This window comes from Mobula birostris, chromosome 1 (genome assembly GCF_030028105.1).
Source record: "Mobula birostris isolate sMobBir1 chromosome 1, sMobBir1.hap1, whole genome shotgun sequence".
NCBI lineage: Eukaryota > Metazoa > Chordata > Chondrichthyes > Myliobatiformes > Myliobatidae > Mobula > Mobula birostris.
Window position 1 is genome coordinate 215,595,144 of NC_092370.1, and position 1,044,421 is coordinate 216,639,564.

The 1,044,421-nt window shown below is 40.7% G+C and overlaps 10 protein-coding genes and 1 long non-coding RNA gene across 27 annotated transcripts; 6 read left to right on the forward strand and 5 right to left on the reverse strand.

Moving 5' to 3' along the window:
• Positions 1-7,375: 7,375 nt before the first annotated feature.
• LOC140193987 (potassium channel subfamily K member 10-like) lies at positions 7,376-48,060 on the reverse strand. Its single transcript, XM_072251271.1, has 6 exons — positions 47,770-48,060; positions 42,213-42,330; positions 34,815-34,975; positions 26,585-26,771; positions 16,011-16,153; positions 7,376-7,981 (listed from the first exon to the last, which is right to left on the reverse strand). Exons 1-6 carry the CDS (start codon positions 47,989-47,991, stop codon positions 7,376-7,378), a joined length of 1,437 nt encoding a protein of 478 aa, XP_072107372.1. The 5' UTR covers positions 47,992-48,060.
• An 8,237-nt stretch (positions 48,061-56,297) lies between these two features.
• Positions 56,298-151,891, forward strand: LOC140204441 (spermatogenesis-associated protein 7-like). Of its 6 annotated transcripts, none has more exons than XM_072271163.1 (11): positions 56,298-56,448; positions 64,690-64,782; positions 66,558-66,605; positions 95,905-96,029; positions 104,376-104,833; positions 106,179-106,239; positions 121,143-121,264; positions 135,569-135,622; positions 137,131-137,208; positions 138,414-138,471; positions 149,378-151,891. In XM_072271163.1, exons 1-11 carry the CDS (start codon positions 56,412-56,414, stop codon positions 149,942-149,944), a joined length of 1,701 nt encoding a protein of 566 aa, XP_072127264.1. In that variant the 5' UTR covers positions 56,298-56,411; the 3' UTR covers positions 149,945-151,891. The 6 variants fall into 6 exon arrangements, with proteins under 6 accessions (XP_072127264.1, XP_072127273.1, XP_072127279.1 ...); XM_072271172.1 differs by having other exon boundaries at positions 149,381-151,891; XM_072271178.1 differs by lacking the exon at positions 64,690-64,782.
• A 12,875-nt stretch (positions 151,892-164,766) lies between these two features.
• On the forward strand, positions 164,767-235,069 carry ptpn21 (protein tyrosine phosphatase non-receptor type 21). 4 transcript variants are annotated; one of them, XM_072271196.1, is made up of 20 exons: positions 164,767-164,899; positions 168,185-168,284; positions 182,509-182,821; positions 191,871-192,040; positions 192,724-192,821; positions 195,218-195,285; positions 195,706-195,776; positions 196,341-196,428; positions 197,706-197,794; positions 202,147-202,234; positions 202,728-202,810; positions 207,771-207,831; positions 212,675-212,756; positions 222,054-223,450; positions 225,117-225,260; positions 227,840-228,058; positions 228,237-228,365; positions 231,872-232,106; positions 232,213-232,373; positions 233,092-235,069. In XM_072271196.1, the coding sequence occupies exons 3-20, from the start codon at positions 182,642-182,644 to the stop codon at positions 233,218-233,220; spliced, it is 3,492 nt and encodes a 1,163-aa protein (XP_072127297.1). In that variant the 5' UTR covers positions 164,767-164,899; positions 168,185-168,284; positions 182,509-182,641; the 3' UTR covers positions 233,221-235,069. The 4 variants fall into 4 exon arrangements, with proteins under 4 accessions (XP_072127297.1, XP_072127293.1, XP_072127301.1 ...); XM_072271192.1 differs by lacking the exon at positions 168,185-168,284; XM_072271200.1 differs by lacking the exons at positions 164,767-164,899; positions 168,185-168,284 and adding an exon at positions 164,914-164,997.
• Positions 235,070-253,277: 18,208 nt separating this feature from the next.
• Positions 253,278-309,401, forward strand: zc3h14 (zinc finger CCCH-type containing 14). Of its 2 annotated transcripts, XM_072271212.1 has the most exons (16): positions 253,278-253,394; positions 271,471-271,513; positions 280,146-280,260; positions 281,548-281,588; positions 281,744-281,945; positions 284,507-284,972; positions 285,845-285,996; positions 288,399-288,499; positions 290,306-290,461; positions 294,910-295,060; positions 297,162-297,355; positions 302,161-302,284; positions 305,441-305,577; positions 307,297-307,379; positions 307,459-307,568; positions 307,725-309,401. In XM_072271212.1, the coding sequence occupies exons 1-16, from the start codon at positions 253,359-253,361 to the stop codon at positions 307,729-307,731; spliced, it is 2,118 nt and encodes a 705-aa protein (XP_072127313.1). In that variant the 5' UTR covers positions 253,278-253,358; the 3' UTR covers positions 307,732-309,401. The 2 variants fall into 2 exon arrangements, with proteins under 2 accessions (XP_072127313.1, XP_072127322.1); XM_072271221.1 differs by lacking the exon at positions 281,548-281,588 and having other exon boundaries at positions 253,349-253,394.
• Positions 309,402-309,649: 248 nt separating this feature from the next.
• Positions 309,650-494,328, reverse strand: LOC140212749 (echinoderm microtubule-associated protein-like 5). Of its 3 annotated transcripts, XM_072283948.1 has the most exons (42): positions 494,104-494,328; positions 469,718-469,877; positions 463,983-464,081; positions 452,489-452,557; positions 447,121-447,306; positions 445,348-445,483; positions 424,358-424,559; positions 419,411-419,548; positions 410,691-410,947; positions 405,648-405,860; positions 402,926-403,093; positions 398,105-398,211; positions 396,731-396,849; positions 396,291-396,477; positions 389,444-389,549; positions 387,303-387,396; positions 382,218-382,318; positions 380,060-380,262; positions 379,043-379,154; positions 374,160-374,287; positions 366,334-366,475; positions 364,787-364,939; positions 363,727-363,858; positions 354,381-354,469; positions 354,068-354,244; positions 351,491-351,692; positions 347,744-347,870; positions 337,604-337,682; positions 334,671-334,800; positions 331,972-332,070; positions 326,816-326,836; positions 324,131-324,304; positions 323,743-323,951; positions 321,869-322,026; positions 320,527-320,641; positions 319,198-319,386; positions 317,150-317,322; positions 316,440-316,602; positions 314,549-314,652; positions 313,699-313,852; positions 310,559-310,659; positions 309,650-310,389 (listed from the first exon to the last, which is right to left on the reverse strand). In XM_072283948.1, the coding sequence occupies exons 1-42, from the start codon at positions 494,298-494,300 to the stop codon at positions 310,365-310,367; spliced, it is 5,898 nt and encodes a 1,965-aa protein (XP_072140049.1). In that variant the 5' UTR covers positions 494,301-494,328; the 3' UTR covers positions 309,650-310,364. The 3 variants fall into 3 exon arrangements, 2 of the variants coding, with proteins under 2 accessions (XP_072140049.1, XP_072094245.1); XM_072238144.1 differs by lacking the exons at positions 309,650-310,389; positions 310,559-310,659; positions 313,699-313,852; ... (5 more) ...; positions 321,869-322,026; positions 323,743-323,951 and having other exon boundaries at positions 324,202-324,304; positions 331,976-332,070; XR_011882479.1 differs by lacking the exons at positions 309,650-310,389; positions 310,559-310,659; positions 313,699-313,852; ... (8 more) ...; positions 326,816-326,836; positions 337,604-337,682 and having other exon boundaries at positions 331,993-332,070.
• A 392-nt stretch (positions 494,329-494,720) lies between these two features.
• ttc8 (tetratricopeptide repeat domain 8) lies at positions 494,721-531,537 on the forward strand. 2 transcript variants are annotated; one of them, XM_072271232.1, is made up of 16 exons: positions 494,721-495,289; positions 495,617-495,711; positions 495,791-496,026; positions 515,472-515,592; positions 516,990-517,053; positions 517,820-517,979; positions 518,090-518,179; positions 519,328-519,372; positions 520,848-520,933; positions 522,592-522,679; positions 523,933-524,043; positions 524,166-524,305; positions 526,873-527,047; positions 528,803-528,925; positions 529,046-529,129; positions 530,407-531,537. In XM_072271232.1, exons 3-16 carry the CDS (start codon positions 495,913-495,915, stop codon positions 530,521-530,523), a joined length of 1,518 nt encoding a protein of 505 aa, XP_072127333.1. In that variant the 5' UTR covers positions 494,721-495,289; positions 495,617-495,711; positions 495,791-495,912; the 3' UTR covers positions 530,524-531,537. The 2 variants fall into 2 exon arrangements, with proteins under 2 accessions (XP_072127333.1, XP_072127339.1); XM_072271238.1 differs by lacking the exon at positions 519,328-519,372.
• Positions 531,538-552,669: 21,132 nt separating this feature from the next.
• rtn1a (reticulon 1a) lies at positions 552,670-769,766 on the reverse strand. 3 transcript variants are annotated; one of them, XM_072271274.1, is made up of 11 exons: positions 769,727-769,766; positions 768,544-768,934; positions 718,578-718,616; positions 691,405-692,082; positions 684,400-685,212; positions 566,979-567,186; positions 565,886-566,024; positions 562,270-562,339; positions 559,549-559,595; positions 559,378-559,436; positions 552,670-553,314 (listed from the first exon to the last, which is right to left on the reverse strand). In XM_072271274.1, the coding sequence occupies exons 2-11, from the start codon at positions 768,764-768,766 to the stop codon at positions 553,272-553,274; spliced, it is 2,319 nt and encodes a 772-aa protein (XP_072127375.1). In that variant the 5' UTR covers positions 768,767-768,934; positions 769,727-769,766; the 3' UTR covers positions 552,670-553,271. The 3 variants fall into 3 exon arrangements, with proteins under 3 accessions (XP_072127375.1, XP_072127382.1, XP_072127389.1); XM_072271281.1 differs by having other exon boundaries at positions 768,544-768,919; positions 769,727-769,742; XM_072271288.1 differs by lacking the exon at positions 718,578-718,616.
• Positions 769,767-791,129: 21,363 nt separating this feature from the next.
• Positions 791,130-804,270, reverse strand: LOC140185014 (uncharacterized). Its single transcript, XR_011882484.1, has 3 exons — positions 804,208-804,270; positions 802,918-803,123; positions 791,130-791,249 (listed from the first exon to the last, which is right to left on the reverse strand). It is a non-coding gene; the product is annotated as an uncharacterized lncRNA (long non-coding RNA).
• Positions 804,271-804,443: 173 nt separating this feature from the next.
• lrrc9 (leucine rich repeat containing 9) lies at positions 804,444-925,810 on the forward strand. The gene is made up of 34 exons (XM_072238349.1): positions 804,444-804,564; positions 806,095-806,194; positions 808,092-808,310; positions 809,758-809,898; positions 810,357-810,420; positions 819,858-819,928; positions 824,256-824,438; positions 825,217-825,372; positions 828,932-829,149; positions 831,392-831,523; positions 837,156-837,335; positions 838,205-838,322; positions 844,959-845,091; positions 850,717-850,857; positions 854,697-854,821; positions 862,963-863,178; positions 863,899-864,018; positions 868,258-868,449; positions 870,902-871,027; positions 871,717-871,857; positions 872,370-872,547; positions 875,803-876,023; positions 891,866-891,988; positions 895,733-895,863; positions 896,627-896,735; positions 897,445-897,584; positions 898,192-898,328; positions 909,385-909,602; positions 910,478-910,546; positions 918,176-918,301; positions 921,722-921,899; positions 923,441-923,615; positions 923,980-924,048; positions 925,073-925,810. The coding sequence occupies exons 2-33, from the start codon at positions 806,150-806,152 to the stop codon at positions 924,014-924,016; spliced, it is 4,563 nt and encodes a 1,520-aa protein (XP_072094450.1). The 5' UTR covers positions 804,444-804,564; positions 806,095-806,149; the 3' UTR covers positions 924,017-924,048; positions 925,073-925,810.
• A 48,129-nt stretch (positions 925,811-973,939) lies between these two features.
• pcnx4 (pecanex 4) lies at positions 973,940-1,002,914 on the forward strand. Of its 3 annotated transcripts, none has more exons than XM_072271247.1 (11): positions 973,940-974,044; positions 985,054-985,793; positions 986,524-986,700; positions 988,835-989,349; positions 993,796-993,896; positions 994,562-994,684; positions 995,108-995,471; positions 997,279-997,382; positions 998,368-999,434; positions 999,565-999,751; positions 1,000,276-1,002,914. In XM_072271247.1, the coding sequence occupies exons 2-11, from the start codon at positions 985,105-985,107 to the stop codon at positions 1,000,525-1,000,527; spliced, it is 3,579 nt and encodes a 1,192-aa protein (XP_072127348.1). In that variant the 5' UTR covers positions 973,940-974,044; positions 985,054-985,104; the 3' UTR covers positions 1,000,528-1,002,914. The 3 variants fall into 3 exon arrangements, with proteins under 3 accessions (XP_072127348.1, XP_072127365.1, XP_072127355.1); XM_072271254.1 differs by lacking the exon at positions 973,940-974,044 and adding an exon at positions 974,241-974,438; XM_072271264.1 differs by lacking the exon at positions 986,524-986,700.
• Positions 999,561-1,028,928, reverse strand: dhrs7 (dehydrogenase/reductase (SDR family) member 7). The gene is made up of 9 exons (XM_072271294.1): positions 1,028,861-1,028,928; positions 1,026,200-1,026,334; positions 1,016,476-1,016,628; positions 1,015,065-1,015,171; positions 1,012,470-1,012,709; positions 1,009,906-1,010,028; positions 1,009,270-1,009,485; positions 1,007,432-1,007,507; positions 999,561-999,935 (listed from the first exon to the last, which is right to left on the reverse strand). The coding sequence occupies exons 2-8, from the start codon at positions 1,026,321-1,026,323 to the stop codon at positions 1,007,460-1,007,462; spliced, it is 1,011 nt and encodes a 336-aa protein (XP_072127395.1). The 5' UTR covers positions 1,026,324-1,026,334; positions 1,028,861-1,028,928; the 3' UTR covers positions 999,561-999,935; positions 1,007,432-1,007,459.
• Between the last annotated feature and the right edge of the window lie 15,493 nt (positions 1,028,929-1,044,421).

Sequence of the window (1,044,421 nt, forward strand, 5' to 3'; positions counted from 1 at the left end):
CTCCTTAAAGGCAGAAGTGGGAATTGAACCCAGGTCGCTGGTAATGCAAAGCACTGTGCTAACCACTATGCTACCATACTGTCCCTTACCCACCTTAAACCTCTCCTCCACTCCATCCTTCCTCAAGGATCCCCAACTTAGTGCAGAATCAGAAAACTGATGAATCCACAGCACTGCATCGGTGATCTCAGCAGCCCTGGCAAACATGATTCTCCTTCTCTTTCGGAGGTGCAATCTGGCTACATGCAATGATAGCACATTTTAAATATTGGGCCCCGAATGTGAGAATGCAGCCAATGGGTAGAACGATTTGCACTGGCAGCATGTAACATTCATAATGAACATGATGCACGAGCACACAGGAACTGTGCATCAAGGTCCTTACAAATAACCTAGTATCCTACACCCACTTTCACATCCAGCACATATAGAAAGGCTTTCCTGATCTTCTGAAGAAACTACTTAACCTCTTGTGCGCTTTTACTACATCTCATTTGATATCATTTTGGGAGCTCTCACGAGAACACAAGAAAGCAGCCCACTTTTAGGTCCACGTCCACACCCCAGGGATAAACTATTGGTGGGGCAGATCTGTCACTGCATCGTACTGGGTACAATACTGGTGGGCACAGCTACCTTGCTGGGACTTACCTAGTATCAAATAGCACGATAAAGGAGCTAGTGCAGACGTGGACAGAGTTTTGTGTTAATATGCCTCTGGAAGTCTCCCTGCCTGATTTTATTCTACTTGGAGATGACCATGTGTAATTGAATTTGAGCTGTTCTCAGATAAGGCAGATGGCACTGAGAGTGGACAAGGAGAAACCGTGTGCACTTTCCTAACAGAAGACTGGGAAACATTAGGTCTCTGCGAAGAAGGATAACATTGTGAACAGGTTAAAGCAAACATTAGATTCTTTGCTCTTTTTTCAAACAGCCGACCGTATTGCCTTTAAAACAATGCAACAGCACACACGTTGAGGGCAGCACTACAGCTTGCAGGAACAGGTATGATGCAATCTTTTGTTTCCCCACTTCTCACCGTTTTGTAGCATTTGATTGTAATGCTGGCCCATGGATACAGCGAGGCTCCCAGCATCAGCTGCAGTGAAGAACACAAAAGCCTCGTCCTACAACCACCACCCAAACAAGCCCCCAATCACAAGAGAAAGTGTGAGCCTACAATTCCCTGTCTGATGCCTGTTTGACCTGAGAATGAATAAACCCTAACCACGCTGATATCTGCTGAATGATTTTGACCACAGGCTTGAACTTGTTTCCATTCCCGGTGCTGGTCTTCAGCACAGTCTCACCTCTAATTGCTCCACAGTGGCATCTCAATGTTTACTGCAGCACATCAGCACTGAAACAAACAGATGCCTCTGGGAAAAGATTCCTTATGAGTCAGAAGTTAATGGAAAATTATATGTTACAACAAAACATCATCGATGTCATTCTGCCTAGGAGGCCACAAATTCCGTGGAAATTGTCGTGAAGAAATGCTGTCATAGAGCCATATATGTCTGTCAAGTTCCCTCTGAGCTACCTTTGCTGCAGGGAAAATAAACACAGGCTTTCCAATCTTCCCTATATGTTCCCCAATCCAATCCAGCAACATCCTGGCAATGATATTGGAACTGGAATCAGTTTATTACTGTCACATGTTCCGAGAATGGCTGAAAAACCCTGTCCTTCATTCTGTTTGTACAGATCAAATCATTACACAGTGCTTTGAGGTAGGACAAAGTAACATAAAGCAGAATCAAGTGTAACAGGTACAGGTAAAGTACAGCACAGGTAAACAACAAGGACCAAGAATGCAATCTCATGCTTCCTGTAGAGTGGCAACCAGAACTGTACACAATACAGCAGGTGTACCGTAACCATTACTTTGTGAAGTTGCAACATAACATCCTAACTTTCATTTTCCATGTCCTGAACTATAATGTCAAGCATGCATATGCTATTGACCTGTTTTTTTTCACCCCATTGACCTCTGTTGCCATTTTCGGGGAATAATGAACTTGGAACCGTAGATCTCTTTATTCATTAACATTTCTTGTCATGCTACAGTTTTATGTCTCCCCATTTCAAAATTGTTGGTATTAGTTTCCCACCTGCCAATGCTCTGCCCTACTTCTTATCTGATCTGTACCCTGCAGTAGCTTTAAACAACATTCCTCACCATCAACAACACCACTAATCTTCGTGTTAAATAACTTAGAACATAGAACAGTACAGCACGATACAGGGCCTTCGGCCCATGATGTTGTTCGGACCTTTTAACCTAGTCTAAGAAAAATTTAACCCTTCCCTCCCACATAGCCCTCCATCAATCTGCCTATCCAAGAGTCTCTTAAATTTCCCTAATGTACCTCTACCGCCAGCCCTGCCAGTGCTTTCCATTCTCCCATCACTTTCTGTGTCAAAAACACTTATTTCTGACTCCCCACCCCCAACATACTTTCCCTGAATCACCTTAAAATGTTGACCCTCTTATCGATATTTCAGCCCTGGGAAAAAGTCTCTGGCTATCCACTTGATCTATGCCTCTTATCATCCTTTACACGTCTATCAAGTCACAGCTAATCATCCTAATCTGCAAGTTTACTTAACATGCCTCCAACATTCACATCCGAGTTGCTAATACTTATCACAAATAACAAAGATCCCAGTCCTGATTCTTGCAGTACACCACAGATTTCCAATCAGAAAAACATGTCCTTCCATCACTGACCTCTGCCTACTATCACTTTAGATCCATCTCACCCTGGATTCATGTGCTTCAACCTTCTGGGCCAGCTCACCCTGCTGGACTTTGTCAAATGCCTTAATAAAGTCCATACAGGCAGATTCTATTGCTCTGCCTTCAACAATTTCCTTTGTTACCACCACAAAAATCCCAATCAAGTTAGTGGAACAGGATTTCACACCCTGACTAATCAAGAACCTATCAACTGCAAACTTACATATACCCAATGACCTGGCCTCCACAACCCACCTGTGGCGATGAATTCCACAGATTCACAACCCTCTGGCGAAAGAAATTCCTCCTCATCTCCATTCTAAATAGACATCCCTCTATTCTGAAGCCGTGACTTCTGATCCGAGATTTCCCCCATTATAGGAAACATCCTCTCCACATCTACTCTATCTAGGCCTTTCAACACTTGATAGGTTTCAATGAGATCCCCCTTCATTCTTCCAAACTGTAGTGTGTACAGGGTCAGAGCCATCAGCTGTTCCTCATAAGATAGCCCCTTCATTCCCGGAATCATTCTCATGAACCTCCTTTGAACCTCACCAATGTCAACGCATCCTTTCTTAGATAAGGGGCCCAAAACTGCTCTAAATTCTCCTTGTGCGGTGTCACCAGTTCCTCGTAAAGCCTCAGCATTACATCTTTGCTTTTATATTCTAGTCCTCTTGAAATGAATGCTAACATTGCATTTGCATTCCTCACCACAGACTCAACTATACAGGTCATAGCTTCCCCAGAAGAAATCCCAATGATCAGAAATGTTTGCGAAGAAAAAGAATTTCAGCATGTATATTGTATACATTTCTCTGACATTAAATTGAACCTATTGAAATCTGGAACCCTGCCCCCTGCTCCAGTTCCTCAACCAGCCAGTCATCTGCCAAGTCATCCTATTCTAACCCTCACTGGTGAGTGACACGGGCAGCAGTCTGAAGATTACTACCCTGGAAATGCTACTTTTCAGCTTTCTGCCTTACTCCCTAAATTCTGTCTTCGGGGCCTTCTCCCTTTTCGTACCAATGTCATTGGCGCCAATATGTACCAAGACTTTTGGCTTCTCGCCCTCACTCTTTAGAAGGCCGTGAACCCGATCCAAGATGACCCTGACCCTGGCAGCTGGGAAGCAACTTACCATCATAGCATCTCTTCCACATCCACAGAATTTCCTGTAACTGTGGAATCCCCTATCATTACTGCAGTCCTGTTCTACCCTTCTCAGTGCCAGAGACCTGGTCACTGCAGCTCCCACCTGGCAGGTCGTCTCCATCAACAGTATCCAAAGCAGAATACTTATTATTGAGGGAAACAGTCACGGGGGTGCTCTGCACTGGCTGCCCGTTTCCTTTCCCTCTCCTGACAGTCACCCGGGTATCTGCCTCCAGCAAGTCAGGGGTGACTACCTCCCTGGAGCTCCTATACATCACCTCCTCGGTTTCCCTCAGTTCTGTAACATAAGGCTCACTAGCTTCAACCTTCCTGAAAAATCTTCCGAGCTATTCTTAATTATAGCTAGCCAGTGGCGTGGTGACATCAGCACCGGACTTTGATGCAAGTGGTCCCCAGTTCGAATCCAGCCGGCTCCTTGCACACTTTCCATCCGTGCTGGGTTGAGCATCGAGCTAGCAACTGGGCCTCGTTAAAAAAAAGACAGTCAAATGCTACGGAAATGGCAAAAATGCCACCCAATGCACCACAAGGCATGAAAAGGAACAAGAACCATTCCTAGTTATAGTTATTCAGGGTGTAGAATTAATCTAATGCCGAATGGGCATTGACCTTTAAACACAGAGAGTGGTAAGTACATAAAAGCAGAGCCGGAGAAGAAAGAACCACATTAGGGACATTTAAGAGACACTTAAATAGGCAAATAGATGGAAGAATATTGGAGGGCAATGTGAGAGGTTAGGGTTAGATGGATCTTAGAGCTGGTCAAGAGGTCAGCACCACAAAGTGACTAGAAGGGCGTGTACGACGCGGTACTGTTCACGTTTTGCGTGGCAATATTAAACGATTTTATCGAGGTATCTCAGGGAGTTATACTGTTGGACGAGATTTTGCAGTGAGTGAGCAGAGACCACAGGCTTAAGATTAGCTTGAAGTGTACATGAGGAAAGATCGAGGAATAATCAGAGAAAGATAAATATTTGATCATCTACATGTGCACGAAACTTGCAAATCAGCTGTCAGCTTCATGGGTAGCAAAGACTGATGGTCTGTCATCAATACTACTTTCATGCTTAATCACATAGATCAAAGTATCTTTATTTGCTTGCTTTGAGTGATCAGTCACCTACACCCTGCCAGAAATATACTGTATATCTACTGTACCAAACTCCTATTTTGTTAAAGAATTAAAAACATCGAATGTAATTGGACAAATTGCACTTGGAAATTCCTGTACTGAGGGGTTATTTCCCTGGTGTTTATTTTTAGCTTAGCAAAATCGCATTGCACTCCATAGCTGAAATAATGTCACATAATGGCACAACATTGACATAAATGTTACTCTCCTGAAGAGCTCATGATGTGAGTTATATGAAAATTCAAACTCAATGGGTTTCATAGAATATTACTTATCTTTAACTTCGAGATGAAATCTGATGGAACAGTCATTGATGCTGACAAACAATAATCACAGAAAGAAAACATTTGAAAATTATTCATTCTTTAGTTCAAAAATTTTACAACTTTACAGAAAGAAATAAATATGAAAAAATATGAAAATTGGATTTTCAATTAACCAGTTGGAAATAATCTTACATTAACCCAATACGGTCTTCACTCTGAAACAATAACTCTATTTCTCTTTCTTCAGATGCTGCCTGACCCCCAAGTATTTCCAGAATATTCTGGTTTTATTTCAGATTTCCGTATCTGCCCTTTAATTGATTTTTACTTGCATAATTCCACTGCTGTTTCAAAATATGCTGGGCATAGATTGTTCTATGCTTAAAAACATGGCCACAACCTACGATCCAAATTTTCACCAGAAACCTCATGTAGCTTTATCCGTGAGCCTGTTGGGACTGTCACGAAATCAGCCAGGATTTCTTTCTGAAGCCAGCTCCTGGTGAGGATTCATGATCAGTCAGCACAGAATCTCAAATACGTCTGCAACAACAGAAATGAAACACCACTGATGCAGGCTAGAAATGCTTTAACAGATTGCACATGGTTTTCTGGCAGTGAGGGGCATGGCAAGAGGGAATAAAAGAACATAGGCAGTGGCCCATTTTGGAACGTTCCCCGATTCTATTGCCAGAGCCTTAACAAATGCACAGCTAAGTCACTGAAGGCCTTATTACTAAGTCCCTTTCTCCAAGTCTGTGAAATTTAGTGTGATTGGGAATCTAAAGTGTACAAAGTGTTTAAGCCAGAATAGTCCTCAGAGCATGCATTTCCAAGCTCTTTGTCTTTTGTGACTTCAAAACCACTTGGTAACTACCCAAGGTTGCCAGTTCCAGTCTGGGTAATTTCTGACATAAATATATCAGGTATCCTGTGAATTTTGCCTGTCTGTCCCCAATTAGGCCTATAAATTAAGAATTCTGCAGAGGAGAAATGTTTGACCCTGGAAAAATATCATTTTGATCTTTTTGAACTGCAGCATCTGCACTTTGGGCAACTCCAGGATGTCTAACCTGTTTTACCAGCCTCTTCAACAGGAAGACGGAATCAAGGGTGTAGCCTTAATACCAAGGAAAAGAAAAAATTGGTGAAACATCGATTAAAAATACCTGCTTAACTTTGACAGGCTCTGTCTTCATTTTATTGATATTAATTTTCAAGAACCAATACTAATTAATTGTAGTAATTGCAGAAGAATCACAGACAACAAAGAGAATGATCATAGATCAGTATAACCAACATGCTTTCTTTGAATCATTACTTGTGTGTAATAGTATTCCCAACACCCTATAATGTTTAAAACCTAATATAGGAAACTTTGTAATAGCAGGACAAGAGAGCCCTGAGAAATCAACATTTATCAAGATTAGTCTTAGAAGTTGCATATTAAATTACAAAGATGTGAACATGCAGACTTTTGTTCAGTGCTTATGTTACTCTTTAGCAATTACACAAGGACATTGTAACAATGTAACTTCGCCGCATTGTTCTGCAGGCAGAAGTCTTATCGTTATCACAAATGTAACATCTTAAAAGGGTCATACAGAACACGCCAAGCAGATGCACAAGGTGTTCGCACAAATTGACGTTTAAAAATTGTATAACAGTTATAATAAATTAGAGGAAATAAATATTCCAAAGTTGAATCCTCTCAGTAGTAAACATACACAGAGATTAAGTGGGACATCTGATAACAATGTATCGAGCCATCCACTTCCTTCCTAAAATATACTGCATTGGTAATGAGCAATAGGTCGTCTTAACATTTTCCCCATGTTTGTATGGTCCTTCTGAAAGCACATGGTCAAGTTTCAAACAGCTGAAGTCTGATATTTGGTAGTGAAACCCTTATATCACAGTGGCAAATTAAAGGTTCCGTGGACCATGCACGTGTTTAAAATAACGTTCTCACATTTTGAAAATGATAAGGCACATGTCAAGAATTTTTAAAATCCTCAAAGTTGTTACATTGTTCACTGAATAATTTTATATCTTCTTTTCAAGTAAGTTCCTGTTCTCTGGATTTTTGGTTTCATTAGTTACCCCATCATGCTCTGCCTCTGGGTGCTGAACGTAACTCGTTATCGCTGGAACATCTGTGTTGCTTTCTTTCTCTTCTTCATGATCCTTTTTCTCTTGATCCACTGCACAATTCCCAAACGTTTCATATATTTTTCTAACATCCTCTGCTATTTCTCTTTTAAGTTCTTTATTTTTGTATCTCTTGACTCCTCTCGAAGAAGATCCGCATTTATTGATGATATTGTCTTCTGACGCTCCTTGCATGTGCTTGTCATATTGCCTTGTCTCCTTCTGCTGCAGACTGTTAGCATTGCCGTTTATACTTTCCTGAGATGATGCTTTGAACTGGCCTGTCTCCAGACCTGCAAATGCTAACCGTTTCTCAGGGGAGAGCATGTCCAGGGAATGAGCTCGCTGGTCCAAGCCAAGCCGCCTTCGCTCCATGTTCCGGATCGTTGCTGCCCTCTGAAGTTTGTCATGAATCTCCACACTTAACCGTCTCCGAGTTTCCCTGAATTCTGCTGTCACATTAGCTTTCCATTCAGCAGCATGGGCTTTAATCTCACCAACCTGCAGATACATGAATCATTATTTATTCTCGCACAGCATGAATTAATAGAACACAAAACAGTTCAGCACAGGAACAGGCTCTTCGGCCTGCAATATCTGCACCAAACATCATAACAAATCAAACAAAATCTCTTTTCCATATCCTTCCTTTCCTTGCATTTCCATGTGCCTATCTTAAAGCCTCTCAAAAGCCACCGTTGTATCAGTTTCCCTCACCCCTCATAGTGTGTTCCTGCATGTACAGCTGGCTGTGTAAAAAAAAAACTTAACCCACACATCTCCTTTCAACTTTCCTCCTCCCACCTTAAATTTATGTCCTCTAAATTTTGGCCTTTCTACCCTGGGACAAAGATTCTGATTATCCTACTTATGTCTCGCATAATTTAATAAACTTCTATCAGTCTCCAGAGCAAACAACTTAATAATCAAAGTAATATACGCAAGCTTAAAATTAGTGGCGAACAGAGGAATCTTTGTATAAATATTTTCCAAATTTCCAAATTCAAAAGTCTGTGTCTGTTTCAATGGTCCCCTCGGCCAGAATTTTAATTCCCCCAGTTCTTTTATTTAGGAAAGGCAGCAGACAGAAGCCGGGTAACCATAGGCTGGTGAGCATTATGTCAGTGGTAGAAACATTCCACGAGTAGGATTTATGTACATTCGGAAAGGGAGGAGCTGAACGGGAATAAATAATTTGGCTTTATTTGAAGGTTATCTTCTCTCACTAATCTGACTGAGTTTTCTTCAGGAGTTAACTAAGAAGATTGATGAAAACTGCATGGTAGGTAACATCTACATGGACTTTTATAAGGTATTGAAAAGGTTTTGCTCGATAGGTTGGTCCAGAAGGTTAGAGCAGATGGGATTCAAGTCAAACTGGCAATCTAGATCTAAAATTGGCTTGGTGATAGGAGGCAGTGGATAATGGATGAGAGATAGTTTTCTAATTGGAAGTCTGTGACGAGTCATGTGCCGTAGTGATTGGGACCTTTATTGTTTGTAGTATCTACTGCTGACACGGGTGCAAATGATGGAGAGGTGATTAGTAAGTTTGCAAATTGCATTGAAATTTAAATTATCATGAATAGCAAGGAAGGTTGTCTAAGGGTACAGCAGGATATGTTGTAATTCTAGGGGGATCATTGATAGATGAAATTCCATCTCGGGCAGATATCAGGATGGCACAGGAGGAGCTGAGCACTGTAATGAACAGTCATGAGACAGTGCACACTGATGGCTTCCAGATCATCACAGGGACTTCATCCAGGCTAGGTTGAAGAAGTCTCTGACCAACTACCACCAATAAGTCACCTGCAAAACCAGGGGAGCCAACCCACTTGATCACTGTTACTCCACGATCAGGAACTTGTCATCTCACACTCGCACTTTGGCAAGTCCGTTCACCGGGCTGTACTTCTACTCCCGGCATACAGGCAGAAGCTGAGGAGTGCAGCACCGGTGGTGAGGGCCATGAAGGTGTATGGTCAAGGGAGGTGGAGGATAGCTCACAGTTTGCTTTGAATCGGTGCACTACACCACATTCCGGGATTCATCCTCAGATCAGCAAGAAGCGCGTGGATAAATGTGTGCCTTCAAGAGTGTTCTGTGTCTTCCCAAACCAGGAGGTCTGAATGAACCAGGAGAATCGCAGGGATAGATCTGTGGCATTCAAGTCCAGTGATCCAGAATCCTACAAAATGTCCAGGTAGAACCCACGGAAGGCCTTTGTGAGAGAGAGAAGGTAATTCCACAGGAAGTTAGTGATGCAGTTGATGCACAGGGTCTGCCTATGAAGCAAAAGCCAGCAGCATAAATGTTAGAGATGCCTCACTCCCAGATGAGCACAAAGTCATTTATGCATGTTTTTATAGAGGGAGGGTAACATCACACCTGTGTGAATCCTCACGGGGAACCTGTGATCTCTGTCTTTCGAGGTCGACGTCAGAAAGTACCTCAAGAGGGTGCACCCTCACAAGGTGTCAGGTCCCAACAGTGTCCCTGGCAGGGACCCGAAAACCTGTACGAACCCACAGGCTGGAGTGTTCAAAAATGTCTTCAAGCTCTCACTGCTGCAGTCTGAGGTTCCCACCTGCTTCAAAAGGGCACCAGTCATACTGGTGTCCAAGAAGAGCCGGATGAGCTGCCTCAACAACTGTTGCTTGGTGGCACTCACATACATTGTGATGAAGTGCATTTAGAAGTTGGTCATAGCTAGAACAATTCTTGCCTCAGCAGGAATGTGGAGCTACTGCAATTCGCCAATCACACCAGCAAGTCTACAACAGAAGCAGTCTCACTGGTTCTCCACTCTGCTTTGGACCACGGTAAAATATACGTCAGACTGCTGTTAATGAATTACAACTCGGCATTCAACACCATCATCCCTTCAGTACTAATTGATAAGTTTTGAAACCTAGGCCTCTGTACCTCCCTCTGCAATTGGATCCTTGATTTGCACAGACAGTGTGAGCTGGTAATAACATCACCTTCTCACAGGTAATCAACACAGGCGCAACCAGACTCATGACTGTGTGTCTAGGCACAGCTCAAATGCCATCTATAAATTCACCAATTCCACCACTGTTGTTGGCAGAATCTCTGTAGGCAATAAAGAGGCATACAGGAGTGAGACAGATCAGCTGGCTGAGTGATGCCTAAACACTATCCTTGCACTCAACTTCAACACGACCAAGAAATTGATCGTGGAATTCAGGAAGGAGAAACCAGGAGAACAAACTCCAATCTTCATCGAGGAGTCAGCAGTGGAAAAGGTAAGCAGTTACAAGATCTTGGGGTCATTATCTCAAATGATCTAACCTGCGTCCAACATACTGATGCAATCATGAGGACAGCGCCTCAAAGGTTCTATTTTATCAGGCATTTGAAGAAATTTGGTCGTCACCAAAGAATCTTGCAAATTTCTCCAGATGTGGCAGAGAGCATTCTGACTGGTTGTATCACAGCCTGGTGTGGAGGCTTCACTGTACAGGATGGCAAGAGGCTGCAGAGAGTTGTAGACTCAGCGAGCTCCATCACTGATACAACCCTCCCCTCCAGCGAGGACATCTTCAAGGGGCAATACTTCAGGAAGGACCCTCACCATCCAGGTCATGCCCTCTTCTCATTACTACCATCAGGGAGGAGATGTAAGAGCCCGAAGACCCACACCCAATATTTTAGTCACAGATTTTTCCCTTCCACCAACAGATTTCTGAGCAGCCCCTGAACCCATAAACACTACCTCATTTTGCGTCATTTGCACTATTTGTTCATTCGTTTGTTTGTTTATTTTTGTGACTTTAAGTAATTTCTGTGTCTTGCACTGTACTGTTGTCACAAAACAACAAATATTACGACATTTTTCAGTGATAATATATCTGATTCTGATTCTCAACAAGGGCAAGGTGATGCAGTTTGGGAAGTCATATATTGGTGGGACAAATACAGTAAGTAGTCGTGTGCTGAGGAACGATGGTGAACAGAGACTCTGTGGGGTTCAAATCTACTGCTCCCAGAAACTGGCAATGCAGGCAGATACTCTGGCAAAGAAAGCATAAGGCATGCTTGCTTTCATACTATAGGTCAAGGCTAGAACATCAGTCTTGGCAAACTGCATCTGGTTAGACTGCGCTTGGAGTAGTGTGTGCAGTTCTGTTACCACAGAACGGGAAGGATTGATTGCAGGAGAGACTCACTAGGGTGTTGACTGGATCTTTAGTTATGGAGAGAGGTGAAATAGGCTGGGCTTGTCTTCCCTGAAGTGTAGGTGCGTGAAGGGTATTCTGATGGAGATATGTAAGATTATGACAGATGAGGGTAGGTCGATAATCAGAACTTTTTACCCCATAAGGGTTTCAAATGCAAGGGAGCACCGATTTAAGGTGAGGTAGAGGATTTCTAAAGGGGATTCGATTTTTTTTTACACAGAAGGAGGTTGATATCTAGAACCTACTGCCGGAGTAGGTGTTGGAATCAAACACAATCACTTTGTTTAGGTGCCACAGAAGGACAGGGACCTAATGTGGGCAAATTTGATTAGTGCAGATGGGGAGAATGGTGGATGGGGTAGGCTGAAGGCCCATTTCTGTGCTGTATGATTCCATAACTCAATGAAAACTAACAAAATCTGAATAGCGAATACCAGAGCAAAACTTTGTAAAGTTTTATGATTTCAGAAGGAAAGGCAGGCAGAAAGTGTGAAGGAAGCTTGACAGTTTAAGCCACCTCAACTATAGATGTTAATATGGAATGTTAACTATTAATGTACATGTCACCAAATCAGAATGAGTTCTGAAAGTAGGAAATATTACTAATGAGGAATAAAAAGATAAAAATAAAGATCTCCAGAATTCTTAAACTGCAATCCTTACAATAACACAGAGTTCAGGCATAAAGCCAGCCTTGGTTAAGATTAGCATGCTGCCTTACAGGCTGTCAATTCAAGTCCAATTTGAAAGGTCTGAGTGTTAATCTACTTGGATGCCCCAAATTCTTTCCACCATCTACAAGGAAAAACTCTGGAGCATGATGGGATACTTTCCACTTGCCTGGATGAGTGCAATGCCAACAGCACTCAAGAAGTTCGACACCATCCAGGGCAAATCAGCCTGCTTGATTGGCACCCTAAGCATTCATATCCTCCATCACCGGTGCATCAGGGTTGCAGTATATGCCATCTACAAATGAAGTGTAGTTACTTGCCCAAACTACTCCAATAGCACCTCCCACAACTCCACCACAGAGAGACACGGGCAGCAGGTGTATAGGAAGACCACCATGCTTCTTTCTTCACACCATGCTGACTTGAAAATTCCTTTATTGCTGCTGCCACTATATCCCTGAATTCCAAATCCAACATTTCCTGGGAATACCTTTACTAGAAGGACTGGAGTGGCTCACGAAGTTAGATTGGCATCACCTTTTCAGGAACAATTTGGAATGAACACTAAATATTTTCCTTGCCAGAAATGCCTGTATTCCATAAAGAGACTAAACTAAAAACTTCCTTACTGTACCAGGAGTGTGCTGCTTTGTGTGAAGTTCCAAAGTTTGATTGAGATGGTAAAACGATCATGCCAGTCCTCCCAGAAATGCAAAAGAGACTATTTTGATCATAATATTTGTGCCAGCTTCTTGGAAAAGCCCTCCACTTATCCCACTCCCCTACTCATTTCCAAAGCCTTTTCTTTTGTATTTCTTGCGTAAGCATCCCATAAAAATGGCATTTGAGGTCCTGTCTCTGTTCCATTCCTCCTTGCTCAGTGCTGGAATTGTCCAGGCCGGTGATATCTGTGTTTCAGACCTGGACCAGGTTAGCTTGGCTAATGGGAATAAGTACTGGTGTTGGGCACAATTTGCAAAATTCGGTCTGGATTTTCTTTTAATTGAAGAATTATCTTTGATTGTTCTGATACTGAGCCTCTAGATTTAAAAACAAAATTACCTCTTGAATCTATCTACAATAAACAACAGTGTGAGCTAATTAATGTTTTTAATGATCCCTAGGTACTAAATGGAGACATCCTAACTTCATTTCAGTCTGGTACACCCTTTAGAGTGAAGCCTTTAAATACACCCATCTCAGCAGGTCCCTCAAGTGTTCTGGATCCATGCAATGCTGGTGAATGTGTCATGGGTTGTTATGGAAACGGGCATTCATTAATGTTTGTGACATCTTTAGATTTAGTGTTTTCCACTAAGTTTGCAATTTAGTTTTAAAACCTTACAGTTAACCTTAGCTTTTGCAATGCTCGAGTAGAATTGTGAAGCCTTACTAGTGATGACTGTGTCAGACCCAGATGTTTCCTGAATTGAATTTTGTGATCAATAAAGGAAGCAAAGTCTATTTTTAATTCAATTCATGACTTTGGTGCGTCTATGTACAATGCACCTTGCCTGTACAAATGATCATTTAAATCTGAGTAAAAGTCATGACTGAGTTGAAAATGTACTCTCAATATATTATTCTTGGCATTTAGCACTTAACTTCCTGTGTCGCTGTTTTGCCTGTGTATTTCTGCCTTTTGGATGAAGCCTGCAGTGTCTTACAAACTATAGTTTCAATATATTTGATGGGGAGATCATTTTCCAAGGGTTCAGGTTCTTAGCAGTCTTTGGTTCATCCATCAATATCTAAGGGCCATGTTTAGAGACCACAACACACCCTCTCTAATTAAGGCCGATCATAATTAACTCTACCACTTCATTTAACTGCAGGGATATTGTGTTGCGGGTTGCCTAGTAAACGAATGTATTGAATTGGAACACGCTGCAGCTACTGTGAACTTGTCAGCAGCTCTGCAGTGGCGTATCACTTGGTAACTGTAATGGGGCAAAAACTGCATCAGCATATGCCAAAAGTGACTGATGATAGTTTATCAGAGATAACTATTGACCAGTTAACCGATGGAAACCAGAATGGGCAAAGAGCATTTTTGGCGGCAACATTCCTGAGTATCCAGGTTAGATAAATGGAATCAATATCCCACGTGGAACGCAATGCCGGTGGCAATGGTGGAAGCGGATACAATAGGTCTTTTAAGAGCCTTTTAGGTAGGTACAGGGAGCTATGGGGGGCTATGCGCTAGGGAAATTCTAGGCAGTTTCTAGAGTTGGTTACATGGTCGGCACAACATTGTGGGCCGAAGGGCCTGTAATGCGCTAAAAAAAAAGACAAAAACTCTAACACATGGCTGGAAAGGAGACCTGGATTTAAGTATTCAAATAACTTCAACAAGATTCTGTACTCCATAGTGTTGATATTAGGAGTAGAGCTCAAAGAATTGGTTGTTAAAGACTATGTCTAATGTTTGCACCTGCTTCATATTCCAAAATGTAAAGCCCACATAGTGACCTCTAATTGCACAGTCCAATATACCCCTGGATACTAAAAAATACCTATTTCATTGTTTGCACTATGTGACAGGGTGTCACTCTCTATTACACCTAAGGTGTCCAAAGTCTCTTTATTACTCCTACAGTGACCACTCAGTAAGAAATGAAATACATTTAAAGTTTTCAGCAGTAAAACTAAAAGACTAATGGCACACCGGTAAGTTTTTATGAATCACCCAGAACATTTTCCAGTTGAAGATTCATGTGGCATTGAACAATTTTGTTTTTGCTTTAAAAACCCGCACATTGTCCTGCCCCAGAACATACCGCACATTCCTTATCCCTTAGCTGAACTTCCAGTATTCAAATGAAGTTTTTTTTTAAAAGCAGATGCTCAAAACCTGATGCAAAAATAGGAAATGCTGGAGCTACTCAGCTTGTTCACTTAGTGGAAAGAGAAAAGTAGTTAAAATTTCAAGGACTAATGAGGACAGAGTGAATGTTTCAGTTTACACCTGGAACATCAACTTTGTTTCACTTTCCACATATTCTGCCTGATCTGCTGAATGATTCCAGAACTTCCTGTTTATGTGTTTGTTTTCAGACCTGTCTGATCTCCCTCTCAGTGTGAACAAACAAATGAAGTGATTTTCAGTACCTATATGCAGAGCAACATTGATCCCTGCACTCCTGTACACTCCTGAGGTCAGGAATGCCTACAGTGTCCACCTCAGGGCACCATAAAGCTAATCTGCAAAATCTCTCTAATTCTCTGAATGATAAGCAAACCAATATCAGCACCTTTTTCCAGGGCAACATCTCCATCTTCAAGAGCACAATTATAGTCGATCAGGTTCTATAATTCTCACACCCAACATCGGACAACCTGTCCCAATCATGGGAAGAGATGACAAGCCAGGCAGAGGAAAAGATTCAGCAACATGCACAAAGCTTCCTTGAAGAAAAGCAGCATCTCACTGACTCCTGGGAATCACTGGCCATGACCATGTAAGATAAAGTATATTTTCAGTCATGCTCTGTCTACTTTGGCATTGCTCCTGATAGAATTGAACCTGTTATAGATTTGTTGCCAGAGACAAATGGATCTGGGAAACAATCTTAATCTATTCCATGACAAAGCCCCACTCCTATAAATAGTTTAGTGATGTTTACAGGAGCAAATATAACATCTTACCTCCTCCTTTGTTTTCCTGGATATCACACGCAGCCAGTCTCCGATCATGCTGAGGACAGCTGCAAAGTAAGCCAGGCCAACCAAGATCCAGAACCAGACCAAAGGCTTATACCATTCTCGATAAAGGATAGTTATGTTTCCACCTGCACAAAATAGATGACATGAAGCTGAGTACATAGAATTCAACTTTTAGTTGCTTCTTTCTAAATTGAAAAATGATGATTTAATTTCTCTGTAATAGTTATCCTGAATTCCACCACCTGAGAAAATTATTCAGTAACAGTGGAAACACAGGGACCAGGCATCAGCATGGCCAGAAACATCAGTGATGTCCAATTCAAGTTCACCAAAGTTTTCATCAATACTAATAGAAACATTATCAGTTTTAAGAACATTGACCTTGAGTTGGATTATTAGTTTGAATGAAACTGTCCTACTGTACATCAAGATGGAATCAAAAAGCTAAATTTATATTTTTCAATGAGAAATCAACAATCTGTCTACAAATGTCTTTCTGTCAGTTTGTACTGGAATACAATACAGACTGTTGTTTGTCTAATTTCAACATTTGGTGTTACAGTACAAACAATTGGAGCAGATACAGACAATTCGGCCCATTGAGCCTGCTCTGGCATTCAACCTCAAACATTGTTTTCCTGGTTTATTCCCGAATCCAGTGAACCCTATACTTCCCAGATATCTACCAGACTCAGTTTTCATTGCAATCAGTTCCAGAGCTTCAAAGGCCATCCAGGGTAGGGAACTCCAAAGATCCGCCAGCCTTTCAGTAATGTAATTTCTCTTTATTTCAAATGCTTTACCCCTAGTCAGGTGAACGCGATCTCTGGATTGTAACTTCTTACCAGAAGAAGTATGCTCCCAATATCAACTCTTTTGAACCAATGAAGAATTTAGCACATTACCATGAGGTCGTGATTCACTCTTCTAAACTTCCCTATTCTCTCTCCTCTGTAGCAACAATCAGAATCAGAATCAAGTTTAATATCACCGGCATATGGTGTGAAATTTGTTAACTTTGCAGCAGCAATACAAGATAATAGTGTAATGCCCTGGTTTATTTACATTTTTACTCCTAATGTAGGGTATTTCATAGCTTTCTGTAAGGCAGTGTGTCCTACTGGTAGAATGTTTTGGTTTCAGCTAAAGATAAGGGGCTATGATGTTCAACTTAGGAATGTTGTGTCAGCCAATCAGGATGGTGGAATTGGGAGAAGGTTCTAGAGAGAGCTTGGCGGTGGAGAGAGATTTGTGACAGACACTGGTGGGGGGGGAGGCAGAGAAGATTGAGAAGGTAGCCCATAGGATTCGATCTGGTGGGAAGAGGCTTTGTGAGATGAAAGAGTCCAAGATGGGAAGTTCTGTTGGTGATTGGTGATGAGAATTCAGTGCTGTGAGTAATGGTCATACCCAGCTTTTGGACAACATGAGCTCCAATGCCTGTGCATATTTAGACTTGTTTAGTTGTAATGGGCTCTTTTATTAATTTTTTCTTTTTGTTCTATTAATAACTGTTTGATAAAGCTGAAATTAGTAAATACACTTTCTTTGTAATTGTATGCGGTGTACAATCTGTTATTTCTTGCCGACTGATAACTGTGTGGGGCAGTAATTACACAGTATTCACTCAAATCACCATTCCATTCATTGAAACATCCTAACTTTCCTGTTTGGTTGAACCTAAATCATACCGACCCTAGACTATATTGTTTATGAAACGTGACCTTCTCACCACTGAGCCAGGAGGCTATTAACAGCGTTAAATTAAAATAGTAGTGCAAAAATAGGAATTAAAACGTCATTAAGTAGTGTTCAGGGGTTCAATGTCCATTCAGAAATTGAAGGCAGAGGGGAAGAAACTATTCCTGAATCACTGAGCATGTGCCTTCAGGCTTCTGCCATTCCTTCCTGACAGTAACAGTGAGAAAAGGGCATGTCTGGGTGGTGGGGGTCCTTAACGATGGATGTTGCCTATTTGAGGGACTGCTCCTTGAAGATGTCCTGGATACTAAGGAGGATAGAGCCCATGATGGGCCTGACTAATTTTACAATACTCCTCAACTTACTTCGATCTTGTGCGGTAACCTTCCCCCGCCCCCACCCCACCAGACAGTGATGAAGCCAGGTAGGATGCTCTTTTTAATAGCTGCATCGAGATGTTGGGTCCAGGTTAGATCCTTAGAGATATTGACACCCAGGAACTTGAAATTGCTCACTCTCTCTACTTCTGATCCCTCTTTGATGACTGTTGTATGTTCTCTCATCTTACCGTTTCTGAAGTCCATAATCAGTTCTTTGGTCTTACTGACATTAAGTGCAGGGTTGTTGCTGTGAGACCACTCAATTAGCTGGTATATTGCGCTCCTGTACATGTTCTCATCACCATCTGAGATTCTGCCAAGAATGTTTGTATAGTCAGCAAATTTATAGATGGTATTTGAGCTGCGCCTAACCACACAGTCATGGGTTTAGAGACAGTAGAGTAGTGGGCTAAGCACACATCCCTGAGGTATGCCAGTGTTGATTGTCAGCGAGGTGGAGGTGTTAGTTCCAATCCGTACAGATTGTGGTCTTCTGATTAGGAAATCATAGATCCAGTTACAGAGGGAGGTACAGATGTCCAGGTTCTCGAGTTTTTCAATCAGAACTGTAGGAATGATGGTGTTAAATGCTGAGCTGTGGTCAATACACAGCATCCTGACATAGGTATTTGGCCACATGGAGAGCCAAAGAGATCGTATCCACTGTAGACCTATTGTGGCAATAAGCAAATTGCAGTGGGTCCAGGTCCTTGCTGAGACAAGAGTTGATTCTAGCCATAACCAACCACTCTGTAGATGTGAGTGCCACTAGACAATCATCGTTAAGGCAGCTAACCCTGCTCTTCTTGGGTACACGTGTAATTGTCGCCCTTTTGAAGCAGGTGGGAACTTCCAACTGTAGCAACGAGAGATTGAAAATGTCTTTGAACTCCCCTGCCAATTGGTTGGAACAGGTTTTCAGAGCCTTGCCTGGTATGTCATTGGTGTCTGTCGCCTTGCAAGGGTTCACCCTCTTGAAAGACAGCCTGACATCAGTCTCTGAGACAGAGATCACAGGGTCACTGGGTGCTGCAGGGATCCTCATAGCTGTAGTTTTATCCTCCCTTTCTTAGCAACATCAAATAGGTTGAGCTCATCTGGGAGTGATGCATCACTGCCACTTATGCAGTTGGGTTTCACTTTGTAGGAAGTAATGGCCCGCAGACCCCCTGCCAGAGTTGATGTGCATCCGATTTCACCTCCAACCTCATTCAGAATTATTCCTTTGCTTTTGAAATAGCTCTCAGCAAGTCATACCTGGTTTTCTTGTATAGGCTTGAATGCCACAACACTAGCCCTCAATAGACTACGAAGCTCCTGGTTTACCTGTGGCTTTTGGTTTGAGAATGTACAGTAAGTTTTCGTAGGCATACATTCACCCACGCAGGTTGTAATGAAATCGGTAACAACTGTGGCATACTCATTCAAATTCGAAGCTGAATCCCTAAATACAATCAGGTCTACCAATTCAAAGCAGTCCTGTAAGCACTCCTGCGTCTCCCTTGTCCATATCTTTTTGGTCGTCACTACTGGTGTTGCAGTCTTCAGTCTCTGCCGAAACTCAGGGAGTAGAAGTACAGCCAGGTGATCAGACTTTCCAAAGTGTGGGCGTGGGATAGCATCGTAAGCACTTTTAATGGTGGTGTAACAGTGGCCCAGTGTGATGGTTCCTCTGGTGCTACAAGTGGTATGTTTCAAGCTGTTCTGGTTAAGATCCCCCATAATGATGGGGAAGGCATCAGCATGTGCTGTTTCTTGCCTATTGATCACAACGCTCAATTCGTCCAGAGCTTGCTTGATGTTGCATTCAATACTCCAGGTATAACCTTACCAAGGCCCTATATAGCTGCAGTAAGGCAGCCTTACTCTTGCACTCAAATTCTCTCATTACGAAGGCAAAGGCACCACTTGCCTTCCTAATTGCCTGCAGCATATGCATCTGCCTGATTTATCCTGTTGCTATTGTTCTAATTCTCTGTAAAGTTTATTTACATTGATTTATGTTGTGCATCAACGCTCTTTCAATTATTTACATCTTCACTCAGCATAATGCATTATGCAATGATATTATCGTGACACACAACCCTGCAGTCAGAGAAGTATCAAAAAATACATGAAGCCAACCAATGGAAACCCAATAAACACAAGAGGTACTGTAGATGCTGGAAATCCAGAGCAATACACACAATGTGGTGGAGGAGCTCAGCAGGTCAGGCGGCATCTAAGGATGGATGGGAATACACAGTCAATGTTTTGGGCCGAGACCCTTCTTCAGGACAGGAGTGTCATCAGAAACCCCATAAAATTGGTCTACTTATCAAAGCATGCTCTCAAATGGCACTGCTTGGGCTTCTTCAGTGAAAACTAAAACTCGGCAATGTATTTTCCTGTCAAAGTGAAATCCCTGCTTCTTTTTTCAATTTATTTTGTTATTTGTTTTTGCCATTTTAGGTCCACAAGCTCCATAATTGTCCTACGTCACAGCACTGGGGAGTGATCTATCAGCACTTTTCCAAGGTTTATAATACGAAGGCAAAGAGTAAAGCACCAAGAGTTAAAACATTAGATGCATTAAATCAACACGTTTAAGCAAAAACTACCATTTCATTCATTCACTTGTTCCAATCATTTCTAAATTTTCTACAGTTATATCCACTGTATAGTTTCTCCACAGAGTATTAGCAACAATAGAATAGCTAGCTAATAATTTGATATTGAATCACAGATATTACTTTCCTGCAATTTACGGGGTATTTTCAAAGAAGATGTACTTGTTCCAAAAGTCACAACAAAAGCAGGATGAGGGAGCAGCGCAAGTCCAGTGGTAACAATTTATTACGATGGTAATATCTGCTTTCTGTTCTTATTTAATCCTTAAACAACATCTGACAGAACAAATTATCTGATCGATGTAAATAAAAGGAAAATCTGAGATGCTAGAAACACCCTGTAGGTCAAACAGCGTCTGTGGAAAAGATTCCTGTCTGCCACATGTGCTGCCTGACCTTCAACATTTTCCAGCACTTGTTTCAAATATCTGGCCACATATTCCATGGTTGTGGAAGCTGTTGAACTGAAAATGGCGGTTTCATTTACTGCACTACCACACTAAGTGCATGACAAAAAAAAAGAGACAATGCTGGAATATACATCCACACCTATTGATCATATATAATATTGTATCAGGTTTGGGAAGAGCTAAAGCTACTGAGGGTAGCACTGGTCTTCTCATTTTGTCTGCGTAACCATCTGCACCAATCCAGCAAAAATTGACAGATTTTAACTGTCATATTAATGTAGATTCACACAATAGTTTTTTCATTATAGCTTGAACTTCACTACAATACATTTGTATCTACCTTGGGTTTAATATATGTGTGCTTTTATTCTGTTTGAGGTGCTATAGTGATAAGAATATAATAAATTACTATGAGACATGGGGAGCTGCAAAACCACAAGTATCTTGTTAATTTCACACTTCATGCATGCACTGTGCAAGAATGCATACATCATACACATACACAAAACATCTTTTCCAATTCTGAACTAAAAGAATGATTCACATTTTGACGTGTTTTTTTTTTTTTTTTGCAGATTTAACCCGTTCCACAGATTTTCTTTCACCTTCTCAAAGAATTGAAATTGTGTCATACTCTTGACCTGTGGCAAGTATCACTGCCAGATTCAGTTTGGCTAAATTCTGCGTCATTTCGGTCCCAGCTTCCACAGGCTCTATTGGATCAATCTCTGGAATACAATCTTTGGGATATATATGTGCATCACTCTTTGATATTTTGTTGTGTATCTCTTGCAGAAATTAAATGAATTAAGTGCACACCCAGTTTCATCTCCTCTTTGTCTACATACTTCATAAGACCATAAGACATAGGAGCAGAATTAGGCCATCTGGCCCATCAATTCTGCTCCGCCATTCAATCATGGCTAATCCTTTTTATCTTCCTTCTCTTCAACCCCAGTTCCCGGCCTTCTCCCGGTAACCTTTGATGCCACATCCAGTCAAGAATCTATCAATCTCTGCCTTAAATAAACCCAATGACCTGACCTCCACAGCTGCATGTGGCAATAAATTCCACAAATTCATCACCCTTTGGCTAAAGAAATTTCTCCATATCTCTGTTTTGAAAGGGCGCCCCTCTATCCTGAGGCTGTGCCCTCTTGTCCTAGACTCTCCCACCATGGGAAACATCCTTACCATATCTACTCTCTCTAGGCCTTTTAACATTCGAAAGGTTTCAGTGAGAGCCCCCTCATCCTTCTGAATTCCAGCGATTGCAGACCCAGAGCCATCAAACATTCCTTGTATGATAACCCTTTCATTCCTGGAATCATCCTTGTGGACCTCCTCTGGATCCTCTCCAACGTCAGCACAGTCTATTACTGCAACATCCCATTTCCAAACATCTGATCTGCCTGGTGCTGTCAACACACAGATTATGTCACCTATGTCTGCCGCTATGGCTTGAGTCATGATTTTTTTTTGGTCCTTACTGCTTCTCTTCCACCCCTCAGTATTTGGCTGAGCTAAACTCAGTTGTACTCTGAGCCTTCACGTTAATTGGGCCATTGGTGAGTCGGGTCAACTGCCTACTAAGAACAACTCTTAAAGACCAAAAACTAATTGAGAAAAGAGCCAGGATTCACTTTGTTTATTTGGGACACGAAGCAGCTTAATTGGGACAGAGGACAGTTGCTTAACAGTTTTTAACCAGTGTCAGTCATGTGCACTTCTGTGGCCGTTAGACACTACACCCTGCTTAGAGCAAGCAGTTTGAAGTAGCGTTGGTTGCATTTGTTTGTGTTCAAAAAGCAGTAATTTTGGTGAGAGATAAGCAGCGAGACAATTTGGAACTGTTTTGCTCACTGTGGTTTGCAAGCCTTCAGGCTCAGAGATGCCAGAAACCTCTGGGAGTGGAAATGAAACAATTGCACTACTTCAACAAGTTAAGAAATTCAAAGAATTTGAAGGCATTGACAATCATCTTGAATGTTACAATAAAAGTGAAGATTTGGAGGATGTAATCATCAAAAACTTTGAATGAAGCCTGCCCATTATCTTCACTAGGTGTCTGCACGGATTTTGTTCAGTTACAGTCATTCAAAGGAACACAGTTGTGTACACTGGATTGTGTACACAGTTGTGTCCTCCATTGGTAAATATGAGGAACTAATACCATTTCATAGCACTGCTGTAGTATTGGTAGTGTTCTAATTTTTAATGTACTTCATTTAAATACATAATTTGTTACTTAGTTAAACAGATATTTGACTTTTTTATACTTTTTAAATTACTTCCATGAAATTTCGGGAATTGGGGCAGCCGCATAATTGGGCCAAAATATACCAGTGCCAATGTGTCCTAACTAACGGGAATCCACAGTAACTGTAATTCAGCAGGATTATAATTTGTTGAGCAACATGGCATTACCCAAGATTAACAAAATGTTACACAATCTATATCTGTTGTAATACTTGAACCCTCAGATTTATTCTTATCTATTCATTTGAAAACAGTTCCTTTTGACAGCTCATCTTCTGTAAATCATCTTTTACCATTTTCAATGTGATAGCCATACATACACAGTACCATTATGAAACTTCTACTTTCAATCATGTGATCACATTGAAAAAAAAGAATGCTCCATCTTTGCAGCCATTATCAAAACTGCTGACTTAGACCAGGATTTGTGGACAAAGCCAGGATTTACAGCTTGTGACTAAAGTAAAGGTCAAGCCTTTCGCAACTGATGAAACATTTTTCACTCCAGAAAAATTTCTGTTACCTTCTTCTCAGTCTGAGCCTGATTTTTCTCAATTTTTTTAAGCACAAACATTGTTGATTTTTTTGTTGTTGCCTCAAATTCATTTTTTGACCTTCTTCACGCATGCAATGTCATCAGAACTGACGGAAGTTGTTTTATTGCCTTATACTACAACAAGGAATGGCTTAAGTTCTGCAATGTTTTCAAGTTTCCTTGCCTTCACATTGTTCCCACTTTTTTCTTTGACTGGTTGCAATCTATTTGCATAACCTTTTCATCCAAGATAACTTTTTTTCTGTAAGAATGCATATTTAAATCTTTTGAGTTCATCAATGTGTTTATGTAGTTACATTCTAATGTTTTCATCATCGGTACTTGTGGTTATTAGTTCATCAACTTAATTCCATCGACAATAATTTATATTTTCTTATCCATGATAACGTGAATGGTGTTTTGAATTCACATCATAAGGTAAATGTATGTAAGATTCAGATTTTATGTATTTTATTTGTCAAATAATGCTCACACTCCTTATCCATAATCAACAGATAAATGAAACTACCTTGGTGAAAACTTTGCATATAGGTCCTGTGATGTATCTATACTTCTGAATTAAAAAAGAGCAAGTGTTGGAAACACTCGGCAGCTCAAGCAGTATCTGTAGAACCAGAAATAGTGTTCACATTTCAGGTCAAAGGCTTTTCATGAGGAATCTTTCCAGTTCTGACAAAGGGTCCTCAACCTGAAATGTTAACTCTTTGCCTCTTTTCACAGATACTGCCTGACCCTCTGTGCACTTCCTGTGTTTTCTGTTTATATTTGAGATTCACAGCATGTTCAAGGTTTTGTTTTTCAAATGACCATTTCAACCGTTCATCAGCAGCTGCCTGGTTCACTGTCACCTACAATCATTACATAACTGGACAACCTTGTCCACTTCAGATTCTTCTACAATTGCCATTGCCCAGCTGCCCTGGCAAATCCATATTAGAACTCAGTCCCACACCACCAGGTTCAAGAAAGCTACTTCCCTTCTGCCATTTACTTCTTGAACTAGCTGGCAAAACCTTAATCACTACAGCTTAACAACATTAGGACCATATTGCACTAAACTTGGACTTCACAAATTATGCAAAAAATGATGGTGTTGGTAATGGTGGTATCATGGATCAAGGGCTTATCAACATAATTGGTATAGTTAAGCACAAGATGGTTGGCATAGATTTCTCTGCTGTATGGCTCAATGAATCTATGATTCTAATCGAACATTCTCATCTGACCAGACTTAACTGAAGGCTGAGTAGGTCCATTTCTCCTGTTGACACTGCAATAAAGCCACATTAATCTAGATTCAGTTTACAGTAATGTAAACTCAATAATTTATTTGCCTTGAGGCCAGCTGTCAATGAAGCTGGGTTTTGTGTTCAGTGTTCAGTTTTGCTGTTGTAATCATGGATCAGAAGTGAATGTCTTACCGTGTGATCTTTATGCTCACAAAGAAATAATTTAGGCTCACCAAAGATCTCACAAAATCACGTTGACCTCAATGATCCTGCACATACTTAAATCAATTCCATTTGGATATACTGCCTGATTGCATTGCCTCATGAGAGATTTAATGTTCAGGGCAGGGCACGTCAACGAGTTGGTGCAAAAATTTTGATATTACTTTGGCAAATAGGAGCAGTGTCCTCCCTGCACAGGCCAACAGTTAATTCTAACCTTGGCAAATAATAAAATTTTTAAAACATTGGATGTAATAGAATAAATAGCTCTTTGACCCTTGAATCAGCTCTAGCAATAAAAGTGATCATGAACTCCATTCAAAGTTCTCAGCTGATCCCTATATTTCTTTATTCATCCATAGCATAAAGACTTTACTCAGCCTCGAATACAGTCAACAACAATAGTTAATTTTACCGTGAGATAGGAACAGAATCAGGCCATTCTGCCCACCAAGTCTGCTCTGCCATTCTATCATGGCTGATTTACTTTCTCTCTCAGTCCTATTTTCCTGACTTCTCCTCTCAACCTTTGCTGAAGAACCTGTCACCCTCCCCTTTAAATATACCAATGACGTGGCCTCCACAACCATCTGTAGCAATAAATTCCACAGATTTACCACACTCTAGCTAAAGAAATTACATTAAAACATAAATTGGATCATGCACCAGAGGTTGCCCAATTGTGCTTTAAGTGAATTCTGGGACATCTGGGATGCATTGGGTTTTTGTCTAACATTAAGGGGCATTTTCAATTAAAAGCATGAAATCATTATATTTATTTAGATATAAATTTTTTAAAAATTCTGAATTGAGGTTGAGCTGGAACAGAAATTCAGTTAAGATTTATGTTAGAGCTGTTTCCCTTGCCAGACCCAATTAAGCAGAGGTACCGCACTGCCCTTCCTGCCAAGGATCAGCTCAGAACATCATTATCTTTCAATCACTGGCTTGCCTGGTTTTGCACTGGAACAGCTTAGATCCTTGTCTCAAATGGACATTCATCCCTAGTTCAGCAGCTCATAGCACCATCAAACTGGAATTTGATCACCCGTTCTGGTCATACTCAGTAGTTTGGTCCCATCATAAATCTCTAAATGCGAAGTTAATCTCTAAACCGAACAACAATAGTGATACTTTGTTAAAACCACACGTTTGTATCTGTGATAGAGCAAATGCAGTAAACTGCTTACCTGCTACATAGTCACCAAATCCTACTGTCGTCAAGGTGATAACAACAAAATAGATGGAGTCCAGCGTTGTCCATCCTTCGATGTGTTTAAAAATAATTGCTGGGATAGTCACAAAAACAAGGCAACCCGCTAAAATGAAAAGGATTGTGGAGATGACTCGTATTTTAGTTTGACTCACTTGCTTTTTCTGAAAACAAAAGAAGTAATAATTAAGTTTTACTTTTAAAGCTGATGGCATAAATTGAATTAATGCAAACTGCTAGATACTGAAATAACATGGAAATAAATATAATGAATAGAAACATAGAAACATAGAAAATAGGTGCAGGAGTAGGCCATTTGGCCCTTCAAGCCTGCACTGCCATTCAGTATGATCATGGCTGATCATCCAACTCAGAACCCTGTACCTGCCTTCCCTCCATACCCCCTGATCCCTTTAGCCACAAGGGCCATATCTAACTCCCTCACTATTAGGGTCACAAAATACCTTGTGAAAAAATAGAACATTTCAAGAAATGTACAAATAGATTTTGGGCACAAGAAATTCTGCAGATGCTGGAAATCCAAAGCAACACACGCAAAATGCTGGAGGAACTCAGCAAGTGAGACAGCATCTATGGAAATGAATAAACAGTCGAAGATTCTTCTTCAGGATTGAAAAGGGAGAAGATGCTAGAATAAAAGATGCCAATAGAAAATAAAATAAACTTTATTTTGGCATCTTCCCCCTTCCTTTCCAGTCCTGAAGAAGGACCTTGGCCCAAAATGTTGACTGTTTTTTTCATTTCCATAGATGCTGCCTGACCAGCTGAGTTCCTCCAGCATTTTGTGTGTGTTGCAATAGATTGTAGCCATTATTTGAGCTCAGTTATCATTAAAAATAGATGGGATTAAATGAAATAGTGCTAAATATTGCAGAATTTTAGGTGTTAGACAAAAACTATCTGAATACTGGTTAGCTACAAGCTTTGAAATTGTTTCAGAAGTTAACTTGCCATTCTTTTCAACTAAAATATTGTCCCCAGTGGGGAATGACGTTCTTCGATTGAGTGTGCCCATTTGGAAGTACTCAAACATATTGTGCAATGATGCCCAAAGTGCAGTAGTACCCACTGTCATATTAATGAGATGAAATCAGATGAGATGAGGTGTATCCCAGTTGCCATGGAAAGCAAGGGAGGGGATTGCTAGGGGCCCTGATGGTGATTTTAATTATCTTCTGGCCAGAGGTGAGGCACTGGAAGACAACAAATGCAGTACCTTTACTCACGAAGGACAGCTGGGATAAACCAGGTAAATATAGGCAGCAAGTAGTACAAATCGAGAACAAATAAAGGACAAAAGGAGGAATATGCAATTCAGCTATGAGATTTCATTTTGGGAGGTAGTGTGGTTGGAGTTAAGTGTACCTAATGGGGTAGAGTGGGAGTCCTTTCTAGGAACTCCATTAAGCCATCAAAAGAAAATTGTAGAAATGAGGAAATCTGCAGATGATGGAAATTCAAACAGCACACACAAAAAATGCTGGTGAACGCAGCAGGCCAGGCAGCATCTGTAGGAAGAGGTACAGTCGATGTTTCGGGCCGGGACTCTTCGTCAGGACTAACTGAAAGAAGAGATAGTAAGAAATTTAAAAGTGGGAGGGGGAGAGAGAGATCTGAAATGCTAGGAGAAGACAGGAGGGGAAGGATGGAGCCAAGAGCTGGACAGTTGATTGGCAAAAGAGATACCAGGCTGGAGAAGGGAGAGGATCATGGGACAGGAAGCCTGGGGAGAAAGAGAAGTGGGGATGGGAGCCCAGAGGGTGGAGAGCAGGCAAGGAGTTATAGTGAGAGGGACAGAGGGAGAAAAAAAGGGGGAAAAAATAAAAAATATATATTAAAAATATATTAAATAAATAAATAAGGGATGGGGTGTGAAGGGGAGGAGGGGCATAACGGAAGTTAGAGAAGTCAATATTTATGCCATCAGGTTGGAGGCTACCCAGACGGAATATAAGGTGTTGTTCCTCCAACCTGAATGTGGCTTCATCTTGACAGTAGAGGAGGCCGTGGATAGACATGTCAGAATGGGAATGGGACGTGGAATTAAAATGTGTGGCCACTGGGAGATCTTGCTTTCTCTAGCGGACAGAGCGAAGGTGTTCAGCGAAACGATCTCCCAGTCTGCATCAGGTCTCGTCAATATATAGAAGGCCACATCGGGAGCACCGGATGCAGTATATCACCCCAGTCGACGCACAGGTGAAGTGTTGCCTCACCTGGAAGGACTGTCTGGGGCCCTGAATAATAGTGAGGGATGAAGTGTAAGGCATGTGTAGCACTTGTTCTGCTTACAAGGATAAGTGCCAGGAGGGAGATCAGTGGGGAGGGATGGGGGGGATGAATGGACAAGGGAGTCGCGTAGGGAGCGATCCCTGCGGAAAGCAGAGGGGGGGGAGGGAAAGATGTGCTTGGTGGTGGGATCCCATTGGAGGTGGCGGAAGTTACGGAGAATTATATGTTGGACCTGGAGGTTGGTGGAGTGGTAGGTAAGGACAAGGGGAACCCTTTCCCTAGTGGGGTGGCGGGAGGATGGGGTGAAAGTAGATGTGGATGAAATGGGAGAGATGCGTTTGAGAGCAGAGTTGATGGTGGAGGAAGGGAAGCCTCTTTCTTTAAAAAAGGAAGACATTGTCTTCGTCCTGGAATGAAAAGCCTCATCCTGAGAGCAGATGCGGCGGAGACGGAGGAATTGCGAGAAGGGGATGGCAATTTCGCAAGAGACAGGGTGGGAAGAGGAATAGTCCAGATATCTGTGAGAGTCTGTCGGCTTATAGTAGACATCAGTAGATAAGCTGTCTCCAGAGATAGAGACAGAAAGATCAAGAAAGGGGAGGGAGGTATCAGAAATGGACCAGGTAAACTTGAGGACAGGGTGAAAGTTGGAGGCAAAGTTAATGAAGTCAACGAGCTCAGCATGCGTGCAGGAAGCAGCGCCAATGCAGTTGTTGATGTAGTGAAGGAAAAGAGGGGGACAGATACCAGTACAGGCTTAGAACATGGATTGTTCCACAAAACCACGAAAAGGCAGGCATAGCTGGGACCCATATGGGTGCCCATGGCTGCACCTTTAGTTTGGAGGAAGTGGGAGGAGCCAAAGGAGAAATTGTTAAGAGTAAGGACTAATTCCGCTAGACTGAGGGGAATGGTGGTAGAGGGGAGCTGGTTGGGTCTGGAATCCAAAAAGAAGTGGAGAGCTTTGAGACCTCCCTGGTGGGGGATGGAGGTATATAGGGACTGAACATTCATGGTGAAAATAAAGTGGTGGGGGCCACAGAACTTAAAATCATTGAAAAGAAAATAGTCTTCTTTCCATTTAACTATAGGCCACCACTGCCAATAAAACAGAGTAGGTTGCTCTTGCATTAGTGAGGAGGGCTACAGACTTATTTTTGATGGGGCTCTATAGATACTATAATCCTTATGCCCTATAAATATCTGGTTGATTTTACACTAATCTGCAATGTATAAAGTATATATGACTTCAGTTCTATTGACAGCAATTTGGCAAAACGGAGATCACAAATGATTACTCTAGAAAATGGTGTTGTTGGACATGTTTCTTATGGCTGGTTGCCAGCACCATTATCCTTCATCTCATAAGTACAAAATTTAGCATTATTTTAAAAATAGTTTTTTGAGTATTATTTTCTGAACAATTCAGTCAGTACCTGCTAAATAACCAATAGATAGAAGTGCCCACTTTGAACAAAGGGAGTTTCCCCTAGATTTTCCTGATCTCCTGGCCAAGCTCTAACACAGATCAGCACGTTAACAACTTTTGTGAATTTTTTAATGCAATTCCACTGGGAATTGCACTTTTCTCCAAGAAGAAAATGTCTATGCAAATTGAAAGAACCTATCTGAGGTCCAGGCAGCAGTGTAATACACATTCAAAATTCAATTTTAGTCTGAGTTTTGGATTCATTTTGGGATGGGCCAGAACGCATTTTGGGTTTTAAAATACTATCAACACTTTTGATGTAGTTAAGTTACGATTTTATTGTGCTTAATACTAAATTTGGTAGAATTGGGTAGAAGAGTCATCTGATGTCCAAACTGATCTGATGTTTTTCCCTTAAGGATAGGATGGTAGTGTAGCATGTTGCACATTGACATATCAAAGCATTTGCCAAGGACTAATAGGGTCCATCCCTATCTTTAGCTCTACTATCAGTGTAAGGGGTGGGGAAAAAAAGCAAAATATTATCTTGCAGTCTCGAGGGAAAATTAAAAGGCAAAGCACCCCTTGTACTAAACTCAAGAGCAGTGCCAGTTAATAAATTGCATTTCAGTTGGATGTAGCATAAGGAAATGGTATGGTCTGAGGCCAGACATCCCCTAAATTCTCAGCATGTGGGCTTCAGTGGGTAAGGGCAGATCAGTGAGGTAGGTCAATGTTGGGTGGGGTGAATGGGAGCAACTGGCCTGAAATTGTGACATCACAGATTCAAGATTTTTAATTGGCATTCTTCAGTACGTGAGTGTAAAGGAGAACGAAATGATTGTCACCCTGAATCCAATGCAGCATAAAAACCACAACAGGCATAAAGAGCACAGTAAAAAAAACACACACACACACACAAACACACACACACACACACACACACACACACACACACACACACAGAGTAAATATAAATATAGAAGCAATAAATATAAATATGAAACCATGTGACGTCAGCTGAAGACAGGTGAATGATGCAAAATTGTTGAGTATTTTCTGATAAATTTCTACCGTATAAGGTTATTTCTGAAGAGAAATCACGTTTCATTGGCTTTGTATCTGTACTCAGCACAATGACAATAAAGTTGAATCTAATCTAATCTAATCTAAAATTGAGACAAACCACAAGTGTCATGTGGGCACTTCCTGCGCACTTGAGAACCTCATCTCCACCTGCAACAGCTTGAATTCTGGAATGGTGAAATTCCAGCCATCGGAGCTGGAATTGCGTCTAAAGTCGCTGTGGCATATCTGCAAGGTGGGGGATTTTGTAGTTAGTACAGTGGCACTGAAGTTGAAGACTACATGGACAGAAAATGGATGACCTCCAGGCAGACCAGGATGAGTAAGAAGATAGTCAGGGATTTTCCTGAGGCCATCACATTCACTGACCTATTTTCCATTTTAGGTACTGATGGTTCCTCGAGAGATTGCAACCAGGGCCATGAGAAGGAAGAAGAACAGGAGAGCAATGCTGATCAAAGATCCAATAGTTAGGAGGACAGACAGGTGAATCTGTAGTTGACAATGTGAACCCCACAATGGGATGTTGCCTTCATGGTGCCATAGGCAGGGATGTCACTAAGACAGATGCAAAGTCTCCTGAAAGGAGGAGGGTGAAGAGTCAGTTTTGGTCCACATTTGTATATTCCTGGAATGGATACAAATGGATTTCAAGATCATTATATAGATTGACTAGACATCAATCCATTTTAGCAGTGTGCCAGGTCTTGAATGGTGTGAGGGAAGAGAAGTGAGGGCAGTTACTGTTGCAAGGGAGAAGGTGCTCAAAAAGCTGATGAAACTCAGACCAGGTGAGCTGCACGCGAGTGTTCTGAAAGAGGTGGTGGTAAAGATTGTAGAGGCTTCTGTAATGATCTTTCAAGAATCATTGGACTCTGGCATGGTTCTGGAGCACTGGAAAATTGCAAATATCACTCCACTCTTTAAGAAAGGCGGGAGGCAGCAGAAAGAAAATTATAGAGCAGTTAGTCTGACATCAGTGGTTGGGAAGATGTTGGAGTCGAGAGTTAAGAATGAGGTTATGGAGTACTTGGTGACGCAGGTCAAGATAGGACAAAGTCAACATGGCCTCCTCAAGGAAAAATCTTGCCTGACAAGCCTGTTCAAATTCTTTGAGGATATTACAAGTAGGATAGATAAAGGGAGATGCAGTGAATGTTGTATATTTTGGATTTTCAGAAGGCCTTTGACAAGGTGCCACACATGAAGCTGCTTAACAAGTTAAGAGCCCATGGCATTACAGGAAAGTTACTAGCATGGTTGGAGCATTGGCTGATTGGTAGGAGGCAGCAAGTGGGAATAAAAGGATCCTTATCTAGTTGGCTACCAGTGACTAGTGGTGTTCTGCAGGGGTTGGTGTTGGGACCACTTCTTTTTATGCTATATATAAATGAGTTGGATGATGGAATAGGTGGCTTTGTTGCCAAGTTTGCAGATGATATGAAGATTGGTGGAGGGGCAGGTAGTGTTGACGAAACAGGGAAGCTGCAGAAGGACTTAAACAGATTAGGAGAATGGGCAAGAAAGTAGCAAATGAAATACAATGTTGGAGAAAGCATGGTTATGCACTTTGGTAGAAGAAATAAATGTGCAGACTATTTTCTAAATCTGGAGAAAATCCAAAAGTCTGAGATGCAAAGGGACTTGGGAGACCTTGTACAGAACACCCTGAAGGTTAACTTGCAGGTTGAGTCAGGGGTGAGGAAGGCAAATGCAATTTTGGCATATGTTTCAAGAGGTCCAGAATACAAGATCAGGGATGTGATGCTGAGGCTTTATAAGGCACTGGTGAGGCCTCACCTTGAGTATTGTAAACAGTTTTGGGCTCCTTATCGAAGAAAAGATGTGTTGGCATGGGAAGGAGTTCAGAGGAGGTTTGCAAAGGATGATTCCGCGAAGGAAAGGGTTATCATATGATGAATATTTGATGGCTCTGGGCCTGTACTCGCTGGAATTTAGAAGGATGAGGGGGGATCTCATTGAACCCTTACGAATGTTGAAAGGCCTAGACAGAGTAGGTGTGGAAAGGGTGTTTCCCATGGTGGGATGTCTAGGACAAGAGGGCACAACCTCAGGACTTAAAATAGAGATGCAGAGAAATTTCTTGAGCCAGAGGGTGGTGAATTTGTTCCACAGGCAGCTGTGGAGGCCAGGTCATTGGGAATATTTAAGGCAGAGGTTGATGGGCCCCTGATTAGCCACATCATCAAAGGATATGGGGAGAAGACAGGGGAGTGCAGTTGAGGAGGGGAAAAAAGGGATCAGCTGTGACTGAATAGCAGAGCAGACTCGACAGGCCATATGGCCTAATTCTGCTCCTATGTCTCATGGTCTTATGGTGCAGGAAAATAATATTTTGGTACAAGATGTGCCATAATTTTTGAATATTGTGGCAAGCCCAAGGGGCTGATTAGCCTAATTATCATGCTCTTAAATCCTTTTTGAATTAATGTATCATATAAGCATAAATCTGAATAAATTCACCTAACTCATTCTGCATGACTTGCTCAGAGTCTATGTGTAGTGTGAGGGTGGTGTCAACCTTTTGTTGGCCTCACTCCAATGACACGATGTTAAGGCCAGTCAGGTCTTCCCAAACATCACCTCTTGATATTTTTCTTTTTGTTATGGTGGAAGTTGGATTAATGTGGAAGGTTAAAAATACTCATCCTTCAGAAAACAATTGAACCGTTTTCCCAGACCCTGTTCGGACAGTTTGTCCTCAAAGCAACACACACACAATGCTGGAGGAACTCAGCTAGTCAGGCAGCATCTATAGAGGGGCTGAGAATCTTCATCAGACTGGAAAGGAAAGGGGAGGAAGCCGTGGAGAGGGGAAGGAATACAACCCTCTATACACCACAATTTGTCCCCAGAGCTGAATGACCACTAACTTTCCACTCTCTCTGAATTCTCTTCAGATGTGATGTATCCCACATAATTTCCCAAATATCCTTCACATATATTGTTCTATCAAAATCTATCTTCACATACAGTGTGTAAGAGTTAATTTTGCTCTGAGGTGCACTGGTGTCATGTTGTTCTGCATTCTATCTGTTAGTCAGGCCAGGAGAGGTCTTCACTGGGACAAAGTAATTTAATGCTCAATAAATATTGGATTGTGAGCTTAGAATTCTTTGGATGGCAATTGTTCCAAAATAATTGCTGAGGAACTGGTAACATATATTCATGAAATACAATACATAGGAAACCAGAATATCAAAGTGAAAATCCATTTTGCCTGTAAAAGCACACAAGGAACATTGAACAAGACTTTAACACATATTTTAAGCCCTTTTAGTTGACGGTCTTTGTACAGCAACAAATTTGTTATCGTTATCCATAAAATTGCATTAATATCAACATTAATAGGCAAACATTCATTTCAGTCATGGTGGATAATATAATACATTAAAATAATAAATATTTGTCAACTTACTCTGAATACTTTCTCCACTCTTGCAATACTTTTACCAAAGATTGTGCCTAATTGATCCCCAATCCCTGCTAATAGAAAGCCGAAAAGTGGAATGCCAAATAATGCATATAAAATGCAGAATATTTTCCCTCCATGAGTACTGGGTGCAATATTCCCATAGCCTATTGAAATAAATAAGAACATTTTTGGGGGTTGAATGACATAAACAGCTGCTGTTTAGTAAATTAGTTGTTAAGAAATAATCCATTAGATCATTAAACTGTTCTAAAGATATAGAAGTACAGCACAGAGATTCAAATCCAGCAACTATTAATGTGCATAATTAAACTGTTGCTTTCTTTAATGTCTAGATATCTTAACCTTTACATAAGGAAGCAAGAAAGTAATAGTAGAGGACGTTTTCAGCAGTTATACAGGTGTTCAATCCAAGATAGGCAGGTGCCCTTAACTTGCATAAGAAGAGTATGTCCCTGGGGGTTCGTCCAGTGAGGCTTTATGGTTGGAACTTAGAAAGAGGAAGGGAGTGATAACTTTGATGGGATTTTACTAAAGACCCTTCCACTCACTCCCAACTCCCCAATAAGGAATTAGAGGAGTAAATATACAGGGAGATTGCAGATGGCAGAGGAATTATAGGCTTGTAATTGTAGGTGGTTTTAGCCTTCCTAATATTTGCTAGGACTGACAGAGTGCTAAGGGATGGAATTTGTTAAGTCTGTGCAGGAGAGTTTTCTCATGCAATATGTAGATGCCCTGAGCAGAGAGGGAGCAACATTCAACCCTGTACTGGAAAATGAGACAGAGCAAGTCACTGAAGTGTCAGAAGTCCAGCACTATGGAGCACCATGACCACAATTCTGTTAGTTTTACAATAGTGACAGAAAAGGATAGAACTGGCCCACAGATTGAAGTCCTAAATTGGGCCAAGGCTAACTTTGATGGCATTAGACAGAAACTTGCAAAGGTTGATTTGAAAAGGCTGTTTGCAGGTAAAAGGATTTCTGGCAAGTGGGAACTTTTAAAAGTGGGGTAGGAGAATTCAAGGATGGCATATTTTTATTAGTGTGAAGGGTAAAACTGGCAGGATTTCATATTGATATAGAAGGTCTGGTCAGGAACAGGAAAGAGGTATACATCACGTATAAGCAGTTGGGAACAAGTGAACCCTCTTGAGGAGTTTAAGGGATGTAAAAGGACACTTAAAAAAGAACTCAGGGGGCAAAAAAAATGACATGAAATAAGTAGGTGAATCCTAAGAGATCCTATAAATATATTCGAGATTGAAGATCGTTTATTGTCACTTATCATCACACAAGTGTAAAGAAGAGCAGAATGATTGTTGCTCTGGAGCTAATGCAGCATTAAAAACACATAATCAGCACAAAGAATACAATAAAAGCACTATAGATATAAATACATAAGATTAGCTTAACTAGATAGACTGATTGAACGTACATGAAGTGACCCTACGTTCAGGAGTATCTGCACAGTACATAAGGTGACTCTGATAGGAAATGATAAAGTAGGGGTGGTGGGTGAGGGGATATGGTGGGTGGGGATGTGCTGGGGTGGTTTAATGGGTGGAGGTGTTGATCAGCCTGATGGCTTGGGGAAAGTAACTGTTTTAAGTCTGGTAGTCCTGGCATGAATGCAATGTAGCCTCTTCCCTGATGAGAGTGGGACAAAGTCCATGAGCAGGGTGGTTGGGATCCTTCATAATATTCCTAGCCTTTTTTCAGCACTTTTCTGTAAATATGTCTTTGATGGTAAGTAGGCGATGTGTTTGTGCAGTTTTAATTACCCATTGTGGAGCCAAAGGGTAACAAGGGAGAGAGTAGGTCCACTTAAGGATTAATGTGGTCAGCAATGAGTGGGGCTGCAGGAAACGAACAATGCCTTATCTGTACTTATCAAATCTCTTGTCTGTACTTATCATAGAAAAGGTCATGAAAGCTAGGGAATTCAGGGAGCAAAATAGTGAAGTCATAAATAGTGTCTGCATCGCAAAAGATGTGCGAGACTATTTTGCCTCCCAAAATTCCCTAGCTTCCATGGTCTTCTCTTAAAACACATAAAGGTGGATAAATCATGAGGCTCTGAGCAAACGTTTCCAAGGACATTGCGGGAAATCAGCAAAGGAATTGCTGGGGCTCTGCCAGAGATATCCGTATTATGGTTAGCCATGGGTAAGGGTGGTTAAAGTTGTGCCATTATTTAAGAAGGGCTGCAAGGACGAGCCATAGAACGATAGACAGTTGAGTCTCATGTTAGTGGTGGAGAGTTACTGGATGGAATTCTGAGAGATGGGGGCTACCAGCATTTGGAAAGATTGGAACAGAGTAGAGATTATCAACATGGTTTTGTGCATGAGAAACAGGGTCTAAAGAATTTGATTGTGTTTCTTGAAGAGGCAACCAATAGGATTGACAAGGACAGGGATATGGACACAGTCTACTTGGACTATAGCAAGGCTTTCATCTTACCTCAGAGCTGAGGGATGACCTTGTAGAGGTTTACAAAATCATGAAGGACATAAATATGTAAGGTGGGGAGTTATTGTCTCTTTCCCAGACTAGGCAGGTGAAAGCTAAAATATTTAAAGGGAATGTGACAGAAAAATTTTTCATAGTCAGGAGTGTGTGCACATGGAATAAGTTACCAGAGGAAGTGGTAGAGGCAGGTACAAATACAGCATTTAAAAGACATTGAGAGAGATTGTTTGATAGGAATGGTTTAAAGGGAAATGGACCAACACAGCCAAATGGCACTAGCTCAGGTAGGCATCTTGATTGGCATGGACAAATTGTGCTGAATGGCCTAAATTCTGTACTGTATAACTTTATGTTTATTGTTTTATCTGGAATGCTCAAATCAGCAATCTATTAGAGAACCATATCAATTGAAAAATAAGCACTCTTTTTCCAATAACATGTTGAAACCTGAATGACTCACATATCTGTCAAATATGTTCATCCAATTAATCGAGCAAAGTTCAAAAACAATTCAAAAGTAGTATTAAATGAAACATAGTATTTATAAATACAACTTCATTCTGCAAGTTTTACTTTACATAATAAGGGGGAAATAAGCACAAGATCTGAGTTGTTTCAACATTAATTTTTTTCATCTTGTTACAAAACATTTGGAAGGAGTACATACTATAGTTTCAGATCCAACCTACATGCCCAGGCTAGCTCTCTTTAGCTCATTAGCAAGACTAATTCTCAATAGCAAATTAGAAATTTGATATAATTGCAAATGATATTTTGTATAACTATAAAAGTTATAACCCTCTGGAGTTTAAAATGACTAAGGAATTTTTTAATGTTAGTATATACTGATAGAGCCAGCCCTTAGTTAACTTAATATATACAATAGATCTTCTCATAACAAGACTCTGACTAAGTAAAACAAGATTATGTATGAAGCTGTACAAATGGTTTAATTTTGATTTTATTTTATGGCTTTATTTTGTTTATTTCATGTAAAAATTAATTTACACATTAATAATGATATCACTATAATGTTCCATCAGAGTTCATGTAAATCTTTGATTATTTTGCTGAAATAATATCTTTGGTATTTCCGTATGAAATTGGAAAAGTTGCAATATGTTACTATTTCTCTTGCACATTATAACCATCTCATCTTTTAAGTAACAATATTAAAAATGGCTAGCACAAAAGATTCTGCAGATACATGAAATATTGAGCAACACACACACAAAATGAGCCAACTGGTGGCGTAGTGGCATCAGCGCCGGACTTTGGAGCAAAGGCTCCTGAGTTCGAATCCAGCTGGCTCCCTTGCACGCTTTCCATCTGTGCTGGGTTGAACATCAAGCTAGCAACTTGGCCTCGTAAAAATAAGAAAGCCTGCTAAAGAAACACCATCATGACAGCATCCGAATGACTCCACTTGGAGTTAAGGGCTTTCTTCTTCTTCTTCACACACACAAAATGTCAGAGGAACTCAGCAAGTCAGGCATTTGCTGACTTTGCTGAGTTCCTCTGACATTTTCTGTATGTTGCTTAAAATTAGTTTTGCCTTTCATAATAAAGCAGTCATGTGGATGCTGCTAAACTTTCATGCAAGGAAATATATCTGAACATTCAAAAGGATTAATAACTTAATTCACACTAACCAAGAGTGCTATTTCACTGACAACCTCTTTGAAAATGTTAGCCCCTTGTATTGGCAGAAGCAAGAACAAGATTTTCCTGTTTCTCTATTGATAAGATGTTACATTAAAATTTCAATTTGAATTCTATCCATCCCATTGTTTGAGACAAGCCATGGCTTAGATGTTTGCAAATGTGTTCACTACTGATTGAAAGAATTCTTCCAAAAAGAATGTTTAAACTCTGTTGTGTGGGCTTCCCTTTCTTTTGCATCATCTGCTGTCAGGCATCAGTTTGAGAGGATACCTAGCACGCAGCAACAATGTTGTCAACAAAAAACTAGCTAAGTACCCAAACAATTAGAAGACCTCTCACGAATAGTAAATCATAGGGCCAAAAGACCAACCTGAACAAGTATTTTAAGCACTTTACAAAGAGAAAAATAAAAACATTAACTTCCATGTGAAATCAAGGCAGAAACTGCTACCATACCTCAAAGCTTTTAAAAATGGGAAGCATAATTAATACTATTTTAAATTTCTTTACAGTTTGAGATTGTTATCTGAGGAAATTCCAATCCATGGATGTAAAATTAGTTATTTTAGAGCCAGAAAGGTAATTATTCCTTAGCACATTACTAACAACATTGGGAATCAACCCCCAGAGGAATTGATTGTGGACTTCAGGAAGGGGAAGTTGAGGAAACACACACCAGTCCTGACCAAGGGATCAGAAGTGGAAAGAGTGAGCAGTTTCAAGTTCCTGGGTGTCAATATCTCTGAGGATCTATCCTGAGCCCAACATATTGATGCAATTACAAAGAAGGCATAACAACAACTATATTTCATTTGGAGTTTGAGGAGATTTGGTATGTCACCAAAGACACTTCCAAATTTCTACAGATGTACTGTGGAGAGCATTCTAACTGGCTGCATCACCGCTTGGTATGGGAAGGCCACTGCACAGGGTCAAAATATGCCGCTGAAAGTTGTAAACTCAGCCACCCCAGCATCCAGAACACCTTCAAAAGGCGATGCATCAAAAAGGCAGCGTCCATCATTAGTAACTCCCATCGCCCAGGACATGCCCTCTTCTCATCTTACCATCAAGGAGGAGGTACAGGAGCCAGAAGACATACACTCAGGAACAGTTTCTTCCCCTCTGCCATGAGATTTCTGAATGGACAATGAACCCATGAACATTACCTCAGTATTTTTCCTCTCTTTTTAAAATTTAATTTGAATTAATTATTTAATTTAATTTTAATTTATATGTAAACTTCTTATTGTAATTTATAGTGTCTATTACCATGTATTGCAATGTACTGCTGCCATAAAACAACAAATTTCATGGTATAAATCAGTGATATCAAACCTGATTCTGATCATGATTTTGAGATCCTGTGTCAAGTGGAATATGATGCAATGATTTCAATTGAGATTGCCAGGTAAAATGTTTTATTCAACAAGTTCAACAATTCTGTTCCATGTTTCTAATTATTTAAAAGTTTTTAGGTGTTTTACGTAGCATAATTTTTACATCTTTAAGATTTATTTCACAATTTCATCAATTATTTTTAAACGTTTATTACTTTTAATAGTTCTCAGATGCTTCTGACATCTGGATACATTTAAAATAAGATACTAAATATTCATCAAATGCACAGGTCTCATTTAGCAAAGGGCTATATTTGTCTCCTATCAGGTTGTAAGTTGTATCAAACAAGCACGATGGGAAAGGCTACAAGGTGACTTGCTCAGCTAGTTGGGAATAGAGTAACAACTACCAAATAATTGTATAACCATTTTGCATGAAGAACAGGTAAAACAAATGCAGATGGTGCGATTCATTGGGGCTCATCAGCAACAAAGATAAGAAGGCCTACAGAGAGGAGGTGGAAGAGCTCTAGGCCTGGTGCCAGGCAAATAACCTCTTCCTTAATGTCAACAAGACAACAGAGATGGTTCTCGGCTTCAGGAGAACTCGCAACACTCACACATCCCTCTCTACATTGGTGGCACAGCAGTGGAAACTGCAAGCAATTTCATGCTCCTGTGAGTGCACATCACACACAGCCTCTCACAGTCCCAGAACACATCCTACACAGTCAAGAAAACTCAACAATGCCTCTACTTTCTGAGTAAGTTTAAGAGAGCTGGACTTTGCACATCACACTCTCATTGTTCCACATGTGTACAGTGGAGAGCATCCCAGCAAGCTGCATCCTGTTTGGTATGGAAAATGCAGTGTGGCAGACCGGAAGGCTCTACAACAGGTAGTCAATATTGCCCAACGCATCACCGGCACCAAGCCTACACACGATCAAGGACACATATACAGAAAGGTGTTGGGAAAGGGCCAGTAACATCATGAAGGATCTCACCCACCCTGCTCATGGACTTCTTGTCCTACTCCCATCAGGGAGGAGGCTACGTAGCATCCACACCAGGACCATCCAACACAAAACCAGTTACTTTTCCCATGCAGTAAGGTTGATCAACACCTCCACCTGCTAACTCCACCACTACTTTATTATTTCTTGTCAGTCACCTTATGTACAGCCCAACATCAATTTATAGACCTACAATTAACCTTTGTAATAAAGTTATCTTATGTCTTTATATTTATTGTGTTCTTTATCTTTTGTGGGGTTCTTGTGCTGCATCAGATCCAGAGTAATAATTATTTCATCCTCCTTTACACTTGCATTCAGAAAATGATATTAAACAATCTTGAATCTTAAATCTTGTAGGGCTGGTTATTCTAAATGTTTCCACACCCACATATCCCATCTGACTAAACAACACTAAATTCAAGGATGATAATTAGTTCGAGATGGATAAATGGGAAAGAAAAATTGGTAACAGGGAAAATCTGTTGATCTAATTGTGTATGGAAACATTTTACAGTGCAGCGATGTGGCCTTCAGCATAAATTGTGGCTCATAAAAAGCAACGATTTGGAATTGGAATCTTTACTCAAAACGTGAATTAGAAGATTACTTTTGATTAGTTTAAGTCACAATTATTCCAGATATGTATAGATTAGATACTATTCAAAATAGGAAACATAGTGAATATACTTCGTTATTGCTTAAACTCCATTAGTTGGAACAATTTTACTTTTAACACTTAACTGTGATATTGATAGAATTTGCGAGTAAGAAGATAATAGATAAAGGAGTAAGCTATTACGATGTATCTAAAGAGCTTTACATCCACAGAAAACGTTTGCGTGCATACAATTATATTGGTAACATTTTTTTAAAGAAAATTACCTATAGTAGTTATCACGGTCCCAGCAAAGAAAAATGCACTGCCAAGTTCCCAATGACTTGTATTGTCAGTTGAGTCACCTACAGGGTTTACTCCTGCACCAAGAGCTTCAATTGCATGCTGAAAAGAAACAAATGTATGTGCATTGTACTTCCAGAAAATAATCAACAGTGTAGCAATATAAATTTACACTCATGCCAGAAGAAATCTAAGAGTTGTCTAACATGTATTATTTAAGCTGAATGCACCTGTGAGTTCCAACTATGAAGTAGGACTTTGAGTTTCTCCTTTCTGGTCAGACTAAAAAAAGAATAGTACTTTCAAAGTGAAGCCTCTGTAATGTGACATGAAGGAAATTATTATAAACATTTTCAGCTCCTGATTTGGATTGTTATGAATAGTTTTGCTTCCATCCTTCTAAATTGGTATATTCGAATTGTGGTCACTCATACTTAAGACTATGATCTTTCATGATTTAAGAGGCCTATTCAAAATTAAGTTTGATTACAACTGGTTTACTGGTTTATCGAAACAGACTACGTGTGGGTTTACTGGTTTATCAAAACAGACTATGTGTGTGGGTGTATGTGTATATATATATATATATATATATATATATACTCTACACTACCAGTGGATTCCAGTTCATTGGGCAATCAGTTAATCGGGGCAGCTGCTTATTGGGGACAATCCTTAAAAAACAAAAACTAATTGTGAAAATTGTGGGGCTTTCCTTTGTTTATTTGGGAAAGTATGCTGCTTAATTGGGGCAGGAGACTATTGCTGAACAGCTTCTAACTAGCATCAGTTGTGAGCACTTGTTTGGCCATTAGATGCTGCACCGTGCTTCGAGCGGATAGTTTTTAAACAGCCTCAATTGCATTTGTTAGTGTTCAAATGGCAGTGATTTTTGTCTCTGATATTTGGTGAGAAATAAGCAGCAAAAACACTTTGGAACCGTTTTGCTCACTGCAGTTTCAAGCATTCAGGCTTGGAGATGCCAGAAGCAACCAGTGGTGAAAATGAAATGATTTTACTATTTCAACAAGTTAAAAACTACGAAGTATTTGGGGGTATCAACAATCATCTTGAATGTTACAATGAAAATGAAGATATGGTGGATGATATTGTTGATAGCATTTTATGAAGGCAGTCTATTATCTGCACTGTGTGTCTGCGCTGACTTTGTTCATTGCGTAATTGGATGAATTCCTCCGTTGATAACTATTAGAAACTAATGCACAATGTTATGGTACTGTAGTACTATTGGTAGTATTCTAATTTGTTCTGTGTTTCATTTAAATATATAATTTGTTACTCAGTTTGTCTTTTGTATGCCTTTTTAATTATTTCTGTGAAACTTTGGTTAACTGGGACAGCTGCTTAATTGGGCTAAAATGTACTGGACCCGACATGTCCCAATTAACCAGAATCCACTATAGCTATATATATATACACACGCACATACTGCATCTCTATCTCTTTCTCTATTATTTTTGAGGCTAAGATCATGCAGATGCATGGCCATCTCTCTGCTAATCCTGTAAAAATATTTAAGTTTATGGGTTGTCTATAGTACTTGTGTTTAATGTGCCTCACTAAACACAGTCAATTTCCTTAGTGTGTTCATGACTGCTAAATAAAAGGTAAAGCTTTTATATATTAAATATATCAAGATTATATTTTGGTATTTCTCCAATAGTGGATGTTAACTGGAACAAAGTTATAGAAAAAATCCCTCAAAAAAATCACAGATTTCTTTATTAATGATCAGTCACCAAAATTGTAATTTTGCTAAATATGTTTACTTGGTTACTAATTCATTAAGCATTACTATTTCTAAATTTGCATATATACCTACTTCATAACTTTAATCCACCACCATCAAGTTAGAGATTCTAAGGCACTACATAAGAACAAAAGGAACTTCTGCAATGCTTGTCCTCAGCAAACTTGTCTCTCAAAAAGTAGAATTAAGTAAAATGCTGGAATCTCGGATGTTTCAGTTTAGAAAGGTTGTTTGAGCCACCATGAAAAGTTATTTTCCTTTTAGTAAAGATGCTCTCACATTGTGTTGGGTCCAGAGTTCTGGGGTTTGGGCTGTGAAGGAACATTGATACATTTATAAGCAGGATGACATGTTTTTGATGGGAACCTGCTGTAGGTGGTATTCCCATGACCCTGAATTCTTTCTATGTACACCCTTTAGCAAACAATCCCCACTATCAATGCCACTCCCAGGTGATGGAATTTAGCACTAACCTCAATACACTTGCACAGACTTCTGCCACCTAAAGAAAAGGGTGTTCAAAGATCATGACTTCATATATGGAACATAATTTATAGTCTACCAGATGATAACAATCCCTGCCTTCTCATATACATTGGAGACTCAGAATAACCAACATGCAGTTTTTGAAAAATCCTTCAAATCCACTCCCAGGTTAACCAAACCAGCTTTCAGCATCCTCTCCCATGCTAATATCCCTTGCACTGAAGATCTAATTACATCCAGTGGAAACGCTGTTGGCCATGTGCTTGCAATTTGCATGTTCAGCAGCAGATTCCTTGAACAAATAATATTTCTGAGCTCTATCATGGGAAGAGATTATCATGCTGTCACAAGAATGATTCAAGGATGTTCTCAAAGACTGCTTAAAAGAAAATGAAGTATTCCTACCAACTCCTGGGATTCTTTGACCCATGGCCATTCAGGTTGAGTAGGGGCATTTGAGATGGCACTGATAACTCTGGGTCCAGTCATCAGGGGTATTCTGAAGTGGAAGGGAGACACCATCACCCAAACTACCCACCCAATAAAAAGCACATTCTGCCCCATTTGTGATAAAAGTCTACAGGCTGCATTGGCCTTGTTAACTATTTCAAAACACACAGAACAGGCATGAAAGCAAATCATCATAATCAGGGTTCACCTATTCAGTCATAATGTCATGGAGTTGTAGAGAGTGAAAACAGTTGCTTTGGTTTACCAGTCAATGCTGATTATCAAACAACCATCTGCACTATTGTTCACACATTCCCATCAAAATAAGACACCCTTTGTCCTTCTTACTGGTGGTGATTGTGTGTTTAAGAGATGGGGGGATTGGTAGATACAAGAATAATGTATCCCATATCTGCTATATCTAGATCCAGGAGGCCATGCCTCAAAACATCTCAGGAGTCAACATCAGCTCAGGCGGGGTTTGTAGGTTATTCAGTCCTACAAATTGAAACCTACCATCATGAATGGCTATGATGCTTCAGTCCCAGATGAGCTCAATGCCTTTTATGCATGCATTGAAAGGGAGAATAAAACTACATGGCAAACCCTTCCAGCATCTTGTGACCCTATGATTTCTGTCTTGGAGTTCGATATCAGAACATCTTTCAAGAGGGTGAACCCTTGAAAGGTGTCAAGTCCTGATGGTGTACCTGGTGGGGCATTGAAAACCTGTACTAACCAACTGGGGGAGTGTTGAAGGGAATCTCTAACCTCTCACTGCTGCAGCTGGAAGTTTCTACCTGCTTCAAAAGGGTGACAGTCATACCAATGCCCAAGAAGAGCAGGGTGAGCTGCCTCAATGTCTATTGCCTAGCTGCACTCGTATTTGTTGTGATGAAGTGCTTTGAGAGGTTAGTCATAGTCTAGGCAAGGACCTAGATCCACTGCAATTTACTTACCACCACAACAGGTCTGCAACAGATTCAATCTCACTTGGCTTCGGATCACCTGGTTAATAGTAATACCTACCTTCAGGCTGCAATTTATTGATTACAGCTCAGCATTCAACACAATTATACTCTCAGTACTAATCAACAAGCTCCAAAACCTGGGCCTCACTCTGCAAATGAATCCTTGACCTCTTCACTGGGAGATCACAATCAGTGCGGATCAGAACTAACACCTCCTCCTCAGTGACAATCAGAAGTCGCACACCCCAAGGATGTGTGCTTAGCCCACTGCTCTACTCTCCCTACACTCACCACTGTGTGGCTAGGCACAGCTCAAATGCCATCTATAAATTTGCTGAAGACACAACAATTTCAGATGGTGATGAGGAGGCGTACAGAAACGAGATAGATCAGCTGATTGAGCAGTGTGGTAACAACAACCTTGCATTCAACCTCAGTAAGACCAAGGAATTAATAGTGGACCTCAGAAAGTGGGGAAACACACACCAAACCTAATTCAGGGATCAGCGGTGGAAAGGGTGAGCAATTTCAAGTTCCTGGGTGCCAACATCTCTCAAGACCTATCCTGGGTCTAACATATTAATGCAATTACAAAGAAGGCACAGCGTCAGCAATATTTCATTAGGATTTACAGGATACTTAGGATATCACTAAGGCACTCACAAATTTTTACCGGTGTAGAGTGGAGAGCATTCTAACTAGTTGCATCACCATCTGGAATGGCGGGGGCACTGCACAGGATCAGAAAAGTTGCAGAAAGTTGTAAACTTAGTCATCTCCATCAAGGACACTAGCTCCCCCAGCATCCAGGACATCTTCTAAGGACAATACCTCAAAAAGGCGGCTTCCGTCATTAAGGACCCCCAGCATCCAGGACATGTCCTCTTCTCATTTCTAACATCAAGGAAGAGGCACTGGAGCCTGAAGACACACACTCAACATTTCAGGAACAACTTCACCGTCCACCGTCAGATTTCTGAATGGACAATGAACTCATAAACACTACCTCATTATTATTTTGTTCTCTTTGTAGCACTGCTTACAAAATTTAAATCTTTAATATAATTCCTATTGTAATTTATAGTTTCTTAAAAAATATAATGTACTGTAAAGTACCGCTGCCGCAAAAGGACATACGTCAGTAATATTAAACCTGATTCCGATTCTGAAACATGGATTCAACTATGCAATTCAAAAACTGAAAGGAGCCTCTTCACCCAGAGAATAATGATCTTTGTAATTCACTATCCAAGAGAGCAGTGGAGATCAGTGGCTGAATGTATTCTGGACAGAGTTTGACGATTGTTTCGATACTCGGGGAATCAATGAATTTGCGGGGTTAGGGCAGGAAAGTGGCGTTGCGATAACAGACCAGCCATGACGTTATTGATTGTAGGAGAAGGCGAGAGGGACCTAATGGCCTACTCCTGTTTCTGTTCATTTAACCCAAAGTCTAGATTCGTAAATCATCTGCGCGCGTTGTTTGGGAGTGCCCCGGAGACCACCAGTCCATAGAAAAGCAAGAGCAAGTTATTACTTGTTCTTATTTCTACACCTTTCTGCATTTGTGCATGAGCGCCATAAATACTTAAATAAAAGCCATTGTAACAGCATTTACATGACAAACCTTGGTGTTTGAACTTCTGTTAATGTTTATTTGGGAATCAAGGTGATTGATCGTGCAGGTAAAAAAAAGGCAACTCGAATTTATTTCTCAATGACTACCGGGATAAATCGCAATACTTCATCAAAACCCGCCGCGCGCTCTCCTGAATCGACATTCGTTTTGCTATGGAACGCTGAAGTGAGCAAACTCGTTCACGGGATACACGAAGTTGAACCTCAGCACACGGCTGTCCTTACCTCAATCAGCTCATCAACCTCCCCGGAGTTCACACATGGGTGATTTCGAAGAAATTTGGATTTCTCCTCCGCGATCTTATCCTTCTGCTTGCTTTCGAAAGGTTTTTCTAGAGCTCTAAAGATCGTGCCCCCGATCACCAGGTAAACCACAACCACCACGAAAATGGCCAGCACTGTCTTCCACTTCATGACTGTAGGCGATGTCTGGGGGCAACTGTCCATGCTAGCTATCACCGTAGTTCGGGAGGAGATCGACAACCTGGACACGGGGTAGTGCCCGTTGGTCTTTGAGTCACAGGCTTGCACAGTGGTTGGAACAGCCGCTGAAACAAAAATTGTGAAGCATAACTCCGACCCCAGGATAAACTGAAAACAATAACAAAAGTTATCTGCCGCTTTATCTAGCAATCTGATACCAAGTTAGGGTACATCATAAGCAGCAATCTGACACCAATTTAGGATACATACTAACTTCATATTTTCCTTCCGAGTCTGACCTTGTGACCAGGATGTTTTCTGGAGGGGTGCGGATTGGTGAAACGCCCACTGTTTCATTTGCAAGTAACTCGGCCTTTTAAAGTTTGTTCAGTGCAGTCGTGTCATGCATAAGCGTTCCCATTGTTGTAGTAGTATTTTTCTCAGTTTTAAACAGATCGCAAGCCAATGCCCCTTCCTGGCGATGGTGACATCATGGTGTTCCATTCCCATAATTGACCTCCTGTGGTTGTGTCAGGTTACATTTCTAGACCCCGGAGTGGGGCAATCTCCCTTAAGTTGTAAAGTAAATGGAACCGTCAAACTATATTAAAGGTGACAGTGCCGCCATGGTCCAGAATTCAAACGCTTAACTTCCTCCCCTCACCCCACACCAGCGTATCTGCTTAAGTTATAAAGTTAGTTAAAACAAGTCAATCACAACGAACTACATCAAATGTTTATTTACTGTTACTCTCTTATCAAGAGTTAACGCCTTGCTAATACACAGTGACAAATCATAACTTTAGTATTCATTCTGCTCACCATTGATACATTTTTATGAGAGTGACTGGAACCAGAAGCATTAACTGCATTAGCAGAAACCGAAAATGTGTAGGGTTACCGGAAACGATCGATTTCCCTGCAATTTATTTTGCATGTAACGAATTATAACGTGGTTGTTATTGTGGCAAAGTGATATACTCGGTGGCCAAGCATTATCTAAAAAAAAAGGATAACCAACTCATTAACAAGATTTTAATCCAAAAGTCGGTCGGGATATTTGCATTAAATTTCTAATGACGTCTGCAAATTTACAAAAATACTTTAAGGATTTGGTGTCTACGAGCTTTTGACAATTGGTTGGTATGACGGCAGTAACAGAGCAGTCTATAGGTTAATATTATCTGATTTGCATTCAGGCGGTATACAGCTCTTAGCGAGTATATTGTTGAACCAATGCTTTGAAAATGTTGTGAGTGTATATTCTGGATGCGGTAAGGAAGGAACAGTTTTCAAACTACGCGTCAATTGCTGTTCAACCAGACTGCAAGATGGGATAGCGAATGGGGAAATGTCTGAGAGAGGTTGAATAGAGATAAATATTTCAACGCTCCATTTTAATTCTCTAAGAATTATAGTCTTAGTAGCAATCTACATAGCAGTTTCTTTTTCTCAATGCTTTTTGATTCTTCTTTTCCGCACCACACTGCGGGTCTTTTCGCTGTGGCGACCCGATACATCCAACAAAAAAAACACCAGGTCGGAGCTACGCGAGAGAATCTAAAGAATTGATTGATTAAACAGAGAAAAAGTGCGAGTAAAATAATGTTCTCAAGTAAGCATTCCGGTATGATTAAAGATTTACATATTCAGAATTACACCTTCTATGGAGATTCGAGACGTACTGTTGGACGGCACGATATAACTGCTCAGTTAACAGTGCAGCATATCCCTCACAAAATAATTACTGCAAGGATCCAGATGTAGATCCTCATCTGGACGTGAATATCGATGAAATGAAGAAATCGCTTGGCTATTTGGGGACAATAATTTCATTTTCACGCAATTTCCCATCGATTTACTTACACATAAATACAGTTAATGATATAAGAACAAGATCAACTCTATGGACAAACATAACTGAATTCACGAAACTAAAATGCTGATGACACACACACCACATATATATATATTTATATTGCGTTACAGATACAAACCTGGTGGCTCACAATTAGTGTGCTTTCGTGACGGTTCTATTGGAAATTTCATCTTAGATCGCCAAAACCTTGCCTTTTCTTGCATCCGAAAATTGCTGCCAGTTATTCTGAATGCGCCTATTTAACAGGAAGGACCATCCTTTGGAGTCAACATTTTACGTATGCGTGCTTTATTCCAACCAAGCCGATAACATAAATAAAATGAATATAAAGCAAAACTCATAAACCACGTTCAGGCTGTGGCTCGTAACAGCAGGAACGGTTCCTGCGTGAAGGGTCTCACGCTGCAGAGAAAATTGAAAGCGTCTGCCTGTTACATGTATTTTTCTCTCTTTTTGAATAGAAGTATATTATCTTTGCAGAAAATAGCAGATCTTGTTTCCGGAGTGGCTGGGTTGCGGAACACACTCTTCATGGCTGGAGATGGAGGCTATGTGTGGTGGTGTCGTGTTGTTAGGTGGAGTTGTGAGTCGAAGTCGCGCTCGGTTTCTCGGCACATGGCAATGTCCTGCGGCAGGCAACAGCCACCTCGTCAAACGCTCTCTACACAAAGCGGGCAGGGGCGGCAGCAGGAGGCAGCTTAGGAAGGATTCTAAGGCGGCCACGATTGTTTACACCACGGCTTCTGTACCATGTAAACTGTGTATTCTACCATTCGTTCCTACGCGGAAAACGTATGCATAAGCATAATTTTGGAATCAGAGTCCATGCGTTTGTCCCACAAGAACCGGTTGTAACACTCCACCATCTGCCAAGTGCAGACGCCTACATTATGCAAACATACTCCTCACGATGTTACAGACTACGTGTAACAACATCTGTGTCGGTTCATTTATATATTTGAATAATTTCAACTTTAAAAGCCCGTATTCTTATCTGAACACAGCGCGACATAATGAATGTTTTAAAGCGCAGGTTATGCTCATAAACTATATTATCTCGGTTCGGGCGTGGCTCTCGTGAAAAAAAAAGTGTAAGGCAGACGAGTAGTATGAAATCATTGTTGATGTCATTTGTAGATTCAACTGGTGACTGCATTTTACATTACTTAATCGCACTGCGCCGCAATCGGTATTCCTGAGCTTTCAAACCTGCCCGGAATGTTAATAAGGTTATGCCAGGTGGCGGACTTATCCTGCAGCCACAGCTCACGCCGAGCGAGCCTTTAGCGTTACACTGAGAACAAAGGAGAGGGGACAGAAAACAGGGAATCAAATAAAAACTGGGAGGGGCTGAGGACTGGTTTGTTTATTTTCTACTGAAGATGTCTTCCAAAAGTTTACTAAATCGGCGTATCAAACGCAATGATACACCAACTGTTTACGCTGTGGAGTAAAGTAAAATCAGCCCCGACGTGAGGACAAAACGCAATGGTAGGATTTATACGGTTACGTGTAGATTTCTGCGTCGTTTTCCACAGGCTCGCTCATCCCTTATTTCTCATACCCTGCCACCGTTATTAGATCTGCTGCATTCCTATTCCAAACATTTATCGGTCTTCCATTCAGAATTAGTAAACCAATCATTGTTGTGCGCTAAATCTAAACATGATATCGTACAAGAGAATGCACAATTTTTCAAACTCTCTATAGTAGGCATTATTTTATGTTCAACTACTCATAGTATAACTTGAAAACCTATTTGTTTTTTCTGTTGTCGTTTGGATCTTCATCCTTGCAACACCTCCCACGCCTACATCTGCTCCATAATGACCAACGGGTAGCTTTCCGACATCACCATTTTCACAGAAACGGAGGAAATAACACTGCTTCGTGATGATATTCTTCAAATTGAGGACTGATAGATTTCTGGGTTTTAAAGAGATGTGCTGATGGGGCAAAAAAATGGTGCAAGGAAGACCATAAGGCAAAGGAGCAGAAGTCGGCCATTCGGCCCATCGAGTCTGCTCCGCCATTTTATCATGAGCTGATCCATTCTCCCATTTAGTCCCACTTCCCCGCCTTCTCACCATAACCTTTGATGCCCTAGAGAAGCAGACATGAACTTTCTGAAGGACAGTACAGACTCCAGAGGCTAAATTGTTCTCCCACTCCAAGTTCAGAAGTTCTTGTATTCTATCACCCTCCTCAGATAGATTGCTGCATATTTTAAGATGTTACCTTAGTGTGGACAGATTTGGGAGTGGGAGGTTGGAAATATTCCTGCTATGGTGGTCCATTTGGAAACCAATAATATAAGCAGGACAAAGAAGGAGATGCTGATGACACGCTCTCCTAACCCCTTGGCTCCTTTAAACTCCAGAAATCTAACAATTTCCACTTTGAATGAATGACAACAGAAAAAGTAGGAAATTCAGCCTTTCAAGACTGCTGCTTCATTCGTTATAACTGTTGTAGGCTATTGGCAATTGTTAATTGCCCCTTGTTGTGTAGATGAATGGTAGAATCTGAAAGACATTGGTGGGAATGTTAGAGGAATTAAAGTGGGATTAGTGCACAATTGATGTAGTTGGGTACTTGATAGTCAACCCAGATTTAATGGGCCCTTTTCTGCACTGTTTGACTATAAATCTCCGGCAATTTGACTGATCATTGATATCAATACCGTAATTCCTACCTCTTCAACATTGCACTCAGAAATCTATCTCTCTCCTTAAAATCATTCAGGTCTCTAGAGCCTCTTGTGGTAACAAATTCACAGGTTCACCACTGTCTAAGTGAAGAAATTTCCCAGTCTGGAATCTGGGAGTGTTCCAGGCATCCCTGTTGAGAGAAAATCCTTCCTCGGTCCAGACTGTCCAGCCCCACCAGAAAACTTGTAAATTTAATTTTGTTGGCCTCCCATTCTTCTGAACTCCTAAAGCAAAACATTTTGAAGGTGAACTGGATAAAAGGAAGTGACGAGCCTGTAATGGACCAGGCAGTATTTACTTCTTACTACTTGCTCCATCAGTGCAGAGCAGATGCCAGACCAGGCTGAGATGCAATCCATCAGAATATTTTCTACAGCACATCTGTAGTAGTTTGAGAGAAGCTTTGCAAACAAGCCAAATGACACCTAAGAGAGAACATATGCTAATGCTTTTTCTGGATTACCACATCAGTCCTAAGGGACCAGTTGATATTCCAATGATATGGATGCCTAAATTTAGAGACAGGGCAAATGTACTGTGTGATCAATTGTTTCTGATTTAGAGCAAGATATATTGTGGTGATCCCTAAGGATATCTAGTAGGGCCACTGGTTAACTCTACATTTATAAATGCCACGTACTGGGTGAACAGGGCACCATTTTAAGACTTACAAATGACACAAAACTTGTAAACATTGTAAACATGGAGGATAGTAAGAGATTGCAAAAGAACATAGACTGAGAAGCATATATTTTACTCAGAGGAATAATTTCATTTAAAGGATGGAATTCCAATGGAGGTGCATGAAGATAATTGCATTTACTGTAAAAACAGGTAGTTGAAAATGGAAGTATAGCTTAAGAAAACAATGTAAACAACATCAGGATCCTACCATATAAATAGAAGCATAAAGTACAAAAGAAAGAATATGTTGAACCTCTACAAAATATTAATTTGATAGTGAGTAACTTGTTAATCTGATTACCATCTGGCAAGGGATGTAAAAGTTTAAGAGAAGGTACAGGTATACAAAAGAACCAAAGGCAAATTCTATGAATCTTTGTAATTTCTAGCTCATTTCAATGTAGTTTGTTATAGCTCCTGTGTAAGTGTCAGCTGCAGACTTGAATATACAGCTTTCTTTCTTCTTCTAGGGCAGTACTGTATGTATAAGTGTGTCTGTGTGGATGTTTTTAGTTTAGCACTATTCTCTGTAAAGTCTAGAGACTGTTGTGCGTGAAAATCCCAGGAGATCAGGAGTTTCTGAGATACCCAAACCACCCCATCTGGCACCAACAATCATTCCACAGTCAAAATCACTTAGACCACATTTCTTCCCCATTTTGATATTTGGTCTGAGCTTCTTGAACCTCTTGATCACGTGTCCATGCTTTTATGCATTGAGTTCCTGCCACATTGGTTGATTAGATACTTGCATTAACGAGCAGGTGTGCAGGTGTACCTAACAGAGTGGCCACTGAATGTAAATGGCGGAACACTGAAGTTCCAGTACCAATTCATGAGGAATTCATTTTGCCTACTGTGCCCAGCAAATATCCAATCCCTCTAATTTCTGTACCAATTCATTGAACGTATATTGTATGAATACACTGATAGCTTACTTATAATTAACTTTTAACAAAAAGTAGAAAACACTCCTTTTAGTTTGACATGGTCACAATAACTATAAGAAGGGGACTATACATTATTATATAATTAAAATGGTGTAGTCTCTAGACACTGAAAGCATATCAGGGACAGCATAACAATGTAACAGTTTGTGACACTTTGAAAATAATTGGAGCTATGTAATGCAATGTGACAACAACCCTCAAGGGAAAAAATACAATAACATTCCTAGAAGCAAACAATTTTAAAAAGGACACATACAAGTCCTGGAGGAACTCAACTGGTCAGGCAGTATCCATAGAAAGCATTAAACAGTTGCTGTTTTGGGCCAAGACTTTTCATCAGGACTCAAAAGGAAGGGGAAAGAAGCCAGAATAAGTCGGTGGGGAAGTGGAAGGTGTACAAGTTGGCAGGTAATCATGGGGAGTAGTAGAAGATCTCACCGAACTCCCTTGGAGAGGAGATTTAAACTTCTTCAGAATAGATATACCTTGAAGAGATTTTGCAGTTCCTCCAGCACTTTATTCTGTGAGACCATCTTTCACTGCTTCCTCTCTGTAATCGTCTGCCAGCTTGTTCTCCTCCCCCCACCCCCAGCCCACACACATCATCTCATTTTGGCTCCTTCCTCCTTCCCCTCCAGTCCTGATGAAGGATCTCACCCAAAATAGTGACTGTTTGTTTCTCCCCATGGATGCTGCCTAACCTGCTGAATTCCAACAGAACTTTATGTGTGTTTCTGAAGACTTCTTACATCTTCAGAATCTCTTGTGTTGAAGTTAAAAAGAAATCCAAAAAGGTCATAGAATACATGATGCAGGCTTGAACTAGGAAGAATTAACTTCTTTTCTCCTTCACAATGGTCCATCCTTCTACTTACATCGCTTATCACATTTTTTAACATTCATTTAATTCTCAACTTTTCCTTTCCCCATCCATTTATTTATAATTCATTCTCAGCCACAATTTATTAACATATTTTGACATCTGCTTTACTTTTCTTCCCGTTTTATATCCTCTTCCTTGGATTGATCTTACCTCCAACCAACTTTCTCCCATCTCTTTCTTTCTTTCCATATCCCTCTCAATGTCCTTCCTTCAGACTGTTACGTCTGTTATCTCCATTCTCTCCCCTTCATTCATTTCCTTGCTGTTTTAGCATCACAAGTCTGTCTCTCTTTCCTTGCACTCATTTAATTTTTTTATCCTTTCTTTTACACCACAGGCGCCCACTGACCCTATTGATCCCCCCTCCAATTCCATCCGCCTTCACATCTCTCGCTTACTCCAAATATGTCACCCTCTTCCTCACTTCTCTTTCTTTCATTCACTCTTTGTCCCTCATTATTCTTCATTTACCCACTGTACATTCTCACCAGAGTCCTTTCTTACCCATTCTTTCCAAACAACCTTTCTCCCTTCATTTCTTCCACTCCTCCTGTCTTTTCCACTCCCTTGTTTCTTCTCTTCCTCATTCTCACCATTCCCAAACCACCTTCTCCTGGACCCTCTGCTTTCCGCACAACTACGCCCCTCTTCTCTCCACTCCACACTCCTACACCCTTTCCTCACCCACTCCTAAATCCTCTCCCCTTCTACACCCTCTCCTCACCCATTCCTCAACCCCTCCTCTCTCCAATTCCACACCTAATTTCCCCACTAATAAAATACCACCATTCTCCACTCCAACATACATTCCTCTTCCCCTTGCCCTTTCCCCCTCCCTCACCCCATTCACCCTCTTTCCTTCTCTTTACCTTGCATGCATCTTTCCCTCTCAGATTCTCCTTGCCCTCTTTTCTCCTTATCTCTTCACTTTCTCCTGCACCGCTCCTTTGCCCTCCTCCATCTTCTCTCCTTTCCCCTTCCTCCATCCCTCTCCTCTCTCTCTCTCTCTCTCAATCCTCTCCTTCGCTCTTCTTTCCACTTCTCCTATTTCGCCTCGCCTCTCTCCCTTTCTCTTCCTTTCCCTTCTCCATTCCTCCATTCCATTCCTTCTCCCACTCAACTCCCTCGCACTGTTCCAGAGACATCCGGATCCCGGAGCACCCTCTGTCACTAAGGCAACAGTGACGTAAACATGATGCGACCCGTGGTTGGCTGACCCAGCTCCGAGGATGCGGCGTAGCAACAGATATGGCGGCTGTGGTGTTCTTGTCTGATTCTGAGCCCAGATAACGGCGGCTTTGACTGCCGTAACTCGCGTCTTTGCGCCGTCCGAGAATATGGGAAGGCTCGGCATCAACATGGCAAACAAGAAAGGTACATTCTGTGGTCCGTTGCTGAGTCAGATGGTAACCGAAGCTGCGCGGGTGCTGATCGGGAGCGCGCGTGAACTGGTGGCACCAAAAGCGGCTTCACCTTAGCAGTGGGCAAGGGGAGCCATTGGGACAAAACAATGTTACAGCCCCAGTATCCATTTGTACGTTAAGTAGCTGTCGATAATACCCCTGACATCAAGGTTGAAGCTGAGGGGGCTGTAACAGCAGTGGATAGAATTTCAAAAGCAAAAAAAAAATGCTGATACTGCAACTGTGAGATTAACATTCCCTAATTCTGAGAATATCAGCAAACTAGAAATCACCTGTGGAGAGAGAGGAAAGAAAGCGGTAGTGTTTCAAGTAATGGCCTTTTATCAGAACTGGAAGAGTAAATTGAGGAAATTGTGACAGGTGACGATAAGGGAATGCAGGTAGAAAATTGGACACTAAGATTATACTTCTGACAAAATTACTTTACTGTATAAAAGGGGGGATTGAATGCCAGCTAACTGTAGCTCTTTCTGTTTATTTATATATTGAGATACAGCAGGAAATAGACCCTTCCTGCTCTCAGCAATTCCCTAATTTAATCCTAGTCTAATCAATAGGTTTCAATAGGTACATTTAATCTCAGAGAAACGTATGCAATATACATCCTGAAAATTCTTTTTCTTTACAAACATCCATGAAAACAGAGGACTGCCCCAAGCATGAATGAATGACAGTTAAATGTTAGAACCCCAAAGCCCCCCAACTCTCCCATCCCATGCATAAGCAGCAGCAAAGCAACGTCCCCACTCCCTCACCAGTGAAAAAAAGCATTGACACCCTCCACTGAGCACTCAAGCGTGCAGCAAAGCATCAATAAAGACACAGACTTACAGTACCCCAAAAACTACTCGCTCACCACAGGCATATCGACATTCCACAGGCTCTCTCTCTCTCTCCCTAATAGGGGAAAAAGAGGTGTCCCTGTTTCACAGTGAGAGGGGAGACATAACAAAGCAACTTGCTGATTTATTATGTTAAAAGTCTGTTGCGTTGCTTTTTCTGAGCTCGCTGCTTACGATCTTCCTTCTCCCATGACGCATGAGGCGGCGGCACTGGCCTTGAATCCCCATCCGCCTCGAGAGCCATGAAAATCTGGTACCCTGAAGGTGCATTAGTCTTCTAGGCCGCATCCTTGGCATATCAAAAAACAGCCGGTCGTGAGGCCCCAAGAGCGGGTCCCATTTCCGCAAAGAACAGAAGACTGCATGTAACTCCAGGTCAGGGTATTTAAAAGAACCTTGAAAGGGAAAGAAAGAGATATCAAAGATAGAAATAGAGTTGTTTCCAAAGATGCAAGCAGAGGAGTCGGCGTTAGGACTATTTACAAATGATCACCTAACCTACCAACTGATACATCTTTGGACCCATCTTAGGAAAAAATGGGTGCACCCAGAGGAAACCCACACAGTCACAGGGAAAACGTATAAACTTACAGACAGCAGCAGGAGTTGAACCTTTGTCATCTGTACTGTAAAGCATTGTGCTAACCACTAAGCTACCGTGTTTTTGGAGCCATATAAATAGAGGAAAATGAATAAAGGCATTTAGAACTAAAATGCAGGAACATTAAATGCCATACACAGCAGTTGTTGGAATTCTGAAATAAAGAAGACTTTTCAGATCATACAGCATCTATGGAGAGAGAAAAAACAGTTAACGTAACAGGTGGATGACCTTCTAATAGAGCTGCCAGTTCCAACACAGAAAAAAGCTAGTTGACTGATATTGTTGAATTCACTGTTGGGTCCAAAGAACTACATTATACCCAATGGGAAGATGAGGTGCTGTTGAGCTGACATTGGGTTTTGTTAGAATTGTGCAGGAGGTCAATTATATTTTTATATCACAATTTCTTATGATATTGAAGGGGAGGGAACATCGACTCAGACCATGAGAGGCCTACGTCAGGCATTTTCGTGCCTTCCAAGGCACAGATTGGAAGTCTGTGTAAGGCTCTACTCCTCGCACAGACACTAGAGCAGTTTGTGATTAAGTGCCTTGCTCAAGGACACAAACACACTGCCACAGCTGAGGCTCGAACTAGCGACCTTGAGATCACTAGACGAACGCCTTAACCACTTGGCTACGTGCCCACAATATTGAAGAAGGTCATTCATATCACTCCTATTTCCCCATAATTGATTGTTTCCCACATTCCCATTCTCCTACCCATCGACACAAGGTAATTTACAATCACGAACATTTCTTTAGAATGTGGGTGAGGAAACCACAGCACATGGAGGAAATCCCTGAGGTCACTGGAAAAATATGCAAAATCTGCAACAAAAGCATCAGGATCAATCATGGATTACTGAGCTGGACAATTAATAACAGCCAGTTTGAAGTTCATAAACACGAGGAATTCTGCAGATGCTGGAAATTCAAGCAACGCACATCAAAGTTGCTGGTGAACGCAGCAGGCCAGGCAGCATCTCTAGGAAGAGGTACACTCGATGTTTCGGGCCTGAAACGTCCACTGTACCTCTTCCTAGAGATGCTGCCTGGCCTGCTGCGTTCACCAGCAACTTTGATGTGTGTAGTTTGAAGTTCAAGGTCTTTTGAGTGGACTGAAAAGAAGTGTTCTTTGAAACCATCATCCAGTCCCATTTTGGTTTCATCAAATAGAAGAGACCACATCATGAGGTCCAAATGCAAACAAAACTTCGAAGTGCAAGTAAATTGCTGTTACCTGGAAGGAATATTTGAGTCCTTAGATGGTGAGAAGGGGCAAGGCAAAAGGGCAGGTGCTGCATCTTCTGCAATAGAACTGGGAAGTGCTGTGAGTTGGGGAGTGGTTGGTTCAAGTAGAATGGTGAGCCATCAGGAAAGAAACAGTTCAGAATCAATCAGATTTATTAACATCGGCACATGACATGAAATTTGTTAACTTAGCAGCAGCAGTTCAATGCAATACATAATCTAGCAGAGAGAGAGAAAAGATAAATTAATTAAGACGTAATAATAAATAAACAAGTAACTCAATTACATATATTGAATAGATTATTAAAAATGTGCAAAAACAGAAATAATGTATATTTAAAAAAAGTGAGGTAGTGTCCAAAGCTTCATTGTCCATTTAGGAATCAGATGGCAGAGGGGAAGAAGCTGTTCCTGAATTGCTGAATGTGTACCTTCAGGCTTCTGTATCTCCTACTTGATGTTAACAGTGAGAAAAGGGCACGCCCTGGGTGCGGGAGGTCTTTAATAATGGATGCTTTCTTTCTGAGACACCGCTCTCTAAAGATGTCCTGGGTACTTTGTAGGCTAGTGCCCAAGATGGAACTGACTAGATTTACAACCTTCTGCAGCTTCTTTTGGTCCTGTGCAGTAGCCCCTCCATACCAGACAGTGATGCAGCCTGTCAGAATGCTCTCCATGGTACAGCTATAGAAGTTTTTGAGTGTATTTGTTGACATGCCAAATCTCTTCAAACTCCTAATACTGTATAGCCGCTATCTTGCCTTCTTTATGACTATATCAATATGTTTGGACCAGGTTAGATCCTCAGAGATTTTGACACCCAGGAACTTGAAGCTGCTCACTCTCTCCACTTCTGATCCCTCTATGAGGATTGGTATATGTTCCTTCGTCTTACGCTTCCTGAAGTTCACAATCAGCTCTTTTGTCTTACTGACATTGAGTGCCTGGTTGTTGCTGCGGCACCATTCCACTAGCAGGCATACCTCACTCCTGGACGCCCTCTCATCACCACCTGAGATTCTACCAACAATGGTTGTATTGTCAGCAAATTTGTAGATGGTAATTGACCTATGCCGAGCCACACAGTCATGTGTATACAGACTGCTGAAGTGGATTGTGGAACATGTGCCTGGTGGTTTTTGAAGGCTGCAGAAGTTATGGAGGAAAATTCATTGAATGGAATGATGGTGGGGTTGAAGATGAGAACCAAGGATCCAATCTTTATTCTGGTTTGGCAAGTAACAGTAGACAAAGAACTGCAGTGAAAGTTTGCAGAGACATAGTGACTGAACTTTGATGAGAAAAATAATAGATTTCAAGGAAACATAGTTGAGCTGGTGGTAAGGGTGAATAACTAGTAGATAAAAATTAATACTGAGAAATGCACTGTTAACTTTTGATTGTGGAAATGAGAAGCAGTTTAAACTAGGTTGCACAATTCTAAAAGGTGTGTGAGTAAAATTGTTCAGGAGGTATGTTTGCAAAGCTCATTTGAAGATGGTTAAAAGAAAAAAGGAATCCTGAGCTTTATAAATAGAGGCATAGAATACAAGAGCTCGGTTGTCAAGGTGAATCCATCAGGATGATGGTGATATTTAAGATCAAAAAGAGTATTGATGGAAGAGATGGAACAAAAATGTACACATGGAGAGTCCAGAGGACTTGGAAAACTATCTTAGACAATCACTTAAGATTGAAGATGATTTTCTTCAACTTAGTGTGGAGGTGACTTACACGGCTAATGAAAGAACTACAGATTTTTCCACAGATAATTCAAGAGGTGCCTGTCAGAAGGGGGGTAGTCGGGTAGCTTGTTCACTGGGTCATTTATGCTGGACTGCTTTATTCAGGTTGTGAGTGCCATCCTGAGGGCCCCTTCTTCACTTTGAGCAGTCGTGGGCCAGGGAATCTTAGGAGTTAGTAAAGGTGTCGCACTCTAATGAGAAGGATTGAATAAAGAAATTGGGGCAATGACACAGGTTTGCTTGACAACAACAGATGCTGAGAGTAATTAGGATTATGATTTGCATGCTATTATAAACAAACTTGAGATGGAGGTGAATTTCTTGCACAACCAAACTGAAGCATATTCCACTGTTCACTACAGTTGACACAAATGAAGCTTTAACTGAGGCCAAAAAAATGCCATGTGTGGTATGTATAGTTTATGTAGATTTGTAAGCAGAACAAGTGCTACACATGCCCTTACGCTTCCTCTCTCACCACCATTCAGGGCCCCAGACAGTTCTTCCAGGTGAGGCAACACTTCACCTGTGAGTTGGCTGGTGTGATATACTGCATCTGGTGCTCCCGGTGCGGCCTTCTACATATTGGTGAGACCCGACGCAGACTGGGAGACTGTTTCGCTGAATACCTACGCTCTGTCCGCCAGAGAAAGCAGGATCTCCCAGTGGCCACACATTTTAATTCCACGTTCCATTCCCATTCTGATATGTCTATCCACGGCCTCCTCTACTGTCAAGATGAAGCCACACTCAGGTTGGAGGAACAACACCTTATATTCCACCTGGGTAGCCTCCAACTTGATGGCACGAACATTGACTTCTCTAACTTCCGTTAATGCCCCTCCTCCCGTTCTTACCCCATCCCTTATTTATTTATTATTGTTTCCTTTTCTTTCTCTCTGTCCCTCTCACAATAACTCCTTGCTTGCTGTCCATCTTCCTCTGGCGCTCCTTCCCCTTTCTTTCTCCCTAGGCCTCCCGTCCTATGATCCCCTCCCTTCTCCAGCTTTGTATCCTTTTTGCCAATCAATTTTCCAGCTCTTAGCTCTATCCCTCCTCCTCCTGTCTTCTCCTATCATTTCAGATCTCCCCCTCCCACTTTCAAATCTCTTACTATCTCTTCTTTCAGTTAGTCCTAATGAATGGTCTCGACCCGAAACGTCTACTGTGCTTCTTCCTATGGATACTGTCTGGCCTGCTGCATTCCACCAGCATTTTGTGTGTGTTGCTTGAATTTCCAGCATCTGCAGATTTCTTCGTATATGTAGATTGTGCCCAGATTACAGCAGGGATCTGTTTCTATGAACTGTTCGTAACCAAATAGTTTGCACATCAGGAATGCATCTGCAAACTGCATCCCCAGACAGAAGAAGATACCTGCATATGTACAGCAGTCAGTAGATCCATCCTGCTGGTTTCCCAAAAAGCTTGTTTATATGTATGGAGTGTACATAATTTGGGCATTCATATGATGGGAAGAACCTGCATGTATATGCTTTTCTCTGCTCTTGAAGATCATTTCCAACATTCATACTGCAATTTGGGTGTAGCTCTTTGGCCACTGAGAGGAGGAGGCTGAGGAAGACTGATTGTGGTGTTCCCTGTGTCAAACTGCAGGAAAGCAGTATAATCAGATCTGCCCATTTCTCGCAGTTGGTCACATTCTTATTATATCCTCTTCTTGCCAAATGTGGCAATGGGATTGTGATGGAAGCTCCTCATCTGCAAGTTTAAGGACTTCTACAGGGATACCATCTTCTGTTGAGGTCTTATTGTTTTGTTACCTCGGGCCTTTTAAACAACTTATTTGTCTAGAGGCAAGGTTGGATGGGTGGATCACTAGGATAATGTCATTGTACTCTGATCACATTTGAGAGGGTTTTCATTGTCTCTTCCATCAAATCAAATCAATCATATTTAATTACCATTCAAACCATGCATAGATACAGCTGAACGAGCATCACCTATTATAGAGTAATTTGTTTGTTTGTGATGTGCCGTGTTGTATGGCATAGGCGATCATGGTCTTTCTGTGACCGTGACTTGGAAAATTTTTGTACAGAAGTGGTTTGCCATTGCCTTCTTCTGGGCGGTGTCTTTACAAGACGGGTGATCCCAGCCATTATCAATACTCTTCAGAGATTGTCTGCCTGGCATCAGTGGTCACATAATCAAGACTTGTGATATGCACCAGCTGCTCGTACAATCATCCACTGCTTGCTCCCATGGCTTCACGTGACCCTGATCTGAAGGCTAAGCAGGTGCTACACCTTGCCCAAGGGCGACTTGCAGACTAGCAGAGGAAAGGAGCACTTTACACCTCCTTCGCTAGAGACGTATGTCCACCTCACCACTCATATAGAGTAACACAACATGGAAGCAATGAATGCCTACAATGTTGCTCACCAAGTGTCCTCATAAATCTTAACTGCATTCTTTCTAATTTAATGATGATTTTCCAATGACAGCGTGACTAAAACTGTACACAGTAGTTCAAATGCAATGTCACCTTGGTCTTGAATATCTCCAAAACAACATCCTGACTCCAGATGCGATGGAGATGGAGGGGCTGAGAAAAGAGAATAGTATTTTTAAACATGACAGGGTGGGAAGAGATATAGTCAAGGTAGCTATGAGAGTCAGTAGGTCTATGAAAGATATCAGTTGATAACCTGTCTCCAGAGATGAAGATAGCAAGATTGAGAAAAGGAGATCTTTGCAACATCTGTTCATAGGATGAGGTTTCCAGTTTAGGACATCTGAGATGTCCTCTTTCTTCAACCACCATTAAAGCTGCCCTCACTCGTATCTCCTCCATTTCTTGCACATCTGCCATCATCCCATCCTTCTACTTTCGTAACAGGTATCATGTTCCCCTTGTCCTTTCATACCTCCCTATGAGTCTCCATATCCAGCATATCATTCTCTGAGAGGAGACTTTATAGATTTCAATATGTGGTGATATAAGGCATAGGTAGAGTAGACAGCCAGTGCCTTTTCCGAGGGTGGAATGGCTAAAACGAAAGGACATATTTTTAAGGTGATTGGAGTATGGGGGATATCAAAGGTAGGTTTCTCACAGTGTTGTTAGTGCATGGAATGCACTGCCAGGGATGGTGGTAGAGAAATAAATTAGGGTCATTGGAAAGAAATTCTTAGATGGGTACATGGATAGATGAAAGAAAAACCAATGGATATGTGGGAGAGGAGGGATAGATCGTATCTGAAGTCGATGAAATGGTCGGCACAACATTGTGAGCCAAAGGGCCTGTGCTGTGCTGCACTGTTCTATCTTCTATGCAACTTTCAGCATCTATAATGGGATTCTACTGTTAGACACATCTTACCCTTTCTCCCCAACTCTCCACTTTCTATGGGGATCACTGTCCATTTGACTCTTGTCTACTTATCCCTTTCCACTGATCTCCCTCATGATATTTATCCCTGCAAGTGGGACAAGTGCTACACTTGTCCCTACACCTCCCAAACAGTCCTTCCAGGTGAGGCAGCACTTCACCTCCGAGTCTTATGGGGGTCATCTACTGCATCTGTGCTCTCCATGCGGCCTCCTTGACATTGGTGAGGCACTGATAAAGGTCTTGGTCTGAAAAGTCAACTGCTTATATACTTGCTGCCTTGCTGAATTCTTCCAGTACTTTGTGTGTGTTAAAATGCAATAATTTTTCTACTTGAAAAAGATTTTGGATTTATCTCAGTGTATCACACACATCACTTTCTCCTTACAGTTTACTATGTAAGTTCTTCCAGGAGAGTGGTTGACCAGCAGCTAACTCAAGCTCATATGGCTTCCCACTACAACAGAATTCTCTCCGCTAAAGGTAATCACAGAATGTTACTAATGAAAATCTAGTCAACAGAATATTCTTCACCAAGTTATACTCTATGTTTGAGCCAGGGTTTTGTGACATCCAAATTACTGGCTTTCAGTGTTGTTATTCAGTAGATGCTTATGCATAACTAATGCAGGAATTCCAGACACTGATAGTAACTGAGTGCCTGTGCAGGCTGTATTGATAATGTCCCTACATTTTAGTTAATAAGGACATCAGCAAGGCAGTCTGAAATTGAACTGAATGCATTCTACATATGAAGATAACATGCCCATATATTTTATACTCTGTTTGAAAAGGCTTGTTGGGTCTTCCTGGGGTTGCTGCAGATTTTAATGAAAGAGAACAGCTGCTAGAGATCAAAACAGTAGATCTAAAATATTTATCAACTTTTTCTAAATCTTTGCAATGGCTTGTTAATTGAAGAACGTATTTTAGCATCTTTCAAATAGCTTGTAAATTAAAAAATAATTTTTAAATCCGAATGTTAAAAACAGGCTCATTAATATTGGTCTTCTTCTAAAATTATTTTGTCATATTAGATATATTTTAAAAGTTAATCATTTTAAAGATTTAATATATCATCTTTAAACATTATAAAGTATTGAAGGATAGCTAAATACTGCAGACCTGTCTCAGTGGTTTGGGCTGAATCTAGGTCTTGTAATAACTTTCTACCAGGTTTTTCTGAATTTAATGGGTTGCTCCAAGTTTGATTGGCCCATGTGGTCATTTTTAACAGCCAGGTGAAGTAACATGAAAGACAAGAAGAGAAATACCTCCGAGCAATTTGTTTTAAGTCTGTCTCAAATGCTGTCAGCTCATCATTAAGTCAAAATTTGAGTCCATATGACAGCAGTCTTCAATTCCCTTTGAAGGCAGAAGTATTGAGTTATATAGCATCAGCAAAGTTGCATAATAACTTTGTTTCTTTTGCAGACAGATGTCGCCTCTACTATAAATCCAACATTTCTTTCAGTACCTTGGGATGCATTGCATCAGGACCAGGGTACTTGTTTACTTTTAGGCCCACTAGTTTGCTCAGCGCTCCTCCTATAGAGATTTCAATTTAATTACTTTGAATCTGGAACTGGAATAATTTGGAGGTAGATGATCTGAAATTGGTGATCTTGGTGTTGAATTCAGAATATATCGAAGTGCTTAATTGAAAGATGAAATATAATATATTCTTAGTGATCTGACGTCTATGGGGAGTTGGTGGGGAGGGGGAATGAGAAGTTGGGTAGTATGGTATTTTAAGCTTCTTAGAAATTTTTGCTGGTTGTATGAGAATTCCAGATGCATAAATACTGAATAAACAAAAACTTACTGTTCTACTTCTCAAGTTTTCCTTTGAGTGTCCAAGTCGTGGAGAGCCTATTTAAGTTATAATTATCCGGAAGAGAAGCAGCTGACATGTTGCTGATGCATGAAATGAGAACTAAAAAAAAAATGGTGGAAGCACTTGGTGCATCATGAGGTAGCTGTAGTCATAGGAGTGGGCTTTGTATAGTGATGTGGTGAAATTTATCTGCTTTTGGAAGGAGATTGCAGAAAAAGGTACAGAGGAATAAGTGCATGTACTGATAAGGTTAGTTAAAGAAGGGTGGAAGGAGGCATGTGTGAAGCATAAAGCACTGGCATAGATCACTTGAGCTGAATGGCCTAAAATTAATCTGCGTCAGTCTCCTTATTCTGCATTTTCTTCAAGGAAAACTTACAAAACCCTATCAAAAGTAATACTGATATTTTTGTTCTTTCAGCTTCTGTGGATTGTTCTGTTCCAAAAAGCATGCTATTAAGTGTAAAATGTAAGTAATTCATTTATTGCAGAATAAGTTTTAAATAAAAATAATGTGATATAGAATAAATTAATATTTATACCACAGACTGTTCAATTGTGGTTTTTACTGCCTGAGGCAAAAGGGCATTCGGCTCAAAAGTTCTCTGAAAGAGTAGTCATTCAATACTATATCCTCCACATTTTCTTTTCAATTTTTTTTCATTTGGGAATGTGATGGCATTAGTTATATTTCTGTCTTTGGTGATCCATTCCATTAATTAATGGTTGCACTTAAAAAAAAATGAATCCTAATCCTATTTTGGTGTTTATCTTGAATTTATACCTCTAATTACTGATCTGTTAATTGATAGTTATTTTTCTGCATTTGTATTATCATTTTAAACATTTCCTTCTCAACCTTCTCTGATGTAATAAACAGTCACAGTTTATCTGGTTTATCTTAATAGCCACATCATCTCATCCTTGCAATTCTAATAATTTTTATAGCACCCACTGCATTAATGCTGTCTTCACAAAACCCTATTTATTCACTGGCAGGATAAGCAAAACAATGTCATTGTGCTCCCCAAGGCCAACATCCCCATCATTGAGGGTGTGATTACGTTTGCCCAATTTGGGTGGATGGACCACACCATCCAGATGCTGGACACCAATCGACTACAATAAGCTTTTGGTGAAAGATTGCCATGAATATTCAGGAATGCCCTTAAAGCATTTGAAAAGTCATAATATCGTCACTATTTTGTGACTGATCAAAGTAATGGAGGAGGATCAAGGATGCCACCAACAGCTTGGGAAGCTTGAATCTCATTGACAGTGTCCAAGAAGAGAAGCAGCTGTGAATTAAACATTAATACATTTCCAAAACATTGCAGATGCTGGAAAATAGAAACAAAAATGATGGAGAAACAGAGCACATCATACAGCAGCTGTGGTAGTGTAAGTGGGCTTTGGGTGGTGGTAGTGGGGTTGGGTAGAGTTTATCTGTTTTATCTTACCTTCTATTGGAATATGTCAGAAAGCTATTTAAGGAATTAAGGTTATCCTTACTGATGAAGTTCGTCGAAGAAGAGCATAAGACATCGAAGCAGAATTAGGCCATTTGGCCTATTGAGTCTGCTCTGTCATTTCATCATGGGTGATCCAATTTTCCTCTCTGCCCCATTCTCCTGTACTCTCAATGTATCCCTTCATGCTCTGACCAATCAAGAATCTGTCAACCTCCGCCTTAAATATACATAGACACTAGGCCTGCACAGCTGCTTGTGGCAACAAATTTCACAGATCCACCACTCTCTGGTTAAAGAAATTCCTCCTGGTTTCCTTTCTAAAAGAACGCCCCTCTATTCTGAGGGTCTGCCCTCTGGTCATAGACTCTCCCACCATAGGAAACATCCTCCTAGAATCCAGCACCAACCTGACTTCCCCAAGCTACTTGAATATTGGGATCCCCTATGACTATTCTACAATTGCCCTTTTGGTATGCATTTTCTCTTTTTTTTTGTAATTTATTGTTTACTGAAGTTCATCATCAAGCAAACATTTCCATGAGATGTATTTCAGATATTGTACATATATATCATATAGTCATATATGCCACAAATCTCCACATAATATTTATCTGAGGTATACACTTATAGAAAAGAGAGGAAAGAAAACAAGCAAAAGGAGAAAACTATGTACAAGTAGGGAGTGATTTTTTTTAACAACATATTCATTGATTTGTGAGAATAAAACCAGGCCTATGAGGTGTTATGTAGTTAAACCATTTTTCCCAGTTTGAATCAAATTGTTCCAACTTATGATTAACAGATGCTGTTATCTTCTCCATTTTGTAAATGTCCATTGTAATTTCCATCCATGCACTTAAAATTGTGCTGTCCTGTGATAACCATTTCCTGGTAAGAGTCCTTTTACCAGCCACCAGCAGTATATTCATTAAATATTTATCTCTTTTCAACCATTCTTGAGGTATATACCCAAAATATATGGTCTTACTTTCTAAGGGTATTTTACGTTTAAAGATGTCTTGTAGGGCATTGTGTATCCCACTCCAGTAGCCTTTGATAACGGGGCATTCCCAGAAAATGTGCTAATGGTTTGCATTTTGATTTCCACAATTTCTCCAGCAAACAGGGAGGTTACTATCATAATGGGATTTCTGAGACGGTGCAATAAAATATCTTAGCAATTTTTTTCTACCTGAACTCCCTCCATTTCTGTGAACTGGTACACTTACATTGATACCTCCATATTATTGTCCATTCTTCCTCAGGTATAATTATCCCTCCTTCCTTCTCCCATTTTGTTTTAATATATGAAGTTGTATGTGTTTTAAGATTTGACAAATCCTTATACATGCTTGAAATGATTCTATTACCGTTACCTGAATTATATGCTTTTCTTAATAGCTCTATCAAACATGTACTTGCCTTGGTTACATTTTTAACCGTCCTATTAATGTACTGTCGCATCTGTAAATACCGATAAAAGTCTTGTTTTTCTAATAAGTGTTTCTTTTTGAGCATTTCAAAACTGAACAGTGTTCCTTCTTTCATTATATTGCAAAGAAATGTTATTCCTTTAGCTGTCCAGTCCTTAAATCTAGTATCCAGTTGATTTGGCGTAAAATCTAAGTCATATGCACACCATTTAAGAATTGCAATATCTTCCTCTAGTTTATATTCTTTTATAATATTTTTCCATATTTAAAGAGTCCATTTCACCCATGGGTTATCAATAGTATTTATGTACCTTTGTAGGTTGTTATCAGCCAAAATTGTCTGTAGGGGGATGGAAAGTATCCCCTCCTCAATGTTTTTCCATTGAGCGTCATATGATAGGTTGCACCAACATATCACAGCTCTCAACTGTGCTGCAAAATAATAATCCCTAAGAGAAGGTAGGCTCCAACCTCTCTTTTCCTTGGCTAATTGCAAAGTTTTGAGACAAACTCTAGGCCTTTTACCTTGCTATATATATCTTGATACCATTTTGTTCCAGTCATTGAATTGATTTTGATTAATCTCTATTGGTAGGGTCTGGAAAAAGATATAATAGTCTGGGCAGTATATTCATTTTAATAGATTCAGTCCTTAAATGAGACTGAAAAAAGGAACTAGCTTCCATCTTGTTATATCTTCCTTAATTTTTTTATATATAGGCTGGTAATTGCCTTCTGATAATTTTGCCAAACCTTTTGGCATAATGATGCCCAAATATTTGACAGACTCTGTTTGCCATGCCCAGGGATATCTACTTTCAATTTCTCTTGGTGGGGTATAGTTATATGAAAGTAATTGGGTTTTTATCTATGTTGACCTTGTATCCTGATAATCGACCATATTGTTCAAAGGATTGCATCAATTTAGGCAAAGACTATACACGAGGAAATCTGCAGATGCTGGAGGTTCAAGCAACACACATAAAAAATGCTGGTAAGGCCAGCTGGTGGCGCAACGACATCAGCACCGGACCCGAGAGCAGAGGTTCCCAGATTGGAAACTAGTCAGGTCCGCTCCCGAGTATGCTTTCCATCCGTGCCGGGTTGAGTGTTGAGATCGCAATCAACCTCGTAAAATAAAGGGAAAATACTGCGAAAATGTCTTTGTGAGGAGTGGCGCATCACACAGTCTCTCCCTCTTGCGCTCCGCGCCTTGTTAAAGCCATGAAAATGACATTGTCACGGACACACACATGGACAAGCAGACGCACACGCACAGATGCGCATGCACGTATCAATGAAATGGTTTTGTTTCAGATACTTTGTAAGTCTTTGCGCCAACATGCTGAAAAAGATCTTGCCTTCAATGTTCTGAAGGTTTATTTGGCGAAACTGTTTGATGGTGGACGAATTCTTTTCTTTTGGGATCAGAACTCCCCCCGCTCTTCCCCAGGCTTTGGGGATCACTTGCTTTTCCCACGCAACCCTCGTGTTCCTCCAGAGAAATTTCAGAACATCCAGGGCATTCTTGTAGACACAATACGGAACACCGTTAGGGCCTGGTGCTGATGCCGATCTTGCCTTCTTCATTGCCTCTTTCACCTCACTCAGCTTGCGAGGGCTGATGTTAAATTGATGTTGTGAGGGTGAGATTGGTGGAATGTCAGCTGGGACAAGTATCGGTTCATCTTTTAGATCATCAGTGTAGATGGTTCTGAGATGTCTTTCAACCTCCTCTTTTGATACTTTCAAGGATCCGCTTTTCTCTTTTGTGAAAATGCCTTTCATACATTTTGTAGAAGTCTGTTCTTGCTTTTTCCTTCTTTATGCGTGTTTCCTTAAATTCTCTGCTCTACGCAGCTTCGAGAGCCTCTGTTTTAGGTCCTCTTGAAGGAGGTTGATGCCCTCCCTTTATTCTGCTGGTGCTTTTTTCCACAGGCCTCTTCTTTCTTTAACAAGTTGTTGGATTTCCTGGAGATGACGGGATTTGAGGGGGAGGAGGCATATCTTTCCTGCTGACTTGTTCCTTCACTCCAAATTTCTTCTTTCTGTAGCTGTAAATCAGGTCGCCCATCTTCTCCAACTACTTTTCTGCTGATCCCTTGATGCTACTTAAGATCAGATTCACATCTGCATTGATGGTTTCCCACTCCTTGCTGTTAGACTTTGGCCATTTCACCAACGGCTATGTCCTTGCATGTTCTCCACTTTATGATGTGCCTGGCTGTGTCTTGGACTACTGCTTGTGCCTGAAACAACTTCCACATCTCGTAGGGTGCTGATACTCTGCGGACTGTGGGTTTCTTCCTGCCACTGAGTTTCATCCGACTGATTTGACCTTCTTCTTAACAGAATGTGGTCAATGCGGGGCCCTGGGTTGGAGATTTTCAAGCATTTCTTCCGTCCTTGATGAATTTTAAGACCACGAGTTGATGTTACTTTGGTCCAGCCACACCTATAGGTCTGAAGAACATGTCCAGCTGCTGGTTTCTCAAGAGTATTGCCACTTTCTTGATTCATTGTCCTGCCCATGCCAAGGTTTGTTACCGGGAGGTCAGTCAGTCTTCTTGCACCCCCGCTGTCACAGACTCTGGGGGTATACTTCTCTTTAAACTTTCCATAGCCAAGTGAGGGTGGCTCTTGTGCCCTGATAAGGTGATGGAGCCTGCTGTTATGGATAGCTAGCCATAACTGCCCCTTTGGGGGTCTATTTCCTCCTGTCAGCTGTCTCTCCAGCTGTCACACGGTCTTTTCCTTGTCATCAGCTGCACTTTCACAGCAATCACTGGTTTTCTCCCAGAAGATCAGTAGAGCTAATAGGACTTGATGTTTTAATCCCTGTGGTAAGTTGGCACTCTCGATGTTGGCAGTGGGCTTGGAGTGCTGACAAGAAGGGTAGGTATCTCATCGGGGTCATCAGGTGGGCACCCTCCTTCTTTGACGTTTGAATGATTGTTGGTGCCAGACATGGTGGTTTGAGTATTTCAGAAACTTCTGATTTTGCATAATCATCTGTAGAGTTTATGGAGAATGGTGCGAAAAATGAAAAACTCCAGTGAGTTTCAGTTCTGTGGGCAACAATGCCTTGTTAATGAGAGAGAATGGCCAGTTGGATTAAGTTGACAGGAGGGCGGTAGTAACTCAACTACCCAAATGCTACAATAGTGCTGTGCAAAAGACGATCTGTGAACATACAATGTGCAGAATCTTGAAGAAGTTGGGCTACAGTAGTGGAAGACCACACTGTGTTCTACTCCTCTACCTAATAAAGTGGCCACTGTGTGAATATGTTATCATATACTATTGTGAGATTCATTTATATGAGAAAAATGAATACAATAGGATTGTACACAATATAATCAGTACATGAAGACCAAGAAGGACACAAGTTCATCTGGGAAATTACAAAAATCTTGGCAGAAGCACGATACAAGAAATCAAGAGAATTCTTAGAAGCTTGGTTCTCAATTGAAGACAGTAAACAAGCATATTGAACTGGATGCAATTTACAGACCTATGTGTCTCCCGGATTGGGGCCAAGGTGTGAGCCGTGGACACAGGAGGAACCAATGCTCACAACAACCGATAACCAGAGACACAGGACAGCGGAGATCACTCAGCTATCCAGTTGTCTGGGACTCACGGCAGCCAACCAGTCAGAACAACGAGTCGGACCAATATAAATGCAAGCGCTTGGCAGAAAAGCACTCAATTGTGCATTGATGATGTCAATTCAACTGGTGACAAAGTGCTTGTAACCTAACCTTGAAGCTTGGCAAACAACCCTACAAACAAGCAGCCAAGCTGAGCTACCACTTTTCTCTTTCATTTCAAACAATAGAATTTATGTAAAACTTTACCAAAACATACAAAGACTGACAAACAACCACTGTGCAAAAGAAGACAAACTGTGCAAATAAAAAATAATACTGAGAGCCTAAATTGTAGAGTCCTTAAAAGTGAGTCTGTTGGTCATAGAATCAGTTCATTGTAGTGGTGATTGAAGTTTGCATGCTGGTTTAGGAACCTGATGGTTTTAGAGTAATAACTGTTCCTGAACCTGGTGGCGTGGGACTTAAGGCTTCTTTACCTCCTGCCGATAGTAGTGAGAAAGAGGCCATGGCCTGGATGATGGGTATCTTTGATATGGATGTTGCTTTCTTGTGGCAGCAGTTTATGTGAATGTATTCAGCAGTGGAATGGGCTTTGCCTATCATGGACTGGGCTTCGTCCATCACTTTGTTTAGTCTTTTCCATTTCTGGGCATTGGTGTTTCACTAGTTTCACCCATTTCCTTTCTCTGCATGATATTTGTCCAATTCTGTGTCAAAATGGAACCCACCTCCACCATATCTGTAAGATTGAATTCCAGATTGCCACTGTAGCAACTATGCCCCACTTGACTGTCATTCATTGAGGGTAAACTGGCGTTGACCCCTCCAACTCTGTAATCGCATTGGTGTGGATACTGTGTGATTGCACCCCGGTACAAGCCCACGACATAAAATATCAGACAGTACATAATAGGCCAGTAAATGATTACACTTTATAATTATTTCTCGGTGACGGGTTAGTAGAAACAAAACAAAATAAAGGCGCCAAATGAGTAAATTTATCAGTCCTGTGCACAAATAATTTGTTGGAGCTCACAAAATCCAGTATCCTTTCCTCCCATCGATCTCCTCCGAACTCTGTCGACCCTCGGCTGGGATCACTCCTGGTGATCTACCAGAACACTCGACTCACGTTCGACCTCTTCTCTTCTCCTCGACTGAAAGCCCACGCTTTTCCTCCGGTTCCCGCACATACAAATAGAATAACGTGACTTCCATTGGCTAGCAAACGAATTATAACCCAAACATACTGCTATAGAGAATCCCCTACTCAGCATTTAACATTACAGAGAAGCTATTTTGTCAGCCTTAACAATTAACATTACAATTAGTATTACTGAGAACCCTACATTCTCCCCCCACCAAATTTAGTCATGCCCTCATGACGTTCAAATAATTTGCCAACCCTTCCTGCAAAACTCAGAGCCCAATCCAAGTACAGAAAGCAGTGACATAGCTCCCCAAAACAGTGGAGACCACACCCTGTTCCCCAGGTGTTACGTAGGCCGACCTCTCGGGGTCGAGGGCGGTTTCTACTTCTCTGAGACCTGTGTACCCCCTCTTCTAACTCTTCCACCTCAGACACTACAGGGAAACCCTTTGAAGTGACGTGGTGAACCCTCTCGCGAGTGGTCACTCAAACCCCTCTGCACCCTGGATCTGTCTGTCTCTCGTTCGGGTCCCACATTTCCTCTCCTTCAGTGCCCTGCGGTACCACCGACTGCCCATCACTAGCCCCCCTTACCCCATCTAACCCAGTGGGGGAAGGGCCAGGAGTCTCTTCCTCCATTACGGGGGCACCAGCGAACGGCATCGGGTTCCAATCGTCCAAATCGTCATCCTTCGAATCAATATTCCCCACAGGGGCTGGGCCCAGGCCCGTCTCTTCCAGGGTGGGCTTTTCTGTCACCCCGCGGGTACGCAGAGTCCTTGTACTAGGTGCAGCCGCCGTGTCAGGCTCCCGCTCTACCTGTACATCTTGCCCCAGGGGCAACAGGTGATTCCGATGGAGAATCTGGACAGGCCCCTTTCCATTCTCGGGCCGCACCCGGAAAACTGGTAAATTTGGCATCTGACTCTCCACCACATCGGGTGTGGCCGCCCAGCGATCAGCCAACTTGTGCTTTCCAGGTAATCCCAAATTCCTCATGAGGACTCGGTCTCCCGGTAGGAGTTGAGAGAACTTTACTTTTTGGTCATACCTCCTCTTATTTCCTCAATTCTGCCAGGCAGCCGCCTCCCCAGTCAACTCATAAGCCCTTTTCAGCTCTTTCTGCATATCAGACACATACTTCAAGTAAGGCTTTGGCAATATCTCACCCACGTCAGTCCCGAAACAGAGGTCAATGGGCAACCTTGCTTCACGCCCAAACATCAGATAATAGGGCGAGTATCCAGTAGCTTCGTTGCGTGTACAGTTGTAACAATGAACTAGATGCCCAATATGTCAACTCCATCTGTTCTGTTTGCTGATCTCCAGAGTCCCGAGTATGTCTAGCAACATCCGATTAAACCTTTCCAGCTGGAGATCGCCCTGCGGATGATAGAGCGTGAACCTCAATTTCTCAACCCCCAGCATGCCCAGTAACTCATAGATGAGCTTACTCTCAAAGTCCCATCCCTGGTCACTATGTATCCGCCTTGGAAGGCCATAATGCACAAAATACTTCTCCCATAGCACTTTTGCCACCGTAATCACCCTCTGATCCTTGGTAGGGAAAGCTTGAGCATACCCGGTGTAGTGGTCAGTGATGACTAAGACATTCGCCTTGTTGCTGGCATCAGGTTCTATGGCCAGGAAATCCATACACACCAGGTCCAAAGGCCCCGCACTCTGCAAGTGTGACAGAGGAGCAGCTTGCCCAGGCAGCATCTTCCAGCGTATGCAATGAATGCAGGACTTGCAGTGCTCTTTGACCTCTGACCTCATTCGGGGCCAGTAAAACCAGTCCCTGAGCAATCCATAGGCCTTTTCCACCCCCAAATGTCCAGAGTCATCATGGAGTGACTTCAACACAACCTTCCGATACTTCTCAGGCAGGACCAGCTGCCAACACCGCGGTCGGTCCGGGGGTGATGTTACCCGGTATAAAATTTGGTTCTTCAACCTCAACTGAAACTGTTGTCTCAGTAACAGAGACACTGAAACATGTTTTGTCTTCTCCACCCATGTCACATCCCCCCTTCAATTGCGTGCCAGACAGGGCCAATGCCCGGGTCATCTCGCTGAGCGGCGGCCACTTCCCCAGAGCTTAACTCTGGCAGCTGCGTGGTCTTCACAGCAATCAGGTCGCAGTAAATTAGGGGTAGAGCGTCACTGGACGCCCCCAATGAGTCCACAACGCGATCTGGCCTCTCCTTTTTCTCGGCCTGCACGGTGATAGCAAACTGACACATGGCCTTCACCCTGGATACAGAGGAACACTCTCCCACTCCTCGTCCCTCTCCAGTTCCTCGTGCCTCTGTTGGGACAGAGCATCCACATCGACATTCCGTCTCCTTGGCCGGTACTTCAGGCTGAAATCATATATAGACAAGGCTGCCAGCCACCGATGGCCTGTGGCATCCAGTTTCACCGAGGTCAGGATGTAGGTGAGCGGGTTGTTGTCCGTCCTCACCTCAAACTTGGCCCCGTAGAGATAGTCACTCAGCTTATCCACCGCCGCCCATTTCAATGCCAGGAACTCCAACTTGTGGGTGGGATAGTTTCTCTCAGAGGGCGACAAACTCTGGCTGACAAATGCTGCATGCCTCAGCCCGGAGCCCTGATCCTGATCCAGGATGGCCCTTAATCCCTCACGGCTGGCATTGGTGTGTAGCACGTAGGGCAATCGGGGTCCGCAAAAGCCAGCACTGGAGCCTGAGTCAGCATCTTTTTCAACGGCTGAAAAGCCTCCTCACATTTGTCATCCCATCTCTGTCCGAAGAGCTCTGACGGGTTCAGATATTCTCCAACCTCCCATCCTCTCCTCCCTTTCCGTCCAGAGGAGGGTAGCCATGCAGAAGCTGGGTCAAGGAGAGACTCACCTTGGCGTAGCCCTTCACGAATCTCCGGTAGTATCCACAGAACCCCAAGAACAAGAGCAGAGCACTCACAGTCTGGGGCCTTGGCCAACTGGTCACCGCTTCGATCTTAGCCGGGTCAGTAGCTACTCCAATCCGAGAGATGACGTATCCAACAGAGCTAACAGACATCTGGCAGAACTGACATTTGTCCAAGGAAAGCTTTAATCCTTCATCCTTCAGTCGGTTCAGCACTTCCATTAGCCTCGCTTTGTGTTCTTCCAAGGTGGATCCAAATACTATCAGGTCATCCAAATATACCAGCACTTCAAGCAAGTTCATATCCCCCACCGCCTTCTCCATGACCCTCTGAAAGGTGGCAGGGGCTCCCGATATGGCCAGGGGCATCCTTTCGAACTGGAAAAATCCCAGAGGGCATATGAATAGTCTTCTCTTTATTGGCCTCACTCATGGGGATCTGGTAATATCCACTCCTCAAGGCCAGTACGCTGAACCACTTCGCCCCACTCAGACAGGCCAGCGCGTCTTCGACCCTTGGGACCGTATACTGGTCAGGGACGGTGCGCCCTTTCAGGGCCCTGTAATCCACACACATATGAATCTTCCCATTTTTCTTCCGGGCCACTACTATTGGGGACGCATAAGGTCTTCAGGACTCCACGAAGATCCCGGCTTCCTTCAACTTACACAAATGCTGCCGCACGTCTTCCACGTCGGCAGGGGCCAGTCTCCGCGACCTCTCTCGAAACAGGGTGTCCTCAATCACTGGGATGGTGTGGCGAGTGCTCCTGGAACAACCCACATCAAACTGGTCAAGGGAGAAAACATCTTTCAGCATCAACATCTTCTCCACCAGCCTCTGCTTCCAACGCTCCGGCACAGGTGAGGCCCCAGAGTTAAAAGCCTGTGTGGTCAACTTACCCCTGTTTTCCATAGCTCTCCCCCAGCGAGCTTCACGGGGGCACTATGCATCACTGTCTCCGGGAACAACTGCGCCAAGGGCATTCCTCGCTTAAAGGTGACCTCCCTTTTCATAGTGTTCCTGATGATCACCACCATCCTGCGTGCCACTGAGGGCTTCTGCAACTTGGGTCTCACCAGCACCCCAACTGGAAATCTCAATTCCCCCTCGAGATCTTCCTAAAGTCCACTAAAAGGGCTTCACCCTCAGGCTCCCCGGGAAATCTGGGGGTCCCCATCACTCTTGCTACTTCCCCGGGTCGTACCACCCTGGGCTTCGACTGGGCACACCACACAGTTCCTCTTTTAAATTCCGAGTCTAGCCCAGTGCGGCCACACACTTCCTTAAAAGCAGCTTGAAACACTGGGTGCACCAACAGGGTCTCCAAAAAGTCCTCACCTTCCTGCTCCTTGCAGGCCCCCAGGAGCCTCCGTACAATAGGGGTGTTGGTCCCTGCCAGAATGGACACACCCCCAGTCTCAACAGGGTCCGGGCAAACCAGCACCAGGGCCTCATGAGCTGCAGGCACTCCCATCTCAGCCTCCAAGAACTCCAGCTTCACTGACAGATAACCGTCGTACGGTAATCACCAGAGCTGAAACCCGAAATTTCCAGTGCACTGAAGGGTGTCAAGGGAAAATGCTGCAAATACTGATCGTAGAATGAACAGTACAGTAACATGACCTGCGACCCAGTGTCGAGAATGGCTTTTGCATCTATTTCCTCTATCCGAATCGACACACTGGATCGGGATCCCACCAATCCTTCTGGGATAGGGTCTTTTCCTCCCGGGGGTCCTGTGGCACATTGTTGGGAACGTGTTTTCCCAGCGACTCCAGGCCGTTACCTCACTGGGTCTCCTCTAAGTTTCCCGACCCCTCTCCCTGCTGGGACATCTGTGGACTCGCTCTCCGAGGGGCCCCCTGCTTTTCACATTCCCACCTGAAGTGCCCCTCTTCCCCACAGTTATAACACACGCCTCATCTCGTGGGACCCCGGCCTCTGCCTGGCCTCAGTGCCATCCGTCCCTTCAGGGAGGGACCCTCTCTGCTAGTCCCTTCACGCAGAGGAACCCCATCTGCCGCGACCCCCTTTACTATCTCCTGAGTGAAGCTGGCCCCGGTCACTCCACCATAAAGGGCTACTACTGAGGACTGCACCATACTCACGGAGCCCTCTTCTGACTCCAATGCGTCCTCCTCCTCCCTCACCTCTCTGAGCAACTGAACAAAGGATGGGGGAGGGGGGGACCATGTTCTACGGGACTGCCGGAGACCCATAGCAATCATGTCATTCCTCTGTGTGCCCCTGGCTACCTGGTCTATCCTTATCTGATCCACCTCAGTCCCCGAAATGACCCCCCCGGCACCTCAAACAATTTAGCTGTCGTTCTATCCAGAAAAGATACTCCGAAAGCTTTTCCCCTTTCTCCTGATGCAGGTTCCGAAGCCCCCCTAAAAGCTCCACCGTGCTCCCCGTCAGACCAAAAGCCTCCTCTAATGCTTTTAGATACTCAGTCAGAGAAGCATAAGGCTGATTAACTTTCATGCCTCTTAGTACATCAGCCGCCACCCCCCTCAAACATTCAACCAATCACTGTCTCTTTTCTTCCTCAGAACACTGCCACTCACCTAGCAGCTGAGACACGTGCTGTATCCATGACTCATAACCGTCTTCACCCTCAGGGGTGGGAGTCCTCCCTGAGAGAACTCTCAACTTCTGATGAAGACCCGCTGCCTTGTTCACCAGGGAGTTAATGGCTGAGGCCAACTCAGAGCCCTCACCCTTTCGTGGGAGATGGGGACTAATTATCTGTGGGGGATGGGGACTAATTAAATCTTCCAAATCTGACCACTCCCTTCCATCATCCCTCAGAAACAATAGGACCCAATCTCTAAAATTTCTGCCCCCAGCATCAGGCAACTCCTCTGGTGTCCCATCAGACCCTCCCTCCGTGACAATGTGCACGCCCCACTGCCGCACCTCACTGGGGTCACCGATAGATGCTGGCAGTCCTGCTGCTTGACATCAGCACTAGTCTGAGCTAACACAAAGCCTGAATCCGACATTTGACCAAACTTTCTGGCTACGATTTCAACCTTACCTACAGCTTTAACCGTACTCAACCATTGAATTAACACTTCCTCTGAGGTACGCATATCCACCCCACTTAATACGCAGGCATGATTAACCGGTACTACTTCGATCTCACACCAGCGTTCAATCTTATCGGCGTCCACCTCCACTAATTTAAACCAGGCAAATTACACAGTATCCATCACGATTCAAATCCTGAACGAGCCCCCACAATGTAGCGACTATGCCCCACTTGACTCCCGTTTGTCTAGGGTAAACTGGCATTGACCCCACCAACTCTGTAGTCGCATTGGTGTGGATACTGTGTGATTGCACCCCGGTACAAGCCCACAATATCAGACGGTACACAATAGGCCAGTAAATAATTACACATTATAATTATTTCTCGGTGATGGGTTAGTAGAAACAAATAAAATAAAGGCGCAAATCAGTAAATTTGTCAATTCTCTGCATAGATAATTCGTTGGAGCTCACAAAATCTGGTATCCTTTCCTCCCATCGATCTCCTCTGAACTCCGTCGACCCTCGGCTGGGATCATTCCCGGTGATCTACCAGAGCGCTTGACTCACGTCTGACCTCTTCTCTTCTCCTCAACCAAAAACCTGCGCTTCTCCGGCTCCCGCACATGCAGATGGAATAACGTGACTTCCATTGGCTAGCAAATGAATACAAGTCCTGTTATCACTAATTATAACACAAACATGCAGCTACAGAGAACCCCTTACTCAGCAGTTAACATTACAGAGAAACCATTTTGTCAGCCTTAACAATTAACATTACAATTAGTATTACTGAGAATCCTACACCACCACTAGATTTTTAAATTACTTCTCCTCATACAATACTTAACTCTCTCCTTCCCTTTTATTTTATATCCATCACATCTGGTCCTCAACCTTCTGCCATTATTGACACCTCATCGTTTTTTATGCCTGTGAAATCTACCCTCAATATTTTAAAAGAAAAAAAGTCCCAGCATCTCTGTTATTCTAACTGTGCTCCCTCATCTATAAACCATTCTCAATAATCCTTTCTGGACCCCTCTCATATCTTCATATCCTTCCTATGACGTGGCAACCAGAAATTAATGTAAAGCTTAAGTTACAGACCAACTCTTTAAAATGGTTCAGAGTAATTTCCCTGCTTTTATATTATTTTTCTATTGGTAAAGCCCAGAACTGTGATCCTTTGTTAACCATTTATTTAACCTGCTCTGTCATCTCAGTGATTGGTGTATAGATATCTCTGAATCCATTTGTTTCTCTGTTTTAAAATAATAACCTTTATTCTATAAACCTCTTTTCATTTTTCTACTAAAATGCACCACCTTAGATCTCTCAGTAAACTTCTTCTGCTAACCATCTATGCATTACACCTGACTGTTTAAAGTGTATCCTGCTGCCATTTTCGTCGCCTTCTTCATCAATTATAATTTCAAAACAAATGAACTGCAGAAGTGAATTATGATTTTTATGTTAGAATACTTATTGTTTTCTTTGCTTTTATTAGTTACTTGCCTTCACTGTTTGGATAAATCAGAATCCATGTGAACTGCAAACTGTCTCACCAACAGTTGCATATTTGCATAATAGGTGAAATTTGACTTGAAAATAATTGCAAGTATAGTTTACTTCGTATTAAGTCAGTATTCAGTTCCAGAGCAATGTCATGTGATCTACTTGAGAGATAAATATATTTTTTGTGATGTTGTAAGGTCTACAGGGTAAACACTGTGTTGCATGAATTATCGTGGGATCTGTGGGTCCACCTGAGCAACCACCTGGATCCTTCGGCTCTTGACATCTCATTCAAATAACTCTGCCTTCAATGATTCATTACTCCATAGGAGCTTTAGACTAGATTTCTGTGCACAAGTCTTTTGAAGTAGTTGTTCAACCAACAATCTTCTGTGATAAGAATGTTGAATTAAAATATCTGCATAATAAATAACTTGAGGAAACAGCTGTGAAGAAAGTCAGTCTAGGGCTTGTTATCTTTTTGAAAAATTGACCATGAAAATCCTTATTGAGGTCTTCAGAATTTGAATGGCTTTGGTGAGTGGGCTTGGAAAAACATTCCAATTATCGGTGAATCCTGAAAAAAGAAACATGAATATGAAATGACTATTAATAGACCAGGTGGAGAATCGAGGAGCGTTTATGTACATGGAAAATGGAAATCTGCTGCTTAGAGCTACTGATCAGAACATGCTGTTCTTCCAGACATCCCACCTCTCCCAGTAGTTCCGGGAGTCTCCCGCATATTAATAGTGGCTCCCTGATGCCCGCAAATTATATACAATATCACAGAAATCATTTTTTTTGCGAGCGAGCGAGAGAAAGCAAGAGAGAGAAAGCAAGTGAGAGCGCGAGAGAGCGCGCGAGCGAGAAAGAGAGAGCACAAGAGCGCGCCATGGCAGAGTGTTCCAAAAAAAGAAAATATAAAACGTACATCACCCCAGACTACACTAAAGTGTACCCCTGCCTAATAGGGGTCAAAAATAATGACAGTGTTGCTTGCTGGACTGTTTGCAACAGTGACTTTTCTGTTGCCCATGGTGGGTTAAAATGTAAAAGACATGTCGAGGTGAGTTTAACAAGTGTCATTCGTTCATTAGCATAGCTAACGTTATTTAAACTAGCTGGCTAGCTGCTAAGGAGCTACTGTATTGCAGACACTCACCTCTCCCGGAAGTAACGGGAGTTTCCCGCAAATTGATGGTGCTACCTCCCTGAAATGAGTTTTTGCAGGGTGGGATGTCTGTTCTTCAGTAGCTTTGTCATAGTGAACTGACTCACATGAAGCTGTTAAACATAATAAGAGCCTATGATATAGGAAATATACTATCATGGACAGAAGATTGTCTGATTGGCAGAAGGCAAAGAGTGGGGATAAAGGAGGCCTTTTCTGTTTGGCTGCAAGAGACTTGTGTTCCACAGGAGGTCAGTGTTGGGTCTGCTACTGTTCACATTGTGTATTAATAATCTGCATGATGGAGTTGATGTCCTAGTAACCAATTTTGTGGATGATTTAAAGATAGGTGGAGGAGCATGGAAGTATTGAGCAAGCAGCGAGTTTGCAGAGGGACTTGGACAGCTTAGGAGAAAGGTCAAGTAAGTGTCAAATGGAATATAGTCTATGGAAGTGTATGGTCATCACTTTTAGAAGGAATAAACAGAAGGAAAATAGAGTATTGTTTAAAATGGGGGTGAATTCAGAAATAAGAGGTGCACTGGAACTTGGGAGTCCTAGTGCAGGATTCCCTAAAGGCTAACTTGCAGGTTGAGTTGGTAAGCAAATGAAATCTTGGCATTCATTTCAAAATGACTAGAATGTAGAAGCAAGAGTGTAATGCTAAGGCTTTACAAGGCATTGGTCAGACCACATTTGAGGGATTGTGAGCAATTTGGGCCCTGCATCTGAGAAATAATATTCTGGCATTGGAGAGATCCAGAGGAGATGTACAAGAATAATCCCAGGAATGAAAGGTGTTTGATGGCTCTGGGCCTGTACTTGCTGAAGTTTAGAAGAATGAGGAGTTTGTCATTGAAACCTAAGGAATATTGAAAGCCCTTGATAGAGTAGATGTGGAGAGGATGTTTCCAGTAGTGGGAGAGTGTAGGACCAGAAGGCACAGCTTCAGAGCAGAAGGACATTGCTTTAGACCACCTGGACAACACAAACACCTACGCCAGGATGCTGTTCATCAACTGTAGCTCAACATTTAATACCATCATTCCCACAATCCTGATCGAGAAGTTGCAGAACCTGGACCTCTGCAATTGGATCCTCGACTTCCTAACCGGAAGACCACAATCTGTGCGATTGGTGATAACATCTCCTCCTCACTAACGATCAACACTGGTGTACCTCAGGGGTGTGTGCTTAGCCTACTGCTTTACTCTCTATATACCCATGACTGTGTGGCTAGGCTCAAATACCATCTATAAATTTGCTGATAATACAACCATTGTTGGTAGAATCTTAGATGTGACGCGAGGGCGTACAGGAGTGAGATATGCCTGTTAGTAGAGTGGTGTCGCAACAACAACCTAGTACTCAACGTCAGTAAGATGAAAGAGCTAACTGTGGACTTCAGGAAGGGTAAGACGAAGGAACACATACCAATCCTCATAGAAGGATCAGAAGTGGAGAGAGTGAGCAGTTTCAAGTTCCTGTGTGTCAAGATCTCTAAGAATCTAACCTGGTCCCAACATATCAATGCAGTTATAAAGAAGGCAAGACAGCGGCTACACTTCATTAGGAGTTTGAAGCGATTTGGCATGTCAACAAATACACTCAAGAATTTCTATAGTTGTACTGTGGAGAGCATTCTGATAGGCTGCTTCACTGTCTGGTATGGAGGGGCTGCTGCACAAGACCGAAAGAAGCTGCAGAGGGTTGTAAATTTAGTTGGCTCCATTTTGGGTACTAGCCTTCAAAGTACCCAGGACATCTTCAAGGAATGGTGCTCAGGAAGGCAGCATCCATTATTAAGGACTTCCAGCACCCAGGGCATGCCCTTTTCTCACTGTTACCATCAAGTAGGAAGTTCAGAAGCCTGAAGGCACACACTCAACAGTTCAGGAGCAGCTTTTTCCCCCTCTGCCATCCGATTCCTAAATGGACCTTGAACCTTTGGACACTACCTCACTTTTTTAATACTGTATAATTTCTATTTTTTGCATGATAGGGGAGAACTCTAGGACCAGGGGGAAGAACCTCAGAATAGAAGGATGTCCCCTTTAGTCAGAGCCAAGTCATTGAGTTAATTTACTGGCTGTCTTCCAGGGAAGGTGGGATCTGTACAGAAAGGACGGATTGCACCTGAAATGGAGGGGGACTAATCCTAGCAGGAAAAATTGTTAATGCAACATGGTGGGGTTAAACTGGAGTTGCAGGGGGATGGGAACCAGAGTGCCAAAACAGTTAGTGGAGAGGTTGAGGAGGCAGATATTGGTAAAACCTCAGACAGTTAGAAATCAAAAGGTTGAGCATGGTGCGAAAAGTGTCTTGAGCTGCATATATTTCAATGCAAAAACTATCGTAGGAAAGGCGGGTGATAGTGCTGAAGAGGGGTAGCTGGTTTATAAATAGAGCCAATGTGTAGTGAGAAGAGGCTGTTGATAGGGAAACATCGCAGTCAACAGGATGAGTTGCAATATAAAAAGTGGACAAAATCAAAAATGATGAATACAGGACTGAAGGTGTTATATTTGAATGTCCACAGTATACGAAATGAGGTAGATGAACTTGTAGCACAGTTGCAAATTGGCAGGTATGATGTTGCAGGCATCACTGAATCATGGCTGAAAGAAGATTATAGCTGGGAGCTTAATGTCCAAGGATACACATTGTATCAAAAGGACAGGCAAGAAGGCAGAGGGGGCAACATTACTCTTACTAAAAAAAGAATTCAAATCATTAGAAAGAGGTGACATAAGGTCAGAAGGTGGATAGAGCTAAGGAACTGCAAGGGTAAAAAGATCCTGATGGGAGTTGTATACAGACCCCCAAGCAGTAGTAAGGATGTGGTCTACAAATTACAGCTGGTGATAAAAAATGTATGCCCAAAGGGCAATATTACAGTCATCATGAGGGATTCCAATTTGCAGGTAGATTGGGAAAATCAGATTGGTGCTGGATTCCAGGAGGGGGAATTTCTAGAGTGATGACGAGTTGACTTTTTAGAGCAGCTTGTGGTTGAGCCCACTAGGGGATCAGCTATTCTGGGCTGGGTGTTGCTGCAATGAACCAGAATTGAATTGAGAGCTTAAGGTGAAAGAACCCTTACGGGCAGAGATCATAAAATGATTGAATTCACCCTGAATTTTGAGAAGGAGAAGCTAAAGTCAGATACAGGTTTCTCCCGCCATCCGAAAGTAGAGCGTTCCTATGAAACGGTTCGTAAGCTGAAATGTCGTAAAGCGAAAAAGCAATTACCATTTATTTATATGGGAAAATTTTGTGAGCATTCGCAGACCCAAAAATAATCTACCAAGTCATGCCAAACAACACATAACACCTAAAATAACAGTAACATATAGTAAAAGCAGGAATGATATAAATACACAGCCTATATAAAGTACAAATACTTTTCCACAATCATTACTGCGCTGCTCTCCGTAGCGAAAATCTCACGCAAGCGCTGTCAGCAGAAAATCTCACGCAAGCGCTCTCAGCAGAAACACGGCGCAAGCGCTCTCCAGTAACCTTTAAGCGATGAAGCTGCCAAATCATACCAAATAACACGTAAAAATACACCGCCGATATAAAGTAGTAATTATGTATGTACAGTTTAGTATCACTTACTGGAATTGGGAAGACAGCGCAGAGCACACATGATGGTGTGTTAGACTGAGTCGTCGCGGGTTGGCTGGTGCAGTGGCCCCCACCCTCTGGGCTGTGAACCGATACATTGCCGTGAAGAACGTAGGGGTCCAGCAGTAGCCGGGAGATACACAGCACACCTTTAAGAAAAAAGCCGAAACAAACATGCTAATTAATTAGGTGCCGTCCGTAATTGTTGACCCAGATCAGTGCCGATTTCCGATTACGTTGTCTCTGATCTGGGCCAATAATTATGTGTCGGTGACACCTAATTAATTAGCATGTTTATTTCAGCCTTTTTCTTAAAGATGTGCTGTGTGTCTCCTGGCTACCTTTGCATTCTTTGCGAATCGTTATCTGTCCGTGGCCTGGGGGTTGGGGTGGTGGGACACTGGCGTGTCATCTCGTCGCCTGTTTCCATTAGAGCAGGCAGCTCATCTTCTTCTATCTCTGCCCTCCTCGATGTCGAAGATCGAGGTTCGTCATCTGCTGTGGCTGATGTGGAAGGCTTGTTTGACTGCTGAGCCTCGCGCATTTTTCTATCACACAGTTCTTTAATAAGGACTCACACCATCCTGCAAATATCCCCTAAACCGACGTACCCTTTCAAAATTAAAGTCGTACTTTATCATTACTCATTCGGTTTCGATTGTTATCCTTTTTTCTTCCAATTGCATCAGCTCTTCATTTGTCAGTTCTTGGTGATGGGATGCCAAAACCTCGTCAACATCATGTTCGTCAGCTTCCACAAGCCAAACTCACGTTGTCCTTACTTTGTTCACCATGATCAAAACGATTAATTATGTCTAGTTTTACGCTAGGTGTAACACCCTTACGAGCTCTTTCAGGCTTTTCTGATACCATAGAACTCATCTTGCAAACGGCTGCTCACAGGCACGTGTTAAAGCAAAGCAGTTCCGAATCCGGGGGAGAGCGTCTGCTCGGGGCGCACTGCCTTTTATCGCATGCTGAATTTTTTTTTCGTAACAGTGAAAACACCTTCTGAAAGCGAAAACAGGGTACTAATGTAGGTCTTTCGTAACAGTGAGGTTTCATAAAGCGAACGTTCGAAAAGCGGGGGACACCTGTATAATCAGTATTTCAGTGGAGTAAAGGGAATTACAGAGGCATGAGAGAAGAGTTGGCCAGAAATGATTGGAAAGGAACACTGGCAAGGATGACAGCAGAGCAGCAATGGCTGGAATTTCAGGAAACAATTTGGAAGGCACAGGATATATACATTCCAAAAAGGAAGAAGTATTATAAAGGAAAGATGACACAACTGTGGCTAACGAGCAGTCAAAGACAACATAAAAGCCAATGAGAGAGCATATAATAGAGCAAAAATTAGTGGGAAGTTAGAACTGGGAAGTTTTTAAAAACCAACAAAAGGTCAATAAGAATGTAAAGATGGAACATGAAAGTAAGCTAGCCAATAATATTAAAGAGGATACCAAAAGTTTCTTCAGATAGATGAAGTGTAAAAGAGAGACAAGAGTGGATATTGGACCACTGGAAAACATTGCTAGAGAGGTAGTAATGGGAGACAATGAAATAGTGGATGAACTGAATAAATATTTTGTATCAGTCTTCACCGTGGAAGATACTAGAAGTATGGTGGAAGTTCCAGGTGTCAGGAGTCATGAAGTGTATTAAAAATCCATTACTAGAGAGAAGGTTGTTGGGAAGCAGAAAGGTTTGAAGTCACCTAGACCCGATGGTGTACACCCCAGGGTTCTGAAAGAGGTGGCTGAAGAGATTGTGCAGGCATTAGTAATGGTCTTTCAAGAATCACTAGATTCTGGAATGGTTCTAGATTACTGGAAAATTGCAAGTGTGACTCCACACTTCAAGAAGGGTCAGAGGCAGAAGAACAGAAATTATAGGTCAGTTAGTCGGACCTCAGTAATTGGGAATATGTTGGAGTCGATTATCGAGGATGAGGTCTTGGTACTTGGAGGCACATTATAAAATAGTCTGCATGGTTTCCTCAAGGGAAAATCTTGCTTGACAAATCTGTTGGAATTCTTTGAAGAAACACCAAGCAGGATAGACAAAGGAGAATTGGTTGATGTTGTGTATGTAAGGGGGGTTTCGACTTTTATGTTACTGCGGAGGCTAATTAAAATGGCCTCTTTGTTATGTTAATCTGGGGAATGCGGCTTTGTTGTGTTAAACGCTGAGAAAGTTTGCGCTAGCAGCTTGTTTTGGTTTAGAGTGTGATAAGAAATATGTTATTGACCAATTGGGATAGTTGTTATGGTTTTGGTGTATTTGAAGATACTGTATGCGCGGGGTTTGGAGGCAGAAGGCGGGAGAGCGAGACAGAGGATGGACGAGGTGCTGTGAGTCCGCTAATGGGGTCGGACCCCGAGGAGGGGGTTCAGCGCGGAGATGGACTCGTGTGGAGCGTCTGGTCGACAACCGTTGTTGGTCCCAGGCGGCCAGTCGAGGTGGTCCGAGGGGTCGCAGGGTGAAGAAGAAGGTCCTTGAGCTCCAACTGTTTTGTGCATGAAGAGATTGAACTTTGATAAGTGTGGCGCCTTTTATTTTCCTTCTATATTTTATTCTCTCTTAATTATATAGTTCCAGTAATATCTATAAACTATAAATCATTTAATTGCATCTGGTGTATTGTCTGTTATTTGGGCGGGGTGGGGTACATCACACAGCGTCCACACAAACGAATTATCCAGTTTGGCGGGGCCGAGGCTGTTTCCCTGGACGACAGTGAGCCGAGCGACCCTGAGGGCGGCCGGGGAGGCTACATGGTGTGGGCTTTGTCCGGGATTGAGTCTGCTGGTATGCTGTGTGGGTGCCCTGTTTAAATCTGTAATGTGTGTCTCTGTGGGTTACTTGCTGGTGATTGCTGTATGCGTGGTGGGTGAGGTCTTTGTTCGAGTTCAGACTAGCATTGATGAGTTGGAGGTGGCACTTGGGGCTGTCCATGCGGTTGGGAGAGAGAGGAAAGAGTGGTCTGATTTGGAGGTAGGGTCTGCGAATAAATGTTCTAGCTTTGGCAGGCTCTGCCTGGCGTTTGGGATTGTGTCCACCCCAAGAGGGGCGGAGGCGTGTGAGACGTGGGCGGAGCGGATCTCGCAGTTGTTAGATGAGTGGCAGAGCTCGGTTGAGGGAGAGCGACAGGGATTGGTTGAAAGTTTGAGTAGGCGGGCTGGTGACGGTGTTAAAGCTGTCAGGTTCACTTACACCGTAGTGACAGCTGTCAGTTATTTGAAGGAAGGGGGAAAGTTTTCAGTGTGTCTTCTCTGGCTAGGAGGGCCGCTAAATTGCTTGCAGTGCCAGGGGGATCATTTCAAGGGATCAGCCCCTCCTTCAGTTGTTCAGCTGATCAGAGAGGTGTCGGGAAACTTAGTAGAGGCCCAATGGGGGGAACGGCTTGTGTTCTCTGGGGAAGCACGTTCCCAGCAATGTACCACTGAACTTACGAAAGGAAAAGACCCTATTCCTGAAGGCTTAGAGGGGCCACGCCCCAGGGTGTCGCTATGGATAGAGGGAAGCGATGCTAAAGCTATCCTCGACCCCGGGGCACAGATCAAGTTGTACAGTTCGTTTTAAAACCGGTGTCTGAAGCATTTATCCTTGACAACCACAAGGGCACCGGAGACTTTGGGTACTAGTGGCAGTAGTTATCCAGAAGATGATGATTGGTTAATGACCCTGGAAGTCATGGAGGCATTTTCTGGACATCCAGTGTGTCGAGTTGCTTCCGAGGACGTGTGTAGCAGCCTTGAGCCAGTACCGAATTTAAACAAGACCCAGTAGTGGTACGGCTTGGGGAAAGTAGCTGAGGGTGAGACCCTCTTAGTAGGTGCTCCAAACTATCACGAGGGAGGGGAGTTGACCGCTGAAGACACCTCAGTGAGAGAGAGGTCGCGGCAACTGGACCCTAGCGGCGTGGAAAATGAAGACAGCGTGTGTGCGGATTATGCGACGTGGTTTAATGTGCTGCATCTGAGGAGTGGATGTTGCCAGATCCTGAGGAGTGCGGCTGTTGAGCCGAAGACGGCCGTTACTAATTTCCTAGAATTCTTCTGATCTGAAAAGATGCCCAAGGGCATATCCGGAGCCCCTGCATCCTTCTCGCGGGGCATGAGGAAGACCATTGGGGAAGTGAAGGTGTGTGGAGTTTTGGCGTATGTGGATGACCACCTAGAGCTTGGATTCGCCTGTGGGGACTATGAAGTGAGGCGAGTGGCTGAGCCCGGGCGACCGAAGCGAAGTGTCAAATGTGGAGGAGTTTTTGGCCGGAGGAGTTTGGTGCAATGTGAGAAAAATGACCCGACATACCAGTTGAACTTCCTGGTGTTGGAACAGACGGTGGTGGACCAGGGGATGGAAACCCAGGTCGTCAACCTGAATGAGACACAGGGAAGAGAGGGGATTTTCACCACACTGTGGTCATGTACTGATGAATTAATCCAGCGAGAAGAAACAATGACCCACCTTCAAAGGGATCAGCAGAAACTCAAGACGTCGATTCAAAACAGATTGGAAGACTTGCAAGTTGGGGAAGATCAAGAAAGTGTCCTGACTAAGGTCAACAGAAAACCGAGAGCCCAGGGAGGGGAGTTTGACTACACTCCCGAGGAGGTGAAGAAATGGAGGACAGATCTCGGAAAAGGGAGGCGGATGCTTGAAAGGAACCTGAAGATGACTATCGCGAGTTTAAATGAAGTGGAAAAACTGAAAGTTGACCTGGAAGACGTCCTCAGGAAGAAACAACCGGAGGCTGAACATCCTTTAACTGCTGCTTTTCAGGTCAGGGTGGAAGAAGCTGGTGGGGTAACTGCATCTCAGATTGAGATGGCCAGGAACCCTGAGTCAGAACTGCTGAGGCTGTGGCGAGAGTTGAAGGAGTCCTGGAAGAAGCTGACGTCTCAACTGCAGGAGGGTGAAGGGGTAGCCTCGGCTAAATGTTTCAGTTTGGAGAAACTTAAACAGCAGCTACCGATCGAGGGAATGAGGAAGGATACGGATTCGAAGGATGATGTGTTGCACATGTGGTACATGCTGCCTTTCGCTAACTTCCCCATGATTGAGGAAGTGACCTTTGGCCCTTCTCCCACTGAGTCAGGTGTAGTGGGGAGGGCTAGCTGTGGGCAGTCTGAGTTGCGGCAGGATCGGGAAGGAGGAGAGGCGGGGCCCGGGACACGGGACAAGGGGCTCCGAGCTGTAGTGGTGGCCTGAGTGAGAGAGGAGTTGGCAAACAGGCCCGAGGTATCCCTAGTAGTGTCTGAGCCTTTTGGGTTTAGGTGAGGGGGTACGGAGGTCTCGGAGGGTTAAGAAGCTCCCAGATAGGTTCGCCTATGTAACACCCGTGGGACGGGCGTAAGGTCCACTGTTTGGGGAGCACTGGCACTGTGTGTATCTGTGTATGTGTGTGTTGTGTGTCTGCAGGACTGGTTGGCGAGTTATTTAGAAGTCATGAGGACATGACTTTATTTGGTGGGGGGGGAGTGTAAGGGGGTTTCGACTTTTATGTTACTGCGGAGGCTAATTAAAATGGCCTCTTTGTTATGTTAATCTGGGGAATGTGGCTTTGTTGTGTTAAACGCTGAGAAAGTTTGCGCTAGCGGCTTGTTTTGGTTTAGAGTGTGATAAGAAATATGTTATTAACCAATTGGGATAGTTGTTATGGTTTTGGGGTATTTGAAGATACTGTATGCGTGCGGTTTTGGGGCAGAAGGCGGGAGAGCGAGACAGAGGATGGACGAGGTGCTGTGAGTCCGCTAACGGGGTCGGACCCCGAGGAGAGTGTTCGGCGAGGAGACGGAGACGGACTCGTGTGGAGTGTCTGGTCCACCACCGTTGTTGGTCCCAGGCGGCCGGTCGAGGTGGTCCGAGGGGTCGCAGGGTGAAGAAGAAGGTCCTTGAGCTCCAACTGTTTTGTGCATGAAGAGATTGAACTTTGATAAGTGTGGCGCCTTTTATTTTCCTTCTATATTTTATTCTCTCTTAATTATATAGTTCCAGTAATATCTATAAACTGTAAATCATTTAATTACATCTGGTGTATTGTCTGTTATTTGGGCGGGGTGGGGTACATCACACAGCATCCACACAAATGAATTACCCAGTTTGGCGGGACCGAGGCTGTTTCCCTAGACGACGGCGAGCCGAGTGATCCTGAGGGCGGCCCGGGGGGCTACATGTACTTGGATTTTCAGAAGGCCTTTAAAAAGTTGCCGCACAAGGTTGCTTAACAAGCTATGAGCCTATGGTTTTACAGGAAAGATTCTAGCATGGAGAAAGCAGTGGTCAATTGGCAGGAGGCAAGGAGTGAGAATAAAGGGAGCCTTTTCTGGTTGGCTGCTGGTAATGAGTGGTGTTCCACAGGGCTCTGTGTTGGGACCGATTTTTTACGTTATATATTAATGATTTGGATGACGGAATTGATAGCTTTTCTGCAGAGCTTGCAAATGATATAAAGGTAGGTGGAGGGGCAGGTTGTTTTGAGGAAGTAGGCTACGGAAGGTCTTAGATTAGGAGAATGGGCAAAGAAATCACAGATGAAATACGATACAGGTAGTGTATGGTCATGCACTTTGGTAGAAGAAATGAAAAGATTGACTATTTTCTAATTGGAGAGAAAATACAAAAAACTAAGGTGCAAAGGGGTTGTCCTTGTGCAGGATTCCCTAAAGGTTAATTTGCAGATTGAGTCTGAGGTAAGAAAGGCAAATGCAATGTTAGCATTGATTTCAAGAGGATTAGAATATAAAAGCAAGGATGTAATGTTGTGACTTTATAAAGCTCTGATGAAGCCTCACTTGGAGCATTGTGAGCAGTTTTGGGCCCTTTATCTTAGAAAGGATGAGGTGAAACTGGAGAGGGTTCAAAGGATCTTCACAAAAATGATTCCAGGATTGAATGGCTTGTCATATGAAGAGCATTTGATGGATCTGGGCCTGTAGTCACTAGAATTCAGAAGAATGAGGGGTGACTTCATTGAAACCTATCAAATGGTGAAAGGCCTTGATAGAGTGGAAGTGGAGAGGACGTTTCCTATGGTGGGAGAGTCTAAGACCAGAGGATACAGCCTCAGAATAGAGGGGTGTCCTTTTAGAATGGAGAGGAGGAAGAATTTCTTTAGCCAGAGAGTAGTGAATCCATGGAATTCTTTGCCACAAGCAGCAGTGGAGGCCAAGTGTGAATGTATATTTAAGGCAGAGGTTGAAAGATTCTTGATTGGTCAGGGCATGAAGGGATACGGGGAGAAGGCAAGAGACTGGGGCTGAGAGGAAGATTGGATCAGCTATGATGGAATGGTGGAGCAGACTTGATGGGCCAAGTAGCCTAATTCTGCTCCTATATCTTATGGTCTTAAAACAGAGATTGATAGGTCCTTGATTAGTAAAGGTCTCAGAGGTTATGGGGAGAAGGCAGGAGAATGGGGTTGAGAGGAAAAATAAAACAGCCATGATGGAATGGTGGAGCAGATTCGATGGGCCAAATAGCAAGAAGGGCTCTTTTGTTTTATGATCTTTTGGTCTAATCTCACCTACTAGATCAGCTTGTTGCTTTTTCTGTTAATTAAAAATCTTGTTAGATGTTGCAGGTTCACCAAGTTGGCATCTCATTTTCAGGTATGAGTGTTGCTGGTCTTGGCAAACTCTTCCACATTTATTGAAGAGTGTTGGTCTTGTGGCTTGCTGATAGTGCTAGTGTATGATATGCTGAAAAATAAGCCTGTAGATTGTGGAGCGGCTGCTATTGATTGCTCACAATGTTGTTTATACCCAGTACAGATACACCTGTGCTATTTTACCTTATTTTGCACTGTTGTTGTGCCAGATAAGTTGATGGAAAATAATTTATGTGGGCACTTGAGATTTTATCTCCAGTAGAATTTGTACTTGGCTTGTGCATAAGCATCTGCAACAGCAGGTTTTTTAAAAATCTTCAATTGTAGACTTGATACACCCTATCCTTGTTATATGCATCTTCAGACAATACAGATGCACAGTTGTGCGAGGAACCTATTTCTACCAACGCCTCATTATATGCGTCCAAAGCTCACAGTTATGCGAGGAGCACTGCTTTCCCGCCAATATAAGTCGCGTGCACACACCTCACAGTCTCACTGTTGGGATGAGAAGCACCGCTTTCCCGCCAATACAAGTCAGGTGCACGCGCCTCACAATCTCACTCCCGCCACTCTCGCATTGGTTTTGCCTACGGTGCAGTGATTTTGTGCTTGAAATATTTAGCTATGCCTCCTAAGCGTCCGATGTCATGTCCTGGGCCATCAGCCGAGTGGCAGAGAACGGCTTTAACACTTGAAAAAAAGTTGGAAATTATAAACAGCGCGGCATCAGCTGAAGGTGACACAGCTGTGGGATGCTACTACCAGGAACAGAATCTTGCCTTTAAAGTTCTTTTGTTGCTTGACTATGCGCCAGTCCATCCTAAACATTTAGACAGCATTCATCCTAACATAACAGTGCGTTTCCTGCCACCTAACACAACATCGCTGATTCAACCACTCGACCAAGGTGTGATCCACATTCAAGGTGTATGTTTTTTTTAACGGCGAACTATCTCTCAGATGCTGCAAGCAACAGAGGATTTTGAAAATCCCGGGAGTTTACCAACGGTGAGGGAATAGTGGAAGTTGGAACATTTGGCACAAATGGCTATGGACATGGACCCAAGTTTAGAACAGAGTCAGCATTTCGGTCGTTCCCTGCCGTCAACCCTTCTTCCCTACAAGCAAATTTATGCTGAAAAACAAAATGCTGCCAAGCAAACAACCCTCACCACTTTCTTCAAATCGGTGTCATCTCTTGCTGCCGGCAGTTCTAAGAGTTCTGTGAGTCTTCCTTCATCCCTTGCTGTGCTTGATATGGTCCTGACGACCACAACCATCCACCTTATCCATGTAAAGCTGCCCGACACCATAACAACCACTCACCTCCCAGAGGGAACACACCTGCCACTCTTGGTGAGTAGGATGTTAACTTTCTATGATTTATTACTTTGAATATTACCTTAAATAGTTGAAATATAATACAAATGTCTTGTGGTACTGCTTTTATGTCATATTGGTATGAAAATGTGAATAAATTACAAATAAAACATATTTAGGAAGCCCTCTGGAACGCATCCCTGTTTTCTCAATTTAAATAATTATTCATATTATGGGATTTCATATTATGGGATTTCACATTATGCGTCGACTGTGAGGAACATATCCCCCCCATATAACGAGGATAGGGTGTACATCAATTTTAATTTAAAAGGAGAGCTAGCTCTGATAAAGAAAAGCAATGGCATGTTTTTGAAAAGGTGGTAGTAACGTCACGTTAATGTGCTTTGTCACAAAGCAGAATGACAGGTTAGACAATACTATTCATCAGGAGCTGTTTGGTTGGTTTGTAACACTTAATACAAAATATTTCACTGTTTTGAGAAAGTTAGTGATGTTTGGTTTTAATGATTCATAATTTATGGCTGCAGACTTAGCACTACATTTGTGTTCTGGCAATTTCATCTAGTTAGCATATGAATTCAGAGGAAGTCAATGTTTAGGTATGTGAGGTCTATTTTCCTTGGTTGATGGATTCATTTCTGGTGTATACATTTACTGGCATTGTTACTGTGACCGCCAGTCCTGTGATAGTGCAAGCAGCAAAATCATATGGTGTCCTGGTTTCCTAGGAAAGAGAGAATCCCAACCAGGGAGTAATTTGGCCGAGTTATTCTTTCAAAATTTATGCTAAATTTAACATTTCTGTCAAACCTACTGTATTTAGAATGCAAGTGTAAATATTGCAAAACATCAGATTGATCCAATTTGTTCTCTTTGTTCTTAAGATCAAGACCAGCTACAGAGAAGAAATCGACAAACACCAAACCAAAAAGGACTCATTTGTGCTAGATCAGAATCTTGGTCCAGCTCGGGCAGCAGTGGAAGATTAACCGCTACTGAGCACATTAAGGTGTGTTTAATGGTAATGAATATGAATGAACACTTGAGAATAATTAAGTTTTTTTTAACAGGCTAATTGACATACTGGTTTTGCTTTATTTTTAACTCTTGGCTCCTTGACTTTGCCAAAATCTGTTGAGATAATAATTAATTGGCTAAAACTAAGAAGAAAACTATTTTTAAGATAGCAAATGTATACGAAAAAGGATTCTGAATAGTTTTGTACAACCAATAGCTTTGGTACAGTGCTATTGTACAACATTCGGCCTCTTTTGCCCAGTTCAGATTATGGGTTTTGGACCTGAAAAATGAAGTTTATTTCTCTTTCCACAGATGCTGCTGACCTTAATATTTCCACGATTTTTGTTTTATTTATTTTATTCTACCCCACCTTTTCAACCTTCTCCAGTTTTGTACTTGATTTGTCATTTTCATGATCTAAATTAGGCTTCATGTGCATTCCACACTTCTCTCCATCACTGGCGTCTACTCTTACTGAGCAGTTTTGGGCCCCTAATCTATGAAAAGATGTGCTGGCATTAGAGAGGGTGCAAAGGAGGTTGACGAGAATGATTCCAGGAATGAAAGGGTTAACATAGGAGTGTTTAAAGGCTCAGCATCTGTACTCAGTGGAGTTTAGAAGGATGAGATGGGATCTCATTGAAACCTATCGAATATAGAAAGGCCTAGATAGAGTGGATGCAGAGAGGATGTTTCCTTTGGTGGGGGAGTGTAGGACCACAGGACATAGTCTTAGAATAGAGGGTCGTGCATTTTGAACAGAGATGAGGAGGAATTTCTTCAGCCAGAGCGTAGTGAACCTGTGGAATCATTGCCACAGACAGGAGTGGAGGCCAAGTCATTGGCTATATTTAAAGCAGAGATTGGTAGGTTTTGATTAGTCAGAGGGTCAAAGGTTACAGGGAGAAAGCATGAGAATGGGGTTGAGAGGGATAATAAACTTGATGTTCCAAATGGTCTAACTATGCCCCTACATGTTATGGTCTAAGTGTTGAATTTCATGACATTGATGTTAACTACATCAGTGTTTTGTAATATTTTTTGCTGATAGATTGCCTGATTTATTCCCAAGAATACTTTTCAGCAATTAACCTCCTATTGACCTCTCTTTCTGTGAAATATTCTGTTTCCACCATGATTATTGATCAGTACATGGAAGTGATGAGTCGTTAAACAGAGTTCCTATCTTCTCATTTATGCACTTTATATACCCTCAGTGGCCACTCTATTACAGCGGTCTCCAACCACCAGGCCGCAAAGCATGTGCCACCGGGCCGCAAAGCATGTGCTACCAGGCCGCAAGGAAACCATATGAGTCAGCTGCACCTTTCCTCATTCCCTGTCACGCACTGTTGAACTTGAACATAGGGTTGCCAACTGTCCCGTATTTGCCGGGACAGCCCATAAATTGGGCTAATTTGGTTTGTCCCATATGGGACCACCCTTGTCCCGTATTTCCCCCGCTAATGTAGAGCGTTCCTATGAAACCTTTCGTGCCAAAGTGGTGTGAAACGAAGAAACAATTACCATTAATTTATATGGGAAAAATTTTTGAGCGTTCCCAGACCCAAAAAATAACCTAACAAATCATACCAAATAACACATAAAACTGAAAATAAGTAACACTAACATATAGTAAAAGCAGGAATGATATGATAAATACACAGCCTATATAAAGTAGAAATAATGTATGAACAGTATAGTTGGGAAGATGAAGGCAAAACCGGCTTGTGGGGGCAAATATCAGCACGTACGTGCATGCCCACATCACATGCGCAGTCACACATGCGCACACAGGTGCCTGCGCAAGGCTTCATGGTCATGCTTGTCTTTCCTGGGGTAAGGTGTCCCGGGATTTGACTGCTACTTTTGTCCCTTATTTGGGAGTGAGAAAGTTGGCAACCCTAACTGTAAAAGACATGTTGAGGTGAGTATAACCCTACTTGAACACCTCCCCCCCCCCCCCATCCCACTGGTTGGCCGGTCCACAAGAATATTGTCAATATTAAACCGGTCCGCAGTGCAAAAAAGGTTGGTACCCTGCTCTGTTAGGTACACCTGTATATCTGCTCATCAATGCAAATCAGCCAATCATGTGGCAGCAACTCAAAGCATGCATAAATGCAGATTTTATCAAAGGTTCAGTTGTTCAGACCAAACATTAGAATGGTGATGAAATGTGTCCTTGGTGACTTTGACAGTGGAGTGATTGTTGGTGCCAGACGTGGTGGTTTGAGTATCTCAGGCTATGTCCACACTAGACTGGATAAATCCGTAACCGAAGATTTTTCTCTTCGTTTTGACCCTCCGTCCACTCTGAAACGGCATTTTCTTCCCCCAAAAACAGAGATTTTCTAAAATGCCCTCCAGAGTGTGTAAATTTGAAAACGCCGATTGTGCAGAGCAGTGTGGACGGGGTAAACGGATATTTTTAAAAACGCTGTCATGACTTGCTAGTGGCGGCAATGCGGCATTTCATTGTTTTCTTGAACGCAACCCCCCCCATACAACTTAACAATTTCAGAACAGACGGCAACAAGACTGAAGCCAGAAGAGTTAGAAATGTACTCACCAAATACTTTGACCCATAGCTTACTGAATAAATAAGTATACTCACTTTGCCCTGTTTTCTGTCCTTGCTTGCATGAAGGTGGTTTACCTATTTATGCAAGTACTTCTCTGACAATAGATGTGTAACAGCCTAATGTAGCATTGTATGGAAATACAAGATAACACTGATGCAGACATGTTTTATACATTTAACAAGGTGCTTTATTAATGCAACAGAATTAATCAGTTTTTCAGTGTTCGTCATCAGCTGGGTCATACTGTCCGTGAACTCCCTGTCGGTTGCCTCCATACACTCCATACATTTGTTGTTTTTTAGTTTTAAGTCCTCCTGCGCGAGAGCCAACAGCAATCCCTTTTAAGTTTTTCTAGTCTGTAACTGGACAAACGCGCACCAGGTATACTGTTTCCTCTTTGCTTGTTTTCTGTGTGTCCTGCGCATGCCCAGTAGGAGGAGATTCGCCCAAATATCCGTTCTAATGTGGACGGAGTTATTTTGAAAAACGCCTGGTGTGGACACCTATTGTTTTTATGCGAAACCGGTGTTTTCAAAATTATCCGGTCTAGTGTGGACGTAGCCTCAGAAACTACTGATCTCCTGGGATTTTCATGCACAATAATCTCTAGAACAACAGAGAGTAGTGCAAAAAAAACAATGAACATCCAGTGAGTGGAACTTCTGTGGGGTAAAAGGCCTTGTTTATGAGACAGGTCAGAGGAGTGTGGCCAGACTGGTTCAAGCTCACAGGAGGGCAACAGTAACTCAAATAACCACGTGTTACATCAGTGGTGTGCAGAAGAATGTTTCTGAATGTACAACACATTGAACCTTGAACTGGATAACCTACAGCAGCAGAAGACTACAAGCATACACTCAGTTACCACTTTAGTGAGTACAAAAGGTACCAAATAAAGTGGCCACTGGGTGTATGATTTGGACTCCAAGTTTTCCACAACCAGTTTTATGGGTCAGCAAATATGGATCTGTTGATTTGCAGGTCAATTATAGTAGTGTTTAATTTAGTTTGCTTTACTGAAAAAAAACTAATGAACAACTATGTGTTGTAGGTTGATTCTTTTTAAATCTAAACTCCATTGCAAGCTATGGTGTTGCTTGCAAAGCCAGCATTTATCAAGAAGATGGTGGTGAGTTTCCATCTTGACAGTCCTTAAGATATTATATTTAAGTCAGGAGTTTCAGGACTTAGAACAAGAAACTATGAAGAAATTGTGATATACTTCCAATGTATGATGTGTGATTTTGAAAGAAACTTGTAATTGGTGCTGTGCCTTCAACTTCTGCTTTTCATGTTGTGAGTTTGGGAGTTTCTGTTGGATGGGTCTGGGTGAGTAGCTGTGCTTTCACAGGTAGAGGTGCAATGACTGACCTTAAGGGTGACACATAGCGTACTGAACAAGTGGCTGTTTTGGGTTGGCACAAGTTGAGTTTCTTAACTGTTGTTGGAACTCCAGTCATTCAAGCAAGCGGAGTAAATTTCATTACACTCTTGGCTAAGTGCTATCGATGGTGCAATATTTTTGTGGTGTCTAGACCTGATTAACTTGGTGTAGGATCCCCAGCCTATGACTTGCTTTTTGGCTGCATTATTTATTTGTTAGTCCAGATAGATTTCTAGTCAATAATTACCCCCATAGAATTTGAAGATGGATGACTTGGCAATGAAAATTTCATTGGGAAAGTAATCAGTTTGCCTTGTTACAGATGACTATTTACCGACACCTCATACCTAAAAAAGGTAGATATCTTATACATCCTGAAGACATTTGGAGTAGAGTAATCCTAGCAAAATCCAAACTAAGCACTGGTGAGAAAGTATAACTTAACACTGATGTCTCCAATACTTTTCTTTTTTGTAAATGTTAGTTTTGTGGCATATTTAATTCCCTCGTGTGGGCACGTTTCCAAGTGGTTAAGGCATTGGGCTAGCGACCTGAAGGTTGTAAGTTCAAGCCCTAGCCAAGGCAACATGTGTTGTGTCCTTGAGCAAGGCACTTAATCACACATTGCTCTGTGATGACACTGGTGCCAAGCTGTATGGGTCCTAATGCCCTTCCCTTGGACAACATTGGTGTCGTGGAGAGGGGAGACTTGCAGCATGGGCAACTGCTGGTCTTCCATACAACTTTGCCCAGGCCTGCACCTGGGAGAGTGAAGACTTTCCAGGCACAGATCCATGGTCTCGCAAGACGAACGGATGCCTTTACCTAATTCCCAACCTTGCTCACTTTTTAATCACATTTCTATGATGAGTATTAGATATATTTCTATTTGTGTCATTAATTCATCTCCCTTGCTGGATAAAGAGCCTTCAGTTTTCTTTTACCATTTTTCCAGAACCTGTTACCTCACATATTAGCTAACTGAAGGTATGGTGACACGAGACTACAGTTGCCATATTCTGGAGCAACTAAACAAAGTGCTGGAGGAATTCAGCAGATCAGGCAGCATCTGTGGAAGCAGAGGGATAGTCAATGTTCAAAATGTTACTTTCCAATAAACTCAGGTTATCATCACCCATTTTGCTAGTCTCCAATATGACTTTCTCATTTATCTTTAGTTTTCTAAATTTCTTCTCTTCAAAACCCTCTCCATGCAATATTAAGTTCCAAGCCTTTTCTACAGCCTTGTTTATTCAACTCACTATAAAGCATTGGTTGCAGCCTATATCCATACTTCCACAGTTCTTTCCAACTTAGATGGAGGCCACTTTGACTCATCTATACTGGCTCACAGAGCAATTCTGTTCTCTGCCATTTCTCCCCATTCTCCCCAATTTTCCATTAGCTTTCCCAAAACTCCACCACTCACCCACACAATCAGGACAACGTTTAGTGACCAGTGAACTTCCCCACCTGTATGTGTTCGTCCATCGTCAACATCGATGAGGACCTTGACACCATTATGATGTTGAGACTAGCGCATGATTTGGATTTAAGTGAGGGAGAGTTGCGTAGCGTCAGCCTCACTCTCTCTTCCCAATTCCCATCTGGATCCAGTGGCAAGACAGAGTCAAGACAGCTGGAGATGGGACTAGGCGCAGTGGATAACCAGGACGTCTTCTGTGTCTTGTCCTGCTCTACATGTTCCACGACGCTTGCAGAGACCGCCTTCTTGACCGTTGGACCTTCCGTTGGTCTCGTCCACTCAATCCGCTGGAGTCTGTCATATGCTGGGATAGACAACTCCCTATCTCACCGCGGGGTTGAGACCCATCGGTTACCCTCACCTGGTTTAGCCGGCTTGTCAAAGCTGTTGCCCGGGGTGTGGCCGCTGTTACATGCAAACAGCTACAGGGAGCCACAGTTGAGAGCTGAGTGCCAGGTGGGAACCAAAGGTGGACTAACTGCCTTGAAAAGGACGTGACATGTTCCCCCACCAGAGGTGCTACCCCTCCCTGATACCCCATACACCCCACTTGTATATCAATGAGATGTAAGAAGAAAATGGAGGTATTGGGAGAAGCATATGCAGTTCCTGAGAAAGCTCTAATAGCTGCACCCCTTTATCATTAGAAAGTGAAATGTGCCCCAATAGAACAAATTCAACTTCCCCTTTACCAATATTGCTACTATTGCTTCATAATTGAAATCTAGTTATTCAGCATCATCCTCTGAGCTACAAATGTGTTTCCTGATCTTCGTGACTGTATATCAATCTGCACATGGCTCTGAATGTAATCCAAATATTACAATAACTTTTTTAAAAATATGGGCCTTAAATTCTCATACTCCTCCAGTAGAATTTCTTTCTTTGTCCTTCATAAGTTATTGGTTCCCACATGGATTATAATAATTAGCTCTTTCCCCTCCCTCTCTTAAATTCCTCTCCAAATCCAAGAGGACATCTTTAACCTAGGTACAGGGCTTTTGGGACTCACACTAATGACTGCAAAGAATAGTTTTTATTCTCCTTAAAAGAACAGTCCCCTATTAGCACTGTATTCATTTTCACTCCTAATTAGAGGGAGCCCCTGTATTACACTGCTGTTGTTAGTTTGCTTATTCACCCTGCAACCTCTGTTCTCATCCAGAGAGGTTGCAAGAAAATCATTCCTGTTGGACAAGTGCAAGACCTGCAGCTCTCCATCAGTGCCTTCTGGATCCCCATACCTGCCTTACTTGTAATCAAACCCTCTTGACTCTCTTGACCAATTCTACAGTGCTTCATCCCCCTTGGAACCAAATGTTCAGGTAATTATCCCTTTCAAATGTATTGCAATGTCCAAATCTCAAAACTTTACCTCATCAGTGGAAGTTAGTGCAAAGGTGTAAAATGTTTTCTGATGTTGCCCATATTTCATATTGCATTTTAGATAGAATGTTCAGTTTGCAGAAGCAGCAATTTTTCTGAACCTGAAATTTACTATTTTTTAGCATGCCTCTGTCTGATGTGAAAAGTGGTTTAACATGAATCCACCCTCATACTCCTGCAAATGCACTGTGAGAATTTTTTGTGTGTCTTATGATTTTGCATAGAGCTTTGGGAACTTTTGTTTTCCAACCCTATTTCAGTTTAAAGTCCTTCCACCCTTAGTGATAATCATTTCTAGTCAAAGCACTAAAATTAAGAAGGATTACATTTTCTTCAGCTTTGACATTATAAATAGTTCTTATGCAAATACAAAATGTTATTTAATAAAAACAGGAACATGCCCTAAAACCCAATCCTATCTATGCTGAACATGCCCATAACTTGATGTTATGTATAGCCTTTTTTAAATAAATGGTTGTAGAATTGGGTGTCGGGGTGGAGATACCTCCATCAAAGGAAGGATAAGACGCTCCTTCCCTCCACTAGCCTGCAGGTCACTTTTGGGCAACGTGTAGCATTAGCAACTCTCTCCCCGCCCCCCCCTTCCCACTACTGATCAGAGTCATGTGAAGCCATAGGAGAAGTGGTGGATGGTCATATGAACAGTTGGTGCATTACAAGTCCTGGTGCCAGGCAAACAATCTCTGAAGAGTATGGATAATGGCTGTGATCATCTGTCTTCTAAAGACATTGACCAGAAGAAGAAACTGGCAAACCACTTTTGCAGCAAAATTTGCCGAGAACAGTCACGGTCATGGGAAGACCATGATTGCCCACGTCATACAACATGGTACATAACAAAGGAATGCTCATAGAACTTGCTTTGCATCATCCCCCCTTGTATATGTCCTCTCTAGTTAACCCTATAATGCAAGACTTTAATGAATAGACACAAGAGATGCTGCATTTGCCAGCTTGCGCTCCTTTCTCTCCATTAACCTTCTTATTCTGGATTCTGCCCCTTCCTTTCCAGTCTTGATGTAAAATTAACTGTTTATTCCCCTTCATAGATTCTGCCTGACTTGCTTACTTTCTCCAGCATTTTGTGTGTGTTGCTTCTTGATGAGTAGCATTGTTTACAGTGTCCATTGGCTAAGAATAGTAGCCTGGTTGACTTTCATAGCTCATATTGGAACCCCAATTCTCAATTAGTAGTTGAAATTCCTGTCGGTGAAGACATCTTCTAAATTTGCCCTACAATATTATTCCTTTAATGAATTTGTTGGCATTTGTGATGTTATATTGTTTAAAATATTTTAAAAGCTCCACTGCATGTAATACATTTTCCCCTTATTGTTTCCCTATTCGAGAGTGCATAAGGCAATTTCTGAGGAAGGGCCATGTAATAGAATGTTTGTTATACTTCTCTATTTGGTAAGTACTTTGTAAATAACATTTTCATATTCACATTATGTTTTCCATTTTTGTTCACAGAATCCATCCATGCATGATGTCACCAGATGCTTAACAAATGGTTGCATGACTCCGAACCGAACCATTGCCTCTGCTCAGGATTTTTCAACATTACCGTCCACTCCCAGAATTGATAAGGAAACTCAGAAAATATTTACAAAATGCTACTCAGACCTGAGCCCCAGGACCTCAGCATCTTCTCGGCTGCATTGTAAAACTTTCCGTAGCTCCTCAGCTAGCTTTGCAAACAGCCAGCTTTACTGTAGATCATTTCAGGATGCACGCCAAAAAACATACAGTGGTGATGTTTTGGAAAAACATGCTCACTGCTTTACAAATGGACAACAGTTCAGTCCACGCATTTTAAAGAAAGAAGCACAGTCTTTTCTGGCCCATTATAGATATTATACTCCTGTGAAAAAGAAAAATCTGTCCAAAAAGAATCTACTCACACAAGAAACACAGACTGATTTCAACAGGTACTGTGAACTCCTGCCAACAGACAATATTTATTTCAAGAATTTTTGTTGTACAGATAATTAGTGGTGTAAGTGGTATTGATTTTCCTCTGCATATTTTAGTATAGTTAATCCACAGAAACAAATATCTTTTCATTTGAGAATTACTTTCAAGCTAAGCTATTTTCAAGAAAAAATGTTCATCAGCAATCTTTCTTCTCTTTTCCTATAAAATATGAAGTTTCACTGTCACTAGTTGTATAAAGTTCTGAAATCCAGTGGCACCAATATTTTGTCTCATTTGATGGTCTGAACAAGATGGTATGTATGTAATCATATATGTAATCAATCTGGACATGAATGTCAGGAGCATGATTAGCAACTTTGCAGACAAAAAATGGTAGTGTTAATTATATGGACAGTATATTGATGAGTTAATAAAATAGGCAGAGAAATATGATCGAATTTAATCCCAAGAATTTCAAGTAATGCATTTTGGAAGGATGGTAAGGCTAGTATATACACAGTGAATATTAGGAAACAAGAAAATACTGAGGAGGAGAGGGACTTCAGTATACAATGTCTAAGATTCCCTGAAGGCAGCACCACAGATAGTGTGAAAAAGGTACACAGGTTACTTACATTCATTTAATATAATGCAAGTGCAAGGTTTTGCACTTTAGGAGGACCGACCAGTGTAGACTTGCACAATGAATGGTAGGGCACTGAGGTGTACAGTAAATAAAGGGATCTGGGAATACAGATTCTTAATTCCTTAAAAGTGACTCCACAGGTAGATAGGGTTCTAAAGAGATCTTTTAGCACATTGGCCTTCATAAATGAAGCATAGAGTACTGGAGTTGGAAAACTCCAGTAGGAAGAGTGGGAAAAGATGGATCTCTAATAAGGTAAGATTAGGGTGACCAGGGGTATAAGGTATAGGTAACAAGGTTCTTATCTACATATATTAGCATAGTTAGGAACTGACCTTGGGAGCAGTTAGAAAGTGAGAACATAAACAAAAAATTGGAGGAGTCGCCAAATGCAGAGCAGTTCAAACAAGCTGATCAATATCACAGATGGGTGACTGATACAAACAGAGAAATTAAGTTACTTGAAGTTTTAGAATTCAGCTTTAAGTCCAGAAGGCCCAGGCAAAGGATGAGGTTATGTTCTTCAAGCCTGTATTGCAGGAGGCTACAGACTGTTAGATCCAAGTGGGAGTCGGATGGAGAATTAAATTAGCAATGATGCCAATATCACAAAGTTAAAGATTTAAGATACATTTGTTCAGTTTTAGGTATGTTGTTTTGATTGTTAAATTGACATTAAAACTAGTTCATGAAGCTACTTTTGTAATTTATAGCGCTCAAGATTCATCATCACTGGAGAACAAGAAAGGTTGTTCGCATTTGACTTCATCACAGGTTAGACGATAAAAAGTTTACTATTCCAGGCAAATTTACTTGCTGTAGTGAGAGACAAAATTTCACAGAACTCAAGTGAAATGTAATATGACTAATTATTTCACACATTTGTATAAATAAATCATCAAGGTACTGATAAAAATTGCTTTTGATCTTTGTACTTTAAATGACATTGCATTTTTGGAAATGGAATTTTATGAATTAAATTTAATATTTATAAATTTTATAAGTTTTCATAAATATCTTTTTTAATAAATATCTGTTTCCATGAGTGTGAAAGACAATGTACTGATCACCACCTTCAGTAAAGTGTTAAGTGAATGATCTTTATCAGCCAACATCTGCATTTCGTCCATGACCTTGAGTGCCATTCCTCATCCTGTTTGAATCATCCCATTTGATGTCAAAAAATAATTATGTACAGCATATTGACACAGCAAATACTCTGTATTAAGTTAGTGTTCTAGTGCTGTGCTTCAGAACTGAACACTCCATTAATCAGGCTGTATTACCATATGATTATTGAAATTGCATGCATTTGTCCTATCCACAAAGACATTGCAAATGCTAATCAACAATTACCCTCTATGACTTAACTTCATGTCAGTTCTTTGGGCTTTGAGGTGAATAGTAAGTCGGATGAGGGATTTTGGAGTCAGATGCAAGTGACTGGATGTACATAATGGGGTATGTGAAATGTGCATTCTTTTTGCAGTTTATTGATGGCCTCTGCATGCCCTGTTGTAGAGATTCAAGATGCTCAGTGTCTTTTATGAAGTTCCTTTCCCATTTTGAACAGACACAGGTTAAGCATCTTCTGGATTTGGTGAGGGTATTCCACTTTATAAGGAGGCTTTGAGGAGTATCATTTAAGTATTTTCTGTGTCTTCTAGAAAGTCTCTTATTATAATGTAGAGGTCTTTTTTGGGATCAGATATTCTGATAGTGTAGCTTACTCACCAGAATTGATTGTGTATGATCAGAAGGTATTGATGGGGGATGTTGGCCTGGGAGAAAACTCTGACATTAGTTGACCAGTGTTGCCAATTACTTTGAAGGATTTTGCAGAGACAGCATTATAGTTCTTCAGTCTGTTGAGGAATCAACAGTAAGTTGTTCATCTGTCCAAAGCACAAAAGGGATGGACATCACTGCTTTGTTGTTTTGGTGTTCCACTGACTAAGGAACTAAATGAAGACTGTACTGGGGCACTGGAGACAGTGATGAATTTTACCATTGATGTTGGCCTTTGCTGAGAACTGGCTCTAAAGAAATGGAAAGTTTTTGAGGATCTCCGTCTGATCTTGATTATCAGGGGTGACCTTTGTTGATTCATACAGAAGGACACCAAAAAATAAAGGTTTATGGATCATGGTTTGAATTATTGTAAATTAGACATAGAATGATCATGCAGGTAGAATTCTCCAGATTATTGAAGGATTCAGCTTTCTGTAAAATCAATAAAAACCTTGTACACTACTTAGAGCTGCTCTCTACGTATCTGTTGCTGCATTGTAATAATCTGCATTCACCCCATCTTCCCATTGCCTTAAAAGTAAAAGAGTTCCTCTTGTCCTTACCCATGAGCCTTCGTATCCAATACATCATTCTCCTCAACTTCCGCCATCTCCAAAGGAATCCTATCAGCAAACCTTCCTCCTTCTCTCTGCTTTCCACAGGGATCGCTCCCTCCATGATTCCCTTGTTCGTTCATCCTGCTCCCTCCTGGCACTTTTCCCTGTAAGTAACCAAAGTGCTACACCTGCCTATTCACTTCCTCCCTCACCTCCCTTAAGGGCTCCAAACAGACATTCCAGGCGAGGCAACACATCACTTGCAAATCTGCTTGAATCTTTGTAATGTCTAGTGTTCCCGTTGCGGCTTTCTCTACATTGGTGAGACCCATCATAAATTGGGAGACCGCTTTGGAGAGCACGTCTGCTCTATCCCCCAAAAGTGGAACTTCCTAGTGGCCAAACATTTTAAAGCTGATTCCGATTCCCATTCCCATTCCACCTGTCAGTCCATGGCTGTTTAATGTGCCATGATGAGGCCACCCTCAGAGTGGAGAACCAACACCTTGTATTTCATCTGAGTAGCCTCCAACCTGATGGCATGAATATTGTTTTCTCCCTCCACTAAAAAAAAATTCCCTCCCTCTTCTTCTATTCTCCACTATGGCCTCTTACCTCTTCTCACCTGCCCCTGGGTCCCCTCCTCTTTCCCTTTCTCCTATAGTTCACTGTCCTCTCCTATCAGATTCATTCCTCTCAACCCTTTCCTACGAACCTGGCTTCAGCAGTCACTTTCTAGCTGTCCTCCTTCCCTATCGCCCCATCTTTCTATTCTGGCACCTTTCCCCTTCCTTTACATTCCTGAAGAACAGTTTCACCCCGAAATGTTGATTATTTATTCATTTCTGTTGATGTTGCCTGACCTGCAGAGTTCCTTCACATTTTGTGTGCAGTGCTTATGAAGATCATGTCTATTCTACCTCCAGAAGGATGAGCGTTTGACTTTGGAAAGGCTCTTCAGCCCCGGGAGGAGGCGGTTGAGGAGGTTCCTTATGGTCTTTCCTGTAGTACGTAGCTGGGAGACCCTGCACCAGTTAAAGTGATAAATTTTTCTCCTAATCTTGAAAATAATAATGATAGAGAGTCTCTGAGATCCTTTGGCTTTTTCTCCCATATGCAGATGAGAGAGATCCTGCATTTCATGAGTTTCCCAATTACTAAGATGAATGCTGTATTAAGGAGCATTATAATCAAAATGGAAAGTTGAGACAAAATCTTTTTATTATAAATCATAACTTACACAAAGGAAAATTAGTGTTGGAAGATGAGCATCTCAGTATGAGGTCTTAGGTCTTCCTCTCAGATCAATGAAGTTTACTTTTGATTCTTATTTCTTAAGATCAGAAATAAGGCTTTTTGCTAATACTTGCTCAAAGTTTATCTCCATTCACAATTTTTTTAAAAAGTTATCAAAATGTCATGCTGAGGCTTTATAAGGCATTGGTAAGACCATAATTGAAGCATTGTGAGCAGATTTGACCCCAATGTCTAAGGATGCGCTGGCATTGGAGAGGGTCTGGAGAAGGTTTGGCGGATGAAAACGTGGCTGAGGAACTGGTGTAGGGGGCAGGGTTTCAGATTTCAGGATCATTGGGACGACTTCTGGGGCAGGTGGGACCTGTACAAGAGAGATGGGTTACACCTGAACTACAAGAGGACCAATATCCTTGCAGGGAGGTTTGTTAGTGCTGTTGGGGAGGGTTTAAACTACAAACGTAGATTTGCAGGGGGATGGGAACCAGAGTGCCAGAGCAGATAGTGGAGCGGGGGTGAAAATAAATGATGTTAAAAGTTCATGCAAAGTCACAAATAGAAGGGTTGTGTGTGGTGGTAATAATCTTCTGAGGTGTGTCTATTTCAATGCAAGGAGTATTGTGAGGAAGCAGATGAGCTGAGGGCGTGGATTGACACATGGAATTACGGCATTATAGCCATTAGTGAAACTTGGCTACAGGAGGGGCAGGACTGGCAACTTAATGTTCCAGGGTTCCGATGTTTCAGATGTGATAGAGTCAGAGGAATGAAGGGTGGGGGAGGGGTGGCATTGCTAGTCAGGGAAAATGTTACAGCAGTGCTCATGCAGGACAGATTAGAGGGCTTGTCTACCGAGGCCATATGGGTGGAGCTGAGAAACAGGAAAGGTATGACCACGTTAATGGGGTTGTATTATAGACCACCCAATAGTCAGCGAGAATTGGAGGAGCAAATCTGCAGAGAGATAGCAGACAACTGCAGGAAAAATAAAGTTGTGATAGTAGGAGATTTTAATTTTCCACACATTGATTGGGACTCCCATACTGTTAAAGGTCTAGACAGGTTAGAGTTTGTAAAATGTGTTCAGGAAAGTTTTCTAAATCAATATATAGAGGTACCAACTAGAAAGGATGCAATATTAGATCTCCTATTAGGAAAAGAGTTAGGATAGGTGACGGAAATGTGTAGGGGAACACTCTGGTTCCAGTGATCATAACACCATTAGTTTCAACTTGATCATGGATAAAGCTAGATGTGGTCATCAGGTTGAGGTTCTAAACTGGAAAAAGACAAAATTTGAAGAAATGAGAAAGGATCCAAAAAGCATGGATTGGGACAGGTTGTTCTCTGGCAAGGATGTGATCGGTAAGTGGGAGGCCTTCAAAGGAAAAATTTTGAGAGTACAGAGTTTGTATGTTCCTGTCAGGATTAAAGGCAAAGTGAATAAGAATAAGGAATCTTGGTTCTCAAGGGGTATTGGAACTCTGATAAAGAAGAAGAGAGAGATGTGTGACATGTATAGGAAACAGGGAGCAAATAAGGTGCTTGAGGAGTATAAAAAGTGCAAAAAAAATACTTAAGAAAGAAATCAGGAGGGCTAAAAGAAGACATGAGGTTGCTTTGGCAGTCAAGGTGAAGGATAATCCACAGCGCTTCTACAGGTATATTAAGAGCAAAAGGATAGTAATGGATAACATTGGTCCTCTTGAAGATCAGAGTGGTCGGCTATGTATGGAACCAAAAGAAGTGGGAGAGATCTTAAATGGGTTTTTTGCGACTGTATTTACTAAGGAAACTGGCATGGAGTCTATGGAAGTAAGGCAAACAAGTAGTGAGGTCATGGAACCTATACAGATTGAAGAGGAGGAGGTGCTTGCTATCTTAAGGCAAATCAGAGTAGATAAAATCCCCAGGGCCTGACAGAGTATTTCCTCAGACCTTGAAGGAGACTAGTGTTGAAATTGCAGGGGCCCTGGCAGATATATTTAAAATATCGGTGAGGTGCCGGAGGATTGGAGGATAGCTCATGTTGTTCCATCATTTAAAAAAGGCTCTGAAAGTAATTGGGGAAATTATAGGCCAGTAAATTTGACATCAGTAGTAGGTAAATTTTTGGAAGGAGTACTAAGAGATAGGATCTACAAGTATTTGGATAGACAGGGACTTATTAGGGAAAGTCAATATGGCTTTGTGCGTGGTAGGTCATGTTTAACCGATCTATTAGAGTTTTTCAAGGAGGTTACCAGGAAAGTAGATGAAAGGAAGGCAGTGGATGTTGTCTACATGGACTTCAGTAAGGCCTTTGACAAGGTCCCACATGGGAGGTTAGTTAGGAAGATTGAGTCGCTAGGTATACATGGAGAGGTAGTAAATTGGATTAGACATTGGCTCAATGTAAGAAGCCAGAGAGTGGTAGTGGAGGATTGCTTCTCTGAGTGGAAGCCTGTGACTAGTGGTGTGCCACAGGGATCAGTGCTGGGTCCATTGTTATTTGTCATCTATATTAATAATCTGGATGATAATGTGGTAAATTGGATCAGCAAATTTGCTGATGATACAAAGATTGGAGGTGTAGTGGACAATGAGGAATGTTTTCAAAGCTTGCACAGGGATTTGGACCAGCTGAAAAAATGGGCTGAAAAATGGTAGATTAGATTAGATTAGGTTCAAATTTATTGTCATTGTGCCGAGTACAGATACAAAGCCGATGAAATGCATTTAGCATCTGACCAGAAATGCAAAGAATAGTGTTATTTACAAAATAACTGCGAATAAAAAAAAGTGCTACAGCACACAAATATAAAAGTACTGAGACAGTACAATACGGATGCAATACTGCTTAGTGCTGTGATGAGAGGTTCAGCAGTGTCACAGCCTCAGGGAAGAAGCTGTTCCTGTGCCTGCTGGTGCGGGAGCGGAGGCTCCTGTAGCGCCTACCAGATGGGAGGAGAGTAAAAAGTCCATGGTTAGGATGAGATGCATTCCTGATAATGCTTTTCGCCCTGCCCAGGCAGCGTTTATGGTAGATGTTCTCAATGGTGGACAATTGGGTGCCGGTAATCCACTGGGCAGTTTTCACCACACGCTGGAGTGCTTTGCAGTCCGATATGGGACAATTGCCATATCACACTGAAATGCAGTTGGTGAGTATGCTCTCAATGGTACAGTGGTAAAAGTCCGTCAGTATCCTGGGACAGAGATGAGCTTTCTTCATGCTCCGCAGGAAATAATGGTGCTGTTGTGCCTGTTTGATTAGGATGGAGGAGTTCAGGGACCAGGTGAGATCCTCAGAAATGCAGACACCAAGGAATTTGAAGCTTGATACACGCTCCACTACAGTTCCGTTGATGTAGATGGGGATGTAAGTGTGACTCCTGGCATGCCTGAAGTCCACAATGATCTCCTTGGTCTTCTGGGTGTTAAGGGCCAGATTGTTGTCGGCACACCACGCAGCCAGGTGCTGGACCTCATCCCTGTAGGCCGTCTCGTCTTCCCCTCTGATCAGACCAACCACCGTGGTGTCGTCTGCGAACTTGATTATGGAGTTAGAATCATGTACAGGAACGCAGTCATAGTTGAAAAGGGAGTACAGAAGAGGGCTCAGCACACAGCCTTGAGGCACGCCGGTGTTCAGGATGGAGTTTAATACAGACAGGTATAAGGTACTGAACTTTAGAAGTTCAAGCAGTACCCACAGCATAAAAGCCAGGACCAACAGGCTCCAGGACAGCTTCTTCCACCAGGCCATTAGACTGATGAACTCATGGTTATTTGAGTGTACTCTATTTTACATTGACTGTTCTATTTATTATAAATTACTATGACTGCACATGGCACTTTTAGATGGAGACGTATGTTTTACTCCTCATGTATGTGAAAGATGTAAGAAATAAAGTCAATCAATTCAATTCAATTCAATTTGTATCAAACAAACAACCATCTGTAAAGACAGAGCATTACCGATTTTCATGTCTGTAAGATTCATTACTGAATCTCTCATCAAATGTGCTGATCCTTTAACTAATGATCAATTAGAAAGATGATACTAATTAGAAATAACCTGTATAGCGTTGCCAAAGACAGATGTTGTTTGACCAATCTGAAGGAATTTTTCTTTTCAATATTTTTATTAGTTTCCACATAGAAGAAGACATAGAGTACAAGAAAGTGTATGTAAAAGGTCAAAAAAGATTTTAAAAACTACCAATAACATTATATCTATTCATAATAATAAGCTCATTACCCCATATTCATGTGTTCGTCAATAGTTATATTGAAATATACCAGTTTATTACAAAAAAAAGTCTAACCCTTACCAAGACCGAAGCTGTTTGTTAAGGAGAAAAAAGGTAAAATACCTTCTCGTAAAATTAATAATAGCCAGCATCTGAATTTAAACAATGAATTGAGGGTTTTGAAAATAATTCAGAAAGGGTCCCCACAATGTTTGAAATTCTTGATGAGATTCAGAAATTGAACAACAAATCTTCTCTAAATCTAAGCATGACATAATGTCACATAACCACTGAGCATGAGTTGGAGGAAGAACATCTTTCCATTTAAACAAAAGCACCCTCCTTGCTATAAGAGAGCTAAAGGCCAAAATATGTAAATCAGATGTCTTCTGCTTGATATCTTATCCTGCAACAATATCAAATAGGGCCGTCAGAGGATTAGGCTTAAAATTGACTTTGAAACGTAAAGAAAGAGTTTGAAAAACTTCCTTCCAATAGTTTTCAAGACACGGACAAGTCCAAAACATGAATTAATGAAGCTTCTCCATTATTACATCTGTCACAGTAGGGAGATATATCCGAATAAAAACGAGATAGCTTATCTTTAGTCATATGGACTCTATGTACCACCTTAAATTGTATGAGGGAATGGCAAGCACATAGCGATGAAGTATTAACCAGTTTAAAAATTTCATTCCAAGTTTCCTTAGATATTGATGCCTGTAAATCTTGTTTCCAGAGATTCTTAATTTTGTCTCAAGGAACATTCCTCGTCTCCAGTAACATACCATAACTATTAGATATTGCACCATTATGAAAAGGTGTCAAATTAAAAATTACGTCTAGTAAGTTCTTGTCTGAGCTTACAGGAAATGTGCAGAATTAAGATCTTTGGAAGTCTCTGATCTGTAGATACCTAAAAAAAGTGAGTTTTGGGTAAGCTATATTTAGTTGACAATTGCTCAGATGAGAAAAGAATCCCTCCAACAAACAGATCCCGAAAACATTTAATACCCAACCTGTCCCATTCTTTAAAAACTAAATCAATCATGGAACGTTTAAAAAAAATTAGAATAAATGGGACTAGAAAGGGAAAATCTCAATAAACCAAAATGTTTTCTAAATTGTATCCAGATCCTCAGAGTATGTTTAACTATTAAATTATCAGTTAATTTACTTACAAATAAAGGAAGTGAGGATCCAAGAAGAGAAATAATAGAAAATTTATTAACAGAGTTAGCTCCTAAAGAAACCCATACCAGGCAGTCTACATGATTAATATAATATAGCCAAAACCTAAGATATCGTATATTAACTGCCCAGTAATAAAACCTAAAATTAGGTAAGGCTAAACCTCCAGACTTTTTAGATTTTTGAAGAATTTTTAAAGAGGTAACAAAATGATGAGAGTTCAGTACTTAAATAAGGTCTCAGACAAGGTCGCATATGGAGGTTAGTCTAGAAGGTTAGGCACCATAGGATCCAGGTCAAGTTAGTAAATTCAATCCAAACTTGGATTAGCAATAGGAGGCAAAAAGTGTTGGTAGAGGGTTGATTTTGTGATGCCTGTGATGAGTGGTGCTCTGCAGGGATTTGGGCTGGAATTGAATGATTTGGATATGGATGTAGGAGGCATGATCAGTAAGCATGATAGGAGTAGTTGGCTGTATGTAGGGAGTCTTAGACTACAGGGTGATTAGTGAAGTGTTGGTGAAATGGGCTGAAAAATTGTAGATGGGTATGTAAGTGTAAGGTGTTGCATTTTGGGTGTAGTAATGGCACTAGGACATATACCTTGAATGGAGGTTGAACCGTTCATTTCTCTGTGTCAGCCGAGATCTCCTATCTCCCATCTAAGCCCTTCTCACTGCTACCATTACGCAGATAGAGCAGGAGCCAAGTTCAGAAGTAATTGTTGCTCTGCAGCCGTTGGGCTCCTGGGCCAGCTTCATTTGCCTCAGCGCTGAACAGACATCAGCTGTGGTCTGTAGCCCTTGGGCTTCTGGAAGATTTCCCTCACCTCAGTACTGAACTGGCTGTGCAGCTAGCAGCCATCGTGCTCCTGGACTGGCTGCACTCGCCTCAGCACTGAGCTGGTTCTGTTTCTAGACCTACTTTTGGGAACTCTGCAGTTCATGTTCTATGTATTATTTGTTTACTTTTTTATTGTTTGCACAACTTGTTCTTTTTTTTTGCACATTGGATGTTTGCCAGTCTTTTTTGTTTGGAGTTTTTGTATTTTTGTATTTCTTCGTTTTCTAGTTGCCTACAAGAAGATGAACCTCAAGATTGTATACGGCTTTGTCAAAGGCAGGTTGTGCCTTACGAGCCTGATTGAATTTTTTGAGGATGTGACTAAACACATTGATGTAGGTAGAGCAGTAGATGTAGTGTATATGGATTGCAGCAAGGCATTTGATAAGGTACCCCATGCAAGGATTATTGAGCAAGTAAAGAGGCATGGGATCCAAGGGGACATTACTTTGTGGATCCGGAACTGGCTTGCCAACAGGGGGCAAAGAGTGATTGTAGACAGGTCATATTCTGCATGGCGGTCGGTGACCAGTGGTGTGCCTCGGGGATCTGTTCTGGGACCCCTCCTCTTTGTGATTTTTATAAATGACCTGGATGAGAAAGTGGAGAGGTGGGTTAGTACATTTGCTGATGGCACAAAGGTTGGGGGTGATGTGGATAGTGTGGAGGGCTGTCAGAGGTTACAGTGGGACATTGATAAAGATGCAAAACTGGGCTGAGAAGTGGCAGATGGAGTTCAACCCAGATAAGACTGAGGTGGTGGTTCATTTTGGTAGGTCAAATATGATGGCAGAATATAGTATTAATGGTAAGACTCAAGACTCTTGGCAATGTGGAGAATCAGAGGGATCTTGGGGTCCGAGTCTATAGAACACTCAAAACTGATACGCAGGTTGACTCTGTGGTTAAGAAAGCATACGGTGCATTGGCCTTCATCAATTGTAGGATTGAGTTTAGGAGCTGAGAGGTAATGTTGCAGCTATATAGGGCCCTGGTCAGACCCCATTTGGAGTACTGTGCTCAGCACTGGTCGCTTTACTACAGGTAGGATGTGGAAAACGTAGAAAGGGTGCAGAGGAGATTTACTAGGATGTTGCCTGGATTGGGGAACATACCTTATGAGAACAGGTTGAGTGAACTTGGCCTTTTCTCCTTGGAGCGATGGAGGATGAGAGGTGACCTGATAGAGGTGTATAAGATGGTGAGAGGCATTGATCGTATGGATACTCAGAGGCTTTTTCTCAGGGCTGAAGTGGCTAGCACAAGAGGGCATGGTTTTAAGGTGCCTGGAAGTAGGTACAGAGGACATGTCAGGGGTAAGTTTTTTACGCAGAGAGTGGTGAGTGCATGGAATGGACTACCGGCGACGGTGGTGGAGGAGGACACGATAGGGTCTTTTAAGAGATTCCTGGATAGGTACATGGAGCTTAGAAAACTAGAGGGCTATGGGTAACCCTAGGTAATTCCTAAAGTAAGGACATGTTTGGCACAGCTTTGTGAGCCGAAGGGCCTGTATTGTGCTGTAGGTTTTCTGTGTTTCTCTGTTTCTATCTATGGTATATGTACATTGATAATAAATGTACTCTGAATTTTGGTAGGGTTCTAAGGATTTGAGGAATAGTGTTCAAGTTCAAAAATCCTTAAAAGTAGTGGTGCACATAGATAAACATGGTTGTGAAAACAAATGGGATACAGGCGTAAGAGCAGGGAGGTTACAGTCCAATTTTATAAAACATTGGAAAGAGCTCAGCTGGAGTATGCCATGTACATAGAACATAGAATAGTACAGCACAGTACAGGCCTGTTGGCCCACAATGTTGTGCCGACCCTCAAACTCTGCCTCCCATATAACTCCCCACCTTAAATTCCTCCATATACCTGTCTGGTAGTCTCTTAAACTTCACTAGTGTATCTGCCTCCACCACTGACTCAGGCAGTGCGTCCCATGCACCAACCACTCTCTGAGTAAATAAACCTTCCTCTAATATCCCCCTTGAACTTCCCACCCCTTACCTTAAAGCCATGTCCTTTTGTATTGAGCAGTGGTGCCCTGGGGAATTGGTGCTGGCTATCCACTCTATCTATTCCTCTTATTATCTTGTACTCCTCTATCATTTCTCCTCTCATCCTCCTCTTCAAAGAGTAAAGCCCCAGCTCCCTTAATCTCTGATCATAATGCATACTCTCTAAACCAGGCAGCATCCTGGTAAATCTCCGCTGTACCCTTTTCAATGCTTCCACATCCTTCCTATAGTGAGGTGACCAGAACTGGACACAGTACTCCAAGTGTGGCCTAACCAGAGTTTTATAGAGCTGCATCATTACATTGCGACTCTTAAACTCTATCCCTCGACTTATGAAAGCTAACACCCCATAAGCTTTCTTAACTACCCTATCCACCTGTGAGGCAACTCTCAGGGATCTGTGGACGTGTACCCCCAGATTCCTCTGCTCCTCCACACTACCAAGTATCCTACCATTTACTTGTACTCTGCCTTGGAGTTTGTCCTTCCAAAGTGTACCACCTCACACTTCTCCGGGTTGAACTTCATCTGCCACTTATCAGTCCACTTTTGCATCCTATCTGTCTGCAATCTTTGACAATCCTCTACACTATCTACAACACCACCAACCTTTGTGTCGTCTGCAAACTTGCCAACCCACCCTTCTACCTCCACATCCAGGTTGTTAATAAAAATCACGAAAGGTAGAGGTCTCAGAACAGATCCTTGTGGGACACCACTAGTCACAACCCTCCAATCTGAATGTACTCCCTCCACCACCACCCTCTGCCTTCTGCAGGTAAGCCAATTCTGAATCCACCTGGCCAAAATTCCCTGGATCCCATGCCTTCTGACTTTCTGAATAACCCTACCGTGTGGAACCTTGTCAAATGCCTTACTAAAATCCATATAGATCACATCCACTGCACTACCCTCATCTATATGCCTGGTCACCTCCTCAAAGAACTCTATCAGGCTTGTTAGACACAATCTGCCCTTCACAAAGCCATGCTGACTGTCTCTGATCAGGCCATGACTCTCTAAATGCCCAGAGATCCTATCTCTAAGAACCTTTTCCAACAGCTTTCCCACCACAGACGTAAGGCTCACTGGTCTATAATTACCCGCACTATCCCTACTACCTTTTTTGAACAAGGGGACAACATTCGCCTCCCTCCAATCCTCCGGTACCATTCCCGTGGACAACGAGGACATAAAGATCCTAGCCAGAGGCTCAGCAATCTCTTCCCTCGCCTCGTTGAGCAGCCTGGGGAATATTCCGTCAGGCCCCGGGGACTTATCCGTCCTAATGTATTTTAACAACTCCAACACCTCCTCTCCCTTAATATCAACATGCTCCAGATCATCAACCTCACTCATATTGTCCTCACCATCATCAAGTTCCCTCTCATTGGTAAATACTGAAGAGAAGTATTCATTGAGGACCTCACTCACTTCCACAGCCTCCAGGCACATCTTCCCACCTTTATCTCTAATTGGTCCTACCTTCACTCCTGTCATCCTTTTGTTCTTCACATAATTGAAGAATGCCTTGGGGTTTTCCTTTACCCTACTCACCAAGGCCTTCTCATGCCCCCTCTTGCTCTTCTCAGCCCCTTCTTAAGCTCCTTTCTTGCTTCCCTATATTCCTCAATAGACTCATCTGATCCTTGCTTCCTAAATCTCATGTATGCTGCCTTCTTCCACCTGACTAGATTTTCCACCTTACTTGTCACCCATGGTTCCTTCACCCTACCATTCTTTATCTTCCTCACCAGGACAAATTTATCCCTAACATCCTGCAAGAGATCTCTACATAACAACCACATGTCCATAGTACATTTCCCTGCAAAAACATCATCCCAATTCACACCCACAAGTTCTAGCCTTATAGCCTCATAATTTGCCCTTCTCCAATTAAAAATTTCCCTGTCCTCTCTGATTCTATCCTTTTCCATGATAATGCTAAAGGCCAGGGAGCAGTGGTCACTGTCCCCCAGATGCTCACCCACTGAGAGATCTGTGACCTGACCCGGTTCATTACCTAGTACTAGATCTAGTATGGCATTCCTCCTAGTCGGCCTGTCGATATACTGTGACAGGAATCTGTCCTGGACACACTTAACAAACTCTGCCCCATCTAAACCCTTGGAACTAATCAGGTGCCAATCAATATTAGGGAAGTTAAAGTCACGCATGATAACAACCCTCTTATTTTTGCACCTTTCCAAAATCTGCCTCCCAATCTGCTCCTCTGTATCTCTGCTGTTACCAGGGGGCCTATAGAATACCCCCTGTTCCTGACTTCCACCCATATTGACTCAAAAGAGGATCCTGCTACATTACCCACCCTTTCTGTAGCTGTAATAGTATCCCTGACCAGTAATGCCAGCCCTCCTCCCCTTTCTCCCTCCTCTCTATCCCTTTTAAAGCACTGAAATCCAGGAATATTGAGAATCCATTCCTGCCCTGGTGCCAGCCAAGTCTCTGTAATGGCCACTACATCATAATTCCATGTATGTATCCAAGCTCTCAGTTCATCACCTTTGTTTCTGATGCTTCTTGCATTGAGGTACACACACTTCAGCCCTTCTACCATACTGTCTTTACACCGTTTATTCTGCTTCTCTTTCCTCAAAGCCTCTCTATACGTTAGATCTGGCTTTACTCCGTGCACTTCTTTCACAGCTCTATTGCTCCGGGTCCCATCCCCCTTGCAAATTAGTTCTGGGATCCGGACTATAGGGAAGATGTGACACTGCTGGAAAGAACGTAAAAGAGGTTTACCAGGATTTTGCCTAGGATAGAGATTTCAATTATGAGGAGAGATTGGAAAGTCTTAATCTGTTATTCCTGAATTGGAAGAGGTGTAGGGGGCACATAGTTGAGATATTTAAAATTATGAGGACTATTGATAGGACAAGCTACAGGAAAATTTATTTTCTCTTATCAGTTGGATGTAAAACTAAATGATATAGATTACTGTAAGATATTTAGAAGGCATCTGAAGAGGGGCTTTTTCACCCAGAAGGTGGTGAGTACCTGGAATACACTGCTGGACAGAGTGGTTGTACCAGAGTCACTGATGGCATTTCAGAATTGGCTGCATGAGCACTTGAATTATCTAGGCTCACAAGCTATTAGCCAAGTGCTATTAGATAGATGAATAAGGATGGGTCAGTCCCATTGAATAGCGTAATAATTAGTGATTAAGTTCAAGAAAAAGTTATGTAGGTTTTTAGAGATTAAGGGAATTAATGGGAGTAGACTAAGTGCAGGACAGTGGTATGGTAGTAAAGTTCAGTCACTGTCTTATTGAAAGGCAGAGCCTACTTTTATTTGCATACACCTACTTTTATTTCCTATATTTTTAAATCTAAGCAATCTCCAGAAGCTGGGTAGGAGGCAGATGAAGCAGTCTCATTTGTCAATAACTAGACCACTATCTTAAAACACTTATTCTCTACACCACTGTCACACTGTGCTGCTAATCTGTTAATTCTACAGAATGCACTGTGAAAACAAATAGGTTTGAACAGCACTTCTAAAACTTGCAATTTGCAGCAAATATGAGATTATCTTCACAATGTAGGCTGCAAAGATCCACTACCACTTTTTCAAGATCAAACCATTATTGGTCACAAATTGTGGCCTTACTAACAATACCTCTATCTGCAGAATGAGGTTTAAAGTGTGATTTACATTGTCATGAATTAATTTTACAAGTATTGACTGATAAAATAGTATGATGATATTTTATAGTATCATGTAGAACTGTAAGATGTGTCAATTTGTTCTAATAGGCTGAATATAATAAGCAGATATGCTCTGAATATGAAGAGGACAGGGATGATCACCCTCATAATTTGGATTGTGAAAAGCTACAAGAATGTTTTGAATGTCCTTGTCACAACTGTGTTCCAAGGTAATTACAGTAATTATAATACATATAGATCTATCCATCATTGAAGTATTGGACCTCACAGCAATTTTCCCTTTTTCCCCCTTTCCTTTTCCCTATGGTTCAAATTATTTCTATGACCTCCAACCTCCATTATTTTTTACTGAGTAAATTGTGTGGAGGGATTGTTTACTGAGTCTCTGTGGGATGGAAGTTAGAAACAGGAAGGGGTCAATAATTCTTCTGGATGTTTTTTATAGACCACCCAATAGTAACAGGGACATGGAGGAGAAAATAGGGAGACAGGTTTTGGAAAGCTGTAGTAATAACAGGGTTGTCATGGTGGGAGATTGTAATTTCCCAAATATTGATTGGCATCTCGCTGGAGCAAAGGGTTTAGATAGGGTGGAGTAAGTTAGGTGTGTTCAGGAAGGTTTCCTGACACAATATATAGATAGGCCTGCAAGAGGAGAGGCTGTACTTGATCTGGTATTAGGAAATGAACCTGGTCAGGTATCGAGTCTGTCAGTGGGAGAGCATTTTGGAGAAAGTGATCACAATTCGTTGCCATAGCATTGGAGAGGGATAGGATCAGACAAGTTGGGGAAGTGTTTAATTGGAGTAAGGGGAAATATGAAGCAATCAGGCAGGAACTTGGAAGCATAAATTGGGAACAGATATTGTCAGGGAAATGTATGGCAGAAATGTGGCAAATGTTTAGGGGATATTTGCGAGACGTTCTGCATAGGTACGTTCCAATGAAACGGAAGGAATGGTAGGGGACAGGAACCATGATGTACAAAGGCTGTTGAAAATCTAGTCACGAGGAAAAGAAAAGCTTACGAAAGGTTCAAACAACTAGGTAATGATAGAGATCTAGAAGGTTATAAGGCTAGCAGGAAAGCGCTTAAGAATGAAATTAAGAGAGCTGGAAGGGGCCATGAGAAGACCTTGGCAAACAGGATTAAAGAAAACCCCAAAGCATTCTACAAATATGTGAAGAGCAAGAGGATAAGACATAAGGGAATAGGACCAATCAAGTGTGACAGTGGAAAAGTGTGTATGGAACTGGAGGAGATAGCAGAGATACTTAATGAATACTTTGCTTCAGTATTCACTACTGAAAAGGATCTTGGGGATTGTAGGGATGACTTACAGCGGACTGAAAGGCTTTAGCATATAGACATTAAGAAAGAGGATGTGCTGCAGCTTTTGGAAAGCCTCAAATTGGTTAAGTCTCCGGAACCAGATGAAATGTACCCCAGGCTACTGTGGGAAGCAAGGGAGGAGATTGCTGAACCTCTAGCAATGATCTTTGCATCATCAATGGGGATGGGAGAAGTTCTGGAGGATTGGAGGATTGCAGATGTTGTTCCCTTATTCAAGAAAGGGAGTAGAGATAGCCCAGGAAATTATAGACCAGTGAGTCTTACTTCAGTGGTTGATAAGTTGATGGAAAAGATCCTGAGAGGCAGGATTTATGAATATTTGGAGAGGCATAATATAATTAGGAATAGTCAGCATGGCTTTGTCAAAGGCAGGTCATGTCTTATGAGCCTGATTGAATTTTCTGAGGATGTGACTAAACACGTTGATGAAGGAAGAGCTGTAGATGTAGTGTATATGGATTTCAGCAAGGCATTTGATAAGGTACCCATGCAAGGCTTATTGAGAAAGTAAGGAAGCATGGGATCTATGGGGACCTTGCTTTGTGGATCCAGAATTGGCTTGCTCACAGAAGACAAAGAGTGGTTGTAGACGGGTCATATTCTGCATGGAGGTCGGTGACCAGTGATATGCCTCAGGGATCTGTTCTGGGACCCCTTCTCTCCATGATTTTTATAAATGACCTGGATGAGGAAGTGGAGGGATAGGTTAGTGAATTTGCTGATGACACAAAAGGTTGGGGGTGTTGTGGATAGTGTGGAGGGCTGTCAGAGATTATAGCGGGACTTCGATTGGATGGAAAACTGGGCTGACAAGTGGCAGATGGAGTTCAACCCAGATAAGTCTCAGGTGGTTCATTTTGGTAGGTCAAATATGATGGCAGAATATAGTATTAATGGTAAGGCACTGGCAGTGTGGATGATCAGAGGGATCTTGGGGTCTGAGTCCATAGGACATTCAAAGCTACCACACAGGTTGACTGTGTGGTTAAGAAGGCATATCGTGCATCGGCCTTTATCAACCATGGGATTGAGTTGATAAGAACCGAGAGGTAATGTTACAGCTATATAGGAGCCTGGTCAGACCCCACTTGGAGTACTGTGCCCAATTCTCGTCACCTCACTACAGGAAGGATGTGAAAAATATAGAAAGGGTGCAGAGAAGATTTACAAGGATGTTGCCTGGATTGGGGAGCATACCTTATGAGAATAGGTTGGGTGAACTCGGCCTTTACTCCTTGGAGCGGTGGAGGATGAGAGGTGACCTGATAGAGGTGTATAAGGTGGTGAGAGACATTGATTGTGTGGCTAGTCAGAGGCTTTTTCCCAGGGCTGAAAAGGCTAACAGGAGAGGGCACAGTTTTAAGATGCTTGGAAGTAAGTACAGAGGGGATGTCAGGGGCAAGTTTTTACGCAGAGAGTAATGGGCTGCTGGCAACGGTGGTGGAGGCAGGTACGATAGGATCTTTTAAGAGGCTCCTGGATAGGTACATGGAGCTTAGAAAAATAGAGAGCTATGGGTAACCTTAGGTAATTTCTAAAGTAAGTATGTGTTCGGCACAGCATTGTGGGCTGAAGAGCCAGTATTGTGCTGTAGGTTTTCTATGTTTCTATTATCTATTCAATTGTCTGAGGTTCAATTCACCTGAAGCTTTTTGAAATCCATTCAATACTTACAAAGGAGCATTTCGAATGCTGTTTTTATATAAAAAGGTGTAATTTATTTAATTTTGATAAATGTTGTTTTATTTCACTTTTCCCAAACTAAGTGATGCTGCTAGTAACTGGAATTGCAGCTGCCCCCTGTGGTCAGTTAAGTGAAGCTGCAGTTAACTGAGTGAATTCATATTATGATAAAATTGTACAATCACATTATTAAAGAATAAACAAACTTCAGCTATTTTTAACTGTACAAATTGAAACAGCAACTTATCCAAAACACAATTGTTTGAAGAACTGACAAAACAAAACTTAAAAAAGAATTTAGGCACATAAAAATAATAGAGAAGGATGCAATCATATTTCAGTAACATAATTGCACAACTTTCGGCATGGAAGGAGACACAATTATAGCAGATAAACATTTTGCACAAAACCAGAAATGTTGACACCTTTGTCTGATATCTTCAGAACGAATTACTCTGGTTAGATAGCTCTGCTGCCAAGAATCCTAATTCTAGTGGTATGCTGCATTCTGGTTGATGAACATAAGAAAATAATGCCCTTTGAAAGGGTAGGAAGGGTTTGTTGGAAAACAGCATTTTTAAATGGAATGCATCAATGAGCTTAATATAAACTGGGAAGAATTTGTGTTATTGCTGCATGCATTAAAGAAGCCATAAAATGTAAGAATTTTTTTTTAAAGTATGAGAAAAGTACATACCACAGCAAATGTAGAATCATTAGGAATGACAACACTAAAATAATAACATTTTCAGATGCATAAAAATATAAGGCAAATATAAGGTAAATAATTAAATTCAGTGAAAATTTGGAACCATCATCTTGCCAGCCCATTCTGAACATTAGGGGCTTCAGTTTTAAAAGGAAGTTTCTTATGCTTATATACAAGTAATCACATTTATGCTTATCTTTTGAAGATATCTTACCTCCGATAAGCTTTGACTGTAAAAAGAATTTCTAAAATTCTTGGATAAAGTGTAAAATGTAGACAAATATTAAGCAGATAGTTGATATTTTGTGTTATTTGAGACTAAAAAGGAATCTTAGAAGAGTTACAGTAAGAATTTCAGCATTCAATTCAATTCAAGTATATATGAATACTCTTGAATACAGCCAAATGAGACAACTTTTTTACTAGGTCAAGGTGCAAAGCACAGTACTAACAGTCACACACGTTAAGCACACATGATCACAATCAATGTCATGAAAAGTTTGTGGCTTGATGCATACAAATCAACAACACATGTAGAATATGAGTAAAAATAGAATGATGTTGATCCCATAGCCCACTATATTATCTGTCGACTGGTCCCCGATGCCCCCCAGGCGGTACCGTGGCTTTGAGGGCCAGTCATCGCTCCGACGCCTGACTCCCACTAGGTGAATCCGTGACTTTGAGGCCCAGTTCTCGTACATACAAGCGCATATAGAATGTTAGTAAAAACCCAACCAGACAAATATATATGTATATAGTCCAGACCCATCAGTCCATTTTAAATCTTCGGTCACTCCAACTGTGCTATGCCGCCCCTAATAGAGTACGATGGCTCCTACGCCTCTCCTCCTGCGGCTAAAAAGCAAGTGACCCTGCAGCTTGAAGCCCAAATCCATTGAGTACCGCTAAAAAATCTGCAGTCGGCCACGACAAAGCTTGTTTTTTGCCGAGCGAACCCCTGGGAGGGCAGGTCCGACTCTGTTCTGGAAACCGTGCCACACTGCCCCGGTGAAGCACAGTGGCTTCATCCTCTCACTCCAGGTGGCTGCAAACAGACGACACCATGGCCTCAGGCCTAGTCCATGCTACAACTGAGAGTTAGGCCACCTCAATCCACCTCTGCTTGCATCCATTAAATCAGTGAATTTAGCTTGCTGCATACCAAATTAACAATATCCAAAGGAGTTTTACGACCACAAGAAAAGAGACCATGACAGCCACTCACTATTTGACTGTGAGTCTCCAACGACTTGGGCAGCAGCACATTGCGCAGCTCCTTCATTATCTCCGTCAGCGAGCAGCTCGCTGTAATGGTGTAGACCTCCAGTCCTTTGAGTTCTTAACATATAGCAGAATCTTGTGATCATTAAACGTACATTTAAGTGGAACGGTAGCACCTTTTGTTGACTCCGTAGAAGTCGCTGTGACCAGTCGCAGCGCCATTTTGCTGAAATTTAAAAACTTTCAATGTCAACTGAACAGGATAGCTTGAAGCTATTATTGATAGGATCATATTTGAAATACTGTGTGTATTATTGGTATCGATGTCTTAATGTATGTAGAGCAGTTTAGAGAAGGTTTACCAGACTAATACTTGGAATGGCTGGGTTAACTAATGAGAGGTGATTGGACTGTCTAGGCTTTTACGTGCCAGATATTAGATAATGAGTGGGAATTTGATTGAAACAAATAAAATCCTTGAGTTTTTTTTTGTGAGAGAATCCAGAACTGGAGGATAACAGTTGGAATAAAAAGTGATCTGAGATGTAGTTTAAGCATATTTTTTGTTCTCTCAGAGGATTATGAGTCTTTGGAACTCTCTCCTTCAAAGGATAGTGAAAGAAGAATCTTTCATTATTTTTATGATAGAGACAGATAACATTCTTGATAGGTAAGGGTGAAAATTTCCTGGGAGTTAGACCATAAGGACATAAGAAATAAGTGCAGGAGTAGGCCATCTGGCCTGTCAGGCCTGCTCCATCATTCAATAAGATAATGGCTGACCTGGCCATGGACTCATCTCCACCTACCTGCCTTTTCCTCATAACCCTTAGTTGCGCTACTATGCAAAAATCTATCCAACCTTGTCTTAAATATATTTACTGAGGCAGTCTCCACTGCTTCATTGGGCAGAGAATCCCACAGATTCACCATTTTCTGGGAAAAGTAGTTCCTTCTCATCTCCATCCTAAATCTACTCCCTGAATCTTGAGGCTTAGTTCTAGTCTCACCTACTAGTGTAAACAACTTTCCTGCCTCTATCTCATCTATCCCCTTCACAATTTTATATCTTTCCATAAGATCTCCTTTCATTCTTCTGAATCCCGGCAAGTACAGTCCCAGGCAGCTCAATCGCTCCATATAGTCTAACCCCCTCATCTCTGGATTCAACCTGGTAAACCCCCTCTGCACTGCCTCCAAAGTCAGTATAACCTTCTTCAAGTAAGGACACCAGAACTGCACATAGTACTCCAGGTATGGCCTCACCAGTACCCTGTACAGTTGCAGTCTAACCTCTCTGCTCTTAAGTTCAATCCTTCTAGCAATGAAGGCCAATATTATATTTGCCTTCTTGATAGCCTGCTGTACCTGCAAACTAACCTTTTGTGATTCATGCACAAGCACTCCCAAGTCGCTCTGTACTGCAGCGTGCTGCAATTTTTTTGCCATTTAAATAATAATCTGCTCTTTCATTCTTCCTTCCAAAGTAGATGATCTCGCATTTACCAACATTGTACTCTGTCTGCCAGACCTTTTCATACTCGCTTAACCTATCTATATCTCTCTGCAGAATCTCCGTATAATTTGCATTTCCACTCAATTTAGTATCATCAGCAAGCTTAGATACACTACACTTGGCGCCCTCTTCCAGATCATTAATGTATATCGTGAACAGTTGCTGGCCCAGCACCGACCCCTGCGACACACCGCTCACCACTGATTGCCAACCAGAGTAACATCATGTATCCCAACTCTCTGCTTTCTATTAGTTAACCAATCCTCTATCCATGATAATATATTACCCTCAACTCTATGCATCCTTATCTTATGGATAAATCTTTTATGTGGCACCTTATCGAAAGCCTTCTGGAAATCCAAGTAAATAACATCCATCTATTCCCCTCTATCCACTGTGCTCATTATATACTCAAAGAACTTCAATAAGTTTGTCTAACAGGACCTGCCTTTACTGAATCCATGCTGTGACTGCCTGATGGATCCATTTCTTTCCAAATGCCTCGCTATTTCTTCTTTAATGATAGTTTCAAGCATTTTCCCAACTACAGATGTTAAACTATCCTGCCTTTTGCCTACATCTTTTTTTTGAACAGTGGTGTGATATTCACCATCTTCCAATCCACCGGGACCTGCCCAGAGTCCAGAGAATTTTGGTAAATCATCACCAAAGCCTCTACTATAACTTCTGCCATTTCTTTCAGTATCCTGGAATGCATTCCATCAGGACCAGGAGACTTATCTATCTTCAGACCCACAAGTTTGCTCAGCACTATCTCTTTAGTGATAGCTATTATATTAAGGTTCTCACCTCCCATCAAATCCATAACATCTCTCTTTGGTATGTTAGATGTGTCCTGCACCGTGAAGCCTGACACAAAATAGTCATTTAAAGCCTTGTCCATTTCCTTATTACCCAATATCAATTCCCCCTTCTCGTCCTCCAAGGGACACATATTCACTTTAGCTACCCTTTTTCACTTTATAGTTGGCAAGAATGCAGAATTGAGGTCTCAAGCAGATCACCCATGATCTGAGTAAACAGCAGAACAGCTCAAGGGATCAAGTAGCCTACTCCTGCATTTAATTCATAAATTTTTATGCAAGCGATCAATTTTATTTATAACAAAATGTATCAGTAGTAGCTTTTTTTGTATATTTTTATAATTTTTTAATTATTTATAATTGTTGCATGTTGCACCAGCACACAACAGCAAATTCCCATTACATGTATATGTATACAGTGAGTAAAGTTATTCCTTAAATCTTAACTACATCCAGATGTTTCTAGGAAACAATTAAAAATTGCCACCTATTCTTTCTGATCAAGGTCTCTTTTGCAATTAGTATATCAAGCAATCTAATGTGAATGTTTTTTGAAGCAGATAAGACTCCAGTTGGCTTCCCTATGTGATGACAGAAATTCTTAATGTGTCTCGATGGTTACATTTTCAAAAGTGGGGGAAATCTATTGTTAAACTTGTCTGAAGATTCCTTAGCCTGTTTAAATTTCACTTAAATTAACAAATTACACCTTAATTCTATTAATACTTTTGTGACACTTTTCACTGGTTAATATTCCATTCCTTCTACAAAAGAATCTGTAATGTAGAAATATGTCATTTGACTCTGGTCTTGCCAGTATTTTTATTCCACACAGGCTTCTTTCCACTTTAATCACCTGTTCCCACCCTGCCTGTATCACTTTCTTTTCCTTCCCTCTCGGGTACATCAAGCCAATTTTTAAATTTGTCAAGTCAATTTAACTTACACTTTATACAGCAGAGTCTTTCATGCACTTACCACTTTTTGAACTGAGAAGTGTCTCCTAAATTGTTAATTTATTCTGTTAGCATCAATCTTTAAGTGTTAGCATCAATCAATATTTGTGTTCACTTGTTCTGAACGCAGCCAAGTGTGGAATTTATTTTCTAAGCTATATTAAATTCTTTCATTGAAAACCCTTGTGTTCTCTCCTCTTAGTCATTTATTCAGAGAGAAGAGCACAAGCCTGTGCAGTCATTCCTGAACATAAAATTTAGAATAGTACAGCACTGAACTGATCCTGATGCCAATTTATACTAAATGACCTCCTCCTGAATATCTCCCATATCCCTCCATTCTCTTCGTGTGTTGAAATAAAAGCCTCTTAAATTCCATCAATTTACCTGTTTCCAGTACCACCCCGGTAACCCATTCCAGGGACCTAACACTCTTTGAGCAAAAGAGAACTTGCCCCTCTTGTATTTTTTAAAATTTCATCTCTTTAACCTTAAAAGCATATCCTCTTGTGTTTGACGTCTGGAAAATATTCTGACTACTTTATTTATGTCTCTCATAATTTAAAAATCTTTTATCAGTCTCCCCTCAGTTCGGTGAAAGGGGTGGGGGGAAGAGGGAAAGTTGTACTTAAGTGTTCTCAGGATGAGGCTTTCCATTTTAGAACATATGAGAAATCTTATTTCAAAGAGCAGGGTTTCCTTCCACCACCATTGATGCTGCTCTCATCCTCATCTCCTCCACTTCCAAATGATCTGCCCTCACCCCTACTCCCACCATCATAACAAGGATAACGTTCCCCCTGTCCTTAACTGCCACCCCACGAGCTTCTGTACACAGCACTTCATTCTCTGTAATTTCAGCCACCTCCAAAGGGATTCCTACCACTAGGCAATCTTTTCCTTCCCCCACTCTCCACCTTCCGTAGGGATTGCTGAGTTCATGACTCCCTTACTCACTCATCCCTCCCCACTGATCACTCTGGCACTTATCTCTACAAGTGTGTTAAGTGCTATACCTACCCCTACACCATTTAAAACCCCAAACAGTCCTTCCAGCTGAGGTGACACTTCACCTGCGAATTGTTCGGGGTCATGTATTGTATCTAGTGCTCCCAATGTGGCCTCCTGTACCTTAATGCGATCCAACACTGATTGCAAGATCGCTTTGCCAAGCACCTTCACTCCATCCGTTGCAAATGGCAGGATCTCCTAGTGGTTATGTATTCTAATTTGACTTCCCATTCCCATTCTGACAGATCTGTCTGTAACCCTCAGGTTCGGCTAGTGGATATGTCTAGGGGAAGACAGTCTCTGGCCCCGCCAAACTTGTGAAATCTTGTTTGTGTGGATGCTATGTGATGTTTTCCCCTGTTACAAATCAGTACCACGAAATAACTAACAGTACACCCCATATGCAAATAAATGATTGAGCTTTATAACTCTTAATTTGACTGTAGGGTTAGTAAAGAAAACAAAAAGTAAAAGGGCTCATTTTAATGAAACAGTCTAATGTGCAAGTTGAAGCTCACGATTTTCCTGTCCGTTCGTTCTCCTTCGATTTTCCCTGGACGTCGTCAACTCCCAACCCCATTCCAAGTCACTCCGTCCTGCAGTCTACGACCTCTCCGTTCTGGCATCAAGAAAGAAAACACTCCCCTCATGGGACACTGCACATTCCAAAGCCCCCGTTATCTCTATTCAAAACCCAAACGCTGCTGCTACAGAGAAACCATTACATTAACAGTGAAGCTTTTCCCAGGGTGTTATATGTCCATGGTCTCCTTTACTGCCACGATGAGGCCACAGTAAAGTTGGAGCAACACTACATATACCTGTGCAACCTCCAACCTGATGGCATGAACATTGATTTCTCTAACTTCCAATAATTTCTCTCCTCCTCTCTATTTCCATTCCCCATTCTGGTTACCCTCTCACCCCTTCTCCTAAATTGCCCATCATTTCCCTCTAGTTCACTGTCTCCTTACTGTTCTTTGTTGTCGGCTGGTGGCACAGTGAGATCAGCGCTGGGCTTGAGAACGGAGGTTCCTGAGTTCGATCCAGTGACAGACCGCTCCCGTGCGTACTCTGCATCTGCACCGGGTTGATGTCGAGCTCACAACTCGGCCTCGTAAAATAAAACTGTGAAATGTCTGTGCGAGGAGTGGCGCCCCACACAGCCTTTCGAACTGCGCCTTGTAAGACATGAAAGTGCCCGACGCTGGCCTCTCAGGTCTGAGTTGACCTCATCATCATCATCATCATTACTGTTCTTTCATGGTCCACTGTCCTCTCATGTTAGATTCCTCCTTCTTCAGCCCTTTACTTCTTCCATCTATCCTTTTTCAGCTTCTTACTTACTTCATCCATTAAAGTGCGCATGCACCGGTCGTGCATGCAGCCTGGTACAGCCGTTCCGATCTATCTTTCTTACTTTTTTCTTCTTACTTTTTAATTTACGTTATTTTTTGTTTTTTTTTTCACGGTAACACGTCGAAGCTGCACCCTCTCTAACATGCTGGTAGAGAGAGTTTTATTTGGGTTTTCGCTGGAAATGGTTACATCCTGACACGTGGGACAGAAGCAAGGTCGCATTGTGTATTTCACGGACCAGCAAAACCCGGCTGGCTTAGCGAACAGAGCGGTGGACACCCCTGCTGAAATCCAGAGGAAAACACACAGAGGGGGATCACAAAGTCGAGGAAAGAGGACCAGGTCAAGACAACAGAGGCTTTTGGAGAAGAGGAGTTCGGTGGGTAATACCATTCCGACTGACCGGAAGTGCACTAAGCGTAAAGGAGTTCGGTGCTTACTGTTCTGGCTAACAACGGATGGTGCAATCTGGGGTATATTACGATTGAGGAACGTGTTTGTAGACCAGATATTGAACTTTTTACTGTTGGACTTCGGCCACATTCCACCGTGATACAACACTTGGCGGCACAGGAGGTCGTTCCTGCCTGTGGCCATCGAACGTGCAGCTCCTCCCGTGGAGGGTCGGACACCCTGAGCCAATAGACTGGTCCTGGACTTATTTTCCATCTGGCATAGCTTGCATTTTGGTGTTTGATTGTTGGGGTTTTTTGTATTGCTATATTTACGCTCTATTCTTGGTTGGTGCGGCTGTAACGAAACCAAATTTCCCCCGGGATTAATAAGGTATATCTATCTATCTATGCACCCACCTACCTTCCACCCCCCAGCTCTTCTATCACCTGCTATCTTGTACTCCATTCCTTCCTCCTACATTCTTATTCTGGCTTCTATCCCTTCATTTCCAGTTCTGATGAAGTGTCTTAGTCCAAAATATTGACAGATTATTCCCCTCCATAGATTTTGCCCGATTTGCTAAGTCCCTCCAACAATTTGTGTGTTGCTCAGGACTCAGACCCTTTATTCCTCAGTGCTATTAGGGAGCCTATCATTTCTTTGTATTGTATTTTCTGATGTGACCAATGGTGACGTTCTGCAGGCAGCAGCAGCAGCTCCTCCTCCCACCACCACCACCACCACCACCTCCATCTGGTGCTTTGCTATCTCCTCAGTCACTTGGCGAGGTTGGGAGAAGAGTGTGCGGCCATTGTTTCTTAATGGTGGAACACAAACTCATCATCAGCTCCTGTGTTTGACCAGTGTCCCTCTCACTCCTGCTGAAGGAGGGTGCAGGTTCAAAAAGTTCAGGGGCGTGCCTCATGGCTGTGGGAGTCCTTTTCGGAGGACTTCGTGGTTTTATCTTTAATGTCCTCCGCGCTGAATGTGCTCCAACTTGTTTTGCACGACTCTGCAGTTTCTGTTCCATGTGATTCTGGTTACTCTTTTCGTACTTTCATGATTTGATGGCATCATTTCAATGTGTTACTGGCTCTGCCATTCAGGCCTGCAGTCATTGATAGTGCTAAACTGAACTGACTTGGTGGATTTTACTTATGGACCATTTCAGGGTCTCTGCAGTTTGATGTTTGATCTTCCTTGTGTTATTTGCCTGCTTTTTGGTGTTTGCGTGATTTGTTCTTTTTTTAGCGCGTTGAAGTTTAATGTTTTCTTTTACCTGGTTTCCATGGTATTTCCCTGTTTTGTGGCTGCCTGCAGGAGGACAAATCTCAGGATTGTATACTGTATATGTACTTTGGTAACACTGGAAGGCAAAGAATTTGCTTCTTGAATACTTTTGGGTGTATCTTATGGATTTTAGACTGCTGATCATGAAAATCACCATGAAATTTCCCTATCGCGTACCCTTTTTTAAAAAAATTGCCTATATTTGTTATTTCAATTCATAATTCAAGTCAATTGAAATGTTGCCCACAGTGTAAGTTGAAAAGTTTACTATCTTGTCCAAGCGTGCCTGGGCATGCTTCGGCAGGGCAGATGCTGCATGGCAGAACAGGTTTTAGAAAGGCTATAAAAGCATCATGCACACATTGTTCTATGCATTGCATTTACATGTGTATTGGTTTGCAATCACCAATATACATGTAAACGGTATGCATAGCATATTGTGTGCACTCATTAAAATAAGGTATTGTATTTTCAGTAGTAGCAGTGATAGCAAAGTGTCTCGTCAAATTTGCAACAGCCACGAGTGGCGAGTATATGCTTAAAATCTCATCTGTCTCATCTGACAACTCAGCCTGAGTTAAATAACCTGGTCAGAGAACTGGGTTTGTCAAAAGCAAAGGTAGAATTACTGGGGTCAGGACTATAAGGATGGATTCTGCTGTCATCAGGCACAAAAATTTCCATGAAGGATTTTGATATTTAAGACAGATGTTTCCCAGAATAATTGATGCCAGAATTAAGGAAGGCATTTTTGTTGGTCCTCAAATCAAACAGGTCCTCAATGGCAGGCAATTCAAAGAACTTCTAGTGGGATGGGAGAAAATCGCAGGGAAAGCGTTTGAGGATGTTGTTGAAAAATTTCTTGTCAACTACATAGCACCAAACTACATACAGCTGGTAGACAACATGCTTCAAGCATATGAAGTACACCATATCACTGAAGATTCATTTTCTGAATTCCCATTTAGACCTTTTCCCTGCAAATCTTGGTGCTGTCAAGGACAAGAATGGTGAAAGGTTTCACCAGGACATTGTGGTCATGGAGAACCGAATCAGGGCAGCTGGCATCAAGTCCTGACGAAGGGTCTCGGCCTGAAACATCGACTGCACCTCTTCCTAGAGATGCTGCCTGGCCTGCTGCGTTCACCAGCAACTTTGATGTGTGTTGCTGGCATCAATGTTGGCTGATTATTGTTGGATACTTAAGTGAGAAGCCTCAGACACTGAGTACAAATGAAAACCATTAACAAAATACTTTTAACTTAGTTGAACTATTGCAAAGCATCAGCACCATTATGCAATTAAACACATTATAGTCAATAAAAGTTAATTTCGTCTCTCCAAATTTCTACATGATACAAGTCTATCATAACCACAAAAACTTTTCTGAAGAAACTTTTGAAAAAAAATGCTGTCCAGTGTAAGAAATGTACTATTCTAGGTTTTTTAAAAAAAACTCAAAACAGTTCAGCGGGTTTTTCATAATCAGTGCATTTCCAAAGCTTTGTCTCACTGGGAATAAGGAAAAATCACTATTTGGATTTAGTACCCAAAGACTAAGATCTAAATTGATAAATCTAAATCTTAATTCCCAAACCAAACCAAGTTAAAATAAATGAGGCCTGCTCATTAACTACCAAGAAGCTTCTCCCAATGAATAACCCAATTTGCAAGATTTGTTCTTTTATTTTTGCACATTGGGTGTTTAACAGTCTTTTTTAATGGGTTCTATTGGATTTCTTTATTTTGTGGCTGCCTCTAAGAAGATATATCTCAAGGTTGTATAATAAAAGTTCTTTGATAATAAATGTACTTTGAACTTCAAAACATTTAAAATATTTTGAAACTTTACTTCAGTAAACAACTATGTTATTGACAAATGAGTCTTTAGTAAAAACTAATCTCCAATGGAATTTGAAATATTTCTATTTAATAGTTATTTTAATTCACATGCAGCCTACATATTTTATTTAAGTGTACATCAGTGCAAAAAGTGTTACTGGAATTTCAGTGAAATAAAATTGTAGAAATCAAGCTCTTGTTGTGTTGAGTACTTTAAACAATAGCAGTGAATTAAAAGAGTAGAAGCTGATGCAATAAAGAAATATTGCAGGTTACTATAGCTTAAACTATGTTAATTTTTCAAGTTACTTGCTTCATCTAATCACTTATTTTCTCTTTAATCCATTAGGTCATCATCAAACAATAGAATCAAGTCACCAATTATGAGAAAAGTTGAGGCTGAGTAAGTATTAAAACATTTGATTTAATTATGGTTGTAATTTCCAGCAAAACCTTTCAAAATATTAACACAGAATTCTTGAGGTGGTTTGATTTTCTGCTCTCCTTTGATGAGATTTATTTTTAATATGTTAATTGTTTTTTCTAATGCCAGCAATTTTGCAATGATGTCAGTATTTTCCTTGGGCATAATAATATTGTTAGCGTCTTGCAAAGACTTGAAGAAGCATAAATGTGCCATTTTCCAGCAAAGCTAAAATTTGTAATGTAATAGGAAATGTTTACTAAAACAGAATATATCAAACAAAAACAGAAATATTGGAAGAATTCAGAAAGTCAAGAAGCTTCTGAAGAAAAAGAAGTCAGTCAACATTTTTGATCGTATCAGGAGATAAAGAGCATGTGTATTGAGAATGAGTCTCAAACTTCATCCTTTGATCAGAAGAGACATAAGAGACTGCAGATGCCAGAATCTGGAGCAAAAAATAAACTGCTGGAGTAACACAGCATCTGTGGAGGCAAAGTGTTGGTCGACATTTTAGATCAAGAACTTGCATCAAAACTAATGTCTCGATTATTCCAGATGCAGGGCCTCGACCCAAAACATCAACTATCCCTTTGCCTCCACAGATTCTGGCTAACCCGGTGAGTTCCTCCAGCAGTTTACTTTTTTTTCCATCTGATAGGTCTTAACCCATCTGGCTTTTTGTCTTACACGTCTCTGCTCCCCCAACTCTACTTTGAAAACTGTAAATCCTCCACTATCCATCCTCTATTCACATCTCAAAGTTGCTGTGAACACTTTGCCTCCACATATGCTGTGTTACTCCAGCAGTTTATTTTTTGCTCCAGATTCTGGCATCTGCAGTCTCTTATATCTCTTCTGATCAAAGGATGAAGTTTGAGACTCATTTTCATCAGGTGATCAGCAGCATGGGTACTGAGACTCATTCTCGATACACATGCTCTTTATCTTCTGATAGGATCAAAAATGTTGACTGACTTCTTTTTCTTCAGATGCTTCTTGACTTTCTGAATTCTTCCAATATTTCTGTTTTTGTTTGATATATTCTGTTTTAGTAAACATTTCCTATTACATTACAAATTTTAGCTTTGCTGGAAAATGGCACATTCATGCTTCTTCAACTTTGATGTGTGTTGCTTGAATTTCCAGCATCTGCAGAATTCCTCGTGTTTACCCATTCACATCTCACCAGATCTGAGGAAGGAATTCTGATCAAAAGTGTTGGTTAGTTTCTCTTTCCACAAATGATGCTTGTCTGACTGAATTCTTCCAGTGTTTCTATCTTTGCTTCATATTTCAGTTTCTGCAGTTCTGATTATTTTAATTGTTTTAATAGTATATGTCACATTGTATGTTTCAAACTCATACACTTGAGACTCTGTAAATGGTTAATATGATTTAAATTGGCTGTTATTTTCTTCAGCTCTCAACTGCTACAAGCAAATGTATTTACAGATTATTCATTGCCGATGTTCATTTTTCTCCAGGGAAGAGGAATTAAAGTATCTGGAATTCATCTCTGATGTCACCAGCGAGATATTAACTCGAGGATTATTTTCAAACAGGTATTCATTTATTTTCCACATTGCACAGTAAGAGGTAGCTTTCTAATTTCACTCTATGCCTCTAAGTTAAATAGTTTAAGGTATAAATTAAGTTTGTTTTGTTGATGTCACCAGTTTGGAGGTTTCCTGCTTAAAAAAATGTATTTATGGAAGCAGTTAATTTAATCTTAGAAAAGCTAGAAAGCACTTCATATGTGATGAGTCGCTTAGAAGGGGGAGTTGGTATGGGAGTATATGACTTTTTTCTTAAAGCAGAAACAATATAGCATTTTCTATTTTTGCATTGCTTTTTCTGTTCTCTAATGTCCTTGTTTCATAGCTCTTGGTAGTAAAGGAACATATTCTCTTTCCTTAACTGCTCTGTTAACCCCCAGCTAGATGACCTCATTTACAGATTATGTCTGCGTCTTACCCTCTGAGAGATGTCCCCATTGTTCTATCCATCCTTCTATCATGCTTAATACTAACTTATTTTCTCTCCATCTTAGTTGTGAATTGAACCTGTAATGTTAATTCTGTTTCTCCACACATGCTAACTGAGCTGTTAGGTGTTCCCAGCATTTTCTGTTTTTATTTAAGTAATACATTAGGTTGATCGTGCATACTACATTGGTAAACAAGGATACCTAAGATACAGCCGGATAAATTTGTGACCTTAATTAACTATGTGTAGTTCTTTTCTCCAACATACATTGTAAGATATAAAGATATAAATGATGTTGGACTAGGGGAAATTTTGAGTATTTATGATGAGTGCGTCATTAATACAGTGTTTAAGCACACTACATTTGTGATTGAATGGATTGGTTGACCTCTATACGGATACATATACAGATGGTGTTCCTCCCCCTTCCTCAATTTCACTATCCCTTCTGATCTTCCCTTCTCTGAGGCAGAACGTTCTGTCCTCAGTAAGGGCTTTACCTTTGTCCTCCTCCTCCCACCTTTTTACTCTAACTTCTCATCCTTTTTCTCCAGTCCTAATGAGAGTGTCGGCCCGAAATGTCAACTGTTTACTCTTTTCAATAGATGCTGCCCGGCCTGCCGAGTTCCTCCAGCACTTTGTGTGTTTTGCTTGGATCTCCAGCATCTGCAGATTTTCTCTTGTCTGTGTTGTAAAGAATTATCACATTGACTTACCAAAGTGACTCTTTGTAATGATAACATATTACTAATGGGTTAAAAAAAACTTCATCTTTATTTAGGGTTTTAGAAAATATATTTGAACGTCGAATAGAAGAAAACAAGCATCGATTAGATGAAGTGAGTATAGAATTCTGTGTTCAGTATTTTCAAAATATTCAGTTATTTTATCCAATGTAAAAAGAATATGCAGCTTTAAAATTAGATTTACTCCTCCTGTTTTTATATACCCCTTAAAAATTAGTCCTTCCTAACATGTTGTTCTCTCTGCTATTGGTGACCCCTAGCATGTCAACGGAACAGTCAATTTACCACAAGTGAGCAATCAATTAACATTATAATCAGTGTTATTCTAAATTAATGAATTCCATAAATCTTCAGTGCTTTGTTAGAATTCAGACAGGTCCAAGAAATAGAACAGGAAAGTTCAGAACCTAAATCATTTTTGGAGGGAAGATGACAATAGGACTTCTTTCCAGGAAATGTAAGTCGCAAAGATAATTGGTGATTGTTAATGCAAATTGTAATGGTAACCCTCAAATAGAAATCGAGACAGTTATTTGCTTGGAACATTGAGTGTTTTATTTTTATATTGGAACTTTTACTTTTTTAAACATTTTCGGTAGCTGTCCTACTCCAATTACCCTGTATTTGTGCAAGATTTTTGTAAAACATGATACTTTTACCTGTGCCATTTATTAACAATGTTTGCTGAATGTCACAAGTGACCTATTCCTAAAAGTGTCTTTTGGACCATTCCTCTTGCTTTTGATTGTACAAGGTAACTTTTATTTTGAATTATTGCAATGTAGGTCTTTTTGCTTAATATTACATCCCAATTTATTTATCAGTCCTTCAAAGTTTGCCTTTCTTAAACTTTAAGCCCCACATTGTGATTCCCTTATATCCTAAAAGTTGATAGGAATTCTGAAGCCTATTGTCCCCTGGAGGCTCAATCATTGGATGTATTTAAAGAAAAGCTAGATATTCTTTAAAAAATAAAGAAATATATTAGATGTTGGAGTAAGTACAAGGGAGTGGGTGGTCAGCTCCTGTTCCTATTTTTTTTTCTATTATGGTACAATATAAGGATACATAATCAGGACCTTCACTTAGGTGACATGCAGAACCAGGTAAGACAGGGAAGTAAAGTTTGTGGGAGAAGAGGGTTAAGCAGAATGTAATGAAAAAGAAGGCGGTACTGTGCAAAAGTGTTAGACACAGATTTATACGTGTGTGTGTGTGTATATATATACACCCCCCCCCCAGAGATTTTCATGTGTTAGCGTTTTACAACATTGAATCACAATGGATTTAATTTGGCTTTTTTGACACTGATCAACAGAAAAGACTCTTTCGTGTCAAAGTGAAACCAAATTTCTACAAGTTGGTCTAAATATATTCCCATTATTAAATACAAAATAACTAATCACATATTTACCGTGTCAGTATTTAGTAGATACACTTTTGGCAGCAGTTACAGCCTTGAGTCTATGTGGATAGGTTTCTATCAACTTTGCACATCTGGACACTGAAATTTTCCCCCATTCTTCTTTAAAAAAACTGCTCAAGCTCTGTTAGATTGCATAGGAATCGTGAGTGAACAGCCCTTTTCTACTCCAGCTACAAATTCTCAATTGGATTGAGGTCTAGACTCTGACTTGGCCACTCCAAGATATTAACCTTGTTGGGTTTAAACCATTCCTGTGTAGCTTTTGCTTTACACTTGGGGTCATTGTCTTGCTGGAAAGCAAACCTCCCAAGTCGCCATTATCTTGCAGACTGCGTCAGGTTTTCTTTCAGGATTTCCCTGTATTTTGCTGCATTCATTTTACCCTCTGCTTTCACAAACCTTCCAGGGCCTGCTGCAATGAAGCATCCCCACACCATTGTGTAGCCACCACCATGCTTCATGGTAGGGATGGTGTGTTTGTAATAATGTGCAGTATTTGACTTACACCTAAGATAGTGTTGGGCACGTGGCCAAGTGGTTAAGGCATTCGTCTAGTTATCTCAAGGTTGCTAGTTTGAGCCTCAGCTGTGGCAGCGTGTTTGTGCCCTTGAGCAAGGCACTTAATCACACATTGCTTTAGTCTGTGCGAGGAGTGGCACCCCACATAGACTTCCAATCTGCGCCTTGTAAGGCATGAAAATGCCCGACGCAGGCCTCTCGTGGTCTGAGTCGACGTTCCCCTTCCCCTAAGATAGTGTTTAGTCTGATGGCCAAAAAGCTATATTTTGGTTTCATCAGAGCATAGAACCTTCTTCCAGCTGACTTCAGAGACTCCCACATGCCTTCTGGCAAACTCTAGCTGAGACTTCATGCGTGTTTTTTTCAACAGTGGTTTCCTCTTTGCCACTCTCCCATAAAGCTGAGACTGGTGAAGCAGCCGGGCAACAGTTGCTTTATGTGCAGCCTTTCCCATCTCAGCCACTGAGCTTGTAACTCCTCTGGAGTTGTCATAGGTCTCTTGGTGGCCTCCCTCACTAGTCCCCTTCTTACAGGTCACTCAGTTTTTGAAGATGGCCTGCTCTAAGCAGATTTACAGCTGTGCCATATTCTTTCCATTTCTCAATGATTGACTTAACTGTACTCCAAGGGATATTCAGTGACTTGGAAATTTTCTTGTATCGATTTCCTGACTTGTGCTTTTCAATAACCTTTTCACGAAGTTGATTGGAGTGTTCTTTTGTCTTCATGGTGTAGTTTTTGCCAGGACTCACTAGCAGTTGGACCTTTCAGATACAGGTGTATTTTAACAACAATCAATTGGCTGCACCCGTGATGACTTGATGTGTCATATTAAAGGGGGTGAATACTTATGCAATCAATTATTGTGTGTTTTATATTTTTAATTAATTGAGATCACTTTGTAGAGATCTGCTTTCACTTTGACATGGAAGCCTTTTTCTGTTGATCATTTTGACATTTAATTTGTCAAAAAAGGCAAATTAAATCCACTGGGATTGAAGGTAGTAAAATAATAAAACATGAAAACTTCCAAGGGACTGAATATTTTTATAGGCACTGTATAAATGTACTGCATCTCTGACAGTACTGCACTTTTTTTTCTCATCGTTCAATAATTGATTCTGTAACAGCTGTCGCCATAATTACCAGCACTCTCCTCTGCTGACAGCTTGTAGGCGTGACATGAGCTTCTCAAAACAGCTGCTGCAGTTGGCAGATGGAATATAGTAGTCTTTCCACTATTCTTGACCAGAGATGTGAGATGGTTAATTTTTTCCCCAACACTGAAACCAGTCTTTTGGTGAATCACTGTGAACATCAAATTGTTTGACCACTTTATAATAAAATGATTTTTTTTTTTTTTGTCCTTATTGGCCTGCTGACCACCCATGTGAGCAAGACCTCCTGTTCATTTCTTCCACTAGGATTTTGTGGTCAGTAATTTCAAAGCAATGTCTCTGTCTCTGTACTACCTCTGTTGATGTCAGTGCTCCCCAGGGTGCACAATAACTTCCAGATCAATCGTTACTTCTCTTTTAAGAGCTGAAGTGTCAGTAGGTGTAAGCTGGTTTGATTTGTTGTTCATATTTAAATTTTGCATCTGTGCTAATGAGTAAATCGATGTGTCTGAAGCATGAAAAATTGCACATGCTAATTGCAATAATGCATTTGAGGGATTGTTTTTCTCTTCCGTTGTTGAAATATCCCTAACTGGTACTTAACTGAGTACCTATATTGATGAATCTTAGCCATAGAAATAAAGCAAAAAAGAAAATTAATGAAGGCTATTGGAAACTTTATAGGATTTTCTTTGCTTGTAATTTCCTAAATATTTGCACCTGAAGAATAGCATTTGAGAAATTCATGCAAATTTTAGGCTTTACTTAAATAGCCTCAATGTTTCATGCTGATTCCATTAAATTTTTACAAAAAATGTAGCCTTACCGAAACACAAAATTGAAACCTATACAGGGTTTGTCAATTTATTGCGTAAGTTAAACTGGCATGGACCCATTGCCATCTGTAAGGAGGTATGTCCTCCTCATGGGATATGTGGGTTTTCCCCAGGTGCTCCGATTTCCTTCCACAGTCCAAAGACATACCGGGTAGTTTAACTGGTCTTTGTAAATTGTCCTGTGATTAAGTTAGTGTTAAATCAAGGTTGTTGGGGTGGCGCAGCTCAAAGGACTGGAAGGGCCAATTCCGTGCTATACATCTAAGTAAACAAATATTGTCCCTGATTCCTATACGCCCAAGTTTCCTGTCCTGGATATGGAGGGCCTCATTCACTATCCTCAGTAGTCCAGAATTCAGTGATGAGGCCTGGAGATAGCTGAGCTTCAGGTTGTTAAGCGTGCAGGCCCTGATCATGGAGTAGCTGAAATTCCCTGATTCAAGGCAAAGCTCAGACTGGAGCTTCCGTCTTCAAAACTGTCATTGGCCAACAATTTTAAAAATATTTATTTCATGCAGAATTTAAAAACTCAGTAAAGTGGGATATTCTATTACATTTGGGAAAATAAAGTGAATGACAAATAAAACAAAAACAACTTTAAAAACATTAAACGAAAGCAATATAATTTTGAGAAAGTAACTTACTTCCCCATTTCCACCACAAAAGGCAGAATTGCCCGATGGCGTCCATTCCCATTCCCATTCCCATTCCCATTCAACATTCCATTCACATTTCGACATGTTGGTCTGATGAGGAGGAGCAACACCTCATTTCTGTCTGGGTAACCTCCAGCCTGATGACATGAACATTGATATCTCTAACTTCTTGTAATTTCTCCCCCGCCTCTCTTTTGCCACTCCCCTTCCTTGTTTCCCTATCACCCTTCTCCTCACCTGCCCTCCTAGCAAATATTGTGTGCGACACTAGCAAAACATAAGTGGCAATATGTTCTACAGGAAGGAACCTGGAGAGAAAAGGAGGCAGAGTCAGAGGAAGAGATGCAGGAGAAAAAGCCTCAGATACCCTTTCACCCCTCCTCCCTCTCCTGCCGATCACCTCCCTCTGGTACCCCTCCTTCTACCCTTTTTTCCGTGGTCCACTATCCTCTCATATCATATAACTTCTTCAGCCCTTTACCTCTTCCACCTATCACTTCCCAGCTTCTTACTTCATCCCCTTCTCCTACCCACCAACCTTCCCCTGATCTCAACTATCACCTGCCAGCTTGTACTCCATCCTTCCCCACCTAACCCCTCCTGATGCTGGCTTCTGTTCTCTTCCTTTCCAGTCCTGATGAAAGGTCTTGGCCCAATATGTCAACTGTTTATACCTCTCCATAAAAACTGCCTGACTTGCTGAATTCCTGCAGCATTTTGTGGGTGTTGCTCGACATGTATAGTATCTGCTGATTCTCTTGTATTTAGTACTTCAAGATTCAAAATTGTTTATGCAACACACATCAATGTTGCTGGTGAACGCAGCAGGCCAAGCAGCATCTCTAGGAAGAGGTGCAGTCGACGTTTCAGGCCGAGACCCTTCGTCAGGACTAACTGAAGGAAGAGTTAGTAAGAGATTTGAAAGTGGGAGGGGGAGGGGGAGATCCAAAATGATAGGAGAAGACAGGAGGGGGAGGGATGGAGCCAAGAGCTGGACAGGTGATTGGCAAAGGGGATATGAGAGGATCATGGGACAGGAGGCCCAGGGAGAAAGACAAAGGGGGGGGGGACCCAGAGGATGGGCAAGGGGTATAGTCAGAGGGACAGAGGGAGAAAAAGGAGAGTGAGAGAAAGAATGTGTGTATAAAAATAAATAACAGATGGTGTACGAGGGGGAGGTGGGGCATTAGCGGAAGTTAGAGAAGTCGATGTTCATGCCCATCCTCTGGGTTCCCCCCCCCCCCCTTTGTCTTTCTCCCTGGGCCTCCTGTCCCATGAACCTCTCATATCCCCTTTGCCAATCACCTGTCCAGCTCTTGGCTCCATCCCTCCCCCTCCTGTCTTCTCCTATCATTTTGGATCTCCCCCTCCCCCTCCCACTTTCAAATCTCTTTTCTTTCTTTTTAAATCTTTTTATTAAATAAGTATACAAAAGGTAAACCATATAAGCACTAATACACTGTTAGAAATTACAGGAGATATTACTACAGAAAAAAATTGATACAAACAGTGCAGTTTAAACATAAAATAATAAGGTAAATTAATAGTATACTAATTTTATATATATATATCAATAGAGAAAAGGAAAAAAAAACCCACCGTGCAACTAAGCTAAAAGCAAAGCAAAGCAATGGGCTAACTTGGAAACAGGTAGAGTTAAAAAACTTAAAATCACGTCCTCAAACCCAACCTCCATTAAAAACAGTTAAAAAAAGCAAGAAGGGAATATAAATATGAAACAAAAGAGAAAAAAAAATTACATTAAATGAAAATATTGAACAAAAGATCTCCAGGTCTGTTCAAATTTAAATGAGGAATCATAAAGATTACTTCTAATTTTCTCCAAATTTAAGCATAATATCGTCTGGGAAAACCAAAAAAAGGTAGTTGGAACATTAGGCTCTTTCCAATGTTGTAAGATACATCTTTTCGCCATTAAAGTAAGAAATGCAATCATTCTACGGGCTGAAGGGGAAAGATTACTGGATATTTTAGGTAATCCAAAGATAGCAGTAATAGGATGAGGAGAGATATCTATATTCAATACCTTTGAGATAATATTAAAAATGTCTCTCCAAAAAGTTTCCAGACTAGGACAAGACCAAAGCATATGAGTTAAGGAAGCTATCTGCCCCGGACATCTATCACAAAAAGGATTAATATGAGAATAAAAACGAGCTAATTTATCTTTGGACATATGTGCTCTATGAACAACTTTAAATTGAATTAGGGAATGTTTAGCACAGATAGAGGAAGTATTGACTAATTGTAAAATCTGCCCCCAGTCATCCACGGAAATAATAGAACCCAATTCCTGTTCCCAATCTACCCTAATCTTATCAAATGGAGCTTTCCTAAGTTTCATAATAATATCATAGCCGAGACACCTTTCTGACATGGATTAAGGTTAATTATATTATCTAAAATATATGTAGGAGGAAGCATTGGAAAGGAAGTAAGTATAGTACTTAGGAAATTTCTAACTTGAAGATATCTAAAAAAATGTATTCTTGGTAAATTATATTTATTAGATAATTGTTCAAAAAACATAAGGGAACCATCTAAAAATAAATCCAAAAACCGTGAAATACCCTTAGTCTTCCAAATTTGAAATGCATGATCCGTGAAAAAGGGAGGAAAAGATATGTTACCTAAAATAGGGATCGCTAGCCCAAATTGGTTAAGATCGAAAAATTTTCTGAATTGAAACCAAATACGTAAGGTATATTTAACTATCGGGTTAGAAACCAGTTTGAGGCGTTTCAAATCAAAAGGAAGAGAGGAACCTAAAATAGAGCCAAGTGCATAGCCCTGAGCAGATTGTAATTCCAAAACTACCCATTTAAGGATGGATAGTGTATCTTGGTCAAGTAACCAAAATTTCATATGTCGAATATTAATTGCCCAGTAATAGAATCTAAAGTTGGGTTATCAAATTCTAAATTTGTGTATGTTTACAAAATACAATTAAGTTGGTCAGTAAAACTATTGAAAATCTTTTCTTTGTACTTTTGTCAGTTAAATAAAGGTTCACGTGAATTAACATATCACAGATTTTTGTTTTTATTGCATTTTGGAAAATATCCCAACTTTTCTGGAAATGGGGTTTGTAGTTTAGGCAGATTGTGTCTGTGACTTAGGTAAAGATTGGACCACATTTTATGAGTAATTAATGCAGAAAACCAGTTAATTGCAAAGGGTTCAGAAACTTTGTCTTGCAAGTATATTGCCTTGATACCAGATAGGGTGGTGCCAGTGAATGGTTGGGGAGTTTTGAGTATCCATTGATTTTGACTTCTGGTCAAGATAGCGCCTGTGTACTTCACTCCTTTAGTCGACCTCTTCTGGATAGACCATGAAACCATATATTTCACTTCTTTTATGCCTTTGACATTAGCTTTTGTTTTGAATGTGATTCTGGAACTGCTGGAGCATGTGATTCTCCAGTGCTCTGCGGCCTCTGAGAGGATTCCGGGAGACTGAGGCTGCGTGCGCGAACCTTGTAGTGAGAAAGCTGTGGGATGGGGCACGAACCAATGTTTGACTTCACTTGCCAATTAAAGCTTCCATTGAGCACTGATTAAAGCACGAGGGAGATTGGAACATCGAGGTGAATGCGGAAGGTGAGCCACAGCTGCCTACCTTTTGATCACTACCGGAAAGGGGAGATTGCCTTTTGATTGCTGGTGGGATCGCTCTGCTACCAGAGAGGGAAAGGCCTGCTGCTGTGCCCGGAGAATGTTACCCAGATTTTCTGGGTTTTGGATGTGGACATGGACTGTAGACTTTTTTTTCCCCAGTCTGATGGTTTTTTATGCACTGTTTTTCAAACGATCTTTCTTGTTTTTTTGTGTGTGAGGGTGGGGGATTTGGGGGTTGATGTGCCTGTTCCGTTTTTGTTCATTTTTTGTGTGGGGAGGAGGGATTTGGGGGTGGTTGATTGTGCTGTTGTTCATTTCTTTCTTGGTTATCTGGAGAAGAATTTCAGAGTTTGATAATAAATGAACCTATTGTGGAGCCTTCCTATCTGCCGCAGTGCAGTTTCCTTACTAAGCAGTGATGTAGATTGTCGAGATGCTCTCTACTACGCACCTACAAAATTATGTGATTATGAATGTGCAAAGTCGAGCTCCCTTCAGCTTCCTCAGAAAGCAGAGGTATTGGTGAGCTTTCTTGACTGCGTAGAATGTGTTTTGGGACCATGAGATGTTGTGTGTGACGTGCACTTCAAGGAGTTTGAAACTGCCTGCAGTTTCCACTGTTGTGCCGCCAATTAAAGATGGATTGTTCGTGGTATGTGTTCTCCTGAAATTGATAACCATCTCCTTTGTCTTGTTGACATTAAGGGCGAGGTTATTTGCCTGGCACCATGCATCGAGCCCTTCCCCCTCCTCTCTAACCCATCTCATCATTGTTGGTGACGAGTTCCACTACTGTTGTGTCATCGGCAAACGTGATGATGTGATTGTTGCCTGTTTAGACGTGCCATCATGTGCGAGCAGAGTGTTCAACAGTGGGCTCAACATACAGCCCGGGGGGATGGGGGTGGGAGCACACCTGTGTTGAGGATGATGGGGAAGGAGAAGTGGTAGTCCATCCTAGCTATCTGAGGTTGTTCGTTAGGATCTCCAATACCCAGTTGCACAGTGATGTATTTAGAACGAGGAGTAGGAATTTGTTCACCAAGGTTGTGTTGAATGCCGAACTGAAATCCAGAAATAGCCTTCTGACATAAGTGTCCAAGGTGTGTCAGGGTCAGGTGCATGACAGATGCTGTGGTATCTGTCGTAGAGTGGTTCTGTCGATAAGCATAGTGATGAGTCTCCAGTATGGCAGGAATGGACTATTTGATATGCGCCATTATCAGGCATTCAGAGCACTTAATGATGATTGGCATTAGTGCCTCTGGGCAGTAGTCATTTAGTTCTGGAGCTGTAGAGCTCTTTGGTACAGGAATGATGATAGTTGATTTGAAGCATGTGGGGACAGCAGCCTGAATGAGTGAAGTGTTGAAGATGTCCATGAAAATGTCAGTGAGCACTCCCTGAGTGTTGGGCCTGGGATGTTGTCTGGCCCGGCCACCTTATAGGGCTTGACTCTCTGCAGAGTTCTTTGCATATGTGCTGCTGAGAGTGGCTGCTCATTCATGACTGGCATGAAATTGCATGCTTCTAAACTTATATAAAAATTATTTAGAACATCAGTGAGGGAGAAGTCACCGGTACAGTCAATGCTGTTTTTTCTTGTTTAGTCAATAGTCCCCTTGATGCACAGTCACATACGCTGAGGATCTGGTGTTGCTGATTTTTTTGTGTGCAGGGAGACTTTGCCATCTTGATGCCTGAGATGACCTTTCTCCTGACTGCCCAGATGGCTATTCTGTCATCAGACTTGAAGGCAATATCCCGGTCTTTTAGTAGGGACTGCACCTCTACTAGAGGTTGTGCTGTGAGATGACCATTCTGGAGGTACCAACATCGTTTATACACTTACTGAGGTAGCCAATGTATGACGAGGCAAATTCCTCAAGATCTGTGTCTTCTCCGTTTGTGGTGGTTTCCTTGAACATCCAAATTGCCTTTCATATCTTTGTTCTTCAGGATTCATTGAAATCATTGGTTCCTCTGATTCTGTCCCTTGTCTGACGTGACATAGGATTTTGGAGATAAATATGCTGGGGAATTCCAACAAGATTGATCCCTACCTTTGGATTCCATGGGAATCAAACTAAAAGGTCTAAATCAGTCAGTAAGCCTAACACTTCCATGTATAGCATCATGTGCATTTAAGTTTGGGCGCCACTTCAATTGGAATAGCTGAATACTGCTGGTTTTGTCCAAAACTAAGTGGCTATAGCCAAGACCATTGAGTTTTAATGTGGAATAAATTATAAGTAACATGTAAGTGTTCCATTACAACAGGACTCAAAATTGATTTTCTGATGTTTTGTTGTGACCTTTATGCTTTAAATTCTCCACACTGATGCCTGCATTGTATTTTCTGTCTTGATGAACGAATCTTAATGGCATCAGAATGATTTGCATTTAAAATGAAATTTCCATGTATGGATTTCCTTAAAAGATGCAAGCAAAGTACTTATTTGAAGGATATTATATTGCCGTGTACAAATTAAATGTGAAAATTAAATGTAACATGGTATTACAATGTTATTTTGATCCAAAGCACTCATATCCTTCGATAGACAATAGACAATAGGTGCAGAAGTAGACCATTCAGCCCTTCGAGCCTGCACCGCAGTTGATCATGCTGTCATAACACAAAATGGACAATTACTGTTGTACATTTAAATGCCTAATATTTATTGACATTTCTTTATCTCATCTTAAAAAGTAGGCTTTACATTAGTTATTTAACATACCTGATACTTCTGCTAAAATAATGAAATCCAAACTGACGGTCTACTTCCTTGCTTTAATTTTATAGCAGAAATTACGCTTTATGCTGGATGAGCTAAAAGAAGATTTGGACTGTAAATCAGAGAAAATTCCAAGGACCAGCGGTTGTAAAACTCTGTTTGAAGAATCGAAATTTGCGAAGTTTAATAACTATAATTCTTTCGAAAATACAAAGATTGCTGCTAAGTGGAAAGAAGATACTGGCATAATTGCTGACATTTCATTTGGCAGGGAATCTGGTAAAACAATGGATCATAGATTCAATGGAATTTTAAGCACTGATGTTGGTTACAGTCAGAATACTACTGGGAACAAATGTTCTGACATTTGTGGAGAACACATTAAGCAAGTTCAAGACTCAGAGCAAGATCATTATCTGATTTCAAATTGTGTGGATCATTCAGGCCATTTCACAGACTGTGTTGCTGATTTAGACAATGTAGCAGATCTGACGGAGATTGATAATCTTGCAGTGTCTTTTCATTCTGTTAACGTTAAGGAACACTATGAATCTGAAGATGCTCAAGTTCAGTCTGGGTTAAGTAATGAGTCAGAAACTGCTTTTGATGATGGCATTAACTTGTTATGCTTGTAATTCATTATAATTCACACTTGATAGCCATGGATCATAACAAAATTCTATATCTTTCTGTGTTCATATTAACATATTTAACAAGTTGAGAGGGTATTTTTCTTGAACTCTGCAATATTTTCTGCAACATTTTCATGATCTAATATATTTTACAGTTACAAAGGCAGTATACATATTTTTTTGTCGTGAAAATAAGTGAACATCCAGGTTTTTTTTTTTGCTTTTGGTATTGTAGGCAACTGCTGCAGCACATAAACTACCTCCTGTATCATCTTGACTCTTCCACAGCTCTGTCACTGTGGGAGAAAGAAGGTGAATCTTTTTTTTAGGAAATTAGTACTATTTTATTACAATTAACTTCTAAGAGGAGTCATGAAATCATTCTGTATCTCCAATCTGCTTCCTACAGCCTCCCTAAAATGAAGTGCTTGCATTTAGAGTCTGGGTGCACTTTTGCCATGCCCTACTCTGTCATGCAGTACATTGGTATGCCAATTAAATTTAATTTCAAATACTTTATTGTCATGTAAGTTAAACAAGTACTTAGAGTAATGATACAGAATGCATTAATTCCTAAAAGATACAGTGACTATGTTCAACTGAAGTGTCTTATGATCCTGAATTCATAGAATATAGATATTCACACGATTAGCATCATTTAATCTTCCTTATGCTCTGTTTTTACTTCACAACTGCTGGTTTATGACAGCTTGAGAGTGATATAAGAGTCTTGATGAAAGGTCTTAGTCCGAAACGTTGACTATGTATTCCCCTCAGTGGATGCTCCCTGGCCTGCTGAGTTCCTCTAGCATTTTGTGTGTGTTGCTCAGGATTCCCAGCATCTATAGAATCACTTGTGTTTATGATTATGACTGAAAACTCCTTACACTTAATGTAACTTCTTGCTTGGCAACCAGAACACTTCAGGAAGCATGTGATGGTTGAAGCAGATATACAGAATAAATTTACTTCAATAGATCCAGAGGTGAGATGTCACAATTGAATGTAGAGATGGATTTATTCTCTGTGGAGAAGAGAAGATGGTTTTAAAAATGGGATTTAAAATAATGAAAGACTTGGAATTTTAAATAATTGAAGGGTAGTAACAAGGTGACACAGATTCCTGACTAGGGGATCATGAATCTTTTCTACATTACAAATCATTGAGATTTGAAATATCCCATGTTATGATGAGACAGATTTAAAGGTAGCCTTCGAAAAGGCTGGACAAATATATAAAGACTAAAATAATTGGACTCTATAGACCACACACCCCTCCCCTTGCATAACCTTGCCACTCTAGATTCTATAAGTGTCCTATGAAGTAATAAGACCCCTAGATTGAAACCTGTGTTCATGATGTCAGATATTAGAAGTTTGTGATAATTGTAGTCGAGAAATTTCTGCGGTGAGCATTTGCAGTGGGCTCAACTGCATTTGTGAATTAAAATATGAGACGTGTGATTAAAAGATGAAGATAAAATTTGTGGGTGTACCATGTTTTTGGGTTTATGTGGCAATTCAGTTGAATATACATAGTTCCCTTTCAATACAGTCTTGTTCTCCATGTAGATTATTCTAAATAGTGTACATATGATATATACATGAGTAAAAGTTATATTTTATATAGTATACTAAAACCTATTGGTTATTTATAAAGCTTTACCATTGTAACATGAACATATTGATGCAAGCTACGTTAAGCAAAAATGAAAAAAATCATGTAAAGTTATTGAAGAGATTTAATATAGTGCTGAAGAGATTTAATATTGTTCTAAAGTTGAATAGACTATTTATGAACTGTAACATAAAATAAAGTCTATAAAATAATTTTTGATATATAAATTCACTGGTTGAAAAATATACTCGAGCAGTCCACTCTCGTTCTTACAGAGGGATGAGCTCTGTGGAGGCAAGTGCTCCTTATTCCAAGTAAATTTATAATATCAATTGAGAACTGTTGCGAGAAATGGAAAGATGTTACACTGGTTTGCTACAAAAGACAGATCAGAGAGATTTTTACCCTACACCTAACTGCTATACTTGACTTGCTAATAGACAGGATCATGTGAATATACCTGCTTTCGATATGAAAGAATCCATCTTTCTGGGTCTATGAAACCTTGAGTCAATATGAGGTCTTTAGCAGTGAACTGCTCTAAGTTAACACAACCTTGACCTTGGAATGTCTGATGGCCTTTGATATAAGCTTTCAAAGACCAAACTACATGTAATTATTTGAAATATAAGACACTTGGAAATAATTAAGACATGAAACTAAAGTAAAATACTTCAAAAATATTTACACACCTTCCCTTGAGAATCACTGGGTTGTCCCACCATACACCTGGTCAGATGTGGGACTGCATTAGACTCATGGTTTACCCAGCCTTGTTTTAGGCAGAGCATGCAAGGAAGTTTCATTAACGTTCCAATGGCTGAAAGCCAGTGATATGGATTGGAAATGCCAATGTCTTTAATATCTGATTCCAGAACTGAGAATAAGGGCATATTTTTGGTTCCTATTTAATAACTGTTATCCTTGATTGGCACATTTAAGAATGAGACGTCTTAGTTATATTTAAATATTTATACCAAATTAGAATAATACATTGGTACCCTATTTAGTGCTAGTCCACAGAACTCTGGTTCATAAAAAAAAGTTACAATCTGAACACTCAACAGGAATGTACCCCTTTGTTCTTTAATAAAGTCATGTGCCGTAGTACTGGATATTTGGTAAATCCCTACTATCTTGCTTACACTGCTGCGTCAGGATTTCTATGAAACTACTGAAATCCCTGCTCACCACTCGTGCTCCCCCAGGAATGAAATGTCCCATGGCCCAGTGTAAAGAGAATGCCAATGAGGGCTGACATTTGGTGGGTTGGGCTGAGCATTGTGGCTACTCTGCAGGGGTATTACCTGGAAGGCATAATAAAAGCAGTCCATGGCTGGAGACTGGTGGCGCCTGCTCCATGTGTTGACAGCCTATCTAGATTCTATCGTCTTTCATCTCACTTACTGTTAAACTTAATGATAGCTGCTGCCTCTCCACTCCTTTTTTAGCTGCACAGTTCACCCAGGCCTGGAGATTATGGTAACAAGCTCAATGAATATCAACCAATGACAAGTTTGTTACCCAAAAGAAACATCCAGAATGGGAAGAACTGTGCTGCCAAACAAAGAGGAGGAGACAGCAACTTCCATCACATTTAATAAGGAGGTGATGAGGGAGACTAGAATCCCGGCAGTCTATCATCATGTGAGTCCAGCCCTGAGGCCCATTTGTCATACTGAATGATCCCACCACTACTCACTGCACAAGCAGCTTCTCCGCCCAAAATCGGAGGGTGGTTCATTGCTGGATTTGTGTCAGGTCCCAGCACAGCAGCAGACCAAAAACAAAAATGTCAAGAGTTTTCAGCATTCCTCCTACAGTGCAGCACAGTCAGCAACACATATAATGCTACAATGACCCTTTCTTGCCCCAATTCCATTAGCACTCTTATACCTGGGAACGCATCCTGCATAGTATTAATCTGATTTAAAGTGTTAGTTGAAGAGTATTGTTTCGGAATTTCTATAGTTATGATTTTTTTATTTCACTTATATAACTGAACTATTCCTATAATCCTATTTAAAATAATCTATTGCAAAAGAACCAGAGTAAGTAGAATCCAGTTAAAATAAATTCGATTCCCTGTCCTCAAGTTCTATGTGTTGAGTTATTATTTAAGTGTTACTTTATTGTTTAAAGCAACTTGTAGATGGAAAGTTGCAAATACGGTGGATTCTAGTTAATAGGGAAACATCGCGACCAGTACGTGTTAGCTCAATAAAGCGTTGTTAGCTGAAGTTTCATAGAAACAGTTAAAAAGGTATAAAAAAGGACAAACAGTAACAAATTATGTGTTTAAGTGAAATACAGAATAAATTAGAATCCTACCAATTCTACCACAGTACAAAAAACTTTGTATTAAAACTTGGTATAATTATCAATGGAGGAATTCACCATGTTGTGTTCTTTTGTCTGTAAATGAACAAAATCAGTGCAGGGACCTAATGGATTGCCTTCTTGCTATGCGTCAACGATTGCATCCTCCAAATCTTCATTTTTATTGTAACATTCAAGATGATTGTTGATAGCCTCAAATTCTACATAGTTCCTAACTTGTTGAAGTGGTAAAATCATTTCATTTTCACTCCCAGCCATATCTGGCATCTGCAAACCTGAGTGCTTGAAACCACAGTGAGTAAAACGGCTCTGAATTGTCTTCCTGCTTATTTCTTGCCAACTATTAGTGACAAAAATCATACAATGCTGAAAATCATCAAGAATTAAGGACAGAATGGCTGGACAACTTGAATGATTTCAGCTAATTAGAGAGGCTCACAGATTGGTAATAGGTAAATAGCAGCAGTACCACAGAATCAAAGAATTGACTTTTGTTAGGGTCAGTAGATCTTCAGATGACTGAAGAACATGATTCTAAATCCGCACATTATTTAGGGTAAGGAGGTTAATGCACAGGGCTGTGAGGCTTACAGGCCTAGGTTGATCTTCTTTTACGTCAGCATGAAGTTGTTTGGCCTTGAAATTGTTGTGACTTATAGACCAGGTGCTTTCTTAGACCGAGTCAGGCTAACTGTCTGACGGTGAAAGTTAGATCAATTTCCTGCCTTTTGCCTCCCTCCCTTCTTAAAGAGTGGACTTTCGTGATTTTTCAATCCCCTGGAACCATTTGAGAATCTAGTGATCCTTGAAAGATCACTACCAATGTCAGAGTCATTTCATCTACCTCTTTCAGAACACTGGGGTGGAGTCCATCTGGTCCAAGTGACTTATCCATCTTCAGACCTTTCAGCTTTCCAAGCATTTTCTCCATAGCAATAGTAATTACAGTCACTTCTGTCCTGACGGTAGAATTTTTGGCAGTTTGCTGGTGTCTTCGACAGTGAAGACTGATGCAAACTACCTTTGCAGTTCATCTGCCATTTCTTTGTTTCCCTTACTACCTCTCCAGTGTCGTTTTCCAGCGGTCCGATATCCATACTTCCCTCTCTTTTACTCTTTATTCTGAAAAAAATATCGTAATCACACAAGTTCTCATGACAATGCAATTACAGCAGGACTTGGACAAATTGGAAGAATGGGCAAAAAAGTGGCAGATGGAATACAGTGTTGGGAGATATATGATAATACATTTTGGTAAAAGGAACAATAGTGCAGACTATTATCTAAATGGGGAGAAAATACAAACATCAGAGGTGCAAAGGGACGTAGGAGTTCTTGTGCAAGACTCCCAGAAGATTAATTTACAGGTTGAGTCTGTGGTAAAGAAGGTGAATGCAATGTTGCCATTTATTTCAAGGGGAATAGAATATAAAAGCAAGGAGATAACGTTGAGGCTTTATAAGACACTGGTCAGGCCGTACTTGGCAACAGTTTTGGGCCCCATACCTCAGAAAGGACGTGTTGTTATTGAAGAGAGTCCAAAGGAGATTCATGACTATGATTCTAGGAATGAAGGGGTTAACAAATGAGGAGCGTTTGGCAGCTTTGGGCATTTACTCATTGGAAATTAGAAGAAAGCAGGGGGTGGGGGATCTCATTGAAACTTATCGAATGTTAAAAGGACTAGATATGGTGGATGTGGAGAGGATGTTTCCTATGGTGGGGGTATCCAGAACTAGAGGGTACATGCTCATAATTGAAGGGCAAGCTTTTATAACAGAGGAAGGCAAGATTTTTTTTTAGCCGGAGAGTAGTGAATCTGTGGAATGCTCTGCCACAAACTGCGGTGGAGGCCAAGTCCGTGGATATACTTAAAGCAGATAGTGAGTGACCCAACACGCAAGGCCCACCTGAAATCATGTCCTTACCAATTTAAATGGGTTTATTATTGTCACATGTAGGTACCAAGAAATATTGCATGCAATCTATTCAGATCATTTCATCATATCATTACATCAAGGTAGTAGAAGGGAAAAGCAAAAACAATGCAGGATATGGTGTTACAGAGAAAGTGCAGATGCATTTGTCAGTGTTGCTTATGAAGTGATCATGACACAGTCTATCTAGAACAACTTACATTGTATTGCCCGATGCCGGCCCCCTAGAGTCGACGTAGTAGTAGTAGTAGTAGTGGAACTACAGTTGTCCTAAATAGGGTGGACTCAAAACTGATGTGCCAACACAAAACTGGACATCCATGAGGTGAAACATTAAGAATGCTGAAAATGTATACCACCATAATCTGTATCCCTCACTCTGATATTACCATCAAGCCAGGTTATCATTATTGATTCATGGGGTTTTCAGAAGGACATGCAGCAGCAATATCATACACACCTAAAAATGGTAAGATGCCAGCTTGATGAACCTGTAATACAAGATGTGTGCTAAATAGCAAAAGCAGCATGCAATAGAGTGAAGCAAATTTACAACCAACAGATTAGATTAAATCTCTGATCCTACCACATCTATAATTGAGGAGGATGAAATCCTAAAAATCTTCAATGACAGATCTATCAGTGAATGCTACAGGTAGGGCTGAAGTCTGTGTAAATTTGGCTAGAAATATCAAATAGAAGGTCCATCTTGATTTTCTCCGAGATCTCCACCATCATTGAAGCCAGTCTCCAACCAGTTCCATACGTCAACTACATATGACATATAGAAACAGTTGAGAGCGCTGGATACAACAAGGACAATGGGTCAGACAATATCCTGGTTATAGTGCTGAAGGCTTGCACTCTAGACAAACTGACATCTACCTAAACACTTGGAAATTTGCCCGGATATGACATGCTCACTATAAAACAAGGGAATTTCATTCTGGCCAGTTACCATCCAAACAGTCAAACATCAACAAAGTGATGCAAGGTATCATGAAAAGAACCATCAAATGGTGCTTACCAATAACCTATTCATCAATGCCCATTTGATTTCACTATTACCATTCCGCTCCTGACCTCCTAATAGCCTTGGTCCAAAGAGCTGAATTATAGAAGTGAAGTGAATGCCCTGGAGATCAAAGTTCAAAGTAAATGTTATTATCAAAGTATATGTCACTAAATACAACCGTAAGATTCATTTTTCTGTGGGCACACTCAGCAAATCTAAAGAATAGTAACTATAAAAGGATCAATGAAAGGTCAACCAGAGTACAGAAGACAACAAACTCTGCAAGTGCAGATATAAGTAAATAGCAATAAATAATGAGAGCATGTGATAATGTGAGTCCCTAAAGTGAGATCATTGGTTATAGGAATATTTCAACGATGGGGCAAGTGAGTGTAGTTATCCCCTTCTATTCAAGAGTTTGATGGTTGAGGAGCAGTAACTGATCTTGAAACTTGTGGTGCCAGTCCCAAGGCTTTTGTACCTTCCTCCTGATGGCAACAGTGAGAAGAGAGCATGACATGGGTGGTAAGGATCTTCTATAATTTAGGGATCACACACATAATACTGGTTCCAAACATACATCATAGGATGCATAAAATTAAAACATTTACATCAAGTTACCCCTTAGTATTTTTGAGCAAAATAGAAAAGTATGCTTTTTGGTCTGAAGGCTTTAATTTGTACTGTGTTCATTTTCTGTTGTGCAAGTATATTTAACCTTACAGCCTAAGTGATGGAAATACTAGTACTGTAATCAGCATCATGGAAGACAAAATAAAATTGGTTACAACAACTTACCACATAGCATTTTCCTGTGGATGTACTGTAAGTGCAACTGGGCGGTGGTTATTGAGGCAGGTCACTCTGCTCTGCTTGGGCACTGGTGTAATTGAAGCCTGCTTGAAGCGGGTGGTGCTGATGCGAGAGGTTGAAGATCTCAGTGACCACACCAGGCAGTTAGTCAGCACAGGTCTTTAGTACATAGCCAGGTAACACGTCCGGTCCAGATGCTTTCCGTGGATTCACCCTCCTGAAGGCAGCCCGCATGCCAGCTTCAGAGAGTGAGGTCATGGGATCATTGGGGGATGTGGGGGTTCACGATGGTTTATCCATGTTCTGACAGTCAAAGTGAGCACAGAAGGCATTGAGATAATCTGGAAGCAAAGCCCAAGGCAGCATTTGACCAATTGGGTCATGAAAGAGCTCTGGTAAAACCAATGTCAATGGTCATCAAGGAGACAATACTCCAATGGTTCAAATCCTATCTTGCACATCATAAAATCATTATGATTTTTGGAGGTGTATTATCCTAGCTTCAGGACTTCACTGCCAGAGCATCCACTGTAAGGGCTGTGCCCAGCCCAGTTATCTTCAACAGTTTCATTAATGACCTTTCATCATTTGATCAAAAGTGAGGATGTTTATCGTTGATAAAACAACATTCAATTCCTTCACAATTTCTCACAAATAAAGCAGTTTATGTTTGCTCGCAACAAGGTGAGAGAACACTCAGTGATGAGCTGATAGATAATAGGTAGCATCCCCTCCAAAAAAGTACCAAGCAATGTCCATCTCCAACAACAGAGAATCTAATCACCTACCCTTAATAGGCAATGGCATTACCAGCACTGAATCCCACACCATCAACATCTGGGATCACCATTGCCAAGAATTGGTTCCACCACATAAGTATAGTGGCGACAAGACAAGGTTCAAGACAAAGTATCCTGCAGGCAGTGACTCAACTAAAAAAACAAAGCCTTTTCACCATTTACCCCTCCATATCCCTGTTGTGCAACTCTAATGGTCTGCTCAGCACCATCCAAGACAAAGTGAACCACATTAGTAATCCATATACCATTCTAAACCTGCATTCCATCAGTAATGACGTACAGTGGTTTTATAGTGCATATCAACACTTTTCTTCCATGTCTAATGCTATCCTGGTTTGGAAATCTATTACGTAAGTCTTTTAAAAATATTAACACTTCTTCTTTCCATAGATGTGCTTCAAGCATCTGTGGTTCTTTTTCAATTTTCAAGGAAATAGGCTGAATATTTCCAGACACCTCTGGCACAAAACATGGGCCAGAAGCTGTAATTTCTGGGAATAATTAATATACCAGAATGGCTGTGGTAATTTATGCACACATTAGTGAGAAAAATCATGCCAAATCTCATCTTGCAGAGGGGCTTACATTTAAACAATGAAAACACACCAGAAATTTGCAAAATGGGCAGATCATGCCAACAATTAGCCTGCAAGCTCAATATCAGCTGTGCAACTAAGATCCCCTTTTAACCTCAGCTGAACATGCATTCGGCAACGGAAATATTTTCCAATGATGCTGCTAAAAGGGTTATCCAGAGGCCTCTTGTTGATTAATTTCTTAAAATTCTTGTAATGACTGTAACAAGGTTTAATGCAGTTAAAAGTTTCTAATTTTTTAAAAACATTACAAGATTCTGGTCTTCCTAGAACTGATCAAAATTGCTAATTTTTTGAGCACATACCAGGAAAGGTTATATATGTATTTGATCTCAAGCACCTTCACCTCACCATCCTAGATACCAGAAAGTACGTTTGTGTGTATGTGCATACATTCATGTATTAAGATTTCTAATCAAATCAGCCCCCCCTCCCCCAGCAAGGGTAGATTAGTCGGCTTTCATCTTGGACTTCAGCATAGGAGAATTAACAGAGGTTTCACAGAGCAGGCCAGGCTTCTGGAAGTGGAGAGGACACTTACAGTTTCTACGTGCCCACGGTGTTTAGGCAGCGGTTCTTCATCTGAAATTGTCAAGGAATCTTCACTTCCCTGTGATGGTGCCACTGAAATACGTCAACTCTTGCAGCTACAACTGCAGTCTTTGATGGACCAATGACCTTGTGACAGTGGCTGACATGGAGACCTTGACAATGAGGTTATATGAGACAAGAGAGGTTTTTGTAACATCTCTCAACATACCGCATAACTTGAGGGAGGCACAGCAGCACAGCGGTTCGCATAATGCTTTACAGTGCCAGAGACCAGAAGAACAGGGTTCAATTCCTGTCGCTGTCCTGTAAGTGTGGGCATGTGGCCAAGTGGTTAAGGCATTGGACTAGCTACCTGAAGGTTGTGAGTTCGAGCCCCAGCCGAGGGAACGTGTTGTGTCCTTGAGCAAAGCACTTAATCACACATTGCTCTGTGACGACACTGGTGCCAAGCTGTATGGGTCCTAATGCCCTTCCCTTGGACAACATTGGTAATGTGGAGAGGGGAGACTTGCAGCAATGGCAACTGCTGGTCTTCCATACAACCTTGCCCAGGCCTGCGCCTTGGAGAGTGAAGACTTGCCAGGCGCAGATCCATGGTCTCGCAAGACTAACGGATGCCTGTAAAGAGTTTGCAAGTTCTCCCTGTGGCCACATGTGTTTCCTCTGGTGCTTCACTTTCCTTCCACATTCCAAAGACTTTCACATAAGGGTTAGTAAGTTTGGACATGCTATGCTGGCGTGGAAGCATCAGAACACTTGCTGGCTGCACCCAGCACATCCTTGGACTGTGTTGGTCATTGATGCAAACTATGCATGTTTTGATGTACAAATAAAGCTAAACTTTAAGATATTTAATCTTGGAACTTTGCTGAAGAAAGTCATGGAAGTTCCGTGTTTAAAAGGAATCATTCTCTTTTCCCGGGACTACCAGCAGTGGAACATGCAATCTTGTTGCGAATGCAGCTTTCTCCAGCGTGTGTTGCAAACGTTTGCATACATTTTTCAGCCACTGCATTACAACTGTCATAAACCACAGCCAGATGGGATTCTCCTTTCTCAAACCTTGCAGGTCTATAACCATGAGCACCGAAGCCTGCGGGTTAATTAGTTGGTGCATTACTAAAACTGTGGCTTGGGGGAGATTGTAAGTACTACTCTTTGATAACATGATTGATTACGCCAGACGAATCCCCTTCTAAATGTACACAGGATACAAATGTTGAAAACCACGCTGCAAACTAAAATAGAATGAATATTGGTATGCTGAAATAAAACTCCCATGCCCCAGAGAAATTCTCCAGCAGAATGATTGCTAAATTGAATCATGGTCTGTTCCATGCTGCATGATATTGCCAGAATCGGAAACAGCCTTTGCTAACAGCAAGGTGATGAGTAACTGAGGATTAGGAGGAAAATGACAAAGAAGAAGAGGAATTTGGATGTGCATTTTATGCCCAGCTAATTACCTGAGAAAATTTAAAAACTTCTTCCACGGTCTGACAAAACGAGAATTTAATGCCTATGCATTATTTACCTTTAGAAGGTGGTACCTTCTAAAATGGTACTGAAAGAATATTTTAATCTTGCTCTTAAGCAAAGAGCCCCATGTTTCTGATCAGTGATAAAGGACAAAAAATGTATGTCAATCTCCAGATGGGGAAGAGTTTTATGGTGGAGGAATTCCCATGCATTTGCTGCCTTTGTCCTTCTAATAGCAGAGGTCATTCACATCTTTTGAGAGACACCGTAGAAAAATGTTTGCTAAGTATTGAAGTATAGTTTGTAGATAGTACACACCATGTAACCATAATGCTCCAGTATCAATAGATTTGATTTATAATGGTGGTGAATGTGTTCCTGTCAAGCAGGTTGCAATGTCCTTCAGGGTGTCAAAGGTTGAGTGTTATTTGAGCTGCACACATACTGGAAAATTGAGAAGATTGAGAATAATACGTCATATCCCTTTTGTAACTTGTAGATGGTAAAAAAAAAATCAGAGACACAAGAGGTAGGATATTTTCCACTGAACATCTCACCTTTGATCTGCTCCTGTAGTCAAAGTATTCAGATATACTTTTTTCCATAGATGCTGCCTGGCCTGTGTCATAAGGCGGTGGCTGGGAACGTACCCAAGTGCAAGACACAGACACTGAAGTACTAGGGACAGGACTAGGATACAGGCTGAGGGCAAGGACATAGACACGAAAACCGGGAACCTGGAACAGGACTGGACAAGAGAGCTAGGAGCCCGGGCTTGGACTCTGAGCCAGAGACTGGACAAGGACCCAGTACCTGGGTCTTGCCTCTGGCTTGGACCCCTGAACTAGGCAAGGGCGAGGCTTGGCAGGCAGGCAGGACGGGGCTGGAGTCTTCAGGTTTGAGGCTAGAGGCGAGGCTTGGCAGGAGGCAGGAGGCTGGAGTCTTCAGGCTAGAGGCTTGAGGCAAGGCTTGGCAGGAGGCTGGAGTATTCAGGCTTGAGGCTTGGCAGGAGGCAGGAGGCTGGGGTCTTCAGGTTTGAGGCTAGAGGCTAGAGACTTGAGGCGAGGCTTGGTAGGAGGCAGGAGGCTAGGGTCTTCAGGCTTGAGGCTAGGCAGGAGGATGGAGTCTTCAGGCTTGAGGCTAGGCAGGGCGCGGATCACCACCTGACAGAGGCATGGGACAAGAAGGGACAGAACCAACCGCAGATAACGGCAAGACGACCTGGCTTACCCGACGGAGGCAAGGGACAGAACCAACCACAGGTAACGGCAAGACGGCCTGGTTTACCCGACGGAGGCAAGGGACAGGAAGGCACAGAACCAACCGCAGGTAACGGCAAGACGGCTTGGCTTACCCGACGGAAGCAAGGGACAGGAAGGGACAGAACCAACCACAGGTAACAGCAAGACGGCCTGGTTTACCCGACGGAGGCAAGGGACAGGAAGGGACAGAACCAACCGCAGGTAACGGCAAGACGGCCTGGCTTACCCGACGGAAGCAAGGGACAGGAAGGGACAGAACCAACCGCAGGTAACAGCAAGACGGCCTAGCTTACCTGGGCGGAGGCAAGGGACAGGAAGGAGCTAGGTACAGGGTGGCTCCAGGACAAGACTGCAGGCGAGACGAGGCGAGAGTTACCAACAAAACAAGGCGAGGCGAGACGAGAACTTCAGGTGAGGCAAGGGTTACCGGCAAGACAAGGCAGGGCTTCAGGTGAGGAAACAGAAGGCAGAGGAGGGGATACAAGGAGTAAGGTCAAGAACAATCCAGCAGCCACGACCTGGTCTCTGGAGGTATTTATCCAGCCAGCCCCAACGAGCATCAGCTGCCTCAATTAGAGCTCAACAAGAACAGAAACAGGGTAGACAGGAAAACCTGGAGCAAGGGTCGATGGACCGGACCGTGAATCGGAATACGGACTTCAGGGACTGGACCATGTCAGCCTGCTGAATTCCTCCAGCATTTTGTGTGTGTTGCTCGGATTTCCAGCATCTGCAGATTTTCTCTTGTTTGTGAAAGTATTCACATATTTGGTCCAATTTCAGGTTTTGTTCACTGAGGGACTCTCAGGATGTCAAAGGGTTTGGGAGTAAGGCGAGATAGCAATTCTATTAAATATCAAGGTTACCATCTCTTGTTGCAAGTGGCAATGAGTGTTGTCCAGGAATTGCTTCAAAAGAATGTGAATTGTTGATTATCTGAGGAGTTGCAAGCCAATTCTCCTCTCATATTTCTATCGTTCTTTTTGTTTAGATTGAATACTTTAGTTTACTTTGCATTGCATCTCTTTCAACACTGATTTAAAACTTTCCAACCCAAGATTATTGATCTGCCTTGTCTCATTACACCAAAGTAGATCAAAGCTGGACTTTCCCTTAGTTAGTTCCTCAACATTTTGATCTGGAAAAGTGTCTCAAATCGTCAAAGTTCAAGGTAAATTTATTATCAGAGGACATACGTGTCAACACATACAAACCTGGGATTCATTTTCTTGTGGGCATACCCACTAAATCTATAAAATAATAACCAGAACAGAATCAATGAACGATCACCCAGAATGGGAGTTCAACCGAAGTGCAGAAGAAAACAAACTGTGCAAATACAAAAAATATGAAACAGTAATGAAAAATTAATAAGCAAAAAATATTATTAATCAGACATCTGCTGCAATTAGTCAGAAGATGAATTCATTTGGTTTGTCCAGTCTGTATGTAAATTGAAGTTTTCTTGAATGATTGTATAACAACTACATTCTATTTCTCATGTTTGCTTATCCAGAATTATCTGATATTGGGAATGTACGTATACTGTTATTGCCATGAAACTGACTCAGCGCTGTAACAGTAAATCCCAAGATAAAATTTGCAAGATTGGACCGTAATACATCTGCGGGTTTCAAATCGAAAAGCAAAGATTCGGAATTTGATATAAACTTACAGCTCGGCATACTGGAACCTCCTTCCGTCACTGCACTAATCCCTCCATTCAATCAAATCCCTCCAATGCATTAATTACCTTATTAAATCTCTTTCCTACAATTTTATTAAAGCCTTGGAATATAAATTCTAACTTTCTTTTGTTTCATGCATTATTGGATGCTCTGTTTACACACAAACTGCTTTGCCACCGCATGCACTGGAGATATAAAGTACAAAGCAGTTGAAGAATGAATTCCGAAGTAATCTGCAGCGAAGAATCCCTTGGGGACAATGAACCGCTTACATCTTCCAACCTAAAGTTAAACTGCTATGCGCCGGCAATGAAGTAGGTGGAACGAGCAGAACAGCAATTAAATAAAACGAGCTAAATATGTTTGCGACAGCAGCTCGATTTCAAGCGCAGCGCCGCGGCCAGCTGTCCCATGCCATGCATTCTCTCTGTACATAACATTCCAGGTGCCTGATGTAATGGACCTTTCACATCACAGGCACCTCAGTATCACTTCACACCTAAGAAGGCTGGGATTAACACCGGTAGTTTTTTTATATTAAAGAAGTGAGAGAGATGCTTTATTTGTCATTTTATAATAAAGCAATACATTTTGAGGAGCGGCCCACTGACAGCCTGGTTCGCTTTCTCACTCCCTCGGGGTGACCAGCGCCAGCGGCCGCTAATAACACGGGGACTGAAAGTAGTGCGGCGGAAGGATCGCGGGCTCGGCGGGTGGGAGGCGGAAGGGCGCGCGCTGCACCGGTGCGGTCGGTGCGGAGGGACAATAAGCCCGCGACGGTGAGGAGCCCGGTTGCCGGGTGAGCGGGGCGAGGAGGACCCGGCCAGGACAGCGGTTCTTCGGCAACACGCGAGGAAGGTAAAGGGCCGCTGCTGCTGCTCTCGTCTTCGCCCCGGAGTTGTGCTGACAGTAGTCTCCGCCCGTGCACTCCCCGCTACTGTGGCCTTTTACCGTAGGTAGGGATTGCGTTCGGTCGGAGGTGACCCCAGGCCGAGGGCACGGAGCTTCGTTGTGTTGTAACAGTTGCCTTTTTGCTGTATTGTCCGGAGTCGGGTGTTTGGACTTCATATGACACTCGGAGTGAGTTGCCAGATATTGTGCACAACACTTCCTGACCGATATGAGCCCTGTTGTTTAGCCATCACATTGTTTGCGTGCTTGGCGATGTTACTTATGCACTCTCAGTAAACACTCTTTAAAGGTCGCACCTGTTACTGCATTCTCCTCGCCCGAATTTAACCCCTCTTCCCCCGCCCCACCCCCTTTCCAAGTTGTATAGAAACAAATAGTTTTGGATTGCGTTGCCGCTTTCCCCAGCAAAGTTAACTATATTCTGCTTTCGTTTAAACTGCTTTTTTAAATAGTTCGTCTCATTACTTTGTTAGAATCTGCACTGCTGTGTTGTTCAAAAATTGCCACCATGTGAAATTCATGTACGTCTTAGGTTTGTTTTTTTTCCCCAAGTTGAGGAAAAATTACATGAAATTATAGTTGTCCTGTTCATATGCACAGAAAGAGATTAAATATGTACTAAAACAAATCACCAGATTGTTGTGTTTTAACAAGAATCCATAATTATTCATGCCCATTTCACTAGTTAGTCCTGACGAAGGGTCTCGGCCTGAAACGTCGACTGCACCTCTTCCTACAGATGTGTGTTGCTTGAATTTCCAGCATCTGCAGAATTCCTGTTGTTTGCCCATTTCACTGGAACTTTTTGGACGTTTTATTTTTTTAAACAAATCGTTATTTTATAAATGTTCTGGCAAAAGTTGCACAAATATAGTTGAGCTGCAGTGCAAACAAATGTCTATGCCTGTGAGGTATTTTGAATTTCTTTCTTTTTCAATCTTATTAATTTCAAAATATAGAAACAAAACATAGCAATAATACAGATAATATGAGATGTATTGTTACATTTAAAAAAAGAGTAATTGCAAAACCAAATAGTGGAAATTACCAAAACTCCCATACATGTAGAACTGGTCACGGATAATATAAAGCAAAAAAAAAGGAAAAAGACAAAAAAAAGAAAAAAAAACCCATCCCAAAAGAAAAAAAAAACAACTAAACTAAACTAAAAGACTTGGGCAAAACTAACAACTTAAAAATGGAAAAGAAGAAAACCTCAGCGTCGACGCCTCCATTCCCCTCCGAATTTCAAATTGTTGAAATTACTTTTGATAGCTTAAAGTTTAATTGGAACACTGTACACATGTCAGAATTTCCAGCACACAAGTTTGCAGCTAGATCATAATCTGCTGTGATTAGTTTGATCCAGGTTAATCACAAATTTATGAAAGATTATACAACAAAATTTATTTTTTTAAAACAAGGAAATAACAAAAGAGGTTGAGAATAAAAGATTACATGGTTAATTTAGGTTAATTCATCCTGAAAGATCCTAAAACTCAATCCATTTTATTTTTCAAGATCCTTGTTTTTAAAAATATTTTGCCTCTATTACTTTCTGGGAAAGCCTTTTGCATATCTCTATCATATTTTGTTGGACACAAAAAAAAAGCTTAAAGTCCTACCTTCATCTTTTGCTAATTTGAAACAATATGAATGTTTAAGGTATATCTGAAATGTTACTTTTGGAAGAATGACCATTGTTTTCTCTGTTATTTGGGATGATTTAAAATACTTGCTGAAAGAATGAGGTTAGTTGAGGAGTTTGAGGAAACTCGTGCAACATATTATTTCAGGGGTTTTAACCTTTGGAAAGCACTATCTAGAAAGAAAATGAAAGGTAGACTCAATGATAATCAAAAAGATGTATTTGGAAACTATTTTCCAGAGTAATGGAGGTAAATGGAGGGTATATGACTGAATTATATAGCTCTTTCAAGATGGGAGGATGGATCAAATGACTTCTTGAAATCTTTGCCAAATAGATTCTTCGAATCCTTCGATAAGAAGGAATTTCTTCTGACTTGTTCTGCTTTAGTACATCTTTAACCTTTGATTTTGCTTTGCATTGGTTGGAACTGTTTCTTGCTCTGTCTTGTGAGACTCTTGGCTTCAAAATTTTCTGCAGTATCCATTTATCTAATTGGACAGTTTATAGTTATATGAATTTAAGGTTATTTATCATGCTTTGCATGCATTGCTGCTACTTTGCTTTCAATGTTTATATTTGAAAGCCGAAACTCTTGTCAAATCCTAAACTCAGGTTTTTGTTGTGGAGCATAGGGCTATGCTCCGTAGTGGAATTTGAGTGATCATTTTTGAAGATGTATTGAATATAATTTTTAGCACTTACCCAAAGTAAGTTTTCTTTATAATTCTGAAAAAGTACAAATTTGTGTGTTGACATTTAAGATGATATTTTTATGGATTAATTAATCTGTTCATATCAGACACAGTGACCTTGTTATGGTTCACTAATGTCCTATAAGTTTTGTAAACGATGTCAATTTGAAACTCTTAGGGGCTGCATTCATATTAATATTTAGTTATCAGAAATATCCTTGTTAAATATTGAAGTTAGACATGGAATCTCACCGTTTTGTTAATGATGGCAGAGATTCATTTTTAACTTCAATATCACGCAGGAGCTTACGGGCATGTTTCATATGGAGTATTTCTTCTGAGAAATACATGTTTGCTTTCTGAATCTCAATTGGTTTTTGATAGGTAAGGCTACATCTTCACACCAGAAGGTTCTAGTCGCTAAATCTCTGAAAGGATACAGTTTTTTAAAAAAAATCTGCAAAAACAAAGCAGGCAGGCTTTTTTTCATTCATTATTTATTTGTACAGATGTAATCTTGAACATAAACAATTTCTTTGAGAAAGGAATGATTGGAGTGTTGGTGTGTGTAATGGAAAACCATGTGTAATTGAAATCAAAATGCTGTAGTTGCCAGAAATGTTAAATAAAACTAAGTGCTGGAAATACCCAGTTGGTCAGGCACCTCCTAAGATTTTCTGTTGAATTTCATCCTTTATTTTCTGAGGTTTGCATTTCCTTACAACTTAAGTTACATATGCTATTGATTTCAATTTGATTTGAAAAGATACTCTTTCATGGAGACACAGTGCAGATATTTAAAGGAAACAGTCATCTTCCTATTTTAATTGATACTTGCATGCTTTAAGTATCAGGTTTTTATTTTCTTCAAATACTTGGTTTCAATAGGCATGTACTGATGATCCCTTCTGTGTGGACAGATACTGGCGTTCAGTTGATCTAATCTGGACTCTGCTTTCTCCTCCTGTTGCAACCAGTAATATCTATGGTTGGTGATGCTTTCATGACAACTTCTAAATGTGATTACTTTTTTTGTTGTGTTCCATGCTGTTGGGGAAAAGACAAGCAATTGCTGCTATAGAGAGTAATCCTGCAAATTCAGTTTTTGATTATTATTTGGAAATATTGCTCAGCTTGATCACTGCTAGTGAAAACTCTTAAAACATCTTGGTTATATTTTCTGATTGCTTTATTGGTCTAATTTAATTTGGCTCTGATTAAATTGTGCTTAATTGCATTGTTTTTACTGATGGCTGGTGCTGAACTGGTCCAAATTGTATAGCTTCATTTCATAAATACAGGTTCAATTGCCTGCTTCTAAATCTGATTAGCTATGCTTATTCAGTGCTGCAGATCTCATTTGTTATGGTCATCTTCGAAAGCTGAATGGCAAATGGCACATTGAAAAGAATGCATTTTACATGCAGCCAATGAATGAGATCTCGTAACATTGTTTCATGTACTTGGAGTTTTAATGTTGTGGTGAATGTGCACAATTTATGATATAATTTATGTCTTAGAGATCCAAGAACTTAATTTTTTTCCAAACCTTTTTTAGACACTTAGTAGAGATGGGAAAAATTATTGCTCAAAGCTTGCAGGTAGTTTTCAATGTGGTCTATCTAATACCTCTTGTTTTAAAAGCACCTCAAAGAAACATTGCAGTGATTCTGTGTTTTTTTTTCTGGATGTGGTAAAAAAGTTTGATTAAATTGGTTAGCAGTGTGTATGAGGTAAGGGATCATATCTATTGAAATTTGTACTTGCATGCAGCATAAAAACCTTTGTGTATTCTTTGAGCTGTTTCCTTCTAAGCAGCATTACATTTTCTGTGTGCCCAAACACCTTGATAAATGTCATCAACAAATTTAATAATCTTGAATGTTAGAGTTTGAGTTGGGGGCGGGGGGGAGAGGTATCTTCTGGATTTCTAAGTCTCTTAAATATCATGACACTTGAAACTGAATTAAAGTTTTATTTGAATTGTTTGGGTATTGAATATGTTGCTGTTTTTCAGGCAGTGGCAACAGTGCTACTTTCAGACTGTAACTTTTAGTTAAATATTTGAATTGCATTTGAGGCCACTCTATTACCTCTATACTTTTTTTGAGTATGGGAATTGCATGGCACCTAGTGTGAAGCCAGAATAGAAGCAAATTGTATTTATAATGTATCATTTAACACAAAAGCAGCTGACGCCTGATCTGTTTTACTATGATTATATTGTTCCTATAATCATAGTAATATAATCACCTATGATTATATAGGGAAATGGCTTTCCTGGTATGTGAAGTCATCTCTGGGAGACTGGGTGGATGAGATCCAATGGCTGGGAGGGCGATTCTGCAATGCTTAATGAAGAGCAAAGGACATGACAAGGCACAGAAGAAGTTGTGGCCATCTACTACAACCAAGAAAGACCCCAGTTTGTGACGACTGCTCATACCGCTGGACCTGGACCTCTGAGGTCAAGAGAATGGAAATTCCCCAGTGCAAATGCTTTTCTACTTTAAAGACCCTTCCTGCACAGGTCTCCTGTTATTGTTGGATACGATGAGCAATGAGCTTATTGTATACCTCAGTTAATCCAAAGATCTCATGGTTAGGTGAACATTTTTTTAGGTTCTCTACCATTTCCCTATATGTTTCTCTGGCTTTACTTTGTTCGTGCGATATTTCTCCTGATTCTGTGAGATTACGCAACTAAACTACTAATAACCCAGCTTCCCTTCGTGACTGATGGTGGTTCTTTCTGCTAAAATGCCACAGCCCCTTCTCTACCCCGTAAATTTCTTGTCATTGTTTTCTTCAGTTAAACTGCTTGCTGCCTCGATGCAAGCCACCATCTTCATCCTCCCTTTCATCTTAAGTACTTGACCTGTTCTCATCTCCTAAATATAGGTATGCATTTCTACCCTGCACGTCAATGATGGCAATCCCTCCCTGATGGGCACTCATCCTTTCATGCATGATTTGATGCAATGAATGATGTGACATTGAGGAACGCACCCTCTCCTCCCTGAGGAATAGGCACCCTCTCTGGCCACAGCCAATGTAAGGGTCCTAGCCAGGGTTAAACCCAGGCAAAGCTGTGGAGCCAGACAACATACCTGGTCAGGTGCTAAGGGATTTTGCTGCCCAGCTAACGGACATCTTTAATATCTCTTTGAAACGGTCACTGTCATTCTAGTGCCCACCCGAGTGATGGTAACTGGGCTAAAAAAATTACTGTCCAGTGGCACTGACTTCAACAATCATGAAGTGGTTTGAGCAGCTGGTAATGGGTCATATAAAATTGCACCTTCCTGTAACATTGGACCCCTTCCAGTTCGCCAGCCACTGAGACTGGTCCACTCATGATGCCATATCCTCGGCCCATCACTCTGTCCTGTCCCGCCTAGAAGACAATGCCTCGTACACCAGGATGTTGGTCATTGACTTCAGCTCAATATTTAACATGATTATCCCCCTGAGACTGGTGGATAAACTCTTCTTGTGGGGTCTCAACACCTCTCTGTAACTGGATCTTGGACTTCTTGCCGGAAAGACCCCACTCTGTCTGTGTCAGCAGCAACATCTCGAGCTTCATCATGCTGAGCACTGATGCCCTCCAGGCTGTGTGCTTAGCCCACTGCTGTTCTTGCTGTTGACTTGTGACTCCACTGTCAAATCCATCTCCAAATGCACCATCCAGTTCACTGATGATTACAACAGTAATTAGCCTCATCAGCAACAATGGCATATAGAGAGGAGGTAGAGGGGCTTGTCAAGTGGTGCGAGAACAACAAACTGAGTTTGACAGGGACTTGAGAAAGGCAGAGGTTGACTGCTCTCCTTTGCACATCAATGACTTTGACTTGGAGAATGTGAAGAGCATGAGGTTCCTTGGTGTGCACGTAATGGACAGTCTAAGCTGGACCCACAACACCACCTCATGAGTCAAGAAAGCACAGCAGTACGTACACCTTCTGAGGAGACTGAGGCATGCAAGGCTCCCTGTCTCTATTCTAACATCCTTTTACAGGAGTATCTTTGAGTGTCCTGTCTGGCTGCATCGTGGTGTGGTATGGAAGGTCCAAGGCATTGGACTGCATGGACTGCAAGGCCCTACAGAGGACAGTAAAATCTGCCGAGAGGATCATCAGGGTCTCCCTTCTTCTTGCTCTCTCTCTCCCCTCCCCCCCCCACCCCCCCCCAGTGTGCGACATTTACCAGGATCATTGCAGATGAAAGACCTGAAGCATTGTTGAGGATCACTGTCACCCATCTCACAATATCTTTGACCCACTACTATCAGAAGGGAGGATAGAAGCATCAGGACTAGGACTGCCAGACGGTTACAGATTCTTCCCTCGGGCTGTGAGACTAATGAAAATCCTGCCACCACTGAGGTCTTTGTCACTAAGACAGTGAGCTGTTTATTGTTTACCTGTGTTGTGCACTACACCCATATCTGAATTGTATTTTATCAACTTATGGTAATATTTTGTTTTGTGAGCTGTGTGATATATGTGGGTGCACTGTGGTCTGAAATAACATTATTTGTTTGGTTGTATACAGTTACAGTTAGATGGCAATGAACTTGAACTTGAACTGCTTGTTTAAAGCCCTACAGGAAGACTTCCACTCTTGCTATGATATTGAACTATCTGAATTATCTAGAGAATTGTTGCCGCTGGCTTCTATCTGTGGAATGTTCACCATTGACTTCATCCTGTTTCCAGGCAGGTGTCTGAAACTGAACCTCTTTGCAACCATGATGTAATTTGATCCTGGGATAAATTTCAAATCACATGAGCCATCACAAGACAGCCAATTTCTATCTCTGACTCCACACCTGTTTTAGCTCACCTGGTGCTGGAATACCTGCATCTTTGGTATCTATGGTAGGGGAGAGTATGAAGGGAATAAAGATTAGTTTTAAGGAAAAATATTGAAATAAAAAGTACTTGCTCTGATGTATAAAGCTTTGAAATAAGACAGGTGAATGAATGCAGCGTTAAATAGATTTGATTTAATAGCTGTTAGCTATTTGATTTAAGGGATTTGGTTGCTAACAACCAAGGTTCAAATTTAATTATTTCAGGGTATTTGACAATTAAAGCAATAATATGCATTTATAATCCCTAACTATGATGTGCAAAGGCATCACCAAAAAGTTGTATTAGCTAAGGAAAAGCAAGGTAGAATCTGTGGAAATCTGAGAATACGGAAAACAAGAACTGCAGGTAGATATGGTTAATAAGCACCCTATCATCAGCATCACTGTTGAGAAAGATGATTATAAAAGATAAAATTGTTGCAATGATAGTGCAATTAATGAGGGGGACTTAAGCCTTTTTGTTAGAGCTTGTACAAACTAAATTGGCAAAAGCAGTTAGTGTATGAGATAATACAGTGTGTCTAGTGCAGTACTTTTAAGGAGCCAACCGGTGGAACAGCTGATAATGCTGTTGCCACGCAACTTCAATAACCTGGATTCAATCCTGATCTTGGATGCTGTTGTGTGAGTGAGAGCATTCTGTCTCTCTGACTGCAAGTGTTTTCTTTCGGTGCTCCAATTTCCTACCACATCCCACAAATGTGTTGGTTGGTGGGTGAATTGCCTATCTTAAATTGTCTTGAGTGTACTGTGGCGAACAGGAGAATTGAAGAGAGTGGTGTTGACAAAAGTGAGAGAATTGATCACAGGAAAGTAAGTGGGAGAATGGAACCAATAGGAATGTTTTTTAAGTTCCAGCTTAAACATAAAACATGTATAATGCAGAACACATACAAAAATATATAGCATGCTTCGTATATGATTTAAGATGCAAGTTTAATGTTATACCAACGTGACAATTTTTGATTTTACAAGTATTCTGTATTTATTTCTCTCTCTCCCCCACCCGCCACATTTCAACTCAACCTCTATGGAGCCTTTCCCCATTGATCTTTGGTACAACTGAACCAAGTTTCTGGCATCTTTCAGTTTACCAGTTATTATTTAACTGAATGGCCGCTAGTCATTTCATGAAATAATTGGAAGTTGACCATACTGCTGTGGATGAGTGTCCTTGTAGGTTGGTATACTTCCTACATCAAAGGACACCAATAAATTAAATTGCATTTTGCTGGAATTTGGTGATATGACAAATTGTCTTTTTTAAAAGTTTATTAAAGTAAAGCTCTGGTATGCTTGGGATTTTGATGCTGAATTTTCAGAACTCCTTAACTCCCCAACACATTCCCTAATTCACTTTTTAAGATGTTTAACCAAGTGAGTTTAACAGAAGTATGGAAACTAGGACTCCTTTGATTTGAAAGAGACTGTGGCAGACTTTGCCTGGTGAGCCAGATCCCAGACCATCAGGTTATTGAAATTGTTAGTAATTGTAGCTTTACTGTGGAATATGAACTTCCTCTTAATTTTATGTCTAGACTGCTAGTCTGCTATTTTAGCATTGTACCACCCATTTCTGTATTTGAACTCTTTATTCTGTATCTGTTTGACAGAAAGTAAATACTGACAAACTGAGATTTGTACATTCCATTGAAACTTCTAAAATCTTGAAAAATATTCTATCTGTGACCAAGTGGAAGGGATAAGACTGATCTTACCAAGAAGAAGAGGCCTGTAAAATGAGAGATTTTAAAGAAGCATCCAGCAATTACTATAAATCAATGAATAATTTAGGTGTTGATATTAATCAAAGTAAACTTTTAATGAAATAAAAAGTTCTAAGATAACATAAGACAGAAATTGAACTACTTAAACTATGTAAGTAGGAGGAGAGCAGCAGAAATAAATGTTGGACACATAGTTGCAGCCGCAAAAAACAATCATGAGGAGTGTGGAAATGGCACTGTTAGCTATAACATTGAACAAATCCCCTGTACCTTGCAGAAAATGCTAATTGAGCCAGAAGTAGTGATAAGCCAAGAATATAACAAAAATGAGAAGCTTACAGCTTTGCTGTGACGCCTTGGAGATGAGGATTAGCTAAAGGAAAACTGAATGTACAGCTGCAAAAAAAGTTTGTGAACCCTTTGCAATTACCTGGTTTGTCTGCATTAATTGCTCATAAAATGTGGTCTGATATTCTTCATCTAAGTCGCAATAATAGACAAACATGATCTGCCTAAATTAAAAACACACAAACAATCGTACTACTTCTCATCAATACTGAGTACACTATTAAACAATCACAGTTTAGGTTCACAAAAGTATATGAACCTCTGGGTTAATACCTTCTGCAAAAGCTATTTAGAATCAGGTGTTCCAATCAATGAGATGGAGGTGTGGATTGTAGAGGTGCCATGCCCTATTTTTTAAAAAGAGACACACAAAGTCGAGTTACTGACAGAGCCTGCTCTTCTCAAGAAAGCTCTTTTAATGTGCGCCATGTCTCAATCAAAACACCTTTCAGAGGACCTTAGAGGAAGAATTGTAGAGATGCATGAAACTGGAAAAGGCTAGAAAAGCATTTCTAAAGACCCGAGTGTTTATCAGTCCACAGTAAGAGAAATTGTCCACAAATGGAAGAAATTCAGTAAACTGTTGCTCCTCTCCCTGGGTCACACCAAGAGCACAAGGTGCAGTGCTAAAGGAGGTGAAAAAGAACACAAGAGTAACAACAAAAGACCTGCAGAAGTCTCTAGAACTTGCTAAAGTCTCTGTTCATGTGTCCACTAAAAGAAAAACACTGAACAAGAATGGTGTTTATGGAAGGACACCACAGAGGAAACCACTGCTCTCCAAAAAAAACATTGCATGTCTCAAGTTCGCATATGTTCCATAATGTTTCTGGGACAATGTGAGGGACAGAAGAGACAAAAGTGGAACTTTTTGGCAGAGATGCATGCTGCTATGTTTGGAGGAAAAAGGGCACTACACACCAGCACCAAAACCTCATCCCAGCTGTGAAGCATGGTGGAAGGAGTATCAAGGTTTGGAGCTGCTTTGCCGCCTCAGAGTCTGGGCAGTTTGCAATTGTTGGGGGAACAATGAATTCAAAGTTGCATCAAGACATTTTACTGGAGAACATCAGGGGTAGCGGTCCATCACCTGAAGCTTAATAGAAGTTGGATGATGCAACAGGACAGTGATCTGAAACACAAGTAAGTCGAGGACAGAATGATTTGTTACGTACCCCATAACTGGGTTGTCAAACCAGCAGAAATGGATCACTCATTGGAGTCTGTGATTACTAGGAACTAATAAAGTTTTATTAAAGAAATAAGTAATACAGTACACTAACCACAAGGATATAAATGTAACAGGTTAGCAATGATAGTATACACGTATACACAGAAATAGGGTAATAGGAATCAACCAAGCTCTATTGTAGTCTAGGGGTAAAATGGTCAGTCTTAAGGTGAAGCAGAGTTCAGTTCAGTCTAGTGTAGTTTGAAGTAATCGCTGTTGTACTGTTGGGGGGGGAGAGAGTGAGAGATACGGTTGGTTTCAGGCAAACCTTTTGATGCCTTCTGATCCAGCTGTGGTCACCGACTGTGACCCCTCCGTTCCGGATGCGATCGTTCTTCCGTGGTGAACCCAGGCAGGGGCGAACACACACCAGGTTCCCACTGATTGTACCTTTACACCCTGTGAGTCTCTGACCGATTCCTGTGAATCGGTCCTTCAAACTCCCACCACCTTGTGGGGGCACAATGCTCTTTCCAGAGTCTCGTGGCGTGTGTCCCGTGCCTTAGTAAACCCGCTATTTTTATCCCCCTGACGGGGTATCACCTATCCATCAAACTTCACACTTCCTATTGTCTCAGTAGGACTCGTTAGTGAACAGTTCAGGTTCAAAGCAAACTGTCTGTGGCAGAGGCCACATACTGAATTATGTGTCTCTCTCTCTCCTTAATCTCTCTCTCTCATTAGCATTTTGAATGGTTCTCCGTTGTCTCTCATTATCTCTCTCATTAGCATCATCAGTTCTGCAGCTCTGCTTGGCTTCACACATGACACCCCCACCCTTAAAAGAATTTTTACCGGGGGTAAAAGTTACAGGCATGAATGCACATTATAAAATACACACCCAATATACAGGTAGCCATCAGCTATTTGGCTAATACAGAGAACTTAAAATTTTTAAGACCTGGACAATCAGCAATCACATTGTCGTTTCCTTTTACATGTTTTATCTTTATATCAAATTCCTGTAATACCAGGCTCCAACTTAACAAGCGTTTGTTTTTATCCTTCATTGTGGTCAAAAACACTAATGGATTGTGATCAGTGTAAATTATCAGTGGTTTCCGTGCTGGACAAATATAAACCTCAAAATGTTGTAATGCCAGAATGATTGCCAGTAATTCCTTTTCCACAGTGGAATAATTTCTCTGATGGACATTAAACTTCTTAGAAAAATAAGCCACTTGGTGTTCAATTCCCTCCTTGTCTGTCTGCAACAGCACCGCCCCTGCGGCTTTGTCGCTAGCGTCTGTTGCTAGGGAGAAGGGTCTTGAAAAGTCAGGCACATTCAATACAGGGTGGTGACACAGAATCGCCTTCAGACTCTCGAAGGCTTGTTGACAAAGGTTGTTCCACACAAACTTCTCATTCTTCGGCAAGAGCTTAGTAAGAGGGAGGGTAATATCCGCAAAGTTTTTGTAAAACTTCCGATAGTACCCCACCATCCCCAAAAACCTTCTCAGGGCCCTCTTGTCTGTCGGGATGGGAACTTCAGAGATGGCCTGCACCTTAGCCTGCATCAGTGTCAGCTGCCCCTGTCCTACCACATACCTCAGATATGTGACCTTAGCATGCCCGAACTCACTTTTCGCGAGGTTCACTGTCAAGTTGGCTTCAGACAGCCGTTTAAACAGTTCCTCTACTGCCACAATGTGCTCCTCCCACGTGTCACTCCAGACCACCAAATCGTCAATATGTGCTTCTGTGTTCTTTAACCCTTTTATCACTGAATTAATTATCCTTTGGAAGGTCCCTGGGGTGTTCTTCATGCCAAAAGGTAAAACATTATACTCGTTTAACCTGGATAGAGTGACAAATGCTGAGATTTCTCTAGCCCGGTCAGTTAAAGGAACGTACCAGTACCCTTTCAGCAAATCGATCTTTGTGATGTACTTAGCCCTCCCCACTTTATCGATGCAATTGTCTACTCTTAGGATGGGGTAAGCATCAGTTTTTGTGATGGCGTTCACCTTTCTGTAATCTATACAGAATCGTATGCTCCCATCAGGTTTCAGGACAACCACACAGGGAGAGGCCCATTCCAATTTGGATGGCCTAGTAATACCTGTGGCTAACATGTGTTCAATTTTTTTCTGCACTAGCTTGCCCTTCTCCAAGTTCATCCTATAGGGGTGTTGCTTAATAGACTGATCTGATGTAACAATAACGTCATGTACCATCCCCTTGCATCGCCTCGGGACATCCGGACATACATCTGCATGCCGGTTAATTAGCTTTATCAGCGGCTCGCTCTGTTCAGGGGTTAAGTGAGAGACCTTATCAGCAAAGTTGGCCAAAACAATATAGTTCTCCAATCTGGTCGGCACCATATTTATCTTTTCAAGATGGGTTTTCCCCTTATCATTTGGCACCCCAGCCTCATTTATTTTTGTGATAACACCGACTAGTTCTGCTTTCTCATCGTGGTAAGCTTTTAACATATTAATATGCACTAATTGTGTCGGCTTACATCTGTCCAGCATTTCAATAACATAATTCAAAGGGTCTATCTTTTTAATCACTTTGTACGGACCGTGGGATCTCGCCTGGAAGGGGTTGGTTACCACTGGAAACAGAACTAAGACCCTGTCGCCCACTTGAAACACTTGCTCTCGGGCTCACCTATCATACCACTGTTTCATTTTTGTTTGGGGAGTTTCGTAGATTTTCTTTGGCAAGGTCACAGATCCTTTTAAGCCTCTCACAAAATTTTAAAACATAATCAATCACATTGACTTGTACTGTCGGGCTGGACCATTGCTCTTTCAGTAAGGACAGAGGTCCTCTGGGCCTATGACCGAAGACCAGCTCGAATGGGCTGAACTCCAATGACTCTTGAACTGTGTCCCTTACAGCAAATAACAAGGGAGGCAAGGCATCATCCCAGTCTCTAGCGTTCTCTTGACAATAAGTTTTAATCATGGTCTTTAACGTTGCGTGGAACCTTTCCAACGCCCCTTGAGACTCCGGGTGGTACGCGGAGGCCAAAACATGCTTTGCTCCCATCTCATCCAACATCCATCGGAATGTGTGAGATGTGAAGACACTCCCCTGATCTGACTGAATTTCCCTTGGCAACCCCACCGTAGTGAAAAATTTCACAGGTGCCTTTACCACTGCGGGAGCCTTGACGCTTGCCAGGGGCACAGCCTCCAGAAACCTGGTGGCGGCACACATCATAGTCATCACATACTCTCGCCCACTCACAGTTCTGGGCAGGGACCGACAAAATCCACAATTATTCAGGAAAAGGGTTCCCCGAAAGCGGGTATCGGTCAAAGGGGCGCTTTAGGCAGGACCTGGTTCGGCTTACCTACCACCTGACAGATGTGACACCGTCTACAATACTCAATAATCTCCTTCCTCATGTTCAGCCAGTAAAACTCTTTCATAATTCTATCGACGGTTTTCCTCACCCCAAAATGTCCCCCGAGGGGTATCTTGTGGGCCAGGTTAAAAATCTCGTCCCTGTAAATTTTCAGCACTACCACCTGGTATACCACCCCCCACTCCTCATCTGCAGGCACGACACTTGGTCTCCACTTCCTCATCAGTACTCCCTCCTTCACATAATAGCTCACTGGTTCCCTTTTTATTTCTGCTTTGGAGGGAGCTGTCTCCGCCAAAACCATCAGCTCCTCGTCTCGTTCCTGTGCCTGTATAAATTCCTTTCTCGCTAATGATAAATCTACCTCACTTCCTTCCGCTCCACTATGCTCCTTCATCTCACTTTCTAACCCCTCCTTGTACAAGGCTGGTAAAAACGTCTCCGCTGAATCCACATTCGCTTCGGCAGCCTTTCTCGACATGCGTCGAGTTACTGCGCAAGCAGGATAAACCTGTGAATCCATGGGCGGGTCCTCAGTCCTGGCAGGCTTGCTCGTCAGCTTTACTGCTGGGTACACATCTCCACCTGCAAGGTCGTTACCGAGTAAGACCTCCACGTCTTCCATCGGTAATTCGGACCTCACCCCTATCGTGACTGGTCCTGAGACCAAGTCACTTTTCAGGTATATCTGGTGCAAAGGTACTGCTTCAGTCTCTTTCTCAATGTCTTTTATCACACTGACCTCCCCAGTCTCAGTCTCTGCACTAAATTCTAACACCCTCCTTAAGATCAATGATTGACAAGCCCCAGTGTCTCTCCAGATCCGTACTGGAACTGGGGTTGACCCCTCCTTCACCGACACCAATCTGGCCGAAGTAAACTTCTAGCGCCCTTCCTGAACTCTATCAGACCTCTTCTCCCCAGCAGTTTGTTTGCCGGCTCAATACAGCCAGTCGGAGTCGTCGTTTTTCCTTTCCCCATCTCCTTCTTTGGGGCAAAACACCTGGATGCAATGTGCCGGGTTTCCCACAATTATAGCATACAAAACCAGGAGACTTCCTACCAAACTGCTTCCCATCTTCCTTGTCCTTCTCACTAGTCCCCCGCTTACTTTCTGGCTTTTCCGGCGGACTTTCTCCGGCCTCTCGACTACCCTTCTGGTAGCTCTTCCTCGGGGTAAACTTTGCTTTGTGTGTTAATGCGTACTCATCCGCTAACTTAGCAGTTGCTGCTAAGGTTTCTGCCTCTTTCTCATCTAGATAGGGCCTCATACCTTTAGGGACACAGCCTTTATATTGCTCAATCAGTATTAGCTGTAGCAGTTTGTCATAATCCCCAGTGACCCCTTTTCGAGGCGCACCAACGCTCACAATACATCTGCATCTCACGGGCAAACTCTAAATACATGCTGCCCCACTGCTTCCTCACATTCTGGAACCTTTGCCGGTATGCCTCCGGGACCAACTCATAAATCCTGAGTCTAGCCTCTTTTACCACATCATACCTCTGGGCATCTTCTGCTGACAACGCTGAGTAAGCTCGCTGAGCCTTCCCCTTAAGCACGCTGTGGAGTAAAACAGCCCACTTATCCCTTGGCCAGTCCTGACTTGCAGCGACTTTTTCAAAATGTAGAAAGTGCCGATCAACATCGGTCTCCTCAAATGGAACCAACCTAACCTCCTGGGTGGCCCTGAACCCTCCATCTTGGTCCAGCATTTGGCCCCTCTCTAGCACTACCCTTAACTTCTCCAGTTCAAACTCCCTTTCCTTCTGCTTCTCTCTCTTCCCTTTCTAGCTGCCTTTCTCTCTCTTCCCTTTCTAGCTACCTTTCTCTCTCTTCCCTTTCTAGCTGCTTTACTCTGAACTCATGCTTGAGCCTTAATTTTTCCATCTGCAGCTGCACCGCCTCCCCACCAGGTTTACTCATAGACACCACCTCCAGTTCCCCGTGGGAAAACACATCTTTAGATACATAATGCTCAACGATGGCTCTGTGCATCTCCGCTCTCCTCATTGTCTGCTTCCCCCTAAAAAGACTCAACCGTTTTGCAACAGTTGCCAATTCTGATTTCTTGGCATCCTCTAATGCCTCCAAGGTTGGCGCCTTTAGAAATTCCTCAATCTCCATTTCAGCTGTTTGCCCTTTTTTTATTCGGGAATTTAACCCAATCAATTTAACCAGTCCCAATTTTGGCGTTCAGAATCCCAGATGAGATCCCCACTTATGTTACGTACCCCATAACTGGGTTGTCAAACCAGCAGAAATGGAACACTCGTTGGAGTCTGTGATTACTAAGAACTAATAAAGTTTTATTAAAGAAATAAGTAATACAGTACACTAACCACAAGGATATAAATGTAACAGGTTAGCAATGATAGTATACACGTATACACAGAAATAGGGTAATAGGAATCAACCAAGCTCTATTGTAGTCTAGGGGTAAAATGGTCAGTCTTAAGGTGAAGCAGAGTTCAGTTCAGTCTAGTGTAGTTTGAAGTAATCGCTGTTGTTGTACCATTGTGGGGGGAGAGAGAGAGAGAGTGTGAGAGATGCAGTTGGTTTCAGGCAAACCTTTCGATGCCTTCTGATCCCACTGTGGTCACCGACTGTGACCCCTCCGTTCCGGATTCGATCGTTCTTTCATGGTGAACCCGGCACCCAGGCAAGGGCGGACACACACCAGGTTCCCACCGATCGTACCTTTACACCCTGTGAATCTCTGACCGATTCCTGCGAATCGGTCCTCCAAACTCTCACCAACTTGTGGGGGCACAATGCTCTTTCCAGGGTCTCGTGGCGTGTGTCCTGTGCCTTAGCAAACCCGCTATTTTTATCCCCCTGATGGGGTATCACCTGTCCATCAAACTTCACACTTCCTGTTGTCTCAGCAGGATTTGTTAGTGTACAGTTCAGGTTCAAAGCAAACTGTCTGTGGCAGAGGCCACATACTGAATTATGTGTGTGTCTCTCTCGTTAATCTCTCTCTTCTCTCTTATTGGCATTTTGAGTGGTTCTCCGTTGTCTTTCGTTATTTCTCTCATTAGCATCATCCGTTCTGCAGCTCTGCTTGGCTTCACACATGACAGGTTTTAAAAAAATGTTTTGGAATGGCCAGGACAGAGTCCAGACCTTAACCCAATTGAAATGCTGTGGTATGACCTGAAGGAGGCTGTTCATGCAAGGTACTCCAGAAATACTGATGAACTGAAATAGTTCTGTATGGAGGAATGGCCGAAAATTCCTCTTACCATTGTGCAAGTCTGTTCAGCAGCTATAGGAAACATTTGATGGAGGTTATTTTGCTAAAGGAGGTTCTACCAGTTCTTAAATACAAAGATTCACATACTTTTTCAGCATGGACTATGATTAAATAATGTGCTCAATAAAAATATGAAAAGTACAATTGTGTGTTATTAGTTCAGGCAGATTATGTTTGTCTATTATTATGACTTATCTCAGACCACATTTTGAGTAATTAATGCAGAAAGCCAGGTAATTGCAAAGGGTTCTCAAACGTTTTCTTGCAACTATATATACCTCTGCCCCATAATATTTTTCTTGTCTTGTTTATTGTCAACAGATACAAATGCTGATAGTTAACTTTACTCCTATGACATTAGAGGTTTGGTTTATCATTTCCCTGAATGAATGGGAGATTGTACTTTTGTTCATGCACCCTTTTGCTTTTTGTTTTACAGAGCAATGCTTCCCAGAGACAAGTGGATAAAACTTTCTCTAATTGCTGCTGGATGACTTCTCTGTGAAGTAGAAATAAATTTAAAAGCCGAAAGTGGAAAAAGTACAAGAAGTTTGAAGTAACCTTACTTTGTCATGCCATTACCTTTTGGGATAAAATTAAAAAGGACGCGACGATATACCGTCTCCAGTAAGAGTTGTTTGGTTGTACGGATCCAGTTGTTGGATAATGGATTTTTGGAATTTACTCTTTCTGTTGAAAGTACAGGTCAAGAATGCTTGGAAGCTGTTGCACAGAGATTAGAGCTAAGGGAGGTAAGTTGCTTTGTTGTTGGCCTATGAATAATCAGGGCAGTATTTTAACTTAATTCGGTAATGCCAGAGTTCTTTTGAGTTTTTGGTAATATAGTAATGGCCACTAGGCAGCCAATGTTCAATCTTGTGAAGTATAACACATGAACATATGGGAAAGAACATGAGTGTTTTTGTGCAAATATTTTAGGAATGTACTGTTTAACATTTTTAGTTTCTTTGAATTAAGTCTCTGCTCAAAAATGCTTCAAGGGGCCTAATGCTTGGGTTCTATCAGGAAATTCCAATAATTTTCTTGGTTTTGTTCTTGCACTTCACAGCAAAAGGGTAAATTCCTAAATACTGATTCCTTCAGAATGATGATACACCGTTCAGGGAAACATGATGACTGGGCCTGTGAATTAAAACATACTGAAAATCAGGTACCAGGATTAAATTTAGTAGGGACACCTATACTATAGATTAATTAAACATTTTTCAGGGAATCTTCATTGATGCAGGAACAAAGGGGAAATGTTGAGTAATATTACATTAATTCCACATATTAGTTCCATCTTAGTGTTGTCAACAGACTGATGTTGGGATCTCTAGCTCATTCTTTCAGATCATTCACAAGCAACCTAAATCCAGTAAGGCCACCACAAATCCTTAGGGGATAGCGCTATTCGCATTACAGCAATATGCGTGAACCCTTTATACTTAGTTTCCTATCTCCTAACTAATTCCTTATTCAAGTCAATAAGTAGTTCAGCTCCACATGCTGTTTTGTCACATGGCGTGTGAAATCCTGTATACCTTTTGGAAATGCATACAGATGACATCTGCAGGTATTTCTCCTTTTAATGTTAGCTTCTTATCCATTTGACTCAGTAATGATTGGTCCATTGTAGTACACGCTGGATTTCTTTGAATTCATAGTCATCCTTAATTACTTTGTCTGAAAAAGATTGTTGTAGTTTTCCCTCAAAAGGTGTTGATCTGTTGGGCCTACACTTTCTCAATGGAGTGAATAGTGGATAGTCAGTGACCGTATTCTGATGTAAGGAGCAGTTTCTCTATCTTTGGAATCCTGTTGGATCCTGCCTAAGCAATCCTTAGGGTCTTGAAGATTTGCCATTAAGACTGGTTGTGGCATCACTTGGTTCACTGTTTTTGTTGGTAGCTTTTGCTATAGTAACATGGTGTCATGAGAATTAATGTCAGGAAAACAGAAGAGCTGGTTATTGACTTCAGGAAGGGAGTGATATTAATAGTAGCAAGAGGGTTGGGAATTAGAAGTTACTAGGAGTAAACATCAGCAATGGCCTGTCCTAGTCCAATCATATTGATGTATGAACCAAAAAAAAATCTAGCAGCACCTCTGCTTCCTCAGGAAGCTAAATAAATTTGGCATGCCAACTTTGCCTCACTAATTTTAATCTATGGAAGTCCCATCCAGATGCATCATGGCTTGGTATGGCAACTGCTCTGCCTGTGACTGCAAGAAACAGCAGAGAGTTGTGGGTACAGCTCAGCACATCGTGGAGACTAGCCTCCCTTCGATGGATTTTGTCCACATTTCTTTTTTCACTAAAGCAGCCAGCATAATTATAGACACACCCCCCACCTTAGATATTTTCTCCCCTTTCCATTGGGCAGTAGATACAAAGGGCTGAGAACACTAGGATCAAGGACAGCTATCCTACACTTATAAGCCTATTGAATAGTTCCACAGGACAGTAAGGTGGGCCCTTGACCTTGCCCTTTCTGTCTATCCGTGTACACTTCCTCTGTGCTGTAACACTTTATTCTGCACTGTTAAATTGTCTTGCCCACGTACTACCCCAATACACTGCTGTAATGAATTGATCTGTATGGATGGCATGAAAGACAAGTTTTTCACCTTACCTGGGTACATGTAACAATAATAGTAAATTAATAATAGACCAATTAATAGCACATAGTCCAATGAAGTAGATTTGTTGTATTGATATTTTTAAATCTTTTGAAAATTTCTAGTTCTAGTATCATTTGTACCTCTTATTAAGGGCTTCCATTGCTCTTAATGTGTTCATTTTCATCTTTATGTTTTTCTGTTAGTTATTTTCAGGAATTTAGAAGGTGCAAAGCTAACATTTATTTTTTGTATTCCCTGAACTGTACATTTGTTTTGGTTAATTTATTCCCACAGGGCTGTTGGATAGTGAGCTTCATTACTTGCATCCATTGGTCTTGAAGGGATGGCAATATATTTCCAACTGAAGATATTTTCTACTTGCCAGAAAAAAATACAGGTGGTGTTGTTTCTATGTGCCCGCTGTCCTATGGGTTTCTGGTGATGTATAGGCTTTAGTCCTGGATAGTGTTCGCCTCCATGTTATTTCAGCTTGATGATCACTCGTGTTTTGTTCCTGGAATTTTGCTCTTTGTTTCTGTGTTTTGAACAGCACAATAATGATCTTGGAGCCAACTAATGTTGGTAGTACTAAACTGATCATCAGTAAATGACTACACACAAAAAATACTGGAGGAACTCAGCAGGCCAGGCAGTACAGGTTTCCCCCGCCATCCAAAGGTAGAGCGTTCCTACGAAATGGTTCGTAAGCCGGAATGTCGTAAAGTGAAGAAGCAATTACCATTTATTTATATGGGAAAAATTTGTGAGCATTCGCAGACCCAAAAAAAACCTACCAAATCATGCCAAATAACACACAAAACCTAAAATAACAGTAACATATAGTAAAAGCAGGAATGATATGATAAATACACAGCCTATATAAAGTAGAAATACTTTTCTACAATCATTGCTGCACTGTTCTCCGTAGCGAAAATCTCACACAAGCGCTCTCGGCAGAAACACTCTCACCAGTAACCTTTAAGCTATGAAGCTGCCAAATAACACATAAAAATACACAGCCTATATAAAGTAGAAATAATGTATGTACAGTGTAGTATCACTTACTGGAATGGAGAAGACATTGCCGAGCACACTGATGATGGTGTCTTAGGCTGAGTTATCAGAGGTTGGGGTGGTGCAGTGGACCCCAACCTCCAGGCTGTCGACCGATACCGATCTGCGAAGCATGCAGCGGTAGCCGGGACACACCCAGCACATCTTTAAGAAAAAAACCGTAATAAGCAAGCTAATTAATTAGGTGCAGCCCGGCACGTAAATGTCGGCCCAGATCAGAGGTGACGCAATTGGCAATCCCGGCTACCACTGCATTCTCCGCGGCAATGTATCGGTCCACGGCCTGAGGGTTGGGGTGGTGGGACACTAGGGTGTCATCTCATCGTTGTCTGTTTCCATCAGGGCAGGCAGGTCATCTTCTGTGTCTACCTGCCTCGATGTCGAAGGTCGAGGTTCGTCGTCTGCTGTGGCTGATGTGGAAGGCTTGAAAAATTACAGTACGCTTGACTGCTGAGCCTCGCGTGTTTCTCTATCATACAGTTCTTTGTAAGCACTCAAACCATCCTGCAAATATTCCCTAAACCTACATACCCTTTCAAAAGTCGTACTTTTCTGCAATAATTGCAGCAAAAATCTCACACAGTTGCTTCACGTTCAGTTCCTGGACGACTTCACTTTTGGTCCGTTCGCTACTGCATTCGGTTTCGATTGTTATCCTTTCCTCTTCCAATTGCATCAACTCTTCATCTATCAGTTCTTGGCTATGGGATGCCAAAATCTCTTCAACATCATCTTCGTCAACTTCCGCAAGCCAAAATCACTTTGTCCTTACTTCATTCACCACAATCAAAACGCTTAAATAGTCTATTTTTACGCTAGGTGTAACATCCTTACGAGCTGTTTTAGGCTTTTCCGATACCTTAGAACTCATCTTGCTAACGGCTGCTCACAGGCACGTGTTTAAGCAATGCCGGCTAGAATGCAGTTCCGGGGGAGGAGCTTGGCTGCTTGGGGTGCGCGCTGCCTTTTTTCTCAACAGTGAAAACACCTGTTAGCGAAAACGGGTAACTAATGTAGGTCTTTCGAAAAGCAGGGGACACCTGTATCTATGGAAAAGAGTACAGTTGACATTTCGGGCAGAGTCCCTTCCTCAGGATTGGAGGAAAAAAAGATGAGGAGTCTGAGTTAGAAAGTTGGGGAGGGGAAGAAGAAACACAAGGTGGTAGGCGAATCTGGGAGGGGGGGAAGGCTGGAGTAAAGAGCTGGGAAGTTGGCGAAAAAGGTACAGGGCTGGAGAAGGGGGAATCTAATAGGAGGGGACATAAGACTGTGGAAGAAAGAAAAGGGGGGAGGAACACCAGGGAGTGCGGGCAAAGAAATAGGGAAATGCTTGGTGGGGGGGGGGGGGGATGGCCATTACTGGAAATTTGAGAAATTAATGTTCACGCCATTAGGTTGGAGGCTACCCAGACGGAATATAAGATGTTGCTTCTCCAACCTGAGTGTGGCCTCATCATGACAGTAGAGGAGGCCATGGATAGATATGGCAGAATGGGAATACTCATTTTGTGTGTGTGTTGCTTGGATTTCCAGCATCTGCAGATTTTCTCGTTTGTGATTGGTAAGTGGCTAATTGATGAGAAAATGCTGCTTGATTCTACTCTCATGGGCATATTCCACAAATGAGTTAGTGACAAAGGTAGATCAATGGGGTGGTGATTAGCTGGCTTCTATTCAGCCAGCTTTATATGGACTGACATATTTTCTGCATTGGTAAATTGGCTTATTATTGTCATGTACTGAGTTGTAATGAAAAACTGTATCCTGTCCTTACAGATCAATTCCTTACAACAATGCATTGAGGTAGTACAGGGTAAAACAATAAGCGTGCAGAATGAAGTGTTATTGTATGGAGAAAGTGCAGCTAGACAGTAAGCTGCAAGGTCATAATCACAGATTGAGAGGTCAAGAGTCTATTGTATTGTTCGAGGGAAACATTCAGTCGTCTCGTATGAGAGGGATAGAAGTTGTCCTTGAGCCTGGTGATATTACTTTCTGAGTTTTTTGTATCTTCTACCTGATGGGAGTAAGAGAAGAAAATGTCTGGGGTGGGTGAGGTCTTTGATTATGTTGTCTGCTTTACTGAGGCAGGGAGAGGTGTAGATAGAGTCCATGGAGGGATGAGTGGTTTTGGTGATATGGTGAGCTGTGTCTACACCATAGCAATTTCTTGCAGTCATGCCAAACCAAGCTGTGATGCATCGAGACAGGATGCTTTCTATGGTGCACCGATTAAAAATCGACAGCCAAAGTGGACGTGTCATTTTAATTTTTCTTTTTTAACCTCCTGAGGAAGTGGAGGCACTGGTGAGGTGTGTTGGAAGTGGTGTCCACATAGCTGGACAGGGCAGGCTATTGGTGATGTTCACTCCTAGGAACATGAAGCTGTCCACTCTCTTGACCTCAGCATCTCTACCAGTCCCTTCCTGAAGCCAATGACCAACTCTTCTATTTTGCTGATATCATGAGAAAGTTTGTTGTCATGACACCATGGCTCTCTTATTTCCTTCCTGTATTCCAACCCCTCATTATTAGAGAGATATCAGCTACAGTGGTGTCACCTGCAAAGTTGCAGAACAGAATCTGGCCATGAAATCATGACTGTACCGGGAATCGTGTAGGAGGTTGAGGATGTAGCCAGCCTTGTGGGTGCCAATGTTGAAAGTAATCATGATGAATGTGTTGCTATCTACCCTTTGTGTTTGTGGTCTGTTGGTCCGGAAGTCAAAGACTAATTTGCACTGGGGGGTGTTGATTCCCATTATCGGACTTTGTGACTGTTTGGGAATAGTTTGTCTAGGATCAGGACTAGTCTGGAGTTTGCCTCTTAAGCACTACATGATTCCAGATAATATCCGCTACCATAGCATTTTATGATAGCCAATGCTTTAAGCCATTTTTGATACGTTGAGTACAGTTAGCTGAAGATTGGCCATTATTTCTGAGCCATAGAACCAGACTCAGTGCCAGATACGTGACTGCTGTGGCTTTCCTCTGCTAGGTTGTCACCCCCAATATTTTGCAAAATAATATACTTAAGGGGAACGGTGACAGAGGTATCCTGCACTGTCTACCTGTGTTTCCTTCTCCTGATGGTCACCCAGTTATCTGTATCCTGCAACTTGGGAATAATTGCATTTACCGTATCCAGGAAATGTGGGGGCTTGTGAAGGTGTGTTTCTCAATGAAAATCTGCATAAAAGCTGCTGAAATCCAGGAGTGATGGGTTATTGCCACTTTCAGTACCTGGTCTCTCCTTGTAAGAAATAATATTGTGTGCCCTATAAAGCTACCAAGGCTCCATCCTTGATTCCAGATTAGTCCTTTTTGCACTCACAATGGACTGGAGGTCATTACTGGACTACTTGCATGACTGTGAGTTGCCAGCCCTAAATGCCACAAATCTAGCCCTCAGATTGTCACAAATTCCCTGGTTCATCCAGGTCTTGGTTTGGGGAGACGTGTTTATGGGTTGCATTTGTCTATGCATGTCCTTATGAAATTGATGTTTCTGGCATATTCATTTAGGTCCACTGATGAATCCGAGAATATTGTCCAGTCTACCTACTCCAAACAGTTCTGAATTTGTTCCTCTGCTTGTCCTTTCCAGTTGTTCTTAATCTTCACCAATACCACGGCCTTTGGTCTCTGTTCGCAAGGGGAAAAAAAAGCCAGGTCGTGGGATTTACCAAAGCGCAGTGAGGGATGGAGTAGTAGGCGTTCTTGATTGTAGTATGGCATTGGGTGAATATGTGTTCTCCAGTGTCACAGGTGATGTGTTGATATCAGAGACTTCTTCAAGCCAGCTGAATTGAAGTCTCCCACCTTGATGTGACAGGCATCCAGGTATGCCATTTTATTCTTGTTGATCATGGTGCTTAGTTTCTCAAGTTTGATAGCTAGTTTCATAGTTTGACATCTGCTTGAGATGAGATGTAGACTGCAGCCAGGAATACACTAGGAAAACTCTCCTGATAGGTAGAGCAGTCGTTCAGAACCAGATATTCCAGGTTGGGGGAGCCTAGGTTTGAATCAAGGTCTTCATATTTGTAAATAAAGGAGGTAAGTGGCCAAGGAATTGTTGATTGTAATGCAGTACCTGTATAACAGGTTTTTGACTGCCAAAACTTTTGAATCTATCCCACTTACCACAAGGGTAATGTCTCCAAGCAACATATTGAGCCCTAAGTTATAAAGATTGTCTTTATCTGTACCTAGACTTCATAATGGTCACTTTTGCTAATATTACTCTTGATGGTTATACATGGGCAACAAGTATATTGATAATATAAGTTTATTCTTTATGTCAGTTCACTCGCCATCTGTTGCAAACACAGTTCAATTGACTTAAAAATTGTTACCTAACAAATGGGTAGACTGGGAAAAATATTGTCATGTCCAAATCTGATTGAAGCTGTGGTCTATCCATTTTTCATCTTTTTCTTAAAAAAACTGCTGAAAGTACTAAGCAGGTCTGGCTACATCTCTTTGAGGAGGAGCAGATTTGATGTCTGAGGTCTGAAGACTCTTTGTTGGAACTGCGAAGGATGAGAGAAGCTTGTTAAATTGCAGGGTAGGTGGGGTGGCGGGGGCAGGAGTCTCAGATATGGTGAAAAAAAAACAAAGTGAACTAGGGGAAAAGCTGTAAGCAAGTTATCTGGTGTTTTGTACTGAATATACTTCTGGACCACAATCATTGCAATTCGCAGCCTGTAATCTCCCTTTGGGAAGTGTGTTTTTGAACTGTCTGAAAAATCTGGCATGCTTACAATCTCCTGAAGGATTTGGCGAACTGAACTCTTGAGAATTCAGATATGGCCATTGCTGGAATGTGGCGTCGGGGCCTAAGCCCGAGACTGAGAAACGAACCAATGATTAACTGGTTTAAGTGCTGAACCAAATTAAAGCGTCAAGGCGGCGGGGGGGTGGGGGTGGGGGGGGGGGCGAACTGGTGTTCAGCTCAATTTTCTGTGTCAGCCAAGTTCCCCAGCTGAACCCATTCTGTTCACCTGTGTTTGACCCGTCTCTCTCTATTCTCACTGCTACTATCAGGCAGATGGTTCGAGAGTTTTGGGTTGACGCCACCATGTTCGGGGGTAATAGTTGCCCTGCAACCGTAAGGTTCCTGGACCAGCTTCACTCGCCTTGGTGCTGAACTGACTCTGCAGTTGTGGCCTGCAGCCATTGGAGTCGTGAACCAGCATCATTCGCTTTGGTGCTGAACTGGCTTTATGGCTGTGGACTCACTTTCTGGGACTTTGTGGTTCATGTTATATGTATTTGTTTACTTTTTTTTATTGTGTGCACAATTTCTTCTTTGTTCACACATCGGATGTTTATCTTTGTGTGGAGCTTTTCATGGATTCGATTGTGTTTCTTTGTTTTGTGGCTGCCTGCAGAAGATGAATCTCAAAGTTGTATATGGTATACTTAGATAATAAATTTACTTTGTACTTTGGTCAGCATTCTTCTCTGTGCTTGCCCCATTGTTATCACTTCAGACATTCCCCCTTTCCCCACCAACCCTGTAGTTCATTAGCTTTTCACTTCTTCCCCATTCTGATAAAGGACCTTTGTTCTGAAACTTAAGAAAAACTTTCTCTTCCCACAAATAGGTCTTGACATGAGTATTTTCAACATTTTCTATATTTAAGATTTTCAGCATCTCCAAGTATTTTTTGGTTTTATTCTGATTCTTTAACAATTGAACAGAACATAATTTTAAAAAAATACTTCACGTTGGCTCACATCTTCTCAATTTCTCATATCTGAATGTTTCTGAGGCATTGAAAATATTATGATATTTTTGCTTTTTGTACTTTAATGCCTAAAATACTTTTAAATGTTAAAGAAAATCTGTTCGACAAGACAAATGGAGATTTCAGAACAAAATTAAACCAATTTAGGTTCTCTTTCAAAAATAAATAATCTCTTCCCGAGTCTTTTGCAGTGTTTTTTCTTAAAGTAATTCCACAAATACTTGCACTTCATACCTTGCAAGTTGATAATGTTTTCTATTTTATTACACTTCCTATACAGTAATATGAAATATTTACTTCTAGTCTGTGTTGTTGCTTGACTGTTAATATTTCTCTCCTGCAGATTAATTACTTCAGTCTTTGGTATTGCAATAAACAGAATCAATCCCGATGGGTGGATCTGGAAAAGCCTATCAAAAAGCAGCTAGATAAATATGCCATTGAACCTACAGTTTACTTTGGTGTGGTTTTCTATGTGCCAACTATTATTCAGCTCCAACAGGAGATTACAAGGTATGCAACCTTTAAGGCTTTGCTCCAAATGTTGCTTGAAGAAAGTGCCTCAATTTGACTTCATGTTAACATTTTAACAATTGATATTGACTCTTTCTTGACTATTGTTGGTTATTCAGTAGGAAAGTCATTGTGTTGTTTGCAATATTTGCAGATTCAAAATTCCAGATAGAATAATTTATAAGGATATAATTAAACATCAAGGTTGGTTTTTCTCTAGAGTGGTTGCATAAAAATTAAGATGGTTACAGGGTAGAGTGATTTCAGTGATATTGTGATACTGTAAAGGAAATTGTATGAGCAAATGAAAGAATAACTTGCAGAGTCATGTTTGTGGGTGAATTGGGCTGAGGAGCTGGCATAGACTGATGAACTATACTGTAATACTATTCAAAGAAAATTTAATTTTGAATGTCGTGTTAACATTACCTGTCCATGTTACCAATGCATTTGGAAGCAAATCTGCCATAATATCTTGAAATTAAGCTTTCATTTTGATGTTACTAAAATTACACAAGCACTAGGTTAACATTTCTTTTGGGTTGTATGATCTCAGCTGATGTTGTAGCCAGGATTATTGGCATTAATATTATTAGGGTAGGAAGAAGAAATGTTTTAACACTGGTTGTAAATGGGAAAGACATTTGTATGAGTATAATGTGAAAGCACAATTGTTTTTGCAGATACCAGTATTATCTTCAACTGAAGAAAGATATTTTAGAAGGTCGCATACCTTGCACATTAGAACAAGGAATTCAGCTTGCTGGTCTAGCTGTACAAGGTAAGAAAAAGTTTGATGTTTCATTGATTCAGAAATCATGGCAGACACTGCATTTTTGTGGATGAATGTACAAAGTTTCTAGTTTTCCTTTGTTTTGGCTAAGTAAATCAAAAGGTTCATGTACATGGACAAATAGTTATGTAGTTAAAGTCTTTGATGTTCTTCCTCATTGACTACATTGTAAGTAGGTACAGGTCTTTTCAAAATTTGTTCCTTCCAAACTGTTCATCTCTACCAGCCAAAACGAAACACTCTTGACTTCTCTTCTCTGGCAAACCACTGCCCATCTCCCAGCCCTTTTCTCTATATTTTTGAACATCTTGCTGTATTCCAAAAGCTGTTTCTATTTTTCCACCCGTACCATAGCACAAAAGTGACTCAAAAAACATAAGTAATCACCTGCATTTTATTTCCCGCCCTTCACTCTTTATAACCGTCTTTCCATGTTTAATCGTGCTACTCAGTTCCACCTCCATCTATTTATCATATCCCTGGCATCTCTTGATCCTTCATTACCTACACTTGACCCAAATTGCAGCTTGGTTCTCAAATTTTCACAACTGCATTTGGCAGTAGCACTTTGAGAAATGATGTTCACCTTCTACATTTCAAGTACAGCATAGAGTATCAATCTGGACACTAAATTCATATCTTGCAAAGTTGCTTCCAGGCCAATCTATTTCCGAGTTCTGCTCCTGAACATGACTTGTGTCTTAATTGAGAGAGATGTCCCTTAGAATTGTTAAGCAATAGCCTGGTGTAATTGTATTCACAGAATCATAGCTTAAATATAATGTACTAGACTCCTGCTCATAGTCCTGGATACAAACTGTCTCACTGGCAGGACAAGAAGAGGTTTCAGAGTGGTATTCGGGGAGAGAGGGTATTACCCTATTGGGTGTCAACATCAAGTCCAAGCCTTCGTAGACTTGTAGCTCAGCTCAAACAAGGACAAGGAAACCTTGTCATATACCACTTCACAGCTTGTGAATCAGTGTTCCTCCAAAATGAATTAAAAATAAATTTAAAAACTTGCGGATGCTGGAAATGCTCATTGGGTCACGTTGCACCTTAAGAAGAGAAACAGATCATGTTCCAGGTCAAAGAAAGCTTTCTAGTTCTGACTGAACTGGAATGTTAAATCTGTTTCTCTTCACAGATGCTGATTGACCTGCTTGAGGATACTCTATATTTTTCTGTTTTTATTTTGAATTTTGCAGCATCTTCAGTTGCTATTTTTTAAGTTTTGATGTTGTTTGGAATTTTGGGTATTAGACAACTATCAGGAAAACGTCTTTTCAGGATGAGCTTTTTTTTTGATTGTTACGTGACCAAATAGGGATAGTCTTGCAGTTTAAATATTCTGTGCTCCATTTTCTCAATCTTAGGTAGACTCTATGTTGTTATTGTTGTGCTGATCGCTGGTAAAGTTGTAATAAGGCCTCTTAAAGATTTTACAAACGAGCAAATGTGTTGTTCTGTAATTCATTTGAATCTAATTTATTTCAGTTTAATGAATTAATGTATTTATTTACATAAATTTGACATAGTACCATAAATATAGAAGTTTGAGTATTTTAGTAAATGGTAATCACTCTATTGCATCCTGGATGCAGTCACCTTATATTGACATTCATTTGTGCAGCTGACTTTATCAGAGAATTAAAATGTTACTTGAACTCATTAGAATTAAATATATCTAATCCATCTCATACACAATGAGTCAGTTTAAATATTTGCACAGAGACTAACTGGACTCTTACATTGAGCTCCAGGGTTTCAGTCAATAATTTGTGGTTTGCATAATAATTGTTTGTGCCTTCACTGGCTCAAGCATCTCATTCTCAGTTAAAATGGAACAGATCTCTATGAAGTCAGATGACTGTCATTCTTGAATTGATTTAAAATAAATACTCATGTTCTGGAAATTTCAAGTCCATTTGTACATGTGAAGCATTTCACTTGTGCAGAAGTGGTCCTGCAGATTTTTAGTTTCTTCAAATACCCCCCTTTAAAACACTGCTAAATACAAAAAGAAGCACTTAGTAGCTTGGCGCTTTTTTTTTTTGAAGGTTTGGCGCTATATTATGTATATTTACCTGTTTATGTAGTAATCTGAAGTATGTTTTCTGTTCTCTTGTTTTCAATTTTATAACTTTACTTTGAAACCACAGATTTACATTATTTCAAGTACAATCTTTTTATTTCTTGCATTAGTAAGTCTCTGGGCGAAGTGTAATTTCAGACACTTTACGGTTGTTCCAAGTCTTTGTTCTGATGTTCTCACTAATTTTTTTTAATGGATTTCATATGCTTGGCTAGGAATACACATTTGATAGTAACGGTTTTTGGTGTTTTTTTTTCCTGTGTAACTGATTTCATTTGATTTTCTTCAGCTGATTTTGGAGACTATGATCAGTATGAATCCCAAGATTTCCTGTACAAATGTGATCTTTTTCCAGTTGTAAGTTCATTTAATACATACTCAAGAACTTTTGAAATGAAAATTGTTGTTTATTCTAAAGAATAATTTAAGATGTCAGAATGGAAATACTTTCCCCATGGACTTTTGACTATCTTTAGATGTTTCTGTGTCAGAGGTTCATGAATATTTAAATTGAAAGGAAATTGAAGTTATTCAAGACAACTATGTTTAGTTTTATTGCTTAAAACAGTAAAGGGACTAAAAATAGTGTATGAACATGGTGATATTTGTCTGGCTCAGTAATTTTCGAAAAGTAGATTTTTATGCTTTTTATAATGAAATTAAACTAAATGAAGTGTTACATCAAAAAGAAAACAAGTAGCAATATAGTATCTTTTTCTTAAAAGCTTATTTTTTGTGTGTGTGTTTTTTTTTAAACCTTGACCCTGCTTCCGAAAGAATTGGATTCAAGATGAGCGAATGCTACAGGATGCAACACAGAAAGTTGCTTCACTATATCAGAAATTCAGGTTAGGCTTTTAAGAATTTTGTTTCTTTTCCACTCACATACTATTGAATTGTTTCGATAGAATGTTGTGGTTATGTATTCAGTCGCCTATACAGCAAGTGTAGTGAACTCTTACTGAAAATTAAGGAATGATTGGATCAAATTAAGGTCATTCAAGCTGTGTTTGTGCACATCAAACAAATGGATTTAGGGCAGCTTTGCTGATGTCTGAGATCAGATAATTATAATCAGCCACCTTAGTTATTGCCTTAATAAAATAAGTAAAATTAAATTAGTTGGCTTATTTTAGTAGCGTAATACTAAAGTGACATCAATTTATGCAAACTTAAAGATGTACTGTATAATAGATTTTGCAATATAAATTAAAATGGCAAGGAACAGTGAATGTAACGTTAGCAAAAGAAGGTAACATTGTAAAACAAGTTTTAAAAGAGTTTAGTGATGTGAACTTTGAATTGTTTCCATTATTAATCTGGATTTTACTTACGAAATTTCAGCGACTGGTGTAATGCACTGAACAGAACTTATTCTTGCTACATTTATTTCTATTCTGCTTTATTTTTAGGGGTCTTACTCCCTCTGACGCGGAATTACTTTATCTTCAGGAGGTAGTGAAAATGGAGGGCTATGGCCATGAAAGCTACACCGCCAAGGTATTAAATAGGAAAAATTGTATTTTAAATCAGGTGCAATGTTACAGTAACAACTTTGTAACTTTCTCAGAATATTGAGTAGTATTTTTGACAGATCCAGGATTGCACGCCCGGATAGCAGCACATAGACTTGAACACTTCAATATTAGCTTGTCAATGCCATTAGGGGTGGTAATAGTTTAGAGTTTCCAGCAAATTGTATCACATCTTTGAAAATATTTTCTAATAAACATCTGTCTTAATGAGGCAAATTAGCAATTCAATGTTTACCAGAGTGGTATAAATGGGTTGGCAATAGATTACTCCTAATATTGGTGGCGGCTAGAAGGAAGGATAATACTTTGCCTTCTCTCTGACAATTTTCTATTAGTTTGATCCACAGAATAAACTTGCAGTATATACTTGGGTTACTTTAAGTTTACATAAACTGGCAATTGCAGAACATCTCCACCTGCTAATTTACAATGTTTAGGACAAGTTGTTTGTAGTAAATTGCTTACTAGATGTGTGGACTAATCTGACTTTAACCATTCTGAGGAGGTAGAAAGATAAGTTGTAAAATTACCCTCTCAAAAAACTTGTCTAGATTTAATGAAATATGTACTAAAGCAGGACAGCTCTATTCTAAATGCTACAAATTCATAAGTTTTAAAATATTAAACAACCTTTTTAGTTAATATCTTAGTTAAAATATAGGGATTTGCATCAGCCATTGGTTTGAGGATTTCAATTTGTTTCATTTGTATTCATCAGGATTTTTAAGGTTACAAGAGAACCACAAGAATTTTTTTTAAATGTTCAATATTTTCCTTTGATCAAATTATAGCCAATAAGTCCAAACATCTGCTTTTGTCTCTTTTTTTTTTGTGAGACATTGAAAATAAAATTGTTTAAAACCAAAAATCCAGTTTATTTTAACAAATTTTAAATCAGAAATAGTTGTCAGCTCACAAAGACATCCTAATGTTATTTCTTTAACTGATAGCATGGTGACTAGCATTTCTGCACATGTCAGCATATAAATCATAATGACTTTGGAATAAGAAGAAAATGAATAAGCCGAAATGTTAAAACTAAGGAATGTGATTATAAAATGTAAAGGAAAATGAGAAAGCAATCTACTTCCAATCACAAAGTACCACAACAAGCTGGGAGAATGTCATATGTTTCTTTCCACTCATTGCTGATAGGGTTATGTTTTAATCATGTGAAATGTAAGTGGAATATCTCTCAGTAAGTATTTACTTCTGATTTCTCCCTTTTTTTTTTGTTTTTAGGACAGCCAAGGAAATGATCTATTAATAGGCACATGTTTGGAAGGCATCTTTATGAAGCACAAAAATGGCAGACTTCCCTCTGTTTTCAAGTAAGGCTTGTCATACCACAGATTTAATGACTAATTTAAAAAGTTATCAAATTACAAGAAAACCCAACACTGGGTTTGAGTGGCATTTCTTAATCGGATAAATGCTAAGTTATTGGCTGCAAATTTACCAATGAATCTACTAATTTGAAGTGCAGCCGTAATTGTTTTCAACAGAAGATTTGTATTACTGTCCAATCTACTATTTTAGCATGTGCTTTTCTTCAGTGTTCCAGAAGCTGTTAATTTGGCAATTTTGTACATAAGATAAAGTTTGCATTTACAACCAAGTTTCTAGTTACAAACTATGTGCACATTGTAACTAGGTGTTTCTGGAAAAGCCAGTTTGAGGGGCAACTCTCATACCTTGGAGAATAAAACATAGGCTATTTTAAATAAGAACTGTTAATGTGTTAATGCAACATGATTTCCACAAGTTAGTCTAAATCATGCAGATTTAGGCAGATGCAAAGTGTACTCAAGTTGAAGTAATTAATTGTACATTGGATAATTTAAAGGGATGTAGTGAGGGGAAAGAGTAGAAGGTTCTGATACCGTTTTCAGAAACAACTCCAGTGTTTTGTGTTTTCCCACAGACCAAGAGGCTGTTGCAGAAATGTAATATTAAAGGAACTTTTAGGTGCCCATGATGCTGTTGTGTAAATGTAGGACTTTCCCAGTAATATTTGGTGGAAGAAGGATTGCAAAAATTGGCAAGAAATGAATAGACAGATGTTAATGGGTATTAAATGGATTTCCAAACGGCATTTGTAAAGCTTTTCATTAGCTACTTGCTTAAGTTGACATATAAATTTGAGGGCAAGTTATGAAATGATTAAGGGGATTGAATAAGCAAAAGGTAACAAAGAATAGGTGTAACGGAATAGTAAATGACACAATGTGATTTGCAGCATTCCTTGCTCAGTATTTATTAATAATTAAATTACAGGATAGAATTTACTAAAGACACAATTGTAAAATTGAGAGAGAAAAGGTGAGGCAAATGAGGTTATCCACTTTGGACCTGAAAATGATAGATCAGAATACTTTTGAAAATCATGGGATTTAGGGGTTAGCCCATTTATAAGTGTAGTGGGTGGACACATGAAAATGAATATATCCAGAAATTTCAAAAACAAGGTTGTCCTAAGGTAAACATCACATATGAGAGTACATTTGTTTCTGAGCAAAATACTATAAGGAAGATATACCAATTGTAATGGTGACGCAGTGTAAATTGCATCATGGAGGGAGAAGATGGCGACACGACACAGCGCGCGCGGCCTCTGCGGTGAATGATATCGGTATTTGTAAGTAGGATGCTGTGCACAATTCGGATTTGACAGAGACAGACGTGAGAAGCATGGAGGAACATCTGGAGTAACCTCTGAAATGCCCGGTTCGCTGCCACTGCTACTGTGCGATAGAGAATCTCCGGAGGAGAAGGCCCCAAATCCTCGACTTTGCCTGTTGCTGGCGGCCAGGGCTGGGGTCGTAGTGCTCGGCCCCAATGATGCTTGGTGTCGGAGGGCTGGTCGGAGGCTCGAAGTTTTCGGACGGACTCAGAGTCGGACTGTGATTGGGTGCTTCCAGGATGCTGCGTCGGCAAGTTTGCAGCACTGAAAGCTCATGGCAGGGAGAATTTTCTTCCTTCTACCGTCTGCGTCAGATAATGGGACTTTCGAGAGATTTTGAGACTTTTTTTTTACCGTGCCCATGGTCTGTTCTCTATTAGATTAGATTAGATTACGGGGACACCCAGTGCTCTTTTATTGTCATTTAGTAAAGCATGCATTAAGAAATGATACAATATTCCTCCAGTGTGATATCACAGAAACAAAGGTCAGACCAAGACTGAAAAACTGACAAAAACCACATAATTATAACATATAGTTACAACAGTGCAAGCAACACCGTAATTTGTTAGAAGAACAGACCATGAGCACAGTAAAAAGTTCAAAGTCTTTCGAAAGTCCCACATCTCACGCAGATGGGAGAAGGAAGAAAACTCTCCTTGCCATACCCGACCACAGCCTGACTCTGAGCTGTCTGAAAACTTGGAGCTCCGACCAGCCCTCCGACACCGAGCACCATCTCTGCCGAACGCTTCGACCCCAGCCCCGGCTGCCAGCAGCAGGCAAAGCCGAGGATTTTGGGGCCTTCCCTCCGGAGATTCTGAATTGCACAGTAGCAGTGGCAGCGAACCAGGCATTTCAGAAGTTACTCCAGATGTTCGTCCGTGCTCTCACAGCTGTCTCCATCAAATCATAATTGTGCACGGCCCCTATTTAACAAATACGGTATCATTTCACTAGAGAGCTGTGCGCGCTGTGTTGCATCACCATCTTCTCCTCCCGCCAAATTACGGTATTGCTTGCACTATTGTAACTAAATGTTATAATTATGTGGTTTTTGTCAGTTTTTCAGTCTTGGTCTGTCTTGTGTTTCTGTGATATCACACTGGAGGAACGTTGTATCATTTCTTAATGCATGCATTAGTAAATGACAATAAAAGAGGACTGCGTGTCCTCACAATCTAATTACAAGGAGGATAATCTGGCTTCTAAGGGACTGGTGCACCTTTATGTGCTTTGTTAGAACACTGTGCTCTGAACATTCTGGCAAAATAGACTGACTTGGAATCGGAATATTGCAAGGTAGTCACAGAACACTTTCTCTGTCCTCCTTCAAAAACATCCTATTGGTAAACCCATTATTACTTAAAAAGAAACCAGGAGGTGAAAAAATAAATGAGTGTAATAATAGTACCTACAGAAACCAAGAACAATTGAAAGTCAGCAAAAGAATTAATTGCTTTATCATTTCATCACTTTTAATAAAATTGAATTCTTACCTACAATTTATATCCTACAGCCATCGGCATCTGAAAGCATGTGGTGCTATTCAGCCCATGTGCCATTTAATAGATATTGAGGTGATGGTATGGATTCAATGGGAACGTCATCCCCCCTTGCTTTACCCCTTCTGAGGTTCTATGGTGATTCAAAACTGCAGACTTTCCAGGGGTGATCCTTTCTTGACATTATTGATTGGTTGATTGAGGTACAGTGCAGAGTAGGCCCACCTCGCCCTTCAAGCTGCACTGCTCAGCAACCCCTTTTTTAACTCTAGCCTCATCACAGGACAATTTCCAATGACCAATTAACCTAACAACTGGTACATCTTTGGGCTGTGAGAGGAAACTGGAGCACCCAGAGAATATACACAAACTCCCTGCAGAAAGAGGCGGGAATTGAACCCAAGGTGCTGGTACTATAAAGTGTTGTGCTAACCACTACGCTACCGTGCCGCCCTTCTGAAGGCAACATTTAAGATGGTTTTTGTTTGATGTCTGCTGCACTATTCCGTTATTGCTGATTTATTATCCCTCTCAACCCTTTGATGCCCTTATTAATCAGGAATCTATCAACCTTTATGCTTTTTTGCTTTATATTCAAATTTGATAGTGATAAAACACTAATAGTTTGTCCTTTTATGTTCTTTGTCATGTATTAGCCAAGACCTTACTGATTTGTGTACATAGATGCAGACATCTAGATCTTTTTTGCATGTCAACATAGTAGCAAGTGATGATTTTGCTGAACTATTAATCTAGAGGCCTTGTCTAATCTGGAGGTGCATCTTGCATGACAGAGAGGTAACTTAAGTTAAATTCAGTTAATGGGAATAAAATGTATTGCCATTCCCATTATAGTACTAGGTTGTTTTGATGAAGAATATTTCACTTGAAATGTTAATATTGTTTGTCTTTCCTTAGATGCTGTCTGAGCTAAGTGTATCCTGCATTTTCTGTTTTTATTTCAGAAGATCTGCAAAAGTTGCCTTCTGGTCATTATCACTGCAGATAGGAAGGAGTAAAAAAAAACCTTTATTTTTTTTCATCAGCCTCATTACCTGTATGCATTTCTCTGTAATAGAGTGACCACTACATGGGCTTCGTAGAAATGGTGTGACGAGAGATTGAGAACATGTTTCTTTATGTTGTGTAGCAGTGCTATATGGGATTGATTTTGAGCATAGGAAAACTGGACATCTAAGCCACTGTTGGTCCACAAGCAACGTATTGCAGATGCTGGAAATATGAAATAAGAATTGAAGCTATCAGAAATGCTCAGGTTAGGAAGCTTCACAAATGCTGTCAATCTGCAATAGCAGGATTGTCAATGGGCTGCCCATTAACCACTGCTGAGCATTGACTTCATTTGTAGTCAGCATTCTCTGGCTGCGATGTGTATCATTTGTTAAAATGGTGTTTGCAAAAAAAAAAAAAAATCCATAACTTCATTATAATTCCTTCCTGGCTTGAAATTGTAATTTATCTTCCTTTTCTTTAGATGGAATGAAATATCCAATATGTCTCACAACAAGTCCTCCTTTGCATTAGAATTGGTAAACAAAGAAGAGACCATCCAGTTCCAAACTGTGAGTGTTCCGAAACTATTCAGTTGCTGTGAACGTGCTATTGCATAGCTGATAAAAATTGTGCCCAATCTTTTGTCTGAAAGTAGCTCATTCTAAGTTATGGTCCAGTGTTGGTATGTTTCATTTCTATAATCTGTTTTAAGAAGCAATCTTACTATTTTCAGATATACCTTTTTAATGTTATTCAAGGCTATCAGTTACTCTGTTACTATGATTCTTTTTATTCTCCGTTGCTTTTTATTGGCTCCTGCTGAGTGTTTAAAAGATCATGATGATTGCAGCCTGCCAAAAAAATTCCAAAAGGCCCTTAGGTCTTTTTAAACCTTGTGCTGCCTCACCACTAAAAGACCTCTCAGCCCACTGAAACTTTCGGAAATTTTTCCATGTATATCTAATCTTTTAATTAGTTATGTTTCCATTTCCTTTCTTAAATATGCTATTCTTTGTGAAAACTTAACACTTAGTGTTATTGTTTTAAATTTTATTCCTACAGGAAGATATAGAAACTTCTAAATATGTTTGGCGAATGTGTGCTGCACGACGCAAGTTTTACAGTATGAATAAAAACTCTAACTTGTGAGTATTGTATCTGTTGAATTGGGACTGCATTCTGTTTCGGCGTGTAATTTTTAACAAAACATATGAAAATTAAAGTAGTTCTAAGGAATTTAATTTGTATTTTTCCCTACTTTTAGAGACTTGCCCAAGTGAAATTTGAAGGAAGCTTTTACCTTTTTCTCCTCATTTCCATTTTGCTCTTTCCTCCTTGTTTGCCTTTTTGCCATTTCTTCTTGTGGCTTTTACCCTTTTCTTTCCAACGTAGTTTTGCCTGATCTACCTTTTTTAGCGTCAGTATTTGTTATGATTAACTTTGTTTCTCTATCGACAAATTCTCTGACCACTCTAATTTTATAATTTAAAATTCTGATTTGTTTAATTATAACTTTATAATTATTACACTGTTAAAATGGGAAGGGGTGTTGGAAGGCTGAATACTCCACTATCTGATCCAAAAGCACTGAATACTGGAAATACTCAGCTTACTTCAAGTTCTTATGAATGGTCCATGGTCCGCAATGGAGATGTGCAAAAGAATGCAGTTGCTGAAATCTTGAGCACTGTGCAAAATGCTGGATGAACTCTGGTTCTGGCAGTGACAATGGAGGGAAATGGACTGTCACTGTTTCAGGTCACGAAACGTTGGGACTGGAATGAAAGAAGAAAGATGGTCAATAGAAAAGGGAGGGGGTCTAGCAAGAGTTGGCAGCTGATAGTTGAATCAAGGTGAGTGGGGGATGGGGGAGAGTGGGAATAGTGCAAGAAGTTGGGTGAAATGACAAAGGTTTGAGGAGGATGGAATCAGATAGGAGAGGATGATGGAGCATGGAATAAATATGATGAGAGGAAATGAAGGGAGGAATATGTAGATGATGGGCACATCGAGATGGCTGCCTCTGCTGCCAAATTGAGACTAGGTGTAGATTATAGGAATAGTACCCTTTATTTTATCTTGGTAGTTTCTAAGCTGATGCATAAAGAACAATTTCTTTTACTTCCACTGACTATTCCCCTCTATCTCTCCCCTCCCACCACCCCAACCTGTTTTGTGTTCTCTTATCCTACTGGCCCCATCACTCACATACAGGTGTCCCCCCACTTTTTGAACGTTCACTTTACGACACCTCGCTGTTACGAAAGACCTACATTAGTTCCCTATTTTCGCTAACAGAAGGTGTTTTCACTGTTACGAAAAAAGCAGTGCGCGATAAAAATCAGCGCGAGAAAAAAAAAAGCACGCGCCCTGAGCAGCCGCTCTCCCTGGGAACTGCATTCTAGCCGGCATTGCTTAAACACGTGCCTGTGAGCACCCATTAGCAAGATGAGTTCTAAAGTATCAGAAAAGCGTAAAAGAGTTCGTAAGAGTGTTGCACTTAGCGTAAAACTAGACATAGCTAAGCATTTCGATGGTGGTGAACGAAGTAAGGACAAAGTGAATTTGGCTTGTGGAAGTTGATGAAGATGTTCAAGAGGTTTTGGCATCCCATGACCAAGAACTGATAGATGAAGAGCTGATGCAATTGGAAGAGGAAAGGATAACAATCAAAACCGAATGCAGTAGATTACGGACCGAAAGTGAAGTCGTCCAGGAACTGAACGTGAAGCAACTATGTGAGATTTTCGCTGCAATGATAAAGTACGACTTTAATTTTGAAAGGGTATGTCAGTTTAGGGCATATTTGCAAGTTGGTTAACAAAGAACTGTATGATAGAAAAATGCGCGAGGCTAAGCAGTCAAGCAAGCCTTCCACATCAGCCACAACTGACGACGAACTTCGACATTGAGGCAGGCAGACACAGAAGAAGATGACCTGCCTGCCCTGATGGAAACAGACAACGATGAGATGATACCCCTGTGTCCCACCACCTCAAACCTCCGGACCACGGACAGATACCGATTCGCGGAGAATGCAGCGGTAGCTGGGAGGCACCCAGCACGTCTTTAAGAAAAAAGCCGGAATAAACAAGCTAATTAATTACGTGCCGGGTGGCACCTAATTAATTAGCTTGTTTATTTTGGCTTTTTTCTTAAAAGATGTGCTGGGTGCATCCTGGCCACCGTTGGACTCCTGCATGCTTCGCGGATCGGTATCAGGTCGCTGCCCGGAGGGTGGGGGCCACGGCACCACCCCAATCTCCGACGACTCAGCCTAACACACCATCATCAGTGTGCTCGGCACTGTCTTCCCAATTCCAGTAAGTGATACTACACTGTACATACATTATTTCTACTTTATATCGGCTGTGTATTTTTAGGTGTTATTTGGTATGATTTGGCAGCTTCATAGCTTAAAGGTTACTGGAGAGCACTTGCGTGAGATTTACTGCGGACAGCGCTTGCGTGAGATTTTCGCTACGGAGAACAGTGCAGGCAATCGTTGTAGAGAAGTATTTCTAATTTATATAGGCTGTGTATTTATCATATTCTTGCTTTTACTATATGTTACTGTTATTTTAGGTTTAATGTGTTATTTGGCATGATTTGGTAGGTTATTTTTGGGTCTGCGAACGCTCACAAAGTTTTCCCATATAAATGGTAATTGCTTCTTCGCTTTACGACATTCCGGTTTCTGAACCGTTTCATAGGAACGCTGTACCTTCAGATGGCAGGGAAACCTGTATTTCTTCATCCAGTTTGTCTCTTCACCTCCTTCTTTATTCCATAGTCCACTGTCATTTTCCATCAGGTTCCATCTTCAATCCTCTGAAATGTCTGCCTATCATCTTCCAGCTTGTATTCCCCCCCCCCTCCCCATTTGTCTACTTCCCTTTCTTACCTGGATTCATCACTTACCAGCTCTTGCTCTACCCCTTGTCCCCACCCTTTTATACTGGCAATATCCCCTTTTCCTTTCCTTATGAAGAGTCTTGACCCAAAACATTGACTGCCACTTCCTTCCATAGATGCTGCTTGACCCACTGAGTCTATCCAGCAGTTGTGTGTTACTCTTTTACCTGAAATGTTCCTTGAGCTGCTGAGAATTTCTAGCATTTTCTGTTGTACTTTCAGATGTCCAACATTTATAATTGTTTTATTTTATGTTAGAAACATAGAAAATAGGTGCAGGAGTAGGCCATTCAGCCCTTCGAGCCTGTGCTGCCATTCAGTATGATCATGGCTGATCATCCAACTCAGAACCCTGTACCAGCCTTCCCTCCATACCCCCTGATCCCTTTAGCCACAAGGGCCCTATCTAACTCCCTCTTAAATGTAGCCAATGAACTGGCCTCAACTGCTTCCTGTGGCAGAGAATTCCACAGATTTACCACTCTCTGTGTGAAGAAGTTTTTCCTAATCTCGGTCCTAAAAGGCTTCCCCTTTATCCGCAAACTGTGACCCCTCATTCTGGACTTCCCCAACATCGGGAACAATCTTCCTGCATCTAGCCTGTCCAATCCCTTTAGGATTTTATACGTTTCAATAAGATCCCCCCTCAATCTTCTAAATTCCAATGAGTATAAGCCTAGTTGATCCAGTCTTTCATCATATGAAAGTCCTGCCATCCCAGGAATCAATCTGGTGAACCTTCTTTGTACTCCCCTTATGGCAAGGATGTCTTTCCTCAGATTAGGGGACCAAAACTGCACACAATACTCCAGGTGTGGTCTCACCAAGGCCTTGTACAACTGCAGTAGTACCTCCCTGCTTCTGTACTCGAATCCTCTTGCTATGAATGCCAGCATACCATTTGCCTTTTTCACCGCCTGCTGTACCTGCATGCCCACTTTCAATGACTGGTGTATAATGACACCCAGGTCTTGTTGCACCTCCCCTTTTCCTAATCGGCCACCATTCAGATAATAACCTGTTTTCCTGTTCTTGCCACCAAAGTGGATAACCTCACATTATCCACATTAAATTGCATCTGCCATGAATTTGCCCACTCACCTAATCTATCCAAGTCACCCTGCATCCTCTTAGCATCTTCCTCACAGCTAACACTGCCGCCCAGCTTCGTGTCATCTGCAAATTTGGAGATGCTGCATTTAATTCCCTCATCCAAGTCATTAATATATATTGTAAACAACTGGAGCCCCAGCACTGAGCCTTGTGGTACCCCACTAGTCACTGCCTGCCATTCTGAAACGGTCCCGTTTATTCCCACTCTTTGCTTCCTGTCTGCCAACCAATTCTCTATCCACATCAACACCTTACCCCCAATACCATGTGCTTTAAGTTTGCACGCTAATCTCCTGTGTGGGACCTTGTCAAAGCCTTTTGAAAACCCAAATATACCACATCCACTGGTTCTCCCCTATCCACTCTACTAGTTACATCCTCAAAAAATTCTATGAGGTTCATCAGACATGATTTTCTTTTCACAAATCCATGATGACTTTGTCCGATGATTTCACCACTTTCTAAATGTGCTGTTATCACATCTTTGATAACTGACGCTAGCATTTTCCCCACCACTGATGTTAGGCTAACCGGTCTATAATTCCCCGGTTTCTCTCTCCCTTTTTTAAAAAGTGGGGTTACATGAGCCACCCTCCAATAGCTTAGCTTTAAAGGAAAGTGTTTATAAATATTAATTTGATTCTGCACTTTTCCTCTCCTTCCCTGAAGATGCTATTTCTTTTACCTGTGAAGCTATTCAAGTTGAACAGACATTGATAAGATATAAAACAACAATATTGCATCTAATTTTGCTCCAGTGTACACCTTGTAACTGAATATTTAATGTTTGTACCGTTTTCTAAGATTAGTTAAAGGAAATAGTTTACTCTTTGAATGTTGATTATAATTAGCATATTCTAATAGGTAATTGAGTACATTGAAAGCTGTGAACTAAAACAAAGCTATTTAGTGCCATTGAAATGTGCATAGTTTCATGATCTTTATCCTTCAATTTTTTTTAACATGTTATCATTGTTTTTGCATTTAAAATCTATTTAATGTCATGAAAAGTACTAGTTTAAGATATTTAATTTTAGTGGGAAGAATTATATATCGTCATTTATTTTTCAATTTCAGACAAGGTCAGGCTGCTTCAGTGAGTCCAGTCCGAAGGAGCACATTGTCAAGAATGTCTTTGGTATGTGAGATGTTGATTTATAAATTGCATTCTCTCCTAACGTGATTCTTTTTTTAATCTATTAAAATACCACATATCGTATCACTATAAAATGACTGCACTAAAATTTTCATTTTAAAGGAAGATTCTTACTATTTTGTAACTTTATGTGCTACCACAACATGTGGATTTGCTTTAATTAAATCAGTAAAAGTTTATTAAGTTCAGGCAGTGCCTGTGAAAGAGAATGAAAAAGAGGTGACGTCTTGGGCCAGAGACTCAGAAGAGAAAACAAATGAGATTTCAGTTTTAAAGAAGGCGAGTAAGGCAATGGAAGGAAAAAGAGGAGTATTTCTGATGGGGAGAGACTAAGTGGATAATGTGGCAGTTAGGCCATATTGTGCTTGCTGCACTGTTGTTTTTCCTAATAGCAGGGTTGTGGAATAGCAGGCTTGCCAGATCATTTGACAGCATCAAAACTGGCCTTTCTCCAATTTAGAATCTCAACCCATGGACCAGACCTACCTTTTGCATATTTACTTTGAAACTAATGGCATTGTGGTCACTGGATGCAAAGTGTTCCCTTACACAAACTTCTGTTACCCGCCCTGTCTCATTCTCTAATAGCAGATCAAATATCGCACAATCTCTTGTTGGGACTTCTACGTACTGATTAAGGAAACTTTCTTGAACTCATTTGACAAACTGTATCCCATCTAATCTTTTTACAGTATGGGAGTCTGAATCAATATGTGGAAAATCAGAATCACCTACTATAACAACTTTGTATCTTGCACCAGTTTGCAAGCTTTTTACAAATTTGTTCCTCTAAATTCCATAGGCTGTTGGGTGGTCTGTAATATAGCCCCATTAACATTGTACCTTTCTTATTACCCAGTTCCACCCATAAGGCTTCATTAGACGAGGTCTGCAGTCTGTCCTGATGAGCACTGCTGTGTCATTTTCCCAGACTAGCCACTCCCGCTCTATTGCATCTAAAACAATAGAATCCTCAAATATTGAGCTACAGTCCTGCCCCTCCTGCAACCAAGTCTCACTATATCATAATTCCAGGTGTTAATCCATGCCCTGAACTCGTCTGCCTTTCCTACTACACTTGCATTGAAACATACACAGCTCAGGACATTATTTGCACCATGCTCAACCTTTTGTTTGAGGCTTTAACAACTATCTCCACAACCTCTCCACTATCTGTCCTGGCACTCTAGTTCCCATCCCCTTGCAACTCTAGACATGCATGAAATGGAAGAGATGGGGTAAGAGCAGAGTTTCACACACGTCTGCTCTTACCCCATCCTCCCGCCACCCTACCAGGGATAGGGTTCCTTTGTCCTCACCTACCACCCCACCAGCTTCTGCGTCCAGCACATAATTCTCTGAAACTTCTGCCATCTCCAATGGGATCCCACCACCAAGCACGTCTTCTCTCTCCCCCCCACCCCCCACCTCCCACCCCCCCCACACTTCCTGCTTTCCGCAGGGATCACTCCCTACATGACTCCCTTGTCCATTCGTCCCTCCTCACTGATCTCCCTCCTGGTAGTTATCCTTGCAAGCAGAACAAGTGCTGCACCTGACCCTTTACCTCCTCCCTCACTACCTTTCAGGGCCCCAAACAGTCCTTCCAGGTAAGGTGACACCTTACCTGTGGGTCTGTCCGGGGTCATGTACTGTGTTCAATGCTCCCGGTGTGACCTCCTGTATATTGGTGAGACTGGACCTAAATGGGGAGACCGCTTCACCAAGCACCTATGCTCCAACTGCCAGAAAAAGCGGGATCTCCCAGTGGCCACCCATTTTAGTTCCACTTCTCATTCCCATTCTGATATGTCCATCCGTGGCCGCCTCCATTGTCGTGATGAGATCACACTTAGGTTGGAGGAACAACACTTTGTGTTCCGTTTGGGTAGCCTCCAACCTGATGCCATGAACATCAATTTCTCAAACTTCCAGTAATGACCCCACCACCCCGCACTCCTTCACCATTTCCCATCCCTGTTTTCTCTCTCTCACTCACCCTATCTCCTTTCCAGCTCATCGCCTCCTATTGATGCTCCTCCGCCCTTTTCTTGCTTTCATGGCCTTCTGTCTCTTTCACCAATCAACTTCCCAGCTCTTTACTTCATCCTCCCCTCCAGGTTTCACCCATCACATTGCCTTTTTCTTTCTCCCCTCCCCCCATCTTTTAAATCTACTCAGTTTTTTTCTCCAGTCCTAGTGAAGATTTTCAGCCCGAAATGTCAACTGTACTCTTTTCCATTGATGTTGCCTGGCCTGCTGAGTTCCTCCAGCATTTTGTTTGTGTTGCTGTTCAGTTCAACCTCTGATGCCATTCACTGAGATAAGATCATAAGTTGTAGGATCTGAATAAGGCCACTTGGCCCATTTAGTGTACTTCACCATTGCATCATGGCTGATTTATTATCCCTCTCAACCTTATTCACCTGCCTACTTCCTGTAACCTTTGACACCCTAACTCACCAAGAAACTATCAACCTCCGCTTTAAATATTCTCAATGACTTGGCCTCCACAGCCAGCCGTGGCAATAAATTCCTTAGATTCACCACCCTCTGGCTAAATAAGTTCCTTTTTGTATCTGTTCTAAATGGACATACCTCTATTCTGAGGCTGTACCTGTGGTCTTGAACTCATCCACTATCGGAAACATCCGCTCCACATCCACTCTATCTAGACCTTTCAATATTCTATTAAGTTTCAATGAGATTCCACCCCCGCCCCTCTAAATTCCAGTGAGTATTTGTCAAGAGCCATCAAATGCTTCTTGGATGTTAGCAATTTTATTCCTAGAATCGTTCTTGTGGTTGATCCTTGATTCACAACCTGCCGTTCCCTTTATTATTTGAATAATTATTTCAAACATTATTTGAATATTTTTTGTATTGAATCATTTTAGAATATTTTCATAATATTTTAAGTCCCAATAAAATTGGATGCTGAAACAGGCCATTTAGCTCAACCTGTGGTGGTATTTGCCCTCAAATATATTACTATTTCTTTTTGTTGTGATCTAATCTTGAATATTGTCAAAACAAACCTAAAACTAGAGTTCCTTTTCCTCTCTGTTCAAATAGGTAACTCCTTGTTTGGATATATGATCACACCGCTGTTTGAACCATTTCATAGTAGAGTTGCCAAAAGCCATTTATCATGATGCAGCACCAACAATGGTTTCATAGCTGGGAATATTCCATCACTTACCATGCCCCAGTTTCCTTTGACTGGAGCTGGTACACTTCTATTTACACAGTGTGATTGCTTCATAATTTTAATGCATTTTGCCAAAACTATCACAATTAATAACCAAAGGCCCATAATTAAGCTATATGTATTTTTCAAACAGCATCCTAATGAACCTACTTCTATAACTTTTTTAAAGCCTGTAATTTTTTTTTTTGCGTATTGAGCCCAGTATTGCCGGTGAATCTGTAAATGAGATCTTAAGGTTTAAGATGCTCACCTTGGATTTATTAATCAAAAATGTTAAAATAAAGTTAATAACTGCATGTTTAAAAGAAATCATAAAAACTTGTTGCTGTTGATACATTTTTACAAATAAACTTTTCCACAACACTGAGACTATTTTTTAACTACTTGTGTACCAGAGTATATCACTCAAAGGCAATGTATTATATTTGGCACGTTTTAGCCCATTATCCAAATCAGTTAATTCTCTTTTTTGTTTTCTTCTGAATAACTAGTATATTTCATCTTTAATTTTATTCTTAATGAAAATATGACAGCTTTTCTCTTTAAAACTAAACATTGGCTGCCTGAATTCAACTGCTTAATTATTTTAATGATGTTATGAGCGCTGCCTGCTTTCAGTCTTTCCCCTAGGCTGTTTTTAACACTTAACTGCAAAGCAGAAACCGTGTATCTATATGTAACACTTGAAGGTCTTGTTCTGTCACCAGAATTTATTTTTGTTTATATAACTAATTACTAATCAAAGGCAGTTTTCTATTCTGTGCTTTTAATTTTGTATCTGATTAAAAGGTGATTCTTCATTTTAAACTTCAATGCAATAAAATGGACAATGGAAACTTTATTTGATACAGCATATTTTAAAGGTTTATTTGCGTTAATTTCAACAATCTGAATATAATCTTCAGAATTCCACCCATCAACACCTCTGCTATTCTAATGTCTATCTGTCTGTATGTATGATTCCAGTTAAAGTTTATCACTTAACCAACTGTTTTATGTTCCCTTATAATTGTCTTTGGATTAATATCAATTATTCTCATTACTTTTAATGTAGTACATTGAGATTTTTTTCTGGTACAAAATGAGCTACATGAATGGCAGTTGCTATTGGTTTTAAAATTGCTATAAAGTTTGGCTTCTGAATGTTTTCCCGTAAGGAGGACTAATCATATATACTGAGTCATATATTTTCTTTGCCACCTTTCCTGCTACAATTTTTTTAAGCACAATTAGTTTTGCATAGAGGCTGTTTATGCAAAACCACAGCTCAGTTCTTAACAAACGTTTACTTACACTTTTCATAGCCAATCAATTTATTTTCGAGTCTAAGTTTGTCATTCAACCGTATACATGTATACTGTGAAATGAAACAACATTCCTCAGGAATAAGATGCAAAACATAATACATATAACACAAAGTAATCTTGGACGGGAGAAAGGAAAACAAATTGATAAAAGGATTTTTCCTTTCTCTCAATATTGCAATAACTACTAGAACTATCAACCTTGGAAATTAATTTATAATTCTTAAAGACATTTCTGTTGCTATCTGTTCTGTATTGCTAAACACATGCTGTGGATTAAAATGTATTTATCATTTTTGTTTCCTTTTAGCCAAAACCTCATCAATTTATGATGCCCCTACCACAATTGCATTACAATGGACACTACACTGAGCCCTATAAATCTTCGCAAGGTAGAGTTTTTTAAAAAAAAGAACAAAATTTTAGATTGGAATGTTTAAAGTAAATGTTTACTGCTTTAAAAATGATCTTTGCTTTTCTATTATTTTGTGACTCAAACTTAAATGGTTAAAAGAATGGTAACAGAAATATAAATTTTGCATGGTATTTATTTAAAACTTTTCAAGTTGTAGAACTGATCCAAAATAAACAAAGATAATTCCAAGAGACAGTGTTCTGTTCTAGCATACCATATTGATTAGATTCAGTGTCTATAAAAAGTATTCATCCCCCCTTGGAAGTTTTCATGTTTCATTGTTTTACAACATTGAATCACAGATAGTCTGATTTGACATTTTTTGACACTGATCAACGAGGAAAAAACACTTTCATGTCAAAGTGAAAACAGATCACCGCAAGGTGATTTAAATAACAAATATAAAACAAAATAATTGTTAACATAATTACTGACCCTCTTTGAGTCAGTATTTAGTAGATGCACCTTTGGCAGCAAATACAGCTTTGAGTCTGGAAGGATTGGTCTCTATCAGCTTTGCACATCTGGATACTGTAATTTTTCCCCATTCTTCTTTACAAAACTGCTCAAGCTCTGTCAGATTGCATTGGGATCATGAGTGAACAGCCCTTTTCAAGTCCAACTACAAATTCTCAATTGAATTGAGGTCTGGACTCCTGACTTAGCCACTCCAGGACATTAACTTTGTTTTTTAAGCCATTCCTGTGTAGCTTTGGCTGCATGCTTGGGATCATTGTCTTGCTGGAAAACACATTCTCCCAAGTCACCGTTCTCTTGTGGACTGCATCAGGTTTTCCTCCAGGATTTCCCTGTATTTTGCTGCATTCATTTATCCTCTGTCTTCACAAACTTTCCAGGGCCTGCTGCAGTGAAGCATCTCCACAGCATGATGCAGCTACCACCATGCTTCATGGTCGGGATTGTGTGTTTTTGATGCACATTATTTGGCTTGCACCAAACAGCATTTAGTCAGATGGTCAAAAAGCTCAACTTTGGTTTCATTCAACCATAGAACCTTCTTCCAGCTGAATTCGGAGTCTCCCACATGCAAACTTTAGCTGAGATTTCATGTGAGTTTTGTCTTTCAACATTGGCTTAAAGCTGTGATGGGTGAAGCACCCAGGCAACAGTTGTATGCGCAGACTCTCCCATCTCAACCACAGAAACTTGTATCTCCTCCAGAGTTGACATAGGTTTCTTGGTGGCCTCTCTCACTAGTTCCTTTCTTGCATGGTTAATCAGTTTTTGAGGATGGCCTGCTCTAGGCAGATCTACAGCTGTGTCATATTCTTTCCGTAAGATATAGGAGCAGAAGTAAGCCATTTAGCCTATTGAGTCTGCTCTGCCATTCAATCATGGGCTGATCCAATTCTTCCAGTCATCCCCACCTCCCTGCTTTCTCCCCATACCCCTTGATGCCCTGGCTAATCAAGAAATTATCTATCTCTGCCTTAAATGCACCCAGTGACTTGGCCTCCACAGCCGCTATTGGCAACAAATTCCACAGATTACCACCGTCTGGCTAATGTAATTTCTCCGCATCTGTGTTCTGAATGTACGTCCTTCAATCCTGAAGTCGTGCCCTCTTGTCCTGGACTCCCCTACCATGGGAAATAACTTTGCCATATCTAATCTGTTCAGGTTTTTTAACACTCTGAATGTTTCAATGAGATCGCCCCTCATTCTCTTGAACTCCAGGGAATACAGCCCAGGAGCTGCCAGATGTCCCTCATACGGTAACCCTTTCATTCCTGGAATCATTCTCTTGAATCTTTCCTGAACCCTCTTCAATGTCGGTATATCATTTCTAAAATAAGGAGCCCAAAACTGTACACAATACCCCCAGGTGTGGTCTCACGAGTGCCTTATCAAGCCTCAACATCATATCCCTGTTCATATATTCTATACCTCTAGAAATGAATGCCAACTTTGCATTCACCTTCTACTCCACCGACTCAACCTGGAGGTTAACCTTTAAGGTATCCTGCACAAGGACTCCCAAATCCCTTTGCAACTGCATTTTGAATTCTCTGTCCACCTAAATAATAGTCTGCCTGTTTATTTCTTCCACCAAAGTAAATGGCCATACATCTTCCAACATTGTATTTCATTTGCCACTTTGCCCATTCCCCTAAACTATCTTGAATCTCTCTGCAGGTTCTCTGTTTCCTCAACACTACCCGCTCCTCCACCTATCTTTGTATCATCGGCAAATTTAGCCACAAATCTATTAATCCCATAGTCCAAATCATTGACATACGTCATAAAAAGCAGTGGTCCTATCAGCGACCCCTGTAAAACTCTACTGCTAACTGGCAGCCAGTCAGAATAGGATCTCTTTATTCCCACTCTGATTTCTGCCGATCAGCTAATGTTCCACCCATGCTAGTAACTTCCCTATAATTCCATGGGCTCTTCTCTTGCTAAGCAGCCTCATGTGCAGCACCTTTTCAAAGGCCTTCTGAAAATCCAAGTACGCCATATCTGCTGCATCTCCTTTATCTACCCTGCTTGTAATTTCCTCAAAAAATTGTTGTAAGTTAGTCAGGCAGGATTTTCCTTCCAGGGGCCCATGCTGGCTTTGGCCTATCTTGTCATGTGCCTCCAGGTACTCCGTAATCTCATCCCTAACAATCGATTCCAACAACTTCCGAAACACTGATGTCAGGCTAACAGGTCTATAGTTTCTTTTCTGCTGCCTCCCACCCTTAAATAGTGGAGTAACATCTGCAATTTTCTAGTCATCCGGTACAAGCCAGAATCTATCGATTCTTGAAAGATCATTGTTAATGCCTCTGCAATCTCTCCAGCTACTTCCTTCAGAACCCGAGGTTGCATTCAGTAAGGTCCAGGAGATTTATCCACCCTCAGACCATTAAGCTTCCTGAGCACCTTCTCAGTCGTAATTTTCACTGCACATACTTGACTTCCCTGACACTCTTGAACGTCCGGTATACTGCAGGTGTCTTCCACTGTGAAGTCTGATCCCCTAGTGGGCTCAACAACAAGCTGTTCTAAAAAGCTATCCCTTAGACATTCTACAAATTAACTATTCGATGATTGACTTAACTCAGTGGTCCCCAACCACCGGGCCGCAAGGCATGCGCTACTGGGCCGCGAGGAAACCATATGATCTGGCGATAGGAGTCAGCTGCACCTTTCCTCATTCTCTGTCACGCCCACTGTTGAGCTTGAACGCACACGATGTCATTACCCGCGCGTCATCCATGTCAGTGCGGGAAGGAGATCAACTCCTCGAGCTTGCAAATGACGGCAGGCTGAAAAGTATGTTTGACATAACATCTCTGCCGGCATTCCGGATCAAAGTCAAGGCTAAATATCGTGAGATAGTCAGGAAAGCACTGAAAACGTTGCTTCCATTTCCAACATATCTTTGCAATGAATGCAACGAAAACTAAATTGCAGAATAGACTGGACATAAGGAACCCCCTTCGAGTATCGCTGTCTCCCATTACCCCTCGATAGGACTGTCTTGTTGCAGGAAAACAAGCCCAGGGCTCCCACTGATTCAGCGATATAGGTGCGTTGCAATGATTTTATATTTTCATACGAGGAAAATATGCGCTGTGTGTTTGATATCCGTTACTTAAAATGTTTTGATGCTATTATAAGTGACTTGTATAACCATGCTATTATAAGTGACTTATACAGCCATTATGGCACAGAAACAGGCGATCCCGCCCCTTCTAGTCCATGCCGAACACTACTCTCACCTAGTCCCACCGACCTGCACTCAGCCCATAACCCTCCATTCCTTTCCTGTCCATATACCCATCCAATTTTTCTTTAAGTGATAATATCGAACCTGCCTCTACCAGTTCTACTGGAAGTTCGTTCAACACTTCAAGCTCCCCTGTCCTCCCCTGCTAATTGTCTTATCGCTATATTCATGCGAGGAAAATATGCGCTGTGTGTTTAATATTAAATTCGTTAAATAAACCCTTTTAGAAACGAAATTGAGTGTATTAGCCACTTATCACCTATATTCCAGTCGTGATTAACACACCGCCGCCGCCAACAGAATCGGCAAAAACAATTTTTAAGAAATCGGCACGTAAACGCATGCGCAAGTTACGCATGCGCACTGGTGCCCGCGCAAGGCTTCATGGTCATTGTAGTCTTTCTCGGGGTAAACCCAACGTATTTGACTGCTATCCTTGTACGTTGGCAACCCTACCCCCACCCCGGTCGGCCGGTCCGCAAGAATATTGTCAATATGAAACCGGTCCGCAGTACGAAAAAGGTTGGAGATCCCTGACTTAACTGTACTCCAAGGGATATTCATTGACTTGGAAATTTTCTTGTATCCATCTCCTGGAGTTGCTTGGAGTGTTCTTTTTGTCTTCATGGTGTAGTTTTTGCCAGGATACTGACTCACCAGAGTTGGACCTTCCAGTTACAGGTGTATTTTTACGATAATCAATTGAAACACCTTGACTGCACAAAGGTCTCCAAAAACAGATCTCCACTTAACTAATTATGTGACTTCTAAAATAAGTTGGCTGCACCAGTGTCACATTAAAGGGAGGTGAATAGATGTGCAATTAATTATTTTGTGTTCTATATTTGTAATTAAATTAAATCACTTTGTTGAGATCTGTTTTCACTTTGACATGAAAGAGTCTTTTTCTGTTGATCAGTGTCAAAAAGCCAAATTAAATCCACCGTGATCCAATGTTTCAAAACAATAAAACATGAAAACTTCCGGGGGGGGGGGGGGTGAATACTTTTTATAGGTACGTTTGTTTCCTATTTTTCCAGAGATCATAACACATAGGGTCAGAATTAGGCCGTTCAGCCCACTGAGTCTGCTCCGCCAGTCATCATGGATGATTTATTATCGCTCTCACCCCCATTCTCCTGCCTTCTCCCCCATAACCTTACTGGTCAAGAACCCATCAAACTCTGCTTTAACTATACTGAATGACTTGGCTGCCACAGCAATCTTTGGCAATGAATCCACCGATTCACTACCCTCTGGCGAAAGAAATTCCTCCTCATCTGTTTGATGTGCTGTGCCCTGTGGTCCTACACTCCTCCACTATAGGAAATATCCTCTCCACATCCACTCTATCTAGGCCTTTCAATATTGAAAGGTTTCAGTGAGTTCCCCTCTCTCATTCTTATGAAATTCAGTGAGTACAGGCCCAGATGTTAACCTGGTCATACCTGGGTTGTATTTTAATATCATAATACATATATAAATATTCTTTTGGAGAGTGGTGCAAGGGAATCCAATAAAACTGGTCACTGAGAAGGCATTTGTTACACAGGCAGGTGGCTGTTGTTGGAATTCAGTTATCCACTCCCAGGTTCTCACTTCAGAAGTCCCATAGGACAGTGTCTCAGGCCTGTCCTGACCATGTTTAGCAGTTTTATTGGTGACCTTATTTCTTCATAAAATTAGTGCTTCGGCATAGCTGTGTGAACCAAGTTCAATCTGAATCTTGGGTTTTGTCTTTGCAGAGTTTGCATATTTTCTCTTTAACTACAAACACATGCTGGTAGGTTAATTGGTAGTTGTAAGTTATCCATTACTGTAGGTAAATAGCAAAAAAAAGTGTATATGAGAGAATAAGTTGCAGGGGTACAAACAAATAAGAGGGTGTATGTCAGAGCCTGAAGAAAACCAGATACATTGAGCTGGTCTATTTGGGTAAAGATGAAATGTTTAATTCAATTTTTATTTCCTCGGAAAAAGAAGCAGTCCATGCTTGTATAGACAACACTGAGACGTTGGTCCATATCTGCAATGCTAAATGGTAACTGATGGCACAAGACAAGTGTTAGACAGTGGTTATCCCTAAAAAGTACGTCTGGTGACCTGTTCTTGCCACTCAGTGACATTTAACATCACTAAGTTCCTCCCGCCATCAACATCCTGAGAGCTTATCTCTGACACCAACTCAGCTAGCCATGTACATATTATAGCTGCAGGAGTAAGTTAAAGACCTCGTTTCCTGCTCAAATTAACATCCTGACATTCAAAAGGTAGGCCACCTTCTACAATGCTCAAATAAGTCCAGAAGCAGAATTAGGCCATTTGGCCCGTCGCATCTCCTCTGCCATTTCCTCGTGACTAATCCAGTTGCCCTCTCAGCCCCACTCTCCTGCCTTCTCCCCTTATTCCTTCATGCCCTGACCAATCAAGAATCTTTCAACCTCTGTCTTAAATATACATAAAGACTTGGCCTCCCCAGCTACCTGTGGCAACAAATACCACAGCTAAGCCACTCTCTGGCTAAAGAAATTGCTCACCATCTCCATTCCAAAATGACACCCCTCTTCTCTGACACCCTGTTCTTTGGTCTTCGACCTTCCCACCATAACAAACATCCTCTCCACATCCACCCTATCAAGGTCTTTCACCATTCGATAGGTTTCAAAGAAGTTAGTCCTCATTCTTCTGAATCCTAGTGAATACAGGCCCGGAGCCATCAAACGCTCTTCACGTGATAAGCTATTCAATCCTGGAATCATTTTCATGAACCTCCTTTGAACACTCCAGTTTCAGCACAACCTTTCTGAGATGAGGGGCCCAAAATTGCTCACAATACTCCAAGTGAGTCTTTGTAAAGTCTTAACATTTCATCCTTGTTTTTATATTCTAGTCCTTCTGAAATTAATGCTGATATCACATTTACCTTCATCACAGACTCAGCTTGCAAATTAACCTTTAGGGAATCCTGCACAAGGACGTCTAAGTCCCTTTGCACCTCAGTTTTTTCTCCATTTAGGAAATAATAACCCTTTCATTTCTTCTACCAAAGTGCATGACCATACACTTCCCAAACCTGTATTTCATCTGGAAGTGTATGTGATTCAGGAATGTGATTAAATATTTTTATTGCTTGGATAATTGTAGCTCAGCAATATTCAAGATTAACATTATTTAAGCCAAGGTAGTACTTTTGATTCAAGTACAGTGAAACCCAGATTTTACGCGCCCCGATTTAATGCAAATTCGGATATAACGCGATGAGTCATTGGACTACATATCCATGTCAATCCATACTCCCCCTTCTCCAGCCTTGTATCCCTTTTGCCAAACAACTTCCCAGCTCTTGGCTTCATTCCCCCCCCCCCCCCCCCCCCCACCGTCTTCTCCCATCATTTCAGGTCTCTCCCACCAACGTGAGGGGTTCAAATAACGCAAAGATCGCGTGATGTTGTTTTGTGTAAACAGGGTTGGAATACAAGTTAAAACCGCTCATGATTGGCAAATCTCGCTCACCCCGCTGTTTCCACCATGTCAACATGAAGTCGTTACCGTTTGAGTACACACATAGCAGCAATGCTTGGATGGAAAGTGTCATCTTTGAGGATGGTTTCACAAAACTTTTGTCCTTGCTGTCTGCGTTCATTTGCGTAAGCAAAAGCTGGAACCCAAAACTCTTCTTTTGCTTGACAACTGTCCCGCTCATCCGCCAGCTGCCAACATAGTAAGCCGTAATGGAAAGATCCGAGTTTCTTACCTCCCCAAGAACACTATGTCCAAGATCCAGCCCCTAAATCAGGGGATCATCTCTGTGTTCAAGCAGAATTACAGGCAGGAATTAATTTGTAGAATTGTAGACGACTCAACGCTTGAAGCCTATCAGGAAAGCCTGAACGTGAAGGAAGTTTGCCACTGAGGTGGGAAGGCCTGGGCAGCAGTCAGCTCGTCACGTGTGGAGAAATGCTGGGAGAAGAGTCTGGGGCCAGCCTTTTCATCACGCCACTCCACCACAGAAGATGATGATGACGGGCCAGATTTGTGCGGCTTCACAGAGGAAGATGTGCGTGAGGCAGAGAAGCTGAACGGAACAAAGAAGCACCACACCAGTGGTACTCTGCCGACAATGAATGCCCAACATATGAGCACCTGTTGGACACTGAGATCGTCCATAATGTAACTATAGCGGAGACAAGTGTACCGGTTCTTGAGCCCCAAGGTGATAATGAAGAGCGTCCACCCCCACCCCCAAAAGTGTCTGAAGCCATTGAACACCTCGAGGCTAGCCTCCGTTGGCTGGAGACCCAGGAGGCGGACCACATAAAAAAAAAACCTCCAACTCAGAATCATTCTAGATTTCACTCACAGCCAGCGACATGCTACGTTCAAGCAAGGAACACTCGATCACTTTTTTAGGAAATAAACTGTAAATGATTACTAATATTCTTGGTTTTTGTTTTGTGTATTAAAAAGCTTTACTAAAAATTAATCTGTGTTTTAATTTCTACAGTAACAACAACCCTGATTTAGCACAACCCTGCTTTTTTTTGCCATGACATTTTATGGACCCAAACGATCATGTTATAATGGGGTTTCACTGCTCCACAACCACCTGCCCCGAATTGGTCTTCTCAGCCAAAACATATTTGCTGCAATTACTTGCCTTGGCCATTCTCACAACATCCCTTAAACTTGTGATCTTGGCATTGCAACCTCCAGCCTAGTGGAATCATGAAAAATGACAATCGAAAGAGTGGCCCCAGTTAAAAGAAGTGGGTTTCCACCTGGTGTAATTGGGGATGGGCACTGAATGTTTGTCTTGACAAGATTGTCCAGATATAGAAGAATGAATGAACTTAACAAAAAGTCAAGTATCTGTACCAATATATGCCACCTTAACTGAAAAGTTTCATCAGGCCAAGTCAACAGCATTGTTCTGTCAACTTTTTCTGACATTCTAGCGCTTGCATTCTAACAGAAGTGAAAGCAAAATTAATTCCTTCTTTACATTCAGGGGCAGTGTCTACACTTGTGCTTCCAATTGTTTGCTCAACTAAAATCAGCAAAGCTTGTGTATTCACTGGAATTAATGTCTTCAGATTAACAAGTGTTTCCAGTCACAGACTATTTTTAGTCCCAAGCATGATTTGTTAGTAGCTCTAAAGAAGTAGCAGAGATTTTTTGTTTTGGGCATGACTTTGAATAACAAATGTATATGATTAAATAAGATTTAAAACAAATTATAACCTCTTAGCTGGCTTTATTTTAGAATGTGCTAGTTTTTTGTTTGAAATTTTGGGAAACAGTTTTAAATTGAAGCTGTTGAATTTTATTGGAATATAATGTATTTAACAATTTAAAGTAACTATGACTATTTCTATAGATCTAACTTGTGTTAAAACTTAGCCTCCAGTACACAAAAACTGCCTGATTTTGATCACTAAAATTGATAGTCATTTCATTGCTGAACTTGTGATTGTGTGTTCTGGAGGTCAGTGCCTTTACTGATTCTACATAATTTTCACCTTTTTATTTCAGACAATCTCTACATGAACAATCAAAATAGCTGTTTTTATCGATCTCAAACAAGTTTGGACAGACCTCCATATGAATACAATGGCCGAATCCGAAATGGCAGTATCTATAGTGCACATAGTACAAGCTCTTTAAATAATCCACAGCACTTTATGCAAGCATCTCCTATGTCTTCAAATCCGAGTATCACAGGAAGTGATATAATGAGAGGAGATTACATCCCAACAAACAGACATAGTACTATTATTCCACCTTCCTATAGACCAACCCCAGATTATGAAACTGTTATGAGGCAGCTCAATCGTGGCATGATTCATAATGAAAGACAGAGTCATTCAATGCGAAATCTCAGCATAGGCAATTCCTATGCTTACAGCAGATCTGATCCGCTTGGTTACAGCCAGCCAGAAATCCGAGAGCAGCCTCCATTCAATTCCCAAAATGTGAATCCGTACCCTTTGCATTTGAACTACAGCTTTCATTGTCAGTCACCATATATAAATTCAGTTGAACGACGTCCTGTTGTTGGGGCAGTTAGTGTGCCGGAATTGACTAATGCTCAGTTACACACTCAGGATTACAGTGCAGCAAATATGCTAAGAACTCAAGTGTACAGGCCTCCACCTCCGTATCCTTATCCAAGACCTGCAAATAGTACACCTGATCTTTCAAGACATCTGTATGTAAGCAGCAGCAACCCAGATCTGATAACCAGGCGTGTACATCACTCTGTACAGACATTTCAGGAAGATAGTTTGCCTGTTGCACATTCACTGCAAGAAGTTAGTGAACCTCTAACTTCTGCAAGATTACATGGCAACACCCATAAGCGTAATAGCATTGAGATTGCTGGACTAATGCACAATTTTGAGAGCTGGAGGATAAAAGAGAGGACCATATCTGCACCAGGTGTTGAGATGAGTTCAACACCGGAAACCGCTGCAGGTTCACTACCTAGTATTTACTTTGAGCGAACAAAACTAGGAGATGCTAAAATTAATCAAGACAAAAGTTATAATCATGGGAGATTTCTCTCAGATGCAACAGTGCTGATTCACAGCAGTGACAATGAGTATGATTCAGGGTACATTGAGAAGAGATTACAAATGCTTCCTGTTGAATCTGCAGCCCATTTACCCACTATGTTAAACCAACCCTCTGAACCATTGCTAGACTATCAAAATAGCTCTGCCCCTGCATTAAGCAATCAGCTGGGTTTAGAAAAGCAAGCACGAGAAAGGGGAGCAATGGAATCAATACAGTATCTTCCATCAGTGTCTGAATCTGAACTCAATACAGTTGGAAGAAGACAAGCAAGAAGAATATCTTCCAAGAGAAGACCCATGTCTGAAGTTCTTTATGGAAGACTAAATGCAATGGATGGTCTCCCACCACTTGGAGTAAGTAGCTTAATGCTGATTCTGTATCATCACCATAAATTTTTTTTGTTTTAAATAGAAAACAGGTCTATCAAAAATATAGACTTTCAGCATTCGTATTTTGTCCTGAAGGCCACAGCTCTTCAAGTATGAATCCAACCATTTTGTAAATGTGGTGAAAGTTTCTTTCTCTGCCCTTTTACATCATGAGTTCCCTATCTTGCCATCCTCTTGGGGGTGGGGGGAAATACTGTTTTTCTACCAATTACTTCAAATGCCTGTACCTAGTTTTTTGAGCCATTAAAAAAAATGTCTTTTCTATTTGCTGTATGTAGATGCTTCCAATTTTACACTCTCCAAATAAGTCCTCACCCAGTTTCATCCAATCCTAACTTAGCCACTTTCTCTATTTTGGCTTAACTCTCCACTGAGCCCTCTCCTGTGTAATAATATTATCCTGTAGTGTGGTGACTAGAACTTGGGGTTAATTTATTGAATTGGATTGGGGAAATGTTATATAATAGAAAACAATTGTGATAAATGGTAATGTTTGAATTGCAAATCATGCTATATTCTGAGGGTGGTTGATTGGATGAATGCTGACTAATTATTTCCAGCACTGGAGCATGTAGAACTTGGGGCCACAATCTCCAAATAGCAGGTGATTTCGTATTGAAATGAGAAGAAATTGCTTTTCTGAGGCCCATGAATCCTAGGAATTCTCTACCCCAGAGAGCTAAGGAGGCAGAGTCGTTTCAGTCAAGAAGCTTAAGGAATATGAGGAGCGATTAGATGTTGATGCCAAGATCTTCCTGAATGCTGGAGCATGTTCAAGGGGCAAACTGACCTCTTCCTGCTTCTGTGCTTTTCTGGAACTCATGACCTCTGACTTTGGCCTGTTTATGCATTTTTAAATTTCTGCTTCACTTTGGCAACTTTTTTGGTATTGCTATTTGACAAAATTTAAGAGCCCATAATGCATAACTAAACTAATATTATAAGAATAATTAGAGTAGTTCAGGCTTAATTATTTCCTTGATAATATTTTTTAAATATGAGCTCAAAGCCCAAGCTTTTATTTCTCCAGCCTCATCACCATGCCACTGACAAATGTGTCGTAGAGATAAATGGGGTTGATCCGTTTGAGTATTAGCATTTAGGACAAAACATGAGGCATTCTATCGAAAATGAAAATATAAATTCTATGTGGTTGACTTGCATAGAGTTTCTCAGTCAAAAATTAATTTACAGATTGGCCTTTAGGGGGAGTTTTTGTTTTGCTTTTCATAGGTTATAGTTAATGAATTAAAGACTAGGTCTAGACTAAGTGTGAGAGAATACAGGAGATGGCAGCAGAGAGAATAGTTGTGAACATTCATGTGCTGGCACGTCAACGTAAACCATAAGGTGGTTTCATGCTAAATAGTATGTGTATTTTAAGAAGAATATTTCGAATGAAAGAAGGCTATCCTTGCTTCATTATTTATCAACTACTTATTTTGTAAGTTTATCACTATGCCTTAACTAAAAATGTGATTTATTCTTAAAATCTGGATAGATTGAGTTGGCTATTTACATGATTGGCAAACAATTTTTTTCATGCAGGTTCTGTACACTGAAAAGGATAAAATATTCTTGATTACCATGTTTATAACTGTTGACTTTTGGATTATTTTATCATTCTAAGGTTATTAGAAAAGAAGATTGTGTATCTGATATTAGGACAATTGGACCACTAAAGATGGCAGAATTAAATGGTTTGACACCATTTCAAAAACCTTTACCTGATGCAGTTAAAAATGAGCCCATCCAAACACCATTTGATGAGCGGGTATGTAATTATGTCTTTCATATTTTTTCTTTTTGAATGCATGTCAAGTTTGAACAGTCAGTCATCTGCCAAAGACAATATGTTATAAAAATATGGCTAGCAGCTTTGAGTTGCAAAAATATTTATTATACAGTTCTGTTAGATATATGCACATTTTCCTATTCCTCTGGTGTTTGAACTTGGTGAATTGAAAAGGACCCAGCAATTGGAATTTGTGTTTTTACAGAAAAGCTGCCCAGAATGCTTGCTTATTTGCAATTCTATAATTATGGTTGGAACAGTGCACCTGTAGATTAGCAGTTGAATGAAAAGTTATCAGGTTTAAATGTTAAATGATTTTATTGTAGTGTGATTATATTGTCAAATGGAAAGTATTGTAAACTTAGTATTTATAAAGAGGTTCAATTTAGGAGAGGGAAAGAGAACAAGGCAGGCAAATAACTGCGTTGCAAGGTACAGATTTTTGGGTTAAAACTTTTTAGTTTGAAGGTTCAAAGGTTCAGTTTAATGTCAGATGTGTACAATGTACATCCTGAAATGCTTTTTCTTCACAAACATCGACGAAAACAGGGAAGTCCCCCAAAGAATGAACAACGGTAAAATGTGAGAACCCCAAGTCCCCCCAGCTCCCCCCTCCTGCGCATAAGTGGCAGTAAGGCAACGATCCCCCCCCCCCACCCCCAGTCAAAAAATAAAGCACACCTGTTCAGCTCAGCACAAGAGTGAGCTAGGTGATAGCAAATACACAGACCTTGCAGTTACCCCATAGACTATGGCATTTCATTTGGCATTCGACAAACCACAGATTCTTTCTCTCCCTAATAAGGGAGAGGGAGGTGTCCCCCATTTTCATAGTGAGCAGGAGACATAACCCACAGGTTTACAATGTTAAAAAGTCAGTTTTGTCACTTTTTACGAGCTCTGTTCCTGAAGATTGCAAAGATCTTGGGTCTTCAGGCCCACAGCAAAAGATTTACCGGCCTTCCTGATGACACACGAGTCTCCTGCCGTGACACCAACCCTCAGTTCCGCCGTCTCCAGAGCCCCGAGATCTTAGGCTTTTGAATTCGAGCCAGACTCTCAGGCTGAACCCTTGGCACGCCGAACAAAAATGGCCAGTCCTGAAACCCCGAGAACTGGTCCCATTTCTGCAAAGAACCAAAGTCTGTGTAACTCCAGGTCAGGGTCTTCAAAAGAACCCTGAAAGAGAGAAATAAAGACATTAAAGATGGAAATAGAGCTGTCTTCGAAGATGCAAGCAGAGGAGTCACCGTTTAGTGCCATCTTAACTCTGCCTCCAACCAATCAAAGATTCATTTTAGAAGGATTTGTACGGTATAAGAAAAATACAGGAAATAGTTTCCTGTATATTCATTAAATTGTGTTTTTAATTATTATGTGTAATGTCTCAGTTTGGAATACTGGATCTTTTACCATAGCGGAAATGAAATTCTCTATTGCACCCCCTGATCTGTCTGCGGCAAGTATACAAAATTAAAGCTATACCAAACTAGGAATGACTGAAAATGGTATTGATTTGTGGTTAAATATGACAGTTCCCTTAACGTTAATGTTAAGAGTGTACACAATATCAGTTGATCTTCTAAATAAAGGTATTTTTTAACTCTGAAGTTAAAATATGATATTGAAACTGTCATATTTCAGCCTAGTGAGATGTCCTATCTTATTGTGTTTGGTCATCTCATTACTGATTTCTGTAACTTTGTCAATAAAACACACTAAAAACTGAAATACATTCATAAGCTATTATAATTTTGTTGAAGAAAATTATTGAAAATATTAATAAACTCTTCTTGGGCTTCCAGCCGAGTACAGATATCGATTTTTAACCAGTGTTTCAGTGAGAAAGTTCTTCCTTGGAGTGAGGCCTTTGTTAAAATTCATTTTCTCTAGTTTTATTTCAATAGCTTCCTTCACCAGGCAGTCCCAGAAGTTACTGGAGCACCACAGTAGTTGGTGGAGTAGTGTATATTGGACAGACGGCGCATGGTGGAAACCCACATCAAGGTGCCTAGGACGTGTATCAGTTTGGGTTACCCAGAGAAATCGGCGGTAGCAGGACATTGCATTCGCAATGGCTATAGGATTGACTTCAGCTCAAAACTACTGAGCCATGACAGTAGCTTTTGGGACCGCCTGGTGAAGGAAGCCATAGAAATAAAACTAGAGAAAAAGAATTTTAACCAAGATGAAGGTCTCAGAAAGAACTGGAATTCAATTATAAACAAGATGAGACAGTGGAAACCTGATTGTTTGAGGACTAACCAATCAGGAGGGATGAACAACGGGGGGGTATAAATACCACCAGACTAGACATGCCCAGGCATCATCCCTAATGAAGATGGCAGTGTCTGTCATCGAAACATTAGTTGAAATCGATGCCTGTACCCGGAAGGAAGCCTGAGAAGAGTTTACTCGTCACATATGCTGGGAAAGCACTAAATCCTTTATTGAAAACATTTTTTAAAAGTTTGGGTAAGGAGTCTTAATGCAGAAATGTATTTTCATAATCTGCTTACTGTATTGACACTTAATATCACTTTTGCTTACATTGTTAGTGCAAAATTTTGGAGCAGCGTCTGGAACAAAAAATGGTGTTTACAGAATATGAAAGAGTTCCAAAGAAAAGTCTGAGCACTGAGTGCACAGTTGCAATGCTGCCTGAAAATGCAGAAAGAAATAGATTCCCAGATGTTATTCCCTATGATGATACTAGGGTGGAGCTGGTGCCGACAAAGGAGAACAATACTGGTTACATTAATGCATCACATATAAAGGTAGCTGTAATATGTTTTTGTGTGTGGTGTTTCTTTTGTAATTTTAGAATTTTGGAAAGCCTCTGCTGTTATTTCTGTAAATTCTGTTGAACTTGGGTACTGAGTCTTAGCTTTATCAAAGTTTTTACCTTTTCAGGCTGCCTTTTCTTTATTAAATATGTCACGTCACTTATTACAGGTTATAGTTGGAGGGAAGGAATGGAATTACATTGCCACACAAGGACCGCTCCAAACAACTTGTCTTGATTTTTGGCAAATGGTGTGGGAGCAAGGTGTTGCCATCATTGCTATGGTTACCATGGAAGAGGTATTTGATTTCTTTTTGTTGTCAATTACGTCTAATAGGCAACACACAAGTAAACAGTAAAGGAACTGCAGATCCTAGATTCTAACTGGAACTTGAAGTTTCCAGATTCCGTCAGATTTTGTAGCTTTGATATGCTTCCTGTACTTTACACCAGTCGGTACTTGTATTGATGCTCTTGGATTTTGGCCCTGAAATATACTTTTGTATTCTTCTGTTGATTTATATGTAAAATGTTCTAAAAATATATAAAATTAAAGAATCTGCAACCAGAAGTGACGATTGGATAATCCGTCTCTGCTTCCTCCAGTGGGCTGTAGTGTGATAGATACCAATCTTCAGCCCAATTTGATTCACTCCCAAAATTTATAGGCATTGGATACTGCAAAGCAATCGGCTCTGACAACATTCCAGCAATAGTACTATAGACTATTCTTCAGAATTTGTGCTTTTGGCCAATGTTGTTCCAGTACAGCTACAACATTGGCATCTACCCAACAACGTAGAAAATAGCCCAGTTATGTCCTATTCACAAGCAGCTGGACAAATCCAACCTGGCCAATTACTACCCCATCAGTCTACTTTTGACCATCAAAGTGAGGGAATGCATATCAATGGTGTTATCATGCAGCACTTGCTTAACAACGGCCTGAACGTAGAAGCTCATTTTGGGTTCTGCCAAAGTTGCTCAGCTCCTAACTTCATGAGTGTTATTCCAAATATTGACAGAAGACCTGAACTTCAGCGATAAAATGAGAGTAACTTTCCTTAACATCAAGGAAGTGTTTGATAGAGTGGCATCATGGAGCCCTAGCTAAGCTAGAGTCATTGGGAATTGGGGTTAACCCTCTGGTTGGAATTGTATTGAACACAGAATAAGATGGTTGTGGTGGTTGGAAATCAATCATCTGAGCCACAACATCTCTGCAGGAGTTCCTCAGGGTAATGTTCTCAGTCCATCTATCTCCATTTTCCTTGAATTGTAAAGTCAGAATTAGAGGTGTTTGCACAATGTTCAGCGCAATGTGCGACAACTCAGATAATAAGCAATCCACAACAAAATGCAGCTAGACCTGGACGGTATTTAGGCCTGGGATGATAGGTGGCAAGTAACATTGGCATCACAAGTGCCAGGCAATTACAATATCCAACAAAAGAAAGTCTAGCTATCACCTCCTGATATTCAATGGCATTGTCATCATTGAATCCACCACAATCAATGTCTTGGAGGATTGTCATTGAGTACAAACTGTATTGGCATAGCCACATATAGAATAACGTGCCTTCTAATGTCCCAAAGTCTCTCCATCTATGATGCTGAGGTCAGGGGTGTGAGGGAATACTATCCACTTGCCTGAATGAGTGCAGCTTCAACAATATTCAGAAGGCTTGCGCCGATACAGGACATAGTAGCACATTAGATAGGTATGTCATCCACAACCATTTACACCACCACCAGTGCACATTAGCAGCATTTTATATTATCTAGAGGATGCACTGTAGCAACTTGTCAAAACTGGCAGCGCCTTTGAAACCCAAGGTTTCTCTCAGCTAGAAGGACAGGAGCAGCTAAGTCATGCCGACACCACCCGTAACACAGCCCATCAGATAACACTCCATCCTGACTTGTAACAGTCCTGCGGAAGGGTCTCAGCCTGAAATGTTGACTGTACTTTTTTCCATAGATGCTGCTTGGCCTGCTGAGTTCCTCCAGGATTTTGTGTGTGTTGCTTGCATTTCCAGCTTCTGCAGATTTTCTCTTGTTTGTGATCCTGACTTGTTTTTGTTCTTTCATCATCACTGGGCTAAAATCTTGGAACTCTGTTCTTAACAGCATTGTGGTACGTCAACACAACGTCAGTAAGGCCACCTCAAAGGGCAACTAGGGATAGTCAAACAAACGCCGGCTCAGCCTGCGATTCCCACATCCCTTAAATGAACATGCAAACAGTATCTGCATCAACAGAGATGTGAAAGAATTTTCTTTTTCATATTCTTCTAACAATTGGCTGCTTCCTTGTTTAATGTACTAGTTAAACAAGGTAGGACTAATCAAAATAGGACATACATGGTAAATGGTAGGGCATTGAAGAATGTAGTAGAACAGAGAGATCTAGGAATAATGGTGCATAGTTCCCTGAAGGTAGAATCTCATGTGGATAGGGTGGTGAAGAAAGTTTTTGGTATGCTGGCCTTTATAAATCAGAGCATTGAGTATAGGAGTTGGGATGTAATGTTGAAATTGTATAAGGCATTGGTAAGGCCAAATTTGGAGTATTGTGTACAGTTCTAGTCACCGAATTATAGAAAAGGTGTCATCAAAATTGAGAGAGTACAGAGAAGATTTACTAGAATGTTGCCTGGGTTTCATCTCCTAAGTTACAGAGAAAGGTTGAACAAGTTGGGTCTTTATTCTTTGGAGCGTAGAAAGTTGAGGGGGGACTTGATAGAGGTATTTAAAATTATGAGGGGGATAGATAGAGTTGAGGTGGGTAGGTTTTTTCCATTGAGAGTAGGGGAGATTCAAACAAGAGGACATGAGTTTGAGAGTTAAAGGGCAAAGTTTAGGGGTAACATGGGGGGAGCTTCTTTACTCTGTCCGCCAGAGAAAGCAGGATCTCCCAGTGGCCACACATTTTAATTCCACATCCCATTCCCATTCTGACATGTCTATCCACGGCCTCCTCTACTGTAAAGATGGAGCCACACTCAGGTTGGAGGAACAACACCTTATATTCCGTCTGGGTAGCCTCCAACCTGATGGCATGAACATCAACTTCTCTAACTTCCGCTAATGCCCCGCCTCCCCCTCGTACCCCATCTGTTATTTATTTTTATACACACATTCTTTCTCTCACTCTCCTTTTTCTCCCTCTGTCCCTCTGAATATGCCCCTTGCCCATCCTCTGGTTCCTCCCCCCCCCCTTGTCTTTCTTCCCGGGCCTCCTGTTCCATGATCCTCTCGTATCCCTTTTGCCAATCACCTGTCCAGCTCTTGGCTCCATCCCTCCCCCTCCTGTCTTCTCCTATCATTTTGGATCTCCCCCTCCCCCTCCCCCTCCCACTTTCAAATCTCTTACTAACTCTTCCTTCAGTTAGTCCTGACGAAGGGTCTCGGCCTGAAACGTCGACTGTACCTCTTCCTAGAGATGCTGCCTGGCTTGCTGCGTTCACCAGCAACTTTTATGTGTGTTGCTTTACTCAGAGAGTGGTAGCTGTGTGGAATGAGCTTCCAGCAGAAGTGGTTGAGGTAGGTTCGATGTTGTCATTTAAAGTTAAATTGGATAGCTATATGGACAGGAAAGGAATGGAGGGTTATGGGCTGAGTGCAGGTCGGTGGGACTAGGTGAGAGTAAGAGTTCGGCACGGTCTAGAAGGGCCGAGATGGCCTGTTTCCGTGCTGTAATTGTTATATGGTTAATGCATCGATGGTTTGTACAATAGTTGAGTAGTGTTCCTTCCAAGTCATCTCTACAATTGATCAAAATTTTCATATAAACTTTTTATAGGAGGGAGGAAGAGAAAAGAGTTTTCGGTATTGGCCTCGATTAGGTTCTAGGAATAACTCTGTTACGTATGGAAGATTCAAAATAACTACACGCTTTCGAACAGACTCTGGCTGTTATGCCACCACAGGATTAAAAATTAAACATCTATTGAATGGCCAAGAACGAACAGTGTGGCACTTACAGTATACAGACTGGCCAGAAAATGGCTGCCCAGAGGATATCAAGGGATTCCGATGTAAGTATTATTTAATTCTGATTATATTAGTTTATTTTAATATTTTAAAAAGATTAGTTTCTTGTTATTGAATGTTAACTTACGAATTTTATTTTTCACTTTGCAGCTTATTTGGATGAAATTGAATCAGTGCGTCGTCATACTAATAGTACAACAGACATTAAAAGCCCCGATGCACCTGTACTTGTACACTGCAGTGCAGGTGTTGGAAGGACTGGTGTTGTAATTTTATCAGAAATTATGATTGGCTGCTTAGAACACAATGCGGTAAGATTATCTTTTTTTCCTCGTCTCTTGTCTTCAATAAATTCTAGTAATTTTCTCTCAAATTATTCAAACTGACAAGTCTACAGTTCTTTTTTTCCTAATCATGAGTGCCATTTTCTAAATTTAAAGGGGTAATTTCTGAACCTAGATAGTTTTGGGAAAACTATGTCCAACTTGCCTACAATTTATTTGCATATTTATTTTATATCCCTGTTCTGTGGATTTGTCTATCTGTATCTTGTAATATTCTCTTTAAAGTCTGATGGTAACAATTGATATTTTGCACTCATTCTTCACCCTCAATTGGCATTTACCTAGTGTCATGTTCATGATAATATTGAATTATATTTGTCTTCAATTATTCTATATCCCCAAGTATAAATAAATTAAACAAGGAATAAAATTTGCTGTGTTCCCCCCACCATCCCCATATTCTCTGTTGCATGTTGCTTTCTGTGCCATTGCTTCTTTATCCTAATCAGGATTCTACTTCAGGCAAATCAGTGAAACAATTTCTCAATTTTATCACTCTGCTAGCCAATGTAGTTGAAGCTCAATCTGTTTCAGGAAAAATTAGTGTATAATAAATGCTGGTAATCTAACTATATCTATGAATGAATATTAAAATAAATAGACATTAACATGTACATTTTCTGGTGATGATTTATAATTTAAATATTGTGATGCATTTAAAACTTACAAACTTTTTACTTCACAGATTCTAGATATTACTATTGTGTTGAACCTGCTGAGACAGCAACGGATGTTAATGGTGCAAACAATTGCTCAGTATATCTTTGTCTACAAAGTGCTCATTCATTTCCTGAGAAGCTCTCGGCTGATTTAACCACTTCAGTGCATGCTGTGATACTTGCAACCGAAACAGATTTAAGCCGAGGATAATTCTCATGTTCCTTGGGGGAGAAGGACAAAGAATAAACTTGCATTGAAGAACTGCTGAAGAGTATGTACAAAATACACAAAAGAAAATCACCAAATCTAATCAAAAAGCACACATATTCCTGTATTCAGATACCTCTTAAATAATATTGGAATGAGTACTATGGTTATTTTTGTAGTATGAAATTTGCTGCAATTTGTCTATTACAATTGTGTTGCAACTTTTTGGTGTACAGGTTGAAAAGTAAGTGATAGACTTTTAATCATCACTTTTTACTCCAGTGATGAACTTTGTTAGCAAGGAAGTGCATTGTAGGCTTACTGTTATGATCATGTACTACATTGAAGAGTGTGAAAGTATTTGGTTTCATGGAAATGTGGCAAGGGTGACAGTGACTGGTTTTCATTAGCAAAAAAGAAGTGAGTATAAAACAGAATGATGTGACCTGAGATTTTTTTTAGGTTTAAGATTGAACTGGTGCAAATGAAGATTTTTAGATCTAGTATGTCTAGATGTGAAATTTATGTAAGATGGTTATTTTTATCAAGTTTATATTGTATCACAGAAGTAATAAAGTTGTAAGCTTAATTTTTTGCTGAATTATGTGGATTAAACTAATCCTGTTTATATTCAGTTTAAAAAATAATTACCCATTCAGTAAAATGTCTGGTTTGTGTTGTTTGATAGTCTGGAAAAGTTGTTGAAAACCTAATGAGTGACATGACTGCTGATGAAAAACAAAGTAAGCTATTCTTGTTAAGATTTCTATTATTGTGATTGAACTAATCTTTTTATTGAATTACTTTTAATTCATAATACTAAGTTTAAATTTGAATAATTTAGCATTGTTAACTATTTGATAAAAGTAGTAGTGTTAGTTTGCACACAACTGGCTTTTGTGTGACTTATTATAATATAATTCTGAAGTAAGCACTTCAAACAGAAACCATGAATTGGAAGACTGCTGCTAAATGACTTGAGTTTACAATATATATGAGTGAAGGATTTCTGCATAATGACCATATTCTTCTTGAAATGTGTTTTTTTAAAAGGCATTTTTATACATTTTCCCTTAATCCACTGATTCATTGAGAAGTTTATGATCAGAAATTTACCTACTTTACAAGATGTTTTCAATCATGGGTATATGAAGGACAATCTGTAAAGCAATGTTTGTGTGTATATATAAATTAAATCATGTATCCTGAAATTAATTGAACAGGATTGTACCTCAAAGTTATGTGCATGCATTTGTGTTTTCCTGTGTAAAAGTCAACATTTATGCCATATTATTCTTTCACAATGTTCTATTTAGATCAGGTGCTGTATGACATTTATATTGGTTATAATTTTACAAATATGTCATGCACTGTTTGTAAAATTAATGGATTTAATTTTCTGATGTAATAGAAGGCTTGTAGTATTCCATATGAAATTTTGAGCATATTGTTGTAACACAACCATTAAATCTCCAGTGAAGAAACAAGATGATGAAATTATTTTGGTTTCTGGGAAAATAAGAACACTGTTTGATTGCCCACTGCCATACATAAATCACACAGTAGTATAAATGTCTGCATAAGTAGACTGGAGCATTTCTTTAAAATGTGGCCTTTTCTGGTAAGTGATAAAAGTAATGTAGTTTTCACATTTTTATTTGCATATTTCCTTCTTGACCAAATATCTCTGTGCCAGTACTTAGTTTATTTAAGCAGAACTGTTTTATTATATATTTGTTTATATATATTTCAGAAACTTTCTCTAAGCTTGAATAAATGTTATACCCCACGGCAAACTGGTGATCTGTTTATTTTAAAAAGTACGTTAGAAAATGAAGTTGGAATCTATGAAATCAGAATGCTTATTTTTTTGAGCAATATAAGAGCATGCTTTTCATTTTTCTGAAAAATTGCATTAACTAAAATTAGAATTTATCCTTTGATTTCTTGATTGTTATTTCAAAATAAACAATTCTTATGGCTTAAAATTTTTCTATATTTATTGACTGCCCATTTATGCCTCTGGCGTTTAGGGCAGCAGTGAAAGTCCTCCATCTCTGGTGGTGTTCAGGGTTTCTTCATTGTCAGTAGCTTCCATTTGGTTTTCATTACAGTCAGACATGCACGTCCTGGGTGAATACACAGGAATACTATCACAACCAAATGCAGAAGAACCCTGGAACCTGGAGGACTGGTGGTCCACTGTTAAGGCTGATTTATACTTGTGTGTCAAATTGACGCCGTAGGTACGGCGTAGCTGCGACCCCTATGCTGTAGCCGAACATGCACCCCTCCCAAAATGTATGCGTCGCAGCAACGTAGACCGCAACAACTGTGATTGGTCTGCTTGGTAGCATTGCATTTCCTCCTACACTGCAATAGCTTCCCATTGGGCGACTGAAGGGCAGGGAAGGAACTCTGGCTGCAATGCTTTCCACAGAGCTTTACAGACCTCCGAAATTATGGAGGATACATTTCACTTTTATGAAAGACCTACATTAGTACCTGTTTTCATTAGCCAAAAGAGGATTTTCGCTTTTACGAGAAAAGACGCTCGCTTTAAACTTGTTTACCCTGAGAAAAACTACCAAGACCATGAAGCCTTGCATGGGCAAGTGTGTGTGCATGCATGTGCATGCTGATTTTTTTCAACAAATCAATTTTGGCTGAAAATTCCTGATTCTGTTAAGTGACACTACACTGTACATACAGAAAATTCACCCTCCTTCAGTTTCATTCGCCATTATTTGAAGTTTGAGTTTCTTTGTGTTGAGTTCCACTTGTGTAGGCTACAGCGTAAGCTAGTACGCACAAGTATAAATCAACCTTCAGTCTGTTCTCCACCCTTTGACCTGCGTGACCCTACCAGGAGCCAAAGCATAAAGCCCTGACACCAGTCAACAGGGTTCTCCAAGTCATTGAGGTAAGCAAGTCTCCAAGCTATGACAAGATTGTGGTCTACTTGGAGGTTGAACTTTCTATACAGGTTTTTTTTTTAATGAGGGATGGGGAAATGCATGCCAAAAGGACAATTACAATAGTCATGGGGGAGTTCAATATGCATGTATTTTGGGGAAAATCTGGTTCGTGTTGGGTTCCAGGAAGGTAATTTCCGGAGTGCCTATGAGCTGGTTTTTTTAGAGCAGCTCATGGTTGAGCCCAGTAGGATTGGGTGTTGTGCAATGAACCAGAATTGATAGAATTAAAAGTGAAAGAACCCTTAGGGGAAGGTGATCATAATATTACCAAATTCACACTAAAATTTGAGAAGGAGAAGCTAAAGTCCAATGTAAAAGTATTACAGTGGAGTAATCCAATCACAAACAAGAGAAAATCTGCAGATACTGGAAATCCAAGCAACACACACAAAATGCTGGAGGAACTCAACAGGTCAAACAGCATCTATGGAAAAGAGTACAGTCGATGTTTTGCACTCATGAAGGGTCTCAGCCCGAAATGTTGACTGTACTCTTTTCCATACATGCTGCCTGCCCTACTGAGTTCCTCCAGCATTTTGTGTTACAGTAGAGTAAAGGAAATTACAGGAGGCGTGAAAGGGGAGCTGGCCAGCGTAGATTGGAGAAGAATGCTGGCAGGGATGATGACAAAACAGCAATGGCGGGAATTTCTAGAAGCAATTTAGAAGGCACAGGTTATATACATAGCAAAGAGGAAGAAGTATTCTGAAGAAAAGATGACAACCATGGCTAACAAGTGACCAATGTAAAAGCCAAGGAGAGGGCATATAATAGTGCAAAAATTAGTAGGAAGTTAGAGGATTGGGAAACTTAAAACCCAACAGGAGACAACTAAAAAGTCATTAAGAAGGCAAAGATTGAATACAAAAGTAAGCTAGCCAGTAATATTAAAGAGCGTACCAAAAGTTTCTTCAGATACATAAAGTGTAAAAGAGAGGCGAGAGTGAATATTGGACCACTGGAAAACGTTGCTGGAGACATAGTAATGGGGGAACAATGAAATGGTGGACAAACATTAAGTATTTTGCATCAGTCATCATTATAGACGACACTAGCAGTATGGTGTACACTCCAGGTATTGGGGCATGAAGTGTGTGAAGTTATCATAACTAGAGTGAAGGTTCTTGGGGTAACTAAATCTTTCAAGAATCATGAGATCTGGAAGACTGGAAAGTTGCAAATGTTACCCCACTCTTCAAGAAGGGAGAGAGGTAGAAGAAAGGAAACTATAGGCTAGTTAGTCTAACCTCAGTGGTTCGAAAAATGTTGGAGTTGATTATTAAGGATGTCTCAGGGTACTTCAAAGGTTCAATGGTCTAACTTAATGTCAGAAATTTATACAATATACATCTTGAAATGCTTTTTCTTTGCAAACTTCCACGAAAACAGAAGTACCCCAAAGAATGAACGACAGTTAAGCGTGAGAACCCTAAAGTCCCTCCCCAGCTCCCAACCCTGTGCGTAAGCAGCAGCAAGCAACAATCCCTCCTCTGCCCACCAGCAATCAAAAGGCGCATTGGTACCATCACCAAGCCCAAACTTGTGCTAAGCAATAGCAGATAGCAAAGGCATCGCATTTCATCTGACATTCGACAAACCACTGGTAAGGGAAAGGGAAGTATCCCCCATTTTCGCAGCGAGCAAGAGACATAACAACAACCCACTGGTTTATGATGTTAAAAGTTTGTTTTGTTGCTTTTTTCGAGCTGTGTCTGAAGATCACAAAGACCGAGGGTCTTTGGGCCCACAGCAAAAGATTTTCCGGCCTCCCCCGATGACACGCAAGTCTCCTGCTGTGATACCGACCCTTGATCTGCCCACCTCCAGAGCCCTGAGATCTTAGGCTTCCAAACACGGGTGAGACTCTCAGGCCAAACCCTTGGCATGTCGAATAACGGCCAGTCGTGGAACCCTAGAACGGGTCTCATTCCCGCAAAGAACTGAAGCCTGCGTGTAACTCCAGGTTAGGTTCTTCAAAAGAATCCTGAAAGGGAAAAATAAAGATATGAAAGGTGGGAATAGAGGTGTTTCCATTCTAGAATCTTTCCTGCTTGGAGGCACATGATAAAATAGGCTGTAGTCAGCAAGGTTTCCTCAAGGGAAAACCTTGCCTGACAAATCTTTTGGAATTCTTTGAAGAAATAATAAGCAGGATAGACAAAGGAGAATCAGCTGATGTTGTGTACTTGGATTTTCAGAAGGCCTTTGACAAGGTGCCACACATGAGGCTGATAACAAGCTACATACCTGTGATATTATAGGAAAGATTCTAGCATGGATAAAGCAGTGGTTGATTGGCAGGAGGCAGAGAGCTAGAATAAAGGGAGCTTTTTTCTGGTTGGTTGCCAGTGACTGGTAATGTTCCACAGGGAACTGTGTTGGGGCTGATTCTTTTTACGTTAATATGTTAATAATTTAAACATGTATTCGATGGCTTTGTTGTGAGGTTTGCAGATGATATGAAAAGAGGTGGTGGTGCAGTTTTGAGGAAGTAGAGAGGCTACAGAAGGACTTAGATTAGGAGAATGGGCAAAAAATGGTATATGGAATATAGTGTCAGGAAGTGTGTGGTCATGCACTTTGGTAGAGGAAATGAAAGGGTTGACTATTCTCTAAATGGAGAGAAAATACAAAAGAAACTGAGGTGCAAAGGGACTTGGGAGTCCTGTGTAAGATTCCCAAAAGGTTAAGTCTGTGGTGTGGAAGGCAAATGTGATGTTAGCATTCATTTCAAGAGGACTAGAATATAAAGGCAAGGGGGCACTGGTGAGCAGCTTTGGGCCCTTTATCTTAGAAAAGATGTCCTGAAACTGGAGAGGGTTCAAAGGAGGTTTCACAAAAATGATTCCAGGATTGAATGGCTTGTCATATGGAGAATGAATGATGGCTCTGGGCCAGTATTCACCAGAATTCAGAAGAATGAAGGGTGATTTCATTGAAACATCAAAACCAACTGAATGGTGATAGAGTGGATGTTTCCTATGGTATGAGAGGCTAAGACCAGAGGACACAGCCTCAGAATAGAGGGGCATTCTTTTAGAACTGGGATGAAGCACAATTCCTTTAGCCAGAGAGTGCTGAATCTGTGTAATTCTTTACCACAGGTTCATTATGTATATTTAAGACATTATGTATGGTTGATGATTCTTCTTTGGTCAGGGTATGAGGGGATATGGGGAGAAGAGAGGGTGTTGGTGCTAAGAGGAAGATTAGATCAGCTATGATGAAATGGTGGAGCAGACTTGATGGGCAAGTGGCATAATTCTGCTCCTATATCTTATGGTCTTATGTAAGAAGTTGGTAGTGTAGCTTTATGATGGGAACTCAAATCTGCTCAGTTGACTTTCTTCAGCTATTGGTGATAAAATTCAAGTCGAGTAAAGATAATTAGGTGGTTCACCTGCCAAACATAATTGGCAATATTACTGTATTGGATTGAACTTGACTACATATAATGTATATGTAAATGCTCACATACGTTCTTCTACAGTAATTACTCTTTCATTGGGAGAACTTGCTTCAGATAAGGGTGGAAGAAATTTCCAAGGAAACTTGTGCAATAGATTGATGTGAATTTCTTACTTTGCTGTGGTTAACATTGGCAGTTAAAGATCAAACTGTAGAGGGAAGAGTGTGAGAGTAACTAGCAAACAGCTCAAGAAGTAATGAGGGATTGAGGAAGGGGAGAAAACAGCGAAAATTTGTTTTGAAGGCAATTATATACTCTGGCCAATTTATTAGGTACACCTACATGTTAATGCTAATATCTTCTAATCAACCAATCATGTTAATGAGAGGTCAGAGGAGAAAGGCCAGACTGGTTCAAGCTGACAGGAAGGAGACAGTAACTCAAATACAACACATTAAAACATTGGTGTGCAGAAGAACCCCTCTGAATATACAAAGCATCAAACCTTGAAGTGGATGGGCTACGGCAGCAGGTGACCATAAACACACACTTAAGTGGCTACTTTTTGGTACAAGAGGAATCTACTAAAGTGGCCCCTGAGCGTATAAATAAAGACCCAGGGGACAGGTATTGGATAAATTGAGGAAAAAGGCAGTCAAGTCCTATAGATCTGTTGTTCAGCTTCCTGCAGTCTTGAAGGAAATGAGTGCAGAGATAATGGTAATATTGATTGTAAACTACTACAATTTCCTGAATTTGAGCTGTCCCATAGGATTGAGTGTCTGTAAAGGTAACGCTACAATTCAAGAAAGGATATAATAGTAAACTATACTTTATACTTTATTGTCACCAAACAAAGGATACTAGAACGTACAATCATCACAGCGATATTTGATTCTGCGCTTCCTGCTCCCTGGATTACAAATATTAAATATTAAAAATATTTAAAATAGTAAAAATTAGTAAATATTAAAAATTTAAATTATAAATCAAAAAAGAAAATAGAAAAATGGAAAGTGAGGCAGTGTAAAACAACCAAGAGGCAGGTCCAGATATTTGGAAGGTACAGCCCAGATCCGGGTCAGGATCCGTTCAGCAGTCTTATCACAGTTGGAAAGAACCTGTTCCCAAACCTGGCCGTACGAGTTTTCAAGCTCCTGACCCTTCTCCCAGAGGGAAGAGGGACAAAAATGGGTGGGTCGTGTCCTTGATTATCCTGGCAGCACTGCTCCGACAGCATGTGGTGTAAAGTGAGTCCAAGGACGGAAGATTGGTTTGTGTGATGTGCTGCGCCATGTCCACGATCTTCTGCAGCTTCTTTCGGTCTTGGACAGGACAACTTCCATACCAGGTTGTAATACACCCTAGAAGAATGCTTTCTACGGTGCATCTATAAAAGTTAGTGAGGCCAAATTTCTTTAGTTTTCTCAGGAAGTAAAGGCGCTGGTGGGCCTTCTTGGCAGTGAACTCTGTTTGATTGGACCAAGTCAGGTCATTTGTGATATTGACCCCGAGGAACTTAAAGCTTTTGATCTGTTCCACTTGCGCACCATCGATGTAAATTGGGTCGTGTGGTCCGCTACTCCTTCTGAAGTCAACAACCAATTCCTTCGTCTTGTTGACGTTGAGGGATAGGTTACTGTCTTCGCACCATGCCACCAGGTTCTTAATTTCCTCTCTGTACTCAAACTCATCATTACCCGAGATACGGCCTACAATTGTTGTGTCATCAGCAAACTTATATATTGAGTTTGATGGAAACTTGGCTACACAATCATGGGTGTACAGTAAGTACAGCAGGGAGCTAAGTACACAGCCTTGTGGGGCACCAGTGCTCAGAGTGATTGTAGAGGAGAGCTTGTCCCCTATTTTTACAGCCTGGATCCTGTCTGTGAGGAAGTTGAAGATCCAGCTGCAGATCTGAGTGCTAAGGCCCAGGTTCCGGAGCTTAGGAATCAGTATATTTGGAATAATGTTATTAAAGGCAGAGCTGTAGTCAATGAAAAGGAGCCTTACGTATGCGTCTTTATTCTCCAGGTGTTCTAAGGAGGAATGTAGGGCCAGAGAGATGGCATCTGCCGTTGACCTGTTGCTCTGGTAGGCGAATTGCAAAGCGTCGAGGTTGACCGGTAGGCTGTGTTTGATGTGTGCCATAACCAATCGCTCGAAGCACTTCATCGGTCGACAGTCATTCAGGCATGCCACCTTGCTTTTCTTCGGCACTGGGATTATCATTGCCTTCTTAAAACACGAGGGGATCTTAGACTGAAGCAAGGAACGGTTGGAGATGTCAGCAAACACTCCAGCTAGCTCGCTTGCACAGGCCCTGAGAACCCGTCCTGGGACACCATCTGGGCCCATCGCCTTCCTTGGATTTATCTTCAGGAAGGCCCTTCTAACATCCTCCTTGGTGACGATGAATCTCGATGGCACCAGGTCCAGTTCATCCGGAGGGAGCGGGACGCTCCTCTTCTGTTCGAATCTTGCGTAGAATACATTAAGTTCGTCAGGAAGAGAAGCACCACAGTTATTGATATTCCCAGCCTATAGGCCTGTTCACCTAATATTTTTCAAAGGAAATCCAAAATGAAGAAAGAAATATCAGCAATATTTTAAAAATAATTGTAAGACAATCAAGTAGAGGCAATGGTGGTTTTATGAAAGTGAAACGTTTGACAAATATGAAGAATGTATCAAACAGGACAAATTTTTAAAAAAAGAATAAAAGGGTATAGTGTATTTGGAGTCCTGCTGAAGGGTTTCAGCCCAAACTGTCGACTGTACTTTTTTCCATAGTTGCTGCCTGGCCTGCTGAATTCCTCCAGCATTTTATTTGCGTTGCTTGGATTTCTAGCATCCGCAGATCTTGTTTGTAATGCACTTAGATTTCCAGAAAGCATTGGCGGCATGCCACAAGGCCCAAAATGAAATGAGAGAATGGGAGAGAATTCTCAAACCTTTATTTTAGACTCATTTTATTATGTTTATTAACACTATTTTGTATTAAGTTAAATTAAGTTGTTGAATCAAGAAAAGAAAGCATTGTTTGTTAAAAAATCCTTTCTTTTTTATAATGTTGTGCCAAACTAATTCAGATATTCTATCTATATGGTCTATATCCCTTTATTAAGTACATATTCTGTGCCTATCTAACAGCTTTTTAAGTGACTCTTCCTCCACCACCACCCCGACACAGCATTTCAGCCACTCATCTCTAACGAAAAAAAACTTGCCTGTCACTTCCCCCTACTCCCACCATCTTAAGCACTCCAGCATTAGACCTGTCAACCTTTATGTCAATTGATCAGTCTTTACCGTTGAATATGCACTTCAGAAAATTATTGGGTAGTTAGTCTTTTTCCTGGAATGGACATATCAGACATGAGAGGACATAGGTTTAAAGTTCAATAGTTCCATTATAATCAGAGAATATACAATATATAACCTGACGTAAGAGGGAGATGTTCTTTTTCACAGTGTGTGGTTGGACTGTATTGCCATGGTAAATAGTAGAAGCAGATTTGTCAGTAATATTTAAGAAGCATTTAGATAGACATTTAAGCAAGCAGGAAATAAAGGAATATGGAATATGAACATGCAGACAGATAGGCTTAGTTTAGACTGGCATCATGGTTAGTTCGGACATTAGGTGGCAGTTCCTGTGCTCTACAGTTTTGTAGGCAAAAATGTAGATAAATGTAATAAGTGTATTTAACAGCCAATTGATATTTTTTCACTCATGAAGGGTAGGAAACAGAATTTCCAGCTCTGTAATACTCGTGATTAGGTGCCTGTTAAATTAGCATTGAAATTCTTATTGAGTGCTTGTCTCTTAGTCTTGACTTTATAGGTTTCAGGATTTAGTTAAAGAGCAACTCTCTTCAGGGGTAAATTGTACCTGATTTTAGCCACCACGGTGAAGAATTGGGCCACATTGCACTATGATAATATTTTGTGCACAATGCAACAATTCCATTCAACGTACTCCCATGCAGTGATTTTTTTAAACATGAGTCCTCTGCATCTGCTATGTCAATGTTAAAAGGTGTCTGACTATTTACAGTAATATGCAATGATTACAACTTACATTTGAATTCCATTTCCATAAACTTAGTTGTGTGATGCACAGACGTTGCAAGCAGTTTTCTTGATTTTAATTAATTGTTGAAAGGTGCCTAGCTATGCAAGTTCCAGCACTGGAAATCGGCATTATGAAAAACAGAGGCTTTGCTCTGGGCAGTGAAAGTTGTAAAGGTACTGGTCCAGTAGGCCAAAGATTTGGACTTGTGATCTGAAGATGTAGGTTGAAATCTCACCATGGTTACTGTGAAATTTAAATTAATTGATTAATAACCTAGACTCTCAGCACTGAGCCAATCTTGCATTATGCATTCTCAGACATCTGGGGATTGGTACCTAAATTGTGAATGCTATTCCATAGACTAATCAAGTATAAAAATCATACTTAAGGAGTTATACCTTTCAACTAATATAGATTCCATTACAATCCTTGCATAAATTCTATTCAAAGAGGTCCTCTGTTATCCTCACTTAGCTTAAGAAGCAATATTGTACTCTACCTGGCTGAACTTCAGCTGGAAAAGTATTAAACGCAGCAAGGGCAAAGAATGTGTCTCAGTGGGAGATTTAAATGCCCAACACCAATCATAGTTCAGTATTGCACAATGGTATATCTATGAAGCACTGTGGACCAGTAATATTGTATTTTGACACAATCTGGCTCAACAAATCTTATTATTATAATCCAGTCAAAACAACATTAAGAATACTGGAAGCTATTCCAACAACAACAGTTGGCATACCTTAAATGGCGTGTCCACCGAGCCACAACACAGGATTTGAATTAGGTTTATTATCAACGACGTGAAGTTTGTGTTGTGACAGTGTACAGTGCAAGAAGAAAAAAATTGAATCTTACTGTGCACAAATTTGGTTGCATTGTTACAACAGTGCCAACAAGTGAAACATATTTGAAAGTTAAAAAACTGCAGATGGTGCAAATCTGAAATAAAAATGGAAATTGCCGGACACGCTCAGCAGGTCACTAACACTATCTCTGACAATATTCCACCGCAAACCAACCCCCCCCCCCCCCCCGCCAAGCCCACATACACTAATTTTGTCATATCTATATTTTATACATGTATAATGTTGATTTGTTTAGGTTGTGCAAGTCATGTATAACTCATTATTCTTTTACTTGTGTTTGTAATGTATTGTTAAGTTTGTGTTAGCTTATATTGTACTGCACAGCTGCTGCAAAAAGTAAATTTTCATGGCATTTATGTATGCCTATGTCAATAAACTTGAAGTTAAATAGAACAAAAGAGGAATAGTGAGGTAATATTCATGGAGCATTCAAAAATCTGATGGCAGAGGGGAAAGAGGCCGTTTCTAAAATGCTGGGTCTTCAGGATCCTGTATTGAGAAGAAGGCATGTCCTGGGTGTTGAGGATTCTTAATATTGGATACTGCCTTCGTGAGGCAACACCTTTTGAAGACAGTGACGGGGAGGTTTGTGCCCATTCTTGAGTCTACAACCCTTAGCAGCCTCTTTCAACCCCATGTATTGGCGCCTCCATACCAGTCAGAATGCTCTCCATCATTACATCTGTAGAGATGTGCTGGATTCTTTGGTGACATACCAAATCTCCTCAAATTCCATATGAAGTATAGCCACTGGCATGGCTTTGTAATTGCATCAATATGTTTGGCCCAGGGTAGATCCTTCTGAGCTGCTGACACCCAGGATCTTGAAGTTGTTCACCTTTACCACTGCTGATTCCTCACTGAGGACTACAGTACATGCTTCACAGCAAAAGCAGCTCTCTGTCATCCTGTAAACCTGCCATGAACAACTAACAGCCAAGGAGAAAGAGGCTGTAAGTGTACTTCCCTCATTGATGATGAATTATTCAGCATATGAGTGCCAAATACAGCACTAAAAAATTAAATTTTCAGTAAAAGTTCTTCTTGCCAATTGAATTGACTTCATGCTATATAAAGAAATGGGTTAGAATGCAGCAAGGTCTAAGGAACTTGACAGTATTTTGAGTAGCTCCTATTTTCACTCCACAAGCCCTACCACATGCATTTCTTTTCCTGGGACCCAACCTTTGTCTGAGCTGGAGAAACAATCTCACTGGCTACTCTGTTCCAGTTCGGTATGGGTGAGGTCCTGAGTAATAGCTGGGCTTGAAACATTGAGGTGTGCTGACATAAGCAGACTAGAACAAGGGATGCTCTCAAAAGCCCTATGCCCAACTGCGAAAGGCTTTCAGCGTTCTCAAATGTCAAATAACTATTAACAGTAAACTAGTGTTATGATATTTTAAATATATAAAATTAATAGCAATGAAATAGTAATCTACCCCACAGCATTATCATCTCCTCCTGTAAATGGGTTTGTTGACTTTATATCCAACCTAGCAAAGGTTATAAAGTGGATTCTCTAGTATAGGTATTAAACCATTAATTGCTGCAAAATCTGGGTCATACATTTAACAGCTAAAATTGTAAAATCTAATGCACATAATACAGCACTCCTATTCATCAGTTAATAATTTAACAGGGAAAATAACACTTCACAAAGAATATTTTTATTATAATACTTGTTCGCACAGTGAAGGACAACAGCAGATGTGATTTCTCTGGATTTTCACTCAGCTCTGCACCACCTGCGTGACAGGAGCACACACGTCAGGCTGCTGTTCACTGACTCCAGCCTGGTGTACAACACAATCATTCCGTTCAATCTCAGCAGCAAGCTTCAAGATCTGGACCTCTTAACTCTCTCTGCAACTGGATACATCGGCAGACCTCAAGCAGTGAGGATTGATAACAACATCTTCACTTCACTGTCCATCAACACAGGTGCACCTTAAGGCTGACTGCTTAACACCCATTCTACTCCTTACATATGACCATGTGGCTAATTACAACTCCAGTACCATCTTCAAATCCACCAACGACAGTACTGTGTTGGACAAATCACAGGTGACGGTGGGTCAATTTATGAGAGTGAGGAAGTTCATCTGGCTGAGTTGTACTATAAAAACAATCGCTTATTCAATGTCAGCAAAACAAAAGAACTGATTGTTGACTTCAGTAAGGGAAAGAGGATTAAAAAAATAGGGATCAGCAGCTTTAAATTTCTCGGCATTAACATAGCAGATGATTTATCCTGGGCCCAGCACATAGATTCAGTTGTTAGGAAAGCATGGCAGCATCTTCCCAAGGAGGTTCAGCTTGTTTTCAGACACTAACAAACTTCTCTATACTTACTATTGAAAGTATTCTGATGTTGCATCATGATCTGATATGGTTCTTTGAATGCAAAGAGGTTGCAAAGTGCCGTGGACTCTGCTCAAACACATCATTGGTACTTCCTTCTCCACCATTAGTGGTATCTACAGAAAGTGCTACCTCAAGACGATAATACCATCATCAGAGACCCACACCTTCCAGGCCATGTCATCTTATCGCAGCTACTATCAGGCAGGAGCCTGAAGTCCTACACCTCCAGGTTCAAGAGCAGCGACTTCCCATTAACCATTTGGTTCTTGAAGCAACCAGGGAAACCCTGATCATAGTTTAATAACACTATGACCACTTTGCTTTTTGTTCTAACTGTGATTTCTTGTAAAATTATGTATCATCTAAATTATGATTTTCTATGAGTGCTACTGATAAGATGCTACATACCTTTGATGCCGCTGCAAGTAAGATTTTCATTGCACCTCTGCATACAGGTATCTTGACAGTTCATAATCACCTATCTAGAGGTACTGAGTGAGATTTGTAACTGTGATTATAGCCACATTCTTAGTTCTAGTTCTAGTTAGATGGCGGGAGGAGAGAGAGCAGTGCGCTGCGCGTGCGCAGCCCTCCAGTGAAAAATGATATTGTATCCATTATCATTCATCAATAGGGGCCGTGGACAATTCTGATTTGATGGAGACAGACGTGAAAGCACAGAGGAACATCTGGAGAAATTTCTGAAACGCCAGATCACTGCTGCTGTTACCACGTGGTCGGGAATCTTCCGGAGGGAAGGCCTCAAAATCCCTGGCTTTGCCTACTGTTGTCGACCGAGATTGAGGTCGAATCGTTCGGACAGAGATGGCGCTCAGTACTCGGTGTCGGAGAGCTGATCGGAGGCTCGAAGTTTTCGGATGACTCAGAGTTGGACTGTGGTTGGGTATGGCAGGGAGAGTTTTTCTTCCTTCTCCCGTCTGTATGAGATGTGGGACATTTGAGAGACTTTGAACTTTTTACTGTGCTCATGGACTTCTTCATCAAGTTATGGTATTGTTGCACTTTGTAACTCTATGTTAAAATTATGTGGTTTTGTTAGTTTTTTCAGTCTTGGTCTGTCCTGTGTTTTGTGATATCACACCGGAGGAAATATTGTATCATTTCTTAATGCATGCATTACTAAATGACAATAAAAGAGGACTGCGTGTCTTCATAATCTAAAAATTTTTTTATTGTTCTGTTCAAAATTACAATGTATATTTAGTGTTCTACAACACTTTTTAAATTTAATCTACAAATTCCTCTGTCATATTTCTAAGTAACTTAAATTTGCAATGTTTAAAAGAGATTTTAAACACAAGTTACAAAATGACAATTGTTGCTCTTCAGTTACTTTATTTTCCCTTTCATGTCTATTCCCATTGATTCTTTTGCCATCTATTTACACAGAATAGACAGTAGCCAATGAACCTAACAGCATATTTTTGGGATGACTATGTTCAGGATTGAAATCAAATCCCCAGAGCTCATAGGCAACACCACCAACTTCTGCACCACCATGGCTGTTAATAAATATGGTAATTCACATATTCTCTATATTTGTTAACATCATCTATCTCCTTGCACTCATAAGGATTTGCAATAGCTGATTTAATGCTGTAGAAACGTTAATATATTCTTCTGGGGAAGGGGTGACCTGTTCAAGTGGAATGGGTTGCACCTGAACTGGAGGGGAACAATATGCTGGGAGGGAGGGTTGCTAATGCTATTGGGGAAGGTTTATACTAGATTTGCAGTGGGGGTGGGAACCGAAGTGAAGAGACAGAGGATGGGGCGGCTGGTGCACAAGTAGAGAGAGCTTGTGAGGAAGGATAAACAGATGAAAGAGCAAAGATGCACTCAGCCAGATGGTTTGAGATGTGTCTAGTTTAATGCAAGGAGTATCATAAACAAGGCAGATGAACTTAGAGAGTGGATCATCACATGGAATGTGATGGCAATTACAGAGACTTGGATGTCTCAGGGGCAGGAATGGCGGGTTTTAGATGTTTCAAAAAGGACAGGGAGGGAGGCAAAAGAGGTGGGAGGCATGGCATTGTTGATCAGAGATAGTGTCACGGCTGCAGAAAAGGAGAAAGTCAGAGAGGGGTTGTCTAATGAGTCAAGTCAGAAACAGGAAGGGGCAATAACTCCACTGGGTGTTTTTTTATAGACCCCCCCCCCCCAATAGTAACAGAGACATCAAGGAGCAGATAGGGAGGCAGATTCTGGAACGATGCAATAATAATAGGGTCGTTGTGATGGGCAGTTTTAACTTTTCTAATATTGACTGGCATCTCCTTAGAGCAAGGGGTTTTGGATGGGGTAGAGTTTGTTAGGTGTGTTCAGGAAGATTTCTTGACACAATATGTCGATAAGCCAAGTAGAGGAGAGGCTGTACTTGATCTGGTATTGGGAAAAGAACCTGATCAGGTGTCAGATCTCTCAGTGGGAGAGCATTTTGGATGTAGTGATCACAACCTTGTCTCCTTTACCATACAGCTGGAGAGGGACAGAAGCAGACAATTTGGGAACATTGAATATGAAGCTATTTGGCAGGAACTTGGAAACATAAATTGGGAGCAGATGTTCTCAGGGAAATGCACGGCAGAAATGTGGCAAATGTTCAGGGAACATATACACGGTGTTCTGTGGTATGTTCCATTGAGGTAGGGAAAGGATGGTAGGGTATACAAAGGATGTAGAAAATCTAGTTCAGAAAAGAAAAGCTTACGAAAGGTTCAAGAAACCAGGTACTGTTAGAGCTCTATAAAATTACAAAGGTGCCAGGAAGGAGCTCAAGAATGAAATTAGAAGAGCTAAAAGGGGCCATGAGAAGGCCTTGGCAAGCAGGATTAAGGAAAACCCCAAGGCATTCTACAAGTATGTGAAGAGCAGGAGGATGAGCTGTGTGAGAATAGGACCAATTAGGAGTGAGAGTAGAAACATTTGCATGCAGCTGGAGGGGGAAGCAGAGGTACTTAATGAATACTTTGCTTCAGTATTCACCAGTGAAAAGGACCTTGGCGACTGTGGCAGACGGAAACGCTTGAGCATATAGACATTAAGAAAGAGGATGTGCTGGAACTTTTGGAAAGCATTAAGTTAGATTGGACCAGATGAGATATACCCCAGGCTACTGTGGGAAGCGAGGGAAGAGATTGCCGAGTCTTTGCCAATGATCTTCGCATCATCAATAGGGACGGGAGAGTATCAGAGGTTTAGAAGGTTGCAAATGTTGTTCTCTTGTTCAAGAAAGGGAGTAGAGATAACCCAGGAAATTATAGAACAGTGAATCTTACTTCAGTGGTGGGCAAGTTGTTGGAGAAGATCCTAAGAGACAGGATTTATAAGCATTTGGAGAGACATAATCTGACTACGGATAGTCAGCATGGCCTTGTCAAGGGCAGATCGTGCCTTACGAGCCTGATTGAATTCTTTGAGAATGTAACAAAATACATTGATGAAGGTAGAGCAGTGGATGTAGTATGGATTTCAGTAAAGCATTTGATAAGGTTCCCCATGTGAGGCTCATTCAGAAAGTAATTGGGCATCCAAGGAGATCTTGCTTTATGGATCGAGAATTGGCTTGCCCACTGAAGGTAAAGGGTGGCTGTAGATGGTTCGTATTCTGCATGGCGGTCGGTGACCAGTGGTGTGCCTCAGGGATCTGTTCCGGGACCCCTCCACTTTGCGAATTTTATAAATGACCTGGATGAGGAAGTAGAAGGTTGGGTTAGTAAGTTTGCTGATGACACAAAGGTTGGATGTGTTGTGGATAGCCTGGAGGGCTGTCAGAGTTTACAGCGGGACATTGACAGGATGCAGAACTGGGCTGAGAAGTAGCGGATACAAAATAACAATTGTTGTAGGGTCACAGGCTGCACAGGTTGACAGTGTCGTTAAGAAGGTGCATTGTGTGCTGGCCTTCATGGGATTGATCTTAAGAGCTGAGAGGTAATGTTACAGCTATACAGGACCTTGGTCAGACCCCACTTGGAGCACTGTGTTCAGTTCTGGTCACCTCACCACAAGAAGGATGTGGATATTATAGAGAGAGTGCAGAAGAGACTTACAAGGGTGTTGCCTGGATTGGAGAGCATTCCTTATGACAGGGGTCCCTAACCGTTTTTGCACCGTGGACCGGTTTAATATTGACAATATTCTTGCAGACCGGCCAAGGGGGGTGGGGTGGTGGGTGTTAATCAGGACCGGAATATAGTCAACTATAAGTCACTTATAAGTAGCTAATACACTCAATTTCATTTCTAAAAGGGTTTATCTAACAAATTTAATATTAAACACACAGTGCATATTTTCCCCGTATGAACATATAAGATCATTGCAACACACCAGTATCGCTGAATCAGTGGGAGCCCTGGGCTTGTTTCCCGTAAACAAGACGGTCCCATCAGGGGTGATGGGAGACAGCGATACTCGAAGGGAGTTCCTTATGTCCAGTCTATTCTGCAATTTAGTTTTTGTTGCATTCATTGCAGAGATATGATGTTGGAAATAGAAGCAACGTTTTCAGTGCTTTTGTGGATATCTCAGGATATTTAGCCTTGACTTTGATCCAGAATGCCGGCAGAGATGTTATGTCAAACATATTTTTCAGCCGGCCATCATTTGCAAGCTGGAGGAGTTGATCTTCTTCCTATGCTGACATGGATGACGTGTGCGTAATGACCTTGCGTGTGTTCAAGTTCAACAGTGGGCGTGTGTGACAGGGAATGAGGAAAGGTGCAGCATTACCAGATTGGCTTTTCCGACGGCAAATCCCAGAAATCTGGCTTTTTTCTAATGCTTTTGGTGGCAGAAAATTCATTTGTTTTTTTTTGCTTTTTCCTGGCTTTTTTACATGCTAAGATTATCTGCACGAAAATTACATTTGGCAATATTTCTGCCGCCAAGAGCCTGGGCAAGAAAGCGCCAACTGACAAGTCGGCAACACGTTCACGTCGCCAAATCATATCGTTTCCTCGTGGCCCAGTAGCACATGCTTTGTGACCCGGTACCGGTCTGCGGCCTGGTGCTTGGGGACCACTGCCTTATGAAAATAGGTTGAGTGAACTTGGCTTTTTCTCCTTGGAGCGACAGAGGATGAGAGGTGACCTGATAGAGGTGTATAAGATAATGAGAGGCATTGATCGTGTGGCTAGTCAGAGGCTTTTTCCTAGGGCTGGAATGGCTAACATGAGGGAGCATAACTTTAAGGTGCTTGGAAGTAGGTACAAAGGGGATGTCGGGGGTAGATTTTTCCATACAGAGAGTGGTGGGTGTGTGGAATGCACTGCCAGTGATAGTGATAGAGATGGATACAATAGGGTCTTTTAAGAAATTCTTAGATACTGTAGGTACATGGAGCTTAGAAAAATAGAGGGCTATGTGGTAGGGAAATTCAAGGCAGGTTCTAGAGTAGGTTACATGGTCGGCACTGAAGGGCCTGTAATGTGCTGTAGATTTGTATGTTCTGATCTATGTACGTCTAGATTAACTTAAGTATATGATTATTCCATTTACAATCAAAATGAGCTCAAAGACTGAAGCAACTTATGAAGAGGACACAAAGAAGCTATAAATTGATATAGGTGGGTTGAATGAGTTGGCAAAGGTGAGCAATTAGTATTATTTCAGAAAATGTTCAGTTGCCCAATTAGAAAGGGGACAAAAGTTGTAGCTACATTGTGAGGTACACTTCATCTGGGTGTTCCAGTGATTGAATTTTAGGGACAATAAGTAACTAGGAAAGCAAATAGCACATTACTATGCAAGGGTGATGGAAAGGTGGCAAATGGGTATATAATAGCGGCTGAGTACAACACAGGGCATAAAAGCCCTTTTTTTCCCCTTAACAAAGAGAATAAGGCAAATGCACAAAATGAGGTAATTTGGGCCCCTGACCTTCCTCTGGCATTCAATACAATAATGGCAGATCCAAATCTCCTTGTCCATCTTTCAACCACATCATTCTTAGTTCCTCCACTGATTCAAAATCTCATATCTGAAACGTTAATGTTGTTTCTCTGCAGATGCTATCTGACCTGCTGACTATTTCCAGTATTTATTGTTTATTTCGGAATTCCAGTTTCTGCACTATATTATTCCAGAAATGACGTACATAGGTAACATTTTACATTACCTGCATTTTTAGTTTCTTCATTTGGTATTTGTCGAATTGATCCAAATTGAAATGTCTTTATTTATTCGCGAAACATTGCTATATTTCGAAATTTTAATTGAGCGCAATCTAATCTAATAGCAAGGGTTAAGTTTGACCTACATGCTGTTCCGTCCTTCCCAGGGGTGCGCCGTTTCTGAGGTAGTGAGTGGGAGCTGGCGATACAGGACCAGGGAGTGTTCGTCGATTAATGATCCGGAATGGAAATAGGAACTGAAATCAGCCGTAAGATCAGAGTAAGTGTCTCAGCCGGGCTGCGGGGGAAGCACAAAGCTGTACCTGGCGATCATAGGCCCGGGTCCTGCTTGTGTCGGTGATGGGAGACTGGTAGCGGAGCGGCTCGAGGCCTGACCGGGAACCGCACTCACGGTGCTTTCGGTTAAAGGACAGTGGCTTCGTTCACAGCCAGCGGTTAGCGCGGCCTCCACCCCGCCTGTGAGAAAGTTTCACGGCGGCGAGGCTTGCTCGCAATTTCGGGGTCATCTTCGCGACGGGCTAGTGAAGCGGTCGTCGCTTCAGCCACTAAAGGGTCTTTAATTGCCGATATATCATAGTATCAGGTATTGGGAAGTACGATGATTTGCCTTTTCTAATTTAACTAGAGTAGTTCATTCCTAAATTTGTGCTACACAAGCAAAGTCATTTTGTTTCTGTTGTGTGTTTCAAATATATTTTTGTTTCAGCCTTTTGAAAAAGACTGTTTCATTGTTGTGGGTAAGAGCTGTGGCAACTACCAGGACTTTAATAAATTGGCGTAGGAACTTGTTTTGTGAGCCTGCTAGACAAAAAAAACCAGTAACATTTTACTTGAACACTTTCCAAAAGAAGCTACTAACTTCACTCATATTTCACTTGTATTCAACACTCCCACCTCACAATGAAAAAATTTCAGTCGAATCCAGTCATTCAGCATTGTAATTATATAGGGATTGCAACAAGGCAGAATTTCCCAAGATACATTGAATACTATCAAATTTGACTGGGGGGTATAATAACAGATTAAGGAACTGAAGTTCAGGACTATTGTTCCATTGTCAGCTATGTGAAGCAATTAACTAAATTTTGAATTAAAGAAAACAACTAATCTTACCAACAAAACCTTCTGAAGCAGCAGAGACAGAATGCTGGAAGGACTCAGATCAGACAGCATCTATGGAATGAATAGACAGTCGATGCTTTGGGCCAAGGCCCTTCTTCAGGACTGAGAAGGAAGGGGAAGATGCCAGACCAAAAAGGTGGGGGGTGGGGTGGGAGGGAGGAGAAAGAGGCTAGCTGGAAGGTGATGGGTGAAGCCAGGTGGGTGGGAAAGAATCCAAATCAGGATTAATATCACCGGAGTATGTTGTGTCGTGAAATTCGTTAACTTAGTGGCAGCAGTACAATGCAATACATGATCATATAGAAAAAAGTAAGTACATCAAGTACAGTAAGATATATATGCATATTAAATAGTTAAATTAAAAATAGTGCAAAAACTGAAATAATAAATAATTGAGGTGCTATTCATGGGTTCAGTGTCCATTTAGAAATTGGACGGCAGAGGGGAAGAAGCTGTTCCTGAATCGTTGAGTGTGTGCTTTCAAGCTTCTGTACCTCCTTCCTGATGGTAACAGTGAGAAGGAGGGCATGTCCTCGGTGATGGGGGGGGGGGGGCGGGGGACCTTAATAATGGACGCTGCCTTTCTAAGGCACCGCTCCTTGAAGATGTCTTGGATTCTACAGAGGTTAGTACCCAAGATTGAGCTGACTAATTTTACAACATTTGATCCCCCAAATTGTTTACCGCAAGGAGAAATGGATATTCATGCCATCAGGTTGGATGGTACCCATATGGAATATGAGGTGTTGCCCCTCTACCATCAGGTTGGCCTCATCTTGGCATAAGAAGTGGCCATGGACTGACACATTGGAACGGGAATGGGGATTAAAATTTTTGGCCACCGGGAAATCCCGCTGGTGGTGGATGGTGTGGAGGTGCTCGACGAAGCAGTACCCCAACTTATGACAGGTCTCACCAATGTAGAGGCCGCATCAGAAACACTGAACACCTTCTTGACTCAAAACATATCTAGTTCATGAGTAGAAATTTCTCTATCAAAAATGTTCATTTTACAATTTTCATCTGTTTTTCCTTTCCTATTTCCCTAATTTGATCTCTTCATAATTCTGTACCATTATACATGAGTCTTAAACATTTCTCCAGCTATTTTATTGATATACTGTATACCCATTACTATGACTACCTTCCAGCTTTCTTCTAGTTTGTGTAGCTCCCCTTTGATTTATTTGTACTTTGTAAGCTGCTGCTTGACTTCTACATGTACGAATTCACAAAGTTTGTTTCTTCCATGATCAGTACTGCTGTTTTTTTTTTAAATAGAAACAGCTGAATTAAGAAAATAGTTGCCTAATGTATCAATTTTAGTACATTGATTGTAAATGTAAAGGTGTAGTGGTAACTTGGGGTACAGTTAAAAAGAGCAGAATTAGTTGGAACAGACTAATGTGTGAAGAAAAGAACAGAGTGAACTGCCCAGAGTTGTGTTATGTTGGTTGAATATAGGTGGTGCTGTTTTGTTTTTGTAAATGAGACAACATTTAACAGAACAGTAATTGAGCAGACTAGTAACTGGCATCAGGAAAGTACGTACAGAAATTGACAGAAACAATCAAAATCAGGTTTAATATCACTGGCATATGTTATGAAATTTGTTTTGCAGCAGCAGTACAATGCAATATATGGTGGTGGTGGTTGTCTCTCGGGGTCCGAGGAAGACTAAACATTGTGCAGTCATCTGTGGATACGCACGTGGCTTCGGAGACCAAAGGCCGAAGCACACATGCGGTTGCAGGTTGGACATGGAATGGTGGTTGTTAGAACAAGTGCATACACAGCTTTGTGGCGTTGGTCTCGTGCTGCTCCAAGGCGTTGATTTCGGTCATCCTCAAAGCTTTTCTGGTCAGGGCGCGCCACGCAGCCCTGTCGGTTGCGGACTCCTCAAGTTGTCGAGGCTGGAGGTCTGCCCATTTGATGTACGATTTCAGATTGTCTTTGAATCTTTTTTTGGGGCAGCCCTGATTGCGACTGCCATGCTCAAGCTCACGGTAGAGCAGCTGCCTGGGGATTCTTGTTTCACCCATGCAGGTTACATGGCCAGTCCAGCGTAGCTGGGCCTGGAGGATCCTTGCCTCAATGCTTGTGCTGTTGGCTCTCTCAAGGACTTCCTGGTTGGTGATTCGGTCCTGCCATCGGATCCTCATGATCGACCGCAGAGGGCACATGTGAAACTGCGCCAGCTGTTTGATGTGCCTGCAGTACAGGGTCCAGGTTTCACAGCTGTACAGGAGAGAGGTGAGGGCCACAGCCTCGTACACCTTGAGCTTGGTTGAAAGCTGAATGTGCTCCAGAACTTTGATGTGGAGTTTCCCGAGCGCCTGGCTGGCTTTCTGGATCCTTGCTATGATCTTCTTGTCAAGCAGATGATGGCCACTGGAGATGGTGCTTCCTAGATACTTGAAGCTCTCCACATTCTTCAGGACAGTGCTGTCGATGGTGATGCATGGCTGAGGAGGGTAACTGTTTGGTGCAGATTGTAGGAGAACTTCTGTCTTACCGAGGCTGATTGTCTGGCCGAACAACTTTGAGGCTGCGGAGAACTTGTCAACAATCATCTGCTGGTGGTTCTCCTGGTGGGCCATGAGGGCACAGTCACCAGCAAACAGGGCTTCGGTGATAAGCCTCCTCAACGTTTTGGTCTTTGCAGCAAGGCGTCTCAGGTCAAACATCGATCCGTCTAGGCGATATCTTATGTAAATACCCAGGTTTAGGTCCTTAACAGCATGCTTCAGCATTTGGGTGAAGAAGAGGTTGAAGAGCACTGGTGCTAGAATGCACCCTTGCTTCATGCCATTTGAGATGTTGGAAGTCTTAGATGGGGACACTTCTCCTGTCATGCCATCGTGGAGCAGGCGGATGAATGTAGTGAATTTCTGCGGGTAGCCAAGCTTTCTAAGGATGATCCACAGTGCGTCTCTGTTGACCGTGTCAAACGCCTTTGTCAGATCAATGAAGACAGAGTATAATGTCATGTCCTGTTCCAGGCACTTCTCCTGTACCTGCCTCACTGCGAAGTTCATGTCGACAGTGCTGCGTTCGGGATGAAAGCCCCATTGCGACTCGGGAAGGTTCTCTTCTGACACTGTTAGAATCAGTCTGTTGAGGATGATGCGGGCGAGGATTTTTCCGGCAATGGAAAGTAGTGAGATGTCTCTGTAGTTCCCGCAGTGGGTCCTTGAACCTTTATTTTGGTAGAGGGCAATTATCATTGCGTCTTTGAGGTCAGGGAGCATCTCTTCTTCTTCCCAAGTGCTAGTCAGGGTGCTGTGGAAAGCCTCAAGTGATTCCTTGCTGAGTGCCTTGTACAGTTCAGCAGGTAGTCCATCCTTGCCGGGCGCCTTGCCACTGCTCATCTGTGTGATAGCCTTCTTGACTTCATCTATCGAGGGAGGATCATCTAGTTCCTCGTGAATAGGCTGTTGGGGGATTTGGTCCAGAGCAGACTGGTCGACCGATGAAGGGCAGTTCAGGAGCTGGCTGATATGCTCTTTCCATCTGTGTTGGATGCTGTCTTTGTCCTTTAGTAGTGTGGTTCCATCAGTGGACAACAGTGGAGATGAGCCTGATCTTGAGGGTCCGAAGATCATCTCGATGGAGTTGAAGAGCAGCTTCGAGTTGTTGATGTCGGTGAAGCTTTCCTATCCCACTACAGGTCGTGCATCTTGCGAATTTCCCGTTGGGCATGGGCCTGAAGGGACTTGAATCACTCTTTTTTGGGAATGGAGCTTGGGTCATTTTGCCATTCCATGAATGCTTTGTTCTTCCTGGCCAGGAGACCTTTGATGGCATGGTCATTCTCGTCGAACCAATCTTGGTGGTTCCGGTCCTTGGGGCCGAGGACTGATTTTGCTCTTTCCGTCACCACCTCTGTAAACTGAATCCGCTTCTGGGTTGGCCCACCAGTTAGTGGTCCATTGGCAGAAGGGTTCCAAGGGTGGTCTGGAACTTGCGAAGATACAGCAGCTCTTGGAGTCTGGCGGTGTTAAAAGCTGTTCTGATGAACTTAGGGCACTTGGGATGGTGGGGAGCAATACGTAGCTTCAATGTGCTGCAGTCAAGCCTGTGACCAGGTCAGCACTCCACTCCTCGCATGGCTCTGGTGATGAGGACATCCTGGATGTCACGGCAACGTACTATAACATAGTTGATCATGTGCCAATGTTTGGATCTTGGGTGCATCCATGTTGTCTTGTAGTTGTTCACCAGCCTGAACACTGTGTTTGTGATGAGGAGGTCGTATTCTGCACATTTACTAAGGAGCAAGAGGCCATTGCTGTTCATATTGCCAATACCATGTTTGCCTAGAACCCCTTCCCAGCGACTGTGATTGCAGCCTACTCGGGCATTGAAGTCACCGAGCAGGATTAGTTTGTCGTTGGCAGGGACTGAGCACAGAACAGAGCTAAGGTCGGCGTAGAACTGTTCAATGGTCTTGTATTTGCTGGTCATGGTGGGGGCGTAAGCGCTGATGACTATTGCGTGACATTTGTGGCTGAGGGGCAGACATAGCCACATAAGTCTTTCGTTGATTCCCACGGGCAGTTCGGAGAGTTGTTTCGGGAAGCTGGATTTGACTGCAAATCCAGTTCCGTGAATCCTCTCTTCATCTTGTGCTTTTCCTTTCCAAAAGAAAGTGTAGCTGCTGGTGGTTTCAGTCAGGGATCCTTCCTCCGCAAGCCTGGTTTCACTTAGGCTGCGATGTTGATGTTGTAGTGTGAAAGTTCCTTGGCAACAAGGGCTGTTCTTTGGGGTCTTGCTGAGTTCTCTCTGTCCATGAGTGTGTGAATATTCCATGATCCTAACAGAAGTTTCTTTCTTCTCCTTTGAGTGTCTCCGCATTGGCGGATGAACTGCCAGCCGCGGCAAGCTGGCGAGTTATCTGTCTGTAGGGCAGGCAATGTTTAGGCCACCTGTTCTAGGCCCCTCCCTATCAAAGGGTGAGCAGTGCTGTCCTGAAAAGGGGTACTCAGTCGCCATTGGTGCTGCCGGACTCCTCTACTGCCCGGGGTACAGAGAAGAATGACCACTTGTCCAAAGGCTGCGTACATGCGGGTTTGTGACTACATCTCTCAGTGGTCACCTCCACCAGTTGCTTCGCCACTCCCCCATCGCCGTAGGACTTGTAGAAGACTGGTAGGAATTGAAAGTTGGGAGATGAATGTTGCACAATGTAACTAGTGTGTGAAAGATATGAAAGTGGAAAAGCCTTGCACAGAGACGATCCCACCCTCTCGGCCTCAGAAGTCAGGATCCAGTGGCACGAAGAATCGTTAACTTCTGACAACTTCTTTGGCTGCATTGGATAGCTGCGTATAAGTACTCTGCCGCACCCTGCGCTCTCCACAATGCGCTGCTGCAATGCCTTCTCAGCCATTGAACCCCTGGGGTTTCCATCGCCTGATCCACCAAAGCAGTCTTCGCATGCTGGGATGAGTAAATTCCTATCTCACCAAGGGTTTCAGACCCGTTGGCTACCCTCACCTGGTTTAGCCGGCCTGTCGAAGCCGTTGCCCCGGGTGTGGCAGCTGTCGCATGCAAACAGCTACGAGGAGCCACAGGTGAGAGCTGGGCGATGGTGGGGACCAATAGATGACGAGCCACTCCAAGGAGTGTGACAAGCCCCCCCATCTAGAGGTGCTACCCCTCCCATGCACCCCATGCACCCCAATGCAGTACATAATAAAAATTTAAATTACAGTAAGAACTTTATATATGAAAAAAAAAGTAGTGCAAAAAGAGAGCAAAAATATGGTGAGGTAGTGTTCATAGGTTCATTGTTCATTCAGAAATCTGATAGGAAGAGGAAGAAGCTGTCTCTGAAACAATGTGTATGTACCTCCTTGATGGTAACAATGAGAAGAGGGCATATCCTGTGTGATGGGAGTCCTTAATGGTGGGTTCCACCTTTTTGAGGCATCGCCTTTTGAAGGTCTCCTCGATGCTGAGGAAACTAATGCCACAATGGAGTTGGCTGATACTGCAAATTTCTGCAGCTTTTTCTGATCCTGTGCAGTGCCCCTCCCCCCCCCCGCCCCATACCAGATGGTGATGCAACCGGTTAGAGTGCTCTCCGTGGTATATCTGTGGAAATTTGAGAGGGTTGTGATGACATACCAAGTATCCTCAAACTCTCAATGAAATGTAGCTGCTTTGTAATTGCATGAATATGTTTGGGTTGGGTCCAAGATAAATCTTCAAAGATGTTGACACCCAGGAACTTGAAGCTGCTCACCTTTTCCACTGCTGATCATTGGATGAGGACTGTTGAGTGTTTTCTCAACTTCCCCTTCCTGAAGTCCACATCATTTCCTTAGTCTTACTGATGTTGAGTGTTGTTGCAGCACTGCACAGCCAGCTGATCTCACCATCTGAAATTCTGCCAACAATAGTTGAATTTAGATGGATTTATAGATGGTGTTTAAGCTGTGCCTAGCCACAGAGCTGTGGGTGTAGAGAAAATAGAGCAGTGGGCTGAGCACATATCCTTGAGCTGTGCTAGTGTTGATCCTCAGTGAAGAAGATTTGTTATTTCGGATCCACACTGACCATCGTCTCCTGGTGAGGAAGTCAAGGATCCAGTTGCAGAGGGATGTACAGAGGCCCAGGTTTTGGAGCTTGTTCAGTAGAACTCAGGATATGATTGTGTTAAACAGTGAATAAACAGCAGCCTGATACAGGTATTGCTATTGTCCAGGTGATCCAAGGTGAGTGGAGAGCCAGTAAGATTGTATCAGCTGTAGACCTATTGACGACAGGCAAATTGTAGCGGCTTCAGGACCTTGCTTTAGGCAGGAGTTGATTCTAGCCGTGACCAACCTCTCAAAACACTTCATCACGGTAGCTGTGAGTGCAACTGGGCGATAGTCATTGAGACAGCTCACCCTGCTTTTCTTGGGCACTGACGTGATTGCTGCCCTTTTGAAACAGGTGGGAACCTCCAACTGCAGCAGTGAGAGATTAAAGATGTCCTTGAACACTCCTGCCAGTTGGCTGGCACAGGTTTTCAATGCCCTACTAAGTGTACCATCAGAGCCTGAGGCCTTGCAGACAAAGTAGGTGAAATTTAATCATGTAAGTGTGGCAGCATTGAACTTAGTGGGAAATAACATGAATAACTGAAGTGCTGCTTCTTGCGGAAGAGCTGGTTAGGGGTGCATATCCTTTTACATGGCAATCGAAAAAGATAGTGAAGAAAAGATAGTAATAGAAGCAAACGTTCGAAGTACATATATGTAACCATATACAACCCTGAGATTCATTTTCTTGTGGGCATTCTCAATAAAACTATAGAATAATAACTATAACAGAATCAATGAAAGATCACCCAACTTGGCCATTCAGTTAGAGTTCAGAAGACAACAAACTGTGCAAGTACAAAACAAAAGAAAGAATAATAAATATCAAAAACATGAGTCCTTGAAAGTGAGTCCATTAGTTGTGGGAACATTTCAATGATGGGGTAAGTGAAGTTGAGTGAAGTTATGCCCTTTGGTTCAAGAGCCTGATGGTTGATGGGTAGTAACTGTTCCTGAAGCTGGTGGTATGAGTCCTAAGGCTCCTGTACCACCTTCACAATGGCAGCAATGAGAAGAGAGCATGTCCTGGGTGGTGGGTGTCTCCAACGATGGATGCTGCTTTGCTGCAACAGCATTTCTTGTATATGTGCAGAATGGTGGGGAGGGGTTTACCTGTGATGGACTGGGTTGTATCCATTACTTTTTGTAGGGTTTTCTGTTCAAGGGCATTGGTGTTTCCATACCAGGCGATGATGTGGCTAGTCAAAATACTCTCCAGTACACATCTGTAGAAGTTGGTCAAAGTTTTAGATGTAATGCCAAATCTCCGCAAACTCCTAAGGAAGTGGAGGTGCTTCTGTGATTTCTTCGTAGTTGCACTTACGTGATGGGCTTCAGTTCAGGTCCCTTGTAATAATAACACCAAAGAATTTAAAGTTGCTGACCCTCTCCACCTCTGATCCTCTGAGGACTGGCTCCTGGACCTCTGTTTTCCTTCTCTTGAAGTCAATAATTAGCTCCTTGGTCTTGCTGGCATTGGCACCACTCAGCCAGATTTTTGATCTCCCTCCTATAAATTGATTCATTACCACCTTTGATTCAGCCCACAACAGTGGTGTCAACAGCAAACTTGAATATGGTATTGGAGCTGTGCTTAGCCACACAGTCATAAGACTAGAGCAGGGTAGAGTGGAGTGGAGCAAAGGGCTAAGCACACAGCCTTGTGGTGCACCTGTACTGATGGCGATCATGGAGAAGATGTTGTTGCCAATCCAAGATAACTGGGGACTGGAAGTGAGGAAATCGAGGATCCAATTGCACAAGGTGGTATTGAGGCCAGTGTCTTGAGCTTATTGAGTAGTTTTGAGGGGATGATGGTATTGAACTGTAGTCGATTAAGAACATCCTGATGTATGTATCTTTGTTGTCCAGATGTTACAGAGTTGAAGTGAAGACCCAGTGAAATGGCATTTGCTGTGGATCTGTTGCTCCAGTTGGCAAATTGGAGTGTATCTAAGTTGCTTTTCAGGCAGCAGTGATGTGTTTTATCACAAACCTCTCAAAACACAAAACGCTTCATCACTGTGGATGTAAGTACCACTGGGTGATAGTCAGTGAGGCAGGTTACCATGCTTTTCTTGTGCATATAATATTGGAAAAATTAGTGGGAAGTTGGAGGATTGGGGAGGTTTTGAAAACCAACAGAAGGCAAGGTAAGCTAGTAAATAATATAAAGGAGGATACAAAAAGTTTTTTCAGATATATAAAGGGTAAAAGAAAGGTGAGAGTGGATATCAGACAGCTGGAAAATGACACTGGAGAGATAGTAACTGGGGACAAAAATGGCAGACAGACTTTAAGTATTTTTGCACCAGTGTTCACTGTTGAAGACACTAGCAGTATGCCAGAAATTCAAGAGTGTTGGCGCAGAAGTGAGCGTAGCTGCTACTACTAAGGAGAATGTGCTTGGGAAGCTAACGATCTGAAGGTAGATAAGTCACCTGGACTGGATGGACTGTATCTGAGGGTTCTGAAAGAGGTAGCTAAAGAGATTGTAGAGGCATTAGTATTGATCTTTCAAGAATCCTATGGTTCCATAGGACTAGAAAATTGCAACTGTCACTCCACTCCTTAAGAGGGAAGGAGGCAGAAGAAAAGAAATTATAGTCTGGTTAGCTTGTCTTCAGTGGTTGGGAAGACAATGGAGTCCATTATGTGCTTGAGTGGGATAATAAATCAGCCATGATGGAATGACAGCACAGCCTCAATTGGTGAAAGGCCTAATTTTGCTCCTATCTCTTATGATCACATTTACATGATTCTAAAGTATGTTTTGTAGTAAATGAAAAACATCAAATAGTCAAGGAATATGTAGTCATGAGCATACAGGATTACTGATTTTTATTGTACTTGGCTTTGTATATAGGGGCATTAAACATAAAAACAAGAAAGTCATACTGAATCTTCACTAATCATTGCTTTTGCTCACAGTAATATATATTACAATTTAGGAAGGATGTCAAGGTCTTAGAAAATGAACAATGAAAGTTTACCAGGTATCAGGTATGAGGAAATTTAGAATAAAAAATGGAAAAAATTGATCTTGTTCTTCTTGGAGCAGAGACATTTAAGGTGAAAGTTCTTCATAATTTTGAATATATCTTACGATAAGCCAAGATTGAATACCTCTTATGATGAGACAAATACTGAGAAACTATTTCTTCTAGTAAATTAGTGAGTAACTGGATATGTTAGTTTTAAATACATATGTTAATAACTAAAAAAAAAAGAAATATTTAGATAATTGGGGCATACTTTCTGAAACTTTAGTGGAAGCAGATTCTATAGGATCTGATACCTTCAAGTGACATTTGGATGTGCATTTGAACTGACTAATTTTCAGGCTTAATACGGGGTGGGAGAAGTGAAGAAGGCAGTGGTAGTGAGATGCAGATAGGCAGTTCCTTCAGATAGTCAGCTTGGATTGTATAATCTAATGTTTTTGAGGAAGTGATGTAAAAACAGACCTGTACAATTCTATAATCTCCTAAGTACAAACCCCATTTCCAGAAAAGTTGGGATATTTTCCCAAATGCAATAAAAACAAAAATCTGTGATATGTTAATTCACGTAAACCTTTATTTAACTGACAAAAGTACAAAGAAGAGATTTTCAATAGTTTTACCTACCAACTTAATTGTATTTTGTAAATATACACAAATTTAGAATTTGATGGCTGCAACACACTCAACAAAAATTGGGACAGAGTTAAAATAAGATTGAAAAGTGCACAGAATGTTCAAGTAACACTGGTTTGGAAGACTCCACATCAAACAGGCTAATTGGTAGCAGGTGAGGTATCATGACTGGGTATAAAAGTAGCGTCCATCAAAGGCTCAGTCTTTGCAAGCAAGGGTGGGTCGTGGCTCACCCCTTTGTGCCAAAATTTGTGAGAGAATTGTTAGTCAGTTCAAAAGGAACATTTCTCAACGCAAGATTGCAGAGAATTTAGGTCTTTCAACATCTACAGTACATAATATTGTGAAAAGATTCAGAGAATTCAGAGACATCTCTGCGTAAAGGGCAAAGTGGGAAACCACTGTTGAATGCACGTGATCTTCGAGCCCTCAGGCGGCACTGCCTAAGAAACCGTCATGCTACTGTGACAATTACAGCCACCTGGGCTCGGGAGTACTTCGGAAAACCATTGTCACTCAACACAGTCTGTTGCTGCATCCAGAAATGCAACTTGAAACTGTATTACGCAAAGAGGAAGCCATACATCAACTCTATGCAGAAACGCCGGTGAGTTCTCTGGGCCCGAGCTCATCTCAGATGGACCGAAAGCCTGTGGAACGGTGTGCTGTGGTCAGATGAGTCCACATTTCAGCTAGTTTTTGGAAAAAACGGGCGTCGAGTTCTCCGTGCCAAAGATGAAAACGACCATCCAGATTGTTATCAGCGAAAGGTGCAAAAGCCAGCACCTGTGATGGTATGGGGGTGCATCAGTGCCCACGGCATGGGTGAGTTGCATGTATGTGAAGGTACCATTGACTCTGAGGCGTATATTAGGATCTTAGAGAGACATATGTTGCCATCAAGGCGACGTCTCTTCCTGGGACGTCCATGCTTATTTCACCAGGACAATGCCAGACCACATTCTACACGGGCTACAACAGCGTGGCTTTGTAGACACAGAGTGCGTGTGCTTGACTGGCCTGCTGCCAGTCCAGATCTATCTCCTATTGAAAATGTATGGTGCAACATGAAGAGGAGAATCAGACATCAGAGACCACGGACTGATGAGCAGCTGAAGTCTTATATCAAGCAAGAATGGACAAAATTTCCGTTTGCAAATCTACTACAATTAGTATCCTCAGTTCCAAAACGATTAAAAAGTGTTATTAAAAGGAAAGGTGATGTAACACATTGGTAAACATGCCTCTGTCCCAACTTTTGTTGAGTGTGTTGCAGCCATCAAATTCTAAATTTGTGTATGTTTACAAAATACAATTAAGTTGGTCAGTAAAACTATTGAAAATCTTTTCTTTGTACTTTTGTCAGTTAAATAAAGGTTCAAGTGAATTAACATATCACAGATTTTTGTTTTCATTGCATTTTGGAAAATATCCCAATTTTTGTGGAAATGGGGTTTGTAGATGTACCATGTCAGTAAGGGAAAGAATCACATAAGTGCCATTACAGAGAAAGCATGGCAGCACTTCTACCTTCTTAGAAGCTTGTGAAGATCAGCATGCCATCTAAAACATTGACAAACTTCTACAGATGTGCGGTGGTGAATATATATGTGTGTATGTGTATATATATTTTTTGGCATGTGCCTGCGTGCGTGCGAGTCTGTGCATGTGTGTCTGCGTGTGCATGCGTGTGTGTCTATGTGCGTGCGTCTATGATGATGTCGTTTTCATGGCTTTTTACAAGGTGCGGAATGAGAGAGAGGGAGAGACTGTGTGGCGTGCTGCTCCTCACGCAGACATTTTTGCAGTACTTTCCCTTTATTTTACGAGGTTAAGTTGCGATCTCGACACTCAACCTGGCACGGATGGAAAGCGTACTCGAGAGCAGACCCGCCTGGTTTCAAACCCGGGAACCTCCACTCCCGGGTCTGGCTCCGATGTCATTGTGCCACCAGCCGGCCTGGTGGCGAGTATATTGACTGGTTGCATCACAGCCAATGGCCTTGTATGGAAAACACTACAAAAAGAAGTGGATATGGCCCAGTCCATCACAGGTAAAACCCTCACCACCATTGAACACATCTACATGGAGCACTGTCTCAGGAAAGCAGCATCCATCAAGGACCCCCACCATCCAGGTCATGCTCTCTTCTCACTGCTGTCATCAGGAAGAAGGTATAGGAGCTACAAAACCCATGCCACCAGGTTCAGGAACAGTTATTACCCCTTAACCATCAGGCTCTTGAACCAAAGCAGGTAACTTCACTCGACTTGTCACTGAACTGTTCTCACAACCTATGCACTCACTTTCAAGGACTCTTCATCTCATGTTCTCAATATTTATTGGTTACTTATATATTATTAATATTATTTTTCTCTATTTGCCCAGATTTTTTGCACATTGGTTGTTGTCCGTCCTGTTGGGTGTGGTCTTTCATTGCTTCTGTTGTCTTGTATTTACTGTGATTGCCCTCAGGAAAATTAATTTCAGGGTTGTATATGTTAACGTATATGTTAACATATATGTACTTTGATAATAAATTTCCTTTAAACTTTGAATACTTCTCCTTATCAAAGTAAAAAGGCTTCCTACCTATTACAGGTTAGAAATGAGAGGTGAGGAAGATGAGACATACTTTAAGGAATATTTGTTAATTACATTTTTGTGATGTATCTCAACCACCAGCAAAACTACTGATTTAGGAATGTTTAAAATATCCTTACTATGTCTGAATTTGAGATCTATCTGCAAATTAATTCATGAAAACTACCCTGTTAAATAGCAAAAATGTTCTGAGTAACAGACAATCTGTTGGAAAATCTCTGCGGGTCAGGCAGCGTTTGTGAGGGGACAAATTGTTGACCTTTCAATTTCAAACTCTGCATCAGGACTGAGAGTGGAGAGGGAAGAGTATAAAGAGGAGTGAAACAAGCGCCAGAAGGACTGAGGAGGGTGAATGGATGATGTGCAGATTGGAGCCAGCTTGGGGGTGGGGTTGGAACAGAGGAGTGGAAACAGGTGAAAAGGAGCACAGGCAGGACCAGGTAGGAGGTGGGGAGGGTGAATGTGGAGACAACTAGGATGGTAATAAGTGGGAACACAAAGGCTACCAGTGCTGGGATCTGGTAAGTAAGCAAGGTGATAATGACAACCATTTGGGAAAAGAAGAAGGGCAGATAGAACCAGACAGGAGGCAGTATCCAGTGGGTGAAATGTGATGGTAATTGATTGATGGAACCAAGAGGGGGAAGGGGAGAGAAGTGGGACTATGGGAAAGGTAATGAAAATGAAAGGATTGGAGCTGGATCAGAAGGAGAGAAGGAAGGGAAGCATAGGGGTAAAGGATACCTGAAATTGGAATATCAGCATTCATGACATTAGGTTGTAGACTACCCAGGTACAACATGAGGAATTGTTCTTCTAGTTTGCTCTGCATTTCACCCTGCCAGTGGAGAAGGTTGAGGGCAAACGGGTCCAGGTGGAAGTACAAGGGCCCCATCTTAGGTATGAAAATGCTTTTCCTAGGAAGAGTTGATTTCAAAAATTATAAAATACTGTTCCACCTAGAAGGACTGTTTGGTAACTCACTGGTGGGAAGGAACAAGGAAAGCGAAGATGTTGCAGATCCTGCAGTTGCACAGGAGCAGTATTTAATCTCCTAGGTGATTGACAGTATATAAATAAAAATAGTTTATTGGGTCCAAAGGAGATGTTAAGAAGTAATCCAGCATTTTCTGTATATCCTTGCTTAATGCATGTGTGCAGTTGCTGGATGTTGCTGATAGTTTTATAAGAATTAGAATCAGGTTTATTATCACTGACATATGTTGTGAGATTTCCTCGTGTTTATGTTGTGAAATTTGTTGTTTTGTGGCAGCAGTACCATACAAGACATAAAACTTACAACAATTTACAAAATAGTGCGAAAGAATAATGTCATGCTTATAGGTTCATAGACCATTCAGAAATCTGATGGTGGAGGGGAAGAAGTTGTTTTTAAAATGTTGAGTGTGGGTCTTCAGGCTGCTGTCCCTTCTCCATGATTGTAGGGACGTGAAGGGGCAAGTCCCAGATGGTGAGTATCTTTAATGGTGGATGTTGTCTTCCTGAGGTGTTGCCTCTTGAAGATACCTCGATGGTGTGGGGAGTTGTGCCCTTACCTGTAATGGAACTGGCTGAGTCCACAAGAGTTTGCAGCCTCATGCAATCCTGTGCATCAAAGCCATTGTACCAGACACTGATGCAACCAGTTAGAATGCTCTGCACTGTACATCTGTAGAAATTTGCAAGAGTCTTTGGTGGCATACCAAATCTCCTCAAACTCTACTCAAGTGATATAGAGCCATTAGTGTGCCTTCTTTGTGATTGCATTACTTTTTGTTGGATTTGAAGCTATTACCACATATAATTATGGAAATGGAAGCATTAATCCACACAGCATTGAAAAGTTGTTGGATAGTTTTTAAAGAAAATACTGGTTTTTCAAAAATGTTCACTGAATAAACAGCTCTAAGTATTTCAGGATTTCTCATTTGTCGAGGGGATGACAAAAAGTGACTCATTTGATGCTACTTTTTTTTTTGTTCTGTTCTCCTGGAGTTGAAATCTTGCAGAGTTGTTTGTTTATGGGCAGTTTTCCATTATATGGGAACACAGTGCAGTCAAATAAGAACAGAATACTGGAATTAGACAGGAGATCAGGCAGCATGTGTGCAGAGAAAAATGAGAATTAACTGCCTGGATCAGTGACCCTCTTGACAGGTCAGCGCTGATGAAAGTACATTCTCCAGATATGCCTGACCTGCTGCGTATTTCCAGCATTCCGTTTTTATTTCTGATTTCCAACATTGACTTTTTTGATTACTATTATTCAATAACTTTTCATGATATGTCCTTCAGTTACATAATATTGTTTTTTCCTGATAATACAAAAATGTAATTTTTGCATGAATGAGTTTCGGTACTATTATAACAAAATACATTCTGTGAGAGATTGATCATCATCATCAGGTGCCGTGCCCAGTTTGAACTTTGACTGCCATGGCCCACACACTCCTGTTTCGGGTCAAGTGGATCAGTTCATTGGTATTCATTTCCAATTCTCTGGCTGCTGTCTCCATCATCATTTTTCTTTGTCTTCCTCTTGGTTTCTTCCCTTCAATCTTTCCCATAATTACCGTGCATTCTAACTCCTCTTTCCTAATCACATGTCCAATGAAGTTACGTTGCCTTTTCATGATCTCATACATTATTTCTCTTTTTGTGTTTACTCTGTTCATGACATCCTTGTTAGATATTCGTTTCCTCCATTTTATTCTTTGTATCCTCCTCAAAAACCACATCTCTGCTGCTTCAATTCGTTTCCTCATGTTACTAGATATTGTCCAACATTCCGAGCCATATAACATAACTGGATAAACGTAACATTTCAGTACTCTGAGATGTGTTATCATGCCTCGTTTAGTGTTGGTCAGTATACTCTTCATTCTCATAAAGGTGTCTTTTGCCTTTGAGAGATTGATACAGCGTCATAAAGCAGGCTGTTTGGCCCATCTGGTCAATGCCAACCAACCCAATCATGCTATTATATCTGGTTGTTATTGTACCTGCCCCAACCTCTGACAGTTCATTCCATATTGTAGTGGCTACTTAAGAAACAAACGTAAACCGCTTTGATGCTGAGTGATAGAATTGACATTGTGTGAAGTGCTTCCAAATAACTGAGTTTCAAATCAAAGAAAGTATGTTCAATTCCTTATTACGAAACTAGCAAAGATGAACAATCAAAAATAGTGATAGCATAATTAGCGATATTAACAAAGTTTGCAGAATTAGTGTAATAAGCAGTCAACAAAAAAAGTCCATCTCTAAGTCTCTATCTAAACTAAACTAAACAGCATAAAGGGTGGATACGTGACTTTACTTCTAGCACGTCTAAAACCCATGTGACAAATTACTGTAACCCATAATAAAATATGTAACACAAAATACAGTACAGATAGAAAAAAATAGATTTATGGCTCCTACCTTGTGTGTATAAAAAAAAGTAAAATTGCTATCAAGTTCCTATCCATTTTCATCCCTTACCTATGCCATTCATGATTTTCTCTCTTTAGAAATGATGCATTAAGTATTCACTGTCTAGGATTAATTTTCAACAACTTGCTTTTAAATAACACTTTAATTATGAAACTCTTATGAGACACTTGAGAAAGTGAACTTTCAGGTAAGAGAATATGAGTTTTATGAAATATCTTGCAAGAAGCAAATTAGGTGGAGAAGCAAACGGAAGGTGGGTGTTTGATCAGAAGATCAAACTAGCTGAAGGCACAATTACCCACCTGGGTTCACTCAGTTGTGTCTTCACATTTTCTTACAACTTTTTTGGACAGATATCCTCCTCTAAATCCCAAATATGCGTTAAAGACTTTCCCAAACTCATCTCTTCAGCCATTAGAGTGCTGTTTTTTAAACCCAAGTTGTGGCATCATATGTTTGAGTGAGCACCTGTGTTTTAAGTTGGCCTAAAATCTTGTATTTCTGCAGAACGTGTAGGAATTTCTTAAGAAATTAATTTCTCCAAGGGTTTGGGCTTTGGCAAAGGAAGGTCAATGTGAAATTGTATGAGTGTTCCAGAATAGGGCAAATTACTTGAATTTCTAAGTATAGAAATTCTAAGTACTATGTACGAAATTTTGACATGGTTTTCCAAAAAAAATTTACCAAGTTTTCCTAAATGATGTCCATATAGTTTAGTCTAAAAATAAATCATTTATTGCCCCATTTTCTGCATATATTAGTTCTAATTTCCTCACCCAACACTTAAGTGAGTGACGTAAACTGTAAGTTTTTGAAGCTACTATGTGTAAATACAAGATGTTATTCTTTAAAATCTGATTAATCAATGCAATGTTTTGCTTGCAATGTTATATAAATCTCTGGTACTTAATGTGCTTAAATGTATTTTACTTGTACTTTCAGACTGCTATTAAGGGAAAACTGCAAGAGCTTGGGGCTTATGCAGGTAAGCTTATAATTATTTTTCATATTTTAAACAGTAGTTGCAATGCACATTCTCTGAAAAGGTAAAATTGCAGTTTTGGAGGAAAAACTCCAATGGAACATGAAAAATTCCATGAAAGGAGGGGAGGAGAAGATGGCAGCGTGATGGCTCCGGAATGATATCTGTATTTGTTAAGTAGGTACTGTGCACAATTCTGATTTGATGGAGACAGACGTGAGAAGCACGGAGGAACGTCTGGAGAAACTTCTGAAATGCCCGCTTCGCTGCCGCTGCTACTGTGCGATCGAGAATCTCCAGAGGGGAAGGCCCCAAATCCTCGGCTTTGCCTGTTGCCGGGGCCGGGGTTGAAGTGCTCAGCAGAGATGGTGCTCAGTGTCGGAGGCTCGAAGTTTTCGGACGGACTCAAGAGTCGGCTGTGGTCGGGTGCTTCCAGGGTGCTGCATCGGCAAGTTTGCGGTGCTGGAGGTTCATGGCATGGAGAGTTTTTCTTCCTATAACCATCTGCGTGGGATGATAGGAGTTTCGAGAGACTTTGAGACTTTTTTTTTTTACTGTGCCCATGGTCTGTTCTTTATCAAATTATGGTACTGCTTTGCACTGTTGTAACTATATGTTATAATTATGTGGTTTTTGTCAGTTTTTCAGTCTTGGTCTGTCTTGTGTTTCTGTGATATCATACTGGAGGAACATTGTATCATTTCTTAATGCATGCATTACTAAATGACAATAAAAGAGGACTGCGTGTCCTCATAATCTAACCTAAAAATATGTTAACAGGAAATCTGCACTGTGGAATATTTTTACTTGTGAATCTATAGAATATTGTGTATTGGAATATATGACCATTTTCTGTGAAGCTGCAGATTAAGAGGTAGAAAATTTAGGCACAGTTGGCCAAGTTATGTTGTTTTCTGTATTGCAAATTTCTGCAGAATTTGGTGCTAGAACAGGAATCTCATTTCCAACAGCACTTTGTGAGGGCAAGGTAAACTGCTGAAAGTTGTGTTTATTCTGATACCAGTGAAGGAAGGAAGGAAGGAATTTGTTTGTCACTGGCAAGGCAAGCATTTATCCCCCATCCTAATTGCCCTTGTGAGACAGTGATGAGCTATTTTAAACTACATACAGTGGCTATAAAAAGTATTCACATCCTCCCCTTTGGAAGTTTTCATATTTTACTGTTTTAAATAATGAAAGAAAATATTATGAAGTAAATTAAAGTCTCTTCCATAACTTAGTAAAGTTCTTAAATGAAAAATGCCAACCCCCAAAGCTAGTAGTGCAGCCTGCATTTGCTTTCTTTCAGCCTTATATGCTTGACATTGTAAAATATGTTCAACTGTTTCATTATAATGACAAACCTACACCCCCCGAGTGATGTTTTGCAACAAGATACAAGGAATAATTAAGCATAGTATGCACAATTCTAAGTCCTTCCCTCCTTGTCTTGCCTCCTCCCATCAATCCAACAGTTTTATGTATTCTGTACAGGTGTCACCCCTTACCCCACAAGTCTTGCCATAATCCCCAAATTCTTAGCCTCACCAACCCCTTAGCTTCTGATTTACTAGGTGGAAGGTCTATATCTGCAGATGAACTTTTAACAGGTTTTTTAGCCAGACAATCAACCTGCTTGTTTCCCTCAATACCTCTGTGCAGGGACCCATGAGCAGAAGACATATTTTGAATGTGAAATAAAGTTTGAAGAGCTTCCAACAGTAAATCTGACCTACTGCTAGAATGACATATTTTAAGACTAGTCAAAACTGAAAAAGAATCTGAACAAATTATATGCAAACACGAGCAAATCTGCAGATGCTGGAATTTCAAGCAGCACACATAAAAATTGCTGGTGAACGCAGCAGGCCAGGCAGCATCTATAGGAAGAGGTACAGTCGACGTTTCGGGCCGAGACCCTGCGTCACGACTCACTGAAAGAAGAGATAGTAAGAGATTTGAAAGGGGGAGGGGGAGATCCGAAATGATAGGAGAAGACAGGAGGGGGAGGGATGGAGCTACGAGCTGGAAAGTTGATTGGCCAAAGGAATATGAGGGGATCATGGTACTGGAGGCCTAGGGAGAAAGAAAGGGGGAGGGGGGAAGCCCAGAGGTTGGGCAAGGAATATAGTGAGAGGGACAGAGGGAGAAAAAGGAGAGAGAGAGAGAAAAAAAACCATAATAAATAAATAAATAACGGATGGGGTATGAAGGGGAGGTGGGGCATTAACGGAAGTTAGAGAAGTCAGTGTTCATGCCATCAGGTTGGAGGCTACCCAGATGGAATATAAGGTGGTGTTCCTCCAACCTGAGTGTAGCTTCATCTTTACAGTAGAGGAGGCGGTGGATAGACATATCAGAATGGGAATGGGACGTGGAATTAAAATGTGTGGCCACTGGGAGATCCTGCTTTCTCTGGCGGACAGAGCGTGGGTGTTCAGTGAAACCGTCTGCCAGTCTGCATCGGGTCTCGCCAATATATAGTAGGCCGCATCCGGAGCATTGGATGCAGTATATCACACCAGCCAACTCACAGGTGAAGTGTTGCCTCACCTGGAAGGACTGTCTGGGGCCCTGAATGGTGGTGAGAGAGGAAGTATAAGGGCATGTGTAGTACTTGTTCCGCTTACAAGGATAAGTGCCGGGAGGGAGATCGGTGGGAAGGGATGGGGGGGGGGGGCGAATGGACAAGGGAGTCGCGTAGGGAGCGATCCCTGCAGAAAGCAGAAAGGGGGGGGTGGGTAGGGAAAGATGTGCTTAGTGGTGGGATCCTGTTGGAGGTGGCGGAAGTTATGGAGAATTATATGTTGGACCCAGAGGCTGGTGGGGTGGTAGGTGAGGACAAGGGGAACCCTATTCCTAGTGGGGTGGCGGGAGGACGGGGTGAGAGCAGAATGTGTGTGAAATGGGAGAGATGCGTTTGAGAGCAGAGTTGATGGTGGAGGAAGGGAAGCCCCTTTCTTTAAAAAAGGAGGACATCTCCTTTGTCCTGGAATGAAAAGCCTCATCCTGAGAGCAGATGCGGCGGAGACAGAGGAACTGCAAGAAGGGGAACAAATTATATCTTTGCAGGGACAGATTCCCTCCAAATGGTTGCCCAAAATGCTGGCAACCAGTTCTGCAGTACACACTGATAAATAGTTGGTAAGAGATTTCTTTATTGTTACCTGTAATTCAGGAGCAGTCGGACCTTCCAGATACAGGTGTATTTTTACTGCAATCAATTGAAACACCTTGACTGCACACAGGTGATCTCCATTTAACTAATTATGACTTCTAAAACCAATTGGCTTTACAGTGATGACTTAGTGTGTCATATTAAAGCAGGTGAATACTTATGCAATCAATTATTTTGTGTTTTACATTTGTAATTAATTTAGATCACTTTGTAGAGATCTGTTTTCACTTGACACAAAAGAGACTATTTCTGTTGATCAGTCTCAAAAAAGCCATGTTAAATTCACTGTGATTCAAAGTTGTAAAATAACAAAACATGGAAACTTTTTATTATATTAAAGGGTGAATACTTTTTATAGGCACTGTAGTTCATCACAATATTGCTATTCACATTTATTAGGCTGGGAACTGATGATGTTTGAGAGCAACATACATTGAAAAACTACAGCATAATACAAGCCCTTCAGCCCACAATGCTGTGCTGAACATGTACTTACTTTAGAAATTACCCAGGGTTACCCATCGCCCTCTTTCTCTAAGCTCCATGTACCTATCCAGGAATCTCTTAAAAGACCCTATTGGATCTGCCTCCACCACCATCGCTGGCAGCCCATTCCATGCACTCACCACTCTCTGCATAAAATAACTTAGCTTTGACCCCTCCTCTGTACCTACTTCCAAGCACCTTAAAACTGTGCCCTCTTGTGATAGCCATTTTAGCCATTTCAGCCCTGGGGGATAAAAGCCTCTGACTATCCACACGATCAATTCTTCTTATCATCTTATATACCTTTATCAGGTCACCTATTAACCTCCGTCGGTCCAAGGAGAAAAGGCCAAGTTCACTCATCCTATTCTTGTAAGGCATGCTCCCCAATCCAGACAACATCCTCGTAAATCTCCTCTGCACCCTTTCTATAGTTAACACATCCTTCCTGTAGTGAAGTGACCAAAACTGAGCACAGTATGCCAAGTGAGGTCTGACCAGGGTCCTATATAACTGTAATGTTACCTCTCGGCTCTTGAACTCAGTCCCACAGTTGATGAAAGCCAATGTACCGTATGCCTTCTTAACTACAGAGTCAATCTGCGCAGCAGCTTCTGAGTGTCCTATGGACACGAACCCCAAGATCCCTCTGATCCTCCACACTGCCAAGAGTCTTACCATTAATACTATATTCTGCCATCATACTTGACCTTCCAAATTGAACCACCTCACACTTATCTGGGTTGAACTCCATCTGCCACTTCTCAGCCCAGTTTTGCATCATATCAATGTCCTGCTGTAACCTGTGACAGCCCTCCACACTATCCACAACACCCCCAACCTTTGTGTCATCAGCAAATTTACTAACCCATCCCTCCACTTCCTCATCCAGGTTATTTATGAAAATCACAAAGAGAAGGGGTCCCAGAACAGATGGGTGAGGCACATCACTGGTCATCAACCTCTATACGGAATATGATCCATCTACAACATTCTTTGCCTTCTGCAGGCAAGCTAATTCTGGATCTGCAAAGCAAGGTCCCCCTGTATCCCATGCCTCCTTACTTTCTCAATAAGCCTTGCATGGGCTACTTTATCAAATGCCTTGCTGAAATCCATATACACTACATCTACTGCTCTTCCTTCATCATCACATCCTCAAAAAAATTCAATCAGTCTGGTAAGGCACGACCTGCCTTTGACAAAGCCATGCTGACTATTCCTAATCATATTATGCCTCTCCAAATGTTCATAAATCCTGCCTCTCAGGATCTTTTCCATCAACTTACCAACCACTGAAGTAAGACTCACTGGTCTATAATTTCCTGGGCTATCTCTACTCTCTTTCTTGAATAAATGAACGACATCTGCAACCCTCCAATCCTCCAGAACCTCCCCTGTTGCCATTGATGATACAAAGATCATTGCTAGAGGCTCAGCAATCTCCTCCCTCACCTCCCACATTAGCCTGGGATATATCTTGTCTGGTCCTGGAGACTTAACCAATTTGATGCTTTCCAAAAGGTCCAGCACATCCTCTTTCTTAATGTCTATATGCTCAAGCTTTTCAATCCGTTATAAGTCATCCCTACAATTGCCAAGGTCCTTTTCTGTAGTGAATACTGAAGCAAAGTAGTCATTAAGTACCTCTGCTATCTCCTCCAGTTCCATACACACTTTTCCATTGTCACACTTGATTGGTCCTATTCTCTCATGTCTTATCCTCTTGCTGTTCACATACTTGTGGAATTCCTTGGGGTTTTCTTTAATCCTGCTCACCAAGGCCTTCTCATGGCCCCTGCTGGCTCTCCTAATTTCATTCTTAAGCTCCTTCCTGCTAGCCTTATAATCTTCTAGATCTCTATTATTACCTAGTTTTTTGAACCTTTCATAAGCTTTTCTTTTCTCCTTGACTAGATTTTCAACAGCCTTTGTACACCACGGTTCCTGTACCCTACCATCCTTTCCCTGTCTCATTGGAACGTACCTATGCAGAATGCCACGCAAATATCCCCTCAACATTTGCCACATTTCTGCCTTACATTTCCCTGAGAACGTCTGTTCCCAATTTACGCTTCCAAGTTCCTGCCTGATAGCTTCATATTTCCCCTTACTCCAATTAAACACTTTCCTAACTTGTCTGTTCTTATCCCTCTCCAATGCTATTTTAGTTTTATTCATCTAATGGGTAATCCAATATTCTTTCCATCTCTTGACACTTCTAGATAATGAGGTCCAAACCCTTCTTGAGATAGTTCCAGCTGTTTATCACTTTTAATAAATGTTATTTTTTGGAAGTGGGTCATACAATTTGGTATTCTCTTGATGATTTTGAGGAGGTAGAGGTAAATTCCTACCTTGAACTAATGTAGTCAATGTGGTAAAAGTATTTCCATTGTGGTACTAAATGTAAAGTTCTACTATTTGCGCCCAAAGACAATATAAAAATGGTGATATTTTTCTAAGTCGAGAACCTGCAGGATATCGTGATGGTATTTTGAAGTACCTGCTGTTCCGTCCTTGTTGGTAGAGTTTGTGATTCGCAACAAGAGTAGGAGCAGCCACAATAACTATCTGGAGTACTTTTATGAATAGTACATAATGAAGCCACAGTGTTCTAGAGCAGCGGTCCTCAACCACCGGGCCGCAAAGCATGTGCTACCGGGCCGCGAGGAAACGATATGAGTCAGCTGTACCTTTCCTCATTCTGTCACGCACTGTTGAACTTGAACATAGGGTTGCCAACTGTCCCGTATTTCCCCCGCTAAGGTAGAGCGTTCCTATGAAACCGTTCGTGCCAAAATGGTGTAAAGTGAAGAAGCAATTACCATTAATTTATATGGGAAAAATTTTTGACCGTTCCCAGACCCAAAAAATAACCTACCAAATCATACCAAATAACACATAAAACCGAAAATAACACTAATATATAGTAAAAGCAGGAATGATATGATAACTACACAGCCTATATAAAGTAAAAATAATGTATGTACAGTATAGTCGGGAAGATTAAGCTGAAACTGATTTGTGGGGAAAAAAATCGGCACGTAGGCGCATGCGCACGTCACATATGCACACATCACGCATGTGCACACAGGTGCCCACGCAAGGCTTCATGGTCATGGTAGTCTTTCCTGGGGTAAACACAAGTGTCCCGGGATTTGACTGCTAATTTTGTCCCTTACTTGGGAGTGAGAAAGTTGGCAACCTCAACTGTAAAAGACATGTTGAGGTGAGTTTAACCCTCCTTGAACACCCCACCCCCCACTCCTGGCCAGCCGGTCCGCAAGAATATTGTCAATATTAAACCGGTCTGCGGTACAAAAAAGGTCTCCCCTGTCCTAGAGGAAGGAATGGATTTTTAGAGGAGTAGATGGAATGGAAATAAAATAGCTGCTTTGTCCCATATAACATTAAGCTGCTTGAATGTTATTGGAGCTGTACTTAACCAAAGAATTAGAGAGTATTTTACTCAATTTCTGACTAAAGCAATGTAGATGGTAGAAATTTTGGGTATCAAGGGGTCAGTCACTTGCCAAACGATGCCCTCGTCTGGAGCCACAATATTAATGTGGCTGATCCATTTGAATTTCGAGTTATTATTGATCCTTTCAGGATGTTGATCATCTGGGACTTAATGATTGTAATGCCATTCTAAGGGTATGTGGTTAGGCTCTCTCTTGTTGGACATGGACATGTCTGGTACTTTTATGGCATGAATGTTACTTTCCAGCCATTGGGCCATGATTGAACATTATCAAGATAATGCTGCCTGCAGGAGTAGACCACTTCATTTTCTGAAGAGTGCTAAATGGAATGGAATTTGTCATTGCAATAAGCAACCATCCTCATTTTATTCCTTAAGATAGAAGGAAGATCATTGATGGAACAGATGATGTTTGAATATTAAAGGCTTGGAAATTGGTAATGTCCTTGAGTTCAGATCATTGACTGTAGTTATCTTCCTTTGTATAAGTAATGGCTTCACCCACTGAAGGGTTTGTGATGCCCATTGACCAGTTTCAGCGATGTTCCTTGATGATATAGAGCATTTTCTTATTGATCAATTTCAGTCACTTTCATCTTGACCATAGGTTTCTGCTCTTGGGGCCTTGTTAGACTGGCTATGAGGTGTGGTTTTTGCAAAACCCAAACTGGGCTTGGTGAGCAGAATTTTGATGAGCTGGTGTTTTTTAATAGCCATGTCAATGAACCCCTTCATCACTTTGTTGATTGAGAATAGACTGATTGATTGGGCAGTAATTGGCTGGGTTGGATTTATCCTGGTTTTTTTTTGTAAGCAGGACTTCCCTGGGCAATTTTAAAATTGTCAGATATGTCTTAACTACTGAAAAGTTTGGGTGGTATTTAAGCTAGATCTGAAATGTAGATCTTTTGTGCTACATTTTGGATGTTGTCTGGTCCTGTGGTTTTTGCAGTAGTTGATTCAATTGGAGTGAGTCAAATAGGTTGCGACTTAAATTGGGGATCTGGCAGAAGACTGCAAAAATATGCTTGAGCATGTTTCAGCCTTGTCTTTCACACATGTGCTGGATCCCACCAGTGTTAAAGATGGGAATATGCTTCACGATACTTCTTCATCCTTTGACTGTGTAGCAGCTTGCCCAGGTAAATACAGTCAAGTTGGGTAATCTTGATGCTGCTATAGGCAAGCCTGGTGCTTTCCTTGTTGAATCAGGGCTGATCAGCTGATTAAATTGTATTGGTAGAATGAGGGATATGCTGAGCATTGAGCAAACTGATACTTTTACAGTGCCATTGATGGACCATGTTTTGAGTTGCCAGATCTGTTTTGAACCTATTTTCCACACCTTGGTAGTACCGGTTGTACTACACCATGATCTGACAGTGCACAGGGACACGTGGAATAACATTAATATAGTTGTATTGTACAATTTTTACTTAACTTTGTGATTCTAATATTCAGACTATTTTTCTTTCCATCTGTAGATGAAGAGCTCCCAGATTACATTATGGTTATGGTTGCCAATAAAAAGAGCCAGGAGCAAATGGCAGAAGATCTGTCTCTTTTTCTGGGAAGCAATACTCTCAAGTTTACTGTATGGTAAGTTTCTTTTTTTTCTTTTATGTTATAATTAAACTCTAGTTTCTTTTCTGTTCTATTAGATTTGTTTTGTATATTTCAATGCTTGTGCTTTAAAACATAGGTGACCCTAAAGAGATTTACAGGAAGATGTTGTTTCCTGCTTGGTACTGCTGCCTGCCACACCTCCAACCAACAGTGCCCTTGGGTCGATTACCTCATTCCTGGACCATAGGAACTTGTTTTCCCCTCCAATCCTGACTTCCCATTCTGTTTCTAACCACTTACATACATCCTCTGGATCTTAGTATTTCTTCTAATTTTTATTGTTGCTCCCCTTTGTCTTGCAATGAAATGATTACGCAAAAGAAGTCTTATTTCTCTCATTTCCTGTCTTAGCAAAAAAAACAATATTTTACCCTGACTTTCTCCCATCACTGTTATTTTTTGGTTCTCATAAATGTTCAGTGACCTGAAATCTTAACCTTACCTTTTCTCGCATGCATCTTTTGAAACTGATCTGTAAGATGATTATGACATTGTTTTGTTGAGACTCGGCAAATGCTAAATTTTTCTTTTCCATTAAAAACTTTTTCTGTAAAGTTAGTGACTTGGATGGCAGGATATCAACATTTCAGGCCTTGGGCTACGAAAATAAGAGCAGGAATACATCATTCAATCCAGAGGTCACTTCACTGCATAGTTTGATCAGAGCAGAGCTATAACAAATTCCAAGTGCAGTAAAAATATGCAGATAAAATGTGCACAAAAAAATTTTAGTCTGATTTGACGATAAGTGTGAGGAGATGAAATTAAGTACAGCTATTGGCTAGAATATGGTGGTAGTTTATAAAGTAAGGAAAGAAGGGGTAAGCTTATTTTGCACAGAGACTGGTTGATATCTGGAATATATTGCTAGACATGGAATCAGACACAATTGCTAAATTTAAGAGACATTTAGACTGACGCATAAATGGGGAAGAGATAGAAGAATACAATCCTGACACAGGTAAATGGGATTAGTGTTGAGGGGCAAAAGGGTCCACGTGAATGTGGTTGGCCAGAGAGCCTGTTCCTGTGCTAAACAACTCCAGAATCAGAAAAAAGAAAGAAAATGTTGGAGGAAACATTAATTGTTGGAGACACATTTCCATTATACCAGGGCTGCTTGTCATTTCGTAATGAAGAATTTGATGCTTGTGCATTATATAGAAATCTTAAGTTTTCACAAAATATGTAAAATGAAATGCATGTTTAAATTTCAAGCCTTGCAATATTCCAGGAACTTAATGTACTACTTTTACTTAGGCTGCATGGAGTTCTTGACAAGCTGCGCTCTGTAACAGTTGGTAAGTAGATCCAGGTTACTTTTATTTAAAATGTAAATATTACACATTGATTTCAACAAATGCCTTTGTTTTCAAATTAAAATTAAACATTAAAACAACCAGAAATCATTATTTAAATATTGTATCATCAGAAATGATTTATTTTTGTGTTGCAGAACCCACCACTGTGAAGCAACAGCCAAACTACACAGATTGCAATGTATTTCCTTCAGAGAAGAGTCGAGCAGCTGTCATTGGAAGCACTGATCAAAATAGTGAAGATGTTCGTATTCTTGCTGTGTCGAGCACACATTCTGAAAAAAATGATTCTCGTGTAACTACTAGCTCATTGCAAGAGCAGACAATACCCAGTATCAGGTAATGGTATCATTTAAAATTCTGTTTGAGTAGCTAGCTCACAGATGATGAGATAATAGTACAAAAAATTGAAATATCACTTGAAATGTACTTAAATAATAATGACCTGGTAAAGCCTTGCAAATAATTTAGCTGAGCAAGTACTGCTCTCTGCCCGCCAGAGAAAGCAGGATCTCCCAGTGGCCACACATTTTAATTCCACATCCATTCCCATTCTGACATGTCTATCCACAGCCTCCTGTACTGTAAAGATGAAGCCACACTCAGGTTGGAGGAACAACACCTTATATTCCGTCTGGGTAGCCTCCAACCTGATGGCATGAACATCGACTTCTCTAACTTCCACTAATGCCCCACCTCCCCCTCGTACCCCATCTGTTACTTATTTTTATACACACATTCTTTCTCTCACTTTCCTTTTTCTCCCTCTGTCCCTCTGAATATACCCCTTGCCCATCCTCTGGGTGTCTCCTCCCCCTCCCCCCCCCCCCGTCTTTCTTCCCGGACCTCCTGTCCCATGATCCTCTCGTATCCCTTTTGCCTATCACCTGTCCAGCTCTTGGCTCCATCCCTCCCCCTCCTGTCTTCTCCTATCATTTTGGATCTCCCCCTCCTCCTCTAACTTTCAAATCCCTTACTCACTCTTTCTTCAGTTAGTCCTGCCGAAGGGTCTCGGCCTGAAACGTCGACCGCACCTCTTCCTAGAGATGCTGCCTGGCCTGCTGCGTTCACCAGCAACTTTTATGTGTGTTGCTTGAATTTCCAGCATCTGCAGAATTCCTGTTGTCTACTCTCAATTTATTGTGTGAATGACATGTTACGTAGTATTAACATGTTAACAGGAGACCTAAAACTTAAAATATGATTTTATGAAGGGAGAGCCATGTTTGTGTCACAACATTTTCTGAGGATGTAATTAGAAAGGAAGCTAAGTTGAGACCAATATATTTCGTATATCTAGATTATCAAAAAAGTATTTGATAGCACACCACATAGAAGATTGTTCCATAAAGTAAGAGCCTGTAAGGTTAGGATAGCATATTAACATGTTACAACATTTGAATAAGCAGTTTAAGATTCAAGATTCATTTATTATCAAAGAATGTGTAAATTATACAGCCTTGAGATTTGCTTCCTCATAGGTAGCCATGGTTGTATAATTTAGAAACATAGAAACAATGAAAACCTACAGCCCAATACAGGCTCTTTGGCCCATAAAGCTGTGCTGAACATGTCCTTACCTTAGAAATTACCTAGGGTTACTCATAGCCCTCTATTTTTCTAAGCTTCATGTACCTATCCAGGAATCTCTTAAAAGACCCTATCGTATTGGCTTAAAAGACCCTACCGTAATTTATAAATTACAATTTATACAAAATAGCCAGTTAGAAAAGCAAATGTTGTTCTTTATTGTTAGGTTAAGGTATAGTAAAGAAATCTAGCTGAGGTTGTTAGAGGGCCATGATAAGACTATATTCAGAATGATGTGTGCCATTTTGGAAGGAGGTTTTGGAGGTTCAGTAGTCTGATGCAAAGGTGCAAAGAATCACAGGTTGATTCCTGTGATGAAGGGGTGATCTATGAAGAGTGCTCAAAGAAGCTGTTATCCTTTCAAAAACTAAGTGCTTAATGAAACGTGAGACTGAGAATTATTGACAAGAGTAATTGATGAAAGTTTGTTTAGTCTCAGAAGAGTTTAGACCTAGACTTCATAGTTGAAGGCTAAAGGCTACTTTGGACTGAGTTGAGGGAAAAAAAATTCTTTTAAGAAGAGAATTGGAATGTGATGTTCATTTTGAGTCTGTTCACAGCTCAGATTGATTGTTTGATTACTGGATGCTCAGAGAACAAGAGAGAATGTGATCCATATTAAAATAGCCTTGAGGAATATTGTCAGTATTATTGAATATAGTCAGTATTATTGCCTGTTATTTCTTCTATTTTTGTGATCTTATTTGTCACTAGCTATTGAAAGATAACTTAAAGGTTAACCTTGTGTTAAGCTAAAATTATAATGGTGATTTAAGAAAATGGTCCATCTTTACTTAACCCTGAGAATGAGTGTTGACAGTTTGATGGTGAAATAGTTGGAAATGTATGTCTGGCTTGTGTCCTTTAGTAAACGCAACCAAAATCTTCAGTGTTAATTCTATAAGAGACGTCTTGATTTCTGTTGTCAGAATTATTTTCTGTAAGATCAGGTAATCCTGTACTCCATGTGAGTCTCTACCCCATAATCAGCAAGATTTCATTTGCTTTGATTGCTGCTCTTGTCTTTTCCCAAATAGTATAGTTGAATTTTTCAGCTTTTGCTTTCTGAATACTTCAACCCTGGATCCAAAGTTTAATACTATAATCTCTTGACCATGGGAAAAAAAAGTTAATGATACAATTATAAGAATTTTGACTTCAAGTGTGAATTAATAAAATTACTTTAACCAGATGACTTAAGTTTCTTTCTTTGTTGTGTAATACAGATTTAAATAAGAAACTTGTACATTAAATTCTGTAAGAGTGTCTCTAATGTTTTCCTCTACTACTTTTACCTTATTTATGCACAGAACAACTTTGGAAAGGAGTTCATCTCAGTTAACATCAGCAGTGAAGCCTTTGTCAGAACCAGTTTCCTCTGAAGCAATAATTGACATTAAACCTGAACCAGATGATCTTATAGATGGGGATCTTAACATTTTGCAGGAACTTCCATCATCTTCTAAGAAGAAGCCTGTGGTGACAGTTTCGTACAATGTATCTTGCCCTTCATTTGATACCTCTGGGCCAGAAGAAAATGTTTCACAAGTGTACAAGACAACTGACACTAGCACTCAGCCTGTAAGGATAGCTCAGAATAATGTGCAGCCATGTAAGTTAGGAGAAAGCACCTTGCATGGCTACAGACCATTAGAAAATACTGGCAATGTTTACAGATCATATGAAAGCACCTTGCAAGCTTACAACAGATTGCCGGAAAGTGGAGTACAGGTTTGCAGGTCATCAAAGTCTAACTCTGATCGATCAAGTAGAGATGTGAGTAGAAGTTAATAGTCTTGAAAGCTTGAATGTATGTAGTTTGTTCAAACCCCTGTACATATTTAACAGCCCAGTGATAACTTTATTAAAATTGCACCTTTGAATGTATCTTTTTTCATTTTGTTCACTTATTAGATATTTTATATTGTCAGCATCTCTAGTATGGCACACATCCATTGTGTGCTTCCACAATGTGTTGTACATCAGTTTCTTCCATTGTGCATTTTCTATGGATGGGTTTTCTCTCCCATTGGTTGCATAAGCTGCTTATTTTTGAATATTCCATATTTAATACCACCTTCTCATATTACAACTTATAACATTAATTCTTTCTTAGAAACCCAAGTTTGTGTAATTACATGCTTCCATTCAATTGAAGTACTTTCAATGTAATCTATCATTTAGTTTCTCCTCATACTATTCACATAAAATAGTGTCCCTCCAAATTCTTAGTTCTTCTGCCTCCACAGTCTTTCCTCCAGTAATTTATTCCTCCACTTTGCCAATTCCATATTTCCTCTTGATTCCATAAACTATAATCAATATGTCTTGCAGTTTGAACAATGGAATTAAAAATTAATGTTGTATTATTCTGTTTTTCATGAATATCTTTCATTGATATGGCACTGTTTCTAGTTGCCTTGGAGATATATCTGCACAATTCATACTAATCATTTGAAATTTCATTTCTAATTGGATGACTGATAGTATAAGAGAGTTGCAAATTTTAGCGGCATTGTATAAGAACATTATTTTCAATGGTAAATATATGAAGGTCCTACTAAAGTAATGATAGCTGTTTAGTTTGACTACATACAGATAGGATAGTAATTTTCTGGTCAAGGAATTTGCTTTTTCTTGTATCATAGGATGAAAGTTCAAAGAAGAGAAAGGCATCAATCATTAGCTCTGTTGTTAAAGTAAACAAGACTAGTGACGGCGAAGAAGATGATGACGACTTTGGCTCAAGAACAGGAAGTCTTTCCAGTAGTATTTCTGTCCCAGTGAAACCTGAAAGAAGGTATGAGGGTAAAAAGCATTATATGCGTGAATTCTAAATTTTGTTTCCTTTTCACTATGCAATTGACATTTTTTTCCATCTGAAATTTTTACAGTCTTTGCAATTTTAAGTTGCAGTGTCCAATTTTTCTGTTAGGATGTGATTACTACTAGGAAGTTGATTTTATGTTCACTTAAAAAAGTTCATTCTTAACCTCAATACTACAATTTTTCAATATTGTTTTCTTGTAAAGCAGAGCAATTTTTTTTTTTTGTAACTGGGGAAATTTGATCTTCATTCCACCGTACATCCTGAATAGAGGTTCATTCTGGGTTGGAACTAAGAACTAGGCTATGTAGAGCTTTGCAATCTAGTTATCGACTTGAGAGAACATGAAGTCCAATAAGATGTTGAAAATATGAATACAAAAAATAATTCAGGAGACACTCAGCAAGCTAAACAATACCTGTAGAGAAAATAAGAAAATTACTGGCTCTGAATCCATTAGTTATTACAGTAAGCAGAAATTTACTAGGGATCAAAATCTACAGGAAGTGAGTCCGATGGATAGACTCTACTTGCCAGTCCAACAACAGTGAAGATAGTTGGCTACCCTAAACATCCACTGTGGCTATAGTCTGAGCCATGTAGAAATGAATGTCAGTTATTTGCATCACCCAAATCTATGACCTATAACATTACCTTTTAATGATGTAATGAATTGTAGTTGGTGCAGAGGAGATTCAGCAGGATATTCCTCTTCATAACCCTGGTGAATGAAGCATTTCAATATGAAGGGAGATTGGATAAGCTGTGTTTGTTTCCCTTGGAGTGCAGTTAGCTGAGTGGGTAGCTGATATAGATTATATAAAATAATGTAGGCAGAGATAGCGTAGATAGGAGGAAACCGTTCCCGTAACAGACAAATCTAAAACTAGAGGGCATAGTTTTAGGGAAATGGGTAAGAGGTTTAGAAAGGGCCTGGGAAAGAATTTTTACACCCAGAGGATGACTGAAACCTGAAGTGCTCTGTCTGAAAGGGTGATGGACACAGAGATCCTCATAACACTTAAGTGTCTAGATGAGTAGTTGAATTGCTGAGTCATAGAAGGCTAAGGACCAAATGTGGAAAAATGGGAATAGAGTAAATATTGCTTGATAGTTGGTATGGATATGGTAGATTAAGGGGCTGGCTTCAGTGTTGTATGACTTTCATCCTTGAGAAAGGCAAGGATAACAGCTGTATGAATACACCATCATCTGCAGGTTTCTTCAGATGATCAAGATTTATGCTGTGCTCAGTTTTTTGTGAGAAAAATTGGAGCATGTACATATATATTGCTGGTGTTTTGCACAGTGGTAGTGAAGTTCTCTTTTAAAAAATATCCTAGAAGTGATTCATTAATATAGTAGTGTATTCTGGCATAGATTTAACATAAATTGGTTGTTCAAGTTTTCTTGTGAACAAAGTAGTTGTGAAGTTCTATCAAGCTCCAGGAATTTCAAATGCAGCTCCATAGAACAACAGGAGATACAATTAAAAAGGAACAGAACATGAGGGAAGAGTGAGATAATAATAAAGACAAAAGTAAATAGAATGATTTTACAGAATGTCAGGCAAATACCTGTCATCATCAATTTTCCAGAAATAGCCTTTCCTACAGTTATTTTAAGCCTGTATTAGGGAATCCATACCAATTCCCAGTGCTGCTTTCCACCAGCTATAAGTGATTGTTATTTTCTTTCATGTTTCCAGAATGCATGAAAAAGCTTATTGTTTTTTATTCATCAATTATTCTGTGGAACTGCTTAAAGATCCCATTGCATTCTCAGCTTTTAAGGGTTGTCTGCCATCTCATCTTGACCTGGTGTAGTTTCTGTACCCCTGGGGTATCAGATTTTATTACAGGCTGTACACACAACATGCTGGAGGAACTCAGCAAATCAGGCAGCTTCTATTGTGGAGAATAAACATTGGCTTTTCTGAGTGACGCTGTTCATCAGCACTGCGAAGGGAGGAGGCAGATGCATTGTAAAAAAAAAATGGGAGAAGTGGTATAAGCTGGCAGGTGAATGGCGAGACCTACTCCCAAAAGGCAGGTTCTACCCATTTGAATTTGATTCCCTATCTTTCCCCCTCTTTTGGTCTCACCTATCCTCCCTCCTCCCCCATCCCCATCTTCTTATTCTGTCTTCTGCCCTCTTCCTTTCCAGTCCTGATGAAGGGTCTGTGCTAGAAATGTTGACTGTTTATTTTCCTCCATAGATACTGCCTGATTTGCTGAGTTCCTCCAGCATTTTGTGCGTACTGCTCAAGATTTACGGTATCTGCAGAATCTCTTGAGCTTATAACAAACTGTATTTTGTAGCAAGCTATATATAAAAAAATTATGAGAACTATACACAGCCTTTTTGTTTTTCAGGCCCACTTTGCCACCTTCTAAACAAGCCAATAAGAATCTAATTCTAAAAGCAATCACAGAGGCCCAAAAATCTGTAAGCAAGACCACAAGTTACCCAGCAGGTAAACTATTGTTTTATGAATGTATGCAATCAGGACGATTTTGATTTTGTGCTATTTGACACTATATTATAAGCAATTATAATTAGCTCTGGGAATTTGGAAATTGTTGATTTTTAATTGATATCATAATGATGGTACCTTCAAGGATTTGTTGATTTCACTTTTACATATTCATTCCTTATCAGGCACCAAAATATAGGCCTACTTTTTGACTCTTCCAATATTTTAAAAGCAGGACTTGTAACACCCGAGTTTTAAATTTAATTAGCCAAGTGGCTAATTACTGATTTTATCTATATTTACCTAAAAATTCAAATTAAATTTATTATCAAAGTACATATATGTCACCATATACAACTCTGAGATTTATTTTCTTGTGGGCAATCACAGAAAATACAAGAGACATAATAGAATCAATGTGTAGGAGCCATGTATCTATTTTCTGTCTGTCTTGCTTTTGGGTTGCACTTTTATTATCGGTAGTTAGTCACGTGGGTTGGGGCGGAGTAGAAGTGAAGAATATAGTTACGTATTCATGCTTTGTCTGTAGGTCAGTTTTAGTTTGGTTAGATCAAGTGGTAGGCCGGGGAAATGCTATTTTTTTATTGACCGCTAATGTCTACGAACGTTAATTTCTCGCTAATATTTAAAACCGCTTGTTGTTTAAATGCACTTTAAGTTCACTTAAATACTCCTGAATACACTTAGGCCACTTATTTCGTTATATTGCTGGTTTTAGTTTCCTTAGTTTTTTATTGTTGTAAGATTATTAGTCTTTGCTGGTTTCGTAATAAAGGATGAAACGTATTTTCTTTGACTAAGAGCTTCGTTATTTGTGGAGCATATCATACAGTGTCAAACCCCATGCTTGGTCTCTGAGTGGTCTTAGTTTGTTTTCAAATACATGGCTATACAACGACAGGACAGACTACAACCAGTATGCAAAAAAAACCGGCAAACTATGCAAATACAAAAAGAAAGTGAAAATAATAATAAATAAATAAGAAATAAATATCAAGAACATGAGATGAAGAGTCCTTGAAGGTTGTGGGAACAGTTCAGTGATGGGGCAAGTGATGTTATCCCCTCTGGTTCAAGAGCCTGATGGTCGAGGGGTGAAAATGTTGACAGCTTAATGCTCCAAATGAAATGCTATGGCTGCTCATATTGGGCACCACAGCGGCAGAATAAATGGTTTTGCTCCTTCAAAGCTCCAGGTACCTGGATTTGATCTTGACCTTTGAATGTGTGCAGTTTTCTGCTTTCTCCTTGATCTTGTAGGTTTCTGGCCGCTGGTTCAGTTTACTCCCATATCCCAAAGATGTTTTGATAGGTTAATTGGCTACTGTAAGTCAGCTATTTATAAAGATAAGTGGCAAAATAATCAAAGGGGAATTAATGGGAATCCGAAAGAAAGTAAGATGCATGGAAATAAGGAGGGGGAGAACAGGACTGATGGGGGTTTTGCTCTCATGTTCCTAAGAGGTGGTAAGTCTGCTTTCTAAGTTGTAAACAGTAAGTGTGCTTTTATTTTAAAAGAAAAGAACAAAGATGCCTATTTTTTAATTCCAATCTATATGCTTTGTGTTAACAATCTAGAGTTTCATGAAAACGAAACATTCCATTTTAGTTTCACTTCCATTATGAATGCTTTGTTATATTGTAAAACTGAAGCAATTTCGGTTGAAACTTCATTCTTGTTTTCTACCTTGTTTCTCTGAGAGTTAAGCTAAAATAATACAAAAGTATGGATGAAGTATTTGAAGAGTTTAAAAAAAATTAATTGCAAGTATTCCTTTTGTATAGTTGTTTCACAGAAACAGATGGTACCTGTGGCTCCTAGAACTCGGGCCGTACGTGAAAGCAGTGAAATTGAAGCAATTAATCCAGTAGACAAACCCCATCAACATGGCTTACAGTTACAGATCAGTGCAGCTGAACAACCTGTACAAAAATATTACTGTAAGAACCATAATTACCTTAATGAAAACAAATCAACATCAAACCAAGACTATAGTAATTATCTTTATTGGAAGTTGATGTATATATTTTGGAGGGATAACATTGTGATCAATGTTTTCTGTTCTTCATTGGCTTTTAAAATGTATATTCCCTTATATTAACTTCTCGGTTTCTTGCACCATATCCCCCCACCCACTTCCTCTCAGTGTTCTCTTTATTACAGCATTATAGTTGCTTGAAATCCTGCATTCTTCTCAATTTAATAATCTTCACTCTTTGTCCATACAGGCATTTACATTGGTACTAGGTTGCACCCTATCTTTAGCAGCTGTATCACTCTTGCTTTATAGAGCTTAATATCAAAATTAATTTTCAACCTTTCCAACATTTTTCATCTTAAATTTACTCTCTTAAATCCTTCCCTTTTTCCTTATTCTACTCAATTCACTATTTTCAAACCCCTGGGAGTGCACATCTCACACAACCTCTCATGGTCCCAGAACACATTCTGCAGAATCAGGAAAGCTCAACACCTCTATTTTCTGAGGAGGCTGAAGAAAGCTGGATTATGCACATCTATGCGCTGGTCATTCTACGGATGCACAGTAAAGAGCATCCTAACAAGCTGCATCATTGCTTGGTATGGAAACTGCAGTGCCGCAGACAGGAAGGCTCTGCAATGGGTAGTCAAAACTGCATCACTGGCTCTAGCCTACGTGCCATTAAGGACATATATACAGAAAGGTGCTGGAAAAGGGCCAGTAACATCATAAAAGATCCCAACCACTCTGTTCATAGTCTATTTTTTCCACTCTTATCTGAGAGGAGGCTACATAGCATCCATACCAGGACACCAAACTCAAAAATGGTTACTTTCCCAAGCAGTAAGGCTGAATAACACTTACAGCCACTAACCCACCCTCTGTCACTACTTTACAATTTTCTGTCAGTCACCTCGTGTACAGAAACTTCTGTGCCTAGTGTCACTTTATGGACATACAATCAAGCTATGTATATAAGCAATCTTATGGATATATATTTATTATATTTTTAAATTATATTACATTCTTTATCTTATTCAATGTTTTTGCATCAGATCTGGAGTAACAATTATTTCGTTCTCCTTTACACTTGTGTACTAGAAATGACATTAAACAATCTTCAATCTTTCTTTTGGAAGGGAATTTACAGGAGGTAGCATACTATTATGCGTGCTTTGCCCTTGTCTCACGTGCCAAAATATATTGCAGGTTTGCGAGGTACTGCTGAAGCTGCTGAAACAAGTAATTAAGGTGTATTTTTGTAGAAGCCCTACACTGTATCAATGGTATGCAATGGTGAACAGAGTAGATGGGGTGCCAGTTAAGCTTGCTGCTTGTTCCTGATTGATATTGGGCTTCTTGAGTATGTTCAAGCTGCAGTCATTCATGAAAGTGAAGAGTACTCTAATATACATACCTGACTTGTAAATGGTATAAAGCTTTAGGGGTGTTGAGGAATGAGTCGTTCACAGTAGGGTATCAGCTGTCAACCTGCTGTTGATGCCTCAGAATTTATATGATTTGTCCAGCTAACTTTGTGGTCATTGGTATCCTGTGGGATAGTGATTGTGGAGTACTTGATGATGGCAGTGCCATTGAATGCTGAGAGTATGTGTTAAATCTGCTTATTATTTGTCACTTACTAGCCCATGCCCAAATGTTGCCTTGGTCATGCTGCGTGCATGCACAGACTGCTTCATTTTCTGAGAAGTCGCAAAGGAAAACCTGGCTTTTCCATAATGGTAGGATATCATTGATGAAGCAAGTGGTGGTTGTTGCCTAATGCTGGTAGAGAGAGCCTCTGAACCAGTGACCGGGACTGGGTGATTGATCTTTATTCCAGGCATCTTCCATCCACTCCTATTCCCCTCCATAGATTTCTCCTTGTTAATTTCATAGTTTTTCTCTTTGATACCCAGTGCCTTGTGGTCAAGAGCAGTGATTTTTGGAATTCAGTTCTTTGTTCTTTATTTGGATCAGAAATAAGTGGTTCTGAAGAAGCCCAGATAGGGCTCATCGAAAGTGTTATTAGTGAATCAGAACCACTTGAGTCAGACCCTCTCAATGTTTTACGAACAGCTTCTTCGTTCTATTTCTGAACTATCCATCAATACTACTTTGATATTCCTCTTTTTATTGTAACTTATAGTAAGTTTTTTTTTGTCTTACACTGTACTGATGCCACAAAACTACAAATTTCATGACATATGGCAGTGATAATAAATTTGATTCTGACTCTGATTCTTGATGGCTCTATTGGCTGAGAGTAGACTGGATGGTAATTAGACTTATCCTCTGAGGTCCCCTGGAAGACTTTTCACCCTGCTAGGTATTAAAATAGTGTTATTTCAAATAGAACAAGTTAGTTATAAATATGTAGCTAGTTCTGAATAGCAGGCATTCAGTATTACAGTGGTGATATTCTTGTCCCATTATTTTTGCTGATACCACATGATGGAAGTCAAGTTGGCTGAAGACCAGCTTCTATGATGCAGGGACTTCAGTATAAGCCAAGTTGGATCATACACTTTATACTACTGGGAGAACATGTTTATGCTGATTCATTTCTATAGTTAAGTTTAGTATTGATCTTTTCAAGAATCACTAGATTCTGGAATGGTTCTGGAGGACTAAAAAAATTGTGAATGTCACTCCGCTCTTTAAGAAGGGAGGGAGGCAGAAGGTAAGAAATCATAGGCCAGTCAGTCTATCTTCATTGGTTACGAAGGTGTTATATTTTCGGGATACTTGGACATGCACGATAAAGTAAGTCAGCATGGTTTCCTTAAGGGGAAATCTTGCCTGACAAATCCATTGGAATCCTTTGAGGAAATAACAGTCAGGATAGATAAAGGAGAATCAGTGGAAATAGTTTGTTTGGATTTTCAGAAGGCCTTTAACAAGGTGCTGCACATGAGGCTGCTTAACAAGATAAGAGCCTATGGTATTACATAAAAGATACCAGCATGGATAGAAGATTGCCTGACTGGTGGAGGCAAAGAGTGGGAATAAAGTGTACCTATCTAATAAGCTGTTAGTGACTAGTGGTGTTCTGCAAGGGTTGGTATTGGAACTGCTTCTTTTCGCATTATATGTCAACGATTTGTATGACAGAATTGATGGCTTTGTGGCCAAGTTTACAGATGATACAAAGATTACTGCCCCTCCACCTATCTTTGTATCATTTGCAAACTTGGTCACGAAGTTTGAGGAAGTAGGGGATCTGCAGAAGGACATAGACTGATTAGGAGAATGGGGAAAGAATTTGCAGATGGAAAGTAGTGTAGGGAAGTGTATGGTCATACAGTTTGGCAGAAGGAATGAAGATGTAGACTATTTTCTAAACGGGGAGAAAATTCAGAAATCAAAGGTGCAAGGGGACTTGGGAGCCCTTGTGCAGGATTCCCTAAAGGTTAACTTGCAGGTTGAGTCACTGGTAAGGAAGGCAAATGCAATGTTAGCATTGATTTCAAGAGGACTATAATATAAGAGCAAGGGTGTGATGGTATGGCTTTATACATTGGTTAGATCACGCTTAGAGTATTGTGAGCAGTTTTATCTAAGAAAAGATGTGTTGGTATTGGAGAAGGTCCAAAGGAGGTTCACGAAAATGCTTCCAGTAACAAAAGGGTTAACGTAAGAGGAGCCTTTGATGGCTCAAGGTCTGTATTTGTTGGAATTTTGAAGAATGAGGGGTATCTACCAAATATTGAAAAGCCTAGGAAGGCTGGATGTAAGAGGATGTTTCCTATAGTGTGTGAGTCTAGGATCAGAGGGTACAGCCTCTAAATAGAGGGACATCCATTTAAAACAGAGATGAGGAGGAATTTCTTTAGCCAGAGGGTGGTGAATCTGTGGATTTCATTGCCATGTACGGTTGTGGAGGCCAAGTCATTGAGTATATTTAAAGCAGAGGTTGATAGGTTGTTGGTTACTCAGAGCTTCAACGGTTACGGGGAGAAGACAGGAAAATTGGGTTGAGAGAGATATTAAATCAGCTATGATGAAATGGCAGAGTAGAGTCAATGTGCCAAATGGCCTAATTCTGCTCCTACATGTTATGATCTTAAGCTTTGTATAAGCTTTGTTTTTAAAAAAAGTTTGCATCGTTTTAGCCTTGGATCATGTAAAATAACTCAAAACAATTGCAACATATTGACATATAGCATTTTTCAGTCATTCTGCATTTGTGATTCACAGCCAACCAGACAAGAATATTTGAAGCTTGTTTTTGCATAAAGCATTAAATTTTAAAACTGATTGAAAAATGCATCCTTTAAGTGTTTCTGACAGGTGCTAGAGTGGTTTGCTTGACCTTATGCTCTGCAGTGCCTCTGAAATGGATAACTTTGTTTTTTGTCATGATTGTTAACTGTTGTAAAATATAACCTCCTATGGATTCCCTAGTGCAACCAATAGAGTCAAAACCTGGTGGTGATACAAGGTCGTTTATCTTAAAGAAGCCTGTATTGGAAGCAGTGGAACCCCATCTTCAGGGAAAGGCTACAGTTTATGTGGAAGCTTTGTCAGCAGAACAAGATCGTATGGTGCAGTCCAAGTGGGTAAACCCTTCACGTACATCAAGAATTAATGCTTTCACTGCGAGATTGCATTTTTATTTTGTCTGCTTATTTATTTATTCGTTTATTTACTTACAGTAGGCCCTTCCGACCCCTTGAGCCGTGCTGCCCAAGTAAACTTCAGTTCAACCTTAACCTAATTTACAATGACCAACTAACCTACTAACCAGTACATCTTTGGACTGTGGGTGGGAACCGGAGCACCCGGAGAAAACCCATACGTTCCACGGGGAGGAAGTAGAGACACCTTACAGCTGACGTCAGAGTTGAACTCTGAACTCGGCCCTGAGCTGTAATAGTGTCATGTTAACCACTATGCAGCCATGGCATTTGATTACTTTCCATGAATCAGTTATATTTTCCTAGTATTCTTCTACCTCAATGCACTGTGTAATGAACTGATCTGTATGACAAGCTGTTCACTGTATCGCGGTACATATGACAATAATAATAGTCAAATGTTTATCTGAAGAATCTGATCAAGGTAGAATCCTAGGCTCTTGCTCCTTGCTTTTCCTAAATCACTTTGCATTTGAAGGCTCTTATCTTCTGGCCTCACTGTCAGGCCAAAACCAGCCAAGTTTCAACATTATTAATCAATTTTTTGAGATGGCACAAAAGTGGAGGGGTTCCATGAAAGTTCACTTCAAAATAAATTTATAATCAAAGTACATATATGTCACTGTATACAATCTTGAGATTCATTTTCTTGCGGGCATTTATAGTAAATACGAGAAACATAATAGAATCCGTGAAAGACCGCTCCTAACAGGACGGACAAGCAATCAATTTGCAAAAGGCAACAAACTCTGCAAATACAAAAGGAAAAAAAAAGGAAATAATAGTAATAATAATGATAATAAATAAACAATAAATATCAAGAACATGAGATGAAGAGCTTTTGAAATTGAGTCCATAGCTTGTGGGAACAGTTCATTGATGGGGCGAATGAAGGTAAGTTCCAAGACTCTGCAGGATTGCTTTTTTATGTTTTCATTCATATCATATACAGTATACAAGTCTTAGATTAACCCTGCTGTTATCTTCCCAAGCCAGCAGTTTGTTTACTTGCACATATTAACCATCAATCAAATGTAAATAAGTCCCATCCTCAAGTCCTTTCGTAGAAATTTGCACCTTTAGTTAATTAAACTGATCTTAACCTAATTTCACCAATAACAGAATTTTAGAATGCTGTGCTTCAGCAACAAGGAATTCTATCAATAGAAAATTGTCTAATGGCTTAGCAAATTTATTTTAAAATGTAAATCTAAGTTGTTATTTCTACCCAGTGTTAAGCATTCAAATGATTAAGGTCATAATGTCACCAGCTAAACAGAGGTAACAAGCATCTGGGGACAAGGCCCTAGCAATTTCCCCTCCAAGATGCATACCAAGCTAACTTGGATGTACTTTCTCCATTCGTTTATGCTCTTCTCCACATAGACTTAATGGGTCTGGATAGAGTGGATGTGGATAGGATGTTTCCTTTCGTGGGGGAGTCTAGGACCACAGGGAACAGCCTCAGAATAGAAGGATGTCGCTGTAGAACAGAGATGAGGAGGTATTTCTTCTGCCAGGTGGTGGTGAATCTGTGGAATTCATTGCCACAGATGGATGTGGGTATATTTAAAGTGGAGGTTAATAGGTTCTTGATTAGTAAGGGTGTGAAAAGATTACGGGGACAAAGCAGGAGAATGGGGTTGTGGTGGATAATAAATCAGCCATGATGGAATGGCTGAGCAGACTCAATGGGCTGAATGGCCTAATTCTGCTGCTATCTTTTATGATCTATGACTTACACAAGGTGGTTTCATTTCATCTTCCCAAGGGCCTTTTAAGGATGGGTATAAAGAACAGCAGTGGCTAATTACATTAAATCTAAAGTCACAGATCAGTGACTCAGGTAGCTGAGACCATAAAATATTTTTAGTAATTTTTAGGCTCTTTAGTTGGATTCTTTAGACAACTTATTATTCTGACAATATTGAGTAATGTTTATCATCTTTTAGCATTACTTGCTGAAATTAAGATGAAAGAGCCTTAATATTAATTACTATTTTTATATTTCTTTAATAGAGATCAAGCTGACTCTGAGGAATCGAGTCCTAAATTTATTGTGACACTGGATGGCATTCCAAGTCCCCCTGAATCTATTTCAGAACAAGATGAGGAGACTGAGCCAATAGAGCAAAGTGGTCTCTTACAAGAGGCTGGAAGGAAATACAAATCATCAATGCAGTCTGTTGCTCAAACATTGATTGAATCTGATGGTAATTATCTAAGTTAGTATTTTTACAGTTAATAATTGCACTTTAAAAAAGAATCCAGATTTAATTAAAAATGTTTAGCTAATGAAGCACATTGTGTGACCAACCTTTTTGTACTGTTGATTTTCTTTCCTTACATCATAGTGGGAGACACTTTGGGGGAAGTAAAGGTGCTTTGGTGTTTCTGTTAATGTTCTTCATTAAGCTGATCCTAGGGGTAGAGGGTTTGCTGAAGGAAGGTATTGAGCAGGTCAGACATGTCTTCCCTGGAGTTTAGAAGAATGAGTAGATCTCATTGAAATTTACAAAATTCTTTGCAGTTTTGACAGGTTGATCGTGGGAAGAATATTTTCCTTGGCTGAGCAATCTAAAACCAAGGTTCATAGTTTCAGAAGTGGTAGATGAGAAGAAATATCTTCATATAGAGGGCAGCGAATCTTTGGAAATTTCCTATGCAGTTGCTATTTAGAACAGAGATTAATAGATTGGTTTGAAGAGCCAAAGGGCCTGTAGATCCTTTTATTTTTTCAGTTCATGATTGTATTCCTTGTTGTAAGTTGATTCTTGCAACTTGCATGTTTTGATTATGCAAAAACATGCAAGCAAGTAAGTGAGAAGCTAAGTTTTAAAAGAGATTAAATTTATGGTGGGGAGGAGAAAGCCAGCCAAGAAAACATGGCTTTAATTGAATCTTGTGATGGTAAAACAAAGAATTGAGCTTCAGCAGCAAAGGTCAAAGAAAACATTGTTCTGAAGGAAATAGAAATATGTAATAGTGTGACGTTTTCCACGTTTCTTGGATTCTGGAAGAGATTGAAAGGAAGTAAGTGCAACACCCTAATGCAAGAAGAGGAAGAGGAAAAAGAGATGAATTACTATTACTTGTGAAAAAATGTGATTATTCATGAGGAAGTGTAATAAGACATTTAGAAAATCATAATATGATTAAGTATAATAGTTTTTGGTGTAATAGGTGGGATAGTTGAGGGAAAACTAGTGAATGCAATGCATTCAAATGCAGCCTCACATGCAACCTGAGAGTAGCATGCAGTTTAAATTCTTATCTCAGTGAGTGTATACATTCACTGGAGTAAATGAATGTATATTCACAAGATTGATGATAGGGATGTTCCCTGATACACTAAGAAAAGGCTGTACTGTTCTATGAGTAGAATTGATGTTTCCTTGTTGGAATATGGAAGAGTGGGACACAATCTGTTTGATAGACAGGTCTGAGTGATTGACAGGTTAATGCTGAAAGCCTGTATTCACTGGAGAGTTTAGAATGAGAGTCAGGATAATGGGCCAATTGTGAAATTTGTTTACCGAGAAGATTGTAAACATTTAGAACTATATATCCCAGGGGGTTTGATTGTTCAATCATTGATTATACTTAAGTAAATTTTGAGAAACAGCAGAAGGGGCTTTGGCAAGAAAGTCAATGAGGTAGATGATTATGAATGATTTCATTGAATGGGATGCCGTCGCAAGGGATTCTGATACAAGAACATAAGAAATGGAAGAAGGCGGCCAAATTTGTTTTGCTCTTGTATTGAAATCCCATCATTAGTTTAAAATTGGATTCTGTTTAATTCTGTTTAATGCAGTGGTGAGAAACTCAGATGAAAGTTCATAGCTAAGGAGTTTGTGCCCAATGCTGAAGGTGGTATATTTTGTTTTCCAATATTTAATAATAGGCTTTTCTTGAGGCTGGGTTTTGGAAAAGTACGGTAACTAGATGGAAGTAATGGAGGAGCAGGAGAGAGAGTGTGCTGGGCATTGTCAACCATTAGAAGAGTCTGACCACATAGAACTATAGATAAAGGTGATAGAAGAAGGCATTGCTCTAGATGAGGGATAAGCAACGTTAAGCACAAATGATTTTCTAGCATGCGTTATTCATTAATTTGAGGTAAAACATAACTAGATGTATTTAAATGGATAATTCCCATATTTCAAGTTTTTTATGGCATTTATCTGGCCCACCGTCCGCTCATTAATACGCGATCCGGCCCACAGAGGCAAAAAGGTTGCCGACCCCTGCTGTAGATACTTGGCACTGATTAGCAAAATAACAATGGAATTGAGTGAAAGGCACCCTATTTCTGCTTAGTAATGTTAATAGTTCTAGGAGAGTGGTGTGATTATCCTTTTTAAATATTGCAGAGACAACAAAGAGATATTAGATTATGAGGACACGCAGTCCTCTTTTATTGTCATTTAGTAACGCATGCATTAAGAAATGATACAATGTTCCTCCAATATGATATCACAGAAACACAAGACAAACCAAGACTGAAAAACTGACCAAAATCACATAATTATAACATATAGTTACAACAGTGCAAAGCAATACTGTAATTTGATGAAGAACAGACCATGGGCACAGTAAAAAGAAAAGTCTCAAAGTCTCTCAAAAGTCCCATCATCTCACACAGACGGTAGAAGGAAGAAAAACTCTCCCTGCCATGAGCTTCCAGCACCGCAAACTTGCCGATGCAGCACCCTGGAAGCACCCGACCACCGCCGACTCTTGAGTCCATTCGAAAACTTTGAGCCTCTGACCAGTCCTCCGACACCGAGCACCGCTTTGACCCTGACCCCCTTAACAGGCAACAGGCAAGCCGAGGATTTAGGGCCTTCCCCTCCGGAGATTCTCGATCACACAGAGGCAGCGGCAGCGAAGCGGGCATTTCAGAAGTTTCTCTGGATGTTCCTCCGTGCTTCTCATGTCTGTCTCCATCAAATCAGGATTGTGCACGGTACCTACTTAACAAATACCAATATCATTTTGGAGCGGCTGCATGCGCTGCCATCTTCTTCTCCCCCTCCTAATATAATTCAGCAGTTGTGTTTAGGCCTATTCATAGTCCTGTCATAGAATCAAAATGTAGGTGGAGTAATTTAAACAAGGAGTTAGAGAAAATACAGCAAGGAAACAAGCCTTTCAGCTGTACTCACATCATCCTCCCTGTTAGTTCCAGTTACCAGCATTCAGCTCATAACCTCGCAAGCCCTTCCTTTTCATGTACCTATCCAAATGCCTCATAAATTTTGCAGTTATATCCACCTCGACCACTTCCTCTGGCAACTTATTCAGGATACTCATTACCCTCTGTGTATAGAGGTTTCTTTTAAATCACTTTGTTCTTATCTTGTATCTGTGCCCTCTAGTTTTGGTCTCCCCAAACCCGGGAAAAAGATGACTTCCACCTTATTCATAACCCTTATGATTTTATAAACTTCTATGGGGTTACCTCTCATTCTCCTGCACTCCAAGGAATAAAGATCCAGTGTGGCCAGCCTCCCTGTTGCTCGGACTCTGTAGTCCAGGCAACGTCCTTGTAAATCTCTTTTGCACCCGCTGCAGCTTGATTGTGTTTTCTATAACAGGTTTTCTATAATAGAGCTAAACTGTGCACAATACTCCAAGTGCGGTCTCACCAACAACTTGTGTTGATGTTCCTTTCCTTGCCTTGTGGTAATCTTGCTGTTTCTTTAGCGTTTCTGTCTGATTTTTATGAGGCTGAATTCCTAGCTTGATGCTCAACCCAGCACAGATGGAAAGCGTGCAAGGAACCAACCGGCTGGATTCGAAGCTGGTACTACTCCCCTCCATGTCCGGTGAGGATGCCGCTACGGCACCGTCTGGCTAACAGCTTGTATAACTGCAATATAATAATCCTACTCCAAAAGTCGATGTTCTGACTGTTATGAAAAATTCGTACTAGATGTCAGAATTGACATGTTCACAGTCCTTCTGAAGAAAGAGAAGCTGGAGAGGATATAATAGTTTACAAGAAATCAACTATTGACTGCAGGATCTTGAAGTGGGGCTGTGGTTACTATGCCTGAAATCTTCAAAGGTTTATCTGTTACTTCAATTCTCTGGGCAGCCATGAAACCAAAACAGAAAGGCGGCATGATTATCAATCCCCAAATCCCACCTCCCTGCAAAAAAAATGAACAAAAATGGAACAGGCACATCAACCCCCAAATCCCTCCCCCTGCTCAAAAGCTGAGCGTGTCGGGCAAGGTATCAGTGATTGTGAGTTACTGATTCAGGGTTAAAACAACTAGAATTTAGGAATATATAGTGGAGAAATGGCTGGTTTGTCACGTGTGAGATCCTTGCCCCTTTTGGAGTAGACAGACAGTCAGAATTTATTTTTGCTGTTGGTGGTTTGGAGGAAGGTATGTTATAGTCTGATTGGATCTGGTGTTGGATGGCTGTATTTTCTGCATGCCAGAGTTGCTTATTGTAGTCCAGAGGTAGCATCCAAGAAGAAAGACGGTAAACATTAAATGTTTGACTGGGTTTGGATCATTAAAGTACACTTTTTTTTGGCGTGTGCGTCTGCATGCGTGCATTCGTGCGTGTGCGATGTTGGCGGGACTATGTTTCATGCCTTTACAAGGCGCGGAGCGAGAGAGAGAGACTGTGTGGCGTGCCACTCCTCACACAGACATTTTGCAGTATTTTTCCTTTTATTTTACGAGGTCGAGTTGTGATCTCAACACTCAACCTGACACGGACGGAAAGCATACTCGGGAGCGGACCCGACTGGTTTCGAACCTGTGAACCTTCGTTCCAGAGTCCGGCGCTGATGTCATTGCGCCACCAGCCGGCCTGGATCATTAAAATATACTTAAGTTATTTTGTTTATTTGATGACCTTTTACAAACATTTGGCTAAGAAATTAACTAATGTAAATTGGCAGAAATTAAAGCACTTTTAACAAAATAAAGCATTGGGTCATCTATCGATTTAACTTAGAACATACTATCAAATCTTTTTCCAATATCAGAGGAAGAGATCGATGACAGCAACTTTCAAGCAAAACGACAGAAACTTCTAGAAAGATGCAAGTACTGGCCCGCCTGTAAAAATGGTGATGATTGTATGTATCATCATCCTGTAACCTCGTGCAAGTGAGTATCAAGTTAAGAGTATTTATTATTGATATTTGATGGCAACCAGAATAGCTCTCTTTAACTTTACTTTTGCACATTTATGTTTACTGAAAATTTAAAAAAAATTACAGTAAATGTAGTGGTGCTTTACTGGTTTCGATTTTGTTTTGTTCAACAGAACAATTTTCAAAATCACCTTTAATTAAGTCCAGATAAATAGTAGTATACTTAACAGTATAAATAAGGCTTAAATATGGTGCATTTCATAGAATACACTACTATTTTGTTACTGCAATAATGGTGGCTAAATAATGTAAAGTAACTACTGCCACCTATTTTAAGGAAAGCTGTTCGTCAGAAAGGTAATTCTCTACGTGAATATGACTGATCATTATGTAGGTACCCAAAGCAATTGGACTAATTGAATTTACTTAACTATTGAATCACTTTTTTCTCTGTGACATATTTTACGTTCTTGTAGCAGCAATGGAGCAATGAAGATAGCTTTTATGTATAGTGATAAATCAATTAATGTATATTTGTTGAAGAAAATGCCTCTGGAGATCAGATTTCAAGCAGTGATGCCTTAAATCAGCATGATATCATGGAGAGCCTGCAGGAAGGTGAAAGACTCTGAGTTACAGAGTGATTTCTGCGTATCATGAACAGACAAGTGTGTGCGACTAGTAGCATGCGAGTACCTCTGTTATACAAGATATTCTTAATCATAGAATAAAGAAGTGGCTAAATCACTTGAGGGCACATTCCTGTTTTTCGACTACCCTCACTTGGAGCCTGCTTCCTGGTTGTGAAAGACTGTCAACTGCAGGTCTAAGCCTAGAATATTGGGTTACAAAGTTCAAACAGAAAAATACAAGTTAGTTACTTAGTTTATTAACTCCTTTGCTGACTCTTCTTCCATAGTTCCCCTTGTTGATTATAAGATCAACCTTCAAGATCAGTGTCAGCAAAGGGAGATTCATATTTGTGGTAAATTTCTCATCGTTAAATAATCCTCCTCCTTGTTTTCTACATCCTCCAGAGCTCTTCTTCCTCTATAATATACAGGAATAAGAGGCCGATTTCATTCCTGTGTGGGTATTGCTCTGCATATACACTGCAGTACAACTACAACTATAGTTATTGCACCCAGTATTATACCAGTGAACCAGTATAGCTCACCGTCCGCTCGGGCTCCCAAATGCCACCATCCTCCTGTAGGATTGTAATTATGAAACTGGTCCCCTACTTTTCTTGATTTTTTTCCCATGGCTTTTCTAATTTGATCAGTTAGATGAGTTATATTTTCTGATTCGTCAGGGATATAGTGTAACATTTTTACCCTATTAGGGCACAAGTGCCTCCTTTTTCAGACAAGTCTAGGGCCATTCTGTTTTGCAGTGCTACAGTACTTGCTGCTACTAACTCAGCTGATATTTCCAAATAGGCTTCTCTTTGACCAAAAGAATATGATGTTTCATTTGCTAATTTCTCTAATGTGGGAACCATAATAATTAGTTCTCTCATTATTCATCCCACACCATACATTGGAAAGGCTTTCATCCAAAATCTCTCACTTTCTGTGATTGCCTGTTTCCTTGTATACTGAGGCTCATGATTCAAATCTTAAGTATGATGTATAAATGGTACTACATAACCCAAACAGCAATCCCCAGTCGAATATTTTGGCAGCCAAGGGTATGCCCAGTTTCCACAAATCCAATAAGTACTACTGAGGGTAGTTTCATTTGTACCCTTATGCCATCCTAAGGTTAACATCTGATCACAGGTGCTCTGTCCTACAGGGGTTCTTTTTCCATCAGTTCTTATTCTTCCCCAGCATTGGGAGCCTTTTACTCAGTCGCCCTCTAACTTCCAATTTAGGAATGATTGAGTGAGATCTCTTGTATAATGGGAATAAGAAAATGTTTTACTGATTTCATGGAAAATGACAAAAAAATCTTCTGGAAATAGTGAAGAACAATGGATCCAGAGTGAACAGGGAGCTAAAAATAAAATTAGCTTTGAAATTAACAGTACTGAAAACTGATACAAGTCAGCCCTTTAGGAGTGGTGAATTCTTGGAAGGCTTCATAAAAGAGGACTTGGGAAACACAGTTATTTTGGTCTATTCACTTATGGGAATGAAGAAGCATGGACAGGGAAACCCCATCACTGAACTGTTCCCATAACCTATGGACTCACTTTCAAGGACTCTTCATCTTGTGTTCTTGATATTTATTGCTTAGCTATCTATCTATCTGTTATTATCTTTCTATTATACCATGTCAGCAATTGGGTCAAAGATGAGAGGTATCTTCAGCTGGAAATTATGTTAAACTCTGAGGATTTTATTTTCTAACTGTGGTGTTAAGGATTAATAACCTCTTCAGAACCTGCAGAAAGGCGATCAATCTTAAATGTAATAATTTTATCCACAGATACTACCTGATCTGTTGAGTATTTACTGCATTTTGTATCCTGTTTCAAATTCATTAAAAAATGAACTGATTCTTTTACATGATTTAGTAATACTGAGTCAGAATCAGCTTTGTCACTGACATGTCTTGAAATATGTTGTTTTGTGGCATTTTTTTAAAGAACTATAAATTACCAAAAGAAATATAATAAAAAATAAATAAGTAGTGTAAAATTGGGCAAGATAGTGAGGTAATGTTCATTGACCATTCAGAAATCTGATGGCCAAGGAGAAGAAGCTGTTCCTAAAACGTTGAGCATGTGCTTTAAATCTCCTGTACTTCCTCCCTCCTCCCTGATGGTGGTAATAAGAAAAGAGCATGTGTTAGGGGTCTTAATGATTAATGCTACTTTTCTGATGCATTGCCATTTGAAGTTGACCTCAATGGTAGGAGACTGGTGCCCATGATGGAGCTTGCTTTGTGTAAGCATATCATATAGTGTGGTATAATTCCAAAGAAGTAGCTCTTTGAATGCCAGTCACCTTGATTCAAAATGTAATGATCAGTTTTAAACATAAAAAATGATGTACTTGTGCTTGAATGAATGTTGAAATTTTTTTGTTTGTATTCTAATACTTCTTAAGTTTTCATTTTAGTAATTTTTGGCAAGAGCATAAATTTTAAGCAGTATGTATGGAAGTTCATTATGATAGTTTTGTATTAACATTTTCCAATATTTTTTCCTTTTTATTAGAACCTTTCCAAAATGTAAATACGGGGACAAGTGCCTATTTATCCATCCAAACTGCAAATATGATTCCAAGTGTACTAGACCAGATTGTCCATACACACATGCAAGCAAACGGACTGCTATAATGCCAAAACAGCCAGGTTTGTATGTTACAATATTGATTCATAAATGTAACTTAAATCTCAATACCAATCTTGTTACCAATAGACAATCTTTTCAGTATAAATGAGTGATAAAACATCTTCTGTGCTATTGCTGCTGAAATCAGAGGTTCATAAGAAGAGGTTAAATTACCAGACTGGTACTGCAGAGAACTCTACTGGGATAGAAAAGACTCATAAAATGGGACAAATTGCACCAGTTTTTTAAAATTCTGTTAATAATCTGAAATTTCTTCTTTTTTTAAAGTTCTTAATAATAACCAATAGACTGCTCGTTGTCACGAACACCCGTCTGGTTCAGTCAGATGTTATCTTTAGTAATTTTAACCTATATTGATTGGCATCAGTCAAGATGTGTTGTCTGTGATCGGGTTCAGAGTGTGGCTGTATCTGTACCACTCCGTAGAGTGGTAAATGTATCACTTTCCACGGTAGCATGTCCCCCTCATGTCGTGTTGAATATTGAATGACCTTGTGCTGTTAACCAACATACCGTTGTAGTTGGGTTATAGCCACTCAAAATCAAATAGGATCTCTACATCTGATAAAGTAAACTCTCACTTGATCAATACAAACTACTTATTCCCAGGATTGGACATCAAAACACAGCAACGCACAGATCTACCATATCCATGTGCATATAGTCAACCTTGGCTGTGACGTCTTCCTCAGTGGAATTTTGTGTGTGTACTCACTGTTTTGGTTGACACATGAAATATGACCATTAGATAAGCTATCTGAATCTGTCCATAATCAGTTTAAAGAAATATAGAGACATCTTGTAGGTAAATGTTTTATTCCGTTGCATATTGCTCTGTTTTACAACCCAGTACTTTCTTGAATCTTAAAATTTTGCCTAATGATGATTGTTGTTTAGCAAAACATTTAGTTCAAGAAAGCAAATATTGTGAATTTTATTATGTATTTCACTTGAGATACAATTTTGTATTGATCTTATTGTATTTCTTCAAACAACTTTTTCCCCTCTGCCCCATAAAAATTGAAAGGGTTTGTATCTGGCTGATTATTTGCACGTTTGTGCCTTCTAATAGATAAGGACCAAATCTATAAGGTATATGATACCTCCTACTTAGTTATCATGGCAATCTGTATTATTAAGAAACCTTCACCACCACAAAATATTTTAAAGTACTTAACATGGTTTGGTATCTTTAATTTTAAGACTACTATAAAGACAGCTCTACAGTTGTAACCAAACAATGGACATTTAGTACCTGAAAATTGGAAGAAAAAGTTAGACTACTCAGCACCTTGTGCCAACTTTCTAACATTAGTCCTTTGTGTGATTAGACCCCAATCAGCGCATCAGAGGTAGGCGCTAAGCTGAAATTGGTATCTCCCCTGGGCTCCCAACCAACAAACTTTAGTGTTTGGGAACTGTGGAATACATTTTTGGAATGACCTGCCCAAATCCCCTCAAGGGGAAATTGTTGGTCTGCAAGTGCATTTATTTTTGACAAGACTTAATTCAGTTAAAAAATGCAGGTGTAATTTACGTATCATATATACTGCTTTATATGGGTAATTTGCATTCAAAGTTTTGGGTAAGGTTAGGAAAATTGTAAAGGTGAAATGGAGTAGTAGAGTAGGAATAGTAAGGATAATCACTGATATGCTTTAGCATTGACACATTAAAAAAAAATTCAGCTTATCTTGTATCTTAAATTTATTTTATAGCTCCCGTGACAACAGCAGGGAGTTCTTTATGTCGATTCTTTCCAGATTGCAAAAAAGTGGAGTGTCCTTTTATTCATCCAAAGGTAAACAATGTCATTTGAAAGGATTAGTTTATTGAAATGAGGTTATTCTGTACGTGATGACTCTCCCTGTTTTTCTCAGCCATGTCGATTCAGTACACAGTGTAAGAGAACTGACTGTACATTCTACCACCCTACAATTACATTACCTCCACGCCATGCTCTTAAATGGACCAGATCTCAACAAAATAGGTAATACAGCATTGAAAGAACTTTACTAATCATCTGAAAATTGGTTAAGTTGTAAATATTAAAGGCTAATTTTCTCCCATCATGTGTTTCTCCACAATGTAAATAATTCAATTTTGTACTGTTCATTAAGTCTAAGACATCTCTTTTATTTTACAGCGAATGATCAGTCTGGATCGTGCAGAATCCCATATTGTGGACATAAGGTTGCAACTATTTAATGTAGCATTTTACAAATTTGTATTGCCCTCTTCCAATATTGTATAACACTGAATATCAAACATTTTACAAATAATTCTTCAGACGTGAACTGACTAGATTTTTTTGTGCATAATTTGGATACAGACATGTAATTTCTCAACAATGAGTTCTCGTAAGGTGCATTGTGTAACTTGTATTTTGTGCTGTTAGAGACAGTATCTTAAATTCAGTGGAAAATTGAAAGAAGATCAGTATTTGATGTAAGGTCAATTTTGTTGAGATTGTTTGCAGTAAAAAGAACTCAGTTTGTTTAATGAATCAGTTACTTGTTTTGTGTGTTTTTTTTTTACACACTGTCCTTCAGATATTTTCTCATGAGCAGTTCTTTGCCATTTATTATATCTTCATATTTTAGGCATTGTATCCATTTTAAGATCATGTAATTACGAAAAGAGTATGTAATGTTGTTCCACTACTGTAATGCACAATAAGGCACAACACGGCCCTAGGTGTTGTATTTCATGGTGAAAACATTTTTTAAAAAGTTAGAAATATTCCTCTCGTGGTTTATCCCACGAGAATTTGCGGAGGAATTTTCAAAAAATACTAAAAGGTAATTGATAAAATGTAATACTTGCTATTTTACTTTCAGTAGATCTTCAGTCCCTTTTCTAAAGATGTTTAACTTTGGAAATACGTGTTGCTTCAAAAACTAATAGTAAATTCAGTAGCAAAGTCACAACTTAATTTTTGCAAGTTTGAGTTTAAAATTAGAAGAAACATGATGGTGTGGAAACATTGGCATGTTTTATTTAACACTGAACACAAACTTGTTTTTAGGAAAGCACTTGGAACTTTGATTATCAGAATGAGTTATTTTGTGGCTATTTGATGGTGTAAATTATTTTCAACAGGGATTGTACCATTTGTTTAAAAATTATCTTCCTGTGAACAACATAAATTAGAATTATTAGTTGCATTAATCAGTTTGTCACCCAACAGTATATTGACCAAAAATTATATTCATCTTGTCAGTAACTCCTTGAATGGTTCAAAATAATATTACCTGTGAGAAGGCATTTTTTAACTTGTCACATTACGTTACACTTCAGATATAAATGATCTGCGACCATTTATATTAGCTTTGTGTTTTTAAGTGTAATCCAGTTTGAATAAGTATCAGCTAATAAACATTCTCTAGGAAAGATTTTTTGCATTTTAGCCTTGCAACACGACAATCATGCTGAGGAAATTGATAATGAAATTTTTTTGTAAAACTAATACTCTTAGCCAGAATTCCATTAATCTAAATCCACTTTTTCCAAAACAAAATCATAAATAGTAGTTTCTTTAGATTTTAAGTAACTGAAGTTATCAGAAGCATTAGGAGTAGAAGAGCTATAACAAAACATGAGAAGTATTGCTGTTTACAGACTATACAGTGCAAAGTATTAAAGTTACAATAATGCAGCTTGGTGGATTGGTAATTTATAATGTGTATTTTGTAATAAATTGTGGTTAGCTCCAGTGTAAGCACTGGAACAAAGACTATTCATTTCAGTAAAATTTCTATCATTTGACAATTCACTTGAAAATCCTTTTGTACAGACTTCAATCATCAGCAAATAAACTATTTGGAGTTAACTACATGTATTTAGTTTTGCTTATGGGGAATTTTACATGAAGTTATCATTCACAAACTGTTTAACTCAAGTAAAAAAATTCAGTATTTTGTGATTCTATTAATTTGAAAAACAAAAGTACAGTGTATATCAACCTAGGTTGTAAGTCAAAGTATTACACATTTACTATATGTCAAAAAGCTACATTTTATTTATATATATATATATATTTATATCAATGCAAAAATTATAATCTGCAGAATCACAAATTTGACACCTGAAAAATCTAAAAGATACAAGTTAAAAATTAAACATATTATACTGAACCAAAAGTATTGTTCAGGTAGCCACAGTGATTGGTACAATAGTGCATAGTATGTTTTGGCATGCTTGCTTCAGCTTTTTCTCCCCCCAATTTGAAAGGTTATTCAACTGGTACATTCAAGATGAAGCCCACAACAGCACTGGAAAAAAGTTTTAAAGCATAAGTTTACTATAAATGTCCTAAGGCTGCTTACCAAATCAGCTACAGCACAAGATTTGAGATATTGAGTTTGTGTTACATTTAGCAGTGCACTTACAATATTAACTTCGTGTATTGATAGAACTCAATTAACCATTTTCATGGCATTGCCACATGATTGTTTAGAAATTCTGTCCTTGACAACAGGACCATAGATGTAAAATGGTCAAAGTAATTTGTAAGTCAGCATTAAAGTTAGAATACAAGCTATGCCTAAAGTTCAAGATGTGATTTGAACACTGTGCAGTAGAAAATCTGATAAAATGCCTTAAAACAAAAATAGCTTAAAATCATTTACCAAATTACCTTCCTAGTTTAGCTTGCAGATAGTATTAGCTGCCTTTTTTTATATAGCCTTGAGTTCTTCATATATTTCTTTCCATTGAACTGAACTTTTTCAACTCTGCTTATGATCCAGGCTCTGCTTCGTGTTCTTTTGCTGAATCACTATTTTCATAGACACTTCCAGACAAACACACTTGAATCAGAAGGGAGAGAAAATAAAGTGTTATTTATTGAATTGTAAATGCTGGAGGTGTAATTTTGCTGTTTAAACAAGTGGAAATTACTTTTTGTTTACTGGCTACATATACAAATATTATTCTAAGAAAAAACAACTTCATAGTCATAAACTTTGAAATTCATACCTACAATCCTGTCCCCCTGCACTGACAACATATCGATCTCCACTTGTGAACTTTATGTTGGTGATCTGAGCAGAGTGACCCAGATACTTCTTGTGTTTTGCCTGAGTGTTTAAAAAAAAGATCTGTAATAAATATAATCATGAATTCAATAGGCAAGTCTAAAAGTGCTTGAGAGAAGCCGACAAGCTGATTCAGATGATCTCTTTTTCATGAAAAGGTTGTATGAGAAGTTTGAGGTTGTATAAACTACTAAGATTGAGAAGGATGACACATTTGTGTCTCTTTATATGGAGTGTATGATGGATACAAAATAATTTACTACTTCTATTCCCCCTCCACCACCATTGCCAAAGCAGTTTTATTTTTAATATGTTTAATGTGTTGAAAGTTTGATTTGCTAATTGTATGAAACCTGGTGATCTTCTTATTTTATTGTTGAAGGAATACCTTTTGTAATTTCAAGTTTAAAAGCTCTAAAAATTGGCAGGCAGTAGAATCAAGTGCCAAGTGGCACACACCAGTGAAGTTTAAAAACTCTGGTGGTGAACTAGGCGTAATTGCTGTAAGTATATACAAATAGAATTATCCTCAATCAGAGTTGTAATATAAAGGAGGGAGCCTACAATATAAATTGAAGATAATGCAGGGAACAAGAGACCCGGTGTTATGGACCCTCCTGTGGAATTAAATAGGGAAGCTATGCAAAGGAAATGTCCATGCTGGATGTTAAGGCTTTGTAAATGGGTGATGTGGTTAACTACAGGAGAAGCTGTGGAGATAATTATTAAATAGGGTGGTTATACTCATGTAAGATGTTGACTGGTATGTTCAAATACAGAGTTTTGGTGACGATGAATATTTATTTACATTTAAAATGTAGGGAAAAATCGAATGTGTTATGGACACGGTGTCAAAGCAAAATATTTGGTGAATTGGTTTATCCTCGTCACATGCACCAATGTATAGTGATAAACTTGCATACTATTCATACAGATCAGTTCATTACAACAGTGCATTGAAATAGTACAAGGTAAAACAATGAGCATGCAGAATAAAGTGTTAGAGTTAGAGAAAGTGCAGTGCAACTAGACAATAAGGTACAAGGTCAAAGAGTCCATTTTATCGTATGAGGTAATCATTCAATAATCTTATAACATTGGGATGGAAGCTGTTCTTGAGCCTGGTGGGATGTGTTTTCAGGTATTTGTGTCTTATCGTTGGGGGTGACGAGTGGGGTCTTTGATTCTTTACGGGTTGCTTTATCAAGGCAAGAAGAATGATAGATAGAGTCTATGGAGAGGAGGCCAGTTTCTGTGATGTGCTGATCTGTATTTATAACATATGCAGTTTCTTGTAGTTACAGCAGAACAGTTGCCATGCCAGGTATTCTGTGGTGCATTGTTAAAAACTGGTGAGGGTCAAAAGGGGCATGCCAAATTTACTTAGCTCCTGAGCAAGTAGAGGTGCTGGTAAGCTTTCCTGGCATCAACATGGTTAGATCAGGAGAGGCTAGTGGTGATGTTTGCTCAGAGAAACATTGCACTGCGCCCCCCCCCCCCCCCTTCCTGAAGTTATGCTGACTTTCTGGGACAGGTTGTTGTCAAAAACAAAATAGAATGAAATTTGGCATGATGACAGGAGGAAAGGTGGCAGAGCCAGCCAAGTGGATGGCTCAATCAGCGACAAAGGCACAAGTTACTTAAACTTATGGGAGGAGGAGTGCGGGATGAAACATTCAAGACAGTTTGTAGATGACCGGAGAATGAAACAGCGATCTTAAGCCCAATTGATAGATGTAATGACTTGTGTTGCTTTTGTAGTTGAAGTAAAATGAACAAACGTGTCTCTGTACAGGGATGCATTTCAATATATCTGTATAGGGACTGATGTGTTTGTCAATAAAGCCCTATTAGAACCATGAAAAACTTTAAGGGTTGAGACTGTTGTGATGTAGGAAACATAGCAGTGCTTATATGAAGATCTTAATTTTTTTTAAAACCCTTGACAGACTAGTTATCTTTGATATCTTAGCTAATACTTTAATGGAAACATTATAGAATGTACAGAGTTATTAGATGAAGTACCTAACTGTTTGAGACATAATTCTGGCACTTTGCCTTCATGTGTCGTTAGGTTTAATGAAAATCACCATGCTTAAACTCCCGTGATCTACCATGCGAACATTATGAATAAGAGGTACTTTTTTAAAGCTAGTAGAACACAAAAAACATAGGACAGAACAATTTAAGTTCAGTACCCCATTCCTCAAGAATGAGCCCAAAATAATTTGAAGAAAATTCTAACTTTTATCTCCCACAAATTTGCACTGATCAGAAATGATCATTTTTAGCCATTAAATTCAAAGTAAATTTATTATCAAAGTACATACTGTATAACATCACCATGTATTACTGAGATTATTTTTTGTGGCACTCACAGTAATACAAAGAAACACAAAGGTGGACAAGCAGCCACTGTGCAAAAGACGACAAACTATTCAAACACAAAAAGAGAAATGAAAGCAATAAATATCGACAATATGAGTCGTAGACTCCTTGAAACTGAGTACATAGGTTGTGGAATCAATTGAATATTGGTTGAGTGAAGTTATGCCCTCTGGTTGAAGAGCAATAACTGTTACCGAACTTAGTGGTGTGGATGTTTACTTTCACGTTGCAATTCCAATTTAACATTTTTTTCTAATTTGTTAATACCTACCTAAATTTAAATTATGTGCCTATTAAAATATTTGATTAATGTCAGTGTCAGTTGTTTTTAAAAATAAGCAACTAATGATATTCCACTTTTGGTTCACCAGTTTACAACGGTAGGAATGTGAATAAGTATTGTTTGTCAATCAGTTTTTCAAAAATACTATATTCCACACTAACTTACATGTAGTAATCAATTTTCTGAGGTAACCAGCTGTCACTACCTCCTTTGTCTATTGCTAGTTTATAGTGTAGTTAAATCTAATTACCCTTCACCCTAGTAATTTTGAAGTCATGGTCACTTCCTGTAGATCTTGTAATTTTGCATTTACAGTGTTAATTGTATTAAGCTTAGGAGGAGAAAAGTATATAGCAAGTAAATTTTCTTTTAAAAAATTAACTCTTTTGAGCAGGTAGGAAATAACTTACAAATTTCTCTGTGCAGGGAAAGTCAAAGAGTTTCACCATTCCAAAATCATCTCCTGTTACAATGTTGAGTCCCGAGTGAGAGACACAGGCACAATTCACATCAGCTTTATCAAGATTTCGAGACCAAATTCCAATGACTTCATCACCTAGGATACTACAGGAATGAAAAATTGTAAATTGCAAATAAATCTCCAATTTGTGCTCATGGAGCTTTAATATTTCTTTCCATATTGACTCTGAATTTAAATCAGTCAGATTTGTATCTTTGCATACCGTTAAAAGGATTAGACATGTAAATTGCATAGATTAGCAATGTCAGATAGGAACAGGACAACAAATTCTAAGTGAAAAGACCACAGGAACTATCGAAGATACAGAGCAGGAAGATCATGGTAGCAAGAAATTTGCACAGCTTAGCTCTACACTGGAAGAAGAACATGGTTAAGATTGTTATTAAATGGTATAGATTCTTGAAACATGAATGCATAAGAACTGTAGAGAATATTATTTGAAAGTGAAATGAGAAAGTAGGATGGGAGATTACTTTTGTGAGATACATTGAAAAATAATCAAGGATTTTATCCTAAGTATCTGGGCTTAAAATACACTTGATTGATGTGATGGAGAAATTGGCTACTAATTGGAACTTAAATAAACTTCTCTCATTGGCTTTATTATTTGAAATTGATAATGTAAGAAGACTCATTTCATCCCCATTGTGGACACAGGAGCTGAAATGGGCCTTGTCAAATTGTTTTAAGTCTCAAGCCACAATGTACTGCTGCTCTCAAATAAATGCAGTGTTCAACTCCAGGAAAGAAGGTTCAAACTGAAGGGGAAAAAAGTTCACCTGGTCCAAGTAGCCCAAGTTATTTTGTCAATCCGTGATTGTTCTTTAACTTGTTTTCCTGAAGGCACCTCATACACCAGTCGTTTATAAGATCCAGTAGAAACCTAGAAAATTAATAATTGTCTTTAATTCATAGTACTTAACTGATTAAGTATATTACCTTATATACTTGAATGCTAAATAACAGCAAGCATTTTTGACTGATTAACTTTGACAAAATTGCTTAATCCATGCACTGCAAGCAGGAATGACAAACCTTTTTGAGAGTGTATGCACAAATTGGTGATATTTTTCTAAAATATTCTCTTGTGTGCATTGGTAATTTTGAGCAGAGAATATCGTTAATTAATGAATTAGTAACAATAACTATCGACTTTTTTTTAAGGAAAACTGATGCCCTGTTGTTTATTTACATGTATTCATTGTTTTACTATTTATAACAGATTGAAATAAATTAGAAAATGTCCAAAATTATATTAATCTTTTAAAAAGACAATTGAAAAATAACATCTGAATGCTATCTGATATAACATCTGATACTGTACCGCAGAATCAGTAGCATATGTCATGAAATTTATGGTTTTGCGGAGGCAGTACGTATATAATAATCAATAATTACAATGATGGATACTGCCTTTTTGGGGCATCGCCTTTTGAAGGTGTCCTGGATGCTGGGGAGGCTAGTGCCCATGATGGAGCTGACAGAGTGTACAACTTTCTGCAACGTTTTCTAATACTGTGCAGTGACTCCTCCACACCAGACAGTGATCCAACCTGTTAGAATACCTCCAAAGTATATCTAGAAATTTGCGAGTGTCTTTGGTGATATAACTATCCTCAAACTCCTGAAATATAGGCACTATCGTGCCTTCTTTGTAATTATATTATAATGTTGCCTCTATGACAGATCCTCAGATGTTGACACCCAGGAATTTGAAACTCTCACCCTTTCCACCTCTGATCCCTCAATGAGGACTAGTGTGTGTTGCCTCAACTTTCCCTTCTTGAAGTCCACAATCATCTTCGTGGTCTTACTAGCGTTGAGCACAAGGTTGTTGCTGCAGCACCATTCCACCAGCAGATCTATTTCACTCCCACACGCCTCATTATCACCATCTAAAGTTCTGCCAGCAATGGTCGTGTCATTAGCAAATTTATAGATGGTGTTTGAACTATGCCTAACGCAAAATTGTGAGTGTAGAGAAAGAAGAGTAGCGGGCTAAGCATGTACACATGCACGCATGTATAAATAAACAAAGGAGATAGAAATAAATACACTTTACTCTCAATGAGGCTTTTTTTGGTTGCACTGAAGATGGTAAATATTATATCCAGTTTGTATATGGTTGTTTTGAGATTCATGCATAAAACACCAGTTTCATCAATAACTATTTCCACTATCCAGATATAGATTGATACACCAGGTCTGTGAGCATTCAAAACGTATCATCCTACATCTAGCTGGTGTCAAGCTGGCATGAGACATTTCCTGTGAAAACGTCTCACTGATCTCAGGTTGTTTAAAAAACAATAATTTTCTGCTTCATTTGGCAGTACAGATAATGATTATGTATCTTTACTGTGTGTGAGGTTTAAAGAATTGAGGGGCTGCACTACGTACCTTATGCCAACAAAATGTCTGTGCATGCAGTTGGTTTGCCACCCCTACTAGAGTAGAAATAATCCAGTTTATTTATACTGGGAAACATTATTATTTGAATTTATAACAGGCATTTCATTTTGAAAAAGCATTTAATATAGTCCAAGATAAAAATGTCCTACTGAAGTCTTTTTTTCCAAAAAGTTCTAAATTTTACCAAATATATTTACTTGCAGGATTTCAGCATGTTATAATATGCTATGATCAAGATATATAGATTGTGATTAATACCTGGATATAATTGCTGTCTGCTGAGAAGTCTATTTGGATAACAAAGCTGCCAATATCTTTACAATAGCTGATTCGATTTAATGCAGGTCCTAATCTTAGGTCGTAAAAGTCTATGACATTTTCACATGTCCCCACGGCCAAATATTGGGCGCTTGGGCTGAACCTGAAGAAGATATTTTAATCATCAAAATACATTCAAGAAGATATGGTGCAGATAATGTTCTTTTCCAAATGTTTAAGTTTGCTCATCTTAAATACTCAAATGAATATCTGAAACCATGATCAGATTTGTAGTTGATTGCTAACATGGGAAATGCAATGTTAGCATTCACTTTGAGAAGACTAGAATATAAAAGCAAGAATGTAATGCTGTATAAGGCATTGGTCAGACTGCATTTGGACTACTGTGAGTGGTTTTGGGCCCCTTATCAAAGAAGGGATGTGCTGGCACTGGGGAGGGTCCAGAAGAAGTTTACAAGAATGATCCCGACAATTAACATATTAATAGAAGTAATACACAAAGTAATGTCACTAAGATCTTGAAGGAGCCAGATGATCAGAGATGTGTAGTGTTAAATCCTTTCTAATACAACAATGCTTAGGAATGCCCGGAACTCACGAAAAAGCAATGCACAAATATAAATTTTTATGTTTAAAGTTTTTAATATCTCAACTTGTGATCAATATTTTTAGTGCATCTATTTACATACTTGATATCTTGAATGGCAGATCTTCTGTCTCGTTTCTTGCCCCAGATTGTTAGTGATGTTACCACAAGAATAATGAACTCGCCATTTTTCATACCAATTGCTACCATTTCTCCTTCTGGACTGTAGGCAACTGTTTGAGCAGGATGACCCAAGTTTACTTTATTCAGCATCTTCTGTTAAAATGAGGACAACTTAGGGTTCAAAATGCATGTTAAAACATGTCAATTATTACCGTAATTAATGCAATACATACAAACCCTTTCAGTAGAGAGGGAGAATAATCTTCCTTTTGAGCCAAGGAATAATTAAACAGCTGAAAGCTAGTTTGTACCAAAAGGATGGATTTTAGTTTGCAAATTCCTCAGAACATCTTTTGCATTCAATACAAGACCATAAGACATAGGAGCCATTTGGCCCATTGAGTTTTCTCCATTTCATCATGCCGATCCATTTTTCCTCTCAAACCAATTCTCCTGTCTTTTCCCCATAACCTTTCATGCCCTGACTAATCAAGAACTTATCAACCTCTGCCATAATTATATCCAATGACCTGGCCTCCACAACTACCTGTGGCAACAAATTCCATAGATTCACCACCCTTCAGCTAAAGAAATTCTTCCTCAACCCCATTCTAAATGGTTGTCCCTGTGTTCTGAGGCTGTTCCCTCTGGTTCTAAGTTCCCTCACTAGATGAAACATCCACTCTTTCAACATTTGAATATTTCAATGAGATCTTCCCTCATTCTTTTAAATTCCAGTGAGTACAGGCTCAGAACCATCAAACACTACTCATACAATAACCTTTTCATTGCTGGAATCATTCTCGTGAACCCCCTTTGAATTGTCCCTAGTGCCAGCACATCCTTTCTTAGATAAGGGGGGGTAAAACTGCTCTCAGTACTCCCAAGTTAGGCCTTACCAAAGCCTCAGCATAACATCCTTGCTTTTATATTCTAGTCCTCTTGAAATGAATACTAACATCGCATTTGCCTTCCTCACCACAGACTCAACCCACAAGTTAACCTTCTGGGAATGCTGCACAAGGATCCCAAGGTCGCTTCGCACCTAAGGTTTTTGAATGTTTTCCCCATTTAGAAAATAGTCTATACTTTTACTCTTCTACCAAAGTGCATAGCCATACACTTCCCGACAATGTATTACTTCTGCCACTTCTTCACCCATTCCCCTAATCTGTCTTTAAGTTCTTCAGCAGACACCCTGCTTTCTCAACACTACCTGCCACTCCACCTATCTGTGTATTGTTCGCAAACTTGGCCACAAAGACTTCATCCTAATCACTGATATATAACATAAAAGGAAGCACTCCCAATTCCAACTCCCTCTGACCACCACTAGTCACTGGCAGCCAACCAGAAAAGGCTCCTTTATTACCATTCTTTAGTTCCTGACAATCAGCAAATCTTCTTTCCATGCACGTGTCTCTCCAGTAATACCATGGGCTCTTGTTAAGAAGCATCATGTGTGGCATTTTGTCAAAGGCCTTCAGAAAATCCAAGTACACAACATCTGCCCGATTCTCCTTTGTCTATGCTGCTTGTTTTTTCCCCAAAGAATTTCAACAGATTTGTCCGGCAAGATTTCTCCTTAAGAAAACCATGCTCCCTTCAAGTACCCCAAAGCCACATCCTTAACAATTGACTCTAGCATCTCCCCAACCACTGAGGTCTGGCTAACTGGCTAATTTCCTTTCTTCTGCCTCCATCCCTTCTTGAAGAGTGGAGTGGCACTTGCAATTTTCCAGTCCTCTGGAGCCATGCCAGACTGGATTCTCTATGTTGTTGCTTTATGGATTTGTTTGATTGGGAATAGCATTTTCAACCAAAAATAAATCAAATTCAAATGATGAAACTTTATAGTATGAGCAACATTCCCGGTTTTATACCTGGCTTGTGGTTGATCAGTTCATTGATTTCTGACTCATTTGTAGGGCGATGATTTGGTAAGGCAGGATTCCAGAATTCCAAATAAGCTAATTAAAAACTATTCTAAAAACTGCTCATTCAGTTGCATTTTAATTATTCACTTGCCTTTTCAGTGATGTCCCATAATCTAACAGTCCCATCTTCAGCTGCAGACAGAAAGATATCTTTAATAGGGTGAGCCGAAAGACCCCAGATTGGTCCGTCCATGTGATTGTTAATTAAAATGTTGCATACTGCGTTCTTCTCACCAACCTCGATGATCTCTGCATTTCTTGTTCCAACCAAAATTTTTCCCTGTTAATGAAGTATGCTTTAAAAAAATTTCACCACTTATCTTTGAATTAATTTATTAGTGAATATTTAAGTTATGTCCAGGTACCTAGTACAATCTTTACATGCCGGTCTTTGAACATTGGGTAGTAATAAAATTCAAATATATTATACCAGAGCAAACTTCTATTGTGATTTGGAGTTTATGACATTCCCACAACGTTGCTACTCTGATCTTTCCTGGCAGTAGAGATTAAACACTTCGATAGGGACAAATATTCCTTCGGTATAGGTCTAGAATAAATGACCCCACATTACTTATTTGAAATTTAAAGCCACCTACAAGATCCATTCTCCCAAACCGAAGGCAAACCTGTCGTTCATTCCTTACTAAAGGACTAACATACACTGTCCTTTTCCTTTTGAAGACAAAACTTGGGCTTTAATCCTATTCAGTTGAAGTTATCCTTCTCGTTACCTCCATCAAGACTGGTGCTTTCTTATGTTCAGGTGCTAGTTGTATATATCACTTCAATTAAGAATAAATTAGGGACCAATTCCTACTTTCTATGAGCAGTTACATACCTCATCTACTAAGAGGGAAATCCCTGACTCCCAACTCAACTGTTGAAAATTTTAATGCCATTCAGGTTCTTAAAGGAACCACTGAACACCAACCTCTCTCTCCCAGCCCTTCGCCTGTTCCTGGTCTGCATTAAAAAGGAAACAGCTCTCATAGAAGGGGAATTGGCCCCTGGGGAGAAAGCGTTTGTTAATCTCACTGAGAGGGAAATAGACTTGTTCAGTCCAGCCTAACACTTCTTGTCCACTCCTGCACTCTTTCTTGCTCAACAAAATCCTTTAAAATTTAAAGATTATCAGAGGAACGGGAACAATGAAAGAGGGTAGGATGAGATTAACTACTGAAAGATAATTCAGGAAGGAAATCCACTTTGACTTGAAGAACAAGGGAAAAGCAAGGAACAAATACTGAATTTATTTCATGACATTTTAGCTTTGAAAATACTATGAGCACAAAATCTTGAAAATTTTTCATCTGTGCCGTAACTCCCTCTCACCATATAGTCGCATATGTGTCCTTCCAGCTTTCTCAAGCTAACTAATTCTAACACGTGAAGAACATTTTTTGGTGGTGGAATGTACCTTGCATCTGCAGACTGAACACACAATGTCCATTGTCTGGCCAGTTTCCAGTCTGAAAGCACGGCATCGCTTCAGTTCTTGATCCCACAGTTTCACTGCTCCACCTTCCTTAGAGCTGATAAAACAAAATCACAAAAATATTTAAGTAATTTTCCTTACATATTGGAGGCTGACCTGTTAGATACTATTATGAGTATGAATCCTTTGATTAAGGGTTCTATTGGAAGAATTTATAATTTATTGTTACAATGGGATAAGCGTCCTTTATCTAAGATTAAACAGGATTGGGAAAAGGAACTTAATTTGACTTTTGTGATGGAGGATTGGATGCGGATTTTGAAGTTGGTTAACTCTTCTTCAATTTGTGCTAGCCATTCATTGATTCAATTTAAAATTGTACATCGTTATCATTTGACAAAGGAGAGACTTTCTAAAATCTTTTCTAACGTTGATAGTCATTGTGATAGATGTAAAACTGAGATAGCTACATTGACACATATGTTTTGGTCTTGTTCTATATTGGAACAGTTCTGGAAGTCAGTTTTTTCAACAATTTCTAAAGCACTTAAAATTAAATTACAACCTAATAAATTAACTGTGCTTTTTGGAATAATTCCTCAAAATATTCATGGTATTTCAGTGTCTGACCAACATGTTATTGCATTTGTTACATTGATAGCTAGGAGGGCCATTTTGTTGAAGTGGAAGGATACATTAGCTCCCACTTTATCACAATGGTTCTCTCATGTGATGCTATGTCTTAGTTTGGAGAAAATTAGAAGTCGAACCTTTGAACCTTTATTTGATTTTGAGAAAAGATGGGGCTCATTTGCTCGTTATTATCATTTGAGTTAATTGATATAATTTTTCCATGATCTAATTGTAAATTTTTTAGTATATTTTCTTTTCTTGCTGGCGGTTTGATGTTTATTTTTAGAAGCTTTTTGTATGACGCATGACTCCAGGGTTGTACACCTAATGGGTTCTTTTTTTTCTCACTTTTCTGCCTAGTAGGTCTTTTTTGATATCACAAAATTTTTTTCAATCTTTAAGATAATGTCTTTTTTGAGACATTGTAAGTGTTGTTACTTCAATGTACTCATGTTATTTTTCCTGTATAATGTAACAATAAAAAAGATTTGAGAAAAAAACAAAATCATTGTCTGCATCTCATGAAGATCAGCCTTTTCTGATTATGGTTTAGGGGTTAAGCAACAACTTCCTTTGGTAATTTTAAAGGAAGAATGGAAATGTTTAATGTCACTGCAAGTATAAAACAAGGCCATTATTCTCACTCTTGGACTGAATAGCAGCAGTGTATTAGTAATATACTTTTACTCACGGTCTTTCTTTGCCTCCAGTTACTATCAGGCCATCTCGTAATGTTGTATACATTGTAAATACAGGTCCATTATGCGCTTTGGCCACAATTCGGATTAAAAGATGTTCCCTCCAGACATAAACATCTCCGCTGATGGTACCTGTAAACGTCAAATTATTCTGCAAAAGAAAGTCAGAGCTTAACGGTCATGACAAGAAACACGGCTTTTTTAAAATCAATTAAGCACTTTAAAATCAGGATTTTTTTCCACCTTGCAAGTAATTAATGAGTTTTTTTCACATATCCTTTTAAATAGGTAGAAAAATGGAGGAGGACTGAATTTTGATACGGAACAATTTTATAGAATTTTCAATAAATGGACATTAAATGTGTAATTATCAAATGCAGAAGTGGATTATCCTGAAGTGAGTGTAAGAAGTTTTAAAACCTGGCCTTTTGTAACACATCCAGTTCCTTAATGAAATAAAGGAACTAATACTAAAAGTACCAAGTTGAGCACATCTGTGGAGAAGTAAACCCTTAACTTTGGTCAATCACCTTCCATCAGTTTTAAAGCAAACAGATGCAAAGAAAGGGAGACGGAAAGAAAAATATATGATAGGGTGAAAGACAAGCAGTAAACACAAAATATTCTGCAGATGCTGGGGTCAAAGTAACACTCACAACAAGCTGGAGGAACTCAGCAGATCGGGCAGCATTCGTGGAAACGATCATTCAATGTCTTGGACTGATCATCAGGACTGAAGAGGGAAGGGGCAGAGGCCCTATAAAGAAAGTGGGGGAGGGTGGGAAGGAGAAGGCTGGTAGGTGCCAGGTGAAAAACCAGTAAGGGGAAAGATAAAGGGGTGGGGGAGGGGAAGCAGGGAAGTGATAGGCAGGAAAGGTGAAGAAGGAATAGGGGAAAACACAATGGGTAGTAGAAGGAGGCGGAACCATGAGGGAGGTAGTAGGCAGCTGGGGGAGGGGCAGAGTGACATAGGGATAGGGGAAGGGAGGGGGAGGGAATTACCAGAAGTTGGAGAATTCTATGTTCATACCAAGGGGCTAGAGACTACCCAGACGGTACATGAGCAGTTAATGATAGAATATTGGGAAAAGACAAGGAGAAATGATAGTGTGACAGGCAGTGAATGAACATTGAAGAGATGCAAATGGAATAGTTGAAATTAGAGCTGAAAATCAAAGACTGTACTGTGCCCATTAGCTGGTCCTCAAATTTATTTTCAGATTTTTCAAGGACATAGGGGTCAGGCTTGGAATGGATGAACATCCCTCTTCCTTCCTTTCATTCTTTATTTAATGTCTGACTTATTCTAATTCTGATGAAACATTAACTATCTCTCCACTCATGTTAGCTGATCTGCTCAGCACTTTTAGCATCTTGTTTTTACTTCTGATTTCCAACATATGCATTATTTTGCTTTTGAGTTTAAAACAGGTTTTAGTTCTTCAGGTGTGGCAGCAGTTTCAGCTGTGTGATACTTATTTAAATGTCTAGAAATTAAGAAGATGCATAATTAAGAACTTCTTTTGTAATAACAGCATGTCAATGTGAAGTACACAAATTTGCTCCAGATTTCCAGCATTTACTGTCTCGTGACCTCAATATGAAATATGCACACAAAAAAAATTAATTTTCTTTTTCCCAAGGAAACACAAAAGTTCCAAACAAGTCAAGATAACCATGACATGCAGAGAAATATTCTAATTATATTGTTCAATAGTTATTTTAAGAAACAAAATTAAACAAGCCTACCACAAGCATGAACAGATCTCTAAATTATTCTGTACATTTAGTTTTAAAAAGCAGCAAAATAATTTCTAATAATTATTCATAAACCATGTAATTCAACATTTTATTGAAAGGCACTTACAGCTCCAAAAGCTACGGCAAGCATTGTTTGTAACCTGGCATCTTCAACTGAATTTAAGTTGCCCTTTTTGCTCAGTAAGGCTTTACCAGCAATCGTCCAAAACCGAACATGTTTCACACCCACTGACACAAACTGGCTGTCTGAATCCGGCCTGAATTCTGCAACAAAAATTCTCTTGGTGTGACCACTTCTACTGGCAACTTTGGTACCTTATGGAATAGAAATAGGTAAGAAATTGTTATCATGTTCCAGTAACATTATAAATATTTCTTGTCGTATAACTTCTGCAAGTCCAAGCAAAGGTGCTCAGAAATGCATTGCCAGCAGGTTAGAAGTGGCACATACTCAAGTTTCATTACTGATCTATTGGACATGTCCCACATCTCACCTTCTTGCCATCTCCAGACGGTGACGGTATATTGAGAATCCAGTCCGACTGAGAGGAGGAGTTTGCCTGTGGCACTGAAACTGATACAGCAAACTCCTTTTGAATGGCAACAGCGCAGCACAGACAATGTTTGCTTGGTTGTGGCATCCCAGACATGAATCAGTGGGGCAGTACCTGCAGAAAGAAAGCTACAATTTAGTTATCAGACCCCCTTAAAGTACAATTCTTAAACAATTCTAACTTCCACTTGCTGAATGTTGAAACATGCAATAGTGGAGAGAGTCCCCAGTAGGTAGAGTGAAAATAATCAGCTGCTTCAGCAGCATTTCATAACAACTGCCTTTCATAGGTACCAGAATACACTTAAAATCGGAAAAAATTACCTCAATATGATGATTTTTCGATTTTTTTCCCATTCCTTTTTATGAAGTTAAATTAGATGTTTGGACATTTATCCATTGAGAGGATTTAATACATTGAATCATACAGGTAACTTGGCCAAACAATAGCCATAGGCTTTCCTGTTCTTCTGGTTTTATCCTCAAGTAATCATGCACGCTCAGTTAAATCCAAAGCCTTAAACGGCTGCTCAGTACTCATGTATTAGGGCCCCAATATTTGCATTATTTCTAAATGATAAATTCCCCCACAATCGCAATGTAGTGTTTAGAAGTTTTATCTTATTTAGAGACACAGCATGGAACAGGCCCTTCCGGACCCAACAAGCCATAGTGCCCAGCACCCCACCTCTATTTAAACTTAGGCTAATCATGGGACAAAAGGTACGTCTTTAGAATGTGGGAGGAAATCAGAGCACCCAGAGAAATCCAGAAGGACGTACAGTGTTGGAATTGAATTCTGATGCCCTGAGCTGTAATAACCGCTACACTATCACAGCACCCCCAGTGAAGCTGACATGTATGAGTATTTGTACGTAATGCTATAAGAGAGCTGAATTAGCAACATTCCTTAAGAAGAATTAAGCTACACTTCTACTTCTGAGTAAGTGGGCTGAATTATCAACTAGAAGCACTAAATCAGCTGAAATTTTATGACTGAGTAATGCTATTTGTCTCAGAAAACAGGAATAATGTGTACATTTTGAGTTTGGTGTAACAAAACCCTTTCTGGATGGAGGCTAGAGGAATGTGGAGAAAGAAGGCCTACCAGTCTTCAACATCAGGAGCTTCATTACAATGTACAGAAACAGATCATGCTACTCTTGGATGAAAACAAAATGCCAGAAACACTCAGAGAGCAAACACAGAGTGAAAGTGTTAAATCAGAGCAGGCCTGTTCTGCCGTAGATCATTCACCTGTAATACGAACTCAGTTTCCCTCTCTCCATCAGCAAAGCCCGGCTTATCTCCATTCTGTCAGAGATTGTCCTGTTGCCTCATTCCCAACTGCAAATTGACCTGTTTTCTTTTTCCAAGCTCTGAAGGGGTTTCACACAGAAAGATGAACTGTTTCTCTTTCCATACATGTCACTTGATTTGCTGCGTGTTTCCAACATTTTCTGTTTTTATTTCAGATTTCTAGCATTCACAGATTTTGATTTGAAGGTGTGCTAAATATTAACTTGCTTCAAAGGTAACAATTAATCTACACTTGGTTTGGTAACACTCTCTTCAACATCACTCAACCATGAATGCTACCATCAGGAAGGACAAAGGGAGTAAAATCACAGGAACACTACCAGCTGGAAGTTGCCTTTCAAGCCACACACCATACTGACTTGGAAACCAATCATTGTTCCTTCAATGTCACTGGGTCAAAATCCTGAAACTCTCCCTCTAATAGCATTCACACCTCAAGGATTACGGCGGTCATCACTACTTTCTCAAGGAATGGGCAACTAAGGGCTGGTCCAGCCCACACCCCTTGAATGAGGACATAGATCTTGCCCCACCCTGACTCTAGTTTAGAACTCTCTGGCTCAGTTGATAGCCCCAGTTCAGGGCAGACCGAAATATTAGTGTACAGTCACATTGAACAGATTAAACAGTATTACACAAGGGTTCTTTTATAAAACTATTTCCATGTGTTCTTGCTATTTTGTCATTTAAGCATTTACTGATATTTTCGGAATGTAATAAATCAATTCCAGACAGCAGATGGAACTCTCCTAAGCTATTTTACTAAAGGCAACAGTTTTACAAGTTTGATTTAGATCTGCTTTCTTTTTATAAGGCATTTCAAATATGCTTAACTTCCAAATCAGCATGGTATTCCAGTAAATGCTATCTGACTTACCCCATATTAAACGACCTAACATAATTACACCTGCTACGATTTGGTTTCAGTTTGACAACCATGATACAATTAAATTGCAATGATTTTTTAAGTATTTTAGTGTTTTTTTAAAATGTGAATTGTTTTACTCTTGTAACTGTCCATATAATCTGTAATGTAGCTAAAGTTTATATTTAATAAGGAAAACATGAATTGCAAAGGTTTCAATGAAATTATGATTAGCCTTGAGGGTGTCGTATAACATCTAGAGAATGAAGTTATTTTTGAAATGGAACTTGAAACTCAATTGCAATTTCTAATAGGTTAATCATAGTGTGCTTGCAGCCTTCAGCTTTTGGGCAGCCTTCAATTTTAAACAAAGGACAACAATTTTTAAGCTGTCAGTCAAGAGAAAGGAAGGGCATAGGCCAAATATTTGAGATTTCTTACCTGCTTTGTCAGCAGAATCACCTTTTAGTTACATCACAGCCAAAGCCAGAAACAAAATGCAATACAAAACAAAACAAACATCACAATAATACAATGAACATAAGTACTGGTAAATATGCAACAGCATACTTTTACTGCTGTAGCTGGTGAAATGTTAGTGTTGCTATTTCTGGATATGTATCAGTACTTACAAGTAGATTAACTAAAACCAAGAATAAAGACAATAAAATATTTGCAATACATCTACTGTCAATTCCACACACATGCAACGAATAAATGATTTTTCTTGCTGGACGTGACTACATATTCATCTTCATTTATAAGTGAGTAACAAATGATTTCTATGCTGTGTTTTCAAAATGGCATAGCATTTTAGAAGTAAGAGTGTATTGGAGATATGTTATTAGTATGTACAGCAAAGATGGTGGGAGGGGAGGGGAAATAGGTAAAATTAAACCTACATTTTAATCAAGTTTAATATCACCGGCATGCGTAATGAAATCTGTTGTCTGTGCGGCAGTACAGCGCAATACATAATAACAGTGAAAATGTGAATATTTATCAGGTATATGAAATAGTTAAACGAAATAAGTAGTGCAAAAAAATAGAAATTTAAATGTAGTGAGGTCATGTTCATGGGTTCAGTGTCCATTCAGAAATTGGATGGCAGAGGGGAAGAAGCTGTTCCTGAATTGTTGAGAGTGTGCCTTCAGGCTTCTGTACCTCCTTCCCAATGGTAGCAATGAGAAGAAGGCGATGTCACCTTTTTGAGGCATCGCTCCTTGTAGATACTTAAAGCAGAAGATGATAGTTTCCTGATTGGTCAGGGCATCAAGGGATATGGTGATTGGGCAGGTACATGGGGTCGAGTAGTATCCGGGATCAGCCATGATGAAATGCAGGAGCAGACTCGATGGCTGAATGGCCTAATTCTGCTCCTATGTCTAAATGTCTACAGTCTTATACCATGGAGGCTTGTGCTCATGATGGAGCCAAGTTCCAGCATCTGTATTTGACTTTATACAATGGTAAGTTTTACTGCCAACTATATTAAATGGATGATAGTGTTACACAAATAACCAGCCGTTGACTTAACTAACAGGCAAACATGCAGTTAATTTTTTACTGTGAAATGAATAAAAGAAGGCTTTATAGACAATTCATAAATATTCAGAAAACATAAAACACATCTGGCGTTGAAAGCTCCTGATGAACAATCTTTTGATCTTTTTCACCAAAAACTGTGAACATTCAATGTCTAAAGTTCAGGCCATCTTTGAAAAGCTTCGAATATTCCTATTGAAATTTAGCACCAAGTTGATGCAATAAACAGGAATGTAATTTGACACAATTGAATTGTTTTAAAGAAGTTATTGCAAATGAAGCTTATTTTAATATGTTGAAGGAAGAAATAAAAGTCAAAACTGTATTTGAGCTTGGGGTAAAATTTTCTCCATGCTATTTGAAGTGAAATCAGATATATATACACTTCATAAATAAGTTTAGGAGTACAAATGAATCAAGCTGGACTTTTTATTATTTTTTAAGAATTTTAAATAAAATAGTTAAAAGGTTGTGAATTTCTCAATCTGTTCTTGATCTGGAGAAGCATAGGTTATTATTGCAAGGCCAAATAAAGCCAAGTTCTATTTTGCTGAAGGCCCAAGGAACTCATTGAAACGGCAAAGCTTGCACACTGAACAGGTCCATTCCTTCACAACCCCCACAAGTATCAGCACTGGGACCCTTGCTATTTGTAATAAATGTGAACGATTTGGATGTGGATGTAGGTGACATGATTGGCAGATTTACAGATGTCACTAGGATTTGTTGAATTGTTGATAACTAGTCTCTGTTCTTAAGCTCCAGGGTTTTATGCTTTGTTGAAATGAACTAAGAAATGGGAGATGGTTTTAAATCCTGAGAGATGTTGAGTGACGCATTCTGGGAGCACTAATAAGGCTAGAAGATACATCGTGCATCAGGACTATTGTGGAACAAAGGGACCTTGGTATGCAAGTCCAAAGTTCCTTGGATCTTAAAGAAGGTGACCAAAACTGTGTCAACACTCCACATGTGTCCTCACCAATACCCTGCACAGTTGTAAAAGTATTATTTTTTAAACTCCAGTCTCCTGCAATAAAGACCAATGTTCCATTACTACTCCAACTACTTGCTAACCTTGTACTGCAAATAAGTGCAGTACGGAGGAACTTCCCTCTGGTTAAATAAAAATCTGCTCCTCAATTGCTCATGTCAAAGTATACAACCTCATTTTCACACAATAAATTCCATTTACCAAATTTTTACCCATGCACTCAAGCCATCCACAGTAAAATTCCAAAAATCTATCTATCTGAAAGCAACTTCGGGCTCATTGAGTGATGTTCTCACACTCCTCTCCTCTCACAAAGTCCTCTGTTCTCACACTCCTCCTTCACTCACAAAGTCCTCTGTTCACACTCCTCTCCACTCACTAGGTCCTCTGTCCCAACACTCCTCCTTCACTCACTAGGTCCTCTGTCCCAACACTCCTCTTCACTCACTAGGCCCTCTGTCCCAACACTCCTCCTCACTCACTAGATCCTCTGTTCTCACACTCTTCTCCTCTCACTAGGTCCTCTGTTCTCACACTCCTTTTCACTCACTAGGTCCTCTGTTCTCACACTCCTCTCCTCTCACTAGGTCCTCTGTTCACACTCCTCTTCACTCACTAGGTCCTCTGTTCTCACACTCCTCTTCACTCACTAGGTCCTCTGTTCTCACACTAGATCCTCTGTCCTAGCACTCCTCTTCTCTCACTAGATCCTCTGTTCTAACACTCCTCTCGAATCACTAGGTCCTCTGTTCTAACACTCCTCCTCACTCACTAGGTCCTCTGTTCTAACACTCCTCCTCACTCACTAGATCATCTGTTCCCACCTCCTCCTCTCACTAGGTCCTCAATTCTCACACTCCTCCTCCACTCACTAGATCCTCAATTCTCACACTCCCTCAATGTGGCACCTTGTCTATAAAATCCAAAAGCACTACATCTATAGGTTCTCCTCTACTGACTGTTTGCAATATCTTCAAAGAACTTTAGCAAGTTTACTAAATATGCTTTTTCTTTTATAAAGCCATGTTGGACTGAGTGAAAGTGCTGTGTGAAGCAGCCCCTAATCTACACTGAGTCACACTGATGTAGAGGAGGCCGCACTGGGAGCACCAGATATAATAGATGACCCTGACAGATTTTCAGGAGAAATACTGCCGCATTTGGAAGATCTGTTTAGGGCCTTGAATGGCGGTAAGGGAGGAGGTGCAGGGGTTTATGGCAGGTGTAGCATTTAGCACAGTTGCAGGGCTAAGTGCCAGAGGGAGATCAGTGGGGAGTGGCAAGTGGACAAGGGGGTCACGAAGAGTGATTACTGCAGAAAGCCGGGGGTGAGGGAGGGGGGCTGTAGGGGAGAAGTTGGGAGAGGGAAAGCTGTGCCTGGTGGTAGGAATCCACTGCAGATGGCAGAGCTTGCATGGAATGGTCTGCTGGATACAGAAGCTCATGGGGTGGTAAGTAACGACAACGGGATCCCTCTATCTACTCTTGTTATCTTGGTGGAGGGACGGGTAGCCTCATCCTGAGAACAGGTGCAGTGGAAGTGAAGGAAGCGAGAGAAGGGATAGGGTAGGAAGAAGTATGGTTGAGATGACTGTGAGGGTCAGTAGACTTTGTCTCCAGAGATGGAGACAGAGAAGTCAAGAAAGGGGGCAGGATGGAAATTGTTGGAGAAATTGATGAGCCCAGCATGGGTGCAGGAAGCAGTACCAATGCAGTTGTAGTGTAGAAACAGTTTGGGAATGTTGCTGGTGTAGGCTTGAAACACAGATTGGTCCACACAGCTGATGAAAAGGCTGGCACATCTGAAACCCTTGTGAGTGTCCATAAGTTGGCTACATCTTCCGCCTGGAGAAAGTGGGAGGAGCTGAAAGTAAAATTGTTGAGGTTAAGAGCAACACACTCAAAATCCTGAGAAACTCAGCAGGTCAGGGAGGATCTATGGAGAGGAATAAATAGTCGATTGGAAGGAGTATGAAGCCAGGATAAGGTAGGGAAGGGGAAGCAGTACAAGCTGACAAGTGATAGATGAAACCAGGTGAGGGGAAAATGGGTAGGTGTGAAGGAGTGGGGTGGTTAGAAATAGGGAGCTGATAGGTAGAAGGACTAAAGGAGGAGGAATCTGAAAGGACAGGAGATTGGACCATGGGATAAAGGAGAGGAGGAGGGGTATCAGAGGGAGGTGTTTGGCATGTGAGGAAAGGAAAAGGGGCAAGAGGAGCCAGAATGGGGAATGGAGAAAGAGAGAAAGGTGTGGATTATCTGAAGTTGGGAAGTTGAGGTTAAGTACCAGTTTTGCCAGAAAGTGGTGGTGCTGGGGGAGGAAAACTGATTACTGTTATCAGTAAGAAGCAGAAAACCTTAAGGCCTTCCTTGCGGGAGATGGAAATGTACAGGGACTGAATGTCCATGGTGGGTAGGGTCAGTCAGGGTACTGAAAGTTGAAGTGATGGAGAGAATGTGAAGTGTCATGACACAAGTTAGAAGAAATTGAACCAAGGGGCACAAAATGGAGTTGAAGTTTGAGAACACAAGTTCAATGGGGCAGGAACAGGGGCATTTAGGTTTGTGGATCTTGAGTACGAGGTAGAATCGAGCAGTTTGGAGTACAAGAAGTATGTAAAGTAGTTATCATACTGTCATACCCTTGCTAAAGTACAGAGAGAGAGAATAAATGGGTAACTGTAGACCATTTAATCTAATTGAGGGAAAATGGTTAGTGATTTAGAGAAGTCTAATGCAATCAAACCAGGTCAACGTAATTTTCTGGAAGGAAAATCATTAACAATCTGTTATTCTGGCAAGCTTACTGTTTACCATTTTCAAGGACAATATCCTTCATAATTTTTAATGGGTTGTTTTGCACATTTCTGGTCAAACCAAGTTTAGTTCTGCTCTCTTATGCACAATGTACTATGTTCGGTGAAATACTTCTTTCAGAAGAAAGAGTACTGTTTTGGTCAATGTGAACTTGATGTTTTGGCAAATATTCCTGCACCAACAAAACACACTATGGGAGAGATTGGTACTGATAAATTTATACTATTACTTTAATACGTACCTACTTGTCCCGTTGCAATTATCCTTTGAAATTTGGGATGCTGATTAACTGTTAGACACAGGATGTCATCTGTATGTTCAAGATAAAAAGACTGAATACCTAAAGAACATTTAAAGTAAAAGGATTTATAGTTAATTAACGTACTTCTTGAGACACAAAAAAGAAAAAAAAAGGTCAGGAGAAACTTCAACTCGAACTTTTTTTGTTCAATTTCTCACATTCCACAGTAAATAAAACTCCTTAATTATTGCTTTTTCATTCATCACAAAATTACTGGAGCCAAACAGCAACAACAATATAAACAAATGCTTAGTGACAAATTTTGAGAGTTAAAAAGATGTCAAGTTCTAAGTTGCTGAGATATTAATGAGGCATTCCTGCCTTGATACCTGAATTTGCTGTTAGAAAACCTACTCTTTATAATTCACCTTATGGACATACTTCATCTCAGTTCATGCTGGTTTCAATACTGGCACTCTATTCCAAAACCTTTCTACAGGGGCACAATTGAGAGCATCCTGACTGGCTGCATCACTGCCTGGTGTGAGAACTGTGCCTCCCTCAATCGCAGGACTCTACAGCGAGTGATGCGGACAGCCCAGCGCATCTGCAGTTGTGAACTTCCCATGATTCAGGACATTTACAAAGACAAGTGTGTAAAGGATCATTGGGGACCTGAGTCACCCCAAACACAATCTTCCAGCTGCTACCATCTGGGAAACAGTACCACAGCATAAAAACCAGGACTAACAGCGGGACAGCTTCTGCCACCAGGCCATCAGACTGATTAACTCACGCTGATTTGAGTGTATTTCTATGTTACATTGACTGTTCTGTTTATTATAAATTACTATGATTTCACATTGCACATTTAGACAGAGACGTAATGTAAAGATTTTTACTCCTCGTGTATGTGAAGGGTAGAAGAAATAAAGTCAATTCAATTCAATTCTGTACTGAGGATTCTCCCTAATGATGGACTCCATAAAGTATAACTGTGCTGTTACCCATTGCTTCAGGATTTAGACAGTTCTATAGCAACACCACCACCATCTCCATGGACTCATTTGAAATCCCTTCCCTGCAAAAAGACACAACCATGTCTCCTACACCCCATTTCAGCTCAGTATTTCTGAAGAACATTTTCAGCACCATAGTCCCACTGGCCTAACAACTGCCCATCAGCTTATTTACTCATGCTGGGGTTAGGGTACATGCCTTCAGTTATAGGTTGCCCGGTTTCTATGGACATCCACTTTATCCACCAAGACTGGACCACGAGGCTGGAATTACCACGAGGCCTGCCCTTGGACCAAGCTGCTCTTCCAGTGTGTTCCAGGTTCAATGTTTCTCTGGGAGAAGGACAACTCCCACTTTCTCAGCTCCATCTCATCGAAAGTGGGGCAGGTTTGTGGGGCTATCTTGCCTATTCCTCAGTTTTCCCAGTAAGTCCTTTATAACTGGCAAGACTGTTCTTCCAACCAGACCCACTTTGACATTACAAATGTTTAAAAACACCCCGGAAGGCACTGGAAAATAAAATAATAATACTAATAATAATACACTACAAAGCATATACTTTAAAGCAATCAAATATATTTAAAATTCTGTCTGTCTAGGTACCATTTAATTTAAAATTACCAAATTAAAAAGATCTACTTATTGTTCTTGTGATAGATATCACTCTTTTGGTTTCAATGGGGCTGTTTATCCAGGCTCAGTGGGCAGATTTCCCAGGACAAGTGGTGGAAAGCATTTGGAAGAGGATTTCCTGTGGCTCAGTGGGCAGATTTCCCAGGACAAGTGGTGGAAAGCATTTGGAAGTTTGCACTATCTGCCTGGATTCACCACATGGCTTCAATCACACAGGTACAAGATAAAACCACCAGTAGTTCTAGACTTCAGGGCTTCTACAAAGAATGATGCTGAGGCAGAAGATTCTGATTACATTTCAATCATCTTCTCTACACACCTTTCATGGAGTGCATGTCAAGAACTCCCTAGCAGTGACATTAAATGTTGCTAAAGGGCACAGAAATACAATGCACAATTTCCACTTCTTAAGAGAAAGCATCTTGGTTTAAAGCATTTTGTCCATACTATTCTGTATTTGTGCTAAAATAAGATCCACATTCTTCAGGCTTTGGCAATATTTACACCTATCAGACAGTCGGAATAAAGTTGACAAAACTTCAATAATAATTAATTCTGAGCATCTTTCATGAGAAATTAACACAGAGTTGAAGGAGCAAAGTGTTGATTTCAAACAGATATTAGACACCTGATAGTTAATAACAGGCAATCACAATCGAATGAGATACAGACATGGATGAATTGCTTAAAGTGACATAACTTATATCAGACCTCAGTGATGGCATCTATAATAACAATGTTTGCTGTCTATGATAACAACATTTGCTATCTGTGACAACGATGCTGCCTTCTCTGGTCCCAAAGATATTTAAGGTCATTATTTTTGTAGAATTAAGTTTTCTATAATGTGCTCGTTTAAAATTGTAGGACTACATTTCTTTAAAAAATGATCTTAAATCATAAACCCAACCAAATTCCATTTACATGAATTATTGATCAGCTTCAAGTAAATGATTCACCCTTTTATAAAAGCCAAGTGTAACCAATTGATATTTTTTAAAAAAAAAACAAAACTAAAATGTATTTCAAATAGAGAATTATTCTACCTGTGGCAATGTTGTGGACAATTCCAACCGATGCTGTGTGATAAATGATATCAATACCATCATTTAAATAATGTACGTTGTTTCTGCAATCATTACCACGATATCCAAATGCCAAAACCAGCGTGAGGTCCTGCCAAATAGAAGAATGTTATTAGAAAAAGCTGCCTGAATATATGAAGGAAAAGCATTCAAAATCTCTGTATCTCAGTGTCTCACCAATATTTTTTCTGAGAAGATGATCATCAGCCCCCACAACTGTTTTCATATTTTATGGTCTCAGTTTCTAAATTTAAAATATATTGAAGTTGGACTTTTTAAGCTAATCTACAAAACATTGTGCATCATGTAAAATCAAAAGAAAAATTCTAAAACTTGCCAACAATTAACTAAAAATTAAAAACCAAAATTGTGAGGCTGAAAAAGTATTCATCTCCTTTGTAATTATTGCACTAACTTTTCTCCAGTACAATGCTGTATATTACCGTACCAACTCGCTCAATCTGTTGATGTAGAAAATTGGAGGATCACCTGAATAAATCCCTCTCTCTCTGTAAGTTTCCAACAGTACCGCAGCATTAAAGCTAGGACCAACAGGCTCCAAGACAGTTTCTTCCACCAGGCCATCGGACTGATTGATTCATGCTGATACAATTATATTTCTATGCTATATTGACTGTCCTGTTGTACATACTATTCATTACAAATTACTATAAATTGCACATTTAGACAGAGATGTAACATAAAGATTTTTATTCCTCATCTACATGAAGGAGGTAAAAAATAAAGTCAATTCAATTTTCAACAGAACAAACCAAAATGAAGACAAAAAGGCATTCAGGACAAATCAGGGAAATGAGAATAGAGAAGCACAAATCTGGGGGTGGGTACAAGATCATCTCGAGGACACTGAACATACCTTGGAGCTCAGTGCAGTCCATTGTGAAAAAGCGGAAAAAATATGAAACCACAGCCACACAGCTTAGGTCAGGCTGCCCCTCTAAGCTTAGCTGCTGGAGAAGAAAGGCACTTGTAAGAGAGGCTACTGTGATGCCAACGGCCACTCTGAGTGAGCTGCAGAAGTCAGTGCCTGCAACTGGAGATGAAGTTTGTGGCTCCACAATCTCCAAGTAATGTACAAAAAAGGGTATTTATGGAAGAGTGGCAAGGAAGAAGCCCTGGCTTAAAAGAAAGCATATCCTTGCCAGTAAAGACTTTGCAAAGTGTCACTTAGAAGATACTGCAAAGATGTGAAAGGTCTTGTAGTCAGATGAGACTAAAGTGGAACTTTTTGGCCTGAACACTAAGTGGTACATGTGGTACAAATCTAATACTCTGCATCAGCCAGGTAACACCATCTGTACTGTAAAGTATGGTGGAGGTAACATCATGCTACAGGAATGCTTTTCAGCAGCAGGGACTAGAAATTTGGTCAGGATTGATGAACGCTGCTAAGTAAAAGAGATCCTGGATTAAAATGTGCTAGCCTCTGCCAGAAAGCTTAAACTGGGGAGGATGTTTGTCTTCTAGCAGGACGTCCCAGGCAGAGTTCAGACCATAACATGATCAGACATCTCTAGCAAGGCCTCAAGATTGTTGTCCACCACCAGTTTCCAATTAACCTGGCATGGCTTGAGCAATTTTGCAAGGAAGAATGGGCAGATCTCATTGTGTAAAGCTAAAAGAGACATCCCAAAAGATGACTGGTTGCAATTGCTGTGAGAGGTGCTTCAACTATGTACCGAGCAAAAGGGAACTTTTGAACTGCTGACATTTCAGTTGTTGAATTTTTAGTTTTTCATGCTTTACAATTTCCCTGTTGTTTGGGTTCTACAATGAGAAAAGGAACATGTGATTCACAAATAAAAACTCTCAGTTAAATTAATCAAAATCCCTGGTTGTAATACTCATTTATATGAACAAAGGTTTGGGGGCTGAATACTTCTACAAGGCACTGTTGATATCCACACAGAGTTGGTCAAATAATATATGTGTGCTCTACATACATAGTCTGAATATCCTTAATTTGTGAATGAGAATGGGAAAGGGAAACTGAATTTTATCCCCAAGGAAAATGTTTGCAGATACTGAAAATGTGAAAAGCTGGCAACACTCAACAGTTCGGGCAGCATCAATTGACAGAGGATCAGGGTTAATGGTTCCAGTCAGTAACTTTTCTTTCCCACTGCACACAAGGAAAACAAGAGTTTTACATGACAGTGGGACGGGCATTATAGATTTTGTTTGTTTTTATTTTGATCTTAAAAAGGTGAAATTATTAATTGGCCTGTTCACTTGTTAAAACTAATAAATGCACCTCACAATGTAAATAAAGATAATAGATTTTCTTTGATGGTAAATTAAGAAAAACTTGGTGTGAATTTTCTTAAGTTTTAGGACCAAAATCAAGATATTTCCACTTCCACTCAATCCCCTCCACTCCCAACCATGATACACACACACACACACACACACACACACACACACACACACACACACACACACTCCCTCTCTCTCTTAACTCACTTATTCACAACTACTCAGAAAGTTTGCTCTTCTACATCTCCGGGATTTTTTTTTCCTGGTAGTGCATTTCTATGATAGGGGCATGGTATTGGCGCTCCCTGCCCAGGCCCTTTTTACATGGCTACTTTTCTTGGGGTTGTTCATGATTCAGAGCAAGTAGAACCATGCGTCACTTCCAACACAGAGGCGCGTATGTTCTTCCCAGGTACTTGCAATTCTTCAAACTCTTCAATTAAAATTCTATTGCAGTCTGAACAGATCCTAATCACCAGCAACATCACCTGTTTCTCTTCCAAATCTCCTATAATTTATTCCATCTAACCATTGAAAGATCATGAACAATGTTTCTCCAAAATTTTCATTTAGAAGGTGTGAAAATCCAGATTAATTGCTCATTTTCAGTCACATACCTCAATAGGTTTCTTTTTCTTCCCAAGATTATTGGTTTGTAGTTTCTCAGGCTGAGGCAGAGCCCTACTAACAGGTGGTCTGAAACAAATAACTGTGAATAAGAAAAGCCTGTCTGTCACCCATTCCAGACTTCAATAAATTTAACTTGTATACCAGCAAACAAATGCAATTCATTTTTTTCTTCAATTGTAGATAACTGAAGGCTTTACACTGCAAAACTAAAATTGCACTGGAAATATGGGAACAATTTTGTGATATGCACCTTTACCCCTTATTTTTAGATCTACAAATGAAGTTTTCCTGTAATGGAATTTGAGTCTTTTTATTTCAAAATTAGTCTCTGTTTATTATAAAAATATACAAAGGAAGAATAACTGCAAAAAATCTTCACATTCATGGCTGCTACATTCAGTAGTAATAAATTTTTTAAGGGAAATCATAAAAACATAAGAACAACAGAGATTCAAGGTTTTCTCAATAATTGCTCCGTGTCCACATTGACACATTCAAGTTATACCGAAAGGGCCAAAGAAAAATGATATTCATTTTTTTTTAAAGTTGTAATTTATTATATTTTCTTACGCAAAAGTGAATCATATCACTCACTTTCATAAGCACCTAATTTACTACAATTAGTCTTTTTTCCCACAACCATAAAACCAAAGCACCAGAGAGAATGTAGTGGAGATTCACTAGGAAGTTGGCTGAGCTGGAGCATTTTAGTTATGAGGAGAGATTAGAGGGCCTAGATTTGTTTTCCCCTGGAGCATAGGAGGTTAAGAGGGGACATGACTGAAGTATGTAAAAGTATGAGTAGCGTACACTTCAGGAATCTTTTCCCTTTATTGGAGGTGAGTAAAACTGAAGGAAACAGATGTATGGATTTGGGGATCTGAGAGGGACCTCCTTCACCCTGAGAGTGGAAGACTCACCACCAGGTTCAGTAACAGTTATTACCCTACAACTAATAGGATCCTTCCTAAACCTGCAAAGGTAACTTCATTCACCACTACTCTGAACTGATTCTACAACCACTTTCAAGAACTCTCTACAACCCAGGTTGCCAGTATTATCTTTATTTGCAGTTTATCTTCATTTGCACTTTGGCTGTTTATCAGTCTTTAACTGTTTATGTATTGTTTTTCATAAAACTCCATTGCATTTTTTTTCCTGTAAATGCCTGCAAGAAAATGAATCGCAAGGTAGAATATGATAATGTACTGGATATGTATTTTAATAATAAATTTGCTTTGACCTTAAAATGCACTGTCAGAGAGAGAGAGAATGGTGGAAGCAGAGTTGCTGGCAGTATTTAAATCACCTAGGCACAGGAGGCTACAGACCAGGTTCTAAAATCTGAGATTAATGACTGGACGGCATGGGTGTGGTGGTCTGAATGGCCTGCTTCCATTTCTATAGCTTTATAATCATCCTTGTTCCATTTACAAAGCAGAGTTGAGTAAAAATGGAGGCTGAGGCTGCTTTTTGGTCAAGAGAGTCATTCTATCATCTGCAAGTATATTTTCCTAAATTTGAAGGCAATAAAACAAAGGAATCAAATTTAAATTACTTTAGCTGAAAATGCAATATAGACAAATTCAGATGGATGAATTATTCCAATCTTCTTCTACTATTGCAATGTAAATCTATCAACCAGTGCATTTAGTTTAGTTAAGATGTATGCTTTCAGATAGCACTCCAGGCAATGCCATATTTACGTGCATATGATATTTGCAAACTCTTAAAAATATAGTTTGCTACCATCCTGGTACTCACCCATTTGTTCATGTTATGACTGATGTGTGGAAAATGATCAAATGCAAATTCAGGTAGTTAAAATAGATTAGTACAATTTGTATGGGAAGTACACAATATTATTGAATACACAACATACTTTCTTTAAAAATATCTTCTTCATTTTCTCCTTTTGGATGCCTTGTGTGGATAGATTAATTTGATTAATTGCTAATTAAACCATCCCAAAAATACTTAGCAGAGATCACATAGCTGTAACCTTACAGAAATAATATTTAGTATTTTATTGTCCTGAATTGGAGATTAACTTTGAACAACAAAATGCTACAAATAGTATACTGCAACTACTTTCGGAAACATTTAGCTGGAGGGACTATGAGGTTGGATGTTAATAATACAGGGTCCTAGGCACCTGCCTAACGTAGGGTCCCCAGCACAAACATCAGGCCCACAGCCAGCACCTTTCTTCAAGGATAGACTGTGTGGGGATTGGCCCTGTGTGTTCATTAGTGATGGGTAGAAGGTAGCCTCACAAAAAAAAAATCTGCCTCATTTCCTTTAAACTGCGTTTTGGACAAATCTCAGGAGCAGCAGACAGGATAGATCAGGCCGACTCAGAGAGTTGTTTCAGACTAAAGGGTTCTATTACATGATATCATGGAGAGCTCAGACTCCTAAAGCAGAGCTCCACAGCTCTGCTCAACAATGGATTACACTCTTATTTATACCCCAGGCGTACGTGACAAGAAGCACTGAAATCTGAAAAAGGAGGGAACTTCAACTACAACTCATTAGAATAGCGAAGTTGCACTATACTGTATGTCCCTGAGCGGTTATACATTTTCTTAAGTGTTAGTTCTCAGGACAAATATATCAGGCTTTCCCAAGTGCAGACATGTGATGATGCTTAGAATAAGGAAGCACAGACATAGTTATTTTCCCATCCCATCTGCAAAGCACATTTCAGTCACGCAGTGTACATTAGCCGCAGATAAGTGAATACAGACTTTGAATTCACGTACTAGGAGGTCATTAACCCCTTAATATTCGTCACAGCGTCTTACTATTTTTCTTCTACAAACTGTTCGCTGCCACTGAGATTATATGAAGCAGCCCATGTGGCAAATCCACTGTAGTGCTTTGTTTTTGTGGTTTCCCCACTGTGAGGGGAGGGGAATTGCTGCAGTTTCAGGCTCCGAACGAACAACCCAGCACTTTGGAAGTGGTGAATCATTGCTTACAACATCAGGAATATTGTTCATATGGAAATCCCAAAGGTTTTACGTAGTGAAATGTAGATTACAGTTATTTTACAAAAATATACAGGACAAAGTGTTTGAATTATAATTCAAACTAATGTGACGTGTTTTGCATGGACTAATATGACTGAGGATGCAAAGCTGTTCGTTTGTATTAGTCAAATACAATCCCTGATTCCACATCATTAATTAGCAGTATTTAATGATGTGTATGGTCTGGCTTATTTAAATGTTTTTAGTTATTTCATTATGTGCTTCATTAGATTAAACTAATATGCAAATTACATATGTTATTTTAGACAGCTGATCATCAAAGTAAAAACACAATACAAAAAATAAATAAAGAATGAAATATATAATTACCTTGAACCCCTTAACAGGACAGCCGCAGCCAAAAATAAATGTAGTATATTATTAAATGATATCATCAAATTTTCAATTAGAAATTCATATTTATAGCTGCCACGACAAATAGAAATTGATCAACTCAGAAACAAACTGCTCAGACTTGAAGTGCTAAATTGAGAGCATTTGCCAGTGAATTGAGAATTTACTGTTAACCACTAAAAATGGTGGCAGTGACTAGAGTTTTCCTATTGCCGCTGAAATGTTTGGGACACAGTCCAGCACAAAGTCACATTCATATGTCAGTCAAACAATGAACAGCACAGCAAATATACCCGTCTTTAAATTCCTGAACTTAAGCATGCTGAGTTAAAATTAATGTTAGATTTATAAACACAGAGGTGGTAAAAGAAGAAAAGATGGACAGGCTACAACTTCAGTACCTCATAAAGAAAATCTCTCGGAGTAGTCAGTCATATATTTTTACGTTTACAGTTTTCTTCTTAAAGCACAGTCACTCCCCACTGATCCCACAACTGGTGGCAATTGTCTAATTCCTGCACAAGCTCATTTTCCACTGAGTCCATTCAACAAATATAATCTACTGGAAGGAATCAGGCTCCTGCTCAAGTTCATTTTCAAGGCAACATTTACTTTTCAGAAAGGGTTGCATTAAATGTGAATAATAGCTGAGAGGTCATAGGAAATGGGTGAAACATACAGAAAATTATATTCACTCACATGAGCTTTTAATGATTGGAGATCAGAGAAATCAAAATATATTATGGTCAATATTTAAAGGAAATGGATTGTGGACGCTGTCATTTAATAGCAGGAACAGGCAATCAAATTCAGTTTGGGTTGCCAAAAAGCTTCAAAAATTGCAGGTGCAGATATTTTCAACATACAAGTCATGCTCTGATACTTCAGTAATGTATTTGAATACTTGAGGGCCTGGCCCATATAGAACAGTAGTTGGAACACCATCAGAGCTGCCTAATGATTGATTGGAGCCATGTTTCTAATGCAATTATGCGTGAGCTTTCAATCAAGATGCTTCCTGTCTGAAAGCTTTCTGGAGCTGATTCTGCCCATTTTTCACAACCATTATTTCAAGGGAAAAATATATTTCATCAGTTGATTTGAGAAGCCTCAGCAATGAAAATATGGAATCCACATCTTGTTGATGTGGATTTAATGTTTCAATTACAGCCATTTAACAAAACTATTAACTTTAAAGTAAGTAAAACAGACTGGCGATTGTACCCTGCTTTAGGAGTGCTTACCTGACTATTCCCTGCCTTCAGAGAAAGCAAGACACACAGAAAAAGGGAATGAGCAAGAATTAGCAGAAAAGCTTGAAAATAGACTATGAGGAAATTTCAGCTTCTGTTATGAGAAGAGGAACATAACGTGGGCACAATAAAAATTTGCATTTATGTAAAGCAATTCATATCAAAACACCTCAAAGTGCTTTACATAAATTAACTTCTCCTACGTAATACAATGTTGCGGCACAAAGAAAAACGTTTTACAAAAGGTTGCGTTTTTTATTTAATACAATACTTATTTTTCAAGATCTCATGCGTTGCAAACCCAATACAAAGCTACATATGTAGCAGTATCATGGAACATCTTACTCTCAAAAACACTGAACAACAAACCAATTTTGCTGCTCTCATAACAGATTTCAAAATCCCAAAAGTCAAAGAGATGTTACAGTGTTAATAAAAGTAAATTCAAAGTAATAAAATATATCATTTCTGAACTTAAGATTTATCCCCCCCAAAAATCAACTTGAGCATTCTGCACTGGGCATAGTCTGTAAACTAGGCACAGCAACGTGAGCAAAAATTTTATAAAGAGAAATAATTTTCCTTTAAAGTCTGCTGCAAACTTCCTTCTCCGCTAAAAACTCATTTATCAATCAATGGAGATGGGTAGTGTTATAAAATTAAAGTATACTAAAAACATTCTTAATATACTTGGGCAAACTGTATTGTTTTCTGAACACCACTGAAAAAGCTCAACCAAAACAGTGTTTTTAATGTATCCAGTCCATCACTTGTGAGTAATCTGTATGTAAATTACAAAAGCCTCTAAAACTATGCAGTACCATTTGCCAGCATGTTATTGTATTCAGAACAGGATAAAAGTGTAGCTATATAACTGTGATAAGATCATGCTCAAAAAATTCTGTGGCTTACATCACTTTCTACAGCTACACAACCCCAAATGTCTCCTGTTGCAAATCACACGTCCGCAGGCAATGAAGACTGTGGTCGTGCTCTTGGATTGCTGTGAAGGCCTTTGATGACCTGTGCTGCAAAAAGGCTTTTTTTTCCCCCCCATTGCTTTCTGAATGCCTCCATTGATTGGAGGATTTAGAAACAGTTTGCTTATAGTTCAAAGAAATTAAATAATCGGTTTTTAGAGTGCATTCTAAACACTTCTACCTCCTAAAACGAAAAATGCATAAATATTAACTGAAAGGAAAAACAAAGAAACCACATAGCCTCATTCACACTTTTAACGAAGGCCAGGGCAATGGGCTATTGTGAAATTGAGGGGCCATATATAAAGCCGACCTGGCCCTACAGCTCAACACAATGTGAAGCTGCCACTGAGTTCATCAAGTTCAGGAGAAGAGTGGGAGGTCAGATGCAAAAGATCAGAACAGGGTAATGGGTGCTCTGCAGGTTTCTCTATGGAACCAGAGGCAAAACATCAAATTATAAATTAAAGTATGTAAAAGATGGGAAGGAAACTGTATACCAACTCATTATTGGTATGCTGCAATCTCACATAAAAGGTTTGTAGTGTGAGCTGGACTAGCTTTTTGGCATTAAGGAAAGAGACATAAATGCTATGAGCAAGTACTGTAGCTTTGCTGTTTTAGACCTAATTGCTGCTGGTTCATAATCTGCATTCAATAATGTATGGAGATAATATCTTGGCTAGCAACTGTATGGTAATGCAAGGCAAAAATTAAAACTGAAACTGTTGACAATTTGACAACATTCATTGAATTAGTAAAGCCACCAGTTAAACAAAATAAAACATACAACAAAATAATTTTAAATTGCTGAGTTTCTAAGGTGAAACTGACTCGTGGAATGTATATTTGGTTTACAAAGTACAGAGAAATGGATTGATCTCTGGACATTAAGGATAAGGATAAAGACATAAGAAGGAAATTAGTTGGCTTGAATATTGGCTTTGACCTTAATGAAAAGCTCAAAGGGCTAGGTGGACTAATCTTTAGTCACCAAGGCATAGAAGATGGCTAGGTGGGCTAGGTGAGAAGGCAGGTGCATGGGGTTGAGTGAGAGCCGGGATCAATCATGATGGAATGGTGGAGAGACTTGATGGGCTGAATGGCCTAATTCTGCTCCTATATCTTATGGTCTTATTCTGCTCCTTAAATTAATTTCTGAAACAAATGGGAGGAAATTGGTTGATTTTAGTCATAGATACAATGGAGCACGAATCAGATAATGATTGGGCAAAAATGTAAAAGGAGCTATGTAGAAATAAAGTGATAAGTATGTGGACTATTTTCTAAATGGAGGGAAAACTCAAAATTGGAGGTGCAAATGGACTTAGGAGTCCTCATGCAGGAGTCCGCAAAGGTTATTTTACAGATTGAGTCCATGTTGAGGAAGGCAAATACCATGTTAGCATTCATTTCGAGAGGACTAGAATTGATAAGCAATGGTGTAACGTTAAGGCTTTATCAGGCATTGGTGAGGCCTCATTTGGAGTATTGTGAGCAGTGTTGGGCCCCTTAGGAAGAATATGCTGACATTGGAGAGGGTTCAAAGGAGATTCACTAAAATGATTCCAGGATTGAAAGGCTTATCATCTGAGAAGTATTTGATGGCTCTGGGCCTGTACTCACTGGAATTCAGAAGAACGAGGGGTGATCTCATTGAAATTTATCAAATGTTGAAAGGCCTAGATAGAGTGGATGTGGAGAGGATGTTTCCTCTGGTGGGGGGGGGTCTAAAACCATAAGACACAGCCTCAGAATAGAGGGACGTCCATTTAGAATGGAGATGAGGAGGAATTTCTTCAGCCAGAGAGTGGAGTATCTGTTGCCACAGGTGGCTGAGGAGGTCATCGAGTATATTTAAGGCAGAGGTTGATTAGTCAGGTCATGAAGTGATACAGTGAGAAGGGAGGCGACTGGGGCGGAGAGGGATGGATCAGCCATGATGAAACGGTGGAGGGTACACAATGGGACAAATGGCCTACTTCTGCTCCTATATCTATTTTAAACTCTACAGACTTATTATATTGTAATCAACTTAGTCATGAGAAGCTTTATCATTGCAATGTTAATGTTACCACCAGCAACATCTTGATTTGTAAAGACCTTTAAAGCAATAATATATCTTGATGCTTCCAAGAAACGTAGAGGACAAAATTTAACACCAAGACTTGGAAGGAGATTCCAGAGCAGATTCGCACAGGCATTTTCAAACAAGTGGTTTTAATAAGCTTCTTAGAGTAGGATAGAGGTGTTGAGATTTATGGAGGATATTGCAGAGTTGGTCATTGATGGCATGACCACTACTGAATTTTAGTTGCAGCAGAGGGCACAGTCACTAGTGGAATAACTAATTAGAAGAATGACGTGAAAAGAACAAAACTCTCCTCAAACTAAAGAAGTATTTTCCTTTAAATGTAAGAGTCTAATAGTTCATCACAGATGTATTTATTAGGAAAGGCCTTTAAATGAGCTAAATCTTATTAAATCAAGGCAGCTCAGGTGAACCCACTCAAGAAAGCTGAATTCTGTGTATAGAAACCGAACATAAGATTGGAGAACACTATTCGATGGTACACATTAGCCTGAGGTAAACATATAACTTCAAAGCTACATTGAATCAGTCAAATGAAAATATGTAGGCAATGTGGAAAGAGAGGATTCTGCAGGTTTGGACATCTTCAGCAACACGGAATGCTGGGTCAGCAGGTCAGGCAGCATCAGTGGAGGGAAGTAAACTGTCAATATTTCAGGCTGAGATCCTTTATCATGGCTGGAAAGCAAGAGAGGGCAGAAGCCTAAACAAAAAGGTGAAGGGAAGGGGAAAAGCACAAGCTCGTTGGTAATAGGTGAGTCCTGGTGAGAGGGAAAAGGGATGAATAAAGGAAATGATGTGAGAAGCTTGGAGGTGAAGGTGGAAGAGGCAAAGGGCTGAAGAAGAAGGAATCTGATAGGACAGTAGGCCATGGAATAAAGGAAAGGAGGTTGGGAACCAAAGGAAGATGATGGGTAGGTCATGAGTGTGGAGGGAGGTGAAGAGAAGAGGTCAGGGGTCCACAGGAATGAGGAAAAACAAGTTAGGAAAATTGATGCTGACGATGTCAGGTTGGCGACTACCAAGATGGAATATGAGGTGTTGTTCCTCCAGCCTACACTTGGCCTCATGGTGGCAGCAGAGGAAGCTGTGGACAGGCATGTTGGTGTGGGAATGGGCAGTGGAATTGAAATGGGTGGTCACTGGGAGATCCTGGCTGTTGTGGCGTATGGAGCAAAGATGCTCAACAAAGTGGTCTTCCAATTTGCATCGGATCTCACCAATGCAGAGGGCATACCAAGAGCATCAAGTGCAATAAAGAGCCCCAACTAGTTCACAGGTGAAACATTGTCTTACCTGGAAGGACTGTTTACGGCCCTGAATGGTGGTGAGGGAGAAAGTCTAGGGGCAGGTGTAGCCCTTAGCATAGTTGCAGGGATAAGTGCCAGAAGAGAGATTAATGGGGAAGGCTGAGCCAACAAGGGAATTACGGAGAAAGCAATCTCCACAGGAAGCATTTGTGGGGTGTGGGTGTGATAGGGGAAGAAGTGCCTGGTGGTGGGATCCCATTGGTGATGGCAGAAGTTGTGGAGAATGATATCAGATGCAGAGGCTCATAGTATGGAGGCTGAGGATTAAGGGAACCCTGGGCATTCAGTGCTCCTGGTGCAGCCTCCTTTACACTGATGAGACCTGAAACAAATTGTTGAGTATCTTCACTCTGTCTACTGCGACAGCCAGGATCTCTTTCCAACTTGACTTCCCATTCCCACACCAACATGTCTGTCCATGGCCTCCTCTTACTACCAGATGCAGGTTGGAGGAGCCACACCTCATATTCTGTCTTGGTAGTCTCCAACCTGATGGCACCAACACTGATTTTTTTTAACCTTGCAATAACTACTTCCCTTTGTTTTACCTCATTCTTATGGCCCCCACATCTCTTCTCTTTCCATAACCAGCATCACAATCTATCCATCACCTTCCTTTGGTTCCCCACCTCTTTTTATTCCCTCTCCTATTAGATTCCTTCTTCTTTAGCCCTTTATCTCTTCCACCTATCACCTCTAAGCTTCTTGCATGATTCCCTTTCATTTCCCTCCCCAGCCGCCTACTTTCCTCCTCTCACCTAGATTTGTCTATCATCCACCAGCTTGTGCTCCTCTCCCTCCCCCTATCTTGGCTTCTGCCTCATCCTTTCCAATGCTGATGAAGGGTCTCGACCCAAAGTGTTGACTATTCATTTCCCTCCATCAATGCTGCCTGACCTGCTGAGTTCCTCCACCATTTTGTGCATGCTGATTGTCCCTAATCCTTATTTTCTCTAAAAAAACAAAAACTACATTTTAAATCAGGCAATAGAAGTCTCCTTAAGTCTGGAAGAAAATGTAATACACTGCACTAGTCTCTTCCAAAAGCATAACCAAACTAACTGGACTAACTAGGATTTATTCTGAAAGTGCAGTAAAAGTACCTTTCTTCTAGGGAAGGCTCCTTCTGTTGTAGATGAGGCTTGATTCCAGACATCGGCCGGAGATTTGTTGCAAAGGCCCTAATGGTGTAATTGATATCATTTTCCCGGGCAACATCACTGTCATAACCTACAAGCATAACATAGTCAGAGACTATACATGAATCATTATGGAAACACACATGTAATATTAAAGGAATTTTAGATGGGGGAAAAGTACCATTAGGAAATGTTTACCTTCCAAGAAAAATATTATTTTAATCATAGAATGAATCACTGGCTTGAAAGATATATAAAAACTAGTATACTTAATCTCCTCTTATATCTAAAAATTCTAGAACTTAGAAAAGGAACCACTATTTTAATATTTCAGTATCTCGGTCTTCTGATTTAGTTTAAACCTTGAAATTCACCATAATCCATTTCACCAAGGGTGGGTGGGTGGGGGGGGGGGGTCAGTTAACTTAAGCGCATCCAAAAAAGACCATACATACAGCAAGTCAAGGGCATTTTGTGTACCATACTACTATTGAACTCCTTAATCTGTTTGGTTTGTGTAGCTTACATCCCTGCACTGTACATATTATGTACATTTTGGAGTATAAACACTGACAGTTATGACAAATTAGCCGATGGAAAATAGTTGTTTATTGGTGACACATATTTCATAATCAAACCATGAAACATAATTGGAAAACCGGATACCAAATCACAATAACTTAGTTGAGTATTGGTAAGAGGCATCAATGTGTTGAAAACTCTTGAAATGCTTTGAATTATTTGAAAACAAAATTTTTTATAACTATTGGTTTAAGCAACATAAGGACAGGAATTTTGAGTCTCCAACTGATGTAAGTAAGCAATTTTCTCAGTTTTAAGTGCACATTTCATTTCAACTGTGGTCACCTGCCAACATGGCACTCCAGCACACAGCTAATTCAGTCAACGTTTAGAAACAGTTACCTGCAGTAAAATGCACCAAGCATCAGCACCAATGGGGAGAAACAGCAATTAATTTTGTTTCAAGGTTTCACTAACTGGATCTCCATGATATTTAACATGCAATCAGGTGATATCAAGCATGGATCTTAAATTCAGTGGACTGTAGGAAGACTAAAAAAAAGTAAGGGTGATCCACCAGTTTCAACATTTGTTGATGATGTGGAGAACTGGGGAGAAAGCAGAAACTATGAACCCTAATCACTTTAAAGATTATTTAAAAATGTACACAAGCATCAGTACCTGTACTGGTAATATATAACGATGCTTCATTAAGCGACTCTCAAGTAATGCAAGCAAAAAACAAACTTATTTAATTGGCTCAAAATATCTTCAAAAGTAAAGATGAGGAACACACCTTGTTGGTAATATGGTAATATATTTGGTAGGAAAATCTCAGTGCAACAATTTCACTAAATGCAGCACTAAAGTACAAAATTTGGTGAAATATAATAAAAAGTAAATGTAATTGTATAATTATGCCAAAACTTCTATTCAATCATTTCAGCTTTGGACATTTGCAGGGAAAATGATTTTTGCTTTCCTTCGTACACAACTACAGTAGAATCATCTTACAGTAGATTTCATACTGAAAATTATGACTAATCAATAACTTATACATAATTTATATCCAGAATTCACATTCATTAATTGCACTTTTTAAAAAGTTAATGTAATTCATCTAACGTAGTTAATGCCAAAAGCAAAGGTCACTGAGATCACTAGGTTCTAAAAGGGCAATGAGTGCAAAAGGCAGAAAGGGAAGTGAAATTAAGGATGAAATCAAGGCAACAACGAGAGATGATACAAGATGTAATGAGCTGAATGTTGAATCCATCTTGGTAGCAATGACAACGGTGCAAGCAATAAACCAAGAAATATTGGATGCACGTATGAATGGAATAGCAGTTATCATGCCCGAGTTTGACTTTCAGATTGAATTGGGTAAAACAAGTCGGTAAAGGCAGCGCTGAGGTCTTCAGAGAATGCATCTGTGTGTAGTATGTTACTAAAGCCATAAGAGGACATCCTGTCTTAGATCTGGCCCTGTGCAATGAGAGAGGCAAAAACAACAATCTTGCAATTAGGAATCCTCTTGGAAAGAGTGATCACTGTATGACTGAAGTTAGATTGAGGAGTAGGAGTTTGTTCACCAAAGTCTGTCGGACAATAGGGTTAAATGCTGAACTGAAATCCAGTAACAGCATTCTGACATAAGTGTCCTTGTTTTCTAGATGTGCCAGGGCCAGGTGCATGACAGATGCTCTTGGTATCTGCTGGAGAGCAGTTCTTTGGGTAAGCATATTGGTGAGTGTCCAGTGTGGCAGGAGTTGAGTTTCTGATATGTCGTATTACTAGCCGTTGAAAGCACTTCATGATGATTGGCAGTGCCACTGGCAGTAGTCACTTAGTTCTGAAGGTGTAGAGTTCTTTGGTACAGGGATGATGGTGGCTGATTGAAGCATGTGGGGACAGCAGGCCTGGATGAGTGAAGTGTTGAAGATGTCCGTGAAGACGTCAGTGAGCTGATGTGCACACTTTCTGAGTACTCAGTCTGGGATGTTGTGTGTCCTGGCTTCCTTACAAGAGTTGATTCTGCAGAGTCCTTCTCATATCTGCTGCTGTTACAGACAATGGCTGCTCACCTGGGGAGGGGGGGGGGGGAAGCTTTTGCGGCTGGCATTGTGTTGCATTCATTGAAGCACGTGCAGAAGTTATTTAGAGGGTGAGGGAGGAAGGATTCACTAGTCAATGCTGTTTTCCCTCGTGTAGTCAGTAATGCCCTTGATATCCAGCCACATATGCTGGGAAGCGTCGTTAGACTGGTGCTCCTGAATTTGCAATGTAAAGAGGGGTGTGAGTAGTGATGTTTCCCTTCCTGTGTAAGATTCAAGAGGGAAAAGACTGCCTAAGATGAGGTTTCTCTTGGCTGCTCCGAGAACTGTTCTGTCTCCAGACTTGAAGGCAGCATCCTGGACTTTGAGCTCCTTTGCATTCAGCCACGGCTTCTGCTTGGGTCATGGGATGACTGTTCTTGAGGTACCAGTGATGTCTACACACCTTACTGATGTGGCTGGTGACAGATGGGGCATACTCCTTGGTGTCTGTGTCTTCTCTGTTTATGGGGCGGCCTACTGTTTCTGCATAACATGGTTGAGTCTGTTTGTTCCCCTAGTGGCCATGGTGATGAGTTGGTGGAATTGTGGGTAAAATGTCCTGCAGGTTATCGTGATTGAAGTCTCCTTCAATTATGAAGGGAACATCCGGATGCTTGTTTTGTAGAGAGCTGATGATAAAGTAAAGCTCTCCCTTGGCATTTGTGCTCAGGGGAATGCAGGCAGCCATGATAAACATTAACAGTAAACTCCCTGAGCAGGTCATGTGGCCAGCATTTAATTGTAACACGTTCAATTGCCCAGAACAATGACTAGTAACTACAGATGAGTTTGTACATCAACCTTTCGTTAATGTATACACAATTCCACCTCCTTTGGATTTCCCTGACAGGGAGATCCTGTCTGTACAAATCTGTAAACCCGTGGAATTGTCTGCCCCAGCAGTAGAGACAACTTCATTCAATCAATTTAATAAAGTTAGAATTTTTGCACAGCAGGGGAATTGTGGGTAATGGGGAAAAGGCAGGTGGGCGGAGCTGAGCCCGCAGCCATTTCAATCATGATCTCTTTGAATGACTTGTCAGATGGCTGACTCCTGCTCCCGTTTCTTACATTCTGATGTTAAAGTACTTACCTCCATCTTCATCAGAATCAAAATCAGACTCCTCACTTTCGTACTGCCTGCTCTGTTTGTGACCACCCACTTCATGTTTCCAGATCATCACTGATGTATCTGCTCCACCAATCGTAATGAGCAAACTGTCATTATGTGCCCAGCGAACATTTGTTACGTGTGTGCTGTGAGCAACATATCTTTTGAACTTTCCATATTTTGCCTAATTCAATGAGGAAGCAACAATAAAGAATTTAAGTTAAATAACTATTTTGCATGTATTATAAAATGTCTTAATCTTCATAAATTATTTAAAGTAATTTTGGTAGACAATATTCTAATTACTCATTACATTATTAAACACAATATTGAAGATGGAAGATATCATTGTGAATCTAAAAGTTTATTTCACATTACATTACCACTGCTGAGCTGTATCTACAACATTTATTGAAATACAGGTAAAACTAATCAGTAATACAGACAAAATGCTGGAGGAACTCAGCAGACCAGGCAGCGTCTATGGAAAGGTCAATGCTTCGGGCTAAGACCCTTCATCAGGACAGGAAAAAAGAAATGAGCAGTCAAAGTAAGAAGTTGGGGGGAGGAGAGGTAGAAGTACAAAGTAGTAGGTGATAGGTGAAATGGGGAGAGGGGAAGGGTGAAGTAAAGAGCTGGGAAATTGATTGGCACACACTTAGTGATACAGGAACAGCTTCTTTCCCTCTGCCATCCGATTCCTAAATGGACATTGAGCACACGAACACTAACTTACTTTTTGAATATATTTCTGTTTTTTTGCACAATTTTTAATCTATTCAATATATGTATACTGTGATTGATTTACTTATTTAATTACTTTTTTCTTCTTCTTGTATATTACGTATTGCATTGAACTGCTGCTGCTAAGTTAGCAAGTTTCATGGAACATGCCGGTGATAATAAACCTGATTCTGATTCTGGTGAAACAGAAAGGGCTGGAGGAAAGGGAATCTGATAGGAGAGGACAGATGGCCATGGGAGAGAGGGAAGGGGGGAGGAGCCCCAGAAGGAGGTGATAGTTAGGTAATCAGATAAGGTGAGAGGGAAATGGGAATGGGGAACGGTGAAGGGAGGGTGGCTGGGGGGCATTACAGGAAGTTCCAGAAATCGATGTTCATGCCATCAGGTGGAGACTACCCAGACAGAATACAAGGTGTCGCTCCTCCAACCTGAGTGTGGCCTCATCGCAGCAGTAGAGGAGGCCATGGACTGACATGTCGGAATGGGAAGTAGAGTTGAAATGTGTGGCCATCGGGAGATCCCGCTGTTTCTGGCAGACGGAGCGTAGGAGCTCAGCAAAACGGTCTCCCAATCTACGTCGGGTCTCACTGATATACAGGAGGCCACACCGGGAGCACCAGACACAGTGGATGACCCCAAAAGACGCACAGGTGAAGTGTCACCTTACCTGGAAGGACTGTTTAGGGCCCTAAACAGTAGTGAGGGAGGAGGTGTAGGGGCAGGAGTGGCACTTGTTCCACTTACAAGGATAGTGCCAGGAGGGTCCCTTGTCCATTCGTCCCTCCCCACTGATCTCCCTCCCGGCACTCATCCTTGCAAACAGAACAAGTGTTACACCTGCCCCTACACCTCCTCCCTCACTACCATCCAGGGCCCTAAACCGTCCTTCCAGGTGAGGCGACACTTCACCTGTGAGTCTGCTGGGGTCATCTACTGTATCCGGTGCTCCCGGTGCGGCCTCCTGTATCTCAGTGTATCTGCATCCCAACATGGATTGGGAGACTGTTTCGCCAAGCACCTACACTCTGCCGGAAAAAGCAGGATCTCCTGGTGGCCACCCATTTTAATTCCACTTCCCATTCCGATATGTCAGTCCATGGCTTCCTCTACTGCTGCAATGAGGCCACACTCAGATTGGAGAAGCAACACCTTATATTCCATCTGATGGCCTCCAACCTGATGGCATAAACATTGATTTCTCAAACTGCTGGTAATTGCCCACACCCCCTCCTTCACCATTCCCCATTCCTATTTCCCTCTCTTACCTTATTTACTTACCTGCTCATCACCCCCTCTGGTGCTCCTCCCCCTTCCCTTTCTTCCATGGCCTTCTGTCCTCTCCTATCAGATTCCCCCTTCTCCAGCCCTTTATCTCTTTCACCGATCGATTTCCCAGCTCTTTACTTCAAGCTCTCCCCTTCACCGGGTTTCACCTATCACCTACGCCCTTGTACTTCTTCTTCTCCTCCCCATACCTTCTGACTTTGACTTCTCATCTCTTTTTTCCTGTCCTGATGAAGAGTCTTGGCCTGAAATGTCAACTGTTTACTCTTTCCCAGAAGTGCTGCCTGGCCTGCTGAGTTCCTGCAGCGTTTTGTGTGCATTGCTTTGATTTCCAGCATCTGCAGATTTTATCTGGTTTGTGAAAACTAATCAGCACTTTGCCTGGCAAAGAAAAAAGTACTTTCTTAATGAATCTGTATCTTTTTAAAAACATTTTTGGCTATTGAAATACAACTTATTAAGTGAAATGCATTTACTAGAAAGATGAGACAATTTAATCGACAATGTAAGCAAAAACAGAAATAAGATTACCTTCACTGGGTATCGGAACAACTTCACAAATCCGAAGTCATCCCCCGTGACAAGCACTTTTTTGTTACCAGTAAGACAGGACGCGGTTATACCAGTGACATCGCTTACCATAGGCCAGATACCTTCACATGAAGGACCCAAGACACAAGTCCAAGATGTCCAATCAATTTTCTCAACCTGGAAAATTCATATAACAAACCCTATATATTTATATTACTACTGTTCTATTAATGTAAAAAAAAAACTACTCTATCGCATATTTTTCCTTATAAGATTGCTTTTTTCTCCCGCTCCTGGAAAATCTGTGGCTTACCTCTGCCTTATTTATTATCTGCGGTTTCCCACGGGGAGCTTCAAAAAACAGTTGTTCCTTAGCACCAGTATTGACTTGTAAAAGTTTACCTGTTGGAAAGCAAAATGCACCGATCAACGTCAATAACATCTCATTCCACTGCCAAGAACATAACCACTGTAGTTTAAATCCACAGATTAGCATGTAATAATAAGAATTAAAAGATCTCTTGAATACTTCACACTAATTTTCAGCATTCAATTGCAAAATACATAAATTGCAGATGCTAGAATTTAAAGCAGAAACACAAATGCTGGAAGAACTCAGCCAGTGCACAGCATCTGTGGAAAGAGAAACCAGCGCTGCTTGATTGGCTGAAGTCTTCCATCATTTCTGTTTTTTTGTTTCAATATTTGATTGTTTAGTTCATTAACTATAATCATCAATTATTTGTCAGCATTGAATTCTACATATACACGAGTTTGGAACTCGGGACATAAGTGATATTTTCCAATGTCATTTGGGAAATGGAACTTAACTGGAAACCTAGAGATCGTGACTGCATGAGGTGTATGTTTGCTTCTGGTCTTCCTCAATGAGCTGCAATTCCTGTCTCCTTACCTCCTCCACTGAGCCTGTCTCCCTCTGCACACTGAATTGATTCTCTCACATAAGGCACCATTGTTGTGCATTTACAACCTCACCATGATTAAGTTCAATAATGTTCCCCATTCCCACAGTCGTTCACTGAGGTTACAATGCAAAAAGAGACAACCTTTTGGGTGATCACCCTTTAAGCAGATATTTCTCATCACACTTACAGTATTTCCCTTCAATCTCTTCAGTCTTAGGCACGACAGAAGGTATATTTCATTAGGAGTTTGAGAAGAACCAAAAACATATCAAAATTTGTACAGATGTACCGTGGATAGCATTCTAACTGGCTGCAACACCGTTTGGTATGGGGGTGGGCGCTACTGCACAGGATTGAAGAAAACTGCAGAGAGTTGTAAACTTAGTCAGCTCCATGATGGGGGCTCTGTAGTATTCTGTAGCCTCTACAGTATTTAGGATATCTTCAAGGAGTGATGCCGCAAAAGGCAGTATCCATCATTAAGGACCCCCATCACCCAGGACACGCCCTGTTCTCATTGCTACCATCAGAAAGGAGGTACCAGAGCCTGAAGGCACACACTCAATGATTCAGACATAACTTCTTCCCCACTGCCATCTGATTTCTGAATGGAGATTGAACCAATAAACTCTACCTCACTACTTTTTCATATCACACACCAAAGTTGCTGGTGAACGCAGCAGGCCAGGCAGCATCTGTAGGAAGAGGTGCAGTCGACGTTTTAGGCCGAGACCCTTCCTCAGGACTAACAGGGTCTCAGCCTGAAACGTCGACTGCACCTCTTCCTACAGATGCTGCCTGGCCTGCTGCGTTCACCAGCAACTTTGATGTGTGTTGCTTGAATTTCCAGCATCTGCAGAATTCCTGTTGTTTACTTTTTCATACAGCTTTTTTGCTGTTTTTTGAAGGTTTTAAAGGTGATAGTAAATCACTGACCTCAAGTATATCAAAATTGCATTCTATAAAACTGAAACCACCTATTACATGCGAGTTTATAATTCAGTCTTTTCACATATGAACAAGGAGCTAGAACAGACCATTTGTCCCTTCAAGCTGCTCTACCATTTAATAAAACCACAGCTGATTTGATAGTGACCTCAGCTTTGCATTCCCGTCTACTCAACTTTTATTTTGTAGATCCAAAATCCATCCACCTTTGTATTTAAAATAATCACTCTTCGTGATGATTATAAATGAGGAAGAGGAAGGGTGAATCAGTAAATCTGCAGGTGACACGAAGGTTAGTGGACAGTGTGGAAGGTTGTTGTAGGTTACAAATGAATATAGAACTGGATAACTAAAAAGATGCAGAGCCGGGTAGTGAAGTGTCTGATGGAAAAGTGCAAAGTGTGCCCTTTGACAGATCAAACTTGAAGGCAGAGTACAAGATTAATGCCAGGATTCTTCGAAGTGTAGAGCAACAGAGGGACCTCGGAGTTCATCCACAGATCCTTCAAACATGTCGCGCAAGTTGATAGAGTGGTTAAGAGGCAGGTAGGTGGAGGTGAGTCCATGGCCAGATCAGCCATGATCTTACTGAATGGAGCAGCAGGCTCAACAGGCCAGATAGCCTACTCCTGCTCCTTATCTTCTTGCATTCTTATGCTGTGCAATTGAGTTCAAGGGCAGTGAGGTAATTTTGCAACTCTATAAAATTTTGGTTAAACCACACTTGGGGTTATGAGTACAGTTCTGGTTGCCTCATGATAAAATAAGGTGACATCAGCACAGTTTCATTAAAGGGAGATGTTATCTGATAAACCTGTTAGAATTCTTGGCGGTTCCAAGCAGGTTAGATAGTGAATTAGTTAGCGTGGATTTTCAAGAAGGTCTTTGACAAAGTCTCACACATTGGGCTTTCATAGAGCCCATAGCTTTAGAGGCAAGGTAACAAAGGGACAAAGGGATCCTTCCAGTATGGCCGCCAGTTACTGGTGGAGTGCACCAGGGGTCAGTTTTGGAACCACAACTTCCCACTTTACACATAAATAATCCAGATGCAGGAACTGACGGCACTGTGGCCAATTTTGCAGATGATCAAAGAATGGTGAAGAGACAGGCATTTCTGCAGAGGCAGGGAGTCTACAGAAGGACATACAGGTTGGAAGAGTGGGCAAAGAGGTGCCACACAAAATACAGCACAAGGAGTGTGGGGTTATGCATCTTGGTAGGAAGATAAAGGTGTGAACTATTTTCTAAATAGGAAGTATATTCAGAAATTAAAGGTGCAAAGGCATTTATGAGTCTGAATTCCAGATTTCCTCAAGGTTAACTTGCAGATTGATTGCAGGAAAGCAAATGCAATGTTTGCATTTTGTTTTGATTGATCTAGAACATAAAAGTAAGGATATACTGCTGAGGTTTTATAAGGCATTGTTCAGACTACATTTGGAAAATTGTGAGCCATTTTGTGCACAATATCTAAGGAAAGTTGTGCGGGCTCTCGACTGGGTCCAAAGGAGGTTCACATAAAGAATACCACAAATGTGATTGTCCTTTTTCATGTTGCAAGGCACTGCTGGTTATCAAGAACACTGAGTACTGCATGTCTCCAGTGAGTTGCTGGATAGTGGTTGAGTTGGATTTATTGCAAGCTGTATTACAGCCTGCTTCAGCCACCCAGGGAAGTAGGTGTCAGCAGCAGCACATTCAGGCAGGTGAATGTCTCGGAAGTGTTTGTGATTGCAAAAACCTGTTGGACATTGGTAATGTAGAATACTATGTGTCCAATTCAATTGTTCATTGGCGAGACCGAAAGCAGGGGAGCTGTGTGGCCTCAGGTGTGGTGTGGACTAGTTCCTCATTCATGCTCTGATGAAGACTGCTGCGGCCGCTGAGGCAGGAGACGGCAGAACTGGCTATGTGCCACTACTGGTTTGGAGACTGGCCCCTCCCAATGGGGCTGCCCTCCAGTGTTTGCTCGACTGGCCCCTCACATTGGGGCTGCCCTCTAGTGTATGCTTGGTGGGAGACGAGCTGGATTGTGTTTGTTTGCAGCTGCATTGCCCAAATGACGAACTGTTGCAGGCTGTTCCTGCAGAAACATGACTCTAGGACAACATCCATGTACCATCAATCTGCGGGCCATGACACATAGGGACTTGGGCTATATTATTATTATTTAATTTTTTTTAGCACCTGTATGTTTTCTGCTATAATAATTATACAAGACTATAGCATATAGGAGGAGAATTAGGCCATTTGGCCCATTTAGTCCGTTCTGCCATTTCATCATGGCTGATCCAATTTTCCTCTCAGCCCTAACCTCCTGCCTTCTCCCTGTATCCCTTCATTCTCTGACCAATCAAGAATCTATCAACTTCCACCTTAAATATACATAAAGACTTTGCCTCTACAGCTGCCCGTAGCAAAGAATTCTACAGATTCACCATCCTCTCCCAAAAGAAATTCCTCCTCATCTCCATTCTACAAGGTCGCCCCTCTATTCTGATAGACCCTTCGTCTCGGCCTGAAACATCAACTGCACCTCTTCCTAGAGATGCTGCCTGGCCTGCTGCATTCACCAGCAACTTTTATGTGTGTTGCTTGAATTTCCAGCATCTGCAGAATTCTTGTTGTTTGCCTCTATTCTGATGCTGTGTCCCCTGGTCTTAGACTCTCCACCATAGGAAACATTCTCTCCACTTCCACTCTATCGAGGCCTTTCACAATTCGATAGGTTTCAATGAGGTCACCCCTTATTCTTCTGAATTCCAGTGAACACAGGCCCAGAGCAATCAAACACTCTTTATAAGACAAGCTATTCAATCCTGGAATCATTTTCGTGACTCTCCTTTGAACTCTCTCCATTTTCAGCACATTCTTTCTAAGATAAGGGGCCCAAAACTGCTTACATACTCCAGTGAGGTCTCACCAGTGCATTATAAAGTTTCAACATTACATCCTTGCTTTTATATTCTAGTCCTCTTGAAATCAATGCTAACATTGCATTTGCCTTCCTCTCCACAGACTCAACCTGCAAATTAACCTTTAGGGAATCCTGCAGAAGGACTCTCAAGTCCATTTGCACCTGTTTTTTTTTGTATTTTCTCTCTATTCAGAAAATACTCAACCTTTTATTTCTTCACCAAAGTGCATGACCATATACTTCCCAACACTGTATTCCATCTGTCATTTCTTTGCTCATTCTCCTAATCTGTCTAAGACCTTCTGTAGCCTACTTCCTCAAAACTATCTGCCCCTCCACCTATCTTTGTATCGTCTGCAAGCTTTGCAGCAAAGCCATCAATTCCACCATCCAAATCATTGACATATATCGTCAAAAGAATCAGTCCCAACACAGACTTCTGTGGAACACTACTAGTAACCGGCAGCTAGTCACAAAAGGCTCTCTTTTCCCCACTCTTTGTCTCCTGCTAATCCACCACTGCTTTATTTGTGCTAGAATCTTTCCTGTAATACCAGGGGCTCATAGCTTGTTAAATAGCCTCATGTGTCGCATCTTGTCAAAGACCTTCTGAAAATTCAAGTACACAACTTCAACTGTTTCCCCTTTGTCCATCCTGCTTGTTATTTCTTCAAAGAATTCCAACAAATTTGTCAGGCAAGATTTTCCCTTCAGGAAATCATGCTGACTACAGCCTATTTTATCATGTGCCTCCAAGTACCCTAAGAACTCATTCTTAATAATCGACTCCAATGTCTTCCCCACCCACTGAGGCAAACTAAACTGGGCTAGAGTTTCTTCTCAATTCCCAGTCTTCCGGAACCATTCCAGAATCTAGTAATTCTTGAAAGACATTACTAATGCCTCCATAATCTTTTCAGCCACCTCTTTTAGAACTCTAGAGTGTACACCATCTGGTCCAAGTGATTTATCTACCTTCAGATCTTTCGGTTTCCCAGGAACCTTCTCTCTAGTTATGGTAACTTCACACATTTCATGCCCTGATGCCTGGAGCTTTCACTATACTACTAGTGTCTTCCACTGTGAAATCTGCAAAATACTTATTCAGTTCATCTGCCATTTCATTGTCCCCCATTACAACCTCACCAGCATCATTTTCCAGCGGTCCGATATTCACTCTCATCTCTCTTTTACACTTTATGTATCTGAATAAACTTTTGGTATCCTCTTTAATATTATTGGCTAGCTTACTTTTGTATTCTATCTTTACCTTCTTAATGGCGTTTTTAGTTGCCTTCTGTTGGTTTTTAAAAGCTTCCCAATCCTCTAAACTTCTCACTCATTTTTGCTCTAGTATGTGGTCTCTTTTTGGCTTTTATGTTGGCTTTGAATTCTCTTGTGAGCCACAGTTGTGTCATCTTTCCTTTAGAATATTTCTTCCTCTTTATATCCTGAGACTTTTGAATTGTTTCCAGAAATTCCAGCAATTTCTGCTCTGCTGTCATCCCTGCCAGTGTTCCTTTCCTATAAATTCTGGCCAACTCCTCTCTCATGGCTCTGTAATTCCCTTTACTCCACTGTAGTACTGATACATCCGACTTCGGCTTCTGTTTCTCGAAGTTAAGGGTAAATTCAATCATATTATGATAACTTCCCCTAAGGGTACTTTTACCTTAAGCTCTCTAATCAATTCTGGTTCATCGCACAACACCCAATCCAGAATAGCTAATCCTCTAGTGGATTCAACCACGAGCTGCTCTAAAAAGCCATCTAGTAGGCACTCCAGAAAACCCTCCTCCTGGAATCTAGTACCAACCTGATTTTCCTAATCTACCTGCATATTGAAGTCCCCCATGACTATTGGCATGCATTTTCTATCTCCCGTTGTAATTTGTAGACCACATCCTTAGCTCTTTCTACAATGATTCAACACCTTCCAACCCTATGTCACTTCTTTCTTATGACTTGATTTTATTTTTTTTTACCAACAGACCAACACCACCCCATCTACATTCCTACATGCCCCTTTGATACAATGTGCATCCCTGGGCATTAAGTTCCCAGTTATAATCTTTCAGCCATGATTCACTGATACCTACAACATCATACCTGCCAATCTGCAACTATGCTGCAAGTTCTTCTACCTTATTCCGTATACTATGCACCTTCAGTCCTGTATTCACCCTTTTCATTTTGTTCGCCTTTTACATTGCAACTCACCCTGTTGACTGCAATATTGCCCTATCAACTACCTCTCCTCACTACACACTGCCTCTGTTTACAAACCAGCTACCTCATCTTCAGCACTATTATCCACCTTTCCTATGACACTTCTTGTATTGAAATACAGACAGCCCAGGACACTAGTTGCGCCTTGCTCAACTTTTTGATTCATAACTTTGTCTGAGGTCTTACCAACATCTGCCTCCACAACATCTTCACTAACTGTTCTGGCACTCTGGTTCCCACCCCCCTGAACTCTAGTTTAAACCCCATCGTGCAGCAGTAACAAATCTTCCTGCTAGGGTATTAGTCCCCCTCCAGTTCAGGTGCAAACTGTCCCTTCTGTATAGGTCCCACTTTCCCTAGAAGAGAGCCCAATGATCCAAAACTCTTATGCGCTCCCTCCTACACCAACTTCTTAGCCATGTATTAAACTGTATAACCTTTCTAGTTTTGGCCTCGCTGGCACATGACACAGGTAGCAATCCTGAGATCACAACCCTGGAGGTCCTGCCCTTTTACTTCATACCTAACTCCCTGAACTCCCTATGCAGAGCATCGACACTTGTCCTACCCATGTTATTGGTACCTACATGGACCACAACTTCTGGCTGTTCACCCTCCCATTTATTTTCATAAGTGGGAGGGTGAACAGCCAGAAGTTGTGGTCCATGTAGGACTCAATCCGAGAAATCCCAGACCTTGGCGCTAGGAGGAAACATACCATCTGGGAATCATATTCTTGCCCACAGAACCTGCTGTTTGTTACCCTTAGTAACAAATGCTCTATCATCACAGCATGCCTTTTCTCCGTCTTTCCGTTCTGAGTCACAGAGGCAGACTCAGTGCCAGAGACCTAACCACTGTGACTGTCCTCTGTTAGGTCATCCACCCCGTGATATATGTGTCATGTGTTAATGTTCGGTTCTAAGTTTTGTACCTTGGCCCCAGAAAAATGCTGTTTCATTTGGCAGCACTCATGTGTATGGCTGAATGACAATTAAATTTGACCTTGCCCTTGAACTTGAAAGGCCTAAATTATGGGGAGCTTTTGATGACTTGGGGCCTGTTAACTTGGAGTTCAGACGGATAAGTGGGGGACCTCTTTGAAACTTACTGAAAGACCTGGATAAAATGGATCTGGAGAGAATATTTCGATTAGTAGGACAGTCCAGGATCTGAGGGAACAGTCTCAGAATAAAGGAACATTCCTTTAAAACTGACTTGAGAAAGAATTTCTTTAGCCAGAGGGTGGTGAATCTGTGGAACACATTGCCACAGACCGCTATGAAGGCCAGATCACTGAGTGTCTTTAAAACAGATACTAAAAGGTCCTTTGATTGGTAAGAGAGTTACCAATTGGGGAGAAGGTGGGAGAATGGGGTTGAAAAAACATTAGCTACAATTGAATGGTAGAGCAGACTTAATGGGTCAAATGGCCTAATTTGACTTCTAGATCTTATAACCATATGGCCATATTTTAAGGAAGAGAGTTTCCTTACAACCCTTACAAAAATGTTCTAAACCCCCAAACCCCCACGCTCAGCTGGTTCCATCTGTCACCCATACACCTTTCCACACAGGCATTTTTTCCCTTGGCCTTCTTTCCTGATCCCTTTGCCTCCTTGGATCCATATGCCCATTATACCTCCCTTCTTTGTTTCCACCATCACCCACCAGTCTCTCTCACAAAACTGTCCATCTCCTTTCCCATCCCCATCGGCCCATTATCCTCCACTCCCACGTATTTCTGAACGGTCCATGAACACCACCTCATTACGCTGCTTTCTTTTCACACTGTTTATTTATTTTCTTGTACTTCTTATTTTAACTTGTAGTAATATTTTGTATATTACTACACTGTGCTGCTGCCACAAACCACAACATCTCACGAGTCAGTGATAATAAACCTGATTCTGATTGTAATCCCCTACCTCACTTCATCCGATTCCACCTTCATCAGCCCCGTCTTCCTCTCACTCTCACCTCTTCCCTCCACACTTTCAGGCCTCATACTATGTCTCTACCTGAAATGTTGACAACCCCTTTGTGTTCACAGATGCTGCTTGAATCACTGTTTATCCAACAGATTGATTTTTGCTTCAGCATAATTTCCTGGTTTTACACAGTACCACTGTTAATTAAGCCCAGAACCAAGTGCTTTCTCAACCTTCCTTATCGCTTTTTATGATTTATGCATGTATACCACTAGGTCTCTCTGCTCCTGCACCCATTTTTAGAATAATATTCTTTATTTTACATTACATCCCCTTATTCACCTCACCATTTTTCCAAGCACTGGTCATGCATTTACCTATTTCATAAGCCTATTTACATTCTGCTACAATATATCACTATTCACTCCATGGGTCACATTACTGCCAAGTTTTGTTTCAGCTACAAAGTTTGCCCTACTGCCTTCGTGTTCTCAGTTATATTTAGCAATTATTAAGAATAAAGGGTCATAATTTCCTCAGAGCTGCTCTTGGCCTATCATTTCACAGGAACCATAACCAAAATCACATATTGTTTCAACAGATTGATGCACAGGTCGATTATGAACATCTAAGCAAAATCTTCTGCAAAAATCATACCCATTTATATTTTTCTTTGAAATGTGAAAGTAAAAGACATAGAAATACCTCTTCTATCCCAGTCCAAATGTGTTATATAGCTGGAAGCTCCTCTGCAAATTCCAACTCGTTTGCTATTCATTATATTGTAGATGTCTACAAAGTTATCATGAGATGCTACAGCTAAGTACTTTCCATGACCTGAAATGTTTAAATTACATGTTATTACCTTTTGGAAGCAACAAAGAAGAAGCCATTAAATAGGCAAATTACAAGATGTTTGGCAGAAACCAGTAATTGGCTCACTGGTTCCTACCCTCTTCTTTGAAGTTTTACGTAAAGCATTACAAGGAACTTTATTCTGTGCATTATTACATTTCATACACATTTTTTTAAAAAAGTGATTTGTAAATACGCAGGAGATTATTTGCAAGGGTGGTCCATTCCTGTCTTCCCCTGTGAAGGTGATATTACATTGATTTTTTTGAACCACTAATATTTGCTGGGTGGGAATTCCAGGATTCTGACCTTATGAAAAGATGCTGGTACCTTCATGGTTCAACGTGGGGTGTCACTTTGAATGCATCTACAGCCCTTGTTCTAGATAATAGGCTTGGGAGGTACAATCTAACTTGCAGATGATTAAATACAAAAATGTGGCATGCATGAGGTTTCAAGGGAAATGGGATTAGTGCAAGAAAGTGGAAGGGGATCAAGCATGATCTTACTGGATGGCAGAGGTAGTGAGTGCTTGAACAGTTAACTGTGCTGTGCTCTTCTAATTCTATAACCAGATTATATATATGGCCTCTTGCCAGTAAATGAACAAACTGAATAAAGAAAATGATGCAATATTTTGTTTACCAGTAGACCAAACACTACCCCCTTCATCTGTCCCACTTCTTAAAAACAATGAATGTTCTTAAATACTGACAGTAGCATTTCTAATGCTTTTGAAGTAAATGAATACATCAGAAAAAAACATTTTCAATATGTGGATACTTTGGAATATGTTTTTCCAGAAGATAATAAAATCTGGGAATTTCTTTATTAGATTTAATCTCGTATTGACCAAGACCAATCCTTTCAAAACAAAGAGAAAACTGATTATTTGACTCAGCATGGATACCTGGTGAAAATCTAATATCAGAAATGTGCTCTTTTCTGTGGTGGAATGAAACAAGATCTTCAAGAGTATCTGGATTCACAATCAGAAAACTTCCATCATTCAGACCAACAGCGAGAGATTTCCCATCGGGAGAGAAGCAACAACACCTGCCACCTAGAATGAAGACAGCAAAGACTCTGCCCTTAATATTAGACTGCACATTGATACTGTATGCAACTAATAACTTTTTACAATCCATTTTGAAATGGATACTCTTTGGAATTAGAGAAAGAAATAACAAAAATTTAAAACATTTATGTAAATTATTCCAGACACAGAATATATTTCAGATTTGTTTGCAGTCTGCCTCTTTCATGTCTATAATATCGTAAAGTTTACTAAAGCAAAAAAAAAATCACAAGGCTAAAGAAGCAACATAATATCATAAACTCTGCATTCAAGGATTAAGCCCCCTCACCCCCAAACGTGTTACTTCACAGATTGCATTCATTTCTCACTGCCGAAAACTACTGTTGCTTTCAATTACTTACATTATTTTGTTGCTCTGCTGGCCAGGGATTTTGCAAAAGATGCAAGTACTCATCTCTAAATTTATTCTTTTATTTCCATCTCAAGATTACAATTAGTTTTATTATGGTGAATTTGTAATTTTGCATGAAACTGTCACGGGCAAAACTTACAGAAGGCTCCACATCAGTGTGGTAAATTTAGCCCTCTCAATGATTTGCAGCAGTCTTCCAAATTTGCAGTTAGTTTCACTAGATTTCTCATGTACAAAAAAAAACACTGCAAACATAAGCTGGGTGAAATTCAGTATCAGTGTTTGGAACTGCTCTTTCTACATGCCATGCAAAGAAAGCATCAGTCTTTCTGTACACTGAGAGTTCCTGACTCTCATGTGCCCTTACAACGTTTCCACCATCCAAAAAAGTTTCAAAGACAGACAGGAACCTGTCTAGAGCACAAATGTACCGTCACAAGGGGTAACCAAACAAAAGATGGAAGAGTTCTTAAGCAATTCTTTTTCCACAGATGCAGCCTGGCAAGCTGAGTATTTCCAGTATATTCTGTATTATTTTATAAAAGGTACATCATAAACCTTTTATAAATAAAGACAGCAAAATTCAGTTGCCAAAAACCTCAGATTACAAGTGACAAATAACAACATGACTTACGTAGAAATTGTATTTATATTCACAGATAGTTTGTGGGTGCTGCTGGCTACATTTGTGTTTACTGCCCATCCCTATTAGCTTGCAAGAACTATGAAAAATGAGAGAGAAGCCAACATTTTGGTTATCTCCAATGGATGCCTATGACTCAGAACAAGAATCTTCTTGGAAACACCGTGCACTTTCAACAAGTTTGGATTTATGTCATGTCTATAAAATATTTCTCCTCTAAATCTTGTGTTTTACTTATACTTTCAACAGGACTGTACGGTGGACTTTCTAAAGATTCAAAACAAGTGCTTCGTTCAGTGGATGGCTAGCTGTAAGATGCAACCATCTGCTGAAAACTAACATTCATGAGTATTTTGAACTTACCTTTTCTTAGTTTACGCACAGCCAGCATACAGTGGCTAGGGGAGAGATCCCAAATTCTCAGAGTTTTATCGTCACTAACAGTAGCACAAAGAGGTAAATGGGGATGAACAGCCAATCCCCATACTTCACCCTCCATGTGACCCTGTCAAACAAATGTTAATGTTTATTGATCATGCTGATTTTCAAAGGATGCATGAAAAAAACAGAACCAACCATGAAGTTAAGGGCCAACAAATAAATATGATTTCATTAATATAATTTCACAATATTGATTATAGTAATAAACAAAATTAGTTCCTTCAGCAACTTAATAAGTGATTTTTACACGTTAGGTTCTTTGAAATACCAAACTAAAATTACATTCAGCACTCTATATCTTCTGCATTATTATTTTCGTTAAAGTCATAATTAAAGTCTCCCACCATCCCAGGACATGCCCTCTTTGTGTTACCACCATCAAGGAGCCTGAAGACTGACACTGCATTTTAAAAAGTTTCTTCCCCTCTGCCATCAGATTTCTGAATGGTCCATGAAGCAATGAACAATAACTCATTTTTGCTCTATTTATTTATTTTGTAAAATAGTAATCTTTATGTCTTGCACTGACTGCACTACTGCCCCAAACAACAAATTCCACGACAGTGTCAGCAGTAATAAATCTGGTTCCAAACTGCACTTGATGCTACCACAGTCTGGAAGTTAAGTCTAGCTGTGGTTGACCTGGTCATCTGTACAAAGCCACTCTTAGTGGTAGTTACTGAAAACTCCACCAAGTGATGTTGAGGTCTGTTTGCGATTTACCTTTTTGACTTGTACCTTTAAGAATACTTTTTTTTTTAACCCCAGAAAAAATAAGCAGTGGTTATATTCTTCCAGATATTAAAAAAAATAACATTAATGCAGAATTAGCCATTCTTTATCCTTAGAAAATTATGGTCAGTGCATCCAATATCTCCCTCTTCCTACCTTCTCTCTCATGTTAGAGTGTGCACTCTTTCAGACTGGGTGTGTTTTTCCACTTTCCCCTCCATGACCAGTCCAGTGTTTTTTGAACACTAGTTTCCAGAACTAGTGCATTTTCACTGCTAATAGACAATCATTTTGCTCTACATTTACCTTTTCCTGCAGGAAAATGTAAAGTACTTGGGTGACTCAAATTTAGTAAAATATACCCCCCTTTATTTCCACTTGACATAACCCCTTTACTTCAGAACTGCTAGTTAAAAAATAGCTTTACTTTTGGATTTCTTTCTACTTCTTTAATCTCTTTGGCAGTCTCAATATCCATTTCATTTCAGTATCCATTTCCCTATTTTTCTAATATTAATTCAATAACACTTACCATGTGGCTCATTACCCAAATGTAATTTTTATTCTATCCTTTACTACTGTAGAAACCTCTTGCCTATTCCTTTCACAATACAAAAGGAATGAGTAAATTCCCTGGTTAAATTAAAACAGTTTCCAACACTAGCCTGCAGTCTTTCCAAATAATTAGTTAGTGATAGATGCCTTTATTCTGCTGAATGACTGGAGAGGGTATGGAGTATGGGAGATGGGACTTCATGTTATAACTGAACCAGATGCTGGGGATACTGCATTTGGATTATCACATGGAGTTCTGGTCACCATACTATATGGAGAATTGGATTAAGCAAAACAGAGCAAAGAGAAGATTCATGAGGATGTTGGTGGGACTGGAGGCCTTGACTTACAAGGAGAAATTGAATAGACTGGGACCGCTACTCCTGAGTGAAGGAGGCTGAGGGGTGACCTTATTGAGGTTTATAAAATCATGAGGGGCACAGCAAAGGTGGATGGTAACAGTCTGTTTCCCAGGACAGGAGAGTGTAAAACCAAAGGGTTTCATGTGACATTAGAAACATATGAAGGAGACCTGAAGCTTTCCATACAGAGGACGTTAGCTCTTTGAGTTTAATGAGTTGCCAGAGAAGGTTAATTATAATATTTACAAGCCACTTGGACAGGTTCATTGATAGGAAAGGTTTTGAGGGATACGGGCCACATGCAGGCAAATGTCAACATGGACGAATTGGGTTGAAGATCCTGTTTCCATGATATATAACTGCATAATTTTTTTGGGTTAAGGACATTATCCTAAGGAATACCTGCAGCCATGCTCTTCAGGGATGCCACAAATCCCTGCAACGTCCGATGACCCTGTGATCTCTGCCTCGGAGATCAATGTCAGAACACTTTTCAAGATTGTGGTGGTTATTTAAAAAGGGAGCTTCGAGAGCATTTGTCCACTGTACGTGGCTTATCAGCAGCGTCAACGGAGCTCTACCAAGAGGGATTTTTCACAGGTCAGCGGCAGTTATTTAAAAAGGGAGCTTCGAGAGCATTTGTCCATTGTATGTGGCCTATCAGCGGTGTCAACAGAGCTCTACGAACTAAATAAAAGTAAAGAAGGGATAAACGGAGCAGCCATTGTCGGGAGTAGGCCAGTGGCAAGAGTAGAACTGACAGGCTTTGGCTCGGAGGAGGTGTTGGCACTCTGTAAAGATTTCCTTTTTGTTTCTTTTTCCCCCTCTCTTACTGTATCATTTAAATGGCTGTGGTGTGCTCTTTGTGCTGGATGTTGGAGAACTGGGAGAAACAGTCTCCCAGGGAACTACACCTGCGTGAAATGCGTGTGGCTGCAGCTCCTTGAAGACTGTTAGGGATTTGGAGCAGCCACTGGATGATCTTTGGCTTGTACGGGACAGCGAGGATATAATTGATCAAAGTTACAGAAAAGTAGTCACGCTGAAGTTGCAGGAGGCAAGTAGCTGGGTGACCATCAGGGGAAATGGAAATAGGTAGTTAGAGAAGAGCAGCTCTGTGGCCATTCCCCTCAAAAACAAGTAGACTGCTTTGGATACTTTTGTGGGGGATGACATCCCGGGAGAATGCCACAGTGACTGGGTTACAGGCACTGACCATGGGTCCGTGGTGTAGAATGGAAAGAGAGAGAAGAAGGGAGCGGTAGTGATAGGGGACTTGACAGTGAGGGAAACAGACAGGAGATTCTGTGGACGTGAACGAGAAACCCGGATGGTATGTTGCCTCCCAGCTGCCAGGGTCAGGGATGCCTCAGATCACGTCCACAACATTTTGGAGAGGGGCAGGAGCAGCCAGATGTCTTGGGACATATTGGTACCAATGACATAGGAAGGAAAAGCTATGAGGTCCTGAAAATAGAATCTAGAGAGCTAGGTAGAAAGCTGAGAAGCAGGACCTCCTGGGTAGTAATTTCTGGATTGCTGCCTGTGCCATGTGCCAGTGAGGGTAGAAACAATGTGATTTGGCAGATAAATGTGTGGCTGAGAAGCTGGTGCAGGGGGCAGGGCTTCAGGTTCTTGGATCATTGGGATCTCTTCTGGGGGACGTATGACCTGTTCAAAAATGACAGGTTGCACCTGAACCCGAAGGGGACCAATATTCTTGCAGGCAGGTTTCTTAGAGTTGTTGGGGATAGTTTAAACTAACTTGGCAGGGAGGTGGGAACCAGAGTGAAGGGACTCAGGAAAGGATGGATGGTAAAAAAGTGAAGATAGCGTGCAGTCAGATTGTCAGAAAGGGCAGGCAGGTGATGGGACTTAGTTGCAACCAACATGCTGAATATCAAATCATTAGGGATGCAGAATCAGAAAGGATAGCACATTTGGATAGCAGTAACAGGATCAGCATGGATTTACGAAGGGGAAATCATGCTTGACTAATCTTCTGGAATTTTTTGAGGATGTAACTATGAAAATGGACAAGGGAGAGCCAGTGGGTGTAGTGTACCTGGATTTTCAGAAAGCCTTTGATAAGGTTCCACATAGGAGATTAATGGGCAAGATTAGAGCACATGGTATTGGGGGTAGGGTACTGACATAGGTAGAAAATTGGTTGGCAGTCAGGAAACAAAGAGTAGGGATTAACAGGTCCCTTTCAGAATGGCAAGCAGTGACTAGTGGGGTACCTCAAAGCTCGGTGCTGGGACCACAGCTATTTACAATATACATTAATGATTTAGATGAAGGGATTAAAAGTAACATTAGCAAATTTGCAGATGATACAAAGCTGGGTGACAGTGTGAAATGTGAGGAGGATGTTATGAGAATACAGGGTGACCTGCATGGGTTGGGTGAGTGGGCAGATGCATGGCAGATGCAATTTAATGTGGATAAATGTAAGGTTATTCACTTTGGTGGCACGAACAGGAAGGCAGATTTCTATCTGAATGGTGTCAAGTTAGGAAAAGGGGAAGTGCAACGAGATCTTGGTGTCTTTGTTCATCAGTCACTGAAAGTAAGCATGCAGGTACAGCAGGCAGTTAAGAAAGCTAATGGCACGTTGGCCGTCATAACAAGGGGAGTTGAGTATTGGAGCAAAGAGGTCTTTCTGCAGTTGTACAAAGCCCTGGTGAGACCACACCTGGAGTATTGTGTACAGTTTTGGTCTCCAAATTTGAGGAAGGACATTCTAGCTATTGAGGGAGTGCAGCGTAGGTTCACGAGGTTAATTCCCAGGATGGCGGGACTGTCATATGTTGAAAGATTGGAGCGACTGGGCTTGTATACACTGGAATTTAGAAGGATGAGAGGGGATCTGATTGAAACTGAAGATTATTAAGGGATTGGACACGCTAGAGGCAGGAAACATGTTCCTGATGTTGGGGGAGTCCAGAACCAGAGGCCACAGTTTAAGAATAAGGGGTAGGCCATTTAGAACGGAGTTGAGGAAAAACTTTTTCACACAGGAAGTTGTGGATCTGTGGAATGCTCTGCCTCAGAGGACAGTGGAGGGCAATTCTCTGGATGCTTCCAAGAAAGAGTTAGATAGAGCTCTTAAAGATAGTGGAGTCAAGGGATATGGGGAGAAGGCAGGAAAAGGGTACTGATTGTGGATGATCAGCCATGATCACATTGAATGGTGGTGCTGGCTCGAAGGGCTGAATGGCCTCCTCCTGCACCTATTGTCTGTTGTCAAATACGGTACTCAAGGTGTTGTAGCTAAATGCATGTAGTATAAGAAATAAGGTGGATGATCTTGTTGCAATATTACAGGTTGCCAGGTATGATGTTGCGCCCATCAGTGAATCATGGCTGAAGGATGGTTGTAGTTGGGAGCTGAACGTCCAAGGTTACACATTGTATTGGAGGGATAGGAAGGTAGGCAGAGCGGGTGGGGTGACTCTACTGGTAAAGACTGGCATCAAATTAGTAGAAAAATATGACATAGGATCGGAGGATGTTGAATCCTTGTGGGTTAAGAAACTGCAAGGGTAAAAGGACATTGATGGCAGTTATATACAGGCCTCCCAACAGTGGCTGGGAGGTGGCCCACAGATTACGACAGGAAACAGAAAAAGCGTGTCAAAAGGGCAATATTATGGCAGTCATAAGAGATTTTAACATGCAGGTCAATCAGGAAAATCCGGTTGGTAATGGATCGCAAGAGAAATACAAGGTTGAAAATGCATGGCCATACACTTTGGTAGTAGAAATAAATGTGTGGACTATTTTCTAAATGGGGAGAAAATCCAGAAATCTGAGATGCAGAGAGACTCAGAAGTCCTTGTGCGGAACACCCTGAAGGTTAATTTGTAGGTTGAGTCGGTGGTGAGGAAGGCAGATGCCATTTCAAGACGTCTAGAATATAAGAGCAAGGATGTGATGCTGAGGCTTTATAAGGTACTGGTGAGGCCTTACCTTGAGTACCGTGAACAGTTTTGGGTCCCCCATCTTAGAAAAGATGTGCTGGCATGGAGAGGGTCCAGAAGAGGTTCACAAGGATGATTCCAGGAATGAAAGGGTTATCATACAAGGAACGTTGATGCCTCTGGGTCTGTACTAGCTGGAATTCAGAAGGATGAGGGGGGAATCTCATTGAAAACTTTCAAATGTTGAAAGGCCTAGACAGAGTAGATGTGGAAAGGATGTTTCCATGGTGGGAGTCCAGGACAAGAAAGCACAGCCTCAGGATAGAGGGGCGCCCTTTCAAACAGAGATGCGGAGAAATTTCTTTAACCAAAGGGTGGTGAATTTGTGTAATTTGTTGCCACTTGCAGCTGTGGAGGCCAGGTCGTTGGGCATATTTAAAGCAGAGATTGACAGGTTCTTGATTGGACATGGCATCAAAGGTTACGGGGAGAACACCTAGAACTGGGTTTGAGGAGGAGATAGAAAAAAAGGATGATCGAATGGCAGAGCAGACTCAGTGGGCCAGATGGCCTAATTCTGCTCCTATGTCATGGTCTTAAGACGGTGAACCCTTGCAAGGTGTCAGGCCTTGATGGTGTACCTGGTACAGCTCTGAAAACCTGTGCCAACCAATTGGTAGGAGTGTTCAAGGACATTCTCAGTCTCTCACTGCTGCATTTGGAGATTCCCAGCTGCTTCAGAGGGGTGACAATTATATCAGAACCCAGGAAGAGCAGGGTGAGCTGCCTCAATAACTATCACCCAGCGGCACTCACATCTACTGTGATGAAATGCTTTGAGAGGTTGGTCATGATCGGAATCAACTCCTGCCTAAGCAAGGACCTAGATCAGCTGCAATTTGCTTATCACCACACTAGGCCTACAGTGGATACAATCTCACTGGGTCTCCACTCGGCCTTGTATCAACTGGACAATAATAATACTTACACTGGGCTGTTGCTTATTGATTACAGCTCAGTGTTCAACACAATCATAACCTTATTTCTAATCAACAAACTCCAAAACCTGGGCCTTTGTACCTCCCTTTGTAACTGGACCCTTGACCTACTCACCGGGAGACCACAGTCTGTGCGGGTTGGCAATAACATCTCCTCCTCACTGACAATCAACACTGGTGCACCTCAAGGAAATGAGCTTAGCTCACTGCTCTACTCTCTCTACACCTATGACTGTGTGGCTAGACACAACTCAAGTGCCATCTGTAAACTTGCTGATGACACATCTATCATTGGCAGAATTTCAGACGGTGATGAGGACGCGTACAGGAGTGAGACAGATCAGCTGGTTGAATGGTGTTGCAACAACAACCCTGTACTCAATGTCAGTAAGACCAAGGAATTGACTGTGGATTTTATTAAGGGAAAGTTGAGGGATCACACACCAGCAGTGGAAAAGTTGAGCAGTTCCAAGTTTTTGAGTGTCAACATCTCTGAAGATCTATCTTGGGCTGAACATACTGATAGTTACAAAAAATGCAAGGCAATGGCTATATTTCATGAGAAGTTTGAGGAGAATTGACATGTAAAAGCCACCTCAGCATTATTTCCCTCTCTCTTTGCACTACTTACTTAATTTATTTGTTTATATATACTTCTTTTTGTAATTTATAGTTTTTATTGTCTATTGCATTGTACTGCTGCCACAAAACAACAAATTTCATGACATATACCAGTGATATTAAACCTGATTCTGATTCAGTTGAGACAATTGGCATTGAACCATCTGCTTGTGAGATAGATACAACTCAGTACAGTGTTTCCCCTTGATTCACATCAACTCCAATAGCCTTTCTATAGAATACCCAGTACTCCAACAATAGCATGGTTCTGTGCTGTTTTATCCCGCTGAAAATGAACCTGGGTCTTACATTTGATTCTATTTATTTTCTTGTAAACATGTGATTCTACTTTTAGCTACTATATGCCGATTCTCACACTGTTGTAAACTGTGGGCAGAATTCCATTCCAAAATTGAGGTGGTCTTGAAAGCACAATTTATCCAATAAACTGAGGGAAGGCCATAAAGGGTTTCAGTTGATATACTTGAATAAAATAAATCTTTGGTCCTCTTAATTAAAAAAATTTAAATGAATTACTTAATAGTTTAGACTACCTGAACTAATAACGTTATGGGACCACTTTTCTCGATTTCTAATATTTCTCCATTCTTTGTGCCCACGAGTACATGACCATGGCCTAAGGTTACAGCACGAATAGAAGGGTTGTCTTCTATTAACAGACCTATAAAATATAAACAGTTATCAGTAATTCAAAGACATAATTTAACACTGACTCGATCAAAATAAAAATATCAAGTATTTATTACATTCTAATCCTTATCAGCACTGAAATAAATTATGGACTGTATCAAGTACACACTTTGGAGATGGAATTCTTCTTATAACTTAACTTGAGATTTTTCATGTTGCAGTATTATGAAGCAATATTGGTTCATAATAATACAACTATAACACTTGGATTTGGAAGTGAAGTTGGGGTTATAGAGAATATGTTGTTCTACAAGAAAATGTGCCAAATTGAAAAGTACAGAATAAACACTAATGATTATTTTTCTAATTAGTAAGAATACATCAATCCATAATATTCGATGTTAAATAAAGAACAAGATTAAAATGAATTTGTGTGGTTGTGGAAGAGTTAGACGTATTTAAAAAAAAACTAATGTTACTGCAGCAAAGAGTCAAAATAGAGGGGCAAAGTTGATGAAAGCACAAACCACCCGAGCAACAAGGGCAAGAGCAGAGTCAAGATAGGAAAGAACTAAAGGGCCAGTCTTGGAGATTAGGAGAGCAAAGTGTGTGGAATTAGATTAAAATGAGCAACAGCAGCATTTGTGGTGACAGATCTACAACTTCTCCATAGTATTTAAAGAACTGTGTTGGAATTGTGGATAATAAGTATTTACCTAGCATTTTCAATTATAAATGTTAATACAAGAATATTAGCTACACACCTGTGATAACAAGTGGTAATGCTTCAAGGCAAGTTTTACATTTTAGGCGAATTCTTCCAGTTCAAAAATAAGTTTGGCTACTGTTCACACTTTTGAAATCACTGCAACCTAAAAGGACACTGAACTTTCTTCTCTCAAACCAGAAACTGAGTGATTTCTTGCCTTCTCAATAAACCACAAACAGTGAAATGAATGCAGCAGTTGCAGAAATTTGAGGATGCTGTTAGCTCTGCATTTTTGTTAGCCCCGTTAAACAAGGGAAATTGAAATTTCACGATCCTGCAAGAAAATAATTTGATATTTTCTCCACCTCAAGTGATATCAAATAAACCCCACAGAGAAATCCTTAGTTCAAACATCAGTTGAGACGAGAATCAGATAGTAGACAGCCTACTCAGCAATACAATTAATCTTTTAAAAATGGCTGTTCAGTCAATCAATTAGCAATAATTAACATCATACTTTAAACAAAATGTGCTGCAAAGATATTTTGTTTTTCCCAGTTTCATACATCGAATTGTAATGTCTACACATACAGTACCTATAAAACATATTCACCCCCCCCCCCCAGAAGTCTTCATGTTTTATTGTTTTACAACATTGAATTGCAGTGGATTTAATTTGGCTTTTTTGACACTGATGAACAGAAAAAGGCTCTTTCATGTCAAAGAGAAAACAGATCTTTACGAAGTGGTCTAAATTAATTACAAATATAAAACACAAAATAATTGATTGCATAAGTATTCATCTCACTTTAATATGACATCAAATCATCACTGTTGAAACCAATTGGATTTAGAGGTTACATAATTAGTTAAGTTCTGAAATGCCCAGTTCGCTGCTGCTGCTACTGCGCAATCGAGAATCTCTGGAGGGAAGGCCCCAAAATCCTCGGCTTTGCCTGCTGCTTGCAGCCGGGGCTGGGGTTGAAGCGCTTGGGAGAGATGGTGATCGGTGTCGGAGGGCTGGTCGGAGGCTTGAAGTTTTCAGATGACTCAGAGTTGGACTGTGGTCGGGCATGGCAGGGAGAGTTTTCTTCCTTCTCCTGTCTGCGTGAGATGTGGGACTTTTGAGAGACTTTGAATTTTTTTTTTTACCATGCCCATGGCCTGTTCTTTATCAAGTTATGGTATTGCTTGCACTGTTGTAACTATATGTTATAATTATGTGGTTTTTGTCAGTTTTTCAGTCTTGGTCTGTCCTGTGATGGATGTAAGAACATTTCCAAGTCACTGAATATCCTTTGGAGTACAGTTAAGTCAATCATCAAGAAATGGAAAGAATATGGCACAGCTGTAAATCTGCCTAGAACAAGCCATCCTAAAAAACTGAGTGACCGTGCAAGAAGGGGACTAGTGATGGAGGCCACCAAGAGACCCGTGACATCTCTGGAGGAGTTACAAGCTTCATTGGCTGAGATGGGAGAGACTGTGCATACAACAGCTGTTGCCCAGGTACTTCACCAGTTGCAGTTTTATGGGAGAGTGGCAAAGAGAAAGCCACTGTTGAAAAAAAACTCTCAGGAAATCTCAGCTAGAGTTTGCCAGAAGGTATGTGGGAGACTCTGAAGTCAGTTGGAAGAAGGTTCTGTGGTCTGATGAAACCAAAACTGAGCTTTTTGGTCATTAGACTAAATGCTATGTTTGGTATAAGCCAAACACCGCACACAATCAAAAACACACCATCCCTACCGTGAAGCATGGTGGTGGCTGCATCATGCCGTGGGGATGCTTCACTGCAGCAGGACCTGGAAGTCTTGTGAAGGTAGAGGGTAAAATGAATGCAGCAAAATACAGGGAAATCCTGGAAGAAAACCTGATGCTGTCTGCAAGAGAACTGCGACTTGAGAGAAGATTTATTTTCCAATAAGACGATGACCAAGCAACATAAAGCCAAAGCTCCACAGGAACGGCTTAAAAACAAAGCTAATCTCCTGGAGTGGCCATGTCAGAGTCCAGACCTCAATCCAATTGAGAATTTGTGGCTGGACTTGAAAAGGTCTGTTCACTCACAATCCCCATGCAATCTGGACCCAGCACCGATCCCAGTGGCACTCCACAGGCTTCCAGTCAGAGGCAACCATTTGACTACCACTCTTGACCTTCTCCCACAGAGCCCATGCCTAATCCAATATCTCTTGAAAACCAAGGTTCCTTACACGTGTTATTTTTACCTTATATTCTGACAGGCACATACAAGTTTTGTACTCTTAGAATTTCACTTTTGAAGACCTCCCACTTGCCAAGTACATTTTTGCCAGAAAACAGCCTATCCCAATCCACACTTCCCAAATAATTTCTAATACATCAAAATTGGACTTTCTCTAAGTCTGAATTTCAACCTGCAGACCAGGCCCATCTTTTTGCATATTTACTTTGAAACTAATGGCATAGTGATCATGAGATGCAAAGTGTTCCCCTACACAAACTGCCCAGCTCTTAACAGCAGATCAAGTGTCACACAGTCTCTCACTGGGATTTCTACGTATTGATGAAGGAAACTTTCCTGAGCACATTTGAGAAATTCTTTCTCATCTAGTCCTTTTACAGTATGGGATTTCCAATCAACATGTGGAAAGTTAAAATCACCTACTATAACAACCTTATGTTTCTTGTGAACAGTCTGCAATCTCTGCAAATTTGTTCCTCTAAATCCCTAGAACTGTTGTGCGGTCTGCTGTATTAATTGTAACCACTAATTGTATATTAATTGTAAAATATTTTCAATAATAACAATTATAACAAATCTATCTTCGTGTTTCCTACCTACTGAATGGACACTTTCTTTCCTTTTCTGAGCCCCCTAGGTCACTGTTTTATAAATATATATACACTTAGAGTCTAGCATGAAAAGCTGGGAACTGAGTTGACTGAGCTGAATGTATTGATTATATATATCCCTCTCCCACAATGCATTCAACTAAGTCAACCCAGTTCCCAGCTTTTCATACTGGACTCTAAGTATAGTGAGTTCTGAACCCTTAATTACACCCACTCAAATACTAATCATTGCTCCAGGCCATTCCACCCTGATCTGCATTTCTCCCTCTCTAGATGCTGTGCTCTGCAACAGCTTTTCGGCTTCATGGTGGCTTTCACAACAGCTTTCACCAATATCCTCACCAATGCGATACTGCGGTAAATACTGTCCTACAATGAAAGAGACACGTCCAGCTTTTCTGTGCAGGTATGGATAATCAACACTGTGAATCCCAATTAAAAAAACACAAACACGAGGAAATCTGCAGATACTGGAAATTCAAGCAGCACACACACAAAATGCTGGTGGAACGCAGCAGGCCAGGCAGCGTCTATAGGAAGAAGCACAGTTAACGTTTTACATCTTGACCTGAAACTTCGACTGTGCCTCTTCCTATAGATGCTGCCTGGCCTGCTGCGTTCCACCAGCATTTTGTGTGTGTTGCTTAAAAAAAAGTCATCTTTCATCATTCATAGAAGATATATTCCTTAACAACGTTCCCAACCAAAACCACATCTGGAGGCTTCACTTTTACATATATTATCCTGAGCTTGCATTCCTCTCTGCAAGTATTGACCAAATTTTCAGCTTTCTGCTCATTTATTCCTGTTGTAAGGTAACCAAAATCACACACTCTCGAATGGGGTTGATGCCTTTCTGCATTACAATAATCTCGAAGGCTCAAGCTAACACATCATACAGGTTATACGTCACATCTAAAATCCATGTTCTCACTCCATGCACAGACAATTCCAGATACCATAAGGTGGTTTCAATGGGCAGTCTGCCATTAAATAGAAAAAGATCCAAGGTTAACTTGTAACATTTATTTTTCCCAATCTCATCACTTTACATTTGTGATCAAATTTAATTTTAATAATCTATACAATGCGATTTAAGTTCTTTTGCATTGTGTCAGCCTGTTTTGGAACTGCTCTCCCTACACTAGTGTCACTAAGATATATTGATAGTTTTAATTTTAAGGAGAGATTAATGCCATTTTAAAAACAGTCTCTTTAATATACTATATTGAATAAAGGTACCTTTAGAGCCAGGGGCGAGTGCAGAACGTTTGACGCAGTAAGTTTTCAGATATCTGTCAAAAGTATCATCCCAGAGCACGACAACACCATCTTTTCCACCAGTGACAAAGCCCTAAAGAAGAAAGCACAAACTGGCATAAAGAAATAAAAATACTTTGGTTAATCCAAAACTATGCTAAAGAGAGCTAATGCCTTCCACAGTACTTTACTATCAGTATAGAGGTTCCCCCTTCAATAATGAACTGGAAGGTTAGGGGTTAAAATTACAGCCCTCCCATTGAAGGCCAAAGTTCCTGCACTGACCTGAGTTAACACTCATCTCCCTCAGGCCAGGAATGTGGAAGGTAAACAGTAATGAAAAATACTGACTCCATCTAGGGGAGAATTTGTTCAGCAGAGCTAGCTAATAGCATTGTGAGCATCTTGGATTAAATGCTCTTTTCAAAAGGTGGAAGAGGACGGAAAGAATTCCCAAGTTTGTACCTAGACACCAGTATTGGACAGAATGGCACTGGGGAATGGTGGAAGAAAGAGGCAAGCGTCAGAGCCACACCAAGTTTTCAGAGAGTTGAAGGGTGCAGTACAGAGGTAAAATGAAGGGATTTGAACAGTATTCACATTTGAAGCACAGTGGTGGCAAGAGAAAGAAGGCATAATTGTAAGTTACTGAGTGAAGATGTGCTGTGGGTCAGTGTGTGCAGAGTACTGAAATGAGAATTAAACTGAAAATTATAGAACAAGTCAGACTTAAAGTGTTTAAAGTGAAATCAGATATATCTTTCACATGGTGATCTTACTCAATTACGACTAGCAGATTGATAAAGATAAATGATTATGTGCAAAGTTTCAACAGGAAGAGGTTTTAGTTCAGGAACACGTACATCAAATCCTACATTATACAAGGTGGATCCGTTGATTAAAATATCTGCTAAAACCAGACAATTCTCATTAAAGTATACTTTAAAAGTCCTGTTTAAATCATTTATACTCTTGTTACCTGAGGCTTTTATCTCTTACTTTTTCCAGTGCTTGCATGCTGAATACTGGTCCATCATGGGCTTTTACTCGTTTAATAATGAACATATCTTTCCATATACAGACATCACCAGCAGAAGTACCGGAGAAAACCATTTCATCTGTCCAACCGTATACCACACACATTATGGTTTCAGTTTTCTGTAGACTTCCAAAGCAGCCTTTTCTTCCTGTCAGTCCACCTCCTTAGGATAAATTAATAAATAGCATTAAATCTTTTAAGCAGCCGCACTGTAACTGATCCTGATACACAATCAAAACAACGAACAAGGATACTTGCAGGCTTGAACGTCTTTTGTGGGGCGCTACCTTACAAGTTCTAAGGAATGTGAGCAGACACCATACACCAACAGAGAGTGATCCTTTAAAAGAAATCTTTCTGTAGACAAGCTGAAACCATAAGTTCTAATTGGAAGCCCTTCAAGTTGATAGATAGATAATGTAGACAGATAGATAAATACTTTATTGATCCCAAAGGAATTAGTGTCACAATAGCATTGCAAGTGCACAGATATACAAATATCAGAAAAGAAGTATGAAAGAATAAAAAAAAAGTTACCTCAAATGTTCTGACAGGAGGGATCATCACTTCCCCGGCTCCAGGTTGACTCATTATAGAGCCTAATGGCCGAGGGTAAGAATGACCTCATACTGCATAGCGCTTATTGGAGCAGTACAGTTGTCTTAGTCTATTACTGAGAGTGGTCCTCGGTTCAGCCAAGGTGGCATACAGAAGGTGAAAAACATTGTCCAGAACTGCCAGGATTTTCCGTAGGGTCCCTTGTTCTACCACAGCCTCCAGTGTGTCCAGTTTGACTTTCTAATCAGTTTCTAAACAGAGTCAGCTTTTCTAATCAGTTTACTGAGCCTGTTGGCATCATCCCTGTTGATGCCATTGCCCCAGCATACCACCACATAGAAGATGGTACTGGTGACAGCAGACTGGTAGAATATGTGAAGGAGAGGCCTGCATACTCCAAAGGAGCTCAGTCTCCTCAGGAAGTCGAGGTGACTCTGGCCCTTCTGCACAGCCTCCGTTTTAGGCCTCCACTTAAGTCTGTCATCAAGGTGCACCCACAGGTACTTGTAGGTCTTCACCACATCCACATCCTCACCATCAATAGAAACAGGGAGCATTGCAGGCTTAGTCTTCCTAAAGTCCATCGCCATCTCCTTTGTCTTACTGATGTTGACCTGCAGATGATTCAGCTTGCACCATTTGACAAAGTCCTCCATCTGGGCCCTGTATTCATCCTCTTGTCCACCCTTTATACACCCAAATATTGCTGAGTCATCAGAAAATTTCTACAGATGGCATGACTCAGTGTTGTACCTGAAGTCCAAGATATATAGGGTAAACAGGAAGGGTGCCAATACAGTCCTCAGTGGGAGTCGCAGTGCGGCTTATAGCAATGTGTGACACACAGCTCTGAAGCTGCACGAACTGTGGTCTGCCATTCAGGTAGTCCTTTATCCAGGATACAATGGAAGTGCCAATGTGCATTGAAAGGAGCTTTTCCCCAAGCACTGAGGGCTGTATGGTATTGAAGGCACTTGAGTAATCAAAAAACACGATCCTCACAATGATATCAAAACCAAATGGCGTTTCTAGCAGTGGATAACTAAGAATTACAGCAACCAGCAGTAATTCACCTTTCACATATAAAGTCACCACTAAATATGTATAGCATCTGACAAAGTGTACTTCCAATATATTTACATAAATGAATTCTTCAATTATATGTCATGAAAAGCAAGTGCAGTTTGTGTCAGGCATTAATGAAAAGTATTAATCAATACATTACTTAATAACTGTAAAACATTCACAGAAAACTATTTTTTAATCACTTAGCCAAATTAGAACAAAATCTGAGTAGGATTTTTTAATATGAAGATGTAGTGTGTTTGGTAAATTTAATAAATATTCTATTTTGCTTGGATAACTTCTGTTTTAACTTAAATACCCCTATAGTGTGAGCAGAAAATACATCCCAACAAATGTAAGAATCATAAAATCGGGCATCCACCCCAGCGTTTAAGATTAATTGAAAATGTGTGATGAAGGAAAACAAATAGCATACAAGAAAGCAACAGGAAAATAATATTAGAGGCGTAAAAATGGTAGTAACTACTGTCCTACCTGCTCGCTGCCAGAACTTGATGTGTTTTATTCCAGCTGTTACCAACTTGTCTGGTATATAGGGATTCAACTTGATAACAAAAATCTTCTCTGCACTTCCTCTAAAGAAAAAGTTTTGACTTTTACTTTTGTTTCCTCTTATAAGCTTGTCTTAGAAATTGATTAATATTTTCAATTTAAAACTTTGTATTACACAAGAAACAGGACATGAGAAATGCAAGTCGGCCATTCAGCTCCTCCTGCCTAATCCATTGTTCAATAAAATTATGGCTGATATTTTATCTCAGTGTCATTTTCTTGTCCTAGTCTGTGATTGCCTATATATCCAAAAATTATTGCTTAAGTATTCATTGATTGAGTAGTGACTTCCAAATATCATTATCCCCAGATGAAGAAATCTCAGTCCTGTAGGGCCAAGTTCTTAGTTTGTTTTTAGGTCCCTCACTTAAGGGAAACATCATCTTTTCAAGCAGGGCTAGGATAGTGTATATTTCAGTGAAATCACCTTTCATACCTTTTTTCTAAACTCAAAGGGTTATGGGTCCATCTGCTTAATCTTTCCTCCTGGGGCAAACCAGTCATCCCAGAAAGCAATCTGATGAACTTTCCATCCACTCTTACTATTGCAATTACATCATTTCTTAGGATAGGGATTATATCTAAACATAATATTCCAGGTGCTGTTTTACCAGATTATAAATAACTGGAGTCGAGCTTCTTTGTTCTTGTCCTGAAATCCTTTGCAATAAAGATCAATAAACACTTTGCAACACACTAACAAAATGCTGGAAGAACTCAACAGATCAAGCAGCATCTATGGAAAAAAGCAAAAAGTCGACGATCCGGGCCAAGACCATTCTTCAGCACTCTGGTCAAAGGTCAACAAACTATTTGCCTTCCTAGCTGTTTGCTAGTCTTTCATGTTCACTGACTTGTGAACAACGATACAAATATTGTTCTGAATAGTAACACTTTGCAACCTCTCACTATTAATAAAGTACTCTCGTTATCTTTCTAAACAAAATGGATGATCACATCTGTCGTCCTCGCTCACACACATTGTTTATCTAACTCCCCCCAAAAAACACTCTCTGCACATACCTCACATTCCAAACTGCCATCTACCTTAAAAACAAACATGAATATATTATCAAACCTGCTGAGTTCCTCCAACAACTAGTATGTATTTTATATATTATACAGGGAAACATCATCCATAAAAAATGACATTGACTCTGAACCCCTTCACCCCCAATGCCAATCCTGGTGATGAACTCCATTTGTCAGCTTTAATTGTCATTTGAACAATACACATGAAACAGCACTCCTCTGTGCCAAGATACAAAACACAGTACCAACAGTCACACACAACACATATAACACATATAATGATAGCACAAAAGCATGGAGTTAGAAAAACAATATAATAATAATTATATGGCCCAAGTCCCCGACAGAGTCATGGCCTGTAGATTGATAGCACGGGGATGTTGTCCTGAAGCCATGTTTCTGCAAGAACAAGCCCACAGCAGTCCTCACCTGGCACAAGCACAGCCACAGATGAACACAGTTCAGCTTGTCTTCTGATGAATGAACACTGGAAGGCAGTTCCAAGGGAACGGGCCAGCACTCAACCTAGTATAGACTGCACACCGCTGGTGTCTCCTTCCCTGGTGGCTGCAGCAGGTGACCGTGAGGCATGAGAGCCTGGTCCATACAATAACCGCTCCCTCTGTCCCATTCTCAAGTTTACTGCTTTTTTCTTCTTCTTCATGTGCCTTGCGTGTTACATGCTTGGGCGATCATGGCTTTCCACATCGAGCGATCCCACGCAGTGTCAATGATACCTCACACACTGTATTTTCTTCTATGCCTTCCTCTTCTGCGTTTCCCAGGCATACAGCCTTGTAATGTAAGGCATTCTATTTCTCCCTTTCTGATACATGGTCCAGGAATTTAAGTTTCCTCTCATTTAATGTTCTCATTAAAGATCTTTTTGTATGGGCAAGTTGTAGTACTGTCTCATTAGTTATCCTATCTCTATATGATATTTTCAACATTCTTCTAGGAAACCGCATTTCTGTTGCTTCTAAGTTTCTTTGGAGTTCTGGTGTTATAGTCCATGTTTCGGAAGCATACAGCAAGATTGACCAGATGTAACATTTTAGTATCCTAAGCCTTGTTGTCATAGAACTGTGTCTGTTGGTAAAAATGGTTTCATTTTTTGAAGTTGTTTTTGGCAATGGCAATACTTCTTTTTATTTCTACTTTACTTCTAGCATCTTGTGATATCAAGCTACCAAGGTAATTAAAGCTGGTCTTTTGTTCAATCTCTTGGTTACCAATGTACAATTTTTTAGCAATTAAAAAAAACTTTTTCTCTGACCAAAATTATATCTGGCAGCCAAGACTGGACTATTTACTTCAGTTTTTATGCTTTAAACAGGGATTTATGTTTATTGTAAATTATGTATTAATTCCTTAAATACCAGTCATTATTTGTTTATGGTCATAACTTTGCAGTTTATCATAGTCAACAGATTGATCTGCTTAGATTTCAGACTTCTGATTAAGATGGTGCTACTGAACGTGTGCGACATCTTCCAGGTAGTCAAAAAGCTAAGAAATCCGATTAAAAACCTCACCAAAAATACCTTTTCTGAGGTAAATTGTGTTAAATTATTGCCACAAACAGTGAAGGGTTAGCGATGGCAAGGCGAGTTCGGGGGACGAGCCGAGATGGTGTGTTGCAGAATCATTGCAGATGGGAGTTCTAATGTCCGTACAGATGGCCCAGGAGTGAGACTGGATCACTCTGTGCACTAAGAGGAGAAATCAGGGCCTGGGCCAAGGAGATTTGGTCCCCCTGCAACTGGCCCGGGTGCGAGATTGGATCGTTCTGGATACCAAGCTGATTTGTAGATCTTGAGAGTGGCTTCAGACTGGGTGACGAAATTTGGGCCTGGAGCGAGTGGCTGGCTTGGTGGTCTCCAGACATCCCACCCTGCAAAAACTCATTTCAGGGAGGTAGCACCATCAATTTGCAGACTTCTGGGAGAGGTGGGATGTCTGCAATAGAGTAGCTCCTTAGCAGCTGGCCAGCTAGTTTAAATAACGTTAGCTATGCTAATGAATGAATGATACCTATTAAACTCACCTCAACATGTCTTTTACAGTCTTAAGCCACCATGGGCAATAGAAAAGTCACTGTTGCAAACAGTTCAGCAAGCAACACTGTCATTATTTTGACCCCTATTAGGCAGGGGTACACTTTAGTGTAGTCTGGGGTGACGTACGTTTTATGTTTTTTTTTGGAATACTCTGCCATCTATATATATTTCTCTCTCTCACTTTCTCGTGGTCGCTCTTGTGCTCTCTTTCATGGTCGCTCTCGCGCTCTCTCTTGCTTTTCTCTCGCTCGCTCTCAAAAAAATTGATTTCCATGATATTGTATATAATTTGCGGGCATCAGGGAGACTCCCAGAAGTTCTGGGAGAGGTGGGATGTCTGGGTCTCCGTCTGGAGTCTTTCACAGCAGCAGTGGCCAGGTCTAGTACAAGATACGATCCCTGATAAGACAATTTAAACACTGGCCCAGATCGGAGATGAGAGCTGATTTCACTTGCTTTTCACTTGCTCTCCGCGATCTTCACTCCTCTCTCCAGGGCACCGGAGCCTTTTGGTGTTCCGTTGTTTGGTCAATTTAAACGCTGGTCCAGATGGACTGAAAAGACAGGATGATGGTCATCTCCATGGCACTAAGAAGACTGCCCTAGCTGCTGTGTTCTGTGCCGCTAATATGATGAACTGATAAATGAGGCTTTGGGCCTACTGTGGGATGTTCCAGGGTTTGGATCTGAGGACTCAGTTTTGGTTTGGAATGCTGTTGTTCGGTTCAACTGTTTGCATGATTTGTTTTTATTTTTTTTCTCTTGCACATTGAGGGTTGGTCTTTTATATTTATCCTTTTTTTCCTTTAATTGGGTTCTTTTGGATTTCTTGCTTTGTGGCTAGCTGTGTGCAAGCAAATCTCAAGATTGTTTAATTTATATGTTCTTTGATATTAAATGTACTTGAATCTTGATTTCAGATTTAACTAAATCACTTCCACTTTATTAAGAAAATTTAACATATTATGATCATTTAGCTCTAAAGCCCTTTCACTACCAGATTATTGGTCATTGTCATTGAACAAAAAATATACTGAACTTCCTGATCTATTACACACACTGTGAAGTCATCCTCCACACAATTAAAGCTCATTAATCTACTCAATGACTGGCAAACCTAAAATCCCTCGCAATTCTTGTACTTACCATTGCAACATGCTCCTCTAATGCTCTGCCAGAGATTCCTGTTATCATCATCCACTCTGCACCCTTAACCTTGACCTTCTCTTTTAATTTAGTAAACTTCCCCTCATCAGAATCTTCATCCGCAGTGCTTCGTTGAAAGACTTACTTATGGCCCTATTTATTGAATTCATTTGGGCAAAAATCCAAACCCGATTCAACTCATGCTGCCCTCAAGAACAACTTCTGGCACTGATACCAGTACCCTGTAAATCAAAACCTACTTCCTCACAAGTGTAATTTTCACAGTGACAGAGTATGCTGTATCCATATTGTACCCGTATATATGTATGTCACATCTGTAGGAGAACACCTGTATGATCAACTACAACATGAACCTCCAAACATTTATTCCTTTTTGAAGCTTACTGGCAAATATGAAACAGCTACAGAGAGATTGTGAGAAAATACAGTTTGTGAGAAATTAACCCATCCATGAAAAGTAGTTAAACAATGAATGAAGAAACAAAAAAAAACTCAGAATTTTCAAGCAAATATTTGAATTGGAAGGAAGAATAATTAAACACTGTAAGACAGCATAATGTGATAAATCTTCATGTGCTATTTGATAAGATTTTACATGGTATGAGTTATATAAACAGAGATAATTAAAATGAACTGCTAAAGCACAAATACAATTAAATTTATCTCCATGATTAACCAGAGGTTTAATCAGGTATGAACCCAATAATTGCCTAAAGGAGATCCTGAATTAAATGATTTAAATTCCTACCTCACTGAAGAAAGTTTTTCTCCCTTCTTCCAATCCCAGAGAACTATTGTGTGATTTTCATCCAGCCCTACTGATGCCAGACGTTTTCCATCCGCTGCAATAAATACAATGCAGTTTTAAAACAAATCATCATGTAGTTTGCTGGATTCTACACCAGACATGATGTTTACACAAGTTAATTCCACAAAACCTAAAATTACTAGTTTATAACATTCTAGAAAACACAGATTTACCCAATCAATTTTGGATGCAGTGACTATTATTCTGTAGTAAAATACAGTCGCTTCCAGCTAATTAGGGCACACTGGGACCAGTTAATATTGACCAAATTGAACTTGTGCTCCAATTAACTGCTGTTTCATGGAAATAATTAAAAGGGTATAAAAAAAAAGACAAACTGCTGTTTAACTGAGCCACAGATCATGTATTTAAATGAGATACAGAACAAATTAGATGATGACTAATAATACTGCAGTACTATAAAACGTGTATTAACTCCTAATAGTTATCGACACAGGAATTAATCCAGTGTACACTGCTGTGTTCTTCTCACTGATGGGAAATGAATGAAATCAGCACAGACACCAAGTGCAAATACCGACTGCCTTCAAACAATGCTATCAAATGATTGCATCCTCCAAATCTTCATTTTCATTGTAACGCTCAGGATGGTTGTTGATACCTTCAAATTCTTCATAGTTCCTAATTCGCTGAAGTAGTTGAAATTGTTTCATGTTCACTCCTGGCCATTTCTGACATTTCCAAGCCCGAATGCTTGAAAACACAGTGAGCAAAGCAGTTCTGAATTGTCTTACTGCTTATTACTCGCCAACCGTCAGTGACAAAAATCACTACTTATTGAACACAAATACACACAAGTGATGCTATTTAAAAACTGTTCACCTTAGCACTGTGCAGTGTTTAACGGCCACACAAAGTGCACATGACTAACGCTAATTCGAAAATGTTCAGCAACAAGCTCTTGTCTCAATTAAGCGGCAAAATATCCCAATTAAATCAAGGGAATCCCAGCTATTTTCTTAATTTTTTTTGTTCTTTAAGAGTTGTTCCAAATAAGTGGTTTCCCAATTAACCGTAGAATGCAGAATGGTCTCTCCAAGTAGCACTGAAGAAACTGACTAGCTACAGCATAAACCCAATAAACTGTGTCGTGCCCTTCCTTGAGACTTGCTGGGACCCAGGTCTCATGCTCCCCTAAAACTCACTGGAGTTGTGTGTCTCAAGCTCCCCTGACACTAGTCAGATTGTATCTCGTGCTTCCCCCAAAATGCATAGGATTCCCTTAAAAAGCATATCTCTTGTAATGCCTAATAAAAAGTGAATTAAAAGTCTATTGGTGCACTAAATAGGAATAAAACTCAATAGTCTACCAGTCTGCCACCAAAGTCCTGATTATGCCATATTAATGGAGTTTTATAGCACTTAATTCAAGGTATGGCTGTGAGCTGGATCTTAGAAAATTCTTTTGTGCTTAAAATTCACAAGAACATGAGGTTTGAATCTCATTTTCATGTTTCATCTGTATACTCTGGCACTCTATTGGTGTCAGTCTTCACTGAATTATTCAAACAGGGAAAATTATTCAAACAGCTTAAAGAAAAGGTGAATATTTTCTCGTTAAATGGTCAAGTTTTGAGAGCACCAGATGGTTCAGCAAGAAAATATTCTTTGTCTTACATTATAAAGTGCAGGAAGTTCAAAACAAGATACGTTAACTGGAATTTAAAAACGTAAACACGAGGAATTCTGCAGATGCTGGAACTTCAAGCAACACACATCAAAGTTGCTGGTGAACGCAGCAGGCCAGGCAGCATCTCTAGAAAGAGGTATAGTCAACGTTTTGGGCCGAGACCCTTCGTCAGGATCTCGGCCCGAAACGTCGACTGTACCTCTTCCTAGAGATGCTGCCTGGCCTGCTGCGTACACCAGCAACTTTGATGTGTGTTACATTAACTGGAATGATGCATTTCAGTTATACAGGGGTAGAAAAGGGAATTACTGTACATTTGACAAAAGGATAAAAGGAGTTAATCTGAACACATTAAATGGCTCTTGGCAATATGTTGAATCGAATTACCTTCCCTTTGAAGCACAGGTACAGCACCTTCTATTAGCCTTACCTGAAAAATCAACTGCACAAACCCCAAACTGGTGATGTCCCTTTAAAATTGACAGCGGTTTCAATACCTCCACATCCCAGATATGTATTGCAGAATCACGGCTCACCTAAGCAGACAAAAGAAATACTTTTACCATATAACTTTCAAATAAACAGTGCTTTTTACTGATAAATTTATAATTTTTAGGTAGTCTTGAAATCAACATTGCTTAGTTAACTAAATTGAGCATAGGGGTTGAACATTCTGCAAGTTATTAATTCAAAGCAAATACTGCAACAAAATCATGGTTAATCTTGATTTGAACAAAGTTAACAGTGAAAATTTCAAGTACAAAGGAACAACAGTGATGCCTTTCTCCCCTCTAGAAATCTGGCTGACAATCATACATTGGAAATAATCCAGGAATCTTAAACTTAGCTGCTTATTCAAACATAGTGTGTATCAGAATCACCTCCATGCCCTTCTAGGGCAATTCATGCAAAATGCTGGAGAAACCCAGCAGGTCACCGATGGGAAGGAATAAACAGTCAACATTTCAGGCCCAGACCACTCACCGAACTGGAAAAGAAGAGGCAAGAAGCTAGAATACAATGACCATAAGACATAGGAACAGAACTGGGCCATTTGGCCCATCGAGTCCGCTCCGCCATTCAATCATGGCTGGTTAGTTTTAAGTTAAACTCAATTATGTTGTGATCACTGTCTCCTAAAGGTTGTTTTACCTTACGCTCTCTAATTGCTTCCAGTTCATTACATAACACCCAATCCAGTATAACTGATCTCCTAGTACGCTCAATGACAAACTGCTCTAACAAGCCTTCTCAGAATCAGAATCAGGTTTATTATCACCGGCATGTGACGTGAAATCTGTTAACTTAGCAGCAGCAGTTCAGTGCAACACGAAATCTAGCAGAGACAGAAAAATAATAATAAATAAAACATAATAAATAAACAAGTAAATCAATTAAGTATATTGGATAGATTATTAAAATATGTGCAAAAACAGAAATACTGTATATTAAAGCAAGTGAGGTAGTGTCCAAAGCTTCAAAGCCCATTCAGAAATCGGATGACAGAGGGGAAGAAGCTGTTCCTGAATTGCTGAGTGTGCCCCCTCAGGCCTTGGTATCTCCTACCTGATGGTAAAATTGAGAAAAGGGCATGCCCTGGGTGCTGGAGGCCTTTAGTAATGGATGCTGCCTTTCTGAGACATCGCTCCCAAAAGATGTCCTGGGTACTTTGTAGGCTAGTGCCCAAGATGGAGCAGACTAGATTTACAACCTTCTGCAGCTTCTTTAGGTCCTGTGCAGTAGCCCCTCCATACCAGACAGTGATGCAGCCTGTCAGAATGCTCTCCACAGTACAACTATAGAAGTTTTTGAGTGTATTTGTTGACATGCCAAATCGCTTCAAATTTCTAATAAAGTGTAGCTGCTGTCTTGCTTTCTTTATAGCTACATCGATATGTTGGGACCAGGTTAGATCCTCAGAGATCTTGACACCCAGGAACTTGAAGCTGCTCACTCTCTCCACTTCTGATCCCTCTATGAGGATTGATATGTGTTCCCTCGTCTTACCCTTCCTGAAGTCTACAATCAGCTCTTTCGTCTTACTGACGTTGAGTACCAGGTTGTTGCTGTGGCACCATTCCACTAGTTGGCATATCTCACTCCTGTACGCCCTCTCGTCACCGCCTGAGATTCTACCAACAATGGTTGTATCGTCAGCAAATCTGTAGATGGTACTTGAGCTATGCTTAGCCACACAGTCACGTGTATACAGAGAGCAGAGCAGTGGGCTAAGCACACACCCCTGAGGTGCGCCAGTATTGATCGTCAGCGAAGAGGATATATTATCACCAATCTGCACAGACTGTGGTCTTCCGGTTAGGAAGTCGAGGATCCAATTACAGAGAGAATTTAACAAACTCACTCTCTTGAGATCCATTACAAACCCGATTTTCCCAATCTACTTGCATGTTAAAATCTCTCCTGACTATCATAACATTGTCCTTTTGACATGCCTTTTCTATTTCCCATTGTAGTCTGTAGTCCACATCCCAGCTACTGTTTGGAGGCTTAGGGACGTAGGGGCGGAGCTTAGGATGATGGCACTGAACGATAACTCCTTTGCTTGCATCTTCCGAAACAGCTCTATTTCTATCTTTGATATCTCTTTTTTACCCTTTCAAGATTCTTTTGAAAACCCTGGCCTGGAGTTACATGCTGACTTCAGTTCTTTGCAGAAAAGTGACCTGCTCTCAGGGTCTCATGACCAGCCGCTTTTCAATATTCCAAGGACGCAGCCTAGAAGACTGGTGCGCCTTCAGGCTGTCAGATTTTCGTGGCTCTGGAGACAGGCTGATTCAAGGCTGGTGCCGCCGACTGATGTGTCGTGGGAGTATGCGGAAGATCGGAAGCAGCGAGCTTGCAGCTAGGTACGTGCCCAGAGAACTGAGTTCTTTGGACACAGAGTTCGGAAAAAGTGACGCAGCAGACTTTTAACATCGTAAATCAGCGAGTGGTTGTTATGTCTCCCCCTCTTGCTGTGAAACGGGGACACCTCTTTTTCCCTTATTAGGGAGAGAGAGAGAGCCTGTGGTATGTCGAATTCCTGGGTGAACGAGTAGTCTTTGGGGTACTGCAAGTCTGTGTTTTTATTGATGCTTTGCTGCACGCTTCAGTGCTTGGTGGGGGGTGCCGATGCTTTTTTGCTGGTGCGGGGGGGGGGTGGTCACTGCTTTGCTGCAGATTATGCATGGGAGGGAGAGCTGGGGGGGCTTTGGGGTTCTAACATTTAACTGTCATTCATTCTTTGGGGCACTCCTCTGTTTTTGTGGATGTTTGCAAAGAAAAAGAATTTCAGGATGTATATTCTATACATTTTTCTGACTGTAAGTGTACCTTTTGAAACCTATATAACTGCCATCATAGTCCTTTTACTCTTGCAGTTTCTTAACTCAACTCACAAGGATTCAACATCTTCTGATCTTATGTCACATCTTTCTGATGATTTGATGCTACTCTTTACCAGTAGAGCCACACCACCCCCTCTGCCTACCTTCCCATCCCTCCGATACAATGTGTAACCTCAGACATTTAGCTCCCAACTACAACCATCCTTCAGCCACAATTCAGTGATGGCGACAACATCATACCTGACATCTGTAATAGAGCAACAAGATTATCCACCTTATTTCTTATACACCGTGCATTGAGATATAACACTTTGAGTACTGTATTTGCTACCCTTTTTGATTCTGCATCCCTAATGTACTGATATTTACCCTATGGGCTGCAATTTTGTCCTGCCATCTGCCTGCCCTTCCTGACAGTCAGACTGCATGCTATCTTTGCTTTTTTTTAAACCTTCTGTCTTTCCTGAGTCTCATCATTCTGGTTCCAATCCCCCTGCCAAATTAGTTTAAACTCTCCCCAACAGCTCTCACAAACCTGCCCGCCAGAATATTGGTTCCCTCTCGGGTTCAGGTGCAAACCATCCCTTTTGAACAGGTCATACCTCCCCCAGAAGAGATCCCACTGATCCAAGAATATGAAGCCCTGCCCCCTGCACCAGCTTCTCAGCCACACGTTTATCTGCCAAATAACCCTGTTTCTACCCTCATTGGTGGGTGGCGCAGGTAGCAATCCAGAAATCACTACTCTGGAGGTCTGCTTCTCAGCTTTCTGCCTAGCTCTATAAGTTCTCTCTCAGGACTTCTTTGCTTTTCCTTCCTATGTCATTGGTACCAATATGGACGTGATCCAAGACATCCCTGACCCTGGTACCTGCGATGCAACATACCATCCAGGTGTCCTATTCATGTCCACATAATCTCCTGTCTCTTCCTCTGACTATGGAGTCCCTTATCACTACCATTCCCCACTTGCCCTCTGCACCACAGACCCATGTTCAGTGCCAGTAACCAGGTCTCTATTGCATCCACTGGGAGGTCATCTCCCACAACAGCTCTCTACGCTAACTGCCTATTTACCTTCCCATTTCTTCTCCTGATAGTCACCCAGCTACCTGCCTCCTGCAATTTAGGGATGGCTACTTCCCTGTAACTTTGATTGATGATCTATCTCCTGTATAAGCTGAAGGTCGTCCAGCTGCTGCTCCAGATTCCTAACACGGTCTTCAAGGAGCTGCAGCTGGATACGCTTCATGCAGATGTAGTTCCCTGGGAGACTCTGGGTCTCCCAGGACTCCAGTATCCAGCATGAAGAACACACAGTGGCCACTTAAACTACACTAAGTACCCCTGACACAGTAAGAAAAAGGTAAACTTAAAAAAAAGTGGGGGATGGCAAGCACAAGCTAGAAGGTGATAGGTAAAGCCGAGTGGGTGGGCTAAGTGAGAAGCTGGGAGGTGATAGGTGGAAAAGGTGAAGAGCTGAAGAAGGAGGAATCTGATAGGTGAGGCAAGTGGACCATAGGAGAAAGGGAAGGAGGAGGGGCACCAGGAGGAGGTGACAGGCAGGTGAGGAGAAGGGAAGAGGTAAAAGGGGAGCCAGAGTGAGGGAAGGGGAAGGGGAAAATTACTGGAGGTTAGAGAAGTTGATGCTCATGCCATCAGGTTGGAGGCTATCCAGATGGAATATGAGGTACTGCTCCTCTAACCTGAAAATGGCCTCAGTGTGGCAGTCGAGGAGACCATGAACTGACATGTCAAAGGAATTGGCCACTGGGAAATCCTGCTTATTGCAGACAGAGCAAAGGCGCTCAACAGAGGGGTCCCCCAATCTATGTCAGGTCTCACCTACGCAGAGGAGGCCACATCAGGAATACCGGACACAGTAGACGACCCCAGCAGTTTGGCAGGTGAAGCCTTTCCTTAACTTGAAGGAAGTGAGGCCTGAATGGAGGTAAGGGAAAAAGTGAACGGGCAGGTGTAGCCTGCACCTGTAGAGATAACTGACAGGTGGGAGGTTAGTGGGGAGGAACGAATAGAGAAGGGAATCACGGAAAGCAGACAATAGCAGGTGTGGACGGGGGTGGGGTGGTGGGGTGGTGAGGTAAATATGTGTTTGGCGGTTGGATCCTGTAGAAGATGGAGGAAGTATATCCTTCCACCTTGGACATTTTCATACACTTCAGAGGTCATAGTAGGAACTCCATTTCCATTTCCTTATCATAAAGAAAGGCCGAACATGTTCTGTTCAGGAAATTCAGTACAAACTGAAAACAGAATTTGGAATTATCACATACATATAACTTAATACTACACGGACACCTTGGTCATTAGGACAGTGTTGCAGTTATCATTAATCAGAGGTGAATTTAATAAGAATTAGCATGTGACCCCAGAGGAATCAGTCATTGAAAAGGTATTAACATGTATCATTACAAACCAAATGGGTCTCTGCTGCTTCCTTGGATTCACCAGCAGCCTGCTTCTCGGGAACAGCTTGCTCTCAGTATCATACTGCCCTGGCTTGCGTGTCGAACATGGGCAACCAGGATGCAACATCCATGGTTGGTCCTGACCAACGGAGCGGCTCATACAAACTGAATTTACAGTGTGAAGTAAACCTGGATTTATTTCACAACTGTGTACAAAATATTTACAGATGTTTGACAGTAATGAAAATTAATTATTACTCTGTCGGACCACACATACAATATCAGGAATGCCTGTGAAATTGAAATCAGAAATAACTTTATCAGAGCAGTAACAAAAAATATTTCAATTTCAGGTGCCATCCTTCCACTCAGTTTGACATTAAACTTGATGGGTCATAAAAATCAGATTTAGGAAAATTGCAGATCTAGATTTAGATCCCCAATAATTGGAAAAAAACCTATCTGATTCATATTTTGCATTTGAAATGTTAACTTTAAAAGTTTTAATAGCAAAAATCACAATGGTATGGAATAAAGACCTCTCATGTCAGAGCATATTTAATGTAACAGATAGGATGAGATGAGAGAAAAAAAAACTTAGACAAGCAGAGGAAGATTAGTTTGGCAGTCATGAGGTGAGAGCGGTAGATTTTGCATAACTTCAAAAATTACAATATAGCCTTGTATCCTTGCTAGTCAAAGAACACATTTCATGAAAACAAAAGGCAAAATATGGAGATAACGAAAAACCAGAACACAAGCAGAAAGTTTTTCAAATATTCAGCAGATCAGGCCACAATCCACCTGCCTTAAGAACTTTTATATTAACTTTAACCTTGAAAGCAATGTTCAGTCTGCTTTATTAGGATTGCTTATTTACCAATCGAGAAGCTCGCATGGGGGGAAAGGTCAGGACTAACACAATTCTAAACCATTCAACTTTATATTGCCTCAAGATTATCTATACTCTTCCAAGGAAGAAAACCACGATGTTCCTCTAAATGTCAACACTGCAGCAATTCCAATATAAGACCAAGTAATCAATCCTGTAATAAACTGATTAGTTCCTATTAACAAGCAATTCATTACACTAATTCGATACAATATAGCTGGGAGAAATAATTCATAGTGAAACACTTCCACTGCGCTGTCCTATTCCAAAGTTAAAGTCAAACTTATTATCGGAGTACATACACGTCACTACATACAAACCTGAGATTCTTTTTCTGCAGGCAAACTTAGCAAATCTATAGAATAGTAACTGTAAATCGTGAACAACTGTGCAAGTGCAAATATAAATATATAGTAATAAATAACAAGATGAAATAACTACATTACGGAGTCCTTAAATATGTGCAGCTATCACTTTTTGTTCAAGAACCTGATGGTTAAGGGGTGGTAACTGTTCTCGAACCTGGTGGTGCGAGTCCTGAGGACGCTGTAGCTTCTACCTGATGGCAGCAGCGAGATATCGGCAGATAATCAAATAGACATACCCTACCTGGCCTGTTGATATATAATCCTTTAAAGGGTGAATTGCAAGACAGACAATGTCATCATCATGGCCAAGGTAGAATCGTTGCATATTCTGCTGACGATTGTACACTATTCCAACAGCTGCAACGTGGTATACAATTTCCCCATTTTGAGTGTAAAACAGATTATTCCTGCAGTCATAGCCCCTGTAACTGAAGAGGTAAAATGAAAGTTACAGAGAAGTCAGATCAGACTTTTTCCTAGACAGTTTCCTCCATCCTGTTAACAGCCTTTCAAATGAGTTTGGCCCTCCTGCTTCAATTCACTCAGGTAGCACGTACATACTTATGGCCACACAAACCTGACAACAATCAATCAATGCGACATGTTAAATTAAAAGCCTTGCCACATGCGTTCTCTCAATAAAATGACATTTAAAAAATTGATTCCACCAAGATACCATACCCATGAACAAAATGTAAGCGCAGGCTGCTGTCGGGAGCTTTATCACGTTTCTTTGCCGTGGCTTCTTGACGTTTTTCTTTACATTTCTCTTTAAGCTGAGGTAGGTCTTCTTTGTAAATCTATTGCAGGTGAAAAGAATTCATAACATTAAAAGAAAACAAGGGATCACCTATAGATTAAAGGGGTACAATTAGAAAAGAGAGCTATGTTTATAATTCAGTTTTTTTTCACCTACAGCAATCATAAATTCAAGATTTCACCTGATCTTGTGTTAGGGAATCTGATGTAACACCCACTACTAGTAATGAAACTTTTATGACTTACGATTGCAATGAAATTCAATACATACATATTTAACTCCATCAGTGCAGATAGGAATGAACATTGAGTCATCAATTAAAGAACAGAGCATTTGACTATAAATCTGAAGTCCTGAGCATCTTGTTAAGGAAGCCATGGAACTAGCAAGAATAATTAGAATTATACTGCACCCGAGGGCTGTAAAATTTAAGAAAAATGACTTAAAATATGGTTATAAAATCCAAATGAGCCAGCAGAATTGTAGCAGACATGAATTTTCCATCAACATGCAAGGACAATGACCCCTTCAGTGTTGGGTACAGTCCCAGAAGAACTAAATGAGTAGTAGTAGGCAGCCATCAATCCCAGGGGATCATGGGTTTTTGAGCCTCTGGTGGACTGTGTCCTCTCCAGGGCGCAAGACTGAGCAGGAAGATTTGAAGAACTGGCTGTTGCCCATGCAGCAGGTTCCCCCTCTCCACGTCACTGATGTTGTCCAAGGGAAGGGCAAGCACCGATACAGCTTGGTACCAGTGTCGTTTCTAAAGAAGAAATGCTTGGGATCTGTATGAGGTTGTGGCAGGCTAAAAGGTCTATGATAAAACAAAATGGAATAGCAGCTGTGTGAAAAGGGAAGAGATGAACATCAAAATCAAAAATAAACTGGAAACCCCAAGCAAAACAACAGCTCTAGTTAAAACGCAAGCTTAAGTGCAAAAGACAGAACGGTCTTAGGATTTCTGCACTTCTGCAAGAGAAACCATCTTCATGTTTGGGTATAAGTTGGAGTACCTTGTAAGCTAAATAGAGTACATCTGAAACCAAAAATTAGCAAAAAAAAGATAACGTATTCTGCTTATTAACAGTGCACAACACAGAAACAATCTCTGTTGTGGTTGGCAATTACTTAAATTGTGTCCACACATACTATATTTTACACACACAAACATAATTAATGCAAAATTCTATGATTATTATTAAGAGACTAGACCTTTCTGAGATCCCAATGAAAATTGACAAGATGTACAGTAATAAAATGTAATTTATTGCTTCATCTACACAGTTCATAGATACCTGCCGATGATAACTAATCTGTATTTCTTGCTCAATCTCAGAATCAAGTTCTGGCACATCAGACTGATCCGAATCAGAGAGGTCACTATTGGAGTCGGCAAAACTTTCTGTAAGAGAGATAGTTAAATACAGCTTCAAATTAAAACTAGGTAGATTATTTTCCTATCTCCAACGTCTGGACCACCACTGGCATTAAGCCTTTAGTTTCAAACCCTAGCCGCTGAAATTCTCAAAGAAGAGAAAATCTGCAGATGCTAGAAATCCAAGCAACACACACAAAATGCTGGAGGAACTCAGAAGGCCAGGCAGCATCTATGGAAACAAGTAGAGTCGATGTTTATTGGCATGAAACATTGAGTATACTCTTTTCCATAGGTGTCGTCAGGCCTGCTGAGCTCCTCCAGCATTTTGAGTTTGTTCCTCTGAAATTTTTGTTTCTTTTCTTTTAAAATGAATCTTATAACACAAGAGCAAGGAAGATGTCTTCTTTAGTGACTGCAGAATGTTAGTTATCAAATTAAATGTTACAACCTTAAGGATTATAATGTTAGCATTATTGCCCTAGACATATGCAAGTTGGTGAAGAAAATAAAGTTCAAAGGTTCATTTATTATCAAAGTATACAACTCTGAAATTTTCCTTCTGCAGAAAGCCACGGAACTAAGAAAGAATACAACGGCAGCATGATCATCAATATCCAAATTCCTTCTTCTCACACAGAAAAAAAATCAACAAAAACAGAACAGGCACATTGAGCCCCAAATCTCCCTCCCCCGTACACAAAAAGAACAAGAAAAATTGGGCAAAAAGTACAGAAGGGTAGTAAATGCAGCATGAGTGATTGGGATAGAGGCTTTCCAATTTATTGGTACAGTGAGACTGAAAGGAACTGCTCCACTGGGATGGGTGCTACCTGAACCCATTTGGGACAGGGACATGGCAGGAAGGATAAACAGTACAACAATTAGAAATTTAAACTGGTAAATAGGGGAGGTCTCATGAGAAATGGTTCTGACACTTTTGTAAAAGAAATAAACCAGAGCAATAGAGATTGTGTCTCAGGCATTAAAGAGTTAATCAGGGAAAGAAAAAAATAAAAAGTCAAATACTCTAACAAAACCAAAAACAAAAACATATTATTCCAATAGATATATGACTTGTTGCTGCAAATTCAATTTAAAGGCATGACAGGGTGTCTATTATCAAAAGATGACTGCTAGATGCCTGGGACAATCCCTGGCCCATGCTAATCATGGTGCCCACCCAGATAGGCCTAATTTCCTCTTTTTGGCCCAAATTCCTCTAAGCCTCATTCTGCCATTATTTATCTAAATGTTTCTTAAAACCTTGCCCTTCAGCTCCTATTTAAATATTTCCACTCTCAACCTAAACTTTTGTCATCTAGTTTTGGACTCCAAGTTACCATCCTCTATCTATCATCATCTTATCCATGCCTCTCATAATTGGAAACACTTCTATGAGGTTACCCCTTATGTTCCAAGGAACGAAGGCCTAAGCTGGCCAACCTCTCCCTCTTGGAAACCATTTTGCTGTGTTGTTGGGTGAAGGGTCGGTTAGTAAGTTTGCAGATGACATGCAGGTTGGTGGTGTTGTAGATAGCGTAGAAGATAGTCGAAAGGTTACGATTGGGCATTGGCTTCTACATAGGGAGACCTGACCCAGCGTCTAGTTAAGCAACATCCTTATGTGGTCATCTTGACAGAATTACACCTTGTAGACAACGTGTGGGACTCCTCCATCACAAACCCTAGGCCTTGCCTGTGGCTGCCAGGATGGTTGTGCCAGCAACAGATGGCAGCACATGGGTGTGCAGGCAGGAGAAAGCATTCTTTGGTGTTCTTAACATGAAGCTTCAGGGTGGACTGATAGAGAAGCAACAATCTATACTGAATAACATTTGGGCAAAACACTGGAAGTATTTTGGTTAGGCAAGTTCGATGTCCACCAATAACCATAGCTTGGAATTACCAACACTGGCTGATTCAGCTGAGCTCTAAGGAAATAGTTGCCAGAGTACATCTGTGATGAGGACTGAATGAGATAAAACTGCTTGATCTCATCCTCACCAATCTACCTGTGAAAAAAGCATCACTCTATGATAGCATTGGTAGAATGAACACCACAAACCCCTTCTGGAGATAAAATCTTCACCCGAAGGACATCCATCAAGGTGCTGTGAGGCACTCTAATGATCGTAAATAGGATTGATCCACAACATCTCTGGTTGCTCAAAACTGAGCATGAGTTTACATGGACTATCAGCTTCAGAAAGCCAGACCATCACAATCTGTAATTCACGGCTCAACATATCCTTCACTCTTCTATCAAGTCAGTGGTTCAATGAAGAGTGAAGAGCGACATGTTGGGATCAGCAACTATTTAAAAATAATGAGATGCCAGCCTACTGAACCTACAAGACTTCTTGCAGGCCAAGCACCAAAAACAGCATGTAATCTCGCAGCCAGTTTTGGGATTCTCCTGTGGGAGGTCACAAAGGTGTGGAGGATAAACTGGCAGAGACAGTGTGCAAACAGTGCTGTCATTTTGACTGAACATGGTCCCTAAAAGCCTAACTCCCCTTTGTTCAGTCTTTTGTGTTCAACCCTGGACCCAAGGTCACCAAGAAGACCAGGGCAAGATAAAGATGCAAAGAAAGGATTCTACGGCATTTATTATTAGACAGTTTTTTTTGTTAATTCTTAAGTATTATTGGCTTTTAATACAGATTTAATTGGTTATTAACATTTGATTGGTACTTAAATATGCAAATGAAGAGATTCAGAAGTGGACAAAGTTTCTGCTGGATCACTAGCTGTACATAAATGGAAATTTTGAACTGTAATTCCCGAGCAGTTCAGTGATAAGAGATTGATCTGTTCTCCTTGTGCACAAGTAAATAAACTGTGAGCGACAAACATGTGAGAGCTGCCGGAGTCCAGTTAATCGGTTATGACACCACCACGTCTCGTGAATACTGTGTGCAATTATACAGCTAATGAGAGGAGGGAACATTCTTTATTCCAGCATGCGAATGCTAAAATTCGATCTATTCAGCATCTTGTTCAGCCAATTCAGTTCACTCTACGTGATAGCAAGAGACAGCCGAGGGCAATCAGACAGTATCTCAGAATGAACTGAAATGGATTTGGTGGAGATTTCCTTTAACGTGGCAAAGTTTTAGTTGACCTTAAGGTGTAGTGTAGAACAAGGAAAATTGGTCATTGGAAGAGCCAAGTCAAGGCGGTAAACTTAGGCAAAGATACAGTATATACCTGAGCAGAACAGTGAAGCATAGGAAGGTTTACTGACATTACGAAGACAGTTACGAAGTCAACATATGGTATAATGCCCAGTGAAGGAAAGAAAGGACAATAAAGTTGCAAGCAATCTGGTGAGGAGATGTTAAACAGTGGAGTAGTTAAGAGATAGGAAGGACCACCATCTTCAATGCAACATTTCTTCTGAAATGAGGAAGACAGACATTGATGTGTTGTGATAGTGCAGCATAGATGACAGCTATTCGATCCTTCATGGCTGCCATTTCTTTTTCAAGTAACAATCTGGTTAGTTCCATTCTCTTGAATGTTTGTCAGTTTTGCTTCACAGGTAATTGCTGCCACCTCTTTCCTTCTCACCCTCTTTCCCCCTACACACGCTTACCATAGTAATCTAGTTGAATAGACGATCACATGTTTACACATCAATTGCTTTTTTTGCTATTTATGGTCATGTTCAATGGAAAATAAATACAGTGTATGAAATAGAGAGTGGATTCTGGTTAATTGGGCCATCAGTTAATCAAGGTAGCCATTTATTTGGGACAACTCTTAAAGTACAAAAACAAATTGAGAAAATAAGCAAGATTCCCCAATTTATTTGAGACTCTATGCTGCTTAATTACGGCGGGAGAAATTGGTGACCATATTCTTAAAACAATTGATTTTGATGAAAATCTACTGACATCTTCTTCAAAAGCCAAGGGAGTGAGTGCAAGGGCTAATCTTTTACAGTCAGTACAGTTTTCCAGTGATAGTTGGTGATAACAAAGCAGTAAGACTACTTAGAACTGCCTTGCTCACTGCGGTTTCAAGCATTCAGACTTGGAGATGCTGGAAACAGCCGGAAGTGAAAATGAAGCAATTCCTCTCCTTCAACAAGTTATGGACTATGCATAATGAAGGTATTGACAATCATCTTGAATGTTACAATGCAAATGGAGAACTGGGAAATGCAATCATTAAAAGCATTGTATCAAATTACCAGGCAGGGAATATGAAGATGAAGAATATGATGAGGATGAAACAACTGAACTTGAGCTAGTGACTACACAGGATGCCAGGAAATTTATTGTGGCATTACAACATTACTTCATGCAGGAAGGCAGTTCATTATCCGAACCAGGTGGCTGTGCTGATTTTGTTCATTTATAGTCAATGAGAACACACCAGCATACACTGGTTCCTCTGTTGGTGACTATTAGGAACTAATTCACAGTTTTTAATACTGTATTAAAATATTGGTAGTGTTCTACTTTGTTCTGTATTTCATTTAAATACATAATTTGTTCCTCAGATAAATGGTAGTTTGTCTTTTTTAAAATACCTTTTTTTAAAACTATTTCTATGAAACTTCAGAGAATTGGGGCAGCCAATTGAGCTAAAAGGTACTGGTCTGATGTGTCCCAATTAATCAAAATCAGCAGTATATAGCCAAATACATGTGTCAGTTTCTACTTTTATGTCAAATAAAGTGCAGTGAAATAAAGTACCATTAAGAATACACATTTAATTATTTTCTTACCTTGGATTACAATTTGAAGAAATTCTTTAGACTTTCTTTCAGGTATAAATTGCCACTGGAAAACTGAATGATCTGCTCCGCCAATAGAAATAACCCATTGATAATCATAAGACCAACGCACATTGGTCACATGTGCTGAATGACCCATGTATTTCTTAAACTTTGCTCCTGAGAAGTAAGTTACATTTTCGTCAGATCAAAGTGCCACAAAAGGTTTCAGAAATTTAAAAGTATCTTAAATTGCTTATTCAAACCAACATATGCCTGCCAATTAAAACCCGAGCTTAAAAGATTCTGCGGAAAAATTCCTTTAGAGTTGGACTGCTGATTTCTTCTCGGGTACTCTAACGGTGAGAGTACAGTACTTTTTTTGAGAAAGTTGAACTCAGAGACATTAGTTTCCTACTTGATTTTACAAGACACTTAAGTTTCTTCACTCTTTTCACAGTAAAGGCTCTATAACTTGGGTAAAGCTGGATATGTGTTAACAGAGTATAATAGAAAACGAATTCAAAAGTAACCACATATCTTTGCAATCATGAACAAGTCATAGTTTCCCCACAATATTCTGTCTTAACGTAAACATGATAAAACTGTTTACTCTATTCTTTCTGAAAACCTGTGATGAAATGCTTTGAGAGGTTGGTCATGACTAGACAGAACTCAGCAAGGACCTGGACCCATTGCAATTTGCCTATCACCACAATAGGTCAACAGCAGATGCAATCTCAATGGCTTTCCACACCTGGACAACACAAACACCAGGATGCTGCTCATCAACTATAACTCAACATTTAACACCATCATTCTCACAATTCTGATTGAGAAGTTGCAGAACCTGGGCCTCTGAACCTCCCTCTGCAATTGGATCCTTGACTTCCTAACCAGAAGACCACAATCTGTGTGGATTGGTGATAACATATCCTCTTCACTGACGATCAACACTGGTGCACCTCAGGGGTGTGTGCTTAGCCCACCGCTCTACTCTCTATATACACATGACTGTGTGGCTAGGCATAGCGCAAATACCATCTACAAATTTGCTGACGATACAACCATTGTTGGCAGAATCTCAGGTGGTGACAAGAGGGCGTACAGGAGTGAGATATGCCAACTGGTGGAATGGTGCTGCAGCAACAACCTGGCACTCAACCTCAGTAAGACAAAAGAGCTGACTGTGGACTTCAGGAAGGGTAAGACAAAGGAACACATACCAATCCTCATAAAGGGATCAGAAGTGGAGAGAGTGAGCAGTTTCAAGAACTCTGAGGATCTAACTTGGTCCCAATGTATCGATGTAGTTAGAAAGAATGCAAGACAGTGGCTATACTTCAATAGGAGTTTGAAGAAATTTGGCATGTCAACAAATACATTCAAAATCTTCTATAGTTGTACCATGGAGAGCATTCTGACAGGCTGCATCACTGTCTGATATAGAGGGTTTACTGCACAGGCCCAAAAGAAGCTGCAAAAGCTTGTAAATCTAGTCAGCTCCATCTCTTGGGTACTAGTCTAAAAAGTACCTAAGACATCTTCAGGGAGTGGTGTCTCAGAAAGGCAACGTCCATGATTATGTACTATTACTATTAATTATCAGCTAATTATAGACTATTTGGCCCAATATCAATCTTGGACAAATCACTTAAAAAAAATCTCTGAAGGGTAGTACGAATCACGTACATACTGATTTTTCAGCAAAATGATAGATCATAACCAATCAAATTGACTAATTTATTTTGGAGGAAACAATTATATGCCAGGAAAATCTAGGTTATTAATATTGTAGTAAAAAGGAAAGTGAAAATGCCGTCTCCATCCAAAGAACATGTCAAATGGAGATCAGTCCACAATCTACTATCACTTTGCTGGTGATAAAAGTCCTTCAAGAGCTCTTCATCTGGTACTTGTGCAAACCTTATGACTCTTGGGTGGCTGTAAGGATCTCATACACTACTTCACGGTAGAGCAGTGGAATTCCCTTTCATTTCCTGGGACCAATATTTATCCCTCAGTCGAATGACATTTAGATAGGAAAGATTCAGTGAGAGGGGCCGTACATGGGTAAATGAGAATAGATTAATGAGAATACGAGAATAGCTTTGACAGCATAGATGAGATGGGCTGAAGGATCTGTTCCATGTGTATTACTCTATAATTATATGACTACTTTCACAAATGCTACAGGACCCAAGTATTTGCAGCATTTTCTGCATTTGTTTCAGAGAAAGCTTGAGACATTCAGTCCTCAGGGGTCATCCTCATTTCTTCACAATAAAACTTACTTAGTTAAGTTCATATTGCAGTAAACTTTACAATATTACAGTAACAACAAGAGTGGTATAAACATCTTATTGAAAAATCTGTATGTATGAGTCTTTGAGCAAAAGATTTTATAACATCATTACATGCCAAAAGTAGGTTCAAAATAAAGTTTACTTCCTAATAACACTCTTTTTCTTGTTTTCTATTTCTAAAACTATACAACTGTCTAGGTTTCCACTCTTCACTTCTCCTTAAGATTACATATGTTTAAAGGTAAAATGGTATGAAATTTCGTGGAATTTTGTCAGCACTTCTCTTGATTTATATGAACACTAGCAAGCAACCTTCACTTGTCAATAATGACCTGGGTAAAGCTTATGATTGCAAATAAAATGCACAGGTTACAAACAAAAGCAAAACAATAACATGCATGATTATTAAAGCATTTAAAAAATCATACCTTTTTTAAAACTAGGATATCGAAAAAGCTTTACTAATCCATAGTCATCTGCAGTAACAAGAACTTGATCATTGAAATTTGCATCCACTGAATTGATATCATTTACATCTAAATATTTTGGCCATATACCATTCACCTCTGGACCCAATACACATGTCCAAGTTGCCCACTGAACATCCTTTATTTCTTCTTTATTGGTAATTTCTTTACCATCTGAAAGAGTATTAAAGAGATCAAAATAAATTCAAAATGTTACCTGAATGCAGTGATTCAAAGTTACATATTTAACAAGATGATTGCATCTGAAATTCAAAATGGCACAAATATAAAATGAGCAACTCAAGCTATTAGGTTTCTGAAAAATACACTATCTGGGCAATTACATTGTGGGTAAATTGCATACTCTTCACTCAAAGGTCATCTGGCACCTTCTTTACAGTGACAGCATATTGGAGGGAGAAGAAGAAATGCTCAAACTTGGAAACATATTATAAACATGTTGGAATGTGAAAGAAGCATTTTGTTAGTATTTGTTAACCAGAAATGAAACATCACACATTAAAAATGTCTACAGCAAACTGGTCACAAGGGAACACTGCTGCTTTTGTGATGGAGCAGCTATTTGGGGTCAATTTCTTGTAAAATAAAACTTGTGGTTATAAGAGAAATGTAGAAGCAAAGAAGTGCTTAAAAAAGCCAATTAATAGATAGCAAAAAAGAAGAATATTATAAAAAGCCAAGTGAAGCTTTAAGCCATCTTTTGAAATGAATGGGTCTCGATTTTTGAAAATGTCCTCAAATCAATCTTGTTAGTTGGAAAACACGGTATCCATGCCCCCACATTCATTGTAATGAATAGCATCAAATTAACACAGGAATGATAAGAAAGAAAAAGTGCCAAGAATAGAGGGAGAGTGGAAACTGGTTTTGTGGAACAAACATATGTACATATTTATACCAGACTTTTAAAATTAAATTTAATAATATTGTGGCGCTCTGGGGGTGCACCCCAGCATTTCTAGTGGCCGGAACTACTTATTGCTTCAGTTTTAAAAAATGTTCATTGTGTGCGTGTTCAATAGAATTATGATGGGATGTTCAAGTTCATTTATTTTAACTTAGGTTATATAGTTGTTCACTTGTGTTTGTGTACCACCCTAACTGTAACCGGGGTGTGTAATAATCACCTCCCCTATCTGTATGTGACTGAGTTACAGAAAGAGCCATGGTACTGTACTCTGTTATTGTGCTTGTCACAATAAAAACGGTTGTTGGGATAAACAAGCTCTTCTCATCTGTCATCATCGACCGAATGCTCGCCAGAATATTATGGAAGCTTGTTTGAATGTGGCGCATGTGCGTTAAGTCTGTACTCACAAATGAAATGGAATGTGAATAAGAGGAACTATTATCAAGTACAGGGAAAGGCAATGAGATTGAAACCAGCTGTAGTACACATGGTCAGGTGTCAGGTCTCTCAGTGGGAGAGCATTTTGGAGATTGTTAACACAATTCTATCTCCTTTACCATAGCATTGGAGAGGGATAGGAACAGACAAGTTAGCAAAACGTTTAACTGGAGTAAGGGGAAATATGAAGCTATCAGGCAGGAATCTGGAAGCATAAATTGGGAACCGATGTTCTCAGGGAAATGTACGGCAGAAATGTGGCAAATGTTCAGGGGATATTTCTGCATAGGTACATTCTAGTGAGACAGGGAAAGGATGGTAGGGTACAGGAACCATGGTGTACAAAGGCTATTGAAAATCTGGTCAAGAAGAAAAGAAAAGCTTACGAAAGGTTCAAAAAACTAGGTAATGATAGAGATCTAGAAAATAATAAGGCTAGAAGGAAGGAGTTTAAGAATGAAATTAGGAGAGCCAGAAGGGGCCATGAGAAGGCCTTGGTGAGCAGGATTAAAGAAAACCCCAGCGCATTCTACAAGTATGTGAAGAGCAAGAGGATAAGACATGAGAGAATAGGACCAATCAAGTGTGACGGTGGAAAAGTGTGTATGGAACCAGAGGAGATATCGGAGGTACTTAATGAATACTTTGTTTCAGTATTCACTACGGAAAACGACCTTGGCGATTCTAGGGATGACTTACAGCAGACTGAAAAGTTTAAGCATATACACCTTAAAAAAGGTCAAATATGATGACAGAATATAGTATTAATGGTAAGACTCTTGGCAGTGTGGAGAATCAGAAGGATCTTGGGGTCCGAGTCCATAGGACACTTAAAGCTGCTGTGGAGGTTGACTTCATCAACCGTGGGATTGAGCTTAAGAGCAGAGAGGTAATGTTGCAGCTATATAGGACCCTGGTCAGACCCCACTTGGAGTACTGTGCTCAGTTCTGGTCGCCTCACTGTAGGAAGGATGTGGAAACCATAGAAAGAGTGCAGAGGAGATTTACAAGCACGTTGCCTGGATTGGGGAGCTTGCTGTATGAGAATAGGTTGAGTGAACCCTGCCTTTTCTCCTTGGAATGACGGAGGATGAGAGGTGGCCTGATAGAGGTGTATGAGATGATGAGAGGCATTGATCCTATGGATAGTCAGAGGCTTTTTTCCCAGGGCTGATATGGCTAGCACGAGAAGGCACTGTTTTAAGGTGCTAGGAAGTAGGTACAGAGGGGATATCAGGGGTAAGTTTTTTGATGCAGAGAGTGGTGAGTGTGTGGAATGGGCTGTCGGCGACGATGGTGGGGGTGGACACGATAGGGTCCTGGATAGATACATGGAGCTTAGAAAAATGGAGGGCTATGGGTAACCCAAGGTAATTTCTAAAGTACGTACATGTTTGGCACAGCATTGTGGGCCGAGGGGCCTGTATTGTGCTGTAGGTTTTCTATGTTTCTATTTTTTTGCCGTCTCATTTTGGTGTGTTTTATAATATGGGTTGCATCTATTTTTCCCAGTTCTAACAAAGAATCTTAGGTTAATACCCCTCTGAGGCCACAAATAGACTTGAAGTCATTAAACAGTTACAGTAAATAAATACAACATGAGCATGCAAAAGGTTGCTCAGTATGTCAGTCAACATCAGTGGAGAAAGAAAGGAGATAGGCACTTAAATGCTCTCATTGGTAAATGTAGTACAGAACTAAACTTTCTTTTCATTTGCTAACCAAGTGTTGAAATAACTATCGTGAGTTATCACATCAACCAACTACACTAATGCTGTCATTTGAACTCATGTAATTGACACATTATTAGTTTCAGAGTTCCAGATCGGTAATGCACTATTATTTCAGCAGTCAAATGTCTTCAAATTTTTGCATCTTCTTTGGGGTACAAAAATAAACCCATTTGGCTCAACGGATTCTGTAGAGATATGAGAACACCAAGTATGATGAAGGCAGTGCACACAGAAAGCAGAACAACATGAGATATAGAGAATGTACAGAATGGCAGCTTACGGAAAAGTGGAAGGCAGACCAGTGAGAAGCATACAGGGGTGAGAGGAGGTTGGAGGAGAAAGGTCATCAGGAAAACTGGAATGGAAAAGAAATAAAACTCCAAAACAGAAAATGGAAATTACAATCTTTCTTTGTGTTTACTTAGGATCATTATTTATATCTTAAGCTCATCTCATTTTGGAATGTATTGCAATGATAATATGGTATCTACTATTCTCTCATACATGAGAGAGATACCATCAATTCAAGGGTCAAGTGTAATCAAAGGTACAGGAGTATGAACTATAGATATGTTAAAACTTTAGAATTCTCATACCCAACCACAATTGTCATCGGCTGTTTTAAATTGGAGAACCAGGGGTGGATTATGGGCACTATGGGTTGATTAGGGGAATATCTTGCTCCCTGCAGGCATGGTAATTCTTCCAATCTCATTGTTTTAAAAGTGCTCTTTGTTGTAAAATGCTCTGAGGTGTTTCACAGAAACATTATCTAAATGAATAATTAAAAATACTGCCACCAAAAGTGGTAAAACCAGATTTTAGAGTCTACACAACAGTGGAAGTAGTAAAATTGGGAATTTGGGAGTACATTGGTTGGAGGCAAAGAAGATAGACCAAGTTCTTAAAATGGATTCAGGGAAATTAGTGGAACTGCATCAGGTGGTTTCACTGAGATAGAAGTGGGCAGTCTAACATTGATATAAATTCATAGTTCAAAGCTCTTCTCAGAGTCATACATAATTTCAAAGACACAAACCTTCCGATAGGACAGACCACTTGCTAGGATTTGGCGTGAAATTTGTGGCCAAAGAATTGCTTGTAGCAGATTCAACTTTAGAAGGAATGGGAATGTTTTCTCCCAAACCATTAAACTCACTTCTTCCTGTCACGAGCATAGGCCTCTCCCTGCACCACAATCCAATGTACTGAGTTCAGAAATCAATTTCTCATCTATTATAATAGATTCTTGCATACCCGTATCCCTCCAGAATCCAACTGAGGTCCCCCTCTAAAATGTTTCCTTCTTATAGGGAACTAATTGAGCCAAATTCTGGGTGGGCAAATTGTTCAAGATAAAATTTGCAATACAAATTGAAATGGAAACAAACTTTTTGACATACCACTTCATGTATTTATGCATGATTCATTTCCTTGCAGAACGAAGGCCATTTTAACACTATCTAATCTATGCCAGCTTTCATTCTCCCACGAATTTTCCTTGTAATTTATTCCCCACAATTCTCATCAGTTCCTTCTATTTGTTCCCACCCCACTCCCAGACCCTGTAACTCACCCACACACAATAGGCAATTTATTGTGGCCAATTTACCTGCGAATCACAAATCCCTTTGGTATGTTGGAGAAAACCCAGGTATTCCTGAGGATAACATGCAAACTCCACACAAAGACCAGTGGCGGTCAGGATGGAACCTGGGTCAGTGGAGCCACGAGGCAGCACTTTCACTGTGCCACCACTCAAAACTCTACTGACTCTTGGAAAGTGGCGTTTGGAAGGGATGCTTTGAAAATAAACCACCACTGCTTAGGATCAATGGAACATTGCACAGTCAAATTATGAAAAAGTAAACATGCAATTAGATATATAGGTGATACGCTTACATGGCATGTTGTAAAACAGTCTTTTTCCAGAACCGTCGTTGGTTTGTAAGTATTTACTATCAGTTGACCAATCCATGTGTATGATGAAGTTCAAAGATCCAACACATTCGCCAACTTTTTTGTATCGCTGCAGAACTCCATAGATATCAATGGAGTTATCATTTGATCCCACAGCCAAGTATGCTCCATCAGGAGAATATTTTAACTCATGAATTGCTTCTTTCCTATCTTTTATGTGAACGACTTCAGTCATATCTCTGTAACAGGGAAAAAAAAATACTATGAAACAGGTATTAAATATGCCCCCAAATAATTCTTTGGTTCTTCACTACTTGAAGCTTTTCAATATTTAGAATGCATACTGTTCCCTTTGGTTAGAGAGGATGGCTTCACATTTACCTGTACTGTGCTCCATCTGATATACTTTTGCCTACCCACAATCAAACACCTCTTCCTTTTGTTTTAAAGGAGTAGGCAAAATAAGCAGTGCCACTTGACAACAATAAAAATTAATTTCACTTGATTACTTATTGATTTGAATTTTACAATACATATTCTGTGTAATGTAAATGAGCCAAATTCATTTCCAATGCACATACACGTTTTTGCTTCTCAGTAAAAGGGTGAATTGAGAATGATTGATGCCTTTTCTCTTCCATTCAACTGCAATGAAGTCCCATGGTGTGAATTCACTGAGATAGCTTTTGATAGAAGTGAGCTTGCATATTTACGCAAAAAGAACCCAAGGAAAAGTGATGCTTGTTGCTGCTTATGAAAGTACCACAACTTCCATATTCCCCTCCAAACAATGTTGATTTGGAAATACACTGCCATTTATTCCTTCATCGTGTTTGGATCCAAATCTTGGAACTCTCTGCCTAATGCTTCTGAGGGAGTACTTTCTCTTTCAAAGTTTGTGAGGTGGTTCACCACTTCCTTCAAGGGCAAACAGGGATGAGTGATGGATACAGACCTTGCTGGTAACACTGAGATCCCAGAAATGAATAAACTACTTCAGCTTACAAGGAATAAGTGCCAATTTGTCACTTTAACTGCTGTATATCACTGATCTTTTAATTCTTTTATATATACAAAAACCTAACTATGTCTTGAATATACTTCCACTCTCTCAAGTAGTGAATTCCAAAGACTGACATGGTGAAGAAGTTTCTTCTCATCTCTGTACTAAATGGTAAGTGAACTTTTTGCTTTTGGACTCCGGCCATATTCTACCAAGATACAACATTGGGCGTCACGGGAGGTTGTTCCTGCCTGTGGCCATTGAACTTTGCAGCTCCTCCCGTGGAGGGTCAGACACCCTGAGCCAATAGGCTGGTCCTGGACTTACTTCCATCTGGCATAGTTTGCATATTGTTGCTTGATTGTTTGTGGTTTCTGTATTGCTATATTTATGCTCTATTCTTGGTTGGTGTGGCTGTAACGAAACCCAATTTCCCTTGGGATCAATAAAGTATATCTATCTATTAATCTTGAGATCATGATTGCTGGTTTTAGATAATCCAGCCTGTGGAAACAACTATGCATCTATCCTCTGTCAAGTTCCTTAATAGCTTATGAAGAAGATCACCTCTCGCTCTTCTCAGTTCAAGAAAGAACAGGCCTCGCCTTCTGAGTCTCTCCTCATACAAGAAACTCATCAACTCAGGAGTAATCTGGCGAGGCTTCACTGCGTTCACACTTTCGTAAGAGTATTTTTTGTTGGGTAAGTGGCCAAGATCTGTGTACATTATTCCAAACATTGTGGTCTCATTATACCTGCTGCAATATGTTCCTACTTTTATATTCAAAAAATCTTTCAATTCAGTCCAACATACCACTTGTCTTCCCAAGTGCTTGCTAAATGTACATGGTAACAATCAGATTCATATACAAACAATACGTGTGTCTCACTGAACATCAATACCATTCAATCTATTGATATTTTACAAATACCTTACTGTTTCCACCAAAATGGATGACTTCCATTTTGAACACTGCCTTACTATTTTTGCACTTTTAATCTACTAATTTAACTTTTTAATACAAATCATTTTGTAATTTATAGTACTTTTTATGTATTGCATTGTATTGCTGCCACAAAACAACTAATTTCACAACATATAGCAATGATATTACACCTGATTCTGATTCTCATTCTCGTGTTTCAGAATATAACAATTCACCTACCATGTTGTTGCCTATTCATTTAGCCTGACTACATCCTCTTGAAATCACATACTGCCTCCTAGATTTATATCGTCAGCCATGTTTGGATATATTACATTAATGCTGATGTTTTTTAAATGCCAGGAGAGCACATTAAATATTTGTAGAGACAGGCAAAATACTTGCTTAATTTTTGTCATTTCATTCTTTCCCAGATAATCTCTTCCATCTCAATATGTAAAATAGCCACAATAACTTTTGAAGATCTTTTCCTTTTTACATATAGATCAAAGTTCACACCATCTGCCTTTATATTTATCACCTAGCTAATTTTATATTCTACATTCCTTTTCCTTATAAATCTCTCTATTCCCAGCCTTCTTACATGGGCATCTAAATGTTTCTTAAGTGCTTCCATCACCTCCCCTCGCAGTGCATTCCAGACACACATTATTCCCAGTGTAATAAACAAACTTATTGGATAGATCTCCATTAAACACGCCCTTTCTCACTTAAACCTAATACTTCAGTATTTGACATTTACACCCTGGAAAAAAGACTTGGATTGTCCACCCGATCTATGCTTCTTATAATTTTATGTTCTTCTATCAGCTTGTCCCCCTGTCTTCGACACTCTAAAGAAAATAATCCAAGTCTGTCCCAACTCTCCTTAAGGGAAATACTACCCAATTCAGATAACATTTTGGTGAACCCTTCCTAAACCCTCTCCAAAGCTTTATCATCTTTCCTGTAATATAGCAACCAGAACTCCATACAGTATTCCAAAGGAAGCCGAACCAGTTTACTGCAGATGCAACATGGCTTCCCACCTATTATATAGGCAGGTATACCATATGTCTTCATTAATATCCTATCACAGTACACAGCATGCTAGCGTAGTGGTTAGCACAATGCTTTAAGGTACCAGTGACCTGGGTTCAATTCCCAATTTCCACTGCCCGTAAGGAGTTTGTATGTTCACCCCGTGACTGTGGGTTTCCTCCAGGTGCCCCGGTTTCCTCCCACATTCCAAAGGTGCACCGGTTAGTACGGTACTTGGTCGTTGTAAATTGTCCCATGATTAGGCTAGGGTTAAATCGGGGGATTGCTGTGCGACATAGCTCGAAGGGCCGGAAGGACCTATTCCATGAGACAGAGAGACCCACACAGACGGAGTCACGGAGAGAAAGAGAGATAATTGTGTTGTCACTTTCAAAGAGCTATAGACTTACACCCCAAGACCCCTCTGCAAAGCAATGCTCAAAGTGCCCCGCTATTTATTGTATACTTTCATCTTGCCTTTGACCTTCCAAAGTGCAATATCTCAAGCCTGTTTGGATTAAACTCCATCTGCATTTTGTCCGCCCATATTTCCATTTATATCCTGCTGTATCCTTTGACAATCTACAACTCTGCCAATTTTTGTGTCATCTGCAAAGTTATGAAGCCCATCTTCTTTAAGGAAAATATATTTCTTGTAAAGTATGCATTAATTTATAAAGATTTAAGTATTGTTGGTTCACTGTCATATCCTATAATGTAGTTTTCAGATCCATGATAGCAAACATATATGTTGGTAGTTTCTGTAGTTCAGATTTAAGACCCTTTCATGGAGTCAAACTCATACAAAAGGCCAGCCCAACAAGTTCATGCTGACCATCTATCCTTATCACATTATGTGCACTAGCTCTGCAGCCTTCCATACTTAGTGATACAGGTGCTTGTCCAAATATTTTTTTAATCTCAGATAGAACCAAATCATTTTCTATCTGAATATAGATTTATATCAATTTATGACAGTTGTTCCTGATCAGTTAATCCTTTCCTGTTACAAAAGATTGCACACTCCACTTGTTAATAGGTCTTACAGCTTCAGGTCTACTTCCTTGGTTGGTTCTGTGAATGACCTTGTTCATCGTACACGAGATAGACCATAGAGCCAAAAGACACAGGAGCAAAATTAGGCCATTTGGCCCATTCTGCTCCACCATTTCATCATGGCTGATTTATTATCTGCTTCAATCTCACTCTCTGCATTCTTCGTGTAACTTTTGATGCCTTGATTAATCAAGAGCCTATCAACCTCCATCTTAAATATACCCAATGACTCGTCCTGCTCTGCCCAGATTCATCCCCCTCTGGTTAAAGAAATTTTTCCTCATCTCTGTTCTAAATGGGTATCCCTCAGTTCTGAGGTTGTGCCCTCTGGTCCCAGACTCCACCACGATAGGAAACATCCTCTCCATATCCACCCTATCTAGGCTTTTCAATATTCAATAGGTTTCAATGAGATCCCCTCTCATTCTCCTAAGTTCCAGCAAATAAAGGCCCAGAGCCATCAACACTCCTCATATATTAACCCTTCATTTCCAGAATCATTTTCCTAGATCTCCTTTGAACCCTCTCCAATGCCAGCACATCTTTTCTTAGATAAGGGGTCCAAATCTGCTCACAATACTCCTAGTGCAGTCTGACCAATGCCTTATAAAGCCTCAGCATTACAGCCATGGTTTTATATTCTAGTCTTCTCAAAATGAATGTTTACATTGCATTTGCCTTTCTTACCACTGACTCAACCTGCAAGTTAACCTTTAAGGAATCCAGCATGAAGTCCCCTTTTACCTCTGATTTTTGAATTTTCTCCCCATTTAGAAAATAGACCAGCCTTTATTTCTTCTACCAAAGTTCATGACCATACACTTCCCTACACTATCTTTCATCTGCAACATCTTTGCCCATTCCCCCAATCTGTCCAAGTCCTTCTGCCAACACCCTGCTTCCTCAGTACAACTGCCCTCCACCTATCTTCATATCACCCACAAACGGCCACAAAACCATCAATTCCTTCATCAAAATCACTGACATATAACGTGACAGGAAGCGGTTCCAACACTGACCCCTGTGGTACACCACTAGTCACCAGCATCTAATCAGAAAAGGATCCCTTTATTCCCACTCTTTGCCTCTTGCCAGTTAACCAATCTTCTATCTATGCTAGTACCTTTCCTGTAATACTGTGGGTTCTTACCTTCTTCATGTGCAGCACCTTGTCAAAGGTCTTCTGAACATCCAAATAAACAACACCCACTGACTCTCCTTTGTCTATCATGCTTGTTAATTCCTCAAAGAATTCCAACAGATTTGTCAGACAAGATTTCCCTTTTTGAATGGAGAATGTGAACTCTGGTGCCAGGTTTTTAAGATTCTGAAATCCAGTTTGCAGCCAATATATGAAATGCACTTGACAACTCTGAACAGCCACATAAGCAACAGGGCCCCTAATGGCATCAATATTTGGAACGTGGGGGAGCAACAGTGATCATTGGCAAGACATTCAGTATCCCTGCAATTTAGCCCTCTCAAGGATCATAAAAATGTATACTTAACATCCAGAATGTACAGAGTATAAGCTTGTATGACAAATATCCTGGAAGACTTAAAATCTTGCATTAGATGTTGACAGCTATTTGTAACCTGTTGGAGCACAGCTTAGTGTCTGCTGCATGTCCACTTCCCCATTGTCTCATTCTATTCCCCCGCCCCCCAATAATGCGGCTTTCTGCCAAGATGATTCCCTCAGTTAAATACTGAATTTTAAAATGAACTGTATTAAGTTAAAAAGTAATAATTATCAAAGATCATAGTCTTGAAGCTTGTGAAATGTTCTCATCTTTATTTTGTACTTTAAATAGGTGCACTTGTGCTTGCTTGTTCTACAAAAGTCTTTCACATGATTAGCAGTTTGGTGCTCAGTCAGCTTAATAACAAAAGAACTGAAGACAAAGGAGGCGCAAATGGAGAAAGCAAATGCTCTTGCGGCTGCTTTGTCATTTCTAAAGATCATGGCTGATTTTCTGCTATGGTTCTATTTTCCTGAATATTCCCATATTCCTTGATTCCCTTGTTATCCAGAAATATGTGTATCAATTAGGAATGATGAATATGTCTACCTATTAGGAATGACAAGGCACACAAGGCTATTGAATTCTCAGAGTAAAGACATTTTTCACATTATTCCTAATTGGCCTACCTCAATCCCAGACCATAACCCAAAACTCTAGACCCTTCTCTGAATGGAAATATCCTCCCCATTTCCAGCCAGCCATGTGGATTCTTCTAAACTTCAAAGAACTCTAACACAATGGAGAATGCAAGTCTTGTTTATTTAATCTCTTCTCATACTACAATCCTGACTGGTGTAGTGAATCTTCATGGCAAGTGTACTCTTCAAAAGGGAGATCAAGACTATACAGACTATTCCAAGTATGGCCTGATTAAGCCACAGGGGCTCACTCAACCACACGAGATTTTGGAAAAGATTAGCTTCTCATAGAAATCACTTGATTTTGTGGAGAGCACGCCAGAGGTTGATGTTCCCAGCTTCCCTCTTTGCTTTCCACCCATCCAGCAGAACAAAGACATTTCAAATAAAGAAGCAAAATGACACACAACCTAAAGTAAGAGTCAATAGTACAAATATAAAACATCAAATAAAAGAGAGAACAACAAAAAAATAACACACATAAAAGTTGCTGGTGGAACGCAGCAGGCCAGGCAGCATCTATAGGAAGAGGTACAGTTGATATTTCAGGCTGAGACCCTTCGTCAGGACTAACTGAAAGAAGAGGTAGTAAGAGATTTAAAAGTGGGAGGGGGAGGGGGAGATCGAAATGATAGAAGACAGGAGGGGGAGGGATGGAGTCAAGAGCTGAACAGTTGATTTGCAAAAGGGATATGAGAAGATCATGGGACAGGAGGGGTAGGGGGGAAAACCCAGAGGATGGGCAAGGGGTATAGTCAGAGGGACAGAGGGAGAAAAAGGAGAGAGAGAGAAAAAGAATGTGTGTATATAAATAAATAACGGATGGGGTACGAGGGAGAGGTGGGGCATTAGCGGAAGTTAGAGAAGTCAATGTTCATGCTATCAGGTTGGAGGCTACCCAGACAGAATATAAGGTGTTGTTCCTCCAACCTGAGTGTGGCTTCATCTTTACAGTAGAGGAGGCCGTGGATAGACATGTCAGAATGGGAATGGATGTGGAATTAAAATGTGTGGCCACTGGGAGATCCTGCTTTCTCTGGCGGACAGAGCGTAGGTGCTCAGCGAAACGATCTCCCAGTCTGCGTCAGGTCTCGCCAATATATAGAAGGCCACATCAGGAGCACCGGATGCAGTATATCACCCCTGCCGGCTCACAGCTGAGGTATTGCCTCACCTGGAAGGACTGTCTGGGGCCCTGAATGGTAGTGAGGGAGGAAGAGTAAGGGCATGTGTAGCACTTGTTCCGCTTACAAGGATAAGTGCCAGGAGGGAGATCAGTGAGGAGGGATAGGGCAAACGAATGGACAAGGGAGTCATGTAGTAAATTATTTAAGATTACAGAGTCCATAATTTATCACCCTGGATTATAAAGATATAATGAAACTATTATAAAACTATAACCCCTCGGTACCAGAATAGCAAGATAACATGTAGGGTTACTGATCATGTCAAAGAAAGAAAAAAAACAATTTATATAAACTCCCTATTCCTTTATAAAATAGCAAATATGTGACCAAAGTTTAGCTGTGGGATCTCCATACTTAATGTAGCAGAACTAGTCCTACAGGAGCTAACTGGAAGTGTATGGCTATGTTCCAGCTGCACTCAGAGAACCCAAGGGATGATGTTTGTTTGCTGAAGGCAAAAGCGGATCAGAATCAGCTCAAGCTATCCTTCAATATCAGTGAGCATGGGTGAGCAAAAATCAGCAGTGGTTGCAAGCCAGTCCGGGAAATCAGTGGGATGTTATAAATGAGGGGCAAAGGAATAGCTAACTATCAAGTTAATAACAAACAGCCAATCTGCCAAAGAGAAATTATGAATCATACATTTAATATTTTCAAAGTAATAAAATAAAATGTGTAAAGCCTAAACCTGAAAACATTTTTTAAAGAAAGATCTTGTATTTAGTTAATGCCTCATCAGACCCTCCAGCACTCTGAGCATTCTGCATCCATTGAATTAGAGTATTCAGCAAAGCATAATGACCTTCATGAAACATTGCCCTACAAATATAAAATGAGTTATCAAACACAGCCAGAAATGGGCTAAATACTGCAGAAAGGTTGATATCCATCTGAACTAGCATACAGCCATTTCATTTAATATTGCATTTAAAGAAAATACATCCAACATTTCTTCAGTACTATATTAATGGCTTAGCAAGTGGTTAAGTTTCCAAGGGAAGCTTGGGAACTAGAACTGATAGTGATGGAATGTTACTAACTGCATCTTTAAAAAATAGGCAATAATTAAGTTCTTGCATATTGCATTGAGCAATCAGACCCTTGGAGGAGGCCACCTCTGCAATGGAGAAATCAAGGTAGATTGGGCAATCATTTTGAGGAGCAACTGTGCTCAGCCCACAGTACTGACTCAGAGAATGCAGCTTATAAAACATTTCAAATTTCCCTAATATTAATAGTGGTTATAGGATGACGGGGAAGGGAAACCTTACTTAATACATCAATGTGCACTGGAAATACATAAAGTAGTTCTCTCTTATACACACCTGATCCGTAGTACAGTGAAAGAGCCATCCTTCATACCTAGAGCAAGATGAATGCCATCGGAACTCACAGCAACACAACGGATTGGTTCTTGCATATTGCATCGAGCAATCAGAGCATGATCAATGAGACTCCATATCCTGCAAACATATTTAGTGTATTATAAAATGAAGAAAAGTACAATTACGTTGTTCAGAGGCCACCTCAACATTGGAGAAGCCAAATGCCCCAATTGGGTGATCACTTTATGGAATAATCTGTGCTGTGTTCACACGAATGACCCCCTATTTCCAGTTGCTTGCTACTTTAATTCACCATCCCACGCTGATCTCTCTGTCTCGGTCTTCTGCTCCCTTACAATGAGCCTCAATGCAAGTTCATGGAGCAGCACTTTATGTTCCATTTTGGCATGTTGTAGCCTGCAGGTCTCAATAAGGAACTCTCCACCTCTAGATAACTTGCAATTTATTTCATTTTCTTTTGAGACCGGGCCATTTTTTGCCTACCATCGTTTCTTTTTAAGTATAGTCAGACTGCATAGCGTGACACAGATGACAAATAACACAGATGACTTTGCCGAGAGAATGAAGCTCACTCTGATTTAAAAGATCAATAATTTCACTCTATCAGAAAAATTCCCTTTGTTACATCCTTCAGCCTTTCACACCATTGCCACTACATAGACTTTGCCTGCATTCTACAGAGTTTAGAAGAATGAGTTAGTTTTCCCAAAGATTAAAGATCCTCAGAGATGGACAGGCTAGTTGCTGAGATGAGTTCACTAGTGGGAGAATCCAAACAACGGGATGTAGTAATAAAATAATGTGCTAGTCATTTAAAACTGAATGAGGAGGAATTTCTTCTCTCCGTTGGTAATGAATCGACAGAATGGATGGTATAGAGGCCAGATCATTAGATACATTTAAGGTGGGATAGATATACATTTGACAGATTGAGGATTGAGAGTAATAGGGAACTGGCACAGGATTTCAGGCTAGCATACATCAGCAATGATCATATTGAATGGCATGGCAGGCTCAGGCTTGAGGGGCTGAATGGCCTACTGCTGCTATTTTCTTGAGTTCTCATTGACTTTCTCATTTCAATGAAGGGTCTCAAACCCGTAATGTGAAATGCTGCTTTCCACAAAATCTGCTGAGTTTATCCAACCTTTTCTTCATTTTTTAATTTCAGATTTTCAGCATCAACTACTGTTAATTATTTTTCAAGCTATTTCGTAATACTGGTCTGGAATTTCTGCTCAATGTCACTGGTTTTCCTGTTGTGATTTTATGTAAATTTCCAAATTTACATAATACCAATTGCTGATAGCGATGCAGGTGGATGCTTTCCTGGTGTTATGGATTCTTGATTACCTGACTGGTAGACCACAGTACGTGTGCTTGCAACACTGTGTGTCCCACAGAGTGATCAGCAGCACTGGGGCTCCACAGGGGACTGTCTTGTCTCCCTTTCTCTTCACCATTTACACCTCGGACTTCAACTACTGCATAGAGTTTTGTCATCTTCAGAAGTTCTCAGATGACTCTGCCATAGATGGATGCATCAGCAAGGGAGATGAGGCTGAGTACAGGGCTACGGTAGGAAACTTTGTCACATGGTGTGAGCAGAATTATCTGCAGCTTAATGTGAAAAAGACTAAGGAGCTGGTGGTAGACCTGAGGAGAGTTAAGGTACCGGTGACCCCTGTTTCCATCCAGGGGGTCAGTGTGAACATGGTGGAGGATTACAAATACCTGGGGATACGAATTGACAATAAACTGGACTGGTGAAAGAACACTGAAGCTGTCTACAAGAAGGGTCAGAGCTGTCTCTATTTCCTGAGGAGACTGAGGTCCTTTATCATCTGTCGGACGATGCTGAGGATGTTCTACGAGTCTGTGGTGGCCAGTGCGATCATGTTTGCTGTTGTGTGCTGGGGCAGCAGGCTGAGGGTAGCAGACACCAACAGAATCAACAAACTCATTCGTAAAGCCAGTGATGTTGTGGGGATGGAACTGGATTCTCTGACGGTTGTGTCTGAAAAGAGGATGCTGTCCAAGTTGCATGCCATCTTGGACAATGTCTCCCATCCACTACATAATGTACTGGTTGGGCACAGGACTACATTCAGCCAGAGACTCATTCCTCCGAGATGCAACACAGAGCGTCATAGGAAGTCATTCCTGCCTGTGGCCATCAAACTTTACAACTCCTCCCTTGGAGGGTCAGACACCCTGAGCCAATAGGCTGGTCCTGGACTTATTTCCTGGTATTTACATATTATTATTTAATTATTTATGGTTTTATATTGTTTTATTTATACTCTATTCTTGGTTGGTGCAACTGTAATGAAAACCGTTTCCCTCGGGATCAATAAAGTATGATTATGACTAAAACTGGCATTAAACCTTGCTGAATTTGCATTTGATCAATTTCAAATTCTTGCATTACTCTTTACCAATTATAAAGGGAATGTTGAAAGGTGGACTCAGCCAGATGGAAATTATTTTTTTTTCACGTGGTCCACAAGGTTTTAAAAAGTACATTTGTGTGCAGGGATAGTAAAAGTTGAGCTTTAAATACTTATGTCATTTTAGTTTACTTGCAAACACTGTACAATATCTCAAAATAATTTAATAATTGCTTTACGTTCTGAAAGAGCAAATTCCAGACAAGTGTTTATATCTTGTAATAAAACAATACTTTCAATATTTTAACCAAATTCAAATTGTACAAAAATTTTGTGTTAGCTTTCACTTAAAGACTCTATCCAACCCTGGTGCTTCCAAACTACCTTTTAAACAATGTAGTAATGAGATTGAGGGTAAAATAAAATCACTTTCAAAACAGGCATAACTTGCATCATATTCACTGACTGTGCTGAAAACAACGTCGAACTCCACTTGTTTTTTTTCCCCTTTTTGATCCCAAGTATTAAATTATAATTGGTTGCTCATTTAACAAATCATCTACTAGATTTGGAAATTCAATATCTTGTCCAATTGTGAAATATACAGATAAATTTACCAATTAAGAAACTGAACTGTAGTTCATTTAATTGTTGGCAATGCAAAATATTATCCTGTTTCAGTTTGAGCACGTGTTACATTAAAATTAAATAATTTGCACACAGTTCAGCTATTATCAGGTTACAATTTCATAACTTTCCTTCCTCCTGTACATTAGCCTAAGGCTACAAACTAGTTAAAATGTTGAATCCATTCATTTTTTTATGCCTGAATTAACATATAATGGAAAGTATTGGTATTTATTAGGAATTGCAACTTTGCACAATTCTTTTCCTTTATAGACAACCGAGGATTGCCAAGTATGGCACATTGGCAAATATCAAACATCAAATCATCCCTCCTTCATGAATGATATTTATATGATGAGGAAAATTTAACAGGTTATTTTTAAGGGAAAATGAGTCCTGATGAAGGGTCTCAGTGCGAAACATCAACTGTTTATTAATTTTCATAGATGTTGCCTGACCTGCTGATTTCCTCCAACATTTTCTGTATGTTGTTCTGGATTTCCAGCATCTGAAGAATCTCTTGCGTAAATAACTAAATTACTGTACCTTAACCTGCTTTGTAACTAACATTCAAATTTACATACCATAATTTGAGATTTCAAGAACTAATGTGTAATGCTTCTAACTACCTTTGAAATAAATTTGGAAACGTAACAATCAAATTTGCACTTAGATGAAACAAAATGCATTTCTGAGTGGTTGTCTGAACTTTCTGACCAGAGGTTCATGTGAAATCTTCCGGATTTTATTCATTCATTCATTTTACTTAATCAATAAACCAGGATTTTTACCTCTACTATTTTTTTGGGATATTTAAGGTCAGTTCAACCTTGTGTACACAACCAGTGAACATCTGCTCCCATTTTCACTTTGACATATTTGAAGCCATGGCTCATTGCCCTACTTTCTCAAAAGTATTTCACCTTAAGGAACTTGTATCTACTTAGCGTATTCAACAAGGAATAAATGTCCTAAACTCACAAAAAATGTGAACGCTTGGAGAGTTTATTATGGAAGAAGGGCCTTTTTCATTATGTGTGGAAATAATTTCTACTTAAGTTATATATAACGCGTGCTAGAAATATTAAAAGAACAAAAAGTTAGGCCGAGAGGTGGAAATTTAGGGAACAGTCTTGCAGCCACAAATGGAGAAAACAGAGTAGATGTGCAGAGCAATATTTTGCTGGAGGGTTGCATAGCTTCAGCGACAATAAAACAGGATTATTATTATTATTATAAAAACATGAAGGTGAGAATTTTAAATTGGTGGCATTGAAAAATAGGAGCTAAAGAACTCCGGGCACAGCAGAATTTGATATAGAGTGGGATGCAAATAACAAATGTACGGATAAACAGAATTTACTCTACTCCAGTAATAATCTTTTATATTTCTACAATAACATCTCTCAAACACCAGCTTGCCAAATACTGGGTATTCTCAGCATTTCTTCAACATCATCCTTGTGGCTTAGTGAACCCAAGTTTACACAGCACTTAAGATGCATTCTGCAGAATACTTCAAATGGATGGCTCACAATACTTTCACTTGTTCACTAGTTAATTATTCTATTGGCTTCACTTATAGATTGTTCACATATCCTCGAGAGCCAAGTTTAAGATCTTATCTGAAAGTAAACATTTCAGAACATACTCCAAATCCACGTATAAAACATATGTTCTCTGCATGAGCGAAAACTTCCCCAGAGCAATGCTCTGCAAAACCCGTTTGTAGAATATGCCTGATTATTTGGCCATTATAGCAATCTGTGATAAGGAAATGGAGCATATTTGAAAACAAGTTAAAGTGAGCTACATTTGAAAGCACAATGAATAAATTATACCAAGGTCATGCTAACGTCATCTTATTATCTGATGGCACAGGATAATTACCTGAATTAATGATACAAACCTAACAGATCGATCATCACTCCCAGTTATCGCCAATGGCTTTGTTGGATGTGCTGCCAATGCCCAGAGCTCTCCTTCACAGTGACCTTGCATAATTAGGAAAGGCTTGTTCCTTTCATGAACTACAATTTCAAAGATCTCACTGTCTTGTGTGCCAACTAAAATATGATCTCCTTGCCAACATACACTCCTCACTGAGAGACCTTGAAAAGAAAATAATTAAGTTAAAAACTGCAAGACTTTAAAATGTTAAACCTTTATAAACCAGTTCTTAAACAAAAGATTAATGCATAATACATGAACACATACAAAAACACAGGCTGACTGCAGGAGTAGGGGTGGCCAAAACACATCAAATTGATTAGTACTTGCCATATTATGCAATGATTTCTGTCAAAACCCAAAAGTAACTGGGAACCATGTAAGCAGAGGCAACCTTTCTAAAATTTAACTGCTCACAGCATCAATACAACTTTAACCATCGTCAAAGAAAGGGAACAAATCTATTGCTAATTCTATTTATAATTGGTAAATTAACATGTTTGAAAAAAAATTCACCTGCACATTAGACTCCACCCCCCCCACCAACTACACAAAGATTAACATCTTTTCCTAGACAGCTCCCAGCTTTCACAAATCTACCAACCATTTAGCAGAATTCATTGACATATGTTGCAGTGATGGTTTGGAATGCAGTTTACGGATTTTCACGTCTGGCTAGTTAAATGTAGAAATCCTGAAATTGCTGCCACTGACTGCACCTGGTGAGGCTGAAATCACTAAACTACAACTCCAGAAAATCCAGCACAGTTCATGGGCATCTATAATAGAAATTGAATGTGATTTTTTTAAAAAATGCAGTACCACAACTCCAAATGGTATGTCCACTGTGGATTGAAGAGGAAGTTACTAAATTTGACTGCATTGGTTACTTCAATAACTTGACAGCAATACTGAGTTAATAACATACGGAACTGTTAAGTAATTTTTTTTTTTGGAAATGCGGTACTATACAAAAGTCATGGGCAAATATACACAGCAAGAGTGGCTAAGGCTTTTACACAGTACTGTTTCTATCAACCTGGAGCAGAGAGCAACTTTGTAAATCAGGTAGGAGCAAATGATGTTGGGAATGGAGAGGGTGGAGTGCTGCAGGAGGGGTATAGGACAGGTGGCAGAGAAGGGGTGCCAAGGTGGAGAATGGCACAGGTACAGCCACCCAGCCGAGACACCAGGCAAGGCCATTTCTATTCCAAACAATCGTTTTTTTTGATCATTACAGAATGTCTCTCTGATGCTTCCCGCTCCCTCCCCTTTCCCTTCCCCTTTTCCCAACCATGATACCCCTCTCCCTGCCCCCTTCCCACTCTCAGTCCACAAGACAGACTGATATCAGAATTAAGTTTATCATCAGCCACATAGGTCATGAAGTTAAGCTTTGTACAGCAGCAACAACAGTACAGTGCAGTACATAAAATCACTACAGTACTGTGCAAAATCTGAGGCACCCTAGCTATATACAGTGCATGTGCCTAAGATTTTTGCACTGTACTATATTTTTGGACTTTAGGAATGAAAATGAGAGTTAACACTTTGTGAAACAAATTGATGAATAGACTTCAAGCAGCACACATTAAAAATTCCCTGCAATTGACGCTGCATAATTTTGTGAAAGTGTGAAGGGTAGAAAATGCAACTGGCATTTACTATTTTATACATAGTACAGAATGCAAGAGCATTTTATGACCAATTTCATGTCCAGTAATGAAAAGAACATTAAAGTCATAAGGAACCTGCAAAGTACTGCTACCAGGGATGGAAACTAAAAGCATTGCGAACTCCAAGAACATAAAATCATCAAAGCAAAACAGAGAAGAAAACAATTCAGACTGTTTTGCCTGCCTAATTACTAGACAGAACAATTGTGTTTGGTTGAATATTCTGTATTTTTATCCATAACCATGCAAGTATCTAGCCAACTTTTAAAAATTATTTATAGAATCGGCTTCCATGACTTTTCCAATAAAGTAGATCAAAACCTGATAAATGCCACTGAATAAATTATATTTACTCTCTAGATCTTTACCAATAATTTTAGATCTTTATTTACCAGTTGATTCTGTGATTGACAATTTTGGTGGACAACAGACTTTGTACATTTATCCATCAATGTCCCACATCTTAAAAATAGCTATTGGATCTCCTCTCTATTTTCTCTGTTGCACAGAGAATAGGCCTCCTCACCTGGAGGCCTGTGACTAGTGGTGTGCCACAGGGATCAGTGCTGGGTCCATTGTTATTTGTCATCTATATCAGTGATCTGGATGGTAATGTGGTAAATTGGATCAGCAAGTTTGCTGATGATACAAAGATTGGAGGTGTAGTAGACAGTGAGGAAGGTTTTCAGAGCCTGCAGAGGGACTTGGACCAGCTGGAAAAATGGGCTGAAAAATGGCAGATGGAGTTTAATACTGACAAGTGTGAGGTATTGCATGTTGGAAGGACAAACCAACGTAGAACATACAGGGTTAATGGTAAGGCACTGAGGAGTGCAGTGGAACAGCGAGATCTGGGAATACAGATACAAAATTCCCTGAAAGTGTCGTCACAGGTAGATAGGGTCGTAAAGAGAGCTTTTCGTATATTGGCCTTTACTAATCGAAGTATTGAGTATAAGAGCTGGAATGTTATGATGAGGTTGTATAAGGCATTGGTGAGGCCGAATCTGGAGTATTGTGTTCAGTTTTGGTCACCAAATTACAGGAAGGATATAAATAAGGTTGAAAGAGTGCAGAGAAGGTTTACAAGGATGTTGCCGGGACTTGAGAAACCCAGTTACAGAGAAAGGTTGAATAGGTTAGGACTTTATTCCCTGGAGTGTAGAAGAATGAGGGGAGACTTGATAGAGGTATATAAAATTATGATGGGTATAGATAGAGTGAATGCAAGCAGGCTTTTTCCACTGAGGCAAGGGGAGAAAAAAACCAGAGGACATGGGTTAAGGGTGAGGGGGGAAAAGTTTAAAGGGAACATTGGGGGGGCTTCTTCACACAGAGAGTGGTAGGAGTATGGAATGAGCTGCCAGACGAGGTGGTAAATGCGGGTTCTTTTTTAACATTTAAGAATAAATTGGACAGATACATGGATGGGAGGTGTATGGAGGGATATGGTCCATGTGCAGGTCAGTGGGACTAGGCAGAAAATGGTTCAGCACAGCCAAGAAGGGCCAAAGGGCCTGTTTCTGTGCTGTAGTTTCTATGGTTCACCTTTACTAGCATTCAAAAACCCTGCTCTGTTCTAAAGTCTTGACATCTTTCCTGGAGCTGTGGTAGCTGAACTCAAAGATCAAAGTAAATTTATTATGAAAGTACTATGTAATTACCATATACTACTCTGAGATTCATTTTCCTGTAGGCATTTACAGGAAAAAAATACAACAGAATTTTATGAAAAACTATGCATGAACAAAGACTGACATACACCAATGTAAACAGTAAGATAAACTGTGCAGATAACAATAATACTGAGAACTTCAGTTGTAAAGAGTCCTTGAAAGTGAGTCTGTAGGATATAGCCTCAGTTCAGATTAGCGTTGAATGTATCTATGCTGGTTCAGAAGCCCAATTGCTGTCGAGTAATATATGTTCCTGAACATGGTAGTGTGGGAAATTTCTCTCAAAGGTCACAGGTAGGAGTTAAGGTTATTAAAAATGAACCAAAACCTTATCAAGACTTTGTGCCACGTGCTAATTTCAAACATTGAAAATCTCTACATAATAATTTGATATGGAAAACCAATTATGATTAAGTACTACTAGCTTTATTGTGATGCAGCTGTACACTCCCATTATTATAAAGCGGTTACAGATAAGATTTGTATTTTGCTCTTCATACCTTAATATCTAAATGCCCTTTTAAGACAGAGAGGGAAATGATTCTATTTTATACTTAGCAACACACACAAAATGCTGGAGGAACTCGGCAGTCCAGGCAGCGTCTAGGAAAAGAGTACAGTCGACGTTCCGGGCCAAAACTCTTCAGCAGGACTCATTTTGTGTGTTGCATGGATTTCCAGCATCTGCAGATTTTCTTTTGTTTGTGATATCGTATACTTAGGCACATTGCAACTACTTTTTACTTTTACTGAATACAATCTAAATGCTTTCCACCCAGAGAAGTTTACCTCTCAATTGACATTCAGAAGTAAGCTACTTATAATCTCTACAAATTAGTCTGTTGGCTGCTTTTCCACCCACACCGAATATTTTTGCTCCTTTGTTTGTCTCCTCAAATGAAGCTGCAAACTGTTTCTACATCTGCACCTACTTAATATGCCCAACTTGACTTCCCAGCTCAATTAGCTGGTCTACATTGGCAACCTTTTCCACAACGAATCTTGTTTTAGGAAACAAGCCACTTTGCTCCAGACAAATTTTCCTTCCTGCATTAAATTACTTCATTTTCTGCATCCCAAATTCATCCTCTCCACTAAAACAGTAAGCACATTATATTGAACCACCATTAAACATATTTAGACCTCATCTGATCAACTTTTAAGAAGGACAGAACCTTCTGTACAACGCAGAAAATATTTCCTAAAATGATTCCAGAGATATAAAATTTCACCCATAAGACCAGAATGGAAAAACTCCCTGAAGCAGAAATTGCTAACAGGAAATTTGACATAGTGCAAGATTATGACCAGTTTTGACAGGGTAAATAGTGGGACTCAATGCTCAGTCCAAGACAAGGCAAGAACTATCAATGATACAAGGATACAAGGCCAAGGATACAATGGGGATGAAGGGAAAAGCTTCACAAAGATCAGCAACTCACTTCTGGCAACACAAAGCTATGAAAAAGGAATTGGATAAATATTTCAGGGAAAGTAGTTTCAGTCAATGAGAAATTAGCAGGGGATTGGGACCAAGTCTGGTGCTCCATTAACAGGAGCACAGACTCGATGGGCCAAAGGCCCAGCTCTTGTGCATGGTGATTCTATGGCTCTAATTTTTTAAAATTTGTGCTCTATCGCAATGAATAGCTTTCAGAATTTCATCAAAACTGCTGTTGGCAGTCAAATAATTTGCTTTCTCTGTGTTACAAATTACTTTATCTGATTTCCATTCTTCATTAATCAGATGAGCCAATCCTTATGTCAACATCTGAGTCAAGCAATTAGAAAATGCCTTATCTACACTTATCAGTGTCATAAAAGTAATTTGTTCCATTATCACTAACAAATCTATTTATTACATTTTCAGAAATGTTAAGTCAAATGACAACCTTACATACTGCATTCACTTGATCGTAAGGTACTTAAGGGTGAAGAAGGCCCTCTAGCTCAATTTACTCAAAGATTTTTACCTTTACCAGTAGACTCATTAAAATAAGAATCATTTCGTCATAACATTCTATTGCCCAATAGCACTGCCTTCCTGCCCATGTACCACACTGCTTACCCCACTTGCTCAATGATGCAATAACTGCTACTTCACAGTAGCAAGGATCCATGTTCAGTCCTGACATCAGCACCATGTCCAAATAATTGCATGGTTTTCTATCGTGCGCTGTATTTGGCTTCTACAGTGCAAGGTAGGCCAAATGATTACAGCATATTATCCTGTAGTATACGTAAGGGGCAAGAGAATGAGAAAAAGGAATTTATGGGCATGTGAAAGAGAGGAAAGGCCACAAGACCATAAAATATAGGAACAGAATTAGGCCACCTGGTCTGCTCTGACACTTCATCATGGCTGATCCATTTCCCTCTCAGTCCCAATCTCCTGCCTTCTTCCCTGTATCCCTTCATGTCCAGTCCAAAGCTGGGTGACAGTGTGAAATGTGAGGAGGATGTTATGAGAATGCAGGGTGACTTGGACAGGCTGGGTGAGTGGGCAGATGCATGGCAGATGCAGTTTAATGTGGATAAATGTGAGGTTATCCACTTTGGTGGCAAGAACAGGAAGGCAGATTACTATCTAAATGGAGTCAAGTTAGGAAAAGGGCAAGTACAACGAGATCTAGGTGTTCTTGTACATCAGTCACTGAAAGCAAGCATGCAAGTACAGCAGGCAGTGAAGAAAGCTAATGGTATCCTGGCCTTCATAACAAGGGGATTTGAGTCTAAGAGCAAAGAGGTCCTTCTGCAGCTGTACAGGGCCCTGGTGAGACCACACCTGGAGTACTGTGTGCAGTTTTGGTCTCCAAATTTGAGGAAGGACATTCTTGCTATTGAGGGAGTGCAGCGTAGGTTCACAAGGTTAATTCCCGAGATGGCAGGACTGTCATATGTCGAAAGATTGGAGCGACTGGGCTTGGATACTCTGGAATTTAGAAGGCTGAGAGGGGATCTTATTGAAACATATAAGATTATTAAGGGATTGGACTCGCTGGAGGCAGGAAGCATGTTCCCGCTGATGGGTGAGTCCAGAACCAGAGGCCACAGTTTAAGAATAAGGGGTAGGCCATTTAGAACGGAGTTGAGGAAAACTTTTTCACCCAGAGAATGGTGGATGTATGGAATGCTCTGCCCCAGAAGGCTGTGGAGGCCAAGTCTCTGGATGCCTTCAAGAAAGAGATGGATAGAGCTCTTAAAGATAGCAGAATCAAAGGTTATGGGGATAAGGCAGGAACTGGATACTGATTGTGGATGATCAGCCATGATCACAGTGAATGGCGGTGCTGGCTCAAAGGGCCGAATGGCCTACTCCTGCACCTATTGTCTATAATTAAGAATCTATCAACCTCTGCTTTAAATATACAGAGAGACTTGGCCGGCACAGCTGCCTGTAGCAAAGAATTCCACAGATTCACTACGCTCTGGCTAAAGAAATCCCTCATCTCTGTTTTAAAAGGACACCCCTCTGTTCTGAGGCTGATCCCTCTTCTCTTAGGACTCTCCCACCATAGGAAAAATCTTTTCCACATCCATTCTATCAAGGCCTTTCACTGTTCGATATGCTTCAACGAGGTCATCCCTCATCAGATATCCCAGCCTGCAAAAACTCATTTCAGGGAGGTAGCACCCTCCCCCACCGCCCCGGTTGACCTCCAAGTGTGTATGTAATACCTTGTTTAGTGATTTTGTCTAATCTGTACACCAAGTTGGGTATATGCAGAAAATGTGACATTAAAATATATACATATATTATATTATGTTTATTCTATTACAACTTTAAGCAAGTCTACAGGGAGTTTGGAGTCATCACATAGGACATCAATAGAGTAGCTCCTTAGCAGCCAGCCATCTAGTTTAAATAACGTTAGCTATGCTAATGAACGAATGACACCTGTTAAACTCACCTCAACATGTCTTTTACATTTTAACCCACCATGGGTAATAGAAAAGTCACTGTTGCAAACAGTGCAGCAAGCAACATTGTCATTATTCTTGAGGTCGACTGGAAAGCCCGCGCACAAAGAAAACTGATAGGTCTACTTAGCACGAAGAGAGACCAATCAGGATGCTCGCTCTCCCTCTCAAAAAAAATCGATTTGCGGGATATTGTATATAATTTCTGGGCATCGGGGAGCCGCTATCAATATACGGGAGACTCCCGGAACTTTCGGGAGAGGTGGGATGTCTGCCCCTCATTCTTCTGAATTCCAGAGAATACAGGCCCAGGGTAGAGTCAAGGATATAGACAAATAAAGAGGAATGGGACTGACGAAATTTCTCTGAGAGGCAACTTCAACTAGACAAGTCAAAACACCTTCTTCTGTGTCACAGTCACTCAGTTCCCAGGTGCCATCTTCCACTGGGAGGCTTGCTTCAGTGGAGTGGCCTAATAACTGACAAAATGGTTTTGCAGCAAGGCCCTCTGTAACTGTTTAAAAATTTAAACATATTTAAATTAGCGAGCATTGGTAACACTATCTCCTCTGATTGTGAGCCTAAGCACAGCTCCAGCAGCATATATAAATTTGCTACTGACACCATTGTTGCTGGATGAATCATAGCTAGTGATGAGTCAGCAATGAGATAGAGCATTTAGTTGAGCGATGCTGCAAAAGCTTCTTCTCACTCAGTAAAAATAAAGAGCTGATTCTTGACTTCAAGAAGGGGAAGAAGGGTGAAGATTTATAAATCTATATTGGAGGATCGGTAGTGGAGAGAGTTAGCAGCTTTAAATTCCTAAATGTTAACATATCTGATGTCCTGTTCTAGGCCCAGCTTATGGATGCAAATACAAGGCAGCCTATCATCTTTTTTTAAAAGAAGTTTAAAAGGTTCAGCTTGTCACCAAACACTGACAAATTTCTCCAAATGCACTGCTGAAATCACTGACTGGTCGCATCATGGCATACAAATCTGTAAGAGCCCAAAAAGCTGAAGAGAGTAGTGGACTCAGTCCGGTACATCATCTGGGCACATTCCTCTCCACTATTGGTAGCATCCACAAGGAAATGTTGTCCCAAGACACCATCCATCATCTAAGATCCCCATCCTCACATAAATACCATCGGACAGGATGTACAGAAGCCCAAAGTCCCACCAAGCTCAAGAACAGCTACTTCCTTTCAACTATTTGGTTCTTTAACCTTTATTTACTACAGTCTAGCAACACTATGATCACTTTGGACTAAAATAGACCTTTTCTAATCGTATTCTTTTTTTAAAAAAAAAAATTGTGCATAATCTGTTTTTTTATTTGTGAATGCTACTTACATGCCTGTGATACTGCTACGAGTGAGTTTTCACTGAACCAGTGAATACAATAAACAATGACAATGAATGACTTTGATACAATCATTCAAGCTGTTCAGACAAGAACCCTCATCTGAATTCATAAAGAATAATCTATTTGATCCGTGAGGCCAAGCAGAAAAAAGGTGACCTAACAGTTGTCTGGTTAGACCTCGCGAACGCCTACGGGTCTATTCCACATGACCTCATCCTGGAAGGACTCGACCACTACTACATCCCAGTGGCTATTTGAGACATGATCACCAGCTACCTAGGAGGATTCAAACCCAGGTTTACATCAGCCCATTTCACAACTAGTTGGCAGGACCTCCAGAAGGGGATTCCAACAGGGTGCACCATCTCCCCCATCCTATTTACTATGGGAATGAACCTCCTATTATCAGCAGCAGAAGATGTAATCCGCGGCCCTATGCTGGAGTCAGGCATTGTTCAGCCGGCTCTACAAGGATTCATGGACGACATCACCATAACAACTGTGTCACATGTCCAAGCAAGATGGGTATTGGAAACCCTGGGTAATGTAGCCACTTGGGCGAGGATGTCCTTCAAGGCCAAGAAGTCCAGGTGCACGGTGATCAGAAAGGGCAAAGTTACTAGCAAGTTTAGCCTCCAGGTTCAGGGTGAGGTCATCCCTTCCATCGAAGATAACCCGATAAAATGCTTGGGGAAGTGGTTTAATGTGTCACTGACAGATGGGGTCAATGTCACCAATGCTGTGAAGCAGACAGAGGAATGGCTGAAGAACATCGACAAATCTGAACTTCCGGGTAAATTCAAGACCTGGCTGTACCAATATGGCATTCTGCCCAGGCTTCTCTGGCTCTTCACACTTTATGAGTTCCCCATGACTGTCGTAGAGGGCATCGAGAGGAAAACCAACAAGCACCTGCGGAGATGGTTGGGAGTTCCCCCAAGCTTCTCTTCAGTGGGCCTTTACACTCGTTCTGAGCAACTGCAGCTTCCCCTGTCATCTGTTGTGGAGGAATCCAAGGTGGCAAAATGCAGAGCTTTATTAAGCTTGAGAGATTCCAATGATATCTTGGTAAAGCAAGCAGGCATTACAACCAGATCTGGGGGTAAGTGGGCAGCCAACACAGCTGTGGAGGAGGCAGTGGATTCTCTGAAGCTGCGAGATATCATCGGCAACCCCTGCGTCGGGCGGCAAGGCCTCGGCTCAGTTCACTTCCAGAAGTGGGGAAACGCAAGCATATGGAACAGGCGAGACATGGTACAGGCAGAAGTACGGATTCGTGAGGAAGGGAAGCGGATTTCAAAGGCAGTGGAACAAGAGTCTGAAGGTGCCTGGACAAAATGGGATCTGCCCCAAGCGCAAGATCTCATGGGCAGAGTTATGGAGACTGGAGCCTGGAGCCCGGAGCCCAGAGCCCAGAGCCCTTCCGTATTTCCTTCCTCTTGCGATCTGTGTATGACACCCTTCCTTCACCATTACATCTGTACACATGAGGGATGAGAGAGGACCTGAGCTGTAAGCTCTGTGGTCAAAAGGGGACACTGGCTCATATACTGTCTGGGTGTAAAACAGCTCTAACTCAAGGACGGTATAGGTGGCGCCATGATAAGGTGCTTCTGGCTCCTGCTGACACACTAGAGCGGGAGAGATGCAAGAAGAGGACGGCTGGCACAGATTTGAGGAAGGCCATCACCTTCATCAAAGAGGGAGCTAGGCCTTTTGTAACCAAACAACCAAAGCCCAATCTGCTGCTAACGGCCAGGTCCTGGCAGATGAGGGTCGATGTGGGAAGGAGGCTGCAGTTCTCGGATGTGGTGCACACAACCCTACGCCAGACATTGTACTGTGATCAACGGAAGACAAGAAAATAATTCTGGTTGAGCTGACTGTGCCATGGGAGGAGGGATGGGAAGAGGCCCACAAGAGGAAGGCCTTGAAGTACCAGCCCTTACTGCAGGAGCATAAAGACAAGGGATGGCAGGCATGGTTGTTCCCTGTGGAGATCGGCTTCAGAGGTTTTCCAGCCAAATCAGCATGGCGGTTGTTGTCAGATCTGGGCCTGGACGAAAGGAGCAGCTCGTAGGATGAGGGAAGAGGCAGAACAAGCTTCTTGTTGGATTTGGAGTAGGCGAGAGGAGGGGAGCTGGAAGCCAGGAGCAGACGGGCAGTGATTTGGCCACCACTGCCGGCCCACCAACTGGAGAGTGTCGTGGTTAAGGGTTGAAACACTCGGTGAAGGTTAGGAACCACCTGATGACATCTGCTCCTGGCTGAAGGCTATGCTTACCTTATAAGGTAACTGGAGAATGCACCCTAACAGGTGTATATAACAAGTAACAAGTTTAGTTGATTAAGTGATGCTTATTCCTGATAGGCATCTGTTAGTCCCATGAGACCATGGATTTGCGCCTTGGAAGGTTTCCAGGGCGCAGGCCTGGGCAAGGTTGTATGGAAGACCAGCAGTTGCCCATGCTGCAAGTCTCCGCTCTCCACGCCACTGATGTTGTGCAGGGGAAGGGCATTAGGACCCATACAGCTTGGCACCGGTGTCACTGCAGAGCAATGTGTGGTTAAGTGCCTTGCTCAAGGACACACATACTGCCTCAGCCAAGGCTCAAATTAGCGACCTTCAAATCACTAGACGAATGCCTTAACCACTTGGCCACACCTATTCCTGATAACTATTCTATTTTCAACTGTTTTTGGCCATCCTTGTTGAACACAGATTCTTCAGTAGACAAAGACCTCAAAGACTTTTGCATCTTCATTAGCCAGAGGTGAGGTACCAGAAGACTGGAGGATAACTAGTGCTGCTCCTTTTTTTTAAAAAAACATAGTGGCAGGGAAATTATTGTAGGCAATTCTAAGTGATAGCATTTATGTTCATTTGGAAAGGCAGGGCTGCTCAGGAATAAGTAACATGGTTTGGTGCAGGGAAATATTGCCTAATTCAAAAGAGATTTTTTTCTGAGGAGGTCACTAAGAAGATTGAAGAAGTCAGAGTGGTAGATATTGTTTATATGGTTTTTACTTAGGCACTTGAGAAGGTCCCATATGGTAGGCTGGTACAAAAAGGTTAATGCACAAAGGATCCAAGCAACATGAGCTAAGTGGAAACAAAACTGCCTTGGGAATAGGAGGGAGATGGCAGTGCTGGATGTTTACGTTTCTGATAGCTATAATATGGAACCAGAGCATTTCATACACTATTGGTCACAGAACACCAATCAGTGCTGGGACCTTTGGAGTTTGCAATATATACAGTATATTAACTTGGTCATGAATGTAGAACTCATGATAAGTAAGTGTGCAGATGCTACACTGATTGGTGGTGTGGATGGCCACTTTATTAGGTACACCAGCTCATTAATGCAAATATCTAATCAGCCAATCATGTACAGTAGCATGCAGACATGGCCAAGAGATTCAGTTGTTGTTCAGGCCAAACACCAGAATGGGGAACAAATATGATCTAAGTGACTGACCGCTGAATGATTGTTTGTGCCAGATGGGGTAGTCTGAATATCGCAGAAACTGCTGATCTCCTGGGGTTTTCACGCAGAACAATCTATAGCATTTATAGCAATGCTGTGAAAAACAAAAACACATCCAGTGAGCAGCAGCTGTTGTGAAAATGCCTTGTGGTGGTCAAAGGAGGATGGCCAGACTGGTTCAAGCTGACAGGAAGGGGACAGTAACTCAAATAACCACGTGTTACCAGAGTGGTGTGCTGAAGAGCATCTCTGAATGTACACATCAATTCTTGAAATGGATGGGCTACAGCAGCAGAAGACCACAAACATACTCAGTGGTCACTTTATTAGGTAGAGACCTGAATGCCAGATCAGTGGCATTCAGCTCTGATGACCAAGTAAAAAGGATTCAGGTACAATCTCCAGAAGGCTATTGCAGTCCTTGATTTCCTCACTTGCAGATCCTAGTCACCTTGGATTGGAAATAACATCTACTCCACAATCTCCCTCAGCATAGGTGTACCACCAGGCTGTGTGCTTAGCCCCCTGCTCTACTTTACACTTATGACTGTGTGGCCAAGCACAGCTTCAATACCAGATTTAAGTTTGTTGATGACATCATTGTCATTGGCCAAATCAAAGGTGGTGATTAATCAGTATGTAGGTGGGAGATTTGAAATCTGGCTGAATGGTGCCGCAACAACAGCCTCTCATTCAATGTCAGCAAGACCAAGAAGCTGATTATTGACTTCAGGATGAAACTGGCAGCCCACGAGCCAGTCCTCATCAGGGGATCAGAGGTGGAGAGGGTCAGCAATTTTAAATTCCTCAGCATTATCCTTTCAGAGGACCTGCCCTGGGCCCTACCATTATGAAGGAAGCATGGCAGCACCTCTACTTCCTTAGGAATTTGTGAAGGTTCAGTATGTCACCTAAAATTTTGACAAACCTCTACAGATGTGTGGTGGAGGGTATATTGACTGCTTGCATCTCGGCCTGTTATGGAAACACTACTGACCTTGAACAGAAATGTCTACAAAAAGTAGTGGATATGCCCCAGTCTATCATGGGCAATGCCCTCTCCACCACTGAACACATCTACATGGAATGCTGTAGCAGGAAAGCAGCATCTACCATCAAGAATCCCCACCATCCAGGCCATGCTCTCTTCTCACTGCTGCCATCAGGAAGTTGGCACAGAAGCTTCAGGACCCACATCATCATGTTAAGGAACAGTTATTATCCCCACCAACTATGGACTCACTTTCAAGGACTCTTATCTCATGTACTCAATATTTATTGCATATTTATTATTATGCTTGTTTTTAGTTTCTTTGTATTTACTTTGAATGTCCGCAAGAAAATGGTGACATACATGTACAGTACTCCAATAAAAAATTTACTTTGGAGAGTGCATAGGAGATTCAGCAGGGTCTTACTAGAACTGGAAGTCTTCACTTAGGAAGAGAGATTGGACAGGCTTGATTTTTTTTCCCCTGATAAGGTATTTCAAATCGTAAGAGGCATGGACGGGTTAAATAGTCTTTCACCCCGTGGTCAAAGTACTACAAACAAGAACTGCATAAAGAGGAAGGAGTTCTAAAAAGACGCAGCAAGTTTTTGTTTTAAAACAGAGTGGTTGATGTCTGGACCATGGTAACAGAGTGGTGGTAAAATCTCATGAAATTATTGTTTGAGCGCTATTTAGACAGACAATTAAATACTAAGGTATTAAAAGATACAGATTTTATTCAGGCAAACGGTATTATTGTAGATGATAAAAACAAGTTTGCATGGATCTGGCGGGCCAGCTTGGCCAACAAGGACAGTTTCTACACATGAATTTACTAGTCTTTACTTAATATTGTTTTTGTTCTTCTTACTAAGTTGCACAGTGTCACAGTATCCCTGCATTTGTCCTGAAGCAGGGTTTCGAGCTGAAACGTTAGTATTTCCTTTTCTCTCACAGAAGCTGCTCAAGCCACTGCATTCTTCCAGCAGATTAGAGGCACAGATCAAGTGGACAGACAAAGACATTTTCCCAGGGCTGAAATTGTTAATAGGAGGGGGCATAATTTTAAGGTGATGGGTGGAAAGTATAGGGGATATGTCGGAGTTAAAGTTTTGTCTTAAAAAATAGTAGCTGCATGAAACACTACCAGCAGTAGTAGTAGAGGCAGATATATTGAGGATACCAAAGAGACTCAAACAGTCACATGGATGAGTGAAAAAATGGAGGGCTACGTGGGGAGGAAGGATCAGATTGATCTTAGAGCAAGTTAAAAGGTCAGCACACCATTGTGGGCTAAATTGCCTGTTCTGTGTTGCACCGCTCTATGTTCTAGATTGTTGCTGTAGTTGCTCCTGTTCTGTCACCTTGTCCATAATTTAGCATAACTAAATCTGCATCCAGACTCCCTGTATCCATATCACAGTGCACTTGGCTTGGATCAGCAAAGTTGGATACATTACATTGCTTTTTCAAAATCATTAATATCAATTGTTAATAGCTTACAGCTTATGGCTGCTCCAAGTGACCAAAATGACTACAGTATTTCCTTATTTTAAAGAGTTTCAAGGGCAAAAAAAAAGTGCCTATACAATCCAATATAGTAATTTACACAACTTTGTGTGGGAAAACACAGCAATTGCCTTCTGAAAATCCAGATCCAAATTATGTTCTCAAAATATGTTATTTGTATAAATAACAATTTGTAAAACTAACTTCCCTTAACATATTCTAAGTATGTTGATTGCCTGGCACATTATTAACTAAGTGTCCTGTTATCACACATTAATAATGGACTCCTGCATTGTGCCACCAGATGTAAAGATAACTTGACTTTAGTTCCACATTTTTGATCTCCCTGTTCTTTAATACGTTGTTACATTTGTTAACTTCACCAGTGGCTATGCTTCACTGGAAATTTGAGGAGATTAGGTATGTTACCAAGGACCAGCAAATTTCTTCAGCTGTATAGTGGCTTTCTGGATGGTTGTATTACAGGCTGGTAAAGAACCAAAGCTCAAGATCAAAAGAGGCCTCAGAGGGTTGTGGACTCAGCCAGCAAAATTATGGACACAAGCCTCCGCACCATTAATAAAGTCTTCTGAAGGTAGTATCCTATATATAAGACCCTCACTAACCATGGCATGCCCTCTTCTCATTACCACTAGTGAAAAGGTATAGGAGTCTGAAAACCTACTACCACCAGGGAGAAGGTACAGGAGCTTGAAGAACCACACTCAAATGTTTTAGGAACAGCTTCCTTTCAGCAATCAGATTTCTGAAAGGTCCATAGACCCATGAACACTACCCAATTCCTTCTGCAATATTTATTTTTTTTTAAAATCATAACTTAGTATTTTTTTAAAAATCTCTTACATTGTACTGCTGCCACAAAATAGCAAATTTCATGATGTCACTGATAATAAACCTGTTACTGATTCTGTTTCGGAAGCCGGAGCATTTAGGGACATCATTAAAGCAATCATCCTCCCACATCTTCCTTTTAGAAACATGAACATGGCTCTTCTGGTCCAGAGTTTTGGGTAGGTCATGTTTCCTGATTTCTCTAGTACTGTGTCTTAAGTGATATTGATTACTTTATTATAAAATCCCTGATTCACTCGATGTTTTTTTTAATGTCTTCACTCCATTTCCTCTGCAGTGAAGACAGATGGAAACAAGAGCTTATATCTGCACCTTCCTGATTTTCCCATTCTAACCTTACCTCATTTTCTCCAATGGAAACACATTTATTATCTGGGGTGTGTTGGTGGGAGTTTGGGGTTGGCTATTGATGAAGTAATGGTTGGGATAAGAGTAGGACTTGAAAGATCAGGACTCCCTCAAGTTTTTGAAGTGGTTCAAATCAATCTAAAACTGGTCTCAATTGTGCTCCACTCTGGAAAGAAACACACTTCAAATGCATAAATCACTGTAAATACAGCAGTTGATCTACATTTCTTGGCTAATGCAAGTAATTTGCAAATATTTCATAAAGTACTAACTATATCAGTCATAGTAAATGACCAAGATTTCTCAACCTAAAGTCCAAAATAAATTACTTCCCTTGTGGAGAAATTAGTAGCTAATTAGATATTATGAAAAAAATAATTCAGGTATGCCAATTCAAACAAGTTTCATGAAAAGCTCACATTGCAATATGATTGTCCAGCACAGCAACAAAACAAGCATTCAAAGTATAACAGAGATTTTCATACGGTCTTTCAGAATTCTGGTGAGAAACCAAAAACATACCCTCTAAAGTCACATCAAGGTCTCCAAAACAAGTAACATTGTATGTCAAGTAGTATTAATTCATAAGAACCATTCACTTGTCCACATAGTGTAAACATTTGGGCTACATCATGCAAATTATTTTTAATCACTGTAAGTAACTACATTTCACAAAATATGAAAGAAACTCACTGTTACTCATGGGAAAAAATTCCCTTATTCATATGTACTGGGCTTGTCCTAGCTTGGAGAAATTCTGGAGAGATGTCTTTTTAAACTTTATCCCATATACTTAATTGCTATTTGGAACCTAACCCTCTGATTGCTCTTTTCAGCACCTCGGGAAAAGTTGACACGCATCCTGAGTCCAACTAAACGTTGTACATTGTCTTTTGCCTCTCCTTTGGCCAGACTTGTAGTCCTTCTTAAGTGGAGAGATGTTGCCCCACCCACTCATGCTCAATGGCTCAGAGACATTATGTCCTGCTTCGAAAAGATTCATTATTCACTTCTTAATTCGGACATAAAAGTTCCAAAAGGTGTCGGGACCTTTTCTTGAATATTTTCATAATTCCTGTTTAGATTAAGGGTTTATCCATCCTTTTTTTTTCTTTTGCATTAAAATTCCTTACTTCGAGCTTCTTTCGGTTAAGACTTACGGGTTTTTTAATGTGTAAACACATTATAGCTCAGGTAGTAGGCAATATACCTTCTTTTTACAAATACAGCTCTGTGATGATAAAAGTTCTGATGAACTTTTCTATATATCATAAGGTTGGCTTGGAGTTGGGTAGTGGGAGGGTGGGGTGGTAACTAACTTTATACAATTCTACTATGGGTGCTTTCCTTAATTGTTATGAACTGTACATTTGTTATGTTTGTTTTGCACTGTATAAAACTCTATTTTTACTGTTTTTTTGTTGTTGCATTGTAGAAACTTATATAAAAAAATTGACATGCTGAACTCAGTTTCATTAACTACAAATTTACTTATTACAGATCCACTTAAATTCTACAGTCCAGGGAGAAACAATTGCAGTCAGTACAACTCCATTAAAGCAAATCCAAATTTCTCTCTCTTATGTCGATCCTCGGGATCGATGATAACTTGCAATTCTGAGGGGACTGATGAGGTCAATGCAGGATCCATAGATTGTCCACTACAGGTGGGTGGTAAATTGGTGAAGTGGATAAGTAGGTAACTTGCCACCTTCTGCCATTTCTCCTAAGCTTCTGCACTTCTGTTGTACAGACTCTAGGCTCTCAGTGCCACATTAAATGCTCCTTTTCCGCTAAATGCTCAGAAGCTAGAGATTTCCAAGAGTTTGTGAGGATATTGCCAAGATAGTTTTAAGAAAGTTTATGATTCTTTTCCTCAATCTGTCAAGTGAGGTCACTGTGGAACTCTGTCATGGCAGAAGTAGTCTCTTATGGGGGGTGGTGTTAGGCACACAAATGCAACAGGCTTACTCAACAAAACCCAAGTGCAATTGTGGCTGAGGGAATGCTGATATTGGTTTACTTATCCTGCCAGTAGATCGGTTCATTTTCTGGAAATAGCGCTGATGGCATCACTGCAGTGTTGTGAGGTGTCTGCTGCAAATAATCCATGTCTCAAACACAGGGGTTGCCATTATTACCTGATAGGCAATGATATTTATTCCAGTTTTGAAGTCTTGATCATTTACTCTGACAGTAATTTTTCTGGATTGAATTGGACCATTTTTTTTGAAACTTAAGGAAGTCTTGATCTCAATTAGTGCCATGCTAATACTATAAGGCAATAATGAAATGCATCACTATCTACCCTCACTGAGGGGGCTCCTGAGATAAAGGAAATGGAACATGTTTTCCGTGGTCAGAGGGTAGTGTTGAACAGCAGGTTGGTAGATGTTAAATGCAAGGCTAATCATCCCATAAGTTTCACTGTACGAGTTGACATTAACAGGAGAGTCAGCTTCTAATTACATTGGACAGTTTGACCATGGAGACTGGGGTGTCCTGGCCTTTGGACTGGAAGTGACTGAGACTGTACAGTTTCTACTTAGTTCTGTAGGTTATTTCCAATCCTATGGGAAGATCAGGGAAGTGAGATGCAGCACTATGGTGACAAAGACAGCAAAAGCATTAAGATGTTTCAACACCAGTCTGCAGTGAGATTGAATCTGCCTGTCTGCTGATTAGGATCATGGGTGTGTCATCATTAAAAAAAAACACACAAGATAGGGACAAATTTTTGCAGACAGCCAAAATTTTCAGATAACCCAGAATCCCATTCAATTTTGGGAAACAAGGCTATGAACAGTGGGTTGGCATTGTTTCTTCCATTTCATTCCTTGCAGTCATATAATGTAGATCATCTCCATCCAGTCTCGAGAGGAAACAGCTCTTATGATTATGAGGACATGTAGTCCCCTTTATTGTCATTTAGTAATGCATGCATTTAAGAAATGATGAAAATGTTTTTCCAGAATAATATCTTGCCGATGCAGCATCCCGGAAGCATCCAACCACAGTCCAACTCCGAGTCCGTCCGAAAAACTCCGAGCCTCTGACCACCTATTCGACACTGATGCACCAAGCGCCATCTCTGCCAAGCGCTTTGACCCCGGCCCCGGCAACAGGCGATACGCAAAGCCGAGGATTTGGGGCCTTCATCTCCGGAGATTCTCGATCGCACAGTAGCAGCAGCAGTGAAGCAGGCATTTCAGAAGTTTCTCCAGATGTTCCTCTGCGCTTCACGGCTATCCCCATCAAATCCGGATTGATGCATGGCCCCTAGTTACACATATCGATATTCATTCGGAAGGCCGTACGTGCTGTGTCGCGCCACCATCTTCTCCTCCCTCCCTCTTCAGTCCCACACAAAACCCAGTCAATGAATTTTCCTGTATCAACATCAGGAAAACTCCACTGTAGCTATCATACTTAATTTTCTTGAAGATAATCATGACTACAGTACTTTAGATATCCTCCAGCATATCCTAAATGTGGGAAACAAGGTTATAAATTTGGCTCCCTTACTGCCAAATTTTAAAACCCTCATCAAGGATATTATCTGTCCCTCCGGCCTTATTTTGTAACTGTGGTTTTCTCAACTTCCTGTTGGTCAGGAAGAGTGGCAAGACTGAACCGGATAGTTTGTTGAGGGAGATTTTCCAGGAGTTCCTTCCAGCAAGTGCTAACTGCCTCTATACCTAACAGGCTTACCTGTTCTCACATCTCAGTAAAATAGGACCATGGATGATATCAACAGCACAGAAGAATCTGTACGTCATGGTGTTGGTGACCTGTGTGACCACTTGCACTCTTCACTCATTATTTGTTTTTCAGTTCATAGATTTTCTGTTGCAGCTCGGCATTCATTTATGTGTAGAGCTGTTAATTTTCCCCTGCGACATGTTGGAGGTTTCTGATCTCCGGGAACACCTTACATTTGTGGCTAATCTGCTTCAGAATCTCTTGATCTTACCCATTAAATCCATCCTGGTTCTCTTTGGGAGGGAGGCTAAGAACCTCTTCAAAGGAGTTAATTGTCAAGGTCTTCAAAACTAGAACTAACTCCATTGGTAACCTGATAGTCTTTGTCTACTTGGAGTACGTAGTTTAAACATTGGGAAACCAAAAATGAATTAACACTACACAATCTGGAATTCATTTTGCTGGTGATAAGCACATTTTTGTTTACTTCGTTATTTCACTCTCCTGAATTAAACTCTAGTAAAGGACAATCACCTCATCTTATTAGCTCTTCCTTGCCTAACTGCTTAGGTACTTGCAAAAAAAGTCTACTACATGAAAGAAAATATTTTGGTAAGCCAACAGAAAGATCCATAGAAAAATAGCTATAATTTTTCTCACTACAGACTTACAAATGGACTCACAACAGGTTCCAATACACAGGATTGCAAAAGGCTGCATAGGGTGCCAGGCTCACTCTTCTCAACACAGCCTCTCCACCAGAGGACATCTTCAATACCTGAAGGCGACGTCCATCATTAAGACCCTCTTCACCCAGGACATGCCCTCTTCTCATCACTACCATCATGAAGGTGGTTGAGGAGCCAGGAGATCCATACTCAGATTTAAGAATAACTTCCTTTCCTCTACCATTAGATTTCTGGACAGTTCATGAACCCATGAACGTTGCCACATTATGCTCTTTTTGTTTGCAGTGTTGTAGTGATTTTTAGATTTTATTGTCTGCACTTGTACCACAGCTGCAAAGCAAATTTCACATCATGCAGGTAATAAAACTGACTGAATTGTTTGAACTGCAATTGAAGGATAATGAGGGTGATGGAAGAGGGCTCAGGAGTTAATTCTCTGACCTCTTCCAAGTTAGAAAAGGTTTTTAAAGGGGAGAATTATTTATTAACAAATTCTACAAAATTCATGGTCAAGATCTTTTGGAATAAATTTACTAATGCCTTCAATTTAAGATGCAAGATTTGTGAACAGCAAATACTTTAAAAATATATATACATTAACCTAACCTCAAGATATACACTTACATAATCTAGGAGCTGTCTCATTCAGTAATCTTCGCTATTAAGTGGAATAAAAATATTCAACAGAAACAGGTTATCTTTACCTCTGTACCCTTGATCAGTTTCCCTGAGATCTATTAAAGTGATAGGCTGGAAACTTAAATCCCAAAGGCGAACACAACCATCACGGCCTCCTGTGGCAAATCCCTCTTCACAGGCATTCATACTGAAGATTCCTGACTGAATGAATTAAATATTGTTAGTTTGTTACACTTATGAAGTTAAAAAAACAACATTGTCCTTATTCATAGAATTTCAGAGAAGGTACTTCGACATTTCACTAATGTGCATTTACAAATACTACAATAAACAGCAATAGTCATATTGCTATTGTTGGGGCATTAAACTTAGTAGTGAACAGTAAAAAAAACAGCTAATTTAACAATGGCAAGGCTTATTATTTAGCTGATTAGAACTATGCAAACAACACAATTTTTGTTTTTTCCCCCCCACATGAAACTGGAGACAGAACGCAGAAACACAGGGACAGAGTAAAATTTAAAAAAACAACATTGTTGAATGTAGTCGGTGAAGCAATGCAGATGAGTGCTCGCAGTATGGCCCCAAACTGTATATGGGATCGAGGCCCCAAACCTGCAACCTACATCTTGCAGCTGACTTGGTCATTTCGATACTGTGAAGTTGCATGTCACACTTCAGTCTTTCAGGTTTAACTCTGGCCAAATAGACTTACAGGCTTTAGAAATCTATGTAGTTGAAGTGTTGCAAGTTATTTGTTTACATATTTAGAGATACAGCATGGAATGGGCCTTTCCAGCTGCAACCACCAATTTAACACTAGCCTAATCCTGGAACAATTTACAATGACCAATCAACGTACTAACCAGTACATCGTTGGACTGTGGGAAGAAACCAGAGCACCTGAGGTAAACCCACATAGTCCTGGGGAGGGGGGGGGGGGGGAGAAGATGTACAAACCCCTGACAGAGGATGTTGGGATTGAACTCTGAACTCAGACGCTTTGAGGTGCAATAGCATCATGCTAACCTCTACGCAACGGTGGCGCCAAGTTCTTCAGCATGAAAGAGATTAAAGATAGAAGGAAAAGTACTTCCTCTTTAGGTCCCCCAAGTCACATTTCTCCCTCACTTCTCTTCTATCCCTCTCCTGCCACAATCTTTGCAACCCCTAGGCCATTAGAGATTCAGCAACCCAGCACTGGTCCACTACCTGCAATCATGATGTTCTCTCCTCTGGAGCTTTTCCTGTACCAGTTATTCAGGCTGCTTGTCTAGGTAGCAACTTACTGGAAATAGTTAGATATACTATTGAGTAAAATTCTGTGGGGCTTGAGTACACCGAGATCATCACTTCTGCAACCATAGGTCCTCTTTCAGCCCCCACCATTCCCCACTCAGCTGTCCAGTTTGGGACTACTACTTTTAAACATGTGTCATCAATAGCAATTCCCTATTTTTTCTAAACTGAAAGCCTATTGGCATCTGTCACAGAGAGGAGAAAAAGCATGTTACATTGTTTGATCCTTCATCAGAATATCATCACAAATGCAAAACTTTAAAGTGTTTTCAGATACGTGTAGACCCTTTGTGCATCTTTAGCTTTCATTACTGAAATTCTGCACATGAAAGCTGCATGTATGGTGGAATAAATTTCAATGTAGTAAATTAAATTTTGTTGTTCACTTTCCAAGTGAAGCTACAAATATCAGTCACTTTCAGATATTGTAATTCCAGTTTCCAAGAGAAACCACAAAATTAATTAAAAGTAGTTGACAAATGTCTTGCTTTGGCATATTTCCATTTCAGAGCAGTACAGTTCCAAACATGCATACTTACTCCATGTGCGTTGTGGATAGTTCGCACAAGATTAACCCCCTTCCACACATAAATGTCACCGTTTAATGCTCCTGAATAAGTAATCTCATCTCGTGCGCAGGCCAGGCACAAAATAGTCTGGAGCTCTCCAGTTTTGCCAAATACACCCCGCTTTGCTGATAGGGTATTCCCACATAAATTCCAAAACTGGAAAAGGAAAAGAAATTATAACTTTCAGTAACAAATGCACAGAAATTGTTATTCCAGATTGTTTCTGTAGTAAGAGCCAGTGCCAAGTCATTTTAAATAAAAGCATGTTTGATGGCAGATTACAGAATTTGTGATGACAAATAAGTGAATAATATTTCAGCTTACAATATTGAAACATATTGCTGTGGTCAGATTTTCTTTAAGTGAAATTTGGTGCTCAGCCAACTTGAAAGCAATGTGAAATGGATATTCCATCTGCAGCACTAAATAACAACATTGTCCATCAAAGATAGGGATGCTCACATCACACAGACAATAAAGTTGCCCACAAATCTCCAAATTTACTGCTGACTGCAAAATTGAGGTGACCGTTGCTAATATATGTTATGACCAAATATTTATTGATAGTGCATTGCCTAACCTTGTCTTTGATTTTAAACAGTTGAATAACTGGATAAAAACAAAAATCAGGGAACCAAGATAATTTTCTAGATTTATGGATGCATGTGATCTTTCTGACTTCTCAACAGGTGTCATCATAGCATGCTTGCTAAGGAATGACTAATCTTTAAGTGGTAGTGTTAGAGAATTCAATAAGGGATAAAATAAAGGAAAATAAAACAGGAGAGCAAAGCAACAAAGAATATATGAGCTGGTTAAAAAAAAAGCTTCTATTGCAAAAAGAAACAAAGTTAGTGAGGACAAATATGGGTTCTTTACAGACTTAGATGGAGAGCAAGGAAATATCAGGGGAGCTAAATAAATACTTTGTGCCTTTCTTCAAAAAGACAAAGGAATATCCAAGATACAGTGCAAACATGAAAGCAAGACAAAAAGATAAGAAATAAAAAGAAATGAATAAAGAAAATAATGAAACTAATGACCCAGAAAACAAATCCCAAGGGTTCAAAGATCTCCATTCCAAAGATTTGCAATGGAAATTGGCAAAACTCTAGTTAGCATCTTTCAAAATTTCACAGATTCCAAATGAATCTTGCAGATTGGAAGATAGCAAATGAGATGCAAATCTCTAAAGCAGGAGAGAAAAAGTAGAGGGAACTATTGATCTGAGAGTGACATCATTAGATGGGAATAAATTGGAATCTGTAATAAAGGATGTGATGAAGATTAAATTAAGCTTTCAGTTTTCTGGTGATCTAAAATGACATGGGAATTCAGATCATAATGAAATTACAAAGCAGCTTCAAGAGGATACAGACAACTCTGCAAATTTGTGGATGACACCAAGATTAAGGACGTAGTGAACAGCGAGGAATGTTATCATGACTTGCAGAGGGATCTGGACCAGCTGGAAAAAAAAATGGACAGAACACTGGCATATGGAATTTAATGTAGATAAGTGTGAGATGTTGCACTTTGACAGGACCAACCAGGGTAGATCTTACACAGTGAAGGGCAGGGCACTGAGAACTGCTGTAGAACGAAAGAATATGGGAGTACAGGTCCATAATACCTTGAAAGTGGCATCACAGGTAGAAAGTGATGTAAAAAAAGCTTCTGGCACATTGGCCTTCATAAGTCAAAACAGTGAGTAACAGCAGATGGGTTGTTATGTTGAAGTTGTACAAGACATTGCTGAGGCCCAATTTGGAGTAAAGTGTGTAGTTCTAGTCACCTACCTACAGGAAAGATGTAAACAAGTTTGAAAGAGTGCAGAGAAACTTTACCAGGATATTACTGAGTCTAGAGGACCTGAGTTGCAAGGAAAGATTGAGTAGGGAGGACTTTATTCCTTGGAATGTAGAAGATTAACAGGAGATTTGATAGAGGTATACAAAATAATGAGGGCCATAGGTCGGCTTATTCCACTGAGGTTGGGTGGGTCTACAACCAGAGATTATGGGTTAAGGGTGAAAGGTGAAATGTTTAAGGGGAATATGAGGAGAACCCTCTTCACTCAGATGGTTGTGAGAGTGTGAAATGAGCTGCCAGTGTAAGTGGGGCACATGAGCTCAATTTTGAAGTTTAAGAGAAGTTTGGATAGGTGCATGAACGTGGAGGTATGAGGGCTATGGTTCTGGTGCAGGGTGATGGGAGTATACAGATTAAATAGTTTGGCATTGACGAGATGGGCCAAAGGGCCTGTTTCTTTTCTATGACTATGACAAGATGAGCAATTGAACAACAACACAGCTTATGGAGTGTAATGTGGAAATACAAGGTCTTTTTTTGAAAGAACAAGTCAGTAATAATGATTTCTTAAAAATTAGTTACAGGTTTCTCATTGTTGACATGGATAGAGACCTAACAAAGCTAACGTGCAGGAGCAGCAGACAAACAGAAAACAGTACATTGGCCTTAAATGCTAGAGGATTAGAGTAAAAATGCCTTTCTACAATTACAAAGGGAGCTGGAGAGCACTGCATACAATCTAAAGAATGGATATTTGCTATGTAGTAAAGATTCGCCATATTGATTCCTGGCAGTTGGCTGCAGGAGAACAGGTTAAGGAGGCTAGACTTCTATTCTTTAAACTTTGTAAGAATGAGTGGTGACCTCATTGAAACCAGATATAGAACCAGGGCAGATTTTTCTACTTGCCGAGTCATCCAGTACTATAGGTCTGAATCAAAACCAGGGGATCTGCTATTTAGGAGTACTTTAAGGAGATATTCCTTCACACAGAGCATGGTGAATCTTCAGCATTCTCTACCTCAAAAGGGCAGTTTTCATTCAAAACTGAGATTGATTGATTTTTGGATATGACAGTAATAATGGAGATAGGGAAGGGAAATTACGCTGAAGATGAAGATCAGTTATTATTGTGTTGAACTGAAGAGGAGGCTTGAGGGGCAGAATAGTCTATTCCCAATTTCTTCAAAAACACCAACTTCAAAAGTAATTTTACCAATATTATTATGAACAATGACTAAATTTTAGAAAGGAAGTTTCTTTGGATAAGGAACTCTACATAATTACAGAAGCTTTACATTTTGATACATACCTGTATGATTTATTCCTTTCATTTCTGTAGACACAGACTTGCCATTTGCTTAAACAAATTTAATGGAATCTGCCATAATTGAAGTAAAAGCATAGTACTGATCGAACTCAGCTACTCAGTCAGCAGTCATGGAGGCATGGGTATTGTTGACATTTTGGATCAAGACACCACATCAAACCTGAATGTTAACTATCCTTCTACTTCCACAGATGCCACTCATCTGCTGAGTTCCTCCAGCAGTTTGATTTTGATCCAGATTCCAGCATCTGCAGTCTGCATCTGCCCAATTAAAATAAGCTTCCTATGATGAAAAGAATCCACCTCTTTGTCGCTGCTTGATTTATCCAAGACAGGAAGACAAAGCTCTGTTAGCTCCTTTTCATAATTATTATTTTTTTACTCAATTTGGATTTCAGAACCAGATATATCTAGGTTTATAAAATATTGAAGTTCAAGGAAGTATAGTTTAAATTCCTGTTACCCTGATCATAATTCTGTTTAAATCTTTGTTACAAGAGATTTGGATCTTATTAAGATCACTTAAAATAATTTGGTGCATTATTTAAATACACTAATCACTCAGAATTAGGAATATAGCAGGTGGCTCAGGTTTCGGTGCATATGAATTAGCAGGAGTTGGCATCTTAGCACCTTTAGCCTCCTCATGGTCGATCTAACTTGTAACCTTAGATCTGCAACATCATCTATACATGGCGATTTTCACTTCTTGCTTATCAAGTATCTAAATAGTTTTACAGTAGATAAATTCCCTTCAACTGCCCTTTGAGGAAAACCTTATGGCCCTGAGAGCAAAATAAAAATCATTAACTTCCCTTTTTAATAAACAAAACTGTACTTTAAAACAGTTCTAGATTCTACCACAAAAGGAAATAATCTCTCTACATCTTCCCTCTGCAACTTAAATGATTCAATCACATTTTTTAAAAAAACTCTTCTACATTCTAGAAGTCTGAACTGTCCATTTCCTTCTCATTCAACTATCAACTCTTCTCCCCCCCCCCCCCCCCAACCACCTAACATTCCAGGTATCAGACTGGTGATAGGTCTCTGAATTACTTCCAGGAAAAACAATTTTCCTAAATAATGAAACCAATAGTAAAACAGTATTCCTAATGTGATCAACCCATAAATGAAGCTAAATCTCCTCATTTTTGTATTCCATTCTCCTAGCTGTCAATGCTAAAATAATTATCAATTCTAATTATCTGTTGTACCTGTATACCAGCCCTAAGCAAATGATGCACTGGGGTATACTTGGACTCTCCTACATCTCAAAGGGGTGTGTACTCTCTCACAATTTCTATAATAAGCTCCATATTCCTGTCAAAACAATCAATTTCACATTGGTCTGCACTCCATTTGCTAGAACTATGTCAGGAAGCTGATCGTTAACTACAGTTCAGCATTTAACATAATCATTCCCACAGTCAATAAGCTACAGAACCTGGGCCTCTGCCCCTCCCTCTGCAATTGGATCCTCGACTTCCTAAGCAGAAGACCACAATCTTTGTGGATTGGAGATAACATCTTCTACTCACTGGCACACCTTGGGTGTTTGCTCAACCCATTACTCTACTCCCTCTATACCCATGACTGTGTGGCTAGGTATAGCTCAAATGCCACCTATAAATTTGCTATGATACAACCATTGCTGGTAGAATCTCAGATAGACCAGCTAGTTGAGTGGTGTCGCAGAAACAACCTTGCACTCAATGTCAGCAAGACAAAAGAGCTGATTGTGGACTTCAGGAAGGGCAAGGCAAGGAAACGAAACACATTCCAACCCTCAGAGGGATCAGAAGTGGAAAGAATGAGCAATTTCAAGTTCCTGGGTGTCAAGATCTGAGGACCTAACCTGGTCCCAACATATCAATGCAGTTATAAAGGCAGCAAGACAGTGACTATATTTTATTAGGAGTTTTGTCACTTCTATAGATGTACTGTGGAGAGCATTCTAATAAGGCTACATCGCTATCTACTGGGGGGGGGGAGGGGGGAGAGAAAGCTACTGCACAGGACTAAAAGCTACAGAAAGTTGTAAAATTAGCCAGCTGAATAAAGTGATGAACAGGGAATGCATCTGCTCAATAACCATTTACTCGAAAAGTATTTTGCCGTGGGATGTCCAGATAACTATTCGAGGTCAGAGGAAAGAAGAAACATGAATAAATGCACCAATTTCTTCATTTGTACCTTGATGTGTTTTACACCACAGCTGATCATTTTGTTTGGCTGGTGCAAGTCCCAAGAAATATCAAATATCTGCAAGGAAAACAAGAAAAACAAAACCAAATTTATGAAGGAATTGCTCCACGCACAGGAAATAAATTACATCTACCAATGATTTCATCAATTAATTTACTTTTTTTAAAAAAAGTTTCTCATCTTGTCCTCAACACCTGTAAAACTGAACATCTGAATCAAGATTATCTACCTAAATAGTTAAGAGGCTAGAAATTACAAGTATCCCCACAATGAAGTAAATGGGCACACCATGAAACCAACCAGCTAATATCTCAGCTTACTCCAGCCATACCCTAACATCACGCACTGCAGCAACCCAGCTAGTATTCTCAGATCTCCAGGCCGAAAATCAACTGTGTGATGTAGGTTCTGACTCCAATCTCCATCACCAATTCAACTTGTAACCTTCCCTACCCCACCACCATCCAAACTTCGCCAGACTCTGGGCTTCCTTCCATGACCACACTGCAGGTCTAACACAGTCTGTGGCTGCTGGCCATCTCCAACCTGATCAAACACGCAACACATTTCCGATGCCACAAATGTCTGCATCCAGTCTATTGCACTGCAGGGTTTATTGCAGGTAACCCCACTGCTCATTGGGTGCAGGAACATTTCTACTCACCTGGTCATCATTCTAACATTTTATCTGATGCCACGTCTATTTGTTGTTCCTGTTATGCTCATCCAGGCACCATTTTAAAATACGTCTAGTCTCTTGTAATACTTCCATTAGAATCTCTTACCTAGTATTTCACTAGAATTAGAATGCACAACTAATATCAGGCAATACCTAGTATTGCTGGCCTTAGAGCTCCAGGAACCGAGGTTTGAAGAACTTGTACATTCTTTCCATGACCATGTGAGCTTCCTCGTCAATCTCCAAAGGCAGGCTAATAGGTCATTTGGAATCTCTTTACTCTAGGTAAATGGCAAAAAGAATCAAAGGGGAATTGAGGGGCATATATGGGAGAGAATAAACTGCTGAGGTAAAAGGGATGCATAGAGATTAGATATTGGACTAAGTGGCTTGCTTCATGGATTTCATAGGCTGAAGTAAACAATGCATCAGAGCACAGCAAAAGCCCTTCAGTCCATGATGCCAATTCAAATTCTTCCCATTGATCTGCACTTGGTCCTCCACTCTGTCTGTTCATGTACTTGTCTAAATGCCTCAAACTTTGCTATTATATATGATACACTTCCTCTGGCAGCACATTCTAGACACCTACAGCTCTAAAAACAAACTTGCCTGTAGGACTCCTTAAAAATGTTTCCCTTTTCACTCAAACCTAGGATTTTGACATTCCTACATTTTCATAATTTTATATTTCTCTTAAGTCACCCCTCAGCCTCCAGAACTGCAGAGAAAAATCAAGTTGTGTACAACCTTGCCCTATGACTATTATTTTCTAATCCAGGCAACATCCTGGTGAACCCCTTTTGTGCTTTCTTAAGTGCCCCCAGATCTTTTCAGTAGTGCAGCAACAACCACCAGACACAAATGTAGCCTAACTACAGTTTAAAAGAGCTACATCATGACTGTTCAATTTGGACTTGCACCCCAAAATCCCTGTGAACATCAGGTGCTTAGGCTTCTATCATTTACTGTACATTTTCCTCTTTCACTGGATTTCACCCCCCCCCCCACAAAAGGACAACATCTCATACTTGTCCAGATTTAACTGTACCTGCCAGTTCTACACTCATATTTCCAAGTGATCTATGTCGTTTCACAACTTTCCTCACTACCAATTTTTTGTGTGTCTGCAAACTTACCAAGCTGCCCACCTATATTTTCATCCAACTTATTTATATTTATCACACAAAAAAAAAACACGCTCCCAGCACTGATCTCTTCGGAACACCACAGGTTATAGAACTCTAGTCAGATTAACAACATCTGCTATTACCCTATGTCTTGTAATAGCCAAGCCAATTTTGAATCCAATCTGCCAAGTCCCCGTGTTCTCACGTGCCATAATCTTCTGGATAAGACTTCTAAAGACCATGTGTACTACATCTACTGTCCTACCTTCACAACCATCCCTAATAAGTCCAAGCTTTCCGAGTTGCATGTAAATCCTATCCTTAAGATCCCTCTCTAACAATTTCCCCAGCATTGATGCAAGATTCACCAGACCAGGTTTGTCCCTGTTGTCTATCTTACATAAAGGAACAACATTGACTACTATCCAATCCTCTGGGCCGTTGTTTGTGGCTGACAAGGATACAAAGACCTCTGACAAGGCCTCATCCAATAGCCTGCGATGGATTCCATCAGGCTTTAGGAACTTAACATATCGTGATGGCTGCCTCCTGTGTCACTGTAAGATCCGGTAAATTATAATTCAGATTTTTAATAAAAGTCAAATTCACTCCTGGTGCATTTTCATCATGTGATTCTGAAATTCTTCTTCAACCAAGTTAATAATAAGCTCTTGGGCCTAATCCAACTTCCTATTTTAATAATTATTTAATCATCCCTTTTACCATACTACTGTTTTGTCAAAAATCCTGAGTCTTCTTTAGCACTATGGATTAGAAATTTCCAGGTGGAGCTCTCTTTTCCCTACTTGTAAAGTCTGTTGTTTTCACTCATGATACACAACTTCTTTTCAAATCTACTTTATTCTTAACTCCACGTCTATATCTCAGACATCCAACCCGGCAAAAACTCATTTCAGGGAGGTAGCACCATCAATTTGCAGGAGACTCCCGGAATTTCCGGGAGAGGTGGGATGTCTGCAATAGGGCAGCTCCTTAGCAGCTATCCAGCTAGTTTAAACAACATTAGCTATGCCAATGAATGAATGATACCTGTTAAACTCACCTCAAACATGTCTTTTACAGTCTTAACCCACCATGGGCAATAGAAAAGTTGCAAGCAGTGCAGCGAGCAACACTGTCATTATTTTTGACGCCTATTAGACAGGGGTACACTTTAGTGTAGTCAGGGGTGAAGTACGTTTTATATTTTCTTTTTTTGAAACACACTGCCATGGTGCTCGCTCTCTCTTGAAAAAAAAATTGATTTCCAGGATATTGTATATAATTTGCGGGCATCAGGAAGCCACTATCAAAATGCGGGAGACTCCCGGAACTTCCAGGAGAGGTGGGATATCTGCCATCTTCCATCCACCACGGCCCTGTGACTAAACTGTAATTCTGCTACAACAGTATGTGTACAGAATTAGCATGAATTCACGAGCAGAAGATCTTTGAATTCAAAAACAAAACTGATGAAATATCTAGGAATGTTTCCACTTTGGAGTAGTGAGAACAACATCTGTGCAAGAGCTGGAACTAATAAAAAGAGCAAGTCTTGTTGCATGTGAGTTTTGACGTGGAGGATGTTTTTAATAGTGCAAGAGTCTAAGAACAGACAGCTTCAGAGTAAGGACGCAGTGGAATTTCTTTAGCCAGAGGGTGACGTACATGGGGAATTCATTACCTTGGATAGCTGTAGACATCTCGTCATTGGGTATACTTAAAGTGGAGGTTGATAGGTTCTTAATTAGTAATGGCATCAAAGGTTATTATCCGAGTACCTTTGTACACCAGTTGCTATAAGTGAACATTCAGGTGCAGCACAGTTCGGAAGACAAATGAAATGTTGGCCATTTTTACAAGATTATTGGAATAGAGGAGCAGGGATGTCATTGCAGCTACAGAAGACCTTGGTGCCACCTGATCTGGAGTTGTGCGCTTTTGTTTTTGTCTGTTTATTCAAGAAAGGACCTGGAGGGAAAGCAATATTGATTCGTGGGTTTGGTGCAGGCCTGCATTCACTGATATTCTTAAGGCTGAGGGGTTATCCCATAGAAACCTATAAAATTCTAACAGACAATACTGACTGGCCACAAGGATGTCCCCAGTTCCTGAAGAGTCCAGAACAAAGGGCTGAAACATCAGGATATAGAGCTTGCCATTTAATATCAACAAGAGGAAAAGTTTCTCCATCCAGATGCGGAAACTGTGGGATCCTCTCCCACAGAAGACACTGGAGGCCTAGCCAAATATATAAAAGAAAGTTATTCATAAATGCTAAAGGGATGAAGGGAAATAGGAGAAAGCAGAATTCAGGTTCTGAAGTAGATGATCTGCCATGATCCCATTAAATGCTGAAGCAGGACCATGGTTTCACAGGCTCCTTTCGCAATTTTCTATGTTCCTCCAAGCTTCTATTCCAGCCACAGTCAAAGATGCAGTATCTCATCATATACTTTCTGGAAAAGTAGGAACATCCATTGGGGCACCTCTATACATAGCATAAATTATTTCTTCACAGATGTCCAATAAATTGATCAACCTTTATTTTCATTCCTCAAAATCATGTTGACATTGCCCAATTACCTACAGTTTTTCTAAGCACTCTACTTCTAACAAGCTTCTCATGCAGATGTTACACTCAACAGCCTACAGTTTCCTGCTTACGGTCACATTTCAGTTTTGGAGTAAGGTATTACAGTTGCTATTATTCAATCCAAAGCAGGGGTGCCTAACCTTTATGCCAATGAGCTTTACCATTAACCGAGGGTCTGTGGACCTCAGGTAGGGACCTGTGATCTAAACGAATCTTCACAAATTTAGGGAATTTGGAAAATTAAGGCAAACATCAACTCACTAGCCTGCAAGACCACAGGGATGAAGTCTATCAGGACCCAAGGATTTGTCACTTAGTGGCTCCAACCGTTTACATAGTACCATTCGCCAGTGACTAATTTTCCCCAGAGTTCTTCCCTCCCTTCTAATGTCTTCCTTGCACCTATTTTTGGGATGTTAGCTGCATCCTTAAAGTTATCAAATAACTTACTTGCTATGCAACCAATACTTCTACACATCTTTAAAACACAAGAGCATGAGACCATAAGACATAGGAGCAGAATTAGGCCATTCAGCTCACTGAATGTGCTTTAACGTTAAATCATGACTCTCAAACTCATTCTTTTTCCCTTTCCCCACAACCTTTGACACCTTTATGAATCAAGAACCTGTCAACTTCGGTTTAAAATGTACCCAATGACCTAGCCTCCACATTACATAATTTAACTACCTTCTGGGTCAAGATATTCCTCATCACCTCTGCTCTAAAGGGACATCCCTTTCTTCTGAGGTTGTGCCCTCTAGTCCTAGGCTCTTCAACTATTTTGTAAATATCTTCTCCACATTCACTCATCTATGCCTTTTGTAGGTTTTAATGTAACCCCTCTCATCCCTCTAACTTCTAGCGAGTAAATGCCCAGGAGCCATCAAACGCTCCTCACATATTAACCTTTTCATCCCAAGACCGTTCTTGCTACCTTTCTCTGCCCTCTCCAATACCAGCACATCCTCTAGATATAGTGCCCAAAACTGCTAATACTCCAAATGTGGTCTCACCAATGGCTTATAAAACCTCAGCATTCCATTCCTGCTTTTATATTCTAGTCTTCTCGAAATGAATGCCAACTGCCAAATTAATTTGTCAAATGATAAATGAATGCCATTTGCCTTCCATACTACCAACAGTACATTACTGCCTACAGAAACTTAATACCTGTTTGATATTCCTGACTAGCTTCAGAAAACATTGTTTTAACCACACCTGGAATACTGTGTTCAGTTCCAGGTAGCAGACTTTCAGATGTGAAAAATGTAGGATATGTTGTAGAATCGATTTATTAAAATGATTCCAAGAAACAGGAGCATTAATTACATGAATAGATTGGAAGTACTTTCCGTTTCGAGTTGACAATTTTACATCTGCTACATGTTCTTTTCCCTCTGTTAAATCAACCCACTAGCAAATTTCCTTACCCCCTCCCCCCATGGATCCGGCAAAAGCTATGAACACTTCCAGTTTAAAGGCCTCCCCTTGTTCAGTTACGTTTTCTGTTTACAAGCTTTGATTCTCATTTACCAAGGCCAGATGCATTTTGGTCCCATCAAGACTGATCCTTCTCCAAATGATTACTTTTATCATTGGCTTTACCATTTCCTGAATGTCCCCCTGTTGATATTTGCTCTTTCATCCAGTTCCAACTCACTTTGCAGATCTAAACCAGTCAAACTGCCTTCCTCTTTGAGCCAGAAACATGCTGATCAAGAAATTTCTGAATACATTTCAGAACTCCTACACATTTCAGGGTTTCTATACTCCTTACATTATTACTATTTCAATCTACATATGGATAATTCAGACCTCCATGGCTTTTGCACAGTTCTTCAATTTTCAGTTTATTTATTCCTCAGTACTCTTCCCCTGGTGGCAACAACACAATAATCTCAGTGATTGCATCTATATAGTTTCTTAAACTGATAGATTTCATTCTTGGTCGTTGCAGGAAACCATCTCTCCAAAATAAGATTCTCAAATCAATACTGCTACACCTCCTCTTCGCTCTTTCTAGAACAGCTTGTATCCAGGAATATAAAGTACACATTCTTGTATTATAAAGTAAGACCTCTGCTTTAAAAAAAAATCCCATATAGTTAGTTGTGTTGTGACCCACTAGCCCTGTTTAATAAGTTTCTTGAATTCACATGTAGTCAGATCTGGTATTCAGAAATAACAGAGACTGTCTTGTCTCCCTTTCTCTTCACCATTAACACCTCGGACTTCAACTACTGCAAAGAGTCTTGTCATCTTCAGAAGTTTTCAGATGACTCTGCCATAGTTGGATGCATCAGCAAGGGAGATGATGTTGAGTACAGGGCTATGGTAGGAAACTTTGTCACATGGTGTGAGCAGAATTATCTGCAGCTTAATGTGAAAAACACTAAGGAGCTGGTGGTAGACCTGAGGAGAGCTAAGGTACCGGTGACCCCTGTTTCCATCCAGGAGGTCAGTGTGGACATGGTGGAGGATTACAAATACCTGGGAATACGAATTGACAATAAACTGGACTGGTCAAAGAACACTGAGGCTGTCTACAAGAAAGATCAGAGCTGTCTCTATTTCCTGAGGAGACTGAGGTCCTTTAACATCTGCCGGATGATGCTGAGGCTGTTCTACGAGTCTGTGGTGGCCAGTGCTATCATGTTTGCTGTTGTGTGCTGGGGCAGCAGGCTGAGGGTAGCAGACACCAACAGAATCAACAAACTCATTCGTAAGGCCAGTGATGTTGTGGGGATGGAACTGGACTCTCTCATGGTGGTGTCTGAAAAGAAGATGCTGTCTAAGTTGCATGCCATCTTGGTCAATGTCTCCCATCCACTACATAATGTACTGGGTGGGCACAGGCGTACACTCAGCCAGAGACTCATTCCTCCGAGATGCAGCACAGAGCGTCATGGGAAGTCATTCCTGCCTGTGGCCATCAAACTTTACAACTCCTCCCTTGGAGGGTCAGACACCCTGAGCCAATAGGCTGGTCCTGGACTTATTTCATAATTTACTGGCATAATTTACATATTGCTATTTAACTATTACTATTTTTCAATTACGATTCTATTACTATTTATTATTTCCATGACTATTACTATTTACTAACAGTAATATTACTATTACTATTTCTATTACTATTTATTATTTATGGTGCAACTGTAACAAAAACCAATTTCCCCCAGGATCAATAAAGTATGACTATGACTATTCACTCAGAATTACAATTCAGGTTTATTTTCACTGACGTACACACATTGTATCGAAATGACAGGCAGGTAGGCATTTGATGTAGAATCTTTGCACGTAGAATTAAGAAACTGCTAAGATTAAGAAGATCCCAGGTTACATACAGTTCTTCAAACAGTAGCCAGGATGTGGAGTAAAAATTTACAACGGGAGATAGAAAAGTCATGTAACAAGGGCAATATTACAATAGTCATGGCAGATTTCAATATGCAGGTTGATTGGGAAAAGTTGGGTTGGTACTGGATCTCAAGAGGGAAATTGTAGAATACCTACGAGATGACTTTCTCGAGCAGCTTGCGGTTGAGCCCATTAAGAGAAAGGTAATTCTAGATTGTGTGTTTATGTGATGAAACAGATTGGAATAGAGAACTTAGAGGTACCAGTATTACAGCAGAGTAAAGGGAATTAGAGGCATGAGGGAAGAGCTGGCTGAGGTTGATTGGAAGGGTCTCTAACAGGGATGATGACAGAACAGCAATGCCTGAAGTTTCCTGCAGCTATTCAAAAGGCACAGGATAGATACATCTCAAAGAAGCAGTAGTACTCAAAAGGAGGATGAGGCAACAACCACAGCTGACAAGTCAAGGACAGCATTAAAGCAAAAGAGGGCATATGATATAGCAAATCTCTAAACCTCTCCCATTTCAGTCTGACATTTTTCTTATGTTGATGTTATTCATCTGTCGCATTCCCTTTCTAGAATTATCCCTCTCCACCTACCCCTCTATCCCTTTTTCAGTGCTATTTTCCTGTACCCAAGAAGGGCAGAGGGTGCAAACATCGCTGTCAAAACAATGGCAAACTTCTCCCTTTTCTCTCAACCTGGGATATATCACATCAAAGCTCTTCTTCAAAACCCTCTCCTCCTTGCTGTACCCACCAGGGATCACTATCCTCCATGCCCTTCTTAGTGAAAATGGATGTAAGGTACTCATTTAGTACCTCATCCATGTTCTCTGGCCCCAGGCACAGATTCATTTTAAGAAATTTAAAATGAACATTACAACTGCCAATTATTATCATTCAGGCACTGATTGTCAGTTTCCAAGAAATATTGCTGCAGTGAAATGTTCCAGTAAAGCTAACCAACATAGTACCACAGCTAGGAATCCAACAAGGAAATCTCTCCAAGCTGTAATTGCAAGGACAATTAATTTATTGCCTTTGTAAAGTACTGTTGAGGAGTGAAGCATTAGAGCACATTAACATCCTTCAGATTGCTCAAAAGTCAGACTCAGTGGTCGCTACACTGGTAAAGTGTTACTCATTCTGTGAAACTCAGCTAAGACTAGTAACCTTATTCAACCCACCCTATAGAACAGAGACAGCAATAATAATTGCCCTTCTGATACTGGGTCTCAAGCCCAAATGACCATCTTCCCTTAGCCTCCAAGATACTTTGGCTTGCTGAGCTCTTCCAGTTTGTTTTTTTGGCTGTGAATTTCAATGTCTGCAGACTCTTGTGTCTCTAGTGATGAACATTTTCTTATTGTGCCACCCTTTGCCTCTGAACAAAAAGCTGAATTAGTAACCTTTCTCATGTCCAAGCTGACATCTCGGTGCCCAAGTGTGGCGGTTCAGCAATGTCAGAGAAGCAGCCTTCAGACTGAGACATTAAAACAGAGATATCCCTGTCAATCAACTGGATCGAAGAGCACACTGAGACCTGCCATGAAACAGATGAAGTTCTCCTGGTATCACATACAAAATACTGGAGGAATTTAGCAAGTCAGGCAGCATCTACAGAGGATAATAAACACTTTGATTCTTAAAAAAAAAATACAGATCAAAACTAAACACAAATCACAATAACATTAAACTGTACACTGAAAGGCAGAAATCTCAGTTTCCCACTTTTTAAGAGAGCAATCTTTAATACAATGAACACCTCTTGAATGTCAAACCAAATTTCACAGAATAGTGCAGCAAGACAAGAGCTCATTTTATCCGCCCCTTTTAATCCTCCCCCCACATCCTGCTCTTTTCTTATAAACTCGATGGCGTTTTCTATTTCACTTTGAAAGTTACTTGATAGTCAGTCTTATGATTTAACATTCTTTTTCAAGGCAACATGCCCAGAAATAGCCACAGTGCTTCAGTTGAAGCTTAACTAGCATCTTAGAAAACACTAACTTTGAGCTCTTTCAACTGTCATCTCAATTTCTTCCTGCAGTTCTTGAGCTGACTGCTCAAGTTGGCCCTTCTCTTTCCTGTTAAAATACATCACATCAGACTTCTATTTATAGCAGTCCAGTACTTGATACCAATGACACTGGCATACGCACTTTTTGCACATCCATTGATATTGGCAAACTGGTATTATTGATCATAATCTAAATGGCAAGGCCTTACAACAGCTGGACCTGGTGCCCCCTTTTCCACTCCAAAAGTCCTGAAAACAATGACAGCCCTTTGTGCCAAGTTGTTGAAGTGTTTCAATATATTAAATACTTTAAAATCATAAATTAGGTTTAGTTATCATTCAAGTGTACATGAATATAGCCAAATGAAAGAGCATTCCTTCAGGGTCAAAGTGCAAAACACATTACCAATAGCACACAGCACATATTGCGCATATAATTACCATAACAGAAAAAAAACCAGCCACAAAGAAATATAGTATAGCCCAAGTCCCCCAAGTTGCCTGTGGACTGATGATGCATGGAATGTTCTCCTGGTCCAGCTTAATCTTTCACCGAGTGAACACTGGAGGGCGACACCCACGGGAGAAGACAGCCTCCAACCCAGTACAGATTCCAGTGCACTCACAGATGCCTCGGTTCTCTCTCACACCGCCGCTGGCATCTTCTCTCCGGGGCAGTTGCAACAGGCAACACTGTGGCATGAGGGCCTTGTTGGTGCAACAATCGAGGCAAGGCAGCTTCCCTGCCAGTCTCGTCAATGAAGCAGAGAAACAGAATTGCAGTAATCTACATCACCGAAGTCCGACAGGAAAAATGTCCAAGACAATCACTCGCTCCGTTTGTTGAAACGCACACCAACTTGGCACTACAATGGTACTCAACAAGTCCAGACAACAACAACAGAGCTACGCAGTAAGTGCAGCTCGGTTACTATTGAGCAACTTGCTGATGGAGTAAACCTGCAGTAGTTGAATTTCTTAATATTCAGCAGCGCCTTGTGATCCAAAAAGACTTGAAGAATGAGCAATTATACTTTTGGTTGGACCTCGAATGGCTGCTGCACCCTAGAGCACTGACATCTTACAAGAAGCTAATGTTAAAAATATGAAAACAAAAAATTCTAAAAACTGAAGTTTAAGAAATTAAAAAATCACTTGCTCATTCCACATAACTATTTAATTCTACTGAAACGGATGGTCTTGCTGAGATGTAATGTGATGCTAGATCAGCAGGCAGATTCACAGTTACAGGAAGGTTATGCTCACCTGTTACATACTGCAAACTTGACAGTGTAGATGCTGAGAAATGCTGGCAGTTTGGGGAAGAGCTGAAATTTGCAAACAAGCTCTGACCCATTATTCAGCTTAAATAACAGCTCAATTCATATTTTTTAAAACACAAACTTTAGAATTAACAAGAAAAGAATGCTAAAATGAATTCACTATTTATAAAACTTCGCTTTAGTTGTTATCCCAGAAATCTGCAGTGTCTTCAACTAAAATTGTCCTTAATCTACCAATAGTACAAGATTAGGCCAGAATCACTTAATTTTTTCCTATTTGATAAAGAATTCCTTTGCTCCTAAATTATTAAAAGAATATTTATTTGCATAGCTTACTACACAATTATAACTGTAGCCCGAGATTTCAAACATTGTACTTATGAAGGAAAGATAGTCAGTTACCCTATCTGTGTGTCCTGGTGCAGTTGCCAGAACTCTTCCTTTCTTCCAATCCCAGACACAAATAGTGTTTTTGGAATCCAGGCCAATGGATACCAAACGCTGCAGAATTGGGATAAAACAGAAATTAGAAGCAGCTCTTTAAACAAAGCTTAAATTTGAAAGTCTCCTCCCATCATAACTCCGTAACTAATTTCTTTTTAGACATCTGTTAGTCTTGCAAGACCATGGATCAGCGCCTGGAAAGTCTTCACTCTCCAGGGTGCAGGCCTGGGCAAGGTTGTATGGAAGACCAGCAGATGCCCATGCTGCCAGTCTCCCTTCTCCACGACATTAATGTTGTCCAAGGGAAGGGCATTAGGACCCATACAGCTTGGCACCAGTGTCGTCGCAGAGCAATGTGAGATTAAGTGCCTTGCTCAAGGACACAACACGTTACTAATTACATCCTTTAAAAAGGAACTGCAGAAACATAAATCATACCCACTGCCAACCAAAAAGAACCAAATGACCATTAACTCCCATTGTTAATATCACTCAAATCTTATCACTCAATACTGTACAGAAAATAGCTCCATGGTTGTTCACATAAAAATGCATCTTCTCCATATTTCCACAATTTCATATATTTGATATCATGCATGCAAAGTATAGCTTTCGAACTGTTAATGACCTGAGAATTAATAGCAATTATTTTAAATCATTAATGTTCAAACAATATATCTCTCAGTTTATTAATGGGTTTAGTTTGTATGCATATTTATTATTCATAATGAAACTCGGCCACTTCTGGTGCAAGTTTACCCTATTGAATTAACACCACAATGTATGACAAAATGAGTGCATGTTCACTATCTTGAGTCATCTCTAAAACAGTTAACAATTACAGATGAAAGACCTAAATGTCTGTTTTTCACCAAAGAAATAGAGTAGGAATTTCCAAACTATGTTCATGAGCTAAATTTAACCTATGGCTCTTCCTGGATTGGTCTGGTGAAGGTTCTCCGATATTCTACCATGCACAAATCAGAATCAGCTTTAATATCACTGGCATATGTTGTGAAATTTATTGTTTTGCAGCAGCAGTACATTGCAACACATACAAATTAAATAGTGCGAAAAGAGCAATAAAAAGTGAAGTAGAGTAGAGGGGTTCATTGTCCATTCAGAAAACTGGTGACAGAGGGCAAGAAGCCATTCCTAAAGTAACATACTCAAAATGCTGGAGGAACTCAGCAGGCCAGTCAGCATCTATGGAAGAGTAAACAGCTGATGTTTTGGGCTGAGATCCTTCATCAGGACCGGGTCTCAGCCCGAAACGTTGATTGACCTGCTGAGTTCCTCAACAATTTTGTGTCTGTTGCTTTGGATTTCCAGGATCTACAGACTTCCTTGTATTTTTGTTGCTAAAATGTTGAGTGTGCACCTTCAGGCTCCTGTACCTCCTCCTCGACAGTAGTAATGAGAAGAAGGCATGCCCTGAGCGATGGGGCCCTTAATGAAGGGCACTGCCTTTTTGAGGCGTCACCTTTTGAAGATGTTCTTGATGCTGGGGAGGCTAATGTCCATGATGAAGCTGGCTGAGTTTGCAACCTTCTGCAGCTTTTTCCAATCCTGTGCAGTGGCCACTCCCTAACAGACAGTGATGCCACTAGTTAGAATGCTCTCTATGGCACATCTGTAAAAAATTGCTGGAGTCTTTGGTGTTATACCAGATCTCCTCAAACTCCTAATGAAATGTAAATGCTCTCATGCTTCATTTGTAATTGCATCATTATGTTGGGTCCAAGACAGATCTTCAGAGATGTTGACACCCAGGAACTTGAAACTGCTCACCCTTTCCACTGCTGATCCCTCCATGAGGACTGCTGCTTGTTCCCTCAACTTGCCCTCCCTGAAGTCCACAATCAATTCCTTAGTTTTACGGACACTGAGTGAAAGGTTGTTGCAACACTACTCAACCATCTGATCTATCTCATTGATGTGCTCCTCCTCCTCATCTACTGAATTTCTGCCAATAGTTGTGTCATCAGCAAATTTATAGATGGCATTTGAGCTGTGCCTAGCCACACAGTGGTGGGTGTAGAGAGAGTAGAGCAGTGGGCTAAGCTCACATCCTTGATGTCTGCCAGAGTATTATCAGCAAGGAGAAAATATTATTCTAGATCTGCACTGACTGTGGTCCAATATGTGCTGTCAAGAAAAATGAGACCTGTTAGGGCATAATCTGGAGTTTGCGAATATGGCAGTTACTAATTCCTACAAAATCTGGGCTTCAGTTCTTAATGTAAATGCAATTTCAGGAATCTTGCATTTAGTCTTCAGTTTTTTTTTGTAAATTGCAAGTAGTAAATTGAAGTCAAAAGCACAGGCTGTTCCACAGACTGAGATTACATATGCAAGAGCCAAACATTAAAACAATCTGATTGTGTTAATTGGCCTGCATCAAACCAGGCAACATGGCTAAATTACTTGCACCATTGTGACTTGGAGTGCAAGCTGGCAGGCCACACTTGTGTACTCAGAGACAGCCTGTCAACATTAATTCTGGATGTCTGGGATTTCTGCCCCCAGAAGCTTTTAGACGATGTGTGAATTACTTTGTGACAAGTGTCTGAATATTCAGGGCATCTGTCACTGTAGATACTGCAAAGGAAGGACTGTCAACCCAAAATATTGAAGGAATGTCGTCAGTGCAACTATTGAAATTGTATTGTATCATGATACCATTAATCTTAAGGGTTTTGTGTATTTAATATTTCAGTAGTATTTCAGTAATCTTCTCAATATACTGTTTGATTAAGCATTCTCATTTGTTTCAATAATTCAATACATTACATGTATAAACCTGTGAATTGCTTATGTAATCATGTTACCATGTGTTCATCTCGCTTGAATTAAACACAAAGTTATAGGCACACATTGTGAACTCCTGTGTCTCCCTTTAAAGTTACAAAGTGTATAAAAGTGATGTACCTAAAGGGCTTGTGAGCCTCGGCTAAGAGTTTCTCTGTAAGAATGCCTGCTTGTACTGGATAAAGACTTCTATATCTGCAGTTTCAGTGTTTCTCCAGTGACTTCGATCACAGTCACAAGCCCTTCAGTAAAATGAAACTAGGAGGTGGTGCAGGCGAGTTGTGCCAAAGTTATTCATACAGTGGGAACATCTATGGAAAACATAGAGGCTCTTTGGCCCACCATACACAGGCTGACTATGACGTGGAGTTAACGAAGTGCAAAGAAACCTAGTGATAAAAGGCCCGGAGTTTTCACAAACTGCCTATACTTTCATTGAATGGAATAGAAATATCTTCACCTGTCATTTGCTTAATCCTATTTTTGCAGAAATGTCTTGCTTCCTATTAATGTGATCTTAAAATAAAAATCACATTTAAAGAGCAAGCGGTTGTCAAACGACATAGTTCTAACATAGGAAAACTTCACCAAAACAATAGATCAGTCACTGTCTTAGATGATGAAGCAGGCACAAGGGGCTTAATGGGGCCTCCTACTTCTTGTATATAAAAAAAGAGAAGAAACACTAAGAAACAGCATTTTAGAATATGGCTTGAAGCAGCTTATTATTTCATATTAAACTCCTTGGATGTTGGTCTTCACTCGATGTATTGAAACCTTTTCCCTATACCCACAACTCAACAAAAGCGATGACCATCTCTAATGAATGCTTGTCAATATTAAGAGGTAACAATTCACAAACTTTGCCTCACTTGCTGAATATTTCCAGAATTTTCTACTTATGTTAAATCACTGAAAGCTGAAAAGCAATACTAAAAAGGTGTCCAAATGGAAAGTAGCGTCAGTTCTGTTAAAAAAAACTTTGAGTCAGACAAAGTAATAGATTGCATTTATAGGAGTGGAAAGCCAAGATTTAATAGAAATAGACTTCAGTTTTCCCCCAAAAGGACAAATCATCGACAGCATGTTACAGTGACCATTCCCCTTGGAAGTGGTATTTGTGTGGTCACGTGTATGTATCATTTACAGGATTGAAAGGTGCTCCGGTTCAGATGGTGCCGGTGAACCTCTGACTTCTGGCTGGTAGCTACTAAAACAAGGATAGCAACTAAACACTTTGTTAACCACGCTTTTTACCTACAAACAATCATTGCAAGTAATAGTCTGTAACTTCCCTTTGGACTTGGAGGCAGATGGATGTGGCAAAACAGAGGTTAGGCGAGGCGGCGTGGCAGGCCCATCGCTGAGAGCACGGAAGAGCATGAAAGATCGGGCGCAGGCCGAATCGAAGCCACAGGGTCCAGGTGCCAAATGTAACTGAGCATGATATGCGGACTGAGATTTACAGGCCAAATCAAAGCAGTGAAGTCTAGCCTATCCAAGCAGCAGACCCATTGTTTGGATAGAGAGTTAAGTGCTAGGCCAGATTGAAAAGGTCAGGGTGTCGGGTCTAAGGTGAAATATGGGCCGATTAAGATCATTGCTCTACGATGTTTACTCAGCTCTCTGATGAACCCTCTTGCGGACTTCAGTTCAGAAACACTATTTGCTTCCAGTTACCGTTGCATGATGCTTTTTTCCCCCCATTGCACATTGGGTGTTGGATAATCTTCTTTTAAGGGTTATTTTATTCTTTTATTTTCTTATGGACGTGTGCTTTTTATTCTCTGAACATTGCGTGTTACAGTCTTTTTGCATATATGGGATTTGTTTTGGGATTTCTTTGTTTCGTAGCTGCCTGTTAGGAGACAAATCTCAAGGTTCTAAAATGTATACATATTTTGATAATAAAGTGTACTTTAAACCTTTGTCACACCTGGTGCACCAGAATCAGATAAGGCATTTCAGATGTTGGAGACATAAATAAAGGAGTCCTTAAATGGCAGTTATATCATCATTTCTAAATATATAGCTTTTCCTCAGTAATTTGAAGCTTCAATTAAGCAAGATTGGACTTTGGAAATGGATGGCTTTGGTCCAGATAATCCAATGATAAAACTGAAAAAAAACATTTATTAGTCCTTTGCGTTATTTTGAAATTTTAAACTCAATTGATTTGTGCATTCATGAACATTACAGCAATTTTTCCACAGAGGAATGGAAAATTTCCTTCCCCCAAAGGATATTAGTGAATCTGACTTATTAAGCAAAACACTCCAGTTTTTCCATCATTACCAGTACAATTATTATTTCAGATTGACTTAATCAACTAAACTTAAAATTCTTTAGCTGTTTCATTGAGAATTATACTTGTATCTCCTGATCATCAACCCAGGATTCTGCAGGGTTTAAAAACACAAACACGAGGAAATCTGCAGATGCTGGAATTTCAAGCAACACACACACAAAAGTTGCTGGTGAACGTAGCAGGCCAGGCAGCATCTCTAGGAAGAGGTACAGTCGACGTTTTAGGCCGAGACCCTTTGTCAGGACTAACTGAAAGAGCTAGAAACTAGAAAGCTCTTCTTTCAGTTAGTCCTGACAAAGGGTCTCGGCCCAAAACATCGACTGTACCTCTTCCTAGAGATGCTGCCTGGCCTGCTGCGTTCACCAGCAACTTTTGTGTGTTCTCTGCAGGGTTTGGCCAATTACTTAATCACTATAGCAACAAATAATGTGCTGGAGGTGGTCAGTAGGTCAGGCAGCATCTATGGGTGGGAGTAAAGAGTTAATGTTTGGGGCCCAGTCCCTCCATCAGGACTTAAGTCATTATGCTTATATATTCTTCAAGTACTTGTTAAACTGACAATTAATTTACTCACCTGCCCATCATGATCAAATGCTAAACAGGCTATTCCATGTGTGTGAACATCCTTCAAAATGGATATTGTCTGTACGTTGTAGGTATCCCATACACATATATGCGGCTCCTTTCCCACTTGCCCTGTTGCGACTAAAGTTCGTTCTGGATGGAGAGCTAAACTGTGGATTGAACAGAAATTTGATCAAAAGAAAAAAAAATTATCCAGCAGTTGTCACATCCATGGGTAGTGGTGCAGTTGCTGAACCATTCCAGCAACATTTACTCAAACTAGGTTCCAAAATAGATGTGTTTCAGTAAATTTCCCATCAATGGCAGTAACAAGTATAATACCATACTAATCTCATAGGCACAGTCATGTAAAGAGTAATACTGCCACACTGATGTGCATCTAATAGACTAGCATGCCAAGAAAATAACTATATCCTTGGTAATATCTGGTTTACTGTTTTTCTAACCTTATCTTTTTTTCTTAAAATCATTATTTTTGCTTTTTCTTACAGGGCTGTGTTTAAAGGGAATTCGCCACTACTTGGATTTCAATATGGCTAGCTGCACAATTAGTCCCAATTAGAGAAATTTTCAGATTATTTTTGAGACAGATGGGAATGCAAATTAAGGGATAATTGCTTATGTTGGTTAAACTTACTCAAAACAACTTGAAATGTAGATTCACAAGATTGATCATAATGACTGGTCAATCAGATAATGGAAAGTTCCAAAAAAAATTATAAATGACTGACCAATCACACAAGACTATATCTGTAAAGTTATGTTGTTTATAACTGATTTCTTTTTTTCTCCCATTGTATTTTATAGCAATATTCACTGAGAATCAAATGTGTAAAAGCAAACTTTTTAATGGAATCAAATATTCATTACAAATGTCTTCAATTTACGACTTTCAGCAATTCCTTATTGTTCTTCCTTTTAAAATCTGTGATAAGATAAACTTCAGTCTACGAGAATAAAGATAACAACCAAGTTATTTACTTCAGTTTGACTGGTTGTACTTCTGGTTCAGACTTGAGATTGCACAGCACCATCTATATTGATAGTTTACCTATGGTTACAGGTTGAGAGTGCCAATATTTCAGATGTGACATTATATCAAGGTTTGTCTCCTGCCTCACGTGGATGTCAAGTAACCCACGACATTTTCCCATGAGGAGCACAAGCTCACCTCGTCCTTCAAAGTTCACCTTTCTCTGAAAGTTGCACAGTTACTCCTGTGCTATTGTAGAAGTTTCCTTTGATTGCCACATAGCAGAAGGTAATTCATTACAATGAAATGCAGCAGAACTGGAGTCCACAAGTATGGCCTATCCACAGACTGCAGCCAAATTAATTTACTGACCAGTCCCCTGACAAATGCTTTTTGAAAACTGATTGCACAGATCAATTTAGTACTCATTAAATTATTCCAAGGACACGCAATATGACAATGCACTGCAGAAAAATATACAAACTTGTTATCATTTGATGCCTCACAAAAGGTCATCACAAAAACAACTGAGATAAAAGACAAACAGCAATAGGCCTCAACAGAATGCATGGAACAGTTCCCACTCTACAGCAGACTTCTTGTCTCCATGTACCATATTATGCCCAATCAATTTAACAGAAGATAGATGCAGGATGTAGCAGATTTAATTTTAAAAATGTGCTTTGACCTTTATTACAATGTCTTTCACATCAATAAAATTATTTGATTGTTTTGTTTGGAAACCAATGTTGTTTACAAGAAATACAGCACTAGGAGGCATTACAAGATAAAATACCATGACAGGCTCCACAAAAAAAAATGAGCTTAGGAAGGAAAATCTGAAAAAAACTTATAGGCCAGCAGTAACTCTCCAAAAGGAAATTAAAGGGAAAATTTGCCTCTGTTAATGGCTGGTACCACATGTCTCAGCTATGAGGTACATGCAACAGGCAGTTTACAGAGGAAGCAGTGAATACTTCAATGGTCAAAGAAACACGGCCTGAAAAGGGGACTTGAGTGATGACCTCTTGACACATTCCCCTCCCCACTGGAATTCTGGCATGTTATCTATTGTTCTGAACAAGAGTAATGATATTGCTGACAGTGTTCTATTGCTAAAATTATTCATAGATTTGATGAGTTGTTTAACATCAAGGAACTGGCAGGGCTGAAAAGTAAGAAAGGTACAACTGCAGAGACACACATTGTTACAAGGATCTGAAAAATCACCAAAGCCTCAGGGTTTAAAGTTAGAAAATCTCGAGTCCGTTACAGTGATGAGGCAAGGAATGCGATAGCATAAAATGTTAGGTTAATGAGAAGAATCAATCAGCATAGCAAAACTAGATTAACACTGACTTAATGGGTCATAGAGCAATACAACATTGATGCAGGACCCATGGCCCAGTGAGCCCATGCTGACCACGCTGTCCACCTACCTAGTCCCAATTTCCTGCAGTCAGCCCATATCTCTAAGTACTGCCCCTGCATGGAGCAAACCAAGTGCTTCTTATATGATACTATTGTACTTTGGCAGCTTATTCCATACCCTCATCAACTTGTGTGGGGAAAAAGTTGCTCTCAAATTCCTTTTAAATCATTCCCTTCTCACCCATAAATCGATGTCCCTTAGCTTTAGTTTCCCCCACCCCCACCCCATCATAGCAAGCTGGTTACCACCCGCCTTATTGATTCCTCTCAATATTAAACATTTCTGTCAGATCGCCGGCCCTGCCCATTCTCCTAAATTTCAAGGAATAAAGATCTAGCTTTGGGGCAGCCGCTCACTATAACTCAGGACCTCTAGTCTTGGCAAGTTCCTGGTACATCTTTTCTGCACGCTCTCTAATTTTATGTCTTTCTTATAACACTAAACAGTATTCCAATTACAGCCTCGCCAACAACTCATACAACTGCCACATAATGTTCTAGCTCCTATACCCTGTGTTTTGAGTGAAGGCAAACATGCTAAACACCCTTTTCACCATTGTCAACCTATGAAATGCTTTCACCAGACTCTGCATTTGCACTCCTCCGTTGCTCTGTTCCATTACACTCCCTAGTCCATTATCATTTACAGTACAAGTCCTACACTGGGTTGACTTTCCAAAATGCTTCACCTCACACTTATCAGTATTGAAATCCAGTTGCCACACCTCAACTTCTCCAACAGATCATAATCTTCAATAACCTTCTCCGCCATCAACAACACTTCCTAATTTCATGCCATCCGCAATCTTACTGATCAAAACCTGTAAATTTGCATCTAAGTCACTTACATAAATAACAAACAAGTGTCTCAACACCACTCCTGTGGGAAAAAACAAATCACTGGCCTCTATTCCATGAAACATTCAACCACCAGCTTTGACTTCCCATCTCTGAACCAATTTTGAATCCAACCCAACACTTCCTGGATTCCATGGGACACAACCTTCCAGAACAGCTGATTACATTGGACCTCAAAGACCTGAGTAATGTCCAAATAGATAACATCCACATTTCTACCCTCATTTATCTTTTTCAAAGTTCAAGTTAAAAGTAAATTATCAAAGTACATATACAACCCCGAGATTTGTTTTCTTGCAAGCATACTGAGTAAATCCAAAAAAAATTACAGAATCAATGAAAGACCACACCCAACAGGACAAACAACCAATGTGTAAATGACAACACCCAAAGTACAAAAAAAAGCGATGAATATCAAGAACATATGATGAAGAATCCTTGATGGTGTGTCCATAGGTTGTGGGAACTGTTCAGTGATGGGACAAGTGAAGTTGAGCGAAGTTATCCCCTCTGGTTCAAGAGCTGAACCTGGTGCTGCAGTGCTCATGAACAACCTGTATTGCACATTCACGTTAACAAAGGAATTTCCAGTTGCTGACCCTCTCCACCTCTGATCCCCAATGAAACTGGCTCATGGCCCTCCAGTTTCCTCCTCCTGAAGTCAATCATCAGCTCCTTGGTCTTACTGACATTGAATGAGTGGCGGTTGTTGTGGCACCACTCAGCCAGATTTTCAACCTTCCTCCCATATGCTTATTCTCACCATCTTTTATTCAGCTAAAAACAGTGGCATTGTCAACAAATTTAAATATGGCATTGGAGCTGTGCTTAGCCTCACAGTCATAAGTATAAAGTGAGCAGAGCAGGGGATCCAATTGCACGGCCACAGTCTTGAAGCTTATTGATCACTTTTGAGGGGATAATAGTATTGAATGCCAGGCTGTAGTCAATTAAGAGCATCCTAATGTACGCATGCATCTTTGCTGTTCAGATGTTCCAGGATTGAGTGAAGAGCCAATGAAATGGCATCAGCTGTTGGCCTGTAGTGGGGGGTGACTTGGGTCCATCTCAGGCAGGAGTTGATATGTTTCATCACCAATCTCTCAAAGCACTTCACAGTGAATGTGAGCAATACATTGTGTATTATTCAATGACCATTACATGTGAGTAATGATCATTGAAGCAGGTTACCACATTCTTCTTAGGCACCAAAATAATTGAAGCTTGCTTCAGGCAGGTGGGCAGGTGACGGCTGAAGTGAGAGGTTAAAGATATCGGTGAACACTCCAGCAGGTTGATCAGCACAGGTCTTGAGTACTCAGTCAGATACCCCGTCTGGGCTGGATACTTTCCGTGGGTTCACTCTCATATTGGCTTCAGACTGAAACCACAGGGTCATGGGGGGCAGTAGGTGTTCATGAAGTTGCTTCCATGTTTTGATAGTAAAAGCAAGCATAAAAGGCATTGAGTTCATCTGGGAGAAAAGACTTGTTGTCACTTATGTTGCCTGTTATCACTTTGTAAGAGGTGATGGCATCCAAGCCCTGCCACAGCTGTCGAGCATCCTTCAGTGATTCAAGTTTAGTCCAGAATTACCACTTCACATGTCAAACATGTCAAGTGGCTTTCCAGAGATTGTACCTGGACCACTGGTATCTTACTTGGTCACCGGACCTGAACACCACTGAGCTGGTGCCCAGCAGATTATGGATCTCATTTATTAACCAGGAGTTCTGGTCTTCTGAGGAACACACAATGATTTTGTGGGGAGACTCTCATCTACGACTGTTCTTACAATGTCTGTGACAATTGTGGTGTACAGTATTGGTTCAGATCCTCTGATGAGTCCTTGAACATGGCCCAGTTCACTGAATCAATGAAAAACCATAGCCACTCCTTTGCCACCTGTGAGCACCTCTTTTGTCTTATCTCTGGAGCCTTGCTTACTAGCCTCTGCCTGTAAAGGGGGGGGAAGCCAAGTGATCAGATTTCCTGAAATGTGGTCTAGGCGTAGAAAGGTAGGCACTTCTAACTGTAGTATAGCAGTGGCCAAGTATATTGGGGCCCTGGGTGCTGCACATGATATGTTGATGATAACCGGGCAGAGATTTCTTCAAACAGATTGACATCTAACTGAAGTCTCCAACAATAATTTGAAATGCATGGGGGTATGCCGTTTCTTGTTTGCTGACGGCGGCATTCAATACATTGAGTGCCTGCTTAATGTCAGCCTTTGGCAGTATGTGAAGTGCATCTTTTTTTTTACACTAATTAGCAACATACTAACCAAACCATAAACTCATTTAAAAATGCTTCGACATAACAAGTCTCTCATTTATTGAGCATAGCTCTATTTTCAATACTATAATGCCAAATAATCGTACTTCCAAACTCCTAGACACATTGCACACCTCTCTGAAACTGGATCTTTGATTTGATTTGATTTTTTCATTAACCTTTACAGGCAATTAAACATGACCTGGATAAGTGTGGCTTTACAATTCTGATTGTAATTAATGCTTCTTTACAATACATGTCTATTTGAGGACAACACAAGGTTAATAAGAATATTACATTTTGTCACACACATTTTCCAGAGGCCTTTTAAGGATTAAATCTCACATCTAAGAAGATTATGCGGTTCACGTACGTATGAACAGTAAACATGCAGTTTTAATCCAACTCAAGTCTTCTGTTTTGAATTCTAGCATTTATTCAGAATTTCACATCAAAACCCTTCAAAAATACTTTAGAAAACAAAGATCACTTGGAATCCAATAGCAAAGACCCAGACAAGCAGGGCAGCTATATTTTTTTTTACAGATTTTTCTAAAATAAATTTTATGAGGTTTAAGACCATTTATTCTTCATTAATGATACCCACCCAAGGCCCAGGATATCAGAGATTGCATTTTGTCTTTGAAAAATGCCATGGAATCTTTAATAGGTTTCTAAGTCAGAAGGGTCAGAGAGTTTATTATGTCACCTGACAGTTAAACCTTCAGCAATGCAGAATGCAGTTACACTGCAGTATCATTACCTGATACAAGGATCAAACTTTCAACCTTCTCAGACTCTACATTTCTACATATCAATTTGTATTAAACCAGTTTTTAATCCAGCTACTAAATTTGGCAGTTCTAATATATTCACCACTGGAATTTAATAATAACTTTAGAATAATTCTGTGAAGTTGAAACAACTGTTGATGAAAATAACTATTTAAATCCTCATGACTGTCTGGTTCCTTTAAGAAATCAGTAGGCTTAAAATCAGCACCAGTCCCAGCAGATGAACAGAATTTTTAATGTCAGATTAATGCTACACAGGTTTTGACTTCCATGCAGCAATTTTTAAATGAATCTTCAAGAGCCATCCAAATGTTCACCTCCTAAGTACTTTTGCAGAACTGAGTCTTTTGTGGCAATTGAAATGTCGAAAAGGAAAGAAAGATGAAGCTTTATCAGTACTGACACAACACAACAATGGACTATAGTTTCATATTGCAGAAAAAAATGTATTATCACCTCACTTTCAAGGCTTATTCATCAATATCTGGCGTTCATGTACAAAAAGCTACAAAAGCTAGATTGATTATACTATATATTTAGAGTATAAATCTAAAATGCAGTTAGGTATGAGGGGGATGATATAAACCAACACTTAAGTACAATTTTAAACAGAAATCTTACTAATGAGTCTGCAGAGAGATAGGTCAAGTGAGTAAGCAAGGGTCTGGCAGATAGAGTACAATGTTGGTACATGCAAGGTCATCCACTTTGGAAGGAAAAATATATCAGATTATTACTTAAATGGTGAAAGACTGCAGCATGCTGTTGTACAGAGAGACTTGGGAGTGTTTGTGGATGAATCAAAAGTTTGGTTTACAGGTGCAACAGGTTGTCGAGGAGGATAAAGGGATGTTTGTCTTTATCACTAGAGGGATTGAATTTAAGAGCCGGGAGGTTATGCTGCAGCTGAACAGGGTATTGGTGAGACTACACCTCGACTACTGTGAGCAGCTCTGGTCTCCTTCCTTGAGGCAAGATGGGCTGAGTTGAGTAGCACTGCAGAGGACGCTCACTTGGCTGGTTCTGGAAATGAAAGGGTTAGCCTATGAGGAGACAGCAAGTCGCCTGGGACTATGCTCGCTGGAATTCAGAAGAAAGAGAGGGGATCTTATAGAAACATACACAGCAATGAAAAGGATAGGCAAGAAAGATGATTCCACTGGTAACTGAAACTAGAACTAGAGGACGTAGCCTCAAGGTTCAGGGGAATAGATTTAGGATGGAGATGAGAACTACTTTAACCAGAACAGTGAATCTATAGAATTTTCCTTTGAGAAGCAGTAGAGGCTACCTCATTAAATATATTTAAGGGCAGGTACTGTAAGCGGAGCCGAGCCCATGGCCAGATTGGCAGAGCAGGCTTGACAGATGAGATGGCCTACCCCTACTCCTATTTCTAAAGTTCTTAGGATACCAGATGGGTGAAATTTAGTGAGTCAAGAAATCACACAAATAGTAAAAGGATAAGGATATGAAAGTCTGCATAAAACACAAGTATAGACAATGTTCACATCAGAACTACTGTAATCGGGGTTTCTCTGAAACAGGAGATTTAGCATTTAATGCAAGTTAAGCAAGTCACAAACCTTTGTATTAGGAAGTGAACTATTCATGTTTAGAATACTCAGATCCCAAGGGCTTCATGTTATTTCCCAGGATAGTTCTTCCTTTAACAAGTGTGTAAATATATTGCTTGTGAAGGTTACAATAGTTAAAACATTGTTGTAGCACATACCTTTCTGCCACCCTTAGCTAGACAGGAAGATGTTCACACAATTTAAAGGAGGAAGGCATTTTAATTAGCATGAGAATGATTACATCAGCCTTCACAACCAGGGTCCCACCCTCATTATAAGTGTTTGTTACCGCACAACAAGATATTTACAGAGAACAAATATAATGCTATCAATACATTCGGACAAGATTTTTTAAATGGATAAACAATGAACTGGATGTGCCACTAAAACATTATACACTCAGTGGCCATTATTAGTTACAGGAGTGGAAACTGTTGTGGTCTTCTGCTGCTGTAGCCCATTCACTTCAAGGTTTGACATGTTGTGCATTCAGAGAGGTTCTTCTGTACATCATTGTTGTAATGCATAGTTATTGTTGCTTTCCTCCTGTCAGCTTCAGAATCAGATTTCATATCACTGACATATGTCATCAAATGTGTTGAACAGAAAACAAAATGTGCATTACAGTCCACGGCAGAAGGGAAGAAGCTGTTCCCGAATTGTTGAGTAGGTGCCTTCAGGCTTCTGTACTTCTTTCCTGATGGTAGCAATGAGAACAAGGCATGATCTGGGTAATGGGAGTCCTTAATGATGAATGCTGCCTTTTCCAGTCATCAGTCCTTGAAGATGTCCTGAAATACTACAGAGGCTAGCATTCTTGATGGGGCTGACTAAGTTTACAACTCTCTGCAGCTGATTTCGATCCTGTGCAGTAGCTGCATCTCCCTCCCTCACCTCCACCCATACCAGATGGTGGTGCAGCCAGTTAGGATGCTCTCCATGGTACATCTGTTGAAATTTGCAAGCGTCTTTGGTGACGTACCAAATCTCCTCAAACTCCTAATGAAATATAGCCACTGCTTGTAGCTGCATTGATATGTTGGGTCCAGGTTAGATCCTCAGATATTGACACCGAGGAACTTGAAATTGCTTATGCTTTCCACTTCTGATACCTCCATGAGAACTGGTGTATGTTCCTTCATCTTACCCTTTCTGAAGTCTACAATCAGTTCTTTGGTCTTGAACCAGTCTAGTCATTCTCCTCTGACCCCTCTCATTAACAAGGCATTTTTGCCCACAGACTGCCAATCATAGGATGTTTTTTGTTGTTGATTCTTTCACTATTCTCTGTAATAAATAGTGACTGCTGTGTGTGTGAAAATCCCAGGACATCAGCAGTTACCAAGCATTAATGAGGTGTACCTAATAAAGTGGCCACTGAGTATATATCTTAGGTTTATAGAGATCTTGAGCTTTAAGTCAAAATTATTAACATATTTAAGCTATGCACAATTATTATAGTTAGCTAGCATTTGCATAGCACTGCCAATGTATTTTAGAAATGATGGATGCTATCTGGATTAATATCTTCAACCGCTACAATCTTTCAAATGTTCTTGCTCCATGGATTCAACCTACAATAATTCTTCATCACTAATTGAAAAGGCATCCATCACTAATATTTTCTACCTTCAGCTCATTTTCAATATACTCAGCTATACTCCTGTGTGATACAAGAGTGCAAACTCAAATTTTTAAATATTGAGACTATACTACTACATATTTTAAAAGGACCTTGTGGCTGTTGGCACGCTGTGTTCATTGGAATATTTATGAAAAATTGGTTGTAGCTACTGCCAAGCTTTTAGGAATGGATGCTGAGGTTTAATACACTGTGGCTTTCAGGATACTTAATCTCTATTTACATATTATTTTGGAAAACAGTTTGAACTTCGATTAATCATTAAAAGGATGCCTTGGCATTGTTCTAGTTTTGTCCAAGCAGTGACATCTTTAAATTGCAAGCAAATTGCATCAACTCAGATTACATGAGATACATGGAATCTTATATTTTTTATAAGATTTTAATGTGACCTCTTATTTCAAGAAGGGCAAGCATTCAGTGTGTCTTTTTGACTACCTTATTGATCTGCCTTTCTAATTCAGGGAATATTGCACTGAACTGCTTACACTTCTATATTCTACTTCTATATTCTTCTATATTCTATTCTTTTTTACGTGGAATTCCATTTGGAACATTTCCATTTGACCATTCCATGAGCATCTTGCAGCCTACAGTTTTCTTCATTAATAATACTAATTTAGTTAGTATCTGCATTCATAATTATGGCTCTTGCATTCATATAAAAATCTTAGTACCAAAAAAAAACACTAAGACAACCATGGGACTAAGCAGTGAACCTTGGAGAAATCCTAACTGAAGCCTTCCAGTTTCTAAAATTCATGTTGACATTATTGTTTGCTTTCTACAATAGGTATTTCGGATCCAAGTTGCCACTTTCTGTTCAATTATCAAGCACATTTTATCTCAAAGATCTGCGTGCATTATGGAATTAATGGAAGAGATGAAGAACAATCTGTGATAAAATATGGATGATTTAAATGTAAGGCTCCATAGGTTTCACTGTTACTGTAATGGTTTCTCTGTAGCAGTAGTGTTTGGGTTATGACTAGAGATAACAGGGGCTTTGGAATGTGTGCCATCCAATGAGAGGTGCGTTTTTCTTTCTTATGTGCCCGAGAGAAGGCTTCACAGTGTTTTATTCGGCAGAAGGTGGAGAGAGAAGATGCCAGAACGGTAAAGTCGTAGACTGCAGGACAGAATGGACTTGGAATGGGGTCGGGAGTTGACAGCGCTGGGGGAAAATCGATGGAGAACGAACAGACAGGAAAACCATGAGCTCCAACGTTGTGCATTAGACTGTCTCATGAGAATGGGCCCTTTTTCTTTACTAACCCTATAGTCAAATTAAGAATTATAAAGCTCAATCGTTTGATTGTCTATTGTGTACTGTTTGTTATTTCGTGGTACTGATTTGTAACAGGGGAACACATCACTCAGCATCCACCCAAACAAGATTTCTCAAGTTTGGTCGGGCCGGAGACCGTCTTCCCCTAGATTAAGCCACTAGCCGAACTTGAGGGTTACATAGATTTAACTGTTTAGAAGTTAAGAAATAACTGGTTTGAGTGAGTCTGTGAAGGACACCAAGTTGTGCTTTGTCCGAAGTCATGCCATAAATCTTGGTTGAGATATGCATTGACAAGTAAAGCTATAACTGCTATTCTGCTACTCAGTGTTTGAATTGGTAGGGGTCTTTACAAACCATCTTCCCATAATTGTTCTATAGTAGAGCAAAAGCCATTTCTAACTTGCACACTGACTATTTCCTGAGTCCAAACTTAATTTCACTTTCAAATCAGTCCTTCCACATCAAGGCAGAGACTTGAAAACACAAATTCAATTCCCAACCTAGCATGCTGGAGAAACTTCAGTAAAACTCATCAAATAATCTGGAATTTAAAAATGTTTGAAATGGTAACCAGAAAAATTACCTACCTCTCTCACAGATAGCCTTCAGGGAAAATATTCACAGATTCAAACCCTGCAAACTCTGTTCCAATACTTAATGAATGTCTGGCTGCATAATTTGTAGTTTCATGATCTGGCAAGCAGAACCAGCAGTTTAACCTTGGTTCAGAAAGGCAAAGCAGTTGCTATATGTTACTGCTTTTTAGTTGTTACCAGGTGCACTTAAAATGAAATGCCACCTAGGAAGCTGCAACACACAGAGCTAAACTCAAAAGCAGCATGTGCTAGACAGAGCTAAGCTGCCCCAAAAATCAAACCATCTGCCATCTTGCCTCATCCATTAATGAATTGTGCGAGAAAATCATACAGCAAGAACATAGTTTCAAGAACCATAAGACACAGGAGCACAATTGGGCCATTCAGCCCATTCTGGCCACCATTCGATCATGACTGATTTATTATTCCTCTCAACCCCATTCTCCTGGTTTGGCACCTTGACTAATCAAGAACCTCCCAAGCTCCACTTGAGATATACCCAATGACTTGGCCTCCACAGCTGTCTGTGGCAATGAATTCCACAGATTCACTTCTTGCTGTTAAAGAAATTCCTCCTCATCTGTTCTAAATGAACGTCTCTCTATTCTGAGGCTGTGGTTCATCTGGTCCTAGATTCTCCCACTTTAGGAAATAAAGGTTTCAATGAGATCCCAACCACTCTCATTCTTCTAAGTGCCAGTGAGTACAAACCCAGAGCCATCAAATGTTCTTCATATTTTAACCCTTTCATTCCCCGAATCATTTTTTTGAACCTCCCCGGACCCTCTCCAATGCTGGCACTTTTTTTCTTAGAAAAGGGACCAAAATTGCTCACAACACTATGTGCAGTTGGACCAAAGCCTTAAAGCATCAGCATCACACCCTTGCTTTTATATTCAAGTCCTCTTGAAATAAACACTTTCCTTACCAACTCAACTTGCACGCTAACCTTCCAGGAATCCTGCACAAAGACTCCTAAGTCCCTTTACACCTCTGATTTTTGTATTTTCTCCCCATTTAGAAAATAGTCTATGCCTTTATTTCTTCTACCAAAGTGCGTGACCATACATTTCCCTATACTGTATTCCATCTGCCACTTCTTTGCTCATTCTCCTAATCTAAGTTCTTCTGCAGACTCACTGCTTCCTATACACCACCTGCCCCTTCACCCACCTTCATATCGTTTGCAAACTTGGCCACAAAGCCATCACACTATCATCCATATCAGTGTTTTTCAACCTTTTTACTACCCACTTGCGACTTTCATTTACCTCTGTGGCCCCACCCTCCATAGTCTATTGGTTGCTACAGTTATTTTTGCACAACTGTACTATTTTAATATACAGTCAATATTTGTGTTTTAACAGGTCCTTGGTATTATATGTTAAATATGTTACATGTGTATATGAAAAATAAAACTATTTCAAAGCTCTGAATAGGATGTTTTATTTATAATGTGTAAAATATTGTTCCAACCAGCAATGAAAAAGCACTTAATATTGTTACTTTGGGTATTTAGTGAGAGCCTTGTGACTGATAAAAACTAGTAAGTTTTTGAATATCTGATTATAACTTGATTAAAGATGATCGAAGATCCTCATTTTTCACAACATCGAGACAGTTATGAGCTTGATAGCTTAACTAAAACCACATTCAACTTGATAAGAGGTGGGAAATCTAATAAAAACAACTTTGCCTTCTCCCAGAGCTTATTTCGAGTAGCACTATTTATCCAGAAATTTTGCTTGCTGCATTTGAACTTTGCTTGAGCTGTTATAATCACTCAATAACACATTCTTACAATGTGGTGTCAACATCATTCACATTCACCCCAAATGGATCCACCACCCAATCTGGAATATGCATCTCCAACAGGTCTCTGAACTGAAATTTCATCATTGCGCAGTTGTTTCAAATGATCAAGATATACAATCAGATCATCATCTTGCAATTCTATTTTAAGACTGTCAGAGAAAATCCGTGATGTCTAATGTTGCTGCTGTAACTGCAGCCTTGTGTCATGTTTTTTATGTATTACAGCATGCACAGGTCAGTGGAGGGTAAGCAGAACCAGTCTCCTGCTGCATACTTGCTAATTGGTCTTGCTGCGGACAGCCTCACCCAGTCTGCAGTTTGTGATGTGGGGCTGAACGTGGGGGGGGGGGGGGGGCTCAGCGGAATGCCCTACAGGGTGTGAATGGCAATTTGAGCGTGGTCAAGCAGGAGCAGAGATAATGGTTGACATGTGCACACAGAAAGCTGTTTTGCTGCCTCATTTTCATTATCTAGCATATTTTCCCATTCATTTCATCCAGGGTTCCAATTTGTTACTTACATTTTTTAAAAATTGAGATACATAGAACATAGAATAGTACAGCACAGTACAGGCCCTTCGGCCCACAATGTTGTGCCGACCCTCAAACCCTGCCCCCCATATAAGCCCCCACCTTAAATTCCTCCATATACCTATAGTAGCTTCTAGTAGTCTCTTAAACTTGACTAGTTTATCTGCCTCCACCACTGACTCAGGCAGTGCATTCCACGCACCAACCACTCTCTGAGTAAAAAACCTTCCTCTAATATCCCCCTTGAACTTCACACCCCTTACCTTAAAGCCATGTCCTCTTGTATTGAGCAGTGCTGCCCTGGGCAAGAGGTGCTGGCTATCCACCCTATCTATTCCTCTTATTATCTTGTACACCTCTATCATGTCTCCTCTCATCCTCCTCCTCTCCAAAGAGTAAAGCCCTAGCTCCCTTAATCTCTGGTCATAATGCATACTCTCTAAACCAGGCAGCATCCTGGTAAATCTCCTCTGTACCGTTTCCAATGCTTCCACATCCTTCTTATAGTGTGGCAACAAGAACTGGACACAGTATTCCAAGTGTGGCCTAACCAGAGTTTTATAGAGCTGCATCATTACATCGCGACTCTTAAACTCTATCCCTCGATTTATGAAACCTAATACCCCATAAGCTTTCTTAACTACCTGCAAGGCAACTTTCAGGGATCTGTGGACATGTACCCCCAGATCCCTCTGCTCCTCCACACTACCAAGTATCCTGCCATTTACTTTGTACTCTGCCTTGGAGTTTGTCCTTCCAAAGTGTACCACCTCACACTTCTCCAGGTTGAACTCCATCTGCCACTTCTCAGCCCACTTCTGCATCCGATCAATGTCTCTCTGCAATCTTTGACAATCCTCTACACTATCTACAACACCACCAACCTTTGTGTCGTCTGCAAACTTGCTAACCCACCCTTCTACCCCCACATCCAGGTCGTTAATAAAAATCACAAAAAGTGGAGGTCCCAGAACAGATCCATGTCGGACACCACAAGTCACAATCCTCCAATCTGAATGTACTCCCTCCACCACGACCCTCTGCCTTCTGCAGGCAAGCCAATTCTGAATCCACCTGGCCAAACTTTCCTGGATCCCATTCCTTCTGACTTTTTGAATAAGCCTACCACGTGGAACCTTGTCAAATGCCTTATTAAAATCCATATAGATCACATCCACTGCACTACCCTCATCTATATACCTGGTCACCTCCTCAAAGAACTCTATCAGGCTTGTTAGACACGATCTGCTCTTCACAAAGCCATGCTGACTGTCCCTGATCAGACCATGATTCTCTAAATGCCCAGAGATCGTATCTCTAAGAACCTTTTCCAACAGCTTTCCCACCACAGACGTAAGGCTCACTGGTCTATAATTACCCGGACTATCCCTACTACCTTTTTTGAACAAGGGAACAATATTCACCTCCCTCCAATCCTCCGGTACCATTCCTGTGGACGAGGACATAAACATCCTAGCCAGAGGCTCAGCAATCTCTTCCCTCGCCTCGTGGAGCAGCCTGGGGAATATTCCATCAGGCCCCGGGGACTTATCCGTCCTAATGTATTTTAACAACTCCAACGCCTCCTCTCCCTTAATATCAATATGCTCCAGAACATCAACCTCACTCATATTGTCCTCACCATCATCAAGTTCCCTCTCATTGGTGAATACCGAAGAGAAGTATTCATTGAGGATCTCGCTCACTTCCACAGCCTCCTTTATCTTTAATCGGTCCTACCTTCACTCCTGTCATCCTTTTTTCCTTCACATAATTGAAGAATGCCTTGGGGTTTTCCTTTACCCTACTCGCCAAGGCCTTCTCATGCCCCCTTCTTGCTCTTCTCAGCCCCTTCTTAAGCTTCTTTCTTGCTACCCTATATTCCTCAATAGACCCATCTAATCCCTGCTTCCTAAACCTCGTGTATGCTGCCTTCTTCCACCTGACTAGATTTTCCACCTCACTTGTCACCCATGGTTCCTTCACCCTACCATTCTTTATCTTCCTCACCGGGACAAATTGATCCCTAACATCCTGCAAGAGATCTCTAAACATCGACCACATGTCCATAGTACATTTCCCTGCAAAAACATCATCCCAATTCACACCCGCAAGTTCTAGCCTTATAGCCTCATAATTTGCCTTTCCCCAATTAAAAATTTTCCTGTCCTCTCTGATTCTATCCTTTTCCATGATAATGCTAAAGGCCAGGGAGCGGTGGTCACTGTCCCCCAGATGCTCACCCACTGAGAGATCTGTGACCTGACCTGGTTCATTACCTAGTACTAGATCTAGTATGGCATTCCCCCTAGTCGGCCTGTCCACATACTGTGACAGGAATCCATCCTGGACACACTTAACAAACTCTGCCCCATCTAAACCCTTGGAAGTAATCAGGTGCAAATCAATATTAGGGAAGTTAAAGTCACCCATGATAACAATCCAATTATTTTTGCACCTTTCCAAAATCTGCCTCCCAATCTGCTCCTCTGTATCTCTGCTGCTACCAGGGGGCCTACAGAATACCCCCAATAGAGTAACTGCTCCCTTCCTGTTCCTGACTTCCACCCATATTGACTCAAAAGAGGATCCTGCTACATTACCCACCCTTTCTGTAGCCGGAATGGTATCCCTGACCAGTAATGCCACCCCTCCTCCCCTTTTTCTGCCCTCTCTATCCCTTTTAAAGCACTGAAATCCAGGAATATTGAGAATCCATTCCTGCCCTGGTGCCAGCCAAGTCTCTGTAATGGCCACTACATCATAATTCCATGTATGTATCCAAGCTCTCAGTTCATCACCTTTGCTCCTGATGCTTCTTGCATTGAGGTACACACATTTCAGCTCTTCTACCTTACTATCTTTACATCGTTTATTCTGCTTCTCTTTCCTCAAAGTCTCTCTACATGTTAGATCTGGCTTTACTCCATGCACTTCTTTCACTGCTCTATCGCTCTGGGTCCCATCCCCCTTGCAAATTAGTTTAAACCCTCCCGAACCATGCAATAGCCATGAAATAGGCATTTCCTGTCCTTCGAACCGCAGTGCCCAGTAATTCCCCCAGTTAATCCTAGCCTAACCACAGGACAATTTACAATGACCAATTAAACTACCAACTGGCAAGTCTTTGGACTGTGAGGGGAAACTCACACGATAATGGGGAGAATGTAGAAACTCTTTACAGGCAGTGGTGAGGATTGAAGCTGGGTCTCTGGTGCTGTGAAGGGTGGTGCTAACCACTATGCTACTGTGCCCCATATTTACGTATATTCATTTCCTTTCTATTTATATATTTTAGTAATATTTCATTAAAACAATAAATTCATCAAGGCCAAATCAGAAAATCCTGTGGCCTCAGTATCTTGTTTTTACTACTGATCCAAATCATTGACACAAATGATAAAAAGAGAGCAGCCCAAACACAGACCCCTATGGAACACCGCTAGTCAATAGCAGTCAACCACAAAAGGCCCCCTTTATTCCCACGGCCTGCTGTCAGTCAGCCAATGCTCTATCCATGCTAGTATCTTCCCTGTAATACCATGGGCTGTCATCTTGCTAAGCAGCCTCATGTGTGTCACCTTGCCAAGGCCTTCTGAAAATCCACGTACACCACATCCATCGATTTGCCTTTGCCTGTCTTGCTTATTTGCTCAAGGACTTCCAACAGATTTGTCAAGAAAGATTTCCCCTTATGGAGCCCATGTTGACTTGGGCCTATTTTATCATACACCTCCAAGTACCCCAAAACCTCATCCTTAATAGTACACCCCAACATCTTCCCAAGCACTGTAGTCAGGCTGCCTGGCCTATAATTTCCCTTCTTTTTAAAAAAGGAGGGAGGGACATTTGCAACCTTCCAATTCTCCAGAATCAAGTGATTCTTGGAAGATAATTACTAATGCCCTCACAATCTCTTCCGATACCATCTGGTCCAAGTGGCTTATCTAACTTCAGATCTTTCAGTTTCCCAAGCACCTTCTCCTTATTAGTAGCAACTCCCTATACTTCTGCCTACTGACTCTCTAATTTCTTGCATACTGCTACTGTCTTCCACAGTAAAGACTGATGCAAAATACTCTTTAGGTTCATCCACCATTTCTTTGCCCTTATTACTACCCCTCCAGCGTCATTTTCCACTCTTTTACTCATCTGAAAAACATTTTTGCTCTATTATTGGTTAGCTTACGTACCTTCACATTCCATTTTTTCCTCTTTTGGCTTTTTTAAAATCTGCCCCCGTTGGTTTTTAAAAACTTCTTACTAATTTTTGTTATATTATATGCCTTCTCATTTGCTTTTCTGCTATCTTGGACTTCCCTTGTCAGCTATGGTGGCACCATCCTCCCTTTAGGATACTTAATCATTGGGATGTATCAAGCTTGCACCTTCCAAATTGATCCCAGAAACTCCAGCCACTGCTGTTCTGCCATCATCCCTGCTCGTGTCCCCTTCCAATCAACTTTGGCCAGCTCCTTTTTCACAACTCTAATTACATTTACTCCATTGTAATACTGATAAATCTAACTTTAACTTCTCCCTCTCAAACTGCAGGGTAAATGCTATCATATTGCAACCATTGCCTCCTATGGGTTCCTTTACCTCAAGCTCCTCATTGTATCTGGTTTATTTCACAACACCCAATCCAGAATTGCCTTTCCCCTAGTGAGTTCAACCACAACTTGCTCTTTAAAATAACACTTCATAGTCATTCTGCAAATTCCTTCTTCTGGGATCCAGCCCCAATCAGATTTTCCCAATCTAGCTGCATCTTGAAATCCTTTATGACTATCATTATGTCACCTTTTTCAAAGACCGTGGCAGTTCTTAATTGCCAAAGGCAAGACTGAAGCACTTGTGAGCATCTATAGTGTCTTCCCAACTCTTCTGCGATCACAAAGACCAGTCTTTAGTTAAATTTTACTCATTACATGAAATATTACAAAACAGCTGGAACCAGACATCTTGGTTATAAAGATTTGCACTCTCAAACCAGTCATGTCTGTGGATACACAAGTTCTTCAGGGCTCCAACATAGATGCAACTATTTTTAATTGTTACATTAATAACATTCCTATCGTATATTCAGAAGTGAGATATTGAATGCGTGGCTAAGAACGGCTCCATTGCCATATTCAAGTTTGCTGATTACACCACTGTCATAGGCATATCAGCATATAGTGGGGAGATTGAAAATCTGACTGAGTGGTAGCATAACAATTTTCTTACTCAATGCCAGCGAGACCAAGCAGCTGATTATTGACTTCAGGATGAAACCAGAGATCCATGAGCCAGTCCTCATCAGAGGCACAGAGGTAGAGAGTGTCAGCAACTTAATTCTTTGGTGTTGTCATTTTGGAGGACTTGTCCTGGACACAGCACATAAGTACAATTACAAAGAAAGCATGACAGTACCTCGACTTCCTTACAAGTTTGCAAAGATTCAGCATGACATCTAAAATTTCAACAAACCTCTGTAAACGTATAGTGGAGAGTATAATGACTAGTTGCATCACAGACTGGTATGGAAACACTAATGTCCTTGAACCAAAAATCCTACAAAACATAGTGAATGTGGCCCAGTCCATCACGGGTAAAGCTCTCCCCACCATTGCACATCTAGATGGAGTGTTGTCACAGAAAGGTAGCATCCATTATCAGGGACCCCCACCTCCCAGGTCGAGCTCTTTTCTTGCTGCCACCATCAGGAAGTGGGTACAAGGCCCAAGACACTCATCACCAGGTTCAGGAACAAGTATTACCCCTCAACCATCAAGCTCTTGAACCAAGGGGGATAAATTCACTTGCCCCATCACTTAAATGTTCCCACAAACTGTGGACTCACTTTCAAGGACTCGTCATCTCATGGTTTTAATATTTATTATTTGTTTATTATTATTTCTTTCTTTTTGTATTTACACAATTTGTTGCCTTTTGCACACTAGTTGAACACTCAGGTTTGTGCGGTCTTTCACTGGTTCTGTTTATGGTTATTACACTATTATGAATTTATTGAGTATTCCCACAAGAAAACAAATCTCAGGGTTGTACATGGTGACACATGTACTTCAATAATAAATTTAATTTGAACTTAATGATTATAGCGCAATAGTCGACTAACTTTGCAAATCTTTAGAAAATGAAACAATGCCTGCATGCAGCAAGGCCGAGCTAATTTAACATTCAATTACAATCAACTGGTTATCACACTAAGATTCTGGGCCATTGCTGACCAGCCATATAAATACTTGGCTATAAGAAAATGAAGGTTCTGCATCGAGTCGTTAATTTCCCAATTCTCCAAATTATTGTTGTCAAAGAAACAAGTCTGAGACAGTACTCCACACTTCGTTAAGAGAGGCCAACTCCAGTACTCAAGAAACTCTCTCCTAAACAAAACAACTCACTTTATATTGATTCCTTTCCCCTGTGGCACATCAGAAATGCAACATATACAATTTATAAAATACTTTGAAGTTGCTCATTAAGATTAAGTGCACAGCATCTCAAAAACCCTGTGAACTCAACTGTCAAGGACGAGTGCACCAGGTGCATGAGAACGCCCTCCAAATCACACATCATCTTGAGAACTACAAATGAAGGCAGATGGGACTGGATGCGTGTAAAGGCAGAGACTAAAAACTGCAGCAACAGTGGCAAGGGAGGTGGAGAAGCATTTACAGGACTGCATTGAGTCTGTGGACTGGACAATATTCAGGGATTCATCTTCAAAACTGAATTAATATGCCACAGTTGTCACCAATTTCATCAAGACTTGTGTGGATAAGTGTGCACCTTCAAGAACATACTGGATATACCCAAATCAAAAGACACAGATGAAACAGGAGATTTGTAGTCTTCAGATTTATAGTGGAGTGGTGCCCCAGCAACAACCTGGCACTCAGCGTCAGAAAGACGAAACAGCTGATTGTGGACTTCAGGAAGGGCAAGACGAAGGAACACATACCAATCCTCAGAGGGATCAGAAGTGGAGAGAGTGAGCAGTTTCAAGTTCCTGGGTGTCAAGATCTGAGGATGTAACCTGGTCCCAACATATTGATGCAGTTATAAAAATGGCAAGACAGCAGCTATACTTCATTTGGAGTTTGAAGAGATTTGGTATGTCAACAAGGCATTCAAGACTTGTGATCCAGAACTATACAAAAAGTCCAAGTACGACCTACAAAAGGCTATTTTAAGAGTGAAAAATCAATTCTAGTTGAAGTTAGAGAGAGAATTGGTTGCATCAGCTCTAGCAAGGTTTGCAGGCCATTACTTCTCACAAAGTGAAACCTAACATCATGAATGGGAGAGATGCTTTACTCCCAGATGAGTTCAACACCTTTTATGCATGCTTTGAAAGAGAAAATAAAACTACACTTGTGTGAATCCCCGTAGCATCTGATGACCCAGTGATTGAGAGAGAGAGATATATATATCACACACACACACACACACACACACACACACACACACACACACACACACAGGTTGACATCAGAACATCTTTCAAGAAGGTGAACCCTCGTAAGGTGTCAGGTCCTAATGATGTACCTGGTAGGGCACTGAAAAACTGTGCCAACCAGTTGGTGGGAGTGTTCAAAGTCACTCTCTCTCTCACTGCTGCAGTTGGTGCTTCCAACCTCCTTCAAAAGGGCAACAATCATACCAGTACCCAAGAAGAGCAGGGCGAGATGCCTCAATGACCATCACCCAGTTGCACTCACATCTATTATGAAGTGCTTTAAGAGGTTGGTCATGGCTAGAATCAACTCCTGCCCAAGGACCAGGACCCATGCAACTTGATTATCATCTCAATAGGTCTAAAAAAGGTGCAATCTCACTGGATCACCACTCAGACTTCGATTACCTGGACAATAACAACACTTACATCAGGCTGCTGTTTATTGATTCCATCTCAGGTTCAACACAATCATATCTTCAGTTCTAATCAACAAGCTCCAAAACGTGGGCCTCCATACCTTCCTCAGCAACCAGATCCTAGACTTCCTCACAGGGAGATTACAGTCAGTGTGGATCAAAAATAACATTTCCTCCTTGCTGACAATCAACACTGGAGCATATCAAGGTTGCCAACTTAACCCACTACTCTATTCTCTCTGCAGCCACGACTATGTGGCTAGGCATAGTTCCAATACCCTCTATATATTTACTGATGACAGAACCCTCTATATATTTATTGATGACAGACCTATTATTGGCAGAATTTCAGATGGTGATGAGGAATTGTACAGGAGCAAGACAGATCATCTGCCTGAGTGGTGTCGCAACAACAACCTTGCACTCAAGGTCAGTAAGACCAAGGAATTGATTTTGGACTTCAGGAAGGGGAAGTAAGGGAGCACACACCAATTCTCATTGAGGGATCAGCAGTGGCAAGGGTGAGCAGTTTCAAGTTCTTGGGTATCAACATCTCTGAAGATCTATCCTGGGCCCAACATACTGATGCAATTACAAAGAAGGCATGGCAGTGGCTATATTTCATTAGCAGATTGAGGATACTTGGTATATCACCAGAGACACTAAACTTTTTACACGTGTACTATGGAGAACATTCTAACTGCCTGGAATGGAGGGGCAACTGCACAGGATTGGAAAAAGCTGCAGAAAGTTGTGTTGGATCTGTCCATTTAATTCTTAGATAAGAATTAGATTATTTAATTGAATATTTACTTTGCAGTTTAACAATTATCTGCTTATATTTTAGGCAATTCTTACATGTATACACAAGTTTAATATGCCTCAAGTGGTCATACAAAATATAATTCTGGAAAGCTCTGGAAGCTTCTTTATCCTGCAGTATTGAATAAGTGCTATTTCATTAGTTAGTTCTCATCTATGATTTGAATGAAATTGTCCTCATCTCCATTGTTACAAAACAGCCAAACACAAAGCACTGTCAGTTTAATCTTTTTAAGTCCTTAAATCTTAACTTTCTCTTCACTAATAGATCTCTAGCACTGTCAACTTTCCCCTGTTCTATCAGCTCTTGATAAAATGATTATGAAGCAACAAGTTTTATGCTTCTTGCCTAACTTCTAAAAGAACCTTGGATCAAAACATTCTTTTGGATTCCCCACAGCAGAAACATTTTCTATGCCTACCTTATCCAATCCTCATAATTAACTGGTATTAAGGTGGCAATTGGTTTGACAGGCATTTGCAAAGGGGTGGGGCAATAATAGACGTAGAACTTTCAAAAAAATTCAAAATTAATGGCAGAACCAAGTTCAAAAAGGTAGGATAGGTATCAGGGTGATTTGGTGATTTCATCCTCTTCAAGCTTCAATTATATAATTCAGTATGGCATTTATATCCTTCAGATAAAATTACACCCTTGTAATTTACCTGTCTTTAGCCTGCCCGTATATATCCATGCCATCTGTTTCTTATGCCCAAAATTAATTTAATAAATTAAGCCAGGATGTACTAATACTGATTAGATAGTTTGCCTGGAAGTTCATACTTTTATACAATTATAATAAGAAATAGATTTTCAATGATACTCAAAACATAACATTATTCATCACCTATCCAAAAATTTTTTCCAGAAACGATTTGAACGGATAAACCCTTCACAGTAAATGGCAGTCCATCTGTTGTTTATGATTCAACCTTTATAATTGGGATTCCGAACCAACCTTTCACACAAAGATATCCATGCACCACAGAATTTAAAAGAAAAATCCGATCAATTATACATGTCGTAAATTTTCTGTCTAACCACACTACAGCTTCAGGAGGAAATACAGTCCACTCATTTATTAAACAAAGGTTTGGGTTCCGCGGTTCGGGTTCTGAAACGCTCCAGTAATACAAACCACCCGCATGTATAAAACAGCATCACCTGACGTTCAGCTAACAGCTTGCGTTAAAGCAAAGGTTTTCTTTACTATTGGTTACCGTTCCAGTGAAGGTTTTCTTTAACTTAATGATTTCAATTCCACATGTTTAAAATAAACTATCGCTATCAATAGACATAAAAATGTTACAAAATACATACACGCTAGAGCTTAAATATAGGTTCTAATCACTTGAAACACCCAGCAATAATAAGTTTGAATGTTTTATAGGCCTTACGATAATCTTCATTTGCAATATGGACCAAACTATTCAATCGATTGCGATGTTCTCATTTTGTTTCAATAATTGCAGCGAATAATCGCAAAACTGTGCCCTTTTAATTTGTATAACTTCATTCAAATTAGTTGTATTTATGCGGAATGGGAGAAATCCAATTAAAATATTTCAGCTGACATTAAATTACACCGTGCCTTTATTAAAGACTTCTTTCCGATCACTTTCATAAGATTAAGGAGGAAGCGGAGTATTAACATTCTGTTTGGTTTCAAATAAGAGTCAACTTGAATTCTGAGCGTGTATGAAGCGTTTTTTTTGCCGAAAGTAACTTGCCAGATTTAGACTCAAGGGCGCATTTCACCTACCAATACATACAACCAAATAACGGGAACCGGGAGCAACCAGCGCGCATTATCAAGATAAACGACATTTATTTAATAAGAGATTGACCTCGGTGTTTAACTGTAATTTTAAAATAAAAGTAAAATACCTGATTACATCATCGTTATGACCCAGAAAGAATTTTTGTTTATGCTCCCGTGTGTTATAAACCACCCCAACACCTGCAACGAAATAAACGATTTCCTTGGAAGCAGTATAGTAGAGGTTGTTTCGGCACTGGTGTCCCCGGTAGCCGTAGACCCACTCCAGCCGTAGATGACAATTGGGTGCCGCTCCATCGGCCATATCGGACACCTCCCACTCCCAAAGCAAAGCGCTGTCCTCAACTCGGCACGCGATGATCTCCTCTTCCCAACCTTGGCCGTCCTCCCTCCTTCCCTCGCTCGCAGCTGACCGAGCTGACTACAGCGGTATTCAACAGCTGTCATGCATTTCTTCCCCACGCCCGCAAACACCGAGAGCCGCGTGCTACCAGCCCTCCGTCCAACACAACTACAAACCCCCGGCGTCCACAGGTGAGCGAACCGCTTTAACACCTCCACCCTCCGCGCCTGCGCGCCCGCCCGGGCCGGCCCACACGGAGGCTCAGCGCCCGTCAGACGGACGTCGCTCTTGACCAATGGGGACTTGAACCGTCGTGTCAATCATCCTTGACATCATGTATTCGGCTGCGTGAGTCGCTTGCCATTCGTAAAGTAAGGCGGGAGGTTGTAGGAAATAGGATTTGGCTATTAGCACAGCGTTTAACTTGGCAATCATTATGGATCTTGAAATCTGAAGCTAAGTGAGAAAATTCTGAAAATCGAAAGTAGCCTGTTGGACTATAATATTTCGGAGAAAAGGTCGACTTTTGATATTTATAGCCTAGTTCAGACTAAGGGAACGTCGACTCGCGATTCATTTCCATAGATGCTGCCTGACTTGCTGAGTTCCTACAGCATTTTGTATGTGTGTTGCATTGGATTTCCAGCACCTGCAGACTTTCTCGTGTTCAGGGTGTTAATGCCGTTTCCTCTGGAGTCAATACCCGATTTCTTTAATGTTTTCACCGTTCCCATTTCAGATTTCTAGTTTGACTTTGCTATTTTTGCCTTTTGATGTCATTAGCTGTTGAAGAATCTGTTTAACATTTTAAAAGCTTACAATTTGCATTCGTGCATTTGAACCCAGAAGTAATATTTCTACATCCAGTTCTGAAGAAGGGTCGCGGCTTGAAACGTCAACTGTTTATTCATTTCCAAAGATGTTACCTAATCTGCTGAGTTCCTTCAGAGGTGCGTGTGTGGACTTCCAGCATATGCAAAACTTATAACATACAGGATTTATTTTCTTTCGTTGCTAAAACATCATATTAACCCTAAATTACCACAAAATACTGTATATTGGAAAAGAACACGGTGATGCTGAAAGATAGTTCCTCTGGTCGTTATATAACCATGGCTATTTATAAAACGTATCTTAACATTGATGCTTGAAAGTAATATTACTTGAACAATTGTGCTACTAATCGATAATATTACATTTTTGTTGATATTTATTTTAAAATACATCGTGCAAATGTGTACAGCTTAGGTTAATGAATGATCATTGTTTCTTGACAGGATGATTGGCAGCAAACAAAAGCAGCTGAAGGTCGTAAGCATGACTATGTTTCTTTTGTTGCCAACGACTGAGATATAATTATGAAGCAAAAGGGGTAAGTTATCGCGTGATTTATCACGATGACCATATTTTCTCACGGATGGCACTGCACTTACTCTTTGCTTGTTTGTCAGGCGGTTGCGGGGACACCATGGCAGCTGTGAAGACCCAAGGATGCGTTGCTGGGAGTGACGGCAGGAACGCACCGGCCGCCATTCGGTCCCGCTGTCTGAGGTAGCGATTCTGTCGGATTAAGATGGGTTTCGATATGGATCCCATGTTCTTGGCCTGGAGTTATTTCAGGAGGCGAAAGTTCCAGTTGTGCGCTGATATCTGTACGCAGCTCCTGGAGGAAAACGCGTATGACCAGGTAGAGAGAGACCACCGTTTGTTGTGATTCAGGATTGCTTTATAATTCACAGCAAAGAATATTTTCTGTTTCTGTAATCGATATTTCGAAAGTTGCGCGCAAGTACAGCTGATCGATTAACATTCAGGAATTTCAAGTGTTTCCTGCGTAGCAATTATTTGAAATACAACGATATGTCGTTTTATACAAGAATCTCAACTTTTTACAGACGTCTCCTTACAAATGGACGATCAGATTATAAATTTCTATCCTTCATTCGCCTTCTAAGTAGTATACACACTGACCGTTGTTCTGTTAAGTAACACGTATCAATTGTCACTTATGAAGCGGTCATGTTATGCTTACACGGTGCTGCTATTCCTTTGCGAAGTAACGATAACATCCTCAAATTAAAAATTATCTAATTTAAACTGTTTGGGTTAGTCACTAATTTAAACATTATACTTTGTGCAAGTAATTATTTTGTTAAAGGTCAGTTACTCAAATTTTATAACTTTTAGAAATCAATTATTTCTCCAATTTATTCCTTTGTATGTTTAATTCTCACTTGTACTATGTTGTATTTCATAAGTTATTAAAATGTTTTTCTTAATAAATCACTTTCTTAATGTAAGTATACAGTCATTACATGGCAATTGGTTAGGGTAATGAATGGAATGACTTGAATTTTATTCCTCTGCTGAACTTGAAAGTCATGGAATTGTTGAGTATTGTCAATTCAATGCCTAATTTCTGAATAAAGAGGCAATCTTGAAAAGATGAAAATATGTTTTAATTTATTTATTCACAGGCTGTTGGCATTTCTTGAAAAGGTCAAAACAAAGAGAAAATGCTTATTTCTAATTGCCCTGAACTGGGTGATTTGCCATGCCTTTTTACAGGCAGTTAACTATATTGACTATGAACTTTGGAAGTATAGTTTTTAGGTTAAGGCTGTGTTATTTTTAGTTTATAGATAGGGCAATGTTTTTAAAAGTCAGACTAAATCTACAATAAATTGATTTGTTAAAGTAGATATAGTTGGCTAATTTCATATAACATTGTTCAAGAACAGTAATTGGTATCTAATCAAAGCATTTTTTTTTACTAAAAATAAACTTCAGATCCTGGAAGATTGAGCAAAAAGGAGAAAAATTCTACAATACTCACCAGAAAAGAACAATGTTATGATTAAGGTTTTTGACTTGAAGCATTGAAATATCACTCAGGTTGGAGGAACAAACCTTGTATTCCATCTGGGTATCCTCCAACTGGATGGCATGAACATCGATTTTTAGAACTTACGGTAAAGACCCTCCCCCCCCTTCACCATTCCCCATCTCTTTTTCCCTCTCTCACTTTATCTCCTTGCCCACCCGTCGCCTCCCTCTGGTGCTCCTTCTCCCTTTCCTTTCTTCCATGGCCTTCTATTCTCTCCTATCGGACACTCCCTTCTCCAGCCCTGTATCTCTTTCACCAATCACCTTCCCAGCTCTTAACTGTATCCCTCCTCGTCCCAGTTTTGCCTATCACCTTATGTTTCTCTTCTCCCCTCCCCCCCCCACCTTTTCAATCTACTCATCTTCTTTTTCTCCATTCCTGCCGAAAGGTCTCGGCCCAAAACATTGACTTACTTTTTTTTTCCCATAAATGCTGCCTGGCCTTCTGAGTTCCTCCAGCATTTTGTGTGTGTTGTTGGATTCGTAGTGTTCCTGGCATTTTCTCTATAGAATTGGCGGGAAATGTTCTTCTAGAGCACCATGATGTTTTAGATACCTTGATAAAGTTGGCATAAGAATTCTAGAAAATCACTTGGTATATTGTGTTCAGGAGAATTTCCTGGTAATATCTCATAAGCAAATGGGAATATTGGATTATTTCAATGTATTGAGACAGGGTTAATTCATAATCTCATAGTCAGTGATCCTTTGGAATGGGAATGATGGAGAAGTAATTGGTGGTTTAATAGAATGGTACAGTGAGCTTTAGGGTAACACGCTGAAGTTGGAAATTGGAGTTCTAAACTAATTTCAGATTTCAGAGGTATGAGGAATAATTTAGCTAAAGGAAATTAGAGAAATTAGATTTTAAACATTTACCATTGTAGACCATTGACATCTTTCAACAGTGTTTTTTTTTAAAAGGGAAGAGAAAATTTGTGGCATCTTTTGTAGCAGGATACCCAAAAGGGGTTCAAGGAAAAATAATCTCAGGGTTGTACGTGGTGACATGTATGTACTCTGATAATAAATTTTACTTTCACTTTTGACTGATTTTTGAATTGTTAGGGAACAAATTTAGCACCAATTTGTACAGAAAGGTATCAGGCCACACCTCTCAGGAAGCTGAAAGCTTGTTCGGAGTGTTGGGCTGTGGTGGTTTCTAAATGAGTGTCATAGAGGAAGGAAGAGAAATTAAGAAATTAAAAGATGGGATTCTTGAGCTTGGTGGCTTGGCAGCAGAAGACATAGCCACTTCTTTTGAAGTGTTGCATGAAGATAAGAAATGGGAAGAGGATTACAGGTAATTCCCCAATGAGCATGAAGTAACAGTGTGGAAATTGGAAGAGATGCAGGGGAATAGTGGAGTTATGTTTAATAAGGGGTTAATGAAACAAATAAAGTGATTGTTGAGTGGAAACTGAGCTTTAAGAAATTACTGGAAGGAGGTCTGGGCTTCAACCTCACAAAGAACCATTTGGGAGTTACCTTTGAGAAATGTTAGGTAGTAAAAGAAAATCTAGAATATTACATGGATGTAGGTATCAGCAATACAACAATAGTAAAGTTTCTATATAATGAAAGGTTTAGGGCTGACATTAGGAAGTTTGACTCATAGTGCCTATAAAAAAGTATTCACCTTCCTTGGAAGTTTTCATGCTTTATTGTTTTACAACATTGAATCACAGTGGATTTAATTTGGCTTTTTTTGACACTGATCAACAGAAAATTATCTTTGGTGTCAAAGGGAAAACAAATTTCTACAAATTGGTATAAATTTATGACAATTATTAAACACAAAATGATTGATTGCATAATTACTTGCCCCCTTCAAGTCAGTATTTAGCAGATGCACCTTTGGCAGCAATTACAGCCTTGAGTCTGTGTGGATAGGTCTCTATCAGCTTTGCATATCTGGACACTGCAAATTTTCCCCATTCCTCTTTATGAATCTGCTCGAGCTCTGTCAGATTGCATGGGGGTCGTGAGTGAACAGCCCTTTTCAAGTCCAGCCACGAATTCTCAATTGGATTGAGATCTGGGCTCTGACTTGGACATTCTAGGACATTAAATTTGTTTTTAAGCTATTCTGGTGTAGGTTTGGCTTTATGCTTGGGGTCGTTGTTTGGCTAGTAAACAAATCTTCTCCCAAGTTGCAGTTCTCTTGCAGACTGTATCAGGGTTTCCTCCAGGATCTCCCTGTATTTTGCTATATTCATTTTACCCTCTACCTTCACAAGTCTTCCAGGGCATGCTGCAGTGAAGCATCCCCATAGCATGATGCAGCCACCACTTTACTTTATGGTAGGTATTTTTTTTTTAAATGGTGTGCAATGTTTGGCTTATGCCAAACATAGCATTTACTCTGATGGCCAAAAAGCTCAATTTTGGTTTCATCAGAGCATAGAACCTTCTTCCAGCTGACTTCAAAGTCTCCCACATGCCTTCTGGCAAACTCTAGCTGAGATTTCATGTGAGTTGTTTTTTTCTACAGTACCTTTCTCTTTGCCACTCTCCTATAAAGCTGTGACTGGTGAAGCACCCAGGCAACTGTTGTATGCACAGTCCTTCCCATTTCAGCCACTGAATCTTGGTGGCCTCCCTCACTAGTCCTCCTCTTGCACAGTCACTCAGTTTTTGAGGGTGGCCTGCTCTAGGCAAATTTACAGCTGTGCCATATTCTTTCCATTTCTTGATGATTGACTTAACTGTACTCCAAGGGATATTCAGTAACTTGGATATTTTCTTGTATCCTTTGATTGTGCTTTTCAATAACCTTTTCACAGATTTGCTTGGAATGTTCTTTTGTCTTCATGGTGTAGTTTTTGCCAGGATACTGACTCACCAGCAGTTGGACCCTCCAGATACAGGTGTGGTTTTACTACATTCAATTGAAACACCTTGACTGCACACAGGTCTCCAAAAACAGATCTCCATTTAACTAATTATGTGACTTCTAAAACCATTTGGCTGCACCGGTGATGATTTGGGGTGTCATATTAAAGGGGATGAATACTTATGCAATCAATTATTTTGTGCTTTATATTTGTAATTAACTTAAGTCACTTTGTCGGGATCTGTTTTCACATTGACGCGATAGTGTCTTTTTCCGCTGATCAGTGTTTTAAAAAAAATTAAATCAGTGGTGATTCAATTATGTAAAACAATAAAACATGAAAACTACCGGCGGGGGGGGGGGTGAATACTTTTTGTAGGAGCTGTAATTTGATAATAAATTTGCTTTGGACTTTAAAAGAGGTATGCACAGACATGGTGGACCAAAAGGTCTTAACTCTACAACTCTAGCATTTATAGAGAGAATACTGCAAGAAAACTAAAATTTTAAACTAATCCCAAAATTATTGATAAATGTTACAAAACAGATATATCTTTATTCTCATGACATAGCAATTAATACTGTTTGTTGAAATATCTGAAAATAATTTATGAAAATTATTATGGGGATGAATACTTACACAATTGATTACTTTGTTTTATATATGTAATTCATTTAGGTCACTTTATAGAGATCTGTTTTCACTTTGACACAGAAATCTTTTTCTGTTGATCAGTGTTAAAAAAGTCAAATTAAATCCATGAAAATTACTGGGGGGGGGGTGAAATACTTTTGAAAGGCACTATACAGACAGTATATGTCATGATATACAACCCTGAGATTCATTTTCTTGCAGGCATTCAGAGTAAATACAAAGAAACACTATAGAATCAATGAAAGACTGCACCCAACAAGACAAACACCAATGTGCAAAAGATTACAAACTGTAAATACAAAGAGAGCAATAAATATTGAGAATATTGACGAGTCATTGAAAGTGAATCCAAAGATTGTGGGAACAGTTCAGTGACTGGGTGCATGAAATCTTGCCCACTGTTTCAAGAGCCTGATGGTTGACAGGTAATAACTGGTACTGAATCTGAAACTATGGGTCTTGAGGCTTCTGTACCCCCTTCTTGGTGACAGCAGCAATAAGGCCTGGAAGGTGGGACTTCTTGAAGACGGATGTTGCTTTCCTGCAATTGTGCTCCATGTAGAGGTGCTCAATGGTGGGGAGGGCTTTATCCATGATGGACTGGGTAATATCCACTATTATTTGTCGGTATTTCTATTTAGGGGCATTCGTGTATCCAAACCAGGCTGTGATACAACCAGTCAATATGCTTCCCACCACACATTATATAATTTTGTTGAAGTTTTTACTTTTTTAATGAGGTCCTAACCTAATCATGGGACAATTTACAAATTAACCTACCAACCGCTAGGTCTTTGGATTATGAGAGAAAACTGGAACACCCTGAGGAAACCCTTGCGGTCACAGGGAGAATGTACAAAAATTCCTTACAGGCAGTGGCTGGAGTTGAACCTGGGTCACTGGTACAGTAAAGCGGTGTGCTACCATAATGCCACCGTGCCAAATGACATATCAAATCTTAGCAAACTTCTAAGAAAGCAGAGGTGCTGCCATGCTTTCCTTGTAATGACATTTAGGTGCTGGTTGCAGGACAGATCCTCAAAAACTGAGGAATTTGAAGTTTCTGATCCTCCAATGATGACTGGCTCATAGACCTCTGGTTTCCTCCTCCTGTAGTCAATAATCAGATCCTTGGTCTTGCCGATCTATCACCACCTTTGATTCGGCCAACGAAAGCGGTGTTGTCAGCAAACTTAAATATGGCATTGGAGCTGTGCTTAGCTTCAAAGTCATAAGTATAAAGTGAGGAGAACAGGGGCTAAGCACACAGCCTTATGGTGCACCTGCGCTGATGGTAATTGCGGAGGAAGTTTTGTTGCTAACCTGAACCAACTGGTCAAGGATCCAGTTGCACAAGAAGGTGTTGAGGCCTTGGTCTTGGAGCTTATATATTAGTTTTGGAGAAATGATGGTATTGAATACTGAGCTGTAGTTAATGAGGAGCACACTGATGTATGCATCTTCACTCTCCAGATGTTCTAGGTTTGAGTAAAGAGCCAATGAAATGGCATCTGCAGTTGACCTGTTGTGACAGTCAGCAAATTGAAACAGATCCAAGTTGTTTCACAGGCAGAAGTTAATGTGTTTCATCATTATCCTCTCAAAGCACTTAATCACAATGGATGCAAGTGCTACTGAATGATAGTCATTGAGACAGGTTACCACATTCTTTTTAGGCACCCTTATAATTGAAACTTGCTTGAAGCAGATGGGTATCCCAGGCGGCCAAAGTGAAAGGTTAAAGATAACAGTAAAGACTCTTGCCAGTTGATTAGTACGGGTCTTTAGGACTCAGCCAGGTACCAAATCTGGGCAGGATGCTTTCCATAGAATTATAGGAAAGTACAGTGCAGAACCAGGCCCTTTGGCCCATCTAGTCCATTCTGAACCATTTTGCCCACTCCCATCAACCAGTACAGGGACCATAGCCCACCATTCCCTACTATCTAAACTTCTGTTTAATGTTGAAGTCGAGCTTGCATGCACCACTTGTGCTAGCAGCTCGTTCCATACTCTCACAACCCTCTGAGTAAAGAAGTTTCCCTTCATGTTTCCCTTAAACATTTTTTCTTTCACCCTTAACTCATGGCCTCTGGTTGGAGTCCCACCCAACTTCAGTAGAAAAAGCCTGCTTGCATTTACCCTATCTATACCCCTCATAATTTTGTATACCTCTATCAAATGTCCTCTCAATCTTCTACGGTTCAAGGAATAAAGACCTAACCTATTCAATCTTTCCTTATAACTCCAGACCTAGCAACATCTTTGTAAATTTTCTCTGTACTCCTTCAACCTTATTTACATCTTTCCTGGAGGTAGGAGGCCAGAACTGCACACAATACTCCAAATTAGGACTCACTAATGTTTTGTACAACTTCAGCATAACATTCCATCTCCTATAAATTGATTTAGAAGGCCAATGTACCAAAAGCTTTCTTTGCGACTCCATTTACCAGTGATGCCACTTTCAATAAGTTATGGACCAAATCCCTTTGTTCTACCACACTCCTCAGTGACCTACCGTTCGCTCTGTAAGACCTATCCTGGTTGGTCCTACCAAAGTGCATCACCTCACACTTGTCTGCATTAAATTCCATCTGCCATTTTTCCAGCTGGACTAGATCCTGCTGCAATCTATGATAGCATTCCTCACCATCCACTACACCCCCATCTCAGTATCATCTGCAAATTTGCTGATCCAGTTAACCACATTATCATCCAGATCATCGATATAGATGACAAACAACAACAGACCCAACACTGATTTCTGCGGCACGCCACTGGTTACAGGCCTCCAGTTGGAGAGGCAACCATCTACTACTACTTTCTGGCCTCTCCCACAAAGCGAATTTCTAGACCAATTTACTAACTCATCTTGAATACTGAGTGACTGAACCTTCTTGACCAACCTCCCATGTGGGACCTTGTCAAGTGTCTTACTAAAGGCCATGTAGATAACATCCACTGCCTTGTCTTCATCAACTTTCCTGATAACTTACTCGAATACTGGACAGGATTAGTTAGACATGACCTACCAGGCAGGAAGCCATGCTGACTATCCTTAATCAGTCCATGTCTATCCAAATACTTATATATCCGGTCCCTCAGAATACCTTCCAATAACTTTCCCACTACTGATGTCAGGCTCACCAGCATATAATTTCTTGAGAACAACATGGGCTATTTGTCTCCCGCAGGGTCCGAGGGAACACCTTGTCAGTCCCTGGGGATTTATCCACCCTTATTTGCTTCAGAACAGCAAACACCACCACCTCTGTAATCCGTATAGGGTCCATGAAGTTGATGCCTCACGTCTATAGACTGTGTCCATCTCTTAAATAAATAAAGATGCAAAAAATTTATTTAAAATCTCCCCCATCTCTTTTGGCTCTGCACATAGATTATCTTTCTGATCTTCCAGAGGATCAATTTTGTCTCTTGCAATCTTCTTGCTCTTAACATCTGTAGAATCCCTTAGGATACTCCTTCACCTTGTCTGCTAGGGCAACCTCATGCCTTCTTTTAGACCTCCCAATGTTCTCTTGCATTTCTTATACTCTATAAGCACCCCATTTGTTCCTATAGTTTCTGTGCACCTCCTTTGTTTTCTTAACCAGGGCCTCAATACCGCTTGAAAATGAAGGTTCCTTACACCTGTTTTCTTTACTTTTTATTCCGACAGGCATTTATTAGCTTTGTATTCTCAAAATTTCACTTTTGAAGGCCTCCCACTTTCCAAGTACACTTTTGCCAGAAAAGAGCCACTCAGAATCCACACTTGCCAGATCCTTTCTGATGCCCTGAAAATTGGCCTTTCTCCAATTTAGAATCTCAACCCATGGACCAGACCTATCTTTTTGCATACCTCCTTTGATTAATGGCATTGTGATCATGAGAGGGATCCTCATAGAGGGATCAGAAGTGGAGAGAGTGAGCAGCTTCAAGTTCCTGGGTGTCAAGATCTCTGAGGATCTAATCTGGTCCCAACATATTGATGTAGTTATAAAGAAGGCAAGACAGCAGCTATACTTTATTAGGAGTTTGAAGAGATTAGGCATGTCAACAAATACACTCAAAAACTTCTAAAGTTGTACTGTGGAGAGCATTTTGACAGGCTGCATCACTGTCTGGTGTGGAGGGGCTACTGTACAGGACCGAAAGAAGCTGCAGAAGGTTGTAAATCTAGTCAGCTCCATCTTGAGCACTAGCCGACAAAGAACCCAGGACATCTTCAGAGAGCGGTTTTTCAGAAAGACAGTGTCCATTATTTAGGACCTCCAGCACCCAGAGCATTCCCTTTTCTCACAGTTACCATCAGGAAGCAGGTACGGAAGCCTGAAGGCACACACTCAGCGATTCAAGAACAGCTTCTTCCCCTCTGCCATCTGATTGCTAAATGGACATTGAAATTTTGAACACTACCTCACTTTTTTTTTATATACCGTATTACTGTTTTTGCACATTTTTTATTCTATTCAACATATGTAATTGATTTACTTGTTTGTTTATTATTTTTTTTATTTTTTTTTCTCTCTGCTAGATTATGTATTGCATTGAACTGCTGCTGCTAAGTTAACAAATTTCATGTCACATGCCATGATAATAAAGCTGATTTTGATTCTGAGATGCAAAGTGTTCCCCTACGCAAACCTCTGTCACTTGCTCTGTCTCATTCCCTAATAGTAAATCAAGTATCGCACAGTCTCATATTGGGACTTCTATATACTGATTAAGGAAACTTTCCCGAATATATTTGACAAATTCTATACTATCTAGTCCTTTTACAGTTTGAGAGTCCCAGTCAATATGTGGAAAGTTAAAATCACCTACCATAACAACCTTATGCTTCTTGCAGCTGTCTGTGATCTCTCTGCAAATTTGTTCCTCTAAATCCCTCGGACTGTTGGGTGGTCTGTAATATAGCCCCGTTAACATGGTCATACCTTTCTTATTTCTCAGTTCCACCCATAACACCTCACTAGACGAGTTCTCCAGTCTGTCCTGACTGAGCACTGCTGTGACATTTTCCCTGACTATTAATGCCACCCTTCCTCCTTTAGTCCCTCCCACTGTGTTGCATCTGAACCCCGGAATATTGAGCTGCTGGTCCTCCCCCTCCTGCAACCAAGGTCTCACTAATGGCTACAATCTCATAATTCCAGGTGTTGATCTATGCCTGAGCTCATCTGCCTTTTCTGGGATACTTCTTGCATTGAAATATATTCACCTCAGGACATTAGTTACACCTTGATCAACTTTTTGGTTCCTATCTGAGGTCTTAACAACATCTGTCCACAACCTCCCCTTGCAACTCTAGTTTTAACAAGACCCACCTTCACTGGAGGAGGATCCAATGGTCCAAAAATCTTACGCCCTACCTCTTACACCAATTCCTTAGCCATGTGTTAAGTTGTATAATCTTCCTATTTCTGGCTCACTAGCAAGTGACACAATTGGCAATTCTGAGATCACAACTCTGGAGGTCCTGCCCTTTGACTTAGCACCTAACTCCCTGAACTCCCCTTGCAGAACCTCGTCACTCATCCTACCCATGTCATTGGCACCTACGTGGACTATGACTCTGTTCACCCTCTCACTTATGAATACTGAGGACTCAATCTGAGATGTCCTGGACCCTGGCGCCCGGGAGACAACATACCATCCGGGTATCTTGTTCTTGTCTACAGACCTGCCTTTCTGTTCCCCTAACTAATGAATCCTGCATCACCACAGCTCGACTCTTCTCCCCCCTTCTCTTCTGAATCGTAATGTCAGACTCAGGTGCCAGAGACTTGACTGCTGTGATTTTCCTCTGCTGGGTCGTCCTGCCATCTCCCACCCACCTCCCCTCCGTCACAACAGCATCCAAAGTGATATACCTGTTGTTGAGGGGATGGCCACAGGGGTACTCTGCACTGGCTTCTTAATCCCTTTCCCCTTGCTGACTGTCACCCAGCTTCCTGTATCCTGCAGCTTGGGTGTAGCTACCTCTCTATCCAGTGGCAAATGAGAAAATCTGCAGATGTTGGAAATCCAAGCAACACACACAAAATGCTGGAGGATCTCAGCAGGCCAGGCAGCATCTATGGAAGAACGTTCAGTCAACGTTTTGGGCCGAGTGGCGCTAGAAAGTTTTTGAACCCTGTCGAATTTTCTCTATTTTTCCATAGAAATGGCCTAAAATGTGATCAGATCTTCATGTAAGTCCTAAAACTAGATGAAGAGAATCCAATTAGATAAATAACACAAAAACATAATACTTGTGCATTTTTTCATTGAGAAATATTACATGTATTTTTTGGAAAAAGTATGTGGACCTTTGCTTTCAGTAACTGGTGTGACACCGCCCCCCCCCCACCCCCCACAGTACAGCAATAACTAACTAAATGTCCATCAAAGTTGCTGGTGAACGCAGCAGACCAGGCAGCATCTGTAGGAAGAGGTGCAGTCGACGTTTCAGGCCGAGACCCTTCGTCAGGACTAACTGAAGGAAGAGTGAGTAAGGGATTTGAAAGTTGGAGGGGGAGGGGGAGATCCAAAATGATAGGAGAAGACAGGAGGGGGAGGGATGGAGCCAAGAGCTGGACAGGTGATAGGCAAAAGGGATATGAGAGGATCATGGGACAGGAGGTCCGGGAAGAAAGACAAGGGGGGGGGGGACCCAGAGGATGGGCAACGGGTATATTCAGAGGGACAAAAAGGAGAGTGAGAGAAAGAATGTGTGTATAAAAATAAGTAACAGACGGGGTACGAGGGGGAGGTGGGGCATTAGCGGAAGTTAGAGAAGTCGATATTCATGCCATCAGGTTGGAGGCTACCCAGACGGAATATAAGGTGTTGTTCCTCCAACCTGAGTGTGGCTTCATCTTTACAGTAGAGGAGGCCGTGGATAGACATGTCAGAATGGGAATGGGATGTGGAATTAAAATGTGTGGCCACTGGGAGATCCTGCTTTCTCTGGTGGACAGAGCGTAGATGTTCAGCAAAGCGGTCTCCCAGTCTGTGTCGGGTCTCCTGACGAAGGGTCTCAGCCTGAAACGTTGACTGCACCTCTTCCTACAGATGCTGCCTGGCCTGCTGCGTTCACCAGCAACTTTGATGTGTGTTGCTTGAATTTCCAGCATCTGCAGAATTCCTGTTGTTAACTAAATGTCCAAATGTTTTCCTTAACTGTTGATCAGTCCTGCACGTCGGCTTGGAGGAATTTTAGGCCATTCCTCCTTACAAAACTGCTTCAGCTGTGGGATGTCAGTGGGCTCCCTTGCATGAACTGCTTGCTTCAGGTCCTTCCACAACATTCCTATAGGACTAAGGTCAGGACCTTGATGTAGCCGTTCCAAGACATGAATTTTCTTCTTTTTAATCCATTCTATTGATATACTCTTGTCTTTCAGATCATTGTCTTGTTGCATTAGCCAACTTCTATTAAGCTTCAGCTGACAGACTACTACCCTGACATTCTCCAGTAAAATGTCTTGATACAATTTTGAATTCATTGTTCCCTCGACAATTGCAAGCTGTTCAGGCCCTGAGGAAGCAAAGCAGCCCCAAACCATGATGCTCCTTCCACCATGCTTCACAGTTGGGATGAGGTTTTGGTGTTAGTGTGCGGTGCCCTTTTTCCTCCAAACATAACAATATATATTTGTCTCATCTGTCCATAGAACATTGTCCCAGAAGCATTGTAGAACATCCAGGTGGTCTTTTAGAAACTTGAGACATGCAACGGTGTCAACAGGGACACTGGAGGTTTCCCTGCCTTCCCATTTCACACAAGAGCAGCATTCCACTATCCTGCCTGGTCCCTCTATTGTTCTAACTGAGCAAATATAAAGAAAGAAGAACAATAAATTGTGGGGAGGGGAGGAGGTTGAACCTTATACCTACAGCTTTTTTTGCATTCTCCTACTGAAGAGCTGAAGCCTCAAAATCCGCACTCTAGCTCTGACCACTCCAACAATGTTCGCTCCACTTGCCCTGTCTTTCTTTAATCTGTTCTTGCCAATCAATCCCAAACATTGCTCAAAGCTCTTTTGGTTAATGCTGTGAATTGCTGCCTTTTCTACTCAATTGTCTTCTCAGGCTTCAGATCTTTCTGATTGAGCTCTGTTCGAAGCTCACCCTTATGTGTTCACCCTCCTGAAGGAAACTCACACATTGGCCTCAGAAACTGAAATGATATGGTCATCAGGGGATGTGGGGGTTCATGAAGGTGCCTCCATGTTTTGATGGTCAAAGCGAGCATTAACTGGGTTGAACTCATCTGGGAACAAAACTTTGTCATCACCTGTGTTGCTTGGTTTCACTTTGTAGGAGGTGATAGCATTCAAGCCCTGCCACAGCTGTCGTGCATCATTCAGTGCTCAAATTGTCACTTCATATATGAGATGGCTTTCTGGAGATTGTACCTGGACCACTTGTATCTTACTTGGTCACCAGACCAGAACACCATTGACCTGGCCGCCAGCAGATTATGGATCTCATTGTTCATCGAGTCATGGTCCTCTAAGGAACACACTGAATGATTTTGTGGAGAGACGATCATCGGAACATCCTTTAGTGAGTGAAGTTTGGTTTGGAATTGCCACTTTCCATATAAAATGGCTTTCCAGAGGTCGTACCTGGACTTCCTGTGTTTTATTTGGTTGCCAGATCTGAATGCCACTGATCTGGTCCTCAGCAGATTGTGGATCTCATAGTTCATCATGGTTGAGGAAGACTGAATGATTTTGTGGGATCACACTCATCTACGACTGTTTTTATAAAGTCTGTGAGAGCTGTGGCATATTCATACAGATTCTCTGAGTCCTTGAACAAAGCCCAGTCCACCAATTCAAAGCAATCCCATAGTTGTTCCTCTGCCTACTGCAACCACCCCTTTGTTGTCCTTACCTCTGGAGTCTTGCTTTTTTAGCTTCTGCCTGTATGCAGGTAGGAGGAGGACAACCAGGTGATCAGATTTTCTGAAATGCAGTCTAGGAATTGAATGGTAGGCATTTGTAATTGTAGCATTACAGTTCTTGAGTGGTTCAGGTTGTGTTACAGGTGACACTTTGATGATAACTGGGCGGAGGTTTCTTCAAACAAGCCTGATTGAAGTCCTCAGCAATGATTTAAAAGGCATTGGAGCAGGTTGTTTTTGTTTGCTGATCGCCATACTCAATACATTGAGTACTTGTTTAACATTGGCCTTTAGTGGTACGTAAACTGTGGTCAGGATCACGGAGGAAAACTCTCTTGGTAAGTAGAATGGTTGGCATTTAATCTTTAGATGTTCCATGTCAGGGGAACAAGAGTGTGACAGACTGCTGTGCCTGAGCATCACAAAGAGTTTATAAAGAAATACAGACCCCAGCTTTTGCCTTCTCCGATTCAGCAGTCTTCTCTGTCCAGTAAATTGAAAAGCCCTCTGGTATGATAATCATATCCAGGGAGTCTGAGGTTAGCCTTGTCTCTGTGAAATCATATGCACTGATGCCATTTGCTGTCAAGCATTCTACTAAGTACCTTCAAGTTGATAAATGTAATTTTTGGGATTTTCAATAATTCTGAAATGTTTTGTCGAGCATACCTGTTCCATCCGCCATAAGTGGAACTTCCTGGTGGCCAAACATGTTAATTCCAATTGCAACATGTCGCCCCATGGCCTCCTCTTGTGACAAGATGAGGCCTCCTTCAGGGTGGTGGAGCAACACCTTATATTCTGTCTGAGTAGGCTCCAACCTGATGGCATGAATATTGATTTCTCTCTCTAGTTAAAAAAAATTCCATCCCCTTTCTCTATTCCGCATTCTGACCTTGTACCTCTTCTCACCTGCCTATCACTTTCCCCTGGGTGGGTCCTCTCCTCCTTCCCTTTCTCCTATGGTCCACTCTGCTCTCCTATCAGATTCCTTCTTCTCTAGACCTTGACCTTTCCCACCCAACTGGCTTCACCTATCATCTTCCAACTATTCTTCCCCTCCCCCCACTTTTTATTCTAGCATCTTTCTCCTTCTCAGTCCTGAAGAAGAGTCTCGGTATATACATTTGCAACTCCTTGCTCAAAACTAGAATATACTCCAGCCGTTGGTTGGTGATAATGTGAGACTTTGGCCATGTGGTCCTTATGTATCTTAGAGAGATTTTTACGTTAATCAATGTCACCCTTAGGTCCTTTTGCTCATGTATTCAGCTTTATTGTGTTATAAAAATGTAGTTTTGGGAAATTCGTTGACAGCCTTAAGGTAGCGTTCTGCGTCCTTGTCATTATTAAGCTATTTAGAACAATGGCAAGTATATTCATAATGCCTCCCCATCTATTTACTTCAATAGATGATTGTTGCAATATGAACAAATAACAAGCCTGAAATTGTCAGTTGGTCTTTTGAGCCTCTTCACATGATCATAATTCAATATGGAATAATACAGTACAGGACAGGCCCTATGGCTCAAGATGGTGTGCCAAAGTAATTCAACCGATGACTTCGCATTAATCTAATCCCTCTTACCTGTACATTGACCATATCCTTCCCTTCTCTGCATGTTCACGTGTCTATCAAGAGTTTCTTAAATATTTCTGTCTGCCTCTCATATCACCACTCCTGGCAGTGCATTCCAGGTCCCCACTTCTCTGTGTTTTAAAAACATCACATCTCCTTTGTACTCCCCCCCCCCGCCTTACAAATATATGTCCTCTAATATCAGACATTCCTGTCCTAGGAAAAAGATACTGGCAGTTTATCTATGCCCCTATAAGCTACTATCAAATCTCCTTTTGACCTCCGCTGCTCTAGAGAAATAGGCCCAGCATGTCCAATCTCTGCTCATAGCATGTGCCCAGCAAACCACACAACATCCTGCTTAACCACTTCTGCCACCCTCTCCAAAGTCATATCCTTCCTATAATGAGGTAACCAGAATTGAACACAGTACTCTAAATGTGGTGTAACCATTAAACTTCATCTGTCACTTATCTGCTGATATTTGCAGCTGATATATCTGTTGCTGTATTCTTTGGCAATCGTCCATGTAACTCACAATGCTACAGTGTTGTGTTATCTACAGATTTACTCACCAACTCTGCAAACCTCTATCCAGAATAAAAAAACCTCTCACCACTACCCTCTTGTATGGGTAAGATCCGATGAGTATCTTATAACAATCATAACCTGCTACTAGGCACAATAACTTGTGGGCAAGGCAAAAAATACTAATTAGTGGTTTGCAATATCCTATGAGGAAAAGATATTGAATTTTCATCTCATATGATAATTAATTGTGCTGTATTATAACAGTTCTATGTAATATTTAGAGTGATATTTGTTGAATTTCTTTTTCATGCTTGCCAAGGAAAGTGAAATTAAAACCATTCTAACTGAGGTAAAAATAAATCTCACAAAACTAGATTCCCCAACATCCTTTCCCACATTTTTCCTTCGTCCTGTAGCTATGAAATCCTTGCAAAATAAAAATCTTTTGGTTTGGAAATAATAAGTGATTCTGAAAATCAGTTAAGTATACACTTGATGAATAATAGTGGACAAGCTCAAGCATTGCTCATTGAGGAAGGTTTTCTTTGAAGTAAAAGATTTTTGGTTTTGTTTTGAAAATGTTTTGCATTGCATCCAACTTATTTCCTGGCCATTTCTGACCCTGTTTTGCACCATTCTTTAATGTGCTTGACCTCCGGTCAAGATGGCACCAGTGAACAACAATTCTTTGGACGACATCTTCTGGATAGCCAACCTCTTCGATTCTTTCACTTTGTGTATGTCTGCTGCTTGTTTTTTTTTTTTGACTGGATTGTGTTAATGCCATGTACCTGTGACGTGCAGTTTGAAATTCGATCGAATGATCTAGTGCTCTGCTGTGGCTGGAGAGCTGCCTCGTGGAGAGGACCAGAGATGGGGACCTGAAAATTATTGAGGCCACAAGCTAACTCGTGGAAAAGACCAGAGACAGGACGTGGGGTCATGAACGACGACATCGCGAAGTGGCGAGGAGGATTGAAGCATTGAGGTGAATGCGGAGGAGGTCAGCAGTTGATCTGAACAGAGACCACGGGCTCAGTGGCTGGGTCGGCAGCATTTGCGTTCGGACCTGGCGTGGCAGTCGTTCTTCATGGAAGGACTGAGTTGGTGCAGCCACACTCCTTGAAAGCTGACAGAAAGATGTTTTCGATATTCTGAGATTTGTGTGATTAGTGATTTCCTTAAGTTTTTGGTGCTTTTCTTTCTTGTTGCTGATTGGTGGTGTGTGATATGTTACTTTTTATGCGAGGGATAAGTTGGGGATTTGGGGTCTGATTATCCTGTTGGTGTTTTTCTATGTGGGCAAATCTGTTCCTGTTTGTGAGACGGGGGCTGGGGGTTTTGATGCTATTGTTGCTGTTCTTTTCAGTGAGGAGGGGCTGGGAATTTGATGCTATCGTCGCTTTTATTTCGATGAGGGAACGGGCTGGGTTTTGATGTTATCGTCACTTAGGGAGGGGGTTGGGGCTTTTGGGTTTTGTGGGTCTGGGCGATTCCTTAGTTTTTTTGTGTGAAGGAGGGGGGCAGTGGTATTAGGGTTTGCAAATTTTGTTTCTTTTTCTTTTTTGTGTTGGGGGAGGTGATGGCTTTTCTTTTCAACAATTCCCATGGTTTTTCTGTATTTCATGGCTATCTGGAGAAGACGGATATCAGAGTTGTATTGTAAATGCATACTTTGCCAATAAAATAAACCTTTGAACTTTTTTTCCTTAACCAAAATTTACTTCAGTCAGCTGTTGTATTGATGCCATGGGAAATAAGTATTGAAGATTTAGTAAGTATTATTGCTAGTTTTATTTAGTAAATGCATTGAGAAGAAGGCTTTCAAATGGTCCAGTGGAGGAAGGACTTATTGCACTCTCCTATGCAACAGCAAGAAATACCACACCTGTACTTTCACCTCTTCACTTCCCTCTATCCAGTGTCCCAAGCAGTTATTTCAAATGAGACAGCTATTGATAAAGACTTGTTCCAATTTACTGTGGTATACACAATGTTCACCAAGTGATCTTTTCTACACTTCAGAAGTAAAAAATAGATTGGGTATTGAGTTTGGAAGGCTACAACATGCCCAAACAGTAAATGAAGTGCTTTAGCTTAATTATTTTGGGTCTCATTTTAACACTGAGGGAGCTATAGAGAGATAGATTAGAGTGGGCTTGTAAATTAAAACAGCATTCAACTCTCTAACAAACCTCATCTTCTAGTTTTTATTTCAATTTTCTCCCAGTCTTTCTTTCTCTAAATCCCTTTGTTGACCAGATATTCTCTAACGTTCATGAGAACCCTGACTTGCCCAAATATTCTGGTTTCTATTTTGTCCACCAATACATTTAACTCCATATTTTTCCAAATTTTCTTCCCTCTCTCAAGATGTTCATTCAAGCGGCTTGTGTATTTGCCTTGAAACCTCTTTACAGCTTCCTTTCTACTCTTAATCCCATTGAGTTTTTTCTTATCAAGAGCAAAATTGGAAAATATAACGACCTGCTCCTCAGTCAAATTGTTGATGCAGACTGTGAATAGCTGGGCCCTAAGCATCAACTCCTCAAGTTCTCCACTAATTACAGTCTGCCAACCTGAATAAGATTTGTTCATTGCTGGCTTGTTTTCTCTCCAATAATCAATTTGCAATTAATTTCAGAACAAAATCCCTAATTCTGTGTGTTTCTAACTACATTGGGTCCATAAAAGCCTTCTCAAGATTCAAATATACCACTTCCATTGCTTTTCACTTATCTATTCTACTGGCTCATCCTCAAACAACTTGTATACAGCAGTCAAAGTTCTTCAGTAACACCTGCTTTTATTATCAACATAATATCCAAAAAAGTGAGGTGTTATCTTATTTATGAAATCAGACACATAAAGAAATGTTCAATGTTAGAACCCCAAAGACCCCCCCAGCTCCCCTCTCCCACACATAAGCAGCAGTAAAGCAACGACCCCCCTTCCCCACCAGCAAAAAAGCTTTGTTTCTGGACTACAAATTATAGCAATCAGAGCCTCATTGTTTCTGTTATGTAGAAGCATTATGCAGAAGCTTCGCCTATTCTCTCAATAATCAGGGGTTTGCTGTGAGAAAAATAGTGAGGCTGGCTGTGTATACTGATATTGGAGGATATCTGGCAGCAGTTTTTGAATATATGTGAAAAGATCAAAATTCATTTTTCCTTCACAGACTGTGGATTATTGTTATCTTTGAATCAGTGAATGACTAGAACTACTATATTTGCCCACTATTCTTGCTGTAAAACACTGTAGGTGTTCTGATTTACTGAATAAAACATAACTGAAATTTTATTTGCATACTAAGCCATGATTCTAACATTTATAGCAGTGAATGTTTTGTGGAATCTCATTCTCTTAAAAATCTTAGAAGATATGGCTTTGAAAATATTCTGGAAGATTCTTTACAAGATTTCTGATTATCTTAATCAACATACTTGACATACTGGCTATAAAATGTTCTAAAAATGAAAACATGTTTACTTTCTGGTCTGCCGTCTGTCTGATTGATTATTTGGACAATTTAGTTACATTCCAGTGGTTTCATGACACTGGTCCTTGCGGAAGGGACATGATTGGTTCTATGTCAGAGGTAAGTCATTCTTTTGCCGCTGATTAGGAAGTCTCTGGTCCCTTATCTGCTCCCCTATCCTATACAAGCTTTGTTTCTCTAATTCCAATTTGATGTCAAGTTGTAATCATAATCCTGAAATGGATATTTATTTATTCTGTAGGCGGCATGGAGCTTGAAAACACGAGCCTTAACAGAGATGGTGTATGTGGATGAGGTAGACGTAGATCAAGAAGGAATAGCTGAAGTAATGCTGGATGATAGTGCTATTGCACAAATTGCCCGTAAGTACTTCAGTAACCAGCTTAGCTGATAACTTTTTAAAACGTTCAATCAGATCTTAGGACTGAAACTTACAGATGGCAATATATAGGATATTTGGCAAGCAGTGAATCAGACTTAAACTCATTTAGAAGAAAAACAACAGATTAGCAAAATATGTAATCAATTTAAATGAAGTGTAAGATGATTCTTTTGAGGTGAAATGAAAGGAGTGGGAGAGTACACACAATAGGGGAATTGAAAAGAAAGATAATGGAGGAACAGAACCCATCTGTAGATTTCTTTGAATGATGAACAAATCTATTTGAAAATCATTCTGGACTTTCCTTGACACTGATTGTCATACAGAAATGTAATGCTGTGCTCAATTTTGAATTACTATTATATTGTAAAAACAACTTAAAACACCAAAGTACTGATCCCTAAGTCTGATTAGAGGTAAGCTACCACTATTTTGAAAGAAGATTGAAGATTCTACTGAAGCAATTTTTTAAAAACATGTAAATAAGGGATTTTTTTTTGTTTAAATGTTATTGTGAGGACTTATCAATTTAAAATTATTACTGAAAATGAGAAAAACAATGAGAAAATTCATTGGATAAAACTGCTGGACATGAAGTAATTTACCATAGGTAGTGTTTGATGTAGACCAATGCAATTCAGCTTATGAAAGTGCTGCAAGTTTTTCACAGTACATGTGCCTCATCCTACTGTAGCACATGACAGTAAACTCAATGACAATTTAATAGAGGAGGTAGAAGAATAAATAAGGAAACCCGTGTGGACCTTGTTGACGATCCCTCAACAGAGGGATTTATGTGGGAAAAAATGTAAATATTTACCACAAGAAGCCGTGGAGTAAGTATGATAAAAGAATTGATATTGAATTGATCTGGCAAAGTTGTGAAGCAGACATGGGTGGGAAATGGCTTGTCTAGCATTATATATTTTAAAAAAACATTTGCAATCTATTGCTTGACCACTTTACCTGGAGGGCATCATACACAGATGTCCCAACTTAGGTAGTCAAGTTTCTCAAATAGGATATGATACCTCTTTCTTTTACAAGTTAAAAATATTCATTGTTCATACTTTACTGCCTTTAACATATTTGCATTGGTTTGATGTATTTGTAATCAGTAGTGTACTAAAATGAGAACCTCAGCAAGCCAGACACCAACTCTGAAGGGAAACGAAGAGTTGATGTTTTGGGCTGAGACCCTTCATCAAGACTTTGAGCATCTGCAGAATCTATTGAGTCTGTGTACAAAAGTCACCTTTTTTAATTTTGTCACTATGTATAAAGATGCAATTTACCTACAACAGCTGATGAAACAGTATTGGGATTTTTGAACTGATTTTTACAGATATCTCTGAAGTATATTTGTTTTACTTTCAGGACCTGGAACCTCTTTAAAACTCCCTGGAGTCAATCAAGGAGGAGGTCCTAGCCTGGCTGTCAGGTATTCTAGTTGAACTATGGATTCCCTTGATAACTTGGTTACATATGGTGATAACAAATTACACAAAGCAGGAAAAGTTCTGTTTTGAATTTGTGTGCGCTGTGCAATGCAATGGCTAAGCTCAGCTAGAGTGAAATTTCAGATAGCTTCTAAAATCCTTTAGTTTACAAAAGTGGAAAACTTACCTAGGGCTTTGCATCCTGCTAGAAGGAAGGAAAGAATAATTTATTTATATAGGACCATTAACTATATATACTTTTACCAAAGAGCTATAGTTTTAAAAAGAACTTGAAGTGCAGTTACTGCAGTAGTATAAGATAATAATATTTGAATAAAATTATGCTTAGTCCTTGTTTAGTTTGGTCAGCTTGGTGTCTGATTTATACAAGGGCTTATCAAGATATCTCAGAATGCAAAGCTATCCAAACTGTAAAATTTCTTTTTCCCCAAAAATAGAATGCATAATCTGTTGCCATTATAATGTGCTGTTTTTACCCAAGTCCAAGACTTTTATTTTATCATCTGGCAATAACATTACACTGACTAGACACCCTAAGTGCCAAAGCCTTTTTTTAAAAAAAGCCTTTTTAAAACAATACTGTAAGTAAGGAGTATACTTGCACATCCAACCACTTATGCTACAGAGCATTAGACTGCAGGATTCTGCAAAAGTGAATTGTAAGAATCGCAACTCCCCTCACCTCCTCCCGTGGAATTTGTTTTTTCCCCCTGTATTTCTAATCAGACTGTTTATCTCTTCTCACAGACCCATGTCTCAATCTGGAAGACCCATTACTGGATTTGTAAGACCAGGCACCCAGTCTGGCAGACCTGGCACTATGGAGCAAGCTATCAAGACTCCAAGAACTGCCTACACAGCCCAACCAGTGACAAGTGCTTCTGGTAGATATGTTAGGCTAGGAACGGTAATTTTTTTTCTAGAAGAATATTTTCTTTCAAATCTAAGGTATTTTCATTTTCATTTATGAACTATATTGAAACCACAACTAAAAATATTTTTTTCATCTTTCTGTAGGCGTCCATGCTTACTAACCCTGATGGACCTTTTATTAATTTATCCAGACTGAATCTAGCTAAATATGCTGGAAAGCCAAATTTAGCTAAGGTTTGTACCAAACTTTAAATGCATAGGCCCAAAGTTTTTGCTGGCTTTGAGATTTGAGTATTAAAATTTTTCATTTCTTCTGAATCAACTTCCAAGAAAAGTGGATATTCATATTAAGCTTATACTCTTAATCCTATTTTCTGCTTTCTTGACAAAACTATGCCAGGTTACTCATTACATTTTTAATAAGTTTTGTTTTAAGGAATTACATTCTGTTGTCATTTCTATTTGCAAAACTTGTGTAACTTCTAACATAATTTGGATTTCTGACTGCACCCATGACAGAAACTCTGAGCCATAATCTTCATTGTATTTGTTGTAAGCTTATTTTTAAGAAGTCTCATTAGAGTAATTGCTTAATGAATATTTTATTAATGGTACTTTTGAAGTTGAGATTCAAAACCTCTATTTTGATATTGTTTTAAATGTTATTTCTACTTCAGCAATTGCTTGGGCAGAGCTGGGACTTTGACCCAGCACCAGTAAATGTTGAGATTTCAGAAGGTGCCAGACATACTTGCCAAAGACAGGTTCTTAGGTGCAAGTCAAACACTAATATAACTTTAACTAGGTTGTGCAAGTCTAAATTGCCTTAGAGCCATCTGTGGAATATGTCAACAAACATTAAAGGATCAAATTTGGTCCAGCAATTTTTTTTTTTGGTAAACATTTCTTTATAAGCCATAGGAAAGTCTTTTTGGCTTCTTTAACCATGTTTGCATCTGGGCCATATCTTAGTTGGTTACTTTGATGCAGTTCCAGAATGCAGCTTACAAGTTGGAATTTAGCTCTTTTCTGGAGGTGATTAATCCAGATCTAGATCCCACAAGGGCATTCCTTTAATTGCCTTGTGACTTGAGCAAACTGAGCACACAATTTAATATTACTCTGAAAGTACAAACAAAACATTACATTTACCATATGCAGTAGTCCACAAATGAAAACTGGTAGTAGAATTTGCTTTTGGGAAAAAAACAGTGGCAGCAAAATCTCCCTCTTGGATCTTTCCTCCAATTGTTCAAAATAAACATTTTTTAATACAAAAGGGCATTGTTGGGTGTGTTAATTTTTTTTAAATTAGAGTTATCAATCCTGAGTTTGGGAAGTTAACTAAGGTGAATTTGTTTGTATATTTTAATTTTTTTCAGGCACTTTTTGAATATATTTTTCATCATGAAAATGATGTAAAAACTGTAAGTCATCAATAAATCCTCAATATTGTTTCGACCATGGGCATGCTTGTTTATGCAGTATATATACTGTGCAAAAGTCTTAGGCACCCCAGACTTTTATATAGTTTCAGATCCACAGAGCCCTGATCTCAATATCATCAAGGCTCTCTGGGATTACCTAGAGAGACAGAAGCAAGCGAGACAGCCAAATTCTGCAGATGAACTGTGGCAAGATCTCCAAGATGCTTGGAACAACTGACCAGCTGATTTTTTTATAAAACTGTACAACAGTGTACCAAAGAGAATTGATACCGTTTTAAAAGCAAAGGGTAGTCACACCAAATATTGATTTGATTTATTGTTTACTACTCTTTATAGTAATTCTTTTGATATCTAGAAACTTCTCATTTCATTATATTTGTAAGCATCTTTGCTTTACAGAATTTTTTTACGTGCCTAAGACTTTTGCACAAAACTGTATGTGTGTGTGTATATATACTACATGTACATATAATATGTACAATATTATGAAAAATAGATTGTGTTATGTATTCTTGTATATTTTGACCCTATGGGCTGTTGTCACGCTTCCTTGTGTGTTACATACTGAACGTAATGCATGCTGACCACAGTTTCCACCCAGCTAGTCCCATTTCCTGTATTCAGCCCATACTCTTCTAAGCTCCTTTCCTTTATGTACCTATTCAAGAGTATCTTAAATGTACAGTCACTTTTTAAATTCAAACACTTTTTTTGGCAGCTCATTCCATTTATTCACCACTCTCTTTGTGAAAATCTTGCTTATGAATGGACAAGAGGAGAATTGCTGTTTTTTACATATTATATACTAGCTGAACACTACATACGGTGTTTGTAGATAATGTCTATATCAATCTCGGTTGGTATTGTTATTGATATGTATATCTGAGATAATTCTCCTCTTGTTTGTATTTATGTTCCTTTTAATTCAATAAAAAGATTAATAAAGAAAAAGAAAGAAAATCTTGCTTGCCAGGCCCTTTTTAAATCTTTCCCTTCTCACCCTAATCCTGTTCCCCTAGTTTTGGACTCCTCTACTGAGTGAAGAAGACTTTTTTAATTCTCCCATGTTCTAAGGAATAACTACCTAACCTTACCAACCTCTCCCTATAACTCAGACCCTCTAGTCTTGGTAACATCCTCGTAAATAATTTCTGCAGTCTTACCAGTTTAAACACGTCTCTAACGACTTGTACAACTGCAATATAATGTCCCAAATACTATATTCAGTGTCCTGATTGACGAACACCAGTGTGCTAAATGCTTTTTTCACCACCATGTCTACCTGTGACGCCACTTTCATCTACTGGTTCAATTACTCTCTGCCATTTTACCCTAGACTACTTTGTCATAACTTCCTTTGTCAAATGCCGCTTGAAATTACCTATTTTAAGAAAGAATATCACAAAAGTCAGCACAGTTTTCAATAAAAGTTGAATCTTTTTTATTTCTGACAGGCTTTAGATTTGGCAGCACTTGCAACTGAGCAGTCTCAGTTTAAGGATTGGTGGTGGAAGGTCCAAATTGGCAAATGTTATTACAGGTAAGGAGCTAGATTTGCATTGGTTTTATTAAAGATTTTTGTTATTGACCACAGATTTATTGTAACATTTCGTTGTTACGTTCAATACTTTCAGATTAATAATGCAGAAAATATTAGCCCAGTAGTACAAACCATGAAGGTGAACGCACATCACTATTGCAATGCAAAACACAGAGCAACCGTTGACATTGCCCAGTTATGGTTGGAGGTTCTTGTTTTATGGCCAGTCACTTGTGGGCATTGAGAAAACAATTCAATTTGCCACTAAAAGTAAAAAAAAATGGGTTCTGTGATTAATCTAGAAGTTGTTGACAGTGCTGCTACGATTCTTGTTGTCCTTGTGGATGGAATAATTTGAAAATCACTGACTAATATGAATGCCAGTTATATATGAATTATTTTCTCCGACGAGAACTGTGTTACTGTTAACCATTGTACTATCTGGTTTTCATTAATACTGCCCAGCAAACTCTGGCCCTCAAAGACTGTGCAGTTTGTGGAATTTTGTTTGCTCAGAAGGATCAAACTTGCTGCTGTTACCGAGCCACTTGCCTATGGGAGGAAAATGTGGCTGTGTGTTTGATGCATTCCTTGCTACCGGCTTGCTGGTTCATAATGTCCCGATCATAAATGGTATAATCTTGCATAATGGAAGACAGATGGGCTAGAACAATCTCTGCCCATAGTTATGAAAAAACTTTTTAAATATAAAGTTTCAAAAATATTTAGTTTAAACAAAAATATTTAAACAAAACAATTAATACATTTAAAGAAAACTCTAAGTAATTTAAAAGTGAAATCTAAATAATATCTTAGCTGTTCATTGCAGCTATTTCTCATGCCTAACTTGATTCAGGTTAATCAGTCAATCTAATACAACACACTCAAAATGCTGGAGGAACTCAACAGGTCAGGCAGCATCTGTGGAGGAGTATAAACAGTTGATGATTTCGGCCGAGACTGTTCTTCAGAACCCATCGATAGATGCTGCCTGACCTGCTGAATTCTTCCAGTATTTTGTGTGGATTGCTCTGGATTAACAGCGTCTGCAGAATCTCTTCTGTTTATTCTTCAATTTAATTGCTGGAAAATTCAACAAATTTATATTTTACTTTTAGTTTACCAGAATTCAGACAGAAAATTTTGTATGGAGCAGTGCCAACAAGTTCAGTACCTCCCTGCCTGTAAAAATTCTTATACTTGCAGGAGCAAATGTCTGCAGTTGTGTGTGGGCCAGCTGGTATTTCCCAGCATAATAAACTATTTTAAAATTTACACATTTTAATAAGGTTTGTGTTCTGTTGAAATGGGCACAAGGAGTTAAAAGAACAATGTTCATTTTAATTTTAATATAAAGATTTAATTACAATTTATTTTTATTCCTTCATTGTATTTGAGAATTCTTAATTTGGATTGGTCAACCTGCTTACTGCATTGTAAGCAGCATTCAATGCACGACTAAGGCACTGATTTGAAACAAACTTCAGGACAGAGGGTACCTATCTGCAGAGTCATTTAAGCTTGTAGGTCAATGGTGAGCACCATTATTTTGCCACTGTGTTCAAAATTTGAGCCAATGCCCCAGGTGAATGATTTAAAAATGCATATTTTTAACATTTTCTACATTTTACAAACTATTTTCCTTTTTTTTGCTAAAGATTAGGTTTGTATCGTGAGGCAGAGAAACAATTTAAATCTGCATTAAAACAACAGGAAATGGTCGATACAGTACTTTATCTGGCAAAGGTAAGCAGCTAACGTACATGTGAATTACCATCTTTTAATATGTAGCCACCACTGTACGATATGATGTGTGTGTGTATGTATCTGTGTGTGTGTGTGTGTGTGTGTGTGTGTGTGTGTATGTATACACACACACACACACAAACACACACACACACACACACTTGGTTATAGAATTGGTGAAAGTGTGAGCGATGAAGGAAGTGTATGTGTGTGTCTAGGACTTGAGAGAACAAGTTCACCGTTGAGGAATCTCCTTTGAGGATTAGGAAACAACCACAAAAAAGGCCTGAGAAAAAGCAGAATTAAAGTCAAACCGTTATTACAAAGATAAATGGGTGTAGGAAAAGAAAGACTGGGGGGTAAGAGAAATAAAGGAAAGGTAGGAAAATTACATTTTTCACCTTTTCAACTCCTGGAAAATTTCATAATCTAAACCAATGAAATCCTACATTTTTAACTACAAATTATTGGCTGAGACATTGATTGGCATGTATTAACCAAATTCACTTCCACTACTAATTACAAGCCCTAAGTAACTGTGACGCATTAAGTTTGTATTCATCATACAAATACAGCAGTATAATGGAATTCCAAATTTACCTATGGTGAGTTTTTTTCATTTATTATGTGCCATGTCGTATGACATGGGCGATCATGGTCTTGACCATGATTATTCTTGGCAAATTTTTCTAAGAAGTGAGTTGCCATTATCTTCTTCTGGGCAGTTTCTTTAGAAGGCTGGTGACCCCAGCCATTATTAATACTCTGTAGAGATTTTCTGCCTGGAATCAGTGGTCGCATAACTAGGACTTGAGATATGCACCAGCTGCTCATATGACCATCCACCTCCATGCATTCATATGACTCTGATTGGGGGGGGGGGGTGCTACACCTTGCCCAAGCGTGATCTGTAGGCTAGTGGAGGGAAGAAGCACCTTGCACCTCCTTTGGTAGAGGCATATCTCCGTCCTGCCACCCTATGATGAGTGAATAATGATGTATTAGCTTCCTGAACTTAACAGTGGAATAGTGAAAATTAGACAGCAACTATTGGATATTAGTATGTAACTATACCCTTTGCACATAAAGAACAGTAATGACTGTTGGTTATTTTACTATATACACAGCAGATTCATAATCCATATTGTATTGATAATTGTTATCATTTGTTCAACCAGTTAGGAAGGATTGAATAGAGGAAATTGTGAATGTATTTTTGTACCTGCTTAAATATTTTTGATTTATTTGAATAGGTCTACATTCGTTTAGACCAACCATTGACAGCTTTAGGCCTTTTCAAGCAAGGGCTGGACCATTTCCCAGGAGAAGTTACACTGCTTACAGGAATAGCTCGCATACATGATGTAAGTAATGCAGATAAATTATCTACAGTACTTATGAATTGAGAAAAACTATTCTATATGAACCAGCTTGTACTTTTTCATGATTTTTGCCACTTCATAACAGATGTTCTTGAATTCAACAGGAAATGAACAACATAGCATCTGCCACTGAATATTATAAGGAAGTCTTAAAACAAGATAATACTAATGTAGAAGCCATTGCCTGCATAGGGAGTATTCATTTTTATTCTGACCAACCAGAAATTGCACTACGATTCTATAGGTGAGATCATAATTTGTGTTAATAACTAAAATTGATAACAGTGTGTGATGTTTAATTTTTCAGTTTTAAGAAGTGGACAGTTGGCTGATGCAATGTAGTCATTAAATGAGTTGATGTTAAAGTCTCACAGCAAAAATGATAGCAAATAAAGTCATTGAACTTGGTTAATCTATTGGAAAAATAGAAGAAATGCTAATTACATCAACATCCAATATAAATAGGGTAATTTCTCCAGAAAAAATGTACCAAGTTGGGGATAGGCACAAATTCTGTGCATAAAATGAATCTCACTCCCTTAGTCTTGTTGCCAAGTGCCATTGATGGGGAAAAACTGGCCATAGTGCTGTCACTATATGTCTTTAATAGTCAAGTATAGTTAGAATGGAGAAATTGAATCAGATTTCTAACACCTTTGTGATTTCTGGCTAGGTGCTGGTTGATGGCTGATATGTACAAAAACTTGGCTTGGATAGTACCAACAATTTAATAAACCATAATTTGCTATTCAGGGACAAATAATGGCCATTAGGTCTTTAGCCACAGCACTAAAGAAAGGCATATCTGATTTCCAATACATGTAGGATGCTAGAGCATATCAGAGTGAGCATTCTAGTGATCTGGAAAGAAAAACCTGGATGGTATTCACAAGATCACAAGACAAAGGAGCAGAAGTAGGCCATTCGGCCCATCAAGTCTGCTCCGCAGCTCCTCCATGAGCTAAACTATTCACCCATCTAGTTCCAATTTCTGGCTTTTTCCCCATATCCCTTGATACCCTGACGAATTAGATACCTGTCAATCTCCTCCTTAAACACCCTCAATGACCGGGCCTCCAGAGCTGTATGTGGCAACGAATTCCACAAATCCATGACCCCTGGCTAAAAAAATTTCTCCTCATCTCTGTTTTAACTGGGTACCCTCTAATTCTAAGACTATGGCCTCTTGTCCTGGACTCACCCACCAAGGGAAACAACCTTTCCACATCTACTCTGTCCAACCCTTTCAACATTCGAAACATTTCTATGAGATCCCCTCTCATTCTTCTATACTCTAACGAATACAATCCAAGAGCCGACAAACGCTCCTCATATGTTAGCCCCTGCATTCCAGGAATCATCCTTGTAAATCTTCTCTGAACTCTCTCCAACATCAATACATCCTTTCTAAGATAGGAGGCCCAAAACTGCACACAGTATTCCAAATGAAGTCTCACTAATGCCCCATAGAGCCTCATCAACACCTTTTTTCTCTTACACACTATTCCTCTTGAAATGAATGCCAACATAGCATTCGCTTTCCTTACCGCCGATCCAACTTGGTGGTTAACCTTTGGGGTATCCTGCATGAGGACCCCCAAGTCCCTTTGCACTTCGGATTTTTGAATTTTCTCCCCATCTAAATAATAATCTGCCCAATTATTTCTTCTTCCGAAATGTACAACCGTACATTTGTCAACGTTGTATCTCATCTGCCATTTCTTTTCCCACTCTCCTAAACTAACTAAGTCTCTCTGCAACCTTTCCGTTTCTTCAACATTTCCTGCTCCTCCACCTATCTTGGTGTCATCCGCAAACTTAGCCACAAAACCATTTAATCCATAATCCAAATCATCGATATACATCATAAAGAGAAGCGGCCCCAACACTGACCCCTGCGGAACACCACTAGTAACCGGCAACCAATCAGAATAGGATCCCTTTATTCCCACCCTTTGCTTTCTGCCTATCAGCCAATGCTCCACCCATTCCAACATCTTTCCTATAATTCCATGGGTTCTCATCTTATTAAGCAACCTCATATGCGGCACCTTATCGAAGGCCTTTTGAAAATTCAAATACACAACATCCACAGCCTCTCCCTTGTCAATCTTATTCGAGATTACCTCAAAAAATTCCAATAGGTTGGTGAGGCGGGATCTTCCCTGCATGAAACCATGCTGGCTTCAGCCTATTTTGTCATGCACCTCGAGGTATTTCATAACCTCGTCCTTGAGGATTGACTCCAATATCTTTCCAACTAAACTGTTAGACTTGATCTTCAACTCTTGGTGAGCAATCCACTTTGATGAACCTGATTTCTCTTAGGTCTATTTACTTTTGTGCTGTCTTGTCCTGGTACCTGATTCCTGATTTTGGTTTGGTATGAAAGCAGCTACCGCTACCCACCCATATCACAGGTTAGATCTAGTAGTTCAAGATACTGATGATATTTACCCACACAAGGAAAAAGGAAATTACCTTAAAACTTTTTTTTCCACATTTCTTTATCAATGAGCAACATTAGTTAGGCCAAGCAAAATGGTGGTTGTCATTGGGATAATAAAATAGAATTGCGTTGAAATAAAAAACAGAATATTTGAATATGTAACCTATTATTAGTTCTTACAAATCCAAATAAAAAACATGGCAGCACACCCTTATTATTGAAATACAGTGATCCACTAAATGAAATATCAAAACAAAAAATCTTGGAGTTGTCGCAATTTTTATTTAACTCAATGGAGATATTTTCAATTATAGAAATGATCGTGTTATTTTGAAATTAATAAAAAAAATTACTCTCTGCAGGCGACTTCTCCAAATGGGTGTTTATAATTGTCAGCTTTTCAACAATCTAGGACTCTGCTGTTTCTATGCACAACAGTATGACATGACTCTGAGCTCATTTGAAAGAGCATTGTCCCTGGCTGTGAATGATGAAGAAGTTGCAGATGTATGGTATAACCTTGGCCACGTAGCAGTGGTATGTATAGCCACATTACATCAGTTTTTGTTTTTGTTCTTGTTAGATGGAGTTCCATGTAAAATAAAAGAAAAATAAACTGGATTGATATCAGAAATGTAACATTGTGTTTAGCACAATGCTGTTACAGCTCGGAGTTCATTTCTGGCATCCTCTGTAAGAAAGTTTGTACATTCTTCCTGTGTGCATGTGGGTTTCCTCCGGGTGCTCTGCTTTCTTCCCACAGCCCAAAAAGACATACCAGTTTGTAGGCTAATTGGTCATTGTAAATTGTCCTAAAGTAAATTGGTGGGTTGTTGGGCAGAAGGGTCTTTTCCACGTTGTATCTCTAAATAAAATAAAATGATAGTGATATGGCTTTTGCTGCAAAATTTAAGAACTGTAAGTAAGGACATTTTGAAATGATGAATATTAAGGAACTATTCTTTAACAAGTTAATACTAATCACATCTGTGAAATGTTTATTAATTTATTTACTTAAAACTTGAATCATTACTGATGATTCATTAAATCATGATGTACATATGTCATTGAAGACCTGAATTGCAAATTTTCTTTAAACCTAAACTGCTCTTGAGATAATATTGAACTGTAACTCTTTTTTATGAAGTCATCTTTCAAGTACCATAAAATTAAACACTAATAATTTCTCTGATATTAAAAGTGAATCAGCATTGGCCAGGTGGTCTAAGAATGGAGGTAGGTGAGATATTAGCCCTTTAGCTTTGCTGAAGTTATAACTGACAATTTTAATTCTTAGATTTCAACATACTGTTTGTTAATTGCCTTCCTGATCACCTCAAACTGTCATCCCATGTTTGTGGCATCCAAGGCCTGTTGAAACAAACAAAAAAGTGACATTATATTTTCATTGTACAAATTGTTTCTGCTATGCTGCTATAAAGTGGGGCCTCCATGAAATGGATTGCAAAGTGGTGTTCAAACTTCCAGGTGACCTCTGGAGGTTGTGGTAAAGATAAAATGGGCAAATGGGAGCTATTGTTCCTTGCACCATCTGTGGAAATGTGACCTGGTATGTACGTTTATACAGAGCGGGTTCAAAAGGTAGCAACTATGGCCGGACTGAGGTTTGGTGTAGCAATAGGTTCAACAACCTCAATGAAAATACTTGATTTTATTATTGACAAAACTAGCATACATTGCTCATCTAATTGCTTTTGTGAAGTGGTAAATCACTGTAGTCCAGTTGGGTGGGAGTTCCAGAATTCTGACCAAATTCTGATGATGGAGCAGTAAAACTATTCCAAGTTAAAAAGATGTATGAGTTGTAGGGGCACTTGCATATGGTGGTCACTTTATGCTTTCACTGCCGATACCTCTCGAAGGCAGAGATTGTTGGAGGTTATGTCAAACAAATTGACCATGTCCTATGTTTTCCATCTGAAACCTGAGTTAAACACCAAAATGGAATTTGCCACCAAATATTCATTTTCCTCACAAAAATGCACACTTTTAAGAGCATAAGACCATAAGATATAGGAGCAGAAGTAGGCCATTTGGCCCATTGAGTCTGCTCCAATTCTTCCAGTCATTCCCACTCTCCTGCCTTCACTCCATACCCTTTGATACCCTTGCTAATCAAGAATAAAATCATATTATGACTGGCATAAAGTGCAGTTCTAAAAATGTCTACATGATAAAAGGTAAGTATGCATTTCTGATCATGTTTTCATTTAAAGCACTATAACCTCACTTTATGTATATTATTGGTAAGTTAACATTGTTGTATTTTAGGGAATAGGAGATATGAATTTGGCCCATCAGTGTTTTAAACTGGCACTGGCCAACAACAATAATCATGCTGAAGCCTATAACAATTTAGCAGTCTTGGAAATGCGCAAAGGTCACCATGAACAGGTGAGCAGCTTGTATTGTCATGTAATGTATTGGAAAAATATTGTTTTATCTTGGAAAATAAGCTGTATATTTATTTCTAAGTATCTACAAACGTTTGTAATTTTTTACTTGTATCTGAAGGCTCGGGGATTTCTGCAGACAGCTGCAGCATTGGCTCCTCACATGTATGAACCGCATTATAATTTTGCTGCACTTTCAGATAAGGTAATGAATATAAAAAAGTACTCTGTAGATATTTAATAGCTATATGTACGGTATTTTGTGACCATCAAGATATTTATACATTTTGGTAGGTATTATAGATATTTCAGATTTTCTGACAACAATTGAAATTGAATTATCATAAATATAGAACTGATTAGCAGAAATTCTGGTAATCTGAAATTAGTTATGTAGCTCCATTCTAAATTAAGTTGCTTATATATTTGTTTTATTCTTGGTCAATGGGCCTTTGCAGATGGCCAGATATTCTTCACTCACAACACGCTGGAGGAACTCAGCAGGTCGGGCAGCATCCGTGGAAAAGATCGGTCAATGTTTCAGTCCTGACGAAGGGTTCCGGCCCAAAACGTCGACCGATCTTTTCCATGGATGCTGCCCGACCTGCTGAGTTCCTCCAGCGTGTTGTGAGTGTTGCTTTGACCCCAGCATCTGCAGATTACTTTGTGTTTGTGGGTAGATATTCTTACTAGCTGAAGCACTGATGGAGACTTTTTGAGGTTTATATTAGGTTTACCCACAATGTTCAATTTGGCTTTTTATATCTTCTGTCACTCTGTTTCTGAACAGCACTTTGGGCAAATACATAGAAACATTGAAACATAGAAAACCTACAGCACAATACAGGCCCTTCGGCCCACAATGCTGTACCGAACATGTACTTAACTGAGAAATTATCTAGGGTTACACATAGCCCTCTAATTTTCTAAGCTCCATGTACCTATCCAGGAGTCCCTTAAGAGACCCTATCATATCCACCTCCACCACCGTCGCCAGCAGTCCATTCCACACACTTACCCCTGACATTTCCTCTGTACCTACTTCCAAGCACCTTAAAACTGTGCCCTCTCGTGTTAGCCATTTCAGCTCTGGGAAGAAGCCTCTGACTATCCACATGATTACCAGTAGAAAGTCATTCATGATATCCAAGCAAGAATTGGCGCATTCCACTTGAGCGAACAAGTGGTGGGGAATGTAAAAAAAATACAGTCCATTGATAGAATAGAAAGTTCAAGACAAAAATGTTAACTGACGAGACAAGAATGATGGTGCAAGGCAAAATGACAAGCTAAGAAGCAATAGTTGCATCCATTGCAGACATGCTTAGGAAAGGCATGATCAATATATGATCTAAAAGTACTTTTAAATGGGTTGAGATGCTTAACAAAACATTCAGCCAGTCTGAAGTTGTTCTCTACAACTGTTTGGTTCCATTTGATTGATGAACTACAAAACACCAATGTCTGTTTATTTCTTTCCAGGTTGGAGACCTGCAGAGCAGTTATGTAGCTGCGCAGAAATCAGCAACTGCTTTTCCAGAACATGTTGACACTCAACAATTAATCAAACAATTGCAGCAACACTTTGCCATGCTGTAACTGTAATCAATTCCTAATGACCTTTAGAGATATCTATATGTTGTTAAGAAGAAAGCTACATAATTTTGTATTTGCTTGCAGTAAATGTGTTTTATAAAAATTCTTTACCTTGGGTCTACTGTGACCTTGTATCATCCTGTGCATATTAATGAAAAAAATAAGGCTAGATTAATGAAGAACAAACTAGTTCATTGCGTATGTGTGTGATGTTTTGTACAAACATCTATAATTTCATTGGAGCAAAATGAGGACCTCAATGGATCTGGTAACATTTATAGCAGGAAATGGATAGTCTCAAAATGCTGATTTTTCCATTTCCCTCTACAAATGCTACCTGACCTGCTGGGTTCTTCCAGCAGTTTGTTTTATATTCCAGCTTCCAGCACTTGCAGTCTCTTCTGTCTCCTGTAATTTCAGTGGGTTGTACTGTAGAAATTTTCAAATGTTGTCCCTCTGTCAGGTACAATGGGGAAGAAAAGATTAATGCACTTGATCCTCATAACCCAACTGCCTTGAAAAGTAGCTTGTAGACACTGGTAATGAGGCCAGCTGACATGAGAGTTGACTGAAAATAGATTTTAAAAAAAAATTAGGACCAATATACGGTGCTGGTGGAACTCAGCAGGTCAAGCAGCACCAGCTGGAAGAAAGGAACTTATCAATGTTTGGGGTCAAAACCCTGCATCAGAACTGAATGAAGAGGCAAGATGACCAGCATCGAGTGGAGAAGGGAAGTGGCAAGAAAGGATTTGGAGGTGATTGGTGGACTGTAAAAGGGTGTAAGACAACAGGCAGGTGATGCAGTTAGGGAAGGTGAAGAAAATTAAGAGCCTGAGTAAGAACTCTTGAAACACTATGATAAATAGCAAGTTTAGAATTGAATACAATTGTATATTATTTTAGAAGAAGTACTTAGCTTTTATATTTAAATTACATTTCATGAATTATTTATTGTTAAAATGTAAAAAAAATCTGTAATATTTGAACCTAATTTGTAGAAAAAATAAAATAATTACCAAGATGAGATCTACTTGTATCCATTACTTTTACTGTGTTATCATCAATATTTGTATTTACTGTAGTTTGATGTTCGTATGATTACATAAAAAATTGTATTTGTCAACTGTTAACCATATTTTACTGTCTAGCCCACAACTTGTGCCCAATTTTAAGTTTGATTAGAATTTATCTCTACCATTTATTATTATTTTAAATTGTATTCAGGTCAGCCAATAGAATCACTAGCATTTTCTATTTTTATTTCTTTCTGTTGTGTTGGACTGCATATTTGAGAAGCTTTTGTTTTAGTCAAAGCATTAACTCACTTGGTCAAATATAGGCACAAAAGACAGACAGGGATTGATATGCACTTTAATTTAAGTGCATATTGGCAGAATGCCATCTTTTTTTTTGCTTCTCTGCTAATTTCTTGCCAATCTTTACCCTGTGGTACTGGGCAACGGGAAACAAATACTGTGTGGCTAGTTTCAGTTAAAGTTAGTCTGCACTGCTTAAGCTGGTTGTCCTTTCTTGAACATATGTAGTAGAAACCAGTACTGATTGCCTTCCAGGTAGTAACTCTGCAGAGAAGAAACTGAATGATATGGGAAGGGCCACCCTATTTTTTTCTTGAAGATGACATTGGAGACTTTGCTGGTAAATAAAAAAAATCCAGACACAGCCTCAGCCTCCAAAGATAGAGGGAGCAGTTACCAATAGTGGGTAATGGCAGCATGTAGTCGTACACACTGATCCCATTTGAAGGTTCAGAAACTGACTGCATTTTCAAATATTATATTCTGCCTTAAACACCCCACCAACCCCAAGCCTCACTTCTGCAAATGACCAATACCATTTACAATTCATGTCTTTCTATAGTACCCTTAGCTTACCCCCACACCACCACACTTACAACGTTGCAAACTTACACATGTATATCAAAACTATTTGCTCACAACAGATCATAGTAAATATAAACATGTTAAGTATCAAAATTTACCGTGATCTTTATCTGGGGGAAAAAATTGTGAAAAATCTCAATCTCACTAGGTATTTTGACTTTAAAATATGCAATTTTTTATGGAATAATATTTGGCAGTCTGTTTTGTCTTTTCATTGATCACCGGCTGGTGCTGGCTGTGTGCCTGATTGCATTTTGTTTATCCAGACTACTGTAATTGGATTGTGCACAGGGAGACTTGCATTCAAGAGTAACAAAAGACATGTAGTTGCCCGGCCCTCCACCAGCTGCTGCTTGATGGTGAAGTCTTCTGGGATCACTGGCTCGCCTGCCTATGATGAGTGACTTTTAAATAGATTATAAAAGAGATTTATAAAACAAACTGGAAAAAGGAAACAAGAATATATCCACTATCTATGCGGTAATGTCAAGTGCCTATCAAAGCTACAGTTGACTCTGCATCCATTCATCATTTATTTAGGTGAAGCCAAAGTATTTATTTTTGAAATTTTAAAAATTGTTCACTCATTCAATCAGAAACTCTGATCGTATATTAGTTTCTGAAATTTCTTGAAGCTGTTCTTTTATGCATGTAATTATTTTGAACTTCAGACAGAGAAGATTCAAAGATTAATAGCCCATGTAACACAGTGTATTCATGTATGAAAGTAGAATTGTAATGGTACAACAAATCTATTCCCTGACAATGAAACAACACAAGTCTGATGAGAAGGCCATTCAGCCAGGTAAAACAATGGCAGAGGATTATTCAAATAAGAAGAGATTTGGCAAAGTTCGATTTTTAAAAGGATTTGGCTGTCCTTGTATTGGTCACTGAAAGCAAATTGGCAAATATGGCAAGGAGTTAGGCAAATGGTACATTGACCTTTGTTATAAGAGGCTTTGAGTACGAGAGCAAGGATGTCTTACTTCAATCACACAGGATCTCACGTGAACGTATCTGGAGTTGTGTGTGCAATTTAGTTCCTACCTGAGCAAAGGAGGAGCACAAGATGATACAACAGACTGATTTCTTAGATGGTAGGACTGATGGGAACAGCCGAGACTGAGTTCTCGCCAGGACTGAGGCAACACAGCTTCCCCGCTCCCAGTCTCAACTGTGAACTGGATTTGCACTGTTCTACGTTACCAATGTCCAACAGGGTCTTGCGATCAGAATAAAAACATTCAAGGTAATCACTGGCACCTTTTTTTGGACCATGCACTGTCCAACAGCACTCAAGAACAGTATGCAATAGGTCCAGTTCCAGCGCTATCAATAACTCACTGACGGGTCTTGCAGTACTTGATGTTCTTCATATCCAGCGGCGATTTTCAATCATTAAAAAAAAAGGATGTACAAGACGAACAAATACACTTTTGACTGGACCCAGAAAGGCTGCTACGTCTGACCGCGCCACTATCTTACCAGTGAAATGTGAAATATTTAAGGAGAATTCATGGGGAAACTTCTTCACTCAGGTTGGTGGGAGTATGGAATGAACTGTCAGTGGAAGTGGTAGATTTGGGTTTGATTTCAACACGAGAAATTTGGATAGATATATAGATGAGAGGGGTGTGGAGGGCTATGGTCTCGGTGTAGGTCGATGGGGCTAGGCATGGACGAGATAGACTGGTGTCTGTGCTGTAGTGTTCTATGACTTCGAGTTTCAAGTTGCATCTACTTGTGAAGGCGTGGGAAAAGTCAAAGAGTTGCTTGCTCAAAACATAGTTCTTCTGACAAGTGATTGGAGATGGATTAGTGATGCTTCTTCCTGCTGCTTGAGAGATTTCCTGGACCAGTATATAGTGTATTCTGTTATTACTGATGTCATTTTGGGATGGTGTCATTACTGGCTATAGTCATGTCCATGTTACTGTAAGTGGCTGAAATTGATATTAAATGCCTAATTTGTGACTATATAATACTCCTTGCAATTTTCTGGAAATTTTCCCTTAGTTAAGGTGCTTGACAAAGGACTGATTCATTGAGCACCTTTGCTCCATCCATCCATCACAAAAGATGAGGTTTTGTGGTGGCCACCCTTTTTAATTCTACTTCCAATTCCCATTCTGACATGTCAGTCTATGACCACCTCTACTGCCATGATAAGGCCACTGTCAGGTTGGAGGAGCAGCACCTCATACTCCACCTCAGCATCCTCCAATCTGACAGCATGAACATTGATTTACTGTAGTTCTTTTCTCTCCCCTTTCTCTTTCAATTCCCTATTCTGGCCTTTTCTCTCCACCTCACCTGCCCCTCACCTCCTTCTGGTGTCTCTCCTCCTTCCCTTCTTCATTGCTCCACTCTCCTCTCCTATCAGATTCCTTCTTCTTTACCTCTTCCACCTATCAGTTTCCACCTTCTCACCTCATTTCCCCTCCACCACCCATCTTCCCTCTCACCTGATTTTGTCTGTACTTCCCTCCTTGATGAATGGCTCACAGATTTCAGTTTGAATCCTACTTTGACAGCCGGGGAATTTGAATTAATTAAATAAAACTACAATGAAAACTTAAAATCAGTACTGGTAAACGACTGTGAAAATACCAAATACCAAATTACAGTAAAAGTAAATCATTTGGTTCACTAATATCCTATAGAAAACAAAATCTGCCATCTTTACCTTGGGTGATCTAAATGTGCATTGACAGAAATGAATGGCCTCAAGTCTCAGAAGGAAAAAAAAATTTGCTTTGTCTTGCCATTTGTGCCCAACTCCTGCACTAAATAAAGAAAAAAATTAAAGTCATGAGTGTAATTTCTGATTTCTAACATTTCCGTTGCCAGTTGGATTTTCTAGGCCCCTGTCAGTAGCTCTGGGAAGAACAAATATGAATAGTTAATTTGGTTGATTGACCACATACTATATGGAATATTATGGTTCGGGGTCGCTGAGAGTGCTTTTAATCAGCAGTAACCCTAAAGTTCTTTCAACTTAAAAAGGTAATTAATCTCAGCAGGGTGGACAAGCAATTTTAAACAAACCCTCTCCCCATCCCCATAATATTGTTACATGCCCCTACCCTTCCAAGTTTAAACTCCTGCTATTCCCCTCTCTCCTGGATTTTACTCTCACAATCAAACTAACTGTTCTTCCAGGTGAGTAAACATTTCACCCGTGAATCTGCTGGGGCCATCTATTGTGTCTGGTGATCCTGATGCAGCCGCCTCTACAACAGTGAAACCCATCATATATTGGGGGACTGCTTCATTGAGTGCCTCCACTCACCTGCCAAAAGCGAATTTCGCAGTGGCCAAACGTTTTAATTTTGATTCCCATTCCCACCTGGACATGTTAGTACATGGTCTCTCTTGTACAAAGATGAGGCCATTCTCAGTGTGAAGAAGCAATATCTTCTATTCTGTCCGGATAGCCTCCAACTTCATATCGATTTCTCCTTCTGGTAAAAAAAAAGTATTCCCCTCCCCCTCCCTTCTTCTTCTATTCCCATTTTGGCCTCTTACCTCACCTGCCTATCACATTCCCTTGCGTCTCCTCCTTCTCTTCCTCCTATGGTCCACTCTCTTCTCCTATCAGGTTCTTTCTTTTCCAGTCCTTTATCTTTCCTACCTACCTGGCTTCACCTATCATCTTCTAGCTATTCTTCTTCTTCTCCCTCCCCACCTTTTTATTCTGGTGTCTTATCCCTTCCTTTCCCGTCCTGAAGAAGGGTCTCGGACTCAAGCATAGACAGTTTCCAGCAATGCCATTTGACCTGCTGAATTCCTCTAGTGTTTTGTTTGTGTTGCTTTGGATTTCCAGCATCTGAAGAATTTCTTGTGTTTCTAATTAAACTTCACTCCTGATCTTGGGAAAGAAAGGCTAATCTTATGAGGAGTGCTTAATAGCTCTGGGTCTGTATTTACTGGAGTTTAGAAAAATGATTGGGAATCTAATTGAAAACAATCTAATATCGAAAGGCTTAAAAAGAATTGACTTGAAGAGGATGGTTCCTGTAGTCAGAGAGTCTAGGACCAGAAGGCACAGCCTCAGAATAGAAGGATGTCCCTTTAGACAGAGATGAGGAGGCATTTCTTTAGCCAGAGGGTGGTGATTCTGTAGAATTCTTTGACACAGACAGCTACGGATGTCAAGTCATTGGTAATTTTAAGCAGAGGTTGATAGGTTCTTGATTAGTAAGGGCATTAAGGGTTAAGGGAGAAGGCAAGATGTTGCAAGGACGTGGCAGCGGAACGAACCCAAGTGCTGAACACGGGCGCGGAGGCCGAGTCGGGAGGCATTACGGTCGTAGTGAGCGTGGAATTGGTGTCCAAGAGTCTTTACCAGGAGTCTTGATTTTAGTAGCGAATTCAGGAACGTTGCTAGACTTAGAACTGATAGTCCTAAGAACCATGGAACAAGGTTACTCATACACGAGTCGACCAAACGAACTGACAGTTCCTTGTTGTGACCGCAGGGTCTTTATCCTGCAGTCTCTGATGGGAAGCAGGTGTGTGTAGTTAGTAGAACCTGGGAATGATTGGAAATTAAATGAGGTGATTGAGGCCCAATTCCTGTGGTAAATAGCAAGGTGGGGGATTGCCAGAAGGGACCATGACATAAGAATTCAAAGTTCAGAAGTTCAAAGTAAATTTATTATGGAAGTAAACATATGTCACCATATACAACCATGTGATTCATTTTCTTGTGGGCATACTCAATAAATCCAATAACCATAATAGAATCAATGAAAGACAGCACCAACGGGGTGGACAATCAGTGTGCAAAAAACAACAAATGACAAATACAAAAAGAAAAAAAAATCAATCAATCAATCAAATAATTAATTGACAAATAGATGTATGAATAAGTAAATAAACAAGCAAGCAATAAATATCAAGAATTTGAGACAAATGGTCCTTGAAAGTGAGTCCATAGGTTATGGGAACATTTCAGTGATGGGTAAGTGAAGTTATCCCCCTTGGTTCAAGAGCTGATGGTTGAGGTGTAATAACTGTTCCTAATCCTGGTGGCGTGGGTCCTGAGGCTCCTATACTTCTTCCTGATAGCAGTAGGGAGAAGAGAGATTTACCTGGGTGGGAGGGGGTCCTTGATGATGGATGTTACATTCCTACAACAATGTTACATGCAGATGTGCTCAATGGTGGTGGGGGCGGGGGGAGACCTTACCCATGATGGACTGGGGTGCACCCACTACTTTTTCTAGGATTGCTCATTCAAGAGGCATTTGTGTTTCCAACCAGGCTGTGATTTGGGCATTATCCTCAGGTGATTATCATTAGCCATTACATCAGTGCTGAACTTCAAAATTATAAAGCTTAATATTTGATTTGAATACACTAGTGATTCTTAAACATTTCTTCTTCTTTCCTAGTGTCATAGTAGTGCCAGTGTGTAGAATCCGACTTCCAAAATTCCTTCTGCTGAAGTTAATGCATTGGATTTTGGAGATAAAGTATGCCAGCTGGTGTATCTCTATATTGCAGGGATTAATTTATTGATACTCTTGCTTTATGATCTATGCGCTCACAGCGTCCCCATGTGGCTGGACAAGAGAAGTAAATCTCATCTCATCTCATTCCTTTTCATATCATCAAATATAAATAAATATAAAAAATATAACAATATTTTACCAAGTGACTTTGAGGTAGAAGTTGTTTGTGGCCAGCTTTTGGTTTGCAAATCAGCTAGAAGGCTAAAGGGCAAGTTACGTTTTAACCTTAAGTCTCATCTGTACTAGGTAGCACCTGTGGGGAGAGAGAAACTAAGTTTATGTTACAGGTTGAAGACTTTTCATCAGACCCAGCTAATTTTGGCACAAACTGGAAGGCTGGTAATCTGAAACTGTTGAATTCAACCTGTAATATTAACCTAGGTTTTCTTTTTTCACAGATGTCAGGAATGGTGATAGAGGCAAATACTTTAGAGGCATTTAAGAAACTCTTAGATAAGCACATGGATATAGAAAATAGAGGGCTATGTATGAGGGAAGGGTTAGATTGATCTTAGTGTAAATTAAAAGGTCAGCACAACGTTGTGGGCTAAAGGGCCTATTCTGTGCAGTACTATTCTATGTTCTGATTTTCAGCAACGACAACGTTTTCTGATCCAATCTCCAGTATTTTTTTTCTTTTCTCTTTGACTTTATTCATCTCCCTCTCATTGTATCCCCTGCAGCACAGTTAGCTACTTCTGGATTAACAAGGCTTCACTGCTCTCTCACTGCTAGCACCACCATCTTTGTAAACACAAAATACTCTGCAGATGCTGGGGTCAAAGCAACACGCTGGTGGAACTCAGCAGGTCGGGCAGCATCCGTGGAAACGAACAGTCAGCGTTTCGGGCTGAGACCCTTCATCAGGACTGAAGAGGGAGGGGGCAGGGGCCCTATAAAGAAGGTGGGGGGAGGGTGGGAAGGAGAAGGCTGGTAGGTTCCAGGTGAAATCTTTGTATCATTCAGTCCCTCCTGGTCTCTGCTCTATCAGACTGTGAGTTTTCATTCCCTTTTCTTAAACGTATTGATAGAGTTGAGTGGTGATGGCCCAATTGAGAGACACTGAAGCGGATTGAACAGTTCACTGACTTTTACTAAGAACTGTGCAGAGTTAAAGGAAAAACAGTAAGCACTAGGCCAACAGGACCACCAACTAAAACCCTTATGCTAAATTAAATTAAAACTCCCTACACTGCAGCTCAGTAACTAACACTAAATAAAGAAAGCTCCTTTTACAGTGTCAATCTAAATGGTAGCCTTCTTTCCGGAACAAGGACAAAGGTAAGCAGGGAGCATTGACATTGCCGTGCTTTTGGTTAATACTCAACGAGACTGAAACGAGTGGAAGGGAGTTAAACACCACCACAATGAAACACTCGTTTGTTGGAAGGTGCATACTCATGAGTGTGTTTGCTGACACTGCCCCGCAGCCCGCCTGTGGGGGCACCCAGACCCTATGGCAGAGTCCATGGTTGTGCTAGGGCTCCCCTCCCGAGGCACAGCTCCACAGGCACCAGAAACCTGTTCCCACTGGAAGTCCCAGTTTAGAGACTTCTCCAGGATGTCATGGGCCAGAACCCAAGGGTGTTCCTCAAGAATTTCCCCCCCAATTCACTAGAAACTGGACTCTGCCCCTCACTGGGCATTTTGCCAGGAGGCACTGCACAGAATGGCCCAGGGACCCATCCACCAAGTGTGGAGGAGTGGGGATGTGACTGGGACAAGAGGGAAGGAAGTCATGGGCTTGAGCTGGGAAACGTGGAACACCGGGTGGATATTCATTGATGATGGTAGGTGCAATCTATACGAGACTCTGTTGACAGCCTTCTCCATTGCGAATGGTCTCACATAGCATGGGCCAAACTTGTAGCTCTCAACTCCAGATGAAGATCTGCAGATGCCAGTCAGACTTTCTCCCATGGCTTGTCAGCTATCAGTAGAGCTGATCAAGCTCACAGCCATATTGCTTCTGAGCATGCAGCAGAGAAGACGTGGCCTCTCTCTATATGCACTGTTAGTGCTAGATCAACTGTTTGATAGAAGGAACCCCACATCAGTCTCTTGTTCAGGGAAGAGTGGTGACTGAAATCCCTTTTGGCATGCCAGTGGAGGGCGCTGGAGGTTGTTGTGGGCAATTTCAACTAGCTGGGAGCTCCAGGACGTGGGGTTGGAAGAGACAAGGCAGTGTAGTGTTGTCTCCAGCTCCTGACGCATTTTCTCAGTCTGGGCATTAGACTGGGGGTGGAAACCAGATTAGAGGCTGGGCATGGCTCCTACAGGAGAACAGAAAGTCTTCCAAAAATGGGATGTGAACTGTGGTCCTTGATCTAACACTATGTCCTGAGGGAAGCTGTGTGCCTAACGACGTGCTGAACCATGAGGGTGGCAGTCTCACAAGCTGACAGGAGCTTGGGGAAAGCAATGAAATGGGCAGCCTTGGAGAACCAGTCTACCATCTTCAGAATCCATCTCACGGGGGCAGAACAGTGATGAAATCCATCGAAAGGCACGACTAGGGCCAGTGAGGCTTAGGCAACGGACAGAACAGACTAGCTGATGTGATGTGAGTTTTCTGAGCACAAGACAGGCAGAAACAAAATCATGGATCTCCAACAAAACAATCTCTTTATGAATTTCAGGGTTTGTTGAATTCCCAAATGGCCAACCAGAGGGGAAGAGTGACCCCACTCCATGGGGTGTGTAGTGGCAGGGAAGACAGCCGGTTAGGAGGTCCCGTACCTGACCTGGATCTGACACTTGGGCAGCTCCCACCTCTCCCTCTGTATGAGTGAGGAAAGATGGTCTCTGGAATACTGTTATCCTCAGAGAGAGTTTTGATCTTGGTATTCTTACTGCCAGGAAGGTAGGTGAAGGTGACTTTAAACTGGGCTTGGCGGGAGTTAAGTCTCTTGACGTTACGGATGTAGGAGATTCTCTTGTGATCAGTCCATACCAGAAAGGAGTGCTTTGTCCCCTTCAGCCAGTGTCGCCAACCTCCTGGCAGCCAGACGTCTCGGTTTCTGACATCGTAGTTTCTGTACTCTCGGCAGGAATCAAGGAACAGGAAAGAAAGGCACAGGTGTGCAGCCAGTTATCCATGGAAGAGTGCTGGGAGGTACAGTCCAATGCTGACATCTGATGAACCAGATGTGATGATGAATGGATGGGAAGGGTCTGGATGCTGCAGCACTGGGGCAGAGGTGAAATGTCGCTTTAGTTCTGAGAATGCTTGGTCTGCTTCGCTTGCCGATCGGAGTCCTGCAGAGGTCTTCTTGGCAACTCCATTTATGGGCCCTGCAGTGGAACTGACGTTTCTGATGAAGCAGTGATAAAAGTTTGCAAATCCCACGAAGCCTCTCACCTGTCTGACTGTATATGGATTGGGCCACTCTGTGACAGACTGAACTTTACACAGCAACACACACAAAATGCTGGAAGAACTCAGCAGGCCAGGCAGCATCTGCGGAAAAGAGTACAGGCGACGTTTTGGGCTGGACTTCACATAGGTTCATTTGAATACTGGAAGGGGTGAGGATATAGCCCAAGAATGACTACTGCTTGCTATAGAATTCAACTTCTCTAGCTCGGCACAAAGTTTATTCTTGAGGAGTCGCCTGAGAATCCTCCAGGCATGTTGGACTTGTTCCTGGTGACAGCGGGAATAAATAAGAATGTCATCCAGATACACAAAAACAAATTAATTCAATATGTCCCGGAGCACATCGTTGACCTGGGCTTGAAAAACAGCAAAGGTGTTGGCCAGACCAAGTGGCATCAATTGGTATTTATAGTGGCTAGTGGAGGTGTTGAGTGCTGTCTTTTATTCAGCTCCTTCTCGGATACGAAACAGATTGTAAGCATTGCACAGATCAATCTTGGAAAATACAGTTGCTGCTTGCAGAAACAAGCAAGGGCGGAGGATAGTAGTTCTTCACCGTGATGTTATTGAGAGGCCAATAATCAATAACCAACAGCGCTTGCTCACAAAAAAGACACCCCTCCCCCACTGGTGAGGTTGACAGATGGATAAATACTGTCAATGCTTTCTTGAAATACACTTCCATTGCCATCAATTCAGGACAAGGGAGGGAGAAGAGCCATTCTGTGAAGGACTAGTACTGGGTAAGAGGTCAATGGTGCAGTCATATGGCCAGTGTGGAGGCAGGGAGGTGGCCGCCTTCTTACTGAAGACCTCAAGAAGGTCAGCATATTCAGTCAGAAATGAGACAGGTTGACACTAGCAGTTGGCATGGGATACACTGACAGGAGCTTGAGTTGGACTCGGACAAGTAGACAGGCATGCCGGTCTCCACTCTTGGAGTGCCTTTAAGGACTAATCATTGCATGGGTTGCATCAAGATAGCCAGGGAAGGCCAAGCACCAGCAGCAGCTCAGGTGAATCAACAACATAGAAGGAGATAGTTGCCTTATAGCACGAGTTGGAGGGGCTATATGGAGAAACTGACTTTGCTGTTGCCTCAAGGATGACATCTGGAGCCATGATTCATTATCCTGTCTCAATGGCTGAGTCAGAACCCTCTACCTTTGAGCCAGAGAGATATCCATGAGGTTTTCGGCTACCCCGAAGTCAATAAGAGCCTGAAGCTCATGGGTCCAAGGCACCCACAACAAGGAAGCATTATACAGTTAGGGTAAGATGCCTGCAGGGGGAATCGACCTGTCAGAATTCTCCCTATTGCTGGTAGTTATCCTCTTTTACTGGGCACTTAGGACATGATGCCTGGAAGTGTCCTGGAGTGCCACGGCAAAGGTAGGAATCTGCTCTCCTGCATCAATCTCATTCCTCCTGATATATGTGCATACACCCCACCTGCATAGGCTCCTCCGAGACTGGGTAATGGGGGGGTGGGAGTGAAGACACATGGTGATCTGGAGTAAGGAGTAGGAAGCTTGGGACATTCTTTCTCTGCCCCACTCAGCTGCCCGGTTGTCAATTCAATTGGCCAGATTTAACAGGTCATCCAGGCTGTCCTGCTTGTAACACACTGTGATCTTGTGCTCAGCCCATCCTGGAAGGCAGTGGTGAGGAATCTCTCATTCCACCCAGTCTTAACCACGAGCATGTGGAACTTCACTGTGTAGTCCCTCACTGACCCATTCACTTGGTGCAGGCCCAAGAGCTGGTGGGCAGCCTTCTGACCTTGTACTGTAAGATCAGAAACTCTCTTGAACCTTACTACAAATTGCTATTATGACGGGGCTGCAGGAGAAACTTGTTTCTGTACAGTGTTGAAGAGGTCAAGTGGGGGTCTGATTAAGAGATTCACCATGTCTGTTTCCATGCATCATCACTGAACTGATCTGACTGGAGGAGGAATACTCAGTTCTGGCCCAGTCATAGGAGTCTGGAGATTAGTGGCTGAGGCTGATGAGACTGTTGAAGAGGAGGATGTGAGTGGGACTGCCCTAGCAGGTCTACTGAATTGTGCAGCGGGAGTGGTAATGGCTGCCACCTGATTCTGGCTGTTGGTGGTAAGCTGCTGAACTGCAGTCGTGAGAGCAGTAATGGCTGCCACCTGATTCCGGCCATCTGTAGTGAGTTGCTGAACAGTCCTTGCTGCTCTGAATGTAGTTGTTGTACTGCAAGAGACATTTCTGCCAATCCAGTCTCTACTGATTTTAGCCTCTCCCCCATGAACTTGGGTTTTTGCCCAGGCTTGTCGTTCCGTGAGTCGTGGTCGCACTGCACCAGTCACCTCTGCCAACAGAGCCTCCACTGACTGTAATTTCTCCACTTTCAGACCAACGAATGTCAAGGCCATGGGCGATTGTTCTCTCTCCGTTGGATCCATTTTGTGGTTGAGTCTTGCTGACAGAGTTTTGTGGTGTTGGTCCTAGTGCAGAGGGATAGACACGGAAGCAGATGAACAGTTCACTGACTTATAATAAGAACTGTACAGAATTAAAGGAAAAAAAATGCTAGGCCAACAAATGCTAGGCTAAAACGCTCAAGCTGAAAGCTGCTGCTGACACTGTGGGTCAAAGACAGTAAGTAACACCAAATAAACACCACTCCTTTATAGCGTCAATCTAAATGGTAGTCTTCTTTCACAGAACAAGAATAGAGGTAAGCAGGGAACATTGAAGTGGCTGTGCTTTTGGTCAAGACTTGACAAGACTGAAAAGAGAGAAAGGGTGTTAAATACCACCATAATGAAACACAAATTGGCTGGAACATGCACACTCACGGGTGTGACTGCCAACGTTGCTCCACAGCCCACCTGCTTGGGTGCCCAGATCCTGTGGCAGAATCTGTGGTTGGGACACTTAAAACTGCTTAATTTGCCTTGTTTCTGATGGAAGATCACCAACCTACAACATTCATTTCACCCCACTCCCTTGCCTCAGCAGTCAAATATTTCCAATTTTTTTGTTTTTTGCTTTTTGTTTACACATAAAGCAAAGTAAGCAGACATCAGAGCAATATGCAGACATCCCATCCTGCAAAAACTCATTTCGGTGGGTAGCACCATCAATTTGCGGGAGATTTCCAGGAGAGGTGGGATGTCTGCAATAGAGTAGCTCCTTAGCAGCCAGCCAGCTAGTTTAAATAATGTTAGCTATGCTAATGAACGAATGACACCTGTTAAACTCACCTCAACATGTCTTTTACAGTCTTAACCCACTATGGGCAATAGAAAAGTCACTGTTGCAAACAGTGCAGCGAGCAACACTCTCATTATTTTTGACCCCTATTAGGCAGGGGTACACTTTAGTGTATTCTGCGGTGACATACGTTTCATATTTTCTTTTTTTGGAACACTCTCGCTCTTTCCCTTGCTCTCTCTCTCGCTCGTGGTCGCTCTCTCGCACTTGTTTTCTTGCTCTTGCGCTCACTCTCTCGCTCTTTCTCGCGCGTTCTCTCACGCTCGCTCTCAAAAAAAACAATTTCCAGGACATTGTATATAACTTGCGGGCATCAGGGAGCCGCTATTAATATGCGGGAGACTCCCAGAACTTCCGGCAGAGGTGGGATGTCTGAATATGTGGGGAACAAAACTGGAGAAATAGTAATGAGCAACAAAGGAATGGCAGGTTATAGACACAAGAAATTCTGCAGATGCTGGAAATCCAAAGCAACACGCACAAAACGCTGGAGAAAGTAGGTCATGCAGCATCCATAAAAATGAATAAACAGTCGACATCTTGGGCTGAGATCCTTCTTCAGGAGTCTTCCAGCATTTTGTGTGTGTTGCTAAATCACTCAGTATTTTGTGTCATTCTTCAATGTGGAAGACAACAGTATCATGGCAGGAATGCAAGAGTCAGCAGTCAGAAGTGATTGTAGTTGCTAACAGTAAGGAGAAAGTGCTTATGAAACTGAAAGGTCTGATGGTAGATAAGTCACCTGAACAGGATGGACTACACATCAGGGTTCTGAAAGAACTAGCTGAAGAGACTTTGAAGGCGTTAGTAGTATTCTTTCAAGAATCACTAGAAAGCAATGGTTCCAGAGGACTGGAAAATCATAAATATCACTCCACTCTTTAAGAAGGGAGAGTGGAAGATGGGAAATTATAAACTGGGTAGCCAGACTTCAGTGGTTGGCAAGATTTTCAAGTTTATTATTAAGGATTCAGTTTCAGGATACTTGGAAATATATGATAAAATAGGTCAAAGTCAGCATGGTTTCTTTAAAAAGAGATCTTACTTGACAAATCTTTTGGAATTCTTTGAGAAATTAACAATGTGCCACACATGAGACTGCTAAACAAAATAGGAGCCCATGGTATGACAGTAAAGATAGTAACATGGATAAGGGATTGGCTGACAGGCAGAAGACAAAGAGTGGGGCCTTTTCTGGTTAGCTGCTGGTGACTCGAGGTGTTCTGTAGGGGTGTGTGTTGGATCCGCTACTTTTCACATGACATGGTAATGATCGAGATGATGGAATTGATGGCTTTGTGGCCCCATGTGTGGATGATACAAAGAGAGGTGGAGGGGCAGTTGGTGCTGAGGAAGCAAGAAGGATTTGAGCAGGTGGGTGATGGGGCAAAGAAATGGCAGATGGAATTTCATGTGGGGAAGTGTACAGATATGCACTTTGGTGGAAGGAATAAAAATGTAGACTATCTTCTAATTGTAGAGAAAATGCAAAAATTTAAGGTTCCAAGTTCAAAGTACATTTATTATTAAAGTATGTGTACATTATACAACCTTGAGATTCGTCTCCTTACAGGCAGCCACAAAACAAAAGAACCCCAATAGAACCCATAAAAAAGACCATCAAACACCCAGTGTTTAGAGAGAGAAAAAAAGCCCAAATTGTGCAAAGAATCAAGTGGCATTCAGAACAAAGGTGAGTCCATAGATACGATGCCTGGAGCAGCTGAAGCAGGCCTCAGCTCCAGCCTTAGTGCAGCGCAGAGCCGAGTAAACATCACGAAGCAGCAGGCAGAACCGGCCTGACCCTTGCCCTTTGTCCTGACACCCTGCCTTTTCGACCCATTGTGCCAGTGGTTAAAACATCCAAATGTTAGGTTGTTCCTCGCACTAGGCCCAGGGCCCTGTTTCATCAATATGCTCTGGGCCTGGACTCCACTGGCACGTTTTGGCCCGTACCTGACCTTTCCAAACCAGCCTGGCACTTAGATTGATCAAGCCTTACTCTAGATTTAGGTGGACGGTCTTCGAATCTGCCTCTCCTCCTCTCCGACTTCGCTCCGCTCTGCTCGCCCTGACTTCACTTTGCACCCACACACTTCGATTCTTGACTCAGTCTCGCCTTTGCTTGCCTCTCCATTCCTTGTGGTGATTGTTCACCAGAAATTTTACAAGAAAAAGTGTTATTGGTGAAGTATTTAGTTGTATTCTTTGTTTCATTTGTTGCCGATAAGTAGTCGCAGGGCTTCACCAGCACCATCTTAAACTGGAATGGGACTTGGGATAACGAGACGATGGGTTCTCTTGTGGGGAATGTAGAACAAGGGCCATTTATACTGGAGACTCAGTGAAATTTGTGCCCTCAGAAGACTTGAACTCTCAACCTCGGACAGATGTGGAGGCCAAATCATGGAATACTGTATATCCAAGGTAGAGGTAGACAGGCTTTTTGACATTGATTGGGACAGGAAAGGAAGTGGAGCTCCATTCACAAGTGCAGAGCACCTCGAATTCCAATCCACTAAGGTCGCAATATGACAGACTTTAGGTTTTGGTATGTGCTTTGTGATTACCGTGGTCCTTAACAAATGAGTGTGCTGGATGCTTTTGATAAAGGCGCATGACGTACATGGAGCATTTCTGTATGTTAGGATGTCTCAAAGTATCTTGCAGCCAATGAAGTACTATTGAAGAGTAGTTACTGTTGAGATACAGATGTATGGCAGTCAACATGCACAGCAAGCTCCCACTGTTTCAAGCTGACAGGAAGGTGACAGAAACTCAAAGAGCAATGCATTACAACAGCGGGATGCAGAAGATACCTAATAAAGTGGCTACTGAGTGCATAAACCTGACTTCTTACTGTTCCATCTTCATCGGTGTCTAAATCCTGTGTATAAATTGCCAAACAAATGACATACAAAAGATTGGAAAAGATAATGTTGCCTCATATTCATCAAGAACACAGTGAAATCCTGATAAACCAATACTAAAGCAACACTGTCTAAAAATTAAACCAAAATTTCCATCCCAACATCCGTGAAGAATAATTGAACACTTTTTAAAGAAACTTTTGAAACCAACTGAGTGTTGACAACCTGCAAAAGGAATAATCACACACAACCAAGACTAACACAAGGATACACTTGACTAATCTGCTTTCTCCGGAGAATTTCTGTTGCATGTCTGTCTACAGAGTTCCCACATCAACACATAAACGTTGCTGGAAGTGCTGATAGACCCAGTTCTTCCCCCTCAACACAAGTTAATTGTGAAAACTGATGACAGGAACTAAGTAAATAAAGCCCTTCATAGACAGAAGTACAACAACTGAGAATGTGGCAGTTGTCACAGATTGTTGAAAGGGGTATTTGGGAGCAAACTTTTCACAACCTGCTGGGGTGATTAGACTTGATGCCCTGTACAAATGGAAGCAAACTTCTTCAACCGAATGTCAGGGTAAGCTGTGTTCAGTTGGAGTTTGATGATTTGAAGTGCATTTACAATCCAGAATCAAAGATATGTAGTCATTAAAGTACAAAGCTAGATCAGTATTGTAATGCAAATATACTACAAAGTTCATAGTTGATGTATTTTCTTGTAATGTTTCAAGCTATATCATTTTAGTGCTTTATTTGTATTTGTTGTAGTGTTTACATCATTTGAATAAGCAAACGACAGGAATTCTGCAGATGCTGGAAATTCAAGCAACACACATAAAAGTTGCTGGTGAACGCAGCAGGCCAGGCAGCATCTCTAGGAAGAGGTGCAGTCGACGTTTCAGGCCGAGACCCTTATTTGAATAAGCATTCTGTTCGGTGCTTCTAACAACTAATGAGTTTTCCCCTATCAGGATAGGCCAAGTTCAGAGAAAAGGTATGGAGAATATCTTCAATGATAAGACTATGTATGTGTGGAATCACCCATTCCAATTAGCAGTCCAACATCTAATATTGCTTTTATTTCATTACATGTGAACCATATGGTGATCCAATAATATCTGAGTTATGGAGTCTAAGTGTCACATTTATACAGCACGAAAATTGGCCCCATAGCCTATTGGGTCCATGCTGACTATCATGTACTTGTCTCCACTAATCTCATTTTCTAGCAGTAAGCCAGTAGTCTTTTATGCCTTGATGTTGCTGGTGTATATCTAAATGGCGTGTAAAAAAAATACATTATTTACAAAATCATCTGCAAGAAAGAACCAGTGGTGCTCTATGACTGAAATTAAATCAAATGACAGAAAATATTGAACAATCAGATTGTCAAAATTCAATTTACAGCTTTCAGCACCAACACAGACTTGCATTAATCAGGGCTCTTCTTATATAATTTATTTGGAAAGTTGCTTGAAATATTGATAATAAGATTATTTGCTTATTAAGTGACAGAAATGGATATCAAAAAGACAGATAAAACATCAGTTTTTAAATCAGATGTGAAATATTATATGGTTTACCAGTCCATTTTAGAAAAAGCATATGTGGTCGGTTCTCAACAGCACAACCAGATGAAAAACCTACAGCCTGTGTGAAGTGCCAAAGTGAACTTCACTGCCTTCAAGATGGGCACTTGACCTCTCAATCTACCTTGTTGTTTACCTGCACTTTTTTGGTAGTTTTTACTTTATTCTGGATTGTTATTATTTTAGATTATTCTACCTCAATGCATTGTGTAATGATTTGATTTATATAAACAGTATGCAAGACAAGCTTTTTGCTGTATCCTGTTACATTTGACAATGATAAACTAATACGTACCAACAATTAGTATTTACATTTTTATCTAATCATATTTCTGGTATTCTCTTGACAAAATTATTTTTCAGTGCTTGACAAATAGGAAGGACTTTCTTTTGTCACTTTTGTTTACTATTTTTCAATCTCATTTATAATTTACTGTAAATTAACCTGTAACTTCAATATTTTCATATTTCAAGCAATTCCAGCAATTCTTTTCTATACACAATTAAAATGCTTTCATGAGTACACTTTCGAAGCAGAATATTTGGAAACAAAATTCATGAAAAAGAATGCATGGTGTAGATATTCTGTGTCTTTGCTGTGTTCCTTATCCTAAAATTTAAGTGCACCATTCATAACTTACCAAATAAACTTGAATGCATTGTCAATCAGGTAATTATAAATAACTTCATAAAATCAAGCTCATCTTACCCTCTCTTAAAGTACCTAATGTTGCTGCAGTCTGGTTCCACAGGTGCAGTAGCCCTTAGTGACAGATGGCTCTTAGAAGGTATTATCTGGTTTTAGCAAAAAAACTGAGGAGTCACGGGGTCCTTTACTCAAGGAGTGAAAAGGAGCAGATGGAATTGTTCTGGTGTGATATTCTCAGAGAGGCCACAATCAATTACAACCTATGGGAGATTTTAACGATTTCTCCATAAATCTATGTGTTGCTCTTTTTTTATTAAGTGGATATTAAATACAGGTCTTCATAGTTTCTGAGGTATACTTATTTTAAATTCATTTTCTAGGGAAAGCATGGATTATAAGATATCTTCTAAATTCTCATCAGCCCACAAAATCAATTGAAGCATCTTAGGTGCAAATGTGCATGAAATAGAGCACAAATCTTACCCTATATACTGTACATACACCACCGGTTTCTGCTACTTACACTGGACATCCTTGGTACAATAACTAAATTGATGGATGTTTGTGCACCAGGAGTACCAATCATTTAGACTTATTGGGGTGACTGCCGGTTATTCTGTTGAGAAATGCTGGCAGTTAGCTTTCCTGGAGTATATGATGCATAAATTTGGGCTTCCAGCCAGGACCAAGTGTCGACTTAATTGATTTTTCAGTGACAAACTCTGCCAACTTCATCAGGGATGATGTCTAGACATGTCCAGTCCGGTGGTATTTATACTCAACTTTCATCATTTGTCCCCTCTGATTGGTTAGTCCCCAACCAATCAGGTTTCTGCTGTCCCATCTTATTTAAAATCGTATTCTAGTTAGAGTGAGACCTTCATCTTTGTTGAAATTCTTATTCTCTAGTCTTACTTCAATGGCTTTCTTCACCAGGCAGTCCCAAAAGCCATTGGTGTGGCACAGTAGTTTTGTGCTGTTGAAGTCAATCCTGGGGACATTGCAAACACAATGTTCTGCTGCCGCTGATTTCTCTAGGTAACCCAAACGGATACACTTCCTTTGCTCCTTGATGCGAGTTTCCACCATGCACCCCATCTGGCCGATACACACTGCTCCGCATTCACAGGGAATCCTGTAAGCGCCAGCCATCCCAATTCCCAGGTCATCTTTGACCCACATAAGCTGGGATTTGAGTTTCCTCATGATTTTGTTGATATTTTCACGGTTTCTGAAAGAAATACCGGATAAATACCATCCACAAACCCGTAGGGAAGCTCAAATCCCACCTTATGTAGGCCAAGGAGCACAGGAGGTTACCCGGAGATATCTGTGGTAGCAAAACATTGCATATGCAATGACCACAGGATCGACTTCAATGCCACAAAACTATTGAGCTGTGCCAGTGGCTTTTGGGACCACCTGGTGAAGGAAGTCATTGAAATAAGATTAGAGAATAAAAATTTCAACCAAGATGAAGGTCTCACTCCAAGAAAGAACTGGAATATGATTTTAAACAAGGTGGGACAGCAGAAACCTGATTGTTTGAGGACTAACCAATTAGGAGGGACAGACGATGGGAGTTGAGTATATACACCACCCGACTAGACATGCCTCGGCAGCATCCTTGATGAAGATGGCAGAGTTTGTCATCCAAATGTTAGTTAAAATTGATATCTGGACCTGGCTGGAAGCCCAAGAAGAGTTTATGTAAATAATAAACCAATTTACAAATTTTACGTCATAGTTTGTTTCAGGCAGGTTGCAGCCTGTGGGTAGAGCTGGAGTCACATTGCTGAGTAGAGCAGAGATTGCAGGCCACCGTAGGAAGCACAGCAAACCTCCTGTTCTTCAGAGCTCACAAATAATGGTAGAAAATTATAGATTTTTGGCATGTCTTTGCTTTTCTAAGATGTAGTTGTTTCACGTCTCTGGAGAACTATGCTGGAGATCTGGACATCAATTTGAGGTAAATAGCTTCATTAATAGTCTTTAAGTAAATAGCCACACTCCCAGGAGGTTGTGAACTCAAACAATGCTCCTATTAGCACTGGAAATATTAAATATGCCCAAAAATTCAATTGTAAAATGCTGCTTTTATCACCATGTTGTGACTGAATTTGATTGTTCCAAATAGACTATTTCTGGGTGGTTTTCTTTCACTTGTGACATTTACCTAAACCCTGTAGGCATTTTTTACCCTGGTACACAATCTCTCACCCCCCCTCTTCCTGGTCATTACTGCAAAGATCCTCTGTCTGTCTCTCTCTCTCTACATCCCACCATTTGGCGGTTGTATGACTTGAACCCTAATGTATACTGTTCAATGCACTCAAGAAATTCACTGTGTCTGTTTACTTCATTTTATATGAAACCCAAATTACCACCTTCAAAACCATTCTTATTTGCTGTATTTGTGTCTTCTTTTCACATTTATGTACTCTACCACTGTGTTACTGGAGCCCATATGTAAATCCTTACTTTTCCACTCATTAAGTCTTCACAATCTGCTCATCTCTTGTTATTTCCTCTATTTATGTTTTCTTTATATAAAGAATGATTTGTGAGGTCTTGCGCACCCCACCTCATAGTCAAAAGGCTGTCTTAAGAACTTCCAGTGGTCAGAGTTTACCATGCGGTAAGCAGCTTCCTTCTCATTTAACCAAACGGTGTCCTTTTCTTCAAGCAATGGTCACTTTGAGACACAAAAAATCGAGCAATGAGAGTTTGCTTGTCATTCAATTCAATCTGTCCTGATGAAGGGTCTAGGCCAGAAATGTCCACTGCTTACTCCTTTCTGAAGAGGCTGCCTGACCTGCTGAGTTCCTCCAGCACTTTGAATGAGTTACTCTACATTCAATTCAATCTCCTATGCAGGCTTGTTGTTCATTTCTAGTGTGAATTAACACGAGCCATTTACATGAGTGGAAACTGCAGCAATTCATCTTGGAGGAAAAAAAGTCAGAGTCTTCTCATGTTTCCATACTTCTTTAATAGTATGACAATAGTTCGAAAAACATGAGCTTTGTATTTCTTTAGTTTACAAAACCAGATGCCACAATTACAGTACAGAATCCTTAAAACTTTTGTGCTGGATAAACACCAAAACATACAGTAGATCCACTGTTCTATTGTTTTACTCAAGAAAGCCAAACTGACTCAGTGACTTTGGAGCAATCAGACTATTGCAGAAGTGCACTAAAGCAGAAATGCCCTAGCCACAAATAACATTAAAAGTTATAAGCACTGCCATAGCAGCAGAAAACACTAGAAAGGTAAATAGAATTAAGACTCTTAACCTCATGCATTTGTTCATTAGCAACACAAAACACATCTATTACAATTATTGTTACTTGATTTTCCTTACTATACTTAATGATCAACACAAGTGATTGCAGATATTCTAATCATTTGGAAACAGCATGGGAGAAGGATCATCTCGTGCTGTATGTTCCGAAATTCATGGTGCTGACAAATGGGACAACAACTCTCCAAGACATGTCTGATTAATTTGACAAATACAGAACTGCTTCTGCCTCAGGCACCCTCTTATGCGCCCACAGTCTCTCTTCATGTTCCTCTTACTCAGTCTTTCGTGTGGCACCTGGGATTTTGGCTTGAATCCTGAAAGAAAGGTTAAAAAAAAAAATGGATGTTGAGTGGATTTTACACAATTGGAAAGCAAACTAACTTATAACATTATGCGACTTGGAGTGAAGGGCCATGAGATGAATGGGAGACATTCAGGCATGAACTATTGGCAGTTCAGTAAACTCCATTTGGATGAATTTTCTATGAGGGAATCCTGATACCTGGGGATACTGAGGGATCAGTGAAAAGGAAGCAGATAGCAGCTGCAGAGAGCTGAAAACAGGGGAGATCCTTCAGGAGTATAGAAAATGCCAGGAAGTACAGAAAAAGAACTTAAAAGGTCAAAGTATACTTTATACTTTTATTGTCGCCAAACAATTGATACTAGAGCGTACAATCATCACAGCGATATTTGATTCTGCTCTTCATGCTCCCTGGTACAAACTGATAGTAAATACTAAAAATTTAAATTATAAATCATAAATAGAAAATAGAAAAGGGAAAGTAAGGAGGTGCAAAAAAACCGAGAGGCAGGTCTGGATATTTGGAGGGTGCGGCCCAGATCCGCGTCAGGATCCGTTCAGCAGTCTTATCACAGTTGGAAAGAAGCTGTTCCCAAATCTGGCTGTACAAGTCTTCAAGCTCCTAAGCCTTCTCCCGGAGGGAAGAGGGACGAAAAGTGTGTTGGCTGGGTTGATTATCCTGGCAGCACTGCTCTGTCAGCGTGCGGTGTAAAGTGAGTCCATGGACGGAAGATTGGTTTGTGTGATGTGCTGGGCTGTGTTCATGATCTTCTGCAGCTTCTTCCGGTCTTGGACAGGACAACTTCCATACCAGGTTGTGATGTACCCCAGAAGAATGCTTTCTACGGTGCATCTATAAAAATTAGTGAGGGTATTAAGGGGACAGGTCAAATTTCCTTAGCTTCCTCAGGAAGTAAATAGAGGGGAATGTCAAAGTTATTTTTTTTTTTTAAACACAGTGGTAGGTGCATGCAACATGTTGTCAGGGGTGGTGTTAGAGGCAGGTACATTAGGGACAATTAAGAGATTCAAAGATGAAAGAAAAATAAGGGCTATGTGGATGAGAAGGATTAGATTGATCTTGGAATAGGCTGAAGGAGCAGCACAACATTGTAGGCTGAAGGGGTTGTACTGTGCTGTCCTGTTCTATGTTCCTCTGTCAACGTCATGACAAAAGAGTCACCTGAGGAAATACACCTAACAAATTTCAGACTTCAAACCACTGAGTCTCTTGAGTTCAGGTGTTCTGAACTCAAAAACACCAAAACGTTTTGTGAGGAAATGTCAGGCCAAAGAAATTTTTAAAACCATACATGCAGGCCGATAAAATGCAGGCACGTGACGGGAAGGCAGACAGCATTAACTGGGTGCTGGTGACACTGTCAGAAAGTCTAACAAATTTGGGGTAGCACAGTAGCATCAACAACAGTGATGTGTGTTCAATTCCGCCGATGCCTGTAAGGAGTTTCTATGTCCTCCCTCTGACTGTGTTGGTTTCCTCTGGGTGTCCTCGTTTCCTCCCACATTCCAAAGACGACCGGGTCAGTAACTTAACTGGTCACATGGGTGTAAATGGACGGCACAGACTCACTGGGCCAGAAAGGCCTGTTAGTTGCTGTATCTCTAAAATAAACTGCAAACATAAAGAGGCAGCACAGAATATAATTGACAGACTTGAATTAGGGTAATAGCAAAGCATCTTATCACTATACTAAGGGTAAGAAGGTAACTAGGGAGAGAGTAGTGCTCATTAGGGCCCAAAGTAATAGTGGAGCTGGAGGAAGCAAGTGAAGTCTTAGCTGGAGAATTTAGAGAGATGCACAGTGATTCACTAAAAAAGTGTTAATAGAGTCTTGGTAGACTTAAAGATGGATGAATCCCCAAGGCTTGATGAACTACATACCAGGCTGATAATGTGAGGCAAGGGAAAATATATTATTGGAGTCCTTAGAGACGGTTAAATCTTCACTGGTCACAGGTAATGCTGAATGCCTGGGTGTCAGCAAATGTGGTACTGTTATCAAAGGAAGACAGCAGGGGTAGGACAGGTAATTACAGGTGATGAGGTTCTCAAGGCTTCAGCAAGGACAGGCGTAGGCCATAGGAAGATTTTTTATTTGTTACTTTTTTATTGCACATTCAGAGCAGTAGAGATGACAGGCAGGGTAGTGCAATGCTCCTCTTGTGGGATGTGGGAAGACAGGGAGACCTTCAGTGTCCCTGACCACTACACCTGTGAGAAACGCATCCAGCTGCAGCTTCTAAGGAATTGGAGCTGGAGCGGGATGAATTCTGCATCATTTGGGAGGAAGAGGAGCTGAATGATAGGACATACAGGGAGGCAGTTACACCCAAGGTGCAGGGCACAGGTGACTGGGTTACTATTAAAAGGAGGAAAGGCGATAGGCAGCCAGTGCAGAATACCCCTGTGGCTTTTCCCCTCAACAACAGGTAGACCACTTTGGATATTGTTGGAGGGATGACCTGGCAGGGGAAAGTCACAGTGCTCAGGTCTCTGGCACTGAATCTAGCTCTGTGGCTCAGAAGGGAAGAGGGGGAAGAAATGAGCTGCAGTGAAAAGGGATTTTTTGGTTAGGGGAACAGAAAGGTTCTGTGGATGAGAATGAGATCTGCAGATAGCACGTTGCCTCGCAGGTAATGGGACCTCTCACATCGAGTCCACAGCATTCTTATTTGGGAGGGTGAACAGCCAGAGGTTGTGATACACATCAGTACCAATGACATGGGTAAGAGGGATGATGAGGTCTTGCAAAGAGAGTTTAGGGAGTTAGGTGCCAAGTTAAAGGGTAGGACATCCAAGGTTGTGATCTCAGGATTGCCCTGCGTGCCATGTGCTGAGGCCAGAAATAGGAAGATTATACAGTTTAGCATGTGGCTATGGAGACAGTGCAGAAAAGAGGGCTTTGTATTTTTGGATCATTGGGCTCTCTTCCAGGGAAGAAATTTGCCAAGAACAATCATGGTCATGGGACCAGGATCACATACAGTATGTAACACGGCACATAATGATGATAATAATGAGCCACTAATGAGACTTGGCTGCAGGAGGACAGGACTGGCACCTCAATGTTCAGGGGTTTCATTGTTTTAGATGTGATAGAGTGAGAGTAATAGGGGAGGGATAGCATTACTAGTCAGGGGAAATGTCACAGCAATGCTCAGTCAGTACAGACTGGACAGCTTGTCTAATGAAGCTTTATGGGTAGAACTGAGGAATAAGAAAGATATAACCACATTAATGGAATTATATGATAGACAACCCAACAGCCCACGGGATTTAGCGGAGCAATTTTGTAACGAGATCACAGATGGTTGCAAGAAACATAAGGTTGTGATTGTGGGTGATTTTAACTTTCCACATATTGATTGGGATTCCCATACTGTAAAAGGAATTTACCAAATGTATTCAGGAAAGTTTCCTTAATCAGTATATAGAAGTCCCAACTACAGAGAGTGTGATACTAGATCTCCTATTAGGGAATGGGACAGGGCAGATGACAAAAGTTTGTGTAGGGGAATACTTAGCATCTAATGATCATAATGCCATTAGTTTCAAGGTAATTATGAAAAAGGATAGGTCCGGTCCTCAGGATGAGATTCTAGATTGGAGAAAGGCCATTCTTGATGGTATCAGAAAGGATCTGGCAAGTGTGGATTGGGACAGGTTGTTTTCTGGCAAAGGTGTACTTGGTAAATGAGAGATCTTCAGAAGTGATATTTTGAGAGTACAGAGTTTGTATGTTCCTGTCAGAATAAAAGGCAGGGATAGCAGGTTTGGGGAACCTTGCTTTTCAAGAGATATTGAGGCCCTGGTTAAGACAAAGGAGGTGAATAGCAGGTATAGGCAGGTAGGAACAAATGAGGTATTTGGGGAGTATGAGAAATGCAAGAGAACACTTAAGGAGGACATCAGGAGGGCTAAAAGAAGGCATGAGATTCTAGCAGACAAGGTGAAGGAGAATCCTAAGGGCTTCTACAGATATATTCAGAGCAAAAGGATAGCAAGGGACAAAATTGTTCCCCTGGAATATCTGAGAGGTACTCTATGTGTGGAGCTGAAAGAGATGGGGGAGATCTTAAATGGATTTTTTACATCTGTATTTCATTGAAAGCTGGACACGGAGACAATGGAGGTGAAGCAAAACAGCAGTGAGGTCATGGACCCATTACAAATTATAGAGGGGAAGGAGGTACTTGCTGTCTTGAGGCAAATTGGGGTGGATAAATCCCCAGGGCCTGACAAGGTGTTCCCTCGGACCCTGTGGGAGGCAAGTGTAGAAATTGCAGGAGCCCTAGTAGAGATTAGTAGTGAGAAAGTTATTGGAAGGTATTCTAAGGGACCAAATATATAAGTATTTGGATACACAGGGACTGATTAGGGATAGTCAACTTGACTTTGTGCATGGTAGGTCATGTCCAACCAATCTAACAGAGAATTTTGTGGATGTTACCAGGAAAGCCGATGAAGACAGGACAGTGGATGTTCTCCAAATGGATTTTAGCAAGGTCTTATACAAAGTCCCCAGTGGAAGGTTGGTCAAGAAGGTTCAGTCGCTTGGCATTCCAGATGAGGTAGTAAAATGGATTAGACATTGATTTTGCAGGAGAAACCAGAGAGTGGTGGTAGGTGGTTGTCTCTCTGAATGGAGGGCTGTGACTAGCGGTGTGCTACAGGGATCAGTGCTGCGTCCGTTGTAGTTTGTTGTCTACATCAATGATCTGGATGATAATGTGGTGAACTGTATCAGCAAATTTGCAGATGACACCAAGGTTGGGGGTGTCCCATCTAGGTCATGCTCTTTTCTTGCTGCTGCCATCAGGTAGTAGGTACAAGGGCCTCAGGACTCTTCCTTAGTCAGGGCATTAGATCAGACAAAGGGGTTATGATACAAACTTTAGAAAAGATTGACTTGGCTGCAACAGCATTCAATTCTGGTTACCACACTACAGAAAGGATGTGATTGCATTGGACAGAGTGCACTGGAGATTCAACAAGATATGCCAGAGATGAAGTACTTCATTTATACAGAGAGATGGGATAGACTGGGTTTGTTGTCCTTGGAGAATCTGACAGAGGCATGCAAAATAATGAGTGTAGGAAACTTTACCCCACAGCAGAGGTATCGACAACTGGAGGTCATAGGTTATGGAGTAAGAGTTTTAAAAGCGAACATAAGGAAATAACTTGGTTGGAAACTATAATGCACTGCTTGTGTGCATGGTGGAAGTGGCTACTCTCAGAACCTTCTTATACCGAGTCCAGCACGACAATTGCAAGGCATAGAAGGCTATAAACCAAGTGCAGGAAAATGAGAAGAGTATTGATAAAGTAGAGATGATTAGCATGGGCATGGTGGGCCAGTTTCTGTATTCTAACCTAATGCTGTTAAAGTATAACAGAAGTTATATTTCAGGTTGGTGACTTGACACTAGGAAATTGTTCCATCTCAGTTCTTCCTCTCCACAGAGGCTGCCTGACCTGGTTTAATATTTTAGGCATTTTCTGATCTTATTTCATAACTCCATTCTCCACTGTATTGTCATTTAATTCCAGTTTATTATAGTTATACAGAAAGGAAGCAGCCTATCAAGTTCATATTGACCATCAAGCACTCATTAACACAAATATCACATTTTATTCTACTCCTCCCCCATCCTGCCACCCCCTTCTCATGAATCTCCCATTTGCTAGGAGCAATTTACAGAGACCAATCAACCAACCAACCCACACAGTCACAGGGGAAGTGTGGAAACTCCACACTGACAACACCAGGAGGCAGGACTGAACCTGGGTCACTGCAAGGCAGCAGTTCTATCAGATGTACCACTGCGGTGCTCTTATCCTCCTGTTGTTCTGCCACGTGCACTTCAACCTATTTTACTTGCAAACATAAATGTAGAGGAATTGCAGCTTCTTTTCTCCTGTATTGAAGTAACTAGCTGAAATTGGTTCAAGTTCTGTAAGTTAATATTGCAGATCTGCAATTTTATGTTATCAGGAAGGATAATCTGCTTCCTCTCATTTTGGATACAAATGCAATGACAAACTTACTTTGCCACTACAGAGTTAACATGAGTCCTCACCAGTCCCAAATACTGGTCAATTTGTGCCTGTAGACAGACATAAAACACATATCATTAAAATAAATACACAGATTTTAATGTAATAATTTACTTGATAATCTGATGATTTGATCATTTATGCAAATAAATAAAGATTTACCTGGTATTTCTCATATACAACAGGCAAGGTAAACATAGAAACAACAGCTAGAAAGAAATATCAACAAATTAATTGTTGTATTAATGGTGATTGACCACATTTACATAACTATACCCAACTAAATAGAAATTGTACAGCACTAGATACGTTACTAAAATTTAAGGTATGGAAAAATTGAAAAGCACGAGTAAGTCAGCATATGAAGGACAAGCTGTAATCACAAAACTTAATGACAAGAACGCAAGACTGGGAGACTTCAAGTGAAGCAAAACAATACATCATTTCCTCTTCTTTCACCCATTCAGAAACTGTTGATTGTATTCTAGTTAACTTCTTCCAACCGAAACTGAACAAATAACCATGCAAGAAATAGGCTGAAGGACTTCCAATAATGTACAACATTTAAAATACAGGCATTGAGGTAGACACACCAGGAAGGGTCTTAATCCTGAAGTGATTCATAAAGTAGTCATGTAAATTGGACAGCAGGAAAAAATAATAACAAAATAAGCAATAAATATCAAGAACATGAGATAAAGAGTCCCTGAAAATGTGTGCACAAGTTGTGAGAACAACTCGATGATGGGGGCAAGTGAAGTTGAGTGTATTTATCCCCTTCATTCAACTATACATCAAGAAATGGTAACAGGAAAGGAAGACTTCAATAACAAGAACAGACAGGACACACAATTTACAGTTATCAATTGTGAGCACCATCTTGATACTCACAGAGAGCACTGATAGGGCATCCTGAGAATCTAAAATTCTGGGTGTAATACAAGATATGGGCATATTAACAGAGCATCATATATTGGTCTGCCCAGGTATATGGTAAATGATCACAAGGACACCAGGGCGGGCAAAATTTCGGGTACAAGAGGAGTTTACAAGCTGTGCTCGGGGCATACAGTGCTAAAAAAAAACCCCCACAAATAATTGATCAACCATATAGCCTTTTCTGAAACCACTGTGTGTGATCCGTTGACCAGCAGTAGTGTGTTTCCACTGTGTATTTAAGTACTTTGTGACATTCTCTGTTAATCAACCTGGTGTTACAATTGAAATGGAATATGCAAGGGTAATCTGTTCTCAGTAGATCCCTTTATGGGAATTTCAGGGTTCCCAGAAGGACGTGGAATAAAAGTGGTTGCCTGGATTAAGACTACTAACATATCCCATCATCACATAGAAACTATACCAATCTCATCCAGGCATTACAAAGCTGAGACATGGGTGTAGAAGTGTAGCACGTGAAAAATACTGATAGATGCTAAAGGATCTTAGGGTGCAAGTCCATAGCTCTTTGGAAGTGGCAACAATGTAGATAGGATGGCAAAGAAGGGATACAGCATACTTGTCTTCACTGGTTGGGAGTTGAGTATAAAAGTTGGGTAGTCACATTACAGATATATAAATGTTTGGGTCGGCTTCATTTGGAGACATGTGCATTTCTAGCACCATATTACACATAGAAGCTTTGGAGAGGGTGCAGAAGAGATTCACCAGAATGCTGTCTGGACTAGAGAGTTTTAGCTATAAAGAGTGGTTGGTAAACTTGAATCGTTTTTTCTGGAGCATTGGAGACTGAGGGAGTGACCTGATAGATAATATAGGATAGAGCGAGCCTTTATTCCCCCAGGGTGGAAATATCAAATCCTCAGGGCATAGCTTTGGGGGGAGGGGGGGGATGTTGAAAAGGCTCTTACAAGGCAAGATTTTAGACACAGAGAGTTGTAGATGCCAGGAGCGTGCTGGTAGGGGGAGTGGTGGAATCAGACATAACAACGACATTTAAGGGCCATTGGACAGACCCATGAACAGGCAGGGAACGGAGGGGTATAAATGTGGAGTTTAAATTGTCATTACAGCCAGCACAAACATTATGGGCTGATGGGCCTGTTTCTGTGCTGTACTGCTCTATGTTCTAGAAATCATCAGATCAATCTCATTCCGAGCCAAGTGTCTACCGCCAACCAGGTGGACATGGGATACTGTTGACAGCTACATGGGGCTATTTACCCACATTCCTTAGCTGCTCATGGCCACTGAAGAGATCAAAAACCAGGGCTGAATAGCTTGGTTTAGATCTCATAGCGATCACCTTGGCAGCCTTCCTTCGCAATTAAATAATTTGGCCCAGTGTTATTAATTTTGAATGAGAGCACAAAGATGGCCACAAGGAAAACAGGATTTACTTGATCTGGCTTGATAGTCATACAGAGCCATTGTGCTCATTGGATAGAAGGCCATAGGTTGTGCAGTCACCAGCAGAGCTATTTGAACATTACGAATGACATCCTGCAGCTGGGGATTCCCACTGTGGTGAAATTTGCACATGTACATGACGTTATAAAACAGCCCCCTGAGATTCATGGGAAATAACCTCCCATAGCTTAGTTCATTACAGCTGATTTACATATTTGAAATTAAACACTTAGTTATTGATATCAACCTTTAAACCCATTAAAGCGAAAAGTCAAACAGAACAGGCAGAGACAAGGAGACTGAGTGCCTGACTCCATTTTATATACACATTCTGCTCCCTGATCAACTTTGCTATTCAGTTATTTTAACACTGGGACATCAAATGGAAATATCAAGACCTACAAGGTTGCTAGATGAGTAGAGCACTGGGGCAAATGCTATGTTATTCAGCAACATGTTGAGCAACAAAACTACTGAATTAACTGTTGTAATATATTCATATAAGAACATAATTACCCATAATCATCAAAGTCAAGCCATTGAAGATAGCTCCAACATAGGTCAGTAGCCACATCAGTACTGCAAACTTGAAAATAAATTAAAATGAATATGAGAACATGAGTCTGCATCAAAAATAGAATTCATGCTGATCCTCAAGTCATTGCAATCAGTTTTTTCTCTGCTGAGTTATATCTGCCACACTTTAAATTGAAGGTTCAAAGTAAATGTACTATCAATGTATATGTCACAATATACTGCCCTGAGATGTGGTTTTTGAGGAGGATGCAAAGAATATCATGGACGAATCCAATATCTAACGAGGATGTCATGAACAGAGCAAACACAAAAAGAGAAATAATGTACGAGATCATGAAAAGGCAACGTAACTTCATTGGACATGTGATTAGGAAAGAGGAGTTAGAATGCACGGTAATTATGGGAAAGATTTAAGGGAAGAAAGCAAGAGGAAGACAAAGACAGAGATGATGGAGACAGCAGCCAGAGAACTGGAAACGAATACCAATGAGTTGATCCACTTGACCTGAAACAGGAGTGTGTGGGCCATGGCAGTCAAAGCTCAAACTGGGAATGGCACCTGATGATGATGATGATACTACCCTGAGTTCCAATTTTGTAGGCATTCACAGTAGATACAAAGAAACATAATAGAATCAATGCAAAACAGCTCCACATTATCTAAACCGCAACTATTCTTCCTAATATGCTCCAGTATATTTTACAAAAGAGAAATGGAATATTCATTCTTTCTTAGCTCCTTATTTTAATATTTTGTCCTTGGGCTTATTCTGTTTCAAAACATCACAATGTCAGTGGTAGTTTCAATTGAAGGTGATCTTTTACATTCCAATGGAATAGAGTAAAATACATTCTTAACTTTAAAAATACTTTGATAGCAGAAACATAAAAAGTAAATAGTTTATAACATTTTTAAAGAGGCTGCTCTTTATTCATCAAGGCCCCATTGTGTTAAATTTTGAACTGTCAATAGGAATTGTTCCTAATGTACGTGGATCATTCAAACAAATACTGCTGTTATTTATGCCTTTCTGTACTAAGACTGTGAAAACACTCAAGTAGATTATCTGTCTTACAGACTGTCCTTCAATGCACGGCCTGTTTCCTAGAGTTTAATCTGTATATTAATAGCCAGCAGGCCTCAACCCCTATTCTCCCAAAGTTCTACATAATCATCAATTCCTCGATGTATCAAATAGTTATCCATTTCCACATTAAATATTTCTAATTATCTGGCCTCCACCACCCTCAGAGATAGAGTCCTCCAAATTCAATGCCCTTTGAGAGAAGAAATTCCCACGCATCAAGGTTATAAATGACTGGCCCCTTATTTTATAGCTTGGTCCCCTTTAATTTTCCATCCCATTCTAATCGATTTGACTGTAGCTTTTTGGTGTGTTCCATGAGGCTCAACAGAAACTTGAGGAAAATAATTTTATCTTCCATCTGGACACATTGCTCATTAAGTTTATTCACTGCATTCTTTTCCTTAACATTTATGCATTTTAATTCTATCTTTACATTCCTTAGTCCAATTAGCTTGCTCCCATTTAATTCCGGAATACATTCTTTTCTAGTTGTATTCAACACTCCCACTTCTTTCTGCATCACAATACTTTAATTTCTTCTATCATATCCAAATTTCTTCTTAATGAACTTAAATGAATTTCCAACCACATAGCCACACAATCTGAGACATCCTTATTGTTATCTCTATAATTCTACATGCTCTGAGTTCATCTGATGCAGGGTCCCTCATATGATCTTCACCTCCAATGTACTGCAAACCCCATTCTGCTGCCCTCATCACACATCAACCCAAACTGTGTTTCCATTTTTTGTTCATCTGTATTGTACTTCATGTTGTGTGCTTATTATGGGTAATTTGTCACGTGGGTTGGGCAAAGGAGAAGTGAAGAGTATGGTTACATATTCATGCTCTGTCTTGGGTTAGTTCAGTCTAGGTAGAACCAGACAGGCAGCTGGAATGATTTTTTTTTTGTTGACCGCTTAATGCTAATTGGAATGCTTAGATAATCTTAATTATTCTTAGACTGCTTATTTTGTGATATCACTAGTTTTAGTTTCATTAGTTTTTGTATCGTTACAAGAGATTGCTGGTTTCTTAATAAAGAGTTGAACGTACTCTTTTGAACTTTGGAGTGTGTCAAACAGCGTCAAACCCCATGATTAGTCACTGAGCGGTTCTGGTTTGTTTTCATTAACCACTACACTTTGCTTCCTGATGTACATTGGCTCCCATTTATGCAAAGCCTTGGTTTAAAAAATTTCATTCTCCTTTTCAAATCTTCCCATGTCCACGTCATCTATGTTTTATCTGTATAACCTCCTCCAGCTCTATAGTGCTTTGAAATATCTGAGTAATTCTAGAATCGTGAGCATTTTCAAAGATAACTATTCTACAACTAATTATTATCTCTCTAATTATCAAGATTCCATGTCCAAACTTCTCAGGCTCTTTACGATCTTTAATATTCTTCTTAAAATCACCTCCTTAATAAAGTTGATCATGATTTGTATTATAGCTCCTCACGTAGATTGCTGTAACATTTTTGCTTGATCCTATTAAGTGCAATTGGATGTCTTACCTAACTGGAGATGTGAGCCAAGATAGTTTTTTTTTCCATTACTTTTGACATTGAAGATCCCAAATTAATTTCAGTCAAAAAAAAACTTCCACTTTAAAGTATATGCAGGGGAACACTGTTCTTTCTTTATTGAATTTTGGAGTAATCAATTTATTGATTTCCTCAACAGCCACATTAGGAAAAGAAAATCAATATAATATTTAACTATTAAGCAACACACACAAAAAGTGCTGGTGAACGCAGCAGGCCAGGCAGCATCTATAAGAAGAGGTACAATCGATATTTCCGGCCGAGACCCTTTGTCAGGACTTAATTATTAAAATATTTTTTGCATTCCACTCAGTTGATATGTTTCTTTTTGCATCACAAGGATTACCCACAAAGTATTTCAGCTATGCCATGAAGTGGTATCATTTGGATAATGGAAACAATATTGAAAGTCACAAGTAATCATTCATTCTTTAGGAAGTGAGGCCATTGATTTGATGGGAATACAAATTCCTGATCTTTACACCCTGGGATAAATAAGTGAGTATTATTATACCACAGCAAAAGAGAAGAGAATAACTCAATAACTCACTTAGTTTGCTCAGGATAACACTGTTTAAAATTCTAATAAATAGAAGATCCAGACAGAAAAAAATACCTAGGAAGTTCTTGGTGAGAACGTTGTTTCTTCCCCCCCCCCCCACCCCCGAGTGATATGCTTCTTTGCTCCATATTTTGAACTATGTTACTTGCTATTTCTGAATGTTAGCTTGCCATTTTGAATGTTTTGCCCCTTGGCCCCAGAGCCTCATTCAGCTATATCTATGTATGGTTTGAATGACAATTAACATTGATTTGATTTGAGAGACAGATTTGCAACTCCACAATGATAAAAGCAGTAGGGCTGAACCTCTTTCCCAGTTAAAGATTTAAAGGAAATACAATCAATAAGTCTTCCTATTTGAGTCCTAAAATAGAAGAATTTATTTTGTTCTTACTTTCAGAGAATCCACCAGGTCCTGCACAAGAAAGAGTCGTCGCAGTTCTTTGACCGTACTGTTTACGTACACCAGTGCAGAATCAGCATACTTTTGAATCTGCTCTTCAGACAGGGTAGTATCCAAATCCAAATAAGCTCTGACAATATAAAAATAGACTTAATTTAAGAGAAAAAAAATGAAAGGTGGGGGGGAAGAGCAGTTCTAGTGCTAGGATATGGAGAAAATTTATTTCATAGACTGTTGAGAACTCAAGATCTTCTTATGCAACTCAAACAATAATTAAATGCATTAAGCCCATGTGTCACCATAACTCATTTTAGTTTACCATTTATCAAAATAGTGGCATCCTGCACCATTCCATGTAAATTCTCAATTAAATCTATGCTTATTTGTCATTTATAACTACAATAAAGTCACAAAACTGAAATTTGAGTCATGCAATTTTACATTGATTATTGCAGTATTATTTCTTCTAACACCAATCTTTGAAAAATACTGAGTTTGTGTTTTATTTTATTTTCTCTTTCACAAGCACCCAAGTGATAGTCAAGTTCTCAACATGGTACAGCAACAATCTGCTCTCGTGGATCTTGCTCAACCCAACCCAACTGTTCACCTCAGCAATGATTCATAAAGCAGAGATATGGTAATAAATACTAATGTTTGAACAGGGTTTCTGTGCATTTCTGGATGTTTTAAATGACATTAAAGCTTTTACAACTTTATGAAGCTGTATAACCTGCCAAAAGAAAGAAGTCTAGCAACATTCAGCAACAAACAAAAACAATGAATTAGGAATCATGACCAATATATTCATAAACAGCAAAATAAACAAAAATATTCAATCCTGTTGCAGCCCCTTTTAAAGAACACAAGCCACTCTGGAATGAGATGAGAAAGAGTTTCAAACTTCACTTCAGTACCAATATTACCTTATCACCACTATTCTCAGGTTAATAATCTGATAAGGGTCTTGGTAAATTAAAATACATGAAATTTTAAGAGAACATTATCATTTGACATAACTGATAAAATATTATTGGCAAATGGAGCCGGGGTGGCAGAAAATACGAAAGGACTGTACACTTACTTAAAAGGATGTCCTTCATCAGTCTTCTGCACAGCCTGTAAAACTGATTTATAAATTCTGAAGCTGATTGTGGCTGAGAGGGCGGCAAGTGCCAGGTAGGCGATCACACTCACAACACTGAACTGAGTCAGTGAGAATAAGAGGAGGAGCACACTTCCAAAGACAATTCCCGTCTGCTTGATGTCACGCCAGTACAGCAGGTCAATAACTGCGAAGGAAGAAGGAAATGAATCAGAAAAAAAAACCCACTGCGATTGTAATTTTACCAGAAGATAATGCAAAAATAAAGAGCGAAGCAAGTTTAATTTCTAACTATAATGCATGAAGGAAAAAAAAGGATTAAATGCAATCTTTTACAGTCTTCATTGTAAATTATATTGTGTCTACAGAAAAAAGAATAAAGTAACATCAACTTCAGAAATTGCATGTTTTTTTAAAAAACTGTTCTTTAAATATTTAGAGATACAGTAAAAGGCCTTTCTGGCTCAATGACCCTGTGCTGCTCAATTACACCCATGTGACCAATTAACCAATGAACTCATACATCTTTGGGATGTGGGAGGAAACTGGAGCACCTGAAGAAAACCCACACAGGTCACAGGGAGTATTGTCAAACTACGTACAGACAGCAGGAGAATTGAACCTAGATCGCCAGCACTGTAATAGTATTACACTAACCGCTATGCTACCCTGCTGGCCCATCATTGTTTGTGTTTTGTTAACAATGATGAAGATCCAGTTATAAAAACACTCGTGTTGGCAGCAGACAACAGAGCAGGCTCATGAGCTCTACATCCACTGTCCATCGCATTAAGTTTTGCGGTTAAAATTAACTTCAAGAAAAGTTTCTGTACATGTAAGCGAGCAGCACAAGCAATTTTTTTTTAGCTTTAAAGGGCAGTGACCCACTGGTGACATGGCCTATTGAAAAGTATATGAGGGAAATGTCAATAGTGTGTGAGTCAGCAACTAACAAATATTATTTTGTTAGAAATAATATTGCCAGTATCCAATCAAAGTGACATTTTCATCAACTAGGTGGGTCTCTGGAGGTGTTTGGTGGAGAAATGAATTATTTTAATCCAATATTAACTGACTGACATTTGAAATATTGTGCAGGTTTAGATATTCTTATCTAAAAATTGTTCCTGTATTTAAGGAGGTTTGGAATTAACTTTATATTAAGGTTGTAAACAATGCAAGGACAAAAACAATTTCATGAAGATCCCAGATAATTCAAGTTATCTTGGTACATGAATAATGTAGATACAAGCAGGATATTAAACTCTGAGTGAGAATTCTCTCCCTGCTAAAAACATTAGCTCCAGTACAAGATAAATGCTCAAAATTTAACAATATACTATTAACCAATCTTTTGGGAAACTATTTGGATAATGAAAAAAGATATAAAATATCTCCTCAGAAAAATTATAAGTTATACAAAGATCAGGAGATGGTTGAGAAAAGGAAGAGAAATGCAATTTCTTTCCTCAGGAGAAAAAGTCAAGTTTTTCTAAGCTTCATTCACTGGACTTGATCATCATTGGCAAGGACAGCACTTAATAACCATCTAGGATCGCCCCTGAGGAAGTGGGGGTAAGTTGTGAAATACTGCTTTCCACGTATGTTTTGTTCAGTAAGAACTCTAACTTAATGATGATTAAAACAAAAGGCCACATACTTCCCTGTCAGTGTGGGGTGAACCTTGAATTGGAAAGTATAGCACTTGCTGCTTGTACCTTCCTGGGTGGTAGAAGTCAAATATCTGGACCAGTTAACATAAAAGTGTAATCCTGTGTCCCGTGTCATTCAGACCGACCCCCCCTCCATCCCCCCAGTCAACTCTTGGGTCCTTGAAACCTCATCTTCTCATCTTCCTCCCACCTCACCTTCCCTGAACACACCAACCTCCTTTTTCCTCAGACACTAACAACTCTCCTGATCCCAGCTCTCATCCATGCCGGGTCTTCACAATTCCCTCTGACCTTTCCATCTCTGAGGCAGAAAGTTCTGTTTTCAGTAAGGGCCTCACCTTTGTACCCCTGTGCCCACACCTCAGTGTGTTCTGCACCCACCACGATGCTGAATTCTTCTTCCACGCCTCCGCCTCCAAGCCCACTTCTTTGTCAAGGATTCCACACCTCACACAGATGACCCCTTCCTCCATCTGCAACCCTCCTCTTCTTGGACACCCCAATCTCTGCCTGTTTTAGATAATTTCATCTCAATTGCCGACGAGATATCAACTGTCTCGATTTAAACACACCTCTCTCTTCCTCGAACCTTACACCCTCTGAACGCACCGCCCTCCTCTCACTCTGTATTAATCCCAACCTTACCATCAAACCCACAGATAAAGGGTGTGCTGTTGTAGTGTGCGCACTGACCTCTACCTTGCTGAGGCCAGGTGACAACTCTCAGACACCTCCTCATACTGACCCCTTGAGGAATACTCCACTCCACACCATCAGGAGACTACCTCTGACACTAATATTGACCTCGTCCACTCTGGGGAACTACCTACCACTGCCAGCAAACTTAGTTCCCTTACCCTGCACTGCTCGCTTCTTCCTCCTACCCAAATTCCACAAGCAAGACTGTCTGGGTAGGCCTATTATCTCTGCCTACTCCTGCACCTCTGAATTTGTGTCCTCATACTTCAATTCCATGGTCCAGTCCCTTCCCACCCACAGCCACGACACTGCTCATGCCCTCGATCTCAGTAACTTTCAATTCCCTGGCCCTGACCGCCTCATCTTTACCATGGACGTTCAGTCCCTATAGAATTCTATCCTCCATCAAAAAGTTCTCTAAGGCAGCCTCCAACCAATCCCCCTCCACCATCACCCTCCTCCGAACTCACCCTTAACAATTTTCCCTTTGGCTCCTCTCACTTTCTCCAAACCCGAAGTGTAGCCATGGGTACTCACTTGGGCCCAAGCTATGCTGCCTGTTTGAAACCTTCCCCAGTCATACTCCCAACTCTTACTCCACAACAATTACAACCGCATTGTTGCTGCTTCATGCACCCATGCTGAGCTCATCCATTTAATAACTTTTGCCTCTAACTTCCACCCTGCCCTTAAATTCACTTGGACCATCTCTGACACCTCCCTCACCTTTCTTGATCTGTTTGTCTCCAACTCTGGGGACAACTGTCAACCGACATCTCTTATAAACCTAGTGATTCCCATAGCTATCTCCACCACTGTATACCTCTTCCCATCCTGTCTCCTGTGAAAATACTGTTCCCTTTTCTCAGCTCTTCATCTCGCCGGACCTGTTCCTAGGATGCAGCTTTCCTTTCCAGAACATCAAAGGTGTCCTCCCTCTTTAAAGAACGGGGTTTCGCTCCCTCCACTATTGATGCTGCACTCACCCACATCATCTCCATTTCCCATACATCTGTGAGCACCCCATCTTCTCGCCACCTTAATAGTGACAGAGTCCCTCTTGAGCTACCTATCACCCCACCAGCCTCCGCATCCAACATATTAACCTCTGCAACTTCTGCCATCTCCAAAGATCAGAGTGGTGAACTAGAGGAGGTGGGGGTGGGTGGGGGGGGGGAGATTGGTTTTCGCCGAAGGAGAAATTGATATTCATGCCATCAGGCTGGAGGGTACCAAAGCGGAATATAAGGTGTTGCTCCTCCATGCTGTGTGGCCTCATCTTGGCGCAAGCGGAGGCATGGTTCAACAATTTGGAATTGGAATGGGAATTGGAATTAAACGCTTGGCCACCAGGAAGGAGAAATGGAGACTCAATGACCCCATCACTAAGCATATCTTTACCTACCCCTCCCTCCACTTTCTGCAGCCATCGCTCCTTCTACAATTCCCTTGTCCATTCGTCCCTCCACACTAATCTCCATCCTGGCAAGCAGCCCAAGTGCTTCATCTGTCCATATACCACCTCCATTCAGAGCCCCAGGCAGTCCTTCCAGGTGAGGCAACACTTCACCCACAAGTCTGCTGGGGTTGTCTATTGTGTCCAGTGCTCCCGACTCGGCCGCCTCTGTATTGGAGAGATCCGTCGTAAATTGAGGGGCCGCTTTGTTGAGCACCTCTGCACCGTCCACCACAAGCGGGACTTCCTGGTGGCCAAACATTTTAATTCCGATTCACATTCCCATTCCAAAGTGTCGATCCATGGCCTCCTCTTGTGCCGAGATCAGGCCACACAGCATAGAAGAGCAACACCTTACATTCCACTTTGGTACTATCCAACCTGATGGCATGAATATCGATTTCTCCTTCCAGTGAACAAAAACTGCCCCCCCCCACCCCCACTATTCACCACTGATCTTTTATTACTTCGCACTTGCCTATTACTTCCTCCCTGGGTCCCCTTCCCCTTCCCCTATTGTCCACTCTCACCTCCTTTCAGATTCTCTCTTCTCCAGCCCTTGACCTTCCTTTCTTTTCAAATCTTTTTATTGTTATATTATACAGGAAAAATAACATGAGTACATTGAAGTAGCAACACTTACAATGTCTCAAAAAAGACATTATCTTAAAGATTGAAAAAAAAATTTTGTGATAACAAAAAAAACCTACTAAGCAGAAAAAGTGAGAAAAAAAAGAACCCATTAGGCGTACAACCTCGGAGACATGCATCATACAAAAAGCTTCTAAAAATAAACATCAAACCGCCAGCAAGAAAAGAAAATATACTAAAAAATTTACAATTAGATCGTGGAAAAATTATATCAATTAGCTTAAATGATAATAACGTGGAAATGAGCCCCATCTTTTCTCAAAATCAAATAAAGGTTCAAAAGTTCAACTTCTAATTTTCTCCAAACTAAGACATAGCATCACTTGAGAGAACCATTGTGACAAAGTGGGAGCTGATGTATCCTTCCACTTCAACAAAATGGCCCTCCTAGCTATCAATGTAACAAATACAATAACATGTTGGTCAGACACAGAAATACCATTAATATTTTGAGGAATTATTCCAAAAAGCACAGTTAATTTATTAGGTTGTAAGTGTTGAAAAAACCTACTTCCAGAACTGTTCCAATATAGAACAAGACCAAAACATATGTGTCAGTGTAACTATCTCAGATTTACATCTATCACAATTATATCAACATTAGAAAAGATTTTAGAAAGTCTCCCCTTTGTCAAATGATAACGATGTACAATTTTAAATTGAATCAATGAATGGCTAGCACAAATTGAAGAGTTAACCAACTTCAAAATCCGCATCCAATCCTCCGTCATAAAAGTCAAATTAAGTTCCTTTTCTGAATCCCGTTTAATCTTAGCTAAAGGACTCTTATCCCATTGTAATAATAAATTATAAATTCTTCCAATAGAACCCTTAGTCAAAGGATTCATACTCATAATAGTATCTAACAGGTCAGCCTCCAATATGTAAGATAGATAGATAGATAGATATACTTTATTAATCCCGAAGGAAATTGGGTTTCGTTACAGCTGCACCAACCAAGAATAGAGCGTAAATATAGCAATACAAAAACCACAAACAATCAAACAACAAAATACAAACTATGCCAGATGGAAAATAAGTCCAGGACTAGTCTATTGGCACAGGGTGTCTGACCCTCCACGGGAGGAGCTGCACATTCTATGGCCACAGGCAGGAACGACCTCCCGCGCCGCCCAGTGTTCTATCTCGGTGGAATGTGGCCGAAGTCCAACAGTAAAAAGTTCAATATCTGGTCTACAAACACGTTCCTCAATTGTAATATACCCCAGATTGCACCATCTGTTGTTAACCAGAACAGTAAGCACCCAACTCCTTTACGCTTACCGCTCTCAGTGCACTTCTGGTCAGCCGGAACGGTCTGGAAGCCGTCCATGGAGAAGTTTTGATCGGGAATGTCCTTGTGCAAGGAAAATTACTTAAATATTTTTGTAAAAAATGTCTAACTTGAAGGTATTGCAGAAAGTGTGAGTATGAAAGAGAATATTTATCAATTAATTGTTCAAAAGACATCAATCTATCTTCTTTAAATAAATCCAAAAAAGAATTAATACCATTATTTTTCCAAAGTAAAAAAATTGGATCACTCAAAGAAGGCTTAAAAAAGTAATTTCGATAAATTAAACTACAAAGTTTAAATTTTTTAAGATTAAAAAAATTGCGGAACTGGAGCCAAATTTGTAAAGAATACTTAATCATAGGATATAGGTTTAAATTAACAATTTTAACTACTTGCACAGGTAAAGGAGCTCCCAATAACAAGGTTAAATAAAACTGTTTTACAACTTTCAGTTCCAGGTCTACCCAAATTGGCCGATCGCTCTTATCAACCCAGTATAACCAAAAAGACATGTATTGCACATTAACAGTCCAATAATACATTCTTAGATTAGGCAAAGCAAGACTTCCATCCTTTTTCAATTTTTTTAAGTGACATTTACTAATTCTTGGTCTTTTATTGTTCCAAATAAAAGATAAAATAATAGAATCAATCTGATCAAAAAACTTCCTAGTCAAAAAAACAGGAATATTCTGAAATAAATATAAAAATTTTGGTAAAATCATCATTTTAACTATATGAATACGACCAACAAGTGAAAATGTAAGTGGACTCCATCTACTAAATAAATACTTCATAGAGTCTACTAAGGGAACAAAATTGGCTTTATAAAGATCCTGACGGAGGGTCTCGGCCTGAAACGTTGACTGCACCTCTTCCTACAGATGCTGCCTGGCCTGCTGCGTTCACCAGCAACTTTGATGTGTGTTGTTATAAAGATCCTTTTTGTTTTAGTAATTATAATACCTAAATATCTGAAAGAGTCTGTAACTTTAAAAGGAGTATTATCATATATAGAGACAGAATCATTTAAAGGAAACAATTCACTTTTACTAAAATTTATTTTATATCCTGAAAAACCTCCAAATTCATTAAATAATTTTAGCAAGGCAGGAATGGATTCGTCAGGGTTAGATATATAAACCAATAACTCATCAGTGTAAAGAGAGATCTTATGCATGGTCTCATTCACAAAAATCCCATGGATATTTTTAGCCTCACAAAGAGCAATAGCAAGGGGTTCTAATACTAAATTAAACAACAAAGGACTTAATGGACAACCTTGTCTTGTCCCCCATGAAAGCTGAAAAAAAGGAGACCTACAATTGTTAGTGACAACAGTAGCAATAGGGGCTTTATATATCATTTTAATCCAATTATTAAAATTAGCACCAAAGCCAAATTTCTCTAAAACATTGAATAAATATTTCCATTCGACTTGATCGAACGCTTTTTCAGCATCCAAAGATACAACACATTGTGGAGTTTTAAAAGAGGACGAATATACAGTATAATGTTAAATAGTCTCCGAGCATTTGAAAAAGAATAGCAACCCTTTATAAAGCCTGTTTGATCTTTAAAAATAATTTTACCCAAAATATTCTCCAACCGATTGGCCATTATCTTCCACAAAATCTTAGCGTTGACATTCAGTAACGAAATAGGTCTATATGAAGCACAGTCAGTAGGATCTTTATCTTTTTTAAGAATTAATGAAATAGAAGCCTCATAAAAAGTAGAGGGTAAGTCACCTTTCACAAAAGAATCCTTAAACATTTCCAACATATATGGAGAAAGCAACTTTCCAAATTTTTTATAAAATTCTACAGGATAGCCATCAAGTCCTGGAGACTTACAAGATTGCATTGAAAAAATAGCTTTATGAATTTCCGCTTCAGTGATTTGAGCATCGAGAGTTTTTTGATCCTCAGCCGAGATTTTAGGAAAAACAATCTTTCGTAAAAAAGCATTCACTTCAGAAGAATCTAACGGACATTGAGATTTATAAAGCTCAGCATAAAAATCTTGAAAAATCTTATTAATTTCTTCATATTCCTGAGATAAGGTACCATCTTTCCTATAAATTTTCATGATTTGCCTTTTGGCTGCAGCCATTTTTAATTGAGATGCAAGCAGTTTATTATTTTTATCTCCAAACATATAAAATTGGCTCTTTAACTTAAGCAAATATCTTCAATGGGATGAGTTAATAACAGGTTATATTGTGATTGAAGTTCCACCCTTTGTTTAAATAAAATCAGTATTGGGGGAAATTGCATAGATATTATCTAACTCTTTAATTTGTTTTGAAATTCTATCTAATTCCGCTTTAGTTTGTTTTTTTAAATTTAGCTGAATAAGAAATAATCTGACCACGTAAAAATGCTTTAAACGTATCTCATATAACTAATTTAGACATACCCCCTATATCATTAAAAAGAAAACAATCTTTTATCTGGGTTTCAATGAAACTGACAAAGTCAGAGTTTTGCAATAATGTCTGAGACATGCGCCAAGGTGGGTCCACAAGGATGACATCATCAAATTCAAAAGACAAACTCAGAGGCGCATGATCAGATATAGCAAAAGCGTCATATTCGCAAGTTTTAACACTAGGCAAGAAGTGGGGATCGATTATAATATAATCGATCCTCAAATATTTTTTATAAACATGTGAGAAGAAAGAATATTCTCTGTTATTGGGATGGAGATACCGCCACAAATCAATCAACCCAAAATCAATCAAAAAGGAATTAATAAATGACACGGATCGATTTGGAAGTCGCTGATTGGTTGAGCTCTTATCAATCATAGGATTTAAGCAGCAATTAAAATCCCCACCCATTATCAGCATATGTTCATTTAAATCAGGCAGTAAAGCAAATACCTTTTTAAAAAAAAGGATCATCTAAGTTAGGACCATACAAATTAACCAAAACAACTTTTCTGCTACAGATTGTTCCTTTAACAATTAAAAATCTACCATTAGAATCTGATTCAATATCCTCTTGAATAAATATATTAGGTTTAATAAAAATAAACACGCCTTTTGTTTTACTCTGAGAAGTAGAGTGGAATTGCACACCATCCCACCATCTAAAAAACCTATTTTGATCTCCCGCCCTGATATGTGTCTCTTGAGCAAAAATTATATCAGGTTGGAATCGGTTAATAATTTTAAAAGTCTTTTTTCATTTAATAGAATGATTCAAACCACGTACATTCCAACTTCTTATATTAATCTGTTTAAATACCATACTATAATTTTATTCTACTTTATACATGCACAGAGCACATACCAATACGGGATGATCAAAAATGGCGGTGATGAAGAATACAACCAGATAAAAAACACGCATGCTCCAGAACCACCCAATGGGAAAAACTCCTAACTCTAAACCCACCCACCTACACCCGGAAACCCGAAAAAGGCAAGCGATCTACAATAGAATTCAAAGCTGCTGACTGCTCTCTCTGTGTTTTCTTTCCCTCCCCCCAGTTAGTAAAAAAGTAGAGTGACCTTGTGAAAAAAACAATAGTCTCAGCAAAAAAGGTATTTACATTCCATCGACTAATAAACAAGAACCAAAATAATGTTATCTCTTAGAGAGAAAATGCAGTGCCATCTTTAAGTTTAATATTAATTCCCTAAAAAAGCTTTAAATTCAATTATAAAATGTTACAATAAAACAGAAAAAATATATAAAAAGCCCTATTAGTAGGAAAAAACTACCAATTTTCTGATTTAAAAAAAAGAAACAAACCAAGTATTAAATTAAAGGAACAAATCCACTTATCTTCTTCTCTCAGTTGTAGAAAGTTCAGAGATCATTTAGACAGACATACTTAAGCCATAAATCTTTCCAAAGGAAAACCAACAATATGCAATAATGAACAACTCTCCTTGTCTTCTTTAATTAGTCTCTCAATGAAATATACAAGTGACCTTCATAAATCTTCTTTCCAAAAGGTGAATAATATACAGATAAACAAACAGCCTTTCAGATAGATCATTCAACAGTGGCGTCTAACAGCGGCGGGTATAGCCTGAACAAAGTCCAGTGCAGATCTTGGATCAAAAAAAGTACGAGGAGGAGAATTAGCAAAAAAAACTTTAATTCTTGTCAGGTACCTCAAAGACGGAAAAAGTTTTTTTATCATATGCTTGTTTCATTACCAGGGCAAACTTTGATCTTTGTTCCATTACCTCTCTTGGATAATCTTCGTAAAGGCGGAGCTCAGATTCCATAAATCTCAAAACTCTGTTTTCTTGCCTGTCGCATTATTTGATCTTTAATTTTAAAGTGATGAAAGCAAACCAGAACAGATCTTGGTTTACTAGAATCCTTCAATTTCGAGATAAACGCCCTGTGTGCCCTTTCTATAGCAGGCGGCTTTGATTGAATGGTAGGAAATAAAGTGTGGAAAAGCTTACCAAAGTAAGCAGTTAAATCTCCATCTTCAGCTCCTTTTTGCAGCCCAAAAATTCGTATATTCTTTCGTCGAGACCTAGTTTCCAGGTCTATAATCTTATTTTGATATCTTTCCAAACAAGTTGTAGCTTCAGACAACTTTTGCTTAGTTATCTTCAATTCCTCTTCATGTGAAATAACTTGAGTTTCCAGGTCTTTAAGTTTTCCCAGAAATGACTTCATTTCATTACTATTCTTTTCCAGTTGATCTTTAATTGATCCATTCTGATCCTTAATTGAATTCAGTGTCCGAACGATATCTTCAGCCCACGATGGCATTTCATCAGATCTTTCCTTTTGCACCTTTCCTTTCCCATTATCTTTATCACTAGGTTCAGGTAAATTCTTCCCACTTCTTGTAGACATAGACATATCGTTCCCCCTCAAGAATCAGCAAGTAAAAATTTTAAATTCAAAGCTTAAACTAGGGGAAGAGAAAGAAAACTAAGAGCAGCACAAAAATACTGCTACTCCATTTGCAGACAGGGGCAGTCCTTCAAGCCCTTGACCTTTCCCACCTACCTGGCTTCACCTATCACCTTCCAGCTAGCCTCTTTCCCCTCCCCCTGCCTTTTAATTCAGGCATCCCACCCCTTCCCTCTCAGTCCTGATGAAGGGTCTCAGCCCGAAACGTCCTCTGTTTACTCATTTCCACCGATGCTGCCCGACCTGCTGAGTTCCTCCAGCATTTTGTGTGTGTTGCTAAATGAATAAAATCAGCGGGGGCAGGGTAACCATATAACCATATAACAATTACAGCACGGAAACAGGCCATCTCTGCCCTTCTAGTCCATGCTGAACTCTTACTCTCACCTAGTCCCACCAACCTGCACTCAGCCCATAACCCTCCATTCCTTTCCTGTCCATATAGCTATCCAATTTAACTTTAAATGACAGCATCGAACCTGCCTCAACCACTTCTGCTAGAAGCTCATTCCACACAGTTACCACTCTCTGAGTAAAGAAGTTCCCCCTCATGTTACCCCTAAACTTTAGCCCTTTAACTCTCAACTCATATCCTCTTGTTTGAATCTCCCCCACTCTCAATAGAAAAAGCCTATCCACATCAACTCTATCTATCCCCCTCATAATTTTAAATACCTCTATCAAGTTCCCCCTCAACCTCCTACACTCCAAAGTATAAAGACCCAACTTTTTCAACCTTTCTCTGTAACTTAGGAGATAAAACCCAGGCAATACTCTAGTAAATCTCCTCTGTACTCTCTCAATTTTATTGACATCTTTCCTATAATTCGGTGACCAGAACTGTACACAATACTCCCAATTTGGCCTTACCAATGCCTTGCACAATTTCAACATTACATCCCAACTCCTATACTCAATGCTTTGATTTATAAAGGCAGCATACCAAAAGCTTTCTTCACCACCCTATCCACATGAGATTCCACCTTCAGGGAACTATGCACCATTATTCCTAGATCCTTCTGTTCTACTGCATTCTTCAATGCCTTACCATGTATGTCCTATTTTGATTAGTCCTACCAAAATGTAGCACCTCACATTTATCCGCATTAAACTCCATCTGCCATCTTTCAGCCCACTCCTCTATGTGGTCTAAATCTCTCTGCAAGCTTTGAAAACCTACTTCATTATCCACAACTCCACCTATCTTAGTATCATCTACATACTTGCAAATCCAATTTACCACCGCAACATCCAGATCATTAATATATATGACAAACAACATTGGACCCAGTACAGATCCCTGAGGCACACCACCAGACACCGTTCTCCAATCTGACACACTATTATCCACCACTACTCTCTGGCGTCTCCCATCCAGCCACTGCTGAATCCATTTTACTACTTCGATATTAATACCTAACGATTGAACCTTCCTAACTAACTTTCCATGTGGAACCTTGTCAAGGGCCTTACTGAATCCATATAGACAACATCCACTGCTTTACCCTCGTCAACTTTCCTAGTAACCTCATCAAAAAATCCAATAAGATTTGTCAAAGATGACCTTCCACGCACAAATCCATGTTGACTGTTCCTAATCAGACCATGTCTATCCAGATAATTACATATACCATCTCTAAGAATACTTTCCATCAATTTACCCACCACTGACGTCGAACTCACAGACCGATAATTTCTAGGTTTACTCTTAGAACCCTTTTTAAACGATGGAACAACATGAGCAATACGGCAATCCTCCAGCACCATCCCCGTTTATAATGACATTTGAAATATTTCTGTCAGAGCCCCTGCTATTTCCACACTAACTTCCCTCAAGGTCCTAGGGAATACCCTGCCAGGACCTGGAGACTTATCCACTTTTATATTCCTTAGAAGCACCAGTACCTCCTCTTCTTTAATCATCATACTTTCCATAACTACCCTTCTTGTTTCCCTTACCTTACACAATTCAATATCCTTCTCCTTAGTGAATACCGAAGAAAAGAAATTGTTCAAAATCTCCCCCATCTCTTTTGGCTCCACACATAGCCGTCCACTCTGATTCTCTAAGGGACCAATTTTATCCCTCACTATCCTGGATTATCCCTCCATCTCTGGATTTTCCTTGGGGTTTACTCCTCAAGCCTTCCCTGCGAGTGGGTATAGCCTCAAGGCAGCAGAGGTTTGAAATCAGAGTTTTCCTTCTCCTAGATGAGCAGCCAACCATAGCTGATGAGCCCCATCTGCCTGAAGTGACTAGATTTAAGGCACCAGTAACCCACCTTTGCCTCTTCTGTCAGTAAAACAGTTCTGACAGGCTTAGTAGCTAAGCCACACTTGAAGGTCAAGATATACTGTACCACTATTTTCTATAATGGTATGCCTAAAACAGCAAACAGCACACAGTGCTATAAACAGTGTTTTGTAAAAAGCAGAACCTACTTGTGTTATCAAAATTCTTTCAATGTCCAGGTCTCTTCCATAGCTACATGCTCCAGTATCTGATATTAAATTTATATCCAATTTCTCATATTTCTAATAAATGACCTCAGGTACTATATACTCTCAGATTCAGATTTATTTGTCACATGTACATCAAATCCTACAGTGAAATGCTGGGGGCAGCTGCAAGTGTCACCACATACTCTAGTGTCTACAGTACATGCCCACCTACACAGAACACAGCAAAACAGAATATACCCAAGTGACAAAATAACAACAACCATCTTAAAGAAGGCTCTCACCCTGAAACGTTGATTGTTTATTCATTTTCATAGATGTTGCCTGACCTGCTGAGTTCCTCCAGCATTTTGTTGTGTTGCTCTGGATTTCCAGCATCTGAAAAAACCTCTCATGTTTGTGAACAGCAGAACAACCCCATTCCTCCCTCCTGTTCACACACCAAATACACCATCCCCTAACCTCAAGACAAGCCATTCCGTTAACGTCCACGTTTGCCCACACAACTGCACACTTCTTGAAGTTTGTCCTGCTTCCTTGAAATACAAACTGCATATTTATACCTCCTGTGCCCTTGACCAACCATGCAAATAACAAATGCTGAGAAGCTAACACTGTACCATAGAATACACTGCTTGACCACGTTCCATAAATGTATTGCACATCCATTGATGAGCCTATAGTTATGTATATTGAATAGGTTATTAAAAATGTGCTAAAACAGAAATACTGTATATTAAAAAAGTGAAGTAAATGGTGATTGCTAAGAAGTTAATCCTGCAAATGTGGAAAATGGACTCTGTGCCTACGTACGATCTGTGGCTGAGAGAACTGGCAAATACTTTACATTTGGAGAGACTGAAACTATATAATGAGGACAGAGGGGACATCTTTGAAAGAATATAGGGCCCAGTATTGGACTTTCTCACGGGGTGAGGACTGAGGATTTTTGGTGCGGTGCACCTCTGCTGTGTATGTTACTTCTGCCTTAATATTTTTTTCTCTTTTGCTGCTCAATATTTCATTTGATTTTGTTATCAAATTGAGGCTGAGTACAGGGCTACGGTAGGAAACTTTGTCACATGGTGTGAGCAGAATTATCTGCAGCTTAATGTGAAAAAGACTAAGGAGCTGGTGGTAGACCTGAGGAGAGCTAAAGTACCGGTGACCCCTGTTTCCAGCCAGGGGGTCAGTGTGGACATGGTGGAGGATTACAAATACCTGGGGATACGAATTAACAATAAACTGGACTGGTCGAAGAACACTGAGGCTGTCTACAAGAAGGGTCAGAGCCGCCTCTATTTCTTGAGGAGACTGAGGTCCTTTAACATCTGCCGGACGATGCTGAGGATGTTCTACGAGTCTGTGGTGGCCAGTGCTATCATGTTTGCTGTTGTGTGCTGGGGCAGCAGGCTGAGGGTAGCAGACACCTACAGAATCAACAAGCTCATTCGTAAGGCCAGTGATGTTGTGGGGATGGAACTGGACTCTCTCACTGTGGTGTCTGAAAAGAGGATGCTGTCTAAGTTGCATGCCATCATGGTCAATGTCTCCCATCCACTGGGTGGGCACAGGAGTACATTCAGCCAGAGACTCATTCCACCGAGATGCAACACAGAGCGTCATAGGAAGTCATTCCTGCCTGTGGCCATCAAACTTTACAACTCCTCCCTGGGAGGATCAGACACCCTAAGCCAATAGGCTGGTCCTGGACTTATCTCATAATTTACTGGCATAGTTTACATATTACTATTTAACTATTTATGGTTCTATTACTATTTATTTATGGTGCAACTGTAACAAAAACCAATTTCTCCCGGGATCAATAAAGTATGACTACAACTATGACTATGATGGTTGTGGTTTTTGTGGATGTGCTGTATATTTTTGCGTTTTTTTGTTTGTTTGTAACAAATAAAAATAAAAATATTTTTTAAAAAAACTGAAGTAGTGTCCAAAGCTTTAAGGTCCATTCAGGAATCGGATGGCAGAAGGGAAGAAGCTGTTCCTGAATCGCTTCAGTCTTCTGTATCTCCTACCTGATGGTAACAGTGAGAAAAGGGCACGCCTGGGTACTGGAGGTCTTTAATGATGTAGGCTGCCTTTCTGAGACACCGCTCCCTAAAGATATCTTGGGTACTTTGTAGGCTAGTGCCCAAGATGGAACTGACTAGATTTACAACCTTCTGCAACTTCTTTCAGTCCTGTGCAGTAGCCCCTCCATGCCAGACAGTGATGCAGCCTGTCAGAATGCTCTCCACAGTACAACGATAGAAGTTTTTGAGTGTATTTGTTGACATGCCAAATCACTTCAAACTCCTAATAAAGTATAGCCACTGTCTTGTCTTCTTTATGACATCAATGTGTTGGGACCCCGTTAGATCCTCAGGTATCTTGACACCCAGGAACATGAAGCTGCATAGATGATCTATTTGTTTGTAAATGCTTTGATATTACCTTTGTCAACTAAGACCATTTAAGTTACACATCATTCCAGTCAGTCTCCTCTGGGCATCCTCTAAAACAGGGGTTCCCAACTGTTTTTATTTCATGGACCCCAACCATCACCTGAGGGTTCCATGGACCCCAGGTTGGAAATCCTGTACTAAAACCTTAACACCTTTGTTGTGCAAGTGTATATTGGATGCATTTTCATTTACATAGCCTTTCAGGACCTCAGGTCATCTGAAAGCACTTCTGAAGAGCTGTCATGGTTGTGATGAAGGAAATTCAACAGTTCATTGGCAATCAACAAGCTTAGACAAAAAACAGCGAGTCTCTGACTGGTTCCAGCGCACAGGTGATATTCAACAAGGACTGCAAGGATAAATCCTGTCCGTGTCACTGAGGCTGGGTGAGACTAGAACCAGAAATTATAGATTTGAGGGTGAAAGGTGAAATATTTAAGGGGAACCTGAGGGGGAACTTCTTCAATCAGTGAGGGGTGCAAGTATGGAACAAGCTGCCAGTGGAAGTGGTGCATCTGTGTTTGATTGCACATTTGGATAAGTACATTGATAGGAGGGGTATGGAGAGACATGGTCTAAGTGTGGGTCACTGAGATCATACAGAATAACAGCTTGGCATGGACGAGATGTACCGAAGGGCATGTTTCCGTGCTCAATGACTCTATGATCAAAGGAAATCCACTGCTCCTTTTAAACCAGGGGTTCCCAACCTGGGGTCCATGGATCCCTTGCTTAAAGATATTGGTCTATGGCATTAAAAAGGTTGTGAACCCCGTTTTAAATAGTGCTTGGGGATCTCCTATAATCAGCTAGTAGAACAAAAATGTTTAGTTTAATATCTCATTCCAAAAGATTATGTGAGAATCAGAATCACAAAAGGCATTACAAAGGGTGGATACATCAGAACATTACATATTAAACATTCAATTGGCCACAAGATATAGGAGCAGAATCAGGCCATTTGGCCCATTGAGTCAGCTTCACCATTTCATCATGACTGATTCAATTTTTCTCTCAGCCCCAATCTCCTGCACAGGATTGAAAGAAGCTGCAGAAAGCTGTGAACTCAGTCAGCTCCATCACGGGCACTAGCCTCCATAGCATCCAGGACATCTTCAAGGAGTGATGCCTCAGAAAGGTGGCAACCATCATTAAGGACCCCCTTCACCCAGGACATGACGGTATAGGAGCAGAATTAGGCCATTTGGCCTATGGAGTCTGCTCTGCCATTTCATCATGGCTGATCCATTTTTCCTCTCAGCCCCAATCTCTTGCCTTCTCCCCGTATCTCTTCATGCCCTGACGATTCAAGCATTTATCAAACTCTGCCTTAAACACACATAAAGACTTGGCCTCCACAGCTGCCTGTGGCAAAGAATTCCATAGATTCATCATTCTCTGGGTAAAGAAATTCTTCCTCATCTCCGCTCCAAAAGGACACCCCTGTATTCTGATGCTGTGTCATCTGGTCCAGACCCTCCCACTATAGGAAATATCATCTCCACATCCATTCTATCAAGTCCTTTCACCATTAGATAGGTTTCAATTAGGTCACCCCTCATTCTTCGGAATTCCAGTGAATACAGGCACACAGCCATCAAATGCTCTTCATATGACAAGCCATTCAATCGTGGAGTTATTTTCGTGGATTTCCACTGAACTCTAGTTTCAGCACATCTTTCTAAGATAAGGGCCCAAAATTCTCAAAATACTCCAAGTGAGGCCTCACCAGTACTTTATTAGGTTTTAACATTATGCCCTTGCTTTTATATTCTAGTCCTCTTGAAATAAATGCTAACATTGCATTTGTCTTCCTCATCACAGACCCAACCTGCAAACTCACCTTTAGGGGATCCTGCACTCGCACTCCCCAGTCATTTTACACTTCAGTTTTTGTATTTTCTCTCTAGTTAGAAAATAGTCAACCCTTTCATTTCTTCTACCAAAGTGTTTGACCATACACTTCCCGACACTGTATTCCATTTGCTATTCTTTGCCCATTCTCCTAATCTGTCTCTTTTGTAGCCTCTCTACTTCCTCAAAACTACCTATCCCTCCACCTATCTTCATACCGTCTGTACACTTTGCAACAAAGCCATCAATTGCATCATCCAAATCATTGACATATAACGTAAAAAGAATTGGTCCCAACACAGACCGCTGTGGAACACCACCAGTCACCAGCAGCCAACCAGAAAAGGCTCCCTTTATTCCCACTCTTTGCCTCCTGCCAATCAGCCACTGCTTTATCCTTGCTAGAATCTTTCCTGTAACACAATAGGCTCATAATTTGTTAAGCGCTTCTTCTGTGGCAGCTTGTCAAAGGCCTTCTGAAAATCTAAGTATACAACATCAGCCAATTCTCCTTTTCTATCCTGCTTATTATTTCTTCAAGGAATTCCAACAGATTTATCAGGCAAGATTTTCCCTTGAGGAAACCAGGCTGTCTACTGCCTATTATGTGCCTCCAAGTACCCTTAAACCTCATCTTTAAAAATCGACTCCAACAGCTTCCCAACCACTGAGGTCAGACTAATTTCTTACTTTCTTCTGCCTCTCTCCCTTCTTGAAGAGTGGAGTACCATTTGCAATTTTTCAGTCTTCTGGAACTATTCCAGAAGCTAGTGATCGTTGAAAGATCATTACTATGAAGAAAGACTGGATGAACTAGGCTAGTACTCATTGGAATTTAGAAGATTGAGAGGGGATCTGATTGAAACGTATTAAATCCTAAAGGGATCGGACAGGCTAGATGCAGGAAGATTGTTCCCGATGTTGGGGAAGTCCAGAATGAGGGGTCACAGCTTGAGGATAAGGGGGAAGCCTTTTAGGACTGAGATTAGGAAAAACTTCTTCACACAGAGAGTGGTGAATCTGTGGAATTCTCTGCCACAGGAAACAGTTGAGGCCAGTTCATTGGCTATATTTAAGAGGGAGTTAGATATGGCCCTTGTGGCTACGGGGATCAGGGGGTATGGAGGGAAGGCTGGTGCAGGGTTCTGAGTTGGATGATCAGCCATGATCATAATAAATGGCGATGCAGGCTCGAAGGGCCGAATGGCCTACTCCTGCACCTATTTTCTATGTTTCTATGTTTCTACTAATGCCTTCACAATCTCTTCAGCCATCTCCTTCAGTACTCGGGTATATATCATCTGGTCCAGGTGACCTACCTACCTTTAGACCTTTTGGTTTCCCAAGAACTTTCTCTCTAGTTATGGTAACTTCACACACTTCATGACCTGACACCTGGAACTTCCGCCACACTGCTAGTGTTTTCCACGGTGGAGACTGATGCAAAATACTTATTCAGTTTGTCTGCCATTTTGTTGTCCCCCATTACTACCTCTCCAGCATTATTTTCCAGTGGTTCAATATCCACTCTTGCCTCTCTTTTACACTTAATGTATCTAAAGAAACTTCTGGTATCCTCTTTCTTATTACTTTCACATTCCATCTTTACCTTCTAAATGACTTTTTTTAGTTGCCTTCTGTTGGTTTTTAAGAAGCTTCCCAATCCTCTTGCTTCCCACTCATTTTTGCTCTATTATATGCCCTTTCTTTGGCTCTGAAGTTGGTTTTAATTTGTCTTCTGGTGTGTCATCTTTGCTTTAGAATGCTTTTTCCTGTTTGATTTTGTTCTTTTCCCCCATTATATTTAACCAGCTACTTTCTATTAACCCTGTTTGCCTATCCTACAGCCAATTCATTTTTTTTTGTTTCAAAGTCACCAATCAAGTTCAGATCGCTTTTTTGATATATCATATCTATTACTGATCATTCTCAGATGGTGTAATTGTACCCAGTGTTGTGGATACTAAAGGCATCCTCCTCAAAAGACCCATTTTCCAAATTCATTTTGATAAATCGCTATTTATTTGTCAATTGTGGATACAAGGATGATATCATTCACGTCCTAATCTAAATAAAACAGATGCAGCCAAAGCATGGAAATTTATGAGGCTCCATTCAATCATGGTCTGACCAGATTCAATCACATTAGTACCAATCCCCAGCCTATAAAACTTCACGGATTAGCTATCTAGTATAACTGTTCAATTGAGACATATGGACTATCCTTATTTAACAGCCTCATTTGTGGCACTTCCTAAAAAGTTGTTTTAAGTCAGGGAATGCAACATATTCCTAGGAATATTATTGTCCACTTTGATGGACATTTTCTCAAATAAATCAGTTAAGTCAGTCAAGTCAAGCCTCAAAACAGGTTTGAAGATCATGATGTGCAATTAACCAAACCCACTGACTGAACTGGAGGCAGCCTCCCAATTTCATGTTGCCTTCTCATTTGCATAATACTCATTAGCATCAATACACAGTTGATTGGGTGCTTGCATCATCATGTGGTTAACATAATGAACAGTTCGCAGCAGTTAAAGAAGTCGGCCTAGGAAACTGTGCAAGGCTCCATAACGCAAATGAACAAGCTCTTTGCAAAATGGAATACAGGCCTTACTGAAAAAGATGAATTTAGGATGGATATGCTGTTTCCGAAGAGCAACAGCTGGCTCTTCCAGCATATGGTTAAATGACAGTGAGAGCACAATGCAAAGGGCAGTGCCAGATTTACACTCAATGGCAACGTTGTTAGTCACAGGAGTGGAACCCAGTGTGGTCTTCTGCTTTCGCCCATCCACTTCAAGGTTCGACATGCAGTGCGTCAAGACATGCTTTTCTGCACACCACTACTGTTACTTGTGGTTATTTGAGCTAGTCTCACCTTTCTGTCAGCTTGAACCAATCTGGCCATTCTCCTCAGTCTTCTCTCATTAATAAGGAGTTTCTTCCCACAGAACAGCTACTCACTCACTGAATGTATTTTTGGTTTTCACTCCATTTTCTGTAAACTCGAGAGACTGTTGCGCATGAAAATCTCAGGAGATCAGCAGCTTCTGAGATACCCCTTCTGCCACCAACAATCATTCTACTATCAAAGTCACTTTGGTCACATTTCATCCTAATTCTGATGTTAGGTCTGAAGAACAACTGAACCTCTTGACCTTGCCGTCGAGCTTTTATGCATTGAGTTGCTGCCGCAGGGTTGGCTGATTAGCTATTTGCATTTAAGAATAGGTGTACAGGCGTACCTAATAAAATAGCCACGGAGTGTATATGACCTAGATGCAAGGAATCCAGTGCTTTCCTATGAGAAATTGCATTATTCTACCCACTGCTTCTCTGATGTTACACACATCCAAATTCACTGCAAGCCTGTCATTTATCCAATAACAATTATCAAATCAGGACTCCTAGCTTAAAGCTACATGCTTCATGATATTCTTACACACTTAACACTGTGGCAAGCTTCAGGTCTCCTGGCTTGCATGAGCACCTCATGTTGAGACATCCAGGAATGTGTGTAATGTTGGTCTATCCCAGTTCAGTCAACTGAACTGCACAGAACCAGTGAGTGGTGAGAGCCCTACTTCCATTCACCCCATTTGCAGTCTTCCTTCTCCTCCTGCTCAGTGTGATCTCTGGTATTCTGCGGCCATCCACTTAGTCCAAAGGTATGCCGACTAATGCAACCACATCCAAGGGCAACTTGCATAGAAATTCTGAAATTAGTGGCAAGAACCTGACTCACTACTCTGAAAACTTTAGTAAACTGAAAGAGAGAACACATGTACAACAGCAGAAAAATCCAGATGAAATCAACCTGCAGATAACAAGTTGTGTTTAACCTCTTTAAATAGGACTGGTTCAGTGTTTATCTGTGCTGTGTGGTGTGTTTGTACCTGTGCAAGTTTGCAAGCTTACCTGTTACATCACTGAATGCTAAACCGATGGCACTGGCTTCAATCCTCAGTTGAAAACTGACCTGGTGCCTCTGCAAGTTCTGGCATACATTTACTGCACTGACATTATTACACTCAGCAATATGGCATCTGTTTCCCTAAAATGTGGGAAAGGTGCAGCATGTGGGAAGTCAGGGTGAGTACCATTGTCCCTGATGACTACACCTGTAAAAGGTGCATCCAGCTGCAGCTCCTGACAAACCGAGTTAGGGAACTGCATCTGGAACTGGAGCTGGAAGAACTTCTGATCATTCGTGAGGCAGAGGCAGAAATAGAAGAGTTTCAGGGAGACAGTCACCCCCAAAGTCAGGAGGCAGGTTGCTGGGTGACAGTCAGGAGAGCGAAGGGGAATAGACAGAATGAGCAGAGCGCCCCTGTAGCCGTTCCCATCAACAACAGGTATACCGTTTTGGATACTGCTGGTGGGGACGACCTACCAGGCACAAGTTGTAGTGGTCACCTCTCTGGCACTGAGACGGGACCCTCAGCTCAGAAAGGAAGGAGGGAAAAGAGGACAGCAGTAGTGATAGGGGATTAGATAGGTAGGGGGACAGATAAGAGGTTCTGTGGAAGAGATCGAGAATCCCGGATGGTCTGTTCCCTCCCTGGTGCCAGGGTCCGCGATATCTCAGATCGAGATCTCGGTATTCTCAAGAGGGAGGGTGAGCAGCCAGATGTTGTGGTCCATGTAGGGACCAATGACGTGGATAGGAAGAGGAGGAGGTCCTGCAAAGAGAGTTTAGGGAGTTAGGAAAAAGTTGAAGGACAGGACCTCCAGGGTTGCAATCTCAGGGTTGCAATCTCAGGATTGCTACCCGTGCCACGTGCTAGTGAGGCTAGAAATAGGAAGATAATGTAGCTAAATACGTGGCTAAGGAGATGGTGCAGGAGGGAAGGCTTCATGTTTCTGGACAATTGGGCTTTGTTCCAGGGAAGATGGGACCTGTTCCGATGGGGACTAACATCCTTGCGGGTAGATTTGCTCGTGCTGCTCCGGGGTGTTTAAACTAGATTTGCAGGGGGAGGGGAACCAGAGTGTTAGAGCAGGTAGTGAGGTGGAGGAGGATAAAGGTCATGCGAGGACTGCATGTATAGACAAAAATCAAAGGTTTGTACGTGATAGAAATGTTCTCAGGTGCATCTATTTCAATGCAAGGAGTATTGTAGGTAAGGCAGATGAGCTTAGGGTGTGGATTGGCACGTGGGATTACGACATTATTGCTATTAGTGAGACTTGGTTGCAGGAGGGGCAGGACTGGCAGCTTAATGTTCCAGGGTTCCATTGTTTCAGACGTGACAGAGGGGGAGGGATGAAACGGGAAGGAGTGGCATTACTAGTCAGGGAGAATATCACAGCTGTGTGTAGACAGGACAGCCCAGAGGGCTTGTCTACAGAGGCCATATGGGTGGAGCTGAGGAACGGAAAAAGTGTGACCACACTAACAGGGTTGTATTATAGACCGCCCAATAGTCAGAGAGAATTGGAGGAGCAAATCTGTAGAGAGATAGCCCACCGATGTAAGAAACAGGAAGTTGTAATAGTAGGGGATTTTAACTTTCCACATATTGACTGGGACTCCCACACTGTGAAAGGGCTAGATGGCTTGGAGTTTGTCAAATGTGTTCAGGAAAGTTTCAAAAATCAACATATAGAGGTACCTACGAGAGAGGATGCAATACTTGATCTCCTATTAGGGTACCAGACAGGTCAGGTGTCAGAAGTATGTGTAGGTGAACATTTTGGGTCCAGTGACCATAATGTCATTAGTTTCAAGTTACTTATGGATAAGGATAGGTCTCGTCCTCAAGTTGAGGTTCTAAATTGGAGAAGGGCCAATTCTGTGGAAATGAGAAAGGATCTAGGAAGAGTGGATTGGGATAAGTTGTTTTCTGGCAAGGATGAGTTCAGTAAGTGGAAGGCCTTCAAAGGCAAAATTTTGAGAGTGCAGAGTTTGCATGTTCCTGCCAGGATTAACGGCAAAGTTAACAGGCCTTGGTTTTCAAGGGATATTGGTGATCTGGTTAAGAAAAAGAGAGAGATGTATAGCAGGTATAGGCAACAAAGAACAAATGAGGCACTTGAAGATTATTGAAAATGTAAAAAAAAACTAAAGGAGGAAATCAGGAAGGCAAAAAGAAGACGAGGTTGCTTTGGCAGATAATGTGAAGGTAAACCCCAAGGGTTTCCACAAGTATATTAAGAGCAAAAGGATAGAAACGGATAAAATTGGTCCCCTAGAAGATAAGAGGGGTCGTCTATGTGTGGAGCCTCACGAGATGGGGGAGATCTTAAACAGCTTTTTTGCATCAGTATTTACTCAGGAAACTGGCATAGCGTATATGGAAGGAAGGGAAACAAGCAGTAGCGTCATGGAACATATAGAGATTAAAGAGGAGGAGATGTTTGCTGCCTTACAGTGAATAAAGGTAGATAAATCCCCCGGGCCTGACATGCTATTTCCTCGGACCTGACATGCTATTTCCTCGGACCTTGAGAGAGACTAGTGTAGAAATTGCAGGGGTCCTGGCAGAAATATTTAAAATGTCCTTAGCCACAGTTGTGGTGCCGGAGGATTGGAGGGTAGCTCATGTTGTTCCGTTGTTTAAAAAAGGCTCCAAAAGTAAACCAGGTAATTACAGGCCGGTGAGCCTGATATCAGTTGTAGGTAAATTATTGGAAGGTGTTCTGAGAGATCGGATATACAAGTATTTGGACAGCCAAGGGCTGATTAAGGATAGTCAGCATGGCTTTGTGTGTGGTAGATCCTGTTTAACGAATCTTGTAGAGTTTTTCGAGGAGGTTACCAAGAAAGTAGATGAAGGAAAGGCTGTGGTAAATTGGATCAGCAAGTTTGCTGACGACACTAAGATTGAAGGTGTTGTGGACAGCGAGGAAGGCTTTCAAAGCTTGCAGAGGGATCTGGACCAACTGGAAAAATGGGCCGGAAAATGGCAGATGGAATTTAATGCAGACAAGTGTGAGGTGTTGCACTTTGGAAGGTAGGACATACACAGTAAATGATAGGGCACTGAGGAGTGCGGAGGAACAAAGGGATCTGGGAGTTCAGATACATAATTCCCTGAAAGTGGCGTCACAGGTGGACAGGGTGGTAAAGAAGGCTTTTGGCATCCTGGCATTCACAAATCAAAGTATTGAGTATAGGAGCTGGGATATTATGGTCAGGTTGTATAAGACATTGGTGAGGCCAAATTTGGAGAACTGTGTGCAGTTCTGGTCACCTAACTATAGGAAGGATATCAGTAAGATTGAAAGATTGCAGAGAAGATTTACTAGGATGTTGCTAGGTCTTCAGGAGTTGAGTTACAGGGAAAGATTGAACAGGTTAGGACTTTATTCCTTGGAGCGTAGAAAAATGAGGGGGCGTTTAATAGAGGTTTACAAAATTATGAGGGGTATAGACAGAGTAAATGCCAGTAGGCTCTTTCCACTTAGATTAGGAGAGATAAATACGAGAGAACATGGCTTTAGGGTGAAAGGGAAAAGGTTTAGGGGGAACTTCTTCACTCAGAGAGTGGTGGGAGTGTGGAACGAGCTGCCAGCTGATGTGGTAAATGCGGGCTCACTCTTAAGTTTTAAGAATAAATTGGATAGATACATGGATGGGAGAGGTCTGGAGGGTTATGGACTGGGTGCAGGTCAATGGGACTAGCAGAATAAAGTTTCGGCACAGACTAGAAGAGCCGAATGGCCTGTTTCCTGTGCTGTAGTGTTCTATGGTTCTATGGTTCTAAAATAAGAGGCAATTTACAACATGTTTCTCATACAATACATGCTTAATAACTGTGTTACTCTTCATCTGATAGCTTCTTCATTAACACAAAGACTCAGCAGAGGAGGTACTTCTTGAACAAATGGTAAAATTCCATCTTCCTCAGAACACACTGGTGCAATTCTGCACTGCCATCACAGAGAGCATCCTCACGTCAGCCATTACTGTCTGTTCAGTGTAGCATCCTCTCACAATATACGAAAACCACAACGAACCAACTATCAGGTCAGCAGGAAAAGTCACTGGCTGCAGTCTACCATTAAGTTGGCTGTTGGCGCAGTGGCATCAGTGCCAGACTTCGGAGCAAAAGTTCCCGAGTTTGAATCCAGCCGGCTCCCATGCACGCTTTCCATCCGTGCTGGGTTGAGCGTTGAGCTAACAACTTGGTTTTCAAATGCTTTTATTGTGAAGCAACATCAGCTTAACCATAACCGACAATGTCCTAAAGTACAATGCTTCTTTTTCCTTTTCTTTCTTATAACAACGTAATGAAAGTCAAATGAATGTGTTTAGTAAACATGCAAAAAGCAAAGGAAACACTACCACCCCATCTCCTTTCCCCTTCCCAGCCCTACCCTCCTCTCATCCCTCCCGTATGTGCTGTTTATGTCCTACAGCCCCCCCCCCACACACTTAGTTAAACTGTAGGTCGAGCTAACAACTCAGCTTCGTAAAAATAAGAAAGCCCGCTAATAAAAAAATGCCGTCATGATGGCATTCCGATGACTCCACTCGGGGTTAAGTGCTTTCTTCTTCTTCTTCAGTCTGCTAATACTACAGGACTTGTAAGGGGGCAGGAAAAATTATTGCAGACACTACTCACCCCCCTGCAAACTGCCTTTTCTAAAAGCTCCCCTCTGGAAAGTGCTATAGGGCGATTAAAAGAAATACTTCACACCACCTTAAAAGATTTTTTCCCCAGGCAGTTAATCTGATCAATCATTGTAGTTAGCCCCCCTCTACCTATTACCTCAGTGACTCCAATGCACTGTAAACACTTTAATCCACTTTATATAATGCTGTTTACATTGTAGGTACATGCTGGTATTGATATACTGGTGCACATTTTATTGCATGTTCATACTTTAACTTCTAATCTATTTCTGTGTGATTCTTTGTTCTTTATAATCGTTGAGTTGCTGTTTTCTGTTGCACGTCATGCTAACACCCCAGCAAACTCCTAATACATGTAAATCTATATTGCGAATAAAGTTGATCCTTGATCCTAGTTATAAATGATGAAGCCACACTAGCTGAGGAGCTAAACAACTTCTTTGCTAGGTTTGACAGAGACAACACTGAACCAGTGATGCAGGCCGTTCCACCTGAGGCGGGCACAGCGCTGACACCAATCACACACGAGGTGAGATGTACTCTCTGCAATATTAACACATGCAGAGCAGCTGAACCAGACGGCGTACCCGGGCGGGTTCTCAGGAACTGTGCTGACCACCTGGTAGAGGTTTTTACTGAAATTTGTAACACCTCTCTGACCCTTGCTGTGGTCCCTACACGTTTCAAAACATCTATAACAATCCCAAAGCAGTCAGCGGTAATGTGCCTCAATGACTACAGACGGTTGCTCTCACTCCCGTAGTCGCTGAGTGCCTGGAGAAAACACATTAAGAATGCCATCCCTGCTACTCTGGACCAGCACCAATTACCTATAAGGGAATCAGATCACCCGAGGACATCATCTCCGTCATTCTCCACATCCTACTGGAACACCTGGACCATAAAGACATATATGCCAGGAAGTTTTTTTTAAATCAACTAAAGTTCTGCCTTCAACGTCCTACTCTCCAACAAGTTCACCATTGAACTACACCATCTGGAACTCAATACATGAATTTGCAACTGGGTTCTGAACCTCCTTACCAATCACACCCAGTCAGACTAGGCAAGTACACATCAACCTCCCTGACCCTGAACATCAATGCACTGCAGGGATGTGTACTGAGCCCAGTCCTTTACAACTTTTTCACCCATGACTGTGCCCCTGCCTGTGCCACCAAATTTGCAGATGACACCGCAGTGATTGGATTAATTACAAATAACAATGAAACAGCATAGAGGGAGGAGATGCAGAAACTGTCTGAATGGTGCAATAACCATAATCGTTCACTCAGCATTTAAAAAACCAAAGAAATGATGATCAGTTTCAGGAAATCAAATGAATAAGCTCCACTACTCATAAACAGTGAACCAATGGAAAAGGTCTCCAGCTTTAAGTTTTTGGGAGTGAACATCACAGAGGAGCTCACCTGGACCACAAACACTTCGACGATAGGGAAGGCTCAACAGCGCCTATACAATCTTAGGAGTTTAAAGAGAGCAAATCTGCCCCCAATGCTGCTGGTAAACCTTTATCGATGTGTAACTGAGAGCCTGCTGACCTACTACATGACAGCATGGTACACGAACTGCAAGAAGATTGGCCAAAAAGCACTTCAGCGAGTGATCAGAACTGCCCAGAACATCAGTGAGACAACTACCAGATATGGAAACCATCTGCAACTCCTGATGTCTACATTGGGCTTGCAAAATCATGATGGACTCATCCCACACCAGTAATCGCCTGTTCTATTTCCACCCATCCAGTACGGGCATCCAGACTCAGAAACAGCTTTTTCCCCAGGGCTGTCATGCAACCAAAAAAAGCCTCACTTTAGAGTTGTTTTTTTAAATTCAGTTGTAACTTAGATGTCACTCTAAATAACTCAGACGTTATTTTAGAAACATAGAAAGCCTGCAGCACAATACAGGCCCTTCGGCCCATAAAGCTTGGCCGAACATGTCTTTACCTTTGAAATTATCTAGGGTTACCCATAGCCCTCTATTTTTCTAAGCTCCATGTACCTATCCTGGAGTTTCTTAAAAGACCCTATCGTTTCCACCTCTACCACCATTGCGGCAGCCCATTCCGCGCTCTCACCACTCTCTGCGTAAAAAACTTACTCCGACATCTCCTCTGTACCTACTTCCAAGTACCTTAAAACTGTGCCCTCTCATGCTAGCCATTTCAGCCCTGGGAAAAAAGCCTCTGACTATCCACACCATCAATGCCTCTCATTATCTTTTACACCTCTATTAGGTCACCTCTCATCCTCCATCACTCCAAGAAGAAAAGGCTGAGTTCACTCAACCTATTCTCATAAGGCATGCTCCCCAATCTAGGCAACATCCTTGTAAATCTCCTCTGCACCCTTTCTATGGTTTCCACATCCTTCCTGTAGTGAGGTGACCAGATCTGAGCACAGTACTCCAAGGGGAGTCTGACCAGGGTCCTATATAGCTGCAACGTTACCTCTTGGCTCTTAAACTCAATCCCACGATTGATGAAGGCCAATGCACCGTATGCCTTCTTAACCACAGAGTCAATCTGCACAGTAGTTTTGAGCATCCTATGGACTCGGACCCCAAGAACCCCTGATCCTCCACACAGCCAAGAGTCTTGCCATTTTAAATATAGTCATTGTGTTTTTAGTGCTTGAATTGCCAGTAAGCTGTTTTGCACTGATTGGAATAGCACTGTAACCTCGTTGTTCTCAGCAATGACAAAGAAGCTTTAACTAACTACCTCCTAGCACTTCACTGCAACAGACATCACCCTTGCTGAATTTGTGTGCTAGCACATTTTGCCCATTTCTTTAGGCACTCTGGGGAAATTGAATTGGGTCCAACTGTCCTATTAGATTTAAACAGCTCAACTGTAACAGTATATTCTATTAAAAAAGAATTAGGTTGGAACTATTGGGACCAAGGGAGAGCCTACAGAACTGAAAAATGATTTCACCTATTGAGCTGATTGCTATATTTTTATCTTGATGCATTCCGTGCTCTGGTAAATCTCTCAGCACTAAAATGCAACTTTCAAATCCGTTACTCTGGTGCTTTTATTTTGTTTATTTTACATATCTAATCCTGGCTGATATACTTTGTCATCAGGAAGTCCCTTACAAATAGTTGGATAACTACTGGCTTTGCACAAGTGAAATTTCATGCCCATTAACAAACAAACAAAATATTCACAAATTCTCAGAAAAAATGTCAGATTAAACAGATGCACGCATGGCAGCAAACATGGTTATCCTTTCTGGAGAGAAGTAGGAAAGGAAAAGACAAATTAGGTGAGATGAAAGGAGGAAGGGAGGGAAAAAAAGGGTAAAATTCTGCACCACACAATGTAAATTTTTCTTCACTTTTCATTAAATATATTGCAAATTAATTACTACTTTCATTTCTAAATTGCTGATACAATTTAATTTAAAAAAGATAATCAAATTTTTCTATCAGAGTTGATATAAATATTGAACATAAAATTGCATCAAATTACAATGCTAGTTGGGAAAGATCACTGATAACATTACAAAATTAAAATGAGAATATACCACAGGGACTGAAAAGCAACTCAAGGAACATTGATTCCATTATTATCTACTACAAAAATTAAATAGTTTCATTTATTTGTTCCCCAGAAAGAAAGAGCCAGATAATTAATGTAGCTTATTGCATTGAATTCAGCCAGATTAAATAATGTGATAGACTCCCAGAGTAACACAGACTCATCAACACAACTCGTCCATGTCTATGAAGATGCTCATCTAAGCTAGTCCCATTTGCCTGCTTTGTCCCATGTTTTTCTAACCTTTCCTATCCATGTACCTGTCCAAAAGTCTTTTAAACATTGTATTTGCACTTGCCTCTCCAGCATCCTCTGGCAGTTCATTCTACATAGGACATAGAAATCTACAGCACATTACAGGCCCTTCAGCCCACAATGTTGTGCCGACCACGTAACCTACTCTAAAATCTGCCTAGAATTTTCCTGTCGCAAAGCCCTCTATATTTCTAAGCTCCATGTACCTATCTGAGTCTCTTAAAAGACCCTACTGCATCTGCCTCCACCACCATCACTAGCAATGCATTCCACGCACCCACCACTCTCTGTGTGAAAAACTTACCCCTGACATCCCCCTTGTACCTACTTCCAAAACCTTAAACCTATGCCCCCTCGTGTTAGCCATTTCAGCCCTGGGAAAAAGCCTCTGGCTATCCACATGACACCTCGATCAGGTCACCTCTCATCCTTCGTTGCTCCAAGGAGAAAAGTCCAAGTTCACTCAGCCTATTCTCATCAGGTATGCTCTCCAATCCAGGCAACATCCTTGTAAATCTCCTCTGCACTCTCTCTATAGTATCCACATCCTTCCTGTAGTGAGGGGACCAGAACTGAATACAGTGGGTCTAACTAAGGTCTTATATTGCTGTAACATTACTTCACAGCTCTTGAACTCAATCCCATGTTTGATAAAGGCCATCACACCATACGCCTTCTTAACAACACTGTCAATCTGCATGGCAGTTTTGAGTGTCCTATCGACATGGACCCCAAATCTCACTGCTACTCCACACTGCCAACAGTTTTACCATTAATATTATATTCTGCCTTGAAATTTGACCTACTGAAATGAACCACCTCACACTTATCTGGGCTGAACTCCATCAGGTTGTTGATTACTTACTCCGTAACATCACACGACTTAGAGGAAAGTTCTGGCATCTCCAGGTTTTGTCCACTGGAGTCTGCTCGTTTTCTCTTAGCCGGCCTTGCCAGCTGTTCACCTTTCACCTCCTCATGCTCAGATGTTGTGGGACTGGACACTGCACTTTAACTCCTTCTCGTGTAGTGTTACCCTCCACCCCTACCTGGTCCTTTCCCTCAGGGCTCCTTGTACTGTCAACCACTGCATCATGTCCCACAGTACTGACAGGAATGTGTTTGTTGCTTGACCCAATGACTTCCTCAGAGAGAACACGCCCACCCTGACCTCTTGAGCCAATGACTTCCTCATGGAAAACACTCCCACCCTGACTGCTTGACCTGATGACTTTCTCAGGGAGAATGCTCCCACCCTGACCCCTTGACCTAACTGATCTCCCCTCATCACTTGATGCAACTCCTTTCTCCACAGTGTTGGGCGGCCCAATGACATCCTCAGTGCCAACTCCCCCCCCTGTGGGGTGGTTCCCTTCCAGGCTGCATGCTAGCTCTGGGTGGCTGGTGCAGACAGAGCTTTTCTCAGTACAGGAGGCATCTTCCCCTTCCAAAGGGGAGACCATATCCAACGTTTCCCTTACCTGGGGCCTCTGCAGATTCAGAATCTTCTTCACTCTCATCTGGGGGGGGGGGGGCGGAGAGGGTAGTCTTCAGACTGAACCTCAGTTTCATCAGTCTCTCTGCCTTCACCCTTCCCATCTTCTTGGGGCTCTTTCTATATATACACACCACTCTCTGTGGGACGAAGTTGTGCTTCTCTCTCTTTCACCTTAAACTTATGCCCTTTCATTTTTGATTCCTTTCTCTGGGGAAAAAAAAGACTGTGTGCATTCACACTATCTATGACCCTCATTATTTTATCCACCTCTACAAGGTTACAGCACCCCTCCCATTCTCCTACACTCCGAAGAATAAGGTACAAGCTCTTCCTGTAACTTGGGCCCTCAAGTTGGCAACATTCTCATAAATCTTCTTTGCACTCTCTCCAGCTTCATGTCATTTTCCCTAGAACAGGATAATCATATCTATACAAACACTCTAGGTATGGTCACGTCAATTTCCTGTACAACTGTAAGATAACATCCCAGCTCCTATACTCAATGTACTGAATGATAATGGCCAGCATACCTAGTGCCTTCCTCACCACTCTGTATACCTGTGACGCCATGTTCAGGGAATTATGTACCTGTATGTCTGGATTCTTCTGTTCTACGTTTTTCAGGACCCTGCCATTCAGTGTGAAAGATCTACTCTGGTTTGACTTCCCAAAATGCAACATCTCACATTCATATGTAAATAGAATACCATTTGCCATTCCTCAGTTGCTAGCTGATCAAAATCTCCTTGTAATTTTTCATAACGTTCCTTATTATCTAAGATTCCACTTACTTTTACTACCTACGCTGTGTGACATTTGACTGCAAACTTCGCTTCAATCGCAGTAACTGTTGGAGCATTGCAGGAAGTAAGCTGGCCCGAACATTCTGAGCAGCATTCGCACGGATTCTTGTACCACAGAAGTAGTAGCTAATGAATTACTAAAGGCAGTCATAGAACATATAGAACAGTACAGCACAGTACAGGCCCTTCAGCCCACAATGTTCTGCCGACCCTTAAACCCTGCCTCCCATATAACTCCCCACCTTAAATTCCTCCATATACCTGTCTAGTAGTCAAACAAGTAGTATCAATAACTAATGGAAGAATTTAGTGGTTACATCCACTGCTGAGTTAGTCCTGACGTTGAATTCTCCAGCTAAAAACTCTGTTAAGCTCACACAATTGATCACACATTCAGCAGCAGTAAACACACCTTAGCTCCTCTTTTTGATGATCTTCAACTACTTGCCGATTATTGGCTGATTTCTTCCAGCTGCTGGCACAATTCAAAAAGAGATTGGTGCCTTCTAATGTTCATAAATTTTGTTGTCGTTGACTAAGCACCAGAGAATTTTGTCTTCAGTTCAATAAGCTTCAGGACCTTGGCTTCAGTACCTCCTTATGCAATTAGACCCTCGATTTCCTCATTTGCAGACCCCAGTCAGTTTCGATTGGCAACAACCTCTCTTCCACAATTTCCATCAGCACAGGTGCACCAGAAGGCTGTGGTGTTTAGCCTCCTGCTTTACTCACTTTACACTTATTGTTCCAAGGCCATAGTCAAGTTTGCTGTTGACACCGCTGTTGTAGGCTGAACCAAAGGTGGTGATGAATCAGCATACAGGAGGGAGACTGAAAATCAGGCTGAGTGGTGCCATAGCAACAACCTCTTACTCAATGTCAGCAAAACCGAGGAGATGATTATTGACTTCAAGGAGGAAACTGGAGGTCCATGAGCCAGTCCACATCAGGGATCAGAGATGGAGAAGGTCAGCAACTTTAAATTCTTCAGTGTTATCGTTTTGGAGGACCCTTTTTGGGCTCAGCACGTAAGTGCAATTATGAAGAAAGCACAGCAGTATCTACACTTCTTTAGAAGTTTGCGAAGATTCGGCATGCCATCTAAAACGTTCACAAATTTCTTTGGATGTGTAGTGGAGAATACGTTGAATGGCTGCATCATAGTCTGGTATGGAAACATGAATGCCCTTGAACGGGAAACCCTACAAAAAGTAGTGGATATGGCCCAGTCCACCACAGGTAAAGCCCTCCCCAACATCGAGCACATCTACACAATGTGCCATCGCAGGAAAGTAGATCCATATCAGGGACCCCCACCACTCAGGGCATGCTCTCTTCTCGCTGCCACCATCAGGAATAAGGTACAAGATCCTCAGGACTCAAACCTCCAGGTTCACGAACAGTTATTAACAGTAACCAACCATCAGGCTCCTGAACCAAAACGGATAACTTCACTTGCCCCATCAGCAAAATGTTCCCATAGCCGATAGATTCACTTTCAAGTTCTCTTCATCTCATGTTCTTGATATTTATTTCTTATTTGTTTATTAATATTTCTTTCTTTTTGTATTTGCACAATTTGTTGTCTTTTGTACACTGGTTGAATGCCCAAGTTGGTGTGGACTTTCATTGATTCTGCTATGGATTTATTAAGCATGCTCGAAAGAAAATTAATCTCATGGTTGTATACGGTTACATATATGTACTTCGAAGCACATGCTTGTGTCACATGTCATCACACAGATCCAAATCAAAATGGAAAGGATTGTGACATTTCACAATTTATCATATACAGTAGTCCCAATCTCCTGTTAGCAGCTATGATGCCTTCATTTTGCGGCTTATCACTCTTCCACCTACTTTTAAATCAATATGACAAGGCAAAGCCTGGCATCTGGATGACAAGCACTACCTCTTAACTTGTGATGCTCACAAAAATCAACACTTACTGCATATAAATTGTAAGGGCACATAAGTACCCAGCCACCAGAGAGTCTAGGAAGACCAGCTGAATGCTCAAACAATGATTCTGTTGCTTAGACAAGAATGGAGAGTCTCCATAAGACATTGGGACAGAGTTATTCAGCCCAGCAAGTCCATTCTGCCATTTAATCGTGGCTGATCCGTTTCCCTCTCAACCCCATTCTCCTGCCCTCTCCCTGTAACCTTTCACGCACTGATTTATCAAGAATCTATCAGTCTCAGCCTTAAATACACCCAATAGCTTGACCTCCACAGCTTCCCGTGGCAACAAATTTCAGATTCATCACACTCTGGCTAAAGAAATTCCTCCTCACCTCCATTCAAAATGGGCGTCCCTCGATTCCAAGGTTGTGCACTCCGGTTATTCACTCCCCCACAATGGGAAACAGCCTCTCCATAGTAACTCTATAAAGGCCTTTCAACATTCCATAGGTTTCAATGAGATCTTCTCTTCATTCTTCTCAATTCCAGCAAGTACAGGCCTAGAGCCATCAAACACTCCTCATATGATGAGTCTTTCAATCCTGCAATAATTTTCATGAACCTTTTTTGAACCCTCCTCAATGTCAGCACACATCCCTTTCTTAGATAAGTGGCCCAAAACTGCTCACAATACTCTAAGTGAGTTCTCATCAGTGCTTTATAATTCCTCAGCATTATATACTTATATTTATGTATTTATTTGGATTTATTGACATATGAGCCATGAGCCATGCTTCAATTTAATCATGGGACAATTTGCAATGACCAATTAACCCACCAACTGGTACATCTTTGGACTGTGGGAGAAAACCAGAGCACCTGGAGGAAACCCACATGGTCACGGACAGAACGTATTAACTCCTTACAGGCATCAGTGGGAATTGACCCCGGGTCACTGGTACTGTAAAGCGATGTGCTAGCCACTACGCTACTGTGCTACCCCTTTGTCTATCTGCGTGACACAGATGCTCACTGTTGGTTGAGACATGTTCATGTTAGTACATTGTGCTCAAAGCACTGTCCCAACCCACCAACACCATATATTTCAGTCCTCTTGAAATGCATGTTCCAATCAAATTCCATTTGATTTCCTCATCACCGAGTCAATCTGCAAATAAACCTTTAGGGAATCCTGCATGAGGACTCCCAAATCGTTTTGCTTCTCAGATTTTTGAATTTTCTCCCCATTTAGAAAATAGTCTGCGCTTTTATTCCTTCTACAAAAGTGCATGACCATACGCTTCCTGGCACTGTATTCCATCTGTCACTTCTTAGCCCGTTCTCATAATCTGTCGAAGTCCTTCTGCAGCCTCCCTGATTCCTCAACGCTACCTGTCCCTCTTAATATCAACCTGCAAATTTGGGCACAAAACCGTCAACTCCATCATCCAAATCACTGACATACAATGTAAAAAGAAATGGTCCCAGCATTGATCCCTGTGGAACACTACCAGTCACCAGCAGCCAATTAGGAAGGGCTGCTTTTATTCCCACTTTTTGCCTCCGGCCAATCAGCCAATGCCCTATCCAAGCTGGTTCTTTCCTGTAATACCATGTTCTCTTATCTTGCTAAGTAGCCTCAAGTGTGTCACCTTGTCAAAGGCCTTTTGAAAATCCAAATGCACAAAATCCACTGATTCTCCTTTGTCTATCTTGCTTGTTATTTCCTCAAAGAATTCCAAACAGAATTGTCAGGCAAGATTTTCCCTTAAGGAAATAATGATGACTTTGGCCTTTTTTTATCACCTGCCTCCAAGTACTCCGAAACCTCATTCTTAACAATTAATTCAAACATCTTTCCAACCACTGAGGTCAGACTAACTGGCCTATAATTTCCTTTCTTCTGCCTCCCTCCCTTCTCAAAGAGTGAAGTAACATCTGCAATTTAGTGGCAGATTAGTGATTCCATTTGGAACCTGGTGTTTCTCAAAAGACCTTTACTAATGCCTCCACAATCTCTTCAGCTACCTCTTTCAGACCACTGGGGTGTAGTCCATCTGGTCCAGGTGACTATCTACCTTCAGACCATTCAGCTTCCCAAGCACCTTCTCCCTAGTAATATCAACTGCATTCACTTCTGCCCCGATACTCTAGAACTTGCCGCATAATGCTAGTGTCTTCCACAGTGAAGACTGATGTAAAATACTTATTCAGTTCGTCTGTCATTTCCTTGTCCCTCAATACTACCTTTCCAGCATCATTTCCCAGTGGTCCGATATTTACTTTGTCTCTCTTTTACTCTTTATGTATCTAAAAAACTGTTGGTATCCTCCTTGATATTATTGTCTAGCTTACCTTCATATTTCATCTTTTCCTCCTTTACTTGCTTTTAAAAGCTTCCCAATCCTCTTAACTTTCCACTAATTTTTGCTCTATTATATGCCCTCTAGTTTTCTTTTATGTTGGCTTTGACTTCCCTTGTCAGTCAATGTTGTGTCATCCTGTCTTTAGAATGCTTCTTTTTTGGGATGTATCTATCCTGCACCTTCCAAATTGCTCTCATAAACTCCAGCCATTGCTGCTCTGCCATCATCCCTGCTGGGGTCCATTTCAGATCAGCTTTGGCCAGCTCCTCTCTCATGCCTCTGTACGCCACTGTAATTCTGATACATTTGACTTTAGCTTCTCTCTCTCAAATTACAAGATGAATTCTATCATATTATGATCACCGTCTCCTAAGGGTTCTTTTACCTTAAAGCTCCCTAATCAAATACAGTTCATTACACCACACAAAATCTGGTATAAAAAAATACAAGCTGCTCTAAAAAGCCATCTTTTAGGCATCCTACAAATTCTCTCTCTTGAGATCCAAAATCAGCACCAATCTGGTTTTCCCAATCTATGTCCATATTGAAATCCTCCATGAATGTCATAACATTTCCCTTTGGAAGTGCATTTTCTATATTCATTGTAATTTATAGCCCAAATCCTGGCTACTGTTTGGAAGCCTGTATCAAACTCCCATCTGGGTCTTTATACCTTTGCAGTTTCTTAACTCTATACCCACATAGATTCTATATTTTCTGATCTTGTGTCACCTCTTTTCTCAGGATTTGATTTCAATTTTAACCAACAGAGCCATGCCACCCCCTCTTGTCCAGCTGCCTGTACTTTTGATACAATGTATACCCTTGGATGTTAAGCTCTGAACTACAACGTCCTTTCAGGCACAACTCAGTGATGCCCACAACACCATACCTGCCAATCTTTAACTGCGCTACAAGATCATCTACCTTATTCCATATACTGCATGCATTCAACTATAACACCTTCAGTCCTGTATTTGTCACCCTGTTCAATTTTTTCCCCGTCACACTGCACCTCATCCCACTGACTACAATTTTGCCCTATCATCTACCTGTCCTTCCTCAGTCTCACTACATACTGTCTCTGCTTGTATACCAACTACCCCATCCTCAGCCCAATGCCAAATTAATTTAAACCCTCCCCAAGCTACCAAACCTGCATGCAAGGATTTGATCCCCCTCAGGTTCATATGTAACCCATCCCTTTTGTACAGGTCATACCTTCCCCAGAAGAGAACCCAATGATCCAGAAATCTGAAACCCTGCCCCTTGCATCTGCCAAATTATCTTATTCTTACACTCACTGGCACCTGGCACAGGCAGCAATCCAGAGATTACTACACTGCAGATATTGCTTTTCACCTTTCTACCTAGCTCCCTAAGTTCTCCCTTCAGGACCTCCTCCCTTTTCCTACCTATGTCATTGCTGATATGTACCAAGACTTCTGGCTGCTCACCCTCCCCCTTTAGAACTTATCTGTACTCACGACAGTGGATCCATGATTCATGGAAGGTTGTGGAATGCCATACAGTCCTGGCACTGTTGGGGTAAACTGCCACCAAAGGCTAAATGATGAACAGCTGTACAACAGGAGGAAGAGGAAACTGACCAGAGTCACAGCTTGGTTCCTCCAGTGCTGATCAAGGTTCTGCATAGCCGTAACACTAAAATAAAAGTCATCACCGGATGATCTGAACCAGGAAAAATAGGCTGAAAAATGGCAGATGGAATTTAATGCAGACAAGTGTGAGGTGTTGCACTTTGGAAGAACAAATCAGGGTAGGACTTGCACAGTGAATGATAGGGCACTGAAGAGTGTGATAGAACAAAGGAATCTGGGAGATAGAAATTAATAATTCATTGAAAGTACCATTATTTGGAGATACTGTCATAAAGAGAGCTTTTGGCACATTTGGCCTTCATAAATTAAGAGTATTGAGTACAGAATTGGGATGTTATGTTGAAGTGTACAAGGCATTGGTGAGGCCTAATTTGGAGTATTGTATGTAGTTCTGGTCACCTATCCAGAGGTAAGATATCAATAAGATCTAAAGAGTACAGAGAAAATTCACAAGGATGTTACTGGGACTCGAAAACCTGAGTTTTAAGGAAAGGTTAAATAGGTTAGGACCATATTCCCTGGAGCGTAGGAGAGAATGGGGAGATTTGATCCAGGTATACAAATTTATCAAAGATATGGACAGGCTAAATGCATACAGGCATCTTCCAGAGGTTGGGTATGACTAGAATTAGAGGTCATAGGTTAAGGGTGAAAGGTGAAATATTTAAGGGGGAAGCTAGGAGATAACTTCTTCACCCAGAGGGTGGTCCAAGTATGGAATGAGTTTCCAGTGGAAGTGGTGGATGTAAGTTTGGTTGGAGTCTGGAGCAAGAAGTTTGGATGAGTGCGTGGAATGGGCTGCTGGCGAAAGTGGTGGAGGCGGATACGATAGGGTCTTTTAAGAGACTCCTGGACAGGTACATGGAGCTCAGAAAAATAGAGGGCTATGGATAACCCTAGGTAATTTCTAAGTTAAGGGCATGTTCCACACAGCTTTGTGGGCCGAAGGGCCTGTATTGTGCTGTAGGTTTTCTACGTTTCTATATTTATGTGGATGAGCGGGCTGCAGTCCAGGTGCAGGTTGGTGGGACTAAGCAGAATAACTTTCTGTGGGGCATAATGGTTACTGCAATGTTATTACAGCTTAGGGTTTCAGAGTTTGGAATTCTATTCCAGCATCTTCTGTAGAAAGTTTGTACGTCCTTAGTGTGTGTGCATAGATTTCCTATACACCAAAGACGTACCAGTTAGTAGGTTAATTGGCCTGCAAATTGTCCTGTGATTAAGCTAGGGTTAAATTGGTGGGTGCAGAGCCCTGTGGGCTGGAAGGGCCTGTTCTGTGCTGTATCTCTAAACAGTCTGGCATGGACTAGATGGGCTGAAGGGACTGTTTCTATAATGCTGTGACGAAAGCAGCTTTCCAAATCAAATGGTGAAAAGCAGGAACATGTCAACTAATAGCCCTGGCACTTTTCCTACAGTGCCTGACATCCATGTGTCCTGTTTATCTTTGTGCTTCTCCACAGCATAACCCCAGAGGTGCCAGTATGACTGGTGAAAGACTACTGATAGTGAGAGAGACTTCAAGATGCGTTACTTCTCAGCAGCCAGGGCTAGCTAGCCGACTGGCAACAGTAAAGGCTGAAGGCAGTGGAGCGATCATGGAGACTGCTATACTCATAGAGTGCACATTTGTAAACCATAGAATGACGGGTGGTTGGTGAGCAATCACGGCAGTCTGCTGGGAGGGCAGATTGCTGGACTACAGTGAGAAAAGACACTTATTCCCTAGATAGAGGACGCCTTTAAAAGATGACACCTCAAAAAAGCGCCTTCCGTCATTAAGGATCCCCATCACTCAGGCCACGCTCTCTTCTTATTACTACCATCAAGGAGGACATAGAGGAGCCTAAAGACACTCACTCAATATTTTAGAAACAACTTTTTTCCCTCTGTCATCAGGTTTCAATGATCCAAATCATGAATACTACCTCACTATTTTCTCTCTCTTTTGTACTAATTTAATTACATATATATTTCATTGCCATTTATAGTATTTTTATATATTGCACTGTACTGCCACTGCAAAACAACAAATTTCATGACATATGTCAATGATGTTAAACCTGATTCTGATTTTAAAGGGGATCTGAGGCTCAAGTTTATTTTGCACAGCAAGTGATTGATATCTGGAATGCACTGCCCAAAGGGTTGGTAGAAATGGATACAATTACTACATTTAAGAGGCATTTAGATAGATGCTCAAATAGGCAATATAGGATGCAGTCCTTATGTCTGCAAGTGAGATTAGTACAGAGAAGTCAGTGAGGATGTGGCAAAATGACCCATTTCTATGATTGTAAGGTGTCCATTCTCCAATACTAACAGCCATTGTCTGCACATAATTTGTTCTTCAACTAAAATAAGGATTTGGGGTTATAATGACAATTACTCAATTTTATAAAATATACACATCCTAATTATTGTGTTTCATAAATATCTAAATAACATAATAAATTACATTAATAACAATATCAGCTTTAATGGAAAATCTGGCAGCATTTTGAACATTTGATTTCAAAAGTAAAAATTTAATCAGATTTATTTGAGTCACTTGGGGCCCAGGAGAATATAATGCAGTTTTTGTTGAATAATGCCAAGGGATTTTTAATGAACACCAATACCAATGGAACCAGTTTACCTCATCCACAGGAGGTTGTCTGCTCTGGTTCATACTCAACTATTGTGTCACAAAACTCCCCCTGGAAAAAGATCTGAAGTCATACCAATTACAGTAGTGTCTTCAATTAAGACAGCAGAACCAAAATTAAGTAAGCAACATTTCTACCATTGTCTCCATCACTACACTTGTGAAATACACGTTCTATCTAATCAGAAGCTACTTCAGGCCGTTTTGTTTCTTCACAACAATCAGCAGTTGGATTTTCTGGTGTCCAAAAGCACGTTATCAAGAAGGAAATAATAAAAATCATGTATGACATTGGACAAACAAACTAATTTTCTTTATGCTCTGGTTTCCTCCCACAGTCCCAAGCCCTATTGGTAGTTAATTGGTGATTGTAAATTGTCCTGTGATTAGGCTGGGGTTAAATAGGTGGGTTGCTGGGCAATGGAGTTCGCTTGGCTGGAAGGGCCTGTTCCTCTACAAAATAATAATAACTGACAGCAACAGGAGTCACTGATGAGACTCTGTTCTACTGGAGTCAGTGGAACTAAAGAAGCATTTGGTGCAATTGATCATAAATGAATTTCAATCTCATTTAATGTAGATGTGAAAACTTGTTGGGGAAAAGAATAGGAAATCAATCAATTTCTTTGATCCCATTGAATGGTGTAACCTATTTCATTCCAAGATGACAGAACTACAGACTGAACAACATACTAATAGTGGATATCAAGAAGGGGAAGTTGAGAGGACACATAGCAGTCCACATTGAAGGGTCAGTGGTGGGCAGAGTGAGCATATTCAAGTTCCTGGCCATCAACACCTCAGAGTTCATCCTAGGACCAATACATTGATGCAATCATGAAGAAGGCATCACAACAGCTCTACATCATTTAGAGTTTGAAGAGATCTAGTACGTCACTAAAGACTCTTTCAAATTTCTATAGAAATACACTGGAGAGCATTCTGACTGGTTGCATCACAGCCAGGAATAGAGCCTCCAATGCACAGGATGGCAAGAGGCTGCAGAGGGCCACAGATTCAGCCAGCTCTATAACTACCATCAGCCTGAAGACCCACACTCAATGATTTAGGAAATGCTTCTTCCCTTCCACCAGTGGAATCCTGAAAGTCCACATACAGCACCTCATTAATCCTTTCTTCCCACATGATTTATGTAATTTATAGATTTTTTAAAACATATCAGCACTGTACAAATTTCAAGTCATACGTCAATGATAATAAATCGGATCCTTTCCTGAATATGGAGAAGGTACTGATGAAAAACTGATCGCAGACGTTCTGGACCACCCTTGGCTATTAGGCTCTATCTTGGAGAATGTTCAGGGAGGCTCCTACCTATGGCAACCATGTTAACATCAAGGAAAATGTGGATTCTGTGACCCGCTACATAGAGAAGTGTACTGAGGATGTTATCATCACAAAACACATCCGTCTGAGGGAAAATCAGAAGCCATGGCTTACAGCAGAGGTCCATGCATGGCTGAAGAATTGTGATGCTGTCTTTAGATCGTGGGATGCGGCATTTTTCAGGGAAGCAAGAAATGTCCTTTCCTGCTCCATCAGGAAGGTGAAATGGGAACTCTCTCAGAGAATGTACAGCCACTTCTGTGATACCAGGGACACGAGGTGCATGTGGCAGGAAATTCAGGGGATTACAGACTACAAGTCTACCTTGTGTGTTAGTGACCAGGATGCTTCACTCCCCGAAAGGCCGAATGTCTTCTACGCCCGGTTTGATGTGCAGAATAAAGTGCTGGTGAGGGAGGCACCCTTCCCCCAGGGGGGCAGAAACTCTGTCTGGCTGAAGCTAAGGTGAGGAAGACCCTGGCCAGAGTCAACCTATGCAAAGCTGCAGGAGCTGATAATATACCAGGTTGGGTTCTGAAAGACAGTGCAGCCTAGCTGACGGATATATTCAACATCTCTCTGGAACAGTTCATTGTCCCCTCAGTTTTCAAGGAGGCAACCATCATTCCAGTGCCAAAGGCAGCACCTCCTGCCTAAATGACTGTTATCAGGTGTCATTATCAACCACAATGAAATGATTTGAACAGCTGGTCATGGAACACATTAAAGCCTCTCTCCCAGTTAGACAGGACCCTTTCCAGTTCACTTAATGCTCAAATTGATCCACTGACATTGCAATAGCCTCTGCCCTCCACTCTGTTCTGTCCCACCTGGAAAATGGGGTGTCATATGCCAGACTACTGTTTATGGACTTCAGTTCGGCATTCAACACCATCATACCCCAGAAACTGGTGGGACAACTGTCCTCGCTGGTTCTCAACACTTGCCTTTGCAATTGGATACTGGACTTCACAATAGTAAGGCCACAGTCAGTCCGTGTGGGCAGTGACGTCTTTCGTCACACTACGCTGAACACTGGTGGTGCCCCCCCCACCCCCGCCAAGGCCGTGTGTTCGGCCCGCTACTGTTCATACTGCTGTTATGTGTTCAGCCTGCTGTCTTCATACTGCCGGTGCATGACTGTGTCACAGGATCCAGCTCAAACCAGGCCACCAAGTTTGCGGATGACACAAAAGTGGCTGTATAGAGAGGAAGAGGAGCGGCTGGTCGATTGGTGTGAGAAGAACAACCCAAGTCTGAACATGGAGAAGACAAAGGAAATCATTGTGGACTTCAAAAAGGTACAGATGAACCATTCTCCTCTCCATAGAGACAGTTAAGTGAACCAAGTTCCTGGGAGTTTACATCACAGATGATAAGGAGGTCCCCTATCATCACCTCCCTGTACAAGAAGGCACAGCAGCGCCTCCTCTTCCTAGGAAAACTGAAGCAAGCAAGGCTCTCCACCTCCCCCCCCCCCCCCACCATCTTAGCTGTGTTTTACAGGAGCACCACTGAGAGCGCCCTGACAAGTTGCATCTCCATCTGGTATGGGAGCAGTCAAGCATCGGATCAGAAGTCCCTACAAAGGACTGTGAGAACAGCTGAGAGGATGATAGGGGTCTCCATACCATCCATCCGGGACATTGATTAGGAGTGTTGAGCACGCAGGGCCCTTGGTATTATTAGGGATCCCACCCATCTTTGACTTTCTACCATCAGGTGCGAGACTCCAGTGCATAAAAACAAGAACAGTCATGATGAGAACAGTTTCTTCCCCCAGGCCATTAGATTTTTGAACTCTCAGCCACATCGTATTCAAAGTGCCACTGGTTAACCTGCTTTGCACCTTATAATATTTAATACTGATGCATTTTAGTTTGTTATTTATGTGTGATTCATCTGTAGATTTTACCCTTATCTTCATAACTAATCATGTGTTATGTGTGTCATGTGTATGACTGTGTTACACCCTGGTTCGGAGAAACATCTAGTTTCTATAGACATTATATACACGTATATAATTAAATAACAATAAACTTGACTTGACTCAATCCATGTACCATTACCTTCCTCCCATCTTCATCCCTGTCCTATCACATTGTCCCTCATCAGAAAGCTACCACACATGTACAAACCTACTTCCTCGTAGTCAGTACACCAAACATGTGAAATGCTTTGGCATTAACACTCAAATGGAGGGCAAACAATAACATTTTTTCCCAAAAGCATGGTTGTCCCAATTTTTGGGAATTTTTGATTTGACATCAGGTTATACACAGTTCTTATTTAGTATACCACAATGCCCAAAGTCCCACTTGTACCCAAATATTCTGCTGCATCTTTAAGGCCTCAATTTATAACATACAGGTCTTTCGCCAATTCCAAATGCCAGACATGTGGCGCCTGTACAAATGAACAAATGTTTGAAAGATCGGCAAGATGGCTTTGCCAGCTGCTTCAGGGCTGCAGGCATCTTCTGTCATGTGGAAGCTCAGTCTGTGGGAACTCATTGCACCTTACCAAAATATGTGAATGACTGAATTACATGGTGCTGTTGCTTAAATGTAAATGACTTGACTGCATTTCTGACCTGTGAAACTGTTCAGGTTATGAAAAGTTCCCAGGAACAGAATTGGACCTGTACTTGTACAGAAGTGCCACTGCTTAGAATCCATTATCTTCCCCTTGTTCATCTACCAAAATGCTACTTGCTATTGACTTAGACTGAACAGATGATAAAGACGGGAAGTCATACCCCACTGCCATGACGGCATAGTTTTTCAGGAATAAAAGTAACTGACAAAAAAGGCAAAACCTGGTGTTGCACTGAAATAGGTAAATTCAGGAACAGAACATACACAGAAGCATTATCTTTCACTGAATGTGTTTGGAAGCTGAAAGCTCATTTAATAAAACCAAATTAATGCATCTAGCTAATTATCCATGGTAGGTATGCATGGACATCTGTTGTCTGTGGAATCGACTGAACTGCAGGACATTCGATAGTCAGAATGTTGTACAAAGTGTACAAGGGGAGGGGATTTATTTTGCCAAACATTCTTTACAATTGTCTTATCTTAGTGCTGCAGATGCAATACATTCTCATTCTGTGTATAACATGGAAAACATAGACTCAAGCAGGGTCTTTGAAATGGAGGCAGCTTGCTTCAAAAATCAGAAAGTTTCATGAATTGAAGGGCTTAAAAATGCCGGTAGCGTCAACAATATTGATAGCCTCCCATGTTAGTGAAACACTCAACGTAACAATGGAACACAGCAAAAATTTCCTTTTACAAAATGGCTGCTGAACTTGTTTACAAGTGATGTGCCAGAGAGAGTGTGTGGTTTTATATTTTGAGAGGGAAAAAAAAGCAAATATCTGCAGTATCTTGCTCAATCTTAGAAGCGTTATTTGAGGGGCTTGTATTACCTATGTAACGTTCCGTTATTTTGGCTCGTGTATGTCTAGGGGAAATCCCGCCCAGCACCTGCTTCAGCAGTCCCCTCAGGGTCAATCGTCGCCCGAATCAATCACAAACATCAATCATCAGCCAGCACACCCAGTAAATTTTAACACATACACTTTATAGATATTACTAATTCTAGGGCATTAATATACATGTGATACAGAGAGGAAAGTAATGAAAAAAAAAGGCGCCAACACTTATTCAAAGTCCAAGTTCTTCGCGCGCTACCGTTGGAGCTCAAGTTCGACGTCAGACGACCACCCGAATTCCGTCGACCCACGGCTCGGGACCACCCGAAGTGATCGACCGGAGCCTCTCCGCACGTCCGCCGTCCTCCTCGTCTCTCCTCCCGACTCTCCGCCAAAACTCAGTCCACAGTCATATCATACAGCATGGCATCCGAAAACAAAACGATACATAACCACCCATTGGCTAATAGCACCCTCTTATCACCCTCTAAACCACAATAAACTGCTAGCGCAAACTCTCTGCAGCGTTAAAACACAACAAAGCCGCATTCCACAGATTAACATAACAAAAATCGCCATTTTAAATGTAACAAAAGAAAGACCCCGTACACTCTCCCCCCACCTAAAAAAAGTCATGCCCTCATGACGTTAACAGAATTCACCAGTACTCCTTGTAAAACACAAAACCCAACCCAGGTGCATAAAGCAGTGACATAACTTTGCAGGGCAGTAGAGATTACACCCTGCTCTCCCGGCGCTATATAAGTGAGTCTTTCCGGGGGATGCCTACTCCTCTGAGGCCTCAGGACTTCCTCTGTGGACTCTCCCTGTTCAGACACCCCAGGTGACCCCTCGAGCCGATCTGTCGGACCTTCCCCTTCACCGGGATCCCTCTGCCCCTGTGAGCCCTCTGGCTCGGGTTCTGCCTCCACCCTCTCCTCCCCCAATGCTGGCTGTAATACAGGCGGCTCTGCAACACCCTCCCTCGGTCCCCCTGACTCAGTGATGGAAGGGCCAAGAGTCTCTTCTCCCCGCACCGGGGAATCAGCGAACGGAAGCAGGTACCACACGTCCGAATCATCATCTTCCGATGACGTATCCCTTCTCGAGGTGGGGACCGGCCCCGTTTTCTTCGCAGCGGCCTCTTCCCGCGCCCCGCGCCCTCGCAGAGTCCTCGTACTAGGAGTAAACTCCCATTCGGACTCTAGGTCCATCTTCACCTCTCGACCCAGAGGCAACAGGTGGTTCCGATGGAGTACCTTGACAGGCCCCTGCCCGCCCTCAGGTCTCACCCGGTAAACCGGGAGATTCGGCATCTGACTCTCCACCACATATGGGGTGGCTGCCCAACGGTCCGCCAACTTGTGCTTACCCTGTAGTCCTAAATTCCGGATGAGGACTCGGTCTCCCGGCAATAGCTGGACGAACTTTACCTTCTGATCATACCTCCTTTTATTCCGCTGGTTCTGCTTGGTGGCTGCCGCCTCAGCCAACTCGTACGCCCTTTTCAACTCTCTCCTCATATCGGACACGTACTTCAGACATGGCTTCGAAGGTATTTCCCCCGCTTCAGTCCCAAAACACAGATCAATGGGCAACCTCGCTTCCCGTCCGAACATCAGATAGTAGGGCGAGTACCCCGTAGCATCATTGCGAGTACAATTGTAACAATGAACCAAATGGGCGATGTGCTGACTCCACTTACTCTTCCGTCCAATCTCCAAGGTGCCGAGCATGTCCAGCAGGGTCCGGTTAAACCTCTCGGGCTGAGGATCACCCTGAGGGTGATAGGGGGTGGTTCTGGACTTTTCAACCCCAAGCATATCCAGCAATTCATGGATAAGCCTGCTCTCGAAGTCCCGTCCCTGATCACTGTGGATCCGCCGGGGAAGGCCATAATGAACAAAGTACTTCTCCCATAACACCTTCGCCACTGTAGTCGCTTTCTGATCCTTAGTAGGAAAAGCCTGCGCATATCTAGTGTAGTGATCCGTGAGGACCAAAACATTCGCGGTATTGCTGGTGTCCGGCTCAATAGACAGGAAATCCATACACACCAGGTCCATGGGTCCTGCACTCTGCAAGTGGGATAACGGAGCCGCCTGCGCAGGCAAGGTCTTCCTCCTGACGCAACGGCTACAGGTCTTACAGTATTCTTCCACCTCCCCCCTCATCCGGGGCCAGTAAAACCGGTCCTTGACTAATCCATAGGTCTTCTCTACCCCTAAGTGCCCGGAATCATCATGTAGAGCCTGAAGCACAGCCTTTCGATACTTCTCGGGCATGACCAGCTGCCAGCGCCGGGGGTGGTCCGGAGGCGAAGTGACTCGGTACAGGACGTGGTTCTTCAGCTTCAACCGGGGCCACTCCTTCAGTAGTAGAGGAACGGAGGCATGTTTCGCCTTCTCCACCTGCCCCATATCACCCTGGCTAACCGCGTACCAGATAGTGCCAAGGCTTGGGTCATCACGCTGAGCCGCCTGTACTTCCTGGTGACTCAACTCCGGCAGCTGCCGGTTCCTCAGAGCAGTCACATTACAGTAACCAGTGGGCAGCGCGTCACCGTCAGCCCCCAGTTGATCTACTGCCCGATCCGTTCCCATCTGTGCTCCTACTTCCCCGTCGCTCCCAACTTGACACATGGCCTTTACTCCCTGGGCAGGGACACTCTTCCACTCCTCGGCCGTGCCCGACTCGTCGTGCGCCCGACGAGACAGGGCATCTGCATCGATGTTCCGACTCCCCGGGCGGTACTTCAGGCTGAACTCATAGGCAGACAAGGCTGCTACCCACCGGTGCCCAGTAGCGTCCAGCTTCGCCGAAGTCAGGATATAAGTGAGGGGGTTGTTATCAGTTCTCACTTCAAACTGGGCCCCGTATAGGTAGTCACTCAACTTGTCTACCACCGCCCATTTCAATGCCAAGAACTCCAGCTTGTGAGTGGGATAGTTTCTCTCAGATGGCGACAAGCTCCGACTGACAAACGCCACTGGCCTCAATCCGTTTCCCTGTTCCTGGTACAGAACAGCCCCAAGACCCTCGTGACTGGCATCAGTGTGTAGAACATACGGCTTCCGGGGATCAGCAAAAGCCAACACTGGGGCCTGTGTCAGCGCCCTTTTTAGAGATTGGAACGCCTCCTCACATTGAGCATCCCACCTCACTCCAAAAGGCTCCCCCGGGTTCAAGTATCCTCCTACCTCCGACCCTCGGTCTCCCTTCCTCCTCCTCCCCCCCATAGGTGGATAGCCACACAACAGCTGGTTCAATGGATGACTCATTTTCGCATATCCTTTCACGAATCGCCGGTAATATCCGCAAAACCCCAAAAACGAGCGTAAGGCGCTCACCTTCTGAGGTCTCGGCCAGGTGGTGACTGCGGCTATCTTATCCGGATCGGTGGCCACTCCATTTCGCGAGATTATGTGCCCAACATAACTGACTGACGTCTTACAGAACTGGCATTTATCCAGGGAAAGTTTTAACCCTTCCTCTTTCAGCCGACTCAGCACCTTCAGCAGCCGCTCCTCATGTTCCTCCAACGTAGATCCGAACACTATCAGGTCGTCCAGGTACACCAATACCTCCAGCAGGTTCATGTCCCCCACTGTCCGCTCCATGAGCCGCTGAAAGGTGGCTGGGGCCCCCGAGATACCTTGGGGCATTCGTTCGAACTGGAAAAACCCCAGGGGACAGATAAAGGCTGTCTTCTCCTTATCAGTCTCGCTCATCGGAATCTGGTAATACCCACTCCGCAAATCCAATACACTGAACCACTGTGCACCACTTAGACAGGCCAATGCATCTTCCACCCTCGGGACCGTATATTGGTCGGGAACAGTGCGGCGGTTCAGGGTCCTATAGTCCACGCACATGCGTACCTTCCCATTTTTCTTCCTTGCCACCACTATGGGGGACGCATATGGGCTTCGGGCCTCCGCAATAATCCCGGCATCTTTCAACTGCCGCAAGTGCTGCCGCACATCCTCCACATCTGCTGGGGCCAACCGCCGCGACCTCTCCCTAAACGGGGTGTCATTTGTTACCCGAATGGTGTGCCGAGTGCTCTTGGAAAACCCTACATCAAACTCGCCCTGAGAAAAGACATCCCCTAACTTCAGCATCTTCTCCACCAGCCTGCTCTTATACGCCGGCGGTACAGGGGAGTTTTCAAAATTAAAGGCCTCCTCGGTCAGCCGCCCCCCGTCTCCCAATAGTTCTCTTCCAGTGGGCTTCACAGGGGCGCTGGACATCACCGTCACCGGGAACAAGTGCGCGAGGGGCATCCCGCGCTTAAAGGTGATCTCCCTCTCCGTTATGTTCCGTATCATCACCCCCATCCGCCGTGCCTGTACAGCTGAGGGCCTCTGCAATTCAGGTCTCACCAGCGCCCCAGCCGGGAACCAGAACTCCCTTTCCAGGTCGTCGGGGGCGTCTACTAGCAGGGCCTCTCCCGGCGGCAATCCGGGGAATCTGGGGGTTCCCATCACTAATGCCGCCTCCCCTGGCTGTATCACCTTAGGCCTCGCCTGAGTGCACCACACCGTCCCTCGTTTGCACTCCGGGTCCAGCCCCTGGGGGTCACTCACTCCTTCGTACACTCCTCGGAACACGGGGTGTACCGAGAGGGTCTCCAAAAAGTTCTCCCCCCCCTTCTTCTTACAGGCTCCCAAGAGCCGTCGCACCAGAGGGGAGTTAGTCCCCACCAACAGGGCAGCACCACCGGTCTCCACCGGATCCGGACAAACCAACACCAGCGTCTCAAAGGCTTCCGATACTCCCACATCTCCCTCTGAAAATTCCACTCTCACTGACAAGTATCCATCGTACGGGTAATCACCATCACTTATGCCCCAAATCTCCAATGCGTTAAACGGAGTTACTGCCAAATGCTTCAGATATTGGTTGTAGAACGACCGGTACAGTAAGGTAACCTGCGACCCGGTGTCAAGGATGGCTTTCGCAAAGATCCCCTCTATCCGTAGGGACACGCTGGAACGGGGTCCCACCAGCCCATCAGGAATTTGGGCTTGTTTGTTCCGGGGTTCCATAGGGGTTTTCTGGGAACGTGTTCCTCCCGAGACTCCAGTCCGTTCCCTCACTGAGCCTCTCTTAAGTTTCCCGACACCTCTCCCTTCTTGGTGGCCTGGGGGCCCTCCCCCCTCGGCGCATTTCGTCTCTCACAATCCTTCCGTAAGTGGCCAGCTTCCCCACAGTGGTAGCACGCCCCCGGCCACTCACATTCCCGGCGGAAATGCCCCTCTCTCCCACAGTTATAGCACCCACTACTCGCCGCCTCTCTCCTCCCGATACGGGCCCCCGAGGACCCCTTGGATTTCTCTGGTCTCATCCCGGCTACCACCTCCTGAACCGCTGAAAACCGTCCCTGAGGGTCCGAGCCCCCTGGTCGGCCCAAAGCACACTCCTCGGCCCGTACCTCTCGGATCAGCCGTCCGAATGATGGAGGGGAGCTCTGCTTAAATGACTGCCGTACACTCCAAGCCACCCTGTCATCCTCCCGGGAACCGCTACATATCTGGCTCATCCTTAACTCCGCCACATCGTCCTCCCTCACTATACCTCGTCGCAGCAACCCCGTAAGCTTTCCTTCCAGCCTGAAAGCATAGTCGGAGAGCTTTTCCCCTCTTCTCTGCCCCATCCGTTGAAACTCTGCTAAATGCCGCCAGGGATCCCCTGACAGTCCAAACACTTCCTCCAAAGCGTCTAAACACTCCGATAGGGAAGCCAAGGGGCGTGCCGCTCTCAGATCGCGGACCACCCGGGCTGCCCCGCCCCTTAAGCTTTCCACCAATCGCTGTCTCTTTTCCTCATCCGAAACTGGCCACACCTCTAACAATTGGGATGTATCTTCAACCCAGGTCTCATAGTCATCCTCCCCTTCCGGGGTGGGCTTGGCTCCCGAGAAAATTCTCAGCTTCGGGCGGTGCACCTCAACCCTTCTCGCCAGGGAGATAATGGCAGCCGTTAACTCGGCAGTCTCCTCAAGCCCATGGGGGCGAGGCCTGGCCAAACCTTCCCACTCCGCACCTCTACCTCTTGCTACGGGCACCCGGCCGGGGGCCTCAACTAGCTCCTCCGGCACCTCCTCACTTGCGTCCTCGGGGAGGGTATGGAGACCCCACGGCCCCGCCTCCCCCTGGACATGGACTGTCGCTGGTAATTCTAAAGCCATGACGTCGGCACTCGCCCACACCAACATCCAGCAAGCCTCCAGTTCTTTCCCACCCCTTCTAGCTACAAGTTCTACCTGCCCGATACCTTTAATCAAACTCAACCCTCGCACCAGTACCTCTGCCGGAATGCGATAATCGACCCCGCTTACCACACACGCATGATTCACCGGTACCTCCTCCATTTCACACCAACTTACAATCTTATCTCGCTCCATCTTCACACCACTTACCGCAACCACAAGTACAACTTTCCCGAAAAAAAAATCCAAATCCCTGACGGTAGCCCCCACTTGTAACGTTCCGTTATTTTGGCTCGTGTATGTCTAGGGGAAATCCCGCCCAGCACCTGCTTCAGCAGTCCCCTCAGGGTCAATCGTCGCCCGAATCAATCACAAACATCAATCATCAGCCAGCACACCCAGTAAATTTTAACACATACACTTTATAGATATTACTAATTCTAGGGCATTAATATACATGTGATACAGAGAGGAAAGTAATGAAAAAAAAAGGCGCCAACACTTATTCAAAGTCCAAGTTCTTCGCGCGCTACCGTTGGAGCTCAAGTTCGACGTCAGACGACCACCCGAATTCCGTCGACCCACGGCTCGGGACCACCCGAAGTGATCGACCGGAGCCTCTCCGCACGTCCGCCGTCCTCCTCGTCTCTCCTCCCGACTCTCCGCCAAAACTCAGTCCACAGTCATATCATACAGCATGGCATCCGAAAACAAAACGATACATAACCACCCATTGGCTAATAGCACCCTCTTATCACCCTCTAAACCACAATAAACTGCTAGCGCAAACTCTCTGCAGCGTTAAAACACAACAAAGCCGCATTCCACAGATTAACATAACAAAAATCGCCATTTTAAATGTAACAAAAGAAAGACCCCGTACACCTAAAAATCTGGCATATATTCAGCCAAATGTACACTGTAATACAGTTTGTAAATGACCATTTTCTATATTTAGCAGTTAAACAGCAAATTTGAGATGTTCTTTAATTTCTGAATGCCTATTTTTTGCTTTAATACTATTTGTGCTTTAAGTGGAAATTAATCTAAAGATAATATCCAGCTAAATGAAAAACATATGCTAAAGATGTGATGAGTAATCACATTGCAAAAAAAAAGAGGGCTATGTGGGAGGGAAGGGTTAGAGTGATCTTAGAGTAGGTTAAAACGTCAGCACATCGTGGGCTGTAATGTTCTATAATCCACCCGGAGAACAAAGCAGAAAAGACCAGAAGATGGGTGTAAGGATTGAATTTGTATAATTCACCACACCTGGATCTTGTCACCTAGTCAGTGAGCACTCAGTAATAACCAGTTCAACTTTCGACCTCCCCACTTGCATGACTGCATCATCAGGAGGCTTGATTTTGTGTGTTGTCCTTGCCAGTTTAGACTCACATATACTGCTTATAGCCAGCCTGAACTCTTTAAAAGCAAAGTCCATTGTGGCAACATCAATTAATGGAAGCTGTCTGTGGAGATGATTGCAACCAGCTAGAAGACAAATTGTACAACTGGGAAGATAGTGGGCTCCACAAACTTGAGATGCTGTGTGAGAGGTCTTGCTTAGGAGGCGAGATGTGTCAGTGTGCAGGAGACCTATCAAGCACATATTCAAGGGAAAGTGGAAGGTGTCACCTGCTGGGATTAACATCGAAGAACCTGGACGTAGCTTTGCAAGAATCTCAAGAATCACCATGCAGTCAGATATGTGAATGTATCCTGAAATGGGTTATCAACACCTGTTGATCTTTCTGGATACACACCTGAATTACACACTTAACAGTAATTTCTACTACATCTAAATCACTCATCTGTTTACAATTTCAACCAAGGCACAATTTGGATGTAAGCATTAGTATGACATGGATACAGATACCGCAAATTTTGTCCCTTTCTCGGCTCTGAAAAGTACTTTGCCCAAATAAAATGTACAGCACTTTCTACCAAAATAATTTTATCATTTTGAACTATGTACAGATAAACAAGCAATTGCAGCTAGCGAACGGATGGTATTCATTGCCAAGTCAGCTTCTGAAGCCACTTTTGGACTAGCCAATACGAGTCCTTGACTAATGACAGCTATTATAAAAGACAGTTCACATCAAACCCATCTTATCAGATCCTGCAGCTTCTTTGAATGTACATACAACAGCCAGTATGTGGATGCACTGATTTCATTACCTCTCCCCTCAATACTATAAGACCATAAGACATAGGAGCAGAATTAGGCCATTTGGCCCATTAAGTCTGTAAGATAGGATGTGCAGACTCTGCATCACCTCAGCTGCATGGATATTGCATAAACACCAGAGATTCTGCAAATGCTGGAAATCCAGAGCAACACACACAAAATGCTAGAGAAACAAAGCAGGTCAGGCAGCTTCTATGAAAATAAATAAACAGTCGTTTCAAGCTGAGATGCTTCATCAGGACTAGAAAGAAGGGGGAAGATGCCAGAATAGGAAAGGTGGGGGGGGGGTCAGGGCTAGAAGGTGATAGGTAAAGCCAGGTAAGTTAGGGAGGGGAGATGAAGAAAGAAACTGGAAGGTGATACATGCAAGAGATAAATAACTGGAGAAGAAAAAAATCTGGCAGGAGAGAAGAGTGCTCCAAGAGTGGAGAAAGGGAAGGAGGAGGGTCACCAGGGGGAGGTGATAAGCAGGTAAGCAGAAGAGGTGAGGAGGGGCAGAGTGGGAAAATAAAGAAGAGGGAAGGGGAGGGAAAGAAGTTACCAAAATTTGGAGAAATCAATGTTCATGGCATCAAGTTGGAGGCTACCCAAACGGAATATTTAGTGTTCCTCCCCCAACCTCATCATGGCAGAAGAGGAGGCCATGGTCCGACATGTCGGAATGGGAAAGGGAATTGGAATTGAAATTGAAATGGCTGGCCACTGGGAAATCCTGCTTTTTGTGATGGACCAAAGGTGCTCGACAAAGAGATTTGCAGGTGACTCACTTTTATAAACCTTCCAATTGTCATTGCTATGTCCTGCTGAAGGTGTCGTCCCGAAGCGTCGACTGTACTACTTTCCACAGATGCTGCCTGGCCTGCTGAGTTCCTCCAGCATTTTGTGTGTGTTGCTCGGATTTCCACCATCTGCAGATTTTCTCTCGTTTGTGACTGTCATCGCTGACTTGACTGTCCCTCTTCCTATGCCATTCCCTTATTTCAGTTCCTTTGTCTCTGCCTCATCTGTTCCCAGGACGAGGCTTTCTTTTGCAGGATATCAGAGATGTCCTTCTTCAAAGAACAGGATTCCCCTTCCTACACCATTGATGCTGTCTTCACCCACATCTTCTCCATTTCCTGGACATCTGCGCTTACCCCATCTTCCTGTTGCCTTAACAGAGATAGAGTTCCTCTTGTCCTCATCTACCATCCATGAGCCTCTGCATCCAAAATATCATCTCTGCAAACTCCTCCATCTTCAACAAAGCCCTACCACCAAACACAGCTTTAGCTCCCCCCACCCCTCACTCTCCACTTTCCACAGGGACCGCTCCCTCTGTGATTCCTTTGTCCATTTGCCCCTCCCCAATAATCTCCCTCCTGGCACTTAGCCCTGCAAGCTGAAAAAGTGCTACACCTGCCCATTCACCTCCTCTCTCACCTCCATTCAAGACTCCAAACAGTCCTTCCAAATGAGGCAACACTTCACCTGCAAATCTGCTGAGGTTGTCTATTGTATCCAATGTTTCCGATGCAGCTTCCTCTACATTGGTGAGACTCAAGGTAGACTGAGGTTCCACCTTGTTGAGGACCTTTGCTCCAAACGCAAAAAGCAGGATTTCCCAGTAGTGAATCACTTCAATTCCAATTCCCGTTCCAACATGTCAGTTCATAGGCTCCTCTTCTGCCACAATGAGGCAAATCCCAGGTTGCAGGAGCAACACCTTATATTCCATCTAGGTAGCTTCCAACCTGGTGGCATAAACATCAATTTCTCCAACTTCCAGTAATTTCCCCCCCTCCCCCTTCTTCATTTCCCCACTCTGCCCCTCTTCTCACCTGCCTTTCACCTCACCCAGTTACCCCCCCCACCTTCCCTTTCTCTCATTGTCCATTCTCCTCTCCCATCCGATTCTTTCTTCTCCAGCCCTTTACCTTTTCCATGTATCACCTCCCAGTTTCTTATTTCATACCCCCTTTCCCACCCACCTGGGTTCACTATCACCTTCGAGCTTGTACTCCTTCCCCTCCTCGACCACCCCCCCCACCTTCTTACTCTGACATCCTCTCCCTTCCTTTTCAGTCCTGATGAAGGGTCTCGGGCTGAAACGTTGACTGTTTCTTCAATTCCATGGAATAACTGTTTATTCACAAAGAAGCACAAAGATGATTTTGATGGGATAGTTTGGAGTAGAAGACCATTGAACTGGTTGTGTGTTGGCAGATCCATTGGAAAATCTGTGCGTAATATCATGCAGCACAATTCCAATAGAGTACAGACTCTTCGGCCGACAATGTTGTGCTGACATTGTAACCTACACCAATATAACAATTCCTTCCTGCATAGCCCTCCATTTTTCTTTCATCCATGTGCCTATCTAAGAGTCTCTTAAATGTCTCTCATGTATCTGCCTCTATCACCAGCCCTGGTGGCACATTCCATACATCCACAAATCTCAGTATTAAAATAAACTGACATGGCTCCGGTGACAGCAACGTTCACAACGGCAGCTTAAATCAATAGCTTCTCTGGAAAAACGCATATTTTGCCCCGTTAATCCATCAAATATAAGATCTTTCGAAAATATCTAAATTGATAAGGGGGCAAGAATGGGGAGAAAGAAACGAGATTATAAAAAAGCACCACTGTGGAGCCTATGGAAGCGAGAGGTACAGTGCGCGGCTCTCCTACACGTGTGCGTTGGCAGCGAAGCTGATGATGGGCTTAGTGCAGTCGAAGCGGCAAATTTGATAAGGATTTTGGAAGAGATAAGGGAAGTCCAAAAAGATATAAAGCAGCAACTCAATGATATAAAGTCAGAGCTCGCCAACATCAATCAGAAAATAGTGGTGGCAGAGACTCGAATTGAGAAGATGGAAGATTGCGTGCAAAACGTGGAACTGATACTAAGTAAGACGATAAAAATATTAAATCTACAGGAAAGTAAATTGCTTGATCAGGAGGGAAGATCGCGACGGAAAAATAACAGGAGTTATAACGTTCTTGAAGGAGCGGAGGGATTGTCGGTGATGGACTTTGTAGACAAGCTGCTGCAGGAAGCGCTGGAGATTCCTCAGACTACAGAGATTGAAATTGAGAGGGCGTCCCGTTCGCTTGTCCAGTGGCCTTCCGGAGACAGAGAAGATAAACTGCGCTCCATTGTACTTAGATTCCTTCGACTCAAGAGCAAGGCGGAGAATCTACAAAGGGCCTGGGGTAAGAAGAGGGTGTTTTGGAATGGGAAGTTAATATTTTTCGATCATGATTACCCCCCAGCAGTCCTACAGAAATGGAAGGAATATTCCGAAGCAAAACGAATATTAAAGCAAGAAGAGATTAAATTCCAAACCCCGTACCCTGCTAAACTGAGGGTATTTTACCAAGAAGGGATACGACTGTACCAGACGGTGGAGGAGGCGACTACAGACATGAACAACAGAGGACTGTCCATTAGCATGGTCAAACCAAGGGAAACTCTGGCTGAGCAGTTGTCCCGAGCTGCTTGGGAAATAGTAAGAGAACTGAGAAAGCAGGGGATGGGAACAGGACGAGAGAAAGATTTTAGGAAGAGATTGTCAGTTCTCCGAGGGCAGCCCTCACCTCCTCCAGAAGAGCCATAAGGTTTGGCTAACTTCAAAAGTGCTGATAAACTAAACGGAAGCAAAATTAGACGGTGATATACCTATCTCGAGAAATACGTGTTATAATGTGGATTTTATATTACTCAATTCTTAAAAAATTCATTTATTCATTGCTTTTTCCCCACCTAAATGAGAATATATACATGGGAGGAATACACAGGGAAATCATTTCTGTGTAATGGACATATTTTTTTTATTACTTTTATCGGTACTGCAGTGAGGGCCCTCAACCCACAGGTAGGAGGGGCTATCCCCCACGGCTAGACTTTTCTCCTAGCCCAACCCAGGGTCATCTGGAGACCCCAGCCTTGGAACCACATCTTCCTTACCTTTCTTTTAATTATTCACTTTTCTTGATTCTTATTTGTTCAGGGAGTAGATCGATTAAGTTATATTCTGCAAATTTCAATGATATACTAACAGATAAATACATTTAGAGAGTAAAACCATATATTTTGGGTATATACCTCAAGAATGGTTGAAAAGAGATAAATATAAATATTTATGAATGTACTGCTGGTGGCTGGTAAAAAGACCCTTAGCAGGAAATGGTTATTTCAGGAGAGCCCAACTTTAAATGTATGGATGGAAATTACAATGGACATTTATAACATGGAGAAGATAACAACATCTGTTAATCATAAGTTGGAACAATTTTATTCATACTGGAAAAAAATGGTTTAACTACATAACACCTCAAAGGCCTGATTTTATTCTCACAATCAATATGTTGTAAAAAAAATCACTCCCTACTCTGTACATAGTTTTCTTCTTTCGATTGTTCTTTCTTTCCTCTTCTTTCTATAGGTGTATACCTCAGATAAACATTATGTGGAGATTTATGACAAATATGATTATATGATATATATGTACAGTATCTGAAATATATCTTACCGGAATGTTTGTTTGATAATGAAACTCAATAAAAAATAAATTACAAAAAAAAACTGACATTACACTATACTTTCCTCCAATCACCTCAAAATTATGCCCTCTCATCTTAGCCATTTCCGCCCTGGGAAAGAGGTGTTGGATGTCCACTTTACTGATGCCTCCTATCATCTTATACACCTCTATCAAGTCACCTCTCAGCCTCCTTCACTCCAAAGATAAAAGCCTTAGCTCACTCAGCCTTTCCTCATAATACAAGCTCTTTAATCAGACAGCATCCTGGTAAATCTCTTCTGCGCCCTCTCTAAGGCTTCCATATCCTTCCTGTAATAAAGGTGACCAGAACTGAACACAACACTTTACCAGATTTTTATAGAACTGCAACATGACCTCGTGCCTCTTGAACTCAACCCCCTAACTACTGAAAACCAACACACTATAATGCCTTCTTGGCACCGGAAGCATGCCAACACTTGTGGGCTACCCCTAGCACATCTTGGAGTGTGTTGCTTGTTGATGTAAACAACACATATCACTGAATGTTTCAATGCTTGACGTACATAAAGCTATCTTTAATTGTTAATGTTTTTCAAATTTCCAGCACCTACTCTTTCTAAATTTTGACATGCTCCAGCATATTAGCCTGTTCTACGCTGACTTCACATTTGTCAAGGTCTCTCACTGGCGAATACTGAAGCAAAGTACTTAAGGATTTCAAGCACATTTCCTCTCTTATCCCTGATTGGTCCTACCTTCACTCTAGTCAACCTCCTGTTCTTCCAGTATGTGTAGAATGCTGTAAGGTTTTTCTTAATCCTACTCACCAAAGCCTTTTTCATGTCCCCTTCTAGTTCTCCTACATGCCTTCTTAAGCTCCTTCCTGGCTAATCTATAAATCTCCAGAGCATGTCTGATCCTTGCTTCCTAAACCATAAGTAAGCTTCTTTCTTCAACTTGACAAGATGTTCCACATCCCTTGTCAATCATGACCTTCTTTCCCCTGCCTCAATGGAAGAGATCTATCCAGAAACCAATGCAACGTCCACATTTCCAATGCGTATTTCCTAGAGTACATCAGTTGCCAATTTATGGTCCCAAGTTCCTGCTTAATAGCATTATTTACCTTCCCCCAATTAAATACCTTTCCGTACTGACTGCTCCTACCCATGTAAAGGTCAGGGAATTGTGACGAGTGGTGTCCCACAAGGATCTGTTCTGGGACCTCTACTTTTTGTGTTTTTTATTAACAACCTGGATGTGGGGTAGAAGGGTGGGTTGGCAAGTTTGCAAACGACACAAAGGTTGGTGGTGTTGTAGATAGTGTAGAGGATTGTCGAGGATTGCAGAGAGACATTGGTAGGATGCAGAAGTGGGCTGAGAAGTGGCAGATGGAGTTCAACCCGGAGAAGTGTGAGGTGGTACACTTTGGAAGGACAAACTCCAAGGTAGAGTACAAAGTAAATGGCAGGATACTTGGTAGTGTGGAGGAGCAGAGGGATCTGGGGGTACATGTCCATAGATCCCTGAAAGTTGCCTCACAGGTAGATAGGGTAGTTAAGAAAGCTTATGGGGTGTTAGCTTTCATAAGTTGAGGGACAGAGTTAAGAGTCACGATGTAATGATGCAGCTCTATAAAACTAATTAGGCCACAATTGGAGTACTGTGTCCAGTTCTGGTCGCCTCACTATAGGAAGGATGCAGGAGCATTGGAAAGGGTACAGAGGAGATTTACCAGGATGCTGCCTGGTTTAGAGAGTATGCATTATGATCAGAGATTAAGGGAGCTAGGGCTTTACTCTTTGGAGAGGAGGAGGATGAGAGGAGACATGACAGAGGTGTACAAGATAATAAGAGGAATAGATAGAGTGGATAGCCAACGGCTCTTCCCCAGGGCACCACTGCTCAATACAAGAGGACATAGTTTTAAGGTAAGGGGTGGGAAGTTCAAGGGGGATATTAGAGGAAGGCTTTTTACTCAGCGAGTGGTTGGTGCGTGGAATGCACTGCCTGAGTCAGTGGTGGAGGCAGATACACTCGTGAAGCTTAAGAGACTACTAGACAGGTATATGGAGGAATTTAAGGTGGGGGGTTATATGGGAGGCAGGGTTTGAGGGTCGGCACAACATTGTGGGCCGAAGGGCCTGTACTGTGCTCTACTGTTCTATGTTCTATCTCCAAAATGCTGTCCCACTGAGAGATCTGTCACATGATCAAGTTCATTGTCTAGAACTAGATCCAGTATGGCCTCTTCTCTAGTTGGCCTGTCTATATACTGTCAGGCATACTTGGACATACTTAAACAAATTCGGCCCCATCTAAGACCTTTGCACTAAGGAGGTCCCAATCAAAGTTAGTGAAGTTGAAGTCAATCATGTTATTTTTACACGTTTCCAAAATCTGCCTTGTGATGTGCTCCTTAATGTCTCTGTTACTATTGGGGGGGGGGGGGGGGGGCGGGTGTTCTAGAATAATCCCAGTAGAGTGATTGCTCCTTTCCTGTTTACACTTGCACCCACACTGCTCAGTAGATGATCCATCTATAATGTCCTCTCTTTCTGCAGCTGTGATAGTATCCCTGATTATCAATCCCACTCCTCCACCTCTTTTACCCCCACACACCCATCCGCTTTGAAACATCTACAGCCCGGAACATACAGCAGCCATTACTGCTCTAGTGACAGCCAAATCCAGGTCCACGTTTATAGTTCATCATTCTTGTTCCTGACGCCGGTTGCACTAAAGTAAATACATCCAACTGACTGAAATATGCCCTAAACTTCCTCACAGTCTCTCCCAATGTTGCATCTACCTTTACGCCAACTGCTCCATCTACTGACTCAACACTCTGGTTCCTATTTCCCCTGTCAACCTAGTTCCTATTTCCCCTGTCAACCTAGTTTCAATCCACCCCAACAACTCTACCAAACCTGCTCACATGGATACTGGTCCCCTTGAATTCAGGTGTAACCTGTCCCCTTTTGTAAAGATCATACCTACCCCAATGATCTACAAATCTGAAACCCTGTCTCCTCTACCAGTTCTTCAGCCACATATTCATTTGCCATATCATCCTATTTTTACCTTCACTGGCACATGACACAGGCTGTAATCCAGAGATTACTACCCCAGAGGTCCTGCTTCCTACCTAGTTCATTTTATTCTCTCTTCAGGACCTCATCCCTTTTTCCACCTATGTCATTGGTAGTAACGTGCCTGGACCAGGGTGGCCACATAACATCTGACAGTCAGAACCTTGCCAAACTTTTCACAGAACTTACATGCCATTTTTTTTTGTTCTAAACATGGAGGAGATGACCATCTCCACTGGGACAACTGTAATCACACAGCAATTGATGAGCAATTTCAGTCAACTTGCACTGAAGTACAACCAGATTCACATAACAAATGGATGCTGCAATGAAAGTGACATTTCCGCCATGCTAATTCAGTTTGACAGAATCAAAGTGTCACTGCTGCTATCGCGGGCTTGCTCCCATCCTTCAGTATGGGCTTGCAGTTATTACACCAGGGCTTCCTGAGGCCATGGAGACATCCACAACATATTCCAGTTTGTCATAAAACATCAGATAAAGGACACCAATGGCACGAATTCTGAGAGCATTTTATTTCCTCTCGTCAGCACATAGCAGTAGCAAACATGTGGCCTTGCAAGGTCAGTAGATTTCCCCAAAGTATAGTGAACCACAGCTCACAGACAAAAGCACACAGAAGACAGTCACCAATATTCAGCAGTAAAGCCATCCTCATGGGAGTCTGGGGCTGAAGAATATTTCAATGGGGATATCTTTAATGAATTACAGATATTTCATCCATTATTAAGGATCAAATAAAAGAACCTTTCCTCCAAAACTGTTGAGTATATGGAAGGCTGCTTGCTATAGACTCTTCTCCCACTCCCTCTCTCGTCCAGCAGTTTGTCCCATGCTCTGTACCATCAGCTGATTCCTCCTATGATGCTTCTCCCACAGAGGAATGAACACTAAAACATGTCCAGCTATTCACAGAAGTTTTACAGCAAGACTGTTTCTTCAGTTCTGGGTGAACGACTTACAGACAACAATCTGAAAAGCTGCAGATACATACTGAACCAAAGCAAAATTCAGTAGAAATCAACCAGCAAGTAATCTTCAAGTAATCAATTATGCTTTTAAATAGTGCCAGATTGAGTGGTAGACAGGGAAGCTGACTCTACCTTGCTGGGCATGCATGCCTAGCTCTATGAGAGTAATACATGGTATTGTCTGGAGCACTGAGCATGCACATTATACCATGAGCTATTGATTCTTGCAGGTGGCAGTGGCAATGCATGTACTAATGCTCTCTCCAATATCTTTTCCAGTAGGAACAATGCCAAATGTGTGCATGCAACTTGAATGCCATATTGGAATCAAACCTACATCCAGAGTCCCCATCTACAAATATGCAGCAGCTGAATTCTGACATCCAAGTTGGAGAAAGGGCTAAATCATGTATTCCAGTTCGATGTGCTGGGATTCTATCCTTTTCACATTACATCCGTACTTGCAATCTTCAGATAAACATGTACAGGAATACAAATATTTGGAATTTTGTTGTCAGTGTTCAGTTGCAGAATGAATTGAATATGGAAATTGAGAGATATTCAGATAACAAGAAAATCATGGGCTATGGGTTGCTCAGCCTCTGGCGATGATCTTTGAATCATCAATGGGGATGGCAGAGGTTCCGGAGGACTAGAGGGTTGCGGATGTTGTTCCATTATTCAAGAAAGGGAGTAGAGATAGCCTAGGAAATTATAGACCAGTGAGTCTTACTTCAGTGGTTGGTAAGTTGATGGAAAAGATCCTGGGAGGCAGGATTTATGAACATTTGGAGAGGCATAATATGATTAGGAATAGTCAGCATGGCTTTGCGAAAGGCAGGTCGTGCCTTACGAGCCTGATTGTATTTTTTGAGGATGTGACTAAACACATTGATGAAGGTAGAGCAATAGACGTAGTGTATATGGACGCAAACACGAGGAAATCTGCAGATGCTGGAAATTCAAGCAACACACATAAAATGCTGGTGGAACGCAGCAGGCCAGACAGCATCCATAGGAAGAAGCACAGTCGACGTTTCAGACCGAGATCCTTCAACAGGACTAACTGAAAGAAGAGATAGTAGGAGATTCGAAAGTGGGAGGGGGAGGGGGAGATCCAAAATGATAGGAGAAGACAGGAAGGGGAGGGATAGAGCTAAGAGCTGGAAAGTTGATTGGCCAAAGGGATACAAGGCTGGAGAAGGGAGAGGATCATGGGACGGGAGGCCTAGGGAGAAAGAAAGGGGGAGGGGAGCGCCAGAGGAAGATGGAGAGCAGGCAAGGAGTAATTGTGAGAGGGACAGAGAGAGGGGAAAAAAGGAAAAAATAAAAAACAATAAATAAATAAATAAATAAATAAGCGATGGGGTAAGAACGGGAGGAGGGGCACTAACGGAAGTTAGAGAAGTCAATGTTCATGCCATCAGCTTGGAGGCTACCCAGACAGAATATAAATATACATGGATTTCAGCAAGGCATTTGACAAGGTACCCCATGTAAGGCTTATTGAGAAAGTAAGGAGGCATGGGATCCAAGGGGACATTGCTTTGTGGATCTGGAACTGGCTTGCCCACAGAAGGCAAAGAGTGGTTGTAGATGGGTCATATTCTGCATGGAGATTGGTCACCAGTGGGGTGCCTCAGGGATTTGTTCTGGGACCCCTACTCTTCGTGATTTTTATAAATGACGTGGATGAGGAAGTGGAGGGATGGGTTAGTAAATTTGCTGATGACACAAAGGTTGGAGGTGTTGTGGATAATGTGAAGGGCCGTCAGAGGTTACAGCGGGACATTGATAGGATGCAAAACTGGGCTGAGCAGTGGCAGATGGAGTTCAACCCAGATAAGTATGAGATGGTTCATTTTGGTAGGTCAAATATGATGGCAGAATATAGTATTAATGGTAAGACTCTTGGCGGTGTGGAGGATCAGAGGGATCTTGGGGTCCAAGTCTATAAGACACTCAAAGCTGTTGCGCAGGTTGACTCTGTGGTTAAGAAAGCATACGGTGCATTGGCCTTCATCCACTGTGGGATTGAGTTAAAGAGCCGAGAGGTAATGTTGCAGCTATAAGGACCCTGGTCAGACCCCACTTGGAGTACTGTGCTCAATTCTGGTCGCCTCACTAAAAGAAGAATGTGGAAACTACAGAAAGGGTGCTGAGGAGATTTATAAGGATGTTGCCAGTATTGGGGAGCATGCCTTATGAGAATAGGTTGAGTGAGCTTGGCCTTTTCTCCTTGGAGTAACAGAGGATGAGAGATGACCTGATAGAGGATGAGAGGCGTTGATCATGTGGATCGTCAGAGGCTTTTTCCCAGGGCTGAAATGGCTAACATGAGAGGGCACAGTTTTAAGGTGCTTGGAAGTAAATACAGAGGAGATGTCAGGGGTAAGTTTTTTTTTAAAAACGCAGAGAGTGGTGAGTGCGTGGAATGGGCTGCCGGCGACGGTGGTGGAGGTGGAAACGAAAGGGTCTTTTAAAAGACTCCTGGACAGGTATGTGGAGCTGTAGGTTTTCTACGTTTCTATGGGAATCTGCCCTCACTTGGCCTGCAGGACAAGCTGTGATTTAATTGAATGGCTTTAGGGACTCCTGCTTCGAGTTTTAGGATTTAAAGTTGGCAGCTGCCTGCTTTCAGTAGGGAGGAGTACCAGTCTGTTGGTCTTCTGGCTGATTTTGATCAACAGCAGAATCAAGGCCCTGAAGTTAGTGACCCTAGTCTATTTTCAGGCTCCTTTGCCTTTCAGCAGCAGTCCATTTGCATTCATGTCTACAGCAGTGGCTCATTTCAAAGTTCCAAGTTTAAAGTACATTTAGTATCTATACTATATACAACATTGAGATTCATCGCCTCACAGGCAGCCAGAAAACAAAGAAACCTAATAGAGCCCATTGAAAAACAGAAGCTTGTCATATACCCAGTGTGTAGAAAAAAAATTGTGCAAACAATTAAAGTAAGCAAGTTACATCTAGTGCGGAGATGAGTAAACCTTACAAGCAGTGAGCGAGCTGAACACTGGCCGTCCATCTCCACTGACCCAACACCCTGACCTTTCCAATCTGGCTCAATGCTTAAATCAGCCGAACAGCGGGTCTGCTCTTCACACTTAGCTCCAGGCCCTGCTGCTTCAATATACTCTTGGACCTGGGACCCACTGCCTCAACCTGGCCCATAGCTGACCTTTCTAATCTGGCCTGGCACTTAAATTGGTCCAATATCACTTGTTCCTTGCTCTCAGGCCCAGGCCTCGCTGCCTTGACTCAGTCTCGCCTCAGTTCTGCCACTTCAAATTGCCTCCAAAGTCCACTCCGTGGCCAAACATTGGCTCATTCCCCGCTTTCAGGCTCAGGCCCCGCTGCCTTGATTCCACCTGTACATACCATGACACAACCTTCTTGCACCTTTGAAACTTCAGTTCACACCACAAAAATGCCAGTGTGTAAAGGCGGCTGAAAGCTCAAATCTGTAAAGGAAAATACAAGCTACTGATTGCAATTATTGCTTTTGAAAAAAAATGTGATTAATAAAGTAATTAGTAGTTTAGTCTGATACCAGCAAGTCATTGCTGTGGGTCACCTGCGCCATCTTAAACCAAAGCTACAGTTCTGGTTGTCTGCATTGTCAAACAGACAGTCCTGAACTCCAGGCAGGCAGAAATCATACAAATAACCTTAAGCTGTCACTAGGCACTGTTCCCAAATGATAGGGCTGCATACATGCTACTTTCTCTTTGCTTTCCTTGAATAGTTCTGTAAATATGATTTCTGAATGTCAGAAATAGTCATTTGACATGTCAAGGTACCTTGGCCTAACCAGTTGTTCTCCTGTTCTTTATTGTTCTTTTTAAATCTTAAGTGAGAGAAAATACAAGCTGGATTTTACAGTCTGCTGTCAGCTAGATCATGGGTCTTCTCTTGTCGTGGTGGAGAGGCACAATAGAAAATACAAGCTGGATTTTACAGTCTGCAGTCAGCTAGATCACAGGTCTTCTCTTGTCGTGGTGGAGAGGCACGATAGAAAATACAAGCTGGATTTTACAGTCTGCAGTCAGCTAGATCACGGGTCTTCTCTTGTCGTGGTGGAGAGGCACGATAGAAAATACAAGTTGGACTTTACTCTCTTGGGTCTTCTCTGAGGATCATCACCTCGTTGCGATGGAGAGGCGTGTGAGTTTCTGAGATCCCAAGAGTGATGCCATACAGAGTTTAAACATTTGGCACTTAGTTCCTGGTAAGGTCACCTATGGCAGTAAGGTCAGGGGGATGGTTCCAGACAGACAGCAATCCAGCCAAGACCTGAATGGTGGAGCTGGCAGAAGATGATGACACATCACCACGGCAGTGAAGACAGAGGAAGGGTCCCCAGTCATCTTGCATGCCATGTCACCGGACCCTGATCCTGATCTGTCAGGTAGCGCAAGTTGGCTGCCCTTGCACCAGACTCCTCACATTAAAAAAAAGTCACGCACAGATATATGTGAGCCCACACTAATATCCTGGATTACGTCTCGTGGTGATTAGGAAGTGGCAAAGAAGGCAGGACCGTGAGGTCCGGACAAGCCCAAGACCCATGGTATGAGGTTTACAAAGATCAACTGGAGGAGAAGGTTGGTTACTCTTATCCACACTGTACCAGAATATATGGATCCCAGGTCTTCTACAGTCCATACTGGACCCTCCAACAGACAACCCCCTAGGGGTTTGATTTGAGTGTCTGCACCTCTACTGCTGAATTATCGGTGAACTATCAGCTCAAAGCCAATCTCTTCACAAATCCCATATCCCCCAAACTAATTGAAAAGACTCGGGCTGCAGAAATTCTTTCTCACAGTAGTCTGGAACAGCTAACCCTCTACCTTCATACTCTTCTGAACTGACCAGGCAGAGGGAATATTGTACCAAGTGAAAAACAACTGAGTTGATGTATGTGCTTTATGCCGAGTACACTCTTTGTCTATGTGGAAAAGGGCAGAAATACATTATACTGCAACTTTGCACTATGGTCCCACTGAAAGCATGTTCCCACCTCTTCAGTACACTCCCATGTTACTTTCCCGTGTCTGCCTGGGAGTGACCCAAAGTGCAGCTGTGGACGTCACACAGAGAATCCCTGCATTAGATGATGTGAGAAGGGGCCGTGACATGCTGTCCATTGTGGAGGATGAGAGGTGTATAAGATGATGAGGGGCATTGATCGTGTGGATAGTCAGAGGCTTTTTCCCAGGGCTGAAATGGCCAACACAAGGCAGCATAGTTTTAAGGTGCTTGGAAATATGAGCAGATGCCAGGGGTAAGTTTTTCCACACAGAGTGGTGGGTGCATGGAATGCACTGCCAGCGGCGGTGGTAGAAGCTGATACAATAGGGTCTTTTAAGAGCCTCTTAAATAGGTACATGGAGCTTAGAAAAATAGAGGGCTATGCGCTAGGGGAATTCTAGGCAGTCTCTAGAGTAGATTACATGGTCAGCACATTATGGGCCGAAGGGCCTGTAATGTGCTGTAGATTTCTATGTTCTATGACAGCCAGTACCATATTTCCTATGGCAGAAATATCTAATATGAGAGGGCATAATTTTAAAATGACTGGAGGAAAATATAGGTGGGGTGTCAGAAGTAGTGTGTGTGTTTTTTTTTTACACAGAGATTAGTGGGCCTATGGAACACGCTGACAGAGGTGGTGGTAGAGGGAGATACATTAGGGACATTTAACAGAATCTTAGATAGGAACATGGATGATAGAAAAATGGAGGGTTATGTAGGAGGGAAGTGTTAGATTTAGTTTGAGGTAGGTTAAAAGGTTGGCACAACATCATGGGCTGAATGATCCGCACTGTGCCGTTCTATGTTCTATAAGATCTATTCCTGCTTCTACACTACCATTGTTTCTAAACTACTGTTCCTTTTCAGCAGGGAGAATCACTGGGCTGATGTTGTTTGCCAGTTGCTTTTTCAGTATTTGTGGGCAGACCAAGTTTTGGCTCCACCCACATGGAGTTAACATGGAGGATTTCACTGCTGGGCCCTGTAGTGCTGATTTTGGGGTAGATGAACCATATAGGGTAAATGTAATTTCCTCTTGATGTCTGCAGAGAACATTACCAATTCACTACTGACTACAAGTTGTAGGCCAAACTGCCCTGTGGAACCAGGGTTGGGCATTTGTGAAATGGCTGGTCACCCTACCGGTCAGGTTCTAAAAATAATACAACTGACATTAACTATAAAGGCAACAACTATCGTGAATTTTGAAAAATATCTATTTCAGAACAAACAGCCCCAAGGAGGAAATGTCCCCTTTTCACTCATCCCCTCAACACACACATCATTTCTGACCAACTTAATAAAACAGACTGAACCAATGGACCTAAAAAATTCCAGGTTCTTCAAAGTTTTAACTGGTAGAGTTACACGTAGAAAATGCTGGAGGAACTCAGCTGGTCAGGCAGCATCTATGGAAATGAATAAGCATTCAACCTTTCAGGCTGAGACCCTTCTTCAGGACAGGAAAGGAAGGGAGAAGACCGAAGAAGAAAATGGAGGGGGGAGGGGAAGGATGATGGCTAGAAGGTGTTAGGTGAAGCCAGGTGGGTTGGAAAGATCAAGGGCTGGAAAAGGAGGAATCTGATAGGAGAGGACAGTGCACCACAGAAGAAAGGGAAGGAGGGGAGGACTCAGGGGAGGTGAGAAGAGGTAAGAGGCCAGAATGGGGAATAGAAAATGAGGGGAGGGTGAGAGAATTTTCTTTAAACCAGAAGGAGAAATTGATATTCATGTCATCGGGTTGGAGGCTACCCAGACAAGATATAAAGTGTTGCTCCTCCACCCTGAGGATGGCCTCATCTTGGCGCATGTTGGAACAGGATTGGGCATGAGAATTAAAATGCTTGGCCACCAGGAAGTTCTGCTTTTGTCGGATGGAGCGAAGGTGCTGCTACATGAAAAACAAAGATACTTCACTTCTGCTTTAGAGCCAGAGAGTGATGCTTTTGCAGAAGCCACTGACAAACTATCAACATTAATGGAAAGAATACCAAGAAAGGTTGATTTGACCAAAATAGTTAAAATGCTTAAAAGGAATTTTTCACTTTGTGAGAGACGGGAAAAGAACAGGGAACAGTTAAAATGAAGAACCCCATTTCCTTCCAATCCTGTTAATGTTGATGTTACTGATGAGACTACAGGGAGTAACTAATTAATAAATGCAAATCATGCAACTGTTGCAAAATCCAGCCATATACGAGGCATGAGAGTAATGCTGAGGCCTGTGTTTTGGTAAGACCTTTTCTACCGCAGGCCCTTAACCCTGAACCGGCTGCTAGGTTAGGGGTTTCAAACTGGGACCCCTTACTTAATGGTATTGGTCTATAGCATAAAAAAAGTTGGGAAACCCCATGCTAGATCATCTCCTCACCTTCTGCATTCCAATTGGTATACCAGCCATTTTATGTTTTCCCCAAGTTGCTGACTTTAGAACTGACACCATTATCAGTGCCTATGTCCTGGCTATATAATTGGCCATAAATTGGGTGGAAGCTAGGAGAACTGATACACAAATTACCCATTTGCAAAGTAAGCAATAAAGTCACCATATCTTACTGTTTCACAAAGGGCAGAAATGCTAATGCATCAAACAGGTGTGCTACGTGGTTACAGAAGAGCTGTTCCCAGAAATGGAGGTTATGATCTAGGTCTACTGTAGGGTATGGTAAGAGTACTCACTATTCAGGGATCTGGTGTGGTAAGGGGCATTGCTGAATGATTAAGTAGCATTGGGTTTACCTCAATGGGGCTCCATTCCATTGCTACTATGTAAAAAAAACTAATTTCCCATATTTCTCCCAGTGCAACTAACCTCAAGAGGTTACAGGAGGCAAGCAAACCATATGCCTTCCTTATCAATGTGTTCCAATATTCAGTGAACTACATACTTGTAGCCTAAGGTCTCTCTATTCAACACCATTCACTGTACATGTCCTGCCCTGGTTCAACTTCCCAGAAGGTGTGACTTTTTATTTGCCAGAGTTAGATTCCATCTCCAACTCCCTTGTCCACTTTCCCAGTTGATTTATACCCTGCTATAACATTGGACAACTTTCTTCACTGTCCACTATACCAACAATTTTGGTGTCATTTGCAAGCCTACCAAAAATGTCTACATTCTCATATATTTAATTTCTCATTTTCTTTAGCCAGAGGGTAGTGAATCTGTGAAATTCATTGCCACAGACAGCTGTGGAGGCTGTCATTGGGCTTATTTAAGATGGAGGCTGATAGGATCTTGATTAGTAAGGGCCTTACAGAGAGAAGGCAGGAGAATGAGGCTGAGAAAGATAATAAATCAGCCACAATGGAATAGCAGAGCAGACTTGATGGGCCAAATAGCCTAATTCTGCTCCTATTTGTTAAGCTCTTAATAAAATTCTTAGAAAGTTGCTTTTGTCAGCAAAACCAGCCATTGTTGCCCAAGAGATGAATTTGAAAAAAGCTTTCTTTTTGAACTGTTGCAGTTCATTCAATGGAGATATCTTTGGTAGGAGTTCCAGGAAAGATTCCTTCAGATTCTAGTTCTTTGTCAAGTTTTTTAAATCCTGTGTGTGACAGATGTAACTCTGAGGTGGCCTCTCTGACACATACGTTTTGGTCTTGCCCTCTTTTAGATAAATATTGGAAAGACATTTTTGATATTATTTCAACAGTTTTGCATATTAATTTAAAACCTCACCCTATTACTGCAATTTTTGGATTACCAGTGACAGATGTTGGTCATTTATCTGTTTCAGCTTGCCTTTTGATTGCATTTGTTACACTAATAGCTAAAAGATCCACCTTACTTAAGTGGAAAGATTCTGATCCTCCTACTACTTTTCAATGGTTTTCTCAAACTATACTATGTTTAAACCTGGAAAAAATTAGGAGTGGTATGGTTGATTCTTCAGTTAAATTTGAAGAAACCTGGAGACCATTTATTCAACATTTTCATATGATGCAAGTTGTCCCTTTCAGAACCCTTTTTTTAAAATAATCTTTTGTTTATCTATAGAGCAGCAGAGTTAATGACAAATAATGTTTTTATCCCAGGGAATAGGACAGCCCAGTCTTTGTTTTGTTTTGTTTTAGTTTCTTTATAAAACTCTTTCATGTTCAATTACTCAGAGATTGGGAGGCTTGAATTATATATTTTACTCGAATTATGTTTGTATATGTTAACCATTATCAATGTTATACCTATCTCTTTGTATCATTAGTATTGTTATGTATATTAATCTGAAATTTAAAAAAAAGATTGAAAAAGAAGTTTTGGTAGACACTTTACCTTTACGTTCACAAAATATAGTGGAAATTGGAGTTGCTTCTTATCTCTTCTCAAAGCTTCTAGCTCAATCTTTCAATGAGCATTTCAATGAACCTTTCCAAGGAGACACGACTCTTTGAGCCTGTTGTACTATACAGCAAAATTATTTGATTTTTGCTCTTTGCTTTCATGTTTGATTGCCATGAGTCACATGGGTTCAAAAATCTATTGATCTTAATCTTGAAAATCTCAATGACTAAGCTTACGCACAGAATCCCAATGGTTCACAGCCTTTGAGTAGAGAATATTGCTGGCAACTTGTACCATTGTTACATCCTTTGATTCCAGACTCTTCTACCAAAGAAACACTATCACGTCTTCTACGGATATTTAATTTTATTAAGGTAATTCTTCTAAACTCCAAAGATTAAAGATTATCTTTATTTGTCACATTGTCACATGTACATTGAAATATACAGTGAAATGCATTGTTTACCAGCAACAACCAACGCAGTCTTTGAGGATTGTGGGAGGCGGCAGCCCACAAGTGTTGCCATGTTTCTGGCGCCACCAAAGCATATCACAACTCCTGTAAAAATGTTGTTCCTTTTTCTCAGTTCCTTTGCCTCTGCTGCATCTGTTCCCAAGGATGTGGTTTTCCTTTCCAGGACATCAGAGATGACTTCCTTCTTCAAAGAACGGGGTTCCCTTCCTCCACTACTGACGTTGCCCTCACTCGCATCGCCTCCATTTCACAAACATCCATGCTTACCCCATCTTCCTGCTGCCTTAACAATGATAGAGTTCCTCTTGTCCTTACCTATTAACCCATGATCCTCCACATCCAACACATAATCCTCCGCAACTTCTGCCATCTCCAAAGGGATCTTACAACAACCATATCTTTAACTCCCCCCACCCACCCTGATCCGTCCGTGATTCACTTGTCCACTTGTCCCTCCCCATTGATCTCCCTCTGGCACTTATCCCTGCAAGCCGCCTCAGTGCTACACCTGCCCATTCACCTCCTCCCTCTCCTCCACTCAGGGCCCCAAAGAGTCCTTTCGACACTTCACCTGCGAATCTGCTGGGTTCGTCTATTGTGTCTGGTACTCTCGATGCAGGTAAGATGTGTCGTAAATTGGGGGACGGCTTTGTCAAGCACCTCTGCTCCATCCGCAACAAGGGGATCTTCCCAGTGAACAAACATTAGAATTCCAAATCCCATTCCCGTACCGACATGTCAGTCCGTGGCCTCCTCTTGGGCCAAAATGAGGCCACCCTCAGGGTGGAGAAGCAATGTCTTATATTCATCTGGGTAGCCTCCAACCAGATGGCATGAATATCGATTTCTCCTTCTGGTAAAATAAGATCCCTCCCTCTCCCCTCTTCTTTTACTCCCCACTCTGCCCTTTTACCTCTTCTCACCTGCCTATCACTTTCCCCTGGCTCCCCTCCTCCTTTCCTTTCTCCACTGGCCCATTCTCCTATCAGATTCCTTCCACTCTAGCCCTTAACCTTTCCCACCCACCTAGCTTCACCTATCACCTTCCGGCTAACCTACTTCCCCTCCCACCTTTTTATTCTGGTGTTTTCCCATTCCTTTCCAGTCCTCCAGTCTCGGCCCGAAACGTCAACTGTTTTTTTTTCCATTTCCATCGACGCTGCGTTACCTGTTGAGTTCCTCCAGCATTTTGTGTGCGTCAACTGACTAACCCCAATGGCTTTGGAATGTGGGAGGAAACTGGAGCGCCCAAACAAAACCCACGTGGTCACGAGGGAAACGTACAAACTGCTTACAGACATCAGCAGGAATCGAACTCTGACAGGTGATTGCTGCCACTGTAAACGATTGCGGTAACCGCTATGCCACAGTGCCACCCATTATTCAAATAATTTGGTCCCATTATACTCAACCTTCCAATCAGAGGCCATTCCAGCAATCAACCCTTTCGCTTTTGTCACAATGCCTCAAATTTCTTCTTCTAAAAACAAAAAACAGCACCCAGTGCTGCGGGCTGTGGCCTTAGCCAGTACCTACGTTCGTGGTAAGATTTCCCATTCTGGTACTTCAGTCTGAAATCTGTAGCAAACTCTTTAAGAATCAGTGGAGAAAGCAGAACGTAGCAAGAAACCCTGGCCCGTCCTGCTGATCCATGTCTAAAATTAGGAATGCCGACTAGTCACATTCGAAGATGCAAAAGGTTTCTCATCCGTTAAACCAAGGCTCAGCTGTCTTCTTTGCATCAAATTACAACCCTAGGGTATTGCATTTCTTTGCTCAAGGTCAAATAAATTCAATATTTTCCTTCAATATAAATGAACTCTAATCTCAAACAGATTTTAGATAAAAACATAGTTCTGCGGTCACTCAAGGAACAACCGCAGCATCTACTTTTGCATGCTATGAACCTTTCTTGAACAAGTTCCAGGATAATTCCAGCACCCAAGACAGCAACCATTAACAGCCACTGCATTTAACTAACTACATATATGCACATTCTCCACTGCGCTGCAGCATCGCCAAACATATAACTGTACCAGTAATTTCATACTTATTTTTTTCTCCAAATAATAAGTGAATCAAGCATATACAAACCAAATGTAGCCATTGTGAATTCATTCAGCTGAATAGAATTCTAAACAAAGAGTCAGACTTCCTACTTCCTGCTGGGATGTGAAACGATGTAAACAGCCTTTGCCTGCTTAATGAGAGGAGCCAGCTCTTGTCGAATTACATCTACTGCCTTATTACCATAATACCCTCAAAGCACTCCTCCTGCTTCAGATTTCTGTGTATTTCCATGTCATTAAAAGCTTCAATTGCACTCAAAATATCAAATATTATTTTCCACTTCCATTATAATGTCACTTTCACATGTACGGAATATGAAACTATTCTTTCATATTCTTTATATGAAAAAGAACAGAGTCGTTGCAAAGAACTCCAAGATATTATTCATCAAAATAAAAACCTCAAATGTTAAGCCCTTTCTCAAATGAAGTAAGTGTAACATCCACTCTCAAGAATGACATCAGGATCCCAGTGATATGTGGGAATGGCTTATCTTTTTTTTATATATTAAAGTTTGTGACGTCATCATTTTGTTAAGCATTGCACCCTCTTTCAAGAAAGATTCTTTCCACAGTACACCTGATAATGCAGATTGTTTGCAGAATAAGTATCTTTATTTGCTAAACTTATGACTTGACAGATTTTCTCATTGAATCTGCAAGCCCATTCAAACAAGTAGGAAAACCTGTGTTTACAATTTAGGATTTATTCGAATTTTGAAATTTTGACTTTTACAAACAAAATCTATGCTTCCAGCGTTGCTCAAAATTAATACTTTACTGAGGGGGAAGAAGACAGCTTGTACCATATAAAGAAACCACAATCAAAATTTAAAGGAAAAACTACTGTTCCATGCATATATAATAGTATTCATAATTAAGTGGCAATGGTTTTTATACATTGACAAAAGGAGGACATAGTCATTTTACGAATGTGTTTTTTGAAACACTGTTCTGAAACATAATGATTCAAGTAAATATACTATGATGCTGCAGCACTTAACACATAGTATATTAATCCTTAAAGGATTTTAACTATATTTTGAACTCCTGGACAGTTGCAAGATGGGAGGGGTATTTTGCAGATTTATCCTATTTTGAAAAATGTGACAAGTAAGGTGGTTAAGCATGGAAAATGCTCGAAGGCTTCGGATCATAAAAAGCAATTCGTTAGTGAAATTCCCTGAACAGCACTGTGACACTTACACTGAGAATACAAAGAAATCCCTTTTTGGAGGATAATCAGACATCTTCATTATCCTTCATCTCAGCTGCAAAAATGTCTAGACAGAATTCAGAGTGATGCTGAGAAAAAAGATGGCTGAAAGGCCCTCTGTGCACTGTATTGGAGGCAGACGGCCACACCCAAAGCTGATTCTAGATTCTTTACAAATAGATAATCAAATGAATGCTCCCACTTGTCTCTGCATAAATTATTTTAGTAGGTCATACAACAGTATATTTCATAACTAGAATATGTTCATTTTTACTTTGTTTCATGCAGAATCTTCACCGCATGTCTTTTAGGTGCTTTGCATGAGGCAACATGAACAGTATATATGAAATAATTAATTTTGAACAGCAAGTCTGAATGTGAAACGGTATCTTTTTTCTACATAACAAATAATCAGCTTTGAGAAAAATATGCATTCACTATGGGTGTGTCCCTTTGAAAAATGATGCTGTACAGCTCTACTGTTAAATGCTGCTCAGAAAGAGAATGACAATTAAACAGATTCATTCATTCCAATATTATCTTATTACTTATTTAGCTGGAATATCAATACACAATTAATAAACACAGATGATCAAATACCATTCACTCTAGAAAGGTTTTGCAGCCATACACACAAAGCAATGAAAAATGTAGCTTGTGCTTCCCTTCAGCAATTTTAATCTGCACCATACCTAACCACAGCACAATACGGCACAACAAATTACTTCACTGCTGCAATAAAAACACGAGTGAAAGGGCCACAGGTGAACAAAGCACATTTTAGTACAGTCACAACTGCTCCTGATTCAGTGCTTTCAAAACAAGCAAACAAATTGAGTACCCTGGTTCTTCCAGCAACTCCACAAGCATTCCATCTTTGCTGAATCCACACTGGTCTGCATCCTGGGACATCAAAAATTTCACTGGTATTTCGGCCACTAGATAATTCAGTTAGGCATTCCAATGCATTTATGGGGTGAAGTACGTACTGGCAGGAGACTGGTGTAGTAAGCAGAGCAGGGGAAAGGGGAGGGCAATATGTAAACGCTGCAGTCTCCACTGCAGCAAATCAGCACTGCCATGTAATTGCCCTGGGGATTGCTCTTCCTCTGAAACAGAATGCAAATCTCTCTTCAAATTAAAAGCAGCTCACTCCTGTTCAACAAGACTCAGGTACTCAGCTACTTAAGTAATCAACCTAATGGTACAGGAACATGAGTAATTAAACATAACATAGATCTGATGCATCTATTTTTAGGAGTTTTGATTTCTGGCTCATGAAAGACCATCAGTAGGTAATTAGATTAACAGCCCAATTTTCCAAATAATTATCTTTATTTTGATATCAACCACCTGTACCACACAGATTACATCACAAAATCTGGCTTTTATCATGAAATCAACCCGTACATCAGCTGTCCAAGCAAAAACAACAAGACCGAATTCATGAATCACAATAGCCTTCTAGCATTCCTGTAAACAATATATTCACTAATCTACTAAATCTAAATCTTTCATTCGGCAATGTAGCATACCTACTCTTTGTATTAATTGATACTTTGAACAACAATTACTTTGGAAATAAAACTTTCATTACTACTTTGTTGCTATTAGCTAGAAAAATCACAAAGTATTAAATTCAAGCAGATGTAGAGATGCCATTTTTATGAAAGTGTGTTGTAATAGACATATCTTATGAAAGCTATTATAATTCTATGCACACACCGTCCAGAGATAGAGCTCCATTCCATGTAACTTAAAAATAGCGACAACTCATTTTAGAGACACAAGAAAGACCACAGATGCCGGCATGGAGCAACATACAAAAAGAAATGCCAGAGGAACTTTGCAGGTCAGGTAGCATCTAGATAGGAAATGTACAGTCGACATTTCAGGTCGAGACCCTTCATCAAAACCGGTGTTTTTATGAAGTAGAAACAGGCAAAATAAGGATCCCCATCCCTGACTTTTTTTTTTTCCCTTACCGCATTGCCTTCCATGTCTAAGTACAAATTTGCAATTTCAAGTGCAAATTTGTACTTAGACATGGAAGGCAATGCGGTAAGGGAAAAAAAAAGTCAGGGATGGGGATACAGACAGAATGAAAAAGCAGCAAATGATTTGGTCATACCTTGGGCTTCAAATATGCAATCTCTTCATTTTAATGCTCATCGAATCATCAGGTTCTTATGGCACAGATGAGGTCATCCTCTCTCCAAGTGCTTACCCACTTAACTTTTTTTAAGTGCTGATTGATACCATGAATTTCAAATTACAACCCTAAGTAGAAATGTTTTTCCTCAAACCCTCCTTGTATCTTTTGCTCAAAATTTGTGGCTGTGAGTCAAAAGTCAGAGGGGAAAGATTTAAAAGGGATCTGAGGGGCAATTTTTTTCCACACACAGGTAGGTAATGGAATGAAGTGCCAGAGGAAGTGGTAAGGGCAGATAATAATTACAATATTTAAAAGACATTTGGACAGGTTCATCGATAGGAAAAGTTTTTTAAAAAAGGGCCAAATTCAGGCAGATGGGACTAATTCAAGAAATCACCTTCGTTGGCATGGGTGAGTTATTCTGGTCTCCTGGTCTTTGGATTATCTGCTAATGGAAATAGATTTTCCACCTGAAGTGCATATGATCTTGCACATTTTTAAGCAACCTCCTCTCAAACTTCTTTACTTCGAAGAACATAACCATACCTCCTCCAGCCTAACATCACAGCATAATCTCAGAATAGAAACCATCTAGGTTAATGTTAAGTGGGAAATGCATATAAATTGGCCTTTTCTGCTCTTTCTGGCCTTCAAATGTCAATGCCATTTTCCATAGAGAACATAAATACAGAAGTCATAGTGTTATTCAGCATAGAAACAGGCCTTCTGGTCCAACTCAAGCAGGCCAAATAAGGTGCTTTTCAGAACTAGTCCCATCTGCCTAGATTTGGACTATATCCTTTTTAACGTTTCCTATTGATGAACCTGTCCAAAGGTCTTTTAAATATTGTCATTATACTGGTCTTTAGAACTTCCTTTGGCACTTCATTCCATATACCTACCACCCTGTATGAGGAAAAACTTGCCTCTCAGATCCACTTTAAATCTTTCCTCTCCTACCTTTGACATGCCCACAAGTTTAAGATTCCCTTACTCTGAGAAAAAGACCATGGCTATCCACCTCATCTCTGTATATCAAGATTTTATTTATTTATTTACTGAGACAGCGCAGAATAGGCCCTTCAAGTCACGCCGCCCAGCAACTCCCAATTTAACCTTAGTCTAATCACGGGACAATTTACAAAGGACATTTAACCTATCAAATAGTACATCTTTGGACTGTGGGAGGAAACCAGGGAACCCAGAGGAAACCCATGTGGGCACTTGGAGAACAGACAAAATCCTACAGACAGTGGCGGGAATTGAATCTGGGTTGCTGGTACTGTGAAGTGTTGTGCTAACCACCACACTACTGTACCACCCCTTGTATACAAAATAAAGTCACCTTCCGTCTTCTTCGCTCCAGGTAAAGCAATCCTAGCTTATCCAGTTTTTCCTTTTAACTCAAGCCTTCCAGTCCCAGCAATGGCCTTGTGACACTTTGCTGCACTTTCTTACCAGAACTGTGTATAACATCCTAGATGTGGTCATTTGGCTCAGTCCTTCCAAACCTTTCATATCAACATATCTGTCAAAATGGGCCATATTTGAACTGGTAGCAATAACTACTGCGGTGCCATGGGGATCAGTGCTCAGGTATTTATAATCTTTATTATGAGTGAAAGGCCCAGGTTTATTATAACTAGAGACAAGAAAACCTGCAGTTGCTGGAAATCCAAGCGACACACACAAAATGCTGGAGGAATTCTGTAGGCAAGACAGCATCTATAGAAAAGAGTAAACAGTCAACGTTTTGGGCTGAGACCCTTCATCAGGACTAATCTCAGCCCGAAACGTCAACTCTTTACTCTTCCGTAGATGCTGCCTGACCTGCTGCGTTCCTCCAGCATTTTGTGTGCGTTGCTTTATCATAACCAGATCTGTTGACAGTAACACGACAGACAGAGTATCTGGTAGAATACAGAATGCAAAGAATCTGCATTGGGATAGATACAGGTTAACTGAGGGGGCAAGTTGGCAGATAGTGTAATATTGAGAAAAAATGTGGTATTAGAAAGAACTTCCACTTATCCATGACATCAAGACATCATAAAGTGCCTGTCTAATGAAGTACTCCTGAACTATTGTCACTATTGTGGGTTATAACATTTGATCATTTTTGATGATTCTCAACAAATTATTAAATGAAGAAAGTGTTCCATTTGCCGGGATATTGCTTTGATTCAGCTTGGAATTTGTGTGTATGTATATTCGCACTTGTCATCTGGCTTTGGTCTGTTGATACAAGACAAACCTAGACAGTATCAAGCAGTGATAGAGTCATAGAGTCATACACACAGAAATGAGCCCTACAGTGTACCACGTACATGCCAGCCTCCTTGCTGATCCTAAAATGCTTGCCTGCAATGGTTTCTGTATCCTTCCAGGATACCTGTTTGCCTAAATGCCTTTTGAATGTAATGATTGTACAGTATCTGATTCCATCATTTGCTCTGGTGGCACATTTTGGAAATCAACCACTCCCTGTGTAAAAAATAATTACCTCTCAACTTCTCTTTAAAATGCCTTCCACTCACCTTTAACCTATGAACACTTGTTTTTGATACATCTACTATGAAGAAAAGATTTTAACTATCTATACCACCTATGCATCTTATAACTTTATGGACCTCTATCAGGTTACTTCTCAGCCTCATTCACTCCAGGGTAAGCAAACCTAGCTTATTCAATCATACCCCATAATCAATCCAGGTAAGATTCCATCGAGTCTCCTCGGCATTCTCTCCAGCAGAACCACATCCTTCCTTTGGGGTGGTGACCAGAGCTGCACATGAGACTTCAAATGCGGTCTCACAGTTTTGGAAAGTAGCAACATAAAGTCCAAACTTTTATATTCTATGCCTAGCCTATACAGGCCAGTATACCATTTGTCTTCGCCGCCACCTTATAAAGCCACGCAGCTACTTTCAGGGAACTATGACATTCCGTGGTGCCCTACCATCTACGATTTATGTTCTATCCCTATATGACTTCCCAAATGGCATCTCATAGAAACATAGAAAACCTACAGCACAATACAGGCCCTTCGGCCCACAAAGCTCTGCCGAACATGTCCTTACCTTAGAAATTACCTAGGGTTACCCATAGCCCTCTATTTTTTTAAGCTTCATGTACCCATCCAGGAGTCTCTTAAAAAGAGACTCTTAAAAATGTACCTACTTCCAAGCACTTTAAAACTGTGCCCTCTCGTGCTAGCCATTTCAGCCCTGGGAAAAAGCCTCTGGCCATCCATACGATCAATGACTCTCATCCTCTGTCACTCCAAGGACAAAAGGCCAAGTTCACTCAACCTATTCTCAGAAGGCATGCTCCCCAATCCAGGCAACATCCTCGTAAATTTCCACTGCACCCTTTCTATGGTTTCCACATCTTTCCTGTAGTGTGGCAACCAGAACTGAGCACAGTACTCCAAGTGGGGTCTGTCCAGGGTCCTATATAGCTGCAACATTACTTCTCGGCTCTTAACTCAATCCCACGACTGATGAAGGCCAATGCACCGTATGCCTTCTTAACCATAGAATCAACCTGCGCAGCAGCTTTGAGTGTCCTATGGACTCGGAACCCAAGACCTCTCTGATCCTCCACGCTGCCAAGAGTCTTACCATTAACGCTATATTCTGTCATCATATTTGACCTACTAAAATGAACCACCTCACACTTATCTGGGTTGAACTCCATCTGCCACTTCTCAGCCCAGTTTTGCATCCTATCAATGTCCCGTTGTAACCTCTGACAGCCCTCCACACTATCCACAACACCCCCAACCTTTGCGTCATCAGCAAATTTACTAATCCATTCTTCCACTTCCTCATCCAGGTCATTTATCAAAATCACAAAGAGTACAGATCCCTGAGGCACACCACTGGTCACTGACCTCCATGTAGAATATGACCTCTCTACAACCACTCATTGCCTTCTGTGGGCAAGCCAGTTCTGGATCCACAAAGCAATGTCCTCTTGGATACAATGCCTTCTGACTTTCTCAATAAGCCTTGCATGGGGTACCTTATCAAATGCCTTGCTGAAATCCATATACACTACATCTACAGCTCTACCTCCATCAATGTGTTTAGTTACATCCTCAAAAAATTCAATCAGGCTCATAAGGCATGATCTGCCTTTGTCAAAGCCATGCTGACTATTCCCAATCATATTATGCCTCTCCAAATGTTCATAAATCCTGCTTCTCAGGATCTTCTCCATCAACTTACCAACCACTGAAGTAAGAATTGAAGTATCTCCTTTCACTTGTTGGGATTACATTCCATCAGCCAGTTCTCTGCCCAATGGTCCATCTGATCTATGTTCTGCTGTAGTTTTAGACAACTTATTTGCTGTTCACAATGCTATCAACTTCTGCAGCATCTGCAAATGTACTAATCACACTCCCCACATTCACATCCAAGTCACTAATGCACATCACAATCAACAAGCAAACTAGCACCAATCTCAATTACTGAATACAGACTTCCACTTGAATAGCATCCTACCAACAGTACCCTCTGCCTCCTAGCACCATGCCAATTTTAGATCCAGTTTAGCCAGCTCACTTTGCATCTAATGTGTCTTAACTTTCGGGACCAGCCTACGCTGTAGGACCTTGTTGCATGCCCTATGGAGGTCCATCTGGACCCAGGGCTCCCAGCGTGAGGTTCACAGACCCTTCAGTTAATAGTAGAGGTCCATGGCATAAAAATGGTCGGGAAACCCTGATGGAGTCAGTACCTACGGCCCTGCCTTCATCAATCTTCTTCATTCTATCTTCAGAAACTCAATCAAGTTAATGAGGTGGGATTACCCCTCCTGACCATCTCTGGTCGGCCCTTGCCTTTTCAAAAATACATAATTAGAATCAGAATTGAATCAGGTTTATTAACACCGTATGTCATGAAATTTGTTGTTTTGTGGTAGCAGTACAGTGCAATACATTAAAAAAATTACCATAAACTACAAAAAAAAAAGAGGTAAGAGTAATAAATAGTGCAAAAGAGGATTAGTGAGCTGGAAGTCATGGACTGTTCAGAAGTCTGACTGCGGAGGGGAAGAAGCTAATCCTAAAATGTTAAGTATGCATCTTCAGGCTCCCTAATTAGGGCCTTCTCCCTAATGGTATAATGTCATAATGAAACATATGTCTTAAGTTCTCTCCAATAATTTTCCTACCACCACATAAAACTCACCCCTAGTTAACTGGCTTATCTCTGCTGTCCTTCTTAAATAAATATTGGCTATCTCCAGTCTTTGGCTCCCAGCTTTTTGTAACAATGATACAAACATTTCAGTCAGGGCCTCAGGTAGCTTCTCTCTTCCTGGGATTGGACTCACCCAGCCCTGGATACTAATGAACGCTAATTATACGATGACATTTAGACCTTCTCCAGATTATCCACATACCCTTCCCCGAATTCACTATCTTCTGTGCTCTTCTCCTTACTGAATACAAATGAGAAGTATTTATTTAATGTCTGGCTTCACACAGAAATTATCCTTCTGGCCCCTTAGTGGTCCTGCTCTTTTGCTGGCTGTAATCATGTTCCTGTTTTGAGCCTGAATAACCTCATTTGGAGAATTGAAGGCCTTTGTTCAGTGGCATCAGACACACATGAAGTCTATGAAGTTAAGAAACCAAGCCCATTTGATTTGACTCTCTCACTTAATAAATTAGTATATGCCTCCATTCAAAAATATCAAAATATTCTTGCCTGATGTAAATATGTCAGCTGTCCAATGCAGGTAAACGTTAAAGGCTCATGACTCTGCCAGACAATACTTAAGTGTGCCTGGAGCTTTTCCTACAAATAAATACTTCTCACTGGCGCTCTTAAAGCAGGGGGTCATCCCGAAAGAGGCTTTATTATCAGTCTGGCTAGTACAAAAAGCAAGATAGCAGTTTACATTGCATGACCACCTTTCACAAACTTTTAGTGCTCTTTTCCTCGCCTGTGCTTCTATGGTTCAGAAATATTCCTTTCCCAAATTCTCTCAAATATTTCAATCCAAGATATTGCCAATGGTTTTGATGCATCCTTACCTGCCAGGAAAAGTAATAACTTGTTTTATTTTCATTTGTGGTGATTAAGAGTAGAACATGGACAAGTTTGACATTATTTAAGGCTTCACAATGATCTTATAATCTTCTACAAAGTCACCAATGAAGTAGAAGAGTACTTACTTACTCTGGAGAAATTTTTTAGTCACCTTCATACTGCAGGCCTGAAAGCTGATCCAAGGACATTAAACTACCACAGGAATCCATGCTGAGATTGAACCAAGAAATGCAAGTGTGATATTAACACACCACACAGAAATTAACTCTTCCCTATTCAAAGACTAGAGTCCATTTTGAGTTTGACTGGCTATCAAGGAATATTTAACCACAATTTTCCTGAACTAGCAAAATTACTCTATGAATTATTTAAGGTAGACACAGATGAAGTGAGATAATCCTGTTCGACGTACTGTGCCAAGCAGGCCACCTGCCTTAAATAAATTGCTATTCAAACCATTTCATGTTACTGAATCCCAAACGTGACTTCTATCTCAAAGTCAGTACCAATCAAGGTCTAACATCTATTCTTGGTCGGCAAGTTAATCGGCTGATGTTGTTAATAATCTCACCACCCATAATCCAAGAAGGACTCCAAAATCTATTCATGACAGGCACTTACAACATAGAGAATAGAAATCTACAGCACATTACAGGCCCTTCGGCCCACAATGCTGTGCCAACCATGTAAACTACTCTAGAAGCTGCCTATAATTTCTCTACCACATAGTCTTCTATTTTTCTAAGCTCCATATACCTATCTAAGAGTCCCTTAAAAGACCCTATTGTATCCGTCTCTATCACCTTCGCTGGCAATGCATTCCACACACCCACCACACTCTGTGTGAAAAACTTACCCCTGATATCCCCCTTGTACCTATTTCCCAGCACCTTAAAATTATGCCCCCTTGTGTTTGCCATTTCAGCCCTGATAAAAAGCCTCTGGCTATTCACACAATCAATGCCTCTCATCATCTTATACACCTCTATCAGGTCACCTGTCATCCTCCATTGCCCCAAGGAGAAAAGGCCGAGTTCACTCAGCCTATTCTCATAAGGCATGCTCTTCAATCCGGGGAACATCCTTGTAAATCTCCTTTGCACTCTCTCTGTAGCATCCGCATCCCTCCTGTAGTGAAGTGACCAGAACTGTACACAGTACTCCAAGTGGGGTCTAAATAAGGTCCAAGTGGGGTGTAATTGTTGCTGGATTTTTGAACGATCATCATTTCATATATATTACTAACTTCAATAAATTAACTGTCACTCAATCTGGAGAACATGCTCATTTCTCCAGTGTGACTCACCGTCTTACCTAATGTCAAGTGGATACAACATCTTAATGAAAGATTTTACTCCCCATTCTCTTTTATGATGGTCAACCCATAAGGGACCTCTGCTGATCACCATGTTTAGCAACGTATTTGACCTCAGAAAATATGTCTGTTGAGGGCTCATTAGAGTCAAAGAGGTATACAGCCTGGAAAAGGCCTTTTGGCCCGTCTCATCCATGCCAACAAGTTGCCTCACTGAGCTCGTTCAATTGGTCAGCATTTGGCCCAACTTCCATCTGAACTTTGCCTATCCATGTGCCTGGCAAAATGTCTTTTAAATGTCATAATTGTACCACATCTACCTCTGGCAGACATTCTACTACCAAGACAGTTGAACCCCAACTGATTTTGACCCATTTGTCCCCAAATTGTCGTGTCAGTACGTGTGCTCCCACTTGCTCTTGTGACCTCCAGTAGTCCTCAGAAGGTGACCATTTGGACAAATTTTACTTCTGCTGTTAACACGCTGACGGTTTGCCAATGTACAGTGGGAATGTCATCTGTACTGCAGATGAACAGCAGTTAAAGGTCTAGAAGCTGCTCTTTCTGAGCGAGTGGCCTCACATGCTGGAAATATCCAATCACATTCTGGATAAAGTCAATTGAGTGACACAACATCAAAGCGGGCAGGTTGGCTCACTAAGTCAATGTTAATTTTTAACCACGTATCTTCACCAACTGGGCATTGATCCTATGTTTTATTCTCTCCAGCAACACACATAAAAGTGCTGGTGAACACAGCAGGTCAGGCAGCATCTATAGGAAGAGGTACAGTCGATGTTTCGGGCCGAGACCCTTCGTCAGGACTAACTGAAAGAAGAGCTAGTAAGAGATTTGAAAGTGGGAGGGGGAGGGGGAGATCCGAAATGATAGGAGAAGACAGGAGGGGGAGGGATGGAGCCAAGATCTGGAAAGTTGATTGCCAAAAGGGATATAAGAGGATTATGGGACGGGAGGGAAATAGGAAAATATATTTGTTTATTGTGGCTAAAGCTACTGCTATTTTGGGATCCTATAGGTACGACCATAACTGTGTCAGGGTGAAAGAAATGCCTTGGTATTAGAAATTAAGAACATAGGTGGAACGGCCGCACAGCATTTGGCGTAACGCCATTAACGTGCAAGCAACCCAGGCTCAATTCCGCCACTGCCCGCAAGGCGTTTGTATGTTCTCCCCGTGAATGTGTAGGTTTCCTCTGGGTACTCCAGTTTCCTCCCACATTCCAAAGATATGCGGGTCAGTAGATTAATTGGTCCCAGAGTTGTAATTGGGCACCAGGGACTGGCTGGGCTAGAGGGGCCTGTCACTGTGTTGTATATCTAAATGGAAAAAGAAATGAGAGCAGGTGTAGGCCAAGAAAGCCTGCTGAGCCACTCAATAAAATCATGGCTGATTTGGCAGTGGACTCAGCTTCGCCAACCTGTCTCTACCCCAAAACCCTCAATTCCCATGCTATGAAAAAATCTAAGTGTGTCTTAAATATTTTTAATGAGGTAGCCTCAACTGCTTCCCTGGGCAGAGAACTCCACAGATTCACTACTCCCTGGAAAATGCAGTTTCTCCTCCTCTCCATCCCAAACCTATTCTCCCGATTCATGAGGCAATGTCCCCTCATTCTAGTTCCACTTACCAGTGGAAACAACTTACTTGTCTCTCTCTTACCTACCCCTTTCATAATTTTATGCATTTCTTATTAGACTGCGCATCCCTCCGAGCAAACTGTAAGTGCTGTTTTTCCTAGTAGTACACGACTGCCAACATGTAGGAAGGAGTGTCAGGTGTTTGAAATGCCAAGGCCTGGAAAGCTATGGACCTAATGTGGGTGAGCTATGAGCAAGTACTCATCAGGGTATCAGAGATGGAGAGGATCAGCAACTTTAAATTCCTCAGCATTATCATTTCAGAGGATCTGTCCTGGGCCCATCACGTAGGTGCCATTACAAAGAAGGCACAACAGCAGTTCTACTTTCTTAGAAGCTTGCGAAGATCCGGCATGTCATTTAAACTTCTAACAAACCCTATAGACACATGGTGGACAGTATATTGACTGCTTGCGTCACAGCCTGGTATGGAAATACCAATGTCCTTGAACGTAAAAGCCTACAAAAAGAAGTGGATATGGTAAAGCCCTCCCCGGCACTGAGCATATCTACAGGGTGTGCTGTCAGAGGAAAGCAGCATCCATCATCAAGGACGCCCACAATCCAGCCCATGCTTTCTTCCCATTGCTGCAGTCAGGAAGGAGGTATAGGAGCCTTGGGTCTCACACCACCAGGTTTCAGGAACAGTTATTATTAGCCTTCAGGCTCCTGAATGAGTGTGGATAACTTCACTCACCCCACTGCTGAACTGACTCCATAACCTGCAGACTCACTTTCAAGGACGCTACAAGCTCATGTTCTCAATACTTTTAACTTATTTATTTAATTATTTTGCTTATTTTTCTTTTTTCTATTTGCATGATTTGCCTTTTGGATATCAGTTGTTTGTCTTTGCTGTGTGCAGTTTTTTATTCACTCTATTTCGTTACTTTGTATTTAGTGTGAATGCCCACAAGAAAATAATCTCAGGGTAGCAATAAATTTCGGTAATCTTCGGTAATAAATTTACTTTTAACTTTGGATGCTGGATCCCCATCACCCAGGTCATGCCTTGTTTTCATTGCTACCATCAGGGAGGAGGTACAGGAGCTTAAAGACACACACTCAGTGATTCAGGGACAGTTTCTTCCCTCCTGCCACCTAATTCTGAATTTAAATGGAACCCATGAACACCACCTCACAACAGACACAAAATGCTGGAGGAACTCAGCAGGCCAGGCAGCATCTATGGAAAAGAGCAGTCGACGTTTCCGGCCATGACCCTTTGGCAGGACTGCTGAAGGATCTCGGCCTGAAACATTGACTGTAATCTTCTCCATAGATGCTACTTGGCCTGCTGAGTTCCTCTAGCATTTTGTGTGTTGCTTGCCTTTCCAGCATCTGCAGATTTTCTCTTGTCTGTGACTGAACATCACCTTACTATTTTTTTAAATTTCTGTTTTTACATTACTTATTTATCTAATTTATAAACTGTATACTTACTGTTTTTATTTTCTATTATTATGTATTGCAATTTTCTGCTGTCTCAAAAGCAATAAATTGCGTGACATATGCCAGTGATATTAAACCTGATTCTTGATGAGATTGGTACAGACAAGTGCAATTGTCTACACAGAAATGGTTAGCTAAAGATCTACTTCTGTGTTGTAGGCCTCTTTGATTCTATTGAAAACATAAAGGTATCCTCTTTAGTCGTGTTCAAAATATTCTCAGATGATTCATTGGTTGAGTGACATGGCCAAAACAGTAAATATTTTCTTTTGATCAATCAGTACATGAACACATCACATTTTACAGCAGTTATTGTTTCAGAGCATTACTGATGCACATTCCCAAATCTAAACAAAAGGTGCCCAGATCTGTTTCCCTTGAAATTAAGTGTGAATAAAATGAGCAGCATCAACTTTGTGCAAATGAACAATACCTCACTCATCCAAAACTGTTCCTGTTGACACAGAATTCAGTCAAACCTGCTGAATATTTCCAGCATTCCTGTTTGTAATCTCCTTCTTTGGCTTTAAAAACACATAGGACATCCATTGCAATGTCGTTATTTAAATAGGCTACCAGCCTTACTCATATTACCATTAAAATGTGACAGGCATATTTTTAAATAAATAATGTGTTAAATTAACTTTGGTTTAACTAATTTTGTTGAAATAAGCATAAACATTCAACAAACTCAAGGAAAAAAATTTCCTTAATGTAGCACATTAAAACTTGAGGTAAACATGTGAACAGAGGTAGACAACCCACTGAAAGGTCCTTCGGCTCAACTTCTCTGTTGACAAAATTGCCTACGCGTTTCGTTCATAATCTTCTAAACCCTTCAGAAAAGATTTACAAGGATATTGCCAGGATTAGAAGGCCTGAGTTACAGAGAGTGGTTGGCCAGGCTAGGTCTTTATTCAGAATCAGATTTAATATCACCAGCATATGTTGTGAAATTGGTAAACTTTGCCGCAGGAGTACAATGAAATACATGATAAATAAATATAGAGAAAAATACTGAGTTACATGAAGTATACATGTTAATTAAATGGTTAAATTAAAATAAGTTGTGCAAAAAAAACAGAATGCCCTTTTAGAAATCGGATGGCAGAGTCTGGCCTTGAATCACTGAGTGAGTTTGTTGGAACGTAGAAGAATGAGGGATAACCTGGTAAGTCATGTTTAAAATTATGAGGGGCTTTAATAAGGTGGATGGTAAGTCTTTTTGCCAGGCTAGGTGAATGTAAAACTAGGAGGTATATATTTAGGTAAGAAGGGAGTGATTTAAAAGGACCTGAAGGGCAACTTCTTCATGCAAAGGATGGCGAGTATATGTAAGCATTTGAGGCAGGTACAACAGTATCATGTAAATTGGAAGGGTGGGGCTTAGCGTGGTCTTGGTCGAACGCAGGAAATTGGGACTAGCTGAGTAGACACCATGGTCAGCATGGTCTCTTTTTTTTAAAGTATAAGAGCACATATTTATTCCATGGTCAGCAGTATTGATCTCTAATAGCAATTTGCTGTTATGATAAATTCACTGCAGGCAGTAATAACATTAGACATTTTTTCTTTGCTAAGTGCAGCACAGAACAGCACATCATCAATCAGTCAGAGCCAACCTGAGCATTTATTAATCCAGAGGATATGCTTAGAGAAAACTAAAAATTGTCTCTTGCCGCACAAAGTATAGATCAGCATTATTGCCTATACGATATTTAACATGTCAAATTGCTTACCAAAGTATTATTGTGGTAACTTAATAGATCTCCGAGTCTTACCTAAAGACAGCAATACTTTGGTAAGCAATTACTGCATATCTGATTGACAAGATTTCCAACTTAAGTTTTATTTCTGCTCACAAGATAGATTTCCAAAAGATTTTGTGGCATAAGAAAATAAATGAGACTTTTCCCCCCAACTGATTCTCATGCATTCAACCTTCTGTGATGTACCTATTCTGACCAATACTAATAAGTTACCGACTACTGGGAGTGTCCCTAGAAAAAGCCATGGGCCAGCCAGCATAAAATAAATTATGCAAATCTTTAAGAGCAATTATCCAACACAATATTAATAAAGTGCTTTGATTAGTAAATGAAATCAGGGCAAACTGATAAGTTTTTTTGATGAAGATTTTTGACAGTAATGTAGTAGATGATGTATATGTGGACTTTCATAAGGTGCCTGACAATGAACTGCATAAGGAAAGTCTATGAGATTAAAGACACAATGGCTGTTGGGGTAAAACAGAATGAGGGGCAGAAACGAGTATCCAACACAATATTAATAAAGATAGAGAGATAGACCTCTTATTTTTATGTTCTTATAAGAAATAGAGTCCTTACTTATATACATCAACTAATGACCAGACCCTATAGGTTATAACTTCAGAGCTTTGCAGATGGCAGTAAACAGACTTCAGCAAAATACAGGTAGATAAAAAGTAAGGACTAGTGGAAGATGAAATTTAGATTAAGATTGTGAAACCATGCATCTCGGATGGAAGTTCAAGTTCATTGTCATTCCGATCACATACATGTACAACTCCAAATGAAACAATGTTCCTTCAGACCAAGGCGCACAACACAATACGTATAATTTACACACAACCCAAAAGGTAATGTCACCGCAAATATAAAGGTTCATTCACATCACAAGTGAAAAAGTAATCAGTATAATGCGACTGGGGCTTCATACATGGTGAGACCTAGGTGGTGACAGTGAAACCCTGATTTGAAAAGTTACAAGTGAGACCTCAATGATCATTTCAGCAGTCCTCACAATACCTTGTAGGGACTTGCGGTCAATGCTAGACCATAATGCAGCTGGTCAGGACACTCTCAATAGTGCTTCGGTAAACACACACAGAATGCTGGAGATACTTAGCAGGTCAGAAGCATCTATGGAAATGAATGATCAGTTGACATTTTGGGCCAAGATCCTTCATCAGGACTGGAAAGGGAGGGGATGATGCCAAAATAAAAGGGGAAGGAGGACAAGCTAGAAGGTGATAGATGAAACCAAGTCGGTGGGGGATGGGGTTAAAGTAAGAAGCCAAAGGTGATAGGTAGAAAGAGTGAAGGGCTGGAGAAGAATCTTTATAGGAGAGGAGGGTGAACCATAGGAGAAAAGGGAGGAGGAGGATGGTCACCAAAGGGAGGTGATAGGCAGAAGAGATAAGAGACCAGAGTGGGGAACAGAAGAAGGAAGGGGGAGGGAGGAAAATTACCAGAAGTTGGAGAAATCGATGTTCATGCTATCAGATTGGAGGTAACCCAGATTAGATTATAAGGTGCTGCTCTTCCAACCTGAGAATGGTCTCTTCATGGCAGAAGAGGTGGCCATGGACCAGCATGTCAGAACGGGGACAGCATTTAAAATGGTTGGTCACCAGGAAATCCCACTTTTTGTGGATGGAGCAGAGATGCTCAACAAAGTGGTCCCCCAATCTCTGTCAGGTCTCAACAATGCAGAGGAGGCTGCATCGGGAGCATGGGTAGAGTAGATAACTTCAAAAGGTTCAGAGGCTGGGAACAGGCACAGTCAAGATAGCCTCAGTCTTTCTGCACTACATTAACACTACTTCATGCACCCATGCTGAGCTCAACAATTTCATCAACTTTGCCTCCAATTTCCACCCTGCCCCTAAATTCACGGTTCATTTCTGAGACTTCTCTCCTCTTTCTCAATCTCTCTGTCTCCTTCTCCAGAGGAAAATCTGTCCAACAATATCTGTTAACAACCTACCAATTACCACAGCTATATTGGCAAGATCTCTTCCCAACGTGTCTTTTGTGAAAATGTTCCTTCATCTTTGCTGAATCTGTTCTCAGGATAAGGCTTTCCTTTCCAAGACATCAGAAATGTCCTTCCTCAAAGAATGGGGTTTCCCTTCCTCCATCATTGATGCTGCCCTTATCCACACCTTCCCCATTTCCTAGACATCCACACTCACCCCACCTTCCCACCGCTTTAACAGGGATAGAGAGATAGAGTTTCTCTTGTCCTTACCTACCACCCTATGAGCAAAAGACAACAATTAAAAAAACATTAATACTTAGAACATGAGTTGTGGAGTTCTTGAAAGTGAGTCTGCGGGTTATAGAATCAGTTCAGAGTTGTGGGGAATGAAGTTATTCATGCCAATACAGGAGTTGTATGATAATATGATAATCACATTATACAACTGGTATCCTGACTAGTTGTATGATAATAACTGGTCCTGACCCTGGTGGTGTGGTACCCAAGGTTTCTGTACCTCCTACCCATGGTAGGGGCAAGAAGAGAGCATGGGCTGGATGGTGGGTGTCCTTGATGATGGATGCTGCTTCCTTGTGGCAGCGCTCCATGCAAACGCGCCCAATGGTGGGGAGCGCTCTGCCTATGATGAGCTGGGCTATATCCACCACCTTCTGTAGACTTTTCAGCTCCTGAGCATTTGTATTTTCATACCAGGCCATGATGCAACCAGTTAGGATACCCTGCACTGTGCACCTATAGAAGTTTATCAAAGTTTTTGGTGACATGCTGAACTTGCGCAAACTGGACTGTGGGAAAGTGTTAAATAATCACTGAAGACAAGAAGTTGGGAGACATTTAAATGACAGTTTTGCTTTACTGGGAAGAAAAACGTACAAATTCAGCAAAGTTATGCTAAACCTTTACTGAACACTAAACAGACCTATGACCACTGAGTTCAATTCTAAGCAATATTATTTTGAAAGAATGTCAGAGCTTGAGAAAATGAATGAACTATATATTTAACAGAAGATTGTGGTGATGGGTTACCTGGAGGTAAAAGAGATGCTGGGGTAAAGGTGAGAAAGTTGTTAACATTTCACAGACTTGTTCAAGATAACAGATAACTAAACAAAGTGGCCAAGATAGTTAGCTACCAAAGGATTCAGATTTAAGGTGATTGAAACAAAATCACATTTTATTCAATGAGGTGTTATGACTTGGAATACACCAAATGAAAGAAAGGTAGCAATATTTTAGCAACTTTGAAAAAACTGAACGTTCCTGGACTGTTTCAATGACTTAGTGGTTTGGTGTTTTATGTTCTGTGTTTTTCACCATTTCTGTGATTTGTACCTTTTTTACGCTCTGGTCATTTGATGTTTTCTTTGAATGGGTTTGATGATGTTTCTTTGTTTTGTGGCTGTCTGTGAGAAGACAAATCTACATACATAGTTTGATAATAAATGCACTTTGAACTTGAGCTTTGGACATATACCTTGAAGGGAATTAAAATTTAAAGGACTTTGGAAAATAAAAATTCAATTAACTATATACGTGGACAGTTTTACACTGTAGGACAATTTGCATCTTCAGTCCTAACCTCAAGGTTTCTCAAATAACCCTTGTTAACAAAAGCTAACAACTTTATTCCTAAAAGATCTAACCAATTTGGAAACTTCAGCTTTCAGTGAGTTTCCCATCCTCCTGCTGGTCCAGTTTGCACTTAAGGTGCTTTCCGATATCATACCTTAAATGCCTAGTATTATATTTATATTACATCACTATATTATGAACTCCCCGCCCCTCCAAGAAATACTTTTCTTCCCCCAATGGCTAATTACTTATTTATGTAAGGGGTTTCTTATTTTATGTTACTGTGTAGGCGAATTAAAATGGCTTCTTTGTTATGTTAACTGCCGAGAAAGTTCTCCTGCTAGCAACTTGATTTGGTTATATTATTGATAAGAGAGCAAACTAACCAATTGGGATAGATGTTATTCTTTCTAGTGTGTAAGTTATTGTGATGCGCAGGTTCTTGGGGAGAAGGCACGATGGAGAGAGAATGGACAAGGTGTTGTGAGCTGGTTAACGGGGTCAGACCCTGAACAGGAGTCCAAAGTCCAGGGTTTTCGGCGAGCAGAGGAGACGGAGACAGACTCATGTGGAGCATCTGGTCGACCACCATGGTTGGTCCCAGGCGGCAGGTCGAGGTTGTCAGAGGGGATCGAATGGTGAAGGGAGGATCGTTACTAGAACTCCAACTGTTGTGCACGAAGAGATTGAACTTTGATAAGTGTGGCGCCTTTTATTTTCCCTTTATATTTTATCTCTATTAATTATATAGTTCCAGTAATATCTATAAACTGTAACTCATTTAATCGTATATGGTGTATTGCCTGTTATTTGGCAGGTGGAGTACATCACACAGCATCCACACAAACTTAATTACCCAGTTTGGCAGGGCCGAAGGCTGTTTCCCTAAACGACAGCAAGTTGAGCGACCCTGAGGCTTGCTAGGGGGGCTACATTTAACAACTAATTGAATGCTGTTTCTAGGTTTCAGTTCATCATTGAACACTATTGTCCCACAGACTTGATGAACAAACTTCTTCTCAGTCTAAATGCATCACTGTGCAACTGGGTGTTGGACTTCCTAACCAACAGAGCTCAGACAGGCAGGATGCACGATCACTCCCCCCTCCTCATCATTCTCAACTCCCCACCCCACTAGGGCTGTGTGCTGAGCCCATTCCTGTAAACACTGCTCACTCGTGACTGCATGGCCAAATACCCGAGCAGTCACATCAAATTCGCTGACGACACAACAGTGTCTGGGCTCAGCACCAACAATGATTAGACAGCCTTCAGAGAGGAGGTAGAAGAGCTCGAGGCCTGGTGCCAGGTAAACAAGTTCCTCAATGCCAACAAGACAAAGGAGATGGTTATCGACTTCAGGAGAACTCACCCCCCCCCCCCCATATCAGTAGCACAGCAGCGGAAACTTCAAGCAGTTTAAATTCCTGAGAGTGCACGTCTCACACAACCTCTCATGGACCCAGCACATATCCTGCAGTCGAGAAAGTTCACCAAAACCCTCTACTTTCTACAGAGGCTGAAGAGAGCTGACTTAGCATATCCATGCTCCTGCCATTTTACAGATGCCCATCCTGACAAGATGCATCACTGCTTGTTACGGAAACTGCACCGTGGCAGACAGGAAGACTCTACAACAGGTAGTCAAAACTGCCCAACACATCACTGGCATCAGCCTGCCCGGCTTCAAGGACATAAATACAGAAAGGTGCCGGAAAACAGCCAGTAACATCATGAAGGACCCCACCCACTCTGCTCATGGACTGTTAATCCCACTCCCATCAAAGAAGAGGGTATCTACACCACGACCACCGGACTCAGAAACAGTTATCCCCAAGCAATAAGGCTGATCAACACCTCCGCCCACTAACTCCACCACTACTTTATTATGTCCTGTCAATCACCATATGTCCAGCCTAGCATCACTTTATGGGCATACAATCAATGTATATAAGCTATCTTATGTATTTATATTTATTCTTGTTTATTATAATTGTGTTCTTTATCTTTGTGTTCTTTTTTGCCCTGCATCAGATCCAGAGGAACGATTATTTCATTCCCCTTTACACTTGTGTACAGGAAATGACATTAAGCTTTCTTGAATCAGATCTGCTTTAGTCACAAGAATAAAACTTAATTCAACACTAACATGTTAATATTTGCAATGCAACAGTCATAGTTTGGGTCTACTGACTAGAAGCTGAACATACATCTCACATTGCTGCAGCGCAAAGTATGTCATGCCATAGTGGCAAGGAAAGACCTATTAAAGAAAAATGCGCAGTCATATTTACTTTTGTTACAGCACAAAGCCAAGCATAAACACGAGAAAGTCTGCAGATACTGGAAATCCAAAGCAGCACACACACATACACACACACACAATGCTGGAGGAACTCGGCAGGTTAGGCAGCGTCTATGGAAATGAATAAACAGTCGACATTTCAGGCCAAGGCCCTTTATTCAAGACTGGAAAGGAAAGGGGATAGCTTGAAGGTGATAGGTGAAGCAAGGTGGGTAGGAAAGTTCAAGGGCTGGAGAGGAAGAAATCTGATAGGAGAAGAGAGACCATAGGAAAAAAGGAAGGAGGGTACCTGAGGCAAGTAATAGACAGGTGAGAAGACGTAAAAGGCCAGAGTGAGAAAAAGAAGCAGCCAATGCTGATTTAATAATAATGCTCTCACTCTGGGCATCAACAGATCAACATACAAAGAGGACCAAGCACTTGGCAGCAGGAGGACAACCTTACATCCCACCCCCCATTAAGTTGCTCCTACCGTCATTTAAAAGTATCAGCAATTACTGGGATGTTTACTTGCCGATTCTATTGACTACTGGATTGAAAAGATTTTGGTGCTTTCAGACTCTAGCTGTAGCACCTGCAGGTTGAATCTTTGAGACATCAGCCAAAAGATGGTGAATGGTCAGATCTGCAAGTGGGTAAGTCCTACCAGTGCACAAAGTCTTGGGCAAAATTGGCGCTGAAGTTCTCCATGCTCTCTGACAATGGACTACTTATATCAAATAGTTAAATATATACTTACACTAATTCAGTTTTTTCCCCTACATTATTATGTATCACATTGTATTGCTGCTGCAAAGTTAACAAACACGATATATGCCAGTGATATTAAATCTGATTCTAATCTGTTTTTTGTTGGGCAAAAACTAACACAATGAACTACTTTAAAACAATGGCACTGTGATTACTGATCGAAGCCAACAGTTATAAAGGGTGAAAGAATGCTGAGTGAGCGAGGAAATATTCCCATTAATGAGATTCATCAATAGCACATTCATTCATTTTCATAGTGGGTACAATTTGCTGGTTTGAATTTTGGAAAATCTGGCTTTTCTTTTAAACTGTACAATGCTTTCACAATACCTGCCTGCTGTTTTAAGTGGATGAAATTATGAGCTTTAGTAACAATGTGTGTTTTGTTTCATACTTCCATGAAAAAGCACAGTATTCAGCCCCCTTGTAAACTATTCACTCTCATGTTTCACTCTGATTCTCCTGGCGCTCTACTGCAGAACTCATTTTCAGTAACCTATTAAACCTGCTAACCAGTAGGTCTTCGGGATGTGGGAGGAAATTGGAGCACATAGAGGAAACTCATGTGAAAGTTCCACACAGGCAGCATTGGAGGCCAGGGTGGAAACTGGGTGTCACAACCATGGATTCCGCAGCGCAGTAGATCCGACAGTTGCACTTGTGAATTTGCACGTGTCCGCTAATTATTATTTAATCGTGATAGTATTTAACTCCATACTTGTTGTCGTAGTGCTTGTAGAGACTTGGACAGAGCACAGCAACGCTTCACTGCTGTTTTGCATTCAGCCTTCCCTGAGATACTGGACTTTCAAGTCAACTGACTCTGAAGACTAGCGGTATCTGTTTAATGTTTAGATGTTCTTTTCAGCCGCAGTGTAGGCTTCGTTTTCCTTTTGAGAGTTTTAGTTAATGGCCCTGTTTGGACCAGTGTTTGTTTTATTTTTCCCTTTAACACTGTTCGTATTAAAGTCTGTGAACTATCGACCTGCTTCAGTGTCTCTCACTCCAAACTTGGGCCATATCCGAACCTGGTCACAGCAAGTCTCGACAACAAAGGTGGACCCAGCAGAGAGAGAGCAGCAATAAGATTCACTGGTCAGGTAGGAGACAAGCTATAGGCAATGGAATCTGTTCTCAGTGAAGCTACAGAGGCAATGAAGCAGATAACCTCATGCTGACACGCCCAGTCTCACTTGGAGGAAGAGGTATCGTCACTAGCTGCAACTGTTCAACAGCTCACCACAGACAATCGGACTCAGGTGTCTGCGATTTCTGCACTCACAGCCGCCATCCATGAACTTACCGTGAACAGCCAGCATCAGCTGACAGCTATTAACGTTCTCGCCAGCTCAATTCAGCAGCTTCAGTCCGCCTCAGTCCCACTCCCAGCATCTCTCAGGTCCTCCTTTACTGCTGCCCCGACAATCTCTGCTTCTAATGCTCCTGCTCCTGGAGCAGATCTGACTCCCACGACTGTTCAGGAACCGAGTATTCCACCACCTCGCAGATATTCTGGTGATACCGATGGCTGCAGTAATTTTATTACCCAATGTGAGTTGACATTCCAAGCCCAGCCTGGTCGTTTTGGTGATGATGTGCGAAAATTGGCATACATGGTCAATCTTCTTGACGGACCTCCACTCAGCCTGTTTAACGTTTTACGGCAGCAAGGATATCCCACAGCCCAGTCATTCCGACATTTCATAGTGGAGTTGAGGAGGGCTTTTGATCTTCCAGTACAGGGTCAGGAGGCTGCCCACCGACACTTGGACCTGCACCAAGGCAGAGGAACTATGCAGTCAAATTCCGTACCCTTGCAGTAGAGACAGGTTGGAATGAGAGATCTCTCATCACCGCCTTCCAGCGTGAACTAAACGCAGGGGTGCAGCATGAGATCACTGTCCGGGACGAGGATAGTCTAGATGACCTGATTAATCTGGCTATTTGAGTTGATGGCTGGGTAACTGAGTGGTGCAGGGAAAGAATGTTTCAAATCATCGTCTTTCCTCGCCCTCTCCCCCTCCCTCACCACCCAGCACCCAGCCCATGGATGAGCCTATGCAAGTGGGGCGCATGCACCTGTCTCAGGAGGAATGAGAGCGGTGCTGGAGAACCAGTTCCTGCCTCTATTGTGGTGATCCAGGACACTTCCGGGCGGCACGTTCCAAGCACCCAGTAAAAGAGAATACCCGTCAGCAGGGAGGGGAATCCTTATGGGTCGGTTCTCTCTTCAGTCAGCTTCCCCTAATTCAGCAATGCTCGCAGCTTCCTTGTCGTGGAGGTCTCAGACCCATGAGCTTAAGGCTTTTATCAACTCTGGTGCAGCCGGGAATCTTATGGACGTCTCTCTCGCTCAAAGATGGGGAGTTCCAACTCAGGAATTAAGAGAAAAGATCAATGTCAAGGCACTGGACTGTCGACCTATGGGATCCGGCCAGATCCACCTTTCCACCCAACCCCTCCAACCGGTGCTTGAAGGCAACCATCATGAAGAAATAACTTTCTATCTGGTTAATTCACCTGAACTACCACTGGTGCTTGGTCTCCCCTAGTTATCCCGACTCTACCTACTGATCGATTGGTCTCTGAAGGTACTCCAAAAGCGGGACCAGCATGCCTGTCTACCTGTCTGGGTCCAGCTCAAGCTCCATTCCATGATTCTCCTCCAGTGTCAGCTAAGGATGTGGACCTGTCTGGGATTCCAGCTGAATACGCAGATCTCCTTGAGGTTTTCAGTAAAAGAAAGGCCACCACCCTGTCCCCACACCAGCCATACAACTGTGCCACAATCCTCCTACCTGGCACTAGTCCTCCCTGGGGCCAGCTCTTTTCCCTCTCTCGTCCAGAAATGGTGGCCATGGAGGAATACATCAAGGAAGCATTGACTATGGGGTTTATCCATCTGGCAACCTTGATGGTAGGAGCGGGCTTCTTTTTTGTGAGCAAGAAAGATGGCAAGCTCCGTCCCTGCATCGAGTATCGGCCCCTGAACAACATCACTGTGAAGAGCCGCTACCCTCTTCCCTGCTGACGTCTGCATTTGAACATCTCCAGGGAACAACAATATTTTCCAAAACTAATCTGCGCAATGCTTACAATCTGATTCGCGTAAGAGAAGGGGATGAGTGGAAACTGGCTTTCAACACCTCTATTGGCCACTATGAATACCTGGTGATGCTTTTTGGTCTGGGCAATGCCCCCGCTGTATTCCAGGCCTTGGTTAGCGATGTGCTCAGGGACATGTTGATCCAGTTTGTGTTTGTGTATTTAGATGACATCCTTATCTATTCCCGCTTTCATCAGGATCACCTCCAGCATGTCCAGAGAGTACTCAGACGCCTTCTTGAAAAAAACCTGAACACCAAGCCTGAAAAATGTGAGTTCCATAAAGACCTGGTGTCATTTTTGGGCTATATGCTTACCTCATCCAGTGTTCAACCGGACCCGAGTAAAGGACAGGCAGTTGCAGAGTGGCCCAAACCATCTACAGTCAAACAGGTATCGTGCTTCATGGGGTTTGCGAACTTTTATCGCTGCTTCATCCGGAATTTCAGCTGTATCACGGCTTCAATTAATGCACTCACCAAGAAGACCTCAGCAGGATTCCATTGGATGATGCCAACCAAGTATTTTCCGAGCTAAAGCGACATTTCACCACTGCCCTCCTGCTGCAACACCCAGATCTACCTTAGCCATTCATTGTCGAGGTGCATGCATCTGATGTAGGCATTGGAGCTGCCCTCTCTCAGCGTTCGTCTGCGGATAGCTGGCTGCACCCTTGTGCCTTTCTTTTCCGTCGCTTGATTCCAGCTGAGAGGAATTACGATGTTGGGAACCAGGAGCTTCTGGCTGTCAAGGAGGTCCTGGAGGAATGGCGACACTGGCTGGAGGGGGCAGACCATCCATTCTTGGTCTGGACAGATCACAAGAACCTCTCCTATATTCAGGATGCTAAGAGACTCAACTCTCATTTAGCCAAGTGGGCTCTCTTCTTCACACAGTTCAATTTCATCCTCACTTATCATCCCGGCGGCAAGAATACAAAGGCTAACGCTCTCTCCCAGCAGTTCAACGGATCTGAGGACAATGCTGATCCAGAGCCTATTCTTCCTCGCTCGTGTATCGCTGCTCCGGTGATCTGAGGAATAGAGGAAGAGGTGAGGGCCGCCCAACAATCAAATCCAGGCCTGAATGGGGTTCCTCCCAACCGGCTGTTTGTCCCTGCTGCCGTGCGTTCCAAAGTGTTGGAATGGGGTCACTCCTCCTGTCCGGCTGGACATCTGGGAATTCAATGGACTCAGGAGTTTATATAGAGACAATTTTGGTGGCCACCTATGTCCCAGGATGTCCACGACTTTGTATCTGCCTGTCACACCTGCGCTTGGAACAAGACATCACACCAGCGTCCTGCGGGTCTGTTATGTCCACTGCCTGTGCCCTACCTCCCCTGGTCCCACCTCTTAGCAGATTTCATCACTGGTCTGCCCCGTCTAATGGAAACACCATCATTTTGGTCGTTGTGGATCGATTTTCCAAGGCTACCCACTTCATTGCCCTCCCCAAGCTCCCATCGGCTCGTGACACTGCCACACTCATGGTTCAACATGTGTTCAGTCTCCATGGCTTTCCCCAAGACATCGTGTCTGATCGTGGACCACAGCTCACTTCTCGCTTTTGGAAGGCTTTCTGCTTTCTTGTAGGAGCCACGGCCAGCCTCTCGTCTGGCTTTCACCCTCGATCTAAAGGCCAGACTGAGAGAGTGAACCAGGAGTTGGAGACAACCCTGTGCTGTCTTGTGTCTTCCAACCCCACGTCCTGGAGCTCCCAAATGGTTTGGGCAGAGATTGCCCACAATAACCTCCAGTTGTCGTCCACCAGCATGTCTCCCTTTGAATGCCAGAAGGGATTCCTGCCCCCGCTCTTTCCTGATCAGGTAATCGACGTAGGAGCTTCTGCTGCTGAAAAGCCAATCCAGTGCTACAAGCGAACTTGGAGACGAGCCAGGGCTTCTCTGCTGCATGCCCAGAAACAACATTCCCAGCAGGCTGATTAGCTCCATCTACAGATAAGGCCATTCAAGCCAGGAGAGGAGGTCTGGTTGGTCTTAATCATTCCAAGTCCCACTCACTTTTGCTACATTATATGCCCTTTCCTTGGCTTTTATACAGTCCTTTACTTCCCTTGTCAGCCACAGTTGCCTACCTCTGCCAATGAGAACCATTTCTTCTATGGGACATATCTACCCTGCACTTTGTGAATTATTCCCAGCAACTTCAGCCACCTCTGTTCTGCCAATATCTCCACCAGTATCCCCCTCCAATCCACTCAGGCAAGCTCCTCCCTCATGCCTCTGCAATTTCCTTTATTTCATTGTGATACTAACATATCCAACTTATGCTTCTCCCTCTCAACTTGCATTATGAATTCAATCATATCATGATCACTGCCTCCTAAGGGTTCCTTTACATTAAGATGACTAATAAAATTGGGGTTATTACACAACACCTAACCTAAGATTGTCTCTCCCCGAGTAGGCTCAAGTACAAGCTACTCTAAAAGCCACCTCATAGGCATTCAACAAATTTCCTCTCTTGCGATCTGAAACCAACCTGGTTTTTCCAATCCTGTTGCATATTGGAGCCCCCCATTACAATTGTGACATTACCCTTATTACATGCCTTTTCCAGCTCTCTTTGCAATCTCAACCCCACATCTTGGCTACTATTTGAAGGCTATATACAACTCCCAAAATGTGTTTTTTTTTACCCTTGCAGTTTCTTAACTCTACCTACAAAGATTTAACATTCTCTGACCCTATATCACTTCTTTCTAAAGATGTAATTCCATCTCTTACCAACAGAGCCACACAACTGCCTATGCCTTCCTGCCTGTCCTTTCAATACAAAGTACATCCTTTGATGTTAGGCTCCCAACTATAGCCTTCTTTCAGCCATCGTTCAGTGATGCCCACAATATCATACCGACCAATCTCTAATTGTGCCATGAGTTCATCCACCTTATTCCGAATGCTGTGTGCATTTAAATACAGCACCTTCAGTCCTGCATTCTTTGCCCTTATGAATTTTGCCTCTGTGGTACAACTTAACCTCTGCCCTGTCTGCATTTGTACCCTATCATTGGCTTGTCTTTCCTTACATTCATGTTACATATTACATCATCTACTTGTAAACCTGCTGGCTCATCCTCAGCTCCATCATACTGGTTCCCATCCCCCTGCCATATTAGTTTAAATCACTCTTAACAGCTCTAGTAAAACTGCCCTGATTATTAAATCTGCCTGCAATCTATTCTTGTCCAAATGGAGAAATATATCACACAAAGTAACACATCCATGAGAAATTAAAGCACAGAATACCAAAAAAAAAGTGCAACTGAATGCACAGGAAATGTGGTACAATTACAAACAGATAAAGGACAAACAAAAGGTGGAAATAAATCATAGTAAGAAATCTGAGCTAAAAATACAAGAGAAAGTACAAAAATATAACAGGATATTACAGATTTCAAAGTCTGTTTTCCCCTTGAGGTAGTTACACTCACAAGTGGTTCTTAAGTTCAAACAAGTTCAACATCACTACCATGGCGGTTGTGACAGACTTTTATTAGTCACACATGCATCAAGGTGGAGTCCAATGACTGATAATCATATTTTTTGTCCTTGAACACAGTACAATGCCAGGAGGATGTGAGCTAAGGAGATCAGCCATGGACTATTAGGTTACAAGTGGCCTGTCTCTATCTGATCTTTATGAATGACTTTGAACCAAATGCACCCATGCATGTAGTAGACCAAATCTGAAACATGAATTCTGTGGCATTTAAAATATCTTTTAAAACTGTAAGTAGTGGATGTAAATTAAAGGGCTGTTTTTAGCATTAGGTATCAAGTCTACAAAGCTCAGGTAAATAGGCTTCCATTGTATTTGTTCTGCACATGTGTATGACATTCATGATCCTAGATTTGTGAAGAGAGCATTGTTTTCCTAGGAAATAAATCTAAGTTTGAAGATCTGCTGATGTAGGGCACATGCAAATAACATTTACTTAAAAGCTTCATCTGAGAGCGTGTGACACATTTAAGTATCCGAGGAGGAAGTGTTAGGGCACTCTATGTACTTCCTGACCTAAAGATTTACAGAGGCTTTGTTGTTGAGTTAATCCAGTACAGGGATTGATAAATTTCTAGGCATTATGAGAATCCAGGGATATGGGGATCATGCTGGAAAATGGCACTGTGATAAAAGGCCAGCCATGATATTCATGAATAGCAGAGCAGGCTCATAGGGCCAGATGACATACTTCTGCTCTTATTTCTTATATTCTATTTCTTAAGCTTCATCAACCTGTATTCAACCTGAGCCTGAGGCTCCGGAGGGTTCCTGTACTGTGGAAGATGTCCTGCCTCGTCCCTGTGCCGAAGACGCCACGCCCCAGCGGCCTCAATGACTACAGACCGGTGGCATTGACCTCCCACACCATGAAGACCCTGGAGAGACTTGTTCTGGAGCTGCTCCGGCCTATGGTCAGGCCACACTTAGATCCCCTCAATTTCGCCTACCAGCCCCGACTAGGAGTTGAGGATGCCATCGTCTACCTGCTGAACCATGTCTATGCCCACCTGGACAAGCCAGCGAGCACTGTGAGGGTCATGTTTTTTGACTTCTCCAGTGCGTTCAACACCATCCGCCCTGCTCTGCTGGGGGAGAAGCTGACAGCGATGCAGGTGGATGCTTCCCTGGTATCATGGATTCTTGATTACCTGACTGGCAGACCACAGTACGTGTGCTTGCAACATTGTGTGTCCGACAGAGTGATCAGCAGCACTGGAGCTCCACAGGGGACTGTCTTGTCTCCCTTTCTCTTCATCATTTACAACTCGGACTTCACAACTACTGCACAGAGTCTTGTCATCTTCAGAAGTTTTCAGATGACTCTGCCATAGTTGGATGCAACAGCAAGGGAGATGAGGCTGAGTACAGGGCTACGGTAGGAAACTTTGTCACATGGTGTGAGCAGAATTATCTGCAGCTTAATGTGAAAAAGACTAAGGAGCTGATGGTAGACCTGAGGAGAGCTAAGGTACCGGTGACCCCTGTTTCCATCCAGGGGGTCAGTGTGGACATGGTGGAGGATTACAAATACCTGGGGATACGAATTGACAATAAACTGGACTGGTCTAAGAACACTGAGGCTGTCTACAAGAAGAGTCAGAGCCATCTCTATTTCCTGAGGAGACTGAGGTCCTTTAACATCTGTCGGACGATGCTGAGGATGTTCTATGAGTCTGTGGTGGCCAGTGCTATCATGTTTGCTGTTGTGTGCTGGGGCAGCAGGCTGAGGGTAGCAGACACCAACAGAATCAACAAACTCATTCGTAAGGCCAGTGATGTTGTGGGGATGGAACTGGACTCTCTCACGGTGGTGTCTGAAAAGAGGATGCTGTCTAAGTTGCATGCCATCTTGGTCAATGTCTCCCAACCACTACATAATGTACTGGGTGGGCACAGGCGTACATTCAGCCAGAGACTCATTCCTCCAAGATGCAGCACAGAGCGTCATAGGAAGTCATTCCTGCCTGTGGCCATCAAACTTTACAACTCCTCCCTTGGAGGGTCAGACACCCTGAGCCAATAGGCTGGTCCTGGACTTATTTCATAATTTACTGGCATAATTTACATATTACTATTTAACTATTTATGGTTCTATTACTATTTATTATTTATGGTGCAACTGTAACGAACCAATTTCCCCCGGGATCAATAAAGTATGACTATGACTTATCAGCACAAGCAAATAAATTCTAAGTGCAATTACAGTGCACAACCACGGGGTGGCAGTTTAAACTATTACTCACACTCCATACACAAATGAAAGTGCAATGGCTTCCAATGGCAGTATTGATTAGTACAACTTCTAAGCATTTTCTCTTGTAAGCATTTAAACAAGGCTCACAATATGCTTTTGCATTTATGAAAATCAGCAGCAACTCAATTAATTGTTTTTCCAAGTACTCTAACTTAAGTGCCTTGGATCAAGAGTAGGGAAATGGAATTAGCCCGACATACAAGGTTATAATGGTCTGAAACACATCCCCGAGCTGTAAAATTTTATGATTTTTGTAAAAGAATTGCCTAAGTGACTCTGTATTATACTTGTCTCAGGAGTGTTATCATTATCAATATCTATGTCAAATCCATATCTCACAGATTCAAAAGGTACCCATCAAAGGGATAATGTACAATTCTGTTCTGTTGCAACAGTTCAAATTAATGGTATCTCTCTCTTCTCTATACATGACCATGAGACCATCAGCTCTAGGAGCCAAATTAGGCCATTTGGCCCATCAAGTCTGCTCCAGCATTTTGTCATGGCTGACCTATTATTCCCTCCCCCCATATCCCTTCATGCTTTGACCAATCAAGAATCTATCAACCCCTGCCTTAAATATACGTAAAGATTTGGCTTCCACAGCTGCCTGTGACAATAAATTCCACAGAATCACCACTCTCAGGCTAAGGAAATTCCTCATCTTCGTTCTAAAAGGATGCCCCTCCATTCTAAGGCTGTGTCCTCTGGTCTTAAGATTCTCCCACCAAAGGAGACATTCTCTCACATCTACTCTATCCAGGCCTTTCAGTATTAAGTGAGGTTCGTTCTTCTGAATTCCAGTGAATACAGGCCCCGAGTCATCAAACTGTCTTCACATTACAAGCCATTCAATCCTGGCATCATTTTTGTGAACCTCTTTTGAACCCTCTCCAGTTTCAGCTCATCCTGTCTCAAATAAGGGCCCAAAACTGTACACAGTACTCCAAGTGAGGCCTCAGCAGTGCTTTATAAAGTTTCAATATTACATACTTGCTTTTATATTCTAGTCCCCTTGAAATGAATGCTAACATTGCATTTGCCTTCCTCACCACACACTCAACCTGCAAATTAACCTTTAGGGAATCCTGCACAAGGACTCCCAAATCCCTTTGCACCTCAGATTTCTATATTTTTTTTCTATTTAGAAAATAGTCAACCCTTTCATTTCTTCTACCAAAGCGCATAACCATACACTTCCTCATACTATATTCCATCTGCCATGTCTTTGCCCATTCCCCTAATTTGTCTAAATACTTTCCCCCCACCTTTCAAATCTACTCCTCTGCTATTTTTCTCCAGTCCTGCCAAAGGTTCTCAGCTCGAAACATCAACTGTACGCTTTTCCAAAGATGTTGCCCAGCCTGCTGAGATCCTCCAGCATTTTGTGTGTGTGGCCAAGTCCTTCTGTAGCCTATTTCCTCAAAACTACCTGCCCCTCGACTTATCTTCATATCATCTGCAAACTTTACAACAAAACCATTAATTCCATCATCCAAATCATTGACAAATAAACATCAAAAATTTGGTCCCAACACCACTAGAAAAGGGAACTAACCAGAAAAAGTCCTTTTGTTCCCACTCTTTGTTTCCTGCCAATCAGCCACTGATTTGTCCATGTTAGAATCTTTCCTGTAATACCATGGGCTCGTAGCTTGTTAAGCAACCTCATGTGTGGCATCTTGTCAAAAGTCTTCTGAAAATCCAAGCAGACAACAGCAACTGATTCTCCTTCGTCTATCCTGCTTATTATTTCTTCAAAGAATTCCAACAGATTCATTAGGCAAGATTTTCCCTTGAGGAAACCATGCTGACTATGGCCTATCATGTCTTGTGCCTCCAAGTATCTTGAGACCTCATCCATAATAATTGACTCCAATGTCTTCCCACCCACTGAGGTCAGACTAACTGGCCTATAATTTACTTTCTTCTGCCTCTCTCCCTTCTTGAAGAGTGGGGTGACATCTGCAATTCTACAGTCTTCCAGAACCACTCCAGGATCTAGTGATTCTTGTAAGATCATTACTAATTTGTCCACAATCTCTTCAGCCACCTCTTTCAGAACTCTGTGGTGTTGACCATCTGGTCCAGGTCACTTATCTACCTTCAGGTCTTCCAGTTTCCCAAGAAGGTTCTCCCTACTCTGTCATACAGGAGTGTACGAGGCGTTAATTGAAACTAATACAGGTAAGTTTTTCATTCATTGATGTGATGTGGATGTCACTGGCAGAGATTGCATTCACTGCTTATCTCCGAGTGCTCTAGTGAAGGTGGCAAGGTGCGACAATTTCGTTAACTGCTGCAGTTTTGGAGCCACCTGACTTGCACATTTTGGCTTTTATGTCTCTTATGGCCAGAAGGACGCTCTTGCTAAAAAATGGAAAGCTGCAGCCCCTCCTATTCACGCCCAATGGATACGTGATGTGATGTCATGTCATGTTTAAATTTAGAGAAGATTCAATGTTCAATCTTTGAATCTAGTCAAGACTTTCAAACATTGTGGGGACCTTTTCTGAATTATTTTAAAAACCTTTCATTTGCTGTTAAAGCACAGATTACAATCTTTTTTTCTTTTTTTTTCTACTAATCAGCTTCGATCTTGGTAGTGGGTTAGATTTTCTTTATATAATAAAATTATTATTTTTCAATGTTACGAACTAATTGACTTGTACAAATATAGGGTAAGGAGTCTTTATATGCGATTCAGCTTAATGTATTGACATATATATTTTTTCCTGTACCCTGTATATATAAAAGAAAAACTGCTGCAGTTCTTCTGGTTCAAATACTCCCAGAATGTTGCTGGATATTTTAGCATTTAGACCAGCACACTGAAGGCACTGCACTACATTCCCAAATCAGGGACCTGTGAGCCTTGGAAAAGATCTTGCAAGTAATGGTGTTCCTTTCATATTTGCTCAGGCTGATCTTTTCAACATTTTCAAAATAATTGGCAACCTACCCAAGTTAATTCCTTTAGCAATGGACCAGAAGCCCTATCAACATTACAAATATAGTGAAATTGCACTGAAATATATTTATGCCACAGCAGAAAGGTTAATTCACACATGGAAAAATAAAACCTGAATCAATAACAGCAGAAGTGTGGGCACTAATGAATCATAATGGAACTGAATTCAGCCCAGGAAGTACAGCTCTTGCACTGACAGGGCACTTATATTCAGATCTGCAATTATTAAAATTGATTTGTACAGTACTCTGAGCATTTCCTAAAGTAGTTAACCAAGACCGTATAAGTAATACTTACTGGCTGAATGTTCTTTAATATTAAAACACTTAAATCTGAACTCCTTGGGACCAAGCTGAGATGGAAGTATCAAATAATAGATTTAAGCTTTGTTAATCATCAAATGGCAGCTCTGAAACCTTAATATAATTTTCATTGTTTTCTGTTATAGTGTGCTTTATAAATGAATTATATAAACTATATAAAAGCATATTTATTGTGTTTACAGAATGGGATCCTGTAAAACTGAGCAATAGCTCTAGAGCAGGGGTTTCCAATCATCTTTTTATGCCATGAACCCCTACCACTAACCGAATGGTCCTAGGCTGGGAACTCCTGCTCTAGAGACTCATGACCCAGGTCAGCAGCAAGTCTGTATGCATGAGGTTTTTAAACCTGCAATGGAAACATCAAACATTATATATCCTGAATTAAAGGAAACTTCCACAAATCCACTAGGTGGCACCAACACATTTATCCTGTAAACATAACAAAATAAAGGTCAATTCACTAACAAAATCCAAGTTCACAAATTCACTTAAACAAAATAGGATCTAAAATGAATAATTAAGGCATCACCAGGTTCACAATAGACCTCAGTCAATATTCCCCCATGGATACATGCCAAGCATTTAAACAAAAGCCCATGGGACTAGGCAGAATGAAAGTTTGGTACGGACTAGATGGGACGAAGGGCCTGTTTCTGTGCTGTAGTGTTCTATGACTCTATCAGTCATTCAATAGAACTTCCACTCAGTTTTGTGCAGTAAATTAATGGAACCAACAATAAACGACAACAATCTAAATGGAACAAAGAACAGAATTTATTACAAATACGTATTTAAAAGATCAGGCAGTATCTGTGGTGACAGAAAAAAACAGATCTTAAATTTCAGGCTGACAATTGAACAGTACAGCAATTGAACCCTTCGGCTCATGATGAAATAATCCTTCATCAGAACTGGAAAAGAAAGAAAATAACTGTTTCAAGTTGCACAGAGGAGGATTGGAGAAAATGAAATGAATGCCTATGATAGGCTGCAACATTATGGACGTTGTCATATGTGGTTGCTAGAAATCCAAGGAACAGAATGCTGGGAATACCCAGCCGATCAGGCAATATCTGTGGAATGTGAAAAGATCAAATGTATACTCTTTTCCTTAGAAAGGCAACAGGGATGAGTCTAACAGCAGTGGTAGAGAAGATATTAGAAAAAGGAGAGAGACTGGTATAATCTATACCTGGGAAAAGCAGAGATTAATCAAAGATAGCATGACTTTCTTGTGGAGGAGATCTTATCTGACCAATTTGTTTGAATTGTTTTTCAGGGGTAATAAAAATGTTTAATGAGGACCCACGTAGAAAAGTGTTCTAAACAGCTAGAACCCATGAGATCCAAGTTAAGTGGAATACAAAATTGGATCCATAATGGGAATCAGAGATGGAGAAGAGTTGTTTTTGTTACTGAAAGCCTGCGACCCAAGATGCACTCCAGGGATTGTGTTAGAATGTTTACCTTGTTCTACACCTTAATTATTTGGATATGAATATAGGAGGTATGATTAGCATGTTTGCAGGTGACACAAAAAATGGTGGTGTTGACTGCGAGCAAGATGGTCTTAGACTACAGGACTGCATTCCACAAGAGCATAAGATATAGGAGCAGAATTAGTCCATTCAGCCCATTGAGTCTTCTCCACCATTTCAACATGGTTGATCCAAATTTCTTCTTAGCCCCAATATCCTGCATCTCCCCATATTCTTCATTTGGTAAGATGGAAAGAGCAAAGGCAGAAGGAAATTAGTCCTGATAAGAGTCTGGTGATGCACTATGGAAAGGTTATAAGGGTAGGATATATACACAAATGGTCGAATCACAGAGAATATCGAAGGACAAAGTGTTCAAGTCCAAAAGTCTCTGAAGGTAGATAAGGTGGTGAAAATGGCACAGGATGGATATTAGGGTTTGTATTCTTGATCTAAATTTTTAAGCTCTGAGGTGCAACCAGAATTTTTATCTTTTAATTAATGGGAAACACCTTCTGATTTACAAATTTTTGCTTTAGAAAATATTTTCCTCCAAAGATGCCACCTTCGCAAATTGACCTGTAATGCATTAGAGGTTCATTTTGTAACCAACTCTACATTGCAGGAACCAAATGCAGAATGAATGACCCCTGACGAACACCTCCTTCCGCACACAATTCTCTTTAACACTCCATTCCACCCCCACTATAACCTTTTTGGAACTGGCCAGTGTTGTTCCAACAAAAGCCCAAGGAACAATACCTCACTTTCTGCCAAGGTGTGTTGCAGCCCTCAGGATTCAACACAGAAATAAAGTTTGCTGTTTGGATCAGAACTGGGCAATTCTAAGGAAGGTCATCCATCTATAACATCCACACCTTTATTACTCTTTCATGATATTGCCTGCAATGTACTTCCCATATTCTCTTTTATTTTAGATTTCCAGCAAATTTTGTGTTCAGCAGAGCACAATCCTAGTATGTTTATTTTCTTCTCTCTACCACTACCGTCATTCATCTTTCCTGATTTAAAATCCTCCAGAAGAATTAGCTGGCATTCATTTCCTGCTTTTACACAGAACAAAAAGCATTGTGTCACAGGGCCCCAATTTTCATAGCCCTCTACTCTTAGCATTTTGTACAGACTTGCTTTTTTCCAACTTGCCCATTTCAGAAGGTAGTAATTGACAATGAATTTTGATAATATTTCTCACTCACATATGCTGCTTGATATACTGAGTATCCATCCCCAACCCTTGAATTTTGTTTCAGATTTCCAGCATCTGTAGATTTTTTATGATCTTAACTGAATCTTGTCTTACCCACAAAGAAAGTAATTTAACCTACACCCCAAAAGTCAAAATACATTCACCAGAACTTTAGTTCCTCAAGGTTTTTCAGCCCAATTAAATGGAAAAGAAAAATACCTTCTAGTATTAAACTACACATTCTTAATATAGCCATTATTTACTTTTTCTGTAATCTGAGTACCATTTATCCCCACTATATTTCTTCCAGTGTTATTGTAATTACTCTAGCTTGTCCTTGGTGCATTTGCTTGACACAGCATACAAATGTAAAGGTTAATGAAAACATCAATACTGCATGGTAGAACAATATCCATTTTTCTCAGACAAAAGAAATAAAATTGATCTTTCTTTCACCCACCATTTTCATATTTTGAAATATTTTGATGGATGCCTTGTTTTAAGTTTGTATGTCAACATTATATCTGGCCTAAGAAATTAATTTGAAATACTTACTTTCCAATTTCACCAGGAAATTACTTTGTTGGCTACGCTAGCAGAGTCCATAATCATTTATTTTGATGGAGCAGTACTCCTATTAAAATATTTCATTGGATTGGGGCAAAATGATTTTATTCCAAAGGCCAGTGTTCAGTTCACTTTTCTTCTTGCTGGTTGCTTGTACTGGGGCAGAGTAATTGTGGTGTTGAAATATCCTCATAAAAGGAGAAAATATTTACTAAATTGTTCATCAACTTTTCACTCTGAATGAATACGCTGTAATGTTTTTTGTCAGAATCATCAATTGAATTCAATGGATACAACTCTTTAAATTTGTATGTTATTATAGGACCATAAGACATACAAGACTGTGCAAAAGTCTTTGACACCTTAATTTTTTAATATAAATTTTGTTTTAATTTTTTTTGTCTTCTGCATTAGTGTGTCAGTAGAAAAGAGCAAATTATAGATTTCCAAACTTATATTTTCCCAAAAAAATCAATTGTTACAGAGAAAATTTTGAATTTTGTTAAAGAAAGTAACATATTAAGTAATAGACCACTTTTCAAATAAAACCTTGATTACTTTGTAGGTATATAGCCCGGTATATGATTAAATAAAGATGACAAACAGGTGCTAATTATCAATGACATAATGAGCTGACGGAACAAAATCGATTAACTGAAACAAAAACGTGTGTAGAAAGAATCAAACTCGGTGAAGGACAACCAAACTAAAAGGTGAGGGTTTGGTAGTTGTGACAGTTTAACCTTCAAATCATTAATTCTTACACCATGGCAAGAGTGAGCACAGCAACAAGACACAAGGTGGCCATTCCTGCATCAGCAAGGTCTCTCCCATACTGAAATTTCGTGGCAGAGTCTCAAGATGTGCTGTCCAAGCACCTTCGAGGAAGCACAAAGAAACAGGCAAGGTTGAGGACTAGAAACTCTGGTTGGCCGTGGAAACTGAGTGCAGCAGATGAAAGATACATCAAACTGATGTCTCTCCTAAATCGGAAGAATTCCAACATGGTTATCAGCTCTACACTTAGAGAAACCACTGGAGCTCACGTACACCCCTCTACCATCTGGAGAAATCTGGTCAGAAATGGTCTTCATGGAAGAGTTGCCACCAAAAAGCCATTCCCCCAAAGTGGAAACAAAGCCTAGAGGCTCACCCTCGTACAAAAACACAAGGACCGGGGTGCTGAATAATGGCAGCAAGTGCTCTGGACTGAAGAACCAAAATTTGAGATTTTTGAAAATTTTAAATTTGAAACAGGAGGCAGTTTGTCGAAGAGCTGGAGAATGCTACATGGATGAGCGCCTGAAGCCAATAGTGAAGCACGACAGATGTTCCCTGAAGGGTTGGGGCTGCATTGCTCTAAATGGAGTTGGTTATCTGGTCAGAATTAATGCAATCCTCGATGCTGAGAAGTGCAGATTCTCATCCATCGCACAATACCTGTAGGGAGGGGTATGATCCGTCCCAACTACATTCTGCAGAAGCAAGACAACCAAAACCTGCAGAAGAACTGTGGGAAGTTCTCCAGGATGCTTGGAACAACAGCTGATTTTCTTATAAAACCGCACAACAGTGTACCTAAGAGAATTGATGCAGTTTTAAAGGCAAAGGATAGTCACACCAAATATTGATTTGATTTACTTGTTTACTGCTCTTTAGAACAATTTTTTTGATATTTAGAAACTTCTCATTTCATTATTTTTGGATTATGGCTCATTTATTTTCCCTCTCAACACCATTATTCTTCTCCCTTCTCCCCATAATCTTTGCCACAGGTGGTTTTGGAGGCTATGGAAATATTTAAAGCAGTGGTTAATCATTTCTTGATCAGTAAAGGTGTCAATGAATTCCACAGATTCACCATCCTAAGGCTAATGAAATTCCTTCCCATCTCTGTTCTGAAGGAATCTCCTTCTATTCTGAGGCTGTTCTCTCTGGTCCTAGACTCTTCCACTATTGGCAACGTCCTCTACACATGTACCTTTGAAAATTCGGCAGATTTCAATGAGATGACCTCCTCCCCACCCCCAATCATCTAAACTCCAGCATGTGCAGACCTACAGACCCAGGCCCATCAAACACTCCCCGTATAGTAACCTTTTCATTCCCAAGATTATTCTTGTAAACATCTTCTGGAAGCCTCTCCAACACCAGCACATCCTTTCTTAGACATGGGGCATAAAGCTGCTCACAGTACTTACATTGTAGTCTGACCAATGCCTTATAAAGTCTCAGCATCACATCCTTATTTTATACTTTAATCCTCTCAAGTTGTTGGAAAACATTGAGCCAAAGACAGGGAACTCATAATGGAGTAGACACAGAAAAAATATTGTAAATGCCATTTTTGGCTGCAACTGTCATAAAATGGTATTCGCAGCTGTCTGGTATTGATCTGATACTCTGGTAAATATCAACATCAGCACAGTAATTCCAAATTAACACGAATCTTGGGCCTAACTTAGCTCAGTGACCAAAGCAAGGAGAGAATTTGCACTTTTTCCATCCAGTGCTACAAGTGGATGCTAGACAAGCAAATGAGAGCACTGTTGTGCTTTTACTCTAATGCCTGATCAAAGGGAGCCTGTGCAGTATTCAGCAGTGGTGCCTACCTCTAGTTCTTTGATTCAGGCAGCTAGAACCAACAATACCCTGACTTTAAAGGTGCAAGGGTGACACAGAATTGACTATTGTTTGGAAGGAATCATAAGGGAGAAAGAGATCAGCTTCAATTAAGCAATTCATTTTCAATCAAATCACTGTCGAGGTGGGATTACCCATTCTGATGGGAATGTAATTTGAATACAATGTACAAAATTCATGCAGAGCTTCTCATTTTAAACTACAAAGGGAACTACTACAGCATTAACTTCAAGTGAGACTCAAACAGTGACTAGCAGTCCAACTGCTTCAAGTTTACCCAAAAGAGCCTCTTCTTCAGCAGGTAAATGGCAGACAACGGGGCCCATTTCCTAACTGAGTGCCTCAATTTACTCATTGAGAATTTAGAGTGCAGGAAAAAAATCTTTCAAGAGAGTATCTAATAACGAACAGACACAGAATGTTAACACCTCCACGCTGGTGCTTGGGCGCAGTTTCACGATGCCACCAGGATGAGGATCTGATATCTTATGGCTGGTCAGTGGGTCAGGGGCTCAAGTCCAAAAGTAAGAACATTGGTAGCGAAGTATGTCATGGATTAGTATTTAAATGTTATCAACAATGTAATTTTTAAATGCTATCTAACTAACTGAAGCATTCTTGATGAAGGCGCAATAATACTGTTTCAAATGAGAACAGACTGCACACTGCAAATAATATCCAGGTCTATTTTAGTGACTAGTACTCCCAAAGAACATGCATTCCACCTGCCTATTGTTTAGAATTTGTATCACTTGCGGATCAAATGATCTTGATATCCTGGGGTAATCTAAAAGCAATTTACTGGTGAAGTTACAGATATGTTTTTTCAAATAAAAGATAGAAAAAGAGGAGTCTGCGTCTGCTGCTTTTCCACAATGCCTGGACGGAAGAGAGATGAAACGCAGTGCTATTTGACACTTTCTAAGCATGAGGCCTTCTCGAAGTTCAAGAAATTGGTCTTATCACAGGAAATCTCTCCAGCCACTACTTCAAGTTCACAGAGCAGACCCAAATGAGCAGAATTGGGGAATTCGGCCCAATGTCTTATGGTCTTAAATTCAGAGATTGGAGTTTTAGAAGAAACAACAGCAGTAGCTCAAAAACATAACTGAAGGAAGCTACAGAGGAATGTAGACAGATACGATTCAAATGAACTTCTAGAAGGTACAGTATTTAAAAGAGTTTCACCTAAGAAATGGTTAGCTGTATGGATCACAGAATAGGGGAAGTGGGTAATACACTCAAATTACAAGAAAGTAAAAAAAGGCATCTCACAAGGATCTGTGGTGAGGCCTCACGCACCTTAAATTAACAGCACAACAGTGGCAAAATATTTGAGTTTACCAATGATATAATGATTAGTAGCATAATACGCTATGCAGAAACAAAATTATAACGAAGGATTAAATATATTAAGTGAATAAGCAAATCCCTGGAGGTTTCAGTTTGAGCATCTTCAGATCAACCACAGATCACCGAAATATCTTGCTGTCAGATTTTTTAAAAAGCTAGTGGGATGTGGCTATTATAATCATTATAACTAGGAGAATAGAATACAAAGAGGATATAGATTTGCCACAAGTGTATATAGTTCTGGTTAGGGCCTATCTTCAGCACTGTGTACCAGTCTGGGATTATATATTGAAAGGGATGTTAACCTTTCAGCATAGATTCACGAGAAAGTGATCAGGATTACAAGAGTTAAATTATGAGGAAAGAATACATAAACCAGATGTTTTTTTTCTTTGAATGCAAAAGATTTCAGGTGAGCTGTACTGAGGTTTTGAAGGATTTTTGAAAAGGAGTTGATGAGCTAAATGAAGGTTTAGCTTATCTGATTTAAACCTAATTCTGATTCTGAAGGTTAAACTGGTACTGCTGGTGGGACATTAATCTTGCAGTCAGACCACAACATATTACTTGTGTGATGACTGATAAAGAGCTACGTAGACAAATCAAGGTAAAAGGTGAACCCGGATCTCAATGAATGGCAAACATTGAAGGAGAGGCCTGGAAAATGGGCTGACTTATTTACTAGATATTGTTAAACCAAACCAAACTTCAGAATAAATCTCTAATTAAATTTCAGATTCTGCAGGTTAAAAGAATATTTATCCACTTTGTTGTTCAAAGGGTTCTTGTTCAGTTGTATCCATTTAGTCTGCATTACTTCTAGAGATTAGTGTCAATGCAAAGGGAGTAATGGTTATTTTAGCTAACCTTGGCCACAAGGATACAGATTGGCAAAGGAGGATAACACTGCATATTAACAATATCTGCCCAGACTGTGCCATTTACAATAAAAACTCTTCCAAAGAACAAACAGCTAGAAGGCAAACTCATGAAATCGCTCGTTCATTAAGATGGTTCATACTCAGAAGTTCATCATCTCAAAATATTGAACTGTTTTTGTTTCACTTGACTGGGTAGCAGCCAGTCATAGCAGAACATAATTAAATTGTCAGGGAAATAGACATTGAGCTAGGGGGCCATGGAATCAAGAAAACAATCTGTCAACTTTAACTAAAATAACAGCAAATAAAAGATATTAATTAACACACTTGGAATCAAACAACAAGCTGTAATATTTCTTAATATCTCCAAATAAAAAGGGAAGTGGTAAATAGAGTTTCAAATTAGTGGAAAATGAAGATATTTTAACGTAATTAGTATCAAAATAATATTTTAAATTACCTCTTTTCTTATTTAGTACCAGCAGAAACTGTCCAGAAGTTATGGACTGGCTGCTCCCCAAATCCTTTCTTGCCTTGGCTTCATCTGAAGATTTACTCGCACTTGCTTTCCTTGCCGTTTCTTCGGAGGCTTCTTCAGGATATAGCTCTTCAACTACTACCTCGGGTGTAACGAAAGGTGCTGAAGAATTCTGAGGGTTGGCTGTTTCAGTTGTGGCTGAATCTTTCCCAATTGTACCCTCGAAGGCATAGGATACAGGATACTCCGCTGATTGACTCAGCTGACATTCTGATTCTTGCTGATTGTCCATTGTTAAGATTTTTTCATCAGATTCTCTCCCCATGCTATCAGTTTTCAAAGGGGAATCTTGTTCTCTTTGGACACTTTCTTCAGATGCCGATGAAGCATCATATGGATCGATGATAAGCTCACTGTCAAGCTCAGCTTCACGTTCCTCCCTCAGAATGCTGTACTGGACTGAAGAAACAGAAGATGGTGGAGCTCCACCAGCCTGTCTGAATGCCATGTAGCTGCAAGCTTCAGCTTCTTCCACAGGAAGTGATTCATCTGGCACTACCTCAATTTCTGAGTCTCCAGATTCAGCACTGCTGGCATCAAGGTCCAAGGTTGTTGCCTGTAGCTGAGGCGCATTCAGCTCAGCCTCATCTAGTTTCGTTAAAGTATCACTTGTGGGTATCTTTTCAGTTGTGGCATCTAAAGGAAAGCACTGTGCTTGTTCCGAAGTCTTGCAGGTAGAAGGATGTTCCTCCTCCAGGAAATGGTAAGCAGCTTCAATCTGTGAATCAGATTCTTCTGCAATAATAAATGCAGACAGAAAATATGCTCCGTGAGCATAGTTACTTTCTTTATGTCATTTCAAAAGCACACAATCAAAACTGACAATTCTAAAACTCAACTGAATGTTAACAGAACTTCATGATCAGGTGAGGGTAAATCTCCCTTTTCTTTCCACCTATAGTCGTAGATTTGATACCGTTCAGAGGTTGGCTCGGTAGAGCAACCCATTCCTGTGTCCATTTACCTCAAGTATCTATTCTATTTCCTTCTGAAGTCATTGACCATTGTAACTTCCACCACTCTCAAATGCAGAGAGCTCCAGGTACTTGATTGTTACCTCTTGTACTCCAAAAAATGTCTTTCCTCCACTCTCTGAGCGGAATAAACCTGACATTATCCTTCACAACACTGCTCCAAAGAGTATTTTCTTGCTAAAATCCCACCTCCTGATAACCAATCTAATGGATACCCCCTTATTTCTTAGAAGAATCGTGAACAGAAGAACATTTGCAGATGCTGGAAATTTCAAGCAACACGCAAAAAATGCAGGACTGCTGAAGGGTCTTGGCCTGAAACGTTGACTGTTTACTCTTTTCCATAGATGCTGCCTGGCCTGCTGAGTCCCTCCAGCACTTTGTGTGTGTTGCTTTGAAGAATCATAACTGGATGATATACTCTACCTGTGGCCTAACTAGAGTTTTAACACAATTTACCTTACTTCTGTCCTTAACTCTTCAATACCAGTATGAAGCAAAAGATCCCATATAGTTTGCTAACTACTTTATTAATAAATCCTGCCCAATGCAGATTTTTAGATCTGCCTTTGGATTGAGAGGGGTGGAAGGAGCAATAATCCATGACTGCAGAAGGAAACTGAATCAATATTTGGAGGCAAATAATACAGACATATGCCAACCTTTTGAACTGTATTGACTCTATGTCATTTAATCAACATCGCCTCTTTCCATCCCATCTGCCAAAATTTATCTCATTTCCACGAGTTAAATTCCATTTGTATTTGTCTGCCTTTTCTGCTACCCACACAGTGGATTGGTATTATCCTCAGTGTTTGCTACTTCAAGCATCAGCAAATTTTTGAAATTTTACACTGTATTCCAACTTCTAAGTCACTTGCATCAAAAATAAAGGCAGTGATTCTACACAACTATTGGGGAACACTACTCACTGCGGTCTGAAAAACAATTTATTCTGACTTAATGTTCTATCCTTGTTACCAATTTCTTTTTAGCTGAAAGTGGCAGTTTTATTTATCAACCTTTAACATGGTAACACCTACTCAACATCTGCCATATTTCTAAGGTCTTGTTAATTCTTAAATATACAATTATATTAGTCAATAATGATCTACCCATCACAATCCTGAGCTGGCTCTCTTTCATTAAGTCAAATCTCTCAAAGCACCTGCTACTTGTTCCCGTGATTGTCTCCTAAAACAATGGTGTTATATTGTCTGGTCTGCAGTTTAAAAAATATTCTCTCTCAGTCCATTTACAAGCTTCTGACACATTTCCATATTCAGGGAAAATTAAAAGGCTATTAAAAACCTTTCCACTGCCATTTACCTTATCAGCCTGGGATGCATCTGACTGATATAATCAACTTTTCCAGTAAACCTCCCTATCAAGTTTCATTTCATCCATTACTACTGTCATTTCTGCCTCTTTGGACATTTTATCAATATCCCCTTCTTCAGAAAACAGCAATAGAAATGATTCATTATGTACTTTATCCATTAGCATATTATTTTCTTTGCCTCCCTTAAACCTCAGCCCACCTTTTGTAATGCTTTCAAAGTACTGTACAAGCTAACAGATAATTTTGGGTTCCCTTTTATAGTAATTGCATTTTATTTCATAATCTCTCATTCCCAGCCTTCTCTTTTCTCAATTAACTTTACTTAGTTTACTTCTAGCTTGTGGAATTCATCTGATATTCATCAAACATCTTATTTTCTTTGCTCATATTATTTACCTCTCTTATCAATCTGGGAACACTAGCTTTGGTTTCCTTCACCTCTTTCACAAAGATCTCATTGTAATGTTATAATTTTTATTCTGGTCAACCTTTGGGTCCACATTACACTAACTACATCATCCCTCCCTTTGTCACCCACGTTAGATTGTTTCATGCTCTACTCCATTATTAAAATTATAATATAATATGAAGGAAAATGTTTGCCCACCAACACTTGACCTATCTCATTCTCCCTATCCAGCAATGCTTTCTTCCCAATTGAGCCAATAACATACTGTACTGCTTAAGGAAGGACCTCTGACATTTCAGGAATTGCTCCAATCTCCTTTCCCTTTCCCCCAGTATTATTTATCTACCTAATGACTGGGATACAGTCCTCAATGTCACCACTAATTGAAATATTTAGTTATTTGTACATCATGTAATTGCTAGGCTGACTTGTTCTTCTGTCTCCCTCTCCCTGTAGGCTTCCCCCTATTAGAACAACAATACACTTTTAATTTCCCAACTTAAGTCAAATCCTTTCTAATCTTGCCCCCTAGGAGACTATCTCTTTCCAACACTACGATCTATTCCTGAATTAGTATCACCACCCTACCTTTTCACTGTCCTTTCATTTTCTGAACAGAATGTATCCATGAATATTAAATGCCCAGTCCCAACCAGTTGACAGCCAGATTTGTTTTTGCTGCTACATCTAAGTTCTATTTGACCAGTTATGCTTGCAACTCACCAATTTTATTCATTATATTTTGTCTATTTATCTAATGGATTTCATATCTACCCTGATGTTTCTTATGGCTCTGCACTGACTTCCCCTATCTAACTTGGCATTACGTCCTTCGCCATAGAATTACACAGCACAGAAATGGGCCCTTTCAGCCCAAGTCATCCATACCAACCTTGATCGCCTACCTGCACTCTGTCATTTGTCCACATTAGGCTTGTATCACTCTCCACCTCTCTTATCCTATCCAAATATCTTTGAAAAGGTGTAAATTATTTTTGCTCCCACCACCTCCTCTGGGAGTTCATTCCAGATATTCATCAACAACCTGTGTCTGAAAATCTTGCCCCTCAGATCTGCTTTAAATTCACCCCCTCTCTCCTTAATCCTCTGGTTCTAGACTTCCCTGTCCTGGGAAAAAGACAGATTATCTATTCTATTCACATTCCTCGTGACGTTATAAGCCTCTATGAGCTCACTCTCAGCCTCCTGCATTCTCGTGAGAAAACTCCAGCATATTTCATCTCCTCTTGTAAATTCAGCTCTCCGTTCTAGGCAACATCCTGGTGAATCTCTTGTGAAAACTCTCTATTGCTACCACATTCTTCCTATAATGTAGCAACCAGAACTGTACACAACACAGTACAACCCATCTCTTGTGCCAACACCAGTTCTTTTATGCTTCTATTTCTAGTGTACAGCTCCTTCCAGATTTAGTTTAAATCTTCCCCAATCACACCTGTGAGCCTCTCCACGTAGATATTGATCATAGTGCTCGAAGTGCAAAACGTCATCTTAGAAAAAATGCTTCCTGCCACAGAATGCCTCCAGTGATTTAAGAATTGCTGCCCGTAGTCCAAACTTCTAGACATGAGTCCATAATCCTTAAATATTGAGGACTCCTTAGATTACTAGACCACAATATTAGTTCTCCTTGTGGTACATGTTGTTATCAACCACACAACTCCTATCCAGTACCTCTAGAACATCCTTTAGCCTGGAATCAGGAAGGCAACTCATCACGTGAAACCTACAATAACAGTTAATGAAACATCTGTCTGTCCCTGTAACTTTAAAAGCTCTTAAAATAATTGAGCTTTGTTGTTCCACCCATGGAGTTCCTTACCTATTAGTGTCAATGCACTCTTTCAAAGTGTTGCAAAATGTAGCACGACCTGTTTACCAACCCTACACCAACAAAGTCCCTGTGCCTTTTCCTATTATTCTGGAGGGCTATTCATTGACTGGCCTAAACTTTCCCTACCTCTGGAGTGGCCAGCTCATGGAACACTCATGCAGGAAACTTTCAGCTTCCATCTGCTCTATTCTGCATCCAAGTTCAGAAATCCTGATGACAATTCCATACAAGTGGCTACTCAACAGTCCTGAAGATCTTACATGGCACAAGAATTTTGTGGTTGAAAATTGTTTCCATTCATGAACTAAAAACTTTAGCCCTTCTTTTAAAATCAAACTACTAGCAGGTGCAAAAAATTGATTTCCAATATTACCATTCCTGTGGACAAACAAGTCTTTCAATATTCCCTTATTCATTTGAAACAGGTTGTGTAGCACACAGGCAATACTCCCCTGCTTGATAATGGAACAAAGGAGGAATTCACCAACTGGTTATTCTAAATGTGAGAATCTCTGTAATCCCACTATTCATTCTTACTTCTTCATCCTGCAAAACTTGGGGACTAAATGACTACAACCTTGGATGGTATTTTTTTCTTAATAGTGTCCTGCCAGGTATTATGTGTATGAATCTGCTTACTCTTATTAAACATGTAAATAGTCAGGTTCCACATTAATGTCAATAGCAACTCTTTTGTCACCAGTAGAGATACAAATTGATAAATTATTGTTCTCTAACTGTAGGTTAGAATACTAATTCGAATGACTGACTACCACAGAATAACCATTTGTAATGAGACCTGAGAAAGAAAATTAATATTAATTTTAGCACGAAGCAAATAATGCTATTTATCAAAGCAAAATGTCAGAGCCAATCCAATCTTTTGCCAAAATAATTATTTCTAGATATCATGAGTAAGAATATGTGTGACCTAAACTTTGTTATGACCTGGTATGCAGAGAATGGGCAAACAAGATTGTGATCCACTGCTTAAACATTCTGCCAATAACCATCAATGTTCACACAAAAATCAGAAAGAAGGGATCAACATAATGGAATTTGTTGATTTTTCTTTTGAACAGTTGTTTGTGCGTCTGAAAAAGTATAAAGAAGCAGAGGGGCAAATGTTTTCCCCCAAATAGAATTTTGCTATTTATCAAATTCATGCGCAACTAAAATATATAGTTACTTTTTCTACCCCAACCCACCCACAATCCTGCTCTTTTAACTAAAGTGAAAAACAGACAGGTGCACATCTTGAAATAAAAAGGCTAAAGTAATACATGAATTGGTGGTATTATAAAATAAAATATTTTAATTACTTTCCAGATGTTGCGGATGTTGAACTAACCTTTGAAGAGAAAATAGCTCACATCCAAATGGCAAATTTGGGGAGTAACTATATGGGTTTAGAACATAAATTTCCGCAAAGATGGAAAATCTGGATATATTTTGGCCAGTTCAAAATGAAATCACTTCTGCACTGCAGTTCACGTTAATAATTTGACTCAAGGAAGACACCTTCTCACAGATGTTTTAAAAGCCATTGTCTTTGCCATGTTTGCAACTGATCTCTAACAAAGCTAAATGGGAATGAATTTCGAGGTCTAGCGGAAATACAATGGCATATGGCAGAATTAAACATTTTGTCAGAGGCTAACGAAAAAATTCTCAAATGTCTAAATATATAGTCAGTGACTTGATGGCAGTTAAATTATAATTCAGACACTTGTGAAGACAGAGAGTAAAACAGAGAAGAGGAAGGTAAGGAGAAACGCAGACAGGTGGGATTTTTTATTATTCAATTTTATTTTCTTGAAATAAGTAAAAGAAAATAATCAAAAAGGAAGAGAGAAAGAAAAGCAGGAATGAGTGGGCAACCAGAGATCTACAACATGCATTTTAAATCAGGACTTACACCAGCCAGTGCATCCATCAAACACTACAAATTAATTTCAGTAAGTACAAAGGAGAGTAGTCTTCCCTCTGGAAATGCATTTTGTATGCTTCCTTTCACATTTGGCTGTCAGTGGCAATTTTTAAAAATATTTTATTTGCCACCCTGGTGCTGAAGCTGCCTAGCTCCATTAATTGGACAGGTAAATAATGAGCTGAAGCACTGTTACTAATTATATGGAAAGGCCACAGGATGGGGAAAAACTCAAAGCTTTTTACACCAACTGCCAAGAAAAATATAATGACAAAGCAGAATGTCAACAAATACAGTATACAGACAATATAATTACTGTAATGCAATGAGCAAAAGACAATTATATACACACACACACACACACACACACACACACACACATGTATATGAACATTGGCAACCTAATGCAGTAATTACCTGAACTTGAGGGTGTAGGTGTTTGAGAGATTGGACTGTCGTCATCAGGCTCTGATACAGTCACAGTTGGAACTACATCGGATCCTTGCTTTGGTTTAGTCTCTTGTTCATGCTGTGACTTGCACCCACTATTGGGATCTACTATGGTTTCTATTTCAGTGAGCAGAACTTCAGCTGGCACCGAGCACGTAGGAGTTATGTGAGTACTCTGCTGCGTGTCCCCCATTTCCCATTTCTCGGAGATATCTTCATCTGAAGGCTCTTCCACATACGGTGCCGTTGTTGGTTCTTCAGGACTCAGGCTTGGGCTTATTTCTTCTATTAACTTTGCTTCCTCAACTGACTTCTTCATGTTTTCAGGGGAGGCTTCTGTGTCATCTGGTACGTTATCTACAAAAGGCATCGTCTTCTCTTCCCAGAATGTCTCAGCTAACTCCTGAGCTTTTGATTCTCCAGAATGGCATAAGTCAATATAATTTTGGACTTCTACTTTCTCTGACCCTATTGGGTCCACCAAAGTTTTGGCCAAATCAAGAGCATCCCCCGGTGTCATCTCTATTCCTGAATCTGAGCTGATCATACAATGAGACTCAAAGCTTGGAATTCCTCTTGCAGCGAAAACCTCTGGATTATACTCTTCAAAACCTGATGATCTAACATGCGTTCCTTCTGTAACTTCTATAAAGAAAATGAAAAACATGGAACAGTGACAAATGTGATTATTGTTTTCATCTGCATTTCATCCAAAATTGACATTCTACCCAAACAGCTTCTTATGCAGTGTTTAAAAGTTGATGTGGCTATTGAAGTATTTTTGAAGGGACTCTACCCTTAGGTTCATACAAGAAGGTTAATGAAGTAGTAGCTACAAAGAAACATCAGGACTGTAGAAAACCATTAATGCAACACTTCATTCTTTATTTTATTCAAAATAGGTCAGAGGAATAAGGCACAGAAGAGGGGCCTTCCTATCCACACTGACCTTTTTGCCACTCTTCTACATTAACTCCGTTTGTACCCATTGGTCTCTATTCTTCTATACCTTGCCCATTAAAGTGCTAGACTAAATGTTTGGTAAACAGACACTGTCTCAAATTCCACCACCTCCTTTGGTAGCAGGTTCCAAAAATTCAACCCTCTGTATGCAAACCTTCCCTTCAAATCTCCTTAATATCTTTTCTCTCATCTTTAACATGTCCTCTTGTATTTGTTTCATTAGACAATGATTTTAAATATCTCTCCCTCATATCAATATACAGGAATTTCTCTTCATTATTAGTGCAATGTTATTAAGGGAACGCTATTCTGCTTCACCGAAAACAATAATTGACATTTATACACATAAGCAAGGAAAATACAGAAAACAAAACACCACAAAAGCATCCAAGTAGCAGATATAGTCCTATTTCAGCAAACCAGCTTGTAATTTCACATTATGGTCATTAAACTGCTCTACACGTCTAACTAGGGAGTACATTAGCTAAGATTTAATACAAGATTTTTAGTACATAAAGAGCAAAGGAGTTTAGAATCACTAAGATTTATCAACAGCTAATCAATGAAATTTCTACAACTTAAACTGTTCTCAGATAATTGAGCACAACACTAACACATGAATATTCTTCCCATTTTAATCCCCTTTTTCTATTACCTTGTTTATATTCCTCATTTTTTAAATTTTTTTAGCATTTCTTCATTTAAGATCCATTACTTACCATTTTGTTTTAACTTCATTTACCTTTTCCTATCTATTCTTAAAGTAGGATGGGAAGATTGTCTATTTTTTTGGTCACCCTTTGTTAGTTTTCTCACTCATGCAATTAATTCTCGAAATATACATGGATAAAATCAGAATCAGATTTATTAGCACAGTCATGGTGTTTTGTGGCAGCAGTACACTACAAGACATGAAACTTACTTTATAAATAAATAATTAGTGTAAAAAGGAGAGTATTGCTCTCCTTCACTGAGATTAATAGGAGATAGTTAATTATTATACATTTCCATTCATACTTACTCTTACTGGTACAAAAATAAACTTGTCCAGCAATGACATGTTGAACCTGACAGTACCTTCCAAAATGCAAGCATCACTGTTTGAGCATGATAAAAATCTGATCACTCATCTAAATCAATACTGTATACTTATGATCTCACTTACCATATACAAGAGTCATTTGTAACAAAATAGTTGCTCAGAATAATATCAAAACATGGGCAAAAAAAAACTTTTGACATGGCCATGAGCACACAATTTTTTTTTAAACTGGTTAGCTAAAGGCTGAAAGCTAAATTATTAATTCAATGCCTCAATCATTTCTTGCCAAATTCCTTCTTGAATATTCACAGGAAATTATAAGGGAGGAAGAGCAGCCTCTCGAACTGGATAGGTACCAAAGGCTAGTTATATGGATTACTTGTAATTGTTTAATAACAAAACTAAATATTGAAAGGGAATCCTCTGCATTTGTAATTTGGGTCAATATGAGGCAGAGCAGCTGGCTGGATGTAATTAATGCAGGAAGCAGGCTTTTGCTGCTTGGACAAGTCTGGAGGGGTTTCCAAACTGCTGAGATCAGATGTCCAGAGCACCTTTCACAACTCTGCCATTAAGGAAGAATGATGATGTTCCCCTGATGAAATGGAGGCCAGTTACATGTAGTGTATTATCAAAAATGAACAGTAGTCTGAGTTCATGCTGACTCCTGAAAGGACAAATAAGCCCAAAAGGCTTCACCTCTGTGCAACTCAGCCTACCCCATCCTCTCTCGTCTTCAATGGCGAGACATTCACACTACGATATGACCACAGATTATTCTCCTGTGCCTCAAACTGACCAGTTTTCGACATCCATGGCTAGTAATACCATGTTTTTATTTATTCATTTATGGGATGTGGGCATCGCCAGCTAAGCCAGCGTTTTTTTGCCCATCCCTAGTTGCCCTTGAGAAGGTGGTGATGAGCTGCCTTCTTGAACCGCTGCAGTCCCTGAGGTGTGGGTACACCCACTGTGCTTTTAGGGAGGAAATGCCATGATTTTGACCCAGTGACAAAGAAGGAACAGCAATATGTTTCCAAGTCAGGATTTTGAATGAATTGTTGGGGGATTTCCATGGACTGGTGCTCCCAGGTACCTGCTGTTTCTTGTCCTTCTAGATGGTAGTGGTCATAGGTCTGGAAGGTGCTGTCTTAGGAACTTTGGTGTGTTGTTGAAGTGCATCTTGTAGACAGTACACACTGCTGCAATTGTTCGTTGATGATGGAGGTTTGGATGCTTGTGAAAGGGGTACCAATCAAGAGGGCTGCCTTGTACTGGATGACGTCAAGCTTCGAGTATTGATGGAACTGCACTCATCCAGGCAAGTGGCAAGTAATTCATTACACTCCTGACCCGAGCCTTGCAGATGGTGGAGAGGTTTTGGGAAGTCAGGTGAGTTACACGTTGCAGGATTCCGAGTACAGGGCTACGGTAGAAAATCTTGTCACATGGTGTGAGCAGAATTATCTGCAGCTTAATGTGAAAAAGACTAAGGAGCTGGTGGTAGACCTGAGGAGAGCTAAGGTACCGGTGACCCCTGTTTCCATCCAGGGGGTCAGGGTGGACATGGTGGAGGATTACAAATACCTGGGGATACGAATTGACAATAAACTGGACTGATCAAAGAACACTGAGGCTGTCTACAAGAAGGGTCAGAGCCGTCTCTATTTCCTGAGGAGACTGAGGTCCTTTAACATCTGCCGGACGATGCTGAGAATGTTCTACGAGTCTGTGGTGGCCAGTGCGATCATGTTTGCTGTTGTGTGCTGGGGCAGCAGGCTGAGGGTAGCAGACACCAACAGAATCAACAAACTCATTCGTAAGGCCAGCGATGTTGTGGGGATGGAACTGGACTCTCTCACGATGGTGTCTGAAAAGAGGATGCTGTCTAAGTTGCATGCCATCTTGGTCAATGTCTCCCATCCACTACATAATGTACTGGGTGGGCACAGGCGTACATTCAGCCAGAGACTCATTCCACCAAGATGCAACACAGAGCGTCATAGGAAGTCATTCCTGCCTGTGGCCATCAAACTTTACAACTCCTCCCTTGGAGGGTCAGACACCCTGAGCCAATAGGCTGGTCCTGAACTTATTTCACAATTTACTGGCATAATTTACATATTACTATTTAACTATTTATGGTTCTATTACTATTTATTATTTATGGTGCAACTGTAATGAAAACCAATTTCCTCCGAGATCAATAAAGTATGACTATGACTATTTGACCTGCTCTGGTAGCCACAGTGCTTATATGGCTAGACCAGTTCAGTTTCCTGTCAATGGTACCCCCCCAGGATGTTGATAGTAGGGGATTCAGTGATGTTGATGCCACTGAATGTCAAGGGACGACGGTTAGAGCCTCCCTTGTTGGAGATGGTCATCGTCTGGTACTTGCATGGCTCGAATGCTACTTGCCACTTGTCAGCCCGAGTCTGGATATTGTCCAGGTCCTGCTGCATTTGGGTATAAACTGCTTCACTATCTGAAGAATCACAAATGGTGCAGGACATTGTGCAGTCATCTGCGGACACCCCCACTTCTGACCTTTTGACGGAAGGAAGGTCATTGATGAAGCAGCTGAAGATGGTTGGTCTTAGGACACTTCCCTGAGGAACTCCTGCAGTGATGTCTTGAGGATGAGATGATGGACTTCCAACCACCACAGCCATCTTCTTTTGCGTTAGGAATGATTCCAACCAGTGGAGGGTTTTCCCCCTAATTCCCATTAACTCCATTTTAGCTAGGGCACCTTGATGCCATACTCAGTCAAATGCTGCCTTGATGTCGAGGGCTAGCACTCACTTCACCTCTAGTATTTAGTTTGTTGGCATGCAAGTAGTCCAGTACTGTGGCTTCACCAGGGTGACGCCTCATATTGAGATATGCCTGGTGTTGCTCTCGGCATGCCCCCCTGCACTCTTCATCTAATTGCAGCTTCCTTGCATACCCATAATATTCATGAATATTAAATTAATATGTCAATGTATAGTATATTAATACAACAGCTGTGAATTGCTTGTAATCAACCTAATCCTGCCTTACATGCTAGGGCAAAGGTCTGTCTTTCCATTGAGTATGCCCTCATACCTTATGAGTCAACTTCTGAAAACTGTGAACAGGCATCATGGAAATAGCACATTTCCTGTCTCAAAGTCTGTAATTATCTGCAGCTTAATGTGAAAAAGACTAAGGAGCTGGTGGTAGACCTGAGGAGAGCTAAGGTACCGGTGACCCCTGTTTCCATCCAGGGAGTCAGTGTGGACATGGTGGAGGATTACAAATACCTGGGGATACGAATTGACAATAAACTGGACTGGTCTAAGAACACTGAGGCTGTCTACAAGAAGGGTCAGAGCCGTCTCTATTTCCTGAGGAGACTGAGGTGCTTTCACATCTGCGGCCAGTGCTATCATGTTTGCTGTTGTGTGCTGGGGCAGCAGGCTGAGGGTAGCAGACACCAGCAGAATCAACAAACTCATTCATAAGGCCAGTGATGTTGTGGGGATGGAACTGGACTCTCTCACAGTGGTGTCTGAAAAGAGGATACTGTCCAAGTTGCATGCCATCTTGGACAATGTCTCCCATCCACTACATAATGTACTGGGTGGGCACAGGAGTACATTCAGCCAGAGACTCATTCCTCCAAGATGCAGCACAAAGCGTCATAGGAAGTCATTCCTGCCTGTGGCCATCAAACTTTACAACTCCTCCCTTGGGAGGTCAGACACCCTGTGCCGATAGGCTGGTCCTGAACTTATTTCACAATTTACTGGCATAATTTACATATTACTATTTAACTATTTATGGTTCTATTACTATTTATTATTTATGGTGCAACTGTAACGAAAACCAATTTCCCCCTGGGATCAATAAAGTATGACTATGACTACTATGTAAAGTCACAGAGACACAACTGACTGGAATTCTGACTGGCAGTCTGCCTAACTCGTATTCTAAAGGAATGGTAACACACACACAAAATGCTGGAGGGACTCAGCAAGCCAGGCAACATCTATCAGAAAGAGTAAACAGTCAACATCTCGGGCCGAGATTCTTCACCAGGACCCTTTTATCCTCTTTTCCACAGATACTGCCTGGCCTGCTGAGTTCCTCCAGCATTTTGTGTGTACTACTTTGATTTCCAGCATCCGCAGATTCTCTCATGCCTGGTGGAAAGCTGCTCCGAGTTGAATATGAGAGAAAGTGGCAGCTTCAGGCTAGTGAACTCCAGCTTGTCACGATTCGACTGGACCCTGGATTTCTGGCCCTGATGAGCAGCAGCAAGGCCAGGAGATAACAGTGAACACAGACTAGTAAAAAACATTCCAACACAAAAGGACTATTATAAACATAGACTAAACAGAGCAGATTAAGGGGGGGGGCAGGGGTTGGTCAATGGCCTTCCCCAGTAGCACAGTCTGGATTCAACCATGCAGACACCAGTATGGTATGGTATGCTGTTGATCAGAAACAGAAAGTTTATCTACTGCTTAATTTTGCTTTCTCATAATGTTGATAATATTCTAGACACAGTTGTTTTAACTTGCTAAATATTCCAAAAGACTACACTGCAGATATCATATCAAAACAACTGCAGCCGGAAAAAAATGATCAGTACTATAGGTAGAGGGTTCCAGGATTTAAATTCATTGATAATAAGCAGAAACGAGACAGAGTCAAAGCGCAGCCCAGGCCTGACGGCAAGGAAAAACCCGGGGCTTAATCGACTGAAGTATCAGGCCAAATTGGAAAGGTTGGGCACGGGCCAAATCAAGGCGGCAGGCCCCAGGCCTGAGTGTGTATATCAAAAGGGCAGGGCCCAGGTCCAAAAGCAAAGAACAACCCTAGGTTTGGACAATTTAAGTGCCAGGCCAGATCGTAAAAGGTCATGGTGTCGGGACCGGAGGCGAGGGACAGGCCGGACTGGGCCAGACTGGTTCAGCTCAACGCTCCACAAGGTTTACTCATCTCTGCTCTGAAATTGGCTGCAGTGCTGCTTGGCTTCGCGTCTGCGGACTCACTTTCATGAACGCCAGTTCTGAATACCATTTGCTTACTTTTATTGTTTGCATGATTTGTTTTTTTTTTTGTCTCTACATATTGGGTGTTTGACAGTCTTTTTTAAAAAAATATATGGGTTCTATTGGGTTTCTTTGTTCTGTGGTTGCCTGGAAGGAGATGAATCTCAAGGTTCTATAAAACATACATACTTTGAAAATAATACTTTGAACTGATTTTTCATCATTTTCATAATCATCCATCTACAATTGGAAAGGTTCAAACGGGCCCTGTAATTAAAATGTCACCTTTTAAAAAATTTGTGCATCATGCTGATCATGTGCTCCAGTAATTATTTGCTTTGGCAGTCTATGTTTTACATTTCGCAGTCTATTATTGATGCACATTGATTTCTCCATGGGTTGGCAAGATTTTCTTATCACAGAAGCTAGTCATGCATTACTTTTAGAGCTTTATCGATGCCATATTGTGTAAATAATTGTGGGTTACCATCCAGCTCAGATACCTTAGGTGTTATATTGAGGCTTACCAGCATTCAAAATAGAAGCTGAATTTCTCAACATTTAATATGTCTGCAACTCAAATTCTACCTTCCCACCTATTTTTCTCCTAGGCTTTTGATTTTTTAGTTTCAGCATGAAAATCCAAGTTTAATCAGTTGAATTTTTCCTCTTCCATTTTTTCATCAATTCCCTGAAGAATGGCTCCTTACCCAGCTCAATGGTACACAGCTGGGGCAACGTCTGTTTTATCATTAATGGTGATGCATTTGTTTTACTGCCAAGACATCTGCTAGTTTGATTTTTAATTTTGTGGGCCCCTTGTTAAAGGCAGCACCGAGTACCACATGTGTAGTTGAAAGATGGCAAACTATAGGGATGCTCATCTGGTGCATACACCCATGTGCGACCACAAGATAGAGGAGCACAATTAGACTATTCGCCCTATTAAGTCTGCACCACCATTCAATCATGACACATTTTTTTCCCCCAACCCCATTTCCCTGCCTTCTCCCTGTAAACCTTAATCCCTTTACCAATCAAGAACCATCTCTGCCAAAGACTTGGCCTTCAGAGCCCTCTGTCTCAGCGAATTCTGCTGGTTCACCACCATCTGCCTGTGGAAATCCCTCTGAACTCAGTTTTAAAGTGATGTCCCTTTATTCTGAGGCTGTACCTTCTGATCCCCGACTCTCACATTGATGAAAATATCCTCCTCGTGTCAACTCTATCCATGCCTTTCATATCCTGACGAAGGGTCTCGGCCTGAAACGTCGACTGTACCTCTTCCTAGAGATGCTGCCTGGCCTGCTCCGTTCACCAGCAACTTTGATGTGTGTTCCTTTCATATCCAGTCAGTTTCAGTTTCAATGAGGTTCCCCACCACCCTTTGCACATATTTGTATGTTTGTGTAACAACACATTTGGTACTCTGCTCTTGCATAACTATTCATCATTAAAACCCCTAATATGAGCTCCAGCTGAAGCTATGACGACAGCTCGTTGGGCACGAGGATCCCAGTGTCTTCAGAGTAAAAGTGAAGTCATTTGTCATGAATGGCCATCAGTGGTATTGCCACGTGTTCCACAGCAGGCTTCAATAAAAACAGCTGCTGTTCTGTAGAGTCACATATATATAAAAAAAAAAGTGCTGGAGGAACTCAGCGGGTCAGGCAGCATCCAGGATCTCTGCCGTTCTATCAGCATGGGTGAACTCCCATTACTGTTTACAACCAGACAAAAGGATTTATTTTCATCAGTCTTTAAATAAAGACGATATGAATTGCATCCTACAACTCATGCAGACTGGCACCAAGATGAACTTTTGAAAAGCTAGTGAATACTATGAGTTTTAGCCTTTCACTGCCAATCATGAAACATACAGTGCTTTCTTCTGAAAGCTGTGTCACCATACCGTGGACAAGTAATGTCAAGTAATGCCCATTAATACCATGCCAAGTGGCATTCTCTTATTTTGATTCAGGTGTGATCAAAAATTTTAGTTGCTGAATAAATGAAATACATAACTAAGCACAAATATTTATTTATTTCACCACTAATTTTATGCAACATTGTGTGATAGTTCATCATCGAAAAGGATGAATACAGAACCGAAGGTGTTATATTTGACTGCGCGCAGCATATGGAATAAGGCAGATGAACTTGCAGTACAGTTGCAGATTGACAGGTCAGATGTTGTAGGCATCACTGAATCATGGCTGAAAGATTACAGCTGGAAGCTTAATGTCCAAGGATACACGTTGTATAAAAAGGGACAGGTAGAGGGGTGGCCTTGCTCTGTTAGTAAAAACTGAAATCAAATCATTATAAAGAGGGGACATAGAGTTGGAAGGTGTTGAATCATTGTGGATAGAGCTAAGGAACTGCAAAGGTAAAAAGACCTTGACAGGAGTATACAGATACACCCCCGTGCCCCCCCCCAAACAGTAGCAAAGATGTGGTTTGCAAATTACAATGGGAATGGGAGATAGAAAATGCACATCAAAAGGGCAATGGTCCAATAGTCAAGGAGGATTTCAACATGCAAGGAGATTGGGAAAATCAGGTTGGTGCTGGATTCCTGGAGGGGGGATTTCCAGAGTGCCTACAAGATGGCTTTTTAGAGCAGCTTGTGATTGAGCCCACTCTGGGATCAGCTATTCTGGATTGGGTGTTGTGCAATGAACCAAAATTGTTTCAAGAGCTTGAGGTAAATAAACCCTTTGGGGCGAGTGATCATAATATAATCGAATTCACCCTGAAATTTGAGAAGCTGAAGCTAAAGCCAAATGTATCAGTATTATATTGCAGTAAAGACAATTACAGAGGCATGAGAGAGGAGTTCACCAGAATTAATTGGAGAAGAACACTGGCAGGGATGACAGCAGAGCAGCAATGGTTGGAATGACACAACCGTGACTAGCAAGAGAAGTCAAAGCCAACTTAAAAGCCAAAGACGGCACATAATAGAGTAAAAACAGTGGAAAGTTAGGTGATTGGGAAGCTTTTAAAAACCAACAGAAGGCTACTAAATAAAGTCATTAAGAAGGCACAGATGGAATACGAAAGTAAGCTAGCCAATAATATTAAAATGGATACCAGAAGTTTCTTCAGATACATAAAGCATAAAAGAGAGGCAAGAGTGTATATTGGAACCTCTCGAAGACAATGCTGGAGAGGTAGTAGTGGGTGGGGGGGGGGGGGGAGGAGAACAATGAAATGGCAGACAAACTGAATAAGTATTTTGCACCAGTCTTCACTGTGGAAGATACTAGTGCGATGGTGGAAGTTCTAAGTATCAGTGGTCATGAAGTGTGTGAAGTTACCATAACTACAGAGAAGGTTCTAGGGATACTGAAAGGTCTGAAGATTAAGTCACCCCAGGGTTCTGAAAGAGGTAGCTGAAGTTGGAGTCAACTGTTAAGGATGAGGTCTCAGGGTACTTGGAGGCATGATATGATAGGCCATAGTCAGCATTGTTTCCTCATTGTTGTCTGACAAATCTGTTGGAATTCTTTAAAGAAATAGCAAGCAGGATAGACAAAGGAGAATCGGTTGATGTTGTGTGCTTGGATTTTCAAAGGCCACACATGAGGCTGCTTAACAAACTATGAGTCCATAGTATTATGGAAAAGATTCTAGCATGGATAAAGCAATAGCTGATTGGCAGGAGGCAAAGAGTGGGAATAAAGGGGGACTGTTCTGGCTGGCTGCTAGTGACCAATGGTGTTCCATGGGGGTCTGCGTTGGGACTTCACAGTATATGTTTATGTCCTCCACCTTTGGAGATGGTGGAAGTTACGGAGGATGATATGGTTCCTTCCTCCACCTGTTCAGAAGATCACAATCAATTCTGTGCCTTGTCCTCTACAGCACAAACCCTCATTCATGGGCTATCCAAAACTCATTGAGTCTTGAGGATGAGCAGTGACTAAGCATCCACATCCTTCTAAACTAAATAATTTGAACACTTGCAGTCTTTGACATAAAGAAATTTGTTATCTCAGTATTAAATATACCCTCTTTATTCAAAGGGTACTCCCTTGAGTTCTATTTGGACAGTCAAGAAGAAACAAGTTCTCAGTAGCTTTTCTGTCAATCTCTCCCAGAATTGTCAGTGAGATCATTTTTCTTATAAAAATTCTCGATCATAGACAATCATTCCATGGAACATCAGCCTCATACCAATGCAACAACTCTGAAGAAGTGAGATATGGAGACCAAAATTGCACGCCAGATGTACAAACAGACTCATAGAGCTACAGCACAGAAACAGGTGCTTGGGTCCACCAAGTTCCCACTAATTATTAAGCAGACATTTATATTTACCCTTTTCTTATTCTTGCCACTTCCTCAGCAACCCAACTTAGGAGAATCTCAGCAAAATCAACTTTGGACTTCAACCCCTATGCTATATGGGCCAATATATCATTAATCCCCCTGATTGTTTGCTGTGGTGTTATACAATTTAAAAGTATTAAGTTCATCCTTGTAAAGGAAGATTTATTTTCTTTATTTTCTTTAAGAAACTTTATTTTCTTTATTCAAATAAAATGAAATATCATAAAATATTTCATCTAGAGATAAATTTGACGGAAGCTTATTACTTTTATTGGGAATCCAATATCAAGGTGTGAAAGTAAGGAGAATGTTATCAAGTGAGGATGGTTATTGAATAGTCAACTTTAGTGAGATTGCTAACACAAAATAATCTGCAGATGCTGGGATCAAAGCAACACCCACAACAAGCTGGAGGAAAGCAGGTCGGGCAGCATCGGTGGAAACGATGAGTCGACGTTTCAGGCTGGAACCCTTCATCAGGACTGTAGGGGGAAGGGGCAGAGGTCCTATAAAGAAGGTGGGGGGAGGCTGGGAAGGAGAAGGCTGGTAGGTTCCAGGTGAAGAACCAGTAAGGGGAAAGACAAAGGGGGTGGAGGAGGGGAAGCAGGGAGGTGATAGGCAGGAAAAGTGAAGGAGGAATATGGGAAAACACAATGGGTAGTAGAAGGAGGTGGAACCATGAGGGAGGTGATAGGCAGCTGGGGGAGGGGGCAGAGTGAAATAGGGATAGAGGAAAGGAGGGGGAGGGAATTACCGGAAGTTGGAGAATTCTATGTTCATACCAAGGGGCTGGAGACTACCTAGACGGTATATGAGGTGTTGTTCCTCCAACCTGAGTTTAGCCTCATCATGGCAGTGGAGGAGACCATGTATGGACATATCTGAATGGGAATGGGAAGCAGAGTTGAAGTGGGTGGCTACCGGGAGATCCTGTCTGTTGTGGTGGACGGAGCGGAGGTGCTCAACGAAGCAGCCCCCCAATCTGCGTCGGGTTTCACTGATGTAGAGGCCGCCGCACCGGATGCAACAGAGAATAGTGAGATTGCTGTTATCACCCTTGAATCCTTTATTTACATAGAACTTGAATAGAAAGCAACTATCTAGATTTATACCCTCACAATTCATGTAGCCAAATACTTCTCTCAGTTCTTTCATCTCTGGCCGCATTTGTTCCCAGGATGCAATTTCCATTCCAGTGTATCAGAAATGTCCTCCAAAGAATGGGGTTTCCCTTCCTCCACCATTAAAGCTGCCCTCACTTTCCATTTCCCAAACATCCCTCACCTTCTTCCCGCTGCCTTAACAGTGATAACGTGCTTCTTGTTCTCACCTACCATCCTATGAGCTTCCACATTAAACACATCATCCTCTGCAACTTCCACCATTTTCAAACAGTTCCTACTACCAAACATATCTTTACCTCAGCCTCCCTCTGCTTTCCAGAGGGATCATTCCCTTGTCCATTCATCCCTCGCCATCAACCTCCGATCTGGCACTTACCCCTGCAAGCAGCCCAAGGGCAACATCTGCCCATTCACCTCCTCCCTCACTTTCATTCAGAACCACAAACAGTCCTTCCAGGTGAGGCAACACTTCACCTGCAAATCTTCTAGGGTCGTCTATTGTGTTCAGTGCTCCTGATGTAGCCTCCTCTACAATGGTGAGGTCCATTATAAATTGGGGGACCACTTCATCGAGCACCTCCACTCCATCCACCAAAAGCAAAAATTTGCAGTCGTCAAACATTGTAATTCTGATTTCCATTCTTGCTCCAACATGTCAGTCCATGGCCTCTTCTTATGGTGAGAGGAGGCCATCCTCAGGTTAGCGGAGCAACCTTATATTCTATCTGGGTAGCCTCCAACTTGATGGCATCAATATGGATTTCTCCTTCCCTTCCAGTAAAACAATTTCCCTCCCCTACCCCTCTTCTATTCCCCACGCAGGCCTCTTACCTCTTCTATCACCTACCCCGCCCCCACTGAGCCCCCTCCTCCTTCCCTTTCTACTATAGTCCCCCTCCCCCCACCCTTCCAGATTCCTTCCTTTCCAGCTTTATCTTTCCTACCCACCTGGCTTCACCTATCACCTTCTAGCTATCATCCTTCCTCTCTTCCACCCTGTCCTTTTATTCTGGGATCTTCTCCCTCCTTTCCAGTCCTGGAAAAGTGCTTGAAACGTCGACCGTTCATTCATTTCCATAGATGCTGCCTAACCTGCTGAGTTCCTCTAGCATTTTGTATGTATTACCCAAATACACTACTTATTCCTTTTAGTCTCTTGCCTGATGTGTGGGAAGAGCTGTGGCTTCATAATGTTGGTATAGAATCTGTGCCTAGACCTTTCATGTTCAACTTGAACACTAAATTCTTTGACTCTTTGAGTCAAGGATGTTATCTGAGGTGTCATTGGAACTACTGAAGTATTAAGGCAGGTGAATGATCAAAAACAATGGTCTTACAAACAGTAAGAGGGTGTAGAAGGAGCTTGAAGAAGAAAGTTCAAAGCACATGGACCAAATGGTTGAAGATGTGACTGTTTTTCTAAAATGCTTAATTTACTTCAGTTGGTCTGTTTTACTTCGATGCAGAGTAAAATAATGAATATATGTAAATAACCAACATGTCTCATCCCTTTTCTCTTAAAAAAAAAAGGGTCCATAAATATAATGAGAACAGGGATTGGGGATGAAGAGCAGACAGTGCCTGCACATGAATCATTTTAACTTGGGGTGGCTATAGCAATCCTGCTCCCACCTTCAAACTCACACTCACTGATGGACATACACAAAGACAGCATTGGCCTGCATCTTTTTAAGGAAAAAGACTTTTTCGAAATAGTTGAGTTAATGGAAGTAAACGTTTTACTTCCATTAACCCTTGTCACCACTTCAGGTGTTCAAAAGCATTGGATTTTCCATTTAAAATCTAGCAGACCTGAGAATGACTACTAAATAAACAATTGTTGTTAATTGTCAGACTCCTATCAAAGAGTTATTGCAAGTAAAGCTTGCGCATCTATTGTGTAATAATTCAGAGTGATTTAGAAATAAAATTGGGTATTGTCTGCCTTTGGATTGCAGTAACTTCTGAATGCCAATATGTGCCCATCACTGAAGGTAGAAGGCCATCAATTTCGCTGAAGACAGTGAATCATTTTTTCTTCTTGTGATTTTACTGCAAATAAAAACATCTTCTTTCTCAAAGTCCATTTTCATTCCAGGTCTTTTATCTTCTCTTCTTTCAGAGGATGGAGTCACAAACTCAATTTTAGGCATCCATTCAATTCTGGCAGATCTTTTAAAATCTTTCTTCAGCATCCTTAACCTTTTGGTATTCTCGGATTGTTAACAGTACTCTGGGTGTTGCAACCAAATTACCAATTAAAAGGAGAGAAGGAACATATTGTTCTGTTTCTACCTGCAGAGTTTGCACTCTGATTATATACACTGTTGGCTGGTTTTCAGTTGATGTTTTGTTTACCTGACATCCTGTTTATCTGTGGACCCACATTTTCCTGTATGGTTTTCAAAACATTTTGAAAAATTCAACTGCATACCAAGGAGGAGAAAAGATTAATTAACATTGAAAACTGATGGAATCAAAGCCAATTGTGGATGTACAACTCGCCGGATTCCACATAGAAAACGTGGCTACAGGTCAGTGATCCAAGTGCGTTTAAGGAAATGGGATTTTAGACTCCTAATACTGACCAGCTTGTTGGCAAAGTGCAGTCTCTGGTGAATAAAATCGATGATCTCAGAACTAGAGTGCCGAATCAGAGGGACATTAGGACCATGTTTCACGGAATCCGCACCCAATGCAGCGATTCAGATCGACGGGTTTACTATGCACCATCAGGATAGATCTACAGACTCTCAAAAACAGAGGTGGAGGAGTATGCCTCATGATCAGCTCTTCTTGGTGCACAAATATAACAGTGCTGTCCCAATTTCCTGCTCACCAGACCTGGAACATCTCTCAATTAAGTGCTGTCCATTTTACCTACCACGTGAGATTTTTGTGTATACATTCCACCTCAGACCAATGTCAATCAGGCTTTAGATGATCTGAGCAATGGGATCAACAGGCAGGAAACAGCACACCCTATTGCTTTCACCATCGTTTTGGGGGATTTTAACCAGGCCTGGCGAAAAAAGATATCACTAAACCATTACCATCAACAGATCACTTGCAATACCAGAGGGAACAACACACTGGACCATTGCTATAACACCATCAAGAATGCCTACCGTGCTATTCCACATCCTCACTTCAGGAAGTCTGATCACCTAGCTGTACTTCTACTCCCTGAGTATAGGCAGAGACTGAAAACTGCAGCACCAGTCGTGAGGACCAAGAACATATGGACAAGGAAGGCACAGGAGCGTTTACAGAACTGCTTTGAATCGGGGGTCTGGACTGTATTCAGGGATTCATCTTCGAATCTGGGTGAGTATACTGCAGTTGTTACCGACTTCATTAAAACATGTGTGGATGAGTGTGGGCCTACAAAGACTTGCTGTATGTTCCCAAATCAAAAGCAGTGGATGAACCAGGAGGTACATTGTCTGCTGCAGGCTAGATCTGTGGCATTCAAGCCTGGCGACCCAGGTCTATACCAGAAAACCAGGTATGACTTGCAGAGGCCCATTTCAAGAGTGAAGAGACAATTTCAAACAAGGTTGGAGGCGACATCGGATGCACGACATCTCTGGCAGGGTTTACAAGACATTACTTCCTACAAAGCAAAACCCAACAGCATGAATGGCAGCGATGCTTCACTACCAGATGAACTCAATGCCTTCTATGCCCGCTTTGAAAGGGAAAATATAACTACAGCTGTAAAGCAACACTCACAACACGCTGGAGGAACTCAGCAGGTCGGGCAGCATCCGTGGAAACGATCAGTTAACATTTCGGGCCAGAACCCTTCATCAGGACTGTAGAGGGAAGGGGTAGAGGGAAGGGGCAGAGGCCCTATAAAGGAGGTGGGGGAGGGTGGGAAGGAGAAGGCTGGTAGGTTCCAGGTGAAAAACCAGTAAGGGGAAAGATAAAGGGGTGGGGGAGGGGAAGCAGGGAGGTGATAGGCAGGAAAGTTGAAGAAGGAATAGGGGAAAACACAATGGGTAGTAGTAGGAAGTGGAACCATAAGGGAGGTAGTAGGCAGCTGGGAGAGGGAGCAGAGTGAAATAGGAATAGAGGAAGGGAGGGGGAGGGAATTACCGGAAGTAAGTTGTGTTTACAGCTGTAACGATCCTTGCTGCACCTGATGATCCTGTGATCTGTCTCAGAGGCCGATGTCAGCAGTCTTTCAGGAGGGTGAACCCTCAGAAGGCAGTAGGCCCCAACAGAGCACCTGGTAAGGCTCTGAAAACTTGCGCCAACCAACTAGTGGGAGTAGGCAGTAGGAAGTCATTCCTGCCTGTGGCCATCAAACTTTACAACTCCTCCCTTGGCAGGTCAGACATCCTGAGCCAATAGTCCTGGACTTATTTCATAATTTACTGGCATAATTTACATATTACTATTTAAGGTTCTATTTTTATTATTTATGGAGCAACTGTAACGAAACAGGCTGGTCATGACAAGACTGAACTCTTGCCTCAGCAAGGACCTGGACCCACTGCAATTTGCCTATCGCCACAAAAGGTCAACAGCAGACACAATCTCAATGGCTCTTCATATGGTCTAAGACCACCAGGACAATACAAACACCTACATCAGGAAGCTGTTTATTGACCATCCCTCAGCATTTAACACCATCATTCCCACAATCCTGATTGAGAAGTTACAGAACCCGGGCCTCTGTACCTCCCACTGCAATTGGATCCTTGACTTCCTAACCAGAAGACCACAATTTGTGTAGATTGGTGATAATATCTCCTCCTCGCTGACAATCGATGCACCTCAGGGTGTGTGCTTAGCCCACTGTTCTACTCCCTCTATACCCATGACCGTGTGGCTAGGCATTGCTCAAATACCATCTATAAGTTTCCTAATGATACGCCCATTGTTGGTAGAATCTCAGATGGAGATGAGAGGACGTACAGGAGCGACATATACCAACTAGTGGAGTGGTGTCGCAGCAACAACCTGGCACTCAAAGGCAGTAAGACGAAAGAGCTGATTGTGGACTTCAGGAAGGGCAAGATGAAGGAACACATACCAATCCTCATAGAAGGATCAGAAGTGGAGAGAGTGAGCAGTTTCAAGTTCCTGGGTGTCAAGATCTCCAAAGACCTAACCTGGTCCCAACATATCAATGCAGTTATATAAGAAGGCAAGACAGCAGCTATACTTCATTAGGAGTTTGAAAAGATTTGGTATGTCAACAAATACAGGGCTAGCAACTGTACTAGCATTACTGTAATCTTGTTAACATTTTTTAGATGATAAATCCTTCCCACAAAATGTGTGGCAGTGCTTTTTAAATGTAGGATTAATTTCTGTTAGTTCAGAGGAAGTCCATGATGACCCTTTTTCTTAAAAAGAAAGACTACTGTCTTTAAAGGGTTAATGATTAGGGGGCAATGCTGGCTCAATCCTTAGAAAAATGACACACTGCAGCATAAAAGATAGGTCTTTGATGGCAGCTTTCGTTCACATTTAAATAAGGAAGTATACTTGAAAATAAAGAATTAAACCCTACTGTCTTCAGGTCCAATTAATTTTCTTTCTTGTATCAGAGTTGTTATTGAATGGGGGGCGGGGGGGGGGGAGAGAGAGAGAGAGAAGTGTCGGCCTGCAATTGAATGATTAGTTTGAAAAATGTTTTATTATGCTCTACTGTATCACAAATGACATACACAATTAAACTCTATCTACAAAAAGTATTCCGAGAACTAAGAGGCCACCAGTATTGCAATAAAAATATTTTAATTAATTTTTGACAAACAGTATTTTCTTTTGGTCCTGCTGGACAATTGGAATATCAAGTAATGAACAAGATTATCTATCTGCAGATCTGATACTTGGCTTTGAGTCAGGGGACCCATCTCTCTTGAAGCAAAACTGGCTCAGGCTTGGTTAGTATCTTGAAGCAAAAAGACATTCTAAAAGAGTGTTGGGTAATCTCCAGTTACAAAAAAAATTGGCAACTAGACTCGATGGGCTGAATGGCCTAATTCTGCTTCTGTGTCTTATCATCTTTTCACAAGTCCAAAAGATAATAGAAGCAGAATTAGGCAAATTTGACCCATTGAGTCTGCTTTGCCATTCAATCATAAATGTTTCTTTTCTCAGCATCATTCTTCTGTCGTCTTCCCATAACCCTGTGTTCAAGTCTAGTCACCTTGTTACAGGAAGGATGTTTCTCTGTGGCAGAAGTGTATGATTTCACTCTCTCATGATCGGAGGTTCTCTCAAACTCCCTGCTCCTGTATCTCAGTTTAAAGATAAGCTATAAAGTACATTCCATATCTTTTTCTCTGAGCTGGCGACTGAATGCAAGGGTGAGCGATCGTGTCTTTTCAGTTTTTGAATATTAATATGAAAAAGAATTGGGTTGTGCTGATGTGAGTAGGATTTTTGAATCATGGCTTCAGTGATGCATGGGATAGAGGAACAAGACAGAATATAGAAATATCTCATTATCTCTTTACCACCACCACCAGCTATAGCTTCAAGGACACTTTCCAAATAAAGCATAAACACTTGTCCCTAGGGTTTAAATATGTAATCTCCTCCAACTTGCCATTATGTGCCATCGTGTCATGCACAGAAGAGGTCAATCTGCCAGCAAGGCTTGACTGTTGTGGCCATGCCAGTGGAAGAGCTGCCACGTGTGTAGTGGATTCAAGGATTAAACCAAGTGAGCAACGCAAAACAAATTAAATGCTATGTACCCATTGATAGAGATGGTGCTTGTAAATGGGTAATAGGAACAATTTGCACCAAACATTTAATGATAGCTGTTTAAGGTCAATATGTTTGTGAACTTTAAAAAAAAAAGGAAAATATTGGAAATACTCAGCGAATCAGGCAGCACCTACCATCTGTGGTGAGAGAAGCAGTTGGATTTCATGGGTACATGAGAGTTGAAAGCTAATCAATAAATAGGCATGGATGGAAGAAGCAAATAAAATCTGAAATAACTCAGGAGGTTAATGTAAAAATGCTGTAGGTATGGGATACAAGGCAGAAACGAATGATGTAAAACTATTGAACTCAATGTTGAGAACGGTAAAGTCCTAAGTCACTGAAGTTTACTTTAAGCTTTATTGCAATTCCATCTTTAAAAAAAACAAAGACAGAGCTGAAGCAGGATGGAGAATTAAGTGACATGCGCCTGAAAACTCAAGATCTCCCCATCCGAGCTTCGATTTCCATGTTTGTAAGAGACCACATCATGAGAATCAAGTGTAGTTGCAGACAGCATTGATTACTCATGCCTCTTTGGCTTTGAAGAGGTGGTGTGCTGGAAAAAGTACTCCCAAAATACTTTAAGAAGGAATTGAGTTCGGGGACACGAATGCAAGCTAGAAGAACAGCACCACTGCCTGGGTAGGCTAGAAATACAAAGAAGTGAACAGTAAGTTCTCAATTTTCTAGTAACCCATGGTCTTTTCTCTCCTATTATTCTCCACCACCCCACTGCCCAACTATGTCATCTAGTTTCATTACACCTTCTCCAACGTTCTGCCTATCATCTGAACATGATCTATTGGTTCTCCTATACGCTTCTTCAGCTAGTTTATCTATTCAATGTTCCTCACTTATCGGGCTCCAGATCACCTTCCTTATAAGAATCTGGCAACTGCAACCCAATGTTTTTACTTATGACCTTCCAGCCTGCCTCCACCACCACACCCGCCTATCTCCAGCTGCCTATAATCTCCCTCCTCACCTGGTTCTACTTACTGTATGTGAGACACTGCCTCACTCCTCCCTCTCATCTCTTTATTCTGACTACCTCCCCTCTAAACTCTCAGTCCTATGCAGGATCTCCACCCAAAACACTGACCATCTCTTTGCCTCCACAGAGGCTGCCCTGGAATTGCATGCAATTCAATTTCACCAATTTGCTAGTATTAACCAATTTAACACTGAAAAGTTATGATGCATCACAGTGTATTGATGGCCTCAGTCAATAGAAGCAATTCAATAGATGATTACATTCAGTTTCATGTTTACCAGGATCTAGGGCAATACCAAATCATATTTATTCAACATTCAATGTTAAGTCAAAATCTTTTTTTCCTTGGAATGCAGTTAAATTTTTCAAAATGTTTTGAAAACCATACAGGAAAATGTGGGATCACACAAATAGGATGTTAGGTAAACAAAACGTTAGCTAAAAGCCAACCAGCACTGTATATAATCAGAGTGGAAACTCTGTGCTGCAGGTAGAAACAGAACAATATATTGTTTCCCTCCTTTTAATTGGTAACTTGGATGCAATACCCAGAGTACTGTTACCAAAAGTTTAAGAATACTGGAGAAAGACTTCATAAGATCTACCAGAATTGAATGGATGCCTAAAATTGAGTTTGTGACTCCATCCCCTGAAAGAGAATTACCAAAAGACATAGAATGTAAAGGACTTTGAGAAAGAAAATGTTTTTACTTGCAGTAACATCACAACAAGAAAAAAAATGATCGACTACCTTCAGCTAAAGTGATGGTCTTCTACCTCCAATGATGCGCATATACCGGTATTTGACATTTGGAAGTTATTGCAATCCAAAGGCAGACAATACCAAATTGTATTTCTAAACCACTCTGAATTATTACACAATAGAAGCTCAAGCTTTATTTGCAATAACTTTTTGATAGGAGTCTGACAACTACAACAATACTTAATTTAATAGTCATTCTAGGGTCTACTAGATTGTAAATGGAAAGTCAATAGTTTTGAGCTCTTGAAGTGGTGACAAGGGGTAAGCTCATTCAAAGAATGTAAAAAGTTTACTTCCATTAACTCAGCCATTTAGAAGAAGTTTTTCTCCTTGAAAAGATACAAGCCAATGCTGTCTTTGTGTATTTCCATCGGTCAGCGAGTGTGAGCTGGAGCTGGAGCGTTTTAGCCACCGCATGTTAGAATAATTTATATGCTGGCTTTTCTCCTTGAAAAGATACAAGCCAATGCTGTCTTTGTGTATTTCCATCGGTGAGTGAGTGTGAGCTGGAGCTGGAGTGTTTTAGCCACTGCATGTTAGAATAATTTATATGCTGGCACTATCCTCTCCCCATCTCCAATTCCTAAGGATTACTAAAGAACTTTTTCTCTTAGCACAGGCATATTGGATTTCTTTGTTGTAATCTGCACTATTTCATTAAAGTCACAAGTAAGTAACAGTTGGTGCCAGTAAATTCAATTGTAATTGGCCTATTATTGTCACATGTACCAAGTTACAGTGAAAAACTTGTCGTGTATACTGTCATTACAAATCAATTCATTACACAGTACACCAACGCAGTACAAGGTAAAACAACAGCAACATACAGAAAGAATAATGTGTAATAGCTACAGAGAAAGTGTAGTACAGGTCAAAAATAAAAGCCAAGGTGAGCCACAGCTCACTGGTTACAACAGCACAAGACATGGAGAAATGCTTTTCTGTCTTGTTTAAATTGGAAAGTTAGACATCTGCTTGAATTCAGAAGCAGTTGGTCGATGAGGCTGTCCTGGATCGTTGAGCAGTAAGGTGGTATCACAGCAAACTCTGTCCCCTATCACATGCAAGGTTCTGTAAAAGAGCAGAAGCCTGATGCCAAGTTAAAACAGATACATTCCTTTTCCTGCTCCACCTTTTGCATAATGTATACGAATAGCTGGGTATTCTGACTGTACCCATTCTGTAGCAATCCACAATATCAGCTGTTTTTTTAAATTTGGGTGACAAGCAAAACAGTGGCTACTGGGTGACAAAGGCGAGAGATTAATGACAGGGTTGATGACGCTGGTTAACATGTTGGCACTGGACAGAAAAAAAGTCAAGCTGCCAAATGAAATATTGCAGGAAAGACTGTGTGCATTGAATTGACACTTGTATCTGTGACACTGGAGGGGCCATACAATAATAATTACTTTGTGGGCATCAAAACGTTTGGAGAATTGACAAACACAACACAATTTCATCGCTAAGATATACCTGGTTGCTTGGCTGCAAAACAAAAATGAAACACAATAGAAAACAACTTAATGATGACGTCCTAGTTCGTACCAAAGTCAGTTGGTTACTCCATTTCGTTAGTATGTGTCATCATTTTCTTGTCCTAATGCTTCACAGACTTCCTATCTCATTGGCTATAAAATGGTATGTGGAAAGTAGTTTATCTTGGGAAAAACTAGAGATATCTCTGGAGAGATTATTTGAGAACCTGGGTATAGAAAGCTAAGCTCCATTCTGCACCACCCAGGCATTGATGACACCAATCTGAGTTGGCCGACATGTCAGGAATAACAATTAATAGTAAAGCAAAAATGAAATGTCAGAGACACAGACTGCAAATGTGGGTATCTGGAACAATACTACTGCTAGAACTCAGTGTTTCAAACAGCATTTGTGGAGACAAAAGGGATGGGTAATGATTGGGTTGAGATCCTGCATCAGGATATGCTGATGTCATGTCTCATCTAAAATAATCACCCCTTACAAAATAGTGCTTCACTTGAGTTTCTTCAGCAGTTTGTTTTATGCTAATGAAAGGACATTGACCTGAAACATCAACTCTCTCCAAAGATCATCACAGGAAAAGCCTTCCCTACCACTGAGCACATCTACAAGGAGTGCTGCCATAAAAAAGCATCAAGGATTTCCACCATCCAGGCCATCCTCTCTCCTCACTGCTGCCATCAGGAAGGAGGTACTGGAGCCTTAGGTCCCATGCCACCAAGTTCAGGAAGAGTAATTACCCTTCAATCATCAGGGTCCTGAACTAGTGCAAATAACCTCAACTCTGAACTGATTCCACAACTTAAGGACTTGCTTTCAAGAACTCTATAACTCATGTTGTCTGTGTTATTTATTTATTATTATTTTCAGTGTTTGTACAGCTTGTCTTCTTTTGCATATTGGCTGTTTGTTGGTCTTTGTTTGCAGGTAGTTTTTCATTGATTATGTTGTATCTCTGATTACTGTGATTGCCTGCAAGAAAATTAATCTCAAGCTAGTAAATGGTGACATATGCATACTTTGATAATAAACTTGGTTGAACTTTTCAAAGATGCTACCTGACCCACTGAATACTTCCATTTTGTTTTTAAATTTGGAAGAATGAATGCTGCCTTCCTGAAAGAGGATGATCAGTGCGTGCTCAGTTGTGTCATTACCTCTCCCCAAGGCACGGCCACAGGACTCCTGATAACCTATTAGCTCACTTTCACACTGTAATCAATAGCAACGATGGCAACAGTCAGTATTTCCAATATGTTGCCAGATGGTACAGAGCTTCGGCTTATTCTCTGATATCATTACATCAGCCATAGGCTGCAAGTGAGTTAGGTCCAAGTGAGCCTTAGCAGAGCTGGCTGCAACAAGGAAGGAAGTGGTATTAGATCTGTGTAAGGATCTGTGCCAAGCTGATGTCATGTTGCTTCTAGCTCCCCAACTTCCTGACAGACTTCCTTATACACCAAGCATTTCATTCTGTTTCTTTGCCACTTTTACAATCATGATGAAATACAGCATGGAAATAAGCCCTTGGCCCAGTGTGTCCAAACTGAACACCACCAATTCACTCCCAATCTTTCTTCCCACCTTGTCATCAAATTCCACCCCTACCCCCACCCTGATTCTACCACTGACCTACAAGGTAGGGACAATTTACAGAGGTCAGTTAACCTACCAATCCACAGGTCTTTGGAATGTGGGAGGAAACCAGTGTAACTAGACCCATACAGTCACAGGGAAATCCATACAGACAGTATCCGAAGTCAGGTCTTTGCAACTGCACGGCATTACATTTACTAGCTGTGTTACCACTACAGTCATACTTCACATGCCCTCAAGATCTAAGAGTCTTTCATGATCGTGACATCCGAACAGACACCAAAATGTTAGTGTACAAAGCAGTGGTAATCCCAATGCTCCTATATGCATCAGAAACCTGGACAACATACCGACGACATCTGAAGACACTTGAAAAGTTCCATCAACGCTGTCTTCAAAACATCTTAAATATCAGCTCGGAAGATAGAAGAACCAATGTCTGCATGCTAAATGAGGCAAAAACAACAAGCACTGAAGCCTACGTCATCAAGAACCAACTACGATGGAGCGGTCAACTTGTTCGGATGAAAGACGAACGTCTGCCGAAACAAATCTTCTACACCCAACTTAAAGAAGGCAAACATAAAAGAAGCGGACAACAGAAGAGATTCGAAGATGTCTTAAAAGCCAACATGAAGAAATGTAACATCGACATCAACAATTGGGAAACCAATGCCAAGGACAGGAAACTCCAGCAAGCCATCAATCGAGAAGGAACAGCAACTTTCGAAGCCAACAGCTGTGCAGAATTAGAAGAAAAGAGAAGAAAATAGAAAGAGAGGCAGCAACAACCAAAGCCTGATCTGCCATCTGGAACTACCTGTCCTGAATGCGGAAGAACTTTCAAAGCCAAGATTGGACTCATAAGCCACTTGAGAGCCCATAAGTAGATCAACAGAACGAAGACAATCATTCTCAACCTCGAGGGATAGCCACCACGACGACAGGAGAAATCAGGTTTGGTTTTGACCTCCAATAAGATTCCATCTGGATTACCCTTTGCTCCTTCCCTGTCTGTAGGCCACTTGCGTGCCATGCCTCAGATCCTTCCTCTATATTATCCTCTTAAAAATGCAAAGCCATCTGAGCTGAGCTGGGGCCTCCAAATTCAATAGTGAGAGAAGCTGTAATTGCATCGCTATTCCTGTGGTTCCTGACCTACCAACAGACTGCATTTCTTGTACATCTGAAATGGGAAAAAAATATACAAGTTAGTGATGCACGGAATAGATTTCAGAGTTGCATGCTGAGTCTATCTCCAGTGTAGTTTGTGGCTATGAGGAATACCAGACACATGGGGGGGCAGGGAAATTAGCTTCCTCATAAGGCATTGGTCAGCACACATTTGGAGTATTATGAGAAGTTTTGGGCTCCAAATCCCGGCACTGGAGAGGATCCAAAGGTTTCCAAGAATGATCCCAGAAATGAAAGTGTCATCATACAAGGAGCATTTGATGACCCTGGACCTATACTCACTGGAGTTTAGAAGAATGAGGGGCATCTCATTGAAACCTACCGAATATTGAAAGACCTGGATAGACTGGACATAAAAAGGATGTTTTCAATAGTGTGACAGTCTAGGACCAGAGGGCACAGCCTTGGAATATAGAATATCCCTTTAGACCAGAAAGGGGAAAGACCTTTTTTAAAAAAAAAAACAGAGGGTGGTGAATCTGTGGAATTCATTGCCACAAATGGCTGTGGAGGCCAAACCATTGGGTATATTTAAAGCCCAGGCTGATAGATGTTTGATTAGTAAAGGCATCAAAAGGTTACAGGGAGAAGGCAGGAGAATGGGGTTGAGAGGGATAATAAATCAGCCATGATTAAAAGACAGAGCAGACCTGACAGGCAGATTGGCCTATTTCTGCTCCTATGTCTATGATTTTACCATGTTCTCAGCCGCTTCAGTGTCTCAGCTTCGGCACAAGAATCCACTGATGTCTCCTTTAAAATATTTTAATGGTGTAGAAGGCCCATCCTTCCCTAGCTACCACCTTTGTATTCAGTGTTATCCAACCTGACTCCACAAGTTAGAAAGATGCCAGTTAGGTCTAAGCAATCTTTTTAGGTTATGCAGATCATAGTTAAATGACTGCCAATGAATGAAAACTCAGATGTTGACATGAGGTCTATCCATGCTAGTCTTGACAGAGAAATATTTGGCTGGTGTGCATGTAGGAAGTGTAGCATGATTGAAGTCACTGGTAGTACATGGCATTCAACACATTCCACTGCATTCAGGTGCTCAGGTCTAGACTCTTGGCATTGAGTTCTAGGACTACACAATACTGGTTTCTGATCATCGGGCTGGAGAGCCTTCAGGTCTCTACAAATTCAGGCTATCTCCTCTCCTGCCTTTGCCAAGGTATTTAGTGCCATGTCCAAAAATGGAGCCAGCTTGATGTGCGGCATGCTTCACAATTTCACAAGTTAGCTTTTGTTATAGTACATCTACCAGCACCTGCTTCAACAACAAATCTTCCCTTTAGCTGGTACAGGTAAGCTTAAACTGGTCCCCACTGAAGCATCCAACCAGAAAACAATGTGTCCTGCACAATCTGTATACTACAATTGTAATCAGCAGGTTTCTTCCAGTGATTGCAAGATTGAAGGCAAAATGTCCAAAACTTGTTTTCATTAAATTCCAAAATTGACTTTGGCTTAGAAAAACAAATGCACAAAAACTTACTTCAGAGAAAATAAATGGTAAATTAACACGTTGTTTAAAAAAGAATCTGAAACGAATTAACTCAATTTAGATGTTATCATTACTTTAGCAATAGCTCCACACAGGCAGTATGATGCTGTGCAACTCAGGTTACACAATACAAATATTTGCAAAAATAATTACTGAGTTACACATACATAATTGATATTCCCCTGAACATGGGCTCACGTTGTCAGGGGCAAACTTTCAAATGATTGCTCATTACCAAATAAATGTACAAATATGTGACCATTTTCTTGGTTTCTTTCATTAATGTAAAAACAATACACTCAATTAAGCATTTATGAAACAGCATTCATATTTTAGAGAAAATGGAAGAATTACCTATGTCAGCTAGATTCTGATTCAGGAAAGGATGTCCAGCTGGAAAAAAAAAGTTAAAGACAGTTGGTAAAAATATTCATTTTATTATTTTTGTGTTGAAATACTGATTAGTCCATGATTTTTCCTGTTTAAAATTTGGTTTAATGTACGAGACTTAACACCATAGCTGAAGTGAAGATTACAAATTATAAACCAGGTGGATCTACATCAGACCTTTTTGATAATAAAGAATGTCCACATTGAAAGTTTATTGCAAACTCAAGGATCAACAACACTTTATAATATCCCATTAGAATAGGATGCAAGGGGGGAAACGTACATTTAATTCCAAAGAACAATGAAAATGAGAATACAAAGTGATTAATGTTTCTCCAGTTATAGCTACAGCAAACTGCCCAATATATATTCCACAATTCTTCATCAACATCACTTACAGGTTATTTGGACAATAAATTTGAGTCAAAAGAAATCAGAAAAATTGCTTGTGTTGTCCAGTCAAATAATCTTTATCTGACAGACTAACCATCAAAGCAAGTGCCTGTAACACACACAAATCATCAGTACAAAGAAACTTCACTGCTTATCTGGTTTCGTTTATCTGCCAGAACCCTGCTGATGTCTCAAAATGCCAAATCAGGAAACCATACTCCAATTATTTTTCCAATGATTATGTGTGCTAGCTTGTAGGGTAGAAGAAACAGGGGGAGGATGAAATTAGCTGTGGAGACCTGGCACTAAGATGCACCCAAAGGATTTAAGCTCATTAAACTGAAGGCTTTGACCTCCTTTTGCAATTAATTTCTGAATAACATCAGCCCCAATCCAAGCTAAGGCATGACCAGTCATGTAATATTTACAAAAAAAAAATGATAGAGCTTTCAAATCTTCTTGCTGTAAAACAGAATGAACATTTGAACATCTAGGAGGAGCATGTTATTATTTTTGCCTCAAATATGACTTTAAAATCCTTGAATATGTACACAGTTTCACTTTAATGGCTATTCTTAATAACCACTACTAATAACAGTTTTAATGGTTTATTGGTTATTTTGTAATGCCCTGGTTAAGATTTTTACTGCTAATGCTGTAGGGTACTTCATACAGCAGCTTTCTGCAGAAGCAGTGTGTCCTGGTGATAACACGTTTGGGTTTCAGGAAGATAAGGGGCTATGATGTTCACTTAGGAACACTGCGTCAGCCAATCAGGATGGTTGATATTCAGAGAAGTTTCTAGAGAAAGCTGGGCGGGGAGAGACTTGTGATGGACACCGGTGGGGTTCATGGCCCATTTGGCGGGAGCTGTGAAGAGGACAAGAGGGAAGATGCCTGAAGGTGCTGTGGGAAGGAGCGTCCCTGTTGCACAAGGTGCTTCATGCAGATGAATGGCTCCAAGGAGGAAGGACCAATACTGCAGACAGAGCGCCCGTTTGTTCAAGATGGATTTCGAGTGAAGTTCAGAATGCATTGTGTGCTTTCATGCAGACCGTGGGTGCAGCGCGCAAATAAAAAGAGCTTCAAGGTGAGCTCCAACGATAGGCACATTTAGACTGACTGAACTGTAATGAGCCCTTTTATTTCTTTTTCCCCTTTTCTGTTTCCTATTAACTGTTTGATAAGGTTGAAATTTGCAAATATACTTCCTTTACAATTTTATGGGTTGTACGATTTGTTATTTCTTGCCGACTGACATTTGTGTATGGGCAGTATTCGCTCAAATTGAGGTTTCTGTAATTGGAACATCACAACGTTCCTGTTTGGTTGAACCCCAAATCATACCCAGCCCAGATGCCTTTTGACTATGAATGGTAGCCTTCTCACTGCTGAGTCCCATGGCCATTACCAGGGCTGGTAACAAGTTAAGTTTCTATACAAGCCCGGTGAGGGGGCTGCATATTCTTTTGCATATTTCCTTCATGTGCATAACTTACTTTATAACAATTAAGTAGCTTGGAAAACTGGATAGTGCAATTTGGTAGTGTGGTAGAGATGCACCTCCACCAAAGGAGGTGTAAGGCGCTCCTTCCCTCTGCTAGCCTATAGGTCACCATTGGACAAGGTGTAGCACCTGCTCAGTGCCCCAATCAAGGTCACGTGAAACCATGAGAGCAAGTGGTGGGTGGTCGTATGAGCAGCTGGTGCATTTTACAAGTCCAAGTTATGGTACCACTGACACCAGCTAAATGATCTCTGAAGAGTATTGATCATGGCTGGGGTCAACTGTCTTGTAAAGACACTGTCCAGAAGAAGACAATGGCAAACGAATTCTGCAGATACATTTGCCAAGAAAAATCATGGTCACAAGACCATGATCATGCACATCATATGACAAAGTACATGATGATGATAGTACAGCTGTATTTTGCAAAAAGTTTAAAAATTATCTACATAAAACAAGACCAGCATCACCAGCAACCTCCACCCTTCTGGTCCCAATTCAAACTTGACAGATAGATTCTGGCACAGTTGAAATAGACTTGATGAGAGCATTTGAGGTACATCTTTCAACCCAGAGAGTGGTAAATGCTTGGAATGCATAGCCAAAGAGAGCAGTGGAAACAGGATCACCACCAGCATTTAAGAGGTGTCTAGATAAGCACTTGAATCTTTGCATTAAGGGATGCGGCCCAAGTGCTGGATGTTGCGATCAATACAAATACAATAAAACTGTACAGATACAAGTCAATGCAGCACATCTGAAATTGAGAAGCAAGGATGGGTAGGTTCTTGATTAATTTCACATGTTGCACACTAGATGCCAGGTGATAACCAGCAACTATTAGAACTATAGTGAAATTTAACCACTTAGCACCTCATATACACAATTCCAACATTTCCAAATAGCCATTTAACCAATATGAAATGAATTACTAAATGATATTTCAGGAAAGCTTTATCACCTTGTTTATTTTTAGTTAGGTCAAGTTATAATTCACTCAATTTGCAGTGGGTAATCTAATCAGAAAGGAAAATGACCTAAATGTAATCTAAAGAGATTTGCTATGATTCTTAAGTATGTTACAGGGGAAAATTAAAATATTTTATAGACAGGGCAAAGTGCTTGGAAGACCTCTTTTGTGATATTTTGAGTAGCAAATGAAGAAAATTAACACATACCATCATGTTCAAGAGCAGAAGATATTGAACACTGACAAAAACACTGGAATGACACAAGCAATAGTTTTAAGCATTGATCTTTGGATCCCCAAAACTTGTCAAGTTAACAAGAAAAATAGATGGCGCCAATGTCAAAATGAAAGGTAAAAGTGGCTTAGAAATTCAAACACGTAAGCATGTCATCTTAAGCACGATGGGACCAAGAGTTCAGTCATACATTACAATTGCAGGGGTTCCCAGCCTGGGATCCGCAGACCCCTCAGTCAATGGTAGAGCTCCGTGGTACAAAAAAAGGTTTGGAAGCTCTGCACCTTTGGGTGTGCACACGTATAAAAGCTTGATAGGCTTTTGTTTAGACTTTTCTAAACTCTAAAGTGATCACAACAAAAGTCAGTCAAGCTTACACACATGTACACACAGAAAACTCGTCTACCTATCATTATGCAGTGCTCCTTATCCCGTAACCAAAGTGCTTCATGTGTATCCATAGAACACCAGGAACTCACCTGAATAGTCACACAAATTCTGGTGAAGATAGCAGGCTGTGGACAAGTGAGGAGTTCACAGAGATTTTCAGGAACATTTGACTATTTTCATATTAGAAGACAGGAGCTTTATAGAAAGATATTCATATCGCAGGTATCCAACTAACTCCAATACAAAGGAAAACCAGTCACTTGATAGGCTTCCCATCCACTACTTGGCGATATAGCATACAATACTCAGAATATATCCCAGACACTCAAAGCTTCAACAACACTTCCTAAAGCCATGATCTGTATCACCTAGAAGTCCTTTGGGAACAGGCACCACTGCTTATACATACTAGTTAATATCCTGAAATCCCTATCAAAACCCTATTTTCTTATATACAGTCCTCTAACTTACTATAAAATGTTGTTTGCCTCCCCGTCATATTTTGATGCATCCTACCAAAATTCCCCACATCTTGGACCACCCAGGGTCAAACCTGAATCGTGGTATCTTCTCAAAAAGTGCGCATGCGCCGGTCGTGCATGCAGCCTGTTACAGTTGCTCTGTTTCTTACTTTTTAAACTTTTTTAACGTAGGTTATTTGTTGTATTTTTTTCTCATGGTAACATGTTGAAGCTGCACCCTCTCTAACATGCTGGTGGAGAGAGTTTTATTTGTTTTTTTAGCACTGGAAATAGTTACATTCGGACAAGTCTCATTAGCGTGGCAGCAGGATGGCCGCATTGTTCATTCCAGGGACCAGCTGACTGCGCTTATGCCGGCCGGTTTAGCGAGCAGAGCTCTTTTTAACCAATTTCCCCCCGGGATCAATAAAGTATGACTATGAAAAATATAACCAGTCAGAAATACAAATTCACCATCAGATTTTGTCCATAGAGAAATATAGCATGGGACCAACTGAGCCATACTAACCAACCACACTAATTATACAATAATGCCATTTTTTACTGCTCCCACCCTCCCTCGCCCCCCACCAATTACATTCTCAACTCACCTACACGTTATGGGGCTACTTACAATGGCCAACTAATGTACCATTTTGCACATTTTAGGATGTGGGATAAACCAGAATATCCAGAAGGAACACAACTCTGGGGATCTCACATCCACTGCCACCAACCACATAGTTCCCTCGCGCCGCACCTCCCATTTCTATCTCCTACCCAGGATCCACAAACCTGCCTGTCTAGTTGGACCCACTGTTTCTACTTGATCCTGCCCCACTGAATTTATATCTGCATAGCTCAACTCAGTTTTATCCCCCCAATTCGGTCTCTTCCTCCCTACATCCATGACATTTCACACACTCTTGATTTTTTCAATGATTTCAAGTTCCCCGGCACTGAGCATCTTATGTCCAGTCCCTATACACCTCCAATCCCCACCAGGAAGGCCGCAAAGCTCTCCATTTCTTTCTGGACACCAGACCCAACCAGCTCCTCTCCACCAGGCAGTACTTATCCTCTCTCTTAATAATTTCTCCTTTGGCTCCTCCCACTTCCTTCAAACAAAAGGTGTAGCTGTGGGCACTCACATGGGTCCCAGTTATGCCTCCCTTTTTGTCAGCTACATGAAGCAGTCTATGTTCCAAACCTACATTGGTGTCATGCCCCAACTTTTCCTACACTACGTCGACAACTGCACTGATGCTCAAGGTGAGGTCTCACCAGGGCCTTACAAAGCCTTATAATATCAAAGCTGATAAATGTTTTATTCGGATAGCCTTTGTAAATCTGCACTGCCTCCGCGCTAGAAAAAGCCACATCCCAGCATTTCAGTGTCCCACCATGTGAAGCAGAGAATAGTAAATGGCTGTTGGTTTCTGCAAATCTTATCCCACTAATAGGAGCAAAGTGGCCTTGGAACTGTTTAAGGAGAGTCAGAATTTGTTTATTGTAGACACGGATACAATGGTTGGAACACAAACCAGTAACTAATTGACTATTCTGATCAGTGGGTGACTTCATGCAGTCAATATCCAGCAGGTTGGTTAAACCTTCAGTTTTCTGCATTGATTGTTTTGCGTTACACAGGTTATGAAACAAGGATGATTCCAGGAATGAAAGGGTTATCATACAAGGAATGTTTGATGGCTCTGGGTCTGTACTCGCTGAAATTTAGAAGGATGAGGGGGGATCTCATTGACACCTTTCAAATGTTGAAAGGTCTAGACAAAGTAGATGTGGAAAGGATGTTTCCCATGGTGGGGGACTCTAGGACAAGAGGGCACAGCCTCTGGATAGGGGGGCATCCATTTAAAACAGAGATGCTGAGAAACTTCTTTAGCCAGAGGATGGTGAATTTGTGAAATTTATTACCACAGGCATCTTGATTGGACATGGCATCAAAGGTTACAGGGAGATGACTGGGGAGTGGAGCTGAGGAGGGGAAAAATGGATCAGCCATGATTAAGTGGTGGAGCAGACTCAATGGGCCAAATGGACTAATTCTGCTCCTATGTGTTATGCTGCTTCCTGCACCCATGTGGACCTCATCAACTTTGTCACCAACTTCCAACCTGCCGTCACATTTTTGCCTGGTTCATTTCCAACATCTCCTCCACTTTCTCGAAATCTCTTTCTCTATCTCTGGAGACAGCTTATCCACTGATGTCTATTACAAACCCACTGACTCTCACAGCTTTTTGGACTATACCTCTTCCCATCATGTTACTTGTAAAAATTTCATCCCCTTCTCTCAATTCCTCAGTCACCACCACCTGCTCTCAGGATGTAGCTTTTCATTCCAGAACAAAGGAGATGTCCTCCTCCGTCAGAGAAAGGGACTTCCCTTCCTTCACCATCAACACCGCCCTCAACCGTATCTCTTCCATTTCACATACGTCTGCCCTCACTCCATATCCTACCACCCCTCCAGGGATAGGGTTCCTCTTGTCCTCATCTACCACCCCAACAGCCTCTGCATCCAGCCCATAATTCTTCAGAACTTCCGCCATCTGCAGCGGGATCCCACCAGCAGGCACATCATTCCCTCCCCCCACCCCAAACTCACTGCTTTTTGCAGGGATCGCTCCCTATGTGACTCCCTTGTCCATTCATCCCTCTCCACCAATTTCCCTCCTGGTACTAATCCTTGCAAGCAAAACAAGTGCTATAACTGCCCCTTCACCTCCTCTGTCACTACCATTCAGAGCATCAAACAGTCCTTCCAGTTGAGGCGACACTTCCGTGAGTCTGTTGGGGTCATCTACTGTATTCGGTGCTGCCTCTTATACATCGGCAAGACCTGATGTAAATTGGGAGACGACTACATTGAGCACCTATGTTCCATCCACCAATAAAAGCAGGGTCTCCCAGTGGCCACCCATTTTAATTCTGCATCCCATTCCAACATGCCAGTCCATGGCCTCCTCTACTGTCATGATCAGGCTCCACTCAGGTTGGAGAGCAACACGTTGTGTTCCGTCTGGGTAGCCTCCGAAGAATGGCATGAACATCGATTTCTGGAACTTCCAGTAATAGCTCCCCCCCTCCCCCACCCTTCACCATTCCCTTTTCCCTCTCTCACCTTATCTCCTTACCTGCCCACCACCTCCCTTTCGTGCTCTTCACCCTTTTCCTTCCTTGGCCTTCTATCCTCTCCTATCAGATTCCCCCTTCTCCAGCCCTGTATCTCTTTCACCAAACAACTTCCCAGCTCTTTGCTTTACCCCTCCCCTTCCTGGTTTCACCCATCACCTTGCATTTCTTCCTCCTCTCCCCCCACCTTCTAACTCTGACTCCTCATTTTTTTCTCCACTCCTGCTGAAGGGCCTCAGCCCAAAACATCGATTATACTCTTTTCCATAGAAACTGCCTGGCCTGCTGAGTTCCTCCAGCATTTTCTCTGTGTTGTTAAAAAAATCTATCTTCCTCAGGAAGTAGAGGATAAAATGCTACTATAGTCATAAAAGGGACTTAATTTATTAGCAAGTGATCAAGGCAAGTGTCCACTCTTTTGATAATCTGCATAAGTAACTTGAGTGTAGGTTTCAAAGGTATGATTGCTAAATTGCCTGATTAAGGTGAGTTCTAGAAAAGGAAATTGGGAAGAGTATGGGTTGAGATGATAAAAATTACCCATTTTGGCAGGAATAACAAAAAAATAAACTACCTATATGGGGAGGGATTACAGAGCTCAGAGGGATCTGGATGTTCTCGTGTATGATTTACAAAAAACCATAATGCACAAATTAGGAAAACTAAGAGAATGTTATAATTTCTTAGCTGGGGAGTTTAAAAGTAAAGAGGATATGCTTCAGTTATATAGGACACTGGCAAGACCACTTTTTGAGTATTACAAACAGTATTATATCACTTAATTAAGGAGGAAGCTCATGCACTGGAATCAGCCAACAGGTTTATCCTACTAAGAGGATAGGTTACCTTCTGCTAGTCAGGTCTCAAGTGGAGCTTTGAACAAGACAGGATTTGAATGCAATATGAAAAAAAAATGATCTTGACTAGGTAAATGTGCACAGATCATTGCCCCTTGTGGTTAACACATACACTGATGCCAGGGTAGTGGAGTCAAAAACTAAGGGTATAAATTTAAGATGCGAAGGGAAAGATTTCAAAGGGACTGCAGGACAACTTTATCATGCAGATTGTGATGAATAGATGGAATGAGCGGCAGATGAAGTGGTTGAGGTAGGTACAAGAGTATCATTCAAGAAGCACTTGCATAGTTTGTGTAGAGGGGAAGGGCTTAGAGCAGGACCCCTTGCTTAATGGTATTGGTCCACGGCATAAAACGAAAAGGTTGGGAACATCTGGCTTAGAGGGACAGGGGTTGAACACAGGGCATTGGGACCAACTGGGTGAGGACTGTGGTCTGCACGGACCGTTAGGGTCAAAGGTTCGGTTATCACTGCTGTACTGTTTTATGACCCAAAAGGACCTGTATGAGTTTTGCAAAGCTATAAAGCCGCATAAAGTGGAATTTCATTATCGCTTCAACAGCACAATATAGATACTGCAGACAGTAACATTATTTGAATAGATCAACATGATAATACACCATTTTGGATCATTGTTATATACAAAACTGAAGCAGCATCATGTCATTTTGTTGAGCTGCATTTCTAAAACACTGAATGATCATCTGCATTTGGAAATGAATAGAATAGCACTTAGTTAATTATATTTAGATCCTTCCAAAGTACTTCCTCTAAAAATCTTAGATACAAACAATTAGTACTACTTTGTGTGCATTGTGATCAAATATTCATGTTACGGATGTTTTCACTGCAGTAACATTTCCCCAAGTCAAAGCCATATATTAGTACAAAAATAGAAGTCTACAGTATATCCTGTTGAAAAGAAAATCAATTTGACTACAAATGCATCTAATCAGTGTCATTTAAGACATTTGTGCGGCAGTTACTGTTGCTGCCTTATTATTGGGCAGTTCCTGTGCTGTCTCTATGTAGTTTTCTACTCTCAGTGATCCCATGGGTTTCCACTGGGTTCTTTGGTTTTCTGCCGCATTCCTGAAGACAATCTAATAGGTTAATTAGCTAGTGTAAATTGCCCCGCAGTTAAGGTACATGACAAAAGAATTAAGGTGGAGCAAATGGACATAGAGAGGATAAATTGCAGGAAGACGGGCAAGAAGGGAGAGGGGGAAATGAATTTATGGGAGCCAGTGTTAAAGGGCCAAATATTGACTAATATCACTTAATGAGAGGATACAAAAACATTCCAAACTTCAGTGTAGCGGCAATTAAGGACAATCAGTGCATGCATCTCCAGTGTTGACTCACATCCTGTGAAAAAATTTTTTTTTAAATTGGAAAAATAACAACAGTGTTTATTTGATGCAGTTGTACTTTCCAAAGAGGTACAGGCCCTTCTGCCCACGAGGTGAGCATAAATCTTGATGCAGAGAAATGCACATGTAGAGAATTACACAGCAAGCCCAAGTCCATACTAGAAGCACCGCCCAATCCTCTCTCCTCCCCCCCGCCCCCACCGTTTCCACATGTGGCTTCAGCCAATCTAGAAGCAACTTTGAGCAACAATGAGCAACACACAATTGTCTGTTCCACTAAAAAAAAGAGTAGCGGCAAAAGTTAGGGTGGGAGTGGTGTAATGAGTGCTATGCTTTAAAAGTTATATTTCCTGTAAAAACTTTAAAGGTCGATTGGGACCAACTGGGTGAAGGACCACAGTGTAGGATTCTTTTCTTACTGAAGAGGGAGGGGCCGGGTTGGGAGAGGAAGCCCCTTATTTATTATTCTATCAGTATATCACCCCAGAGTGCCATGACAGGCAGCAGTGCTACTGATGTCTATGAAAGCAATAGAATATTATAGAAAGCATTGACTACAGATGTAAAGAATGAAAAGGCATTGAGTGGTTTATTCTTGTAAACAATTTTTTACTATGAATAAAGTTGATTTTGTTATTTTTTTAAAAAAGGGAAAGTATCAGCATTGAAAAATTAACGCACCTAAAATTACCATTTGAAGTTTCATCCTGAGCTCATTCAACAAGCTCTGCGGAAAATACGGTTGTTTTCATTTTACAGCAGGTCCATCCAACTACTATAAATATTCAGTTACTATCATTTTACTTCAACTGCTCTATTTTCTTCCACTATTTTAAATGATAAGTACTTGTGTGCAGTTTTGGTCCCCTAATCTGAGGAAAGACATCCTTGCCACAGAGGGAGTACAAAGAAGGTTCACCAGATTGATTCCCGGGATGGCAGGACTTTCATATGTTGAAAGACTGGATCGACTAGGCTTATACTCTCTGGAATTTAGAAGATTGAGGGGGAATCTTATTGAAACGTATAAAATCCTACAGGGATTGGACAGGCTAGATGCAGGAAGATTGTTCCCGATGTTGGGGAAGTCCAGAACGAGGGGTCACAGTTTGACGATAAAGGGGAAGCCTTTTAGGACCGAGATGAGGAAAAACTTCTTCACACAGAGTGGTGAATCTGTGGAATTCTCTGCCACAGGAAACAGTTGAGGCCAGTTCATTGGCTATATTTAAGAGGGTGTTAGATATGGCCCTTGTGGCTAAAGGGATGGCGGGTATGGAGGGAAGGCTGGTACAGGGTTCTGAGTTGGATGATCAGCCATGATCATACAGAATGGCGGTGCAGGCTCGAAGGGCCGAATGGCCTACTCCTGCACCTATTTTCTATGTTTCTATGATGAATGACAACAGGGATTAATTTTACCAGATGCTAACTACTCTGCACCAGCAAATCACAAACTCATACAATCACTGGAAGGGTATCTTGTAAAATTTAATAAAATTGAACATATACAACCAATCTTTAAACTTGAAAGTTCCAGGTTCTAGACAGCTTCCTTTGTTTTCAATTATATATGGTTAATATCATGATCTGCTATAGTTATTAAAATGTGAACATGTCAAAATGCAAAGTACACATAGAAAATGTACTGTGCTCTCCACATCTAAAAATGTTTCAAGAAATTCCAACATAATAGCATTATTTCACCTCCTAAAATATGTTTTTTCCTCAGTATAAATGTGGCCAATGTTCCTCAGGTCATCTTGTTTCTTATTCAAGCAGTTCACCTGAAGGTTAAAAATTTATCTATGCAAGTTTGTGCAGTACGAAATCCACTCTATTTTGCTCCAACTCTATATCCACAGCCATGTCATTCCCCCAAATGAATATTGTAGCACTCAAGAGACATTATAGACAGAGTACACTTGCAATGCAATTAAAAACACAGAAAATATGTAACATATGCCAGAAGGGAAACAGAGGTCACAGCCATAAGGAAATCTCTAGATACAGGAAACAGTAAATCACAAAAGCTTCCTCTCAATAAAAAAAAACTGACACTCTAGGTCTCTTTTCTGGAACGAATGTTTCAAAAGAAGACATTTTTAGAAGAAAAAGATTAGTAAAGGTTTAGCAATGGGGGCTCATCTCCAAAATGATTGCTTTCTTGTGTGTCTATATTTATTAGACATTACATTGATTTGAAGCCTTGATGTTACGGTAACTAGATCAGTTAAGCAAATAGCTCTGACTACGAGCAGCTAACTTAAACCAAATGAAGTTTTATAACATTAAAATTGATTTGCCTTGGTAGAACATAGCTTTTAGATGAACCCCAATCACACAACAAACAGGAAAAAAAATTGATGAATGAGTTCAATTCATACTCTTACGCATTGATTACCATTTCATTTCTGCAGTATTAATATTTACAGATACTGTTTATTTCAAACCAGAAGTGCATGTAACCCTAGCTCAACCAACATCCTATTGTGGAAATGAACAAATCCTTCCGTCCAAAGGAAAGGGAATCTTCTGTTGAGGTAAAAGTTAAACATTCTAAAAATAAACAGACATCTTGAAAAGTGCTTCATAAAATTATTAATGTGGCTTATTTAAAGCAAGAATTTTGTTCCACCAAAATTCAGTTTTAATCATAAGCGTAACAGTGAGGGGAAAAAAAGACAATAGGCTGGAGCTCACTGGGAATGCTGGCAGCATTAATCTCCAACAAGCTTAAAACTTTGTAAAAAGGTAGTAGTCCTGAATTTGCTAGCAGAGATTCCCTGTTTTCAGGCTGTGCTCCACCATTGGACGCCCATAGAGTCCCATGATAAACTTTCTGGTTACCCAGCACTGACACCAGGAAATCAATGCTCATGCAATACCTGGTGTAGGATGTGTAACCCATTGAAGGAGATTTTACAATTAGTTATCAATGTCTTAACTGCTTGTCATTTTAAAAAAAGTTTTTTCCCAAAAATGGTAATAAATATTAAATTGTTGATTTTTAAAATCAGAATGCAAGAAATGGGAGCCGGTGTAGACCATTCAAGTCTGCTTTACCATTCCATAAGATCCAAGTTTCCTCGGGTTCACATTCTTGCCCTTTCCCTAAACCTTGGCATCTCCTAATGAACTAAAAAAATCTACCTTCCTATTTCAAATACATTCATGGATTCAGCTTCTAGTTTTCAGGAACAAGAAACTCTAATACTTACAAAACTAGGAGTACAAGTTCTTCCTCGTAATTTTAAATGGGTACCCCCTTATTCTGAAACTATGGCCTTTGGTCATTGACTATCTCATGAGGAGAAACATCTTCCTGATACCATTAACTCTCCTGAGAATATTACATCCCAATATATAATGCTTCTCATTCTTCTACTCTTCAATGATTACAGACCTAACCTGCACTGTCAGGGTAATCCTCGTGACCCTTGACTGAACTGCTTCCAATTCTGACATCTCTCTCCCTAATTAAGCTAACTAAAACTTTACACAGTACCCTAGATATGGTCTCACTAGTGCCATTACAGCTGTAACAAGAATTCCATTTTTTAAAAATACTTTAACTCTCTAGAAATAAAAGACAGCTTCCCAATTATCTGGTGTACCTCTGTGACAGCTTTCTGTACTTCATGTACAATGTTCCTTAAACCCTCCCGTGCTGTGGCTTTCTACAGTTAACTAATAATGTGGCTCATCACTTTCTCTTCACATTTCCCCCATAGTATACATTTGCTATATTTTTACCCCCCAATGGATTCTGCAATCAGACCTTCAGCCACCACTGGACTCAGCACCAAGTTCAGAAGTCTGGAAGGACACAATTTACTTGTGATGTTCAGCTTTGTACCAATCCAGCGCATCTGGTCCAACCCTATCAATGTAAGCGCAGTCCAAAGACATACTGGTTGGTAGGTTAATTAGTCATTGCAAACTGTCCCATGATTAGGCTAGGGTTAAAATGGGAGTTGTCGGGTGGCACAGCTCCCCAGAAGGGCCTGTTCCATGCCACATCTCAAACAAATAAACAGTGTTGCAAACCAGATAAGGAAGGAGCTTGCTTTTTTAAATATTAAGAACTCTGATTTTAATTAAGTGCTCTGTTATGTACAAAATAATTTAACCCTATTTAAATTCATATCAACATCTAATTTTTTTTAAACTATCACTGATCAGAAACATTTAGAGATGGCTGAAACAATTCAACAATGATCAAAATACCAAAAGGCAGTAATAGCTAGTTATTGATTGTGGACCACCAATGTTGTAGATTAAATGCGGGAGAGGCATCAAGTTCAAATATAACTCCACAAAATGTTATTGTTGCTCCAGGGAGCATAGGAGGGTGGATGGGAAGGGTGGGGTCTTCAAAAGTCAGAACCTGGGTCAATCCAACTCCATAAAATTTAAATAACCTTTGAAGTCTGCTACTTGTACTGACTGCACAATTTAATAAATTTCGTCAAACTAATTATCTGAAGAAAACAATACTGTATGTCGTAAGATATCAAGTTAAATCTACAACAACCAAGCAGACTGAGGAAAGGGGCAGGGGGAATTAGACCCCCCCCCCCCCAATTACTCTCACTTGATTTCGCCTATTGAAGCATTTACCGGCATGTGGCTGCTGTCACATGCAAACAGGTGCTTGGAGCCATTGGTGAGAGCTAAGTGTCTGGTGGGGACCAAAGGCAAGCTGCCCAAGAATGGACATGACAAGAACCTTCACCAGATTTGCTACCCTCCCTGGACACCCCATACACAGCAGCATACACTGGATGAATTACTCCATCAATAACCACTAGGAACTAATGCAGTTTTATAGCACTGCAGTAGCATTGGTAATGTTCTAATTTGTTCTTAATTTCTTTTAAATACATAATGTGTTACTCAGTTAAACAGCATCTGCTTTTTTTTTTTAAAAAAAGTACCTTTTCAACTATTTCCAGGCAACATCAGCTAATTGGGACAGCCGCTTAACTGGGCCAAAATGTACTGGTCCCGATTTGCCCCAATTAACCGGAATCCACCGTAAAAAGATTCAGGATGGGAGAGGGGAAGATGGGTTATTTTATTGCATTGGGCTGGCGAAGCAGAACAATAGGATTCTAGTATGCAAGACCCAATGGTAATGGCATCTCTTTGGTTGCCTGGATTCCCAATCCTTACTAAACTTTCCTAGACAGAACTAAATTTAATACAATGGCTTATCCGAGGTAACACACACAAAATGCTGGAGGAACGAAGCAAGTCAGGCAGCACCTATGGAAATCTTTCGGGCTGAGACCCTTCATCAGCACTGGAAAAAGAGGGGGGAGAAAAAGCCAGAATAAAGTGGAAGGGAAGGTGAAACCAGGTGGTTGGGGTGGGGGGGGGGGGGGGGGGGGAGGTATCAAGTAAGAAGGTAGGAGGTGAATGGTGGAAAAGGTAAAGGGGAGAAGGAATCTGATAGCAGAGTAGAGTGGACCATGGGAGAAAAGGAAGGAGCAGGCACCAGAGGGAAGTGATAGATGGGGGGGGGGTTACGAAGTTTGGAATTGAAGGGTGAACAGGGAAGGGGGAAAGTTACTGGAAATTGGAGAGGTCGACATTACTGGAAGTTGGGGAAATTGATGCCCACTTCCTTCCCATGATCCATTCTCCTCTCCTGTCAGACTTCTCCTTCTCCCACCTTTTACCTTTTCCACTTATCACCTCCCAGCTTCTTCTAGGTCAGGGGTTTCCTAATCTTTTTCATTCCATGGAGCCTTACCATTAACAGAGAGACACACGGACTGCAGATTGGGAACCCCTATTCTAGATGCTCCCTAACCTGCTGAGCTCCTCCAGCATTTTGTATGTCACTTCGAATTTCCAGCATCTGCAGTTTCTTGCATTTAACGTTTAAACACAAGATTTCAATATTTGAGAAGTACGGATAGGTACGAGGGTGGTAGGGGTACAGAGAGCTATGGTCCCGGTACAGGTCGATGGGAGTAGGCATTTTAAATAGTTCAGCATGAACTAGATTAGATAAAGGGCCTTTTTCTGTGCTGTCCTTTTCTGTGACTCCATCACAGGCACTTGGATATAAATTACCCACTTGGTTTCCTCTTCCTAGTCTGTGTCATCAAATTAAAAGTGAGTGTTTGATAGGATTCATATTTTAACAATTCGCTATCGGACACAATTGCTTTTATGATTAAACACCACGCCCATTCTAATCTCTCAGGATGCAACTCAAGCATTTCTTTGCCTGGCTTTCTTAGTCTAATTCACCTAACACATCTATAATACTTTTCACATTGCTCTCTCCCACAACAGGATAGTCCTCCAAACTCCTAATGACCTTGTCATTATTTTTAAGAGTCGATCCTCCTGTTAAATAACTCGAACAGCAGACTTATTTTTGTGACAGAAGGTCCAAATATAGATTGGTTTTGTATACTTGATGTTTCATCAGTTCAGTGCAAACTACAAGTTTTATTTTTGTTTACAGAGACTGACTTTGCTAAATGGGACAACAAATCCATACTCTGTTGGGCTTGCCTGTTCTGGATATGTAGAGTCAACCGTCTGAGCCAAACTTTACTTGGAATTAAGTGGTGGGGCCTGCAGAAATGATCAGACTTTGAACATAACATAACTTTAATTTCTTGGGTGCCAACATCTCCCAGAATCTGCCCTGGGTCAACAAGTTGATGCAACCAAGAAGGCAGCATGCCAGGGGCTCTTCTTTGTTAGGATTGAGTAGGTTTGGTCTATCACCGAAGATTCTTGCAAATTCTAGGTGTACAGTGGAGGGCATTCTAACTGGCTGCCTCACAGTCTGGTAATGTATGGAGGCTCCAACGCAAAGGATTGCAAAAGGCTGCAGAGGGTTATAGATTCAGCTAGCTGCATTGCAGCCACAACCCTCTCCACCATTGAGGCTATCTTCAAAGGGCCTCAGAAAAGTAGCAACCATCACTAAGGACCCTCACCATGCCCCTGTATCACAGAGGTGGTGCAGGAGCCTGAAAACCCACAATGATTTAAGAACAGCTCCACCATCAGATTTCTGAATGTTTCATGCACACTGTCTCACTATTCCTTTATTTTGCAAAATTTATTTAATAATTTATAGTAATTCAGCCTTTGCACTGTACTACTGCCAAAAAAAATAAATCATTTCATGCCATATAAGACAATGAGAGTAAACTTGATTCTGATTAGTGGGTGGATCAAAACAATCTGTCTCAAACTCCACTGGGAACTTTGGAATGTGGTAAAACCACACCTTTACCTTTGCTCTCTTACAAATATCAAGTATTTGCAAACTTCTGATAGCCTCTAACAGAAACACAAGCCAACACAGTTCAATTAAAATATTGAAAAATTACTGCCAGATAAAAATACTAAAAACTACTTTATCCAATTGAAAACAAAAATATCCAGTTCAATTAGTGGTGCTCGAAGGTTTGTGAACCCTGAAGAACTTCCTCCATTTCTGCATAAATATGTCCTCATATGTGATCAGATCTTCACAGAAGTCCTAAAACTAGATAAAGAGAAACCAATTAAATAAGTAACACAAAAACATTATAGTTCTTCATTTTTTTATTGAGAAAAATGATCCAATATTACATGTATTTGTTGGAAAAAGTATGTGAATCTCTGGGATAATGCCTTCTACAAAAGCTACTTGGAGTATGGTATTGCAATCAAGGAGTTGAGATTAGAGATGTGGGTTGTAGAGGTGCCCTGCCCCATTAAAAAAAAAAGGCACACAAAGTCAGGTTACTGACAGAGCCTGCTCTTCTCAAGAAAGATCTCCATGTGCACCATGCCTCGATCAAAACAATTTTCAGAGGACCTTGGAAGAATAATTGTAGAGATGCATGAAATTGGAAAAGGTGACCAAAAGCATTTCCAAAGACCTGAATGTTCAACAGTCCACAGCAAGGGAAATTGTCTACAAATGGAGGAACCTCAGTACTGTTGCTACTCTCACTAGTAGTGGGTGTCCTGCAAAGATCACACCAAGAGTACAACATGCAATGCTGAAGGAGATGAAAAAGAATCCATGGGTAACAGCAAAAGACCTACAGAAATCTCCAGAACTTTCTAAAATCTCTGTTCACATGTCCACTATAAGAAAAACACTGAAGAATGGCGTACATGGAGGGACATCATGGAGGAAACCACTGCTCTCCAAAAAAAAAATCATTGCTGCATGTCTCAAGATTGTAAAAGACTACCTAGATGTTCTACAATGCTTCAGGAACAATGTTTGCGGGCAGATAAGACAAAAGTTGAACTTTTTTGGCAGAAATGCACATTACTATGTTTACAGAAAAAAGGACATTGCTCACCAACACCAAAACCTCATTCCAACTAAGAAGCATGGTGGAAGGAGCATCATGGTTTAGGGCTGCTTTGCAGCCTCTAGGCCTAGACATTTTACAATCATTGAGGGAACAACGAATTCAAAATTGTATCAAGGTATCTTACAGGAGAATATCAGGGTAGCGGTCTATGACCTGAAGCTTAAGAGAAGTTGGATAATGCAACAAGTCAATAAAGCAAAAGACAAGAGTAAATCAACAGAATGGTTTAAAAAGAAGAAAATCTGTGTTTTGGCATGGCCAAGTCAAAGTCCTGACCTGAATCCTATAAGAATGTTGTGGAAGGAGCTGAAGCAAGCAGTTCATGTAAGGAAGCCCACTGACATCCCACAGTTGAAGCAGTTTTGTAAGGAGGAATGGCCTAAAATTCCTCCAAGCCAACGTGCAGGACTGATCAACAGTTACCGGAAACATCTGGCTGTTCAAGGGGCTGCTGGGGGGCGGGGGGGGGGGTGGTCACACTAGTTACTGAAAGCAAAAGGTTCACAAAATTTTTTCCAACAAATACATGCAATATTAGACCATTTTCTTCTCAATGAATAAATGAACAAGTATAATGTTTTTTGCATTATTTATTTAATTGGGGTTCTCTTTATCTAATTTTAGGACTTACGTGAAGATCTGATCAAATTTAGGTCATATTTATGCAGAAATGGAGAAAATTCTACAGGGTTCACAAACTTTCTAGCACCACTGCAAATACTCTTACCTTTCATCCTTGCTGCTGTACAGTTGTCAGCTGATGGACACAGCACCCAGAAGCTGATTCCTCAAAACAAATGCTGGGGAATTCATGAAAGCTTCTGTTACATTGTTAGAGCTTCAGTGGTGTTTTACTGGTTATGCTTCACCACTGAACTTTGTAAGTGTCTATCAAAAAGATTAGGACTAGGTATTTGTGTCAGAGCTCTGATCTCGTAGCAGTTAAGCAAATACAAGTTGACAGTTCTGGGTGGAGTGCTGGTAAAACCTACCAAAATCTGCGACACTATGTAGTAATACATTTTTAGTTGAGAAAATGTTTGAATAAACATTGCATTGTTTAGGTTAAAAGCAAAACCTCGTGTATAAACTTTTAAACATTAATTTACCTCCACAGTCCATGTACATTCTGTTAATTTGTTTTTTACAAAAATAAATCAAAATTTTAGTTAATTAAAATTATGCAGATTTTAAATTATTCTGATTTCCTCTTGGAATACGTGAACACGATCATATAGTTGAAATTCTCTGGATACACCCAAGGCGCACACAACAATTTTTCTCTAGGGTGAAGTCTTTCAGTTGCTGTCAGTTGAAGAAAATTATTTTAAGTAGATAGTGAAAGGAAAGGTCATTCATAATACCACCTGGAATGATTCTATGTTGTAGTATTGTGGATCATGTGCCATATTAGAGACAGACTCCAGACAAATAAAAGCACCAACAACTTGAACGATGTGCTTTCCACGGTGCTCCTGTTGCTCCCATTACTTTGATCATATCTGTGCTGAAACTGATGTAGTGGTGGAGTATCATGTATACAGCACCCCATGCCCCTGACAGCCATTCAATGAAGCAGCAAGGGATGAAATAGTGCACAAGATGAATTGCTATCAAAAGAATAATGACGAAATTTCAGTGAGAAATCACATAACTTTTGGTCACCGGCAATAACTCTCTGAAGAAAAGGTTTAGGGTTGACTACCTAATGTATGGCAGCTGATTTTACACTGCATATGCTGAGCAAGCTACTTTAGAAAACCTCAGAATTCACTCAAAATAATCTGCAGATGCTGGGGTCAAAGCAACACTCACAACACGCTGGAGGAACTCAGCAGGTCAGGCAGCATCCGTGGAAAAGATCGGTCGACGTTTCGGGCCGGAACCCTTCGTCAGGACTGTAGCGGGAAGGGGCAGAGGCCCTATAAAGAAGGTGGGGGAGGGTGGGAAGGAGAAGGCTGGTAGGTTCCAGGTGAAAAACCAGTAAGGGGAAAGATAAAGGGGTGGGGGAGGGGAGGCAGGGAGGTGATAGGCAGGAAAGGTGAAGAAGGAATAGGGGAAAACACAATGGGTAGTAGAAGGAGACGGGACCAAGAGGGAGGTGATAAGCAGCTGGGGGAGGGACACAACGGTGAAACCCGATGCAGACTGGGGGACCGTTTCTTCGAGCACCTCCGCTCCGTCCGTCAAAACAGACAGGATCTCCCAGTAGCCAACCACTTCAACTCTGCTTCCCACTCCCATTCAGATATGTCCATACATGGCCTCCTCTACTGCCATGATGAGGCTAAACTCAGGTTGGAGGAGCAACACCTCATATACCGTCTGGGTAGTCTCTAGCCCCTTGGTATGAACATAGAATTCTCCAACTTCCAGTAATTCCCTCCCCCTCTCTTCCCCTATCCCTATGTCACTCTGCCCCCTCCCCCAGCTGCCTATCACATCCCTCATGGTTCTGTCTCCTTCTACTATCCATTGTGTTTTCCCCTATTCTTTCTTCACCCTTCCTGCCTATCACCTCCCTGCCTCCTCTCCCCCACCCCTTTATCTTTCTCCTTACTGGTTTTTCACCTGGAGCCTACCAGCCTTCTCCTTCCCACCCTCCCCCCACCTCCTTTATAGGGCCTCTGCCCCTTCCCTCTACAGTCCTGACGAAGGGTTCTGGCCTGAAACGTTGACTGATCATTTCCACGGATGCTGCTCAACCTGCTGAGTTCCTCCAGCGTGTTGTGAGTGTTGCTCAGAATTCACTCATTCTCACTATTGTTATCCATTAGGAAAGCCAAAACAAGTTTTGTTTTGGTTGATCCCAAATTTCAAGTAGATTTGCATTGGAATTGGATTCTCCAAGATGAGAATTGTGCATCTTCCACTAAAATGTAACAGGCAATTTATTGAAACAGCCCTTCCAGATGAGGTGACACTTCACCTGTGAATGTGTTGGGGTCATCCACAGTATCCAGTGCTCCCAGTGTGGCCACCTTTATATCAGTAAAACCCGATATAGATTGAAAGACTGCTTCGCCGAACACCTATGCTCCGCCCGCCTGAAAAAGCTGGACCTTCCAGTGGCCACCCATTTTAATTCCACTTCCCATTCCGACATGTCAGTCCATGGCCTCCTCCACTGCCACGATGAGGTCACACTCAGCTGGAGGAGCAACACCTTATATTCCAGCTGGGTAGCCTCCACATTGATGGCTTGAACATCAATTTCTCACACTTCTGATAATGGCCCCACCCCCTCACCATTTCCCCTCTCTCAACTTATCTTCTTAACTGTCCATCACCTCCTTCTGGTGCTCCTCCCCCTTCCATGGTTTTCTCTCCTGTCCCCCTTGTCCAACTCTATCTCTTTCACCAGCTGACTTCACCCAGCCCTTTATTTCACCCCTCCTGGTTTCACCTATCACCTACACCTTTGTATTTCTTCCTCCCCACCCCCTACCTGCTTACTCTGACCCCATCTTTTTCCTTCAATCCTGATGAAGGGTCTGCAACTGTTTACTCTTTTCCATAGATACCGACTGGCTTGCTGAGTCCCCTTGGCATTTTGTTTGTGTGTGTGTGTGTGTGTGTGTGTGTGTGTGTGTGTGTTGCTCAGATTTGCTGCAAAGCTATTTGTAATTTACCCATCACAACCTCTAATTCTGCTCAATTTTTCAATAAAGTGGCAACTATCTAACGGAGGCTCAAAAATGTTAAGGAAACAAGAAACCCGAGAACTGTAAAGTATGCTTCTGTAGGTCTAGGAAAGGCCACAACTATAGTTGGAAAACAAGTGTTGAACAGATTAGATAAAAAATAATTTGAATTATTCTCCAGCAGCTTTGTTTGCCTGAGAAACAGCACTGCAACTTGAAGTTTACAGGGGATGTCAACGTCAATTCCAAGCCAAACTAAGTAACGGAAGAGAAATTCTGAGATATGCAGACAATGTCTCAGCTGCCCCTTGCCTTTATCTTTCTCTTATGGGAATGGCAACAGGAAGATACTCAAAAGTGATGCAAAATTTTAGCTTCCTGTGTGAAGATTCATTGCTTCAGTCATTCTGTATTTTATGATCATTTAGAGTTAAGCAGTTTTGTTTTTGATACCCTATTGTTACAATGTGAATGAGGAAGTTATAAGAAAGCCAGATCATGATCACGAACAACGAGATGGAGTACTGACGTGGGGTTTTGACCCGAAATGTCAACAATTTCCTTCCTCCCACCAATGCTGGTTAACCCAATGGTTTCCTCCAGCTCCACAGATTGTTTGTTGCTCAAGATGGAGTACAATATTTATAAAAACTGGAACATGACCACATTACATAGAAAGGAACCACTCAGCCAAATATAACAGAACACTTCAGGACTACAACCCTTTATTAGCACTGTGGAAGACAGTGAAAGAACATAGAAAAGCAAACAAGAGAAAATCCAAGTGCAATACACACAAAACGCTGGAGGAAAAACAAGCTGAGGAGTAGATTTTAAAAGTTGAGGGAGGGGAGACAGAAACACAAGGTGATAGGTGAAACCTGAGGGGGCAGGGATGAAGTAAAGAGCTGGTAAGTTGATTGGTAAGAGAGACAGAAGGCCACAGAAGAAAGAAAAGGGGAAAGGTGCACAAGAGGGAGGCAATGGGTGGGCAAGGAGATAAGGTGAGAGGGGAAAAGCAAATGAGAAATGATGGGGGGGGGGCACATTACTGGAAGTTCAAGAAATCAATGTTCATGCCATCAGGTTGGAGGCTACCCAGATGGAATACAAGGTGCTGTTCCTCCAACCCAAATGTGGTCTCATTGCGAGACCATGGATGGACTTATCAGAATGGGAATGGGAATAGGAAACGGAATTAAAATGGGTGGCCACTAGGTGATCCCACTTTTTCTGGTGGGCAGAGCATAGGTGCTCAGAAAAGCCGTCTCCCAATCTATGTTGGATCTTACCGATATAAAGGAGTCCACACTGGGAGCACAGGACACAGTATATGACCCCAACAGACCCACAGGTGAAGTACTGCCTCACCTGGAAAGACTGTTTAGGGCCCTGAATGGTAGTGAGGGAGGTCGTGTAGGGTCAGGTGTAGCACTTGTTCCACTTGCAAGGATAAGTGCCAGGAGAGAGATCAGTGGGGAGAGATGAATAGACAAGGGAGTTGCATAGGAAGCAATCTCCGAGGAAAACAAAGTGGGAGGGTGGGAGAGGGAAAGATGAGCTCGGTTTTGAAGAGAACAGGGCAGGAACAGTGCTGTCATAATTCTGACCAGTGATGCCAATTTAAAATAAATTTCATCTGCCTGAATATGGACTACATCCCTCAATTCCTTGCCTGTTCATGAGCTGATCTGAATGCCTATTAAACATTTCTATCATATCTGATTCCATCACTTTGCCTGAAAGCACATTCTGGGCACCCGCCACTGTTCAAAAAAAAACTTCTTCAAACTCTCCCCTCTCACCTTACAGCTCTGCCCTCGAGTGTTCCACATTTCCACTCTGGGAAACTGGGAAAGACGATCAATGCAATGTGTACCTGGCATAATTTTATGTACTTTTATCAGGTTGCCACTTGGCCTCTGACGTTCCAGAAGAAACAATCCAATTTTGTGAACATGAGGAATTCTGCAGATGCTGGAAATTCAAGCAACACACATCAAAGTTGCTGGTGAACGCAGCAGGCCAGGCAGCATCTCTAAGAAAAGTTACAGTCAATGTTTTGGGCCAAGACCCTTCGTCAGGACTAACTGAAGGAAGAGCTAGTAAGAGATTTGAAAGTGGGAGGGGGAGAAGGAGATCCAAAATGATAGGAGTAGACAGGAGGGGGAGGGATGGAGCCAAGAGCTGGACAGTTGATTGGCAAAAAATGCCACCCCCTTCTCGCAATTCCTCCATCTCCGCCGCATCTGCTCTCAGGATGAGGCTTTTCATTCCAGGACAAGGGAGATGTCCTCCTTTTTTAAAGAAAGGGGCTTCCCTTCCTCCACTATCAACTCTGCTCTCAAACGCATCTCCCCCATTTCACGTACATCTGCTCTCACTCCATCCTCCCGCTACCCCACTAGGAATAGGGTTCCCCTTACCCTCACCTACCACCCCACCAGCCTCCGGGTCCAACATATTATTCTCCATAACTTCTGTCACCTCCAACGGGATCCCACCACTAAGTACATCCTTCCCTCCCCCCCCCTCTGCATTCCGCAGGGATCGCTCCCTACGTGACTCCCTTGTCCATTCGTCCCCCCCATCCCTCCCCACTGATCTCCCTCCTGGCACTTATCCTTGTAAGCGGAACAAGTGCTACACATGCCCTTACACTTCCTCCCTTACTACCATTCAGGGCCCCAGACAGTCCTTCCAGGTGAGGCGACACTTCACCTGTGAGTCGGCTGGGGTGATATACTGCGTCCGGTGCTCCCGATGTGGCCTTCTATATATTGGCGAGACCCAACGCAGACTGGGAGATCATTTTGCTGAACACTTATGCTCTGTCCGCCAGAGAAAGCAGGATCTCCCAGTGGCCACACATTTTAATTCCACATCCCATTCCCATTCTGACATGTCTATCCATGGCCTCCTCTACTGTAAAGATGAAGCCACACTCAGGTTGGAGGAACAACACCTTATATTCCGTCTGGGTAGCCTCCAACCTGATGGCATGAACATTGACTTCTCTAACTTCCGCTAAGGCCCCACCTCCCCTTCGTATGCCATCCGGTATTTATTTATATACTGTTACGTACCCCGTAACTGGGTTGCCAAACCAGCAGAAACGGACCACTAGTTGGAGTCTGGATTACTGGAAACTAATAAAGTTTTATTAAAGAAATAAGTAAATAAGTACTCTAATCATAAGGATATAAATGCAACAGGTTAGCAATGATAAAACACACATGTACACAGAAGTAGGGTAATAGGAATCAACCAAGCTCTATCGCAGTCTAGGGGTAAAATGATCAGTCTCAAGTGACAGAGTTCTGCTTAGTACAGTTCGCAGTAATTGCTGTTGGGGGGGGAGGGGGAGGGGGAGGGGGATGCAAATTTTGATTCAAGCAGACCTTTGATGTTCTTCGCAGTTGGCTTTCGGGTGGACCCTTTTATGTCTTCTATCCCGCTGTGGTCACCGACTGTGACCCCTCCGTTCTGGATACGACTGTTCTTCCACGGTGAACCCAGTACCCAGGCAAGGACGGACACACACACCAGGTTCCTGCCGATCGTACCTTTTCACCCTGTGGGTCTATGGTCGGTTCCCTTGAACCAGACCTCCAATCTCCCACCAACTTGTGGGGGCACACCGCTCTTCCAGGGTCTCATTATCTCGTGATCTCCAGCAAACTTCAAACAGTTCAGGTTCAAAGCAAGCGGTCTGTCAATATTCTGAATTGTGTCTCTTTTCATTATCTCTCTCTCCTCTCTCATTAACATTTTGAACATTTCTCCATTGTCTCCCTTATCTCTCTCATTAGCATCAATCTTCTGATAACTTGGTTTTTCGTCACAATATACACACATTCTTTCGCTCTCTCTCTCTCTCCTTTTTCTCCCTCTGTCCCTCTCAATATACCCCTTGCCCATCCTCTGGGTCCCCCCCCCCCTCTTTCCTTCTCCCTGGGCCTCCTGTCCCATGACCCTCTCATATCCCCTTTGCCAATCATCTCCAGCTCTTGGCTCCATCCCTCCCCCTCCTGTCTTCTCCTATCATTTTGGATCTCCCACTTTCAAATCTCTTACTAGCTCTTCCTTCAGTTAGTCCTGACGAAGGGTCTCGGCCCCAAACGTCGACTGTAACTCTTCCTAGAGATGCTGCCTGGCCTGCTGCGTTCACCAGCAAATTTGATGTGTGTTGCTTAATCTAATTTTGTTCTGACTCTCATTCCAATCCAGGCAACGTACTGGTGAACTACTTCGACATCTTGCCAATGCCTCCACATCATTGCTCTAATGCAGCAACCTGTTATTCTGTATTTCCTTGTACTGCTTGCCTTCCTAAACGCTTATATCAAACTTCTCTAGATTGAATTAGCGTTACCCACTTGATCACACTTCCAATACCTTCCTGCAGCAAATAACTTACTTTCTGCACGTTAAATACACTGCAAACTTTGGCATGAAGGATCAACTTTATTGACCACATTCATGTACTCAGAATTTGCAGTGGTATGTTGATACAACATGCAACAACAAACAGTATTCAACAATTATAAGTGTAAAGAGTTACACAAAATAAACTTAGAGGTTAAAGGTTAAAGAATGGATATGGAATAAAAGGTGTGTAAATAACATCATGCATTTACAATGTGAATAGCATTATAAAAAGAGGTTTAAAGTGTTTACAGTGCAGTGACTGAGGGTACGTCCACACTACGCCGGATAATTTTGAAAACAAAGCTTTTTCTCTTTGTTTTGCCCTCCCGTCCACTCTGAAAGGGTGTTTTCAGCCCCCGAAAACGGAGATTTTCGAAAACACTCTCCAGAGTGAATAAATCTGAAAACGCTTAATATCCGGCATAGTGCGTACGGGGTAACCGGAGAGATTTTAAAACGCTGTCATGACACCACAACAACAATGCTTTTTTCTGCTTCTGCTTGGTACTGCGCAAGCTGTTATAACACGCAGTCGGTGTGTACGGCGTGAGAGTTAAATTGTAAAGTGAGTTTTTTTGACTATTTAAAAATGCTGTCATGACGTGCTGGAACAGATGTTCATTGTTTTCTTGAACACCACCACCTAACAATTTCAGAACAGACGGACGAGACTGAAGCCAGTTGACCCACAGCTTACTGAATAAATAAGTATACTCACTTCGCCCTGTTTTCTGTCCTTGTTTGTATTAAGGTGGTTTACCTATTTATGCGAGTACTTCTCTGACAATAGATGTCTAACAGCCTAATGTAACATGGTATGGAAATACAAGATAACGCTGATGCAGACGTTTTATACATTTAACAAGGTGCTTTATTAATGTAACAGAGTTAGTTTTTCAATGTTCGTCGTCAGGTGGGTCATTCTGTCCGTGAACTCCCTGTCGGTTGCCTCCATACGCTCCAGTATTTGTTTTTTTTTAAGTTTTAAGTCCTCCTGTGCAAGAGCCAAGAGCAATTCTTTTTAAGTTTTTCTACTCTAACTGGACAAACACGCACGAAGTATATAGTTTCCTCTTCGCTTGTTTTCTGCGTGTCCTGCGCATGCCCAGTAGATTCGCCCAAATATCCGCCTAATGTGGACGCCTGTTGTTTTTACTCGAAAGCGGCGTTTTCAAAATTATCCGGCTTAGTGTGGACGTAGCCTCAGGTAATAGATAGGGGGAGGATAGCTAACTATAATGGTTGATCAGATTAACTGCCTGGGGGAAGAAACTTTTAAGATGGTATGAAGTGTTTTTTTTGTTTTAATAGCCCTATAACACATTACAGATTTTTCCTGCCCACTTCATTGTCCTGTAGCCAAGGCAGACAGCAGCTGAAGACTTTTTCAGCTGACCTGACAGTTCACTGTAGTTTTCAATTATTGTGAGAGGATGCTGCACCCTGGCAAACCAGGCATTATCTGCAAATTTCTTAGATACAGGAGTTATGCTAGTGCAAACCACAGAAATATATCACAACACTAAATCCTGGAGAATCTCATGCATTTTTTCCAGCAGCTAAACATCCATCAAATAATTAACCTTCACTTTCTGCAAAAGAATTTATTTTGAATTCTATCTGCCCTTTTTTCTTGGATCCCACACAGTAGCACCTCATTTGTACAAAACAACTAAGAGCTCCATGCTAAAATTAGACAGATTGAAGATGAAGACTGAAGATTAGATTCTTCACATGTACTGTCCAATGAAACATACAGTGAAATACATCATTTGTGTCAGTGACCAACACAGTCCAAGGATTGTGCTGGGGGAAGCCTACAAGTGTCTTCGTGCTTCCAGCACTAACATAGCAAGCCCACAACTTACTAACCCTAACCCATACATCTTTGGAATGGGGGAGGAAACTGCAGCACATTAAGGAAACCAACAAAGTAACAGGTAGAACATACTAACTCTCTACAGTCAGTGACGGAATTGAACCTGAGTTGCTGGTGCTATATGATCTGCAGATTGAAGTATACAGATGAACAGTGATCATCTGCAATTTTGTTCTTCTACTCTATTCCTCTTCTGGTCAAAAGAGTGGTTAAATATGTAACATGGCAAGAAGGAAACTCTGCCACTTTGGACTCTGGAATGTTGAGCTTCCAGTCCTGCCCTTCTCTCAACCAAGTTTTTGTGACAGCTTATAATATTATTGCACCCAAGTTCTAAACTAATCTACCTTACCCATTATACTCTGCGTTAAAATAGACACAGACCACCATTCCTGCCTTGTTCATGATCCTGGCTTGCCTCTTCTTGCTCCTCAGCTTACCTGACTTAACCTTTACTTTAATCACTGCATCTGCTGAGTTAGTGCTCTGGTCCCTATCCTGCCATCCAACATGTTTAAGTCCTTCTGAGTAGTACCATCAAACCTCCCTGCAAGGATACTGGTGTAACCTATCCTTCTTGACAGATCCCACCTGCTCTGAAAGAGATACCAATAATTCAGGTATCAGAATCAGATTTATTATCATTGGCATGTGTTGTGAAATCTGTTAACTTAGCAGCAGCAGTACAGTGCAATACATGATAATATATAGAAAGAAAAAATAAATACCCAATTAAATCAATTCCAATAAGTATATGTATATTGATTAGATTAAAAATACTGCAAAAACAGAAATGATACATTTAAAAAGTGAGGTAGTGTTCATGGGTTCAATGTCCATTTAGGAATCGGATGGCAGAGAGGAAGAAGCTGTTCCTGAATTGCTGAGTGTGTGCCTTCAGGCCTCTGTACCTCCTTCCTACAGTAACAGTGAGAAGAGGGCATGCCCTGTGTGGGCCCTTAATAATGGACACTGCCTTTCTCAGGCACCACTCTTTGAAGATGTCTTGGATAACGAAGATGGAGCCGACTAATTTTACAACTTTCTGTAGCTTCTTTCGATTCTGAGCAATAGCCCCGCCCCATACTAGACAATGACGCAGCCTGTCAGAATGCTCTCCACAGTATATCTATTGAAGTTCTCAAGTGTTTTAGGTGACAAACCGAACCTCTTCAGCCTCCTAATGAAGTATAGCTGCTATCTTGCCTTCCCTATAACTGCATTGATATGTTGGGACCAGGTTAGATACTCGGAGACCTTGTTGACACCCAGGAACTTGAAACTGCTCACTCTCTCCACTTCTGATCCCTCTATGCGGATTGGTTCATGTTCCCGTATTACCCTTCCTGAAGTCCACAATCCAAAGCCCTCTCTCCTGTACCAGCTCTTCAGCTATTCATTCAACTGCTTCAAGAATTACACTGTACACCAAATGCAAGAGTTATGGTATGAAACTTGTTACCATGTATCTTAGTCCTCTGTAGACTGTTTAGTAATGTGTATTCTTCACAGTAAGATATTGTACCAAACCATAGGTTCAAACTTCTGATCCTCTTTGAACACAGAACAGTACAGCACAATACAGACCTTTCGGCCCACAACATTGAGTCAACCTTTGTAACCCACTGTGCAATCAATCTATCCATTCCTCCTACACAGCCCATAATGCTCCAGTTTTCTTACATCTACGTGCACTGTTAAGAGTCTCTTAAATGTCCCTATTGTATCAGCCTCTACCACCACCCTTCGATGAGTGTTCCAGGCACGTATCACTTTGTCTAAAAAAAACTTAACCCTGACACTTCCCAAACACAAGAAAATCTGTAGATGCTGGAAATCCAAAGCAACACACAAAAAAGTGCTGGGGGACTTCAGCAGATCAGGCAGCATCTATGGAAAAGAGTAAACAGTCGAAGCTTCAAGCTGAGACTCTTCTTCAGGGCTGAAACCTTTTATAAACTTCGGTCCATTCACCTTAAAAAGGTTTCTTTGGTACTGGTATTTGCGCCCTGGGGAAAAGGCACTGACTGTCTACTCTATCTATGTTGTACATATAATGTTATACGCCTCTGCCAAGTTGCCTCTCACCCTTAACACCAAAGAGGGAAACCCCTGGCTTTCTCAACCTTTCCCCATAAGAAATATTCTCCAATCCAGTCAGCACCCTGATGAAAATCTTCTGCACCTTCTCTGATGCTTCCACATTCTTCCTGTAATAAGGTGTAACAATCTTCCTGTAACAATCCTGTGTGACCCGGCCAGAGTTTTATAGAGCTGCAACAGAGCTCCTGAACTCAATCTCCCAATTAATGAAGGTCATCTTAACCACCCTATCAACTTATGTAACAACTTTGAGAATTCCATGGAGATAAACTCCAAGATCCATTTGTTCCTCCACACTGGTAAGAATCCTGTCATTAACTTTGTACTTTGGCTTCAGGTTTGACCTTCCAAAGTGTACCACTTCACACTTGTCTGAATTGAATTAATCTGCCATTTCTCCATCCTGCCAATATCCATTTGTAACCTACAACAACCTTCCACACTATATACAACACCACCAACCTTCATGTCACTTGCATACTTACTGACCCATCCTTCCACTTTCTCATCCATCTCATTTATAAAAATCACTAAGAGTTGGAATCCCAGAACAGATCCCTTCAGAACACCACTCATCACTGACCTCCAGGCAGAATATGCTCATCTGCAAATCCCCTCCGCCTTCTATGGACAAGCCAATTTCAAATCCATGCAGCCAAGTTTCCCTGGATCCCATACCTCACAACTTCTGGATGAGTGTACTATGGAGAAGCTTGTGAAATACCTTAGTAAGATCCATATACACCACATCCACCAGTCTACCTTCATAAATTTGCTTTGTCATCTCTACAAAAACTCAATCAGGCTCAAGAGGAATAGGCCATGCTGACTATCCATAAGACTTGGCTTCTCCAAATGCTCATAAATCCCAGCCATAAAATGTCTCCGTTAATTAGCCCACCACTGACGCAAGACTCATTGATTATAATTCCCAGAATTATCCTGTCCCATTACCTTTTTTGTATAATGGAACAACACTTGCCATCCACCAAATCTCCGGTACTACTCCTGTGGCCAGGGAGGATACAAAGATCTATACAGTTTTGCAGGTCTATGCCTGTTATTTTGGCTACAAAATAACTTGTAATATGCATGTACACACTTGCAACACAATGCAACATTAACACATTACATTGATGAAGATGATGCAAATTCAGCTAATGCCCACTTAAGTTAAAAACAGAAATCATCAGTAGGCCAGCAGAGAGAGACAAAATTAACATTTCAGGTTAGTGTCTTATCACCAGAATGGGAAAGAGCCATCAACTTAAAACACTGAGTCTTTTTCCTCACACAGAAGCTACTTCTAGTGTGTTTTCAGTTTTTATTTCAGATTTCCAGTATCTGCATTATTTTGCATTTGGGCACACAGAACACATGAAGACTAAATAGATTAAAAAAGTCAGTCAGAATGCTGCATTAATAATAATGCCATTTAATACACTCTGAATTCCAGCTAACACTCATTTTTAACAATAATTAAATATTCACTCAGCAGGATGAAAGACTTGTCACCAGTGTTGTTTAAAGAGATCAACGACTACTTTCAGGTTAGTTGCTGATTGATTTATATCGACTGTTACTATGTTTGTATAACTCTTAGGTCCTTTCTGAACTTCTTTAAAGTTCAGCAGGTGCTGAAGTTCTTTTTTGCTGACTTCAAAAGCTTCTCACAAACTAGTTTCTAGCTTAAAGCTATGCTTGTAATAAATAAAAGCAGAGAGAATAAAGAGGAAAAGAATGGGCCACAGTTGAAAGCCATATTCCCCTTATCACCCAAGATGTTCAAGGAACAAGACCCACATTAAAATCAATAAGGAAAAGTGTTCAGGACCTCTGGACATGATCTTCAAAATCTATATCTGATCCAATCAAATGCACTCCAGCCTACAAGCTGCAGGCCGACTAGAAGCAAGTTGGCCTTTAATAGTGATGTCTACTCACATCTGGGCCCCTGCCAAGACTAGCAGCCACAAAACATCTGTCTCTGTAATAATGTTTATTCACAAGCAACACAGAATTAGCCTACTGCCTACATGAGAAGCAATGGACAGAGACACATCACAAGTTTCCATTCTCGCACTATTTCCAGACTAACATCGTGGACCATTGTCTTTGATCTGCCTGTACCTGCTTGCCTCTTGTATTTCCCAATAGGGCACAATCACCAATTGTATAACCAGGATTTGGGTGATGAGATCTCAAGGTCTTGCCCTCTAGACCAGAAATGACCAGCAATAATTGAAAGCAAAGCAAGAGAGGGAACTTTGACCCTGTCAAACAGATACAATAAATTTGACACTGTGATAGAAACTGTTAAGCTTGCTGTAAATGTTTTTAAAAATTGGGGAAAATTAACTTTTAGCTATTTATTAAATCATGAATATAAAACTGAAATAAAGAAAAAGATACTAACTTTATCATCCCTGTTCCACAAACTGAGCTTACCAAAGTAATCTGATCTGCTGTGACCCAATAACAAACAAGAGAAAATCTGCAGATGCTGGAAATCCAAACAACACACACAAAATGCTGGAGGAACTCAGCAGGCCAGGAAGCATTTATGGAATAGAGTATAGCGTTTTGTGTGGTCTGCTGTGACATATGGTAAAAAGACTGAACACTTTTCCCAACCACTCCACATCAGCATTTATTCTCCACACAAGCCTGTCCCTCATCTTTCAGCACCTAAATCTATTATCATTCTTCATTACAACACACATTAAAGTTGCTGGTGAACGCAGCAGGCCAGGCAGCGTCTCTAGGAAGAGGTACAGTCGACGTTTCAGTCCAAGACCCTTTGTCAAGACCCTTCTCGGCCTGAAACGTCGACTGTACCTCTTCCTAGAGATGCTGCCTGGTCTGCTGCTTTCACCAGCAACTTTGATGTGTGTTGCTTGAATTTCCAGCATCTGCAGAATTCCTGTTGTTTGCGTTTTAAAAAATCATTCTTCATTATATTCTTTCAGATTTTTCTTCAGGCTCCACTTAAATGTGTCCATACTATTCAACTCAACCACACCCTATGAAAGCAAGTTCTACATTCTCTCCACTCTTCTAGTTAAAGAAGTCTCTTCTAAATGCCTTCCAGATTGGTGACTGTCTATGGCTTAGAACATGGCACCCAGAAATTTAAGCAGCATTAAAAGTGCGGTCAAATCAAGGTTCAATAAAAGATTAGATAACAAACATTTTTCAATTCCATTCTACTAGAAATAAGCTCCAGTGATTTTTTTTCCTCCCCAATGGTCCTGTTAACGTGTGGGACGACTCTTAATACTGAATATACAGGAACAGTCTTGTCTCACCACCTCACCTACACTCACACTTTCCAAGTAACAAGTTATTTCTCTCCACGCCTTATGGCGCATCGGGCAGCAACCTTTCGTTTGCATTTGTCTGTTTTTTTTTAGACAAGGCTGAGTTGCTAGTTCGGCAGTCAACCCAGCACTGATAGAAAACATGCAAGGAGCCGGCCAGATTCAAATCCAGGACCCCTCACCTCAAAATCTGGTGCGGATGCCACTATACCACTGGCTGGCAAGTAACAAGTGATCTCCCTATACTTCCAATCAAGATGTATAACCTGGCATATATTTATGTAGCCATTCTTCATTTGTCAGGCTATGGAAATACTAACAAATAACAGAGAATGCTGAAAATACTCAGCCAGTTACCAAACAGCGGAAAGAGAAAAGTCAATGATTCATATCTGTCGCCTTTGTCACAAGCTGAAATAGACAGGCAGGGAAAAAGTGTTAAGGAATATTAAGTTCTTTCATCATTATAGAGTAGCAACTAAATAACAACTGCACAGATAAACTTGAAGATTCTATAGGAGGATTTGTTTCCCTCATGTTTGGGATTCCAAATTTAAATCTCTTTCCTGCACAACAATTTTTCATAGTAATTTTTAATGACAATTTCTGTCTCATTCAAGCTCTTGACTGATGTTTTTCTTTTCCTAGTCTCCTGAAAAAGTACATTAAAAAGCAAATGGATAATCACCAAGCGGTAACAATTTTTCTGCCTTTCTGTAAATCTTTATGTGTATTTATTGGTGTACTGAAGAGCGGGCTACAATTTTATTTAAATTATAACACCGCATTGTTCTATCCTAATCTTGAAATGATAAGTAACACAAACTGCTGGAGGAACTCAGCAGGCCAGGCACCATCTATGGAAAAAGAGTGCAGTCAACATTTCGGGCCAAGACCCTTCAGCAGAACTACAATGACAATATGTTCATCGAGTCTCTGGAGCCAAGTACAGCCTCTGGGCAGAGCTGAGCTCATCTCACAGTGGAACATTAGAACTGATTTCATTGCAAAAAGAAAAATATGCATTATATAGCACTTCAATTTTGACTTCAGGTTGTCACAAATGCTTCACAACTAATTAAATTTTCTGTACGTACCCATCTTCTCATATTCTCAATTCTGCTTCCAATTTGCACAAAGGGAACAAGGATGGTTAGATAACTAGTTCACCATGAAATCTCTACCAGGTTATAGGACTGAAATTAATATCCTGCATTGAATAGTTTCATAATATTTAGTACATTCTTCTGAAAGAGAATTCAGAACCTCAGCCAATGTTTCAGCCAAAAAAAATATCACTTCTGCCAATGCAGCAATCTCTTACAACTGCACATTGGTCCAGATTTAAATCTGGACTCAAATTTATAACTTACTGATTCAGATGCAAATGTTTCCTGAACTAAACAAAATAACACTCAAGTATCAGTTGAGTAATAAACATTTTATCTTTACTCGAATGACACCCAGTAAAAGTTTAGAATTATATTGATTTTTAAGAAAATCTGAGCATACTAACTATGTATTATGTATTCAGAGGAGACCAACACTTGTTCTAAGCACATTTATGAAGTATAGTCGCAGAAGTGTTTATAATACAAGGCCCTGTCTTCATAAAAAAAATTATCTAACTTGATCACTCTACTCAAAATTGTGGCAAGTATACACACCAGTAAGTTCTTCAGTTGCTAAAAAAAAAATGCATGAGACTTGAAGAATTCATAACAGGTCTTAGATTTATGGCATGGTAGAAACTATTAAGACTTTCATTGAAATAACTTCCCACCTGCCATTTTCATGAAATCATTCGTAATATTTTGAACAGTTTATATTTTAATACTTCTGCTAAAGTACCATCCAGCAGAATGTTTCATCATTTTTATTACTGCATGACATAATTTGAAAGCCATTCAATTCCTAATTTGTTTTAGTTAAATAATGATGATAAATGCTTTTAGACAAAATGCATTTACTGGTTGAAACAAAAGTATGACAAAATAGTTAAATTATTATAGCAATTACCTTTATTTAATACTATTAATCAACAATAAAATGTTCATAGAGATTATTTCTGGTTTAACAGAACAACGAATGCAAAAATGGAACTTGCAACGTTCAAACTCTATTATTTCAGTGCCACAATCAAACTATTTAGTCACAAGTATGGTGGCAGGCAAACAGATGAATACTAATTGTCTATTTTGGTCAGATAACACAAGTCATGAAACAAATGTTCTCAATTTGAATAAAGATCCTAGGAATTCCATTTTAGCTTAACAAAAACATAACTAATGCATAATCCAAACATGCTCCATTGTAAAAGGTAACAAATCAGTATTTAACTATGTCAAAACAAAGTGACTCTTTGCCAGATGTTCTTTCCAATAGGAAAATTAAAGGAACACACTCACACATTTTAAATGGCTCAGTATTTTAAAACAGAGAAAGCACATACAGAAATGAAGTACTACCAACACAAGAACACCAGAAAATAGGAGCAAAGTAGGCCATCACGTCCCTCTACTGTGGCTTACACTGCCCCATCATTCAATAATCAACGCAAACACGAGGAAATCTGCAGATGCTGGAATTTCAAGCAACACACATAAAAGTTGCTGGTGAACGCATCAAACCAGGCAGCATCTCTTGGAAGAGGTACAGTCGATGTTTCAGGCTGAGACCCACCCAAAACGTCGACTGTACCTCTTCCTAGAGATGCTACCTGGCCTGCTGTGTTCACCAGCAACTTTTATGTGTGTTGCTATTCAATAATCAAGGCTGATCTGTGCTGGCCTTAATCCTACTTCTGTGCCTGTTTCCTGTATTACTATTCCTCAATCTTTCAAATATTCAACTCATTTTCACATTAAGTATATTTAATGTCCAGGTCTTCACTACTCTCTGGGGCAGAAAATTCTAGAGGTTCTCTTGCCTTTGAGAGATGAAATTCCTACGCGTCTCAGATTTAATTTACCGGCCCCCTATTTTTCAACTGTGTCACCTTGTTCATGGCTTTTCTCTTGCTAGTCAAAACATCTCAATATATTAACCTGTCAAGCCAATATGGGATCTTATATGTTTGAATAAGGTCACGCCTCATTCTTTTAAGCTCTAAAGAATATAGACCCAACAGGAGAACGCAACAGGAAACTGCAATTATATACTGAAGAACAAGCTCTTCAAAATATGAGTACGATGAAATTTGTGGCAAGTATCTTTGGTACTTATTTCTGTAAAATGACTTCAGTCCTCCATCATGTCTACCTTATATTGCTTAATAAATATTCATTAATGGAGTCAGCCATTTTGAAGAGTCCTAGAACCCTGCAACCCAGGAGGCCTGCAAAAAGCCTGTCAGATTCCTGCTGATCAAAAGAAACTTGCTGCTCCGACCAATCCCACATCCCAGTTTACAGGTTTATAACCTCATCTCTCATCAGGTACAATGTGGCCTTATTTGAATATCTTTGAAACATATCTGAAGGAAAACTGATGCCTTCACTAAGCTTTCAGGCAGAATATCAGACACCCACCACCAAATGAAAACATTTTCCTTGCCCCTTAATTACATTAAATGAATGTCTCTTGTTGTTGATATCAGCTCTAGGGGGAAATGGGTCCTTTATAAACACCCTAACTAGGCTTCATAGATTTATATAGTTCAATTAACATCTCCCTTCAGTCTCTCATGTTCCAAAGAAAACAACCCTTGTCTAGACAAAGTGGTGACCAGAACTGTATGCCATACTCTAGCTGTGCTTTGATAGTATTTTAATCATTCTTACATTTAATGCCTAGCCTGTATGCCTACTCAGCCATGTTCTCTACTGGCCCTATTTTCTGGTATCCACAAACAAGCAATCAATTCCAGATATTCCAAATACATCCCAATATCACACTGTTTATTGTCTATTCCTTTGCTAAGGTTACCCTCTCCAAACAACTTACCGTACTTCTCCATATTCAATTCTATTTGCCATTTGTCTGCCCACCAGACCAGCTCTTAATTGTTTTCCTCCTACTGCCTATAGACTCCACAGCCAACGTTTGCATCATCTGAGAACTTCATTGGCTCTATATTCAAGTCGAAACATAGACCTGCACTTATGCATGGTCAAACTGCTTAATAAACTTCCAAATCTTTAAACCCCTTTCTTTGCTTTCTAAAACAACTAGAGTTGCACGTAGTTTTGTGCTTCTTGCTCAGTAAACATCCCTGTAATAAACAGAAAAATGATTGTTACCAGATATTAGGTCAGAAATAAAATCTGCAGTAATCAAAGGCTGATACCACAGAAAATACCATATTTCAACCTTCCAAGGTTCTTCACCATAATGTGTGCAATCCAGTCTTTTATGATTCACCTATTTTCTTACACATGCTGGTCAAGTAGTCATGCAGCCTTCCTAGGGGCAATGGTCAAAAAGGATTATGAATTGGCCTACAGCCAATTAAAATCTGCAGAAACTTTGTTCTCTGTTGCTCCCACATATGATCTTCATAGCCCCCTTGTTATGAATAATCATCCTGATAATTCTTTGCTGCAAGCTTTTAATATGATATGTGTACACCTTCTCTCAGAACAAATAAAAAGGAACTCTCTTTGCATCCCATGGTCTGCATAGTTCTCTGGCCACCAGACTGTTTCTGTGATATGTACATTCATTATTCAGAGTACATCAGGCTCTTCGCCCACTACTGTCAACTTACTATGAGCCACTGTCAACTTACTGTGATGACATCATAACATAGTCCAGAACAACATGAGCAATTCACTTTACTTAGGAAGTTAATCAATGAACTAACAGAGTACTGATATTACAGGAAAATACCCCCCAGGAGCTTCAGAGAACCATCAAACAAAAATTCATGCTGTGCCACATTGGGGATTCTGGAGTAGGTGACTGAGACCTCAGTTTAAAGAAATAAGTTTCAAGTGTTTCAAAGTTTAAAAAAAAGCTTAAAGTGAGGAGGCAAAGCAGCTCAATGACCTTTATCAGAACAGAGTCATTTATGAATTCCTTTTTCATCACCACCATTTTATTAAAGTCGCACAACCTACGTAAATCCATATATGTTATTAATAGAACAAGTAAATCTTGATTGTTGTAGCTCCTATGTACAAGGATACCTCTAATGAGATTCCAGCTGGCTTGATGTCTAAAATCACTTCTATATCTCTGCAACAATCTATATTGAGGAATTTTCCAGTTTTATGATTAAAGACTTTACATTAACTTTAAATCATATTCCTGGCTATTTTTCTCAAGTAGATTTTAATGACCAAGCAGGAAGGACTATAGTTGCAAAAAAACAAAAAAAAACCCATTAATTTGCTATTCTAACTCTTCTTAGTCTTTTGGTAGTTAAATGTACAGATCACTTCTGCCCTCCAGTAATTTCCAGTCTAACCAATTAATTAGCAAATCCCAATGCCAATTAATATATTGCTACATAACAATCGCTATCAAGAGGAAGCATTCACGCCTCAAACAGATTACATGCCAGATTGTATTCATTTAGCTGGATTTATAACAAGCAATTTATTGCCATTCTACCAAAAAAAAAGATGACTGATAATCTGGAGATAGAGTAAGGGAAGAAGAGGGCTGGTTGCAAATGCTTACCCTGTCCCTAAACTAGGCTAGCATTCAAGCTGCAAACGTGTACATCTTTTTTTTTAAATAAACCCTGAAAAGTAGGATGATGATAGGCCAAAGCTCACCTACAGGTCCCTAATGAATGACAAAATACAGGTTATGGTAGCTTGCATGGCTCTTTGTAAAAGATCTACACCATAATAAATCAAATACTTTCAAGCTTAAAAGCCATGTTACAAAAAAATGAAAATAACTGACTTATCTTCAGCCCCTTAGAAAATCCACATCTGGGCCTCTGCTGCAGATGTAAGGTAAAAATTAATGCAAGAACCTTTGGCATGCACTTTTCTATTTTGAACAACTATTGGCTAGGGATTCTCAGAAATAAACAATTTACTACATTTTTGCAAAGTGGCTTTAAGCACAATCCTAAATCCTTTTTCTTTATCCACCTGGTAATTTCATTCTATGACAAAACAGGCACCGTTTTAAAACATTAGTGTTGACTAGGTGAACTACTTTTCATGCCCAACAGAGCTAACCTATTGTAACCAGTGCCCCAATGCTGTGGACGTTAGACTTGGAGAGAATGTTGATAATGGTTTACTTGTTCCTCCAGTAGACTTAGGATTCTGCAGACAAATTATTGGCATCACCTTTGCGGTGAATTGAACTGTGTATAATAGGGAGCTTGGGTGTCAAAAACATACAGAGCAGATTTCAACTACTGCGCAGTAGAATAAGAATTTTGTGACATGCTTCATATTCAAGTACCCATTCCTCTCATGGTCCCAGAAGAATCCCTACCCCATCAGGAAAACCTCAACAAACCTCTGCTTTCTGAGGAGGCTGATGAGAGCCGAACAATGCACATCTGTATTTGCATCCTTCTACAGATGCATCACTGCATTCAAAAAGTTCAAACAGTACAGGAGCTGCACTGCAGCGGACAGGAAGGCTCTACAACAGGTAGTCAATACATATACAGAAAAGTGCCATAAAAGAGTCAGTAATATCATGAAGGATCCCACCCACCCTGCTCATGGACTGTTTGTCACTTGTCCCACTCCCATAGGAGACTATGTTGCAACCACACTAGGACCACCAAAAAGTACTTTCCCCAAGAACCTCCACCCACTAACCCAACCCTCCACATCACTCACCACCAATAATTTATCATTTCCTGTCAGAGTTCATTTATGTGCAGACAACTCTGTACCTAGAGTCACTTTATGGACATACAATCAACCCATGTGTAGAAGCTATCTTATGCATTTATATTTATGGTGTTTTATTACTGTTGTGTTCTTTATCTTGTGCATTTTTTTTTGTGCTGTGTTGGATCCAGAGTAACAATTATTTAATTCACCTTTACATTTGTGTGAAATGACATTAGACAATCTTGAATGTTTTACCTCGGTTGGCTAAAGTCTGTGCTGATGCATTGAGGCCAATGGTTAATTTCATCATAATTTCTGCCTTCTCTGATTGATGACTGTGATAAGAGAAGTGATCCACATTTACCAGGATCTCACTGGAAACCATTATTGTATGAGTGTGGTACTTCAGAACAGAGCTATGTTGCTAAAAGACCATTGCTTCTTCAAAGAGAAGACCATCTCTCTCTTTTGTTTCAGTGAACAAGTCAACAATGCCTCTAAGCCCAGCTCTAATTATGTGAAAATTCAAGTTGTTTTATGTACCACAACTCAATTATTAAAGTTAGGATGATATTGGTTCTAGATTGGATGCTTCATGATGGCATGCAATCCAGGACCCTATTCAATGGGTCTACAGCAGACCCAGTCGCAGTGTGGTCTGGCACTGAACAAGGCTACACTGTTGCTCCAATCCTTGTTTCAATCTTTCTTGCTACAATGTTGCCTGACCTCCACAAGCCCTGCAGGAGAAAAAATAGTCAACAGTGACCACCAGCCTGTTAATAGTGGGTGGGGGGGGGGGGGCAGGGGAGAAAGGAAGGATATTCACCGACAAATGAGCAAACCTAGCAATTATCGGCCTGTGAGTTTGACGTCAAGTGGTGGGTAAATTGATGAAAAGTATTCTTAGAGATGGTATATATAATTATCTGGATAGACAGAGTCTGATTAGGAACAGTCAACATGGATTTGTGCATGGAAGGTCACGTTTGACAAATCTTATTGAAGTTTTTGATGAGGTTGCTAAGAAAGTTGACGAGGGTAAGGCGGTGGATGTTGTCTATATGGACTTCAGTATGGCCTTTGACAAGGTTCCACATAGAAGGTTAGTTAGGAAGGTTCAATCGTTAGGCATTAATATCGAAGTAGTAACATGGATTCAGCAGTGGCTGGATGGGAGACGCCAGAGAGTAGTGGTGGATAACTGTGTGTCAGATTGGAGGACGGTGTGTAGTGGTGTGCCTCATGGATCTGTACTGGGTCCAGTGTTGTTTGTCATATACATCAATGATCTGGATGATGGGTTGTAAATTGGATTAGTAAGTATGCAGATGATACTAAGATAGGTGGCGTTGTAGATAATGAAGTAGGCTTTCAAAGCTTGCAGAGAGATTTAGGCCAGTTAAAAGAGTGGGCTGAAAGATGGCTGATGGAGTTTAATGCTGAAAAATGTACATTTTGGTAGGACTAATCAAAATAGGACATACATGGTAAATGGTAGGGCATTGAAGAATGCAGTAGAACAGAGGGATCTAGGAATAATGGTGCATAGTTCCCTGAAGGTGGAATCTCATGTGGATAGGGTGGTGAAGAAAGCTTTTGGTATGCTGGCCTTTATTAATCAGAGCATTGAGTATAGGAGTTGGGATGTAATGTTGAAATTGTATAAGGCATTGGTAAGGCCAAATTTGGAGTATTGTGTACAGTTCTGGTCACCGAATTATAGGAAAGATGTCAATAAAATTGAAAGAGTACAGAGGTGGTTTACTAAAATGTTGCCTGGGTTTCATCTCCTAAGTTACAGAGAAAGGTTGAACAAGTTAGGTCTTTATTCTTTGGAGCGTAAAAAGTTGAGAGGGGACTTGATAGAGGTGTTTAAGATTATGAGGGGGATTGATAGAGTTGACGTGGATAGGTTTTTTCCATTGAGAGTGGGGGAGATTCAAACAAGAGGACATGAGTTGTGAGTTAAAGGGCAAAAGTTTAGGGGTAACATGAGGGGGAACTTCTTTACTCAGAGAGTGGTGGCTGTGTGGAACGAGCTTCCAGCAGAAGTGGTTGAGGCAGGTTTGATGCTGTCATTTAAAGTTAAGTTGGATAGATATATGGACAGGAAGAGAATGGAGGGTTATGGACCGAGTGCAGGTCGGTGGGACTAGGTGAGAGTAGGAGTTCGGCACGGACTAGAAGGGCCGAGATGGCCTGTTTCCGTGCTGTAATTGTTATATGGTTATATGGTTAAATATGACACTGAATATCAAGTGTTGTTAGACTCATTAGAAATGGTCATTGTGTATCACAAAAGTATTTCTTACCTGGTCACACTTTCAGATGTGGGTCAACCAATTGGTCCTCACTCTCAACAATTTGTCCTTCAGCTCCTCCCACTTTCTCCAGACTCAAGGGGTAGTCATGAGACCCGCATGGGCCTCAACTAGGTCTACCTTTTTGTTGGCTACGTAGAACAATCCATGTTACAAGCCGTCCCTGGATATGCTCAACTCTTCCTCCACTACACTGAGGACTGCACTGGTGCTGCTTCATGCACCCATGCTGAACTCATCAATTTCATCAACTTTGCTTCTAACTTCTACCCTGCCTTTAAATTCACTTGATCTCTGACACCTGCCTCCCTTTTCTCAATCTCTCTGTCTCTACCTCTGAAGACAAACTGACAACCGACGACTTTTATCACCTACCAATTCCCACAGTTATCTTGACTTTTCCTCTTCCCTCCCTGTCTCCTATAATAATGCTATTCCCTTTCCTCAATTCTTTCATCACCCCATCTGTTCACAGGATGCATCTTTCCTTTCCAGGACATCAAAGAATGAGGTTTCCCTTCCTCCCTTCCTCCACCATTGATGCTGCCCTCACCCAAATCTCCTTCACTTCCTGAACATCCACGTTCACCCCATCTTCCCGCAGCCTTAACGTAGACAAGTTCCTCTCGTTCTCACTTGCACCCAGGAGTCTCCACATTCAACACATCAACCTCTGCAACTGTCACCATCTCCCAAGGGATCCTACCACCAAACACATCTTTACTTCCCCCCCTCCCCACCGACCCCATTTCCGTAGAGGCTGCTCCCTCCGTGATTCCCTTGTTTGTTTGCACCTACCGGCACTCATCCCTGCAAGCAGCCAAAGTGCTACACCTGCCAATTCACCTCCTCCCTCACTTTCATTCAGGGCTCCAAACAGTCCTTGCACGTGATGCAACACTTCACCTGTAAGTCTAATGGGTTTGTCTATTCTGTTCGATGCTCACAATACAGCCTCCTCTACATTGGTGAGACCAGTCGTAAATTGGGGGACTGCTTCGGCAAGCACCTCCACTCCATCCGCCAAAAGTGACTTCCTGGTGGCCAGACAATTTAATTTCTTTTTAAATTTAATTTAATTCTCTTTCCAGTTCCGACATATTAACCCATGGCCTCTTCTTGTGCCACGATGAGCCCACCCTCAAGGTGGAGGAGCAACATTTTATACTCTGTGGGTAGCCTCTAACGTGATGGCATGAATATCAACTTCTCTTTCCAGTGAAAAAAAATTCCCTCCCCTCTTCTTCTAGTCCCCACTCTGGCCTCTTACCTCTTCTCATGTGCCTATCACCTCCCCTCGGGTCCGCCCCCCTTTCCTTTCTCCTATGGTCCACTCTCCTCTCCTATCAGATTCATTCCTCTCCAGCCCTTCACCTTTCCTTGCCACATGGCTTCACCCATCTTCTAGCTATCCTCCTTCCTCTCCCCCACCGTTTTATTCTTGCGTCTTTCCCCTTCCTTTCCAGCCCTGAAGGAGGGTCTCAGCCCAAAACATCGACTGTTTATTCATTTCCATAGACGCTGCCTGACCTGTTGAGTTCCTCCAGCATTTTGTATGTGTTGCTTCAGATGTGGGCCTGTTTCTTCTAAGAAACTAGATTCCTCAGGTTTTCACTTGCCTGAAATATTCACATACGAAATGTTGCTCAAAGTTCTATAAAATCAAGAGCCTATACTATTTTCAACAGTTAAAACTGATAAGAAAATAATCATGTACTTGAACAGATCTATATCTCACAGCAGCAGACTAAGAAACTTGTATATTTATCCAATCCCAAGACCTTCCCAGCTAAATTCATGAGCAGTTGAAACCTGCATTAAATTTTCTCCGCAAGGTAGTGGGACAGGACAACATTTGCAGTTTCCTAGGGAGGTGCATCTGCACAGCAGGACTCTCACATACAACCTCAACACCAGTGGCTGCTCATTGGTGAAGAGTTTCATAGACTGGAACAATTGTATGGTCGTGATTACAATAGCTTATTTTGTGACAGTCACAGGAACAGAAGGGCGCAGACTCGTGGCAGTCAAACAGTTTTATTTTAAGTGTTCTATTTTTAATGCATTAATAATCATGACCCACCCCCCAATTCAACTATTGTATCAGTAATACAAGTGTGCAAAATATAGATGTTACCGATTTTTTAAAAATATCCTTTCAAGTGCAATTCTTCAGTGCTCTTGAGGATTTCTAAACTGCAACAAACTATCTTTCCTATGCAACATACACAAATTGCTGAAGGAAATCAGCAGGCCAGGCAGCATCTATGGAAAAGAATGCACTCAATGTTTCAAGCCAAGACCCTTCAGCAGGATACCAGGGATAGAGTTCCTCTTGTCCTCACCAACCACCCTCCCAACCAGCACACAATTCTCCAGAATTTCTATCAGCTCCAACAGGATCCCACCATCAAGCACCTTTCCCTCCCCCCTCACCCCACTTTCTGCTTTCCTCAGGGATTGCTCCCTAAGCAATTCCCTTGTCCATTCATCCCTCCCCACTGATCTTCCTCATGGCACTTATCCTTGCAAGAGGAACGAGTGCAACACCTGCCCCTACACTTCCTCCCTCACTACCATACTACCATTCAGGGCCCCTGAACAGTCCTTCTAGGTGAGGCGACACTTCACCTGTGAGTCTGTTAGGGTCATATACTGTGGCTGGCGCTCCCAGTGTGGCCTCCTGTATATTGGCGAGACCTGACGCAGACTGGGAGACCACTTCACCAAACCCCTGCCCTCTGCCCGCCAGAAGCAGCAGGATCTCCCTATGGCCACACATTTTAATTCCACTTCCCATTCCGATATGTCTGTCCATGGCCTCCTCCACTGTTGCAGTGAAGCCACACTCAAGATGGAGGAAAAACACCTTACATTCCATCTGGCTAGCTTCCAACCCGATGGCATAAACACTGATTTCTCAAACTTCCAGCAAAGGCACCCCCCCCCCCCGCCCATTCATCACTCCCCATCCCTTTCCCTCTCTCACCTCATCTCCTTGCCTATCCATCGTCTCCCTCTGGTGCTCCTCCCCTCTTTTCTTTCTTCCATGGCCTTCTGTCCTTTCCCTTCAGACTCCCCCTTCTCCAGGCCTGTATCTCTTTCATCAATCGACTTCCCAGCTCTTTACTTCACCCCTCACCCTCCCCCTCCCAGTTTCATCTTTACTTTGTGTTTCTTCCTCCCCTCCCACCTTCTAGCTCTACCCCTCATCTTTTTTCCCCCCTTGAAAGTCTCAGCCCAAAACATTGACTGTGCTTTCTTCCACAGATGCTGCCTGGCCTGCTGAGTTCCTCCAGCATTTGTGTGTGTTGCTTGGATTTCCAGTATCTGTAGATTTTCTGTTGTTTAGCTTTCCTATGACTCACATCTTTACACTGGAAGAGACCTCAATTTCAAATTTTAGGAAACAAAATAATAATAATTTAAAGTAGTATTTTCCTTGATGCACATCACTAGCTCTTTTCCTTCAATAAGCTTCAACAACTCACTTTGGTTGGGGAAGACAAACTTCTCATCTCTTGTGCCAAAATTACTCAAGTTAATGGATATTGATATTTATGATGCTATCATGTCATGTTAACTATGTTGCATTAAATACCATTGCATCTCCTGCTGTGTAATGTTGCGCAATGTTGTTTATCGATCACTATCTTGGATTCCATATTTTACAACTGCCTTTATCTATCTTTACCTTCTCAGTTCCTATTCTATGCAGTATAAAAAGCTTACAGAGCTTTGGAAAAACAATGACATGCACCCCTTTCCTCTTGAATTCACCTAAGGATTTTCCCCCAGATCTTTCATGATATATTACACAGTGTCTGATTCCACCTTAACCTGCTTTACATCTCCTTCCATGCATCTAAGTCACATAAGTAGTTATCTAGTGACCAGTCTGAAAAATAAAATCAACAACTAAACACTCAGCAAGTTGGAACTATTATTCCTGCCCCTCAGGTCACTGTCTCACTTTATGGTAAGGTGTGAATTATCTATTGAGTCCATTAACCCATGGTTGTAATGATGGTCAGCTCCCTCTGAAGCCCAATTCATACTTCTGTGTCAAATGTACACCGTAGGTACAGCATAGCCACATACCCTACGCTGTAGCCTAACGCGCACCTCTCCCAAAATGTAACAACGTGTTGCGGCGACGCAGACCGCTCTGCTTGGTGGTACCGCATTTCCTCCTACGCATTGCCGGTTGCTGCTGCTTCTCTGCCATTTCAGAATTGAGAGAGAAGAAACTCTTGTTCAACATTTATTAGCTCCAACTTCAACATGATGCGCTCAGTTTCAATCGCCATTGTTTGAAGTACAGGAAGAAACTCAACACAGTGGCATAGAAACCCCACCACCAACTAGCGTTTTGGCGGTGAATTGCAGAGCGATGCAGACAACGCACAAGTATAAATGCTCACAATGGCGTAGCCCGTACACACAAGTATAAATCAGCCTTAACACTACCCACAAAGTCAATCTACTGAAATACATAATCACCCTTAGCTTCTATTCATAATAGTCAAATCATTGGGACCGCATTTAGAGGCACAGACAATTGAGCTACAGACTCCAGTTCAAATCCTGCAATGGGAAATTTAAATGCACATAGTTGGGGGGGGGGGGAATCAAATTAAAGAGCCAATGTTAGTAATACTAACCATGAAACCACAGGTTTGTCATGAAAATCTGTATGTCTCACTGACACTCCTCTATTTCTAGACCCGCACTGCTTCCCCAGTCCAAAGCCAATCAGGAACAGTCGGTAAACACTGGCCTTGCCAGTAAAGTCCACATCACAAAGTTAAGAATACTAGCATTATTATATTTAATCTCCCATCCTCCATTGTCTATTACAAACTAATGCCCATAATTCCAATCTGCACACTCGCACTCACCTGAACAAATTTGATAATTCTATTTTCACTCTTATTGTTCAGGTCACCTATGAAAGTTAGAAACTTAAATACTTTACTTTCCTTTACCTAACTGCTAGGGAATCCAGATTTTGATTTGCTGACTGGAATATCATCATCATCGAGAAAAATATACAAAACAGCAAAACTAGTTAAAAATAGCAGCCTGTTAATTCACAACCAAAATATATGTTACTGCAATTTTATGTATGCTTGTCGAGTTTAAATTCATTCCATTCTCAGTGTCTCTCATAGCGAATCCTACTTACCAAAGCCAAGTTTAGCGTAATCTTGAACTTGCTTACCACAAAGAATATACATTTAATTGAAGTTACATGGAAATGTTCATAACTAGAGATTCTATCTACAATAAAATCTGATGCAACCCTTCAATTTGTCTTCAGCTCTGCAGCTTTGGAACAAAGACAAGCAGAGCAACAGCGACTACATTGACTCAGAAGGAAAAATGCTATGAATAATACAACACCCAGCCAAACACTATACATATATGTTGTACCACAAAACTTCATGATTAATTAGACAGATTAATCTGGGAAACCAATGTTAAAACAATGTACCTTTAATTACTGTCCAGCCACTCGTGAAAAACTTAACACTGAGCATTATGCAGTATAGCAACACAAGAAGACAAGAACATTAAAGTATCTAAAGCCATTTACTCAAATATATTATGTATAAGTATCCTCAAAACAAGTAAAGAGCAAAATCAGTACATTCTTGAAATGATTTGAAAGGCTTATTTTAAAAGAATCATATTTGCACCCACATTGTTTAAGTCCTCACAGAGTTTAAGCATACATTAACAAAATTCCAGAACCTCTACCATAGAAACATATAATGCTCCTCCAATCAGGGAAGGATGCTTTGTTTCCTGCCTGAGAGGCTGGATGTAGAAGCAAAAAGATAAATAATATTTACAGCATTTGAATTACCTCATTAAAAGCAATCACTAAATCATCCAGTAACTTTTTTTTGCTTTGTTTAAAGGACAAAAACCCTTTAAAATAGTACTATAGAGATGCAAGTTTATTTCTATTTTTTTTCCATGTGGAAAGAAATCATGGAAGATATAGATGAGGAAGATCAATTTCCCCGTGTTGCAGCATCCATCTAAAACAAACTTAGCCGTCTCCTATCATGGTATTCAAAATTTATTCAAATAATTTGAAGATATTTGCCTCCAATTTCATATCCAGAAATATAATTAATGTGATTATCTTATGAAAAAAATGACCCAAGACTTTCATTTTCCATTTATTCATTTAATAGATTTCCCTGCCTTATTATCTGTCATGCCTTAGTTCTGCTTTTACAGTGAAATTGCAATGTGCCTAAAACTTCCACTGTGGACTAAATGAGGAATTAGTTTTCTTGATTTTTCTCTTCCGCAACAATTATCACTTTAAATCTTTTTTTTTTGAACTAAGTACAGTTGTACTACAACATCTTTCGATTTAAAATTCTATTCAGTGGAAAAGTTCAGAATTTAATTTACTTCTCCAATCATGAACAGTGAACAAAGCTGCCAGGTCTCTCAATTAATTCAACATTACATAGAGCACTTTCATTTTCCATGCTCTCCCTTATGCTTAAATGCATTAGATTTCATCTGCCATTGTTGTACTCTTTTGTGGTCAATGCTTTCCTGAACTACCTCCCCTAATTCAACCATTCCTTTTAGTCTGCACCATCTGCTAATCCACGATAAGGTCCTCAATCCAAGTCCTCCCTATATTGAAATAATAGGATCGAAGCACCAATGTCTGGGACCTTCAGTTATAACTTACCCCAGCTGGGTAATGACTTGTTTGTACCCTCAACTTCTTAAAATCTTACCCGAAACGTTGAGCTTTAATAGCATCTTTTTGTGCACAACCTCAGTCAAGGTACATCAGTAACAGGGAACTATCCATCTGGAAACTGGAAAATAAATCTGGAATGCAGTTTTCTTCAAATCCACACAGGGTGCTCTCCTTCAAAGACTACATAGTCTGCAGATTAGCAAATTATAAAATGCATATCTCAAAATGTTGAAGTTTAAGCATTTCGTGCCAATCTCAGTTTGTTTTCCAACTGAGCCACAACAATCAAAAATATGGAAACAGTATTTTGTGAACAATGAATCTTCGCAAGTTTGCATTCACAATCACATCTGTGGGTTTCATCTGACACTCCAAATATTCATCCATATTATTCAAACTAGCATAATAACACAAAGCACTCTCACACTAATCAATCTGCTATGTTAACTTTATCTGTATTCTGTGTTGCACTGTGCACTGTTAGAGCTAAAATCTTGCGTAGAACGTATCAATATACAGTACTTCGAAAAGCACTTTACACAAATGGCTGAATATTCATCTTTTATTCATACAAAAATCAAAAGTTGCAATATTTCACTAACTCATGCTCTCCCAATAATATTCTAAAGAGTCGTCAGATGCTGCCCTCAAATCCTGTTTGGAACGACTTTTAAAACCTACTCCAATCTGTTCTGAAAATCTGACTGAAGAAATAAATGCCAACATTCTTAACAAAGAATCCTGTGAAAACATGCCAACTTTTGCACAGAAGGGAACAAAAACTGCGGCTGTAAAAAACTTAAATATTGCATTTAGAGCACCCAAATGTTTCATAAGTTAATATTATGAAATTAAATTAGATTTAAGTTTATTTAGTTAAGACCTCGCACTTAAAAGGCGAATGGCCTCGTTTTAAAAAAATATTGAGTGAAATGCACTTAGCTAGCGCACACTGTTAATGCGATTTTTAAATCCTATCTGCAGAATATTCGCCTTGCCATCTTCCGCACCCCCACCCCCACCTTACCTGCGGATGCAGTTGCCTTGGTAACAGGCTGTCCCCTAGAGTCTGGCACTAGCGGCTGATCCACCTCGGCTCGCCAGCTTTCGGCTGCAGCAGCTGCATCCCCGCCAGTGACTGCCGCCCTTGCCTGCGGACCGCTGTCAGCGCTCCAGTCCGCCTGCTCGGGCTCCTCTCCTTCGCTCCACTGTCCCTTTGGAAACGGCTGGACGAAAGGGTCGCTCGCCATGACGGAAGGATGGATTGCAAGGTGGTGCGTATTTTTTAAAGAACTTGGTCTCTTTGTGCAACTGTTCACACTCCTAATCCCCGCCTCTCAGTCCGGAGCTTGTACGCATGTGAAAATGGCTTGTTTGGTTCAAGGTTTCTACCCTGACGTCAGCTGTGGGAGGATGAACTGAAAGATTGAAGTGGATGCTGGGAATCATTCTCTTTATAACTAAATCTAAATGTTCATATTTTGTGTTTTCCTTAAAGAAAGCTTAAAGGTGATAAATGTATTTAAGATTATTGAAGCAATAAAAACTACGATGGCTTAACTTGTATACTTGACTGTACAAGAAGTTGCTTGCGTATAAATTATTTAACAATTCAGTTACCTAACCGAAGCCCAGATAATCTTTGTTTAACGTCTTTCCTTGGGGATGAAAATTAGCCGTATTGTAGCATTTGCACATTACATTTCATGCCCCACCCATCAGAACTAGTCTAGTGGAATTTTGACGGGAATAAGAGATACGCCCTTTGTAGCCTTCTTTTGTCTGGGTGGAGTTTTTTTAAAATTTCTTTCACCACATATCTAGGTGGAAAGTTCAAGGAACGAAACCATCTTACATTTTCCTTTTTCGGACCTTTGCAATGCTCATGAACTGTACTAAATATGGCTGCATTGAATTAAAAAAAAGACAATTTATTTCAATTCCCATTATTAAACCCTCCTCCTCCCCACCCCCCACCCAGACAAAAAAAAGACTTGTCAGTTTCCTATTAAAATATTCATGATCAGGAAACCGAAAATAAAGTACAGACAAAATTGGGAAGCTGCTTCTTCCATTCTATTACTTTTCTGGTCCTTGATCAGTAGCAACCCAGATTGCTTAAAAAGTTATAAGGTACAAAAGAAAGTGCATACAACTTGCCAATGTTCTGGAAATAGAATGGACTTGGAAATATACTCCTGATTACCCACACTGTTCCCTCTCAGCTGAAAAATCGGGAGAACTCCATGTTGAACAGCACTCAGGAGAAGCGGACACAGAATGTACTCTGGGTGTGGTCTTCATTGTCTTTAGAGTGGGTAGACAGACTACCACTTGCTGAAGTAACTGAAACTTGAAGGATATAGCTGCCAGATTTGACAGATAACAAGTGAATCAACATAGAAAATAGGAGTAGGGATAGGCCATTTGGCCCTTTAAGCCTGCTTCATTACGATATTTGATCATCCAAATTCAGTAACATATTGCTGCCTTCTTCTGATATCCCTTAGTCTCTTTAGCCACTAGAACAATTTCTAAGTTGTTTTCGCATATAATTAAGGATTTGGCTTCAACTGCTTTCTGTGATAGAGAATTCCACAACTTTGTCATTTTTTCGTTGAAAAAATTTCTCCCGATCTCTGTCTTAAATCACATACCCCATATCTTAAGTCTGTGACTCTTGGTTCTAAATTTCGCCATAAAGATCATCCTACCTACATTAGTTTGTCTCATCCTCTTACAATTTCACAAGTTTAATGCGATTGCCATTCACTGTTCTGAACTCTGGTGAAATATATGTCCAATCACCCCAACCTCTTCATATGTCAGGCATTCTACTGAACATTTGCTGAACTGCCTCAGCAGCAAGGATGCCTTTCTTCTCACTGACACAGTGGTGTCAAGAAAACAACCTCTCCCTCAATGTCGCAAAAACAAAGGAGCTGGTTGTAGATTACAGGAGGAATGGAGACGGGCTAACCCCTATTGACATCAATGGATCTGGGGTTGAGAGGATAAACAGTTTAAAGTCCCTCGGCATCCACATCACCGAGGACCTCACGTGGTCTGTACACACCAGCTGTGTGGTGAAAAAGGCACAACAGCGCCTGTTTCACCTCAGTCAGTTGAGGAAGTTTGGTATGGACCCCCAAATCCTAAGAACTTTCCACAGGGGCACAATTGAGAGCATCCTGACTGGCTGCACCACTGCCTGGTATGGAAACTATACCTCCCTTAATCACAGGACTGTGCAGAGAGTGGTGCGGACAGCCCAGCACATCTGTAGATGTGAACTTCCCATGATTCAGGACAGTTACAAGGACAGATGTGTAAAAAGGGCCCGTAGGATCATTGGGGACCCAAACCATCCCGACCACAACCTATTCCAAATGCTACTGTCCGGGAAGCAGTACTGCAGCATAAAAGCCAGGACCAACAGGCTCCAGGACAGCTTCTTCCAGCAGGCTGATGAACTCACGGTGATTTGAGTGTACTCTGTTTTACATTGACTGTTCTATTCATTATAAATTACTATAATTGCACATGGCACATTTAGATGGAGAGAGACGTAATATGAAGATTTTTACTCCTCATGTATGTGAAAGATGTAAAGAAATAAAGTCAATTCAATTCAATTCAAATTCCTCAGTTAAAGAGGCCAAAATTGCATACAATATTCAAGGCGAGCTCTCAAATCCTTTCACTATGGAGGTCAACATACTGTTTGACTTTTTCATGCTTGTTTTCATCAACTGGTGCAAAAGGACTCCTAAGTCTCTCTGTGCATAATAGATAAAGAATAGCTTTATTTGTCTCATGTACATTGACATGTTTAGTGAAATGCTATACTCAAATAATAATTTGTGGTTCTGTTTTTACAAGCAAACCGTACATTGTGCATTTTTCCACATTATACTACATCTGCCATTTATTAGCCCATGCAGATCACTGACAAATGGTAAGAGTGGTCTCCCTCACCTCTGCCCCTCTGATCCTCAACACAGGAGCCCCTCAGGGGTGTGTACTAAGCCCCCTCTTTTACTCTCTATATAATCATGACTGTGTCACCACCCACAGCTCCAATCTGTTAATTAAATTTGCAGATGACATTACATTGATCGGGCTTGTCCCTAAAAATAACGAGGCACCCTACAGAGAAGAAGTCATCACCCTGATACAGTGGTGTCAAAAAAACAACCTCTCCCTTAATGTCACAAAAACAAAGGAGCTGGTTGTGGACTACAGGAGGAACAGGGACAGGCTAGCCCCTATTGACATCAATGGATCGAGTTTCTCAGTATACACATCACTGAGACCTCACGTGGTCTGTACATACCAGCTGTGTGGTGAAAAAAGAACAACAGCGCCTCTTTTACCTCATACAATTGAAGAAGCTTAGCATGAGTCTCCAAATCCTAAGGACTTTCTAAGGGGGCACAATTGAGAGCATCCTAGCCCACTGCATCACTGCCTGGTATGGGAACTGTACTTTCCTCAGTTGCAGGACTGTGCAGAGAGTGGTGCAGACTTCCCACTATTCAGGACATTTACAGTGACAGGTGTGTAAAAAAGACCCGAAGGATCATTGGGGACCTGAGTCACCCCAAATTGTTCCTGCTGCTACCATCTGGGAAACAGTACCGCAGCATTAAAGCCAGGACCAACAGGCTCCGGGACAGCTTCTTCCACCAGGACATCAGACTGATTAATGTACGCTGACACAATAGTATTTTTAAATTGACTGTTCTATTGTACATACTATTTATTACAAATTACTATAAATTGCACAGACTGAGACATAACATAAAGATTTTTACTCCTCATGTTTGTGAAGGATGTAAGAAGTAAAATCAATTCAATTCACTCATCTTGTTCAAATCATTCTGTATCTTCCTCGCAGGTCAAAATCCTGCCCAGTTTGTGTTCTCCACAAACTTGCAAACAGTACATTTAAGTCCCTCACCTAAATCACTTAATAAATTGTGAACAGCTGGGGTCCAAGCATTGATCTCTGCAGTAAACCATTTGTCACTGGCTGCTACACAGCCTGGCCTCCAGAGTTCCATCAGCATTTTGTGTGATTTGCTTGGATTTCCAACATCTGCAGATGTTCTCTTGTTTGTGGCTATACAGACAGTACCTACAGTATTTATCCTTTGTTTCCTGTCTGCTTACCATCAGTGAGAGATCTTGTGGTTAAGGAATTCGTGACCACAATATAAGATCATAAGACATAGGAGTAGAGTTAGGTTATTCGGCCCATGAGCGTGCCCTGCCATTCCATCACATCTGACTTATTATCCCTCTCAACCCCGTTTCTTCCTGCCTTCTCTGCTAACTAACTCTTGACTAACCAAGAACCTACCAACCTCTGCTTTAAATATACTCAATGACTTGGCCTCCACGGCCGTCCGTGGCAGTGAATTCTACGGATTTATCACAGAATTTGGCAGAATTCCAGATAGTTGAGGGAGGGTGCCCCAGCTGTGCACAAGGTGCAGCAGGTTCTGAAGTCCAAGTCTGCAGCACAACAGTTGGGATACTGCGTAGCCTTTCCTGCACTTGCTGGTGGCAGGGATCTCAGCAAGAAGCTGAGATGGTTCACTTCCTGCTGAACTTGGTTGCAAATGTGTGAGTCTATCCTTTAGCACTCATGTGAGGATACGTCTAGATCCTCCTCATATATTAGCTGTTTAATTTTACACCAGTATTCCATGCAGTAAAACAGCTGTCCTTCAGTGTTTTCTGTTCAGCCTCATTAGTTCGGCCTGTAGCTTGCTTGCTTTGCTACTTAGCACTATTCTCCAGCTTCATTAGGCTGAAATCTCAGTTTTAGGTATAGGGCTGATCCTGACATGCCCATCTGCACTTGTTGAACCAGTGTTAACCCCATGGTTTGATAGTAATGGTAGAATGAGGGACAAGTGGTAACAAATTACTTTGTTGTACATTTCTGTTGCAGCTTATGGCACAAGGTGCTTTTTGGATGCCTAATTTTAGCTGCCAGATCTGTTCAGTCTATCCCAGTTAGCATGTTGGATGAACTTCACAAAACATTTGAAAATATTCTATATGCGAAGAACAGTGTAGTGTCCACAAGAACAGTGCAGTGGTCATTTCTACCAATTCTGACATGAACACAAGGAGATCTGTCATTATGAAGACAAGTTAACTTGTGCCTTTCAGGAGGTTTGTGACAAGGCCCCAAATAGTAGATTAGTGTGCAGAATTAAAGCATATGGACTTGGGGTATTGTATGCCGGAAAATAGGTGTGGGAGTAAACCATCTGGCCGCTCAAGTTTGCCATGCCTTTCAATATGATCATGGCTAATCTGCCTTAGTTTCCCTTCCAAGTTAGTACTCTATAGCCTTTAATCCTCTATTCTTTTCCCAATCTACCACCACCTTAAATACTTCTAAACATTTGACCACCACCACCCTCTACACTCCACTGTTTACATGACTGGCCCCTATTGTTGTATCTATACCCCCTTATTCAAGACTCTCCCAGTGAAAATAATTTCAACGTTGATCATAACATGTCTCCTCAGTTTCAATGTGATCACCCCTCATTCTTCTAAACAACAAGGAATAACGGCCCAATCTGTGCAGTGACTCTTGATAACACAATCCTGTCATCCCAAGAATTAGCCTAGCCACCACCTTTGGTTGAGTTCCAATGCCATTACATCCTTCTCTCGGTAAAGAGACAAAAACATGTGCACAACACTCCAGGTGTCGCCTTGCCAACACCCTGTAAAATTGTAACACAACGTCTCTAATTCTCCAATAGTCAGGGTCATAGAGTCATGGAGAGGTACAACACAGAAACAGACCCTTTGGCCTATCTAGTCCATGCCAAAAACATTTAAGCTGCCTACTCCCATCAATCTGCACTGGAACCATGGCCCTTCATATACCAACCATTCATGTACCTATCCAAACTTCTCTTAAACATTGCAATCAAGCTCTTGTGTACCACTCGCACTGCCAGCTCATTCCACACTCTCACGAACCTCTGAGTGAAGAAATTTTTATCTCATGTTCCCCTTAACTTTTTCCCCTTTTACCCTTAACCCATAACCTCCGGTTGTAGTCCCACCCAACCTCATTGGAACAAGCCTGCTTGCATTTACCCTATCTACACCCCTCATAATTTTGTATACCTCTATCAAATCTCCTCACAAACTTCTACATTCTAAGGAAAAAAGTCCTAACCTATTCAATCAGGTCCTCCTTATACATCCTTGTGAATTTTCTCTCTGCTCTTTCAAACTTAGTTACATCTTTCCTATAGGTAGGTGACCAAAGCTGCACACAATACTCCAAATTATGCCTCACCAAGGTCTTATACAACTTCAACATAACGTCTTATCTCCTGGATTCAATATTTCATTTTATAAATGCCAATATGCCAAAAGCTTTCTTTATTACCCTATATACTTGTGAACTATATAGTTACAGAACTATAACTCCCCTTAATTGGATAGGCACGTGAGTAGTATTTCTATTATGACCACTGCAATTGTATGTACGTATATAGCACCTTCAATGTAAGATTTGCTAAAGTCCAATATTCACTATCTACTATATACAGCATATGACAAAAAAACCTTGCATATCGAATTATGAACAGAATATATCATCTCCAAAAAATATCATCTGCATTGGTGTTTACAAAGGCAAAATACAAGAAGCTATAAGGCTGCAGTAAAGCACTGCAGCAACATTTAGTAAAATGTTTCTACTTGCATATGTGTTATGCTATTTGACAGGAGAATAATCAAACAAAATTTGGCATGAGAGATTTTAGGAGAGAGGTATGAAAGTTTGGTCAGACATGAAGGTTTTAAAAAGAGACTTAGGGTTGAAATACCAGAGCTTCGGTTCCTGACAGTTGAAAGCATGGCTGCCAGTGCAGAAGTGACATAATTAATGCATGATAAGGAGGCCAGAACTGGAGGAGCAGAAATATCTCTGAGAATTATAGGACTGGGAGAGATTACAGACCAAGAAAGATGAATCCAAGGGGAATTTTTTTAAAAAAGGATGGAAATTTCAAGATTGAGTTCATTTTTAAAAAATATAACCTTATTATCTAATAGGTGTGAATACATCCTCTCTGCTCAATGCCTACAGTGTAATCAAGGGGTTAAACATTAAACTACCTTGCAATTATAACCAGATGTTTGTGCTCCTTGCTCTTAACTCCATTAGCTTCTCCAATCTTTGCATCGATGGAACAAAAAAACACCTGGTAAAACAAGGCCAGGTATGAATTGTTAAACAGCTTTATTTCATAGCAACACACAGCAAATGAAATTTAATGCGAAGAAATGTAGGGTGATGCACTTCGAAGGACAAATGAGGAGAGACAATATAAATAAAAGATAACTTTCTGAGACAGATGCAAGAGCAGGGGAATATGGATACATATTGTTAAAAGTGGCAGGGCAGATTGAGAAAATGATAATAATAGTCGGATATGCACAATTTAGGGTTCTATCAATAGGGGCATGGACAATAAAAGAAGAGAAGTTATGCTAGACCTTTATAAAGCAGTGTTTGGCCACTGCTGTTGTGTTGTGCTCTGGTCACCATATTGAGTATAAGGGTGAATGCATTGGAGAGGATTCAGAAAAGATCCCACTTCCGGGGATGAGGGCCCACAATGACATTGATAGATTAGAGACTGATTCTGTTTGTTTTGGAAAAGAGGGGAGATTTGATGCACCTTTTTAAAATGACAAAGGTCCTCGAGGGAGTATAGTGGGAGGCTGTACATACTCAGTGGATTCCGGTTAATTGGTCCATTGGTTAATCAGGGCGCTGCTTATTTGGGACAACTCTTAAAGAACAAAATCTAATAAAGAAAACAGCAAGATTCCCCTAATTTACTTGGGACACTGTGCCACTTAATTGGGACAGGAAACTATTGCTGAACAGTTTCTAACTAGTTTCAGTCATGTGAACTTGTGTGGCCCTTAAACACTACACTGTGCTTAAACCAAGCAGTTTTTAAATAGTGTTGGTTGCGTATGTTTCTGTTCAAAAAGCAGTGATTTTTGTTCTTAATAATTGGTGAGAAATCAGCAGTAAGACAATTGAAAATTGTTTTGCTCACTATGAGCACTATAGGTTCAAGTATTCAGGCTTAGAGATGCCAGAAATGGCCAGGAGAGAAAATGAAACCATTTCACTAGTTCAATAAGTTTGGAACTACGAAGAATTTGAAGATAGCGACAACCATCTTGAATGTTACAATGAAGGTGCAGTTTTGGAGGATGCGATCGTCAAAAGTATTACTGCCAACACTACACTGATTGGCCTCATCTCAAATAGTAATGAGGCAGCCTGCAGAGAAGAAGTCATCACCCTGATACAGTGGTATCAAGAAAACAACCTCTCCCTCAATGTCGCAAAAACAAAGGAGCTGATTGTGTATTACAGGAGGAATGGAGACAGGCTAACCCCTATTGACATCAATCTGGGGTTAAGAGGGTGAACAGCTTTAAGTTCCTTGTCATACACATCATCGAGGATCTCACGTGTCTGTACATACTGGCTGTCTGGTGAAAAAAGCACAACAGCGCCTCTTTCACCTCAGATGGCTGAAGACGTTTGGTATGTGCCCCTGAATCCTATGAACTTTCTATAGGGGTACAATTGAGAGCATCATGACTGGCTACATCACTGCCTGGTATGTGAACTGTACTTCCCTCAATCACAGGACTCTGCAGAGAGTGGTGCAGACAGCCCAGCGTATCTGTAGATGTGATCTTCCCCCTATTCAGGACATTTACAAAGACAGGTGTGTAAAAAGGGCCCAAAGGATCATTGGGGACCTGAGTCACCCCAACCACAAACTATTCCAGCTGTTACATTCGGGAAACGGTACCACAGTATAAAAGCCAAGACCATCAAGCTCCGGGACAGCTTCTTCCACCAGGCCATCAGACTGATTAATTCATGCTGCTACATTTGTATTTCTATGTTATATTGGCTGTCCTGTTGTACATACTATTTATTATTAATTACTATAAATTGCACATTGCACATTTAGATGGAGATATAACGTAAAGATTTTTACTCCTCATGTAAGTGATAAAGTCAATTCAATTCAATGTCGTCAGTCCATTATCTGCACGAGGTGTCTGCACTAATTTTGTTCATTTACAGTCAATCAAAAGAACATGGCAACATGTCGGTTGTCTGTCGTATCTGACAAAGACAGTGAACCTGTGCGGGATGTTTTAAAGTGGAAAAGTCATTGCACTAGGACAGTTTGACTCTCTCGACCTTGGAAGTGCAGGTCAAGTGGTACGAGTAGTCGTCACATACTGGGGTCTTCTTTCATTGCAGAGGATAACCACGACTTCTTCTGTGCCTTCACTGTCCACAAAGCATTGCAGAATCACCTTCTTGGCCACTGGATCTCACTGTTGATCTCATCCACCCAGTCTGGGTGGAGCTGGTTTCACATACTAGGACAGGTACATCCCTATTTCACCAGGGTATGAGGTCTTCCAGCTACCCTCGCCTGGTTTTGCCTCCCTGTCAAAGCAGTATACTGGGGTGTGGCCACAGTCACATGCAAACAATTACTTGGAGCGCAAACACGAGGAAATCTGCAGATGCTGGAATTTCAAGCAACACACACAAAAGTTGCTGGTGAACGCAGCAGGCCAGGCAGCATCTCTAGGAAGAGGTACAGTTGACGTTTTGGGCCGAGACCCTTCGTCAGGACTAACTGAAAGAAGAGCTAGTAAGAGATTTGAAAGTGGGAGGGGGAGGGGGAGATCCAAAATGATAGGAGGGGGAGGGATGGAGCTAAGAGCTGGACAGTTGATTGGCAAAAGGGATACAAGAGGATCATGGGACAGGAGGCCTAGGGAGAAAGAAAAGGGGGAGGGGGGGGAAAACCCAGAGGATGGGCAAGGGGTATAGTGAGATGGACAGAGGGAGAAAAAGGAGAGAGAGAAAAAGAATGTGTGTATATAAATAAATAAATACCGGATGGGGTACAAGAGGGAGGTGGGGCATTAGCGGAAGTTAGAGAAGTCAATGTTCATGCCATCAGGTTGGAGGCTACCCAGACGGAATATAAGCTGTTGTTTCTCCAACCTGAGTGTGGCTTCATCTTGACAGTAGAGGAGGCCGTAGATAGACATATCAGAATGGGAATGGGACGTGGAATTAAAATGTGTGGCCACTGGGAGATCCTGCTTTCTCTGGCAGACAGAGCGTAGGTGTTCAGCGAAATGGTCTCCCAGTCTGCGTCGGGTCTTGCCAATATATAAAAGGCCGCATCAGGAGCACCGGACACAGTATATCACCCCAGCTGACTCACAGGTGAAGTGTCGCCTCACCTGGAAGGTCTGTCTGGGGCCCTGAATGGTACTGAGGGAGGAAGTGTAAGGGCATGTGTAGCACTTGTTCCGCTTACAAGGATAAGTGCCAGGAGGGAGATCGGTGGGGAGGGATGGGGGTGACGAATGGACAAGGGAGTTGTGTAGGGAGCGATCCCTGCGGAAAGCAGAGAGAGAGGGGGAGGGAAAGATGTGCTTAGTGGTGGGATCCTGTTGGAGGTGGCGGAAGTTATGGAGAATTGTATGTTGGACTAGGAGGCTGGTGGGGCAGTAGGTGAGGACCAGGGGAACCCTATTCCTAGTGGGGTGGCGGGAGGATGGGGTGAGAGCAGATGTGCATGAAATGGGGGAGATGCGTTTGAGAGCAGAGTTGATGGTGGAGGAAGGGAAGCCCCTTTCTTTAAAAAAGGAGGACATCTCCTTCGTCCTGGAATGAAAAGCCTCATCCTGAGAGCAGATGCGGCGGAGACGGAGGAATTGCCAGAAGGGGATGGCATTTTTGCAAGAGACAGGGTGAGAAGAGGAATAGTCCAGACAGCTGTGAGAGTCAGTAGGCTTATAGTAGACATCAGTAGATAAGCTGTCTCCAGAGGTAGAGACAGAAATATATAGAAAGGGGAGGGAGGTGTTGGAAATGGACCAGGTAAACTTGAGGGCAGGGTGAAAGTTGGAGGCAAAGTAATTACTTGGAGCCATAGGTGAGAGCAAAGTGTCTGGTGCGGACCAAAGGTGAGTGAGCTGCCGCAGAATGGACAACAACAAGCCCCTTCACCAGAGGTGCTGCCCCTCCTGGACAACACATACACAGCATATACACTGGATGCATTCCTCCGTCAATAACTGTTCAGAACTAATACAGTTTTATAGTTCTATGGTAGCATTGGTAGTATTCTAATTTGTTCTGTATTTCATTTAAATGCATAATTTGCTATTCAGATAAACTGTACTTTTGTAATTCTTATACAATTTTAACTTTTTCCATGAAATGAGCTAATTGGAGCAGCCGCTTAATTGGGCTAAAGTATACTGGTCCCAATGTGATCCAATTAGCAGAATCCGCTGTGTATGCATATGTATGTCAGAGACAAAGGGGAAGAGAATTAACAGCAATGTGAAGAAAAGCTTCTGTATGCAGTATGTGGTTAGAATCAGGAATGCACTGCCTGGAGTTGTGGTGAAAGCAAGTTTCTTGGTAGCCTTCAAGAGGAAATTGGGTTAACATATGGTGGAGAAAAACTTTCAGGGCAATGGAGAATGTGCCAAAGGTTGGTCATAAAGGGTGCTGTCACGGATATGATGGATCAAATGGCCTCATCCTATGTTACACATATTCTATGAGTAGAATGTATAGACCATTAGTTTTGTCAAAGCTCACTTCATGATTTCCCTATGCATAATAGAAAATCTGTGAACGTACTATGCTTTAGCAGATTATTTTGCTAAAACAAGCAAAAAGAATTTTACTGGATTTCCTCATTCACACCACTTCAACAACCTGACTAAGACCTTGAGAGTTTGTCTCATTCATCTCACTTTTCTCACACCAGGAAGGCCTGCTAGAAATACATTCTGATGAGAAACATACCAAATAATGATAGTAAGGTTCCGTTTGGGTACCCGCCAACCCAATAGCATGAATATCAATTTCTCCTTCCTGTGAACAAATACCCCCCCAATTCATCTATTCCCCACTCTGACCCTTCACTTCTTCTCACCTGTCTACTGCTTTCCCTGGGCCCCCTCCTCCTTCCCTTTCTCCTGTTGTCCACTCTCCTCTCCTATCAAAATACTTCTTCTCCAGCCCTTGACCTTTCCTACCCACCTGGCTTCACCTATCACCTAGCCTTTTTCCCCTCCTTCCACATTTTTATTCTGGCATCTTCTCCCTTCCTTCTCAGTCCTGAAGAAGGGTGTTAGCCTGAAACGAGAACAGTTTACTCTTTTCCATAGAGGCTACCTGACCTACTGAGTTCCTCCGGCACTCTGTGTGTGTTGCTTATGATAGAAAGGTGTTTCCTTATTATCATTGCAATCCAATAAATTGATATAGAGTCATTTTAACTAAAACCAAATTACTGAAACAGGTCGGGCATCTAAAATAGACTTTAATTCAATATGAAAATCAATCATTACATACCAAAATTTTCCAACAAAAATTACGAAGAAAAACCACAAGAAAAAATTGGAAGAAGCAGTGAAGGTTTTTGTGAATGTATAATGAATAATTATCAGTAAGGTTATTTATCAGAATTTTTTTTTTAATTGAAGGTCATTCTCTTCTAGCTTTTTATTCTGTTTATATTTGGTTCCCTAGTGGTCAGTGGCATTTACATAATTTATATATTTTGGCTTTATGCTGTGCTGTGTCTCAGTATTAGAAAGAGTAAAAGCCAAATGATCTGTCAGAAATCAGAATCAGGTGTTTTTGATCTATCAGAAATAAGTTTTATATCTTTATGATAATTATGAACATATATTAATGCTATAATTATGTAATCAAATTAGCAAAGTATATTTGCTGTATTTTAGAGTACACATTAAACTCCCGACACATTAAATTGACCTGATGACGTTAACTATCTAGTTACAACCCTTAGATTCTGGGTTGTTCAGTTAGAAATCCCCACTGTCAAATTACCCTGGCCACATTATTCATCAGACAAACATTGAACAATTTTCAACATGCTTCAATAACCATTGATATGAAAGGATGACTTCCCTTTTTATTTAAACAAGGCCAGCATATAAACTTTGAGATGGCTGAGGGTCTTGTCAGACTCCATTTCAGAGCCAACTTGCACTATTATGTGTCTGAATTGACGTAGCGGACAGAGGAGATAAAAGCATATGCTTCCTCGAACTAAGACTGAATGGACCTTCATGACATTCCATTGGATGGAATGGTCACTGTTACCAACACCTTTTAAGTTCCAGTTTTGTGTGATTAACTGAATTTAATTTCCCCAGCTGTCATACTGAGGTTTGAGCACACATCTCCAACTCATCAGCTAGTACCTAGGACTAGAAATGTACCAACTGTGTTACAATTCCTCATTCACACATCAAGCCCATATGTGTAACTAATGAAGCCATGTTGCAGGAATGCATGACAGAATATTCTTGGGTAATAATGGCCAATGATAGATTCTTTTTGTTGTGAAGGCAGGCTCTGTTATTATCTATTTCAGGCTGGGAAGGAGAAAAATTGCAATTTCATCCTTTGATGCATCACATAGCCATTCTTCAGTAAAGTGTGTAGAACGATGTTGAAATATGTGCTTGATTGTGTTGGGTAGCCCACAAAAGTTAATAGCTTAGATTTAACTGATTAGAAAGAAAGAAAGATTAGCTTTGTTTTTAAGATATACCATGAAATGCATAATTTTCACCAAATCAAATCAACAAGGATAATGCTGGGCAGCCTGCAAGTGTCGCCGTGCTTCTGCACCAACATAGCGTGCCTACAATTCACTAACCCTAACCGTACATCTTTGGAATGTGGGAGCAAAGCGGAGCATACATAGGAAACCCAGGTGGTCACAGGGAGAAAGTGCAAACTTCTTACACACAACAGCGGGAATTGAACCATGATCTTACAGCGAGGTCTGCAAAGTATAGAACTAACCGCTACACTTGCAATTAAGCACATTTATGAGGGCCTTGATGTCTTCTATTCCTGAACCAAACTTCTGAATTTTGAAGAGCATAAAGTTGGCAAAAGTGCATTAATTAAATGGAGCAAATTATTTATAAATGCTTTACACCATTTGTGTTCATAAATTTTTTCTCCCATATTATGTATCACTTCTCAAAATATGAGGGAAGTTTTAAAAAAATTTTAAATATCTGTACATTTTCAATAATTAATCCTTTTTTCTTCATAGGTAACTGCACATTACTTTTACATAAAAATAAATATAGAAAATTTGTTACCTGTTTTTAGTATTGCCTCCATGTTCATGAAATCCTTCATTTTTAAATCTTCATATTTATCTTACTCTTTTTTCCAAAATATCCTTGCTCCATATTTCTGTAATCTCCTTTTGGATGATAACCCTCACTTACCTGTATCCTTCCTTCTCCCCCTTCCCACTGTTTTCTCCAAGTTTAATCACGTTTCCATCAACATTCTGGAATTCCCTCCTGAAACAAACTTGACTTTCCATATTCCTTTTTTTTGACTAAGGTTTTGATCATTTGCTCTGTATCTTCTTCTGTAGCTCAGTCTCAAATTCTGCTTGATAATATTTCCATGAACTGCCTTGGGATGTTTTGCTATATTAAAATGTCTACCTAAATTAAGCAGTTTTGAGAAATATTCAACCTTGCAAACAAATCAGGATTTGGGTTTGAACAGTGACCCCCAGAGGCATTTTCTGGAACTGTTCACTTAAGTTGAAAAGAAAGGCTCCATTGTATTTCAAGCATTCCTGTTGTCTCTATTGTATTTGTAGGGTGCAGAACAATAGTTATTACCTGAGTTATGTACGTTATAAAAGAAAAGACAGATGTGGGAATATACAGAAAGAAAAACACTAATGAGGACTGACTGGTATTAATTCGGAGGATAATTTAAACTAGAGATTAAGAGGATCATAAAGATAGAACCTCCATTGAGATGAAGTTTCTATAGGATTTCTTCCATTCATTTTGTCACTGAAAGAGTTGTAAATATTGTGCAGTTAAAAAGCCACATAATTTTCTTAAGTTATTTTGTCAAATTTATCGTTGGTGAGCAGAATAACTTCAGAAATTCACACTACAAATATTGTTGGTGCTGTTAAATTGTTCTGGGGTCATTTCCAGTCCATTAAGGCGGAACTGCATATAACAAAAGAGAGTTAGCTGGAAAAGTAACAAACTAATGTTTGAAATGGAAGAGGAAAAAGTTTTGCAGTAAGACGAGGGAGAGGGCATGCGAACAATCAATCTGCTTATTGTGAATGGTGAATCCTTTGAAAAAAAATAAGGATCCTTACCAAAAATAAAGGAAGCTACATAATATCCTACATCAAAGTTCCTACTAAGGCAATTCAAAAAAACCCTTGTTGAAGTTCACCCACACAAGCTTCTAGTTGTAAAACAAAGGACCAAAATTCCCTGACCCAAGTTCAAAACCAAAAAGATACGTCTGAAGTTTTTAGAGCTTAAATACATGACTCAGAAGGGATTTCTTCTCTGGAAACCCTATATTAGATATTTTATATTAAAAGCCATAATAAAGTTCAATGTGCAATATTTTAACATTTTAAAATTGCGTTACATTTTTAGATGAGTTTCATATTTATAATCCAAATCTGATGCAAATCCTTTTTTTCCTGTCAGGTTTCAGTTGATTGTTACTTGACTGGAACTAATTCAAGAAGAGTATATGGTTGCAAAAGTAATGCAGTAATGGGTGAGGCTGAAGTTCAAATGACCAATTTGAACTTTACATAAACTTAATTAAATAATATATTCTTGCCACGGATGGCTGACTCATCAATTGTTTGAATACTACGAATTTGGAAAGGAATATTATTTTCTAAGATTGACAGATTTTCTGTCTGTCAAAGAATCTTGCAATCTTCATCAAATCTGTGCATTTACATTGTAAAAGGATTTTGATTTTTCATGTTAGATACTAAATTATAGATTCTGATGCTTCCTTCTTGCAGAGAATTTTGCAACCTTCTTCAAACTTTCATGTTTACCTTGAGTTTTACTTATCTTTGGTATCTTTATTCCAGAACATATCCATAATCACAGATATGGATATATATGTTTATTGGGCACTTTTAAGTTTGGAAACATCTCAAACTGCTTCAGTAGTGCAATCAAAAGAAAATAAATCTGACTGAAAAAAATACATTAAGGGTGGTGACTAAACACTTATCAAGGGGATAAATATAAACGAGAATCAAAATGGAGGAAAACAAAGGGTGGAATGCAGCAGGCCGGGCGGCATCTATAGGAAGAAGTACAGACGACGTTTCGGTCGTCAGGACTAACTGAAAGAAGAGATAGTAAGAGATTTGAAAGTGGGAGGGGGAGGGGGAGGGGGAGATCCAAAATGATAGGAGAAGACAGGAGGGAGAGGGAGGAGCTGAGAGCTGGAAAGTTGATTGACAAAAGGGATACAGAGTTGGAGAAGGGGGAAGATCAGGGGACAGGAGGCCTAGGGAGAAAGAAAGGGGGAGGGGAACCCAGAGGAAGATGGAGAGCAGGCAAGGAGTGATTGTGAGGGGGTCAGAGAGAGAAGAAAGAAAAAAAAGGGGGAAATAAAAATAAATAAGGAATGGGGTAAGAAGGGGAGGAGGGGCATTAACAGAAGTTAGAGAAATCAATGTTCATGCCATCAGGTTGGAGGCTACCCAGATGGAATATAAGGTGTTGTTCCTCCAACCTGAGTGTGGCTTCATCTTGACAGTAGAGGAGGCCATGGATTGACTTATCAGAATGGGACGTGGAATTAAAATGTGTGGCCACTGGGAGATCCTGCTTTCTCTGGCGGACAGAGCGTAGGTGTTCAGCAAAATAGTCTCCCAGTCTGCGTCGGGTCTCACCAATATATAGAAGGCCACATCGGGAGCACCGGACGCAGTATATCACCCCAGCTGACTCACAGGTGAAGTGTTGCCTCACCTGGAAGGACTGTCTGGGGCCCTGAATGATGGTAAGGGAGGAAGTGTAAGGGCATGTGTAGCACTTGTTCCGCTTACAAGGATAAGTGCCAGGAGGGAGATCAGTGGGGAGGGATGGGGGGGACGAATGGATAAGGGAGTCGCGTAGGGAGTGATCCCTGCGGAAAGCAGAGGGGGGGGAGGGAAAGATGTGCTTAGTGGTGGGATCCCGTTGGAGGTGGTGGAAGTTACGCAGAACTTACGGAGAACCCTGGTCCTCACCTACTACCCCACCAGCCTCCAGGTCCAACATACTATTCTCTGTAACTTCCGCCTGAAACGTCGACTGTACCTCTTCCTAGAGATGCTGCCTGGTCTGCTGCGTTCACCAGCAACTTTGATGTGTGTTGCTTGAATTTCCAGCATCTGCATAATTCCTGTTGTTTGTTATTGCATTTGTTACATTGATAGCTAGGAGTGCCATTTTGTTGAAGTGGAAGGATACAACGGCTCCCACTTTGTCACAATGGTTCTCTCAAGTGATGCTATGTCTTAGTTTGGAGAAAATTCAAGTCGAATCTTTGAACCTATGTTTGATTTTGAGAAAAGGTGGGGTTCATTTGCTCGTTATTATCATTTGAGTTAATTGATGGATTCTCCACGGTCTAATTGTAAATTTTTTTTGGTACTTTCTTTTTTTGCTGGCGGTTTGATGTTTATCTTTAGAAGCTTTATGTATGACGCATGGCTCTGGGGTTGAACAGCTCATGGGATTTTCCTTTTTTCCCCACTTTTCTTGCTTAGTAGGGGTTTTTTTTCCAACACAAAATTTTTTCAATCTTTATATATTTTTTTTTTCTTGGGACATTGTAAGTGTTGTTTACTTTGATGTACTCGTGTTTATTTTGGGAATAAATAATAAAAAGATTTGAAAAGAAAGAAAGAATGTACCAGCCAAATCCTGAAGGATATCGTAGCCATATTAAGTGTAAAAATCTCTCTGAGGGGGCCTTGTCCTTGCCAAGAGGGTGCATTTGTCCATGATAACAATGGCAGAAGCGACCAGCACATCGATGTTAAATGGGATTGACTAAGAATAAATCTGGCAGAGCATCCATGAGGCACTGGAACATCAGTAGCAGAAATATAGCCAATAATCTATAACTGTGTAACCAACATATCCCTTACTCTAGTATATTGATCAATCAAATGGATGAACCATGGTTCATTGAACAGTGCAGAAGGGCTTGAAGGCTGCAACTCCAGTAGTACCAATCAATAAGGTGCTAATCTGGTGAAGCTGCACAGGAATACGTGTACATTAGGTAGCAAAGATAGCATACCATAGAGCCTTAGATCAGATCAAAGCACTGCAGTTCTGTCATGTCTAATAATGAAGGATAATGGATATTTAAGCAACTAATTGCAGGAGTTCTAGAAAATCCCTATCCTCAATGATGAAGCATCAGGTAATTAATGAGTATATGCCACTGTCAATCACACCTTTTATTCCTTTGTTGATATTTGACAGTAGCATATGTGGGTTGGATTGGGTTTGATTTGCTTTTCATCAGCAAGAGATATCTGTTGAGTGGATAATGTATCTTTGCTTCCTCTTGAAACTCCACCATTCTTCAGTCTATTTAATTCACCTGATGTGATATCATAAAACAACTAAAAGCATGGATACAGGAAAGGTGATCTCTAATAGTAAAGACCTGTGCTCCAGAACTGGCCATATCTCCAGCCAAGCTATTCTTGGTGTTGTTCTGCTATGTTGGTGCCGGAATGTGTGGCAACACTTGTGGGCTGCCCTCAGCATATCCTTGGGTGGGTTGGTTGTTAGCAACGCACTTCACTGCATGTTTCAATGTTACACGTGATAAATGAATCTGAATCCAGCATAATTACAACACCGAAAGATACCTAACAATGTGGAAAATTATCCGGATATGTCTTGCTGATAAAAGGCAAATCAAAATCAATCCAACTAATTACACCCCAAGCAGTCGACTGTCAACTATCATCAAATGAATAAAAGAGGCATATACTCGCTGATAACCTAATCACCAAAGCTCAGTTTGAGTTTTGTTGGGACTGCTTTGCTCAGGACCTCATCATAGTCATGATCTAAACAATCTCAGAGGTGAGGTAAGAGTGAGTGCTCTTGACATTAAGGCAGAATCAGAATCAGATTTATTTTCACTGACATACGACGTGAAGTTTGTTGGTTTGCAGCAACAGTTCAACGCAAAGACATTTAAAAATAATGAATTATAAAAATTAATAATTAGTGCAAAAATAAGGTAGTGTTCATTTTTTTTTCATTTTGAAATCTAATTGAAGAGGGGAAGAAACTATTCCTGAATTGTTGCATATGGGTCTTCAGGCTCCTATACTTCCACCCTGATAGTAATAAAGAGTCGAGGGTGTGTGCCAGATGGCGGGAGTCCTTAATTAGGGCAGCATATGATCAACTCAGGCATCAGTGGTCCTTAGTAAAACTGTAGACAACTGGCATCAAGAACAAAACACTCCAATGATTGAAGTAACAACACTCACAAAGAAAATAGTTGCTATAGTAAGAAGCCATTGTATCCCATGGCAAGATCCGATCTCAAAGGCATGCTGATGTCTACACAATGTTTAAAATTCCATCCATAAAACCTCAATGAAGCAGCATCATCCTTCATGGAGTAAAGGCATAGAAACATTCAGAATTGGGTTCAAAGTGGCAAATAATATTCATGCTATGAAAATGGCAAACAATCATCATCTCCACCTAGAGCTAACCATCTACCTCTTAATTCCATGACATTAACATCTAGGAGTAACCATTCGCTCGAAATCCAACTGGATCAATCCATTAACTATTATGACTACTGGAGTGGATCAGAAGCTGTGAATTACTCACCTCTTGACATCACAAAATGTTTCCACCATTTAAAAGACACAAACCAGCAATACTATGGTAGACTAACTAGAAAAAATCCGCAGATGTTGAAAATCCAAGCAACACACACAAAATGCTGGAGAAACCCAGCAGGGAATGCACCATCTATGGGAAAGAGTATAGTCGATGTTTCAGTCCTGATGAAGGACCTTGGCCCGAAACATCAACTATACTCGTTTCCAAGGATGCTGTGTAGCCTGCTAAGTTCCTCCAGTGTTTTGTGTGTGTTTTTGATGGTACACCGTCCACTTTCCTGGACGGAGGAACAACTATACTGAAGGAGGTCAACAGCATTCAGGACCAAGTAGTCCATTTGATTGGTACCCATCCTAAACCTTCATTGCATCCATCAGCAGCATTCAGAGCATGCATTGTTTTTTATCTACGAAATACAGTACAGTGAAGATACTCTGTTAGGCCACACGAACAGCACCTCTGCCACCAAAGGCAAGGGTCTCAACCATTTGGGAGCACGATCATGTATATGGTGACCTTTGGATCAAATACCATTCTGAATTTTGAAAATGTATTACTGTTTCTTAATGGTTTCCTGATCTAAATCCTGGAACTGTCTACTCAGTAGCTCTATGTGGGTACTTTCAACACGGCCGATTGAGGTTAATAAATGCTAGCCCTGACAGGAACACTGAAATCCCGAAAATAAGATTTTTTAACAAAATGACAGAAGACTCCATCTGAGGCAAAACATTTTATATTTTTGTATTGTAGCTTTTATATTCAATACATCTATTTAAAATGAGTGGATCTCATTTACTAGAATCATGAAGCTGTACATACAATGGGTCCTCAAGACCACAACATCCATGCTGATCATTTTGTGCATCTACATGAGTCTCATTTGCCAGTATAAGGTCCTAGCACTTCCAAATATTTGTGTGTAAGGACAATAAGATAGCTTCTTCATTTCACAACTTTTGAAATTGTACCATTTAGCACAGTGGTCCTCAACCACCAGGCCGCAAAGCACATGCTACCGGGCCGCGAGGAAACAATATGAAACGATATGAGTCAGCTGCACCTTTCCTCATTCCCTGTCATGCACTGTTGAACTTGAACACCACCCCCCCCCCCCCATCGACTGGTCTGCAAGAATAGTGTCAATATTAAACCAGTCCACGGTGCAAAAAAGGTTGGGGACCCAATCTAGCATATTAAATTATTCTTCTTACGATACCACCAACATGCTTAGCTCCTCCTGAAGTTTAATACTTTTATCTTCACATTTTAAAACTTTGAAATTGTATCCATACAATTGTATCTAATTATATTCAGACGTAACTGCACTCTTCTTCATCGGAAGTCATTCCTGCCTGTGGCCATCAAACTTTACAACTCCTCCCTTGGAGGGTCAGACACCCTGAGCCAATAGGCTGGTCCTGGACTTATTTCGTGGCATAATTTACAAATTACTATTTAACTATTTATGGTTTAATTACTATTTATTATTTATGGTGCAACTGTAACGAAAACCAATTCCCCCGGGATCAATAAAGTATGATATGATATGATCCAGAACGAAGTCTAAGTCATGAATATATATCACATAACTGTGGTCCTAATGCCAAACCTTGGGAAACTCCAAGGAATTTGAATCTTTAAAAGAAACATTAATTGGAGTACTCTCTTTTCTAACCCAGGGCTATACTTTATAACCACAGTGCTCATGTTGCTTTTATCCTATCTGTTTTAATTTTGCTGACAAGATGAGCATACAGTATTTTATCAAAACATATTTTGAAAGGGTTGGAAATAAATGGGGCAGATTACAGATAGCTCTTTCTTTTCAAATCTGGACTTTTGGTGTCTGTAGTGGGAGAGATCTTTTCTTTAAAGCATTGACATGTGGTATGACTTTGATATATTATTGCATGAAATACTGCTGCTTATTTGAGTTTCTGCTTTCAATAAAGGATGCTCTATTTATAGCCCAGCCTCTCCCTAATGGCCAATTCATGCAGCAGAACAAGACAACTCACATTCAATACTGTGCTGTCTTCATCCTTCGGTAGCTTCTAGATTGACTGGCTTAAAATTTCAGATCAAGCAAAAGCTCAAAAAGTGGCATTTATGACAACTGACTGTACTTTGTGATTATTAATGATATGAGCTTCACAATAGCAAAAGCAATAAAGCTTCTAATAGTTCAATAATGTTATTTATTACCATACAACGTTTTAGTTGATAGCTTAACATTTGCTAATTGCTAGTGCAACTTTGACCATCTAATTACTTTCCTTATTCATTCCAGCCTACCCCCTTCTGAACTGACAACATTTTGTTCATTAAAAATTAACCATGGCTGTGGAGGTGCTGTTGTTGTCTAAGGAATTGACTCAATCTCTCTGATACCAATGTCATTTATCAGACTTCCCTGAGGATGACGGCTCCATGACTGAAGATGAAGACATTGTCTCCCAGTCCTGTTTTTAATTTCCTTGTGAAATCTTTCCTCCCCTTTGTAATCTCCCACCTTTGCATAGCCCGCTTCACCTGCTGCCCAAGATCCAGGTACAGAACTGCCCATTCAGACACCTTCTCTCAGCCTGCTATTGCCTCATCAAATTTATTTCTTCTTACTTTGACTCCATCCCTCTCCCCACTCCAGGCTCTCCACCCACCCCCTCGCCCTCGCTTACATCTCTGATGCTCTCCATCACTTTAGCAGTTTCCAGTTCTCTGCTCAGCTGGCACATCTTCAGTATCACAAATGCAAGAAATTCTGCAGACGCTGGAAATCCAAAGCAACACACACAAAATGCTGGAGGAACTCAGCAGGCCAGGCAGCATCTATGGGAAAGAGTAAACAGTAGACACTTCAGGCTGAGACCTTCTATCAGTACTCAAAGACACATCTTTTAGTTTATACACACAATTCCCTTACACTTGCATCCACAACTGGATAGTCTGAGGCCTTCCACTTCTTTACTGAACAGACAGCCATCCAGTTTCTTTAGTTCAACACAGTTATCAACTTGCTGAACACATTCTGAAATCGCACATCTCCTTTAACTTCAGACACTTTCTCCAGATCAAAAACATAACTACAGGAACTTCCATTGGCCCAAGCTACATCTGTCTTTTTATATAGAAAAAAAATCAAACAGGTTTTGTTTTGGCATTTCGCAGGTCATTCCCTCGATTCTTTTTAAAGTACATCAAAGGATGTAAAGTGCTACTTCCAGAACTCAGAAAGAACTTAAAACTTTTGCTGCCAACTTCCATACTCATGCTTTCACGTGGCGTGATCTGTCCATCTTCCCTTCCTGTTTCCATCTCAAAGTCAAAGTAAATTTATGATCAAAGTACGTACACTTATTGGCCACTCTATTAGGTACACCTGCTCACTAGTGCAAATATCTAATTGGCCAATCATGTGGCAGCAACTCAATGAATAAAAACATTTAGACATTGTCGAAAGTTTCAGTTGTTGTTCAGACCAAATATCAGGATGGGGAAGAAATGTGATCCAAGTCACTTTAACTGTGGAATTATTGTTGGTGTCAGATGTCGTGGTTTGAGTATTTCAGAAACTACTGATCTCCTGGCATTTTCACATACAGGTCTCTAGAGTTTACAGAAAATGGTGTGAAAAACAAAACAAAAAGAAATCCAGTGAGCAGCAGTTCTATGGGCAAAAATGCTCTAATAATGAAAGAGGTCAGAAGAGAATGGTCAGACTACTTCAAGCCGACAGGAAGGTGACAGTAACTCAAATGCTACATGTTACAACCGTGGTGTGCAGAATGCACATCATGTTGAATCTTGCTACAGCAGCGGAAAATCACAGGTGATAACAAAATGGCCACTGAGTGTATTTGTCACAATATACTTATTTATAAATATACTCTATTTATTTATTGAGATACAGTGCAAAATAGGCCTTTCCGGCCCTTCAAACTATGTCACACAGCAATCCCCTGATTTGATCCTAGTCTAATCAAGGGACATTTTACAATGATCAATTAACCTACCAATCAATACGTCTTTGGACTGTGGGACTGTGGGATGGAACTGGAGCACCCGGAGGAAACTCACACAGTCACGAGGAAATCATACAAACTCCTTACAGGCAGCGGCGGGAATTGAACCCGGGTCACCCATACTGTAAGGCTTGTGCTAACCACTACGCTACGGCACCCCTCCATCCCCATTTTCCTGAGGTTCATTGACAGGAAAATAAAGAAAGATACTAGAATTTATGAAGAACTATACATAAAGACTGACAAACAATAAATCTGTGAAAGAAGACAAATAGTAGAAATTTTAAAAATACATAAGCTCGACATTAGTGCACTGCAAACACTTATTACAAGCTTGTCACATCCATCTCAGTTATACGTACCTCCTTCTATCCCGGCACCTAGAAGGGCAATTCAGTGTTCCCTTTTCCCCAACTCCAATAACGTTTTCTACACCAGTGCTTATGAAATGTCCCTTCCTGAACTGCGGCTTCACCTCTACAACAAATGAGAGTTCTTGAATACACCTGAGCTGATATTGGTACCTCTGATCTGACTCCTCCTCCAGACAGAACAATAGAATTTCCCTGGTTTTTTAAAGCCTCTCCCCCAGCCTCCACAAACAACTTCGCAAGTCCTTCACATTTTCTGGCACTGGCAATGAGATTACACCACCAGACAATTTAACCTCCCCTCCTTTTTCAGCATTCTGAATGGACAATTCCCTTTGTGACCCTCTGGTCTGCTCCTCCATTTCCACATTTTCTCAAACTTCCCTATACAACTACAAGAGATGCAATACCAGCTCTTTTATCTCCTCCCTTCCTAGCAACCATTGTTCCAAAAAGTCCCAATTACACTTTTTCCAATTCTCACAGTTTCCTCAATATTGTAGGATCCAAATATACATTGGTCAATAGCCTGACAAAGCAACCAATTTCAGACCGCAGGCACAAAAATGAGCTTCTGGTGCCTGCTAATTTCATTCTCCATCCCACTCCTACTCTTTCTGTTTATGGTCTCCTATTACAAAACGGTCCATTGTAGGAACAGCACTCATCTTCTTTCTGAGCATGTTTCTGCCCTACAGACTCAATTTTTTTTATTCTACAACTTTAGGTCACTTGCTTTTTCTGTAGAAGGAGTGAGGATCAACTTTATTCACCATATACGTTGACATGTATTAGGAAATTGCCATGATGGTGCCACATGCAACAAAAAGACAACATTTTAACAACTATACAGAATAAAAGTGAAGTTAGAAGTACAGATAGGAAATAAAGTGTGCATAAATTCATTAACAGCAGCATGTAGTTACAAGGTAAACAGTATTATAAAGTGTTTACAGTGCAATTCATTGACATAGATAATAGCGGGGATGGAATGGCTAACTAGAATGGTTAAGCAGATTAACTGCTTGGGGGAAGAATTTTTTAAAATGGTCTTAATAGCCCTGTAGTGCTTTCGGAAAAGGAAGTTTATTCGGTGGGTAATGTCCACAACGATTTTTCCTGACAGCTTCTTTGTCTTGGACACACACAAGACAAAGAGCATTCTATGGTAGTGGATCTGTGGAGTGCTGTGCCACAGACTGCGGTGGAGGCCAAGTCCAAGGGTATGTTTAAGGTAGGAGTTGATCACTTCCTGATTGGTCAGGGCATCAAAGGATATGGCAAGAAGGCAGGTATATGGGTTGAGTGGGATCTGAGATCAGCCATGATGGAATGGCGGAGCAGACTCGATGGGCTGAATTGTCTAATTCTGCTCCTATGTCTTATAATCTAAGTCCTGCAGCAGGGCCAGACTTTAGGCTGGGCTGCAGCCCAGGGGCCAGAGCTGCAGAAGGGCCCAAAATGGGTAGCTATCATCATGGTAGACAAAAAAAAATGAGAGTGGAGCACAGAAAAGAAAAACAAACAAGAAAAAGTGGACTGTGAGAAAGAAGCATTAAAAAAGACATTGAAATTGACAGAATTTTTTAAACCTGTTCTCGATGATGCAGCAGTACTATTGCTTTTGTCACAGTCTTAGACCGGTGGACAAATGGAGACTTGTTCAACAGCTAGCCACCATTAATGTTAATGTTACCGCTACTGAGGATCCTTACAGCAATGATCCTGCTTGGTGAGGAAAAGAAATGTTAGATGATTCAGTCCGAGCATACTGGGCTAAGAAAGGGCCGGAGTCCTACCAGAATAAGGATGTGGATATCAAAGCTTCAGAACAAGTATACAAACAGCAGAGATGTTTTTCTCCAAATTTCACTTCAAACGCCAGCTCGTAAATAGGCAATGGCTCTTATATTCCCCTTCCACTGGGTGTCTGTTTTCTTTTGCATGCCGCATCTTCAGTGATGGTAACTGTCAGTCCATCTTCGAAACTGGCTTTAGCGACTGGAAGCATGCCGCTGAGGGCATAGGAAAGCATGAAAATAGCGAGCACCACAGGAAAACAATACTGACCTATGTTACACTAGCGTCTGACAGCGGAAGAATAGATACAGAACTGCAAAAATGGTTCGAGTCAGAGTGTGTCTACTGGACCGACGTATTGAGAAGAGTGGCAGCGGTTGTGAAGTTTTTGGTCGAAAGGGGACTGGCTATCCGAGGCTCCAGTGACATATTTGGCAGGCCTGATAACGGCAACTACATGGGCATCCTAGAGGTAATAAGTGAGTTTGACCCGTTTTTGAAGGCGCACGTACAGAAATTTGGAAATGCAGGATCAGGCACCCCTTCGTATCTTTCACCTAAAACATGTGAGGAGTTTATTGAGCTCATGAGTGATCGAGTTCTGTCAGAGATCATCAGTGAAGTCAAAATGGCCAAATACTTTTCTATTAGCATCGATTCAAGCACAGATGTTGCACACGTAGATCAGCTCATACTCATTTTACGTTATGTGTCAACTGATGGAAACATTCAAGAGTGATTCTTACCTTTTCTACCCATTGAGAGCCACACAGGGGGAGGCTTTATGTGAGTCTGTGCTCAAAGTTTCAGGAGCGATGAATATTGATATAAGCAACTGCAGGCGGCAGTGCTATGACAATGCTGCAAATTTGTCCGGTGCATACAAAGGCTTACAATCCCGCATCAAGGAAATCAATTCACTTGCTGAGTGGGTTCCATGTTGCAGCACACACTGTTGTGTTGAAACAGCTGATTTTTCCAGCTTCATGCAGAATGTGTTCAACTTCTGCTCCAAGTCAACTTCTAGGTGGAAGGTGGTGACCATAGAACGTCAACCTAATGCGAACAAGTGCACTGAAACTCTGAGGCCTCTCTCTAATACAGATGGGCTGCACATGCAGAAGCCACACAGGTATTGTGCGGAAATTATGCCAATATTCAAGATTCGTTAAAGAGCATTGCAGATGACATTAATCAGAATGTGGCAACTAGAAATGAAGCAAGGTCACTATACAAAAAAAATGGACAAGCTGGAGATAGCTTTTCTGAGCAAATTCTGGCATTGCATTCTTCAGTGCTTTGAAAGTGCAAGTGTTGCATTGCAAGCTGTAAATCTATACCCGTGTAATGCTGTGGATTTGATGAGATCACTACGGGGATACAGAGCAAGCTTGCGTGATCAATTTGATACTTTTGAGACCCAAGCTAAAACTATGTCTCCAACAGTCTTACAAGTGTACAAAGAGGGCACCCAACAACAAAGAAAACATAAAGCCTGTCTGGGTGAATCCACAACAGCTGATGAGGGCTTGTCAGCCAGAGGAAAATTCTCAGCTACTGTTTTTTTGGTCCCGATGGATAGATTACTTGCAGAAATTGATTGCAGATTTGCATCATATAATGACCTTAACAACACATTTGGCATCCTAAACAATATCCCTTCTCTCTCTGTACAACATCTTATTTCTAAAGCAGATATTCAGCTGCGGTCACCACCTTCCACCTAGAAGTTGACTTGGAGCAGAAGTTGAACGCATTCTGCATGAAGCTGGAAAAATCAGCTGTTTCAACAGATAATTCAGTTAGACTTTGTGGAGGAGATTGTCCATTTCAGGAAATTACTAAGTGGCAAAGATATTTCATCCACAACAGAGCTTTTATGCTTCCTCAGAGAAAAAAAAAACTTGCAGGTCATCTTCCCAAATGTAAGCATTGCTTTGAGGCTTTACCTGACTCTCACTGTCACAAATGCAAGTGGTGAGCGATCTTTCTCCAAGCTCAAGCTATTGAAGAATAGGCTCAGATCCACAATGGGACAGGACAGGCTGAATCATCCTACTCTGATGTCACTTGAAAGTAATCTTGTTCGGAAACTGGATTTTAGTGATCTGATCAAGGACTTTACTGCAAAGAAATCCAGAAGAACTGGGTCTTAATTTTGAAAAACTTTGTAACTATCCAGGCTTGTGTGTCAGTGCTGTTCCTGTTTTTGTGGCAATAGGCTAATAGTTGACTGTGTACAAACCTAGTAAGTAATAAGTGGTCTTTACTCTGCAAGCCACACAGCACAGCAATAAATTAGTATGTGCTAGATCTCATTTTTCAAAAAGATTATTGGAGTATTGTCAAGTTTCCTAGTTTGCCATAGTGCCATCTCTCTTGGCCTTTTTGTCTCTCATTTCCATTTTACTTTCTCAGATCACGGTTGACAAAAATACCTAGATAAAAATGCCTTGGCATTGTTTGAGAAATAAGGTCTATGGTATGTGCAGCAATAGCTAAATAAAGATTTAGGATTGGGTACATCGTACTTCGTCTTCCTCATAATTTTACTAAGCAAACTAAGCCTAGGTCAATTTTTGAGTGCTTTAGATGCTGTCCTTCAAACTAAGAATCTGCATTTCTTTCTGTCCTCCCTCTTAAGGCCTGTACGTTTATAGCCTACGTGTTGTACTAAACCGATGTCTTGGTCCACAGCTTTGATATTTAGACCAGTACGATATTTACTCTTGTTCTTGCCTTTTTTTGCTTGGTACAGCAGCATTTTACGGTGTCCACAGGGGCCCATCAGGGCCTCCAGCCCAGGGGCCTCTGGCCCACTAAATCTGGCCCTGTCCTGCAGTGATGGTAGTCTGCAGCCAATGACCTTTTCTGCTGTCCTGATGGTTTGTTCTAGTTTTCATACCTTGTGAAAGATGGTTGTTCCAAACCAGACAGTGATGGTTTCTATGATGGCAATTGCATCAGTATCTTCTAGGGGAATTGAATTTTACCAAACAGTTAAAGACCTTGGCCTTAATACCTCCCTGTGCAACTGGATTGTCAATTTCATCACTTGCAGACCCCAGTCAGTTCAGTCAACATCTCCTCCCCAGTCTCCATCACAAGACTCTGTGCTTAGCCCCCTGCTCTACTCGCTTTACACCTATGATTGTGTGGCTAAGCACAGCTCCAATGCCATATTCAAGTTTGCTGACAACACCACTGTCGTAGACCAAATTAAAGGCTGTGATGAATCAGTATATACAATTCCAAATGAGCTTGGAGGTGACATTGGATGCACGGCAACTCTGGCAGGGTCTGCAAGACATTACTTCCTACAAAGTGTCACGTACCCCGTGACGGGAATAAAGAACCAGCAGAGATGGAAAACACTTTGGAGTCTAGTATTGCTATAAACTAATAATATTTATTAGTAACTTAGCAATACAGTAATATAAATGTAATAAATCAAACAGGTTAGCAATGATTATATATATAAGTAAGTAAATCAGTAAGTGTGGAAATATACGTATGAAAAACCAAGCTTCTTTAAGTCTAGGGGTAAAAAGATACAGCCTCACAATGTTGAGTAAAGTTCAGTTCAGTTCAGTTCGTGGTATTTAGTTGAATAGTGATGGAGAGAGAGAGAGAGAGTGAGTTGAGTCTTCAGGTGAGCTGTTGCCGTCGATCTTCTCGTCGTCCTCCGAAATCCTTCACAAATCACCGACTGTGACTTAACAAAGGGGACTGTATTTCGGTGTGGTGGAGCTATCTACCCAGGCAAGGGTCGGACACATGGACAAATCCCCACCGGTCTTGCCTTTGAATTTTCACTGCAAGAACCACGCATCAATCTGCCTGATCGATCCTCCAAAAACCCACTTTCTCTGTGGGCACAACAATGCTCATTCAGTGTCCAGATCATGTGTCTTTATCTCCCCATGCTGAGCATCACCAGTCATTCAAAGAGTCCCTCCTTCCTTTGTCTGTAAAGAAATGCAAGCAGGCAACAAGTCCTTGAAAGTAACATCAATAATGTGCTGTCAGTCACCATAGCAACCTTCCAGCTGCTAGGGGTTATCTCCAAAGTAGAAATCCAAAGTTACCTCCGGTGCCCTAACAGGACAGTCCAACCATTAATCTTCGTCTCTCTCTCTTTTTGGCACTTTGAAAGTGCAAAGGGAGAACACAACAACAGCTGTGAAGCTCCCTGCTGCACCTGATGACACTGTGATCTCCAGACATCCCACCTCTCCCGGAAGTTCCGGGAGTCTCCCGCATATTAATAGTGGCTCCCCAATGTCCGTAAATTGTATTCAATGTCCTGGAAACCAATTTTTTTGAGAGCGAGAGAGCATGCGAGAGCGACCACGAGAGAGAGAGCGAGCGCAAGAGAGACAATGAGAGAGAGAGCGAGCGCAAGAGAGACAACGAGAGAGAGCGAACGCGAGAGACCATGAGAGAAAGAGCACACACGAGAGAGAGAGCGTGAGAGGGAGAGAGAGCACGTGAGAGAGAGTGAGAGAGAGAGCGTGAGAGACAGCACGAGAGAGAGAGCGTGAGCGACCATGAGAGAGAGAGCGAGCGAGAGAGACCACGAGAAAGAGCGCGCGAGAGCGCGTGAGAGAGAGCGTGAGAGGGAGAGAGAGCGCATGAGCGAGAGCGTGAGAGACAGCACGAGAGAGAGAGCACGCGAGAGAGAGCTAGAGCGACTATGAGAGAGAGTGAGTGCAAGAGAGACCACGAGAGAAAGAGTGCGCACGAGAGAGAGCGCGTGACAAAGAGTGTGAGAGAGAGAGAGAGAGCGTGAGAGAGAGTGCGAGAGAGAGAGAGAGAGAGGAGAGAGAGAGAGAGAGAGCCATGGCAGAGTGTTCCAAAAAAAGAAAATATAAAACGTACGTCACCCCAGACTGCACTAAAGTGTACCCCTGCTTAATAGGAGTCAAAAATAATGACAGTGTTGCTCGCTGCACTGTTTGCAACAGTGACTTTTCTATTGCCTATGATGGGTTAAAATGTAAAAGACATGTTGAGGTAAGTTTAACAGATGTCATTTGTTCATTAGTATAGCTAACGTTATTTAAACTAGCTGGCTAGCTGCTAAGGAGCTACGGTATTGCAGACATCCCAACTCTCCCGGAAGTTCCGGGAGTCTCCCACAAATTGATGGAGCTACCTCCCTGAAATGAATTTTTGCAGGGTGGGATGTCTGGATCTCCATCTCAGAGACCGATGTTAGACTGTCTTTAAAGAAAGTGAACCCTCGCAAGGTCCCAATGGAGTACCTGGTACGGCTCTGAAAACTTGTGCCAACCAGCTAGCGGGAGTATTCAAGGACATTTTCAACCTCTCACTGCTATGTGTGGAAGTTCCCACTTGCTTCAGAAAGGCAACAGTTATACCAGTGCCTAAGAAGAATAATGTGGGCTGCCTTAATGACTATCGCCAGGTAGCACTCACATCGACAGTGATGAAATGCTTTGAGAGGTTGGTCATGACTAGACTGAACTCCTGCCTCAGCAAGGACCTGGACCCACTGCATTTTGCCTTTCGTCACAATAGGTCAACGGCAGATGCAATCCCAATGGCTCTCCACACGGCTTTATACCACCTGGTCAACACAAACACCTACGTCAGGATGCTGTTCATTGACTATAGCTCAGCATTTAATACCATCATCCCCACAATCCTGATTGAAAAGTTGCAGAACCTGGGCCCCTGTACCTCCCTCTGTAATTGGATCCTCGACTTCCTAACTGGAAAACCACAATCTGTGGGGGTTGGTGACAACATATCCTCCTCACTGACGATCAACACTGGCACACCTTAGGGGTGTGTGCTTAGCCCACTGCTCTACTCTCTGTATACACAAGACTGTGTGGCAAGGCATAACTCAAATACATCTATAAATTTGCTGATGATACAACCACTGTTGGTAGAATCTCAGGTGGTGATGAGAGGGTGTACAGAAGTGAGATATGCCAACTGATGGAGTGATGCCACAGCAACAACCTGGCACTCAATGTCAGTAAGACGAAAGAGCTGATTGTGGACTTCAGGAAGGGTAAGACGAAGGAACACATACCAATCCTCATAGAGGGATCAAAAGTGGAGAGAGTGAGCAGCTCCAAGTTTCTCAGTGTCCAGAACTCTGAGGATCTAACCTGGTCCCAACATATCGATGCAGTTATAAAGAAGGCAAGACAGCAGCTACACTTCATTAGGAGTTGGAACAGATTTGGCATGTCAACAAATACACTCAGAAACTTTTATATTTGTATTGTGGAGACAGGCTGTATTACTGTCTGGTATGGAGGGGCTACTACACAGGACCAAAAGAAGCTGCAGTCGGTTGTAAATCTAGTCAGTTCCATCTTGGGCACTAGCCTACAAAGTACCCAGAACATCTTCAGGGAGCAGTGTCTCAGAAAGGTGCGTCCATTATTAAGGACCTCCAGCACCCAGGGCATGCCCTTTTCTCACTGTCACCATCAGGTAGGAGGTACAGAAGTCTGAAGGCACACACTCAGTGATTCAGAAACAACAACTTCTCCTCTGCCACCTGATTCCTAAATGGACATTGAATCTTTCGTCACAACCTCACTTTTTTTTAATATACAGTATTTCTGTTTTTGCATGTTTTTAAAAATCTGTTCAATATACATAATTGATTTACTTGTTTTATCTATTTATTTTTATTCTAATCTTTTTACTTTTTTTTGATCTTCCATCCTTGGACTCACTTTACACCACACGCTGTCGGAGCAGTGCTGCCATGATAATCAAGGACACGATCCACGCAGCCAACACACTTTTTGTCCCTCCTCCCTCCGGGAGAAGGCTCAGGGGCTTGAAGACTCATACGGCCAGATTTGGGAACAGCTTCTTTCCAACTGTGATAAGACTGCTGAACAAATCCTGACCCGGATCTGGGCCATACCGTCCAAATATCCGGACCTGCCTCTCGGTTTTTTTTTGCACTACCTTACTTCCCATTTTTCTATTTTCTATTTATGATTTATAATTTAAATTTTTAATATTTACTAATTTTTACTATTTTTACTATGTTAATGTTTAATATTTGTAATCCAGGGAGTGGGAAGCACAGAATCAAATATCGCTGTGATGATTGTACGTTCTAGTATCAATTGTTTGGCGACAATGAAGTATAAAGTATAGTATAGTCTTTAACTGATGGATCACTGGACATTGATATATAAGAACTGGTCAATTATGTAGTACGATATCTGTTTGAAATATTGCCTCGGCTTTTCTCTCTAGATAAGCATAGACTGCAGGACATTTCCTACATTGTATTTCACAACAATTATGTTCCTTTGTTGTGTTCTCTGTCTCTAACAGCCTGCATTGACCTTCTACAACTTATTCCCATGGCCTTTTGGTGCAGTAGGATTAAGTCTGGGAACTGAGTCTTACATCAGTGATAGCAAAGTTGTTGGAGAAAATTCTGATGGACGGGATTTGATCTACTAAGCTCCCCCAGCATCCCATGTGTTGCTGCAGACTCCAACATCTTGTGTCTTCACCAGGATGCTGCATGGAATGGAGGACCTTTGTTATAGGGAGAGCTTGGAAAGCCATGAAATGCAGAAGACTGAGGGATGCTTATTGAAATTAAAGAACTAGATAGGGATTATTTTCACAGGGCAGGACTGTTTAGAAAAGGGTACAGATTAAAGGTGAGAGGGAAGAAATTTAAAGGAATGGGTGTGGGGATGTTTTTCTATGTTCTTCCAAAGCGTGGTGAGTACCCAACATGAGCTGTCAGAGGAATTGGTGGAGGCAGATACATTTAAATATTTAAAAGAGATTTGGACAGGTGCTTGGATAGGAAAGAAATGGGAGGGCTATGGACCTAATATGGGCAAATGAGATTAGCAATAGTTAGGCATTGCGAGGTTGAAGTGGGGCGAAATGGCCTGTTTCTGTCCTAGACAATTCCATGATATTTCATTCGAATCCTCCCATACCCTCTCTTCGCTGCTCTAAATTATTTTTACTTTTCTATTTTTATGGACGCTAATTCTGTTACTCTTGCCCAGACATCCCACCTCTCCCGGAAGTTCCGGGAGTCTCCCGCATATCGATAGTGACTCCCTGATGCCCAGAAATTATATACAATATCCCAGAAATCAATTTTTTTGAGAGGGAGAGGGAGAGCGAGCATCCTGATTGGTCTCTCTTCGTGCTAAGATTGGTCCCCAACCACCGGGCCCTGAGGAAACGATATAATTTGGCGATATGAGTCAGCTGCACTTTTCCCTCATTCCCCGTCACGCTCACTGTTGAACTTGAACTCACGTGAGGTCATTTCGCACGGTCATCCATGTTAGCGCGGGAAGATCACCTCCTCGAGCTTGCAAATGACAGTGGGCTGAAAAGTATGTTTGACATAACATCTTTGCCGGCATTCTGGATCAAAGTCAAGGCTGAATATCCTGAGATAGCCACGAAAGCACTGAAAACGTTGCTTCCATTTCCAACATATCTCTGCGAAGCGGGGTTTTCTGGAATGAATGCAACGAAAATAAAATTGCGGAATAGACTGGACATACGGAAACCCCTTCGAGTATCGCTGTATCCCATCACCCCTCGATGGCACCGTCTTGTTGCAGGAAAACAAGCCCAGGGCTCCCACTGATTCAGCGATATTGGTGTGTCGCAACGATTTTATATGTTCATACGAGGAAAATATGCGCTGTGTGTTTAATATCCAAATGTTACTTAAAATGTTATGATGCTATTGACTTATAATTGACATCATGCGAGGAAAATATGCGCTGTGTGTTTAATATTAAATTTGTTAGATACTGTAAACCCTTTTAGAAACAAAATGACTTATAGTGGACTAATCACTTATATTCCGGTCGTGATTAACAATCCCCTCCCCCCCGTCGGCCGGTTCGCAAGAATATTGTCAATATTAAACCGGTCCACCGTGAAAAAAAGGTTGGGGACCCCTGCTAAGTAGACCTATCAGTTTTCTCTGTGGACGGGCTTTACAGTCGACCTCAAAGATAATGACAGTGTTGCTCGCTGCACTGTTTGCAACAATGACTTTTCTATTGCCCATGGTGGGTTAAAATGTAAAAGACATGTAAATTGTACAGGTGTCATTAGTTCATTAGCATAGCTAACGTTATTTAAACTAGCTGGCTGGCTGCTGAGGAGCTACTCTATTGATGTCCTACGTGATTAGGCCAAACTCCCTGTAGACTTGCTTAAAGTTGTAATAGGATAAACATGATAATATAATTACATATTTTAATGTAACATTTTCTGCATATACCCAACTTGGTTTACAGATTAGACAAAATCACTAAACAAAGTATTACATACACCCTTGGAAGCCGAACCGGGGGGGCGGGGGTGCTACCTCCCTGAAATGAGTTTTTGCAGGGTGGGATGTCTGCTTGCCACTAATTTTATCTGACCCGCCAAATATTTCCAATTTTTTTCTGTCTTTATCTCAGCCTTGCAGTAACTGCAGTTTTTTTATTCACAAGAAGCTAGTCAGACAACATTTGCACTGGAATACATCATTCAATTTACAATGTAAATGTGTGATTAATTTCTTTATTAACTACGTACCCTTGTTTGCTGACAATGATCGAGCGTTACGTCAAAGATTATCTTAGAAAAATCAACAAGAATTTAACAAAAATCTTCTTAGGAGTACTCGAAAAAAATCTAACAAGAATATTTGAGATTCCTTTGGATTCTATATACTTCATCTACTGCGTTTAACGAGGATTTGCCCCTGTTGCCTCTTAACCTTTAACCTCTGACTCTTCCATGGAAACCAAAATGGCTCCCGGACAACGGAGACGCGCAGCAATTTAGAATGGCCGGTCGGCGAAAAGGGCTTTTAAGCTTCAGAAACATTTAAGACTCTGGGTAAAGGAAGTTGCATCGAAATCGGGTATCCCTAGGCGGGAGTGAAGACAGGTGACTTTTTTAATTCGTCATCTTTAGCGCGGTTTGTAAGGTGAAGCCGCGGACCTGATCTGCACCGGTTGCAACCCTCTTCTCCCCCACCATCAATCAAAAGCGAGTCTGTAAAGTGTAGCTTCGGCATTTACCGGGTGCCCCATTGATTCGTGTGTTGACTTGATTGCTGAATTAGGAAATGGTTTTGGGGTGTTTCCGTAGCTCACTGTATTCCGCGGCGTACCCCTTCACCTCTGGATTGAGTTCTGACAGTGGTAATTTGACCACGGCTCTAGGACTCAGCTATCCTCGGCGGTATTATTTATTTATTTCCTGGATCCATTTTGCTATTCATTTTTTTATTGAAATCTATGCGCTTTCGTGCCTTTAGGCACACAATACTATATTTAAAACACACAAAATGCTGGAGGAACTTGGCAGGTCAGGCAGCATCTATGGAGAGGAATAAACAGTCGACGTTTCGGGTCGAAACCTTTTATCTATAGTGGGCCAAAACACGCTCGGCTCTGGCTGGCGTTTCTGTAGCGAACCTGCATTCTACAAAGAAGAAATCAGAAATGATTATTTTAATAATTCCATAGTTATTGTGTGTTCGTCCTCTGATTTAGTTTAGGTCACAGCTCATTGTGTGGCTGGAAGCATCCCGCTTCTTGATGGTACGCCAGTAAGCACGAAGCATCTATTCCGCAGTCTGCTACATTCCATTGGAGATCAGCAATACAGTAATTTGCTTATGCAGTTCAGGTCTCACGAGATTAAAAAAAAAATCACTGTATCTTAGACAACAAATAAGGTTTAACTGATAAGAAAAAAATTGAGAAACAGAAGTGAGATTGAGAAGATGTACTGAGCTTTCCTTACTTTTCATATGAATGGATTACCTTGCAATGATCGGTTGAATTGAAACGTTAGTGATTGGAAATGCCCACTATGTCCACCCCCCCATCTGAAATTTGACATGAGCAGTATTTGGTTTGGTTGGTAAAGGCGTTTTAAAGTTTGTTGTCATGGTTCAATAGGTAGGAAAGGCAAAGGATTTATGATGCTCTCTAAAACTCAACTAACCTATCGACTTTCATTCTTTTCATTTACAGTAAGAAATGGCCATTATTTTAAGGACAAGATATCATACCAGCCAAAGCTTTTGCTTAGTCATGGATGTAATTTGCATATTTCCTCACAATATAAGAGGAGTTGATTTTAGACAGCTCACAGAACAATCCAATTCCCCCAATAATTTTCCCTGCAATCTAACCAGGTTCCACAATTTCCCCTGTATTTTACCAATAGAGACAATTTACAGTGACTAATTAACCTGCTATACTGCATGTGAGAGGATTGGAGAAAACCACAAGCTCACGGGAAGAAGTGTGGAAACTCCACAGCAGCACTGGAGATCAGGATTGAATTCAGGTCACTAGAGCTGTGAGGGAGCAGTTCTATAACTGTATCGCTATGCTGCTCTGCTGCTTTTTATTAAATTTGCAGAAAATTGCTGGATTTTATTATGCTTCTTTAATTCTTCAGGCATTAATTTGCATATTGTCATGTACCAAGTGGATTATCATTAAAGATACGAAAAATGAGTCAATCACTGAATGGAGAAGAGGAAATTTTCAGGGAATTGGTAAGAACATTAACCTCCTTTGATAATTGATTATGTCAATATGCATGTTATCCATATTTATCATTTTCATTCATCTGCCAAAGGTTATCCTGGCTGGTAGTTTCTTTAGAAATAGGTTTTTCATTACTATATTAGACTTCAGTTAAAAACCTCACCTGCTTACCTTTGAGAGCCAGCAAGGATAGTGTTTAACAGACTTTAAAGACAGCCACAGCATAGCAATTGATTAGTAAATTTGCAGAAAAATTGGTGTTGTTTTTGAAGATATGGAGGATAATGAGGATACTGAGATCAGGGAGAGGTACGCCGATACTCTAGATCAGGAGTTCACGATGTTTTTTATGTTAGGGAGCCCAAGTTGGGAACCTCTGCTCTAGTTAGGTGTTAAAACAAAATAACACTACAGTCAGAAACACATCGCTGCTGTAGTGTAGTTTCTTTATACTGGTGATCTCCAGGGTGTTGTTGATGGGGAATTCATTGATTGATATGCTGCTGTATGTCAAGAGCAGGTAATTTGTCTGTTCCTTACTAGAAAGATTGCAAGACCAAAGCTTATACCCAGTACTTTTCTGGTTGAGTATTGCTTGATTAAACAATTATTTTTGGTTACATACTTGCTAAAAGAGTTGTATTGCTCCATTTGGTGATTGAGAGAATTTGTGTTCCTACCATACCTGTTATTTACTAGCACTACCTGTTGGTGGAATTGGAATTGTGTTTCATCTGCTATGAATTGCATCCCTCCTTTTACTTAGTCTATAGGCAACTGTTCAATAGTAGTCTCTCTTGTATAATACTTTCTGACTTGGATCATAGTTTCTAATTAAGTTATCCTTAAAAGAAGACATTTGAATGCTGCAAAATGCATTTCCTTTGAGCACAAATAGACTTGTAAGAGCAATATTCGACAATAGGTGCAGGAGTAGGCCATTTGGCCCTTCGAGCCAGCACCACCATTCACTGTGATCATGACTGATCATCCACAATTGGTACCCTGTTCCTGCCTTCTCCCCATATTCCTTGACTCCGCTATCTTTAAGGGCAGTATCTAACTTTTTCTTGAAAGAATCCAGAGAGTTGGCCTCCACTGCCTTCTTAGGCAGAACATTCCATAGATCCATAACCCTCTGTGTGAAAAAAGTTTTTCCTCAACTCCATTCTAAATGGTCTGCCCCTTATTCTTAAACTGTGGCCTTTGGTTCTGGACTCCCCCAACATTGGGAGCATGTTTCCTGTTCTAGCGTGTCCAATCCCTTAATAATCTTATACGTTTCAATCAGATCCCCTCTCATCCTTCAAAATTCCAGTGTACACAATCCCAGTCACTCCAATCCTTCAACATATGACATTCCTGCCATCCCTGGAATTAACCCAGTGAACCTATGCTGCACTCCCTCAATAACAAGAATGTCCTTCCTCAAATTTGGAGACCAAAACTGCACACAATACTCCAGGTGTGGTCTCACCAGGGCCCTATACAACTGCAGAAGGGCCTCTTCGCTCCTATACTCAACTCCCCTTGTTATGAAGGCCAACATGCCATTAGCTTTTTTAACTGCCTGCTGTACCTGTATGCTTACTTTCAGTGACTGATGAACAAGGACACCTAGATCTCGTTGTACTTCCCCTTTTCCTAACTTGACACCATTCAGATAGTAATCTGCCTTCCTGTTCTGTTCTTGCCACCAAAGTGGATAACTTCACATTTATCCACATTAAACTGCATCTGCCATGCATCTGCCCATTCAAGTTAAATACCTTAAGATAGGTGAAAGATTTTGTTAATTTGGCCTTTGTTCTTATAAACACAACTTCATTAGAGAATGGTGTGGAAAGGTAATAAATGGTAGTGAGTTCCATTCTGCTCCAATTAACATTTGTTCTTACTTGTCAGTGTGCATGTAATGGACTATCGTTTGAGAAGATTGCTCAGGAAGGACCACGTGTCAAGGAACTAGAAATGTTTTTCTCAGGATATCCTCGAATGGTGGGACTCCTAAACTTTCCAAATTTAGTCATTCTTACATTAGTGAAACAGGATATCAGACGGATTGAAGGTTTGGAAGGGTGCCCTTTGCTTTCTGAACTATGGATTGTGGAGTCACATTTAGTGGTGAGTTGCATATTTTGTTGGAACAAAATCAGAGTACTTCAAGTACCTATTATAAGGGAGTAGGACTCTGGCTTGTTCTTTTTTTTAAAGAAATAGATGTCTTTGTTTGATATGTCAAATACCACTAAATCAATATTGTATGGCTCTTCTGGCCTTTAAATCTTATTGATTTTCTGTTGCATAATTTCAATAAAGTAGAATTTCTATTCAAATTAACCATTCAGAGTTTCAGAGCAATGCATTCCCTTTTCATAATAGAGCATTCTGTGTAAACTTACATTATAACCTCATTACTTCTGGTTTGATGTATTTTGAATTTTCATAATTTTTGCTTTTCCAAAGGAGTAAATAAAATCCAGATAAATAACCTAGAGAAAAGATCACAGCAAATCCTGAAAATATATTGAGTTGCTAATGGCAATACTATCAAATGTAGTTAGGGGCAGCTGAAAGTTGGCAGCAAAGTTAGTTGTAGAAGTCACAAGTATTAAAGTCTGGTTACGATTCTGAAAAATCTTTTGAATTTGGGAGTATTGTATTACTATAAAAAAATAAATTTCTTGCCCAGGTTTCATCACTTAACTATTGCTAAAATATTGGGAGAGCTACCTGAGGGTCTCAAAATTTCGTTTTGTTTCAATTGAGTATTGTCTATCTGAGGCATCTGTCAGTCATGGAAATTGCATCCTAGCTGTCTAAATATGCAAGCCTGGGCAGTACGATATGGAGAGCAAACTGTTGCCCATGTTGCAAGCTCCCCCTCTCCATGCATCTGATGAATGGCAGAGATCAATACACTTTAGTATCAGCAGTGTCGCAAAAGTTGCCAGTCAGCACTGAACTCAATGTGGGACTGCTTTAGGGACTCCTGCTCCAGATTTTTCCTTCAAGGTTTTGCTGCAAAGCAGTGGCGGTTTGAGATCAGTGTTTTCCTTCTCCTAGATGACCTACCAACCATTGCTGACGAACCCCATCTACCTGAAGCGACTGGTTTTAAGGCGCCAGTAACTGGCCTTTGCCCCTTCTCCTGTCAGTTGAAACAGTTCCAACAGACTTCGTAGCTAAGCCACATGTGAAGGCCAGGAGCTGGACTTGGTTGTCGGAGGCTATTTGAGGCACACGCCATTTGGAGGATTTAATAGGTTGTGTGAGCTTGTCCCCATTACCACTCCCCACTGTGACAACCTTAAGGAACGATTGAGTATTATTTATTATTTTTTAAATATTTGAGCAGTTTGTCTTTTGTACATTCACTGTTTGTCAATCTTTTGTATGTTTTTGTTGCTTCTATTGCATTTTGCTGTTCTACTGTGAATTCGTACTAGAAAATGAATGTCAGCGTAGTATATGGTGACATATATGTAGTTTGATAATAAATTTATTTCAAACTTTGTATTGTACTGGTATAAAAATTGGATTGATTAAAAAAACAGCATTATCTTTCTAGGATATTGAAGGATTAGATTTGTGTACAAATCTTCAAAAACTCTACCTGTATTGTAATGGAATCACTAAGATTAAAAATCTGGAAAATTTAATGAAGTTGGAGGTTCTTTGGTTGAACAACAATAAAATTAAGGTCATAGAAGTAAGTATGTCTTTTGAGTTCTTAGTACTCTTCCTTTCTTTTGATTGCCCTAATTGGTTTCAACATTTTGGATTTGCTTGTTCAAATGTTGCATTTTTTTTCTCTTTTGAAGGATGTATATAAATCCATGTTGTTAATATAATCTTAATAGTTTTGGGAATTAACTTTTAGAATATTCTTTTCTCAGAAATCCATTTGAAATCTTTGTTGCTGACTCATAATCTTCCACACATCAATTTGAGATCATTTAAAATTCCATTGCCATTACCCTAAGTTATAAGGAGGACATGGCCTATTTTGTGCATGCTTTATGTTTTAAGCTTTAATGGGATTTTGCAAATATTGCAATAAGCAAGAGGCAGAGAGAGAGAGAGGAAATTGAGAGTAGAGAAGCTTCATGATAGTAAAACTCCATAAACATGCATAAAACTATATATTTTTTAACTTTTTCACTATAGGGGTTAAATACACTAAAGAATTTAAAGGAGTTGAATCTTGCTGGCAATTTAATTGATGTGATTCGTAAGTATAATTTTCAAAAACGTTTTATTACTTATAGAGATCAATTTACATTTTTTTTTGGCTTGTTATGATTTGCCATGGTATCTCCTGATATCCTTACAGGGCTACAACTTAAATGTACTAAAGGGCACGTGTTTAAGGTTGGGGGTAAGATTTTCCACCCACAGGTTGCTGGGAATCTGGAATGTACTGCCTGAGTGGGTAGGGGAGGCAGGTACTTTTTATAGCATTTAAGAAGTTTCTAGATGAGCACTGAAACACTGGCATGTAGGTGGCTATGGGGCAGGTGCTGATAAATGGGATTAGTAGAGATAGGTATTTGATGGTGACAATAAGTACCAAAGGGACTATTTCAGTGCTGTATAACTCTGCCTGACTCCATGCTTCTGAAAGTTATTTACAGATCAATAATCTGAATCAGAATTAGGTTTAATATCACAGACATATGTTGTGAAATTTGTGAGCTTTATGGCAGCAATACAATGAAATACATGATAAATACAGAGAAAAACTGAATTATGGTAAGCATACTGTATATCTATTAAATTGACCATGCATCCGCACCAGACTTTGAGGTGAATGGTCCTGAATTCGAATCTGGCCGGCTCCTTGCACTTTCCATCCGTGCTGGGTTGAGCATCGAGCTAGCAATTTGGCCTCATTTTAAAAAAAACAGTCAAATGCTATGGAAACAGCAAAAATGCCACCTGAAGTGCCTCAGGGCGTGAAAAGTAACAACAACAACAATATATGTATATTAAGTAGTTAATGTTCATGGGTTCAATGTCCACTTAGAAATTGGATGGCAGTGGCGACGAAGCTGTTCGTGAATCACTGAGTGTGTGTGTTCAGGCTTCTGAAACCTCCTTCCCAACAGTAAAAATGAGAAGAGGGCATGTCCTGGGTGGTGGAGGTCCTTAATGACAGACATCGCCTTCCTAAGGCACCACGCCTTGTAGATGTCTTGGATACTATGGAGGCTAGTACCCATAATGGAGCTGAATAATTTTTCAAGTTTCTGCAACTTACCTTGTGCAGTACCGTCCCGCCCCCAAACCAGACAGTGATGTAGCCAGTCAGACTGCTCTCCACAGTACACATGTAGAAGTTTTTGAGTGTTATAGTTGACAAACCAAATCTCCTCAAAGTTCTAATGAAATATAGTTGCTGTCTTGCCTTCTTTATAGTTGTATCAATATGATATATTCAGGTTAGGTCCTTAGAGATATTGACACCCAGGAACTTGAAATTGCTCACTCTCTCCACTCCTGATCCCTCTGTGAGGACTGGTTTGTGTTTTCTCGTCTTACCCATTCTGAAGTCCACCTTCAGCTCATTGGTCTTGCTAACGTTGAGTGCAAGATTGTTGCTGCGACACCAACTCAACTTGAAATTCTGCCAACAATCGTTGTATCATCAGTAATTGTATAGATTGCATTTGAGTTATGCCTAGCCACACGGTCATGGGTGTAGAGAGAGTAGAGCAGTGGGCTAAGAACACATTCCTGTTGTGTGCCGGTGTCGATGATCAGCGAGGTGGAGATGTTATTTCCAATCCTCACAGGTTGGAAATAGCCAAGAGCCAAGGAGGTCTTAGGAAGTTGGGGATCCAGTTGCAGAGGTGGGTGGGGAGGGGTGGTTAGAGGCCTAAGTCCTGTAGCTTTTCAGTCAGGACTGTAGGAATTATTGTGTTAAACGCTGAGCTAAAATCAACAAACAGCATCCTGACATAGGTATTTGGTATTGTGTAGGTGATCCAAAGCCACGTGGAGAGCTATTGAGATTGCGTCTTCTGTAGATCTATTCTGGTGAACTGCAGTGGATCCAGGTCCTTTATGAGAAAGGTATTGATTGTAGCCGCAACCAACCTTTCCAAAAAGCATTTCAGCATTTCATCATGGTAGATGTAAGTGCTACTGGACGATAGTCATTAAGGCAACTCGCACTGCTCTTCTTGGGCACTGGTATAATTGTTGCCCTTTTGAAGCAGGTGGGAACTTCCGACCATAACAATGAGAGATTGAAGACGTCTTTGAATACCCTCACCTGTTGTTTGGCACAGGCTTTCAGAGCTTTACCAGGTATTCCATTTAGCCTTGCCTCCTTGTAAGGGTTCACCTTCGTGAAAGATAGTCTTAACATAGGCCTCCAAGACAAAGATCGGAGTCACCTGATGCAGCAAGAATCATCATAGCTGTAGTTTTATTCTCCCTTTCAAAGCCAAGATAAAAGGCTTTGAGCTCATCTGGTAGTGAAGTATCACTGCCATTCATGATGGTGTATTTTGCTTTGTAGGAAGTAACAGCCTGCAAACCCTGCTAGAGTTGATATGCATCTGATGTCGCCTCCAGCGTCTCTCAGAATGGTTTCTTGGCTCTAAAATTAGCCATCTGCAAGTTATACCTGGTTTTCTTATACAGTCCTGGGTTGCCATACTTAAAATGCCACAGATCTAGCCCTCAACAGACTACAAATCTCCTGGTTCATCAACAGGTTTTGGTTTGGGAACGTACAGTAAGTTTTCGTAGGCAAACGCTCATCCACACGTGTTTTAATGAAGTCTGTGACAACTGTGGATGACTCTCTGAATACAGTCCGCCCCACTGATTCAACGCAGTCCTGGGGGTGTTACTAAAATGATCACTAAAATCTCCCACAGCAGATAAAATGACCATCACTTAATTGCGAGGTATTCCAGGTCTAGTAAGCAATATCAGGAAATATCGACACATTAGTACATCACGTAGAGTTGATCATGAGGTATACACCTCCACCTCTGCTTTTGAGAGAGTGGTTCTAATTTCTAATTTCTTCCATACTAGTAATCTTAGACCTAAAGGAAGCATTTGATGTGGTTTAGAAATTAGACCTATTCTTGACTAGTTAAAATCCTTTGTGGTGTATGTAATATACAAAGTTTACTTATTCACAAATCTCTTCTAATCTGTCTTTATGTACATTTTGTACATTAGGAAAAGCCTGTGCAATCACTTTATCAACAAATGAAAGTCATAATTTCATTAAAAATTATAAATAAAGGGATGGCACAGAAGATTAGCAGTTAGCACAACACTTTACGGTGCCAGCTATAAAATTGTTTGGGTTTCAATTCCTGTCCCTGTAAGGAGTTGGTACATTTTCCCAGTGACTACATGGTTTCTCCTAAGTGCTCCAGTTTCCTCCCACGTTCCAAAGATATATGGATTCAGGTTAGTAGGTTGTGGGCATGCTATTTTGTTTGCCAGATGCGTGGCCACACTTGCAGGTTGCGCAAAGTGTATCCTTGGATGTGTTGGTCATTGACGCAAATGATACATTTCACTGTATGTTTTGATGTACATGTGACAAAAAGGGCTAATCTTTTTCTTTACTTCAGTATGAGTGGTGCCTGTTGCATTCGATCAGCTACACTGATTAAAAAAAAAATTCACCCAACAGAAAAATTATTAGCCTTTTTTGAACTTCAAACCATGCTTGTGCTGGAAAGCAAAACAATAGATAAATTCATTACTAACTCATGTCCATCACTATCATCACATCATTTTCTTTTCTGTTATACTCAGGTTCATGATATATTCACATTGTTTATGTGCAATTTCAGGAATCAGCTTTTACAGGAGCGGGATATACCAGTTAGTTAAGTGCAGCAACAACTTTTCACTCAATGTAAGTAAGACCAAAGATTTTCAGAAAGAGTAAGATGAAGGAACACAAATAATTCTCATGGAGGGATCATTCTCATGGAGAGGATGTTTCCTGTGGTGGGGGAGTCTAAGACCAGAGGATGCAGCCTCAGAATAGAGGGGTGTCCTTTTAGAACAGAGATGAAGAAGAATTTCATTAGCCGGAGACTGGTGAATCTGTAGAATTCTTTGTCCCAGGCAGCTGTGGAGGCCAAGTCTTTATGTATATTTAAGGCAGAGCTTGATTGGTCAGGGCATGAAGGATGTGGGGAGAAGGCAGCAGAATGGGGCTGAGAGGAAAAATAGATCAGCCATGATGAAATGGCGGAGCAGACTTGATGGTCTAAATGGCCTAATTCTGCTCCTATGTCTTATAGTCTTTTGATCAGAAGTGGAGAGAGTGAGCAATTTCCAGTTCCTGGGTGTCAATATCTCTGAGGACCTAACCTGGATGCAACATATTGATGCAGCTATAAGGAAGGCAAAACAGCAGCTCTACTTCATTAGGAGTTTGAGGAGATTTGGTTTGCCAACTAAAACTCTCAAACTTCCAAAAATACTGTATACCACGGAGAACATTCTGACTAGCTGCATCACTGTCATGTATGAAGGAGCTACTGCACAAGATTGAAGTAAGTTGCAGAAACTTGTAAAATTAGTCAACTTCGTCATGGGTACTAGCCTCCGTAGTATCCAAGGAGTGGTGCTTAGGAAGGCAGCATCCATCATTAAGGACCCACACCACCCAGGACATGCACTTTTCTTATTCTTACGATCGGGAAGGAGGAACAGGAGCCTGAAGGCACACACTCAGTGATTCCGAAACAGCCATCCAATTTCTAAATGGACAATGAACCCATGAACACTACTTCGCTACTTTTTTATTTCTGTTTTTTTTTTTGCACTACTTACAGTATTTTGATGACTATTTAATAGACATATACTTACTGTAATTTTGTTTTTTTCCTCTATATTTATTTATCATGTATTTCATTGTATTGCTGCCGTAATGTTAACAAATTTCATGACGTATGCTGGTGATATTGAACCTGATTCTGATATGAAGAAAGGCTTGAAAATCTACTCCATCTAACTAGAAAAGGTTATATTAACTAAATCTTTTTTTAAATTACAAAATACTTTGATAGGATAAATAACAAAAGGTTATTTCCTTTGTTGGTTTTGTTTTTTTTTTGGAGTTTAAAAGAATAAGAGGTAATCTTATTGATCCTAAGGGGGATGATAGGATATTCGTCAAAATATTTTTACTAGTGAGAGACTCTTGAACAAAGGGACATACACCAGTGGCCACTTTACTAGGTCCTCCTGTACCTAATAACATTGCCACTGAGTGTACATATGTCTCTGGTCTTCTTCTGTATGCCAACCACTTCATGGTTTAGTGCATTCAAAGATGGTTTTCTGCACATCACTGTAGTAATGAGTGTTTGTTTGAGCTACTGTCACCATCCTGTCAGCTTATTCTGGCCATTTTTCTCTAACGTCTCTCATTTACAAGGCATTTTCACTCAACAGAACTGCCACTCATTGGATTTCTTTTTACTTTTCACACCATTCTATGTGAACTATAAGAGACTTGTGCATCAAAACACTAGGAGATCAGCGCCTTCTGCGACACTCAAACCACTCCTTCTGGCACCAACATTCAAAGTCACTTAGGTTACATTTTTCCCCATTCTGATGTTCCCCAACAACTGAAAATTTTGACCATGTTTGCATGCTTTTATGCATTGAGTTGCTGCCAGATGATTTGAATTAATGAGCAGATGTACATATTAAAGTGGCTACTGAGTGTAGTTCCAAGTTAGGATATGAAGCATGTAGAAATATCTTCTTACAGAGTAGTGAACCACTGGAATTCTGTGCCCCAGAGGACTATTGGTGCCAAATTATTGGAGGCATTGAAAATCGTAGGAATAAAATTGTTATGCATGAGGACGTGGTACAGAGAAGAAGCTGGGGCTAGAGCAGTCATTATTGTACGGAAGGACAGGACATCTTTAAGGATCCAGGTGACCTACTCCTCCTCCTATTTCATGTGTAATACAGGCCATAAATGTCAATGATACTTGAAGAATGAAAGGTGTTTCAATGTTTTATTTGTATAAATGATTTGAACAAAGGTGTGGTTATTGAATTAATGACTTATGGAAAGTAAGTTGTAAAGCAACATAGGAAGCTGCAAAGGGATAGTTGTTAAGCTAGTAAGAATAGATTTGGTGAATGGAGTACAACATAGGAACATTAGCCATTTTAGAAGGAAAAATTAAGGATACTCCTTATGTAAATAGTGAGAGATTGCAGGTCCCTGAGATGCAAAGGATCTGGGAGTCCCAGTGCATGATTTGAACAAGACTAATATCAAGATATAAGAAATAATTAAGAAACCTAACAGAATCATTGCAAGGGGAGTTGAAAGCAATAAAAGTGAAATTATACCTCTGATTGAGACCACATCTAAAGTGTTGTACACAGTATTGATCTTAAAGAAGGGTTTTAATACATTGGAAGCATTTCATAGAATTGCTGCAACAATACCTGGAAATAGCCATCCTATGAGGAAAGTTGGACAGGTTAGGCATACCTGTAGGAGTTTAGAAAAGTGAGAGGAGACTTGATTGAAGGAAATGCATAGTCCTGAGTGGTTGTGATAGGATGAATGTGTGGATCCACCATAGATGAGAATCTAGAACAAGGAGTTACTGTTTTAAAAATAAGAAGTTGCCCATTTAATAGAGACAATGCGTTTATTTCTCTTGGTGGTTGGAATGGAATTGGATTGGTTTATCAATCTCACATGTACTCAAGTACAGCTTGTCTTTCATGCCGTTCAAACAGAACAAATTATTACATAGTCCATTGAGGTTGAAACAATAACAGAATACAGAATAAAGTGTAACAGCTATAGAGAAAGTGTAGTGCAGGTAAACAGTAAGGCGCAAGATCAAAACAAGGTCGATTGTGAGATAAGAGTCAGTCACAGTACTGTGACGAAAAACAAGTTATCAGAAGATTGATGCTGATGAGAGAGATAAAAGAGACAAATAGAGAAACGTTCAAAATGTTAATGAGAGAGCAGAGAGATTAACGAAAAGAGACACAGTCCCAAGTATTGACAGGCCGGTTGCTTTGAACCTGAACTGTTGAAAGTTTGATGGACAGGCGATACCCCAGCAGGGGGATAAAAGGAACAGGTTCGCTAAGGCAAGACACACACCACGAGATCATGAGATAACGAGACCCTGGAAGTGCGGTGTGCCCCCACAAGTTGGTGGAAGTTTGGAGGTGTGGTCACGGGACCGACCATAGACGCACAGGGTGAAAAGGTACGATCGGCGGGAACCTGGTGTGTGTGTCCACCCTTGCCTGGGTGCCGGGTTCAATGCGGAAGAACGATCATATCCAGAATGGAGGGGTCACAGTCGGTGACCTCAGAAGACATTAAAAGGGCTTGCCCGAAAGCTAACTGTGAGGAACATCAAAGGTCTGTCTGTGAATCAAAATTTGCATATTCGGGCTCTCTCTCTCTCTCTCTCTCTCTCTCCAACAGCACAACAGCGATTGCTGCGAACTGTACTCAGCTGAACTGAACTCGGCGTCACTTGAGACTGATCATTTTACCCCTAGACTGCGATGGAGCTTGATTGATTCCTATTATCCTAGTTCTGTGTACATGCCTGTTTTATCATTGCTAACCTGTTGCATTTATAACCTTATGATTAGAGTACTGTGTTACTTATTTCTTTAATAAAACTTTCTTAGTTCCAGTAATCCAGACTCCAACTAAGTGGTCCATTTCTGCTGGTTTGGCAACCCAGTTACGGGGTACGTAACAGTACAGAAACAAGTCCTTCAGCCCATCTAGTGCATGCCAAACTATTATTCTGCCTAATCCCATTGACCTGCACCCAGACTATAGCCATCCATACCCCTCTTATCCATATACCTATCCAATTTTCCCTTAAATATTGAAATCTAACCCACATCCACCACTTTCACTGGCAGTTCATTTCACACTCTCACCACCCTCTGAGTGAAGAAGTTACCCTTGTGTTCCCTTTAAACATTTAAACTTTCACCCTTAATCCATGACCTCTTGTTCTAGTCTTGCCCAACCTCAGTGGGAAAAGTCTGCTTGCATTTACCCTATCTACACCCCTCATAATTTTGCATAACTCCTACACTCTAGGGATTAAAGTCCTAACCAATTCAACATTTCCCCATAATACAAGTCCTCAAGTCCCGGTAATATCCTAGTAAATTTTTTTTCTTTTTGTACTGGAAACCATTTAACAGTCTTATAATAGTGGGGTAGAAGCTGTCTGTGAGGCCTTTCAAGATTTTGTATTTCCTGTGAGAGGTGAGAAGTGAGAATCATCAGGGTGGGTGGGGTCTTTGATTATGCTGGCCTGTTTACTGAGGCAGTGCAAAGTATCAAGTCCATGACCCGTGTATGGTCTATGTGATGTGCTGAGCTACTTGCATATGTCCACAATTCTCTGCAGTTTCTTGCAGTCACATGCAGAGTAGTTGCCATACTAAGCCATAATGCTTCCAGATAGGATGCTTCCTATGGTGTATTGATTAACAATTGGGAAGGGCTGAAGTCTGAAATGCACTGCCTGAGAAGTTGGTGGAGGCAAGTACTCTCATAACAGTTAGGAAGCATCTAGATATATATTCAAATTACCAAGATACATCAGGCAAAAGACCAAGTGCTGGTAAATGGGATCGGTATACTTGATTGGCACCCCATCCACCATTCCAAACATTAATGCCACTTTGGTATTATCTCCAAAATCTGCAACTTCTACCACAAGTGAGACAATCATTTCAGGTATATGGGAAAACCGCCTCTACTCTACACAACATTCAACCTTAGTGGTAATTTGTTCTCTTTGTAGCTGGGTCTAAATCCTGGAACACCCTCTGTTTTCCAATGTTCCTGAAGTACTTTGACTTAAAGGAAGGCAGTTCACCATGTCAGGGACGACAAATTCTAGCATCGATGATGCCTGGAAAACAAAAAAAGAAGATACATGCATGCTTCCCATCAAATAGACCATTGATTAGGAATTGGGCATGTCCCCTTTGATTTTCACCATTTTTAACTGATGCACCATAGGAAGCATTCTATCTGGGTGCATCATGGCTTGGCATAGCATCATACAAACCAGCCTTCCCTCCATTGCCTCTGCTTTAATGAGGCTTCTTCCTGCCTCAATAAAGCAGCCAGAAGAATCAAGAGATTCCATTCACCCTAGCCATTTTCTCTTCTCCCTTCCCACCAGCCAAATGACATATACCACCTGCTTCAAGGACAGCTTCTACCCTGATGTTATAAGACTATTAAATAATTTCTTATTAAGATCATCTACTTATGCTATTGCACCTTATTGTTTATCTGTTCTGCACTTTCTCAGTTCTGCATTCTTATTGCTTTACTTTGTACTACATCAACACACCGTTGTAATGAATTAAGTGGTATGAACAATATGCAAGACAGGTTTTTTCACTGTATCTCAGTACATGTGGTAATGATGAAACAATTTACCAACGTATGGCTTCAACAGGAACTTGTGGATGGTAGCATTTTCATGATTTTGTTCCATTAGTGAGAGAATTTTATGGTTTGTGGTTTTCTTTCTTTACTGTATGAAATCCATTATTATAATGTCAAATTTAATTTTAAGTGCTTCAAAGTAATAATGTAAACAATATTTTAAATTTCAGGTAACTCCTTGGACTTCAATGTTCAGTTAAAATGGGTTAATCTGTCAGGAAACAGAATAAGCTCCTTTAAGGTACAAATTTCACAATTTAATTATGTTTTATATTGAAAACAGTATATAAGAATAATGGATTTGATTTTATGATCTACTTATATAGGATCATGTCAATATTTTTCTGGCTGAGCAAACTATCAAAGCTATCGATCTTGTCTCGGGACAAGTTAGTTTACTTACATAGCACGTATTGGATTGGGGCACCTACAATACATAAATAATTTGCTTTTATTCCTGGGAGTCTCCCAGTTCTGCAATGTACTGAGCAAATCATATTTATTCAAAAAAATTGTATAGTCAACTGTAGTGAAACTACTGAATCTAGTGGCAGAGTACTGATATGGAGAGGAGAGGGACTTGAAGGAAGTTATTGACCCTTTGGGAGATGCTAAGTACTTTTTTCTTTATTTTATTATAATTTTTAATTTTTTTGATATTTTAAAATATTTTAGTTGTTAATTTTCCAATATATAAATTTTATTTATACCAGTTTAAATATCATCAATCAGAGAAATTTAAAACTGCTTGAAATGCCTTTGACACCAGTGACCAGACACAGGTTGCCAGGAAATATACAGGATCTCAGGATTCAGTGCCTTTGGCCAGGTCATTCTAAGGAGCCTGGATGCCTATGAGGTGCCTCGAACATACTGGGTATCATGTCTACCTACCGCTGCAATATGTCTACAGAAGATGCACTGGCTGTCCATTTGGTCATGGATAACCTGGACAATAGTAATACTTACATTAGCAGCTGTTCATTGACTAGCATTCAACATGAACATACCTACAGTTCTAATCAAAAATCTCCAGAATCTGGGCTTCTGTATTTCCCTCTGCAACTGGATTCTTCACTTCCTCACCAGGAGACCGCAGTCTGTGTGGATCGGAAATAACATCACCTCCTCACTGACAGTCAACATTGGCACACCTCAAGGATGCATGCTTAGCCCACTGCTCTACTCTCTATATATCTATGACTGTGTGGCTAGGCACAGTCCAAATGCTATCAATGAACTTACTGACAACACAACTATTGTCGGCAGAATTTCAGACAGTGATGAGGAAGCATACGGGAGTGAGAGAGATCAGCTGGTTGAGTGGTGTTGCAGCAACACCTTGCACTCAATGTCAGTAAAACCAAGAAGGGTAAGTCGAGGAGATGTACACCAATCTTCACTGAGGGATCAGAGGTGGAAAGGGTGAGCAGTTTCAAGTTCCTGGGCGTCAATATCTCTGATGATCTATCCTGGGCTCAACATATTGATGCAATTACAAAGAAGGTACACCAGTTGCTATACTTCATTGGGAGGTTGAGGAGAATTGGTATTTCTACAAATGTACTGTGGAGAGCATTCTAGTCTGTCTAGTATGGAGGAGTCACTGCGCAGGATCAGAAAAAGCTGCAGAAAAGTTGTAAACTCAGTCAGCTTCATCATGGGCACTATCCTCCCCTGCATCCCAGAAACCTTCAAAAGGTGATGCTTCAAAAAGGTGGCATCCATCATTCAGGACCCCCATCACTGAGGCCAAGCCCTCTTCTCATTGCTACCATGAGGAGGTGCATGAGTCTGGAGACACACACCCTACCTATTAGGAACAGCTTCTTCCCCTCTGCCACCAGATTACTGAATGGACGATGAACATGTATACACTTCCTCAATATTGTTTCCCTCTCTTTTTACGTTTGTAGATTATCAGTCCTCGTTTATTGTCATTTAGAAATGCATGGATCAAAAAGTGATACAACGTTCCTCCAGAATGATATCACAAGAAACACAGGACAAACCAAGACTAAAACTGACAAAACCACATAATTATAACATATAGTTACAACAGTGCAAAGCAATACCGTAATTTGATAAAGAGCAGACCATGGGCACGGTAAAAAAAAGGTCTCAAAGTCCCGATAGCCTCATCATCTCACGCAGGTGGTAGAAAGGAGAAACTCTCCCTGCTATGAACCACCAAGCGCCGCAAACTTGCCGATGCAGCACCATTGGAAGCACCCGACTGCAGCGGACTCTGAGTCCGTCTGAAAACTTCAAGCCTCCGACACAGCCTCTCCGAGCACCATCCTCTACCGAGCGCTTCGACCCCGCCCTGGCCGCCGAGCAACAAGCAAAGCTGAGGACTCGGGGCCTTCCCCTCCGGAGATTCTGGACCACACAGTAGCAGCAGCAGCGAAGCAGGCATTTCAGAAGTTTCACCAGATGTTCCTCGGTGCTCTCACATCTATCTCATCAAATCAGGTTTGTGCACGGCACCCTATTTGACAAATAACAGACATCACCACCGAACTGGCCGCTGCGAGCTGCGTTGCGTCGCCATCTTCTCCTCTTAAAAATTATATATTTAATTTATACTTTATATATACTTTTTGGATTTTATCATTTTTATTACTATGTATTGCAGTGTAGCACTGCCACAAAACAACAAATTTTGTAACAGCAGGATGGATCTTGGAAGATATTGCCTAGTGATAGCATAAATTTAAAAGCAAAGTTATGGAATGACCTGTTGAGATTAATTGGACATTATTACAAAGTTTTTTTGGGTTCTTTTATGTTGTAGTAAATCTATTTGAACTATTCCACTTAAAAGGTCCTGAGTACTTGTGAGTTTAAATGTAATTTCCACGGAAATTATGTCCATTTCTTCAAAATACTGAGCATTGTTTATGTGATTTTTAAAAAAAAAGTAATAATGGATCAATTATTGGCAATAGAATATTTGGGCCAGACATTCTGCTTCAAGAATTGGGTTCATCATTAATGTTAGCACTGGAAGCATTAATGTAGGACTGGAAGAATGCTACAATATCTGAGATATGCTTCCCTGAATAGAATATTATCTGAACTCTCTTCTTTATGCTAAGACAGTTCAATTGATGTTATCACATATTCATTTTCAAATAGAAACAACTGTTTCTGTCATACATTCGTCCCCTTACCATTCTGTTTTTAAAAATAACTAATGAATTATTTTTCTATCTAATCCTATGTGGGATTCTGCCAAATAATCATCTAAACTATATGTTGTCTTTTTAGAGTCATAGAGTTGTAAATCAGGGGGACAGGCCCTTCAGCCCAACTCATCCATGTTGACTGTGTTGTGCAGCTGGTTGGTCTTGATAGCCTGTGTCTGGTGCAATGGCTGCTAAACCTCTTATTGTCACACATACCAAGCCTGTGGCTGTTTAAGCAGCAGGTTGATATTGTACAGAAGTTTTGCATTAGGTTCTATGGCTAGATGCACGTCAATGCTAAAGAATCCTTTTTAGGATAATTGCAGCTCATATTCCACCTTTTAACAAAGTGACTGAATCTTGTGTGGCTTTTTCTCATACGAGTCAAGTTTGATCAGATTTTTTTAAATAAAGAATTAAACTTTGGACATCCATACTTAATGTACCAGAGGACCTTAGTCTTGGGAAGTAAAGCCCGTCCTTGTGCTGCAGTGAATGAGTTGATGATGGTTTAGGACTCAACTTTTGAGCTATAAATGTAAATGCATTTTGCAGTTCTGTTAATGGGGACTGGATATCCTTCCAGTCCTGGAATGCAGTCAATGCAGGCTGAACACTTTGCCAGTAATTTTGAAGATTAGTTCTACTTTTGCAAGAAGTTTGTTTGGAAATTAGTTGCAACATTGTGGAAGGAAGTTTGAGAAATGCTTGTCAGGGTAATGGCTGTCTGTCATGGTTATAACAACGGCTTTTACTGCCAAATAGAAACCAGACGGAGGGTAAAAAAGTGGACCGACAGTAAGGTTTACATGCCAGCTGATTTTCAATTTCATTCATTTTAGTTTTGGTTACTGCCCATAAGTAAAAATACAAATTTGCACCAGGAACTGCTTAGAACTAATTTATTTTGCACATGAAAATTGAAGATTTTTAAATTAAGTAACTAGCATTCAAATAATATATAATCTATTCACTGGAGAGGATCAGGTGATCTCTTTAGAACTTATAAGTTTCTTTCAGGGCTTGACTGGATGGATGATAATTGTATATTGCCTCTGGGTGGACTACCTAGAATCAGAAGTCTTGTTCTTAGTATAAGGGTTTAGCCATTTTTAAAATGTGATGAGTAGAATTTTATTTATTCAAAGTTTTAGAAGATTTGTGTTTGAAATTGATATATTTTCAGACACCATGAAGTCAATTTGTTAGGGAAATCAGGCAGGTAAGTGATCTTGAGTTCCAAGATTGACTATGATCTCATTGAATGGCAGAGGAAGTTCTGGGGCTATATGGCCTATCCCTGCATCTGTTCTTTTTTGTTAAGGACAATACAGAAGTGTTTTAGTCATCCTGAATGTTTCCTTTTTTTCTGTTCAGGAGCTCACCAATTTAGCAAGATTACCTGAGCTTCAAGAGTTAAGTCTAAAAGATCCACAGTACCCAACAAATCCTGTCTCTCTTCTTTGTAACTACATTACACATGTAGTGTATCACATTCCAAAGCTTGTGAAACTGGATAGTTATGATGTTTCCAGTAAACAAGTCAAGGAGTTTGCTGAGGTAAGTAACTTTTGCATAACTTGTTCTCGGTGTGTATTCAGTTTAATTCTGTTGTCAAAGATCAGAACATTTCAAAATTGGTGTAAGTGAGCCTCCTGGGTTACCCATATAACACATCAAAGCCATTTTGAGTTTAGCCCTTTTCGCTAATGATTCTTAAACAGTAAAACTTTGCAGGAAAGGGGCAAAAATAGTATTGCTGAAACATAACATCAGTGGTTAAGGCATTGGATTCGCGATCTGAAGGTCGTGAGTTCGAGCCCCAGCCGAGGCAGCGTGTTGTGTCCTTGAGCAAGGCACTTAACCACACGTTGCTCTGCGATGACACCGGTGCCAAGTTGTATGGGTCCTAATGCCCTTCCCTTGGATAACATCGGTGTCGTGGAGAGGGGAGACTTGCAGCATGGGAAACTGCTGGTCTTCCATACAATCTTGCCCATGTCTGTGCCCTGGAGAGTGAAGACTTTCCAGGCACAGATCCATGGTCTCGCAAGACTAACATCAAGCACCTACAGGACAATATTCCATTGATTTGCTTGTCATATTAGAATGTATGTTTGTATAAGGAAATTTAATTTTTGCAATTGAGGGATTCAGAAAGGCAGGACTTCTTTTGGAGAGGAAACAAATTAAGTCATAAAATTATACTATTTCTAAAATGTAGCTATGTAATAAAATATATAAGTAATGAAAGGAAAGAGTATAGAATATCACCCTTAAATATTTTAATACTAGAATCAAAATTAAACCAAGGTTTGATTAAATAATTTCTTTATAGTCTACAGTGATGAAAAAGACTATGTATTACAGCATGCGTGTAAAGACTATCCATTACCAACTTGCTGAAATCATAGAAAAGCTGCAGAAACAACGACGTTACTTACAGGAAATACCTTTGGAACAAATAAAAACCATCAACTTCATCATAAAGGGTGTAAGTACACTGATTATCATAGTTTACAATCTAAAAAGGATGTAATCTTCTGTCAGGAGGGTATATTTTTTCATAAAAACAGGAGATTCTGAAGGTTCTAGGAATCTAGAGCCACACACGCAAAATGCTGGAGGAAATCAGTAAGTCAGGCAACTTCTATGGAGGTAAATGAACAGTGGGTGTTTCAGGTTGATGCCCTTCATCAGGATTGAAAAGAAAGGGAGAAGAAGCCGAATAAGAAAGTGAGAAGAGGGGAAGCGGTAAGGAGGGAAGTATTACACCTGCCCCTACTCCTCCTCCCTCATCACCATTCAGAGCTTCAAACAATAGTCCTAGATGAATTGATATTTCAGATTGGGGGACCGCTTTGCTGAGTATTTTCATTCTGTCCACCGTAAGGCGTAGGATCTTCTGGTGGCTAACTATTTCAATTTGACTTCCCATTCCCATTCTGACCGTCCATGGACTCCTGTACTGTCATTCAGATTCGAGGAGCAACACCTCATATTCCGTCTGGGTAGCCCTCAATCTGATGACATGAACATTGATTTCTCTAACATCTGGTAATTTCAACCACCACCTTTCTTACTCCTTCCCCTCCCCCACCTCCTATTTTGGCTTCTGGCTCCTTCCTTTCTAGTCTTGATGAAGGGTTTTTACCTAAAACATCAAGTGTTTATTCCCCTCCAAACTCACTGCCTGACTATTGAGTTCTTCCAGCATTTTTGTGCATTGCTTTTTTTTAATATGTTGGACAATTCTCAATCCATGATTATATACAATATCATCACCATCATATGCTCTTAAGTTGTAATTTAATCTTTTGTGAGACACCTTGTAAAATGCCTCTTGGATGTCTAAATACAATACATCTGCTGTTTCCCATCTATCCACTCTGGTTGATCTTTCTGGAAATACTCTAAAAATGTAAAATATGATTTCTTTATAAGCCATGCTGACATTGCTTAGATTATGTATTTTCAAATGCTTTTACTTCCTTAAAAATTATCTAATATTTTTCCAAAAATATGCTTATAGTTATCTTCACTTTATCTCTCCTTGGCAGTTTCTTCATTCTTTGGTACTTCTCTAGGATCTAAGGATTTTAGGAAGCTTACTAGTAATGCATCCATTATCTCACTAGCAATGTCTAGGATCCTAGGATACAAACCATATTAGTTTGCTTAAGATTAGTTTTCTGTTGCATTTAATTTCTTTCCAGCATCACTCAGTGCCAATGGGATGTTTTTACTACTTTCCATTGCAAAGACTGATGCAGAGCATTTGTTTAACTCCTTTGCCATTTACTTTATTCTGGATAATTATTTCGCCGTCTTACTTCTTCTAATGGGCATGTTCTCTCTTCCATTTTATATGCTTACAATCTACTTTAATATTCCTCATTTGTTTTTCCTTGTAGTTTATTTTATTTTTATTATCTTTGTTACATTCCGAATTTATCCCAATCTTCAGTTTGTTTAGCCTCCATAACATTTTTCTCTTTCAACTAGATACATATGCTAACTTCTTTGCTTAGTCATGGTTGGTTCATCATTCCTTCATAACCTTTCCTCTTGACTGAGATGTATTTTTGTGGAGTGTCATGAGTTTCCTCCTGAAATGTCTGCCACTGCTTGCCTGCTTTCCTTCTGATAATCTGTCTTACCTAGTTCACTTCTGCCAACTCTTCTTTTTCATTCCATTATAATTTCTTTAATGTAAATTAAACCTAATTACCAAACCAGAATTCTCACTCACAACGGAATATACTGTAATATTCTTTCGTGCTATGTTCACAACTTCCAAAGAGATCTTTAGCTATGAAGTTCTTTACTAAATATGCTTCATCGTCCATTACCAGATAAAAGATCATCTGTCCTTTATAATGGCTCCATAACATATTCATCTAGAAAACAATCTAAATGTACCTGTGAATTTGTTCTCATAGCTACCCTTTCCAACTTGGTTATTAAATGTTACAGATGAAAACCACCCATATTTATGGCACTGCTATGTTTTACATCCCCCTGTTATTTGTTGATGTATATTTCCTGGAGTGTAACATGATCAAGGATCTACACAATATTAACTACAGTTGATCTTTTTTCTTGCCACCTTTTACCTCCAATCAGATAGTCAACATAATCTGTGCCAAGATTGTCCCTCACAACTATATTTAAGAGTGCTACCTGTCACCTTTTCTTTTCCAAACTTCCTTCCTAAAAGTCAAATATCCTCAAAATATTAAGTTCCCAGTTTTGATTTTCTTTGCAACTATGCCTCTATAAAAGTTATCAGATCACATCCATTTATCTTACTGTGAGCCGTTTATAAGTTGACCATATTACAAATGCTTCAGGCATTAAACTACAAAGCCTTTCGATTTGCCCATTTATAATTATTGATCATCTTATGTTTTTTTGTACTGTGACTGTTCACGCTTTTGATTTCTCTGCTTCTGCTTTTGCATTCTTCTGTTTTTTTTTGTTATATTTCTATCCTTCATTCTTTGTCTCTTTTCACCCTGCTTAAGTTCCCACACTCCCGCCATTCTAGTTTAAACCGTTCAATAATGCTAGCAAACACTCATATAATGACATTGATCCCTGTCCTCTCTGGCTAAAAGGCTCTGCATGTTTAGGACCCACTTTCCTCAGATCAGTTCCTAAGAAACTAAGTCCCTGTCACCAGCATCATCTCTTCAGCCACTGATTCATCCGATCTTATCTGTTGTTCTTGTACTCACCAGCATGCAGCACATTGTTCTGGAAAGCTCTCCTGACAATGTTTTTGTTACTCACTAGCATGTCGCACACATTGTTCCTTTCCTGACCATGACCCTACTTACCCGAATCATCATGAAAGATAAAATTAAAGCTAAAAACAGTTTTCTACTCAGTTGTCTGATTGCTGTATTTAAGCGGTGTTATTTTTATTGGCTTAAATTATTTTTCATTTATATCCATTAGGTCTGCATTCCTAATGATCTTGACAGATATTTCAACAATTTCAGATCCTTGGTGTCTTTCAGCTATCCCGATAGTAAAAGTGCTGTACATTATTTCTGGTTGATACATTGGCACTCATAGTCTATACTGTCACAGAATTATTCTTTAGCACTGATAGTGAGGTAGCAAGTAGCTGATTAGTTGTAGATCTAATGATGATGCAATCATTGGTTAATATTTTGTAATGTTTTGGTGGTTTTTTTTCAAAGATAATTACACCTTGCATCAAGTTCAAGAGTTCACCCACCATCTGTGGAGGAAAAGGGGAAAGTTGGTGTTTTGGGTCAAGGCTCCGCAGCAGGACCTAAACCTTGATGCAGGATCTCAAGCTGAAGCATTGACTATTCCTTTTCCTCCACAGAAGCTGCCTGGTTTGCTGGGTTGATCCAGTAGTTTGTTTCTTGCTCCAGGACCCAATATCTGTAGTCGCTTCTGTCTCAAAGGGTCAATCTGTTGACAGTAACAAGTCAGCTTTAAACGAGTTATAGAACAGTTGGAGATTTTGTCAAGCAATGCAATAAATAGATAACAAACCAATATTCTTGAAACAGCTAGAATCTGAATTGACAATGCTACAAATCAACAAAATGCAAAATTCTGTACCAACCTCTCTGAATGGCTTGAAGAGTACAGTCGAAATGGAAAAGGTGCACGGCTGTGACAGTTCTGTTAAGAAAAATACAGAAGATCCTAATTCAGAAAAGAAATTTTCCCAAAAATTGGATGCTTTGAAAAAAAGGCTAACTTTTTGGAACACAACACTGGAAGAGTGAGTAAAGTCATTTATGATACACCTTTTTTCTGAAAGTGGTTTAACTTCAAAAGTAATACACAATATTTTATAATGCTTATAAAGGGATATACTGGATGAGTAATGTAGCAGGGTCAGAGTGTTGTGCTAAGGTAAGGATAGGGGAGGTGAATCTTAGACTAGTGCTATGGTGCTGGCGATGGGGAAGTGGGGTGCTTAAGAGCTTTCAGATTTCTAAGTTAAGGTTTGGAGATGTGTGAGGGAGATTAGGATTCTTATGAGAAGGCACTGGGTGGTGAAAAAATGTCATGCAGACTTTGATGCCAAGGATCAAGGCTGACATGTGAAGGGGTTTGGAGATTGAGAAATACTTCGGAAACTTTGGCACTCCAGATAATAGGTGAGTGGAGTGTGGAAATTGTCAAGGCCTTGGGTAATTGGGACCTTGAGCAATGGGTCCATCAACAGTTCCTTTCCTTCCACAGAAACTGCTTGATCCGCTGAGTTCTTTCATTAGATTATTTGTTGCTCCAGATTCTAGCATCTGCCTACTCTCCTGTCTCCTCAGGATTGAGAAAGATGATGGGAAAGAGACCTGTGGAATGTTTGGGTAGCATGGTATACAGGAGGAAGCAAAATAAGAAGGTGATTTGTCTGATGGATCTCAATCTAAAATTGTCTTGGGAAACATTTTTGTAATTGATGGCTGTTTGGGATCTAACATGAGCAGTGAAGTGGGTACCTTTGTAGAAGTGCCTATCAACAGTAAGGGGATTTTTCATGCCGCTGCTACCAGGAGCAGCCCTGCTTTCTGTGCACCAAGATGAAGCAGCAATGGAAGAGGTAGCACAGGAACAACACCTCAATTTATTAGGTATAATTTAGCTTTTAAATTAAGCTCAGCCATTTCAGGAAATAAGCACTTTCATTATTTTCACTTCCAATTTCTAACATTAACTCCATGTAATAATAGCAATTTGAAATAGTTCTGTATTTTCCTCCTGCAAACCGACCTTTTTTTCTGATTGCCTTCTGTTATTACCTTGCACCTGTTGTTTTTTCTCATTTCATTTTTTCCTGTCTTTGCACTTTAAGACTTGCTTTACCTCCAACTATTGCCATTTCTGTTCAAAAATTATCAAACTGATAATTTCCTCATATGATACCAGATTGAGTATCAAATATTTTCTATTATCTATCTTCTTAATTTTGGCAATGCATTTATTTTCCGTTTATCTTTAAATGTTATTCATTTTGACAGATGCTACTTGACCTACTGAGTTCCTTCAGCATTTTTTTTACTGTATGCCAGACTCCAGAATCTACATTTTCTTGAGTCTCCATTACCTTTGTGTTCATGTTTTAACATTTTTCTAATCTTTCTTCCTGGTACCTGTCTTCCATCTTCTTAATCTTTATTTGCCTTTTAAAATATGTCCTTTTCTTTCTTTCTATATGGAAGTGTCTTTTTCTATTTTTTTTCTTCATTTTTATATCTCTTTTTCTTTCTCTACCTTTTTTTGAAGATCAAGCTTGTACATTTTGTTTGTGTACAACTCCCACACCCCTTTAAAATTAACCAGGAATCATCTGACAATTGAATGCACATTGTTTTGGTGTCCAGAACCATGTTGCTTCATCTTAGTTGATATTTCACCACTATTCTTCTGAGGATAACATAGAGAATTGGCTCATCTCTGCTCCTTTGTAAAACCCTCTCTCCTCTTTACATGCTTGATTTCTAATCTCCATCTCCCTAACCTTTCTTCTATTTTCCATCTTTATTCCCAACCTTCCTGCTTTTCCCTCATACCCTCTTGTCCTTCCTCCAATCTTCCATTTGAACTTTTATTAACAATTTCTCTCTAGCCTGCCTACCCACTGAATTTGATTTTACTTTTCTTGTAATAGTTGATGAATTCATCTGTTTTATAATGTAAAAATGATATAGTAATAGGCTTGCTGTGGTTTTTTAAAATAGAATGGTTGATGTGTATTATAAGTGATTAGAATAAATAGTGAATAAATAGCTCTGGGACCTAATTATTTGAAAGAACTGCAAACTGCATCCGGGCAAACTTAATGTTTGAACAGTTCCTGCAACATATACTGTACTATATTTATACAGACATAACATTTTGATGTGGATAAATTCAAGCATTTACCTCAAGTGTGTGTGTGTGCAAAGTACATAATAATATACTATTGTAACATTTATCAGCTTTAAAACAATCATTAAATTTGTCTTTTCTCTTCACAGAACTGAAGTGGGCTATGAGATGGAAGTAAAGTCAATAACTGAGTTTTTAAATTTGAGTATTCTGTTTCTATTCATTGAACTGGAAACGGTGGGGAATATTCGTTTTGAAGAAGGCACACCCTCTGACGTGTGGTATGGTGATAGTTTCAAAATACATTGCTATAAGTCTTCAATTCCTTTCTTTTAAAATATTACTTGGGATAGTAACAACTAAAACAATAAAGTCTGCAACCTTGGGTAAATATATGCTACTCCTATCAAAAATAATTGGTTACATTTTACCAGCAATTATTTCACATTTATTAAGATATAATTTCACTTGTAATGCATTCTAGATCAGCCATAATGTCACTTGTATCACAAGACAATTAAATTGTATTTACTTTTGGCTGGAGAATCTATAGAAAGCCTCCAGTTCTGTCCTTTTCTCAGGTCTGTGAGTCTCTGAATTTCATGCCTGCATGTTGAAATATAGAAGTCAGAGGTGAACTGGAGATCAGATGCAACAAAATCAACAAATTTCTGCAATCATAATGGATTATCTTTACAAGAGTAACATGCATAAAATGCTGCACAAAATGCAGAGTGGGCTGCAGCCATGCATCAAGATGAACAGTGGAAGTTTTGGGCCAAAGCATTTCATCAGAACCAGAAACAAAGAGAGGAGGTAGCAATATAGAAAGTTGGAAAGGAGCACAAACTGGCAGGTGATAAGTGAATCTGAGTGAGAGAGGAAAGGTAGGGAAATGGGAATGATGTGAGAAACTTGGAGATGATATGTGGAAGAAGTAAAGGGTGGAGGAAGGTAGAATCTGATAGGAGAGGACAGTCAACTGTGAAATAAAAGGAAGCAGGTGGGGAACCAGAGGGAGGAAGGTGTGGGTGATTGCAGGTTGTGAGGGTAGAGCAGGTCAATAAGAAGGGGGTGATGATAAGGGAAAATCAAAAGGAGGAGGGGTTGAACAGCAGGGAATAGTTACAGAAAATGATGTGGATGCCATCAAGTCAGAAACTACCAAGGCAGAATATGAGATATTCCTCTAATCTGCATCCAGCCTCAGTGTGGCAATAGAGGAGGCTCTGGATAGACATGTAAGTGTGGGAATGGAAGTGGAATTAAAATTCTTTAGCAGATGGAGTGAAGTCTCATCGATGTAGAGATGTAATAAATGACACCTATGGATTCACATGTGATGTGCTGCCTCATCTGGAAGGAATGTTTGGGGCCCTGAATGGTGGTGAGAGAGGAGATGATAGGGATAGTGTAACACTTAGCATGGAGTTGGATCAGTGGAGAAGGTCGAGCTGAAAAGGGGGTCACGACAAGGACAGTTCGTGCAGAAAGCAGAAACAGGAGGGGAAGATGTGCCTGGTTGTGGTATTTCATTGGAGATGTTGGAGAGCCATGAGAAATATGCATACTGTCGATAGTTTCACATATATTTGTCCTTCAGCTTGAACCCATCTATGGGGAAGCCAGTCAGGTCTCACAGACTGGCAGAAGCAGGAACTCTTTTTAAAAGTTTATTAAAACCTGACCGTGCACCATGAGTTATTTAAATTTGGGAACTATAACAATACATACTGTATGAAATAACTAGAGATTATGTAATGTGAAATGCTATAACCTGTCATACTATTAAATGAAGTCTGCATCCAGTACTTACACTGCTTTTCACTCCTAACTGTAGCTTGTGGTACTTCGCTCACCCCTTCTGGTGGTCAATCCTGTTAGCAGATCTCTTGCAAGCAGCTCTTATTCTTCCTAATTCTTATCTGAATGATTTCGAAGGTACTTGTTCAATTTGGTCTGTACCTCCTTCTAAGTTGTCTCATCTTTCATGAGTCCTCATTATTTACAATCCAAAAATAACACCCATGGTAATTTGATTGATGTAACCTTCCCTTTTAATTGTACATACTATCCTTGTTCTGTTTGCCTGCTACATACCATGCATTGTTTGTTTTAGGCATGTTTGATATCCAGTCATGAGCTCAACAAAAATACTTTGGTGAAACAGGTTTGAGCTTTTCAGCATCAAGGAGTTAGTTGTTAACAAGTTTTTCTGTGATACATTTGCAAACACCTGTTGAAGACAGATCCAGCAACACCAGAGCCATCTATAATTCGGCTTGAAACTTTTTGCTGATATTGCAGTATGACAGGTACCTGGAAGAAATGCTTGTGTTTGAATATATAAATTCTCCCAAATTTCCTTTCCAGTTTATCACCTGTTTGAAAAGCTGAGCACTGACACTGAGTTCCTCCACAGCATCTTGGGACTGAAATTTCATTCAGTTTTAGTTCAGCACGCATTTTGCATTCTTGCTGAAGGCATAACCTGAATGCAAACAAAGTATGAAATACAATATTGCAAAAATCAAGTTTCACTTTAACAGAACTAAAAATCCCCCCCTTTTCATATTTATTCTTTACAATTAAATCTTTGGTGGTCTTAGTAAGATCCCGAAGCAATGAGCGAGCTAAAAGGAGATCATTTCACAGCGTTCTGGCATTGCCCTATTTTACCGTGATGGTTATTGACTAGCTGACTTGGTATCAGAACAGTTTTAGAGTCTTTCATTAGTCTTTTCCCTAATGTTGAAACCAAGTTCTGCAAATTGCACCAGCCATAACTCCTTGCTAAGGCCCCAAAGGTAGTGCTTGCATCTTATGAGGAACCTCCTTTGCAACTGCTGACACTTTTCTGTTGTGATGTGATGGAGGAGAGGAATCTTCTACTTGCTAGTTCCTTTCTCCTTGGCTTGGCCACAGTTCTTCAGGAGTCTTCTGGTTGAAACTTCTATTGATATACAAGCTATTGAATTTTTTTGACTTATGATAATGACTAATGATTCCACGGCTGTTGTCCAGAGCAAAGCTGATTTTTTTCCCTTTTGCATTAATAGAGCATTCTTGTACCAAGTAAGATTACTCAGCAATGGAGTCACATAAGAAAATGCAGTTCTAATTTTCCGTATCTCTCCCACTACACCCTCCTCTCCCCATCAATTTTCAATTTACAAATTCTGAACGAAGCTGTTTTGGCAGCAACTTCTCCAGTTGCGGCTCTTGCTAAGAAGTGTACATCAGGACTACATCAGTGCACATCAAATGCTGCCTGGCCTGCTGAGTTCCTTAAGCAATTTTGTGTGTGAGGCTCCTGCTTATATTGCTACTGCCACTTTATCAGCAATAGATAAAGCTATGCAAGTTTGTTTGAATTTGCTAACCACTCATGTAAATGTGAAAGTGTGTTTGCTACACTTCATCAAGGTAGGCTGTTGTATTGCTAGTGACAATGCCTTGTTTTTCAACTAAACTCAGAAAAGTGGCAGTTTTCTGAACAGGAATTATAGCAGGATCATACATGTTGAGGCCATGGGAATTTTCCTATTCTGTTCTGCTATTGTCATTTTCTTTGTAAAAACAAAACAAAATTCAGGAAAATATGAAAAATCTGCCATTCTAAAAGGAAATTCAGGTCCTTGAAAATCATTCTTCATGTCCCATCCTTAAGATTCTTGAGACTTTAATGATATACCCACCCCAATTTTAAAAAACTGAAAATTATTAATCTCCACCTATCTAACCCAAAATTCATACAGACTTCTTATTAGCAACCAACCTGTGCTAGCTATGATTTATTGCTTCAGTGCACTATCAAACCCAATTCTGTGAGTGGCTTGCACCAGTTCCAGTCAGCAGTTGCTGATTAAAGTTAATCTCCATATTTTACAAAGGTGATTTTTAACTAGATCCTACGGTGAAAGTTAGTCTGAACTTTTTGCAGGCTTATGAAGCCACAAGTGATTATGGGCAAATGTAGCCTCCCAAGTTTCCTGAAGTAATACTGATCACCTAGATAGACAAGAAAAGAGAGTTTCCAAATCCTGAAGGGATGACAAAGAATGCAGTATTAAGTGACAGTAATAAGAGAGACCAAACCAGTGTTTAAAATAGAGAAAAACAACAGGAATTCTGCAGATGCTGGAAATTCAAGCAACACACATCAAAGTTGCTGGTGAACGCAGCAGGCCAGGCAGCATCTGTAGGAAGAGGTGCAGTCGACATTTCAGGCCGAGACCCTTCATCGGCCTGAAACGTCAACTGCACCTCTTCCTACAGATGCTGTCTGGCCTGCTGCGTTTAAAATAGAGATCTGGTTGGGTTTTGAATTTAAAATTGGAGCCAATATGGTTAATCTGAATTCAACCAAAACCTGCCGACTTGTAATTGCCCAACCCAACCTAAACCAGCATAAGAAATTAGGTCCAATTAGGATTGCGTTAGGTACCCATTCTGTGCAGGTAAACATTAATGTGCTCAGTGGAGTCGGTCTTCAAGGCTGACCTTTGCTTCCATTCTCCAAGCTTGCATATAGAAACATAGAAAACATACAGCACAATACAGGCCCTTCAGCCCACAAAGCTGTGCCAAACATGTCCCTACCTTGGAACTACGTAGGCTTTACCCATAGCCCTCTATTTTTCTAAGCTCCACGTAGCCATCCAGGAGTCTCTTAAAAGACCCTATCGTCTCTGCCTCCACCACCGCCACCGGCAGCCCATTCCATGCACTCACCACTCTCTAGCCAATTCAGCCCTGGGGAAAAGCCTCTGACTATCCACACGATCAATGCCTCTCATCATGTTGTACACCTCTATCAAGTCACCCCTCATCCTCCGTCGCTCCAAGGAGAAAAGGCTGAGTTCACTCAAACTGTTTTCATAAGGCATGCTCCCCAATCCAGGCAACATCCTTGTAAATCTCCTCAGCACCCTTTCTATGGATTCCACATATGGCTGGAAGTTCCTTAAGTTATCCTCCAAGATCATCAGAGCTTTTTCCAATCAAGTCGACAACTTATTTTCCATCCATACTTAAAATTTTCTAAACGGTAATGACAGAAGAGAGAAAGGAACCAGAAGGTGAGCATCAAGGAATTGTTCAAATTTAATTAAAGAATTTGGATCCCAATGACTTTGTGAACTGTAGTTTAGGAGCATGGACAAAAACTAGTTAATTTTGTGGAAGAGAAGACTCGAGAGAAGTGAAAATAATGAAGCTGGACTGAGAGCATTGCATAGATTGCTGGAAGCAACAGTAGGGCCCAGGAATAGATGATGAAATGTCAAGGTGACAAGAAGTGAAAAGAAGCAAAAATATCAGTCCAGGGGTGAAACTGATATATGGGAGTTGACAATCCCAAATTATATTCAATTTCCACAAAGAGAAAAAGAATCTAAAGAAATGTCCTTAAGTGTTTGGTGGATCTGCAGGTCCATGGAGGAAAAAAAAAGAATGAATGCTTTATGTCAATGACCCTTCAGGGAAGCTAGAAATGTGAAACAACAAACATGCTTTAAATTGCAGAAAGAGGTAGAGATAGTGAGAACAGTGTGTGAATTTCTGAATACTTTGTGAAACTCAGTGGATGCTTAGCACAAAATGAAAACCACTTTGGTGATATAGTTATGGATTAATTGGAGCGAAGTTTGTGATGCAGATATGTATATGTATTATTTATGATAACTCAGGGAAGGTTCTCATATTTAGAGCAGAGAAGAATTTTATTTTTCCTAGATTTTCAAAAACTTTATTTAAAATTAAGATTTAAGATAGTTTTGTATTGCATGGTTAAGGTCATCATTATTGTCGCACAGTTTTAAAACTATTTGCAGTCTTCATGAGGAAACGTGGATCCGTAACTCATTCAAGGAATTTAGTTATAAATGAATCAATTATTCCTCCTTATGACAGGTTCACCTCTTGCTATGACGTAATCCTATCACGATTCTGTGCATGGGATTTCAAAAGACTTGGAGTGACAGGGTTAAAAATAAATCGTATAATCAGAGTTCATAATCGAATTCTAAGGCTGAAATATGAAGAAAAGGTCCTTTCCATTTTGAGCAAAGAAGGATCGTCATATAAATCAGAGTGAGTTATTTAATTCATGTGTTCCAATTTGAGTATCTTTTTACTTATAATGAAAACAGTTCGGTTTTGAGAACAATGCAACAAATTGTATTGTAAGACTTTTAAGAAAGAAATTGTATTTGTATTGTGCCATTTATACTCTCAGACCATCTCAATAAAAATATTGAAAGAAAAAAGACCACCTTAAAGCATCCTACGAACAATTAAGTAACTTTGATTAACTGTTGCAATTTGTAATATAGAAAAACAAGAATGCTTACTATTCATTTTGATTAATAAATTAATAGGCCTAAATTAAGATGAATTCCTCTGCTGCCTTATAGTTTTTCTTACATTGTAAATATATTTGATGCCCTAATTTCACAGAATTTATGACAATAAGCATTTCTTTAGAACAGAATAAGTAACAATCTTTACTGAAAGTGAATCTCATTTTTCTTCTCTAATATCAAACTACAGAAGGGCTGTCTTATCTGTCATCATTTTTTACTCATTACTACTTTCTTTCTTGCCACATTCTGCTGTGCCACACTTTCTTTTTCATTTGCTTTTTTTCCTTTCTCCCTTCTTTTCATGCTTCTTGCTTCTCTTACATTTTTAGTTCACTGCAGGAAGTCTTTTGGTATGACTTGTAAAGTGGTAACTACTGGAAAGGAAGAAAGCTTCACAATGAATATTTTAAGAATACCCAAAATACTTAACTTCCAGACAGAAGCTGATATAATTAAATTAGAAAGATCAAAATTTAGTGACTGTTAGGTAACAGGCATCATAGTGTTTGGTATATGTTTTCTGTATTGTGCAGAATGATCCTGTTCTATCAGTTAAATCATTTCTGGCCTGAAATCAAAATTTCTGCTTTTATTTAGAAACTACAAGAAGATGCTGGAATACCTGTTTTATGTATTTGATCCAGAAATATCCACTGGAGAGAATGAAATTCTATGTATTCTGGAGGATGGCTTCAAAAAAGCAGAAGTGTATAAAGTATGTAATATTTCACTAAATTAAATGGGTCACTAAAATGTCAGTTCACTACAACTTGCAGATGAATGCTTGCTCGTAAGGGAATTGCATCCCAGAAAGACTTTCGGGCCAAATGGTTAGTTTGTCATTTGAAGGTGGTTTTATGTGGTTATTTTTACTCTATTCTTTCTGTTTAACACTATTTTGATATCCTCATGATTATCTGAAACATGCTGACCTCAAAATTTGGATACACGGCACTATTTTTATCAGCATTACATTTTTGGAATTTTTTATCTCTGGAGTGGAATGTGTTTATTGACCATTTGTCTATCAAGCCACATCAGTCCAGGAATTTGACTGAGAAATTGTAGTTACAATTTGTCCGTGTGTGCCTGATGCAATTTCATCAAGCATGGAATTACTCATTGCTCCTCGCAGTATTACCTGGATCTTCTCCCCTCTCCTGGCCCTGATCTCATAAATGTCAACCCTCTTGCAATTTAAATTATGCAATAAGTAGCCATTAATGTGATTATTGAGGAGGTCAAATATATGTCAGCTTGTCCTTTCTTCTCAACTGTTAACCTCACAGAACTAACCTTGGTCCCACTCAGTACATTTTAAAACAAGGTCCCAATTACCTTCCATCAGAACTCCATGTAATCTCTTCTTTGACTTTAGCCTTATTGAGTTCGGATAGCACTATAGCAACTCAAGTGTCATTTATTGTTCTCATATTTGGTTCCTAGAATTGCTGTTTGGATTCCTGGTGTAGTCTAACTAAGGCTTTGCACTGTTCTTGACATATAAAGACCAGTAACCTGTCAGTATTTATGACTATTTTACACTTTTTGTTTGATGGTGTAGGATCTGCATTGTTTCGCCGTTTAGAATGTATCTGATTTATCCTCTTTAGTTACAAAACGTCTCGTATTTTCCTGCATTGATATATTTTTCTGTAATTTTGGCCATATATTAATAATTCCCTGTAAACTAATGCTTCGACCTATATTTCTATGGTGTCTCCTGCCTTTGTGTCATTCTCAAGCTTGTATTGGCGGTCTTTTCTACAATCAACCAGATTTTTTTTTGTAATCACTGATTGCAAGCTACCAACTTGTGTGCTTGTCCATTACACCAAGTCACCCTTTAGTTTCTGAAGCAGATCAATAATTATCATTAGAATTCCACCACTCATCCATTGTTTTCGGTCGGGTGCCGGACGCTCGGAGAGATTTGGTGGGGGGGGCGGGTGCCCAGCGTTCAGCTGGGGGCCGTGGTTGAGTGGTCGGCGACTTGTGCCGGCTCCCCCACTGGACTTAGTATGGTGAGGAGGATGTGAGGACACCTAGCAGGACTGAAAAAAATAAGACCCGACAAAGGGTGGATGAGCTCCTTCTGAGCCAACGGCCATCTTCCGTGGAAGAGATTAAACCCTCACCACATATCTACGAATCGTATGCTATGCACCTAGTTAGAAGAGACATGATGAACTTGGGCGCCGCACCGTGTGCCTGGACCTGCCCAAGGCCTCCGCCTAAGGAGCTCGAAGAAGCGACTGCGGTTGGAGACCAACACGGCCTCGAGCTCGAGTTTGGCGGTGGCGGCAGGTGGTGCCAAGGCAGCCAGTGAGAACAAACTGGAGGAGAGGCTGTACTTGGTGCTGTCACAAGATCGAAGAAGATGGAGGTGCATAGCCGCCAACCATGGATTCGGGATGGCACCCACTGACTGACTGACTGACTCATCTATACATTATACCCATTAAATTTTTATGCATCAAGCTTGTTCCAGGCTGGCACTATAGGCAATTTGCAATGTCTGCATTTTACTACATTAATTCATTAATCTAAAGGCAAAAAAAAACTGCAGACACTGGAATTCAAAATTAAAACAGAAAATGTTGGTAATAAATGGCTCCATCTATGGAGAGAGAAACAGAATTGATGTTTTGGTTTGAGTCAGAGAGCAATACAGTACAAATAATGACCCTCCAGTCCTACTAGTCCTTTCTCAGCCAGCTAGCTCCAATTTCTTGCATTTGGTCTATATCTCTCTAACTTCCCACCCTTCTATGCCCTTCTATCCAAATGCTTCTTAAATGATACAATTTACCTGCCTCAAACACTTCTTCTGACAGCTCACTCCATATACTCAGCAACTTCTGCATGGAAAAAGTTGCTCTTCAGTCTCTTTTAAATCTTTTCCTTGCACCCTAAATCTATGGTCCCTATTTGGGTCTCCCAAAACATGGAAAAGACAGTTATCGTCCACCTTATTTATACTTATAATAATTTTAAATGTTTTTATAAGGTCGCCCCTCATTGTCCTTCATCAAGGAGTAGAAAGCCAGCCTGCCTAACCTCTCCCTAAATCTCAGGCCCTCTAGCCTGGCAACATTATCATAAATATTTCCTGTACTCTTTCAAGTTTTTAAGTACATATTTCCTATAAATGGGTGACCAAAACTGTACACTATTCTTCAAATGTGGCCTCATCAATGACTTGTACAACTGCACATAATGTTGCAGCTCCTATACTCCATGCCTAAGCTATAAAGGTCAGTGTGCTAAATGCCTTTCTCACTACCCTATCTACCTGTTACACCACTTTCAACAAACTATGCCCTTGTACTCCTTAATCCCTCTTTTTTATTACATACTGTAGTGCCATTCACAGTACAAGTCCCTGCCTGGTTTGACTTTCCAAAATGCATCACCTCATACTTGTCTGTATTCAATCCATTTGCCACTCCTCAGCCCACTTCCCTAACTGATCAAGATCTCCCTGTCATCTACGACAACCTTCTTGACGATCATCAACACTTGCTAATTTTGTGTCATCCGTAAACTTATGGATTAAGCCTTGTGTGTTAGCAATCAAATCATTTGTATAAATGAAGAATAACAACTGACCCTTGCTGCATGTCAATAATCACTGGCCTCCAGTCTAAGATACAATCATCACCCTCTACTTCCTACATCTGAGCCAACAGTGAATCCACCTAACACCCTTTCCTTAGATTTCACAGGACCCAACCTTCCAGACTGGCCAACCATATGGGGTCTTATTAAAGGCCTTGCTAAAGCCCAAACAGACAACATCTACTTCTTTACCCACATCTTTCCTTTTGGTTACCTCTTTAAAAGAACTCCAAAAGATTCATTGAGCACAGCTTTCCACACAGAAAGCCAAGCTCACTGCACCTAATCAGACTTTATCTATCCAAATACTGGTAGATCCTGTCCCCCAGAATTTCCTCTAGTAACTTTCCCATTACTGCTATCCAGCTTGTAGTTTACTGGCTTATACTTGCTACCTTTCAAACAATTAAAGTAGCGACCTTCCAGTCTTTGGGAACTTAACCAGTGGCTAAAAATGAAGCAACTATATCCACAAAGGGCTCTGTAGTTTCCTTTCTAGACTCCCACAAACTCAGAGGATACAGTTGGTGAGGCCCTGGGGAATTATCCACCTGCAAACCTCCTTCCTGGTAATATGAATGTCCTCCAAATCATCTCCACTTGGTTACCTTATTTCTTGAACAACCATTATCTCTGTTTTTCTCTCTCTACAGATGCTGCCTGATCTGTTGAGTATCTTCAAGTTTTATTACTACATTCATAGCTGTATTATCTGGCATACTATATTTTTCCTTTTATCTGGTACAGGTACTTTTTAGTCCAATAGAGTTGAGTATATTTCATTTTTTCTCTGCTGAGTGAAAAGGAGACCTTGTCGGGTAATGTAATGGTTAACAATGGTCCATAATAGAAACTGTTCTACATAATTCATAAGCACCATCATTAAGTTGTTGTGTTCACTTTAAGAGAATGGTGTCTGACATAATTATGTCAGTGTAAGGCAACTGCTTTTGATTTGTTCGTAATGGAAGTAAAAGGCTGTGGCTTTTGTTAGGCACATAAAATGACCCTCGCATGTTTTATTCACAAAATCTTGCAGCCTCATGACAATAGCGTAGTATAGAGCGCTATTGAGTGCATGCATGTTACTTGTCCAGCATCCCATATCAGCACAGAGCTGTAAGCAGCCAGAGGCACTTCTTCTCTCAGCTGATGCGTACTCATGCATAACACATCAGTCATGATGTCTCCATTTTTACGTAGTCTACTTTTGGGATACCGTATTAAACTAAAGGGTGAATTGCCAGGTCAAGGACATCACTCTAGCAGTTTCACGCTTATGTTGGTCCCCAAAACCCAACATAGGTACATAAAGGGTAATGTGCAGCCAACAAATGTTATACTGTCACATAAAATTGGATAGCCCAGATCAATGGAATGTACAAAGAAAAGATTTGACTGCATTAACTATTCTGGAGGGATTCTGTAATATTTGACAAATGAGTTTAAGATCTCACTGTCATGAAAAATCAATTCTTAATCCTAGTTTTACCATAATTAGAGACAGAAAAGATTGTAATGCTGGAAGTCTGGAGCAAAATGCATAAAGCTGGAGGAACTCAGCGGGTCAGGCAGGTAGAGGGAAACGGATGGTTGATGTTTTGGTCAAGACCCCACATCAGGACTGGAAAGGAAGAGGGAAGATACCCAAAATAAAAATAAGGGGAAAGGGATTGTGCAAGAGCTGTTGGGTAGATCGAGGTGAGGGGCACGGTAGGCAGCTGAGGGAGGGTGAGAGTTGAAATGATAGAAGCTGGGAGGTGGTTAGTGGAAGTAACAAAGGGCTGAAGAAAATGGCATTTGATAGGAGGGAACTGAACCGTGGAATACAGGAAGGTGTTTCATGGGAGGTACTGGAGGGAGGTAAGTGTGAGTGATGGGCATATTGAGAGGGTGGAGAGGAGAAATATGGGGTAATGGGGACCAGTAGTAGGTTAAGGTGGGTGTGAGGTGGTCAGGGCAGAGGGGATGATTACTGGAAGCTGGAGAAATTGATGTCCATGTCTTTGGGTTGGAGACTACTAAGGCAGAATATGAGCATAAACTTGGCATAAGAGGAGGCTGTGGCTAGACATGGCAGTGTGCGAATGGGAAGTGGAATCAAAATGGTTGGCCACTAGGAGATCCCAGCTGGTACAGCAGACAGAGTGAAGGTGCTTGATGAAGTCTGTCACATTGGAGAATACTCCCTTTCTCTCACCTGCCTATTACTCCCCTCACCTGGATCCACCTGTTACTCACCAGCTCTTGCTGGTTATACTGGCTATTTTTCTGGGTATAATGGCTATCTTCCCTCTTTCTTTCTAGTCCTGATGAATGGTCTCAATCCGAAATGTCCAGTGTCTATTTTCTGAGTTCGCTGAGTTCTGGGTTTTGTGTGTTGCTTTTTGGGTAAGCCTAGTTCACCACTATCAACAGTTTTAAATCTAGCAAAATGCCAGTACAAATATAGGCACAATACAAGTATTATAATTCAAATTTATAAATTTAAATATCCCAAATTCCAAGTAAATATCAATTAAGAATATGAGAAATGGAAGAAGCAATTGACAATACAATTCCTTTGAACTTCTTTTATTACTCCGTATGATTGTAGCTGATCCTCTATCCCAAGTACACTGTCCCACTGAATTCTTGGATCACATTATTCTGTTATGCCCAAAAATCATTGAATTTCATCTTCCTGTATACTTAACTGGATATCCATAGCCCTATGGGATAGAGAACCATTAACATTTACAGCTCCTGCGTAAAGAAATTCATCATCATCTCTGTCCCAAGTGGTCAAGGCTTTATCCTATGACTATGCCTTCTTGTTCTTGATTGTGCAGTTGAGGAAACTGTATCATACTAACTACTCTTTCAAATTGTCCATATCTCACAGAGATCATCTCTTGCTCCTTTAGATTCTAGTGAGTCCAAAGCCGTTAAGAAGTGCCCATTGCTATCTGATTGCTTAGATGGAATTGGATGGTCTATTTGTTTCCAACAAGACCTCGAGGTATATTTTCTATACCTGACCTCAGAAGTTATGCATGAAGATCTATTAATATCAGATGCTGTTGAAAAGTAGTCCAGAGAATGATTTATTTAAATTGAAAGATCTCACCCCCATGTATCTGTTGTGGGGCTGTTATTTATCATATGAATCTGGGTTATTTTTATGAGTGCTTTCTTTTTTTATATCATTGTTCTATCATGACTAAAAATATCCAATAACATGATAGATCATTGACAAAATTACATGACTGATACTTAAATTCCTCCAAATTGTTAGGAGTGTTGCAAAATCTCATCCCTTGTTTATTATAGTATCCTAGGATTTTGTTCATTTGTCCCTGGAAACTTGGGTTTTTAGCCTGTTCAAGTATTCTGCAAACTTGTTTTGTTCGTGATAAATTACTGGAGGGTATACGTGTTTGATATCTGATCATCCATCCGCTTGTATTTCCCCAAGTAAAATAAACTAATCAAGCAATTGAAATTTTAAGTTTATCTCAAATACTTTTGATGTTTTCAGAGTTTTCAGTACTATTTTACAATTAATGGTTTGTATATTGCCATGTTTTTCTCCTTAATATCCTTAACTTTTAGTTTTCTGGAACAATCGCCAATTTAGAAATATAATTGATCTGTTCTGAAAGTTGCTTATATGTTCATAATACAAGGAACTACAAATGTACCACACAATGAATTTAACTAATCCATATGTTATTGCATGTCTTCACAGTTTCTAGGTCGTGATGAGGCAGTTCCTCTCTGCAACAGTATGAGTTTATGTGAACAGCCCAGAATAGAATACCTGCAGCAACAAGCAGAAACCTGGAATACTAGCTTAATTGATCCAGTACCTTTCAGATATGGTAAAAGAATCTGGTGTAAAGGATTTTGATATTTTTCCTTATGCTTTTAAGTATTGTTTTCACAAAATATGAAAAACAAGAATAATATGGTATACTGGAGTCTACTAAAAATTGAATCACAACTGGAGATCTTTCAACCTTTTGAGCTTTTATCAACTCTTGTGAAGGGTGGTTCGTCCGACTGCCGCATTTTCCCTCGTGCCCTTACTGCCTTTTGCTCCTTCTAATTTTCATCCAATTAGCTTTTCTGGCAATTGTTTTTGAGTTTGACTCCACTCATTCTCTAGAAGTGGTTTTCTTCCTCATATCACCTTTACCATCATGTGAATCAATATTTTTGTTTCTGATCTTTAGAAACAACTCCTCTTCATTTATACTATCTCAATCCTTTACATTTATAAACATTAATTAATTTCCCCTTGGTCATCTTTGTTCTATGGAGAACACTTTAATGTCTCCATTCTCTCCATGTTATATTATCTTTGGATCTAATCTGGTAAGTGCCTTCTTTATCCTTTGCAAAACATTCACATTTATCCAAATTTGTAATGACCAGAATTGGACACAATATCTTGCAAATATTGAACTAGTTTTCAACAATTGAAATGTTCAGCTACTAATTTTTGCACTTATAAAGATTTTTGCATGAAAATCTTTAAACTTCTAATTTTATTTATTACATAATAGCTCTCTTTATTTGTCCAAACAAAATTTGTTACCCCATTCTTTTCAGTGATGAATTTCATCTGACATACCTACTGTATTCCTTTACTATCTTCTGCTAGACAAGTATTACGTTGCTGTCAGTTGTGAAGATGTCCTGACTAGGGTTTTAACAAACAGCAACCGAACAAATCTGCTTACTCTTTAATGAAATTTATTTGCATGAGTCTGAGAGATTTTAGAAATCTATAAAATCCCTCCATTTCTGTTTACTGCTTCATTCTACAAGGTGAGCCGCATATATTGTTGTTCTGAATACAACTGTAACCTGCTGAGGCATAACTTGCCATCCTCCCCTAATTCCAGTCTATCTCAGTCTTTATTTATTATATAACAGATCAAAATTTCTGTAATAACTGGCAGTAATACTTGCTGATGACCAGGCCCACCCTTTCTTGAACTACATTGGCTGAAAGTTTTTATCTTAAAAATAAGATGTCCTTAGATATTAATAATGTTCCGCTTTAATATATTGTAATGTTATTGTACATCCCCCGTCTTTCCTTGGCATGAACAAACAGAACCATAGCTTACCCCCACCTCCTCCTTCTGACTGCCATTTGACAAAATATCACTAAGTCTCAAAGTCAGAATTTTGAATAACATTGCATGTTGTCAAGCACAATTTGAAAAGTAAATGTGGCTTTATAGTTGTATTGGAATTTCAAATCAGTGGGATTCACTTCAAACAGGTGGAAAGTGAGGTTGAATAGATTTTCAAACTAACATTTTAGATGGGAACACACTTGCGCCAGGACTTTTCAACTCAGAAATGCAGGTGAAAACCATCTAACTGTATATTGACATAAAACACCATGTGTAAATAATCTAGTCTTTTCGGCAGACAGTGGGACTTAATTTCGTTAGTCCAAGTACTCTGCCATTTTTTTTCAGTCGAGTACTTCCAAAGGAGTCGAATAAAGAAACAGACATATGGATCCCTCCCCCTCCTGTCTTCTCCTATCATTTTGGATCTCCCCCTCCCCCTCCAACTTTCAAATCTCTTACTCACTCTTCCTTCAGTTAGTCCTGATGAAGGGTCTCGGCCTGAAACGTCAACTGCACCTCTTCCTAGAGATGCTGCCTGGCCTGCTGCGTTCACCAGCAACTTTGATGTGTGTTGCTTGAATTTCCAGCATCTGCAGAATTCCTGTTGTTTGACATATGGATTATTTTTTAAAACAGTGGCAATCAAAGCAAAGATATAGTTAAGCATGGAATACACATGTCTGTTCTATATCTCTATGAACATCTTGCACAGTTACAGAGTTGTTGGTTGTGTCATGGCACACTTGGACATTAAATATTTTGTCAGTTTTGAACATGTGGGTGCAGCTGGCTGTTTCCACTGGCTGAGTAGCTTGAAACTTAGGTTCACAGTCTCAGAAGAAGAGGCATACCATTTTTAACACAAAATAATCTACAGATGCTGGGGTCAAAGCAACACTCACAACACGCTGGAGGAACTCAGCAGGTCGGGCAGCATCCGTGGAAACGATGAGTCGATGTTTCGGGCCGGATCCCTTCGTCAGGACCATTTTTAGCACTGAGTTGAAGAGAAATTTCTTTACTCAGAGGATGGTGAATCAATGATTGAGCTATGGAAGCTCAGTCATTGACTTAAGACAGAGATAGGTAAATTTCTGGATATTAAGGGAACAAATAGATATGTGCAAAGTGCATTATGAGGAAAGCAAAATGGCACTAAGGTAGAAGATCAGTCATGATCTTGATAGATGGCACAGCCTTCTCAAAGAGCCAGTTAGACCACAGGACCATAAGAGATAAGAGTAGAATTAGGTCGTTCCACCTATTGAGTCGGCTGTTTTTTTTCTCAACCTCATTCTTCCGCTTTCTCCCTGTATCCTTTAACTCCTTTACCAATCAAGAACCTATTAATCATTTCCTTAAATTCACTCAATAACTTAGCTTGCACGGTGTTCTGTGGCAACAAATTCCATAGATTCATCACTGTTTAGCTGAAAAAACACTCCTCTCAGTTTTAAAAGGAAGTAATTTTTTTCTGACTTTTATTCTGAGGCTGTGCCCTGAGATCTTAAACTTTCCTACTAATGGAACCATCCATTCTACATCGATTTTATCCAGGCCTTGCTGCATTCCGTAGTTTTCAATGAGATCCCTTTCGGGCTTCTGAAATCCATCAAGTACAGGCCCAGAACTATCCAACACTCCTCATATGTTACGCCTTTCATTTCTGGTATTATTCTTGTGAACCTTCTCTGAGCCTTCTCCAGGGTCAGCACATCCTTCCCAAGATACAGGGCCCAAAATTGCTCACAATATTCCAAATGCAAATCCAATAGTCTATTTCTGCTTCAAATTTTGATGATTTTAAGGGGGTCACAAGTTGACCTTGTATTACATTTGCATGGCTCTGTTAATAGAGTTAGTTCACAATTCTTTATGATGTAAGAGTAGATTTCTTTGCTGTTACTGCCAAGTCTTGTGCTACCTGAAAGATCTGAAATTGTGCCCTGATTGCACATATGGATGTTCGGTTGGAAATAAAATCTACTTTTTTTAAATTAAAAGACTAATAAAATTCTCGAGTTAATATGATAAAGAAACGGAAACAACTTCTTCCATAAATTGAGTAAAAAAAATTTACAAAGATAGGCTTGGAAATTCCCATATTTACAGTGGCATGCAAACGTTTGGGCACCCCGGTCAATATTTCTGTTACTGTGAATAGCTAAGCAAGTAAAAGATGACCTGATTTCCAAAAGGCATGAAGTTAAAGATGACACATTTCTTTAATATTTTAAGCAAGATTACTTTTTTATTTCCATCTTTTACAGTTTCAAAATAACAAAAAAGGAAAAGGGCCTGAAGCAAAAGTTTGGGCACCCTGCATAGTCAGTACTTAGTAACACCCCCTTTGGCAAGTATCACAGCTTGTAAACACTTTCTGTAGCCAGCTAAGAGTCTTTCAATTCTTGTTTGGGGGATTTTCACCCATTCTTCCTTGCAAAAATCTTCTAGTTCTGTGAGATTCTTAGGCCGTCTTGCATGCACTGCTCTTTTGAGGTCTATCCACAGATTTTCGATGATGTTTAGGTCGGGGGACTTGAGGGCCATGGCAAAACCTTCAGCTTGCACCTTTTGAGGTAGTCCATTGTGGATTTTGAGGTGTGCTTAAGGTCATTATCCTGTTGTAGAAGCCATCCTCTTTTCATCTTCAGCTTTTTTTACAGACAGTGTGATGTTTGTTTCCAGAATTTGCTGGTATTTAATTGAATTCATTCTTCCCTCTACCAGTGAAATGTTCCCCGTGCCACTGGCTGCAATACAAGCCCAAAGCATGATCGATCCATCCCTGTGCTGAACAGTTGGAGAGGGGTTTTTTTCATGAAATTCTGCACCCTTTTTTCTCCAAACATGCCTTTGCTCATTGCAGCCAAGAAGTTCTATTTTAACTTCATCAGTCCACAGGACTTGTTTCCAAAATGCATCAGGCTCGTTTAGATGTTCCTTTGCAAACTTCTGATGCTGAATTTTGTGCTGAGGACGCAGGAAAGGTTTTCTTCTGATGACTCTTCCATGAAGGTCATATTTGTGCAGGTGTCGCTGCACAGTAGAACAGTGCACCACCACTCCAGAGTCTGCTAAATCTTCCTGAAGGTCTTTTGCAGTCAAACGGGGGTTTTGATTTGCCTTTGAGCAGTTCTCTCAGAAAGTTTTCTTGGTCTTCCAGACCTCAACTTGACCTCCACCATTCCTGTTAACTGCCATTTCTTAATTACATTACGAACTGAGGAAATGGCTACCTGAAAATGCTTTGCTATCTTCTCCTGCTTTGTGGGCGTCATTTATTTTAATTTTCAGAGCGCTGAGCAGCTGCTTAGAGGAGCCCATGGCTACTGATTGTTGGGACAAGGTTTGAGGAGTCAGGTTATTTATAAAGCTTTGAAATTTGCATCACCTGGCCTTTCCTAATGATGACTGTGAACAAGCCATAGCCCTAACAAGCTAATTAAGGCCTGAGACCTTGGTAAAAGTTATCTGAGAGTTCAAATCTCTTGGGGTGCCCAAACTTTTGCATGGTGCTCCTTTCCTTTTTTCACTCTAAAATTATACAAAACAAAAATAATACACTAATCTTGCTTAAAATGTTGAAAAGAATGTTTCATCTTTAACTTTATGACTTTCGGAGATCAGTTCATCTTCTACTTACTTAACTATTCACAGTAACAGAAATTTTGACCGGGGTGCCCAAACTTTTACATGCCACTGTACTTCTTTATGAACAAAATGGACACAGGTCTTGGAAGATCAATTAGTGGCAGATGAAAATATCTGCCGAATTCGTACGCTTCCAGAGTCTTGTACTGAACAATTCTTCCTTATCGTTCCAGACAGGAAGCATTGGTTTGCAAAATTAGAGACCTTGTTGATCTATAGTTCCTAATGTCTCTCTCCAGAAACCATCAATTTGCTTGAATTGAGAGGTTAAGAAAGCCTGATGTGATGCCAGGAAGCTGAGCACAGACTACGTACCTTGATGAAATGCAGTTACTTTGAACTTTGTTCTCCCATTAGGTTCAGGTATAATTATCAGCTTTTGGATATTCTGAGGTCTGTTATGCACACCATTTTTGAGCATGGCTTGCAGTTTACATTGATTGACCTTTCAACTAGTAATGGAAGAGTGCTGTCACCTAATTAGAACAACACTGATTTCCTTGCTTGACTTCCCTTGGGATCATCAAAGAAATCATCACAGTGAGGATTTTGGAAGGAAGTGGAGGGAATCAGTCATTTTAATCATTTTTCAAAAAATCCATATTACTGCTAATTTATATAGTTACTAAACATGATTGAACATAGAGCATACTATTTTTCACAAGTTATTGAAATTCAGTTCTACGACTTTACTTTTAGGTCAACTGATCATTGCCAAGGTCTTCCTTGGACATAGTGTTCAAGCCTTTGATTCAGAACTGGTTCAACAGCTAAAGTATCCAAATGCAAATTCTGTCTACAGACCACGAAAGGTAGATACCAGATCTGCCATTGATAAAGGTAATGAGGTGCATAATACATTGATATTGCTTTAGGGAAAATAGTAAATTGTCTTTGAATAATTAAATTGTCAAGAAAAGCAAAACAAAGGCAGAATATTGGAATAACATCTTGGTAATGTTCAGCAAATACAGGCTTTTAGTCAGGTGTGTCTGATTCATCAGCACTCGTGTCACTGTTGTAAGATTTTTTTCCCAGGAAGATGGCAGTGTGTTAGGATGCAGCAGCCACGCTGGGTCCAATCAAAAGTGTATTTCTTCATTTTTTTGTTTTAATGATCACAAGGTACTGCTGAATACTTAGAACGTCAATTCATACAAGACTATCCCATAAGCAAGTTGCTCAATAGTGATGGAACCGGACTTATTGTGCACCCTTGTTGGGTTGTCGCCTTGACTTGTTCTGAACCGTTGAATGGTGCGCGGTCCAAAAAAAAGACGTGAGTGATTGTCTTGGACATTTTTATTGTGATTACAAGACCCTGTTGGACATTAGTAATGTAGAATACTGCAGGTCTGGTTTGCTGATTCATTGGTAAGGCGGGCAGCAGGGGAGCAGTGTGCCTTGATTGTGGTGAGGGCTAGGCATAGGCCAGAGGTTGCCTGTTGTAGTTGTCCAGGGAAGGTGATGCCGAGACAGCGTGAGAGAGCCTGCTGCAGGCACGCTGGAATCTGTTCTGTGCTTGCTTGGTTCTACCCTCCGGTGTTTGCTCGGTGGAAGAGCAAGCTGAATAATCAGGGACTTGGGCTATATTTTTTCTTTGTGACTATGTTTTTCTGAAATCATAACTATAAGTGCCATTTGTGCTATGTTCTATGTGCAGTGTGTTGTGTGCTGTTGATAATGTGTTTTGCACCTTGGCCCTGGAGGGACGTTGTTTCATTTGGCTATACTCATGTATGGTTGAATAATAATTAAACTTAGAACCTGAAGTCTCTTAGTAAAACCTACATTGCTCTTCAGGCAATGTACTCAAATTGTCCTGAGTTTCTGCTTATAAACACCAGGTGTCTTCATTTCTCCTTGTGTTTGAATTTGTAATCTGGCCATTAAACCAGTGGCCCTGGACCCTCGACCTTCTCCTTGCCCTCTGCATTTGAGTTAAGTTTGAAATGTAAACACTGAAATTATACACTTCACAAGCAAAACACAAGCTTAAAAACTGCTGCAGAGATAACAGGTATAGACTATAACGCAGTCCATGTTTGCATTTATCTTGAAACATGGAACATATGATTCAGACACAGGAATAGGCCACTCATAAGAACATAAGAAACAGGAGCAGGAGTAGGCCATCTGGTCTGTCAAGCCTGCTCCGCCATTCAATAAGATCATGGCTGATCTGTCCATAGACTCATCTCCACCTACCTGCCTTTTCCCCATAACTCTTAATTCCCCTACTATGCAAAAATCTACCCAACCTTGTTCTAAATATTTTTACTGAGGTAGCCTCCACTACATCATTGGGCAGAGAATACCACAGATTCACTACTGTCTAGGGAAACCATTTCCTCCTCATCTCTGTCCTAAATCTACTCCCCCAAATCTTGAGGCTATGTCCCCTAGTTCTAGTCTCACCTCCCAGTGGGAACAACTTTCCTGCCTCTATCTTACCTATCCCTTTCATAATTTTATATGTTTCTATCATTCTTCTGAATTCTAGCAAATACAGTCCTGGGTGACTCAATCTCTCTCCATAGTCTAACCCATTCATCTCTGTAATCTCCTCTGCACTGCCTCCAAAGTTAGTATATCCTCCTTCAAGTAAGGAGACCAGAACTGCACACAGTACTCTAGGACTGGCCTCACCAGTACCCTGTACAGTTGCAGCATAACCTCCCTGCTCTTAAATTCAATCCATCTAGCAATGAAGGCCAACATTCTATTTGCCTTCTTGACAGCTTGCTGCACCTGCAAACCGACCTTTTGTGATCCAAGTACAAGCACTCCCAAGTCCCTCTGCACAGCAGCATGCTACAATTTTTTATCATTTAAGTAATAATCTGCTGTTTCATTTTTCCTTCCAACGTGGATGATTTCACATTTATCGAAGACTGTACTCCATCTGCCAGACCCTTGCCCATTCACTTAACGTATCTATATCTCTGCAGACTCACTGTATCTTCTGCACAATTTGCTTTTCCACTTGATATAGTATCATCAGCAAACTTAGATACACTACGCTTGGCCCCTTAAGCCAGTTACACTATTTAACAAGCTCATGACTGATCTCAATCGCATATTCCAGTCGAGCAGCAGTAACCCCATTACCTATTGCTTATCTGGACTCCATCTAACTCCTTCTGAAAAATGTTCGGAAACTTGTTTCCACCACCCTTTGAAGGAGATTCCTCACGGGAAAATATTTTGCCTCATTTCTATCTTAAATGGCCTGCCTCTGAGTGAAACAATGATCCCTAATTCAAGGTTATGGTATAATAGGAAACTTCCTTTCCATGGAGGAATCTAAGGTGGGGGCTTATATGGGAGGCAGGGTTTGAGGGTCGACGCAACATTGTGGGCCGAAGGGCCTGTATTGTGCTGTACTATTCTATGTTCTATGTTCTATCAGAACCCCTCAGGAACTTGTATGTTTCAGTCAAGTGTTTTCACTCTTCTACTCTTCAGTGGATGCAAATTTAACCTGTCCAACTTTTATAAAGTTATCCAGCCTTCCATTTTTCACTCCAGGAAATCTTATCTGAAGTGCTTTCATTGCAACAGAATCATCAAATGAGAAGATGAATACTATGCACAGTTCTCCAAATGTGGTCTCAATATCATGTATAAGTGAAGCATAATAACTTTTGCATTCAGTCCCCTGAACATGGATTTGTAACTTTCTGTTAGCTTTAGAACATAGAACATAGAATAGTACAGCATATTACAGGCCCTTCGGCCCACAATGTTGTGCCGACCCTCAAATCCTGCCTCCCATATAACCCCCCACCTTAAATTCCTCCATATACCTGCCTAGTGGTCTCTTAAACTTCACGAGTGTATCTGCCTCCACCACTGACTCAGGCAGTGCATTCCATGCACCAGCCACTCTCTGAATAAAAAAAACCTTCCTCTAATATCCCCCTCGAACTTTCCACCCTTTACCTTAAAGCCATGTCCTCTTGTATTGAGCAGTGGTGCCCTGAGGAAGAGGTGCTGGCTATCCACTCTATCTATTCCTCTTATTATCTTGTATACCTCTTATCATTCCCCTTGAAAATTAGTTTAAACCCTCCCGAACCATGCTAGCAAACCTACCTGCAAGGATATTGCTCTCCCTCGGGTTCAGGTGCAACCCATCCAGTCTGTACAGGTCCCACCTTCCCCCGAAGAGATCCCAATGATCCAAAAATCTAAAACCCTTCTCCCTGCACCAACTCCTCAGCCACGCATTCAACTGCCATCTCCTCCAATTCTTACCATCACTGTCACGTAGCACTGGCAGCAATCCTGAGAACGCCACCCTTGAGGTCCTGTTCTTCAGCCTTCTGCCTAGTTCCCAAAACTCACTTCAGGACCTCACCTTCCAGCTTTCTTAATGCTTACTGAATCTTCATACAGTGATCTGGTACTTTTAAGTTATTACCTACCTTAATAGGGTAGGTAAAATTACTGGCCTTCATGGAAAGTAATTATAATCACAGATTGTAAATTAACATCTCCCAGTTGCTTCTTTTTTGAGATTGGAATGCAAACGCACAAACTATAGTATAGGTAAATCATCAAAGTGAGATTCTTGTCTCCATTGTCCAATGTATTTATGCTTGTAAAGAAATACGATCAAATTAGATAAACTTTTAATTATTTTCATTGCTTCCCATGTTTTATGTATCTTCAAGGAACCTCAAAATCCTTAAAACTCCATGGCAGCTGTGATTGCAGTCTTCGTCAGTATGAGTGGTTTGTATTTGATCATGAACTTGTTGTACCTGAATATCTCATCGACTTCGAATACTTAACACAGGTATGCTTAGTAAAGATTTGAGAAATGGAGATCATGTTAATTATGACATATTTGTATTTTAACAGAATATCTTACATGCAACCCTAATCACTAATGACATTCCTTCTTCAAGTCATTAGCATGTATCAGAAAAGTAGCAGTCCTGTTGAAGGTTCTCAGCCTAAAATGTCAACGAATTATTCGCCTCCATGGATGCTGCCTTGTATGCTGAGTTTCTCCAGCATTTTGTGTATGTTGCTCAAGTTTTCCAGCATTTGCAGAATCTCTTGCTTGAAGAGCCCGGGAACTACCACTTTGTGTTTACCACCAGTTCAGTTACAACTACTTTCATTACTATCTACCTTGAGCTTTAATCTAATTTTATATTCCACTGACTGCTATTTTCTTTTTTTTAAATTGGGTTCTTCGGGTTTCTTGCTTTGTGGCTGCCTATAAGCAAATCTCAAGGTGTGTAATTTATACATTCTTTGATAATAAATGTACTTTGACTACAATTTTGTTAAATATCTATTATGTGCCACTTATTACATACAGTACAATCATTATGATGCTATTAACAGTCTTTTCTCAAGTTCCATTGGCATTAATGAAGAAATTGAAAGTTTTGAGAATGTAAGAAACTGCTAAATATGCCTTTATTTTACCAAACTATTTTGTGACTTTTAGCAAATACAATTGGTCAAACCATGCCCGCTACAGTAGAGACTCTAGTTAGTGTTTCACTGCACGTAAGAATGTAAAGAAACATTCCATAGAAACCTGAAGTGTACTGAATAACAAGTGGAGGAGGGGCAGGGGGATCACTCTACTCCATCAGTGGACAGTGCACAGAGTCCAAGCAAAGCCAGACTGTGCTGGAATTCCTTCACAATATACTAAGGAATCTGTCTCTATGGTGCTATACCAGCTGGTCTTGGCATAGGATTGGAGTCTGCATTTCTGAAAGATAAGGTGATTAAAATGAATTTGTTCTCTCATTTTTAAAGTGAATGTGTTAAAGTTATTTATTGTTTTAAATAAATTTATGCTTAATTTTTATTATTTTTAAATGAAATAATTTTAACATAATTTCAAGCAACTAACACACACAAAATGCTGGAGGAACTCAGCAGGCCAAGCAGCATCTATGGCAAAAATGTTTTGGGCTGAGACCCTTAAAAGCAACTATACTTGTTTTAAAATATCTCCAAATTTCATAGGCAGCTAAAACGGTTACAAAGCCATGACAGCTTCAAAACTGTACTCCTAGTTTTGCCTCCTGTGAAAGTCTGTCAGGACACTCTTGGGATGAGGATTCAGTAATACACCATCTAAGGCCTATTCACTGCTAAACTTTGCTACATCACCAATCTGCCACCCAGGTAGGGCATGTTGAAATATTTGGCCATTTGTATATGTCCAGATGGCCAGGAACTCAAGCCAATATGTTTAGGCAGCAGGCTGAACCCAGCTTGATTCCTTCCTGTTAGCAGTTTTAAATTAATGTTTTTTTATAAGCTATTGCACTATTCATAATGTTAATCAGTTTTCTTGGAAGAATACTTAACCTTTTCAATTGCATTATAAAGTACCTTGTTTCACACAGACAACTGCCGCAACTGCATAAATCAAAAATCAGTATCAGTTTGGATACATGCAACATTATGCCAATTTAAGAATACTGCTGAGAAAAAAAGAGTTGTTTGACACCAATCTTCACTAAGAATAGTTTTGTTAAAACCCCATTCACTAATATCAAGCAGGTATTGATACAGAAAGTGAAAATGTATTTTTCTGGAGTGGTCAGGCATTTCCAGAAGAAATCCTAAATCCTTTCTTAACAAGATAGTAATCAGAATATATTACATCTATCAATGTAAAAACTTTCCTCACTCCTAAAGTCTCTGATTGTCTCAGACTTCAGATCTCAACAGCAAGAAGTATTTTACACGAGTCACGATTAAGAAGGTTACAAATTATACAAAATTGGGCTTAAAATTAATGCTAAGGAAGAAATATGTACATTGCAGGAACATTTCAATAAACTGATAATGTGGTCAAAAAAATAGATGGAATTCAAACCATTTAATTGAATTCCATTTATTTTCTCACAAGTGTTATTATCAGAGTGTCAATTATTAAGTTTGGAGAGGCAAAACAAGTGAATAGTTTATAAATTAGATTAAATTAGATTATGAGGACACGCAGTCCTCTTTTATTGTCATTTAGTAATGCATGCATTAAGAAATGATACAATGTTCCTCCAGAATGATATCACAGAAACACAAGACAAGACTGAAAAACTGACAAAAACCACATAATAATAACATATAGTTACAACAGTGCAAAGCAATACCGTAATTTGATAAAGAATAGACCATGGGCATGGTTAAAAAAGAAAGTCTCAAAGTCTCTCGAAAGTCCCATCATCTCACGCAGACAGTAGAAGGAAGAAAAAACTCTCCCTGTCATGAACTTCCAGTGCCGCAAACCTGCCGATTCAGCACCCTGGAAGCACCCAACCACAGCCGACTCTTGAGTCCATCCAAAAACTTAGAGCCTCCGACCAGCCCTCCGACACCGAGCACCATCTCTGCCGAGCACTTTGACCCCGGCCCTGGCAACAGGCAGTAGGCAAAGCCGAGGATTTGGGGCCTTCCCCTCCGGAGATTCTTGATCGCACAGTAGCAGAGGCAGCGAAGCAGGCATTTCAGAAGTTTCTCCAGATGTTCCTCCATGCTTCTCGCGTCTGTCTCCATCAAATCAGGATTGTGCACAGCCCCTACTTAACAAATACGATATCATTTCAAAGCAGCCATGCGTGCTGCGTTGCGCCGCCATCTTCTCCTCCCCTAGAGAAGAAATGATATGATGTGATGGTGTGATAATGAGATGTAGAAAGAAATGCAGGGATAACGAAATGCATGTCCACAAATTCCTGAAGGTTGTGGCACAGCTTGATAAGGTGGTCATAAAGGCAAAGTTAATTTCATTTCTTTATGAGAGGAGGTGCAGAACCTGGAACCAGTGAGGTTAGTCTGAAACTAAAATACAGTGGATTCCAGTTCATTGGGGCACATTGGAACCTGCACATTTTAGTCCTGTTAAGTGGCTGCCTCAGTTAGCCAGAGTTACCTGGAAATCAGAGACGTATTTTAATAAAAAGGCAAATTTCCACTTAACTGAGTAACAAATTACATATTTAAATACAATACAGAATAAATGGGAACACTAACGGTACTATAAAAGTGTATTACTTCCTAATAGTTGTCAACAGAGGAATTCATCCACAGTGTACTCTGCCGTGTTCTTTTAATTAACTGAACATATTAGTGCAGTCACCTGATGCAGTTAATGGACTGATTTCATACAATGCATTCAATGATTGTATCCTCCTAGTCTTCTTTTCCATTGTAACATTCAATTAAATTCTTTGTAGTTTCTAACTTGTTGAAGTAGTGGAATACCTGTAGTTTCATTTCTATTCTCAGCTGTTTCTGGCATCTCCAAGCCTGAGTGCTTGAAACCGCAGTGAGCAAAACGGTTCTGAATTACTTTACTGATGACTTCTCACCAACTATCAGTGACAAAAATGACCACTTTTTGAACACAAGCACATGTATCTGACGCTGTTTTAAAAACTGTTCTAACTGTGGTGTTGTGCTTAATAGTCACAGAAGTGCATGTGACTGACGCTTCGGCAAATAGTGTCCTGGCCCAATTAAGCAACAGAGTACCCCTAATAAACAAAGGGAATCCCGGCTATTTTTTAAATGAGTTTTTGTTCTTTAAGAATTGTCCCAAATAAGTGACTGCCCTGATTAACCGATGGCCCAATAACCGGAATCCACTGTACAGAATAAATTAAAACATTACCAATACTGCTACAATGCTATAAAACTGTGTATTGGTTCCTAATTATTATCGATGGAAGAATTCATCCAGACAGTGCATGCTGCCATGTTCTTTTAATTGATTGTAAATGAACAAAATCAGTGCAGACACCTGGAGCAGACACCTGGCTGGAGGGTGCTGACTCTGCTCTTCAGCACCAATTCCAGCACACAGACTGGAGCCCGTTTGCTGCCCATGCCACCACAGACTCTCAGATTAACACTGATTTATATACCAACTGTGTCCTTGAGCACATCAACAAGTGTGTAGATAGAGTGACATCACAAAAACAAATAAAAGTTTTCTCCAATCAGAAACCACGGATGAACAGAGAAGCTCACCTCCTGCTCAAAGCCAAAGATTCAGCCTTCAGGTCTGGAGACCGGGAGGCTTACAGCTCAGCCAGGGCCAACCTGAGGAGGGGAACCTCTCAGGCTAAACACACATGCAAACAGAGAATCGAGGAGCATTTCAACTCCTCGGACCCCCGGCGCATGTGGCATGGGATACAGGTCATTACAGACTTCAAACCACCTAGTACTGTGCCCCCTTTCAGCTCTGCTTCCCTCCCTGATGAGCTCAATTAGTTTTACGCTCACTTTGGCCGAGAGAACAAGGAGGTCACCCTCAAAGTGGATCTCCCACCTGGTGAACTGCCTCTCTCACCTTCCACCTCCGATGTTTGCGCCACCCTGAGCAGGGTGAGTGTACGGAAGGCAGCTGGTCCGGATGGAATACCTGGCTGTGTGCTCAGAGTCTGTGCAGGGCAGTTGGCCAGGGTCTTCACGGACATTTTCAATCTGTCCCTGGCCCAGGCAGTTGTCCCCACGAGCTTCAAGATCGCCACCATTGTGCCAGTGCCGAAGCATTCCACTGCCACGGGCCTGAGTGACTTGGCCCAGTTGCACTCGCCCCCTTCATTGCAAAGTGCTTTGAGAGACTGGTTCTATCACATCTGAAATCCTGTCTGCCCACTACCCTGGACCCCCATCAATTTGCCTATCGCACCAACAGGTCAACAGAGGACGCCATCCCCACGGCACTTCGCTCTGCCCTGACCCAACTGGACAGCCCCAACTCTTACGTCAGAATGCTGTTCATTGACTTTAGTTCGGCATTCAATACTGTGATCCCCCTCCAAGCTGATCGCCAGACTTCGCCAGCTTGGTATCAGCTCATCCCTCTGCAATTGGATCTTGGACTTTCTGACTAACAGACCCCAATCAGTTAAGTTAGACAACCTCTCCTCCTCCACTCTCACCCTGAACACTCAGGGTGCCTCAAGGCTGTGTGCTGAGCCCTCTTCTGTACTCTCTTTTCACCTATGACTGTGTTCCTGTACATGGTTCTAACTCCATAATCAAGTTCGCAGATGACACCACGGTGGTTGGCCTGATCAGAGGGGATGACGCGGCGGTCTACAGGGACGAGGTCCAGTACCTGGCCGCATGGTGTCCCGACAACAACCTGGCCCTGAATACCCAGAAGACCAAGGAGATCATTGAGGACTTCAGGCATGCTAGGAGCCACACTCATGTCCCCAACTACATCAATGGAGCTGTAGTGGAGCGTGTATCAAGATTCAAATTCCTTGGTGTCCACATTTCTGATGATCTCACCTGGTCCCTGAACTCCTCAATCCTGATCAAAAAGGCGCAATAGCGCCTTTATTTCCTGCAGAGCATCAAGAAAGCTCACCTCTGTCCCGGAATACTGATGGACTTTTACCGCTGTACCACTGAGAGCATACTCACCAACTGCATCTCAGTGTGGTATGGCAATTGTCCCGTATCAGACCACAAATCACTCCAGCATGTGGTGGAAACTGCCCAGTGGATTATCACACCCAATTGCCCACCATTGAGAACACCTACCATAAACGCTGCCTGGGCAGGGCGAAAAGCATTATCAAGGGTGCATCTCAACCTAACCATGGACTTTTTACTCTCCTCCCATCCGGTAGGCGCTACAGGAGCCTCTGCTCCCGCACCAGCAGGCACAGGAAGAGTTTCTTCCCTGAGGCTGTGACCCTGCTGAACCTCACATCTCAGCCACAAACACAAAATACTCTGCAGACACTGGGGTCAAAGCAACACTCACAACACGCTGGAGGAACTCAGCAGGTTGGACAGCATCCGTGGAAATGATCAGTCAACGTTTCGGGCTGGAACCCTTCGTCAGGACTGTAAGGGGAAGGGGCAGAGGCCCTATAAAGAAGGTAGGGGGAGGGTGGGAAGGAGAAGGCTGGTAGGTTCCAGGTGAAAAACCAATAAGGGGAAAGGTAAAGGGGTGGGGGAGGGGAAGCAGGGAGGTGATAGGCAGGAAAGGTGAAGAAGGAATAGGGGAAAACACAATGGGTAGTAAAAGGAGGCAGAACCATGAGGGAGGTGATAGGCAGCTGGGTGAGGGGGCAGAGTGAAATAGGGATAGGGGAAAGGAGGGGGAGGGAACTACCGGAAGTTGGAGAATTCTATGTTCATACTAAGGGGCTGGAGACTACTTAGATGGTATATGAAGTGTTACTCCTCCAACCTGAGTTTAGCCTCATCATGGCAGTAGAGGAGGCCATGTATGGACATATCCAAATGGGAATGGGAAGCAGAGTTGAAGTGGGTGGCAACCGGGAGATCCTGTCTGTTGTGGCGGATGAAGCGGAGGTGCTCGACGAAGCAGTCCCCCAATCTGCATCGGGTTTCCTTCTCCTTCCCACCCTCCTCCCACCTTCTTTATAGGCCTCTCCCTCTTCAGTCCTGACGAAGGGTTCCGGCCCGAAACATTGACTGACCGTTTCCACGGATGCTGCCCGACCTGCTGAGTTCCTCCAGCATGTTGTGAGCCTCACATCACAGCGCTAAGCAATATTGCACCCATATTGTACTGTCTCAGTACTTTTATATTTGTGTGCTGTAGCACTTACTTTTTATTTGCAGTTATTTTGTAAATAACACTATTCTTTGCATTTCTGGTTAGATGCTAACTGCATTTCATTGGCTTTGTATCTGTACTTGGCACAATGACAATAAAGTTGAATCTAATCTAATAGACTGCCTTCGAACAATGCTATCGACAATTGCATCCTCCAAATCTTTATTTTCATTGTAACATTCAAGATGATTCCTGATACCTTCAAATGTTTCACAATTCTTAACTTTTTGAAGTAGTGAAATCATTTCATTTTTACTCATGGCCATTTTTGGCATCTCCAAGCCTGAGTTATTGAAACTGCAGTGAACAAAAAATTCTGAATTGTTTTACTGCTTAATTCTTGCCAAATATCAGTGACAAAAAAAATCACTGCTTTTTGAATGCAAACACAGTCAAATGATGCTACTTAAAAAATGTTTGCTTAAAGCACAGTGTAGTAGTATCTAACGGTTATGCAAGTGCACGCAACTCGTGCTAAATAGAAACTGTTCAGCAACACTCTCCTGTCCCAATTAAGTGGTATAGAGTGTCAAATAACAAAGGGAATCCTGGCTATTTTCTCATAGTTTTTGCCCTTAAGAATTGTCCAAAGTAAGCTGCTGCCCCACTTAACCTGTAGCCCAATTAATTGGAATCCACTGTACAAGTAAGGCCACATCTGAAAACCTACGAAAAATTCTGGCCTTCATGTTGCAGGAAGCACATGATAACATGAAGAAGCTACAAAAGAGATTTAGGAAAATATTGTAGTACTGAGAATTTTTTCCGGGTGGCTAGGTAGGGTAGATTAGAGTTTTTTTTGGAGGAAGATTTAATTGATGTGGAAAAAGCTATAAGGAAACTGGTTTGAGTGCACTATTAAAACCTGTTCACTTACATGGAGGCATTGGTTTAAAGTAATTAATTGAGGGATTACAGGTCGTTGTGGAGAATTCCACTATATCTTCCCCCTTCTCATTCCTGAAAGTGATGTGGTCTATAGATCATCGGAGCCAGAAGTGTCATTGTGTTTAAAAAGTACTTGATGTGCCATACCCTATATAGCTATGCATCAAGATCTGGAGGTCAGGAATTAGGTTTAGACTAGATCGCTCTATTTTTATTGGCATGGATGAGCTGGGCTGAATAGACTCATTGCATGATATAAACATGTTCTATAATTCTAAAATGCAGTGAATTTACATTATAGTTTATAAGGTCAATAACTTGTTCAATTATCTGCACATTTGATGAAAAAACTGAATTGGAGATGAGTTAAAGAAAATATAATCCATAAAAAGCATTTTGTGAAACAGTTAACTGAATGTGTTTAATAATTTTTCTGACAAATTATATTTATTTAGAATGATCAGCAGAAATTTTATTCTGCTTTTTCTGAAAATAAAACATCTCAAAGAAAGCATGGTAAAGCAGAAATAATGATGATACAGCAAGCCAAGGCCCTTGATGAAGAAGTTCTGAGAATGGATCCTGTTGTGAAGCAAAAACCTAAAATCTTATGTTTGGAAGAAATGACATTACTTTCTATATCTAAAGCTTCAGCACTGAATCACATCACAGTGAGTTGTTTCCAGTCAAATCTATATAAAGTAACTTAAGATTTTGGCAAAACATTTGTTCCTCACAATAACTCAAGATTCAAGTTGAAACATTTTAAAATTAATGCGGCAATAAAACCAAGTTATAGTTACATATCATTACTTTAAGATTTCATAATGAGAATATTACTACGTTATCAGATAGATTTTTGAAGTGGAATCTATGCCCATTATTTATCCAGGGATATTAATTTAATCCTTTCTTTAAAAAAGAACAAAATCCAATTCTAATACGAATACCTACTTGTGTAGGGGAATTTGGCTAGGTGCTTAAATTTTGGTAAGCAACCTTGAAAGGTAATTCATTTCAGTATTGTGGAACCTTTTGAGGAGTTTGTTCAACTTTATCCAAGAGAAAGGAGAAGCTGAATTGTGCTACAAAATCAACAACAAAAATCAATCCTAAATGTATGAAGTCCTTTATGTGAAGTACAAGCTACCAAGCTACAAATATTGTTAAAAGCTATAGTCACAGAATAGTTATCTTCTAAATTATAATTTGGAAAATAAATTGAATTTGCATTTCTTAAATCAAGGAACGTACTATTCCTTAATATAGGATATGAAAGCACAGTAAACTCACATTTATGGAAATAGCTACTGAGTGAAGAATAATTATGAATTCTACTGTGAGGCTTAATTTAAGGACATGACTTTTCTTTATTTTTCTTCCTTTTACAGATTCTGAATTTACATGGGCATAGTCTAAGTAAACTAAAAGGTATCTCCAAACTTATAAACCTACAGAAACTTGTTGTTAGTTTCAATGAACTTTTACAACTGGATGATCTTACAAACCTGGTAAGAAATGACAAAATGACATGATTACAGTAAATTATGTGTAGATCTGTTTCAATCCTATAAATATTTTCAGCATAAATTTACAGTAAAACTGAAGTTAATGAGAATTGGAACAGGAGCTCCCCCAATGAATTGAAGGCACATTACGCACGCACGCATGTACACCTATGCAGCTACACACCTACACAGAGCAAAGGAAGAAGGCTGTCATTGCTGGAAAGCAACAATGTTAGCACCAGCACATCACTGCAAGAATTCATTCAGGCAATGTCCTACACTCAAAACACTTCCAACTATGTTTATCAGTGATTGTTTCTCCAAATAAAGGATAAAATTAAGGATGACAAAGTTTAGTTCTATTGATTAATTCCTTCAAACTGATTATATATGATGAAACTTGGATTGCTTACAGCCATGGAGTGCTAATATGGTTACTGGCGTTCATGACCCAATACTACCAATGAATGAATATATCTAACAAGATAAAAAGTCTCACTTACCTTGACATTCACATAATATCAAATCCTTCACCATCCATAGCAAGAGGTTTGCCTAAAATTTAATTAATAATTTCTCATTTTTAATTGCGATGTAACTCACTTCCCCATTTTGCATTTGTTTACTTAGCTGAATGTAGCATCAGCAGTACACAAAAAGCTTGGCATCATCCATCACAGAGAGTCCACAAGATATTTTCCAACAGCATTTCTGTCAATTAAAGTGACTAGCACCAGGTGCATGAAAACATCACCTCCAACTACGCACTTCCTTTTTTTTATTTTGTGTCTTCATGATTCGGAGATTTGTCACCATATTTCATCATTACTTCAGCAGAATACCTGAATTCTCAGCACCTAAGGAGGCCTTCAACCATAAAGACTGTAGCACTTAAAGATTTCTGTTTGCAATTATTCCAGAATGTAAGAGTGGACAAGTAAACCAATGTCAGTGTTACCTCTCCGCTAACACCACCAGTATTGAGACCCAAAAAACAGTCAGTCAACAACATTGGACAGGCTATGTCATCTAAATGCCTTATGATAATGAAGAGCATTTGATAGCTCTGGGCCTGTATTCACTAGAATTAAGAAGAATGAACATTGAAACCTATCAAATGGGGAAAGGCCTTGATAGAGTGGATGTGGAGAGGATGTTTCCTATGGTGGGTGTGTCTAAGACACAGAGGACACAGCCTCAGAAAAGAGGGGTGTCCTTTTAGAATAGAGATAAGAAGGAATTTCTTTAGCCAGAGGTGAATCTGTAGAATTATTTGCCACAGGCAGCTGTGGAGACCAAATATTTTTGTATATTTTAGGCAGACATTGATGGATTATTGATTGGTCAGAGCATGAAGGCAGGAGATTGGGACTGAGAAATTTGGATCAGACATGATGAAATGGTAGAGCAGACTTGATAGGCCAAATGGCCTAATTCTTCTACTATATCTTCTGGTCTTGTACCAGATTCCTGAAGCATTTTACTTTGACCTTTGTACCAGACAGACAGTAGATTACCAGGCAGACAGTAGAAATGATTCAAGGATGTGGTCAAAGTTCTTTGAAGTGTAACATCCCCAATGACTCCTCGGAACTTCTGCCCCATGATTGCTTTAAGTGAAAAAGGAGTATCCAGGATGGTAGTTGGGAAGCTCAAGGTCATTTATTGGGAGCACACAACAGTTCTGTGTAAGTGGTAGATTGAGGAAACTGCAACATATATATTCACCCATCTATCTCCTTGCCCACCACCTGTTCCATCTGTGGAAGAGTCTAGCTCCTGCATTGGTCCCATAAGCTGCCTTAGAAATTGAAAGATGGAATAGGTTTAATTCATCCTTATTTCAAGGTGTTAGAATTAGTTTACTGGTTTTACTGAGAATTATCAATGGATCACATCAAGGAATTTGTGGTATAAATTAATACTAAGCCACAATTACCCATATATTGAACTATAAAGTACATATTTACAAATGGTGCGGGAACAATTGAGAAAAATTGTCAGTGATCTATTTAGATGTGATTCATTTTGTAATATAAATAATTCCTTCTCTCTGACTGCATCCTCTTCTTTCTCCTTATCTTTATTTTATTATCACTTATTATTCAAGTTTTCATTCCATTAACTTGGGAATCTTCAATCGCCATCATCAAAAAGGAGTGTTAATATTATTCAGATGGCTAGCAGAGGAAAAATTTGAACAGGGAGAGTCTCCTCCAATCTTTCATGTATGAAGGTGAAAATTTGTTTGCAAAAATTTTGGAAATCTAACATTTATCTTCTGAGCAGTGACCAAAAACATATTTGGTTCATACTTTAACTATGGAAAAAACATCAAAATATTTCTTCCTCTGGTTTCTCTACTACTTCCCCCTCTGTACTTGACCTCCATCTCCCTATCACTATCCTTACTTCCTTGAGCTTGATGAGGATAAAACAGTGGAATTTAAACTACGTGGACTGTAGTAAGGGATCTGATAGCATCCCTCATGATAGGTTGATTCAGATGATAAAGGCCCAGGACGAATTGCAAATTTAGATTCAGAACTTGCTTGTCTAAATAAAACAGGAAATAGGGTGGAGGACTGTTATTGTAACTAGAGGTCCGTGACAGTGGTGTTCCACCCATGATTGGTGTTGGGACCTCTGTTTGTTTGTGATTTATATCAATGATTTAGATTAAAAATGTAGATGAGTGGATCAGCATGTTTGCAGATGACACCAAGACCTTCTACAGGGGCTCCATTGAGAGCATCCTGACTGGCTGTATCACCGCCTGGTACGGGAACTGCACCAACTTCGATTGCTGGGCACTGCAGAGAGTGGTACGGACAGCCCAGCACATCTGTGAATGTGAACTTCCCTCTACGGAGGACATTAACAGCAGTAGGTGCGTAAAGAAGGTCTGGAATATCATCAGGAACACCAGCCACTCCAATCAAAAACTTTCAGCTTCTTCCATCTGGCAAATGATACCACAGCATTAAAGCAGAGCCAACAGGCTGCAAGACAGCTTCTTTCTACAAGCCATTAGACTTATAAATTCACATGTACATTGCGATAGAGTCATAATGCAAAGATTTTTACTCCCTCGCATTGTGGGATGGATGTAAGATTTAGATAATTTCAAATTAAGTTTGGGTTTGGATTATTGGAATTTTTGACAATGTAGAGGAATATCAAAGAATACTGCAGGATATAGATCAGTTTATAGATGTGGATAGAGAAGTGCAATATGGAGTTTTATCCAGACAAGTGTGAGGTATTGTACTTTGGGAGGTCAGATGGTGGACCCCTTAAAAGCACCAAGATACAGAGGGATCTTTGGGACCAGATCGCTAGTCAATGAAAGTGATGATGCAAGTGGTAAACAAGGTGTATGAAATGCTTATTTTTATTGGTGCTGCAGCTACAGTGTTATGCGAAGTTTGGTAGACTCATGCATATAGCTAGGATGCTTAAGATATTTGCACAGTACTGTAGTAGTTTTATGTATTGCACTGCATTGCTGCTGCAGTAAAAACAAATTTCATGATGTGTGAGTGATGATGATAAATCTGATATGGGTCTCTATTGTGGACTGAGAGTGGGAAGGGTGCAGGGAGAGGGGAATCATGGTTGAGGAGAGGGAAGCACCAGAGAGATATTCTGTAATGATCAGTAAACCAGTTGTTTGAAATCAAATGACCTTGGTTTCTGTAGTGCTCCACCATGCCATTCCCAACAACATCATTTGCTCCTGCCAGGTTTACAAACTCGCTCTCCATTCCATGTTGACAAATACAGTACTGTGCATAGAATCATCAGCATTCTCTTTTCACTCTGTTGTATTGGAATTCCTCTTCATATTAACTAAAACAAGGAAGTGATAATGACCACTTGCGGATCATTGTATGCCACTTCAGAAGTTTAATTGAATATTTCCAGGCATTATTCAAATCAAAAGGGTGATTTTCTCCTGTGCAACTGAAGGTTTTGAAAGTTTGAAGGGTGGTGGGAAGGGGGGTTGGTAATGTGCTTGGAGAGTCTTGTCCTTCAGCACTTAACATTAGGCACTTCCACAATAAAGTGGTCTCTCCAATGTAGTGCCATAAGTTATGCCACCTATGTCACTTAACTACTTGTGTATAAATGGTGATCAGCAAAAGGATAATAACTGAGATGGTCATGAAGATCCCATTACTGCATCTATCTAGCACAGTAAAATCTCAATCCTTATTACATTGTTTTAAAATTCTGCAGCCACAATTAACATATTTGGATGCAAGCCACAACCATGTGACAACATTAGATGGATTCAAAGGAATGGATAAACTTAAATATTTGGACGTGAGTTGGAATCAACTAACTTACATTAAAGAGGAAATTGGAGTCCTTCGTAAACATGCAATTGACCTTCTTACACTTGATCTCCGCCACAATCCATGGAAAAAGGTATTCTTTGTAGAGATAACAGTCATGAAGTCTAAAAATTTGAAACAGGACAATGTTAACAGAAAATTTTAAAAATGCCCAAATCCAACAGTTTACATCTTTAAGTAATTCCCTTACATTGTTCAATGTTTGTTATGTCATTATTTTTAATACAAATAGGCCTAGACATTTGATCATGCAACATTGTATTTTTTTCAGTGATCTGCACAAAAACATTTTCCCCACATTGAAGTATAATTACAGCAATTCTTTTGTCCTTGCGTAAAGGCCTCACTCTGTGCAAGGACAATTCAATACACTTGATGAATTTTCTGATGATGGATGCATAACATAAATTTTATTGGTATGCCACACTGCAGCTCATTAATGTTCCACTTTGGGCATCAAAAGTTCCTCGGTCATGCTCTTTCCTTTGAGTTCACTGTTGCAAGCTCACATGTAATTTAGTAGCTACACAGCATTATTTTTCATTTAATTTTAAGTTCAGTGGGTGTTCAAGGCAAATTTCAAGGCCAGATATGTAACAATATATGGAAATTGAACTATGCTGAATTGTGTAATGAAGTAATTTCATTTATACATTTTTCTTCATTATCTATTTCCACTTTCAAAGGGTGTAATTGAATTGAACATTAATAAGAGAACAGTGGATTGGGGAGAGACACAAGTATAAGCACCATTCTTTCTGAATTCCCACTATTAAATATGTGGAAATGTAGAATTAACTTTAGTTATATTTAAACTGTACTTGTATAATTATACAATAAGGTAAAAACAAGTATGTCTTTTAGTAATACATTTATACAGAATTAGCTTGTACTTGAATAACTTCAAGTTTTACATGTTCAATGCTGTGTATTCACCAGTCTTCCAACTGTTGGTGATTGCCATCAAGGTGTGTTGTCAGTCATAGGCTATAAAAATAGCAATTCATTGATAGTGCACTGGATCTTCCTGGATCTTCTTGGATTGGGTCAACACCCATGGTTCTAGATCATCTACTCTTAGCTTGGCTAGTTTGAAGTTGTTTGACCTCTGCTACTTGGTATTGGACAGGTAAGGTCCAAATGACAATAGGCCATGGACAGTCTGTTGTCATTTGGACCTCATCTGGTCCTGGAATACCCTGGACAAGTTTTGATGGAAGGCAAAGCCACAGATGAATCTTTAGTTTCTGCCAAAATTGTAAGGCTTTTTAATAGAAATCAGAATCTAAAAAAGTAGTTATGCAATTTAAAAGATGAGATATACTGTACCTTAAAATATTCAAAGAGAAACGTTGCCTTTCCCATTCTATACAGTGAGAATCATCATTTAAATGAGCAAGGTCAATGGGGTCAGACATAGGAACAGAGAAATGACTCTGTGGAATTTTCTGGTCAAGATGGCATCTGTGTACAATGCTCCTTTGGTCAACACCTCCTGGATAGATCATGAAGCCATATATTTCACTTCTTTTATGTCTTTTTCATCTTGAATGTGATTCTGGAACTATTGGAACCTGTGATTTTCGGTTTGGAGATCGTTTGGGTGTTTCAGTGCTCTGCAGTCTCTGAAGGGATTCCGGGAGGTCGGGGTAGCATGCAGGAACCTCGGTGGTGAGAAGGCTGCGACCTGATGTTTGACTCCATTTCACCAATAAAAGCTTCCATTGTTTGTTGATTAAAGCAACAAGGGAGATTGAAATGCTGGGTGCCTGCCTTTTTATCACTGGGGGACTGCTCTGCTGCTGGAGAGGGGAGACTGTCTTTTTATTGCTAGTGAGATTGTTCTGCTATGGAGAGGGGAGACTACATTTTTAACGCTGGTGAGATCACTCTGCTATGGAGAGGGTAGACTGCCTTTTTATCACTGGTATGGAGAGAGAGAATGTTAGCCAGGTTTTCTGCATTTTGGATGTGGACTCAGACTGTGGACTTTTTTTCAGTCTTATGTTTTTTGTATTCAGTGTTTTTCACCCAATCTTTCTCATTTTTTTGTGTGCGGGGGAGGGGTATTTGGGGGTTGATGTGCCTGTTCCATCTTTGATCAGTTTTTTTGTGTGGGGGAGCAGGGATTTAGGGGTTGATGATCATGCTGCAGTTCTTTTCTTTCTTGGTTTTATGGCAATCTGGAAAAGAAGAATTTCAGAATTGTATACCTTGATAATAAATGAACCTTTGAAACTTTGATATTGGGAATTCTAGCATGCTTGGGCTACCATAAATTCCATTTAATCTTCTTGTGGAGGCTAGGGTGCATGTATGTCAGGGACTTTTATCTGAATGCCTGAAGCGAGCCAATGGATGAGTCAGAATGATTTGTACCACAAGTTTTGTTGTATAATTTCATACTTTCTTTTGTAAAGTAAAATGTATAAATATTGTTCTGCTTTAAAATGTTAACTGCAGCTTAATTAATTTTAGAGTATTTCATCGTTCTTCTTTTCTCATAACCTCAATTATTTGAACAGCCTGCATTAGTACGTCCAATAGCCATTGGCCAATTAAAGTCTCTCACTAATTTGAACGGGTGCAGTGTAACAGAGGAAGAAATTGCAGCAGCCTTGCATATTACTACTGGATTTAGGGTAACACAGGTAGGACTAGCATTGATTGTACTAATTATACTTATGATTTTCTTTTGAGTTACTTGTAATAAGGTTAGAACAAATTTGATTTCAGTTAATTTGACTTGCCTGTTTAGGCTATTGTGCTCCACTAATTTATCGTATATTATTGGACAAACCAGTTTTTATTTCAGGTAATCCAAATATCATGTACCATACAAAAACCTGATACTTCACATGCACATTTAAAATAAAATACTGTCTAAAAAAACCTTACTGATTATCACAATTTAAAATACACCAGGTAGAGTCAGACAAATAGCTGTTGTGATTTCTTGCTCTCTATTTCACTTAAGGTTGTATAGTCTGCATTTTAATTGATGTGAGGGGAGAAAATCCTGTTTCTTAATTGTAAAACAACATTATTTATTACAATGATTACTCAGTGTAAAATTGTTATGAAGAATTTAGTCAGATCTTTATCACTCATTATATCCATTCTTGTTTTACTTTTCAAAATTTATTATACTGAGCAATTACCTAAATGCAATTAATCTGCTGAATTATTTTGTGTGTGTGTGTGTGTGTGTGTGTGTGTGTGTGTGTGTTTTATATATATACACACACCCAACTTAATGGGCAAGTGGTAATCCTTTCAGTGTTGTTATACTCAATGAAGTTTTCATCACCAAAGGTAATGTTTTTCCTTTCTCTGCCAGGCTTCTTTGTTGGCCTGTTCGCGGACAGATGAAGTACCCCCTCGTTGCCTCAGTTTAATGAATTGTGCTCAGATCCTGACTCAGATCAACAAAAACATGCCAAGTGCATCTGTTGACCAAGGCACAGCCTGGTTTTCTAAGGTTTATACAAATCTTTGATATCTGAGTCATTAAGTTTGTTTATCCAGTGCTAAATGTGTCATATTGAGGCATTGTACTCTGCATCCAAATTCATTTTCAGTAGTGTTTTACAAAAATACGTAGGTATTATTACAAAAAAAAATCTTTGTTGGTATAGGATTTAATTCTGGCATAATATATACCCATTTAACTTAGTGTGCATTATTCCAATTATTTAGTTGTTAATTTGTCTTTATAATTTTGTAAGTTTCATTATGGTGGTCCAATGAATTTTATTTTATGTACAAAGAAAAGATAAATATATGAGTTAATATTGCAGTACTACTCAAATGCTCCTCTAGCAACTGATACAAGCCTAATTACTGTTGCATTCAAATATGAAATTTGGAAGAAAAACTTAGAATTATCACTCCTTGGATCTACAGCCAAGATGTTAAATTGTGATTACTAGGTAAACCAGTCATAATAAATCTTCTACCTCTTAAATGTTAATTATTGTTTATCATTTGCAGATTACTGCATTAAATTTGGATGGACAGAATATTTCACAACTCACTAATCTTGATAAACTAGAGAATTTGCGTTGGGCTTCATTTAACAACAATATAATTCGTAGGCTTGAAGGCTTGGATCGGTGCCTTAAACTTGAAGAACTTTCTCTCGAAGACAACTTTATTACTAAACTAGAAGGTACCAGTTGAATTTCCACATTTGCAGATTTTTTTCCAGGGAGTTTTGGTAAGAGGGGTTTGCTCCAATTGGTGCCTTGGATCTGTAGTAAGTACATTTTCAATTGCATTGCAGTATTTAGTTTAACTCTATAGAATCACATTTTGAGGTCATTACTTGTTTATTTGCCATTTATGTGTATTTCCTTTATGTTAACTTTTGCTTTTGGCTACTTTGCAATTATTAGGAGGAGACAGCATGGTTTTGTGTACGGAAAGCATGTCACACAAATCTGACTGAGGTTTTTGAGGAGGAAAATTGATGAAGGCAGAGTGATCTCTAGTTCAGCTTTTGAATGGTAGGCTGGTTCAGAAAGTTAAAGCACAATGGGTTCCTGGCACATTGGCAGACTGGATCCAGAATTGACATCAAAGCAACACACACAAAATGCTAAAGGAACTCAACAGGTCAAGTAGCATGAATGGAAAAGAGTGAACAGTTGACATTTTGAGTCAAGATCCTTCACATTGACATGGTGGGAAGTGGCAGACTGGTGGATGGGTGTTTTTCTGGCTGTAGATCTGTATCAAATGATGAACTGCAGGGATCAATATTGGGATATTTGTTGTTTGTAACACATGTAAGTGACTTGGGTGAGAATGTAGGTGTAGTTGTCACAAAAACTGGTGGAGTCGTAGATAGTGAAGAAGGTTGTCCAAGGAGACAGTAGAACATAGATCAGTTAGAAAGTTGGATGGACAGTGGTAGATTGAACTTAATCCAGACAATTGTAAGGTAATGTATTTTGGGAAGTCAGATTCTGGTAGGACATATATGCAGATTGGAAGGGACCTTATGAGTGTTTATATACATAAAAACTTTGGGATGTAAGTCCATCCCCTCCTGAAAATTGTGACATAGGTGGATAGAGTATTGAAAAAGGCAGTTGGTGGGCTAAGGCATTGAGTGTAAGAGTTGGGATGTCATGTTGCAACTCAATAAAACATTGGTTAGATCACATTTAGAGTATTGTGTATAGTTCTGGTCACCACAATACAAAAAAGATGTAACAATAGAGAGAGTGTTGAAAGAATTCACCAGGATGTTGCCTTGAATGAAGGGTTGTCCAGGGGATATTGGATAGACTGAGCTTATTCTCTCTGAAACACCGGAGGCAGTTGTTTTTAAAACCTAAGAGGGCGTTGAACTAGAAGGCACAGATTTAAGGTCAGAGGGAAGAAATTTAATGGAGTTCTGAGGGGTATGTTTTTCACATAAAGTATGGTGAATATCTGGATTGAACTGCTAAGGGAGGTATAATTAAAATGCTTAAAAGGCCTTGAAAGGTCTGTATTTTCCAATTTTAGAAAAAGCACACACACCCATTGTGCTCACCTCCCACACACACTCACCTGTCCTCTTTAGTTTTCTTCTCCCTTCATTTATCTCACCTATCCCCTACCCCATCTACTCATCATCCCCTCATCATTTGATTCCATCTATCACCTATCCATCACCCCCATCCTTATCTAGCCTTCATTCCTCTCATCTGCTTCCACCTATCACTACCAGCCTCTATCTCATCCCTATGTGCTGTTACTGGTTATACTGGTGTTACGTACCCCGTAACTGGGTTGCCAAACCAGCAGAAATGGATCACTCAGTTGGAGTCTGGATTACTAGAACTAAGAAAGTTTTATTAAAGAAACAAGCAACACAGTACTCTAATCAAAAGGATAATGAATGCAACAGTTCAGCAATGATAAACATACATGTACACAGAATTAAGATAACAGGATCAATCAAGCTCTATCGTTGTCTAGGGGTAAATGACCAGTTTCAAAGTGACGCAAAGTTCAGTTCAATTTAGTTCAGTTCAGTTCGCAGTAATCGCTGCCGTGGCAATGGACAGTGGGGGAAAGGAGAGAGAGAGCAAAACGAATGAATATTCAAAACGGCTTCCACACAGACCTTCGCAGTCAGCTTTCGGGCGAGTCCTTTGTGATGTCATCTGAGGTCACCGACCGTGACCCCTCCGTTTCCCGATACGATCGTTTCTCTGCGTTGAACCTGGCACCCAGGCAAGGGTGGACACACACCAGGTTCCTGCCGATCGTGCCTTTTCACCCTGTGCGTCTATGGCTTGTCCTGCGACCAGCCATCCAAAACTCCCCACCGACTTGTGAGAGACGCACCGCTTCCAGGGTCTCGTTACCTCGGGGTGTCGTGTGTGTCCTGCCTTAGCGAACCTGTCCCTTTTTATCCCCCTGCTGGGGTATCACCTGTCCATCACTTCAAACAGTTCAGGGTTCAAAAGGGGAGCCGATCTTGACTGCTCTCCTTCCTTTACTCTCTCCCGTCCCTTCATTAACATCTCCAATTGCTGCTCCATTGTTTTCCTTATCTCTCTCTCTCCTGAAGACAGGTGGCAGACCAACTGCTGATCCCACTGGTGCCAGCACAGGACAGCTAACCTCTTAATTTATGTGTATTCTCGTCACACTGGTAACCTGTCCTTTCCCTTCCCAGTCCTGAAGGGAGGGTTTTGACCTGAAAAGCTTCCTTACACCTTTTGCTGAGTTTTTCCAGCATTCCAGTTTTGTTTAAAAGTCAACTGGATGGGTATTTAGATAAGAAAGGCATACAGGCCTGATGTGGGCCAAGTGCTGACAAATGTGATTGGTGTAGAGAGGCATGTCAGTCAGCAGAGGTGAGATGTGCTGTATGATCCTGCATTTTCATGGCATGGTGATGCAGAGGATGATAACGTGGCACAGCAGTTTGGTCTGTTGCCTCACTGTTCCAGGAACCCAGTTCAAATCGGTGTGACTGTCCTGGTTTCTGCTGGGTACTCCAGTTTTGTCCCCTGTTTCATAGAAGGATTGACAAGTCAACTGGATGCTGTAAATCTCCCCATAGTGTAAGTACATGGCAAAAGAATTAAATGGGAGTTGATGGACATATGAGTAAAAAGAAGTGGCAGGACTATAGAAAAAAGTGAGGAGAAGTTAATGAGACTGAAGGAATTGCCTTGTTGGAAGCCCGTAGGGATCAGGTGTTACTTACTGTTTCATAATAAGTAAATAAGTAAATATTTTAAAAACTGTTTATTGTCTTTGAAGTACTTCGTAATATTGTGTAATGTGAGGTATATTATGGCACACTTACTAAACTACTATCCCTATACTAAGAATTTTGTTTTGTTCCTGTAAAGGCATGTTCATTTGTTATTGTTTTTTTCCTGGATTTTTATTTATTTATTTTTGTTATTAATAGGGATATCAAAGCTGACCAACCTAACTCGATTGAATCTTGGTAATAATCAATTGAAAGATTTGGAAGATTCTGGTCTAAATAAGTTAACACATCTCCACTATCTGTCATTAGAATTCAACAACATTTCTTCTCTACGTGGTTTACAGAAACTTTATGCCCTAACCAAATTATGTTTAGGAAACAACCACATTAGTAACAACTGTGAGGTCTACTATTTAAAGGTAAATATGATTTGTGCATTATCAATTCCATTATCTAGCCTTTTTCCTTTAATTTCTAAAATGTTCTTTATAAAAACAAAGTAATTCCATTTGAATGGAAGTATAAGACATATAAACAAAGATTAGTTGTTAGTACTTTAACATCCAAGTCATAAGAACAAGGGTCGAAGTCCTGCTTCAGTAACTTTAGCACAAAAATCAAGATCCTTATTCAAGGCTCTGATCCAAAACCTCAACAATTCCTGCCTCAGCCCGCCTCCCCCAGGTTGACCTGCCAGGTTCCTCCAGCAGATTGTTTGTTCCTCCATTTTAGTGTTGATAGAGTGTTGCATCTTTGAAGACATTAGAACACTCAGTAAAGATTAAAAACAAAGACCAATCTATCCCAGAAGATGGAGGTGAATATAAGGAGAGTTTCTGTCAGTATTTTAGCCTATATTTATCTCTCTATCAACATTACAAAAGTAGATTATGCTGCCTGCGAATTGGATATTGTATTTACTATCTTATTACATTGAATAAAATTAAGTAAATACAGAAAGCGCTGGAAGTAGAACCAATTAGGCAGCTGGGGGGAGGAACATTTTAGGCTGAGTTTTCAGTAGAATAGATGAATGCTTTAAACTAATAACATAAACCATTAGACAATATCTATAAATTTGCCAGTGAGACAACTGTAGGTAGAATCGCAGATGGTGATAAGGATGCAAACAGGAATGAGATATATCAACTGGTTGAGTAGTATTGCAACAAAAACCTCACACTCAGCTTCAGCAAGACCAAAAATTTGATTGTGGAATTCAGAAAGGGAAAGTTGGGAGAATACGTATCAGTCCTCTTTGTGGGGTGAGCAGCTTCAGGTCCTGAGCGTCAACATCTTAGATGTATTGAGTGCGATGATTATTCTACAAGAAGCAGTCTACATTGATGCCTTTCACATCTTTGCCAGGGACTTCCATCATACTTGCTTGAGGTAATCTCTGCCTATTTATCATCAGCACATCATCTGCAGCACCAGGGGACCTAACACACTCAACCATTGCTATGCTAGCATCAAGAATGCCTTCCATTCCATCTCTAGACCATATTTTGGGTAATCTGTGCATCTGGTTGTCCTACTCCTACCTGCATACAGGCAGAAACTAAAGAGCAAAGCACTAGAGGTAAGGATAACAAAGTGGTAGTAACAAGCGGCAGAGGAATGGCTGAAGGATTGCTTGAGCCGGTGGACTGAGCCATGTTCAGGAACTCCTCAGAGGATGTGAATGAATATGCCATGTTTATCATGGACTTTATAAAGACACTTGTGGACAAGTGTGTCCCCACAAAATCATTCAGACTGTTTCCTAACTGGAAGCTCTGGATAAACCAAGAGATCCGCATCTGCTGAGGGCTAGTTTGGAGGTGTTCAAGTCTAGTGACCAAGGAAGTTATAAAAGGTCCAAGTATGACCTCTGGAAAACCATCTCACATGCAATTCTAGACCAAAGTTGATTCATAGAAGGATGCTTAACAGCTAGGGCAGTGCTTGAATGCTATCACCCCCTACAAAGCAAAACCAAACAATATATATGACAATAAGGTTTTGCTCCCAAATGACCTTAATACCTTTTATGCTCGCACTTGACTGTCAAAACCTGGAGGCTCCTTCACGGAATCCCACAGCCCCCGATGACCCTGTGATTTCAGTCTCTGTAGGGTGAACCCATGGAAAGCATCTTACCCAGGCGGTGTATTGAAAACCTGTGCTAACCAACTGGCTGGAATGTTGACAGATATCTTTAACCTCTCACTTCAGCAGTATAAGATACCCACCTGCTTCAAGCACACTTCAATTATACTGGATCCCAAGAAGAACGTAATAACCTGCCTCAATGATTGTTGTCCAGTAGCAGTTACATTGACTGTGATGAAGTGCTTTGAGAGGTTGGGCATGAAGCATGTCAATGCCTGCCTGAGGAATGACTTTGATCTGTTCCAATTTGCCTTCTGTCACAACAGGGCAACAGTAGATGCCATTTCATCAGCTTTTCACTCAGCTCTGAAACATCTGGAAAATGAAGATGCATACATCAGGGTGCTGTTCATTGACTACAGTTCAGCATTCAACATTATCATCCCCTCATAACTAATCAATAAGCTTCCAGATCTTGGCCACAATACCTACTTATGCAATTGGATCCTCAATTTCCTCACTTTGGTTTGGCCCTCCAACATCTCCTCCACAATCTCCATCAGCACAGATGCACCACGAGGCTGTGTGCTTAGCCCCCTGCTCTACTCATTTATACTTATGACTGTAGTATATTTTGTAGTTATGCAGCAATGGCTGGAGTTTATGCGAGAAGTGAGGAAGGTGCAAGACAGGTATATTCCAAAGAAGAAGAAATTTTCAAGTGGAAAAAGGATGCAACCGTGGTTGACAAGAGAAGTCAAAGCCAAAGTTAAAGCAAAGGAGAGGGCATACAAGGAAGCAAAAATTAGTGGGAAGACAGAGGATTGGGAAGTTTTTAAAACCTTACAAAAGGAAACCAAGAAGGTCATTAAGAGGGAAAAGATTAAATATGAAAGGAAGCTAGCAAATAATATCAAAGAGGATACTAAAAGCTTTTTCAAGTATATAAAGAGTAAAAGACAGGTGAGAGTAGATATAGGACCGATAGAAAATGATGCTGGAGAAATTGTAATGGGAGATAAGGAGATGGCAGAGGAACTGAACGAGTATTTTGCATCAGTCTTCACTGAGGAAGACATCAGCAGTATACCAGACACTCAAGGGTGTCAGGGAAGAGAGTCAGGGAGTCCTGGTACAGGATACCCTTAAAGTTAACCTCCAGGTTGAGTCAGTAGTGAAGAAGGTGAATGCAATGTTGGCATTCATTTCTAGAGGAATAGAGTATAGGAGCAGGGATGTGATGTTGAGGCTCTATAAGGCGCTGGTGAGACCTCACTTGGAATACTGTGGACAGTTTTGTTCTCCTTATTTAAGAAAGGATGTGCTGACGTTGGAGAGGGTACAGAGAAGATTCACTAGAATGATTCCGGGAATGAGAGGGTTAACATATGAGGAACGTTTGTCCGCTCTTGGACTGTATTCCTTGGAGTTTAGAAGAATGAGGGGAGACTTCATAGAAACATTTCAAATGTTGAAAGGCATGGACAGGGTGGATGTGGCAAAGTTGTTTCCCATGATGGGGGAGTCTAGTACGAGAGGGCATGACTTAAGGATTGAAGGGCGCCCATTCAGAACAGAAATGCGAAGAAATTTTTTTAGTCAGAGGGTGGTGAATCTATGGAATTTGGTGCCACGGGCAGCAGTGGAGGCCAAGTCATTGGGTGTATTTAAGGCAGAGATTGATAGGTATCTGAGTAGCCAGGGCATCAAAGGTTATGGTGAGAAGGCGGGGGAGTGGGACTAAATGGGAGAATGGATCAGCTCATGATAAAATGGCGGAGCAGACTCGATAGGCCGAACGGCCGACTTCCGCTCCTTTGTCTTCTGGTCTTATGGTCTTATGTAAGGCTAAGTAGAGCTCCAGTGCCATATTTAAGTTTGCTAACAACACCACTGTTGTTGGCCAAATCAAAGGTGGTGACAGATCGGCATACAGATTAAGATTGAAAATCTGGTTGAATGGTGCCATAACGACAACCTGTCACTCAACTTTACCAAAACTAAAGAGCTGATTATTGACTCTAGGAGGAAGAAAATGGGGGTCCATGAGCCACCCTTTATTAGGGACTCAGAAGTGGGGAAGGTCAGTAACTTTAAATTCCTTGGCTTATCATTTCAGTGGATCTCTCTTGGGTCCAGCACATAAGTGCCATTACAAAGAAGGTATGGCAGTGCCTCTTTTTTTTTAAAGAAGTTGGCATGGATTCAGCATATCATCTAAAACTTTGACAAAGCCTTATAGATGCAAGAGGCAAATATCCTGGCTGGATACATCACAGCCTGGTTTGGAAACACCAATGTCCAGAAATGGGAAAGTCTACAAAAAGTAGTGGATCCAGCTCAGTCTATCACAGCAAAATCTCGTCCCACCATTGAACACATCTACAAGGACCATTACCACAGGAAAGGACCATACATCATCAAAGACTCACGCCATCCAGGCCATGCTTTCTTCTCACTGCTGTCATCAGGACAGAGGTACAGGAGCCTTGGGTCCCACACCACCAGTTCAGGAACAGTTATTACCCTTAAGCCATCAGCCTCCTGAACCAACGTCGCTAACTTCATTCACCTCAGCTTTGAACTGATTCCGCAACCTGTGGACTCACTTTCAAGGATTTTACAACTAATGTTCTCAGTATTGTTTATTTAGTTATTCATTTTTATTCATTTTTTTGTATTTGCACATTGGTTGTTTGTCAGTCTTTGTCTGTAGATCTTAGACTTTCATTGGGCTGAAATCAGTGCCAGAGGTTGCTCGTTGTTAAAGAGCTTGGACTCTTTCAGCTTTCTTTCATCAGACTAAAATCAGCACAAGAGGCTGTTCATTGTTGACGCAGCACTAAGTTTAAAAAGAGTTCAGGAGCTTTCAGCTTTCTCTAATTGGGCTGAAATCAGCATAGGCCACTAAAAAGCAAGGAGTTGTAAGTGGAGCCGCCATTGTTGGAGTGGTCCAGTGTTAGAGTGATCCGGCTTTGGCTCGACAGGCTTGGTAAAGCACAGGTGGAGGTTCTAAGTAAGTAAATAAGAAAGTTTTTTTTAAAGGTTTTTTTCTGTTAGTTCATAGCTAGTGTGTTGAGAATAGATCCAGAGGTAGTCTTATGTTCCTTGTGTGAGACTGGGAAATCTCCAATCTCCCTGATAACTACATTTGCTTAATACGCATCAAGCTGCAGCCCTATAGGGTCTGTGTTAAGGAGCTGGAGCTACAACTGGATGACCTTCGGCTCATGTGGGTGAATGAGGAGGTGATGGATAGGAGCTACAAGGAGGTAGTCACCCCTAAGTTGCAGGAAGCAGGTACCTGGGTGAGTGTCATGAGATGGAAAGTAATTAGGAATCAGTGCAGAGTATCTCTGTGGGTGTACCCCTGAATAATAAGTATACCACTTTGGATAGTTTTGGGGGAGGGGGCAGTGATCTACCAGGGAGAAGCCACAGTGATCTGGCCTCTGGCACTGAGTCTAGCTCTGTGGGTCAGAAGGGAAGGGGGAGAGAAGAGGAGTGTGGTGGTGTTAGGGGATTCCACAATTACAGGAGCAAAAAGCAGCTTCTGTGGGCGTGAGACAGACACCCAGATGGTATGTTGTCTCCCAAGTGCCAGGGTCAAGGGTATCTCGGATTGGGTCCATGGCATTCTAAAGGGAGAGGGTGAACAGCTGGAAGTTGTGGGACATGTTGGTACCAACAATATACGCTTTTAGGAAAAGGGAGGAGATCCTGAAGAGAAAATATAGGAAGTCAGGCAGAAAGCTGAAAAACAGGACCTCCAGGGTACTGATGTCTGGATTGCTGCCTGTGCCACATGTCAGGGAAGGTAAGAATAGAGTGATCTGGCTGAGGAATTGGTGCAGAGGGCAGGGTTTCAGATTTCTGGATCATTGGGATCTCTTCTGGGGAAGATATCTGTCCAAAAACAGTGGGTTACGTCTGAACCCGAGAGGGACCAATATCCGTGCGAGCAGGTTTGCTAGAGATGTTGGGGAGGGTTTAACCTAATTTTACAGTGGGCATGATAAACTAAGTCAAAGTCAGCATGATTTTCTAAAGGAGAAATCTTGTCTGACAAATCTGTTGGAATTCTTTGAGGAAATAACAGGCAAGATAGACAAAGGAGAGTCAGTGGATGTTGCTTATTTGGATTTTCAGAAAGCCTTTAACCAGGTTTCTTAACAAGCTAAGAGTCCACAGTATTATAGCAAAGATACTAGCATGGATAGAAGATTGCCTGCCTGGCAGGAGGGACAGAGTGGGGGAGAAAAGGGAGCCTTTTCTGGTTGGCTACTGGTAACTAGTGGTGTGCCACAGGGGTCGATCTTGGGACCACTTCTTTACACTTTGTATGTTAATCATTTGGATATAGGAATTGATAGCTTTGTGGCCAAGGTTATGGACAATACAAGGTTGGTAGAGGGGCAGGTAGTGTTAAGGAAGTAAGGTGTCAGCAGAAAAATCTTGTACAGAGTGAGGGAAATGGCAGATGGAATATAGTGCAGGAAAGTACATGGCTATGCACTTTGACAGGACAAATAAAGGCATGGACTTTGATAAATGGGGAGAAAATTCAAAAATCAGAGGTGTGGAGGGACTTGGGAGTCCTACTTCTGGGGCGCCAACATCTTGGACAACCCTAACGACAACTCTCATTGAAAATTATGGAGAACATCAAATATTCTTATTTTAGCCTGCTGCGGCTGAGAACCATATCTGCATCTATGATGTGTACAGTCAGTGATGAAGTTCCAATCCAACTGAACCAAATATTGCTGCTTAAAACGGACAGAATTAGATCAGACTATGGCCGGCACGTTGCCCCTTTAAGAAACTGCCGGTGAAAGAGGAGTTGATGTGCTGGTCTGACGGTGTGTTTTTAAAAAAAAAAGAGGTTTTTGACTCTGAATATCAACAATCTTGCTGGCAAACATGCAGTCTCTGGTAAGGAAAATTGATGATCTCAGAGCTAGTGTGTTGTATCAGAGGGATGTTAGGAACGCGTGCATCCTTTGTTTTACAGAATCTTGATTAAGCCCTTCCATGCTGGACACAACGATTTGAATAGACGGGTTCGCAATACATCGTCAAGATAGGTTGGTTGAGTCTCTCAAAAGCAGAGGAGGAGGTGTATGCCTCATGATCAACTCCTCGTGGTGTACTAATGTGTCAGTGATGTCCTAATATTGATCACCAGACCTGGAGTACCTCGCAATTAAGTGCTGAGCAATGTCATCAATAGCCATGAAACAGCATATCCTGATGCCTTTGCCATCATTTTGGGGGATTTTAACCAGGCTAGCTTGATAAAGTTACTAAATAATAATTAACAAATCACCTGTAGTACCAGAGGAAATAACACACTGGACCACTGTTACACTAAGTTCAAGAGTGCCTGCTGTTCTGTTCCATGCCTGCACTTTGGGAAGTGTTCACCTGGCTGTACTTATACTCCCTGAGTATAGGCAGAGAATGAAGGCTGCTGCACCAGTAGTGAGGACCAAGAAGGTATGGACCAGTGTGGCACAGGAGCATCTACAGGACTGCTTTGAATCAGTGGACAGGACTATGTTCAGAGAGTCATATTCGAGCTTGGATGAGTATGCCAAAGTTGTCACCGACTTCATTAAAATCTGTGTGGATGAATGTGTGCCTATGAAAACTTACTGTGCATTCCCAAACCAAAAGCCATGGATGAACGAGGAGTTTCATAGACTGCTGACTGCTAGATCTGTGGCATTTAGGTCTGATGGCCCAGGTCTGTATAAGAAAACCAGGTATGACTTGTGGAGGGCTATTTCAAGAGCCAAGAAACAATTCTGGGAGAGGCTGGAGGCAACATTGAATGCACATCAACTCTGGGAAGCTTTGCAGGCCATTACCTCCTACAAAGTAAAACTCAACATCATAAATGGCAGTGATGCTTCACTGCCAGATGAGCTTAACACCTATTATACTGGCCTAGAAAGGGAGAATAAAACCATAGCTATGAGGATCCCTGCAGCATTCGATGACCCTGTGATCTCTGTCTTGAAGGGAGGAGAAGATGGCGGTGCCACGCAGTGCGCACGGCCGTTCCAAATGATATCGCATGTATTAACTAGAGAGCTGTGCACAATCTTGACTTGATGGAGACAGACGTGAGAAGCACGGAGGAACACCTGGAGAAATTTCTGAAATGCCCGCTTCGCTGCCGCTGCTACTGTGCGATCGAGAATCTCCGGAGGGGAAGGCCCTAAATCCGCGGCTTTGCCTGTTGCCAGGGCCGGGGTCGAAGCGCTCGGCAGAGATGGTGCTCGGTGTCGGAGAGCTGGTCGGAGGCTCAGAGTTTTTGGACGGACTCAGAGTCGGACTGTGGTCGGATTTTTCCAGGATGCTTTATCGACAAGCTTGCGGCGCTGGAGGTTCACCGTCTGCGTGAGATGATGGGACTTTCGAGAGACTTTGAGACTTTATACCGTGCAATTGGTCTGTTCTTTATCAAATTATGGTATTGCTTTGCACTGTTGTAACTATATGTTATGTGGTTTTTCTCAGTTTTTAAGTCGGTTTGTCATGTGTTTCTGTGATATCATTCTGGAGAAACGTGTCATTTCTTAATGCATGCATTACTAAATGACAATAAAAGAGGACTGTGTGTCCTCATAATCTAATCTAATCTAAGGTTGTGTTGTCTTTCAAGGGGGTGATCCCTCACAAAGGACAATAGACAATAGGTGCAGGAGTAGGCCATTCGGCCCTTCGAGCCAGCACCGCCATTCACTGTGATCATGGCTGATCATCCACTATCAGTATCCAGTTCCTGCCTTATCCCCATAACCTTTGATTCCACTATCTTTAAGAGCTCTATCCATCTCCTTTTTGAAAGCATCCAGAGACTTGGCCTCCACAGCCGTCTGGGACAGAGCATTCCATATATCTACCACTCTCTGGGTGAAAAAGTTCTTCCTCAACTCTCAAAGGAGCAGGGCCTGAAGGAGTGCTTGGTAAGGCTCTGAAAACCTACATCAACCAACTTGGTGGGAGTATTCAAAGACATTTTCACTCTTTCACTGCTGCAGTTGGAAGTTCCCACCTGCTTCAAAAGGGCAACAATTACACCAGAGCCCAAGAGAGCAGCGTGAACTACCCCATGACTATTGTCCAGTAGCACTCACATCTATGGTGATGAAATGCTTTGAGAGGTTGCTCATGGCTAGAACCAACACCTGTCTCAGGAAGAACCTGGACCCACTGCAATTTGCCTGTCATCACAGTAGGTTTACAGCAGGCATGATCTCAATGGCTCTTCACGCAGCCTTGGATCACTTGGACAATGCAAATACCTATGTCAGGATGCTGTTTATTAACCATAGCTCAGTATTCAACACCATCATTCCTGCAGTCCTGATCGAAAAGCTACAGAACCTAGGCCTCTACACGTCCCTCTCCAACTGGACACCTCGACTTCTCAACCGGAAGACCACAATCTGTGCAGATTGGAAATAATGTCTGCACCTCGCTGACAATTAGCATTAGCGCTCCACAGGAATATGTGCTTAGCCCATGGCTCTGTTCTCCCTACACCCATGACTGTGTGGCTAGGCATAGCTCAAACAGCATCTATAAATTTGTTGATAATACAACCATTGTAAACAGAATTTCAGAGAGTGGCGAAAGGGCATACAGGTGCAAGCTACAAACGTAGAAAACCTGCAGCAGAGTACAGGCCCTTCAGCCCACAAGCTGTGCTGAACATGTCCTTACCTTAGAACTACCTAGGCTTACCCATAGCCCTCTATTTTTCTAAGCTCCATGTACCTATCCAGAAGTCTCTTAAAAGACCCTATCGTTTCTAGCTCCACCACTGACGTCGGTAGCCCATTCCACACAGTCACCACTGTCTGCATAAAAAACAACAACAACTTACCCCTGACATCTCCTCTGTACCTACTTCCAAGCACCTTAAAACTATGCCCTCTCGTGCTAGCCATTTCAGCCCTGGGAAAATGTCTCTGACTATCCAAACACGATCAATGCCTCTTATTATCTTGTACACCTCTATCAGGTCACCTCTCATCCTCCGTCGCTCCAAGACCTACCAGTTAGTTGGGTGGTTTCATAGCAACAACCTTGCACTCAATGTCAGCAAGACCAAAGAGCTGATTGTGGACTTCAAACAGGATAAGACGAGAAAACACAAACCAATCCTCATAGCAGGATCAGAAGTGGAGAGAGTGAGCAATCTGAAGTTCCTGGGTGTCCATATCTCTGAGGACCTAACCTGGTTGCAACATATTGATGCAGCTATAAAGAAAGCAAGACAGTGGCTATATATTTCATCAGGAGTTCATCAACTAAAACACTTGAAAACTTCTACAAATGTACCGTAAAGAGCATCACAATCTGGTATGGGGGTGGGGCTGCTGCACAAGATCAAAATTAGTTGCAGAAACTTGTAAAATTAGTCAGCTCCATTATGGGTATCAGCCTCCATAGTATCCAAGACATCTCCAAGGAGCAGTGCCTTTGGAAGGCGGTGTCCTATCGCCCAGGACATTCCTCTTTACACTGTCATCCTCGGGTAGGAGGTACAGAAGCCTGAAGGCACACACTTAGCAACTCAGGAACAGCTTCTAACCCTCCACCATCACTTTTCTAAATGGACATTGAACCGATGAACACTACATCACTACTTTTTATAACTTGTTTTTTTTTTTGCTCTACTTGTTTTAACTTTTTAATAGACATGTATATACTTAATGTGACTCTGGGTATTTTTCTCTATATTTATTTATCATGTATTTCATTGTACTGTTGCCATAAAGTTAATAAATTTCACAACATATGCCGGTGGTATTAAATCTGATTCTGATTCTTATTCATGCAGGATTCCCTAAAGGTTAACTTCCAGGCTGAGTGGATGGTATGGAAGGCAAATGTAATGTTAGCATTCATTTCAAGAGGAATAAATACAAATGCAAGGCAGCCTCAGTATTAAGGCATTGATCAGGCTGCACTTGGGAGTATTGTGAGCAGTTCTGGGCCCCTTATCTAAAAGATGGACTGGCATTGGAGATGCTCCAGAGGAGGTTCATAAGAATGATCTCAGGAATGAAAGAGTTAACATACGAGGAGTGTTTGATAGCTCTGGGCCTGCACTTGAGATTATGGGGAGAAGACAGGAGAATGAGACTGGGATGGAAAATAAATTAGACATGATGCGATGGTGGAGCAGACCCGATGGGCCGAGTGGCCTAATTCTGCTCTTGTCTTATGATTTTTCATTGATTCTGTTGTATTTCTTTGTTCTAATGTGAATGTTTGCAAGAAAATGAATCTCAGGTTAGTATACGGGGACATATATGTACTTTGATAATAAATTTATGTTGAACCTTTGAGATCTACCCTGGGCCCAACCATTTGACACCGTCATGAAGAGGGCACACCAGCGGCTTTACTTCATTAGCAGTTTGAGGAAATTTGATGTGTTACCAAAGACTCTTAGAAATTTCTACAGTTAGATGGTGTAGAGTATTCTAACTGGTTGCGTCACAGCTTGTTATGGAGGCTCCAATGTGCAAGATTGCAAGACACTGCTGAGAGTCATAGTCTCAGCCAGCTCCACCATGGGCACTTCCCCATCATCGGGGACTTCTTCAAGAGGTGGTGCCTCAAGAAGGTGGCATCATCATTAAGGGTCTTCACCATCTGAGATATAGAACACTACAGCACAGAAAACAGGCCATTCAGCCCTTCTAGTCTGTGCCAAAACTTTATTCCGCTAGTCCCATTGACCTGCACCCTGTCCATAACCCTCCAGACCTCTCCCATCCATGTATCTATCCAATTTATTCTTAAAACTTAAGTGTGAGCCCGCATTTACCACATCAGATGGCAGCTAGTTCCACACTCTTGAGTGAAGAAGTTCCCCCTAATGTTCCCACTAATGCTCCCCCTAAATTAGGAATAAAGTCCTAACCTGTTCAATCTTTCCCTGTAACTCAACTCCTGAAGACCCAGCAACAATCCTAGTAAATCTTCTCTGCACTCTTTCAATCTTACTGATATCCTTCCTATAGTTAGGTGACCACAACTACACACAATATTCCAAATTTGGCCTCACCAATGTCTTATACAACCTTGCCATAACATCCCAACTCCCATACTCAATACTTTGATTTATGAATGCCAGGATGCCAAAAGCCTTCTTTACCACCCTGTCCACCTGTGACACCACTTTCAGGGAATTATGTATCTGAACTCCCAGATCCCTCTGTTCCTCTGCACTCCTCAGTGCCCTACCATTTACTGTGTATGTCCTACCTTGATTTATCCTTCCAAAATGCAACACCTCACACTTGTCTGCATTCAATTCCATCTGCCATTTTCTAGCCCATTTTTCCAGCTGGTCCAGATTCCTCCTGCAAGCTTTGAAAGCCTTCCTTGCCGTCCACAATGCCTCCAATCTTAGTGTCATCAGCAAACTTGCTGATCCAACTTTCCACATTTTCATCTAGATCATTGATATAGACAACAAACAACGATGGTCCCAGCACAGGTCCCTGAGGCACACCACTCACAGGCCTCCAGTCTGAGAAGCAATTATCCACTACCACTCTCTGTCTTCTCCCACACAGCCAATTTTGAATCCAGTTTACAACCTCTCCATGGATACCTAGTGTCTGAACCTTCTGAACTAACCTCCCGTGTGGGACCTTGTCAAAGGCCTTACTAAAGTCCATGTAGACAACATCCACAGCCTTTCCCTCATCTACCTTCTTTGTAATCTCCTCAAAAAACTCTACAAGATTTGTTAAACACGATCTACCACGCACAAAGCCACACTGACTATCCTTAATCAGCCCTTGGCTGTCCAAATACTTGTATAACCGATCTTTCAGAACACCGTCCAATAATTTACCTACTACTGATGTCAGGCTCACTGATCTGTAATTGCCTGCTTTACTTTTAGATCCTTTTTTAAATAACGGAACAACATGAGCCACCCTCCAATCCTCCGGCACTGCACCGGTGGCTAAGGACGTTTTAAATATTTCTGCTGGGGGCCACTGCAATTTCTACAGTAGTCTCTCTCAATGTCCGAGGAAATATGCTGTCAGGCCCAGGGGATTTATCTACCTTTATTCGCTGTAAGGCAGAAAGAACCTCCTCCTCTTTAATCTCTATATGTTCCATGACACTACTGCTTGTTTCCCTTCTTTCCATATACACTCTGCCAGTTTCCTGAGTAAATACTGATGACAAAATACTGTTTAAGATCTTCCCCATCTCCTGAAGCTCCACACATAGATGACCACTCTGATCTTCTAGGGGACCAATTTTGTCCCTTACTAACCTTTTACTCTTAATATACTTGTAGAAACCCTTCGGGTTTACCTTCACATTATCTGCCAAAGCAACCTCATGTCTTCTTTTTGCCTTGCTGATTTTTTTCTTTAGTATTTTCTTATGTTTTCTATAATCTTCAAGTATCTCATTTGTTCCTTGTTGCCTATTCCTGCTATACACCTCTCTCTTTTTCTTAACTAGATCGCCAATATCCCTTGAAAACCAAGGTTCCCTATGCCTGTTAACTTTGCCTTTAATCCTGGCAGGAGCATGCAAATTCTGCACACTCAAAATTTCGCCTTTGAATTTCATGGAAATTTCGACTTCCACTTACTGAACACATCCTTGCCAGAAAACAACTTCTCCCAATCCACTCTTTCTAGATCCTTTCTCAGTTCCACAAAATTGATCCTTCTCCAATTTAGAACCTCAACTCGGGGACCGGACCTATCCTTATCCATAATTAACTTGAAACTAATGACATTATGGTCACTGGACCCAAAATGTTGGCCTACTTCTGACACCTGACCTGTCTGGTTCCCTAATAGGAGATGAAATGTTGCATCCTCTCTTGTTGGTACCTCTATATATTGATTCAGAAAACTTTCCTGAATAGATTTGACAAACTCCAAGCCATCTAGCCCTTTCACAGTGTGGGTGTTCCAGTCAATATGTGGAAAGTTAAAATCCCCTACTATTACAACTTTCTGTTTCTTACATCAGTCTGCTATCTCTCTACAGACTTGCTCCTCCAATTCTCTCTGACTATTGGGCGGTCTATAATACAACCCTATTAGTGTGGTGGCACCTTTTCCGTTCCTCACCTCCACCCATATGGCCTCTGTAGACGAGCCCTCCAGGCTGACAAGTAATACCAGTCATCCCCCTTTCATCCCTCCCCCTCTGTCATATCTGAAACAACGGAACCCCGGAACCTTCAGCTGCCAGTCCTGCCCTTCCTGCAACCAAATCTCAGTAATAGCAACAATGTCGTAATCCCACGTGCTAATCCATGCCCTGAGCTCATCTGCCTTACCTACAATACTCCTTGCATTGAAATAGATGCACCTGAGAACATTACTATCTCGTACAAACCTTTGATTTCTGTCTATACTTGCAGTTCTCGCATGCCCTTTATCCTCCTCCACCTCACTCTCTGCTCTAACACTCTGGTTCCCCTCCCCCTGCAAATCTAACTTAAACCCCCCGGAGCAGCATTAGCGGATCGACCTGCAAGGATGTTAGTTCCCCTCCAGCTCAGCTGCAAACTGTCCAGTCGGAACAGGTCCCACCTTCCCTGGAACAAGGCCCAATTGTCGAGAGACATGAAGCCCTCCCTCCTGCACCAACTCCTTAGCCATGTATTTAGCTGCATTATCTTCCTTTTTCTAGCCTCACTAGCACATGGCACAGGTAGCAATCCTGAGATTGCAACCCTGGAAGTCCTGTCCTTCAACTTTGCACCTAACTCCCTAAACTCTCTTTGCAGGACCTCCTCCTCCTTCCTACTCAAATCATTGGTCCCTACGTGGACCACGACATCTGGCTCCTCACCCTCCCTCTTGAGAATACCGATCCGAGATATCGCGGACCCTGGCACCAGGGAGGCAACAGACCATCCGGGATTCTCGATCTCTCCCACAGAACCTCTTATCTGTCCCCCTAACTATCGAATCCCGTATCATGACTGCACTCCTCTTTTCCCTCCTTCCCTTCTGAGCTGAGGGTCCAGTCTCGGTGCCAGAGACGCGACCACTGCAACTTGTCCCTGGTAGGTCGTCCCCACCAACAGTATCCAAAACGGTATACCTACTGTTGATGGGAACGGCCACAGGGATGCTCTGCTCATTCTGTCTATTCCCCTTCCCTCTCCTGATAGTCACCCAGCTACCTGCCTCCTGACTTTTAGGGGTGACTATCTCTCTGAAACTCCTGTCTATTTCTGCCTCTGCCTCAGGAATGATCTGAAGTTCATCCAGCTCCAGCTCCAGTTCCCTAACTCGGTTTGTCAGGAGCTGCAGCTGGATGCACCTTTTATAGGTGTAGCCATCAGGGACAATGGTGCTCGCCCTGACTTCCCACATACTGCAAACGAAGCACTTGACTGCCCTAACTGCTGCCTCCATTACCTACTACTAAGTTAATTAGATTAATTAAAGGAGCTTACCCGGCCTTACCTCACTGGGAGCAAGCTCGTCCTCAGCCTCTGCTTGCCGAAGCCTCTCGAGCCAAAGCCCTCCTGCTCTGTCTCCTGCTACTCCGTTGCCCGCTCCTACGACACCCTCTTTTTGCTGCTTCGATCAGGAAAGAGTTACAGGAGCCTAAAGAAACAACTTCAATGACCTAGGAATGCCTTCACCTTCAGATTTCTGAAAAATCCATGAGCCCATGAACACTATTGCCTGTGAAGGAGGAGGTACAAGAGCCTGAAGACCCACACAGAGCTCAGTTACTCTAAAAACTATGAAGCAGGAGTTATGGGGACTTCTAATGTAAAAGCGCAAAATTAATCATTTTAATAAAGATACTCATACAGTCTTGTTAAGATAAGGGTTTCTGAATGTTGAACCAAGTTGAAAAATCCTTAATACAAAAGGAGATGGTGAGGAAAGAGCAGTTGCATGGAACTTTCGGGATGGGACTTTGCCAAAGGTTAGCATAAAAACTTGTCTGAATAGCCTCTTTCTGGGCTTCTATAATTTACCCATGTTAAAGAGGAATTATTGCTTTAGTTTTGTCTATTGTTTCTTGTACTGCATTCCATAAAAGAATGATATTATGTAATTGTTGAAGACCACTTCTTTAAAATTATGGAATATACTTTTTCTTTTATTTATGTTTTTAGGGAATGGAGAACCTTGTGATTTTAGACTTTTACGGAAACCCCTTGGTCACTAAGCAGGAGCATTATCGTCTTTTTGTCATCTATCACCTGCCTGCAATGAAGGCCCTTGATGGAAAAGTAGTGGTGAGTCTTTGTCCGATTACTGTCAGAAATATTTTCTTTTCATTGCAGTGCAAATTAAAATATTATATTACATTTTTTAAAATTTCTCAGCTGGCCTTTAGCTTACAGCGTTGTTCAGCCCTGCAGAACAGTCTAGATTTGTTTATCAATTTCCGTCAAATTATCCAGTTTCAAGGGCTGGGGCCATTGCGACTGTTGTGTTCTTCTGGTTATCTGCCCTGTTGATAATTGTCAAAACTTGAAGTGTAAACACTAAATAGGAATCATAGAAACATAGAAAACCTACAGCGCAATACAGGCTCTTCGGCCCACAAAGCTGTGCTGAACATGTCCTTACCTTAGAACTACCTAGTCTTACCCATAGCCCTTATTTTTCTAAGCTCCATGTATCCATCCAGGAGTCTCTTAAAAGACCCTATCGTTTCCGCCTCCACCACCGCTGCCAGCAGCCCATTCCATGGAGTTGGAAGTTAAAGAATATCTGTGATGTTTTGTAACTCCAAACCCTAAAAGTAATTGAAAAGGAAATATGGAGCTGGGAATGCGAGTTTAACTTCATTTTTACTTTAAACAAGGCCTGTACATATGATGTATGGCCTTCATGTGCTTTTACGTATAAACTTACAATGCATTATGTAAACTAAAAGAATGCTTAATCAAACAATATATTTATAACATAACTCGAATATTTCTGACATATTAAATACACAACAATATCCATGGCATTATGGCAATAGAATCAATGTATTCAATAAAGAATTTGTGATGCAAAAACATTTTTAAATAGCATTAGTGTTTCAAAAGAAACTTCTCTTTTTCATACTAGTTCAATGAGTTATTAAAATTGTTTGATTACTCAATAATGGGAAAGGTGTTTCTGGTTGGTCCAATTCTTGACCTAATTGAGGCCAAAATGCATAATCTCAAACTACCTGGAAGAAAACTGTGAGCAAGTCAACTGAATGTATGAGATCATAGAAACACAGAAAATAGGTGCAGGAGTAGGCCATTCGGCCCTTCGAGCCTGCACTACCATTCAGTGTGATCATGACTGATCATCCAACTCACAACCCTGTACCTGCCTTCTCTCGATACCTCCTGATCCTTTTAGCCACAAGTCATTAAGTATTTCCTTTAATTCACCGGAGGCCTTGATGAATAGAAGCACAGGTCTTGGAACTGGAGGAGGGATGTAGGAAATCTCTTGGGCACAACACTCCACAGGCAGACACAAGAAGAACAATTTGCTCTCTTATAAAAGCTAACATTTACTATTTATTAGAAATTACTTATTAAAAGAAAAACAATAAATTACACTTGAAGTTTTGTTTTATATTATTTAGAAATACCCACCAAGGTTTCATGTTCTTGCCAAAGGAGTAGCTTGTGCTTTTCATTGTCATTTTGTAAGCCTGTTGCCAACTTTGCTGGTTAACCTGCAACATACACAAAATGTTGGAGGAACACAGCAAGTCAGGCAGGAACTGGAGTTATCCTATATCTATGTTAGTGTAGTGCCCTCTGTAGGATTTTTTTTAGAATTTGCAAATATAACAAACAATAACGACTTTTCAAATTATTACATTAAAAAGGCTGAGACATACAGACTATAAATTTATTTTCATTGTTCACATGGTCGAGTAAAATGGATGCCAAAATTGTGGTACAAGCTTCCCCCGATACCATTTGGTTAAGATGGTCTGTCTGGGTGCAGCTAGTGGCTTGAAATGGTGCAGATTGTGGGAATCATATTAAGTATCAAAGGAGACCAATAGTGTACCAACTCACTTTTTGGCCAACTTCCCAGATGTCTGGGCCTGAAGCAGTGCATAGAGCAAGCAAAATTTGCATTTGCAATTTGAGGTGATGAAAACTGTGCTAGTCCTAAAAGATGCTGCATAGAAAAGTAGTCATTGACTTTTCCATACAAATGAAAGAAGATACATTCTGAAAATCATTTTCAGAAATAACTCATGATTTAAAACAATGATCTTCATTCATAGCTAACCACAAATTTCTTACAACAATAATGTAGGTAGGTAGCCGTTGATCCTCTGCAGGGCGCAAGCCTGGGGGGGGAGATTTGAAGAACCGGCTGTGCCCATGCAGCAGATTCCCCCTCTCCACATCACTGATGTAGTCCAAGGGAAGGGCAAGCTCCGATACAGCTTAGCACCAGTGTCATCACAGAGGTTGCCAGAGTGTAGTTGTAGACAACATCAAACAGTCTTAAGGACTCCAGCTCTGGCTTTCTTTCTCAGAGTTTACTCCTGAAACCTTCCCCATGGGTGGGTATGGCCGCAGTGGGGGTTTAAAATCAGAGTTTTCCTTTTCCAAGGCTGACAAGGCCCACCTGCCCAAAGCAACTGGTTTTGAGGTGCCAGTGGTCCTCCTTTGCCCCTTCTCTTATCAGTAGAAAGAGTTCCGCTGGGCCTAGTAGCTAAGGAACATGTGAAGACCAAGAGTTGGACTTGGTTGTCAGAGGCTGCTATAGTTGCATGCTGTTTGGAGCACTTTATAGGTACTGGGAGCTTATCCCCACTACCACCCCCAGCTATGATAACCTTAGGAACCACAACAGCAATAATAAAACTGAGAAATTCAGCAAAGGCTACACCTTCTATACTGGTACATTTTCTACCATGTAACTTCATTAAGATAGGCAATCAGCACAACCCTATGCTTGATACAGGATATCGCTCTCTTGAAAGATCTTGACGTTTTGGTTTGGGATGCACCTTTGAGATCTGGAGAGTATTGTTTAGATCACTGCAGGGGATGGGGCATAGGGGAAATTTAAGTTTGTAAATGTTGTTCGGAAAATGTAAGAGACACGGCCTGTGGGATGATCATCATTGAAAAGGATTATGGTCATGGACTTGGCTTATTCTACTGGGAGCTTCACTTCAGGATAAGCTTTGATTAATTTAGAAGGCAAGCCAAAGAAACTCAATACTTTTTGCATATACTGGGTCATTGTTTTGAACTATCCTGAAGCCATCCGGCTAAACGTGTGAAGCTAGGGCCTATCAGTCAACTGCCCATGTAAGGCATCCTATTGTAATGTTATTTTGTATAGCCAATATCACATACAAATAATGTGCATTGCTGTTGGTAACCCCAGTCCTTTATCCTCCGAATTTCCTGGTACCCCTATTTTTCTAGAATACCCTCCCCATCCCCCTTTCCCTTTCTCCATTTTCCCTCTATCCTTTTCCTTTACACGTTTCTTGCAACCCTCCTCTCAATTTCTCATCTTTGGGCAACAGGGGTCCAGGCTGGGCTTGTCATGGGACTGGCATGAAAGCAAAGGTCAAGGCCGGAGATATGGTTTCTCCAAGTTCCTTAAATCTATTTACATTTGATGGGAACTCGCAGAGTTCCAGAACAGTCAATTGGATCTCTACTGGTTTGGGCTGACCTCTGTAACTCAGGCTGTAGAAGATGGAAAATCATAAGGGATAAAGATAGTCCCAGCTTGACCTCATAGTGGCAGGTTATTTCATTTTAAATAAGTAAAATATCTCAATAAAGTGAATGTTGGCTATCTGAGAGAATAGGTTGAATTTGAAAATGTAACTGAGTTTAATTGGTTTCATTAAGTTTCTAGAATATTGCACATTAAATTAGTTTATTATATTTTAATTCATATAAGTTATTGCAGGAATGTATATTTCAGAATTCTTCTATATACAAAAATATAGCTATATAGAAGAACTTGTCCTATTTTGTATTTGTTTGCAGGAGCCATCGGAAATTGATAACGCAAAAGATTTGTTTGGAGGTAGACTCACTTCTGAAATGATTACTGAAAGACTTGGACATTCTAACTTCTCAGAGCTTTTAAAGCTGGATATGCCTGAATCTTCAATCCGGTAATATATGAAGACTTGGTGCAAACAATGAAGCTGTGTGTCAAAATAAATATAATCTGATTCTTTTATCTTCTTGATATAGTCCTTGTAATCAGACAACAATATCTCTAATATGGTATTTGCCTTTTCAAGTCAAGTTCTTATTAGTATAAAGTTTTAAGTTTGTAGAGTTTGCAACTGCACCGGCATAAAACTATTGAAATGATTAAGATTTTTCACAATTCAAATTATATGATCAGTTGATGTTTTACTCTCTATTATGAATTATGATTGGAAGTTTTCAATTTATTTCTGCCATCAGGAGATGATATGTTATTTTTCCTTAAGTGTTGCAATTTTAAAGTACAGTAAACTCCAATATTTTGCTATCTGATTGTTTGAAAATCCTGATGGTTTGGATCTGCATTATTGGCTGCAGCTGTTCAAAACCTGATTAGATATCTCCTGGAATGCTGTGTAAAGTTTTGGACACTGCAGATTAGGAAGATTATTTCAGATACACAACTATAGTACTCAATCACTTATCTATGTAACAGGCTGAGGGGGCTGAATGGTCTCCACAGATTCCACATTTCTGGGAGTCCATTGGATTAGAAAAATTGGCCATGCAAAGTACGAAACGCCAGTGTAATGATTGGGTAATTTTTATATAACTCAACAATATTTTTTAAATAAATTAAAAATTAAATTATAATTTAATAATAAACCTGAAAATAGGTAATGTTATTTAAAGTAAGTTGTCTTTTTTTATATTTCTTACCAGATCCATTGATCTTGTACCTCCAGAGATATATGGGCGCTTGCAAAAAATTAATTTAGAGCACAATAACCTCACATCTTTCAGTGGCCTTATCTATCTTCCTCATGTCAGAGTGAGTATCTTGATACAACTTCACCTTTTTATCCCCCAGTACCCGAATATGTTATGAATAAAAATGCTTTTTAAAAATACTGCAAAGCCATTTTCTATCTCTTACTGTCAGATGTTGTTATCTGTACAACTATTTACAGAAATCAAACAAATTGCTCCATGTTCTTTTGTGTAGTTATCTTTGCTGCAACCAGTTTGGTAGTTACCTCAACAATTCATTCAAGTGGTCCTCAGTGCCTAAAATATAATGTTACTCTTGTTTGTCTGGTAGCAGGATCACCAGAATTTTATGATCTGGGAAATTAAAATGTACAGTGGACCATCCTTCTTGCAGAAGCAATATTGTTGGAACAGGCAAAATAATAATCTGGGTTTAGGTCAATGGCTGTGTATTCACTCTTCGAAAACCAAATTATCTTGTTCTCAGTAAGGATTCAGCTTGAATTTCTTAAGAATCCATGAAGTCATTTTAAAAAATGTTCTCTGTTTTTAGTTGGCTGTAGGATTCTTGTGATCCTGCGGTTCAAGGACTTGTCAAGAAGCTGTTCCTCCAGGGATCCCTGTACTGGAACACTCAGCTAACAATCTAGCAGGAAAAAAAGTCAAGACTTCTTGAACATCCACTTTTGTCCCATTTATAAATATCAATGGATTTGATTCTTCTGTAAATGTAATGCTAAAATATATTTATTCCTTTTCATGTATTTAAGGTACTGTATTTAAACCACAATCACATTGAAACCATTTTCCCAAGACAAAAGCCACAAATTCACTTGACCAACAGACAGTTTCTTCAGCAAAAAGTATCTTCCAGTGGCTATGGACAGTCAGGAATTTCCAGAGCAAACAGGTATAAGAAAGATACTGTTAGTACAAGATTAAATGCAGTTATTACATATCAAAGCCTGAAAGGTAGTTCACATAATTAAGTTGCTTTTCAGTTTCATTCTTCAAATGTGCAATTCAGTAAATTGCAGGATGCTTTCATTAAAAACAATATTTTAATACAGTCATGATTTCTTGTTATTGATTACACATGAAAAGTTCAGAGGTTCATTTTATTGTCAAAGTATGTATGTACAATACAACTCTGATACTTGTCTTCTCCAGATAGCCATGAAATACAAAATTACCATGGGAGTTGTCAAAAGACAAGACATTGGCTCCCCCCCCCCCGGAAAAAGAAACAGAACTCACAAACCCCAAAATCCCCTACCCCCTTCCACGCAGAAAAAACAGTGACAACAGTATCAAGTCCCTTGCTTTCCCTCCCCGCAGAAAAAAAACAGAAACAATAGCACCAAGTGCCCAACCCCTCCCCCACAGAAAAGCAACAGCAACAATACAGTCCCTGACCCCCTCACTCCAGAAATGAACGACAGTGATTGATTATATTTTAATTACTGATTACATTTTATTTTACTGCATAACTAAGCAATGTACCCTCCTTTTAACAGCAGAGATATGGATTACATGAACCTTCCTCCAGTTATGGAAAGCTTAGAAGTACTTCATTTAGGCTACAACGGAATTTCTAGCCTGGCTCAACTACAGTTGAGTAGACTGATAAATTTGAGGGTATTGCATTTAGAAGGTAAGTGCCAGTGAGAACAGTCTTATTACTTCAGTATTTCTCGGACAAGATATGAAACTGTTCCTTTGTTGTAATATATTTGTAATTTTATATATATCACAAATAAGTGTACATCTACACTATAAAATTAGCTGTATATATATTCTCTGACTAACATGATCCCATAAGATGTCTAGTACATTGGCAATGGACAGGATCTTGGTTCATCCTGACCCTATATTCTAATTCATTGCTTAGTCTCTTATGTTAGATTTGAGGCTTAAACTTTAGCCTATGTTGCTTTGCCTTCATTTTAATTCTGGTATTAGACAGTTGTGGTCTCGTATAAGTTTAAAGTGCTTGGGAGACTCAAATTCCTCAAACTGACTTTACTTATGGATCTTCCATCTGGCCTCTCACAGTCACTCCACTAAGTGGTCATTGAGGTATTTCTACCCCAGAGTGATTCCCCAGACTTTACAACATCAAATGAGAACAAACCTTTCTTTTTCTTTTTCTTTTGAGTACTTTCTTCAGCTCTGCCTTTCTTACTGACAGAAAATAAATACACTCAGCTGGAATACTCCAGGAAAACTCAGGGCTATATCAAGATGAAGAAGTCCAGTGAACCATACCTCTACTTAACTTCACTGATGTTTTGAGCATGATTGTTGTGAAGCAAGAGTCAAGTCATGGACAATTACTGTGCTCACCAAGATATTTGTTTTAAGGAATGTAAGCTTGATCACTTTTATTGGAAAGTGTGTCAGTAATTATTCTGATATAAATTAGACTTGGAAGTACTGCAACATCAATACAACTACAGAATAGTGAATTCCTATTCTAACATGAATTAAATTAAGGGGTGAAAATTATTAAGCACTGTCAAGCAGCACTTAACAAATACTTAAATCTACCAAATCAAAACTACATACATAGGATGTTGGAAATCTAAAACAAAACCAGAAAATGCCAAATTATTCTGTAAATCAATCAAGACCAGCTTCAGAAAAGTGTACATCTGCACTATAAAATTAGCTGTCTGTTGTGGAGATCTTTCTTTGAGGCCATGTCTGTTCAATCACCTTATTGCTGACCATAAAATCCAGATAATATTTCATGCCCCTGAGTTCCAGTGTGCTGAATTCCAACTTGAGAAATGAGTTTAGCCAGTGGAAAGCGGCCAGTGCGTGAGTGGGCCAGTGAAGGAGTGGAGCTTTGAGGCTTTGACTCGAGAGATTCTGGCAGTTTTGGCAGTTGGTCTGTGCAATCAAGTCAATCAAGATTTGAATAGATCAGCAGAAAGCCGTTGTTTAGACAATCAAGATTTGAATAGCTCAGACTCAGCAGAAAGCAGCTGATTGGGCAGTCGAGGTCAGGTGACCAAACATTTTGAAAAGCTCAAACAGATAAATAGAGGGATAGCTCAAGTGAAGCAGCCTGTGGAAAGCGGCCAGTGAGTGAGTGATCGATCCAGTGAAGGAGCGGAGCTTTGAGGCTTTGACTCGAGAGGCTTCGACGAGAAGAGGCTAGCTCGCAGTTAGTTCTTACAATGTCTCCTGAGACAGTGATGTGCCTCTCATGTGAGATGTGGCAGTCTTGGGGGAACGCCCCTCTCCCGCAGAGTCACATCTGCCAGAAGTGCATACGGCTGGGCAATCTGGAAGACCGTGTAAGGAATCTGGAGCAGCAGCTGGATGACCTTCGACTCATAAGGGAGAATGAGGCAGTCATAGATGAGAGCTACAGGGAGGTAGTCACACCTAGGCTGTCGGAAGCAGGTCGTTGGGTGACAATCAGAGGGGGGAAAGCGAAGATGAGCAGACAGGTAGTGCAGAGCACCCCTGTAGCCATCCCCCTGAATAATAAGTTTACCATCCTGGATACTGTTGGCGGGGACGACCGACCAGGTGTGAGCCACTGCGGCAGGGCCTCCGGCACTGAGTCTGACCCTGTGGTGCAGAAGGGTGGGATGGAGAAGAGGACAGCTGTCGTCATTGGAGACTCTATAGTCAGGGGAGCAGACAGGAAATTTTGTGGACGTGAGAAGGACACCCGCATGGTTTGTTGCCTCCTGGGTGCCAGGGTCTAGGATGTCTCTGACCGGCTGCACGACATCCTGGTACGAGAGGGAAAGCAACCAGAAGTCGTGATTCATGTTGGGACCAACGACATAGGCAGGAAGAGGGATGAGGTCCTGAAGTGTGAGTTTCCGGAATTAGGCAGAAGGCTGAAGAACAGGACCTCAAGGATGACGCTTCTCAGGATTGCTGCCAGTGCTACGTGACAGAGATGGTAAGAATTGGAGGAGATGACAGTTGAATGCATGGCTGAGGAGTCGGTGCAGGGAGCAGGGTTTTAGATTTTTAGATCATTGGGATCTCTTCTGGGGAAGGTGGGACCTGTACAGAGTGGATGGGTTGCACCTGAACTCAAGGGGGAGCAATATCCTTGCAGGTAGGTTTGCTAGCATGGTTCGGGAGGGTTTAAACTAGTTTGTGAGGGGGATGGGACCCAGAGCGATAGAGCAGTGAAAGAAGTGCATGGAGTAAAGCCAGATCTAACATATAGAGAGGCTTTGAGGAAAGAGAAGCAGAATAAACGGTGTAAAGACAGTAAGGTAGAAGGGCTGAAATATGTGTACCTCAGTGCAAGAAGCATCAGGAACAAAGGTGATGAGCTGAGAGCTTGGATACATACATGGAATTATGATGTAGTGGCCATTACAGAGACTTGGCTGGCACCAGGGCAGGAATGGATTCTCAATATTCCTGGATTTCAGTGCTTTAAAAGGGATAGAGAGGGCGGAAAAAAGGGAGGAGGGGTGGCATTACTGGTCAGGGATACTATTACAGCTACAGAAAGGGTGGGTAATGTAGCAGGATCCTCTTTTGAGTTAATATGGGTGGAAGTCAGGAACAGGAAGGGAGCAGTTACTCTACTGGGGGTATTCTATAGGCCCCCTGGTAGCAGCAGAGATACAGAGGAGCAGATTGGCAGGCAGATTTTGGAAAGGCGCAAAAATAACAGGGTTGTTATGATGGGTGACTTTAACTTCCCTAATATTGATTGGCACCTGATTAGTTCCAAGGGTTTAGATGGGGCAGAATTTGTTAAGTGTGTCCAGGATGGATTCCTGTCACAGTATGTGGACAGGCCGACCAGGGGGAATGCCATACTAGATCTAGTACTAGGTAATGAACCGGGTCAGGTCACAGATCTCTCAGTGGGTGAGCATCTGGGGGACAGTGACCACCGCTCCCTGGCCTTTATAATTATCATTGAAAAGGATAGAATCGAAGAGGACAGGAAAATTTTTAATTGGGGAAAGGCAAATTATGAGGCTATAAGGCTAGATCTTGCGGGTATGAATTGGGATGATGTTTTTGCAGGGAAATGTACTATGGACATGTGGTCGATGTTTAGAGATCTCTTGCGGGATGTAAGGGATAAGTTTGTCCCAGTGAGGAAGATAAAGAATGGTAGGGTGAAGGAACCATGGGTGACAAGTGAGGTGGAAAATCTAGTCAGGTGGAAGAAGGCAGCATACATGAGGTTTAGGAAGCAAGGATCAGATGGGTCTATTGAGGAATATAGGGAAGCAAGAAAGGAGCTTAAGAAGGGGCTGAGAAGAGCAAGAAGGGGGCATGAGAAGGCCATGGCGAGTGGGGTAAAGGAAAACCCCAAGGCATTCTTCAGTTATGTGAAGAAGAAAAGGATGACAGGAGTGAAGGTAGGACCAATTAGAGATAAAGGTGGGAAGATGTGCCTGGAGGCTGTAGAAGTGAGCGAGGTCCTCAATGAATATTTCTCTTCGGTATTCACCAATGAGAGGGAACTTGATGATGGTGAGGACAATATGAGTGAGGTTGATGTTCTGGAGCATGTTGATGTTAAGGGAGAGGAGGTGTTGGAGTTGTTAAAATACATTAGGACAGATAAGTCCCCGGGGCCTGATGGAATATTCCCCAGGCTGCTCCACAAGGAGAGAGAAGAGATTGCTGAGCCTCTGGCTAGGATCTTTATGTCCTCGTTGTCCACGGGAATGGTACCGGAGGATTAGAGGGAGGCGAATGTTGTTCCCTTGTTTAAAAAAGGTAGTAGGGATAGTCCGGGTAATTATAGACCAGTGAGCCTTACGTCTGTGGTGGGAAAGCTGTTGGAAAAGATTCTTAGAGATAGGATCTATGGGTATTTAGAGAATCATGGTGTGATCAGGGACAGTCAGCATGGCTTTGTGAAGGGCAGATTGTGTCTAACAAGCCTGATAGAGTTCTTTGAGGAGGTGACCAGGCATATAGATGAGAGTAGTGCAGTGGATGTGATCTATATGGATTTTAGTAAGGCATTTGACAAGGTTCCACACGGTAGGGTTATTCAGAAAGTCAGAAGGCATGGGATCCAGGGAAGTTTGGCCAGATGGATTCAGAATTGGCTTGCCTGCAGAAGGCAGAGGGTCGTGGTGGAGGGAGTACGTTCAGATTGGAGGGTGACTAGTGGAGTCCCACAAGGATTGGTTCTGGGACCTCTACTTTTCGTGATTTTTATTAACAATCTGGATGTGGGGTAGAAGGGTGGGTTGGCAAGTTTGCAGACGACACAAAGGTTGGTGGTGTTGTAGATAGTGTAGAGGATTGTCAAAGATTGCAGAGAGACATTGATAGGATGCAGAAGTGGGCTGAGAAGTGGCAGATGGAGTTCAACCCGGAGAAATGTGAGGTGGTACACTTTGGAAGGACAAACTCCAAGGCAGAGTACAAAGTAAATGGCAGGATACTTGGTAGTGTGGAGGAGCAGAGGGATCTCGGGGTACATGTCCACAGATCCCTGAAAGTTGCCTCACAGGTGGATAGGGTAGCTAAGAAAGCTTATGGGGTGTTAGCTTTCATAAGTCGAGGGATAGAGTTTAAGAGTCACGATGTAATGATGCAGCTCTATAAAACTCCGGTTAGGCCACACTTGGAGTACTGTGTCCAGTTCTGGTCACCTCACTATAGGAAGGATGTGGAAGCATTGGAAAGGGTACAGAGGAGATTTACCAGGATGCTGCCTGGTTTAGAAAGTATGCATTATGATCAGAGATGAAGGGCTTTACTCTTTGGAGAGAAGGAGGATGAGAGGAGACATGATAGAGGTGTACAAGATAATAAGAGGAATAGATAGAGTGGATAGCCAGCGCCTCTTCCCCAGGGCAGCACTGCTCAATACAAGAGGACATGGCTTTAAGGTAAGGGGTGGGAAGTTCAAGGGGGATATTAGAGGAAGGTTTTTTACTCAGAGAGTGGTTGGTGCATGGAATGCACTGCCTGAGTCAGTGGAGGCAGATACACTAGTGAAGTTTAAGAGACTACTAGACAGGTATATGGAGGAATCTAAGGTGGGGGCTTATATGGGAGGCAGGGTTTGAGGGTCGGCACAACATTGTGGGCCGAAGGGCCTGTACTGTGCTGTACTATTCTATGTTCTATGTTTATCTTTGGATTAAGCACTTCAACAGCTTCAAGTTAAAGATCAGCCACATGTACATCAAAACATACAATAAAATGCATCATTTGTGTCAAATCTAGTCAGCAAGGACTGTGCTGGAAGTAGCCCGCAAGTGTTGCCATGCTTCTGGCCCAACATACCATCCCTAAAACTTACTAACCCTAACCATGCATCTTTAGAATGTGGGAAGAAACTGGATATCCAGAACAAACCTACGTGTTCACAGGGAGAATGTACAAACTCCTTACAGACAGTGGTGGGAATCAAACCATATTTGGTGATTGTTGATGCTGTAAAGTCATTGCGCTAACCTCAACGCTACCATTCTGCTGTTTCCATTATTTTTAGACACGTGGGAAATGGTTTAGTGAAATAAAATGTCGATGATACTCAGCAGCTCAGACAGTTTCAGGTCAATGGAATTACAAATGTTTCTTTTGCCATTTCTAGCACATCTAGTCATCTTACCACTGCTGTCATCCAGTAGCTTTTATGCCCTGGTTCCTGGATTTCTTCCCTATACAGAACTGCTTCTTTGGATTTCCTGTTAAAACTTAATTATTTGATGAAGTGTTCTAATGTTTTTTTTAAGTGAGAATCTTCTTTGGAGTCTTGGGACACTTTTCTACATGAAACGTGCTACATAAATAAATATTAAGCCAGAACTCATTGCAAATGTGAGCTTCTGCACATGCTGCTGACCTAAATTGTAAATATGTGCTTGCCCTTTCCATCTCCACTAACATTAGCTTGTTCCATTGTAATATGCTGATCTTAAGTGGTGAGTCCTTGGACTGAAACAAGACTTCTGCAACAAGTAACAGTTCTTTATGTGATGTAATACCTTCACATGGGAAGAGAAAATGGCAGAAAAAGGTCCAAAATCCAAGTAAAACTTCAAAGTAAATTTATTATCTAAGTACATATTGGTCACCATATACAGTGCCTTGACAAAGTATTCAACCCCCCCCACAACTATTTCCACATGTTCCTGTCTCATTTTATAAATTTAAAATATTGAAGCAGTATTTTTGAGCTAATCTATTGTGTATCATGTCAAAACAAAAGAAAAATTCTAAAACCTGTCGACGGTTTACTAAAAATCAAAATTGTGAGGTTGATAAAGTATTCAAAATTGTGAAGTTGATAAAGTATTCATACCCTTTTTAATTACTACACTAACTTTCCTCAGGTTCAATACCTTAACAACTCAATCAATTTATTGATGTTGAAAATTGGAGGATCACCTGTTTTAAATGAATTAATAGGAATAAATACACCCTCTATCTGTAAGGTCCAACAATATGGTAGATTTCCAACAGACCAGACCAAAATGAAGACAAGAGCGCTCAAGGCATGTCAGGGAAATGATAATAGAGAAGCACAAATCTATGGAAACTGTTCAGTGATGGGGCAAGTGAAGTTGAGTGATGTTATCCCCTGTGGTTCAAGAGCCTGATGACTGAGGAGTAATAACTGTTCCTGAACCTGGTGGTGAGAGTCCTGATGTTCCTGTACCATCTTCATGATTGCAGCAGCAAGAAGAGAGCATGACCTAAGTGGTGGGGGTCCCTGATGATGGATGCTGCTTTCTTGCGACAGTGCTTCATTTAGAGCTCCTTAGTGGTGGGGAGGGCTTTACCTGTGATGGACTGGGCTGTATACAGTACCTTTTGTAGGATTTTCTGTTCAAAGGCATTACTGTTTCCATGCAGGCTGTGGTGCAATCAGTAAGTATACTCTCCACCACTCAACGATAAAAATTTTGTTATGTTTTGTAACTTCAAAGCATTAAGCTAATTCAAAGGAAAACAAGAGAGTCCGAAATGCTTGTCTAACTTTAAGCGAGGCATGCACATATCACATGGTAGTGTGGTACATATACAATTCACGTATTTATACATATAATCCTTAATGAATTATTTAAAGAACAAGAATACTTAAACTATATATAATCAAGATTACTCAAATGTTATTAAATATTAAATAAACAACACTCCTCCATGCTTGGCTATAAACCAGCTCAATAGAGAATGTGTCTCAACTGTACACAGAGTATACTATATAATACAACTACTATATACAGACATCCACAGCATAGTAAATTTTAAATTATTACATTTAGGCCAAAAGATTTAATCATAGTGCAGAATTTCTTGCTCTTGTGGGATAATATCTTTCCTGATGACGGAATGCCTCTACTTGGCAGGTGAGACTGTTGGCTGTGAAAACAATCTCAGGTTCTAGGGCCTTCTCCGTAGTGGTTGTAGAAGTTGACTTTGAGTCTGCAGGAAGTGAGTCTGATAGTGGTAACCACCTTTCTTCTTTTCCCTCTCTGGATCTACTCTAATCCTTCACTTTTTTCATGTTCTTTCTCTCTTTCACACCTTTCTCTTTCTTGCTTATATTCCTTTCTGTCCTTCTCTTCCCTCCTAGTTTGCGTATCTTGATCTTGGGAAGGTGCATTTAGTTCACTGGAGTATTCTCTTATTAATCCTCTTTTGCTCCCTTTGCAATCTGAACTCTCTTCTTGGTTTCCTCATGCTGTGACAAATCCTTTGTTTTCATAGCTCCATTGATTCCTTTCTTTTCAGCCTTCCATTCATCCATGGGCTTTGGTCTTTGCATCTACTTTTGCAAGCAGCTTTTTGTCTCCCACTTGAAGTTAATCCAATAACCTTAATGCATGCAGAGTAGATCTTGGTTCTTTTTACTCACTAAAGCCAAATGCTTGTATCTTTCCTGAATCTTCTTGAACTCTCTTCCAGCTTAAAACCAAGCTGCATTTTGTAAGTAACTGCGTGATTAACATATCAGAAGCTTTCTCAGATAGACTGCGTGCAATTGGACCACTGTTTTCATCACTTTCTCATTTCCTATGTGCAGCATGGTGCATCCTTGGTCCAATATACTTTCCAACCAGAGGCACAGTGGGAGGTACCATCACCTATTTGTCCTCTGCTGGGCAATGGTTCATGGTTTACAGCATGGAGACAGTTGTGGAATCATCTAGTTTCTCTCCTAATTTGCTTCAAGTTGGCTTCATTGCAGGGATGTGGCAAGCAAGTTGTGAATGGATCTCCAATCAAATTGTACTTGTCTCAACCAGACATACCCCCACAATACTGGTTCTTCGGTTTTTAATACGTACACGCTCAATGTGGCTTGTTGGTTGTATTTCACTGTTATGGATATCATTCCCTCAAGAGTCATCTTTTCTCCAGTGTAAGTTCTTAGTTGGATATCTGCAGGCTTCAGTTTAGTTTCTTTGAAATGCTGTTCAAACTCATTTTGTGGGATGACTGAAACAGCTGAGCCAGAGTCCCAATTCCATTTTAATTAATTTGCCATTCACTTCTGGTGTAGGCCATATTGCTTGTCTGTTGTTAATTTTCACATTGTAAATCTCAAGGCTAGCCAGTCCTAAGACGCTCTCATCATTATCAGATTTTTCATCAACAACATGCAGATTAGTGCTCTTTTTGAAACTGCAACTTGATTTTTTAGCCTTTTCTCTTCCCCGTGCAGTCCATTTATTTTTATCTGCCCAACATGCTCTTTGTATGTGTCATACTTTATTACATTTTATGCAAGTTTCACCTTTTAAATTAGATTAGATTAGATTCAACTTTATTGTCATTGTGCCGAGTACAGATACAAAGCCAATGAAATGCATTTATCATCTGTCCAGAAATGCAAAGAATAGTGTTATTTACAAAATAACTGCAAATAAAAGAAGTGCTACAGCACACAAATATAAAAGTACTGAGACAGTACAATACAGATGCAATACTGCTTAACGCTGTGATGAGAGGTTCAACAGTGTCACAGCCTCAGGGAAAAAGCTCTTCCTGTGCCTGCTGGTGCGGGAGCGGAGGCTCCTGTAGCGCCTACCAGATGGGAGGAGGGTAAAAAGTCCATGGTTAGGGTGAGATGCATCCCTGATAATGCTTATCGCCCTGCCCAGGCAGGGTTTGTGGTAGATGTTCTCAATGGTGGGCAATTGAGTGCTGATAATCCGCTGGGCAGTTTTCACCACACGCTGGAGTGCTTTGCGGTCTGATACGGGACAATTGCCATACCACACTGAGATGCAGTTGGTGAGTATGCTGTCAATGGTACAGCGGTAAAAGTCCATCAGTATCCTGGGACAGAAGTGAGCTTTCTTCATGCTCTGCAGGAAATAAAGGCACTGTTGCACCTTTTTGATCAAGATGGAGGAGTTCAGGGACCAGGTGAGATCCTCGGAAATGTGGACACCAAGTAATTTGAAGCTTGATACTTGCTCCACTACAGTTCCGTTGATGTAGATGGAGACGTGAGTGTGACTCCTAGCATGCCTGAAGTGTGCAATGATCTCCTTGGTCTTCTGGATGTTAGGGTCCAGATTGTTGTCGGCACACCACGCAGCCAGGTGCTGGACCTCGGCCCTGTAGGCCGTCTCGTTATCCCCTCTGATCAGACCAACCACCGTGGTGTCATCTGCGAACTTGATTCTCAATTGTTTGGTGTATGTGAGTTCCTTCCACAGTGTTAGCGCAATTGTTTCTGTTTAGACTCTGAAATTTTGTTCACGTTCACTTTCTTTCCTAACTGCAGCTCAATTGCACCTCTGTCTGAGGTTTCCATTGAAACAGTGATTTCGACTGCTCTTTTAAATGCAAGTCATGCTTCAATTAGAGGTCATTTTTGAATGCTCTTGTTTAAAAACCCTTCTTCCCTCCTATTTTTTGCATAGATTCTGCCTGGCCTGCTGAGTTCCTCCAGCATTTTGTGTGTGTTGCTCGGATTTCCAGCATCTGCAAATTTTCTCTTGTTTGTTGTATGTTTTATTTTCTTCTCTGTCTCAAGTGTGTATGCCCTTCGTTTAAGGTTCCGCGCTTCTCATTTCTCCATTTCCAAATGCATTTCTCCATTTTCCCCATATCTGTAGTTTAATGGAGAGTGAACTTTTAGTTCTTCATGCTGCTCTGGTACTTGTTGCTTAAATGCCTAAATTAATTGCAGAATTCAAGGTGCAGTCTAATCAATCACCAGCTAAGAATATCTTGCTTGAAACCTAGTCTCAGTTATTTCTAAAGTTCTTTTAGAATATTCACAAGTTAAAACAAACTTGGAAAAATAAGAAGTAAAGGCCTTATTGATCATCAAAAATCCAACCTATTCCATCCAGATACGTTGTACAGCCTCCTTCCACTGGGAACACACATTTGTCATGATCTCCCCATTCTCTCATCCCATCACGCAAGCAATCAAATAATGTTGCAAACTGTGTCTTTCACTTCCAAAGGTAATCTGCAGTACAATATGGCATATCGCTGTTTCTGTAACTTGAAGTTTGTAATTTGAAGGCATGTATCCTGTTCTCTTTTGAAGACTTATTATGATTCCAATGTCACTGCAAGTTCCAGTAGGCAAAAAAAAGAGAAAATTATCTAAATTTCCCAAGTATAAATTAGCAACTGGAAAACTTATTTAACTAAATCCAATTCTTATTTTCTCACGAATTTTTAAACAATTAATTTCCATCTGAAAGAATTCATGCATGCTTTTACTGGAATTTAATGTATTTAAATTATTTTCATCATAGGTAATTTTATTAGTCAGATTGAAGGGCTTGACCGCCTTTATTACCTTACCGAATTATCACTGGAACGAAACAGAGTCAAAATCATCTATGAAAATTCCTTCATGGACCAAAGCTCTCTTGTTGAACTCCACTTAGAGGAGAACAGAATGCGAGACCTCAACAACTTGTATCGATTGGTAAAATTACAGCGGCTTTTCCTTGGTGGAAATAAAATCCAGGTAAAGAATTTTTTTTTTAAATGTTTCTCAAATTGAACTGAATGCAGACTATATTGTTCATGAACCTGGAACATGAAAACATTCTTTTAAATGAAGACACAAAAGACTACAGGTACCGGAATATGGAGCAAAAAAAAAAGCACAAAATGCAGGGGGAGCTCTGTTTCATACAGTATCTATGGAGGGAAATGGACTGTTGATGTTTTTGGGTTAAGACCTTTAATCTAGACTTAAAGATATGGGTGAGAAAAGGGCTCACATGTTGTTTGCTCACTCTGGCTCCACCCCTTCCCCTCACCTTTTATACTGGCACTCTTCTGTCTGTCCGGATGAAGAATCTTAACCTGAAACATCAGCTATCCATTTCCTTCTACAAATGCAGCCTGACTTGCTAAGTTCCTTCAGCAACATGTTTGTTGCTTTTTAACTAAAGATTCAGACTTTCTATCAATATCTTTTCCCCAGAAATGGTTTTGCCATTTGAGGAAAATAATCCATTCAACAAATCGCATGGTTGGGGGTTTCATTAAAATGATAAGTGCCCACTCAGCTAAGTGAATTACCCTGACTGCAAGAATGGGGGTGTTGAGATCTGAGAAGTATGCACAGTGGTGATACTGTGGCACAGTCAGATATGCTGCTGCCTCACAGTTTATTTTTCCTGGTGTTGAATGGAATAGACTTGTTCTGACAAAATGTGCATGCTGATTGATTCTTCATCTGGTATATGTAATTTAACAGATCCATTTAGTAGCAAGGTGAGAAAACTATATTTTAACACAAGATTTTCAATATGGTTACTGAAGATATTCTTGTAATACATGTTGTTATATCCAATAAAACTATTTTCAATATAGTTCTTTTATTTTGTACAGGATATGGGTGAACTGGAAAAACTTGATTCACTTTCAAACTTGACTGAGCTTTCAGTTGTTGGGAATCCTGTAAGTATAATGACATTGTGTACTTTACCCATTACATACATTAGGACTGTTGAATGATTAAAATTGCAAATTTAATCACAGTGTTAAACAATAATGGAATACTAATAAGTCAATACCTTTCAGTGACTGTTGAGTTAAATGTTAGTATTTTAAGTTTTTATAATATTTAATAATTGTTCATGTTACTTTTTTCATTTTTCATGTTATAGAGTCCGAGAGTAATACAACAAGGAAACAGGCCCCTTGGCCTAACTCATCCATGCCAAGCAGGCGAGTCCCGTTTGCCTGCATTTGGCCCAAGTCCCTCTAAACCCCACTTGTCCATGTATTTATCCAAATGTCTTTTACATGTTCTAAATCTCACAGTCACTCACAAGCATTCAAAACAGAACTGTCACTCTGTAAACTCTCAAGACTGTTGTGCTTGAAAGTCCCGGGAGATCAGCAATTTTTTTAAAATTTATCTTTTATTGAGTTTCATCATCAAACAAACATTTCCATAAGATGTATTTCAGATACTGTACATATATATCATATAACCATATTTGTCACAAATCTCCACATAATATTTATCTGAGGTATACACTTACAGAAAGGAGAGGAAAGAAAGAACAATCGAAAGAAGAAAACTATGTACATAGTAGAGAGTGATCTTTTTTTTACAACATATTCATTGACTTGTGAGAATGAAATCAGGCCTATGAGGTGTTATGTAGTTAAACCATTTTTTCCAGTATGAATAAAACTGTTCCAACTTATGAGTAACAGTTGCTGTTATCTTCTCCATTTTGTAAATGTCCATTGTAATTTCCATCCATGCATTTAGAGTTGGGCTCTCCTGTGATAACCATTTCCTGGTAAGAGTCTTTTTACCAGCCACCAGCAATACATTCATTAAATATTTATCTCTTTTCAACCATTCTTGAGGTATATACCCAAAATATATGATCTTACTCTCTGAGGATATTTCACATTTAAAGATGTCTTGTAGGGCATTGTGTATCCCACTCCAATAGTCTTTCATAATGGGGCATTCCCAGAAAATATGATAATGGTTTGCATTTTGATTTCCACAATTTCTCCAGCAAACAGGGGGGTTATTATCATAATGGGATTTCCGAGGGGGTGTAATAAAATATCTTATCAAGTTTTTCCACCCAAACCCTCCATTTCTGTGAACTGGTACACTTCCATTGATACCTCCATATTATTGTCCATTCTTCCTCACATATTATTATCCCTCCTTCCTTCTCCCATTTTGTTTTAATGTATGAAGTCGAATGTGTTTTAAGATTTGACAAACCCCTATACATGCTTGAAATGATTTTACTACCATTGTCTGAATTATATGCTTTTCTAAACAGCTCTATCTGACATGTACTTGCCTTGGTTATATTTTTAACTGTCCTATTAACATACTGTCGCATCTGTAAATACCGGTGAAAGTCTTGTTTTTCTAATAAGTGTTTCTCTTTGAGCATTTCAAAACTGTACAGTGTTCCATCTTTCATTATATTGCAAATAGCTGTTATTCCTTTAGCTGTCCAGTCCCTAAATCTTGCATCCAATTTATTTGGTGTAAAATCCGAGTCATATTCACACCATTTAAGAATTGCAATGTCTCTCTCTAGTTTATATTTTATAATAGTTTTCCATATTTTAAGAGTCAATTTCACCCACGGGTTGTCAATATTATTTATGTAACTTTGTAGGTTGTTATCAGCCAAAATTGCCTGTATGGGGATGGAAAGTATCCTCTCCTCAATGTTTTTCCGTTGAGCATCATATGGTGGGTTGCACCAGCATATCACAGCTCTCAACTGTGCTGCAAAGTAATAATCTCTGGGAGAAAGTAGGCCCCATCCCCCCTTCTCCTTGGCTACTTGCAAAGTTTTGAGACGAACCCTAGGCCTTTTACCTTGCCATATATATCTTGATAGCATCTTGTTCCATTCATTGAATTGATCTTGGTTAATCTCTATTGGTAGGGTCTGAAAGAGATACAGTAGTCTGGGCAGTAAATTCATTTTAATAGATTCAATCCTTGAACTGAGACCAAGGAATTAGGTTCCACCTTGCTATATCTTCCTTAATTTTTTTTATATATTGGCTGATAATTGCATTCTAATAATTTTGCCAAATCTTTTGGCATAATGATGCCCAAATATTTGACGGACTCTGTTTGCCATGCCCAGGGATATCTTCTTTCAATTTCTCTTGGTGAGCTATAGTTATATAAAAATAGTTGGGTTTTATCTATGTTGATCTTGTATCCTGATAATTGGCCATATTGTTCAAAGCATTGCATCAATTTAGGTAAAGAGTCTGTTGGTTGCCCTAGATAGATCAAAGTGTCATCCGCGTAACAGGCCAATTTATGCTCTGCCCCTTTAATGGTAATTCCCCTGATATCATTTTGTCTGATATATTGAGCTAATGGTTCCAGATATAATGCGAAGAGTAGCGGTGACCATGCACAACCCTGTCTCGTGCCCCTTTCTAGGGTAAAACTATTTGATAAATATCCATTGATTTTAATCCTAGCAGTAGGATTGTCATATAGTGCCTGTATAGTTTTAATAATTGTGTCATGTAGACCAAATCTATGTAAAACTCTGTAAAGAAAATTCCAGTTAACCAAATCAAATGCCTTTTCAGCGTCTACGCTTATCACTATTGCTTCAATTTCATTTTTTTTATATGATCCATAATTTGAAGTGTCCTTCGTATAGTTTCTTGTGTTTGGCGTTGTTGTATGAAACCTGTCTGATCATTATGTATCAGTGTGGGTAGAAACTCTTCTAATCGTTTGGCTATGATGGAGATAAATATTCTATAATCCATATTAAGAACAGATATTGGTCTAAATGACCCACATTCCATTTTATCCTTGCCTTCTTTCGGTGTAGCTGAGACTATCGCCTCCTTCCAGCTGGGTAACATTTGTGCCTTTCTCAGGGCCCAGTTCAGTGTGGGGAGTAAAACAGGGATTAACTCACTTCTAAACTCTTTATACCACTCTGCCGTATATCCATCTGATCCTGGTGACTTGCTTAATTTAAGCCTACTAATTGCAATTTTTAGTTCAGCTTCAGTTATGTCAGCAGTCATCTTTCTATTTTGTTCTTTGCTTGAAGTGGGTAACTCTAAAGAATTCAGGAAGGTGTCAATTTGGGTTAAGTTTCTCCCTGGAACTTTGGAATATAGAGTATTGTAAAACATGTCAAAAGCTTCATGAATTTCACTTAGCTTATGTAGCCCCTCTGGCCACCCTCAGGGTCACTTGGCTCGCTGTCGTCTAGGGAAACAGCCCTCGGCCCCGCCAAACTGGGTAATTAGTTTGTGTGGATGCTGTGTGATGTACCCTACCCCGCCCAAATAACAGACAATACACCAGATACAATTAAATGATTTACAGTTTATAGATATTACTGGAACTATATAATTAATAGAGAATAAAATATAAAAGGAAAATAAAAGGCGCCACACTTATCAAAATTCAATCTCTTCGTGCACAAACAGTTGGAGCTCAGGACCCTTCTTCTTCACCCTGCGACCCCTCGGACCACCTCAACCGGCCGCCTGGGACCAACAACGGTGGTTGACCAGACGCTCCACACGAGTCCGTCTCCATCTCCTCTCCTCGCTGAACGTCCTCCTCGGGGTCTGGCCCCGTTAGCGGACTCGCAGTACCTGGTCCATCCTCTGTCTCTCTCTCCCGCCTTCTCCCCCCAAAACCCCACACATACAATCTCTTACAGACACCCCACAAGCATAACAACCAACCCAATTGGTTCATTTGTCCTCTTATCAGTAGATAATCCAAAACAAACCACCAGCACAAGAACTTTCTCAGCGTTTAACATAACAAAGAAGCCATTTTAATTAGCCTACACAGTAACATAAAAGATGAAACCCCCTTACAGTTATTTTTTATCACTTTTGTTCTTGCATCCCTAATTCTATGAATTGTATTTTCTGCTATCTTTTTTTTCAGTTTCCACACCAGTATTTTCAGATTTAGATCCACTTTCGTAGTGTCTCTGCTTCATCATTAGTTTTTTTTCTAAGTTCTTGTGTAGCCAAACTATTAATTTCATTCCTAACTTTTAAAATTTCCTCTAGTGTATCCTGTGCCAAACTCAATTTGTGTTTTTTTCTAGTTCCTTCAGCTTATTTTGTAATTCCTCTAATGTTCTATTCCTTATTTTTTTCTATGAAGATATCACTATAATTTTCCCTCTTAAGACAGCCTTCAGAGTATCCCATAGAATGGGAGGTGAAACCTCTCCACTATCATTGAATTCTAAGTAAAGACCAATCTCTCTTTTAATTTGTTCCTTAAAATAGGGATCATTGAGTAGACTTGAATTTAGTTTCCAAATAGTATTCTTTGGTTGTAGGTCAAAATCAACAGATAAATATATAGGTGCATGGCACTTACATCCATTGTCCCAATTCCACAGGTGATTATTTTGTCTCTATCTTTTCCAAATGTTATGAAATAGTCTATTCTTGTATATACGGAATGGGGGGCAGAATAATGAGTGTAATCCCTTCTATCGGGGAAAAGGTCCCTCCATATATCAACTAGTTCAACATCCTCAAAAAGAGTGTTACCTTTCTTATGTAAGGACTTTGCTTCACAAGTTTTCCTATTGGAAGAGTCTAATTTTGGTTGTAATTGTAAATTTAAGTCTCCCCCACATATCAAGAGACCTTCTGAGATCAGCAATTTCTCAGACACTCAAACCACCTCATCTGGCACCAACAGTTACTCCATCGTCAAAATCACTTAGATCACATCTCTTACCCATCCTGATGTTTGGTCTAAACAACAACTGAATATCTTGACCATGTTTGCATTGAGTTGCTGCCACATGTTTGGCTGATTAGGTATTGGCATTAACAAGCAAGTGTACAGATGTACCTGATGAGGTGGCTACTGAGTATTTATCAAAATAAAGCAATCAATTATATTTCAATGACATTACTACCTAGCAATTCAGCTTAGCTCCAGACACTGAAGCTATTGTAGAGTACTTTGCAAAAGTCTTAGGGACAGGTAAAAAAATATTCTGTAAAGCTAAGATGCTTTCAAAAATAAAGAAATGAAAAGTTTCTCGATATCAAAAAAAATTATAAAGATCAGAAAAAAGTAAAAAACTAAATCAAATCAATATCTAGTGTGACTAGTCTTTACCTTTAAAACTGCATCAGTTCTCTTAGGTACACTGTTGTGCAGTTTTGGAAGAAAATGGCTGGTTCGCTGTTTTAAGCATCTTGGGAGAACTTGCCACAGATCTTTTACAGAGCTTGGCTGTCTCATTTGCTTCTATTTCTCCGTGGTCTCAGTGATGTTGAGATCAAGGCTCTGGAGGCTATACCATCTGTTGCAGAACTCATTGTTCTTCTTTTCACTGAAGTTCTTTATGACCTTCACTGTGTGTTTGGGATCATGGTCCTGCAGCAGAATGAAGTTGACACTGATCAGACGCCTTACTGATGGTATTACATGATGGATGAGAATCTGCTTGTACTTCTCAGCATTGAGGATTCCATTAATTCTGACCAGATCAACTCCATTTGTAGAAATGCAGCCCCAAGCCTGCAGGGAACCTCTGCTGTGCTTCACTATTAGCAGCAGACACTCGTCCATGTAGCGCTCTCCAACTCATCTATGGCCAAACTGCCTCCTGTTTCAGCCAAAAATTTCCAATTTAGATTTTTGAGGCCAGAGCATTTGCCGTTATTATTCAACACCCCAGCCCTTGTGTTTTTGTGCATAACTGATTCAATTGGCTTTATTTGCACTTTGGAGATATGGCTTTTTGACAGCAACTCTTCCATGAAAACCACTTCATGGACTCTGGACTGTAGAGAAGTGTACTTGGGTTCCAGTGATTTCTGGTTCAGAGCTGATATCTTCCAATTTAGAAGGGACATCATCTCGTCTGGATCTCTCATCTGCTGCACTCAGTTTCCATGGCCATCTGCTGTATTTATGGTCCTCAACCTTGCGTATTTCTTTGTGTGTCTTCAGAAGAGCTCAGATAGCACATCTTGAAACTCCTGTCTGCTGTGAAATTTCTGCTTGGGAGAGACCTTGCTGATGCAGGATGACCGCCTTGTGTCTTGTTGCAATGCTCACTCTTGCCATGGTTAAAGAATTGATGATTTGAAGGTTGAATTGTCACATCTATCACCCCCTCACCTTTTAGTTTGATTATCCTTCACCGAGTTTGAATCTTTCTGCACCGTTTCTGTTTCAGTTAATCACTTTAGTTCATTCAGCTCATTATGTCATTGATAATTAGTACCTGTTTCTTATCTTTGTTTAATCATGTACCTACAAAGTAATCAAATTTTTATTTGAAAAATGGTCGATTACTTGATGTTTTGATGCAGAAACATAGAAAACCTACAGCACGATACAGGCCCTTCGGCCCAGAAAGTTGTGCCAAGCATGTCCCTACCTTAGAAATTACTAGGGTTACCTATAGCCCTCTATTTTTCTAAGTTCCATGTACCTATCTAAAAGTCTCTTAAAAGACCCAATCATATCCACCTCCACCACCGTTGCTGGCAGCCCATTCCACGCACTCACCACTCTCTGAGTAAAAAAACTTACCTTTGACACCCCTGTACCTACTCCCCAGCACCTTAAACCTGTGTCCTCTTGTGGCAACCATTTCAGCCCTGGGAAAAAGCCTCTGAGTATCCACGAGATCAATGCCTCTCATCATCTTTTTCATCTCTATCAGATCATCTCTCATCCTCCGTCGCTTCAAGGAGAAAAGGCCAAGTTCACTAAACCTGTTTTCGTAAGGGTGCTCCCCAATCCAGGCAACATTCTTGTAAGTCTCCTCTGCACCCTTTCTATGGCTTCCACATCCTTCCTGTAGTGAGGTGTCCAGAACTGAGCAGAGTACTCCAAGTGGGGTCTGACCGGGGTCCTATATAGCTGCCTCTGGGTTCCTAAATTCAATTCCACGATGAATGAAGGCCAATACACCGTACGCCTTCTTAACCACAGAGTCAACCTACGCAGCTACTTTGAGCGTCAGCTTTTCTTTAACAAAATACAAAAAAATTCTCTAACATTTAATTTTTTTGGAAAATGAATGCTTGGAAATATAAAATTTCCTCTTTCCTTCTTACACACTAATGCAGAAGACAAAAAACTTAAACACCTAAAACATAATTTATGTAAAAAAAAATCTAGGGTGCCAAAGACTTACACAGTACTCCAGAGGTTCCCTCATCTGATATCAGAAACTCGGAACGGAAGTTCAATACTGTAATGCATTTTGTATTACGGATTAGTGCATTATTATATAACCCTCTTACATTAGCTGAGGTGGCAATCATGTAATCATTTACTACAATATGCAAAGATTTACTGGATTTATTAATATCTACAGCAATTCCACTTGAACAAATTACTGATTTGAAACTCTTTATTTATACTTTGCTATATACATTGCTAAGATTAAATACCAAGTGTGCTTGACATGGTATGTATCCCCTGTATCTCACTTGGTATCTTTTGTGAAGATACTGTTTGAAGGCACTGGGTACTGAAGTAAATTAGACTTTTTTGTGTAATTAAACAAAATTTATTTCCAGGTCTCTCGAAAAATTTTATACCGTCCATTCCTTGTGTTTCGATTGATGAATCTCCAGGTGTTAGATGGTGTACCAGTCTCAACAGATGAGAAGGAAAGAGCTGAATTTGTACTGTGCGAATATAATGTAAGAGTTTTCTATATATTTAGAAGATATTCTGTATATTAGAAGATCTTTACTGATATTGGTCACAGAGAACTATGGGGGTGGTTGCATTCGTAGAACACAATATGATTACCTATGTTATGCAGTAAAATCAGATACTATTTTTATGATATTCTTATTGTTTAACTACATTTAAAATCAAATTTGATTTCTGTAAATATTATTTGATATTTTGTGAATATCATTAGTGTGGCATTCAATCTGCTATGAATTCCAATTTTCATCACTACCAACTTTGCTAATGAAAATACATACTGAAGGATCAGCAGAAGCCAATTCTTTGTATTCAGCCCTATCAAAGAGAAAAATATATTTCAGCAGAGTGCTTGCAATCCTGTACTTTGTTCTGTTGTAAGACATTAAATTTGCCAAAGATCATAATCAAAATCTTTGTGCTTCCCTGAATAGCATTCATTTGGCTCATGTAATGAGCAACAAATTTAAAGTGAGAACTAAGGCTTCTACTTTATTCTTTCTTCCTGTACCTCTCTGTATCTCTGATTCCATTTTTCTTTCACTCATTCTCTGTCACTAGTATCTTTATCTCTACTGACATCCGCACCTTAACATACTTTATGAACTGCAAAGTGAAAAACTAAGAGTGTGTTGCAAGCAATTCCAGCATTAAACCTGTATTCAAATCTTTCTCAAGAACAAAAATGTTAACACTGTATTAAGTAGACACATAACTTTGGAGCCACAGCACTATGTAGGCTCTGACAGAGTTGTGATTTATCTGTAATGCGCCACACAGCTTTTGGCTTTCTGAGGGGAAAAGAAGGTATTCAGGCCTAGCATAAACCTCGTTTGGGTCTGCCAGGCAGCAGTGATCTTGTCCCTCCTTCACGAACACAAAATACTCTGCAGATGCTGGGGTCCAAGCAACACTCACAACACACTGGAGTAACTCAGCAGGTCGGGCAGCATCTGTGGAAACGATCAGTCAACGTTTCGGGCCGGATCCCTTCGTCAGGACCTTCCTTTACTAGATACCTGAGAGATACCACTAAAGCCATTTTGCAAGATCCTCCAACCCATTAGCAGGATAAGTGAATCAATGTATGTGGATAATTCTACTGGACAAGCCATGTCATTTGTGTGCCAAAAACGTACTTCTGTCAGAAATGCTTTGCTCCAAGCTCCATTACACAAGAACTTAGCAGGTATACAAAGGAAGACGGTGGAGTGCTCTGATGCAGCAGCTTCTACAGGGTCAACCAAAGATGTTACTGAGTTTTTTTAAACATATCAAAACACCCTGCTGAACATGAAGAACTTAAAGTTCTGCAGGTTTACCCCATCAGCAAATTGCTTCTTGGCTGAGAAACTGAAAGAGCTGGACTTGGTGCTGACCATGATGTTGCCTGCGACAGAGAGGCATCGGTTTGCGAAGGAGGTGTGCAGTCTAACAGCAAGTGACTGTCTTAGTCACTTTTCTTGCATTTGCAAGACCCTGGTGGACATTGGTGGTATGGAATGCTGCAGCTTCAATTCATTGAGTTTTGGTGAACGGTGGGGGAGCTGCATGGCCTCAGTTGAGGCAAGGACTAGGCCTCAGACTGTAGTGTCGCTTGATTGCAGCTGCCCAAGGGGAGGTGTCGGAGTCAGGTACTCCACCTGGAGTGCTGGAGGTGGTGTGGCATGGCGTCCATGCTGAAGTTAGTATTGCCCCCACCTGCTAGTGTAAGCTTGGCAGAAGACAATTTGCATTGTGTTCAATTGCTTCAACATTCATTGACTCAGGGACTTGCACTGTTTTTTTTGTGTGTGACTGTATTTTACTGCTGCCTTGTATGTGCTATATCTGTTGTGATATGTATGACTTTTGGTATTGTGTTTCGCACCTTGGCCACAGATTAACACTTTTGTTTGGCTGTATTCATGGGTATTCTTGTATGGTTGAATGATAATTGAACTTGAACTTGAAAAGGTTCAAAGATGTTCTCTGTGCCTCTTTGATAAAGGACAACATCCCCACTGACATAAGGGAACCCTAAGGTATGTTTTCTTGAAGTGCAGAAGAAATTTTGGAGTGGAATTGAGAACCTTAGGTCCAATGATTAGTTCACAGAAGCACAGGTAAATAGTGAAAGGAGACCATCACCTCTCAAACTAACTACCGAACAGTTCTGGTCCAATCTGTTGCAGAATCTATACATTCCATATTAGTTAGCGTCATCTACCACTTTAATACCCGTTGAACTGTATTGGAAGTAAGTCATCTTCTATCCTGTGCGGCAGACAATAAAATGGGAGTGTGGAGAAGGATAAGCAATGGATATTGCAACATCTTGCAGAATCCACCAAAATTGTTTTATATTGCTTCTGCACGTTATTTTCTGAAACTGCTTTTCATGTATATTTAAGATAATTTCTATTGACCAGTAATAATAATTTTTTTTTGGTGTGTGTGTGTTCGTCTGCGTGTGTGCGTCCGTGCGTGTGCGATGTTGGTGGGACAACGATGTTGGTTTTTCATGCCTTTACAAGGCACGGAGCGAGAGAGAGAGAGAGACTGTGTGGCACACCACTCCCCACACAGACATTTTGCAGTATTTTTCCCTTTATTTTATGAGGTCGAGTTGCAATCTCGACACTCAACCCGGCATGGATGGAAAGTGTACTCGGAAGCGGACCTGACTGGGTTCGAACCCGGGAACCTCTGTTCTAGAGTCCAGCGCTGATATCATTGCGCCACCAGCCGGCCCCAGTAATAATAATTATAACTAAACTCGGGGATTCATTAATTTGATTTTTTTGTACTGGACTGAAGCTTTAATAACTAAAGTGAAAATAACAGGAAGTTGTCTGAGAAATTGAGAGTATAAGGCAGACATTGTAGCGAAATCAAACTGTTGAAGGAATTAGGCAGGTTGGGCTGTATCTATGGAGGCAGAGGGATGTATGTTATTTCTGGATGAGACCCTGTATATGGAACATCATAGCCTTGAAAAGATTAAAAATATTTGGAGGGATGAAAACATGAGTGGGTTTAAGTAACAGGATCAGGATTTTTATATCTAAGGTATTTAGGCTTTGGTGGTCAAAGTAGGTCAAATAGGATATTGTAACCAATGATAAGATATGGGTAACATAATTTATAATGGGCTTAATTTACTGTTGAAGATAATAATCAAACCTCAAAATGATAAAATGATTCCATTCTCTTCATTGTTTAGCTTTATGCCCAATGACACTTGAGTTCATGGAGAGCCTAAACAAGCTATTATTAATTTGCACATGGAAGCCAGTCCATAGCCATGGAGCATATTACAAAAATATATGAGAAAGAAGAAAGACCACAAGGATCAGTTGTAGTTCAATTATAGATATCAGTATATATCCATTTTCATTGTGTTATTGCTCTGTTTTGATTAAAAGGTAGCACCTTTGAAACCTGCCATTGAACCAGGGTTATCTGTAATTATGCCATTATTGATGAAGCCAAGTACTCTGCGAGCATCAGGTAGTCTTACAAGAGGGTTGAATCCTTTAACTGCACCAGAGTGTAATCTCCCTCATGGGTGTGGAAACTCAGCACCACAGGAAACAACCAAAAGTAAGAAGTTCTACTGCATTGTTCTTTTTGTCTTAAACAACAGGCTGTACAAGTTATTGGATTATGAAGCAATACATAAATTCATTTATATATTTGTTCTCGTCAATTATGCCAAAACGTTGAATGTTCACACTAAAATCACATAACAATTCTCAAAGACAGATAATTATCTTGTGAAGCAGATAATTTCAGCAATGAAAAGTTTAATAAGTGAAACCATGAACTTTGTGCCTTTCTCACCGCTTCTAGCCTACAAACTATTTCTTTGATCATATTTTAAATCACCATTTAATTTTCTCCAACTACAATTCCTCTTGTAGACATTAAATATTTCAAGTTGTTTTTAAAGTATTCATTTTTTATTCCTGCCCAAGAGCCCCGTGCTGTGAAATTTATTTAATGTACATCATGATTTGATTAGAAACAACCACTCATTGAGTAAACTTTTGGTCTGACACTATACTAATCTAATAATACTTATTGAAATTTGCCAGACATATGCTGTGAGAGTTTAGCAGATAGTTTTCACATTGTAGCCATGGCCATAGGGGCCTCTGTCACTGCTGATTAACACTCATCTTTAATGTAGCTGCAGTGCCTTCTATTTGAAGTTATGCCACTGTTCTCAAGGGGGCCAGCTGTGTAATACGTTAACTTAGATAATTGCAAACTGTAGTGTTTCAATCTGAAAATGGGAACAGATCCACCTCAAAGTTCTTCTCCAAATAAAACATCACACATTCTTTCCACAATCTGCATTGGTTCTGGGCACCACTTTGACATTGTTGTGGTGCTGCAACTGATTAACACAGCTCTGCAAGTAGCCATGAATTTATAGGCTGATGTACAATTAACATGCACTATATCAAGGATGATATCTACATGATATGCACTTTGTTTTATTTAACATGTTTAATCAGACAACTGCTATGGTCACATGCAAAGATGTTTGATGCATTGTTGCATTCTGGATTAGAAGGCCCACTTCTCTGAAGTGAAATTGCCAATTTCACTAGGCAATCTTTTAGCAAGTTTCAAACTTGAAGTAAGACTTTGCTTCATCCAATTTGATTACTGACAGCATGCTTTATTATTCATCCAGGTGCAGCCCTTGTGCTATCAGTTTTAAAAAAGATATTTTTAACACTCTTGTAGTATATTTACTGTGATTAAAAATGTTTGGATAGTGGATCAGAATAATGTGACTGAAGCTTGGATTGATGAAAGTGCTGAATCTCATTCAGAAAATCGAATGATTGTTTTTGGGGTAGAAAATTGATTCTTTGTACAGACTAGAATAAATATATTCCCAGATTTTACAGGAACTGGGTGTAGAATTGACATGTAGTTTTGAGCCTATTTTACATCATTTAATCTTTTGAAGAAATAATCACAATGATGGTGATTCCTTTTCATAAAGAACTCAGATAATAAAGCATAGTGTGCAAAAAATTTATGTCGTAGTATATGGTTCAGATTTGCAGGTTATCATAATTAAAGTAACCTGCAATATCTCAATTTTTTTTCATATAATATTGCAGACAGGAGACACAAACATTTGGGAGGGAACTTGCTCAACACTCAAAATGTGCAACCAGACATTATTTGCAAACAATTGAAAAGTGGAGCAAACTACCCATTTCCTTACATGAAACAGCAAAGTGGAAATACTCGGAATGTGCATAGTTTAATGCAATCTCAAGAACAAGATAGCAGGTATGCAGTTAGTTTACTCTGAATTTTATATTCAGAGTTGCTTCATATTTTATCCATTTAATTAAATATAAATTGTAAGTTCAACTTAATTTTACAGGGTATAAGTTGGTACAGTAAAACTGATACATATTTAAGGCACAAATTGATAAGGGTTTAAGGATTTTGGGGAGGAGGTAGGAGGATGAGGTTGAAAATGATCAGGCATAATTGAATGATGGAGCATGTTTTCTGGACCAAATGGCCTAATTCTTCTCCTATATCTTATGGTGTTATATTTTTTCATCCCTGGTATTTTGGCAAAGCTGGACAATTGGATGTTATTCCTAATATTTCTTCTTTATATTTTAAATTCATGTTATTTAAGGTATTACAAAGGAAGTATGGGGAGGAAGCCGAGGTGAGACAACAAAAAGGCACGGGATAGTGGGTCCTGGTAAGTTTAAGGAGAAATTGGGCCCAAATAAGTTTAAAGAAGGTGCAGGAAACACCATCAGAATTTCCAAAAAACAAGATAGCAGATAAGCTGAGTTTTATTGCATTCTATACGTGGACAACAGCCTATTAGAACACTTAGATAGTTTTAAAAAAACTCAGTCACTACAGAAAAAAGGTCTGCTCCCTATGTCCAATCCTAAGGAAATTCTGGATGTTCACAATGATTCTCGCCAACTTTTAGATGTACCATATACGGCATCCTATCTGGATGCATCACAGCTTGGTATGGCAACTGCTCTGTCCAAGACTGCAGAAAATTGCAGAGAGTTGTGAACACAACACAGTATATCATGAAAACCAGCCTCCCCTCCATTGGCTCTGTCTACACTTCCTGTGCCTTGAATAAACAGCCGACATAATCAAGAACTCCTCCCACTTGGTCATTCTTTCTTCTCCTCCATTCCATCATGCAAAGCTAGTAAAGCTTGAGAACACAACAAATGCCCATTTATATCTTGTGAATGAATTTTAAAGGAAAAACATTGCTGTGATATGTTACTCAGAGATAATAAATTAAAGTATACCCTAATTAAAATTACAATGCAAGAAGTTAAAGAAAATTTTTCTTAAACTGATTTAATTGAAAAGATCCTTGTGAAATGTTTTTTCTGTATAAACCATTGTCATTCAAACACAATCTAAATATAGCTAAATTAGTTTAGAAACCACATGCAAACAAGTAAAAAGATAATTTTACTAATTACAAGTACAAGAGATTCTGCAAATGCTGGAATCTGCATGTTTACTAGATTTACTAATTAATTTTAATGGAGGAATATTATGTTTATTGAAACATTTAAGTCAAGCATTTGTGTAACGTTTAGATTCTGTATATACACAAGATGATAATTCTAGTTTTATTTTCTTTAAACAATAAGCAGTAATTTCTGACAATTGTTCAGTTGTTTGAACTTTATTGAATTTATGAAATATGTAATTACTAATAGAAATGTTTCTTCCAGGGGACACTAGAAATGTGCTTAAAAGCCATCTCAAATGTAAGAAAAAACTCGAGCGGGAGAAAAGCAATATTATCAGCTTACTGCAAAGGGAGTAGGACAACTTTTGACCAGCACTATTTGCTCTTAATTTTTTGCGTTATTCATGAAGTATCCATGGTGGAATTTACAAAAGGAGAATAGAATTAACATTTCTAGAAATTGCTCTTTTTCTTCACAATAGCATTGTAGAACTTTGTGAACAGTTTATAAACCTATTTAAAACACAAGAGTTGTTTTTTATATATTCCCAGGTTTCTTCTTAACCCTAGGTAAAAGGAATTTAGATGAAATGTGCATCATGTAAGTTTAAATATTTTGTATTTCAGCAATCTACTGTGTACCATGACCTCCCAAAAGGCAAAATTAATTGAAATGCAAATAATATGACAATAGTTAAAGTGCAAAACTTAAATGCCACTTATAAGTATATTACTTTTTAAAAAATGGCTATAAGAAGGTAAATTTTGAGAAATAGGTTGACATAGCTTTGAGGTATCAAAGAACAGTTGCGCTTTAGGTGCCGTGTACATTTGTTTATTTTTCTATTTTTTTAAATTTTTCTAATTGTAATTGCATCAAATCTTTGTATGAAAAGTTAAAACTCATCCTCAGCCAGAGTTTGGAATAAAATTCGGAATGAAATACTCAGTTGAAACTGATTTAGATATATTTGTACCATACAATAAATTTAAGCAATTATAGGAGACATACTTTCTTAGCTATTGTGCATAGATAACTAAGGTCCATGTTGAACAAGTTTTAACATAAATTTGTATTTTGATATTTTTTCTAACATGAATAATTGATATCCCTAACATTGCATGAGGTAGTACTATAGTTTTTAATAAATTAATTTTTGTTCTAAACTGTACTATTTTAAATGTCCTGCATATATAATCCTGTTTGAATTAGGGTGTAAATAGATAGATATACAGCTATATTTTGGAATTATAGATTGCAGTAATTTTAATCCTTTATTTTGTATGTTTTCAAGAATGCCAAGCCAATATCAAAAACATGTATTCTGTCTTTTTAAATAAGTTTCAGAAGACATTTGTAAATATTACATTTTTGTAAACCTAATTCGTACCATTGTTGCAAATTGTCCTATACCAAAAAGAGTAAAAGATATTGATATTTTAGGTGTTGTCAATTGAACAAAATACACACTGTAAAAATCGTAATTTCAAAGACTATCACAAGATGGCCTCATTGCCCAGTCAAAAGAAATGTTTGGATTAAAATGCGCAACTAGCAAACTGTTGGCATTTCTGTAGAGAACCAGCGACTAATTGTAATGCATGTCAGCGCATTCCAGATTTTCATGCTTTACACTGCAGTATGAAATCAAAATCACAGGCAAACACATCCCACCTTACACTCCTCATGATCTAGTTTTTTTTATTATTTCACTGTAAATTTGAGTTTTATTTGGAACAATTTAATACATCTTCAAATATTTACAACTGATTATTGGAGATACTCAAAGCAGTAAACACGTCTTGGGAGAGCACAAGTGATGTGTTTATAGGGATTTATTGTCCATTTTCTGCAGCTTAGTTATTGCTTGCTGCTCCAGAATATAGAGAATAATTGAGGCAATAACACTGAGCTGGTTGGCATAGATCAGGTTGAGTACAATTCTGGACAACTTAGTTATAAACTGTGTTTGGCATTAATCCTTTGCAATCAGTAAGCTGTCTCAAGAAAAAAGCATCTAAACATTTTGCTGTGATTTAAATTAATATAAATCATAACAAGGAAAAATCTTTCTGTCATTATGAGCCATGCTTGCACTTCTATTACATTTTAATTCACTTGGTATTACAAAAATATGTCTCCTGTGCAATGTAAAATTGCACTATTTTGCTATCCCTCAATGTGAATTTTTAATGTTTTAAATGTTTTTTTACAAATCTTGAAGTGTAATTGTGCAATAGTAAAATACTTTTGTCATTTAAAATATTTGTTTTATTATTAATTTTGGTTTATTTCACAAGATCTCAAAGGGTTTGCCATCCCTGATACAGAACAGCCATACGAGGGGTGATTGATAAGTTCGTGGTAGAAGGAGTCAATTTTAGAAAACCTAGCACATTTACTTTTTAAAATAGTCCCCTCCTACATTTACACACTTAGTCCAGCAGTTGTGGAGCATACAGATCCGTTCTTTGTAGAAGTCGGCGTCTTGGACCTCCAGAAAGTGGTCCACAGCGGGGGTGAATGACAAGTTTGTGGCCTAAGGTAGAAGGAGATGAGTTATACAGCTCTTGTTACATGCACGTGCAGTTCAACTCTTTGAGTGATTATGCAGAAAGTTTGAAGTTAATAACTCATCTCCTCCTACTTTAGGCCACAAACTTATCAATCACCCCTGCTGTGGACCACATTCTGGAGGTCCAAGATGCCAACTTCTACAAAGAAGGGATCCGTATTCTCCACGACCGCTGGACTAAGTATGTAAATATAGGAGGGGACTACGTTGAAAAATAAATGTGCTAGGTTTTCTAAAATTGACTCCTTCTACCTTAGGCCATGAACTTATCAATCACCCCTCGTAACTGTAGCTTTAGAGACTGAACGTATCATAATAAACATGAATCCATGCTGAGGAACCCTAATGACAAGTAATGACCATTTTTAAGTGTTAATGTCACTTCTAGGAATTTCTCATGATCTTGCCTTCTTGAAAAAATATAATTTTGTTGGACATAGTCATAACTTCTCATGATCAGTTTGAACATATTTATAGTAATGCCTTGAAAATAATAAGCTGCAGTGGATCACGTACAAAAAAAATTGAGGAAAAGCATGGCTACCTAGACTACCCAGTCCAGATGAAGGATCTCGACCTGAAACATGGACTGTCCATTCCCCTGCATCGATGCTGCCTGATCTGCTGTGTTCCTCCTGCAATTTTTATCTTTCTCCCAGGTCATTTAATCTGCTTTGCTTCACATGTAATTTCAACCTTCCATACAGATACTTTCTTCCCTTGAGGGAGACAAAAGCAAGGTATCAGGTAATAGCTACTGTAAGACTTGAGTTGAGGTTGTGAATAATATGCGAAATAAATACAAAGAATATCAATTTAATTCACTATTGATTATTGCTACTAACTGAGCATCATTATCACACTTAAGTGCACAAATTTACTGGCGTGGAAAATGTTGGAAATGAGGTTGTAAAAAGAGCAAATTATATACTGCATCACTATTATGCCTGATCTACAGTGATTGCTCTAAATGGATAAGAATTTGGAAAATAATTCCATTTCCTAGCACTATAATATCTTCATCCTAATGAGCATAAACAAATCTTACGTTAATAGAGATGGGCACAATGGGAGTCAATTATTTTGAAATCAATACAATACTTCGTACTCATTTTGGAATGCATTTTAATTTAATATTTCACATTGTGATTTGCATCATAAATGAAAGCTCTTCTTACAGAAACATCTGCATGATGCTAAGCTAGGACACATCATCAGTGATGTTACTTGGGGTCGTCAGGTGTTTCGGGTCTTTCAAAATCATACACCCTCACCCAGGCGACCCAACCGGGGTTGATCAGATCCCAGCCTGTGCCCTAGCAGCAACCCACAGATCTGCCCTCTTTATCCAGAGCCATCTTGACACTTTCTCTGCTGCATCTGGGGTAGTAGAAATGCCTCTCCTCTCTCCCGTGATTCCAAGTGCAGTGTATACTTTTCAGAGCGACTGGCCTGCAAAGCCACGACACCCGACCACCACAGGCCAACACTTTGCTCTCCAGCCTCTTCTTTGACAGTTGTTCTTCAGATCTTCATACTTGGCTCTTTTCCGTTCGTAGGCCTCCTCCATGCGTTCTTCCCACAGCACGGTAAGCTCAAGCATAAGAACGTGCTTTGATGAGTCGGACCACAACACAATGTCAGGCTGCAATGTAGTCTCTGTGTTGTGGGGAAGAAACTGCTGCTGTTTTCCGAGGTCTGCTTTCAGCTTCCAGTCCTGTGCAGGACAAATATCATTCCCTTAGATTAGGTGAGAGTCACAGAGTCATTGGCTATTGTGCTATATGACTCTACTAATGGAATTGTCATAATGCTGATTGAAATGAGTACTAGAAAGTGAAAAAAAATATAGGCATATTTAAAAACATAAATTTACTGTCCACATATGTAAATAGTAATTTATTTACTTGACATAAAAATGAAAATAATTTCCATTTTTGCCTCACACAAACATCAACAATGGTTAAAAAATGTTGTTTGCATAAAAGTGATGAAGTAATAATGATGCTGTGTGAGATGACATTGAAATGTAATGCAGTACAGCTTTTTGATGTTTCCAATGTGCTAACACAATTGACTTTCACTGCAATTTACTGGGATGGAAATTGATGGGCAATACTGGTTTCTGTAAGCAAAGAGCCCATTGTTTCATAACCCTTTTACTCTGCTGGCACAAATCGAAGAAACTGCTTTCACCTTACATACAGTACTTAATATTTGTTCTTTATTCTTTCTTACAAGGGTGTTTTTTTTTCAAATAAGGAATCAAAGTTGAAAGTAAATTATTAACAAAGTACATGTATGTCACCATATGCAGCCCTGAGATTCATTTTCTTGCGGGCATACTCAGTAAATCCAGGAACCATAATAGAATCAATGAAAGACCACATCCAACAGGGCGGACAAACAACCACTGCGCAAAAGACAATAAACTGCAAATACAAAATAAAAATGTAATTAATACTGTAAATAAGCAATATGTGTTAAAAACGTGAGATGAAGAGTCCTTGAAAGTGAATCCACAAGTTCTGGGAACAGTTCAGTGATCGAGCAAGTGAAGTTATCCCCACTGGTTCAAGAGCTAAATGTCTGAGGAGTTATAACTGTTCCTGAACCTGATAGTGAGAGTCCTGACACTCCTGTACCACCTTCCTGATGGCAGCAGTGAAAAGTGAGCATGAGCTGGGTGGTGGGGATCCCTGATGATGGATGCTGCTTTCCTGCAAAAGTGCTCCATGTAGATGTACTCAATGCTGGGGAGGGCTTTAGTGATTGGGAGGGGTGGGATGGAACGTCGACTCAGACCACGAGAGGCCTGCATCGGGCATTTTCATGCCTTACAAGGTGCAGATTGGAAGTCTGTGTGGGGCGCCACTCCTCGCACTGACACTAGAGCAATGTGTGGTTAAGTGCCTTGCTCAAGGACACAAACACATGCCACAGTTGAGGCTTGAACTAATGACCTTGAGATCACTAGATGAATGCCTTAACCACTTGGCCATGTGCCCAACACAAATGATTGACTGGGTTGTATTCACTACATTTTATAGGATTTTCCATTCAAGGGCAGTGGTGTTTCCATAGCAGGCTGTAATGCAACCAGTCAATATACTCTCCACCACACATCTGTAGAAATTTGTCAGCAATTTTAGATGTCATGCTGAGTCTTCACAAACTTAAGGAAGTAGAGGTGTTGCCATGTTTTTTTCATAATTGGACTAATGTGTTAGGCCCAGGTTGGGTCCACTGAAGTGATAACACCAAGGAATTCCAAGTTGCTGACCCTCTCCGCCTCTGATTCCCCTGATAAAGTCTAGCTCATGGGCCTCTAGTTTTCTCCTCCTGAAGTCAATAATCAGCTCCTTGATCCTGCTGACATTGAGTGAGAGGTGTGTTCGTCCATCGTAGACGTCGATGAGGACCTCGACACCATTATGATGGTGTCGAGACTAGCGCGTGATTTGGATTTAAGTGAGGGAGAGTTGCGCAGCGTCAGTCTCACTCTCTCTTCCCAATTCCCATCTGGATCCAGTGGTAAGACAGAGTCAAGATGGCTGGAGATCGGACTAGGCGCAGTGGATGACCAGGACGTCTTCTGTGTCTTGTCCTGCTCTACACGTTCCACGACGCTTGCAGAGACTGCCTTCTTGACCGTTGGACCTTCAGTTGGTCTCGTCCGCTCAATCCGCTGGAGTCTGTCTTCACATGCTGGGATAGACAACTCCCTATCTCACCGAGGGTTTGAGACCCATCGGCTACCCTCACCTGGTTTAGCCGGCATGTCGAAGCCGTTGCCCGGGGTGTGGCCACTGTCGTATGTGAATAGCTACGGGGAGCCACAGGTGAGAGCTGAGTGCCAGATGGGGACCAAAGGTGGACTAACCGCCTTGAAAAGGACGCAACATGTTCCCCCACCAGAGGTGCTACCCCTCCCTGACACCCCATACACCCCACCTGAGTGAGAGGTAGTTGTTGTGGCACCACTCAAGCCAGAATCTCAATCTCCCTCCTGTATGCTAATTTGTTCCGGTTGAGTGAAGAGCCGATGAAATGGCATCTCTAAGGACCTGCTGTGCTGGTAGGAAAATTGGAGTATCGAAGACAATTTTCAAAGAATACTGTTTGTTTCCATTCTGTGCCTTTGTAGATAATTCATTTATATCTTTGATGAATTTGCTTCACTGAATGCTGTGGTTTGCATGTGTTGACATGATCATTAATTCATATTAAATTCTGTTGGAATTAACTTAGGGTGACTTCTACAAACAATAACCCTTTATATGTATTTTAATTTTACAAGACTTTTGAACAGTACAATTTTTCCTACTGTAAAAATACTATGAATTAATTAAAATCATGGTGTTTAAGTATTTTCTAACATAATTATAATTTCTGAATTGTTATGAGTTTTAAATTATTTCAGAAATCCAATGAATTAATTCAATATAACAGAGACTCACAACACATGGAATAGCTACTTGGCTTTGTTTCTGTGCTAGCTCTAGCAAAGCAATCTAAAACTAATACTGTGACAGTATTCTCTTCCCCATGGTTTTATTGCTAAATTTTACCTTATAAGATGAATTGCTGATACTTCACTGGTTGACAACATAAATTCCATGGTCAAGAGTGTGGGTCAAGACTGAGTATCCAATACTGAATGATGTTCCTCCTGAAACTTTTCCATCATCTACAAGGCAAAAGTCAGCACCATGATGGAATACTTTTTACTTCCTTGAATGAGTGCACTGACAACATCTCTCAACAAACTCAAACAACTACCGGTACACAACAGATGCAGTGTGTACTATTTACAAAATGCACTGCAGTTACTCACCCAGCCTATTCCAAGTACCTCCCAAACTTGTGGAAAAACAGAGCTATCTGAACACCACTACCACCTGCAAATTCCCCTTCAGGTCACTGACTTGGGAATACATCATTGATCCTTCATCATTACCCATCTAAATCCTGGAGCTCCCTCACCTCCAGCAACTTGGAAGTATCTTCAGCAGAGACAGTGCTGCGGTCCATGTAGGGAACTCACTACCACCGATTGAAGAGCAATAAATGATCACTCTACCGGCAACAGCCAGTTCCTGAAAAGGAACTTCTAAAAACTGCTGCAGGGCATCCACCTTGTCTCCTGATCTTATAGTAACAGTACTGGACTGTTGAAGATTTTGGGTGTAGTGATTACCAAGATGTTAGTGGTCATGGATAACACAATTGAATGTCAATGTGAAAGGTTTAACTCTTGTTGAAGATGGTCATTACATTCCAGTTTTTTTAAAAAATGACATTTGGGTGTTAAAATAGAGCTGTGTTGAAAAGTTGGTGGGTTATCCTATAACCTGCCCACCTCTATTAAAATGGAACTGTACCGTCAATGTAGAATACTCTCACAAATTTTGCTAACAGCTGCATTATTTTTCTTTGATTCAAGTCTGTCCTTATCAATCTACGTACCTTATTATTTATGGCTAAGAAATTGCAGGGGTAAAAGGACCCTGATGGCAGTTACATACAGCCCTCCTAACAGCTGCAGTGATGTGGACTACAAATTCCAACAGGAAATAGAAAAAGCTTGTCAGAAGGGCAGTGTTATGATAATCGTGGGGGACTTTAACATGCAAGTGGATTGGGATAATCAGGTCGGCACTGGATCTCAAGAGAGAGAATTTGTAGAATGTCTGCGAGATGGCTTTTTAGAACAGCTTGTTGTTGAGCCCACTAGGGGATTGGCTGTACTGGATTGGGTGTTGTGTAATGAACCAGAGGTGATTATAGAGTTTGAGGTGAAGGAACCCTTGGGGAGCAGTGATCATAACATGATTAAGTTCACTGTGAAGTTTGAGAAAGAGAAGCCGAAATCCGATGTGTTGGTATTTCAGTGGAGTAAAGGAAATTACAGTGATATGAGACAGGAACTGGCCAGAGTTGACTGGAAAGGGACGCTGGCGGGAAGGACGGCAGAGCAGCAGTGGCTGGAGTTTATGTGAGAAGTGAGGAAGGTGCAAGACAGATATATTCCAAAAAAGAAGAAATTTTCAAATGGAAAAAGGATGCAACTGTGGCTGACAAGAGAAGTCAAAGCCAAAGTTAAAGCAAAGGATAGGGCATACAAGGAAGCAAAAATTAGTGGGAAGACAGAGGATTGGGAAGTTTTTAAAAGCTTACAAAAGGAAACTAAGAAGGTCATTAAGAGGGAAAAAATGAACTATGAAAGGAAGCTAGCAAATAATATCAAAGAGGATACTAAAAACTTTTTCAAGTATATAAAGAGTAAAAGACAGGTGAGAGTAGATATAGAACCTATAGAGGATGATGCTGGCGAAATTGTAATGGGAGATAAGGAGATGGCGGAGGAACTGAATGAGTATTTTGCATCAGTCTTCACTGAGGAAGACAGCAGTATACCAGACACTCAAGGGTGTCAAGGAAGAGAAGTGTGTGCAGTCATGATTACGACGGAGAAAGTCCTCAGGAAGCTGAATGGTTTAAGGGTAGATAAATCTCCCGGACCAGATGAAATGCACCCTCGTGTTCTGAAGGAAGTAGTTGTGGAGATTGTGGAGGCATTAGCAATGATCTTTCAAAAGTCAATAGATTCTGGAATGGTTCCAGAGGACTGGAAGATTGCAAATGTCACTCTGCTACTTAAGAAGGGGGCAAGGAAATTATAGACCTGTTAGCTTGACATCGGTGGTTGCAAAGTTGTTGGAGTCGATTGTCAAGGATGAGGTTACGGAGCACCTGGAGGCATATGACAAGATAGGCCAAAATCAGCATGGTTTCTTTAAAGGAAAATCCTGCCTGACAACCCTATTGCAATTTTTTGAGGAAATTACAAGTAGGCTAGACAAGGGAGATGCAGTGGATGTTGTATATTTGGATTTTCAGAAGGCCTTTGACAAGGTGCCATACATGAGGCTGCTTAACAAGATAGGAGCCCATGGAATTACGGGAAAGTTACATACATGGATAGAGTGTTGGTTGATTGGCAGGAAACAGAGAGTGGGAATAAAGGGATCCTATTCTGGTTGGCTGCCCTATCCAGTGGTGTTCCACAGGGGTCCGTGTTGGGGCCGCTTCTTTTTACATTGTACATCAACGATTTGGATTATGGAATAGATGGCTTTGTGACTAAGTTGGCTGATGATGCAAAGATAGGTGGAGGAGCCAGTAGTGCTGAGGAAACAGAGAGTCTACAGAGAGACTTGGATAGATTGGAAGAATGGCAAGGAGGTGGCAAATGAAATACAATGTTGGAAAGTGTATGGTTATGCACTTTGGCAGAAGTAATAAATGGGCAGACTATTATTTAAATAGGGAAAGAATTCAAAGTTCTGAAATGCAATGGGACTTGGGAGTCCTCGTGTAGGATACCCTTAAGGTTAACCTCCAGGTTGAGTCGGTGGTGAAGAAGGCGAATGCAATGTTGGCATTCATTTCTACGGGAATAGAGTATAGGAGCAGGGATGTGATGTTGAGGCTCTATAAGGCGCTGGTAAGACCTCACTTGGAGTACTGTGGACAGTTTTGGTCTCCTTATTTAAGAAAGGATGTGCTGAAGTTGGAGAGGGTTCAGAGAAGATTGACTAGAATGATTGTGGGAATGAGAGGGTTAACATATGAGGAACGTTTGTCCGCTCTTAGACTGTATTCCTTGGAGTTTAGAAGAATGAGGGGGAACCTCATAGAAACATTTTGAATGTTGAAAGGCATGGACAGAGTGGATGTGGCAAAATTGTTTCCCATGGTGGGGGAGTCTAGTACGAGAGGGCATGACTTAAGGATTGCAGGGCGCCCATTCAGAACAGAGATCCGAAGAAATTTTTTTAGTTCGAGGGTGGTGAATCTACGGAATTTGTTGCCACGGGTGGCAGTGAAGGCCAAGTCACTGGGTGTATTTAAGGCAGAGATTGCTAGGTATCTGAGTAGCCAGGGCATCAAAGGTTATGGTGAGAAGGCGGGGGAGTGGGACTAAATGGGAGAATGGATCAGCTCATGATAAAATGGCAGAACAGACTTGATGGGCCGAATGGCCGACTTCTGCTCCTTTGTCTTATGGTCTTATTACATTGGTAAACCTTTTAACCTCTAAGTTCCTTTGTTACAATTTTACTGTCATTCATCTCTGTGTATTATGTTCTGACCTTCATATTTATTAACACTGCAAAAAGGAAAATTGAAAGCAATAGAGTTTTCCTGGGGTCAGAATAGAACAAAATCAAAATAGAGGCAAAACTATTATTTGTGCAATTAGAAAGCTAGTTATTGTGCTTGCTTGAAGGACTACATTTCATTCAGGGCACAGAAGTTGATGCTGGTTTTGATTATATCCTACTTATAACAAGAAATCACACAAATATCAGTGGCAATTTAAGGTTTTGGAAACCTTGATTTTTTTTTTGGCTACCATTTCACTGAAATTTGTGTTTTCAAACACTGATAAGCTAATTCACTGTGACCTTCATGTTTTGTGAAGTGTGCATGGTGGAGAGCTCAATCAGCCCTGATAGTATATTCTTGTCATTCCAAAGACAGAATGAAGTCAATGAAGATTTTTGATGAGCAGTTCTCTATAAAGAGCAGCCTGAAATGGAGCATGTTGCAATCAGAAGCAAGTGATGAAAAATGCCTCGAATTTAATCTATGTTACAAATAATAATGAACAGCTAGATTAAGTTATTGCTTGGCTTCAAATAAAATCAAATAGAATTAATACTAGCTCACAGAAATTAAAGGAAAATGGTATTAAAAACAAATCTAGACAGATGATTTAAAGCAGGAAAACAATAAAAATAAAAATATATATTTTTAAAATATATTATGGAATAGAGAATTTGGAGTCAAAATTCCAATAATTGGATTATGAGTAGTTATGGGTTATACTGTAGATGACAATATCTGGCACTGTGTTACAGCAACATTTTTATCCAATGTATTTTATAAGTAAATACTTTCAAAATACAATGAAATGTCTAAAAAAAATCTGTATAGAATGATTAATATTCATAAATATTTTTCAGACTTGCTTCATAAAGTTTGATTTTTCTATGATTATGTCTTCTTGGACAAGTAAACACTCAATCTTATCCCTTCCACACCAAGAATTTTATGTATTGATCACTCTGCTTTGCCCTAATTTGTTGACCCCCTTCTCCTGAGGCTCTTCATTATCAGTACTGCTGTTGTCATGACAGTCATCTGTGGTGTTCACAGTGAAAATCACTTCATAAAATCTTGCAGACCAAAGTGCTCCACAATGAAATTAGTCTATTTCACAATGTCATGTTTAAATATATACTTGATTAGTTGACCGTTAAAGACATTTGCTTGCTATAACATTTTTGTTCCTTTTCATTTTTCATTTGCAAATTAAAGTCTTTGAAATTCTCTGTTTGTGGATCTTTGAGTGTGACAAGTTCCCACCAATGACACCTGCATGTGGAACTGCCCAAAGGCTGTCACTGATTGTGAATTGCTTCTTCTACAAAATGAACACCATTTGAGTAGCGTTTATTCCTAAAATTGCACATCACCCTGAAAATTCTCCTGTGATCAATGAAATGTAGTTGGAGGAAAAGAAAATCTTGATAAGGTGTTACTTGTCCCTAACTGATCAGCATAAGACCATAAGACATAGGAGCAGAATTAGGCCATTTGGTCCATCGAGTCTGCTCCACCATTCTATCATGGCTGATCCTTTTCTTTTCCCCTCCTCAGCCCCAGTCCCCGGTATTCTCCCCATAACCTTTCATGCTGTATCGAATCCAGAACCATCAATCTCTGCCTTAAATACACCCAACGACCTGGCCTCCACTGCTACCTGCGGTAACAAATTCCACAAATTCACCACCCTCTGGCTAAAGAAATTTCTCCGCATCTCTGGGCCTTTCATCATTTGCAAGGTTTCAATGAGATCCACCTCACCCCCGCATCCTTCTAAATTCCAACGAGTACAGACCCAGATCTATCAAACGATCCTCATATGATAACCCTTACGTTTCCCTGAATCATCCTTGTGATTCTCCTCTGAACCCTCTCTAATGCCAGCACATCTTTTCTTAGATGAGGAGCCCAAAACGGTACACAATACTCAAAGTGAGGCCTCATCAGTCCCTTATAAAGCCTCAGCATCACATTCTTGCTCTTGTGTTCTAGACCTCTTGAAATGAATGCTAACATTGCATTTGTATTTGTCTTCCTCACCACTGACTCTACCTGCAAGTTAACTGTTAGGTTGTTCTGCACAGGGACTCCCAAGTCCCTTTCTGCATCTGGTGGACAGACAAATCGTTCAGGAGGACAACAATCCAACTATTCTCCAACAACCACATCTGACAGCGGATTTCCAAACTTTTTTTCCTTTTCCTTGGGCAGTCATCAGGATCAAGGAGTGTATGGTTTGACAAGAACTCTGTGGGTCCTGAGGTGACTGATAATGCCAATATGGTTGCACAATAGGACAGGGGGTGGATTTGTGGGCGGTGTTTCACATGAATTTTGGTTACCCCTCCTGAATTTGCGCTATATAGACCAATCTCATTGCTCCTTTGACATACTCCAGTGCATTTACTATATCAAAGCTGTTTTCTTTTTAATTCGTGATGATGTTATTAATTTTATGTATTAATATAATATAAAACTGCTCTTTTTAGAGTTTTATAGCAAGGTTCTACAACTCTAAGATCCATTGTAGAGCAACATTAATCTCTAATGATTATTTTGCTTACATTTCCAGCATCTGCAGATTTTTGCCTGATTATTTCGTATCATTTGGTTTTGCATCTTGTTATCAGCCCACAAGACAAAACCCCAAATGAGACTTGGATCATCTGATCCATAGGTGCAACAGAGCAAAAATAAGTTCTGACTCAGAGGTGAGAATATTGTCTTATACACTCACTGCTGACTGTGACATTTCAAAACTAACATAAATGAATTTAACAATTCTTGAACATGTACAAATTTTTTTAAAGTTCTCCTAAGACACTTAAAAAATCAGGCAAATAATGAAAAATAATTGAAAACAAGTGAAACATATTTACATGAAAATCTGCAGATACTGGAAATCCAAGCAGCACACAAAATGCTGGAAGGCTGCAGCAGGCCAGACAGCATCTATGGAAAAGGGTTGACATTTCAGACCGAGACCCTCCATCAGGATTGGGGGAAAAAAAGAGAAGTTAGAGCGAGAAGGTGGGGGGAGAGGAGGAAGAAGTACAAGGTGGTATGTGATGAATGATAGAGATGAGGGGTGAAGTAAAGACTGGGAAGTTGATAAGTGAAAGAGATAAAGGGCTGGAGAATGGGGATTATCCCCCATGGTTCAGACCTTTCCCACCTACTTTCGTGACACTTCACACACTCTGGATCTTTCAATGTCTTCAAGTCCCTTGGCCCCAATCGTCTCATTTTCACCATGGACATCCAGTCCCTACACATCTCCATCGCCCATCAAGAGGATCTTCAAGCTTTCCACTTCTCTCTAGATAATAGACCCAAGCTGTTCCCCTCCACCACCACTCTTCTCCATCTGGTGGAACTGGTCCTCACTCTCAATAATTTCCTCTTCAGCTCTTGCCACTTCCTCCAAACCAAAGGTGTAGCCATGAGAACTCACATGGGTCCCAGCTATGTCTGCCTTTTTGTCGGCTACATGGAACAGTCTATGTTCCAAGCCTACATCAGTATTACTCCCCAACTTTTCCTGCACTACATTGACAACTGCATTGGTGCTGCTTCCTACACCCATGCTGAGCCCTGTCAACTCATCAACTTTGCTTCCAACTTCCACCGTGCCCTCAAATTTACCTGGTCCATTTCGGACACCTCCCTCCCCTTTCTCAATCTCTCTGTCTCTATCTCTGGAGACGGTTTATCTACAGATATCTTTTATAAACCTACTGATTTTCACAGCTACCTGGACAAGACCTCTTCTACCCTGTCACTTTTAAAAATGCATTCCCGTCTCTCAGTTCCTCGTTCTCCACCTGATCTGCTCTCACGATGAGGCTTTTCATTCCAGAACTAATGAGATGTCCTGCTTCAACAAAGAAAGGGGCTTTCCTTCCTCCTCCATCAATGCTGCCCTCACCCACATCTCTTCCAATCTGTGCACAACAGCCCTTACCCCATCCTCCTGCTACCCCATCACAGATAGGGTTCCTCTTGTCCTCACCTACTACTCCACCAGCCTCCGCATCCAGCACATAATTCACCATAACTTCTACTATCTCCAATGGGATCCCACCACCAAGCACATCTTTCCCTCCCTCCCAATTTCCACTTCCTGCAGGGATCACTTCCTATATGACTCCCTCGTCCATTTATCCCTCCCCACAGATCTCCTGATGCCTATCCTTGCAAGCAGAATAAGTGCCATACCTGCCCCTACACCTCCTCCCTCATTAACATTCTGGGCCTCAAAAAGCCCTTCCAGGTGAGGCAATACTTCACCTGTGAGTCTGTTGGGGTCATCTACTGTATCTGGTGCTCCTGATGTGGCCTCCTGTATATCGATGAGATGTGGCATAATTTGGGAGACTATTTCGCTGAACACCTACACTCCATCCACCAGCAAAAGAGGATCTCCCAGTGGCCACCCATTTCAATTCTACTCTCCATTCCCATTCTGATATGTCAGTCCACAGCCTTCTCTATTGCCATGATGAGGCCACACTCAGGTTGGAAGAGCCACACCTTACATTTCGTATGGGTAACATCCAACTTAATGGCATGAACATTGATTTCTCAAACTCCGTAATTGCACCTCCCCGCCCACTTCACCATTCCCATTCCCATTTCCCTCTCTCACCTTATCTCCTTACCTCCCCATCACCTCCCTCTATGCTCCTCCTCCTCCCCTTTCTTCCATGGTCTTCATTCCTCTCCTATCAGATTTCCTCTTCTCCAGCCCTTTGTCTCTTTTACCAGTTGACTTCCCAGCTCTGTACTTCACCCACCCCTCTCCTGGTTTCACCTATCACCTACCGCCTTGTACTTCTTCCTCTCCTCCCTCCCACCTTCTTGCTCTAACTTTTCATCTTTTTTTTCCAAGTCCTGATGAAGGGTTTTGGTCCAAAACATCAAATGTTTACTCTTTTCAATTGATGTTCCTGGCCTGCTGAGCCCTCCAACATCTTGTGTGTGTTGCAGACATATTTACGTCTTCATTACAGCCATAAAATCAACATTCAGATGAATAACTAATCTGTCATGGAGTCCACAATCAGATTCTCCAGCAGGATCTTGCTCTTTGTCAGGAAATTACTGGTGGAACCTGGCCAACAAATTCAGGATTTCCATGTGTAAAGAATTCCAAATTTGCTGACACTTATGAGGTTAAATGCTACCTGGCCTATATGTAATTCCTGGCAAAATCCAGGCTGTTTGCATGAAATAAGTAAAACAAAAATTGAAAGAAACATTATGGCAATTATTCTTTAGTCATGGTTAACATGGTTTCTGTACTAGTGAGGGATAATGAAAAGAATCTGGTAGGCAAGAGTACATTCTACAGAGAAATTAGCTGAAAATAATGAATGAAGATAGAATCAGATTCAGAATAAGGTTTAATATTACAGATAGTGAAATTTGTTACTTTGTGGCAGCAGTACAGCACAAAAAAATAAAATTAACTATAAATTACAATAAGAAATATATATATAAAAAATAAGAAAGTAGTACAAAAAGAGAGCAAAAATAGGGAGCTAGTGTTCATGGGTTCATTGCACATTCAAAGATCTGATGGCAGAGGGGAAGAAGTTGTTCATAAAACATTGAGTGTATGTCTTCAGGCCCCTGTACCCCCTCTCTGATGGTAGTAATTAGAAGAGGGCATGTCCTGGGTTGGTGAGCGTCGTTAAAGGTGGATGCTGCCTTTTACAACCATCAGCTTTTGAAAATGTCCTTAATGGTAGGAAAGCTCAAAATTTCATTGTAGTTAAAAATTGCAGTGGCTCTAAAATATTAGTTATAGAACAAAAATATACATCAGCATTTTTTTCACAAATAAAGGCGATGCACACAGAAAGCAGAACAACATGAGATATAGAGTACATACAGAATGGCAGCTTACGGAAAAGTGGAAGGCAGACCAGTGAGAAGCACGCAGGGGTGAGAGGAGGATGGAGGGGAAAGATCATCAGGAAAACTGGAATGGAAAAGAAATAAAACTCCAAAACAGAAAATGGAAATTACAATCTTTCCTTGTGATTACTTAAGGATTATTTATATCTTAAGCTCATCTCACTTTAGAATGTTTTGCCATGATAATATGGTATCTACTATTCTCTCATACATTAGAGAGATACCATCAATTCAAGGGTCAAGTGTAATCAAAGGTACAGGAGTATGAACTATAGATATGTTAAAACTTTAGAATTCTCATACCCAACTGCAATTGTCATCAGCTGTTTTAAATTGGAGAAGCACGGATGGATTATGGGCACTATGGGTTGATCAGGGGAACATCTTGCTCCCTGCGGGCATGTTGATTCTTCCAATCTTGTTATTTTAAAAGTGCTCTTTGTTGTTAAATGTGCTGAGGTGTTTCACAGAAACATCATCTAAATGAATAATTAAAAATACTGCCACCAAAAGTGGTAAAACCAGATTTTAGAGTCTACACAACAGTGGAAGTAGTAAAATTGGGAATTTGGGAGTACATTGGTTGGAGGCAAGGAAGAGAGATAGACCAAATTCTTAAGATGGATTCAGGGAAATTAGTGGAGCTGCATCAGGTGGTTTCACTGAGATAGAAGTGGGCAGTCTAACATTGATATAAATTCATAGTTCAAAGCTCATCTCAGAGTCATACATAATTTCAAAGATACAAACCTTCCAATAGGACAGACCACTTGCTAGGATTTGGCGTGAAATTTGTGACCAAAGAATTGTTTGTAGCAGATTCAACTTTAGAAGGAATGGGAATGCTTTCTCCCAAACCATTGAACTCACCTCTTCCTGTCATGAGCATAGGCCTCTCCCTGCACCACAATCTGATGTACTGAGTTCAGAAATCAATTTCTCATCTATTATAATAGATTCTTGCATTCTCTTATCCCTCCAGAATCCAACTAAGGTCCCCCTCCAAAATGTTTCCTTCTTATAGGGAGCTAATTGAGCCAAATTCTGGGTGGGCAAATTGTTCAAGATAAAAGATGCAATACAAATTGAAATGGAAACAAACTTTTTGACATACCACTTCATGTATTTATGCATGATTCATTTCCTTGCAGAACGGAGGCCATTTTAACACCATCTAATCTGTGCCAGCTTTCATTCTCCCACGAATTTTCCTTGTAACCTATTCCCCACAATTCTCATCAGTTCCTTCTATTTGTTCCCACCCCACTCTCAGACCCTATAACTCACCCATGCACAATAGGCAATTTATTGTGGCCAATTTACCTGCAAATCACAAAGACCTTTGGTATGTTGGAGAAAACCCAGGTATTCCTGAGGATAACATGCAAACTCCACACAAAGACCAGTGGCGGTCAGGATGGAACCTGGGTCACTGGAGCCACGAGGCAGCACTTTCACTGTGCCACCACTCAAAACTCTACTGACTCTTGGAAAGTGGCGTTTGGAAGGGATGCTTTGAAAATAAACCACCACTGCTTAGGATCAATGGAACATTGCACAGTCAAATTATGAAAAAGTAAACATGCAATTAGATATATAGGTGATACGCTTACATGGCATGTTGTAAAACAGTCTTTTTCCAGAACCGTCGTTGGTTTGTAAGTATTTACTATCAGTTGACCAATCCATGTGTATGATGAAGTTCAAAGATCCAACACACTCGCCAACTTTTTTGTATCGCTGCAGAACTCCATAGATATCAATGGAGTTATCATTTGATCCCACAGCCAAGTATGCTCCATCAGGAGAATATTTTAACTCATGAATTGCTTCTTTCCTACCTTTTATGTGAACGACTTCAGTCATATCTCTGTAATAGGAAGAACAATTTACCATGAAACAGGTATTAAATATGCCCCCAAATAATTCTTTGGTTCTTCACTATTTGAAGCTTTTCAACATTTAGAATGCATACTGTTCCCTTTGGTTAGAGAGGATGGCTTCACATTTACCTGTACTGTGCTCCATCTGATATACTTTTGCCTACCCACAATCAAACACCTCTTCCTTTTGTTTTAAAGGAGTAGGCAAAATAAGCAGTGCCACTTGACAACAATAAAAATTAATTTCACTTGATTACTTATTGATTTGTATTTTACAATACATATTCTGTGTAATGTAAATGAGCCAAATTCATTTCCAATGCACATACACGTTTTTGCTTCTCAGTAAAAGGGTGAATTGAGAATGATTGATGCCTTTCCTCTTCCATTCAACTGCAATCAAGTCCCATGGTGTGAATTCACTGAGATAGCTTTTGATAGAAGTGAGCTTGCATATTTACGCAAAAAGAACCCAAGGAAAAGTGATGCTTGTTGCTGCTTATGAAAATACCACAACTTCCATATTCCCCTCCAAACAATATTGATTTGGAAATACACTGCCATTTATTCCTTCACTGTGTTTGGATCCAAATCTTGGAACTCTCTGCCTAATGCTTCTGAGGGAGTACTTTCTCTTTCAAAGTTTGTGAGGTGGTTCACCACTTCCTTCAAGGGCAAACAGGAATGAGTGATGGATACAGACCTTGCTGGTAACACTGAGATCCCAGAAATGAATAAAATACTTCAGCTTACAAAGAATAAGTGCCAATTTGTCACTTTAACTGCTGTATATCACCGATCTTTTAATTCTTTTATATATACAAAACCCTAACTATCTACATCTTGAATATACTTCCACACTTTCGAGTAGTGAATTCCAGAGATTGACAGGATGAAGAAATGTCTTCTCATCTCTGTCCTAAGTGGTAACTCCTTATTTTGAGATCATGATCACTGGTTCTAGATAACCCAGCCTGTGGAAACAACTATGCATCTATCCTCTGTCAAGTTCCTAAAAAAAATTATGAAGGAGATCACCTCACTCTTTCCAGTTCAAGAAAGAACAGTCCTAGCCTTCTGAATCTCTCCTCATACAAGAAACTCATCAACTCAGGAGTAACCTGACGAGGCTTCACTGTGTTCACACTTTTGTGAAAGTATTTTTTGTTGGGTAAGTGGACAAGACCTGTGTACATTATTCCAAACATTGTCATCTCATTATACCTGCAGCAATATGTTCCTACTTTTATATTCAAATCATCTTTCAATTCAGTCCAATGTATCACTTGTCTTCCCAAGTGCTTGCTAAATGTACGTGGTAACATTCAGATTCATATACAAACAATATGTGCGTCTCATGGGACATCAATACCATTCTATCTATCGATATTTTAAAAATACCTTATTGTTTCCACCAAAATGGATGACTTCCATTTTGAACACTATCTTATTATTTTTGCATTTTAATCTACTTATTTAACTTTTTAATACCAATCATTTTGTAATTTATAGTACTTTTATGTATTGCATTGTACTGCTGCCACAAAACAACTAATTTCACAACATGGTGGTTGTCTCTCGGGGTCCGAGGAAAACTAAACATTGTGCAGCCATCTGTGGATACGCACGTGGCTTTGGAGGCCAAAGGCCGAAGCACACATGCGGTTGCAGGTTGGACATGGAATGGTGGTTGTTAGAACAGGTGCATACACAGCTTTGTGGCGTCGGTCTCATGCTGCTGCAAGGCGCTGATTTCGGTCATCCTCAAAGTCAGATGCAGCTTTTCTGGTTAGGGTGCGCCACGCAGACCTGTCGGCTGCAGACTCCTCAAGTTATCGAGGCTGGAGGTCCGCCCATTTGATGTACGATTTCAGATTGTCTGCCATGCTCAAGCTCACGGTAGAGCAGCTGCCTGGGGATTCTTGTTTCACCCATGCAGGTTACATGGCCAGTCCAGCGTAGCTGGGCCTGGAGGATCCTTGCCTCAATGCTTGTGCTGTTGGCTCTCTCAAGGACTTCCTGGTTGGTGATTCGGTCCTGCCATCGGATCCTCATGATCGACCGCAGAGGGCACATGTGAAACTGCGCCAGCTGTTTGATGTGCCTGCAGTACAGGGTCCAGGTTTTGCAGCCGTACAGGAGAGAGGTGAGGACCACAGCCTTGTACACCTTGAGCTTGGTTGAAAGCTGAATGTCCTTCTGCTCCAGAACTTTGGCACAGAGTTTCCCGAGTGCCTGGCTGGCTTTCTGGATCCTTGCTATGATCTCCTTGTCAAGGGATCCGTCACTGGAGATGGTGCTTCCCAGATACTTGAAGCTCTCCACATTCTTCAGCACAGTGCCGTCGATGGTGATGCATGGCTGAGGAGGGTGACTGTTTGATGCAGATTGTAGGAGAACTTCTGTCTTACCGAGGCTGATTGTCAGGCCGAACAGCTTTGAGGCTGTGGAGAACTTGTCGACAATGGTCTGCAGGTGGTTCTTCTGGTGAGTACTAATCGGGAAAGGGCTAAAATGGGTGTACATAAGATGTTAAATCCTGGCATATTTGGGCTCCATTGTTGACATACAGCAGACTTACACAAGTCTGGGAATGGATGAACGCTTGTGGTTCTAGTCCGACACAATCTAACCCCTTACGTTTAAAGCAGAAAACCACATGTCGAAGTTCAAATAGAGAGAGCCTCCATTCTCTGTAAGGTGTGCGTGTATGCATGTGCACACATCTTTTGCTACTAACGCACAAAGGAATTTAAAATGCACACAAAAGTTGTCATCCTTTACCACATTGGCATGTAAGGTATATTTCACGATTGTACACAATCACATTTCCTTTTCCAGTTTCTGATTTGACGGTGTTGACGTCATGGAGTTTGCAATGATTTGTCTGCAGATTTTAGAACTGGTCCATTTATACTGTCTTTACTGAAGAAATTATAAATTCACCATGTCGAATTCCAAAGAAGGAAAGACATGAAGCGCAAAAAAACTGCTAGTTCATTTTAAGTGGAATGGCTTAATGAAAGAGTAGAAGCTGCTAAACCGAAAGCTCATGAGGTCAGGGATGTGCAGCTATGAGAAATATTTATGTACAATACAGAAACTGGTGTTGCCTGTGTGAATTGTCATGATGTTAAAGTTGCTGGAGAATTTGTAAGTGGGAAGAAATGGAATGATATTTGGAAACTTGACTTTTTAAAGCATCGTTTAGCAGGAAAATCACATATGGTCGGTGTGCAAAAGCTCTGGCGAGAAAACCCTTCATTACCCGCTATAGGCCTGCTACGTACATTTTGTGAGAATATGAGAAATATGTCGTATATGAGAAATAGGACTCATTGATGTGTATTATTTTATTTCTTTTAAACTGGATTTGGTTGTTTATTATCCTTAGAATAGCTTCAGGTTTACTTCCACTTAAAAATTCAGTGCACGCATGTTGTTACTAGGCAAACAATTGCACAGTACATGGTTTTTGCGCGCACTGGTCATTACAAGCTGGAGGGAACATTGGTCTACAACACAATTAAGTTGCTGCATGCTAGTTTTTGAATAGAACTTTTGAAGAATACAGTACTTGATTAATATATCATTGCATTCTCAAATCTTTCATCTGTTTCAATACATCGTTTGCTGGAAGAACTCAGCAAGTCAAGCAGAACTAGGAGGGAAGAAATTGTCAACATTTCTTTCCTCCCAGGCAATTTCTCTCCTCCCACTGATGCTGCCAGACCTGCTGGGTTCTTCCAGCCCATTGTGTACTGCTCCACATTCCATTATCTACAGTCATCTGGTTACTTTGATATTTGTGCTGCATTTCCCATCAATGTTTTATGTTTGTTCATTCATTATGTGCTGTGTCATATAACTTTATACTTTATTGTCGCCAAACAATTGATACTAGAACGTACAATCATCACAGCGATATTTGATTCTGCGCTTCCTGCTCCCTGGATTACAAATATTAAATATTAAAAATAGTAAAAATTAGTAAATATTAAAAATTTAAATTATAAATCAAAATAGAAAATAGAAAAATGGAAAGTAAGGTAGTGCAAAAAAACCGAGAGGCAGGTCCGGATATTTGGAGGGTATGGCCCAGATCCGGGTCAGGATCTGTTCAGCAGTCTTATCACAGTTGGAAAGAAGCTGTTCCCAAATCTGGCCTTACGAGTCTTCAAGCTCCTGAGCCTTCTCCCGGAGGGAAGAGGGACGAAAAATGTGTTAGCTGGGTGGGTCGTGTCCTTGATTATCCTAGCAGCACTGCTCCGACAGCGTCCGGTGTAAAGTGAGTCCAAGGACGGAAGATTGGTTTGTGTGATGTGCTGCGCCATGTTCACGATCTTCCGCAGCTTCTTTCGGTCTTGGACAGGACAACTTCCATACCAGGTTGTGATACACCCTCGAAGAATGCTTTCTACGGTGCATCTATAAAAATTAGTGAGGGTTTTAGGGGACAGGCCAAATTTCTTTAGTTTTCTCAGGAAGTAAAGTAACGTGGGTGATTATGGTCTTTCCATGATCATGATCGTTCTTGGCAAATTTTTCTACAGGAGTGGTTCCACTGTTGCCTTCTTCTGGGCAGTGACTTCACAAGACGGGTGACCCCAGCCTTCATCAATACTCTTCAGAGATCGTCTGCCTGGTGTCAGTGGTCACATAACTAGGACTTGTGATAAGTACCAGCTGCTCATACAACCATCCACCATTTGCTCCCATGGCTTCACGTGACCCTGATAGGGAGGCTGTGCCTTGCCCAAGGGTGATCTGCAGGCTAGCAGAGAAGAGGAGCACCTTACACCTTCCTTAGTAGAGATATATCTCCACCCCACTACCCTAATCTTTCACCTCTTTAAAGTCCCAACCTTGTTATTTTAGCCTATGGGATTGTTTTTTGAAGACAAATCAGTTCCTAAATGCATTAAAGGCTCAAATCTCTACAAGTTATGTTGCTCAGCAGCTATGGTATTACTGAAGCTTCTTTCTTGGATTTGCTTTGACTGAAATGTCAAAACAAATCTAGGTCACTAAGATGCCTCCTGTGATTTATTTCATAGAATGATTCAAGATTGCTTAATGTAATTTCAAGTACATAAAGTGTAAAGGCAACAGAATTCTACTTCCGTGAATCATGATTCTAAGTTCATTACTTGTTCACAGTGAAAAAAATCAATTTTTCCAAAATCCATAATATAAATCGTTAAGAAAAATACTAAGACCGGCAATGACCTGCAGCACTTTCTATTCTGATTGCTTCAAGGCAGGTGACTATGATTCTTCACACTATTTGTTTCTGGTCCCTGTTTTATTATCCTAAGAAGCAGCTAACCAGATAGAATGAGGGACAAGGAAAAGACAGGCTGATCAGGGATAGTCAGCATGGCAAAATGTTCAACATCTAGGAAAGCAAGATTAAGTTTTTGACTTACAAGAGAAGAGGAATGCCTGTGTGAATGCTATGAACAATATACAGCTTGCTTGGAGGCAATGTAGAATGAGCTTTAATGAACCCGCTACTGTCTCAGTTCACTGTGCAAATAAGTTAGGGTGCTTATGTCCTTGTTACATTTAATATTTCTCACAATTAGCATTTATTTGGAAGCTACAACTAGACCCTTCTGGTACTGCAAAGACATTCAATTACTGTAGATAAACATAAAACATTACAGTACAGCACAGGCCCTTTGCCCATGATGTCGTGCTGAGTTTTTAACCTACTCTGAGATCAATCTAACCTTCCCTGCTATGTAGCCCTCCATTTATCTATCACCTATGTGCCTATCTTAGAGTTTCTTAAATGCCCCTAATATATCTACCTCTACCACCAGCCCTGGAAGGGTGTTTCACGCACGTACCTCTCTGTGTTAAAAAAAATGTACCTCTGAGATCCCCTCTTTATCTTCCTCCAATCACCTTAAAGTTATACCCCCTTGTGCTATCCATTGTGACTATCCACTTGATCTATGCTTCTTATCATCTTGTACCCAAGGACAGGAAAGGTTTAGAATGAAATGGACCAAACCCATGTAAATAGAATAGCTCAGTCTGGCAACTTGGTTGGCATGGAGAAGTCAGGGCAAAGAACTTGTTTCCATGTTGTGCAGCTCAATGACTATATATATTGCATTCAGGCAAAAATGCATTCACTGCTTTTGGTATAGATACATGATGCAGATAAATACTGTCACAATCCATTGTGAGCTGACTTGGAAATGAATACCAAAATGATGGTTGCAACTACTCAATGCCTCCATTCTGGTCTTCAAACAGAGAAAGTGTTTTTATAACTTTCATATTCTACCCATATCAGACAGAAAAAGTCCTGGAAAATCCTAGGAACAAAAGCCAAAAAGGGAAATGGAGACATGTAACAGGAAGATTGGATCTAGTTAAGGATTCATACTGGCCATCCTTTCCAGCTATTCTTTAGACCCTAATTCCTCATTACTATGCAAAAACAAAATAGTAAGAATTCCACAATTAACCAGTCTTCCTTTTCTGGAAGCAAAACAATGCAACTAATTAGTTCAAATGACACATGCTCAAGAAAAAGATTAGAATCATAATCAGGTTTATTATCACCAGCACGTGTTGTGAAATTTGTTAACTTAGCAGCAGCAGTCCAATGCAATGTGTAATATAGAAAAAAAGAAGAAAAAGAATAAATAAGTAAATTAATTACAGTATATGTATACTGAATGGATTAAAAATCGTGCAAAAAACAGAAATAATACATATTTAAAAAGTGAGGTAGTGTTCAAGGGCTCAATGTCCACCCAGGAATCGCATGGCAGAGGGGAAGAAGCTGTTTCTGAAGCGCTGAGTGTGTGCCTTCAGGCTTCTGTACCTCCTACCTGATGGTTAACAGGTTACATAGAAACACAGAAAACCTACAGCACAATACAGGCCCTTCGGCCCTCAAAGTTGTGCCAAACATGTCCCTACCTTAGAAATTACTAGGCTTACCAATAGCCCTCTATTTTTCTAAGCTTCATGTACCTATCCAAAAGTCTCTTAAAAGACCCTATCATATCCGCCTCCACTACCGTTGCCAGCAGCCCATTCCACGCACTCACCACTCTCTGAGTAAAAAACTTTCCCTGACATCTCCTCTGTACCTACTCCCCAGCAACTTAAACCTGTGTCCTCTTGTGACAACCATTTCAGCCCTGGGAAAAAGCCCCTGACTATCCGCACGATCAATGTCTCTCATCATCTTATACACCTCTATCAGGTCACCTTTCATCCTCCGTCGCTCCAAGCAGAAAAAGGCCGAGTTCACTCAACCTATTTTCATAAGGCATGCTCCCCAATCCAGGCAACATCCTTGTAAATCTCCTCTGCACCCTTTCTATGGTTATGTTACATTAACACTGGAGGTCATTTAAAGTAACTTGTTGATGTGAAAAGTTCAGACATATTAATTGGAGTATTTTCTTGGGCCTGAATGCACACAAGTATGTGAATAAAGGAACATAAAATCTTGTAAAATGGTTTTGTAATACTATTCATAAAGTATGTGAAACTGCTAAACATTATGTAGTCTGACAGTGACTCTGTCAAGAATTCCCAGAAAATCAGGAAGAAATATGCATGCTAGGTTAAAAATGGACCATTCTCCCTGGCTTCATTGGCTTGCTAATTGTCTGGAAAGGCTGTGATGCAAGTATACACTAATCTTACAGATGTCATTAATCTTGCCATTATAAAGGCCAACAACAATGAGATTGGAGTCTCCACAATTCTTGAGTAAGTAGGGGATAAGTAGAAGAAAGCAAAGTATTTGCAGGAAAGTCACACAGGCATACTGAAGTTTCAGCCTGGCATAAACTCTCCAACTCGGGGAAATCCATTGTGCTGGGTTAATTGAGAAAAGTAAGTCCAAATTAATTAATTTTAGATCCCAAAGTGGAATTAGTTTATTGATTCGTTAGCATAAAATGTAACTAAGTCTGTCGGCACGTGGCCAAGTGGTTAAGTCGTTTGTCTAGTGATCTGAAGGTCGCTAGTTCTAGCCTCAGCTGAGGCAGCGTGTTGCTTCCTAAAGCAAGGCACTTAACCACACATTGCTCTGCGAGGACACCGGTGCCAAGCTGTATCGGCCCTAGTGCCCTTCCCTTGGACAACATTGGTGGTGTGGAGAGGGGAGACTTGCAGCATGGGAAACTGCTGGTTTTCCATACAACTTTGCCCAGGCCTGCGCCCTGGAAACCTTCCAAGGCGCAAATCCATGGTCTCACGAGACTAATGGTTGCCTATATATAAAATTAAGTCTGTATATTCCTACCCTGCCTGAAACACTTAGAAACCATGGACACTGTTTCTGGATTTCTGTTCAGCATTCAACACTAATGTCCCACAGATCTTGATGAGCAAACTCCTACTCCATGGTCTAAATATTGTGCAACTGGGTGTTTGACTTCCTAACCAAGAAACCTCAGATAATTAGGATACACATTCACTCCTCCCCACCATCATCCTCAACATGGGTGCCCCCCTCCGCCGGGGTGTATGCTGAGCCACTGCTGTACACTCTGCTCATGCATGACTGCATGGCAAAACACCCAGGTAAACATATTGTCGAGTTTGCCAATGACAGGACAGTGGTGGGGCTCATCACCAACAATGATGAGATGGCCTATTGAGAGGAGGTGGAAGAGCTCGAGGCCTGGTGCTAGGTAAATCACCTCTTCCTCAATATCAACAAGGTAAAAGAGATGATTATCGACTTCAGGAGAACTTGAATCACTCACACCTCTTTTTACATTGGCAGCACAGGAGAGGAAACTGTGAGCAGTTTCAGACTCCTGGGAGTGCACATCTTGCGCAACTTCTCATGGTCCCAGAGCACAATCAGGAAAGCTCACCAACACTTCTATTTTCTGAAGAGGCTGAAGAAAGCTGGACTTTGCACATCCATACTCACATCATTCTACAGAAGTGCAGTAGAGAGCATCGTTGCATGGTACGGAAACTGCACTGTGGTGGACAGGAAGTTCTCTACAATGGCTGGTCAAAACTGCCCAACGCATCACTGGCACCAAACTACCCACCATCAAGGAGATATGTCATATGCAGAAATTTGCTGGAAAAAGGCCAACAATACCATGAAGGATTCAACCCACCATGCTCGTGGACTGTTTTCCGCACTCCCATCAGGGACAAGACTCCAGAATGTCCACACCAGGGCAACCAGACTCTAAGACAGTTACTTTTCCCAAGCAGTGAATTTGCCCAACCCAAGCCACTACCACTACTTTATCATTTCCTGTCAGAGTCACATTAAGTACAGACACTCCTGTACCTAGCATCACTTTATATATAATCAACGCATATACACCATCTTATGTATTTATATTTATTGTGTTATATTTAGTAATGCCCTATACATTATTGTGTTTTGAGTTGCATTGGACCTGGAGTAACAACTATTTCATTTTCTTTTACACTTACATTCTGGAAATTACTTTAAACAATCTTGAATCGGGAATTTGTAATATTGACAAGCAGGATGGCCGATGGGCAACTCGCTTCACAGACTCCCTTTTCTCAGTTTCAGGGGTCAGATCAGTAACACCTGAACAATGCTGTTGCTTTTACATTAATGTGGCTTGAAAACTGCCACATTAATATGACAATGGTTATGCTGAACAGCGATAGGTTCAAATTTGGTATCGAATGAAAAATGCTAAAAGTGTCTGGGATACCAGTGATTTAGTTTGGAAGGGCAATAAAAATCAACACATTTTCCAAGGTTGTCAATTTATAAAACACTTAACTGTGTCACCTTAATTGTGTCTGATTGCTACTTGTATTCCATATCTACTTCCATGTCTCCAAATCCACCCTGAAAGATCTGAGCCTCTCAGAGTCATCCAATATTAATCAAGGACTGCAGCAAAACATACAAATCACAACTCCAAACTACCGAATGTAGGAAGACATCACATTTCAAAGCTAAAATCTTACTTATTTGATTGGCTTATTTATTTGTGTTTTCATTACTGACTAAGAGAGCACCTCAACTGGACTAATTTAGATTGATTGTAATTGTGACACCCAAAGTAATCATTTATTATGTCGTTGTCAGTAGCAATAATTCAGGAAACGTTATTTTGATTCCAAAGAGCTTGTCCTCTAAATGGAACTGAACAAGTGTTGTGTTTCAAGCACCTTGCTTGGCCCCCAAGTTCCAATCAACTCTCCACATTGTAGGTTTTTTCCATTCCTAGTTTAGATTGGTCAAATTGATGTAGTGAATAATGTGTTATTTTTTAAAAGTTTATATTTTAAAACAACAAAGCAGAAACAATAACACAATAGATTCTCCAGATGCTGGAAATCCAGAGTAACTGAATCCAGAGTGGGGGAGAAGCTGACAGCGATGCAGGTGGATGCTCCCCTGGTGTCATGGATTCTTGATTACCTGACTGGCAGACCACAGTACGTGTGCTTGCAACGCTGTGGGTCCGACAGAGTGATCAGCAGCACTGGGGCTCCATAGGGGACTGTCTTGTCTCCCTTTCTCTCCACCATCTACACCTCGGACTTCAACTACTGCACAGAGTCTTGCCATCTTCAGAAGTTTTCTGATGACTCTGCCATTGTTGGATGCATCAGCGGGGAGATGAGGCTGAGTACAGGGCTATGGTGGGAAACTTTGTCACATGGTGTGAGCAGAATTATCTGCAGCTTAATGTGAAAAAGACTAAGGAGCTGGTGGTGGACCTGAGGAGGGCTAAGGCACCGGTGACCCCTGTTTCCATCCAGAGGGTCAGTGTGGGCATGGTGGAGGATCACAGATACCTGGGGATACGAATTGACAATAAACTGGACTGGTCAAGGAACACTGTCTACAAGAAGGGTCAGAGCCGCCTCTATTTCCTGAGGAGACTGAGGTCCTTTAACATCTGCCGGACGTTGCTGAGGATGTTCTACAAGTCTGTGGTGGCCAGTGCTATCATGTTTGCTGTTGTGCGCTGGGGCAGCAGGCTGAGGGTAGCAGACACCAGCAGAATCAACAAACTCATTTGTAAGGCCAGTGATGTTGTGGGGATGGAACTGGACTCTCTGACGGTGGTGTCTGAAAAGAGGATGCTGTCTAAGTTGCATGCCATCTTGGTCAATGTCTCCCATCCACTACATAATGTACTGGGTGGGCACAGGAGTACATTCAGCCAGAGACTCATTCCATCGAGATGCAACACAGAGCGTCATAGGAAGTCATTCCTGCCTGTGGCCATCAAACTTTACAACTCCTCCCTTGGAGGGTCAGACACTCTGAGCCAATAGGCCTGGTCCTGGACTTATTTCCATCTGGCATAATTTACATATTATTATTTAATTATTTATGGTTTTATATTGCTATATTTATACTCTATTCTTGGCTGGTGCAACTGTAACAAAACCCAATTTCCCTCGGGATCAATAAAGTATGTCTGTCTATCTATCTATCTATCTATCTAACACACACAAAATGCTGGAGGAACTCAGAAGGTCAGTCAGCATCTACGGAGAGGAGAAAACAGTCAACATTTTGGACTGAGACCCTTCATCAAGACTGGTGAAACAATAATAGATATTCCTATTTCCTTTTAAATGTTCCCTCCACCCCAACCTCGGCCTCCCGCTCAAGGAAGAGTGGCAGAGAATACCTGAATTGCCATTCGAAAGGGTACATCCCGTGCACCAAGTGCCTTTAAGTGTTATGACCTCTGACCACATCAAATGGTCATGCCACTCGTCCTTTCTTTCAGAGGCCAGGCACCTAAGGATTTGTTCCAAATCTTGGTTCACCTGGTCCATCTGGCCGTTGGACTACAGGTGGAACCCAGAGGAAAGATTCACAGTTGGCTGATTAGCTTTAGCAGGCTCTCCAAAAACATGATACGAATTGTAGACCACAATGCGATATAATGTTCACTGGAAAACCGTGGATCCTGAAGACCTGGTGAGGGACAATTTTGGCTGTCTCCACTGCAGATGATAACTTGGCAAAGGCAATGAATTTGCAGGCCTCAATCTTTAAAGGGGATGCACCAGCTATCCATATTCAGGAGAGTTTGTGCATCTAAACCTGGAAGTTTGGGTGTTTGCCATAACTATATAAAACTATATAAAAGCATGCAATCAAATTGGCCAATATTCATATAGTTCTCTGCTGCAAGTTGTGAGAAGCAAGCAAACTGCTAAAATGAGTTACGTTCATGGTTCCTATTCTCTTCTGCAACAGCTATTCTTACGGACTGCTACACACAACATCAACACAGAGTCTGTGTACAAGAAGAGCCAGAGTCGCCTCTACTTTCTGAGGAGACTCAGGCCCTTTGAAGTATTCAGGCCTCTCCTTCACACGTTCTACCAGTCTGTTGTTGCCAGTACAACCTTCTATGCAGTGGTGTCCTGGGGCAATGGCATCAACACGGGTGATGCCAACAGGCTCAATAAACTGATTGGAAAGGCTGGCTCTGTTCTCTCAAACTGGACGCACTGGAGGCTATAATAGAACACAAGACCCTGCAGGAAATCCTGGCAATTCTGTACAATGTTTCTCACCCTCTGCATGCCACCTTGGCTGAACAGAGGAGCACTTTTAGTAATAGACTAAGACAACTGCGCTACTCCAAAGAGCGCGATATGAGGTCAATATTACCCTCGGCCATTAGGCTCTATAATGAGTCAACCTATAACTGGGGAAGTGATGGTCCCCTCCTGTTAGACTGTTATTGACCTCTGTTTACCAGAGTTCTGTTTAAGCCCTGTTTAACACTGTTTACCACACCCTACTATCGTGGGCACCCTGTGCAATACTGTGCAATATCACCATCACTTCTTATCTGGACAGTGTGAACGTGCACCCATTACTGTATAATATTACGGTAATTCTTGCATTACCATCTTATCAGTGTGAACTTGGAAATCTTGAAAATCTTGCGATCTTTGACCTGTAATTCTTGTACATCTTATTTTTAAGGTAACTTTTTTTATTCTTTCTTACTTTGCTTCTAGTATTTGTATATCCGTGCACTTGTAATGCTATTGTGACACTATAATTTCTTTTGGGAACAATAAAGTATCTATCTATCTATCTATCAGAACTGACTGACTTCCACATGGCTACTAGACATCCAGGTTGAGTGTCTGCTAGTCTCAAAGCATATAGATAATGCTACCAGCCATGTACATTAACAATCCTGGGCAACCACGTTACATTTTCTTGATTACCCCTAGACCTAGTACAGTGGAGGATCCTTTTCAGAATCAGAATCAGGTTTATTATCACCGGCATATGACGTGAAATTGTTAACTTAGCAGCAGCAGTTCAATGCCATATATAATCTAGCAGAGACGGAAAAAATATAGTAATAATAAATAAAATAAAACATAATAATAAATAAACAAGTAAATTACATATATTGAATAGATTATTTATAAATGTGCAAAAGCAGAAATACTGTTTATTAAACAAGTGAGGTAGTGTCCAAAGCTTCAAAGTCCATTCAGGAATCGGATGGCGGGGGGTAGAAGTTGTTTCTGAATCGCTGAGTGTGTGCCTTCAGCCTTCTGTATCTCCTATCTGATGGTAACAGTGAGAAAAGGGCATATGCTGAGTGCTTGAGGTCCTTAATAATGGACACTGCCTTTCTGAGACACCGCTCTCTAAAGATGTCCTGGGTACATTGTAGGCTAGTGCTCAAGATGGAGCTGACTGGACTTACAACCTTCTGCAGCTTCTTCCGGTCCTGTGGTGATGCAGCCTGTCAGAATGCTCTCCATGGTACAAATACAGAAGTTCTTGAGTGTACTTGTTGACATGCCAAATAACTTTAAACTCCTAATAAAGTATAGCTGCTGTCTTGCCTTCTTTATGACTACATCAATGTGTTGGGACCAGGTTAGATGCTCAGAGATATTGACACCCAGGAACTTGAAGCTGCTCACTCTCTCCACTTCCGATCCCTCTATGAGGATTGGTATGTGTTCCTTCGTCTTACCCTTCCAGAAGTCCACAACCAGCTCTTTCGTCTTACTGATGTTGAGTGCCAGGTTGTTGCTGTAGCACCATTCCACTAGTTGGCATACCTCAGTCCTGACAGTCTTGTCACCACCTGAGATTCTACCAATGATGGTTGTATCATCAGCAAATTTGTAGATGATATTTGAGCTATGCCTAGCCACACCGTCGTATGTATACAGAGAGTAGAGCAGTGGGCTAAGCACACACCCCTGAGGTGTATATAGAACACAAAGTCCTGGAAAGTCGCTCTTTCTGGATTCTTTTTGCTAAGCTGGTTCCTTAAAATTTTACTAAGCATCTGTTACAATATCTTCAACTTCCAAGTATCTTCCTGCAGAGTTTCTTATATCTCTCCTGTACCTTTCAAGATATTCTTCAAAATCTTACAGATTAAGTTTTGAACACACTGCTGCCACCAGGAAGAAGCTACAGGAAGCCCAAGACTCACGCCACCAGGTTCAGGAACAGTTATTACCCCTTTTGAACTGAAGGGGATAACTTCACTCAACTTCATTTGCCCCATCACTGAAATATTCCCACAACCTATGGACTCACCATTTTGTTTGTATTGCTTATTTATTTATTATTATTATTATTATTTCTTTCTTTTTGCATTTGCACAGTTGGTTGTCTTTTGCACACTGGATAAATGCCCAAGTTGGTGCGGTCTTTCATTGATTCTATCATGATTACTTTTCTATTATGGACTTAATGAGTACGCCTGTAAGAATCTGAATCTCAGAGCTGTATATGGAGACATATATCAACTTTGATAATAAATTTACTTTGAGCTTTGAACTTTGAACAAAAGATTCTGCAGATGCTGGAAATCCAGGGCAATACATACAAATTTCTGGAGGAACTCAGCAGGTCAGGCAGTATCTTTGGAGAGGAATAAACAGATGACATTTCAGGCCAAGACCCTTCATCAGGACCACATTTAAGTTTTGGTCACTTACTCCATATGTGACTGTGTCAAGTTTCCTTTGATAACCCTTCCAAAGGCAAAGCCTGGTATACCTAATTTAAAAATAATAATCTCATCGTATATTTCTGCTAATATTACAGAATTTGTAGTCAACTTTATTTTTTTGAGAAGCCTCCTTTCTAACAGATAACTGTTCCTGAAATAAATGGGCAAAAACTGTAAATTAGCTAGGTAGAGTTATATAACTGGGCATGAATGAAAAGCAAAGAAAAGACTTAAGTATTATAGATAAACTGGAAAGGCAAAACTAGGACTTTCAAATTCAAGTTTATCTATTAAAAGCTACCAAGCTGAGCTTTTCATTATTCATATTGATCAAAGAAAGAAATATTGCACAAGTATAAATAAATAATTGCAGTCAGCCCAAAGACCAGTGCAGAACTTAAATATCAGAATTCAAGAAGAAGCCCATAAATGCATCCAGACATGATTTCATACCACAAGACCATAAGATAGAGGAGCAGAAGTAGGCCATTCGGCCCATTGAGCCTGCTCCACCATTTCATCATACCATGGCACATAGTCTGAAAATTTAGCCACACCAAGCTTCATATAAATTATTTCCCCCACAGGTCCTGAAAATGTGCAAAGTATTGCACATTTATACAAAATTTATACACAGGTATGCAAAATTGTGAGGTGTACAGAGAGAGTAAATGCAAGCAGGCCTTTTCCACTGATGTTCAGTGAGACTACAAATAGGAGTTATGGGTTAGGGGAGAGAAGTGAAATGTTTAGGGGGAACATCAGGGGAAATGTGTTCATTTAGACGATGTTAAGAGTGTGGAACGAGCTGAGAGTGCTGGCGGTGGATGCGATTTCAATTTCAATATTTAACAGTTTGTACAGGGAGGAGTATGGAAGTCCATGGTCCTGGTGCATGTCAATGAGAAGTTTAAAGAGTTTGGCACAGACTAAATGGGCGAAGGGCATGTTATTGTGCTGCACCTTACTTGTTATCCATGAAAATGTATAAAGAATTTGTTATAACCATGTTATAAGCTTCCGTAATTCTGCTTTCAGTGCATTGCTGCTTGTATTACTTTCAATTCTAGCAACAGTGCTTGATATATTTTAAGTCACTGACCTGAAGGTAACACTGTCAGAAGCTGTGTCATTGATGGTTGGTCTGCTTTAATTTGGATCATTACACTCCTTTTTGCCTTGCAAGCAGAAATAAGCTGGTGGGAAAATGAACGTGGACTGCTAACCTGCACAGCAAGTATATCATACCAGCAGATTCTGATCATGCCACTGCTTCTGAGCTCTGGCTCTGTCCGCACAGGAGTAAGGCTGTTCTGAGGCTCTCCATAGTGACAGCAGCTGCACAATTCTGTGAATTTATCTATCATGGTATTTTAGATGGTAGTGCTCCAGTCCCCTATCTGCCTTGTTATTTCTTACGTATTTTGAGAAATTACCCCCACTGCCTGTGGCTATATGTGATACTTTATGAGAAATATTCCTTTAAAACAGAAACTTTGCGGCAAAGAACTCTTAAATTTCTGGTTGAAGATACTGGCCTCTGATTTCCAGGCTTCCCTTGGGTGAATGTCTCCAGCCTGAAGCACGAAATCTTTATCCTACACAAAATGCTGTGGGGACTCAACAGGTCAGGCAACACCTACGGAGAGGAATAAAGAGTTGCTATTTTCAGCTGATATGCTTGATCAAGTCCCAGTGAAGTGTCTTGGGCCTCTCCATTGAAACTTCCTGACCTGCCGAGTAACAGAGTCAGAGAAAAGTACAGCACAGAAACACAACCTTTGACCTACCTAGTCTATGTCAAACTAATGCCTACTACCATTGACCTGCACAGGGACCATACCCCTTCATACCCCTACCACCCATACACTTATTCAAACTTCTCTTAAATGTAGAAATCTAGCTCACATGTACCACTTGTGCTTCCAGTTTGTTCCATATTCTCACGACCCTTTGAGTAAAAAACTTACCCCTTATGTTCCCCTTAAACTTTTCACCTTTCACCCTTAACCCATGACCTCTAGTTCTAGTCCCACCCAATCTCAGTAGAAAAAGCCTGCTTACACTTACCCTATCTATACCCTTCATAATTTTGTATACCTCTATCAAATCTCTTCTCAATCTTCTACGTTCCAAGGAATAAAGTCCTAACCTATTCAATCTTTCTTTGGTGTCATCCACAAATTTGCTGATCCAGTTGACCACATTGTCATCCAGATTGTTGATATAGATGTCAAACAACGGACCCAGCACTGATCCCTGCGGCACTCCACTAGTCACAGGCCTCCAGTCACAGAGACGACCATCTACTACCACTCTGGCTTCTCCCACAAAGCCACGTCTTATCCAATTTGCTACCTCATCTTGAATGCCGAATGACTGAACCTTCTTGACCAACCTCCTATGTGGGACCTTGTCAAGTACCTTGCTAAAGTCCATGTAGACAACATCCACTGCCTTGCCTTCAACTACTTTCTTGGTAACTCCCTCAAAAAGTTCTATAAGATTGGTTAGACTTGATCTACCACGCACAAGGCCATGCTAATTCTCCTTTATCAGTCCATGTCTATCTAAATACTCATATATCCGGTCCCATAGAATATCTTCCAATAACTTTCCCACTACTGATGTCAGGTTCACCAGCCTAAGATTTCCTGGTTTAAACTTAGAGTCATTCTTAAACAGCAGAAAAACATTGGCTATCCGCCAATCCTTTGGTATCTCACCTGTCACAAAGGATGATTTAAATAACCCTGTTAGGGCCCCGGCTGTTTCTGCACTTGCCTCTTGCAGGGTCTAAGGGAACACCTTGTCAGGCCCTGGCAATTTATACACCCTAATTTACCTCAAGACAGCAAAACACCTCCTCATCTGTAATCTGTAGAGGCTTCATGAAGTTGATGCCGCTTTGCCTCACCTTTATAGACTCTGTCCATCTCCTGAGTAATGCAGATGCAGAAGATTCATTTAAGATCTCTCCCTGTCTCTTTTGGCTCCACACATTGATTGCCATTCTGATCTTCTCGAGGACCAATTTTGTCCTTTGCAATCTTTTTGCTCTTAACATATCTGTAGAGTCCCTAAGGATTCTCCTTCACCTTATCTGCTAGAGCAACTTAATGCCTTCTTTTAGCTCTCCTGATTTCTTTCTTACGTGTTCTCTTGCATTTCCTATATCCCATAAGCACCCCATTTGTTCCTACCTTCCGATACCTTTTATACACCTCCTTTATTTTCTTAACCAGGGTCTCTTGAAAACCAAGGTTCCCTACACATGTTATCTTTACCCTTTATTCTTACAGGCACATACAAAATTTGTACTCTCAAAATTTCTCTTTTGAAGACCTCCTACTTACCAAGTACACCTTTGTCTGAAAACAAACTGTCCCAATCCACACTTGCCAGATCATTTCTGATACCATCGAAATTGGCCTTTCTCCAATTTAGAATCTCAACCCATGGACCAGACCTATCTTTTTTTCCATATTTACTTTGAAACTGATGGCATAGTGATCACCAAATGCAAAGTGTTCCCCTACACAAACTTCTGTCACCTGCCCTGACTCATTCCTTAATAGCAGATCAAGTATCACCCATTCTCTCATTGGGAATTCTATGTACTGATTAAAGAAAGTTTCCTGAACACATTTGACAAACTCTATTCCATCTAGTCCTTTTACAGTTTGAGAGTTCCAGTCAATACGTGGAAAGTTAAAATCACCTACCATAACAACCTTATGCTTCTTGCAATGGTCTGCGATCTCTCTGCATATTTGCTCCTCTAAATCCCTCGGACTGTTGGGTGGTCTGTAATATAGTCCCATTAATGTGGTCATGCCTTTCTTATTTCTCAGTTCCACCCATAAAGTCTCACTAGATGAGTTTTCCAGTCTGTCCTGACTAAGCACTGCCGTGATATTTTCCCTGACTAACATCACCACCCTTCCTCTTTTAATCCCTCCCACTCTGTTGCGTCTAAAACAAAGGAACCCCAGAATAATGAGTGGCCAGTCCTGCCCCTTCCTACAATACTCAGATACTTCTTGCATTGAAATATATACAGCTCAAGATATTAGTCGCAAAATACTCAGCCTTTTGATTCTTGACTTTGTCTGTGGTCATAACAACATTTATCTCCACAGCCTCTCCACTTAACTGTTCTGGCACTCTGGTTCCCATCCCCCTGCAACTCTAGTTTAAACCCCATCTTGCAGCATTTGCAAACTTTCCCGCCAGTTCAGATTTAAACCATCTCTTCTGTACAGGTCCCACCTTCCCTGGAAGAGAGCCCAATGATCCAGAAATCTTAGGGCTTCCCTCCTACACCGACTCTTTAGTCATGTGTTAAAATATATAATCTTCCTATTTCTGGCCTCACTGGCATGTGGGCTCACAGTCCTGAGATCACAACCCTGGTGGTCCTGCCCTTTAACTTCGCACCTAACTCCTTGAACTCAATTTGCAGAGCCTCATCACTCTTCTAACAATGTCATTGGTACTTAGATGGACCATGTCCTCTGGCTATTCCCCCTCCCACTTAAGAATGCTGAAGACTCGATCTGAGATGTTCCAGCCCTGGCACCCAGAAAGCAACATACCATCCGAGAATTTTGTCCTTCTCCATAGAACCTCCTTTCTGTTCCTCGAACTAATGAATCCCCCATCACCACAGCTCACATCTTCTCGCGCCACCCCGCCCCCACCTTCTGAGTCACAGAGCCAGAGATCTGATCACTGTGACTTTCCTCCGGGACTTTTTGTGTGTTACTCTGTACTTCCAGCATCTGCAGAATCTCTTGCGTTTGTATATATGAATGCTGTAATTGATGTATGCGATCAATCACTAATTAATCATGTTTTTTGTATGCTGGAAGCATGTTGTCAACCAACTACACATAATTTGGTGCTCTGTAGTTGCCAAGAAAATTTTCAACAACATCCTTGAATGTCTTCTACGTAATTTTCTCCAGTCCCACTAGAAGTTCTTCGAATTGCCTGTCATTGATGACCTGTTTGATTTGTGGACCAACAAAAATACCTTCCTTAATCTTGGCATCAGTTATTTCTGGGAAACATCTGTCAAATATCAAAATCCTTCACAGAAATTTTTGTACCTGCTGTCAGCAGATTCTATCCTTGAACCCCTTTTGCTTTCGCTTTTGACCAACCCAAATCTCTGACCAGGTCATTTAACTCAGATTGAGTTATCGGATGAGGCTCACTCAACATAAAGGGTTCAAAATCTGCATCAGTATCAGTGTCATTTTCCATTCCTGGCTCATGCATCACGGCATCTTTATCTGCCTCCTCTAGACTCCACATCTCTGGTGACTTCGGTACTGGAAGACTATCAACTTGTGGCACAGGTCTCATGGCTGAAGGGAGGTTGGGGTATTCAATTGAGTTCTTGTTTTTAGCAGAGGATGTGATCAGTAGGTGGGAAGCCTTCAAAGGAGAAATTTTGAGAGTGCAGAATTTGTATGTTCCTGTCAGGATTAAAGGCAAAGTGAATGGGAATAAGGAACCTTGGTTCTCAAGGGATATTACAACTCTGATAAAGAAGAAGAGGGAGTTGTATGACATGTAGGGAGTAAATAAGGTGCTTGAGGAGTATAAGAAGTGCAAGAAAATACTTAAGTATAAGGAGTATAAAGAGTATAAGAAGTGCAAGAAAATACTTAAGAAAGAAATCAGGAGTATAAGGAGTATAAGGAGTGCAAGAAAATAAGCAGGGAGTAAATAAGGTGCTTGAGGAGTATAAGAAGTGCAAGAAAATACTTAAGAAAGAAATCAGGAGGGCTAAAAGAAGACATTAGGTTGCCTTGGCAGTCAAAGTGAAGGATAATCCAAAGAGCTTTTACAGGTATATTAAGAGCAAAAGGGTAGTAAGGGATAAAATTGGTCCTCTTGAAGATCAGAGTGGTCGGCTATGTGTGGAACCAAAGGAAATGGGGGAGATCTTAAATAAGTTTTTTGCGTCTGTGTTTACTAAGGAAACTGGCATGAAGTCTATGGAATTAGGGGAAACAAGTAGTGAGATCATGGAAACTGTACAGATCGAAAAGGAGGAGGTCCTTGCTGTCTTGAGGAAAATTAAAGTGGATAAATCCCCGGGACCTGACAGAGTGTTCCCTCGGACCTTGAAGGAGACTAGTGTTGAAATTGCAGGGGCCCTGGCAGAAATATTTAAAATGTCGCTGCCTACAGGTGAGGTGCCGGAGGATTGGAGAGTGGCTCATGTTGTTCCATTGTTTAAAAAAGGATCGAAAAGTATTCCGGGAAATTATAGGCCAGTAAGTTTAATGTCGGTAGTAGGTAAGTTATTGGAGGGAGTACTAAGAGACAGAATCTACAAGCATTTGGATAGACAGGGACTTATTAGGGAGAGTCAACATGGCTTTGTGCGTGGTAGGTCATGTTTGACCAATCTATTGGAGTTTTTCGAGGAGGTTACCAGGAAAAAGGATGAAGGGAAGGCTGTGGATATTGCCTACATGGACTTCAGTAAGGCCTTTGACAAGGTCCCGCATGGGAGGTTAGTTAGGAAAATTCAGTCGCTAGGTATACATGGAGAGATGGTAAATTGGGTTAGACATTGGCTCAATGTAAGAAGCCAGAGAGTGGTAGTAGAGAATTGCTTCTCTGAGTGGAGGCCTGTGACTAGTGGTGTGCCACAGGGATCAGTGCTGGGTCCATTGTTATTTGTCATCTATATCAATGATCTGGATGATAATGTGGTAAATTGGATCAGCAAATTTGCTGATGATACAAAGATTGGAGGTGTAGTAGACAGTGAGGAAGGTTTTCAGAGCCTGCAGAGGGACTTGGACCAGCTGGAAAAATGGGCTGAAAAATGGCAGATAGAGTTTAATACAGAGAAGTGTGAGGTATTGCATGTTGGAAGGACAAACCAAGGTAGAACATACAAGGTTAATGGTAAGGCACTGAGGAGTGCAGTGGAACAGAGGGATCTGGGAATACAGATACAAAATTCCCTAAAAGTGGTGTCACAGGTAGATAGGGTCGTAAAGAGAGCTTTTGGTACATTGGCCTTTATTAATCAAAGTATTAAGTATAAGAGCTGGAATGTTATGATGAGGTTGTATAAGGCATTGGTGAGGCCGAATCTGGAGTATTGTGTTCAGTTTTGGTCACCAAATTACAGAAAGGATATAAATAAGGTTGAAAGACTGCAGAGAAGGTTTACAAGGATGTTGCCAGGACTTGAGAAACTCAGTTACAGAGAAAGGTTGAATAGGTTAGGACTTTATTCCCTGGAGCGTAGAAGAATGAGGGGAGATTTGATAGAGGTATATAAAATTATGATGGGTATTGATAGAGTGAATGCAAGCAGGCTTTTTCGACTGAGGCAAGGGGAGAAAAAAACCAGAGGACATGGGTTAAGGGTGAGGGGGGAAAAGTTTAAAGGGAACATTAGCAGGGGCTTCTTCACACAGAGAGTGGTGGGAGTATGGAATGAGCTGCCAGACGAGGTGGTAAATGTGGGTTCTCTTTTAACATTTAAGAATAAATTGGACAGATACATGGATGGGAGGTGTATGGAGGGATATGGTCTGTATGCAGGTCAGTGGGACTAGGCAGAAAATGGTTCAGCACAGCCAAGAAGGGCCAAAAGGCCTGTTTCTGTGCTGTAGTTTCTATGGTTCTATGGTTCTACGGTAAGCCAGACAGAAATAGCAGTCTGTCACATGATCCTTCTGCTCTCACCATATCATTGGGAATGGCAAACGGCATTGACTTCCAAGTACCTCTGAGCCAAGCTCTAATATCGACAGCGTATGTTGTACAATAAACCTGAAGAGCCCAGGCTTTGTCTTAGTCCCCAAATTTTATACGCAAATTAGAGCTCATACTGTAAGTGTGTCAAAATGGCTGTTGTGTTGCATCTAGTGTGATGGTGTAGTGCTTGTCGCTCTCGCTTTCAGCTTCTATCGTTGGCTAGCGGTCTCACGGAAAGGAGAGCTGAATGCATAAATCTTTCCCTGCCAGCACATAGCCTCTCCAATGGCAAGCCTCATCGAATGCATCCTTGCTGGTGACACACAGAAACTGAGCTCCTTTCAGACTCAGGCCAAACTACAGAGGACAGGGAGGAGGTCTAGCCCCTCCATATGTAGCATACAGGCCCACCAGCGTGTGGACACCCCCTGGTGCTCGTGAACCAGATCCCCAGCTATGGCTAAATAGCCCCACTGCCTTGCGGGCAGCCTCAGAGAAGGCAAAGGCTACAGGAGTAAATGCAGACAGAGAATCCAGGGTGGAGCCCCTAAGGCGGCTGGGAGTCACTGAACATCCTCCCAGCCGCTCCTGCAGCCAAGCTGGTGCTAAACGTATTGCTTCACGTTCCTTTGGACTACATCAGTGAGGCCGAGAGGGGGATCTTGACAACTGGGTATCCCTGAATCTCCATCCCTCCCGCCCAGGCTTGTGCCCTGGAGCAGTCACTCCAGTGCTGCTGTTCGCAGCAACAGAACCAACACGGGAGGTAGCAGTTACAAGTGATAAGTCCTTGCCGATTGGCGTAGGCAACAGGGGCGATGAGCTATCTTCAGTAGTGGGAGGGATTTTCACGTTCCACTGGTCAGCTACTGCCCACCTCAAGCTGGGCAGCCCCTGTCTAATAAGGTGCTGACCCACCACAGTCTGCCTGCTTCAGTGGGAGCTTGGAGCTCAGAGGATCGGCTCGGCAAGCAGACTGTAAACATTGCTCCAGGCAAAGCACAACAAAGAAAAAAGAAATCTCCAACCCTGCAACTGGCAAGCTGGAACATCAGAACCATGAGTCCTGGCCCCTCCAATGACCTACAGCATGTCGACAACAACAGGAAGACCGCTGTCATTGACCAGGAGCTCTAAAAACTGAGCAGTAACATTGCTGCGGTGCTGGAGACCAGCATCCCCTCAGAAAGCAGCCTCAGAGAACAGGACAACACCTTCTCCTGGCAGGGGAAGAAACCAGAGGAACCACAGCACCATGGCGTTGGAATTGCAGTGAGAAACTCTCAGCTTTGCTCACTGGAACCACCATCCAGAGGCACAGAGTGCATTCTATCTCTCCACCTTGCCAGTTCCTCAAGCACAGTGAACATTCTGAACATCTACGCACCAACCCTCTGTGCCTCTGTGGAAATGAAGGACCAGTTCTAGGAAGACCTTCATTCTACCATCAAAAGGCTACCTGCCTCTAAACACCGGTACCTACTTGGAGTGTTCAATGTCCGAGTGGGATCTGACCATGGCCAAGCTGCATCGGACACACTGGAATCGGCAAACTCAACGAAAACAGGCAGAGTCTACAACAGCTCTGCTCCTGCTGTGACCTCTGCAGAGCCAAGACTTTCTTCTCACCAAACCGCACCACAGAGTGTCCTGGTGACACCCCCAATCTCGTCACTGGCACCAGCAGGATCTTGTCATCACAAGAAGATGGTCACTGAGCTGTGTCCTCAGCACTCACAGCGACGACAGTGCTGACTGTCACCGACCTCTCACTGGTCTGCAGTAAAATATGCCATCAACCCAGACAAATCCACTGCTTAAAGCAGAAAGGATGCCCATGAATCAACACCCCCGGAACCTCACTCACTGACCTCTGAGCACGCTTTGCCAACACCATTGGGCAAGCACTCCAGGACAATCCTGCAGGGAGCATTGAAGAAAGATGGAGTCACCTCCGTAATGATGTCTACAACACAGCTGTGACTAACCTTGGCAGGAGAGAGAGGAAAAACCCAGAGTGGTTTGAAGCTGGAATTGCAGAGCTGCAGCCTGCCATAGAAACAACACAAGCAGCACAAGAAGGACCCTTCTGAGAAGTCTCTCACTGCTCTCAGGAAGGCCAGGGGTGATGCCTAGCGTATCGCTTGTCGTTACGCCAACAACTCCTGGCTGCACCTCCGTTTGAGCACTGTTGGCCAGAAGAAACTGCAGTCTGATCGAGGACCAGGGAAGCAGACAAGCCAGTTGTCTTTGTTTCCCCTATTTTGTGGACTCTGAACAGTTCCTTGCTCTTGGATAATTTAATCAGAGCAACTGAATGTGGACACAGGAAGCTTCAGGTAATGATCTGCTAAACCTGAGACCATTCTCAAACAAATAGCCATTTGTTATGTAAAGGGAATGGACTCTGAAATGATCCTTGCTCTGGGCTAATCTATTTACCCGAGGAGTAATATACCAGAGGAGTAGTTACTTGTTATGTAAAGTGCCAGACCTGCATTCGGTATTCTCGTTAGACTCTCTCTGGGTTTCCTCATTTAACTGGTTTGGACCAGTCAGAGTGTAAAGGCACAAATACACAGGGCTGGGATGGGCAGAGGCATGAAACAATGTTGGCTGTAGCCCTGTACAATGACCAGTAAGAAGGTGACCCAGGTAGGTCAGGTGACCTTGAGCCAATGGGATGGAGATCCAAGGGTTCAATCGATGAGGAAGAGTATAAGACCCAGGAATTCCAGATATGCAGGGGCGATAACTCTCCAGCAGCCAGAGACAAACCATCAAGGATAAGGAGGACCCTACGGACACGTGGAGATCGGGACCACGAGGAATGCCTGGCCAGCGTAGACTCATTTCCCGTGTAATATCCTTTTCTCTTCATTGACTGTTCACGGACTGTCAGGGAATTCTAGTAGGGTGCACACAGAGACAGTTCATGAAACCACGTGCTTTTAGTTGAAAAATAAAAGTTACTTGTTGATAACTAGAGATTCTCTGTGCCTCACTGATCATATTACAAGGGGTGATTCTTGTAACAGCACCCAACGCTCCACTGACTCCAGCAACATCCGCGGCATGTACAATGACATAAATAAGGCCCTCAGACCAACATCTCAAAGTCCACTCCATTCAAGTGTTCCGCTGGCGATGTCATCACGGAGCGGGAAACACAGATGGAAAGATGGGCCGAACTCTACCAGGAGCCATACTCATGAGAGTACGTCATCACAGGTGCCGCACTCGAAGACATCGTGAGTCGTGCCTGTCGTGGAAGAACTTGACCAATTGCCCTCAGTTGACGGACTTAGTGAGGCGATTGATTGCGTAGCAAGCGGTTAGGCTCCTAGAAAAGGCTGCGTCCCACCTGACGTCATAAAGGCAGTTAAGAAGTCTGCTCTGCTACACCACCTGTAGGAACTTCTCTACCAGTGTTGGGAGGGAAGGTCACTGCCTCGGGACGTCTGCAACTCCAACATCATCGTGCTCTGCTAGAACAAAGGTGACTGTAATAACTACCGAGGCGTCTCACGTCTCAGCATCATCTGCAAGGTTTTTGCTTGCGTGGTATTCAACAGGCTACATGCATTACTGTGTCTGCTTGCGTATACCCGGAATCATAGTGTGGGTTCTGAGCGGGGCAGTCAACACAACATGATCCCACTATTCCTACTCCAAGAGAAATCCTGAGAGCAGAGACAACCACTTTACATCATCTCCATCGCGTGGGCAGCAGGAAGGGTCTCCTCACACTGCTCCAAAAGATTGGATGTCCCTCAAGCTCCTCAAAGACATGCAAGCCACTGTCCAGTTTGATTGCTCATCGACGAATCCCTTCCCAATCAGGAGTGGTGTAAAGCAGGGCTGTGTACTGGCTCCTATACTCTTCAGCATCTTCTTATTCCTGCTACTGTCCCATGCCCTCAGTTCAGTTATACAGTACCTCTGCACCAACAGTGACAGCAGGATGTTCGACCTTACACATCTCAGAGCAGAGACCAAGGTGTGACTGGTACTGATAAGGGAGTTGCTGTTTGCAGACGATGCCACCCTGACATGACACTCAGAGAAAGCCCTCCAGAGACTCGTCAACTGCTTTGCACTCGCCTGCAAAGACTTTGGTTTGACTATCTGCCTCAAGGAGACAATCATCATGTGCCAAGATGTCAACAACACACCAAACATCCGCATAGGCAACTACACTCTCGACCTGGTGGATAAGTTCACCAACCTTGGCTCCACCGTCTCAAGCAACGTCTTCCTTGACATCGAACTTAACAAGCAGATCAGCAGAGCAGCAACAATAGTGTCTTGCCTAGCAACAAGAGTCCGGGAGAACTCCATGCTGACCAAGCACACCAAGATGACGGTCTAGCAGGCCTGCACGCTCAGTACACTCCTGTACGACAGTGAAACGTGGATGACCTACTCTTACCAAGAGCGCAGCTTAAACACATTCCACCTCTGCTGCATCAGAACAACCCTGGGCATCACATGCCAGGATCATGTCCCAGACAAGGATATTCTAGAACAAGCAGGCATCGCAAGCATGTTTGCCCTCCACACTCAGCGTCATCTGGGAAGCCGTGGCACTTGGAGAAACTAACAGCAAGACCTGCCGCTCCAAAGTTGTAGCTCTACCACAGAATGACCCATAGCACACATTCCATTGTTCTTTGAGGCAGACAGGTGCCATCATCAAATCTCACAGACTTTCTTAATAAGAGGAGTTACGCGTATAAGACTGAAGCGTATACTCACCACAAGTGCAACAGGAAATATTGTGGCTGTTGCAACATGGTTGAGACATTTTGCTATCTCAAATACTCCTGAAAATACAATGACTTTATTATTATGAGTACAAACAATATGCTATGCAGGTAGAGCAATGCGCATCAACATGATCACAAACCAATATACACATAAATCCAATCCATGATGCTTATGTAGCCTTTCTAAAACCTGTCCTGCCATGCAGCATCCAGCCTGCCTGGAGAAGATAGAAAACTTTTCTGCTTACATTGTGGATAACATTTTAATTGACTTGAATTATGAATTGAAATAACAAATATAGGCAATTACAAAAAAAGTCGTGTATGATGGGGAAATTTTATGGCAATTTTCACAAACAGCAGCCCAAGATCCATAAAATCCCAAAAGTATTCAGGAAGCAAAATCTTCGTTGTCTTTTTGACCAGAAGTTTTGAGAGATTGTGTTGCAGCCTTACAAGATCAGACATCCCACCTCTCCCGGAAGTGTTGGGAGTTTCCCGCAAATTGATAGCGGCTCCCTGGCGCCCGCAAATTATATATAATATCCTGGAAATTGATTTTTTTGAGAGTGAGCAAGCCGGGGTGGGGAAGAAGGGAGAGGGAGAGGGAGGGAGGGAGGAAGGGAGAGAGAGAGAGAGAATATGAATATGAATCCTGGTTGGTTTCTCTTTGTGCTAAGTAGACCTCTCAGTTTTCTCTGTGGGCAGGCTTTACAGTCAACCTCTCTCACTCTCTGTCATTGTCCATCAGCGCCATGGCAGAGTGTTCCAAAAAAAGAAAATATGAAACGTACTTCACCCCAGACTACACTAAAGTGTACCCCTGCCTAATAGGGGTCAAAAATAATGACGGTGTTGCTCGCTGCACTGTTTGTAACAGTGACTTTTCTGTTGCCCATGGTGGGTTAAGACTGTAAAAGACATGTTGAGGTGAGTTTAACAGGTGTCATTCGTTCATTAGCATAGCTAACATTATTTAAACTAGCTGGCTAGCTGCTAAGGAGCTACTCTTTTGATGTCCTATGTGATGAGGCCAAACTCCCTGTAGACTTGCTCAAAGTTGTAATAGCATAAAAAAAGACTCCATGATAATATAAGTACATATTTTAATGTCACATTTTCTGCATAAGACAATATAATAAGGATACACCTTATGCTTTTAGGGACCACAACATGTTAGGGAGGCTAAGTGCAGGGAAGGCTGCTCAAGTATTTCACAGTTCTTTTCAGCAGAAAACCAAAGTCTGACAGAAGGTCACTAGAGCTGAGGTGTACTTTACATCTTTCATCGTTGAGCATAACCTGCCATTCCAGGTGTGTAAGCACAGAGGCAAGCTATTCAGGAAAATGTTTCCTGATTCAGAAATAGCAAAAAGCTACGCCTGCTCATCAACCAAGACAGCAGCTATTGTGAACATGGCACTGGAATCTGAATCTTCAGATGATCTGTACAAGTTCATCTTGTGCTAAGCGAGGAAGCACAAGACATCCCCCCTTACAAGACAAAGCAGTTTTTCAAAGATGTCAGAGCATTCTATGTCAGGTGCTTTCAAAAAATCTTGGAGAAGTTCCCAATGAGAGACCAAATCTTGAAAAATCTGTCAGTGGTCAATACAGAGAGCCAAGATAAGGTGACTTCAAAGCTGATTTTGACTTTGGCAGAGAGATTTCCAAATGTGATCAAGGCAGATGCAAGAGAACAGCTCCACTTGGAAGTCCTGGATTATGTCTCAACTAACCTTGAAGAACTGGTGCCAAACTACAGAAGTTTGCCATTTGATGAGTTCTGGGGGAAGCTGTCCAAAGTAAATCTGTGAGCACAGGGCAGTTAAGATTCAAAGAGCTCTGCCAGTTGATGAAGCTGCTTTTGCTGCTGCCAAATTCTCATTGTGATATAGGCAGGGCATTCAGCATGGTGCGTCACATTAAGACAGAATTCAGAAGCCAGCTGTCTCACAAAACACTTGTGAATCTGATGTCTTGCAAAATTAACAAATTCATTGACACAGACTGCTAGGAAGTTGAGACTTCTGGCAAAATCTGCCAAGTAAGCCACATCACAGTACAAGGAAAGTTTGCAAAAGAAATAGAAAAGCTATTTGCATTAGCATTTAGCTATTAGCATTGAGATTGCCAACAAAATACACAACAAGGAATATATATATATACACGCAAACACGAGGAAATCTGCAGATGCTGGAATTTCAAGCAACACACATAAAAGTTGCCGGTGAACGCAGCAGGCCAGGCAGCAACTATAGGAAGAGGTACAGTCGACGTTTCGGGCCGAGACTCTTCGCCAGGACTAACTGAAAGAAGAGCTAGTAAGGGATTTGAAAGTGGGAGGGGGGAGAGATACAAAATGATAGAAGAAGACAGGAGCGGGAGGGATGGAGCCAAGAGCTGGACAATTGATTGACAAAAGGGATATGAGAGGATCATGGGACAGGAGGCCTAGGGAGAAAGAAAGTTGGGGGGGGGAAAGCCCAGAGAATGGGCAGTAACGGATTGGGTATGAGGGGGAGGTGGGGCATTAACGGAAGTTAGAGAAGCTACCCAAACGGAATATAAGGTGTTGTTCCTCCAACCTAAATGTGGCTTCATCTTTACAGTAGAGGCGGCCATCGATAGACATATCAGAATGGGAATGGGACGTGGGATTAAAATGTGTGGCCACTGGAAGATCCTGCTTTCTCTGGCAGACGGAGCGGACATATATATATATATACATACACACACACATATATACGTGTGTGTGTGTGTGTAGTTTCAATATGTGATCAAATAAATTGTTGTTTTCCTTCATAATCAAATGACCTGTATACATACACCCTTGGAGGTCGACCGGGGGTGGGGAGAGGGATATGGGGTTGCGGGGTCCCGGGTGGTGGTGCTACCTCCCTGAAATGAGTTCTTGCTGGGTGGGATGTCTGCAGGATGCGGATGAGCGGATTCAGTGAGCTGGGCATATCCCAACATAGGGGGTTTTTATATATATACACACACACATACACCCCTCCCTGATGCGCGTCACCACGTCGCGGGTGAGAGGTCAAGCGCGTGCGCCGGTCCGGAGGGGAGCCTGGCGTAATGGCCATCAGCGGGGTAGTACGGTCGGCGATTCCACCATGCCAAGTGAACCGTCCGGAGACTGGCACCGGATCTGGAGAACATCGGTGGGTCCAGGGACGCAGGCTGGGTCACGCTAACGCAGCAGAGGGGTGGGCTGGGGGGAGATGACCGTTCGGCGTGGGAACGGGCGTGTTGTCGGGACGGCCGTGCGGGTGTGGTTCCCGAGAGGGCGTGGAACCGACCGACCGTTCGTCCGGCGAGCGCCTGCTGGTTGCTAGGGGCAGCCGGGCTGTTGGTGAAATGCACTTCAGCGGTCATGTGAGCCGAGCAGGCGAAGTTTGTAACGCCAGCAACCTTCATGTAATGTTTTAATGTATTTGTGAAATCTGCCAAGTTTTCCAGGCGCTGGGCCGATTTATGTTCCGAATGCCGTGACTGAATCCAAATGGTTGAAAATTGTACGTAAACGTACCTACGTATTGGGGAAAAAAAATACTTGTAAGTTTTAAGGTGATGATGCTTAAGAGATGTTTTGCACATGATGGTGTAAGACTAGGAATCTTTTCCTAATAATGTTGCCCTTTGTATTTACTTTGCGTGTTGTGTTCTGTGTGAAAAGTAGATACCAAGTACTGTAGTGGCTTGGGATCGAGGAAAAATGGCTTACAGTCTATTCTCTGGGTTCTGAAGTGGCTGATGAGGCGAATGTGGGATCCAGAAACTCCGCCAAAAGTGGGGTAGGAGGTCCTCATAGAAATGATAGGTTCATTGTTCAGGTGATGAGCCTTTGATATTTGAAAAAGGATCCGGTGCTGTGATACTTGCAATCCGAGACGACTGTCCAAGACTGAGATTTTAAACTACTAATGGAGCTGAGGGATAAGAGACCAGAACAGGGAGGTGAGGTAACTGTTAGCTATGATCTTGCTAAATGGTGGAGCAGGTATGAAGGGGTGGAAAGGGTTATTAGCTTACTCATGCTCGTATGTGTGGTGCAGGGCAGGTGGTGTACAGCTTTCGTTTACAATGTTTTCCCATTGCATTGTCTAGTGATTTGCACCTTTCCAATCCTGAGCTGACATGAGCATTGTGTGAATGTAGTACATTTTCAAGGTGACTGAGAACATTCTTGAATTTTGTTCCCTGTTTCCACCAAGTATTCGGCTTTGATGAGAGAGCTTAGAGCATTTATTTCAGGAGTCTAATTTTAGGGTTGTGATTGATCCTGCCTGCCCATTGGGGCCAACTAAGTAAGAAGTGAGCAGTATACCTTGGCCTGGGAAGTATGTTGACATTGGTTTTCTTGGACCGGGAGGACTTTGTGGACATGGTATTGTAGTATCTCTGCAATGTGTGGTAGAGCCAGATTTAGGTAGTCCATGTCACTAAGTTTACAGGAAGTCAGGGATCATTGCTGTGCGGTTGACCATGAACATTGATCTTTATGCTATTTTCCTCAGACAGCCAAAGGCTTGAAAATTATGGTGAATTTTATCATGCCTCCTGCGATACAGAAAATTGTCTGTGCCTTATTGTGGATCTTTATTCTCAGAAGGCAGTGTTTTGCAGCAGGATATGGTTCTCTTGCACACTTTGGCGAAGAAGTCAACGTTGACCTGCATTTAGCCTCTGATCCTGTGCTTTGGATGACACAGGAGACTGCGGATGTGGGGATCTAGAGCAAAAAAATACAAGCTGCTGGAGAAACTGAGCAGCTCAGGCAGCATCTGGAGGCAAAGGTTGACATTTCATGTTGAGGCACTGCGTCCGGATTGAGAGTATAAATGAGGAGATGACCAATACAGAGAGGTGAGGCACGAGTTTACAAGTGACAGGTGGATCGAGCTAAGGAGGGGTTGATGGGCAGGTAGAACCAGTGAAGAAGGAAGTGGTGGAGATAGTGACAGTGGCTGGAGGTTAATAGTAGAGATAACAAAGAGATGTAGATTATAGAATCTGATAGAACAGAGAGGCTGCTGATTACCTGAAATTGGAGAGTTCAGTGTTCATGCCTTTAGGTCTAAGACTACCCAGTCAGAATATGAGGTGCTGTTCCTCTAGTTTGCTGGTTGGGACACCCTGGTTCTAGAGTGGAGGCAACTAAAGCCAAATGGACTTCCTTTTGATCTGTAGATAAACGCCACAGCAAGAAGTTTGTTGGAGATCAGAGTTGGAATCATGACAAGAAACATTGAACAGACTTGGGCCAGTGAAGCTGTCAGGGATTACAGCGGGACATTGATAGGATGCAAAACTGGGCTGAGAAGTGGCAGGTGGAGTTCTCAACCCAGATAAGTGTGAAGTGGTTCATTTTAGTAGGTCAAATATGACGGCAGAATATAGCATTAATGGTAAGACTCTTGGCAGTGTGGAGGATCAGAGGGATCTTGGGCTCCAAGTCCATAGGACACTCAAAACCGCTGTGCAGATTGACTCTGTGGTTAAGAAGGCATACGGTGCATTGGCCTTCAGCAACCGTGCAATTGAGTTTAAGAGCCGAGCCGAGAGGTAACGTTGCAGCTATATGGGACCCTGGTCAGACCCCCCCCCCCTTGGAGTACTGTGCTCAATTCTGGTCGCCTCTCTACAGGAAGAACGTGGAAACCATAGAAAGGGTGCAGAGGAGGTTTACAAGGATGTTGCCTGGATTGGGGAGCATGCCTTATGAGAATAGGTTGAGTGAACTTGGCCTTTTTTCCTTGGAGATACAGAGGATGAGAGGTGACCTGATTGAGGTGTACAAGATAATAAGAGTCATTGATCATGTGGATAGTCAGAGGCTTTTTCCCAGGGCTGAAATAGCTAGCACGAGAGGGCATAGTTTTAAAGTCCTTGGAAGTAGGTCTTTTAAGAGACTCCTGGACATGTACATGCTTAGAAAAATAGAGGTCTGTGCGTAGGCCTAGGTAGTTCTGAGTTATGGACATGTTTGGCACATCTTTGTGGGCCAAAGGGCCTGTATTGTGCTGTAGGATTTCTGTGTTTCTAAAGCACACCACCATTCTGCACTGAAATTCTGAAATTGAATGTGTTTTGGACTTTTCATTAGGATTATAACTTGCATACTATCTTGAGGATGGTAGAAGAGTCATGGGGAAATGTGGCATGGAAACAAGCCCATCGGCCCCAAACATCATTTAACCATTTGCGCTAATCCCAATTTCTTAAATCTCCTCATATCTCATCATCGTCCCTCTGCCCCACACCCCAATTCTACCACTCTACACACTAAGCAATTTACAGTAGCTAATTCACCTATCAACCTGCATATTTTTGGGATGTGGGAGTAACCCTGTATGATTACTGGAGGAATGTCAAACTTGCAGGCAGCACCCAATGTTAGGATTGAATTGAGGTCTTGGCAGAGGCTTTACTAACTGCATCACTGATGCCCACTCTGTTGCTGCAAGCCAGAGATTAGTTTTACATATGGTAGCTTTCAGATGGATGCTGCACAGTCCTTCTGGATTGGTAGTATAAAATGCATTTGTGAAGTCAATAAAAATCATGTTTAAGATTTAATGCTGCTTACACCATTTATCTTGGATTAGCCATGCGGTGAGGGTCATGTCCATTCAGTCTTTAGAAGGATGGAATCAACACTGTAAATTGGGGAGCAGAAATTTGCTCCTGGGAAGTGGTGATGGAGGAGGTTCCTGGTAATGGCTTTCTTCTGGCTGACTGTGGCTTTATTAATACTTACCACAGTCACCTTTATAGTAAGACCCTCTGGCCTGGTCTTTACTTCCTTATTGTAGATGAGGTTTGAACTTGCGACTGAAGTTCCTCTCCTCTAAGTTTCCAATCTTCAGCCAGGATACCGTTTGCTTCCAAAGCATGTGGCCCTTTTCACTTGTCTGTCAGGTGGCAGTTGAGTGGACTAGACAGTGGAATGAATCAGTGCTCAGTGTAGTAGCCCGTGTACAATGTCTGTCCCAAGTTAACTTTTAAATGTGTTTGTGACCTGGAATGTTAGGAGACATTCACAGCCCCAACTGTTTCATAATCCAGGAACTCAAAACGCCACCTAATTTCTGTCATGGCTCTGATTGAGATGTTATGGACAGTATGTTGCCAGCTGTAAGAATAAAGTGTACTTTTTTTCTGGAAGGGTGGGCCAGAGGGATAATACTACCCCAAAGGGATGGGTTTGGCCATCAAGAATGATCGAGGCTGATGTCTCAGTGAAATAATTGAATGTCTTGTTACTCATTTTAATGTGGAACCAGCATGCTGAGGTCATCTGCACATTTGTCTCAATCATGGAAATTACAGGCAAGTCCAACAGAGAACTTGGAAAATTCATCTCCTGCATCCCAGAGAGCATTAGATTAACCCTTCTGGGGGAGTTTGTGTTGGGATCAGAAAAACTGTAATTCTGTAGCAAAGTGTGATTGACAAGGCGGGAGTAAGGAAAGTTGGATTCATTGGAGTCCACTTGTATAATGTTTGGCTTATAACTAAGAAACAACCACACCTTGTCATGACCACACCACACCAATATCTGTTAGGCAACCTTATTATTCAAGTGACAGAATGTATAATGTCTGCACAACCTGTGCCAAGATGGGTGTCAATGATTATTGGACTGACCACTACATAATCTACTCAGCTTAGAATCAGTGTTACAAGAACAGAAGCATGGTGGCATAGCAGTTAGAGTAATGCTATTACTGCACCAGCGACCTAAGTTCAATTCTGCTGCTGTCTGTAAGAAGTTCGTGTGTGTGTTCCCAGTGGCCACATAGGTTTCCTCCAGAAAGATGTACGGATTTGTTAGTTAATTGGGTAAGTAAGTGTAATTGAGCCTTGTGGACTTATTAGGCTAGAAGGGCCTGTAACCGTGTTGTACCTCTAAATAAAATGAGACAGCAACTCACAGACAACTGCCAGCCAGTGCTGTGGAGAGTGCCCACAGCATTTCGTTTTCCCTGAAGTTCACTGTAACTACCACCTGTGAAGAGACTTATGGTTTCTGTAACAGAAGGCATCAGGGCTGGATCTGTGAGAATGACTGAGAGGTCAAGAAGTTATTTCTCCACAAATGCTTAGTATTCTTGGATTTAAAGCTCCACCAAGCCTATTTCAAGTCATGCTCCTGTCAAGCAAAGCCTCAGTGGGTTAACAAGCACATAAAGGCCAAGGTCCAATGGAAAATGTTTGGCAGAACAGATGGTTGAGGAAAAATACAAGAGATCCTACAATCCACTGATAATTGAGATATATATGGACTCTTTGCTTCAGGCTGCCAAAGCTATATATGGTTCATCTGTCAGGGAGCCTAGAGCAGAAGTGAACTTTTCAAAGACAGGGAGCCAGTTAGCACTTGCTAGAGGGAACACTCAGGAGCTTCCTATCCATAATTCTGTCCTCACTATGAATTAATTATCAGATAATTTCCATAAATTTTAATTATTATCTAAAGAAAGCTAGTGTCTGCAGTCCTCACTATGAATTAATTATCAGATAATTTCCATAAATTTTAATTATTATCTAAAGAAAGCTAGTGTCTGCAGTGTGTTATGTTTGCATAAAATCCCAAAATGTCTTCCAGAAACCTCAAGCTGTTTTCTTGTAGGAACATTTCTTCAGACAACTGTTGGATTATGGTTGGTGTTACACTAAAGAGTGAAACCATGAAAATTTTTTTTAGAATGCTTCCTAGTTTCAATGTACATTCTCCTTTTGTAGTCTGATGATTTCTCTTATCTAAATCTCATCTCTTAATGAGCTGGGCATAGAATTTATTTCTCAAAAGACCAAACAAAAAACAATCCATTAATTTGATGTGTGTTGAAAGACCTCTTTCCCTGATATGTCAGAAAGGGTTATTTGGCAAAATCTAGAGATAAAAATGGACTGAAATTATGGAGGCGAATGCAGTAGCTGGAGGTTATTTGTATAAATTGAAGAAACTGACTCACTGATGTATTGATATATTTTTACATATAAAACAATGAACATAATTTTTCAATTGAGTTACTCTTAATACTTCCAATCAATGAAATAAAGAAACTTGGTGTTTTAATGTCTAGCCTTGTCTTGCAAATTGATTTTTATCTGGAAGAAAAAAAATGAAACACACAAGGCCACATGTAGAAGGTGTGATAACCAGTTTGTATGCCAGTGAAAACGTGTTGCTACGCTCTCTGATTTCCCCGTTGAATAACTATATAACACATAGCCCCAGTCAAATTAGGCCCATAGGACTGTTACATGAATAACTACTATCTAGTACAAAATTTGTATTTATTGCAATAGCTGAACTACATTTGTCTCTGTTGTTTATTAATAAGCTAACCTGACAAAATTGAAGGAATTTTGCCCTGGGTATTTTCTTTTATAGGTAGTACCAATTTTCTTAACTGTCTTGGATAGTTGATCAATGGAAAACTTTAATACAACTGAGATTTTAACTTTAATTGCAAGTCTGAACCCTTCACTTTGTGTCTAAGATTTGCATAAGGAGGTCTTTAGAGGAGAAAGTTATGGTGCCAACTTGATTATGGTGCCATGTAACAAATGGAATTGAATAAATTAGTAGTTTGTCAGTTTAGAGGCGTGATAACTTAAATAAATGACTTGTTTTCAAGAAAACACTCAGATTACTGGTTAGGTATTTCAGTATGTAAATATATTCAAATATCTCTATAGGATTTTTAGTAGGTGTGATCACTAACAAAACTTAAGTAGGGAAGCTGCAATTCAGAAGTCCTTCTTGATTCTCATTTATGTATGCTTATTCAGTGATGTCATCTGAATTATGCAGATAAGACCATTAAACAAAGAAACAGAATTAGTCTATTTGACTCATTGAGTCTGCATGGATATTGGATGGGGATAGTGTGAATCCTTTTGTGTTGTTAACTGTCTACACATATTTACACATGAAGAATGTCCTCTTGAGCAAAATGCTGTGGACCTGTGTTTGTCCTGCTGGAGAAAAGGAAAATTGGCAATTGGTGGAAGAAGGTTTTCAGCAGAACCATTTCACACTGTAATGTACTGTTTTGATAATGGTGTTGCTAATGAGAGTTTATATTTTATATTCATGGAAACTATATTGCAAAAAGTAAAGAATACATTGAAATTTGAGTGTTGTTTACCAGTTGGCCGAGAGATACACCACAAATAGGAAACTTAAGTTAATTTGTAAATACTCATTGTTTGTTATGTTAGCTGATGGAATTCTCTTTCGCTGTCATTTCTTTGTAATTTTAAAATGTACTGCAACAATTTTCAAGCATGCAAAAATTTGAATTACTGATGATTAATTAGATCGATAGTAAAAGTATATCAAACTAAAGCAGAGTACAACAAAACTGAAAATCTGGCACCTAATTGCAAGTCTTGATCATGCAGCTTCAGACTCACTCATTGACCTAAAAGAGAGCCAGTGGTGTAGAGTGTAATCAAGATTGTGGGCAAAAGGAGAAGTCCAGATTGCCCCCAAGGCTGGGGCCTTGAGTGTGTAGCCAGAGCAGAGGTAATCAAAATGTAGATAATCTACACTGGAACTGGGATACAAAATACTTGTATATTTTCCACTCCCTTTAAAAACACTGGATTCACTACAACATTTATAATACCACTGTATAACATTATTCAATAAAGTCAAATTGATGTGTTTGGCTATTAATAGGATTAACATCCAACAGTCTGGAGAAAATGGTAATCCCCTTGATTCTCAAGCATGCTGGGTTATCATATTTTTAGTGCAGTCTGCTTACTTTCTATAATTCATCTAATCAAGATATTAAAATATTGTTTCACTGATTTTGGCCAATAAATTTTTTTCCTTGCTTGCAATTTAAAAATGCAGATGGGGAGATAAGAGTGTTTATCTGAAACCAAGTTAGAAACATGGCTAGGAGTCCTTAACCAGATGAGTTGTTCTTTTGCTTGTCTATCAGTTGAATATTTCTTCCGGGCTAGACTGATGGAATTTCTCAGCTCTGTGGACATTTTTTTTAATTCCAGGAGAGCCATTGCAGCTTTACTGCTTTACAGAGCTACAGTATTTAAATGTAACATAACATACAATAATCGCAGCTAGTGAGGATTTTTTTTTTAAAAAAAAGCATGAACATAGAAGACCACAATCTGTGCAGATCAGAAGTAATATCTTCACCTTGCTGATAATGAACACTGACGCACCTCAGGGATCTGTTCCTGGGCCACTGCTCTAATCTCTACACCCATGACTGTGTGGCTAAGCACAGCTCAAATGCCATCTCTGAATTTGCTGATGACACAGCTATTGTTGACAGAATTTCAGATGGTGATGGAGGCACACAGGAACTAGAGAGATCAGCTGGCTGAGTGGTGTTACAGCAACAACCTTGCACTCAATGTCAGTAATACCAAAGAATTGATTGTAGACTTGAGAAAGAGGAAGACAAGGGCATACACACCAGTTCTCATTAAGGGATCAGCAGTGGAAAGGGTGAGCAGTTTCAAGTTCCTGGGTGCCAACATCTCTGAGGATCTATCCTGAGTCCAGCACATTGATGCACCTACAAAGAAGGCATGAGAGCAGCTATATTTCATGAGGAATTTAAGGAGATTTGGTATATTACCAAAGACACTGGCAAATTTCTACTGTGTAGAGCATTCTAACTGGCTGCATCACTGGATCGAAATAAGCTGCAGAAATTTGTGAACTCAGTCAGCTCCATCATGGGCACTAGCATTCCCTGCATCCAGGGCATCTTCAAGGAGCGATGTCACAAAAAGGCAGCATTCATCATTAAGGACGCCTATCACCCAGGCATGCCCTCGTAAGGGAGGAGGTACAGGAGCCTGAAGACACACACTCAGTGATTCAGGAATAGCCTCTTCCCCGCTGCCATCAGATTTCTGAATGGACATTGAACTCATAAGAACTACTTCACTACTTTCATTTCTCTTTTTATACCTTTTATTTAACTTTTTAATTATGTGCTTACTGTAATTTATAGATTTTTTATTACTTATGCAACGTATTGCTGCTGCATAACAAATTTCACAATATATTCCAGTGATGTTAAACCTGATTCTGATTTCTTTGGGATACAAAGGGGACTGAGGTATTTTGATGGTAATACAAATCTTGGTAGCTATAGTCAGCTGATAAAAGGAACAGACATATATGAGGAGTAGAAGGAGATGAGTTATACAACTCTCATTACATGCATGTGCAGCTCAACTCTTTGAGTGATTATGCAGAAAGTTTGAAGTTAATAATTCATCTCCTTCTACCTTGGGCTACAAACTTATCAATCAGCCCTGCTGTGGACCACTTTCTGGAGGTCCAAGACACCGACTTCTACAAAGAAGGGATCCGTATGCTCCACGACCGCTGGACTAAGTGTGTAAATGTAGGAGGGGATTATGTTGAAAAATAAATGTGCTAGGTTTTCTAAAATTGACTCCTCCTACCTTAGGCCACAAATTTATCAATCATCTCTCAATTATATTTCATGATCTTGGGAGTTCCCAAAGCGTTGTGCAGTTTATTTATTTAACGATACAGCGTGGAATCAGCCCTTCTGACCCTTGACCCAGCAACCTCCGATTTAATCCTAGCCTAATCACAGGGCAATTTTATAACAACCAATTAACCTACTAACTGGTATGTGTTTGGACTGTGGGAGGTAATTGGAGCTGTTGGAGAAAACCCACACATTCCACAGGGTGGACGTACAGACTCCTTACAGATGATGCGGAATTGAGCTCTGAACTCCTAGGCCCCAAGCTGTAATAGCATCACTCTAACTGCCATGCCACTGTGGTGCCCAAGAGTTAGTTAAATATTTCTAAAGTGTAATTAATATTGTAATGTAAGAACTGTGGCATCCAATTAATATAAGCCTACAGAAACTGCCTACAATATTTTTTAGTAATTATTGATTGGAACATAATTGCTGCCAAGAATAGTAGGGACTGCACCTGTGATCGTCAAAATGATATTGTGGGATCTTTTTAATGCTCACCTCAGGGCATCTCAGTTTCATATTGTTCAAAAACTGGCTTCTTTAATAATTTAGCATTCCCACAATTCAGCACTGGAATGCATGCTCTAATCTTACACCACACTTCTACAGCAAGGTTTGAATCTCAGTCTTCTAGCAAGAGTGAGAATAATGAGCCATGTCTGACACCAGCGTTGCACAGACTGTTTAATGTTCAGTACTCAGTGTTGAATGCTCTCATGGAACATATAATCTGATAAGACGGGTACAGAGAAACTGTTCCCTCTAAAATTGAATAGACAACAAAGAGGCACGATCTTGAAATGAGAGTTAGACCTTCGAGTGAAATTATAGAACACTTTTTCACAGATATTTTTCATTCTACCTCAATACATGTGACAATGATAAACAAATTTATCAATTTACTTTTCTTTTTCTAGTTCCTCACTTTTGGAGGAAACAGCAAAATAGCTATGCCTTTTGAGTGTCTTGCCAAAAATTACAAATGCACTTTGGGAAGGTGGAATAAAAGTAGTTTTTATAATCTTGTAAATAATTGTAAATTATCATCTGGGAAAAGGGAGGATCATTAAATAAGTCAGTTAAATAATACTTTAGGTTGATTTTGCAGAAGAGAATAATGTAGCTGGAACAAAGCTTTTAGTTAATGAAACACATGGCTACTTAAGTTCTTTAAAAATGGTAATTAAAACTAATAACTAAAGCTGAAACTTGAATTCCTGAGTATGGTTAAGAGGGATGTGTAAAATATTACTTCATCATTTTGATGTAACTCCTGAAATTTGCTGTGTTATAAATGGCTGAATAGATTTTGTTTTTGATTTACACATGAACGACACTGAACAAAACCTGCTTTGCAGCTCTTAAGCTACATGGGATAGCTTGCTGCTTATGTAGAAATTTTGTAAGTTGAGTGGGTGGTAATTAAGTTTGGTGAGTTCAATTTACAATGCCTAGTATCAATCTTCTAGTCTTCTCCTTCACCAGTCACATTAATCTACATTAGCCACTGCATTGCATCCCTGTTGTAATGAAATTTGTGATGCTAAATATGTAATAAAATATTTTGTGGTTGTTTTCTAGATATAATTACAAACATATTTTTCTGATGATTTACTGTTAAATTCTGACATTTCTAGATAAGAAACACGATGGAAATACTGATGATATAAGAATTATACAAATTCAGAATGGGTCCAGATGTCCCTCTACTGAACGACTACAAACAAGAATTTTTTTGGAAGCGGTTTCCACAGACAATACTTGGAGGGCCACGATTCAAACTTGGATATTGTGCTCCACCTTACATCTATGTTAACCAGATCATCTTGTTCCTGATACCTTGGGTTTTTGGTGGGATAGGAACTGTTCTCTACCAGCTAAGTACTTTGGAAGATTACTGGGCATCAATTCTTGCTGCAGGTTTGATGCTGCTGGCAGCTTTCATTGTTCAAGGCATGAACCTTTGGGTGAGATGGAAGAGTGTAGTTGTCGAAACATTCACTCCCGAAAATACTTTGGCCGATGAAGATGAATTTAATTTTTCCAGCTGTGCTGGGTCTGAAACAATAAAATTCATCATACCTGGAAAAAAATATTTTATCAATACAGTTCTTCACTCCATTCTGGCTGGAGCACTATGTGGCCTTGGAACATGGTATTTATTGCCTAACAGGCTAATGATACTATATGTCAACACAGGAGCAACTGCTATGCTTTTTATTTTTGGTTGGGTGACGGTATGCATTGGAGAATATTCATTAATAATAAATACTGCTGTAGAGACTGCTACATTCCAACCACAAGATACATATGAAACCAATGCTCTTACTAGACCCCTTTATATTTTTGCCTTTGTAGCAGTGGATCTGGCTTTCAGGTATATTTTCTACATGCCTAATGTTCAGCTGTAGTGAGTTTAGTACAAGAATTAAGACTGAAAAATGATTAACTTCCATTGTTAGATGCTTTAAAAATTGAACTAATTGTAATGAGATATAACTACTGCATGAATTGATATGTCAACTAGGTGTAAATTTCAAATGTTAATTAGGATCTGTGTACATTTTGTATTGCTATTTTAGAACTGCATTTGAGAATGTTAGTTTGAGTTATGTTTGGGAGTGGAATAACTTTTAAGCAGAGACTGAAAGGTAAAACTTTCTGCTAAATATCTTAACTTTTGATCACAAGATCTCCAGTGTCTTTTGTGTTTGAGGAATGCTGGCGTGTTTCTATATACCAAGTCTTTATTTTGCAGTTATGAAGAAGAAACTCACCACTCAGCTCCAGAAACTGAATGTTGACATTACCAAGTAAAAACTGGCTTAAGTTTCAAATATGCCACAAGCATTAGTGTTAAGGAAGGCAGAAAATGCAGTGTTAAGTGCAAAACAATTATTAATGAAAATGTGATTTAAGAATTTTAAAATGAGAAAAGCCATTCATAACATTAGAAATCTATCTCTATTGGTTTGTGGCATATGTATCTTCCAATTAATCTTAACTAAGCAAACTGGATGTTGGATTTAGATTAAGGACATCCTATAGCTAGAGTGTTTTGTTCTAGGATATTTTAGGATTCAATATTCGACTTTTTTCCCCTTCAGGTTTACTGTAAATCCAATCCTGCTTCAAACAGCTCAGATTTTACACATTATTTTTGTATTTCTGCCTGTCTTTTGGGCAATTGGTATTTTGCCTCCTGTGGATGCACTCATCTTATGGGTTCTTGAGCAAGTCTTGGAATTTCTATTTGGAGGTTCACCCATGGCAACCAATGTAAGGTAAGATTTGAAATCTTCATGTGAAAGGAACAAGACATCTTTGTAGCAAGGCAATTCCCAAACTACCTGTACTGTACTGTGATTTGATAAACCCAAAATACTCTGCAGATGTTGGGGTCATGCTTATCACCTCCCTGCTTCCCCTCCCCCACCCCTCTATCTTTCCCCTTACTGGTATTTCTCCTGGCACCTACCAGCCTTCTCCTTCCCACCCTCCCCCCACCTTCTTTATAGGGCCTTCTGCCCCTTCACTCTTCAGTCCTGATGAAGGGTTCCGGCCTGAAACGTTGACTGATCATTTCCACGGATGCTGCCCGACCTGCTGTGATTTGATAGTTTATTTGCAGTGTTGTTTAACTACTACCTAACAAACACACCCCAAATTAAATATCGAAATATGTCATGCTAATTTTTTATTTCTTGAGTCTGTGCCATTAAGGTACTACTCTTGTTTCTAAAGTTCTCTCGCACCCTCTCATTACTGAAGGTTTTAAATTTCGGAGGTATTACTGAAACATTGTCTGAGCCACTTCACTACTTTGGTCATAGATTCATGTGTAAGACTTCACTGGTTATGTCGGTGGAATAATTTATTTAAGTAGTACTCCAATCTCTTGTGATTAAGTCAGAGAGTCATAGGTAGGAAGGTGATTATTGTTATTCTGCTCTCAAACCCAGGATGCAGTAGCTAATTGTTGGAATCTTTTGCCCTATTAGCTGACTGGATAATTAACTTTATTCATCATTGTAGTTCACCGGTTGACTTAACAGGCTCTCTTGTGATTGAAAATTTTTAAAAAACTGGATGCTGGAAGTCAAGCAGCAGCTGTAGAAAGAGTTCAAGTCTCTTAAGTGAGAAATATACAGTGCAACTCATAAAAATTACAATTAAAAAAATAAACAGTGTAAAAGAGGAATTGCAAGGTAGTGTTCATGGACCATTCAGAAATTGCTGGCAGAGGGGAAAAAGCCGACCCTAAAACCTTTGAGTGTGGGTTTTCAGGCTTCAGTATCCCCTGATGGTGGTAATGAGAAGAAGGCATGAACTGGGTGATGAGGTTTTTTGATAATGGTTGCCACCTTATTTAGGCATTGCCTTTGAAAGATGTCCTCGATGGTGGAGAGGCTTGTGCCAGTGACAGAGCTGGCTGAGTCTACAACCTTCTGTAGCTTCTTCTGATCCTGTGCAATGGAGCCTCCATTACCACTTTTAAGGCCACTTTTTGTTATTTAAATGTGGGAAATCTAAAACCAGGATTCCAAAAGAAAACTTAAAACATGTCGGTCTTTATTTTGACTGTAATCAATGAATAAGCCCCCAAAGTTCTCCTCGCTGGGCAATTCCAAAGATTCACCAAAGAATTTCTCTTAATTTCAGTTCTAAGCAGCCTGCTTCATTGGGACTATTGCCTTCATCTGATTTTATTTATAACCCCCCCAAAACATCTTTAACAGCCTGGAGTATGTTTAAAACCTTCAAATTTGAATATCTAAAACAAAAACTGGAGATGCTGGATATAGGTTTAGGCAGACCTGCAAGCTACAGGACAGAGGAGAGAAGAAAGAAATTAAGATTTCAGGTCAATGATCCATATCAGAACTGGAAATGGCTAGGGAAGACCAGGTTTTAAGACGCGGAAAAGGGGCAAGAGAACAATAAAGGCGGATGATGATGGGATAGAAAGCAAAGGAGTAAACGATAACAAAAACAAAATGAAAATGGGTAATAATCAGATAGAAAACCTTAATCAGACACAAGGTGTTCGAGGAACTCGGCAGGCCAGGCAGCATCTATGGAAAAGAGTACTGTCAACATTTCAGGTTGAAACCCTTCAAGGGTCTCAGCCCAAAATGACGACTGTATTCTTTTCCATAGATGCTACCTAGTCTGCTAAGTTCCTCCAGCCTTTTGAGTGTGTCGCTTGGATTTCCAGCATCTACAGATTTTTGAGTTTGTGAAACCTTAATCACTCATCTTTTTGTACAATATTACAAAGAAGCGGCTGCTATTGGTGTGTATTTAAAAGACAATTGCATGATTTATGCAATTAATGGCTTCCTAAGAAACAAATAATCTTATAGTCCTTGACTAATGCTATGATACATTTTACATCTCAGCTTTTTATTTCTGCAGGCTGTTTGTTATATTTACTCTGTCGGCTGGAGTGGTGATCGCAACATTCTTTATTCCCACCTCTCTTGGTGTAGTTCTCTTCACAACTGGAATGGGATTTATTCTTAGCCTTGATCTCAGTCAGATAGAGACTTCATTCAGATTCTGCTGCAAGACAACTGATGCCTCTTTAGAATGTCCTAAACATAATCATCGAATTGGATGGCAGTTTCGCCAGAAAGAAATCTTGATTTATATTAGTCTTCTTGTAATGATACTTGTTGAAGCTGGATTATTGCATTATTTTGCAAAAAATTTAACTACATCTGGAATAAGTGCACAGACCATATTAAGCTATATCTTAATAATAACATTAGTAGGATGGAAGATTTGCCAGGAGATTCAAGGTGTATTTATTTTTGGATTATTTCGGAATCCTTTCTTTCCCAAAGGCATACAAACTGTTGAAGTATTTAAGCAGAAACGAGCAATGTTGATGAAGGTTGCCTTAATTCAAAGGATTCTTCATAATTTCAGTAAGATGCCCTAAAACTATAATAAATTTAGTGGGTGGTGATGCATATAAATTATATTTATATCTGTGCTTATCTCTTTGCTTTTTCGATTCTTATGTGCTTCTACTTCATTTATGTGTTTTCACTGTTTTATAAGTATTTCATGGGTGTTAAGTGAGTTTACATTAAGGAAAAACCTGGCACAAAATTGGTTGGATTGAGGACGGGCCATTGGAGAGCACAAGAAAATATGAGTGGGAATAGTCTACCTGACCCTTCAAACTTTGATAACTGAACAGCAGAGTAGATGAGGCCAGCATAAGACAATGACTGATCTATGCTGGCCTCATCTCCTGTCCAGTTCTCCATAACTCAATTCCTTGATCTTTCAGAAAATGATTCCTCTCCACTTTAAGTACTTTCTAATGATCTGGCCTCCACACCTCCTTGAGACAGAATTCCAGAGGTTCACCACCACATGTGAAAATATCTTTTCAACCCTGCCTTTAATGATCTACCCTTTATAATTGTGACCCCTCATTGAGACTCCCCCACCTGTGAATACATCTACCTAGTAATAGAATTCTGCAACACAGAAATAGTCTTTTTGGCCAGCCACCATACAAATCTTTTTGCCCATCTAGACTAAACCCATTTGACACTGTTAAGTCTCTACCCTTCTGTTTTATTGTGGTTAAATATAACCTTTCCAGTGAATAAACTCTTCTCGGGCTTCCAGCCGGGAGCAGTTATCGATTTTTAACTAACGTTTCGATGACAAACTTCGCCATCTTCAGGAAGATTGGCGGATTTTGTCATCAAAACGTCAGTTAAAACCGATACCTATAGGTGGCTGGAAGCCGGGGAAGAGTTTTTGTCAGCTATGCCGGGAGAGCACTGGATCCTTTTTCTATAACCTTACATTCTCTTTATAACATTTCCTCTCACCTTAAACCTATTCCATCATTTTTGTATCCTCTTTTGAGATACCCATCAATACCCCTTAAAATTTATATATTTCTACAGGTCACCCGCCTGTCGTCTTCACTCCAGGGAAAACAAAACCAGCCTGTCCAATTTCCGCATAACTAAATTCTTCCAGTCTGATACTTAGAATGCAGTCCAATCAATGTTTTGGAAAGTTGTAACATGATATCTCCACTTTTATATTCTGTGCCCTGACTAATGAAGGCAAGCATGCCATATGCCTTCTTCACCATCCTATCGACTTGTGTTGCCACTTTCAGAGACCTGTATACTTAAACCCCCAAGGTCTCCCTGGTGATCAACATTTGTTCATGTTTACTATATATGTCCTACTCATATTTTACTTACTAAAATGTATTATTTCACTCTTGTCAGGATTAAATTCTATCTGCCACTATTTTGTCCAATCCATCTAATCTATCCCCTTCTGTAGCCTTAGACCTTCCTCATTATCCATAATGCTACCAATCTTCATGTCATGCCTCATCCAGATTTTGTTTGTCTCGATAAAGTCACCTCTTGTTTTTTTAAACTCAAAAAAAAATATAGACTTGCTTAGGCTCACTAAGAATCATAGTCATACGACATGGAAACACGCTCTTTGGCCTAAGCCCTCTAACCTCTCGTAACTGTGGGCTTATCTAGATGGCTTTTAAATGTTGCTAATGTTCCCACATCAACCACTATCTCTTTCAGCTCACTTTCATGCACTTCCCATTGCATGAAAAAGCAGCCTCTGATGTTCCTTTAAAATCTCTTGCCATGATCTTAAACCTTTGCCCTTTTGTTTTAGCACCCCTACCCCAACACTGGTAAAAAGACTACTTGCTTTTATCCTGTCTGTGCCCCTCATGATCTTGTATACTTCTATCAACACTCAACCCCTTTGTTTCAGGGAATGAAGTCCTAGTCTACTCAGTCTCTCCTTGTATCTCAAGCCCTCAAGTCCAGACAACATCCTGGTAAATTTTTTCTGCACTCTTTCTTGTTTAATAACCCCTTTCCTACAAGAAGATAACCAAAGCTGAATTCAGTACTCCAAGTGCAGCCTCATCAGTCTTGTATATCTGCAACACAACTTCCCAACTCGTATACTCAATACCCCATTACCCTAACAGATGAAAATCAGCATGCCAAACACCTTCCTCACCATCCAACTCTACACTTGCACTCCTAGGATCCCTCTCTTACAGGACCGTCCCCGTGGTATGACAGTTTACTGTATAAGTCCTACCTATGCCCTATCACCACTGATCCCACCTCATCCGACGACTGTTGTTCTCCCATAATGCAGTACCTCACATTTATCTACAAACCCCATTTCCAGAAAAGTTGGGATATTTTCCAAAATGCAATAAAAACAAAAATCTGTGATATGTTAATTCACGTGAACCTTTATTTAACTGACAAAAGTACAAAGAGATTTCCAATAGCTTTACTGACCAACTTAATTGTATTTTGTAAATATACACAAATTTAGAATTTGATGGCTGTAACACACTCAACAAAAGTTGGGACAGAGTTAAAATAAGATTGAAAAGTGCACAGAATATTCAAGTAACACCGGTTTTGAAGACTCCACATCAAGCAGGCTAATTGGTAGCAGGTGAGGTATCATGACTGGGTATAAAAGTAGCGTCCATCAAAGGCTCAGTCTTTGCAAGCAAGGATGGGTCGTGGCTCACCCCTTTGTGCCAAAATTCGTGAGAGAATTGTTAGTTCAAAAGGAACATTTCTCAACGCAAGATTGCAGAGAATTTAGGTCTTTCAACATCTAAGGTACTAATATTGTGAAAAGATTCAGAGAATTCAGAGACATCTCAGTGCGTAAAGGGCAAGGTCAGAAACCGCTGTTGAATGCGCGTGATCTTTGAGCCCTCTGGCGGCACTGCCAAAGAAACCGTCATGCTACTGTGACAATTATAGCCACCTGGGCTCGGGAGTACTTCGGAAAACCATTGTCACTCAACACCGTCCGTCGCTGCATCCAGAAATGCAACTTGAAACTGTATTACGCGAGGAGGAAGCCATACATCAACTCTATGCAGAAACACCGGCGAGTTCTCTGGGCCTGAGCTCATCTCAGATGGACCGCAAGACTGTGGAACCGTGTGCTGTGGTCAGATGAGTCCACATTTCAGCTAGTTTTTGGAAAAAACGGGCGTCGAGTTCTCAGTGCCAAAGATGAAAACGACCATCCAGATTGTTATCAGCGAAAGGTGCAAAAGCCAGCATCTGTGATGGTATGGGGGTGCATCAGTGCCCACGACATGAGTGAGTTGCATGTATGTGAAGGTACCATTGACTCTGAGGCGTATATTAGGATTTTAGAGAGACATGTGTTGCCATCAAGGCAACGTCTCTTCTTATTTCAGCAGGACAATGCCAGACCACATTCTGCACGGGCTACAACAGTGTGGCTTTGTAGACACAGAGTGTGTGTGCTTGACTGGCCTGCTGCCGGTCCAGATCTATCTCCTATTAAAAATGTATGGCGCATCACAAAGGGGAGAATCAGACAATGGAGACCACAGACTGATGAGCAGCTGAAGTCTCATATCAAGCAAGAATGGACAAAATTTCCAATTGCAAATCTACTACAATTAGTATCCTCAGTTCCAAAATGATTAAAAAGTGTTATTAAAAGGAAAGGTGATGTAACACAATGGTAAACATGCCTCTGTCCCAACTTTTGTTGAGTGTGTTGCAGCCATCAAATTCTAAATTTGTGTATATTTACAAAATACAATTAAGTTGGTCAGTAAAACTATTGAAAATCTTTTTGTACTTTTGTCAGTTAAATAAAGGTTCACGCGAATTAACATATCACAGACTTTTGTTTTTATTGCATTTTGGAAAATATCCCAGCTTTTCTGGAAATGGGGTTTGTAGATTAAAGGTAATTTGCCAGTCCTTAGCATACATACATAAGTGATAAAGATCCTTCCGTAATTTTTCATAACCTATTCCTAATTACCCTCAAGATTGTGGTAATGAGCCACTTTCTTGAACTGCTGCAGTCTTTCTTATGAAGCTACTCCCATCGTTTTGTTGGGTCTTGCTGCATCCAGGGATGGACTACTTAATATTGTGAAGAGATGTGAATGGAATTGAGTATTGTGACAATTGAACATTCGTGGTATTCTCCACTTCACAAACAATAAAACTTGTTTTTTTTACTGCACGGTAGTAAACATTATTTTCTTTTAAAATGCTCCCTCTGAGGATTTAGCTGTGTTCTCAATAATGTACTTGTAACCTCACAGTGTCTTAAGTATGTTGAAAATATATTTGTGAGGTTATTATTTGTATTACTGGCATTAGAACTCCTCGGAATAGATACTAAGGCACAAAAGTTAGGAGCTGTAATTATGTGATCATCATCAAAACCTTTTCAAGATATTCATAACATTGTGAAATATTTGGTATTTTGATGACTACTGTGGATTAAGGTATTATAATGATGATCTGTTATTGCAGTCTCTCCATTTGCCATGGTAGCCTTTCTGTCAGTGGATTCTTCACTACAGTATCTCCACACGGCATCCCTTTGTATTGGGTTCACACGAGCTTTTCGCATGGTAAGTTATGGACTGTTTTGGTGCAATTAAATTTATTCAGTTCCTTGTATGTCAGTGAAAAGATTTGAAATTTAAATATCTGGATATTATGAAGTTGCAATGCCTATCTACAAACAACATGTAAAGTTAGCTTTGCTGTACAAGTGCAAATGATTTTTATCAACCTGAAAAGTTAATATTATTATTAAACAACATTTTTGATTTTTTTTTATAATTATAGAGATTTGTTCCTCTAGGCTGTTAAGGATATGTCATTTTGCCCTCCTTACCTCACAATAACATCTTTTCCTTTCCCTTTATTTTAATCCACTCTTTGTGGTTTAGATTCTGTGTCTCAATAAGAATTTTTCATTTTGAATGGTTGAAGAGGCATATTGTAACTTGAAGTGTTCATATATTTTCAGAGCCCTGCAGTTGTTTCCCAATAGTCCAAAGTTTTGTTCAAAACATGGGGAACTGTAAGCAAAATGAATGCAAGCGGTGCTCATTCACTGCTGACATGCAAGATCCAAGTCACAATATTAGTGGGAAGAGACTTCAATGTTTTCAGTGGATCATAAGTTTTTTTTAATGTCTTGGGATGAGCTTTAACACTTGGGGGCAATTGTTACTGATTTTGATATAATTAAAGTATTTTCTCTATTTTAATGTGTCTATTTAAATAGGTATGGCAACATACAGAGAATGCACTTTTGGAAGTGGTAGTGATAGGAATTGTGCAACTTGCCACATTGCATTCAAGTTTAGTGTGGTGGAGCAACTTGGGCACAGGAATTCAACTTTTAATGGTAACTACTTGTTAAATTTTCATTTTCCTGGTTATTATTTACCACTTGACAGCTGGATATGGATAAACTATTCTGAATCCAGTGAGAGCTGACTATAATTAACAGTTTGAGAACTTCTGTGTTCTTACAAGATAGTAAAGAAATCTTCAATGTACACTTTTGAATAAAAAGCAACAGTTCTCTGTTGTTATGCTCACCTGCATTTCCTCCATTTCCCGAACATTCGCATTCGCCCCATCTTCCCACAGCCTTAACAGGGATAGAGTTCCTCTTGTCCTCACCTACCACCCCATGAGCCTCTGCATTGACACACTATTCCTCACAACTTCCGCATCAAGGATGAAACAACTTGCATGCTGCTTGCTGATATTCTCGTCAGAATTTTTGAAGAACTATAAGTTACTTTTCTATCCTATTTTATAGGTTGGTATTATACGAGATCGCTTCTTTCAAGCAGTTACCAAATTCAAGTTTGCTTTGACTGTACTTATCTCCTCTTGGACAGAAAAGAAGCAACGTCGCAAATCTTCCAGTGCTATCATCATTTTGAACATCATTTTGTTTCCAGTTGTGCTGACAATCATTGCTCTTGCCTCAGCACTTTCAGCCCCTTTACTTCCGCTGTTTACACTTCCAGTGTTTTTGGTGGGATTCCCACGACCCAATAAAAGCTGGCCTGGATCTGTGGGTGCCGCTGCATGTATATATCCTGATTCAGTATATTACCAGCATATGAAGCAAAACCTGGCTGCAGCATTTTGTACAGCATTTTCAGCTGGTAGCTTGAGTAAGTAATTACATTTATATATTATTGTTCTTGGTAGTTCATAGGTATTTCAATTTCCAAACATTACCAAATGTTTCAGATTCTCCTTACTTATTTTAATAGACCAAGCTAGCTTCTTAAGTCCAAACAATCTTATATAAGTCCTGCAATTTATATATTCTAAATACTAAAACAATATCACTTCGCTTTTTGTAATATATCTGAATCTTATTTTCAACTTGCCCATTCATTGTTTATCCTTCTGTTTCCAATAGTTTAAAATGCTCAGAAGTCCATGTAATCTGAGTATCAATTAACTATTTGCCCAAATATATAATTATATTAATATAGAAACATAGAAAACCTACAGCACAATACAGGCCCTTCTGCCCACAAAGTTGTGCCGAACATGTCCCTACCTTAGAAATTACTAGGGTTACCCATAGCCCTCTATTTTTCTAAGCTCCATGTACCTATCCAAAAGTCTCTTAAAAGACCCTATCGTATCCGCCTCCACCACCATTGCCGGCAGCCCATTCCACGCACTCACCACTCTCTAAAAAATTTACCCCGACATCTCCTCTATACCTACTCCCAAGCACCTTAAACCTGTGCCCTCTCGTGGCAGCCATTTCAGCCCTGGGAAAAAGCCTCTGATCCACACGATCAATGCCTCTCATCATCTTATACATCTCTATCGGGTCACCTCTCATCCTCTGTCGCTCCAAGGAGGAAAGGCAGAGTTCACTCAACCTGTCTTCATAAAGCATGCTCCCCAATCCAGACAACATCCTTGTAAATCTCCTCTGCACCCTTCGGATGGTTTCCACATCCTTCCTGTAGTGAGACGACCAGAACTGAGCACAGTACTCCAAGTGGGGTCTGACCATATATATGTTCCTATATAGCTGCAACATTACCCCTCAGCTCTTAAACTCAAACCCACACTTGATGAAGGCCAATACACCGTATGCCTCCTTAACTACAGAGTCAGCCTGCGCAGCTGCTTTGAGTGTCCTGTGGACTCAGACCCCAAGGTCCCTCTGATCATCCACACTGCCAAGACTCTTACTATTAATACTATATTTTGCCATATTTGACCTACCAAAATGAACCACTCCACATTTATCTGGATTGAACTCCAGCTGCCACTTCTCAGCCCAGTTTTGCATCCTTTCAATGTCCCGCTGTAACTTCTGACAGCCCTCCACACTATCCATAATACCCCCAACCTCTGTGTCATCAGCAAACTTACTAACCCATCCCTTCACTTCCCCTTATAAGATATTGTGTTTTTAGACATTGCACTAGCTGTAACACAGCAACATGTTGTGAACTGAAGATTCAAAGAAGATACCAATTAAAAAAAATAAGCTTGTGCAGTGTATAATGAGCTCAAGTTGTGTGTCTGGGTTCAAATTCAGTCATTTAACAATATTACTATCTATTCTTTCAGCACTGTTAAAATGTAATTAATACCAGACGTTATATATACTGAAGCTGTGTAATCAGCATTTTGCTGTCAAGGCCTGCATTTATTTTCCCATTCTAATTGCCTTTGAGAAGGTGGTGGTAGGCTACCTTCTTGAACCATACCTCTCTAAGCTCTCTCTGTCGTATCCAGCTATTATAAGGGATACTATTTCAAAGTGAAGTTTATTGTCATATGCAAAAATACACGTATATACAGGTGCAGAAAAAACTTACTTGCTTTACATGTGCATATTATTTTTCTTTCCTTGTGTACTTTGTGTATAAAGTCCTTGTGTTGTCTTGTTTTTTTAAAATTCCAATTGTGTAACCCAATTGTTTGACTTTTCATTTTAAGGAAATCCTACACCCGGCTCTCATTTCTTGTGCCGCTTTCAGGATCGTCTAGTATGGGTCTTAATTTTAGAAAGAGGTTTTCGTTACTGCTGCATTAATATTAAGGTATTGTTTTCATTACCCAACAAAAAACTGTTTTGCATAATGCAGTTCTCTAAATAATTACAGTACCATACTGCATATCTCCTGAATGTTGATTCCAAGTTTGTTTTCTATCATTCAAGGTCATGTGGAATGAGTCTGGATATCAACATTTCATGTTATACTGAATGTTAACATTGCAAAATTGGGGATGAGACATATTGGATAGGATAATAAACTTGCATGAAAACTGTACTCTTGGGAGATATTACAACTCACTAGATTCCTGAAGAATTCATATCATCCTAGCAATGTGTGTTTTGATGAACAGCAATAATCTGATCTCAACACAACTGTACTTTTTGACAGACTCTACTCTCCAGTGTCTAACAAAACATGTCATTGTCAAATTTATTCTTTTATATCATAATACAGTAGGATATACAGTATTGGTAATCATTTTGTAGCAAAATTTAATCTTTATAGATCAGCCTACAAATGCTCAAATTGTGTACACATGAATGAGATTTGGGACACTAGCGTGGATTTGCCAGCTGCTGCAAGGCTGCAGGTGTTGTCTGGCGCATGGGAATCCACTTTGCAACTGTATTTTTGACTTGCAAACAGTTTGTAGCAGGAATTCCCAACCGTTTTTATGCCATAGACAAATGCCATTAACCAAGAGGGTCCGTGGGCCCCTGGTTTATAGGAATGGAACTGACATAACATAAAGAGGACCTGTGTTTGGTTAATTGTTCAGATACCAATAAATAACTGCATATATTTTATACTAGTTATTAACTGCCCTATTGTTATCTGATTTGTGACACTTCATGGTATTATTTTCCAGTGGTGCCAAACATTGATGATAGACTCAAATTTTTGTCCTTGGCATTGCTTATACTCATTTCTTTGTTTGTTCAACTCTAGATGTAAGATGGTATGTATTGTCATTTTCAGACTGATTTTTATATTTAACAAGAAGGTGCTGTTTGTTTTTCTTTGTCAGGGTTTGGAGCTGCAAGAAACATCGTGCCATACAGCAGAAGCTCGACGAGTGGATGAAGTGTTTGAAATGAGCTTTGAACAAAGTGAACAAGCAAAAACCTGCTTTTTAAATCAACATTTTGGCAACATTTTGACTCCATCCACTGTACTACCAGTGCAGGTTTACTCTGATGCACGGAATGTATTAACAGGAATCATTGACTCTCTGGAAAATTTAAAACAGCTAAAGGAAGATTTTGCTAAAGTTTTTATATGGGTACTTTTACATTACATAAATAATAAATCAAAATCTGAAAACATTCCAGACAATCAGCCACTACAACAAAATACTACCTGGTTAGAAGGAAATACAGTTACTTCAATGCAAACAGAATCTTCTAAAGATCATAAAGATTCATTTAGCATAAATTCAGAAATATTTCCTGATTGGTCAGACGACGATATATTTGAACAAGAGTCCATAGGAAAAAAGTCTGACATATGTCTAGCTAAAAACACTACAGGTATGCAGCAAAGGACAACAGAACCTATTATAGCATCGATTCCTGGGAGCCTTGAAACACAAAGCTTAACCTCTGATATAAATGAAGAAGAATTACCAAAAAGAACACCCGTATATGGACTTCCTGCTACTGATAAAGGAAAACGTGTATTAATGGAGACAAATACCCATGAAGTGGTCCCAGTTGTTGTTTTCAGTTCTCCTTATTCACATAAGCTGAAAGTGCCAGAGAATTGGTTATCAGGGCCGTTCTTGCCACTGCTGCTTCAAGAACTGTTGAAATCCTTCCCTGAGGATTGGTATTCATTTGTTCTTGGTCTTTTGAATGTTTTTCACTGTAATGAAAAACATTCTATTATCTTGGAAATGATAAGAGATACAACTTTGAAGGATATGTATTCCCATGTGGTAATGACTTGTTGTGGTATAATGTTTGGAACTGACTGCACAATCCCAAGCCCCAATCAGATCTTCAAACTGTATTCCGGTGATATACCATGGTCTTTGGGTTTAGATTGGTTGACTCAAAAACCAGAGCTGCTTACACTTGCACTAAAGGCATTCAGGTAATTATGATGCTCCAATAGAAGTGTTCTACCATTCAAACTTACTGATTCCATAGTAAACCTGCATGTTGATACGTGTAGTTTCTGAAATGCAGAGTGTGTAATGGTACAACATTTTGTTTCCTAATAGATATACCTTCAAGCTGACGTTTGACAAAGCCAGTCTAGGTCCAGTTGAAAGTTTTGCTGAATTAGTGAATTACTTGGAAGAGTATGATAGGAATTGGTTCATTGGAATGGTATCAGAGCCCCAATGGCAGCAGTCGGTACTACAGGAGAAACCATATCTTTTTTCCTTGGGCTATGACCCCAGTCTGGTGAGTACCACAAAAAGGGAGATTTTTATTTTTATACCATTGTTTTTATTATTAGCTTATTTGTAAAACAATGAATTTTATTATTTTTGAAAGCTTAATCATTAGTAGCTCCATTTAATTGACACTCCTGATTTAACCTTCAACCAGTTCACTATTAATTAGCCATGTTGTTGATTCACTTGTACTGTAAATGAAAAGAAATAAATGATTAATTTTGATTTTTAAAAATATAATAATCAGACAATCTAATCGTAGCAGTTCTTCAAGCATCTGTGGAGGCAGAGGGAGAGCTGATGTTTCAGGCTGAGACCCTGTTTATATTTTGCTCCAGATTCAAACATCCGCAGTCTCTTGTATCTCCATAGCAGTTCCTTCCTAGATTTGATACTTTGATTCTGAAGTTCATTGGTAGTACTACAGGGACTTGGGGGTTTCATTTTCTCTATCTATTGCCAAAATGATTTTGTTATACAAATTTTGTAATTTTACTTCTTGGTCATATTAAAACCATGCCTCTTTTGCAGAGCTTGTATACAGGACGTGTACTGTCACTTCAAGAAATGTTATTGCATGTTGGACGATTAAATGCAGAAGCAATAAGGGGTCAGTGGGCCAACTTGTCTTGGGAGCTACTGTATGCTACAAACGATGATGAGGAACGATACAGTATACAAGCACATCCTGTGCTACTGAGAAATTTAACCGTGCAGTCAGCTAATCCTCCCCTTGGCTATCCCATCTATTCATCTCCACCAATTCATGTGTCTTTATTCTAAACGTAATTTATAGTACTGGTCAATCAGAACTGAGCTATTACTATAGAAACACTGAAAATCAAATGTTGTCCTCACGCTTCAGTATAGATTCAAAATGAACTAATATGATTAAGTGCACTACTTGGAAGCGTGTCAGCTATGCAAAAATAATTCAGGGTAATTGTAAAATTAGTTCCAAGTTTTTGTTCAGAATTGATGGATTTGTGTATACATGGAAAGTTGATGACAGAATGTAGTTGAGAAATTAAACAGGACTGCAGCCCTACTACTCCTGAAAAGTATGACCTGTTGAATTATGCTCAACTGCGCTCCCTCTGTGTTCTTAAAGTATGCCAATATTTGGATTAGGAAAATGAAAAAAAAAAGAACTATGAACCTGTATTTCAGCATGTGCCAGTCTCATTCAAGAGTAGAATGCAGTTCAGTATATTTTCTGCAAACATTTTAAATTCTAAAATGATGCCAGATTTTTAAAGCCATGAGACTGAAGAATTTTAAATGTCTCATTTCCAAAGATCTCATTACATCAAATATAAGAATTATTAAAAAAAGTTAAATTTCTTTCTTTTTCATTAACTTCTGCCATAAATTTCTGATACCAAAAATGATATTTTATCCATTCTGTTTTTGATGAGAGCATTTTAGTTTTAGGGCAAGTAGTCTAATTCAAGATGACACAAATTTAAATGAAGTTTTGGAGATATCACTGAGGCTAAAATCTGATATTAATATCCTCTGGCACATTGAAATTAAATTGAATCATGTATGTATTTGTTAATTTTTTTGATAAATTTTTATTTGGAAGCAAGAATTTAGGGTAGCAGTAAATTATTTTTATTAATTCTATAAACTTATTTCAAAGTCAGGTACAATGTTGGTATAGTGAATTGGTACTAATTCTTTGAATAATTGCTACTTTCTGATCTGAGCTATACTCTTGGTATTCATCTGCAATCTGAGAGAAAAGTCTGAAAATTCCCAAACAGGTACCACACCATCTGATACTATCACAAGCCAAAATAAAATACAGAAGGAATTTATATGCACTGTAAAGGAAATGTACTAAAAGTGCCAGAAAACATGCATTCGTTTAAGAACATGTTTAAAATTTTCAACCAAGCAAGAATTAATCTTCAGCATTATTAATAGTGCCTTTTAAGTGTTGCACAATATGAATTGGTTAATAAATCCTTTCACTGTCCAATTAATATAATATTTTATAGTATGCTGGTATTTTAGTTCAGTTTTTCAGAGATGAGCAATAAATTTTTTAATCAAATTTGTTAGAGTTATAGATTTGTATATATTGAAGTTACAATAAAATTTCAGCTTTGACTTTTGCAGTTTAAGTATTTATATATAATAGAAAACCTATTGCCTCTTAACCTTAAAATTAAATCTTTACCTACTGCAAACACCTAGTGTTTTGTCATTCTGGATTACTAAAATGCTCTACAGATCTTGCACATCTCATGCAAAGGTAACTGACATTGCAGATAGAATTGCACAGTTGCACTGTAATGGTCAAAACTTTGTACTTATTCAGCAGATGCTCACCATTTAGATAAATGTAAAGAATAGGTTAAAGATAAATCTGGATTTATTCGAGGATGAGATACAATAGGTGACAATTCTATAGATCTCTCTTTTTCTGGATCTTGTCTCCCAGTGCTATTGAGCAGGTTTCTCCAGAACTTAGAATGATGAACGAACAGAAATATTTTTATGTCAGGATGGTATGTGAGTTAGAGGGGTACTGGCTCTGAATCAGTTCAATTCAATATATCCTTGTCATTTGTGTTGATAAAGGTTAAATGTTTGGAACATGCTGTTTGAGTAATTATTTTGCAGATGGTGCATACTCAAGCCATTGATCCTATTCTCACTACAACTATCAGACAAGAGGTATAGAGACCTTGGGTTCAGGAACAGTTATTACCCTGCAACCATCATGCTCCAAAACCATCCTGAACTGACCTCATTCACCATTCATCTGAACTGCTTCTACAGCCTCACTTTCAAGGACATTTTACAACTTACCAGTATTATTTATACTATCTTTTTTTGTACATATCAGACTTCGTTTATGTACAGTGTTTTGTAAAATTATATTTTTCCCCCTATAAATGCCTACAAAAAAAAAATCAAGGTAATATATGATAACATAAATTGTGTGCTAGAGGTGCAGGAAATGAATATTCAGAGTTGCCATTCAAACACAGTGCTTTAACCTGAATGTAAACAAGAAAAAATCTGGAGATTGAAATCCAAGCACCACACACCAAATACTAGAGGAGTTCAGCAGGACAGTCAACATCTATGGAAAAGAGTAAACAATTGACATTTGGGCTGAGACCCTTCATTCGGACTGGGGGGAAAAAAAGTCAGAGCAGGGTGGGGAGGGGGGGGGAACGAATACTCCCGGTGAGCTCTCAACAAGGCCCTATATAATTGAGAGTTTACTCTTGTAGTCAAAATCTCTTGGTGAATCCTACCATACAATCTACCTTATTGTATATTACTGTATTGCCTTCTGGCTCTGACTTTTTTCCAATCGTGATTCTACCCCTCCCCCTGCCTTTTTGCTCTGATTTATCCAGTCCTAATGAAGATTCTGGCCCAAAAACATCGACTGTTTATGCTTTTCCATAGATACAACCTGGCCTGCTGAGTTCCTCCAGCATTTTGTGTTTGTTGCTTTGTCCTAAATATGTTAGAGTTTATTGATAGTTGTTGCAGTCAGCCTGGTAAGTGAAGACTGTTCTACCAGACTTCTGATTTGATCCTTGAAGATTGAGACAAGATCTTATATGGGTTTATTCAATAAACTTGGATACATAGAGTCAGACTGAATATATTGACAATGGTTATTGGAATGAAAGAACACAATTGGGAATAAATAGATCCTGTTAAGCGTGCAGGTTGTTACTAGTGATGAAAGGTTTCTGCCCGAAATGTCGACTGTATTTTTTTTCATAGATGCTGCCTGACCTGCTGAGTTCCTCCAGTATTTTGTGTGTGTTGCTCAGACTTCCAGCATCTGCAGATTTTCTCTTGTTTGAGGTTCTGTAGGGATTGGTGCTTAAGCCTCAGCTTTTCACAATCTATGACCAATTTCACAGAGGGGACCAAAGGTTATATTTTTATACTGGGTCTTAGTGGGGGTTACAATCTGCTGTTCGGACAATTTAAGCGCCAATCCAGGTAGGCTGGGGGCTTCTCTATCTGCAAAACTGAGACTGGCCCTGGCTGCTGTGGTTTGTGTCTGCGAACTTTGCGGTGATTTGCCCCGCTAATATGATGAACTGAATACAAGGCCTGGGGCCTGCTCTGGGCTGGTCCAGGGATTTGGATGTAAGGACTCAATTTGGGTCGGAATGCTGTTGTTGCTCGCTTCTATTGTTTGCATGATTTGATTTCCCCCCCCCCCCCTCACTGCGCATTGGGAGTTGGTTTTTTTAGGTTCTTCTGGGTTCCTTGCTTTGCAACTGCTTGTAAGCAAACAAATCTCTGTTGTATAATTTATACATTCTTTGAGCATTAATGTACTTTGAAACAATAGAGGGAACTCTAAGCTTGCAGATAGTTATGGATAAGGATATGACTGGAACTTGGGGTGGGGGGTGGACAGGGAAGGGAGTGCTGCTACAGTGTTAGGGAGTGACAATGGGAAGTAAACTGAAAGCAGCTGTCATTGGGCAAGTTCACAGCCAAGAGGTGGATGCCATTTAAACTGGTCAGAATTCACAAACCACATGATGGCAGACAGGGATGGCAAAATTCACAAAACTTAAATGATGAAGATAATATGATAGAGCATAAACTTGATACAGAGCGTAGCAAAGATTTGCCAGATTGATTGCTGGGATGTTCGGTTTATCACATGAAGAAAAATTAACCAGATTACACCTATAATCTATAGATTTTAGACCAATGACAGATGTTCTTATTGAAACATACTGAATTCTTACAAGACAAGATTCTGCAGATGCTAGATATCTTGAGAAACACAAACAAAATGCTGGAGGAACTCAGCAAGTCATACAGCATCCATGGAGGGGAATAAACAGTTGACGTTTTGAGCCAAGCCCCTTCATCAGGACCAGAAAGGAAGGGTGCAAAAGCCAGATTAAGGTGTGGTGGGGAGGGGAAAAATTACAAACTGGCAGGTGATAGGTGAGACCAGTTGGTTGAGGTGGGTTGAAGAAAGAAGTTGGGAGGTGAAAAATGGAAGAGGTAAACAGCTGAAGGAATCTGATAGGAAAGGACAGTTGGACCATGAAGGAAAAGGAAGAAGCATAACCATAGGGAGGTGATGGGTGGGTGACAGGATAACCAAAATGGGGAATAGCAAAATGGGGGGCGGGGGGGAGAGAAAAAATTACCAGAAATGACTAAAATTTATGTTCATCCCATCAGGTTGGAGGCTATTCAGATGGAATATGGAGTGTTGTTCCTCCAACCTGAGTGTGGTCTCATCATGACAGTACAGGAAGCCATGGACAGAAACGTCAGAATGGGAATGGTAAGCTGAACTGAAATGGGTAGTGACCAGGAGATCCTGCCTTTTGTGACAGACAGAGCGAAGGTGTTCAAAAAAGCAGTCTCCCCCCCCCCCCCCCCATCAACACTGGATCTCACTGATGTAGAGGAGGAGATTACACAGAGTACTAGATACAATGGATGGTCCTCGCCAACTTGCAGGTGAAGTACCACCTCATCTGGATGAACTGTTTGGGGCTATGAACAGTAGTGACAGAGGAGGTGTAGGTGCAGGTGTAGCACTTACCATACTTGCAGGGATAAGTGCCAAGAGGGAGTGTTGGAGGGGAATCAGTGGACAAGGATTCCTACGGAAAGTGGATATGGGAGGTGTTTGGATGGAAAGATATGTTTAGTGGTAGGATTCCATTGGAAGTGGTGGATTACAGAGAATGATGTGCTGTAGCTAAAGACAGGAGAAGCCTATCTCTGTTATAAGTAGTGAGAGGATGAGGTGTGGGAAGTGGAGGAGATGCAAGTGAGGGCTGCATTGATGGTGGAAGGGGAAACCCCTTTCTCTGAACAAAATCTCAGATGTTATGGATAGAAATCCTTACTCTGAGAAAAGAGAATAGCATTTTTACAAGTGGAAGTGTGGGAAAAGGTAAACCCACTATGCCAGTAGTTTTATGAAATATGTCAGTGGATAGTCTGTCCCCAGAAATGGAGGCAGAGAGATCAAGAAAGGAGAGAAAAATGTCAGATGGACCAAGTAAACTTGAGGTGGAGTTTGGAAGCAAAGTTGATGAAATTGATGAGATCAGCATTGGTGTAGGAAGCAGCAACAATGCAGTCATCAATGTTGTAGAGAGATTCTTAGAGGGATAAATGAAGATTTCATACTCTTATCTGGTTTAATGCCTGGAATCAGTTATTTGTGATAGAATTGAATAATATTTTTTACTCACAAGTACTAAATATTTGATAGTTCTCTATCCCGGAAGGTTGTGGAGACTGAATAGTAAATGTTGACAGAGCTGCTAAGAACAACTTTGTTGCATTTGAATAATATTTAAAATCCCAGGGTTTTAGTTACTAAGGGAAAGAAGTTCTGCTATAAATGATCAGCCATGACCTTACGGATGGCGGAGTAGACATGAGTCAAAAGGCCTACTTCTCCTATTTATTTTCTTGTGTCAGGTCTATTGGTTGAATAAAGTAATAGATACACTGGCAGAAATCTGTTAGCAAGCTTAAGGCATGCATTTACAAACACATAGATTTTGACCCTGCTGACATGGTTGCAACGTGTCTGAAACGAAGTCTAAAGTGATCAAGTAGTGCTCGGGAAGGGAGGAGGCAGGGTGAGGAGTTGTTGGTAGTGTGCAGGTTTGCCGTGTGAGAAAAGAAAACAGTGATGTATGTTAAGAAAGCACAGGCATAAGTGCTTGCTTTTTTTAAGTCAATTAAATACTGCAAAGTTAAACTTGGTTGATCTGCCAACATTTACTACTCAAGTGTCCTGGATGATTTTCAGCACTTCCACATCAATGACGTCTTCAGAGAAGAGAAAATAGCTTAACAGTACTTAACATTTACTTCCTTGCCTGTGTTTTCTGAAGAAGCTAATTCATTCATATATAAAGACTATTAACCCATATCCTGAATGCCCATCTGGATCTTGAGTCTTAATGTATTGTAATTATATCAAACCAGAAGTTAATGACAACAACTGAATGACATCATTTCTCTTGCTATACTCAATGAACCTCTTTCTGTACCCAGGCTGCATTAAGGTTGGGTCTGATCTGCTTAGTATCCCTCAGTGCCACAAAACATGTTTGCCTATTTACATACTGCTAGGGTTAGGTTCATCAGAGATTTGAATGTAAACCAATTCCTGAGTGGCCCCCAGCAGAAACAAACTGGTTAATCTAGTTATTTTAGAGGTCTTGGCACTACAAGAATAGGTACTGAAAAAAATTCAATTGAATAGAGGGGGAAAAATTTTGTGGTTAGCTTCATTTCTGATAGCTTAATCTGACAAAACATTAACAACATCACAAATTTGGGTAACATAAATCACAGATTTATACATTTGCTTCCCTCTCTCTTCTCGTCCCCCACCCCAACACATTTTTATTCTGGTGTCTTCCCCCTTTCTTTCCATTCCTGAAGAAGGGTCTCAATTATTCATTTCCATTGATGCTGCCTGACTTGAGTTCCTCCAGCATTTTATGTGTTGCTTTGGATTTCCAACATCTGCAGAATTTCTCATGTTTAAAATTTGCATAGTACCTTTCACATTCTTAAATTGTGTCGAGAATACAAAAAGCATTACAGAATTTACCTAATGTAAATAACTTAATAAATGACATTATGCAAAGTAAACAATAAAACTAATAAGCAAAACATGCATTACCTTCAAATAAAGCAAAATAGCCATAGCTTCAAGTTGCTTTAACCTTTTTCTTTCCAAAATATGTGGCATCAGCATCCTTAATCATGAAAAATTGCCAACAAAAAATTGTCAGAAAAGAACAAGCTGTTCATACTATTGTGCTGTAGGCAAATCTCACTGGCATTATAAAATCTACTTTGGCATGCTTAGATTATTTGAGGATACACCACATCATGAATATTCTAATTATATTATAGTTTATTACCGTGCTGTTAAGCAGAGCAGAATCCATTTAGTGCCACGAATATATCTGCTATTAATTGGTATTTGAAGGGCAATTATCAAAATGCTAGAAATACTGAACAGACCAAACAGCAACTGTGGAAAGAGAAACACAGTTAACATTTCAGGACGAAAATATTAATCGTGTTTCTCTTTCTACAGTGCTGCTTGAGTGTTTACAGCATTTCCCATTTTTAGTTTAAAATTAAATGGAAAATGTTATTGTTCACAATAATCTAGAGTTATGTAGAGATCAGCTTACCTGCTTTCAACATGGATTTAATATTTGGCCAGTGTAAGATTACTCACTTTTAAAGTCATCTTGAAATGCTATGTTAAAATTTACTTAATTCATTGTTAAATATTTTGCTGAGTTCCGTAAGATATTACATAATCCAAAAGACTGCGGTTGATGCAATCATGAAAAAGTCATGCCAGCGGCTCTACTTCATTAATTGAGGAGGTTTGGTATGTCATCAAATTTCAACATTCTGACTGGGTGCATCACCACCTGGTATGGAGACTAATGTGCAGGGTCAAAAGAGGCTGCAGCGGAGGTTGTAGACTAACACTGCTTCATCCCCACCATCGAGGACATCTCCAAGAGGCAGTGCCTGAAAGTGATATTCACTATTAAAGACCTTAATCATCCAGGACATGCCCTCTTCTCGTTTCTACCATCAGGAAAGAGGTATAAGAGCCTCAAGCCCCATACTCAATATTTTAGGAAAAACAACTTCACCGCCATCATCAGAATTCTGATTAGTCCATGAACCCATGAATATTCTTCCTCTTATGGACTATTTTTTGTAACAGTAACTTATGTTTTGCACTGTACTGGTGCTGTAAAACAACTAATCTCAGTGATAATGAGCCCAATTCAGATTCTGAGATATTTACAAGAAACAATGAATCACTATGAATTCACAATTAGGGCATTTGGCTTTTGCATCATACAATCAATACATTTGAAATTATTTGAAGTGGGGGACACCAATAATAAATTGTAATAGTTATACCACTGTTGACCACTTAATAATTTGTTTTTCAGAAAGGTATTCTTTATATTATCCAATGTACCTCTAATGCAGATACTGAATATTGTTGACAACATGTACTATTATACCAATAAAATCTTTGCATTGAAATAAATTTAGTTAGTCTTCCATATAAAATAAGGCTCTTCAAAACACTTAACCTAATATAGGAAAGGGACCATGTGGCAGGGACTAGAGTGGATAGCTATTTCAACAGGAGTATAGATTCACCTAAAGACAGATCTTTGTTATATAATCAGATGATGAAAGGATGGGAGCAGATATTGTGATTTGCAAAATAGCCTAATTGTTAATTCTGCCACAGAACACTACAGAGACTTGGGGGAAAAAATGGAGTAAAGGTCCTTTTCAAGATTTAAATTTCTTTTTCATTATTAAAAATTCTTATTAATGTCTTCTGATTTTAACTCTGAGCCTTACCATGCTATGCTACTAAAGAGCTGATAAACTCTACTGATAGTTTCTTAATAAAAAGGAATTGTCAAAATACATTGATTAGTTATAGTAAATTATACCTACCAATCCACTTTTCAAATTCTTAACTCTCTTTACTGACACCTTGTCAGCTACCAGCCAGGCCCAGGTTGGAGCGTACTGCCACAGGTAAACATAAAGCAGCAATGGCTGCTCTGAAATCCACATCTCCTTTAATTGGTTTGCCATTCCAACTAATATCAGTCGAGCACAACGGGCTGTTGGCATTTTGCAGGTTTGTTCTGAACTCTCAGTTGTAGTCTAAAGAAAGCATAAAAACACTGCAAAAATACAGTAGAATAATCCATATTTCCCTGTACAGTATTTAAACATGCCAGGCAACTAATCAGTGTCTCAAATGAAAGTGGGGATTCAAAAGACAACATTTAACTGTATCTAACTGATATTTTTGTCAGTTTTCCTTGTTTTTTTATTTTAATCTACTGTTCCTGAATCAAGATAATACTTACTTGCCTAGTATTTTGCAGTTACCCTGTACTACATCGGTATTTTCATTAACATGAACATTGTAAACACTGCGTTTTATTTAAAAGAATGGTTAATGCAGTAAACCTATTACCACTATGGCTTTTCATAGGACATGAATGATGATCCTCAAACTATCCTGGATATTATCTAGCAACAACTACCCATGATCAGTACATCTATAACCTGTTTTACCTTATTTATCTCTCCAGTAAAAGCATTTTTCAAAATATTTGAGTGGACGAATCCTGGACAAACCATGCTGATTACAATTCCTGGGTAATTAGCAAGCTCTGGTCGAAGAGAATTAAAAAATCCCTGGAAAACAGAATACATAAATGGGATCATAACATTTTGCATTTATGATATAACCATCAAAATATTTTTATTTTTACTGTTGGTGCACTTAAGAGTATAGTTACCAGAATTTTACTAGACTGTAAATCTTATCTTGTGTACAAGATAATAAGAGGAATAGATAAGAGTGGATAGCCAGCGCCTCTTCCCCAGGGCACCACTGCTCATTACAAGAGGACATGGCTTTAAGGTAAGGGGTGGGAAGTTCAAGGGGGATATTAGAGGATGGTTTTTTACTCAGAGAGTGGTTGGTGTGTGGAATGCACTGCCTGAGTCAGTGGTGGAGGCAGATACACTAGGGAAGTTTAAGAGACTACTAGACAGGTATATGGAGGAATTTAAGGTGGGGGCTTATATGGGAGGCAGGGTTTGAGGGTCGGCACAACATTGTGGGCTGAAGGGCCTGTACTGTGCTGTACTATTCTATGTTCTAAATATTTGCACAAAAATACTTGAGTGATTTAATTTATGTGTGATTAATGAAAATCTTATATTTTCTACTGGAGTCTTAGGAAAGGATCATGCAATTAAGTTTCCAAATGGGCTTATAAATTACTTGGTCCAGATGGAATGCATTCAAGATCTTTGAAGAAAATAAGGGAGAAAACTACAATGGCCTGGTTAGAGTCTTTTAAATATCTACAGATTTGAGGTGGTGCCCAAGAACTGGAACATACAAACATTAAATCTTGTGCAGGGATAAAGCCAGCACTTGACAGCAATCAAGTAGGCCTAACCCTAATTGCGGGGAAAGTTTAGAAACAATAGTCCAGGGCAGAATTAGTAATCATATGCACAAGTGGAGATTAAGCAAAGAAAGCCAGTGTGAACTTTTTATTAAAAAGGCAAGTTGTGTCCGACTGATTCAATATAATTTTTTAGATTAAGTAACAAGAGTCCATGTCAGAAATGCAGTTGAAATGATAGATATGGACATCCAACAGGCATTGAATGAAGTGCCACGTACTGGGCTTGTTTTCAATCCTGAAACCCATGGAACAGAAGAGGCTGTGGTGCCATAAGTAAAAAGGTGGCTCAATAACAGAAAATAGAAAAGAGTTGTACAAGGTTGTTTTGCAGTTTCAAGGGTTTTATGGTAGAGCTCCCCAGAGGTCAATATTAGTACCACTGCTTTTCTCAAATTTGAGTGTACAGGTCACAATTTACAAATTGCAAGTGACAGAAAACTTAAAGGCATTGTGAATTGTGGAAGAGACAGCAATTAAACCTAAAGGGGATTTAGACAGCCGGATAGAAATGGATAAATTAATGCTGAGAAATGTAAAGTGTATCATTTTGGTAGGAAAATGAGAAGGAGCTATTATAAACAAGGAGGCATAATTCTAATAAGGACAAGTGGGAGAAAAGGGACTTGGGGAATAAGTACATAACGAATTGAAAGTGACGGGGCTGTTTGAGAAGTTGTTATAATAGCATGCCTTATAAATTGAACAATAACAGTACAAGGTTATATTGCATTTCTACAGATCACTGGCTCAGCCAAAACTTTATTATCAATGTCAAGGCTTTAGACAGGGTTGAGAAGAGTTTCACTGAAATAATTCTAGTGATAGACTTCAATGTTATGGATGGACCGGAGAAACTGTAATTGTTTTCTTTAGAACTGGGAAGATAAGAACGTAAAGCCTTAGGCAGAGAGGATAAAGAGAAACTAGCCCCATTGACAGAGATGACATGGAAAGAAAAAGACTGGAAAAGAACCAAAACCAACATGATGAAAAACTTTTCTTCTTAAATGAGGAAAAATGGCATGGCTGAGCATTCATCACCAGAAATACTGAACGTCAACCATCTGAAGGAGTTGGATAAATGCTGAAAGAGTTTGTAGAGCTTTGGGAAGAGGGCAGCAGTGGGATCCGCTGGATTGCTCTTACATTGTGCTGATATAAACTTGACAGGACTATTGCACTTCCACCTTGCTGAAATCAATTTGTGCTTTAACAGCAGAGAGTTTGCTACTGTAAACAAAAATAAATCAGATCCAAGTATCTCCAAGGATTTACAGTTGTGCTTGTACTTGATAATGGAGCAAATACATTGTGTTTCTGCTGACATTATCAATGCAATGCACAGCATCTTACAAAAACAAAAGAATACTTTTCCTTTTTTGGGAGACAACTCCTTTTTGCTGATAGAGCAATATGTTCAGAATTTGAATTAAAATTTAACTTTTTAATAATACAATTTTAATTATCCTTAATTATATACATTCAGTTCTTTATCAAAACTACAAGCATTTTTAAAGGTTACGTTCTTAAATTGAAGATTCATGCAAAATTAATAACTCTACACCATTCAAAAACTAACTGCTGAAGAATAATAGTCAATTTGTTAAAATTGTAATACCCAAAATAATCACCAAACTCTGTTAAACTGACTACCTGAAGAGCGTGTTTACTACTTGCATATCCTGTAGAAGCCGGTGCTGCAGCCAGGCCAGCCAAACTACTGACAGTGACTATCTGTCCTTGCCCCTGTTTAACCATGTAGGGTAAAACACACTTGGTCATTGACACTGTACCAAAGAAGTTTAGTTTCATAATAGCTTTGTAAACATCAAAGCATGTGTCCAGAAAAAGGGACCCCTGAGAACGTCCAGCATTATTGACCAAAATGTCGATCTGAAAAACATCAAAGGTAATATGCAATAGTAAGTTTGAATATTTCTTGGTTAAACAATAGTTTCAGCATAAAAATCCTAACGTGGGTCTTCTGTAATCACCAAATTTTACCGTTCTACTTGTTTTGAGTGAGATCCAGGAAATCAGCCCATGATTCAGATTACCATATACAACTTTTTCTTAGCACATATAAAAATTTGGAAAATGTCAACGATAATTAAAATGGAGAAATAAAGTTTCTTGGCAGGGTAATCTCAAAAAGTCAAATGTGTTCTGGTTCTCATTTAGCCTTCACATTGGGAAATAGGGGAAATTAAGGTGATTGTTTAAAAAATTTATTTTTAACCAATTGGTCACTAGTTTGTATTATAGTTTACCTCAGTCATCACAAACAGTTAATACTTTTTTAAATATATTATTCTGCAAGCGCAAGACAACTTTTACCAAACCTTACCAAGGTGCAGCATTGACAAATGTCCCAAAACTACATATTTTATTTTTCTCTTCAATTCTGCACAAACTAAACTAACATCTATAAAATTGTCGATACAATTTTAAGGTCATTTGAATATTTGTTGAAGTAACTGAAGAATGATACACAGAATCACTGCTTATCAGTATTGCTCTATAGTCTTGTCCATATTCTTGACATTTAGATGGGTTTATAATGACAGAAAATAATAGTAAAGACAAAAGTAAATATTGTTATAATTATTTCAGATTGTACCATTTACACATGGTTAAGGGCAGCTGGTACTGATTACTACTTAAAAATAAATATATATAAATCTATGGGTAAATGGCATACACAACTTAAGATGCATTATTTATCAATTACAATTTTTTAAACACACAGATGCCATAAATAAACAATAGTACAATCAGCAGCATGGAGGAACTAGACAAATTCTAACATCAAATGTAACCCTTCATCTGAAATAAATAATGAATTAAATGGTTTATGTCCTTATTAGTTTCCTTTTTTTAAGTTCTCATGAAAATTTAAGCACAGAACGTCAGTTTTGTTTCCCCACAAAGTTGCTAATAGTTTGTTTAGATTTTCAGATTATCAGTCATTTATCCTTTATGGAGAATCATACATAATGTATCTCAATTTGAAAGGCAGATAAATTTGAATGGAAAACATTCAAAATAATGGAAAGATATGAAAGATTTTTCAGTATATATTAATGGGGCTATAAAATTTTATTTTTATCTCACTACTTCTTCAAAGGATGTTGAATGATAGACACATACTGGATTCCAGTTAGTCTCTGAAGATAAATGCCATTGTCTAATGCCTACAAGTTAAAAGCCCAATCAACTTTTAAGACTCAGTTCTACGTTGCAATGGTGTGGAGATATCAATTGCTTTGGTATAAAATAAACTGCAAAAGCCTGAACAGTGATGGACATTCCAATTGCCTTCAATATCTTTTCATGTTGAAAAATGCGTCTGTGGCTTTAAAACCTTATCTTAGTTTCACCAAAAGAACACAAGAAAAACCAGGTGGCTGTACCACAATGCTGAAAAATCGTGGCAGAGTATTTTTTTAATTATGGTCCCTGTTGCTTTGTTGGGAAACAACTTAAAGGTAATTGGGAGATGCTAAATCAAAGTAGAATCTGCTATCTAAAAATCAAATTAAAATGGCTGGAATCAGAAAATCCTGCTTGTTGTAGATGGAGCTAAGGTGCTTGACAGGATTTCCCAGTGATCAACCATTTTAATTCCACAGCCCCTTCCCATTGCAACATATCAGTTCACAACCTCTTCTACTCTCATGTTGAAGGAGCAACACTTAATATTTCATCTGGATAGCCTGCAACCTGATGGCATGAACATTGATTTCTCTAACTTCTGGTATTTCTCCCTCCCTCCCTCCCCTCCTCTCTTTTTCCATTTCCCATTCCGGCTCCCCTCTTACCCCTTCTCCTCACTAATGTATCACCTCCCTCCTTCCCTTTCCCCCATGACCCACTCTCCTTTCCTATCAGATTCTTTTTCCTTCAGCCCTTTACCTTTCCCACCTTTCATCTCGCAGCTTCTAATTTCATCCATCTTCTCCCATCCATCTACTTTCCTCCTCACCTTCTGGCTTGTACTCCTTCCACTCCCCCCACCTTCTTATTCTGGCATCCCTTAAGTCTCGATGAAGGGTCTTGGCCCAACACATAAGCTCTTTATTCCTCTCCATAGCACTTGTGTATATTACATTAGACATTGAAGTAACTTTCTGGTCAGATTGGACTTTTTTAAAGTAAAGAAACATTTCCCATTCTAGTCTTTATGAATCATTTAAGAAGGAATAACAACTCTAAAAATCAATAACAGATAATCATTAAGGAACATACTTTTCCAAATTGCTGGATAACTCTTTTTGTTGCAGCCCCATGGGTACTGCATTCATTCAGGTCTAGTGACAAAACAAGAATATCCTCTTCTTGTAATTCACTACAATCTACAAAATGAAACATATATATAAGTCACATAAAAAATATTAAAACAATCGTAAAGCAATAAACCACAAATCTAAAAGATAAGGCAAAACCCAAAAAGACAGAAACAAATTCAATTTATCATGCTAGTGGAACACAGCAGATTGTTGCTCCAGATTGCAGCATCTGCAGTCTCTTGTGTCTCTTGCAGCGTGATGCATTGAATTTTTCAATTGAACTGGAAGAAGATGAGGAAAAAGTGAGGATAGTTAGGGTGGTGTTCAGAGCAGCACATCAGAACACAAGAAATAGGTAGGGTTGGACAGTTGGCCCCTCATCCATATGCCACCATTCCACCTGTTCAAGCTGTACTTTAACCTAATCGCTATTTTCTTGATCCCTTAATGTCTTTTTTTTTTAAAAAGTCTATTGAGCTCTGTCACCTCTCATCTTTCTAAACTTGAGTTAGTGCACCTAATCCCTCAGCCTAGAAGAAACCCAAAGGATTAATCTTGTGAATCTTTGCTATAACCTCCACTGCAAGCGTATTCTCTATGCGTAACACTCAACAGTGCATTATATAATAGGCCAAAGTACCACGTGATACCTGAATGCTTGCTCGACCTCCAAAATAATGTATAATGCTTGTTCTCAGTGCTCCAGTTAAAGAGCGTCCTAAACACATGCAGCTTTCAATCTCTCTCTGTTTAAAAAACACTTCCCCTTTTTCCCCCCCTGTCAAATTAGGTGATTTCATATTTCATATGATTTCCCCCCCACCCCTTTTTTGCATCCTCCTCACATCCCACTTGCATTGCATATGGGAAGATATGGATAGATTACACTGGTCCCCTCACTCAAATCAGTTTTACTGATTATGAACACAATTCATGAGGCAGCCCACTGGTTACAGCCTGTAATCTAGAAATGACCCATTATCCCTATTAGCTTCAGTCTTTTCAATTATGTTAGCCCAATACCATATACTATGACCTTTTAATAATCTCATTCATGATACCTCACTGAAGGCTTTCTGCAAGTCCAAATATAACACGTTATCTGGTTTAGCCTTAAAATGTCAAAAATTCCATCATATTTATCAAACATGCTTTTTCTTCATTAAAACCATGCTCTTTGTCCAATCCTATTACTATTTTGCTTAGTGCCTATTACCACTTCCTTAATAGATTCCAGTATTTTTTCTTCCAGTAATATTAGGGTAAGTGACCTGCTGGCAAAACACATTACTACATTAATTTACAACTTAATTTTCCAAGTGTTCTTCCATTAATTTATATCAATCGTTATTCAAAACATTTTTTCTTACCAAGGCAGTTTTGTTTAACTCGTTGCAGTTCAGCTTCTCTCCTTGAAGAGAGTACTAGTGAAGCCCCTAATTTTGCTAGTTGGTATGCTAATTCCTCTCCAATTCCAGATGAGGCTCCTGTTATCCATACAACTTTCTTACAGAGTTTGGTTTCTGTCAGAAATTAAATTTATGTTATTACATTTCAAAACAATTAACAAATTAACAACATGTTTCATGCATTAATAATTACATTCCTCAAGCTAGCCCGAATCTTGAATGTGTGTTCTTGATTGGAAAATTGGGGAGAAATCCATTACATCAGGTCTCCACCATCTTTGCCTGTGTTCAAATATGCTCATTGGGGATTTTGCAGGAAAAAAAAATCACTGTCAGTTTACATAAATGATAAAAAACTACAAGAAATCTCACATTGTGCATGTGTCAAAGAAATAAAATTTCTCATCTCCCTTTTAATGATTTTACTAAATATTTTAAATCTATGCCCTTTGTCTCTTCTTCCCTCTGCTGACGGAAATATTTTTTTCTTATTGCCCCTCATTGTATACACTGAAAGGCTCCCTTTATCCTCCTCTGTTCCGAAGAAAACAACCCTGAACATTTTATTTTTTTAATCCCTGAATGGTTTCCAAAAACTTGTCCATCACTGAGCTAAACCAACTAGTTTATAATTATTTGTTTTACCCCTTCATCTCATTTTAAATACCAATACTGTAGCTATTCTCCAGTTGTCTGGCACAACTCCAGTAGCCAGAACCTCTGCAGGGAGAATAAAATATGACTAATGTAAACAGATACTTGATGGACAACTTGGACTCAGTGAGCCAAAACAGCCTGTTTCTGCACAGTTTGATTCAATAATAGACATCTTTTTGTGTTTTTCTCTTTTTTCTTTATTACCTCTTTTCCCTAAACACCATTACAAATGTGTTCTTTCAGTGTTTCTCAGATGAAAATAACTATCTTTCTTGTGGCTTCCAAACAATTTGAAATACTTCTTTTACAATGGGTTAAACTTAGCATTCAGCAATACTGGAAATATAACTCCAAATATAAATCTATTGAAAAAGATAAGATGACCTATAATATATTTAGATGATTTCTGATGATTCTATTGGCTGCTTTAGTCTTGCAGTGCCTCATTTTTTCTATTCCTACCGCTCAGTGGAAATTCTCATACAGTTCAAAGTCCAAAGTTAATTTATCATCAAAGTACATATATGTCACAATATACAACCTTGGAGTTCGTTTGCTTGCGAACATACTTGGTATGTCCGACAACTATAATATCAACGAAAGACTGAACCCAACAGGGCAGACAAACAACCAATACAGAAAAGACAACAAACTGTGCAAATATAAAATAAATAAATCAACAATAAATATCAAGAACATGAGGTAAAGAGTACTTGAAAGTGAGTCCTGAGTTGAGGAAACTAGTTCAGTGACGGGTTTAGTGAAGTTATTCCACTGGTTCAAGAGTCTGATGCATGAGGGGTAAAAAACTGTTCCTGAACCTGGTGGTGAGAGCCCTGAGACTCCTGTAGTTTCCAATGGCAGCAGCAGGAGGAGAGGATGGCCTGGTTGGTGGGGGTCCTTGATGATGGATACTGCTTCCCTGGGACAGCGCTCTGTGTAGATATGCTTAATGGTGGGGAGGGCTTTACCCACAATGGACTGGCCGTATCCACTATTTTTTGCAGGCTTTTCCATTTAAGAGCATTGGTATTTCCATACCAGGCCATGATGCAGAAGTCATTGAACTCTCCATCTCACATTTCAAGGTTTAGAATGTTATGCTGAATCTTAGCAAACCTCTGAGGAAGTCGAGGCGGTGGCATGCCTTCTTAGTAATTGCACTTGAGTGCTGGGCCCAGGACAGGTCTTCTGAAATGATAACACCAGGGAATTTAATGTTGTTGACCCTCTCCACCTTTGATCCCCTGATGAGGACTGGCTCGTGACCCTTATCCTGAAGTCAATAATCATCTGCTTGGTCTTAGATTTTTTAAAAAAGTGTGAGGTAGTTGTTAGGGCACAATTTAGCTAGATTTTCAATCTCCCTCCTATCTGCTGATTTGTCACCTTTGATTCAGCCTATGACAGTGGTGTCATCAGCAAACTCAAATATGGCCTTGTGGTTCATCTGTGCTGATGAAGATTATAAAGGAGATGTTATTACCAATACAAATTGACTGGGGTCTACAAGTAAAGAAACTGAGGATTCAATTGCACAAGCAGGTATGGCTAGCACGAGAGGGCATAGTTTTAAGGTGCTTGGAAGTAGGTACAGAGAAGATGTCAGGTAAATTTTTTTTAATGCAGAGAGTGGTGGGTGCGTGGAATGGGCTGCCGGTGGTGGTGGTGGAGGCGGTGGAGGCGGAAGCGACAGTGTCTTTTAAGAGACTCCTGGATGGATACATGGAGCATGGAACTTAGAAAAATAGAGGGCTATGGGTAAGCCTAGGTAGCTCTAATGTAAGGACACGTTTGGCACAGCTTTGTGGGCCGAAGGGCCTGTATTGTGCTGTAGGTTTTCTATGTGTTGAAGCCACGGTCTTGAAGCTTATTAATTAGTTTTGCAGGGATGATCGTATTGAATGTCAAGCTGCAGTCAATAAAAAGCATCCTGTCTTCGCTGTCTAGGTGTTCTAGGGTTGAGTGAAGAACTAGTGAAATGGCATTTGTTGTGGACCTGTGTGATGATAGGTAAATCGGGAGTGGATCCAAGTTGCCTCTAAGGAGGCGTTGATGTGTTTCATCACCAAACTCTCAAAACAGTTCATCACCTGAAAAGATTTCCAGCCATGTGACTGAATCCAGGAGGTATATCTCGATTAGTCCAAAAAGGAATGCACACAGAAGTTTCAATTCACAAAGGGAACCGAGCTACGGCGGGGGGGCGGGGGTGAAGAAGATTTGAAATGTTGTTGCTTATTCCAAAACAGGCAGACCCCTCTGCAGTTAGATTTGTCACCACCTTAAAAAATGGTTATGCCTTTGAAGTATCTGGCATCTTTTTTTACCCACACTTGGGAGATGCAGTTGCGACTGAAAATTTCTCTGCCAAGTTTCAAAATTAAGGTAAAGTAAAGTAGTACCATCTGCTACCAAGTTTTTTTTTGTTTTTCTATTTGTCATTTTGACTTCTTGCCAGTCAGAGGCAGACAGGCAAGTTTGGTTTGGGATCAAGTCAAGAATCAAAAAACAAATCCCATTTAAGGACTTCCTTCTAGCAAGCACTGATTGCCTCTCTGTCCTGGATATGTTGAAATGTAGTGGGATCAGTCTTGGGTTTTTAGGCCATTCATGATCTTAACAGGACAAATTAATCCATAAGTGTCACTTTTTTTTTGTAAGTTGCCTCCCAGATTCAAGGTTTTAGTTAAGAAATGTTCTGTTGGACTTAGAATTTCAGATGACTGAGGATAGTTTCTTTTTTTATTTTCTATTTTTTCCCACAAGAGTAACAACATTCCCACTCCAGGAATGTGTTCTTAATTTTGTAGTTATTTTGCTGAATTTCATTATTATCAAACTAGATCTGATACTTTTTGATGCAGAAGCAAACAAGTCTGTTCAGAGTTGCCAATTTTGGTCATTTCAGTGTAGTCCTGGCACTGTAGAGACTTTACAGCGACTGTAGCTTGCAAGTTGTCTACTTATCAGTAAGCTATCAGGAAAGATCTCCCTTTGTGGTTCGTGAAAAATTCACAGTTGATTTCCTTGCTACAAAGGTACATTATTTTTCTTTTCATTCACTGTTCAGAAATCATGCCTATTTATGCAAAAGCTTCCATATCTGTTGATATTATCTTTTCAAGTAAAAAACAGTATTTTTTAAGCAAGATTTCTCCAACAGTCAACAATATTCATCACAGAGCAGATGACGTGGACATTCTTCATAGCTAAAGTCATTAACACAAAACTGTTCCCCTCAATAATTAGTATACCATTTTGGATACTGTTGGGGGGAGGGAGAAGCCGCAGCCTGGAGATCTCTGACACCGAGTCTGGGTTTGTGGCTCAAAGGAAAAGGGAGGAGGAGAAGCAAGTTATATGATAGGGGAGACATTGGTTAGAGGAACAGAGAGGAGACTATGTGAATGAGAACAAAATTCCCTAATGGTTTGTTGCCTCCCAGGTGCCTGGGTCAGGGCCATCTCAGATTGAGTCCACAGCGTTTGTAAATGGGAGGGTGAGCAGCCAGAGGTTGTAGTCCACATCAGTACCAATGACATGGATAGGATTGGTGACGAGGCTCTGCAAAGTGAATTCAGGGAATTAGGTGCTTAGTTAAAGGAAGGACCTTCAGGGTTGAGATTCAGGATTGCTACTCAAGTCACGTACTACTGAGGCCAGAAACAAGAAGATCATACAGTTTAACATGTAGCTGAGGAGTTGGTGCAGGTGGGAGGTCTTCAGACTCAAGGAAGGTGGGACCCGTACAGAAGGGACTAGTATCCTAGTGGGAAGGTTTGCTAGTGCTGCACAAGGGGGTTTGAACAAGAGTTTCAGGGGAATGGGAACCTGAGTGCCAGATCAGATAGTGGAGTATATGTGGAGAAAGATGTTAAGCCTACATACAACGTCAGGAATCAAAAGGTTTGAGCATGGTGGGACTAATGTCTGAGCTGCACATATTTCAATGCAAGGAGTATTGCAGGAAAGGTAAGTTAGCTCAGGGGATGGATCAATACATGGAATTATGACATAGTAGCCATTAATGAGACTTGGTTGTAGGAGAGACGGGACTGGTAGCTCAGTGTTCCAGGATTCCGTTGTTTTAGATATGATTGAGTTGGGGGGACTAAAGGGGGAGGGTGATGTTACTAGAGAGTAAAATTTCACAGCAGTGTTCAATCAGGACAAACTGGAGAGCTCATCTAGTGAGGCTTTAAGGGTAAAACTGAGGAATGAGAAAGATATGACCATGTAAATAGGATTATATTATAGACCACCCAACAGCTGCAGGATTTAAAGAGGCAAATTTGTAGAGAAATTGCAGACTGTTGCAAGAAACACAAGATTGTGATAGTAGGTTATTTTAACTTTCCATATATTGACACAGACTCCCATACTGTAAAAGGGCTGAATGGGGAACAGTTTGTTCAATGTGTTCAGGAAAGTTTCCTTAATTAGTACATAGATATCCCAACTAGAGATTGTGTGATACTTGATCTCCTATTAGGAATGAGACAGGGCAGGTGGCAGACGTTTGTGTAGGAGAACACTTTGCATCTGGTGATCTTAATGCCATTAGTTCCAAAGTAATTATGTAAAAGGATAGGTCTGGTTCTCAGGTTAAGATTCTAAATTGGAGAAAGGCCAATTTTGATTGTATCAGAAAGGATCTGGCAAGTGTGGATCAGGATGGGTTGTTTACCTGGCAAAGCTGTACTTGGAAATGGGAAGACTTTAATTTGAAGAAACCAGGGTTTGCATGTTCCTATAAGAATAAAAGGATAACAGGGTTTATGGAACCTTTATTTTCAAGAGATGTTGAAGCCCTGGTTAAGAAAAATGAGGAGGTGCATAGAAGGTATGGAAGACAGGAACAAATGAGGTACCTGAAGTATAAGAAATGCAAAAGAACATTCATGAAGGAAATTAGGAGGCCTAAAAGAAGACACGAGGTTGCTGCAGCAGACAAGTTGAAGAATAATCCAAAGAACCTTGAATCCCAAGGTTCAGTCACTTGGCATTCAAGATGAGACAGTAAATTGGATTAATCATTGGCTTCATGGGAGAAGTCAGAGAGTGGTGGTATATGGTTGCCTCTCTGAAGGGCTGTGACCAGTGGTGTGAGCAGGGATCAGTGCTAGGTCTGTTGTTGTTTGTCATCTATATCAACGATCTGGACGATAATATAGTAAATTTGATCAGCAAATTTGCAGATGTTACCAAGATTGGGGATGTAGTGGATAGCAGGGAAGACTATCAAAGCTTGCAATGGGATCTGGACTAGCTGGAAAAATGGGCTGAAAAATGGCATATGGAATTTAATGCCGACTAGTGTGAGGAACTTTGGGAAGGCCATCAGGGTAGGCCGTACACTGTGAGGAGTGCAGTAGAACAAAGGGATCTTGGAATATAGATCCATAACTCCTTGAAAGTGGCTAAAAAACTTTTGACACATTGACCTTCATAAATCAATGTATTGACTAAAGGAATTGGGATATTAGGTTGAAATTGTATACGACACTAGTGGTGAGGCCTAATTTGTAGTATTCTTACCTACAGGAAAGATGTAGATAATTTTGAAAGAGTGCAGAGAATATTTACAACCTTTAGAGAAAGGTTGAATAGGTTAGGACCTTATTCCCTGGACTGTAGAAGACTGAGGGGAAATTTGATAGAGGTATATAAAATCATGAGGGGCATAGACAGGGTAAATGGAAGCAGGCTTTTTCTACTGAGGTTGGGTAAAACTACAACTACAGGTCATGGGTTAAAGGTGAAATGTTTAAGGGAAAATGAGAACTTCACTTAATAGTTCTGTGCAAGCAGCACTTACAACACAACATCAAGTTTACATTGTTGACGATCAACTAGAGCTCAAGAAAAGCAGCAAAGCTATCAAGGCTGAAAAACAACAATATAGGGAGAAGACTGAGTCAAGATTCACAACGAATAGCACACGTGACTTGTGGTGAGGGCTGTATACCATCGCAGACTTCAAAGCCAAACGTTGTGGTGCTGCCAACATCGTGGCCTCTCTCCCAGATGAGCTCAATTGTTTTTATGCTCGGTTCGATGTCGCTAACTCTGAGCCTCCGTGGAGAGCCACCGCTACAACCTGCAACCTGGTCATCTCTGAGGCTGAGGTACGCAAGTGTTTCCAATGACTGGACAGTCACAAGGCTGCGGGACCAGACGGCATCCCAGGGCAAGTACTCAGGATGTGCGCAGCACAACTGGCAGGTGTGTTTACCGACATTTTTAATCTCTCCCTCTCCCAGTGTAGCGTGCCCTCCTGCTTCAAAGTATTTACCATTGTCCCTGTACCAAAAAAGACCAAGGTAACATGCCTGAATGACTGGCATCCTGTCACACTCACGTCAATAATAAGTAAATGCTTTGTGAGGCTAGTCAAGGATTACAGCTGCAGTTTGCTACCGCCCAGACTGGACCCCCTACAATTTGCCTACCAACACAACCAATCGACAGATGACGCAATAGCTACTGCGCTACATACTGTCCTTACACAACTGGAGAAGAAGGAGGCTTATGTGGGAACGCTGTTCTTGAACTACAGTTCAGCATTCAACACCACAGTTCCATCCAGGCTCGACAAGAAGCTCAGAGACCTCGGCCTTGACCCTGCCTTGTGCAGCTGGATCCTGGATTTCCAGTCAGATTGCCAGCAGGTTGTAAGAGTGGGCTCCCTCACCTCCAACCCTCTGACTCTCAATACAGGAGCCCCTCAGGGCTGTATATTAAGTCCCCTCCTTTACTCTCTGTATACCCATGACTGTATCACCACCCACAGCTCCAATCTGCTAATTAAATTCGCCGACAACACTACATTGATTAGCCTTACTGTGTACAGTTCTGGTCACCGAATTATAGGAAAGATGTCAATAAAATTGAGAGAGTACAGAAGAGGTCTACTAAAATGTTGCCTGGGTTTCATCTCCTAAGTTACAGAGAAAGGTTGAACAAGTTAGGTCTTTATTCTTTGGAGCATAGAAGGTTGAGGGGGGACTTGATAGAGGTGTTTAAAATTCTGAGGGGGATTGATATAGTTGATGTGGTTAGACTTTTTCCATTGAGAGTGCAGAAAATTCAAACGAGGACATGGGTTGAGAGTTAGAGGACAAAAGTTTAAGGGTAACATGAGGGGGAACTACTTTACTCAGAGAGTGGTAGCTGTGTGGAATGAGCTTCCAGCAGAAGTGGTTGAGGCAGGTTCTATGTTGTCCTTTAAAATTAAGTTGGATAGATATATGGACAAGAAAGAAATGGAGGGTTATGGGCTGAGTGCAAGTCAATGGGACTAGGATAGGGTAAGAGCGGCATGGACTAGAAGGGCCAAGATGGCCTGTTTCCATGCTGTAATTGTTATATGGTTATCTCAAACAATAACAAGGTGGCCTACAGGGAAGAAGTCATCTCTCTGAAACAGTGGTGTCAAGAAAACAACTCCTCCCTTAATGTCGCAAAAACAAAGGATCTGGTTGTGAATTACAGGAGGAATGGAGGTGGGCTAACTCCTATTGACATCATTGGATCTGGGGTTGAGAGGGTAAACTGCTTCAAGTTCCTTGGCATCCACATCACCGAGGACCTCATGTGGTCTGTACACACCAGCTGTGTGGTGAAAAAGGCACAATGGCGCCTCTTTCACCTCAAATGGTTGAGGAAGTTTGGTATGGGCCCCCAAATCCTAAGAACTTTCTACAGGGGCATAATTGAGAGCATCTTGATTGGCTGCATCACTGCCTGGTATGGAAACTGTACCTCCCTTAATTGTAGGACTCTGCAGAGAGTGGTGTGGACAGCCCAACACATCTGTAGTTGTGAACTTCCCATGATTCAGGACATTTACAAGAACAGGTATGTAAAAAGGGCCCATAGGATTATTGGGAACCCAAGTTATCCCAACCACAATCTATTTCAGCTGCTACCATCCAGGAAGTGGTACTGCAGCATAAAAGCCAGGACCAACAGGCTCCGGGACAACTTCTTCCACCAGGCCATCAGACTGATGAACTCACGCTAATTTGAATGTGCTCTTTATTACATTGACTGTTCTGTTTATTATAAATTACTATAATTGCACATGGCACATTTAGATGGAGAAGAACATAAAGATTTTTACTCATGTATGTGAATGATGTAAGAAATAAAGTCAATTCATTCATTCAAAGGATGGTGAAATTGTAGAAAAAACTGCCAGCACAAGTGGTAGATGTCATTTGATTTCAATAGTTAAGAGAAATTTGGATAGGTACATGGATGAGAAGGTATTGAGGGCTGCAGTCTGGGTGCAAATTGATAGGACTAGGCAGATTAATGGTTCAGCACAGACTAGATGGGCCAAAGGACCTGTTTCAGTGCTGTAGCGTTCTATGACTCTAAGCATCAACTTTTTTTTTCCTTCAAATATTTCCAGTATTTGCTGTTTTGATTTGCTCCACAATATCCAATTTCCTTGAAGATTCTTATTAACATAAAATTTATGCTAGAACACTCAATGATTCTGGATAGAAAGACTTAGCATAGCACTCTATTGAATGACTGGGAGCTAGCAGGTCTTACTGAGTGGAATGATGATGCAGATGTGACTGACTAGCAAGACTGATTTGTAACTAATGCCATTAACTGACAAGCAAAAGGGAAAAGGCTGGAAAATGTAACATGAAGATTCAGTACAATTGCTACATGTGCATAAAAGATGCCTTTTGCCTACATGTTGACAGCAAGAAGGTTGTCCAATTTTATTCAAGATATACTAAGTCTTCTCGTTGCTGTTCTAGTTTCATCCCAGTTGAGATTAACAAACATTCAGACTTGGACCTTCATGACCTTTATTGCTCAGTATATTCATTTAATTTATTTAACTGGAGCAACAGTGTGAAGTTTATCAATGAAGGTGCAGGCAATTGGTATAAATTATTAAAAATGCTGTTCAATCAAATCTGAAAAATTTCCTGTTGGTGGATTAGATTAATTAATTTAAGAAAAAGAGAATTAAGTTGGAGTCTTTTTTTTTTTTTACCTGGTTTACTTCCCAGATATTCAGCCCATAACAAACTGAAATCTGCATCAGCTCTGAAGAACCGAATAAATTGTATAATCACATAAATCACCAAACAGTAACACACTGCTGACTGGAGATCCATTGCTTTAATATCTGAAAAAAAGTGATTAAACCAATCTTTAATGGATGATTTTTCAATTTAATTCTAGTTTTTCACAAGTAAGGTTAAAAAAAACAGGTTAATGTGTTAACAAACCAGATAACTCAAATATGTATAAAAATTAACTTAGGTTACTCAAACTCAGGAATTATGTCAGGAATGCAAATATAATTATGTATTAATATTTTTTCTTCTCATTTTTCTGTTTGGAACTTATGACTATTGTTTCAAAAACTTTCAGAGCTGTTGATGATTTATCTTTTAAAGTGAAAAGCAATTCAGTATTTTTAAGGAAGGTTTGGACTGTATGGGAACAGCAAATTGGAATTACCAATTGCAAGTCTTGTGGAAGAATTCAAATGCGCCAAAGCAAGGTTGGTCATGACCCTCACTGAATCTGAAGATACTGTTATTTGAACAGTGCCTCCCCCCCCCCCCCCCCCGTGTGGCAACGGGGAGGAAGTGGACTCCATCTGAAGCCATTCAGAGTGCTAAGTCTGCTCTTCGCTTCAGGGACGTGGTTGGCCAAGTCTAACTTGGCAGAGCCGGTCTTGGGCTCGTCCCAAATAAGGTAATCTTCTGCCTTTCACACATTCTTCTGTAGATTTACCCGGTGGATGGTCTGTGGGTTCTGGCTGCAGTGACAACCATTTCACCATAAAGCAGAAATATGCCTGTGTTCCAACACTGCTTCATTGTGTTGCAACTCCAGTACAACAGTACAATCCTTAGTACGATCTTCTTTGTACTACTCAAACTGCACAAACTGGATTATTTCACTACAAAGAATGTGTGCAATAGAAATTTAGCACAAGGTCTAAATGCTAATTGTGGCAGACCTCTACCAAACAATGTAGACTGTTTACTACATTGAAAACAGTAGTTATCAAATCAATCAATTTCCAATAAAAGGAAATCTATTTTACGTTTCCCTTTTTTTAAAAATATTTACCTCAAGAATTGTCTATTATCATATCTGGGTTATACTTTGGGATTACATAAAAATAAATCTTTTACAAAATGAGTAGCTATTCCAATTCAGCTTTGGCTGAATGTTACTTTAATGATGGCATCATCAGCATGTATACCTGTACCAGTCACTTACATAGCCTCCCCAGTGCATTGATGAATGTAATGAAGTCACCTCATGCAACTCCATTGAAAATTCAGCAGGTTAATCAATGAATGCAGACTGACACAAATTACAGCTGTAACTTATCTTTAAGTAATGGACATATCAAACCATCTAGACTATGTTTCCTATTCTTGTTAATTTCTTGAGAGCCCCTTTCTGGTTTAAAAAAGCCCCTTTGTGTTTTTACTAATGCCAATAATCATAAAACCACATCTGGCTTTAGAAGTTTTTTTATTCATAGCATGGGTAACCAAAGGAGCCGGGAGACAGATGAGTAATTGATGAAGGCAGGCAGAGAAAGAAAGTAAAACACGGAGGTACAAATGGAGCAAGATGGGAAGAGGGGGTGCGAAGTCTGGAAACAGCTGCTGGAGGAAGCTCAACAGGAACACCAAGTGTTACTTATCAAAGCCCAGCACTGGTATGCCAAGTACACCCCAGCTCCCTCCACTACCTGGCACACCCTGCTCGGTCTCACAACCCCTCCTTGGTCCTCCAGTCTTCTAAGATTCCTTTCTCACCACACCCCTTTTCATTTTTATACTTTCAATTTTGCTTCTCCACTCAGTCCCGATGAAGGGTTTTGATTCAAAACATCAATAATTCCTTTCCTTCCACAAATGCAAATTAATCTGCTGAGTTCTTCTGATTATTTGTTGCTCCAAAATCCAGCATTCTGTGTCTCCAATGTTTAAGAGGCATTTTGACAGACACTTCAACAGAAAATTATGGATGAATATAGACAGCTTACATGCAATTTAAATTGACATCATAGGCAATATATACATTGCCAGTCAAAAGGCTAGTTCCTGTGTTATATTGCTGTAAAATATCAGGACAGATCATATATTATAGACAGTCCTTAAAAAGGTACCCTTATTTTTATATGCACTGTGATATGAGTAACTGAAGCTAAAAGTAATACATTGCAGCAAATATAAACCGTGTAATCCAATCCAAAAACCAAAATATGGAGATGCTGGAAACCTAATGTAAAACAGAAAATAATGATAAAATATTCGTCAGATCAGGCGGCACTGATGGAAAGAGAACCAGCGTTATTATTTCAGGTCAACAACCTATCATCATAAAACGAGATAATTTTGATAAAGAAGCACTTTCAGAGGAGTAGAAACATTGTTTAGATATTAGAATAAACCCAGTAACCTAATTATATATTATGAAACAAAACCACATTAGGCCTGCTAAAAACTTGAATAGAGAAGCAGGTTAAAGGGAGAGGCCAAAAGAGAAATTAGGCAGGTGCAGTCGGCTTAAGACAAGGATAAAGGATAAAGGCGAAGAGCTGGCTTTCGTTTAAGACTGAATCATCGCTATGAAAATGTGTAAGATAATTAACGCAGTTCAATATTATCTAATTTACCGATAGGACTGAATCGGAGAGTCGCTGCTCGATGATGTACGTGGGCGGCGATTACATCATTTCCGGAAACAAATCTCCCACCGATTCAGGTTGCCGATTTAATCACCCTTTCGCAAAACGCTGTGCGTGCAAGGTTAAATCTTTCCAACACTGGCATTGTGGGAGAGCAGACAGTTGAGCAATATTCACTCGATATGCAATGATGTCTCATTTCATTTTGGTTTTGTGGGAGAAATGCATATTTATGAAGGCAATTCAGCGTTCATATTTCCATGGCTAAAAGTCATCAACTTGAAACATTATCTTCGTGCCTCTCTGTCTCCGTCTCCCATAAGACATAGGAGCAGAATTAAGCCATTCGGCCCGTCGAGTCTTCTCCGGCATTCTAAGCACACACACACACACACACACACAAACACACCCCCGCGGAATATTTTAGGCATTTCGTTACTTCCATAACTTTTGACATACTCAATTGTTTGAAGTAACATTTCAAACATTTATTACCAAAGTTGGACAGGAAAGGGTTGATAACATCATAGGACCCTTTGGATTAGGGGAGAAAAATGAAAATGGAGGAAGGTTTACTGATTGGTGTGTCAGAAACAGCCAAGTGATCACCAATACTTGGTATAAAAACCATCCACGTAGATTGTGTTCTTGGATTAACCCTGGAGATAGAACAGGGAATCAAATAGATTTAATTACCATCAATGAATGCTTTAGAAATAATATCGCAAATTCTAAAGCCTACCCAGGAGCAGACTGTGGTTCAGATCACCATCCAGTAATAGCTACCATTAAAACAAAATTAAAGAAACTGAAATGTGGAAAAAAGAGAAAGAAGTATATGTTGGGTGAACTTAAAAAAAGATAGCATACTTAAGCAACAATTCAAGACAGCTGTAGAAGAACACCTCAATGAACATGTAACAGCACCTATCTGGGACAGATTTAAATATGCTATACAGCAATCAGCAGAGGAGATAATCCCAGTAGAAGAAATCCAACACACCAGCAAGGGGTGGATAACCCAAGAAATTCTAAATCTGATGGAACAAAGAAGGTTAGTGAAGAATAATGAAGTGCAATACAGAGAGCTAGACAGACAGACCAGACAATTGCATAATATTGCAAAGGAAGAATGGCTGAATCAAAAATGCAATGAAGTAGAAGGCCATATTAACAACAGCAAAGAAATCCACGAGAAAATTAATGAAATTACTGGAATTAAGAAAACCTCCTCTACAGGATGCATAAGATCAGCAGGCGGACCCATACTAACAGATCCAGATCAAGTATGTGAGAGATGGATTCAGTATTTAGAGCAGCTTTTTGAAGATAATAAAGGGAAACCCCCAGATATGAAACACCCCAATTCTGGCCCACCTATTACCAAAGAAGAAACAACTAAAGCAATGAAAAGCATGAAACATGGTAAGGCCACTGGACCTGATGAAATTTCTGTGGAAATGATATAAGCCCTGGAAGATCTGGGCATAGGTATTCTTTTTGAACTGTTTAATGGCATATATGAGACTGGTGTATTGCCAGAAGATCTCTTGAAATCAGTATTTATAACTCTGCCAAAAATTCCTGGAACTGCTGACTCCGAAAATTATAGAACAATCAGTCTTATGAGTCACATAATAAAGATTTTGTTGCGACTTGTTCTGAGTCGAATTAAAAACAAGTTAAGCCCTGAAACTTCTGAAATACAATAGGGATTTATTGAGGATAGAGGAACTAGGAACACAATTTTCATACTACAAATGCTTTCAGAAAGGGCAATGGAATATCTGAATGATGCTTTTTTATGTTTTATTGATTTCACTAAAGCATTCGACAAAGTGCAACATGAAAAATTATTTCAAATTCTCGCTAAACTAAACATTGACGGAAAGGACCAACAACTGCTTCAAAATTTATATTGGAACCAAACAGCGGCAGTAAAAATTGATGATAATATAAGCAGTTGGACTAAAGTTCAAAGAGGAATTAGACAGGGATGTGTTGCCTTGCTGGAATTGTTTAATATCTATAATGAAATGATTCTCAGAGAAATAGAAGACCTAGATGGGATAAAAATTGGAGGTGTTAACATCAACAATGAGATATGCAGACGATACCACCCTAATAGCAAGTGCTGCAGAAGACCTACAAATCCTCCTAGACAAAGTAGTACAAACAAGTGCAGATTTTGGTCCAACCGTCAACTGTGAAAAAAAAACAAATGTATGGTAATATCAAAACAGCAGGATACTCCCAACTGCCAATTGTACATCGGTAAACAAGAGATTGAACAAAAGACCAGCTTTAATTACCTTGGTAGCTTTATAGCACAAGATGCTAGAAGTAAAGTAGAAATAAAAAGAAGAATTGCCATTGCTAAAGCCAACTTCCAAAAAATGAAACCCATTTTTACCAACAGACACATTTCCATGACAACAAGGCTTAGGCTACTAAAATGTTACATCTGGTCAATCTTGCTGTATGCTTCCGAAACATGGACTATAACACCAGAACTCCAAAGAAACTTAGAAGCAACAGAAATATGGTTTCTTAGAAGAATGCTGAAAATACCTTATAGAGATAGGGTAACTAATGAGACAGTACTCTAATGTGCCCATACAAAAAGATCTTTAATGAGAACTTTAAATGAGAGGAAACTTAAATTCCTGGGCCATGTCATCAGAAAGGGAGAAATAGAATGCCTTACATTACAAGGCGGTATGCCTGGAAAACGCAGAAGAGGAAGACAAAGAAGAAAATATATGGACACTGTGAAAGAACTAACAGATCTAAGTGTGGGAGATATCATTGAGGCTGCATGGGATTGTTCGATGTGGAAAGCCATGATCACCCAAGTGTGTAACGCGCAAGGCACATGAAGAAGAAGATTACCAAAACATAAGCTCTGATTTTACTTTTTAAAATATTTTTAATAGAGAATTTTGTCAATTTTTTTGATGTATTTAGGGGAACTAAACACATAAAGAGGGTGAGAAAGTTGAACTTTGGAGATAAAATCTGAGGAAATGAAAAAGCACTTGCAGAAGTTATGTATTAATGTTAAATATGGTTCTGTGGTTTTATTTCATATGATTGGAGTAACTGGAGAGCAACAAATATAATTCAACATTGATATATTTAATTAAATGCATTGAGGTGGCAGAATGTCAGTGAACAGACACTATGACAATGTGGAGCAGATAATATGACCCTAAAATCAAAGAACTATGGATAACGGAAATCTGAATTAAAAATAGAAAATGTTAGAAATGCTTAACAGGTCAGGCATCATCTGTGCAAAGAGAAATTGGGTTGGTGCTTCAGTTCAAAGATCCTTCATTAGAAGTGGAAAAGTGAGAAATCAAGTTAGTTATAAGTTGCAGAGAGGTTAAGGGAAATTCAAACTTGCCATGGTGATATAATACTTAAAAGCATGTCCTCCAGTAAGTTATCATACTGACATTTAGTGAGTGCAAGTGAGAATTAATACAGTAAATTGATACCAAAAGAAGAAATGTGGAGATGTTTGGTAGATGAAGCATATTTGAAGAGGATGACAAAGGCATGTTAATATCATAGTGGCTAGTTCTGATAAAAACAGAGAAAGTGAATTACTTTAAATTGTTGAATTTGATATTGAGTTATAGTGGTTGTAATATGCCCTCATAGAAATTATGTTGCTGCTCCTTAGGCTGATGTTGGGCTTAAATTGAAACAGTGTATGAATCCACTGAGGTCAGACTGGGTGGGATGGACAGTGAGTGACACCAGTTTAAAAATTTAGGTCTACCCTGCAGACTGAGCAATGGAACTCAGCATGGAGATCATGCAATCTGTGCTTGGTTTCTTCGATGTCAGAAGACCACAGTATGTGCACTGAACTGGCAGGAGTGTAATTGAACAGCCACTTTGATTGAAAGCACTGTAGGGTGCATGGATGATCGTAAGTCAGGAAATAAATAACTAAGTGAATCCTGAGGCGTCCATTCTGTACTCCTTACAATCAAAGCCACATATTGAAGTAGTCCTTATTTTGCATTTGTTATCACATGCCTTGGTATATGGAGAAGTGATTGGAAAATATTTATTACCATAAGACATAGGAGCAGAATTAGGCCATTTGGCCCATTGAATCTGCAGTGCCATTCAATCATGGCTGAAGCAACACACATCAAAGTTGCTGGTGAACGCAGCAGGCCAGGCAGCATCTCTAGGAAGAGGAACAGTCGACGTTTCGGGCCGAGACCCTTCGTCAGGACTGATCCTTTTTTCCCCTCCTCAACCTCATTCCCCAGCATTCTCTCCATAATCTTTGATGCCGTCCAATCAAGTATCTATTAACATCTGCCTTAAATATACCAAACAATCTAGCCTCCACAGCTGCGTGTGGCAACAAATCCCACAAATTCACCACCCTCTGGCTAAAGAAATTTCTCTGCATCTCTGTTTTAAATGGAAGCCCCTCTATCCTGAGGCTGTGCCCTATTGTCCTAGACTCTCCCTTCATGGGAAACATCTTTTCCACATCTACTCTGTCTAGGCCTTTCAATGTTTGAAAGGTTTCAATGAGATCCACCACCACCCACCCATCCTTCTAAATTCCAGTGAGTACAGTCCCAGAGCCATCAAACGTTCCCTGTATGATAACCCTTTCATTCCCAGAATCATTCTTGAGAACCTCCTCTGGACCCTCTCCAATACCAGCACATATTTTCTTAGATGAGGAGCCCAAACCTGTACACAATACTTAAGGTGAGCCTTACTGGTGCCTTATATCACATCACATCCTTGCTCTTGTATTCTAGATCTCTTGAAATGAATGTTAATGTTACATTTGCCTCCCTCACCACCAGCTCAATCTGCAAGTTAGCTTTTAGGGCGTTCTGCACATGAACTCCCAAGTCCCTTTACATCTCAGATTTTGGATTTTCTTCCAGTTTAGAAAATAGTCTGCACATTTATTTCTACTACCAAAGTCCACAACTATGCATTTTCCAACATTGTATTTTATTTTCTATTTTCTTGCCTATTCTCCTAATCTGTCTAAGTCCTTCTGCAGCCTACCTGTTTCCTCAACACAACCTGGCCCTCCACCAATCTTCATATCATCTGCAAACTTGGCAAAAAGCCAACTATATCATCATATAAATCATTGATATACAGCATAAAAAGTAGTCCCAACACCAACCCCTGCAGAACACAAGTAGTCATTAGCAGCCAAACAGAAAAGGATCCTTTTATTCCCATTCGCTGCCTCCTACCTGTCAGCCAATGACTTTTGATAGCTTTAATTATCAAGAACCTATCAACCTCTGCTTTCAATATACCAAATTATATAACCTCCACAACCGTCTGTGGTAACGAATTCCACTGATTCACAATTCTCTGGCTAAGGGAATTCTTTCTCATCTTTGTTCAAAAAGCACGTCCTTCTATCCTGAGGCTGTGCCCTCTGGTCCTAGACTCCCCCACTATAGAAAAAATCCTCTCCATGTCCATTCTATCTAGGCTTTTCAATATCCAATAGGTTTCAAATGTTCCTCAAACATTAACCATTTCATTCCTGGGATTATTGAACCCCCTCCAATGCCAGCACATCCTTTTTTTAGATAGCACATCCTTTTTTTAGATAAAGGGCCTAAACTTGCTCACAGTACTCCAAGTGAGGTCTGACCAAAGTGTTATGAAGTGTCTGCATTACATCCTTGCTTTTATATTTTAGACCTCTCAAATGAATGCTAATATTACCTGCTTCCATTGCTAAGATTTCAGAATTTGTTTGTTAACTATCAATTCAATTAACCCTTCAATGATTACTGGGAGAAGAAATTACATTGTGGTAAAAATTTCAGAGATTTGAAAAGGACTGAAAATAATGTCAAACAATTATATGAGCGGTATTGAAATTGAGGGATATTCTTTGGATTCACTGGATTTTGTAGCTGTTGGTGGTCTAGTGATAGGTGGTTGGAGAAATGATGTTTAGCAATAAAAGCAGCAGTGTTGGACTAGACTTCATTCCAGTGATGAAATGCATTGTGGTATTCAGGTGGACTGTTCACCGATATCTTTAACCGCTCGCCTCGCAGTCTGAGATACCCAGCTGCTTCATTTATTTCGGTGCCTGAGAAGAACATGGATACCTGCCTTAATGACTATCATCCAGCAGCACTTGCATTCTATTTAATATGATGAAGTGCATTAAGAGTTTGGAGATGAAACATATCAACTGAGAAGCAACTTGAATCCACTTCAATTTGCCGGCCATCACAACAGGTCAACAGCAGATGCCATTTCATTGGCTCTTCACTCAACCCTGGAACATCTGGACAGCGAAGATGTATACATCAGGATGCTCTCCATTGACTACCACTCAGCATTCAAGACTATCATCCCTCAAAACTAATCAATAAGCTTCAAGACGTAGGCCTCAACACCTATTTGTGCAATTGGATCCTTGATTTCCCCACTTGCAGACCCCAGCCAGTTTGGATTGGCAACAACATCTCTTCCATAATCTCCATCATCTCCATCAGACACATATAACTCAAGGCTGTGTGCTTCACTCCATGCTCTACTCGCTTTATACTTATGACCATGAGACGAAGTTCAGCTCCAATGCCATATTAAAATTTGCTGACTACACTAGGGTGGTGAAAATCAGTATATAAGACATGAGACATTGGAGCCATTTGGCCCATCGAGTCCACTCCACCATTTGATCATAGCTGACCCATTTGCCACTCAACTCCATTCTCCTACCTTTTGCCCATAACCTTCCATAACTTAAATACACTCAGTGACCTGGCCTCCATAGCCGCCAGTGATAATGAATTCCATGGGTTCACCACAATCTGGCTAAAGAAATTCCTCCTCACCTCCATTCCAAATGAACATCCACTCTAACTAGTCTTTCAACTTTTGATAGATTTTAATGAGATCCACTTCATTCTTCCAAATTCCAGTGAGTGCAGGTCTAGAGCCATCAAACGCTCCTCATACAAAAAGCCATTCAATTTCGTGATTTTCATTATTTTCATCATTTTCGTGAGCCTCCTTTGAACCCTCCCCAATGTCAGCACATCCTTTCTTAGATAAGTGGCCCAAAACTGCTCACAATACTCCCAAGTGAGGCCTCACGAGTGCCTTATAAAGCATTACAACCTTGTTTTTATATTCTAAGTCCTCTTGAAATGAATGCTAACATTGCATTTGACTTCCTTACCATCAACTCAAATTGCAAGTTAACCTGTAGGAAATCCTGCAAGACAACTCCTAAGTCCCTTTGCACCTCAGATTTTTGAATTTTTCCTAGTATATAAAATAGTCTATGCTTTTATTCCTCCTAGCAAAGTGCATGACCATGCACTTCCTGACACTGTATTCCATCTGATATTTGGCCCAATCGCTGAATCTGACTAAGTCCTTCTGTAGCCTCCCTGCTTCCTTAACACTACCTGCTCCTCCACCTATCGTATTATCATCCCCAAACTTGGACACAATGCCATCAATTCCTTCATCCAAATCATTGCTGTACAAAGTAAAAAGAAGAACTCCCAGCACCTTCAGAACACCACCAGTCACCAGCAGCCAATCAGAAAAGACTCCCTTTATTCCCACTCATGCCAATCAGTCAATGCTCTATCCATGCTAGTATCGTTCCTGTAATACCATGGGCTCTTATCTTGCTAAGCAGCCTCATGTGTGGCACCCTGTCAAAGGCCTTTTGAAAATCCAAGTACACAATATCCACCGATTCTCCTTTGTCTATCCTGCTTATTATTACCTCAAAGAATTTCAATAGATTTGTCAGGCAAGATTTTCCCTTAAGGAAACTATGCTAACTATGGCCTATTTTATCATGTGCCTCCAAGAATCCTGAATCCTCATCCTTAGCAATTGATTCCAACATATTCCCAATCACCGAGGTCGGACAAACTGGTCCCTTACTTCTGCCTCCCTCCGTTCTTGAAAGGTGGAATGACATTTGCAATTTTCTAGTCCTTCGGAACTATGCCAGAATCTAGTGATCCTTGAAAAATCATTACTAATGACTCCACGGTCACTTCAGCTACCTCTTTCAGAAACCTCAGGTGTGGTCCAGGTGACTTACACTTTTCAGATTCCCAAGCACCTTCTCCCCAGCAATTGCAATTGCACTCATTTCTGCCGCCTGACACTCTCAAACTTCTGGCATACTGATAGAGTCTTCCACAGTGAAGACAAAAGCACTAATTTCAGTTTGTCCACAATTTCCTTCACTCCATTACTACTTTTCCATCATCATTTCCCAGGGGTCCGATATTTACTCTTGCCTCTCTTTTACTCTTTATACACCTGGGAAAAAAAACCTTTGGTATCCTCTTTGATATTATTCGCTAACTTAACTTCAGACTTAACCATATAATCATATAACAATTACAGCACAGAAACAGGCCATCTTGGCCCTTCTAGTCCATGCCAAACTCTTACTCTCACCTAGTCCCACTGACCTGCACTCAGCCCATAACCCTCCATTCCTTTCCTGTCCATATATCTATCCAATTTAACTTTAAGTGACAACATCAAACCTGCCTCAACCACTTCTGCTGGAAGCTCGTTCCACATAGCTACCACTCTGAGTAAAGAAGTTCCCCCTCATGTTACCTCTAAAGTTTTGCTCTTTAACTCTCAATTCATGTCCTCTTGTTTGAATCTCCCCCATTCTCAATGGAAAAAGCCTATCCACGTCAACTCTATCAATCCCCCTCTTAAATTTAAACACCTCTATCAAGTCCCCCCTCAACCTTCTACGCTCCCCACATCCCCATTTCTTCATTTTGTTCTTTATGCGTTTTTTTAGTTGCCTTCTGTTGGTTTTTAAAAGCTTCCCAACCCTCCCATTAATTTTTGCTCTGTTATTGCCTTCTGTTTTGCTTTTATGTTGGCTTTGACACCCCATGTCAGCCACAGCTGTGTCATTCTGCCTTTAGAATGGATGTATCAAACCTGCATCTTTTGAATTGCTCCCAGAGACTCCAGCCATTGGTGCTCTGTCGTTATTGCTACTAGTATCCCCCTCCAATCAACTTTGGCCAGCTCTTCTCTCATGCCTCTGTGATTCCCTTTATTTCACTAAATGCTGAACACATCTGACTTTAGCTTCTCCCTCTCAAATGGAGGGTGAATTCTATCATATTATGATCACTGCCTCCTAAGAGTTCCTTTAACTTAAGATCCCTAATCAAATCTGGCTCATTAAGGACATAAGAATAGGAGCAGGAGTAGGTCATCAGGCCCATCGAGCCTGCTCTGCCATTCAATAAGATCATGGCTGATCTGGCTATGGACTCGTCTCCACCTACCTGCCTTTTCCCCATAACCCTCAATTCCCCTACTATGCAAAAATCTATCCAACCTTGTCTTAAATAGATTTACTGAGGAAGCTGCCACTGCTTCATCGGGCAGAGAATTCCACAGATTCACCACTCTCTGGGAAAAGCAGTTCCTCTTCATATGTGTCCTAAATCTACTCCCCTGAATCTTGAGGCTATGTCCCCTAGTTCCAGTCTCACCTACCAGTGGAAACAACTTTCCTGCCTCTATCTTATCTATCCCTTTCTTAATTTTCTATGTTTCTATAAGATCTTCTCTCATTCTTCTGAATTCCAGCGAGTACAGTCCCAGGTGACTCAATCTCTCCTCAGTCTAACACCCCTATCTCTGGATTCAACCTAGTGAACCTCCTCTGCACTGCCTCCAAAGCTAGTATATCCTCCTTCAGGTAAGGAGACCAGATCTGCACACAGTACTCCAGATGCGGCCTCACCAATACCCTGTACAGTTCCAGCATAACCTCCCTGCTCTTAAATTCAATCCTTCTAGCAATGAAGGCCAACATTCCATTTGCCTTCTTGATTGCCTGCTGCACCTGCAAACCAACCTTTTGTGATTGATGCACAAGCACTCCCAAGTCCCTCTGCACAGCTGTATACTGCAATTTTTTTATCATTTACATAATAATCTGCTCTTTCATCTTTCCTTCCAAAGAGGATGACCTCGCATTTACCAACATTGTACTCCATCTACCAGACCCTTGCCTACTCACTTCTATCACTCCTATCTTTATCTCTTTGCAGATTCTCCGTATCTTTTGCACAATTAATTTTTCCACTTAATTTAGTATTATCAGCAAACTTAGACACACTACATTTGGTCTCCTCTTCCGGATCATTAATGTATATCGTGAACAGTTGCGGACCCAGCACCAACCCCTGCAGCACACCGCTCACCACTGATTGCCAACCAGAGTAGTACCTATGTATCCCAACTCTTTGCTTTCTATTAGGTAACCAATCCTCGACCCATGCTAATACATCACCCCAGACTTTATACATCATTATTGTATGGATAAGTCTTTTATGTTGCACCTTATCAAACACCTCTGGAAATCCAAGTAAATAATGTCCATCTGTTCCCCTCTAACCACTGCGCTCATTATATCCTCAAAGAATTCCAGTAAGTTTGTCAAACAGGACCTGCCTTTGTTGAACCCATGCTGCATTTGCCTGATGGTTCCATTTCTTTCCAGATGTCTCGGTATTTCTTCTTTAATGATAGCTTCAAGCATTTTCCCAACTACAGATGTTAAAGTCAAGTCAAGTTTATTGTCATTTCGACTATAAGCTGCTGGTACAGTACACAGTAAAAACGAAACAATGTTCCTCCACGACCATGGTGCTACCTGAAACAACACAAAACTACACTAGACTATGTGAGACAACACAAGGCTACACTAAACTATGTAAAACAACATAAAAACTGCACTAGACTACAGACCTGCACAGGACTACATAAAGTGCACAAAACAGTGCAGGGCAGTACAATAATTAATAAACAAAACAATAGGCACAGTAGGGGACAAATTACACTATAATAATAAATGATGTAGATGTCAGTCTAGTCTGAGTATTGAGGAGTCTGATGGCTTGGGGGAAGAAACTGTTGCACAGTCTGGTCATGAGAGCCCGAATGCTTTGGTATCTTTTGCCAGATGGCAGGAAGGAGAAGAGTTAGGTAACTGGCCTATAGTTACCTACCTTTGCCTACATTCTTTTTTGATCAGTGGTGTGGCATTCGCCATCTTCCAATCTGCCGGAACCTGCCCAAAGTCCAGAGAATTTTGATAAATCATCACCAAAGCCTCTACTATAACTTCTGCCATTTGTTTCAGTACCCTGGGGTGCATTCCATCAGGATCAGAGGACCTATCTATCCTCAGGCCCACAAGTTTGCTCAGCACTACCTCTTTAATGATACCTATTGTATCGGGGTCCTTATCTCCCATTGCATCTATAACATCTCTCTTTGACATGTTGGACATGTCCTCCATCGTGAAAACTGACACAAAATAGTCATTCAAAGCCTTGGCCATTTCCTCATTACCCAATATCAATTCCCTCTTCTCATCCTCCAAGGGACCTACATTCACCTTAGCCACCCTTTTCCGCTTTATATAATCACAAAAACTTTTACTATCGGTTTTTCTATTTTGTGCTAGTTTATTTTCATAATGTAGCTTCCGTTTCTTTATTCCTCACTTAGTGGTACTTCGTTGCTTTTTGAAGTTTTCCCAATCTTCCAGTTTTCCACTACTCTTGGTGACTTTGTAAGCACAAGCTTTTAGTTTGATGCCTTCTTTTATTTCCTTAGTTATCCATGGTTGGCTCTCCCCACCCTTACTTTCCTTGCTTTTAACTGGAATATACTATTGTTGAGTACTGTGAAAAATCTCTTTGAAAGTCTTCCACTGTTCCTCAACTGTCCCACCATATAGCCTGTGTTCCCAGTCTACACTAGCCAAATTCTCCCTCATCCCATTGTAGTCTCCATTATTTATGCATAATACACTGGTTTTAGATTGAACTATTGCACCCTCCACTTGTATGAGAAATTCAATCATACTGTGATCACTCTTTCCAAGAGGATCCCTAACTACAAGATCACTAATTTTACCTATCGCATTCCACAGAACCAGATCTAAGATAGTACATTCCCTTGTAGGTTCAGTAACATGCTGTTCAAGAAAGCCAACATGGATGCATTCTATGAAATCTTCCTCAAGACTGCCTTGACCAATTTGATCCATCCAATCTACGTGCAAGTTAAAATCCCCCATGATAATTGCTGTTCCATTCTTATATTCCTCAGATATTTCTCTGTTTATTGCCTGTGCCACTGTAATGTCATTATTCGGTGGCCAATAGACAAATCCAACCAGTGATTTTTTTCCCCCTTTACTATTCCTAATCTCTACCCAGATGTTTTCAACATTCTGCTCCTTAGATATTATGTCATCTCTCACTATCGCCCAGATGTCATCTTTAATTAAGAGCGCTACCCCACCTCCCTTACCTTCCTGCCTATCCTTCTGTATTACCAGATACCCTTGGATATTGAATTCCCAATCCTCTCCATCCTGCAACCACGTCTCTGTAATGGCCACTAAATCATACCTCCTTGTACTGATTTGAGCCACAAGTTTATTGACCTTGTTTTGAATACTACGGGCATTCAAATAAGGTGCCCTTACACTCATTGTGCTTTTAAAATCTTGTAATCTTTTACTCTTTTGCTCTTGACTTTTCTTCACTCCACTCTTACATTTCTCTTTTTTATCTTTTGTTTGTTCTTTATCTTTATCCACATTTTTTTTTTACTTTATCCATACTTCTCCGATCTGTTGAACCCACCTCCTACTGTTTAGCTTAAAGCCCTAGTTATGCAATTCGCTAGGATCCAGGTCCCATCACGGTTCAAGTGGAGCCCGTCCCATTGGTACAGCTCCCTCCTTCCCCAGAGATTACTACCTTTTTGGTTCTGCTTTTTAATTTGGTCCCCATCTGCTCTAATTCCTTCAGCAGAACCTCTTTCCTCATTCTATCTACATTGTTGGTACCCACATGAACCACAACAACTGCAAATTCTTTCCCCTCCCACTGCAAGTCAGATAAGATGTCCTGAACCCAGGCACCAGGCAGGCAACACATACCTCGGGACGTTCTATCCTCGCAACAGAGAACTCTGTCTATTCCCCTGACTATACTAGCCTCAATTATCACTACATTTCTCTTCTTTCCCTCCTCTTGAATGACTCCCTGTACTACAGTGCCACAGATAGGTTGCTCAACCTTCCTACAGCCCCCACTGTCATCCACACAGGGAGCAAAAATCTCAGACCTGTTGGACAAGCTCAAGGGCTGAGGCTCCTCCGGCACTGTCTCTTGGATCCCACTACCTACCTCACTCGCAGTCACACCCTCTTGTCCCTGACCACAAATCGAATTTGAGGCAGCTGATCTAATGGGTGTAACTACCTCCTGAAGCGGAGAATCCAGGTAACTCTCCCCCTCCCTGATGCGCCACAGTATCTGAAGCTCAGATTCCATGTCAACTTTTGAGACTGAGTTCCTTGAGCGTCCAACACTTGCTGTGGATGTGGTCACCGGGAACCACAATGGGGTCCACCAGCTCCCACATTATGCAGCTACAGCACATCACCTCATCCTGCATCATCCCTAATTTATTTAATTAGCTGTAATTTAGTGACTTTTTATTCCACCACTACAAAAACCTTACTTGCTACTTACCTGTGCCTCCTCACCAAAGCCTCAAGTTCCCACTCTCACACTGGCCCCCTCACACAATGGACACTCTACTTTGACCCTGCTTTACTTTTATTTCCTCCTGCTAATGCACTGATCCCTGCTCCTTTTTTAAACTCTTCTCCCCGGAGCGTGTAAAGCTCTAACTCTCCGAGGTGATTGGTCCGCCGCTAGTGCTAATTGAATAACAGCCAATCCAGAATAGCTGATCCCCTAGGGGTTTGAACCACAAGCTGCTTTAAAAAGACACCTCATAGGCATTCTACAAATTCTCTCTCTTGGGATCCAAAATCAGTATCAACCTGATTTTCCTAATCTTCCTGCATATTGAAATCTCCCATGACTATTGTAATATTGCCTTTCTGACATGCATTTTCTATCACCCGTTGAAATTTGTAGCCCACGTATTGGCTACTGTTTAGAGGGCTGTATATAACTCCCATCAGGGTCTTTTTATCCTTGCAGTTCCTTAACTCTACCCACAAGGATTCTGATCCTATGTCACCTCTTTCAAAGAATTTGATTTCATTTTTTATCAACAGAGCCACACCACCCCCTCTGCCTCCCTGCCTGTCCTTTCAATACAATGTGTATCCCTGGATGTTAAGCTCCCAACTATAATATTCTTTCAGCCCCAACCCCAACTTTCAAGGACTCTTCATTTCATGTCCTTGATATCTATTGTTTGTTTGTTTATTTATTTACATTCTTTTTCTATTTGCACAGCTTGTTCTCTTTTGCACATTGGGTGTTTGTCCATTCTGCCGGGTTCAGTCTTTCACTGATTCTAGTGTGTTTCTTGTATTTACTCTGAACACCTGCAAGAAAATGAAGCCCAGGGCTGTATCTGGTGACATGTATGTACTTTAATAATAAATTTACTTTGATCTTTAAACCAACAAATATCAGATCCATGGTCTCACAAGACTAACAGATGCCACCAACCAATGGTCATATACACAGCACTCAGGTATTGATTATTCGAAGTTCAAGGTACATTTACTATCGAAGTATGTACACTGTATCCAACCTTGAGATTCGTCTTCTTGCAGGCAGCCACACTACAAAGAAACACAATCGAACCCGTTAAAAATCTCGTACAACAAAAACAGTCAAACACCCAATGTGCGAAAAAAATACAAATCACGCAAAGAATGAAAAAGTAAACAAATAACACACAATATCAAATGCAGAGTCCCCAAAAGTGAGTCCACAGCCATGGAGCCAGTTTAGAACTGAGGCTAGTAAACCTTGCGAGGTACAGAGCTGAACACAGGCTCATCCTTCGTCCTCTGTCTTGACACCTTGATCAGATCGTGCAAAAATTTTTTAAAAAGTAAACAAAAGCACATGGAACATTAAATGCAGAATCCCTGAAAGTGTGTGCGCAGCTGCAGAGTCTGTTCAGCGCTGAGGCGTGTGAAGTCCGTCCTGGAGCCCGATGTTTGTGATGTAACAACTACTTCCGAACCTGGCACGGTGGGACTCAAGACTCGTACACCTCATACCTAATGGTAGTGATGACAAGAGAAGGGAACCAGTCAAACACAAGCAGGCAGTGCTGAACACCTGTCTGTTTTCCACTCTCATCCTTGACAATTTTAATCTTGCTTGGTGCTTTAATTGGTGGGGAATAATGGAGCTGATTATGGGTTCGTCTTCTGCCATTAGGCCTCAGCACAGCATCCATTCCCAGCGATGGCTGCCTTGGCTGTACCAGCACTCTGGTGAGTCTAGTTTGCTGAATCCCCAGGAGATCACAAAAGCACATCCTTAAACAGGAAGTTGCAGTCTGCAGACAGGGGTGATCACAGTTCAGAAGAAATGTATCTGCTAGAGTATCTAGTAGTTTAGGGAACTGTCTACAAAATGTCGCCTTTGGTCGCCGGCACTATCTTGCCATCAA

Bases quoted from the DNA above. Each gene is read 5' to 3' on its own strand.
- LOC140193987 (XM_072251271.1), bottom strand. From the start codon at position 47,991: ATGGACAGTTGCCCCCAGACATCGCCTACAGTCATGAAGTGGAAGACA. The intron at 42,331-47,769 runs GTAAGGACAGCC...GTTTCTTTTCAG, and splicing joins AGGTTGATGAGCTGATTGAG to CATGCAATTGAAGCTCTTGG. The intron at 26,772-34,814 runs GTAAGTTGACAA...TTTTGTTTTCAG, and splicing joins GAGTGGAGAAAGTATTCAGA to AAAAAGCAAGTGAGTCAAAC.
- LOC140204441 (XM_072271163.1), top strand. From the start codon at position 56,412: ATGGGAAGGCTCGGCATCAACATGGCAAACAAGAAAG. The intron at 96,030-104,375 runs GTGTGTTTAATG...TTTTGTTCACAG, and splicing joins CCGCTACTGAGCACATTAAG to AATCCATCCATGCATGATGT. The intron at 135,623-137,130 runs GTAAGTATTAAA...ATTTTTCTCCAG, and splicing joins ATGAGAAAAGTTGAGGCTGA to GGAAGAGGAATTAAAGTATC.
- ptpn21 (XM_072271196.1), top strand. From the start codon at position 182,642: ATGCCATTACCTTTTGGGATAAAATTAAAAAGGACGCGACGATATACC. The intron at 202,235-202,727 runs GTGAGTGTTCCG...TTATTCCTACAG, and splicing joins AGACCATCCAGTTCCAAACT to GAAGATATAGAAACTTCTAA. The intron at 202,811-207,770 runs GTGAGTATTGTA...TTTCAATTTCAG, and splicing joins ATGAATAAAAACTCTAACTT to ACAAGGTCAGGCTGCTTCAG.
- zc3h14 (XM_072271212.1), top strand. From the start codon at position 253,359: ATGGAAATAGGAACTGAAATCAGCCGTAAGATCAGA. The intron at 253,395-271,470 runs GTAAGTGTCTCA...TTGTACTTTCAG, and splicing joins AAATCAGCCGTAAGATCAGA to ACTGCTATTAAGGGAAAACT. The intron at 307,380-307,458 runs GTAAACAATGTC...TGTTTTTCTCAG, and splicing joins GTCCTTTTATTCATCCAAAG to CCATGTCGATTCAGTACACA.
- LOC140212749 (XM_072283948.1), bottom strand. From the start codon at position 494,300: ATGGCCGATGGAGCGGCACCCAATTGTCATCTACGGCTGGAGTGGGTC. The intron at 464,082-469,717 runs GTGAGTAAATTA...CCAATTCTGCAG, and splicing joins CATTTGATCATGATGGGCAG to CGTTTGGTATCCATTGGCCT. The intron at 324,305-326,815 runs GTAAGAAATCTC...TTCTTTCTGCAG, and splicing joins TGATTCTGCTGACAAAGCAG to GTACTGCCCCACTGATTCAT.
- ttc8 (XM_072271232.1), top strand. From the start codon at position 495,913: ATGGGTTTCGATATGGATCCCATGTTCTTGGCCTGGAGTTATTTCAGG. The intron at 524,044-524,165 runs GTAAGTAATGCA...TGAATTCAACAG, and splicing joins GAATAGCTCGCATACATGAT to GAAATGAACAACATAGCATC. The intron at 527,048-528,802 runs GTATGTATAGCC...GTTGTATTTTAG, and splicing joins ACCTTGGCCACGTAGCAGTG to GGAATAGGAGATATGAATTT.
- rtn1a (XM_072271274.1), bottom strand. From the start codon at position 768,766: ATGGCGAGCGACCCTTTCGTCCAGCCGTTTCCAAAGGGACAGTGGAGC. The intron at 692,083-718,577 runs GTAATTCTTCCA...TTTTCTTTATAG, and splicing joins TCAGAATCTAGCTGACATAG to AAGTTACAGAAGGAACGCAT. The intron at 559,437-559,548 runs GTAAATCTTTAT...GTCTGTCTACAG, and splicing joins TTGTATATGAGAAATACCAG to GCACAAATTGACCAGTATTT.
- lrrc9 (XM_072238349.1), top strand. From the start codon at position 806,150: ATGAGTCAATCACTGAATGGAGAAGAGGAAATTTTCAGGGAATTG. The intron at 806,195-808,091 runs GTAAGAACATTA...CTTACTTGTCAG, and splicing joins AGGAAATTTTCAGGGAATTG to TGTGCATGTAATGGACTATC. The intron at 863,179-863,898 runs GTGAGTTGTTTC...TTCCTTTTACAG, and splicing joins CAGCACTGAATCACATCACA to ATTCTGAATTTACATGGGCA.
- pcnx4 (XM_072271247.1), top strand. From the start codon at position 985,105: ATGGGTCCAGATGTCCCTCTACTGAACGACTACAAACAAGAATTTTTT. The intron at 993,897-994,561 runs GTAAGTTATGGA...CTATTTAAATAG, and splicing joins TCACACGAGCTTTTCGCATG to GTATGGCAACATACAGAGAA. The intron at 999,435-999,564 runs GTAATTATGATG...GTTTCCTAATAG, and splicing joins CTTGCACTAAAGGCATTCAG to ATATACCTTCAAGCTGACGT.
- dhrs7 (XM_072271294.1), bottom strand. From the start codon at position 1,026,323: ATGGATCTCCAGTCAGCAGTGTGTTACTGTTTGGTGATTTATGTGATT. The intron at 1,012,710-1,015,064 runs GTATGTTCCTTA...GATGTTTTTCAG, and splicing joins TTATCCAGCAATTTGGAAAA to ATCGACATTTTGGTCAATAA. The intron at 1,007,508-1,009,269 runs GTAGGTATAATT...TTCATGATTAAG, and splicing joins AGAATTTGAAAAGTGGATTG to GATGCTGATGCCACATATTT.